General features: G+C 41.5%; 4 protein-coding genes, 3 long non-coding RNA genes and 1 pseudogene across 15 annotated transcripts; 2 read left to right on the top strand and 6 right to left on the bottom strand.

Annotated features, from left to right (window-relative positions):
• Positions 1–17,499: 17,499 nt before the first annotated feature.
• METTL21C (methyltransferase 21C, AARS1 lysine) lies at positions 17,500–29,186 on the top strand. Of its 2 annotated transcripts, XM_055542976.1 has the most exons (4): positions 17,500–17,958; positions 21,856–22,007; positions 24,233–24,350; positions 25,952–29,182. In XM_055542976.1, exons 1-4 carry the CDS (start codon positions 17,850–17,852, stop codon positions 26,344–26,346), a joined length of 774 nt encoding a protein of 257 aa, XP_055398951.1. In that variant the 5' UTR covers positions 17,500–17,849; the 3' UTR covers positions 26,347–29,182. The 2 variants fall into 2 exon arrangements, with proteins under 2 accessions (XP_055398951.1, XP_055398952.1); XM_055542977.1 differs by lacking the exons at positions 17,500–17,958; positions 21,856–22,007 and adding an exon at positions 22,015–24,135 and having other exon boundaries at positions 25,952–29,186.
• Positions 29,187–30,816: 1,630 nt separating this feature from the next.
• Positions 30,817–89,902, bottom strand: TPP2 (tripeptidyl peptidase 2). 5 transcript variants are annotated; one of them, XM_055542971.1, is made up of 31 exons: positions 89,634–89,899; positions 82,308–82,436; positions 76,554–76,649; positions 74,877–74,981; positions 73,831–73,887; positions 71,726–71,850; positions 70,875–71,038; positions 69,028–69,182; positions 68,292–68,368; positions 65,890–66,017; positions 63,308–63,407; positions 62,888–63,036; positions 61,055–61,170; positions 60,369–60,537; positions 59,504–59,661; positions 59,139–59,215; positions 57,102–57,208; positions 56,241–56,395; positions 53,164–53,280; positions 52,824–52,924; positions 52,150–52,246; positions 51,180–51,317; positions 49,617–49,861; positions 49,282–49,360; positions 47,373–47,411; positions 42,093–42,244; positions 40,914–41,010; positions 39,877–40,007; positions 36,494–36,701; positions 34,525–34,644; positions 30,817–32,003 (listed from the first exon to the last, which is right to left on the bottom strand). In XM_055542971.1, the coding sequence occupies exons 1-31, from the start codon at positions 89,796–89,798 to the stop codon at positions 31,914–31,916; spliced, it is 3,846 nt and encodes a 1,281-aa protein (XP_055398946.1). In that variant the 5' UTR covers positions 89,799–89,899; the 3' UTR covers positions 30,817–31,913. The 5 variants fall into 5 exon arrangements, with proteins under 5 accessions (XP_055398946.1, XP_055398948.1, XP_055398947.1 ...); XM_055542973.1 differs by lacking the exon at positions 73,831–73,887; XM_055542972.1 differs by lacking the exon at positions 47,373–47,411 and having other exon boundaries at positions 89,634–89,898.
• On the bottom strand, positions 88,621–89,607 carry LOC129624732 (uncharacterized). Its single transcript, XR_008701123.1, has 2 exons — positions 88,888–89,607; positions 88,621–88,779 (listed from the first exon to the last, which is right to left on the bottom strand). It is a non-coding gene; the product is annotated as an uncharacterized LOC129624732 (long non-coding RNA).
• A 95,560-nt stretch (positions 89,903–185,462) lies between the features above and the next one.
• Positions 185,463–814,170, top strand: FGF14 (fibroblast growth factor 14). 4 transcript variants are annotated; one of them, XM_055542967.1, is made up of 5 exons: positions 185,463–185,670; positions 700,549–700,659; positions 707,942–708,045; positions 811,266–811,464; positions 812,671–814,170. In XM_055542967.1, the coding sequence occupies exons 1-5, from the start codon at positions 185,463–185,465 to the stop codon at positions 812,805–812,807; spliced, it is 759 nt and encodes a 252-aa protein (XP_055398942.1). In that variant the 3' UTR covers positions 812,808–814,170. The 4 variants fall into 4 exon arrangements, with proteins under 4 accessions (XP_055398942.1, XP_055398944.1, XP_055398945.1 ...); XM_055542970.1 differs by lacking the exon at positions 185,463–185,670 and adding an exon at positions 650,645–650,763; XM_055542968.1 differs by lacking the exon at positions 185,463–185,670 and adding an exon at positions 654,455–654,647.
• On the bottom strand, positions 651,039–653,322 carry LOC129624729 (uncharacterized). The gene is made up of 3 exons (XR_008701120.1): positions 652,949–653,322; positions 652,668–652,761; positions 651,039–652,020 (listed from the first exon to the last, which is right to left on the bottom strand). It is a non-coding gene; the product is annotated as an uncharacterized LOC129624729 (long non-coding RNA).
• On the bottom strand, positions 780,294–808,888 carry LOC129624730 (uncharacterized). Its single transcript, XR_008701121.1, has 3 exons — positions 808,695–808,888; positions 780,736–780,853; positions 780,294–780,585 (listed from the first exon to the last, which is right to left on the bottom strand). It is a non-coding gene; the product is annotated as an uncharacterized LOC129624730 (long non-coding RNA).
• A 125-nt stretch (positions 814,171–814,295) lies between the features above and the next one.
• ITGBL1 (integrin subunit beta like 1) lies at positions 814,296–1,044,910 on the bottom strand. The gene is made up of 11 exons (XM_055542966.1): positions 1,044,611–1,044,910; positions 1,043,433–1,043,653; positions 946,528–946,674; positions 939,837–939,959; positions 934,809–934,949; positions 932,105–932,245; positions 923,545–923,691; positions 847,308–847,424; positions 826,967–827,113; positions 820,907–821,020; positions 814,296–819,912 (listed from the first exon to the last, which is right to left on the bottom strand). The coding sequence occupies exons 1-11, from the start codon at positions 1,044,709–1,044,711 to the stop codon at positions 819,821–819,823; spliced, it is 1,491 nt and encodes a 496-aa protein (XP_055398941.1). The 5' UTR covers positions 1,044,712–1,044,910; the 3' UTR covers positions 814,296–819,820.
• LOC129624838 (uncharacterized) lies at positions 842,104–842,222 on the bottom strand (annotated as a pseudogene).
• Positions 1,044,911–1,085,878: the final 40,968 nt, after the last annotated feature.

Below are 1,085,878 nucleotides of genomic sequence, written 5' to 3'. Positions count from 1 at the left end.
TAGTGCGCATGGACGCCAGAAGCAAATACAATAAAAGGTTATGTTAAAATTTTAAGTGGTGGGACTTTGGTATTTATTATATCTGTTTTGTAACTTTCTAGATATTTTAAGCTTAGCAAAGAGAAAAAGTGATTGATATATTACTTCAGCTCGAGAACCCTTGAGCTGATAGATAAATCCCTCTGTACTGTGCTGTGCTAAGTCACTTCAGTCGTGTTAGACTCTTTTCAACCTCATGGACTGTAGCCCACCAGGCTCCTCTGTCCAAGGGATTCTCCAAGCATAATCCCTCTACATTTAAAGAAATTGACCTACATCAACTTTTTAAACATGTAGGATCCTGAATTCTGTTGAAGACACAAGAGATAATTTGTTCCCATCATTTATTCATCGTGTCACTTGTCTTAGTCGCTCAGTTGTGTCTGACTCTTTGTGACCCCATGGACTGTAGCCCGCCAGCCTCCTCCGTCCATGGGGATTCTCCAGGCAAGAACACTGGAGTGGGTTGCCATGCCCTCCTCCAGGGGATCGAACCCATGCCTCCAGCTTTGCAGGTGGATTCTTTATTGATTGAGCCACCAGGGAAGCCCATTATTTATTCATACTTTAATTTATTCATTAAACCTTTAAGAGCATCTCTTCTATGATGATAATCATCCCAGCCCCCAGCCCTCAATTTCCTCACAGTCCAGGGGGCAAGAGATAAAATCTTGGCTTGTTAAAGTGGACCAGAATGGAAGAGAATGCAAGAGAGGTTTATACTCAGAAAGTTTTGGAAGTTCTCCTGGTACCAGGATGCCTGAGTTGTGGTGAAGGAAATAATAAGAATTATCCAGGAGAGACTATTTCAGAGAGAAAAGCAATTGTTTCAAGAAAGAAAGAATCTAGCTCAGTATTTCACCTATAAATTAATTAAACCAAGAGGGTGGAAAGATGTATACTCTAAATAAGAAACATCCATAAAATTATAAAAATGAGATTAATATATTCTAAATAAAATGAGTGATAAGTTGGAGAGAGTTGAAGCAATTATAAATGGTCTATGATCCTACAGCTCTCATTGTGCCAGAAGAATTAAGAGAAAGAGAGACAGAGACAGAGGCTAAATTTGGGACACAATTTTCTGACCATCTGCAACACCAGAGGTTTTTAAATGGTTGGGATAACTCAGCATGCATTTTGGACTGGAATGAACACATTCTGGGACAGCTAACACATACATCTTTCATGAAATGTGCATTTTATCACATTCATCTTCTAAGCGAAAGACAGCGTTTGCATTTTCTCTCCTGTCTGTCTCGGGCTTCTCAAGATCAGATCGCTGTCTTCCACGTGTGTGTAATTGAGTATTCCGATCGTATTGTCTATGTGTTGAGGCATCCTGCAGCCCCTTCCTTTGGGAGCAGTCACTGTGTTGTTCCAGGACCTAGAGTGATTCATATGTCCGGAATGAAAAGATGATCCCAGGCCGGTTCCACTGATAATGCCACCCTTACTGCTGTGCTGGGCAGATGACCAAGACTGTAACCAAATCAGCTGATCTCTTGACACATGTGTAAAGCACTTAAGCTGCCATGCAATTCGGGGTTTCAACTTGCACTGACTTGATGATTGAATTCTGATTTCTGCTCAGGGTTTTCTATTAAACATTGTGAGAAGGGATTAGCAAAAGATCGACTTGTGAAATTTTTTTCTCGAAGAAAACTGAAATGGAACCCACCCTGTATTGTCATTTAAGGCTCTTAACTAAAATGTTAAATCTTGAGGCTTTTCATTGCCATTTGGGGCTTTTAATCAATCCTTTTATTGTTTAGGGCCGTTGTAGGTTCACAGCATATCTGAGGAGTAAGTACAAAGAGTTCCCGAATACCCCCCACCTGTGCACCACCTCCATCAACATTCCCACCAGGATGGTGCCTTTGTGACAGATCTGTGAACCTGCCCCACAACACCAGCCTCATCTAAAGTTCACAGTTTACATTAACCTTTGTTCGTAGAGTTGTGCGTTCCACCAGTTTTGACAAATCTGTGATGACGTGTACTCACCATGCTAGCATCAAACAGAATAATTTCATGCCCTAAACACCCTGTGTGCTTAATTCTTTTTCATTCCTACCTTTCCTTTAGCCCCTGACAACCACTGATCTTTTTACTATAATTTTGCCTTTCCCAGAAGGCTACATAGTTGGACTCATACAGTACATAGACTGTTCAGATTGGCTTCATCCACTTAGTAATACGCATTTCAGATTCCTCCATGTCTTTTTTTTTTTTAGCTCATTTCTTTTTAGCACTGAAGAATATTCCATTATCTGGATGGATCACAATTTCTTTATCCATTCATCTATTGCTTCCAAGTTCTGCAATTAAGAGTTTATTTATGAGTAAAGCAACCATCAACATCCATGTGCAGTTTTTTTGTGTGTAGACATATATTTTCGATTGCTTTGGGTAAACGAAAGAGCAAGGCTGTTGGATCATATGGTAAAAGTATGTTTAGTTCTCTAAGAAAGCACCAAACGGTCTTTCAAAGTGGCCGTACCATTTGCATCCTCACCAACAGTGACTGAGGATTCGTGCGGCTTCACATTCCCACCAGCACTTGCTGTGCCAGTGTTCTGGAATGTGGTCATTCTAACAGGCGGGCGGTGGTATCTCACTGTTGTTCTAATTAGCATTTCCCTGATGATGTTCTATGTGGAGCATCTTTTCATATGATTATTAGCTATCTGTGTATCTTCTTTGGTCAAGTGTCTGTGAAGGGCTTTGGCCCATTTTTAAATCAGGTTGCTCATTTTCTTACTGTTGAATTTTAAGAGTTCTTTGTACAGTTTAGATAACAGTCCTTTGTCAGATGTACCTTTTTTAGATATATCTTCTGCAATTATTTTCTCTCCATCTGTGGCCTGTCTTGTTCTCTGGATATATATTTGCCCTTTGCAGAGTGGAAGTTTTAATTTGAATGAAGTCCAGCTTATCAATTCTTTCTTTCATGGAGGAAGTTTATTTTTATTGGACCCATTGTTTTGCTTTTTACTCTGAAAAATGTTGCTGTCCTATAAGCTTGCTGCTGCCCTTGGAGAAATGTTTAATAGAAACATTCCTCCTAGGCTACCATCCCCTGTTTTCGATGCTATTTTTATGGATCTCACAACGTTGCTATGAGCAGCAGATGAGGTGATGTGTATGAGTAGGTTTTGAAAATCACGTGTGCCCGTGTCAGGCAGCATTACTAGTCTCTTGGTAGCAAGCACGTTTGTTTCCCTTTGGCCAATGGATTGTATTCATGATACCAATTAAAAAGAGATCACATTCTTATTACCATTGACAATACCATTTGGAATCTAAGAAATGAGTCAGTAAATACTTCCCGGGTGGCGCTAGTGGTAAAGAATCCACCTGCTAACGCAGGCGATAGATGTAAAGGATGGGGTTTGATCCCTGGGTTGGGAAGATCCCCTGGAGGAGGAAATGGCCACCCACTCCAGGATTCTTGCCTGGAGAATCCCATGGACAGAGGAGCCTGGGGGGCTACAGACCATGGGGTTGCAAAGAGTCGGACACAACTGAGCACACACTCAAATGTCATCTTTCATTCCAGAGGTTTTCAGCGTTCACCCTCCCACAGAGAGAGTGGGTCTGTTCCAGGGCCTTCTGTCTCTGAAGGCACCAAGAATTACTTTGTGATTTTGCAAGATTTTCCCAGTTTACTTTTATTTCCTGCTTCTGGATTTTTCTTTCTGTTTATTTTGATATAAGCAAAGAAAAGTGTGGTACATTTTAACTGAATAAGTGAAGACAAGAAAAAGAAAATAGAGAGAAAATATGTGAAGCTCCAAAAGTTTCAGAGTGTTCTTGCTGAAATTCTAGTCAACAGCTGTAGAAAGAGCAGTATCATTATTGGCAAATGTTCTAATGAGGTGGTTTACCACAGCTCCTTTTATCTTTATGCCACTTAAATGGGAGTGTTCATCTGGAACTAGTTTTCCACTAACTACACGGAAATATCTTGAAAAAGACAGTTTCCCAGAGTATCTTCAAAAGGTTTATTCTTTGGTTCCTGATCATTTTTGTTATATTGTAAATGGCATATATTAAAAACTACACTTTCTAAAATTTGCGGGTTAGCATATGACATGGTTTTTGTACATGGTCTTGTACAAACTTAAACTCTTTCATTAGTTCTGACAGTCTGTTCATAGAATGTATAGACTAATCCAGATTGAAAATCCTTCTGTGTGAAATTTCTTTCTTCCTTTCCAACCACAATACCTCTGATTTCATTTCCTCGTTTTTATTGTATTGTCCATACCAGGAGTACAAGGCTGACTAGGAAAAGTGATCGCAGATACCTTTCTTTCCTCCCTGTCTTTGTCATTTCCCTCCATTTAATGTACATTGTGCTGAGGGCTCTCAGAGGATCCATTTTATCATGGTTCATGAAGTTCCCTTGCTTTGGCGTGCGTGCTCAGTCACTTCAGTCATGTTCAACTCTTTGCCATCCCATAGACTGCAGCCCACCAGGCTCCTCTGTCCATCAGATTTCCCAGGCAAGAATAGCGGAGTGGTTTGTTGCCATGCCCTCCTCCAGGGGATCTTCCTGACCCAGGGATCAAACCCATGTCTCCTGAGTCTCCTGCATTGTAGATGGATTCTTCACCACTGAGCCACTGGGGAAGCCCAATGAAATATTGCTCAGTCATAAAAAAGAATGAAATAATGCCATTCACCACAACATGGATGAACCTAGAGATTGTCACACGAAGTGAAGTAAGTCAAACAGAAAACGAGAAATACTGTACGATATCCCTTATGTGCAGAATCTGAAAAGACATGATACAAATGAACTTATTTACAAAACAAAAGCAGACTCACAGTGAACAAACTTATGGTTCCCAGGGGAGAAGGACAGGGGGAGCGGGCTAGACAGGGAGTTTGGGAGGTACTTGTACACACTGCTATGTTTAGAATGGAAAACCAACAAGGACCTACTGTAGAGCACAGGGAACTCTGCTCAGTGTTATGTGGCGGCCTGGATGGGAGGGGAGTTTGGGGAGGATGGATGCATGTGTAGGTAGGGCTGAGTCCCTTTGCTGTCCACCTGAAACTATCATGACACTGTTAATCGGCTCTGTGTGCGTGCGTGTGTACTCAGTTGCTTCAGTTGTGTCCAACTCTTTGTGAACCCCCAGACCGTGGCCCCCCAGGCTCCACTGTCCATGGGATTCTCCAGGCAAGAATACTGGAGCGGGCTGCCATGCCTCCTTGTCAGTTCACTCACTCAGTTGTGTCCAACTCTTTGCAACCCCATGGACTGCAGCACACCAGGCCTCCCTGTCCATCACCAACTCCCGGAGCTTACCCAATCTCATGTCCACTGAGTTGGTGATGCCATCCAACCATCTCATCCTGTGTCGTCCCCTTCTCCTCCTGCCTTCAATCTTTCCCAGCATCAGGGTCTTTTCCAATGAGTCAGTTCTTCACATCAAGTGGCCAAAGTATTGGAGTTTCAGCTTCAGCATTAGTCCTTCCAATGAATATTCAGGGCTGATTTCCTTTAGGATGGACTGGTTGGATCTCCTTGAAGTCCAAGGGACTCTCGAGAGTCTTCTCCAACACTGCAGTTCAAAGGCATCCATCCGTCGGCGCACATCCTTCTTTATGGTCCAACTCTCACATCCATACATGACTACTGGAAAAACCATAGCTTTGACTAGATGGACCTTTGTCAGCAATGTCTCTGCTTTTTAATATGCTGTCTAGGTTGGTCATAGCTTTTCTTCCAAGGAGCAAGTGTCTTTTAATTTCATGGCTGCGGTCACCATCTGCAGTGATTTTAGAACCCCCCAAAACAAAGTCTGTCACTGTTTCCACTGTTTCCCCATCTATTTGCCATGAAGTGATGGGACTGGATGCCTTGATCTTCGTTTTCTTAATGTAGAGTTTTAACATTTAACTGGATGTAAATTTATATTTTCCATTTAACTCGCTATACTCCAATATAAAATAAAAAGTTTAAAAAAGAGAGATTTTAGATCTGTCCAAAAAAAAAAATGTTCAGAGTGCCTTGCTTGCTAGGGATCTATTATTTCATGAGAAACCCACTCGGAGAACAGGAGACTTACAGGGCAAAGGGTAAGAGTTGGGCTCTCACGACTGGTGAAAAGCAGAAGGAAGCACCTCGCTCTCTGTTGTGTTGGGTTCCTGGAAAGTCACTCTCCTTCTAGGACAGAGCCCTCAAAGGCTGGCTCGTTCCAGGCCAGCCGGCCAGGAGGCTGGAAGGTCACCCCACACAGGGTGGTTTGAGTTTGAGTGTTCTTGCTGAACATCCAGGAAACAAGTGTAAGAAGAAAGATCTTTATTGGCAGACGTCCTAACGAGGTGGTTTATGACAGCTCATCTTACCTCTATCCCACTGAAATGGGAGTTTTGTTGAAGGTCAGAGTCAGCATTTGGGGGAAATCAAGACAGGTTAAACTTTGGTCACATGACTCAGAATTTGGTGTAGGGTTGTCTTCAAGCTGGGGCCTCCATCTTGGCTTTTCTTTAACAATATCTTCGTTTCCAATATTTTTACTCTCCGTCTATGCGTGGGTGAATGTGTGAGTGTATGTGTATGTGTGTGTGTGCGTGAGATATGTGTCTTCTCTTTCTCTGTCAGATATGTCCCCTTAACTTAAGTGTCTGCATCTTGGAGTTCAAGCCCACAGATGCCTGGAGTTCAAGGACTTAAGCATAATTCTCCTACCAGTTAATAAAGAGGAAGGAGTAATATGAACACATGGGGAAAAAAGATTAAACTTCTTAGTGCTTAATATGAAATACTGACACTGGAGAAGATAAATATAAAGCTTACACTTCACTAAAGAAACAAGGGCATAGATCACAATCTTGTCAATAAGTAGTGTCAATTCAAAGAACATTTACAGCCAGTTTATTCATAAGAATAATTTAAGCGCCCCATAATCTTACAAGTCATGTATGATAGAAGTAAATTTGACAACCTAAAAATTTACATTGGTTTCCCTTGTAGCTCAGTTGGTAAAGAATCTGCCTGTAATGCAGGAGACCTGGGTTCGATCCCTGGGTTGGGAAGATCCCCTGGAGAAGGAAATGGCAACTCACTCCAATATTCTTGCCTGGGAAATCCCTTGGACAGAGGAGCCTGGTGGGCTACAGTCCATGGGGTCACAAGAGTTGGACACGACTTAGCAACTAAACCACCACCAAAAATTCATATGATACTACCAATAATGGGTTTTCAAGCTAAAGAAACTTTATCAATATATCTTAATTGAAATAAATTTAAATGAACCTTGACAGAAGAAAAAAAATTTATTAATGTTTTATCTTCTCTAAGAAATGTATTGGTACCATATAAAATGGTCAAAAAATAGGCAGCCTAAAATTTAGGAAATATTTTTAAAGCATTGCAGTAAGTTAATTTTGTATTATACTAATACAAAAATGTAATATATTCTTACATAGTTATTATTATATTACATAATACAGTTGATTATTACAAAATACACAATTATTACATTGTATAGTTGTAATTGTATACTGTGTTATATAGTTATCATTTTATTTATTATATGTAGTAAATAATGATTATTAATACATTATTTTTAAAATATTCTATTTTTCATTAAAATTTTTTTAATTGAATGAAAGATTTTTTAAGTTCTATAGTGCTTTACAGTTTTCAAAAGCTTCACATATATGGTTTATATAATCCCATAATAAATCTCCCTCCCCACCCCCGGATGGTCCCTCCCCTCTTCCTCTCCCCACTGGTAACCACTAGTCTGTACTCTATATCTGTGAGCGTGCTTACTTTTTTTATTCACTAGTTTGCTGTACTTTTTAGGTTTTACATATATAATAATTATTATACTCTATTGTTATATATTAGAATATATCATATAGTTATAATAATTATATTTGTTATATATAGTAAATCATGAATGTTAATATATTATTTTTCACCTTTTAAGATTTTGTTAATTTTGGTGCTTTCTTATTTTAAATAAATATTACTTTTGGACCCGAGTTTGTATTCATAATTAATTTTTTTTTTCTTAAAGAGTATACTCCCCCCAGATTGCATAAACATCAGAGCCTGCCCCAAAGCTGGATTCACCCTAGTCCCAGATGAACCATCCTGTCTTCCCAAGGTTGTAACTTCTGGCTTCCAAAAGCATCAAAACCCCAAAGATTTTGGATTCCAGGCCTGCACCTAAGTCTAACACACCCCCAGACTGTGGTGGCAGGAATTCGTTCACTTACTACTGTGGCCTTGAGTTCCCTCTTCGTTTATGGCACGTAGAGGTTTTCTTTTCTTTCATTCTTGGATATGCATTTCTAAAGCATCTTTGAAAATATTTTAGTGTTAGTCACTTAGTCGTGTCCGACTCTTTGTGACTCCGTGGACTGTAGCCCACCAGGCTCCTCTGTCCATGGGATTTCCCAGGCAAGAATACTGGAGTGGGTTGCCATGCCCTCCTCCAGGGGATCTTCCCGACCCAGGGATTGAACCCCACGTCTCTTGTGTCTCCTGCATTGGCAGGCAGGTTCTTTACCGCGAGCGCCACCTGGCAAGCCCAAAGCTTACAGAAGCCCTGTAATTTTCGTAGCCATTTTGTATCCTTTGTCTCCCTTGACTCCTAAAAGGACCTACAGAGAAGTACTTAGGAGATGTTGTCATCTCTAACAGAGGAAGGAAAGGGAGCCTGTGGGTGTGACTTCTCTGGGAACACACAGCTGGCGAGAGGGAGGGCTGGCTCCGAGGGAACCGCCTCTCTACTGCTTCATGCCCGTCTCACGCCTTTCACCTGGATCGATACTGAAATCACTCAGTACATCTTCCCAAACCCACGACCGCACGGCCCTGGATGAGCACCCGTGCTTCTCAAATTGAGTCTGCCCGAGAATGAGGGGAAAGAATGAAAGGAACGCTCCATGGCGGCTCATCCCAGAATAGTCCCACCAGGTAAACATTCTTTCCTAGGCAAAATCTGTTGGGAAAAAATGATCTTTCTGAACACGGACGGGTCAACTGCTGTTGCTAAAACCAGAGCATGATGAGTTACCACTAAGCCCCTCTAAAAAGCACCATTTCCAAGCAGCTGATGGCGATATGGAAAGAACAGATGGCATTGGAGGCATCCGCTCCTGGCAGGGAGCTGGGAGGTTGTTGCAGTCACTTCTGCTTCCTAGATCTGACAATAAACCTGGAACCCAGGGAACATCTCCCATACTTACTCTCAAAGTTGACTTACTGTGAGGGTTTTGGTTTTTTTTTTCCCAGACCAATAAATTCATTTGGTTCCATCTAGCCTAGGATTAAGATAAACATCAAAAAGTTATGCTTTACTAAATTTTAAATTAAGAGCGATGTTACTAGCAAACTGGGCTTCCCTGATAGCTCAGTGGTAAAGCATCTGCCTGTCAATGCAAGAGATGCGGGTTTGATCCCTGGGTCAGGAAGATCCCCCAGAGAAGGCAATGGCAACCCGCTCCAGTTTTCATGCCTGGGGAATTCCATGGACAGTGCGCGGAGCCTGGTGGGCTACACTGAGCCTGGTGGGCTACAGTCCATGGGATCGCAAAAAAGATTGCACAACTTAGAGACTAAACAACAATTAGCAAGCTCACTCTTGTTTCATAGATATTTCGATGTCAAGATTTCTTATGTAACCAATTTTCCAAGTATGACATTCCTCTATGCAATGAGTATCGCAAGCTTATACCTCAGCTCCAAAGCACTCTTGGCTATTTCGATGACATGAATCTTGGCGATGACCAATTGTGATTTGTACATGGTGACAGTCGAAGATTGTTCTAAAATAATGATGACATTTCTTTGAGGGGACATCTGTCTTTAAGAACTGGCTTGAGGAAAAAGTGAAAATAGAAACAACCAAGCAAGTACATCTCTTCTCCAAAATGCATGGAACTCCTTCAAGACTACTATGGTTTCCTGTCAGAGCCATTTGATAAGGAGGATAATTTACAGGGAACCAGCCCTTTCCATGTGATTGAGTGTGGACTCAGGCGCTTAGGACCAGGCTTGTGCTATTTTTAAGATGAAAAGACTGGAACGTCACTCACTCTTTCCAAACACATTGGATCATTGCACTCATATTCTTTCTTCTCTCCTCACTGGTAATGTGTGTCATTACACAAAGGGTATTTCAAATGAAACAGAAGTATATGCTTCTATGTCCACATGGCTGACAAAATTTAAGTGTTACCTGAATGTTTTTTAAACTCTGACTTTAAAATTTCTGATGGTAGTCTCTCTTTAACAAGACAAGGCATCCATCTTCTTTATGTTTCAGCCAAACCAAGACAAGAAGAATTCTACTGTAAGATCCTGCTGGGCAGGTTTCCTACGTCTGATTCTCCCCAGTGCTGACTGGTCTAGACCTTTACATTTCCCCTTAGCAGCATCAGTGAACCGTTTCCCCTGGCACCTTCACGGGCTCCCCAAGAAGTCTGGCAGGTGAAGGGGTATGCTGCAGCCCTAGATTATTGGGTTGGTCAAAAAGTTTGTTCATATTTTTCTATAAGATGATGTGGAAAAGTATGAACCAATTGGTTGGCCAACCTAGTATTTGACATGAGTATCATAGACTTTGAGGCACTGTATTTCCAAATAATTGAGGGGTCAGAAATTCTGGAATTCTGACCAAATATTATCTGCATAACACACTGAAAAGCCACACACTTTTAAAATGTTAGTGGTTACCAGGCTTTAGGAGAACATCTAGTTCTCCACCAAGACTCGCATCTCCCTGGAAGTATATTCCCACCACAGTCTCCCTTATAAGTAAGGATGGTGTGTGTTAGTCACTCAGTCACATCTGACTATTTGTGACCCTGTGAACTGTCGCCCGCCAGACTCCTCTGTCCATGGAATTCTTCAGGCCACAATACTGGAGTGGGTTGCCATTCCCTTCTCCAGGGGATCTTCCCGACCCAGGGATTGAACCCAGGCCTCCCACATTGTAGGCAGATTCTTTATCATCTGCGCCACCAGAGAAGCTGTAAGTAAGGATGATGGACACATATTTGTCTGACCAGCAACTCTTCCTTGGCAGAACTTTTGGGGAAGGTTATGTGAAAAGCAGTGAGTCTCTTGTTCATATTCTGGGTCGGGACCAGTGGCTCATGTTAAGTGGGGATGAAACAGTTATTGTCTTTGGTCTCCTGGGAATGCCTGCCTATTGAGAGAGAAGCATGGAACTAGTGGGAAAAAATGGCATCGTCTAGAGGTTTCAACTTGAAGAATGGCTCCATTCTCTTGGGATGCAGTGGCCAATGAAAAGTAAAGTGAAAATTGCTCAGTCGTGTTCGACTCTTTGTGACCCCATGGGCTGTACTGGAGTGGGTAGCCTTTCACTTCTCCAGGGGATCTTCCTGACCTAGGGATTGAACCCAGGTCTCCCACATTGCAGGCAGATACTTTACCAGCTGAGCCATGAGGGAAGCCCAAGAATATTGGAGTGGATAGCCTATCCCTTCTTCAGGGGATCTTCCTGCTCCAGGAATCAAACCGGGGTCTCCTGCATTGCAGGTAGGTTCTTTACCAACTGAGCTATGAAATTATCTTCCACTGTCAAGAAGATGGATCCCCATTTTTAAATTGTGTTTATGAAAATAAGAAAGTGGGCATGCATAGGATGGCTGGGAGGAGAGGAGGGCCACACACAAAATTACTTGTTTGGGGCTCAGCTTCCCTCTTGGAGTTGCCAGCCCTCCTCCTTTTGATCCTGCCAGATGCTTCTCTCACCTGGACCAGCCCTGTCCAGGAGGCAGAACTTATGACCAAGTTAGACCAGTCAGAATCGTGTCCCCCAGGTCCTGAATCTGCAGTTGCACAGGTGGAAGGTGACTGTCGTTGAGGCCCCCACGACACTGTTCAAAGAGGAGGCCATGAACGCCTGATGCTACTGAGCCGTCCAGGACCAGAGCTGCCCTGGGTCTGTTATTTCTGAAGCCTTGATGCTCAGCTTTTCCATTTGATTCAGAGAATGACCCAGAGCCCTTCCAAGCAAAATTCTAGTCCAGCCCACAACTTGGACAACATACAATTTAATACAAGATGTGTTATTGATGACCTTCTAGGCCACCAGATGCTGTGCCAGATCTTTCCAGTGTATAAAATTTCACTTCTTACTGTGGGCAGAGAACAGAGACCATCTCACTATTCCTTGGACACATCTGAGTGCTGCAGCCTCTGTCTCTGCATCTATGCTGACTTGTTGGTGTAAAGACGGCCCAGAAGCCCTCCAAACATAGAGTAGAATGGTTCTGAGGTCTGTATTTTGCCTCATTTCCAAGCCTTTTCCCATGTGATTAAGTTTGTGCTGTCCCCTGTGGTAGATGCATGCGTGCCTGTCTGCTCAGTCATGTCTGACTCTTTGCAACCCCATGGACCGTAGCCCACCAGGCTCCTCTGTTCATGGGATTTTCCAAGCAAGAATATGGTACTGAGTTGCCATTTCCTTCTCTAGGGGATCTTCCCAACCCAGGGACTGAACTGGCATCTCTTGTGTTTCCTGCATTGGCAGGCAGATTCTTTACTGCTGAGCCACCTGGGAAGCCCCTCTCTGGTATATACCACTTCTAAACATCCTTCTCTGGATTATTCTCCTTTCCTTGTCCCGCCCCGCCCCCCACCACCCCCCAAAATACTTTCAAATCGTTGTCTCTAGGTCTGGTCCTGGGAGAAACCAGAAAAAGCCAGGGGCTGCAATGCTGGGTCTCTGTGGGGCTGTAGCTCAGAATCCAGCGTGTATGAGCCACTCTGTAAGTGCCAACGCGCCCATTTTATGGATGAAGACCCTGAGCATGAGGAGGCAGGGATCAGCCTCCTGGTAGGCGGTATTTGCAGGATGGCAATTAGAATTTACTCTGCATGACAACTCCCACCCATCACCTAGACTAGGGTTCTCAACCTGGACCCTGCTGACCTTTCTGGTGGGATGGGTCTTTGTGGGGTGGTGAGAGTGCAGGGGATGTCCTGAGTGATGTAAAACGTCTGGCAGTAACCCCTCTCCCAGCTGTGACAAGCCAAAATTGCCAGATGGTCTCCAAGTTGCCAAACTTTTCTGGGAGGAAAGGAAGGCTCCCCTTGGTCGAGGACCACTGGCCGAGAGAGTTGGAAGACAGCCCAGTGGTACCTCGGGATCCATGCTGATGCAGGAAGGCAGAGTGGCCCCATATATGCAGCTTTCTCCCTGAGCCTGCGTAAACCTTTATCCGGGCTTCCCTGGTGGTTCAGTTGGTAAAGAATCTGCCCACAACTCGGGAGACACGGGTTGGATCCCTGGGTCTGGAAGATCCCCTGGAGGAGGAAATAGCAACCCGCTCCAGTATTCTTGCCTGGAGAATCCCATGGACAGAGGAGCCTGGGAAGGGACAGATCACAGGGTCATAAAGGGCAGGACACGACTGAAGCAACTCACACACACACAGACTTTTATCCAACCTTGCATCTTCTGGCTCTAAACCTGGCCTACTGTCCATCAAGCTAGCTCCCCGTGATCAGTTGTTTCGGGGCTCGGCTTGTTACAGAATTCTTTCCGATTGTGCCCAAATCTGCCTCCTGGAAACTTACTTCACCAGTGTGCCCCGTAGAGCCAAGCAGAAGGCTAATCCCTCCCAACCAGCTGGCACTTCAACTATGTGAAAACAACCCGCTTGTCCCCTGCCCTTTGGATGGACAGCTACCGCCTGCCGGGTGCTACAGATGTGCTGGGAACAGTTGTCTGGCGGGGAGTTCAAACTCCTAGGCTCTTTCTTAGACCAATGGCCAAGAATTCCCAGGAGCTGAGTCTGCGTTCTGTAAAGCCTCCAGGTGGTTCCGACGTACCCCATCCACAGTTCAGCCTTCAGGAACCTTGGACTAACTTACTCAAGCTCCGGGCAGTAGACTTCTGATTTGCTTCCAAAAGCAGCTACCAAAAAGATCGATTCTGAAAGTATTAAAAAAGCAACTCAATAGAATATTCCATAGTAGCTCAAAGAGACACATACTTCTATCTGGTTTCATTTCCAGTCAAACAGCTTTTATAAGGTTTATACAAAAAAAAAAAAAAAGCCTAGAAGTTGACATTAAAAAATGTTGGCCAGGCTTCCTTTCCCAGATATTGGAATTAAAGAGATCCAAAACATCTTTTTTTCCCTTTGTCCTTTTCTTCATTGTAAGGCATGCAGGATAAATGTGTGTGCATGTAAACATACACACCCACGTAGTGTATAACTTGCAATCAGTTTTGAAGAGTTATCTATGGACGTGTAATGATGGCCCTTTTACTGCTGTCTCTACCAGGGACGATGATACCTGGTGGAAAGGAGTCACCAAGTGCAAGACGCAGTCAGAGGACTGGACCATTTGGGGAATAAGAGAGCTTTTGAACCGAATGCCAGACTTGAAAAAGACTGCAGGTTACCCCCTTCGTTTACGAGAGGAGGAGAGGAGACAGTCGGGAGCAGAGCACGTCTAAATGAAGACCCAAAGTGAACAGAAATGGACTAGAGGGAAAAAAGTGACAGCAGAGGAGAGGCTTCCAAATTTGGGTAACAAAATAGGCTCAGATCTATTCAAATTAAATCATTCACTCAGCTCATTGGGTAAGCGTGGTGCCTCATATATGTGAAGATCTATTTAAATTCCCATTTGCCCAAGGCTTTAGTTTACAAGCCCTATCTTCTATTCTAAATGTTTCCAGGCTACCTTGATGAGCACACGATCGTCCTCCTTCTTAAATTGCCCTTTATTTCAATGAAATCAATGACAACAGCTTGCTTTTTTCTTGGAAGATTTTTCTGACTTCTCATTCACTCCTGCCCCAGCTAACTTTACTCCTTATACGACTGTAAGCCTTTCACTCAAGCCCCTTCTTATGGATAGACGTTCTCCAGTCCCTCTCTGGGAAGAGTCTTCTGTTATTTTTGGCTGCTGGAATCAGGGTCTAGGAGAAAGACCACTCCAGACAGGCCCTTTCATTCCCCCACAGGAGCTGGGCTGATGAGCATCCAGTGTGCAGTTTGTACGAAACCCCAACTGTCCACCCTCCACTTTTTTCCAAAGTGAAACGTTAAGTCTACATTTCAGTCCACACCACAGCCACTGGATACCATAGAGAAAAAGGCCTATTCTGCTGCTGTGATTTTCTGCATCTTTTGAGAGTGATTCCTTTTCATATTGAAAAAATTGGGTGTGCGTGTGTGTGTAAGATAGAAAATTGAGAAAGCCATAGAGAGAGGGAGAAAATTCTAGCAAAATATGTCTGGGTACTGGTGGGTAGTGCTACCCTAAATAACTTGGATTTCCACTGGCTGGCTTTTGTTCATAAAATGCTAATCCACTCAGGTGCAGACCTCTATAAAACATTGGGGATTCAAGGCTGTACAGAAATCTCAACTCTCTTCTGCTACATGAGGTAAAGATCTGTTTAAACTAACAGTTTGAAATTATTTTGAAGGTACTAACAAGAAGTCCTTTTCAGAACTTCCCAATTCTTTATTAAATACTAACCTATGTTATAGAGCCTATGGTGTATTGAGCTAATAATGAACACTAGGTAGACTACTGTAGTTATTTTCAAGGTTGCTTTTTGGAGGAAAAGTTAATTTTTCACGTCAACTACAATAATGTGGAAGGGAGTCATCTCATTCCACAAGGAAAATTATTACTTGTTACTGAACTGAAAACAGATCTCCTTTCCTTGCATGCAAAATGAAGAAATGTCTTAAATTTGATGCTCGGGGTCCCATGGTGCTGGGAGGGTGTCTTGTAAAGAGCATTGTCTTGATTATTCTCTGACTTTGGAGATGAGAGTAGCAGCTAATACTGTATGTGTGAGAGGCTTTGCAGAGATTACCTTGATTAATTCCTACAACCATCACCTGAGATCAGAATCACCCTTATCTGCATTTTCAGCAAAGATACTAAATGGCAGAGCCGACATCCAAATGTGGGGTCCCTCCCCGAGTGCTGAAAATACCCTAGGTACTCACCAACAAAACCAGTCAGCTGTCTTTTAGGGGAACAATTAATTTCTTGGAGTTGGGGACAAGTTGAAATGATGAAGCAAGTAAATATCTGCAAGAGAAAAAACTTCTTGGGTCAGCAAATTGGGGTAAATATTTGTTTGATTCTTTATTGTTGCTGTTCAGTCCCTCAGTCATGTCCAGATCTTTTCTACCCCATGGACTCCAGCACGCCAGGCTTCCCTGTCCTTCACCAAGGACAGGAGCTTGCTCAAACTTAAGTCCATGGAGTCAGCGATGCCATCCAACCATCTCATCCTCTGTCGTCCCCTTCTCCTCCCGCCTTTAATCTTTCCCAGCAGCAGGATCTTTTCCAATGAATCAGTTCTTGGCATCAGGTGGCCAAAGTATTGGAGGTTCAGCTTCAGCATCAGTCCTTCCAATGAATATTCAGGGTTGATTTCCTTTAGGATGGACTGGTTGGATCTCCTTTCAGTCCAAGGGACTCTCAAGAGTCTGCTCCAGCACCATGGTTCGAAAGTTTGATTCTAGAGCAAGTGAAAATGCTAAATTACATTCACAGCAGCCTCCATGGTTTGAGTCCTGCTGAACTCTGATGGCAGGGCACACACCCTTCCAGGTGCAGAATAATCAGTAACGGTGTGGCCAGTGTGGCTGGCTGCTGTCCGAGGCTGGCTGAAAAAAAATATGATGGGGCAACTGCGGAGTGTAAAAGCAGATAAGGAAAATGATTTACACTTTGTTTAAAAAAAATGGAAGACTAGAAAACATCCCTGTGACAACTAAGTGTTATGAGTCACTTTAGGGAAAAAATCAGCCAGAAAACCCATGGCTGAAGTGAGACAACTCGGGCTGCGTCCCACCTCATGGTCAAGAATGTGGCTCCTGCAGTTGGACCTCCTGGACCGAATTCTTGGCTCTGCCTCTGGTCGGCTGCGTGATTCTGGGCTGCTTTCGAGTCTCTCTGTGCCCGAATTTCTCTCATCTGAGAAGAGGCGTAATAATAGCATCTGCTTCATAGGTTTGTTGTGAGGATGAGGCGAATCGATACACTAAAAGCATGAGAACGGAGCTTGGCAGCAACCCGCAGAGTCCCGCAGGAATGCCACGCATTCTTATTTGGACGCTGAGCAGTGATCCCCCCAACTAGGTCCTTTTTCCCTCCCTGAATCGGTAGGGTTTTCCTGAGCTGCTTTTCACTTTTGCTCTCCTGTTTCTCACCACGGCTCTAGGAGGTAGGCAGATATCATTATCTTTCCCTTTTTGCTGATGAGGAAATGGCATGGAGGGAATTAAGTGAGTCACCAAGAGTCAGAATGGGGAGCCAACAAGCTTCCTGGCGCTCAGCCCCTAGAGCTTTCTACTATCTTGCGCTAAAGCCTCAGATGGAAAGGGAGCAGTCTTGCCTTTGGGCCAAATGCATGATGTCATCAAGCCTCGATCCACAAGATACCCTCAACCATGTGTACGACTGGGTCAGGCTTTCTTCGTCAACATTCAGTCCCCAAAGCTCTTAGAGATACACTTCAGACTGCAACGAGGCAGCGCCTGTCTCGCTACCAGAGGCTCTGTTTATGCCTTTCTCCAGGCACAGGAAAGTTGGAGCAATGCTTCCTCGTCTCCTTCCACTTTTCTCTGCAGCACCAGGATGGCAGCTCGGGGTGGCTGCATTCCTCGTCCAAGGAACTAAGCTGAAAAGCAGGTGTTCTTTCCGGCTCAGCAGATGCTAAGGCGATAAGCTGCACCTTGCGGAGGCTCTGGGCAATTCAGACCCGGCGGAGCACTCGGACCTGGCTGGCTCTCTCCTCCCCAGTGGCCCCGTGATGGACGCGTGTCTGAGCTCCGAGCAACAGCCCCAGCCCCTGGACGAGGCCCCAAGCCCCGCGGACAACGAGACTCTGCATACAGATGGCACCAGCGGACGCCAGGGAGGTAACCTCCTTCCTCCCCTCTCCACGCTCTCACTTGGGGATGGCATTTTCCAGTGAACCTCAGGGGCCAGATGGTCCATTTCCTTTGAACTCTAGATCTTTTTCTGATCATGAAATGGTAGAAGGATGCCTTTATGCTAGCAGAAGCCTGGCAGTAATGGTAATAATCCCTACGTCCACAACTTTGTCTTCTCCAAATTCTAGGAGAGTCAGATGTTTGTTAACAAGAACTTTTAAAACAGAAATGAAATCTAGATTCCTTCCTGCTCTTGGCCAAAATGTATTCCTGGCAGCCGCAGTCTACAGTGAATCCTCGTAAAGCCATTTTCCCATTAGGACAACATAACCAGTCAGGCTTGCATTTCTGGACAGCGAATCAGTAGGAAATAAGTAACAGACATAACAAATGATGTCATAAGAGCCAAGTTACAACATTCAAAACATGTACAGTCATTGATCCTGGGAAATTCTCTTCCAACTCTGCTAAATCAGGATGGTATTTATTTTTACTAAGTTGTTTACATAAAAATGCGACTCTGCCTATCTCCAAAAGCTGACCTCTCTAAAACTATCAGGCGAGCGTGTGTGTGTGTGTGTGTGTGTGTGTGTGTGTTAGTTGCTCAGTTGTGTCCAACTCTTAGCAACCCCATGGACTATAGCCCACCAGGCTCCTCCATCCATGGGATTCTCCAGGCAAGAATCCTGGAGTGGGTTGCCATTCCCTTCTCTAGGGGATCTTCCGGACCCAGGGATCGGAGCCAGGTCTCCCGCATTGCAGGTAGATTCTTTATGGTCTGAGCCACCCGGGAAGCTCCCACAGGTGAGCATAGGTACAATAAATGAAAATCATGTGCAGTCAACACAAATTTCTTTATCTTTGTAGCAAGGAAAGGGGTCTTATAGGAGGGATATTTTTATGCCCATGTTTCTTTACAATGTTGACCCAGAAAGGAAGACTATCAGCTTATTGTTTGTCATCCTGTGAAAGGATGAGCCATTTGTAGATCAGCCCATCGACTTTTCCTACAGTCTTGAGAGAAAAGTTAGCTTCAATGTGGTGATCTGTGAGAAGAAGGAAAGAAGGACCGGTCCAGCCAACGTGGAAGGGCCGGAAACTGGCAGGCAGTGCCCTGGGTCCCTGATGGTCTGCCTGCTCCAGTGACCAGAGGCTCAGATGGAAGGAGGGCAGCCCACGACTCCCTCCTCTTACCCAATGGCTGGTCCAGCTCCTGCATTCTGGGAATTTTTGCAAGCTGTTTTTTTAAACATGGCCATTGTTAAAATTTAAGTCATATGAACATACAATGAAATGGATTACATAAAGGGGAAAGTTATATGAAAAAACTTAGGTAATAAATACTCATGTCTCATCATGAATGATCTTCCTACATCTTACGATGATCTGTGCTCTTGAGGCTGTTGGTGGATGTCGCACCTGTGGTAGAAATGCCCATGATGCTCAGCAGCTGCGTCTCTTCCCCGGGGACGGCCATGTTGGGAGCACTGTCACCATGGTGACGGCCAAACCCTACACATCAGTGGTCCCTCATGCTCCCAGCCTGGTTGTTGGATGCTCCTGGGTACCACATGATCTGTTCCTCTGCCTTCTTGCTGCCTCTGAAACCAGAACTCAGAGTCAGCTGCTCAGCCTATGGGAGAAGATGGGTCCTCTTTGCTGTGTGATAAATTTGAGGTTCATGTTGTTAGACGTCAGTAGCTTCCCTTATAAGAAGTTGGTGAGAATCATAGGCCCCCTTCTCTCCCCAGGGTCTCTCCAGGGCACATGGCAGGGAAAGACAATGTCTCAGGACTGACTTGGCCACTGTGCCTCAGAAGGTTCTTACAAGCTTCAAGGAAGTCTGCGTTTCTTGTCTTTGTGGTCAGGACAGAGAATTCTCCTTCCGGGGCTGGAATAGTCTAGATCAGAACCCACGGCTGACAGCTGCCGGTGTCATTCTGTTAATTTACAAACTGGTCACTTGGCTCACAGAGAAGGCACTGGCACCCCACTCCAGGACTCTTGCCTGGCAAATCCCATGGATGGAGGAGCCTGGTAGACTGCAGTTCCTGGGGTCGCGAAGAGTCAGACACGACTGAGTGACTTCACTTGCACTTTTCACATTCATGCATTGGAGAAAGAAATGGCAAGCCACTCCAGTGTTCTTGCCTGGAGAATCCCAGGGACGGGGGAGCCTGGTGGGCTGCCGTCTATGGGGTCGCACAGAGTTGGACACGACTGAAGCGACTTAGCGGCAGCAGCAGCAGCACTTGGCTCACAGGACAATCAAAGACCATTTGAACACTTTTTTATAAAATGCAACACAAATGAATTTCTGGAAAAACTAGATGAAAAAACGTACAAATGCATAATACCCAGTACAAGCTTCAGTTTTTCATAATCAGATTCAATAGGCATGGTGAAGTTTTCATAAATGTCTCTAAGTGTTTACTCCACATGTCTAGACTCTTCTGACTGTGACCCTCTTACAGGGGTTTGCAGAGAAAGCTGCAACAGAGAACTGCTCTAGTGCAGGCAGAATTCAGTGAAATGTGAACTCTAAGGGGTGGACCCCTGATTTGGCTTCTTCAAAGGCCGCCTACCCTTCACCCTGCACTCAGCCTCATCTTCCTTCCTGAACATATATTTCCAACTAGAGCCCTACACAAGCTCGCTGACAGCTCCTTTCTGCTATTCCATCCCTGGTTACCTGTCCCCAGGCACAGCTCAGGCAACAAAGGCTGGTCTCATGCACCGTCCCCCACCCGAACTCCTCACTACCAATGCCTCTCCCTGGGGACACCAGCAGCGTCCCCCTCCTCTGCACATGACCCCTCCATGTGCTTAGCCTCCTCATTCTGACCTTTTTACTCTCTCTTTTTTTTATTATTATTATTAAATGCTGAAACCCTCTGGGAAACCTGTGACATTCTGGGCTTCCATGATATCATCCCTGATCAGGTGCTCGTTTCCTCTCATCTTATATGATATCTGAGCACTGCTCAAGTGGGTCATGAGTGTAAAGGAGTATTTAAAGGAAGAGTAATTTAATAGTCAGGGCTCATCTGACAGCCTCCCCCAGGGCTGTGCAGCTGGCTTGTCTTTGGGTGACCTGTACCTTTTGAGGAGCGGTTGTAGAAGGACTTAAGGAACACATTCCAGCCACCATGTGGGATGTTACTTCACTTCAAGACCTAAAAATAGTCCGGTGCGTGCCTGCCTGGGTCCTCCTTATTGCAGACGGCTCAGTCGTGCCATCCTGCCTGGTACTGTAGCTGCCTCCTCATGCCCAAACCAAGGGAGGGGCGGATCCACACTGATCTCTGCCCGAAATCGAGGGAGGGGCCCGGGGCATCCCAAGGCATCATGTCATCTGATAAAAATCCCCATCGGACTGTTCCATCCCAGTCACCCCATGACATTCTGTCTGAGCTAGTTTGTGCCCACTGTCACCAATAACATTCTCTGTTTCTAGAAGATGGCTCAATCTTTTCCCATTTGACTAATTGTACTGATAATTAGTATATTTGCAGCGGACCCACAAATCATGGGGGCCTTCCCCTGTGGCTTAGCTGGTAAAGAATCCACCTGCAATGTGGGAGACCTGGGTTTGATCCCTGGGTTGGGAAGATCCCCTGGAGAAGGGAAAGGCTACCCACTCCCATATTCTTGGGCTTCCCTTGTGGCTCAGTTGGTAAAAAATCTTCCTGCAATGCGGGAGACCTGAATTCGATCCCTGGGTTGGGAAGATCTCCTGGAGAAGGGAAAGGCTACCCACTCCAGTATTCTGGCCTGGAGAATTCCATGGACTATATAGTCCATGGGGTCGCAAAGAGCTGGACATGACTGAATGACTTTCACTTTCACAAATCATGAAGCCTGTTATTTTTGGTCCCACAGATTCTAATGAGATAGAAGCATCACTTCGAAGCCTCCAGAAATTTGTTCCTACGAATTACGCCAGCTACACCCAGGAGTACTATCGGTTTGTGGGCAAGAAGATTGTCATTCAAGAATCCATCGAGAGTTACGGAGCGGTGGTGTGGCCGGGGGTGAGGGGGCCGTGACATCGGGGCGTCAGGGTTTCTGGGGATGGGAACAGCACTTTTGTACAATTGTGTTGCCTTGGGCGCCTTGCCAAATGCTTTAACGTTCTGTGCTTCTCAGATGGAGGGTCCCCGGATGGCCCTGCAGGTGAGGCTGGTGTGCTTAGAAGCTGCAAGAACACAGCGTCTCTCCTAGAAACCATTTCTGCCATGCTGTGTTTCTTGAAACACTCTTTTTTAACATTAACATAAACTTGAGCATATTGGGAAGTAGGATGAAAAATTCATATGAATTGTTAACAAAGAAAATCAGAAGTCTTTAGGGTTTAGATTTTGCAGTGGGCAAAATCTTTGGGGCCATGTCCAACAACCCTCAGGGGGTCCCTCCCCTTTCACGGTGTGGCTAAAAGTGAATGTGTTAGTCCCTCAGTTGTGTCGGACTCTTTGTGACCCCATGGACTGTAGCCCGCCAGGCTCCTCCATCCATGGGATTTCCCAGGCAAGAACACTGGAGTGGGTTGCCATTTCCTTCTCCAGGTGATCTTCCCAACCCAGGAATCAAACTGGAGTCTCCTGCATTGCAGGTGGATTCTTTACCATCTGAGCCACCAGGGAAGCCCTGGGGAGGTGGAGGAGGGTTTGCTAAAAGATGTAGCCGCTCCTTCGGGAAGACCTGTCCCCGGGTGGCACCCACCGGACCAGCTTGTCACAGGGCACACCCCACAGGAAGAGCGCCTAAGCCACTGCTCCGGAAGCCCTCAAGTCACACACGAGTCTTGGTGGCCCTGGTGACACTCTTCCGAATGCTGAAACCACTCTGCATAACGATCCTTTCTCAAGATCCAAAGGATGCCTCTCTTCAAAACGTCCATTCCCCAGCCTGCGAGTTCATGCCATGGGTGGGATGCTGGAGCCACCTCGCACCTGTGCTTCAGTTTCCATCCCCCGACTCCAGGCTGCCCCCTCCAAGTCCCTTGAGAGGAGCTAAGGATGAAATGGACAGACCCACAGCCTTGGGTCTGCCACCTGCCCTGGGGCAGGCCACCGTGAGTGCGGCTGGCGTCTCACATGATCCTGGCCACTCCCCACCCCCGCCACTCTAGCCTCGGTACAAATAGAAAGTGAGTCATGACAAGCCCCGAGCATCTGTCAGAAGGAGAGGCCTAAAGGTGTGTGCACACTTGAGTTTTCACGCTGGTTCTTCAGCTCAGGACTCATGTTCCCAACCCGGGTCAAGCCCTCATGCTCACTCCCCTAGTCTCTGTGGCCCCTTGGCATCACTAGCTGACCGCCCCCCTGTTGGCTCACACAAAACACCTCCTGCATCTGCACACATAGAATTCCCTTTATCTCTTCACAGACAGGGCAGGAGGTGAGCAGAAGGGAGTGAAGAAAGAAGGAAAGGGACCCTTGGTTTTCTGTCTAAAAATGGATTTAAATGTATTCACCTTGGTTCTTTTGGGGGGAGTTGTTTTTGTTTTGACTGTGCGAAGTATGCAATTTCTTTGCTACCACCCAAAGCGTGGTCCATGGGCTGGCTGATTAGAAAGGCAGACTTGTTAAGAGTTGCAGTCCCGAGCCCCACCGGACCTACTGCACGCGGCAGGGCGTCTTTAACCAGGCTCCCCAGCGATCCGAGTGTGCACTAGAGTCTGGGAAGCGCTGTCCTACCAGAGTGTCTTAGATGAGCTACTTAAAAGAAAAATGACTGCCCTGCTGCCCAGTGTAGCAGGCAAGGTCCGGGGCGACCCGCTTGCTGATGGGCTCTGGAGGGAGGTGTTGGAGAGTTTTAGAGCCCAGTGGTCTTCCAGCAGGTTGGGGGCCTGATGCGACTTGCCCAGGGTGAGGGGCTGCTGTCCTGCAGCTCCTCAACTCCTGCTTCTGGAAGAGCTGAGCTGCTCTTCCTCCTGGGGGTTGATCAAGAGTCTTCGGAGACAGGCCCGTTAGCAAGTCGGCATCTTGAGTTCCTTTGATGCAAGTTGCTGCTGCTGCTAAGTCGCTTCAGTCGTGCCTGACTCTGTGCGACCCCATAGACGGCAGCCCACCAGGCTCCCCCGTTCCTGGTTGCTACTTTCATCTTCCACAGATCAAAACACTCCGTGGCAGGTGTGCTTGGATTCCAATGGACCCCTCAGTAAGCCGGGACTGTGAACATGCCTTCCGGTAGTTCACTGGCGGTGGGAGTAGGGGTCTCTGGTTTTCAGTGTCCAGTGACAATGAATGTTTTCCAGGCCATGGCATTGTGCCAGTATTTGGAAGAACACACAGAGGAACTCAATCTCCGAGGTGCTAAGATACTGGAAATCGGTGCTGGACCAGGCCTCGTTTCCATCGTGGCCAGTATTCTAGGTGTGTCTGTCTGTCTATTCTCGAGCTTGTTTCAAAAGATGCTTACCAGGACAACAGTAATAATACATGTTGACTGAATGATGGGCTGTGGTTTAGGTGCTTGGCCGTGATTGCCCTCACTGAGTCCCCGCAAACGTCCAGGCCAGAATGACTCCTGTTATCCCTGAGATAAGATAATGGCATCTTAGAGACACTGGAGAAGGCGATGCCACCCCACTCCAGTACTCTTGCCTGGAAAATCCCATGGACGGAGGAGCCTGGTAAGCTGCAGTCCATGGGGTCGCACAGAGTTGGACACAACTGAAGCGACTTAGCAGCAGCAGCAGCAGCAGAGACACTAACATCCAACCCACTGCTTAGCATGTGAGAAAGTTGACATCCCGAAGGGGTGACTCTCGAGTTCCAGTTGTAAACAGCTATGTTATGCTGTGTCCTGCTTTTCATTGCAACTATCGTAACTAAGGTTTTGGAACAAAAAAACAAACAAACAAAAAAAACCACCAAGTCAGTGAATCCAAGATGAAAACAGATTTATACCCCAAACACCAGCTGTGCGTCCTGGACTCTGCGTAAGAGGTGGGTGTGTCTGGTCTACTTCTGCCTATGTGATTACACATCTATCAAAATCAGTCTGGAAATACGGCGATCTACTTTGTGAACACTGATCACTTTCTTTAAAATGCCTAAAAATTAATTTAATACATTTAATAGGGGGAAGAATCATACAAAATAGATCATCCCCTGTGGAAAGCTTTGTGCTGATACCTTCCAGACGAGAAAACCAAAATCTTCAGATAAACAGTTTTATAAGGAAAACACCATGCATTATTATAGTAAAGTGAAAGTGTTAGTCACTCAGTCATGACTCTGCGACCGGGCTCCTTTGTCCATGGGATTCTCCAGGCAAGAATACTGGAGTGGGTAGCCATGCCCTCCTCCAGCGGAATCTTCCCGACCCAGGGATCGAACCCAGGTCTTCTGCATTGCAGGCAAATTCCTTACAGTCTGAGTCACCAAGGAAGCTCCAAACCTTGGTATGTTAATTATTCTGAAATCTCCCCAAACACTGTTTTAGTTTCTTTTTTAAAAAGTTGAAAAAACATTTAATTTTGTTGGCGTATCATTAACAATGTTGTGATACTCTCAGGTATACAGGAAAATGATTCAGTTATATGTATACAGTATCTATCCTGCTTCAGATTCGTTTCCCATTTAGATTATTGCATAGTACTGAGCAGAGTTCCCCTGTGCCATGGTTTCAGTTTCTTAAAAGATGGAACCGTTATTCTATCTCAGTGGTTCTCAACCAAAGGCGGTGTCTGACCCATGAAGGACATTTGGCAATGTCAGGGGACATTTCTGAGCATCCTGCCTTGGGGGTTGGGTGGGGAGGTGCTGCTTGCACCTCGTGGGTGGGGACCAGGGATGCTGCTAAACATCTTACAGGGCACAGCGCGGGGTCTACCCCACGAGAACGAATCCAGCCCGGATGTCCACAGGGTCAAGGTGGGAAACCCAGCTCCATTTTCCCCAAGAGTATGTGTCCACTGGGCTGCCCCGGTGTTTCCAGGTACTTAAGACAGGCTTTCTTTCTCTCCTAGGGGCTCAGGTCACGGCAACAGATCTGCCTGATGTGCTGGGGAACCTACAATACAATCTCCTAAAGAACACACTCAACTGCACCACGTATCTGCCGGAAGTGAAGGAGCTGGTGTGGGGGGAGGGCCTGGAGCAGAGCTTCCCCAAGTCCACGCTTTACTACGATTACGTGCTGGCCTCCGACGTGGTCTACCACCATTACTTCCTGGACAAGCTGCTCACCACTATGGTGTACCTCTGTCAGCCAGGGACGGTGCTGCTTTGGGCCAACAAGTTCAGATTCAGCACCGACTACGAATTTTTAGACAAATTCAAGCAAGTTTTTGACACTACACTCTTGGCTGAATCTCAAGAGTCATCGATCAAACTCTTTAAAGGAATACTAAAATGGGACTGAATGAAACAAAATGCCTTTCAAAACACTAGTGGGTCTGTTGAACAGTGTTAGAAATTTTATAAGATGGCGAAGGTAGTGTGTAGAATCAACGTGTCTACCTAGAATAAACCTGATTGTTACAGCAGCTCTCTAAAATAACCTGTTTAGGATTACCTGGTTAATCGAAATATACACAGGCACAGCACAAAAACATGCAACTGGCTTTGTTGGCTTCCTAGAGTTCTCAATTAAGTGTTTAATAAATTTTACATGAACACATTAACAAGTGGATGTCCCCTTGTTATTTCTGCTGGAGAGCATGGTCTTTAATTTGTCAGTATACTTTTGTCACTAGACTCTACTTCATACAAATTTTAGCTGTGCAAAAGGAGAGGGTACAGAGTAATAGAAAAGTTATAGGCTTAACTTAGCAACTTTGGAAAACTCAGCAGTTGCCACAGAACTGGAAAGGGTGTTTTCATTCCAATCCCAAAGAAAGGCAATGCCAAAGAATGTTCAAACTACTGCACAATTGCACTCATCTCACATGCTAACAAAGTAATGCTCAAAGTTCTTCAAGCCAGGCTTCAATAGTATGTGAACTTCAAGATGTCCAAGCTGGATTTAGAAAAGGCAGAGGAACCAGAGATCAAATTGCCAACATTCATTGGATCATCGAAAAAGCAAAAGAGTTCCAGAAAAATATCTGCTTCTGTTTTATTAACTACACCAAAGCCTTCGACTGTGTGGATCACAACAAACTGCAAAATTCTTAAAGGAGATGAGAATACCAGACCACCTTACCTGCCTCTTGAAAAATCTGTATGCAGATCAAGAAGCAAGAGTTAGAACTGGACGTGGAACAATGGACTGGTTCCAAACAGAGAAAGGAATACATCAAGGCTGTATATTATCACCCTGCTTATTTAAGTTATATGCGGAGTATATCATGTGAAATGCCGGGCTGGATGAAGCACAAGCTGGAATCAAGATTACCAGGAGAAATATCAATAACCTCAGATATGCGGATGATACCACCCTTATATAAGGCAGAAAGCCAAGAGGAACTAAAGAGCCTCTTGATGAAAGTGAAAGAGGAGAGTGAAAAAGTTGGCTTAAAACTCAACATTCAGAAAACTAAGATCATAGCATCCAGTCCCATCATTTCATGGCATAGATGGGGAAACAATGGAAACAGTGACAGACTTTATTTTTGGGGGCTCCAAAATAACTGTAGATGGTGATTGCAGCCATGGAATTAAAAGATGCTTGCTCCTTGAAAGAAAATCTATGACCAACCTAGACAGCATATTAAAAAGCAGAGACATTACTTTGCTACAAAGGTCCGACCAGTCAAGGCTATGGTTTTTCCAGTAATCATGTATGGATGTGAGAGATGGAATATAAAGCTGAGCACTGAAGAATTGATGCTTTTGAACTGCAGTGTTGGAAAAGACTCTGGAGAGTCCCTTGGACTGCAAGGAGATCCAACCAGTCCATCCTAAAGGAGATCAGTCCTGAATATTCATTGGAAGGACTGATGCTGAAGCTGAAACTCTAATACTTTGGCCACCTGATTTGAAGAAGTGACTCATTGGAAAAGACCCTGATGCTGGGAAAGATTGAGGGCAGGAGGAGAAGGGACAGCAGAGGATGAGATGGTTGGATGGCATCACTGACTTGATGGACATGAATTTGAGTAAGCTCCAGGAGTTGGTGACGGACAGGGGAGCCTGACGTGCTGCAGTCCATAGGGTTGCAAAGAGTCGGACACGACTGAGCGACTGAACTGAACTGACTGATAGGCGTTAACACTGGCTGAAACTGAAAAATACAGAAACAGTGCTGGGACGAGGCTTGGGTGTTTTCTAAGGGCCTGGAACTAGTGCTGAGCAGAGTGTACCAGCCCCTAGCGCTTCTTTCAGAAGGTGTTCACCTGCATCCAGCTCTTTCCACTGTTTTCAATGGTGTGGTGCAGACACTGGCCACCAGCACCTCAAAGAGGAAAACTCTCTCAATTTTTAACAGTACTATTTTGCTAGTGTCATCATTTGAATCAACCATTAGCTGCTTTGCAGTATTTCTCTATTGGCTTAAGAGATGATATATCCTGTATGCTGTTGGCTTGTAACATAACTCTCACAATGAGCCTCTCTTAAGTAAATTATTGGCAAAGACAGTCTCTGAAAAAACCAGCAAACAATTTGCTGAAACAATTTATCTCCTCAGGAGATAAGTTATCCTTAACAAAATTTCGGTCATAATCATGGTTATCACTAAAGACTGTTTCTCTGTTTCTGAACTTTATATAGATGAAATCTAACTGTGTATATTCTTTTATGATATGCTTCTCCACTGAATACTGTATTTATGAGACTTATCATGTGTTAACTTGTAAAGCATTTTTTGAGGTTGATGTACATTTTCCAAATTAATTTAGTAATTCCGTCTTTTTTAAGTCATTTTTTTTTTTGAAGTAAGTATGTATAAAAAATAAATGTACACACCATTAAACTACCATTTTGGGAATTCCCTGGTGGTCTGGTGGTTAGAATTCTGCCCTTTCACTGATGAGGGTGTGGATTTGATCCGTGGTAGGGTCTAAGATCTCAATAAGCCATGTGGCATGATAAAAACAAAACAAACAAAAAAATCCCTCTTTTCCTGTGATAACCATAATGGAAAAGAGTGTAAAGAAAGAATGTATGTATGTGTATAACTGAACTTAAATAAAAATTTTTAAGAAGGGTATCACTTTTCCTCAGGTATCAATCTCATAGAAATGTAACAGTTTTGCTAAGGGTGCCTTCCCCCAGGATGCATTTGGGTCTGGCTGTCAGCATGGAGGCACCGAGTGATCTCAGTAGAAAGAGGGCCAACAAGGCAGCTTCGTGTCACTACCCGTGGGTAGAACTGAGGGACTGGTCTTCCTGGGATAAACACTTCACAGCAGATTCTGCCAGCCTGTGGACCTATCTCTAACTTCCACAGCGAGCTTAAAGTTATCTGAGAAAGACGTATATCTCATTGAAAGAAGTATTTGGATACAAAAGTCCTTGGTACAAGAGAGCCAGACGTGACTCATATTAAAAAAAAAAAAATTCATCTGTGTATGAATTTTATGGTGTTATCATAAATACATTCATGCTGTATCATACATTCTATTAAGAAGCACTGCCAATCACCAGCTCTCTCTGCAGACTGGCACCCCACTGACTGCCTCGCACTACATCAGGACCTTGACGGCACCAGAGGACCAGGCTCCTGTGGGCCTGGCCTGCCGTGAGGGCCCGGAGGCTCACTGCACTCAGAATTCCACACTTTCTTTAAAGAGTGTATCCAAAACTCTCCACAGGCTTAATTTTTCCTTCCATGTTAAAAAATACAGCAAAAAGACCAACACCTGAATAATAAAGTGAGAAATCAGGGAACTGTAACAATGGTGATTTTACATAAAAATGTATTTGAAGGATTCACTATATCCTGACACAATTCAGAAGGTAGTACTTCAAAATCTGTTACTAGGAAGTTTCTAATCTTAAAATTACATTAAAATTGGACACTAAAGTCATGTTCTTGAAAAAAAAAAAAAAAAAAAAAAAAAAAGGTGTGATTTCAATGAAATGTTGTCAGTGAAAGAGCACCTCTGAAAATTCTCTCCTCCATCAGGTTAAGATAAAACAGACAAAAATTCTCAGAAGCAACTTTTTCAAAACTCAGTCGTTTCCCAGAAACCACCACGTGCAAGGCCGTCCTGGACAGGACTCCACTCTCTCATGGACCTAGAAGCCTTTTCCCGGGGGTGTTTGTTGAGATAATTACAAGCAACTGTATAAATTCTGTGGCTGCCTGAGATGACGGACAACTGCTGGGACTAATTCAAAAGCTTAAAGGGAAATGAGATGCCCAGAGGGGCTCTGAAAGCTGTCATATTCCTGGACGTCAGCCACACATGTCGCGGGGCTGAACGCATCCTCACGGAAAACCCGGGCACTTACCCATGGCTGAGCCTGAGGCTCTGTGCGGCAGGAAGTTCTTTCGGAAATGAAAAACTTGTTGTACAACACCTTCTCTAATTAGTAGTCAGCCAGCAGCACGACCTTGGGGAGCCACCCTACCCCTCCTGAACGTCTCAACTTTCTGACTGGATTGAACCTGTATATGTGGGGGCCCATATGTTTAGGTAAGTACGTGTGTGAGAGAACACGAATGTGGCTGTTCATGGATGGACTTTAGATGAACAAAGACGGCTCAGAAACCACAAAATGCCTGCATGCATATTTGCACTTTTTCATCAAGGGTCTGATGATTTCATCAGATACAGGAGTCAATTACTCAAAAATAGTTATGAATGATTAATAAGACCAGATCTCTGGTAGGCCTTTTACAGTAGTGAATTCTAAGGCAAGAAGATTTAGAAGCCACATACATACATACACACGCACGCACACATACACATGTATTTGCTATAAGTGAGTACAGGCCTCTTAATATTGTCTACGTGTGTTTATTTTACAGAAGAAAGATGAAAGGAGGATAGTAGCCAGAAAGATAAAAATAATAAAATTAAACATACACAAGTTAATCACATAAAAGATGCGGAAATATACTCAAATAATTGCAAGCCTATAATAAACAGTATAAATTAAATTACTTCATATTGAATTTTTTATCTGTAGGTTTAATATATTATTTCTGTTCTAACCCCAAATTTTATTCATGAAAAATTAAGACCAACTTTAAGAAGCTTCAATATTCACCTTTATTATTTATAAAAAAAATTAAGGTATCAGAGTGCATATGGTGTGCTGCAATCTTGGTTTTGCACATTTATTCACGTTGTTTACATTATTTCAACTGTAATAAACAAACCATATGGGTATCTTTACAATACCTGATACAGATTTAAGCTGTCTGGCACTTATACATGTATTATTAGTTCATTCTGATGCTCTGCACATCAAGAGATATTATGAATGATTGGCCTGAAATAACTCCAAGATGAAGAGTGATTGAAGCAGTTATGCTCCAGCATTTGCCACGCATTTATTTGTGCCGGTTTTATTTTTTCCCCTTAATTGAATGTAAACGTTTGCCAAAAAAAAAGAAAAAAAATCTGGAAATGAAGTTCTGTTACTTTTTAGTCCAATAAATAATTTAGCTACGCTTAGTGTAGCTTTTTTAAGGCCTTCATACCATTCAAAAAAATTAAGTCAACCATGTTAAAACCCTGTTCATTTATAAAATAAAAAATAGAATTTTACAGGTTTGCAGTTAAAAGTTACTGTTCAAATCCTCTCATGCATGTAAGAGCTGCAACCCAACTGAAAGTCCTTGGTGCTGGCACCCAGGGCACAGCCCGCTGCCAGCAATGTGAGGCATTAAGAAAACACCATGATGTCAGAGGTCTAGATTTACATGTATTAAGCCACACGCCAGCAAATTCTCTGATAAATACACATCATTTTAATAATCAGTATTTGATAGCGGATGAAAACATGCATTAGACTAAAAATGCCACAGATTTGTTTTTATATCCATTCACTATAAAACCTTCTTTTTTAAAATGTAAAGTCTTGGTTCCTGTCTTAGAATACACAATAATCAGGAGGATACATGATGGGGAGCCAGTTTTCAGTAAAAGACGCACAATGGGTCCATCCAAGCAGCTTCATCAGCTGTAATAAAACATGAAAATAATAAAACATAGAAAAATACTATTAAAAAATACATGTTCCAAGCTCGGTATTTAGGGTAAATTCCATGTTAAATATGTAGCAATAATAAAGAAGTAGCAGGTAGAACTTTCCTTCCATCCAACCCGCCATCAACCCACCCACCAACCTTCCTTCCTACCAACCAGTGTTCTTCATGACCAACTAGTCTACCAACTTTCCTACCAACCAACCTGAAAGTGAAAGTTGCTCAGTCATCTCTGACTCTTTGCAACCCCATGGACTATACAGTCCATGGACTTCTCCAGGCCAGAATACTGGAGTGGGCAGCCTTTCCCTTCTCCAGGGGATCTTCGCAACCCAGGGATCGAACCCAGGTCTCTCACATTGCAGGTGGATTCTTTACCGTCTGAGCCACCAGGGAAGCCCAAGAATACTGGAGTGGGTAGCCTATCCCTTCTCCAGGGGATCTTCCTGACCCAGGAATAGAACCCGGTCTCCTGCATTGCAGGTGGATTCTTTACCAACTGAGCTACCAGGGAAGCCCACCAACCAACCTCCCTGGTGATTATCACCATCCAGGGAGACTTTCCTGCTTCCCTCCCGTCTTCTCCCCCATCAACATGACTTGACCTGCTCCTTTCTTCCTTCCCACCCTAGCTTCCCTGCTCTAGGTGTTAGGAAAAAGCATTCAGCAAAGTCACTTCCCACTTGCAAGAAAATTATGTTCTGTTCAGGAAAGTAAAAAGCTATTGAACAGATGAATAAATAAGTAAATAATTAAGAATATATCCGGTATATAGTAAAAATAAAATTTGCTGTTAATACAGATTGGGAGGGGGTGGGTGTCAGTCACACAGACAGGGGAAGCAGAGGGCGGATGTGAGCGACATGAGAACGAGACGTGAGACACGGGTGAGCTGCGGCCGGGGAGAGCGCAGCAGCAGGACCCCCTGGGCCTCACAGGCCACGGGGGTGTGGGTAGTACTCTGAATGGGCCTCACAGGCCACGGGGGTGTGGGTAGTACTCTGAACGGGCCTCAAAGGCCACGGGGGTGTGGGCAGTACTCTGAATGGGCCTCACAGGCCACGGGGGTGTGGGTAGTACTCTGAACGGGCCTCAAAGGCCACGGGGGTGTGGGTAGTACTCTGAATGGGCCTCACAGGCCACGGGGGTGTGGGTAGTACTCTGAATGTGACGGAGCTTCAGCCCGAGGGTATGAAGCTGTCCTTTCCAGCTGCTGTGTGGAGAACAGACAGCCGGCGAGCGGACGGAGACAAGGTGTGCAACGTGGCCTGCTGAGCGAGTCTGGGTGGACGGCTGGCTTCACAAGCACAAGCGCTTGGTTCATAGAGTCCGTGACGGGACGACACTACTAGCTGGTTCCAGGAAGAGCTCCCTCCACCTCCTCTAAGACCTGAACATGTGAACTGAGATCTTACAGGGCTTCCCTGGTGGCTCAGAGGTACACAATCCACCTGCCAATGCGGGAGACGCGGGACGGATTCCTGATCTGAGAGGATCCCACCCGCCTCGCAGCAGCTAAGCTGATGCGCGCCACAACCACCGAGCCTGTGCCCTAGAGCCCGGGAACTGCAACTGCTGAGGCCTGTGTGCCCTGGAGCCCCTGCTCTGCGACAAGAGACGCCACCACGATGAGAAGCCCGCTCAGTGCAACCAAAGAGGAGCCCTCAATCACGGCAACTCAAGAACAGCCCACACAGCAATCAAGATTCCCAAAGTAATAAAAACATTTTTTGATAAAACAAAAATTTCAAATGTTTTATAATCTGAACTGACTTGGTAAAGATACACAGAAGAGGTCGAAGAGTAAAGATAAGCTCTAGTTTAACTACCAAAAATGGCCACAGGTGAGTTTTTACTGCCACCTGAAATATGAAGACCAGGCCCCTAGCCGCCTTTCGCGTGACCAGTTCTCAACTGTCATCTACCTTTTTGGCATAATCATGTTTGTTCAAAGACAAGACCAGGCTGAAACAATTTCAGAATTCACTAAGTTTTTACACTTGACATTTAACTTGTGCAGAAAGCTCAAGCACAGAACTTGCTTGCATATAACACATGGTAAAATAAAAAATGGCCTATCCTTTTAAATGACAAAGCAAATCAAACAGACTCTAAAAGCTCAACCATTTTGGCTCTGAGCCAACATGTATTTAAAGAGAATTATTTGTTTCCTTCATAAAGGAAACCTATCTTCTAACTACACAATATCTGCAACACATTTTGCCTGTGTTGAAAACACTAGAGGCTAAATATAGGTTTTCTGGACAGGAGTGAAAAATGTTAAAAAAAAAAAAAAAGAAAGAAAAAGTAAACAGCTTACTGTCTTTCATGCATTTATAGTGTATTTCCCATCACGTGAATTAGACTAATAATTAAAAGTCATGATGAAGCTGGTGTTACCGTCACTACCACGAGGCTTTCTAATTATCTTGTCACTGACGACACTGAAATGACACTCCACACCGCTGATTTAAGTACTGAATACAAGTCACTTACTTGAATACAATTTTTCCAGTTTTCTTTTGTTGGTTTTTCTTCTACAAGTTTGGTTGCAAATTTAAGGCCTCTCCCATACATTTTATTCACTAATGCATGTTTGTATGCAAATGTCAAAACCTAGGATATAAAACAAGATACAGCTTGTATTTTGTAAACTACAAAATAGTTTACAGTTTAGGCTATTGCTTTAATAATGAAAGAATTGAAGCATTAACAGAAGTGTAATTTTTCAAATGAACATATCACATCAAGCCAATTTTTGAAACTTTTTAAAAGAACAATTGGTGTCTTTAAAAGACCTGAGTATTGCAAAGAACAGATAATTGATTGGGGGAAGAAAGCTATTAAGATAAATCATTAGCAGTTACTTGTAACCATTTATTTTTTCCTGCCTCAGTAGACCATGTTTTGTCAAGACCCTTCACTATGACCCATCCATCTTGGGTGGCCCTGCATGGCATGGCTGATGGCTTCATTCAATGACACAAGCCCCTTCAGCACAAGGCTGTAATCCATGAAAGGGGTTTATATGCAATAGTCTCTACTTTTAGAATGTGGAGAATGTCCTCAAAGAAAGGAACCCCACTCACATTTATCTGTACTCTGGAGTCAAGCAAAAGGTTCAACAACCGTTGCTACAAACACGGTAAACGGATAGGTATTAAAACGCAGAAGCGGCCCTGAATGACAGAAGCACTATGGCAAAAAGGGAATTACTGTAACACTTTTACCGTGATGCACAAGGGTTTAGCCAGGTTCTTACTCGTCTTTTCCCAGCAGCAAGTGCCGTGCCTGGCACACGGCAGACACGTGGCAACTGCTGCAGTACCGGTGAGCATTGCTGATGACCATCCGGGCTCTCACACTCACTCCTGAGGGCCCGCGGGAGCCCACAGCCCACATCAGAAGCCAGCCACCCGCCTCGGCCCGCACAGTCAGCGCTGCAGGGGCAGGCCTGGTTCAAGCTCCAGGCGCTGATTTCATATCTAAATTTCTTAACCTCTGGGGCTGACTCCTTCAGTCTCCAGAACGTAACTGCGTTCCTTCTCTAACCACACTTCTGTCCTCAGGTGGAAAACCCTGGTGGACAGGAAGAATTTCCTCCTACTTCCATCCAGAGGTCGTTACTACTAATTACCATAGCTTTCTTGAAAACAAGCATCTGTCTGCTTAAAACAAACAAACAAAAATCAACAACACACCCAAGAGTCTGTGCTGGGTAAGAAGCATTCCACTGACTTCATTTCCTTTATGTCCAGGAAAGAGAAAGGCTGACCGCTCCTGCAGTTACATAATCTCTACCCTAAGAATTATGGCTGAGTGCCAGAAGAGGGATGGTACAGGGAGGGAGGAGGGAGGAGGGTTCAGGATGGGGAACCCATGTATACCTGTGGCGGATTCATTTTGATATTTGGCAAAACTAATACAATTTTGTAAAGTTAAAAAAAAAAAAAAAGCTTCTATAATGAAAATCCAAAAAGCTCATCCAAGTTACTTTTTCTAAAACTAGGTTTTAAAAACTGGTCAGCTATAAATCGAGGTGGTATCTACTCAGCAGTTAGAGCCTGGAGGGAAATAACAAACACCGGAACTAACCAGAATACCCTCGCCTCCAACCCTGACAAGTGAGCATGTGGACAGGTGTGGGAGGCAGAAGACAGCTCCCAGGTGCCTCTGTTTGGGCTCCTACGTAAACAGCGTGACCCGAGCCTCCAGCTCCATATACTCTCTCCAACTCTTTCCAAACTAGCGTGGCCATGGCGACCATGCACACAGACAGAACAATGGTCAAGTGGTCTTCAAAGCCGGGAAGCCAGGGGGACACCTCGCTAGGACCGTGGCTTCTTCAGAGCCCAGCTCAGCTTCCATCCATGTACTCTGTCCTCTCTGGTCAGCCTGCCGGGCCCAAGAGAGGCCTGGGACACATCCTCAAGGGCTGGGCCCAAACAAAAAGCAGAAAGGGTACCTTATTGTCAAAAAGATCGGTCCATTTGGTCGTCTCCCAGAAGGTCTCCATCAGAGAGTCCAGGGTGCTCTCTCCTTCCTCCTCTCGCCCCTCCGAGTCGCTCGACACGGCACCATCTTGATCCTGGGCCTGCAGAAGGTGGTCAGCCAGGGCGCAGCCTTTCCGGCAGAGCGCATCTACCAGCGTCGACTTCTGCTTGTCCATGTCACTGCACACCAAGCCCAGAACGGTCCACAGGTCAGAAACACAGCATTAAGAACACAGCCTTATCTGAGATTAAACTCATGCACCTTTCGCCTGAGCTTTACAACACAGAAATATCGTACAGCCCTGGATAGTTTGCTGGTGTGACAACATAAGCCATGTATTCACACGCACAGATTACATGAGTGGGGTCGCTGTGCTTGGTTGAAGCAGCATGCCATAGGCAACAGAGGGGAGAGTGCTGGGTTCTACATTCTGTTGGCTACAGAAGTCTTAGAACAGCATCTTCTAAGTGTTTAGGCTTCTTGTGAATATCACTTATTACATATTTCTGTAGTTGTGAACTTCTGTACACGCGCAGAAATGCAACGCTTAGTCTGCATGTGCCAGCAAGTGTTTTCAGTATTCTAACGTATTAACTCATCTATACTCAGAATAATTCTGTGAGTAAGCGACCACCAATGGCCCCCCATTTTCCACAGGAGGAAACTGAGGCACAAAGCGATTAGGCGATCTGTTCAAGGCCCCAGCCAGAAGTGGCAGGGCCAGGACTCAGCTCCGCGGTTGGTCCTGCCACTGCTGCTCCCATTCCCGAGGTCCCCTGCTTTCCAGGCAGGCATCTCTGTTTTTGGATGTATTCCAAGTGCCCAGAATAATGCCTGGCACGGAACACTCAATAAACCGTTGCTGAATGAAATGCAGTAACAGCCTACACTCTGGGGAACAGCGTGCGCTTCAGAAAGCTTGCTTACTTGAGGCACCCTGTCCAACTTGTGTGCAAACAAGGACTAAAGTGCTGAGATGACGACCAGAAGGCACTCAAACACAGGACGGACAAGCTGTCTAATGATAAGGAGGGAATCTGAAGGATGCAGAGTGAAACGCGCCCCATATGAAATCCACAGGGACTACCAAGTCAACAGTAATCAGTACAATAGACAACTAAAACGAGAAGGGAAAAAACCCCCAACAACGCAGTAACCTGCAACCTAAGCTACCCACCTTGATACATTTGCAATGCAGATGAAATTATGCTGAAAAGATGCTTAAGAGTTTATCAGCAAAGAGTTTCAAAGTTTTAAAAGAGCCCACTCTTACTCTTTTCATGGAGACGTTGCCAGGGACCTGACGTGCTTGGTCACTCTGGACTTGAGAACAGAAGGACGGATGGGCTTGGGGCAACTATGCAGCTTTTTATTTAATGGGGTCCCCTCACCCCCAACCTTGTAGATGCCAGGCAGCATCTGGAACATCTCGGGAGTATTTCACTTGTGCTCACAGTAACTCCAGGAGTCAGGCACAGGCACGGCGCCCACTCTGTGAAGAAGCAGGGCCATGGAGCAAGAAGGAGCAGGCATGGAGAGGTCTGGACATCTGGTCACCCATGGCATCCTGACCGACTGTGCCTGCTGCCCCAAGAAGGGCTGGAGGACGCAGAGGGTGGAGGCCAGGCTGGGGGGAAGCTGTGCCGGACAAGCCGGGCCTGGATTAGGTCACCTGTAAGACGCCCTGCTATTTCTACATTTTCTGATCCAACAGTTCAGATTCCATATATCTGGAATATTCTTTTCCTCCCCTCTTCTGATAACTGACCTGCTCAGATTAAATAGCTATCATTCCATTAGGTTTTTCCCTTCTCGAAAATAAAATAAGTCAGCTCTCCTTCCCATAAGCCTTCACAATTTAAAATACTTCTTCTCTCAGTCACATTCTATCTCACCATTTCATCTTCTGTATCAGACAGTACATTTTCTAAGAGCAGAGACTGTCTGGTTCTTCTTTTTTTTTTTTAACATTCCTCTCAAGGGTGTCCTAAGCAGTGTTTGCTCAATAAACATCTCTGAATCAAATTTAGTTAGGGACTGATAAAGGTGGCAATAGAAACATTTGAGGAAGCAACTTCAATCAGACACTTTAGTGGCAAGAATAAATTGTAGTTTAAATGTAATTAAAACTTAGTATTAGATCACCTAAAAAAATTAGAATTTTTAAGATTACAAAATGGCTGTCTTACAATTGTTGACACAAGTTACTTAAGTGAAAAAGCAGCTTTGCATGGAAATGAGAAATTAATGCTCCTAGGAATCCCTTGTACATAACTGGCGGCTACACTGTCCACTATTATTAATTTTTTTAGACACCCAAAACATTTTGTATTGGGATATAAGTCAATTCCACTATAATTAGTAACAAGAACATAGCGATGTTTCAAGAAGGCTCCGTGGAAGGATGCTGACAATGGCCAACCACTTATTTTGCAAACATTTTATTCTGCTTGAAAACTGCTGCTTGTAAGATTCATAAGACCTTTATCAGCAGTATGAATGATGTAATGCCAAGAGTTCCAGCAGTTTACCATCAAGCATTTTGTATTTAAAAAAAAAATCGTGACTGCAGCAGGCAGAATCTCGAAAGGAAATGACTGTCCTTTCAGGCAGTCTGCACAGTTCCTGTTTATTAGTTTATAGCAACTCTAAGAGAAGGTGGGACTTTCTACCCTTGTCAGTTAAGGACCCTGGGGTTGGAAACAAACCCAGGCAACAGAAGAAGTGACCCTGGACGATCCATCAGGAGATGAAGGCAGGAGCTCACGAAGGGTGGACCGTCACAGCAGCACGTGCAAACTCTCACATGGAAGGAAACTAATAAACGCACAAATCTGGCTTCCCTTGTTTTACATATCACACTAGGGTTTATTACGGCTAAACTATAATCCCCCTTCTCAAGTATTTCTGTCAACCCAGTTTCATAAAACTGAGGTTGCTAGATAATAGTTTTAAGCTAATTTTCTTTTCATATTATTAAGCATTACAAGCTGAATTTGGAGTGTGTCATGCCATTATTGGTCAATAAAAGGTTGAAAAGTTAGTTTTGTAGGCTGCTATGTGCTTCTCCGTATGTGCAGTTCACACAAAGCCCCAAATGGCTGGACTGCATGATGACAGTCACCCTAGTCTCTCCACACGACGGCACCTGATGCTGGAGACAGCCCATGACTGCGCTTTCTCTTAAACTACTAGAGAAAACCACCACCAAATATTCAAGGATGGAGTGTCCCCAACCTGATAACTCTCAACGATAAGGATATAAACAAATACCAGAAAAGGAGGATATTTTCAATAACCAAAAAAAGTAACTAAGAAATGAGATGCAAGAAAGAGTATTTACTGGTTAGGTACTTTTTTATAATAGCTGCATCAGGCCTGGGGTCAGTCTTCATCGCAATATAAACTGCTAGGGCTGTTTGATCTATATGAGAAATTACAGCATTTGCAGCTTCAACAATTTCATTCAGTCTTTTCATTCGTTCCTGAGGAGGAAAGAAAAGAAGAAATAAGAAAAAGGAAGTATCTGTGAGCAGCCGGACTGTGAGGAGTGACAAGCGCGGTGGTGCAGGAGCAGGCGGGCTGGCAGGCCAGGGCCGGGCGCCACCTCCCGGACTGACCTTCATGACCGCCGGCACCTCTAGAGAACCTGAGCGCAGACGGGGAAACACCTGCCCCTACACTCCCTGCCGGCACTGCACAGTAAGACTCAGCCAGAGACCAAGCTCATAGAGACATAAACTGTTTTCTCCAAGGCAACCCTTTTCCCGGGTATCTTATCATGACTTAAGAAATGTGATTGGCTATGTTACCCTGGTTGCACACCACATGCCAACAGGAGTAAGAAAAGCACTAGCTGATGAGTCTCACTTTGAGGACTGCAGTGTGGCGGCCCCAGGAATCTGCTCCCATCGGTACCTTCTGGCTCACGCTCAACCCTTCAGGACTCTGAGCTGATCAGGGCTATAAGCACCGTCTACAGCCATGGCTCCCAGCGGGAGCCGGTCCAGTCAAGACAGCTGGGAGCTAGGACAATGGTTAAACACACAGGAGGATCACTCTGCTTCTGCTGCAGCTGCTCAGGCTTCCAGGAGGCCAGGACCACTGCCTTCTGCTTCCAGCTGTTTTCAGGTCAAGGCCAACAGAGCAATCTCCTCTTCCTCCCGTTGACCGAACCAGACCAGCCAAGAATATTCGTTCAACCAAATGATATAGTAATGGCCAAGTCCAGAGCTTTATGAAAATAGCTCAACAGATCATTCAAGGTTGAGGAAACATGTTTTCAGTCACCAGGAAGAGATGATCAGGACTGGATCTTTATTTCAAATGCAAAATTATGTAATACTGCAAGCAAAGTAATACACTCATAGTAAAAAATAAGCATGCCCAACCTTTTCAGCATCCAACTGATGAAGTCGTGCAACGTACAAAGGAAGGTAATTAGGGTACGTTTCCTTCAATTCATTATAAATGTCACTAGAATCCAGCCTATGGAAATAAGAAAGAAAGAAACAGTCATTATTTAGTTCTTTTAGAAAGAAAAAGATCTGTCACTCCTATTTAATACTGTTTTGAAGCTCCAGTCAATAACCTAGTGCATCAATCTGAAATATAATTATTGACAAAGATTTGCAGGTAGTATAAATCCATGTCTCTAGAAAACCAAAAGAATAAAACTGAAAATTATTTCAATTATGAGTTCAGTTAGATGGCTGGACAAAAATAAGCATCAACAGCTTTCCTACAGACCAGCTACAACTCAATTTATTAAAAGGAAGTGGAAAAATTTCAAAAAGAGTTAAGATGAAAAGATCTAGAAAGGTCTAAGATCTACAAAGTAGGAAAATTTACACTTTCTTGAAAAATCTGAAGTCTTGAATGAGTACAGAGACAAATGTTGCATGTTCCCAGCTAGGGAAGCTGAGTAAACTATATTCTTGCTGATTATATGGTGGGAGGAACAGCAGCTGAGGTCGGGGTTTACCACACTGGGTGTGATGTCACTGCTTCCCAGCGTGGGCAGGGCCTCGGGGTCTCAGCGGTGCCCCGCCGGGCAGACCCTCCGCTTCAAAAGCAGGGGCTGAGCAGGAGGGAGCCCCTGTCTCTCAACCAAATTCACCCAGGACTTGGCCTCAGCAACTGCTGTTCCTCCATTGTCTGCATGTTCCCAGGATCATTTCCAGATGCTTGAAAAGGTGGTTTTAAATTTGCTCATAACCAAATAGTAACTGGAAAACCAGGATCCGCCCACCTGCTACGTGTATAAACACAGAGACAAATAACAACGGGACACTGATGATCTCCGCAGAGTGGGCAAACAGTGACAGGTTTTCTTTGCACCTTCCAATAAAGTTCCCTTCCAAGAGCAAATGAGGATAGGATTAAAATAAAAACTCTCATTACAAAGGGGAATTCAAAAATAAACAGAATTACAGGAAAAATTTAAAAGCACCCACAATCCTATTCACTGTTGACATTTCTGAATACATCTTTGCATATATACTAAGGGCTGTTGCAGCTGGGAAAAGAGAAGTAAACACTTGGAAGATTCAAAGCCATTTAGAACTTACTTTGTCATCCACTGAATTTTAAGATCTCGTAATGCTTCAGTAAACTCTTCTTTTAAATCTTTCTCTTTTTCCGAGTCTTTTTCCTTGTCCTTGCTGCCATTCTTAGTCTTTGTTGGTGGAGATATCAGGTAGTAATGAACAGGGATTACATCCTGTGGAGAGAGTCTTAAATTAACACGCATAATTATTTTGCTTACTTAGAAATCTTCACTAGTTGAATAGCACGTTAACATGGGCTGCACCTGAGCGGTACTACATTGCACTTCGGATTCTAAGGGCCACAATGCATCTCAAGTTCCAATCTGTGATCAAAGTAATTTTCTCCCAAACTTTAGAGAGATGATGCTTCTACTATCTCCTTTAAAACAAAGGAAATAAGGACAAATTTTTCCCCATGTATGTGTATTTGGTATTCTTGGTTTTCTGTGAAAGATTAACTACAAAAAAGTGCTGAGCGATCACATTTTATTTGAGAAGGGAAATTAATTAGAATTGAAAAAAGGAAAGATCCTCTTTTCTAAGTAAATTTAAAGAGAAATTTCTTTCTTTATTCAACTGAGACCCCAAGACGTGCAAGGTAATTGCTCTAAAACAAAGCAGACAAGGGCCTTCAGCGCTGCGGGAAGACAGCCAACAAATGGGGTAACGGGTGAGTAAATAAACAACTTGGGTAACGACACAGAGTATCAAGAGAACAGACCAGGGTGAGGGCACGGTGTGACAGCTGGGTAAGGGGGGCTGGTGGGGAGCCTGTGTAGACAAAGTTGTTAACAGAGACAGTCTAAGGAGCTGATGTCTGAGCTCACGGAGCCTCAGTGACCTAAATGAGAGAACTGCAACGAACCTAAAGAACAGAAACGAGGCGGGGTTGCAGGGACAAGACGAGCACGGGCAGAAACTTCAGCGGGGGGCGGCAAGCGCAGGGCGAGCTGCTGAGATTCGGGCGGTGGCACAGGGAGCCGAGCTGACAGGACACGGTTAGAGAGGACGGGGGTTATTCTGAGCCCAACAGGAGGAGCCGGGCGCAAGGCAGTGGCATGATCAAAGATCTGTGCTCTTAGCTGACTAACACTGGATCCTGGATGGATGAACCATTCTGGTTGGCGCTTAAGAACTCTTTGATACGATATTTGGAGACTGGATGACAGAGAGCAAAAGTGGAGAGACAGTGGAACAAGTTGGCAAGAAGCCCAGTTTCCTGATACAGCTTGGAAAGGAAGAATGGCTGAGAGAAGAAATGAACAGACCGGGGATACCCCGTGAGTGCAGGGCCGATGGTGTCTGCTGGGGTGCTTAAGACGAGGGGCTGGACGAGACCAGCAGGGGTGGAGAGAGGGAAGAGGGTCGGCCCTGGCGTGGGCCACAGTGCTCCATCACGGGGGGACCGTCTGAGGCCACGGAAACCCCTGGGCAAAGCTGGTGTGAGACCAAGAGGGGCCGGCTTGGGACAGCTGAGAGGTGGCATCGGACGGGAGAGGGAACTGTAAACCTGGCTGCACAGTGGCCATGGGCACTGACGGGGGAGTGGCTGCAGGGGAGGCGGGCAGGGGGTTGGCAGTAAAGGCCGACTGAGAGGGAGTCGAGAAGAGAAGGGGAAGTAAACAGGTAGAGATAGTTCTGAGAAGTTCTGCTTTGACGAGAGCCCGTGTAACTACCTCGATCTGCATCTATTTCATCAATGTGTACATCTACTCTTGAGAAAAGTTAACGCGGTGTCTGGGCAATGACATCCCATGTTACACTTGCTGTTTTTGACGCAATAACTAGGTGGCCCTAATTACATCATTATGAAGACAACTTCTAAAATTCTATCTTCAGGTTTATAGTAAAAGCGGTGCTAAGCTAAAATCTTATATGTGTTTTCATTAACAGAGCTGCTACAATTGAAACAAGTGGCACTTCTGACGTTTTTAAGGCCCCTATCACATAATTTCAGGAAAAAACTCTGCACGGGTTGAGCCACAAAACAGTACTGGCTTCATGTTTCCTAAAACAGGCTTTTGAGGTGTGAATGCTACATAAAATACGTCCATTCTGACAGCTTCCACAATTAAACTTTTCCTGGGGGTACCGTAATAGGAAGCACGGGAGCTACTGTGTAGCAGTGCTAATAAAATAACAACTGCTGTTTCAGGAGGACTCACGCAAAGCACAGAAACCCACGGATAGGGAGCAATCAAAGATATCCACTCTTGGCCGTTTTGGCGCCACGCAACCTCTGAGGTCAGGGGGCCAGAGCCCGTGGGCAAAGGGCTCCAGAGACATGTGAGCCCGGGGAGAGGAGAGGGTCCCTGCCACCACCCTGCTCGCCCCTCCAGGTTCACTGTCCTGGGAGGGCGCTGGCCTGCGCTGGAGCCAAGTCAGAAGTGCTGGCACCCTGGAGTCGATGATCCGTCACCAGGTTCTTACAGGGACAGACACTTGGTGTCATCTGTGTAGCAGAGGCCGCACACCTAAGACTTCGAGGGGGAAGTGACTCCAACCTCTGCCCCACTCCCTTGGAGTCACGCTCCTGTGCGGTGCTGGACTTGCCCAGGGGAGGGCACTGGGCAACCAGCACTCCCCCTGACCGAATGTGCGGCCCCTGGGGACCCCGCCTCCTCGCCCGAGCAGGGAGCGGGACAAACTTCAGGAGGGAGCCTCGCTGCTGAGGCAACGCCTCCTCTGAGGCCCACAGGTAAGGCTGGCTAAGATGTTTCAGTAAAGAGAGAAAACAGTTGAATTTAAAATGAACAATCCATTCAACAGAACTGATGATTAACAATGAACTCTAACAAAGATCTATATATAGATAGAGAAAAACCATATATAATAGCAACCATAAACTACACTGAAAATGCAAGAGACGGGGGAAGTTAATGATGAAGGATCTTGATTATGTAATCAGCATTACATACATTAAATATATAACAAATCAGTAATTATAAATGTTAACACTGTCCCATAACAAAAGTTCAAGACAAGCACTACTTTTTATTATTAAATATTATGGACATGGCAGTTTTAATCCCCAACCAAAAAAAAGAAGTTATTTTTCATTTATTTTATCATGGTCATCTGTTCTTTTTGTCAAAACATATTTTTACAACTCAACTTCTAAAGGGCTTAGTATAGGGTCAATTTAACAGAAATAATTTTATACCATTAAATCAAAAGAAATCTTGATTATGATTTAAAAAGACAGTCAAAAAAGACTATTCAGAGCAGCAATGCTAGAAGTTTCTCTACAGCAGACACTTAATAGTAAGCGTTTTTTTTTAAGAAAAAAAATCACTCCAGCTATTCACAAAGAATTTCAGCAGTGTTTGAATTTATCAACAGTTAGAAAATCAAACCTATCTGCCAAATCAGTAACTATTCTTTGGACAATAAAACACACCACCATTTAAATTCTGGTTCAAAACATAATACCTTTATCTCTTAAATTATTTAAAAAATATAAATTCAAAATTTTAATATCTTCACACAAAGTAAAATAGCTATTTTAAAAATTAATATCATATTTGAGTGTTATTTATGATGTTAACTATATTCTTTCACATTACAATGAACTTAAAAATGGGTAGCATACATTTTCAAATCAAAAGTCACTGAGACCCAGAGGACAAATCCACTGAACATTATGTACAAAAAGTTGGTATTTTGTTCAGGTGATAAATTATATATATATAAAATTTTATAATATATAATTAAAATAGAAACTATATATTTATATAAAATATATAATATGAAATTACAATTTATATAAATTTATATTACATAATTATATAATATATATATAATTTTATCATTGTAATGCGATTAGAAAACTATAAAAATGATTATTTTTAAAATAAGAGCGTCCCATGCACTTGCACTGAAGACGTGGGAGAAATGGAGGCGGTGACTCCAACTATCAGCTCTAGAAGCTTCCTAACCACAGGAATAAGGTTTCTATTCATATGATAGTTTCTTATCTCAAGTAATCTAATACTAACAAAATTCACCAAAACTCCCAAAAGACCCAACCAGACTACACAACGGGAAGAAAACACCCACTCTGCCTTCATTGAGACCTGCATCGTCTTTTGAGTAGGCAGAGAATGCCTGCCCTCATTCTCTGAAGCAGAGGCTTTCAGGATGTTTTCAAAATGAATCAAAGATCAGCTACACACAAAATGAAATTACAGTTTTGTGAGTCTGATGAACTGACACTTTGTTTCATTCTGTTTTTGTTTTAATGCTGGTTAAGTTCCACTGGATGAATCTGCATGGCCTTCAAATGGGTCAAGATGCTCAGCTGAGGAATGTGGTCTTCAGAGAAGACAATATTCCTTTATCCCCCTGTGGTGCATTTTGTTTGAACAAAGTCTTTACCGTTACACAGTAATACCGAATTTCAGAAGTCATTTTAATAAAGACAATTGATATTTTATAAAATGGTGATCCCCATTTTCAGATCACTGTGAATTTTCTAGATCACTAGAAACAGCATTATCTTTTGTTTCTATCTCAAAGCACTAACTCTCACCCTGCAGTACTTACTGCCTGAGCCATACATCTCTACAACAATGCATGATATCAGCAGGTCCTCACCAAAGAGCTTAGTGAACATGTAACCTCTTCTCTAAAGTAGACTTGAAGAAGAGTTTTTCAAGTTAAATTTCGCTCCAGCAGCCAAAGACTGTCTTAAAAAGCAGCAGGGGAGCGGGTCAGGTCACTTACTAGTTATGGTCTTAAGCTCTGCTCGTGCTCAGTGTAAGTTTTAATTTGGGGCCAACAGTTCTTAACTCCTGTTCCTGCTACGTCCGCTGCTCTTTTTGTCTCTGCCTTTCTAGAACTAAGAAGACGCAAGGGCAGGAAATACACTTCACTAAATATTTTAATAATATTTTATTAATCAAATCATCCCACTTAAGAAATGTCTTTAGACTTTAAAAATAACTTTGTCATATATAGCTAAAAAAAAAAAAACCAACACATTCATCTCTCTATATGATTTTAGAAATTCAAAAGTTCAAGTATTATTCCTTGGTCATACGTAGAGTACGAAATGAATAGTATTAGAGTTTTCTCTATACACAAATAAACCAGGGGTCTTCAAGAAATTTATGGCAGGAAAAAACATTTCAGAGAGCAGTATGTCAACACTGATAAGCTAAAAGCATTATACTGCAGAACTTAAAGAAAGGAAACTAAGGGAGAGATTTTTTTAAAAAAGATAATAGTGACAGAAAAAGAAGTTTAACTAATATGCAAATAAGGCTTTAAGACATCTTTTAAAGAGCTGACAATCAGTACCTTTTTAAATTTTCCTTGTCGTTTTGCTGCAGACTGCCCCTGGGAGTTAGAAGGACATTCTGTAAGAAAACATGCAAAATCTACACAGGATGGTGGCACCAGCTCTGCCTAATTCTCTTCCAGCCTCCGTTCTACCTGGATGTGTCACACAACTTACAAGGGTCAGGTCTGTCACCAAAATGGCAGGCTTTTAAAGAAAGCAATCCCGCCACTTGAATTGTTTTTTTTGGGAGTAAAAGTGCACTCAAAAATGTTATTCCTAAGGGTCAATGTATTGCAACAATTTGTAGAGCAAAATCCCATCAGTTATCAGAACAGTTTTGAAGACGTTAAAAGTTAGCTGACGGTTCAGAGCTGGACTTTCAAGGACATCACAGCAAGCACACACGTCCAGGCGCTAGAACAGCATCATTTGAGGTGACTGGGAGCGTCAGGGAGGAGCAACACGGACCACAGTTACCTTCGCCACCGCCCAAAGCGTAAGAAGCGCAGCCCCAGACTGAGGTCAGATGAAATAAACAATGTGCTGCGAATGACAATTAACTCTATGGCTTTACGTTTTCCTCAAGAAAATCTACCCTGGTAAGTAATAACTACAGTCAATCCCATCTGCTTATAATTTAATTTCACAATGGCCTCTTCAAGAATACAGTCAGGAAGCAGAGCTCTGAGTGGCTAAAAGCGAACTTCCACGATCACAATACTCTTCTGCCTTTCTCATCACAGGCAGCGGATGCTTCAGAAGAGTTGTCTGGATGAGAAGCCTCGCTGGTGAGGCCCCAGAGCAGAGGCAGCAATGTTTCTCTTACCGGAAAATGAAATCTCCCTAAAAAAGACTACTAGGACTTCTCAAAATTAGTGCATCTATGAATTCCAGTAACTACTGATTCACTGCACATTACACTGAATATCTGTAACTTATACTAAAGTACACATAAGCAAATAGTATGAACTAAGACTCAAGAAATGTTAGGGAAAATGACTTCTAAGGACAAAAGTCCTAACTGATGACACTTCTCTGTTAGCAAATAAACCATCTTTGGTTCAACAGTGGTTAAGAAACGAACGAGCATACTTGTTGAGATGTTGGAGATCTATCCATTTTGATAACAGCACTCATAAATTCCAGAATTAAGTAGTAGATTTACTTTGTAAGAACTAAAGCTGAAGAGAAATATAAAATTCTCAGAACGACAACTTTTATTGGCGTGGAGATGAAATGACTTTATGACAAAAGGAGATATACCTATATAATAAACACTGTTCTTACAATAAATCTGTAATGAAAACAGATGAAAGCAAAACAGATACCATCAAACCCAACATTTACCTCTAAAATATAACAACCAGATATGTTTTTAACAAGAGGCGCAATTTTGAAACTACAACACCAAAAGAAGAATCTTGCAGTTATCTCTACAATTACACAAAATTCCAATAAGAGAAAGATCTGTGCAAGTGAAAATTACTGCTTATTAGCAATAATTGTTCTGACTGGTTTTTAGAAGTCACCCAAGAAGATATGATTTTTTCCCTGTATCCACACTACTACATTCTTAAAACTCAATAAATTCTCTAATTTTAAACATCCCATTCACTTAAGACAAGTTTGATCTGGATCTATGTATTTCATGGGAAGTTCAAGTACAGTAACAGTGCAAGACAGGACAGGCTCAAGGCCCAAGAACTTAGACTTGGGAAAAAAGAATACTAAATATATAAAAATACAACCAAACATTAATTAACCTTTACTAGTAACTTGGGAAAAAAACTATTAAATTTCATTTTCCGGAGAGATCTCTTTTACTGTAATATGGAATTAATTTCCATTTTTAAAGAAAAGGAAATTTTAGAACAGGCAATTTCAATTTAAAAAAAAAAAACCAAAAGAAACAAAAAAACTACTTACAGCTTTCTTTCCAAGTTCAGTCTTTGACAACGTTAAGGATCCTGCGAGGTAGCACCCAGGTCCGGCCCCTTTAGGTATTCTAATTAGAAGATTCAAAAGAGGAGAAAAGGAACAAAAGAGAAAGTTTCACAAGGATAATTAGGGGGAAAAACATCACAACAATTGCATCCTGAAATGATTCCCTTAGCTAAGATTTCAAAAGCCAAAGGGAGAAATAGCTTATCTCTAAAGGGGCATGACAACACAGTGTAAGTATAGCCTCAGGCAATAAACTAGCGCCTAAAAGACCACAGAGAATCAGACAGACACTGAAAGCAAGTCATGTTATCACTTACTTGTCATCGGGTAAGGAAGTGACAAAGAACGGCTGGTTGTATTTGGGGGGTAACGTCAAGTTACTTGATTTCTTCTTTCCTAGAAGTGCAAGGCTATGATTCTCATGGATATCTAAGCTCAAGGTATTAGACAACCTATGAGAAACAATGAATGGGAGATCTTTCAGACGCTCCAGATCACTGATTTGCTCGTGACGGATCTGCAGTCGAATTGTGTAATCTCCTTTCTCCAGTTTCAAGGAATACTGAAAAAGAAAAGTATTTGGGAAGAGTCAAGTTGAGCCACGTGAACAAAAGTCACAACCTAAGGGGACAGACAGTAGGAACGCCCCCTTACACAGCGCTCAGTGTGTGACGTACAGGGCAAGTTACGACGCACACGTTTACACGCGCACAACATCCCGACTGTGCGGGTGAGCAAGGGTGAGGCTCAGAGCCATCACGAGACCTGGCCAAGGTCGCGTGCAGAGCACAGAGTCGGGGAGCTGAAGGCGGCTCTGGCTCCGGAGCCCTGTACCTCCTGCAACAACAGGCTACTCCTACGCTCTCAGCTGACTCCGTCTCCACTCATAAAGGCAATGACCTCCCTGTTCGTGGGTCTTCATAGGCACGTATAAAACAACACGAGAATGAGCAAAACTGAGGTGCTGTGTAGTATCGAAGACAGACACAGACGCTTGTTTTCACACACACACGATGGTAACCTTTGGATTATATCCAACACGCCACCCCGCTTACTGCAGACAGCAGAGACGGGAGCCCGTGGACGTGAAGGAATATGAATCTACTCAGCACTGTGCTCCATCCAGTCAAGCTGCTCAAGAGGCTGGAACACCGTCCTCTCCGTAGCAACAGGTTCTGAGACTACAGCAACCACAGGAGCGGCCGCAGTGACAACCCATCTGCAGTAGGGACACGGGCCTGGCCTCACTTTGGTGAGAATGGAATCCATTCCTTACACGACTGAAAACCCTACATAGGTTATTTTTACTATTTAGCATTGAATTATTAATGTTACAGGAAGTATGTAATTTCTTGGTCATGATATTTCCATCAGGGATAAAATTCCTATAAATCCTAGGATTAAGAGACTGTTTTCCTTCCAAATGACAGTGCCAGGCACAGCGCCTGGCGGACAGCCAGTGATCAGCACTCAGCCCACCGACAAGGAACACATCTCAGAGTTCTAATAACCTGAGGACACCTGGCCCTGTCATCGTGCTCTCGATCCAGTTCAGACCTGGGACCACTTTTCGGTGCTCACATATCCTGATGGTTTGCTCTCAGCATTCAGATGGCAGTGAGCACAGGGTCGGAAGGAGAATAATAAAAGGCTCTGCCAGTCGGTGTCCGTGAGCGTCCTTCTGGGCCCCTCCTGACCCAAAGCCAGATGGAGCCCGAAGGTGCGGCTGTGCAGCTGCAGCAGACAGAGGCGCTGCCAGCCTCGTGTCAAGCACTGAACACGGCATCACAAAGCAGGGACGTCACCAGAGCAAGAATCCGGGGGTCACTGGCTCAGGAAACAGCGTCTGTGAATTCTAAAAATCACTGCGCACTTCCTACCTGATGAGGATATGCGTCGCCAGAGCCCATCTGTCTCTTGTTCTGGTCAAATATGATCCAGAGCTGACTGTCGAATTCTGACTCGTACAGTAACTCACAGAGCAGCGGGCAGCTAGGGGTCACTTCCCCGCTTTTGGGCTGTTAAAAAAAAAAAGAATGATTACTTGAAATGGTTTATACGATTTCTAACACAGATCTGTAATACTGTTATCGATGAAACTTACATTAAAAGTATTAAAAACATTTTATTGAGGTAACCAATCTTAAAAATGCAGAACACTCGGTATTTAGGGACTAATAAAACGTATTTCTCCTTTACAAGGTTTAAAAAACACAAACCTAGGTAACTGCATTCATTTATAAAGCAATATATATTCTTTAGGACGCTTAATTCATTGGTTTTTAATGAAACAAATATATTTATAAGGTTGAAATTAGACAATCCACCAGTATCAAACATCTCCCCAGCGATAGCTCATATTATGCTTCAATAAGAGTTTTACTAAAATCTTACTGATTCTCCATAAACTTCGATCTGACATTTATGCTCATCTCAACTACCTTTACCACCCATTCAACCAAGGAGCCATTCTGACATCTCACTGTGTCAACGCAGAGAGCAAAGAGGCCCAGTTCCCTAATCAGAAGGCAGCTGGTTTCAACAAACACTGAACCAGAGGACAGGTATCGAAGGACAGATGTCAGTGATGACAAGATCTAAGACTCAAAGGTCAGGTTGCCACTAAGTAAGAATTTGTGACTTCAGATCTGAATGGTGCTTACATCATTATATATCATAATTTCCCAAAGAATAATTCTAAATTAGCCAGTGTTATTTATTTGATTCTATTTCATATATATGCATGTATACACACACACCCCCATTGAACACACTGTCCTTCCCGTTTTTATGGTTTATAAAAACACAGAAATTTGTTGCAAGGGTATACCTGATCACACAAACACTTACTTGATGAAAGTTGTAAGTCAGGATCATCTCATAAAGTTGACGATTATTTGGCAAAACATCTCTTGATCCTAAAGGTTTTGTTTTTGCACTCAGTGGGCTGTAATCAGACAATTGCATAAGAGTCAAAGGTTCATTTCAATGAGAAAAAACTTTAAGCAGTGAAAACTATGGCAAATCACAGTAACTGATAAATGAGCATTCCTGGACACTGTCCTTCCCAGTGTATTTTATAACACTTAAATCATTAACTTACATAATTCTTTATTGACCAAACCACAGCAACACACAAAGTTAAAACTCTGCAGCATTAAAAATGTAACACCCTTTTCATGATAAAAACATTTTCAACTACCAACTAAGAGCCCTAATGTAATCAGATCCCGGTACTACGTGACGATCCTTAATGGGGCTGAAGGACAGGTCTGAACGCAGACAGTCCTGCCCTCGTCACAGGGTGGGTCCTGCCAGGTGCCCCCCGAGGGTTCCAGGCGCATGTCACGTAAGGTCTCCCCAGAGACCTGTCCAGTTTTCTAGGCTGGAAAGTCATGCAGTGAATTTTCATCTCCAGCCTTCATGTGACTTAAGGAAAAAAAAGACCCTTTCCAAGGAGTGAAGAGGGCCCTCCCACCACCCCCTTGAAACCCAACACTGTAGCCCTGAAACATTTAAGATACCGCAGTGTTTGGACCCAGCTCTTCAGAGTTATGCAGGGAGCCAGGTCTTCATACTTCAAGGAGGACTGAACATCAAAACGGTTGATTCCTTCTGATGCATGCTACGAAGGATATTTATCAAATTAGTTTCTCCAACTTACTGAAAATGAACTCCATTTTAAAATACTTAAACCTAAAATACATGTGTCAAATATGAAGTTTATAAGCACCCATGAAAAAAAGACTATTGCTATTTCCTGAACATAGGTAATGTCCCCATTAAAATTTAAATCTAACCATTGACATTATTTCACAGTAACATGCATAACTGACCTTGAAAATGATGGAAAGGTGAACTTACAATGTTTAACTGTGGAGCAGTACATACAATGCCATGGAAAGAAACAGTGTAGTCAATGTTGACATCGCTGAGACTTGCCCACCAGCGAGCAATGCAAAACTCGATTGCTTTCCCACCCTACAGAGAAAAATGAAACATACTGTAAATGTGTGAATCACAAAATACAAACAGATTTGCACAGAGAGAAAACTCCAAGAATCTTGTTATTAGCTATGCCTGGTGCTGCTGCTGCTGCTAAGTTGCTTCAGTCATGTCCAACTCTGTGTGACCCCATAGACGGCAGCCCACCAGGCTTCCCGTCCCTGGGATTCTCCAGGCAAGAACACTGGAGTGGGCTGCCATTTCCTTCAGTGAATGAAAGTGAAAAGTGAAAGTGAAGTCGCTCACTCGTGTCCGACTCTAGCGACCCCATGGACTGCAGCCTACCAGGCTCCTCCATCCATGGGATTTTAGCTACGCCTGGAGTTACCCAAATCAGCTGCAGAGACAGAGCACAGGTATTTAAATACACAGTTATCTACCCATAATCCTAAACTGCTTGTTGTAAGAGATCTGAGGTGGCTTCCAAGTACATATAATAAATTAACAGTGAAAACAACCAGAATAAAAACAGGACCAAAGGAAAAATTGTTACAAACGATGGCAAGAGAAGGGGTATGACAGCTGTGTAGGGGCTTTCAGTGGTCACAGGTAGTCGTCTTGGGCTCAGAGCTGCCTGGCAACCAAAGTCAAATGAAATTATGGTCCCTCCCTTCTTTCTTCGTATTAAAAGAATCAGGAACAAAAGCTGTTCCCTGGATACTGAGTTTTAAATTTTCTAGTAATCAGTGTCCTCAGTTCAGCCTCTCAGTCATGTCCGACTCTTTGCGACCCCATGGACTGCAGCACACCAGGCTTCCCTGTTTATCACCAACTCCTTGAGCTTGCTCAAACTCAAGTCCATCGAGTCAGTGATGCCATCCAACCATCTCATCCTCTGTTGTCCCCTTCTCCTTCTGCCCTCAATTTTTCCCAGCATCAGGGTCTTTTCCAATGAGTCAGTTCTTCACATCAGGTGGCCAAAGTATTGAGTTTCAGCTTCAGCATCAGTCCTTTCAATGAATATTTGGGTTGATTTCCCTTAGGATTGACTGGTTGGATCTCCTTGCAGTCCAAGGGACTCTCAAGAGTCTTTTCCAGCACCACAGTTCAAAAGCATCAATTCTTCGGTGCTCAGCTTTCTTTATGGTCTGACTCTCATATCCATACATGACTGCTGGAAAAACCATAGCTTTGACTAGATGAATCTTTGTTGGCAAAGTTATGTTTCTGCTTTTTAATATGCTGTCTAGGTTGATCAAAGCTTTTCTTCCAAGGAGCAAGCATCTTTTAATTTCATGGCTGCAGTCATCATCTGCAATGATTCTGGAGCCCAAGAAAATAAAGTCTCTCACTGTTTCCATTGTTTTCCATTTGCCATGAAGTGACTGGACCAGATGCCATGATCTTAGTTTTCTGAATGTTGAGTTTTAAGCCAACTGTTTCACTCTCCTCTTTCATGTTCATCAAGACACTCTTTAGTTCTGCTTTGCTTTCTGCCATAAGGGTGGTGTCATCTGCATATCTGAGGTTATTGATATTTCTCCCGGCAATCTTGATTCCAGCTTGTGCTTCCTCCAGCCCAGTGTTTCTCATGATGTACTCTGCATATAAGTTAAATAAGCATGGTGACAATATACAGCCTTGACGTACTCCTTTCCCAATTTGGAACCAGTCTGTTGTTCCATGTCTAGTGCTAACTGTTGCTTCTTGACCTGCATACAGATTTCTCAAGAGGCAGGTAAGGTGGTCTGGTATTCCCATTTCTTGAAGAATTTTCCAGTTTGTTGTGATCCACACAGTCAAAGGCTTTGGTGTAGTCAATAAAGCAGAAATAGATGTTTTTCTGGAACTCTCTTGCTTTTTCGATGATCCAACAGATATTGGCAATTTGATCTCTGGTTTCTCTGCCTTTTCTAAATCCAGTTTGAGCATCTGGAAGTTCACGGTTCACATACTGTTGAAGCCTGGCTTGGAGAATTTTGAGCATTACTTTGCTAGCATGTGAGATGAGTGCAATTGTGTGGTAGTTTGAACATTCTTTGCAATAGAAAGTTTAAAGATGAATCATATTACTGAGTTGGTGATGGACAGGGAGGCCTGGCGTGCTGCAATTTATGGGGTCGCAAAGAGTCAGACACAACTATGCAACTCAGCTGAACACATACAAGAACACAAGTGAAAGTTTATCTTCTGATCACTTATCTTCTGAGAAGAGATAAAGGAAAGATAAGGGATCCAAGTCAAAACACTAGGTAGCAAGTTTGAAGAAGCTCACCAGTACATTCACCTTCTAGAAGGGAGCCCCCACTCCTCACGCTGCAGGCTAAGTGTGGAAATGTGCCACACTGAAGTAATCTGTAGGAAGGACTGGCAGTTTTCACCTATAGAGCAAATTAACCTCATGGATTCTTAACAACAGTAATAAAATGACTAAAGTAAATTAAAAAGTCTTAAATATGCAAATAGTCTACCATACAATGAGAAAACAATCTCAACCAGGGTCCACTTTGTGAAGCGCCAGCATCCAGCATACCAGAACTTTCTTCTGACTACATTATTTAAGAGTTAGAGAGATTAGTATTTACCTCGCTTGGTCTTAAGTGTCTTAATAAGATGACCTATCTTCTGACATTACTCAGTATTAATAAAACACACAGGCCCAGTGTGCTCTGAATGCAAACTACCAAATCAAATCAAAATACTTAAGTCTTAGCTCACACCAAGGGCTTTCAGGTGGCTCAGTGGTCAGGAATCCTGCCTGCCTGCCAAGGAGGAGACTTGGGTTCGATCTGGGTTGGGAAGAGGCCCTGGGGGAGGGCGTGGCAAGCCAGCCCGGTCTTCTCGCAGGGAGAATCCCAGGGACGGAGGAGCCTGCGGGGCTGCGGTCCTTGCAGTCACCAAGAGCTGGACACGACTTAGCGACTGAGCAACAGCAGCCCACACGAAAGACAAATGGGTAACAGTTTTAGGATTTCAGACTGTTTATCAAAACTTACTAAGACTGGAAAAGCTTCAGTGAGCGTTCCCTTCTCTGGAAGGGAACAAAATTTGTAGAATTCGTGACTTCTGTACGCTCTCTGCTTCACAAGCTGCACTGCGTGGAGGACAAACTTGGCAGAGACCTCAGAAGAACAGGAGCACACGGTGACCTCTGAGGCAAGAAGGCAAGAGGCAACACTGTCACTCTGAGATTTCAAATGGACACAAATTCTGTAAGGCCTACTCCTACATTAGGGGAATCAGCTATCAAGAATAAAACGATACATTCAAGTGAAACCCACATATTTCCTTAAAAACAATGAATTGACAGAATATTAATTAAGATGGGAGGGTAGGAAAGTTAGCTATGGAAAATAAACAAATCAGGATTTAAGTGAGCAACCGCTATGCTACAAAGAGCATGAAACAGAAGCGGTCCATGGATGGACACACAATTATCCTAGCTGGGGGATTTAAAAAATCTCTTCCTCCTCTGTTGCTAAGTTCAGCCTTTCCTCTTACTTTAGCTAAAAGCCAATCAGTTCCCGATAAAGAGGACTTTAATTTTAGAAACCTCTGTATGTTACCATGCCGAAGTTCCATTAGTATCCCTTTATTCAACTTCACTGGTAAGTTTTCCTAATCTCTCCCCCTTGGTTTATCTGCTCTGGCCTTCAGAATCCACATAAAGATGGGGGGGGAGGGAGGTGGTGGGAGGGAGTTTCAAAAGGGAGGGGACATGTGTCCTTCTGACTGATTCACGATGCTGTATGGCAGAAACCAACACAATATTGTAATGCAATTATCCTCCAATTAAAGAAAAAAGCCAAAAAAAAAAAAAAAGACAAATGGGCAAGACAGACTTTAATTTTACTTACCAGCCCATGTTGCACCCTCAGGAACCTCAATAAAATGCCTTCGAATCTGACCAGGTTTAAAATGTACATCTGTCAAGGCCAGGTCATAATGTGTTGATTCATTTACTCTAAAAATTAATACAAAAGTAATGATTAAACATGATATCTTATTAAAAAGGGCTTCATATTGTAAACCAACTGGCACTCTAGATTTCAACAGCTCCTGAGAAATGAACACAGGAAGTTAAAGGCTGGGAACAAAACGGTGTGCACAGTATCATCTCATCTCTGCAACATGTCAGCAGAGAGAACTGGGGGGAGCCCAGTGTAGATGATTTTTCTGCTTTTTACTCGTTTTATAATTTGTCTATAATACACCCAGACACACAGTTCTTTTTTGTTGCTGTTGTTAACGGAATTCTACAACATCCACATAATTTTCCAAAAACCAGAATCTGGACTATTTTGAGTCTAAAATACTAAAATCAAAGGCAACGTTTTGTGACTCTGATACTGTCTTATCCCTCTGAAACTGCTATTAAATTTAATCCCTTTTGTAGCTTCAAAATGCACCCATGCCAGAAATGACACAGTACAAAGGAAAACTACTTTCATAGGATTTTTAAAAAGGATCAGTGAAACCCAAAAGTCAAATGTTTACTTATCCACACTGGAAAGCTAAAGTAGATACTAAGGATTAACTCTACTCAGTGTGACAAACATTTAATGAGTGCCTACTACATCGGGGGCATGGCTACCAGAAGCTACAGACGCAACAGTGAATGTACTGCTTTCCTTTTCCTCGTCCAGTACCGTGGGACAGAACATCCAGCAGAGATGCTGAACGCAGCATGCTCTGGGAGACGGGGCGCGCTCGTGGAAAAGACGCAAAGTGCTTTGTTTGTGCGGAGTGGTCCCAGACAGCTTCCATCAGAAGAGGTCTTAGCCGATTCCTGAATCTTACACGTTACCTCGTCTAGTAAGTTCCTGTTGGACTTGCAGGGAAAACGCGGCTGAGAATTTAACCGTTCTGCATTTTCTCACTTGTGTCACTAGTTATCTCCGTTTCATTCTATACTTCATACAGGCTGAGACCTACTGCATATTAAATATTACTGTGCAACTCACTCAACAGAAAGTGCTAACACAGAATTTCCCACCGTTGCCAGAATTCTCATCTCGGTCTTGCCCTTCATGTACTGGACCATTTTTTGTGTTTGTTCTGTACAGTGGGCTCCACATGGGTTACGTAAGATGCAGGCCCTGAGTCTTCTGTGGGCTCACAGTCAAATGGGGTAAATTAAAAATGACAGCACGCTGGCTAAAGCCTAAACCACAGGCGTGTAAAAGTGAGAAGCAGCAGAAAGGAGGGACTCCCTTCAGCTGGGGATGACCGGGAACCTGCATGGTCGTTGGGTTAGGAGACAGGGGACTAAAGCAAAGAATCAGCTGTGCAAACAGGCGTGTCCTGAAGACAGCGGAAAGGTCAGCTCTGGTGAGCTCGTGGGAATGTAGAAAGTGGTGATGGAACCGCAGGAGACACAGGCTCTGCAGGACCACCGTTGGCGATCTGCAGAGCAGGATCCTCGGCCGAGATGCTAAAGGACCTTATACGGAAGCAGTATGATCAGACCTGACCCTTCAGTCCGGGGTGGAAGACAAGATGGGAAGGGAAGAGCCTGGAAACAGAGGGGACTAGAAATGCGGAAGAACCAGGAGACAATATGATTCCAGAGATGGGGGCGGCGGTGGCGAGGTCGGGGTGGGAGGGGACAAAGTCACTGTGAAGACACTGCAGAGGCTTCAGGCCTCCAGCCCGGGCAGTCGGGAGGGCGCCGTCACCCTGGTGGAGGGCAGGCGGCAGACGCCATTAATCCTCCTCCCTGTGAACCGGAACAGCTGACCGACCACGTGCCACCTTGGATGCTGAGCAAGGAGCAGAACTAAAACCCAGTTCCTTGGTTCTGGCCTGCGGATCCTTTACAAGCTCAGCCTGTTTCCATGAACAGCCACCTCACAGTTACACGAACAGCACGCTGGTGGTGACTGGGCACTTACTTGGCTGCGATGACTGCGGTGATGGGGACTCTGAACAGAGGGCCTGCGTTGGGCGATGCTATGTCATAGCCACATACCTTGAGAAAAGAGTTAAGTGTCAGTATCCACAAACGAAGCTTCTTTAAAAGGAGAGAATGAAAGAAGGTGGACCTACTCACAGAATAAATTAATCTCATATTAAAGGTGAAACATCCTAAGAAAAAGCATCAATTTTCTGATGTCACATCACATATCAAAGGCAAACAGCCTGAACAACTATATGCAGGCCAAGCCTTGACTAACTCAGACTAATGGGTAAACAGTCTGCCACACAAACACTCCTACACAGTGCAAAGAAGGCAGAGTGAAGACACGCAGGCGGGTACCTCTGTATAATGCAGTCCTTCCCTTAAGCCCCTGGGGTCCACACGTATGTTTATGTGTCTGCACTGGTTCATGAGTTCCAAATGGCTGGGACACTGAACCCATGATGAATTCGAAGTTAAGGCTAAATGCAGCTGGAGGGATATTTTCTCAGAGTTTTCTGGCATTAAAAAAAAACAGAAGGTGAAGATTAGCTCTGTTTTCCTCTTCTTCCATTTTAAAACGTTCTGTAGTCTCTCAAGAACATTCAGCAGCAGGAAAGCACCGTTGGCTATAAAATGTAGGAGGCACGGGCTCCCCAAGCACAGCCCACACACATCAGTCACACAGTCTCCCTCACACGTATATCAGCACGCTTGGGGTCCATCCACACGCTCACCCAGCATGGCCACAACCTTAACATAAGGCGTTTAGTGCTGTTTTTTCATACTGCATGCAGTTAACAGAATCTAAGAGACTCCTAATTTACAGTCATGACAGTCTTGTTTACATTCACTGAGCTGGGCTTCTCCCTGGTTGCCTCTGATTTTCCCACTCTGCAACCAAAATCTGGCTCTTACACTCAAGCAGTAAAGGTGGGAAAGAAAAGGCATCTGACACTTTATGATCCACAATTTAATTAAGAGCTCTAGGTGACTGAAGGCCCATTCTACTATTTTCTTGTAGTCACACTGCTAACTCAACTGCTACTGTATCAGGGTCCCCAATTGCCATCAGTTTCCCCTATGCTCTGAAATGCACAGTAATATTAACATTGTTCATTCCTATCTCCTCTTTAAAACATCAGCCTAAACAGCACTTCTCTATTACAGTACAATTCAAACCAAAAATGTGAACATGTGAGCTTCCTCTCTGGCTATCACCCACCAGTATTTTCTGGAAATACAGGTTCAATGCCAACGCCATGATCCGAAGGTGCGGCCACCTGAACAGGATCTCGGAGGTAGATGCCACGGTTAGTTCCCACAGTAACAGTGAAACCTAATTTATTAGCAAACGATGTGTTCTGAACGAGGTAGTCATAGGCTTTATCAACCTAATTAAAAGGATACAAATAGTAAGATACACATAGTTGGGTCAAAAAAATCTTCTGTTGCAAATCACCCATTTCATTTCAGTTATAGCAAAGTACAAGCAAGAAGTCAGCTTCAACATTCTCCTCTCTGAACTACATGATAAAGCCCATCAAGAGGACAGTTCTACCTCATTGGACAAAACACTGGTCCAGCCATGGGACTCACCTTCCACTTCACCCTCATACTCCCAAGTGATGATGCTAGGAATCCTCCACGTGCCATTATGCCTGGTCAGCTTTTACCCGCTGCCCTCTGCCATCTCTCTATATGTCTTACATCAATTACATTTCTCTATCTTACCACCCCAAATTCAACCATAAAATCTCTTTTCACACCTTCTTCGTTTATGGTTCAGAGAACTACTCTGGCCATATAGTCAATAATTAGAAAAACTCAATCACTATAGTAGGGATATTATCCAATAACAGCTAAAATATTATCCTACTGATCTACAGCCTGCTTCTCAAACGACAATACCTGAATAATACCGTGTCCTTGGGCAAATACTTCTATGTTGTCAGCCTTCACTGCAGTGTTTTCAAGAGCTCTTCTGACCGAATGAACTGTGTAGTTAACATCATTAGCTTTCAGACCTAAAATCAAAAGATGAAATCAAGAAACCAGTGTTTATTACAGAAGACAGTTACTTGAAACGCTTCCCCAGCCTCCCCCTGCCCTAGTATGGATAACGTGTATGTTTTCTGCTTTTAATGTTTTTGTGTCTCAACACTCATTTTTTTAATCTTTTTTTTTTTTCCTTAAAAATGTGACAAACAGTATGACTCATAACACAAAGACTTCATTCAATAAAAACTTCCACATGCCCACTATAACGCAGCATGAAGGTGGGCTCAGCACAGGGACCAAAAGGCATTCCAATCATGTTTTCCTTTAGACAGTGCTGGTCAATCAACATGGTCACTGGCAGAAGGTCTCAACCAGGGCGCACAGGATATACACCAGGGGTATGGAAACAAGCCATAAAGATGCTCAGGCCCCATGCAACTAATCAGCACCTTGGAGACCGGATCCTAGGAGGCTGATGACAAGCCTCCCGGTCGACAACAGGGACAATGAGGCTGGGGGTGACTGTCTACATGACGTGGAGGCCACCCAGCCGTCCACCTTCTGATGATGACTGTTGTGAGAGGTGGAAGCAAGTAAGACGGCACGCCTGTCCTCTCCAGAACTAAAGATGCAAATACTCATGAGGAGTGTAGAACATGAACCAAAAAAACATGGGAACATGATGGCACTGTAAGAGTCAACCGAGAAAGCAAACAATTTTGTCAGGGAGCATCCTGAAGAGGGCGATGCTCCCATCAGAAGAACAGATACTGGGTCGGCTCTCGGGGAATACACAGGCGTTCACAGGGCCAAGACTCGGCGGGAAAGGAATTCCAGGCAGACAGAATAGTGTACCACAGACAAGAGGCACCAGCGAGCCCGAGACACTTGGAGAGGCTGCACAGTAGAGCGAGGGTGGAGCCCAGTCAGTGCCGATGGCCCCATCCTCCCCATCAAGCATGCAGCCGCCTGCCCGTCAACCTAGAAAGTCCCGCCTCCCCATGGTCCGGTTCACCGGCTCCATGGCAACGCTCCCTACCCTCTACTATGTCATGGAAGCGATTTTTTACTTTGTTCATAGTCTGTTCCTCCTCCAACTTTAATATCAACTCCACACAGGCAGGTCTTTTAGATGTTTTGTTCCCTACTTTATCCCCAGGCCAAAATAAAGCTTAATAGTCAGTAACAGCCAATAAATATGCTTGCTGAGTGAATGCACGTTCAAACCATTACGATCACATAAATGATTCTCCACCAGACACTTTACTGTGGGCCAGGTCATTACCAATTCAACCACGTTTTCTTGCCCTGAGAACTTTAGAGAACAAAAATATCTGTCTGCAAGAAGAGAAAGGTACTCAATTACTTTTTATGGCTACAATCTGACTTTATTTTATGCCATCAAATTTATTTTATGAAACTGTCTAGACACTTCACACCTCCTTAAGCAAGCTTATAAACAAGTAAGCCGTGGATTTTAGAACCCGGACTGAGGTGAAGCACAGCCAAGGACAGAGGAGCCTGGCACGCTGCAGTCCACGGGCTCACAGTCAGACACCACAGTGACCGAACAACAGCAGGGCGAAGTGTAAAATGATACTTTGAAAATCCATTTCTCTGTGTCACTTCTATCTCATTAAGAGTACTTAAACTGACAGAAACATGTGGAAGAGCCAACGACTCGCAGCTCCAGCAGGAGACTCTGCGGCGGGGTTAGCTGGGCTGCGGGGAGGCGCTCCTCACCTGACAGGACCAGGGCGATGCCCCCGCAGGCGTTGGGAGACGACATGGACGTCCCGTTCATGAGCTGGGTGCCCCGCAGCGTCCAGTTGGGGACGGAGGCGATGGCGCCGCCCGGGGCGCTGACGCTCACTCCGAGGGCCCCGTCAGCGCTGAAGGAGAGCAAGGCAGAGTCTGCTTAGGGAGGTGGGCACTGGGCCAACGGGCAAATGAACTCAGGGCAAAGCCCTGCGCCTCCCCCCAGGCAGTCGGACAGAATGGCTGTGACAACCCCATGTTGGGAAGACCCCTGGAGGAGGGAAGGGCCACCCACGCCAGTGTTCCGGCCTGGAGAATTCCACAGACTGTGCAGGCCATGGGGTCGCAAAGAGGCGGACACGACTGAGCGCCTTTCGCTCCACTTCACTTCCACGCGCAACCTACCTGGGGCCTCGAGAAGACCACGTGTACTGATTTGCAGGTAACTTCTCTCTCAGAGAGTACTCGGCAACCATCATATCAGGAGAAACGTAGGCGCCAACACCTGCGGGGGGCAGGGGGGTGGGGAACGTGGTCATTGACAGAAGGATACAGAAGAGGGGTCGTGACTCAAACCCCACTGCTCCCCCGGCCGTGGGATCCTGGCGAAGCACCTGTTCTCTGGACACCACCGTTCTCTCTCACAAGATGGAAAGGTGAAAAAACTTAACGACCCAGGCAAGGTCACTACATACCAGACACTACATGAGGTGCTGCGCTTTTGTATATAAAAATACCTACCAGGACTATTATGTGGACTAAACAGGATAATGTAACTAAATGTGTGTGTATGCGTAAAAGAGAAAGAGAAATGTGTTTCAAACTGTAAAAATATAACTTCAGAAAAATAAAGGAATTAGTTGATTGATCTTCATTTTTAAATGACCATGGTATGGAAAATCCTACCATGAATTGGCAGTAGCCCTCCCCTGCAAAGTGGCTGCAGTAACATGCTGCAGTCTCCCAGATAAACGTGCAGATGCAAACTAGACTCTGAAATCACAGAATTCAGAGTTCAAAGTCAGGGCCTTCATTCCAAGGATGTGGAAACAGGGCAGAGGGGGGTTAAAAAAATGTACTGAAGATAATGACCGGCAGAGACAAGACTCAGAATCCAAGACTATCAGCTCCTCATTCTCCTTCACAACACACACATCTGGGTAGAAGGCTGGACAGAATGAGTGAATTAAGAGGACTTAGGTCAACAGTGCTGCCACATGAAACTGCAGTCATTTTGTAGAATTTAGGTTAAAGTGCTCTGCCAATGTGGGGATAAGAAAATGACAAAATGCTGAGCGCTGTGGCGGAGCAGTGCATTTTTATCACTAGGTACCTCTCAGGATTATTTTGTTTCATTTTGTGTCCTTAAAAGTATCCAGAGATCTGGAACACACAACGCATGAATCACTGGCAGGCACTGCTGTCTTAACACAGGATTTAACAGAATTACTTTATCAAGAGATTTTAGGTTACTGAAAGCAAGCGACACCATGCTTAAAATTTACAAGCCACGAATACAAGCATGTCCCATAAATATAAGATCACTGGTATTTTAAAACAAAAATATTTTTAAAAGGACTAGTTTCTACTCTAACCTTTAATGCCCAAGTATTGTTGTGTGTCTATAAAACCTCTAATACCTACACAACTACAGTAGCTCCTATGACATGTATGCATTGTGCAGTTAATGATGGATACACCAGGAACACTGTTTGGGACCAGCTTTTATAGTCACATGTTCAATCACAAACATTAAGAGGTGTTTTGAGCCCACATTTAAAAATAAACCAAAAATCTTCAGGTCTCATTTACTATTTAAGGGATCTCAATTCACCCTTCCTCATTCATGCCTCACATTAAAAAAGCCAAGGGGTGGATTCCATGTTTTGTGGGATTTTGTTTTTGCACAAGATGGCAGCTACTGTCGTATAACAGAAGCTCATTTTATTATTTTCATATTATGACTCAAATAATTCGATCTCTTACAACTTTCGCTGACAGGCATTATTGTTTCCTGTTGGATTCCAGTGAAGCAGACAATACTGTGTCTGATCCTGAAGACAAAGGGTGGGGAAGGCCACAGGCACACAGTAAATGTGTTTCAACTGCTTTTCTCAGTAACGAAGCTCCCTTCCTCTACCTCTAGGTCTTCCTGCATGCTCCAAGAGAAACTAAAGGAGGAAACTCTGCTATAAATACACAGCAGTACACTATAAATAAAAAGTGAAGCAAGTGTCTTCATTTATGCTGCTCACTTAGCCTGGAAAGCCCTTCTCCTGCTTCTGTTTACCTACTGAAATCCTTTTCTCATACTTCTTCCAGAAAGCCCTGCCCAGATCCTCAAATCAGAGGGAACAGCACTTTTGTGATCCCACAGCCTGATCTGGGACTGCAAGGAGATCCAACCAGTACATCCTAAAGGAAATCAACCCTGAATATTCATTGGAAGGACTGATGCTGAAGCTGAAGTGCCAGGACTTTGGCCATCTGATGTGAAGAACTGACTCATCAGAAAAGACCCTGATGATGGGAAAGACAGAAGGCAGGAGGTGAAGGGGGCGACAGAGGATGATGAGATGGTTGGATGGCATCACCGACTCAATGAGTTGGAGCAAGCTCCGGGAGATAGTGAAGGACAGGGAAGCCTGGCATGGTGCAGTCCATGGGGTCACAAAGAATTGGACATGACTTAGCAACTAAACAACAACAGGCCTGATCTATACTTCTGCTATCCGTGATCTGCACCTCCATGCTTACTCCAGTCTGCTGGAGATGAAATTCTACATCAGTGGGTCCCTACTAGAGTTCACTTTCCTGAGGGTCTATTATAGGCTCACAGTGTCCTGTGTGTAGGAGAGATACGATTAACACTGGATGGACTAAATCTTTTTGTCTGCTTGTTTTTAAGTTTTATTTCTTTTTTATTTTATTTTTAAACTTTACAAAATCGTATTAGTTTTGCCAAATATCTAACACTGGAAACTCACCTATCACACTGGACGTGGTTCCTCCCGGACACCCGACTGTAGACAGGCAGGGGCCATTATTCCCGGCACTTGAGACATAAATTATATTGTGCTTCCACACAGCTTCACTGATTACTTCACATATTCTCCTGAAAGAGGGAGAGGATTCAATTGAACACACGAACTGTCCACTTTTCAGGAAATGGATTACTGTAATGTGAAAATATTTTCAAACATGGTTTATATAAAACAAACAAACAAAAAACCAAAACATGGGTTGCGAGCAGCAGCAGCAGAACGGTGGTCACAGGTCAGGAGGGGTGCTTAGAATCACTTGGGGACATTCTCACACTGCAAGTGCCCTGCTTCTACTCACAAAGTGTTTATAAAACTAAAATACATTCAAACTCGAGGTCAGGTAAATTCCGTCATGTGTGCCATTAGCGGAGCGCGACAGAGCCATGCCTGGAGACATACCCCAGTCGGGTTTCAGTGGAGGGAGTTAGGAGGCCCCGTTTTTACTGGGGAATGTGCCGAAAACAAAACTGTATATATGTGGGGAAAATAAACTGCCAAGGGGCCAAAAGCAAAGACTGCAACGTTAGCAGAGACTGGGTCAGGGGCCACAGGGGGTCCACTCCCCCCCGACATGAAGTATGGAGAACCAACTCCTCACACAGCTGTGACAAGCAAAGGTGAATGGGGAAATAAGGCGCTAGGGAGAGCGATTTAACATATAAGAGATCTGGTTAGAGCTTGACAGCAAGGAAGAAAAATACACTGGTAGTCATTACAGGAGGTAAAGTTAGACCACAAGGAAAAAAAATGAGGTCGATGTAAAAAAGGTTAAGGGCCAGGGATACTCCAAAATCATAAAAGTGAAGGAAAAAGCACATTAGAGTAAGAAGACTATAGGAGGAGGAAGGTCCCAGGAGAGAAAGATATACACTGTGGTAATGGAGACACGGAAGCAGATCCTTCCTTCTCCCTCCTGCGAGGTTACGGTCACGACTGATGCTGACAGCGTGCTCGCCACCAGGTCTGGAAATGAGCATGTGTCTCACAAGGAACCACGTACCAGTCAGCTGAGGAGATTATGGGTTTTAAAACTTTTATTTCTTAAATCAACATGTGGTAGAACCGACCTTCTCTTCAGTGCGTAGTTCTGAGACTGCACATATGTACAGACTGTGAAACCACCACCGTTAAGTACAGGAATGGTTTCAGTGCCACATTAAGCCATCTCCCGGGGTTATCGGGCCATCTGCAGGTACAGGGCCCCTTCCCAGGTGCTCACGGATCGTTCTGGAGCCCTGCCACTGTTCATGTCACCTAAACACAATCCTGAGACACACAGCCACTGAAATCGGCTCTTTTCATCTAGCAAAAGTATTTATGATGCACCCATGAAAACTCAGTCACTGATGACAGCCAACTACAGGCTCTAGTTTGGTGACATTTGCGTTTCGGCAGAACTCTGTCACAGAGCTGCAGAAAATGCACAATGGGTGTATCTGGATGGGGTGGTGGGAGGAAACTCTCCAGATAGGGTCACTGTCAAGTTAGCGCTATGAAGACAGAAAGGCTGAGGTAACATGAGGTCAAGGCTAAGCCAGAGGCTCCTGGAAGACCCTTACAGCACAGGGAAGGGAGCAGGGCAGTGAGACCCATCGATGGACAACGGTGAACACACCTGTCTCGGTTTTGCTGGAAAAGCAAAGGCCATGGGAGAAGAGGAGGCTTGTTATTAGTTAGTTTTAAAGCTAGTGGATACTTGAGCAGGTCTAAGAGTAAAGAGAGCCAGGAAAGGAGCGAGTCGATGCTGGAAGGCATCTCTGCGGGCGGAGGGGACCAGAGCCGCTCTTCATCCCAGGCACACCCCATGAGAGAAGAAGGGACGGCAGCTGGTGGGGTCAGGTGGGTCACAGGAGGGCCCGGAGTCCCCTCTGAGCGCTTTTATCTGCTCTGGGAAAGAAAGCAGCGAGGACGCCAGCTGAGGACTGACGGGGAGGTCGCCGGGAGTCCCCAAGGAGAACGTGTGCAACGGCCGTCCAGGAGGGAAGGGCACGCACTGTGACCAGAGACAGAGCTGACCGCACACCCGCGGCTCGTGGCCCCCGAGCATGCCGCCAGGGTGGCCTCCGCAGAGCCAGCAGCTGAGGGGCGCCGTCACCGCAGGACCCGCGGTGCACACCCGAGGCCTGGCTGCCTGTGGATGGGGGTCCGAGGGGCCGTCGGGTCCACCGGCCAGGAGGGGACACCAGCGTCAAAGACGTGACTGTGGACCAAGGGCCTCAGGGACGCACAGGATCTACCCAAGTCTGCTCTTCTTCAGTTGTGATGTTCGATCCAGTTATACAGAAATGCTCACTGCTCTCTATTAGCTGAGCCTCCACGGCTGACGAGTGGCAAAGAATACTCACCCGGAATTTGGCCAGTGAGTCGCTTCTCCGTAGCTGTAGTTGACAAGATCACATTTATGATTTATAACCTCTATCATCTATTAAAAAAAGAAAGAGTCCAGCTTAGGCAGCCATTTATAAAAACAGAAAAGCTAGCACAAAAAAGGCATCCTACAGTTCCGTAACCAATCATATTCCAATTCATACCTAGATTCATAAGTTACTGCCAGACATATGGCTGACGAACTTAAAAAAAGGTGTGTGTGTGTGTGTTTGGGGGTGGTGGTGATACACAGCACAGGAAGTAGTCAATAAAAAACAAACCAGCATCTGCAGAATTGAGTTGGAGAAACGAAGGAGGTCTCTTTAAAGTCTAAATTCACTCAAGTGAAACAGAATTCATATGTTAAAGTGAAATGAAGAATAAATTCTTACACTGATGGAGCAGGCTGGCTGAGATGTCTTCCTGTCTTTTTTCATGCTTTTAAAAGTATCTCAAAGTAGTTTGCTAAGGGATTTACTACAAGTGAGAGGTATAATGTAACCAATGTTTTCATATTTCCCCAAATCCCTTTAACCCAAATAATTTCTAATAAAAATGTTTAAATGAGTTAAGCATTTTGGGCTTTTGCAAATAAAGTCCTATACACTGAATACAGTGCCATGTATTTTTGGTAAAGCAAGAGCAGCTTGCTAATCAAAGTATCCACGACCGTGAACCATCAGTCCTGGACACCAGCAGCTCAGGAGCACTCACAGCTCTGATGAGGCCTGTGCCTGTCTCCATCGTGCTTAGTCTCGTGTCTCCAATCTTGATGGAAAGAATCTGAGCACCGGGAGCTACGCCATTCCGCTCAGGTTCTTCGGGAAAATGCCCGGCAGCTATACTAGCTACGTGTGTTCCGTGGGCTCCTAGAGGCAAAAAGGGGAGAAAACAAGGAAACCCTCAGAGGCTCAAAGTTTTAACCGCGAAATTCAATCTGCGTAGTAGTAATCACAATAAAAACACGGTTATCTTAACGTGTAAGGGGTATTATTTCTTCTGTCTCTTAACAATAATTCACAAAAAGTGACTGTGATTTATATACGCTATTCTGCCATCCTGGATTCTACGCTGTTAAGTCACAAAGGTGAGAAAGTATTCGCACACATGTAACTGACAAAGAGCTTATATCTAGAACATAATCTTTCCAAAAAAAAAAAGAACCCAAATGAAAAATGGGTAAAGAGCGTTTGAAAAACATTTCCCAAGGGGATGACCAAATGGCAAATAAACATATGAAAAGATGAGTCACCTGGGAGATGCAAAGGAAGGCCACACGGAGCCACACCTTGCTGAAGAGCTGAGGCTGAGGGTGGCCGCCGTGGGCGGGGACGTGCACTCTCGCGCTGCGGCGGGTGTGACTCTCCTCTGCTACTGCCGAGGGGAGCTCGGAGGGTCTTCAATACTGTATGGCCCTACCACACCCAACCAGCTCTCCCAGACATGGGTTCCAATTAAAACAAAAACCAACTTCTACACAGACCTGTACACACTTGTTCAAACAACCCAAATGTGTATCAGGAAGTGAATGGATAAATAAACCATGGTGGACGCACATGATGAAACACTCCTTGACAATAAGGAACAAGCCACTTATAATCACAACATGGATTCAACCCAAGGGCAGGCAAAAACAAACTGTATTTTTTAAATTCCATTTATATAAAATTCTATCAAATGTACAGTAATCAAGGGTGGACAGAAAGCCATTCAGCAGCTACCAGAGGACATGAGTGGAGACAACGGGATTATAAAGGAAGAATAAGCCAGCCTTTGAGGCTGGTGGTGATGGAGATGTTATTTTGGTTGTGGGGATGGTTCCCTGGGTGTGTGCACACATCAGAACTCACCACATTATGAGTGTGTAGTGTGTGCAGTTTCCTGTACCTGAGCTATGCCTCTACGGGCGGGGGGAGCTGGGTATCTCACTTCACCCTCCTCACTGCCTCCCAGAAGTAAGCACTGCCCTGCAGCTGGTGCACACCTTCTTCGCACCTATATTTTTATATTTTTACCACACACACCCATAAACAATTTTCACACAAATTTTTTTAATATCAATATTATTTTTTTCAGTAAAATTTATGTATCTGAGATTTATACATATAGTTATATGCAGATTTATTATGATTACTATATAACATATTCCACAGGATGAGTAACATAATTTATAAAAAACACACAAATTTCAAGAAAGTTTGTAACTTTTTTGAAATTACACAGAAAGCTGTGTTAAGGATCCTTTTACCTGATCCTTCACACTCATGGGTGAATTTTCAAGAGTTAGTATTTGGAGGTGAAATTATTGTTCATAGAATGAACTATGTTTACATTATTTTTTGTAGCTGGACCATGCTCACACTCCTGGAATGGAGCCTACATGGTTTTGGCCTTTAAAAAAAACAATACCTTTCCAGGAAATCAAATCACATCAGTGACTCCAGACCTAGTTCTGTCGTAGGGATTGGTCAATTCTCCTTCAGGCTGTTTTTGGGTAGAGGAATTTATCCTCCCGGTACTTTGCACGTTCATCTCTAGTTAGCAAACCTGAGACAGAATACCTCCACTGGTCACTATGGAGAGCAGGTTCCCATCGTCGTATATGTTAACAGAGTAATTCAGCATCTCAGCAGCGCCGAAGGAGCCATACTCCTGGGCCTCTTTGTAGTTTCTCAGAACAGTCGATTTGCTCAGATCCCCATCTTCACTCGAATCAATGCAGGCTCTGGAAAAGGAGAATTAAGAGCAGGTAATGCAATTTATCTTCTTTTACTACCTTTCTAAAAATCATACAATACTGTTTCTCGAGGATCTTCTCACCACACTATCTCTGTTTACCAGCACAAACGTGGCAGCTTCCTCTGTCACAGAGGCCTCAGTAAAGACTGGGTAAGGTGACTTAAGCAACCAGCCCTTAAATGAAGTCACGCACAAGGGTCTCTAGGAACTGTCCTTCACAGACTTCCAGGAAGAAAACCACCCACCCGCTTAAGGAATCAGACCAAATCTAGGTCTCTGGTGGTAAATCTTTATCCCACTTTCCTCCTCTGCCCTTAAAACATTTATAGTAGATACTCTTGCCAGACCATCCTGCACTTACTTTCCAAACTGCCCAGCTTCAATCAGGAACATTTCTATCATCAACCTGCTGTTGTCTATTTAATGACTGCTGTCTGGTTAAGGGGGTAAGATTCTCTAAGAAAGGTAAGAGTCCGCTTTCATGCCTAAAATACTAAGAAGTTTAAAAGGCTTTATCCAAAACTACTCAAAAGCCAACCCGGCTCTCGAGGAGCTTTGCTTAGAGATATTAATGTCTTGTAAACCAAATCTCTGGGTAGTTTGAGGGCTTAATGTTCTTCAGAGCAGGCAAGACCATGTTTAAATGAAGATGTATAAAATCCACATGGCTTACCTCCAGGTCTCACCATCAAACCACACCAAGCAGTCGTACACAGGGCCAGGATCACTGTACTTTTTCTCAAAAGAGTTTAGCAATTCCACTTGACTGTGAAGCTCCTCCTTGATTAATTTATTTGCCTAATCAATTAGAACACGTGCTAATGTTAGCATTTTGTGCTCTTGGCAAGTGATATTAACAGACAACCAAAGACAATGTGACCCAGCAGTAAAGTCATTTTACCCTGGAAAAGTATAAGAAGATTTTCCTTTTATATCTGTACAATTTGAAATTCAATTTAGTGGCAGATATCAATTAAAATATTAAATAAAAAAAATCCTTCACTTACTATCATAGTCAGTCCCTCACTACACCTGCTTTGGGAAAGACACGGTGCTATGTGGCGGGGACCTCACTTGGCCAAGGGTGTTAGTCACATACCTGTAACTGCATGATTCAGTTCCAAAAGCAACACTAAAATTGCTACATGTTAGTTTATCTACCTTTAGATTTTTATATCCAGGAACATTTACATTTCAAATCTGTTTCTTAAGAACCCAAATAAATAACAGGAATTATGAATAGTCTCGCCTCTGTTGAATTTGCTGAGTTAAATACATACTGTATTTTGACCAAGTACATATAAACTGCTATTCAATCATTCTGAGCTATAAAAATGGAAAATTTGTATGCTTCAATCTAAGCACTTTAAAAAAAGTACTGTATGAGATGGTCCTACATTCGCCTGACTAGTCCAGGTGAATAAAAACTTAGATTTCACATGTTCCCAAAATCTTAAGTTATGCTTCATTTTTTCCTTATTCAATATATTCAATGTTTACTCCTCCTCAAGGAAAAAGACAATTATATAAACATTTTTGGCATACAAAATAAAATGGCTAATTAAATTCAGATCCCTCTTCTATAGTTAGTACTCTATATGTAGTACCTGAAATACTACATTTCATGTCTCCAACGGGAGGTTGAAGAACCAAAAGTGATCTAACCAAAAATTATACAGCTGTTAAAAATGAACACAGATAAAGTAGATAAAAGTGTGTGTGTGTAGATCTATATAGGCTGGTGGGCCTTGACCTGACCTGCATGTTAATGAAAGCTCCTGACAAGTTTTTAAAATATCTGCCTCCTCTGTAAGGTTCTGATTTATTTCCTCTCTAGGACACAAACATGGAATTTTTAAAGCTCCTCACGTGATCCTACCAGGGAGCCAGGGTTCAGAATCACCGATACAATCCCATTTCTGATTAAGAAATGCATGTCCTAGAAGCCTAAGTAGACGTTTCCTCCAAAAAAGACACACATGTGGCCAACAGGCACAGGAAAAGATGTTCAATGTCACTTATTATTAGAGAAATGCAAATCAAAACTACCATGAAGCCATCACTTCATGTTGGTCAGAATGGCCATTCTCAACAAGTCTACAAATAATAAATGCTGGAGAGGGTGTGGAGAAAGGGAATCCACCTACACTGTTGGTGGGAAAGGTAAATTGGTACAGCCACTATGCTTCAAAAACAGTATGGGGATTCCTTAGAAAACTAAAAATAGAGTTACCACATGATTCAGCAATCCCACTCCAGGGCATATACTTGGAAAAGATAAAAACTCCAATTCAAAAGATAACATGCACCCCAGTATACACAGCAGCATTGTTTACAACAGCCAAACAAGGAAGCAACCTACATGTCCATCAACAGGTGGCTGGATAAACAAAATGTGGCACATATATAAATATATATATATATATATATATATATATATATACACATACACACACACACACGCACACACACATGATGGAGTATTACTCAGCCATAAAAAGAACAAAATAATGTCATCTGCAGCAACACGGATGGATATAGAGATTATCATACTAAATGAAGTAAATCAGAAGGAGAAAGACAAATACCATAATATCATTTATATGTGGAATCTAAAAAAGAATGACACAAATGAACTTACTGAACTGATAGAAAAGAAACACAGACACAAAACAAATTATGGTTACCAGAGGGGGGAGGGAGGGGAAGGGATAAGTTAGGAATGTGAGCGTAACAGATACACACTACTACATATTAAATAGATAAACAAAGACCTACTGTATAGCACAGGGAATTATATTCAATATCTTGTAATAATCTATAATGGAAAAGAATCTGAAAAAGAATATATATATATATGTATGTATAACTGAATCACTTTACTGTACACCTAAAACACTGTATATCAACTACACTTTGATTAAAAAATTCATTTAAAAAGTGGCATGCATTAACAGAAAAATTCAGAAGGACGAACATCAAGTTGCTGCTAGCATCCCTGGGTGGTGACCTTCCAGAGACTTTCACCTGCTAACCGTTACATACCTCTGGTGCTCCAGTTTCTGCAATAGCACTTACTGCTTTCATAATAAATTGAGACGCTATTTTCATCTCATAGACTGATTTACAAAACATGCAACGGCAAGAATGTAGAAGAATGGGAACTCTCGTACACTTCCTATGCAATTGGTACGGTCACTTTATAACCCACCGGAAGACCGGCCCAAGAACTTCCAAAACAGGATTTTTTCATCCTGGCCCAAAACTGGAAACGAAGCAAGGATCAATCTGTAGAATGGACACATGCATTGTGGTCCAGCCCTCACAGAGTAACGAGAGTGAACTACTCCAACACCCCGCACTGGAGGATCGTACGGAAAACATCAGATGAAAGCGGTGACGCGTAAAAGGACAGACACCGTATGATTCCATTTTACAAAATCCAAAACAGGTGAAGTCACTCGACAGTGTCAGCCATCAAGGATGGTGGCTGCTTCTGGGTGGAGGCGGCGGTGAGCAGCCAGAGGCATGAGAGGCGCTGGGGTGCTGTGCGCTCGGGGTGCTCCCTTTGTGATGATCATGACATCACACCTAGGATGTGCACACTTTTCCGTGCGGGCATTCTATGTTCATTAAGAACTTTTAAACATTCAACTGATATATAAATTGATTTCAGGACAAATGAGGAAAGGAAAATAAGTAAAATTAGACAAGTTAAAACATGGGGGAGAAAACAAACTTGGGAGAAAAGTCTGTGCATTCTCTAAGAACTGTTAATTCTCCAAGAACACGGTAATGTTTAAATAAAAGCGACTAGCACCAACTTGAGAAGGACAGTTGTTGGCAACGTCGAACTCTTCCTGCTTCCGACAGGCCTCCGCAAGGGCTACTCTGTGGACAGGGTCCCAGATTTTTTCCTTCCGTTCTTTCTGCAAAGACAGAGAAATGGCCTTCCAATGAGGTGGACTAATATGCAGGTAAACTGAGACAGGAATTTAAGAGTTGCTATTAGCTGTGATGCTATACAATGCTCATACAGAGGTTAAAAAAAAATCATTTATAATCAAGTTGATAAAGCAATGAATCGATCAGTTATAAAAAACTTAATTACTTAATTCACCATGCCTAGACTCTAAAAGCCCAAGTTTACCAAGGCACAACCAGATGTTATTTTTATACATCATAGGCCCCCATTTAAATCCTTTTCCAAGAATAGATAATACCATGTCAGGTAACAGCCTGAAATACTATCATCTGAGGAAAAAGAAATGCCTTCAGCCAAGAGCAAGCAGAAGACAGGGTAAGCCCGCAGCTACGCTCTGGTGGACTTCCTGTCTCCCACCTCCCTGGCCTGTTCTTTTTTCCCACCCTCCTTGACTTGATGGTGTTCTTTGCTGCTGAAACTGGTCTTTCCGCCATCCCGAGTGTCTTGAACCACAGTGCCTCCCAGTGGAAGTCAGCTAGTTAAAGAAAGCCTCTCCAGTAAAAGAATCAACTCCACTGGACTAAAAGAGGTGATCTGCTTGAACCTAATCCATACCTGAACGTGGCTGATTAAATGTAATATAATGCATAAAAATACTGTGCGTTTCAGCCTGAAATATTAAAACAAAATAGTATCTAATAGAAGTTGAGTTACGTGAAATTTATTTTCTGATTTTTTTTTTTTTTTTTTTTTTCAGAATGACTGGAATCTGCCAAGTAAAGACTTATATGTAAAATACTGAGTAACTTCTTACTGGCTCACTGACCCCTGGAGAAGCAAATCACAACCCTAGACTACACGGCCCATGGGTCTCACCCTGAAGGCCCAACTTGCAAGGATCACATCTTGTTTTACTACTTTAAAATCTTACATAAAATTAAAACTTCACTTCCTTAGTCATACTAACCACATTTCAAGTTCTCAATAGCTACTTGTGGCTCGTGGCTCCTATAATGGATGGATAATGAACATTTCAAACGCTCCTGTAATGACCGAAAGGTCGACTGTGCTGTTATAAAGCAGGCTCCATCTCACTGGTTTTACAATTCTTAGCTCTCCAAAAACAGACTATGTTTCCCGTCCTTCAGCTGCATTAGGTCTGAGTTACTTCCTTCCCTAGTACTGAATCATCACTAACTGGGATCAAGAAAGCAAGGCAAAGACTAGGAAAATGGGATAAATTACCAGAGAAATGACAGGAACAGGAATAAATAAGGCAGTCTAGGCTTTAAACTGATTGTCCAATGAAAGCATATCCCTTTTCCCAGAAAAACACAAATACACAAAATGTGAATAAAATTTCAAGGTATTCAGATTCCCTAAACTTATCCATGTATCCCAGATTAGGAAACACAAATGGGTAACATTTCACCGGATACCATCTTTCTTGAAGCAGATATCATTTGAAAGTCTCCAGATCCCCTTAATAATCATCAGGTTAGTGAGAGCTAAGGAAGTCTCTTTCTTCAGTCTGAATAGAATCTGAAGAAGTCATCGATACCAGATTGTCTGTTACCTGAATTCTTTCCTTGAGAGCCTTTGGATAGAAATCGTAGCCATTTTTTATGCCAATGTGATATCTGCCTGAGGGATTTGTCCAGGTCACAGGAATCTATGGGAAAAAAGAACATTTCTCATTCACTAAATGCTTCCCAATTCCAATGGTACAGTCCTGGGGGAAAAATCTATCCTTGGGGCTCAACTTCGAGCAGGCCGCCTTAGAGCATATCTTTAATACTCTAAGTTGCCATTTAACATATCTCTGGCTCCTTTTGTCTCAATAGTGAGATAGCTTAACTAGAGTACTTTCATTTACACAATGCTTTACAGTTTACGCAGGGCTATCAACATCACATTAAACCGCTAAGACATTCAGTTCCCAAGCGCTCAGGACAGCTCACTCCCCCATCACCCAACTGCCCATCAACCAGGGGAGGGAAGCAACTTACAGAACCTCTCCACCCTCAGACGTTCCGCTAAGAAAAAGAACTTCACTCTCCTCCAAGATACTATAGGGATGGGCCCAGAGTCTATAAAAAGAGCTCTTTGTGTTCTTAAGAAAAAAGCTCTATAAAATCATGATAATTACATACAACATCTTATAATAGTCTTTCCTGCTCTCTCAAAGTATTTAAAAATAACACTTCAAGCTTTTAATTTACATAAAATACAAAGAGCATGCCCAGTTTACAAATGGAGAAAGCAAAGAAGCAAAGAGAAATTAAACTTCTGGCCCAAACAGGAGGGTTGAAAAGAAAGCTGGAATCTAGTTCTATCAAGAGACAAAAACCTGGTGTAAAGGATACAGAATTTAAAGCCAGACAAACCTGGCTATGGCCCGGACTCTGCTCCTCACCAGGCAGGAGCCACGGGCTTCCACTTCCTCATGTGCAAAAGGAAGAAAATCATCTTTACTTCACAATTCCCATGAATAAGAATTTGTGTGAACATCAACCAACTTTAACTGTCAATTAAGACCATGGGGACCCTTCACATTCTATCATCTCAGGACCCATGATCACTAAAAACAGCTTTTAAAGGTGTACAGATTATGAAGCTGAACTATCAACCACCAAAAGCTGCAGACTGACTCACAATCCTCACTTGTGCAGGATCTCTACTCGACTCGGATCCTCAAGTCCCTCTTCATCAGATTATTCCCCAGGAAGGAAGCCTGTGGAGGAAATTTTCTCACAACTAAATAGAGGAAGACAATTGTGCACAGAACTTCCAAGATCTACTGACCTTCAAAAGCCTGCACATACTGTAAAGCAATTATCCTTCAATTAAAAAGAAATTTTTAAAAAAGTCTGCACATCAGTCATCATTTCTGAACCAATGACGTCTAGAGTTTGTGAAATTTTAAATATGCTGGCATACAAATTAGCACTTTTCATTCAAAACTGACCAGCCTTCTTTAGATAATAGAGATTCTTATTCTTGAAACGCCCGTGACACACAATAATAACGTGTTGCAACAATAAAAGAGCAAGCGGTCACAAGCCTGTTTAATCATAGGTGTCCCACCACCCAGGTGGCTTTGTTCCCATATGCTACTGACAACTCCTTTGTGCAGAGATTACGAAAAGCTGTGAAATGCCAAAGGATTAAATGAAATAACCCATCAAAGTAACTGCAAAATAATCAGGTGTTGAGACAATCACAATCACTTAAACTATGTATGTAATACAATAAAAATAATTGAGTAGACATAATTTGTGTTGAAGTAAAGCAAGACTAAATTCTGCAGGGACCATGAACCAGATATTTCTCAAACTGCTACCATGCATTTTCTTCACAGTACATGTGGACTAGTTACAAAAATGTAACATAAAAAAAAAATAAGAAAATAAAAATTATGCATAATCACGGTTCTACTAGTTAACCTTCCCCATGTTAAAGCTAGCTGTTGTTTGTTGTTCAGTTGCTCAATTGAGTCCTACTCTTTGCGCCCCATCGACTGCAGCACGCCAGGCCTCCCTGTCCATCACCGTCTCCTGGAGCTTGCTCAGACTCATGTCCATTGAGTCAGCGATGCCATCCAACCACCTCGTCTTCTGTTATTCCCTTTCCTCCTGCCCTCAGTCTTTCCCAGCATCAGGGTCTTTTCAAATGAGTGGGCTCTTCACATCAGGTGGCCAAAGTATTGGAGCTTCAGTTTCAGCATCAATCCTTCCAGTGAATATTCAGGGTTGATTTCCTTTAGGATTGACTGGTTTGATCTCCTTGCAAACCAAGGGACTCTCAAGAATCTTCTCCAACACCACAGTTCAAAAGCATCAGTTCTTCTGTGCTCAGCTACCTTTACTCTGAGGCCATTAGAGAATATGTCATTTTACATATTTGAGTATTCCATACGAATGAAGTTATTTTGGATCTCTCTTAAAAATCAAAGCGCTTTATTTATTTTTTACCATTTTAAGCTGCTCTCTTTAAAAGAGTTTTAATTACATAGTAACTAACAATGTGATAAGACTGATTCTCAAACAAGAAACAGAATTTCTTTAATTACTAATTACACCTCATTTTACTGACTCTTTTAAAGAAAGGCTGTTTAATGAATTAAAGGTTTTCTCAATGAGACAATTGTCACCGTGAGTTGTTGACGTTCCATGCAAGAAAATTATGTTGAGTTTTTTGCCTCAACAGTACTTCAGACTTGTCAGACTCACGGTCGGGCTGGACACAGGGACCCTCTCCCTTCAGTTGTCACTGCACCTAAATTCGATGTGAAGTGTGGCTGAGGCATTCACGGTCTCTGAACTAGCCTAAACTAGGCTAAAAAGTGATGATTTGAAAAATGACTTCAAGTTAAATGAGGCAGAACTTTAAAAGGTCCTGTGATTCCTTCCAAATGCTGCTAAAAGTAGAATAAGGAAAAGGAAAAAAACAAAAACCCTAAAGACAAAGAATGGGCAATGAGGCTTTAGAAGCCAAAAGTCACCACGTTTTGAAGGCTGCAAAGTAAAAGCCAGCACTGAAAATTGGTGGGCCAACTATGGACTTTTAACACATGTGGTGGGACGAGTGGGTGTTCAGATGGAAAAAAAGAATATAGGGACTCCTATTTTAAAACAAAGTGTTAAATCAATTCCAGGTGAATTCTAGAACAAACAAGAAAAATGATGGATGCTTTTAGAAAATAAAAATGGGAGAATATCCTGATTTCAGGTCAGGAAGGGTTTCTTTTTTTTTTTCTTTGCTATCAAATACAATTTAAAAAAAATGAAAGCAGGTGATCATATTTACTCAAGACCTTTACAGTTTCTTTGCTTGTCCTTCATTTCTGCTGCCCCATGTTTTCCTTTGAAAAGTCTTTTTTTTAAAACTATTTTTAAAAAGTGTATCTGCTGGCTATAAATACTCTTACTTTTACTTTATCTGGGAATGTCTTTAGTTCACCCTCTTCCCCTGAACATATTTTCACTGCATATAGAATCTGGGATCGACAGATCCTTTCTTTCTGCACTGGAAAAATGTCGCACCACACCTTTCGGGCCCCTGGGGTTCTGATGAGAAGGCCGAAGTCAATCAAGTATCCTTCCCATCTATATAGCAGGTCACTTTTTCCCAGCTATTTTTGGCAATCTGATTGGATGTTTCTGGGAATGAATCCCTTTCAGTTTATCCTATTTGGGGTTCACTCAGCTTCTCGAATTAGCAGGTTGATATCTTTGCCAAACTTGGGAGAACCTCTCCCCCAGTTTTTTTTTTCCAGCAGCACACCCCTTTCCCCTCTTTTTGTAGGGTCTGATGATGCAAATATCTGACCATTCATTACTGACCTACAAGTTCCTCAAGCTAAGTTCGTTACTTCCCAGTGTTTCTCTTCGTTATTCAGAATGGTTATTTTCTATTGGTTGATCTTAAGTTCGCTCAGACTCTTCTGTCATCTGCTTTCTGCTACTGCATCCTTCCAGTGATGTTGTCTTAAAAAAAGTTTCACCTATCATAAAAATATTTATTTCAGTTCTAAAATATCCATCTGAGTGTTTTTTACAGCCTATACATCTTTTGCCGAGTCTGGTAGTTACTGCTGTGTTACGGATTACCACAAACGTTGTGATTTAAAAGAACACACATTTCCTGTCTCACACATTCTGTCAGTCAGCAGCTGGGCTGGATCCTCCACTTGGCTTCAACTGAAGTGCTGGCCAGGGCCCTACTCTCATCTTCGGCTGGTCTGGTGGCAGGTTTGGGGGTGTTCGTTTCCCTTTGGTCTGTGAGGTTAAGGGCCGGTGCTTCTCACTCATTGTCAGCTGGAGGAAGGATTTCGTAAGACACAAAAAGCCCTAACCAGAAAGGCAAAGGGCTGATTTCCAACTACAAAAGATTTGATGTCCTACGCTGAAGAGACATCGCCTGGAAGGTGAAAATACGAGCACAGAGTGGGAAAAGACACCCGAAACATATGTGACCCAAGGACAGGTCACCCCACACACGAGGAAGAAAGCGACGGACAACTCAGGACTCAAAACCCTCAGCAAAGGCAGCGGAGGGGCACTTCGCAAAAGAGAAGATCCAGACGCCTAAGCGACACATGAGAAGGGGCTTGATCTTAATAGTCGTCAGAGAAACACAAATTAAAACTACAAAGTGATAACAGCTAAATTCTAAGCTATTCGCAAAAATTAAAAAGCCTGAAAACATCAACTGGTAGCAGCGCAGCTACTAAAAGGCCTACAAATTGCTGGTGGAAACGTATTTTAGTACACCCAGCTGAAAAAGCTGGTAAAGGTGTACCACCCAGGAAAGGTGTCTCTCTCTGACTCAGCAATTCCACTCCCAGGCACGTATCCTAGAGCTCCCTGCATATGGGTGCGCAGAGTATGTCTGCAAGAACGTTTTCTCAAGAACCGTGACAGTCCCAAAGCGGAAACAACTGTTCCCAGCAGAAGGGACACCCCGTGGTACAACCATGTCCCAGAGACAGCAATGAGACCGAACACATCACTGCCCCACGCGAATCAGGGCTCAATCTCATGAATCTCATAAACACCCAGGAACAGAGGACACGAAATGACATGGAAGTCAGGCCATTCATATCAAGCCCACAAACAGGCAAAACTAACAATAGATCCCATGAATCCGCACAGAGGTGGTAAAACCGTAAAGGAAAGCAAAGAACTGATTTCACAAAAGCCAAAATACATTGTGATCTGGAGAACACAGTGAAGTCCTGAGGCAAGGCTCTGCCTTATCCATAGCAGGCAAAGCGGTGTTCACTTAAACTACTCATTCAACTGTGCATATGTGCCTTGTCACTTTTCTTTTTGCCTGTACAATTAATCATGAAAGGCGTATGCTTCTATTCACTTTTTTGCTTTTATCTGTTCCCCTAACTACTACTGGCCGTAAGTAACCGACCACCAGCTACTCAAGATGGCTTAGCAATAGCATCCTTAGAGAATGAGAGGACGAGCATCCTCAAAGCACCTGACCGGCAGCTGATCTTACACTGGCGGAAGAATTAGACATCAACCATCGGCAGTCTATGTGCTATTTGGAAGAAGCAGAATTAGAATATAAGTTATTTAACCAGAGCACAGTTAAGTCAAAGAAACTTGAAGACTTTACTGTGTTGCTTTCCTGATGCACAGAAGCCGTAAACGTTTGTTGCTTGAAAGCATGATATCTCGGGGTGATCTGTGACACAGCAACAGGTAACCAACATCACCCCACGGAATGGAAGGTAAAAACATAAGATGCTTTGAGGTGACAGCACAAAAAAATAAAGAGAAAAATTCAGTGAAAAGATAAAAGCTCCAACCTTGAGCACCCTTCCTGAAAGACCAACGATTTCACCGTCCTTTGGCTCCACCACCGTGGCCGTGTTCACGTCGCCGCTTCCTGTGGTGTCGATGATATCGATGATTTTCGGTTTCCCATCAGTTGTAACCTAAAGATTAAGAGACCATTAAAACATGAATTATAGAATCCAGTTTTTATTCTGAAAGCAATGCCAACCCCCAAATGTGTGTGTGTGTGTGTGTACACGTCCCCATACATAAAATATCTTATAAAACCTGCATTCATTTAAAAAAGGGAACTGAATGGTTTTAAGACAAAAGCTTGACAAATACTCTCAAGAAAACGTAGTCATATATTCAGGTAAATACTTCCTGAGCACTTAGCATAGGCCACACTCCACTAGGTGTACAGTACAGAAAATTCTTGACCTCAAAGACTTTGTGTTATATGGACTCAATAAACCAAGAAATATATAACATGTCAGTCGGTAATCACTACAACCAAGAAAATCAAGCAGGGAAAGGAGACAGGTGGTATGGGGCATTCAGTGCTAATGAGGCTGCTCAAGAAAGGTCTCGTTGAGAACGCTAACATTTTTGAAGAGAGATCTGAAGGTGGTGAGTCTGGGGCTGGATGAGTACAAAGCTTGAAGGGAAAAACACTTACTAACATTTCATTACTGGAGGCCACACTAGCACCCCAACTTCTTAAGTCAGGTTCAGACTCACCGCTCACACTTGCCCCCTCCCCAGGCCTTGCCAGCCCAGGAAGCCAACACCCACTCGGGTGCCCAAGCCAGAAACGCAGGAAGGCCTTCTCGGCCTCTCTAGTTTAGTGCTCAGAGCCAGCTTCCCGAGGTCCTTCATCCTACCTGTGAAGTGCGGTTCAGACCCACCTTCTCTGGATGTCCACACGGGCATCCTGAGCTTCTCCACCACCGTCACCTCCTGCCTTCCGAACGGGATGCCGCCCCCGGGAGGCCCTCCAGGATCAACAGGCGCACCCTCCCGACCCCGACCACTTGGCCTCCTTCCCACTTGTCGGCCATGGCCGCCACCTTCCTGCACCAGGGCCTTCTGCTGAGAACTGTTTGTCCCTTCAGTTGTTCACAGGGTCCTGGTCTCGTCTCAGGGACCCCGTTTTCTAGAGAATGTTGCCCCTTCACAGAGACGTCCCTGCTGGCCTGGTCTAAGCGCTCGTCACCCTAAACCCAATCATTCCTCCTCACGGTACCGTGGGGCCTTTGCAGAACTCCACTCGCTTCGTCATCATGGCTGGGACTCTTCCCCGATTGGCACTAGTGGAAGGGAGGCTGCACCGGGGCAAGGGCCGTGTTTGTTTTATTCCCCAAATTACTCCAAACCCAGCAGCGTCTGTCAGGCACATGAGGTTCCTGGCTTGTTGGACAGCCTGACATTCCTTACTCGGCGTTAAGATGGATTTTCCTCAGCTGCGGGGTGGCCTCCAATTGCTGCAGCCCACGGTAACACTGAACACCCCACCGCCCTTATCGGGGGGACCCTTCTGGGGCTCTTTCTGGGCTAGCTTCGCCAAGGGGATTTGTCACATTCAAGAGACATGTGTTGAGTGAGCAGTGGGAATCAGGTCCGGAGGCCTGAAAAAGATAGAAAACAGAAGACCCCTGCCCTCACAAGAGAAAGAGGAACAGACAGCCAGTGGGAATCTGCTGGATGAGGCAGGGAGCTCAAAGTCGGCGCTGTGTGCCCACGAAGGGTAGGAGGTGGGAGGGACGTTCGAGAGGGGACCCACGTGTGCCCGTGGCTGACTCATGCTCATGCGTGGCAGACACCAACACAACGCTGGAAAGCAATTAGCCTCCAATTAAAAACAAATTAATTAAAAGAGAGAAACAGGAATGTAAAAAAAAAAATGCCTACAGGGTGCCAAGAGCCCAGCCCGCAGATTCCCCCTGCACCCAAGAATTCACCCTCTTTGAGCTGAAGTGCAGGGTCCATTCCTAGGAGTCTTTCCGGCCACACCCCCGCCACACACACACCCACCACTGCAGGGTCCTCAGAATCTGCAGTTACGGTGCACCGGAGAGGAGGAGTGGGGAGCTCGCTATACGGAGGCAACACACACGCTTTTTTCTTTACAAGGGAAAATTAGGAGGTGGCTGGTGGACCTCAGATCTCACTTCAATCATCGACCAACCAGGGGCTGAGAGTTCTGTCGGGGCCTGCGGTGCTGTTATTTTTAGGTGATAGAATTCTTAAACTAGGTGATTATTTCTCGGGGGCTGACTATATTAGGAATAAGTATTCTAATACACTCAGAAGGCTCCAAATCATAATTAAAAGTCACGGCAGAAATCATATCCAACCCTGACAAGATTATGATAAGACTTAAATCAGACACTGATTTTGATGGGACTGGCTAAGTATCTTCAAACATGAAATGAAAATATAGGAATGAAGAATCTAACAAGATAAAAACAGAAACCACTAGGAGGAAGTGCAAAGTCTCCTATAAAACTAGCTAGGATCATGTGTTAAGACCACACACAAATAATCCATTTTAAAACGTTTTCCAAATAAGTGTGTGATTCGAAAGCTGCATCATAGCACTAAGAATACAAACCATTTGTCTTCATTTTCTCATTCAAAAAAAGCAAACAATATCAGTGCCTTGAGATCAAGAATCGTAAGAGATCACTAACAAGTCCGACACAGATCCTTCTCATTAGAGATCTCATTCATCAGTGTGAGAGCAAAGGAAGAGAGCCTGACAGGATTTCGTGCTTTATTCAGCATCTGCTACTGCGATCAGCTTTACTCACTAGGACCTCTCTCTTACCCATGAAAAATTCTCTCCCTTCATCATTAGGTGAAGGGACCTACTCCACTACAGAGAAGATGCAAGAGGGAATTTAAGGGTAGGAAGGTTTTAGAAAGGCAAACCGGCTGAGAGTTCTGCAAGGAGCTCGAGGAGGAGGAGAGGAAACTGCACTGCTAACCTGAGACCGCTGTCCCTCTACTGTGAGGACTGGATGGTCACAGGGGACTGAAGACACAGCCACTGTGACGAGAGCAAAGGTGATAAGCCCTGAGAATGGAGTGGGAGACTGAGAGATGCTTCCTGGGCGATGCTGACAGAACAGAACAGAACTTGCCCAAAGGCTCTTCCCCAACATCAAGAACCTCAGCTACTTTTTATCTCCAGTGAAACACTTATTGTGGCAAAGTTGGTGAGGGTTTACAGATCAGAATCAGAGTGGGAAGTTCGCCAATTTTTCTGCACAAACTGCAGTAAAGGAGCAAGCGCTCACTTGAAATTTCAGGGACAATACTGAAAACACTCCTGTGAGCAAAGCATGGTTATGTTGCAAACAAACACTATGAAATGACTCTTGTTCTAAGAACACAGTGATAAAATGAGTAAGACAGGCTTTGCTTTCGGAAAGCTTACAATCCAGCTGGAAAGACAAATGAGACAAGAGAACAGTGACATAGGACAATGAATAATAAAGGTGAAGGACAGTGTCCAGGAAGGCACATAAGAACACACAACCCAGCTCGGAGGAAATCAGGAAAGGCAAACTTAAAACTGGCAGCACCTACTATTAGTAACCAAGTATTCATCTATGATAATTTCTTCACTGTACTCTATCTTGTTGTTATTCTTGAGTCGCTAAGTTGTGTCTGACCATGATCCCATAGTAGCCCGCTGGCTTCTGTCCATGGATTTCTCCAGGCAAGAATATTGAAGTAAGTTGCCATTTCCTCCTCCAGGGGAGGACCCAGAGATCTAACTCGGGTCTGCTGCATCGGCAGGTGGATTCTTCACCACTGAGTCACAAGGGAAGCCCCCTCTATTACATTTTAGTGAATACAAAATTAGAAAGACATTTACAGGACTACTTGTAACCTCTGTCCCCAAATTATATATTTTTTTTCCCCATGAGGAAATTACAGATATTATCACACATATACATTTTTTTTTCCCCATTCAACACAAGCACATTTCACAGAAAATGAATCTGGATAGGTGCTTTTGAGGAATTTTAACTTAACCAGGAAAAAGGTATGAAAAGCAAGAGACTAAAATGAAATGCTAAGTGCTACAGGAGGATATGAATAAACCGCTATGAGAGCAAAGAGGGAAAAGGAACTGTCAGCAGGGACCAGGGCCTATCCCTCTTTGAAGTCCCAGGTCCTGACACAGCGGTTGGCATGTACACAAAACTACACAATACATGCAGTGGGAGATGGCTGAAGCAAATCAGCAGATATCCCCAAAGGTAACAGGTGAGGGCCCAGCCGGGTGTTATGGGATTAAATAGGCCTTTACAGGTGCCTGTAGAAGGCCTGCGGGCAGATTAAACCCCATGTGTAGCAGCATGTGCTGGGGAAAGACCTGGAAGATCTGGGAAAGGGGTGGAGTGTTGTTGGCGGAAGCCCAGGATCAGGGACCTGGGACAGAAGTGCTGAGACGCGAACCAAGGTTACGCAAGGAGCCGGAATCAGGTGGCGATGGCCCAGTGCAAAGTTCAGGACTGGGGGTTTTCATGCAGAGACAATTGGGAGGCCCAAATAGGTCAGTTTGATATTAAGCAAGGGTGTGATGGCGGGGTTTTTTCTTATTTTTTAAGTAAGGGTACTCTGGCAATGTGGAGGATGACCAGTGGTGGCCGGGAGGCCCCTGAATTCCAGGTCCTGTCCAAGCTCCGCCGCTCCTCCATGAACTCTGGTCGGCCCACTGATCAATCTCTGTTAACAGTTACAGTCTGCACGACTCCAGCATCTTTTAATGCAAAACCGTAGATGCCTGAATATCTGCTACAGAAAAGACTTAACCACTTATTTAATTATTACTCCTCTCATCCTGCCACCCTCTGCATTTAACAAGCCTACACGCTGTCACAAAAAAGAACTGAACCCGAGGCTATCTCCAAAGAACGGGACTCTCCACCATATTCCTCAAAGTTCTCCTTGCACCTCCAGTCCTCTGCTCAGGCTTCACTGGCTTTTCAAATGTCCAGTTCAAGCGCCTCTTCCTATTTCACTGGCTCCTTCCACTTTATTTCTATCTACCTTCTTACCTTAATGATGCATACCCAGATCTACAAAACACATTTGTTACAGGTAAGGAGGGTAAAAAAAAAAATACCTTAAAAATTCACTCATGTTTGCAAGTCACCTTATTGAATTCTTTTTGGATGGCCATGTTTAGGCCAATCTCTCAAAGTTGTTAGAAGGTAAGAGTTAAGTTTTCATTTCCCTTCAAATACACTGTCGTGCAAACATTTATTGTTACATGCACACACCTAAGGGCTTCCCAGGTGGTGCTAGTGGTAAAGAACCTGCTTGCCAGAACAGGAGAGGTAAGAGATGAGGGTTCAATCCCTGGGTCAGGAAGATCTTCTGGAGGAGGGCATGGCAACTCACTCCAATATTCTTGGCTGGAGAATCCCAGGGACGGAGGAGCCTGGCGGGCTACAGTCCATGGGGTCATAAAGAGTTGGACAAAACTGAAGCGACTGAGCACACACACATCTAACACACATTTATCCCTCAGAGAGCTGGTGATTTAAGATCCAGCATAAACTCCCTCAAGGTTATTTAAGTCTTGCTTAAAAACATGAGTTTCTTGAACGCTTTTCTTGAGCTCTTTAAACAGTCACAGGTAACTAATCGTCTCAATTTTCAGAGCAGCGCGGTGGGATGAGAGTCACTGCCTATACTTTATAGAGGGAGGAACGGAATGATGGGATGAGCAGGTCTGGGAGATTCTACAAAAGCGTCTTTTCCCCAGACAGTACTCCTCCAAACTCTTCCGATCCCCTTATTATCCTGACAAAAGAGCCAGTGAACCATGTCCTCCAGCCGTTCTCCTCCCACTTATCCCTATAAAAAGGAAACACACACACCACCCCGGAATGGAAACCATTACTACCCGGGAATAAAGTCTCGAGGAGGTGATGGCTGTCACTGCTGTGAGTCTCCTGAGTTATTAACACGACTGGACCACTCGAGCACAGGAGGGAAGGCGTCACCTGCTTCTCTTCTGAGGCTCCAGAGCGGCCCGCAGGGCCAGGAGCTTTAAGGGGAGGAAGCAAGATACCCCCCGGGGGGGATTCTCTACAGAGCCGACCTGTTTCCTCTTCCTCTTGAATTACACCCTAACTTCCCAAATGCTATCTCGCTTATAAGAGAACACAATCAAGGATTTGAGAGGGCGGAGGCATGGGTGAGGACGAGAATCCCTCAACTTCAGGGTTTTAAGACATACAGGTGAAGGGCTGACACAGGGGAAGAGATCAGCAACCAGCTACGTTAGACGTCCGAGAGATGGGACCTTGAGCAACGGTGAGGTTCTGCTGACTACTGGGTTTCCCTGCAAGTCTAAGGCTAAATTTACAAAAGCCAAACTTTGAAAACTTTAATCAGAAGGCTTTCAACGGAGATACAACGTTTTAAAAAAATTACCTTTTTCACAAGGGTACCTTGATTCAGCGATTCCAAAGGTGCCTTAGGCCAAACAAAATCATCTTTTAAAAAATCACAAAGTACGTGGTCTTACATTTTGAGGTTGAAAATTAAAAAAAAAAAAAAAAAAGGAAGCATAATTGAACGCACCCTGGAAGAGTTCGGAGGAAAAAAAAAAAAAACCAACAACAAACTCAATCGGCTTCTTCTTTACGTAAAAGCCTAATAAGCCCTGCGTTTCAGCTGACCCTAAACAAGTACACTGCAGAAGAGGGTTTAAAAATAGCACACAGAGAACTACCGGAGGAAACAATTCCGGAAGTTGACTTATCTTCTTGAAACCGGCGGCTTTCGTTGTTTCGAGATTAAAAAAAAAAAAAAAAAACCAAACCATTCCACCTCAAATCAAATCACCCGAACGACAGTGAGAAAAAACAGGGGGGAAAAAAAAAAAAGCCACTTAAAAGTTCTGATTTGCCCCTTCTCTGTAGCCTCCCCACCAGCACCACACCACCTTCCCCAGGATAATAAAATGGTAAATAACGGGTACTGGTCGCTCGGGTCCACGAGGCAGCCGCGGCGGTGGAGGAGGGCGCTGGGCTGGGTAGGAGGGAGCCCGCGGGCCCCGGGGCCTGGCGGCGCCCAGGCTGGAAGGGACTTCCCGGGGGTGGGGGGGTCGATGATCGGCGCCCCGTCCGACCGCGCCGGGCCCCTCCGCTTTGTCTGGGCCGGCATCGGGGCCCAGTCCGGGCGCCCCGGGCCCCGCGCCCCGCGCCTCCCAGCTCAAGATTTCCTCCCGGCACCCGGCTCGCCCTCGGCCGCACAGCAGGGCTCCGAGGCCCGCGTCCCCCCGCCGCCCCCGACCCCTGCGCTGGGGCCCTCGGCGGCAGCCGCACCTGCATGCCCGGGGCCCCGGGGTCGACCCCCGTGTCCAGGACGGCGATGAGCACCCCTCGCCCGTCATACTCCGGATAGCGGCACAGGAAGGCCGCGGCCCCAGTCTCCTTCTTCGGGAGGAGGCCGTGGAAGGGGAAGGGCTCCTCGGTCGCGGCGGTAGCCATGGACGTAGGCTGCAGGGTGGCGGGGAGGTAAACGGCCGGGCTGCGCGCGGACGAGCGGCGGCGCGAGGACAACCCGGGCGGCCACGGGCCTGGGCTAAGAGGGGAGGTGCGGTCGGGGTGGGCGGGGCCAGCCTCCGGCCAATAGCCGAGCCGCCAGGGAGGGCCGGCCAATCCCGCGCCGCTACGTCAGAGCCGACGGCGCCGCTCTCCGGAAGCCGAGCCCGAGAGGTACCAGGGGCCGCAGAGAAGGGGGCGGAGCCTGAGGCGTGGCCGGAGGGCTTAGGGGGGTCTGGAGCTCCCGGGGGGCCTTAAACCAGAGAGAAGCGCGGGGCGGGGATTTTGTTTTTTTTGTTTTGTTTTGTTTTTTTAGGGGCGGGCCGGCTTCTTAAGCAGAGGGTCCGCGTATCCCCGCCCCACCGGGGGGACAGAGAAGGAAGTGGGGGCTTGCCCTCTGGAGAAGAGGGAAGCCCCCTTCTGACATTCGATGGTTTCTGATCGTGCAGGTGTGGATGAATGAAACTTTGCGATCAGCTGCGGCGGAACCCTCCGGGTGGACCCGGAGCAAAGGGAGCCCACGCGAGCTCGCTTAAACTCCTTAGGCGTGTCGGATATTGGCGAAAAGCCAGGAGACCAATTTTTTGATTTGGAAGAGTGGGAGTGATTTTTCTGGTTGGGAGCTCTTTGATTTAGTGGTGTTGGGCTGGTGTTCCCCTGTCTCGAAGGTGTGTCCCTTTGAAGGATGGTGGTGGTGGTGGTAGGCACGGGCCAGGGCTGCAGTCTGCAGTCAACAGGAAGCGGGTTGCTGGCCATTCCATCGGCCTCTGTAGCCAGTAACAAAGTAGCATCGCAAAGTGGGCCCCTCCTATCCTCCTGCCTTACCCTGGGCTTTCGGGATTTCTGAAAAACATTTTTTTTTTCTTTTTTCTGCCCCCCACCCACCCCGCCCTGACTCTCTAAGTTGGTGTTCCTGGTTGATCCTCAGGGTTCTTCACTCAGCTGAAAGTGAAAGTCACTCAGTCTTGTCTACTCTTTGTGAATCATGGACTGGATGTAGCCTGCCAGGCTCCTCTGGGCATGAAATTCTCCAGGCAAGAATATTGGAGTGGGCTGCCATTCCCTTCTCCAGGGGGGGATCTTCCCCGACCCAGGCATCGAATCTGGGTCTCCTGCATTGAAGGCAATTTCTTTACCATCTGAGCCACGAGGGAAACCCTGATAGAGCCATAATTGGCAGTTTTCCAGATTAAGAGTGGCTGCTATCAATTGCTCCATGCTGGCCCAGTGGCCCTTTAATGATTTTTCTGTCTGTATTCATGCCAGGGTAATCTCAGTCTTTGAGGATGTGCCAAGGATGGATGTCTTTGGCAATCTGGTCAGCCTTAAGGTCAGCTTCTCAGAACAATTTTAAACTCATAAAATATAGAGAATTACAAAAGAAATTATTTTGGAATAGCTATCAAAATATGAAAACCAACTTTGTTATACAGAAATAGTTTTATACATGTGTGTATGTAGTTATACATATGCTTCTTTGCATAAAGTAAACAGGAGCTAGTGCCAAATCTAACAAGTGCCCGTAATTGCGCAATAGTAATGAGCATAAATATTTTGAGACCTGTACTATGACAAGAAGCTGATTTTTATGGGTGACACAGGAACAAACAGTAATGCTAATACCATTCCGGTTATTACCTACATCTATAATCGAAGGAAATACTTAACTAAAAGGTTAGTGGAAGTTAGGCTGTATTTATCTTTTTCTACTCAAGTTTTTGAACCCCTCAGATTCTATCATGGACTCCAGGTTATGAATGCATGGTGTCAAGGGAAATCCCTTGTACACCAGTTTCCACTTCACGGGATTGGGGGATTCTCCATGAAGTCTCAGAAATTACCGTAAAGGCTGTGCGGTTCCTTTGAATTGATTACTCGCCCGTTCATTCTACTCCGTAAGTCTTAGAGAAGCACGTTCTCGTTAGTGAAGAGGAAACAGGATAGTTAAAAGTTTTCCTTCCTACTCCCAACTGTGTTTATGTTACCTCAAAAAGGACTTACAGTGATTGAGAAAGAAAAGAGAAGGACAAACTCAGAAGACATTCAGTAAAAACATAGAGTGACAGTGGGATAGCTTCCAGGCTCAACTGTTGTCCAGTTGTTTCATTTTACAGATGAGGAGCAAAGAGAGACAGGTTTACTGACTGCCACAGGTTACAAAATGGATCAATGAAAAAGCTGAATCTCTATTCTGTCTCTGATGTTTCTCTACCACACCAGTCGAGCTCTGCTAAAGTGTCACCCAATGAACGGATGGGGAATGAACTGTTTACTATGAAACCAAAGTGGCAGGCTTTTTATTATTTAAACAGTGTTTAAAAAATTTCTTCTGCTTATGTATCCCATAAAAATGTTTTAGAAAGATTATGTACCCTCTTATATAGTTTTAATATAACTTAGAATTTGTCATCATACTCTCAAGGAATAAAGGATGTAATATCTGACATTTTGTAAATATTGACATTCTTTAAACTTATTTAAATATAGCTAGTTGAATGTTACTCTTTGATACTCTGTTGTTGTTTGACACTTAGCATTGTACGTTTATATACCTGAACATATTCCATTTAAATTCAGTCAGACATTTGACAACACTCTTCCTTCTTGAAATTTTATCATTCTACACAGAATTTTATCCTAATGTAATTTATATTTATAATGGAAAGCCCTATTGATCATTTATTATCTGCAACAAAAATATGTATGTTAATATTTTAAAAATTTTCCTGGGATCAAAATGTTAATATTTTTCTTTTGGATTACCTTTCAATTATTGGCAGGTTGATCAAAACAATATACATCCTAAGCTTTACTATTTGATTAAGATAAAAATTACAGAACAAAAAGAAAATTCTTATTGAAAATGCAGGTCTTAAAAAGATGCACGAGATGCATGCTTTGGGGCTGTGATTAAAGATTTTGCTGACTGTTTTTCAAATCATCCATTTATTTGATGTTCAAGAAGCTATTTCACCTGCAGGAGATGCCCCATAGTAAAATGCCTTTTTATCTTTAAAGCGGGAGACCCAGCTGTGAAACAAGTAGGAAGGCCGTATGTCCTTCCATCACAGGCACGTCTTCAAGCAGGTCAATTTGGAAAAGAGGAGATAGGACATTTAAGCCTCTGGAAACTGATCGGACTGAAGTTATCCAGGACTTTGTACCACAGTTTGAAGACCACTGCTTTTTAAAACCTCTGAAATCACTTGAGCTCAGGACGAAGTCATTTATGCTTTGTCTTGGAGCCCCAGTATTCTTCACTCCGTGTTTTGACCCCGGTTGCTCTCTGGATTTAATGACATTCCCAGCTAAGGCAACTCTTTCAATGCTCAGTCCGTTTGCGCAAGCGGACAAACAGCTCAATGGTTCATCCATCATTGGCTCTCCGAAGGAAACAATGAAGATACAGATAAACACAACGAGGGCTTAGGAATGGGGAGGAGGAGGAAGGGGAGGACGGACGGGACACGGCAGGGTCAGGAGGGCAAGGCCTGGTATCCGGAGTGAAGTGCCAGGCGGGACGCCCGCACCTTCCCACGCAGCACTGTCGGAGCGGGAAGCCCTGAGCCAGGTGTCCCCAGGCCCACCTCCCTTCCGCATCACCTGCGGGGCGGGGAGGGTAGCGGGGCGGGGTGGGGGGGTGTTCAGCGTACCAAGGCAGAGGCGCGGGCAACAGCAATCTCTTCCCCTGACTCACCTGCTTTGTAACTATTGTGGCACCGTATTATTTACAGAATATCCTTTGATCTCATCCCAGGCCGCACCGAGATTGGGAAAGCATCCCACGTGTCCAGATGCCGGGCTTGGCAATTCAGCGCCGTTTGCCAGCGAGGCCCCTCCTCCCGTGGGCGACCCCCCCGGGGCGATGATCCCCGGGAGAAGGAACGAGAGGAACGCTCGGGTCCTGTGAGATGAGCAACTTCCTTGACAGCCGACTGGGGCTGGAGGACTACCCCGGCGGCTTTGCCAAGCCTTCGCTAGGCTGCGGGGCACCCAGCGCTGGCTGTTCTCGTCTTTACTCAGGGGTCGGGCTCGCAAAACCCTCACGGCTCTCCCAGAACTTTGGTGGACTCTTCACCGTTTTCCCTCGCCCAGGCATTTCCCCTGATAGCATCCTTGCTCCTTGAAGCCAGGCTTGGCATCTGCTTTTCGGAGGATGCGGATTACAGCAGCTCACGCCAGAGAAACGGAGTTTCAGGTGCTTTAGACTTGAGCACTGCCGCCCCCCGGAGGCAAAGGCCGTCCTTGCCTCGCATAACAGGCCCACTGCCTGGACAATCTCCAGGGCACAGCCGGATGGACCAACGTGTTCCTCAAAGTTTAAGGCCCAGGTCTGCGCTTAGCTGTAAAGGAGGCTGGGAGATTAAGTTCTGACTTCTTGCATGGGCAGGCAGGACTGATAATGTGGGAAATTCTATAACCATAGAAAGGCCGTTCCAAAGATGCTTCAGTTCAAAAGATTTGTTCATCATACCGAACATTCACTATGCCAACATATAAATCATATCTATTCGTTTAGTCTTAAGACTTATATGAGTCTAAGTGATACTTGCCATCCTCTCTATTTCTATTCTTTCTACTTCCGAACTCAATTAAACAATGTTAACACAGGTCCAGCTCCAAGAAACTTCAATACGAGAAATAATAAACTAGATAATTTGAATCAAGACTCCTGCTGGGAATATTGAGGGAAATCTGGACGACATATGAAAAATACTTGCTTGTAGGCCTCCTAGGGCTAGCAGTAGGGTGAAGAATTTCTGGAGTAGATATAAACCCAGAGCCTGGAGCTGAACATTTAGGACAGTCTTGCCTTTCAGGGCAAAGGGAAGTGGGGAGAAAAATCCTGGAAAAATTTAAAAGGTGAAGATCATGTGCCTGTGGGGTAGGCCATGTCAGAGGGCCGTTCATGTCTCCCCTGCACAGAAATTGGCACTGGGAAGTGGATGTGAGCTGCTGAAGCTGAAACTCCAATACTCTGGCCACCTGAGGTGAAGAGCTGACTTATTGGAAAAGACCCTGATGCTGGGAAAGACTGAAGGCAGGAGGAGAAGGAGACAACAGAGGATGAGATGGTTGAATGGCATCACCGACTCAATGGACATGAGTTTGAGCAAGCTCTGGGAGATGGTGAAGGACAGGGAAGCCTGGCATGTGGCAGTCCATGGGGTCGCAAAGAGTCGGACACAACTGAGCGACTGAACTGAACTGGGAGCTGGCTTTAGGAATCTGGAGACCTGACCTTTAGTCCTAGTTCATTGGTTTGTCATTTTAACAAGACAGTGAACCTCTCCGGACTTCAGTTTACTCGTTTGAATGGGAAAAGAGTTAACGGAGCCCCCTTCCTTTGTAGTTACAGCCGGGGTGGGAGGTGGGGGGCGGAGTGTGGGGAGATTTTGAATCAATTTCAAAACAGTACATTTTATTTTCAGTTAATCTAGGAAAGTTTAAACATGTCCCCCAGGGTATGTGCTCTTAGCATACTAAGGCTAGAGTTGTCAGTTCCTGAGAAATAGAGTCAGCGTTATATAAATAGGACAAGTGTGAGTTTTTCACATACGAGAGAGAGGTGCCTTTGGAAGGAAATAAATACTGGGAGAGGTGAGATGCGCTTAACTGCAGATATTTAGTGCAGGTAAACAGGCACACCGGAGAAGGCAATGGCACCCCACTCCAGTACTCTTGCCTGGAAAATCCCGCGGACGGAGGGGCCTGGTGGGCTGCAGTCCATGGGGTCGCTAGGAGTCGGACACGACTGAGCGACTTCAATTTTTTCACTTTTCACTTTTATGCGTTGGAGAAGGAAATGGCAACCCACTCCAGTGTTCTTGCCTGGAGGATCCCAGGGACGGGGGAGCCTGGTGGGCTGCCGTCTATGGGGTCACACAGAGTCGGACACGACTGAAGCGACTTAGCAGCAGTAGCAGCAGCAAACAAGCACACGCCACAGTATAAGTCTCTCTCCATTTTTCTCTCGTTTCTGGGACCAGAGCTGCCCTTTACCCCTCTGACCAGCTGTCCCTGGGACCAGAGACCACCCCTTCTTTCTGCAGAATCAGTAGAAAATGGGAAGAATAGCGAATCCATTGGCTTCCAGAGGACATTTGGAGCCGGTAGACTTAATGGCCACACAAAATACATGCAGTGGATTGGGATTGATTATTTGTGGAGATCGCGATGGTGGGGATTTAAGATGGATCACGATTTAAGAAGTATGGGGAGAGCTTAGGCTTCCCTTCACACAAGGCACATGGTCCCTGCTATGTGAGCAGCAAGGATGTCCCCATGTTCTATCTGGCTGTAGCTGAAGGGACTAAGAGTCGTCCTGTGCTCAGGCAGATGAAAGAAGCAGATGGCGTGTAGTGTGTGATGGAGTGTTGGAGCGAGGTTCTTGAAAGTTGGTTCTTGAGCCCCACTGCTGGGGGGCTGAGAACACTCCATTATCCAGGACTATCATATTCTCAGAAAAGCCCTAGCCCACTGAGCTGCTGCTTTTGGTTTGATTATGGTGATCCCCCCATCTTGTTGTTTAGTCATCAAGTCCTGTCCAACTCTCTGTGATCCCCTGGACTGTAGCCCCGCCAGGCTCCTCTGTCCGTGAGATTTCCCAGGAAAGAATACTGGAATGGGTTGCCACTTCCTTCTCCAGGGCATCTTCCTGGACCAAGGCTCAAACCTTCATTTCCTGCATTGGCAGGTGGATTCTCTACCACTGAACCACCCTCCTTATATTAAACACTTTTATTTCATAGTCTTTGGAATTTTGTCTTACTTAATTGAAAGAGCTTTATCTAGAACAGAGCATGTGGTATTTATTTTGTTCCACCCTTATTAGTTATGTGTATCAGTTAGCAAACACATTGCTCCCATTGAATCCCAGGACAGTAAATCACACTTACGTGGACAGACATGAATTAAGTTGTGCAATGCAGGGACTACCCAAGGACAGTTCCTGCCCTCTGAGATGTCACTGCAGGGGGCAGTGGGTCTCTCTCAACAGGGCAGGCACAGGCCGGACCAGCCCAACCACTGCAGTTCTTGATATTTGCACACCTGTATAGGATTTCTGAAGTCTCATCCATCTGCCCAAACTCAGAGTGCCAGGAAAACTTGTTAGTTTCAGTATCCAATTAAAGGCCAGTCCTAATGATGGTCCCAGGGCTTCCCTGGTGGCTCAGCTGGTAAAGAATCCTCCTGCAATGCAGGAGACCTGAGTTCGATCCCTGGGTTGGGAAGATCCCCTGGAGGAGGGCATGGTAACCCACTCCAGTATTCTTGCCTGGACAATCCCTATGGACAGAGAAGCCTGATGGGCTATAGTCCATGGAGTCACAAAGAGTCAGACATGACTGAAGGACTAAGCACAGACAGCATAATTATGAGCCCAAGTTGCCTGACTCGATGGAGAGAGGCCAAGAATTTGCGAGCAAAAGCACTTAGAAGCTAAGGGATCTTGCCTCTGGGGACTGGCTCTGCCACTCATTAGCTTCATGACCTTTAAGAAGGCCTCAGTATCCTCAACTACAAATCTGAAGGTTTTATCAGGGTTAAATGAGAAAAAGTACCTTCCACAGAGACAATAAATAATCAAATAATCACTATTATTACAGCTGGCTCGGATGCCGTAGTGACTCAGTGTGTGGGGCCAATCATATCATGTGGCATCCCGCCACCAAAAGGTAAGGCTTCCAGAGAGCAGGCAAATCAATTTTTTTAAAAAAGGATTATTTAGTTCGTAAGAAATGATCTGTAAAAATCAACTGAGGCTGGGCTTCCCTGGTGGTGCAGGGAAGATTTAAGAGTCTGCCTTGCAATGCAAAGGGCACTGGTTCCATTCCTGGCCGGGGAAGATCCCACGTGCCATGGAGCTACTGAAGCCTGTGTGCCTGGAGCACCATGATCACTGAATCAAAGAAAAGCAAGAAAAGTCACGGCAAAGAGAAGCCCGCGCACACTGAAACGAAGCAGCAGCTAGAGAAAGCCCACACGCAGCAATGAAGACCCAGCTCAGCCTGAAAGAAAATAACTAAATAGAAAAAAAAATCAACCAAGGCATGTAGTAAAGAGACCTTAAACACCTGTTTTCTCGAGGTAAATAGATCAGACATTCTGCTCCATTGTTGGTGAAACTTAACATGGACAGATAAGTTTTTTTTTTTTTTTACTACTTCTAGAACTTAGAATTTTAAAAATTAATTTGCTTTGACTACATACACCTCCAGTCTCAAAGAATTACAAAGTGTCAGACATGACTGAGCGACTAGAAGCATGACAATATATTCACTAACTTTTCTTTTATCCATTTGTCTGTTGATGAGCATTTGATTGTTTCCATATCCTGGCTATTATGAATAATGCTGCAAAGATCATGGGACTATAGATGTCTTGTCAAGATCCTGATTTCAATTCTTTGAATATATACCCAGAAGTGGGATTCCCGGAGCATCTGGTAGTTCTATTTTTAATTTTTTGAGTGACCTTCGAATGGTTTCTCATAGCAGCTGCATCATTTAACATTCCCATCAAGAGTGTACAAGGGTTCCAATTTTGCCATATCCTTGCCAACACTTCTCTTTTTAAAATTTTTTTATAATAGCCTGACAGGTGTGAGGTGATACCTCATTGCACCTTTGATTATAATTAAAAGCATTGTCATTCCACTGCTCTGAAATAGAGACCAATAGCCAAAATTAGACTTTTACTATGGATTAGAATTTCATATGCAAACTTTTCATCTAGCATTGCATTATTCTCATTTTCAGAGTTTAAAACATTTATATACATGATCTCTATATAGTCCCATGAATATACCAAATTTTTAAAAACATTCCCGATTTTTAACCATTTCAATTGTTTCTTAGTGATTAAATGATTGTGATATTCGCAAGTGAGAACTGACGATAGAAGAAAGTAAACTGCAAAGCTACATATTGTAGGAAAGCGTGCTGCAGTGGCCACAAGGTTAAAATATGTGTTTAGTTCTACAGTTATAATTATTCTTCACAGGGGTAAAAATGTCATATACAAGCTTTAATTCTATTTCTGTGTCTCTGTGTGTAAATTCTGGAAAATGTTCCTTATCAAACAGTTCATTTAGGTTTATTCACTCAGCTTTGCCTTTGCAACAGTGCCACCGTCTGGTTAGAATTTGCCTTTACAGTCTGGTGTCCCACCTTGCTGGGTAACTTGTGATTCTGTTACAGTGAGTGAATTCTGGTAAATCAATCTCAGCAGAGCACCACCCTCAAGATGTTGGTCTGGTAGGTGCTAGAGGACAAAAAGCATAGGGGATGCTTCAAAAACTTAGAAGTTATGTCAAGTATATAAACAAAAGAAACTAAAAGTGTTAGTTGCTTAGCCCTGACTCTTTGCTATCCCATGGATTGTAGCCTACCAGGCTCCTCTGTCCATGGGATTTTTCAGGCAAGAATCCTGGAGTGGTTTCCATTCCCTTCTCCAGGGGATTTTCCCGACCCAGGAATCAAACCCAGGTTTCCTGCATTGTAGGCAGATTCTTTACCATCTGAGCTACCAGAGAAACAAAACCAACCTTGTAAACTTGGAATGCTCCTTTACTTCTAATTGACCCTTTCTCTTTTAGAAAGATGTAATGGAACTGTTTTTTTTTTTTTTTTTAGTTGGAGCAGAGGGGAGACACTCAGTGTCAGGAACAGCTGGACGAATCGTCCCTGAACCACAGAAGGATGACTGTGCCATGACGTTTGCGTGTAGAACTCTGGCACGTGCTCTTTGTGGACTGCCATCCACAGTTCCTGTGTCATTTCCATCTTCTACAGCCCTTCATTCCTGAGGGACCACCCTCCCTGTCCCCCAGATTTGACATTTCAGTGGATTCCCCAGGATGTACAACCTTCTTAGTTGAGGATTGAGGAAGGTACCCAAACTGGTAGGGGCAGGTGGTATGCCAGACTCTTCCCGGCTGCGAGGCAAAGCCAGGCACTGCGTGTGTTAAGAGCTAGGTCACTTGCAAGAAGTCTAATACAATAGGCTCTTAGGTTTTCTGAGCAATGTGTCTCGTGCACAATAGGTACCTCATAACTATTTAGGATTAATGGTTTCTAGGTCCGGTATTATGGATGCCATCTTTGCAGCCCACCATTCTGTCTACATGTACCTGTGTGTGCTCCTTCGTGTCTGACTCTTTTGAGACCCCATGGACTGCAGCCTGCCAGTCTCCTCTGTCGTTGGAATTTTCCAGGCAAGTATACTAGAATGGATTGCCATTTCCAGTAGTCCAGATCTCCAGGGATCTTCCTGACCTAGGGATCAAACCCAGGTCTCTTGCGTCTCCTGCATTGGCAGGTGGGTTCTTTACCACTGCTCCACCTGGGAAACACACCATTCTGGCTAGAGAGATGAAAATTTTGAGACAACAAGACATCCCTGTATTTCTAAGTATGAATCTATCCAAGGAAACAATTTAATATTGTCAATTTCCTACTAGAGTGCGGTTTCCCATCGTTTATGCTGAATCCTGTTGAGCAAACGGTACATGACGACCGCTCAGACGATTCCCCGTGGCACCCCCTCAAACGGGAAGGCATCTGTTTGGTCTCAGCTGGGAAGGCATGCTAAAAACGTCCTCACTTTGTCATTGAATCAGTTTTTTTGGAACGTGTACTCTCCAAACGAGATGCTCCTTACATTTCTTTTTTAGTGAGGTGTTTCACATTTACCGTCTATTTCTGGAGGATGCAGGGTCTTTAAATACAAGGTAAGGACTTGTTTTTGCTAGCTAAAAATAGTCACTGTTTTAATTACAGAGTGAAATGATCAAAGAGGAGAATTTCTTCACCAAATATCTGAACAGATTTACTCCTGAGATAAAAATTGATGCGGACCCATGGAAATATTATCTCAGCAGAAAAATCACTTTCCACTCTAAGTCAGAAAAGAGTGTAACAAAGCTGAACCCCAAAGTGGGTTTTTCATAGCTTGGTTTTTGATGATAAGCTGAAAATTTACTTCTAGACAATGGCGGGGGAGTGGGGGTGGGGTGGGAGGGTGGAGGTGGGGGTGAGGGATGGGGAATCAGGTTATATAGAAGCTTATAATAAGGGGCAGGTAGTCTGAACACCAAAAGAAAACCAAGAAATCTCAAGTTAAGGAATATATAGCCCTGTCGTGCTATATATATATATGGGAAGATGCAAGAATCTGGGCTTCCTGAAATCATTTGATTAATGATTATCTCAGCTATCTGGGACTAGCATCCTGTCATCTGATTTTTCACATGCTTCACTCCTCCTTATAGTGGGGAGTGGTGGCAGACTGAGAGCTACCAGATCACAGGCATAGTTTTTTTTTTGCCTGGGCGCACTGTGGGTTCAGAAATTCACATTTGGAGGGCCAGAATAGCTGATGGCTGTGGCATCCTTGTTTATTGCTATGGCAGGAAAGACTCCGTTTCATAGGGCTGACATGCGGAGGCTGCCCGTGACAGCCAGCAGCTGGGACCCAGTGCTTCCTGCAGTGGGATCTCGGCGGAGTCTCTTTGAGTTCACTACAACCCCATGGCTTCCTCATCTGTATTCAACTCCCCCTAGGTCTTCAGAAGTGTCTCCACATTAAAAGTTCTTTCTGATTTTAACTTTTGTGTATAATCTGAACTTCTAGTCTGAGCCAAAACAATAACAACAACTACAAAAAACAACATTTATTGAAGGCCAGGGATAATCTGCCTGCAGGAGACACAGGATACTCGGATTTGGGTTCGGGTTCGATCCCTGGGTTGGGAAGATCCCCTGGAGAAGAAAATGGTAACCAACTCCAGTATTCCTGCCTGGAAAATCCCATGGACAGAGGAGCCTGGCGGGCTACAGTCCATGGGGTCGCAAAGAGTCAGACACAACTGAGCATGAGGCTTCCCCTCGATTACAGACATTTTCATAAACATCTATGGATGATATATTACAAATCTCTGTATGAAGCTCAGATAGGCAGAGCTTAAGACAACATGCCTGTTTGGCATGGATACTGCTGATTAAAAAAAAAAAAGGCCTAATGTCAGAGACAAGAGTTAAGTTTTATTTCAGCCCATGAAACAGCATTTCAGGGAGCTCTGAGAAATTGCTCCAAGCTCTTTCTGCAAGGGGAGGAGCTAGGAAATGTAGAAGTTTTGCAACAAAGGGCAAGTACTTGGGAACATCAAAAGATACAGCTAATTAAAGAAACTGGATATGTCCAGGGATTTAGGGCTTTTCTCTGAGAAGAGGCAAGAGCCAGGGCTCTCTGAGATCATTCCTTTGATATGCACCTCAACTCTCCGGGCCAGTATCCTGTGTTTTCACATCCTGAGTTTCCTCAACGCTCAAAGCAGGGAGTGGCTGCACTCTGATGGCTGCTAGAAGGCAGGTGTTCTTTTCAGCCCTGAGTTTCCTCAGGGCTCAAGGTGGAGGGCTGCAAAGGCTGATGATTATGACACCCTTGTTTACTGCTATAGCAGAAAATTCTCCATTGCCCAATACCTACATCATCGCCACTACGAAATCCTTCATGCAATGAAGCAGGGGTAATTTAGTAATTAAAGTAAGTCTAAGAACACATCCGATGCTCTTTGTACTGTCCACCTGATGAAGATGAACTTAGGACCAAACACTATGTGGTAAAGAATCCACCTGCCAAGCAGGAGGCGCAGGTCCAATCTCTGGGTCAGGAGAAGGAAACGGCAGCCCACTCCAGTATTCTTGCCTGGGAAATCCCATGGACAGAGGAGCCTGGTGGGCTACATCCATGGGGGCACAAAAAATCCTACACGACTTAGTGACTAACCAACAACAAACAGCAACCATGTTAGAACTAGTGAGTTCTAAGTTACCCCTTTAAACATGCTAATTTCCCCTCAAACTCATTTTGGGCTTTTTGCCTAGAGAATCCTCAGCTGTTGCTTTTGACTGTCTTGGCTCCATCCTTACCAGCTGACATCTGTCCTAAAATTGATTTACCTTCGCTTCCAGACTCCTTGGATCCCATCTTTGTGTCTCCATCACAAGCGTCCATCTGTGTGCCGTTAATCTCCTCCCCTCTCCCTTCTGCGGCTCTTTCTGCTTTCAGAGCCCTGGTATTGCAGGGCTCTTGTCATAGCCAGTTTGACCAGCCTCTTCTAGCTCTTAAGGGAAAGAAGACACCTCGTAGGGGTAGATTTGGTTTCCGTGTAACTCCGCTTGCCTGGTGGACGTTGTCTTTGTGCAAGGTAGGATGCAGCCCTCATCTTGGATGATGTGGATTTGGCTGGAGGAGCATCAGTACATGTGTGAATTGGCAAAGGAGTCTACATGACCAGTCCCTCTGCGTGGGATTACAAAGTGGGGGTCAGGACAGGCACAGGGAGACATAAGTCAACAGCATTTAGGGGCAAAGCGTTTACAACAAAGCTCTCAAGTTGGTGGGCATGTGAATCTCTAAGCATAAATCCCAGATACATCCAATGACAGAGATGAAGGTTGTTTTCAGCCTCCGCTGTCTCCTCTTTCTGCCCACCTGATTTACATGCTTTTCTAACTGAATGTTAGAAGTTTGAGTTAATACGAGGAGTTCCTGAAACTGACACAGATAACAATTTGCTATTAGAGACTTTTGGTAATTAAACTATTCATGTTTTAAGATGATGCTTTGGAATTGTGGTGCCAGAGAAGACTCTTGAGAATCCCTTGGACTCCAAGGAAATCAAAACAGTCCATCCTGAAGGAAATTAACCCTGAATATTCATTGGAAGGACTGATGCTGAAGCTGAACTTCCAATACTTTGGCCATCTGAGGAGAAGAACTGACTCATTGGAAAAGACCCTGATGCTGGGAAAGATTGAAGGCAGGAGGAGAAGGGGATGACAGAGGATGAGATGGTTGGATGGCATCACTGAGTCAATGGACATGAATCTGAGCAAACTCTGGGAGATGGTGAAGGACAGAGGAGCGTGGCGGGTTGCAGTCCATGTGGTCTCAAAGAGTTGGACACTTGTAGCAACTGAATAACAACAAGAAGACTCTGGGCCCCACACTCCTTTCCTTCTGCCTATTACTTTAAGAAGAGTTCCATGGTGCAGAGATTTTGTCTATAGGCTTTCACTTGTACTACATGTAAGGGTTAATTCTTTTTTCTTTGACCGAATCTTGGGATCATGTGGGATCTTAATTCCCCAAACAAGAATCAAATCTGTGTTGCCTGTATTGGAAGTCGTAACTACTGGACTGCCAGGGAAATGCCAAGGGTTAATTCTGATGGAGGTTGCCCTCCTCTGGCCTATTGTTGAGTAAGACAAGACCCCATACTTTTCTTAAATAATTGAAATAAGCATAGAGCATAGAGGGTTGGACCATAAAGAAAGCTGATCACTGAAGAATTGATGCTTTTGAACTGTGGTGTTGGAGAAGACTCTTCAGAGTCCCTTGGATACAAGGAGATCAAACCAGTCCATCCTAAAAGAAATCAATCCTGAATATTCATTGGAAGGACTGATGCTGAATCTGAAGCTCTAATACTCTGGCCATCTGATGTGAAGAACTGACTCATTAGAAAAGACCCTGATGCTGGGCAAGATTGAAGGCAGGAGGAGAAGGGGGTGACAGAGGATGAGATGGTTGGATGGTATCACCAACTTGATGGATATGAGTGAGCACACTCCAGGAGTTGGTGATAGACAGGGAAGCCTGGCGTGCTGCAGTCCACAGGGTCACAAAGAGTCGGACACGACTGAGCAACTGAACTGACAGAGCCCCTTAGGTATGCTTCACGGTTATTAAACACTAGTATCTACAGAGAAATAAGGGCAAAAGTGACAAAAGAAAAAACTTAGACATTGCTAAGACTCCCTGAAGAAGTCGCCACTGATGTTCATTGGAGCGAAACTCACCTTGTTTGCTTTCCTTTGCTACAAACTCCTCTCCTTGTTGACAAGCTTCATACAACCTTCTTTTCTTTTTTCCTTCCAGAATTAGTAGGCTTGGGTCTCCCTTTCTTATAAAATAAGGCCAACCCTACGTCTTCACCTCTCCGTTGTTTGACTCTTGAACTTAAACTAGTCATCCTTTTAATTTTGGAGTTTTTTGATTAACCTCTTGGGGGCAGCAATCCCTCAGTTCTTTAGGATATATCCCCAGATTAGATGATGTTAAATTTCAAGTGAATCAGCATTGGCTTATTTGTTTTGTTTTTCCCATTTGAGTTTGTTATGATGTCACTCTGTTAATTTCTGCCTCATTCCATTAACTAAAATAGTAAACCTATGAATCAAATTCAGATGTCTTTGTAACTGAACAGAGAACAAATTTGCATGTTCAATGAAGAAGCAGTTGATAAATTGACTTTCAGTTTCATTTAGCTCATTTTCATCCTTCTGAAAATCTATAGGGAAAAATTCACCTTTCCCTCATTAAGCAACCCAAAGAGTTGGATTATTATTCTTGAATTGTTTTACGTGTTTGTTTCCATAGCTGATTGTAACCTCCATGAGATCAAGGACTACAAATTACAGTTCCATTTTTTTCCCCATTTATTTTGTAATTAGCCTGGTACTCATGAATCTATTTACATAGGCAGTGAATAGTGAGAACGCTATTGGCTTGAATTGAATTATATTCTTTTAATGGATATTTGTGTCCATTTTAGAAAAGGCACAATGCTAGATAATTAGAACACAAAGATAAATAAGATATAACCCCCATCATTCTCAAGGACCTCACACGTCTTTACCTTTGTGTCCTAAGTCTCTGTGCTTTGTTTTGAGTAGGTAACTAGAGACACATGGTTCGCAATGGAAACGAGATATTGAGATTTGCGAGGGCTTCCCAAGTGGTGCGGCGGTAAAGGATCCACCTGCCAATGCAGGAGATACAAGCGATGCAGGTTCAAGCCCTGGGTCAGGAAGGTACCCTGGAGAAGCAAAATGACAACCCACTCCAGTGTTCTCACCTGGAAAATTCCATGGACAGAGGAGCCTGGCAGGCTGAAGTCCATGGGCTCTCAGAGTTGGACACATGACTTAGCAACTGAACAACAATAACAATACCGGAGATAGTTTCCTGTGAGAAGGTGATTTAAGCATCCCTTAGAGCTTATGGAGACAGTATCTTACTACTGTGTCACAAAGCTTTGATAGTCATTGCATGAAAGAACCTCACTGTTCAGTTTACAAACCTGGGAAATTTCCTCTGTGCAACTGTTGACATGTTTTCATATATGATATATACATAAAACATACACACACATATACTATATATAATATATATACACACATATACTAGATATAGATATACACACACACATGTATACATATATATGCTATACATAGTAGGGCTTCCCCAGTGGCTCAACAGCAAAGAATCTGCCTGCAATGCAGGAGACTCAGGAGACAAGGGTTTGAGCCCTGGGTTGGGAAGATCCCCTGGAGGAGGAAATGGCAGCCCACTCCAGTATTTTCGCCTGGAAAATCCCATGGATGAAGGAGCCTGGCAGCTACAGTCTGTGGGGTTGCAAAGAGTTGGACAGGACTGAGTATGCACAACTATTACTACTACTATATATAATATATACATTTACATATACTATATATATACACAGTGTATGTGTATTGTACATTATAGACATGTATATATGTGTATACATATTATGTACACATACATAAGATATATAATACATATATACTTTATATACATAGACAAGTAGATATCTTTATATATATGTATTATATATAGTATCTGTACAAATGTATATTATGTATGTATGTATAAAAATGTATATATATAATTATCTGTGTATTCATATATAGAGTATGGGCTTCCCTGGGGGCTCAGACAGTAAAGATTCTGCCTGCCAATGCAGGAGACCTGGGTCCCTGGATTGGGAAGATTCCCTGGAGAAGGGAATGGCAACGTACTCCAGTATTCTTGGATTGGGAAGATTCTCTGGAGAAGGGAATGGCAACCCACTCCAGTATTCTTGCCCGGAGAATTCCATGGACAGAGGAGCCTTGTGGACTATATAGTCCAGGGGATCACAAAGCGCTGGACACAACTGAGCAACTTTCCCTTTCACACGCATTCATCTGTAGAATATATCCATATTTGTATATGTACGTATATAGCTCCATTAGAATGTCAATAGGACTCTATGTTCTCGTGCTGGTAAAATTTACTCTCTCACAAAGCTCTCGTGATGATGTTAGTTTTCTGCTTTGTAAATATTTCTGGAACTGTTCCTCCTGTTGTTTCTGGTTCAAAATCGCCTCTACTCCAAGGTTCCCTTTGGACTCTGTCCTGAAGCTGTTATGGTCTTTGCTGTCCTGTTTATTATCAAAGGAGATGGAAGAGGTGGCTACATCTCACCCAGAAATAGTGCTAGAAGGCCAGGCAGCATTAACACGGAACTGAAGAGATGTGAAAGGAAGTCATATTTCAGGATATTATTTTGCCTAAATTTGTTAGCAGCCCCCAATTATTCTCCATTTTTCCATAGAGGGCTTACTTAATCACAATAATTGAGATTTTCATTTCTAGGGCAATTTAAAGTGTTTTATGAAGGTTTCACACTGACTCATTATTATTAACCTCAGGGAGCAGAGGAATGTAGAGAAAACAGTGTGCAGAGAGAGTGAGCTCTTGAGAGGCTGAGAGGCTAAACACAGGAGAATATCTGCCACTTAAGCAACAAGGCATTTAATAGAAACCACCTTGGGAGATTCATAAACACAGAAGCTTAACACATAACAAGCGCTGACTTGAGCTTTAAATATTAAAAGGGTAAAATGAAGGTGTTTAAACACGCCTCAGGTTTTAGGCTGTTTTTATATCACCTTGGGTGTACTTTCCCTTCTAAAATATGAATTAGCTGTGCCAATACATAAGTGACTCCCCTTTGTAATCACTGCAGGGAAAGCCTCAAAGTTAATGACACAGTTTCCATCTTATGCCACTCATCTTCCAGGCCCCCACGTCCCTACTCAAACCTAACTCCCCATCACCATTTTCGGGGCCTTCAACTCTATTCTTAAAGCTCTTGGGGCATTTTTGTGTATAGTCCTAGTCAACAGCTACAATGACTGGTGATGTTTCTATGTTTCCTAATGGAGCATGAAATATTTGGAGACGAAGACTGTACCTGATTCAACTTTCATGCCCATTATCATGAACAGTTTGAGACACATGGTATTGAGGAAACAAAATCAAGGAAGGCATCACATGTGTTTTCCCAACTCAGTTTTCCTTTTAAAAATCTTCACGGTTGTCACTGAAATATTGGGCTGGGCAAAATGCTCATTTGGGTTTTCCATGCTATCATATATCAGGAAAAACCTGAACAGGCTTTTTGGCCAACCCAATATTTACATGTTAAACAGTACCAGGATTTCCGTGTCACTTTAGTGCTAGGCATGTGGCTAGCTCCTTCTTGCTGAATTTCCGTGTTGGCCAAAAGACTGGTTGAGGGCACACAGTGCCTCTCAGGCAGTCTGCAACCTTGGTGGCAAGTAGGCAAGCAAGGGGAACGTGTGCATGGTTTGAGACAGAAACATATTTCTCTCAGATATTCAGAAATAGAGTCTGAGTATTTCAAGCTGTTATGGGGAGATGTTATAGGGCTTCTCTGATAGCTCAGTTGGTAAAGAATCCGCCGGCAGTGCAGGGGACCTCAGTTCGATTCCTGGGTCAGGCAGATCCCCTGGAGAAGGGATAGGCTACCCACTCCAGTATTCTTGGGCTTCCCTTGTGGCTCAGCTGGTAAAGAATCTGTCTGCAATGTGGGAGACCTGGGTTTGATCCCTGGGTTGGGAAGATCCCCTGGAGAAGGGAAAGGCTACCCACTCCAGTATTCTGGCCTGGAGAATTCCATAATCCATGGGGTCGCAAAGAGTCAAACACAACTGAGCAACTTTTACTTCACCTCATGGAGAGATGTAAACAAAATATGATTTGTTAGGTTTAGGTTGAAAGTGAAGTTGTTCAGTCGTGTCAGACTCTTTGCAAACCCATGGACTGTAGTCCACCAGGTTTCTCTGTCCATGGGGTTTTCCAGGCAAGAATACTGGAGTGGGTTGCCATTTCCATCTCCAGGAGATCTTACCAACCCAGGGATTGAACCCAGGTCTCCCGCATTGCAGGCAGACTCTTTACCATCTTGAAGACAGCACAAATGGCCAATTTAAGATAAAATCCAAAAAAAAAAAAAAGATAAAATCCACCTTAGGTATTGCAATGGCCAGATTTTTTTGTTGTTGTTATCAAATAATTGCCAAGTCTGTTTTTTCTTTCCTATGCTGAAACAGCGGAAGCAGTTGTTTATTTGAGTCACTCAGATAATTGTCTTAGGTTTCCTTTCCTGATTGATAAGTTTCAGGGGATTAGATTCCCTTCCTATGACTAAATGATAGTCATAATGAAACCAATTTTTCAACAGAAGAACAATAAGGGGAGAACCTACAATAGATATTTCAGGAGAAAAAGGAAAGTGAAAGTGTTAGTTGCTCAGCTGTGTTCAACTCTTTTACGACCCCCTGGACTGTACGCTGCCAGGCTACTGCCCATGGAATACTCCAGGCAAGAATACTAGAGTGGGTTGCCATTTCCTTCTCCAGAGGATCCTTCTGACCCAGGGATCAAACTCTGGTCTCCTGCATTGTAGGTGGATTCTTTACTGTCTGAGCCACCAGGGAAGCCCCTACAGTAGATAATTCAGGAGAAGGAGGAGTTGAACTACTGAGTGGTTATAAGGGTTGTGAGACTGGTCCCCACACTATTATCAGGAGTGTCCTAATAGCAGGGGTTCGTTCAGGAATGTCTTTGGCTCTTCAAAGTGGTTTGAGGCTCAGGTCCATATGAACCAGGGCCCAGCCTGGTGGGGCAGGGGGGTAGGATGGTGGTGGGGGGCACTGCTGAAGGACAAACTAGGGGGCTGGGGCTTGAAGCACTTCCTTTCTCGGGTGATGAGTTGAGAGGGTGGTAGGTACACACGCTACCATGTGGGAACTAGATGGCCAGTGGGAAGCCGCTGTATATCAGGGAGCTCAGCGCCGTGCTCTGCGATGACCTAGAGGGGAGGCATGGGGGGGAGCGGAGAGGGGGTCCAAGAGGCAGGGGATGTATGTGTTCATATAGCTGATTCACTTTGCTGTACAGCAGAGACTAAGACAACATTGTAAAGCAGTTATATTCCAACATAAAAAAAGACTGCCGTGAAAATGCATTTATTTTGCAAAGCTACCATTTGATTGAATTATCCATTGTGCGTGTACATCCTAGTTAAATAGAATATAGAGTGAGCTTATTTCAAAGAAATAATTTTGCAAATTTTCCCTGCTTCACCCTTGAGTCATTTTGCTATTTTTCACGTAAAAACATCCAATTAATTATAAGACATTTCTCCTGGGCCATTACCCTTTCAATCATTTAAAAGTATACAGGCTATAATTACGTAATTATTGGCTGTTAAAATGTCAATGCTTAGTTTTTAAAATGCTAACTTAGATTTCAAAAGGAAGATATGCAACAGAAAAGTGTTTGTTGTATTTCAATTAGCACCATTACAGTAAGAGAATTTCTAGTCACATTACATAAACATCACCTTTTTTCTCTGTTAAGGTGGAAGAAATAAGTAACTGTTCCTTCATCAATTATTCTCATAATAACTTCAACATTATTTTGCCAACAAAGGGTCCATATAGTCAAAGCTATGTTTTTTCCAGTAGTCATGTACAAATGTGAGAGTTGGACCATAAAGAAAGCTGAGCATCAAAGAATTGATGCTTTCTAATTTTGGTGCTGGAGAAGACTCTTGAGAGTCCCTTGGACTGCAAGGAGATCAAACCAGTCAATACTAAAGGAAGTCAACCCTGAATATTCATTGGAAGGACTGATGCTGATGATGAAGCTCCAATACTTTGACCACCTGATGCGAAGAACTGACTCATTGGGAAAGACTGATGGTGGAAAAGATTGAAGGCAGGAGGAGAAGAGGGTGACAGAGGATGAGATGGTTGGATGGCATCACTGACTCGATGGACATGAATTTGAGCAAATTCTGGGAGATAGTGAAGGACAGGGAAGCCTGGCGTGCTGCAGTCTGTGGGGTGGCAAAGAGTTGGACACGACTTAGTGACCAAACAACAATAACAAAATGCAGGAAGCAATAAAAAAGAACTTTTATCTGAAACAGACCTGCTTTATCTCTTGAAAACATCTATGAAAAGTTCTACACCCAGAACTTCAGAATTTCTTTCTCGCAGGGAGAGCACTTTAAATTCATTATAAAATAAGGTCCTCTCCATAATTCTGAGAGGGAGAGTGTTATTCAGGCCATCTCTTGATCTGGTCTGCTAATTCTAGTAGCGATGGGCAAGGAAAAAAAAAAAAAGCTAGAGTGTCGTCTTTCTTGTATCATAAGAGGATTTGAAAGTCTAATAAATGTTAAACTTTCATAAAGAGTGTGGGAAGAAGTAAGAGGTATTTTTCTGTCTGCAGCATGAGTGCTTTTTGTTTAAATAATATTCAAGAGCTATGTGTTAATAATGGAAACCTCATTTGGGTGTCCAGGAAGATGTTGCATATTGAACTGCAGGCTGTGGATCAATCCCTGATAGCTCAGTTGGTAAGGAATCCACCTGCAATGCAGGAGACCTCGGTTTGATTCCTGGGTCAGGAAGATCTGCTGGAGAAGGGATAGGCTACCCACTCCAGTATTCTTGGGCTTCCCTGGTTGCTCACCTGGTAAAGAATCTGCCTGCGGGAAATACGGGAGACCTGGGTTCAATCCCTGTATTGGGAAGACCCCCTGGAGAAGGAAAAGGCTCCAGTATTCTGGCCTGGAGAATTCCATGGACTGTATAGTCCATGGGGTCGCAAAGTGTCAGATAGGAGACCGAGCGACTTTCACTTTCACTGTGGATCAAGGCAATGCTTGTTTTCATTATTCATTGTTTGCTAATGAAATCTTTTAAAAAGCAAGCATCCTTTCTAGGGATATACTTTTTGACTTCACAAGTGGTTTAGACAGGGGTTTTTCAAAGGATGGTCTCTGAACCACCAGCAGCAGCATCACTTGGGAACTTGTTCAGTCACTCAGTCATGTCCGACTCTTAGTCACTGACCCGATAGACTGCAGCACTCCAGGCCCCCCTGTCCCTCACCATCTCTTGGAATTTGCTCAAACTTATGTCCATCGAGTCAGTGATGCCATCCAACCATCTCATCCTCTGTCGTCCCCTTCAATCTTTTCCAGCATCAGAGTCTTTTGTTGCAATGAGTCGGCTCTTTGCATCAGGTGGCCAAAGTATTGGAGAACTTGTTAGAGATGCAAATATTCAGGTCTTGAATCAGACCTACTGAATCGGAAACTCAGGGGTTGAGGCAGTGCCATCTGAGGTTTAAGAAGCACTCCAGGTGATTCTGATGGAGTTTTAGTTAAACTAAATCAGGCATTCTCTACAACAATGGTTTTACTCGCCAACCCGTCCCTAAGACATTTAGCTATATCTGGTGACCTTTTGGGTTGTCGCAACTTGAGGTGATGATGATGAGTTGGCAATGGACAGGGAGGCCTGGCGTGCTGCAGTCCATGGGGTTGCAAAGAGTCGGACACAACTGAGCAACTGAACTGAACTGGAGGTAGGAGTGCTAGTGCCATCTAGTGGTGAGAGGTCAGCAATGTGGGTCAACTTCTTACAATGTATGGGACAGTCCTCCCTGCCCCAATAAACAGCACCCCAGAACTCACCCAGCCAAAGCATCCAGAGTGTCGAGACTGAGAAATTCTGCACTAAGTCCTTTAGGAGGAACTTCTTGAATGTCAGTAACCTGAGTCTACAGAAAGGCAGAATGAATTAGGGAATGAGCCAAAGTCTAGAATTCAGGTTCTGACCCTGTTAATTGAGTTGTGTAATTTCACGTTACATATTAAAAAGCAGAGACATTACTTTGTCAACAACGGTCCGTCTAGTTAAGGCTATGGTTTTTCCAGTGGTCATGTATGGATGTGAGAGTTGGACTATAAAGAAAGCTGACAGCAGAAGAATTGCTTTTGAACTGTGGTGTTGGAGAAGACTCTAGAGAGTCCCTTGGACTGCAGGGAGAGCCAACCATTGGAAGGACTGATGTTGAAGCTGAAACTCCAATACTTTGGCCACCTCATGCAAAGAGCTGACTCATTTGAAAAGACCCTGTTGCTGGGAAAGACTGAGGGCAGGAGAAGAAGAGGATGACAGAGGATGAGATGGTTGGATGGCATCACTGACTCAATGGACATGAGTTTGGGTAAACTCCGGGAGTTGATGATGGACAGGGAGGCCTGGCGTGCTGCAGTTCATGGGGTCACAAAGAGTCAGATACAACTGAGCGACTGAGCTGAACTGAATTTCACACTGGTCTCTTTATCTCTCTGTTTCAGTTGTCTCACTTATAAAGTGGGAATGATCCCTGCCTCTTGTGTGGATTACTACGAAGATCAAATGAGATAATGTGTATGAACCCACTTTGTAAACTGTCATGCTAATTAAAATGAACTGCAGAATTTTTCCAATGGGAGAAAGACAGACCAGAGGTGGGCGTAGGATGCTATAAAAGGTTAAAGCATCTGATTCAGCTGTCTGAAAATAGCCAGATTGCTTAGTGTAAATGTGATTTGTGTTGGAGATTTTTTTTTTCCCTTTGTGCTTCTTAACCCTTTCCTATAACTACTTGAATTTTGCATTTTATTTTTCACACTTAGTCATTGCAAGGAGATCAAACCAGTCACTCCTAAAGGAAATCAACTCTGAATATTCATGGGAAGGACTGATGCTGAAGCTGAAACTCCAATATTTTGGCCACCTGATGTGAAGAGCCGGCTCAGTAGAAAAGACCCTGATGCTGGGAAAGATTGAAGGCAGGAGGAGAAGGGGACCACACAGGATGAGATGGTTGGATGGCATCACTGAATCAATGGACATGAGTTTGAGTAAATTCCGGGAGTTGGTGACGGACAGGGAAGCCTGGCATGTTGCAGTCCAGGCGGTTGCAAAGAGTCAGACTTGACTGAGTGACTGATTAACAACAACAATTGCATGATAAGGAAATAACTGGCTCCTGACTTCTCTCTATGGTTCAGTTCAGTTTAGTTGCTCAGTCGTGTTCGATTCTTTGCGACCCCATGGACTGCAACATGCCAGGCTTCCCTGTCCTTCACAATCTCTCAGAGTTTGCTCAAACTTGAGTCCATCGAGTCAGTGATGCCATCCAACCATCTCATCCTCTGTTGTCCCCTCCTCCTCCTGCCTTCAATCTTTCCCAGCATCAGGGTCTTTTCTAATGAGTCAGTTCTTCACATCAGGTGGCCAAAGTATTGGAGTTTCAGCTTCAGCATCAGTCCTTCCAAAGAATATTCAGGACTGATTTCCTTTAAGATGGACTGGTTGGATCTCCTTGCAGTCCAAGGGACTCTCAAGAATCTTCTCCATCACCACAGTTCAAAAGCACCAATTCTTTGGCGCTCAGCTTTCTTTATGGTCCAACTCTCACATCCATACAGGACTACTGGAAAAACCATAACTTTGGCTAGATGGACCTTTGTTGACAAAGTAATGTCTCTGCTTTTTAATATACTGTCTAGGTTTAGGGGTTCTCAAAGTTTTGCCTGCATTGGAATCACCAGGGGATTCTTACTTTATATTAGTAATTACACTTGAAATGAGATCTACTCTGAACAAAATTTTAAGTGTGCAATTCCATACATGGTTGACTCTAGGTTGTACAATGTTGTACAACAGATTTCCAGAGTTTATATGTTTTACTGAACTGAAACATTATGCGTATTGATTAGTAATTCACATTTCTGCTCCCCCACCAACTCCCAGAAGCGACCATTCTATTCTCTGCTTTCTATGACTTTCCTTCCTTTAGATACCTCCTGTAAGTGGAGTCATGCAGTATTTGTCCTTCTTCGACTGGCTTATTTCACTAAGCATAATTCCCTCAAGTTTCAGTCATGGTGTTGCATGTTGCAAGATTTCCTTCTTTGTAAAAACTGAATGGTATTCCATGGTATGTATATGCCACATTTTCTTGATCCATTCGTCTGCTCGTGGGCATTTAGGTTATTTCCACATCTTGGCTGTTATGCATAATTCTGCAATGAACATGAGCGTGCTGATAACTTATCGAAATCCTGATTCCACTGTTTTTGGAAATATACCCAGCTGTGAGATTGCGGGATCCTGTGTTAATTTTTTGGGTGAACTCCACACTGTTTTCCATAGTGGCTTCACCATTATATATTCCCAATAGTGCCCACAGGTTCCAATTTCTCCACTTCCTCACCAGCTGTCATAGTCGTAGCCAGAAGGCTCTTGTTAACCTGCAGATTGCCAGGCTTAATCTCTAAGAGTTTCTTACATGCTGGGACTGGGAGGGGTTTTAAGATGTTACTTTTTGTCTTTTTACTAGAATCCCAGGTAATGTTGGGATAAGAGGATGAGATGGTTGGATAGCATCACCGGTTCAGTGGACATAAACTTGAGCAAACTCCAAAAGATAGTGAGGGACAGGGAGACCTGGCGTGCTGCAGTCCACAGGGTCACAAAGAGTCGGACACAGCTTAGCGACTGAACAGCAACAGGCGATGCTGCTGGACTTGCCCTGGGCCCACACCATGGAGAACCTGCCCTATTGTGAGACACTGGTGGGAACTGCTCATGTCTAATTGTCACTGACGAGCTTTGACGTCAAGCTTCTTTGCCAGGCCTCTCTTGACATAAGGAATAGTTTCTATTTTCTTGGCAAGTGAATCCATTCCCCTTATTAATTCCTTGCCTGAAAAGACCCATTTATTGCTCTTTCCAAGTCCCAGGAATGTTAACAGTTTCAGCCATCTAGTTCTGATAATAGCTTTGCCTTGTTCTCAGCTAATTGAGGCCACTCTACTTTAGCAATCATTGTTAATGACAGAGGACTCAGTCTAAAGACAGCCTGTCCTAATGTATTTTAGATAAGGGGTTGTTTTGTTATTTGGTGGTCCTCTTTAATTCGGGAATTTTGGTACTATCGAACAAGCAAAAACACGAAAACGAAGGGACAGATCTGACTTGAAGTCTCTGTGTTTGAAATGCCTTTCTGCAGTGCGGCTCACAGACTATTTCCTCAGAGTAAACTGGGACATTTGCTTAAAAGGCAGTTTCGTAGGCCCCACTCCAGGAGCGCGCGTGGTGCTGGAAGGCCAGTTGCTGCAGACGGACCCTGAGAAGGGGCCACTCAGGGCTCTAGACAGTGACAGTGACATCAGCCAAATGGCAGAATGGTCCCTCCAAGAACGCTGATGAGCCTTGTGGACACGAGATTATGCCCTGATAGTCCATCGCTTATACTGGGGCTCCCTCTCGGTGTTGTAGGTCCTGTGGATTCGGACACATGTGAAAAGGCCTGTATCCATCATGATGGGATCATCCAGAACATTTTCACGGCCTTGAAAATCCTGTGTTGGTTTCATTCTTTTGTCCCTACTGTGCTGTGTAGATTATGATGTAATACAAACTCTTTGAATAAATACTGGGTTGGCCAAAAAGTTAGTTTGGATTTTTCCATAAGATGTTATTCACTTCTTGGTCAACCCAATGTCTGCACTATATTGAAGTATGCTATCAGTTCAGTTCAGCTGCTCAGTCGTGTCCGACTCCATGCGACCCCATGGACTGCAGCACGCCAGGCTTCCCTGTCCATCACCAACTCCCAGAGCTTGCTCAAACTCAGGTCCATTGAGTGGGTGATGCCATCCAACCTCCTCTTCCTCTGCCTTCCCCTTCTCCCCCTGCCTTCAATCTTTCCCAGCATCGGGGTCTTTTCCAATGAGTCAGCTCTTCTCACCAGGTGGCTGAAGTATTGGAGTTTCAGCTTCAGCATCAGTCCTTCCAATGAATATTCAGGACTGATTTCCTTTAGGATTGGCTGGTTGGATCTCAATACTTAGGTATATTTTTTACATGAATGGCTTTTAAATCATTGAGTTTTTCACCCAGAAAAGAGTCTTGGAGATTATTTACCTCCTTTGTTCTATCATCGTTGAGGTCCAAGACGGTTGGGGTGCTTGTTTAAGGTCCCGCATCAAAATTTCTGTTCTAAGGTGTTTTTCCCTCACTAAGGGCTTTAACAAATTTTTTTTTTTTTTTTGCTAATCACTTACCTCTTTTTGTTTTCTGGCCATAGTACACTGCTCACTTCCAGTACCCAAATGAAAGAAATATTTCCACACCCTTGTGCCTTTGCTGATGCTGTTCCTGATTCATGGAACATCCTTCCTTCCCTGCTCAGTCTTCAAACCCCAGCTCAGTAGTGGCGTGCTGACCTAAACCAGCGGACCGCTTAGTTTGCCTCTGAGTTCTGGCAACAGTCCAAGTATAACCGGTCAAACTGTATGCAAGATGCTGTCTCCTCTCATCTCCTACTAACTGATGATCTAGTGATAATTCGAGGTCTTGAAGGAGAAAGATGCACAAACAATACAGGACCCTGATGTTTATTCTGAATCCTTCTTATGTTGAATCAAAACCAAAGAATTTATCCAAAGAAAGTAAAGTCTCCCTTTGTATTGACTTGTAGTATATTCAGGCAAGGGACCTTTCTAGTCTTCCAGGCACAATATTTTATATTGATTTCTGACCAACTAAAGCCTGCTGTTCATTTCTGATTTGGGGGCTTAGAAAGATGTCTTTCTCATACGAGTGGCAAAAGGGATGACTTACTGTTTGCTGTGAAATTTTACCTTTCACATACCGTTCATCTTTCTGCCCACAACAGCTGTCCCCACAGTAAAACAAGATCTTGTAAATTCAAGAATTAAAGCACATAAGAACTGTACACATATGGAGTGGTTACAAGCTACCCTCTCATCAACTAGCAGACTCTCAGTAAATATTGATTGAATGACTATATCAAGGAATAAAGGAAAACAACCTGTAATTTCATATGCTTGTTGTTGTTGTTTAGTTGCTCAGTCAAGTCTGACACTTTGTGACCCATGGACTGTAGCCCTCCAGGCTCCTCCGTCCATGGAATTCTCCAGGCAAGAATGCTGGAGTGGGTTGTCATGCCCTCCTCCAGTGGATCTTCCCAACCCAGGGTTCGAACCCGTGTCTCCTGCATTGGCAGGCAGATTCTTTACCATTTCATGGTAGTGAAATGAAAATATCTTTTCCTCTAGGCAGCGAGATCTACTCAATATTGTTTTAATACCTTAGAAGAGGTAAAAGCTTGCCCTTCTTGAGTATAAAATAACACTATTTAATTATAATAGCAATGAAGTTTGGAATGTCCTCCCAATCCACTACTTGGTCTCTACTCACACCCTATATTAACCCAGGTTGCATATATTTCTTTATTCTTATACTTAAATTTCTTTATAATACATGCAACATATACTTATTATATTCTATATTTCCTTATTCTTACACTGAAATGATTAAATAGGCGTAATTTGTATTTTTGTGTGAAAAATCAGGTTTTTTTCAGCTGGAGAAATTAGTCAGCTGGGGCTAAGGTCATCTCACCTTTGGTGAATAATCTTCTTACAACCCCTCGAGAGTCCTGAGCTGTGATGCTTCCATTGGTCACACCTCCTGGGCCTTCTACCAGTATTAATCAATAACTGTAAAGAGTAGGTCTTGGTCTATATTAATAGAAGGCATGTAGCTTTCAGGACTAGTATAAACCTTTCGACTTCACCAGAATAGAGTGTAAGGTCCATAAAGAAATCTCTTTTGCGATACTAAAGTGTATGGAAAACACTCAAGAAAACTTTACTGGTCACTCATTCATTTATTGATGCCAAGCAATTATTTTCCAAAAAAAATATGTTTGCAAGGCTGGGATACTGCTCTCTTCATCTTTGGACTCATCTATCCAGCCAAATATTTGTAACTTAAAAATTTCTGAGCTTGGTGAAGAAACTATAACAACCAAAATATTGGCTTCCCCAGGGGCTAAGCGGTAATGCAGGAGACACAGGAGACGTGGGTTCGATCCCTGGGTTGGGAAGATTCCCTGGAGAAGGGAATGGCAACCCACTCCATTATTCTTGCCTGGGAGGATGCCATGGACAGAGGAGCCAGGGGGGAGGGGGGCTACAGTCCATGGGGTCACAAAAGAGTCAGTTACAACTTAGCAACTAAGCAACAACAACAAAAAATAGTGACTGATCGAGGCCCTGCTGGCACCTGCACTCACTGTACCGAGTGTCGTATGTGGTCCTTCCTGAATACATCGTGAAGAATTGTATAGTTTTAATTCTGGTTAACCTACTTAAGAAATTAAAGCCATTGATCTGTATGCTGTTTGTAAATAGACTGAAAAGCAAACCGCATATTTGATGCTCATTTCAACAAAAGGATGGACACATTACTGAGGACCTAGGATGTATGAGGCAGGAAAGAAGGATGTGTATAATGACCATAGCAGGGTTATGCAATCTGGTTATTAAGTCATACAACTACAAAAACACGCATGTTATAGAGTGCCTTAAAGTGCTATCGGGCTTCCCTGGTGGCTCAGATGGTAAAGCGTCTGCCGGCAATGCAGAAGACCCGGGTTCAATCCCTGGGTCAGGAAGATCCCCTGCAGAAGGAAATGGCAACCTACTCCAGTACTCTTGTCTGGAAAATCCCATGGTTGGATTGTTATATGTTATCAGTATTATGTTATCAGTTATATGTTATCAGTATATATAACATATACTGATATGTTATAGTCCATGGGGTCTCAAAGACTCGGACACAACTAAGCGACTTCACTTTCACTTTCTTTCACTTTAAAGTGTGATGTGTGCAGTTATTGGAAGAATTCAAAGAAAGAAATATGCATCCAGGATTAGGCAACTGGATTGGCTATCCTCGTTGCTTTTGACTGGCAGGTGCTGAAGTCACAAAGCTGTAATGTGGCTGAGGCTTTGCTTCAGTAATCTGAGGAAAATATGAACAAGCCTCACTCTGATTTCTAGTTTGGTTCTTTGAAGCCTTACTTTTTATCCACTGGCCTACCAGGCTTGCTTTAGCATCAGACAGAAGCTGAAGATCGGAAAGAGTCCAGGTGGCACATGTTTGCGTCTAACTCACAGGGGAAAAGAAATCAACAAGAAAAGAATTTCATTTCCCTGCAGAAACATGGAGCAGCTGCTCTGTGCAGGAAGAGCAGTGGCTTCTGTAGACCGTTATACACAGTGCGTGTGGTGTGCAAGCCTGAAGTTCTGGAACCTTATAATCTGTGTGTCTGTGGCTCCAATCAGCCTCCTTGCTGAATGAGTCACCAAGGAGCTGTCATGGGGGAAAGACGGAAAGATGAATCAGATAAACCTGCTCTTTTCAGAACCTGTATTTCCACCCACAAGCGTGTCAGATGTGGCAGCCCTCCTTTCTGGAAGCTTCTTATTGGAAGGAATTAATGTGATTCTGCAGCAGTTCATGGCACAAAGGTCACTGCAGGGTGTTTTTGTTTATTTATTTGGCTGCGCCACGTCTTATGCAGGATCTAGTTCCCCAACCAGGGATCAAACCTGGGCCCCAGCATTGGGAGCACAGTCTTAGCCACTAGACCACCAGGGAAATTGTTATTATTTTTCAATATAGAGCTTTTGAAGAGAGTTTTGAGCCTGGACAGCCCATGTTTTCCTGGGAGATAAGATGATGTTTTTGAGAAAGTGAATGAATGAAATGAAAGTACGAGTTTCCTTGCCCCTAAAATTAGACAAATGTCACAGTCAAGTAAAAGGGGGGAAAACAAGTGACCATCTTGAAACCATTTTTGGTAAAATAAGCTAAGTGGATTAAAAAAAATTTATATTCTCTTTTCTCATGGTAATTTGATTTATTATGCCCAGTGAAAAGAAGTTTCTTCATATCTTAATATATTCCAAATTTGCTCATTATAAAAATGATCTTCTCTTTGTTGACTGGTTTTTATTTCATTATTACATTATCCATCAGAGATTAGTGAAACCCTGCTACATGCGTGCGCACTCAGTCTCTTCAGTCGTGTCTGACTCTTTGTGACCCCATGGACTGTAGCCCACCAGGCTCCTCTGTTCGTGGGATTCTCCAGGCAAGAGTACTCGAGTGGGTTGCCATGCCCTCCTCCAGGAGATCTTCCTGACCCAGGGATCGAACCCAAGTCTCTTACATCTCCTGCATTTGCAGGCGAATTCTTTACCATTAGCATCACCTGGGAAGTCCTGAAACCCTGCTACTTAGATAAAAATTTAAATCATTTTTATTTCCTGTAAGTTTAATTTTGTAACAAATTCTGATATAATGTGATTCCTTTTGCAAGTAGTTTCAAACTATTCTGTGGCAGAAGATAAACATGTATTGTATAATATTATATGAAATAATATGGAATAAATATCTATATATTTAAAGATCTGAGTGCATGTGTGTAAAGTCCCTTCAACTGTGTCCAACTCTGTGTGACCCCATGGAGTGTAGCCCACCAGGTTCTGCTGTCCATGGGATTCTTCAGGCAAGAACCCGGGAGTGGGCTGCCATGCCCTCCTCCAGGAGAATCTTCCTAACCAGGGGGTCAAACCTGAGTCTTTTAAGTCTCTTAAGTTGGCAGGCAGGTTCTTTACCACTAGTGCCACCTGGGAAGTCCAAAGGTCTGAGCAGCTCCTGGATATTCATAGATACATGATTGTTAACCTGAGGTCCGTGGATCACCTGCAGTTTGGGGCACAATTTTGTGTGAATGTATTATTTTCTGGAAATTAGACCCAGACCTCAAAGGCTCTGTGATTCAAAAAAGATTATAACTTCCTATATTAAAGAAATAATACACCTTCATTTATAGATTGAGTGTTTAAATGCCTTGAGATCCACCTTACAATGCTGACAGGGATTATTGTAATTAAGAAAAATGTGTTTTTCCTGGTACTGAAACAAGAGTGTCTTTCCCTAAAGTCTGCATTGCAGTAAGCACTTATACCATAAAGAAGTCTTTCTGGACATTTTCATCCTTTTCTTCCTTCAGGTATGGTACCTCTGCGTGTTCTTGTTGTGTGACCGATGTTTCATAGGTTAAGACTTGGGGTTTCATAGCTCAAGATTTCATCTAGAACAGGCAGGGGTTGAATTCACACACTTCATATCTTTGACTCCACAATTTCCTGGTAGATTCCTTGTTATTTAAGTGTATTAAATAATACAGTCATAGATCTCTGAAAAATTTGTCAGAGATAGATGTAATTTGTCAGAGTGTAGATGTAATTTGCCTGGTTCTGTCACTTACATTGCCAGGACTGGAAGACTGGCAATTTTTTCCCCCTCAAAATAAGTTTTCTTAATACATAGACTGTAGAAGCGATTTTTCTGAAAAACATTTCCCCCCTACCCCCGAGAGAGTTTCTTAGTAGAGTAGACATTTGTAGAATATACTGATCCATTCTGACATTTAAAAGGAGTCAGAGGGAAGTAAAATTTCTTTGTTTCAAAGCGTTGAAAGTCTCAGATGTTTAGTTGCTCAAAATTCAAGTTCCTAGTGTATCAGGCACTGTAATAGGCACTGTATTCTAGTCTGGTGGAAATGAAAAGGCTGCATAGCCCAAATCATTCATTTATACGTGAATAAACCACACCTACTCTGACGGCTCCTGTATTAGCCAAGGGAATCAGAAACCACCAATTTGATCCTTTTATCTGGGTCCCTCAGTACGATAGGTCTGAAGACTCACTCCCAGGCACTTATGGAACAAGGAGAAAGATCCCTATGTTGTTATCTGGGTCCCTCAGTACGATAGGTCTGAAGACTCACTCCCAGGCACTTACGGAACAAGGAGAAAGATCCCGATGTTTTTATCTGGGTCCCTCAGTACAATAGGTCTGAAGACACTCCCAGGCACTTATGGAACAAGGAGAAAGATCCCGATGTTCTGTTGGTGGTAACAGTGGAGCAGGCGCCACCCAGGCCAGCACATACTCCCTGATCCTTTGCTGTAAAGCAGGGTACTCTCATTTGCCAGGAAGCCTTCCCCTTTTCAGGGTCCAAGCTGCTCAGGTGGCTACAATGGACCTAGCCCAACACCTCCTTCACCCCAGCCCCACTGTGACTCAAGTGAAAGCAAAGTCAGAAACTAAACACTTAAAATACTGTTGATTTGGAGTTGAGGGTACCGATTACTGGAGTTTCTAAGTTCAACTCAATGAAAAAAATGTCAAAATATATCATATGTAATTAGAGATGTTAGGAGGCTTATTTCAGGAAACATTGAGGCTTATCAAGTGTGTGTGTGTGTGTGTGTATACGCACGTGTGTGCACCTGCTCAGTTGTGTCCAGCTCTTGGTGAACCCGTGGATCGTAGCCCACCAGGCTCCTTTGTCCATAGGATCTTCCAGGCAAGAATACTGGAGTGGGTTGCCATTTCCTTCTCCAGGGATCTTCCTGACCCAGGAATTGAACCTGTGTCTCTTGCATCTGCTGCATCGGCAGGTGGGTTCTTTACCACTAGCACCACCTATACCTCACTGCTTTTCAAAGTAAAATTTAGGACTACTGCCTCACAAGATGAATTGTAAAGCTATCTACCGTGAGAAGGAAGGCAGCCTCTCAGACAGCAGCAGTTCTGAAGTTGTTCAGGAATAGATTAGATCCACTGAGCGATTGTTTCGTCCTTGGTCAAATTGCTTACTCAAGCTGAACCTGTTTCTTCATCAGATAAACAGAAATACGTGGGGATCAGTAGTATTTACATCAAATGGCTCTTGTGAGTGTCATTATTGCATGCTATTTAGAAGACATAGGTCATATGTGTATGTGTGTGTGTGTGTGCGTGCTCAGTCGTGTCTTATTCTTTGTGAACCCGTGGATTGTAGCCAGCCAGGCTCCTCTGTCCATGGGATTCTCCAGGCAAGAACACTGGAGTGCTTTGCCATTTCCTTCTCCAGGGGATCTTCCCGACCCAGGGGTTGAACCTGCATCTCCTGCATTGGCAAGCAGGTTCTTTACCACTGTACTAACTGGGGAGCCAACATCCACTGGATCATGGAAAAAGCAAGAGAGTTCCAGAAAAACATCTATTTCTGCTTTATTGACTATGCCAAAGCCTTTGACTGTGTGGATCACAGTAAACTGTGGAAAATTCTGAAAGATATGGGAATACCAGACCACCTGACCTGCTTCTTGAGAAACCTGTATGCAGGTCAGGAAGCAACAGTTAGAACTTGACATGGAACAACAGACTGGTTCCAAATAGGAAAAGGAGTATGTCAAGGCTGTATATTGTCACCCTGCTTATTTAACTTATATGCACAGTACATCATGAGAAACGCTGGACTGGAAGAAACACCAGCTGGAATCAAAATTGCCGGGAGAAATATCAATAACCTCAGATATGCAGATGACACCACCCTTATGGCAGAAAGTGAAGAGGACCTAAAAAGCCTCTTGATGAAAGTGAAAGTGGAGAGTAAAAAAGTTGGCTTAAAGCTCAACATTCAGAAATCGAAGATCATGGGATCCGGTCCCACCACTTCATGGGAAATAGATGGGGAAACAGTGGAAACAGTGTCAGACTTTATTTTTGGGGCTCCAAAATCACTGCAGATGGTGACTGCAGCCATGAAATTAAAAGACGCTTACTCCTTGGAAGGAAAGCTATGACCAACCTAGATAGTATATTGAAAAGCAGAGACATTACTTGCCAACAAAGGTCCGTCTTGTCAAGGCTATGGTTTTTCCTGTGGTCATGTATGGATGTGAGAGTTGGACTGTGAAGAAGGCTGAGCACTGAGGAATTGATGCTTTTGAACTGTGGTGTTGGAGAAGACTCTTGAGAGTCCCTTGGACTGCAAGGAGATCCACCCAGTCCACTCTGAAGGAGATCAGCCCTGGGATTTCTTTGGAAGGAATAATGCTAAAGCTGAAACTCCAGTACTTTGGCCACCTCATGCGAAGAGTTGACTCATGGAAAAGACTCTGATACTGGGAGGGATTGGGAGCAGGAGGAAAAGGGGACGACAGAGGATGAGATGGCTGGATGGCATCATTGACTTGATGGATGTGAGTCTGAGTGAACTCCGGGAGTTGGTGATGGACAGGGAGGCCTGGCGTGCTGCGATTCATGGGGTCGAAAAGAGTCGGACACGACTGAGCCACTGAATGGAACTGAACTGAACTGGGAAGCCCATATGGCATACTCATGGCATTTAGTATATAGTCATTAGAGTTTATCCCATATACCCAACAGTTATGGTTCTTTCTAGGATAAGGAAAAAACATCTTTTAAAAGTGGGTTTATGTATCATAAATTAAAACTGAAACTGGAAAGGCAGAGCAGACCAGTACTGGACTGGTACTTAAGAGGATCATTACAAGTAAAACATAATTTGGACATCATTAAAAACACATCTTTTTTGAATTTACTGGCAGTCCAGTGGTCAGGACTCTGTACTTCCACAGCTGGGGGCCCAGGTTCAATCCATAGGCAGGGAACGAAGATCCACAATCCACGTGGCTCGGCCAAAAACCAAAACAACAACCCCTACTCCATTTTCGTAGCCTTTAAAGGTTAACTTTGATTTTCTATCTTGCTTGGAGCTAATAATTAATAGTAGCATTAAAACAAAACTTATTTTTGGGGGGTTGACTAATATAAATGTCTTTCTATAAACTTTGAAATTCAGTTAGATGCAAATGAAATGAATTTTTATAACTACAGCTCAACCAGTAAATAAGAACATTTGCAGAAACATCATTGTATTTTTTAAAAGACAAACTATACACACTAGGAAAGCAAAATTGCATAAGTATATGGCCTGGAAACAAAAGAAGTAGCTTGTGGTGCTCTTAAATTCTAGTAAAAGGCTTTGAGTAAATTGCGTTCTATTTGTTTTATAATGGGAAAACTCAGAGCAAGTTAAACTAGTTGTGTGACTAATGACATTAACAGTTGACATTATTCTGGCTGAATTCTGTCTAATCATGACTAACTCAGACATATTATCTGACTTTTTTTTTTTGTTTTGTTTTGTTTTTTACCAGCAAGAAGAAATTAGTAGTAATTGTTGGGATTTACTAAAAGTGCAGTTCTTTTGATCTCTCCAAGATTGTGATCGTGATCGTGGCCTGGGCTCTCTAGCTGTGGTGAGTGGGGTTAGTTGCCCCGCAGCACAGTGGGATCTTAGTTCCCAAGCAGGGATTGAACCCCGTCCCCTGCGTTGCAAAGCAGACGCTTAACCTCTGGACCACCAGGGAAGTCTCCACTCTTCTTCCTCTTGTTTCACCTCCTCTTTCTTCTCTCCCCCTCCTCCTTCTCCCCCTCCATATTCTCTCCGCCTCTTCTTCCTCCTCTTTCTCATCATCAGCATGCTAATAATCTAATTTTATCCAAGAGAGGTTGTTTCATGCAATTAAATATGTACCTGAATTCCATCTTTTCCAAAATGCAGCACCCTTAGTTAATTCCAATACAAGACTCAGTAGGTACTGAGCAAACACTAGTTACTGACTGGTAAGAATAGAGATAGAACCCTTGGTTTTTATTTTAATTTTTTATGGAAGCATAACTGACTTATAATGTTGTGTTAACTTCTAGGATACAGCAAAGTGATTCAGTAACACACATATATATATATGTATATATATATATATATATATATTCTTTTCCATTATGGTTTACTGTGAGATATCAAATATAGTTTCCTGTGCTATACAGTAAGACCTTGTTGTTAATCTATTTTATACATGGTGGTTTGTGGGCGAGTGTGCTAAGTCGTTTCGGTTGTGTCCAGTTCTGTGAGACCCGATGGACTGCAGCTGGCCAGACTTCTGTGTCCCTGGGATTCTCCAGGCAAGAATACTTCAGTGGGTTGTCATGCCCTCCTCAGTTTGTATCTACTAATCCCAAGGTCCTAATTTATCCTTCTCCCATCCCCTTTTTCTTTGGTAACTGTTAAGTTTGTTTCCTATGTCTATGACTATTTCTATTTTGTAAATAAGTTCATTTGTATCATATTTTAGATTCCACAAATAAGTGATATCATGTTATATTTGTTTTTCTCTGACTTACTTCACTTAGCATGATAATCTCTAGATTCATTCATGTTGCTGCAAATGACATTTCATTCTTTTTATGGCTGAGTAGTGAGAACCTTTACTTTGATGGATAATATGCCCGTTTTCCTTTTCAGTTGACATTTAACTGCACTGCTTCGGCTGAGCCAACACAGGACTATGTCTTAGGATCAGCTGCACGGGTGAGTGACCAGCGAACAAGTGTTTGTTAGTCGCTCAGGTGTGTCTGACCCTTTGCGACCCTGTGGACGGTAGCCCGCCAGGCGCCTCTGTCCTTGGGATTCTCCAGGCAAGAATACTGGAGTGGGTTGCCAAGCCCTCCTCCAGGAGATCTTCCCAACCCAGGGATCGAGCCTGTGGCCCCTCTCTCTCTTGCATTGCAGGTGGGTTCTTTACCTGCTGAGCCATGAAAAGAGTGGCCAGTGAGGTTGCACTGAACTCCTCAGTTAGAAGAACTTAGTGTTTGGGGTATAATGCTCAGTAATTGCGGTCTTACAATTCTTAATACTTTTTCTTTGAACTTGTAAAGAAGTCTGTAGGCATGTGCAGGGGGGTTCAAGCCTGGTTCACACATGGTTCTGCCTCCCTTCACCTCCTTCCCTCTTCCCGTGATGGGTTCTTGGCTCCCTGGTGTCTGCACTGTCCCTGCCCACCCTCATCCAATGAACCGATGGCGAGGTTGGGAGGAAGGCCCTGTTTGGCCATTGTTTTCTCCCTGACTGGGGACCTGGATGTGGGCCCCTGGGTGGACGATGTCTGTCCATGCCCAGGGAGTCTTGGATGCAGGCAACAGCAGCACCAGGGGCTCCGGCCCATACCCCTCCAGGTACTGCCCACCTCCTGATGCAAGAGCCGATGGGGAGGTTGCCGCTCCTGAGGGTCGGTGGACTGCTGTGGGAGACGCAGAGGGCCTGGTGGGAAGGGGAGATTGATTCCCCTGTCCAGCTGGGACTCGTCACTTTCAATGTGCCCCGGAGCTGATGGGCTATGTAGCGGCTTCTGGTTCCAGGGTCATTATTAGTGTGCTCTGTCCTGAGGATCCTGGTTACACAGCCCCATCTCTGGATGAAACCATAACCATAACATGATGGTGGTTTAGGCACTCAACTGTGTGACCCCATGGACTGTAGCCCGCCGGGCTCTTCTGTCCATGGAATACCCCAGGCAAGAATTCTGGAGTGGGTTGCCATTTCATTCTCCAGGAGAACAGTAAACTATACTGAGAGTATTAAAACTTTTACTTCCCGAATCGAGCTAAGCATTCAGTAATAAATGCTTTTTTCATATTCTCTATCATCGTGGCTTTTTGTGAGATATTGAATATATTTTCCTACACTACACAGTAGGACCTTGCTGTTTATTTTACATATTTTAGTTTGCATCTGCTAATCCCAAAGTCCTAATTTATCCTTTGCCCACCTTCTTTCTTCTTCGGTAACCTTAGATTTGTTTCCTGTGTCTGTGAATCTGTTTCTGTTTTGTAAATAAGTTCATTTGTATCATATTTTAGATTCTGTTTGGCTAAACAGTGACTCCTAATATTAAGAGACCACCCTGGAAGAGTTGTTTCTTTTTCTAAGTTTGACTACCTTCATTTCATATCCACTATGCCCTGTTTGAGAAGGCAATGGCACCCCACTCCAGTACTCTTGCCTGGAAAATCCCATGGATGGAGGAGCCTGGTGGGCTGCAGTCCGTGGGGTCGCTCAGAGTGGGACACAACTGAGCGACTTCACTTTCAATTTTCACCTTCATGCATTGGAGAAGGAAATGGCAACCCACTCCAGTGTTCTTGCCTGGAGAATCCCAGGAATGGGGAAGCCTGGTGGGCTGCCGTGTATGGGGTTGCACAGAGTCAGACACGACTGAAGCGACTTAGCAGCAGCATGCCCTGTTTACAGGGAGCTCAACCTTATGCTCGGTGGCAACCTAGAGAGGTGGGATGGGGTAGGAGGTAGGAGAGAATTTCAAGAGTGAGGGGATGGATGTATACCTTTGTCTGATTCATGTTGATATATGGCAGAAACCGATACAACTTTGTAAAGCAATTATCCTCCAATTAAAAATAAATAAATAAATCGTATTTGACCTTGACTAACACTATTTTTGTGAGGCCCAAATACCTGAGTATCTTTATAAAGCTTGTTAAGCTGAAAAACACATGGGGCTAAGTGATATGGGTTAGACAAGAGGGGACAGGAAAAAAAAAAAAAAAAAAACAAGAAAAAAAAAAAGAAAAAGGAAAGAAAACAAGAAAGAGGAGAAAGAAGTGCATAGCAATTAAAAATCGAGGAATAAAGGAATGACATCAACAAGATGGCAGTATTGGAAGTTCTGGCCATCAGACCCCTGAGGAAACACGTGACCTGCTGGATAGCGGGGCGCCAGGTGGGGAGAAGCAGAGAGAAGCCGTCAGTGCTCGCTGCAGCACTGTTTACAATAGTCAAGACGTGGAAGCAGCCTGAATGCCCATCGGCAGGGGAGTGGATAAAGATATGGTACATATGCACAATGGAGTATTACTCAGCCGGTAAAAAGAATGAAATGATGCCATTTGCAGCAACATGGATGGACTTAGGACACTCTCTAATATTACACTGTGTTTAGTAAGTCAGACAGAGAAGGAAAAGTATCTCATGACATCCCTTATATGTGGAATCTAAAAAGAAGTGATACAAATGAACTTATAGAATGGAGACTCACAGACTTAGAGAATGGTTGCCGGGGGTGGGGAGGAAAGGATGCGGGGAAGGGATAGTTAGGGAGTGTGGGATCAACGTGTACACACAGATATATTTAAAATGGATAACCCACACAGCTCTACGGTACAGCACTGGGAACTCTGCTCAATGTTCTGTGGCAGCCTGGATGGGAGGGGCGTTGGGGGAGATTAGATGCATGTATATGCCTGACTGAGTCCCTTTGCTGTTCACTGGAAGCTATTACAATATTGTTAATCAACTATGCCCCAATACAAAGTAGAATGTTTTTTAAAAAAGAGAAAAGAAAATGGCTGGAGGTAATTCTATTAAATATAACCAGGTCTGCTGAAAATGTACTATGTCTGGCACTGTCTAAATACATAACTTGTATGAACACATTATGATTCTATGATTATACAGTGGAAGTGAGAAATAGATTTAAGGGCCTAGATCTGATAGCTAGAGTGCCTGATGAACTATGGATGGAGGTTCGTGACATTGTACAGGAGACAGGGATCAAGACCATTCCCATAGAAAAGAAATGCAAAAAAGCAAAATGGCTGTCTGAGGAGGCCTTACAAATAGCTGTGAAAAGAAGAGAAGCGAAAAGCAAAGGAGAAAAGGAAAGATATAAACATCTGAATGCAGAGTTCCAAAGAATAGCAAGAAGAGATAGGAAAGCCTTCTTCAGCGATCAATGCAAAGAAATAGAGGAAAACAAAAGAATGGGAAAGACTAGGGATCTCTTCAGGAAAATCAGAGATACCAAAGGAACATTTCATGCAAAGATGAGCTCAATAAAGGACAGAAATGGTATAGACCTAACAGAAGCAGAAGATATTAAGAAGAGATGGCAAGAATACACAGAAGAACTGTACAAAAAAGATCTTCACGACCCAGATAATCACGATGGTGTGATCACTGACCTAGAGCCAGACATCCTGGAATGTGAAGTCAAGTGGGCCTTAGAAAGCATCACTACGAACAAAGCTAGTGGAGGTGATGGAATTCCAGTTGAGCTATTTCAACTGCACTCAATACGCCAGCAAATTTGGAAAACTCAGCAGTGGCCACAGGACTGGAAAAGGTCAGTTTTTATTCCAATCCCAAAGAAAGGCAATGCCAAAGAATGCTCAAACTACCGCACAACTGCACTCATCTCACATGTGAGTAAAGTAATGCTCAAAATTCTCCAAGCCAGGCTTCAGCAATATGTGAACTGTGAACTTCCTGATGTTCAAGCTGGTTTTAGAAAAGGCAGAGGAACCAGAGATCAAATTGCCAACATCTGCTGGATCATGGAAAAAGCAAGAGAGTTCCAGAAAAACATCTATTTCTGCTTTCTTGACTATGCCAAAGCCTTTGACTGTGTGGATCACAATAAACTGTGGAAAATTCTTCAAGAGATGGGAATACCAGAACACCTGATCTGCCTCTTGAGAAATTTGTATGCAGGTCAGGAAGCAACAGTTATACCTGAACATGGAACAACAGACTGGTTCCAAATAGGAAAAGGAGTTCGTCAAGGCTGTATATTGTCACCCTGTTTATTTAACTTCTATGCAGAGTACATCATGAGAAACGCTGGACTGGAAGAAACACCAGCTGGAATCAAGATTGCCGGGAGAAATATCAATCACCTCAGATATGCAGATGACACCACCCTTATGGCAGAAAGTGAAGAGGAACTAAAAAGCCTCTTGATGAAAGTGAAAGTGGAGAGTGAAAAAGTTGGCCTAAAGCTCAACATTCAGAAATCGAAGATCATGGCATGCGGTCCCACCACTTCATGGGAAATAGATGGGGAAACAGTGGAAACAGTGTCAGACTTTATTTTTCTGGGCTCCAAAATCACTGCAGATGGTGACTGCAGCCATGAAATTAAAAGACACTTACTCCTTGGAAGGAAAGTTATGACCAACCTAGATAGCATATTGAAAAGCAGAGACATTACTTTGCCAACAAAGGTCTGTCTAGTCAAGGCTATGGTTTTTCCTGTGGTCCTGTATGGATGTGAGAGTTGGACTGTGAAGAAGGCTGAGAGCTGAAGAATTGATGCTTTTGAACTGTGGTGTTGGAGAAGACTCTTGAGAGTCCCTTGGACTGCAAGGAGATCCAACCAGTCCATTCTGAAGGAGATCAGCCCTGGGATTTCTTTGGAAGGAATGATGCTAAAGCTGAAACTCCAGTACTTTGGCCACCTCATGCGAAGAGTTGGCTCATTGGAAAAGACTCTGGTGCTGGGAGGGATTGGGGCCAAGAGGAGAAGGGGACAACAGAGGATGAGGTGGCTGGATGGCATCACTGACTCGATGGACGTGAGTCTGAGTGAACTCCAGGGGTTGGTGATGGACAGGGAGGCCTGGCGTGCTGCGATTCATGGGGTCGAAAAGAGTCGGACACGACTGAGTGACTGATCTGATCTGATGAACACATTTAATACTCATCAGAACCATGAGGGAAAAGCCATTATTATTCCAGTATTGTGGTAGGAAACTCCAAGAGGCTCAGAGAGGTTAGATGATGTATTCTAGGCTACACAGCAGTTTCATAGGTGACTCAAGCGGTAAAGAATCTGTCTGCCAACACAAGACATGTGGGAAAGAGACTCAGGATCAATTCCTATGTTGGGAAGATTCCTGGAGGAGGAAATGACAACCCATTCTTACCTAGACAGTTCTATGGACACGGAAACCTGGTGGGCCACAGTCCATGGGGTTGCAAAGAGTTGGACATGACTTTGAGACTGAACACACACACACACAGAGGCTACACAGCCCTGAGATAGCAGAACAAGAATCTAGTCCAGGCACTTTGTCTAGAGACCAGGCTCCTAATTAGTATTCCATAGGTGAGCTGTTTGGAGTCTGAGATTGTATTTGGGCTGTCCATGGAAGAGCAGTAAAATTACAGAGATCAACTTCAGTAATAAGAGCAACATTTTAGTTTTCATTTCCTTCATTGACAGAAAAATAGCTGGAGGATTCAGGGAGAAAAAAAAAAAAGCATGAAATGAAAATACCAAAGAACTTTTTGGTCTGATAGTATCTTACATTTGTACATAACATTTTGTACTTTGCAAAGCGTTTTCAGGGGTACTGTCTCATTGATTTTGCAAAATGACTTGGCAAGACAAGTATTATTGTCCCCACTTTACACAGATGAGGAAATGGAAGTCTGGAGAGATTAAGTGATCTCCAAGCCCAGATAGCTTATAAAATGGAGATTCAACTCTTCAGACTTCTTTCCACTAAGGATTAATTACCAGGGGGAAAATTGTGAAGAACGAAATATATTCTAATCTCTGTTGAAATAGTTCATTACAGAGAGTTTTCTTCTTGCTGAAATCACTTTCAAATGGCTGCTGTGTCGAGTGCACTTCATTACTGGAAATTGTAATAAGCCAAAATAATGAAAAATTGCAATGTATAAGAAGGAAGCTCATGGATCAGAGACAGAATTTAATTCAATTTGTTAATCAGAAAAGCCATCTGGATATTGGTGTTTGTTATTTTACTTCTTTTCTGGGCAGCTCTTGCTAAATTGACTTAATTTTTTTAATTAAAAGTTTTAAAACACTTTAAAATTAATTTTTATTGGAGTATAGTTGCTTTACAATATTGTGGTAATTCCTGCGGTAGAGCAAAATGAATCAGCCGTACAGATACATATATTCCCTCCCTTTTGGGTTTCCTTCCCATTCAGGTCACCACAGGACGCTAAGTAGATTTCCCTGTGCCATGTGGTAGGTTCTCATTAGTTATCTATGTTATACCTAGTATCAGTACTGTGTCAATCTCAATATCCCAATTCCTTCCCTCCCCGTTGCCCGTTGATATCCATATATATGTTCCGCTAAATTGACTTTAAACAGTGGTCTGCCAGTATGTTTTGTTCTTGAGCCAGAACTTAGTAAACTGTATTTGGGATTGCGCTTTGGTTTTGAATTTTAAAGAGGGAGAGAAGGGGAGGCGAAAGGGTGACTCATTTTCCAGAATTATACATGTTGAAGAGCGCAGCCTAAAGGAGTGTACCATTCCTGACATTTGCAGCGAGCGCCGAAGGAAAGGATGCTTGGTGAGTACCCGCCAGCACGACCACTCTCACTTCCCCTGACTAGAGACAGGCTCTTTTTGATCTCCATTTCTGCAGAGGTTACACTTTTGTGGCCCTCAGACTCTCAACAAGCATGTCTAGAAACAGTATTGAGACTGAAATTTGGTATTTGTTTTCCTGAGAGCCCTACAAAATAGGACACAATTAAACGATGCCGTAAAATTGAAGATGACAAGGTGGTGAAGTTACTATCATGTTTTTTCCTCCGTCAACATGAAGCTGAACTAGCATTCTTGAATCAGACATACAGAACGGTTAAGTGCAGAGGATCTGAGAAAGCTGAGGAAGACAATAACTAATTAAAGAATGTGCTCTGTGTGGAGCTGGACTACAGTGGGAAAGGAGAGAGACACAGTCCTCATCCACAAGATGAGGTGGATCATCCTCATCCCAGCTTAATGGGAAAGATTTCCAATAGTCAATCACGGATGTGAGAGTTGGACCATAAAGAAGGCTGAGTGTCAAAAAACTGGTGCTTTTGAAATGTGGTGCTGGAGAAGACTCTTGAGAGTCCCTTGGACTGCAAGGAGATCCAACCAGTCCATCCTAAAGGAAATCAACCTTGAATATTCATTGGAAGGACTGAAGCTGAAGCTGAAGATTCAATGCTTTGGCCACCTGATGGGAAGAGCTGACTCACTGGATAAGACCCTGATGCTGGGAAAGATTGAGGATGGGAGGAGAAGGGGATGACAGAGGATGAGATGATTGGATGGCATCACCGACTCAGTGGCCAGAGTTTGAGCAAACTCTGGGAGATAGTGATGGACAGGGAAGCCTGGCGTGCTGCAGTCCATGGGATCTCAAAGAGTTGGACATGACTTAGCAACTGAACAACAACACAGTTATACGAGGAAGTGCCTGTTAAGTATACCAACCACCGGTTCTCTTGCCTTATCATTGTCCCTCTCATTGACCCATCAAATGACTGGAGAGCCCTCAATGTGTAAGGTTGGGGAACACGACCTTAAGTTAAAAGCTCAGTATTACATGTGCCTTGACGTGTGGGAAAACCTTGAATGGTTTAAGTTTCCCTACTCTGCTCCTGAGGATGGGGTCCCCCAGCAACAACTTCACTCATTGAGGGTAGGAGGCACAGGGCCATTCACCTCTGATGAGTGGGTTCCTAACTGCCCCTGGAATTATTCAAACAGGCCAATCACATCCTCCCACCAGGAACCAAGGGTCATCCACTCCCTTGTTATTGCAAAACTTGCCTCTGCCAGCCTTTGGTTGACCACCCTATTCCAGAGCACACCTCCCACCCCACCAGGTGGCCCTGCATGGCAGGGTGTCCTTTTGTCCTGGGCTGGGAGTCCCTGTGACTCATAACCCCTGTTAGTTCTGTCCAGCTGGGGTGCTTCACGTTGGACTGAAATCTCAGGGTGAGGAACCCTCCCTCACCAATGGAGTCAAGACACGGCCATCAAAACAAAGGTACTTGGACACTGAGTTCCAACTTGGTTTCTTATTATCCATCCACTAACTTCGGGAAGTTGAGCAGTGAAATGGTTGCTATGAATGTTAACTACTCTTTTTTTAAAGATATGTTGCAATGTTAATTTTTTTAAGTTTAACTTTCGTATTGGAGTACAGTTGATTAGGGCTTCCCAGGATGCGCTAGTGGTAAAGAATCCACCTGCCACTGCAGGAGACATAAGAGATGCACGTTCAATCCCTGGGTCGGGAAGATCCCTTGGAGAAGCGCATGGCAACCCACTCCGATATTCTTGCCTGGAGAATCCTATGGACAGAGGAGCCTGGCAGGCTATAGTTCCAAGTCCACAGGGTTGCAAGGAGTCAGACATGACTGAAGCGACTTAGTATGCACACATATTTGATTAGCAATGTTGTGTTAGTTTCAGGTGTACAGAAAAGTGATTCAGTTATACATGTATCTATTTTTTTTTCAAATTCTTTTTCCATTAAGGTTAGTACAGAGTATTGAGCAGAGTTCCCTGTGCTATACAGTAAGTCCTTGTTGGTTTTTTGTTTAAAATATAGCAGTGTGTACACGTCAACTACTCCTTAAAGTAGTTGACAACAAACTCGGAAAGATGGACACTAAATGCTGCTGTACACCTTCCCTCAAAGCCTTATCTTCACGGACTCAGAAATAGCTCAACCACAGTGAAACTGTTTTTGTCATTTAGTGTTATCAGTCTGAACTATAAACTGATAGAAGAGTTTGGAGACGTTAAAGAGGCAGAGATTGAAATTTCATATTGTTTGGTTCCAATGTTTGGCTTACTTGGGAGTTTCAGTTTTTCATCTGTCGATTTTCAATCATCACCTTGATTTAACAAGTCTTGCAGAAAATTATTCATCTTTGTGTGAGAACTCTATTGAGGGTGGTTGACACATGCTTGTAAAGCATATCAGCATAAAAATGAGGTGGCTCATGCATGTAGCAATACTCCAACTTGTTTTCTTGAAGCGATACTTCTCTGACTAAGGAGAGACTTTACCATCTCATCTTAATTAACTCATATTTTCATTTCTGTTAAAAGCAAACAAATCACAATCTGGCCACCCTGGGAATGGATGTGTCTCAAATAAGATGCTTGCAGGGTTTGTCTGGCGACGTGCCAAGACACCCTTGACAATGGCGATGTGAAATTAACCAGGACAATCATTACTGCATGACACGAAGAATTGGAATAAAAATACGGAATCAGATGGCAAAGGAACCCGAACAGCCACACTGTGTCACTGAGTAGAGTTGGAAGCGGTGAATCATAAATTTCAACCCCGTGGTTACCCTAGTGCAGTGAGCAGTGCTGAAGTTTATCACAGAGATGTCACTAAGATGACCCCTGGATCTGAATCTCACCTTCTGAGTCCAGGCAGTGTGAAATTCTACTCGGAGAGAGTAACTTCCTACCCTCGCCTAGCATCTTTAATTTTGGGTATATAAGCTGGCTATTTTGGGGGCTTTTTTTTTAACAAACTTATTTTATTGAAGTATATTTCATTTACAATGTTGTGCTCATTTCTACTGCACAGCTGATTCAGTTATATCTACTTTTTTCCCCCCATTTTCTTTTCCATTGTGGTCTATCACAGGATACTGAGTACATTTCCCTGGATGGCTATGCTATTGAGCGAGTAGACGGGGAGATAATAAGGAAAGGGGATTCTCACCAAGGGTGGAAAGGGAGGGTGGGATGGACAGCAAAATTGAGACTGACATGTATACAGTATTGATACTTTGTATGAAATAGATAACTAATAAGAAGCTGCTGTAGAGCTCAGGGAACCCTACTCGGTGTCCTCTGGAGACATAGATGGGAAGGGAATCCGAAAAAGAGGGGATATGTGTGTACGTGGAGCTGATTCATTGTGTGGCACAATAGAAACCAAGACTAAGTAGAATTGTGGAAAACTAAGTAGAATCTACAAAACTAAACAGACCTGCAAAGCAATTCTACTCCAATAGAAATCAACTTTAAAAAAGAAACGAAAGGGGGCTTTCAAAGGGATAAACATGAGATGTTGATGGCAAGGAAGCACTAATGTCAAATTTTACTCACGTCAATAGTCTGGAGACACCTCAGGTGACGGAATGGCGAGAGAAAAGGCATTCTGAAACTTGATAGGACGTGATAGTTACAGCCAACACAGATGGAGAGTCTGCTGAGGGGCTGGAGTGTACTAGATGCGTGTATATATCAGAGCCATGGGGTTCTTGAACGTGACTGTACAATGGCATCCGCCAGGCAACTTAGCAGAGAATACTGAGACCTGAGTGGCCCCCAGAATTTTGATCGTATTGGTCAAGGGTGAGGTTTGAGCATCTGGGTTTTTCAAAGCTTCCCAGGTGACACAAAATTACCAACAAGTTTGAGAAACACTCAATTTAATTCTTCCCGCACCTTAGAAACTAGGTATTATAATCCAAATTTATATAGTGGCACGGGCTTCCCAGGTGGTGCTAGTGGTAAAGAATCCACCTGCCAGTGCAGAAGACTTGGGTTGGATTCCTGGGTCAGAAAGAGCCCCTGGAGAAGGAAATAGCAACCCGCTCCAGCGTCCTGGCCTGGAGAATCCCACGGACAGAGGAACCTGGTGGGCTACAGTCCAGGGGGTCGCAAAGAGATGGACATGACTTCGTGACAGATAATGGTGCAAGTAAGATTCAGAAATCTTATTATACAAAGTCACGCAGCCAGTAAGTGTCAAAGCAAGGGCTGGAATGCTGTTCAGCTCAAATCCAGGGTTTGGGCTTTTCCACAGGCTGATATGCAGTCTGATGGCTTCTTTTGAAGAGCAGTGCGGGAAAGGTAAATGAGAGTTGAAGATGGACCTTAGTTATTCATTATTCATCCTTTATACTAGAAATGGAGTGTGCATGCGAAAACTGGGACTTCAGAAGCTTAAAAAAAGGCTGCTAACATTTTACAGTCCCATTTCCCAAGTTAAACTGATTTTCTATATTTAGAGATGTTTGAGCTGAGGTTGGTTCTCAGAGCTCCTTGACTGAAAGAAAAGAAAGGTTATCTTGGAATTATGCTTCAAATATTGAAATTGGTTTTCTTCTGTTTTATGAATGAATGGCAATGAATATATTTGGCATTTTATAATTTTTCTTACCACTCTTATTATCTTCTTTCTAGCTCACTTTTCAAATGACAGAGTGATTTATTGACTGTCTTGCCGATGTTCCATTTCAGTGAACAAATGGTGAATACAAAAATCTGCTGCTTGACCTCACACTGACTCAGATATTTAAAAGCTTCATTTGATTAAAAAGAACTCATGGAAATGGAGGCTAATACATGTTAGATTATAATAAAATTCAGGAAATTCCAAGACTTGTTCTTTTAAGAATCAGTGGGGTCCAAATTACATTCTCTTTTAGTATGACCAGAGGCTGGGTTTGCTTTTTATTTGTAAATTACATGCTTTTGGGCCACGTTTGTCTGTCTGCCATTGACTTCAGTCCTCTTCACCCAGAGAAACCAAAACGAATTAGCACAGTGCAAGAAACACTCTCAGTAAACATATGTACTCTTCTTGCTGAAATCCAGAACAGGTCACATGTAGGGGGACTTGAATGTATAAAAACAAGCATATATTGGGAAAAGGAGCTCCAAAGCCAAATTAAATTTCTATGTTCTTTTAGGAATTATTTAGTCATGAAAGGTCTGATAATTATTTACAAAAACAAAAGAGTAGAAATAACCCAACGAAGAAAAAGAAAGTGAAGTCACTCAGTCATGTCCAACTCTTTGCGACCCCCATGGCCTGCAGCCTGCCAGGCTCCTCTGTCCATGGGATTCTCCAGGCAACAATATTGGAGTGAGTTGCCATTTCCTTCTCCATGGGATCTTCCTGACCCAGAGATCAAACCTGGGTCTCTTGCACTGCAGGCAGATTCTTTACTCTCTGTGCCACCAGGAAAGCCCAGAAATACCCCAAATGATCCTCAAAAGAGGACAAGCAGAAAAAATTATGAAAAATCCTTATGTAGCCTGCATCGTGTTAAAGGTTTTAGGTGTGATAATGGGATTGTCTCTCACCATCTGCCTGAGTTTGCCCAAGTCCACTCATGTCCATTGCATTGGTGATGCCATCTGACCATCTCATCCTCTGTCACCATCTTCTCCTTGCTCTGGTGAGGGACAAGGAAGCCTGGTGTGCGGCAGTCCATGGGGTTGTCAAGTGTTGGGCAGGACTTGGTGACTGAACAATGGTATTGTGCTTATGGGAGGGAAATTTATTGTCTGAAAATATTAGTAATAAATATTAAATGATTTAGTGTTGAAATGACATCACATCAGTGGCATTAAAATCTTTTAGCTAAAACTAAACACCATCCCATTTCAAAACAAGAACAAGACACAACAAACAAAAGAATCTCAAAGAGGATAAACTAATTATGACAAAAATTTTGATAAATTTTTAACTCTGAGTGGTGCATCTATGGGAGTTTATTATGCTGTTCTCTCTACTTTTAGGTAGGTTTGAAAATATTCAAAATAGAAATATTCAAGCACTGGTAGACTCAGCCTCCTGCCACTTGGTGAGGGATATATAACTAAGAGCTTACATTCTTGTCTGTGTTTCAGTATCCTTATGCAACAAAAAGGATTGTTATAGACACGGAAATAGGCCACTTAATATAGCATCCAGGTTTGGCTAACTCCATGTGCATGGAAATATCCCCTAGCTCAGGATAAGTAACTGCGACCTCATCCAAAAGTTGGGCTACAAACCCCATAAATGGAGAGTGTTCTAGTTCATACTGGTCTTGGCGAACATCACTTACAGCCTTCCCCACTTAAAGTCACTGTTTAACTGACATGACTCAGTTTGGATGAGCTGGGATTCTAGCAATACGAGTTCTCATTATTTTAATGCTCTGAGTGAGGTTGGAAAAAAGACTTTCGTATATCTGAAAGCTGCCCAAAAGGGCTTTTTCCAGGGATGGTCTTTGGTAAAACTTGAAAGACAGTACTTCCTAGTTTGCCCCTGAAAACATTTCATCCCCAAGTTGATTCCTAGGGAACCCTTTCCACACTGAATCCTCGTACTTATTTTCTTATTCTGCCTCTTCCTGTGCAGGGCTCAGTGTGCATTTTGGGGGACCCAGGTGGGGTCCTTGGTTTGTGGAATGCCATGGTCCCAAGCTATTCAGCACTTTGTTCCATTCTTCCCTCTCCTTGCTTACCTTTATCCTATAAATTTAAGACCTGTTTTTAATTGGGAGACCAGGGTGTGAAATCAGTGTGACTTGGGGGGAATGGAATTTGAGTCCTAAATTACACTGAAAGTGAAAAGTGTTAGTGGCTCATTCATGTTCAACTCTATGTTGAACTGTAGCCCACCAGGCTCCTCTGTCCTTGGAATTCTCCAGGCAAGAATACTGGAGTGGATTGCCATTCCCTTCTCCAGGGGATCTTCACAACCTGGATATCAAACTCAAATCTGACATGTTGCAGGCACATTCTTTATCATCTGAACTACCAAGGAAGCCAAATTAAGCTGGGGGCACTGAAAAGGAGTTAAAATGTCCCAGGCAGGTGGTACCTCCTCTGACCCCCAGCAGAGACGAACACAGATCCTTCTACAGGGAAACTACCCTCAATTATGGCCTCTGTTTCCCCCACAGATTAAGATCAACCAAAAAAAAAAAAAAAAAAAAGAGCTAAAAAAAACCCATTAAACCTACAAGGAGATAAATCACCATGAATGAAATTTAACAGATAAAACCAAAATTGAGTTAGGGCTCCAACATTTCAGATTTTGGCATCATCAGATACAGAGTATCAGTATCAATTTAGAAGCTGTTTAACAAAGTAAAAGGGAAATTTTTTTAAAAAATTTGGAAGAAACTCTCCCAAATGACCAGTAATAAATCAATGTGACATAATCAAGCTAATGAAAAATGACCAGTAACATATAAACATGATAATATAACATGAGCAAGTTGGATTAATCTCACAAACACAGTGTACAATGGAGCCGGCATACTATTGACAACAGTTTGGCTACTTCTTCTAAAGTCATGCATGTGCTTACAATGCAACCTAACAACTGCACTCTTGGGCATTCTCCAGAGAAATGAAAACCTGTTCACACGAAACATTTGTTTGGATGTTTACAATAGCTTTATTCATTATTATGAATAAAGTTATGAGCCCCACACCAAAGACAACTAAAATGTCCTTCAATGGGTAAATGGTTAAACATATGTATACTCATATCACAGAATACTTCTCAGCAATAAAAAGGAAGAAATTGTTGATACGTTCAATAATTTGTTTGGAGCTTAAGGAAATTATGTTGCATCAAATAACCAACCCCTAAAGCTTCCATGGTGTATGATTGCATTCAGGTAACTTTTGAACTCTAGTTTTATATGATTTATTTATTTTTGTCTGCATTGGGTCTTCATTGCCTTGAGAGGGTTAGTTGAGATGAGTGGGGGTCTACTCTCTAGCTGTGGTGCTTGGGCTTCTCTTGTTGTGGAGAAGGGCTCTAGGCACGTGGGCTTCAGAAGTTGCAGCTGTGAGCTCAGTCGTTGCTCAGTCATTGGGAGACTCTGGAGTCTCCCAGGCTCCAGAGCACAGGCTCAGTAGTGTGGTGCATGGGGTAGCTGCTCTGCAGCATATGGGATCTTCCCGGACCAGGAGTAGAAACTCATGTCTCCTGTATTGGCAGGTGGATTCTTTCCTTCTGAACCACCATTAAGCCCTCAGATAACATTTCTGGCATGATAACATTAGAGAGACCAGATAAGATGACACCAGGAGTTAGAGAGGGATTGGAGATTCGGGAGAAACGGACGCTGTTGCAGCTATAAAACGATAGAGGAGGGGTTCTTGAACTGATGGAATTGTGTCTTGACTATGATGGTGACCCATACGGACCACGTAAACACTACAAACCAATAAGATGTCAGCTCAGCAGAAAACTTAGCAACCCATATTGACAGACATTGTACAGAAAAGAAAATACAAAAGTCCAATAAACTTATGGAACGACTCTCAATTTTATCAGTAATCAGAAGATGCCAATTAAGACAAAAATGCAATACCATTTTGTATCACTAGATTGGAAAAAGCAAAGAAACCTGTTAATATGTGTTAGCATGTGGAGTAATGGGCAATTTTTCACACACTGCTGAGGAAATGGCAACCCACTCCAGCATTCTTGCCAGATAATCCCCCAGACAGAGAAGCCTGGAGGGCTACAGTCCATAGGGTCACAGAAGGGTCAGACACAGTGACTGAGCATGTGTGCACTGATATAAAAAATGTAAATTACTACAATCACTTAGGAATGCAATTAGGTACTATCTAATTCCGTCAAATATCACAAAACCTGTGTGATAGCAATTCCACTCTTAGAATATGGTCTAGAGACATTCTCATGTGTCGAAATTCTCTTTACAGTTTTATTTGCAATATCAAAAATTGAAGTCTACATAAATGGTCATGGGTAAGCGGAAAGTTTGGTGTTTCTTAAAAAACTGTACATACTCTTCGCATATAACTCATCAATCACTGTCCTTGGTATTTACTCAAAAGATTTGAAAACTTATATCCACACAAAAACCTGCACATACATTTATAGTGGCTTTGTTCATAATCTCCCAAACTTGGAAGTAACCAAGCATCCCTCAATAGGTGAATGGATAAATAAATGGTTGTACCATTGTCTGATAATGGAATATTATTCAACATTAAATAATACCAAATTATGAAAAGACATGAGGAAACAAACATAAATTTGTATTACTAAGTGAGAGGAGCCAGTTTGAAATAGTCCCTGTTCTATGATTCCAATCATAGGACAGTTTTGGAATAGGCAAAACAATGGAAACAGTTCCGGCCATCTGATGTGAAGAGCCAGAACTCTTTTAGAGTTAGAAAAGACCCTGATGATGGGAAAGATTGAAGGCAGGAGGAGAAGAGGGTGACAGAGGATGAGATGGTTGGATGGCATCACCGACTCAATGAGTCTGAGTAAACTCCAGCAATTGGTGATGGACAGGGAAGCCTGGGATGCTGCAGTCCAAGGGGATGCAAAGAGTCATGACTGAGTGATTGAACAACAACAACAATGGAAACAGTGAAAAGATCAGTGATCTCTAGGTTGATGGGAGGGATAAACAGGGGTGTCAAGAAGGATTTTTTAGGGCAATGAACTACTCTGTATGATACTATAGTGGTGGGTACATATCATTACATTTGTCAAAACTCAAAGACTGTGCACCACCAAGAATGGAGCTTAATGTAAGCAGTGGACTTAGGGCAATAATGACGTGTCAGGGCAGGTTCATGGATTATAACAAATGTCAAGGTGCTGTCAGTAGGGAAGGCTGTGCCTGTGTGTAGGAACAGGGCAGGTATATGGGAACTTTGTACCATTCACTCCATTTTGCTGAGAACCTAAAACTGCTCTAAAAAGTAAAGTAGTAATAACTATCAATGTTAATTTCCTGATTGAACTGTGGTTATGTAAGAGAATGTCCTTATTTATAGGAAATAAACCCTAATATATACAGCAGTCATAGGACATCGGGTCAACAACCCCCTCCCAAATACTACAGGAAAAAAAATGTACTTTTTCTTTGAGAATGTTTCAAAATTAAAAACTAAATTAATGAAGCTGATCCTTATCAGCGTTCTTAATGGGAAATTTCAGGTTTTTTTTTTTTTTGTCTACTCTTCTTGTTTCCCTAAGTTAGAAGTACGTAGGCTTCTAGCCATTCTGAAAAAAAAAAGAAAATCTCCCGGGGGCCCCGAGGGAGCAATTATTCTCAATCTGTGTTCACTCCCTCGGGCCACGTTTTCTTAAGGGCTGACTCAGGCTGCTGACCCAGTGAGTAAGAGTCTCCCCCAGGAGACAACTTATACAAGGCCATCTGTCCAGGTGCACATTTTTTTTTTTTTAAGGTTTCCATTTCAGGAATACAGAATTCCATGTTCTGGAATACAGGGACGTCAGACAGAGACATGGGGGCATTTTGGGCCATTCCCAGGCAGGTATCGTGACAGAGGGTCTCATACACCATGATTCCCCAGCAACACAATTTCAACCTTTCCCTACCACCCTCCCTGCCTGTGAGACTTCCCTGTCTGTACCTCGTTTTGCCCTCCACCAGCCCAATTCAGACAACCCCACCCTCCTAACGCGTGGGACCCCTGTGTTCTCACCACTGCTCTTAGCTGTAAGGTTTGGAAGGTCTCTGAAGGGAATTGTAGGGGGGATTGACTAAGCTCTCCTCTGTTGGTCTTGTGTTGGCACCCACTGAAACGAGAAATGATTGGTTCAGAGAATCCCAATGCCTATTCTTACAGATTTTTTCTTCCTTGTTGTTGTTCACTCGGTGAGTCGTGGCCAACTCTTTGCAACCCCGTGGAAGGCAGCCCCCCAGGCTCCTCTGTCCATGGGATTTCCCAGGCAAACATACCGCGGTGGGCGGCCATGGCCTCCTCCAGGGGGATCTTCCAGACCCAGGCATCAAACCTTCATCTCCTGCAGTGGAAGGCAGGTTCTTTACCACTGAGCCACCTGTAATGCCAAAGGTATGAGTAGGGAAGGACATTATGGTGGAAGCAGGTGGGAGGTCCCCAGCTGGATTTAACTTCCCGTGGTTCCGGTGGGAGGTGGTAAGCTGTCATTTGGCCTGGTCTGTTGAAAAACAATTCACACAGTAGAATTAACTGAATAACACCAGCCACTGCTTCCTGTGTTTCAAACACCTGCTTTCTCAGCTAAATAATCCTTGGTTACTGTCCTTAGAACCCTCACTAGAACTTCCCAACCTGGGCAGCTCCTGAAAGTTTCTCCACTTGGTTCCTCAAGTGAATTTAGTCCCTACTCAATGTTTCTTTAATGGCAACTTCTCTGCGACTCAATAAGACCCAAGTTCTTTTACCAAGCATAATACTACTTAGTCTCTTTAGTAGTTCAAATCTTTCGAATTGTTCCCTGGTAATGAAATAGGAATGTGTTTTTGCTTGGGAGAACATGAAGATTTATAGTCATTTGAGATATTGGGTTAGTCTTATTTTCATTCAATACAGTATTCATCATTCTTGGTCATTAGAACATAATATTTCTCTCAAAGAAAGTCAATACTTGTATATGCCTGTGAACATGAAGTGCTGTTAGACTCTAAGCTGATTCAAGAAGACAACAGAGTGACTAAGCAAGGGAATTTTGCCTCTTATTTGAAAATCTCCTACTTGTAGAGATTTGTGACTTATGAGTCAAGCTGAAAAGGCTTATTAATCTCTCTGGTAGTGAGGTAATTGTAGTAAAGAGTACCTTGGTTAGAACTTTGCAGAGGGGTATTTGGATTCGAGTGTAGGGCAAAATCAAAGGAAACAAAACAAACCATTAAACTCTTTCAGATATATGTAATGAAACCCATTTTGTTAAGAACAAGAAGCATGAAAGCATCCGCCCCCCACCCCCTGCCCTGGTCTCTACCACCCCTTCTGTTCTTTTGACGCTGGTGAACGTCTCACCGAATACATTGCCCAGGCAACGCCATTCCTCATCTGTTGAATGTCTGTTGCATGCCAGGCCCATGCCAGATATTCTGCTGAATGGACACATGAAGAAAACAGTTTCTTTTTTTTTTTTCTTAAACTTATTTATTTATTTTTTAATACCAAAACCATTTTGTATTGGGCTATAGCCAATTAACAACATTGTGCTGATTTCAGGCGAACAGTGAAGGGACTCAGCCAGACATATACATGTGTCCATCCTCCCCCAACCTCCCCCCATCCATGTTGGCACATAACACTGAGAAGGGTTCCATGTGCTATACAATAGGTTTTTGTTGGTTATCCATTTCAAATATAGCAGTGTGGACATGACCTGCCCGAAGTCCTGAACCATCCCTTCACTATGGCAACCATGGGTTTGGAAAACAGTTTCTTTAGATGGGGAGTTTATGATCTCCTGACTGAGTCAGACCTGTACAAAGGAGGTAAGATAGACCACGTAAGTGTGTCTGCTTCCACCTCGAGGAAAAGGCTCATCATGGGGTCTCACCTGGTTGAGGGGTCTGGGCCTACTGGGGCTGCTGAAAGTGGAGCAGGAGGGGGACTGAGGGCTGGTGAAAACAGCTGCAGCCAGAGATGGGAGCAGACCTCTTCACGGGAGGTAAAATCAGAGGCTAACTGGCAGATGCTGGAATATGATAGGATGTAGCAGGGAGAAGCAGGAATCAGTATGGAGGGCATGATTAGGCTTTGGTAGAGAGGTTTCAATTTTTTATTCACTTGATTTTGTTTTACTTTTTTTTTTAAAGATATTTTTTTTTATGTGGATCATTTTCTCCCCCTCAGTGTTCCACTGAAATTATATGTACAGATAAGATAGGATGCTGCTTCCTTCAAGACCTTCCCTGAAGGCAAATGGGAATTTTATTGTGGATTAAGGCTTCCCCAGTGGCTCAGATGGTAAAGAATCTGCCTGCAATGCAGGAGACCTGGATTTGATCCCTGGGTTGGGAAGAGCCCCTGGAGAAGGGAATGGCAACCCACTCCAGTATTCTTGGTTGGGAAGTCCCATAGACAGAGGAGCCAGGCGGGCTACTGCCCATGGGGTTGCAGATGAGTCAGAGATGACTGAGCAACTAACATTTTCACTTTCAAGGATGTTAAGGCATTCATTACTGTCATTCCTTACAGATGATGCTATTCAAAATCTTTCCAAACCCATCAACTCATGTAACAACACTTTGGGATAGTTTGGCTCATGTGCCCACCACACTTTACTCATTAAAAAAAAAAGGACACAAAGAGATTAAGAAGATACAGCAAGTCATCAGACCCATGACAAAAGCAGGCCTTCTGTAGACCATTCTGACAATACTGCTTCTGCTTTATGTTTTGGTGTTTTGGCCTTGAGACGTGGGATCTTAGCTTCTCCATCAGGGGTCGGACCTGCACGCTCTGCACCGGGAGGTGAAGTCTTAACCACTGGACGGCCAGGGAAACAGAACATACCCAGATAAGGGTACACACACAGACCATAAAGTATACTTTGGTGAGTTACCATGTCACCATGAGCAAGCTCAGACAGTGGAGCATTCCCAGCAGTTTGTAAGCACCCTCTCTGTCTGTCACCTGGGTCTGCAGGGGCTTGTGGGGCTGAGCCGGGGGAGAAAGGGGTTCAGACAGTGTGAAGCCCTGAGGCAGAGAGATCGTGCAGCTTGGTGAAAAAGCAACCCACTATCTCGAGTGGAATTCAAAGTACAAACTCATAAGCTACATGAAACTTGTAGCAGTTTCCCCCAATATTCTTTTCCACCCTCTGCAGCCTGTTCCGTGTCTTGGGATGTCCTGCCAAGGGTCACCTTGTGGACGACAGCTCAGGTCATGTCCTTGGAGCCCTGGGTGTGTCCATGGGATCAGTTGGCCCATTCCACAGGAGCCTGTGGTTTGGTAATGTTTTGTGACTTTCAGTGTATAAGTCTTTGACCCTCTTGGTTACTTTTATAACTAGATATCTTATTCCTTTGGATGCGATTGCTACTGGAATTGTTTTCTTCACTCATTCATTGCAGCCGATCCCCTTGGCTTTCGAGTCTCTTGAGGGCTCTGCTCAACTTTGAGACTCTCATCTGCAACTTCCAGAACTGTCAGCTGCTCTTTAGAAGAACTGGTCCAAATGCTGGTATGAACTCTTTGGACTTTCCTCATCTCCTAGATATTGGCCTCACAATTATACCCTTAGGTGATAGAAAACTTGTTGTTAAGTTTTAACAGGATGCAGGCCCCATAGTGTTTGGTTAAGTCAAGTGGAGTACAACATACAAGGTCAGTCAGAAATAATATGTTAAGAGCACACAAGTGAGAAAGCTGAGGCAGATAGACTTGCAATCGACCTTGACTTTTTCTCTCTCTGTTATGTCTCTACATGGTATGGCTCATAGTTCATTGAGTTAGACCTGTATATTGTCATCCTGCTTATTTAACTTATATGCAGAGTACATCATGTGAAATGCTGGGTTGGATGAAACACAAACTGAAATCAAGATCACCAGAAGAAATATCAATAACCTCAGACACGCAGATGACACCACCCTTATGGCAGAAAGTGAAGAGGAAGGAACTAAAGAGCCTCTTGATGAAAGTGAAAGAGGAGAGTGAAAAAGTTGGCTTAAAGCTCAACATTCAGAAAACTAAGATCATATCATCTGGTCCCATCATTTCATGGGAAATAGATGGGGAAACAGTGGAAACAATGGCAGACTTCATTTTCTTGGGCTCCAAAATCACTGCAAATGGTAACTGTAGCCATGAAATTAAAAGACGCTTGCTCCTTGGAAGAAAAGCTATGACCAACCTAGACAGCTTATTAAAAAGCAGAGACATTACTTTGCCAACAAAGGTCCATCTAGTCAAAGCTATGGTTTTTCCAGTAATCATGTATGGATGTCAGAGTTAGACTATAAAGAAAGCTGAGTGCCAAAGAATTTACGGTTTTGAACTGTGGTGTTGGAGAAGACTCTTGAGAGTCCCTTGGACTGCAAGGAGATCCAACCAGTCCATCCTAAAGGAGATCAGTCCTGGGTGTTCATTGGAAGGACTGATGCTAAAGCTGAAACTCCAATACTATGGCCACCTGATGTGAAGAACTGACTTATTGGAAACGACCCTGATGCTGGGAAAGATTGAAGGCAGGAGGAGAAGTGAATGCCAGAGAATGAGATGATTGGATGGCATGACCGACTGGATGGACATGAGTTTGAGTAAACTCTGGGAATTGGTGATGGACAGGGAAGCCTGGCGTGCAGCAGTCCTTGGGGTTGCAAAGAGTCAGACACTACTGAGCGACTGAACTGAACTGATTATGTTTCACTGACAAGCTGACAATTATGTCAGTTTTGTTACCTGAATTGAAATGATGGTAAATACCATATAATGTGGTTTTGTAGATTACTGGAGATAAATTGAATCAAGCTCTTTATAACTGATAACTCTCATTCCTAATTACCATGTTAGAGAAGGAAAGCAATGTGAGAATGGCTGATAAAACTCTGAGAAAGGTCATTTGATGTAATTTGGTGAATATCCGTTGTTATCCTGTAAGTATACCAATCTATCTTAAAGAATTTAACACTCATCAAATTAACCAAAGACTTTCAGAGGAGATCAGTCCTGGGTATTCATTGGAAGGACTGATGCTGAAGCTGGAACTCCAATACTTTGGCCATCTCATGCAAAGAGTTGACTCATTGGAAAAGACTCTGATGCTGGGAGGGATTGAGGGCAGGAGGAGGAGGGGACGACAGAGGATGAGATGGCTGGATGGCATCACCGACTCGATGGACATGAGTTTGAGTGAACTCCGGGAGTTGGTGATGGACAGGGAAGCCTGGTGTGCTGTGATTCATGGGGTCGCAAAGAGTCGGACATGACTGAGCGACTGAACTGAACTGAACTGAACTGGATTGAGTGTCAAATTAGGAACAGTCATCAGATATGCAGACATCTAAATGATCCATAAACAGCAACGGAATTTTAAAAAAGGTAATGGAAGAAAAACTAAAGAGAAATATTAGCAGTTGAACATATAAATGTGGATTTAGGTCTTAATTATAATTAAGATTTTTTAAATGTCCTGTAGATAAGCTGTAAATTGATGCATTAGAAATTAAGAAATAAGAAGGCCAACTGGGGACCACCCTAAACAATACGAGGTAGGGATATGTTTAAGAACATTTTAGGAACTTCCTGGAGAGTCAGTCCAGGGGCTCAGACTCCACCTTCCAATGCAGGGGGCACAAGTTCCATCCTCGGTCTAGGAACTAAGATCCCACATGCTGTGTGGTATGGCAAAAAAAAAATTTTTTTAAACCAAAAAATTCTATTATGAGGCTGCATTGATAAAGTCTATGGTTCAAAAAGTGATGCTTTTATTTACATCCTGCTTCTTTGAATTTCCCCTTCCCTAGACTTTGCCAGCTGTTACAAACAAGTCTGTCATTTACTGTGAGAGGAAAAGAGAGACTAGATGGATTTGCTTGTATCCATCACGACTGGTGAAAAACAACTTTTGCTGTCTTAATAGTGAGTTATTATCCATGCTTTCTTACATGAAGGATAAAGCTTCAATTTTTTCATTAGTTCTGCTACAAACCTCTTGAACAACCATTGATATGATTAAGTGATTTCCTGACAATTTGGGCCAACAAAATAACGAGAGCATATGCCTCTGAATTATTTGTTGATTAAAAATCTGACATAACTTATTGGAAAGAAATTGAAGAAAGTCTTAAAAAAAAACTTTATCATTGAAGTTTTAAACCATTTTAAAACACCAGGGCAGTATTTTCCAAATTTATTTGAGATTTTGGTTGTTCTCCTGAGAAAATAATCGTCAAATTTGGCCAGAGACATGGTCATAACTACGATCAAATGAATTTCAGAAACTTGGGGAATGCAACCAAGGTAATCTGATTTCTTTAGTTGAGAACAATTTGAAATCTGTAATGTGATAATGCCTGCTATGAATCTCCAGAGGGATGAAAACTGGGCTAGAGTTATCGAGTGTCAATTCTCAGGATCACAGAGAATATTTCTCAACCTCTTTTCTGTGGAACATTTAGGAGGAGAGAAAATTGTTAGTAATGACATGCTAATGGAATCACTTCAAAAGTGTTGTCCTCCGTGTTCTGGCAACAGATATTTTCATTCAGCTTACTTTTATTTGTACGACTCAGTGTCTTCTTGAAAACTTGCATCTCAGGATCAGTACAGTAAGAATTTGGCATCAATGGATGATGAAATAATATCTTGATTCATCCAGGCTGTTATAAAAAGTCACCACAGACTGGGTGACTTATATAACAGAAATTGGTTTCTCATTGTTCTAGAGGCTGGGAAGGCCAAGTGCAAGGTGTTGGCTGATTCCTTTCCTAATAACTCTCTTCCTGGCTTGTGAATTTGGGGTGGGCACAATTCAGTCCCTAATAAATGATATGCCAAAAAGAAAGTCTTTCTAGTTAGTATATTAGTTATGACTTCTGCTGGCAAGTGCCCCAAATCAACTTGAACCATAGTAGGGAAGAAAGATGGGGTTTGTTACAATAATAACAAAGGTATCATCTAGACCCAAGGGTAAGAATGCCATTGCGCATTAGGAAGATCTAGAATAATGCTGTCCAATAGAAAAATCACATGAACCACAAATGTAGAACACGTGGTAATTTTAATCTAACAGCCACATGAAAAAAAAAGAAATGGATGAATTTAATTTTAGTAATATATTTTACTTAACCAAATCTATGAAAAATGTTTTAATTTTGTAATCAGCACAGGAATATTAAGATATTTTGTATTCTTTTTTTGGGGTACTAAAGCTTTGAAATCTAGAGTGTATTTTGCACTGATAGTACATCTTAATTCAAAGTAGTCACATTTCAAGTGCTCAAAAGCCCTATATGGCTGGTGGCTACCATATTGGACCATGTGAGTCCAGAGCAAAGAATGACAAGGGTTTAGGGAACCCACACAGTTCTCTCTCAGTATTCAAATTTCAGAGCAATTTATTTTGGTGGAACCATTTTAAAATTTTGTTTAAAATCTGTTGAAGAGACGAGTGTCACACAAAATTTAAAAATAAACTCATCTATGTGTTGTTTTCAGGAGTTGTATTTCTGAAAGTTTGAAAAGTAAAAACAGAAAAAAAGATGCATCAGGCAAACATTAGACAGAAACAGACTCAAACACCAAATGAAACAGATTTTAAGAAATAAAGAGGTGCCCAGTATAATGATAACATTTTCACTTCACCAAGAAGGTATAGCCGTCCTAAACTATAGCCATAATACAGCCTCAATATACATCGAGTGGAAATGAGGAGGACCAAGAAATTCACAAGACAATTGCTTTTGATAGATTATTTTAAATGCTTCTCATTGATAGATGAAGAAAAATAAATGATTGGGCTATAGAATATTTAAAAAATGCAATCAGTGAACAATCTTATCCAATGGACATATGTAGAACTCTGTGCTGAACAACTAGAGGATGCATATTTTTTTCAAATACACACAGCATGTTTATAAAAAGGAATTTCGTACCACACCGTAAACAAGGTATCAATATAGCTTAAGAAAGATTATTATACAGAATATGTCCTCTTACTCCAGTGAAATTCAATAAAAAATAAGAAATAAAAATAACTAAAAAGCACTGTGTAGCTGAAAATATAAATGTGTCTGTTAAATAACACATTCTCCCAAAAGACATGTTAATGGAAATGTGAAATCACTTACAAGTGATAATAGCTATGCTATGCTAAGTCACTTCAGTCGTGTCCGACTCTGTGCGACCCCATAGACGGCAGCCCACCAGGCTCCCCCGTCCCTGGGATTCTCCAGGCAAGAACACTGGAGTGGGTTGCCATTTCCTTCTCCAATGCATGAAAGTGAAAAGTGAAAGTGAAGTCGCTCAGTCGTGTCCGACTCTTAGTGACCCCATGGACTGCAGCCTAACAGGCTCCTCCGTCCATGGGATTTTCCAGGCAAGAGTACTGGAGTGGGGTGCCATTGCCTTCTCCAATAATAGCTATACAACACATAAATGGGAAATAGATGGGGAAACAGTGGAAATGGTGTCAGACTTTAGTTTTTTGGGCTCCAAAATCACTGCAGATGGTGACTGCAGCCATGAAATTAAAAGATGCTTACTCCTTGGAAGGAAAGTTATGACCAACCTAGATTGCATACTCAAAAGCAGAGACATTACTTTGCCAACAAAGGTCCGTCTACTCAAGGCTATGGTTTTTCCTGTGGTCAAGTATGGATGTGAGAGTTGGACTGTGAAGAAAGCTGAGTGCTGAAGAATTGATGCTTTTGAACTGTGGTGTTGGAGAAGACTCTTGAGAGTCCCTTGGACTGCAAGGAGATCCAACCAGTCCATTCTAAAGGAAATCAGTCCTGGGTGTTCTTTGGAAGGAATGATGCTAAAGCTGAAACTCCAGTACTTTGGCCACCTCATGTGAAGAGTTGACTCATTGGAAAAGCCTCTGATGCTGGGAGGGATTGGGGGCAGGAGGAGAAGGGGATGACAGAGGATGAGATGGCTGGATGGCATCACCGACTTGATGGACGTGAGTTTGAGTGAACTCCGGGAGTTGGTGATGGAGGGGGAGGCCTGGCGTGCTGCGATTCATGGGGTCGCAAAGAGTCAGACATGACTGAGCGACTGAACTGAACTGAACTGAACTGAGCACATAAAAAGTCGTGTGATACAGTTGACACCATACTTAACAGAAAATGCATATCCTTAAATTTTAACACATATAAGGAAGAAAAGATGAACATCAATAAGGTCCACCAATTTATGAAGTAACAAAAGAGCACCAGAAAAGAATTCAATTACGGTTTCTATTTCCTTTTTCACACCAGTTTGCCACTTAGCATCGTTGATTCTACTTTCCAAACACCTTTAAATCCATCTTTCCTCCTCTTTTCCCCACAGCCTTGTATAGATTTAACTTTTCTCATTTCTTTCTCATTTCACTGATTCCTAACAATATTCTCTGTCAGTCCTCTTCTCTCTATTTCATTCATTTCCTTGGCTGAATTTATTCCTAAGTATTTTATTTTTTTCTGATGCTATTATAGATTAGACTTTTGTCTTTATTTCTTTTTCAGATACTTCATTGTTCATGTAAAGAAACACAACTGATTTTTGTATGTTGATTTTGTATCCTGACACTACTGAATTCGTCTAGTAGTTCTAACATTTTGGGGGTATATACCCAGGTATAAGACTGCTCAATCATATGGTAGTTCTATTACTGTTTTGAGGAATATTGTTTTCCATAGTGTCTGCACGATTTTATATTCCCACCTATAATGGATTCCAATCTCTCCCCATTCTTGACAACATTTGTTGTTTCCTGTTTTTTTTTTTTAGTAATAGCCATCCTAATGGATGGGTGGGAGGTGATTAATTAGGTATACTTTTAAACACCTAAAGTTCAACAGACCTCAGCCAATATTAAACTTCCATTGACTTTTAAATCAATATCTTCTTTTTTCACTCAATGTTTTATTTATTTTTAATTGGAGGATGCTTGCTCTACAACATTGTGTTGGTCTCTGCCACACATCAGCATGAATCAGCCACAGGTCTATCTACGTCCCGTGTGGCTCAGCTGGTAAAAAATCCTCCTGCTATGAGGGAGAGCTGGGTTCAGTCCCTGGGTTGGGGAGATCCCCTGGAGAAGAGAAAGGCTACCCACTCCAGTATTCTGGCCTGGAGAATTCCATGGACTGTATAGTCCATGGGGTTGCAAAGAGTCGGACACAACCGAGCAACTTTCACTTCACTCACCCTTGAACCTCCCTTCCACCCCCCACCCCATCCCACCCCTTCAGGTTATCACAGAGCACCGGATTTTAGTCCCAGCATTATATAGAGAATTTCCACTGGTTATCCGATTTTACATATGGTAATGTATATGTTTCAGTGAACCTATCTGCAGGGCAGCAGTGGAGATGCAGACGTAGGAAGCAGACTTGTGGACATAGGTGGGGAAGGAGAGGGTGGGACGAGCTGAGAGAGTAGCATTGAGTAAAATCAAATATCTTCTTAAAGCATCACATAGGGAGAAGACCAGTCTTAGGGGCCGCTAGTCTACTAAGGCTGGGATGCAGGGACCACATCCAAGCCTTTGTCTAGTGCAGTGCCTAGCAGAGGTCCTGACATGAAAGAGAACTCCGGGCATATTTGCTGAATGAGTGAATGGTGTGTTTCTATGACAATGAGCTTAGAAACGAATGATGTGCTGCTTATTATCATTGGCGGATGCCAGTGTCAAATGCGTGACCACTGGCAAGCCTGGGGCTCATGGGACCCTGTTTCTCTTAAGCAGCACATTGGAGGCAGTTGACGGCTCTCCTTGTTGGTTGCTGTCACTTGGTCTTCAGAGTCAATGAATAACAAAGAGTTGAACTTCCATGTGTTCCCTGAATGCCCAACTCTTTTACATTCTAAAGTAGAGTGAAGAACATTTGGGGGACATGGCTCTTCACCTACTGGGTATGTGATCTTTAAGAATAATCTCTTCCCTACAATGCCCTCATGTGTAAAATGGAATCATGATACCTGCACCAGGAGACTGTTAAGAATTTTAATGAGATAATATATGAAACGGTGCAATGCATATGTATGTAGGCATTATTGCATTGAGTTGGCCCAAAAAATTAGTTTGGGAAAATCTAAATGTATTTTTTGGCCAATCCAATAAATCTATTTTAATTAATTACAGTTTTGCTTTTATGTGTGATTGTTTCTAATTGATAGGAAGGTCCTTGCATTAAAATCTATGAATAAATTATAGAAAAATTCCTAAGATTTCTTTGGAGACTCATATGATATTTTCTTTCAATTATCTCATTAGAAATTACTTTGATCAGAGGATAAAAATCTAACACTAATGTGCTATTTTTTGATCGACACTTCACCAACTGAAGTTGGTGGGCTGAGAATTCTAGGGTTCAGATGAAGAGGTGAGTTAAGCAGTAAATGTCTGATCTCCTCATTTTAAATGTCCTTGGTCACTACGATGGAGTTGCCATGTACTTCCCCCAACTTTAATCAGCATTCTTATGTTAGCTAACAAAGTCATCAGTGAGTATTCCCTTGAAAGCTCTAGAAGCAGTGAGAAGAAATCAAATTTTGCTGGTGGGCACTTCAAAATTCAAAGATAGTTCTTTGTTCACTATGTATCTCATGATTTAAAACCCGAATCTCATCAACTGTGGTATATTCAATACGTTTTCCACAAGATTAACCACAGGTTAGATAAGTGTTATAAAACTGTGTAACAGGTTAACAAAAGTAAGTACATATTTTTTTTTTCCCACCTAGAATGGCACCATCCAATAGAGATTTCTGCATTGAAGGAAATGTTCTATAATTCTGCCCTGAGAGAATTGATGGGGTTTCCAGGTGGCTCAGTGGTAACGAATCCATCTGCCAATGCAGGAGATGCAAGAAACGTGGATACGGTCCCTGGGTTGGGAAGACCCTCTGGAGCACGAAATGACACCACTCCAGTATTCTTGCCTGGGCAATCCATGGACAGAGGAGCCTGGCTACAATCTACTGCGTAGCAAAGAGTCAGATGCGACTTGGCAACTGAGCACCCACAATAGAGTAGACACCAGTTGCACATGGCTATTGAACACTTGAAATGTGGCTGGTGTCAAGTTTTTAATTTTATTTAATTTTAATTAATGAAAATTGAAAACTTAAGCAGCCACATGTGGCTAGTGTCTACCACATGGACAAATGAACAGTACAGAGTATCACATCTTTAGGAAAATGAGAGATATGAGATATACTCGAAAATGCATCTAAACTGGGTAAACGTACCTGCAACCCCTCTCTCTGTCTTGTTTGGTGTCAGTTTTAGTTTCTATGTAATGAAGGAAAAATGTTATTCTAAACCAAAATTGACTGCTTTTATAATGGCTGTTGCGGAAGAATAATGCATTTTAGAGGGAAAATGGGCTTCCCTATTGCTCTTCACCTTTTGTAAAGGTGGGAGAAAAAGAGATACAAATAGAAGACTAAAATTTCAAAGCTTTGGTCAGTTCCTCTGTATTGCTACTGGATGAGACCCAGGTTATAAAGCTGTTCCTTTGAACCAAAACATTAACAACATTTGCGTGCATGGTTAGTTGTTACAGTTGTGTCCGACTCTTTGTGGCCCTATGGACCATGGCCTGCCAGGCTCCTCTGTCCATGGGATTCCCCAGGCAAGAATACTGGAGTGGGTGCCATTTCCTTTTCCAGGGGATCTTCCCGACCCAGGGATCAAACCCAGGTCTCCTGCTTGGCAGGAGGATTCTTTTTTTTTTTTTTTAATTTTATTTTATTTTTAAACTTTACATAATTGTATTAGTTTTGCCAAATATCAAAATGAATCCGCCACAGGTATACATGTGTTCCCCATCCTGAACCCTCCTCCCTCCTCCCTCCCCATACCATCCCTCTGGGTCGTCCCAGTGCACCAGCCCCAAGCATCCAGTATCGTGCCTCGAACCTGGACTGGCAACTCGTTTCATACATGATATTTTACATGTTTCAATGCCATTCTCCCAAATCTTCCCACCCTCTCCCTCTCCCACAGAGTCCATAAGACTGTTCTATACATCAGTGTCTCTTTTGCTGTCTTGTACACAGGGTTATTGTTACCATCTTTCTAAATTCCATATATATGCATTAGTATACTGTATTGGTGTTTTTCTTTCTGGCTTACTTCACTCTGTGTAATAGGCTCCAGTTTCATCCACCTCATTAGAACTGATTCAAATGTATTCTTTTTAATGGCTGAGTAATACTCCATTGTGTATATGTACCACTGCTTTCTTATCCATTCATCTGCTGATGGACATCTAGGTTGCTTCCATGTCCTGGCTATTATAAACAGTGCTGCGATGAACATTGGGGTACACGTGTCTCTTTCCCTTCTGGTTTCCTCAGTGTGTATGCCCAGCAGTGGGATTGCTGGATCATAAGGCAGTTCTATTTCCGGTTTTTAAAGGAACCTCCACACTGTCCTCCATAGTGGCCGTACTAGTTTGCATTCCCACCAACAGTGTAAGAGGGTTCCCTTTTCTCCACACCCTCTCCAGCATTTATTGCTTGTAGACTTTTGTATCGCAGCCATTCTGACTGGTGTGAAATGGTACCTCATAGTGGTTTTGATTTGCATTTCTCTGATAATGAGTGATGTTGAGCATCTTTTCATGTGTTTGTTAGCCATCTGTATGTCTTCTTTGGAGAAATGCTGTTTAGTTCTTTGGCCCACTTTTTGATTGGGTCATTTATTTTTCTGGAGTTGAGCTATAGGAGTTGCTTGTATATTCTCGAGATTAGTTGTTTGTCAGTTGCTTCATTTGCTATTATCTTCTCCCATTCTGAAGGCTGTCTTTTCACCTTGCTAATAGTTTCCTTTGATGTGCAGAAGCTTTTAAGGTTAATTAGGTCCCATTTGTTTATTTTTGCTTTTATTTCCAATATTCTGGGAGGTGGGTCATAGAGGATCCTGCTGTGATGTATGTCAGAGAGTGTTTTGCCTATGTTCTCCTCTAGGAGTTTTATAGTTTCTGGTCTTACGTTTAGATCTTTAATCCATTTTGAGTTTATTTTTGTGTATGGTGTTAGAAAGTGTTCTAGTTTCATTCTTTTACAAGTGGTTGACCAGATTTCCCAGCACTACTTGTTAAAGAGATTGTCTTTAATCCATTGTATATTCTTGCCTCCTTTGTCAAAGATAAGGTGTCCATATGTGCATGGATTTATCTCTGGGCTTTCTATTTTGTTCCATTGATCTATCTTTCTGTCTTTGTGCCAGTACCATACTGTCTTGATAACTGTGGCTTTGTAGGAGAGCCTGAAGTCAGGTAGGTTGATTCCTCCAGTTCCATTCTTCTTTCTCAAGATCGCTTTGGCTATTCGAGGTTTTTTGGCAGGAGGATTCTTTACCAACTGAGTCACCTGGAAAGCCCCAAGTAACCACCACATATCAAAATTGCATAAGGAGTGAAGATATTAAATATGCTGTATTAACTTATTGCCTTTCCGCCTTTTGAGAGCAATGGAATTGCGGGTTTAGTTCATGGTGAAGGAGTTCCTATTAACCGCATGTGCTATTTCAACTAAGCTTTTCAAAAGCCTTGGATTTATTGTTTATAACCAACAGTTCTGATTTACATCTACACTGATCTCCTGAGTGTACTTCAGTAGCCAAGTTTATACTTCGGGCAAAAAGCAAAATCTCTTTTGATGTAGAAATGTATGCAATTAGGAATACAAACCAAGATAAAACCTCTGAGCCCTCCAGGTGACTGGTGGTGTGTGAGAGGAGCTATGATACATTTGCAAAGAACCTAGAAGAGTCTTTTCTGGAAAACACCAAAAGATAAACAAACAAAGAAACCCACAGTCTTTCCTGGAAGTGAGAGGACAGAATTAGAAACATAGGGTTTCTTTTGGCCCTGAAATTCTTTGATTTCTGCAAATCCTATGCCTCTTTTCTTTTTTTAAAAAAATGTATCCTCCTTTGAATCTAGCCAGTGGAGTTCCATTCCCCTTGCCCTCCCCTTTCTGCCGTGAAATTCTGAGAGTTACACACTGTTCACCACTTTTGTTCACTTACTCGCTTCGGAGCAAGTGACTCTGAAAACATGGGTTGTCATACATGAAGTGTCAGCGCGCAGGCAACGTTTTCTTTGCCGAGCTCCTCATAATGTGCGCTACGAACACACACACTCAAGGGCTCTTGGCTGTGGCCATCTGTCAGGTCTGAAGACTGGATTTCAACGTGCTGGTGCCTGGACTCGCGCACATTCTGTCCTGTCTTTTGCAAGTCCTCCCACAGCAAAGAATCTTCCTCTTGGAATTTAGAAAGAAGTCCAAGTCTTTGGTGCTTCTGTTCCACCTCCTGCTGTCTGCTGGGCTGGGAAGGGGAGGGCATGGATCCTTCTGTGAGTACACCCTTTCGCATCCTGTACCCTGGAGGTCTTTTCAGAGAATGAATGGGCTGACCTCAAGATGACATTTGACTGGAGGAAGGACTGAACCTTTCTGCCCTAGATGAGCTACTCTCTCTTTTGAGATTCCCAAATGAACCGTATGCAGAGAATCTTGCCGGAACCACAGGAGCCCGGAATCCCTGTGTACGAACCCCTCAGGGTTGCTTGGAGGGGGTGACAACCCTTTTTGTTTGGGCTACTCATGAAAGCAAAAGTGTTAGTCGCTCAGTCCTGTCTGACTCTTTGTAGCCTGCCAGGCTCCTCTGTCCATGGGATTCTCCAGGCGAGACTACTGGAGTGGTTACTCTCTCCATACATCTCACCCTCTCCTCCCTTCTCCCTGTGTCCATAAGTCTGTTCTCTATGTCTGTTTCTCCATTCCTGCCTTGCAAATAGTTCTTCAGTACCATCTTATATGTAAAGTGGAAAGCCAGCGGAAATTGGCTGTAGGCCTCAGGGAACTCAAACAGGGGCTCTGTATCAACATAGAGGGGTGGGGAGGGAGAAGAGACGGAGATTCAAAAGGGAGGGGACCTATGCACATCTATGGCTGATTCATGCAGAAAACAATAGAATTCTGTAAAGCAATTACCCTTCAATTAAAAAAACAAATTAATTAAAAAAAAAAGAATCCTGGCGTGGGTTGCCACTTCCTCCTCCAGGGGATCAGAGAGTCACTAGTCATTGATGTCAGAGAGAAAACCAGAAGCCTCATGTCCTCTGCTGTCCCCATAGCCCTGCTGCCACATGGTGTCACTGTTGAAACACAGGCCGGCCAGCTGCCCCAGAGCTGTCTCCTTTGTCCCCAGAACTGGGCCAGGGCCCCCCAACCTCGGTGTCCCCTCCCTAAATGGTCTGGTGGCCTGGAAGTCTAACGTCATCCCTGGCTGCTGTCTGGCACTGCTCCCCAACTCAGACACTTGTTTCCACAGGGCGGAGTCACCATCATTGATTCCATGTTCCTCCACGACACGTAGGTGCTTTTGCTACCTGTCTCAGGTGTGCAAAGGGAGCCCACAGACTCTCGGACCTTCCAGACCAGTGATCTAGGTTCAGCTTCACTCATGGCTCACACAGCTTCTTGAGTTTAGACATGTAGTGGAGGTGAGCTGATAAAAATAGGTTTACCCATTTTTACCCCTCCCATCAGCCAAGAAAAAAAAAACAACTCCTGTTTTGATTTTGGGTGATGCTGAGAGGGATTGGGGGCAGGAGAAGAAGGGGACGACAGAGGATGAGATGGCTGGATGGCATCACTGACTCAATGCACATGAGTTTGGGTGAACTCCGGGAGTTGGTGATGGACAGGGAGGCCTGGCGTGCTGCGATTCATGGGGTCGCAGAGTCAGACACGACTGAGTGACTGAACTGAACTGAACTGAGGGGAGCCTGTTTACTCAACTAGAAGGAGGGAGGGTGGAGATTGTTCTTTCTACCCTATATGCTCAGTTCAGTTCAGTTCAGTCGCTCAGTCATGTCTGACTCTTTGCGACCCCACAGACTGCAGCATGTCAGGCCTCCCTGTCCATCACCATCTCCCAGAGTTTACCCAAACTCTATATGCTCAGAGGAGAAGGAAATGGCAACCCACTCCAGTTTCTTGCCTGGAGAACTCCATGGACAGAGGAACCCGGCAGGCTACAGTCTATGGGGTCGCAAGAGTCAGACACGACTGAGTGACTAAGCACATATGCTCAGAAGGGGCATAAATGCTTTTACACTTTTAACCTCCAAGTTTTTCTCTTAGAGAAAGGAAAAAGATTGCTTTTCTATCTCAAAAGCCCAGGCCTTCTTTTGGGTAATCATTTTTCTTTCAGAGAGAAGGAGCTGATATTTCAGAGGTGGAAAAGAAAAGCATCTTGACTCTGTGGGTATCCCCAAATTCGGGGGAAAGGGGAAGGTGGGCTTGGCTTTATTGTCGGCGGGACACATGTGTTCTGACACATTGCTCTGTGGTCCAGGCTCAGGGAAATGCTGGTGAACAAACATGAACACTAAGCCCGGGTCCTGCCACTGGGCCACCTGGGTCCTGACACCTCAACCACAGCTTTCAAAGGACCTGATGGGCCTGAGCCTGTAGCTGGTGATAGCTGGAGTTTTGCTGACATGCGGGAGGGCCAGTTGGAAGTCCTAAATGAGAAGGAAATGTCCATTTCCTTTTTGAGGAGTGGACATTTGGGGAGAATTCTTTGGGACAAAAACAGACTTTTGGGGAGAACTCTTTAGAACAAAAATGGACTAAAGGAAATCAACCCTGAATATTCAGTGGAAGGACTGATGCTGAGGCTGAAGCTCTAATACTTTGGCCACCTGATGGGAAGAACTGACTCATTCGAGAAGACCCTGATGCTGGGAAAGATCAAGGGAAGGATGAGAAGGGGACGGCAGAGGATGAGATGATTGGATGGCATCGTCCACTCAGTGGACATGAGTTTGAGCAAACTCTGAGAGATGGTGAAGGACAGGGAAGCTTGGCATGCTGCAGTCCATGCTATCGCAAACAGACACAACTGAGCGACTGAACAACAACTTTGGGAGCACTCAGGGTATTCAGTTTCTTTGATTATCCAAGAGAGAGGGGTAAGAACCCTCAAGGGTTAAGATTGACTTCATGTCAATCTGGTGTTTGGGTGCCGAGCCATATTAAATTAAGTTGGGAGACATTCAAGTAATGTGAGATTGCATCCGTGTGCAGAGCAGATGCAGTAGAATCACCCACATGCATACAACCCCCCATCTAGGTTCAAGCCTTCCCCCTGCCTGATTGGTTTCACCGTCTCTGGGAACCGGAGTCCCATCCTTTCAATCTCTTCATCTCTGAGTCTCAAGGGTAGAAGAAACCTTTTCCTCTCTCAGATCAGCTTCACTTTCTGTCTTCTGAGTGGGAGATATTTTCTTCAGAAGAAATAGAGACCTGGTAATGTACATTAAGCGAGTTCTATCAAAGTTTTACTACGTATATCTCTTGTACGCAGGTCATGCTGTGTGGGTACGTGACCATTCCTGTGGAGCAGCAGCCCAGCAATAAGCCTCTACTCAATACGTTTCCCTTGAGCCACTGGGAGGCTATTAATAGCATCTGTCCCAGAAATCGTTTGGAAATAGTCACTGGTCGGGGCCCATGAGGGGGTGCCAGGCACTTTCCTAAGCTCTCAGTTGATGACCTCTCCAACCCCACGCTTCATTCCCAAACTAGTATTTCTTTCCCCTTTCCTCTGGCCATCTGAGAGTGTTTCTCTTTACCCTTCATGGATCTAATTCCTGCAGTAGACTGGCTGAGAAAACGTCCCTGGTTCCTTCCCTATTTACATCACAGTCACTCTGTAACAAACTCAAATGCTTTCATTGACCTTGTCCTGTACATTACGGATAGATTCCCTGTTCAGTCCACATTCCCTTTGACTTGAACTCTGTTTCCCTCAGAACCAAGGTTTGGATTTGGGATCTGTCTGGATTTATTGGACTTTGGACGTGGTTTCCGATGTTCAGATCATTCAGGCAAACACCATGGCTTCCCCTATTTCGTTGTATTTATCCTTCTGATCTTTTGATGGTGACCTTCCTGCCTCTGTTCCCAATGTGCGACATGGTGACCGCCTTCGTGGGGGCTAGTGTAACCACTCCCCTCGCTGGTTGCTAAAGACTCAGCACGTTTAGGATGCTGTATGAGAGGAACCATCGTACAATGTTTAGACCCCAAGCAGTAAAAGGCTCCTCTCATCATAGGAGCTCTAAGATCTTTAACATCCTCACAGCATGGAGAATGTCTCTGCTGGACCAAAAGAGGGCAGAAAAGAGATCCCTGTTTTAAACCGTGAGTGTTCAGATACATGGGAGACGTGCAGTCCTGTCACGGGTGACACTCATGGAGGCAAAAAAAAAAAAAAGCAGATATCCTGGGGCAGGTCAACCTGGGAACAAGGAATACACCGAGGAGGGTATAGACTCGTTCAGCCCAGAGCTTGCTACCTCCATGTGTCGTTACTAATTCAGAGTGGGTGATTAATATGCAGAGTACACGACATGCCATTCTCGACAGATCCTTGTGGCTTCTTAGCGAAATTCCTATCTCCCATCAAAATGAGGGAGACCAGTCCCATCACCCCACCATCAGGAGCCAGCTGCCTGTGAGACTTCCTCTCCTGGATTACGCCGTCTCTCTTTCTGAGCCTTCAGCCTTTGCTCTATCTTAATACCTTTCCCATCAGCCTTTAAACACATCGCAGTCCCTTACATCTGAAAAAAGCTTTCTATGACTTGCCCCCTAATCTCTGCATTTGGAGAGCAGTGCTCCTTATCTGTAGCTAAACACTAACCAAAGGCTACAGGAATGGCTTTGCCCTGTTTCCTGACTAAACAAAATGAAACAAAACTGCTATGACCCGAGTTGCCAATTGCAGTCTGTGAGGTGGGCATGTGTGCTCAGTCATGTGTGATCCTTGACGACTCCAGGGACTGTAGCCCACCAGGCTCCTCTGTTCATGGAACTCTCCAGGCAAGAATGCTGTGGGGGGGGGGTTGCCATTTCTTTCTCCACGGGATCTTCCTGGCCCAGGGATCTTAACCTGTGTCTCCTGCACTGGCAGGTGGATTCTTTACCACTGAGGCACCAGGGAAACCCCCCTCATAACCTCATCTAAGCCTGTTTATTTCCCAAAGGCTCCGCCTCCATGTACCATCAGATTGGGGGTTAGGACTTCAACCTGAATTTTGGAAGGACACATTTAACCCATAACATTCTGCTCCTGGGCTCCGAAATTCACATTCTCCTCTCATGTGAAATATATGAATTCCTTCCCAATAGCTCCAAAGTCTTAATCCCTTCCAGCACCAATTCTAAAGTCTAAAGCCCCAAGTCTAAATATGATCTCAGTCAGAAATGGGTGAGACTTGAAGAACGATTCATTCCGAGGAAAATTCCTCTCCAGCTGTGAACCTGTGAACCCAGGTAATTCATGTACTTCCTGGTGGGACAGGCATGGGATGGACATTCCCATTCCAAACAGGAGAAATTGGGATGAGAAAAAAGGTGATGTGTCCCCAGCAAATACCATTTGCTAAATACCGTTAGCTCTTAAGGCTCAAGAAGAATCCTCTCTGGTTCACTGTTCTGTTTTCCAGACCCCCTGAGGCAGAGGTCCTGCCTCTGCTGCTCTGCAGGGCGAGCGTCCTGTTCCCGAGGCTCCAGGTGACCACCATCTTGCCTGTTGAAACCGAGATGATGGCCTCACTCTTTGAAGCAGAAGAGACAGCCCTGGTGACTTCTGAACTGCCTTCTGTGTCATTCTTGCCTTGTCTTGAAGAACAGGGTACACCCGCACCTCAACAGATCAATACAGGATGGAAGAAGTGTGACGTCTTCCTTTATTTGTCCCATCTTCCCCTCCATCCTCAAATGCTGTGGGTATTTTTATTTTTATTTTTGCCATTCTTCCCACTTGTGGCCTCTAACAGATGTCTGGCAGGTTTTTGAGGACATTGTTCCCAACTGGAGGCATTGTTTTTCTCTCTCACACACCACAAGGGTTCCAAGACACTTGGTGGGGTAGGCGTCCTCCTTAATTCTCATCACCCCTTCTGGACTATCAGTCTTTTTCGGTCTTTTCCTCCCTCCCTCCCAGCCTCCCTCTTTCCTCCCCTTCTCTTCCCTCTCCTTCCTTCCTTCGTTTTAAACTTCATGCTCACACCATTGGATCCTATCGTGGTATCAGAGATTCAGCAAGGAAACAGATGGCACCTCAGAGTAGGAAAATTCAAATAGGATTTTAAAAAAGGGAGCCTCTACAAAGATACAAATAGGGTGTAGAGAAGCCACATGGAATAGCGCAGGAATGGGGCAGAAACCGGGAGCTAGTAACCTTGGTTGCCTCAAGGGAGGCAGGAGGGAATTGTTATCAAAACCCAGGACGAGAGACTCACGTAGGGTTGGCTGCCTTGAGCTACTAGTGACCGTCAGCTGAGGGGCACAGTCAGCCTGGTGCCCCCTGAGGGAGAAGTACTCAGGCCTCCCCGCCGCCAGTCTCCTGAGACGGCTCTCCAATGGTGGAACAAGAAACCAGAGGGCAAGGGGACCCCGCGAGGATTTCCCACACAGGAGTCTCAGGGTTACAAAGATGGCAGCCAGTGTAGTCACTCTCTTCTCTCCGTCACTGCTTCATCCACTTCATCCATGGCTTCTGTGCTTCATTCCCCAAATCCTTCTGGCTCCAGCCTTCCCCTTCTCCCTGACTCACACCGTCCTTCCCAGGGATTTCACCATTCCGGGGCATGTCCCATCTGGGATGCCAGCCTCTTGGTTCCTTGGCCCCTATTTCCACAATCATCCTCTCTTCCTCCCCCCACCCCCTCAGCCTTCCACTCTCACAGTCCAACCTGAAATTTGTCATGTGGATAAACTGTACCATCTTTGAAATCTTCAACTTACCCCAGTTCTTTGACCACCTCCTTTCCTCGCTCACTGGCTTAAATAATTTCACGGCAAAAACTCTCATCAGTGAATGCTCTCCAGTTAACCTACCCCAGCACTTTTTCACCATCTCACACCCTTGCCCCCCAGAGATGCATACCTGTCTTCACTTTCTTCCTCTGCAACGCAGAGTCCTTGACTTATCATTATTTCATCATTGTCACTTCCTGCCATCTCCTTTACCTTCTTCTCTTTTCTTCTGTCATTTTTGCCTGGTCAAACCCCGGTCTGTGATGACTCAACCACCCGATCATGACTTCTGTGCTTACACACAGACAGATGAATGTTTCAGGAGGAGAGAAATGCAGACAGGCAGCCTAGCTTTCCTTTAAATAAATCATCTCAAACTCCAAGAGGGCACCCAGCCCTGCCTGACAACTCAATTGGATTTGTCTTATAAGTTTCTCACTCTCTATTTTTTGTCCCATTTCCATTCTCCACTGACTACTCCATCCCTCTACTTTCATCCCTACTCCTAACTTTGAGTCTTCTTTCACTTAAACATTGAAGTCATCAGCTAAGAATTTCATCTGTTCACTTCCAAGTCTAGAAACCTACCAGCATCAAAACCCACGTATTTCTTCCCTCCAGAGGGTGGGAGAACATTTTCTAAAAATTCAATGTGTCCCAAACTTCATTTAGGTTCTGCATCATCTCTCTTTTTTTAAATTAATTTTTATTGGTGTACAGTTGCTTTACAATGTTGCATTAGTTTCTGCTGTAGAGCAGAATGAATCAGCCATACACATATATCCCCTAGTTTTTTGGATTTCCTCCCCATTTAGGTCACCACAGAGCACTCAATAGGATTCCCTGGGCATTCTCATTAGTTGTCTGTTTGATATACATGGTAAGTCAAGCTGAGCGCCAAAGAATTGATGCTTTTGAACTGTGGTGTTGGAGAAGACTCTTGAGAGTCCCTTGGACTGCAAGGAGATCCAACCAGTCCATTCTGAAGGAGATCAGCCCTGGGATTTCTTTGGAAGGAATGATGCTAAAGCTGAAACTCCAGTATTTTGGCCACCTCATGCGAAGAGTTGACTCATTGGAAAAGACTCTGATGCTGGGAGGGATTGGGGGCAGGAGGAGAAGGGGACGACAGAGGATGAGATGGCTGGATGGCATCACTGACTCGATGGACGTGAGTCTGAGTGAACTCTGGGAGTTGGTGATGGACAGGGAGGCCTGGCGTGCTGTGATTCATGGGGTCGCAGAGAGTCGGACACGACTGAGCAACTGAACTGAACTGAAGTCGTGTCCAACTCTTTGTGACCCTATGGACCGCAGCCCACCAGGCTCCTTTGTCTGTGGGATTCTCCAGGCAAGAATACTGGAGTGGATCTCCATGCCCTCCTCCAGGGGATCTTCCAAACCCAGGGACTGAACCCACCTCACTTACGTCTCCTGTGCTGGCAGGCAGGTTCTTTACCCCTAGCGCCACCTGGGAAGCGCAGTGCGTGTGTGTGTTAATCTCAATCTCCCAATGTATCCCACCACCCTCTTTCTCCCCTTGGTGTCCATATGTTTGTTCTCTGTCTGTGTTTCTACTTCTGTTTTGCAAATAAGGCCATCTATACCATTTTTCTAGATGTTACACTAATATATGGTTAATCATGGTTAATATACGGTTAACTCTTTTAGCTTTCTCACACTCTGTGATGAATTCTCCACGCTCAGACTGTAACCTCTCTCTTTTTCAGCTGGACCTTGCCCCCAGGAATACGACCACTCTGCAGTGCTTCCCACGAGAGGGGACTCGAGTCACTCTTCTGACTTCCCTTCCTTCCACCGTCACTTGGTTTCTCTATTCGCCTCTTTTGTCCTGTTTGGTTACACTCCACCTGGTGATTTCCTTCTCCCTGTTTGGCAGCTTTTCCTCCAGCTCCTCTCCTGCAACCTCCTCCAGGAAGCGAGTGCCTTAAAGGGCAGGAGAGTTGTTGCTTGTGGAGGGAGACAGCTGGGGCTGGGACTGGACATACTGGAAGCTACTCTGGGTCTGGTTTGCTTCTTTTCCTGGATCTGTGAAGTGGATGCAATACTGTGCACCTCATAATAATTGACAAAGCTGTATCAATCAAGTTCAGTTCAGTTGCTCAGTCATGTCCGACTCTTTGCAACCCCCATGAATCGCAGCACGCCAGGCCTCCCTGTCCATCAACAACTCCCAGAGTTCACTCAAACTCATGTCCATCGAGTCAGTGATGCCATCCAGCCATCTCATCCTCTGTCGTCCCCTTCTCCTCCTGCTCCCTATCCCTCCCAGCATCAGAGGCTTTTCCAATGAGTCAACTCTTCGCATGAGGTGGCCAAAGTACTGGAGTTTCAGCTTTAGCATCATTCCTTCCAAAGAAATCCCAGGGCTGATCTCCTTCAGAATGGACTGGTTGGATCTCCTTGCAGTCCAAGGGACTCTCAAGAGTCTTCTCCAACACCACAGTTCAAAAGCATCAATTCTTCGGCGCTCAGCCTTCTTCACAGTCCAACTCTCACATCTATACATGACCACAGGAAAAACCATAGCCTTGAGTAGACGGACCTTTGTTGGCAAAGTAATTTCTCTGCTTTTCAATATGCTATCTAGGTTGGTCATAACTTTCCTTCCAAGGAGTAAGCATCTTTTAATTTCATGGCTGCAGTCACCATCAATCAAGTAAGTAGCATAAAAACATACATGAAGTTGCTCATAATTTCCTCTTCCTCCCCTTTAAATATCTGCACTATCCGTAGTGATAGCCCCTTTCTTCATGCCTAACGTGTGTGTGTGTGTGTGTGTGTGTGTGTGAGTGTGTATGTGTGCTTTCCTCATATATTTTTTGGGGAGGCAGCTGCTATCAGTTTTGCAAGTTTTTCAAGGCTTTGTTGATCTTCTTTATTTTAATATTCATTTTGCTGATTTCTTTTTTTCCTTCCCATTATTTGGGCAATTTGCTCTTTGTTCACTAAATTTTTGTGGTTGACTCTTTGCTTATTAAAATTTCAGCCTTCCTTCTTTTCCAAGATAAATGTTATATCTAGTCTTCAATTACTATTAGCTGAAGTAAATTTTATTCCCTATTTTTCTACTTTCTCATGGAGACACTCACTGTATTTTCCAGGTACTGACAACATTTGTTTTCTTGATGATCTGATAGTCTTCTTATTTACTGTGATAAAATATTTTTAATTCATAATGTTTTCCTTTTTCCCAAGCTCCCCAAAAACTCAAATTTGAAACATAGGCACATTGATCAGATTGATCCTTGGTTGACTTTATACTTATTTTATAGTTCTATATTCTTGCAAGTATCTTGTAATAGGTTGATTTTGTTCCATGCAATGGAGAAAGAGACACAAATAACTCTCAAAAAACACAGGGCACACACAGAAATGGAGAGTCTATTTTATCACAGGGAGCAGGCTTCCAGATCACACAAATTAGTGGGGCATGTAAAATACAGCTCAGAAAATTTTACTGGTCCTTGATAATGTTCCACACATTACTCAGTATCTTGTTTATTTGAATAACTCCCCAACTGCACCTGTTTCCTCATCATTTTTTAAGAGAAAATAAGAAAGTTTCTGATGATGCTTTCTTCATCTTTGTATTACCTAAAGAAATGACTCAGTAGTTAAAACGATTATTGCCCAACACTTCTACAATTCATCGTCTTATTTTATCCCTAAAGTTAGTTCAGTACCAGCCTCTGTGTCTTCAGTTCTTTCCTTGGTTCCAATTACTTTGTAAATGTCTAATTGCCTCTGTTGTTGTTCAGACGCTAAGTCACCTCTGACTCTTTACGATCCTGTGGACTGTAGCCCCGCCAGGCTCCTCTGTCCATGGGATTTCCCAGGCAAGAATACTGGAGTGGGTTGCCATTTCCTTCTCCACTAATTGCTTCTGTTACATCCTTAATGTAATATAGAGTGGTGTCTCCTTCCTGAATCAAACACTAACTGTGGCAATCTTTGTCTCCTGAGAGTTCAAACATAATCTTTACTTTTATGTTTATTTAAAAGCCATAATGGAAATCTATTCTCTTGTCTGCCATGATCAGCACCATCCTATTTTATCCACGTGGTTTGAGTTGAGTGCTGCCATGTTATTATACCCTCCACATCCACGATCACTTTCAATTTGCCCAGAGGTGATCAACTGACTCAAGCTGCATGAGTCAGAACATTTCCCTGGAATTTCTAAACTTGGGTCTGGAGGACAAGTTTCAAACCTTCACTGCTCCAGAAACCTTGGGACTTCAGGAATCATTTTTTTCCCTGAATTGGTAGAGGAAGCCCCTCTGATAGAATGAATCTGACCTGCTGAAAGAACAGAGACAACAGATGGAAAACTCATTTTCCTTTCAGCCTTGAGAATCAGTGAAATTTTTGCTCTTCTTGAACTTAATGGTATCAATAGTTAACGTGTTTCTGTCACTTGCAACCAAAAAACCCTTTAAAAAAATATTTCAGACCATGTGAAACTGCTCAGTTGTGATGGCTAGTCTGTAATCAGCCAATATTGATGCTAGGGTGTTAGGGAAAGTTTATAAAGTCATAGAGATTACCAAAAAATGGCCAATAGAGAAGTAAGAACTATTATTTTCCATAGTAATCAGAAAAAAAATAGATTCACACTCCTTAGTGCTTCCTCCATGTAATCTTTGTTGATAAACACTTATGATTAAAGTTGGTAATATTTAGATAGTTAATATATAAAAAAAGGTGAAAGCATTGATCAGTCGTGTCCAGCTCTTTGCAACGCCATGGACTGTAGCCCACCAGGCTCCTCTGTTTGTGGGATTTCCAGGCAAGAACACTGGAGTGGGTTGTCATTCTGTTCTCCAGGTGATCTTCCCAGCCCAGGACATGAACCTGTGTCTCCTGCACTGCAGGCAGATTCTTTACCGTCTGAAGTAAATTCACATTGTAAGTTACTCTTACTACTCCAATCACACCACAATAATGACTATGCTATAAAAACCAGAAGCCAAAGTTACATATCTGGGGTCAAAAATCAAGATTGCTATTTTCAGGAAACAGAAATAGAATAAAAATTTGAGGGTTTGGTTCTTGAGGGGTAATGGGATCTGGAGGCCAGGAGCTGGAATGGGACTCCCTGTCTTGTAAAGGACTCAAACATCGTTGTTCTCGCTATCCCCAGGGACGTGGGCAGTTATGAGCTTAGGAAAATAGATGATAAAGGTCAGGTGGCATGATCAGGTACTCCCTTGGGAACTGGATGCAGTGTCCTGAGTACTACTGGAGCTTGTGAATACCAGCAATGCCATCAATCCTGGTATGAACTGTGATCCTGAGAAGTGCACGATGGAGGCACATTAGAGCAGAGTGAAGGGGAACAGGAAGGAGGAGAACAAAAATATAGACAGAAATCTTCCTGCTCGCCACCTAAAAGCCAAAATTCCAACATGCATTTGAATCATGTGCTAAGGAATGCCACTAAGAATATGAACCATTGGAATGCAAATTCAATCCATATTACATCTACTTTCTAGAACCATCTGACAGAGACTTTAATGCATGCTAAGATGCTTGAGCAGAGAAACAAAAACACAGTACATGTCAACCATGAGCCAGAAGTTATGGACCCAAGACACAAAGGAACAGGAATCAATATTTCTGTGTTAGAATTTACAGGAAAAGAGAATGGAGAGGATGCTGCTGCTGCTGCCACTAAGTTGCTTCAGTCGTGTCCGACTCTGTGTGACCCCATAGACGGCAGCCCACCAGGCTCTCCTGTCCCTGGGATTCTCCAGGCAAGAACACTGGAGTGGGTTGCCATTTCCTTCTCCAATGCATGAAAATGAAAAGTGAAAGTGAAGTTGCTCAGTCGTGTCCGACTCTTAGCGACCCCATGGATTGCAGCCTAACAGGCTCCTCCATCTATGGGATTTTCCAGGAGAGTACTGGAGTGGGGTGCCACTGCCTTCTCCGATGGAGAGGATGGCAAGGAATAAATATCTGAAGACGTGATGATCGAGAATTTTGGACTTGAAGAGTGTCCACCATATAGAATGCAGGCTCAGGAAAGATAAATCCACTCATAAGCACACCATGGGAAAACTGCAGATCACCAAAGAGAAAGAGGAAAATCTCAAGAATTATCCAAGAATAAAAATTTATCATGTGTCAGGCCCTATGGAAGGCTCAACACACCATATTCTGAAAATACAACACTTCTGAATGAGAATAATTATAAAAAGAAAAGAATAAAAGAAGAGCAATTTAAAAGATAGAAATTACTGTAGATGTATAATTAAAAGACAGAACTTGGAAGTTACTGTGAAGAATAGCTTAAAACAAAAATACACATTATGATTTCACAAATCAGTCCAATTTTAACTATACAAGTATAATATTGGGGAGTGAGAAGGGTTAAGGAAGTCTTCTGTTCATGGCTTTCTGGTTAACTTGCTCATTTTCCGTAATTCCAATGTGGATGGGGATGGTGGACAGGAGGTAAGAGGAGGTGTTGGCCTTGGAAAAGTGATATAATGGCAAAATCTCATAGGATTTTACTCAGCCCGATTTTACAGAAGTGGTCCAAACCTGGACCACATGTTCAGGTCCCTAAAGCCAGTTTTTTTAAAGAAACACCCGCAAAATCTCCCTTTGCAGGTAGCACCATGGTTCTCTATTCTTTTTTAAATATGACAAAAATGAATGGTCAATTTAGGAAAAGTTAAGTTCACAGAGTTGTGTATATGTGTGTGTTCATGCAAGTTTCATATTAGAGAGAGAGAGGGATAGGAGAGGGCAGAGAGAGACAGAGAGAGAAAATTAAGGCCGATGGTCTGAATTTTCAAACTTTCAATGGCTGGTCTCACAGAGACAAAGCTGAAATTCTCTAGAGACTTAGATTTTTGAACACTCCTAGAACCTGGCCAAATTTCTCATGAATTGGCTGGCTAAATGCCAGAGTTAAAAATCAGTAGGCATGCATGATATAGATTTGCAAATATTTTTTACATAAATAGAACTAGTAATCCTCAAATACATTAGATTCAGGCCACCAGTCCACTCTGCTTTTGGTTGAATACCGTTCTGACTTTTGTATGTTTGAGATAAATATTCATCAGCTGCAGAAATTGACATTTAATATGTTGGAGAGATGTGGTAGGGCTTCCCAGGTGGCACGGTGGTAAAGAATCTGCCTGCCAATGCAGGAGACACAGGGGATGTGAATTCCATCCCTGGATTGGGAAGATTCCCCTGAAGAAGGAAATGCAACCCACTCCAGTATTCTTGCTTGAAAAATCCCACAGAGGGAGGGGCCTGGTGGGCTACAGTCCATGGGGTCACAAAACAGCTGGACATGACCGAACCACTATCAGCAGGAGCAGAGAAGTGGTGAGAAGGGACTCTGGTACAAAGATATTTGTTCAGCGCGCAGGTTTCAAGGAATGACAAATAATATGTTTAGAATATCACCAGACACATTATTCTCTGTGCACACCAATTAGAAAAAGGTAGAAAATAAGGCACAATTTATCTTAATTTCATACTTCGGATTGAATTCAAAACCTACCATTTCTTCTGAATCTAAGTCTGTCTTCTTTGATCAGTTTTATGTGTCTGCTGCTGCTGCTGCTAAGCCGCTTCAGTCGTGTCCGACTCTGTGCGATCCCAGAGACTGCAGCCCACCAGGCTCCTCCGTCCCTGGGATTCTCCAGGCAAGAACACTGGAGTGGGTTGCCATTTCCTTCTCCAATGTATGAAAGTGAAAAGTGAAAGTGAAGTCGCTCAGTCGTGTCCGACTCCTAGCGACCCCATGGACTGCAGCCCACCAGGCCCCTCCATCCATGGGATTTTCCAGGCAAGAGTACTGGAGTGGGTTGCCATTGCCTTCTCCGACCCTCCCTTCTCTAGAGGTGGGTCCCCCTGGTGTCATGGATACTTAACAAGTGTCTCTTTGGTCTGGTGGATATGTTGGCAGGAAGGCCAGGCGTTCAGAGATCTGTGCAAGTCAGAAAAAAAAGAAGTCCCTTCTGTATGGACCAATCAGAAAAAAGGCACCCTTTTTAGGTTGACCAGTGAGAAAAAGCATACCGTCTGGTCTGACCAATTAGAAAAAGGCATCACCTTTGGAGGACAAATGAGAAAAAGGCAGCCTCTCAGGGTGAGCTAATCAGAAGATGTCCTTGGCTGATGCCTTGAGTCCTGGCTTGACAAATGGAACCCAGCTTGCCTTTTAGTCCTGACTCACAACCGCCTTGGTTAGCTGCCTCTGAGTTTCCAGTGTTCAAAAATTAAATGACAATGTTTTGCTGCAAGCAGTGGTCTTTTCCTCTGTGTTGTAGGAAATGAAATGAAAACATGATAGGATTTTCTTTTTTTGATTTTGTTTTTTCTCCCAGATTTGACTTGAGATTTTGCTTCTTGACTTGAGATTTTGAACATTGTTGCTAATGTTCACACTGTTATAAAGATGTTATGTCTATTATCAGAAAAACATATTTAGTAACTTGAAGTTTACTGTAACACTATTTCATATGGCTCTGCATTCAATATCATACTTCCTGCCGTCTATTACCTAAGCATATTTGAAAATCTTACTTAAAAGTGTTGCCTTAATGGAATAATATCAGATTCAATTTACTAATGGAAATTTACACACATCCAAACACTTGGGAATGCCTATTTAAAACGTAAATTAATTTAAAAAGTTAAAAACAAATGAACAAGAATATGCTAATGTGTAGCAGAGCTTGAGAAATATCTGCTAAGAGAAAGTGGTTAATATTGAAGTTAAAATATGATTTGTGTATATTTTTATTCTGATTTTATCCTAATTGTAAATTCCTTAAATATAATCTGAAATACTGGCCATGATGTGCTTGACTAATTACTTATGTACTGTTCATTACAATGTTTATTTACGAAAAACAGAGTCAATGTTAAGTAGTAATTATCTTGAGCCTTTATACATGTGTGTGCATTCTATTATTTATCTCATTCAAACAAGTAATAAAGTAAAATGCATTGTTGTCCAGAGACCAACAATACATTAAATCAAGTCAGTGTTCAAACACAGTATTTTAAACATTTTTCACACCTTCTTGGACAGGAATTCAATTATGTGCACTTAAATTTACAATATTGTAAATGTTCATGAGGCTGTTGGTTGACATGAACAAAGAAATGGGACTTTTTTCCCCATAATCTTCAGAATCTAAGTTTATGTGGAAATTCAGGACACAAACTATTAGCTAGACATACATTTAAGATTATTAGGGTACCATATTAAGTGAGTTAAATAGCCTTAATTTTTGACCTCTGGAAATTTAGGATCCAATAGACTTCTGCCATTTATTTTTTGGAATGTAAATTCTCTCTGAGTTGGCATTTTTCTTCATTGACTTTGTAACCAAAATGTTAGAATATATGACACTTTTTTTTTTTTGGAATTGCATGAATGATACATGTTAATTTAATGACAGGAAATTTTTGTTTGTGGGAAAAATAATTCTATGCACATAAGAAAATTCACGTTTTCTTATATGAGCATTGAATTTGATTTTTTAAACCACTTTTTTGAGGAAATATGAGAGATAAGCCCAACCAAGTCATTTTCAAATATTCAATTCAGAGTAAAATGTGCTATGGAGTCAACTTGATTTTCTCTAAAAAGTAACCTGTTGGGTTGGGTGCTCAGCACACATTTATGGGAGGAAATATGTTTACACGTTTAAGAGTGTGTAATAAACCACGTATATATCGGGTTGAAGGTTGTGTTATAACACTGGATTTTGGGGCATTATTGTTTACCATCAAAAGGTCTAAGGGAATTCTTTATCAATAAGGTACCAAGTTTCTGGAATCTATGGGCTTCCCTGATGGCTCAGTGATAAAGAATCTGTCTGCCAATGCAGGAGACTAGGGTTCAGTCCTTGGGTCAGGAAGATTCCTCTGGAGACGGGAATGGCAACCTGCTCCAGTACTTTTGCTTGGGAAATCCCATGGACAGAAGAGTCTAGAGGTCTACAGTTCAACATAATTTAGCAACTAAAACTAAGCAAGAATAGCAACAACTGGAATTTAGGCAGAGAGAACAATGTGTCCATCTGAGGTCAAGCAGGAAAACTGAAGCCATCTGATATATTCCACTTACAAAGTGTTTTCATGTGGGAACTGGGGACTTAAAACTAATGGAAAAGCTGAGAATGAGGCACTTTCCTCTTCTCTTCAGGCTCATATTCAATACTGTTAACCTTGTTCTGCAATTATTCTCACTTTGTAAAGTGAACGCTGGTCCAGGGCAAATAATATTCTAAATTTTGAAATAGTACAGATCTCTGCCCAAATTGAGAACGTTTAGTGGATAAATTTCTCCTACCAGTGTAAAATGATATCTTCAAAGTGGTCTTATTCAATGGTGATAGCGAGTAAGGGCCAGCTTCCAGGTGTAGGAAAGGTAGTTCCCCCTTGCATGCATGCGAAGTCACTTCAGTCATGTCTGACTCTTTGCAATCCTCAGAACATCTCAAATCATGGATGACAATATCTTTCAACTGAGGCCATACTTTCACAGAATAAGGTGCAACAAAATTCGGGGTTAATGGGAGAAAGTAGAGTGCTGTTTGAAGTAGTTGTATAGTTACCACTGGTTTGATATGGTTTTAGTAATGATATTTAATTCACATTGAATTTAAATCACACTGTTGTTGTTGTTCAGTGGCTAAGTCATGTCTGAGTCTTTCCGACCCCATGGACTGCAGCACTCCAGGCTTCCCTGTCCTTCACTATCTCCTGGAGTTTGTTCAAACTCATGTCCATTGAATCAGTGATGCCATCCAACCGCCTCATCCTCTGTCACCCCTTTCTCCTCCTGCCCTCAATCTTTCCCAGCATCAGGGTCTTTTCCAATGAGTCAGCTCTTCACATCAGGGGGCCAAAGTATTGGAACTTCAGCTTCAGCATCAGTCCTTCCAATGAATATTCAGGACTGATCTCCTTTAGGATTGACTGGTATGAGTCCCTTGCAGTCAAAGGGACTCTCAAGAGTCTTCTCCAAACCATAGTTTGAAAGCATCAATTCTTCAGCGCTCAGCCTTCTTTATGGTCCAACTCTCACATCCATACATGACTACTGGAAAAAACCATAGCTTTGAATATATGAACCTTGGGTGGCAAAGTGATGTCTCTGCTTTTTAATATGTTGTCTAGGTTTGTCATAAATCACATTAAAGAAGGTTTAACATGTGTATCAATGGAAAGCATGAGTTATGAATGTCCAGAGATCTTGATACAATGGGCCATGCTGTGCAGGTCCTGATTGTTTAGGGTCAATCCCACTTGTATAAGGTTAATTCCAATCTGCCTCAGTGGATGGGAAGAAGGGCCCTCTAGACTCTTCCTAAGCTGTACAGGACACTAGGGCTTTACTGTCATGCATATCCCTGGTGGCTCAGATGGTAAAGAATCTGCCTGCAATGCAGGAGTCCTGGCTTTGATCCCTGGGTCAGGAAGATACCCTTGAGAAGGCAATGGCAACCCACCCCAGTATCCTTGCATAGAGAATTCCAAGGACAAAGGCTACAGTCTATGGGTTCGCAGAGTCAGACACAGCTGAGCGACTAACACACACACAACAACATACCTGTATGGTGGGTATGAATTTGGGCAAACTCAGGGAGCTAGAGAAGGACAGAGGAGCCCGGCGTGCTGCAGTCCATGGAGTCTCAAAGAGTTGGACACGACTTAGTGACTGAACAACAAATATATATATTGGCTGAGATAAAGTTCCTTTAGGTAAGAAATGAATCCTCATGGCATTTTGCCAAGAGAAGATCACATTACTGAGGATTCAGAGGGTTTCACCTGCTTTGGCCTGTATCTCTTGGCAAGTTCCTCACTGTTTTATTATTAAAGTTGCCAACATAATAGGAATAAAGAGGAGGATTTTTTTTCTTATATTATTTTCTAGTATGGAGGGCATCTTAAGATGTGATAATTAATTCTTCCCCTTCTCTCCACTTCGAAGTTCAAATTCAATATAGAAATATGGCCACATGAGTTAGAAAGATGGCTTTAGACGTATTAGTTTTGATTGCTGATAAGGTTTGTGTTGGGGGATTAAATTTAACCTGGGGACAAGAGTTGGTTTCTCTAACTGCTTTCCCCACATCTGAGTGTTGCAGTGACCGCTCAAGGCAGAGTTTGAATCTGGAGAGTAGACACTTTCCCCCAGAAACCCTGCCTTCCCTCTGCAAGCCTGTTATGGTTTGAGTTTCCACAGAGAAAGAAGATTCTAGTACAAGTAGTTTCTTTAGAAACGAATGTAGCAGATGAGGGACTGGTGGATCACAGCTCCATGGGGAAGGGGAGAAGGCCAATCGTCTGTTAAGCCAACTATCCTGGTGGCAGACTGTGTCTTCCTCCCACAGGAAAACTCTGGGAAAGAAGGAAAAGCACATGCTTTATCATTATCCCTCCCAAGGGGTCCGGGAGCTGGGTGTTGAGTCGTGGAGAAACTCTCCTAGGGTGTGCTACTTCTGGGATTGCCTAGGCAGAGGGGACTTCCGTGGTTTGGACAAAATTCCTTAGGTTTAGAGATGGAGATGCTGGTAAATGAGAGCCATCTGGAGCACACTGATATGGAAGGGCGAAAGGAGTCTGCTCCAAGTCCCCTTAAAGAGTTCAGAGAGAGATTGGTCTCCAGGCCCACTTCTAGAAGATGGACTATGGGCTTCCAGGCTGGTCCAGTGCTTCCTGAGCAGAGAAAGTGAAGCAGAGGGGTCTGAAAGCTTTCTGAAGGCCAGCAGATCCAAAGAGAGAGACAGCAGGAGATGGGGACAGAGAACCCTGGGACGCTCAAGTCGTTCCATCTTCACTGAGAAGCTGGGAGGTGGCAGAGAGAAGGACTGCAGTTCCTTTTCCAGACTGCTCCAGGAGACATGACCAGAGGTATCTATGCTATGAGTCAATGGAAGAATATGGGGAAAAGAAGAAAGAGTTACTAATGGGGGTAGTTAGTTCAGTGATGTGAAGAAGAGAGTTATTCTTTAAAAAGCGATAATAATTGTAAGAGAAAGAATGATTGAGAAATAATTGATAAGAGAAAGAATGAGTGTGCAAATCACAAAATGCATCATGTTTTCCAAAAAAAGGTTTGCAAAGTAAATATAGACACTGAGGGCCTCGGCTACACACAGGTCTTCTTTTTCTGACCAACTCCTCTTCCAATCGCTTTGCCTTTCTTTCTTTTTTTCTTTCTTCTCCTTTACTGTCGTGGTCATAAGGTCTAAACTGTCATAGGTTGCATCTGATGGGCAGGGAGCAGGGCAGAGGAGGCAAGGGGAAGCAAGATCTGACAATAAGACGTTTGCATTGGTGGTGAGGGTAAGCAAGAGTGGCTTGTAAGAAACATCTAAGAGATATGTAGGTGCTACAGTGATTGGAAAGAAAAGTGGCATCCTGAATTAATCCTGAATTAATATGTGATGTACTTGTGCTCTTTGTCTTTTAAAAAAAATTTGTTCTTGGGCTGTGCTACATGGCATGCAGAATCCTAGTTCCCTGACCAGGGATCAAACCTGGGTGCCCCCTGCCTTGGAAGTGCAAAGTAGCCAGGTAAGTCCCTATCCTTTTAATATAAGTTCAGTTCAGTTCAGTTGCTCAGTCGTGTCCGACTCTTTGAGACCCCATGGACTTCAGCACGCCAGGCCTCCCTGTCCATCACTAACTCCCAGAGTTTACTCAAATTCATGCCCATTGAGTTAGTGATGCCATCCAACTATCTCATCCTGTCATCCCCTTCTCCTCCTGCCTTCTATCTTTCCAGCATCAGGGTCTTTCCAAATGAGTCAGCTCTTCGAAGCAGGTGGCCAAAGTAATGGCATTTCAGCTTCAGCATCAGTCCTTGCAATGAATATTCAGGACTGATTTCCTTTAGGATGGACTGGTTGGATCTCCTTGCAGTCCAAGGGACTCTCAAGAGTCTTCTCCAACACCACAGTTCAAAAGCATCAATTCTTTGGTGCTCAGCTTTAATATAAGTAAATAACCCAAATAGATAGGTGCATTGCTATTCACATCAGGCCAGTCCATAAGATAGTAGAGAGGATAAGCTGCTGGAACAAAATCACACAAAAATACAGTAGCTCAAAAAATAAAAGTTTCTTTTTCTGTCACTGATCTGAACAGAGGCAGGAGGGTAATCCTGGAAAAGTGTGGCTGCTCTGTCCAAGGTCCTTCTATATTGTTATTTCATTCCTGGTGTGTGTTCCTATCTCTGTTCTCAAAGCCGCTCACACCATTGCTTTCTGCTCACAGGAAAGAAAAGAGAGACGTGGAAAACAAGCAACTTCCTTTGGTGAATGTGACTAGGAAGTTGAAAGTGGCACTTTTGCTCACATCTCATTGGTCAGAATCTAGTCACATGACCTTGCCTAACTGCAAAGGAGCTGGGAATTATATTCTCTATTTGAATACCCATGTGCCCTCCCCACAGTGTGGTGGGGTTGGGGTTTTATAGCTAAAAGGAAGAATGAAGTAGAAGAGTAACTGGAACAATTATAAAAAGATAGTTACAAAGATTTTCGATAACTAATCTCATGAAAGTTTATAGAATCTATATTAAGATTAAAATATATATTTTATTGTGTTCTGGTCATTACACTTACTTTTAGGTTTGCTTACTATAATATACTGAATGTGAAATTAAATCTTGAGTGAGCCTGATTATAAGAACTGGGTTTATTTTACTTGAGCTTTGTGATAACACAGTCTTTTTTTTTCTATTTGTATATACTAAAGGTTTTCCTGACAGTTTTACAGTTACTATGAAATTTCCCTTATTTTCTTTAGCTCTAAAGCTTACATTTACTTTCTAATAGCTACTATTTTTGTCATCTAATATTGATTTGAATGTAGCATGGCAAAGGGTAAGTAAATATTTTGATGTCTTCCAAAACAAAACTTAAATAAGGGTCTGAACTCAGGTGGGTGTGAGTATCTTTGGAGCATCTCTAAGCTGGAGGCAAACCACCCTTGGTTTTCTTTATTGCATAACTGGAAATCTGGTTTAGTTTCATGAATTAGCATGCACCATGGAGTCTTGAAAGCAAAGAGGAACTAAAGAGCCTCTTGATTAAAGTGAAAGAGGAGAGTGAAAAAGCTAACTTAAAACTCAACATTCAAAAAACTAAGTCATGGCATCTGGTCCTACCATTTCATGGCAACTAGATGGGGAAACAATGGAAACAGTGACAGACTTAATCTTCTTGGGCTCCAAAACCACTGCAGATGGTGACTGCAGCCATGAAATTAAAAGATGCTTCTTGGAAGAAATGCTATGACCAACCAAGACAGCATATTAAAAAGCAGAGACATTACTTTACTGACAAAGGTCTATATAGCCAAAGCTATGGTTTTTCTAGTAGTCATGTATGGATGTGAGAGTTGGACCATAAAGGAGGCTGAGTGCTGAAGAATTGATGCTTTTGAACTGTGGTGTTGGAGAAGACTCTTGAGAGTCCTTTGGACTGCAAGGAGATCTAACCAGTCCATCCTAAAGGAAATCAGTCCTGAATATTCATTGCAAGGATTGATGCTGAAGCTGAAGCACCAATACTTTGGCCACCTGCTGTGAAGAACTGACTCATTTGAAAAGACCCTGATGCTGGGAAAGATTGAAGGCAGGAAGAGAAGGGGTCGACAGAGGATGAGATAGTTGGATGGCATCACCAACTTGATGGACATGAGTTTGAGCAAGCTCTGGGAGTTGGTGGTGGACAGGGAAGCCTGGAGTGCTGCAGCCCACGGGGCTGCAGAGTTGGACACGACTGAGTGACTGAACTGAACTGATGGAGTCTTCTACAGTTACTTTCACAGTGTAAATGCTCAATAAATATTAGTTGAATAATTATATAGGGTTCCTCAAAGCTTGTTAGAAATTGCAACTCCCTTTGACCAAAGGTGACCTGAATTAGTGTTATGACATCTTTTTCAGGCAAAAGTATTTGGTGTTTTTTGTTTGTTTAATAATGAGATTGCATGAGTGTGTACTCAGTTGTTTAAATTGTGTCAGACTCTTTATGACCCTTTGGACCACAGCCTGACAGGCTTCTCTGTCCATGGGATTCTCTAGGCAAGAATACTGGAGTGGGTTGCCATTTCCTTCTTCAGGGGATCCTCCTGACCCAGGGATCAAACCTGAGTCTCTTATGTCTCCTGCATTGGCAGGCGGGTTCTTTATGACTAGCGCCACCTGGGAAGCCCTAATAATGTGATTAATAGCCTATATAATGTAAATGAATAATGTGTTGTTAAATATAGAAAAAAAACTATAGAAATTTCATTCAGTGTAAGAAAAGATTTCTCCTTGCTTTAAACAGCAAAATAAAGGAGAAGCAACCAACACAGTGCCTGGCGTAATAGATTCTCAGTAAATAGTAGTCACAATTAATCACCTTTTATGTTGCTCCTTCGGTCACAGGACCAAGAATTAATACGTTTTTCACCAGTACAAGACAAACCATAACTTTCTGGCAGTCATTCAATCATTCTCTATGTTAATAGGGATCAAGTTCACTGTTACAAAATGTAGAAGAGATTCTAATTTGGAGAGGCAAGAAGAGCTGCTTTGAGAAACACTCTCTCCACACAAATAGCATATGAGAAGATGCAAACATGGCCTCAGATTTTACTCTAATTGTGAGATACCCCAGGGAACTCGCAAGCTTTTACAGAAACTTTGAGCTGTGTGAGTTCAGAAGACCTCGGTGAGGACTATTTTTTATCCAGCTGTGCACCTGGCCTATGTCCAGTGGTAATATATTGGGACATTCTGGAACCCCTGACAGGACACATTATAAAAGCAGCAGGTGCTATGTGACCCTGATCGATTGATATCAAAAATTCTGTCCTAATTATTTGGCCACGCTGTCTCATTTTCCCTTTTTCAAAAAAAGAACTCCACTATTCAGTTTTTTTTCAGGCTGCTTATAAGTCATTTGGCATTATATTCATAGACTTTTATACATTCTCTTTCCTTGCTTTCTCCAACTTTGTTTAAGCAAATTCTTTAAACTGTATGACATGATTCCTTAAGTATGTTGAGGACATCAGCATTTAACTTTCAAGCTTCTTAACTTAAAATTTGCTGGAGTTAAATTCCTCTTCTACCATGTTTAAGAATCAACTGACATTTCCCGAAAGGGTTATGGATACTGGATACAAATTTGACACCTCAAAACTCTTCTTACATATTAGAAAACACTAGCATGGAAAGTTGTTTATTATTTTAGTAACTGATAAGTAAGCAGTTAAATTTCTTTAAAATCAGTTTCTATGGGTCTTCAACAACATAAGTCTACATCTATTTGTTTATAAGATAGCTTGATATCCCATGCAGAAGAGGTAATAGTTTAAATTTTTTGAAATTAAGACAGAGCTTAATAAGCTGGCATAACTTTAAGTCCTTTGCCTAACAACAGTGAAAGTGGTGAATTTTACTTTTTGAAAATGCTCAGCACACAAATATGAAATGTTAACATTTATTAATTCTGATTAAGAAGTACACTGGAATTTGTTATATGATTCTTAGTAACAGTTTGTATTATCTTGTATATTTTCCTCAAATGAGATAAAATAAATAAAAAACGCTGCCCTAAATCTTTTCATTTTTCTGGGAAATTAGGAAACTGGGTTACATCTTGATAAAAGAAAAAAAAATTGCCATTTTGTTAGGTTAAATGGTGGTGGCAGGTGACAAATTTGTAGACAAGCGTAGATAACAGAATAAGGATGAATTTAATGTTAGTTCAATTAATGAGTGCAGGAAAAAAGCAATGAATTAGTGTGTGAATCAAGCAGAGTGCTTTCTGTACCAAAAAAAGTATTTGAAGATCATGGGTTGTCTGGAAAAGGCATAAATATTCCTATTTACATATGACCCTCCTCAACAAAGTACAGCTCGTCACCCTGATCTTAGTGATTGCTCTTTTAACAGGCAGTATCTGCAAGTACATATTTGTCATATGTCTACTTTATATTTTTCCAACAGCTCTTCAAGTAGGATTCAAATAAGAACTAAAGGAACTTGAGTTTTCCTTAAGGGTTTAGATGCTTTCCAGGCTGTTTTTGGAAAGTGTAAGGTTCAACTAATGTTGGCCCAGTGGTCCTAAACTGCTGTTTCTGCTTAAACCCCTGCCTCCGGTCCATCCCAAGTATTTTTGAAGGTTTGCTAATTATCATCAATTCTCCTTTTCAGAATTCACTTTGAAAGAGAAGGCTCTGTTAGCTGGCTCCGGAGGGCAAGCAGCAAGCCTCATCAGGCCGGGAGAGGAGGGAGGGGGTCGAATGGTGGGGCTGGGGCTGAGTGCCTGCGGTGGGGTGTGGGGGGTACTTCGAGAGGGGAACCGGCGGGGAGACTGCAGTGATACTGCCCTCCCCGGGCGGGTGCGAGCATCTCACTGGTGACGGGTCTGAAAGCACGTGGCTACGTCATGGAAAGCCAGTCTTTTCAATGCAAACTTCAACTCCTCCTCCCTTTAATGCCTGTAACTCACATCCGAGGCTGGGCGAGGAATCCGGAGGGGAGATTTTCCCCATGCTCACCGTTGTTGGAAACTGGCGGAGCGCGAGCCAGGAGCCAGGGGGTCCGTGGCGCTGTCTACCTACTACGACCAGCCTGTCCAGGCACCTCGATTTGCATCTTTTCTTCGTGGTGATTGAGAACTGCAGGTTCAATCCGATCCCACTGAGCACCGGCGATTGATTATTTAAAAAAAAAAAAAAAATCGACACAGAGAAGGGAGGCTGTGTCTTCGGCTGTCAGACTCGGAGGTGGTATCGGTGTGTGTGTGTGCTGGTGGTGGTTTTTTCTTTTCCTTTTCCTTTTCTTTTTTTTTTTTTTCCTTTTTCTTTCTTTCTTTCCTTTTTCCTTTTTTTTTTTTTTTTAAATCTTCTCTCCTAGGGACAACACAATGGCAGTCTTCTCTCAGTGAGACGAATCCTGCTCAGCCTCCTGCAGACTCACTCATCCTCATAGCGATCAAGTAAAAAGGCTATGGTTTTCTCTTCGGGGATCTTTTGTGCATTCCTGTTCTCCTTGATTAACTCTGCTTTCAGTTGGGATTTCTTTGCTTTTTTGTTTGTCTTCACGCTGAAAAAGGATTTTTTGGCCAACCCTTTGGTAATAATCCAGTGGTGATCAAGGGGGATAAAATCGTTCACCCTGGCCGAAAAAAAACAATCACTGAGAAGTCTCAAAGAAATACACCACGTGAGGGGAAAAAACTGGGAGAAGATCCGGAATATCATCGTTTTTCCTATGGTAAAACCGGTGCCCCTCTTCAGGAGAACTGATTTCAAATTATTATTATGCAACCACAAGGATCTCTTCTTTCTCAGGGTGTCTAAGCTGCTGGATTGCTTTTCGCCCAAATCAATGTGGTTTCTTTGGAACATTTTCAGCAAAGGAACGCATATGCTGCAGTGTCTTTGTGGCAAGAGTCTTAAGAAAAACAAGAACCCAACTGGTAAGCAAAACATGCATCATGTTATGTTTTTCCTCCTAATAACCTGTCTGTTGCTCACTGAGCTAGATCTGCAGTTCTGCTATGCAGGAAGGCAGGGGAGACAGCAAAGGACCAGGACAGTGTAGTGTATAGAGCTATTGCATGGATAAACAAGGAACAGCTGGATCCGCGTCTCTGAGCCCCCAAACCCGTGTCAGCATCCCTTGGCGGTGACACAATCCATCACTCGGAGGGAGGAGGAAACTTTTTTTTTTTTAATTAATGTATCTGGTTGCCGATGTTTGGTGAAGTATTGAAGGGTTTATGGCTTAAGGTTTGGCCCGAGGCAGCTGAAGCTTCGTTCGTTGCCAGGAAAAAGAAGCCGAGAGCTTCGCCGACTTGTGCTGCAGGCTTCGGGGAGACCTAGCTCGGCTCCGAGAACCTGCTCGAGACTTTCTGATTAGCTTGCACAATATCCGCCACCCCATCACCTTTACCAAAGTAGAAGGGGCTACCCCTCCCTCGCGGCCCCCGCCTCCCGCCCCCGTCTAGCTCGCCGTGCGGGAGTTTTAACTCCTTCTCCCGTTTTCTGCCTCCGACACCTCCTGTCACTACGGACACTTGAGCGGGGCTCCTGTCGGGAGGGAACCCCACACCGAGCCGACGAGGCCAGTCTCTCCCTTTAATAAAGCAGTCTCCTCGCCCCGTGTCTGGGTCCCCCGGGTGGGATGCGCCTGGCCCCGGGTCCCTGCTTCAGCCTCGCGGCGATCGTGCGCCCCCTTTCCAAAAGGCTCCAACCGGGACACTTGCAGTACGTTACATAAGAAATGCAAATGCAGGTGATTCGGGGGAGTCGGGTCCCCGGGGCTCTCTTCCCGGGATCTCAGTCTGAGGCGTTTGGGGGCGGCCGCGGAGCTGTGGGCGAGCCGCCCTGGGGAGGCCATGCCGGAGGACTGCGTGGTGGTGGCGGCGGCGCGCGGGCGCGGCGGGTCCGAGAGCTCGAGCGCTGAAGGCGGTGGGGCGGGGGGAGCGCGGTGTCCCCCGGTTCGGCCCAGGCCGGGGAGGGACCCGGGGGCGGGAGGCCGGTGTTTGTGTCTGGGGGCCGTGTTGGGGGGCGGGGGCGGGGCCCTGGCCGTCCTGCCGCGGCAGCCCGGGGCGCCCGGGGCTCCTGACGCCGGCACTGCGGTGTAGTAGATCATGGCTTCCCGCGGGCACCCTGACACTGCGAGCTCTGCCGGGGGCGCGCTGGCTCCCGGAGCCCCGCCGGCCGGGCGGCAAGTGGCGGTCGCCTCCCTGCCTCCGGTGCTGGCTGATGCAGCGTAGCTGGGCGGAGCGAAAAGAGGGGGAGGGGGCGGGGGAGGAGGGGGGAGGAGGGGTGGCGAGCTGGGAAGAGGGGTGGGGAGGTGGGAGGAAGGCTGGGTGGGCGAGGATGGAGGGGTGGATGCGGAGGCTGGGTCCCCCTTGTTGCCCTCTGTGCTGCCGGTCCAGAGGGCAGGTGCTCGCATGCGGGGAGGACGCCTGGCAGTTGCCTTGTGCCGGGACCTTTGGGTGGCAGTTGAGAGAAGCTCTGGGCGGCGGGGCGCTGCAGTGGCTCCCTGCCTTCGACCTGGAGTTCTCAGCTCCCTGCTCTGTTTAGCTTGACCGGCTTTCTCTCCGTCCCCCTCTCCTCTTTCTCCACCACCGCTCCATGCCCTGTCCTTCCACCCTCCTCTCTTAACTCCTCAGTATTTAGCAACTCTGAGATGGTACCACCATCCTGAGCATCAGCCAAGGAGAAAGCAGTGTGGTCACCTCCCCAGTCGCATTTCCAATTGGGCGCTGAGCTGTGGGTACCCCGACCAAGCTGGCATCAGGCCCAACACTTGCTGATGGCCTGGTCATACCCAGATCTGCAACACTACCCTCTCCCAAGTTCACGCCAAGACCCTTGAGGCAAGGATTACTCCTTCACACAGTCAAATCAGTGGTCTGTAAACCCTTGCGTCCAGTGAAAAGATTTATCTCCCTCTGAGAAAGGAATACTGTAAAAGCATTTCTTTGGACTTGGCTGTTTGTTATAGAGATCTAGAATCTCTCTCTCCATAGTGCTGAGAGTGGGCAGTAATTCAGCAGGGAACAGTAAGTTTCCTTACTGCCTTTTATAAATTTTTATTTTTTTTTTGGTAAACAGTTTTACTGGAAACACTAATTTTCACCCATACACGATTCAAGATCTTTTCATTACACCTCTCCCACCCCACCCACTTTCATCTCTCTGGAATAAAGTAGATTTTTTTTTTTCTTTGCTTCAGAGGCGTTTTGGAAGGTGTCAAATAAATGATGTTATTTTTAGAGCAATTTATTTTGCAGCTTATGAACGCTAAAGTACTTGGGTGTGAGTTGATGGGTTAACTCAAACTGCGTCTAACAATGCCTCAACTACTCGAATAGGATAGTTTAAGTCTTAGAATGCCAGGGGTGAGAGTGCCAACCTGGGAGTTGCAGCATTTTGTAAATCGTTTTAAAAATGGAACTTTGATGTGTCACACTATTTGTCTACCTTCTAAAGTTTTGCCTTCCTAGACGGAATCAAACCCTTGCCTAGCCATTCACTTTCAGGACTGTAGCTGGTAAATTCTCTTTTCCTTCTGCTATTAACACGAGGCCTAAAATGGTTCTGATCCCAAGATAGCAGTATAACTAAGAAGTTAATTGGGTAATTAAAATAAAACAAAGACTAAAACCTTCTTAACTGTTAAAACCAAAAAGAACAGATTGACTACTGCCTATTATATTATCTTACATCTCAAATGAGGACAATTAACTGGTTTCAAACTAAGAAGCTTGGCAGAATACCTCCAAGTACCAGTACTAGGATCACGAATTTGCTTTCAAGACTTGTTATTAGAGAAATCTTTTTCTTTCTAATTTTTCCAAGTTATAAAGTAATTTACTATTTATTCCCAGTGCTTTATCAACAAGTACAGAGTTTGCTCTGGGGTTCCTGAGAGAAATGTCAGAGTACTGCTATATAACCAGGTTGGTGTGGAAATAAGCAAATAATAGAGTCATAAACTTAAGGGCGTTTTATTCACCTACCCAAAAGTCACTGACTAGTGTTTAAATAAGAAGTGATAATTAAATAGGTTTTTACTGGTGGTTGTTTTTTATATAAAACTTAAATGGAGGAGAGCATGAAGAATGCATTTGTACAATATATGCTTTTTAAATTAAATTGCAATAGCTTAGAAATCTTGGATAGAAAGTAAATTTACTGTCTACATAAAGACGTTCAATATCTCACAATACAGCTATTATCAGACACACAGTCACACGCACGTGGGTGCGCATGCTTCTGCTTAAATGTCCTACTTTTTCCTATTTTCCTAGGAGAGGAATAGCTATATGTTTAGAATAGATGTTACCTGCTTCAACTTTCACTGCATGAGTCATGCAAAGTGACTGTATTTTAGGCAGATCATTAAGTAGGGAATACTAAGTCCAAGGCACTTTTTTTTGCCTGGAGGAGGGCTTGATTTGTTTGTTTAAACTCGTACTGATAGTTTGGACTGACCAATGTGTATCCCAGGCCAGTTTGGGAAATAATCTAGGTCACTGAACTTTGACCAATGGCTGCTAAGGAAATCAATACAGTTGGAAAAAAGAAGTCCACAATAAAGATAAATAGGAAGGTCATGTCATGGATGTCTATTCAGATACATACTGTCCACCAGGCAAAGGAAGCCACAGATGTGCAAATATAGTAAATCCCCTACCTACAAATGACTTCCAAGAATTTGTTCGTAAGTCCAATTTGTTCGTAAGTCTGACAAAGTTAGCCTAGGTATTCAAGAACACAATCAGCTATATAGTATTGTCTGTAATAGGTTTATAGTACTTTTCACAGAAATAATACATAAAAAACAAAGTACAGTACAACAGCTGGCACACAAGAGCTGGCACTGAGTGAACGAACAGGTAAGAAGAGTTACTGATATGAGAAGGGAGAGGAGGCAGGAGATGGTAGAGCTGAAAGATTTTCAGCCATAGGGGACAGAGTGTGCAGTGAGCACATGTGCTCAGTTGCTGAGTCGTTTCCAATTCTTTGCGACCCCAGAGAGGAGACAGAGGGCGAGCTGCAACTGCACAGACAGGTTCTGGTTCCTTGCTGGATTCAATTCTGCCTACCCTCTTAGAAAAATGATCCAGTGATGTCTGGGTACAACCTGGGCTTGAAATAAAGATACTGTACTATTGTACTCTGTACAGTACTGTATAGTAAAGTACACAAAACGCAAACAATTGTAGAGTGTGCGTGCACATGACTATCTCCATCAGACACATGAACAAACGAGACTGGACATGGGAATGCATCTTAGAAAGTTTGCAACATGAAGGGTCATATACAGGGGACTTATGTATAGCTACTCCCACACACAAATTTCCATGGCTTGATGGATTTTGGAAAGCACAGATTTTAAGAAAAATTTGTAACTAGAGGTAATTTTATCAGGGACCAGTGCTAGCAGCAAGGAGGGTATGAAGCGGGTGCCCTAGATTTAGTTCTGCAAAGCGCATTTAGAAAATTGACAAACTCGGGGCCTTGAGTTTCCTCTTCAAAACTCATTCTCTCTGCTATGTAACTTTGAGATGAAACAAGCAGGGCGTGGTAGAAGTCATTGTCACTTTCTATTTCCTCCTTTTTAAGGGTGTCTTCCAGCTTTGCTTTTGCCATTTACTAAGCTGTTTTAGGTGTCAAAAACATCTGGTGTGCCACTGTTACGCATGTAAATATATGCTAGTCTTTTAAAGCTAATTGCTTACATCTGGGGAGGTCATGCCTTTGGGAAGTGAGAAAATAAGAAGAGGGAGAAGAAAAAAAGAGTGAGCATTTTTCACTTCTTCTCTTGCACCTGCCGACTCATCCTAGGTTCCCGTAGAGCTAGGTGAGCCACTAATGGGCCATAACCTCTGCATTTCTAAACACAGAGCAGATATAATATGGAGACAGCAGATTCAGACTGCATGGCTGGAACACCAAACAGATGTCAGGCCCTTCTCCTTCTCATATGCTTGCCTTCAGAGTGAGATTCCATGGATTGGGTTGCCCAAAAATTTCATTTGGGTTTTTTTTTGGTAGGATCTTATGGAAAAACTTCAAACTTTTTGGCCAACCCAATAACACCAGTTGACCTTGGACTCCATCCAGGAAGCTTTAGTTACTGAAGTAGCAAAATGAGTTTTGCAGGCAGTGGCACTTCATGAGCCAACGATTCAATGTTAGGCTTCCAAGTGTTGACTTGTTGGGAGTGTTGTGTTTTTGCTTTATGTTTGCTTTAATTTCTGTCCAAGTTAACAAGTGTGAAACCAAACGCATGATCATCTGAACTTGGTTTTAACAATGGAGCTCACTTTAGCTGTACCCATATCCAGCTTGTTCTCAACACAAGCAGCATCCATAACCAAGCACATTCCCTCAAACGATGCACTGCTCTCAGAAGGTGCGAAAGCTGATTCTATATTTCACATTTCCCACGCGGAACCACTCCTTTAAAAATGTTCAAACCCAGTCTTCCATATTTCAGCAACACAAACACTGAGGACTTTTGTGAAGCGTTTTTATAAATGTGGTAACAAGGACAATCACTGAAGTTTTTGCTCCTTTGTACATTCTGGCATCATAACTCACTCAATTGACTCATAAGCTTTCTATAAATATGTAGATGTCTCAAAATGGAAGCATTTATTCAAAATAGTTTCTTTGCCTTAAGGGGAAACAGTCAGGATGTTTAAACAGTATATTTGAAGCTCTTCTATTAAGTTTTAAATGAGATATTGCATTGTGTCTATATTCTTAGAACCTTTGAGCTCAACTTAATACTACCTACAGGAGGGACAGTGGGTCAGGGAAATACCTACTGACGTGTCTAGCTGCCTAATGCCATAGTCTGTGCTGTGTTTCTTGGGGTTTTAGATTGTGTACCATGTGCTAGATTTAGTTATAAGAGTTGAACCTGAGGACAGAAAGGCAGGGAATTGCCTCAAGATTTCTCAGTTCCTTTGTGTGCCTCCAGAGAGGCACTAACTTTTTTGCTGTTCTGCTTTTGAAGACCAGGCATGTCTTGATGTTTTCCCTGTATATTTCTGTAGTTGGTACAAACTCATTTTTTTTTTTTTCTTTTTTCGCTTTGGCCAGAAGTAAAAGGAAGAATGATGAAGGGTAGAGAAGTTTAAAGGAGGAATTCTTAGGACCTTCCTAAACAGAAAAGCAAAAAGGAGGTATACTGCAGACAAGTTTTACAGGGAACCTTTTTTTATCTAACCTACTAACACCATCTAAGAAAGTCACCTAACAACTGTCAAGCACTACTGCCTTTATCATTGTTCCCTGACAAAAACTCGTTGTGACAGATCACAGGTTTTCAATACATTTTAATTAAATGAATAGTGAAAAACAGGGTTCCTTGAGAAAGTGAACTGTGGGACTGTAACTGCCAGTCTCATACGATTTACTTGGTTAAGTTCACTTGATGCTTACTTCTTTCCAACAGTGCCAACCAAGAATTTGGCCTCTAAATGATAAAACAAGGAAGGAAAAAGCTGTTAGTGGCTTTCTGACCCTTCATCCCAGGGCATCCTGAAACATGGTTTGCAATATTCCCCGGGGCCCACATTTTCTCATGCCCTTATGCTAAATCTCAAAACTTCAGACCTTCCTTAAACACATAAGCCCAAGAGCTAAGTCCTGAACATCCACTGGAAGGACTGATGCTGAAGCTGAAACTCCAATACTTTGGCCGTCTGATGCGAAGAACTGACTCATTGGAAAAGATCCCGATGCTGGGAAAGATTGAGGGCAGGAGGAGAAGGGGACGACAGAGGATGGATGGTTGGATGGCATCACGGACTCAATGGACATGAATTTGAGTAGACACCGGTAGCTGGTGATGGACAGGGAGGCCTCGCATGCTGCAGTCCATGGGGTCGCAAAGAGTTGGACACGAACTGAACTGAACTGAGCGACTGAACTGAACTGACTGGCATACACCAGTTCTGGCCCACTCAGCCTTTAAATAACAAGTGTTAGGGCACTCTGGTTCCCTCTGCAGAAGTCTGCTTCATTTTCTTTTCTAAGCTTTAATATGCTCCTTAAAAAGCAAAGCATTCGGCAAAACAGTTGAGTGAATTTGAATCCTCTTTTTCATTTCCGAGCTTCCTCTGAAAACGGCACTCTCCCATGCGGCACGTTTTTGTTCTTGAGGGGACAGCCCCTAAACCAGCAGCCTCGAGTTTCACTTGCTGGGAAAGGAGGCGCCCCTACTCGGTTTGCTCTTTCCCGTTTTTTAAGCCGTCATCTGCAAACTCCTGTTTTCCCCACAACCACACTCAGCTACTCGGCTTCCGCCCCCCGGAGCCACCATCAAAGGCACGACTGGGCCGAGCTCCCGCCTCCAGAGCAGCGAGTGGACCCCAAGAGTTCTCTGCCACCGCCAACCCGGCCATTTCAGCCTCCAGGGGACGAGCCCCTCGGGTATCTGGCCGGACCGGGGTCGGAGTCGGCCTCATGGAACCCTGGAGGAAGTGGAGGGGCAGGCAGGCGACGCGTGGCCTTCGTCCACCGCGACCCGCGGCCAGAGCCCTGGGGGCCGACCACAGCGCGCGCGCTTCCTCAGAGCGCCCAGGGCTCAGCTACGCAATGCGGTGGAAGCGGCCCGTCCGAGCCGCCGTACCGCGAGACGTTCCCGTTGCCACAGAGATGACCTCCGACCCTGGGGCGTCTCTGGGGGGAGGAGGGCTTGGCGGCCTGCGCAGCCGTTGCTATGGAAACCACGTGGCCGGAAGCGGCGGTGCGGGCGATACTGGACACGCGTGCCAGACCGGCCGCCTGACGCCGGCGCGTGTCTTTGCGGGATACCCAGGGACCGGCTACCACGCGCGCGTCCCCGTGCGCCCCCGGAGCCGGAGGACGGCGGGGGAGTGTGGTCCCAGCGCACAGGTGGCCGCCTTCACTCGAGGCGCCCGGGCGTTCAGAGGAAAAGGGGCTGGGCGGCAGGAAGGAGCTAACTTGCTGGCTGAGGTGCCCAAAGTCAGGAGTGGGTGAGGATGAGCCCAGTCCCCACTCGACACGGGCAGACCCGCTGGTTCCCTTAGTTCTCCCGTCCTCAGTTTCCTCACCTGCAGTGTATGCTGTTGTTGAGTCGCTCAGTCGGGTCGACTCTTTGCAACCCCATGGACTGCAGCACATCATGCTTCCCTGTCCTTCCTTCACCATCTCCCAGACTTTGCTGAAACTCTTGTCCATTGAGTCCGTGATGCCATCCAGCCATCTCATCCTCTGTCACGCCCCAACCTCCTCCTGCCTCTAATCTTTCCCAGCATCAGGATCTTTTCCAGTGAGTTGGCTCTTCGCATCAGGTGGCCAAAGGATTGGCGCTTCAGGGTCAGTGCTTTCAATGAATATCCAATGAATATTGCCCCTGCAATCCATGGGCACTGATTCAAATAGTCTCAGGTCAGTTGCAGTTCTCACATGCCAAGCCTCTTGTCATTTTTCCACCCAATCCGGATTCTGAATGAACTTTACCCTCTTCCTCCTGTCTCTCCTGGTCTATGTTGAGTATATTTTAAGTTGTAGTTTAAATTTGAGATCAGAGATGGAAGGCCGCCTTCAGGCTCATGATTGACCTTTTAGAGGTGTGGCGGCTCCCTCATGGTGCATAAGTGACTGTTGGAAGAGCCGGTTTTGAGTTGTAGAGATAGCGCGTCTCCCAGCTTTGATATTTGGAAGAAGAAAAGCTTTGTACTTCACTGGTGACACCACCAAGAGCTCTTCATGCATCTCACAGAGTTGTGTGGTTGGTGCTCAAACAGATGGCATTCCTTTATATCTATTGTATTTCCCAGATGTCTTTTCCTTCAGTCTCAACATTTTTTTGGAGAGGACTCGGCCTACGTTGTCTTGTTTTTCCTTCTGTTATTCTGAACTCTTGGGGAAAATCGCAAGCATTTTCAAATCTTAAAACACACACACACACACACACACACACAACTTCACTGTAAATTTTAAAGTTGAAAAAGAGTATTTTGAGGGTATGATAAGTCAGGCTACCTGCTTTATAAAAGAACGCTAGACCCAAATTATGTTTCTGGCAGATGGAGTAGGTTAAGGTTCCCTGCTCAGATGGCTTTACACTTTTAAAAGACATTTGTTGGCCTAGTTTCCAGTCTTTTAACCTTTTTTTCTCCCATCTTATGATAATATCCTCCTTGAAGTTTGCTTTTCAAAGAATTGGTCATCAGTTCCTCAAGAAAACTGGGTAGACTATTTATATCTCAAGACACAGGGAAAGAATGTAAGCTCCTTCAAGAAGGACTTTTGTTTCCTAAATCCAGGATTTTGTAATACCTACCAGTGTAGGGGAGATGTGGGGTTAGCTAAAACGGATAGGTGGACTTTGAATTGCTTCATGGGCTGCATTTCTGTTCTTTTAAGAACTCAGTTTCTGAAACAAGGAATAGTTTTGAATTCCTCAAAGAATTGTGTTACAACTTTTATGACATCAAACAGCTGATCACTCATTGGACTATGTTATCTTCTGTTTGCTGCTTTGGAGCCGGGAGAAGCTCTTCAACTAACATGGAAATAAGAAGATTTCTGTGTAGTAGACTTAGAGCTGTCTGTTTCAGAAGATCTTTCTTTCCTTCTGAGTTCATAGTTTAGGGGTAGTGGTAGTAGTAGCAGTAGTGTGTGTGTGTGCATGCACACATGCACGTGCAAGCCCATGTTCAGTTATGTCCGACTCTTTGTGACTCCATGGACTGTAGCCCACCTGCCAGGCTTCTCTGTCCATGGAATTTTCCAGGCACAAATACTGGAGTGGGTTGCCATTTCCTCCTCCAAGTGATCTTCTGGACCCAGGGATCAAACCCACGTCTCCTGAGTCTCCTGCATTGGCAGGCAGATTCTTTACCCTTGAGCCACCTGGGAAGCCTAACTTGGGGGAGGAGTCCTTGAAAAAGTTCTTATCAGGCTCTGAATGTCAGATTTCAGTCTGGCCCACTTCTCACTGTAGAGCTATTTTAAATTAAAAAAAAGATTTTTTCTAATATCTTGTCAGGTTTCAGTTGAGACAAATGGTAAATATTCCTGGCAGTAATGAAAAACTTGTTGGATTCTAAGAAGTGTCCCCAAAGAATGTGCAAAAGGTCCCACCCTCCCAAGATCCAGAGTCACATCCAAAGACAGACAAAGAAAGCCTCAGTCATCAGGACATTAACTGAACATGGAGTGCAACCTACATTTCTGTCCGGCCACGTTTTGAGGACCCTCAGTCTGATGGTTCCCAGGCTGAGTTCTCAGAACCTGAAATGAGACAAACAAGAAGCCACTAGCTGTTGCTGGAAGAGAAAGGATCAATAACCAGTGGGGCTTGGAGAGGAACACACTGTGAGATTTTCTCTTCCTTTCTCAACTGGGCACTGAGATCCAGGAGAACTGAGTGTGGTAAGAATTCTTTGGCAGTCTTACCAGTTTTTTCAGGCTCCAGAACAAGTGGGGTTTAAAGCAGAGTGTAAGTCTGGTATCTACGAATTTGTCGAGGTTGTTCATTAATTTTAACTTGAGTTTCCCACAGGCTGCTCAAGGGAATAACTAGTATCGGTTTACTGGTTTCCTGGAGAAGCCCTTGGAGTCCTGTTAGTTCCGAGAGGGGCCCATTTGGGGGCCATCCTTCAAGGGTATGTGTGAGGGCATCTGTAAGGTCACTAATTTGTTTTGTTTATGGTTTTGTCATTTCTTCAGAGTGGAGAGGCAATTCAGATAGAGGATGGGTAGACGGTGAGGACTGACATGGAGGATAGAGGGTAGTAGAGGGTCTTACAGTCTTCTGTTCTACGTACCTCTTGTGTCCTTAGATTTTCATTAGCCATTTTCAGTGAATCTTTCAATTAAGCTATTTTGGACTCTTGACAATTTTGGAAATACTGTGGAAAAATCTTTGCGTGGAGCTGGGTTTGAAGGTAAGAACTGCCAGAGAGGAAGTGGGGAAGTCGAAAATAAGGCAGACACAGGGGCTGGAGAGGAAGTGGAGTCCACGTATCTCCGTGGCCAGTTTGAATTTGGGAAGGGACAGGAGGGAGGCATCTAGGATGTTCTGACCAAGGTTTAAATCGTTTGGACGATTCCTTTTGATTCTGAGCTACTGACCATTTGCCAATAAAACACCCCTGTCTCCTTGAAACACAGAGCAAAACTTGCCTCTCTCCAGACTGTTTACATTCAAGAGGCTGTGGTAACTTTTAATAGCAAGTAGGAAACTTTGACAAGTTTCCCCTTCTAGATCATAGTTTGAATGGGCAGTTCTTGGGAGAGTTGCTCTGGGTTAAAGAGTTCATTTTCTTGACTCCAAAGTCCATAGGGATGAAAAAATAATGCCTTACAATAAAGATAAGTCAAAGGTTTTTTTTGTTTTTGTTTTTTCAAAGATGTTATACAGTTCTTTGTTGATAGTTGATGCTTTTGTGCACAATACTTTGTTCCATTTAGGGAGTCAAATAATAGTTAAAAGCCAATTTCCCAGATTATTCAGTTCTGGCAAGAAAAAGGAAGTGTGAACTTCATTGAATATACATACGTAGGTTTGTGCACCTGCATCTTGGATAGAAATGAATGTAGTTGTAATTTAAATGTCTGTTTTTGCCCCATAACATAACATAATTGTGTTGTCTGCACAATTAGAGTGGATCACTGAAGTGTGTGGTAGCCTCTACTGAAATGCTGCCTTTTTCTTAGATAAAGTGTAGTTTGAGAGGGATTGTAATCTCTGATTTTCCCACTTCCTGTGTGGAGCATGTGACAGACTTTAAAAAAAGAAGACGTGAGTGGATTTTTTTACCAGCTGGGCCATCAGGGCAGCCCCCAAAATAAGAAGGCTTTAAGGCTAAAACAACTGTAGGGTTTTTGTTTTTTTCTTAAATAGCCACTTATTTGAAAGTCTGAAACTCATCTTCCTTGGTTGTGCTTCTGTTGTAATCCAGGTGTTACCATTTGAAAGCAAAGAAAGGGCTTTGTTTGCCTGGAGGCCTGAGTCACTTTCTAAATTAAACAGGCAGTAGTTACCAATGGCTCTGCCTCAACATTTTCCTGGGGGAGGGAGGCGGCTTGAAAACAGTGACCCAGTCTACTCTTTTCTCCTTTATTATTCAATGACTTGTTTCCTAGAAATTCACTTTTTTTCATCATCTTAATTAGCTTTTCTTTTACATTTAAACTTCCCACCCAAATGCCAGCTAAGTGACGCAAAATCCCTCATATATCAGACATGTAATAATAATTATAAAATATTGGAGATACTTCTTAATAGAATGGCTTCTAAATGTAGAAATACCTTCATGATATAGCAACACATTCAAAAATAAATTTTAAAACAGAAATTTGTGGGATCATGATTACTTATTTTACCTAATTATATTTCTTTTAAATTTTTATTTCTTTTTTATATTTGTTGATGCTGTTTATCATTTTTTAGTTGGAGTTATATTTCCTTTAAAAGTCTTGGGGATGATCTTAAACCACACCGTGCAGAGGGGTTTCTGGCCCCCCCATGGCGCACGGCCCTTTTCCTGGGACCGCGAACCAGTGGCGAGCGCGCTAAAGGTGCTGAACGTGCGCTCCTCTGCAGAGCCGGGAGCCCAGGCCGCTCTGTCCCCGTCGCTTCAGTAAACTGCTTTTCCATCACCAAGGATCCCGCCCATTCTCCCAATATCTGTACCCTCATACCCGAGATTTTGTCCTCACATCTTTCTTTCCTTTAGTTGTGTCTTTCAAAAGGTTGGTCATCAATTTAACTCTTCAGGCAAGGTTGGGATTAGTATATTATACAACTGGCTTTTCAACTTTGACGTATATTACCATAAGGGGGAAAAAGGGCAAAAAATGCCAACAATACAGTTCTCAGACAGTAAATGAGACACATCAGTCTGAACTCGAAATATTTATCCAAAGTAGCACTTGTTTGACTATAATGTTTTTCTTTCTGTGCTTCAAATAACATGTTAGAAAAAACTGATGTGTATCTGTGGCTTTAGATTATATACTTAAACAATTTGGGAGTATTATTATTATCAGTATAATTATTCCACCTAATATTTCCAATAATGATAGTCTATACTTACTAGATTTTTAAACAACATATTGCTCTTCTATTTTAACCGATATATCCTGAATTACTCTGAATCCTGTATTAATATTTGTGCTCTCTGTAATAATAAAAATAATCTTTATAGGGTGCATTCTCTGTACTAGATATTTTATTTATATTACCTAATTTAGTCCTCAGAACCATAGGTAGGAACTTTTCTTACATTTATCTGATAAAGGATGAAGATCAGGCATGAAGAGTTTAAGGAATTTACCTGATGCTACTCAGCTAGCTGGAGAAGGCAATGGCACCCCACTCCAGTACTCTTGCCTGGAAAATCCCATGGATGGAGGAGCCTGGTGGCCTGCAGTCCATGGGGTCGCTAAGAGTCAGACACAACTGAATGACTTCACTTTCACTTTTCACTTTCATGCATTGGAGAAGGAAATGGCAACCCACTCTAGTGTTCTTGCCTGGAGAATCCCAGGGACGGGGGAGCCTGGTGGGCTGCTGTCTATGGGGTCCCACAGAGTCAGTCACGACTGAAGTGACTTAGCAGCAGCAGCAGCGCTCAGCTAGCAGTTGAAACACAAGCAGTCTTTCTCTAGAGGTGTCGTCTTAAATCCTTATATTGTAGCTACTGCTTAAAGGCAGGTTCAAAGGGTATACATGAGAGTGGCCGGTATTGTCTCCGTGTCTCTGTGAATCATTCTATCCTGAAACTAAAGGGGAATGCAACATATTCAGTGTTTGGATATTTAGAATTTGTAGTGCTTTTTTTTTTATTGAGCATAATTTACATACATTAAAATGCACAGCTCTTTACAGTAGAGTTTGATGTCTTTGACTATTGTGTGTATTTTTGTGCCAACCACCCCACTGAAGATCTAGAGTGTTCTCATCACCCCAGAAACCTCATTCTCTATTCCCACCCATGCCTCCTGTGAGAGGCAGCCCCGATCTACTCTCTCTGACTTTACCTTAGCCTAGAGCCTCAGATGTCTTCCCTTGGTGGTTCAGTGGGTAAAGAACCTGCCTGCCGATGCAGGAGATATAAGAGATACGAGTTCAATCGCTGGGTCGGGAAGATCCCCTGGAGAAGGAAATGGCAACCCACTCCAGTATTCTTGTCTGGAAAATTCTATGGACAGAGGAGCCTGGCGGGCTACAGTCCATGGGGTCCCAAAGACTCGGAAACGATTGAGTGGGCATGTGTGCACACACACACGCACAGCCTCAGGTGATCAAATCCTGGAGTTCTCGTGCCCTTGAGCCTGTGCTTTTCACTTGTTGACTTTGAGGTTTGCCTGTACCATCGCATGTGAGATGTGTAGACCTCGATGTGGTAATTTCTGTTTTCTTTTGTAAATTAAAACTCCTAACTGAACACACTCACTTTCAGCTAACATCCAGAAGTTGTCCGAAACTACAAAGGGTTCTCCAGCTGACCCCACATGCAGGCTAACAAGCCGGTCCTCCCCTGTTACATGGATGTTGGTTGAGGATGGAGGCTCCTGGGTCAGAGATGAAGGACACGGGCTTCCCAGCTGGCTCAGTGGCAAAGAATCTGCCTGTCAATGCAGGAGATGTGGGTTCCATCCCTGAGTCAGGAAGATCCCCTGGAGAAGGAAATGGCAACCCATTCCAGGAACCTTGCCTGGAAAGTCCCATGGACAGAGGAGCCTGGTGGGCTACAGTCCATGGGGTCACAAAGAGTCAGACATGGCTTACCAGCTAAACAACAGCAATAAATAGGGTCAACAGGCTTCAGGTTCTTGTTTCCCGAGTCCTCATATCTGCCAGGGGGCAGTGCTGAGTGGCCAAGGTGGGCACCTGCACACAGTGGGTTGGTGTCAGAGGTGAGGACCTTTGAGTTTAGGAAATCTGCCTTCTTTTAAGGAGCTTCTTGAAAAAATGCCCAGTCTTTGCCCATCAGGGAACCATGGTCTTTATTATCCTGAATGGAAAACAAATCCACCCTCTAACCTGGAAGCTGAGCACCAAAGAATTGATGCTTTTGAACTGTGGTGCGGGAGAAGTCTCTTGAGAGTCCCTTGGACTGCAAATAGATCACACCAGTCAATCCTAAAGCAAATCAACCCTGAATGTTCATTGGAAGGACTGGTGCTGAAGCTGAAGCTCCAATGCTTTAACAACCTGATGTGAAGAGTCAACTCATTGGAAAAGACCCTGATGATGGGAAAGATTGAGGACAGAAGGGGAGAGGGTGACAGAGGATGAGATGGTTGGATGGCATCACGGAGTCAGTGGACATGAGTTTGAGCAAACTCTGGGAGATAGTGAAGGACATGGAAGCCTGGTGTGCTGAGGTCCGTGGGGTCGCAAAGAGTTGGGCATGACTGAGTGACTGAACAGCAGCAACCTGGAAGCAGTCTTTAGATGCCAAGGTCGCTCTGCAATGCAAACATCCTCCTGAAGACAGTCTAAGGCAGAAGCTCTTTTGCAGACAGGGCAGAAATCCCCTGGGTAAGTTGTCCTTTAAGTCTGTTTCCACACAGCAACCTTGTCTTTCCTCTCTGGTGTCTTCAGGGCTGTCATTCCGAAGATGCACTTAATGTAGAGAAATATCTTATTTGGAAATTATCGAAAAGATGATCCTGAGGTTTTGAGAAGACAGATACTATACAATCTATCTGGGTAAACCTATCAGCATTTATTTATTTTTGTAAAGTGACATTTGTTGCTGTAAAAAGTAATTTATGCCATTATTTATTTTGGATCCAAGAGACTTTAGTTGCCTTGGAGCAGAAATTTTTTAGCATCTTACTGAGCTATAATTTATATACAAAAAACCTTGAATGTTTAAAGTGTATGATTTGATGAGTTTGGACATATGAATACACTTTGGTGCTCTCACCACAAAGATGAGATATTTATTACCTATCCATCACCTCCAAAATTTTCCTTGAGTCCCCGTCTCCCTTTTGGCATTTATAAAATAACTGTTTGGGGTAAGTTCCATGTTAGTTACTGGGAGAGATTTAAAACATTCTGTAAAGATTTGGTCTTTGGCCCCAAAGTACTGAAGCTCAACATATAGAGAACACTGGTAATGAGATATGAAAGGCCCACAGGAAGGCTGTAGGAGACCCACGGAAGGATGAGCCGGGAAGAAAGGGAAATCTCATTGAGAAGTGTGACCTGAGCTGACTTTTAAATGCGTATGTCTTTTGGCAGGAGAGATGAGTATATTCTTGGCAAGGAGAGGATAGTTGAGTGCAAGTCAGAGGCTGAGCAAAAGGTTCATGTTTGGGGACTTTGGGTAATGTTAAGGGACTCTTTTTACTTTGGAGGATGAGAAGAATCATAATTCGGAGTCCAGAAGCCTGGCAGAGGAGCGAAACTGGATGTGGTAACAGTTAGTGAACTAGAGAATGTTTCTGGAATGGGAAGACTGAACAACTTGGTTTGTAGCACTTAAGGTCCATGGGGCAGCATTGAACTTCCCAGCAAGATGATGTTTCCGGTGAATCATCACCAGACTGAAAATGTCACAGGCTATTGAGCTACAGGGAACTTTTCAGCAACGTGAGCCACAACTTCTTGTACAACAGTCCTGATACACTGCTCTGGCTATGCTTTGGAGTAACCCTTGATGACTGTTGCTTAGTGGAGAGATGCATTAAGGAAACAGTTTGCTAAAAGCACAAGTCTTGGAAATGTATTTTGTTTTTCTTCTCCTTTCTGTTATAAAATTTGAATTGTGTTTGGGGAGGGGGTCAATATCTATTTCTTGGTTATCTTAATGCTTCAGAATGTCACAAAATATATAAAATGATATTTTAAGGGTGATCACTTGTTAAAACAAGAGCACAGATTTAGTTATTAATGACCATTTAAACTTTACAAATACATACCCAGTAATGCCTTATAAGAAGCAATTTCAATTTCTTTGATTTAGAACTAGCATCCTTCTTAGAGATCCTAGGTTATAAGTTTATAAAATGGGTATTTACAGGGCCACAGCATAATTCATATAAGAAGGGGAAGGGGTTCATTTTAAAAAGGGGGTGGCAACAGTTGTAGACACACTGTGGTGGGAGCAAATTGACAGCAAAAACCTGAATTCTGTCGTTTCAGTGGGAAGTGAGTGAGTAAATGATTAAACTTTTGTGTGTTTTTTTGGTGCCAATTAGGGTAAAGGCAATAGACAACTGTACAATGCAAAAAAAGGTCTGACTAGTGCAGAGTTAAGGAAAGGCTCTGAATGTTGTTGCATTAACATAGTCTTGAGTAAAAAAAGAATCTGCCGTATAAAGTTGCCGCAGTCCGGGTCGTGCCCTAAGGACTGGCACAGCTGCACTTGCACTTCCTCGCCCAGCGTCTTTGCTGCCCACCACCATGTCTGTGAAAGCCTCGAGGGAAGGAAAGGAGGGCCATCAGCTCTTTTTGTGAATCATAGTCTTGCTCTCTTACATTTATTGCCCAGAGCAGAAGCAGTTACCTCTGTGAATCTTAGTAACAGTTTTTGCTTGACTATGCTTTTCTTTCACTGTTACAGGTTTTTTGTTTTTTTTTCAACTTTAAAAAAAATTTATTGAGCATCTGCTATGGGCCAGGGTCTGTGTTAGCTGCTGAGGATACAGGTAAGCAAATGCCTGTCTCCCAGAACTGACATGTCTGTGTGTGTGTTAGTCGCTCAGTTGTGTCTGAGTCTTTGTGACCCCATGGAATGTAGCCCTCCAGGCTCCTCTATCCATGGAACTCTCCAGGCAAGACTACTGGAGTGGGTGGCCATTTCCTTCTCCAGGGGATCTTCCTGACCCAGGGATCGAGCCCAGGTCTCCTGCATTGCAGGCGCATTCTTCACCATCTGAGCCACCAGGGAAGCTCCCACTGTTACAGTTTTAACAGAAGATGGAACTTTGACCCTTTCTTGTATTCTATAAAATTTATAATTGGTAGAAATACTTTTAAATATTATTGTATGTTTTATGAGGAGCTTTTCTTTCTCTCTTCACTTTAGAATTACTAGAAAATTAAGGAAAATGATAGATATTGGCACTGCTAACAAGTATGGCAAAACAGGTACAGAGTACTTAAAAAATTTCCTAAAAGTAATTTCAGGTAATATACATTATATTTATTTCCTAACTGTCATATTATTACATCTTGGTAAAATATCCATATTTTAAGTTGCTGAATAGTGAAATACTCTTTCAGCTAAATTTTGGTTTGGATTTTTCCAACTTGAGGGACAAACGCTAAGCATGTTAAATGTATTTATGGACTTGGAAGTATGTTAGACATTTAGCTTATGACTAAATTCTGGATGCTTGTGTGCTCACCTAATCTATAGACGGACAGAATCTTTCATCTAAGACAGCCACTGGGCAAGGGTTTGTGTTAACAGCAATTTGAAGGCAGAAATGAGTAGCTTGGAAGTGGGATCAATGCAAAAATAATGAATAAGTTACATATTTTGGGTTTTTAAACTTGTGATTTTGAAATTAAAAACCAGAATATTTTATACCCACACCAGTCCATTTCATGGCTTTCAAATAGTTTTTGTTGAGATCATTTTTACTTAAAATTAGATGCCAATTGAAATTAGATTGTCAAAAGAATCTTGAGAAGAACAGCAAAGGTGGAGGCAACATGCTCCCTGATTTCAAGCTATATTACAAAGTTGTAGCAATTAAAACAGTGTGGTACTGGCAGAAATGCACGCACATAGGTCAGTGGGACAGAATACAGAGCCCGGAAATGAACCCACGCCGTACGGTCAATTAATTTATATCAAAGGAGCCAAGAATAGACAATGGGGAAAGGACAGTCTCTTCAATAAATGGGAAAATTGGACAGGCACATGCAAAAGAATGAAGCTGGACCACTGTATTATATCATACACTAAAAATTAACTACAAATGGATTAAAGACTGGAATGTGAGACCTGAAACCTTTAAACTCTTAGAAGAAAACATAGACAGTAAGCTTCCTGACATAGGTCTCGGTGATGATTTTTTGAATCTGACATCAAAAGCAAAAGCAGTAAAAGCAAAAATAGACAAGTGTGAACACATCAAACTGAAAAGCTTCTGCTCAGAAATGTCTACTGAATGGAAGAAAATATTTGCAAATCATATATTCGATAAGGACTAATTCCCAAAGTATATAAAGAACTCATGCAACTCAATAACAAAACAAATGATCTGATTAAAAAATGAGCAGAGGATGTGAATATACCTATTCTCACATACCTATTGTCCATCTGTATGTCTTGACGTACAGATGGACAATAGGTATGTGAGAAGATACTCAAAGTCACTAATTGTCAGAGAAATGTAAATCAGAATTGCAATAAGGTTATCACCTCACACCTTTTATAATATCTGTTATCAAAAAGATAAGAAATAACAAGCAGTAGGGACGATGTGGAGAAAAGGGAGACCTTGAGCCCTTTTGGTGGGAATGTAAATTGGTGCAGTCACTCCGGAAATCAATGGAGGTTCCTCAGAAAATCTAAACTAGAACTACCATCTGATCCAGCACTTCCATTTCTGGGTATCTATCTGAAGAAAATGCTAACTAAAGACACTGCACCCTCATAATTATTGCAAGCCAAGATATGAAGCAGCCTAAATATCCATCAATAGTTGGATGGATAAGGAAGATGTGGTATGTGCATATATATATATATATATATATAGGGAGTGGGAGAAATGAGTGAATTGTTTCTTTTTTATTGCTTAATAAAGTTAAAAGAATTCTTTTTGGCACTACCAAGTGCTCAGGCTACTGTAGTCAAAGAATCCATAGACCTTCAACTCATAGCTCAGCTGTCTCCATTTCACATCTGGTTTCTTGATGTATTACCCACTACCATCCAGGACTACCTGCCTTTCTTCTTCATTCATGCCAACATCCACCTGCTGTTCTATTGCCCTGAAACTTCAGTCATTTTCCAGCTACTTGAACTGAAAGACATCCTACACACATACGGTCCATGTGTGTAGGTTATCACCATCACCACCAAAATAAGGAAATAATGGTAAATTAGAATGAGGAAATCTACCACTAATACGTCCTTATTTTAAAGGTCCTGGCTCAACCCCACTGCAGGCTCATGGGCCATGATGAGCACTAACAAACGATATGGTTCAACGTGTCTGCGATGGCATCTATGTCTGAACATCTACTTCGGAACAGTGCTCTACCTACCTGACCACACCAGCCAGTGTTAAGTTTACCTAGCACCATTCTTGTCAAAGTTCAGCTGAGAAGAAACAGATACAAGGCAAAGTCCTTCAGGGTGGCAGGTTTGTGGATCAAGAAATAGTCCTGGGCACACATACAGATCCTATTGCTGTCTCTCCAGTCACAGCAGGGGCCTAGAAACTGTCCAAGGAAGGAAGTCTCTTCCTCTCTGTTAAGCACTGAGTCCCACGGGACCTACCAGGGAAACCTTTCTGCTGTGCTGGTTCCTCTTATCAAGTGATGTAAAACTTGGAAACTAGTCTCATTAAATGCCTTTAGAAGCAAGAAAAAAGAGAGAGAAGTAAAATTAGATGCTTAGGTGTGCAGCTTAGGATGGATAGGTTTAACAGGACATTTTAAAGTGTGTCTACTTCCTGTATCAGGCTTATTAGTCAGGCAGGCACCTTGGCATTGGTAATTACGGATTAGTACACTCTAGCTATGGGCCAGTGCAGGAGACGTGGGTTCAGTCCCTGGATCGGGAAGATCCCCTGGAGAAGGAAAGGGCAACCCACTCCAGTATTCTTGTCTGGAAGATCCCATGGACAGGGGAGCCTGGAGAGCTAGAGTCCACAGGGTTGCAAGAGTCAGACAGGACTTAGTGACTAAACGACCACCACCACAATCTAACTAGCACTTTAAACATCTCTCAAATGAGTAGGTCACATTGGTAACTTAGAAGTTCACTCTGTTACCTCCGAATATCTGGTATCTTAGTCTTCATACAGGGAGAGGAGAGGATTGGAAGGTCAGATACAGAAGGAAGAGTTGCTGGGGATGGTCTGTCCTGGAGCTAAAGAAGCAATATTGACAGAGGTGATGGGGAAACAGTGGAAACAGTGTCAGACTTTATTTTTTTGGGCTCCAAAATCACTGCAGATGGTGATTGCAGTCATGAAATTAAGATGCTTACTCCTTGGAAGGAAAGTTATGACCAACCTAGATAGCATATTGAAAAGCAGAGCTATTACTTTGCCAACAAAGGTCCGTCTAGTCAAGGCTATGGTTTTTCTAGTAGTCATGTTTGGATGTGAGAGTTGGACTGTGAAGAAAGCTGAGCGTCGAAGAATTGGTGCTTTTGAAGTGTGCTGTTGGAGAAGACTCTTGAGAGTCCCTTGGACTGCAAGGAGATCCAACCAGTCCATCCTAAAGGAGATCAGTCCTGGGTGTTCATTGGAAGGACTGATGCTGAAGCTGAAACTCCAATACTTTGGCCACCTGATGTGAAGAGCTGACTCATTGGAAAAGACTCTGATGCTGGGAGGGATTGGGGGCAGGAGGAGAAGGGGACGACAGAGGATGAGATGGCTGGATGGCATCACTGACTCGATGGACATGAGTTTGAGTGAACTCCGGGAGTTGTTGATGTGCTGTGATTCATGGGGCTGCAAAGAGTCAGACACAACTGAGCGACTGAACTGAACTGAACTGAAACTCTATCATAAACTCATGTATCTTCCTTCCCCTTTGCCCTTTGCTCTCCCATTTCTTTTTCCTTTTACCACTGCCAATTATGTCATGAGATTCTGCTTGTTGGACCAAATGAAGGATGGATTCGGAGTATTCCAAGTGGAATGGAGGAGTCCATAGCTGTCCTTAGGTAGAATTTCATGATAAATTTGGTACATGTTCAAGTTGAAAAATGCAGTGAAAGTAGCAATAACTGTAAAATAGGTTATGACTGGAAACTGGTTTATTGCTCCATAAAACCGACTGGCAATGCCCTTGGGGTCTTTGTGCATTTTTTTTTTTTTGAACTTTTAAGTTTGTTTACTTGGCTATCATGGGCATGCTTATCTAATGCCTACCTTTACTGTAGTTTAGCTTATAAGCACTTAAAAAATTAATACCCTTGTAAAACTTACAAGGACTTTAAGGAAATTAATACCATTGTGAAAATAAAAAAGACTATTCATAGGTATATGGAAAGAGCAATTTTTATATATTTATCTCTGATTAAAATAGTTCTCTGACTTATCGATGTTTATCTAAAATGTTCAAAACACGGTCATTTCATTAATATACTGACAATAATAAAACTGTATTTATATTTACTTTGCCTACTTAGCTTTAATATTAATGCCATGAGGCTCAGAATTCACTGTGAGATATAAAGTATACTTTTATTTAAACTTATTCTGATTCACTTCTTAAATATCTCAGTTCAGTTCAGTTGCTCAGTCGTGTCTGACTCTTTGCGACCCCATGGACTGCAGCATGCCAGGCCTCCTTATCTATCACCAACTCCTAGAGTTTACCCAAACTCATGTCCATTGAGTCAGTGATGCCATCCAATCATCTCATCCTCTGTCGTCCCCTTCTCCTCCTGCCCCCAATCTTTCCCAGCATCAGGGTCTTTTCCAATGAGTCAGCTCTTCACATCAGGTGGCCAAAGTATTGGAGTTTCAGCTTCAACATCCGTCCTTCCAATGAATATCCACGACTGATCTCCTTTAGGATGGACTGGTTGGATCTCTTTGCAGTCAAAGGGACTCTCAAGAGTCTTCTCCAACACCACAGTTCAAAAGCATCAATTCTTCGGTGCTCCACTTTCTTCGGTGCTCAAATTCATACATGACTACTGGAAAAACCATAGTCTTGACTAGATGGAGCTTTGTTGGCAAAGTAATGTCTCTGCTTTTAAATATGCTATCTAGGTTGGTCATAGCTTTTCTTCCAAGGAGTAAGCGCCTTTTAGTCTCATGGCTGCAGTTACCATCTGCAGTGATTTTGAAGTCCCCTGAAAAAGTCAGCCACTGTTTCCACTGTTTCCCCATCTATTTGCCATGAAGTGATGGGGCTGGATGCCATGATCTTCGTTTTCTGAATGTTGAGCTTTAAGCCAACTTTTTCACTCTCCTCTTTCACTTTCATCAAGAGACTTTTTAGTTCCTCTTCACTTTCTGCCATAAGGGTGGTGTCATCTGCATATCTGAGGTTATTGATATTTTTCCCAGCAAACTGGATTTCAGTGTGTGCTTCCTCCAGCCCAGCATTTCTCATGATGTACTCTGCATATAAGTTAAATAAGCAGGGTGACAATATACAGCCTTGACATACTCCTTTTCCTATTTGGAACCAGTCTGTTGTTCCATGTCCAGTTCTAACTGTTGCTTCCTGACCTGCATACAGATTTTTCAAGAAATATCTCATGTAAAACTTAAATATTCCGTGATAAGAATGTCATCTGAAGTTGTAAGCGAACAACCCCTCCTGTTATACCTTAATATATATTGAGGTATATTAAGCTTTGTTTAAAAAAATCACCATATTTTCCAGTTGGGTAAAGATGATAAGGAATCTGCCTGCAATGCAGGAGACCTGGATTCGATCTCTGGGTCAGGAAGATGCCCTGGAGGAGGAAATGGCAACCCACTCCAGTATTCTTGCCTGGAGAATCCCATGGACAGAGAAACCTGGAGGGCTAGAGTTCATGGGGCCAAAAAGAGTCGGACACGACTGAGGTACTCACACTTGCACTTTTCAAAGCCCTGTCACTATAAATGTGCAGAGACTTTCCTAAAGTAGGTGGACAGTCTCAGGGCCAGTCATCTGTGGATAAGTTCAGACATGAACCTGAACCCTGAGAGTGGGAGTTAACCACCTAGGAGAAGAAACGTCATGCTCTCCCAACTTCTCCTGGGTTTGAGTATTAGGCTGCTAGATGTTAGTAGGTATTTTGGCAGGTTGGAGGCTGAGTAGGGAGCCATCCATGTTCTGAACTGTAAGCTGAAAACAGCTAAACTGTATGCTAGACTGTCCAGTTCCATGGCATTCTATGTTGATTTCTTTGTGTTCTTTCCAAGTATTTAATTCCCTTATACTTAAGTATTGCAGCCTTCCCTTGGCTGTGCACTGGGGAATTAAGAGAAGGCTTGAACCAGAGTAGTAAATTCAGAGCAGTGCCACTCTTCTCTGTCTTGCAGGCGTCACTAATGGGCCACGCACAGGGAAGATGCATCTCAGGATACACGACCAAAGCTCCAAAAGGCCTGGCTTGAAAACTTTGAAAGATCATGGTTTTTATTTACTTAAAAATAAAAGCTTTTTGTTTTGTTTTTATGACATCAAAAATATTTTATTTGTAATTACATCATCAGGGAAGAGTGCAGTTATGAGGTGATTTTTACTTCCCTTTTCTAACTTGTTTACTTGGGCCTCCAAGCTTTAAGAACCAGGTGTACATATATCCCCTCCCTTTTGGGCCTCCCTCCCATCTCCCTCCCCACCTGGGATATATGCACACCTATGGCTGATTCATGTTGAGGTTTGACAGAAAGCAACGAAAGTCTGTAAAGCAATTACCCTTCAATTAAAAAATAAATAAATTAAAAAAACAAAAAAGAACAAGGTGGAGGGACTTCCCTGGTGGGGTAGTAGTTCAGAATCTGCCTTGTAATGCAGGGGATGTGGGTTCGATCGGTGGTCATCGGGGAACTAAGATCCCACATGCTGAGGGGCAGGTAAGCCCTCTCGCTGCAACTTGAGGAGCCCTTTCTCTGCAACTAGAGAGTCTGTGTGATGCAACAAAAGATCCCGCACGCCACAACTCAGACCTAGCACAGCCAAGTGAAATGCTGAAGGAAGGGAACAAGGTGGAATTATTAACAGCATGCTGGCATTCTTTTGCCTTAATCTGTGTGCACATTTAACATCCGGAAACATACAGTAAAGGCTTACCCATTGAATTCTGTACATATGTGTATGTGTGCATATACATGGGTGTGTATCTAGCTCCACATTCCCTCAGGATACACACGATATATGTGATATATAGAAATGAATCAAATATAGGACTACATCTTGGCTATTTCCTTATGTCCAGTGAGAAACTTACTACTTCCTGATGCCTGGTGGCTTTGCTGAATGAATGTGTTCAGAATAGGTTTGATTTACTTGAAAATAATATTTTTCTTAATGTTTTTAATTTTAGATATCTCCAATTTAAAACTGGGGAATTGAGCTCTGAGTACAAATAACCACTTTCACAGAGGTTTTGGATGCTATTATCATGTTAAAAAACGAAACGTTTAAAAATCTGAATTTTGATTTGCGTATTTCCCTGAGTTCCTGGTGGCTCAGATGGTAAAGCATCTGCCTACAATACAGGAGACCTGGGTTCAATCCCTTGGGAAGATCCCCTGGAGAAGGAAATGGGAACCTACTCCAGGACTCTTGCTTGGAAAATCCCATGGACGGAGGAGCCTGGTGAGCTACAGTCCATGGGTCACAAAGAGTTGGACACGACTGAGCGAATTCACTTCACTTCTTTAATAGGAAGCATGGAAAACTCTCCATCTTTAATGTCCTCCTCCACATGAAGGATCTTCTTTATCTTCTTTTGGCTTGTGCTGGCCAAGATGTCCCCAGCCCTATTGATTGAGATGGCCAGTTTTATGACCCCTGTCTAAAGGCCACGCAGAGCCTCTGTGTCCTTATTTGTCTTCTTTGACAACTACTATTAATAGTTGTATATCTAAAAAACAATTTTGGTTGCTGTTATTTATTTATTTTTTTTTACTGTGTGAACTTTGGAGTTAAAGATTGGAATCCTACCTGTAATTCCTCTCTAGCTCAGAGTTGTTTCTGTTTATTGGGCGTATTTTGCTTTTGGTAGTAGAGAGAGCATACTTCCCTTGAATGTCTGCAGTGACTGAAGGAGAACATGTAAGTAAAGTGCCTGTGGAAACACCCGGCATGTCGACATTTATTTATTAGCCCCTTCCTTCACATTTCCTTTCCAGAAACAATTTTAGTTTTCTTTCCGACATTTTCCAGTGGGTGATCTATGCTAAAATTATTATTATTATCAATTGATATAATTTTAAAGCTTTACCTATAGTTAATACTTTTATTGTTGTTTAGTTCCTCAGTTGTGTCTGACTCTTTAAAACCTCATGGACTGTAAGCTGCCAGGCTTCTCTGTCCATAGGATTCCCCAGGCAAGAATACTGAAGTGGGTAGCTGTTCCCTTCTCCAGGGGATCTTCCCAACCCAGGGATAGAACTGCATCTCTTATGTCTCCTGCATTGGCAAGTGGATTCTTTACTGCTGAGCTACCAGCAAAACCCTAAGAATTTACTTATGTATCCTATAGTATTAACTAAAATGCCCCAGTAAAGGCTGAATGGAGTCAGATTGAGAGGCCTGGTATTGGGTTGGTCAAAAGGTTTGTTTGGGTAAAAAGTGAAAGTGAAGTTGCTCAGTCATGTCCGACTCTTAGCGACCCCATGGACTGCAGCCTACCAGGCTCCTCCGTTCATGGATTTTCCAGGCAAGAGTACTAGAGTGGGGTGCCACTGCCTTCTCCGATAAGATGTTACAGAAAAACCTAAAGGAACTTCTTGGCCAACCCCAATAGAAGCCATGTTTTCCCTGAGTCTCCTGTTGTACTTTATGGGCCTAACCAGTTCTTTACTCACAAGCCTTCAGGGCCGAAGGAGACTGGAACATTTTGTGTTTTGCTTAAAGTGGGACTGGCTGCAAAGAAACAGTTTTGACGTTCATATATTGTTCTGAAGTTAAAGAACATTGTCACACATACCTGCTAGAATATTACAATATTATCTGCTTTTCCTGTATATCTTGTTGAGTTGAGCCTTGTCATCTACATATGCCAAAGTGAATATTAGAAATATTTTATAGGCTTTTCTGATTAGTATATTTTACGTTATTTTTATTATTATCTTCCTCGATTGCTAATATCTAATAATAATTACCTCACGATTTTGAGGTAAACTTTATAGGTTATTCTCACTGAGAATTTTTACCTTAGTTATAAATGAAGTTATAAACCAGTCAATTTAAAGGAAATCAACCCTGAATATTCATTAGAAGGATTGATGATGAAGCTGAAGCTCCAATACTTTGGCCACCTGATGCAAAGAACTGACCCATTGGAAAAGACCCCAATGCTGGGAAAGACTAAAGGCAAAAGGAGAAAGGGGTGGCAGGGGGTGAGAAGGTTAGACAGCATCACTGACTCAATAGCCATGAGTTCAAGCAACTCTGGAAGGTGGTGAAGGACAGGGAAGCCTGGAGTGCTGCAGTCCTTGGGGTCGCAGTACCACACACAATGTGGCAGCTAAACAACACCCACCTAAATGAAGAAAGCACATTTAAAGCTCCTTTTTCTATCATTCATTGCCCAACTTATTTTTTTTTTACTTCTTTGAATTTAAAAATCTCATTTGCAAATTTGAACTGTTTTGCTCCTGGGCTTTTATTTCTTTTCCTTCCTTTCCAAACCCCATCTCCCCCGTCACACTGTGTATTTAAGTCTGAGCTTTGCTACTGGCCTTGCTCCTTACACCCTGCAAACCATAAATAGCTTATCCTGCCAATTTTGTGTTATCCGTGAAAACTGTAGCCCGTTTCTTTGTTTCTACCTGGCTACTTCAGGCTCCACTATTCATTTTCTTCAGGAAAAAAAATAACCTGATATTTAAAGTCTAGCTTGAATTTGCCTCTTTCAAGAGCCTTGTAGGAACTGTTAGGCTTATAAATGAGAATCTTGATTTGCTGGGAAGGAGTTTGGACCCCAAGAGCACACTTCCCACCCTAGGACCCAGGTGACTGGAGCTGTTTCTAACACCAGGCACCACTGGACTTGTGGTGACTACTTATTATCAATAGGTGGGCTGCTGCTGCTAAGTCGCTTCAGTCATGTCCAACTCTGTGCAACCCCATAGATGGCAGCCCACCAGGCTCCCCTATCCCTGGGATTCTCCAGGCAAGAACACTGGAGTGGGCTGCCATTTCCTTCTCTAATGCATGAAAGTGAAAAGCGAAAGTGAGGTCGCTCAGTCGTGTCCGACTCTCAGCGACCCCATGGACTGCAGGCTACCAGCAGGCTTCTCCATCCATGGGATTTTTCCAGGCAAGAGTACTGGAGTGGGGTGCCATTGGCTTCTCCGTCAATACATGGGAGTGACCCCAAATAACTGACTCTCTTTTTCTTGACAGTACCACTGGACAACACATAATTTTCATGTGCTAGGAAAAGATAGCTTAGGGAACCTAGCAAGTGACCCACTCCAGTATTCCTGCCTGGAGAATCTCGTGGACAGAGGAGCCTAGTGGGCTACAGCGACTCTTTGGGACCCCATAGACTGTAGCCCACCAGGCTCCTCTGTCCACGGGATTCTCCAGGCAGCAATACTGGAATGCGTTGCCGTGCCCTCCTCCAGGGGATCTTCCTGACCCCAGGGAGTGAACCTGCATTGCCTGCAGTTCCTGAATTGCAGACAAATTCTTTACTGCTGAGCCATCAGGGAAGCCCAAGTGAAGTTGACTGGATTCAAAATGTCAATCAACCAATCCTTAAATTGTTTCCTATTGTATATTTAATATGACACCAGAAGCAATGAGGTTTCACTAAAAGTTACTTGATGTGTCATTTGATATATACTTTACTTAGAATTATGTGGTAGTGGAAGTTCTTTCTGGAAGAGGCTGTGCAGGAGGAACGTTTATCTTTAAGAGCACTGTAGGCTGTAGTTACGCGTATCTACTCCTCAGAAGACAGGCCTGGGGTACAGAAAGACATGTTGGCACTATTAGTATGTGGCCACTAAATGAAAACTTAGGAATGAATGAAGGACAGAGGAGAGAAGGCATGGAAGGAGAAGACAGCCCAGGAAAGGGTCCTCACAGACTCCAACGCTTAATAAAATAATAAGCCAGCCAGGCATCTTTATTGAAAGCAGAATTAGCTGGCTTACTCCTTAGAATCCGAAAATCAATGTAATAAATGGACTCTAGAATCTACAGCTTCTGAATTAATAGGTTTCTTTTTTCCTTTCAGTTAGCTTTGAACTCAATAAAGGAGGAGGATACATTAGGACACACTGTTCTTTTGCTTATGATGTTCTGTTTTATGTAAACAGGTTTTAATCTGTTGTTGATCTTTTTTAAGAAGCAGGGTTGAAAAATTATATTAAAAAAGGAGGCAGAGGACTTTTATTGACACTTTATCTGCTGAGTTGAGGTTGGGTTTTCTTAAACTAAGAAGCAGTTATCTTGTCTGGAAAGGAATTCAGGTGAGTGTTTTTCCTTTCTGAAATCTGGAGGACACAGTCTTAAAATAGAAACCATAGTTCATGTTTCCAAATATAGCTTCCCATGTAAATAGTCTTAACATCCAAAGGTCGGGTCTTTATTTTATTTAGAAGGTAGATTTTATATGATACGCTTGATTCTTGAAAAACAATAGACTAAACTTTACTAAGTCTTCTATATTGTTGTCATGGAAGAATTATAATTTGTGCCAGAGAGCTGAGTTTCTAGTCATTAGTTTACCCCCAAGTCTTATCTCTTCAGCTAAAGCATTTTATTATCTGGATAGCACTGTCTGAGGGCTCAGATTCGAGCACAGCAGTGACTGGTACCCGGGGCTGAATCAGGGATACGGAACACAGCTTCCTCCTGGTGACTGCCAGGCTCCTGCCTCTAGCTCGACCCTGCGTCTGGTGGTGAAGATTAACAAGACCACACATGAACGTGGATTTCGTTTCAGGGGTGTGACTGTGGCAGGGGGGGTGCTACTTTTTATCAGAGCGAGTGACCTTTCCAGCACCCTCTGCAGCTCCAGTTCTGTTAGGTGGAGTCAGCCAGAGGCGACTGGCTGGTTATTATGATAGATAGGGCTTCCCTGGTGGCTCAGATGGAGAGAGTTCACCTGCAACGCAGGAGAACCGGGTTTGATCCCTGGATCAGGAAGATCCCCTGGAGAAGGGAACGGCAACCCACTCCAGTATTCTTGCCTGAAGAATCCCAGAGACAGAGGAGCCTGGCAGGCTATAATCCATGGGGTTGCATAGGGTTGGACACGACAGAGTGACTAATACACACACACGATAGATTTAGTCCACGTCTTCCTTTGACTCCAGCTCTGCCTCTCTGAATTCTTGTTTGTGGAAGTTTAGTTTTCTGAAATAGAGTTCAGCAAATGTCGGCTAGCTGATGTTCTCTCATATCTCAAGTATTCTTTTTTATTTCCTCTTGAATAGTTATTTCATTTATTTATTTGGCTGCACTGGGTCTTGGTTGTGGCATCTAGTTCCCTGACCTGGGATTGAATTTGGACCCCTGCATTGGGCACACGGAGTCTTAGCCACTGGACCATAAGGGAAGTCCTTCAAGTGTTCTTTCTTTTTTTAAATATAATTTTATTTATTTCTTTTTGGCTGCGCCGGGCCTTCTCTAGTTGCGGCGCACAGGCTTCTCACTGCAGTGACTTCTCTTGTCGCGGAGCACGGGCTCTAGGTGCTCAGGCCTCAGCAGTGACGGCAAGTAGGCTCAGCAGTTGTGGCTCCTGGGTTCTGGAGCACAGGCTCAGTAGTTGTGGTGGATGGGCTTGGTTGCCCCCCAGCAAGTGGGGTTTTCCTGGATCAGGGATTAAACCTGTGTCTCCTGCATTGGCAGGTGGATTCTTTACACTGAGCCTCCAGGGAAGCCCTCAAGTATTCTTCATCCTGTGGGATCAGCATGGTTCACTAGCAAGGTGGCTGTTTTTAGGCAACTGTTTCAAGTAATTGGGAATTTGGTTAAATTGCATAAACCAACAATATATCTGTGTCACTCTAGAAAATTTCACTTTAGCTCTTGGTTAAAAAAAAAAATCTCTAGAAGGTTTTGCTTAATATAATTTCTTCTGGTAGATGTTTAGGGAGGTATATGTACGTGCTGGTATACCTAAAGGCTGACCTACAACTTTTACATTTTCCTTTGATATATATTCCCCTTTAATAAAACATATAAGGTATGGATTTTGCACCATAGCTTACGAAAATAAGATAACATACTTCTGCCTGCATCAGTCTTTTCTTCGCCAACTGGGTGTACTCTCTTAAATGAACTATCATGCACTTAAACTTCAAACTTATCGCTTTAGTTTTGTATTGCAGCCATTCATGCCTGTTAAATTGTCAGTTCCAGTGAGATCTGAGACTCCAGTGAGTCCAATAACTTGTTATTGAAAGTTCAGTGCTCAGAGGAGTGTTTTGCAGATAGTCGATCCTCAGTGGATATTTCCTGATTGAGTTGACTGAATTATTCACTTTTAATATCTCTTCAATTGGTGATCTGCAGAAGATAGGATACTACAAGAAGGAGGTGTAAGCAATAGTAGCGGCCTCTTTGTACTTGGAAGCTACACCCAGGAAACAATATCACTGCAACAGTTTATTCTGAATTTGCACATCCAGAGAAACTTCAGGTCTAATCTAGTACCATGTTGTTGCATGGATCATATCCACAATCAGACTTACCGGAGACATAAAGAACAGACTTTTGGACACAGTGTGGGAAGGAAAGGGTGGGATGATTTGAGAGAGTAGCATTTGAGACATATGCATTATCATGTATAAAATAGATAGCTAGTGAGAATTTGCTGAATGACGCAGGGAGCGCACACCCAGTGCTCTGTGACAACCTAGCGGGCAGGGATGGGGTGGGAGGCGGGAGGGAGGGGACCTATATATAGACACCTATGGCTGATTTATGACAGAAACCAACACAATATTGTAATTATCCTCCAATTAAAAAAACAATCGGGCTCTCAGGGTGGGAAGGGTCCTGAAATGGCACCTGTTCCAATCTTCCATCCAGTGCTCGAGTTCCTTCTGTGGCAGTGGTGTCCACCTTGGCCATCAGTTTGAATGACTTGAGCTTCAAAAGCCCTGCAGTAAAAAAAACAAACCCGTTTTCACGCTTCATCTCACTCCAGCTTTATAAACATCTCTGTGGGTGGGACCTGGGCCTCCATCTTGGAAAAAACTCCCTGGGTGGTTGCAGCGTGCATTCCAGGCTCAGAACCACGGTTCTAGAAACTCGGTATCAAGTATCTTCCCCATCTGATCGGACTCCTCTGGTGATGAGCACCTCACTATCCAACTTAATCTTGTGTTTATTCCATTTATTCCAATAGTGACTTAATTATGAATGTTTAAATTATATACTAGTTAAATTACATAACATAAATCAAGCATCCCAATTTAATACTCAGCTGTTGATAAACAACACTGAAGAGAGAGTGAGATTTAAATTCGAGTTATCCTCTTTGAAGTAGTACCGCTGCACTTTTGAATGACTTCCAAAAGGCTGATCATAAAGAACCACTTTACTCATTTTCAAATTCTACTTTAGCGGTAATCAAGTTACTTGGTGTGACTCAGATGAACAGTCTGCTCTTAGAGTATTAGGATCATTTCACTTTCTTGTACCTGGGAAAACAGAAGAAATGGGCAGATTGCTTTTGTATTCACCTGCCTGCACCCGTTAGGGAGACCCTTTTGGAAATGTGCTGGTTTCTTAGGACTGCAACGTACCATCTAGGAAACCTGAGGTATACTGGAAGGTGAGCTTTTGTACAGCTCTTTGATTTGGGAGGAGAATTTTTAGAGAAAGCTATATGTGACCACACATAGATACCTACACGCCTGCATTGGTGCTTAGGAACTTATCTATCCTGAGACTGCTTATCTGTATGTCAACTCACTTGAGCACTTTTGCATTCCCTTTGAACCTTTAAAAGAATCTACGTGCTAAAAGTCAGTATGTAACATCATTACTAAGTATTCATGTAGCTCTGGAGTCAGACAAACCTGGATTTGAGTCTTAGCTCCACATCTCCTCACTGTTATTCTTGTTCCATCGCTAAGTCGTGTCTGACGCTTTGCCATGGATGGCAGCAAGTCAGAAGTCCCTGTCCTTCACTCTCTCCTGGAGTTTGCTCCAACTCATGTTCATTGAGTTGGCAATACCATCTCATCCTCTGTCACCCTCTTCTTTTGCCTTCAATCTTCCCCAGCATCAGGGTCTTTTCCAATACGTCAGGTCTTCGCATCAGGTGGTCAAAGTATTGGAGCTTCAGCTTCAGCATCAGTCTTTCCAATGAATGTTCAAGGTTGATTTCCTTTAGGATTGGTTTGATTGCCTTGCAGTCCAAGGGACCCTGAAGAGTCTTCTCCAACACCACTGTTCAAAAGTATCCTAAGGCAAAAATTATCATTGTATCTCAGTCTCATATCTCTGTTTGTAAAGTAGAGATAATGACACATATCTTATAGGGGTGTGGTGAGGACTGATAGTAATAATGCATATAAAGTCTCACCATAGCACCTGGGTTTTAGGGGCTATTAACTTAAAATAGTTAAGTAGTTTGCACTGAAACTGGGGTTTTCAAGGATGAATAAAAGTTTGTTGGAGAAGAGGAGAGTTAAGGCCATTTTAAGCAGAGAGAGAGAAGACAAAACCCTCCAACATACCAGCCTATGGATCACCTGGCAGAACTCTTTGTAAGAAGACATGGTGTGGGGAGTGCTCTGGATGCAGTGAACCCTGCAGAGCTGGTGATTAGATTTAAGGATAGGCAAGAGCTGCAGTCCATGAGGTTGCAAAGAGTTGGACACAACTGAAAGACTGAACTGAACTGAACTGAAGATGGGTCCATGATGAGTGTTTTATATCCAGTTATGAGTTTTGATTTTATAAAGTTTTGAGTCCGTGAGACCTACTTGTGTTTTAGGAATGTACCTGGAATATAGAAATCCAGGTGGCTAGTCATTGTTGCAAGTTTATGGCCAATAACTCGATGATAGGAATAGAGTAATTATAGCAGGAGTTAAGAGATTTGAATAAGTTTTCTGGCCTGTTTTGCTTTTTGTATGAGGGAAGAGTTTTGAACATAAAAGAAAGGGTTAAGTTTGTGTGTGTGTGTGTGTGTGTGTGTGATTTTCCCAAGGCCTAAAGGTCATTAGTAGCAGGGACCCACTTCTAACACTTGTTTGGTACCCACAGTGCATCAAACAGTACTCAATAAATAACTACATTTGAGTAAGAAACAAAATTATAAGATCTGGAGTATTTGTATATGTATACTTTATTATTTTGATAAATCTATGGGATATTACAAGAATAATCCTGGATGCATAGTGGCAAATTCACTCTTCACCACCTTTGGTTAAATAAAACAATCCGGGTATCTGATAACATAGCGATCTCATTAAAATTAATCTTTTTATTTAATAATGTGTTCTCTCTTCTGATTGTTACCATTTCCTTTAAAATGCAATTGTCTATAATCCTTTTAATTTTGGGTGTCAATAGAATTGTTCTTCCCATTTTGCAGTTGAAGAATTCTGCTAGGGCAGTTTGAGACAGACCAAATCCTGAACTTGGAATTCTCAGTGGTAGTTCTGTAGCTCAAAGCTTCAGTCATAAATCCTGAGACCAGGAAACAACAAGCAGTGATGCTAATAGGCTTTTATGTTTCAAGAAGTGTATTACTTTATACAAAAAATAGTCAATGCACTATTTAAATATTATTACATGGGAATTTTTTATTTTCCTGGGTGATTCCCCCCTCCCCTTTTGAGGCCATCTAATGCTATTGGATTGTAAATGTAGGTTCACGTGGGTGCATTCGGGGATACACACCAGTTGAGGAGGCCCTGAGCGAGGTTCTCAAACACCCAGACTGTAAGGTGGCAACGCTTAACCTCGAACAGGTAAAGAGCCACTTCCAACTCCCATGGATTCAGGAGAGAGTGTGACCTTATGATATCCCATTCGGTAAGGTCTGCAGCAAGATCCTGTATCACCATGACTCAGCACTACTCACCCATTGATTCTGCAGCCAGGGGAACACACCAAGGAGCAGAGCTGACCCGTCAGATGGCGGTTCACGTGAGACACGGCACCTGGATCCCGTCAGCGCGTCTCAGGCCCTATACCTCTGACGACGGAAGAAAGCAGGATGCTCCTGGGCGGTTTCCGGTCCGGCTTCCACCGACAGGAGGGTGGGCAGCCGCTGTGTGCTGGGCTCCTTTCTCTGTGCTGCGGCACTGTGGTGGCCACCGCGGGGGCCTTCCAGGGAAGGACAGTGACAGAAGAAGACCCAGGTGGCTGGAGCCTCCGTGAGGCTGAAAACCCACATTCCACCGATCTGCGCTCCAGGGTCCGCCTGTGTGACCCGGATGTGTGACACGTGGGCCAGTGGTCCCACGGCTTAGGTCACAACGACGCACGTGATCGTTCTGTCAGGGAGGTGACCGACGAGTTGACTACTTTGTTGACTGGGAGCTCAGGGTACATCCTGATAAACTCTCTCGGGGACAAATCCTCTGAAACGGCATGATGTCTGTGGTGATGGCTGGATTCTCTTAAAGAAAAGCCTTCTCCGTATTGACTCTTCCTGCTATTCATTTAGGGGTCTTCCTCGGTGCCTCAGTGGTGAAGAATACGCCTGCGACACAGGAGTTGCAGGAGATGCAGGTTCAATCCCTGGGTGGGAAGATCCCCAGGAGGAGGGCATGGCAACCCACTTCAGTATTTTTGCCTGGAGAAGCCCACGGACACAGGAGCCTGGTGGGCTACAGTCTATGGGTTCACAAAGAGCATGACACAACTGAAGCACCACGCATGCCTATTCATTTAGGTCCAGAGGATCCAGTTATACCTTAGCTTTTTATGTTACTGAGTCAAGGGATGAGGCAGGTCTAGTTACTTCTCACATAGTTCTCTTGTTGGGACAAAGGCCCTGAAAGATGGCATCTGTGGACCTTTAATATCAACATTAAAGAGCAGGTGAATTGTACTTTCTTTACGTGTGAGGAAATAGTGACTTCTGTAGAGTAACTCTGAAATGCAGTTATTGCATTCTTGTCAGGACTGATAAATCTCTTAAACTGTTACCAATTCTGTCATGTACTTGATGTCTTAAGATGCTCCCAGATAATTCTTGTCCCACAGAAACTGTGAGATGGTAAATATTTGCTGCTGTTTCAAGTTGATAAGTTGTGGGGTGATTCGTTATGCAACAATAGAAGATAGCAATACATGGGAATTCTATATTTTCCTGCGTGGTTTTTTTCTTTCCCTTTGAGGCCATCTCATGCTACTGGATTACTTCTTACTTTGTGTTTTTCCTTCAACTCTAGAAGTCTTCATGCTTATGACAGTGAGTTTTAAAACTAACTAAATTGTAAAGTGGTACTTTTCATAGTGATTGTCACACAATAGTGCGTAAGGAAGTTGTAGTCACATCTAGTAGTTCTAAGCAAATTTGGTGTAAAGGTCTGCACTAAAAAATGATATACTGTGCTTGTGCAGAAGAGAATTTTTGTAACCTATTTCCCAACAAATGTGTGTTTTTTCCTCTTTAAGATATTACCTGTTTGAGATTATTTTATGTTTTAAATCACATTGTGAAGTTCGGAGAAAGAACAAGCTTGGACATTTTTTTATGAAGAGTTTATTGTAGGGAGGAAGACAGAATATAGAAGTAACCGCTGGCTTCTTGGCAGGGAGGGGTATTTTCAGTGTTTTAGTCACTGGTGTACTGCCCAGGCAGAATGTGGGCAGACTTTATAAAAGGCAGAATCCTGCAGTGGCGGGCACACATGTGAGGCTTGTGTGACTGGCACCACCCGTGAGCCAGAATGCTCACCAAATCCACACGTGGATCACAGATTCCATCGCGTCCCTAATGCCGTGACTCGTCACTTTCATGTGATGGTATGTTGTTGATACTTAGACTATTAATCAAGGAGCATGTGATATTTATAAATCTAATTATTTTCAGAAATATGATAATCCAGAACACTAGTATGACATGGATTAATATCTAGTACCTTTATGTTTTTTAATCACTCATATTTTACTCTTGAAAGTTGTACAGTCTGTCAGAAATGGGCCTGTCAACTGGGGAGCCTGGCGTTTCCTAGGGTTCCAGGGGGGGAAGGTTAAGGTGAGTCAGCTCTTACCAGAGTCTGTGAAGACCTGTAAGCCAACAGGATGCTATACTTCTGCATCACATCTTCCTAATATCTGTTTCAAAATCCTTGTTCTATTGAATGAGAAGAAACTTTCTCAATGAAAGACGATCCATTGCCTCTTTGTGCCCATTTCTCCCCACCTCCCCATCAGCAAATTCTCTCTCTCTCTGTATGCTCTAAATTCTCTATCTTGGCTAACTTTGTGCCACTGTAGAAATGATTAGTAAGAACATCATTTAGATCAAACAATAATTCTTTTTGGAAATATGACTGTCTCATAGCAACAAAGCAAAGGCAGAGAGATAAATGAATATATATTGTATTTACATATAAAATTTTGTATGTTTACATACATAAATGTAGATATAGATGTTATATATGTATGTGTGTGTGTGTGTATATGTGTGTGCTTAGTTGATCAGTGGTGTCTGACTCTTTGTGACCCCATGGACTGTAGCCCAGTAGGCTCCTCTCTCCATGGGATTGTCCAGACAAGAATACTGGAGTAGGTTACCATTTCTTTCTCCAGTTATATATGTATATTTATGTTTACTTACTCATATGTAACAATGCATATGTATAACAACTGGGAAGCAGAGATTGGGGTTCAGGCATAAGGACCTGACCAAGGTGAGTGAGTAGATGAGAGACAAAAACAAAGACCCAAAGATGACTCCAAGATTTCTAATTAAAAGACGTACTTTAACTTCATGCTGGTGCTGCTAAGTCGCTTCAGTCGTGTCCGACTCTGTGCGACCCCATAGACGGCAGCCCACCAGGCAGGCTTCCCCGTCCCTGGGATTCTCCAGGCAAGAACACTGGAGTGGGTTGCCATTTCCTTCTCTGACGCATGAAAGTGAAAAGTGAAAGTGAAGTTGCTCAGTCCTGTCCGACTCTTCGTGACCCCATGGACTGCAGCCTACCAGGTTCCTCCATCCATGGGATTTTCCAGCAAGAGTACTGGAGTGGATTGCCATTGCCTTTAACCTCATAGGGACATATAATTACAAAATTTTGATTTTTATGGATAGAACCCAGAGGTGTGGTGATGGCAGGAATTACTATCCTGTGAATGAGAAAATAGAGACTTGAAGAATTTTAATTGACTTGCTTAAAGTCTTATAGTCAATAAGGAACAAAACTGAAAGTTGAACTGGAGGTTCTGTCTTCAGATCTGCTTAGAACTTTCCATTCCCAGAGATTCCTCAGTCCAGTCCTTGGATGGTTTGCTGGGGACCCATAAGGTGATAAAATGTTGTATGCTTGAGTGTAGTCTGATTTCCTCACTGGAGGACTCAGACTTGGAGATTTCTCAAAGGGGTCATGTCTCAAAAGAACTTAAGAACTTGGTTTCTCCTTGGTTACTGTCTGGCCCATGTGACCGAAAGGATGATGAAGTAGGAAGGGAGGTGCCTCATGGTGAGAAGACTCCTGCATGTGGGATGAACCTGGAGCCTGTTATACAGAATGGAGTAAGTCAGAAAGAGAAAAACGAATACTATATACTAACGTGAAATCTAGAAAGATGGTATTGAGGAATCTATTTGCAGGGCAGGAATAGAAGCACAGACACAGAGAACAGACTGTGGATGCAGCCGGGAAAGGAGAGGGCAGGGCGAGTGGAGAGAGCAGCATGGAAACATGTACATCACCATGCGTGAAGTAGACAGCCAGTGGGAATCTGCTATATGACACAGGGAGCTCAACCCGGTGCTCTGGGGCAACCCAGAGGGATGGGAGGGAGCTTCAAGAGGGAGGGGCCGTATGTATACCTATGGCTGATTCATGTTGATGTATGGCAGAAGCCAACACAATACTGTAAAGCATTTATCTTCCAAATAAAAAGAGGGAAAAAAAAGAGCAAGACTGTGGAATTCAGTGAATTTTTAAAGGAAATTTTTTACCTGGGAAGGAGCTGGCTCTGGATCCCAGTTGGGGAAACAGGTTGGACTCAAGAGCTTAGGTCTCATAGATTTTGTGACTCTGTGAAAGGGTTAGAGCTCACCCATATATGTGTGGGGTTTCTGGTCCCTTCTGGCCTTCCTCCCACAGACAGTAGGTTCTTCACTCTGCTGTGGGCTGATGACCAATCGCAGAGGAACTGGGAGACTATGGTTTCTGACCACCGTCAGTGGGGCGCTGTGGACAGTTTCAGTGAGGGCGCTGTGGGTGCCTTTTGGTACAACAAGCTTAAATTTTGTTATCAAGAGCCATTCTCTGCCATTTTATAATCTAACGTCCAATAGGTCTGTTGAAAAGGGGATGATAGAGGATGAGATGGCTGGATGGCATCATGGATACGATGTACGTGAGTTTGAATGAACTCCGGGAGTTGGTGATGGACAGGGAGGACTGGCGTGCGGCAGTTCATGGGTTTGCAAAGAGTCAGACACGACTGAGTGACTGACCTGAACTGAACTGAACCGATACTCTATGAGTGGAATATTTGTTAGTATCCACTTAATACTAGTTAAGTGGAAGTGGCTCTATATGAAAATGTCTATGGAGAAGTTCTCTAATTGCCACAATTCTTCCCCCTCCCCCCCTCAGCAGTAGTAAACAGGAAACATTCTTAAGCAGAAAACAGGGAAGAACTAAAGTGCTGAGGCTGGAGTCTGAGACAAGTGGTGAGGCTGGAGTCTGAGACTGCGTGGACGAACATAGCCTGCAGACGAAGACTTGGTAGGAGTTACTGTGGACACGCTAGCAAGTTTCTGAAGTTGAACTGTGTCTGCTGTGAGGTTTTGGCCTTTATAAAAACTTGGAAACCATCAGAACAAATCGACATGAAAGTCGTGTCAGAGTAAAGCATCGCTGATGGCTCACAACCTCAAGCGTGGCCCCCGAAGCGTTTTGCAACACAACAGTTCTTGATCCTTTGAGTGTTTACTGAGGAGATCAATGTTGGCATATCAGTATGAATGTGCACATTTGTGCTGTTGGCAACTAGTTTAAAAAGCTTAGAGCAAAGTCCTGTGGCACTCACAGTATCTTCTCTCTAGTAAAAAGGTAGCAATAACAGTTACCTTCAGACCCACCACCATGAACCATGGTATCCAAACGATCTCCAGTGGTTTGGCTCATCCTCTCTCTCAGGTGGAGACCAGAAAGTTGAAAGTGTTGGGGCCAAGATTTTTTCAAGTGCAGTTAAATCACAGTTAAAGACTTTTCTTCCAGACAAGATCGTATGAAAAATTCAAATGTCTCCCTGTTTAATGTTAAATATGAGGGTAAAGAATCTTGGCTATAAATTGGCAGGGATGGATAGAAAGAAACTCATTCAAGCTACTCAAAATGGCAATAAGACAAAGGGCTTCCCACGGCTGTCATTAAACCGTTGATAGAGACATCATATTTAAAAAATAAAACGTTATTTATTTTCTTCAGTTCAAGGAAATGCCTTTTGTTTTTCCTTTCAGAATAACAATAAACATTCATCTTTATGGCAGTCTCATGCCTTGGGAAAAGGAGTCTTTTGTCACAGAATTTACTTGAAGTCTCTATGAGCACAGAGTGTTCTAATCCAGCTTGTACGGAATGTACATTTTTATAGTTCTTTACAGTTTACAAAGCTCTTTGAACATTTATTATCTCACTGAATAGGCTGGACTCCTATTTCTGATTTCCCAGCTGATCTACCATGTGAAAAGCAGAAACTGCGAAACCTCTCCCAGATTCATTTTTTTTTTTTTTCAAAATGAGGAAATTAGTGCCATCCTAAATGACTGGGCTTTTTTTTCAAATAGATTAATAAGAGTGTGTTTTCTCTATAAATAAGTTAACAACCATAATACCTGAAGATCAGAATCAACTGATCTAAATGTTAAGTTGAGTTAACTATTTAATTTGAGTTTTGGAGTGCATTAATTTTACAAATTAATGATTAGAAGAGCTTGGTGCAGAATTATATATCAGTATCACTGGTATTTCAATGTTTTTCTTTCATGTGTATACATCTCTTAAAATAACCAAGTTTTATTGTGTTTCATGTGATAACTCACTCTTTAGTAGAATCAAAAGCTTATGCCTAAATGGTTTCATTTCAGTTCAGTCGCTCAGTTGTGTCTCTTTGTGACCCCATGAACCACAGCACACCAGGCCTCCTTGTCCATCACCAACTCCCGGAGTCCACCCAAACCCATGTCCATCAAGTCGGTGATGCCATCCAACCATCTCATCCTCTGTCGTCCCCTTCTCCTCCTGCCCTCAATCTTTCCCAGCATGAGGGTCTTTTCAAATGAGTTAGCTCTTTGCATCAGGTGGCCACAATATTGGAGTTTCAGCTTCATCAGTCCTTCCAATGAACACCCAGGACTGATCTCCTTTAGGATGGACTGGTTGGATCTCCTTGCAGTCCAAGGGACTCTCAAGAGTCTTCTCCAACACCATAGTTCAAAAGCATCAATTCTTTGGTGCTCAGCTTTCTTCACAGTCCAACTCTCACATCCATACATGACCACTGGAAAAACCATAGCCTTGATTAGACAGACCTTTGTTGGCAAAGTAATATCTCTGCTTTTTAATATGCTGTCCAGGTTGGTCATAACTTTCCTTCCAAGGAGTAAGCATCTTTTAATTTCATGGCTGCAATCACCATCTGCAGTGATTTTGGAGCCCAAAAGAATAAAGTCTGATACTGTTTCCACTGTTTCCCCATCTATTTCCCATGAAATGATGGGACCAGATGCCATGATCTTCGTTTTCTGAATGTTGAGCTTTAAGCCAACTTTTTCACTCTCCTCTTTCACCAAGAGGCGTTTTAGTTCCTCTTCACTTTCTGCCATAAGGGTGGTGTCATCTGCATATCTGAGGTGATTGGTATTTCTCCCGGCAATCTTGATTCCAGCTTGTGCTTCTTCCAGCCCAGCATTTCTCATGATGTACTCTGCATATAAGTTAAATAAGCAGGGTGACAATATACAGCCTTGACATATTCCTTTTCCTATTTGGAACCAGTCTGCTGTTCCATGTCCAGTTCTAACTGTTGCTTCCTGACCTGCATAGGCTTGTTATTGATAATTAATTTTTTCCCATGGAAGGTAAATCTTTTTCCTTTTCAGTACCTCAAAAAAGTAATCTTTTCCACTTGGATTTAGTTAGCATGTCTTTTTTATTCTTCATAATATGACTAAAGATAAGTCAGTATTGTTTTAATCAGGTTTTAAAATTTTTATGCTGCAATATAGTTATTTAAAGCTTGAATTCTTTTTCCTGTATTTGTATGGACTTCACAAATAAGTGTCAAAATGAAATCCTTCTTATTTGTTTTGGCAGTAAATGAAATAGTGGTATGGGTAGCGTTGAGGAGGGGGAAATCTCCTCACCCACTCCTCTTGAGTTCTTATGCCTGAAATGGATGCAAGACAGATTAACAGAGGAAAAAGAAACAAGTTTAACTGGTTAGCATGGAGTCTCTCAGAAATAGGACGAAAAAGAAGCTAATGCAAGCAATTTTGATGTTTTTTAGACAAAGAAACAATAAATTTGAGAGGAATTGACAGGACCAAGAAACTTAGGTTGGGTGCTTAATTAATAAGGAGTTTAGGCAAAGTTTGGGTAGTAAATTAATAAAGAAGTAACAAGTTTATTTGCATGGGCTTCTCAGGCCTGGAACTCTCTCTTTCCTTCTACCTTCAGGTGCAGGGAGTGGTCCCTTCTCATGGGAGATTTATTTCCTGCTTTCAGAGAGACAAAGGAGGGTCAAAGTGTACCTCTTGAATTGGCTGTTTCTTAAGTAACCTTAATTCAAAATGATCAATATTCTATTGAAGCATATCTTGGAGTGGCCTGCCCTGGGCCCCCTTCCCCACAAACTCATAATTTGATAGGGAAGAAAGATACAAGTGTATTTATTGACCATACAAGTACTAAATTAAGAAAGTAGTATTGTACATAGCTGTAGAACCTTCGATTTTGTCTGGAGGCGAGATTAAGTGCCCCCATAGCAGTCTGATCATATTGCCGTTATCCTGTTGATAATGTTTTACTCTAATGAGTAAAGTTTCCATTTCATCTGCTAAATATTTAACCACTTTGGGCAGAAGCACTCTTATTTATGTCACTATCTCTAGTCCTTTACCTTGCTTTATGCTCATTAAATATTTATTGAGTTCATTTTGGTGGGCAGAAGAGCCCAGAAAGGAGAGAGCACTTAGCAAATGAGATCACACCCAACGTGGGCCTTGAAGAGTGATGAGGCTGAGAAAGGACATAGTAGAAGTGAGAAGGGAAGTTCCAGTCCAGCAAAAATCAGGAAAGAACAAGAGTTTTTGAAGTGTTTGGAAAATGGCAACAGAGTGTGAGCATTGGCTGGAAATGCAGATGGAATTGTAAACCCAGGCCATAATTTGAAGGGCCTTGACTCGCATGGTAATGAATTTAGAATCTTCTTGAGAACACTCAGATCCCATTGGTTTATGGGAGTAATGAGGAAGCTGCCCAGAAACAATGACACTAGAAGGAAGGCCATGACGATAGTCTAAGGAAGAGAAGATGGCGTCCTGAACTAAGATGGCGGCCTTGAGAGTGGAGAGGAGGATGTGAATTCAAGAGATAAGCCTGGTGGAGCCTGGGTTCCTGACGCCATGATACTGCTGTATCAGCCCTGGATTGGACTGTTACTTAAGAAATTTAAAAAACTCTGTCCTGTTTGAGCTAATGCTTCTCTTGGGCCATAGATAATTACAGGATGACAGCTGGGCATTTGAAGTGCTGTTGATGAGGATGTTTACATTTTACTGTGAAACTACTCTGATTTGACTGTCTTGAAATGAGGGGCCCTGAAAAGAGCGTATCAGTTAACACTGCACTATTTTACAGTTCACTCCTTAAATTTATTATCAAGACACTGAGATATTATTTGTTCCAGAATTTTGATGCGGAGGTCTTAACCCACCCCCTCCTTGTCTTCATTATAAATTCTATGAATCAGAAAGTGATAGCATTTGACTAGGAGATATTGTAGAATTACCTTCAAATGAGGCAGCCATCTGCTATCTTCTCTGCTTTGTAGTTTATGCCCTAGGTGCAGAGACCCTACGTCCTGGCGTTCATGGCCTGTTTTCTGCATCACTTATTCAACAGATAGGCTCTGTGCACCATCAGAATGAATGTATCTGCTGCTGATGCAGTTGTGTGTGTGGGTATTTTGCAACATTTAGGGTGAATGTACAGTGGGAACTGGCTTGGCTAAGATAGGAGAACATGAAGAATAGTGTTTCAAAGGAGAGCAAAGTCCACCGAAGACACCTTGAGACAGGTGTGAATGATTAGCTAGGGGGAGTGGTCATTTTCCTCCTTGACATCGACTGCCAAAGATGATTGCCCTCTTATGTGCAATTTTTCTCAATTTACTGCGGAGATACTACCTGTGATTTACATAAACTTGAAGTGAGAACTTATGTTTTCATCTTGTATTACCTCTTTAGGTTTTAAGCTCATTAAATAACTAGCACTGTGTGAAATACCATTTTGGCTTAAAATAATGTACCTAATTTTAAAGGATGAGGAAAAGCTCCATCGTTCCCTTTTAACTTGTTCCATCTCATTCATGACATTCAGCATTTTCAATGAAGATACTTCCATCCAGGCTAAAATGCTTGGGTTTATTTGCCACAGAGAAGTGCCAGTACTGTACATTTTGGGGCAAGTAGTTTAATTATTTTATAGGTTAGTTTTCAAAATTGGAGGATTTCCCAATAATGTCTTCTTGTAATTGTATCCACATGTGGTTCATAAATTTGAAATCAAGAATATAATGCACCATGGTTTTAAAAATCACCACAAGCTGACAAAAGACATAATCTGGACCCCCCTTCAAAGCAGGTTTTTATACCCCGTGCACCCCCTTTTGGGTTTATGTTAAGATACTGCTTTTTGTGGTATTAATTATTGCCAAGTAAAAGCAAAGTTAGGATGGCTGAAGGTGAAAATGGATAATCAATTCATTCTTCAAAGGTTTTATAGCAGTTTCTAATCTTTATAGCTTTTCAGCTTTGTTTTAAAATCACCCTCATACTTTGGGTTGAAATAACATTTTTATTGAAAATCCAGTCTACTCACTCTATGTATATTCTGTATACTATAACGTTTTCTTTCATTGTATTTTAGGTACCAGAAAAAGTTGTAAATGTGGAAAAGTAAATCTTTCTCCCTGAGGATTGCTTGTTTTTTAACATAAAGTTAATTTTGGTTAATTTCTTTTCTAAACCGCTATAAGTAGTTTCCCAATGGAATTCTATTTAGAATTTCAGAAAGTTAACACATAAAGGACGTTAGTTTTTTTTTTTTTAACTTTATATAATTCAAAAGTTTACTGTACAAGGATAATTTTGCTGAGATATGAAGGGCTAAAAATGAAACTTTATTTGGAAAAGCAGCTTGTACCTTTACTTAAACCACTGTACATTTTCAGATGCACTAACTTCAAAATTCCTTGTATCCATTTTTCTTTAGGGAATCTGAGTGATAGAAGAGCTGCCTTTTAGTTGGTATTGGGGAAAAAAATGTAAAAGTGAAAACTAGCAAGATGTATAGAATGCAGGAATCCATGGTATTTGGATTAAATCACCAAAATGTGGAAAGAACTTTATATCTTAAAAGTGAGAATATGGAGAGGAATATTAAGACGCAATAATAGTTTTTTTTTTTTGCTCTTCTGCTGTATGTGAAAGCATGTTTTTGTATTATGCCTGGCATTTATTAGGTGGTTATACATTTTATTTGAATTGATGAATGCAAAATTTTCTAGGGTTTAACTGGTATTCATTGTAGAATTGTATCTCAGGTAAGCATTTACAACATTTGAAAAAGGAAATTTTGTCATGTGAGTCCCTCTTTTCCATGCCTTCATTGTGGAGCTCTAATTTACATGAAGAAATGTATTTTTGTGGTGATGAAGAGAATGGGTTTGTGTCATGGAGGTAAAAACAAACATGAACCAAAACATGCGTATCATACTTTCAAGTAGAGAGTTAAGAACACACGTGAGCAAGCGTGCACACACACATACCGTGTTAGCATGCAAATGCTCAAAGCACAAGCTGAACTGGCCCTGACAGCTCATGTGCTCTCTTGGCCGCACCCCTGGAACTTCTGATAGCCTCACACAATCAGGCCTCCTAACAAAACAGTGTATGGTTAAAGCCTGTCTATAAGGAAACCCCATACATTCCCTAGGATACCCACTCGATATTAGAAAATCCTTCTAATTTTGGTGATGTGTCTACTGAGTATCAAAAATGAATTTAAAACAAATCTCAGTAAAGACCATAGACAGTCATGATGGAGGCATTCTTTGTTTCATATAATTGATGTACTACTGAACATGTATCAGTTGGATATATTTTTGTTATTGATTCATATTTCAACTGTTTTTTGGGAAATCACTATTTAGAAGAAACCAAAAGTTTTAAAAACTAAATGATCATTTTTCAAAGGCAAGCAACTCTCTTTTATTGTATAAAGTTCAAGTTTTGCCCATTAGAAATAAGATTTTCCTGATGTGAGGTCTTCTATCAAAATGGAAATAATAGTGTTGCAGTTGGTGAAAATCTTTCCATTCTAATATCCCTGCTTATACAATACTTTGGCATGTAATCATTGAACTATTTATTTATGCCCGAAGATATGTACATCTAGCCCTAGAGAATAGTAAGTCAGATCTTGAGGGCTTATACCCAATTCTGTCTGAGCTTAACTGGTTGGAGACGTTTAGAAGGTGGGCACAACGAGTGAGCCCCGGTTTTAATACCTTCTCTGCCACCTCCCTCTCCCACCATCACCCCTCCTTCCGACCCCTTATTGGTGTAGACACAAGAACACTATCTCCAAGTGACATGCATTGAACACATATTGTTTGTCTGAGGCACTGTTCTAAGAGCTTTTTCTGCACTTAGTCACTTAAACTTCATAATATCCCTGTTAATACCCCTAATTTACAGATTGTGACATAAGGCACAGAGAAGCAGTTCTCTGAGTTCCCCAGCTAATGACATATGGCTTCAGGATTCAGTTTTAAGCAGTGTGTAGAGCAGGCTGTTATAACTGCTACGACGAGTTGCCTTCTTTAAAGGGAGGATAAACATTCCAGAATTCAACAGTGTATTCTTTTCTTTCTGGACCTTGACTTTGCTACCAGTGGCCTTCTCTGTATCATGTTGGCAGCTCCCTCATGCAGGCAATGGCCCTCTCCGCAACCTCCGCACCCCCCACTGCAGAAAGGGCCGGGTGAGTGTGTGCAGGGGCGTCTCCACCCTTTGTGGAGGTCTTCCAAGCACTCTGTGAACGATGCGTCCACAGGCATAATGCACGCGGTGTGCTGTGGGCTGGAGGCCTCCATGGTGTGTGAGGAGTCGACCCTGATGAAGGGCCGGCACACATTTAAAAATCTTTTTAGTGAGGTATAGTTGATTTTCAAAGTTGTGTTCATTTCAGGTGTGCAGCAAAGTGACTTAGTTATGCACACATATATATCCACTCCTTTTAAGATTCTTTTCCATATAGGTCATTATAGAGTGTTGAGTAGAGTTTTCCACGCCATGTACTAATTCCTTATTAGTTTTCTATTTTAAGGACACTTCTTTTTAAGAAAACATTATAATGAAAGTAGTCCATGTTGAAAAATATACAAGCTTGTTAAAATGAAACAACTCAGGCTTTATGATGTCAAAATGAACGTTGATTATTGCTTTTTTTTGTCTTTCTTTTTTTTTTTTTTACCACTTCTGAGGTAGTACCTTTTAACAGTTTGAAATGAAACTTTCCAGATATTTAATAAGTACCCATAGAAATGAATCTACTTCTCTTTTTATGTATAGTTTATAATGAACATATACATATTTGCATTTTATAGAATAAAATTATACTTTGCATACATATTGTTCTTTTTCTTTTTTCACTTAATAAATTCTTTCAATTTCAGAAATCCAAGTCAGCATATTGAGAATTGGTTTATCTTAAAAAATATTTGCTGAATGTCCCATTATATGGATCTATTTAGCACAAATAAAATGAATAGCATTTAAAGTAGTAAAATTATTTGTGTAACCAATCTCCGACTAATGGAAATTGAGTTCTGTCCCAGTTGTGTGAGTCAGTGAGTGAGTTGACAGGGGGACGTGGGTCCTGAGGGTGAAGGGACCTGATCTTGCCTTCAGTTGTTGAGTCTAGTGCGTTTCCTGTCCTTTGGATATTTATCCATGTAGCAGATTTTCAAGGTTTGTCATTAATAATGACAGATTTTATGTGACACACAGCCCTGTGGAAGCGTGAGGAACTCTCCGTGTTTGACTCATTGAGGCTCAATGTCCTTTTGTCAGGCAAGACATAGGTATTAGCTTTCTGAATATTGTGTTTTTAAAGATCAGGCAAATACGAGGGTTTCAAACCTAAAGTTCTAGGTTTCTATCCAACTGCTTCAGTTATTCTTGTCCTGGAAGGAACTCCTCCGTCTCACTGAAAGTTGCAGGGTTGGGTCTAAAAAGGCTCCACTTGTAGTCAGGAGCAGAGTTGTATTAAGGAAGAGGTGTATTTCTGGGTCTGGTTTTACCTTCACCTGAGATGGAGGAGGTGTTTCAATGGCTTCCCAGGAGGACTCCTTCAGAGTCTTCTTCCTCTGTTGAAATATTATCACTTTCTTCTCCCGTTCTCTACTTAAAAATCTAGTATGACCTCACTTCAGGCAGTAAGACTGTTTTGTGAAAAGTTCCAAAAATAGTTATCCTGAGCAAGTGATTTCTAAGTGGCAATAAAGTTGATGTCTGTGAGGGATGGGAACACTGTGCTAACTCAGCTGTTGCTTGCTCTCTCTGCAAAGTGGAATGAGATGGAACAAAAATCTTAGGACCAAATTAGTCTTCAGTTCAGTTCAGTTCAGTCACTCAGTCGTGTCCAACTCTTTGAGACCCCATGAATCACAGCACGCCAGGCCTCCCTGCCCACCACCAACTCCCGGAGTTTACTTAAACTCATGTCCATCGAGTCGGTGATGCCATCCAGCCATCTCATCCTCTGTTGTCCCCTTCTCCTCCTGCCCCCAATCCCTCCCAGCATCGGGTCTTTTCCAGTGAGTCAACTCCTCACATGAAGTGGCCAAAGTACTGGAGTTTCAGCTTTAGCATCAGTCCCTCCAGTGAACACCCAGGACTGTTTTCCTTTAGAATGGACTGGTTGGATCTCTTTGCAGTCCAAGGGACTCTCAAGAGTCTTCTCCAACACCACAGTTCAAAAGCTTCAATTCTTTGGCACTCAGCTTTCTTCACAGTCCAACTCTCACATCCATACATGACCACAGGAAAAACCATAGCCTTGACTAGACAGACCTTTGTTGGCAAAGTAACGTCTTGGCTTTTGAATATGCTATCTAGGTTGGTCATAACTTTCCTTCCAAGGAGTAAGCGTCTTTTAATTTCATGGCTGCAGTCACCATCTGCAGTGATTTTAGAGCCCCCAGAAATAAAGTCTGACACTGTTTCCACTGTTTCCCATCTATTTCCCATGAAGTGATGGGACCAGATGCCATGATCTTCGTTTTCTGAATGTTGAGCTTTAAGCCACCTTTTTCACTCTCCTCTTTCACGTTCATCAAGAGGCTCTTTAGGACAATTTATTATTGCATTTTGTTGAATTGGTATGAGCATTCTCTGTAATTTTTATAAAAAGTATAGGGAAGAGTTATAAATATATTCACATCCGTTTTATTTGAAATGTACTGCATAAGATTTTCAGATGCTGAAGGTGTAAATTACAATAGAGAATATTCTGTCAATAAATAATTTTGTGACATTGGAGAGTAGAACTACTTAAAATTCTATTCCTTCTATAGCACATGCAGGTTTGTCTAAATTTGGGAGGATGTGGAAATTGTTAATTCAGGTACTAGGATTTCACACATTCACACTTTCTGTCTCACACAAGAGGGGCTCTTTAAATTTGCTTTAAGCAGGTATTCCCACTGTATCAAAATTCTCAGTTTCAGCCAGTGGTGTATACAGTTAACCCTAGAACAACATGGGTTTGAACTCTGCAGGTCGCTAACAGTTGGATTTTTTTCAATAGTAAATACTGAAGTAAGGCAGGTTCTGTGGTTGATTGATTCCTAGGTTGGAAGTTCACTACTGGGAGTGATCCTGATATTTAGCTGGTTTTTGAGGCCATAGAAGTGGACAAGCCCACCAGGGAAAACACTTTAGATGAGAAGGAAAGGAATCTTAACTAACACCAACATTGAACACCTGGATAGGGAAGGAGCCAGCAAAGATCTTTAGAAAGAATACATGGAAAGACACAGAAAAAGCAGTAGTTTATTAGCAATGTAAATGTATTATTTCTCATGCTTTCATGGGCTGTGTCTGATATTTTTTCACGTGAGTTAAATATGCCTTCTTACTAGGTATACTGGTTTTATTTTTACTTATTTTTTGGTTTCACAGCACAGCTTTTGGGATCTTAGTTCCCCAACCAGGGTTTGAACCTGCACCTGTGGCAATGAAAGCACTGAATCTCAGCCACTGGCCACCAGGAAATTCTGCTTTTATTTTTAGATATAGTAGTTTTTGATTCCTCGTGAACTAGACATGGAACTACAATTATTTCTGACAGTACACGTTAGGATTTGGACCATACCTTCATGTGGAGGAGAACAAAAGTAAATCTAAACTCTTCTGGTCCAGGACACCTTTCTTCCAGGACAGGAGAGAGAGAAAAAGGCAGTGGGAACGAGGTGGGAATTAGAGCAATCAATGATAAGAGAGAATATTTTGAGAGGGAAACGTTTATCTCCTAAAAACACAATGTTCTTTTTCATAACTGTATCGTAAAAGATGACCTAGATTATGTAATCACTGATAGTTAACAATGGACTTGTCCTAATGTATGAGTAAATGTAGATCATTTTTATGAGCTATTAAAACAGCTTGTTTCCTTAGTAGTTAAAATTGTCCCCATATTCTCATCTGTGAGTCATCCGTTATTTTCTATAGAACCCTATTGGTGTTCCATAGTTATTTTAATTGTCAAGTTAAATTATTGGACTAAAGTGTTGGAGATGTATGTATATACAATTTGACCCTGGAATAGCACAGGAATTGGGGTGCCAACTCTCCCTGCAATTGAAAATCAGAGTACAATTTATAGTCAGCCCCCTGTACCCCAGCTTCCACCATATTCTGGATTCTTCATCCACACGTTCAACCAACCACAGTGCCATTGAATTTACTGTTGAAAAAATACCCATTGTAGTGGACCTGTGCAGTCCATACCTGTGTTATTCAAGGGTCAGCTTATGTAGATGTAGATAATCTGATTGCTCGAGTATTTTATGTTGGCAAAAGCTATGAACTTGTAGCTTTCAACAAATTTGTCTCAATAACACATTGTAGTATTTGGCAATATCCTTAGCTGTATTCACACACCATGGGGTGTGTCCCCCTCACAGAAATCTGCTTTAAACGTATGCTTGCAGGTACATTACAGCGTGAGTTTTCCTCATGGAAATAACACTCTGAGTGGGCCTTGGTTTCAAGCCTTGCCCACTCAAGTGCTTTGAAATGTGTCCAGAAATTCTTTGAAACTTCCTTCAAATGTTGGAACCTAACCCCTCTCCCTTCAATGTGATCTGGTTTTAATGACTTACTCCTAAGGCACAGGGGAAAAAAATGGAAGTGACTTGAGTATTACTTCAGACCAGGTTAGAAAAGGTAGCCCGATTTCTTTTTTTCCGGATTACTTGCTCTGAGGGAAACCAGTTGCCTCTAAACACCCAGGCAGCCTCTGGAAAGGCCCACATGGTGGGTCATTCCTCCACATGGTGAGGAATGGAGGCTTCCTGCTGACAGCCTCTGAGTGTGCCATCTTGGAAGCGGACCTCCCAGTTCCTGTCAAGTCTCGAGAAGACAGCAGTCCTCCTTGTGGATAACCTGAGTGAAACTGAGAGACCCTGAGACAGGACCTCCTAGCTGAGCGGCTCCTGGACTTCTGACTCACAGAAACCATCAGATAATGAACGTTTGTTGTTTTTGGCCACTGAATTTTCTAATAATTTGTTACACATAACTAATAGACTCATCAAAATCTTTTTTTTAATATGCTGAAATACTCTGAAGGTTTCCCATGATACATTATTTGAAAATATGATTTTTAAGCAAAGTAGACATTGTAGAATTGAATTAAGAATATGATTTGAATAACTTTGGTGGGGAGAAGCAAATCTAATTAGAGAAAAGTGAGAAAGGAGTTGGGACATTTTTGCTTTAAGATTCTGAAGGGGAATTTTGGGGACTTCCAGAAGCTCTTTAAGAGTTTTAAATTGCATACAATTTTATTATACTTAAGGGCTTCCCTCATGGCTCAGACAGTAAAGAATCTGCCTGCAACACAGGAGACCTGGGTTTGATCCCTGGGTTGGGAAGATACCCTAGAGAAGGGGATGGCTACCCACTCCGGTATTCTTGTCTGGAGAATTCTATGCATAGAAGAGCCTGGCAGGCTGCAGTCCATGGGTTTGCAAAGAGTTGGACATGACTGAGAGACTGCCACTTGTACTTACGGCTGTACTTTTCCAAAATTTTACTAATAATCATGGGGTGTTTTGGACTTGCATAGTGCAGAATTATAATGAGAGATTGAGAAGTGAGAGAAGAATGGTGTTCCTTGGGCAAGAGTTGGAAGAGGTGTTGAAGAGAAGAATGAGAAGGAAGAGGGAGTCACATGGCAGAGAGTGAGGGGAAGGGGAAGAATGGGAAACACAGTGAAGGTAAGTGTATTTGAACAAGAACAAGATGATCCTGCTGCAGATACACATGTGTGCTTAGTCGCTCAGTCGTGTCCGACTCTTTGCGACCCCATGGACTGTAGCCCGCCACACTCCTCTGTCCATGGGATTCTCCAGGCAGGAATACTGGAGTGGGTTGTCATGCCCTCCCCCCAGGGCATCTTCCCAACCCAGGGATCAAACCCAGGTCTCCCGCACTGCAGGCAGATTCTTTACCATCTGAGCCACCAAGAAAACCCAAGAATACTGGAGTGGATAGCCTATCCATTATCCAGGGGAACTTCCCGACCCAGGAATCTGAACCGGGGTCTCCTGCATTGCAAGCGGATTCTTTACCAGCTGAGCCACCAGGGAAGCATCGCTGCTGCAGTTACTTCCCCTCTAATGTGAGGGGAACTTGCTACTCCCTGAGACAAATTAAGGTGGACTGACCCTAAGTTTAAGGTGGTGAGAGGGAGGCAGTGGCCACTGACCATTTGTATACAGAAACCTTGCTTATGAAATCTGGTGGATCTCCCACCCCTCTGACTTCAGTTCAAACTTTATCATTCCTACCCGACTTCCTGTGAATTCCCATGTCATTGCTTTATACCTGAATACCTGGATTGTTGTCAGTAAATTCTTGTCAACTGGCTGACTCTCTGCTTGTGTCCTGTAGAAAGGCCAGCATGACTTTCGCCACACACAAGAGAGGCCTTTCTTTCCTAATAAGTTCTGCAGTTTGCCAAGGCAGATGTGGAACTATGTGATACAGGAAATAGAACTTACTCAAAACGAGAGATGTCAGAATTTCTTCCCCCGGCTGGAAATGTGGAGAGAAGAATCTGTCTTGCTCCAAGTGAGGTCAAAGGATAATTTCTGTCATGCCCGAAGCTGCTTTCTTGAAGCCCTTTGGAGAAGTGCATTTTTTGTAGATGCTTCAGGTGGCATTTGGGGGTAGTCTCTGTGCCCAGATGGAAATGACTGCTGACAAGTTAATTTTCCTTCCACATGCTATCACACAGGGCTTTGGTAAATACATATTAACTCATTGCTGATGAATATTTTCATAAGCATGAGTTTGTAACAGGTCACCCATAGTATTCATTCTGTTCCCTTTTCAGATTTGTATTGGAAAACAGCGTGTCAGAGTTCAGAACACACATGTCTCCCTAGAATCGCTTAGTAGTCACTCTGAAGGAGAAAACAGTCCATCACTTCTATGGACCTGATGATTAGTGGAAGCACTGTTTTTAAAATATTTTATAGGTTTACTGCACTGAAATTTCCGATGGAGTACTCAGAATTTATCCTAATTTAACCTAAACCCATGGGTTCATAACACATTATATGGCAACCCACTCCAGTATTCCTGCCTGGGAAATCCTGTAGATAGAGGAGACTGGAGGGCTACTGTCCGTGGGGTTGCAAAGAGTCAGACATGACTTCGCAACTGAAGAACAACAAACAAGGGACCAAACGTGTACAGGGTTTTTACCTTTATTCCTAGAAAAACATCAACTCTCAGCTTCTTGGCTTTGAGATTTCTGTTGATAAAAAGAAAAAAAAATTAAAACTGTTTATGTAGATAGACATTTTGTATTATCTTTGTGGAATGAAAATTCACAGATTTGTACGGCTCCCCACCAAGTGGCATTGTGATGGAAACTATCTTTCTGTATTTATACAACATGTTCAAGTCAGGAAAGACGAAGTGCTGGAAACACGACTTCAATTCTCTTTGAGGATTTTTCAATGGTAGATTGAACATTGACATGGACGGAGTAGCTGAGAGGGTTGTGTTACCTGAGAAAAGTCATATATAATCAAGATGAGGGAATGGAAGGCAGATCATGGAAAAGCTTGTGTATAAAGGGAAAATTGACTGAATCAGTGGAACCGTGATTTCACAAGTTTTCAGTTCAGTTCAGTCACTCAGTCATGTCTGACCCTTTGCAACCCCATGGACTGCAGCATGCCAGGCTTCCCTGTCCATCACTAACTCCCAGAGCCTACTCAAACTCATGTTCATTGCATTGGTGATGCCATCCAAGCATCTCATCCTCTCTCGTCCCCTTTTCCTCCTGCCTTCAATCTTTCCCGGCATCAGGGTCTTTTCCAATGAGTCTGTTCTAGTGGAACTAATTTGGGTTGGAGGAATGGAAGGGCCAATAGATGACGTTTGGTGTGAATTTAGTTCCCAGGGCAACTGATCAGCATCAGAGTTTCTCAACAGCAGCTCTAAGGACACTTATTTGCCAAGGGGAGCTGTTTTTTGTGTTGTAATGTGTTGGCAGCACCCCTGGCCTTTACCCAATAGATGATGGTAGTACCATTCCATTTCCCCAGTTTTGACAACCAAAATTGCCCCTTGCATTGCCATATATTCTCTGAGAAGCAACATGGCCCAAGTTGAGGACCACTGGTCTAGAAAAACCCTGTGGGAAGCTTTGAATTAGGATAGCAACCTGTGTTCAAGGCTTCAGTAAGAGGAGTTTGTTGAGGAAGAAGTACCTTTTCACTAAAGCGATGTCAAATGCCCTTTGACCAAAGAAGCCACCTATAAACCCAACTTCCCAGGTAACTACCTGGTAACTATATTACCTTCATAGCTATTAGCTTTCAGAGTAGTGGTTCCCAGATTTGAGTGTGCATGAGAATCACCTAGAGAATTTATTAAATCTCATATTGTAGGGCCCCTGGAGTTGCTAATTCAATAGATCCAAGGGCCCGAGAGAGATTTTACATTTCTAACGAGTTCCCAGATGACAGTATTGTATCACAGAGACCACATTTTGAGAACCAATTTCCTATAATACACTACTGTGCCATTGTCTGGCGTTAGCTCTTTCTTGATTACCTTTATGATTTCCTTCATGCTCAGGCTTGCTACTTTCAGATTCTCTTGTTCACCATTTGTTCTTTCTAGTCTTTGCATTGTTTACTTCCCACGGTTCTTAATTCTGTCTTCCTTGATTCACATTCTGCACTGAAGGATGAAGGGAAAATGTCTCCTCTTTCCTTTACTTCTCTCACTGGGCATGTTTTTCTCTTCACTTCAAATCTGAACAAGACTCAATTTCCCTCATGCTACCTCCTGTACCATCCCCAAGGTTGCCCATCTTTCGGGACATCTGTGCTGTAAGAATGTGTTATGAAGATACACCACACTTGTCAAAAATCTGGAGTCACTCAGGATTTGATAAGCTGTTTTGACTGTAGTAACACATTTTAAGGAAATATCTGACTTTTAGATCCTTTTCTAAGCTGTAAGTGATTTCTTGGAACTCATCTTTCTACAAGGGACATTTGAATTATTTTGCATAAATGTATAATTTTACACCTACCCACATCAAAGCTCATCTGTGAATTTCCTGCCCACTCACACAGCCTCATGAGATATCCCTATCAGATTGCATTTTATTACCCAGGAAAGATTACTTAGGGTCATATGCATTCTCAGAGATACCACCACATCCTGTTCTCTCTTAGTCGTTAGAATGCTTTGTATGTTTTAATAGGTATAGATTGGTCCTCAGAAGACCATCATTGTTTATATTTTGACAAATGCATTCGCTTTGCTGCATGTTGATATCAAATTCACTGACCATGGGAAATAGCATCACATGATTCTGTAAGAGAGGATATAGAATGTCCCTCTTCCCTTCTGTGTGCTTAGCTGAGACCCCTGTGATAAAAGAGACCAACAAGAGAACAACAAGCAATTGTATTTGCGTGTGTTTGTGTCAGGGAAAATGAATAACTCCCAGAAGTGGATCAGAATCCAGACTTAAAAACCATCTTAATAGGCAAAGGGGAGAAGGGATGTAGGCCTTTGAGGAGAGATTAAATGGTTTTTAGGAAAGACAAATGGGTCCTAAGAAGACTCTATGGAGGAGCAGATGGGTGACAGAGTTTGGCTGAGTGTAGTGTTGACCTCTGGTCTTCTCTTTGGTGGGAAGGGCCAGTCCTCTCTGGTTGGTGTAACTCTGGGGGAGTTCCAAGCTCCTTTTGAAAAATCTGTCTTGAAGCTGAATCAGATAAGGGGAGTTCTGAGAAAACGTCTCTCTGCATTTGCTGCCTATAAGTTCAAAGTAATAATCGAAGGCAGCATGTTTTGGGATGGCATATTCTGCTACCTTCACTCTTACTCCAGTTTGGGGTCAAGGTAGACTGTTTCCTCTAGCACCATCTGGTTTCCTGGGCCTGATTCTACTTACTAGCTGACCCCAGTAAGTCATCGTGAATTGATAGTCGTCTCTCTGGATCTTCCAGTATGCTCATTTTAGGTGTGCTTCATGGCAGGGGGCACTCCTGAAGTGGCTCCATGGGAAAGAATCTGCCTGTCAATGCAGGAGACACAGGAGATGGGGGTTCGGTCCCTGGGTCAGGAAGATCCCCTGGAGTAGGAAATGGCAACCTGCTGCAGTATTCTTGCCTGGAAATCCCATGGACAGAGGAGCCTGGCAGGCTACAGTCCATGGGTTTGCAAAGAGTCGGACACGACTGAGCACGACTGCACATGCTTTTTCTGTACTATAGATTCTTTGCACACTCAGAACCTGGCATACAGTGAGTGCTCAAACATTGTTCAAGTGGGCTAAACTGACAGATTTTCTGTACCAAATAGGATATGAGAATAAATCCAAATCAATTTGTTAACAAATGTCCTTGGTCTGTATTCTATTTAGAAAGAAATTTAGTTTGATTTTTGAAAATTCAGTTTTCAAATGATTGCTCTATTAATAGCCACTGTTTGTATTGTTACACATCAAATTAGTGTTTTGCCCAAGTGGACAAACCATGAGTATTTTTTATCCAGAAGCAGCATGTTATGTATCAATAGTTAATGGATTTAGTAAGGTTCTTTAAGGAAGCAGTTCTATTTTCATTCAGGTTCCCTAACTGGTTGGAGAAATCTTTACCAAAAATTGCAGCATTTTAACAATATCTATCTTTTTAAAACATCCTAACATCCAAGTGATTTGATTAATTTAGTTTTTAATAGGTATGAGGGAATTTTAAAATATTATAACCATGGGATAATTTATTCATGGAGGATCATTTTGTATGTGATAAATCTCGTCCCTCTTTTTCTGGCAGAAGTAGAAAAAAGTGGATTGCAGCTGCTAACTTAATAATTTTCCTGATAACTAAGAATGAAACAGATCTCACTGTAAATTATATAATCAGCTTAAAAAGCACTCCATATTCATTCTGTGACAGAGTATGAAACACACAAGGCAGAGAATATGGTTATTAGAATTTCTTCCCTGCAAAACTTAATGAGGTTACATTCAATAGTACAGTCAGAGAAAGATCGGGTTAGAGTGCTCAGCCGCTCAAGGAATGTACCTTAATGTCAGCCTTAAGTAGCTTTTCTTTTTCCAGCTAAGGAAATCTAACAGGATATTAAAAATGTGTTTAGATTCTGCCCTGCTTCTTAAAGAGGCAATATGAGAAGATGAGAGCTATGTTTAGTAGAAGGTTTGACCCATAGAATTTGCAGAAAGGGGTCACTTAAATTTAGTTTGAAAGCCAACACTCTGGCATGTGACTCTGTCACACCCCTCCAATCCATTCTTCATGCAGTTATCTTTCTAAAGGCACATCTGATTATGCTATTCGTCTGTTGCAAGCCCTTTAGTGGGAGAATTTTTACACATTAGGTTGGCCGACTAGGTCCTCCATAAGTGGGTCTTGAAAATAACTGCCCTTGAAATCCGTGCCTGAACTCTAAGAAGCAACTCCCAGTATGCAGAACGCCTCAGCCATCGACTACTTTATTTTTATTATTATTATTATTATAATGCTACCATCTCTGTCAGCCTGGAATGGGCACTCTCTGTCCATTCCCCCAGGGGAACTGATCACCCCTGTCTCTGCACCCAGGGCTTCCCAGGTGGGGCTAGTGGTAACTAGCCTGCCAACACAGGAGACATTCAGAGATGCGGGTTCGATCCCGGGGTTGGGAGGATCCCCTGGAGGAGGGCATGGCAACCCACTCCAGTATTCTTGCCTGGAGAATCCCATGGACAGAGGAGCCTGGCTGGGGCGGGGCTCCAGTCTGTGGGTCGCGCAGAGTCGGACACGATTGAAGCGACTTAGCGCACACACTTCTGCACCCGTAAGTAACCTCCACACCCCTCTACTTTCACCACTCTTAACATTCTGTGTATGCAATTACCCTTCTCTCTTAGACTCTAAGTTTTTTATTATCTCTGCATGGCACTTGGTTGACTATATTTATGAATGGATTCACCCATACCTGAACGTGCTTGCTTTCTCTTGAAAACAATATCCTTCGTAGGGGTTTTGCCAACAGTTTCAAAATAAATGGTCTCCAGCATGGGGTGTTTTCCTGAGCTCTTATTATTATACTTACTGATTTTGTTTTCATGTTGTAGCTTAAAACATTGGCGATCAGTCGCTTTGGTTTATAACTTTGAATTATATATTCAAATACCTAGACTCCTACAAGAAGAAATGCTTTAAGCTATGAGAACCAGAAGAGTCAGCAAAATGCTCAATTTTGACCTTTTCTTTCCCCCATAGAAATGTGTCTTCCGAAATCTGCCCATTGATCCACTTTGCCCTCCACTGGTGTTCCTGGATGGGTTTAGGATATTCTGGAGAGCAAACACGGGAAAGGCATCACCATTTGTAGCTAGATTCCTAAACATTTGGAGCGATTTCTATGTTGTTTTGTTCCTGGAGCTGTCAGTAATTCTGGCTGCTGGATTGCTGTTATGTCTGAGTTATTTTAATTCTATAAAGTCAGAGATGATCATGTCGGGTATTATACACAGTTACAGAATTAGTCGCTGCTGTTGTCTGTAGGCTTAAAAGTAAATTCTGAAGAAGACAACATCTCTGTGTAGAGTACCAGAGCATTGGGATGGTTTTGTCGGTCTTTTATTTTTAAAGTGGAGAAGGCTGAAGTCTAGAATCTGAAGTGATTATCTAGGATTTCATGGCAAATTCAGAGAAGCAATAAGCCCTATGCAAAGTATTTCCAAAATGCCTCCCCTGCATGTGGATTTGAACATCATTTCAGTGGCAGTGTTGGGTAGAGAATATTCAGGAGGTACCAGGGGTGGAGCTGGGAGTCACTCTGTAGCTTGCTTTCCAGTGATTTTTTTCACTGTCCCATTGTAGAAGACTGCAACGTGAATAATTAGTCCTCAACATGTGGAGCACAAAGCTGCTTTGTCAGTACTGGCCTTATCAAAGTGGCTATGTACTTTTAGGTGATAACCTGCGTGGGTGCATGCTAAGTGCCTTCAGTCGTGTCAACTCTGTGACCCCGTGGACTGTAGCCCGCCAGGCTTCTCTGTCCATCGGGTTCTCTAGGCAAGAATACTGGAGTGGGTTGCCATGCTGTCCTCCAGGGGATCTTCCTGACCCAGGGATCGAACCCGCATCTCCTGCATGGCAGGTGGATTCTTTACCACTGAGCTACTGAGGAAGTATCCAAAATGCTGATTTACAAAATGTGGAACTTCCCTGGTGGTCTAGCGGTTAACACTTTGCCCTTCTAATATAGAGGGCACAGGTTCAATCCCTGGTCATGGAACTAAGATACCATATGCTGCATGGTGCAGTCAAAAGAAAAAAGCTGATTTTCTACTTGAATTAGCCAACTTTGGTGAGCGAAGATCTCAAATTATAATTACTCCTCCTAACCACTGTACTTGTTACTTCCCTATGGCTTGCGAGACTCCATGTCGAGCAGGGTCAGTTCGGGTGGCCTCGTGAAGCTACAGGCAAGCTAATAAGAGAGGTGAGGAAGGGAGAACAGCCCCAGAGGAAAATGCACGCAGTCTGGGGAGTCCTTTATAAATCCATCTCCACACCCTTCCCTGCCTGGCACCTGACCGGGGCTCTTCCTTAATAGGTCAACTATTGTGGCTAGGTGGCTTTAATCATTTTGCAATTTCAAGTTAAAAAGGAAAAGTAATGCCAGAGCTTTGTGTCAGCTTTCCGCCTTTTATTCATAGTAAGAGAACATAAAAAGTTCTTGACAAAATGCCCTGTCTTGGAAACCTTGCAGGAAGGTAGCCCTTTCAGTCATAAAAATATTTCAAATAGCAGCTTTGTCAGCCTTCTTGCTTTGAGCTGATAACAGGGACAGTGGGTGGGTTGGGGGAGGGGAAAGAACAGCCTTTAATTAAACATCAGGAGCGCTTTAAAGGAAGGAACTCCATGTTGTCTGGTATCTTTTAAAGCCCACAATTGTGCTAAACACACAGTCTGTACCTTAAGGAGATCCCTGAAGAAGTAAATGGGTGTATTGGATGGATGATGGATGGGTAGATGGATACGGATATCTTACATCCACTTTGTGTCATTTTGAATGACATAGGAGCTCTAAAATATTAATACATTTGTCTCCTCACAATGCAATACTTTTTCTTCCTGTTTAAATAAAAGAACCATCATCTTATTTTTCTTTAGTCTCATATGAAAAAAAAAGAGCCTTCTTTGTAAAGCTGTCCACTTTTGGTGGGGGATTATTTCCCATCTTACTTCCTTGGGGCTCAACCCCTTAATCATCTCTCTTGCTTTCCTAATGTCTGTACATTTGGAAGGCCTCGACTCCGCCACACCATTTCCTCTTGTCTGACACTCAGCTCTTTAAAGGGATGGTGGGAATCTCTGCTTTCCCTCTCAGTAAACTTCTTAATTCCTGTGTGCCTGAGTGCTAAGTCGCTCAGCTGTGACTCCATGGACTGTAGCCCGCTAGGCTCCTCTGTCCATGGGATTCTCCAGGCAAGAATACTGGAGTGGGTTGCCATGCCCTCCTCCAGGGGATCTTCCTGACCCAGGGATCGAAACTGAGTCTCTTATGTCTCATGCATTGGCAGGTATGTTCTTTACCACTGAGCCACCTGGGAAGCCCCTTAATTCCTGCAAGTGGGCTCAAACTCTTTGAGGATGAATATCCCCACATAGGCTTTCCAGCTTGCTCAGTGGTAAAGAATCTGCCTGCCAATGTAGGAGACATAGAAGATGCAGGAGATGTGGGTTCTGTCCCTGGGTAGGGAAGATCCCCCTGGAGAATGAAATAGCAATGCACTCCAGTATTCTTGCCCAGAAAATTTCCTGGACAAAGGAGCCTGGTGGGCTACAGTTCATGAGGTTACAAAAGAGTGGGACGTGACTGAGTGACTGAGCGTGCACGCACACATCCATCCCCACATATAAGACGGAAGCTGTAATGCTCCCTGACAAGGTGGTTTTTAAAATTCGGTTACTGTGTGCTTGCTCATAATTGATAAATGGTTTCTCTAATTATGATGGTTTGGGTGGACAGTTCTCCCAAGCAAAAGTCTTCTAGTCCCCGGCTTGGAGAGGCTTTCTTCTCCTCCATCCTTTTTTTCTTAATTTTGCCTCCAGGTTGGGAAGATCCCCTGGAGGAGGGCATGGCAACCCACTCCAGTATTTTTGCCTGGAGAATCCCCATGGACAGAGGAGCTTGGCAGGCTACAGCCCGTGGGGCTGACACAACTGAGTAACTCAGCACAGCTCCAACTGCACGTCCTCCGTCAAGCTTCTCATTGGTTATTCAACTTTACTCCTGTTTCTACTTGATGTTTATTTGCTTATTTAGTTTTCTTACAACAATCACATAAAGCAAAGTAATAGCTTATATTTTACTTTAAAAAAATCTCAATATCTAATTCAGTGCCAAGCACATATTAGGTAACTAATACACACTTCTAAATTGACTAAACGATTACAGAAATATGAAGGAGTCGCTCTTTTGAGTAAATCTGGTTGCTAATTTATTAAGGACTCTAAATGTCCACAAAAGTGCATTCATCATGGTAATTTAATTGATTACCTTTTCCTCTTGCAGAAACTTTAGCTATTACAGTAAGAATTTTCCTTGCATCTTTATTACTGTCTTCTAGATCCATATATTGATTTCAAGGTTGGTTTGTTGGACGCTTTACCGTATTCCTTTTCATCATAGTTGTGAGTTATTATTTCAGAATTAGGAGAGCATGATTGACAGACAAAAGGAGTGATGAGATACCAGAGAATCTCTGATTGTAAACTAAAAGGACATCTTGGGATGCACAACAAAGAATTTGTGGTAAAAGTCTTACCTATTTTGTGGACCATCTAGAACTGATTAACACTCTTCTTTGGAGTGTGTGTGTGTGTTTTGCATCAGGGGCATTCCCTGGTGGCTCAGTGGTAAAGAATCTGCCCACAATTCAGGAGACATGGGTTTGATCTCTGGGTTGGGAAGATCCCCTGGAGAAGGGAATGGCAACCCACTCTAGTATTCTTGCCTGGAGAATCCCATGGACATAGGAGCCTGGTGGGCTACATTCCATGGGGTCGCAAAGAGTCGGGCATGACTGAGCTATTAACACTTACTTACTAAGGATGAGAGGGAAAGAATTGATAATAATCCTAGATTTAACTAGAAAGAGAATCAATGTTTTAACTTCTTGTTATTATTATGCTTCTTTCTTTTAGTTCTCTCAAAGAAAATTACTTTTTGATGTGAAATACAATTGCTTCCAATTCCAAACTACATGATTCCCCTCTAAGAGATTTGCCAAAATGAGGTGGTGGAGGAAAGACAGAGGAAGGGGCAATTTTAATGTAAAAACAATACAACTGAAAAGAAATTCAGGGTCACACTTCATTGGGCAGAATTACAATTGAACTGAATTTGGTTGATATTTTTGTAAGTCTGCCAAAAATATGAAGATATTAAGCATTACTTTATTATTATTTTTAAGTTAACTGAACTTATCAAAGTGCCTTTGAAAATCTATTAACCTTTTATCCAAACCCAAGTAGACAACTTCCTCCTTCAGTGTGCCATTAACCTCCACTCTCGCCTCCGGTTCCTTCTACCAAACTGGTAAAAATGAAAAACGCCTGTGACAGATGCCCAGCACACTTCATATGACGTGTTCCTTCCTTACTCTTGTTTACTATGAGCTATGTAGTCCATGCTATCATTTTGGAAATTTCTTTAACCTCTTTATATGTGGGGCCTTCACTCCTAACTATGGTGATTCCTTGAGAAAGGAGGAACATGTGACATGGCATGTTTATTAAAGACTTGTCTAAAAATGTCTTTATTTTATCCTCATGCTGAACTGGTCGTTTTGCCAGGTTTAGACTTTTAGATGAAAATTACTTTTCATTAGAATTTTGAAGGCATCATTCTCTTGTTTTCTAGATTCTAGTGTTAATAATCAGAGAAGGCGATGGCACCCCACTCCAGTACTCTCGCATGGAAAATCCCATGGACGGAGGAGCCTGGTGGGCTGCAGTCCATGGGGTCGCTAAGAGTCAGGCACGACTGAGCGCCTTCCCTTTCACTTTTCACTTTCATGCATTGGAGAAGGAAATGGCAACCCACTCCAGTGTTCTTGCCTGGAGAATCCCAGGGATGGGGGAGCCTGGTGGGCTGCCGTCTATGGGGTCACAGAGTGGGACACGACTGAAGCGACTTAGCAGCAGCAGTAGCAGTAGCAGCAGTGTTAATAATGGGAATCTGATAACCACTTTTTCCTAATTCTTAGTATGTGACCTTCTCTCTCACTTCATTCCCTAGAATTTCTAATTATATGGGGTGGACCTTTATTGATTGGGCTCGACATTCTCAAGGACTTTTCAATTTGGACACCCACATCAGTCTGTTCTGAGAAATACTCTTTTATTTTTTTATAATTTCTATATAGACTGATCTTTCCTGCTGAAATTTCTATCAGTTAGATTTTGGACCATGTGGATTTTCTAAACTAGTCCTTTTGTTGTTGTTTATTTCCCTGTCTCTGACATTTTGTTCCTCTTTGGGACTTAATTCCTTGCTTTCATCTTCCTATTCTTTTACTGGATTTAATTTTTTTTTTTTTTTACTTTTATACTTTTAATTTCAGAGAACTCTTTTTTTTTGGTATTTTTAATTATCCTTTGTATGACATTTTGTTCTTAATTCATGGATGCAATGTCTTTTATCTATGATGCTATCATTGTCAATTATTTGAAATTTTCATTTTTTTTCTTTTCTTTTTTCCCATTTCATTCTCTTTCAGTTGGAGGCTTTTCTCAAGGATTTGGTAATTCTTGCTTTTCTACCCATCTTCATGCTGAGAAGCTTTGTGAGAAAGTTGGGTTCATTCACTCTTCACTCTTCTGTGACCAGCCAGATCATTCTTGCCTGAGAATCCCTAGAAGTCAGTCTAAATACATTTTTTCCCCATTTCTCTAGAGCAAAATCCTCTGGTCTCCTCTGAAGGAAGCATAAGCCTGGCTGTTGACACCCTAGAGCTGGGTGGAAAGGAAAGATGGGTGTATTGGTGTCTCCCCTCTCCCCACTCTTCATGATATCCTTGAGTCTTGATATTATCAGGCTCAATTTCTCTGTAGAATACTTCTCAACACTCCTATGGGAATGAGAGATGAGTAATCTCATAATAAGTGCATTGGAGATGGGGATCCTGGAAAATTAGTACTCCTTCTAGGCTCTCAAAATAGTCTCTTATTAATATTTTCAAGCTTCTTAGTCCAATATACTCTTCCCTTACATTGTATCTGTACCTCCAACTCTTAAGCATTCTCAGATTCTGAAGGGCAAACTGAAGTGCATCTCGCTGGTATCCTCCTTTGATAGGGCACCTTCCTTATTTCTACTAACATTTTTGGCTCTATCTCATTTCTTGGTGGGAACTGGGTTTGGTGTATGTCTGCTAAAATTACTAAATCATAAAAAAGGTTGGCCTTTTTGAGAGGACTTACATTATGCATGGAATAGATTGCTATATAGATATAGAGATAACTTAACTAAAAGAAATTTAGAAAGTCCACAAGGTCCAAAATCTAACCAGCACAAATTTCAGCAGGAAGCCTCCCACAAAGTAAGAATCGAGTGCTGCCGTTGTGGTACTGTAGTGTATCTGTGATGATGCTGTTTGCTCTCTCTGCATTTACTTCCTAGAGTGGGCTGTGTAAAACAGGGAGCTTAACTGGAAATGCAAGTATATAAATTGAGACACTAAAATATTGATATGTGGTCATGAATTATTTTCCTGTACTGAGATACGGAAAGGCCCCTGAAAGAATGGGTTGTGGATGAGTGTTGATGGGAAAGTAGGTTTAGAGGTGGAAGGGGCTGCAGAGGAGCAAAAGGACATAGGTCTAATATTGTGGCTTCTGGTCAGACAGGTACCTTGATGTCAGTACAAGTTGAAAACAGGTGCTTTCTTTGGGGCAGAGGTGTCACCAACAGAATTGCCAAAATGGCCCTAAATTCCAGAATTTTCCTTGTTATCATAGTGGATTCATTTGGAAAATCCAGGGCAGCCTTCACATGATTACCTCAATGATAACTGAAATGCATAGCACCTTTTAGAGTACAAAAAGCAAAATTCAAAATGTCTCAGAAAGCTAAATTATTTCCAATATGGTTTATAACATATGTGAAATGTGGTTAGAATTCTAATCACGGAAATCTTATACTAATGCATTCTTTTCTCCGAACCGCATCTGTGTTGATTGGCGGTTCTTCATAATAGATCGTGAATCTTGGCGCAACAGGGCTATGTTGAAGCGACAGAGGACATCTCATTTGGTTTTATTTCACTGAGTGGAGCTACATGACTCTGCTGTTTCTGAAGAGTGGCCATCATCTGTATGCTTTGCTGCAGACAGCCTTTCTGGCTGCAGTCATCTAGGGGATCTGAGAGCTGAGTTTGAAGGCGCAGTAACGCACCATCAGGCAGGCACTGAGCAGGATGTCCTCTTAGGCGGGTTTCATTTTGTAGGTTGTGTGCAACACACGTTTCTATTGATTCACTGGGTTTACCTGCCTATGTGTCTGGAAGATAAGACTGAGCCAGGGATTTTCAAAATCAACTTAACGTTCATTTAGGCCAATTGACTTAGAAATAACTATTTCAGCCCAAGTCCAGCAGAGTGGGTGGGTGGGTGGCTCGGATTGGGTCTTCTGGTCTATCTCACAGTCCTCCAGAGCAGGGTGGGAGCGCACCCCTTTAGACATCCTCTTTCTGTGCATGTTTGGAGAGGCTGGGACCTGAACAGATGGCCTCGATCTGGGCTCCCATGACTACCAGGCATGCCAAGCAGGCAGATGAGTGATCTGGCTTGTTCCTTCTCTCTTAAATAGCTGTCAGCCAGAGAGAAGTGGTGAAAATAAATCAATGGCTCCCTCCTCCAGACCCGACATGTACCTTTCAGTCATCAAAAATGAGAAACATCCTGTGGTGGCTGTTGGGTGAATTTCTCTGATAGAAAGAGCCCTTCACACACCGGAGATGAACAAAACAAATTGCCAACTTGTGCCTCTGAAGGGAGTTTTTTTTGTCAGAACCAAAAGTTGGCACCAAATGGGCAGCAGCAGGTTTGGAAGGAGCATTGTTTATTCACTCCCAGACGCTGTTCGTCCTTTGTGACCAGTATTTTTGGTAACTGGTTGGTAACTGTTTACATCTCCCATCCTCAGAACACAGGAAATCACAAACAGGAATCATGCTGAATATCTCTGGCACAGCCTTTGTGTTCCCACTGTACTGAAGGCTGAGGGGCCTCGTCTTAGGTCACATGTATATTTCTGACATCTTGCTGAGTCCCAAGGACACAGTCGGGCAAGAAACTCAGTTTAAGTAAGACCAATGCCACAAGCTTTAACTCTAGGTTATTCTTCAGTATTCACAAGTGGACCCTGAGCCAGCCAACATTTTGGAGTCACCTGTCACAGAAAAATTTGGCTCTGGATCAGGAGAGTGTAGAATCTTTATTTTTTAAGATTTAAAGTATGATTAAATTGCTAATCATTAGTATATTAACAAGTTGACCTTGTATTAGACTGTGTTATGACCCAGTTTCCCTTCATTTGGAAAAGATACGTCCCCTCCCCCACCTTGCTTGTAAACCTATGAATCATATTCTCCCAAATGCAAACTGATTTTCTAGTTGTAAATCATAGACATTGATGTGTTTTCAAACAATAAACATTTCACATATGCACATATGTGAGAGCTCTGTTGGCTTAAGGTAGAAGGGAAGTTTTACTTTTGGGAATGAATCATACACATATATATGTGTATATATATATATATGTATGAGGCTTTTCAATTTTGAAAGCTTCATCTGGCCTGTGGGTGGCATGTTGGATATCCCGACTTACTTAGTGTGGTATGATAATCTTGTTCCCAAGTTTTACATAGCTTGACACATAGAACTGGTAATGTTTCTAGAAATACCATAAATAGAAATAGCTTCATAAGACCTTTACTTTGTGATCTGCTTTAAGTTGTGTCACTAGTTAGCTTAGAAGCATTATGAGATAGTCAGGTCAGAGCATTAAAAGTGGGACTTCTGGTCTTCTTTCTGATTTGGCTTCTAACTGAACTATTTCTTGAAAAATAGCACTTACCATGTCTCTTCACTGATGCTTAAAATATATATATGCAAAATAAAGCTGTCCAACTTGCAAGGCTTTGGAGGGGGTTCCTTATAAATGTGAAGACAGATGCAAAAATTATTAATGACCGAAATACTTAAAACTGTCAGGAAGGATGGCAACGTTTCAACCAGCCCTCTAGAGGAGACAGGTCTGCTGCGAGTTAGTCATCCTCTGTGGATGATGTATTTCAGGACAGGATGCAAAGCAGTTGAATTTTTAAAAAAAGATGTTGGTAAAGCTCTCTCTGGAGAAGTCATGGATTGCAGCCTTAAATTCTGGGAAAATGGAATCTTCCCTCATCTTTACAAATGTGGCAGAAGGGATCCTCATTATTTTGCATTTTTGGATTCTCTTTAATGTTTCACACACATGTAGAGTCAATAAACTCTGTGATACTTAAAAATTATATCTTAAAGATATATTTCAAAATATTAACATATAATGGCATCTTATAATAATGACGATTTTACTTCATTTGCTTCACTTATGCATTTTCTCCGGGGAAGTGGGCAGTCAGCTACTGATTGGTTCATTCTCACCCTTCTGTTCAAATGTATGAAATAGAATGTTAGCTTTAGGCCCCTGTGTTCCAGGGAAGCACCATGAGTCTTACCACAAAAACACTTCAAACTTAAGGCTTCTCTTCTTTTTCCTACCCTTCCAACTTACAGTCAACCACCTAACAAGCCCTCAGATTAGTGGAAAATATTGACTGTGATGTGAAAATGAAGTTGAGAAAAATGAGACCAAAGAGGTGAAGTAACTCATCTGTCTCGTAATTCAGAGCTTGCACAAAGATGTCTGGTGCTGGGTGCTGCGCTGGTTGCTATTTCTGTGCCCTTTCTCTTCTATGATGCTGCCTGCCTGTCTCTGCTGTGGGGGATTTGTTCAAGGGACATTACTTTTCTTTTCACGAGAAGTGTTTTCTTACTGCCCATTCCGGAGGAGGACTGTCCAATTCCAAAGCCTTACTCTTAATCACTATGCTACGGTTCTCCCCAAACCACTCAATCATTGACCACGTTTTTTTTTTTTTTTTTAATTGGCATATTACTCTTTTGGATGCCAGGAGAATGGAAAATCAAATAGACAAATAATCTTGATCTCATGCAAATGTCATTCTTACAGGCAAGAAAATAAGTGAAGAAGTGGGCAAAATGTATAGGATGTCATACAGCAATGGGAGCTCTGGAGAACAATAAAGCAGAGAAAGGAGTAGGGAGAGTTGAGCAAGGGTGCTGGGCTTGCAGCTTTGAGTAAGGTGGTCAGGGAGGCCTTGCTGAGAATGTCACACTGGAACAAAGTCATGAGCAAAATGCATAATTGCAGTGAGATTGAAACATATTGAAAAGGGCTCAAGAGAAACTGGGGAGAGAGACAGGAGCTGGAGAGAGAATAAAGACAACTCTGAAGTCATGTATCAAAAACTGGTCCTGGATCAGAGAGTATGGGATCTTTTAGTTTTTAAAGGTTTAAGGTTTCATTGCATGGTTATGTGCTAAATGCTAAGGGTCTAGTGGAGAAGGAAAATTGATTGATGATGCATGAGAGAGACATGAGAGTCATACCAGAATATTCCAGAGCAGGTGAGATGGAGGGGACCCAGTGCAGGAGTGGAGGGCTGGATCATCTGGGCATGGAACCTGGTTCATAAAGGTAGGAGAGATGGCAGAGGGAAGGTGAACCATGCTGGTGGGTGAGGAGACGAACTTGTGGGAGTTGAGGGCATCCTCTTCAGATTGCTCCTATTTTCTCATTGATAAAGCAAAATCAGATCTCAGACTGAAGGAGCAGATGAGGGGAGGCTGTGTTGGAAATCCAAGGAAGGAACAGCGCAGAATTTTCCACTGGAAGAGTAACAGAATGGCTGGGACATATCTGCGCAGTTTCATGGTCTGCCAGCATTAAGGGTCCACTTGGGGTTAGTGGCCATGTGTTCAGATTGAGAATCTTCAATGTGACTGTGGGCTCAGTTTCTGAGGAGCGAACATGCTTCCCAAACCAGGTAGGGATGCGCAGAGGAGGTGGAAAGGGTTTACAGAAGAGCGTGATGAGGAAATAATAACTGAAATTTAAACTGGGAAGGTAGAAAGTGAGGCCGTGGAGGTTGAGGAACATGGACACATGATCACATGATGAGATCCATGGATGTGAGCCCTGGAAGGGCCCAAGAGCAAGGGACTGAGGCGGAAACAGGGGGGCAGGTCTGACAGTGCAGTGCTTGGTAACAGCTCCTCTTGGTGGATGAAGTCTTCTTGGTTACAACCACAGCTGTCTGAGCAGCTGAGGAGGGGCGGAGGACTAGACCGTCGGAAGGGAGGGGCAGTACCTGAAAGATCATGGTTAACTGGAAAGGGAAACCACCAAGCATTGTTTCCGGGTTCTTCTAGAGGTGGGTGATGAACTGAAATGAATGAGCTCCGGCAGGGGAGTGGTCACGGCCAGAGGTCAGCAGTGGCTGCAGGAAGGAGGTGGTCATGGATGGGTTTGAAGGGAGAAGAGCCTGATTAGAGTGAGCACTGCTCACCAGTGGGATGGAGGGTCCGTGGGTCTTTCGGGAGCGGGGAGGGCAGGGGATCTCCTGGCGAGGAGAAGGAAGACACCAACCTCGCATCACCCTGGTGGTGTGGAAGAGAAGGCAGCCTCCTCACACACGGCTGAGAAGCAGCTGATTGTCGGGGGAAAACCGTGTCTCGGCAAAAAGCTGGAGGAGGGAGTCAGAGGGGATGGGGCAAGGCAGACCTGCGCTGGTGCTGCTGAGCTGTGGTGGACACAGGGTAAGAACTCGAAGCGCTGGGCGCGGGGCACAGGGCCAGCCAAGAGGATGTCGGGAGCTGGACTGGATGGCAGACAGAGAGAGAAGGAATGAACCAGAATGTCTGGGCTACTTAAAAGGGCAAAATCAAGTGAGCCCTGCTGGTGCCTGGGCAGAGAGTGGTGCTGAGACTGGAGAAGAGAAAGGGAGGTTGATCAAGAGCATATGGGGGTCTTGGGATCCTCCTCTTCCTGCAAATGACGGTGTAGAGAGTAAGTTTCACCTTGAGCACCAGGCTGTCTGGAAGGCTCTTCTGATTCCTAGAACTCGAGCAGTGTTAGGGCACAGGCTTGTTTCCTACTAGATATTTATGCTGAGGAACTCATTTTCTTCTTCATCTGTGAGAACACTCAGCCATGGATCTGCAGATTTTCCCCCTTTAGCCATCTATGCCACTGCTCCTGCATCCTGTTTCCACTACGTGCCAGACACGGCTGTTTGTGCTTCAAGTGCGCGGGGAGGTGGGAGGTCCATGGATGGAGAGAGTCCTTTCTTTGAGGAGTTTGGACAAGTGTACTGATAGGTAGCAAGAGAAAACTAACATATATATGGGGAGACGGAGGAGATAGGGACATGTGTAAATGTCAGTTATCCTAGAAATTGAGAGGACAGAACAGTCTATCTAGAGGACACATTTCACCCATTTTCATCAGATTATTAACAGAATTTTACAGCCCCTCTGCCAAGAACTTGATTTCTGGGAAGTTATGTAGTTCTTAGCACAATATTTATATATAGTATGTGCTCAAATATCTTTGATCAATAATTGAATGGGTAGATGGATAAATAATACATGCACTTATGGAGGACTTTAGCCTTCCAGATGATTGACTTGAATTAGTTGTAAGCATTGCTTGTTTATGTTAAAACTCAAGGACAAAGTGAAGCAGTTGGACTGCATTGCCTTGAAGCTCAGACGGGAGAATGGAGGCGAGGAGACCGTCTGTGCTCTCACTGGAGACAATAGAAAAACAAAAGCTCATGAAATGCAGCCCCCTCTCTTCCTATTTTCCCCAGGAAGGAGAAGAGGAGTCCTCCTGGGTCACAGATTCTCAGGTCACATTCTACTATTTGCTCTAAATCTTTTTTGTTCATCTTTCCATTTCCCTTAATGCTGTCTTTTGCCTATGACTTTTCTTTTTTAAGAAATGAGTCCAATCTGTATCTCTTCTGTTTCGAGGCTATTAATACAGTTGTCTTCTATCAGATAAAAGAGATTTACAGAAGTGATTTGGCCACCTGAACATATTTATTTGAATGAAAAGAATTATCTGGAGTTGTAGGTACCTTTCAGTCACTTAATGGCTAATTTGCTCTGCATCGTAGATTGAAACAAGAGCTCACATGAGATAGCCATAATTATCACTGGTGATTTTTAAGTGATTTCTTGTTGTTCTGTGCTGGTTCCCCTCCTCCCCCTGCCTTGCCCCTCCCAAGTCGTCTGAACTGTTGGATCCTAACAGATGTATCACAGGGCAGCCAAACATGAGGGACTGCATGTATGATTTTTTAAAAATTATCATTAATGGTACTGAAAGCAAAGAAATAGGTATTGATATAGTTTGTGCAATTTTGGAGGATCAGAGAGCCATTCCTAGGTGGATGTGATAACCTGACATTCTTGCACTTTATTTAGATGAAGAACATGGAGATATAAGCCCAGTTGCTGGAAGCTAATTATTCATTTAACTTATTTTTTTTTTTTTCATTTTGAGCCTCTGGATTTTTGCTGGGTTTCTCCTTTACTAGATTGAACTATTATTCCGGTCTAACACATGAGCTGGACAGAACCTTCTCTGTAAGTCCACCTTCTGCAGAGGAATAAGTGGGACTATTGCCTTGACTTTTTGTTCTGTTCATTTTCAATCGTTTATCTATTTTGGTCTTTTATGGACTTTCTTTTTCAGCCACAAGCTCCGGGACACTGAGATTCATTTCCTCACATGCATTTTTGGGAATCTTTTTTTTTCCCCCTTTTAAATTTATTTTAAAATGTAGGATTTAAGATATCAGGTTTTAAAAGGCTATATAATCATTTTGAGCCATTTTCTTGTATGCCTGTTCCTCCTGTAACCCCACCCTATTTCCTAAGCGACATGATAATAGATGAGTACTTTTTCTCCTGTGCGTGTTGAGGAAATGGTGCTAAATATGCTGTCCCTTGTCTGTTTACTAGGTATTAATTTGTCTCAGGAAAATAATTCACAAGGCTAAGAAATCTTAAGAAGGGAGTCAGCATTCTTCTTCTGGTTTTCATTTATTTAAATTGAACTGAGATTATAGGATAATTCTCTACTAAGTGTGACCTGATTATATCACCAGTTTGATTTGGCATTGTGCTGTTTGTGCCTTTTAGCATATTAAGCAACATTTTTGAAAAAAGAAATTGGCTGCCATGTTTTCAGCAGAGAAATTTATTTTTTCTAGTCATTTGCATTTGATATTTGGTGATTGTTCTTAGGCTTTGGGGGCTTATTCTTTACATTTTGCGATTGGTTTGTTATTTGAGGTTATGATTTAAAACTTGAATTAACATCAGAATGATTATGATTCATCTCACATTTCAACTCTATAAATAATAGGGAGTATAAGTTTTCCTTTTCTCTCAAGAACACTCAAATCATATGCACAGGTACTGATTTGTATGTTTTTAAGCATCAAAAACAAACTGTGTCTATTGGATGGGCTTCCCAGGTGGTGCTAGTGGTAAAGAACCTGCCTGGCCGTGCAGGAGATGCAAGAGATGCGTGTTCGATCCCTGGGTGGGGAAGATCCCCTGGAGGAGGGCATGGCAACCCACTCCAGTACTCTTGCCTGCAGAATCCCCATGAACAGAGGAGCCCAGCAGGCTACAGTCCATGAGGTCTCAAAGAGCTGGACACGACTGAAACAACTTAGCACGCATGTGTCCATCTGAACAAGTGTGAAAAAAAATCACATTTTAAGTTTATTGAACAAACACTTTTTCTTTGTTTATATTAGGGACTGTTTATATACACTCAGGGTATATCAGTGAAAAGATGGATAAAAACAAAGCAGAACAAAATCTGTGCCTTCATTGAGCTTATATTCCATTGAAGAGGTAGAGGGTGACCAAGGGACTAGACAAAATAAAAAGCAAGCCTGGTGGTATATCGGGTGATAGAGGATGGTCAGATCAGATCAGATCAGTTGCTCAGTCGTGTCCAACTCTTTGCGACCCCATGAATCACAGCACGCCAGGTAGAGTTATGAAAAAATGCTATCAGGTAGGTAGGATTAGGAATGCTGGGGTGGGGTGAGGTTGCAAATTTGAATTTTAAACAGCAAGGTAAGGGCAGGTCTCTTCAAGGAGATGAGGGCATTAACCATGACGCTATCTGGAAAAACAGAGTTCCAGGCAGAGGGAAAGACCTGGGAATGTCTACTGCACGTTGAGATCATACCAAGGTGGCTGGAAGGGCTGGGTGATAGGAACCCGATGGGATGTGAGGGAGACAAAACCGGAGGGAGGTACTCATCAGAGGGGATGGTCCTTCTGGGATGGCCCACGGTGCTGTCGAAGGACCGTGGCTATTCTTTCTAGTAAACAAAAGAGAAAGATAATCTCACAGTAGCATTTTTCTAAAAGCTTCCTTTTCCTTTTGTTGATAGCTTTAATCTGATTGAATACTCTCCACTCCTTTTTAAAATTCTTTGGAAAAAAGAGTAATGCCAGGTATAATTAAAAAACCAGTCCAATCTTTTCATCTTTCCTTGGCATCCTTTCTTCTTTGTTTCTGTAGGGTGATATTTGAGAGCTGTTTGTGGAAATCCTGCCCCATCTCTTTAGGCTCCTTTTATTTCCTTTGAGCATTTTCTCTTTGATGTACTATGATTTCAAAAATACCTTCCTTTTTTAAAAAAAAGTCTTATGACTGCACTGTGTGTGTTTATGATATTGAATTGAGAATCACAGTGAAGTTTTAAAAAATTTGCCTTTAATGTTTCTAAAATTATTAGCAGAAATAACAACAGATACCAGTTAATGGTTAGCAGAGAATGTGGGAAAAAACTGTGAGTTTTAATGAACTTCTTAAATGTGTTAATATTTGTAATGCGGCTTAGAACACAGAATTTCTCATATGAAAGTGTAATGTCTGTCTTTAATAAAGGAAAGAAAGGACTGTAAATGGGCAAGTAACTTCACCTCATTTAACCTCAGTATCCTCACAAGTAAAAGAGGGTTCACACGTGGTTTTTTTTGCAGTTGGTTTCATAACCATCAGTGCCTCACATGATATCTGGTGCCCAGTAATAAAAACCCTGTCACCCAACATTCACTGAGGGTCGCTCTGTTGCAGTCTGAATGTAAAGGCTTTGCAGCCAGGGTCTTTGCACCCAGGCTGTGCACCTCCACAAGGGAAGACACCTCATCTGTATGGTTTGGTGTTTGTTGTAAATGGTGGAGCTGGACTTTGGACCTGGGCCGAGCCCAAGCTCTCGTGGACACCAGCAGGCTCTTGTAAGTGTGTGTATTGGGCAAGAGAGAGCTCAACTCTCCCTCCATTCTTTTGAGCCTGCAGCCCCTCCTTTCCACTTTGATCATAGAATGGGATCACGTAATAGGCACACTGAGTTTCATAGCTGCGATTATTGTCCTTGGGTACAAAATTACTGTCATGCCTCGATGTCTGTCTGTCTTCCCCCTATAACTTCAGCCAAGGTGGACGTAGTAATGCCTCCAAACACATGTGTGTGCTCACAAACAGCAGCACAGGCTCAGAACACACACACGCACGCTGCACACTGGGACCCTTGGAGCAATCCTAGGCTTCATAACTCTTAAGTTTCCTTGAGCAGTACTTTAGCTGCAGTGAAATAATCACTGATCTGGACTACATTTGTTTCCTTAATCATTGTATGTAACAAACTGGAGAGCAGCAAATGAAACTCAGAACCTGGATTTAAATCTGCCCCCACCTTGCCCCCAGATAATACGATGCTGGGAAAGATTGAGGGCAAGAGGAGAAGGGGGAGACAGAGGCTGAGGTGGTTGGATGGCATCACTGACTCAATGGACATGAGTTTGAGCAAACTCTGGGAGATAATGGAGGACAGGGAAGTCTGGCATGCTCAGACATGACTTAGCAACTGAACAACAACGTCAACAGGTAATATATTTTATTGCTACTAGGAAGTTAATTTTACTCCAATCTTTTTTCCCTCAATGACTGATTATTGGTTACTGTAGGTCACATATCTTTTTAAATTCTCAAAAGGTAAAGAGAATCAAGGGGAGTGTGATAAGACTTTATAGCTTATATTCACAAAGGAGCCAGTAAAGTTTTTTAAAAGAAAACATTTTTGCTAAATTTAATCTGGATTGCTATATAAATAATGTGATTTAAATCTGACTCAGAGATAGGGTTTTGTTCTTACCAATATCATATCAGTACCTTTTGAATATATCAGGTTTTTGTGTATTTTTGTTTCAAAAGAAAATTATGAATCAGACTCTTTAATGGTATTCAGCTTGCTTCATTGATGATAAAGACAGGAAGCAAAATAAAAAGGAGCAGGTTAATGAGCTACAGAAAAAGTGGTTTTATAAATCCATAGGTACATGTGATCCTGCCTTTGAAGACTCAGAATTCCAAGTATTCTTAGAGAAATTTGTGACTAATGCAGCTTAAAAGTTATCAAACTGACATGTAGCAATTCTGTCTCAGTATTTCTTATATACTAAAGTGTGTCGAATGCTGACGCAGTATTAATTACAATTACAATAACTCCTAAATTGACATTGCGGGAACTTTTTTTAATCTTACACTTGGGCAGAAGGAAAAAAAAATCATTGGAATCAATGCTAACCAAATTTATGTTATAAGCAGAAACCACAGACCTTCTGTTTCTCCTTTGTGCTATTTGCCAGTTTAAGAAATGCTGGCATAAGGATCAATTTTTGAGAAAAGCAAGGGCTGGAGGGGTCAAAATAGAACATTTCTCTAGTTTTTGTTGTTTTTAGTATCACATAGTGAAGTTTATTTCCTTTCCTTGTTTTCTTTCTTTCTCTTTTTTCGATTTGAAGATAAGCTGGGAAGAGGTAGAGATTAGACATAAAGGGAACAAATGTATATTTCTTAAAAGATGGGTGATACTATAACACGTTACATTATCTGTTTTAGGAATGACATACACATTTTAATATGAAGCAATAAACAATGATCTTTTGAAATTTTAAAAATTCTATGTGGGCTTTTGTGTCATGTTATTTTGCAAAGCTAATAACTATGATTTGGGGAATTCCCTGGTGGTCCAGTGGCTAGGCCTCCGCACTCACACTGCTGTGGGCCAGGTTTGATCCCTGGTCTGGGAACTAAGATCCCACAAGCTGTGTGACACAGCTAAAAAAAAAAAAAAAATAGATGATTTTACCACAGGGAAACCATGTAGTAGGCAGGGAAGGAAATATTGAACCAAATCTTTGTTTATCAACATGAGAAGACAACATTCTAAGCAAAGTTTGGGATACTTTTTTTAAGAGTGTGTGCACTGCTATAGAGAGTCCAGTGGGTAGTTCTTGAAGTTCTTCATGTTCATCAAGGCCCACGACTCACCACCATTAAGTCAGGACAGTTATGGGATCCCCGAAACCGCCGGGACCCATTATGTATCGGCATCATGACAGACAGGCCTAATCGGTCTTCCCAACTTTTAATAAATATGTCCCTGTTCTCCACACCAGGGGATGTTTTATTGATTTCCTCCATTACCACGGTGAGGTCTCTGTCTTGGTGGTAAAGCTCGTTTCATGAAATTGCAGTTTAAAGTTGCTAAACTGCAAGCATTAAGCCATTCAGTTAACTGCTCAAGGTGTTCATGGCAGGACTGTGCCTCTCGGCGTGACGCTTAGAAGCAATATGTAGGTGTGTTTAGGAAAGTAATGCTTCCTCTCTCCCTAGAAGGCATCTCTCCAGCCCATTAGCTTTTCATTCCCGTGGATGCTGGAGGGGAAAGCGCTCGGAGAGCCCACCTGTGTCCAGAGCTCTGTCCTCCGTCTGGTCCTTGTGTTCCTGGGCTCAGTCTCACCTGAGCCAGGCTGTGTCTGAGTCAGACTACTCTTGGCCTGGGTCTGCCTGAGGGAATTTGGTCTGTTCTGGTGTAGTCTGGGCTGAAAAGATTTTTAGAAATTAAAGGTCATTTTGAACTTCTGGGTTTGAAGACAGTCGAAATGTAAGGTGGGGAGAAGTGTGCAAATTAATCCGAATCAATTAATAAGGAGGAGCCATGATTTGCTTTATTAGTTATAGAATCAAAAGCTACTGGAAAGTTACTGATTATGAACCAGATGTGGGATCTAATTTCGTTGTATTTAGTGTGCCCTGTTCAAATTTAGAATACACGTTGAGGCTCAAACAAAATTAATGAAATACAAGCACATTTTGGCAGTAGTCCAAATGTTCAGTTGTCTTCACCTATAAAAATCTCATGCACACATATACTTGTAAAAATAAAGTATGGAAAAGTCTAATAACAAGAACTGACCAAAAATTTCCATTAATGAGCACTTCAATATTTACTACTAAGTGAAAATGTGTGTCTATAATGACTCTGAGAGGTATTCCATTTCAAATTCATTTAAAAATTATACTCTGGGTAGTTGTTAAATACATTTTTTTTTTATACTATGGTACTATGGTTCCTTGAAAATTGAGAATTCATTATATGGCAACTCCTTGTTAACCAAAATATCATACCATGCATACCATGTCATTTATCTATATTATGGAAATTAAAATAATCAGTATAATTTGAATTTCTAGCTATAAACACACACACACACACACACACACACACACAGACTTCCCTGGTGGCTTGGTGGTAAAGAATCCACCTGCTAATGCAGGAGATACAGGTTCAATTCCTGGGTCAGGAAGATCCCCTGGAGAAGGAAAAGTTGAAGGGGGCAGAAGAGGATGAGGTGGTTAAATAGCATCACCGACATGAGTTTGAGCAAACTGCAGGAGATAGTGAAGGACAGGGGAGCTTGGTGTGCTGCAGTCCATGGGGTCTCAAAGAGTTGGACATGGCTTAATGACTGAACAAGCTACACACACACACACACACATATAGTCATTTTACTGATGAGAAAATGCAATCCATAGGAATGAAGGAGTTTTTCCAAAACCATACAGCTGCTTGGCAGCCAAGGAGAAGTTGTAGTCTTGCCATGTACCTTACAGATTGGTGTCTCTGCCTCTGCAGAATGTCAAGCAGACATTAGACAATTGAATGCTTTTTGAACAGCCTGTAAGTTTTTCTGTGTTTGAACTGCACCAGCCACCTGGGCTGGTTACAAGTTGAGCCTGTGTTCTCGCTTCGGAGAACAGCCATATTGGCTCCACAGGGAGTCTCGTTTATATGTCGAGATGGCCAAGAGTTTAGTGGAGGGAGCAAAGGGCACAGGAAATGAGGCCTCATTCCCTAAGGGGTTCATCAGAAACACACACCATGGCCTCCTCGTATCTCGTGTGGCTGTTTTCCAGGTTTCAGACCCATTTGAGGGGCCATGGTTCCGCAGGTGTGGGGCGCGTGAGTGACAAGACAGATGTGGTCGGCATGCTTCCATGTTCCCAGGCTTGTCCTAACCCATCCTCTTTCAAAGAGCACCTGTTCCAAGTGGGGGCACCTCCTTGATTCAGCCTTTTGTTATGAATGAGCAGACCCCATTCCTTCCCTCTCAGATTGCATGAGGGGATTAGTCTCCAAAAGGAGGGAATGGGCATGGAAAGGCTAAGCATAGACATGAAGAGAAACTTGCCCCTGGATAACCCCAGTCCTACAGCAAAGGTCCAGGAGATTACATGGCAGCTCTAGGCCAGCATCGACTGAATCCACGTGGGGAAGGGTCCCCCACGTCTCCATCTAGACCACAAGTTCGCCCGAAACTTTCCCCACATGCTTCTTACCTTCCCTTCCTCAACCTGCGAGACTCATGAGTGTTGTCCTTTTCGTGGTTCATAAGCCGCTTTCACATCAGCTCTTTCATTTCATGCTCACAGACTGGGCAGTAGAAATCATTATTTCCCCTTTTCACCAGTGTCAAGACTGGAACCCAAGTTCTGGATTGCCGAATAACACCCAAACTATTACTCTTTGCAGTACCTATAGCTGCTTTGGGAGGACACACACACACACACACACACAGGCATATGCATGCATTTTGTATTAGAAACCATACAGATGTGTATCTGTCCACGATACACTTTTGTAGGTAGTCTCATGAAAAGCAGCTAGAATTTGCTTGGTAAATGTGGAAGCTATTTGGGGATATTAGCAAAGTGGCTTTCATCAGTGTCTCTCTCTGTACACACACGCATGCACATACACATACACACAGTGCTTAGCACATGTATATTTATGTCTATATGTCAATCACCATCCTTAGCTGACACCTCCTGTTTCCATGGCTCAGCAGTCATGGGCATCAGCTTGTAGAACCCACTGCTTCAGAGCTGATGGGAGGATACAGGCAACGTGTCACTCTGGCTTGAGTGCCTGGAAAGCTCCCGTGAACTCAGAAAGACTTCCCTGACAAGGCTCACATTTAAGTAGCACGTGCAGGTGATCACTGACACCAACTTGGACTTGGTGCGCCACCCTCCCCAGAACACTGCCTTGGGGCACGTCCCAGAGACTGAGTGATGACACCATGGATCCAGAGGTGGAAGGTGGGCTCTTCCAGGACCAGGTTCTCAGGTTTCCTTTTCAGCATCCAGAGCCTGAATGGTCCTAAGAGGGGCATCCAAGCACCGGAGTGGAGAGAGGGGCACACTCCTGGGTCCATGCTTGCGATTTCCCACCTTCCGCGGGTGTGATTAGATACATCATTGTGAATCTATATGTAGTCCACCATTTTCATATGTAATTAATTAAACTATAGTTAGTTCTCCCTGGTCTCCTTTTCTTAAAAATCGAATCACTCAAAAACTCTTATCTGACACTAAAATCTTTTTTTTTTATAAGTACCTATGATATTTGGAAGGCTAAGACTGCCTGCTATTTATAGCACTCCAACTTCAGAGCCTTCTGTTGTGATCAGACAGCTCAGAGTGCCTCACTTTTTCAGGCAACAGTCTCAGAAACTTTTTCACAGCAGCAGCTTCTCTCCAGAGTGTACAGAGTTCAATAGGATCAGGAAAATCACATCACCCCAGACCAGATGAGTGACCCTCAGCAAGGGCTGTGCACGCACCCGCTCACTTGTTTAGTCCTCGCGTTGAATGCTGACCTGCTGCAGGCCAGCTGCTGGGTCAGCTGATGCACAGACAGTGATCGGCACCACCCCTGGGGTCACGGGTAGCACTGTATTCCCTTCAAGTTCACATGTTGATGCTTAATCCCACCCTGAGAACCCCAGGATGAGAAATTATGTGGAAACATAATTTCTGTTTCCTACAGCTGTAATTAGCTATGGTGAGGTCCCACTGCAGTAGGGTGGGCCTTTATGAGACTGCTGTCCTCATACAGAGGGGACATTTGGACACAGACATGCCCACAGGCAGATGCCACGTGAAAATGAAGGCATATATCAGACTGGGGTGATGCTACTACAAGCCAAGGAATGCCCAGATGGCCAGTCACTCCCAGAGGCAAGAGGCGAAGCACGGAATAGATTCTTCTTCATAACCCACGGAAGGAACCAACCCTGCAGCAGACACCTGGGTCTTGGACTTTGGCCTCCAGACTGTGAGACAATACGTTCCTGTTGGTGAAGTAACACTCCCCCCGCCACAGTTTATGATACATTGTTATGGCAGCCCCAGGAGCCTAATACAGCCGTGATCCCAGGTGGGGTTGGATAGGACATTCTGGGGCTTCCAAGGTGGTGCTAGTGGTAAAGAACATGCCTGGCAATGCAGGAGATGCCAGAGGCAAAGGTTCAATCCTTGGCCTGGGCAGATCTCCTGGAGGGCATGGCAACCCACTCCAGGATTCTTCCCTGGAGAATCCCATGGACAGAGGAGCCTGGTGGGCTACGGTCCATAGGGTTGCAAAGAGTTGTGCATGACTGAAGCGACTTAGCACGCAGGCAGGACCTTCTGAGGTTTGGTCAGCTCCCACAGCATCTAGGGAGCTCCTTCTGTGGACAGAGTCTCAACTGAATCTTCCAGTGGTTAACATCTTCCTCACCTCTGTGCCTTGAATGTCCTATGGCCATGCTGACCTGTTTATCCTCTCAGTCTTCAAGGGGACTGGAGGGACCCAAGGTGGCTGGAGCCTCCAGCCGCTCCCAGTTAGAGAGAATGCCAAATGCTGTTATCAGTTTTTATGTGTGGCACGAGGGGAAAATAATGGGTAAACCCTAACCTAAGCAACCCCGAGGAAGAAACAAAAGTATGGCATTGGGGTCAGTTTTGATTTCCAAGGATGTAGAGTGAAGGCCAATGCCTGTAATAGCTTCAAACTTTCACCTTGTGGGAGTTTATGATATTGCAGTTTTTGTAGGAAGCTAGACTGGGGCAGGGGAGGGTTTATCTGGGTTGAGGAAATATACTGTAAATAGGACGATTTATTGGAGGGACCTGGCAGGAACTAAGCAAGGGTTTCCTCTTGATCAAACTGGTTTCCTCTTGATCAAACTCCACCAGCTGCCCCTCAGGCGGAGTGTGAGAGCCTGAGAGTAGCCTGAGGGTGGTTCAGAGATCTGGGGCAGGCAGAGGGCCAGTCAGACAGGTCTTGGTGTTCTGGGCTGGTCAGATGGGGCCGGATGCTTCCTCCCCAGTGGGGGAATGACGGGGGAGGTCAAGCGAGGCTCTCATGCCTCCTGTGCTTGCTCCAGCCTCCGAGCACCCCCGAGAATGTGGTCCTACATTTGGGGAAGGGTATAAAACAAACGAGGTTTTGAAACCAGCACATCTCCAATCCAGAGAGCAATAAAGAGTCTCATTCCTATTGAGTAAAATGCATCCTTACCACAGGTAGATATACTGACCTTAACGAGGTGTCCTCTTTATACCATGTGTCCGAAGAGTTAAATGACTGCCTGAACTGAATGAACGAACGTGGCATGACCCACAAAAGCAACAGAAAGCAGCCATACTGCTGTAGCTGCTGCTGCTGCTGCTAAGTCGCTTCAGTCGTGTTCGACTCTGTGCGACCTCATAGCCGGCAGCCCACCAGGCTCCCCCATCCCTGGGATTCTCCAGGCAAGAACACTGGAGTGGGTTGCCATTTCCTTCTCCAATGCATGAAAGTGAAAAGTGAAAGTGAAGTTGCTCAGTCCTGTCCAACTCTTAGAGACCCCGTGGATTGCAGCCCACCAGGCTCCTCCATCCTTGGGATTTTCCAGGCAAGAGTACTGGAGTGGGGTGCCATTGCCTTCTCCGATACTGTTGCAGAGAAGCCAATTCTGACACCCTGTTGTAACTGTTTCTTCAACTTGCACTTCATTACTTTTGTTATTATAATCATACAGAGTGGCCCAGCAGAGAACCCTGCCCCTCTGCCTGATTTAAAGTAAAAGTGCCTTTGTTCAGACCCCTGTCCACCTGCTAATGGCAGGCAGGAAGGAATTTACACATCCCCTGCCTGAGGCTTGCCATTCTAGGAGATGTCTGCAAGATTAACGGCCTTTTTACTTTGCTTCCTCACCTTCCTCCTTCCCCCAATCCCTTATCTATAAGAGTCTGGAATCCAGACTCCAATAAGATGGTTATTTTAAGGCACTAGCCTGCCATCTTCTCTGTCAGCTGGCTTCTTTCCTGCCTCAAATCCTCATCTCTTGGATTTATTGGCCTGTCCTGTGGCAAGCAGAACGAGCTTGGACTCAGTAACAGTACAACCTAAGGAAGTGTGATGCTATGACCCACTGTGGGCAGGCACGTGCCTGTCACACCTCAGTCATCCTGGAGGAAGGCAATGTCTAATGGTGATGATCACAAGAGATACTCTGAGTGAGGATTATGTTATTTTTACTGTAATCTTTCATATGTCTCAGAGCTTTTAGGATCAGCTTTATAAAAAAGCATTTAAAATTAAAATTCTGATTCTTAAAGAGGTCTACTTGGGATATCTGAACAAAAAAAAAATCAAGTTCTATAATACTATGGCTGAAAAACAAGGTGTCAACTTTTGTAACATTTTATATGCAAACACACACACACAGAGTTCAAGAGCGCTAGTTCATGCAATCTGTAGATACAGTTTGTTTAGATTTTCCTTCAGTTCAGTTCAGTCACTTGGTTGTGTCTGACTCTTTGTGATCCCATGGACTGCAGCACACAAGGCTTCCCTGTCCATCTCCGACTCCCAGAGTTTGCTCAAACTCATGTCCATCGAGTCAGCGATGCCCTCCAACCATCCCATCCTCAGCCTTCCTCCAAGTTGTATGTGTTCAACTTGCATGGCTCATGGCCTTTTCTTTTGAATGTTCAGTCCTTGACGTGCTTGTGCGTGTCTGTTCCCCTCTCTCACACTCAAGAAAACCTACTGGGCACGCAGCTGACAGTAATGATGTTGGGGAGCTAATTCTGAATCTGCTTTAATTTATCGAAAATACATTGCTTTAAAATATAATATTTTAGCTATTATGGGTAGGATTACTTTTGACAGACCCACAATTGATTGTAACATAATAGGATGTCATTACAACTTGGTTGACTATGGTAGCTGAAAAGTCAGGAATTTAGGATTTAAGAATGTTACATTTTCTCCAGGCACAAAGCTCAACCTGCTTTCAATTTCTGGTGTATTGCACCCGTCCTGGGATTAATATAAGACTCCGTACAGTCTTCTGGTTTAGACCTTTGTGTCCTGGCAGGGCATACTTCCCCTTAACTAGATGGCACTGGCCAAATGCTTATTCTTCCCTGAACAATGCAGCTATGGGACTACACATGCGTATAGGACTTTGATGGACTTACTCTGCATTAAAGTAGTTATGTCCTCGTTTCTGCTTGCTCACAGTGCTGTTATACTCATGGAAGAGTGTAATGTAATGTACAATTTTTTTTTTAATATCCTGGGATATTGTAAAGGGGAGTAATTGGCTATAAAGGCAAGAAGAAGGAATTAAGGCTTTAATAAATCTGTGTTAGACTCACTGCCTTGCTGTGTTTGAGGTCTTACCTAGTTTATTTCAGGCCTGGGGTTCTCCCTAAGGTACACAGGACTCAAGCTAAAATATTTTAGAGGCATGCTATTTGGGACAGAAATTTCCAACTCTGATTTTGTGATATGAGAGGGGATCCTCAGCGATTTTAGGGAGGATGACAAAATATCTCAAAAGGAAATGCATTTCGTATTTACTTTAGCAAACTGATATATGCCTTTGAGTCTGCTTTCTTGAAGCTGTGGGGTCTGACCCGGACTGTGCTGAGTACCTGGTGTTTAAAGAAGAAAGGGTCACAGTGCCAGCCCTCAGGGAGCTTAGTCAAGTAGAACAGACCTGCAAAGGAGGCAGTGACACGTTCCAGGTGTGGCTTGCAGGAGAGAGTGCATGGAAGTCATCGTCCTTGAACTAGACTTCAGTTCTGGTCTTCTCTGCCCAGTCAGGATGGAGTCTACAAGACACCTTGGCAGTGGGCCTCACGTGTATGGAAGTGTGGCTGACTTTTAGAGCAATGTGTGTTTCTTTGTGAAAAGGTAATGACATTTCATAAAAGGAGAGAATAGCAGGCTTCATAATACTTTCTCTTTACCACTGATTTCTTTGACCTATTTATTAGGGAAAGCATGTGGGTATATGTATGTGTGTGTGTATATATATGTTTATAAAAATACATATATTATTTGGATATTATGTTATATTAACATAAGTATTATATATATGAATAATTTTGAAGCTAAAGCAGATAGAAGTGAGATAAATAACACAGTCTACCTGGTTCCTAATAGGATGAGCCCTCCTGACAGGTATGGTCAAGCGCTTGGTTTGGAGCCTAGCGGGAAATGTCTAACAGTCAAAATACAGGAGAGGATTTCCTTTCTGAGAGAAGAAATGAACTTTCAGATTAAAAGCTGCCACTCTCGTCTTGAACATTTTTGAAATAGCAGTTGGCATTTCTTTACTTGCCTGTCTATCCACCTGTTTATTTGCCCTGTATTTCATGAATGCTTAGTTTGAACACTTGCTTTGTGAGTTACTGTGATGATGAGATGAGACTGCCAACTCTCATGGGGAAGGGAATGCTTTCTTACTAGTTGTTGAATCCTTGTACCTAGTACAATACATGGAAAACTCAAGATACGCTTGGTTGGTTGAAGTGACCTGTATACAAGAAAACGTATGGACCTGACCCCTTCACTTCAGGAAGTGGCTGTGGTACTTGAGGACGTAGTCATCAGAAACTAGTCTGGTGGTGTTCAGTTGTTCAGTTGTGTCCGACTCTTTGTGACGCCGTGGACTGTGGCATGCCAGGCTTCCCTGTCCTTCATTATCTCCAAGGGAGTTTGCTCAAATTCAAGTCCATTGAGTCACCGATGCCATCCAACTGTCTTAACCTCTGTCGCCCCCATCTCTTCCTCCCTTCTATCTTTCCCAGCATCAGGGTCTTTTCCAATGAGTTGGCTCTCTGCAACAGGTGGCCAAAGTATTGGAGCTTCAGCATCAGTCCTTCCAATGAATATTCAGGTTGATTTTCTTTAGGATGGTTGGCTTAACCTCCTTGCCATCCAAGGGATTCTCAAGAGTCTTCTCCAACACCACTATTCAAAAGCATCCGTTCTTCAGCACTCAGCCTTCTTTATGGTCCAACTCTCACATTCTAACATGACTACTGGAAAAACCATAGCTTTGACTACACAGACCCTTGTCAGCAAAGTGATGTCTCTGCTTTTTAATATGCTGTCTAGGTTTGCCATAGCTTTCCTTCCAAGGAGCAAGTGTCTTTTAATTTCACGACTGCAGTAACCGTCTGCAGTGATTTTGGAGCCCAAGAAAATAAAATCTGTCAGCATTTCCACTTTTCCCTCATCTATTTGCCATAAAGGGATGGGACTTCAGTAAAGGGTAAGTGCATATGAGAGCTGCTTTGGAAAATCTGTGGAAAGAACAATGATTCCATTTGACTAAGACATGATGGTGCCTACATGGAGATGTTGGTAACGTTATTGATAACTTCATTTTGTATGATCACCTGTCAAGGAAACCACAATGCTGCTAATTGCTTTGGCACAAGATAGATTTTCTATTTTAACAAGCAGCAGAAAGAAATCTCACTCTTCCCCCACCCCCACTGATGTCTCAGCTTATGAGCCTCCACTTCTTTTCAATATGTAATACCTCGTGACTGTGGCTTGTGTGGCACAAGGGGCATTTTCTTAGCTGCAGGGAACACCTTCTTGTGTGTTGGCTGTGTCTTTCTGCCTCAAGCTGGCAGAGCTCTTACCTCATTGCTGCGTTTCCTGTGAGTGATGATGAAAAACAGGTGTGGTGGTTTCAAAGTAGAGAATTGCTATTCAACAAGTCCTTGTTGTTTAATTATGGACTTTTAAAACTTACTTTATTTCTTTGTCTTAAACAGCCATGCATTATTTTGTGGAGGGATTTGTTATTTTGTTTTTGGGTCATGTTGTTACTCTCGAATTTGGACTGTTGAAATCGTAAGGACTAATGAATGATTAGAGGCAATTTTCCATAGAATTTAAGGTTGTGGTGAATATCTTCTTTAACTAAAAGAAAATAAAAATGTCTCTTTGGGTTGAGCTTTTCTGGTGGTTCAGATGGTAAAGAATCTGCCTGCAATGTGGGAGACCTGAGTTCGATCCCTGGGTTGGGAAGATCCCCTGGAGAAGGGAATGGCTACCCACTCCAGTGTTCTGGCCTGGAGAATCCCATGAGCAGAAGAGCCTTCTGGGTCATGGGGTCACAAAGAGCTGGACACGACTGAGTGACTTTCAGTTTCACTTGGGTTGAAGGTGGAAATATACCTTTCAAATATAATTGTCTTGTTAATCTAAAAATAAATTAGGACTTCCCTGGTCGTCCAGTGTTTAAGACTCTATGCTTCCACTGCAGGGGACATGGGTTCAATCCTGGTAGGGGAAATAAGACCCTCAAAAGGATACTGTGCAGTGTGGCCAAAAAAATAAATAAATCCAAGAAATAAAAGTGTTTTGACTCCTCCTTCCCTTTGCCTTTTTGAGGTAACTCCCAAAGAATCTCTTGTTTGGTCCTCTCACAACAAAGCCCACACTAAACTTCTCACTATTTCCTATAAAATCCAGGCTCTTCCCTGTCAGTGGCATACCCTTCCTGCAGCTCTGATGATAAACTCTTATTCCTCTTTCATGATTGAGCTCAAATGCTACCATCTATAATGTTCTGACACTCAGTAAACCCCATGGAGCCTAGCCCACCAGGCTCCTCTGTCCATGGGGTTTCCTAGGCAAGAATACTAGAGCAGGTTGCCATTTCCTTCTGCAGGGGATCTTCCCAACCCAGGGACAGAACCTTCCTCTCAGGCTTTGCAGGCAGATTCTTTACCAACTGAGCCTGCCCTGTTACCTTCTAGTTCTCAGACAATTTGATTTCTCTGATTCTGCTGTAATGTATAAAAAAGACCAAGCACTTAGGTGTAATTTGACTATTTATACACCAGCCTTCACTGCCTGTGAGTTCTTTCAAATTCAAGACAGTCTTATGCTGAGTTGTACCTTCAAGGCTGAGTGCTCTGTTCACAGTTCAGGTTTAATACATCCTTAAACTTCCTGTTGGTTAGATCAACAGAACCTTGCTATGGAGGCTTCCTTGGAGCTTCCTTTACCCCTGCAGCACTGTAACGCTCTCAGTGTTCTAAGGGTAAGCTCCAGTGTCCTCGAACTAAATGTAAACTTGCTCCAGGGGCTATGGCCCAGGCAGAGGCCAGCAGGTGTGCGTGACGTCATACAGAGCACACGTGCTTACGTCACGCGGGCCCGCGTCCCATGGAGGAGGAGCCGGAACTCCGCTGTCTTTCTTGGGTTTGGTCTCCTCTCCCTACCTACCTCCTTCTCACACAGCCTGGGGGAGCCGTGGCCGGAGGGCTGGTTCCTTTATTTTTCCCTCTCTCTGTGTCTGAGGACAGGATTGGGACCAAAATAATTGGCAGTAGCTTTCTGCTGTAGGCAGCTTTCTGACTTGTGCCCTAAAAAAGGAAAATACACCTCCTTCAAGTATAAACAGCCGCTGTGAGAGTGCTCCTCGGGCTCGCGCCGAGTGTCTTTATCAGTTCAAGGTTTCCAGGAAGTGGTTGGAAGACCAAAACAGTACTGGGATGAAGAGGGAAATGACATGATGCTGGCAGCAAGTGTCTGTGGAAAACACGTCTTTTGGTAGATTTGATTGTGATGGAATATACAGACATTTCCCACCTTTTGGTCCAAATTCCATGTCATGCACATGGAATGCCTCATGTGCATGAGTCATGCACATCTTATGGGCATAAGAAAGATATTTTTCAGTATCCTGGGATAACCCTTAAATTTCCACATTCAATTCACCCATGAATGTTAGCCTCCAAGGTCTGTTGTGAGAGTTGAATGAGACTATGTCCATGGAGCCTCTTAGGAAACAAAACATCAGTCGTGTCCAGATGTAGGTGCTACTGTCAGTTCTCTCCCACTTCAGACCTTTTCTTCCCTACTTTCATCAAAAGAACAAGTCAGATTTACCTTTCTCCTAGGCTTTGAACGTTGTTCATCATGTCACACGATGGAAATGTGAGGAGTGTTGATACTAAAGGGGACAATGGTAGTTCTGTAAATCTCTGGCAACCTCAAAGAGAATGGAGCCCTTTATTTAGCAGAGGGGGAACTGAAACTCAGAAAAGCCAAAGAGTCCTTGGCAGCACAGCTAAGCTGAAACTCGGGTCCCTTGGTTCTTAAATTCAAATTTACTGACCCATAAGTATGAAGTATAGTACAGTGTAGTTGATACTTTGGAAAATGGGAACGACAATCTCCCTCTCTCCTTTTTTTTTTTCCCAGGAAAGGTCCCCACTGTGAGCTATAGTAAACAAGTGTTGGAAAATATGAGTCCCTAATAATATTCAAATACTCGTTTCTGTCTGGTTTGGATATGAAAGAAACATTTAAGTGCATCAGTACGTTTTCTACTTACATTCTTATGCTTTATTTGGTAGATGCTGTGATATGTCTTCTGTATTTCCAAGGAGTAGGAAGAGAAGGGGGCAACGTGATCTGTTCTCAAATGTGATCACAGATATCAGAGGTTGAAGCATAGCCTCTGCAGTTGTGCTTTAGAATAGCTCAGTTCTTTGTCATTTTAAATATCCTGTGTTATACACCTTAAAAAAAGGTATTTTCCTTCATGCATGTGTGTTAAGTAGCATCAGTCACGTCTGACTCTTTGTTACCCTGTTGACTGTAGCCTGCCAGGCTCCTCTGTCCGTGGGATTCTCCAGGCATGAATACTGGAGTGGGTTTCCATGCCCTCCTCCAGGGGATCTTCCTGACGCAGGGATGGAACCTGTGTCTCTTGTGTCTCCTTCACTGGCAGGTGGGTTCTTTACTGCTGTACCACCTGGCACTGACCCTTAATCTCCTCAACTTACCCCTCCCCCCTCCCTTCTCCTTTCTACAGCTTTCTTTTTGGTTATTGCTAATATGACAGTACTTCTGAGTAGTGATGGTAGTGTTTTTCCATACCTGCATCGTGTCCCCAATTCACAAGGTGACTTTTAAATCAGCCCAGTTCAGCTATGGGAAAGTCTGGATGCTTGCCAGCAGGAGCATTGGAGCTCAAATTAAAGACACTCATCTTTTCTGGGGAAAATAATTGATAAAACTTAGTTTTGCTTTGAAAGCTTCACACAGAAAAACATGTTTCTTCAGCACTGATCTGATAATTGCACCTGGTAGATCATAAAGCTCAACCCTCCAGGGCCCAGAAACCAGGGCAAGAGAGACTCCTAATGCAATGTGATCTGTTCATGACCTTCTTAGAAAAGAACAGCTCAGTTCTCCCTGAGGAACGTACTTTCAAATGCATCTCTCCTCACACCCTTCAGAAATAACCTCTTCTCCTGGACCATGCCGGGTGTAATCAATGGAAGGACACTGAATGGAGATACAGTCAGAGCCTCGAGCCTATTTAAATGGCTGACCAGACCTTTCCGAAGTGTGTGTGTGTGCGTAAATGAACGGACGTGGGCCATATGGGACACAGCTGGTAATATCAGCAGAGGTAATGCTGGCACGGTAGAAGGACACAAGCTTGAATTAGGTCATGCCCTGGATGCAGTTCTGAGCTCCTGAAGATGAGACCCTGGCCGTCACTTCCCACCCCCAAGGGAGAACAATCTGGCCTGGCACCTGGCCCCAAATGATGGGTTAACTCTGGAGAGAAGGAAACTCAGAGCTGGCGGAGGCCAGGCTTCCCTCCCCCAGAGCTCAGGGCTTGTCACTCCACAGACACAGGAAGAGGGCGTTGTACGGCAGCTGGATTAAAAAAAAAAAAAAATCAGAAAGAAAGGAGGTTTTGTTCCTTGCTTTCCTCTGTCCCCTGTGGGCACGAATCCTGAGGACAGACGCAACAGAGGTACACATGAAGCGCAGCTGACATTCAAGAGAAAAGGCTCCATTCTCTTAATAGTTTAAAAAACTAACTCTCTTTTAATATTTATCAGCTTCATTCATTCCATATACTCTTCAAGGTCATTTCTATTTTTTAAATTTTAGGATTCTGTCTGCCAGGATTCCTCACTTTAAGTAGTTAATAATCAAATAAAGAGTAGGGGAAAAAAATCCCCCAAAGACTCTCAAGTAAGGAAAGTGGGGAAGGGGAAGGATGTATGAGAGAGACAGAGACAGAGAATGTGTGTGTTTCACCTTAACAGGATTAAAGGGGGCAAGAATAAAGGGGCATTTCCCCTTCTTTCCATCATTTGGGCTTGTTAAAGCCCTTCCAAGGTTTTCCCAATAAAAGCTGATGTCAGAATCATGGAGCTAGAAAGAAAGTCCTTATTTTTGAGGGAAACAAAATGAGCCCTAAATTAAATCATTTTCTAATTGGCAGTGAAGGGATGACTTAGGGTCACGTCATCATGGGCAGTGAGCACCTTGACTATCTTGTGAGTGAGATCTACGCGTGGGTGAAAAATGAAAGGTCATGGAGACCTTATCAGTGGTTTACACCAAATATTAAATTCAAATTTAACTGATTCAAGAGTAACCAAAATTTGCAGACTAAACCAAATGCATGATGACGATCTGGAGAGGACCTGACATCTTATACGCAGCAGAGCAGGGAATTCAAAGATTTTTACCATTTAATTCTGTAGAATTTTTGTTCGCCTCCCTTTAGTGGATGACCATGGAGCATTGTTTGCAGTTTTGCAACAGACAACAGCCGTTTTGGCCTCCTGTTTGCTGAACACTTCAGTGCCCTCCCTATTTCTGCCATTTACTCTTGAATTTACTTTGCTATGTTCTGTGCCCAAACTGGAAGATCCTTCTGAGCAAGAAAAGGCACTCGTAGGCACCAAAAAGCAACTTTCTTCATCCTTTGTTTCGTTCCCGGCAGGATCCGGGCAGAATATCCTTTCCTCCCCGGTACTGCAGAGTCGGGTGTAAAGCTGCCTTAACCAGGAAGTCAGAGTTCAGGCTTCGAGTCCTTTCCACTGGTTCAGTGAGTGCCTTTACCTGGCTGGTGAAAGCGTCCGAGTTGGGAAGAGCTCCCGGGCCTCCTTTGTGCTCGCAGGAAAGTGTGCGGCGTGCGCAGGCGCACTGCGCGTTCCGTGGCATTGGCGCAGTGCAGCGAGACTGGGTAAGAGCCTCATGTTGACGCCTGCCCAGGCTCCGTGCTCCACTGAGAGAGTGGGAAGCCTCCCTCACTTCTGTGCGAGGGATTGAGTGTGTGTGTGTGTGTGTGCAGTATATGCATGTATGCATTTGTGTGGGCTCGTGTTTACTTTTCTTTAGATCCCATTAACCAAGTGTCAAGTACATCTGCCATTACTTACTTAGCAAGGTTACTATTTCTGGTGTCCCAGTTTTATTCAAGGCTTGGAAAATTCAGTACATTTTTGCTGATACTTTGGAATGCTCTTTTCCCTGGGTCTTTATATATATGTGTGCATATATATATATGCATTGTGTCACATGCATGCTCAGTCATGTCCAATTCTTTTGCAACCCTATGGACGGTAACCCACAAGTCTCCTACATCCATGGGATTTTCTAGGCAAGGATAGTGGAGTTGGTTGCCATTTCCTCCTCCAGGGGATCTTCCTCATCTAGGAATGGAACCCAAGCTCCAGTGGCTCCTGAATTGGCAGGTGAATTCTTTACCACTAAGTCACCTAGGAAGCCATATATCTATATCTATTTATCTATATCTATCTATCTATAAAGACTTTATATATATAAAGTCTTACTAATTCATGTATGAATGGCTCTGGGGTTTGGATATTTACCATCTTCTGTCCCTGATACCACTCCATGTACCAAGCCCCACCTCAGTCCTGCTGTCTTGCACGTTGTCTGAATCTAGACATTCTAATTGTTCAAGGACAGAAGTCAGCACTAGGAAGAGATTCGCTGTTTTGTAGACCAATCTTTTGGTTTTACAAATGAAGACATGGAAATGGATAAATGAAATGACTTGTTCAAAGTCATTCGGGTAAGTCTGCTGACCTTTAGTCTAATTTATTTTTTCTGACATAGTTGTATTGAATTTTTCTATATGATGCAGGGGTTGAATTTCCCCCTGTGTGTCCTGTAAGTTTCTTTAGTGCCATGGCTGTTATCCCACAGATCACTGAAGCTCTTTTAACTTCTCTTGAGAGATATAAGTTCGGAATCAATATACTCAGGTAAATTATATGTAACTGGATGTTCCTTAATGATCATCGTACTGATTTGCACAGTTATTGTTCAGATGCTCAGTCGTGTCTGACTCTTTGCCAACACATGGACTGCAACACTCCAGGCATCCCTGTCCTTCACTATCTCCCAGAGTTTGTTCAAGCTCATGTCCATTGAGTTGATGATGCCATCCAACCGTCTCATCTTCTGTTGCCCCCTTCTCCTCCTGCCCTCCATCTTTCCCAGCATTGGAGTGTTTTTCAGTGAGTCGGCTTGTCACATCAGATGGCCAAAGTATTGATGCTTCAGCATCAGTCCTTCCAATGAATATTCAGGATTGATTTTCTTTGGGATTGACTGGTTTGATCTCCTTGCAGTCCAAGGGACTCTCAAGAGTCTTCTCCAACACCACAATCAATTCTTTGGCACTCAACCTTCTTCGTGGTCCAACTCTCACATCCATACATGACTACTGGAAAAACCATAGCTTTGATTATATGGACCTTTGTTGGTATTCAGTAAATGTTGAATCAGTTTTGTAATCAGGATGAGATGAAAAGTGGGAAGGTGTCTAAAGCTTATTGTTGTTGTTGTTAAATACAAATATTACCAATTGTTGACTTGGCATCGGTAAAATCCTCCCTCTACCAACAGAGAAGATCTCCAGTGTCCTTTGGGAGAGAGCTGGCATGATTCAAGCATTTGGAAAGCTTTTAACTAAAATGCTCCTCTGGCAACTGTCCAGGAGAAGACCTCCTCAAGTAGCTGTACATTTATGCCACTGGCCCAGCCCAACTGGGCTTCTCTAGAACAGCTGAATGGGTAAGAGGGTCTGTTCTGGGGTCAGTTCCAACCTGAGCTGTTTGTTTGTTGTAAGACACTGAGTGAATTTCCAAGATCCCTTATGTGTGAAATAGGTTCCCTTGGGCTGTCGTGTGCAAAAGCATGGAAGAGCTTGGCCTTGAACCTGGAACACTTTATGCTCCTAAGAAGGGCTTGTGTCTGTCAGAGTGCTGCTGTGGGGATTAAGTGGTTACTATCTGTGTGACCTTGGTACATTCCTTACATCCTTTGTATCTCAGTTACCTCATCTGTAAAATGGGGACAATACTGGAATTCGAGTCATAAAGTAGTTGTGAAGATTAAATGAATCAATATGTGTAAAGTGCTCTGGACAATGCCTCTCACTGACTAACTTAAAAAAAATCGGCGATTACTATTGCTATGTACAGCCATTAATGCAAAAACTATTCAGTGATATTTACTCATTAAATAGTAGCCTTTCTTATTATTTACTCTTTCCTCCCTTTTGGAAGAAATGGTCCATAAAAATAAGTGGTATCACTCTGACAGCTTTTCTGGATCTTAAACAGTTTTTTTTTTTTGCCAAGACATGCAGCATGTGGGACCTTAGTTCCCCAGCCAGAGATCAAACCTGTGTGAGTGTCTGTGTGTCTCTGTGTGTGTGTGCGCACACTTAGTCACTCAGTTGTGTCTGACTCTTTGTGACATGATGGACTATAGCCCACCAAGCTCCTCTGTCCATGGAATTTCCCAGGCAAGAATACTGGAGTAGGTAACCATTTCCCTCTCCAGGGGATCTTCTCAACCCAGGGATCAAACCCTTGTCTCCTGCATTGGCAGGGGGATTTTATACCACTAGCACCACCTGGGAGGGGCTGCCCAGTGGTAAAGTGGTAAAAAACCCACCTGCCAGTGCAGGAGATGCAAGAGATTTGGGTTCGATCCCTGGGTCAGGAAAATCTCCTTAAGGAGGGTACGGCAACCCACTCGAGTATCCTTGCCTGGAAAGTCCCATGGACAGAGGAGCCTGGCAGGCTACAGTCCAGCGGGTCACAAAGAGTCAGGTATGACTGAGCAACTAAACACACACACAAACACAATCAAAACTTTGAGTTTTATAAAAAGATGCCTCTTATTTCACCTTTCTTATATTCCTCATGTATTTTGAATGTTGAGTTATATTTATCTACAATTTTTCTTGTTACAGGGCTCATGACATTCTAGGTTTACTTATAAATGGATTTTGAATGCACATTTTCTTAGCTATCTTTGGCTGCATAATAAATTGCCCTAAATCTCAGTGGCTTCAAAGAAGAAGAAACATTTTATCTCTCACCCAGTTTGTCAAGGAGAGGAGTTGAGGGGTAGTTCTAGCTCAGAGTCTTTCACAGGGTTGCATTTAAGATGTTGGCTGAGGACTCAGTCATCTGAAGGCCGACCAGCGTGGAGAATCCTCTTCTTGGTTGGCTCACGTATGTGGATAGCAACTTGGTGCTGGCTATTGCCTGGAGGCCTCAGTTCCGCCCTATCTGTACCTCTTCCTGGGGCTGCTGTAGTGTCCTCCAGGCGTGATTGCTGACTTCCTCCAGAGCGAATGGGCCAAGAGTGCAAGGAAGACTCCACAAAGTCTTTAGGACCTAGCCTTAGCCACACAGATCTTTCCTGTTCCATGTCAGGGGCTATAAAAACTGTGAATGCCAGGAGGTGAGAAGCACCGGAGTCCTCATGACAGCAGGCTATCACACACCTGTTCCTCTTTCTTTTTCCTTAAGCCTGGTCTGGCTGTGTAACTGCTGATGCTGCCTACTTAGAAAATATGATTTAAATTTACTTAAGCTTGACTGGGGCTTCCCAGGTGGCTCAGTAGGAGCCACAGGAGACGGGGTTTGATCCCTTGGTCGGGAAAATCTCCTGGAGGAGGGCATGGCAACCCACTCCAGTATTCTTGCCTGGAGAGTTCCATGGAAAGAGGAACCTGGGGGGCTATGGTCCATGGGGTCTCAGAGTTGAACACGACTGAAGTGACTGAGCACGTGTGCATGTAGGCACAGGCTTGACTAGAGAACCCGTGTCTGTTAAGTCTCAGGAGCTAGAACATAAGGTAACAGTGTTGGAAATGGGAGGGTTGGATTCCAAATTAGTAGCCACAGGATTCTGGGTCAGGAAGACAAGTGCAGAGAAGAGAAGATGTCTAACCAAGCACATTTCAGGGCAGCTGCCTCCCTTGATTAGGAGGATTTGTGGGGTTACAGAGGAAGACAGGACTCTGGAGAGTGGGTCCCAGAGAGCTGGACAAGAGGCACCCCTAGCTGTTTATCCTCAGAGAGGATGTTTCATCGAATGGGTTTTTCTGATTTGTGCCTGTGGGGATGCTGAATTGGGTTCAACATCACCCTGGCAAGTAATTAAGTCTTGACAACCTGAACCTCAGCATCCACAGGGAGCAGGTAGCTTTGGGGAACAAAACTGAAGGTATGAAAATTCCACATTTACAGTGGTGGTATCCATTTAGCAAGACAGTGACGTTACACCAGATCTCTGCTGGAGAATGTTGCGTCTAGAAATCTACATGGCTTTAACAAAATTTGCCATTGTGGTTTATTACAGGATATTGAATGTATTTCCCTGTGCTCTACAGTAGATTCTTGTTGTTTGTCTATTTTATACATAGTACTTTGTATCTGCTAGTCCCATCCTCCTAATTTAACCCTCCCACACCCCTTCCCGCTTTGGTTACCATGAATTTGTTTTTAACGTAGCTTTGTGAATCTGTTAAGTTACCGTTTAGTATTGTACCTACTGTGTGTGGAGTTTAATTTTTTAATCACTAACTGCTGATATGTACTGAGTGCTCACTGCACGCTAAGGTTACTCTCAAGGGTCATCCCAGCGACACAGCTGAGAGATGTGTGGAGTCGACAGGAAAACAATGGACCATGGAGAGAAGCAGCCGGCAGTATCAGCCTCAAGCCCACTGCCTGGTGGCCCTGGGAGGTGAGTGGGTTATCTGACTTCCCCCAGCTATAATTTCTTCATGTGTACAATTAGGGATCAGCAAGAGCTTACCTCAGAGTTGGTTGTGAAGGTTTAGAAAGACAAAACGTGCAGAGCACTCAGTGCGCCTGATAGGGAGCACTCAGTAGGTGTCATCTCAGTATTCATAGAAACGTTCTTTCTCCAATTGCAGTTAATTCCTTTATTCAACAATGACTTTCTGATTTCTTTTTATCTGCAAGGAATATTTTTGGGTTTTGGGAAACAGACTTGAATAAAGTGTCCAGGATCACTGTCCTCGTGGTGTGGTATTGATAGTGATAAAGAAAGCCACGGAGCGTAAAGTGTGGAAGATGATGATACATAAAAACACGAAACAGAGAAGGATGAGAGCAAGTGCGGAATTTTGGAGGGGGATGCTATTTTATAGAGGATCATCAAGGAAATCCTCAATGACATATGTGCAGAGAACTGGAAGAAGTGAATGAAAGAGTTACAAAGGTACCTGGGAAGACCTTCTGGGCAAAGGGAACAGCGGGTGCAAAGCTCCTGAGGGGTGGCATGAGACCTCATGGACTGTAGCCCACCAGGCTCCTCTGTCCATGGGACTTCTCAGGCTATAAATACTGGAGTGGGTTGCCATTTCCTTCTCCAGGGGATCTTCCTGACCCAGGGATCAAACCCATGTCTCCTGTGTTGGCAGGTGGATTCTTTACCACTGAGCCACCTGGGAAGTCTTGATGGCATGCTTGGCATGCTGATAAATGCCAAGGAGTCCACCTGAGGTGGAGCAGAGTGGGTAGGGGGTGGTAGCAGATGGCATCAGAGAGGCAGTGGGTATTCAGCTCATTGAGGGTTCTGAAAATCATAGTGAAGAGTTTGTCTTTAACTACTAGAGGGATAGGAAGACACTGGAGAATTTCAAACAAAGGAGTAACGTGATGTGACTTACATTTTATAGGGACCACTCTAGCTACTGTGTTGGAATCAACTGCAGGGGCGAGAGTTAAAAGAAACTCTGTTGAAATGATTCAGGAACAAAAGAGTGGCTGCTCGAACCAGGCAGATTTCGGTGGAGGGAAAAGAGGTCAGACTCTGGACAGACTCTAGATCAAAAGGAGAGTTGACAGGAGTCAAGGAGAACTCCAGTTTTTGGAGGATGAGCAAGTGGACAGATGGGGTTGCTTGTGGGGATGGGAAGTTTGTGGGAGGATGTCTGGGAGCCAGGATCAAGAGTCTGGGTTAAGATGTGCTAGGTTTCAGAAGTTTCTTAGAGACACTTCAGTGGTGATGGTCAATAGAATTGGATCTCTAAGTCTGGAATTCAGGGGATAGGGTAGGGACTGCAGACTTCCATTTGGGAGTTGTGGGTAATTGATTGAATCCACAGCTGAGGAATCAGTGTAGATTGGGAAGAGGGGTGGTGTGATGATGAACCGAAGTCTACAGAACATACAGGAACCCCTGATACGAAGGAGGGCTATGAAAGCAGGCTTCCTGATACCACGTGAAAGAAAGAGAGATCAATTATATTCATTGCTGCTGATACAGCAAATGAGATGAGGACAGAGGATTAACCAACAACATGGCGAACTAGGCGTTCCATTTGACCTTCCAGAGAAAACAATGAAAAAAGCTGGATATTGTATTTTAAAACTTTTTTTTCGAATTCTCCACAAACTGGCAAGGAAGCAAAGAATCCTCAGGGAGAGAACCTCTTGCCATGGCAGTGCTCTTGGACAGGTAGTGTGAGGAGGGTCTGCTCCCCAGGTGGAGGGGGCTTTATATCAGAGTCTGGGCGTGTCAAGAAAAGCCACAGGAAGGGACACAGCCTGCCTGGGGGCACGTGTGGGCGGTTGGAGGATCATAGGGGGAACCTGTGGAAGCAGGGGAGAGTGCTGGAGTTCAGAAGAAAAAGGAAATATCAAATAATTTCCTTGGGATATTGTAGGCTTGCCTTCCATTACAAACCACTCGGTAGAGATTAGCAGTCATGATTAAAAAAATTTTTTTTTTATTTATTTTTGGCTGTGCTGGGTCTTCATTGCTGTTCATGCTTTCTCTAGTTGCAGTGAGCAGGGGCTGCCCCCTAGTTGTGGTGTGTGGGGTGCTCCCTAGTTATGTGTAGGGTGCTCTCTAGTTGTGTGTGGAGTGCTCCCTAGTTGTGTGTGTGGTGCTCCCTAGTTGTGTGTGTGTTGGTCCCTAGTGGTGTGTGGGGTGCTCCCTCGTGGTGTGGGGGTGCTCCCGAGTTGTGTGAGGGTGCTCCCGAGTTGTGTGAAGGGTGCTCCCTAGTTGTGGTGTGTGGGTGCTTCCTAGTTGTGTGTGGGAGTGCTCCCTCGTGGTGTGGGAGTGCTCCCTCGTGGTGTGAGGGTGCTCCCTCGTGGTGTGAGGGTGCTCCCTCGTGGTGTGGGGGTGCTCCCTCATAGAGTGTGGGGTGCTCCCTCATTGTGGTGTGGGGGCGCTCCCTAGTTGTGGTGTGGGGGTGCTCCCTCGTGGTGTGTGGGTGCTCCCTCATAGTGTGTGGGTGCTCCCTAGTTGTGTTTGGGGTGCTCCCTAGTTGTGTTTGGGGTGCTCCCTCGTTGTGGTGTGGGGGTGCTCCCTAGTTGTGGTGTGGGGGCTTCTCATCACAGGGCTTCTCTTCTTGCAGAGCGTGGGCTCCACGGCGCAGAGGCTTCAGTAGCTGTGACATGGGGGCTCAGTAGTTGCGGCCGCCCGGCTCTAGAGCACAGGCTCTTGGCCATGGCGCAGGGGCTCAGCTGCTCTGCCGCATGTGGGATCCTCCCAGATCAGGAATCAGACCCGTGTCTCCGGCACTGGCAGGCAGATTCTTCCTCCTGGAGCCACCAGGGAAGCCCTAGCAGTTGTGATTTTAAGGAGAGTGCCAGGGAAGCTGGGTGGTTTTCTCCAGTCCTGTTCAGCTGCTTGGCGCAGTGTGGACCAGGGTTTGACTGGTAGGTCAAAGTGAGGAGGGTGGGGTGGGGTGGTAATCACGATGATGCCCTGTGCAATCCACATGGGTAAGGCAAGGTGAGAGGGCCGAGGAGGGTGAGGAAAGCTTAGCAATCAGAGCCATCTGTATTTCCATCTTGCCATTGATTATCAATAATTCGTCTCTGCGTTCTCAGTTGCTTATAAGCCCGTGTCTCACTCTTTGATGTTCCCAACATGGTCTGTGGCAGTTTTTTTTTCTCCCAAGTAGGAAATCCATAACTGTCACTTGGATTGTGCTTTCATATTTTTCTTAGTCTTATACATCAGTCACATTATGTGAAATTTTATTGAAAACACTTTAAAAAAGTCAGCTCCAAAAAAAAGTCAGCTCCATATAAATATGTATAAAGAACTATTCTGCACCAAAATGCTACTTTTGATTATACATGTATCGGAACAGATGAGGTAGACTGAGCTTTTGACGATATGGTCAATTTTGTCAATTAAGTAGATGGAGAAAAAGAAATATTTCAGTAAAGCATTTGTCTTGAACTATTTGAATTGACCTGTGTACATTTAATCAAATTGACCTAACTCTTGCCAATTTTCCATTTTATTTTGAGGAAAGTCTAGAAGATAAAGGCAACCATCTTTTTTTTTCTTTTGAAAATAATATTTTTGTAATGATTATCAATTAAAAATTTTATTAAAGCTAGGTAGCTGTGTGTGTGTTGTGTGTGTGTATGTGTTGATAGGGGATTGATGGGGCCAGGAAGAGAACATGGAATAAAAAAAAAAGTTAGGTCAGAGGTCAATGGTTGGCAAAGGGTTTCTAAAAGTAGTTCTCTTGTGTGTGCCTGCCTTATATTAAAGATGAACAGCCACAAGTATACTTTTGAGGTCTAGCAATGTATGACTTTCATTGACAAGTGTGTTTTGTGTATCTTCTTGTGCGTGATGCTGTGCTAGGTGTTGGGGCCACAGTAATTAAAACAGATAAACAGCAAGATAAGATTCATACTATCATGGGGTTCAAAATCCAATGGGGCTATAAGTTAGAATCCTTGTGGAGACAGAGTGGGAAAATTTGGATAACTGACGAAATGTGGGGGGTTAGGAAGAAAGGGCTGTAGCGGATCACACAGAAGTTCAGTCCTGAGAAGATGGTGGTGTAACCTATGTTGAGAGGACTGTAGTGTCTGGGAAACATGCTGACTCTGATGATGCAAGGTTAGCTAGAAGGTCCACACGGACTTGTGGATGGAAATGTCCGGTGGGAATTACATGAGAAGGCAGAACACACACAAATGGGACTGCTGCGGTTTCTGGGTGGAGGGAAGGGAAGATATGAGAAACGGTGCGAGTGATGAGTTCTGAGCCAGGCTGTAAAGAGAAGAATGCTGATTGTTCCTGCCTCCATTAACACAATCAGTGCTGGTATACTGTGTGTAATCTTAGTTTTTGAATGTGAGGTTTGTATTTTTCCCACACAGTAGATTTGAAATTACATGGGAATGTACCAGGAAATAGCAGTAGGTTCTAAAGGTAGAAGAACTAGCCCTAATAATATCAGTTAAGTCAAATTCCATTTCAAACACTGGAAAGATGAAATATATATACAAACAGAAGTTTGCCCAGGACTAAGATGAGCAAGCTTTCAAAGTGTCACTGCATTTCTGTATTTGGTTTACATGTTTGCTTTTCTCCCTGTCGTCCCTAAAATATTACTGGGGGATACTTACATTTTGTTAGCCAAGTTGATGTACTCTCAAAATCTGACCTTGCTCAGACCTAGGGAATGTGTGCTATGCAGCTCAGACCGTCCTGTTTGCCTCTTTCCTTTTCATGTGGCACTTTTAGTGTCAAGGTTAATTCTCGTGGAAAGCATGCACACGTGCTAAGTCGCTTCAGTCGTGTCCGACTCTTTGCGACCCTATGGGCTATAGCCTGCCAGGCTCCTCTGTCCATGAGATTCTCCAGGCAAGAATGCTGGAGTGGGTTGCCATGCCCTCCTCCACGGGGATCTTCCTGAACCAGAGATTGAACCCTCATCTCTTATGAATCCTGCATTGGCAAGCGGGTTCTTTACCACTAGCACCACCTGGGAAGCCTGTGTGGAGCACGGGAGGGGAAAAAAGAGGAAGCTTTTCCTTCCGGAGACTTTGCTCCTGGACATCCCATCTTCACTCACTTCTCACCTTTCTTTCTCACTTCCCACCCTCCATCGTCTCCTCCCCTGAGCTGGGGGAGATGGGGGGGTGTCTGAGGGGTGCGGGTTGTGGGTAGAAGCCCGCAGCCCCAACAGTTCTCTCCCTGTTTGATTTTCCTCTTGGTCTCCTGCCTACTCGCATTTCTGGTAATAGTCTGCTCATAATGGAACCGTCGTAAGTGCATCCAAGCCTAAGTGCAGGCTGCAAAGCCTCACCTTTAAACTTTCATCTTGCTTCATCTGAGGAAGCGTGATTCTGGATCCTCTGTACTGCTTTGTGTTCTCGATGGATAGCTGGTATCCATTTCAGCTCTCTCCATTTGTCTCCCAAGTGTTTTTAATAAATGCCCTGTTTAAAAAATTATTCCTCCAAAGCATATCCCAGACAAAAACCACACTGATTTTTCAAGGACCTTTTTTTTTTTTTTTTTTTTTTGAGGGTGAACAGCTGAATTTGTAAATAACTGTTTAATTCCATTTGTTGTATCCTTAGGGCATTTTGTTGTTCATTTTGCTTAGAAAATTCTAACAGTTTGTTACGGTTCAGCTTTGATCAGCGTGAGTTTACTAGCAATGGAGAAAGAAACAGCTTTGTGACCATCATCAAGAAAGAGAGATTCTCTTGGGAAGGGTAAAGTATGTCTTCGTGATCTTGCTTTCAGTGCGATCGAAGAAACAAATTCATATCCAGTGTCATCGTCTGGTGCAGAAGCACCTTGCATTTATTCAGTTTTCATCCTTTCTCCTACTTAGAGTTCTTCAAAAAGGGACTCACTTCATTTTGAGGAAATGGTATTGTTTCCCCAGACACTGAATCTAAAACAGAGAGACAGACAAACATTTTTGCGTTCCTTTGTTCTCAGGGATTTCTCCTCCCTCCTCACAGGATGCTTTACAGTTGTTCATCTAAGAAGGAACCTTTTGGTCCTTCAGATCAGATCAGATCAGTTGCTCAGTCCTGTCCGACTCTTTGCGACCCCATGAATCACAGCACGCCAGGCCTCGCTGTCCATCACCAACTCCCAGAGTTCACTCAGACTCACGTCCATAGAGTCAGTGATGCCATCCAGCCATCTCATCCTCTGTCGTCCCCTTCTCCTCCTGCCCCCAATCCGTCCCAGCATCAGAGTCTTTTCCAATGAGTCAACTCTTTGCATGAGGTGGCCAAAGTACTGGAGTTTCAGCTTTAGCATCATTCCTTCCAAAGAAATCCCAGGGCTGATCTCCTTCAAAATGGACTGGTTGGATCTCCTTGCAGTCCCAGGGACTCTCAAGCGTCTTCTCCAACACCACATTTCAAAAGCATCAATTCTTCGGTGCTCAGCCTTCTTCACAGTCCAACTCTCACATCCATACATGACCACTGGAAAAACCATAGCCTTGAATAGACGAACCTTTGTTGGCAAAGTAATGTCTCTGCTTTTGAATATACTATCTAGGTTGGTCATAACTTTCCTTCCAAGGAGTAAGCGTCTTTTAATTTCATGGCTGCAGTCACCATCTATAGTGATTTTGGAGCCCAGAAAAATAAAGTCTGACACTGTTTTCACTGTTTCCCCATCTATTTCCCATGAAGTGGTGGGACTGCATGCCATGATCTTCGTTTTCTGAATGTTGAGCTTTATGCCAACTTTTTCACTCTCCACTTTCACTTTCATCAAGAGGCTTTTGAGTTCCTCTTCACACTCTGCCATAGGGGTGGTGTCATCTGAATATCTGAGGTGATTGATATTTCTTCCGGCAATCTTGATTCCAGCTTGTGTTTCTTCCAGTCCAGCGTTTCTCATGATGTACTCTGCATAGAAGTTAAATAAACAGGGTGACAATATACAGCTTTGACGAATTCCTTTTCCTATTTGGAACCAGTCTGTTGTTCCATGTCCAGTTCTAACTGTTGCTTCCTGACCTGCATACAAATTTCTCAAGAGGCAGATCAGGTGGTCTGGTATTCCCATCTCTTTCAGAATTTTCCACAGTTAATTGTGATCCACACAGTCAAAGGCTTTGGCATAGTCAAGAAAGCAGAAATAGATGTTTTTCTGGAACTCTCTTGCTTTTTCCATGATCCAGCGGATGTTGGCAATTTGATCTCTGGTTCCTCTGCCTTTTCTAAAACCAGCTTGAACATCAGGAAGTTCACGGTTCACTTATTGCTGAAGCCTGGCTTGGAGAATTTTGAGCATTACTTTACTAGCGTGTGAGATGAGTACAATTGTGTGGTAGTTTGAACATTCTTTGGCATTACCTTTCTTTGGGATTGGAATGAAAACTGACCTGTTCCAGTCCTGTGGCCACTGCTGAGTTTTCCAAATTTGCTGGCATATTGAGTGCAGCACTTTCACAGCATCATCTTTCAGGATTTGAAATAGCTCAACTGGAATTCCATCACCTCCACTAGCTTTGTTTGTAGTGATGCTTTCTAAGGCCCACTTGACTTCACATTCCAGGATGTCTGGCTCTAGGTCAGTGATCACACCATTGTGATTATCTGGGTCGTGAAGATCTTTTTTGTACAGTTCTTCTGTGTATTCTTGCCATCTCTTCTTAATATCTTCTGCTTCTGTTAGGTCCATACCATTTCTGTCCTTTATCGAGCTCATTTTTGCATGAAATGTTCCTTTGTTATCTGTGATTTTCTTGAAGAGATCCCTAGTCTTTCCCATTCTGTTATTTTCCTCTATTTCTTTGCATTGATCACTGAAGAAGGCTTTCTTATCTCTTCTTGCTATTCTTTGGAACTCTGCATTCAGATGCTTATATCTTTCCTTTTCTCCTTTGCTTTTCGCCTCTCTTCTTTGCACAGCTATTTGTAAGGCCTCCCCAGACAGCCATTTTAGGAATTTGAAAAGATGCATTGATTTCTTATGAGCAGCACAGAACAATTAGGCAATCGCTCTTGTATCTAGAGTCCACTGGTGGGAAAAGGTGACAGAATTGCTTGGGGGGCTCATTATAAAACAGTGCAGAATAAAAACATGAATTTACCAGTAAAATGAAAAGCAGCCAAAAATGGACTATAAATTATTGCATGAAAAATGAAAATAAAAATCATCTTCAATAGATAGAATGCCTTGGTTAGTTATTTGGGATCAGTGGTAATTGGTTCATTGAAAAGATAATGAAAAAGCAGTAAAGCAGGGATATTATTAAAAAGGATACACGTGTCTTAAACAGTTTATTTTATATTAAATATATAAATGGGCACTCAACAGTCCTTTGAGATAGCACCATGGCGTTTTCTTTGATTGTGGTTGAAATGACTTGGATTCCCGCAGAAATAACACCCACAATCTATGATTTCTAATTTTGGTGTCTTTAAGTAGAGCAGAACTTGAAGGATGTGAACAATCTGAGTACAGAACTCTTCTTGACTTTTGTGACATTTTCTCCCAATCTTTTATGATACAAAAACATATATCTTCAAAGGAGTATTTTTAGCTATTTGCCTTTATCAAGTTTTTTCAAACCAGTCTATTTTTTTTTCATGGAAATAATGACTCTTTTGCAATTATACTTGTGATTTCAAACTAATAAATTACATAATTAAAATAACAAGTACATCTGGTATAAACAAGATTGGGGGCATGTGTTAGTAGGAACAGAGCCCCACTGCAAGGACGGTCTCTGAGGGCAGCCCAGCCATGTGGTCAGATTCCTGTGGGATCCATCACGTTCCTCTTCTGTGAAACAGAAGAAATAAACAATAGTTGGTTAATTCAGTTATTTAGATCCATTGTTGTTGCTAAGTCATGTCAAACTCTTTGTGACCCCATGGATTGTAGCACGCCAGGCTTCCCAGTCCTTCACCATCTCCTGGCATTTGCTCACACTCAAGTCCATTGAGTTGGTGATACCATCCAGCCATTTCATCCTCTGTTGCCCCCTTCTTCTCCTGCCCTCAATCTTGCCCAGCATCAGGGTCTTTTCCAGTGAATTGGATCTTTGCATCAGGTGGCCAAAGTATTAGAGCTTCAGCTTTAGTGTCAGTCTTTTTAATGAATATTCAGGATTGATTTCCTTTAGGATTGACTGGTTTGATCTCCTTGCTGTTTAAAGGACTCTCAAGAGTCTTCCCCAACACCACAGTTCGAAAGCATCAATTCTTTGGCACTCAGCCTTCTCTATGGTCCAACGCTTATATCACACATGACTACTGGAAAAAGCATAGCTTTGACTGTACAGACCTTTGAGGGCAAAGTGATGTCTCCGCTGTCTTTGGATCCATAGATATCAGTAAAATAAAAGGAATGAATTTCAAAAATGTATTTAGTAGTTTTAAAAATATATTGCCCTATTTTATTTATTTATTTTTATTTTTTACCTTTTGGCCTCACGGCATGTAGGATCTTAGTTCCTTGACCAGGAATCAGATCCACACCCTCTGCAGTGGAACCACTGGACTGCCAGAGAAGTCCCAACTTTTTTTTATTTTTTATTTTTAAGAAAACTTTTGTTTCAGAAGTTTTAGTTTTACAGAAGAATTTCAAAGATAGTAGCACATAGAGTTCTTATGTACCCTACACCCAGTTTTCTCCTACTTAGCATCTTAGTGTGGTACATGTGTTACAATGAATGAACTAATATCGATGCATTGTTATTAATGCAAGTTTTCCAGGTGGCATTATTGGTAAAGAACCCGCCTGCCAGCACAGGAGACAGAAGAGACAGGATTCGATCCATCAGTTGGGAAGATCCCCTGGAGGAGGTCACGGCAACCCAGTCCAGTATTCTTGCCCATAGAATCCCATGGACAGCGGAGCCTGGTGGGCTGTAGTCCATAGGAGGGTTACGAAAAAGTCGGACACAACTGAAGTGACTTGGCACTCATACTCAAGATTTCATTCAGTTTGTTCAGTTGCTCAGTCGTGTCCGACTCTTTGCGACCCCATGAATCACATCACGCCAGGCCTCCCTGTCCATCACCAGCTCCCAGAGTTCACTCAGACTCATGTCCATCGAGTCAGTGATGCCATCCAGCCATCTCATCCTCTGTCATCCCCTTCTCCTCCTGCCCCCAATCCCTTCCAGCATCAGGGTCTTTTCCAATGAGTCAACTCTTCGCATGATTTCATTAGTTTTTACTTAATGTTGTTTTTCTGTCTGGGCTTTTGTCCAGGATACCTCATGACATTAAGTAGTTATGTCTCCTTAGGCTTCCCTGGACGGTGACTGTTTTGCAAACTTTCCCTGTTTTTGATGGCCTTGACACCTTTGGGGAGCAGTGGTCAAGTGTTTTGTTCCTCAGTTTGGATTTGCCTGACCTTTTCCTCACATGTAGCTTGGGCTTATGGGTTTTTGTGGGGAGGATCCCAGAGGTAAAGTGCCCAGTCTCATCACTTCATACGCAGGGGCACTTATCAATACAATCAATCTGACTTATCACTGTTGACGCTGACCTTGATCCCCTGGTGCAGGTCGTGCTGTCAAGTATCTCCTCTGCTGCATTTGCGTGACTTTGATTCTCGTGAATTTTCGTTTTAATTTTGTGTGATTTTGATTTTTGGTGGGCAATTCTTTCAACTGTGTTGTCTTCATGGTAGAATTAGCTCCTGTGGCCTCTTTGTGAGGGTTTTGTGAATAGCTGAAAGAAACGCACTTGATGTCATCTTAGCCCTCCTACTGAACTCCAGTTTTGCTGTCTTGTCTCATGTTTCTTGAGCTCTAGTATCTAATTGAAGGAAACACAGTCTCCAAAGATGTTTTTTTTTGGCAATGATTTGGAAAGAAAAGCGAACACTGAGGCTGTCCAGTTGTGCTTCCGCACTATGATTCAGAATTTCAAGAACCAGCATGGCACTCTGAACACAGCTTTAGGAGGGAAATCCTGAGACCTGGGTGTTACAGCTTCCTCTGACTCTTCTAATTCTAGGATTTAAAAGTCTTAACCTTTGACTCTGTGTTGCCTGGGAGAATTTGAGGGGACAGTTATAATTGCCTTGCTTATCTTTAGGAAGGTGGTTTTAGGGATTCCGTGCATGCTAATTGTGCAAATGCATTATAAACCACACACTGCTGAAAAGTCACAGGAAAAGAAAGAATGGGAATCTGCTAAAGGGAAGGAAAAGTTTACAGGAGCCTTTTCTGCCTACACCGCTGTTAGGACTCACAGTGCAGGGTGTGGAGAAGATCCCTGCTGTTAAAAAAAAAGTGGACCCGAGGGACAGAGAAGATAGTGAATTTATGCACAGCGCTGAGAACATCTCCAGGCCTAAAGCTTGGATGGCAACTATTCTTCAGCGGCATCAGAACTGTGAGAAGTACAGTTGGTTGTTGAACGAAAGTCTGATCATAATAATCATGGTAATTGAGAATCCACTACAGAAATGGAAGCTGGACAACAGAACTTGAAAGGTTTTTCTTGTTTTAAAATCCCACTGATGATGTGGCTGGATCTAGAGTCTGTCATACAGTGTGTAGTAAGTCAGAAAGAGAAAAACAAATATCATAGATTAACACACATGTATGGAATCTAGAAAGATGGTACAGATGAGCCTGTTGCAGGGCAGGGCTAGAGATGCAGACGTAGAGAACCAACAAGTGGACACAGAGCGGGAAGGGGAGGCAGGGAAGGACTGAATGTACACACGACCACGTGTGCAACAGAGAACTGGTGGGAACCTGCTGTGCCGCACAGGGAGCTCAGCTCAGTGCTCTGTGATGGCAAAGGGGTGGACTGGGGAGTGTGGCAGGGAGTTTCCAGAGGGAGTGGGTATATGTCTATGTATCACTGGTTCACTTTGTTGTACAGCAAAAACTAACACAACATTGTAAAGCAGTTATACTAAGAAAAAAAAATGCATGGATAGCCAACTTGCAATAATCAAGCCAGTGACTTAAGTTGGAGTAATCCATAGACCAATGGGGAAAACAAATAAAAAGGAGTATTTTAAAACATTTTGAGTAATAGGCATTCACATCTAAAGAGCATCAGCTTTCAAGAGGAGCACATTAACAGAGAGCTCACTGTGAGCCAGCTATTGTTCCCATCACCACCCTAACTCCTTAGTGCTCCTGGCAACCTGATGAGGTAGATGGGGAAAGCAAGGCACGGAGAGAGGGGATGATTTGATGGGGGTCGTGTAGCTGGTTTTGGGGAGCCAGGACTTGTACAGGGGCTACTGAACTACAAATATTAAAATTGAAATTGGAAAGCTGTCACTAATAGACTCAGGGGACAAAATAGCTCCTTTGGCAACTGGGAAAAGAAATTTAGAAAGGAAGAGGGGCTAACAAATTCAGAACCAGTATCTACTCAAATGTTCAAAGACAAAGGACAGTGTACAAGACAAGAGAATGCTTCAGTGTGAAAGGAAACATCATGGAAATTAATGTTGGGAATGTATTTGCTTTTAATCTTAGATAATTGATGGCTAATATTTAAACATTTTTTAGATAAGGCCATTCTAAAGTTAGGACTTCCCTGGTGACTCAGATGGTAAAGCATCTGCCTACAACGCGGGAGACCCGGGTTCAATCCCTGGGTCGGGAAGATCCTCTGGAGAAGGAAATGGCAACCCACTCCAGTACTCTTGCCTGGAAAATCCCATGGACAGAGAAGCGTGGTAGGCTACAGTCAATGGTCGCAAAGAGTCGGACACGACTGAGCAACTTCACTATTCTAAAGTTATCCTAATCACATTCAGGATATATATATATATATATATATATATATATATATATATATATATATATATATTTAAGTCTGACTCTGAAGGACCAATGGGATACAAAGGTTAAGTAGTGGAGGAAAGGGCTATTCTCTTAAGAAAATTAATTTTTAAATGTTAATAGGAAAAGCATGTGATCATATTGGGTAAATAAACTTTCTCATTGGCTTTAGTACTTTAGTTGGACCAGATCATTCATAAATTTATGCTATAAGGTTTTGATTAAAGAAACCACTCGTGTTACAACAACATAAGAATCATGTGTTTCATTTGTCAGTAATGCTTTTTCCTGGTATGGTAGATGTTGTTCATTTGTTTATTTCATACGTCAGGTTTCTACTTCTGCCTTTCCCTCCCTGAATGCTCACGAAAAACTACCACACCTCTGACAGGTTGCGTGATTACTTCCCCCCTCTGTGTGTTCAATTTGTGTATTATTGTATCATATGACATCTTGAATCAAGCACTGCTAGTACCAAGCTGTTATCAGCAGCTGATGCCAAAAATATTCATTTATAACACTTCTCAGCATGCAAGTGAGAGCCCTTCAAATCACAGCCGCCTAATTTCCAGTCATTGTTCTTTTCTTCTTTGCATATTATACGGCAAAAAGAATGCAAAACCAGGGGAGATTTATTAGAAAATAATGCCTTGGGAAAATGTTGTAAAACATTCGAGTCCTTGTTCGTGAAGGTCGTGAGACTTGTGCTGCTTTAGAGGCACTGTCTTGGAGGCCTGTTCTCCTTCCTTTCTTTTTTCCCCAAAGGTTTTCAAGTGGCGGGTTTTTTTTTTTTTGCAGTCTTTGATTACATTAAAGTGCAAACCATTTACATGTCTGGAAGTAAGCAACATCCTCAGCAGAGAACCAGGAAATGAGGCGTGGAGCCAACCTTTGCCCCGGATGTGGCCCCTGTGTGTTAACACGTGGGTCAGGACCATCAGGGGGAACCAAGGCAATGGAAGAATCAGAAGGCTTTCTTCTCTAAAGAAGGACCTTTAAAAAACAAAGTCAATAAGTAAGGTCTGTCACTTCCTCGTATGGGGAGTGCTGAGCCTGCAGCAGCTCTCAGTAGATTTCTTATACATGAATTCATTTTGCAAAGTGAATGCTGAGACTTGGTGGCAAACTGATAAGACACCAGAGGCTGCCATGGTGGAGAAGAGAAGGCCTTCAGTGGCTTTCCAGTCACCTGACCTCCGTCTGTCACCGTTTTCCGGAGGAAGAACCTCGGAGCCTACTGACTGGTGGGTGAAGGGGATACCAGAGGTGGAAACGTGGGCTTGGCGAGGGGACGGCAATCTGTGGATGCTGTCTTCCTGCTGCCTGAAAAACTTGGGGTTCATCACTTTCCCTCCCACCTTCACTGACTCCAGAGAGACTGAGCAGAGGGCTGTGGAGGAGGACGAGGGGAGTTTTCATGTCATCTGGATGAATAGGTATCAAGTGCTCCCCAAATCCCTGGTTCCTGCGCAGTCTCCAGCAGAGCGGGCCCAGAGCCACCCCTGCCAGTGGAAGGAATCCAGGCCTGTTGCTGGGGTCTACTGCGTTCAGAAGAGATGCCCAAACTGCCTCTTGGCTCTCAGTGCTGTCTTCTGCTCTGCTGTTCTTTCCATAGGTTGGCTCCATATTTTTTTGTTTTTCTTTAATTTTTATTTTATTTATCTGGCTTCCCCGGGCTTTGCCACAGCATGTAGAATCTACTTATCTGACCAGGGATCGAACCTGGGAGCCCTACATTGGGAGCCTTATCCACCAGACCACCTGGGAAGCTCCCTGACTCCAGATTTTTCAAAATGTATTCATGTATAGATGCTTCATATTTTGTTGCATCTCAGGCTCAGTGTTTTAGGTGAAGTGATTTCTTCTGTCTGGTTTTGTTAACTTTTGGCTTGGAAATTACCAAGTCTTACCAAAGCCTTAAAGAAAAAGCTAAGAATTCATGTTTGCTGAGCACTTAGTAAGTGTCTGATAGAGTAAATACTTTATATATGTGAAAGCCCAGAACAAGCTGATGTGCTGTCTTAAAAAAAAAAAAAAAATCTCTTATCTGTGGAAACAGGTAAGAGGACTTCCGTGGTGGCTCAGATTGTAAAGAATCTGCCTGCAATACAGGAGACCCAGGTTCAATCCCTGAGTCTGGAAGATCCCCTGGAAAAGGGAGTGGCAACCCACTCCAGTATTCTTGCCTGGATGATTCCATGGACAGAGGAGCCTGGCGGGCTACAGTCCCTGGGGTCGCAAAGAGTCGGACACAACCGAGCGACTAACACTTAACATCTGTAGAAACGGTGTAGGATACTGATTTCACGTTTTCCTATTGCATTTGAAATTCTGGCAGATAATAACATGAAAGACTTACCCTCAAGAAGTGATACACTTAAATCTCCCACTTTGAAAATGCTCAGAAATTTCCATATTTATTTGCTCTGCAGTGTATATATTATGAAATATTTGACAGATAAGACTTGACTTCTAGTAAACCCCATGAGTTTTTGCCACTTCATTTAAATTTGTAAAAGGAGCCCTTTTATTAATAATCGTAACAAAGCCCCCAAAAAGTTAGGCTTTCATTAGTGGAATATGATCAAGCCATTTTCAAAAACCTCTCGGCACATTTCAAGTTGTGACGACAGACTTCCAAATGGGAAGGCTAGTTCAGGGTTGACCACTGATTCACGTTAGAGAATTAAGTGCACACCAGGAGAAGGGATTTGCACTGGTTCTGGTTAGCTGGCCCTCCTGCCGCTGTTGCGATTGGGCCAAAGGGGACCTGGGGTCCCCAGCCAGGCTGGCTCTAACTCAGGCAACTGGAGAGTCAGCATCGGGGTGCTGAGTCATTGCAGTGATGGGAGCTTTTCTCTCCTATTGTAGGCACTTCCACATTGTGTGTGGAGAGAAGGCTGCATGGGCATCATATGGGCAAGCAGGAGGGGTGGCTTGGGGTCTTCCAGTCCTGTTCCTGGTGGTCAGAACCAGAGCAGGGAAGGCCACCTGTTGAATCCATCCAGGTGCACCGTGGCTGCTGGTTTCTGAGCTCTGTCTTCTTTGCCAGCCTCATTCTTAGGACCCCGCCTTATTCAGATTAAGTCCTTGACATTCTTGCTCAGTTTCTTGCCTGGGAGAAATTTCTGACGTTCTTGCCCAAGAGTGCTTGAGAGCATGGAGGACCCTTAGCTCCGTGGATAATTACTTGGTTCTAAAACACTTGATCCCTCCATCTATTACATGTTTGTGAATTTATTTCCTTTGGTGAATAGATAAAAAATTCTTCAGACAGGGAAGAGGTGAGCTCCGCCAGGCTTCTGTTAGTACCACTGTGAAATCTTCCCTACTGTTTTTCCCTCCCAAGCCTTCTGAGCACACTAGCAAGTTCTCCTCTCTGTGCTCCACTGAGGTCTCTAAATATAGTTTCCCTGCTCTAAAGGCAAGGATCAAGTCCAGTGTATAAAATGCCCAGGGTGATATTTGAAATCTGTCAGTTTCAAAAGAAGAAAATGCTTAATTTTAACATTTAAATGATCGTTTACATAAGAATGAAGATAATTCATAATGTTATTTTGTGTTATTTGATAATTAAATTACTCTTCAGCAAAAGCATCTTTTTAATGGGCTTCCCTGGTGGCTCCGATGGTAAAGAATCCAGCTGCAATGCAGGAGGCTCAAGAGACAGGGGTTTGATCCTTGAGTTGGGAAGATCCCCTGGAGAAGGGCAATGGCAGCCCACTCCAGTATTCTTGCCTGGAGAATCCCCATGGACAGAGGATCCTGGCAGGCTGCAGTCCATGGGGTTGCAGAGAGTTGGACATGACTGAGTGACTAAGCATGCATGCATGTTTTTAATACTTTCAGAGTCATGTAAGTAAAACACGCTGCTTACTAAAAAAATTGCAATTGCTCAATATTAATGCGCTCTTTATTTTGATTATTACATTTCTTTGTGAAAGTGATACAAAGCGGAAAAGAATAATGTTATTTTTCAAAATGTGAGTGGTTATATAACTTTGATTTCTGCAACACTCTATGTTCTTCTGAGGGAAACTAATACACTATATAGGTTTGCATGGGTGCGTAGAGCAGGTTTCACTAAGATAGGGTGGTTCTCTGCTGCTGATTCGTCCTCTCTAGGGCTCAGTGGCCCCAGCAAGGACTGGTGTTGACTGCGTAGGATGAAAACTATGTGATTTAAAGGTAGGATGTGGAGGGACAAGGCAGTAAGACAGCTAGGCAAGGGTGACAGTGGCCTTAGACTCACTTAGGATTGTCCCCATCACTCACTCTAGAGAGAAGTTCAAGGCTACAGCCAAGTCTTGGTTATGCAGATAGACCCAATGCCACACTGAGGCTGGGCTCAGGCACAGTACTAGAATTTAATGGAGAAATTTGTAGTTGGCAGCAGCATGAAGTAGATCAAGTCCAAGAGCCTAAGATGGGTGGTTCCTCTGAACCTCAGAGGTGGGTGACCACTGCATTGAGAGGCTGGCCTGGACAGGGAGTGGCTGTGACGGAGTTAATAATGTTCTGTGTGGCTAATCACCATTCTACTTACTTAACCAAGCTTTATTTTGATGACTCAGTCAGTCCCTTTCTAAATATCTTCAACTTAATGGAAATTGATGCTTTCAAACTGTGGTGCTGGAGAAGACTCTTGAGAGTCCCTTGGACGGCAAGGAGATCAAAACAGTCCATCCTAAAGGAAATCAGTCCTGAATATTGATTGGAATATTGGAATATACTAAAGCTGAAGCTCCACTATTTTGGCCATCTGATGCAAAGAGCCAACTTGTTGGAAAAGACACTGATGCTGGGCAGGGTGACCAGGGGGTGACAGAGGATGAGATGATTGGATGGCATCATAGAATCAATGGACATGAATTTGAGCAAACTCCAGGAGATAATGGAGGACAGGGAAGTCTCGCATGCTGCAGTCTATGGGGTCGCAAAGAATCAGACACGACTTAGTGACTGAACAACAACAATGGAAATGACTTACCTTTGTAAGGGTCCCATATTTTGGCCTCACTAGAGTCTTGATAGAGAGAGAGGGTAAAAAAGGTTCCAACACATTCTCTCATCATAAATAAGTTAATCATGGTGTTGTGAGAACCATAAATTATTCAGTGTCAATCATTTAATAAGCATGTATTGAGTACCTACAACATCCAGAGAACTATGCAAGGCCTGAAGTTGTGTCTGCAAATAAAAGGGATGTAGAATTGGTTCTTGTGTATCCTGTGGTCAAAGGCAGGGGTCAGCAAACTATGAGCTGTCCCTGACTGCTTTTGTAGGGAGAACAAGCTCAGACAAAAGAAAAATTGAAAGAAGCCTAATATTTTGTGGTCCATGAAACATTATATGAAATTTCAAATGTGGGGGTACAGATACAGAAATATTGTTCTATTGGAACATAGTCACACTCATTCAATTTTGTGTTGCCAAGATGGCTGTTTTCAGATTATGATGGCCAGCCTGAGCAATTAGAGAGCTTTTGGTCCATGAAGCCTAAGATATTTAGTATCTGACTCTTTGACAAAAAAACTTGTCATTGGGTTTTCTAGTGGGATAGAAAGACATTCATCAGATTATCACACCAATGCATGGGGTCCGTGCTGGACAGGAAAGCTGTATAAATCTATGAACTTGTATAATGGACCTAGAGATGTAGCCACAGTAAAGCAGACGAGCAGTGGCCTTAATACCTTTATCGTGTTTAATTCTTTGCAGGGCTCACAAGGGACCACGCTCAAGGAGTGATAAACAAGTTGTAATTGGTAACATAATTCGAGTAATACTAAGCGTTTAGGGATTTCTGACTGAATCCCTTCCAATCTGGTGCTGACGGTTTGTAAGGCAAAAGGGCCAGAAATAAGTTAAATGTGTGTGTGCTCAGTTGCTTAGTTATGTCTGACTTTTGCGGCCCCATGGACTGACTGTAGCCTGCCAGGCTCCTCTGTCCATGGGATTTCCCAGGCAAGAATATACTGGAGTGGGTTGCCATTTCCTACTTCAAGGGAATCTTTGGACCCAGAGATCAAGCCCACGTCTCTTGAGTCTCCTGCATTGACAGGTGGATTCTTTACCACTAGTGCCACTTGGGAAGCCCAATAAGTTGAATAACAGCTTCTAATTCCTAGGCCTTCATTTGTTACCCTTGGCACTTAACCAGTACTGGAAAAGGAAACTGATAAATTCACAGTAGATTGAGAAAAATGTGAAAAGATAGACACTTTTAAAAATGAGAAAAGACAGCACCTCTTCAGGTACATGAAGTGATAGAAATATATTGTTCTCTATAAATGAGTGAAAGGTGCTTATCTTTGTGTTGCTGGTGGTTTAGTCAATAAATCGTGTTGGATTCCTGCAATGCCATGGACTTTAGCCCACCAGGCTCCCCTGTCCATGGGATTTCCCAGGCAAGAATCCTGGAGTGGGCTGGCATTTCTTTTTCTAGTGGATCTTTCCAACCCAGGGATCGAACCCACGTCTCCTGCACTGCAGGTAGATTCTTTACTGACTGAGTGGGGTGACTATTTAAAGTTTATGAGAATAATGCTTTTCTTCTGAAGGATTCAAAGTACTTTTGTTTTAATTCCCTTAATAGTATTATAGAAGAGTAAACAACACATACCTAAATAAATATCTTAGTCTGCATTTAGAATGAATGCAAAGCTGAATCAATTTTAATTCAGCTTTGAACTTTGAATCGCTTTTCCTGTTATTTACTGAGAATTTGGGGACATGTGAGAGTAAGGCGGTGCCTCCAATTTTGGCAGATGATTTTCATGAGTCTGCAATAGGCTTTGGTTTGCAGGCATCTTTGAACACAAACCACCTTATCAGTCTTTTCTGATCACAACAGAGAGAAATAAAAAGACTTGATAAAGTAAACTCATTGTTTCAAAGTGGTATTGATATAAAAAGAAATTGCCAGGGTAATGTAGAAAAGGTTTTGAATTATTAGATTCAACTTCAAAGATTACTTTATTCTCTGAAGCAATTTTTTGTCATCCATCTTCAAAAGATTTTATTTCATCTGTGTGGCTTTAAGAGATTCTCATTTATTCTTTAATCAAACAATTATCAAGTGCCCACAGCATGCCAGGCATTATGCCTGAAGTGCAGGGAATAGCAGGGTGACAAAAGCGAGTTCAAAGCCTGCTCACATGGGGCAAAGACAAAGGTGAAAAGTGGAACTCCAGTGGCTGAGGATTAATCCACCCAAAGATAAATTTTTGTAATGGGTGGGCTTGCCCAGTGGCTCAGTGGGTAAAGAATCTTTTGCAATCCTCCTGCAATGAAGGAGACACAGGTTCAATCCCTGGTTTGGGAAGATCCCCTGGAGAAAGAAATGGCAACCTGCTCCAGAATTCTTGCCTGGAGAAATCCATGGACAGAGGAGCCTGGTGGGCTACAGTCCATGGGGTCACAAAAAGCTGGACATGGCTGAGCAGCTAAGCACACAGCATAGCACACAAGTGGTTTACTGGGGGAAGTGAAACGAATAATATTTTGCATACTAATAATTTTATGTCTATTATTTTAAAAATTTCATTTGATGTTGTTTCATATGTCTTTTAGGGCCATTTATGTTCAGTTCAGTTCAGTTCAGTTGCTCAGTTGTGTCCGACTCTTTGCAACCCCTTGAATTGCAGCATGCCAGGCCTCCCTGTCCATCACCAACTCCTGGAGTTCACCCAAACTCATGTCCATCAAGTCAGTGATACCATCCAGCCATCTCATTCTCTGTCGTCCCCTTTTCCTCCTGCCCTCAATCCCTCCCAGCATCAGGGTCTTTACCAATGCGTCAGCTCTTTGCCTGAGGTGGCCAAAGTATTGGAGTTTCAGCTTTAGCATCAGTCTTTCCAATGAACACCTAGGACTGATCTCCTTTAGAATGGACTGGTTGGATCTCCTTGCAGTCCAAGGGATTCTCGAGTCTTCTCCAACACCACAGTTTAAAAGCATCAATTCTCTGGTGCTCAGCTTTCTTCACAGTCCAACTCTCACATCCATGCATGACCACAGGAAAAACCATAGCCTTGACTACACGGACATTTGTTGGCAAAGTAATATCTCTGCTTTTGAATATGCCATCTAGGTTGGTCATAACTTTCCTTCCAAGGAGTAAGTGTCTTTTAATTTCATGGCTGCAAGTCACCATCTGCAGTGATTTTGGAGCCCCCAAAAAATAAAGTCTGACACTGTTTCCCCATCTAATTCCCATGAAGTGATGGGACCGGATGCCATGATCTTCGTTTTCTGAGTGTTGAGCTTTAAGCCAACTTTTTCACTCTCCTCTTTCACTTTCATCAAGTGGCTTTTTAGTTCCTCTTCACTTTCTGCCATAAGGGTGGTGTCATCTGCATATCTGAGGTTATTGATATTTCTCCCAGCAATCTTGATTCCAGCTTGTGCTTCTTCCAGCCCAGCGTTTCTCATGATGTACTCTGCATAGAAGTTAAATAAGCAGGGTGACAATATACAGCCTTGATGTACTCCTTTTCCTATTTGGAACCAGTCTGTTGTTCCATGTCCAGTTCTAACTGTTGCTTCCTGACCTGCATACAGGTTTATCAAGAGGCAGGTCAGGTGGTCTGGTATTCCCATCTCTTTCAGAATTTTCCACAGTTTATTGTGATCCACACAGTCAAAGGCTTTGGCATAGTCAAGAAAGCAGAAATAGAAGTTTTTCTGGAACTCTCTTGCTTTTTGATAATCCAGCAGATGTTAGCAATTTGATCTCTGGTTCCTCTGCCTTTTCTAAAACCAGCTTGAACATCTGGAAGTTCACGGTTCACGTATTGCTGAAGCCTGGCTTGGAGAATTTTGAGCATTACTTTACTAGCATGTGAGATGAGTGAAATTGTGTGGTAGTTTGAGCATTCTCTGGCATTGCCTTTCTTTGGGATTGGAATGAAAACGGACCTTTTCCAGTCCTGTGGCCACTGCTGAGTTTTCCAAATTTGCTGGCATATAGAGTGCAACACTTTCACAGCATCATCTTTCAGGATTTGAAATAGCTCAACTGGAATTCTATCACCTCCGCTAGCTTTGTTCGTAGTGATGCTTTCTAAGGCCCACTTGACTTCACATTCCAGGATGTCTGGCTCTAGGTGAGCGATCACACCATTGTGATTATCTGGGTCGTGAAGATCTTTTTTGTACAGTTCTTCTGTGTATTCTTGCCACCTCTTCTTAATATCTTCTGCTTCTGTTAGGTCCATACCATTTCTGTCCTTTATCGAGCCCATCTTTGCATGAAATGTTCCCTTGGTATCTCTAATTTTCTTGAAGAGATCTCTAATCTTTCCCATTCTGTTGTTTGCCTCTGTTTCTTTGCATTGATTGCTAAGACCCAGAAAAATTTTAACAAACATTCAGTATTAGATATTTAGTCAGATTAAATATTTTCTTGTTATAGAGATATAAGTTATATGATCTGTTCTACAGTTCTGGTCTGAAATTTAAATAAATACTAGTAGAAAACATTTGTGAGGGAGGGGCCATATATACATAAAAAAATTTCCACAAAAATTACTCTAAAAAATTTGCATGTCCAACTTTTAAAATGGGCTTCCCTGGTGGCTCAGATGGTAAAGAATCTGCTTGCCATGCGGGAAACCTGGGTTCGATCCCTAAGTTGGGAAGATTCCCTGGAGGAGGGCATGGCAGCCCACTCCAGTATTCTTGCCTGGGAAATCCCATGGACAGAGGAGCCTGGTAGGCTACAGTCCATGGGGTCCCAAAGAGTCGGACACGACTGAGCGACTCAACACACACACCTTTTAAAATAGAGTTGTTAATAGTTGTTATATCCCAGATAATGTTATAAACCAAGGATCCATCATATTTAACATCACACTCTTAGCCTAATACCAGACAGGACACATACACATGTGCTACATGCATATGCAACGTTTTCACAAAGGTCAGAACAAAAGCGAAATATATTTATGAGAGGAATTTGGTAACCTTGACTCAGAAGCCTTCTTCTTGATTGCTATTACTGTGCAAGCTCAAATTTCTCAACTGTGTTTCGAAAAGGAGGAGAACTCCTCAGGTCCAGAAGGTATCCCACACATCCTCACTTGAAGGAAGGAATAAAAATGTGTGCCTTTTCTCGAAACGAATCCCAGAGGTTGTGTTCATAGTGTGGCTTTTATGGAATTACACAAAGTACCTTAGGCTCATATTATTAAATACCATTTATTTAAAAACAGCTGCTAGATTGTGTTCATAATCGTTTTTTCATAACACTGCAAATGGTTTCTGACTCAGTAGAGAAGTAATTAATCAATAAAGATTTATTGAGCACTTGTTGAGCTCCACAAATGGATGGCCTAGTGGAAGAAGTAGGCTAACACATAAATTATGATATTCATTAGCATCTTCATTGAACGAATGTCCATTAAGCATTTTGTATGAGCAAATCACACCAGCGAGCATTATAAGCGATGAGAGACAAGTGATGCTGCACTCCATGGTCTTTGGCCACACAGGTTAAGATGTTATACAGAAAACCAAAACGTTTCAACAGATGGATGACTGATGACAGATAATGTGGCTCCTTAAGCCTTTAAAAGGAAAAGGCCAGGAAGGAGGGGAGCTTGACCAGCTCCTCTGTGATGGGGAAGCTTTGAGAGGCAGGACATTTCTTTCAAGGAAAGGTGGGTGAGTAGTGGTAGGCAGAATGGCATGAGCAAAGATGGTGCCAGGGAATCAGTGCAGGGAATCTTCAGGCTAGAGGATGTAGGCAAACCTGGTAAAGCGTTCAGTGATTGCCTTGGATTCTGGGTGCCTCACATAAAACATCTATCGATTAGGTTACTCAACTCCATCTGTAAGGTCGGAGCTACCCTACACAATGAGACCAATTTTGCCCTCAGTCAGAGCGTGTTCTGAGAACCAAGGATTCGGGTCGGTTTCCTTCCTTCTGCACCCGTGTCGCTGTGAACCCCGTTCCGGGATGAACATGCTCTCCTTGGTGCTTGTTACCGACCCTGCCTTGTATCACAGTTCTGCCGTGGCTCCTCTGTTTGTCTTGAAGTGTCTGCGCTGGCTTCATGCTGTGTGCAACTGGCTGTCGTTACCCTGGGCAAATTGCTTACCCTTTCTTTTCCTCCATTTTATCATTTGTAAACTGGAATAAAAATAGTTGCTACCTCATTGGAACTTCTGCACTGAGAACATTTAGAACAGTGCCTGGAACTTACTAAGCACTATAAAAGTACAAAAAACTATCCAAGTGTTACTTTGGCTTGCTTACAAAGATCTGGCTTGTCCATTCCCCGACTAAATAGACATCTAAAAGAGTGGAGAGTTTGTGAAGGAAGTCATCAGCAATGCTGGAATGTGGTGTACTCTCAAAGCATCTAGGAAGAAAACAGAAAAACTTGGGGCCAAGATCAGGTGGTGTTAATTCTTGGTGTACCTTCCAGGTTATTAGGAACTGGGTTTCTTTTTGATGTGATACAAGTGTCAGCTAGCATTTATCCCACCTATCCTTTGTTCATTCTCTTTCTAGAAATGTATGTATGTAAATAACTCCAAGGAGGTTATTTTTCTAGAGTTTTTATCTTTAGAAGAGAGCTACCATGCATATATTTAATATAACACACCCAAATGCAGTGTGAAAGTTCTTAACGAAGCAGTGATACACAGCCCTTGAAGCCGTGTTCACAACCAAAAGCGTAGTTTTAATCTGTGTGCCGAGGACATTCGTCAGATCACCAGAGGGGTTATTACGGAGTTATGAATCTTCTCCTTTGCTCTATGAAAAATTTCATCTGCCGTCAGGAAGGTACAAGTCTGCAGTAATTTTTAAGTGAATAAAAATGTTTAATTTTATAGTCCTGCAAGATTTCTTTTTTTCTTTCTTTTATGCCTTTGGTGACTCTCATTGCCTTTTTGCAAAATATGTGATTTATACAGTTCAGACAGAGTGGTCACACACACATACACACAGATAGCTAAAGACCTATAAACATTGTTTGCGATAGAAACTATGGTTCTGTTAATTATTTAGGGTCTTCCACACTCAGCAGTTAGTAAGAAATATTGTTCAAAATTTTAAGTGGAATTGCTTGCATTTAAACCATGAATAAGCACCTGGGTTTGAAATCTCCATTGAAAGGCTCTAGTTTTATGTTTCTATTATTTTATAGTAGATGCACAAACTCACACAGGGTCCTATACTTGTAATCAGTGCACAGATCTGCATCTAATTTTAAAAACATTCACAGTAAAATTAACATAGAAACTTAATTTCTTAGGATTTCAAAGCAGGAAAATACCTTACAGAGTCTCTGGTCTAATTCCATTTTTAAAATAAGAAATTGTAGTGAGAGCTGGATGCACTGTTTTTTCTGATTGTTCATGTTATGAAAGGTAAGAAGTTAGCCAAAGTATAGAATTGCTAAAGAGGTTCTTTTTTTTTTCCTCCCTTAGGGTTTTGCCATATTTATCCTTAGTAAGTTCTTCCTTTATCTAGAACTTCAATTATTTCCTTAAACCACAAATTTTATTGAGGATTTGCATTTTATAGACTCCTTCAGGGAGGTGATGAGTAGATCAAAACGGTCTTAGAAAGTTTTGTGAATGTTCTTTGTGAAAGAGTTAAGATTTGGTGGGCTACCAGAAATATACTTGTGTGTGTTCAAGAGCTGTTTCCTAGAGTTTGAGAGGCTACAGGACATCATCTTGTGTCCAAGTACTGCTCTGTCGTTGGGAAAGGACAAAGCACAGGTTGACTCCAGCGTTTCCTGAAGTTCACATGCCAGGATTGTTTCTGCAACACCTCTTTACCCTTCACAGTTTTTTGGTCATAGAAACAGAATATTAAAGATCATCTAGTTACACCCATTTTTAGCATGTAAAATTGTTCTGGTGTTTTATATGCATTATTATTCTATGTAAACCATTTAAACAATACTGCAGTGTGCATTTATTATCTTCAATTTACAGCGGAAAAAAACTGAGAGTTGAGAATGTTTACTGACCCACCCAAGGTGACACTGTCAGTGAGTAACATTCTTGAAATTAAGGATTAGGTAATAAAAGTGATGACTTAATGTCACTTAATGTCTCCCTATGAACTTGTATATTAGAGAAAAATAATTCTGTTACATCTTTTCATTGTAGAATGGTTGAAATGAACGATGAGTTCCGAAAAATATTTCAAGGTACATCTTTGAAAAAACTTTTATTTCAAAAGAATGGCTAGAATGTGGGAAAATAAGCTGATGGCAAGCTGCTGTTTTTCAGTGTGAACTTTTGGATAATGCCAGTGAACGCTTCCTCCTAGTTTGCTTAATATGCGTCCCCTGTAATTGCATTCACATTCGTCAAGTCTCTCGTTCACATTGATGAGAGTCTCTTGTCCCTGTGTGGGGTTTATGGATGTTGTAGCAGAGATGGCTAGTTCTTCTCGTCTCTCCATGCTCCTCCTCTTTTATAGCAATAGACATTCTAGCTAAGCACTTGGTCATGTCTTTAAAGACTATCTCCCAGCCTCCCTTGCCGGTAGTTGCGCTCACGTGATCAAGTCATACCCAACAGGATAGGAGTGAAAATAGTGTGAACAATTTCCAGGGAATTGCTTAAAATAGAAGATGTAGTGTGTTCACCTTTCTTTTCTCCATTAAATGGAATATGAATGTGAGAGTAGGAACTGGTGGAGTCATCATAGGATATGAAGCAGTGCCTTTTGAAGACCCCTGGGCAGCATTGTAGAAGGAGCCTGGCCCCTCTCATCTTGGAACCACCAGATCTGCTTTGCTGACTGCTTCTCTGACTCAGAGAAAGAGTCAGAGTCTCACCACTGACTGCTTCTCTGGCTCAGAGAAAGAGATCAGCTTCTATCTTATTGCAGCCACTGCACACATTTGTATTGACGAATTGTCCCCTAACTTTTTTGGATATTAATAAGTAGGACTTGAAAGAAAAGTATCCAAAGACAAAAATTTACCTAAAGCTAGAAAGTGTTTTTAGTTGTAGGACTTTTCAGAGCTCTTATTAGATGAGTGTTAGGGGTGAATCTCTAAGAGGGGATATGCATCATTTCTAATTATGAAGATCATTTTTGAGTGGGGGGATCCTATGGACTTATGTATGTGGACTGTGTTTTGAGACCTGCAACTTTAGAAAGCTCTTAATAGCTGAGCTTAAGATAAACATTGAAGGTGGTACATTGAGGGTAGAAATAGGCACAAGAAAGTGTTGGCCTGGGGAGCCGTTCAATCAGCATACCACTAGGCAACATTAATTGTTGTGGAGAAAGAAACATTCTTTTAGAAAGAAAAATAAATAAGTTATTATTATAAGCACTCAGATAACTATGATGTTAAGGCAGAATGAAATAATGTCTAAATAAGACGTGGCTGGTGTTGCTTATGTGATACCTATAAGGAGATAGGCTTATGAGCAGGAGCAAGACTGATATCCCTGATGCCCTCTGAATTTATATATGTGGAACTTATTGGTCATTATACGGCTAGAAAAAGGTACAGGGCTCACAGTGCAAATGTGTGATTCTGTTTCTTTGGTGTAGTTGGGAGAGGTACCTGGTGGACAAAGGGTAGATCCTGGCAAGGTCATCCCTTGTGGCCTCCACTTGTTGGGGCCATACAGACAGTGAGATGCTTGGTGAGATATCTGGGTGGATGTGTGCAGCATGCTTTCAGGAGTAGAGGTTTAAGGCTGGAGATGAGAAGTCTTGGAGAAGTTGACTTGGGAGTCATTTTCAGTGACAGTCGAAGCACAGAATGTATGTGGAATTAAAAGACAAAACCCAGGATAGGATTTGGGAAACAGACCATTTAAGGCACTGGCGGAGGAAGGAGAGCAGTAGAATGACTGAGGAATTTGGATCAAAGTAATAATGGGACAGTGTGCTAAAAAGCAGAGACATCACTTTGCAAACAAAGGTCTGTGAAGTCAAACCTATGGCTTTTCCAATAGTCATGTACAAATGTGAGAGTTGGACCGTAAAGAAGGCTGAGTTTCAAAGAATTGATGCTTTCCAATTATGGGGCTGGAGAAGACTCTTGAGAGTCCCTTGTGCTTCAAGGATATCAAACCAGTCCACCCTAAAAGAAATCAATCCTGAATATTCATTGGAAGGACTGATGCTGAAGTCATTGGCCACCTGACGCAAGAGCCAACTCACTGGAAAAGACCCTGATGCTGGGAAAGATTGAAAGCAGGAACAGAATGGGGAGGAAGGGGATGAGATGGTTTGATAGCATCACTGACTCAAAGAACATGAATCTGAGCAAACTCTGGGAGATAATGAGGGACAGGGGAGCCTGGTGTGCTGCACTCCATGGGCCACAGTCAGATAAGCCTTAGCGACTGAACAACAACAATAATGGGATGAATAAGAAAAACAGAATCAGGGATTCCAACAAGGGCAGATTGTTAGTTTGGATCATCAGGAGGTTGTTAGTGACCATGGTAAGGTTGTTCTGGTGGGAGGGGTGGGGATTTGGTTGCTCTGCTTTGAGAAAAGGATGGCTGTGAGAGGAAGAGGAAAGGAGGCCAGAATGTGCTAGAAGGTAGACAGGACACATGTTACTTTGCTGGTCTGCTGAGCAGATTTTTCACGGGGAGGGTCGCTCTTGCTTCCTCTTCACTGGACATTCTAGGTTCATAAAAGCTTCAAGAACAGCGGCAGTACAGGCCATTGGGTGGCCTTCCTGTCTTCTGAGCATGCTCAGAGCCTGCATCCAGGTAACTTGGTCCTGATGCTACTCCATAACCTGTAAAAGGAATGGCTTTTCATCAAAACAATGAATTGATTTCATTTAGAATGCATTTAAAATTATTTTTATTTACCTTTGTGAAAATATCACTCTTCAAAGAGCTCAAGCATTTGGAAAACAAATAGAAATCCAAAGCAGAAGTAGATGAAATCCGAACTCACTTCCCCAAGCACCTGGGAAAGCACTTCTTGATTCTGTTCCTTTTGTACCTGTTGACCAGAGATTGCTTCTCTTCACTGGTGTTAGGTCCCTTTGAAATTTACAGAGAGTTGACTCAAACTCCCAAGTCCACTTTCTGCAGGAAGCTCAACAACCTCCTGACAATTTCTGTTATTTCCCTGGGACTCACATTCTTATTTCCACCCCAGAGCTGTTTTTGTTTTTCTGCTGACTCTAAATCTCACTTTTATCTTAGCTCCTGGAGCCACTCATATTTCTCTGTCCACGTATTCTCAAAAGTGAAGCCAAACCCACCATTCAAGGAAGGGATTGGTGTGTAATGGCTTTACTAAAGGTTTGCAGTAATGAAGCCGGCTTACCTCAAAGAACCAGACTCTGACTCGGTTAATAACTCAATGCCTTGCCTTCCCTGCCATTCGGAATTTTTTTAACCGACCTCCTTTTTTGCCTGATCAGACCTTCTGTTATGTTACTGTCTCTTACTCTATTCATGGCTCAGTGGGTAAAAAAAAGTCTGCCTGCAGTGCAGGAGACACAGGAGACTAGGGTTTGACCCCTGGGTCAAGAAGATGCCCTGGAGAAGGGAATGGCTACCTACTCCAGCATTCTGGCCTGAAAAATCCCATGGACAGAGAACCCTGGCAGGCTACAGTCCGTGGGGTTGCAAAGAGTCGGACACAACTGAGCGACTAACACACACACACACACACACACACACACCCCCCATTCACTCTCACTGATGACTGGTCTTCTTGCCTCTCTAGATGCCTCCTCCACCCTCCAAATTCTGTTAACATTTCATGGAGCAGTCAAGCTATCACTTGCTTTTGCTGTTTTCACAGAAAGCATTCCCCTTGGGTCACACTTGCCTGCTTAAAGCAGTCGGTCTAGGTATTTTTCCTAAGCAAAGACAGTTCCTTCCTTTAGGAGAACTCTGGTGCCAGCTGTTAAAATGACATTTTTTTTCAACCTGCTACATAGTTTTAAAAAGATAAATATGTTGTTTATTCTTCAGTGGCTGACATGTCTGGATACTGCTGAAATAATCGCCTGTTTTCCCTGCAGCATGTCGTCTACATAGGGACTGTTATTTGAACAGAGTGAATGAATGAAATAATAATAATAATTTAATATGTGCAGACCTGCATCCACAATATACTCAAATGATGCTGGTAATTGTTATTTGCCATCTGGAGAACTTCCTCCCTGATATATTAAATCATTACACTCGAGGCCTGGGCCCTGGGCTCTTTGTCTACAAGTCACTCTGTTTCCAGTAAGATTATAAACTCTGGAGATAGAAACTCCAGCAATCAGCATAAATTCAGGAGCAGACTCTGAAGGCATCCTGTGCATTTAGTGGGAGAAAGGATGGCTGGATATTTTCCAGGGGAAAGCCCAAAGGATTTCAAACGGAGTTCCTAAAGGATCTTTATTCCAAAGAAGATGTTAATAGTTATATTATAAAAGCTTAGACTTTTAAGCTATGTTGTTTCCGAGAAGGGTTTTATTTATGTGCTTTTTTTTAGAAACAAATGTAATTTATTTATTTTAATTGGAGGCTAATTACTCCACAATATGTGGTGGTTTTTGCCATAAGTCAACATGAATTTTTTGAGGGAAGCCAGCCAGGGGAGAGAAAACAATGACATAATGCATTCACCTCCGTGCCAGTGGCTGTGTGGCGGTATTTGATTTCATTCTCACAGTAACTCTGCAAGAGAGGGTGTTAACATCCCTATTTTCAGATTAGAAAGGGGGCACTTAGGGGGATGAGTACCTCTCCTATGGCTGCGTCTAGAAGAAAAGAGTAGGGTTAGGATTTGACTCAGGGCCAACTCACCTCCATAGTTCAGTACATGGAAATCACAGTTCTCCACTTCTCACCTCTTGAACTTATGACTTTGTATTCCTATTCTTTCTCTCAAAAAATTGTGAGCATGACACTGTGTAATTCTACAAGAGGAGGAGTAAGACACATGCCATTTGTGGGGAGGATAGAGCTGTTTCAGCAAAGGAGTTGAGTCACTGGGTCTGCTTTCCTTTGTATGTTTTTTTTTTTTTTTTCCTAAAACTGTTCCTTATCCAAATACATTAACATTCCTGTTTGAAAGTGATGTTTTTAAAAATGCGGAAAATATTAAAATAGCATGCTTAATAAACCCACGAACTCGTTCTTTAGGGAGGTAGTATAACTGACCCGATTCAGAGCCGGGCTCAAGGATTCTGGGTTTGAACACTTGATCCATTCCATGTCAGCCCTGTGGCCTTAGAGAGAAATTAGAGCATTTTCTCCATAGCTTAGTTTCCTTTCCTCCTTAAAGATGATAAAAGGTAAGAATGATCTTGTAGTGCTGCTAAAGTTTAAGATGTGCAAATATATAGAAAGTCCTTGAAAGAGTGTTGGTATATAGTAAGGGATCAATAAATTTGTTAGCACTGTAAGTTGATGAGGAATGATAAAGACATTCATAAAGGGCCTCCTAGCTGGGGCTCGTGGTAAAGAATCTTCCTGCCAATGCAGGAGACATCTTGGGACGATCCCCTGGAGTCAGAAATGGCACTGCACTCCAGTATTCTTGCCTGGAGAATCCCACAGGCAGAGGAACCTGGAGGCCTCAGTCCATGGGGCTTCAAAGGGTCGGACAGGACTGAGCGACTGAGCACATGTGACGTGAAGTGAAAGTCACTCAGTAGTGTCCGACTCTTTGTGACCCCATGGATTTCTCCATGGGATTCTCCAGGCCAGAAGACTGGAGTGGGTTGCCTTTCCCTTCTCCAGGGGATCTTCCCAACCCAGGGATCGAACCCAGGTCTCCTGCAGTGCAGGCGGATTCTTTACCAGCTGAGCCACAGGGGAAGCCCTATGTAGCTCACAGTTATTAAGAAGAAAACTCTAGCAACTGAATTCATTAAATATAACATGTACATTTTAAAAAATATATTTATTTTTAATTGAGGATAATTGCTTCACAGTTTTGTGTTGGCTTCTGCCATACATCAACATGAGTCAGTCAAAAGTTTACATGTGTCCCTCCCTCTTGAACCTCCCTCCCCTCACCCACCCCTTCCTCTGTCCTAGGTGGTCACAGAGCCCCCATTTGAGTTCCCTGAGTCATACAGCAAGTTCCCATTGGTTATCTACTTCACATATGGTGGTGTACATGCTTCCATATAACATGCACACTTTGTTAAGCTGGTGCTGGTTGTAGTGTTCTTTTGATAGCCCAAAGGTAGAAATAGCCTGAACCTCCAACAATAGAGAAATGGGCTTCCCTGGTGGCTCAGAGGTTAAAGCACCTGCCTCTAATGTGGGAGACCCGGGTTCGATCCCTGGGTCGGGAAGATCTCCTGGAGAAGGAAATGGTAACCCACTCCAGTATTCTTGCCTGGAGATCCCATGGACAGAGGAGCCTGGCAGGCTACAGTCCACGGGGTTGCAAAGAGTCGGACATGACTGAGCGACTTCACCTCACTTCACTTCCAACAATAGAGAAATAGTTAAACATATAAGCTTATATGTCATAAAGAAAGAAAGAAAGATAGTGCTAAGTCGTGCCTGACTTTGGCGACCTATGGACTGTAGCCTGCCAGGCTCCTCTGTCCATGGGATCTCTCCAAGCAAGAATACTGGAGTGGGTTGCCATTTCCTCCTCCCGGGGACCTTCCTGACCCAGGAATTGAACCCAGGTCTCCAGCATTGCAGGCAGGTTCTTTACTGACTGAGCTCTGTGGGAATACAACAGCGGTAGCTACCGAAATATCATGCTTTCCACATAAATGTATTACATGGAAAAATGACTAAGACATTGTATTTAATTAATCTACATCTATTCATCTATCTACATACACATGTAAAGGACTGGAAGGAAATACAACTGTATGTGAGAAACAGTAATCTTTCAATAAGTGATTACAGGTGATTTCCCCTCTCCATTTTCCTTCCACAAGTTCCCAATACTTTGTAGTCATACAATGCCACTGAAATAGAATAAAATAAAAATGAACCTAGGTGGTATATAAGCCACAAAATATATACTCTATATAAAGGATCATCAGAAAGCATCATCTTTCTTTCCTAGACACTGTGTGCAAAGCCCCTGAAGGAGGGCCTTCAGACCCGCCCTGTGTTTATCTGTGGCCTCACAGTGGGCACCGTCATCATACCCAGAGCAGATGGTGCCACGCTGTCTGGTTAAACGTGACTCCCTCTTTACAGTCGTTTTCTTTCAATCATTCAGCGTAAAAGTAAATGAATGAACATCATGAGAGCAGCGGGGAAGAATTTTGCAGAGTGGTTCATACCTTGGAGTTTAATGAAAAATTTTTTTGTACCTAAAATATATATAGAGTGAAGCTTTTACGGATTACATGTCTAAAATCCTGCGTTTGAGAATATCTTGATTTTGTTTTCCAAAGGGTGATACATTTTGAACCTATGCTCAGCCACCCCCTATTTCACCTACCCAGTCTGCTGATTAAATGCATTAGTTTATAAAAGAATGACTTTAGGAATGGTTCAGAGCTGATGTCAAAATATATTGCTATTTTGTTCACTCTTATCTTAGAAGCTACCCTTCTAGAAATTTAAGTGTGTCGACTGCTCATTCTCCAATGGGCAAACTTTTGAGCCTCGGGAGATAGCTATAGTTAGCTCCATCTTTCTTCTCCAACCATTTCACCCTCCAAGACTCTGTTTCTTCATCTGTGAAAAAAGGGATTCTTTAGACCCTTAGCCTGTGACCAGGGAGCCTCTTTTAATGGGCTCAGACGTTAGTAGGATATCAAAGGGACTTAAGCAGCATTCGTGTTATTTCTCAGGAGTTCAGTTGTGGAAACTGGTAGGAGAGCCCTTTAAGCAAAACGATGGGTGGGTTCCCATCTTGACTGCAGTTCTTAAAGGGGCTCTTCAAAGACCGAATACCCACCAGTAGTGGGAGAAGGGTGTTCAGCATTCGGCTCTCTCCCCCTTCCCCTTGGTGAGATCCGGTCCACGACTGAGGATTTGCTCCTTTCCTGCATGGGATGCTTTCCAGCAGGATAATGGAAGGCGACAGAGCAGAGCCTGGGCCTGGTCTCTGCATGGACCACTTCCCGCTCCCTCTCCCTGGGGATGGAAGAGGAAGTCTGCAGCTACAAGAGGACTAATGAGTTACATTTACGAGGAAACTTCTACATAATCCCAGTTTGCATGGCAGGGAACCAACACAAAGTGTGTGTACTGGCTGGAGGGTCTCAAGGCCACAGGGCATTCTGCATAGGATGGGGACAGATTGACAGTGAAAGTTGACGCCAGGGCTGTCTCTCCTAGAAGACGGTGAGTGTGGCTTTTCTAAATTCTGAAAATCAGCTTAAGCACAACTTGGGAATTAAACAGGAATGCATACATTTAAGGCAAAGCGACACCGCCATTGTTTAAAATAGGAATATAAAGTCAATAATGATTTCTAAAATAGATTTTCTTGACAGTCATTCTAAAATAGAACTTCATCAACCACAAACCCTGTTGTCTAGCATCTGTTTAAAAATAAGGTTGATAAAATTGGCCATATTCTGGTAATGTGGCAGTTGATAAAATTAAAAGCTACAGAAATACCTGAACAGATAAAATGAAGTGAAAAAAAAAAAAAGTCAGGCCAAGTGTTAGCCCTTGCATCATCTTTCTAGGTTGACATGCTTTAGCAAGCATCGTGGCTTCATTATCTGTGCTCTTTGGCCTCCACTAATTTGAAAAGGACGCTCACCAGCACAGCTCCCAGAAACATGCCACCAAATTAGTCAAAGTCACGTTCTTCTGTTATTAATGGCAACTCTAAGACCTTGCCACCTCGAATTCTCTGCATCATTTACTGTCAACTTTAAAATGTCATGTTCACAGCTAAGCACATCATTCATGTGTTTGCAGTTGCTTATGTAAGATGCTGCCTGAATGGAAAAAAGTTCTCTGAAAACATGAAAGGTCAGATGCATACATCCCTTTGTAGTGTTTAGAAAAGAAGACTACGTATGCTATGACAGTTCTGTGTTTTTTAGGCAACTTGAATACTGCACCCAAGGCTTTACAACTCTTCTTAAAAGGAAAAAGAATTCTTTGAACTGGCAGTGAACAGTCTTTTCAGAGCTGCACAATTTTTGTTTGACAGCATGCAGCGAATGTAATAAACCGTAAGAAAGACTCCATCGTCTAAACATGTCTGTAGTTTGGAGGAGATTCTAAGTGATCTTTGCCTATGTGCTTCTGATATAGCAATGATAAAATAATTATATATAGTATTATATATGTGTATGTTTCTAAACTGTGGTTTGTTTAGTTGCTCAGTCATGTCCAACTCTGTGACCCCGTGGAGTGCAGCCTGCTGGACTCCGCTGTCCATGGGATTCCCCAGGCAAGAAGACTGGAGTGGGTTGCCATACCCTCCTCCAGGACATCTTCCCAACCTAGGGCTTGAACCTAGGTCTCCTTCATTGCAGGCGGATTCTTTATCATCTGAGGCAGACAGAAATTTCCAGAAAACCCTAATTAGTCTAAGTTAGAAGTTAAAGCTAAAAGCACGATTATTGAGACCTCAACCATGCAATGGTGTTAACTTCTATCATCCCATGCAGTCCTCCTCAGGACAATGTGTTACTGGTCAAAATCTCAGATTGGGTAATTTGCAGAAAACCATTCCATCAGTGCCAAAAGTCATGGTCATTTCATATCCCACAGTGCTTCTTAATAATAGTATGTGCATTCCACGTTCATATTGGTAAGTCATATGAATAGTAGTGATATTTGCACAGTAGTAAGATGCTCGCCCAAGAAGTGTGTGATTCAAGTTTTGTTCATTTTACTGCTTATTGCTCTTAAACCCAGCTTGAGAAGGTGTTGCTTTTATGCATGACCAGTCAGCCATCAGCCATCTCATCTGTCGACCTTCCTATCCCAGTCGAGTTCATTAGTATCTGTGTTAGATTTCGACGGATACACACCAGGGATCCTGTCTGTCCAGTTCATTTTGCACAGTGAATTTACATCACTTGAAAGTTAATATGCAAAAAATCACTTTAAATAATTGCTCCTTTTTCGCTAGTCTTGGGAAGATTTTAGAGGGTGTTGTGTCAGATGCAGAAGAGTTTATTGGGCTACTTATGCAGAGGTGGACATTGGGAAGAGAAATCGCCTCTGAGGGTCTGGAACTTGGACTCATGTCATGGGACAGGACTTCGGAAGCATCATATTTGTGCTGGCATCTAGGAGTTCGTCAGGCACAGAAGTCTGAGACCCAAGTTCTGGGTCTGCTGTGTGCTGTTCTTTGCAAGGAGCCCTGTGAGGCCCTGGGATGATGGCCAGGTTATTTCCCAGGGGAGGGCCTGTCCATCTGAGAGGTCAGCTCATTAGTCTCAAATTCATTTTTACCTCCTTTACTTTCTGAATATTCCCAATGTTATTTTTAATTTGAGGATTAGTAGAGGGATCTCTCCAGTTTTAATGAAAACTTCTCACAGATTGTAAACAATGAGACAGTAATAACTCCTAGTCCAAACATCATGGTTTTAATTCTTCACTGGACAGTGTGCTTTTAGTCTGTTAAAAATACCAAAGACAAATCGTTTATAATTTTAGAGTGAAAAAAAAGAGAGATGTCAAGGGCCAGAGGAGCTACTTGTGCATGTGTTACCGAGAAGCCACATCCCAGAGAAAGCAGTCAACCTGTGTCATCTAATGTGAAGGCAGAAGGACGTGCCTGCAAGTGCTCGGGAGAAAACGCTTCAAATATATGCTGAGATTCTCTTACAGGCAACATAAAATCTTGTTCACATAAAACCAGCATACATTTACTTCTTGTGGATTTCACACATATTTATGAGTTGAATGCTGTCATTACCATTATGTGAATAATTTATTAAATAATGATGAGTGAAAACAAAACAAAATGTCTGCATTGGGTATAAAATATATAGGCATGTTTCCTGAACTTCATAGCTGAGGATCAAAGATGAGATACACCAAATAAGACAGAACCAGGATATGGTTTAAAGTGGTTTTCCACATTTCCTCCACCTTCAGCTCCTTTTAGTGTGAGTGTGTGAGTGTGTGTGTGTGTATTGAAAAGGGTATTAAAGCTTGACTTGTACAAAAAGAAAGGTGTAATATTTTTAAGATGAGTAAAGCATTTCCGATGACCTAGGAATACGGATTGACTATATGCAAGCATTAAAAAATCACCATTCTTTGTGCATTAAATTTCAGGTATTTTAAATCAGTACAGGCAAAATATCTGTTACTAAAATGAAGAGATTAAGAATGAAGAATGTAACTTTTTTGTTGTTACCCCATTCTTCTTATGACTTCCCTGGTGGCTCAGACGGTAAAGCGTCCATCTACAATGTGGGAGACCTGGGTTCAATCCCTGGGTTGGGAAGATCCCCTGGAGAAGGAAATGGCAATCCACTCCAGTACTCTTGCCTGGAAAACCCCATGGACAGAGGAGCCTGGTAGGCTACAGTCCATGGGGTCGAAAAGAGTCGGACATGACTGAGCGACTTCACTTTCACTTTTCACTTTCATTCTTCTTATATCACAAAATTTACCTCTAGGCCAATGCAATGTTTCATTTCATCATGTGGTATAAATGACCAAATGCCTTCGATCATTCTGGTGGTAGATCACTCTAAATCTCATGAAAGACACAGCTGAACAGGTGGTACATCTTCGGATTTCCTCTTGGTGAGGGCTGTGCACAGGGAAGGAAATTACCTGTTGTGGATTAATTCTGTCTCATGCTGCTATTTCTTTTTCTCATGAATTCTATTTCCTAGGAACACCATTAGCTGACGGATCAGTGGTTTGCTATTATTAACCAGGTTAGGTGTATCTTTTAGTGTCCCTGTCCAAAAGTTCCTCAGCAGGGTTTGAACCACACCATATGTCCAGCGTTGCTGCTCTTTTGTCAAGAGAATTCAGTGCAGCTGGGTCCCGTGCATTGCCCTCAGCTAAAGAGAGAGAAAATCTTTGCCTTTTCCTGAGGGTAGGCGTTGGATTTAGCTCTCCTGTCACTTCTTTTTGTTTATCTCCTGACAGGTCTTAACATATGATTTCAATCTGCTTTATTTTTAAAAGTGTTCTTCTTTCAACTCATCAGATAAGGTTTTTAATTAATTCAAAATAGATTTAAAACGAGGAGATAAAAATCTTTCTGATGATTTTGCCATCATTGGAACCTTGGGCTTCTAAACAGGTGCTGTTGTTGTTCAGTCGTTAAGTCATGTCTGACTCTTTGCGACCTCACGGGTTGCAGCGAGCCAGGCTTCCCTGCCCTTCACTGTCTCCTGGAGTTTATCAGACTCATGTCCATTGATTCAGTGATGCCATCCAACCATCTCATCCTCTGTGGCCCCCTTCTCCTAGGTGGTAAAGTATAAAAAGGGTTTCCCTGGTGGCTCAGTTGGTAAGAGTCTGCCTGCAGTGCAGGAGACCTGGGTTCAATTTCTGGGTCAGGAAGATCCCCTGGAAAAGGAAATGGCACCCACTCCAGGATTCTTGCCTGGAGAATCCCATGGACAGAGGAGCCTGGTGGGCTACAGTCCTTGGAGTTGCAAAGGAGGACATGACTGAATGACTAGCACTTTCACTCTCCTTCAAAGTATAAAAATCTAAAGCTTATCTAACTGACATCTCTATCTTCTTGGTGACCTGTTAAACCCATCTTGTTATAGAAGCAATTAAACTGGATATGGTGTGTTTTTCCCTGTATATTTTAGTGACCTAATGGTTAATGCTAGAAATTTCCAGATGGTCTTGGTAATTTTTATTTGTTTTTAATATAAATGGTTTAAATTATAAAATTAGCATGTTCATTATAAAAGGTTGATACAATGGGTCAGAAATGAAGACTAAAATTCTTCTCCTTTTTCCATTTTTCACTTCATTAGAACCTCTATTGAGATTTCATATAGAGCTGTATTTATAATTTTAGGCATTTTTCTGTATAAATAACATTACATGTGTATATGATGTAGTATTACTTATCTTACTTTTTTAAAAAGACTTTTTATTTTTTGAACACTTATAGGCACAGCAAAATTAAGCTGCAGGTAGTGAGATTTCGCATATACTCCCTGCCCCCAGAAATGCATAACCTCCTCCATTATCAACATCCTCCGCCGCAGTGGTACATATGTTATAACTGATGAGCCCACACTAACACATCATAATCACTCAAAGTGCATAATTCACATTACCGCTTCCAGTTGGTGGTGTACATTCTGTGGGTTTGGACAAGGTTGTGATGACATGGATCCACCATTACATTATCCAACAGAATCGTTGGCAGTGAAACTATATTACTTTTATTTATAATATCTACCTATCTTGTTTTCAGACAAAGGAGATCTTTATTCTGCAGTGTTCTCTTTTCACTTAATCATGCAGATCTTCCCATTTGCCATTTTCAATCTTTTTTTAACTCTTTTCACAGTTGCACATTATACCTTTGCATGGGTTGTTGTGAATTACTCCACCAGCCCTTGAGGAATGAGTCAGTAGCGGCTCCTGCAATGCCCTGACCTACGTTGGCTGATGGGGCTGCAGTCAACAGCACAGATCAGACTTCTGTCCTCAGGGTGCACAGAGTTTGTGCTCATAGCGTGGACACTTATATCACTTTCAATTTTTCACTATTGCAACATTTTCCTCCCTTTTCATTTACTTAGTTTTAATTGGAGGATAATTGTTTTACAATGTTGTGTAGGTTTCTGCAACGTTTTTCTCTTTTAAAAATTGATTTTGTTCCATTTACATTTATTGTTTTCATGAGTTCCCTTCTGATCTATTTTCAGTTGACTGTATTCTTTTTCGTCCTTTTGGGTGAGTAAAAAATTCCAGTTGAACTAACTCCAGTCTCCTCTCAACTCTTCCTCGTCCCACCCAAAGGACTGATCTTGACCTTTGACCGATGGGGAGCATTAGCAAGCAACTAGCAGGAAGTGAGGTTGGGGACTTCTTCCTCACACTGTCCTCTGAAGGGTCACTGTGGGCTGGCTGACTCCCTTGACCAAAGTTCACAGCTCCTGTGGGGGGTGGGGGGTCCTCTGGCTCCAGGCTTGAATAATCACTTGCTGCTTACCCCTTTGGCTCAGATGTGGTTGGAACCCCCTGGCCCCCATCTCCAGTTCAGGGTCCTTTTGCAATCCCTTGCAGTTTCTATATGCCCTGCCCAATCTCTTACATACAATTCCTCTATAAACCCACTTCTCCAATTATCCAGTTGAAGCCTTCTTCTTTCTGCTGAAAGCCTGAATGGTGCCATGGGAGGCCCTTGGACTCACTTGGCATATATAAGTATTTTTATAGTCTCTGGAATTCCCCTAGAACAAACACAGATGGCCTGGTGGCCGTACAGCTCAATCGGCTGAAATGGGGAGGACATTTATTTTTGGCCAACTTTCATACTTTAAATGGAAGCCTACATAATATTACTTCACCAAGTTGGAGAACAGCAAGTATGCCTCAATGTCATTAGTAGATGCTAATTTTAGGGAAAGAGGGGAAAGGATGCAAACTGGGTTTTTTTGCTATTTTTTAAAAATTTATTTTTAAATTGGAGGATAATTTCTTTACAATGTTGTGTTGGTTTCTGCCATAAATCAACATGAATCAGCCATAGGTATGCATATGTCTCATCCCTCCTGAACTTCCCTTCCACCTCTCACTCGATCCCACCCCTCTAGGTTATCACAGAATACCATGTGGAGCTCCCTGGTCATTTAACAAATTCCCACTGGCTATCTGTTTTGCATATGGTAATGTATATGTTTCAATGCTACTCTCTCGTTTCATCTCTCCCTCTCCTTCCCCTACTGTGTCCATATGTCTCTTCTGTGTGTCTGCATTTCTGTTGCTGCCCTGCAAATAAGTTCATCAGTACCATTTTTCTAGATTCCATATAAGTAAGTAAGTAAGTATTGGTCGCTCAGTTGTGCCTGACTCTTTGCGACCCCATGCACTGCAGCCCACCAGGCTCCTGTGTCCATGAGATTTTCCAGGCAAGGATACTAGAGTGTGTTGCCATTTCCTTCTCCAAAGGATCTTCCCAACCCAGGGAAGGGACCCGGGTCTCCTGCACTGCAGGCCGATTCTTTACTGACTGAGCTACAGTATACAATACCTGTTTCTCTCTTTCTTACTTACTTCGCTCTATGTAACAGACTTTTGGTTCCTTTACCTCACTAGAACTGACTCAAATTCATTGTTTTTTTATGGCTGAATACAAACCATTTTTGAGCATGGATTTTTTTTTTTAAAAGAAGGAGATAGGCAGTCCTATCTTTATTTAATACAGATGTATTCGTTAATAAAATCAATTTTCCTCTAAAAAAAAAAAAAAGCATTAGCCTGTCAGTATGATGTAAGATATTTCCATATCTTCTTCATCAGAGGATAGTCTACTGAGCAGAAACACTATAACCACTTCCGTTTTAATTTTTTTACAAATCATTTTTTGTTGGAGTATAGTTGATTAACAATGTTGTGTTAGTTTCAGGTATACAGCAAAGTGAATCAGTAATACGTATGCATATATCCACTCTGTTTTAGATTCTTTTCCCATATATGTCCTTACAGGGTATAGAGATGAGTTCCCTGTCCTCTATAGTAGGTCCTTATTAGTTACCTATTTGAACTGAACTGAGTGTGTGTATGTCAGTCCCAATCTCCCAATGTATCCACCCCCCACCCCCCACCACCCCAGCATTGATTTTGTATTGGTGTCAGTGCTCAACATCTTATTATACTATGGAATCCAAGTAAGACTCTCCAAAGAAATGTATCTTTTCCTCCCATTTATAGATGAGTGTCATGAAGGTTCAGTTCAGTTCACTTCGGTTGCTCAGTCATGTCCAACTCTTTGCGACCCCATGAACCACAGCACGCCAGGCCTCCCTGTCCATCACCAACTTCCGGAGTTCACTCAGACTCACGTCCATCGAGTTGGTGATGCCATCGAACCATCTCATCCTCTGTCATCCCCTTCTCCTCCCTCCTTCAATCTTTCCCAGCATCAGGGGCTTTTCAAATGAGTCAGTTCTTTGCATCAGGTGGCCAAAGTTTTGGAGTTTCAGCTTCAGCATCAGTCCTTCCAAAGAATATTCAGGACAGATTTCCTTTAGGGTGGACTGGTTGGATCTCCTTGCAGTCCAAGGGACTCTCAAGTCTTCTCCAACACCACAGTTCAAAAGCATTAATTCTTCAGTGCTCAGCTTTCATTATAGTCCAACTCTCACATCATACATGACCACTGGAAAAACCATAGCTTTGGCTAGATGGACCTTTGTTGGCAAAGTGATATCTCTGCTTTTTAATATACTGTCTAGGTTGCTCATAACTTTTCTTCCAAGGAGTAAGTGTCTTTTAATTTCATGGTTTTAGTGACCATCTGCAGTGATTTTGGAGCCCCCCAAAATAAAGCCTGTCCCTGTTTCCACTGTTTCCCCATCTATTTCCCATGAAGTGATGGGACCAGATGCCATGATCTTAGGTTTCTGAATGTTGAGTCTTAAGCCAGCTTTTTCACTCTCCTCTTTCACTTTCATCAAGAGGCTCTTTAGTTCTTCTTCACTTTCTGCCATAAGTGTGGTGTCATCTGCATATCTGAAGTTATTGACATTTTTCCTGGCAATCTTGATTCCAGCTTGTGCTTCATCCAGCCCAGCATTTCTCATGATGTATTCTGCATATAAGTTAAATAAGCAGAGTGACAATATACAGCCTTGACGTACTCTTTTCCTGATTTAGAACCAGTCTGTTGTTCCATGTCCAGTTCTAACTGTTGCTTCCTGACCTGCATACAGATTTCTCAGGATGCAGGTCAGGTGGTCTTGTATTCCCATCTCTTTAAGAGTTTTCCACAATTTGTTGTGATCCACACAGTCAAAGGCTTTGGTATAGTCAATAAAGCAGAAGTAGATATTTTTCTGGAACTCTCTTGCTTCTTTGATGAGCCAATGGATGTTGGCAGTTTGATCTCTGAAGGTTAGACTGTCATGAAAGTTAGACTGTCTTAAATTGCCCAGTGTCCCAAGAATGATAAATGGTAGAGCTATGATGCAAACTCTATCTTACTCCATCAAACTTGGGTCCCAAACCAGCTATACCTCAGAAGTATATAGGGAGCTCTTCAAGAAATTCAGATTGCTGGGACTACCCCAGAGTAGCTGAAAAAATGTCTCTCTAGAAGGGTGCCACCTGTGGATTTCTTTTTATTAGCCCCACCCATCCCTACCTGGTGATTCTGATCATGTCATATTTGGTTAATACTGAATTTAAGCTTCTGATGTGTTCTGGTCTTAAATGGACTTCCCAGGTGGTGCCAGTGGTAAAAAGTCCTCCTGCCAACGCAGGAGACCTGGGTTCAGATGCTGGGTAGGGAAGATCCCCTGGAGGAGGAAATGGCAACCCACCCCAGTATTTGTGCCTGGGAAATCCTATGGACAAGAGGAGCTCTTAACTGACAGAATTAACTTTTCTGTTTCTTGGACTTTCTGCTATTACCTAAAACAGGGCCTTGTGCCAGAGTTTAAGTCATTAAACTGTGTAAGAGTGTTTACTGTGACTTTCCTTCCAGGCTGCTTTTTTTTTTTAAATCTGATTTTTAATAACAGTTCATGAATTAAAGCCAACTTTATGTCCTGAAGCGCTGTGCTAGAGATATTTTATCTTTACTAATATTTAGTATCTAAAAACAGAATATTATTCCAGGGTCCATGAAAACATATTGGATCTAAACTATCAACACTGATAAAGTACAAAACAAGCTGTTAGGTATATGATTTAATAAAAGTTGGCATAAAATGAGAGTATTGGCATTTATTAATCTCATAAACCCTAATGTTCATGCACAACAGATATTATCTTCCCTGTATCTCTGAAGTTTTTTGAAGAGTGAAGAATACATGATAGTGTATAAACCCTTAATACTTGGGGGTGAATTTTTGTTATATTCTGAAATCCTAATACCATGTAATTTTTCAGTGCCTATGTTATAGTTCCTTACCTTTAAAATGAAAGGTCTTCCTTCCTTAACACCAAAAAACTATTTATCAAATCTCTTTTTTAAAAAAATGAATCACTGATTCCTAAGAGGATATGTAATGAAAATGTCAATTAAATACAGGTAAAAATGAACTATTTTGGAGGGGGTCCCTAGAAAGTCTAAATACCATGTGAAAATGTGTTGCTTCTGTGTGTGCACTGCCTACCATGTGCCTACCTCTTAGTAAGTGCCAAACTTTGGCTATAATTTGCTAAACTTTGGCTATGATTGGCTATGCGTGCTTAGTTGCTCAGTTGCAACTCTATGGAATATAGTCCTTCAGGATCCTCTGTCCATGGGATTATCCCGGCAAGAATACTGGAGTGGGTTGCCATTTCCGCCTTTTGGGGATCTTCCGGACCCAGGGATTGAACCCATCTCCTGCATTGACTGGTGGGTTCTTAACCACTGAGCCACCTGGGAAGCTCTATAACTGGCTATATTGGATCACTGTTACATGATTTGGGCTTCCCTGGTGGCTCAGATGGTAAGGAATCCGCCTGCAATGCAGGAGACCCGGGTTCGATCCCTGGGTTGGGAAGATCCCCTGGAAAAGGGCATGCCAACCCACTCCAGTATTCTTGCCTGGGGAATCCCCATGAACAGCGGAGCCTGGCAGGGTATGGTCCTGGGGTTGCAAAGAGTCAGACACAATGAGTGATTTTCACTTATTACATGATGTAATAAATGCCGTCATGAGGTTTTCTTAGAACTGCTGCTGCTGCTAAGTCGCTTCAGTCATGTCTCTGTGCGATCCCATAGGCAGCAGCCCACCAGTCTCCCCCATCCCTGAGATTCTCCAGGCAAGAACACTGGAGTGGGTTGCCATTTCCTTCTCCAATGCATGAAAGTGAAAAGTGAAAGTGAAGTCGTTCATTTGTGTCCCATGGACTGCAGCCTACCAGGCTCCTCCGTCCATGGGATTTTCCAGCAAAAGTACTGGAGTGGGGTGCCATTGCCTTCTATGTTTATATAAAAAAATGGCCCAAGTACTCTTCTCTGCTAGGAATTTTAGAAAGACCACCTAAAATAAACAACTGCCTATTTAGGAATAAGTAATGCTGACTTTGCCAACAAAGGTTCGTCGAGTCAAGGCTATGGTTTTTCCTGTGGTCATGTATGGATGTGAAAGTTGGACTGTGAAGAAGGCTGAGCACCAAAGAATTGATGCTTTTGAACTGTGCTGTTGGAGAAGACTCTTGAGAGTCCCCTGGACTGTAAGGAGATCCAACCAGTCCATTCTGAAGGAGATCAGCCCTGGGATTTCTTTGGAAGGAATGATGCTAAAGCTGAAACTCCAGTACTTTGGCCACCTCATGCGAAGAGTTGACTCATTGGAAAAGACTCTGATGCTGGGAGGGATTGGGGGCAGGAGGAAAAGGGGACGACAGAGGATGAGATGGCTGGATGGCGTCACTGACTCGATGGACGTGAGTCTGAGTGAACTCCGGGAGTTTGTGATGGACAGGGAGGCCTGGTGTGCTGCGATTCATGGGGTCGCAAAGAGTTGGACACGACTGAGCGACTGATCTGATCTGAATGCTGAAAGAATCTCAGCAGTGGGGATTGATTGTAGCATCATTTGCCCTAATTATAGCTCCTCACAGGGACAGAATGAACCTGGAATACAAAGTAAAACTTTTTGCCTTTCATCACTTGCAATGGAGGTTCAAGCAATAATTGGTAGAAAATTAACAATTTTGAAGTTTTGTTTCCACTTTAGATGGTAAGTTATTGCTTCTGAAAAGTTTTAGATCATTTAATCTAAGTATTTCATTTAAAATGTTTATTTCTGGTGTATGAACCTTGAAGTGTTTTGTCTTGAGCATTAAAAATATTAAAAACAGTGCAGGTTATTTATTTCACTATCCATGAAGGGCAGTTCTCCCCAACTACGTCATACTGAAGATCAGCCTGTGCTTTGTAATATTCAAATCCCTTTGTCCAATGAAATTTACCCAGTCCTCAGCTGATACTGTGCTGATACTGCAATACCAATACTGGGCTTCCCAGGTGGTGCTAGTGGAAAAGAATCTGTATGCCAATGCACAAGAAGTAAGAGACATGTTTTTGATCCCTGGGTCTGGAAGATCCCTGGAGGAGGGCATGGCAACCCACTCCAGTATTCTTGCCTGGAGAATCCCATGGACAGAGGAGCCTGGCGGGGGGCTACAGTCCATGGGGTCATAAAGAGTCAGACGTGACTGAAGCGACTTAGCACACACAGCTGATACGGGCTGAATGCATGAGCCTGCTGTTTTTAATGCAGCCGAACCCCATGGAACTGAGCTAAGACACCAACCCCCCCCACCCCCCCCACCCCCAGCCCCAGCTCCTGGTACCACTCTCTAATGAAGCCATTCATGTCATCTGTGAGTCTTCTTGGATGATGAGATCTCAGAGACTATGAGCAGAAAGATTCATCTACCCAGCCCAACCCAACCTGTTGGTTACCCTCCATTTGTACGGTAATAATCTCCCCTTTATTTGAAATTCAAGAAAAGAAAATCATTTTGTCTCTAACGTGTTATGAAAATCCCTGAAAATAGACTAAGGGTAATTCAAATTCTAGGAATACACTTTCAGATTTCTTTCTGCATGATGTATTTATAGAAAATTCTGGACTTCCAAAGCTGATAGCCACCCTTGTTAGCTGGGAACCAGTTAGTCATTATTTTTGAGGCCTGCTGCCATCTTTACTTTCCCAGTTTGGAAGAAAGTGGGTAGGGTAACAGGTTATTTTGGAATATGCAAGACATACTCTGATGAGCTATAATTACAGAGTGCCATCTTGGGAACTGCTATTCGATTGCTGGTTCCAGCTAATTTATTATTCTCTAAAGATGCTACATTCATATTGGTTTTCATTTACTTTTGTTTTTTCTCATTTCTTTATAACTGAGAGCACAGTGATTGGTTTAAATATTGCAAAGATTTTTCTCTACAACCTGCAGCCAAGGCTGATTTAAAACTTGCTATACCAGCCAAGAAGCTAAGGGTAATGCTCCTTAAATGTTACTCAAAATCCTGTAATTGCCTCTTATAGAACTTCTGCTTTGTTCTTGGTGCTTAGTTGAAGTAGGACAGCTGTGATGGATCTTACCAGGTACCCTCAGCCCTTTCCATTTTCCCTAGATGCTGATCTAAGGGAGAGACTACTGGAGGGCGTAGCCATTTCCTTCTCTAGGGGATCTTCCTGACCCAGGAATCGAACTCGGGTCTCCTGAATTGCAGGCAGATTATTTATGGTCTGAGTCATCAGGGAAGCCCACACTAAAATTACATGCATTTTATTTCTAAAGCAGTCTAAATTATCCATTTCCCCCCCAGATACTTTAAGTGTCTCTTAGGAATGGTTCAGGGCAGTGTACTGGGGACAGACAGGGAAAGTCACAATGCAGGCACCATGGGAGCCCCAGGAGGGGCCGCTCCCTTCTCTGCAAGAGTTAGGAAGGGCTTCCTGGGGAAGCAACTTCTCTGCTGAGCCACGAGGTGAAAGAAGTGGCATTCAGACAAGGGGCACAGGGCAGGGAGCCCCGGAAGCAGAGGGGTCCCACGTCTAACCCCAGGAGATGAGAAAGGACAGGCTGGCCTTGGGACACTGCAAGGGGCTGTGTAGGATCCGACCTCTTTACAGAATGGCTTAGAAGATGGCCGGCTGTTTTCCTGTCAAGGCTGGTGTCCATTCTATTTCTTGGCACTTTTGGGGCAATGGACACTCGTTCTGTGATGGAGGGGAAACATGGTTATCTTCAGTATGTTGTGATGAATCGGAGAAGAGAAGCAACTGCAGGCTTGCAGAGGAAATGAAAACAGAGCAGTACTCGGATCCCCCCCTTGGAACTGTCCAGAAAGAGAATGCGGAGTAGCTCCAGACAGCCTGCAGGCTGGCACGAGGACACCACTGCGCGTGCAGGGTATCGCTTTGCTCTTCGCTGGCTCAGTCTTCACTGGGTGTGAAAACAAACTTCCTGGTTTCCAGAAAGTGTGCCAGGGTTACCACAGTCATGGGGGACCCAATGTATCTGTACTTGAGACTGAGTTTTTACTGAAGATATAAACAGCTGAGGAGTTGAGTATCATTTATGTATATACAAGGTAATTAGGCTTCAACTGATGTCTTTAAAAATTTGCTTAAAATTATTCTCACCTCCTCCTTCCTCTCCTCTCCTGTTTCCTCCTCTACCCTCCTCTCTTGTTCACTTCTTTCTGCTTCATCTGCCTTCTCTTTCTCCTCCCTTTTCTCTTTTTCCTCCTTCCCTCCCTCCCTCCCTTCTCTCTTTCTGCATTAAACATGAAGGGCTTCTCTGGTGATGCCCTCCGTCTTACCAAATCTGCCAGTTACAGATCCCTTGAAAAGCTGTCGGGCAGAGTTAACCTTGTAGGAAAGGTGACGGGCCGCTCGCGCCACTCAGAACCACTATGAAGGCACCGGTTACTTCATACTTTGCAAAGAAAAAAGTGTTCCTGATGCTTTTTTGTTTGTTTGTTTCAGGGCAAAGACAAAGTGCTGGGGTGTGTGAGAGATACCCCTGGAATCAGAAGGAGGCTCTTAGTCCTGGCCCCTGTCACAAACCAGCTGTATGGAATCAGGCATTAACTGCTTTAGCTATAAAATATAATATTCGACTATAGAAGATGTTCAGTGCTTTTCCTCTAGTATTCTATCATTCAGGTTTCCTTCCTTCACTTGTTCACTCATAGAGCAAACATTTGTGGGAAAACCTAGAAGGTTTGGGGAGCTGTTTTAGGGCTGAGGGTTATGAAGGCAGAAGAGTTTTACCTTCAAAGAGCTGTGTGGGGGAAGGGCTTCCCTGAGAGTGATGAACCCAGTGATGAACTCAGGGCTTCCCTGAGACTGATGAACCCAAAGCAAATATACATTGATAAGGCGAGGGTATATGTGCCGTGAGAGAGGTGTTCACAAGTTGCAAAGAAACAAAGATGATTTTAGCTGATGGAGACTGGAGCTCTGGGGCTGTGGTCAGGGACATTTTTTTTTTTTTAAATAAAGGATCGGATGCTAGATTAGCCTGTGACTGTGTCTAGGTGGAGGTGGGAGATCTTGCTGACAAAAAGGAGGTTGGTGCCCTCAGGCGCTATGGGCACTCTGTCTGCAGTGGCTGTGTGCGTTGATCAGGGCCGGGCTGAATCTGGACAGGCAGGCTGAGACCAGACACGCATGTGTTGGCTTTTTTTTTTTTTTTTTTTCCTTGTGTGGCAGAAGTTTTATTACAGTGCAAAGGGACAGAGAAAGCTTCTGACAGAGACATCAGAAGCGGATGGAGAGTGCCCACTCGCTAGTCTTTGGCAAGGAAATGTTATACTTTTTAAGTTAGTTCTTACAATACATCAAAAGGACGTCTCAAGTTTGTGAAAATTTTACCAGACCCACACCCACAATTTACTTTTTAGGATAACAGGATTAGAACTTAACAACAGAAAGATCCTACCAGACCCACTCCCATAATTTACGGTCTAAAATATCAGGATTAGTCAGAAGGTTTTCAGGAAGGAGAAACTGTCCTCAAGCAGGATACATTGTTGTTATATAATCCTTAGTGAAGTGAAGTTGCTCAGTAGTGTTTGACTCTTTGCAACCCTGTGGACTGTAGCCCACCAGGCTCCTCCGTCCATGGGATTCTCCAGGCAAGAATACTGGAGTGGGTTGCCATTTCCTTCTCCAGGGGATCTTCTCGACCCAGGGATCAAACCCAGGTCTCCCACATTGCAGGCAGATGCTTTAAATTCTGAGCCACCAACTGAATTGTTTGTTGTGTAATCATCAGTTCCGGACTTAAAGAAAAAAATCATTTAATGTGACTAAGACTAGGGAGTGTAGAGAGGAAAAAAAAAAGTGTTGGCTTTGGGTCTGTCATGCTTTCGATCTTATCTGGAGAGTGGTGGTGGTGGGGGCCACTAGAATGTTCTCAAAAATTCAGGATGATCTCTTTGTGCCTTGGAAGCAACATTTATAAAAGGAGCGGCTGAACGAAGAGACTGGTTTCTAACTTTTTCAGATCACGTTCTGTTTGGAGAACATTAAAATTACCTGCAGAACAATGCATCCATGGGTAAATCTACATCTCTATAGTTACAGCAGGCGGAGAGACCCCCTGAAGAACAACCAGGGATCAGAGTGGATAACACACTAACACTGTGTATTTGTTCTTATTAGCTTTACATCCTTGCGATTTGTCCCAAAGCTGTTTAACTAATCCTGAAATTTTCACGTTACTGTTCATATCCTACATTCACTAAACAAAACCAAGAGTACATCTTGCGTGTGTTCAAGTGGGGTCCCTCTGACATGATCCATGGCATCAACTAGGTGGAATAAATAATTCACAGAGACAGCTGTCACTCTGGGGGCTCAGAGCTCCTGGAGTCATCAGAGTGCTACCATACCCTGCCACATTCTCCCCATATGCTCCCAGTCCTCAGACTAAAGGTATAGGAGGACAGAGATGGCCATTGAAACAGGGATTTGGCAAGTGATGGGCAAGCTGTTAGGGTCCGAGGTGAGCAGGCCAGTGTTTAGACCTAAGGAGGGAGCAAAGTAACTGAGCAGTGTGAGGGCATGAAGAAAAAAGTCAGCAGACCAGGCAATCAGGGGTGGGGAGAGGCAAGTGGGATCCATGTCTGCACCACTTCCGGCTTCCCCCTCTGGGGTGGGTCCAGGAGCGCTGGATTAGCACCCCTGCCCCATGCAGGGGCCGAGGTCCCAGCTGCACCTCAGCAGTAGGCAAAAGTCTCTGAGGAGCTGGAGCAGGACTGTGCTGTGCCCTGTGCTTAGTCGTGTCTGACTCTTTTCGACCCCATGAACTGTAGCCCGCCAGGCTCCTCTGTCCATGGGGATTCTCCCGGCAAGATTACTGGAGTGGGTTGCTGTGCCCTTCTCCAGGGCATCTTCCCAACCCAGGGATTGAACTCAGGTCTCCTGCATTGCAGGCGGATTCTTTACTGACTGAGCCATCAGGGAAGCCCAAGAATACCTGGGGTGGGTAGCCTATCCCTTCTCCAGGGGATCTTCCTGACCTAGAAGTCAAACCAGGGTCTCCTGCACTGCAGGCGGATTCTTTACCAGCTGAGCTATCTGGAAAGCCCAGGACAGGCCCTCTGTTAACTCAGCTTGAAGAGCTGGGTGGAAGGGAAGGAAGGAGACTAAAGTTGGTCTCCTCAGAAACACCCCACACCAGCAACCTTGTCAGCATCCTCTATTTCTTGCCGCAGCTCTGTCCTTTCCTCATGGGCTGGTGGAAGCAACTGTGAAAACTGAAAGTAGAGGTGGAAAAAATACACGTGTGTCACAAGATAAATGGACTTTTATCACATGGACTTTATTCATTAGAAATGTACATGCACGTGAAGAGGAAACAGAAGAAACCAAGATGCCATCCAAACCATCAGTAGACTGTTGAAATCATCTGTGTCTAATAACTATCGAAAGAATCTACTTCCAGAAAAATAGTATTCTGAAGACTTATTCTTGGGTGTAATGAGCTTTCTTCTGGTGATGGGTATCTTTTTCTAATGAGTAACTTGTATGTATTCACCATTATTTACTCTAATACCACTGTCATCAGAAAAATGTCAGTTGAAGCCAGCCAACACTTAATTTTGCAATGATCTTACTGTTTCTATTATGCCAATTACTATGCAGGCCAGCCATCCCTTTTCCTTATCTACCAGGAAATGAATTTGAAACAAACCACTCAGTTTAGATAGAAGGATGTAAATCTCATTTAAAAAGTGAAGGCAAATGAATGTTATTTCACAGGGGAGAATACCACTTTTATTTTCGACAAATTTTTGCTTCATTTTTACTGTTTTATTCCAAGCTACTGAGATTTAATTTATGGCACAAATTTAAAGGTAAACAATGTTCTGTATAAACTGATTTTATTGTATTTTCAGCAGTGTCTTAATTTTAAATCAAGAAATGCCACCCACTTGCTAAGCTTACCTTATGCTTTAGCATAAGCCATTGTTAGTAGGTGATATATTAATTTAGACTATATCTTACGGAGAAAGTAAGTTTTGTTTAAGGTGTGGAAAATTCTAGAAGATGTATTAACTCTTTAGAGTAATTCAATAGTTTCCAAGGAAACTTTTGGAAACATTCCAACAAAATTTGATCAGTTTCTGGGTGCCCTGTTTTGTTTTTCCTATTGTTACTCTTAAAAGACCTTGTGGATGTGTGTGATCATCTGGGTTCTCAACCTTCTTTTCATTTTTCCCCCCTCTCTTCCATCAACTATACCATCCTTTTATATTCTCAAATTAAAGTACCGCTCAGTAATAATTTGGAGTTTGGTTGGGTGCTGCACCCAAACTGAGTTCCCAGGTGGCAATCAAATGGTCTCACAGCCTTATCCAATCAGTAGAAGTATTTTATGAAAATTGTCAGCTTCAAATTTCATCTCCTAAAACCTACATTCTCTACCAGAGTCTGTCCCACATCAAGTATGCCTTGTAGATGTCCTGATATGGGAAAGCTTAGAGGAAGCTTGTGCTGATGTACTAAGAGCTAGATGAGTTTACATAGTCACAAGATTAGCCCTTCAGAAGCTAGGTGGTAACAGTTATTTTTCTCTCTGCAGACTTGTAGTTTTAACCCAAGTAGACATATTCTACATCAAGCAATAATAGCCTTTGGTATCCCAGCAGAAGTTTCTGAGACAGAGGAAAGGCTCTCTTTCTTTCTTTCTTTCTTTTTTTCCCCCCCTCTAATTGCCCACCAGAAGCAGAATTCCTTGATGAGATAATTACTTACTTACACCTTATCCAGGAAATGACATTACTTTGTAATCTTGCCTCATTTACAAGCCGGGGTAAATCTTCCGTCACAGGCCTTTCTGATGATGGCTCTGTCTATGGGTTAGGAAGACACCTGACTGTACCTGACCGCCTGTTTTCTTGCCTGTTTTAGAATTCTAATTTACTTCGTTAAATGGTTTACCTTCCTTCCAACCCTGCTTTATTTCCTGTTCTTTGTTATGTGTGTGTACCTGTGTTGTGTTTAATTGACTGAATGTAGCTCAGTAAAATTTCCCTATCACTGTATTTAATACCCAAAAATGGTTGTGCTGTGCTTAGTCGCTCAGTCGTGTCCAATTCTTTGCGACCCCATGTACTGCAGCCCACCAGGCTCCTCTGTCCATGGAGATTCTCCAGTCAAGAATACTGGAGTGGGTTGCCATTCCCTTCCGCAGGGAGTCTTCCCCACCCAGGTATCGAACCCAGGTCTCCCACATTGCAGGCAGATGCACTGATTGAGCCACCAAAGGTGGTTGGACATTCATATTTGCTCTCGGTCCTGGGTTTTTCATTCAGTCCCTTTAAAGCTCCAATTTTGCTCAACTTTGATCAGAATAAATGGCCAGAGGAGTTACAGATTACAGGAGAATCATTTGCCTTCTCAGGAAGGCAGCAATTAAAGAGGAATTCTGAGGTGGCCTCCACTGTCTTTCTGATTGACAAGGACAGTGTGGTTCAGTTTTAATTGATAGAAACAGCCCTGAGAACAAGGAACAGAACAAAAGGGGTTAGAATTTGAATTTTCCTTCCAAAGCAAGAAGCATCAGGTAGATTTACATGGAACTATCTCAGATGATCAATGATTTTAGAGATGTCACCCAGCTACTTGGTGTAACAGTCAGTTAATCATGAATTGTAAAAGAAACCAAGTTGGTCAGTAGCGTGCAGTCTCTACTACATTTCCTCTGGGACTTCAGCTGCACCAGTGGGCCTCAGCTAGGAGTCATTTTGCTCTGCAGGGCACATTTGACAACGTTTGAGACATTTCCAGTTGTTGTAATTGAGGGCGAGCGCTCCAGGCATCTATCTAGTGGGTAGGGGTCAGGGTGCTGATCAATGCCCTGCTGTGCACAGGGAACCCCCCCCCCCAAGAGAATCATCTGGCCCCCAGTATCAGTAGCACTGCACTGAGAAACCCTGAGCTTTACCAACAAAACTATGATGCAGATTAGATACTTAGGTAAAGCCATGCTTACCAGATTTGAAGGGAACTGGTATATGTTGACTGTACAATTCATTCCCCAAATCGAGACATTTTGAGAGTGAAATGAAGGCTTTTATTAACTATTCCAGGACAGTAAACAAAAAATGGGATGTATATATCACCCTCTGACGCTGAAGCTGAAGCCGATGGTTAGATAGCATCAGTGACTCAATGGACATGACTTTGAGCAAACTCCGGGAGATTGTGAAGGACAGGGAAGACTGGCATGCTGCAATCCATGGGGTCGAAAAGAGTCGGACATGACTTAGCCACGGAACAACAACAACCATGGCTTGGTTGTTCTGGTGAGCAGCCGACAGCCAAGAGCCATCCGGGAGCCCAGCCAGAGTTGCCACATTAAAATAAAAGATGCTCCGAGTGCTTTTATCATTTGGAGCGTACGAGGCTTTTAGGAGGTCTGTGCAAGGAGCTGGGGGCAGAGACCAACGCATATTTTCTATTATCTCCTGCCTGCTCTCACTCTCCTCAGTGCCACCTACCTCTGGCAAATGGCTGATTTATTTTTTTCTATTTGATTTTAAATGTGCATAACGCTTTTCCTAGTTCCTGTCTTTCCTTCCCAACACGATCCGGACAGATTGGATTAGCTTCATAGATACACATTTGGGGATATTTCGGTGTCTGGGGTCAGTAATGAGTGACGATTGGGCCAGTGCAGTATTGGGTTGACTTAATTTTATCCATTTGTGGATCACAGCTTGTGTAGGCTGAGATGCAGAAGAACAAGGGGAATGAGTTTTGTGGGTGGGTATGTTTCAGTTCTAATTTATCAGTGATATTTCGATAACGGTGCACCGTTACCAATAAAGGAAATCTTGTTTGGTGGTTGAAAGAGGCTTGGCAGAAGGACAGAACTGGCCGGATTATTTGGAGGATGCTGGAAGAGAAAGCTGAAATGCCTGAAGGCGAGTGGCACCTCATGCAGGCTGAGGCACCAGGGCTTTGGGGGTGACCAGCCCTGCAGCCTATAGTGACCCTGCCTGCAGGGTGTTCCTGGGCGCTTTAGTCAAGGTACCCGCTCTGGTAGGGCAGGCCTGGGGGTGCGGAGCTTGGCCAGCCAAGTCCCGCAGGCTCATGACTACATGCCTGGCACCCCCGCTGGATTTTAGCCACGCTCACCTCTGTCCTTGGTCCTGAATGCTGCGCACAAGTTGTTCACTGTAGGCAGCAGCCCTGAGGACTACGGAAATACTGTTTCATCAGGAAATCCCACCTCCTGACATTTTAAAAGATTGAATCCAGAAAAGAATAAAACAAAATCAACACTCCAATTGGTAAGGTTCTTGGGGGACCTGAAAAGAAAAGCTTTTTTACAAAGGCCAGGCTCTTAGAGCTCTCACTCAGAGCCTGCCAACTATGACTGACAGCTGACAGATGGGTTGTAAGAGAGGCAACAGAAGGAAATTTACAACAGGCACCCAAGCCATCAAAAGTCACCATCCTGGAGGGAACCTGGTGCCCCCACCCATATAGTCTCCACGGGCCTAGACCCTCTACCAAATGAGTAATGATTCTATGTAACTTTCCTGTTTATAACAGCCACCCCGAGTAATAAGATGTTGTTTTGGGAGGCTTTATTTTTAATAGCTTGACATTTTAAATGTTAAAATGTATAGGACTGAGCTCCAGTTATCATGAAAATTCACTTATGTAGGGTGATTAATTTCTCGATGAGGTTAGTTAGAGAACTGCAAAGTAAAGTACTGTAACAATTATTTTGCCATAACGATTTGTAAATAAGGGAATAACATTGTACAGCTCATTCTTTAGAAGGAGCCATTAAACAATGAAATATTCCAAAAATATTTTGAAGGTAGAGATTCTGTAATATGCTAAATGTCTAGAATGATGTTTTTAAAACTCTGTTCAATGAAATATTAGATTATGGGGATGTTATTGGAGTTCTCTGAAAAAAAATACCCCTTGGATAAATACATTTGGGAAACATGAGGATTAATGAAGTAAACACACTTCTCCATTGCAGCATTTTTCAGGAGTTTCAACATGGTAAAGTGCATTAGTATAATATGCAACCTGTGTCACGCTTATGCATAAACTCATGACTGAAACTTAACTCCACTCTGCCTGCTGTTGGTTACACATTGGGTGGGGGTCTCCTTGCCTGAGATGTGGATGATACCATGATGTTTGATCACTCTCAGGTGATAACGTTCCTTTTGCTATGAAAACTGACCATTCAAAAAGCATAAGCACAACATACTGGGAGTAATTATGGCTCTAAACAGGTGCATTAGCTCGCTCTTGGACTTCTCCCAGGTCAGGTGTGGTTCAGTTGGACGCTTGTGTCCCAGGAAGTGGTGACTGACGCCTCCTTGCTTGGCTCCTCCCCTTGGCAGCTGCCACTTAAGTCCCTGGGCTTCCCCAGTGGCTCAGTAGTTGAGAATCCACTTGCCAAGCTGGAGATGCAGGTTCGATCCCTGGGTCAGGAAGATGCCCTGGAGGAGGGCATGCCCTGGAGGCCACTCCAGGACTCTTGCCTGGAGAATCCCATGGACAGAGGAGCCTGGCGGGCTACCAGTCCATGGGGTTGCACAGAGCTGGACACGACTGAGCAACAACTACTTAGTTCCCTGGCAGGGTGGGAATTCAGGAAAGGGGGTGCAGCGGGTGTGGCCCAGCTCCGCCGGTTCTCCCTGGTCTCCGCCCTGGGTCACGCTCACCCTTCTCTCCGGGTGGTGCTTCTGTAGGCTTCCCCTCCTGCAGTTACACTGACACAGAGCACACGCCTCTTCCTACCTGGAGGTGGTCTCCTCCCAGTCCCTGGACCACGATGGTCCCCACTCTGCTCTGCCGGAGTCTCCTCTTCTGCCAGGAGGTTTACAGGAACAGGCCAAGGCCGACTCTCCATCCTGCCTGGCTCCTACCTGGTCTGCGAGCACTCACGCATCCCTGCCTGGAGGCTCCTGGGCACGCGAGTCACCCTGGGTCTGCCTTCGATGGGGAGGATGGTCAGTCCTCCTAGCTCATCCACAGTCATGGGTCCTGGCATCCAATTCAGGTTTCTCAGAAGGAGGAGAAAGGAGGTGTGCTAAGGCGCTCTAACACTGAAGAAATCCTCTTTGGATCTCTGTCTCTCCAAGGAGTTCAAGAGACATGGAAGAGCTTCCCCAGCCATTCTCTTCCGAAATCCTGCTTAAGAATTGGGGGCCAGGGTGGGGGGCTCTCTCATCTTCTTCCTCCCTTGGCTGTGTGAACACCTCCAGCTTGACAACTCGCTTGAAATGGACTCAGACGAAGTCCTGTATAACACCTGATGTCATTCTTTTCTTTTTTCACCATGGAAGATACCCCCAACACATGCACACACACACACACACACATAGACACACACAGACGCACACACAGACACACACAGATGCACACACAGACACACACACACTGTTCTTAGTACTGTTCTGTACCCTTCTGAGTACTTGGTGATATTTCCCACTTGGCCTCCATTCTTTGCTGTCTGTCTTACCCTTGATCTTCAGCTCTTGTCACCATCATCCTGCAGAACTACCATTTGCAAGATCACCACTTTGTTTCTGGCTGGGCAATCCATTTGTCTTGCTCCAGGTCTCATGCTCTCTGACTGGCTCAAAATTTTCTCACTCCATGAAGGAAATGGCAACCCACTCCAGTATTCTTGCCTGCAAAATCCCATGGACAGAAGAGCCTGATAGGCAATAGTCCATGGGGTTGCAAAGAGTCAGACATGACTGAGCGACTTCACTTTCTTTCTTTTATGCTAAATAGCAGTCTACTGTCAGGGTTCTCTTTACCTTTGTAAACATTCCTCCCCCACTGTCTCTTTTTCCCTTTCTCCCAAGGAAGGGATAATATGAAGATAAACTCTCAGTCCATTGCTAGTTCTTCCCCTTCTTGAAGATCTTACTCACTGAGAGTGTGCTCAGTCACTCAGTCGTGTCCAACTCTGTGGGACCCCATGGACCGTAGCCCACCAGGCTTCTCTGTCCATGGGATTCTCCAGGCAAGAATACTAGAGTGGGTTGCCATGCCCTCCTCCAGGGGATCTTCCCAACCCAGGGATCAAACCCACGTCTCTTTCATCTCCTGCATTGGCAGGTGTGTTCTTTACCACCAGTACCACCCGGGAAGCCCACGCACTCTAATCAATGCTCTAAAATCTCCAGCTTCAGGCCTTGACCCGCCTTCTGGCCTCCGTCTCCGCGGCTCCTGCCCTCCGTGTCCCAGGGGCAGTGCAGACGTGTGCTGATCCTTGAACTCTTCCCTAGAGCTCAGCTCTTTCTCTCGGGATGCTCCCTCCTGGGCTGTCCCTGTTGGAGCAATGTCACTGTTTCCTCCGCACCATCCAGGCTTCAAAACTTGCTGTTTAGACACCACCTGCTCCTTTGTTTTCTATGTGATCAGCCACCAATCTCAACAGGTCTTTCCTTTAATGCTGCTCTCTCTTTTCTCCCCACTCCTCATCTTGTTCAGTCATTATTTTTTTTTAATATCACGAGACACTGGTCTGCACATTTTTCTTCTAATTTTTCTTTTTATTGGCAGATAATTGCTTGACACTGCCATATGTCAGTGAGAATCAGTCATGATTATACGTATGGCCCTTCCCTCTTTGGCCTCTCTCCCCCCACCACTCCCACCCTCTAAGTTGTTACAGAGCAGCAGATGGAGTTCCCTGTGTTACACAGCAGCTTCACGCTAGTTACCTATTTTATACGCGACAGTGTGTATATACACGTCAATGCTACTTTCTCAGTGTGTCCAGTCTCTCCTTCCCTTGCTGTGTCCACAAGTCCATTCTCTCTGTCTGCACCTCTATTTCTTCTCTGGAAATAGAGTGATCAGTACTATTTTTCTAGATTCCATACATATGCCTTAATATATGACATTTGTTCTTCTCTTTCTGACCTACTCCACTCTGTGCTACAGGCTCTAGGTTCATCCCTCTCACTAAAACTGACTCAGATTCTTTCCTTTTATGGCTGCATAATATTCCATTGGGTATATGTCTCACAGCTTCTTTATCTATTCATCTGTCAATGGACATGTAGCTGCACATTTTTCTTTGCTTCCATTGTTTTTGCACACAATTTGTTTTGTACGTTTCACCTGAAACCACTCTGAAACACAGCTTTGATTATATTAATTCTTAGTTCAAAATAAGCTCACAATTTCCTGACAAATTAAGTTCAAATCTAATCTGGATTCCAAAGCTTTGTGTAGTCTGGCCTCAACCTTCCTCTGCCAATCTAGCCTCGGCTTACTCCTCTACATAAGCCCTGCGTGTGAGTCACATTGGCCTGTATGTTTATTTATTTATTTAACTGAAGGTTAATTGCTTTACAGAATTCTGTTGTTTTCTGGGAAACCTCAACATGCATGATTTTATACTGAATTTATTGTTTGTTTCCCAACCCTCTCCTCTTGTTTGAGCTTTGCAAATCTTAAAGAGTATATATGTTCCATAAACTTCTGTAACAACACACATCTATATTTTCTCATTTTATCTGTTCCCTGATTTTACTTGAGTTGGTAAAGAAGTACATGTTAATAATTTCTAAGTGTCTAGAAGGCAGAGACTTCTACTTCTTTATACATCCCATAGTGCTGAAGCTCTAGTACTTTGGCTACTTGATGTGAAGACCTGACTCACTGGAAAAGACCCTGATGCTGGGAAAGATTGAGGGCAAGAGGAAAAGGGGGCAACAGACAATGAGATGGTTGGATGGCATAACTGATGCAGTGGGCATGAGTTTGAGCCAACTCCAGGAGATGGTGAAGGACAGGGAAGACTGGTGTGCTGCAGTCCATGGGGTCACAAAGAGTCAGACACTTAGTGACTGAAAAACAGCAACAACAATGCTGAATACAGTCCACCTGCAAATGGAGCACATAGACCTGAACACTGGCTGATTGAAGCATAGGAGTGTCATAAATGGTCTAACATACTTGGAAATGACAGTTCCTCACTTTCCCCTAATTATAGCTGCAATTTGTCTTTTTCTGTGTCCAGATTTGCTTTGGCTTCTCTGCCAGGGCCAATGCCATCTCTTTCAAGTACCTTTGCACAGTGTGGATTAACATGTGTTTGCCAACTCATCTTGATTTTAAAAAGTTGACACAGTTGCATTTGTGAGAGCATTGTTTGCTTTCCTTTGTTAGTTCAACATTTGAGGACTAATTGATGTTTGAAAATCTTAACAACGCTGCCATGACTGCAAGGTAGCGTAACAGTTTTAACTGTGGATGGTTCTTTGCCTTTTTCAATTCTCACTTTTAGTGTGATCATCATTAACTTTTTTTGGGGGAGGACATGTAGCAAAAGTAGTAGTTTAGAGATTAAGGAGAGATGAATTCTGAAAATAAATCTCTCTTTAGCCTACTGGATATCTTGGCCAAGCTACCTCACCTTTCTGTGCTTCAGTTCTTTTCTAAGACAAACAAAAGTGATAATGTCCATCTGTTACATAATTTGTTTTGAAAGAGAAAGGAATAAAACAAAATATTTATGTTTTACACACTATGTTCAATTGCATGTGAAGTTTTTCAAGAAGTAGGAAAGATGATGGCATACTCTTTCAGTTGACTGTAAGCTGCTAAATTAATGTCTTCCTTACTACACACTTAAACTTTATACAGTAGATCTCTTGCACACATAGGTTTGTCCCTGAATATTGAACAGAAACCAAAGTTGGACATCAAATGACACTTTAAATCCATATCTCAAATCTCATATTTCTTTTCTGAGAATGAAAGAGGTTCCTAATCCTAACACATGCAGTTATATTTGTTAAATGAGATAATGCTGTTAGGTGTTCATGTAGTCTAGTGAATAGGTTTTCAATAGGTTGTCAATAAACCTACAATCAGTAGGGTGTCAATAAACCTTAGCTATTACTATCCTTTTATACAAATCAGTTTTCATGAGGGCCTTGTAGCAGTAAAAGCTAGAAAAATCTGTATCAAAATATATATTAATGATAGTTGAGTTAGTGATTATGGGAATTTTTTTCTAATTTTGTGATGTTATTACTTATTTAATTCAGTTCTTCATTTAGTAGCCATTCTACTGAATGCCTACTATATGCCAGGCATTCAGATTTTGCTGAATCCTTGCCATCCAACTATTGATAAAACTGACATGATCCCTTCCCTGGTGAAACTAAGTCTACATTTTGTAAAGAATCACCTGAAATACTTTAAAGGAAGTTCCAATAATTGTTCTCTATGTTTTCTAACTGATTCTTTTTCAGATTTCTATTCTGTTGTGCCCTGAACACTAAACACAAGATCTCCCCTCTTAATATATTTTTAAGTATAAAATACTTATTGTTGACTATGAGGACCGTGTTGTAGAGCAGATCTCTAGAGCTTATTCTTCTTGCTAATTAACAGGCATACAGTTTCACGTAAGCAAGATGACTATGTTCTAACGGATTATAATAGAAATGTTTACATTTACATATTGCTGTAAGGTTGACAAGACATACCTACTTGACTCTTTTTGGAGCAATTCTTAGAGTAACCTTTAAGAGAGGTGGTTCAGGTAGCATCATGTCTACTTTTAGATGTGATTTAATAACTCACCCAAGCTTAGGCAGCCAGTAGAAGGCATTAGTGATCATTTAGAGAAGACACACACACACACACACACACACACACACACACACACACATGCATGCAAGGCTGATTTCTCTACTGGTTGGAATTTCCGCAGGGAAGATGAAATAAGTATCTCTGCTGCCATTCACTAAGCAGGGGGCAACAGCTTTTCTTTTCTTTCCTTGACATTGATTAGAAACAGTTGGTAGTTTCTACATTTTATATAATAGGAGCAGATTGGTGGGTCTTCTTCCACAATTTTGAAGGGCTATCATTGTGAAATTGTTTCATTGCCTGGTTCAGATACATTGAATCTTTTTTGCCTTGTGTACTTAAGTGTGTTCACAGAAACATATGAGTTTCTTCCTTGAAAAGAGTCCAAGGATATTCACAATAAGGGAATGGTACACTTGGAGAATAGACCCCTTCTCTGAGGCACATTTCATTGTTATTTTCAGTGCTCTTTATTTGAGAAGAAAATATACTTGCTTCACAGACCAGCTGAACCCAAGCAATCAATGAGTAACCACGTGACACCCTAATCTGTAGCTGGTTTAAAGGATTCAGAGTGTTGCATGCCACAGCTTGAACAGTCTAAAAGGACTCAGGATAATTCATACGGATTCATCTGATAGTTTTACAGTCAGCCATCTCATCTGTAGTTTGGCGTGAGGGTTCAATAGTGTAATTTTATTGATGGCTCAATTTTAAGGCTCAATACTGTAATTTTGAAGGAGAATTTTTATTTCACTTAAAGTGCCATGTTTGGGTTTCTCTTTTCCGTTTTTTAAGCCCACCCTATGGTGCATGTGAATTGGTCAAAGAGCAGAATTCTGAGAAACCAGAGAGGATGCAGATGCTGCCTAGAGAGAGCCATTGCCTCCCTCTTCCTGTGCATTGGAAAGAAGGAAGTCACCTCACACCCATCCAGCAAGTCACACTTTTTCAGTTAAAGAACAACTCAGGACCAAGTACAGAACCCAAAATGCGACAAATTCTGAGCCAGTGCAGATCTGTATCGCTACACAAATTACATGGAAATTCCATCCCCGCATAATAAGTACCAGCTTAGATTTTACAGAATACACGAAGGATGCAAGCCTCCTTAGCAGTGCTCTTGTTAAACACTTAGAATTTAAAGAAAACTTTGAAGCACTTGTAGATAAAGGATGACCACCTCCTAAATATAATGATGTGGGGCTTCTAGAAGTAAGAAAATTTCTCAGTGCAGATCCAGGAGAGGCACGCAAGGGCATCCGCTGCATCTAGACAATCCCAAAAGAGGAAGAGAATGGATTTGAAAGAGGTCTCATCAACATGATTGTTGAAGAATTTTATTATTTCAGTGAGACGCGCTGTTCTTTACAGCTTTGTATGTAAATATGCTTATTAATGAAAGGACTACTGGTAGTAGCTACGCTCTTGCTGCAGCTTACTATTTGCCATTTCCTGACTAGACATTTATTGTAACATCACTTGCTGGATTGTCTTAGCCCCATATTACATGTATTTCATTACATTACATTACGCCGAGACTCAGAGAAATTAACTAACAGGCCTAGTATTTGTGCAGTCTTGTATTGAAACAGTGGTCTGCCTGCTTTCTTTCCATTTTTCCACACTGATACCCCCAACTTATGTCACAGAAATAATTAGAAGTTGGCCCTTTTCCTTCCTTAATTCCATGGACAGAAGAGTCCGGTGGTCTATAGTCCCTAGGGTTGCAAAGAGTTGGACATGACTAAGCACAAACACACACACACAACCTCCTTAATTAGTTTTAGTTAAATAATTCAACTAGTTGTTGTTATAAATGTCAGTCCTAGACAATTATTTTTCACCAGTGACTTGGATTTATAAAACTTAGATCATATATTTTGGATTTTAAAACTTTTGTGACTTGCTGGAAGTCCATACCAAAATGTAGTTTCTGCTGGAAAAGTAAATGCAGAATTTGGTTGAACAATTGGTTTCTTTTTCATTTATTAAGGTAATTACTAAGCTGCTATGACAAAGAGACCCCCCCTTTTTTTTCTGTCAAAGAAGATAGAGCTTTATTTTTTCTTATGTAATAGCCTAACCAGTTCAATTTGATAGCTTAGCTCTGCTTTTAGAGGTCATTCAGAGACCCAGGTTCTTTCCACATTGTTGCTCTGTGTCCTCTGGGCTTTGTCCTCATTTTCATGGCTGTAGCTGAGTCACTGTTAAATATATCCCTGTTCTAGCTTGTAAGAAATGGGAGAAAGAATGGTAGAGTGCATGACCAACTTCAATGACCAAGAATCCCTTCTGCAGACAGGAATTTAGTCACAACATGTCAAAGAGCCGAGGAGGCTGGGAAATATAGTCTCTAGCTGTATAACCCTCTGCTCTAGGGCGAGAGTGAAAGGGAAAGTGAAGATCGCTCAGTTGTGTCCAACTCTTTGCAACCCCATGGACTATACAGTCCATGGAATTCTCCAGGCCAGAACACTGGAGTGGGTAGCCTTTCTCTTCTCCAGGGGATCTTCCCAACCCAGGGATCAAACCCAGGTCTCCCACATTGCAGACAGATTCTTTACCAACTGAGCCACAAGGGAAGCCCAAGAATATTGGAGTGGGTAGCCTATCCCTTCTCCAGCGGATCTTCCCAACCCAGGAATCGAACTGGGGTCTCCTGCATTGCAGGCAGATTCTTTACCAACTGAGAAGTGATTTGGAGGGAAACCTAACAGTCTGCCACACACTGGATGGAATTGTACTCTAAAGAGATAGGACTGGTTGAATGAATAGTTTCCAAGCAAAATACTGAGAGGACAAAGGTTAAATAGGCAAAGTGGATATTTACACCTCCCTGTCACTTCATGGTATGTCCAGGGCTTGGCTCTGCCTTTTTTTTTTTTTTTTTCAAAATTAGATTCACATATATTTAGACATTTAATACATTTTCCAGTAGTCATGTATGGATGTGAGAGTTGGACCACAGAGAAGGCTGAGTGCCGAAGAATTGATGCTTTTGAACTGTGGTGTTGAAGACTCTTAAGAGGCCCTTGGACTGCAAGGAGATCCAACCAGTCAATCCTAAAGGAGATCAATCCTGAATATTCATTGGAAGGACTGGTGCTGAAGCTGAAGTTCCAATAACTTTAGCTGCCTGATGCAAAGGGCCATCTCATTAGAAAAAACCCTGATGCTGGGAAAGATTGGAGGCAGGAGGAGAAGGGGATGACAGAGGATGAGAAGGTTGGATGGCATCACTGACTCAATGGACATGAGTTTGAGCAAACTCCAGGAGATTGTGAAGGACAGGGAAGCCTGGCATGCTGCAGTCTATGGGGTTGCAAAGAGTCAGACACTACTGAGAGATTGAACCAATTTAAATATAAAATTTAAGTATTTCGCTTCCATGTAATTTTTTTTCTATTTCCTGAGAAATACTAGAGAAAGAAGAGGTGTGGGGAGGACTGGTTAGGACCTCTGTGGGCTCTGTGCAGAAAACTATTTCTGCGGTTTACAAATCTGCGTGCTTCTTATTTTATTTCAGTCTCCAAAACTAGGTTATTCTGATCATGCCCATTGTACACATGCTTTAGATTTGAGATTCAGGACAGTGAATGGAAGGAGCAGAGGTTTGGTTTCCTGTCACCAGAAGCCAGCGTATCTCTCATTTCCCCACTCTGGGGTCTTAGAACCTGAAGAGAGCATTTAGTTTATTTTCCATTTTCAGGTTGCCAGGAGCAAAGATTCTTTAAATCTTATATACAAAGCAAGCAAAACTTGCAGGGCTTGTAGAAAATCATTTCCTAACTAAAAATAAGACTTCCTGGCAGGAGCTGCTTGTTGGATCAGAGCTTTAGGGCTTCTCATTGGCAGAACCTTGTCTCCCGTGGTTCATCTAGCCTCACTGTGCTCTAAACAAATACTTTCCCTCCTCATTAAGTGGATTGTTCTGTAGGTAATGGGAGGACAGGTTGGCTGCTACTCATGGAAAGGATTTTTTTAATAATGGAAAAAAATAGACTATCGCTATATTGACTTTCTCGAGCTGAAATTAGCAAAAGCAGGTGGACAAATGATATTTTCTCCATCATGTAACTCCAGCAGGAGTCTGAGCTGCTTTTGTTAGTTGTCCCAGTTCCTTTTGACGGATCCTCAACAAGGAAATCTGCATCTTTTGACTCGATTGTTGTTTCTTCTAAAGAGTCTTTTTTTATGGCGGGGAAAGAATCTGGCGGCCATGTTTGGCTGCATGGATGATATAGGGTGTGCTTCTCAGGTGGCACTAGTGGGCAAGAATCTACCTGCCAATTCAGGAGATGCAAGAGACGCAGGCTCAATCCCTGGGTTGGGAAGATCCCCTGGAGTAGTAAACTGCAACCAGCTCCAGTATTCTTGCCTGGAAGATTCCATGGACAGAGGAGCCTGGCGGGTTATATTCCATGGGGTCACAAAGCGTTGGACACGACTGTGTGACTGAGCATGCACACAGGGATGGTATAGGGTACAATCCAGGACAGCCCTGGGAGAGCGAGGTATCGTGACTCCTGTGACTTCCCGTGGACTGGGGTAGAGGAACACAGAATGTGAAATTATGCCTCCTTTTTGAGGAGTAGCTCACGCATGTGTAGTCTGTCCTCTCTCTGCATGGGGCGGGGGGTGGGGGAAAGCACTGTGTTACCTGAGAGATAGAGTCTTCCAGAAGGACGTGTAAAAGCGTCCCTTCCTCTGCAACCCTCCAATCGCAGCCCTCCAATCACAGCACTCCAACCAGAACCCTCCAACCGCAGCCCTCCAACCGCAGACCTCCAACCACAGCCCTCCAACCGCAGCCCTCCAACCGCAGCCCTCCAACCGCAGCCCTCCAACCACAGCCCTCCTATCACAGCCCTCCAACCATAGCCCTCCAACCACAGCCCTCCTATCACAGCCCTCCAACCATAGCCCTCCAATCACAACCTTCCAACCACAGCCCTACAACCACAGGCTATTACGCAATCTGATGGGAAGTAGAGAATCCAATTATTTTAATTTATATTCTCCTGATTACTGGTGAGATTGAAAATCTTTCCTCATGTTCACTGGAGCTTGGCATTTCCTTTTTCCCCTGGGAATAATCTTTTCAGAACCCATGTCCATTTTTATTGAGGAAGGAAATGGCAACCTACTCCAGTATTCTAGCCTGGAGAATCCCATGGACAGAGGACCCTGGCGGGCTACGTTTCAGGGGGTCTCAGAAGGTCGGTCGCAACGTAACATCTGAGCACACATGTCTATTTTTATATGCTGCTCACCTTTCTGTTGGTGATTTGTGGAAATGCTTTTCCTGTTATACACCCTGGCCATTTCACTACTACGTATTTGAGAAAATTTCCCCAGGAAGAGGGTAAAAGTCATTCTCGTGTGTGGTTTCTCCCAATGTTACTTTTTCCCCCAATTGATGTTTGATTCTTCAGTCTTTCTGGAATTTACAGACATTATTCTGGGGTAGAGCTAACCTTCCTTGTTCTTCTGCTTCCTCATAGCAACACTCCAGAATGGTCCCTGCAGCAGCCCTTAAAGAGTGGTCCCTAGACGGGGAGAACTGGGGCTGCGGCTGCAGACTCGACAGTTGTGCGTTTTCTCTGATGTTGCTCAGTGCAGGAAGGGAAAGAGGGCAAAACACAGAAAATTGCCCTGTTATTTTTAAAAGAGGCAAACATCCACTCTCAACTTTGCTGAAAAAAACTGATTTTAGTGGCGCAGTGTGGCAGGGAAGGTAGGAAGGGAGAGCGTGCTTTTCAAGTGAAGACAAGTCCTTCAAGTTATGTAACCTGTGAGCTGAGGAAGCATGATTTCATGGAGCAGGGAGAAGCAGAGATACCAGAATGCCTGCATTTGGTTGGCCATATGCTTTCTCTTCTGTCTTGGATTAAGATCGCTATACATAGAAATATTTTATCTGTAACCTCCGAGAGCTGGTTTGTAATCTTGCTGAGAGTTAGGCATGTTATCTGTAAGAGGGATTTTCTTCCTCACAATGATGATAAAAAAATAATAATGCAGGAGCAAGGGGACAACCAGCGTTTCTGGTAACATCCCTGAGACAGGCTGTGATATGAAGTGAGAAATGCATGCTGTTAAAGCTCCACTGTGAAACAGCACAACTGGGAAGGTTCTTTGGGGGGAAAACGAGGCTTTGCCTAATTAGAGTGAAATACTAATATGCCTTTTGCATTTTCCTGATAAAATTAAATTCTAGAGTTTTCAATCCTAACGCTGTGCTTTTGGAAGATTTTCTTGCTTCCACTGACATTTTAGGAGGTATATTTTCTTATTTATTTATTGGATTATTGTTGATTTACAATAGTGTGTTAGTTTCAGGTATACAGCACAGTGACTCAGTTATATGTCTGTCTATCTATATCTATTCTTTGTCAGATTCTTTTCCCTTAAAGTTTATAACAAAATGTCACGTATAGTTCCTTGTTCTATACAGTAGGTTAAAGGTGTGTTGCCTTCAATTTTATGTTGGAGGAGAGGGGTTTCTTTTCCTCTGAGATATCCTATTCTAAGTGGGTGAAGAATTAAAACTAATTAAGAAAATGCTAGAGGGACTGCAGTAAGAAAAGTAAATCCTAAATTACAGAACATAGTAAAACTGTGTCCAGATTTTCTTGGTCACGGGGGCTCCATTGGTTTGGAGGAGTTCCAGAAACCATATAAATCCCTTTTCGATAAGAAGCTTGTTTCATATCTTTGCCTTTTTTGTTTGTTTGTTTTTTCAGCGTGTAGATGATCACTGTGTCAGATGGACAGCTAATGCTCTAAGTGTAGACACCCGATTTAGCAGTTCAGTCAACCTCATTCAAAGCCCAAAGCAGAAAATTGATCATAGCCTTCCCCAAGCCTTGCTGTTCTGTGTGGTCCTTGGACCAACAGCAGCAGCAGCACCCCGGAGCTTGCTAGGAGGGCCCCTACCCAGACCTTGTGAATCAGAACCTGCATTTTTTTTTAAAGGATATTAACGTTTGAGAATCACTGTTGTGTAGCACTGATCAACTAAACATCACTTGGATCTTATTATCTTTAACTCTTTTGAAAAATAGTACATCAGATATTTCTTTGAACAGAAGAAATAGCCCAGCTTGGCCAGACTATGATGAGAAGGAAAAAAATCTACAGTAAACGGGAAATGGAAATTTATTCAGTGCAATATCTCCCTTAGGGCTTTGCAGTCTGGCAGACCGGGGCTGGAATCCTGGTTTTGTGATTTACCAGTTTCCTCACCAGAAAATCGTTGCACAAGTTCTCTACTCGCAGCTGAAACGAAGCATGCTGACCCTCAGTTCCACTGTACTTGTGCTGTGTTTTCCACTATGTCAGGCTGATAAGCAAAATAGTTCAGGGGCTACATAATTATATTCAGTCAGGTCATTCATTTCAATGACTTAATTTCATTCTTTATGTACTGCCTCTCTAAAGGCAGAAACATAAACCATACACATAGACATATAAATGAGTTAGAGGTAAGGGGACATCTGTATTTAAACTACTAGGTTATTTTTATAGTTTCATTTACATTACTAAGTTTCCAATTAAATAGTCTCCCAGTTTTCTATAAAAACAAATCAATGACCCTGACTGTCTCATCCCTGTCTCTTTCTGACCTGACTTCCTGGCTGTAACAATATGAGGACATTTCTCAGGAAGCTATGCCGCTCTGACTCACTGACAAGTCTACACGTTTTACATTAGTGGGAACTTTGTCCATAAACATATCTTAAAGGCAAAGGGAGTCCAGCTTCTCTCTGAAATACTGTCTGACTTAGATATGAGATATGGAAATGAATTTTCACTGAAAAAGATAGTGCCAAGCATGCTGATGGAATGTGTATCTTTTGTAATTTAGAGAAGTGTGATAGAAAGTATCTCTATGACTTAAGAGGAGGTAGAAAGACAGGATATACAAGACAGTACATAAGATGGAAAAGTTCATTGTATTCTATACATTTTTTTTTTTAATTTTATTTTATTTTTAAACTTTACATAACTGTATTAGATTTGCCAAATATCAAAATGAATCCGCCACAGGTTTACATGTGTTCCCCATCCTGAACCCTCCTCCCTCCTCCCTCCCCATTCCATCCCTCTGGGTCGTCCCAGTGCACCAGCCCCAAGCATCCAGTATCGTGCATCGAACCTGGACTGGCAACTCGTTTCATACATGATATTTTACATGTTTCAATGCCATTCTCCCAAATCTTCCCACCCTCTCCCTCTCCCACAGAGTCCATAAGACTGTTCTATACATCAGTGTCTCTTTTGCTGTCTCGTACACAGGGTTATTGTTACCATCTTTCTAAATTCCATATATATGCGTTAGTATACTGTATTGGTGTTTTTCTTTCTGGCTTACTTCACTCTGTATAATAGGCTCCAGTTTCATCCACCTCATTAGAACTGATTCAAATGTATTCTTTTTAATGGCTGAATAATACTCCATTGTGTATATGTACCACAGCTTTCTTATCCATTCATCTGCTGATGGACATCTAGGTTGCTTCCATGTCCTGGCTATTATAAACAGTGCTGCGATGAACATTGGGGTACTCGTGTCTCTTTCCCTTCTGGTTTTCTCAGTGTGTATGCCCAGCAGTGGGATTGCTGGATCATAAGGCATGTCTATTTCCAGTTTTTTAAGGAATCTCCACACTGTTCTCCATAGTGGCTGTACTAGTTTGCATTCCCACCAACAGTGTAAGAGGGTTCCCTTTTCTCCACACCCTCTCCAGCATTTATTACTTGTAGACTTTTGGATCGCAGCCATTCTGACTGGTGTGAAATGGTACCTCATAGTGGTTTTGATTTGCATTTCTCTGATAATGAGTGATGCTGAGCATCTTTTCATGTGTTTGTTAGCCATCTGTATGTCTTCTTTGGAGAAATGTCTATTTAGTTCTTTGGCCCATTTTTTGATTGGGTCATTTATTTTTCTGGAGTTGAGCTGTAGGAGTTGCTTGTATATTCTGGAGATTAGTTGTTTGTCAGTTGCTTCATTTGCTATTATCTTCTCCCATTCTGAAGGCTGTCTTTTCACCTTGCTAATAGTTTCCTTTGATGTGCAGAAGCTTTTAAGGTTAATTAGGTCCCATTTGTTTATTTTTGCTTTTATTTCCAATATTCTGGGAGGTGGGTCATAGAGGATCCTGCTGTGATGTATGTCAGAGAGTGTTTTGCCTATGTTCTCCTCTAGGAGTTTTATAGTTTCTGGTCTTACGTTTAGATCTTTAATCCATTTTGAGTTTATTTTTGTGTATGGTGTTAGAAAGTGTTCTAGTTTCATTCTTTTACAAGTGGTTGACCAGAGTTCCCAGCACCACTTGTTAAAGAGATTGTCTTTAATCCATTGTATATTCTTGCCTCCTTTGTCGAAGATAAGGTGTCCATATGTGCGTGGATTTATCTCTGGGCTTTCTATTTTGTTCCATTGATCTATATTTCTGTCTTTGTGCCAGTACCATACTGTCTTGATAACTGTGGCTTTGTAGTAGAGCCTGAAGTCAGGTAGGTTGATTCCTCCCGTTCCATTCTTCTTTCTCAAGATCGCTTTGGCTATTCGAGGTTTTTTGTTTTTCCATACAAATTGTGAAATTATTTGTTCTAGCTCTGTGAAAAATGCTGTTGGTAGCTTGATAGGGATTGCATTGAATCTATAGATTGCTTTGGGTAGTATACTCATTTTCACTACATTGATTCTTCCAATCCATGAACATGGTATATTTCTCCATCTGTTAGTGTCCTCTTTGATTTCTTTCACCAGTGTTTTATAGTTTTCTATATATAGGTCTTTAGTTTCTTTAGGTAGATATATTCCTAAGTATTTTATTCTTTCCGTTGCAATGGTGAATGGAATTGTTTCCTTAATTTCTCTTTCTGTTTTCTCATTATTAGTGTATAGGAATGCAAGGGATTTCTGTGTGTTGATTTTATATCCTGCAACTTTACTATAGTCATTGATTAGTTCTAGTAATTTTCTGGTGGAGTCTTTAGGGTTTTCTATGTAGAGGATCATGTCATCTGCAAACAGTGAGAGCTTTACTTCTTCTTTTCCAATTTGGATTCCTTTTATTTCTTTTTCTGCTCTGATTGCTGTGGCCAAAACTTCCAAAACTATGTTGAATAGTAATGGTGAAAGTGGGCACCCTTGTCTTGTTCCTGACTTTAGAGGAAATGCTTTCAATTTTTCACCATTGAGGATAATGTTTGCTGTGGGTTTGTCATATATAGCTTTGATTATGTTGAGGTATGTTCCTTCTATTCCTGCTTTCTGGAGAGTTTTTATCATAAATGGATGTTGAATTTTGTCAAAGGCTTTCTCTGCATCTATTGAGATAATCATATGGTTTTTATTTTTCAATTTGTTAATGTGGTGTATTACATTGATTGATTTGCGGATATTGAAGAATCCTTGCATCCCTGGGATAAAGCCCACTTGGTCATGGTGTATGATCTTTTTAATGTGTTGTTGGATTCTGTTTGCTAGAATTTTGTTAAGGATTTTTGCATCTATGTTCATCAGTGATATTGGCCTGTAGTTTTCTTTTTTTGTGGGATCTTTGTCAGGTTTTGGTATTAGGGTGATGGTGGCCTCATAGAATGAGTTTGGAAGTTTACCATCCTCTGCAATTTTCTGGAAGAGTTTGAGCAGGATAGGTGTTAGCTCTTCTCTAAATTTTTGGTAGAATTCAGCTGTGAAGCCGTCTGGACCTGGGCTTTTGTTTGCTGGAAGATTTTTGATTACAGTTTCAATTTCCGTGCTTGTGATGGGTCTGTTAAGATTTTCTATTTCTTCCTGATCGAGTTTTGGAAAGTTGTACTTTTCTAAGAATTTGTCCATTTCTTCCTCGTTGTCCATTTTATTGGCATATAATTGTTGATAGTACTCTCTTATGATCCTTTGTATCTCTGTGTTGTCTGTTGTGATCTCTCCATTTTCATTTCTAATTTTATTGATTTGATTTTTCTCCCTTTGTTTCTTGATGAGTCTGGCTAATGGTTTGTCAATTTTATTTATCCTTTCAAAGAACCAGCTTTTGGTTTTGTTGATTTTTGCTATGGTCTCTTTTGTTTCTTTTGCATTTATTTCAGCTCTAATTTTTAAGATTTCTTTCCTTCTACTAACCCTGGGGTTCTTCATTTCTTCCTTTTCTAGTTGCTTTAGGTGTAGAGTTAGGTTATTTATTTGACTTTTATTCTATACATTTTTAATGTTCTCTGGAAAACTGCCTGCAACCTGTTTTATCTTGCATTGTGGCATCCGATTAATCTTTGTCTCATTCTCTTAAAGTGTCACCTTTTATTTTCTTGTTAAATAGTCTCTTCAGTATATTTCAGAATATTTTGACTTGGTGCAGCTTTCACAATACAAATATCTTATGTCCCAATTATTTCATTTAGTAAACATGTCAATTTAGTCAAGAGACAAATTTAATGATGAAAAAGAAAATGTTGCCCATTATGTGCAAGTTGAGCACATAAATGGTAATTAACAAGGTTTGCAGGGGTACAAAGAGCTGCATAATTAAATTTAAGTAGATTTTAAAAACATGATTTTTTAGGTATATGCATCCCTAATATCAGTTCAGAGTGGATGCCAACCTTGATTTCTCTAGATATGTGGTTCAAAAATCTGCATATGAATCTATTATAAATTAACAACCAACAAAGGTCTGTCTAGTCAAACAAAGCTATGATTTTTCCAGTAGTCATGTATGGATATGAGAGTTGGACTTAAAGAAAGCTGGACACCGAAAAATTGATGCTTTTGAACTGTGGTTTTGGAGAAGACTCCTGAGAGTCCCTTGAACTGCAAGGAGATCCAACCAGTCCATCCTAAAGGGGATCAGTCCTGGGTGTACATTGGAAGGACTGATGCTAAAGCTGAAACTCCAATACTTTGACCACCTGATGCAAAGAACTAACTAATTTGAAGAGACCCTGATGCTGGGGAAGATTGAGGGCAGGAGGAGAAGGGGATGCCAGAGGATGAGATGGTTGGATGACATCACCAACTAGATGAACATGAGTTTGAGTAAGCTATGGGAGCTGGTGATGGACAGGGAGGCCTGGCGTGCTGCAGTCCATGGGGTCGCAAAGAGTTGGACATGACTGAGTGACTGAACTAAACTGAACTGATTATAAATCAAATCACTGTTATTGAATTCAACATTTTACTTTTAAGACATTTGTTATTTTAGATTTGTAATTATTGTTTGTTAATTTGCAGATTAGAGTTTTGTTAGTTCTGTACTATGAAACTTCTACTGTGAAAGCCTGAAGATAATGTTTAAGATATATTTAATTTATGGCTTAGGTAACTTGAACATTATTTATAATATTAAAAAAATATTTATTTTTTCTTGATTGGCATTGGGTTTGGAACGCTTTCTTTCTATGGGGGAAAAGGTTCCCAGGTGGTTTAGAAGCTAGGTGCAAACACTGGTTCTGCTGAAATACAGTTTGTGCCAGCTGTTGTCCCTCCCTTTAAGTATTCGTTGTGACATTTACTACTACTTACAGGACGGCAGAGCAGGGCGTCTGCTGCAGTAGCTGAGGACGGGTCACTATTCCCTTGACTGCTTCTCTTGCATGTCTCTCCAGGGCTTTTCCAGAGCTGGAGAAAGGCATGTGGGGTCTAAGCCCCTCGCAGGAACCCAGGCCTGCCTGTGTCGGGAGTTCGTCCCGTGTTTTTTTTTTTTTTTCTTTTTTCTGATGTGCGCAGATAAAGAACAGAGTGAGTCTCTAGGGTTGCCGATTGTGGGGGAATAAGTGTGGGAAGGTCTCAGGCGAGCAAATGGGCATGAGATGAAGCTGGCAGAAAAGTTTCCATGTTCGTAATGGACGGAGCCCACGGCAGGAAGGGAGCAGTGGCTCCCTTCCTCCAGCCCTAGACTGGGAGGAGGCCTGCAGGCCAGGTCAGGAGGGAGATGCCCAGTCACGGAGCAAACCCGGGAGCCCGATTCCAGGCCCCCGGTCCCCTGCTCCTGGCTCTGCAGTATCCCCGGCCCTGTGTCCTGGTGCCCCTCCCCTGCCCCCACATCTTTCCAGGAGCGGTGGGACCCTGTGAGCACTCGGCTCCCACCCACCAGCCCAGTTTTTTCTTGGTGTCTCTGATGGACTTGGGTCAGCAGAGAGGAGGGGGTCTCCATGGCCAGCTCCAGACGGGAGCTGCACACACGGGCTCCACAGCCTGTGGATTTAGCCTCACTGATTTAATGGAGGTGACTTTGAGCAAACTCTGGGAGATGGTGAAGGCTTTCCTGATAGCTTAGTTGTTAAAGAATCCCCCTGCAATACAGGAGACCTGGGTTCCATTCCTGGGTTGAGAAGATCCCCTGGAGAAGGGATAAGCTACCCACTCCAGTATTCTTGGGCTTCCCTTTGTGGCTCAGCTGGTTAAAAATCCACCTGCAATCCGGGAGACCTGGGTTTGATCTCTGGGTTGGGAAGATCCTCTGGAGAAGGGAAAGGCTACCCATTCCAGTATTCTGGCTTGGAGAATTCCATAGTTGGCATCTAAAAGAGTCAGATGTGCCTAGTGACTGAACAACACTGATAGCTGAACAAGGAAATGCTCATACCTTTTGTCTTTCCAATTTTTTGCTGAGCATACAACCTCTGAACCCAGGGACATTTTAAACTCTTAATCACAGCCTTTCTTGTTTAGAGGGTGAACAGCCCTGGGCTAAGGCCAGTGACATGGTCGTGGGGTACATGCTGATGGAAGGGGGCAGGCACCATCCAGAAAAGAGGCTATTCTTTCCACCTCCTGGGATAGCTTTAAAGTTCTTTTAAAAAAATATTAATAAATTTATTTATTGTTAATTGGAGGATAATTACTTTACAATATTGTGTTGGTTTTTGCCATACATTGACATGAATCAGCCACAGGTATATATACATATGCCCTCCCTCTGGAAATTCCCTCCCACCTCCCTCCCCACCTCACCCCTCTAGGTTGTCACAGAGCACCAGGTTTGAGCTCCCCAAGTCATACAGCAAATTCCCATGATAGCTTTAAAGTTCTGAGCGTCCTGGTGACATCCCAGGACCATGTGCTTTGTTGTATTCTTGCCACGAATTGTTACTCTTTTTAACTACTAGGGTCAGGCTTTTATACAGTCAGTACAAGGATGGGCAAAGACATTGTTTACTGGGAGAGTTCTCGGTCTAACTGTTCGTTTGGTGGGCCAGCACCCATGGGTTATTTACTGTGTGCAGAATTCTTTTCTGAGGCTCTTGAAGCTTTTCCTTTCTGGAGCAGCCTGTAATTTTCAAACTTCTATGACCTGGTGATCCCAAAGATTAAAGACAGGGATCCTCTATCAATACATCTCCCAAAGAGATACACTTTTCTCTAGAAAGTGTGTTTCACCAGCTAAGAACTAAGGGCTCAGGAGATCAGAAAAATAAATGAATGTTCTTCCTTGATTTAAGTCCCTGATGATCCTAAATTTGGAAAGGAGACCAGTTGAAAAAAATTACTATATAGCTTTATAGATCCTTAGGGCTGTCCTTCTTAAAGGGCACACAAATCTTGAGTCATTTATGTTAAACAAGGTTTGGGGGAGGTCTTAGATTCTTCACATCTGAGAATTTCTCCTGTGGATGCTGTTGGCCTATAGACCAAACTTTGGGTGACAATGCCATGGAGAGTTTACAGTGAATAATTTTATTGGGTTATATTGCTAGCTCAGTGGAGATTAGATTTTTGAATTATTCATGGATTTTAATTTGTTCATTTGTAAAACTTTAATGACATGCTGGAATTCTAATGTAGTCTACATAATTAATAAATCTTATTATTTGGCATGATTAAACATTGCAGAAAAATATAAATAAATCTTCAAAGATAATTTCCAAAGGAATACATGCTGCCAAACGATTTTTTGTTTTTGGATTTCTGTTTCAGAAATTCAGTGGAAATACATGCCATAGAATTGGTCAGTAAAACAAATTTATGAATCAGATGATAATCAAAAGATACACTGCCTTGACCAGATGAAAAAGCCTGCTCTCTGAAGATCTTTCAGTATGTATGTGGATGGTGTCTGCTATGAGTAATCTTAGCCAGAGATACATAGTAAACAGAATTCATGCTCCTCTGAGAAGCAAAAGTTTTGACTTCTCCCACTCAGTGTTTTAAAGCTTTCCTAACTCTTAGAGTCTTTCCTGCCTGCTGTTTGACTACAGTAAATGTGATTCCCAATCCCACTGTGCACCACTGGGAAGATGTCAAACCTTTAACTTCTATAAACTCAGATACGTTGTTTTTATTCAGTCCCTAAGTCGTGTCTGACTCTTTGAGACTGCAGCACGCTGGTCCTCCCTGTCCCTCACCATCTCCCGGAGTTTGCTCAAGTTCATGTCCATCGAGTCGGTGATGCCATCCAACCATCTCATCCTCTGTCGTCCCCTTCTCCTGCTGCCCTCAATCTTTCCCAGCATCAGGGTCTCTTCCAATGAGTGGGCTCTGTGCATCAGATGGCCAAAGTATTGGAACTTCAGCTTTTGCATCAGATATAATTTATGAATAATATGCATTTATAATGTGTCTGACATACATATGTGTGTATACAGCAATAAATAACTTCAGAGAATAATTGTGAACCTTTGAAGATGATTAATATACGTAGCCATTTCAGAAAAAACAGTTGAATATCACCTAGTGTTTTCTTCCTTTAATTCTCAGATTTTTAGTTGTGTTGAGCTACCCATAACATAAAATGTGCCATCTGAGCCATTTTTATGTGTGGTGTCCCAGGATTAACCTCAGTCACATTGTGGGCATCCATCAACACCACTGTCCACTATCCATTTCCAGACCTCTTTCCATCTTGCAGACAGAAGCTCTGTCCTCATTAAACAACTCCCCATTTCCCCTCCTCCTAGCCCCTGGTCACTGCTGTTCTACCTTCTGTCTCTGTGAATTTGATTCTTCCAGGTACCTAGCGTAAATGGAAAATTATCTACTATTTTGTAGTCAAATATGGAAGTATAGTCTAATGGTTGCAGCTGTTTAAAAACATAAACCAGGAAACCAGTCAGAAGCACATTTAAGTCAGCATGATGCAAAGGCAAGCTTGTAAGAGCCCAGTTTCTCAAGGACTTCCTTCTTTTGTGTGTTTATACCATTGAGCATGAGTTTCTTAGGTGGTACTATTGGTAAAGAATCCGCCTGTAATTCAGGAGACCCGGGTTCAACCCCTGGGTTGGGAGAATCCCTTGGGGTCTCAAAGAGTAGTATACGACTGAGCAACTAACACTTTTACCTTCACCACTGAGTATAGGGTTGCTAGACTTTCTACTAAATCATGGAGGCAGAATGAGATCAGAGAAGACTCTCACGTCTGACTGTCCTTTCAGCTAAGAGGAGCTCGGATATATTTCATTGACAGTCTTGGGGGGCTGAACCAGGGATGATCTTCCAAGTTCATCCTTTGCTCAGGAATCTGAGCTCTTCCTTTGGCTGGCCTCTGTTGCAGTACTGTGAGTACAGCTGCAGAAAGAGGGTTCCTGCCTCCTGGAGCTTTCACTTGATTGGGGGAAGCTAGGCAAAAAAGTAAGCTCAATATGAAAATGATATTACATATTCAGCGGGGAGGAATGCTTTGTTAAGATATGAGGCAGGAAAGGAGACGGGAGAATGTAAGGTAGGACCAGGGAAGGTGGAACTCAGAGGGAGGGAGACATGGGCTGTGTGCGTGTCTCCCACAGATGGGAAACCCAGTGTGGGAGTTGCCTGGTACAATCGAGGAACAAAAAGGATGGGGTTGTGGCTAGAATTGGGAGCAAGGGGGAGACTGGGATGTGATGAGGCTGGAGAGCTAGCAAAAGACCAGAGCAGAGGAGACCTTGTAGTCAATGATACGGACTTCGACTATTGCTCGGAACAAGATGCGGGCCTCTAAAGGGCTTTTAGCTGGAGCAGTGACTCGATATGACATGTTTTGGAAGAGGCACTTTGACTGTGAAGGGGTTGTGAGCAGAAGTAAGAGTGATGGTCAAGAGAGTGTTGTGCAAATGCAATTGATTTATATTGAGTAGCTTGGACCAAGATGGTTGCGATAGAGGTGGCCAACCATGGTTTGAAGGTGGAAAAACAGGATTTGCCTAAAGATGAGAAGGCTGAGTTTGCAGTGTTTGACCTGAGCACCTGGAAGGGTGGAGCTGTCTCACTCTCAGGTGAGAAACTTCGGGAGAGCTGGCACGAGAGGGGATGTGCAGAGTTTGTTTGAAATGGTTGACCCCTTAGATGTCCAGGTAGAGATAGGGGGCTGGGAGTTGGTCCCGAGAATGAGTGTGGTGCCTTCAGGAGAGGAATCGCTGTCGTACTGTTTGCAGATGGGGAAACAGAGCTAGGTGCTGCTTAGGTAATTTACCCAGAGACTTACAGCCAGAAGGAAATGGAGATGGGAATCTGAATTCTGTCTGTCCTCTTACCCTCCCTGGATGGAGGGTATCTTACTCTTCGCTTATTCTTTAATAGGTTCTCTTGAGTATGAAAGAGCCATTGGACAGATCCTAGGGGGGAGAAGGACCTTTCTTTGCTGTATTTTCACTTAGTGAATACTTAAGAAACAACATAACTCTAAAGCAGCATAATTAGAGTATCCAGCTTATAAATTTTCAACATTGCATCTTACAGTTCTTTACCTCTATCTACGGTGTTGCCTCCCCTACCAACCCCAACTCTGCCTTCTGCTCTGGCTTTAAATTTGTGCCTCTCATTTCTAAGTATTTCTAGTTCATCCTTGTAACCAGCTCACCTCTTGACACTGCTGTTCATGAAGGATATTTTGCTAGGTTCACAGTGGGCCAGAAAGGCAGGGAAGATTACTTTTAAAAGAAATAAACATAAAAATGCAAAGTAGGGTTCTTATTTTATGTGCCTGTGATAAGCTGTTGATTTGCAATCTGCCACTTTCCCCCCATCGATTTACAATGGAAGACTTTTAAAGAATGATTCATATATTCCACAACATATTAAACTGGTTTCTGAGAGAGGGAGAAAGAAAAAAAATGCATTTGGTGGCAACTTGGTTCACCAAGTTGGCAGACATCAAAATATACTATTTCAAAAGAAAAGAAGAAGGAGAATAATTTAGAGGAAATAATATATTTTAGGTTAATATACTCAAGGTCAGATTCTAACCAGTTAATTCCTCTAAGACCTTGAATAAGTCACTTTAACTCTTAAAGTTTCTTTCTTCACCGGGTGAAGAGGGATACCTTTTCACCCCCATGGGGTTGGAATATTAGTGAGATATTTATAAAGTTTGGCTTTACTCTGGCCATTAGCAACCACACATGTAGGTGTGGGAAGGGTAGGGTCTATTCTATTACACTGTGACCACATCCTGAGGAGCCCTGAGTTGGGATAAAGAAAGAGATTCCAGAAAAGGAGCCTGAGAAGGAACCACTGGAAACAGAGTAGGAAAACTGGAGGAGTGGAGTCTCCCAAGCTGAGTGGGCAGGGAGTTTTCAGGAAAAGAGAGTCGCAGGTCAGTAGATGCTGACTAATCACTACTGGGCCATCTTTTGCATCCACCATTGCCAGTAGCAAGAGGTAATGAGGGCAAAGAGTAGCAGGCACGAGCACAGAGTACCACTTCTTGGCCTCTTTACATCATCATTGGTCTCACTACATCCGTGAAGTGGGGATGGAGTCCTTCCTAAGCCATTAGCTTATCCTGGGGATGAAGTTGTAAGTCAGGTGGGCTTCCCTTGTGGCTCAGGTGGAAAAGAATTCACCTGCAATGTGGGAGACCTCGGTTCCGTCCCTGGGTTGGGAAGATTCCGCTGGAGAAGGGAAAGGCTCCCCACTTCAGTATTCTGGCCTGGAGAATTGCATGGACTGTATAGTCCATGGGGTCGCAAAGAGTCAGACCCGACTTTCACTTCGGACTTCCCTGCACAGAGCCCCGTGAATTGTCAGTGCTGAAGAAGCACTAGTTGCTAATACTGTTGGTGGTGGTGTGATCCAAATGAAATTAGCAAAATATAACTAGATATCATTGTGTAAGAGTTTTTGTCTCTAGCAAAGAACCTTCCGGAAGTGAGAACGTCCAAGAAGCACCTGCTCCTCAATCTTCCAGGCTGCAGGACTGGTCAGACTGGGCCAGCTCTCATCTGGGCTGAACAACCATTCAAGGTGACCAAGAGGAGTCAGGGTAGGAAACAGGGACTTGAGAAGGGAGTCAGCAAAGGAGAGAAGTTCAAAGCCAGTAGTCTTGAGAGTATTATTTTTAAATCAACCCAAAATGCATGTTCTTAAAAAGACACTTAATGACCGAGGGGGCGGTTTTATATTTTAATATTCAGCTTGCAGACGACAGAGGTGTGCTATGTTTAGAAGGCAGCAGAGTCGAGCTGTTAAGAGCACACTTTTGGAGCCAGTAAAACCCACAATAAGAATCCCAGTGCTAGGACATATTTACTGTGTGAGCTTTCTTTACTTGTCTAAGCATCAGTTTTCTTATCTGTCAAATGGAGATATAAGAGCTAACTCTCTGGGTTATTTAAGGATGAAATTGTATAATATTAGAAAAAAACTTTGCAAAGGGCCTGGGGCATGGAAAAGGATCAATAGGAAAAATATCAGCCAGATATTGTAGGATGATAGAATGTGATAGATGGATAGATTAATAGATAGATAGACCCTGTTTTCAATCCTAGGAAAAATAGATATTAAGTATTAATTAGATATTAAGTATTAATTCTAATCTTAACGTTCCTTAATCACATAGATTATTCAGTTAATACTCTGAGAAAGCTAAACCACCATTGGTGTCAGAAAGGAAGATATTGAAACTTTGAGTGACTTAGAATTCTATTTATTTCATCTTCACCGTTTCTTAAGTGACACGCCCGCCACATGTTACTGAATCTTAATTTTTAGGCTCACCTACCTTTGTGTTGGTAAAGAAGTAGAACTGTCCAACATTCCTGAGAATGTAATAGGATATAGGTAATGTCATTTTCGATGAAAAAAAATCTTGGGAATAGGAAACTCTGCCATGAGGAAGCAGCAAAGAAAGTATGTTTCCATTTAGTCATTTTACAGTTAATAAACATGAAGGAGAATGTTGGTCAACATCAAGTCTCAACAAGGAAAGCTGGCTCTTACTTAGTCAGCAATGGAGGGTGTCATATGTGAGCTTCCCTTTGTGAGCCTATTTCAAATAAATCTGGAAGTGTCTGTGAGTCAAAGATGCGGTGCGTGCAATATATGATGTAAAACAAAGACGCGTGGTCTATGTAGCTCTACAGACAAGTTGCCAGATGGTGTGTATGCTTGATTGAAAGGCACCCAAGACAAGGAAGCACCCACCTGCTACTCTCAGCACACCATGGGAAGACTTTCACAACCCTCTCATTAACAACTCTTTTTTTTTTTTCTTTTGATACTTAATGTCTCTCTGTTACTTGTATCTGTTATTCTAGGTGGTAGTAAGTCTTTCTGGGAAGGAAAAATCTAAATAATATAATTTAGTAGATAAATAAAGCTTAGAAAAACTTTTGAGTTAGAAGCAGATCTATGCCTGATTTCAGATAGTTTTTTATAAATAAATACATTTAAAAAGGTTTGAATTCTAACTAGTCAAACAAATGAAAGTGCTTAGTTGCTCAGTTGTGTCCGACTCTTTGTGACCCCGTGGACTGTGGCCCACCAGGCTCTTCATGGGATTGTCCAGGCAAAAATACTGGTGTGGGTTGCCATGCCCTCCTCCAGGAAATTGTCCCGACTCAGGGACTGAACCCAGGTCTCCCACAGTGTAGACCAATTCTTTACCATCTGAGCCACCAGGGAAGCCAGTGAATGGCAGGATGTTATTTTCAAGGAAAATACTATTTACCTTATTACATAAATGTGAATTTCTTTAATATGCCTCCAAGAAGCAGTCTGATTTGTAAAACAGCAGGAGAAAACCAAAGGGAAGATAGATTTTGCTGATCAGAAAGTAAAAACAAAAAATTATAAGCTTTTTGAATTTTGTCCTTTAGTCTGTAATTTGCTCTTATCTTTAGTATGGCCTCAGAGAGACTAATATCATCTATTAGAGGTGATTGGAAAAGTGTCAAGTGAAAGGCAAGTCTAAATTCGTTAATAGTAGCACAGGTTTAGTAGCAGAAATAAAGTTCATGTTTTGAACTGACAGAGAAATATGCAGTTTGCATTAATAGAAAACTGTCTCCTTTGGAGACTAAAATAAAGGGCTGGATATTATGGGCTGGTCCAGTATGCCTGCACATCTGGTCTGGCCCAGAATGGAGGCATTAGTTACTGAGCTTAGGATTGTAACACTGAAGAGATGTATACTGTAGTCTTGGAACATCTGAGGAAGCCAGGGTTGCAGGAAGATGCTCTGGGATGGAAGGGCTTGTTCATGGGTTGAGGCAGGCTTTCGGAGTCAAGAAGGAAGGCAGATTGAGAGAGTGCTAAGTGTGCTACCACTGTGGGAATTGGGAGGGGGAATTTGGACTTGGGAGCTGGAAGAGATTTGGAACATTTCTGTGCAGAGAGGAATCAATCAGAATTAAATGTTTTTTTCTGTTCAGCATGAAGTGCCAAGTTGCAGCTCTGAAGCGCCAATGTCAACGAGAACATGTTAAAATTTCTTTTTTCCTTTTCTTTGTGGACGCTGGGAGAAGAGAAAGCAACGGAAGCTATAAATGATTGATTATCAGTCTCTGAAGACACAGAACTGCATAAAAATAGTCACTAGAAGATGGAGGATGTGCCAAAATTGAGCTAAAACCTTTCCTCTTCAAAGCATCATTTAGGATCGCCATAATCATTGATCATTAAGACTGTCCTTACTCAAAGGGATAAAACTTAAGTTTGTGTTTGCGTAAGTTGAATCATGTCTTGTATTTGATAGATATGTTGCATATATGTGTTTGTATGTTAGATGCTCAGTCATGTCTGACTCTTTGTGACCCCATGGACTATAGCCTGCCAGGCTCCTCTGTCCATGGAGTTCTCCGGCCAAGAATACTGGAGTGGGTAGCCATTCTCTTCTCCAGGCTGATAATTCTGGTCCCTTTCTGGATCTCCAGTAGCCATTAAAATTGTCACTCTGGCATTGATGGTCTCCTATTGCCATGCATTGCCCTTTGCCCCCAGCCATATGCCCGTATCTGTATCTGGTCACTAATGTCTACACTGAGTCACCAACCACACGTTCTAACAAAGGGTCTTACCTGCACCCTTATTCCCCCTCATAGCGGATTTTGGTAAATGTGCAAATGCGTGTGGCTTTACCATTTTTCTAGGCTGATTTTTCTCTAGATAATTTGAAACCTATATTTGGAACTGTAGGAAATGAGGTTTTAAAGTGAAAACTAGCATATTCTAGGATAGTTTAACTGACCCAGATAGGATTCCAATAGATGATGAAAGATGGCTAATGAAAGCTGAGTGCTAAGAAGCCTCCTCAAATATCCTTTAAATCTATTCCCTCCGTTTTTCTCCTGTGTAGCGTTTTAGGCTGCCTTAATGGAGAAATTGTGCCTAAACTGTGGTATTCAGTCGGTACCCTTAAGAGGGCTGTGTTCCTTTCCGATCTGTGTTTCCAGAAGGGCATAGATTTGAGGAGTATTTGGGAGAATGACCAAGACGTTCTTTGATGCAGAGATCACATATCGCAAGGACCACTCAAGGAAAACGGGACCCTTACCTTGAGGAAGAAATGTCCTGAATGAAACAAACTTGCTGACGTGCATTTCAAACGAACATCCTCTAGGCATAGTAGAACAAGCTAATGAGTCTTTCTATCCATGAAGGGTTAGAACCGTTAGGCAGGAGGCACACGGAGAGCGATTTCAGCTCAGATGAGAATTCTCTGACAACCAGGGCCGTTCCTCTCTGTAACAACCAGAGCTGTCTCAGGAAGTCATGGCTACTAAAGGAATTCAGGCTGGGGCTAGCAAACCACTGGTCAGAATTTCTTGGTTGGGTGTGTGTGTGCTAAGTTGCTTCAGTCGTGTCTGATTCTGTGTGACCCTGTGGACTGTAACCCACCAGACTCCTCTGTCTATCGAATCTCCAGGCAGGAATATTAGAGTGGGTTGCCATGCCCTTCTCCAGGGGATCTTCCCCACCCAGGAATCGAACCTTCATCTCTTATCACTCCTGCATTCTCAGCTCTTGGAGGACAAGGATCTAGCCTTTTTCTTTGGGATTTCTTCAGTGGTCAGAGCAGTGATAGGCAATAGGTTTAGAGTTCAGACAGTCAGTCATTTAAGTTGCTCAGTTGTGTCTGACTCTTTGCCACTCCATGGACTGCAGCACGCCAGGCCTCCCTGTCCATCACCAACTCCCGGAGCCTGCTCATACTCATGTCCACTGAGTCGGTGATGTCATCCAACCATCTCATCCTCTGTCGTTCCTTTCTCCTCCTTCCTTCAATCTTTCCCAGCATCAGGGTCTTTTCTAATGAGTCAGTTCCTCTCCTCAGGTTTAGAGTTAGCGTCTTAAACTTCGTTGTTCTTTTACTCAGTTGTCTTGAGAGAGGGCTACATTTTTACGAGTTTAACATCCTTCCTTTATTTGTGGGTTTGGGTTCATTAGGGGATTGTGAGTTCTGATTTATTTCATAACATTTCCATCTGAAAAAAATCATTTTATCTCCAAATCTAATTCTCTTCTGATAATAATTGCCTCCATAACACAGTTTGATTATAATCACATGCATACATTTTTAAAAATTCTGTTCTTTAATTTTTTGCAGTGTTGGGGTATCTAGAGTTCATTGGACATGTTAGATATGAAAAAGGACTCAAGAAGAATTCTTTCTAGAAACCACTGTATGTTTGTCCTCCCAGCATGGTGAATGTCAGCGTGGTCATAAGGCATTTACAGAGTGAACGGTCTTCACTTTTACAGCTGTTAGCTCAGCATGCATGTGCGGTGCATTTCCTTATTTTTCAGAGAAAGAGAAGAACATTGGGGAGTTTAAGTGTTTGTCTATATGGCTTGAAGAAGGGCCGAGCTGAGATCAGCATGCAAACTTCAGCTCGGGGCTCTCTCTTCTTCCTTGCATAAACCATGCCGTTAACATGTATTGATAATCCTTATGCTGTGGAATGTCCACATAGTGTGAATTCAATAGGGAAACCCATTAGTCAAGGGCAGCTGTGAACACTGTGTGAAGTGCCTCTTAGTGCCAAGTCACAGCAACCTACAAAATGTGCTTTTGAAAAATGTATATTGTACCTTGAAAACTTCTGCTGTGTTTCAGAGCAAGAAGGGGACCCAATGTTTTACTCTAGTGCGTTAGTCAAGGATGGGTAAACAGGAGTTATATAGCAATATATGAATCATCTCAAGCAACCTGCATTGTATTTTCCAAATATCATGAGGAAAAATGCATTTAACGTCTTGAAACTTCTAGATATTTAGCTCTCTTCCTTAAATTTCTGCATTTGTTTTTAGTAATGACTAAAAATAATATCACATTTTGGATTTCATGTGTAGATTAAGAGTTTTTCCTGCTGACAACCTAAGGTGAGATATATTCAGAGGTTTTTCTCCCTTTTAGAATCAATCTGGATTCTGAATTGTTTGTGTAGCACTTTTATTTATCTTCTTAAATGATAAGTGTAGCCACATATTTTTGTAAGGAGAATTAATATTATTACCCCTCAGGTTAAAACATCTTTCTCTATGTAGTGCTGAGTCATTCAATCTTAGAAGTTTAGAACTCAAAAAGACCAAATAGAAACTTTAGAAATTTGATTCTCATCCAACTTTTAGATTTTATACAATTGAAAATTTTAAAAAGCCAGAAATGTAAAGTCACTTGCCCAAAGCCATACATTTATAGTTTTCATATGATTATATTAGTAATACTGTTAACAACATTAAACTATATCCAAGCTATAAAGTATCAGTAGTGTCCCAGGCTTAGGTTTAGTGAATAAATATTTCTTGAGAAGGTCTGAACATGGCCCAAATTTAACTAAAAGGAAACCTTTTGCTTTTTAATTGCTATATTGACTCTTGTGCTAGAGATATTTCGTAGAATCCAGAGCTGTAAGTTGTGAGTTGGGGCTTGAGATACATAAATTGAGAGCATTTTAATACCAGTTTCAACAGCTGAACCCCATGCATCAAAATGGTAATCCAGCCTTCCAGTTCTAGGAGGAAGTTAAAAGTAAACATTATAAATTCTTCCCTGACATATATTCCTTTTTTTTTTTTTTTTAATGATTGAGAACACCCTGTTACACAAGTTCTAAACCAAACTCTACAATAAGTTCAGAAGGTTCAACTCTACAAGCAATTTTGGCAAGGATTGAAATGGAGAATTCTCGCTTGACAGTATAAACCCTGGAGGGTACAGTTTAATCAGGTCCTAAGAATTCCTTTCTCTGCCTCTGGGGTGCCCATCGCACAGGGGAGTGGCCCTGGGGAGTTACCATGAGGGAGACTGCCTCCGTGTAAATTACAGCGGGAAGAGCCTAGAGGTGCTGGGGATAGGCAGGGCATACAGCATCACTTTACAATAAGCGCAATAGAGAAAAAATGGTCTTTGATCTAACCAGTCTAGCTCCTTCGAAGTAGGGGAGAATTTGAAAAAGAGCAATGGGAGTATTACACAGACGTGACACATAATGAGTGAATCATGACTTTGCTCCTAATTGAAACGATCAGTTTATAATCTCAAGTTTATAAAAGAAAAAATTCTACATGTTTGTATTTTACATACTCATGTACGTACTCACGTGCTGTGCTGTGCTTAGTCATTCTGTCGTGTCTGACTCTTTGTGACCCCATGGACTGCAAGCTCCTCTGTTCACAGGGATTCTCCAGGCAAGAACACTGGAGTGGGTTGCCATACCGTCCTCCAATGCATATTCATATATCTTAGCATATTGTCTTATCAGCAAGTATAAAAGTGTGGGTGAAAAAACACCAAGATACTCATTTGGGGTGTATTGAGGGCAGATTGTGAGAGGTGTGAGTCCAGAGGAAAGAGGAAGAGCCAGGGCCGTTAGCACTCTAGCTTAACTTGCTGCCTTTTAACACAAAATAAACCTAAACTGAGGGATTTGATTTTTTTTCCCCTTAACGTATAATATTTCCTTCACTTTAAAATATTTTTTTTTGCACTTCCTAGAAGATTCTGAGCTCCTTATAATTCAGCTGGAGATTCTAGTTGTTCTAGTTGCAATTTCCAACCCAGAAAGTCCACACTTACCTCTGATCTGCATTTCAAATGCCCAGATATTGCCTACCAAGCACTGCAGGTCAGGCTTAGGCCTGATGTCTCTCTTGTCACCTTGGTCAAGGGCCATCCTGATGTGATCAGGAATCTAAGCTCTCAGTCCTGTCTGCTGAACAAATAACGTGGAAAGAAACTCTTGCTTTGCGGGCCATGCTTTTTATTCAAGTAGAGCTCTGGCATCGAGGAGACAAATGGGGATTTGATGAAAGCTCTTCAGGCTGGGCCTCTGGAAATCAATACTGCATTTGCAGAGTTAGGCAAAGCTGGAGTTGATGAGGGTCCAAAGGCAGACTGTGCTCCTGAAACCGGAACATGTGAGCAGTAGAGAGGACTCTCTTCTTGAAACGGGAGCAGAATTCCGTCTCTGCGGAAAATTTTCCTAAGCCATTTTAAATGCTAATTTTTAAACATTTTTTGTTTTCCTACAATGTTGACTTGCTCTTGCAGTGGAAGTTGGGTTGAGCTGGGCCTGGTCACGGTCTCCAGTCCTCCTGGCTTTCGTAGCTGCCTCTGATGAGCTTGGCTCTCCACCCGTCTGTTCATCTTTGGCCATCCAAGCCTGCATGGCTCTGTCAGTAGGATGCTGAATTTGCTGATGCTGGCTGCATGCTGCTTTTTCAGAGTAAGACGGGCTGGGAGGGGGGTGACTTTTGACTGACTGATGAATTACCTTTATTTTTCTGGGTCAATATTTTTCATGCCCTGAATTTCATGGCTGCCACTGTTCTGGGAACTTAAATTCTAATATCAACATACAGAGTAGGCTTTGATTTGTTACCTGTTGATAAAATGAAATACTATTTCCTGAGCATGAAATGTCTTACTTTTCTCATTTTTAGCAAATGACTTCTTAAGTCATACAAATTTATTTTGGGGGGCTAGTAATACATTGAGGAATTCTCTGCACAGTGGATGGTAACACTGATGTCGGACTGGAGATTTCTGTAAAAGATTCCTGTTTCCTTCAGAACAGAAATGTCTTGTGATGAAGGTTTTAAGAATGCCTTGTTTTTTGCTCCCCTGGAAGGAAATAGCAGGAAAACAGTTGTTGTTGTTGTTGTTTTCCCCCAATTTTATGTGTAGTTTTTGTGCTTTAAAGTCTCCCAAGAGAACACGATGCTTTCTCCCCTGGGAGTTAGTGGTTAGCCCATGAAGTTTTAAGCGGATTAAGCATGCTTATAATCCAGTTTTGCTTTTGCTGTTACTCATATGTTTTGTCTCCAGAAATTAGAGAACTGGATGATGTTATGAGAAAGCACTCACATAGCATTGGGCAATGTACCCGATTCATTACACACATCACCTCAACCCTGATATGTCATCATGATGGTCTCCATCTTGAAGATGAGGACATGGAGTTTGGGGAGTTTTAAGTTGCTTGTCTGAGGTCATCCGGCCAGCAGGGGGTGCAACCATTGACGTCTGTTCTGTCTGGTCTGGCTAACGTTTTCCTCAGCTTCCTCCTGCCTTCCCGCCAAGCTGCGCTGAGAGTCTAGGATGAGGCCCATGATAGATCTGGGTTCCATGCTGAGAGATCTTGGGGATCTCCATGCCACGTGATCACTCTTCTTTCTCTTGCCCAGCTTGCATTGGTTTTATGGTTTCTCTCCTTCCTGACACTTTTCTTCTGCTCCATTTCGTCTCCTGGCTCCTCTCTGTAAATATTCCTCTGCCCAGCTCATCTGTTCTTGTGCCTTCAGTTCACATGTATGTCTCTATCTGGAACCTCAACCTTCATCTCTGACTTTTACGTTTCTCTTTCTGACTGCTCTAAGAGCTTGAACAGTACAACATCAACTCAAACTCAACCATGAATAAGAACAGTGCGCTCAGAAGAGGAGGCATATGGTTAAAATAATGTACATAGCATCCCGACTTCCTTTCCACTCAGAAATAAAAATGATCAACTAACATGTGCTGAGTATTGTATATATAACCCTGTGCTGGAAAAAGCAGTTTGAGATGATTCAGAGACTCACAGTTTGCTTTTGAAAAGTTCATCATCTCAAGAAGGATGCAAAATGTTCTAATGGGAGTTGTATAAATAGCCTAAACATACATACACACACAGAAAGGGTAGCGGGAAGGTTGCTGGTCACAGGGAAGGGACTCAGGATGAAGATAAATGTGCAGTCATTTAACCTGACCCTTGGGGCCAAAAACTGTGTCACTAGAAAGGCCTGGGACCTGGAGATGATTTTTATTTGAGAGTTCTGGCTGTCTAGGAGAGTTCTTTTTTACCTTGTCGGAGTTCTGAGCCAATGTGCCTGAAACATATGTTGCATTTATATCTTATTTTTAAGAAGTACAAGGGAAAAAAAATAATAAAGGAGTAAAAGCAGTGCCAATTTCTTCTTAAAAGACTATTTTAAAAAGCTGGCATCGAACCAGCGAATGTTAAGTACATCTTGTATTATCTGTCACTGTAATTCAACACTCAAAGGGTGCTGATGCACCCAGCTTCACGGAGCAGGCTGACCCCCTCGGATGCCTTTTTCCTGCTCTGTGATTCCTCCGCCTCAGCTCAGTGCAGTTGGACCAGAGGAGTGGGAGCAATTAACCTGTCAGCATCTCCCATTTTTAGTGCCTTGTAATTTGCATGTGAAGTAAAAAAAAGTAAATTGTGAAATTTTCAACTTAATGTTCCTAGAAGAGTGAATAGTGATCTGCCTCTCCTTCACAGAATGTGGGTGGTGACATTCAGTTCCCACCAAAAAAGTATAGCTGTTTTTCCCCTCCTTTATTTATAGGTGAGTCATCCTTTCAGGGTTTATGGGAGTTCTTCAGGCTGAGGAGTAAAAAGAGGCTTTCCGCACCAAATATGCCTCGTTGCATACCAACGAGGCATGCAAGAGAGAGGATCTGGACCAGGCTTTTTCAGCCTTGACACTACAGTCACTTGGGGCTTGATAATTCTCTGGGGTTGTTCTGGAAGCTGTAAGATGTTGAGCAGTGTTCCTGGCCTCTACTTGCTGGAAGATGGTAGCTGTCCCCAAGTTGTGATGATTAAAGAGTCTCCAGTAGCAGCCAAATATCCCCTGGGGAGCAGAGGGCAGAGACACTGCTAGTTGAGAACTCCGGATCTAGAATTACAGGGCTTCCCTGGTGGTTCAGTGTCAAGAATCTGCCTACCAGGGCAGGAGACCCAGGTTCGATCCCTGGGTTGAGAAGATCCCCTGGAGAAGGAGATGGCAACCCACTCCAGTATTCTTGCCTGGGGAAGTCCATGGACAGAGGAGCCTGGTGGGCTACAGTCCATGGGGTTGCAAAGAGTCGGACACGACTTAGGGACTGAGTACACACACATGCCCGGTCTAGAATTATACATGACAAATGATGACCTGCGTAATGACTTAGTGGGAGCAGATTATTCCAGATGGTTCCCAGACTTCTATGAGGAGTGCTGAGGGTTCAGAGTGGTGTTCAGAGAGTGTGAACGATGGACTGACACACTGTGTGTTTCAGTCGTGTTTACAGGGTGATGACCGATGTGCTTTCCTAATTCCACTGAAGACTGTGGGCCCACCTCGGAGCTATCCAAGATCCCTTGGAAAGAAAACCTCTCTCTCTCTCTAAAAAAAGTTTCTGCATCTTAAATGGTGGGCCATATACTCATATTAAGAATAAAAGAGACAATGAAATGACTCTCAATCATGGCTTCAAAACAAACAGGACCTTTTCATGATTTGGTTGTAAATTGTTGTTGTTCAGTCACTCAGTCCTGTCCAACTCTTTTCAACCTCATGGACTGCAGCACACCAATCTTCCCTGTCCTTCCCCATCTCCCGGAGTTTGCACAAACTCATGTCCATTGAATTGGTGATGTCATCCAACCGTCTCATCCTCTGTCACCCCCTTCTTCTCCTGCCCTCAATCTTTCCTAGCATCAGTCTTTTCCTATGAATCGGCTCTTCGCATCTGGTGGCCAAAGTATTGGAGCTTCAGCTTCAGCCTCAGTCCTTCCGGTGAACATTGGTTGTAAACAATGGCAAAAGAAGGGAATCAATGAGCAAGTGGAGAAAGTAGGAGGGTCTTCCCCAGGAGACCACGACGGGCAGTATCGTTAATCCTGCTGAGTACAACTAAGTCAACATCCAGAAGTTAGACGGTGCAACTCAAGACTGGGAAGTCAAAAGTTAGGTCAGGGCTAAGGCATTCCGGTGTTAGACTCCTAGCTTGTTTCCTAGTTTGCCAGCCATTTCAGGAGAGGGGCATCTTGTCTATAGGACCTGATTTGAATAATGATCTGAGTTCTCACCTTCAGGCTTTCTCAGATGAAAGGCAGCATCTTTCCTCTTTCCTGATGCTGGGGCATTCTAAACAAAGACTACTGGGACCTTCCGAAGTATGGTATTTATTGGAAATGGGTAGACTATAAGTTTTTCTTCACTAGCACCATCTAGAGAAGCTGGGCTACCTGCACATTTATTTGGCACCTGGAGCACAGAGAGAGGTGCATTCTCTAAGTCAGACTGGCCATCTGGCAGGCAGAAGCAGATACTCTTGAGGATGCTTGTTGGGGAAAGGGAATGAAGAGTAATTTTTTAGTCAAGTCTGTTCTTCTTACTCTTCAGTACCACCCTTCTGATTTATTGTTTTTTTTTTAATTAACAGTGACAGCAACAATAATGATTAAATATGTACAATAGGTCAAGGTTTCCAGAAAATTTCTTTTGGTTCTTGATATATTGGCAGTTGCTCCAACAGATTCTTAACTTTAGTCACTTGATGAATCCGTTCATGGACCCCTAAAGATCGGCTTGACATATTTACTCCGGGATTTTTTTTCACCTACCATTTGAAAAATATTCTGATCCGATCCCTAGCCCTGCCACTAGCTGAAGTACAGTGAGATCCACAAGTGAAAGAAACACTCCAGGAGGATGTGGTTATTCTCTAAGCAAAGATTTCTAAACCCTTTCATTTGCATTTCCCCCCCCAGTGTGAGTTACTGTATTAACATATAGTATTCCTTAATGGAAGAGAAGTAAAGCTCTGTTAACGTTTATAATGCTTGTAAAAAAAAAAAAAAGGTAATGATCGAATTCCCCGAGCACTGCATTTTCATTCAATGTACACTGATCCTTAAATCGCAAAGCAGGCTGGGAGAACCCTGGCTGCAGACATGGATTGCCTGCTTAGAGGGCTCTAAAGCTCTTTTCTAAGAAATCTCCATCTTTGTCACTATTTTCTTCTAGGTGTTGAATAATTTTAAAACTGGCAGCTGCAACAATATGTTAAAAAAGCTGACAGCTGGCATCATTCAGTTTACTTTTCTGTCCTTTTAGTCAAAGCCTCAGAGTGTTTTGCCCCATGAGGGGGATGTGGAGCTGGAGTTTATTTGGATTTAATGGAAGCATGCTGCCTGGTTAGAAAGAAGACTCCTGCCTGAGCAAAGCTTTCTGCAAAGCTTGGATGCCAGGCCTCCTTGCTTCCACTACACCAATATATCTTTGCTGTTCGCTTTGAAGATAAAGATATTAGTAGTTTTTTCCTCCCCCTAATGGTCAGTATTGTAAGTAGTTCCTGTTAATTTGATAATAAAGTCAGAATCATAATTCCCTGTTTAATTCATTCAATGCATATTCTCATTGCTGTGCCTAGAATGAATCATTTGTAAATGGCAACCCACTCCAGTATTCTTGCCTGGAAAATCCCATGGACAGAGGAGAATGGCAGACTACATACAGTCCATGGGCTTGCAAGAGTCAGACACGACTGAAGCAACTAAGCAACCTATAAAATAGTTGGAAATCAGTCCTGAATATTCATTGGAAGGACTGATGCTGAAGCTTAAACTCCAATAATTTGGCCACCTGATGTGAAGAACTGACTCATTTGAAAAGACCCTGATGCTGGGAAAGATCGAAGGCAAGAGGAGAAGGGGACGACAGAGGATGAGATGGTTGGATGGCATCACCGACTTGATGGACATGAGTTTGAGTAAACTCTGGGGGTTGGTGATGGACAAGGAGGCCTGGTGTGCTGCAGTCCTTGGGGTTGCAAAGAGTTGGACATGACTGAGCAACTGAACTGAACTGAAAGTAGTCAAGAGAAAGAGAAAAATGATATAGTCTATGACCTCAAGAAGCTTAAAGGTCTGGTGGTAGAGGAAGGCACTTGATGGATTAACCCCGACATGGATCAGAGGGGGAGCACTGCTGAGTGAAGGTAGCATCATGATGGTTCTGAGCAGGGTCCAGGGGATTCAGGAGCAGTGGTGCTTTGAGCTCCTTTGGCAAGTTCTGGGCTATTGCACTTAGACTTGACCATTCAGGGAATCTGTGTGCTGGTCTAGAGACTCTTTACAACTCTAATAGTCCAACTTTCTAGTCCAACTCTCAACTCTAGTCCAACTCTCTAGTCCAACTTTCTTTACAACTCTAGTCCAACTCTCTCACATCCGTACATGACTACTGGAAAGACCATAGCTTTCACTATACAGATCTTTGTCAGTGAAGTGATGTCTCTGCTTTTTAATACTCTGTCTATGTTTGTCATAGCTGTTTTTCCAAGAAGCAAGTGTCTTCTAATTTCATGGCTGAAGTTGGATCATAAAGAAGGCTGAAAACTGAAGAATTGATGCTTTCAAATTGTGGTGCTGGAGAAGACCCTTGAGAGTCCCTTGGACAGCAAGGAGATCAAGCCAATTAATCCTAAAGGAAATCAACCTTGAATACTCATTGGAAGGACTGATGCTGAAGCTGAAGCTCCAATAGTTTGGCCACCTGATGAGAAGAAATGACACATTGGAAAAGACCCTGATGTTGGGAAAGATAGAAGGCAAAAGGAAAAGAGGGCAGCAGAGGATGAGATGATTGGATGCATCACTGATTCAGTGGACATAAACTGGGGCTAAGTGAAGGACTGGGAAGAGCCTGGCGTGCTGCAGTCCATGGGGTCTCAGAGAGTTGGACAGGACTTAGCAACTGAACAAAAACTAGAGACTCTCCCTCCATTTGCTTCTGGCTTGGGAGACAGGTTGAACTGCCTTAGTGGTTTAACAAAATGCATGATATTAAATAAACAGCAACAACAAGAGTTTTGGAGGAAGCCTAAAACTGCTGAGAAGAAAGTCAGCAGGAGCTGGTGTGAACTCACAGCACAGAGGCTGCCTCTGGGGAGGCGCGTTGTGGAGCCAGTTAGGGGACTGGAATCCGGGTCATCTGATCACTTCCTGCTAGACTGTACTAAGAGAAACCCTGTAAATGAAGGGGCCCTAACTATTCTCTCAGAAAACATCCGCGCAATTGTGCAAGGAAAATTTAAGTAAAATCAGAGTGTTTGGTTGAACAGGAATTGAGGACTGAAATGGAAAAGCTAGGGCAAAATTACATGCTCATCAAAATGAACAAGAAGCACTCATGACAAAAATAAGTCTCAAAATGGAAGCCGTTTTTATGAAAATCAGTCCAAAATGCACCCTTGGCTGCTAGCTACCTGAGAAACTTCCTTCCAGCCCCTGGGCTCTGCTGGGTAAACTGAACAAGAGTCCTGTGTAACATCACCAATCTTATAATTCTTGGCATTCGAGTTTAAAAGAGCAACCAAATTTTGCTGAAAAACTAGTAAACAAAAATTCAATTTTAAAGGAGACTTGCAAAGGCGAGCCTGCAATTTGCAACTAGTGATCCAGGGGTTAAATCTTCGCTTTCCAATGCAGGGGGTTCTGGTTTGATCCCTGGTTGGGGAACTGAGGTCCCACGTGCCTCTTGGTCAAAACACCAAAATGTAAAACAGAAGCAATATTGTAAGAAATGCAGTAGGACTTTAAAAATGGCCCACTTTTAAGAAACGTCTGTGAAAAATAATCTAAAAAGTAGACTTGCAAGCCATGCTTCCTCTGAGCCTAGCAGGTACCTAGCACACAGGGGTCCAGCATAGATTTATTGCATCTAAGTGGCAAAAGAGATGTTAAGCTTGCATGTGTATCTTTGTGTTTTTCTATTTCCACCTTCCAAGAAGTTTGCAAGTGATTGAACCAAAAGTCTGATTAGTTTCAAGCTAAAATGGTAGACACCAAAATAACCTTCAAAGATATTTCAAAGGAGTCATATTATGTAAATTTTGATTAGAATGAGGGGAACACACAGATTTACAATAGGGCTCAGTTCAGTTCAGTCTCTCCGTCGTGTCTGACTCTTTGAGACCCCATGGGCTGCAGCACGCCAGAGTTCCCTGTCCATCACCAACTCCCAGAGCTTGCTCAAACTCATGTCCATTGAGTTGGTGATGCCATCCAATCATATCATCCTCTGTCGTTACCTTCCCTTCCCACCTTCAATCTTTCCCAGCATCAGGCTCTTCCAATGAGTCAGTTCATCCCATCAGGTGGCCAAAGGACTGGAGCTTCAGTTTCAGCATCAGTCCTTCCAATGAATATTCAGGACTGATTTCCTTTAGACGGACTGGTTGGATCTCCTTGCACTCCAAAGGACTCTAAAGAGTCTTCTCCAACACCACAGTTCAAAAGCATCAATTCTTCAAAGGCAATAGAGCTAGACAGTCTTTAAAATGTTTTATTAGATAAGGCTGGGATAAATTGCACATAATGTTTATATGTAATGAATAGTTGGGGGGAATAGTTAGCTATAAGGCCCTGGGAGCCTTATCAGAGTGTTTTGTTCATTTACCCTTTTTTCCTATAAAGCTGTGTTGACCATTCTGTCTTTCATCTTGGCAAAATAATGAATGGTTTTTATGTTGCTTGTTTTTTCATTATAATCATAAACCTTCCTCTTTTTTTTTTTTGCTGATATAGGACTCTTGAGAAAGAGAGAGAGACAGAGAGACAAAGAGAGAGGAAGGGAGGAAGAGAAGGAGGCAGAGGAGGAGGAGATGGAAGAAGAAGGAAAAGATGAAGGGAGTAAAGACAGTAAGAAAAAATAAAGGCTGTGCTGAGGTGGTTGCATTTCCTCCTGGTGATATTACTCGGGGGTCTGGCCTCTGTCCCAAGACATTGTCCCCTTCCTAAGGCAAGAGTTACCTATTATAGAGGGTATACAGGATTACAGTTACAGGGTATACAGGGTTACAGTTACAGGTAATACAGTTACCTATTATACAGGGTATATAATAGGGTACCAATAGACTCAATACAGGGTACCATTTTGGCCCTCAATTTCCCTCAGTTGGATTTTTCTCTCCCAGGCAAAGCCTCATTATCCAGTGACAATCTCTCCTAGATTGGTTTGGATGTGGTCGCCTTTGCTGTGCTGAATAGGAAACTCTTAAAATGCTTCTTTGACATTCAATGAAACATGTTTCTGTTGGTGGTTCTGAGGTGCTACAAGGGCAACAGTTTCGTCTCACAGTTTATAATTATGAGTAGTTAAGTGTTGGGGGAGACTTTCAAATATAGGCTCCTTAAACTCTTACGGAGAAGGCAATGGCACCCCACTCCAGTACTCTTGCCTGGAAAATCGCATGGATGGAGGAGCCTGGAAGGCTGCAGTCCATGGGGTCGCTGAGGGTTGGACACCACTGAGCAACTTCCCTTTCACTTTTCACTTTCATGCATTGGAGAAGAAAATGGCAACCCACTCCAGTGTTCTTGCCTGGAGAATCCCAGGGACGGGGGAACCTGGTGGGCTGCCATCTATGGGGTCGCACAGAGTCGGACATGACTGAAATGACTTAGCAGTAGTAAACTCTTTTGCCTGCTTACTCTCACCCCCAGAAAGCTTGGAAACTATCTGTTCCTTGCACATTTCACAATGAAGCCTAAATTTTACATCGTTGTTGCAGAGTATGTAATTTTTAGTGTATTTTCAGTATTTTAAAAATCGAAGTATAACATCTCTCTTTTGAGTCACAGTCACATCTGGAAAGTACAATTATTTGTTAATCACCGTTTTCCATTTTAGATTTTAATTTTTTAAGTTTTTCTTTTTAAAATATTTATTTATTTACGATTTGTCTGTGATGGGATCTTTGTTGGATCATAGGGGATCTTTTTATTGTGGTGCTTGGGCTCAATAGTTGTGGCATTCAGGCTTAGCTGCCCCAAGGCATTTGGGATCTTAGTTCCCTGACCAGGGATCAAACCTGCATTGCAAGGTGGAGTCTTAACCACTGGACCACCAGGAAAGTCCCTGCATTTTGCATTTTGAAAGTACATAAGCAAGCTCTTCTTTGATGTTTGGAAAATTTCCATCATTTCCTTTCCTCCATGAACTTGTATTTTCACTTAAACTTCCCTTGCAGAACTTAAAGTAATAGGTTTATTCCTCAAAACCTTTTGTTAATCATTTTTTCATATCTCTGTAGTAAGAATATTTATATGACTTTAAAAATATTATTTTCTAAATTGAATTTTTATTAGAATCATTGTTCAAAGCAATGTAATTTATAATTTTATGCTTAATAAACATAAAAACTAAAATTATGTTAGAATGCATGCCACTGAGGTTTTCCCAGGTGGCACTAGAGGTAAAGAATCCGCCTGCCAATGCAGGAGACATAAGAGATGTGGGTTCAGTCCCTGTGTTGGGAAGATCCCCTGGAGGAGGGCATGACGTCACTCCAGTATTCTTGCCTGGAGAATCTCATGGATAGAGGAGACTGGAGTGCTACAGTCCGTAGGATCATAAAGAGTCGAACACGACTGAAGCAACTTAGCATGCATGCATGCCAATGAAATGGATGGAGCTTTAAAAAAAATCTGTTAGATCTTGTATCTGGGGTGAGTATTATTTATTGCTAGAATGAGAAAAGCTCCAGAGTCAACACTATTTTAATTTTTATAGCTTTAAGTGCTGAGAATACTCAAATGAAAAAGCTGGTAGAAAGATTTCTTCATTCTTCTCTTCCCAGTGCTGATTTTTTTTTAAATTTTAATTCATTCTTGTTTAGTAGATGCTTCTTTTTCATTGCCTAGGCACCCTTCCAGAGTATCTGAGGTCTTAAAAGTCCAAATCAAGGTTTCTATGGTTTGAAATCTGACTTGGAGGTGCTTCCTACAATGAAAAATCCCTTTTGAAGGCAATACTGTACTGTTCATCCTAGATCCTTCAAATCAGAAGTGCCATCCCCAGATGCTGGCAACATGGACCATCGATGGCTTATGGTTCATGGGGAATTGTGGCTGCTAGGAACTGCCTGCCAAGCTACCGCCAGTGACTGGCTGGTGCAGAGATTGAAAGTGAAAGTGTTAGTCACTCAGTTGTCTGACTCTTTGCCACCCATGGACTGTAGCCAGCCAGGCTCCTCTGCCTGTGGAACTCTCTAGGCAAGAATACTGGAGTGGGTAGCCCTTCCCTTCTCCAGGGGATCTTCCCGACCCAGGGATAAAACCTGGGTCTCCTGCATTGCAGGCAGATTCTTTACCACTGTGCCACCAGTGATACAGAGATATAAAGTCTGCTTTCAGTTGGGGACAGATCTTCAGGGTCATCCCAGCCCCAGGGCTCCCTGAGGTTCTGAGGGCTCACTTTTTGTTCTGCTTGATCCTGCCTTTCTCACATCGTTGGAGGTACATTCCTGGGAGCACCTCTCAAGCACCATTTGACTCTCGAGACTTTTCTCAGGAAACTCACTGTGAAACACCTATTCATTAACTTGCACTTCAAGAGTGTGGTTCTGCAGAAGACAGCTTAAAAATCACTCTGTTTTGGGTGGAAATGGTACAATGGGCTTATTCCACTTGTTGTGGTTATTTTTGATGCTATCTCTTTTTGGTGTTTTTCGTATGAAATATTTGTATTCAACACGAGGACCTCTACTGAAAATACGTTGTTGTGGTTGCTAAGTCTGTGCACGACTAAGACGGTGCTGGGTGGTGCACGACTCAGTTGCTAAATTGTGTCTGACTCTTGGCAGCTCCACGGACTATAGCCCATCAGGCTCCTCTGTCCATGGGGTTCTCCAGAAAATAATGCTGGAGTGGGCTGCCATTTCCTCCTCCAGGGGACCTTCCCAACCCAGGGATGGAACCTGGGTCTCTCGTATTGCAGGTGGTCTCCTTCATTGCAGGCGCATATGATCCATCCTTAGTAAATACTCCCCTTGATGTTTTCCTAATGAGCCCCAAATATTTTGTCTTTTGGATTAGCTGTTTTCATTCTGGTTTGAGAGGATAAACTCGAGTGTGCAGGATACTCAAATTTAAGAATTTGATAACCCCCCAATTAAAATGCTTCTGTAAGAACCATGTTGTTGTTAAAGACTTGGTTTCTAACAGAGAACATATAAATATATACATGTAATCCTCAGTAGCATGGAGCCTGGGGAAAAGCTAACCGCGTAGTTTATGAATAATGCAAAATTTTGTTGTTTATGCCATTTCCATCTGTTGTGTGCACGATATTTATGGTAGTCACAAGATAAACTGATAGGAGTGTGTATGCTGCTAATATGTATATTTTTTTTAAAAAGTCTTTAATTACTGTTTTTATGGAAGAATGGTGCCATGTACTCTAACTTCAAGGAGATGAGGATTAGGAAATAAAACAGCAACACAAACCACACAGACACTTTGGAACAGCCAGACATCTGTTTTAACGGGTGACATTTGATTTGTGTCTCATCACATTCCGGGCGCTCCTAGCATTGCCAGCGCTGTTTCTGGTTGCACCTTAGACGGCTCAGAAGGAGAATGGGTGTGAGCGCCCCGATTCCATATTTTCCCTGCTGACTTGCCACTCGCACCGCTTCTCTATGGCTGCATGTTGACTCGGTTGCACCAGGAGGGATGACTTATGTGTGTTTTGAATGCCGACTTAACCTTGAAACTTATCTTGGGAATGAATGTTTTAATGAAGCAAGAGTTCCTAGGGAAAGCAGCAGAAAAGCACATTTTCTTCTCTGTAAACCGAAAGGCACAATCCCACCAAGGAAATTTTGTTAACTCAATAATCTGCAGATTTTCTGAGTTACCACAGTTGGGCGGAAAGTCCTCCTGACAGAAGAACCAGCTCCTATCACTGGGTAAGAACAATGGCCAATTGACTTGGTGGCTACAGGCAGGTCATTCAGCCTCTCTGAACTTCACCATTATAATTAGAAAAATGCATGGTCTGGGCTAGGTGATTTCACACATTCTTTCAGCACAAACATTTTTACGAGTCTTATATCCACTTGATTCTCACCGTCAAAATATTCATTATGGGCTCTAAGTCCATAAACACTATTTAAGTTTTATAAAAACTGATTCTCCTTTCTCTCTTAAGATATGATGCAAACATTGTTTAAATGCTTTGCTATTTTTCCCATCTAAATTCTTCTCAGACATTTTGGTTTCTCCTTCCCTTTCTCTCTCTGTTCTTCTCTCTCTTTTGTTGGAGAAGTTGTTAAAACAATTTGGAGCCTGCTTTCCACCATTGTGGGGATAATCCTGTTAGTCTGGAAAGAGGTCAGTCGCTTACTTTCAAACCTGGCTTTCTTTGATGACTGTCTTCTGACAGTTTTCCTGAGTTAGAGACTTAGAGGCATCAGAGGGCTTCTTAGAAGTGTTCATGTTAACAGAATTGAGAAAATGTGAAATCTAAGGTGTTGGGGGAAGAGCTATGCCTGAGCATTCTATCAGATACAGCTTGTCATGAATCTCTGACAGGTAGGTAGTCATGTGATTTAAGATAAGACAGTGGCCCAAATAGTTCTTCCATATTTACCCAAATTATAGCAAATACTAACAATTCTTTAGAATTAGCAACATCCTTTTTGAAAAATGAAGTACCCTCTGTTCATGTGTAGGAGTGTGTGGGTGTTGACGTTTATCTGGCGTGAATTAGTTAAATGCTTTAGAGTTTCATTCCAACACCAAATGTTTACACTGTGACCCTTGTAGCAGCCACTGGTAGGTTCTCAGTTGCTTTCTGGTGGAAGCAAAGTCCAAGGGCGAGGTCCTTGTATGTCCAGTGGGACAGCTGGGTGGATGATAATCCTCCCTGCCTCGAACCTGAGTGTACTAGTCACTGCTGGCCATGGACACACTTCCCACTTCCCATCCCAGATGTTCTCCTTCAGCCTTTTGACGATCCACCGAATTACAATAGAAATTAGGCAGTTTCTTCCAGAAGGTTTCCTTTGGTCTCTCAACCCTATCTTGGGAGATGGTGATATGTTGCCGTGTCTCTCTCCCTTTCTGGACATTTTGTACCCTTTCTAATCCAGGTCCCCAACTCTTTCATATGAAGTCCAGGTCACCAGTTTCATCCTGTGCCAAAAATTTCTTCCCCTCTGATTTTGGAAGGCATCCTGAGATCAGAGATCATACAGTATACCTTGTATCGCCCAAAGCACAATGTACTTCACATATACAATGTCTAAATTCTGTGTGCCAAACGTCTAGTACTTTTCATGAACAACAGTGATAGTTACTATGGAGAGTTTTTATTTTTTGTGCCTTGTTTTCTATTAAGCATGTCACAGGCATCACCTCATTTATGCCTTCCATCAGTCCTGTAAGGTCACTCTGAGAAATCATCCCCATTTTACAGATGGAAGCACCAAGGCTCATAGAAATTAAATAACTTGCTTGAGTTAACGCACATGCATGTGTGTGCACACACATACACACACACCAATGCCCCACGACAGAGCCCTTCTTCCCTCAGTTTCTGCTGCTTCATTAGGAGAAGGGAAGGAAGCCATCCTGTTACCATCTTCAGGATGGGGCTGGTATGTCTGTCTGTGGAGAAGGCAATACTTCCAATCTGATTTGCATCCATCTTTTCCCTGAAGGGCAAAATCGACCTACTCTATTCCTATGCTTTCCTGACCAGTGAAGTGTGGTCCAGGGAGGTGGTGAGAGGGGAGAGTGTTCGCTTCATCCAGCCCAAATTTTACCTGAGATGTCTGTGAGGGGAGGGGAGGCAGGAGGTGAGGGTGCCTGCCTCCTAGGGAGACGCAGTTAAGTGGGTTAAGAAAAAGCTGTTTGGGACAACCTTAAGGTCGTGAGATAAGCTGGGCAGAAGCGAGTCAGACTACCCACCTCCCAACCTTCCCTCGCCCTATGGAACGTGATGGAAGGTGTCACTCTGTTGGTTATTGTTGCTGAGGAATCAGTTTGCCCTGTTCTAACTGAAAGTTGTAATTGGAGCCACAGTGCAAGTCCACATTCTGCCAGAGTGGAGACCTCACCTGCTGATGGGACCTGGTTGCTAGTCTTTTCCACTGAGCATAGTCAAGCTAGTTGTTCCAACAGCAGCCACTTATCTAATAAAGTGAGAAGTGCAGAGTAGGTAACAATTAAGCTTTAATTAGCAGTTGTTTCCAGTTGTACAGTTAACCTTTAATGGGAGGAGGGGCAAATGGGCTCATTGAGCTAAATTGTGTCTGCCCCCATGCAAATTGGTGTCAATACTTGTGTTAATTGGGGGAAAAAAAATAAGGCATTGCAACCCAGTTCCACAAGAAAAAATTAGACTCCATGAAATATACTTAAAAGCAAGGCAGAGAAGTGTTTAAAATGAACTGTTCAATAGATTTTATTAAAATAATATAATATCATAGTTTTGAGATTTTTTGGATTTCAATTATAATACATATGATTTAATTCCACTCCTGTCCTCTCATTGGTCTCATTTTTTATTAAAACCGATGAATTATCTCATCTATTTTCAAAGAGATAATAGATACATACTGTTGATACTAAACTGTAAAAAGCATGTGGGAAGAGAGAGCCATCTAACGCTTCTCTCCAGAGGCAATGACCTAACTGCTTTATTTTCCTAGAGTAATTCAAGATTTTGTTTTATTCTTCTGAAAATTATGCCCCCAATTTGCACGTGCATCATCCGACTTGAGATTTGCAAACATGACTTTAAGAAGCAGGTCGTCTTTCATCACCACCCTGCCCTTCTGGGGAGCTGCGTCACCTCGTTAGGTGTTGATCCATACAACAATCATTTTGGGAAATGCAAACCGATTTGTTGTGGTATTTGTTTAAGCAAAATATAATTCCATAAGCAAATATAGTGCTATCGGAACAAAGGGAAAACACAAGGCCTTTCACAATGTCAAAGCGAAGTAGGATTCGCCCCAGGCTCTGGATCACTTTGGTTGCAGGTCATCATAACCGTCTTGAAGTGGGGCTCCGGCTCAGTCCAGCACACCTTTAAGGAGATGCTTAAGGTATTAGTTATCCAGAGTGAGACTGAAGGGATTTCACTGGGGGCCTGCCATAATATTTGGGTCAGTGCTGGCCCCAAAGGTCTGATAAAGAGGCCCGTTAACCCCTTTCTGCAGTCTCCATATCTCAGAGAATTTGGGAAAGAGCTTGAAAAAAAAATGATCAGCTTTGAGGTATCCTGACTCTGAGCCCTTTTTGCAGCAGGTGGTCAGAGTAAAGCCACGAGTTTAGAAACGCAAATGTGGCCGAACTGTCTACTGCTTAAGGCTCGCACTTCTCTGCAAATGTTTTGGAAGGTCTGCAATTAGAAGTGGAAAACAATAACTCTAAAACAACAAGGTCAGACCTTTTCTAAGCCGAGCTTGCCCTCTCCAAGAAGCCTGTCGGGTCAGCAGCAGCCGTACTGCTGGGATGAGAAAGTTTAATTCTGGGAAAGAGCTAAAAAGGATTTTTTTCCCAATGCAGTAGAATATCGCCTGGTGTAAAAAGTGTTTTTCAGGCAATATTAACTACAGACCAGTGGGGTGCATGAATGCTTGCGATTTCTCCTTCTGCCTCCTGGTCACCTCTCCCACTCATCACGTTCCCAGACTCTTCTGTGAGGCATCATAACCTAGCCTCTTGCGAATGAGACTCCTTTCCTTGTAGGTGAATGAGAACAAATGCTATCAACTTCCTTCCCCTGCTGGTCAGTGTCGGACGCTGACAGGCTCTTTGGACCAGCTGTGTGTTACAGGGACCATGGTCACTTTTCCTGGTGCTTTGGCTTAGAGGAGCACAGCTGGTCTATTATGTGTCATCAGTTGACAGACACAGCAGTGTTCCTCTCCAGTAACTCAAACCCCTTCCGCACTTTCTGTCTCTCACTATTCTCTACCACTTCAGGATCACAACTGTGCCAGGTTAGTATTTGTTCAAACACTTTCCCCACTCTCTTCTCCACTTTATCATAAGAATCCTGCTCATCACTGGAGCTCTGGACTATCCAAGATTTAGACTATCCGAGATTGAGACTATCTAAACTCTTGCCAAAGAATCAGATGCGTGTGTTCAAGACACTTCAATATCTGCCCTGGAAAGGATGTTCAGTAATACAAAAGAAGAGAGAATATAAGTTCCTGGTCTTACACTTCAGAGACTGTTTTGCATCCAAATCCTATTCTTAAGGAATAGGGTAAATCTTTTGAAGGGATATAAATCTTTTTGGGGGGATATGAAGAAGACGGTGGTTGCTCTGTGCGTGTCTGTGAGTATTTCCATTAGTTGTCTCTTCTTTCCCTGTGAACTGTATATACTCACTAATACAGTTTATTCATCCATTAGGTACGTTTATTTATTCTCTCCCAGCCATCTCCATATCCTCTATGCTTGTCCAGCTAGGGGATCTTCAAGTGAAGATGGATTCCAGGGTACCTGGTGAGTGGGACCATAGTAAAGGTACCATTTACTATGATGGAGAGATTACCTACTAGGTCAAAAGTTTTAGCATTTGCATTTTAAACTTTTCTGAGGAGACTTGTAATAAAGACGGCATTCGTCTTTTTTTTTTTTTTTTTAACGCATGGTCCTCTCGATGCTCTTGTTTGTATCTTCCCACATCTTCAAGTTGTCAGCAATGTTTTGAGTTGCAGTGGCACCCTCCAAGTGTAGCTGACACTCCACCCACTCGGTGCTATCTACAAACAGTGAGTACATTCTCTGGATGTTATTAGGGAACATGAAGTCCGATTCATCAAGGAAAAAGCTAACAGAGCAGCTTGGTTGATAAAAGTCTCAAGTGAGAATCTGGAGATCTGCATTTGCCCTGAAATGGTTGCCTGGTCACTGATACATCTCCCTAGTCTGTATATTTTTCCAGTGGATAACATGGGAACAATGATTTTTCCCTAGTGGTCCTGAAAAATTCGTATTCAAGTATTTTTGAGCATTATTTATTGTGTGTATCATTATGCTAGAACCTAAGAAGGATATCAACAAAAGATTGCTACCCTCTGGGAATCTAGTGTCTGTCTTTCTTTATCTGTGTCTCTATGTCTATCTCTATCCTTCTATTTACCAGTTAAGACACTGTAATGATTTTTTACCTCTTTAGAGCATTTTATAGTTTTCCAATCTATTATATTTGTATACTAGATTTTATTCATATATATATATATATATATATATATATATATATATATATGTATAAAGTAAAAGTGTTAGTTGCTCAGCTCTGAGTCCGGCTCTTTGTGACCCCATGGACTGTAGCCTGCCATGCTCCTCTGTCCATGGAATTCTCCAGGCAAGAATACTGGGGTGGATAGCCATTCCCTTCTCCAGGGGATCTTCCTGACATGAGTCTCCCGTATTGCAGGCAGATTCTTTACCATCTGAGCCATCAGGGAAGGCACGTGTATATGTATACTCATGTATAAATATTGTGTAAAGATTACATAAAATATACTTTATAAAATTTTATTTATGTAGACAAATACATAGGGCTTCCCTGGTGGCTCAGACTATAAAGAATCACTTGCAATGCAGGAGACCTGGGTTTGGTTCCTGGGTTGGGATGGTCCTCTGGAGAAGGAAATGGCTACCCACTCCAGTATTCTGGCTTGGAGAATTCCACAGACAGGGAAGCCTGGTGGGCTACATATATTTGTTTTTATTTCTACATATTGTGTATGCATTTATTATTTCATTTCATTCTTATAGCATTGTTAATGACTCCACATCATAAATGAAAACCCTAAGGCCACATGATATTAAGTGACCTTGTAAGTAAAACTTGATTTTCAGTATGGGTCTCTGGATTCTAAACCCTGTGGTGTTTCTACTGAAGCATAAATTCTTAAACTAGTGTAAGAATGAGTCCCCAGTGCATAATATAACTGGGAAATGCTGCAGAAGGCTTGCTCGGAGAGAGCAGAGCTTGAGGAGAACCTTGGACCTGCAGAAGAAAAGGACAGGGAGAGTTTGGAATGCGACATATTGAAGGAGAAGGAGAAAGAACCTTGGTGTTTTTCAATGGAAATAGTGGGATCTCTTGTTCTGGCCCTTGGGGTCTGAATGTGGAGGAGGTGTAAGATTGGATTTTTTTCTGAAAATTTGGAGTGAATGCAACACAGTGCAGGATGAAAAGCACTTAAGGAAGTTTGAGGGGGGCCCTCCGTGGACTAGGTGACAGCCTGGAATCAGAGACACGAGTCAGAGGAACTCAGCAGCAATGGTGAAAGGCAAAAAATAAATAAGGCTGGATAGTAAGAACCCTTTTGAAGGATCTGGTAATCAGCTATGAATGTGTGCTCCATCATGAAGTCTCTCAGTCATGTCTGACTCTTTGTGACCCCATGGACCGTAGCCCACCAGGCTCCTCTGTCCCTGGAATTCTCCAGGCGAGAATACTGGAGTGGGTTGCCATTTCATCCTCCAGGGGATCTTGCTGACCAGGGATCGAAACTGTGTCTCTGGCCGCTCCTGCAGTGGCCGGTGGATTTTTTTTTACCACTGCATCTGGGAAGCCCAATATATCAGGTAGTTTAGTGTTAAGTACTGGGATTCTAGCTCCACTGCTAACTGGCTTTGTGACCCAGACAAGTCATAACAGCTCCTGCTTCATCTGGTTGTTTTGAGGCTAGATGAACCAATCCACGTCAAGTTAATCCTAACCCAGTACCCAGAGTTTAGAACACACTATTTAAACATACATGAGATTTGTATTTTAAACTATTATTGGAGGTAAAGTTGCAAGAGCTGAGATTTAAAAGGATGGCATATTATCCCAAGCATTTTAATTCCTGGAAGGAATAAAGCTCTATTAAACCAAGACACTGGAGCTTTCAAGAATCTGCCTGCCAATCAGGAGATATGGGTTCAGTCCCTGGGTTGGGAAGATCCCCTGGAGGAGGAAATGGCAACCCACTCCACTATTCTTGCCTGGGAAATCCCATTGACAGAGGATCCTGGTGGGCTACAATCCATGGGGTCACAAAAGTCAGACACGACTAAGCAAATAAACAACATCAACAAGAAATCAAGGCCCTAGACCATTATCACTAATAAGCAATCCATGCCTGCCTTCTCTGTGGACAAGATTTATTTTAATTTGGATGAAGAGTTTCTAGCTGATGCAATCTTAGTGACTTGACAAAGATAGTAAGAGAATCACCTACACATTTTACAAACCTTAACAGGTATGAAGTTGTGGAATAATGACGTTTCATGTTACTGAGCCAGTTGCTGGTATATTTCAGGACCTCTGTCATGGTTGGGACATTTAGATGTAGGAGGGTATTTTAGGGGCTTCACTGAGGAGACGTAGCAAAGAGTGGGAACTAATGCCTTCCATTGCTCAGTGAGCTTAAACCCTGAAGCGCTGGGGAGAGCCTCCGGAAGTCCCTTAGCTGTGTCAGAGGCTGTGAGGGGAAGGCGTCCAGAGAGGGCGGGCCAGCTCCTCTCATCCCCCAGAGCCTGTATTTTAACGGTTCTTTGAAGCATTTGAATAATCGAATCACTTTGGCAGATTTTCCTCTCCATATTTAAGTAGCAGTCAATTTCGGGAACACTATTTTGAAAGTCCAAAAGGATATGGAATTTGTCAGGTAGAGCAGAAATCTTTTCTCTGGTCTTCAGAAGGAGGAACTAGAATGATCATATTCCCATTTCCCCACTCAGAAGGAGGCTGTGTTCAATTTCAGCACGAATTTCCCGGCTACGCTTTGCAGTTCTTTCTCCTATGGCTTCTTCCTAGAGGTGATTTGAGGAATCAGTTTGGTTCAGTTGCTCAGTTGTGTACAAATCTTTGCGACCCCATGGACTATACCACACCAGGCTTCCCTGTCCATCACCAACTCCGGAGTTTGCACAAACTCATGTCCATCTAGTCAGTTATGCCATCCAACCATCTCATCCTCTGTCATCCCCTTCTCCTCCTGCCTTCAATCTTTCCCAGCATCAGGGTCTTTTCCAAGGAGTCAGTTCTTTGCATCAGGTGGCCAGAGTATTGGAGTTTCAGCCTCAGCATCCATCCTTCCAATGAACATTCAGGACTGATTTCCTTTAGGATTGATTGGTTTGATCTCCTTGTAGTCCAAGGGACTCTCAAGAGTTTTCTCCAACACCACACTTCAAAAGCATCGGTTCTTTGGTGCTCAGCTATCTTTATAGTCCAACTCTCACATCCATACATGACTACATGATTTGAGGAATGGGTTCCTGCCAGTAGAATATAATGTTGGTGGAAGAGGAAAGGCCCATGTGCCTGAAATATCCACTCTTGGAATCACTAACAGTGGCTGGAGCATCCTCTCTAGAAGAAATTAATGTATTATACTTTATGCTGGTATGAATGGATCTGTCCTGGGGTTTTGTACTTGGAAGACACCACTGTGGTCTACCTGCCTCTTCCAGCCCTTCCTTAGCCTTGGAAGATGGTCTTCATTGCTCTGATTCTTGTCTGTCACTGAGCCTTGCGTCTTGTTGGTGCCTAAAGAAAGCCCTGCGGTTTGCTGCCGCCGTTGCCATGGTCTACCTTGAATGGGCGAGTTTCAGAAAAACCTCACTGGAAGGGGGTGTGATTGAAAAGAAGAAGATGCCAACTGTGAATCAGGGCGTGTGGGTGGAGGAGAAAGCTGGGAGGAGCTGGTGCCGGCGAGGAAGAGGAGCAATAAAAGTTGTCGACTTTGCAGTGATGTCCGAGTGTCGGAGGCCCTTTCTCCCAACACAAATGCTTCAGGGTGTTGGCTTCTAGCCATTTAGAGGTTTCACGCTTATAAGGACCACCCTCACTCAGGAGTGGGCTACTGTGAGCCCTGAGGCTTTCTGTCTTCTGATTCTGAGACCTAAACTAATCTTATACTGACCTGAAAATACTTTGGAAGGGATGTCTGGAGACTGAAGAGGCGCTTCTGTAGTATATGTTGGTTATGGAGTATAAATCTGTGTGTGCAATACGCTATATATGTATGCATGTGTGCTAAGTCGCTTCAGTCGTATCTGACTCTTTGTGACCCCATAGACTGTAGCTCGCCAGGCTTCTCTGTCGCTGGGATTTCCCAGGCAAGAATGCTGGAGTGGATTGCCATGTCTTCCTCTAGGGGATCTTCTGGACCCAGGGATGGAACCCATATTTCTTACATCCCCTGCATTGGCAGGTGGGTTCTTTACCAGGAGCGCCACCCGGGAAGCCTGCTATATATGTGTGATTACATATGGATGGAGATTATTTATTTTATTATATATAGACACATAATACATATTATTTTATTACCTATAAATATGTTTATAGATAAATATATATTTACATATTATATATTCACTTATTTTAAAGGAAGTGGGGCATTTACTGCATATGGGATGGGCACCTAAAATCACAGAATTTTAAAGATACAAGTTTATTTTCCTCTTTTTACAGATAAAGAAACTGAGGGTGTGAGGGTAGAGTGACTTGGCCCAGGTCATAGGAAAAGGCAGAACTATACCTAAAACTCACATCACTCTTTCCAAACTGGGATGCCCACCACACGCCCCTGAGTCTACAGCAGGGGTTCCTGGTGCTGGTGGAAGGAGGGGGCTGGGGGTCTTGGCTATGTCCCCTAAGGGTGATTCTGAGATGTTCCTCCTCTAACTCTGACTTGATATCCATTGAAGAAGGACCAAATTGAGACATGTTAAGAAGTAACTGGCCTGGCTTCCAGTTGGCTTCAGCAGTAAAGAATCTGCCTGCATCACAGGAAACACAGGAGTCGTGGGTTCAATCCGTGGGTCAGGAAGATCCCCTGGAGAAGAGAATAGCAACCCACTCCAGTATTCTTGCCTGGAAAATCCCGTGGACAGAGGAGCCTGGTGGGCTACAGTCCATGGGGTCACAAGAGTCAGACACGACTGAGTATGTAGCACACACACAACTGGCCTAGAGGGCATAAATAAAACTTCAATAGGAAAACTACACAAGGTTAATTTGCCTTCAAATACAAATGAATGCATGGTCCTACATCACGGTGCTCCTGAGAAATCAGCCTAGAGGGTCCCACGCACAGGAGAAGGAGGGTCTCTCCCTCCTACTTTCTTTCCTGTTCACTGAGACCACTAGTTCCTGCCTGGGGCTTCCCTGGTGGCTCAGATGGTAAAGAATGATGCCTGCAATGCAGGAGACCTGGGTTTGATCCCTGGCTGGGGAAGATCCCCTGGAGGAGGGCATGGCAACCCACTCCAGTATTCTTGCCTGGAGAATCCCATGGACAGAGGAGCCTGGTGGGCTACATTCCATGGGATTGCCAAGAGTTGGACATGACTGAGCAACTTGCACTTTCAGCCCCTGTCTTGCTTTAAGCCTTGCTTCAAGGTTATGCTTGTAAGGGCAGGACAAACAGAGTCTATGCTCAGCTGTAGACTCTTTTCAAAGATAAACCCCTCGCTTTACCTGAGGCAGTTTATGGGATGTCTCCCACTGCCAGGCAATCTGAGGACCCTGCTGTTCGGATAATGTTGCTGTGCAAGAAGGATCTTTTTCCTTCCCTGAGTCTTTTTGCTTGAATCCAAATTGCTTCACTATTGACTCATTTCTTTCTCCCGCCCCTGCCCACTCCTGTTATCTCTTCTGGGAAAAACAGCAAATGAGTTTAACATTTGCAGCCAGTGGCTGGAGGCCACAAGACCAGGACACTTAATATAATGCAGTTAGCTTTGTTTCAAATTAAAATTGGAACCAGTAACGTCTTAATTCTCTCGTCTAGACAATTGTCACGGCTGTAAATTACCATCATAATGGCCACTGAATGGCTTATAATGACCTTACCAAAACATTATTTGCCAATCCTATAAACTTTCTGAACATGCTGTTTAGTTTATCCTAATTAATCTATTAGGAGATGGCGTATACATCCTGCTTGCTCTCTCCAAAGTGACATTTGTGGATTCACTTCCTTTCTCTTGCTAATGCTACTCCATAAACTCACTACTGATCTAATTCTGCCTTCTGTCTGTCTGCAACAAATTTAATCAGAAAAACCATTATCCAGATGTGATGTTGTTCCTTCCGTGTTTGAAACAGTGACTCTTTCCTCTGTAGATGCTTGGTGCAGTTCCTTCATGATTAACAGCTGCTTACATATGTTTTGTTCAGAGTAGGGTTCGTAGTTCATTGAATAGGTTACTAATAACTGCATGCAAAAATGAGTTTAAATGAACTCTCTTCAAAGAAGAACCCATAAGAGTTCAAAATACTCAGGAGGTAGGTCTCTGTACCTAAAGGCTTGTCCACAAAGTATATAAGCACAGCCTTCAAAACAATGTGAGAAACCAATACACTTTAGAAAGTGTGGGGCAGCCAGCTGTGTAGTTAGAAGCTCAGTTCATATCTAAATGGTGACTTCCATGGTGGCTCCATAGAAAAGAATCTGCCTGCCAATGCGGGAGACACAGGTTCAATCTTTGGGTCAGAAAGATCCCCTGGAGAAGGAAATGGCAATCCACTTCAGTGGCAACCCACCCACTGTAGCCTTGGAAATCCCTTGAACAACAAAAAAATGACTTGAACAGAGAAGCCCGGCAGGCTACAGTCTGTGGGGTTGCAAAAGAGTTGGACAAGACTAAATTTCACTCGCAAATGTGTGTAGGGGGTACATAGGAGGTAAGGAGAGAGATGCTACGAGGCATCAGGAAAATGTCTAAAATCCTGGTTGCAGGTCCTCAGCTACTCTAGTTATCTACAAAGGATGTTCCTGCCCTTTCTTCCTGGGGAACATGGAGTCATCTTTTGTGTTGCTTCCTTTTCGACCAAAGCACTTTGCACACAGCTCTTTGTTATAAACTTCTTTTACCTGATGACTATTATTTCTCTACTTGTCTTTTTCTATAAGTAAAATGTGATCTCAAGAGCAGGGACATTATCACTGCCAGTGTCTAAAGAAATTAAAGGACCTGATTTTGAATTCTATTTTTGCTACTTTTTCTTTCTAAACTGTGTAACTTTTAGCCTGTTGCCTTGTCTCCTTAAACTTGATTTTCTTCATCCGAAAACTGGGGATAAAAATAATACCTGTTTCATAGAATTTTTGTAAAAGTTAGTAATTTTAACTATCATCATCATTGTCATATTCATAGCCCTATTTTCATTATAAAGCACACAGTTTTTCAATTAAATAAAATTACTTTAATGTTTTTCTTCTTAGCCTTTCAGTTCTTCTCAATGTCTTTTTTAAAAACTAAGATATAATTTATTACCATAAAATTCACCCTTTCAAAAGTGTATAATTCAGTGGCAATTACTATATTCACAAAGTTGTGCAAACATAGTAATTTCAGAAAATTTTTATCATCCCCTCTTCAAAAAAAGGTTTCCCCATTAGCAGTCATTATTCCCCCATTCATTTCCCAGCCACTGGCAACCATGGATCATCTTTATTTCTGGATTTGCCTACAGTGGACATTGCATAGAATGAAATCATGCAACATGTCTTTTTTGTGTGACTTCTTTACCTGAACATAATGTTTTCAAGGTTCATCCCTGCTGTAGTTTGTATAAACATTTCATTCTTTTTTTATGGGTGAGTATTCTTGCCTGGAGAATCCCAGGGATGCGGGAGCCTGGTGGGCTGCCGTCTATGGGGTTGCATAGAGTCGGACACGACTGAAGCGATGCAGCAGCAGCAGCAGCAGTATTCTATCAGATGGATATACTACAGTTATTCATCCATCAGTTGATGGACATTTGAGTTTCCTCTACTTTTTATCAATTATGAATAATGCTGCTGTGAACAATTATTTATAAGGTTTTGTGAGGATGTGTTTTTAATTATATTGGGTATAAATTTGGATTGTGATTGCTGAGTCATAGAATCATAAACTATGTTAAAATTTTAGAGGAATTGCTAAACTGTTTTCTAAAGTAGCTGCCCCATTTTATTTTCCCGCTAGCAGTGTATGGAGAAGGCACTGGCACCCCACTCCAGTACTCTTGCCTGGAGAATCCCATGGGCAGAGGAGCCTGGTGGGCTGCAGTCCATGGGGTCTCGAAGAGTCAGACACGACTGAGCGACTTCACTTTCAGTTTTCACTTTCATGCACTGGAGAAGGAAATGGCAACCCGCTCCAGTGTTCTTGCCTGGAGAATCCCAGGGATGGGGGAGCCTGGTGGGCTGCCGTCTATGGGGTCACACAGAGTTGGACACGACTGAAGCGACTTAGCAGCAGCAGCAGCGGCAGCAGTGTATGGGGATTTCTGTTTTTCCACATCCTCACTGATAGTTGTTACTCTCTGTGCTTTGATTATAGATATCCTAGCGGTGTCGTTTTTTTGGTTTGTCATCCCCTAATGCCTAATGATTTGATTGTCTTTTCATGTGCTTGCTGGTCAGTTCTCTATATCTTCCTTGGAGAAATGTCTATTTAAGTCATTTGCTGATTTTTTTTTTTTTTTGGTACTTAGGTCATTTGTCTTTTTATTGTGAGTTGTAAGAGTTCTTCACATATTCTTGATATGAGATCATTAGATATAAAATTTACAAATATTTTCTCCTATTCCGTGGAAGAAATGTCTTTTCACTTTTATTATTGTGTTCTTTGAAGCACAAAGATAGCTCTTAAATTTTAATGAAGTTCAGCTTATCAGTTTTTCCCTTGTTTTGTTTTGCTTTGCTGTCATACCTAAGAAACTATCGCCCAGTCTAAGGTCAAGAAGAATTGCCTCTGTATTTTCTTTTAATAGATTTATATTTTTAGCTCTGGCATTTGGGTTTTTGATGCATTGAATTGTTTTGGTATGTGGTGTGAGGTAGAGGTCTGACTTCATTATTTTGCAGGTGGAAGTCAGTTGGCCAAGGAACATGTAATTGAAAAGAGTTCTTGTTCTCATATATTGAAAATTCACCCCTTGTCTTGGTATGCTTGTCCAAATTAATTGATTGTAAATGTTAGGATTTATTTCCACACTTTCAGTTCTACTCCACTGGTCTTTATGTCTTTCCTTATGCCAGTAACACTCTGTCATGATTATTTTAGCTTTGTAGTACATTTTGAAATCTAGAAAGGTGAGTCCTCCAATTGTTTTCACCTTTTTCAAGATTGTTTCGACTATTTTGGGTCCTTTGCATTTCCATATGAATTTTGGGATCAGGTTGTCAAATTCTACAAGGAAGCCAAGGTGGGATTTTGATAGGGATTGTGTCAAGTCTGTAGATCAGTTTGGGAAATGTTACAATCTTGATAATAATATGTCTTCTGACTCTTGAAAGTGAATGCCTTTCCATATATTTACATCTTCTTTAATTTCAGCAATGATGTTTCATGAATTTTAGTGAACATGTCTTTTTGTTAACTGTATTCATATAGTATTTTATTCTTTTTGGCTATTATAAATGGAATTCTATTGTTAAATTCAGTTTTTGTAATGTTCCTTGCTAGTGCATAGAAACAGATCTGACTTTTAATTTGTATTTTATATCCTGTAACCTTGATGAACTTGTTTATCCATTTTAATAGATTTTTTTAGTGGATTCCTTGAATACAAGATCATGTCATATCTGAATGTAAATAGTTTTCCTTCTTCCTTTCCAATCATTTTTCTTGCCTAATTGCACTATCTGGAGCCTCCAGTACAGTGTTGAGTAAAGGTGGTGAGAGTGGATATACTTTTCTTCTTCCTTGTCTTACAGGAGAACTTTTCAGTGTTTCACCGAAACTATGATGTTGGTTGTGGGTTTTCATGTTCTTTATTAGGTTGACAAAGTTTCATTTATTTTATAATTTACCTTATAATTCATAAGGTATATGGTTGCAAATTTTTGGATAGGGAGGTCTTTTTTTGTTTTGTTATCAGTAACACTTGTTGTAAAGGATGAATGGGACATATTCTGTTCTATTCTTTTTTTTTTTTGAAATTTTGTGTGAAGGATTCATGTTCTTCTTAAAGATATGATGGAATTCATTGGGGAAACCATCTGAGCCTGGGATTCTCTGTGGAAAGTTTTTTGATTACTAGCACACTCTCCTTATTTGTTATAGGTCTATTCAGATTTTCTATGTCTTCTTGAGTCAGTTTCATTAGTTTGTATTTTTCTAGGATTTGCCTATTTCCTCTGGATTAGCGTAATTTGCTGGCATACAATTGTTCAGAATGTTCCCTTATAATGTTTTTTATTTCTGCAAGGTCAGTAGTATTTCCCTTTTTTTCACTAATGATTTTAATAATACAGTTTTCTCTCTTCTTGGTCAGTCTAGTGGTTTCTCAAAGAACCAACTTGATTTTTCTTGATTTTCTCTTTTTTTTTTTCTGCTCTCTGTTTTATTTATTTCAAGCCTGACATTTATTACTTTTTTTCTGCATGGTTTAGATTTAGTTTGCTCTTCTTTTTCTAGATTCTAAGGTGGGAGGTTATGTTTTTTGATCTGCAATCTTTCTTCTTTTTAATGTAGGCATTTACAGGCATAAATTTCAATCTAAGCATTCATTTAGCTAACTCTCATAAGTTTTGGTATGTTTTGTTTTCATTTTCATTGTCTTAAATTATTTTCTAATGTCCCTTAAACTTTCTTAGATCCATTGGTTATTTAGTAATATGTTTTTAAATTTCTACATATTTGTGAATTTCTCATATTTCTGCTGTTATTAATTTCTACTTCATTTCATGTGGTCAGATAACACACTTCAGATGATTTTAATCTTTTTAAATTTATCAAGACTATTTTACCCTGGGGAATATTTCAGTGTTTTTTTTTTTTTTAATTGCAGTCTGAGACATGTCCCTATGAATGACTCATTCACCAGATATTTCCTTAAGTTTTTGGTCAGCTTCTTGTTTGCCCCAACTCTCTGAGGCAGCTCTGATGCTAAACAATTATCCCTGATTGATTTGGACAAAGGCCCTGAGGGAAGATTGTTTAAAATGAATGATCTCTGAGTCAGGCCAAATAAAGGCAACCCCTGGTTGCGGAGGTTTCCAGGAAACTAAACAAGTAATATAATAACATCTACTAATGGTGCTTTGGGCAGAGCTCTGAACCTTTTCTGCTCTCTCCAGTGGTGGGTAGGTTGCTGGTTTTCACATTTATTGTGAGTGCAAAGCTATTGTTTTTCAAGGCTGCTGTGGAGCCAGGGAAAAGGAATGAGAATCAGTTCAGTTCAGTCGCTCAGTCATGTCCGACTCTTTGCGACCCCATGAATTGCAGCACGCCAGGCCTCCCTGTCCATCACCAACTCCTGGAGTTCACTCAGATTCACGTCCATCGAGTCGGTGATGCCATCCAGCCATCTCGTCCTCTGTCATCCCCTTCTCCTCCTGCCCCCAATCCCTCCCAGCATCAGAGTCTTTTCCAATGAGTCATCTCTTCACATGAGGTGGCTGAAGTACTGGAGTTTGAGCTTTAGCATCAGTCCTTCCAATGAATATTCAGGACTGATTTCCTTTAGGATGGACTGGTTGGATCTCCTTGCAGTCCAAGGGACTCTCAAGAGTCTTCTCCAACACCACAGTTCAAAAGCAACAATTCTTCAGCACTCAGCTTTCTTCACAGTCCAACTCTCACATCCATACATGACCACTGGGAAAACCGTAGCCTTGACTAGACGGACCTTTGTTGACAAAGTAATGTCTCTGCTTTTCAATATGCTATCTAGGTTGGTCATAACTTTTCTTCCAAGAAGTAAGCGTCTTTTAATTTCATGGCTGCAGTCACCATCTGCAGTGATTTTGGAGCCCCCAAAAATACAGTCTGACACTGTTTCCCCATCTATTTCCCATGAAGTGATGGGACCAGATGCCATGATCTTCATTTTCTGAATGTTGAGCTTTAAGCCACCTTTTTCACTCTCCTCTTTCGCTTTCATCAAGAGCCTTTTTAGCTCCTCTTCACTTTCTGCCATAAGGGTGGTGTCATCTGCATATCTGAGGTTATTGACATTTCTCCCGGCAATCTTGATTCCAGCTTGTGTTTCTTCCAGCCCAGCGTTTCTCATGATGTACTCTGCATATAAGTTAAATAAGCAGGGTGACAATATACAGCCTTGACGTACTCCTTTTCCTATTTGGAACCAGTCTGTTGTTCCATGTCCAGTTCTAACTGTTGCTTCCTGACCTGCATATAGGTTTCTCAAGAGGCAGATCAGGTGGTCTGGTATTCCTATCTCTTTCAGAATTTTCCACTTTATACAGTGGAAATGAGAAATAGATTTAAGGGAATAGATCTGATGGATAGAGTGCCTGATGAACTATGTACTGAGGTTCGTGACATTGTACAGGAGACAGGGATCAAGACCATCCCCATGGAAAAGAAATGCAAAAAAGCAAAATGGCTGTCTGGGGAGGCCTTACAAATAGCTGTGAAAAGAAGAGAAGCGAAAAGCAAAAGAGAAAAGGAAAGATATAAGCATCTGAATTCAGAATTCCAAAGAATAGCAAGGAGAGATAAGAAAGCCTTCCTCAATGATCAGTGCAAAGAAATAGAGGAAAACAACAGAATGGGAAAGACTAGGGATCTCTTCAAGAACATTAGAGATACCAAGGGAACATTTCATGCAAAGATGGGCTCGATAAAGGACAGAAATGGTATGGACCTAACAGAAGCAGAAGACATTAAGAAGAGGTGGCAAGAATACACAGAAGAACTGTACAAAAAAGATCTTCATGACCAAGATAATCATGATGGTACGATCACTGACCTAGAGCCAGACATCCTGGAATGTGAAGTCAAGTGGGCCTTAGAAAGCATCACTATGAACAAAGCTAGTGGAAGGAATGGAAATAGGGCAGGTTAAATAGGGCACTGTTCTTGTTGAGATTCAGCTGAATTTTTAAAAATAAACATTCCTTGGATTCCTCTGTTGGCTAATTTCCAGAGCTATCAATAAGTTGATTTTGACATTATGGTTAGTTTCTTTATTGCTCTTATGGAAGAAAATATCTTTGGAGATCTTTACTACATTTCCACAGTGCTCCCCCACCCAGTTAATTTTTAATGAGTATATTGTCAACTGAAAAAAAAAAATATACAGCCTTAAAGTTGAGAATTATTTATTTATTTTTGCTGCACCACATTGCTTGTGGGATCTTAGTTCCCAGACCAGAGGTTGAACCCTGGCCACAACAGTGAAAGCTCTGAGTCCTAACCACTGGACAGCCAGGGAATGCCTGAGAATTATGTTTTATTCAGCAGACTTGCTGAGGAGGTAAACCCAGGAGGCAGCCTCTCAGATAGCTCTAAGGGACTGCGCTAAAGAAGTAAGGGAGGAACATATTGAAGTTTTTGCAGCAAAAACCAAACAGTGGAACATTGAAATATTACTATCAATTGAAGAAAACCAGACATTTCAAGTTAATGAATTTAGCACTTCTCTATGTAGGGGAAGATGTAAGTCTGGGTTCCTTGAAATCATTTCTTTGATATGCACCTTATCCATTGAAGTCCAGCATCCTGTTTTTCTCCATCCTGAATCCCCTCAGCATGCAGTCAGGGACAGTTGCCTTGCTGATGACTTGATGGATGTAGCATCATTTGTTTACTGACAGCAGGCAACATTTTTCTCCACATATGAATTAAATGTACTTTGTGGTTGTCTTCCTAACACTGATTTTACATTTCTCTGTGAATGTGAAATTGGTTTTGGAGCTGGTCCCACCCTCGGATTCAGAGGTAATCCCTGATGGTTCTAATCCAGAATTCTTGGCCTTGATACTGTTGACATTTCAGGCTCAATAATTGAGTTGTAGGGGGCTGTGCTATGCTTTGTAGGATATTTAACAACATCCCTTTATTCTACCCACTAGATGCCAGTAACACCCTTCCAGCTGTGACAACCACAAAATTGTCCAGACATTTCCAAATGTTTCCTGCAGGGAAAAATTGCCTCTGGTTGAGAACACTGTTCTAACCATATTAATAGAGTCTCATGCTTTTAGGCACAAAAGTCAATTCAGGCGAACAAGGCTTAAAGTCCTAAAACACATGGAAATTCCATGATCACAATGAGTGCTTCAAGAATGAAGGTGTAACCAATTCAAGAAAAGGGGATATGAGAGAAGGTTGCCAGAAACAGCTGGAGGAAAAGTTTTCTTCTTTCTCCTTAGTTGGGCCTTGTGTGAGACTATAAAATCCACTAGGTGTTCAGCTTTAACATGAAGCTAAAATGGTCTTATACACAGTGGGTCCCTTGTAAGTAATAGATATTTAGACTTTTAAGATACAAATTTGGCCTATGCCATGGCATTTGCTTTCCTCATGAAAACTCCTGAAGCTAAGATTCCTGAACTTAAAGATGTTACAGAAAGTTTTAAGGGATGGTACCCACCATAGTCTCTCTCTCAAATCCAATCCCTCCTTTTCATAGCACTTCAACTCTCTAGTTTCCATTTTGTCTCTTAAATCTCAATTGATTAATTGAAACACTTTTCCAGAAGTGTCCTCTCTCTTTTTACATCCCTCCACTCAGCTCATCCTGTCATCCTTGGCTATCTTTCCAAAGCACACCTCGGATTTTATCACCACCTGCTGTTCTGAGGTTTCCTTCCTATCTCCATGTTAAACCCAGTATCTCAGCCTGTTTTTCAGCTTGACTAGAATCAACTTTTCAAAACTATCAGCTTTCACTTTTCTTCTGAGATCTAAACTAATCAAATTAGAATGCTCACCATTCCCAGAGCTGGTTCTAGATTTTCTCTCTGTGAATACTCTCAGGCTATGTTTGACGCTAGAATATTAAAAGTAATCATTGATGAATAATGACTGGAAAATGATTGAAAAAATAATGAAAATATGTAGCCTTTATTGATTCAATTGAGCACTAATCCTGTGCCAGACACTATATTTTATCTCATTTAATTCTCCAAAACAAAACAGAAATGAAACAATCTATGACTGTTTCTATTTAAAGCCTTCTGACACGTAAAAGGAAATTATAGCTTGGAGAGGTTAAATAATTTCCCAAGTTCACAAAGATATTAATAGAAAAAAATTGCACCTTAAACTTGTATCTTTTCAAATTGGCCATGTTCATGTTCTTCACTGCAAAACTGTATTGTTTTATCTTTGATCCTTTTCATTCTCCCTCTCCTTTCTCTAAGTTGCAATTCTGATGTTTTCTAGTCTAAATTTATATGCCAGTTCATGCATAACACATGTTCCATTCTTTCAACTGAAAAACAATCTTTCCCCTCTCTAACCTCTTACTGAACCCAACACAATTTCTAGTTCATCATCATAGATGGCCAATAGATATTCTGCAAAAAGGAGATGGATAAATAAAACCTGGAACATAAGTATCTTGATCTTTTATTTCATTATTGATGTAAAGAGAAAAATCAAAAGTGTGCAGTATTTTTCAAATAGGCACTTAATAACTATTTGTTAAATTGAATGAATTCCTAAAAATTGAATATATCAGCTTTTTGCGGGTCTATTACTCTTTGTGCTTCCTTTATGTAGACTGTAGCTTTGTATATAAGAGCAAGTGCTTAAGGCATCTACCTCATATATGTGAAATGTTCATTAACTTCTACATTTTTGTGCAGGTAACTAGGCCTGGAAATCTATTTGTTTTGTGTTAACAAAGGGCTTCTGTGGTGGCTCAAATGGCAAAGAATCTGCCTGAAATGCAGGAGACCTGGGTTCAATCCCTGAGTCAGGGAGATCCCCTGAAGGAGGGCATGGTAACCCACTCTAGTATTCTTGCCTGGGAAATCCCATGGACAGAGGAGCCTGGTCGGCTACAGTCCATGGGGTCGCCAAGAGTCAGACACGACTTGGTGACGAAACTACCAACAACAAAGGAAAAGGCCTCTGTCTTAAATATTTGCCAGGAGTTTGGAATTTCTAGCCCTGTAAACAACTGTAACTGAGGCTTTCCTTCCACAGAGAAGCTGTTTTATGGGTTTTCGAGACGAAAGCAAATCTGTTTCACTGGTATGTCTGTCTTACCTGGCCCCAGTGAGGGTGGTATTTAAGATCAAGGACTGGGCATGAAGGTGGAAAAGAGGAGAAAAGAAGGTAGGAAAGAGAAGAGGATAATGGATGAGAACGGAGACTAGACTAAATCAGATGCCAGAACGCCCAGCCCAGGAGTGTTGTTGCTGATGTTGTTGGCCTGAGTCAGCAACAAAATCAATTTGTCAGATCTGGCTGGACCTGGTCCCCTGACAGTTCTATTCGAATCAGGAATTCTAGAATTCTATTTCATAAAAAACTTTGCAAAGTATTTAGACTTAATTCATGGTGGCTCAGACGGTGAAGAATCCGCCTGCATTGCGGGATACCTGGTTTCGATCCCTGGGTTGGGAAGATCCCCTGAAGGAGGGCATAGCAACCCACTCCAGTAGTCTGGCCTGGAGTATCCCATGGACAGAGGTGTGGCAGGCTACAGCCCATGGGGTCACAAAGAGTCGGACAGGACTGAGCAGCTAAGGACATGACGTAGATGCCAGAGTTTCTCAAACGGGGTTGTATAAACATTTTCCCAGTGTCTGTGTCTTCCTCAAGAAAATGATCAATTTTGTAATTCCATTTTTATTGTTGTTGCTGTTCAGTGGCTCAGTCATGTCTGACTCTTTGTGACCCCATGGACTGCAGCACGCCAGGCTTCCCTGTCCATCACCAACTCCTGGAGCTTACTCAGACTCATGTCTGTTGGTCTAGAGAAGATGAGATAAGCGTGTTCCAGATTTTCTGGGGCTCCTTTCGGTCATGCAGTTTCTGTCCCTATACTTTCTATTGGATTGATCGTGATTAGCGTGAGGGGTGCTGTTTATGTGTCCAAGATTTAATGGGAAAGACTCAAGTTGTCCTCCACATGTCAGCCAGGCTTGTATCTGCATGTGTTCTGTGTGTACTACATATATGACTGCAGTGTGTGCTGCATGTGATCTGTGTGCACACACACATGGACTGTATGTGCCTGTGTGTGCACCGCATGTATAACTCAGGCATGCACCATACCAGTGTGGATTTCATAGAATTTTGAGTAGAGAAAAACATTAAGAAAATTATGTTTCTGAACATGTCAGACTTTGCACATGGGTACTCTTGAGAGTCCCTTGGACTGCAAGGAGATCCAACCAGTCCTTTCTGAAGGAGATCAGTCCTGGGATTTCTTTGGAAGGAATGATGCTAAAGCTGAAACTCCAGTACTTCGGCCACCTCATGTGAAGAGTTGACTCATTGGAAAAGACTCTGATGCTGGGAGGGATTGGGGGCAGGAGGAGAAGGGGACGACAGAAGATGAGATGGCTGGATGGCATCACTGACTCGATGGATGTGAGTCTGAGTGAACTCCAGGAGCTGGTGATGGACAGGGAGGCCTGGCATGCTCGATTCATGGGGTCGCAAAGAGTCGGACACAAATGAGCGACTGAACTGAACCATCACATTCATACTGAGAGCCGTTGTTTCAGTGAACGATGTAGTCCTTCACATTAATCTTACTATTTTTCATACTATTTTGGTAGTTTTCTTTGCTTGTAACTTATAAATTAATTTTAGCTTCACAGTTGTAAACAAGCCATTAGGATACAGCAGGCAGATTATACATAGTTTTATGTATTAATATTGTTCTAAAACAGTTTGCTAACATTTTACAGTTAATGAGAGGATCTTCTTCTTTACTTACAGGGCTTCCCTGGTAGTTCAGATGGGAAAGAATACACCTGCAGTGCAAGAGACCTGGGTTCAGCCCCTGAGTCGGAAAGATCCTACGGAGAAGGAAATGGCTACCCACTCCAGTATTCTTGCCTGGAGAATCCCACGGACAGAGGAGCCTTTGGGCTGAGTCCACAGGGTTGCAAAAGTTGGACATGACTGAGCAACTAACACACACTTTATACTTAAGTCTGCAAAACGCTGTACCATTCTGTACTGAAGTGCGTAGATGTCCTAACCTGTTGTCCCCAGTGAGTTGTTGAGGCAAAATAATGTTTACGTTACTCAGGGATATTTTAAGCTTATTAATGGCAATGTCCCATTTTACTGTTACAGTAGCTGTGATCTCTCTGTTTTCTAAACTATCAGCTATACTTCCTGAATCACATTTTCTTTTACCTAGAAAAGAATTGCATGCATGCATGCATGCTCAGTCTTGTACAGCTCTCTGCAACCCTGTGGACTGTAGCCTGCCAGGTTACTCTATCCCACCAGGTTCCTCTATCCAAGGATTTCCTAGGCAAGAATAGTGGAGTGGGTTGCCATTCCCTTTTTCAGGGGATCTTCCTGACCCAGGGAGAAAACCTGCATTTCTGGCATCTTTTGCATGGTAGGTGATTCTTTACCACTCTGTCACCTCATGTTAAAACTGGTAAAAGCTTGAGGCTGTTTTCAACATAATGTGTCCAGGCTAAGAATTTTCCAGAATGGGTCGTCAAAGTTTACTTTTAATCTTTCCTTCATTTGAAAAAATACAGCATGTTTATCGAGTGAAGAAACCCTGCCAAAGTTTTTCCCCTGCTTTATTGTGAAGGAATTAAAATAATAGCTTCACAACCTATATTCACTTCTATGTATATTATCTCATATGGTCAGGATAAGATGCCAGGGACCGTATCATTTCCATGCAATAGATGACAGGAGTGGAGTGACTTGTTCCTTTCATGAACTTGAGAGATCCAGCTCTGATTGCAAGTGCTCTGCTTTCAGACCTCAAGTGCCTTTCACTAAATAAAATTTAAACTCATTTTTGGATAAAAATTGAATTATCTAGGAAAGATATTAATATATTAACTCATAAGGAAATCTTTAAATTTCTTACTCTACATTGGATATGGTTTTTCATTATCAAAATCATTATTGCTACATATACATTTTTACTGAGATGTAATTGACATGACATTATATTAGATTCTGGTGTATAACATTATGTTTATATAGAACATATTGTAAAATGATTATTACAATACATCTAGTTAACATCATTATTATTACTCTGGTTGCTGCTGCTGCTGCTAAGTCACTTCAGTCGTGTCCAACTCTGTGCGACCCCAGAGATGGCAGCCCACCAGGCTCCTCGGTCCCTGGGATTCTCCAGGCAAGAACACTGGAGTGGGTTGCCATTTCCTTCTCCAATGCATGAAAATGAAAAGTGAAAGTGAAGTTGCTCAGTCGTGTCTGACTCTTAGCGACCCCATGGACTGCAGCCTACCAGGCTCCTCCGTCTGTGGGATTTTCCAGGCAAGAGTACTGGAATGGGATGCCATTGCCTTCTCTGATTACTCTGGTTACAGTACTGTTATTATTTTATTTAAAAATATATATAATGTTATGGAATACTACTCAGCCATGAAAAAGAATGAAATAATGCCATTTGCAGTAACATGGTTGGACCTAGAGATTATCATATTAAGTAAAGTCAGAGAAAAATAAATATCACATGATGTCACTTATATGTAAAGTCTAAAAAATGATACAAATGAATGTATTTACAAAACATAAATAGATTCACAAACATAGAAAATATTTGATTACCAAAGGGGATAGTGGCAGGGGGGAGATAAATTAGAGAATTGGAGTTGACATATATACTCTGCTATATGTAAAATAGGTAAATAGCAAAGGCCTACTGTATAGCACAGGGAATGATATTCAAAATCTTGTCATAACCTATAATGGAAAGGAATCTGAAAAAGTATATACATATATATATTCATTGAAAGGACTGATGCTGAAGCTGAAACTCCAATACTTTGGCCACCTGATGCGAAGAGCCAACTCACTGGAAAAGACCCTGATGCTGGGAAAAACTGAGGGCAAGAGAAGAAGGGGGCAACAGAGGATGAGATGGTTAGAGCATCACAAACTCAATGGACATGAATTTGAGCAAACTCCAGGAGGTAGTGAAGGACAGGGAGGCCTGGCGAGCTGCAGTTCATGGGGTCGCAAAGAGTCAGATACAACTTAGCGACTGAAAAACAACAATATATAACTGAATCTATATATATGACTGACATAGATATACATGTATATTAATACATATATAACTGAATGTACATATTCCTGCTGACTACCAAAGAGGATTCAGATAAAACACAGTACTATACAATGGATCCTTTAACTCATGTAAAAATACAAAATTCAAGTAATAGAGAAAGAAGATAAGGAGAAAATAAAATCTTTAAAAGGTCTCTGCTGAAAATGTTAAAGGACCACAGTATAAAATTTTGTTTTTAACTTCCTGGAGGTTGAGAACAAACTTTTTATAGTCAAATGCAATGAAACCCCGAAGACTTTTACGGACAGAAATCTTTTCTGTCCCTAACTTCTAAAAAAATTTATTATGGGTGGAATGACTTTAAGAAGCATCTTGAAAGTAAGCATAGCCTGGGTGTATTCTAAAGCTTTAGTTCTGTTAAGTAACTATTCAGTTAAAATAGGTCTGCAAAATGAAAATGAAAAATTCCACATTAAGAAGCATAGAGTTTGAAGAGAGGTTTAGAAAGTTTTCTTCTTCTAGATATAGATCCATCTTCAAGAATTTGTTGCTACCTCTTAAATTCTCTCCCTACATCGCATGGCCTTTCTGAAATCAATTAATAAAATTACTTTTCCACCACATATTTTCTTCTCAGAGACATAATATCTCAGAACCATGAAAGGAAACAGAGGACCACTGCTCCCTTTTATCCTTTGTTTTCCTTTTTATGGTAATTACTAGCTTTAAGTCCTTTCTGAGCTTAAAGATAATGGGTGTGCACTTAGAAAATTTGGAAAAATAGGAAGAATCAGGAAATGTGCGTTCATAATTCCAGCAATAGTAATCTCAGTGTATTTTTCTCAATAAAATCTTAGCTTTTGTGAGAACATATGCTTTCTTTGGTTGACATTTTTAATGTTATTAAACTTCCCCATGTTATTGAAAACCCTTCATTTTTAATGGCTACAAAGTATTCCACCATATGGATATACCCTGTCTTTTTAAAACACCCTGCTAATATTGAACAGCTGGGGGGCTTCCAATTTCTCGCTGTAGTACTACACTTCTGTCCAACACTTTTTTTGTGGGCCTTTTGGCGTATCGTTTTTTATTAATAATTAGCTACCTTATGAGAGTTTCTAAAGAGGGTTAATAAGTCAAAAGATAGGCACAGTCTAACTTTATAAATATCACCAAATGGCTTTTCAAACTCTTATCCCAATGTATGTTTCCGTTGGCGATGTCTGAATGTATCTACTCACTGTGTCTTTAACCACACCGAGATTCTCCTTTTTAAGCCTCTGTTCCTTAGATAGGCAAACATTGCATCATATTGATTTAATTTGTGCTATTAACAGACGATGGGCCATTTGTTTTGCTCATATTTACTAGCCATTTATCATCTTCTTTTGAAAACTGTCTAAAACATCTTCTTACCTCATTTATCATCTATCACCACTCTACCTCAAAAAAAAAAAAAAAAAAAAAAACAGAATCATTTCAATCTTAGAGATTTAGAGCTGTGATTAGAATGGCCCAGCTGCTCCCTGCATGTGAGTCTAGATGGCCTGACGACAAGCTTTGAATAATTAGTGACACACGTCTCTGTGCCACCTGCCTGTCTTTATTGCCCCCTCTCCCCTTCACTTTTTCTCTTTTCTTCCACACATCTTTTCTCACCATTTTATTCACCCCTCAATTTAAAGTTGTTGTCATCCTTGTACTAAACCGGGGTTAGTAAGCTCTGTGTGGGCTTCTCTGGTGACTCAGCGGTAAAGAATTCACCTGCCAATATGAGAGACTTGGGTTCAGTCCCTGAGTTGGGAAGATCCCCTGGAGGAGGAAATGGCCATCCGCTCCGGTATATTCTGGCCTGGGAAATCCCATGGACAGAGGAGCCTGGCGGGCTACAGTCCTCAGGGTCACAAAGAATGAGACACGACTGAGCATCTGAACAATGACAAGAGCCACAACTTTGCCTTTGTCCCAGGCTGTCTCATGTCTCATGCTGTCCTCTCGCACGTCTCCATCATCCTGGGACAGTTCCACCGTGGGTACCTTCAAGATGCCTACACGTATAACACGATCTCCTTTACTGAGCCGCCTTTGGACAGAAGCCTTGCTGGTGAACAGGAGTCCTACAGAACTCTGCAAAGAATTGCTAAGCGTTTGTGTGCCTTCTCAGCCCTCCCAGCAGCCCCCCGAAGGGCAGCTGTGCTCGTGGTTTTGGATCTGAGCTCTAGAGAACCGGGGCCACCTCTGTCATACTATTTTCCCGCCATCACGTAGCTACTGAGGGGAGTAGATTTGAATCTCCGTCTGACGGATTCTGAAGGCCAGATGTGACTTCTCTGCTCTATTTCTTGGTCTCTGCGGTGGTGGGTGAGGGGATCCCTGCTTGTGCCAGCTCTCTGCTCAAGGGCACACGCTCCAGCTCTTGTGGGGTGAGACTGAGTGGGGTGGGGTGTGGTGAGGAGGGAAGAAGAAAAAGTCAAAGCCACCTCCTATTCTGACTGTGAACCACTGAGCTCATTGAGGAGCAGGGGCAAGTCTGGGTTTTCTGTTCCCAGAACATGGTAAGACACTCAACACCTACTGGTGATTCTTGAATGAAAGACGCTTTTCTTTAAGCTCCCATCTTCCCACAAATAAAAACAGGGTTAACTAGTCTGTAGAGCAGGCACAACCTGCTAATGCTTACCCCCTTTCTTCCTGACTCAGCCTGTCTTCAGCAATCCATTTACGTCTTCTTAACCATCAGTTCCTCAAAATGAGGCTACCAAGCTCCGAAGGGTGCTATTAAGATGAAAAAGTTTTGATCTCTTTGAACAAATGACTAGCAAAGAAGAAGAGTGTTTTATTTAATTTTATTGGTGACCTAATTTGGAATTTCTGAATTCTGAAGAAATTCATAAAGGGATGGACTCTAAACATATTATACTAATAGGTGAGTGTTGTGTTTCAAATAGGAATATACTTGGACAGTCCAGTCTTGGACATTCCCAGCAAACATGTGACATGGACTTAAGGCTACAGCCCACCTGCTGGTAGGAATGGTGTGTTATCCATCTCTCTGGGACCAGTGGGCTTGCATATGCTTCTGGAAATAGAGGTCAGGACTTGCCTTTGTTCCATGTTGTCTAACATTTCCTTCTGACTCTTAACTCATGTGTCTGCTGTGCACTATGGTGTCACATCCCCAAACCGCCCAAATGGACTTTAAAGATGAGCAAATATAGTCATAGAGTGACTATTTTAAAATTCCTTTTGAGAGCTACAATTAGACAATAGATCTGCTTCTCTAATTTGAACCTCAATTAACTGTTTAATTAAGGTTCTGAACCTCAATAAACTATTCAACAAGAAATATTGAGAAATGAGAGATCTGCATTTTAAGTATAGACCTTTCTCAACTCACAGTGGAATTATGTCCTGATCAGCCTATCCTAAGTTGAAAATATTCTGGGTCAAAGATGCATCTGATACATCTAACGTGATGACCATCATAGCTGAGCCTCTTAGACACGCTCAGAACACTTAACCTCAGCCCACGGTGGGACAAATCATCTAACTTGAAGCCTACTTTAAAAGAAAGCGTTGAGTGTTTTGTGCACTTTATTGGTCTGTTTGCTGAAAGTTAGAACCACAATGGTTGTCTGTGTTCAGAATGACTGGAAGTGTAGGTTTCTGACCCTAGTGATCACGTGACTGCCGGGAACCCGGGGCTCACTGGCTCTGGCCAGCATCATGAGAGAGGATCATATTGCCTGTCACTCACCCAGAGAAAGATCAAAATTCAAAATCAGAAGTAGTTTCTATTGACTGTATATTGCTTTCATACCATCGTGAAGTCAAAAAATTCTAAGTCAAACCATCATAAATCAGGACCGTCTGTATTTTCCTTTTGATGAACTTGAAACTTGTTAAACTCAAAACTAGGTGTTAGCAAACATTGTTTGTGAAGTTTCAGATAGAGAACATCTAGGCTTTGTGATCTGAGATTAAAAAATCAAAGATATTATGTAGGTACAAGGGAAAAATAAGCAATTTTCATAAAATTTGATAACATTCATATGATAACAATAATAATTATAATTGAGTACAACTTTATTGGCCTATTATATTACTTTTCTATTGTAATCGTAGCAAATTATCACAAAGTTGGTGGCTTAAGCAATGTAAATTTTTTATCCTACTATTTTGGAGTTCAGAAATACATTACAGATCTCACTGGGCTAAAACCAAGGTGTGCCTTCTAGAGGCGCCACTGAAAAAGGAGCATCCTTTCTTTTCCAGTATAGAGGTTGCCTGTGTTCCTGGGGTTATGTCTACCTTCCTCTGTCTTCAAGGCCAGCAAATGGCTTCTTTCTCATCCTGCTTCCAGCCTCACATTTTTTTTTTCTCTTACCACAACCCAGACAGGTTGTTCACTTTGAAGGTTCTTTGTGTTTCTCTCTGGACCATTTGGATAATTCAGGATGATCTTCCGTCTCAATGTCCACGAGTTAGTTTCCTAGAGCTATGGTAATAAATCACCACAAAGTGGGTGGCTTAAAACAGCCAAAATTGATTTTTTCACAGTTCTAGAGGCTCAAAGTCCCAAATCAATGTGTCAGCAGGGCCATGCTCCCTCTGAGAGTCAAGGCAGAATCCTTCCTTGTCTCCCTTTGGCTCTGGTGGTGGCCATCAACCCTTGGGGGGCTCCTCTGGTGGCTCAATGGTAAAGAACTCACCTGCCATGCAGGAGACGAGGGTCTGCTTCCTGGGTTGGGAAGATCCCCTGGAGAGGATATGGCAACCCACTCTGGTATTCTTGTCTGGCCTAGCATGCTACAGTCCACGGGATCACAAAGAGTTGGACTCGACTGAACAACTAACACACACGCACAGACACACACACACATGCACGCACCTTTCTGGGGACATGATTCAAACAGTTCATAACCTTAATAACATCTGCCAAACCCCTTCTACCAAGTAAGGAAACATTTTCACAGGTTCTGGGAATGAGGGTGTGAACATCTTTGGGAACCATTATTCTGTCAACTACACTTACTAATAAGAACATTATATTTTTTGAGATAACATTTGGTTTAATTGGGATTCAAAATTAGCATTCCCTGTCATCAAGTTGATTGCAAATCTGGAAAAATCCCTTTGAGTGTGAGTCACACAGAAGCAGGTAGGGAGTTAGGTTTGGCCTACAGGCTGCACTTTGCTGACTCTTCCTTTAAACAAAACAGCATTTAAGTTAAAAGCTACTAGAGTGTTACTAAAGTACCATTTCAGTTCAGTTCGGTTCAGTCACTCAGTCATGTCAGACTCTTTACAGCCCCATGGACTGCAGCATGCCAGGCTTCCCTGTCCATCATCAACTCCTGGAGCTTGCTCAAACTCATGTCCATCGAGTTGGTGATGCCATCCAACCATCTCATTCTCTGTTGTCCCCTTCTCCTCTGCCTTCAATTTTTCCTAGCATCAAGGTCTTTTCTAATAAGTCAGTTCTTCACAGTGGCCAAAGTATTGGAGCTTCAACTTCAGCATCAGCATGGTACAAAAAAAATACCATTTAGTGTAATGATAAATATGATTTGAAAAATACATTTGAAATTATAGTCCTAGACAGTATGGAATACATATATGGGAGTGACTCACATGATAAATGGACCTTTTGGGGAAGTTTGAACAAAGTTTCCAGGTTTAAGCTGCTTAATATTTATCATTGATTTATTTCAAAGGAATGCTAGTATCCTACTGCCTGTTTATATTTCTTTAGGCTACTAGATAGATAGATATAACCCAGCAATGAATTTCATATACTACATGCATTCTTCTTGGGCAGTTACTAATAAGCAGGATAATATGATCAGGCTTCTAATTTAGGAAAACACTAACCAGTAAAGCATATTTCTTTTATAAAATGACTCATCTTAATTGTTATCAACAAGCTTCCATATCTGAGCAGAGTTACATCATGGAAATGATAGTAAATAGTCATAATGATTGACATACATACTTTCAACAGAAAAGCATCATCAATTTCAAACAATTTATCTTTCAAATAAGGAAATTACATCTGTTGGCATTCAACTGGCTACCCCATGGTCCTGTCTTGGAGACCAATGCTAAATAAACTTTCTCTCAAAAGATTTCCATGAAAGTTTATAACCTTTTGCCAGAAACACACTTTTTTTTTTGTATCAGTAGTGAAATGTGAAGTTAAGGAGGTAATTTGGATGGGAAATGTTAAATAGGGGTGAGGAGTGATCATATTTATGAATCTGATCGAGTTTCACTGACAGATCTATTTTAGAATCCATATGCTATTAAGAAATACACCAAGCATAAAGGTATTTTGAAAGGGGATATATGATCAATGGTCCATGCAAAGGGCTTTCTTAAGGGAGGAATTATATTCTTCACAATTTTAGTTATTTATTTGGACTCATTATTAGGTTTCACTCTTGAGAATTATCATAGAATAGAGATAAATAACATGGTCTCTGGAGCCAGACAGAGCGGGTTTAAATTTCAGATGTACTCTGCCAAGTTGGTCACTTGATGTCTTTAAATTTTGATTTACTTCTCCATGAAATGGGTATAAAGCCGGTACCTAAGTATAACATGTTCAGGGGAGTTTCTGGCAAGAAATGAACATTATATTAGTGCTATTTGTTTATTATTATCAATAGCAGTAGTGGTGTTGATGGTGGTGGCAGCAGGAAGACTCCATGTACTAGTGAACATGTCTGTTAAGCACTGTGGAAGCCGAGGACTAGCAGAAGATGCTGTGGTCCCCAAACCATTAAGCATAAACTTAGGTAGCTGAGAAACACTGGCTTATCCTGGAAACACTTGAACCAGGGCCGAAGGAATCTACTGGTGAAGGAGATCAGACCCTCACTACAAGGATCAACCCAGGGACCAGGAGCACGTGGGTAGTGGAGACAGAGACGGGCCATTCTCTGCAGCTACTGGGATGGTGCTGATTCTTGGGGCAAACTGGATATTTCTCAACGCAGTGAGTGCTCAGTTGCTTCAGTCGTGTCCAACTCTTTGCGACCCCATGGACTGTAGTCCTCCAGGGCCTTCTGTCCATGGGGATTCTCTGGGCAAGAATACTGGAGTGGGTTACTATGCCCTCCTCCAGGGAATCTTCCTGACCTGGGGATTGAACCTGAGTCTCTTATGTCTCCTGCATTGGCAGGTGGGTTCTTACCACTAGTGCCAGCTCTGATCTCCTTGCCCAGTAGACTTCCTTCAGTTCTGGTTCAAGTGTTTTGAGGATAAGCCAGGGTTTCTCAGCTACTTAATTTTATGCTTAATGGTATTTCTCATTAGTATTCCTATTTCTTTATCATTTGCTGTAGGAAGTCTGAGAGAGTGGGGGCTTTATGTCACAAACCCACTTCTGTGCTCTTTGATCTGTGGTTACACTATGGCTGCAGGTTATGTTACCGACTCCCATTCTGCTTTTAACCTTCATTCCTTCTTTTTTTTTAATTGTCCTTTCCTAACATGGTTCCCCTCAGTATCTCTTCCTCATGACTGCTTACTGTCTCCACAATATCAAATTCCCAAGGGGTACATAGCTCCTTGGGTACAAAAGGTGAGACAGATAAAATCTTTGCATTTGGGTTTAAATTACAATGGTAGATACAACCTTAAAGTTAAAATAGCTCATGGGTGAGTATGAAGTAGTTGTATTGGAAAGCTGGGGGAGTTGGAGTGAAATTGGTGGATTACATCCCCAAAGTTGGTTTTCAGTGGCCTTGGGAGCAATGGTCTACACAGTGGAAGGATTATGAGTCTGTTTATAGAGTTTTGGTTTTCCAAGCTTCTATAATCCCCACTGGCAGGAGTTTTCCTTTCCTCAGTCCTCACTTTACTCCTGTCAAGCTACTGAAGGGCACTCACTGGGCTTTGGGCATTCTCAAAGTCAACACTCTGGACTTACCAAGCAGATGGATCATTAAAGATACCAGTGAAGCCAGGGAAGCTGATTGTGGTGGCTTTGGCCCTGTACTTATGTGATGCAGGGGGATTGCTCATTTAGGCCATCCATGTGAGTTGTGATGTGTGCTGTGATCAGGGGAGGCCTAGGGCATAAGCCGGGTACTGAAAGTGATGGATCAGTATCATGGCTGGTGATACTTTCATATGTGCTTGTTGGGATATGATTAAATGTTGTCTATTTTTTTTAATAACAAAGGAGTATAGTGATATCAACTTTTTATGTAAAAATTATGAAATGAAGGGCCATTTTTTTTTTTTGAGATGCAATCTTTTTTCTTTATCATTTCCTCTGTGCTTGAATAGCTCTTGGGAATAGACTCCTCTTTGAGTGAAGGCGGGGTTTCAATGAGCCATAAGGTCCCTGAGAAAACACCCAAGCAGACTGTGAAGGTTTGGCTTTTTACTCTGTGAAGAACTTGCTGATGAAACAGTTTAGGATATATCTGGTGCACAGACATTAGAAGATGCTAGATCAGAGAGACCATACAGAAAGGAGTGTCATTTCTGAAAAGTAGTAGTCACTGGCACACATTAATTGAAAAAGTTAGTGATTTTCCTTGAGAAAAGGAAAAGATCACTACATTTTTCTTCTCCTAAAATGAGGAGCCTGCAATTTAGAAAATGACCCATACACCAAGAACCAGTGGAACGGACACTAAGACTGAGAACATTGACATTATTTGAGTTTAGCCTGGTTCCTGTAAGACATGACATGACTTCTGAGGGATCTACAATCTAGACTCAAGGTTTTCTCTACCTTATGAATTAATGGGAAAAGCATATACTTTCTAGAAAATCTGAATCTTTCAAAGTAGTTTAATATTGAAATCAGAGCTCTGTAAAGACATTTTTCCCACTGGACCAATCTTTGGTAAGAATCATTGGGTATGCTTTGGATTTGGATCTATATGCTAAATAGATCCCATGCACACTTCACCATGTGGGCATTAATTCATCAAGTCATTACCCATTGCTGTTGTTATGAAGCAGCGAGCGCTTTGCTCACGGGTAGCTTTTCTTGTCATAAGACTGGCAGAGAAACAGAACATAGAAAGCACTAAAAATGAGGGGGCCATTAATATATTATAAACATGTGCAAATATTTTAAAATAGTCATGTACATACTCCTTCAAATAATATATGTTTTTATTCCCAGTTTTTGCTTATGTCCGAACTCCCAAATGCTTTGGATTAAGTAGATCTAAGTTCATAAATCATTGTCCAACGCTGGGATACGGCTGATACGCCCTGCTTTGATCGTCCTGGTATTTCATAGCCAGCAGAAGATCTGACGGGTTTCCATGTCTACTTGTTATTAAACATCATCTCCCATGCTTGGTAACTAACTGACAAAAAGCTAAGAAATTACCTAATGATACTTCCAGATTATGTGCTAGGTTACCCATGTATTCCCTTGGGTTTCAGAGCCTCACTAATTTTGCCCCATATCAACAAGATGACCTCTAGTTCTTGAGTGTATTGAAGGAGGAAGTGTCTGTCTTGTGTTAACTGATGCTCTTCATTTGTGGCTTAAACACATGGGAGAGAGGTGTGCAGAGGAGCTGAGCTGAGGGTGTTCTTAAGACAGGAGATAATTCAAGAGGAGAGTGTGTTCCAGGGACTAAGCAAAGACATACTAGGAGGCTTCAGAATGTATTTCCAGAAAGACTGACCAAAGTTCTCTAGCTGATTCATGTTCAGGAGCCAGGGATTGTATGTGTATGTCACCATATTATTGAACTGGATTCTAGGCCTTAAGTCTCCTGCCTTTCTCCATCAAAACACCCCAATTCTCTCTCTTAAATCCTGTCTTTTTGTTCTTGTGCCTGCCCCCTTCCCCTCCAACAACCTTCTGAGAATTTATAATCCTGGAAACTCTAAAAAAACAGTTTTGAGGGAAGACCATTCCAAGCAAAACTGGGGAGAGGCTGGGTTATCTGAGTAGAATAGGTTTGTTTTTTTAAACCATTGGTAAGAATTGATTTCATATTTACATTCTTTTCTTCCTGAAATTTGATGCAAGTATTTTATGGCAATGTCTTAGAAACACAAAAGTTTTCAGTTAAGAAAGTAAATAGTTCATGCTTTTTTGCAGAATTTATTTTGAAATCTCTTTTAAAAATATATAGTGCAGGGAAAAGACAGAACTGCAAGATTTTTATGTTTTCATTTACTGAAGAATTGCTGGAGGTGGGCAGTGTCCAGTCATCAAAATGTGGCAGTATCTTGTGGTGCTTCTTAAGAAAATAGCCACTCTTATAAAAACTGGCATTAAACATATTTTACTAACTGGCAACAAAAATCTTTTCCAGTCTGGATATATTAAATTCAACAACACATATAATTATTTTTAGCAGACAGGAAAGAACTTTCATTTGAAAAACTGCTTGTTGCTTAATTTTATTCATTTTTTGCATAAATAATGATTTTCCAGCAAAGTTAAGATGAGGAATAAAAGACATGAAGGTTTTTTGTTTTTATTTTCTTATGTTTATTCATATGCTAAAAATTAAGGTTAGGCTTTTAGCCTCTGGAAAGATTTTCTAAAGTAAAAACTTAATTTGAAAGAAGAAACTTCCTTCCTGGCTATAAACCCAGATGAAGAGTCTGTTGTTAGAAGCTCCCTTAGCATTTGTCAAGGATTTCTGATGAGTTTAAGTGCTTCATTGTCTGAATTTCTTGAAGACACTGTTAACAAAGCTCTTTCTTGAATGCTTCACTGTACAAGTCTTCATTCATCAGTTCGGTCACTGTTCTGTCCGTGTTCTGGAGACTAGTGAGTGTCTTGCTCACAACTGATTCTTTCTTTGTAAAAACTGACACAGGAACAGCACAGGTAGACACTCATCTGAAAATGAGGAGTCAATTAACGCATAACAACTTTGCGCAAGTTTATTTAAAGTGTCCCTGTCCACATTGTCTTAAATATTTTATATTTATATCCTGATGTGCGCAATTGCTCAGTCGTGGCCGACTCTTTGCAACCCCATGGACTGTGGCCCACCAGGCTCTTCTGTCGATGGAATTTTTCAGGCATGAACACTGGAGTGGGTTGCCATTTCTTACTCCAATTTATATCCTCAGTTTATGCTTATTTTCAAGCTATAGCATGGTTTCAATTGCTGTCATCCTGTAGTTTCATTTTGATTAAAATAACTTTAACAAAACCGACCACATTTAAAACTCTTGTTTGCATTAAAAAAAAAAAAAAACTTCCATTGTTAATGATTTTAAAACAATGTGTGTGTGGTTTTTTTTTTTTTTTTTAATTCACAATGCTTTGTGAGTTATTCACAGGAAGACTTTTGCAAGAAAAGGGGTTAAAATGGAGATGAAAGAATCCAGAAGTTATATCAAATGACATATTAGAAGATGCAGGTATGGATTAGCTCTAAAGAGTATAGCAGGAAAACAGTCCTCACTTCCTGATGTTACAAAGGCTTACCTTTGGTTTGCAAGGTCTGGAAGAATATATTCCCAGGTAGGTAAATTTCACAGAAGGGTTTTTGTTTTGTTTTTTAAAATGATTACTGAAGAACATCTTGGCCTGCCTATCATTTTAGGATAACAAAAGATGCCCTATGTTCTTGGGCGCTGTAAATCTTTCCCTGAACTGCAGTGCTGAACTGATGATAAGATAAATGCTTTTGTGATGGGAGATGTGTTTAGAAATATCACCCTGGCTGCCGCTCCTGCATTTGTCTGTAAATGGCTTTCTCTGTCTGGTAGACCAGGACAGCCATCTGCTTGGGTGCAAGACAGAGTGGTAACCTTGCTGAAAAAGGAGGAGGAGCAGGGAGAGGAGAAGGAGGAGAAAGAAGAGAAGAAGAAGAGGAGAAAGATAACAGCAGGGAGAAGAAGAGAAAGAGAGCTGATATTTTCTACATAGGATTTCTGTGTCTTCATCGACATCATAGACATGAAAGCCGTAACTTATCAAAAGAGAAAATTACGATCTTAACACCCTTCCCTTCTCCTTTAACTGGGAGCTGACAGTATCATGGTGTTATACTGACCGCCCAGCGATGGAGGAGGAGAAGCCAGAGAAGGAATGGGGAGCCCTCGCCACCTACTTGTGGCCCAACCTCTATTCTAAAATGAATGTGGACAAGGACCCCCTACCCTCCCATGATGTGATGTCAGTCACACACTCAAAGGGGCAGCTGTGTTCTATAGTTGAGGACTAGTGAGTTCTGAGTTAGCCAGTGGCGCTTCAGTTTGGCAGCCACTAACCATATGTGGCTATACACGTTTACATTTTAAATTAATTTTAAACATTCAGCTCTTCAGTCTCACTGGCCACCCTTCAAGTGTTCCATGGCCATGTGTGGCCGGTGGTCACCCTGTTGGACTGTGTGGCTCTGGAATATTCCCACCATCATAGAAGATTCCACTGGATGGTACTGCTCTTCCCACGGGGAAGCTGGTTTCCTGAAAGAACTTCCTCCCATGGGCTGGGATAAAGTTTACCCAGTTAGATGACTTTTGATTAGGGCTTTTAAGCAGAATTAGATCACCGTAAAGAAAGCTGAGCACTGAAGAATCGATGCTTTCCAATTGCAGTGTTGGAGAAGACTCTTAAGAGTCACTTGGACTACAAGGAGAACAAACCAGTCAATCTTAAAGGAAATCAACACTGAATATTCATTGGAAGGACTGATGCTGAAACTGAAGCTCCAATACTTTGACCACTTGATACACAGAGTTGACTCATTAAGAGACCCTGATGCTGGGAAAGATTGAGGGCAGGAAGAGAAGGGGGTGACAGAGGATGAGATGGTTGGATGGCATCACTGACTCAATGGATGTGAGTTTGAGCAAACTCCGGGAGATAGTGAAGGACAGGGAAGTCTGGAGTGCTGCAGTCCATGGGGTCTCAAAGAGTTGGACATGGTTTAGTGACTGAACAGTGAACAACAATAAGTCAATTATTTAAAGGACCCCCAAATATTATTTTTTTATTTGAGCCTCTTGAGCAGCAGTGTGAATTTGCAAATTTGATCATATGACCCTAAAGAATTGAACTATTTCTTTTCTCGGCAGTGGGCTTCTGTTGTCACTTTTGCTTTCTGGAATGTCTTATGGGCTGTTGCTTAGTGAGGGCTGATGATTGCTCTCCTTTTGTAACTTTTCATTTGGGGTTTATGATTTCTGTTGCACTTGGTACAGTTAAGGGTTAGTCTCTTGGTCGTGTCTGACCCTTTGCAATCCCATGGTCTGTAGCCAGCCAGGCTCCTCTGTCCATGGGATTCTCCAGGCAAGAACACTGGAGTGGATTGCCATTTCCTTCTCCAGGGAATCTTTCTGACTCAGGGATCAAACCTGGTTCTCCTACATTGCAGGTCGATCCTTTATAATCTGAGCAAAGAAACATGAAAAATTTGATCTCATGATCTGGGCCCAGTCCTGTCTTCAGGGGCCTGCAAGAAGCTGGCTGCCAAACCAAGGACAGGTGTCTCGGGGAGGCTCGGAGGGTGACCAGGTGTTGGGTGGGAGGGGTGAGTGGGAGGCTGGAAACAGAGTAGGAAGTGAGAGCTCTTAGACTGAGGATGTCAGGGAAACGTGGGAAGCAAAACTGAGGGCAAAACCGTTGCACAGGAGAGGGTGTGAAAGAGCCTAGCCTGTGAATGGGAACAGGCTCCCTGGCTTAAAGGCGCAGACCTTCGGTGTCATCAGGTTGTCTAAAGATGATGGATGATGCATGTGTGGTCACTTCAATCGTGTCCGATTGTTGTGACCCTATGGACTATAGAACCCCAGGCTCCTCTGGCCTAGAATTCTCCAGGCAAGAATGCTGGAGTGGGTTGCTGTTTCCTCCTCCAGCGCAACTTCCCAGCCCAGGGATCGAACCCCTGTCTCTTGCATCTCCTGCACTGGGAGGCGGGTTCTTAACTAGCACCACCTATACCTTTCTTGCATCCAAAGATAGGATTTGGGATGGATGACAGACCGGAAACTGTGAGTGTGGAGTTCTTCTTCCCTTTTTCTGTGTTGTTGCAGATACAGTGTCACATCTAACTGTCTTTACTGCTCCATCTGACTCTCGCAACTATATTCTAGTATCTTCAACTCCAGAATCAGCAGCAGCTCACACTGTCATGGATCTTCCTTGGCACAGGGTCAATCTTCAGCGTGTGTTTGTTGACAAACAGTTCAGGAAGGGAGCAGACCTTTGTCTGAGGGCTATTCTGTCCCAGGAATCACCTCTGTCTTTCCCAAGGCTCTCAGCAGTGTATTCATGGGGCTTTATTGGTCTCTTTGTTCATGTAGAACCCCGCTCTGCTGGCCCAGCTGTGAAGAGCAAGGGTCTGTCGTCAGCATGTTATGTGATCTTGTTGATGCCCTTGGCCTTCGTCAGAAGTCAAGAGAGGGTAAACAGAATCACCGGCTCAAGAGAAAAGGAGCTTAAGATTTCCATCCTCTTCTCTGGGTTCTTTTATTTTAAAAATTGCTAGACTGACTTTCCCTCTGAGGAACACTGTAGTCTGGGAAAAATAAACAGAGGGTGATAAGATCCTGCCTCTGTGAATTTTAAGGCAGATTTTCCCAGCCATAAAATACTAATTTGTTTTTAAAGAAATGGTGTTTGTGCACCATTTATAAGGTTTATAAGGAGGTCACAGTAAAAAGTCCAGCTCTTTATCATGCTATGTGTGTTGCATTCAAACAAGGCTTTCTCAAGGGCTTCCCAGATGGCTCAGTGGTAAAGAATCTGCCTGCCAATGCAGGAGATATGGGCTCGATCCCTGGGTTGGAAAGGTCCCCTGGAGAAGGAAATGGCAACCCTCTCTAGTATTCCTGCCTAGGAAATCCCACGGACAGAGGAGCCTGGTGGGCTACAGTCCATGTGGTCATTAAAGGGTCGACACGACTTAGCGACTAAACAAGGCTTTCTCAAAGTAAATTTCAGTTCCTACAGGCTGTCTCACCACATCGAGCAAGGGCAGCTCTAAAACTCACTATTTAACCTCCATCCCTGTCCTGATGTGGCCCCGAGAGAAGGATTCATTGCACTCACGCCATGCTTCCCCCCACACTTTGGAGGGCTTATCAAACATGTGCTCATTGCTTCTAAAAATAATAAAATGAAAGCAGTCTCTGGCTCCCTTTTACACAGATTTCCTCCCCCCCCTTTTTGCTTTCGTTCGTTCGTTCTTTTATTTTAGCATGATAAAGAAGGCAGCTGCTTTTTTTTTTTTCCATGAAAGCAAATATATCTCATGTTCCTTTTCCTCTGTCGCTCATCTGGCCTATCTTAGTTCAGCAGTAGGATGATAACCGTTTATTATTCAGGCTGATTTTCAGTTACGAGTGTTTCTGCAGCCAGATGAAACAGTCAGATTCTCAGGATTTATTTTGTACAAGTTCCCCCGGGTGCAGAGTCCTTCTTTGGCAGCTGTATTCCCCTGGGAGAAAACAACATTGACCATGAGGGTTGAAGCCTCTAATTCAACATTTAAAGGCATGGTTTCCACAAAAGGGAAAATCGTGTGCGGTAGCAAATTGGGTCACATTAAAAAAAGGAAAGAAACCATATCTCTGCTCACAGCACATCCAAATTGTGTCAGAATTAGCAGTAATGTCAAAGGTAAGGACACTTGAATGGCAGTTTCCTGAGAACCACGAATGAGGGAGAAGACAACCAGCATAACCGTCATTGTCAATGTGAGTGGCTAAGTTAGAGGTCAGTATTATTTTTATCGTAAATTACCAGATCCTGTGCACTGGAAATGTGGCTTACATCATGAACATCAGACCACTCGTACAACAAGGGACGGATAATTTTTCTTTTAAGTATGTATAGAAAAAACACTTGGCATCTGGGGAATTGAATTTGTGACTACCGTGCATTTTGATCGTGACCTCCAAAATCCAGGGCTTCCTGGTGGTTCAGACGGTAAAGAATCTGCCTGCAAAGCTGGAGACCCAGGTTTAATCACTGGAGAAGGGAATGGCTACCCACTCCAGTATTCCTGCCTGGAGAATCCCACGGACAGAGGAGCCTGGCAAGCTACAGTCCATGGGATCACAAAGAGTCAGATATGACTGAGCGACTAACACATTCAACACTTCTCTAAGTTCCAGGATATATGGTGATCTGGGTCCTTGTTGAGACCTAAATTTGAATCTTCAATAAATTTGAAAAGAAAAATATTTTCTTTTCAGGGGAAAAAAAGTAAGCTTTAGCTAGGAAACCTACTCTTGGATTCCAGAGACGGAAGCTACATTCAGAAAGTCAGGGCATTTTTGATAGTGGAGGTTCTACAAAATCCCCAGGAAACAGCTATTATAAATATGAATGTCCTCACACCTTCATAAAGACCTGTGCACATGCAAGCCCTGGTTTTAGAACTTTAAGTCTGATCATAAGAGGTGTGTGCTATCTTTGTCTGGCGTTCTATTTCTGCCCAAGAGCTTAGGTGAGAGTGGTGGACCTTCAGCTTTAGAAAAGGACAGATTCCTTGGTTCACTGACCCGTTCACTCATCCAACAACTGTTTCCCTGAATGAGCATCTGCTGTGTGCAGACCCTGTGCTAGGCACCCAGAAGGCAGTGGTGGGCAAATAGTTTCCCGGACAGTCCTCTAGGGAGAGAGTTGATAATTTAAAAGGTGCGCGACTGTAGAATTTCACAGGGATCCCTTGATCCCAGGAAGGTGATCCCAGGAAGCTATGGGTGATCCCAGGGAGCTACGAAAGACATGGTAATAGATCAGTCAACATGGTGCTGGGTTTGGACACTGATATTGAAGAATGAGTACAACTTGATGAGACATTGAAGGTTTGAAGTCTTCACCGCAGGTCCCCAAAATGTACATGTTTTTCTTCATTCTCCAAAAATTGTTTACGTTGTTGTTTCTGTTCAGTCACTAAGTCCAGTCTGACTCTGTGATCCCATGAACTGCAGCATGCCAAGCTTCCCTGTCCTTCACCATCTCCCAGAGTTTGCTCAAATTCGTGTCCATTGAGTTGATGATGCCGTCCAACCATCTCATCTTCTGTTGCCTCCTTCTCTTCCTGCCACAATCTTTCCCAGCATCAGAGTCTTGTTTACATTGTAGGAGTGAATATTTTCTATCGATACTAGGATCAGCAATTCTGCACAAACATAATCTTAATGTTTAACGACAGACAGTGGGGTTTTAAGGATAGACTCTTGGTGATTTGCTTCATATTTTAACTTGTGGTCTCCTTGAAACAATTAAAAATTTTGGTTCAGGGTTTTTGAAGCTGTAACTTTATTGAAAGGAGCTCAATGGATACCTGTGGAAAATGTGCTCAGTTGCTAAGTCCTGTCTGACTCTCTGCAACCCCATGGACCCCAGGCTCCTCTGTCCATGGGATTTCCCAGGCAAGAATACTGGAGTGGGTTGCCATTTCCTCCTCCAGGGGATCTTCCCAACCCAAGGATCGAACCCACGTCTTCTGTGTCTCCTGCATTGTCAGGCAGATTCTTTATCACTGAGCCACCAAGGAAGCTCACATATACTAAAAAGCCACAACAAAAAGGCAAGATGGTTAAATAACAGATTTTGGAGGGGTACATAATAACCTGGCCCTTTTATTTTTTTAATTTTATTGATCTTTCATCTGAAGGATTACAATTCATGACCTTTTATTCTCTTGCAAATTGATTCCTCCCTGAAATATGTTCAGCATCCTCCAAACCGTATTTTGAAAAAACAAAAACAAAAAAGATCTGGCATTTCAGTTTCTAACATTTTAATGAGGAACTCTAACAGATTTTTCAAAGTTCATGGCTTTTTCAACTAAAGTCTCACATGCTCTTAGTTGTTAAATCAGTGGACTCAATGTATCACTTATTTTTCAGACTTCTCATTTACTTATTTTTCAGATTGAGAAATAGAATAGGAACTAATCCAGGCTGACTGATTCACATAGAGACATAGAAATTAAAACTCCCAGATCCAGTGTTTTGTTTTTTTTTTTTCTTCTTCAGTTAAAAGGTAAATTATGAAAGGTATTGCATGGATTTTCAATAATAGTAGATAAAAGAAAAATCTGAGTATGCATGCTAAAAATTCCATCCATTATGGATGGCTTCTTTCCAGTGATCATGGTGGTGATGCTTTAGTAGCTAAGTCATGTTTGACCCTTGCGAACCCATGGACTGTGGCCTGCCAGGCTCCTCTGTGCACAGGAGTCTCCAGGCAAGAATACCGGAGTGGGTTGCTATTTCCTTCTCCAGGGGATCTTCCCAACCCAGGGATCAAATCCGGGCCTCCTGCATTGCAGGCAGATTCTTTACTGACTGAGTATGAGGGAAGCCCAAGCAAACCCTATATTTTAATTAAAGGAAACTTCTGGATTGGGGTGTGGTGCACGTTGTTTCAATAGGTGCAGCCTGAAGCATCGTTAATGGGGTCTCCTGCCTATGTCGTGCCTCCTTTGCAAGGCCTCCTCCCCACAGTTGCCTCTGCACAGGCGCCGCAGCGATGCCCTGTCTCGTTGCTTCCAGCACTGCATTAGGGAATCCTGTGCCATTGTGCCTAGGATGCAGGGCTAGGTTCCTGTGAGCCTCTGCTCACACCATTTGGACCAAATGATCAATTCAGAGCTTTGTTTTCTGTGCATTTCTGATTAGAGACGCTATTTAATATGTACTTAAAATTGCACTCCCAGGTGGCTCAGTCCTAAAGAATAAGCTTGCTAATCCAGGAGACACAGGTTCGATCCCTGGGTCAGGAAGAGCCCCTGGAGGCAGGCATGGCCACCCACTCCAGTACCCTTGCCTGGAAAAGTCCATGGGCGGCGGAGACTGGCGGGCTACAGTCCATAGGGTCGCAAAGAGTCAGACATGACCGAGCATGCACCATGCACGATACTGCAACTCCCAGCTACCAGCACTCAACTCGTGCCTGAGCAGGGCTTATCTCTGGGGCACATCGCAGCCCTCTTGCGCTTAGAGAAACCAGACAGCACTTCAACTGTACATCGGGAGGCCACTTCAACAACAGCGCAAACACGTGGAAAACGTGGCAGTCAGGAGACTGCGAAAAGGACCCTTACAGCAACAGCTGAAACCTCAGATGAGAGCGGGCACAGCCATGGGTGACTTAAATTTTCTCCACTCAGCACATGTCTGTGAATGACTGTGAAGGCACAGACAATATTCATTTGGGGGCGCTACAGATATATTTTAGTGAGTGGGTGAAATTGCAAACACAGACTCTGCAAATGCTGAGAGTCCAGGTATTCCTATTTTTCTGTTTCTACCATCACCACTCTGATCTAGGTCAGTGAATTCTGGGTTGCTGCAAAACCCCTCAATCTTAGTTTTCTCCAAGCCTTGTCTTCTATTTATTCTTCTTTCTTGATTGATCTTTTCAATTTCTTTGTTATTGTTAACACCTTTCTCAAATTTTAAACCTTTCGAATGAAATAAAATATCATCAGGGCATTCAAGGACTTTCTCGTTATATATATATTTTTCATTTTCTATCTCACTTCTCCTAGACTAGTATTGTCCAATACAATGTTCTTCAGTGATGAAAATGTTCTATCAGGTCAGTTCAGTTCAGATCAGTCGCTCAGTCGTGTCTGACTCTTTGCGACCCTATGTCTGCACCAGATTAGCACATGAGACCGCTGAGTGCTCAAAACACGGCTAATGTGACTGAGGAACTGCTAAAGTGTTATTGCTAGTTTGACTCAGGCTCCAGCCAATGTACTGGACAACACAGGCAGCAGCTGCTTATTAAGAGTGGTCAGCTCGCTAGGTCCCAAAGGTGATTTACAGATTTCCTCTTTCTTGCTTTTGCCTATATAACTTTTCCCTCTTCTTGTTTCCCAACCTGGTCTTTATTTCCTACCCTCTTCAGCTTTCCCTTTTCATCATCCACCTTGTGGGAAACCATCCATGGCCCAGCCCAGCCAGAGGAAAGAAGGGATTTCTGTGCTTTTTGATTTGTTAAAGATACTGTTTCATTTAATGTCATCTCTTCTGAGAACATAACTACAAAGTCTTTGTGGGTGAAAGCTCAGTTCAGTTCAGTCGTTCAGTTGTGTCCACCTCTTTGCGACCCCATGGACTGCAGCACACCAGGCTTCCCTGTCCATCACCAACTCTTGGACAGGTGGGTGAAAACTGGTTCACGAAAATAGAGTGTCTGTCATTCAAGCAGATGTCCCATAAATACCTATGGATCAATCGTCAGCAGGGTTTGCAGCACAAGACAGTAAGAGACATAAAATGTATACTATTAGGGGATTGTAGAAGTTAGGCTTCTACAAGGTTAGGCTTGAAACAAAAAGATGCCCAGATCTCTTTAGCCTATAGAGACAGAGATGTGTTTCTCGCTTATATCCCATGTCCCTTGTAACATTACTATGGCTCTATCCAGAGTCTCTTCTAGCTGATCAGAATCTTAAAACTTCTGCTAGTTAGTAACCTGTGACATTCTATTGGCCAAAGCAAATCGCCTGGCTGCTGCTGGGGTCAATGGGAGGGCATGCATGACCCTCTAGCATGGAGGACATCAAGACAGTTGGTGAAAAGTCATGTCATCTACAACAGGGATCACATGTCTCAGTTAGGTTTCCGCCCCTTCTCTTCTGTTTTTGGAATGGCTTTACCAACCCACTTCCCTCCATCTCTCCCTGCTGCAGACGCTTCTTTAAGGAGCATCCAGAATGTTTTCCAGGGTTGCAGATGTCATTTCATCACCCTGCACAACAGCCTTCGAAGGGTCCTCATTTTTTTTATGAAAGTCCCCAATTCCTACGCATGGTATTTGTGAATCTTCACAGTCTAGCCTCCTCTTGGTCACATTCTCATTATCTACCCTATGCTGTCGTGCCCCTGAATTGCTGGTCTTTGTAAATAGCCAAATCACCTACTAGAAGACATATCCCTGATGACCATCCTGTGGAGACCCATCCCGAAATGACTTCTGAGAATCATCACCAGCAACCCTGCTGAGAGATTCCCACCCTCATTGGTGTTTCTGTGAGACACAGGACACACCTCTGGTTAGACAGCATTTCCTAAACTGAAACGTCATGGGTTTACCAGTTGTCTTCCCACTTGCACCAAAAGTCCCTTAATCATAGAGTCCTGATACTGCTTTACTCATATGTATAAACTTGATGCCTAGTATAGTGTCTGTCTGTCACATTTATACAAGCAGGTGCTTAGTATAAATATCCTTCCTGTATAAGAAAAAAAAGTGAAAGTGTTAGTTGCTCAGTCATGTCTGACTCTTTTCAACCCCATGGACTGTAGCCTGCCAGTTTCCTCTGTCCGTGGGATTCTCCAGACCAGAATACTGGAGTGGGTTGCCATGCCCTGCTCCAGCAGATCTTCCCAACCCAGAGATCGAACCCAGGTCTTCTGCATTACAAGCAGATTCTTTACCATCTAAGCCAGAGACAAAGAACAAAATTCCTTATCTGGTTAAACGTGGCATGTTACACAACGTGGCATATTGTGCTTGGTATGTATATCTCCTTGCTAGAGGGTAATTTACACAATTAAAATAGAATGAGTTTAATACCCATAAACTACCCAGATGCTCTGATTTATCATCAAAGATAGAAGTTATCTATGAGAAGTCATTTTGTGGAATTGGGCAGAGAACATTTCAAAGGATTTACATTTACTGCGAGTTGTGACTGTGTGTTTGGCACTTGATGAGCTTTTTAGAAAAAGAAAAGTGTTTCATAGATGGAAGGAAATTTTATGAATCCATCCATATGAAATAGGTGGATGTATGTTGACAGCACAGATATTTATTTAGAAGCATTTTCAAAGTAGATATGTTCCTCTGAGAATTACAAATATCCTTTATTTTATCCTTGTTGCCTTTACCACTAGCTTACATCTAAATGAGAGACACTGCCAATCATTGCTACTGACCAGAGGAAAATATTTACCCAGGCTTATACCATCCTCCCAAACAAGTACCGACTGAACGTACAATAGCGAGAAGCTGGGCAGCTTCATACACACAAGTCTGGAGCACAAACAGAGGTCATGCAAGGGCATGCTGTTAATGTGTTTTCTAGCCACAAGAGAAACCTAGGAATCATAGCTATGGCTCCCCAGGTAATTTAATGTCTCCAATAGCTCCATTTTTCAATCCAAGTTCACTCTCAGTTAACAGAGTTCCATGTTACATTGGGAGATGCTAGAAACATTATGGATGATGTTCAAAGATCAGGTCTTCTGTCTGGGAAGGTATGCAGCATTACTAATACCACAAACTTGATCACTCTTCTGGTTTAAGCCTTTGTGTTGCTTTCAATGATGCAAAGTGCTCGTTTGTAAGACAAGATGTTAATCTCCATCTCCTGGCATTTGATATAAAAGAGTTGATTTTAATGTGATGTTGGTTTATAATAATTGCTTTGGAAATTTGCTCTCTGGTTTCATAATGCCAAAGACCAGAATAGCTCAATGGCTGCTTTCGCCAAAAATCTGTTTTTCTAAAAGCTTTCCCTTCAATTGCTTTCCAGTAAATGTATTCCTGTGATCCATTCTTATAATTTATCACAATATGCCTAGAATAGCAAGCTTTGTTCAACCCCTGACCAAGAGATTGCTGAAACTTCAGTTGCCATTTAAAACATCACTTGTTGAAAAAGCTGAAATGTGCGAGCAACTAGCTTTCACATAGCTCCAGTCCAGGACACTTGCAACTGGCTCTAGTTCCTTTGCTTAGTATTTCTTAAACACCAAGAGATAGGGACTTTCCTGGTGGTCTAGTGGTTAAGACTTTGCCTTCCAATGCAGGGAATGCAGGTTTGATCCTTGGTCAGAGAGCTAAGATCCCACCTGTCTCATGGCCAAAAAGCCAAAACGTAATACAGAAGAAATATTGTAACAAATTTAATAAAGACTTTAGAAATGGCCCATATTAAAAAATCTTAAAAAAAAAAAAAAAACCAAGAGATAACATATCTAAAAATACTTGAAACTAAGATGTCTTACATGGTTCAGATTTTCATTTTTCTATTAGCTTTTACATTTAGATCCTAAGTTATAGCATCATATTAATAGATCAGAAATTATTCATAGAGATTCTTAAACCACCATCCACTATATGTTACCTTTAAGATAAAGGACAAAGGCAATATTGCCGAGGTCCAGCCCCAGCTGATCCAGGGAGTTTGAAGTGGGGACGGCGTCGGTGAGGATCAGAATACAATAGCTTCAATTAGATATTAATTAGAGATGTAAAGAGTAATAGAATGTAGGAAATTCAGTGGAGAAAAGAGGCTGAGTAGCTTGGTTTACACGGGAAACCAATAAAACTTTAAGACAAGAAGCTTATACCACTTAAGAAGGCTGCAGGCATCCTTCTGTTCTCCCGAAGGAGAGGAGACACTGAGGCCTCCCAGGTAGGATCTTAGAAGCCCAGGCATAATTAGTAAGCATGGCGGGCTCCGCGCTCCAGATGGAAACTCAGCCAGAGTTTGAGAGAGAGAATGACATGAGGAGACCAGTATTTCAAGGAACTGATCCCAATTCTTTATTTTCCATGGTCTACTTTTATACACTGAGATGTTATGCAAAAGTCACGCGGGGTCAGCAGTCCTGACTTTTATCAAAGTCAGGTGCTTCATACAAATGTATACAGAGGTCTTAGGGGTGTTGCATCATCTTCTGGCCAGGGGGCCTGCTGACAATTTATGACCCTTTCCTTGTGACAGCGGTCAGTCAACCAGGACACTTATTTCTCCAGGGGTGATTATTTTTAAAAAAGACTCCACCTTCCGAAGGTACCATATAAAGTTACATTCCTATAGGGTGAGGGTGTAGTGGGTTTTAATTAAGGAAAGAATTTACTTAGCCTAAGGTCTAATATGATTAATATCAAAGGTTAATACTTATTTCTTCTATATATTCATTAATGTGTGTAAGGGCAGGGGATGTGGAGACTTAGCAACAAACATTGGCTCAACAAATGAAAAACCCTTCACCAATACAATTTCTAATCAGCCCACTATACTTTTACTAATGGTTTTCTAACTTTTCTAAGGAACCTGTTTTTAGAAGGTTTAAAGCATCTCATGCCTCTCATGGTTGGGAGGCTGTGAGCAATCACATGTGGCTGGACAAGCCTGTCAGGCAGGCTAGAGAACCTTCAGAGGAGTTTGTAGGTTAAAACACTCTTGTCATGCCCAGTTTTTATTAACTGGAGCTCTAAGTTAACTCCTTCTCCGAAAGAGGTGGTGGGGAACAGCCCCCCGTAAAGTCAGAGGTGTAGGTGAGAGCACAAAGTAGTAAAGTAGGCAGGCTCTGGTTATAGGGGTAGATGCTCGAGGATTTCCAGGGGGACTCCTGAGGCTTGATCCCGCCTTTGCGTATGTCGAGCCTCCTTCCTCATGACCTTTGCCATGGGTGGAGGTCCTCACGCCGGCTCCCAACACAATATTATTATTTTTCTTGATAAGGAGATGAAAATCAATGTCCAGAATGAGCAGTAACATTCATTCAATTCATTCATTCATTTATTCTCAAAACATTTTTAAATTATCTTCTAAGAGCACTATGCTGGGAATACAGTGATTAATTAAAGGCCTCACAGAGCTTAGAGTCTGACTGAGGAGTTCTTTCTTTTCACATTGATTGATTTCTACAAATGACTTTTTAACAGCCTCAATGAGATATAATTCACATATGATATAGTTCACTAACTTATAGTATGCAATTCAAAGAATTTTAGCATATTCATGCAGTTGTACAAACCATTTTACCATAATCAATTTTTAGGGCATTTTCGTCACCCTCAAAAGAAACTGTATCCATTAGTAGTCATTTCCAATTTCCCTTCAGCCTTGATTGAGGAATTCTTAAGTTTCTATTATCTGTATTCTTTTTCTTGGGATAATAATTAGTGGAAAGTTGGTGGCATTGAATGTTGATATTTACAATGAAAATATTATGAAATAAAAAGAGTTCCTAAGAAGCTCCCCTCAACTATTTCCCTCCATTTGCAAAGACAAGATTATGTCAACTGTTTAACTGTTGTCTGTCCTGAGTAAGATGTGCTCCATGGAAGGGCATACCTGCTGCTTTCCTGTCCCTTTAGCCAAATGGACACCAAAACACAGTGGTGACGAGAAAGGCACCGTTACGTGAGCGGCAATGGAACTGCAGGCTTGATTTCCCATTGAGAAAGTCAGGAATCCCTTGTTCAGAACAGGGAAACCACCACAAAACACAAACGTGGAGTTCTGGTTGCTGCCCTTCCTTTTCTCCTTTCTTCCCTCTTCATTTAGTTTTCTTTTTTCTTTTACTCATCCATTCATTCCTTCAAAATATTTATTTGATGCCTAATAAGCTGTAGAAGACATTTGGACCTAGTTATCCATTTGGATTTCTGAGGAAGAGTTTTTCTTCTCCCTTCCTTCATCCTCTTCTTTCTCTTAGGAGCTACCCTCTGATGATTTCCCTCTCTTGTTTTTCTCTATGTTGATCTTAACTATAGTATCCCTTTTCATATCTTCCAAGCGGAAACACATACATGATTTGATGTGGTTTTGCAGACTGCCCAACTGAAGCACTGGTGTTTGGCTTTAAGTGTCTCTGCTGAGTGGTGATTCAATGCCCTTTGGTTGGAAGACGATCTCGATCAGCTGTTTTACCACCTTAGGCCACTTTCCCCACCCAGTGTAGACGGCACTGCAGTGTTCACACACCCCAAATCGCATCCTTGCCTACCCAGTGGTGAACATTCCAGGAACCTACCCTGCCTTTCAGCATCTAGGCTTCTGCTCCAAGCTGTGTGTGTGCACATGCTCAGTAGCTCAGTCAAATCCAACTCTTTGTGACCCCATGGAGGGTAGCCCACCAGGCTCCTCTGTCCATGGGATTTCCCAGGCAAGAATACTGGACTGCATTGCCTTTTCCTACTCCAAGGGATCTTCCTGACCCAGGTATTGAATCCATGTCTCCTGCATTGGTAGGAGAATTCTTTATCACTGAGCCACTAGGGAAGCTCTGGACTAAGTTTTAATGACCAGATATTCCACCTAGCGGGAAAAGAGGATTTGAGGTAGCATATGAGTCATATTGATTCAGTTCAGTTCAGTTCAGTCACTCAGTCGTGTCCAACTCTTTGCGACCCATGAATCGCAGCATGCCAGGCCTCGCTGTCCATTACCAACTCCTGGAGTTCACTCAGACTCACGTCCATTGAATCGGTGATGCCATCCAGCCATCTCATCCTCTGTCATCCCCTTCTCCTCCTGCCCCCAATCCCTCCCAGCATCAGAGTCTTTTCCAATGAGTTAACTCTTCACATGAGGTGGCCAAAGTAAGTCACTTTAGTTCCTCTACACTTTCTGCCACAAGGGTGGTGTCATCTGCATATCTGAGGTTATTGATGTTTCTCCCAGCAATCTTGATTCCAGCTTGTGCTTCTTACAGTCCAGCATGTCTCATGATGCACTCTGCATAGAAGTTAAATAAGCAGGGTGACAGTATACAGCCTTGACGTACTCCTTGCAGTCCAAGGGACTCTCATATTGATTAGGAAAATATAAAACTGTTTCAAGTGTTTATCTCACTGAGATGAGTCACTTCAATAAACCGGTTTTAAGTAAATAGGTTCTAATTTTCTAGGTACCTGACAGAGAAAACTTTTAGTTGTAAAATTTGAAAGGAGAAATAAAGCCTTAATGGAAATGCAGTCAATATTGACTGGATGTTGCAACTTGTACTTAAATCAAATGTGTGTTAAGCTATACTGTGGTTCAGGCAGCAGGCAGAGTGTTCGGTATATAGAGATAAAAAGGAGAGGATCTCATAGAGCAATAAGCACATAATTCTGCTACAATTTGATGAGTTCTGTAACAGAGAAGTGAACAGTTAGCCACATCTCTGATTTCATTATTGATATGGCTTCTGAAGCTCTAAGATGTCATTGTAGGCATGTTTTTCTGAAAATCCATTTGGTTTAATAGAGAATAAGGGAAAAGAGTTATAATTTTCCTCTAGAAACTATTTAAGCTACAATTAGTGAAGAATTATACCATCCATCCCTCAATTTACTGTCTACTGATGTCATATTCTTTCTGCTACCCCATTCTCCTCATTTGAAGAAAGCCTACTTCTCTGAGTCCGGGCTAAAATGCCAAAATCATGAAGCCTGCCTCGATGGTGTCAGATTCAGTTCATCCCTGTGTTTTCCCTTTGCAGTATTTGTTTGTATCACTAGTTACTCCATTTGCCATAATCTGTTATGGCTAGTCTTGCCTATGTGCGTAAGAAACCATATTTGCAACTCCTTATATGTTGCTAATGGGAAACACTACACTTTTGATTGATAGTGGCTTTCGGTAGTTTCCCCAGGCTAATGACTCTGACTCACGGTGTACGAGTTCTGAATCAATTTGGAAATCCCCAATTTCAACTTGGAATCCTTAAAGCAGAGTCAGTGTTTAATTTCAGAGGTTTACCTATGTTTACATTCTTGTTGTTTCATGGACGCCATGTATCACAGGACCCAGAGCAGAGACACTGAGGTCGTATGGGTCCTGCCCTGCCTGTTACCTCTTTAGACATTGGTATCATTTCCTCAGAACTAGAATAGCGAGAAGAACAATGCCTACCTCAAAGGACTGTTGGGAGGACTGGGCAAGGCAGAGCTTATACCTTCTTAAAACAGTGCTGGGACATTGTAAGAGGTTATTAAGTAGTTGTTGTCCAGTTGCTAAGTCATGTCTGACTCCTTTGCGACCCCATGGACTGCAGCACACCAGGCTCCTCTGTCCTGCACTATCTTCCAGAGTTTGCTCAAACTCATGTTCATTGAGTCGGTGATGCTATCTAACCATCTCCTCCTCTGTCATCCCCTTTTCCTTTTACCTTCCATCTTTCCCAGCATCAGGATAGGAGTTTTTATAATACCTTTAAATACTATGTATGATTCCTCCCCCTCTCTCATCCTCTGAGATTAGAAGGATTTCCAACTAAAGAAAGGAGAACTAGATTCGCGGGTGTGGAAACTTGTGTTCCTGCCCTTCCCCCCACATTCCCAGTGCCCTTGATGGAGAAGGAAAATGGAAGCCACTAGGAGATTGCAAACCCTAGCCTACAGAGAGGTAACTGTGATCCTTAAAGAACACTGATCACTCGTGGCATTCTATTCTGAAAACATGAGCTTCATTCAGACTTTAGCCTACACTGGGAGTTGGGCTAATACTTGAAATCTACCTGTATATGTTTAACAACTTAAGACCATTTATCTTCAAGAAAATGAGTAGAAAGCTGTAGAATATGAATTTGCCTGTTCCAGAAATACAGAACCAACCAAAATTCTTCTCCAAAGGGTGACAGTTTACATTACCATGTCTCATGCTGTGCTTCATTTGACCCATAGGAAACCTGTAAAACAGGCAGGGTTGAGATTGTTAACCACTGGTTGTACAGGAAAAGTCAACCCCCAAAAGATGGCAGTTTGCCCTAAAGCATGCAAGAAACAAATGGAAGATTGGGGAATATAATCCAGACTTTATAACCCAAGGATCTACCTATGAAATTCTAGTTCTTTTTCATTCTCCACCAACAGAACAGGCCTGCCTTGGGCAGTTCCTTTCTGTCTGAGGCTCTTTTCCCCATTTCCAGCCTCTCTCCAAGTTTGAGAAAATGTCAGGTATGTTTGAAAAGGCTTTTTCTTATTTGAGATGATTCTAAATTCAGTTAATCATATATTGTTTAGGAGAACCTCAGATTAATGGACCTGGAGACAAGGCCAGTAGGGACCTCTCTGCTCAGAGCAGCTTCTGCTGAAGCTGTGGACCAGCTGATGTGGCCAGGGACCTGGGGCCGCCGCGCTGGAGGAAGGTGAATCACCTGGAAAATCAAAAAGTGGTTTCCCCAGCAGCCCTGAATAGACCTCGTGAACAACCCCCTCACATCTTTAAAAATTAAATGTTCAGCAGAACTTGAAATATTAGTAGATTAACATGTCAATACATTTTCCACATCACTGCACAAAGCTAAGCTCTAAGAATAAAATGCACTCTTTAGGTATATTTTAACAGGTGAAAAAAATTATAGGTGAAAGCAGAACCTCATAACTCTAAAAAGATCTATTTTGGAATTGAGTTTTAGCTTTTCATGGAACTCAGATCTGCGCTCTAAAAAATTTCCTGACATCAGTGTTTTGGGCTGAGTTGTGTTGGCCCCAATTCATAAGTTGAGTTCCTAAATTCCAGTGCCTTAGAATACAGTTGTATTTGGAGGACATTTCCTTAGAAAGGAAATGAAGTTAAAAGGATGCCCTTAGGGTGGGCCCGAATTCAGTGTGAGTGTTGTCATTATTGGGCTCTCCGGGTTGCATTAGTGGGAAAGATCCCACCTGCCGGCGGGTTCGATCCCTGGGTAGGGAAGATCCCCTGGAGGAGGGCATGGCAACCCACTCCGGTATTCTTGCCTGGAGAATCCCAAGGACTGAGGAGCCTGGTGGGCTACAGTCCACAGAGTCCCCAAGAGTCCGACACAACTGAAGTGACTTAGTACACGCATGCATGTTGTTGTTATTAAGAGGAGGAGATGAAACCAACACACAGAGGGGAGAGAGTGTGAAGACAGAGGGAGAAGGTGGCCACGTACAAGCCAGGAGAGAGGCTCAGAGGAAACCATCCCTGCTGACACCTTGATCTTGGCTTCTAGCCTCTTATTGGAAGAAAATAAACTTCTGTCTTGTAAGCCCATGGTACTTCGTATGGCAGTCCTAGCAAACTAAGATAACTAGTGAGCAGGGATTAGGAGTTTGGCCACATCTTAAATTTTCAATGAAGCGAAATGTTATCAGCAGTAACCCTAACCTCTCTTGGGTGAAGAAAACCACCATTTTTATTTTTACGGGTAGAAATCCAGCATTTGTGTCCTGAAATGTGGAGTATCAGAGTGAACTGCAATGACTGCTCTTTCATGCTCTGTGTTGGGTGGTGTGAGAAAGAAGCCGCTGGGGAATCTGAATTTGCTTAAAGGCCCCGTGAGCTGTGTGGACTTCCTGGATGTTTTCTTATTAGTAAAATGGGCTGATTAATGTGTCGTAAGATTGTTGTGAGAAATAAGTTAGCTAATGGCTGTGAAACTCTGCCCATGTAAAGGATAAGAGTTATATAAATGAAACTGTTACATAATAATGTGAGTCATTATTTCACGTGGACCCTTGCGTTGAATGAAGACGCTCAGTTCCTCTTCAGCATGTGATTGAACATTTAGTATGGCTGCTAAATTCCCTCATCTTTTCTTTGATTTTTTTTAAAAAATGAGGTTTAAGAAGATGATGGAGGGAATTCCCGGGTGGGCCAGTGGTTAAGAATCTGTCTTCCAATGCAGGGGACCCAAGTTTGATCCCTGGTCGGGAGACTAAGATCCTACGTGCCACGGGGTGCCTAAGCCCATGCTCCACACCTGCTGAGCCTATATGCTGCAACTAAGTCATGATGCAGCCAAATAAAAATAAATAGATAAATATGAAAATAAGATGATGAAAGGGTCCCCGGAAAGGTGAGATAAAATGGGCTTTACAGCCTCACTCTGGATGAGCTGGGATGCCAGCATCAGCATGGCCCACAGCAGTCACTTCCATTTGTGTTCAGAGATTGATCCATGAGTTTATAGCTCATGCCAGTGGCAAAGAATCAAAGAGCCTGGCAATTGGCCTCATAGTGACCTGCCTGTTTGTGCTCTATCATAATGAAACCTCAAAAGTTATGGAATTCTTCAATAGCGCTCCCTTCTCAGCCTCACCACATAGTAGGGAAACATTTTAAAATAAGTTTATCAAAAAATATTTTAAAATGCAAAAGGACTCAACTTATACGAAAGTATGATCCCTGCAATTCTGTTAACCTACCCTTTTAAGGTACCCTTTCCCCATAAATTCTCAAGAAAGAGTCTTTCTTGGGCTAAACTGAAAACTTCAGCTGGGCAGTTTCCCGCTCTCCACACTCCTGATGTTTGGGGCTATACACTTGATTTGTTGGTGGGGGGGGGGGGCTGTTACGTACTTTGCAGGAGGTTTAGCAGCGTCCCTGGCCTCTACCTACCAGGTGCCAACCGTGGCAAGTCCCTGCCCCGATGTGTGACAGCCAAAAATGTCTTCAGACATCACTGAATGTTCAGGGGAAAACAGTGCCTGTATCTGAGGACCTTTGGTCTAGATCAGGGGAATGATGCTGGTGGGGTCTCAGAAAAGAATGTGAGAAGGAGATGCTCAGGCTGGGGCCAAGATGAGAGCCAAGTCCATCTGCCCTTCAGCCCCCCACCCTCAGTCACTGCTGTCAGTGATCTTTATTGCCTTACTCCTGGAGTCGTCACATTAAGGAGGCAAGAAGAATGGGGAGCACGGATGACTATAGCATGGAGGGAGAGTGCTGACTCGGAAGAACTCTGTGAGAATGGGGGCCCCCCGTGGGGAAGCCCAGTGTCTTAGAGAAGTAAGGGAATGATTTCCACCATGTCGTTAGTCTTTACATGAAATCCGTGGAGCACTTCTTCCAGGTGGGTATTAACCTTCTCCACTTCATAGCACAATATTTACTGCTGCTCTTTGAAAGGCAATCAAACCAAACATGCTCTGGAGAGCATAGACTATGGTTGTTTTTCAGTTGCTCAGTTGTGTCTGACTCTTTGTGACCCCATGGACTGCAGCACGCCAGGCTTCCCTGTCCTTGACCATCTCCCAGAGCTTGCTCAGACTCATGTCCATTGAGTCGATGATGGGAGCCAACCAACTCATCCTCTGTTGTCCCCTTCTCCTCCTGCCCTCAATCTTTCCCAGCATCAGGGTCTTTTTTCTAATGAGTCAGCTATTCGCATCAGGTGGCCAAAGTGTCAGAGCTTTAGCTTCAGCATCAGTGCTTCCAGTAAATATTCAGGGTTGATTTCCTTTAGGATCCACTGGTTTGATCTTCTTGCCGTCCAAGGGATTCTCAAGAGTCTTCTCCAACACCACAGTTTGAAAGCATAGACCATTAGGACATCCTAAGACAATAGACCATCCAGCCACTTCTCTGCATTCACCAATGAGCCCTAGGAGGGTCTATGGGACTTGTTTCCAGGCATCCAGATGATTGAACCAGGACCAGAACAAATGTCTCCCTTCCCTGATCAGTGCTCTTTCCAACATCTGCTGCTGCCTAAACCAGAGCCGCATTTTCCCTTCAATTCAGAATATTGGGAGATACTCCAGCGCATACATCTTAATGAGGCTGGTTCTCTGTCGTGTCTACATATGATGATTTTTGTATCTGATTTGGTTTTAAACTTCTCAGTGAAAAGTCCTACACTTTTATCACGACTAAGTCGAGGCTGTAGGACAGGGGCCTGTGATTTTCTGTTATGCTCAGTGAAGAAAAGAAGAGCGAGCTTATCAGACTAGGGCTCCCTTTGTTACCCCATTGCTTGACGTGGTTGACAGGGTCTTCCCAGCTCTGACCGGGTCTGCTTTTGTCATCTTGTCTCCATCTATCTTGTGCCTTTGTCATTTTCATCCCCTCCAACTCCTTACCCCCTTCCCTCCATCAATCAAAGGAAAGTCTTCTTTCAAACACATTTCACATTGAATCTGCCCCTGGAGTATGTCCTTCCCACCTGATACCGACATATTGTTGTATTTTGAGTTTCTGTGTTAGCGTTTCCCAAAGTGTGCTCTGTGGAACACCAGGTCAGAGAGACACTCTCTCTGATGTGGTTTGTGCCTTGACATGAGCATGCATGTCTGTCTGTAATCTTGCTCTCTCACAGAGTTTATATGTGGTTGTGTAATAAAGGCTTTAAGCAGAGTTATGGCACAGAGATGTCTTTGACTGCTTTAGCTTATCCTTTCTTAAACTTATTTGCCATCCCTATTAGTCAGCGTTCTCCAGAGGAACAGAATCATTAGGGCATGTATAGAGGTACAAGAAGAGACATTATGGGAGTTGATTTAGGTGGATATTGAGGCTGAGAAATTCAACCATGTGTCATCTGCAAGTCAGAGAACCAGGAAGGCTGGTGGTATCACTCAACCTGAGTCTAAAGATCTAAGAACTAGGGGAGCCAATGGTGTGGGCCAGGGAGGGTAGGTGGGGTGGCTCCAGGTCTAAGTCCTGGAGTCTGAAGGTCTGAGAATCAGGAACTCATGTCTAGGAGAAGAAGGATGTCCCAACTCAGTAAGAGAGAGAGAACTTTCCCTCACTCTACACTTTAGTTCTCTTCAAGGCCTCCAGTGGATTGGACGATGCCCGCGTTGGTCAGGAGGAAGGCAACACTTAGTCTATTGACTCAAATGCTAATCTTCCAGAAACATCCTCGCACACCCACCCAGCAATAAAGGTTTACCGGCTATCTGGGTATCTCCTAACCTAGTCCAGTTGACACATAATACTAACCAGCACAAAATTTTTTTTTTAGTGTAATACCTATTAGTATTGAAAAAAAACTAGTGTTTCTTAAAATCTCCATGGGAAACATCATTTTATATCAATCAGTTCAGTTCAGTCACTCAGGCATGTCTGACTCTTTGTGACCCCATGGACTACAGCACACCAGGCCTCCCTGTCCATTACCAACTCCTGGAGTTTACTCAAACTGATTGAGTCGGTGATGCCATCCAACCATCTCACCCTCTGTCATCCCTTTCCCCTCCCTCTGTCAATCTTTCCTAGCATCAGGATCATTTCTAATGAGTCAGTTCTTCACATCAGATGGCCAAAGTATTGGAGTTTCAGCTTCTGCATCAGTCCTTCCAATGAATATTCAGGACCGATTTCCTTTAGGATGAACTGGTTGGATCTCTTGGCAGTCCAAGGGACTCTCAAGAGTCTTCTCCAACACCACAATTCAAAAGCATGAAGAATTGATTTTGTATCAATACAAGTTGCAAATACTTATTTGGGAATCACTTATTTTAATTAATGACATGCTGCCATAGACATTTCTATTTTGACTAAATTGCATTCTTTTAAGTGGTAAGGTAGTCCAAGTAAAGCCCTGAGCACATAGCCTGGCACATAATAGGTTCTCAATAAACATGAGCAATTATTAGTAAAAAAAAAAAAAAACCCACAATTTACTGTATCTCTATAATCCATTTTCTGCATCCTAAAATACATAAAACTGTGCATGGAGAGGGGACTACCCTGCAGGACACCTGAGTATGGGACTTTAGAAAGCAACTGGACAGAACAAAAATGAATATTTTACAGACAGTAAAACTTTTATTTTCCATGCAAGGACTGTTGACACATTATATATTAGAGCCTTGGAGGTGCTATGCTTAGAAAACATTTTAATTCAAATTTATTTAATAAAAGTTTTGCTAAAAATTACATACCTCCTAGGTATGGGAGAATTGCTGCATTTTGGGCATTTGCCAAATTTTGAAGAGCACTTATTATTTACACTGCGTGTGTGCAGCAGTTCCTGAAAAACATGGCCTAGCATACAGGATAGACTAAAATGGCATACGTTTGTTCCTGAAAATTAACAAGGAAATCATTTTTGGCTGGTGAAATCTTCTCAGTACAGCAAACACCAGATTGGTAACAGAAATGGAAATTAAGGGAAGTTTGACTTGACTCCTTTCAGCCTCTTTCTAACCCCTCCCCTCTCAGAGAACCAGGCAGACCAGCCACCTGGGGCCCTAAGGACTCTGGGCTTCTGTGCTGAAATATTTGCACTTTCAAAGGCTTAGTTGGACAGACCAATGATTAGTATGAAAGAATGACATTTTTGATGATGATATTTTTGATGTGTACAGGAGTGTGTATGTTAGTCACTCACTCATGTCTGACTCTTCGAGACCCCATGGATTATAGCCCTCCAGGTTCCTCTGTCCCTGGAATTCTCCAGACAAAAATACTAGACTGGGTAGCCATTCCCTTCTCCAGGGGATCTTCCTGACCCAGGGATCGAACCCAGGTTTCCTGCATTGTCGGCAGATTCTTTACCATCTGAGCCACCAGGAGAGGGGGTATGTAAAAGATGCCCTTTGGGTAAACTTGGAAAGCACTCCACTGCAGTGGTATTGACCACATATTGATGACTTGTCTGTGTAGGGATGTGTCTCCCTTTGGGTCACATTTGCTCCTTGAAAATAGGCCCTGCCTATTCATCTTGATGTCATACCCCCTAACCAGTGTCTGGTACACAGAGATGCTGAATACCTGACTTGCAGTGTAAGCATATACACCGTGTATTCATAAGGCCTGACCCGCCATCCCAACAAACCCGCGCATCTTAGCTGGTCAAACACAGGGCAGAAGAAAATGTGACCCAAAGTTCAGAAGACCCAGATTTGAATGCTGTCAGTTATGTCCTGGCTCATTTTGGGTCAGTTGCTTTACTTTGAATCTCATTTTTCTCACCTGGCTAATACAGTATCTTGCCTAGATATGAACAAGGTACTTTTCAATACATATGTATCTAAGTATTTTCAATAAATATTTGTCTGAGTGTGATCTAAAATAATTCAGCAACATACTTTATAGCCACTAAATCATACCATCCTTCCTTCATTTTAGGGGTTTGCTGGTGGGTGCTATTTATTTATCAACTCAGATTTGATCAGTGCTCATCACTGGTAACTCTTTGTGTTGGAGTATATTTATTTAAACTTTTTATTGAAGTATAGTTGATTTACAATGTGTTAGTTTCTGTTGTACAGAAAAGTGATTCAGTTATACATACATATATATATATTCCTTTAAAAAATTCTTTTATGAAGTATAGTTGATTTATAATGTGCTAATTTCTGCTGTATAGCAAAGTGATTTGGTTTTATATATATATATATATATATATATATACACTCATTGGAAAAGACTCTGATGCTGGGAGGGATTGGGGGCAGGAAGAGAAGGGGACGACAGAGGACGAGATGGCTGGATGGCATCACCGACTTGATGGATGTGAGTCTGAGTGAACTCCGGGAGTTGGTGATGGACAGGGAGGCCTGGCGTGCTGTGCTTCATGGGGTCACAAAGAGTCGGACACGACTGAGCCACTGAACTGAACTGAACTGATATATATAGTTGTTTGTCTATTTTATTCATATCTGCCAATCTCAAGCTCCTAACTTATCCCTGCCCCATGGGGTCAGAGTTTAAACCACAGCCCACTGGCAGGAGCTGAAATGGAACCAAGGATTGGTCATTAAATTCCCATCAGTACTTTGAACTTTGTTCTTTTCCCCCTGGCTACTGTTACTTGATGTGATAGTCTCCCTTGCCTTTTAGACAATTCATTTTCATTAATATTCCTCATAAGTGAGTCAGAAAATTAAGACTGGTTTGAAAGAATGTTTTATTCTTTGTATCTGAAGCTCATGCTTTTGCTTGGTGAAGTTGGACATAGGCAGTCATTTGGAGGATTATTATTGCTGTCCGGACAGCATGCTATGGCTGATGGAGCAGTGGCCTGGGAGGTAAGGCATTTAGAATTGACTTACAATGTTGTCACTAAATAAATCAGATCAGATTAGATCAGTTGCTCAGTTGTGTCTGACTCTTTGCGACCCCATGAATCGCAGCACTCCAGGCCTACCTGTCCATCACCAATTCCCGGAGTTCACTGAGACTCACGTCCATCGAGTCAGTGATGCCATCCAGCCATCTCATCCTCTGTCGTCCCCTTCTCCTCCTGCCCCCAGTCCCTCCCAGCATCAGAGTCTTTTCCAATGAGTCAACTCTTCGCATGAGGTGGCCAAAGTACTGGAGTTTCAGCTTTAGTATCATTTCTTCCAAAGAAATCCCAGGGCTGATCTCCTTCGGAATGGACTGGTTGGATCTCCTTGCAGTCCAAGGGACTCTGGACTCTGTTGGAGAGGGAGAGGGTGGGATGATTTGGGAGAATGGCAGTCCAGGTTCGATGCACGATGCTGGATGCTTGGGGCTGGTGCACTGGGATGGCCCAGGGGGATGGTGTGGGGAGGGGGGAGGGAGGGGGGTTCAGGGTTGGGGGCACGTGTGTGTCTGTGGAGGATTCATTTCAATGTTTGGCAGAGCTGATACAATATTGTAAAGTTTGGAAATAAAATAAAATTAAAAGTGAAAAAAAAAAGTCTTCTCCAATACCGCAGTTCAAAAGCATCAATTCTTCAGCGCTCAGCCTTCTTCATAGTCCAACTCTCACATCCATACATGACCACAGGAAAAACCATAGCCTTGACTAGACGAACCTTTGTTGGCAAAGTAACGTCTCTGCTTTTGAATATGCTACCTAGGTTGGTCATAACCTTCCTTTCAAGGAGTAAGCATCTTTTAATTTCATGGCTGCAGTCACCATTTGTAGTGATCTTGGAGCCCAGAAAAATAAAGTCTGGCACTGTTTCCACTGTTTCCCCATCTATTTCCCATGAAGTGGTGGGACCGGATGCCATGATCTTCGTTTTCTGAATGTTGAGCCTTAAGCCAACTTTTTCACTCTCCACTTTCACTTTCATCAAGAGGCTTTTGAGTTCCTCTTCACTTTCTGCCATAAGGGTGGTGTCATCTGCATATCTGAGGTTATTGAGATTTCTCCTGGCAATCTTGATTCCAGCTTGTGTTTCTTCCAGTCCAGCATTTCTCATGATGTACTCTGCATATAAGTTAAATAAACAGGGTGACAATATACAGCCTTGATGAACTCCTTTTCCTATTTGGAACCAGTCTGTTGTTCCATGTCCAGTTCTAACTGTTGCTTCCTGACCTGCATACAAATTTCTCAAGAGGCAGATCAGGTGGTCTGGTATTCCCATCTTTTTCAGAATTTTCCACAGTTTATTGTGATCCACACAGTCAAAGGCTTTGGCATAGTCAATAAAGCAGAAATAGATGTTTTTCTGGAACTCTCTTGCTTTTTCCACGATCCAGCAGATGTTGGCAATTTGATCTCTGGTTCCTCTGCCTTTTCTAAAACCAGCTTGAACATCAGGAAGTTCACGGTTCACATATTGCTGAAGCCTGGCTTGGAGAATTTTGAGCACCACTTTACTAGCGTGTGAGATACACTGATGTAAATTGCATCACTTTATTGGGCCTCCATCTTTTCACTTATAAAGATCTTGGAAAAGAGTGTTTTCTAGTGACAACACTTATTCCTCAATAATCGTGTCACAGAGGCAGTGTCTGGAGTATCTGATGAATGAATTAGGGAACTTTAGGGAAATACTGCTGAATCTGGGTTCTCTAGCAGACATCAAACATAGAAAAAGGGTCATCTATCTTAATGTGCTAATGTGAAAATACTGTTATACCATGTTTATGATTATGTTAGAGATCATATGGTGTTTATTTCATAAATTTGGTGTTTATTTCATAAAATGCCTTAGGAACCACAAAAATCAACACTCACTTTCCTTAGTCAGTTAATTCTTTAAGGCCCTACCCACAGCTGCTAGAATGAGTCTAAACCACCATGCTTTTCATGCATGTATATTGTGCATTACACTGTAAATGGTGAAAACACAAACAGGACAACACTCTTTTCCCCACTGGCACTGATAGTCAATACGAAGTGACTTTGGACAAGCAACCAGGAAGAGTTTTATGACTCACAGGAACAAGACTTGCAGGATAAAAAAATTCTTGAGTCATTGAATTCAATAATGTGCTTTGCTTATCAGAGTGCTGGATTAGACTTGCTGTTTTATGCCATACTCACCGTTTTTTCCTTTGGCGTCTAAGTAGAACATTATTGAAAAATAAATAGGAGTTATTTTGCGTGGGTGTTTTCTGGTTTGTTTCTTTCACTATAAATGAATTTCATTTCTCTTGTACTCAAATAAAGTAATGTTAATATACTTCTCTAAACACTCTCCATTTTGGCAGAATTTCCTTTTCCAAAAATGCATTAGGGTAACCAAGAATTTTATTAATGCACCAATAATTCCTGGGGTGGTTTGGGGGCTCTATGTAGCTCTATGGAGAAGGGCTATTACTTCAACACTCAGAGACTTTGGAGCATAAAGACATTTACAGCTATAACTGATCCACTGAAGGAAATTTCACATGTAGAAATTTGGGTCATAGGATTTAACATATTTTCAAAAGGAAACATTAGAATACCCAACTAAAATTAGCTTAAATGCAATTAAGAAGGCTGAAGGCAGGGAAGTTCTACAGCTGGTTAATCCAGAAGTTTAATAACATTCATTTGGGATCCAGATTTTCATCTTCTCACCCTGCCACCATGGGGGGATTGACCTCTACCCCCCTGATTGCAAGATGGGGGCAGAGATTCGGAAGGCGCCTGACGATGTCTGAAGCACGCCCATCCCCAGCAGAACTTTTCACAGAGCTCCCTGGCCAGCACTGGGTCACATGCTCATTCCTAAATGAGTCACTGACAAGTAATGATCCTGATTGCCTTCACTTAATCGGTATTCACATAGTAGCACTCTCGAGGGCTTCATCTCCTTCAGCAGCACGATTCATACTCCTACTCACAACACCTTGAACAAAATTGAGGTTCTTTTAGAACTGAAAAAAAGGAGATAATGGCTGTCGGCAACAAGATCATCTGTCATGCTTGTCAAATAACGGAACGAAATCCGGGAATGTTTATTTTTTGGAATTTTTGTGTCATGTATTACTGGGAAATTACTTGGTTGTCATATGTTTTCTTGACTTAGAGAGGCTCATTGTTAAAATGATTTAACTTTTCTGATTTAGATCATATTTTTAGAATTCTTTTTCCTTTTATGTTTGTGTGATGTTTATTCAGATGAAAACCATTTGAAGCACATGTACTTTTGATGTTTGTTACTTAAGCGTTGAGCTGCATAATATCAAGAATAAAGAACAAAATGTGCTCACTGACTTACTGATGAATGCGGAACTTAGGAATACACGTGCCTCAGTTAGGGTGCTTGGGCGGACAGAGAATAGTGGAAGTGGAAATTGGTATCATTCATGTTGACCATCCACTGACCATAAAAGGCAGTATTTATAATCTCACCTAGATGTTTTCAATGTGTGCTTCAAGAAATAATACAATTCTGAGGAGAAGCTTCTGAGATTCTGCTAACACTGTTTTTGAACTTAATTTCAAAGCATATCTTTAAAATTCATTGAAAACTATGGTAATTATCACACAAATGTGTCATATGTACAGTTTTAATATGTTCAAGACCATCAACTTGTGCTGTGAGTTAAATTATTTCAGGGGGAAAATCTTTTAGTAAAAGACTTCAGGCATAACAATACATAATTGATTTTATTATAAGCTGTTATTAATGACAAAAGTTGTAACTCTACACTAGCTCATTCTTTTTAATTTTGGCTTGCACATGTGCATCAGTTCAGTTCAGTTGCTCAGTCGTGTCTGACTCTTCGTGACCCCATGAACCGCAGCACGCCAGGCTTCTCACCAACTCCAAGAGTTCACTCAAACTCATGTCCATCGAGTCGGTGATGCCATCCAGCCATCTCATCCTGTCGTCCCCTTCTCCTCCTGCCCCCAATCCCTACCACCATCAGAGTCTTTTCCAATGAGTCAACTCTTCGCATGAGGTGGCCAAACTACTGGAGTTTCAGCTTTAGCATCAGTCCTTCCAATGAACACCCAGGACTGATCTCCTTTAGAATGGACTGGTCAGATCTCCAAGGGACTCTCAAGAGTCTTCTCCAACACCACAGTTCAAAAGCATCAATTCTTCGGCGCTCAGCTTTCTTCACAGTCCAACTCTCACATCCATACATGACCACTGGAAAAACCATAGCCTTGACTAGACGAACCTTTGTTGGCAAAGTAATGTCTCTGCTTTTGAATATGCTATCTAGGTTGGTCATAACTTTCCTTCCAAGGAGTAAGCGTCTTTTAATTTCATGGCTGCAGTCACCATCTGTAGTGATTTTGGAGCCCCCAAAAATAAAGTCTGACACTGTTTCCACTGTTTCCCCATCTATTTCCCATGAAGTGATGGGACCAGATGCCATGATCTTCGTTTTCTGAATGTTGAGCTTTATGCCAACTTTTTCACTCTCCACTTTCATCAAGAGGCTTTTTAGTTCCTCTTCACTTTCTGCCATAAGGGTGGTGTCATCTACATATCTGAAGTTATTGATATTTCTCCTGGCAACCTTGATTCCAGCTTGTGCTTCATCCAGCCCAGCGTTTCTCATGATGTACTCTGCATAGCAGTTAAAGAAGCAGGGTGACAATATACAGCCTTGACGAACTCCTTTTCCTATTTGGAACCAGTCTGTTGTTCCATGTCCAGTTCTAACTGTTGCTTCCTGACCTGCATATAGGTTTCTCAAGAGGCAGGTCAGGTGGTCTGGGATTCCCATCTTTTTCAGAATTTTCCACAGTTTATTGTGATCCACACAGTCAAAGGCTTTGGCATAGTCAATAAAGCAGAAATAGATGTTTTTCTGGAACTCTCTTGCTTTTTCCACGATCCAGCAGATGTTGGCAATTTGATCTCTGGTTCCTCTGCCTTTTCTAAAACCAGCTTGAACATCAGGAAGTTCACAGTTCACATATTGCTGAAGGCTGGCTTGGAGAATTTTGAGCATTACTTTACTAGCATGTGAGATGAGTGAAATTGTGCAGTAGTTTGAGCATTCTTTGGCATTGCCTTTCTTTGGGATTGGAATGAAAACTGACCTTTTCCAGTCCTGTGGCCACTGCTGAGTTTTCCAAATTTGCTGGCATATTGAGTGCAGCACTTTCACAGCATCATCTTTCAGGATTTGAAATAGCTCCACTGGAATTCCATCACCTCCACTAGCTTTGTTCGTAGTGATGCTTTCTAAGGCCCTCATGACTTCACATTCCAGGATGTTTGGCTCTAGGTGAGTGATCACACTATAGTGATTATCTGGGTCATGAAGATCTTTTTTGTACAATTCATCTGTGTATTCTTGCCACCTCTTCTTAATATCTTCTGCTTCTGTTAGGTCCATACCATTTCTGTCCTTTTTCAAGGACATTATGCACAAATGCATAAAATGGCACAATTGGTACTACCATCTATGTTGTCTTAATCACTATGTAGTGTCTGACTCTTTTGCGAGCTCCTGGACGTAGCCCGCCAGGCTCCTCTGTCCATGGGATTTTCCAGGCAAGAATACTGGAGTGGGTTGCCATTTCCTTCTCCAGAATATCTTCCTGACCCAGGGATCGAACCTGTGTCTCCTGCATTGGCAGGGGATTTCCTTATCACTGAGCCACCAGAGAAGCCCACAGTACATGGAAGTCTGGCTTAACAGAATGCCAGAAAGGCCTAGGCAGTGTGTGACATAGCCTATGCACGTCCCATTAAATTACTATCATGTAGATGGCTGTGAGCATATTAAAGGTTTGGGGCACTTATCTTCTGGGTTTATGAATGTATTTGCTTGCTAGGGCTTCTCTAAGAAAATAGCATAGACATAACAGTGCCATAAACAGGCTTCCCTGGTGGCTCGGTGGTGAAGAGCCTGCCTGTGATGCAAGGAAGACCCAAGTTTGATTCCTGGGTCGGGAGGATCCTCTGGAGAAGGGAATGGCAGCCCACTCCAGTATTCTTGCTGGAGAATCCCATGGACCGAGGAGCCTGGCGGGCTACAGTGCATAGGATTGCAGAGAGTCGAACACGACTGACCGACTAACACACACATATGACGCAAGTGAAAGAGGCTGTGTAGGAGGGCAGTAGTCCTTCTATGGGAGCAGCTGTGCCCCCCCACCCCATATCTCCAAAAACCATGATACGAAATCCCACAGGACAAAGCATCCAAAAGCAGTTGGTGGAGGAAACCATCTTGGGGCTCAGATCTGCAGACAAGCTGTTTCAAAAAAAAAGGGATACTTACTCATTGCTCCATGGATGTCCATCAGTGGGAGGATAAATGTGGGTCATGTCATAATTGCTGTTTCCTATGGACCTGTCCAGGTTATGGGGATGAACCATAGTGGAATCAGGAGGAAAAGAACAAAATCTGAAGCAAGACAGGAAACAGAAATTGAATATAAGAGAACATTTTTGGAAGGTATCAGATTTGTAAAACTAGGCCTTTTTTTCAAAGAGCAGCATTAGAAAGGGCTAAGCTGAGCGATTCTATGAAACTCTAGAACTCCTTGTTTACAACTTTTAAGATTTGTGTTGCAAGGAAATTTCAACAAAATGAAAGCAACCTGTATTTTAATACATTCTTGATGCTGCCTGCAGAGTAGTGGCTTGAAACATATGGGAGGAAAGATTAAGATGTAAAAGGCTTATCCAGTTCACGGTGGTGCGTTCACTCATCACAGAGTCAAATCAGTATGCTATCGCCACCTGACTGCTTTCCTTTACCTTCAAAGCATAGCAGCAAACTTTGTTCTTATTTCCGGTGGAAGCACTGATTCTAGAAAAGCCCTCTCCCTTATGGAAAAACAAACAAACCCGAAAACAAATCAAGGGAGACATCATCCCTTGCCATAGTTATCGGTACTTGTCAAACATCCACAGTGACAAGATTAAGGAGTGTTTGCTTTTTCTGGAGAAGCTGGGTTATTTTTTTCTCTCTCTTTTCTTTAAGAGTAAAACAGCTGTTGAAGACGGAGAGATTCTGCAGGCATGACTCAAGCACATTCTTGTGTGAAGATAGCAACCAAATCATATCCTATTTTTACCCCAGTGCCTCATTAGCTAAGAAGAGATGCAATGTATATCTGATACTTACAAGATTTAGGAGAGATGCAATGTATATCTGATAGTTACAAGATTTAGAATCAGTTTTGTGAACTGTATTGTGCTTGATGATTTCAAGAAAGAATTACTTCAAACATCCTAAATGTGGGTTGAAAGTGAAAGTCGCTCAGTCGTGTCCGACTTTTTGTGACCCCATGGACTATACAATCCATGGAATTGTCCAGGCTGGAATACTGGAGTGGGTAGCCTTTCCCTTCTCCAGGGGATCTTCCCAACCGGGGATTGAACCCAGGTTTCCCATGTTGCAGGCAGATTCTTTGCCTTCTTAGCCACTAGGGAAGCCCAGGCAACTATGAATAGTTTTACCAACTTGTGACATTTTTACCATGTTGCTGTAGCAGTGTTTTTATGTTACCTTATTCATTGATAGTCATTTAACTTCAGTAATTTTACATATGTCTAAATTTTTATGAATCATTGATAGTTTGTATATTCCTCATATATGAATTCTTTTTTTTTTTTCTTGGGGGGGAGAGAAAAAGATAGGGAGAAAACATAACAAAATGGTCCATGGCAAAATGTGAGTATGTTTTGATTTTTCTTCCTAGATTTAAGGAAAACATGCAATATCTACATATCTTAATTCAGTCTGATTCCAAATGTGCTATTTTGTCATTTTCAAGACCTTTTTTTCCCCACAGAAAGTCTTATTTGTGCCCTCTAGCGGTAGATGCACACAGTTTTTTGGAATAAGTTGGAAAACTGACTTATTTTTCTTTCAGTGTATAATGATTCAGCATCTGCATAACTAAGTAATAGTGATGATCCACACACAGAGAAAAATCTCATGTGACTGAGTTTGATGTGTTTTCAAAATGCATCAAAGTTACATATGGGAAAAAGAAATCCACCATTTATCTAGCTAGAGAAAGTTCTTAGATCACAAGTCTATTTCCTCATGATTTTTATGGTCTATTTGTTCAGCAAATGCCGTGATTTTTTGAGTAGTAAGGACATTTTCCACAAATGCATTTTCTCTTTTGAGAATCCACTTTACGAAAACTCTTCTAAATTGCTGCATTAATCCATAACCTGTGTCTTCTTCTTTTTTTTTTTTAATTGATGAATATCCTTAAAGAGCTGCACAAAAAAGGGAACTGTCTTGTTTAATGTGGCAAGAATTGACCCTGTTAGAAAATACCCACCAAGAACTAGATCCTGGCCTCATAGCTCCACTGGACTTCTACTGGACGGATGCCTAGTTCTTCTTCCTCTCCCTGAAACTCCATGCCTCCATTTGAAACATCCATTTTCTTATATGACCAAAGTTGATTGGTCCAGGAATGGACTCTTTATGCAAACCTAGCTGACTAGAATCCTCTCCTGGGTTTTTTGGCACCAGAACTTGAGAAAGAGGCTAAGTCTGTTTCTAGTATAGAAGGGCCTACCACATAGGGAAAATGTTGGTGACTGTGTTTATTGCTAGATTTCAGTACAGAAGATGAGTCAAAGACAGAAAAAAAAAAAGTCTTTCTGACATTTCTGCTCCTGGTTTCTACTTGTTCTGAGATCCAGCCATCTGCCTTCCCTATAACTCTGCATGTTGTTGTATTGTTCTGTTTTTTTTTTTTTTTTAATGTTGTTTAATCCATCCTTGGATTTTTGTAATACAATCAACTCTTATTTCACTTAGGTAAATCTGATTTTAAGTTTAGTTTCTATCACTTTTCACCAGAGTAATATGATAATGCTACAGGTATATAGGCTATACTGTCAATTTTTATGTTCAAGTTTTCTTATAACCTAATTTATACAGGGGGCATTGAAAAGGGAATTGAGTTTCTGTGAAAGTGGCAGAAAATTGTGACCTTTTGCTTATTCACTATGGGGGTTTATTAAATCTAGTTTCTACTCCATCACCCTTAATTAGAGGCAGTCTATCTCTTTTTAAAATACATAATGTATTCCTACTTTTTTACTCTCCCTTACCAATATTACATAATACTAAATTACAGGCAGACTTGAGTCCTTTCATAGCAAAGTGTTACCTCTTCCAGGTAATTTTTCAGCCTTTTATTTCTTAGATAAAGGAATGATAAATTTTGTCTTCCTTTGAAGTAATTTTTGAAAACAGATTATGTAAAGTATGGAAACTTATTGGTGAGCTGAGGCCATACTGCTTTGATTTTGAAATGACCCAACACCCAACTTTGTGTCTAGTACCGAAAAGAACATTGATAAGTTTTGGTGAACTATAGAGCAGTATTTATTGAGTATTACTTGCTGGGGAATCATCTTATTTGTATTAAGCTTTAATTTTTACGGTAACATTTCCAGGTCTCCATTAATTCCTCCACTATAAATGAGCAATGTTGGAGAGTTTTCCCAGCTCTGGTTCCAGATATTTCTACCCTGTTTTCCTCCAAAGCACCAAGTGTGGCTGAGTGATCAGTTTAGACGGGTCTTGGGGAGTTTGACCTAAAGCTGTCACAATAAAGTTGATGTTGCTTTAAGACATGTATATAATAAGATTTCTGTGAAAATTTCACTCCACTAAGTTAAAATGAGACAGTTACAATAGAGTGAAACAATTATGTGAATTAGATTAGATACTCTTGAAAGATAAGCCATGCTTACCAGATTTGAAGGATGCTGATATGTGATGACCGTGCTATTCATTCCCCCAAATCAAGACATTTTCAGAGTGAAATGAGGCTATTATTCACCATTCCAGGACAGTAAACAAAAAATGGGGTGTATACAGAAGTGAAGTGAAAGTTGCTCAGTCATGTCCAACTCTTTGTGACCCCATGGACTATACAGTCCATGGAATTCTCCAGGCCAGAATACTGGAGTGGGTAGCCGTTCCCTTCTCCAGGGGATCTTCCCAACTCAGGGATTGAACCCAGGTCTCCCGCATTGCAGACAGATTCTTTACCAGCTGGGCCACACATCACCCTACAAATTTGGGATGTTGACAATCCACTACAAGTGGGGTTCACCAAACTTAAGTCCATTCATTCCCCCAAACTCATTTACTATTTAAAAATACTGGAATCCAGTCTCATCCAGACACATCACGCATATGTACATCAACTTTGGTTGCATATTATTTTTTATGCTGAAGCATAAAAAGCCGGTGTGGAAACTCACTGGGTGATGAAGCAATCCACGATCTAGACAACTATATGGTGTCTCCAGATTTTCTTGCTCAAATAATTTTTTTTTTGTTTATACAGAATATGTCTGTAGAGGATAATATTGCAGATAATTCAAAAAAGCAGAAAGCACTATTTGGTCATTACTCTTGGATTTGGGGTTTCACTGGTGGCTCAGACAGTAAAGAACCTGCCTGCAATGCAGAAGACCCATGTTTGATCCCTGAGTCTGGAAGATCCCCTGGAGAAGGAAATGGCAACCCATTCCAGTATTCTTGCCTGGAGAATCCCATGGACAGAGGAGGCTGGCAGGCCACAGTCCATGGGGTCGCAAAGAGGTGGACATGACTGAGTGACTAATACTTTCACTTTTGGATTTTATCCTTTGTCAATCGTCTTGATTTAACCGACAAGATGGATGGATGCCTGAAAAGAAGTCGCTTCAACATAAATACACTGTGTATGCTGGAAAAATCAAGTTTATTAAAGAGCCCCAGATAGACAGCAGGTGTCCAAGGAATGATTATGTAGCTGTGTAAGTGCACAGTGAACCAGGGACACCACAAGACCGCCCCAAAACTTTGCAAGGTTTAAACTGACCTCATTGCCATTTCTAAAATATAATGGGCAGAGTAGCCATTTATAACAGGCAGAGTGGCCTAGTTTCAGACTCTTATCATTGTGGCAAATTTTGTGGCTGTTTGCCTGAGAAATCTAACATCTCAGCTTTTATCCTCACCTCGATCAAGTCTCTAGGGCTGGTCCCTTAGCCAAGTATGGGAGGCAGGAAGGGAGTGGTTTGGAAGCATTAATTTACTTTTATACAGAATAAGCAAATGCAAATGAGTTAATTAAAATAACAACCATGGAGAGGAGATGTTACTCTTTTTTTTTTACCCAGATTTTTGTATTTTGGCTAACAGGACAGAGTAAGTTTTCTTATTAATATCGGTCATTGTTACTTTGGATTGTTTCATGTGTTCAAGCCTGTGGACTCGCTTTGTCATTCTGAGCTCTTTTTTTCTCAAAATTTATTTATTTCATCTGTGGGCTGCTTTATAGCTAGGCTTGCTGCCTATGTTGATCCTAGGAAAACTAATTCTTCCAGCAGGACCATTCTGGTTGCTATAGTGCTTTTTGCAATTAAAGCTTTTTGAATAAGACGACCCATTTTCAAAGTAAGGCTGTGGGTGTATTGGAGCTGATTATTTTCTACAGATTTTGTTGTTGTTAATATGGGAGGCAGATTAGTGCAACAGCCACGAGCTTAAACTCGTAATGAAGCTACCTGAGTTCAGCCTTCAGCTCTCAGTGTGACCTTGGACCTGTTACTTGAACTTCTGTGCCTCAATTTTCTCATCTGTAAAATAGGGATAATAATGATAATAACTGGAGTAGGAAATGGCAACCCACTCCACTATTCTTGCATGGAAAAGTCCATGGACAGAGGAACCTGGGCTACAGTCCACAGAGTTGTAAAGAGCTGGACATGACTGAGCGACTGAGCACAATAATGATAATAATAGTATCTACTTCCTAGGGTTGCTGGGAGCATTGCATAACCTAAAGCACATACAGTGATTAATATAGTATCTGAAGTCTGAGAAATACCAGTTATTAGCATTTGTGTTCCAGATATGAATAATATTTTTATTAGGATGCAAAATACTATAAAGCATTTAATTTTAAAAACTATCATTGGATAAAAAGTTCTGGGTCATATTATGATATATTTCACTTTTGAGATCTTGGTTCTTTTGGAGAACACAATTCTGCAAAGCAAATGCATTGACACATGTACAATAAGAGAAAAGAATTACAGCCAAAGTCTTATTTAAAGATCCCCTGGAATTGAGGTTTGAAACCCACATGTAGGATAGTACTATTCACAGGCAGTTTTCCAAATGTCATAGACTCTGTTATAGAGCTGCCCTCCAAAGTCCTAGTATCTTATTCATTTTTAACTCTTCCATGGTACTTGTAATAAGAACAGCCAGTTAAAGGAATTCTAAAGAAAACTCAGAATATAGCTCAGAAAAAAGTTTCCATGTCATTGCTTTCTTGCAATGCAGTATTTGTCCATATAGCATGTAGAACAAAATGTTGAGCTCTTTCACTGCGCAAGTGGACTTCATTTTATTTTTATTTTACTTTTAAACCTTTTATTTAGTTTTTGGCCGCATCTTGAAGCATGCGGGATCTTAGTTCCCTGACCAGGAATTGAACACATGCCCTTGCAGTGGAAGCACAGTCTTACCCCCTGGGCTGCCAGGACAGTCCCTGGACTTCCTGTTAGATATAACTTGACAACAGATCTCAGTTGGGTCAGATGAAAGCAAAGATTCTAAGAAGAGACAATTGTCACATTTTTCTAGTGTGCATGGAAACAGTTTCTAGGAATTTTCTTCCGTGATTTTCTCATTCAGAGACACTTGACCTGAGGGGACACTGAAGAGGTTTGAGTTGAACTTAATATGTCCAGGAGACATTGGTGCCAACAGAGATTTTTTTCTGTCATTTAACGTTAAAATTCTTAACTCAAGCAACTCTGTAAGAAGATAATACAAAGCATTAATTTTGCGTCCCTCCATCTCACATGCCGTTTCCATCATTAGGAAGGAGCATCCATGACTACACGTTGCTGAGTTTCAGCATGGCGCCTCCAACAGCTACTATCGATTAGCCCACCTTGTCATTGGAGAGGAAAGCTCTTTGCAGGGTTATGCTGTGACTGGGTTCCCACAACTGCTACACAAGTGATAAAGACTATTAACTCTGACATGTGCAAAGGCATAAGTCCTAAGACAGGTTAAATAATACTTGAGGCCCATAATTACTTTAATTATGGAGTTCCATGGGAGTATATACCTGTGCCAATGTATGTGTGCTTAATCACTCAGTCATGCCCAACAGTTTGTGACCCCCTGGACTGTACTCCGGCTAGGCCTCTGTCCGTGGGATTTTCCTAGCAAGAATATGGGAGTGGGTTGCCATATCCTCCTCCAGAGCCTGTGCCTGTGAGAAGATGCCAATCTTAGGCACTGCTTTTCTATCCACTGGACCTGATGACGGAGGGAGGTGGCAGACACATGCTCTGTCACTCTCTGAGCATGCTCAGGAAAAGCTCACAGCAGGACTTCTTGATAATGCAAAGCACCTGCATTTTTTGGATGAGATGTTTGTCTTCCTGCAGGCAGGTCTGTGTCTTACTTGTCTGTGTTTGATGCTCAAAGTCTAGCCCGGTGCCTTGTTTAGGACCTACAGACAATACATGTGCTTAAATGTAATAAACATCACATCAGGAGAGGAAAGATGACAACATAAATGGAATTTTTGTTCAAACCAAAATTTTTTGGTTTTTGGTTTTTGACACTTCAGACATTTGCTTACTATGTGTGTGTTTCAGAAGGAGATCAAGGAAAGCAGAGTGTATGTTTTTCCATAGTACATAGTACGGAAACATGTAAAGAGTCCATTCCCCTGTATGTGGGCAATGCTGGCCTATGTCGTGATGTGGGTATGAACCTCCTCCTGCTGAAACCAGAGGCTGATACTGCTATATGACAGAAGTTAAAAACATGCTTCTAATGAGTCCAAATGAGACTGTTAACTAATCAATCCTGCTGCGTTTACGTCAATTGTCAGCTAATAATCAGTAGATTAAAGATGGTGGGACTGTTTTAACTAGATTCTCAATCTAGAGAATCATGATATACAGATTAGCATGAATGTTCTTCTCTTTCTTTGGGAAATTCTATCTTCTCAATTCCTGGTTATATATAACTTTCTTAGTTTATATATTATTCTCTACACTAGTCTTTTATCATATATTTAACCTTCTAGAGTATATGTGAGTACATATATATATTCCCATAATATATATATTTCTATGAAACATGCATACAAGGAAACATATATACAAATATTATAGAAAATTTATTGGCATGATCTAGATTATAGTCCATTTAATAAGACTTTCATAAAAGTGATTATTATTCCTTAAAATATAAACAATATATATGTACATATGCACACACACACATGTATATATTTCTATACAAATTTGTTTAATTAGGAGAAGCAATCCCAAACTAGCCATATTATTCTAAATCTTGTATAGTACCTATGAATAAAGAACTCTTTGGAATGGTTTGTAAGATTAAAAGCACTACAGACATAGAAGGGCAAATAAAAAAAATTATTATTTTAAAATCACACTTCCATTAAAATATTATAGTGCTGCACTAGTGGAAAATTGTTGATGAAAAATAACTGTGTCGAGGGCATAAAATAATGGTCAGTGATTCATTTCAATGTAATTGTAGGAGATGGGATAGAAAGGCCTTCTGTTTTGATGGTTTTGATAGCAGATGTTTCCGAGCTCCCTGCTGGCTGTGTTTTCAGGGATAAATACAACTGCTCAAATGGAAATGCATTTAGGTCAACAGAACACCTGAAAGTCTTTTTAACAGTTCTCCCAAATGCTTCATTGGTCACTTTTAGATGTAAATAAAGGGTAAGTAATGTGACCTGTAGCCCAAAATAAACCCTCTTAGGAGGAAAGAAACTACTTATGACTTTTAAATAATGAACTCCTAGAATCTGTGCCTTGACATCTGTCTGTCATCTGCTTCTTTAATTGGGACCTCAGATTGAAATAATCACGCCTTGACGTTTACATCTGTATGTGAAAAAACTGTCTTAGGAAGGCCCTTCCTCTATCCATTTCTCTATCTATCTAATGTATCATCATCTATCACATGCATCGATGTATCATCTGTCCAATTTATCTAATCTACTTACTGTTATTTTTCTCCTAGTATATACACTAAATGTCCTTAAATACACCAGTATGTAGTGTTTTGTGTGTTTATGTTTTAAATTTACAAGACTAATTATTGTGTGATAGATTTTTGTTTTTTCTTTGAGTGTTATGTGTTTTCTGTCTTGCCATGTTGTCTCTCTTCTGAGTACTATTCTAAAATGGGCTTCTGGTATATTCTACCATTCAGCCCCTACTATTGTAATGATTTTGAGAATAGGACCCTGGGGGCAAATTCCAACTCCTCATTGTCACATAAAAGGTCAGGGAAAGCGTTTTCATCTGTGTCCCTGATGAGATTTTTGAGACTATCTCTGGGATATATATTTAGGAGGGAGCTTGCGGTGTCTTAAGGCGAACAAATTCTTAATTTCACAAATCCTGCCAGTCTGAATCCTGAATGGCTACACCATGTTATGTCCACACATACATACGAGTTCTTGACTTCTGATAGCTTTACTAACAGTTGATAATATCAGTGTTTCCAAGTTCCATCATTTTGATGGATCTCACGCATTGTTTCATTACTTTCCATCGCTGTAAATTGTGTTTCTGTGATTACTAGTGAGCTTGGGCATTTAGCTCTATCCTCAGTACTCGGAGAAATATAAGATGTGGGATGTAATTTAACTGAGCTTAGCAATATGTGAACTGTGAACTTCCTGATGTTCAAGCTGGTTTTAGAAAAGGCAGAGGAACCAGAGATCAAATTGCCAACATCTGCTGGATCATGGAAAAAGCAAGAGAGTTCCAGAAAAACATCTATTTCTGCTTTCTTGACTATGCCAAAGCCTTTGACTGTGTGGATCACAATAAACTGTGGAAAATTCTGAAAAAGATGGGAATCCCAGACCACCTGACCTGCCTCTTGAGAAACCTATATGCAGGTCAGGAAGCAACAGTTAGAACTGGACATGGAACAACAGACTGGTTCCAAATAGGAAAAGGAGTTCGTCAAGGCTGTATATTGTCACCCTGTTTATTTAACTTATATGCAGAGTACATCATGAGAAACGCTGGACTGGAAGAAACACAAACGAATCAAGATTGCTGGGAAAAATCTCAATAACCTCAGATATGCAGATGACACCACCCTTATGGCAGAAAGTGAAGAGGAACTCAAAAGCCTCTTGATGAAAGTGAAAGTGGAGAGTGAAAAAGTTGGCTTAAAGCTCAACATTCAGAAAATGAAGATCATGGCATCTGGTCCCACCACTTCATGGGAAATAGATGGGGAAACAGTGGAAACAGTGTCAGACTTTTTTTTTCTGGGCTCCAAAATCACTACAGATGGTGACTGCAGCCATGAAATTAAAAGACGCTTACTCCTTGGAAGGAAAGTTATGACCAACCTAGATAGCATATTCAAAAGCAGAGACATTACTTTGCCAACAAAGGTTCGTCTAGTCAAGGCTATGGTTTTTCCTGTGGTCATGTATGGATGCGAGAGTTGGACTGTGAAGAAAGCTGAGCGCCGAAGAATTGATGCTTTTGAACTGTGGTGTTGGAGAAGACTCTTGAGAGTCCCTTGGACTGCAAGGAGATCCAACCAGTCCATTCTGAAGGAGATCAGTCCTGGGATTTCTTTGGAAGGAATGATGCTGAAGCTGAAACTCCAGTACTTTGGCCACCTCATGCAAAGAGTTGACTCGTTGGAAAAGACTCTGATGCTGGGAGGGATTGGGGGCAGGAGGAGAAGGGGACGACAGAGGATGAGATGGCTGGATGGCATCACTGACTCGATGGACGTGAGTCTGAGTGAACTCCGGGAGTTCGTGATGGACAGGGAGGTCTGGCGTGCTGCGATTCATGGGGTCGCAAAGAGTCGGACACGACTTAACAACTGATCTGACAACATGTTTGAAGATCATAAACATAATGTAATAACAAAGTAGCGATCTATGGCCTTAAATACTATAGGACTTTGGAGAATGAGATTAATCTGTGTTGAAATGTCTGAGGCTTCCTGTAGAAAGTGGGATCTAGATATTACAATGATTTTGAGATTACAGGCCAGGTGAGTGAGATCGAGAGGGTGAGAGTGAGTTGAGCATATGTCTGGGACGGTGAGGGGACCAGACTGGGAACAGTGAAAATGACACATCATTCCACTGAAATGCCTTCTTTTGATTAATCAGGGGATTGCGATCCTGGCTAATAATGAAAGTTGGATAGAAATGTCAAAATTTTATTTATTAAACATTTTGTGGGTGAAAAGACTCAGAGGAACAAAATCTCAGTCCGTTCTCAAGGAGCTTCAGTCTTGGGAAGAGATGGTCTGGCAGACAGTGGAGACAAGGCAGGCAGGAGGGGTCAGACCAGCCTTCCCAGAGGAAGGGATGCCTAAATGCAGACCTAAAAGAAGACATGGGGAGAGAGGGTGTGAGGAAAGAAAATGCTTGAGGCAGAAGTAACAGCAGGAACAAGAGCCTGTGCTTCAGGGACTGACACTCATGATGAGGCTAGAGCAGAAAGTTCAAGGTTTGTTCATTTAGCTTAGTTGCACAGTTGTGTTTGACTCTTTTGCAACCCCATGGACTATAGCCTTCCAGGCTCCTCTGTCCATGGGATTTCCAAAGCAAGAATACTGCAGTGAGTTGCCATTTCCTTCTCCAGAGGATCTTCCCGATGCAGGGATGGAACCTGCGTCTCCTGCATTGCAGGCGCGTTCTTTACCATCTGAGCCACCTGGGAAACCCAAAGTACAAGGATAGGGGTGGAGAAAGGAAAGGGGTGGAAATGCCTGGAGATCAGGCAGTGAAAGGTCTGCGTTTGGAATTGATCTTGAACAGAGCAATGAATGAAGAGGGAGTGCCTAGCGGTAAGCCACAGGCATGTGACAGGAGTGGGGACAGGTTGTAGAATCAGGTTCTGGAGACTTTACTGTAAAACATGAATGAGGCAGTCCAGCAGCAGTGAGGGATCTTGTGTGAGAGACAGTCGGGGCCCCAGCACAGAGCCCAGATATTCCCAGAGAGAAGAGTGGGTGTGATATAAAGATACGAAGTGGACACTTGAGACAGATGTGTCAGGATAAAAGAAAGTACATCTATCTGTTTCCCTAATTCAGTTAACACTCTTATAACTAATGCTTTGGATTCCTTGCTTCATTATTGATTGGTTTAGGGGTTTTTCTCTTGCTCTTCAACTGAGAGCAGTTCCTCTGCCATTTCATTTTGCTCAACTTTGTAAAGTGAGTGCAGAGAAAAAGCGAGCAAGCCAGGCAGTCAGTGAAGAAAAGGAAATTTATTAGAGGAAAAAGAGAGGGTGACTGGCCCTTAAGGAGAACCAGTGTTCTCCCTTTCTGACGGAGTCCTTCTTATACCCGGCCAATGAAAAATTCGCTGGAGGGATGGTCACGTAGCCCGAGGTCTGGAATCTGGTGGTCTTGCAGCTTTGAGAAGATAAGCGCCAGTGAGATAACAGGATGCCATTTGGGCTATTTGGTCAATCTCACAGATCACTGATTTTATTCTTTGTTTGCAAGGTCGACATAGCGAGCTACCTTATCATTGAGACCCCATGTGGGCCCTATCAAACTTTATCTGCCTTCCTGAGTTTAGGTAAGACGATTCCCTATTGCGATCTTGAAGGTATGTCCTTATACGGGAGCATTCCTCCGCAGACTACGTGTGTCCCGTGTCTTTGCGGGAGGGCTGGATTTGATCCGGACCCCAGTCACATCTTTCTTAAGGATATGCTGGCCACTATCCTCTTGGTAGGAGGTGGGGCTACAGATGGAGGGGCTAGAACTGGAGCCAGTGTGAGGTGGGGTCTCCCCTCTGTTCAGGAGCCATCCCTGCTCTGCCGGGGCAGAGTCTGTCCCAAGTTGCTGGAGCAGAAGCCCATAGGGTCAGGACGGACCTGACCCCCTTCCCCTTAAGTGCGTGCTCTCCCTGTCCCAGCATGGGGATGCTTCCCCCAGAGTGGGGGCGGGGGGTGATGATGAAGCAAGGGGGGCCTTTGCTTGTGTCAGCTGCAGACAGAGGTTTGAGCTGTCTCCTCCACACTGCCTGTCAGGTGCCAGCAATCGTGACCCTCTCTCATGGGACACAATCTCAGGTCCAAGTCTCCCTTTTCTCTCAGAGCTGGTCACTGCCCACCCCCCCCACAAGCCTCTGCGTCTTCTGCCCTGCTGTGGGGCAGTTGGGGCCACATGGACTCTTGGCTCGGTGGATGGTGTGGGCTGACTGCCATCAGGGTTCTGGACTTCCCTGATGTGCTCCTTGAGTAAGTGTCAGTGATGGCTGCTTCTGCCCCACTCAGATGCCACTCCAGGTTTCCCCAGACCCCCTCGTAGTCCAGCCACCCCCAAGCCAGTCCGGGGACTCGTCTTCTCTGTAGGATCCCAGGACTGGGATACCCCAACTGCGGCTGGAACTGCTCGCTCCCGAGGGCAGGTCTCTGCCCAGGTAACCTTCCTTTCCCTCTGATTCCTCTCCCAGGACCATAGATCCCGATCTGATGGATTTTCCTCCCCTCCTCCCTGACTACTTGTGGATCTTGTTTAAAGCCTCGAGTGTTCAGGAGTCTTTCTGCCAGTCTCCAGTTCCTTTTCAGTGAGAACGGCCCCACGTGCAGATATATTTTTGATGTGCTCATGGAGGGGAGTGAATTCTGAATTCTCCTACCTTGCCATCTTGATCAGTTTCCTAGAGGTTTTATATTAACCTGTTTCACCTTCCATGCTATGACATCAGGTTGTGGAAAAGAAAAATTAGACTATAAATATTTATTGAAATACTGTTACATGTATTAAACTATACTGTACTATGCAAAATCTGTTCTACAAAGAAGCAGTTCAGATCCATTTTATAATTTTCTGTCCTAGAAAGTAAGACTAAACAAGAAAATAGTCTTTCAAATGTTTATTGCCTGCATTGGGGCTTCCCAGATGGCATGAGTGGTAAAGAATCTGCCTGCCAATGCAGGAGACTCAAGAGATGTGGGTTCGATTCCTGTGTTGGGAACTCCCAGAGGAAGGCATGGCAACCCACTCTAGCATTCTGGCCTGAAAAAACCCATGGACAGAAGAGCCTGGGAGGCTACATCCGTGGGGTCTCAAAGAGTTGGACACGACTGAGCGCACACGCGCGCGCACACACACACACACTGCTTTTATTGGGTAAAAGGGCCAGCTTTCTTGTCCTGACATCCATCGGTCTTCTGGAGAGAAGATTCACAAAGCCAGAATGGCTAGTGTCCATTGGCTGATGGATACACACAGACATCAACAGTTATCATGCACCAGCATTTTCTTTCTAACTCTACTAATTAGAGGACTAGTTTTCACACATCTCTAAAGTGCTTTATTACTCTTTGGGATGTACTGCTATGATTATAAATATTAATGCATAGCAGAATGTTGACAATGACTATCTGTAGGTTGAGGAATTATGAATGATTTTCTTATAGTTTTCCAAGTTTTCCAATATTTTTTACTAGGAGTATAAATTATTTTTGTAATTTAAATATACACATAATAAGAAAAGTCAATAAAGATTTCCAATTAGGCAAAAAAAAAAAAAAAAAAAAGCCTAATTGGCTAATGACTTGGAGAACTGATTTGACAACCTTAGCAAAATAAGTTATTATTAAGAATAAAATTTCTAGGTTTCTGTTAGTAACAAAGTGGGGATAGTTTGATCAAGTTTACACATCAAACAATGATATCTGAGGGCTTAGTTTACCGAAAGAAGGAGTCAATAGTTTAATTTTGTTAAAAAGTGACAAAACAGTAGTAATATGTCATGGAAATACATTATTATATTCTATTTTGTATTATGGGAATTTCATGTAGTTTGCTGAACTTTATAAACTTAACCTGGAGAAACTGAAGCATGTTCTAAATACCGAAGTAATTAAATAGTATTTCTAAGAGCAAAAGGTAAAAGAATGACTATTTTTAAGTATGAAGGAAAAAGAGGCTAAAACTAACATTGGTATTTACCACCATAAGCTTTTAAAACACTTTTTCCTGGAGGCTAACTGCTTTACAGCATTGTGCTACTTTCTGCCATTCATCAGCATCACCACAGCTACACATGCGTCCCCTCCCTCTTGAACTTCCCTCGAATGCCAAAGAATGTTTGTTTCCTCTTAAAAACACAGACAATGGAGCAAAAACAAACGGGCTCAAGAGAAAGCTAGCGATGGTGGAAAACGATAAAAGGAAAAATACTGGAAATCTCAAATTGGTAAAAGCAAGATGTGAGCTAGCTCTCCAGCTCATGTAAGAGAAGAGAGAAAAAAAAATCTGTCCAGAGAACTGAACAGATGCCTGCTACAAAATGCTTCTAGATCTGATTCCCCGCTGGTGTATTCTAAGCATAAGAGGAATTCTGCTTTCCCTTTTGTTTTAAATCTCTAACTTAGGCAAGTGCAAAAAAAAAAAAAAAAAAAAAGCTATTAGTATAGAAAGTTGGCCTTTTCTTCTCTAATTTAATAGCTAAGTTCCATAATCTTACTTTTTCTGTAACACAACCGCAATATGGCAACACTCAACATTCCTCCTTTCTTGAGAGTATAATTATCTCCATTTTGGTGGTCAAAATTAATGTTCTTTAAAACAAAACCATTTTCCCTTCTATAAATTACATTTTCCTATACTATCTTTTGTCCCAGATCCACACTTCATAGTCCACAGTCATTTTTCCAGGTTTCTGCTAGAAACCTAGTTAGTACTTTCAAATGGGGCAGCTTTTTAATTTTTAGTGATTTTTAATTAATATTACTGTCTATTCTTCTGTCCCTTTATAACGCATGCCTTGTTCCCTAGAACTTATCTGGGGCCAAACAATTCTATTTCTTGCCATTTTCATGTCGCCATTCTTTCTTATTCCTGCCCCAGTGCTCATCCTGGATCGTGCAGAATATGGCTGGAGGGTGCCTTTTGTGTTAATCACTCAACTGTGTCTGACTCTCTGGGAATCCATGGATTGCTAGGCTCCTCAGCCCATGGAATCCTCCAGGCACGAATATACTGAAGTGGTTAGCCATTTCCTTCTCCAGAGGATCTTTCCCATCCAGAGATCGAGCCCAGGTCTCCTGCATTGTGGGCAGATTCTTTACCATCTGAGCCACAAGGGAAGCCCAGAGTGCCTTTTATCAACATGTAAATCTGCATCTTGCATTGTGGAGAAGTCTTGAATTTTCTTCTGTGGCAGTATTTTCATTAACTAAGTTCACTTGTTGTGTATTTCTAGGTCCAAAGCACTTCCACTCTAAAATATTTAATTCACACAAATTATTTTTATTTTTGTTTCATGCTTATTACATGTATAAGTTTGTAGGAATTTTTAAAAAATAAATCAAACACTGCAAGCCTCACCATATGAAGAATTTAAATATGGGCTGGTGGACTAAGACTTGGCAAAAATCCCTTAAAAACAGATGACATGAGCTACATATGCAAAAAAAAAAAAAACTCTTTTAAAGATGTAGAGCAATATGAAAATAGAAAAGTAATGGGGATCATGGGCCCTATCTAGGGACTTTGGAAGCTTCATATTATTTTAATTTGGAAAATCAAGCAAAGCTTTGATCATCTGGGTATTAAAATTTTTGTTTATTACCATATCTATTGTGTCCACCACTTGATGCTCTGAATGATAGTGTCTCTTGAGAAAAATCAATTTTTATTTAATCTTTTCCCCTGGGCTAAGTTCCTATATAAGCAACATTATATGCATTTAAATTCATCATGCTAATGCTTTTCCCTAATGTCTTGTTCTTAAGCACAAGTTCATTTTGTAGCTTCATTCAATTATTGATTAGCTTTGCATTTTTCCTCCCACCATCTTTGTCATTTTACTCAGCAAAGTGCTTAAGAAAAAAGGTAGCTTCTTCTCAATCTAGTTGCAGACATGGTTGGCTGCATGTGACCTAGAAAGTTCTGTGGCAGAACCTGATTTTATGACCTTCAACAAGTTCTTTAATCTTTTTCAGCATTGGTTTCAGCATTGCTACTGATAAGCTACTTGAAACGGAGGTGTCATCTTAATTAGTTCGTTCTCACCAGGCTCTGTCTACAGCTATCCAGCTATCTATCATCTATCTGTGTAGCTGTCTGTCATCTTTTCCTCCTCCTCCTCATTCTCCTCTTCCTTCTTCTTCTTCATCATCTCTATATATAATTTTCTGTAAGTGCTATATTCCTTAGCCCCAAATCACAATTAATTTGATTACTTGGGGCATGAGGCATTCTGGGTAAGTAATTTACTGGGTGAGTCAGCATCATTTGATGAACAGGAGGATGAGCTTCACAGTCAGGCAGCCTAAGTTCAAACACACGCCACCTCTATGAACTTGAGCGATTTAAACTTTCTTCTTAGCTCCTGTGACATTGCAATGACTCTCAGGGTTATTTGAGGGGTCAAATGCATTAATAAATATGAAACATTTAAAAGAGAACTTGGAACATTTAAGTCTTTAACCAATATTTGCCATTGTTATTGAAAATATTTATTTCAAAAGTAATTTTAATAATCTTTCCAAAAAAAACCCAAAACAGTTCACTTCCCTGCCAGAGTATTTGCAATCGAGGGGATCTAGCTAGATCTTTCTAGTTCATTGAAATGCTTATAAAAAGTTGTGTTTTGATTTTCAGCCATGTAAGGCAGTGTGTAGTGTGTGGTTTGTCTCTTAATCGTGTCTAACTCTTTGTGACCCTTTCTTTGGACCGTTGCCCACCAGGCTCCTCTGTCCATGGGACTCTCCAGGCAAGAATACTGGAGTGGGTTGCCATTTCCTACTCCTGGGACTCTTCCTGACCCAGGGATTGAACCCAGGTCTCCTGCGTCTCCTGCATTGCAGGCAGATTCTTTACCCGCTGAGCCATCAGGGAAGCCCAGCAATGTAAAATGCAACCAAATAATCAAGACTCATAAGGACTGAAGAATATCCAAGAGTTTAGTGGTAAGGTGGAAACTAGGAATCTTACAGGGAAGTCTCTTAAGAGGTAAAGAAGACTTTTCCCAGTGGACATGTGGAAAGACATATATATATGTCTTTCTCACATACATATTCAGTGAGATACTCCTATTATCATCATTATCTGTAACAAAGGAAAAAGTGCATGAAGGCAAATGAGATTTAGGGGGTTGTTGTCAGGAAAGTGTGGGATGAGGGGTTAAGGTACAAGCTGAAAGTCTGAGGGTTGGGGCAGGGTTAGGATGTGATAAGAGTTTCAAGAGAATCAAGTTGGAAGAGCTATAATGGGGAGGAGAGAATGGCAACTAAGACCAGAAGTCCTGCTACAAATATGTGGATTGGATATAAAAATAACAGCCTGACATACAGCTGGGAAACTAGAAAATTCCGAAATATGTAGAAGTCATCAGTGTATTGGATGACATTTTGCTTGGGTGGGCTTGTGAATAAATTAAGTTGCTTTTTAATTGGTTTATTTTAAAAGCAAAAACAGCCCAGGAGAACAGAACTCGTGACTCTAATACAGCCTGAGGATTGGTAGCAATTACAAACAATATTTCAGTCATTAGTGACTTCTCATTTTGTTTTGGTCAAGTTACATTTGATTGTATTTGATTGAAACAAGACTTTTAAATGCCAAAAAAGATTCCCTTGGCAAAACACAGTTTTATTAGACCCTCTAAGACAAGCTAGGATAATTCTGTTTGTATTAGACATCAAGAATTTGATGTTTCAGTGCCTTTAAACTCAAAAAGATTAGGAGCTTGATGATATTCACACTCTATTAGCTGTGTTCTGAACCCACCCGATAAAGCAAAAGTGGTTCCATTACGTTCTCAGTCTGAATTCAAAGACATCCTCTCCAATCTTATGGAAGTATTTGAGTATGTACAATTTATACATTTAAGAATATGTTCAGGGTAAAATACAAGGATGTATTAATTAAGATAAGTTCTACCTGAATACTCAACACTGTATAGTTGCAGCAACAAAATATGATTACAAATGAAAACCGAATTTTAAAAACGTTCTTGGGAAATAAGGTTCTAAGGATTAACATTTTTTTCTGTACTGATTTATCATTATTAGTAGCAAATAATGAATCAAAATAGGGCCTTTTTTTTTTTTGGAAAAAAAAGGTGATTACTGGCAGAGAGAATTTTCTGGTAAATAGAAATAAATTTGTTAAGTATTCATATCTTCCTGAGAAGGATTGTGGGCGGAGACTGGTGAAGGGATAGTGGAGCAAAAGGAGACTTTGCCAACACCAGTAGTTTGGATTGTCCCATGACCAGATTTTCCATCACTGGGCAACGCATCACAGTAACGTTCCAGGTCTGTGAAAGGTTTGTTTTCTCTTCATGAAGTGGGTGAAGCCCTTCTGTGGGAGGGGTGGTGGACAAGCACCTTAGCGTGGGCATGAGACCTCCCAGACAGGCGTCTGAGGCAGGAGAATTTTAGAAAAGAGTTCCCATGGAGGCTGAGGATTTGGAATCTGATTCTTTTAAACCATCAATGCCTGAATACCTTCGAAAGTGCTGACATTATGCTCTGGGGAACACATTCCCTAATTTATTTTTATTTTATTAAAAAATTTATTGGTGTATAGTTGATTGACCCACACATACCAATTCAGGAGACACAAGAGATGAGGGTTCAGGTCCTGGGTCGGAAAGATCCCCTGGAGAAGAAAATGGCAAGCCACTCCAGTATTTTTGCCTGGGGAATCCCCATGGACAGAGGAGCCTGGCAGGCTACAGTCCACGGGGCCACAGAGCGTCTGACATGACTTAGCGACTGAACACACACACACACACACACACAGCTGACTGACAGTGTTGTGTTAGTTTCAGGAGTACAACAAAGTGATGCACTTGTAAGTATACATGTGTGTCTCTCTCTCTCTTTTTTTTTTCCCCAAATTCGCTTCCTGATTAGATTGTTACATAATATTGAGCAGAGTTCCCTGTGCTATACAGTAGGTCCTTGTGGGTTATCCATTTTAAATATAGCAGTGTGTACATGTCCATCCCAAACTCCCTAACTGTCCCTCCCTTCACCTTTCTTCGCTGGTAACCAACAATTTGTTCTCTAAATCTGTGAATCTGTTTCTGTCTTGTAAATTAAAAAATGATGCAAATGCATCATCTTTAATTCCTTCAAGATCAATCAAATTTTGAATCCCAAATCGTGATTTTTTTTTTTTTTTAGCTAGTTGATGGTTGAAGTTTCAGTGTTCTGTTTGGCATGGACCACGTTTCTCTCTCAGATCAAGGTGAAAGAGCCTAGAGCTGGTTATACGACTGTGGATCAGTAGGGCTGGGAATGGATCTAGATATGCATATTCTGAAAAAGCTCCACAAATAATTCTGACTTAAAACCTTAGGGAGACTCAGTGTAGACTAGTGATACATCCACAAGTGAAGTCATAAAGAGAAAAACAAATATTGTATATTAACGCATATGTATGGAATCTAGAAAAATGGTACTGATGAACCTATTTACAGGGAAGCAGCAGAGATGCAGACACAGAGAATAGACTTGTGGGCATAGTGCAGGAAGGAGAGGGTGGGACGAATGGAGAGAGTAGCATTGAAATATATACATTACTATGTGTAAAATTTGCTGTGCAACAGGGAGCTCAAAAGTGGTGCTCTGTGACCACCTAGAGGGTGAGATGGGAAGGGAGATGGGAAGGAGGTTCAAGAAGGAGGGGACATATGCACCACCTATGACTGATTCAGGTTGATGCATGGCAGAAACCAACACAACATTGTAAATAATTATCCTCCAACTAAAAAAAAAAGAAAAGCAGCTGTTCCCACAGGCAGGAGAACGGCAGCATGGCGGCCATGTTGTCAGGGACATTTCCAGGTCTTTTCTTCAGCATCTATTTCTTGCAGTGAGGTAGCCTAGGTAGTAACCATTTCCCATCTTATTCTTTTTACTGCTTATGCATTTGGAAGACATTTGATCTAAAATAGTTTTATTCTCTGTGACCTCGGTCTTAACTTTAACATTGTCATCTTCTATGTCTGCCTCTGAGGAGATGGGGTGCGTGGGTCAGGACCCTTGCCTCCTGGTCTTGAGCCACTTCTGTCCGTGGCTCTCAAACATGGCTGAAAATTGGTACTAGCCATTGGGTGTTTTTTTTTTTAATTAGAAGATAATTGCTTTACAGTGTTGTCTCTATGTCCATTGGCAGATGAATGGATTAAGAAGTTATGGTACACATAGACAATGTAACATTACTTAGGTATTGGATTTTACCAAACAGTAAGATGACTGTGAATGAGTAGGGCTGGGAATGGATCTAGACATGCGTATTCTGAAAAAGCGCCACAGGTAATTCTGACTTAAAACTTTAGGTAGACTAGCATAGACTAGTGATACCTCCACAGTTGAATTCTAATTATGATACTCTGGGTGGGTGGGGGGCTTCCCAGGTGGTGCTGGTGGTAAAGAACCTGCTTGCCAATGCTGGAGACATAAGAGACGCGGGTTCAATCCCTGGGTCAGGAAGATCCCTTAGAGTAGGAAATGGCAACCCAGTCCAGTATTCTTGCCTGGGGAATCCCATGGACAGAAGAGCCTGGCGGGCTACAGTCTGTGGGGTCACAAACAGTCGAATATGACTGAAGCAACTTAACACGCGTGTTGGACAGTAAATGATCTCCAGGGATTTTTGTGACTTGAGGAGGGGTTCATGTTCTTCTCCGCCTCTCCTAGGACAAAGCTGCCAGTGTCCTACCCCTGAAGCATGTGCCCATGCCACAGAGGGGCAAGTGAGAGGAGAGGGATGAAGAGAAACCCTAGTCTAGTTTCCTAATGAACATGGTACCCAGACCAGACAGGAACATCCGGTCTTCCATTTCCATTATACCAGCAAATCCAATTTTTACAATATATTGTCCAGCACTCAGTGGAGAGCCATGGCTTGTAAATGTGACTTGGATTCTTGCAATTAGTAAATGAAAAATATTTGTCTTTGGGCCTGTTCATGCTGCTAATTGAACTTGTGCATGAAAGTCAATCAAAATAATTTTATGCCATAGAATGTCATGTGTGTGCATGCTCAAGTTGCTTCAGTAGTGTCTGACTCCATGGACTATTGCCTGCCAGGCTCCTCTGTCCATGGGATTCTCCAGGCAAGAATATTAGATTGGGTTGCCATGCCTTCCTCCAGGGGATCTTCCTGACCCAGTGATGGAACCGGCATCTCCTGCATTGTAGGCATATTGTTCACTGCTGAGCCACTGGGGAAGCCCATAGAATGTCACATCCTGCTAAATAGGTGTCAGTGAAGGTATAGCTAAATGTCTCTTTCTGTAAAATTGTGATCTACTTTTGTAAGCCTGTGAGAACTACATCTTCTAGCGCCTTGTGTTCCAAGTCTCTGGAATTCTGGACTTGAACGTGGAAGACCTCAGTGAGAGGACTATGCCCAAATTGCTCAAGTTAGATAAATCTGTTTTCTCATCTAAAAGTGAGGAATACATCTACTTACCTGGTAGTCAGAAATGAAAGTGTAACATGTAGATACTACAAAGTGCTGACTGCATGGGTTTTAAAATAAAATAATTTAGCAAATTAATTCATTACTTTTATTATCAAGGTTGTCTTTAAAATAACCCAGAACCATGCCTATTTAATCATATCATTCCCAAAGATAATTTGAGCAACTTCTTTCTTTATTCCACATGCCTAGAGCAGAATGGACCACATGTTGATTGAATGAATAAATGAATGAATGTTTATTTCAAGACCTAGACTTTGAAATGGAGTAAATATACTTTTCAAATGACCTAATAATCTTCTGAAAAAGGGGTCAGTAGAAAGCTTGCAGGTGATGTATAGGAATTCCACTCATGAGATGTGACTCCCAGCGGGCTTCCAGGTTTTTAACACTGAGCTGGTGGGACTAGTGGGTGGCAGGAGTGAGAAGGGAGACCCACAGTCCCTCACCACTGCCCCCGCCACTTAAATTCGCATCTACTGGTCTGCACTCAGGAGCCTGGCCACGTGGCTTGAAACCTGGCCTCTTTACCTCCTGTCTGGGCCAGTCACTGTGAGTTGCCTTCTGTGTCTCAGTTTCCTCATCTCTAAAAAGGGAATAATAATAGTAACACCTTCCCCAGGGCCGTGGAGGATTAAATTAGACATTAAGGGCTCCTCTGTCGACGGAATTCTCCAGGCAAGAATACTTGAGTGGGTTGCCACTTCCATCTCCAGGGGAATCTTCCCGACCTACTGGTTGAACCCAGGTCTCCTGCATCGCAGGCAGAGTCTTTAAAATCTAAGCCACCAGGGAAGCCTATAAAGTACTAGAACAATATTAATTCACAATAAGTGCTCAGTAAAGGGCAGCGATTCTTTCCACAAATTGGGTATGCCTCATATTAGATTTTGTTTGTGCAATGGACTAAATGTAGTGCCTAAACTACAGAGCTGAGGATAACGTGAGAATTAAATAGAGAACATACAAACTTAATCTTTTAAAGTGTAGGGAATATTTCTAAAGAAATTTTTAGTTTTTGCTCAACACATGAGATAATAAGATGCAAAATTACGAAGAGTCAAGTCAGGCTGTGATTATCTGCCTAATGATAGGGAGGGGGACTCACCTTTATCCTGTGCCAGGTATATTACATACGTGTGTCATTTCATGCCCAGGGTGACCTATAAAATAGGAAATTGTCACCTCAAATTAGGCAGGTACTTGAAAGAGAGCTTTGGAGAGGTTGACTATCTTTTGCATAAGTAAAGAACAAAATTTGAAACTTGGAAGCCTGTACTGCTTTTGCTATACCAAGTTCATTCTAGTTAAAAAACGCAGAATCTAAAGATATTTGGATTTCATTTGAAAACCTTTTTCATGAATATGAACATAAATTCTTAAAATGCACTATCATCTTTCTGAAATCCAATTATTTGGAGAAAATGCCTAGCCATTGGTGGAAAGCAGAGAGAAAATTTACTATCAGTATCTTGAAAAGGGCTTCCCAGGTGGTGCTAGTGGTAAAGAATCTGCCTGCCAATACAGGAGATGCAAGAGACATGGGTTCAATCCCTGCGTAGGAAAGATCTCCTGGAGGAGGGCATGGCAACCCACTCCAGTATTCTTGCCTGGAAAATCCCCATGGACAGAGGAGCCTGGCAGTCTACAGTCCATAGGGTTGCAAAGAGTCAGACTCAACTGAAGCACCTTAGCACATCTTGAAAAAGTATTAACACATTGAAAAAAATCTAAGATCTTTACAATTGAATAAAACACAATTTCTTTCAAAACGCTTCCATATTCTATTTAAGTATGGGGTTTTAAATATACTGTATTTAATAGCAATCATTATATGGATTAACTACACTTAGAATTCTTTATGCTTCCCAGGCGTAAATTGTGGGAACAACCATACCTCTGCTTTGGTTCAGTTTATAACACAATCTGGAAGAAAGATGTTACTCATTTGTTTGATACTAAACAGGATGGAAGAGGGGTAGGAATTGATTACCCAGATAAACAATAAAAGCAGAAACTGAAATGCTATTAGTAGAACAAGGCAGAAAAGCACTTACTGCTGTACAAAGAAGAATTTCTGCTAAAAATTTGGAGTTATTCAGTGGTAAAGAACCTGCCTGCTGATGCAGGAGGAGAAGATTCAGTCTCCGGGTTGGAAGGATCCTCTGCAGAAGGAAATAGCAACCCACTCCAGTATTCTTGCCTGGGAAATCCCAAGGACAGAGGAGCCTGGTGGGCAGGCTACAGTCCATGGGGTCACAAAAGAGTCATACAAGACTTAGCAACTAAATGACAACAAAGTGAGTAAACAACAACAGCAAAGGTATTCAGTGGTTAAAAGCCAGAAAGGCATAAGAGAGCAAAAGTAGGAGGAGGAAGGGGTTTTGCTAGAAAGCAATCAAATATGTAATAAATATTTTCAAAGGTCAGATCAGATCAGATCAGTCGCTCAGTCATGTCCGACTCTTTGTGACCCCATGAATTGCAGCACGCCAGGCCTTCCTATCCATCACCAACTCCCGGAGTTCACTCAGACTCACGTCCATCGAGTCAGTGATGCCATCCAGCCATCTCATCCTCTGTCGTCCCCTTCTCCTCCTGCCCCCAATCCCTCCCAGCATCAGGGTCTTTTCCAAAGAGTCAACTCTTCGCATGAGGTGGCCAAAATACTGGAGTTTCAGCCTTAGAATCATTCCTTCCAAAGAAATCCCAGGGCTAATCTCCTTCAGAATGGACTGGTTGGATCTCCTTGCAGTCCAAGGGACTCAAGAGTCTTCTCCAACACCACAGTTCAAAAGCATCAATTCTTCAGCGCTCAGCCTTCTTCACAGTCCAACTCTCACATCCATACATGACCACAGGAAAAACCATAGCCTTGACTAGACGGACCTTTGTTGGCAAAGTCATGTCTCTGCTTTTGAATATGCTATCTAGGTTGGTCATAACTTTCCTTCCAAGGAGTAAGTGTCTTTTAACTTCATGGCTGCAGTCACCATTTGCAGTGATTTTGGAGCCCAGAAAAAAAAAGTCTGGCACTGTTTCCACTGTTTCCCCATCTATTTCCCATGAAGTGATGGGACCAGATGTCATGATCTTTGTTTTTTGAATGTTGAGCTTTAAGCCAACTTTTTCACTCTCCACTTTCACCTTCATCAAGAGGCTTTTTCGTTCCTCTTCACTTTCTGCCATAAGGGTGGTGTCATTTGCATATCTGAGGTTATTGATATTTCTCCTGGCAATCTTGATTCCAGCTTGTGTGTCTTCCAGTCCAGCGTTTCTCATGATGTACTCTGCATATAAGTTAAATAAGCAGGGTGACAATATACAGCCTTGACGTACTCCTTTTCCTATTTGGAACCAGTCTGTTGTTCCATGTCCAGTTCTAACTGTTGCTTCCTGACCTGCATACAAATTTCTAAAGAGGCAGATCAGGTGGTCTGGTATTCCCATCTCTTTCAGAATTTTCCACAGTTTATTGTGATCCACACAGTCAAAGGCTTTGGCATAGTCAATAAAGCAGAAACAGATGTTTTTCTGGAACTCTCTTGCTTTTTTCATGATCCAGCAGATGTTGGCAATTTGATCTCTGGTTCCTCTGCCTTTTCTAAAACCAGCTTGAACATCAGGAAGTTCACGGTTCACATATTGCTGAAGCCTGGCTTGGAGGGTTTTAAGCATTACCTTACTAGCATGTGAGATGAGTGCAATTGTGTGGTAGTTTGAGCATTCTCTGGCATTGCTTTTCTTTGGGATTGGAATGAAAACTGACCTTTTCCAGTCCTGTGGCCACTGCTGAGTTTTCCAAATTTGCTGGCATATTGAGTGCAGCACTTTCACAGCATCATCTTTCAAGACCTGGAACAGCTCAACTGGAATTCCATCACCTCCACTAGCTTTGTTCGTAGTGATGCTTTCTAAGGCCCACTTGACTTCACATTCCAGGATGTCTGGCTCTAGGTCAGTGATCACGCCATTGTGATTATCTGGGTCGTGAAGATCTTTTTTGTACAGTTCTTCTGTGTATTCTTGCCACCTCTTCTTAATATCTTCTGCTTGTGTTAGGTCCATACCATTTCTGTCCTTTATCGAGCCCATCTTTGCATGAAATGTTCCTTTGGTATCTCTGATTTTCTTGAAGAGATCTCTAGTCTTTCCCGTTCTGTTGTTTTCCTCTATTTCTTTGCATTGATCGCTGAAGAAGGCTTTCTTATCTCTTCTCACTATTCTTTGGAACTCTGCATTCAGATGCTTATATGTTTCCTTTTCTCCTTTGCTTTTTGCTGCTCTTCTTTTCACAGCTATTTGTAAGGCCTCCCCAGACAGCCACTGCTGCCATATTTTAAAAGTCTGCCGTAAGACGGTGCTTCTAAAACGAGGTTATCGGAGTCTCTGCCTTGGTTGTGTAGCTTGAAATAAAGCAAGAGTTCCGGTCTGGAGGATATGCCTCCAACCTGGTCCTGTGACATTTAAGTGTGACACACCAAGGGAAGATTCTCTATTTGCATAAAGATTATGTGGGGCTTTTTCACAATTTCAGCCTTACTCAATCCAAGCAATTTTAGACAGCATCGAAGTATAATTGATTTGTGTTTTAATGTGTTCAGTGCAGACATGCTTAAAATTAGTTTTGAATTATATTTAAAAAATCCTCAGTTCAGTTCAGTTCAGTCGCTCAGCTGTGTCTGACTCTTTTTGACCCTATGGACTGCAGCATGCCATGCCTCCCCGTCCATCAGCAACTTCCAGAGTTTACTCAAACTTGTGTCCATTTAGTTGGTGATGCCATCCAACCATCTCATCCTCTGTTGTCCCCTTCTCTTCCTGCCTTCAATCTTTCCCAGTCTCAGGGTCTTTTCCAATGAGTCAGTTCTTTGCATCAGCTAGCCAAAGTATTGGAGTTTCAGCTTCAACATCAGTCCTTTCAGTGAATATTCAGGACTGATTTCCTTTAGGATGGACTGGTTGGATCTCCTTGCTGTCCAAGGGACTCTCAAAGTCCTCAGTATATCTAAAAGACCCTCAGAATATCTAAAAAAGTATCTAAAAAATGACCAAGAATGAAGAACCTATATATATATATATCATATATATAATATTCTAATATGTTATATTCCACCAGAGAGTTTATAAATATTCTGAAAATAAGATCTATAGAAGCGTTCCTAAGATTGGATCCAAGTTTAGACCATGGTTAAGTACTTTATCTGTTTAATACATTGGTATTTCAAGAGTTTTGGTGTGTGTAGAGGTTATTGGGGAAGGGTGTCCTGAGTAATGCGATTAGCAATTGAACAATCCCTTCTGGTTTTAGAAGTTATTAGAATCCTCACTCCCCTCCATTTCCACTAAGAATACTTTCTTCCACTTCATTTCTCCCAAATCCACGATCATCCCCCATTTCATTTCCTCCACCAAAATCTTTGCTAACTAAATAGCAAAGTCTAATAGCAAATATCTCACCCTGGTAACTCATTCTTTTTACTCAACACACAAAGCCCTAAGCATTTTGTGGTTGGTGATATATTTCTTCAACTGGTTTCATTTTAACTTGTGGTTATTTTTATGTTCTAAAGGGTTTCCCTGATAACTCAGTTGGTAAAGAATCCACCTACAATGCAGGAGACCCCAGTTTGATTCCTAGGTCGGGAAGATCCTCTGGAGAAGCGATACATTACCCACTCCAGTATTCTTGGGCTTCCCTTGTGGCTCAGCTGGAAAGAATCCACCTGCAGTGTGGGAGACCTGGGTTCAATTCCTGGGTTCAGAGAAAGGTAAGGCAATCCCTGGAGAAAGGAAAGGCTACCCACTGGAGAATTCCATGGACTGTATAGTCCATGGGGTTGCAAAGAGTCGGACATGACTGAGCATCTTTCACATTCACTTTCTTATGTTCTAAATAAACTGATTATAAGCTTCGGGAGGATTCTTGTTTGTTTCTCTTTTATTTTAATTATTTTCTGTTAGATTAATGAACTCCTTTAAACATGACACAGTCTTGGTATATAATAAGCATTCAGTAATTGCTATTGTTGTTGTTATTATTCAGCACAAGTAAGAGTACATTTTACATCTGTGTGTGTGCTAAGTCGCTTCAGTTGTATCAGACTCTTTGCGACCCTATGGACCGTAGTCTGCCAGGCTCCTCTGTCCGTGGGATTCTCCAGGCAAGAATACTGGAGTGGGTTGCCATGCCCTCCTCCAGGGGATCTTCCCGACCCGGGGACTGAACCTGCGTCTCCTGTGTTGGCAGGGTGGTTCTTTACCACCAGTGCCACCTGGGAAGCCCACATTTTACATGTACCTCTGCCCAAAGCACTGTGCTAAGTTTTGAGGTGTCAAAGGACTTGAGGCATGGTTCCTGCTGTGATGGATTTAAATCCAGAGAAGATAAAGAATTGGAGCCCCAAACCCAGCTCCAGAAATGGATGTGTGTGTCCAGTTCTAATATGTCAAGACCTGGTAGTAGCTGAGGGACATGGAGAAAACAGAGATTGCTGGAGAGTCAGAAGCTCATGGAAGGCCTTCTTAAATGTGGGGACTCACTGGGGAATGCACAGCAAGGGTAGGTAGGGCTTGGAAGACAAGAGAAATAAATGGGTGGAAGGTCAGAGGGCTGCCTGTAAGAGGAGTCTATGAACCAGGGTCTGATTCGCTCATTTGTCAAGTCTTCTATGTTGGGATAAAGATTCTAAAAAATTTTTTGAGGCTAAAGGAAACTTCATCAGTTTATTAGGGGAGTATCAGATAATGGTACACTTCCCTGGTTGCTCAGTGGTACAAGAGTCTCCTGCAGTGCAGGAGATGTGGGTTCAATCCCTGGGTCATAAAGATCCCCTGGAGAAGGAAATGGCAACCCACTTCAGTATTCTTGCCTGGGAAATCCCAATGGACAGAGGAGCCTGGCGGGTTACAGTCTATGGAGTGGCAAAAGAGTCAGACACGACTTAGCAATGAAACAATAACATCAGGTAATGGTATTTCAGGAAAGGTAAATTATTATTTTAATGAGGGAAGAAGTGGGATGGGCGTAGTGAAAACACAGAAGCTGTTACAACAAATCCAAACCTGGGTGAAGGGGAACTGAGCCTGCAGTGAAGGGAGGAAGGCAGAGACCAGCACAGTTTCCTCACCAGGACACCGCGGCCACAGTGGGGACAAGCTGAGGCTCAGAGTGACAAGGTTCAATGGCGGACATTGAAAGGTCCATGGATGCCTAGGTCAGGGATTGGTAAATTCAGCTGGAGGCCATATGGTCGCAATGCAACTACTCTCCTCTGCAGTTGAACCAGGAAAGCAGTCCTGGATAGTACTTGAAAACTGGTCCCATTTGTTTCTTGTCAAATCAGGCAGATTATAGGAAAAATGAAATTGTCCCTCTAAGAATGGAAGACCCCACATCTGTGAACAAGAGCTATACAAATAATGTGCAAATTTCCTTGTATGCACGTAAACTTACACACACACACACACACACACACCCGATTCACCTGTACATTTTCACCTATATATACACACTGGTTTAAATATATACCTAACAATGGGGGAAATGAAAACATAGAACCTGTCTTTACAAATTGCTGATAAAATTTCTTAGCATTGTTAAGAGATATCCAATTTGAGACTAGGTTTCACTTTTTGAACATTAATCTCTTCTTAGCAAATATTTCCAATCCAGCAAGTATTTCTAATTCTTTGCCACTGTCTACTACTACAGGGCTCTGTATCTTCCATACATTATATGCCATATCGCCTGTTGTAATAAGTAGAAAAATTGGGATGGTTTACAAATAAAAATAGTTACATGTGTAACACAAATTTATGATATGGAAAGAAAATAAAGAAAACTACTGCACTGATTTACCCCAAATTGATGCAATAGATGAAATTTAAAAATCAATTTGGAGCACAAAAATATGATTATTTTCAGAGATGAAAAACATCACATATGCTATGTAATTCATATTTAATGAATTCATATTTAATGAATATTTAATGATTACTATTTAATGTAATTCAATTTAATGCCATTATTTAGTCTAAATAATTTATAAATGTCCTGAATAAATGCTTTAAAAATATATTTATATACTCCATTAAAGTCATTAAGAATATTTTATATGTACTGAATTCCCAAATGAAATTAGATGTCTTTCTGATAAACTGCACAAGGGAACTGTCTTTAGTTCTAAGAAAGCAAACATTTCCTCCTTGCCCCACAGGCCTGTGATGTAAACTGTAAGACTGTTTTCTGATCATGTTTTATAATCACTGCTGCATATGGGCCTTGCCTTAGGAATCTCCATCTTCCTGAAATGCCATCTTTTTCTTCTTCTGCTTCTGAAATTAAGCTCCATCTTTAAAGTCTAAATGCCAGCTACTGTGTTAAGCTCTGCATTAAGATATAACTACTTCTCTTTCTTGCATCAACTATTCACAAATGCACATTAACAATTATATCTCCCTTTATGCATTAAATCATAACAAGTGCTCAGACGTGTCTAGGGCATAGTAAATGCTCAAATGCAGCTCCCTATTTTTATTCTCTTCCTCTGTGGCTAGCTGCTTTATTTTCCTCATCTTTGAACACCTCAAAGTGCTGAAAATATGTATTGAATTGAGTTGAATTTTACTCACTATAAAAGAGTGTCAAAATTGGGCAAATCAAAACAAAATAAACTTTACCAATGTCTTTCGAAGCCTGCCACTTCAATACATTTTTATCAGTTCTGACTTGAGCTTTAAATATTCTACCACTCACATTTCATGCCAATTTGCCGACAGTGTCATGGAACCCAGATCTCAAAGCGGTCAGCATACAGGGCAGTTTGCTAAATTTCTGTATCCACCTCTGTTTCATTATGAAAGTTGTTCCTAAACTGTGTCTCTTACATAAAATACGAGTACTCATCAAATTGAAGTTCACAAGTGGAGAAAACCTGCTAAAGTTTCCAAATGATGGGTTACAAGGTGTGCTAGAGCCTAAGTAAGAGAGAAAATCATCAGGACATAAATGTGTGTTGCTTAAATTCTGCAACAGTCCACACTATAGATGAATTTCTTAAAAGGTTTCTATGAACTTTTCAGATTATCCTCAGTACAGGGGTAGGCCACCTGTTTGATTTTCTGTACTCACTAGTCTTGACTTTAACGAACATGATCTTTTAGCATAAATAAAGATGAAATGAATATACAGATAACTATTTATTAACTCAATGTCATAAATATTGTCCCTGAAAATGAACTGAAAGTGAAAGTCGCTCAGTCGTGTCCGACTGTTTGTGACCCTATGGACTATACAGTCCATGGAGCTTTCCAGGCCAGAATGCTGGAGTGGGTAGCCTTTCCCTTCTACAGGGGCTCTTCCCAACCCAGCGATTGAATCCAGGTCTCCCACATTGCAGGAGGATTCTTTACCAACTGAGCCATAAGGGAAGCCCAAGAATACTGGAGTGGGTAGCCAATCCCTTCTCCAGCAGATCTTCCTGACCCAGGAATTGAATCAGGGTATCCTGGATTGCAGGTGGATTCTTTACCAATTGAGCTATCAGGAAAGCCCAATAAATATTATCCCTATGATTTTAAAAAAGCATGTAAACATATTTTCTCTTACAGCAGCCCCGTGGGAAATATTGGAAGCTACTATAAACACAAATGGATATGTTTGCATACAACTGTTTACCTTACACCATGTTCTTTGGCCTAAAGCTTTTTCAGTAATTAAGACTGATTTAACTTTGGATCCTTTAAGCAAATGGGTTTGTGTATCTTGGCATGAATCACTCAGCATTAAGTTGGCTTACTGAATATAGACATATTCAAGTTAAGTATTTTTTAGTAAAGTAAATCCTATTTCTCTGGAAAAAATTTTTGAACCTCAACCATTTTGGTGCTGCTTCTCTGTAGTAATCCTGTGATCCAGTGTCAAATCTACTGATCTGTTTGAATATAAAATGCTATACATGGAGACCCTGTAATCAATGTGTTTACTACTATCTGGAATCTATTATCATCTTCAATAATTGTTTACTGAAGATGCAGACTATTGATTGTAGTGTGTGTCAGTATATACAGACACTTAAAATGATTAATAGATGATGACATTACCATTTAAAATTAAATACCTTCTGTATTGAATCCAGTATCTGTGATATTCTGACTACCTAAGTCATTTGGCTGAGTGCACTGAAATGCTATGAAAATTGGGTTTACAAAATGACAGGCAGTTCTCATTTAATTTCTTCCACTTAAAAGACTCCTGGTTCTGGATGACTGAAGGTATTACAAAAACCAGTATGTCAGTCAAGCCCTGTTGGAAAAAACAAAATAAATGGAATAGGCTTCATGTCCCAGTTAGCTATATTTAACACTGTAGTATTTCACACTTTTAGAAATCTACTCTCCAATCATACATAAAAGCTCTACATCAAAGCTACTGATTATCAGTGATAAAAATACCTGGAGATGTTTTAGAATTTCTAGCCATTAGGGATTCAAAAACAGTTACAATCAAACTAGATTTTTTTTCACCATCTTGTCAAATATTGAGAGACATGAAAATGGAATAAAATAGGTCAGTGGTTCCTTATGAAAAAAAAATTTAATTGGCTCCAATAGAGGTCAACCATGGTCAATTAAATGATCAAGGGAAAATATCTAATTATTCCTCTAGACCTACTTAATACTGGCAGCAATTTTCTCCTTTTCTCTTGGAAAGAAAAAACAAAAACGCAAAGACTTTGCCTGAAACAGTGGCAAAATACTTCTTTTTCAGTTAAAATGTGGAATTCTAACCTCCAGCAGCAGATCTTAATCACAATCATTAGTTTACTGACATTTTGAAATGAGCCAACCAGCCTCATTTTTCTAAGTTCTTCAGCAAATGTCCTTTTAATCAAAATAGCACAGCAACAGTTTGGTGAAACAGAATCTCCTTACATTAAAAAAAAAAAATCGATAGTTTTCTTTGCATGAGATGCATCTCGCCACACACTCTTCACTTAGGTTTTGGATCCGATCCTTGCTGTAACCTAATTTGAATTCTGGAAATGTGTTTTACTCTTGATTTAATCACTAAAGATCCCTCCACGTTTGTAAACAGGACACTGATGGCGGGTTTGTGACTTCGGGGCAAAAGAAGGCTCTCCTGCTCTGGCTGCTGACAGTTTACCCTTTCTCTCTCTCTTTTTTTTTTTGGAGTGTAATTGCCTTACAATGGTGTGCATGTTTCTGCTGTACAGCAAAGTGAATCAGCTATATGTTTCCATTTATCTCCCCTTTTTTGGATTTCCTTCCCATTCAGGTCATCACCGAGCATTGAGTAGAGTTCCCTGTGCTATAAAGTAGATTCCTATTAGTTTTGTATTTTATACATAGTATCAATAGTATATAGATGTCATCCCAATCTTCCCATTCATCCTCCCCTCCCTTTCCCCCAGCTATTTTTACCTTTACAGAGTCCAAGCTTGCCCTGCTCCTGGCACAATAAGTCAATGAATGTAAGATGGAGTGTTGGAAGGGATTTTTATCTGGGAGCCTGCTGATCAAGAATATGGCAGGCTAGGTCGCTAAAAGTCAGACACAACTGAGCGACTTCACTTTCACTTTTCACTTTCATGCATTGGAGAAGGAAATGGCAACTCACTCCAGTGTTCTTGCTTGGAGAATCCCAGGGACGGGGAGCCTGGTGGGCTGCCATCTATGGGGTCACACAGAGTCGGACACGACTGAAGTGACTTAGCAGCAGCAGCACCTCAAAATAACCTTCTTGGTGTGGCCTGGTTGCCAGGTTCTTTGTTGGATCAGAGCAGAGATGGGGGGAGGTGAGGAAACAAAGTAAAAAGTCTACTCAGTCCTTGCAAACGTGGCCTAGAATGGCAAGCCTTAGGCAGGGGAATGTGTTAGTCTCACTTCCTTACACCTGGGCAGCTCAGGTTATCTCCCTGAGGCAGGTCATTATGGGTGCCTACAATAACAAAGAGTCAGAATCGACTGAGAGACTTTGCTTTCACTTTTCACTTTCATGCACTGGAGAAGGAAATGGCAGCCCACTCCAGTGTTCTTGCCTGGAGAATCCCAGGGACGGGGGAGCCTGGTGGGCTTCCGTCTATGGGGTCGCACAGAGTCGGACACGACTGAAGCGACTTAGCAGCAGCAGCACAGTAACAAAACAAGTGGCAGGATGAGGGTTAAAGTCACAGAAGCAGATCCAGCATAAATTCAAAATTAACCCTTCCCGATTACAGTATCCATACATATGTTCTCTACATTAGTGTTTCTATTTCTGCTTTGCATATAAGATCATCTATACCATTTTTCTGGGCTTCTCCTATGGCTCAGCTGGTAAAGACTCCGCCTGCAATGCGGGAGACCTGGGTTGGGAGATCCCTTGGAGAAGGGAAAGGCTACCCACTCCAGGATTCTGGTCTGGAGAATTCCACGGACTGTGTAGTCCACGTGTGCTCAGTTGCTTCAGTCGTGTCTGACTCTTTGTAATCCCATGGACTGTATGGGGGGGGGGGTCACAAAACGTCGGACACGACTGAGAGACTTTCACTCACTCATACCATTTTTCTAGATTTCAAATATATGCGTTAATATACCATATTTATTTTTCTTTTTTTTGACTTCACTGTATGACAGTCCAACCATGTTTCTGCAAATGGTAGAATGTTTTCCCTTTTTATGGCTGAGTAATAATCCATTGTATCTAGGTACTACGTCTTCTTCATCCATTCTTCTGTTTATGGACATTTAGTTTTCTTCCATGGCTTGGCTATTTTAAATAGTGCTGCAATGAACACTGGGGAGCACGCATCTTTTTGAATTACGGTTTTCTCTGGGTATATGCCCAGGAGCAGAATAGCTGGCTCATAAGGTAGTTCTAGTTTTTAAGGCACCTCCATACTGTTCTCCATAGTGGCTGTATCAATTTACATTCCCAACAACAGGAGAATTTCCTTCTCCAGGGGATCTTCCTGACCCAGGGATTGAACCTGGGTCTCCTGCATTGTAGGCACTTTCTTTACCACTGAGCCACCAGGGAAGCTGTAAAAGCCTTCCCTTTACTCCACATCCTCTCCAGCATTTATTGTTTATTGCATGCTCAGATCAAGGACCCTAAACAGTGCTTCTCCAACTTGAAGTACACATAGAACCCCTGGACACCTTGTTAAAATGCAGACTCTGTGAGCAGGTCTGAGTTGGAGTCTGAGGCTCCTCAGTGGGAGGTGGAGGGAGCAACTTCCTTCTGTGACTTTCCTCTTCCTGATTTGCATTTCTAGCAAGTTTCCAGGTGTTGCCAATGCTGCCTATGTGAGGACCACCCTTTGAGTGGAGTGGCCATACCTCAGAACACTGACTTTTTTGTTATTGTTAAAAGAAGCAAATCAAGTCTGGAAGGAGATAATGCTTTTACCCATACCCTGAGGCTCTTTGAACCTTTAGACAAAGAGCATGGATTCAATAGCAAAATCCGAGTAATGACCTCACAGTGTATCTGAGTACCACTGCATCTTCATCTCCTGAAATTAGTCAAAATGCTAGAGTCCATCTGAAGGTAAGCCTATTCCTTTTGCTCTGAAAGACTTGTGATCTAGAATTATGTCGCGATTTTACCCCGTGAGAAAGTGGATGTTTCTCTGTGTCTAGAGTTTTCATTTTTTTCCAGAGCTGCTGCTGCTAAGTCGCTTCAGTTGTGTCCAACTCTGTGTGACCCCATAGACGGCAGCCCACCAGGCTCCCCCATCCCTGGGATTCTCCAGGCAAGAACACTGGAGTGGGTTGCCATTTCCTTCTCCAATGTATGAAAGGAAAAGTGAAAGTGAAGTCGCTCAGTTGTGTCTCTTAGCGACCCCATGGGCTGCAGCTTGCCAGGCTCCTCTGTCCATGGGATTCTCCAGATGAGAGTACTGGAGTGGGGTTGCCATTGCCTTCTCCTTTTTCCAGAGCAGAGAAATTTTTTTTTTTTTTTTTTTTTTTTGCAGTTCTTGAGCTGTGAGCTCATGCAATATCACTGGTATTCATTCTCTTGCTTGGGGGATTTACAGAGAGTTCAATCAGGGATCATTACCTATTTTTCCTGTTAATCTCTTCTTATTTTTGCCATCTCCTACTTGGCAACTTTCACCATATTTTTAAGGATGGCAAATAGACCTTCAATGCCATCTTTGAAAAGCTAAGTTCTTGGAGAAATAGTATTTTGCCAGGCAGACTTCACAGTGGCTCCCTTGTGGTTTGGATCTTTTGTGGCAGTTCTTCTCCTCTCCTTCATTAGCACACTGGGATGAGGACTTGCAGGCTGGGGGCTGGCCTACGTCCCCAGTCCCTGAGTCGGACACTGCAGGGAGAACGGTTGTTCTCTCTGAGATTGCCCAGAGCGGGTTTCCTGGGAGGAGCTCTAGGTGGGGGCTGGGGAAGTAGGAGGAGACCTGGATATAAGGTACTTCTCTGCTACTCTGTGACTCTCCAAGTATCAGCTACCCCATCAGTGATAACGGGGTAAAAAACGCATGTCTTACTTGCACCAGGGTTAGAAGGATGCCATGAAAAATGCACGCGAAGGTGTGTCCTTAGCATGTGTACAAATTCATTATGAGTAGTATTTGTGTTGCCTGGAGATTCTATCAGTCACTGGCTTCTCTGAATTATTTTAAGATTCAGTGGCCCAGCAGAGTTCCGTATGATCTTAACTGATCATCAAGAATGATGACTTCAATGGTAAAACAGGGCTTTTCTGCCCCTCAAGGTTTTCCATGATGCTTACAACAAATTAGCACAGAGTTTTCCCAGTTTCAGGATCAAGGTAACGATAGTCCACCAAGAGAATGTTCATTAGCATTGCTTGTTAGAATTGCCCAAGTATTTTGTCAGGCCTGGACTCAACAGCCATCCAGAATGCTAAGAAATCTACTTCTAACCCTGTGAAATGTTTGGGTGGCTTTTTAGCAAGAAAATACCTTTCAGTGCTCTTTCTTCTTACATTTTGTTCTTGCTACTTCTGGTTTAGAGTTCCTTTAAAATGGTTTAACTGGGAGCACTGAGGAAATAGCTGATACTTAACATTATTTGCACAAAATAAATCACTGATGCCCAAATTTATTAGATTAGTTCTTAGTAAGGTTTGTCTTCTGTCCCTTGAAAGGATATTCTGTAAAATAAGGATTTGGAGACTTTCATCTCTTGGGGGTTGTCTGTCACACACACACACACACAAGCATAGAAAGAATGTGGACAGTTACTACTCCTAAGGCACATAAGTTGTACACCTGAGTTTTATTCATCTACAAATTTTTACAGGCTCTGAAAATGCACTTCGCTTTAGAAAAAAATACAAAGTATATTTGAGATTAAAAATGGACATGCTCTATTGCCTTTTAAAAAAATTTTGAAGATATTTATTTTTTAATTGTGAATTTTATATATTTATGTATTTATTGGAGGCTAATTACTTTACAATATTGTATTGGTTTTGCCATACATTGACATGAATCCATCACAGGTGTACATGTGTTCCCCATCCTGAACCCCTTCCTACCTCCCTCCCCATCCCTTCCCTCTGGGTCATCCCAGTGCACCAGCTCCGAGCACCCTGTATCATGCATCAAACCTGGACTGGCGAGATCCGTTTCACATATGATAATATACATGTTTCAATGCCATTCTCCCAAACCATCCCACCCTCACCCTCTCCCACAGAGTCCAAAAGACTGTTCTATACATCTGTGTCTCTTTTGCTGTCTCTCATACAGAGTTATCGTTACCATCTTTCTAAATTCCATATATATGCATTAGTATACTGTATTGGTGTTTTTCTTTCTGGCTTACTTCACTCTGTATAATAGGCTCCAGTTTCAACCACCTCATTAGAACTGATTCAAATGTATTCTTTTTAATGGCTGAGTAATACTCCATTGTGTATATGTACCACAGCTTTCTTATCCATTCATCTGCTGATGGACATCTAGGTTGCTTCCATGTCCTGGCTATTATAAACAGTGCTGCGATGAACATTGGGGTACACATGTCTCTTTCAATTCTGGTTTCCTTGGTGTGTATGCCCAGCAGTAGGACTGTTGGGTCGTATGGCAGTTCTATTTCCAGTTTTTTAAGGCCTTTTGAAGACTGTTTATACTTCTTATGTTTGACAAACAACTAAAAAAATGACTTAAATTGTGAATTTAAGCCACTTTCCATTTTGTCAGGTGTGTCAAGGAGGTGTCTGCTTATTTTATCTTTGGATTTCTCAGCATTCAGAGGAAATAGTTTACCCTATCATATTATATAATTATAGGGAAAGGACCAAATATAGTCCCAACAGCCACTCAGTCATGTTCAACCCTTTGCGATCCCACAGACTGCAGCACGCCAGGCCTCCCTGTCCATCACCAACTCCCTGAGTTTACTCAGACTCATGTCCATTGAGTCGGTGATGCCATCCAACCATCTCATCCTCTGTCGTCCCCTTCTCCTCCTGCCCTCGATCTTTTCCAGATCAGGGTCTTTTCCAATGAGTCAGCTCTTCACATCAGGTGGCCAAAGTATTGGAGTTTCAGCTTCAACATCAGTCCTACCAATAAATATTCATGACTGATTTCCTGGTTTATGTATCTTATCATGTTCACAAGTAACCCCTCTATGGATAAAAGGTCATTGTTGGAAGGCCAGAGGCTAAGCAGAAGTGACATGAAAGATCATCTGTTACCAAAGTAGAAGGGTGAGCTCTGTGTCTTTGGGCCTCTACCTTTATTAGCTGAGGGTTGTTCAGCTTTAAGGTACAGACTGTATATCTTAAAGGTGTGAGGGGCACGCCCAGAGCCCATAGATCTCGGGGTTCAGCTCATATCCTGTGTCTGACTTCCTCTAGTCTTAGTCATTTTTCATAGCAGCAACATTTTTAACATCTCTTGCTTTCTGAGCATATTCTTGCTTGTTTCACGGTTCAGTGTCTAAATCTCATCAAGCTAATTATGCACAGTGTATTTGTAGAAATATTTCAATAGAATGTAGCAGTAGTACAGCATGACTTGCTATAAATGCCAAGTGTCTCTGAGATCACCTAGTGCCTGGGCATCAAAACATGAACCTTATCTGTAAATTGCTGAAAAAAGGCCCCCCACACACATAATTCTGCAGCATTTGCTCAGGAAAAGCCCATAGATGCCCTGTTTGTAAGAGACAAATCTTAGAAGACAGTCACGGTGTTAAATCTGGGTATATCAACAGTATGATCATTTTAAGTGTGAATATCCAGGGACATGCCTTTCTGGAAACAGGTTATTAAACAGAAAAGCAAATTGGTGACAGACTGTCCGCTGGTTTTCTGTATAGATACTCAGGGTGCATGGGGTGGAAATGAAACCCTTGTCTGTTACCAATGAGGATGCACAGAGCTAGGGCTGGGGGGGTGTTAAGGCAATTGTATCGCATGTGCAGGCTTAGGGCAGGTTCACTCACAGAAGCTCAGGTGAAGCTGCAGATGGGCCAGCATCATGGGGGAGAGGGCAGCACGTTGTAAGAGAAAGTGGGGTCCCGCTGCTCGCTGCTCAAAAGCCAGTCAAGAGGCCAGGTTGGTGGAAAAGCTTGCTTTATTTTGAATGCTGGCAACTGGAGGGGCAGGGAGAATGGATGTCCATCCAAGAGCCAACTCCTCCCCTGCCCCCTCCACTGCACTGGCAATCAGAGGCAAGAGCTTTTATAGACAGAGGGAGGGAGCTATATGCAGAAACAGCACAGTCAGCTCTGACAGTCAACTTGAAATTGGTCATCAGGGGGCTGACCAGCGTCACCCTTGTTTTTCAGTTAGTTTTCAGTTCCAGGGTCGGTTTTCATTTCTTTGAGGCCAGTTCTTGGAATGGGGGCAGATGATGTCATGTGGCTACAGTCTGGTCATTGTGTAGTTAACTTCTCCTCCTGGTCGGGGTTTCAATATCTACAAAACAGCTCACAGGTTATGGCTGGGAATATTACCTATGGCCTTGAGAAGGAACTAAAGATCCATGACTATGCTCATAATTACATTGTTATTATTTGAGCTCCTGCAACTGTTTTTTCTTTCTTTCTGCATGTTCTTACTCCTCTGACTAAACTTACTCTTTGGCTAAAGTTTTTCCAGAGACAAAGGCAGGCAGAGGACGTGGGGTGTGGGTGGGCAAGGACCATAGGGTTCTGCTCCAATTCAACATGACTCTAAAGATGCGATTCGGGCTACCCTGGGAGCTCCAGTGCCTTCCAGTAAGTGGCTGCTCCTCCACACTGGGGGCCCGCGGCTGCGGTTTTCCTTTGGTGGACTGCTTGTCATGATAAGTGGACGCAGGGCTCTGGGCTCACAGTTTAGACTCAGACCTCAGTCGGCTGTGAACTTTACACATGAGGCAGTTTTATTCTCCTGTTACCTCTGTTCCATTCATACTGTGTGGCTTTAAATGCTCCTAGGAGTATTGTTTGACAGATGAGCCATAGGACAAAAACATTCTCCCATGGTGGAGGAAAGGGGGGTAATTTGGGAAGATGGTAGACCTGTCAATCATTTTCCATCCCACAGAGAGTTTCTGATGTCAGGAGTTTGGCCTTCAGCTCCAAAGATGCCTCTGTACCTCTGTGTGCTGTTGAGTTGGTCTAAGCATCGGAGTCTTAACAACCTGGGTCACAGAGAATGTGGCAGGGTGTCAGCCCAGTCTCTTTTGCTGCTCCCCGGAAAAGGATGTGATAAATACATCTGAGTTAGCACTGTGCTCAAGTAGACAAAAGAATTTATTAAGGTCACTATTAATTTGTCCAGAAGCAAGTTGGGACACTTGGTTGGATGCCATCACTGTCTGTATGGACATGAGTTTGAGCAAGCTCCAGGAGTTGGTGATGGACAGGGAAGCCTGGTGTGCTGCAGTCCATGGGGTCGCAAAGAGTCAGATATGACTGAACGACTGAACTGAATTGATGCTAGGAAACTAATCATCCTAGATGGATTCACCAGGTGATAGCAGATTTCTGACACTGGCTCTGACCATCTAGAGAAATTGGGGAAAATCCTCCGTTCTGAGTCTTTCTGTTCTAAAGGCCTTAGCCGTTTTATAATGAGTTGCACGTGGCTATATTTTGAAAGGAACATGCTGACCACCTACAGATTGAACATAGTCAGAATTGCAAAGCAGCAAATGTTTGTCTTAGGCATTTCAGGGGCAATTCTTCAGGATTTTGGAGTTCTACCTGGGAGGCATCTTTGTAAGAACACAGCTTTTTTGGTCTTATGATCGAATCCCACAATCAGTGAAAAGATTATGCCCTCCAATTGTTTCCTGAGGCAGACAGAGCTATTTTATTATAAATGTCGGGTTTGTATGAGAACAGACTCTATGCAGTCATAGGCTGCTGCTGCTGCTGCTAAGTCGCTTCAGTCGTGTCCGACTCTGTGCGACCCCATAGACGGCAGCCCACCAGGCTCTGCCGTCCCTGGGATTCTCCAGGCAAGAACACTGGAGTGGGTTGCCATTGCCTTCTCCATTGTGTGAAACTGAAAAGTGAAAGTGAAGTCGCTCAGTCGTGTCCGACTCTCAGCGACCCCATGGACTGCGGCCTACCAGGCTCCTCCATCCATGGGATTTTCTAGGCAAGAGTACTGGAGTTGCTTGCCATTGCCTTCTCCGGCAGTCATAGGCAACTACCTATAAAAAAGGGCAAGCATAGGTGCTGGCAGTGGATATAAATTAGTTCAGCTTCACAGATATCTTGTGGGTGATTTCTTCATTGGTAAAATTTCTCATTGTTCAAACAAGGTCCTGGCTTGTGCCTAGTCTGGTTTCTTTTCTTCCTGGCTGTCCAAGAAGTCTGCATTTCCTAGCTCATTGTCTTCTGTACCTGCCCATCCTCCACTCAGAAAGAAGAGTCCAGGGAGGGGTGGTGAGTGGCATCGGGAATCCAAAGCTGTGGGTTCGAATTTGACCACTGACAGCTGGATGCTGCATGTCCTTGGAGAAGTCACATACCTTCTCTGAGATGTACCTCAAAGATGTCAGCAGTAAACCAGGAAATCACCTCCTTGTGTGGTTGTTCGAATGGGTAAATAAACTCACAGATGGGAAAAAGATGCTGATAGACTTGCTCAAGGGGCTTCCCTGGTGGCTCAGATGGTAGAGAATCCGCCTGCAATGGAGGGGACCTGGGGTTCGATCCCTGGATTGGGAAGATCCCCCGGAGAAGGCAATGGCAACCCACTCTAGTATTCTTGTCTGGAGAATTACATGGACAGGGAAGCCTGGTGGGCTGCAGTGCGTATGGTTGCATAGAGTCAGACACGACTCAGCAACTATCACTTTCACTATCAGACTTGCTCAAGGCAGGGTTGCCACAAACCTTCAAGTTGTTGGGGGGAAGAAAGCAAGCAAAAAAAGCCCCCCCCAAACTCAATAACTGCAAATCCTGATAAGGTGAAGTGCAATAAAATGAAGTATGCCTGTGTTGGCTTTTTTGATTCTCAATAGATGTGGCTTTACTCCCGGAGGCATCTGGGAAGGTTCTGGGCAGCTCTGGGGCTGAGTGTTTAGAGTCAGCATCTTTAGATGTCCAGCAATGCCTGACCGCCCTGCGCGAGTCTTCTTCCATGTCTCCCATGACTGTATTTTACGTAGAAACACAAAGCATTCTTTTTTTTTTTTTCCACCATTTTAAGACATGTGCTGAGTTTTCCAGGGATGAGACTATAAATCAGAGGAGGGGCAGTCGGTTTTGCTCAGCATGTTGTAAAGCGTTGCCCACCATCTCTGAAAGCGGCATCATCAAAGGCACTGCTGTGCCCCAGTGTGTCAGCCTGGGCTCAGTCAGCATCCATAGCGATTGCATTTATGATCATTTTATGTGCATATAGAAACATGCCTTTAGTCCTTACTTTAAATGTTCAAATAAAAAAGAAATCACTTTAGCAGTCTTCAGTAGGTGTAGAAGAGTCTGGTCAGGAGAGAGAAATGTCAAGTTAGTTGAACAGAGGAATTTAAAGAATTCTTACGAATACGCTGTCAACTGGTAACTTAAAAGGTTAGGTATCCTGGAAAAGGCAGCTTCAAGAAGCAGCTACCACCACTAGACTGATGCTGAAGCTGAAGCTCCAGTACTTTGGCCGCCTGATGCTTAGAGCCAAATCATTGGAAAAGACCTTGGTGCTGGGAAAGATTGAAGACAGGAGGAGAAGGGGGTGACAGAGGACGAGATGGTTGGATGGCATCACCGACTCGATGGCCGTGAGTTTGAGCAAGCTCTGGGAGGTAATGAAGGACAGGGAAGCTTGGTGTGCTGCAGGCCGCTGGGTTGCAAAGAGTCAGACATGACTGAGAACTGACAACCACTGCCACCACCGATAGGGAACAAAGGGAAAACACAGAAACTTGGAGGCTAGACCCCGTGAAGCTCAAACTCAGATCTCTAGGGAGGAGGGCAGCTGGGCTTGTGTATCCGATTCAGAGGAAGGGGCCATGAACCTGGGATCCAGACCACTGATGGAGGAATAAGGGCTGGCTGGCATCTAAGGGAAGCTGGGCCGTGAGGCTGCAGACAGAACCACAAGCTGTGTTCAGGTGCCACCCAGGAAAGGCTCTGCAGCTGATGACAGATGGCAGGGCAAGGCTCCCGGGAGTTCTAGGCTGCCAAGAGGCTCCTCGGCTAGAGATGGAGGGAGCAACTTCCTTCTGCGACTTTCCCCTTCCTGCTCCAGCTGTGACGTCTCCAGGGCCCCAGAGGCAGAGCCTAATGGCGAGAACCTCGACAAAGCAGAAATGGGGTTTGGGGGTGCCATGCTCAGCCCTACAAAGTGGAACTGGGGAGCTGAGAAACAAATGAATTAGTAACCAATAAACTCGGTGATTGTCTTGTATCTCCTGAACCCAAACCTACTCAGTATACCAGGTCATCTAGTACAGCTGGACCTAGGCATTTGAGTATGATACTACATTAAACATATCTAGGGGCATCCTAGGTGGTGCTAGTGGTAAAGAATCCACCTGCCAATACAGAATACATAAGTGATCCAGGTGGATCCCTAGGTCAGGAAGATCCCTTGGAGGGGGGCATGGCAACCCACTCCAGTATTCTTGCCTGGAGAATCCCATGGACAGAGGAGCCTGGCGGGCTATAGGGCTTCCAGAGGGTCGCAAAGAGTCGGACACCACTGAAGCGACTTAGCACACACAAACATATTGAAATAGAAATGCAGATATGCATATTATAACATGCAATAATGTAAAATATAAGTACATATAATGTATGTATTTGTTTCCTATTCTTTTCTATTGCATAATCATATTACATTGATTTAAATTATGTTTAGAAGGAAATAATTTCATTTTGGACTAGCCAACGAGACATTATAAAATATTTGTTATAAAAAGTGGGTATTGAAGCTCCTATTATTAAGCTTCCCTGTCTGGGTTTAGATGGTATAATATCCATTTGGACTTTAGACTCTCAGCTTCTTGCCAGCTCAGAGTGACTGTGCCATCTGCTCTCAGCTACAAGGCTAATACATGGAAAAGGACCTCGTGTACTTTTAGGTTCTGACCACACTGAAAGCATCCTCTCAGAGTTGGCATCCATGGATGTCTTTTTGGAATGGGAATGCATGGATGGGGATGTGAGTTCCAGCCATCATTCTGGTTGTCCCCAGGTTTTTAGGGCCATTTTTAAAGGTTAGGAAGGACACGTGGGAAGTGGCATTCTCTAGCGCTGCCACCTTGGTCAGTAGCAGAATTCTGATTGCCTGTTGCAGTCAAAGCTGGGCTTTATATGGAAGTTATATTCCAAAACAATGGTTACAGTTGTTGAGCCTCTGGGACAGTTGAGCACTCGGGTAGAGGTTATAAACACAATCTATTGACCCACAGCAGTTTCTCAGTAGTAAATATGATATCCCCATTTTATGGATGTGATAACTGAGGCAGAGACCGTGGGACTTAACTAAGACAACCCAGCTCCATTCTATATGTTTTCTACAACTTATAACTTCTTTTCACTCTGCTTCCCTGTAGCAATTAATAACACGAACTCCTTTTTTGTGAGGGGTTATTTTTGCAAACAGCACAGTTAGTCAACAGATAATTGACAGTAATTACCTGAAAGAATGAATAAACTCATAATATAAACGCTTGATACAGCTAGAGCCTCATAAGTATCTGTGGAATTTATGGGAGTATATTGATAAAAATGTTGTAATGATAAAACTCAAGTTGGTCCATTTTGACCTCGGCAATGGCACCCCACTCCAGTACTCCTGCCTGGAAAATCCCATGGATGGAGGAGCCTGGAAGGCTGCAGTCCATGGGGTCACTGAGAGTCGGACACGACTGAGCGACTTCACTTTCACTTTTCACTTTCATGCATTGGAGAAGGAAATGGCAAGCCACTCCAGTGTTCTTGCCTGGAGAATCCCAGGGATGGGGGAGCCTGGTGGGCTGCCGTCTATGGGGTCACACAGAGTCGGACACGACTGAAGTGACTTAGCAGCAGCAGCAAGTACCCCATCTATCCAGTTTTTCTAAAAAGATCAGATGTACACAGTAAAGCTAATTACTAAATACTAGAAAATGATTTTTCTTTTAACAGAACCTCCTGTCATTTGAGCTACAGGCAAATGGAATTTCAAAACACAAGAGAAAGAGACAAAGCCCTAAGAATGGCAGTTATTCTCAAAGAGTTTTCAAGTATAAAACCATGGACCCCAAATAAAGGGTACTTTCATATCTGTATAGTGCCAAAAAGAATTGCTTAGAAGACAAAGCTAGCAATTAAAATGAGCTGAAGCAGGTATGTGATTCATAAATCATTTGTCTCAGCCACTCAGGAAATCAGGCTTATCAAAACTACCGTTGTCTCCTGTTTCTTTGGCTTTTAAGCTTTGATGAAGCAGAATCATTTTTGAAGACTTGATATCATGATGAAAATTTTGTCCGTAGGCACCTTACATAATAACTGAGCATAGTTGTACATAGAGAGGACTTTTGCACCTGAATGCCAAATGAAAACATCCTTGAAATTCAAACTTGGGGAAAATGTGGACCCCTTAGGCAGTAACACTGACCAGAATCACACAGAATCACATTCTTCCGCTGGCTGGTAAAATGAGCTAACTGCTAAAATACTAGCGTCAGTTTTCAAAACATTTTATCCAGATGTGTTAATGCTCCTTCTCGTCGCATTGCAGGCCACAGAAGGAAGTGCAACTTGCTGAAATAGGCATTTATTTTATTTGAGCTTGGCTTTCCTCTGACCAAAATATCAGACATTAGGTTGAATGTCTGCCACTGCCCTCTTCTGGATAAAATATAATATATTTATAGAAATTGTCTATCTTTTTGACATATGAGCCAGACAATTTCTCTTTCAATTGAGAAGGGAAATGAATGATAATAGAATATAATTTGGTTTTGTTGCGAACATCAAGGATATACCGTATGGACTATACTCCAGTGAATATGAACAAATATTTAAAATCTGTTATCTTGGTACTCAATTTGTTTTCCCTACAGTCTTGAAAACATCACTCTAAAATTAAGATTGTATTCTGAATTCTGTATCTATTTAGGTAGATAAATAGCTTTCACAAATATCTTCAATAGTTAGAGTTGAAAGAGGTGTGACCATTACCCTTTTATGGAGGCAAAATCTTGACATCATTGTGAAAGTAAAAGTCACTCAGTTGTGTCCGACTCTTTGTGACCCCATGGACTATACAGTCCATGGAATTCTCCAGGCCAGAATACTGGAGTGGGTAGCCATTCCCTTCTCCAGAGAATCTTCCCAACCCAGGGGTCAAACCCAGGTCTCCCAAATTGCAGACGGATTCTTTACCAGCTGAGCCACAAGGGAAGCGTAAAAATACTGCGGTGGGTAGCCTATCCCTTCTCCAGTGGATCTTCCTGACCTGGGAATCAAACTGGGTCTCCTGCATTGCAGTTAGATTCTTTACCAATTGAGTGACCAGGGAAACTCCGACATTTTTGTGACTTGGGTCCAAATTCTGGCTAGAGTTTCAATTTCCTAAGCTGGAGCTATAAATCAAAATATATACACATACACACTTCATTTGATAATTGTGGAAATTAAATGAGCTTATGCATGAAGCACTTAATCTTTGTAAGTTTTCAAGTATAAAACCATGGACCTATGGCATTCCCTACAATATCTGCTATGACAAGAGCTTTATGACAAAACAAGTGTCTTTTTTAATAAGTGTGTGTGTGCTCAGTTGCTCAGTCATGTCCTACTCTTTGCAACCCTATGGACTGTATCCCCCCAGGCTCCTCTGTCCTATGGACTGTATCCCCCCAGGCTCCTCTGTCCATGGGATGTTTCAGGCAAGAATACTGGAGTGAGTTGCCATTTCCTCTTTTAGTATGAAATGTTCAAATTTGGACAATTTTGAAAAATTATTTTAATTAGGATATGTTTCTAATTGTTAGATTATAGAATTTCAAATCTATACATTTCCAATGAAATATTTATATTTTCCAATCATCTATGTCAGATACCTTGTGGACTGACTTTGCGTTCTCAAGAAGAAAATGCTAGTAAAGTAATGCTCAAAATTCTCTAAGCCAGGCTTCAGCAATATGTGAACCGTGAACTTCCTGATGTTCAAGCTGGTTTTAGAAAAGGCAGAGGAACCAGAGATCAAATTGCCAACATCCACTGGATCATAGAAAAAGCAAGAGAGTTCCAGAAAAGCATCTGTTTCTGCTTTATTGACTATGCCAAAGCCTTTGACTGTGTGGATCACAATAAACTGTGGAAAATTCTGAAAGAGATGGGAATACCAGACCACCTGATCTGCCTCTTGAGAAATTTGTATGCAGGTCAGGAAGCAACAGTTAGAACTGGACATGGAACAACAGACTGGTTCCAAATAGGAAAAGGAGTATGTCAAGGCTGTATATTGTCACCCTGTTTATTTAACTTATATGCAGAGTACATCATGAGAAACGCTGGACTGGAAGAAACACAAGCTGGAATCAAGATTGCCAGGAGAAATCTCAATAACCTCAGATATGCAGATGACACCACCCTTATGGCAGAAAGTGAAGAGGAATGAAAAAGCCTCTTGATGAAGGTGAAAGTGGAGAGTGAAAAAGTTGGCTTAAAGCTCAACATTCAGAAAAGGAAGATAATGGCATCCAGTCCCACCACTTCATGGGAAATAGATGGGGAAACAGTGGAAACAGTGTCAGACTTTATTTTTCTGGGCTCCAAAATCACTGCAGATGGTGACTGCAGCCATGAAATTAAAAGACGCTTACTCCTTGGGAGGAAAGTTATGACCCACCTAGATAGCATATTCAAAAGCAGAGACATTACTTTGCCAACAAAGGGTCATCTAGTCAAGGCTATGGTTTTTCCAGTGGTCATGTATGGATGTGAGAGTTGGACTTTTGAACTGTGGTGTTGGAGAAGACTCTTGAGAGTCCCTTGGACTGCAAGGAGATCCAACCAGTCCATTCTGAAGGAGATCAGCCCTGGGATTTCTTTGGAAGGAATGATGCTAAAGCTGAAACTCCAGTACTTTGGCCACCTCATGCGAAGAGTTGACTCGTTGGAAAAGACTCTGATGGTGGGAGGGATTGGGGGCAGGAGGAGAAGGGGACGACAGAGGATGAGATGGCTGGATGGCATCACTGACTTGATGGACGTGAGTCTCAGTGAACTCCGGGAGTTGGTGATGGACAGGGAGGCCTGGCGTGCTGCGATTCATGGGGTAGCAAAGAGTCGGACACGGCTGAGTGACTGATCTGATCTGATCTGATCAGAGGACTTGGAAATATGCCACATTTTAAATCTAAATATTATTTCAGATTTTGAGGCATAAACAAATATTCCACTTGGTTTATTTAATTTCAGTACATTTCTAAGTTATGCAAATTGTACATTTTAACACCAACTTGATTTTGAATCCATGGTATAGGTATATTTGCCACAGTTTGAGGTTCATTTTCATCAATAGGAAATAAAGAATTCTGTCTGATTATCAAATTTACCACTTTGTTGTTTCTCTTAACTTGGCAATTGTTGGAGCCCAAACATGACAAAACATCAGGAGAAACTTAGTCTCTGGCTCTTTTCAGGTTGACAGTTAGGTCAAGCTGTTATATATATATATATAATTTACTCTCTGTTGGCTACATGTTTTGGAGAAATGAACTCACACAAGAATGGAAAGCTAACCCACTAACTAAAGTATTAGAACTTTGGGCACATGACCCATTTTCTCTGTACCTTAGTCCCTTGGAATGTAAAATGGGACAAATAGCTTCAAATTCAAAAGGTACACGTGAATATTGTGAGTTCTAACACCAAGTGAGGGCTCAGTGTAAGTTGATTCTCCACAGTACTTTTACACACATAGGGAGAAGTAGCAAAGTCATGGGCTTTGAAATCAAACATCTGTATAAATACCGTCTTCTCTGTTTCTGAAATTGACATTTCAGAAAGATGGTTGGTGTATTAGAGGAGTTGTGTGCAAAATGCTACATGTGTGTAGTGTCTGACACAGAGAAGGTGCAGGGCAGTGTAGAAAGCGACCACTCCTAATACCATTTTTGTCCCATTACCGGCTTTGTGCCAGATTCTGTGTTCAGGAGCTACAATCTCTACTTCTCACTAGGTCCAGGCCAGGTAGTCATGAGAACACTTAGCTCAAGTCACTCTGTTAGCTTAGGTCACACTGTTAGGAGGGGCTGCCCAGATGAATGAGTGGTAAAGAATCCACCTGCCAGTGCAGGAGACGCAGGAGACACGAGTTCAATCTCTGGGTTGGGAAGATCCCCTAGAGAAGGGACTGGCTACCTGTTCCAGTCTTTTTGCCTGGGAAATCCTGTGGAGAGAAGAGCCTGGCAGGCTACAGTTCATGGGGTTGCAAAGAGTCGGACATGACTGAGCGTACACGCACGCACTGTTAAGAAGCTCTTAAATTGCATTAATTCTTCTCTTCCTTTAATATTTCACCTATATGGCCCTGCATGCTATTTCTGGTTACACAGATTTTTTCACAATGGAGGGCCCACCAGTATATATATATCATTTCCAGAAACATACAATGGTGTTTTCCAACTCCAGTCCCATCAGTTTGAACCAGTCCTGTGTCCAATTTCATGAGCCAATGAATCTGATGAACTAAACTATGGCAGGGTTGTTTTTGGAACTGTGTGCTTGTCCTGACAGGTGACATGTTTGCCTTCTAAAGTCTGGTTCCTTTGGCTTCAGATCCTGCAAGTCAGGCTCAGGGAGGAACTTTCAGATAACACAGAAGGTCAGCCATGGGAGCCTTTGGGAAGTATCATGGTTTCTAACTCACCTCACCTCATGAGACCACCTGCTGTCTAAGCTGCCTTTTCTCCCCCTGTGAACTCTGGAAAGTTTTGAAAGCTTAATGCCAACTTCATATGTGTTTACTTACCTTCAAAGGTATTTACAAATGCATGTGCTGAATTCAGTCAAACTAGGTAGATTATTTGAGCCTGGAATGAGAATGAGAGGAGAGGAAAAAAACCAATTTACTCTCTAATATACAGATGGCACTACTGGTAAAGAACCCACCTGCCAGCACAGGAGAGGGAAGAGATGGGGTTTCAATCGCTAGGTCAGGAAGATCCCCTGGAGGAGGGCATGGCAACCTATTCCAGTATTCTTGCCTGGAGAATCCCACGGACAGAGGAGCCTGGCGGGCTACAGTCCAGGGGGTCTCAAAGAGTCGGACACGACTGAAGTGAATTAGCATTCATGCACATACAGCCATCTTAGCATATGTGAATTCTGAGATTTTAAAAAATACATATATACATTTCCTTGTGTTCTTTCTTTTTGTTGTTGATGATTTTTAATTTTCTTGAGAAAGTCACTTACGTTCTCATGTGTAAAATGTAGCGATGTGATGAAATTAGGTCTGAGGTACCACTCAATTCTGAGAGTCTACATTTAATTTGAATTGAAATTAGCTAGCAAATTGCATTTAAAGTTGAGATCAACCACTTCCTATGAAAATTTGGTTTAAGAAAAGAATTGGCTTTAGTTTTTAATCAAGACTTGTCATTCATCACAACTTTACATTCAGAGTCCTTCTAACTATTGATTAATCTCTATATTGATCAATGTTTCAAAATGGTAGCCTGCCCTTTTGCCTGCTTCAGGGACCTTGGATAGTAAATACATGAAAAGTTAAAAAAAGTGTTAGTTGCTCAGTCGTGTCCAACTTTTTGGAACCTATGGACTGTAGCCTGCCAAGCTCCTCTGTCCATGGGATTTTCCAGGAAAGAATTCTGGTGTGGGTTGCCATTTCCTTCTCCAGGGGATCTTCCCAACCCAGGGATCAAATCCGGGCCTCTGACATTGTAGGCAGATTCTTTACTGTCTAAGCCACCAGGGAAGTAAATACATACAAAACAACAATTTATGTTTAGCTACAATTTAATAGAGCTGGGAAGTTTGATTGTCAAGGCAGCTGCTAAAACAAAATTCTAAGAGTTGATACTAAAGATGGTTTCTTATCTCTTTTTAAGCTTGTCTTCATCATTTCCTTTATGCATGAGGTAGAATGATTTTCCTTTTAATATTTTCAACTTGTGTGTGTATGTGTGTTCAGTCATTAAGTTGTGTTCGACTCTGCAACTTATGAATACCTTAAGGTTCAGTTAAGGAAATTCTGTTTTAGCATGTCTGATCTTCCAATACCAAAGAAAAAGTAGGGTGATGGGTTTTACTGCAGAGGTCTCTGGGTACCCAAGCTTTTCATCCTACCAGAAGACATTCATTCTCATCTGAATCAACATAAATTACAAATTCCCCAGGGTTATATTATTCTCTGAGAAACCAGGGCACTCAGTTTTATTGTTCCAGATATCAAATCAGGAACTTACTTTTGTCTTACATTCCTAAACCGTGTCGTAGTCACTGTTTATCACATCAGAGTTCTTCTCTTAATAATTAATCAGAAAATGGAGTGTCATCACTCCCATTGTTTCTAACCGGGAGTTTAGAAAAATAACATAAGATTGTGAAGTTGCCAAACTTAGATCAAATAATTTCTCCAGCACTTATCAGCTGAAGGATTATGGGCAAATGAACGTTCATTTAAGGATTATTTTCAGATTAAATGAATTGGGGTTAGCAATGAAATTAAAAGACTCTTACTCCTTGGAAGAAAAGTTATGACCAACCTAGCTAGCATATTCAAAAGCAGAGACATTACTTTGCCAACAAAGGTCCGTCTAGTCAAGGCTATGGTTTTTCCAGTGGTCATGTATGGATGTGAGAGTTGGACTGTGAAGAAGGCTGAGCGCCGAAGAATTCATGCTTTTGAACTGTGGTGTTGGAGAAGACTCTTGAGAGTCCCTTGGACTGCAAGGAGATCCAACCAGTCCATTCTGAAGGAGATCAGCCCTGGGTGTTCTTTGGAAGGAATGATGCTGAAGCCGAAACTGCAGTACTTTGGCCACCTCATGCGAAGAGTTGACTCATTGGAAAAGACTCTGATGCTGGGAGGGATTGGGGGCAGGAGGAGAAGGGGACAGCAGAGGATGAGATGGCTGGATGGCATCACTGACTCGATGGATGTGAGTCTGAGTGAACTCCAGGAGTTGGTGATGGACAGGGAGGCCTGGCGTGCTGCGCTTCACGGGGTCACGAAGAGTCAGACACGACTGAGCAACTGAACTGAACTGAACTGAACTGAACTGATGGTGCTTGGTACATACAGGGAGGTTAATAAATCATTCTACCTCACTGGACCATATGCCACACACAGAGAGACACACACAGGAGTGGGGGGAAAGAAAAAGAAAAAGAGAGAAACTTAGCTTTAATTAAAATAGAATTGTCTTGAATAAAAAAGTATATAAAAAGTGCATGGCAGAGTGTGCAGAGAAAAGATGATAAGGGCTAAGGCCTACTATACTAATTTCTAACTTCCTTTGTTTAACTTTGTTAGTTTGGTCAGTGGTACTCCTATGAGAATTTCAAGTACAGTCAATGGATAACTCTTGGGGATTTTTTAGGAAGTTTCCACTTAAAGAATAAAGACCAGAAATGGTGGTAGTTGGAGGCATTGGGAATCAATATTAATGAGTGTTTTGGGCAGCCATTTCTGCCTGTGTAGCTCTTTGTGGTTGGGACTATCAACATCATTTCACTTAAAAAGCAATCCATCCAACATGTTAATGAGGAAATTCACACCTGGATGAGGAGGCACCCCCCACCCCCAGCCCCCGCCTCAAAATGTGTTTTCTCTTGTGCTGATTTTGATTGTACATTGTCTGGGGAATACATCTTCAAAGCCCTTGCTGTTGCCATTTTTCTAATGTGATTGCTCTAAAAACTTCCTGCTTCCTTTGACTATATATAACTCCTACCATTATTATAATGATATCTGCCTCTATCAGAACCAGCCTTCATTCTGTGCCTTATTTTGAAATTGTCAGCAAATAATACAAGTCGTTTTAATTACTAGTCTATATATTTCCCTCTTTGAATGCCTGTTAGCAAATGAAAAGAAAATATGTAACTAAAAGTGCTTTTTTTTTGTAGGAAAGCTAAATGGAAGAAAGAAAAAGAAATGCTTATTCATTAATTTTTTTCAACAAATGTATTTTTACTGAAGTAAAGATATACAATATTTCAGGGAGACAGCAAAGTGACTTGGTTATACATTTATGTATCTATATCTATTCTTTTTCAGATTCTTCTCCGTGATAGGTTATTATTAGTACAGGATACTGATGGTAGTTCCCTGGGCCATACAGCAGGTCCCTGTTCTTTATCCATTTTACATGTAGCAGTGTGTATCTGTTCATCACAAATTCCCAATTTATCCCTCCCCCGTTTCCCCTTCAGTAAGCAGAAGTTTGTTTTCTGTGTGTGTGAGACTGACAACTAATTCTTGATGCTAGGAATATATCTGTGAATCAAAACAGACCAGAACATCCTATCGACATGGAGTTTATACTGTAGTGGACCAAGAAGAATTGCATAAATGAGTATAGAGTGTATTAAAAGACAATGAGTGCAAAGGAAAGAAATGCAGCCCAGGGATATAATGTGTGGGGATAGTGCAGTTTTCACTAGGGTCAGCCTCATGGGTCGGATGATATTTGGGTAAACATTTGGAGGTCATAAGCGAGTTCACTGTGTGGGCAGGAGGAAAGAGCATTCCAGCATGAAAGGACACCCTCAGCAAAGGTTCCAAGTTGGGGCATGGATTTCATGAAACATAAGACGAGTCACTGTAGGAGAGAGGGATGGAAAAGCAGGGGATGATCTGAGAGGTAAGAGAGACTGATTTCAAGGTGTTAGAGGAACCAGCTTCTACCTGGACTGACTGACATGAAAAGCTACTTCATCTATTTCATGGCTTTGAGCAGAGGAATGACAGTCTCGATAACTGTTAAAAGGCTGCAGGATTGAGAATAGACTAACGGAGAACAGTTGGAAATAAGAAGCTTTTTTTTTTTTAAGTAATCCAGATGAAAGATGATGGAAGTTTGGACCAGTGAGGGTGATGCCAAGCAGCCCTAACATAAAAGGTAAAGATTAGACAACATTTGCTAATGAATTAGGTGTCGCGTTGAGAGATGGAAACGCCTCAAGGATGAATCCAAGTTTCTTCAACAGATGGAAGGTTACTGAAACTGAATAAATGTACCAAGTCAAATGATTTTATAGGAAAATGGGTTTATTTCAATTCTGGCACAAGTTGCTGTGGTAAATTCTAAGAAATTAATGAGAAATTTGAGTTTAGAATATGTTACTTATTCAAGGCACATGAATCTATGCATCTATTTTCATATTGAATGTTGACCTTTTTTTAAAATGTTTTGCCATTGCACTGAGTTTTAGATTGAACAGGGTCAAAGCCCATCATTTAAGTAGCCATTTAGCCACTTTGTTGCTGTTGTTGGTTTTCTGGTTGTGACTCCAGTTCTTGAAATTAATGAGAACTTAGTCTTTGGGAAGATGGATTAGAGTCATTTGGCAAATGCCACTTCTATTTTGTCTCTTATCATGGCTTTCTCTTCTATAAGGAACACAAGCTAACAAGCAAAGATATAGCTTCAGGTTTTATTTTAAATAAGACTGAGGAATAGCTTTGTAGGAAGGCTTGCTGAATTCTAACTGAGCTAAAGTCTACGGCTTTTTCCTTTTAAGTTCATTCTATGAGATAAAAGCATTTCACAATAATTTTTCCAATTTATTTGCATTGTGATCTCTTTTGAATGCTGTTGACAAAATGTTATGGTCTTAATTTGGTTTCTTCCTTTTCCTTTTCGGAGTCATCCTTTAAATCTCTTTGTAATTTTAAGTGTAGTCATGGTATAGTTAGAATGGGTAAGTTGAGTATCTTGATATGGAATTTTTTATGGACTTCTCTGGTGTTTCAGATGGTAAAGAATCTACCTGCAATGTGGGAGACCCAGGTTTGACCTCTGGGGATCTCCTGGAAACTGGAATGGCTACCTACTCCTGTATTCTTGCCTGGGAAATCCCATGGACAGAGGAGCCTAGTGGGCTACAGTCCATGGGGTTGCAAAGAGTCAGACACGACTGAGCAACTTTCACTTTTCATGTGATTTTTGATTTCTCTATTTGTTTTGGTTGCTTAAACAGTTATAGCTAATTTAAAAAACAGTTGTTACTTTCAGGATTACAGTTGAAATAATATACTGCTGTATACATAAGATTCCATTTGTAGATACTAAAATGGAAACATTATAATTTTATACTTGGAAGCTCATTTAGTGTTGCTTTCACGAATTTTACCAATCATGTTTGCAGTTAATACATAAGTCTTTATAACACTGTGTCAGAATTTTGGCACATTTTACCAGGTTATCCTTAGAAATAAGAAGTTTTTGATTTCACATAGAAAGCAAAGGCATGTATTCACAGGCATATAAATAACTAAAAATCTATAAAATACTTATAGCTATGTGACAATGTCACGATCTTAAGTATTGGAACATGCGTATCTACTCAAAATAATAATTAGTTTACAATGAAGGAGCAAAAGGATGTAAAGTTGCATTTGGTTGAAGATAATGAAAGAAGGTAGAAAATATTGCTGAGACTATTTCAACAAATGTCAGTGAGATTCTTGGGATGAGCAATCACATAGAGCTGAAAATGTGGAACTGAAATGAGCAAACCATCACATCCTCAGTGAAGGCAAACATGTCCCCTCCAGTTCTTCCTCGTTGATTGATGCCTACACTCTGTCATCAGAGTTGTATTGCTTTACCCAAAGTCTTTGGTAGATATACTTAAACATGCTAGGTATCTACTAAGAGCTTCAAGGAATCTGTGGTCCTCTAAAGCAGCGATCCCCAAACTTTTTGACACCAGGGACCAGTTTTTTGGAAGACAAATTTTCCACAGATGAGAGGATGCTTTGGGGATTATTCAAGTGCGTTGCATTTATTGTGCATTTTATTTCTATTAGTATTACATCAGCTCTACCTCGGATCATCAGGATGTTGGGGACTCCTGCTCTGAAGGTACTGGAAAGCAAGATGAAGCAATTTTATCTTTGCCTGGTTTAAGGCTGACACTTTGACTGAGTGATGGGAAAGAGAAGCAATGACTCAATTTTCACCAAATAGCTTGGGGTGCTTCTTTTATCCTCATAAACATTACTTCAGTTTTTAATGTTCTTTTACAAGAGCTCCCATTTTCCCTCCTGCTCTTCAGTTGTCTCTTTAAAATGTTTTTAATGGTCCTGGGAAATGAGGAAAAGGTTTCAGGCAGAATGAATTCATCAGAGCATCCTCATCCAAAGAAATGGACCTTGGAGCCTCAAGGACACTCAGGTCTCCTCTGATCTTGGTTGCCTAGTGATCTCTCCTGGGTAGTCCCCAGTGCTCTCAGCTTGCTCTCATGTCTGCTGAGAAGCAAGTCTTATTTGGTCTTCAAATTGATGGTACAATATGATGTATCTAGTAAATGAACTTTTAAAAATTGCAGGCAAATTAGATCATTACCTAAAGAATAAGATGAACTCTTCTGCAAGCCAGCTCATTCCCCATTCTGTTGTCTTTATACTGAGAATTAGTTCTGGAGGGAGGAAAAGAGGCCAGGCAGACACAATGCCAACATTTATGCTTTTAGTTCTTAATCACTTACAACACTTTTAAAAATAGCTTAGTCTTCCCAAACATTGTACACATTTGGAATGGAGATGGTTGATTTGGGGAAGGAGATGGGGTAGAGAATTAAGAGAGTGATGTGTACATTTTCCAGTCTTGAAAGAGAAGAAACTGGCCCATAGGGGCACCAGCATTCAGAGGGTTTAGAAGAACTGAGGATGGTTCCCACAGACTTGTCTACAAGGCTTGTCTCATGATGGCAGTGCCAACACTGGGCATTGCTCTTGACTCTTCACTCTTACCTTTGTTTGGTTCTTGGTTCTTTCAGTGAAGTTTATGGATCCTTCATCAGATCATTTACTGACGTGTCCATTTCTCAGCCCCTCCATTGTGAGAATTCCAGCCCAAGCCACAGGTGCCCAGCTCCATGAAGCTTCCCCAGAGTAACCTTCCACCCCATCTGGGATATCACATGTGGTTTGGACTTTGGGATCCCTCTTACAGAGTGTGATCCACATCTTTTCTGTGAAGATTCCCTAGTGGCTGATGAAAAGGAAAAAAAATAATCATTTTCAGGCACTGGGATAGGGAGTCCAAGTATTAATAACTACCTGAAAACCTACATTCTACTCAAGGAATATGCATGGATTTTGAATTATACTTTATAATATATCTATTTTGTATATTAATTTGTATCTTTAAATTAAAGTATCTATTAAAGTGTCTTAAATTATTTATGTCTCAGGAAGTTCACACTCTGGAAGTGGCCCCAAAGTTAATCTTCTGCCTTCCCATGTGCCCACCACTGTCTGTTCACTTTAAAAGCCTGCATCTGGGCCAGCGCACCAGGACCAAGAGCTAAGGCGTTCCCCCACGTCCCCTCATGAGAGCTCACCAAGGCAAGCATGCAGATTGCGTCTGACAAGGAGGTTCTCACCCCTCTGCGGTACTTCCATCTATAGCATTCATCACTTTCCAGATGCTTGAAAGTGGTTTTTCTTGGTCATTTTTTTCCACCCTGCAAGTTGTGTTAGGAAGTATCATCCATGGCCAAGGACAGATTTAAAATGTGCAAGACTACTTAGAATCCTGGCATTCCATTATTATTTTTTAAAAAAAAACAAAAACAAAGTTCTTCCAAACAGTACATTTTTGTGGTGTTGATGTTACTGTTAGTAGAATAATTTTGTTTGAAGTAAATGTTAAAAATATACAGAACTAGGTTCATCCATGTTGTTACATGTATATCCATGGCTTATGTACTTTCTCTTATTACTAAGTGGTTTTTGATGGTGTGAATATATTATCATTAAAAAGGTTTGATGTTTTTTAATTTGGACTAGTTATGTCATAATTAAGACTGCCGATTTAGTGATATTTAATTTACAGACAGAGTAATGAACTTTATTACCTAGAACTTGGTGTTAAATACCAACTCTACCCATATTAGGTACTCAGTGAATATTTACAAAGTGAATGAATGAATGAGCAAAAAGTCTAACCTGCAAAAGAAAACTAGCCTATAATAATGGAATTTGGATATACTCATCATAGAATAAGAATACACAAAAAAATGTAGAATAAAAACTTCCCAGAAAATCATGACTGAGAGATAACCATGATGGAGATTTTGGAGTATTTATTTATGTAATTAAAATCATGCTGTACATATAGTTTTTTCCTCTTGGCATTTTATTATGAGGATTTTCCCACTGTTCAACTATTTTTGAAAACATTTTGATGGCTATTTACTATTTTAATATATGGACTACCAAAATGAATTTAATTATTCTATTAATAAGTGATAGCTCTATAAACCAGGTATGAGACCACAATGAAAATGTTGTTAACTATATACGTAGATACATAGACATAGATCTGATTATATCCTTAGTAGGAGTTCCTTAATGTGAAATTACTAAACCAAAGCTATGATAAGAAACCTGAGACTTGTAGTGACTAGTTGCTTTCATAAAAATAGCAATTTGCTCTTATCAGCAGAGTAGACACTGATCAAACTCCCTGCATACATACCAGAATAAGATATTAACATTTTTTTAAAAGTCTGTCAATTTTCTAGGCAAAAACATTAAAAATAAAAGAGGCATTGTGCTGATATTTAATTTGAGGTTTGAATTGGTGCATCTATGAATTTATTTTTATGTCCTTTGCATGTTTTTCTATCGAGATGGGCATCTTATCGATCATTCAAGATTTTACCTAACAATGCTGGCAAAAATCTTCATATCTGTAGTTTTGTCTATTGGTATTTTGGATCTCTATCCTTTTCCCTTTGTTTACATTTGGAATGTGCAACATAGTCACACATATATTTAATGATACACCTTTCCCTCTTTCTTATTGACATTAATATTCACCTTTTTAATAACTTAGAATTTATTTTTTGCAAAAGTCTTGAGGAAAAGTCTCATCTTAACTTTCTTTTTCACTGGTGTTCTTTCAGAAAAAAGGCTCAAACAAAATATGTTTCACACATTGACTGGTAATTAGAGTTTTGGATATTCAGAACGTATGAACAACTGTACCATTAATTCCAATCAAGCTATTCTGAGAAAATGATATATCTGCATTTCAAATGATCAGATTATAACCTTATTTCTTGTATTATCCTTTATGATGCATTGTTATAAATAAATTATTGAAAGATAATTTCTCATTTTAAGCTCATCCGTATTGCCCAAATTTTAGAGTGATACTTAAAATTACCAACTGGCTTATCTATAAAAACTACATATGTAGAAAATTTTGAACATAGAAATTTTAAGATAGAAAATAATCCAGAATTTTACAAAATAGATATTGTAATTGTCCAAATTTTAGAGTGATACTTAAAATTACCAACTGGCTTATCTATAAAAACTATATATGTAGAAAATTTTGAACATAGAAATTTTAAGATAGAAAATAATCCAGAATTTTACAAAATAGATATTTTGCTCTATTTTCTTAATTTTTAAAATTTTAATTTTATTGGAGTATAGTTGATTTATAATGTGTTAGTTTCAGTGTACATCACAGTGATTTGGTTATATATTTACATGGATTCATTCTTTTTTTGGATTCTTTTCTCATATAGGTTATCCCAGAATATTTAGTAGAGTGCCCTGTGCTATACAGTAGGTCCCTGTTGGTTATCTCTGTTTTCTATTAATTTTTACTCAGTTTAGGTTCAACAGTTAATATGAATTTTTTTAACATAATTAATGCAAGTATAATCAGGCCTCTGATATAGAATTTTGTGCAGCAGAGATATCGTCCACTTGGTAGGTACTGCTTCTTCCTGATTAGCATAAAAGACTTCACCAATTATTGTAAAATTGAAGGAACCCTTTAAACACTGGTTTTAAATGTATTGCAAAGATATCTCGCAATGAAATTGGCAACAGTTTTTCTCTGTGTAACTTTAGAAAGGGAGAATATGTTTTGCTGGGTAAATTTAGGTTTCTTGGCACATTGTTTCAATCATGTACAAATGTTAGGCTCTATTAGTTGGCCCTGGAATAGAACAAAACCTGTGGTTATTTTAGCTATCATCAAAAGTGGTACTCAATTCCTCAGGAGCTATCTGGTAAAGGATGTGGCATGATGCATGCCCAGTGGTGCAGTAAAAGGAGTGAGTTAGGCACAAACTCGGGTCACCCCGCAAGGTCAAGGTTGCTCGTGGCTTCACAATCTACCTGATGTTCAAGTTTGCAGCTCTGTTGGGATGGGAACCTGTGAAGGGGAAATCCTAGTGTGTTTTCACAGCAGAGATCAAGCTTTGCTGCCTCTCTGGGCTGGATGGAGGCAGTGGATATATTTTCAGCATTTGCATTTCATTGGTGGATGGGGTGTGAATTTTTCAAGTTTGCCACAAATATCCCCACTTCTGTGGCTTTGCATCAACCAATCTGCACATTTATATTACTAGTTTTCCTCTGGTAAGGCCTTTGCTTTTGAGACCTCAATTTACAACTTTACTTCGCTGTTGCCCAAGTTCTTTGTCTCTGTTTTTCTTTCATTTGAGTGAGCTTTCAGGCAATTTTTTCTAGAAGTGTCAATGAGTGATATGTTGTCCAGGTCTTGCTTAACTGAAAATATCTTTCTTGTTTCCTCACGCAGTGAAGTGAGTCAGCTGGAAATAAAATTAGTCATTTGTAAGAGCTTGGCCTCCAAATTCTGTACATATATCCCCCCATTGTTCTATATTCCTCGGTTGACAATGCTGGCAGGATTTGAGGAAGGGATTTTTATTAACTTCGTTTAAAACTTGTAAAGCCCTGCACACAAATGACTTTAAAATGTCCTTAAAATTTTTTATAGTTTTAAAGGTTGCACTCCATTTACAGTGACTACAGAATATTGGCTCTATTCCCATGTTGTATATACATCCTTGTAGCCTATCTTACCGGAAAAGGCAATGGCACCCCACTCCAGCACTCTTGCCTGGAAAATCCCATGGACAGGGGAGCCTGGTAGGCTGCAGTCCATGGGGTCGCTAGGAGTCGGACACGACTGAGCGACTTCACTTCCAGTTTTCACTTTCATGCATTGGAGAAGGAAATGGCAACCCACTCCAGTGTTCTTGCCTGGAGAACCCCAGGGACGGGGAAGCCTGGTGGGCTGCCGTCTATGGGGTCGCACAGAGTGGGACACGACTGAAGCGACTTAGCAGCAGCAGCAGCAGCAGCAGCCTATCTTACACCAGTAGTTTGTACCTTCAACTCCCCCACCCCTAATTTCCGCTCCCCCCACTGGCAACCACTAGTTTGTTCTCTTTGTGAGTCTGCTTCTTTCTTTCTTACAAGTTTTAAATTAAGACAGTAATCTAGTTGATATATTATTTGCCGCCTTTTTACAAAATCATGAATTTTTTTAATTTAACATATAAATGATATTATACAGTATTTGTCTTTCTCTGCTTGACTTATTTCACTTAGCAAATGCTCTTCAAATTCATCCATGCTGCTGAAAGTGGCAAAATGTTTTCCTCCTTTTTATGATTGAGTAGTATTCCATTGCATAGATTGAAAGATATTGCATCTTCTTTATCTGTTCATCTCTTGATGAATACTTGGTAGCTCTTACCAGCAATTCCATTCCTGGGTATATATCTGAAAAAAAAAACCCAGAAATACAAGTTATTAATACTTTTGTTAGTTAGGAAATGTTTCTTTCATTGGGCTTTTAATTATTTCTTCTGTTCTTGATGATTCCTCAGGGATCCATTAATTCTGAGAAGCTATTTTGCTCTCCCTCCTTTATTTCTTGAGCCTCTTCTATCTTACTGTCTACAAGTTGGGTTTTGTTTTCCTGTAACTTCTAGGAATTCTTCCGTAGGTTGTCCTTATATCAGTGATTCAGTTTGGCCCCCCGAATCAATGCTACACTTTGCCGCCGTCAGTGAGAATAGCAATTCCGTGTCCTGAAGTTCAACCCTCTTTTCACATCTAGTGATAAGATGTTTGTCCACCACCTTTCCTGCTCTATGGCCTTCTATTCTTCTGTCACAAAGGCTATGTATTTTCATCCTTATGATACAGCTGTTTCTGCTTTATTGACTACGCCAAAGCCTTTGACTGCATGGATCATCACAAACTGTGGAAAATTCTGAAAGAGATGGGAATACCAGACCACCTGATGTGCCTCTTGAGAAATCTGTACGCAGGTCAGGAAGCAACGGTTAGAACTGGACATGGAACAACAGACTGGTTCCAAATAGGAACAGGATACGTCAAGGCTGTATATTGTTACCCTGCTTATTTAACTTCTATGCAGAGTACATCATGAGAAATGCTGGGCCGGATAAAGCACAAGCTGAAATCAAGATTGCCGGGAGAAATATCAATAACCTCAGATATGCAGATGACACCCCCTTATGGCAGAAAGTGAGGAAGAACTAAAGAGCCTCTGGATGAAAGTGAAAGAGGAGAGTGAAAAAGTTGGCTTAAAGCTCAACATTCAGAAAACTAAGATCATGGCATCTGGTCCCATTGCTTCATGGCAAATAGATGGGGAAACAGTGGAAACAGTGGTTGACTTTATTTTTCTGGGCTCCAAAATCACTGCAGATGGTGATTTCAGCCATGAAATTAAGATGCTTACTCCTTGGAAGAAAAGTTATGACCAACCTAGATAGCATATTAAAAAGCAGAGACATTGCTTTGCCAGTTAAGGTCCATCTAGCCAAAGCTATGGTTTTTCCAGTAGTCACGTATGGGTGTGAGAGTTGGACTCTAAAGAAAGCTGAGCGCTGAAGAATTGATGCTTTTGAATGGTATTTTGCATGAATACTTTCAAGAGAAGACTCTTGAGAGTCCCTTGGACTGCAAGGAGATCCAACCAGTCCATCCTAAAGGAAATCAGTCCTGAATATTCATTGGAAGGACTGATGCTGAAGATGAACCTCCAATACTTTGGCCACCTGATGTGAAGAACTGACTCATTTGAAAAGACCCTGATGCTGGGAAAGATTGAAGGCAGGAGGAGAAGGGGACGACAGAGGATGAAATGGATGGCATCACCAACTCAATGGATATGAGTTTGAGTAAACTCCAGGAGTTGGTGATGGACAGGGAGGTCTGGTGTGCTGCAGTCCATGGGGTCAAAAAGAGTCAGACACGACTGAGTGATTGAACTGAACTGATATGACTCCATCACAGAAGTGAGCTCTGCTCCTCTGTTTTCATGATTTTTTCTTATTTTGCAGTAGTTTGCATGGAGACCATGGTATTATATTTCTAATTTCCATTTTGTGCATTCGTGGGGTGGTCCTAGTCCCCCCCTTTTTTTTGGATAGTGGTTCACTCTTCCATCAGTGGGACTTCCCAGGTGGTGCTTGTGCTAAAGAATCAGGCTGCCAGTGACATAGATGCAGGGGACTCTGGTTCAGTCCCTGGGTCGGGAAGACCCTCTGGAGGAGGAAATGGCAACTCACTCCAGTATTCTTGCCTGGGGAATTCCGTGTGCCGAGGAACCTGGAAGATTACAGTCCATGAGGTTGCAAAAAGTTGGATGTGACTGAGCATGCATGTGGTAGCAAGTCTGTTTACAAGCATGCAGTGCCCACCGCCTCCCTCCCCAAAGAAGGTCCTCACTTACATTTTATTTTAGGACTGTAATTGGACTTCCTCCTATCCCTCTCACCTAGATCTCTTGCATTCAAGTTTCACTTCAGTGATAAAAATTGGAAACTGTGCATTGGAGAAGGAAACGGCAACCCACTCCAGTGTTCTTGCCTGGAGAATCCCAGGGATGGGGGAGCCTCGTGGGCTGCCGTCTATGGGGTCGCACAGAGTCGGACACGACTGAAGCGACTTAGCAGCAGCAGCCACTATACTCTTACCCAGTAGGTATGTTCCTAGGCAGACTAGATGAAGACTAGAGAAAGATTGGAGGTATCTGTCAAGTTATCTACCATTTATATACAAAGATGGGATGCAGACCTGGGGAAAATAAATTGATCTCTTTCTGTTCCATTTGAGAAAATTGCTCATACATATCTATACGAGAAAGACAGTGATGAAGCTCAGTTTACTGTTGCATTTCTGGGGGTGGGTAGTGTCTTGACGTGATGGTTATACAAGTTATTAAAGAAGATGAAGGAACCATGGAACAAATAGTAAACAGAGGGGGACTGGTAGAAAGTAAAAAGAAGCCAAGTAATATATCAGCTAGATTACTGTCTTTACTTTAAAACTAAATATTCCCTGAAGACAGCTGGAGTGTCAGATTGTCAACCCTGAACCTCCCTGAAACACACCTTTTACTATGATTTCCATGGATATCACTGGCTGGGTAGTTTTCTCTCTGTTTATCTACGGAGACACTATTTTTAAACTTCCCTTACAATCTTGATTCAGTTCTCTATCCCCCTGTTGTGTTGCCACCTACTGTCTACACAGCAGAGCTTCCAAGGACAGGAAATAACTTGGGTTTGATTTGCTTCTCTCCTCCTGTGATGCTTACCTATGATTTAGAGAGGAGCTAGGCCAACAGATTTGTTGGTAGTATAAGCTGTTACTTAAAGTTGTAAGTTACTTCATCACATTTGCTTTTTTCCTCAGGTTTGCATAGAAAAAAAATTAATTTATTTATTGTTAATTGGAGGATAATTGCTTTACAGTATTGTGTTGGCTTCTGCCATACATCACCATGAGTCAGCCATAGGTATACATATGTCCCTCCCTCCTGAATCTCCTTTGCACCCATCTAGGTTGTCACGGAGCACCGGGTTGAGCCCCCTGTGTGATACAGCGAGTTCCCACTGGCTATCTATTTTACACATGGTGGTCTGTATATTTCCGTGCTATTCTCTCAAATCATCCCACCCTCTCCTTCCTCTACTGTGTCCATGAGTCTGTTCTCTATGGCTGAGTCTCCATTGCTGCCCTGAGAATAGGTTCATCTTTTCTGCCCAATAACATTGCAGTCCTTCGAGAACCAGTCACCAATGCAGTAAACATATGTATGTGGTTTGACTTCCTGGCATTACTCATGAAGACAGGATATGAAAATAATTCTTTATATTATAGTCCACAGAGGAAAAATTAAATCTTGTTTAAAAAAACAACAACGTATTTTCTTTAAATAGGTATCTCATAGTTGTCTCATAGACCGTGAAAAACTCACTGGTATAATTCAATTCCTTTGTCAAAAATTGATCATACAGTGTAAATGGAAGCACTTTCTATGTAATAGCTCAAAAATAGGAGTTGGTTTTTGAGAGAACAAGTCTTAGCAGTTTTTCAATGGACAATGAAAGCATGTCATTGCACCTTATTCATCACCATTAGTGATGTTTCTAAATTATTTGCATGATACAAAATAACCAAAAATGGTAGTTCTCTGGGAGGCAGAATTCCTGTTTTGATTTTTCAAAATCCAGCTGGGTGGCTGTACACAAGTCAAGTCATTATCTTTCCCCACAACGCGAGAGTCATGTTTATAAAATGAGAGGACCGAACCACATGATTTCAGACGGCCTTTTCAGCAGGATAATATGGTGATCTCGTGACTTGAAATAAGTCAAGCTTTCCCGTACATGTTACTTGTTCTGTGCACACTTCTGTTGGAGGTCTTGGGAAACACGGGGCTTCTAAGTAAGCCAATGTGTGCTCTGGAGGCATGGTTCCAAGGGGTGAAGTGGGGGACAGGAACTTTTAATTGAGAAACAATGGGAGAAATGGTAAGTGAATAAGTTAATGTCAGATGGTGGAAAATTTGAAGTATATAAATATGTATATATATATATATATTTTTTTTTTTTCTCTGCAAGCCATGGTGTCCCATGCTTTCAAGATGTATATTTCATGATACAACATGAACCAGGGATGGTTTGGATATGCTGTGTGTTCAGTGGTGTCCTACTCTTTGTGGCCCCATGGACTGTAGCTTGCCAGGCTCCTCTGTCCATGAAATTTTCCAGGCAAGAAGACTGGAGTGGTTTGCCATATCCTATTCCAGGGGTATGGATGGGGAGGAATAAAACTGAACTGGAGGCCTGGAAGTACCTGCAACAGTCTGGGTCCAAAGTGATAAATGCTTCGGCTAAGAGGTGGCAGGTATTCTGCAGATCCAAGAGAGATTTCATGGAGGCATGAAAAGGATTCAACAATAATTAGGCCATAATTAGAGAAAGACACTTGGGACTTAGGACTCATAAGAATAAAGGGAGAAATGTGTGTGAAGAGGAATATTTCCTTCTAGAAACTTTAGAAGCATTGAATTTGTCATCTGGAGTCATTTTGATGGGAGCTTTATAAACATGTCTTTAAAGAGCAAAATACGTTTGATAGTGAAAAACTCTGGCCTGGCATTGTCTTTACCGCTCACTGGTTTTGGTAAAATAGCACTGTTATTGATAACGTAATTTCACTGGTTCTTCTATTTTTGAGTGCCTAATTGATTTTCAGTTGAAAATTAAGAACCTGATGCAAATTAGATGTCAGAAAAAGTAATAGCTTTTTAAGATGTTCTCAAATCACATGCTACAGTAACAATGATAAAGAAGTTTGGGCAAGTCATAAGGTACTAATTAGACATCGAACTAAGCTTGGTTTTTTTGAAAATAGAAGTTACTATTATGAATTAGTTTCTCATTTAAAATTCTGGGCATTCTACTGTGATAATTAGTGTGGATTCATAATACATTAATAATCCCCTGCTTAAAATCAGGGTATATTTTAAACCAAATGTTATTATTAATGTATTGCTTAAGTGTACCCTGGTGTGCTGGCATTCTTAATTACTTACATCTGAAATATGCTTAAGTAGAGCCTAGAGCTATATTCCTCTACTCAAAATCTACATCATGAAAATGCCTTTTAATATGTTGAAAACAGAATTGCTTGAATACTCTTTTACTAGGTTCAGTTTAGTTTAGTCGCTTAGTCGTGTCCGACTCTGTGCGACCCCATGAACCGCAGCACACCAGGCCTCCCTGTCCCTCACCAACTCCCTGAGTTTACCCAAACTCATGTCTGTCAAGTCGGTGATGCCATCCAACCATCTCATCCTCTGTCGTCCCCTTCTCCTCCTGCCTTCAATCTTTCCCAGCATCAGGGTCTTTTCAAATGAGTCAGCTCTTTGCATCAGGTGGCCAAAGTATTGGAGTTTCAGCTTCAGCATTAAATAACCATATATAGTGATTAAAATGATCGATAGTTTATTTGTCATGAATTTACTTGATGATTTGGTAAAATCCTGGTCAAATGACAGTTGCCTTTCTATTGTATATGTTGTTTTTTCCAAGCATGTGTGTTTTTTTTTAATTGCCCTTTCATGTATTTTAAAATAAGCAATGTTATCTTTCTTATACTTCCAGGACACATTTTCAAAATTGTAGAGAAGCTAATTTAGGAGAAATGTTTTAAAGGGGTGTTTTAAGCTTTGTTGCTACACATCCAGAACTCCTGAGCTTTGCTGTAAGTTATCAGCCAAGGAGCCAAGGGTACTAGGCTCCATTTGACCTTGATTCCTAGCAAAAGAGCCTAGTAGATCATATAGGAATGATTTACCTTGAGCCACAAGTTAGAGGCTGTAAACATTTGCAGTGATTGTATATATCTCTGAAGAAAGAGGTATTTCTGTACTGAAAACTTCTACAAGTCCAATCTCCTTTCTCCTCCTTATGATGTTGATTCATCCTGACCAAATAGATGTTCGTGAATCTGGAATATGGGCTGAAACTAATCAATTATTTCAATAATAATGATATTTAGTTAACAAATGTTGAAACTTTGGAATTGTTTTTCATGGAAATATTTTAGTTTTGAGAAAGAGTGACATTATAATATCATTTATCTATAATAATTTAAATTAGCATTCAACTTTCTTTTTATGCACTATAGCTTATTAAAAGAAACAATTATATGTATTTGAATTGTGTGTTTATATAAATGCCTTGATTTTTAAAGCTACCTTTTATTTTCATTTTGTTTTTCTCCATAAATATAACGTATGTTTAGATTAAGTTTGACATATACCAGTTTGATTCTTGAAATTTGCACAATAGAGGTGGTGAAGTTTTCTTCTTTTGGACTATTTAAAGCTGTGTTGAAGAGGGTCATCAATTTGTATTAAATATGATACAAGATTATGCAATATAAATGAGCATTGTGTGTTATCAGAATTCAGGTGTTCATGTACATGATGTTCTTGGACTTAACCTAAGCAATACATAAACTTTGAAATTTTATTGTTGTTCAATCGCTCAGTTGTGTCCAACTCTTTGCGACTCTTTTCTTAAAATACATTTTAAGAAACACGTAAACCACTTCTAAGTCCATTCATGAAGCATGTCTTCAGCCTTCTGAAAGAAAGGGTGAAGCCAGGATTTCTCTAGACCACTATAAGTACATGCTTATTTTGCACTTTGTATCTCAAAAGCACAAACAATAATTTTTCAACTATGTTGGTGATCAGCTCAGTCTATTTTAAGCAGGAACTTATCTGAGTCTTTAGATATCTCAAAGTGCTTTATTTTCATGCCTTCAGGTTTTACTCTGATAAGACATAGTGGTCTTTCATTAGCAAATCACGTCCTAGCTATATGCTTGGTGGTACCTTAGGAATTTTTTGAGACCCATCTCAAATGTCATTTCTTTCCTAAAACCTTCATTCATTCAAATACTATGGTTCTTCAACACCTTCTGCTAGTACTGTGCTTAGTTGCTCAGTTGTGTCCGACTCTTTGTGACGCCATGGACTGTAGCCCGCCAGGCTTGTCTGTCATGGGATTCTCCAGGCAAGAATACTGGAGTGGGTTGCCATGCCCTCCTCCAGGGGATCTTCCCAACCCAGGGATCAAACCCAGGTCTCCCACATTGCAGTTGGATTCTATACCATCTGAGCCACCAGGAAAGCTCATCTGGGCAGCTGGGTAAATTAGATGTCTTTGATGAAATAGTTAACACTAGAAAAGAGGAATGACTTGTTGAAGAAGAATGGTTTCCATTTTTTAATAAGTAGTTAGATATATTTGGGCATGTCATCAGTACACAGATCACATTTAAAGTTATGGCTTTGAAAAAGGCCATCTAGCCCATACAGTGAGAAATTATGACATCAAGGAAGGACCCATAGACTCAACTACATTTAAAGTCGGTTGTTGGAGATAATAAAAGGCCAAATTAACATATTGTACCAATAAAAATAAAATAAAAATATGATTATACTGATAATGTATGCTCCTTTTAGAAAATGTGAGAAATACAGAAAAGCATGAAGAATAAAATTAACATCACCAATAGCTTCATGAACTAGAGATGATCACTATTAATTTTTATTTCCTTTGATTTTTAAAATTGCATGTGGAAACTTATAGTTACAGCAACTATAGTTTTCTAATCTTTTTCTTTTGTTTTTACTTAAATGATAAAGTCTAAAAATTCTTTAAGATCACTATTTCTAGTGACCGTGATTCTTTTGGAATTGGAGATTTTTTCTGATTTGTCTTGCTCATTTCTTTTTTCTTATTAATTTAAAGTGATAAAACTTCTTTTCAGGAATAGATCATCTCTATCAAAATATTTTGAGGCATTAATTTTGCAACGCTGTTTAGACTAAGTGTCAAAATTTATTTGTCTGTATTTGACTGATTCCATGCTCCCTGGATAACTTTATTTCTTCATCCTTCTTTTAGTGGTCTTGCTTCATTTTCTGTTATTCTGGTGTAGATCATCAGTTGGGTTGCTTAGGAGCCCTTTGTAGATGGTGTGTTTTCAAAGTCCTTGCTTTCCTCAAATGTTGTCTACACTCCTGTACACCAACCAGGCTTTTGCGTAGCCTTTGAATCCATATATTTTTCCTTCAGAGATTCATGTCATGCCCTCTGCTTGGTGTGCACACTCATGGCAGGAGTCCTTAGTCTTCTAGAGTGACTGATGTACTCTAAAAGATACTGGTCTACAGAGGCAACACAGATGCCCAGCTAGGTGCCTCTACTGTGCCGAGCACTGCCCCCATGTCTGACTCCCGTTATGGAACCTCACTGTCTTCTGTTTACCTCTTAGACATCTTAGGCTTTCAGAGGAAATTGCCTTCCTTCAATCCCATTCAATCCACCCTGTGTCTAGAAGACATTCGGTTCCGACATGTAAAGTAGCATGCGTCATTAAATTTCTAGAACATATAGAGCTGTCATCCTCATTTGGGGGCATCCTGTTGGTTATTTCATCAGGAATTTGGTGGTATGGAATTATATACCTGTGGTACCATAGCTATCTATCTCCATGAACCTCTGTTTACTTCTGAGTTAAGAGATAAGAAATTTCTGGTCTCCCTGGCAACTCAATATCCTAAGAAATGTAACTTGGCCCAATTGAAAAGCACGTAGGAGGCATGGCAGCTGGAAACAACGAGTGGTCCTGTATCAAATTCCAATTCAAACAAATCATCAGTAATAGAAATTTGGAGGCTAATTGAACATTTGAATATGACTGGGTATTAGATGACATGAGAATTTATTTGAAAGGAAGTATAGATATCCTTAATTTTAAAAATTTCAAAATCTATTATTGTATTATCTTACTTTGAAGAAATGCATACACATGTGTGTGTTTATTGGCAGTGATATCCTGAGATGTGGTGGTGCAAACTCTTAATTGGAGAGGTGATTGCTTTATTTTCTACCTTTCCTATGTGTCTGTGCCTGCTTTCTACAATGCACATGTGCTACTTCTTATTTATTGCATTATTTTTTAAATATTTTTTGATGTGGACTATTTTAAAAGTCTTTATTGAATTTGTTACAATACTGTTCCATTCCCTGTTTGGTTTTTTGGCTCCAAGGCTTGTGTGATCTTAGCTCCCCAATAAGGGATCCAATCCTTGGAAGATGAAGACTTAACCCCTGAGCTGTCAGGGAAGTCCCCATGTATACTTTTTAAATAATAAGATACCAATTTTATTTTTTAAAAGACAGAACTATAGCCTTTCTTAACTTCATGGGCCAGTGTAAAATCCCTTGATAAAAAATGAAGCAGCTAATTTTCTTCTAAGAAGGAAGAAGGACATGCAGACTAACTTTGGGTCTGTTATGTGATTAAAAAAATGAGTTAGTGAGAAAATCAATGCAGATGTCTTCTGAAAGGAGTATGTCTAGATTTTATTATCATGTTATTCTGTTTTCAAATATGTGTCAAGGAGGTTCTTAGATAGCCCGGAACTTGTTAATAAAATAGTCCCCTTTTTTTTTCCTGCACTTGACTGAAGTCTCTATGGTCATATAAATCAAACTCCCTGAAGCAGGATTGCCATCGCAGGGGCTGCAGCTGTCCGGGAACTGCAGCTTCTCTGTAGCAATGTTTGATTACAGGCTCATGTCCTTTAGAACAAGTGATAATAAAAATAATGAAAGCTTCACAGACTTCATGTGCATCTGCTTTGAACATGTTCTTGGCAAATGACATGTACTGAGCTGGTGGCCAAGACGTAACGATAATAAAGTTACAGGATTCTCACCGGAGGAGTTTCATGGGCTTACACAAATAAACATAAGAATTTCACTTGTGATGGAAGACAGCAACTCCAATATTCAGCACATGGAAAAACTAAGGTACTGAAAGAATTAACTCCAGATCAATAATACTCCAGTAATTTAAATTCCCCAGTGGCTTAGTGGGTAAAGAATCCACCTACAATGCAGGAGATGCAGGTTTGATCCCTGGGTTGGGAAGATCCCCTGGAGGAGGAAATGGCAACCCATTGCAGTATTCTTGTCTGGGAGATCTCTTGGCCAGAGGAGCCTGGTGGCCTACAGTCGATGGGGTTGCAAAAGAGTCGGACATGACTTAGTGACTGAACCCCATACTCCTTACAGGTGTTGAACTGGTTCAACCATTTATCCATTTATTTACCCCTCCCTTCATTCAAGTAATTTTGAGTCCATATTGAATTATGCATTAAGAACTTGTTAACACCTAAGAGAACTTCCTGGCCGTGGAAATTGCATTATTCATGCTATAAATAGGTACATACTCAATGAACATTTATTGTGTGCCTCCTATATTTCAAATAGTGTATTAGTTACTGTGAATACAATGTTAAAAGATACGATCCCTGTTCAAATACCAATTACAGTCTATTTGGATGAGTCAGATATTAAATTAACAAATGAATTAAGAGATATTTGGTTGCCACGAATGTTATGAGGAAACAAGACAACTGGCGTGATAAGCAATCTGGGAAATCTGCTTACATTGTTGGTACCGAAAGCTGAGCTGACTTAACCTGGGGTCTGAATATCAATCAAATCTGAACTCAGGAATCTCTGTACCCACCATAGCGTGAACACAGGTGCAAATGTTCCTGAGGAGAGTGGCGAGGAGTAAGGCAGGAACCCAGGAATCAGGGGCTAGACAGTGACCCCAGGAAACAGCCCCTCCCCGCAGCTGTAGGGCACAGGAAGGAGGGAAAATGGAGACCCACAGGCCACAGTCTAAACCCCTAACCTCAGACGTCAAGCTCATTGGACTACCTTGACTGAAAGGGACTACATGCTGTCTCTTCTATCTTGACAAAGGTAGTGAAGTGTTAGTCACCCAGTCATGTCTGACTCTTTGTGAGCCCACTGACTATATAGCCTGCCAGTCTCCTCTGCTCATGGGATTTCCCAGCCAAGACTCTGGAGTGGGTTGTCATTCTCTTCTCCAGGGAATTGTCCTGACCCAGGGATCAAACCCAGGTCTCCTGCATTGCAGGCAGATTCTTTACTGTTTGAGCCACAAGGGAAGCACATATGTCTTCATTAAGACAAGATTTTAAAATACCCATCAATCTATAAGATTTGCATGTTAGCAAACAATGCAAGATGACAGAATTTCATTATTATTGCTTATTTTTGGATGTTCTGTCAATGGGCCAGTGATTTAGTATTCTTAAGAAACACATTTGTAATTTATAGAAACAATGATATCATTACTCCTTAGATTTTATTTTTCTTGATTTCATTTTAGCAAAATCACTAATTAAGATTAAATTTTAAAAAAGGTCTGTAGCATGTTTTATTGGCAGCAATGTTCTAAAGGATTAAAAAACAACATGTAACTGTGTTCAAAGTGTACAAAATTTAAATGTCACCAAGAATGCAAGTCAAGGAAAATTTTTAAAAAGTTGAAAACCATTTGCATATATTTCCTAAAATAATTATATTCAAAATTGCATATAATAATAAAATGGAAATATGAATTATAATACATGCATGTAAAATTTATTTTAAATTTTTAATTATATTCCACATAAATTTAAAATTATGTCCATTTTAGTTTTATATATGTCCATATTATATATTATAAATATTTATTGCTGGTATTTATATATGTCCATATTATATATTATAAATATTTATTGCTGGTATTGCATATTTGTGAGTGTAGAGTTAGGTTCACATTTCATGCGTTTTACTTCTAGATCAACTTAAATTTAAGACAAAAATGAATGTTTTACCATTACAAAATGTTTCTGAAATGCCATGTAGGACAATTGCATATATTGTGATGAATTGTGAGTGTCTCTGGAACCACAAATAAGAATATGAAGAGAAGTAAGACAATGGACACTTAGCATTTGGGGGAAATATTTTATTACATAGGTGTCTACTACATCCATATTCTCTTAGAGGAAGGATATGACAGGGTATATACTGTGTCTTCTTATAGCTAAAGCACTCAGTTCCTCTCTTGCTCCCAAAGAAATGTCAGTCTTTTTGTTGTTTGTCTGCCGCATGAGTAGTGGGATCTTAGCTTCCTGACCAGGACTTGAACTGGAGCCCCAGCAGAGAAAGCCCGGCCACCAGGGAACTCCCAGAAATGTCAGTCTTTGATACTGATGACACAATCTACATACCTTTATATCACTGGGATGTGAAGTAGCCTTCCTTTTGAGAAGAAAGGTTAGGGAAATGCTTCTTTGGGCCTGAAGTAGGTGCTGACGACGGCAGAAGCTCCGGGTTGCAGACTGTTTCAGGGACTGGTGAATTTTTCTGTAAAGTGCCAAACATTTTTGACTTTTCAAGCCATACAATTTGAAACAGTCACCCAGTGCTATGATTGTGGTAGGAAAACAGCTTTATACAACAAATAAATGAGTGGCTGTGGCTGTGTTCCAATAAAGCGTTATTAATAGCCACAGGCCGGCTGGACCGGGCATTGAACTGTGTGGTCTGCTGCACCTCCTCCCTCTGACCCCCAGTAAAGGCCACACCATCACTGAAGTCCAGATGCAAGTGGCAAGTGACAAAGGCACCCACATGTACATTAATAAGTGAATCATGGGTGTGTATTTGGTGCGCTTAAGCCTGGGGTCCAGGAAAGAAGCCTACTGTCTAGTTCTAATGGAGCTGATTCAAGACAGGGTAAGAAGTTCATTTTGTTTTCAGAAAAAAAAAAAAAGATAGGGATTAGTCCTTGCAGAGGAAATCAATAAATGCTTCACAGAGCAGACGACACTGGATCTGGGTCGCAAAAGATGAGTTGAGTTTTGCCCGACATCGAGGCAGGGAAAGACTAATCAGGCACAGGGACAAAAGCAGAGATGCGCAAAGGACTCAGCGTATACTGGAAATGATGGAAAAAATCCCAGTGATGGGAAAAATATGTGCGTGAGGCAGAGATAGGACTGAAAAACTGGGTTGGATCCTTGTGTGCTGCAAATGGGGCATTGAACCGGGAGAGACAAATATGGAACTGGCCAAGTCTGAGGTGGGTAGGGTCAGACTTTATTTTGGGGTAGGAAACTGGGACTGTGGTGTGGATATTGGACTGGAGTTGGGGGACCTGTCACCTGACTGTGCAGTAATCCAAGTAGAAGGTGATAAGAACCAAAAATGAAAGCTGGACTGTGAGGACAGGCAGGGAAGCTGGTTTCGGAAGATACTTAGGAATTAACACTGATGGGATTCCGTGACTGGCATTAGGTCGGGATAAGTTAAAAGGAGGGGTGACTCTGATGACGACCTAGGGACTGTAGGAGGAGAGATACCTTATTTTGTGGTGGAAGGAGGGGTGGAAAAGGAGGGGAGAAACAGGGTGACTTATGGTTTGGACACAGAAGTAGAACCTGTTTTGTTGTTTAACTGCTAAGTTGTGTCTGACTCTTTTGTGACCCCAGGAACTGTAACCCACCAGGCTCCTCCGTCCATGGGATTTCCCAGGCAAGAATACTGGAGTGGGTTGCCATTTTCCTCTCCAGGGTATCCTCCCAACCCAGGGATCAAACCCTGGTATCCTACTTTGGCAGGCTGGTTCTTTACAACTGAGCCACCCACCAAGGTAGCCCAAGGAGAACCTGGGTTGGGACATTCAGTATGAAGTCTATCAGGATGCTGAAGATGAGGGATGTTGAAATATTTGGGTGTCAGCAGAGAATCATAGCAGCTGATGCCATCAAAGAAGCTGAGAAAACCCAAGGGAAAGTCTGAAGACCAAGAAGAAGACAAAGGATGTCTGATTAACCCTGACCTATAAGGGGAAGTGTAAGAGCAGGAGATTAAGGAAATGGACACTTTCTAATCCTGAAAGCAATTCTCCAGCTCAGTATGCTTCGTCCATTCCTCTTACAGGGGAGCTGGCCACGCTCAAGTGTATGAATTCCTCCATCACCTTACAAAATGGCTTGTGTTCAGCTACATGTCATTTAAACACAAAGTCTCTAGATGCTGTCCATTATAAAAAGGGTGCTAAACCATCAGGAGAGACAATCTCTAAATACACCAATAAATCTCCTACCAGAAAGTAGTTTCAGCCTTTTAATATCATGGTTAACTTTGATTTCTCAAAATCCAACCTTACTCTTTAAGTTTCATTTTTTTTAAGAGGAAACTTAGTATTCTCTTGCATAAGTGACAATAGATTAGCTTTTCCTTCTTTAAATTTAGTCCATTCTGTCTTGCCTTGTTCCCCGGGATGCTGCAGAAACCACGAGGAAATGCCTATAACTGTGGAGACACACATATCAGCCATTAGATAAATGTTGCCCATGTACCTTCTAGGCCTTTGAGTACTGAGAGCTTCATTCATTCATGTAAAACTGTTGAGTGAGTTCTATCTGCCAGGACTGTGTTAAGTGTTGGGGGAAAAAAAAAAGGTTGAGCCTCTGTTCTTCTGTGACTGACAATCTAGTAAAAACAAAGGAGATGAAATGAAAAAAAAAAAAGAACTGAAATTCTATTTACTTTTGTATGAAATGATATCATCACTGAAGTCACAGTTCAGGAGAATCTACAAAGTGGGGTGACTAAGGTCAGAATTCCCAACTATTTTCAGTGGATCATTTCAGTCTTTTTCCGTGTAATATACTGACCGTTGCCTATAAGGAAAATTGATAGAAAGAGTATAACCTTTTTTTAAGGTTTTTTTTTTTCCTCTTGATGTGAACCGTTTTTAAAGTCTTTATTGAATTTGCTGCAATATTGTTTCTGTTTTATGTTTTGGGTTTTCGGCCACAAAGTATGGGGGATCTCAGCTCCCCAACCAGGGATCAAACCTGCACCCCTGTACTGGAAGACAAAGTCTTAACCGCTGGGCCGCCAGGGAGGTCCCTAGTATAAACTTTTAAGTCAGATACAGCAATCCATTTCCAAGTCCCAAATCTGCAAATTAGAAGTTTCAGGCCATTTGTATGTATCACTTCTCTGAAGTTTTTCCTCTGGGGAATGAATATGATTTATATCTCCTCCTGGGCTTGTATGAGAATTAAATGATGTAACATTTATAGCACTGAGCATGTATCTGACACTTAGGAAGTGCTGGAATAAATATCGGTTCATCAGGGGAGAGAAAGGGGGTGGGGAAGCTTGCACTAAGCCCTGCAGGGTCTTCATGGGTCTCTGGTCAACTTAGTTTAACCTAATATGCTGTGTTTTGAATTGAAGACCATTATTTTCCAGGTTTATTTGCCTGAGAGGTAATGTCTTCTGATGTCCCAAGTGGGATTGTCTGGATGAGGGGTGTTTTTAGGCCATCTCTAGAAAGGGGCCATCTCAGAGGGAAAGAATGACTCCTCCTTGGGTAAGGAATAGAAAAATGGGGGATCTGAGGTCTCTGATTTGGTAGTTAACTTTTGTAACAAATGTCACCAAAATCTGTGACATTTGTTATAGAATCGTTTTTCTTTTACTGGATGTATGTTTTCATTAGCTCAATTAGATTACAAACTGTTAATGAGTGAAGACTCCCTTATTTGTAAAATCTAGTACAAGATCGATATCGAATAAGAATTTGTTGATGAATTTCCTTTATTGGTGTGAGGTAGGATGTATTAAGGGGCTTCCCTGGTGGCTAAGATGGTAAAGAATCTGCCTGCAATGTGGGAGATCAGGGTTTAATCCCTGGGTCGGAAGATCCCCTGGAGAAGGAAATGGCAGCCCACTCCAGTATTCTTGCCTGGAGAATTACATGGACAGAAGAGCTTGGTGGGCTACAGTCCATGGGGTCACAAAGAGTTGGACACAACTCTTTTTTTTTGCCTTTTTTAGACTGTATTGAAAAAGCATAAAATTCATAATTCCTTATCTAAATCCTTGACACAGGAAGATATATTTCAAAATTAAGATTTAAACATTTTAGAGATCTATGTTAATATTATATCTGTAAATAGTATATACTGGACTATCATGTATCATGCACTGTCCATAACCCATGGGATCTGTGCAGTAGACCAGCACTTTCATATCTGCAGGAAAACTGTGATTGTTCATACTAAGTGGGATAAGCAAGACCTGCAAAGATCCTCACATCTGATCAGGTCAGATTTTACTGCTAAACGTGTTATGAACTTTTGGTTTTCAGACATTTTAGGGTTTTGATGGTCGATATGGGAATTTGAACCTTCTGGAAAGATATAGAGTGATCTGTATCATTCTGGTGTTTGCATATGTATGTATCACAAAAACTTTCTGCAAATATATGTTTCAAAAGTTATTTTTTGTTTAGTTTTCTGTTGTATAAAGTCAAAGAGGTTAAGATTTCTAACACGAGACCAGAGTTTTTCCATCCAAATAATTTAATAGAAAGTAAACAAACAAACAAACAAAAACACAAGTATCAAAAGGCTAGAATTCCTTTAACATATTGTCAGTCAAAATGAGAGAGGCTTGAAAATAGTTTCACAGGTTGTGGGATGATCTGTCATCTAAAATATTGCTGTGGAGACTACAATATAGGGCTTCATTTTCTGCTAACTAAATTTAGTTCTTAAATAATCAGCCACTTTTAAGAGAACTGGTGAAAAAAAAAAAGTGAAAGTGTTAGTTGCTCAGTCATGTCCTGTTCTTTGTGACCCACAGATTGTAGCCCGCCAGGCTCCTCTGCCAGTGTAATTCTCCAGGCAAAAATGCTGGAGTGGGTAGCCATTTCCTTGTCCAGGGGATCTTCCTGACCCAGGAATCAAACCCAGGTCTCCTGCATTACAGGCAGATTCTTTATGTCTGAGCCACCAGGGAAGCCCTATCTATTGATAAAGGACTTTAACCAGGTTTTGATTTTAAAAGTTTGCAAATTATTCTGAAATGAACCTTTAAGAGGAGCATTTCATTTCAGTTCAGTCGCTCAGTTGTGTCCGACTCTTTGCGACCCCATGAATCCCAGCACGCCAGGCCTCCCTGTCCATCACCAACCCCCGGAGTTCACTCAAACTCACGTCCATTGAGTCAGTGATGCCATCCAGCCATCTCATCCTCTATCATCCCCTTCTCCTCCTGCCCCCAATCCCTCCCAGCATCAGGGTCTTTTCCAATGAGTCAACTCTTCGCATGAGGTGGCCAAAGTACTGGAGTTTCAGCTTTAGCATCATTCCTTCCAAAGAAATCCCAGGGCTGATCTCCTTCAGAATGGGCTGGTTGGATCTCCTTGCAGTCCAAGGGACTCTCAAGAGTCTTCTCCAACACCACAGTTCAAAAGCATCAGTTCTTCGGCGCTCAGCTTTCTTCACAGTCCAACTCTCACATCCATACATGACCATTTAGTATAATACATTTTGGAAAAAATATTGTAATGATACTTGGTTACAGATTTATTCATTTTCATTTAATTTCCCCATCAGTGCACTGGCTCTGAAAATGAGGGAATAGATAGAGATGCATTTATTGACTCATCTGATTTCCCAATCCCCAGTCAAAACATCTGCTTATTTTCTAAGACAGGTATGGGTATATACTGATGGCTGTCAGTTACTGAGTGTCTATACTATGTGAGGCTTAGCTACAATTTCTGCAAGTTCTACAGTGATCTGTAAAAATCAGTGGTTATTATGATTGAGAATATAAAGACCATGAAGTGCCGTTCCTAAACTCCATGGTTTTGTTTCTTTGCTAATCAGATTTTTCTCTCAACTTCCAAGGTATTCTGATGCATAAGATCTAGAAAGTCTCTAGTTTTATTAATTTATTAAACTGTTGGCGTACACTGGCTCCTGAAGCAAAGGAAGAATAGGCATGTGTCAGGTGTTTCTCTTTTATTTTCCTCTTAACATCTTTACATCGTCCACACTTAGCCTTGAAAGGAAATAAACTCCCTGAGACTTTGCTTTGATATTTCCATTTATTTACATAGCTTTTAAAACTGGAAAACTGAACACCAAGTCCTCGGAGCCCATAATTGAGACAGCCTCAGGGTATTACTTTGCTAGGAGGACTGATGTAACACGGTAAAATGAGCTGGGGGCCTTAAACAATAGAAATCTATTGTCTCCCAGTTCCGGAGGTTGGGAGTTCAAGCTCAGGGAGAATCTTTCCTGTGCCTTTCCCCCTGCTTCTGATGGTCTGCTGTGCACCTTCAGCGTTTCCTTGATTCATAGATGCCTCTCCCCATATCTCCTTTCAGGCTCACAAGGTGTTTTTCCTACGTGTTTATCTGTATGCAAACTTCTAGCTTCTGTAAGGACTTCAGTTATATTGGACCAGGAGCCAACCCTCCTCTGCATGACTTCAGCTTAAATAATGCCACTGACAACAACTTGATTTCCACCTAAGGTCACCTTCTGAAGTGGTGTGGATTAGGACCATAACTTGCAAATCCTGGGGGTAGGGGGTTGGGGGGAGGACACAGGACCCAATGCAAACCATAACACTCAGGCAGGCAAATAACAGATATTTATGGTTTGGAACTAAAAAAAAAATATTTGCATGTTCTAATGGGGCTTCCCTAGTGGCTCAGATGGTAAAGAATCCACCTGCAATGCAGGAGACCCAGGTTCAATCTCTGGTTCGGGAAGATCTCCTTGAGAAAGGAATGGCAACTCACTCCAGTATTCTTGCCTAGAGAATTCCATGGACAGAGGAGCCTGGTGGGCTTTAGTCCATGGGATAGCAAAGAGTTGGACACGACTGAGTGACCAATGCTTTCACTTTCACTAACTTTTTGTTTGGCATCTAACAAACTATTAGAAGACTCAGAATTATTAAACCCATCCAAAAGAGACAGAATGCTTCACGGCGAAGTGAGGTTTCCTGAAAGTGTGTTCAGCTTGGGTGCTCTGTCCTGCAACAATGATTTTAGAGTCAATAAGAAATTGGATTTTCTCATTCATTTAGATGGAGAAAGAGCACATTTATTGATTCGTTCCGCTCAAAAATGTGGAGGTAACAGAAAGGGCATTGGATTGTGCAAGACGAAGTTTGTGCCTTTTATTATAAATTATATATGGCCTGTGAGGATTTTCCAGCATGTTCAAGATGAACATCGTCTCAAATTTGTATGGATTTCATTTTTCTTCAAATTTTTTTCTTTCATAAGGTAGACTGGGCTTCCTTTGGTGGTTCATTGTTGTTTTCTCAGGAGTGTTTCATTTTCTTTCATAATCTTTGCCTTTTCTTTGAATCCAACATCTTCCCCATTTTCAGCTGGAAGGCAGCAATGTCAAAGACTGCTGCTTTAGGGCAGGAAGTTTTTCAGATTTAAATAATGAATGTGACAGTATCTGAAGAATAAGAGTTGAAATCCAGAGGACTGAATAAGAAAAACCTGCTTTTCCTCCAGAGCCAATAAAGCAAAGACCGATTAATATTACAAATCTGCCTTCAGTCTAGACAACCTGGGTTCTACCTTTGAACTTGAGGTCTGGCTACTATGGGCTTCCATGGCTGACATCACTCATCCCTGGCCATCTCTTCCTGTTGGATGAGCTGCCAAATGCCACGGACACCCAGATGCTCACCCAGATGCTCACCACATGCTGTTCCCTGACTGCCCTCTACCTGACATAGGTGAGAAATCAGGGTAAGTGTGCTCTGGATTTGAAATCAGACGACCTGCAGGGAAGTTTTATGTGACAACAGGAAAGTCAACGAACCTCTAAGCTGTAGATGACTCAGCTATGACATGGAGACGCTAACTGATCTCAGAGTAATGGTGTGAGTGTAAAACCTGGGAAAGCATATGGAGGATACAACCAAACAGTGGTCTTATAGTTACTGTTCCCAAGTGGTGCAGTGGTAAAGAATCTGCCTGCCAATGTAGGAGATGCAAGAAACATGAGTTGAACCCCTGGGTCAGGAATATCCCCCAGAGAAGGAAATGGTAACACACTCTAGTATTCTTGCCTGGAAAATTCCATGGACAGAGGAGCCTGGTGGGCTGCAGTCCATGGGGTCGCAGAGCTGGACGCGACTGACCTCACGTGGTGGAGGCGGTTTAGTCACTAAGTCGTGTCCGACTCTCGCGACCCCTTACGCACACACAATCTGGACTGTAGCCAGTGCTCTGCTGATTGTTTCACACACGCCTATTATCCCACAAGATTTTCACAATAGCCGCTCAGCATAGGTATTTATTATTCCTTCTTTTGTTAGAGGAGAAAAATGAGATAGAATATTTTCCCTAAGAAAACAACAGCTTGTAAGTGGCAAAGGGAGAGTATGACATAACAGCTTCACTTTTCCCCACTCTTACACCATTAAACAATGTGTACTGGGTCATTTTGCAGAAAAAAAGAAACAAAAATCTGATTATATGAGCCCAGAGTAAATCATTTCAGGGACCTGAAACTCTCTTAATCCTTTTGCTGTAAACTGTGTTTAAAAAGAAAAACTCTGTGCCAGCTGCTTTTTCTTTTAACAGCCAAGATGATAAACCAGGCTTTAAAAAGTCTCATTTCAAAGGAATGTTCACTGGATCCACTAAAGAGACCCATTCTCTTTCTTAAACAAAAATATGTTTTTTGCTGACATATGTAAAGATGAAGATGTTTAAAATATTTCAATCCTTATCCTATGCTTAACAGGCTAACAATATTTTTTTTTAATGAGCATCTCTAAATATCTCTCAAGAGATGAACTGATTATGATAAAGAATCTTTCAGGCTTGCATTGTCATCTGATTTATTCCTAAAATAAACCAAATATTTGAGATGCCAAGCAAAGTATATGCCTATGGCAGGAAGGGGAGGAAGGGGTGTATGAACTGATTAATTTTATTTAGTAAAACAAAAATAAACTTTAGATGATCTTTTATGATATGTAGATGTATTTTATTTCTAAAATTTCTCATTTCAATATCTGGTCATTCTCTTCTTAATTTAGGCTACAAACAAGAATATATAATATTTACTTGTTTTGATGTGTGAGTTTTGCATTTTAAATATAGTTCTTTAATTCATTTCTAGAGTTGTGTGTGTCTGGTTCTTTGAATGCTAAAAATAACACACTCTTAATAGTATTATGCTAATGTAGCACTAACCAGACACCTCCCCAAAAGGCATATCTGATGGTTTTATGGCCCAATTAACATATTTTGTAAATTAAATATGTCAGTGGAGAGACCTAAACTGGTGGGGTGGCAATGTTTATTCTGAACTAACTTATGGATGTGTAAATCATACTTTCAGTCTAGCAAATCTATGCACTGATATTTTGTTTTTTAATTCTCACCTTCCGATAGTAGACACTTAGGCTTTTGGTCTATCAACACATTCTTGTGCTTTACAATGATGATTAGCTGAAGATGAGATACAGTAATTTTAAGAATCCTTTTCAAGATGGTTCACCTTTTATTTGATATCAAAAAACAGCACTTGCAATTTGTTCAAGGCGCCATTTGTGGGAGGACCAAGGAAAACAGTACGGTAATTTAACACAACAGTGAGCCAAATTGTCTAATAAAACTAGATGACTAAAACCTCAAATGTCAGTCTGAGCACCTATGCTCACTTGTCATCTTTGCTGCATTATCATATCCTGCTCTTTGTGGTTATTCATGTTTAATTCATGTGGCTATGAGCTGTTATGCTAGTCTTCTTTATATTAATAAAACTCAAAAATATTTCCTGGAAATATACATTAATTTTTTCCCAGGCACTCTGGGCAAATTTATAGTAAAGTATTTGTATGTGGGTACATCTAAACCCCAACCATTTGTGTCAATAATTCTTTTATATCTAAGTATCTTCTTGCCCATTAATAATCTTATTCTGAATATCTTTTTGGAAATGATCTAGAGACTAGAGACAGGCTGTGGAAGACGGAGTTAGTAGTTGGATGACTGGACAACCAGAGTGTCTTGACTGGGGCAAAGTTAAAAGACATCTCTCTTTTTTTTTTTCTCATGAGTGGAGTGGGAGTTAGAGAAATGACATCGACAGGTGAACAGAGACCCTTGGTGGGAAGGGAAGACTGTGGTTACTGGGTGATGACTTGGTGATCACTCTTGGGAGGGCACATTGGAGAGGGACTGCTATGCTCATCATCTTGCCCATCTTGCCCTTAATATTGATTTTCAGTCTCGAATTCCTTCTTCTTGAATGACTCTCTTCATGCTATAGAAACCTCTAGGTAGCCACCAGGAAAGCCAGCCTACAGTTCAAGGAGAAGAGCTTTACAGACCAAATTAAGATGTTGGAGTCATGCAATTGTGCAAAATTTAAAACACACACCAGAATCAAGGCAGGGGGTGGGGGGGATATGTACCCATTGCTCTTCTCTAAATTGCATCAGGGATCAGGATGAGAACTTTTCAGACACACAGCTCTGCGGTTCCTTCTCTCAGGGGGTCCCTATGAACAATGTAATGTGTTCTACATCCCCATCACTCTCTCTCTGCAGGTTCCTTTCCATCCCTTTCTAGATGGTTAAGAAAATTTCAAGACAGATATATCACAGCTCTGTGTAGATCAACATCCGAAAACTGACTTGTGCTCATAGGTTGTTTGTATCTCAACCAAGTCCTCATATCCCAGCCTTTTGTGCCATCCTGCAGATTTTCGCCACTCTTTACAGAATTCTAAAAACTCAGTGTCTATGGAAGAGATCAGGCATTCCTGTTTCCGGCATCCTGTGAGAATGGAAACTGCTGTGTGTATGGACATGTATTTAGATCTGGTTTACACCTTTCTCTCCTCTGTACAGCTGTTTCCCCCTGAATCACTCCTCCAGGATGTCTATTTCGCTGTTGTTGCTACATCTTCCATCCACCTGTGCTCACTCAAGCGCTTGACCATGCACAGCTGAGATGCTTCTTGGCCCTTCATCCTCCAGTGTCCATTGTGACAACACAAAGGATCATCAGAATTATCAGATGAGCAAAAGCCAACAGACAACCTCGACTCTGAGGACGGCTTAACCAACACGGATGTGGAAAGTCAGTGAGGGTTCAGCCACTTATTTTCGGGCCTCCTGCGGTTCTCTCCTGGAGCAAGCATGATGAGAGAAAGATGTCCCATTTGTAGGCCATGTTGGGGAGTCAGGGCACATAACTCACGTTTCTCCAACGTGTGTGTTAGTTGCTTAGTCGTGTCCAACTCTTTGCAACCCCATAGCCTGCCCGGTCCCTCCGTCCACGGGATTCTCCAGGCAAGAACACTGGAGTGGGTTGCCATTTCCTTCTCCAAAAGGAACTATAGAAAGAAAAAAAGTCAAGTCGCTCAGTTGTGTCCAGCTCTTTGCAACCCCATGGACTGTATCCTACCAGGCTCCTCCATCCATGGAATTTTCCAGGCAAGAGTACTGGAATGGGGTGCCATTTCCTTCTCCAACATTTCTCCAATAGATGGGGGATATTTTGTTTGACGTCTTTCATCAGTATTTTCATTCAACTATTCATGGTCTGCATATGTCTGATCAGATAATGTGTTTGGGATTTAGTGTGGGGACTTCACTTTCACTTTTCGCTTTCATGCATTGAAGAAGGAAATGGCACCCCACTTCAGTGTTCTTGCCTGGAGAATCCTGGGATCGGGGGAGCCTGGTGGGCTGCCATCTACGGGGTCACACAGAGTCGGACACGACTGAAGTGACTTAGCAGCAGCAGCAGTGGGGTTGGAGAGAGGTGTAGGGTCTAACATTATATTTCCTTCCTCCTCTTGGATGGTGGTGAGTTTACAATCTCCTCCTAAAAGTGCCTGTACCACCATGACGTAGCTTTGAGGGATCATGGGTTTGCAAATTATTAATGCCGTAGTCTTTTCAGGGCAGCTCTTTCCAAACTGGGTTTAACTCAGTGCTTTAAAGCATCTCACGTCACCTGAAAGGGACACAAAATTGGATGAGAGTGCATTTTTTTAAAAGCAAGAGGAGTCTTTGCTTTCATTCCTTTTTCAACAGGACCACTGATCTGAAAAATAACTGCCACCGGATGATGAAGGTGTAGCCCAGGTTTTCATGAATTGTTATAAATTCTTTGACATATTTCCTTCGTCCCCCCCAAATAGGGCACCCATTTAATTTACTTATCAAAGTAGCTTTCATAGTTCGATCTTTACTGGAAGTTGGGAGGAGAAACACAAAGAGAGAGATCTTCTCCTGAATAATTAACAATTAGGGTAGAGTCGATCAGGAAGAGGAGGGTACCCCTGAAAGTGGAGAATCTGATTAGGAAGTGCCTTCAATTGCAGCTTCCTAAAGAGTCACGGGGGATGTCAGGGGGGCAGCCTGGTCCCAACCCAGGAGAAGCTCAGTGGGGGCACAACTGCTCTGCAAATAACTTCTGTGCAAATAGGTTTCAAGATCCATTAACACAGCTGGCTGGAGCCCCCTTGGCCTTGAATTTAGACTCTTCCATCCCAGTGTTGTTTCTACACAATTCACTCACTCACTACCCCAGGGTCAAAGCTTTACAGAACTTGAAACTGTAAACCTGGAGATCCTTCTGATTGACACACACCATGAAAACACAGCATCAGTGGACAACAGCCTAGCAGCTGGGTGACATCCAGGAACTTCTGTAACATCACCAAAACATGTCAGTTAAGCTGCCTTTTGCATCTGAGATAATCTGAAGTGAGACCCGAACAGATGAAACAAGATGCTCAAGGTCAACCATTCAAAAAGAACCTCTGGAAGAGAAGTTAGGCTTTTGAGTTCCTCATACAGTGTCACACTTCGCATACGGGCCATTCTCGACTGGTCTTCACTTGTGTTCTTCTCTGCTCCTTTTTGGAGAAGCATCTCAGTTGGCATGTGCCAAAGTGCATGTGTTCATGCTCAGTTGTGTCTGACTCTTTGCGACCCCATGGACCGTAGCCCACCAGGCTCCTCTGTCCATGGGGTTCTCCAAACAAGAATACTGGAGTGGGTTGCCATGCCCCCCTCCAAGGGATCTTCCTGATCCAGGGATCAAAGCTGCATCTCCTGCGTCTCCTGCATTGCAGGCAGATTTTTTACCTGGCAAGCCAAAATGCATTCCTTCTCTTTTCAATTTCTTCCCCAAACCTACTTTAAGAGTTATAAGACATTTCTCCTCACTCCTTTTGAGGGAAAAGAAACCTGCTGTTCAACTGACTTCAGACTAGGGGCTGCCTGTCCTCTGCCAGGGAGAGGTAGGTAGACCTGGCCCTTGCAGGCCACACACAAGTGTATTAATTGAAAATCATGCTGCCTGGGGAAGAAATCAAAAAATAAAAACTGTTGTTCAGAATTTAAGCCTTGGCATTTAGCAAAGTGCCTAATACAATGGAATAATGTGGAATACACAATGTCTACTTTATGTCAGACACTTTGTTAAATGAATCAATGAAATCTGTTGCTCAAACGTTGTTGAACAACTTTGATTTGATTTAGCCAGGTACAGATGGGAAGAATAAGTGACGTGAGTGGTTAGAATGGCTCAAACATAATAATTCTTGAGGGAAAGGCCTGAAAAACACAGAAAGTGCTAAAATCTCAAACTGACCTTCAGCACATCACTTCCCTTATCTTGGGCTGCATTTTTATTTTATAAAAGAAGTAAATATCAACCCTATTTTCCTACAAGACTATTAGGATCACATGTGCATGAATGCATTTCATAAGAATGATATAAGTAGGAGGCATTTATTATTTCTTTTTATCAACACAAATCTATTTACCAGAATGCAAAGATACATACAGCTCATCAGGACCTAAGGGATGTCGCTGCTTCCTTTCCTCCATCTGGCAAGCCCATGTTGTTTAGACCAGTGATCCTCTTCTGAGGGAACATTTGGGATGCCTTCAGACACTTTGGGTTGTCACACTGGGGATTTGCTTCTGACATCTGCTGGGTAGAGTGAGGGTTGACAGTCAAGCCTGTGCAATACACGACAGCCGCCTGTGCCCAACAGTTACCCAGCCCAAAGTGTCAGCTGTGCTGAGGGTGGGATACCTGCTTTTGTTGGAATACAGTTTTTATCAAGTGTCTCTTGAGCTACAAAGAATGTTAGTTCTCTCTGCTTTTGGTATTCTCCTAGGAATATACAAAACATGTGTTGGCAAGCATATCACTAATATTACAATTTAAACTCCCAGTTGACTGAGTTCTGTGAGGGCAGACAAGTTGATTGGTATATATCAATATGAAAAAAATTCATATTCTTTTCCATTGTGGTTTATTATAGGATCTTGAGTATAGTTCCCTGTGCTCTACAGTAGGACCTTATTGCTTTTCCACTTTATATATAGTCGCTGTAAATGCTAATCCCAAACTCCTAATTTAATCCTCCCCATCCCCATTCCCCTTTGGTAATCAGAAGTCTGATCGCTATGTCTGTGAGTCTGTCTCTGTTTTGTAAACGAGTCCCTTTGTATCGTATTTTAGATTCCACATATCAGTGATGCTGTGCGATACTTGTGTTTCTCTGTCTGCCTTACTTCACTTAGTGTGATAAGCTCTAGGGCTATCCATGTTGCTGCAAATGGCATCATTTCACCTTTTTGTGACTAAGATTCCATTGTATATGTGTACCACATCTTCTTTACTCATTTAGCTGTCGATGAACACTTAGATTGCTTCGTGTCTTGACTACTGTGAGTAGTGTTGCTATCAACACTGGGGTGAATGTGTCTTTTAGAACTAGAGTTTTCTCCAAGTATATGCCCAGGAGTGGAATTGTAGGATCATATGGTAACTCTAATTTTAGTTTTTTAAGGAACCTCCATACTGTTTTCCATAGAGACTGCACCAATTTACATTCCCATCAACAGTGTAAGAAGGTTCCCTTTTCTCCATATGAAAGGATTTTAAAAAATGTTTTTATCATAATACTTCACTTAAGAATCAGTTCAGTTCAGTTCAGTCGCTCAGTTGTGTCCGACTCTTTGCGACCCCATGAATCGCAGCACGCCAGGCCTCCCTGTCCATCACCATCTCCCGGAGTTCACTCAGACTCACGTCCATCGAATCGGTGATGCCATCCAGCCATCTCATCCTCTGTCATCCCCTTCTTCTCCTGCCCCCAATCCCTCCCAGCATCAGAGTCTTTTCCAATGAGTCAACTCTTCCCGTGAGATGGCTAAAGTACTGGAGTTTCAGCTTTAGCATCATTCCTTCCAAAGAACACCCAGGGCTGATCTCCTTTAGAATGGACTGGTTGGATCTCCTTGCAGTCCAAGGGACTCTCAAGAGTCTTCTCCAGTGTGTATGCCCAACAGTGGGATTGCTGGATCATAAGGCGGTTCTATTTCCAGTTTTTTAAGGAATCTCCACACTGTTTTCCATAGTGGCTGTACTAGTTTGCATTCCCACCAACAGTGTAAGAGGGTTCCCTTTTCTCCACACCCTCTCCAGCATTTATTACTTGTAGACTTTTGGATCGCAGCCATTCTGACTGGTGTGAAATGGTACCTCATAGTGGTTTTGATTTGCATTTCTCTGATAATGAGTGATGTTGAGCATCTTTTCATGTGTTTGTTAGCCATCTGTATGTCTTCTTTGGAGAAATGTCTATTTAGTTCTTTGGCCCATTTTTTGATTGGGTCATTTATTTTTCTGGAGTTGAGCTGTAGGAGTTGCTTGTATATTCTCGAGATTAGTTGTTTGTCAGTTGCTTCATTTGCTATTATCTTCTCCCATTCTGAAGGCTGTCTTTTCACCTTGCTAATAGTTTCCTTTGATGTGCGGAAGCTTTTAAGGTTAATTAGGTCCCATTTGTTTATTTTTGCTTTTATTTCCAATATTCTGGGAGGTGGGTCATAGAGGATCCTGCTGTGATGTATGTCAGAGAGTGTTTTGCCTATGTTCTGCTCTAGGAGTTTTATAGTTTCTGGTCTTACGTTTAGATCTTTAATCCATTTTGAGTTTATTTTTGCGTATGGTGTTAGAAAGTGTTCTAGTTTCATTCTTTTACAAGTGGTTGACCAGATTTCCCAGCACCACTTGTTAAAGAGATTGTCTTTAATCCATTGTATATTCTTGCCTCCTTTGTCAAAGATAAGGTGTCCATATGTGTGTGGATTTATCTCTGGGCTTTCTATTTTGTTCCATTGATCTATATTTCTGTCTTTGTGCCAGTACCATACTGTCTTGATAACTGTGGCTTTGTAGTAGAGCCTGAAGTCAGGTAGAGAGACACGTGTACCCCAATGTTCATCGCAGCACTGTTTATAATAGCCAGGACATGGAAGCCACCTAGATGTCCATCAGCAGATGAATGGATAAGCAAGCTGTGGTACATATACACAATGGAGTATTACTCAGCCATTAAAAAGAATACATTTGAATCAGTTCTAATGAGGTGGATGAAACTGGAGCCTATTATACAGAGTGAAGTAAGCCAGAAAGAAAAACACCAATACAGTATACTAATGCATATATATGGAATTTAGAAAGATGGTAACAATAACCCTGTGTATGAGACAGCAAAAGAGACACTGATGTATAGAACAGTCTTATGGACTCTGTGAGAGAGGGAGAGGGTGGGAAGATTTGGGAGAATGGCATTGAAACATGTAAAATATCATGTATGAAACAAGTTGCCAGTCCAGGTTCGATGCACGATACTGGATGCTTGGGGCTGGTGCACTGGGACGACCCAGAGGGATGGAATGGGGAGGGAGGGGGAAGGAGGGTTCAGGAGGGGGAACACGTGTATACCTGTGGCGGATTCATTTTGATATTTGGCAAAACTAATACAATTATGTAAAGTTTAAAAAAAAAATAAAATAAAAAATAAAACCAAAAAAAAAAGAGTCTTCTCCAACACCACAGTTCAAAAGCATCAATTCTTCGGCGCTCAGCTTTCTTCACAGTCCAACTCTCGCATCCATACATGACCAATGGAAAAACCATAGCCTTGATTAGACGGAACTTAAGAACAAGTATCAATAATAAATTATAATAAATATACTTTTCACCTAATCATTTGGAGATATCATGTTAAAAATTTCACACTGGATTCAAATATGTTGCCTTTGCTTTATAAATGACATAAGAAGGCCTGTCTTTCAGTCACTCCCATTCAAGGGCACAAAACTAGTGCACATACTAAATGTAATCAACTAAATATTAATAAGATAGAGAGTAAATCAAATTATGAAGAAACTACTTGTATGTGGGGAACACACCAAGTCCCTACTCAGTCAATTTGTTGAATACAAATTATCTGTGATGAACGAAATGAAAATTTTGGTTGACGTTGTATTCAGGAGCTTAAAACATTCAGGAAATTAGAATATGGAAAGATGGCTAATACAACTGTTCTCAACTGCCCACAGGCAAATGCCCTTCATAGTGATTTTTCCAGTTTTGCATGACCTAGGAGTAGGGCTTCAGTCAATCTGCTCCACTTTTGTATGGATAATTATAGTGTAGAGCAACTTAATGGCTTATTGAAATGGCTATGCTTACTAAAACATATAATCTGAAGCAAATTGTGACCCTAAGTAATATTATTTATTTTCCATTTGGAATAAAAGAACTTAAGAAACTTGCAATGGTGATTGACCCAAACCTATTTTTATTTGACTTTAGAAAAAATTTTTGAACATACAGTTCAACACGGGCATTTCTGTACATGAAATACTGCAACTTTTCTGTTTTGTTTTTTTTTTTCTTGCAAAATTATAAAGGTGTAATGTGGGTCTCCAGTCTGGAAATTTTTAATTGGCTTCTAAGTCTTCTTCCTAGCTCTAAACTACATTCTTCCATACCCTACTCTTTTTAGACTGCACGGTATAGAAAATCAGTTTTACTTATGTTTTTGCATAATTTTTACTATCTTTTTTCCTGCTTGGTTGTCTGTTCAAACTACAGGTATAACATGGAAAAGAAGAGCTCTTTATATGAGTTAGGGAGTTACTTGTTCTTCAGTGGAAGAATATGAGGGTGACTCAAACACAGGGCATGAATGCATTGCTGCTGCTGCTAAGTTGCTTCAGTCGTGTCCGACTCTGTGCAACCGCATAGATGGCAGCCCATCAGGCTCCACCGTCCCTGGGATTCTCCAGGCAAGAACACTGGAGCGGGTTGCCATTTCCTTCTCCAGTGCATGAAAGTGAAAAGTGAAAGTGAAGTCGCTCAGTTGTGTCCGACTCTTAGCGACCCCATGGACTGGAGCCTACCAGGCTCCTCCGTCCATGGGATTTTCCAGGCAAGAGTACTGGAGTGGGGTGCCATTGCCTTCTCCAATGAATGCATTACTAAGCTCAATTCATTGACTATCTGTAGGTAACATGGCTGATGCTCAACTGATTTTCTTTAGTTAATTTTCGTGCCTTTTGTTGGTTTTATGTAGCCATTTTGGAACAAATGCCATGTTGCTGAAAATGGTATTATTTCATTCTCTTTTTTTATGACTAATATATCACTTGTATGTGGAATCCAAAAACATGATACAAACGAACTCATTTACAAAACAGAAATAGACTCCCTGACATAGAAAACAAACTTAGGGTTCTCAATAGACACTGACTCAATGGACATGAATTTGAGCAAATTTCAGAAGACAATGAAGGACAGGGAAGTCTGGCATGCTACAGTCCGTGGGGTTGCAAAGAATTGGACACAACTTAGCAACTGAAAAACAACAAAATTAGGAATTTGAGATTAAAAGATACACGTGGCTAAATGTAAAACAGATAAACAACAAGTTCAGTTCAGTTCAGTTCAGTCGCTCAGTCATGTCCGACTCTTTGCTACCCCATGAATTGCACCATGCCAGGCCTCCCTGTCCATCACCAACTACCGGGGTTCATTCAGACTCACATCCATCGAGTCAGTGATGCCATCCAGCCACCTCATCCTCTGTCATCCCCTTCTCCTCCTGCCCCCAAACCCTCCCAGCATCAGGGTCTTTTCCAATGAGTCAACTCTTAGAATGAGGTGGCCAAAGTACTGGAGTTTCAGCTTTAGCATCATTCCTTCCAAAGAAATCCCAGGGCCGATCTCCTTTAGAATGGACTGGTTGGATCTCCTTGCAGTCCAAGGGACTCTCAAGAGTCTTCTCCAACACCACAGTTCAAAAGTCCAACTCTCACATCCATACATGACCACTGGAAAAACCATAGCCTTGACTAGATGACCCTTTGTTGGCAAAGTAATGTCTCTGCTTTTGAATATGCTATCCAGGTTGGTCATAACTTTCCTTCCAAGGAGTAAGCGTCTTTTAATTTCATGGCTGCAGTCACCATCTGCAGTGATTTTGGAGCCCCCAAAAATAAAGTCTGACACTGTTTCCACTGTTTTCCCATCTATTTGCCATGAAGTGATGGGACCAGATGCCATGATCTTTGTTTTCTGAATGTTGAGCTTTAAGCCAACTTTTTCACTCTCCTCTTTCACTTTCATCAAGAGGCTTTTTAGTTCCTCTTCACTTTCTGCAATAAGGGTGGTGTCATCTGCATATCTGAGGTTATTGAGATTTCTCCCGGCAATCTTGATTCCAGCTTGTGCTTCTTCCACCCCAGCGTTTCTCATGATGTACTCTGCATATAAGTTAAATAAGCAGGGTGACAATATACAGCCTTGTCGTACTCCTTTTCCTATTTGGATCCAGTCTGTTGCTCCATGCCCAGTTTTAACTGTTGCTTCCTGACCTGCATATATGTTTCTCAAAAGGCAGGTCAGGTGGTCTGGTATTCCCATCTCTTTCAGAATTTTCCACAGTTTATTGTAATCCACACAGTCAAAGGCTTTGGCATAGTCAAGAAAGCAGAAATAGATGTTTTTCTGGAACTCTCTTGCTTTTTCCATGATCCAGCGGATGTTGGCAATTTGATCTCTGGTTCCTCTGCCTTTTCTAAAAGCATCTTGAACATCTGCAAGTTCACGGTTCACGTATTGCTGAAGCCTGGCTTGGAGAATTTTGAGCATTACTTTACTAGTGTGTGAGATGAGTGCAACTGTGTGGTAGTTTGAGACCCTCCTGTATAGCACAGGGAACTATAATCAATATCTTCTAACTACCTATAATGGAAAAGAATCTGAAGAAATATGTGTATATATATATATATATACACACACACACATATAAACACATATATGTAACTGAATTGCTTTTCTGCACACCTGAAACATTGTAAATCAACTATACTTCAATTCAAGAAAAAAGAATACTAAAAAAAAAAAAAAGGATTTCTAGTTGGTACCATGGTCTTTCCTCCCTTCCAATATTTTCTCCCTTTTCTTGATGAATGGTCTCTCTTCACCTTCACCCTTCCTGTTTTTCATTTCAGGATAGATTTCTTTAGAAATTTTGACTATTTGGGGATGGCATTTTAAAGCATTTTACTCTTATGTAACTAACCATCTCATCTATCATGGTTCAGGGCTCATCTGAATAATAATATGCCTCCTTCACCTGCACAGACATCCGTGTCCTAATCCCTGGAACCTGGGGACACGTGCACCTGTCACCTTTCATGGCAGAAGGAGCTTTGCAGACATAATTAAGTGAGGGTCTTGGATAAAGAGAGATTATCCTGGATTATCTAGGTGGCTCAGTCTAATCACATGGGTCTTTACAAGCAGATAACCTTTCCTGCCTGAGGTCAGAGAGGGAGGCGTGATTTTGGAAGAAAGGCAAGGAGAGATGTGATGCTTCTGGTTTTGAAGATGGAAGAAGACCTCTTGAAGGTCACAAGAGGTGGAAAGGACAAGGAATAGACTCTCTTCTCAAGTCGTTGGGCAGCAACGCAGCAGTGCCTACATCGAGTGATACCTACCAGACTTTAGGCTTAGAGAACTGTGAGATGATAAATTCGTGTTAAGCCACTAAGTTTGTGGCAGTTTTTTACAGCAAAAACAGGAAATTAATACAGTAAAGACTGTAATACAATAGAGTAAGACTGTACATTACAGTAAGACTGTAATGTCTAATGCATAGACATTTCACTTAATAATGAAAACTAGTTAAGAGTTAAAGAGTCTTTGTTTTGATCTGCAATAATAGCTGCTGCTGCTGCTGCAAAGTCACTTCAGTCATGTCCGACTCTGTGCGACCCCATAGACGGCAGCCCACCAGGCTCCCCTGTCCCTGGGATTCTCCAGGCAAGAACACTAGAGTGGGCTGCCATTTCCTTCTCCAATACATGAAAGTGAAAAGTGAAAGTGAAGTTGCTCAGTCGTGCCCAACTCTTAGCGACCCCATGGACGGCAGGCCACCAGGCTCCTCCGTCCATGGGATTTTCCAGGCAAGAGTACTGGAGTGGGGGTGCCATTGCCTTCTCTGGTAATAATAGCTACTCACCAATAAACTCTTAAGGGACTTCCCTGGTGGTCCAGTGGCTGAAACTTCACACCCCAAGGCAGGGGTCAAGTTTCAATCCCTGGTCAGGGGACTAGATCCCATATGTGGCAACTAAGAGTCACAAGCCACAGCTGCAAAACAAACAAAAACCAAGAAACTCTTAAGAACCCAAGAGGTGGTTTTTCCCAAATGCTGCCTGATCCGCCTAGGCACCCACCCGAATGAAGAGTGTCTAGAATTCAGACATAGATTCTTCTGGAAATTCGTTCTTCTATGCATTTCACTCTGGTCTCTTTCACATTTTGAGATTGGTAAGAGGTCAGGATGTCTCCTTTCCTCCCTCAGCCTTAGCTTTCCAATGTTATGAAAATAGAAAAGCAAACACTAGCATTCTTTTTTTTTCCTTTTTCCACGTTAGTATTCTTCATTGCTCTCAAAAATGTGTCCGTGACCTAGAATTTCGCGTTTCTCATAAACTGAGTAGAGCCGTCCCTAACTTTGATCCAAGACATGATGGGTTTTTATACTTGTTTTTGCTCAGTATGGAATCATGAGGACCTAACCCCCCCACCACTTTTCTTTCCTCTCTTTGATCTAAACTTTTAATTTCTTATTCTCTCATTAGCTCTCCAGGAATTTGTGATACACTTGTGTAAGTTATCCTGCGGCATCAGACAGCTCCAGTTAAGCTGTCGGTTTCAAAGTTGCTGCTTCTCTCACTGCCCAGCCCAGCCTGAGCCTGAGTGGTTTCCCTTCCCCCATTTTTAGGGGGAGAACCCTCAAGCAGTCAGAGGTGAAGTGTGTCCCACCATTTGGTTACAGAGTCACAGATCTGGGACAGACCCATAGCTCAGCATCTTATCATCATAAGGGCAGGAAGACTATCACGCCTTCCAAGGGACATGTGTGAAATGCGTGTGCAGGCTGGCAGATTAACCCTCATTTCCCAAGATCTCCTACAATGCACTCACCTCCTCTTAGAGCCGCCTGCTTCCTCCCCAGTCATTTTGGTGTTGACATGGGTCATTTAACAGAAATATTTTTGAAAAGCATGGATACTTTGCTTTGCCCAGTTGTTCTCACACTAGTGAGCATCAGAATCATCCAAAGGGCTTGCTTAAACACATCTATTGGGTCTATAATATCTAGAAGAGTCTCCCTCTCTCTGTTTCCCTACTCCCTGCACCTCAACCCTGGTTACAGTTTGGCAGCTGTTCCTCTTTTGCTTCTGTTAAAAATTAATCTTTCTGCTCTAGACATAGAGGATGGTTTTGTGGACACAGTGGGGTCGGGGGGAGAGGGTGGGATGCATTGAGAGAGGAACACTGACATATACACACTACCATGTGTGAAATAGAGAGCTGGTGGGAAGCTGCTCTATAAACCAGGGAGCCCAGCTTGGTGCTGTGTGATGACCTAGAGGGGTGAGATGGGGAGGGGTGGGAGGGAGACTCAAGAGGGAGGGGATATGCATATAGTTATGACTGACTTGCGTTGTTGTATGGCAGAAACCATCACAGCATTGTAAAGCAATTATCCTCCAATTAAAAAATAAGCTGCTGCTGCTGCTAAGTCACATCAGTCGTGTCCTACTCTGTGCAACCCCATAGACGGCAGCCCACCAGGCTCCTCTGTCCCTGGGATTCTCCAGGCAAGAATATTGGAGTGGGTTGCCATTTCCTCTCCAATGCATGAAAATGAAAAGTGAAAGTGAAGTTGCTCGGTCATGTCCAACTCTTCGTGACCCCATGGACTGCAGCCTACCAGGCTCCTCCATCCATGGGATTTTCCAGGCAAGAGTACTGGAGTGGGTTGCCATTGCTTTTTCCAAAAAAAAAAAAAAAAAAAGGAATCTTTCTTTATAAAATACGCAGTATTTGTCTCTGAACTTGATCTCCTCTCCCCCAGGCCATTCTTTCTGATTCATCTCCCCTGTATGTGCTCCAGTTTCTGCTTCCAGTCTCTTAGTCTTTAGTGACTCTTCCTAGACAACAGACACAGAACTAAGGGTGACTCTCGATGATGCAAATTTCCACAAGTACAGCAACTGCCTTTACACCCATCGCACAGGTCGGGAGCAGGATATTCATTCTCTGACTCAACAGAAAGATCTTGGAGTGAAAGAACCTAAATGATTATAGTGTGCTGAAACATGTGAAGAGGTTATTATAAAAATCCAGCTTCGTTTTCCATGAGACTGGGAGGGACTGAGAATAGCTCTGGCAGTGAGAAATGAAAGTCAGCAGGACAGCACATATGAAAACGTCAGGTGTGGATCCAGGGGTGGTGATTAGGTTTACTGACCACCCTGAGTCAGCCAGAGGGCATGGCACGGTGACCCCGAAAACACTGGCTGTAAAATCAGCAGCCTGAGGGGTACCCACGCTCATACCTACTCCAGGGTTGGGACGGCCACTTCAGCCACATGCAGCCTAGAGCCCAAGACCAGTCTAGGGGAGACCTAGCCGGCAAGTTGCTGCTGGTTGTTAGAAAGTATTTCAGGACAGGACAGATGGGGCAGGAACGGGAGACATTTCCTGAAAGTTTCACATATAAATAAAGCAACCTGGTTTCTTTGTCCAGACTCCTTTCAGCCAAAGAGAAACATAGATGGAAATAATCACAATTAAGGGAGCCATACATTCACCTCCACGTTCTCTTCCTGTATCCAGATCAGAGTTCACGCTACTGTCTCCTTTGATGCGTGATTCTGACCTGGATTTTTCTGATGTGGATTTTTCTGACAGTGTCGTCTCCTGGTATTTGGGGCTCTTTGAGGAGCATCTGGTTGTCTCACTCTCAACTCAGGCATCTGACAGCCCCACCTGGCCTCTTCGTATTACTTCAAGTATTTAGAATGCATCAAAGAAATTTGAGAACAAGTTTTATTTTTTATTTTTTTTACAAGTTTTATTTTTAATGGATAATAGCACCACAGGGGTAATGAGAACCCAGGACACAGAGGTAGACACCCAGGGCTCAAGTCCTGGCCCAGACAGTTGTGAGAACCTTATTTCCATCATCTGCACAATGGAAAATGAAGATGAACTCAGAAAGTTACAAGGATTAAATGGCATCCTGTTTCTAAAGAATCCTGTGGGTTCATGCATGGATCTTAGTAGGCACTCAGGGACAATAACATCCTTTCTAGAGTTTTCCATCGTATCCATCATGTAATGATCTCAACAGCACTCTGAAGAGCAAAGCAGGGCTGTAAAAAGGCTCATGAGTTGTGTGGTTCAAAATCAGGCTCCAGCCCTATTTTAGAAACTTCCCAAGTGGCGCTAGTGGTGAAGAGCCTGCCTGTCAATGCAGGAGACCAGATTCGATCCCTGGGTTGGGACAATCCCCTGGAGGAGGACATGGCAACCCACTCCAGTGTTCTTGCCTGGAGACTCCCTTGGACAGAGGAGTCTGGAGGGCTACAGTCCATAGGATCACAAAGAGTTGGACATGACTGAAGCGATTTAGCATGCAACCAATTTGAATTTTAAAAATGTGATATTTTCTTCATGAATATTTCTGCATTGCTTTTTATTTATGTATGTTGTATTGGAATATTATCCTGATTCTGAATTTTGGGGCACGGCTTTAAAAATCTGTGCTCAAGGCTAGTGCATCCCTTGCGGCACCCTCATTGTGGTCAGGGGGTGGGTAAACGGGAGAGCAATGCTTTCCTTATTTTGCAGATAGAAAGTCTCAGTGCAGTGACTTATGCCACCACGAGCATCCTCTATTTGTCTGCACAGCCCGCATCACTAGGGAGTCATCTGTACAAATCACCCGCCTCACAGCTATGCTTATAACTCTTTAACAGCCTTCTCATCCATTGTTCCCTCCCCAACAACCAGAAGACACCGCCACTCCATCAGAGACTCCAGCCGACTTGTAATGTGATGGCTTGTCACGCTCCATTGGGCCAGCTCCATCTCATTCTGTTGGACCCTGGAGTCGTGGGCTCCTGGAGGGTACAGTCTCCGGGGATGTTGAGTTGTAGACTCTGCATTAACATCCTCTGCTTTTATACCTACTGCTTCATTACATGAGCACCTCCTCCCCTGCTGCGAGAGCTAAGAGTGCATCGATCCCAGAAAGAAGGGAGGCACAGCTGCTGGAATAAAGGTGAAAACAAAGCCCGCCTTTTCCTCTGGTGTGAGAGCCTCGCTGGTCTAGGTTTGTTCTCCTGAGATGCGGCATTTTGCTTTTCAGGTAGATGGTTGACACTGACACCCTGAATCATACAGGCTCCACCTCCCCAGAGAGTGTGTGCCCAGCGGGTAGGGGAAGGCCAGCTGACAGGCAGCATTGGTTCGAGTTCATGGATTTACAATTGTGGAATTGATTCAGGGTCTGGTTTTGCTTAAACCAAATGATTCTTTGCATATAAACTTTCCAAGGGACATAAATACCTTAGAACCAGTGAGAGTTCTTGCTAAATAGACATTGCGCCCTAATACAGTCTCGTTACAGGCCCCTCTCCCCTTTCTTGAGTGTCTATTTAAGCCCAAGTACCTCAAATCTTGTCCTGAAAGGGGCTTTAAACATCAAGGTTACACTGAGGTGACGAGCCTAAGTATATAAGCCCTTTAAGAGTGTGTATGTGTGTGCACGTGCATGTGTATAGGCTGAAATATTGATTTGGATGGGTTTGTTCAACCGAGTATTCTGTTATATATTGTTGTTTAGTCGTTAGGTTGTGTCTGGCTTTTTGCAACCCCTTGGACTGCAGCCCGCCAGGCTCCCCACCCATGTTAAATATAGCAAAGTTCTTTCTCCCCTGATTCAGTCCAACCTGAACCTCCACATCTTTTCCTGTTCAAGTCATTTCTTCATGCTGATCCTATCATAGAACTATTTTATTTCATTTCATTTGTGCTGTTCTATGACCTTGCTTCTCTTTGGCACACTTTGTGGTTTTACATGGATTTGTTACAATCAGATGCGATTCAAAATGTTCTGTAAATCAGAGCGTGCTTGAAAGACAATGAAAAAGTAACAAAGGTCATGAAGATACTATGAAAATTAGCATGAGTTTTCATGGAAAGAAGTTCCAATCTCTAAAGGTTATATGTAGAGTACTGAAGAACTATTTTTTTTTTTTAATTGCAAACCATTTTCTAGCACATGAGGAAATTCCAGGAAGCAAATACATAGTTGGGGTCAAGTGAGGTCTTGAGTGTCGAAGAAATCAAATTAGGTTTATTCTTTTGGAGAGTCTTGGACCAAAGTTAGCCTCTGAGCGATCAGTCGCTGCTCCGTCTCAGGCAGATTTCCTAAAGGACACTTACAGGGAATAAAATCTGGACTGGTAAGAGAGGCAGGGGGAGGAGGGGGTGAGGCGGACAGCCCTGGGATTACTGACATCTGCCCTTGGGACTCTCTCTCGTGGATCTCTGCCCCTGTGTGATGCTGTCCTGATAGAACTGTGACGATGCAACCCCGGGACAGCGTGGTAGTGCAGGGTCTCCCCATCCCTGGCTCCTTCTCCCCCAACCTGTGCAACACTTACACATTGGCAAGCCCAGGGTGCAGACCTAGAGAGTGTAAGTGTAAAGGAACACAGTGGAACAAACCATGTGTCACAATAACTCAAGGTCTCTGCTGGAATATCTCAATAGCATGAAGGAAATGAATACCATCGTTTCTCAAAATATCTTAAGGTCTTACTAATTTTCTCTCCCATCCACTGCCTTCAGGTACTGCGGCTTCTCTCTCTCCTTTCTTCCAAGTTTTTTTTGTTTTTTCCTTCCCCCTGTAAAATTCCCTCAGTCCTCTGCCTTTGGCCTATCTTAGCATCCTCTTTTCCTTTGTATTTCTTTCTGATTGTTCATCACTGAGCTTGGCAACAGGCAGACAAAGCAGGACCCTCCTTAGAAGAGAGGAGAAGGAAGAGGCTGAATAAAGTGAAGCAAATCGTATCTGGCAGGCAGGGATGAGGAGAAGGGGAAGACAGTTGCCCTTCAGTCATTTTATTCCACCAGAAATAGAAGCTTCCAGTGGGCAGAGTCCTTGTGCTGGCAGCAGCTGATGTGAAGGGAACCTGGAGCTGTGCACCAGCAGGACATTTGGAGCCAGGCATATATCATTTATTTAGAATATCAAGGGCAGCACATGTATAACCTCTATATTAATGATATGAATTCAAGCCCTGCCCCCCACCCCCATCATTTTCATGATTCTGTTTCTAGGAAGCTACTTAATAGACTTGTGATTTTAGAAATGCACAAGTAGATACGATAATTTCATAGTTACCCTTAAAAAGCTTTGAGAAGTAAGTGAATAGAAACCTTATCTTCATGATTCTTTAACGTTTCATTCTTTTACAAAATGTTCCCTTTACAGAGATTCAGCTATAGTTATTTTCACGGGCTGTATGTATATGCTCTTTCAGTCTCAAGGAAATAAATTTCCTAGGGTCATTTGAGACTCTTTAATGGATCAGAGCTGTTCAAAGTTCTAAGATAAAGAGTGGTAATATTGTTTTACTTTTTTTTTTTTTTTTTTTTACTATCCTACATACACTTTCATTGTATCTTATGGGCTGTAGCCAAAATTCAATTAAATAAGAAAATAAAGATTTTCCAGTTTCTCATCTGGAGAGATATTTGCATTTCTAATTTCATAAAAAGAGTTGAATGGGCTTCATAGTAACTCAGATCCAAGTTCTAATCCTAGATCTGACTACAGAAAGTAAGTGGCCCAATTACTTAGCATTTCTGAGCCTCAAGTATGATCAGTTCATAAGGATATTTATCTTTCTGTGAGAAACAAATGAGGTTTAATGCATTGCTAGGGCTTCCCTGGTGGCTCAGATGGAAAGAATCTGCCTGCAATGTAAGAGACCAGGTTCGATCCCTGGGGTGGGAAGATCCCCTGGAGAAGGAAATGGCAACCCACTCCAGAATTCTTGCCTGGAGCATTCCATGGACAGGGGAGCCTAGCGGGCTACAGGCCATGGGGTCGCAAAGAGTCAGACACGACTGAGCGAGTAACACACAATACATCGTTAAGTGCAATCCACATCTATCTCATGCTAATATGGCACAATTTAAATTTCATCTGTCACTACAGAAAACTTTCTAAACTTGGATCTTTTTCACAATGAAGCTCCAAGTTATAAAAGATGTAAATGACTATATGAAAGTGAAAGTGAAGTCGCTCAGCTGTGTCTGACTCTTTGCGACCCAGGGGACCGTAGCCCACCAAGCTCCTCCTTCCATGGGATTCTCCAGGCAAGAATACTGGAGTGGGTTGCCATTTCCTATATGGCTATACAGAAGGAAAGAAGTTAACCAGCTTATGTATTCTTTGTGGGTAGTTATATAATACAACAATGTACAAATGCTTGGTAAGCCATAAATGTAAAGCAAGAACATTTTTGCTACTTGTGATTTTTATGTAACTGTATGGGTGGCATGGAAACCAATTTTATTTTGACTTATGTTATAAAGCTGTTGCCAAACACCCCTTGCTTAAGTCATGCTTCACACGGAGATAGTATTGTCAAGAGCGTTTCTGTGTAATGTGGATCTTAATTTTTCCCTGTGATATCAGAAATTGCAATGTGAGCCCACTGAAATTCACACTGAGAATTCACTTATATTTTCAATTGAGAATAACCTCAGGAGCCTGGATAGTTATGACTACAAAGGCAAGACAGCTACTTCCTGGGAGGGAAGGGAAATGGATAGGAGACAGAGCCAGAGGGAAGCAGGCAGAGGTGCCTGCTTCCACACCTTGCCTTCAGGCTTGCCCTAAGGTCTGTCCAAGACTCAGACTGACCTGGGACATAGGCGAAATAGGAATCAACCAAAGTCATTGGTAAAGTTGGTTTCCTTGAAATGGACTCTTAATGTTCAGTTTTTCTTTAATTTTTACTGGAGTATAGCTGCTTTACAATGTTGTGTTAGTTTCTGCTATACAGCAAAGTGAATCAGCTATTGTTCAGTTGCTCAGCTGTGTCCAGCTCTTTGCAACCCTATGGACTGCAGCACACCAGGCTCCCCTGTCCGTCACTATTTCCCTGAGTTTACTCAAACTCATGTCCACTGAGTTGATGATGCCATCCAACCATCTCATCCTCTGTCGTCCCTTTCTCCTCCTGCCTTCCATTTTTCACAGCATCAGGGTCTTTTCCAGTGAGTCGGCTCTTTGCATCAGGTGGCCACCGTATTAGAGATTCAGTTCCAGCATCAGTCCTTCCAATGAATATTCAGGGTTGGTTTCCTTTAGGATGGACTGGCTTGATCTCCTTGTAGTCCAAGGGACTCTCAAGAGTCTTCTCCAGCACCACAGTTTGAAAGCATCAGTTCTTCAGTGCTCAGGCTTCTTTACGATCCAGCTCTCACATCCGTACACGACTACTGGAAAAAAGCATCATCTATATGTATATATATATCCTCTCCCTTTTGGGCTTCCTTCTCATTCAATATTTTTCAAAGAAAAGGATCAGAGACTATCTTAAGGAACTTTCTGGTCTGAAACCACAAAGTTTAGGTTAATATTTCCCCCTAACACATCCCATCCAGCCCCCTCTCACTGCCCACTGACCTTCCCTAGCTAACTGGTCTCCCTGTGCCTTGACAACTCTTGCTGTTGAAGATTTATTGATTGGTTTCAGCTATTTAACAGTGATCATGGTCAAGACCATGTCTACACAATCTATCTCCTTGGTCTCCTTGCTGCATTTTTTAAACCATGTGGGTGGCCTGTCCTCCCCAGAATCCTGGTCTCCTCATCCTAGGGCCTATTGATTTGATAAACCCATTAATTTTTACCTTCCAGTAGACTTGACAAAGTCAAGATGTCTATTTTTTTCTTCTTGGCTTCTAAAAAGTTTGTCTGGAAACAAATCTATAGACAAAGATATATTTTTTTTCTTAAATTATGTTATTTTTCATAGGGATTTTGGGGGCTCCATAAATAATGGTGGTATGGATAGAAATCTCCCATATAGTTGACCTAGTGTTCCTGAAATTTATAATGTGTACTTGACACGTAATACCTCTTTTTCACCCTCCAACATGGAGCGTTCATAATGTGTGTGCTTAGTAACTCACTTACTTTCTCCCTCCCACACAAGATCATAAGCTCTATGAAGACAAGAAATTCATTTCCCTTCTGTTTACTTCTATATTTCTAGTGTTTATCATTGAGCCTAAAACATAATGCAGACTTAACATGTGGCAAATAATCTAAAGAACTGAATAATCCTCATCAGTATTAAATAGTTGTCCTGATTTCCAAAGAACATGTTAGTTCTGCTTCTATTTTGGTTATTGTCCTCTATAGATAAATGATGGGAGTGAAGAGAAAAAAATAATTTTGTTTCATCAATCATACCTTTCTAAAGATTTTCAATTTTTTTCTTTGGTAAAAATATCTAAGTCAAATATCTCTATAGCTTTCTACTCTGGATTAGGTGCTTTAAAATCATAAACTGAAGAGCTACAACAGGCATTCATGGTCTAGTTTAATTTGCTTAAGCTCTGGGTGTTCGTGATGACATAACGCATGTCAATCGACGTACACGGTGTTACAGTGCCTCAAGTTACTTCATTTCTCAAATGCCTTCACTTCAGGACATTCTCTTCACTTGATTAGATCTAGCATAAGATAAAACGGCATGTAACTATTTGATGAGTAAATAAAATTTCCTGCTTTTTGCATTGTTTCTTCTTCACTTTGCAGAATGAATAAAATAGAGAGTCTCTTTGTTCCAAGACATTCACAGTAATCTCAGATTGGACATGACTGAGCGACTTCACTTTCACTTTTCACTTTCATGCATTGGAGAAGGAAATGGCAACGCACTCCAGTGTTCTTGCCTGGAGAATCCCAGGGACAGGGCGGCGGTGGGGAGCCTGGTGGGCTGCTGTCTATGGGGTCGTACAGAGTCGGACATGACTGAAGAGACTCAGCAGCAGCAGCAGCAGCAAGATTGGATGAGGGATGAATGTTTTAAACTGCCTGCCTCTGCCTACACCTCAGAGCTTTTTACAAGATAGTAACAAAGCTCTTTATCTGCTGGATCCAGACAGTGCTGGAATCAACTGAGCTCTATCAGACCTCAGAATGAATTCTTGTGTCTCTTCACCAATTTAATCCCCAAAGGATTGAACACGCCCAGGGGGGCAGTTTGTAGATATGGTATTTGCTTAATGAGGATGAGATGGAGAAAGTCTTAGCATTCTAAGTTATACTATTATAAAAGGAAAGAGTCTGATATTATGCATAATAGCAGTAAATTCGCCAAATCAGCCTTTTTCAGACCTCAGAACATCTGTTCCACATAGATCTGGGCACTTGACTTTGAAGAAAGACACACATGGCAGGCAATACGAGAGTCCTCTTCTGCCCTCCTCTTCGAAGTGCTTGTTAGCTGATTTTTGGATAATTTCCCAAGCCAGTGAAGTCACCATGTGTGCTCTGACAATCATGTCCCCATTGTTCGGATATAAATCAGGCACGTTTGATTTCTGCACTGATGAGCTGTGGATTTTTCATGTGCATGGGGCGTGTGTTCCGTGAGCCTTATCCCCAGCTGAGCGCTTCTTCCCCTGCGGGCAGAGACGGCTTCTTCCTGTTTTACAAAACCCAGAGCCAGCCATGAAAAGTGGGAGACTCGCAAAGCCCGGGATACTGGGCGCAGAACTAATGGTCGGGATGGGAGCGTTAGGTGATTCATTGGGTGAAATTTGTTTATACTTTCAAATTTCTCATCCTTCAATTTTCATTTATTCTGAAAGCAGAAGGGCCTCTGTTATTTAAAGCTTTAAAATGGAAACAAAGAAAGCTGCAGTGAAGGCTCCAGGGGCCAGCGCAATGGTTAATGTTCTGCGTCCTCAGTGCGTGGAGCATGTGCTTTTACATAGCAAGCATTTCAGAAAGGCTTGAGGAAGGAAGACAGAACAGGCACTGGTGCAGCTGCCTTTGGAAAGACACACTTCAGTTTTCTTCCTCCCTTTTCTTTGCCTTCCTTTCTCTTTGGGGGATGATTTAATAGTGACCGGTGGCAGAGCTGTGCTGTGCCTTTGAGAATAGGGAGGAGAGAAATTTGGGTGTGCCTGGAGTCAGCTGATACCAAATCAAAACCCTGTGTGTTATTTTGCAAATAATGGGTGATGAATAATCGGAGAACAGAACTGCTTCTGTTGGGTTTCTCCACTGAAAGCAAAAATGTGCCTAAGATTGTTACCTGGAGTGACCCAAAAATGAAAATCATTGTGAGATGTTTGCAATAGAAATATCAATAGCCTGACCTATAATAAACGCATGTAAATTTTGAGGGTGATGACCAATAGCTTAAGTCAGATATACACACACATACACATGCACGCACACACACACCCCTGAATTCCAATTATATACTTACATCTGGACTCTTCTTTAATCTTAAAGGGTATAGTTGGCAAATCGGATTGTACTAAGTCAAGCACAGGCTGGGTGGTTTAATAAACAAGATAGCCATATGCAAAATGTTTCTAAACGTTTATAATAGAGTTGGCATTTTTCACAGATTTAGGAAAACACACCTGCCATTTTCTTTCTTTCTTTTTTTTTTTTCCTTTCTTGTTTGTGTGTATACCATGGGAAAATTTGAGGGATTCCAAATAGTTGCAACCCTTGGGAAATGCTGAGTGTTTAAAGTATCATTAGGAACTTCCCTGGTGGTCCAGTGGATAAGACTCTACCTTCCAATGTTGTGGATGCAGGTTCAATCCCTGCATGCCTGACATCCTGCATGCCTCACAGTCAAAAAATCAGAACATAGAGCAGAAGCAATATTGTAACAATTCAGTAAAGACTTAAAATTGGTCCACATCGAAACCAAATCTTAAAAAAAAAAATTCTCTCAGTTAAAAAAGAAAGTATCATTAGAATTATCTTTCTTGTCAGCTATTTAAGGTGTTAACAGACAAATATTAGAGGAAATTTGATTAAATATCCCCTTTTCGCCTGCTTTAATTTTTACTTTTTCTGAAAGAAGAGGAATATTTGTGATTTAAAGTGTGAAAGGGCAAAACTATTCTTCTGCTGAACTATAATGACCATCATAAATGTGTGTCATACTTACGCTATTTTATATGTGTGCGCTTTTGTGTGCATACTCAGTTCAGTTCATTTCAGTTGCTCAGTCATGCTGACTCTGCAACCCCATGGACTGCAGCATGCCAGGCCTCCCTGTTCATCACCAACTCCCGGAGTTTATTCAAACTCATGTCCATTGAGTGGGTGATGCCATCCAACCATCTCATCCTCTGTCATCCCCTTCTCCTCCTGCCCTCAATCTTTCCTAGAACCAGGGTCTTTTCCAATGAGTCAGCTCTTCGCATGAGGTGGCCAAAGTATTGGAGTTTCAGCTTCAACATCAGTCCTTCCAATGAACCCAGGAGTGTTCTCCTTTAGGATGGACTGGTTGGATCTCCTTGCAGTCCGAGGGACTCTCAAGAGTGTTCTCCAACACCACAGTTCAAAAGAATCAATTCTTCAGCGCTCAGCTTTCTTTATAGTCCAACTCTCACATTCATACATGACTACAGGGAAAACCATAGCCTTCACTAGACAGACCTTTGTTGGCAAAGTAATGTCTCTGCTTTTTAATATGTTGTCCAGGTTGGTCATAACTTTTCTTCCAAGGAGTAATCTATGTATGTATATATTTGTGTATTCTTTTTAGTTCTCAAGGTCAGTGAATTCTTACTAATTAGGAAGTTGGTTTACCAATTACTCTTATTTGAAAGTCTGACTCTAGGTCCAGTCTTGACTTGGGCATAGATGAGGGGAGAGGTAAACCCTGATAATACCTCTCCCTTATCTTGGGAGAGGTATCCCAAGATAAACCCTGAGCTGAACATTAAACACACGGATGGTTTATTGATGGTTTTGTCCTTCCCATTATTAGAAGCTAGGTTATTAGCACAGCGCGGTGAGAGGATTATTACATTCACCAGTACATTAAAAGTACCTGACAGATAGAAAGGACTCATTCTTCACGTAGTGCCTACTAAGGTTAAAAAGACGAATGGTTAGTTGGTATAATTATTCAAAATCTTTCTCGAAAAACTTTTCCCGCCAGTTTGAGCTATCCCATCTCTGAAATATCACTCTTGCTTTTACTGGTATTTGTCCACCCATCAGTTAAGCATTATCTGGTGATGTCAGTCTGTTACCTGTTTTGTGTAGGAGTAAATGCCTGTGCGTGTTTGAAAACATTTTGCTTCGTTAACACAGTTTCCATAGTAGACTGTCAATCACTTTAGATCAGACGTCCTGCCTCATGCTCTTTCTTTTTCACCAGGGAGCCCAGCGCAGGGCTTCACACAAGATGAAGCCTTGTTCTGATTTGTTAATAGAGAAATTTGCTTAAATGCTGTGATGATGGAAACAGGGAATTTTGAGTGTACTTTGTGAAGAGTGGTATGGAGCCTTAATATAGCATCCAAAACTGACATGCAAATCTTTATCCAAAGATTTCCTCTTTTTTCTAATTTAAAATGGAACTTAACATATATTTTACATTAGTATTATTTTAGTGTAATTGGCTTCTTAGGATTTTTTAGCACTTAAAATACATTAAATGAAAGATCTCTTGGCTTTTGTTTGGATATTAAACCAAGTCAGGACAATATTATTGGCTATCTGAGGCTGTGGCATCTATTTATTTTCTCCAAGTTCCTTCCCATTTATTTTTAATCCTCTGGCAATCTTCATGCCAATCCAGGAAGGTTTGGTTCCTCTGAGCAGATGGAGTTGTGGGGAGGGGCAGGGGCAAAAAAAAAAAAAAAGCAGTAACAAAAAAGAGAGGTTGATATCACTGTCTGTTTGGGAGAGGTTAGTTCCTCATCTCATTTTGGAGGGGCTCCTTGCACTGGATCTGAAGAGACCACCTATCTTTGTGGGCTTTTTAAAAAGGCTTATTAGAAAAACCCCCAATCATTCTTACTTCCCTCCCCTTCCTCTGCTATTTGTTTAAAAAAAAAAATTATTTCTGGCACTAGAGAGATGTGAGGGCTGGCTGTTTGTCATTTTTTAGAATTCCAGGAGAGGCCACCCTTCGTGTCCCCTAAATAATAGAGGAGGTCCCCTCTGTCATATGAAGCAAGCTCTATTTGGTGGTGCAGCAAGACCGCTGAGTGAGGCAGGCCCCACCCAGTGGGACCCTGACGTTTATGGGAAGGGACCCTGAGGTAGGATGGAATGTGGGGAGGGTAGTTGCCAAGATGGAAATCAAACAGACAGGGCCGGTCTGTCTCAGAATTCCCAGTAAATCACGGATGGTGTCTTTGTTCCTCGGAGCGGAAAAGGTCACTCGTTATTGTCTAGTCCATCATCAGTCACTTTGTAGGTGAGGAGTCTGGGGTTCGGGAAATGTAAGAGGGTTCTCAAGGTCTGGCAGTTAATAGAAAATCCAAAGATAGAAGTCACAGCTCCTGGCCCCTCCCTTGTGGAATGTAAAGAAAACACACTGCCTCCTGTTTCAGATGGATTCATTAGGCTCTGAGGATGTTGGGCTCTGGGAAGCAGTTTGGCATTTCTAGCAGCTAATAAGAATTGTCTCATCCGTGGATTCTCAGTCAAAGTAATTTCCTGGTAAATATCTCTTGAATTTAATGGATCAACAGTTTTCCCTGCGCGGTCCAGGGCAAACCGATTTTGCATCTATTCTGTTGATTGTCCTTCCCTTAGCATCAGACTGACGGGATTTCTGGCATCCCTGTTTTGTGATTCAGGACTGCTGCTGAGTGAGAAATAGGAAACGGCTACTCATATAGGACTGAGTTGGGAAAGGAGGGGCTTTAGAAACGCTGGGTCACTATGAAGGTCTCTCAAGGGTCTCTTTCTCCCCCATCACATTTCCTCAGACTCACAAGGTGAGTCCATATTCAACTTGAACCCCACTGCCATCAGACCATTACTGTTTACCCTCTTTTAAAAACCTCTGCTCCTTCAAGGATGTTGCTATTTAAGTGCATCACTGTGTTCCCTTCCTATTTTCAGACCTACAGACTATTTTCAGCCTTCACTTATCCAAGACTTTGGCACCCAGCTAGCAGTCTTTCTCAACTCTAAACCTTGTTTCATCTTTAATGATGTCAAATCCATCCTCCTGGTCCATTGAATGTTTGATTCCCTCATTTCCAGTGTCTTTCTCCACTCAACTTAAGCCACACACACACCCAAGGGTCATACCCTGAGCGTTGTGATCATTGAGAGGTATTTATTTCCAAACCACTCATGTAAACATCATGTGTTCTGACCCTAATACTCTCCCTCCAACTTTTGTCTGTCTCCTCCCACTGGGACCATTCTTCAGCCTTGTTTGAACCCCTGTGTTCATGGGTGTGTGTGCGCCCAGTCATGTCTGATTCTTTGCAACCCTATGGACTGTAGACCACCAAGCTCCTCTGTCCGTGGGATTTCCCAGGCAAGAATACTGGAGTAGGTTGCCATTTCCTTCTCCAGGGGATCTTCCCAACCCAGGGACCAAACCTGGGTCTCCTGCACCTCCTGATCTGGCTCCTCTTTACCACTGAGCTACCGGGGAAGCCCCCTGTGTTCTTGGACAGGTTGATTTCCCATTCTCCTCCTGTGCACTGTCTCACTGAACCTTATGCCCACGTCCTAAACTCACTTGACTTTGAGAACCCACTCTTCTTGTCAGGCCATGCTCCAACTCTGGAGTTCCCCAGATATCCTTGTTAAGTGTTCCTGCACTCGAGTTGCTAATTCTACTAGAGGAAGCTATGAACACTAGGGAAACAGAATTCACTGTGACCCACCTCTATTATGAGCTTCCCTTGTGGCTCAGCTGGTAAAGAATCTGCCGGCAATGCGGGAGACCTGAGTTTGATTCCTGGGTTGGGAAGATTCCCCTGGAGAAGGGAAAGGCTACCCACTCTAGATTATTCTGACCTGGAGAATTCCATGGATTGTATAGTCCATGGGGTCACAAAGAGTCGGACACAACTGAGCAACTTTCACTTTCGCTTCTATTATGCCCTCAGCACTTCCCCATGTCCTGATCTTTTTCTCTAGTCATCTTCCTTTTCTACTCTTGAAATACCTGACCTTTCTGCTATTTTCAGTCATACGCTCCTTCTTCCCAGAGAAAATTAAGAAAATAAAATAAATGCCCTCAATTTTTCACTACAGAATCTACAAATCTAGCCATATCTGTACCTGTTTTTCCTCACCCCACCTCCAATAAGGCCATTCACACCATACTTCCTCCTGATTCCTCCCCTTTCTGGGAACGCTATTACACCACTAGCAGGTTCGGTCCCTGGGTCAGGAAGATCCCTGGAGAAGGAAATGGTTACCCAATCCAGTATTCTCATTTAGAAAATCCCACGGACAGATGAACCAGGTGGGCTACTCCATGGGGTCGCAAAGAGTCAGACGCGACTGAGCGTGCCCACAAACGTGGCAGTACTATGCTTACACCATCATCACCAACATCACCATCATCAGATGACACTTTCTCTAAGTTCTTGAGAAGATCAAGTGTGTATGTTTTTCCTAAATATTTCTTTGTATAATGCGGCCTCTCCTGCTTTTGTTTGGATGCAAGCAAGTACTTGACTGACCAACAAGCCTGGTGTGCTGCAGTTCACGGGGTCGCAAAGAGTTGGGCACGACTGAGCAACTGAACTGAAGTGAAGTACTTGACAGAGATAAAACTATTCTTTCTTTATTCAACTAAATCGAAGAGATCTGCAATGTTCACACCTGTGCTGAAATGGGATGACTGTCTTTGTGGGCGAGAATACAAGTTCAGCTCTTATCCTCCAATAGCAGGACAGTTCTGCTGCCCCAGGCTCTGACATTTAAAGTGTTTCAGTTCTTAGGTAAATAAACAAAAGAGCCTATCTGCTGTCAAAGTACAATGTAGAGAAAATTTAATTATGAATGTCCTAGGAGTCAGCGCCTGCCACAGGCTTGCTTAAAACACCTCATTCTTGAGAGAAACATTAAATCAGTATGCTGTGAAGTAGAAAGAGTATGACCTTTAGAGTCACAGACCTGAATTTGAATACCTGCTCCGTCACTTACTACTTATGAGATTTTAAGCAGCTTATAACTTCTCCAAGAGAGACGCAGGGCTGTCAGGGGAAAGTGGGGTGTTTATCTGTCCTGGGACAGATAAACAATTTATCAGTCATGACTGACTCTTTTCAACCCCATGGACTGCAGCATGCCAGGCCTTCCTGTCCATCACCAACTCCCGGAGTTTACTCAAATTCATGTCCATTGAGTCAGTGATGCCATCCAACCATCTCATCCTCTGTCGTCCCCTTCTCCTCCTGCCCTCAATCTTTCCCAGCATCAGGGTCTTTTCTAATGAGTCAGCTCTTCACATCAGGTGGCTGAAGTATTGGAGCTTCAGCTTCAGCATCAGTCCTTCCAGTGAACACCCAGGACTGATCTCCTTTAGGAGGGACTGGGTGTTAGGACAAGAGTTTCTCCGATGTCCTCTTCTGAGGAAGGTTGGGTGCCCTCTAATTCACCTAGCCTCAAGATGAAGACCTGAGAGGGGCTAGGATGTGAGCAGAGGGTCTGACCCACTAGCCATCTTCTTAACATTGCCTTCCCTGTGTCAGGTGAGCTTCTCCCCAAGCTAAGCATATTGTCTGAATGCCTTGCCAAAGGTCTTCACTGAGTCATTTTCTTAGCATCGTGCTCTTCTATTAGTTGTGTTTTTATTGGATCGATACATAAGGAAGTGTTTTAAGTGTGGTAAATTTTTCCTCATTTCCACTTTGAGCATGAAATTCATTGTGGATATTTGTGAGATGTACATGTTCAAGCCCCACACTTGGAGATGTTGATTAAGCACATCCAGAATGTCACCTGGGAGTCTGTAATCCTGTCAATTCCACAAATGATTCAGATGTATCACATTTTAAAAGAGCTACCGTATTTGAAAATAGTATTCACTGTTATCAGGCTTCAAAGGCTGTGCAGGGCAGCTCATGCTGTATTTAATGCTATGCATTTGGATAGATTTTGACCCAACAATGAAAACTCCTAGCAAAATAATCTGTAAGCAATTAACTAATCTCAGTTTACCACATTGCCCTCTAGTTCTCCTAGGTGGCCTTTTCAATTTTGCTAATTTTAAAATGTACATTTTGCATTGTGTTAAAATGCTGAAACTTTTTCATATTATTCCAACAGCAAGCTAGCTAAAAGTTCTATACTTTAGAAATAGTGATAAACATTAAGATATGGAGAGAATAGAGTTTTCCTTACCTTCTTCCATTTCAATTTTTCTCAGTTGTGAAATGAAAACTATATAGATTAAAATTGAATTACTTCATAGGATAATTTTAATGATTAAATTAATAATTCACTTAAAATACTTCAAATTATGCTTTTGCTTATATTGGTCACTCAAGTGCTAGTTGTTTTTCATGACGATAATGGATTTTATTTTCTTTTATTGAGAAAACATGTTATTTATACCAAAATCCAGATAACTCTCTTCCAAAGGGAGGTTTGGAATGAGAGACTAATAGTTCTATATTTCAACAGCTTGGCTTTGAGGACTAATGAGGTGGCAAATATGAGAGAATATTTCCATTTGTTTTAGTGAGTATTTTTGAAAAGACAGCACATTGCTTGCTGAGATTGCTATTGAAGTTGGAAAAATAAACCTCAATTCAGATTATTTTCAGAGTCTACTGGGGAGGAAATGCAAATTGTGCTTCTTAGTCAAATTTGTTTACATTCAGGTAACAGCATTCATTGAACTTTTAATTTTGTTAAAGAATTCTGCTTCAGGTTATTTGGAAAATAGCACAGAAGTAGGTGATGATTCCAGAGAAGGCAATGGCACCCCACTCCAGTAGTTTTGCCTGGAGAATCCCATGGACGGAGGAGCCTGGTGGGCTGCAGTCCATGGGGTCGCTAAGAGTCGGACATGACTGAGCGCCTTCACTTTCAGTTTTCACTTTCATGCATTGGAGAAGGAAATGGCAACTCACTCCAGTGTTCTTGCCTGGAGAATCCCAGGGATGGGGGAGCCTGGTGGGCTGCTGTCTATGGGGTCATACAGAGTCGGACGTGACTAAAGTGACTTAGCAGCAGCAGCAGCTGCAGGTGATGGTTCTCTTATCACACCATCCACCCACATGTGGGTTTAATACAACCTTAAAATACCATTAAAAAAAAAAGCAAAACTACCCCACAAGAAGTTTGCATTTGGACATATATTGTATCCAGGATTGGTGTGTGCATAGAAATCTATGATAATAAACACTAGAATAATACTGATAACATTGCAAATGTTACAACATTATTTTACAACAGTATTTTACATTTTAGTTGAGTATTATGGTTTTCAAAGTGCCTTTGAATATATGTTGGATTTTGTTCTCTGAACAGCCCCTTGTGACCCTGTGGTCCCCACTTTATAAACCTTAACACTCATGCTTGGAGGAGAATGTGGTGTATGAACTGGGGCACAGCTCCAGGCACTTGTCGTGGAACCCAGCACTTCCTAGCCCACAAAACATGTTTACAAAGAGCTTGCCTTGCCCCTGACCATGATAGCCCCACTCTTTTCTGACCCCACTCCATTGCTACAAAGCACTGTCCTCTAGGACTTGTAGATTTTTACACATGCTATTGCACAGAGGCTTGGTTCTGCTCAACGCATACATGTTATGACTACACTAAGTGTTACAGAGTTGTTAAACTGGTGGAAAGAAACGTCTCATTTAAAAAATTAACTAAAAGTTGCTTTTGGCAACGGACATGTTACTTTCTTCATATATGTAAATTTAATTTAAAATGTTTTAAATTAATAATTTGGTGTCATTTGAGCACTGATGGTCAGGTAGAGATAGCTATTCCTTAATAAACTGAACATAGAAAAAAAAATCTATGTCAAAAAAAATCAGAGAAGAAATACGGAGAGTTTTGAGATCCCCCCGGTGTATTTAAATGTTCACTGCTGAATGTGTTCTCCTCTTCTCACAGCCTATGTTTAGGCCAGATGTGCAGTGATTCAGGAGGATTGAATCCTGTTTCCACCATCTAGATTTAGATAGGTTTCTTAACCCCATGGCGCGCTGCAGCCTGCGGGGTGGCAAAGAGTCGGACACGACTTAGCGACTGAACATTTCTTCACTACTGGGCCACACGTTCTTCACATTTATAAAGCAGCTTTTATAGAGGCTTAATAAAATTGTTGTGGAGACTGAATTCATTCGGACATTGAAAGTAACTGATACATAGAGATATTTTATGTATAAACATTGATCTTAGCTATTGATCTTCCTCTGTGCCCTTGCTGTTAGGAGACCACCTCTTCTTGAAACCTGATTAAGCTGTTAGGCTCCAAACAAGTCCAGTCTCATCTTGACCTGACACAGTTGTCCGAGGGGCAAAATATTCAATGAAATGGCATAAATGGCAGTGCCTGGTATGTGGTAGGGGGCTACAAAACAAAGAGACATCGAAAATAAAATTTTGGTATTTATTGTGTGTTATGCAGTGCAATTAGGAGGGAAGCTGGCTAAATCTAAGAAATTGTGTTAGTGTGTATCAGCTGTCAAATCATGCAGTTGATGGGTTCTGTAACTCAAGAAGGCATAATTCCTTTCAATTTAAGAAACTATTTGTTTATAAATTCATGCTTCAGTGGAAAATTTCAAGGGACCCCTTAGCAGGACAGCAGATAGGTTGTGAATCTCTCAGAATTTGTGACAGAAACTTAAAATGCCATCTGAGAGTGTTTCCTTCCCCGGAAGATGACCCTTAGAAAAACTGTTATTCCTGCAGTCAGTAATATTTCTTAAAGTCTCTTTGTTCTTGAGATTTGTTATAATGGCTTTGTCAGTAATCCTTGTGGATAGTCAATTTAAAAAAAAATAAAGTTTAGCACACCTAAGGAGGAAATTCTAATATGGAAGGCTGATTGTGGTTTTAATTTTGTCTTCTCTTTTTGTTTCTCCCCACTTTCCTCCTCTTCCTTCTTCTCCCTGTTTATGATTTTTTAAGTTTTTATGAAGAGTTTATGTTATCTCAGGAGATGGTAGTGGAAAAGAATCTGCCTGTCAGTGCAGGAGATGCAAGAGATGCAAGTTCGATTCCTGGGTCAGGAAGATGCCCTCGAGTAGGCAGTGGTACCCCACCCAAGTATTCCTGCCTTGAAAATTCTACTGGGCAGAGGAGACTGGCAAGAGCCTGGCTGACTACAGCCCATGGGGCCACCAAGAGTCAGACATGACTGAGCAACTGAGCTTGCACATGTGAAGAATTTATGTTTTCAGAGCAGTCTTTGTTTTACAGCAAAATTCAGCTGAAGGTACAGAGATTTCCCATATACCCCCTGCCTCCACACATGCATAACCTCCCGGGTTATCAACATTCCCCACCATAGTGGTTCATTAGTTACAACTGAACCCATGTGGATCACTATCATCCAAAGTCACAGCTTGCTTTAGGATTCACACTTGGTGCTATGCATTCTGTAGCTTTGGAGAAATGTGTAATGGCATGTATCCATCATTATGGTATCACACAGAGTACTTTCACTGCCCTAAAAATCCTCTGTGCTCCGTTTATTCATCCCTTCTTCCCCAGCCCCTGGCAACCACTGATCTTTTCACAGTCTCCTTAGTTTTGTCTTTTCCAGCATGACATGTAGTTAGAATCAAATAGTATGTAGCCTTTTCAGATTGATTTCTCTCAGTTTGTTGTTGTTGTTCAGCTATTCAGCTGTGTCTGACTCTTTGTGACTGACCCCATGGACTGCAACACGCAAGGCCTCCCTGTCCATCACCAACACCGGGAGCCTACTCAAACTCATGCCCATTGGGTGGGTGATGCCATCCAACCATCTCATCCTCTGTCATCCCCTTCTTTTTCCTGCCCTCAATCTTTCCCAGCGTCCTGGTCTTTTCTAACAAGTCGGCTTTTTGCATCAGATGGCCAAAGTATTGGAGCTTCAGTTTCAGCATCAGTCCTTCCAATGAACACCCAGGACTGATCTCCCTTAGGATGGACTGGTTGGATCTCCTTGCAGTCCAAGGGACTCTCAAGACTCTTCTCTAACACCACAGTTCAAAAGCATCAGTTCTTCAGCACTTAGTCTTCTTTCTTTCTCTCACTTAATAATATACATTTAAGATTGTTCCATGTCTTTTCATGGCTTGATAGCTCATTTACTTTTAGCATTGTATAAAATTCCATTGCTGGATCTTCCACAGTTTATCTACCCACTCGCCTTCTGAAGGACATCTTAGTGGCTTCCAGGTTTTTGAAGTTACGAATGCAGTTGCTATATATCCACATGCAGGTTTTTGTGTGGGTACAACTTCAAGTGATTGTTTTAATATCTGTGTTCTTCTGAAAGGAATGATAAGATACTTTGAACCAGTGCTTCATCGCACCAGTATCACTCATTCATTCCTCCATTTGTATAGAAAATCAATAGTTGATTACTTGGCATCACTTTGAAAGAACAAGCAGGGAGGGCTTAATAAGGTGAATGGGGCACCCAGCAGAGGCGGAGCCAGAGCCCTGGAGGACAGGCTGGAGACAGGGAGGAAGGTGGTACCACTGGCGAGCATCTCTGTCCTCACGAACTCCAGCTTGGGAGTGAGTGCTTCCTCTTCTTTCTCTTACCATCTTGACTTCGTCAAGTTCTGAAAACCCACGCTATTATGTTACCACGTGACTTTATTTTTAACCTGTTTAACTTGATTTATTTCATTGTGCTATTTTATTTCACTGCGAACACCAATCTACCGTGAAACATCCTGAAGTTATGTCCTGCCTGTGTTTTATCAGGGGCTTGTCCCGCGATATCCTGCCAGGGACTATAGCTGCTTCTCCAGGTCACTAACTTTGGCAGAAGCATGGTTCTAAACCCTTCTCATGTAGACAAAATAATTCGGAGAAAAGTTCCCCAGAGCAGGGAGCCCTGTGATGGCATCTACGTTATTATGAGAGTACTTACTTTCACATTAGCATCAAAGACCTCATTTTTCTTTCCAAACCCAATTATGAAGAGTGAGATATAAGGTTATAGCCAAATTTTAATCTATATAACATTCATGGCACTATTGGCTCAGGCCATGGTCTTTTCTATAATCCAGCATCCCTGCCTGCTATCTGTTTCCACGGGGCATTGTTGAGACACTAGACAAGCAAACTGATGAGTTCATTTACTTTAAAGAATTAGAGATTATTCAAGGCTTAAAGTGATACCTCTCCTTGTGGCAGGGTAAGGGATCATGACAGTTCTACTCCCGTTCCTGGTTTGATCTCCAAGCTAAACCTAGAAAAAAAAAATCTCAAAATACAACATTTATATGATATCAAGAAAAAAAATAAATACATGGCCACATATTTATTCATAAAGATGTGAGTGACAGCTAAAGATAGATGATTTGCTTCATCCATTTTTCCCCCTTTTTTTGGTGAGACAGTTCTCCATTTAACTCAGGTGCAGAAAAAAATATTTCCTTGGCAGAGAAATGATCTGGAGATTGGTATTTGCAGAATTAGTGTCCTCAGTAATGTGATGGCTGAGAGTGCTCGTAATCTGGGAAACCAAAGACTTTGCCTTTCTGTGGTCTTTCCAGAAACACTTTCATATGGACTGCCGCTATCTGGATGAAAAAACATCATCAAAAAGCCATCCTGGAGTAGTGTTTGTCTGGGCTGTTCTTTAAGCTCCGTGATTCAGCTAAATACTTGTGCAGCATAAGGAAAATACACCTAAGTCTTTCCTTCTTCCTGGGTATTGAGAATCTTGAAAGAGGGAAGAAGTGTGAATCGTAGGTGAAAGTTGCTTTTTTTAATGTTTAGTGAATTTTACTGGAAATTCTTTGAGGGAAAGATCAAGGTATGTTACCATAGTAATTATCTCCATATATTAGTATTATTTAAGAGAATATAATACATGATTAAGCGATTAATCAAATTTTTTGTAACAATGCCATTTTAAATGATTCTCAATTGAATGCACTGTAAGAAAGACACGGTCTTCAAGGTTTTCAACCTTGTTCCCATGGAGATGGGACTCTCGGCTTCTCTTAAAGGGCACATCACTAAAATAATGCACTAAAATGAACAAAGGCATTATTAAAAATAGAAAATCTAGTCTAAGTTACTCGCTTTTTAAATTTAGCATTGTTGTTGTTCAGTCACCCAGTCGTGTCTGATTTTTTGCGACCCCATGGATTGCATGTTCTCATTTACTTATGCAATGTTAAGAGAATAAAAGCCCACTTTGATTTTTTTTTGATGTTCTTTTCTCCACATCCTCTCATCCTTCATCTCTGCTGATTGATGATTGAAATCGAGCAAGCGGTTGTCACTTTGATATGCCATCAATTCTACCTTGTATTGGATGCATTATTTATAACACAGTCATCCTGAGAGTATTATTATTATTATCATCTTTATATTGTAGAGGAGAAGGTTGAAATTGAGTGAAGTTAACATAGGCGAGTATTATGATTGGTAAGTGGTAAAACGGAGTTTGGATGTAGGTCGCCTTGGTTTTAAAACCTAGACTTTTCCAGACACTGAGCTCAGGATCTCATTCTACACCGGCAATGGAAAAATGTTTAATAGATGCTTTTCACGTAAATAGACACAAGAGTGAAACCCTGTCTTTAGAAAAGATAAACACAGTTTCCTTTTCTCCTCTGTGTTTACACCTGAGACCAGGAAGTAGGTTGTGGAAAGAGCTCTTGCTGATTAGACCCGCTTGTTAACTCTGTGGAATACAGGCATCCCTCTACTCTGAAATGTGGACCAAGATAGGTTGACGTTGTCCTCAAGGCTTTCCCTCTCTTTGCAGGAATGGCCGCGGCCTTCACGGCTGGTGCCATCTGCTGCCATTTTAACTGTTTGTTTTAATGGCTTCACATCAATTTTATTTTCCATCTCAAACCAGTTATATAACATAAACCCACTGTGAGAGAATGTTCTGTTTCTAAACTGAAGTGAGGAGCTATGCTATTTCAACCATGTACTTAGTCAAGAGAGATGGTTCATTTAAAGTGTGAAAGTAGCTAAATAGGGCCGTGAGGAAGCAGCCATACCATCTTCTTTTCCTTTACTTCTTAATTTTAGAACGACATGACTCTTTCCTCCATTTTAGTCTGGGTATACTTTTTCATTATTCAAAATTCAAGGACTGTTGGAATTCCTTGGTCAACCTCGTGAGAGTTTCTGTAAAGAACTGGAAAGGATAGGGGCTTTTTGTGTGCTCTCTGTTTGGCTTTGGGAAACTTGGCTAATAAGCTATATCTTAGCATTGCTAAGTCAGTTCAGCCATGTCCAACTCTGTGCGACCCCATAGACGGCAGCCCACCAGGCTCCCCCGTCCCTGGGATTCTCCAGGCAAGAACACTGGAGTGGGTTGCCATTTCCTTCTCCAGTGCATGAAAGTGAAAAGTGAAAGTGAAGTCGCTCAGTTGTGTCTGACCCTCAGCAACCCCATGGACTGCAGCCTTCCAGGCTCCTCCATCCACAGGATTTTCCAGGCAAGAGTACTGGAGTGGGGTGCCATTGCCTTCCATACTGGAAAACAAGAGAATAAAAACAGAGGAGGTACTTGACTTCTTTACATTATTTCCTTTAGGAGTCTGGTAGTACTTTGGCCACTTGATATGAAGAACTGATTCATTGGAAAAGATCCTGATGCTGGGAAAGATTGAGGGCAGGAGGAGAAGGGGACGACAGAGGATGAGATGGTTGGATGGCATCACTAACTCAATGGACATGGGTTTGGGTAAACTCTGGGAGTTGGTGATGGACAGGGAGGCCTGGCATGCTGCGGTTCATAGGGTTGCAAAGAGTCGGACACGACTGAGCGACTGAACTGAACTGAATCAGTCTATAGTACACTTCACTATAAACAAGGTGAATCTTTTATTAAGATTATTAATGTATTGGAATGTTGAAGAAAGACACAACTAGGTTTTTCAAGTTCATCTCCTGATGAAAACAAACATTCATAGATTAGTGTAAATTGGTGGAGACTTTTTGAAGGAAAATTTTGAAATCTCTATAAAAATATTTAAAAGAACATCTATTTTGATGCAAATTTTCTATTTCTAAAGTCATATCCTAAAAAATAATTTGGAACATATATACAATTATAAATGCCAAGTTTGTTTATTGCAAGGCCCAGTGAAACCACAAACTCATGAACATCAAACTCATAAAGAATACATTTCAACTAATCAACAACAGGAAATTGGTTAGAAAAGTTACCAATAGAATATAATAGTATTTAGCCAACAAAAAAGGATGCTGTAACTATCATCTCTCTATCTATCTACCTCTATCAAATCTATTTACATAGAAAGATACTTATATTTGTATAGAAGTATAGTTGATTTACAGTGTTGTGTTAGTTTCAGGTGTACAAGAAAGTGATATATATATATATATACACACACACACACGTATATACATATGCCTTTCCATTATAAAGTGAAAGTCACTCAGTCGTGTCTGACTCTTTGTGACCCCATGGACTATACAGGCCATGGAATTCTCCTGGCCAGAATACTGGAGTGGGCAGCCTTTCCCTTCTCCAGGGGATCTTCCCAACCCAGGGATTGAAACCAGGTCTCCTGCATTGCAGGCAGATTCTTTACCAGCTGAGCCACAAGGAAAGCCCATTATATTATAATATAGGGAAGTCTATTTTCCATTATATTATGGGCTATTACAAGATATTGAATATAGTTCCCTGTGCTATATATAAAATATAGTATTATTTTTAGAACAATGTTACAAAATATATTCAATATGATCTTATCCAAACTGACAAGTATCTATGGAAAAGGTATAAAAGAATATACAAGATGTTAAAAATGTAATATACATGGAACTGTGTTTTTCCTCATTAATCTACTTTTTCTATTTTTATTTCAAACAGCAAGTATGACTTTTACATTAAAAGAGAACATTTTTGTAATTCCCTCTTCATAACTGACAAATATTCAAATTGACCTAAATTTTCAGTTACTTTTCTGCAAATCAAGGTGGAGATATTTGGTACTAATTGATGACAGAACTTAGATACAGAATTTGGAAATTTAGATCCTAGAGCAGAGATAACTGACTGACAAGTGACTCTCCGTCTTTCCCACCCAAAACCGAATTAGGTTGTGATTGCAAATTGGTTTCACTGGTCTTAAATATCCCTATAGAAACTTGAAAACTGACTTAAACAGGTCGGCTTCTGTAACAAGTTGAAAACACTCTCATTTACATCCACTTTTATACTTTCTTTGCTCAACAGCAATCAGATCATCACATGGAGAGAACTGAGATATGTTATCAGTCATGTTGCTGTTTATCGTCCTAATGTTCAGTGAATTGTCTGAAGCTGTGACCCAAAGGCAGCGGGACACTTATTACGTGGTTGTATACGCATGCTTAGTTGCTCAGACGTGTCAGACTCTTTGCGACCCTTTGTATTGTAGCCCGCCAGACTCCTCTGTCCATGTGACTTTTCGGGCAAGAATACCAGAAGGAGTTGTTATTTTCCTCCTCCAGGGGATCCTCCTGAACCAGGGATGGAACCTGCGTCTCCTGCATCTCCTGCATTGCAAACAGGTTCTTTACCCACTGGGTCATCTGGGAAGCTATTACTTGGTTAAGCATCAGCTTTGTTGTAGCTCCCAGTGTAAGATGCCAGGTCCTTCTACTACCTGCCCTACAATACACACTTTAAAATGGCAAGACATAGATAACTCCCAAATACGAAGATGCCTCAAGAAGCACAGGAGAGAGCCATTCGGTACCGAGGTCTGTTCATCAAATGGACCCTCGGGCAGAACGATTTTAATAACTGTGTAGTGATTTGGAGAGGATTTCCCTTACTTTGGATCCATGGCAGGAATAGAGACTCAGATGTAGAGGACAGACGTGTATACAGAGGGGGAAGGAGAGGGTGAGATAGAATTGGGAGATTAGGATTGACATAGATATATCACCATGTGTAAAATAGCTAATGGGAACCTGCTACAAAGCACAGGGAGCTTAGCTTGGTGCTCTGGGATGACCTAGAGGGCTGGGATTGGGGTGGGTTGGAGGGAGGTACGAGAGAGGGGATATATGTATATGGATAGCTGATTCACTTCGTTGGACAGCAGAACGAATACAACAGTGTGAAGCAATTATACTCTAAATTAAAAAAAGAAGAAGAAATTTTGTAACTGTGGGCAATGAAGAAAGAATCAATATGTTTTCAAGGCGGGTAGATGAGTTTTCAGGTATGAAAGATCCATGCTGGAGTCCCTGGAAGCTGCTGCCTGCCTAGCACATACAAACCAATTAGATGGCAAGCAGTGATCTGATTTCTTTTAATTTTCTCTTGGTGGTCATAAAAGTGTTGCCTAATATGATGCAAGTGGAGGGTGTCTAAGCTTCTAGAAAACTGACATTCTGTATTTCTGGGCTAATTTCTGCATAAATTACGAGTACAGACACTGTGAGATTGGATGACTCACCTGTGACCTGCAGTCTAGCTGCCTCCCTACCTGGATCCTCAGTGGCATCTAAGACTCATTATTTCCTACCGCAATTCCCTGATTTCTTTCTTCTTCTGCCTCTCCAGTTTATTCTCACAGATAATGAAATGTCTTAGAAGTAGAATGGGACCTCACTGTAGCTTTTTTTTTTTTTTTTTCATTATTAGATTAACTCAAATGCATCCCCAGGAAGGTCCTGTCTTTGGAATGTAACCGCACAGAGGAAAGCTCAGTAACCACCTGTGGTTGTTTCGAAAAGAATCACAATATCACAGGCGTTTTCACAGGGATCCCCTTCTTAGCCTGTGTTCTTACAGACACGAGGTTTTTGGCATTTCACCACAGCATGATTTGCTTGACAAGCTGAGACTGATGAACACAGCTTGGAAGACAAAGAATAGAGTCATGGAGTCACTGACTGTCACTACCTGCTGGATGGAGTCAGAGTAGTGATGCAACTCACATCTCCCCATCCACCCTTGATAAGTGTTGTTCACTCACTATTAGTTCAGAAACACGCTCACAGTTCTAGCGTTTGCCCACTTTTCCTTTTATCCTGTTTCTCACATCAGCGCTGGACTGTAACAGTGCTCAGGGCACTTTGATCATTGGACTCATTCGCCTCTACATGAGAGCTGATAAGGCTGCCTCAGACTTGTGTGAGCACCCCACCACCCACTGTACATGCCATCTCATTTAGACCGTCCTGTGATTCAGAGGGACTGATCCCTGAGGCCCCCATTTTTCATGAGAACCTGCTTGCTTTCCTCTCCTTTTACCTTCTCTCAAACAAATCCAGAGGGCTGCATAGCTGAGATAATCACACTGGGAACTGTGGTTGAGGACTTTGGGTTTAATTGCCACATCTGTTTTCTAGGAAATTGATTTCTTTTTGACCTACTGGTATTTGTCCCCCTCTCAGAAGTAAGAGTTTATGATTCATATTTCAGACTGTGGCATGTTCCAAAGCTCTTGATTGTTTACTCAGGCTTGTTTCAGGTAACAAAAGCCTATGTATTAAAACATTCAGTTTGGCTACTTTTGGCTGGTTTTGTTCCTGTGCCCAGGCGGAATAAAGGAGAGCCACCTTTTATAAAAGGTGGAACTGTCTGTAGACTTTCTATGCTAACTTGTGGTATCTGTAAAATCAGTTTTCTTTCGGAGTTTCACTGACATAATTATAATAGGTTGAGAATATTTGGCCTCAAATAGTGAAGCTTTGAAACTTTTCTATAAATTTGAAATTACTCAAAAATTTAAAAAAATATATATTATTCTAAAATAAAAATCTACCACCTCATGGCTGGACTGCCCTAAGATTCTTCAGGACTTACTGTTAATATAATTGGCTTAACAATTAAGCACAAGCACCTCTGTTAACCTTTCTCAGCTGTCTTCATGTCCTATCTTTTTATAATTGCATACAAATATACTTTATTTCCCCAATAAGATTTTTTAAAATTTTATTGAAACGTAGTTGATTTACAATATTGTGTACAACAAAGCGATTCAGTTACACACACACACGTGTATATATATATATATATATATATATATATATCTCAGATTCATTTCCCTTATACTTTATTACAAAATACTGAGTATAGTTCCCTGTGCTATACAGCAGATCCTTGTTGTTTATTATATATATAGTAGTATGTACTGTTAATCTCAAACTCCTAATTTATCCCTCTCCCACTTTGCCCTTCAGTCAGTTCAGTTCAATTCAGTTGCTCAGTCGTGTCCGACTCTTTGCAACTCCATGGACTGCAGCACGCCAGGCCTCCCTGTCCATCACCAACTCCCAGAGTTTACTCAAACTCCTGTCCATTGAGTTGGTGATGCCATCCAACCATCTCATCCTCTGTCATCCCCTTTTCCTCCTGCCCTCAATCTTTCCCAGCATCAGGGTCTTTTCAGATGAGTCAGCTCTTCACAACAGGTGGCCAAAGTATTGGAGGTTCATCTTCAACATCAGTCCTTCCAATGAATATTCAGGACTGATTTCCTTTAGGATGGACTGGTTTGATTTCCTTGCAGTCTGAGGGACTCTCAAGAGTCTTCTCCAACACCACAGTTCAAAAGCATCAATTCTTTAGCACTCAGCTTTCTTTATAGTTCAACTCTCACATCCATACATGACCACTGGAAAAACCATAGCTTTGATTAGATGAACATTTGTTGTCAAAGTAATGTCTCCGTTTTTTAGTATGCTGTCTAGATTGTTCATAACTTTTCTTCCAAGGAGTAAGCGTCTTTTAATTTCATGGCTGCAGTCACTATCTGCAGTGATTTTGGAGCCCCCAAAAAATAAAGTCTGTCATTGTTTCCACTGTTTCCCCATCTATTTGCCATGAAGTGATGGGACCAGATGCCATGATCTTCATTTTCTGAATGTTGAGCTTTAAGCCAACTTTTTCACTCTCCTCTTTAACTTTCATCAAGAGGCTCTTTAGTTCTTCTTCACTTTCTGCCATAAGGGTGGTGTCATCTGCATATCTGAGGTTATTGAGATTTCTCCCAGCAGTCTTGATTCCAGCTTGTGCTTCATCCAACCCAGCATTTCTCATGATGTACCCTGAATATAAGTTAATTAAGCAGGGTAACAATACACAGCCTTGACATACTCCTTTCCCTATTTGGAACCAGTCTGTTGTTCCATGTCCAGTTCTAACTGTTGCTTTCTGACCTACATACAGGAGACAGGTCAGGTGGTCTAGTATTCCCATCTCTTTCAGAATTTTCCACACTTTGTTGCCCACACAGTCAAAGGCTTTGGCATAGTCAATAAAGCAGAAATAGATGTCTTTCTGAAACTCTCTTGCTTTTTTGATGATCCAGTGAATGTTGGCCATTTGATCTCTGGTTCCCTGCCTTTTCTAAATCCAACTTGAACATCTGTAACTTCACAGTTCATGTACTGTTGAAGCCTGGCTTGGAGAACTTTGAGCATTATTTTACTGGTGTGTGAGATGAGTGCAAGTTTGAGCATTCTTTGGCATTGCCTTTCTTAGGCATTGGAATGGTCCTGTGGCCACTGCTGAGTTTTCCAAACTTACTGGCATATTGAGTGTAGCATTTTCACAGCAGCATCTTTTAGGATTTGAAATAGTTCAACTGGAATTCAACTGGAATTTCCCCTTTGGTAACCATAAGTTTGTTTTCTGTGTCTGTGAATCTATTTCTGTTTTGTATATAAATTCATTTGTATCATTATTTTTTAGATTCCACCTATTAGTGATATTATATGATTTTCGTCTATGTCTGGCTTACTTCACCTAGTATGATAATGTCTAGGTCCATTCATGATGCCATAAATGGCATTATATCATTCTTTTTTATGGCTGAGTAATATTCCATTGTTGGAGAAGGCAATGGCACCCCACTCCAGTACTCCTGCCTGGAAAATCCCATGGACGGAGGAGCCTGGTGGGCTGCAATCCATGGGGTCTCAAAGAGTCGGACACAACTGAGGGACTTCACTTTCACTTTTCACTTTCATGCATTGGAGAAGGAAATGGCAACCCACTCCAGTGTTCTTGCCTGGAGAATCTCAGGGACGGGGGAGCCTGGTGGGCTGCCGTCTATGGGGTCGCACAGAGTCGGACATGACTGAAGCGACTTAGCAGCAATATGCCATTGTATATATGCACCACTTCTTCTTTATCCATTCATCAGGCAGTGAACATTTAGGTCGCTTCCAAGTCTTGGCTGCTGTAAACTGTGCTGCAGTGGACATTGGGGTGCATGTATCTTTCTGAATTATCGGTTTCTCCTGATATGCACCCAGGAGTAGGATTGTAGGATCATATGGTAGTTCTATTTTTAGATTTTTAAGGAACCTCCATACTCTTTTCCATTGGCTGCACCAATTTACATTTCCACCAGCAGTGTAGGAGGGTTCCCTTTTCCCAGTACAATTTTTTAATAACCTTTTTATTTTGGAAGAAGTTCAGACTTACAGAAAAGCGGCAAAGGCAGTAAAGAAAGGTTCTGTATATGCTTTCTCAGCTATCTCCATTTTACACAGTAAGAATTTAAACTTTTTACTGACAAAGAACATGTCCCTTTTGTCTCTAAAGCCCTTCATAGCACTGAGAACCTTTCATGTACCTAGTACTTACTCACTGGATCTTAATACATTGAGGATAGATAAACAATTGCAAAAACACATTTTATCTGATTTATATCTTATATATAAATAAGAGCAGTTGTTGTAATTAGTAAATATACTATACAAACACCCAAAGTAATTGCAAGTTCAGCACAAGCTATCATTTATTTTAAATTTTCTGTGTCTTTTCTATGGGATTATAATGGTGGCTTCAGTTCTGCAAATGTTGTACTTGAGACTTTGAGAGAGATAAGAGGTGGTCCATTTCTCTAAATTGATGGCAGGTTATCATAGGAATCATGTTTTAGGAAACACTGAAGTTTATTTCATTATGTTATACCTGAATAACGTATTTTGTGAGCTAGTTTTATAAGATTAACTCACATCAACAGAAGCTATTTCAAATTTGGTTAGTGATGAGAAGCCATTGAAAGGGGGTATCACCCAACATCCTTTCTCAGCTGGCTTTGAAATTCTTAGTTAAGAATCATCTTTGTAAATATAGTCATTACCCAAGTCTGCTAGCTAAGTCCTGTCCTGAAGGTGTACTGCCCTTCAAAAACAAGTCAGAAAAACACACAGAGCATATTGGAAAGACCTGTGGACTGATATTGCTCCTATGTGTAAAGATGAAAGCAATAAAATCTTGAAGCCAAGGCCACAGTAAAATATTTTGTCTGGCACTGGCATTGAGCAGAGAAAGCTCTGAGCAAGTTTAAAAGCTACTATTTGCATAGAGAATGCTATAATTCAAGAGCAAAATCAACATTTCTTGAGCTTATTTGCATTTGATTATGTATCTATGTGGGGATTTTTATAACAGCCTCACTAAATGGATATAAGAACGAAAAACAGCTTTGTCTGTGGAAAATAGATAGTAAGGCAAAACTCGAACAATTTGTATTAAATTTTGGATTGCTTCCTTAGAATAAATCCCAAGGATAAATTAAATCAAGTGTCCAAAATGCCAAAACGTCATTCATTGCCTGACATTCGTAAAGCGGTCTCTTCTTTGGAAAGAAACTGATGCCACCCTATGTATGTTTGTTTCTCAAAGACAAATTGGCCAAGATCATTACTGATGAATGTGCTAACCTTGGGTCCAGTAGTTAATCAGGCTAAGCTGTACTGGGAGGGGCCATAACTCTAGATAGACAGGTGTCACGCAGGGAGAGCATCACTCAAGTTGACAGGTGTTCAGGTGGAGATTAAGGAATGGTTGGGCTGAAGGGTCCAAAATCGGGCTCCAGGTCACACTTCTGCTTCTGCCAGGACTTGGTTCCCATCTGATCTGATGAAACATCTATTTTTCTACTCCTGTGTTGAATCGCATAAGCATAGCCTTCTAAAGTGACTCATCTCTTTTCTCTCCCCAAGCATAACCAGGCTGATAGAAAATGTGTGGGATAATCTAGTCCCTTTTCAACTCTAAGCCTCTTAGAAATTCCCTTCCTCTCTGCTGAAGGCACTGGATGCTTTATCTTCCAATGTGATGAGCAAAGACTGTTTGAATAATGCTAGTCCATGCAGACGCCAGGGCTGCCAATTCTGCGATGAATTCTGAGATGCCACAGCAGTTGATTCAGCTTGGCAGCTTTCCTAAAAGTGGGGATCAGGCACGGTTAACTCTCTCGGGAGAGGAATGAGAAAGCAGAAGGGGTGCTTGGGACAACCACAGAAGTGCCAGGCAGTGAGCTGAAAGGCTGAGCTCTGTTTTCTGCTTCATCTCTAACAGAATGATGACTTCAGCTCCTTTGTTACGTTGAATGTCTCTTTTGGCTCTACACTTGAGCATTAAGAAACACTGAACAAATCCATTAGTCCTTGCTGGAGGCTGCTATTTTTGAAACCCGAGGAGAGCTGGCAAAGAAAAGGCACATGTTACTCCCCCAGTCACGTCCCCTGGGAATTGCTCAGATGTCCATGTTAACAAAAGCCAGCCAACCCTTTGCAACAAAAACTAGGCAGTTGGTTTGACATCCTCGATGTACCTGATGTAGCTTCCATGGTGGCTCATGGTCTCACAGTGTGAACGTTTCCAGCTTATATCATGTATCTCCAAAGAAACAGGTCCGTGGCTCATGAGTCAGCTCATCCTTTAGACTCCCTGCCCACCATGACACACACCAGCTCACATGTCCAATTGAGTTCAGTGACCCAGTCAATTTGATTGTTCTTGCTTTTCTCTTATTTTCCTAGATCATTCTTCCCTTTCTTCTTTATTCATCTGGTCAACCCATTCATTGGTTTTTAACTTAGATGTTGCTTCCCTGGGACTCCTTGCCTGACCTACCCTACACTGAGTTAGGCTTCCCTTATAAGTGGTTCTATAATCCCTTGTGATGTCCCCCAGCATGGAACTTTGGTCCCCGCAATGTAATAGTGTATTTATTTATTTGCATTCACTCCTCCAAAGTTTCTCTTATGGGTGTGGATACACCCATGTGTTTAGAAGGGATCATATGTATGGGATAGTTGATCCCTCAGCCCCAGGACACTCCACAGATTCAGGCAGTGGAGTGGGTCAAGTACTGATACACAGAGTCTCAACTCTTTACTCCAGTACAGATGCTGTCACTGTTTCCTTTGAGCCTGGGTGTGAAGCTACTTGAGAATCACCACCATAATAGATCGTAAGGTCTTCAATGGTAGGACCCGTGTCAGGTTATTTCATCACAGTCTCCCAGAACCAGGTGCAGTGCCTGACAGACCCATAACAGGAATCTCATAAATATTTACTGAATGAAAAAAAGTTCATTCTAGGAAGACTCTTTTCTGATTCATAGCATCATAAGCCTATCTCACAGGCTGTGAGTAGGAATACAGAAAGTTGAAGAAACAATAGCTGAATGCTCATAACCATTTAATGACCAGTTGATATTCTGGAAATGCTTTCCCTGACTTTTGTTGTTGTTCAGTCGCTCAGTCGTATCCGACTCTTTGCAACCCTGTGGACTGCAGCATGCCAGTTTTCCCTGTCCTTCACTGTCTCACAAAGCTTGCTCAAACTCATGTCCATTGAGTCAGTGATGCCATCCAACCATCTCATCCTCTGTCGTCCCCTTCTCCTCCTGCCTTCAATCTCCCAGCATCCGGGTCTTTTCCAATGAGTCGGCTCTTTGCATCAGGTGGCCAAAGTACTGGAGCTTCAGCACCAGTCCTTGCAAAGAATAGTCAGGGTTGATTTCCTTTAGGATCGACTGATTTGATCTAAAAATGAATTCATAGTTGCAGCCTACCTGTGTATGGGAAATGGACATGAACTGTTGTTGTGTACAGACAGCTTATAGGGTGATGGTTTGAAGCCTGACTGCATGAACATCTTCAGGCTCTTCTGTTATTGACTCTGGGCTCCTGAGTGGGTTGTGGGAACTTCCCTCCACCACAGTTTTTACAAATGAAGACAATAGCAGCGCCCACCTTTTAAGGCTGTGTGAGAATTAAATGAGTCAATGTATGCAAAATGTTTCAAACAACACCTGACATTCACCTAATGGCTGCACAGGTCTTTGTCACGATTGTTATGTAAAGGCTGCCTTTCAGGCACCTGTGATCCAGATATTTTTTTGTGGAAACTTAGATTTATAATAATACCGGCCCAAGAGTTATCTTTGTATGAAAAAGTGAAAGTTGCTCAGCCGTGTCTGACTCTTAGTGAGCCCATGGACTGTATAGTGCATGGGATTCTCCAGGCCAGAATACTGGAGTGGGTAGCCTTTGCCTTCTTCGGGCGATCTTCCCAACCCAGGGATCGAACCCATGTCTCCCACATTGCAGGCGGATTCTTTACCAGCTGAGCCACAAGGAAAGTCATCTTTGTATGCATGTCTTCAAGACACAGCCCTTCTCCATGCACCAAGTTATAGTATGATTGCAAAAGGAAAAAAAAAATCAATTAGCAATCTTAAATTCCTGAATTGTTTTAAATCCTAATTTCTTAAAAAATCATCTCAACCTTAATAGAAAAAAAATGCTTTGACCATCTTCCATCATTAGCCATTCTATTATCATCAGGGTAAGCTATGAAAGGTGGAAAAAGAGGGGAAAGGCACAAATAGAAAAAGGTAAAGAACTTGCTGTGAGCTCAGCTGATCCAAAGGCTGGGAGAAGGTCATGGTTCGTCATAAACAGTGACAGCTCAATACCATTTTGCGAGTAAATTTCAACCATTTGGAGCCCTTCCCTGGGGGCTTAGAGAGGAGCCAGTCGTCTCTTGCCCCTGAGGCTGTTCTTTACAAAAAAGTGTCTGGCATTAGCATCTCCGTGATCTAACATATGGCTTCCAGATGTCTCTCTGAGCCAAAGGTGTCCTGGTTCTTCTGTCACAAGGCTCCCTTGATGAGTATCCATCACACACAAATTTCTTTCCTGATTTTATCTTTCCTCTGAGACCAGGTATTATGCTAAGGGTGATGTTCCTCATTTCTAATTATGAAAGAACACATGGAAATTTTTCAGCGTGCTCTTTTCCCAGAATTGCTCTTCCGTGTTCTTAAGTGATCTAAATAATGTTTTGGCTATCATTCATTTAAACTGTTTTCAGCTTATTCTTTAATTGTCCCGATTCTGTGTGCTAAGTCGCTTCGGTTGTGTCCGACTCTTTGCGACCCCATGGACTATACCACCAGGCTCCTCTGTTCATGGGATTCTCCAGACAAGGATACTGGAGTGGGTTGCCATGCCCTCCTCCAGGGGATCTTCCCAACCCAGGGATCTAACTTGCATCTCTTATGTCTCCTGCATTGGCAAGTGGATTCTTTACCACCCGATTCTGCGCCTACACATAAACAAGCAGCATTTCATACACTGATTTTTCTTCTTAGTTTCCACGATCTAACTTTTGACTGTGCTCTCTTGTTTGTTCGCTGACGCCCTCTTCATCCCGACCCCAGCTGTTGGCTCTCTCCCTACATTCCAGCCTCGAAGTGCCATCCTAGTCTCTTAGCCCTCTAAGACTTCCTTGGCTTCCATTCTCTTCGTTTTTGCTGTTCCCTGCAAGTAGATGACTCCTCAGCCTTCATCTCCAGTCTTCTTTCTCACTTGTAGTTTCAGTTGGTTCCAGAGTATTCTAGTACTATTGAATCATAAGTGAATATAATGGAGACCAGAGGTGCTGTCTGGGGCTGGACTGATGACTGAAATGAACATTTCTATTCAGAAACAGTGATAGCAGTTTTAAGGAGTCTTGGAAGAAAATTTGAGGAAAAGTGGAGTCAGGGCAAAAGGGAGAAAGCCAAGAACAGGGTTAGAAAAGGCTCAGATTGTTTACTTACTGAAGTATTTGCTTGCTATCCAGCTCTTTTCCCTCTCTTTTATAGCTAGAAAAATAACACGTACTTTTGAAGAGCATATGGAAATCAGAGTAAACTACACATTCACCAGCAATATCAATACCCAGAGTTAGTGATTGTTAATATCTTGGTGTATAATCTTTCATAACCTTCCTTTGACATTTACAAATACTCACAAGTCATAAGGTAATCACCTTTATAACCCGCTTTTTAAACAGTATGTGTGACTATCTCACATATTCACATGTTTTGAAATATCTTAGAGTATGAATTTTATGGATACACTGTGGTTCAGCATATAGGTTTATATAATCTATTTAGCATTCCCCTATTATTGGATGTCGAGGTCATTTAAGAGCAACTTTTAAAAACCCCAAGGACAAGACTTCTGTGGTGGTCCAGTGGCTAAGATTCTGCACTCCTGATGCAGGGGGCCCAGGTTTGATCCCAGGTTGGGGAACTACATCCCATATGTTGCAACTAAGACCCAACACAGTCAAATAAATAAATATATATTAAAAAAAAAACAACCCAAGGACCCATTTGAGGGATTCATGGAGAAACCCCCTTTGGGTCCATCTTTAATGACTAAAGGAGAGGAGAGGACATGTAATCCACTGGAAGGAGCATCGTTCTAGGAACCAGGAATGGGTTTCCAGGCCATGAACATCTACCATCTATATGTCTTACCATCTTTATGACTCTGGGTAAGTTACTGCACACTTTGGGTGGCTGCTTTTCCTCGTTTATATAATTGAGGTCTTGGGTTAGTTTAACTCTCAGGTCCTTTCAGCTCTGACATTTAAAAATTCTGCATGACTGAGGATAATGCATGAAGAATAGTCAATTGTGTAGCTTGGGATTCTGATGGAAGCCCAGAAATATGGAACTCGGGCCTAAGCTCCTGGAATGAGAATAAAATTTATCCTCTTTACAAGGTACCAATTTGTAATTGCAGTTCACCCATTGGTGAATTCTGTGGTCCTCCCCATACCCCCAATTTTGGCAAGCAGCTGCTTCCACTAAGAAGAAGCACTTGAAAAATTAGTTTGGAACTTTTAGAGAATCTGTGTGTTTAAGAGGGGAATAAAATAAATAATCTACAAAAAGCAGAAGCTGTAAGAAGCACTTAACTTCTGTTAAGTGACACTGGGTCACCCACTTACCACCCTGTGGCTCCCTGGCCTCTAAATGAGTCTCTGCACGTCGTCAGATTTTCTTCATTTCCTTTGAAACCTATCCAGAAACTCAGCTAATTATTTATTGATTCGTGTTAGTGTTTCGCTCATCGCTTGTAAACTCATGTCACCTTTGATGAAGATCGTAAAAGTTACATTCTCCTTTAACAAAATGTCAAACTATAAAGAATATCACAGCTATTTATACAACAAAGTTGAGGTTTTCTCATTTCTCATTACATTTTTGCATATGTAATTTCTAAATTGCATATCCTCCTCCAATCTACCTTTCCCTACCCCCACATCCTATTCTCAGATAGTCTGAAAAGCACAGTCGAAATCACTTATGGGAGTTAATAAATTACATGAATCTTTTAGAGTAGTAAGGTTAAATTTTTGCCTTGTGTACATTTTGGCAAAAAAGGAAAAAAAAAAATGAAGGTTTACTAAGCAGGGACTATACAGTGGGCCTTCTCTAGGTGGTTTGTGCTGTCTTAGTAGGTAATTGTATGGGATAAGTATTACTGTTCATCACTTCTCCATAAGGGAACAGAGGCGCAGAGAGATCCAAGACCTCATAGCAAAGCCAGACTATGAACTGCATGTCACCTGACTCCAAAGCTCACCTGTTACTCCTCGATCACACGCACACACCGATGGGAATCTCCAGCTTACATGCTCATATGAAGGTCCGCAGCGCACCAGGGTGGTGGAGAGGCCTTTCTGAAGGCCTGGCAAGGCAACTGCAAATGATTTTCAGAAATCCTTAAGAATGAGGAAACAAAAACCAACCACTGGAGAACAAGCAAACTCTAAGGATCCAATTTTCATTTAATACAATTTCCTCACATCACAAGGGTAACCATGGCCTGCCCTGTGACATTCCACTTTGATAGCTATTTGCACCTAATACACGACTGAAGTGACTTAGCAGCAGCAGCAGCAGCAGCAGAGGCTCAGATGGTTAAGGATCTGCCTACAGTGCAGGAAGCCCAGGTTCGATCCCTGGGTCAAGAAGAGTCCCTGGAGAAGGAAATGGCAACCCACTCCAGTCTTCTTGCCTGGAGAATTCAACGGATAGAGGAGCCTGGCGGGCTACAATCCATGGGGTTGCAAAGAGTTGGACACGACTGGGCAACTAACAAGATGAACCGGTGAAATTGATAGAAACCCTTGCTCTCTCAGCTGTGTCCTGGTTTGTGTAATAAATAATGTGATCCTTGTATTTCTCTTGAATAATGAAGATACATGTGGTCTTAGGTCAGGAATCTATAAAAGCCAAGAGATCTCATTAAAGAGAAAGTCTCCAGGGCCTTTTTGTGCATTTTTGCAACCACACATCCTCAACAGCCTATGGTGTGGTCCTCACGATGTCTTGACAGGAACTGGGAGGCATACAGTGCCCTCTCCTTGTAATAGTAGCTTTCCCTGCTTCCTATTACATCCTCAACACTCTTGGACTGTGAAGTTGGTTCTTCTGAGCAGTGTAATACAACTGAATGAAACCGAGTGTAAAAATCTTAATCCAGTTAAGGAAGCAAAGAGGTCTTCTAGGTATTTTTAAAGTAGGTTAGGAAGCATAAGCCTTGTAAACAGAGGAGCAGTGATCTGTCCCCCTGGGGACCCACTCTTCTGTCACCAAGACAGGGAAACGTCCTAGTTCCCTGACTCTGCAGCCTATTTCTGCTGTAATTATGTCATAATTGGAAATGCAGTGGTTCCCAAAGTGTGGTCCCTGGGAAGCGATACCAGTTTAACGTGGGAGCTTACTGGACCCACCTCAAAGCTACTGAATCAGAATTTCTAGGACTGAGGCCAACAACCCACTTCAGCAAGTGATTCAGAGACATGCTTGGGTCCAAGAACAGCTGCTATCCCAAGCCACTGTCTAGTCAACTGTGAGTGAAATAGTAGTATTGCACATGTAAAAAAATTCATTTAAATTTAGTAAATAAGAAAAGATGTGTGTATATTAGCTGCTCAGTCATATCTGACTCTTTGTGACCCCATGGACTGTGGCCCTCCAGGTTCCTCAGTCCATGGAATTCTCCAAGAAAGAATGCTGGAGTGGGTTGCCATGCCCTTCTCCAGGGGATCTTCCAGATCCAGGGGTGGAAACTGGGTCTCCTGTATCACAGGCAAATTCTTTACTGTCTGAGCCATGAGGGAAGCCCAAGAAACAGCAAAATCACCTTTAAATGTAGTAAATAAGAAAGGGCATAATTGCCTTATGATACAGGCAGGTGATTGAGAATTTCACAGGTAGTAACTAATCATCTTGAGAACTCTTGAAGCTAGGATGTCTGACAGTTCTAAGGCCAAAATAAAAGTAACATTTATTCAGTCGACTTTTATGTAGGACCGGCTGCTTGATGGGAACTCTTTTAGAAGTTAAGGATACAGATGTGGGTGAGCAAAATCCCTACTCTTATGGAATTTTCTGTATTTTTCCAACTGGGAACAGATTCCCAGTTGGAATCTGTTTTCCATTTTGAGTATTCTGTCCTGTATGATTAGTGGTGAGAGGTGCTCTGAAGCTGATTGAAAGGATGGAGAGTGCTGAGGCATGCTACTTATTCAGCTGCTGCAGAAGCCCTCTGATCATTTAAAGGGAGGGACTGGGACAGCCATGCAGAAATCTGGTAGCTTCCTAGGCAGAGGGAGCTGTGGGTGGAAGCGTCTTAAGTCAAGAATGTGCTAAGTATCAGATAACGCATTTACTATTAACGCATTGCCTCTAATTAGGACCTAGTGGGTTCTGCTGATCTGTGTTCCGGAGGGAGAGAAATTGTTCCACGTAGTAGCTTTGTAAACCAGTGTCCTTTCTCTCACTCATAAGTTTGGAAAGAACAAAGGAAACCTAAAGAAGATTGCCTGGTGCATTAGGTGTACCTTTAATTTTGTTGATCACAAACCTCTAACCTATTTGCAAACTAGATTTGGAGGGGAGTGGGAGATTATGACAGATTCATAAAGCTCAGTTATTTATTCTAGGGTCTGCTCCTTTCTTTGTTTCATTGCTGGGGCAAGATTTCAACCAAGTCAGAGACTTGGGTTATCTTTGATCTCATCTTTCTTCTTTATCCCCTTCTCTGCAGTCTAGTCTGAATCTGTCAACTGCATCTCCTGAAGGTTTCTGTGACTACCTCAATCAGTTTTCACCTGGATTATCCTCACAGCTCCTAACTAATATCCCTGGTTCCAATCTCCATTCACTCCAATTCATCCTCCATAATTTTACGAATTACAAAAACATGGGCATTAGTCACAACCCTCCTCAGAAAGTTTCTCTATTGACACAGTGCTCAAGTCCAATCTACTCAGGCCCCAAATCAAGATCTTCCATAATCTGCCCCAAATTGCTTTTTCCTGCTCTCACTTCCCATATATCCTCCTATTTATTATAGCTCAAAACCCAAAGAAGCTGGCGTTCTTTAATCCAGTTTTCAAAATCCCTTTTGCACTTCTAGATACAGCTCAAATGCCAGCTCCTGCAGGCAGGCTTCCCTGATTTTCCAACTAAAGAGGGATTGCTCCTCCCTGTGATGTGGCAGTTAGTTTTATTTCTACTTTGTCTTGTTTTACAGTTATGTGTTGACCTTTTTCTCTCGTTTGATTGTGATCTATTTTAGAGTGAGGTTTTAGTCATTTTTATTTTTCTCCAATTCTTAGGACAATGTTATACCTGTAATTACTTGCTAAATTGAATTCAGTTAAGTATTCCACATAGGTAAGATATATATTATAAAATAAAAACATGACTTAGCTCTTCCTTAAGCAAAATATTTGACTTACTGTTACACTTCTGTTCTACCAAACCTGGAAAACAATTTTTCTTCCTAAACTATGCTTCCTTGATATTTCTAAATTTCTACTTATTGAGAACTTTCTTCTTTCCCCTTAAAATGTGATCTTTTTTGGCTCAGGGCTGTGCTGTGTAGAGAAATTCCTCATATATCCATCTTATATCGAGTAACACACACACAAAACACAAGCATGCAAATATATTTCTTTCAAAAGATGATGAAAAAGCAAAGCAGTAAGTGAAGCTTTCAATGAATTTTTAGAAAATTACTGCCCTTCAGATATTTTTATGATCATTCACACATGACAGTTGCTAACAGTCTTTATGATCCTTACTTTAACCAACAGATGTTCTCTTCAGATTGCTATAACTATTTTTTATCTTGTGGTTAAGATACAGTACAAAGAATTAAAGTAGAAAGATAGATGTTTAGAAAGGTTTTGTAGTTTGATTAGCCGTATGTTAATGTGTCATGCCTAATTGCATAACACAAGTCCTAATAGTGCTGTAACCGGTCTTTTAATCATGGTGAGATCATGGTACATATTTCAAATAACTAGAACATTGACTAAGGGGGAAACACATTTTTCAATAAGGAGTAGCATGCGATATCATTGTAAATCTAGCAAAATGTATATTGCTGTTGCTGCTAAGTCTCTTCAGTCATGTCTAACTCTGTGTGACCCCATAGATGGCAGCCCACCAGGCTCCCCCGTCCCTGGGATTCTCCAGGCAAGAACCCTGGAGTGGGTTGCCATTTCCTTCTCCAATGCATGAAAGTGAAAAGTGAAAGTGAAGTCACTCAGTCGTGCCCGACTCTTAGAGACATGGGGTCTCTGGGCTGCAGCTTACCAGGCTCCTCTGTCCATGGGATTTTCCAGGCAAGAGTCCTGGAATGGGCTGCCATTTCCTTCTCCAAAATGTGTATTTGTTCATTTTAAATTTCACATACTACTAATTTATTTCCTGCAGTTCTTATAAACCTCAAATTACTTCTCATTACAAAATTATATTACTTGGGAAATGAAATAAAAATTTCACAATTTGTGATTTATGGATTTAAGTAACCAGTAGCTAATGATTTGGCTACCTCTTGTGGGCAAAACCAATTTCTCTGGAAATAAGAATAAAAATAAACAGCATCATACACAAAGACTTTGTTATTTTTTAAAGAACAGAAATCATGAAGTTCATTGACAGTAAGGCTTCTGTCTTGAGGTTCTTCCAGGACACCTTACAAGTTCAATGAGGATTTTTATCAAGATCTTTTTGTTTCAGGGTGAGGACAATTTCATTTTCCTCATCCTCATTTTTTAAAATTCTTTTCCATTATGGTTTGTTATAGGATATTGAATATAGTTCTCTGTGTTATATAGTAGGATCTTTTGTATCCATCCTATATATAAAAGCGTATATCTACCAACCCCTACTTCTCCTTCCATCTCTCCTCCAAAACCCTCCCTTGGGGTAACCGCACGTCTGTTGTATAGGTCTGAGATTCTGTTTCTGTGTCATAGGTAGGTCCATTTGTGTGACGTTTAGATTCTACATAGAAGTGGCATCATATGGCATTTGTCTTTCTCTTTCTGACTTGCTTCACTTAGTGTGATCATCTCTAGTTGCATCCGTGTTGCTACAAATGACATCACGTCCCTCTTTCTTATGACTGCAGAGTATCCCGTTGTGTATACATATGTATCGCATCTTCTGACTCTGGGTCTCTGCTCCTGACATGCTGTGATCCTCTGGGCCCACCTGTCTTTCCAGTCTCAGGGAAGCAGTTTGCCTTGTGATCTCAGTTCTCAGACAGAACTAAGAGAAGTTACTGATTTTCAACTTGTCTAGCTCTCCTTAGTGTGAAGATGGGAATGACAACTTTCAATCTCTTTATCAGATTAGAAACAGGAAGCTCATAGCTTTTCTAACACCAGTCAAGTTCCACACATGTCAATCGGTTGTTTTGTCCCTGTGGCCACATGAATCTGGAAACCATTCAACTGAGCTCAAACTTCTTTAAAATTGTCATTGCCAGTTGAATTATAGAAGCTTTACACAATCATTTTGTCAGATTGTTTCCCCATGGAGGGCGCATCCTTTGATGATGTTGTGTAAGAAATTCAAGAATATATTGGGTTTTGGGTGGTGATTGTTGCACAATTCTGTGAATTACTAATAACCATTAATTTGTATATATTAAGTGGGTAAATTTTATGGTATGTGGATTGTATCCCAAAGTTATTTAAAAAAAATATATATATATGGTATATGGTTAATCTTGAGAAATTAATCTCTTTAAAATATGCAATACAAAGTTTTTTACGCTGGGTTAAGAAAGGACATTGAGGGCTTCCCTGGTAGCTCAGTGGTAAAGAATCCACCTGTCAGTGCAGGAAAGCTGGGTGTTGTGACGATCCCCTGGAGAACAGAATGGCTAACCACTCCAGTATTCTGGCCTGGAACATCCCATGGACAGAGTAGCCTGGCGGGCTGTAGTCCATGGAGGTCACAAAAGAGTTGGACGTGACTGAGCGACTAACACTTCATTTTCAGTTCCTAAAGAGCTAGGATTGCTTGTGACTGTTTTCTCTGGTTGTAACGTTATCTGTAGTTCGTTGTGATGCTCCGTCCTCCCCTTCCTACCATCTTGATTGCTGAGTCGGTATCCCCAGAGACCAATGTGTAGCCGACCTGGGGCAGTGCTCAGAGCCCACGCTAATGCGGTACCAAGGGAGTCACCCTTTTGATCCCATGGTCACATCACCCTAGAAGTACAGTCGCTCTTAGAAGTCAAATAAGTTTGAGGCGGACAGTACAGTTGCAAGTATAGAATTGGATGTAGATGTGAATGGGCAATTTAATTCAAACAGAAACTGGAGTAAACATGTAATAGCCTTGATAACCTCCATCCTAAATTATTGTTAAATATCAGATCCGTTCATAACCACTAAGCTCCGAATCAAGGTGCTAGCTCAGAAACAGCAGGTAGGCATCAACTGAATATTTCTTGTTTGTGTTCTGACATAGTATTTTATGAGCAAGAGCACCACAGCTCTTGTGATTTTGGAAAGTTATTTTCAAATAAAAAGGTGACAAAAAATATTTGGAAGAAACTGTGAGACAGAGCTTTCTTAGGGGATAATTTGTTAATCTCATAATAAATCTGCTTGTGATGGAGTGAGTAATAGAGAGAACTTGGCAAGGATTTATGGTTAGATGTCTGCTGTGAAATAACTTTAGGATGATATCCAAAAAGATAAAATACAATAGGTACAATGAGATGCTGATTAATACTTACAGGAGCCTCCATCCTTGAAAACTCATTTAAAGCTGGTAATTATTATCATGAGGAAAATTCTAAGGCTCGCTTACTTGTTTACCAAACAGTTTAAAGCATATTTATTAATTAAACACATTTATTAATTTATGTATATTATCATATATATTATCACAGATAGTCACTAAATATTTAATATATGTGCCAGAATCAGTATATATATACATATATATATATACACACACACACACACACATAAAAATACATATGCATTCATATATGACTTGGTCTCTGAAAGCTTTCTTTATTAATGTAATAGCTATAGAATTTCATCAATCAGTTAATTACCCCTGTGTGTGGATTTAGAAAATGGCCACAGTGAATTTGACTAAGAATAGTCCATTATTTATGTAGTGGAATAAAACATGTTTTGGTATACAAAATCAAATGTACATCATCTTCTTTATAATCTACACAGAATTCCCTATAATCTTTCATAAAAACAAAAACTAATGGATAATTGTTTTGTGGGTGAAAGATGAACATGGAAGACAAACACAGAAGTTCTGTGGCCGTTTTGTGAATTGGAGCTTTCAATAATTACAAACTAAAATTTTCAACTTTTTATACATTTAATACATGGAGATTTACAAGTAACAGTATATTCCAGAGAGGGAAGAAAATTACTTATTATTTTAAAACTTATTAACCCTCTTAAGCAGATAAAGCTCTTTGGAAAAGTTTTTTGAAGTGATTATCCAAAGATTCTTTTTAAATCAGTGTACTATCAGAGGAATCAAAAGGCTGAAGAAGACTGATAAGGTCATCTATGAGGCATTCAGTAAATTCAAGGTTTGCTTGACATTGGGAAGTCAGATTCAACATGAAACGTTCAGATCAAATTTCCATCTCAGGGGACAAAGCCTTCAGGTGGAAGTTGTCTCTGCGGATTAAAAGCATTTATTTGGGTTGGATTGAACCCACTGGAAAATATGTTTGTTGAGCACTATTCATGGCATTATTTGGTTATTCTGTCTTCATTTCTTCTTTCTGAACTATTTTGACTGATGGGGCCATGAGCTCATGCCCAGCTTACTGACCTGTCTGTGTGTCTTTGTGGTCACCATTCTAAATGACCTTTGTCTTCTTAGTCATTTTGCTCATCATACTAAGAATTGTCCAGTATTTGTGTAGTGGAAGAAAACATGTTTTGATATATAAAATCAAATGTATATCTCCTTCTTTATAATCTACACAGAATTCCCTATAGTCTTTCATAAAAATGAAAACTAATGGATAATTGTTTTGTGGGTAGAAGATGACATGGAAGACAAATATACCCACGACAATTTTGTGAACTGGAGCTTTTAATAATTATAATCTAAAATTTTCAACTTTTTATGCATTTATTACACTGAGATTTACAAGTAACAGTATATTCCAGAAAGGGGAGAAAATTACTCAATTATTAACCCTCTTAAGCAGATTCAACTCTTTGGAAAATTTTCAGCAAAACACTAGGGCAAACTTCTGATGATTTGATCATCACCACTTGTTTGCATCTCTGCTACAACCACTTAAGACCTTTATTCATCATCTGTCTTTGCTAATGACTTAGAATCCTTCTCAGCTTCCCAAATCTGAATGTCTATATTTCCCAATCTAAATGCAAGTGTCCATAAGAAATTTACTTATGGCTTCTAATTTCCAAAATATTGTTTTGTATGCACTTCATTTATGGTTCAAGAGTGGGAATGAAAATAACACAGCTATCCACTTAATATTTAACAAGTGTGCCATGATCGGTCACAGGAACTAGCAGTAGGTCAGCAAACGGGACACAATCCATTCCTATTCTTATGGACTTTATGCTGTCACAGAAGGAGATGATCATTTAACCAGTGACTCAAGTAATGTCTACAGCAAACTTGCCTTAAAAATTATAAGGAAAATAGATTTAACAGCCTCTTCAATTCTTTAATATTATTTTCGTATTGGTCAAAGCAGCAAATATTTGTTGAATATCCACATGCAGGTGTTGTTCTGGGTGCCGAAGATAACAGCGAGGACAAAAATGCAGGTGACATCAAGCTCTCCTGGAGCTAAGATTCTGGTAGAGGGAAAAGAAAAATTATCAATAAAAAGATGAATCAATACGTTTAAGCACTAAAAGTTGCTGTGAAAAAGAATCAAAGCAGGGGAAAGAGAAGAGAATGACACAGAGGGTTGAAATACACAGTGGTCAGGACTAGCGTTCCAGAGACCTAAGGGAAGTGAGGGTGTGAGAGATGCAGGTATCCTGGGGAGGAACGTTGCAAGAAGCGGCAGGTCCCTGGAGTAACTGCCTCCTGGGTGTGTTTGAGGAGGCAGGGAGACCAGTGTGCTGGGAGCAGAGGTGGGATTAGGAGGCTATTAGGAGAAGAGATTGGGCTTCCCTGGTGGCTCAGATGGTGAAGAATCTACCTCCAATGCAGGAGACCCAGCTTTAACCCCTGAGTCAGGAAGATCCCCTGGAGAAGGAAATGGCAACCCACTTCAGTATTCTTGCCTGGGAAATCCCATGGACAGAGGAGCCTGGCGGGCTACAGTCCACGGGGTCGCAAAGCGTCAGACAGGACTGAGCTATTCATGAACACACACAGAAGAGATCACAGTAGTGGTCAGGACAAGACTGTCGCATTTTCACCTTCAGTGGGATGGGGAATTGTTGCAGGATTTTTCAGAGAGGAGTGACAGCATCTGGATTTTGTTTTCAAAGAAAGAAGATAGTATGTGGAGGTCAGGTTGTAGCCTGGAGTTAGGGTCGTAGCTAGGGATTTTTACAGTAATCTGAACCGAAGGTGATAATGCCTTGGACTGAGGCTGTAGCAGTTGAAGTGATGGGAAGTGATTAAGTCCTAGACATGTCATGAAGGTAAAGTCAATGATTTCCTAACAGACTGGAGGTGGGGGCAGGGACAAGGCTGCAAAATTAATTTCTTAACCTTGAAATTGGATTTTTCTCTGCTCTGTCTCCTGTGTGCACACGGATCAGTCATTAAGAAATCTGGATGTGACCCTGGGCTTCAGTTGAGGTTGAGAGTCTTCTGAATCCTTGCAGATTTTGCAGGAATGGTAAAAATGGCAGAGCTGAATAAATAGCTGTTTTGACAAAACTTTGGAGAAAATGGAAAGCTGCTTACTATTTTATCCTACTTTTAAATGTGTAAGCTGCATCAAAGTCCCTGTGCTTTTTCAGCTTATATTTTGAGTAATTTTTTTTATTATGAACTGAATAGTAATAACTTGTTTGAGAATCTATGCACAGCATCCTACAGGATGTCATTTGCAGCTGCAAAAAAAGGGGCCAGAGATAAAGATGAAAAACATGTATTTTCAGGTTTCTTTATCTGAGCCATGGATTTTTTTCAACAAAGAAAAGCTATTTCCCTGGTAGATATTCTCACACCATGAAGGACAGTGCTAATGCATTAGCAATATGTCATCTATGATTAATGCTGATGACTCAGTGAAACACAGCAAGATACTGAAATAATGGGATTTTTTGGCATTTTATAAATGCAATCATTGTGACACATGGTCCATGGGATATTTTTATGAGTGTGTTAATTTTTTTTTTTTATTTCCAGAAGTTATTTAACATGAGAATGGGTTCTGTGAAAAGAATACAGCACACAGATAAATATAACTCTTCTTTTTCTAAATATTAATCACATGCACACATGGGAATTTGATCAATTTCCTTAATTTAAAGCTAACTTTAAAATTGTGAGTATTTTGGGACATCCCTCCATAGCTTAAGCATCCACTCAAGGTTGATCCTTTTAGAAAATAATAAAAGTAACCTGATGATCTGCTTATACAGAAACTAGAAAAACTCTTTTCTAAAGCAAATATCTGAAATGATTTTGTTGTGCTGCAAACCTTGAATTTGTGATCAATTCTTCAATTCTGATATGCTCATGACAAGTAGAATGACTTACTGATGCTGTTTTTTTTAAATTTTATTTGCATTTTAATTATTTGTCTTTCCCAATCAGTAAAATAAGATTTTAATCCATAGGTCAACTGAGGCCTATAAAAATTTATATTTAAAAAATATTTTTGTGCTTTTCTTATTATAGATTATCTAGATTTTATGATGCTATCCTCATAGATGTAATATTTTCACAACTTGGGCATGTTTTTCCACACAATACAACCCCTCTTAAATTTTTATGAACACGTCTTCTATGCAATTTAGTTGTCATAATTTGTTTTAAAATTTCTGTATGTATTTTTGGGCAATACAGATCTTGATGGCCTGCATAGGCCCCCTCTCATGAAAGTGCTACATTTTATAGATATTGGTGATTCTGGTAGACTTATAAGGTAGGTTAGGTTTAGTTAAATAATAATGAAATAACATAGAATTAAATAAACCCTTTTCAACTACTCTTAAAAATTGCAGTTGGAAATGAGTTTTAGTAAAATCCACTTTATTCATTTTTGCCCCAATGACTTTCAAAGAATAGTAATCCCATGAGATTTCTCCTTGTTACCAAAGACAGTAGAAATCGTAAACTAGAGAGATGGAAAAAAATTTTTTTAACTTGCTTTATCTATATTTTTCAATGTTAATGGTGACAACAGATGATAGATTGAATTCAGCTTGGTTCCTAGAAAAGTTATGGCTGCAAAATGGCTTATAGATGCAATTTTCTTTTGCACCTTTTCTGTGTGAAATACTTATGTGAAAGACACGAAGCTGGAAAGCATCACAAGGTCAAGCTTGGGATGTATTTCCTAGGCCTTCTATGGTATCAGTATACAGGGCAGCCGTAGTTTGGAGGGCCTGTTACTTTACATGCATCATCCTGTTGAATTCCTGTGAATGAGGGTATATTCCCATGAGGATGTATTATCTCTATTATATGGATGAATAGGCAGGCTAAAAGAGAAGCTGCGTGATTTATCTGAGTTCATGGGAAGAAGAAGTGGCAATAATAAGTGCATTCAGGTGTCTCTGGCTCCAGAGTGTAGACGACCCACTGTGACCAAGCAGTGAACCCAGATCATCAGGAAAGGCCATCTCCTCCACGGCCACCTGCCGTCAAGCTCTCGTCTCGTGGAGAACCCAGCCGTGAGCCTTTGCACACCCCTGGGGAACAGGCGCATAAAGGCAAGGCTCAATTTTTATCCAAGCACAAGTCTTGGTCTTATTTTTCGGGTAACTGATGTCTGCCCAGAAATGACCTTAGCACGTGTCTGGGTTTGAATCTTTTGAAATATTTCTCCTGTCAATCTTGCCTCAGGGATACCTGCAGATAACGTGAGGGTCAGCCCCTGCGGTCCTCAAGATAACGTATTCCAGCAAATGAGGAATCTACTGGCAGGAAAACTGTAAACTGACCACAGAAAAGTACAGTTAGTCGGGCCTGCTATTCCTCTTTTATGGGATGGATCCAGGGCTAACAATCAAAGACTCAAAAATGTTTTCTTACCCTTTTTTGGGGGGTCGGTGGATTCACTACTGATTGTATTATCTCATTCCTAATAAGAATCATATTTAATTTAAAATATTTTTTGTCTTTTAATACTTTAATTTTATTGGTGACAGTGATTCAGTTATACATATGCATGTATTCACTCTTTTTAGGTTCTTTTCTCATGTAGCTTACCACAGAATATCGGGTAGAGTTCTCTATGTTATACGTCCTTGTTGCTCATTTAGCCCATATATAGTATTCATCCAAAACTCCTGATTTATCCCTCCTCCTCTCCACCCCATGTTTCCCCTTTGGTAACCAAGTTTGTTTTCATTATCTATAAATCTGCTTCTGTTCTGTAAATGAATTCATTTGTATCTTTTTTTTAAATTAGATTCCACATGTGAGTGATAATCATATGGCATTTGTCTTCATTGGTCTAACTTACTTCACTCAGTATTACTGTCTCTAGGTCTATCCATGTTGTTGCAAATGGCATTATTTCATTCTTTTTCATGGCTGAGTAGTACTCCACTGTATATATGTACCACAACTTCTTTGTCCATTCTTCTGTGGATGGATACTTGGGTTACTTCCATGTCTTGGCTATTGTAAATAGTGCTGCAGTGAACACTGGAGTGCATGTATCCTTTTGAATTACGTTTTTCTCCACATACATACCCAGGAGTAGAATTTCTGGATCATACAGTAGTCCTATTTTAAGTTTTTTAAGAAACCTCCATACCATTCTCCATAGTGAAGTGAAAGTCACTCAGTCATGTCCGATTCTTTGCAACTCCATGGATTATACAGTCCATGGAATTCTCCAGGCCAGAATACTGGAGTGGGTAGCCTTTCTCTTCTCCAGGGGATCTTCCCAACCGAGGGATCGAACCCAGGTCTCCCTCATTGCAGGTGGATTCTTTACCAGCTGAGCCACAAGGAAAGCCCAAGAACACTGGAGTGGGTAGCCTATTCCTTCTCCAGGAGATCTTCCTGACCCAGGAATCAAACCAGGGTCTCCTGCAATGCAGGCAGATTCTTTGCCAGCTGAGCTATGAGGGAAGCCCACTGTTCTCCATACTTCTAAGTATTTAAATGTAGTTTTCAGTTAGTGTTTGAGAACTGGCCAGAGGCATGAATTACAATGACACATTATTGGAAATATTTTAGTTGTAAAATGATGTTGCAACGATAGTTCAGGATTGAGTAGAATTTTTTATAATTCTGGTATATGCATATTGAATTAACCCTGGTGCATAGGTTAATTCCTTTAACAGAAATACTAAATGATGGTGCTGGTCCAGAGGGATATGGGAATACCAATGATTCTGGGTAGAACGTAGCTGCACAAAAGTTTATCTACATTCTAACAAGTTAGTTCTCAAAGATTCTTTATCTGGTCATTTATTTACAACTCCAAAGAGCCACTACACAACAACTACTCATATCAAATGTTGGCAGGACTCAGTTAATATGCTTTCATGTTTGCATCTAGATTGCTTCTATCCATAATTTTTAGGTTAGAAATTTCACACAGAAGTGTCTACGTAACATTATTGCATCTGAGCAAGTCAGGTATATCACGTCTCTTAGGTAATATGAGTTTGGACAGGAAAACATTCTTTCTAGTTTGTTCCATCTGCTTGCTAGAAGACTGACTTTGGTAAAGCAGTTTAAGAGCCTTCTGCAGATTTACCCAAAATAGGATATTTAAATCAGGCAATAAGAAAGGTTTAATTTTTCCAGTTTTTCTTTCTGTTCTCTGGGATAGAGCTGGCCAGCTATATTCATCTATATTCATAGTGTATCTCTAGTAACATGAGTAATAGGGCTTTTTGTCTCTCTAACACATTCCTTAGGTTTCTCTGAGATGTAGCATGTCTAGCTCCCAAATATGTTTAAAATGCAAATTTGCACTTTTAGATAATGTATGAATTGTTGTGATCTATTTTTTAGAGAACATTCTACAAGTTAGACATCCATATAAAAGAGGCTGCCTTTTGATTCATCACTTTGCAGGATAGCAAAATGTATACATTCTTATTTTAGCATATTGCAGTATTCAAAGCTTTGTTGGAAATTTTCTTTTGTAATGCTATCTTACACTGTAGCACAATTTTGAAGATTTCATAGTGCCAAACCTTCCTTAATATTTTGAGGATGAACTTAATTTTGAAAACAAATCCTTTTAGATTAAAACCTGTTGTGCAAAATGGAGATACAATTTGGAATCTGTGTATTAATTAGAAATATATATTTGATGTGTTTTGTAACTGTGATAGAGCAAAATTATATCAAATAAGAATTAGAATTGTTAGATTAATTTGTTTCTTTTTTTTTTTAACCACAATTATTGCCAGCAGCACTTCTCACAAGGGTTCTTTCCGAATGTCAAACTTTATGGTCACCCTACTAATTGGTAAAATTAGAGAAATATGGTGTTTAGTACCCATCCTTTGGGCTTCCTAGGTGGCTCAGAGGTAAAGAATCTGCCTGCAATGCAGGAGACACAGGTTCGATCCCTGGACTGGGAAAATCCCCTGGAGAAGGAAATGGCAACCCATTCCAGTATTCTTGCCAGGAGAATCTTCTGGACAGAGGAGCCTGGTGGGTTACAGTCCATGGGGTCACAAAAGAGTTGGATACAACTTCACTTACTCACACACACACACACACACACACACTGGACACTAAGAAGGCTTGTCTATACCTGAGGCCATTCTGTCTCCTTCCCAACCACCTTTTCTTTCCTGAGATTCCCCAAGTAACATGTAGAACTAACTATGGTAGCTAAGTCTTCGGAACTCAAGGTGGATTCCCCCAAAGGTTGGCATTACTAACTTGGCCGGATGCCTTTCACCAGCCCCTCTCTTGCTACTGTTGCTAATGGAAAGGCCAATTTCTCTGTTCTTCTTGGCATACGTGGCCAAGAGTCAGAGGACTTTGTCTTTATTTTAAGGAGCTTCCTAATTTTCAATGGACCCCTAAACACTCTACCTTGAAATAACCTTAAGAATCAGTGGATCATATCCCGTCTTGCCCACCTAGTATAACTTTGAGTTTACCTTTTTCATTGTATAACAGTGTTCTCTCCTATGGTTTTCATCCTCTGATTTTTCTAAAACCTACAGTCCTCACTTTACTAGAGCATTGATTAGACCCCAACTGAATTCTCCATCTCTGTCACTTGTCCTGAATAGGTTTGTTCCCAAACTGTTTTTGTCCACCTCATTTATTCTTAATCTTGCCCTGTGCCGTGAAACTCAGATGTAATATTAAGGTTTACGTGTTGATGCGTTTTACCCCACTGCTGGCAGGCTGGCACTGACAGAGGAGTTTTCTGCACACAGACTTGATCCATTGCAACAAATGTATTTCAATATTTTGGAATCCATATGGATGTTTTTGAGAAAATAGTCACTTCTTCCAAAGCTCTGAAATTTCTAGACAAATCAAATATGAACCCACATGTGGAAATTATTCCCTTACCCACTGCTTTCCAATAGCAATTTTATTAAAATCATTATGATGTTCCAGTTTAAATTTTATCATTTTCTCCACTTTTAATAGACTCCTTTTACATGCTCACAGAAGCAGGGATTTTCAACGGGACTCCTATAATAGAAAACCTTTGGATGTCTTTGAGCTCTGTTTTTTTTTGTTTTGTTTTGTTTTTTGTCATTTTTTGTTCTAATGAGTAATGTAAAACTAACCCTTAAATCCACAGAAGTCAAAATAAATATAATAGTCTTTATGTATATGTTTTCCTTAGGTAACTTGAATTATTAGAAACAATTACCTTGCCCTTTTGCAATTTTAGTTAATTAAACCAGACTTCATTGCACATTTATCTGTTTAGGAACAACAGGTTGTTTTTTTCCCCTGGAGAATGCCAGAAGTAATGAGCTGGCGTTACTTGCAGATAATTAATCCTTTCATTCTTTATAAATAGTAGCAATAACACTGTGAGTCTTGGCGCTTCTATCTAACAAAAAGTCTATTGCTTGACTTAGGACTGATGATGGGCAGCTGCTTTCTCTGCAGCCAACAATTAAATGTTGACTGATAGCTGAGATGGGAATATAGAAGTCTCTATGCTTCTTCCAATGCTTATTCTAGTTTCACTTTGCCCTCTGCTTGCAGAAAATGGCTCTGCATTGTCATCCGAGTGGGTTTCCATATTGTTCTTTCCTTTTCTTTTTTGGTATCTCCTGTTCATCATTAGGGCTTCCCAGGTGGCGCTAGTGCTAAAGAACTCGCCTGCAATGCAAACAGACATAAGAGACATGGGTTCAGTTCTCAGATTGGGAAGATCCCCTGGAAGAGGGCATGACAACCCACTCCAGTATTCTTGACTGGAGAATCCCAAGGACAGAGGAGCCTGGCAAGCTATAGTCCATAGGGTTGCGCAGAATCAGACACGACTGAAGTGACTGAGCTCACATGCAAGTTATCATTAACCAGTTTTGTGTAAAGCTGTATTCTTTTTTATTCCATGGGATGCACTAACTTTAATTGTGACAATAGAAATGAGAGACCCTCCCCTTAGCCTTCAACCTATTTCATATTTGTCTTTATCTGATTCCTTTTGTTTTTCCTCTTTCTATGTCAATTTCAAGCCTTCCCATCATACTCTAACCTTTAGCTTACAAGGTTGTGAGATGGGAAAAACACTTTCAATTTTGGATCTGTAGAGAACTGGATGCAAATCACAGAGTGCTGGGGATAATTACTTAAAGTCTCTGTGCTCATTTTTCTCTTCTGTAAGTTAGAGCTAATAATGCCTATTTTGAAATTTTTTTTTAAGGGAATCCAGGGAGATAGATTGGAGAAGGCAATGGCACCCCACTCCAGTACTCTTGCCTGGAAAATCCCATGGACAGAGGAGCCTGGTGGGCTGCAGTCCATGGGGTCACTAAGAGTCGGACACGACTGAGCGACTTCACTTTCACTTTTCACATTCATGCATTGGAGAAGGACATGGCAACCCACTCCAGTGTTCTTGCCTGGAGAATCCCAGGGACGGGGGAGCCTGGTGGGCTGCCGTCTATGGGGTCGCACAGAGTCGGACACGACTGAAGCGACTTAGCAGTAGCAGCAGGGAGATAGATGAGCTATAAGATCTGTCTTACTAAATATATTCAATACAGTTTCACTCCTTCCCCTTTGTGGAATCGAGAAAAGAGTGAAATTGCAGTAAACAATCTCTGTAAATGTTAGTCCTATTTTCTAATTAATTTCTTTACCAAATCCGTGTGGTACTTAGTTAAGTGCTATAAGCACTTTACGCATATTCTTTTAATTCTCATAACTACCTCAAGAAATAGGTCTTGTTTTTTTCCCCATTTTTATACTCAAGGAAACTGAACCACAGAGCAGTTACCCATCTCCCTGAGGGCCATACAGCTAGTCATTGTTCTCACGGGATTTGCACTGGGAGGCCTGACCAAGGAGGTTGTGGTCGTGACCATACCCCTAATTTCTGGCCATGCCTTCTCTTTATTCTCTGCTCAAACAATAGGTTTTATGGTGACAAGTTTCCTTAAAGAGAGTTGGCCCATGGTTGCTACTTTGGCTCCTGGTCCTCTTTACTCTCTGCTCTGCTGCTTCTGTATAAGATTCCAACACACACTGGCCGTCCCTCCAGGAAAGTCTCTACATGACTTTGTGGCAGGGGTGATACGATGTGTAGCTGGAGCTGGCCTTTGGGGAGCGAGGGGGAGTGAATTATCACCTTCAAGGGAGGACTCATCCATTAGGGGTACTGGCTCGCTTCTGGAGACGCAGGAGCCCTTAGCGACCTGACAGAGGTAATTTATTCAACAGAGATCCTCTGAAAGTAGATCTGACATTTTACTAGAATCATCATTGCTTTTTGCAAATGCCTAATGAGTTGAGATGATGTTATCAGCCTAATAATTTAAGAGATACATCCTAGTCAGGTTTTGTACTTCTCCTATATTAAGGCTTAAAAAGTCCATTTGGGCTTTCAGTTTTTTTTAATTTAGTTTAAAAAACATTCCTTTGTTTTTTTGCCACATATGCCAATAACCTTATTTTTTTAAAAGAAAAATATAGTTTACTTTTGCCTTTTAAAACATTGGGAAACTGTCTTTGATAGCAGTGTTTTCTGAATGATGTTTAGTGATACTTCTGGCTCTATGAATTCTGATTAAAATCAGAAACTAGGTTGGGACTTCAGTTCCACTATGCAGATGAGGCAGAGACAATTAACGAGTGTGATTATAGTAGGATAGAAATGTCAAGAAAATGCCACATCAAATATCCTTGTTCTATACAGATTACAGGTAATGTAAGATTATCTATAAGTGGGAACTTCATTAGCAAGATAAGGACAGTGAGGGGGTTTTGCTTTGAAAATACACATCTATTAAAAGGGGAGATTTGTCTATTGCGAATGGAAAATTTCACCCAACAGACTCACGTAAACCAATGAGAAAGCACCCCCCATTTTGGTTAACATGTTTTAGTCTCCCTCTTTTGCAGGAGGAATGAGTGGAGGGTTAGCGATAGAGCCCTAGAAATACAACATAATTATAGCAAAAACTGCCTTAGCTGATTGGTCTTTCAAATGGAGATTTTAGTTCACTAGCATTTTCTTTTCTGTCAGGAAAATGAGATTCTAGTTTTTCCACACTGGGAACAGGGTTGTTTTACATGACTGAAGTTTCCAGCCAGCTGATATTTAGCTAATCTTATGATCTGATAAGTATATAAGTTGAAGAAAGCTCAAATTGGCTTAAACAAAATTGGAATTTATTAGTTTACATAAAGTGCAGCTCTGACTCGGTGACCCTATGGTGAACTGTGGGACATATATTGTTTTGTGATTTCTGTTTGTATGTTTCCTCCAGTCTGCCTTCTGTGATGTTGGTTCTGTCCCAAGGCTAGTTCAGTTACATTTGCAGGACAGATGTCAACATTCCTGGGATCACCTGCTTCCTTGTCCAGTTGAAACAGAGAAAGTGTCACATTAAAAAAAAAAAAAAAGGAAAGGAGATTTAAAAAAAGGGAAGAAAGGAAGGAAGAAGAGAAGGAGGAAAAAAAATCCAGGGACTTTTTTCTGATCGGATCACGTTAGGTCACTTGCCCCCTTGGTCAGGAGATGCAATGGGGTGGTTGCTTTTGATTCTGGTAAGAAGTTCATTTCTGAGCCTTTAGACCAACTTGGGCTCAGTCTTCAGAGCGACTTCACAGTGTGGAGGAGCTGGGAAAGATGATGGAGAAGCAGCCATTAATACAATTCACTGAAACTCCAAAATGGCTCTGCTTCAGACAGACACTATATGTTTGTAAACAGGCAGATCTCATATATCCTTTAGAGGAGAAGATAGTAATTATCTTTAGGGGCACAGGGGCAGTGACTGAAATGCAGCCTGAGGGGCTGAAATGGGCTGTTGTTAATGTTCTTTTCCTTGATTTGGGTGGAGGTTACATGGGTCTGTTCACTTTACAGCTGTATAATCATGGTTTATATACCTTTCTGTATTAAGGCCATTTTTATAAGTAGATTAAATGTAAACCTTAACTGGCAATAGAAAATATTATAAAATTATTTATGTAAAATATCTTACATGAAGTATATTGATTGTACTTGTTTCCCAAACTATGTACTGAGGCACCCTGGGGTGCCACTGCAAGTTCCCAGAGATGCTGTGTGCAATTTAAAAATTTTCAATGAAACATAAAAATATGCCACATCTTTTGAACACCATAAGCTAGTAGCTTGGGGGTCATCGATAGCTTCTGTATTAGATCATGCTGTCTTCCTTTCGGTAATGTCCTATCTTTGAAAACCTGGTTTGTTAGCAGATGCTTTGACTAAAAGCAAATATTGCAAGAAAAATTAGTGAGAAATAGGAAATAAGGGAGACATATCAGTAAAATATGATTCTAAAGCATAAGCAGTGATACAGTGCTTAATAAGAACACCTAACCCGTTAGTCATTGTGCCTGTCTAAAGAATAAAATTAAAACATGATTCTATTATTTTTTTCAGTTGGCTACTAAATTGTTAGGACAGTGATGCTTACTAAATTGTTTTCACCTAATGACTTAATAAATGAAACTGTAAGGTATCCTTTTGGCTTAGAGTGTAGTGAAAAGAAACTACTGAGACACAACTACAGAGTGCTGTGAACTGAGAAAATTTGGGAATCATTGAATTATACAATTTTTGGATAATTGGCCAATTGACCTCCTCTGTTGGGTTTCTCTACAGTCAAGTGTGCAAATTAATGAACTAAGAAAAATCAGTGATGTGTTGTATGAGTTTCTGCCTTCTAAAGCAGAGCACATTTAACAGGTGAAACGTGTTTATAATAACCCAGGTTCATTGTTCTAAACACCAGAGATCACTCTGAAATTTAATACAGGTTTCCATGTAATATATATATGTGTATATATACATACATATATGTGTATATATGTGTGTGATATATATATATATATATATATATATATATTTAAATGGGCTAATTAGCTGCTCTCTACTTCATCTAACTGGCTTTTGTTTCCCCATCAAAAGAACAGAATAGAAGAATAGAAGGGTCATGGCTTCTGATGGGCCTGTACAGGATTCTGCTTCTGACACTAACCTTTTGATTTCAGTAAGTTGCCCTTCTGAAGTGCAGCATCCTTACTGTCAAAGAAGGCCAAGCAAGCCTGTTTCAAAGAGAAAGACTCTGCCTGAAGCCTGGCACATGACAGTCATTTAAGATGCCATTAGTGCCAAATATTTGTAATATAGCTACCCTGTGTGACCTCTGTTCAATCTCATGGAGGCTAGAACCATGCTAAAGACACAACTATGTCTTCCAGAGGCCAAAACATGTAATCATGGCAGCTGACATGTGGTTCAATAATTAAGGCCAAAAGTGGAGGGTGGTGAGATAGAGGTTTCGAGTGCAGTGAGAACAGAAGAGAATGAATTCTGAATGGAGAACACTCCTTGGAGGAGAAGCTCTGCACAGTGGGAATCTGAGGCATGAGTGGATTTCCCCAGGCGGAGGTGGAATTGATCCGCTGCAGAAGCTGGGGAGAGGGTTAGCTGGACCCGAGGCTAGGGGCAGGACCACTGGCTGAAAGCAGCTGGTGTGAGCAGAGGAGGTCAGGAGGGTGTTGGAAGGCAGAGCAGAGGGACTTGAAATGTGGCTGGGGCACAGCTGGAGTGAGATGGAGTGGGTATTAAGGTTCCATTCATTAGCCCCATTAGCTCACTGATGCTCTGAGGTCTCAGTGTGTGGCTGAGGGTCTGAAGCAGAGCTGGGCAGCCTTCCCCCCTCTCTCGTTCTCACTACCGTCACCTGCATTCTCTTGTTCTGTGTGTCCAGCTTGTTTCCTGACACTTACCCTATATCTCTCAGCTCTTGCTCCAAGAAATTTGGCTTATTTATCCACTGGCACAGGCTTCCCAGGTGGCACAGAGGTAAAGAATCTGCCTACCAGTGCAGGAGACCCAGGAGACCTGGGTTCTATCCCTGGTTGAGAAGATCCCCTGGAAGAGGAAATGCAACCCACTCCAGTATTCTTGCCTGGAGAATCCCATGGACAGAGGAGCCTGGCGGGCTACAGTCCATGGGGACATTAAGAGTCGGACACGATTGAGTGACTGAGCACACACCCACGCATGCACTGACACTCAGTGAGAAATCTCTTATTCCTCTTTTGGGCCTGGATGTACATTCACTCAACAGAAACATGTTAAATACTCTACGTTATATTGCTTGGGTTTCTGGCTTGTGTGCTGAGTCACTTCAGTCATATCCAACTCTGTGCAGCCCCATGGACTGTAGCCCAGCAGACTCCTCCGTCCATGGGATTCTCCAGGCAAGAATACTGGAGTGGCTTGCCATGCCCTCCTCCAGGGGATCTTCCCTGACTCGGGGATTGAACCTGCGCCTCTTATGTCTCCTGCATTGGCAGGCAGATTCTTTACCACTAGTGCCACCTGGCTTGAGAATTATAAATGACAAATTGTGTTTGTGGCTTTATTTACTGTTTTTTTTTTTATTTTCTTTTTCACTACCCACAGGATTGTTTTTTAACTACTGAGTCAGGAAGAGTTTATCATCAGGGCTGCCCTGGATGGCAGTTCAAGGTCTGAAATGCATGACTCCAGGAGGGGTTATTCTCGTAGAAGATGATGGGAATTATGCCCCCCTCACAGCTCAGTTGGTAAAAAATCCACCTGCAATGCAGGAGACCCTGGTTCGGTTCCTGGTTCAGGAAGATCTGCTGGACAAGAGATAAGCTACCCACTCCAATATTCTTGGGCTTCCCTGATAGCTCCGTTGGTAAAGAATCCACCTGCAATGCAGGAGACCTAGGTTCCATCCCTGGGTTGGGAAGATCCCCTGGAGGAGGGAACAGCTATTCACTCCAGTATTCTGGCCTGGAGAATTCCATGGAATATATAGTTCCATGGGGTCACAAAGAATTGGACATGAATGAGCGACTTTCACTTTCAATGCCCCCTGGAGTTGTGCCATGTTGCAACTCTGTTTCAGATAGCTAAGGGATATCATTTTCAGGTAATGGATACTTTAAAATATTGTCAGGCAGCACTGCAGTGTCATGTATGGACTCCCCAGTCTTTAAAACTAGTTTATGTTCATGAACTTTAAATGACTGGTGTGTTCAATTGCAATCTCATAGGAGAAGTATGCTGCACGGCAACTTTAGAGTCAGATGTTTGTGGGGAGTTCTGGCTCTACCCCTGGCTAGCTGTGTGACCTTAAGCAAGTTACTTCACCTTTCTGAGCCTCAAGAGCCTCATCATCAAATTAGAGAAAAGAATACCTAACTCTTAAAAAAAAAAAAAAATCTTTGAAAAGGAATGCCTAACTCTGAAAATTCTTGTGAAGATAAGGAACTATCTATGAGTCCCAAGGGTGGGCCCAAAGAGTGAATGTTCAATTGGTAACTATTCTGCTACTCTGAGAACTGGACAGGCATTAACTTATTTATATCTATTCCCTTTGTCTAAGGACAAATGTTATTGTCTTGTGGCTAAATAGCAGAATCTACAACAAATCGAGATGGATTAATAAGACACATAATTTCTTAACCAGCCTGTAGGGTTATCAACAGCATTCAGTGATTGTAATAAATGATATTGATTGAGTTTTTTAAAATATTGATAAAAATAAAATTTCAGACCTTTAAAGGGATAGGTGAGAAAGTTAAGTGTGCAGTAATTAGCAAATGAATTGAATAGCGGCCACCACAAAATGAAGACTTCTGTATCAACTATAAAAGAGAGAGTAAGATAACTACCGCAGCAAAGGAGACTATCTCGATGCCAACCTACATTATTTCATAGAGAAGTGTCTTTGTAAATGATGTTAATGTTTCCTTTGAAAGAATGGCTATATTTTACTTAAAAGTATTAGAAGGTTTCCATGACTATGACCTCTGGAGGAAGAGGATAACTTTTTTTAAACATGCATGTGTATTATTCAGTTCACATTATGTACCAAACCAGCTGGTCAAATGCTTTCTCAAGAATTTTAAAAACAGAAGTAAAGAAAGTAAAATTAAGTGCATTTTTGGGATGTATCCCATCAGCTAGAGTTCGTATGTCCATGAAAGGTGAAGATAGTTTTAAAGGAAGAGACAGTGCCAAAGGGTCATTTGCCCAACCCACCTAGCAAATCAGCATTTCCGATAATATGTATCAGATCTCCAGTTTACAGTTTTCTGTACCAAAGCTTACCCACCAAATCTGCTGTTTCTCCATAGAGTTGAATATTTCCTCAAGCAAAAGAATCCCTATGCCATTATTCTTGCATTTGGTTTACTCCCCTCAAAGTAAAAAACTCCAAAAATCTTTGAAAGAAAGACTTTATCAATAAGATTGCAATGAGTAATGAGGGTGAAAGAATTTCTTTTTCTTCTAGAAGTGTGGAAAGGAGAAAGCCAGATTAAATGACCTCTCAGGGCACTTTTACTCCTAAATATTTTGAATAGTGGCTCAGACAGTAAACAATCTTCCTGCAATACAGGAGGACTTGGTTTGATCTCTGGGTGGGGAAGATCCCCTGGAGGACGGCATGGCAACCCACTCCAGTATTCTTGCCTGGAAAATTTCAGGGACAGAGAAGCCTGGTGGGCTATAGTCCTTGGGGTCACAAAGAATCGGACATGACTGAACGACTAGCACTTTCATTTTGAATTTAGAGAAGAATTTGAAGGGAGTCAATGCTATAGATAAAGAGAGTACACTGTGGTTTCTGAGTTCTGCCTTTCTTCTGCTGAAATATCGCTGCCTAGGGCAAAAAGAGCCCTGAAATTAGTTGCCTGTTTTCACATAACTAAATAGCAAGACCTCTGCATTTGTTTTAATATTTCCAGCTGCTCTAATAGTTTCGATGGCTTTGAAACAGACTAAGTCTGGTAGCTGTTCACTGTTCAGGGAGCCTCATCAATATCTACTGTTGAGTCAACAAGTTCCTTTGATGTTGAGAGTGCAGGTGGAAGAAAGATGGAAGAAATCTACATGCTGTGCTCACAGACGAACACTCAGATCCCCACGGAAAGCAGGCTTTTATTGGAAGCATATAATCTTATATTCACGTGATATTGTGTTCGGTCTGATTCATCAGGGGTTTATACTGGAAGCTTAAAATAACATTGATAGAGGAGAGCTCTTCTCTTCCCCATCCCTTGGGTTACTCTGTATTAAATTCCCATTTGGGACCCCTAGCTCCATGGAAAATGTGAGGGCATGCCCTGCTACATAGAATGCACACTTGAATGTATCTGATGCACTAAACAGTTTCAAATGTTAATATATCTGCTGCAGTATACCATCACTGACTTGGTTTCATAGGAGAAGCCACTTTATACCAGAAAATAACTTTCTTGTTAGACCCTCTCAACAAAACATCACTCCTCCCAGCCTAAAAGTGCTGTGTAGCTTTAAAAACACTTGACTGAACCAAAATTTGATTTTGCCTAGAGAATTTCTATGTGCCCCATTAAGTACCTGGAGACATCACTGAGAAAAGTATAAAATCATGGTCCTGTGGTTTTTCTCATCTAGGATTCTAGTATCTGCATATGTGATTGATCCCCAGTCTTTAAATGTCACTTAGAGGGTCCTCTTGGCAGATAGAATCACAGGAATACCTCAAAAATGTCTTTGCACGAAGGGCCATATGCAAAGTGCGAGATGCAGGGTGTAAGGGAGGGGATTACTTTCAAAAATATCCTGGGAACATGTTGCCTTGATGAAATGTTTTCTGAATGTGCTGAAGATAGAGACAGAAAGAAAGCACTTGAGTTCAAGGTCTACATCTCCCAAGTATGGTTCCTGTGAGAGCTGACAAATATGTATCTTTTTTGGGAGCCTCCACTCGACTTGAAAACATGAGATCCAAATCTGGCCCCCTGAGGACTGATAGCCAGTGGAGCCAATTAGAAAAAGCTGTTATATAGTACTTATTTTGACTAGAACAAAAGACGGTCAAGGGAGATTCAGAGATTGTCATGAGGCAAATAATAAAACCGGAAGAAAGAGCATCCATAACAATGACTGTATTAATAACATGATGAATAATGAAAAAAAAAGAATGTTCCATCTTGGCCCTTTGAGGTCACTCTGTCGGGATGTGGGGGGTTTTGTGCTAGGACAAAGGAACGGCCTTCCTGGCAACCCCCTGCTTCACCCCTCAGTCATCACAACTCTCTGCCTTTTTCTCCTATTACCTAATTAGATGCTGCTTTGTTCCTTTGGGCAGAAAATCCTTCGTTTAAAAACTAACATAAAGCAAAATTTAAAATAGATGGACATATGCCAGTTTTGAGTTTAATTGAGGGTGAAAAATAGTCATAAAAAGCCATGGGGACTTTGTGCAGTGGCATAAGTAATGAAGAGGGGGTCCCACGGGGACTTTGTGCAGTGGCATAAGTAATGAAGAGGGGGTCCCACCAGCCGATTGCATAAGATCTCCAAAGGACCCATCTGAACTCCTGTTCCTTTGCTGGCAAAGAATATTCACAAAGTGCCAGAGACCATCCGAGGCAGTGGACTGACCCGTGACTGTCCAAATGAGGGCAGCCAGAAACACTGACAGTACCATTTCTTATCCTTCAGTCAGTCACAGGGTCAGATAAATTTGTTATTTATTAATTTACCAATACTTTATAAGTGCCACCTAGGAGCTGAGTATTGGATAAAGATAGTTTAAAAAGGCCTACACAGTCCATCTGTTTATGAAGGAGGATCCACGAATGTCCCCAAACATGGAGCCTATTGGCCAAACGTCCCCCATCCTCTCTTTCATCAATAGTTCTTACCCCTGTCAGCTGGTGAGTTCTATGATAACTGGGTATGTCCTCCTCTTTTTTCTTGACCAAAGTTATCCTCCATTTAAAGTATGGATGGGCAGCAACGAGCCGTTAGAAATCCGTTTCCTGAAAGTCCCTCCCTGCCACTACTTTCAAATTCCCAGCTCTGTTCGGCTCAAACAGCGCTCACATCATAAACAGTCTGCTAACGGGATGAATGAATAAAAGAATGAATGAATGGTTAAAGAATGAGATAAGATAAGAAGGAGCAAGGGGAACTTCATTTCACAGCTCCATGCTCTGACTTTCTAACTTTGAAAAAGTGAAAGTAAAGTCGCTCAGTCATGTCGGACTCTTTGCGATCCTATGGACTGTAGCCCACCAGGCTCCTCGATGGAATTTTCTAGGCAAGAGTACTGGAGTGGGTTGCCATTTTCTTCTCCAGGAGATCTTCCCAACCCCGGGATCGAACCTGGATCTCCCGAATTGCAGGCAGACGCTTTACAGTCTGAGCCACCAGGGAAACTTTAGGGCATTTTTAAATATAAAGTACTAGACCTCTTAAGCTATGGGGACTTCATCAGTATTTTCCTTGTAGATCTTTAAAATAAAAATGTGTGCAATAGCTGTTATAAGAAAACAGTGTTTTTTACATCCAACAGTTAAAATGTTATATTCTAGTTTGGTAGGTTGGGAAAAATATTTGAAGAGATATTTTTCAGACTTCTTGTCAGATTTATGACAACCCTCCTCATAAATTAGGGATAGCCATTACATCATAGCTTCACCTTTATTCACTTAAAACTCATTTATCTTCATTTCTGAAGATAAATAACATTTATCGATTTATTGCTGCATTTTCACTTGTTTGAAATTGGTTGTAATATGCAATCAATTAGAGTTTCCACTCCAAGTCATCAATCTTAACTAATAAAAGGTAGACAGTCATTTTAAAAAATATCTTAACATGTTGGCCCGAGTCACAAACTCTTAGTCTGGTCACTGACCCAGTGACTCATCCACACCACAATCATAGTTGCTGTTCAGTCGCTCAGTCGTGTCCGACTCTTTGTAACCCCATGGACTGCAGCACGCCAGGCTCCCCTGACCTTCACTATCTCCCAGAGTTCACTCAAACTCATGTCCATTGAGGTGCTGATGCCATCCAACCATCTCACCCTCTAATCGTAGGTAAGCTCCAAATTCAGGAAAAAATGGTTCTCTCCTGTCACCAGGGTGCTCAGGCCTCACCCCATCTTATCCCAAGAGTATTAATTTATCAGCTTCTTCTTCTAAACAGGCAGCAGGTATCTATTTGGCCCTTACTGTGTCTAAGGCATGTGATAGAATCTGTAGAGAATTCAAAAGCGCTACAAAGACGTCATCAGCAAGAAGTGGTATCTCCCCAAAGGTGGCATAAAGAGAAGCTGAACACAGATGCATAACAATTCCATGCCCAGGGTCTTCAAAGGAACAACCTTAATTTAGAAGAAGCTATGAAAGGAGAGCATCTAAAGAACAGATTTGCTTACTTAATGACTTCTAGCGTCTCTATTGTTTTCCTTGCTGTGTGCGTTATTCACAAGAAAGAGTAAGTTCCTCCCACACAACATAAAAGTTCGCACAGCATGACCTTGAAATGATGATGCTTTGCCTGCACTGCAGAAACTGATACTGGCACACAGGTAAACCTTAACATAGTCAGAGGGGAAGCTTTATGAGAACAGGCAAGGAAAACATAGAGCAGGGACTCTCAAACGCGGTGTGTTTGAGGCTTATCTCAGAGTAATTAACAATCCCTTTGGGACATCCCTGGTCGTCCAGTGGTTAAGAATCTCCATGCCAATGCAGGGGACATGGGTTCGATCCTTAGCCAGGAAAGACCCCATATGCTCTGGAGCAACGAAGCCCGTGCCCCATGATTATCGAGCCTGTGCTCCCCACCAAAGAGAAACCCATGAGGGGTGGCCGCCCACTTACCACAACTGAGGAAGATCTGGGCATGGCAGCAGGGACCCAGCACAGCCAAAAATAAATTTAAAATAAATTAATTAGTAATTTAGAATAAATAAATAGAATGTTAATTTTAAAAATATATCCGTTTAGACATTCCAATGCAACAGAAGAGGCTGCTCCATCCTCAGATATTCTGGGTGATTCAGTAGGTCTGAGGCGAACACAGGAGACATGAGCTTTAAGGTTTATGCTGTGTGACTTTGACGCAGGAAGCCCAGGGCCACACACTGAGATGCTCTGTTAGAGAAAATACCTAATGATGGACTGCAAGGAGATCCAACCAGTCCATTCTGAAGGAGATCAGTCCTGGGTGTTCTTTGGAAGGAATGATGCTAAAGCTGAAACTCCAGTACTTGGGCCACCTCATGCAAAGAGTTGACTCATTGGAAAAGACCCTGATGCTGGGAGGGATTGGGGGCAGGAGGAGAAGGGGATGACAGAGGATGAGATGGCTGGATGGCATCACTAACTTGATGGATGTGAGTCTGAGTGAACTCCGGGAGTTGGTGATGGACAGAGAGGCCTGGCGTGCTGCGATTCATGGGGTCGCAAAGAGTCGGACACGACTGAGCAACTGAACTGAACTGAAGCATTATAGATAGCATTGTGTTGAAGCTTGGTGTTCTTAATCAGAGACTGGGTTAGTTAGCTATTAATTCGAGTTTAAGCAGACTAACCAAACTCTTACATTTCTAGAAGAAATAATTTTCTCAAGCATTCCTTTAGGCTTCTTTTCTCTTTTATATTTTTTAAAATAAAAAAAAATTATATTATTTAAAATTATATTTAATAAGTTTTCTCTTTCCAGCTTTATGATAAACAATAATAGGCATACAAGCTAATGATTTGGTGCACATGTGTGTTACCAAATGATTACTACAATAAGGTTAGTTAATGCCACTCTCACCTCACATAATTGCCATTGTTTGTGTGTTGGGGGTGGGAGTGGGGGTGGTAAGCTTTAAGATCTATTCTCCTGCTCCAGCAATCCCACTTCTGGGAATGTGTCCATAGGAAATGAAAGGATTCTCTCAAAGCTCCCATGTTCCCTGCAGCATTATTCACAACACTAGAGGTACAGAAACAATCCAAGACTGTGGATCGATAAATGGATAAAAATAGAGGGTCTGTATCCACAATGGAATATTATTCAGCCTTACAAAGAAGGAACTCCTGCCATTTATGACAGCATAGATGGACCTGAAGGGCATTCTGCTAAGGGGCATAAGCAGAAAGACAAATACTGCATAGGATCACTTATATGTGAAATCTAAAAAAAAAAAAAAATCCTAAAAACAAAGTCAAAGTCATAGAAACAGAGAGTAGGAAAATAGTTGCCAAGGGCTGGAGTGGAGGGTGTAAAATACAGAGAGGTTGGCAAAGGGGTACAAACTTTCAATGATTAAAAAAAAAGAATAAGATCCGAGGACCTAATTTATAAATATGATGACTAGAGTAGATAACACTGTACTATATAATTGAAATTTATTAGGAAAATAAAACTTAAATATTCTCACCAAAAAAATAAAAGGGCAAATGTGAGGTGATGATTGTGTTTCATTGACTCAGTGAAGAGAAGTCCTTTCATAGTGTATCAGTTCAGGCAGTTCAGCTCAGTCGCTCAGTCGTGTCCGACTCTTTGTGACCCCATGGACTGCAGCACGCCATGCCTCCCTGTCCATCACCAACTCCCAGAGTTTACTCAAACCCATGTCCATTGAGTCGGTGATGCCATCCAACCGTCTCATCCTCTGTCGTCCCCTTCTCCTCCTGCCTTAAATCTTTCCCAGCATCAGGGTCTTTTCCAAGGAGTCAGCTCTTCACATCAGGTGGCCAAAGTATTGGAGGTTCAGCTTCAGCATCAGTCCTTCCAGTGAATATTCACACTGTATACATATGCCAAATCACTGAGTTGTAGGCTTTAAATATCTTACTTTTTTTTTCAAGATTTATTTATTTTTGGTTCTGCTGGATCTCCGTTGCACTGCGTTTCTCTAGGTGTCTGTAAGGGCTGGTCCTCATTGCGGCGCACAGGCTCTTCACTGTGCTGGCTGTGGAGAGACTTTTCGCTCCGTCTCTTGTTGCGGCGCACAGGCTCTAGGCGTGCGGACCTCAGTGCTGCGGCTCCCGGGGTTTAGAGTGCTGGCCCATAGTTGTGGCAGGGGCTTTGTAAGCGCCTCAGCGTGTGGGATCTCCCCAGACTAAGGATCTGCCACCTTCATTGACAGGCAGATCCTTAACCACTGACCACCAGGGACGCCCCATATCTTACAATTTTAATGATCAATCACACCTCAATAAACCTGGGGAAAGAAAAGGTCTACTTTCCGAACAACTTCTGCTTCACCTCTTGCTTTCTTTGCCCAAAAAGGAGAACTAGTTATCCATTTGCTTTTGTACCTCATTTACAAAAAGCAAAACTAATTTTGAAATGAGACAAGCTAGACACAGTATCCAGGGGATATTGATTCATGGCTCCTTTGTTGAGATTTTGTTTGGCATCACAACTTCATCTCTAAATGCAAATTTAAGTCCCGGGAAGGAAACACTGGGAAATGGCAGGCCCTCCTTGGGGTTCAGTATCTTCTTTGTAGCTTGGAAACCAGCTGCGCTTATGAAGCAGATTCTTGATTATATTCCTCCATGTTATCTTGATTACCTTGACTATATTGATTACGTTTAGCTACGGTCTCATTAGTCTCACAATTAAATGTGTCACTGTAGCAAGGCTTTAATTTTAATAAAATATATAAGAGAGAGAGAAGGGAAGGAAAGAGAAAAAGGAACAAGGAACCAGGAACCAGACCATAGGAAAAATATTTTATCTCTTTTTTCTCCTTCACTGGGAGCATCTGAGCAGCTCTACCAATGACTGTTACTAGATTCGGGACAACTTATTTTCTCATTCTTAATTTCCTTTATCTATGCAGTAGCATAATAATATACAGTTTGCATGCCTATTTTAAAGATAAAAATGTTTAAGGCATAAAATATCATCCCGTGTTTAACATAGTAGGTACCTCATAAATGTTGATGGGATTTAATTAAATACAGTGTATCAAATTTATGAAGCACAAGCTATCGGACAAAGTGGAGCAGTTTTATTAATATAATAAAACTGTAGTAGATGATATATTGGTCATTGTCAAATATTTAATAGGTGATTCAAAGAAATTTAATATGACATGTTAATATTATTCTCTTTCTGGTGTTAAGAAATGTAAAGAGGAACCAGAAAAGATGAGTATAGTCTGGATGATTAAGCCTATTATTGACAACAGTAGTAATAAGTGAATTCTGGTGATGTTATACCTTACTGCTGTAAGGGCAGTTCACATACTTAGCAGTTGAATTCCAAATAGAAATTCGTATTAAAATCTTTGTTATTATTTGAGGATTGTCAAATTATGTATTGGTGAAATCTGGAGGCTTGATATTGATGGGGTGGAAATCCAACAAGCTTGAGCATTCATAAAAAGATGATTAAATGCCGAAATTCATCTCTTTTGAACAAACAGGATGTACTCATCTTATTGGGAGATATAAATTGAGTCTGATTCTTCTCCTCCATTCCTTAATGTTTCCAGTTTCCTAGATCCTGTTGAATAGATACAGGCAGTGATTTGCTTATCAACATAATTACTGACACTGTTCAATTTGGAGATTATAATTGGATACTAGGAAGACTGAGAAAATGGAATTACATTTTTTTCTCTTCCTGTTTACACTACCATAGTCTATACTTAGACATCCCTCACTCTCTTCTTAGGCTGGTCAAATGTCTTAATTTGTACTGTAAGAATACCTCTTTACTAGTCTAACTATGTTCTACAGCATGCATCTGATTATATTAACATGATTATTTGGCCACAAACCTTGGACAGTTTTGCATTTTTTTTTAATGAAGAATAATGGTCTGAGCCTTAACTATAAAGTCTTCTGTAATGTGATCTTAAATCTGATTAGCCTACTATACTCTTTTCTTTGCATCACGTTCTCTTTTTCTTTTCGTCAAAAATCTATGCTGTTGCTCCAGCTATTCTCATTAGATAGAATCTTCATTCTTCACTCTCATTTTAACTGTATTATTTCACTGAAGTATAGTTGATTTAGAATGTTGTGTTAGTTTCTGCCATCCAGCAAAGTGGTTCAGTGGTTCAGTGCTGGATCCTATGGAAACTCGATTTTGAGTTTTTTGAGGAAACTCCATATTCATTTCTCCAAAGGGGTGACACCAGTTTACATTCCCACCAACTGTCTCGGAGGGTTCCTCTCTCCATATCCTCTTGGGGATTTGTCATGTGTATATTTTTTAATGACGGCCATTCTGATCAAAGTAAGGAGTTACCTTATTGTAGTTTTGATTTGCGTTTCTCTAATAATTGTGATTTTGAACATTTTTTCATGTGCCTGTGGACCATATGTATGTCTTGGATAGATGTGTTTTACATATTGAAAATTTGCTCAGCTTTCAAAGTGGAGCTCAACTTCTGTCTCCTATGTAGCATCTGTGAACATCCCAGTCAGGAATAACCCCTTTCTCTTCCTGCTATCGTGCCATGTAAGCCACCATTTTCTTTTTACTACGCAGATCTCTTCTCCCATTAGCTTAAAAACTCCTTACAGCAAGAACTATGTCTAGTTAATCTCATAATCGAACACTTTTTTTAAGGTTGAATTGGACATTCAAAAACAAAGCCTGCTGAGAACAAAGACAGTGCTTACCTAGCTTTTCCTTTTGAACTACAAGGTATTTTGAGGTTGTGGCTGAATAAAGAGATATTATTAAGAGGCTGAGTCCTGTGATCCTAAATTTCTTGATGTTACTGGGTTGACAGTTATTCAAATTTTAATTGAGTATTTCTCAAGCACCTCACTCTAGGTGTAGAATTTACAGATAAGACTTTAAAATCAGTAAAGTACATGCTTTTGATCACTAAGAACTCCACTAACAGATAGAGAAGATGAAAATGGCACAGATCAACACCAGTTACTACAATATTCCTGTTCCTGGAGTTCTTAACTTAAGTTTCTCTAAGGACAGCTAGATGACATTATAATAATTATTATATAATATTTGGGCTTCCTTGGTGACTCAGTGGCAAAGAATCTGCCTGCCAATGCAGGAGACACAGGTTCAATCCTTAGGTCAGGAAGATCCCCTGGAGGAGGAAATGGAAACCCACTCCAGTATTCTTGCCTGGGAAATCCTGTGGACAGAGGAGCCTGGCGGGCTACATACAGTCAGTGAAGTCACAAAAGAACTGAACAAGAAGCAGTGACTAAACTACAATGTTATGTTATATTTATTGTTGTTTAGTCACTTAGTCGTGTCCAGCTCTTTTGTGACTTCATGGGCTGTAACCCTCCAGGCTCCTCTGTCCATGGGATTTCCGAGGCAAGAATACTGGAGTGGGTTGCCATGTCCTTCTCCAATATTATGTTATGGTATATATAATAATATAATGTTGCTATGGCTAGAAAATACCTAAGTATGTCAAGATGTATTCAACTATAAGTAACTTAATAAGGATGTGACTTAAAAAAAAATATTTGGAATGTCTGAAGGGAAATCAAACTATAGGCTTGTTCAGTGGCTTCATCAGTGACTTAGAAACTCAGCTTTTCCTGCCCTTCTTGAAGGCCTCATAGACACAAGATGACTTCTAGAGCTGCAGGTGATGGTTTAGTTGCTAAGTCATGTCCGACTCTTGCGGCCCCATGGACTGTAGCTCGCCAGGCTCCTCTGTCCATGGGATTCTCCAGGAAAGAATACTGGACTGGGTTGCCATTTCCTTCTCCAGGGCATCTTCCCAATCCATGAATCAAACCTGGGTCTCCTGCACTGCAGGCAGATTCTTTACCAACTGAGCTACAAGGGAAGCCCAGAGCTGCAGGAATCTCTGTCTTATACCAAAGTCCCAAAGAGAAAGGAAGGGGCCAGGCCAAATGGGTAGAAAAACACAAAAATCTGTCTTAGCACCTCTCCCACCACACCCCTTCCTCCCCACCAAAAGACTTCCCTTTACAGCTCATGGGCCAGGAACTGGTCTCACAGCTGCACACTTCTCTAAGGAAATCTGGGGAAATGAGTTTCTAGAAAACGGATGCAGAAATAGAGTCACAGACCTGCAGAACAAATGTGTGGACACCAAGCAGGGAACAGGGGCTTGGAATGAATTGAGAGATCGAGATTGACATATATACACTATTGATGTACTATGTATAAAATAGGTAACTAATGAGAACCAACTGTATGGCTCGGGGAACTCTACTCAGTGCTCTGTGGAGACCGAAATGGGAAGGAAATACAGAAAAGAGGGGGCATATGTGTGTGTATAGGTGGCTCACTTTGCTGTACAGCAGACACTAACACAATGTTGTCAAGAACTGTACAGAAATAAAAGTTAATTAAAAAAAAAAGCAGGTGGTCTAGTCACAGTTGGTTCAGAGCAACTGTGATTCACTCCTTGGGGTGGAGCAGGTCACCATGGTGAACACAGTCAGGATTTATTTGACAAAAATGGGTGGGATGCCATCTGGTGAGAACTTACTATGTCCCACACCAAGCAATTAAAAGTCTTTTGCTAACTCTTCTCTAGGTTCTTTGAGATACTTAAACATCTTTCTGAGTGCAATTTTAGGCATTTGGGGAATTGCATGAGCTTTTTAAAATCTCCGTGGCACAGTCACTAAAGGGCATGCATTTTTAAGCAGCAGTGTGCCTTTACTCGGCCTCCTAGGTGGCGCTAGGGGTAAAGAGCCCTCCTGCTAATGCAGGAGACATGAGACATGGGATCAATCTCTGGGCTGGAAAGACTCCTTGGAGGAGGGCACGGCAACCCCCTCTAGTATTCTTGCCTGGAGAATCCCCATGGACAGAGGAGCCTGGTGGGCTAAGTCCATAGGGTTGCAAAGAGTCAGACCCTACTGAAGCGACATGTGCCTTTACTGAATTTCCTTTCTTTTTACTTTTTAGCACTTACCAAACTGAGTGTTTGAAAATAGCATTCACTTGCTAAATAGCACCCAGTGGCCCCAAAGAGCTGCTAATGCCTACAGTCCCTCCAGTTTCTGCTGACCTGCAATTGAGGAGCCGTGTGTGTGTGTGTGTGTGTGTGTGCATGCACGCATGCATGTACATGTGCTCAGTCATGTCTGCCTCTTTGCCACCATGGATTGTAGCCTACCAGGCTCCTCTGTCCATGGGGATTTTTCAGGCAAAAATACTGGAATGGGTAGCCATTTCCTCCTCATGGGGATCTTCCCAACCCAGGGATCAAACCCATGTCTCCTGCACTGCAGGCAGATTCTTTAGCACTGAGCCATTGGGGAACAGACTGGCCTGGGGGAAGAGTAGCAAAGAAACTTTGCAGATACATAGAGCTGCCAACTAGCACTCACTGAAGTGCGTCATCACAGAAGCTCCTATTGGGCAGTGATGACAACAGGGAATAGCACAGAGATCTGGTTACGAGAAAAGTTTTCCGGAAGAGGGAAGTGTTGGGGCATCTTCTCAGTTATGGATAGAATTCAGTCTCAATATGAGAGCCATGGGCCATTTCAGAGGGGAAAGCTGAGGCACAGAAATAGTCATCTAATGTAAGACAGTGAAACCCTGATGAGGTAGGAAAATGCCATTGTCTTGTGTCCTTTGTATAATGTATAATTCCTGTAACAGAACCCCCAAACCCCAAAACACACACAAAAGGAAAAGGAAATCTATCTTGTCTCTTTCCTGTCTCTTCGAATTGTGCCAATTGAGACCATCCTAGTCACTTGAATTGGAAATGGATAGAATACTGAGTCCAAAAAAAAAAAAATGCCTGTTGTAAAGTTGGAGGAAGGTTAAAAATTTCATGGCAGCACATTAGAACTGGTATATGTCCTGGTATATGTTCTGGTATATGCCAGAAATGTTTGATGACTATGTTAATTATAAGGATTTTTGCAGATGTGAAAATTGTGTCAAACTTCTCTCTTATTTCTACGTTTTTTAAAAAGAGAAATACCCTCTTATTTTTGCTTCTTTGTCACTAATGAAGCTTGTGCATTGGGAACTCATTTACTGTTATTACTAACGAGCTCATTTTATGTATGTATTTTGATTAAGCTTACATCATTAAAGAAGTCTAGAAGTCTGCCCTTTTGATGGTGAAAACCTTATAACGTTCTATCAACCACTCCCATTTTCTCTCTCTCTCTCATAGACACACACACAACATTCTTTCTCTTTCTCGGTCAATCCTATTGAATTGTTTAACAGCACTAATTTTCAGCATGTATTTGGCATTCTGTATATTAAACATACTTTTAAATTTATTTTGATGACTAATAAGTACTGATGATAAAAATAAATTCCAATAGTAATATATAATACACCCCTCCAAAGATAAAACTCTTTGCTTCCTATACATCATTGATAAAGTTTAGCATATTTAAAAAGACCTCTTGAATACAACTCTCAAAGCTGACAAAAGATAAAATTGCATTGGAAATGCATATTCAAGGTCTATCTAGACATCGCTGCCTCTCAAGAAAATTTCTCTCTCTTTAAAAATGAAGCTTTATAGTTTGAATTAATATCCATTAATTGCCCTGGAAGAATTGTCCTATTTCAGAAAGTCTATTTTCTACCATTAAACTGCCAAATTATTTCCTTTTACATAATACTTTTGTTTGGGGGGAACAACTCATTTTAAAGAAAGGTTTATTTCCAGGATTACTTTATTGGAAAATCTCAGCATTAAGTGATTAATAAAAACTATGGGAACTAAAGAATTCTTCCTCTAGATATAACATATCATATTCTCACTATGTCAATACAGAACTTTATCTGTAAAAGCAAGCTCTCTAGATAATATGGTAGTATTTTATTAATCATAAATGACAACATTATGCTCTTTACGGAAAGTTATATATAGAATTGTGCTTCTGCTATGCAGGAGACCTGGGCTCAATCCCTGGGTTTGGAAGATCCCCTTGAGGAGGAAACAGCTACCCACTCCAGTATTCTTGCCTGGAAAATTCCACAGACAGAGAAGCCTTGTGGGCTACAGCCCATGGGGTTGCAAATATTTGGCCACAACTGAGCACACACACACACATTTATAGAATGTTGTTTTTTTTTTTTTTAATCAGATCTGTCTTTCATAAGAGTGCAGCCATGTTGACACTTATAGGTCCATAAAGTCAAAGCTATGGTTTTTCCAGCAGTCATGTATGGATGTGCGAGTTGGACCATAAGGACAACTGAGTGCCAAAGAATCGATGGCCTTGAATTCTGGTGCTGGAAAAGACTCTTGAGAGTCCCTTGGACATCAAGGAGATCAAACCAGTTAATCCTAAAGGAAATCAACCCAGAATATTCCTTGGAAGGGCTGATACTGAAGCTCCGACACTTTGGCCACCTGTTATGAAGAGCCAACTCATTGGAAAAGACCCTGATGCTGGGAAAGATTGAAGGCAACAGGAGAAGAGGGCAACAGAGGATGAGATGGTTGGATGGCATCACCCACTCAAAGGACATGCATTTTCGCAAACTCCAGGAGGTAGGGAAGGACTGGCGAGCACGGTGTGGTGCAGTTCATGGGGTCGCAAAGAGTTAGATGTGACTTAGCAACTGAACAACAGCAGTGTGTTGACACGATAGAATAGGAATTCCTAATAGCCGTCATTCCTCCACCATTTCTAACATTGTACAAAATTTTGCTTTTTAAGACAATGAATGGAATTCAGAATGAACATTTTGTGTGATACTTATTACTTTTATTGAAAACGTGCAACTTTAAAACACAAAAATTAAAATGTAAGCTAATTACCAAGACTGCATAGTCCAACCATCTCTAAAAGATTCATTCTTAGTGACCACTCTGAATTTAGGAGTCCCAAGGCTGATAAATTTCATCAGCAGTTGCTGGTGATTTTCATGCATGTTCTGTCTGGCACCTTCAGCAGGCTTAGAAAATCATCCAAATGCTTATGTGACAAAGAGGTAAGAACAAAAAATTAACCTCCCCAAGGGGTAGCTGTGATGTGGTTAAAAGTTCATTTGTTCATTTACTCACTTGGCTGCACAACTAGTTTGTGTTTGCAAAGTTCTTGAGCGTTAAGGAATGCTTTCTCAAAGGGAAATTGAGATTGAGTGAAGGGCCACTAAGAGTCGGGCATGACTGAGCGACTTCACTTTCACTTTTCTCTTTCATGCATTGGAGAAGGGAATGGCAACCCACTCCAGTGTTCTTGCCTGGAGAATCCCAGGGACGGGGGAGCCTGGTGGGCTGCCGTCTATGGGGTTTCACAGAGTCGGACATGACTGAAGCGACTTAGCAGCAGCAGCAGCAGCAGTAAAGGGCCACTGGGGCTTGAAGAGGGAGGGGTGGGTGGTGGATCATGGATGTTATGGACAGTTCCAGGGAGCCGTGGTGCCACCTTTGGGGGAGACTGAAACTATTGAAGTTCTGAAAGCAGCTTCTTGGAGTAGAGCTTGCATTTCAGAAAATCTTTCAGTCTTATAGATGATGAGCTGGGGGAAGGAAGGATAGGTGGTCAATAAGAGACGCAAGAGACTGGTTTGGAGTCTAGTTCATTAAGCATCCTTTAGACCAAAAGTCAGCAAAAGTTTTGTGTAAAAGGCCAGAGTAAATAGGTTAAGCTTTGTGGTCCCTGTGGTCTCTTTGTAACACTTCCAGGCTGTGCTGCAGTGTGAAAGCAACCTTTGGCAACATATAAACAGATGGGCATGGCTGTGTTCCAATAAAACTTTATTTATAAAAATAGACATCAGGCTGGATTTGGCATAAGGGTCACAATTTGTTAGTCCGTGATTTAGACTGTTAAATATGCATTTGATTGCCGTATTAAAACTTACTATTTACAACCATGCAGCATTTTTCATACTAGCCAAAAAGTAGAAGAAACTCAAGCATCTATGGATAAACAAAATGTGGTGTAAACGTGCAATGGACTATTATTCCATCTTAACAAGGAAAGAAGTCCTGATACATGCTACAACATGGATGGAATGGATGGACCTTGAGGACATTATGCTAAGCAAAATAAGCCAGTCACAAAAGAGCAAATGCAGTGTGGTTCCACTTACATGAGGCACCCAAGGGTAGTCGAGTTCGTAGAGTGTAGAGTGGCGGTTGCCAGGGTCTGAGAGGAGAGGAAGATGGGGGTTATTGTTTAATGGTACAGAGTTTCAGAGTTATAAGGTGAAAAGGTTCTAGAAATGGGTGGTGGTGGTCTTTGGATTACAACGTGAAAGTACTAAATGATAATAGGCTTAGATATGGTTTCAGTGGTAATTTTTATGTTATGCATATTTTACCACAATTTTAAAACAAACAAACAAAAAAATGATTGAGCAAAAAGCTCTTCGCTATTGCTCTAGTCCAGTTCCACTTGACAATGGCCGGTAGACCCTGTTGTTGCAGTTGTTGTTTAACCGCTAAGTTGTGTTTGCCTCTTTGCAACCCCATGGACTGCAGCCCGCCAGGTTCCTCTGTCCATGAAATTCTCCAGGCAAGAACACTGGAGTGGATTGCCATTTCCTTCTCCAGGGGATCTTCCCAACCCAGGGATCAAACCTGCATCTCTTACATCGGCAGGCAGATTCTTTACTGCTGAGCCACCAGAGAAGCCCATTAGACTGGTTGCCCACATACAACTATTACAGGAGATTGAGTGAACCCTATACCATGGTGATGGTGTCAGGAGGCTGTAACACAGAAGTGGGATCCCAGGCTCTGCTTATAACTGTTTGAATGTGTTTTGACCGCAGGCAAAAGAAACTCTGCATCAAATTGGCTTAAGCAATAAGAAAATTTATTCTTACATATTGCAGTAAGTCCAAAGGGACTGCGGTTCACATGGCTGACTCATTTCAGCCATGACCTCCAGCTACATCATTCAGAACTGCCTATGTCCCTTTCTGCAATCCCTGGGGTGGGTTTCCTCCTCAGGCTGGTAGCAAAGTGACTACAGAAGTTCCTGGAACCATAGACAAAAAAAATACTTCCAAAGGGAAAATGCGATTGTCTCTGCCAGGGACTACTTAGGAATGAAAACCTCTTTCTGCAAAGTTCCCCTGAATTTATTGGCCAGAACTAGGTCACATGGCTGATGCTAAATTTATCACTTGTGCGGTACACTGGATTGACCTTGGATCAGCTTAATGGAGTCTGATTTCTGAATTTGGAGGATGGGGTCATTTCCCAAGGCGCTTGGCTGCCTGAGTTAGGGTAGACATCTGAACAAAACTGGATTTGCTTTGGGCAAGAAGGAATGTAGTTTGTGAGTGGGTTTTGCATACTAGTCACGCAAGAAATAATAAGCATATACTTTGAAGAGTGGAAAGAGTCACTTTTAAGGATATGTGGTATGTTGGAGAGTTTAAGAGGATTTTTGCATTACTTCATTTGCTTAGTCTCTTTAGTTGTGTCTGACTCTTTTTGACCCTATGGACTGTAGCCCATCAGGCTCCTCTGCCCATGGGATTTTCCAGGCTGGGTTTGCCATTTCCTTCTCCAGGGGATCTTCCTGACCCAGAGATTGAACTGTGTCTCCTGCATCTCCTGCATTGCTGGCAGATTCTTTTCCACTTAGCCACTGGGGAAGTCCTGAATATTTTCTACCCCAAAGCAATTCACAGTCTAGTAGATGGCAGCAGACAAGGTAGAGAGCATCGTATTGAGAGTCAGTGGAAAAGCCCCTGATGTGGGGAAAGACTGAAGGAGAAGAAGATGGCAGAAGATGAGATGGTTAGATCGCGTCACTGACTCAATGGACACAAATCTGAGCAAACTCCAGGAAATAGTGAAGAACAGGGAGTCCTGCATGCTGCAGTCCATGGGGTCACGAAGAGTCACACACGACTGAGCGTGCATGCACCCGTAGACTGTTTATTAATTCTCTGTGCTTCAGTTTCCTCATCGATAAAATGGGAATGATAATAATACCTACTTGGCACAGAGTAAACACCCTGATTGGGGCAAGTTGTTCTCCTCTGCTAGGCAAAGAAGAAAGTAGAGAGTAAGAGGCTTTCTATTTTGAGCCCACTGCAAAAGCCTTATTTCCATTAGCTTTGAAGGCGGATCCATTATGCTTGCCCTGAGGGCTGGAGCTTCTGTTTCTGGCCTCATCACAGAAGGAATAGCTGTTTTATAAGGGTAGCTTTTGGATGGAGATTAAATAACACCTTACCTGATTACACAAGTATCACAAAGCCTTTTTGCTCTTGTCTGTCCTGAGAGAGTCCTAGAAATACAAACATCAGAATAGGCATTTTTGGTGATTTGTGAATTTAGGTAGCTCCTTTCCAGACAGATGACAAAGATCAGAGAGGGCTGATGGTCGGTCTAGAGGGGCAGAGCTGCTTTGTGGGAAGCCAGGGCTGGAAGCAGGGAACCTTTCAAAGAGTTTTGTGTGTGTCTCACACTGATGGGCAACATCTTTCTGGAGACTGATCTTTTGTAGATGCATAGGATATACTTAAACCTGATGATGATTGGTTATTCTGCAGCTAATAGATAAATTCCATAAATTAATAACAAAATCAAATGAGAACCATGTAAAATGTAACTATTTATTTCTTAATAATCTTTGGGTTTCTAAGAGTAACACTGTGGTTTTTTTTTTTTTCCCCAAAATTTATTACTTTTCCAAAAGAATTGCCAGTGTGGCTATTCAAGGGAATACAGAGAAAGCATTTCCGGAGATATTGAGCAGGCTTTTCTCCTAGTCCCTGTGTGATGATAACTAGAGTAACAGTGTCCACTGCTGGCAAATCAGATAATTGCACCGTATTTTTTCATAGAGCTACTCCATGTGAGGAATAACATGTAACCTTCACGAGGATGCATTTTCAAACAAGAGTTTTAAGGCATATATCCTGAATGGATACTACTGTAGCTTAAAAAAAAATGTTAGTTTTCTACTAGGCCAAACATCAATTAATGATTGACCTCTATCAATCTAAGGATACAAACATTTGCCTAAGTGTAAGACTATCACCTAGTAATAGATTCTTTTTTTTTTAAGAAAGACTTAATATATTAAAAAAGTAGGAAATACAATTTTCACAAAGCAAATTGTACTTAGTGATATCAAGTAAAGTCAGTTATCATTTGCTAGTGATGCAACTGAATTTTCTTGATAATTTCAAGCAATAATTCATGAGAGATTTGCCTGAGTTTATTGTCTTCTGGACATTCTTCATAGGTTTGGAAGAGGAATCATAGAAGATTATTGGAATGAGAGGTTTTTTTAAATTTATTCAAAATATTCAAAGACAACTCAGTTTGTTAAACCTTTGAAATGCAACATGTAATCTAAGAATTTAATTTCTTTAACTAGACAGTTGGATAAAAGCCTGACTAGAAATGGTCTCTTTTCCAAGTTTTCTGTGCACTTTAGAAAGGCTTCTTGGATTTCAGTGCCAAAAGCAGGCAGCAGAGGGCCCAGTGAATTGTAACCCTGAGATTTGTTGAAACCAAAGACAGGCTTTCTTTGCTCCTCTTTCGTATTTCTCCTTAAAATTTGTATTAGTATAGGATCAAAGCGAGGAGATTTATTTATTTATTTTTGCTACAAGGAAAAAAGCATTAAGATGCATGGATAAAATGGTCTTATCATTTTGGTGGAATTTATGGAAATCAACACATAGCAATTTATTCTAATGGGAGAAATTTAGCTTGGGTAGTAAAGAGTTAGTAGAATTTCAATGTTTATTAGCTTTGAGATCCGATAACCACAGCTATCACAGGGAGCATACACCCTTCGAGACAACTCTGCGTATTGATGAAAATGTTAAATTATGTGGAAATGCTGCAGTCCTTTCCCCTGCTTTGTGATGAGTCTGGTTTTCGAGATTTGAAGCTGTAGGCCTCCGGGCATCAGGACTGATAACCCGGTAGGCTGATATCAGGTAGACTGATAACCTCCATCTCTCCACGCTTTTGCTGCTTCCAGCTCACAAGGTCATCTCTCGTGACCCTCCAGGTCTCACTCGACCTGCAGGATCAAGTCTGTCCCTTTCTGAGTCTTTCGGGTGGCCTCTCCTGGGGATCTTATCTTCCCAAGGATGTAAACTATTCTTCCCATGTTCTGTCTCCATTCTCTGTTTCCCGGATTCTCCCACGTGCAAATTTTATCCGCATTATTTCATGTGCATTGATTCGTTGATTCTTTCAACAAATCATTTTTGAGTTTGACCCTGGTGTCAGGTGGAACAGAGCAGTAATGAACAAGACCTACGAGGGCTCTGCTCCCGAGGAGGGAAGCACGTCTTAAGCGCGTAAAGACAAAAATCAAGACGAGCTGTGATATTGAGAAAAAAAAAAAAAAAATCTCTGTAGATGAAATTGGATGAGATCTAAAGAGCGCAGGTCGTACTTGAGAGGGGCAGTTACTGTAGACTGGGTGAGCAGAAAGAGCTCTCTGCACAGGTGATACGGGGGTGAAAACTCAGATGACAAGAAAGGTCAGGCCCTACCAAGGATTTCAGGTAGAAAAAGGCACTTGATTCCATAGCCTCAAGCTTTGTGCATTGGGAGAACAGAAAGTAGGCCGCTCACTCTCCCTCCGCTGCCTTCCAGTTCCCCTTGAAGAGGACAGGGGAGCACAGAGGAGGCTTTTCATTCATCTACCCCGGAAGAATCATGGCTCCCTTGAGTGTCTGTGCCTCCCTCCACTCTCCCAGAGGAAGAGCAGACCAGGTTCCACCCTCCCAATCACACTTTCACATTGCTTTTCTGCAGTTTATGTTAAAGCAGTGTATGTTAAAGACTGCTTATCTAGGCATGCTAATTGTTGAATTCCTTGCTAGCTAGCCCACCCAAGGCACAGAGAGAGCCAGATATTAACTGCTCAGAAGGACTTGAACAGAGATCATTCAAAGTTGGTAGGGGCTGAAGCTCCGACACTTTGGCCCCCTGATGCGAAGAGCTGACTCACTGGAAAAGACCCTGATGTGGGAAAGAGTGACAGCAGGAGGGGAAGGGGGTGACAGAGGATGAGACGGTTGGATGGCATCACCAGCTCAATGGACGTGAGTCTGAACAAGCTCCAGGAGATAATGAAGGACAGGGAAGCCTGGCAGCCTGGCATGCTGCAGCCCATGGGGTCGCAAAGAGTTGGACATGACTTCCTGACTGCATAACAGCACACTCACAGAGGGAAAGGAGACCTGGTTTAACCCTCCCAGTCACGCTTCTACCTCACTCTTGTGCACTTTAAACCCTGCATGTGAAAGCCTGTTTATCTAGGTGCGCTGATTGTTGAGTTTCTTTTTAGCTTAGTCCACCCAAGGCACAGATGGAGCTAGACGTTTACTGCCTGCAAGGACCTGAATTGAGATCATTCAAGTTAAGTCCTCTGTTCTGTGGTTCCACGGAGCCTGAGTGACTTGGACAAGGCCATTTGGACAATTTAAGGAGGAAAAGAGCCCAGGCGTTCTGCCTTGCCTTCAGAGCTTTTTGCGTTCGCTTGTTCTGCCTGGTGCCCTCTGCAATGTTCCGTCTGCCCCCTCCCACCAACTTTCACCCCTGCCTCTTGGATCTCACGATTCTTTTGCTTTCTGACTCTTCCCTTCATACATTTCTTTCCAAAGCATGCCAGTTCTTGGCCCCACTGCCATTTAACAGGAGCATTTGGTAGCCTTTGGATCCAATAGATTTTCCCCCATTTAAATATAGTGAACACAAACAGTAAGGCTCTCATGCTTTGAATTCTCTTCCCTCTCAGGCTATTTAAGGTGGACAGTGCCGTTATAGGAGAATGACTGGCATTTGAGTCCATGAATCCAAAATAAAGATGGAATGCTGATCAGAGCGCAGGAAGATTTTTACAAAGCTTTGTTACTCAATATGTAAAGCCAGCCAGGGCCGGCGGTGTACTATATTTAAGTGTCTGAGTTACTCCCAGGGGCCTTCCTGGCTGAATTTTATCTGCTTCACTCAACCATCCTAAAGGTCAGAGCTGGGCTTACAGTATAGGATGATGTACAGAAGGAATGTGTTTTCACTCCTGGGATCATGGAAGATCAGACAAAAATAAAGGAGGGGAGGGACTGAGAGGGCTGTGGAAGCTGGCTACAGCTTCGAGTCTTTACTAATCATCATTCAATGAGCTTGTGAAATGGTGCCGTTAATAACCCTAAAGCTTTTCCCAGGAGGGCTGGAGAAGCCCTGCCACCAACACACAGAGAGAAGTCAAGGTCAGAGGTCTATGAATTGCACAGAATTGTACTGAATATTATGTCACTGGAACTAGAAAGTATCACTTGGAAAAGTTAGAGATGGATGGAGAATCCGAAACTCACCAAACTTCGTTAATTCATCAGTGGTCAATGTTCAATCACAGTCTTACCTGGCTCTCCTAATTCTTGCAAACGTACCAGCTCTGAGGCAGGCTTGCTCAACCTTGGCTCTATTTGCATTTTTGGCAGATAACTTGTTGCTGTGGGAAGTAATATGCATGCTTAGCAGCACTCCAGACCTCGGCCCACTAGATGCTCGAAGTCCCATCACTCCTAGTTTTGACAACTAAAAACATCTCTAGGTTTTGCCATATAAAATGTGGGGGGCAAAATATTCACAGTGGAAAATCACTGGCTCCTGGATAAAGGCATTCCTTTTTTTCCAAAGGATGATTCTTATTATTCATGTCCTGTTTAATTCTAGAGAAGGATTTGAATACGTTTATGGGAAAAAGCCATAGGTTGGTATATTTGTTAGTTTAATGGCTGAAGGTAAAATACAATGATGTGGGAGAAAAGTTATTCCAGAAATTTAGGCTGAAGATAGCAATTATATTTAAAGAATATATTTAGCTTTGAGATTCCAAGGGGACGAATTCTTATTGACAAATGAAAGAAAAAAAATAAATACTAGTTTTATTTGAATGAGGTTTTCTTTCTGGCCTGGATAGTATTAGAAGTATAACATCTTGTTATTTGTTGTTGTTATTCAGTCACTAAGTTGTGTCCGACTCTTTGTGACCCTATGGTCTGCAGCACGCCAGGCTTCCCTGTCTATCACCACCTCATGGAGTTTTCTCAAACTCTTGTCCATTGAGTCAATGATACCATCCAAGCATTTCATCCTCTGTGACTCCCTTCTCCTCCTGCCCTTCATCTTTCCCAGCATCAGGGTCTTTTCCAGTGAGTCAGTTCTTCCCATCAGGTGGCCAAAGTATTGGAGCTTCAGCTTCAGCATCAGTCCTTCCAATGAATATTCAGAGTTGATTTCCTTTAGGATTGACTGGTTTGATCTCCTTGGAATCCAAGAGAGTCTCAAGAGTCTTCTCCAACACCACAAATCAACAGCATCAATTCTTCGGTGCTCTTTATGGTCCAACTCTGTTATTTTAATACCAACTTTTATTAGGAATTAAATGAATATTATTCCCATGTTCATATTTAATACTAACCCAAGAGGTAAGAGCAGAGGGAATAATTATAAACATTAATTTTATGAAGACATTCTTCACTAGATATTCATCATAACTAATTTTAACAGTGCTTAATTAAAGGAAGTCATTCCTGGTACATATGCATGGTGGCCTGCCTCTGGGCCAGTGAATTTCTTGGCTGTGCATTCAGCAAGTTGCTAAAAGTGGTCGGTCTCTGGTCATGAGAGGATGGTGACCTTCCAGTCACCTTGAAGTTCTTTTCATTCCTTTACCTTGTAAATTTTCATAACCTTCATGATGTGGATACTAAGGAGCTGCTTTGAGCTGGTCTCAGGAGACTCAGACACTGTCATCCTGCAGCATACTCGTTTTGCCAACTGGGGCATGGGAGGGAGGGTCTCTCCTTGGTCAGGATGTCTCAGGATTAAGAGATAATGTATGTTAAGGGCCTGCTACTAAGCCTGATGGGCTGTTGGGGTGGCTCAGTGGTAAAGAATCTGCCTGCCAATGCAGGAGACATGGGTTCAGTCCCTAGGTGGGGAAGATCCCCTGGAGAAGGAAATGGCAACCCACTCCAGTATTCTTGCCTAGAGCATACCATGGACAAGAGGAGCCTGGAGGGCTGCAGTCCATAGGGTCGCAAAGAGTCAGACATGATTTAGCAACTCAAAAACGACTAAGCCTGGCACTCAGTAAATGTTCATTTAGGCAGGACATTTGAGATCCTGAGAGACCTTCCACCACCACCATCCAGCCTTCAGCACCTTCCTTTCACTGGCCTGCTGCAGGATCTACGAGTGCCTTATTCTTCTGAGATGACACAATATGGTTAAAAATCTTTTCATAAGAATTCAAGCTTCTTACCTGAGCGGGAAAAAGGAATGCATTGAATGATTTTTAAGACTGATTGGTGACAGTAGCTGGATGACAACTTGGAAGCCAGGTGGGGAAGAGAATTTTCTGGACATCTGTGTGTCTTTGGGGTTTTGTGTAGCTGTCAGAGGACGGGGGGGCGTTGTGGTTGGGGGCACCTTGGATATCAGGACCAAGAAGCACTGAGATGGTGTGTTGATAGAGTTGCCTGGTTAGTAAGTATTCATTAGAGGGTAGGTGGGTTCTCTGATGGCACAGACAGTAAAGAATCTACCTTCATTGCAGGAGACCTGGGTTCTATCCCTGGGTGGAGAAGATCCCTTGGAGAGGGGAATGGCAACCCACTCCAGTATTCTTGCCTGAAGAATTCCATGGGCAGAAGTCCGTGGGGTCCCAAAGTGTCAGACATGACTGTGTGACTAACACTCACTTTCACTTTTGTTAGAGGGTATCTGGGGACCAAGTGGCTGCTCGAAGTGAGTCTGAAGGGGTGGAAAGGAAGATGCTGGTCTCATATCAATTGAGTCACAATTTGCCTAAACCTAATTATATGCAGTGATGGGCTGTGAGCTTCCCATTATCATTTCAACTTTAGCAGGAAATGTTTTATTAAAATGTACTTTGGGAATAAGTGCCTTTTCTTGTCTCCTCGTTGACTTCAGCGAAGTGTGTCTGTATCTCCATAAGGCCTTTTTGTATCTCCCTGAGCCTAACATGAAAGCTGGAGCTGCACTTCCTTCGTCATGGTTTGGACCGTGGGACGGCCCAACCCCAGACAGCCTGCTGCAGGAGGGCCTGGCGTTCCAGTCTCCACCCACTGTCACAGGGTCTTTCTCGGAGAGCACAGAGAACGGCAGAGAGGGTGGGCAGTGCGGCCTTCCAGACACTCTCCATCAGCTGTGGTTGTTCGTAGAGCTGCCAGTAGGCTACCTTGTGTGCTAAGTGGCTTCAAGGTCATGTCCGACTCTTTGCGACCCCAGGGACTGTAGCCCCACCAGGCTCCTCTGACCTTGGGATTCTCCGGGTGAGAACACCGGAGTGGGTTGCTTGACTTCCTCCAGGGGATCTTCCCGACCCAGAGATAGAACACGCTTCTCTTGTGTGTCCTGCATTGGCAGGTGGGTTCTTTATCACTAGCATCATTCGGGAAGCCCCACACTCCTTTGAGTAGGGTTTTTGTGTTGTTACTTGTTTTCTTCTAATGGACTTTTATTGAAGTATAACATACACAAAGTAACTGCAGACGTTTCAGCTCAGTGAATTTGGGCAAATGTACACATCCCTACAGTCATTACTCAGATCAAAGCAAAGAGCATCTCAATCACCCCAGAAAGTTCCCTCTTTCCTTTCCAGTCAACCCCTCACCTCAGAAACAGACTCTTCAGATGTCTAGAGATGACGTTTTCCACTTTTTAAATGGAGTCACGGTTGTACTTGTTTGCATCTGGCTTCTTTAACTGTTCAGCATCATGTTGTTGAGGTTTCTCTGTGACTGTGCGCACCAGTGACTTGAGGTTCTTTGTGACTGGGGAGGGGTCCTGTGGGGTGTGTGTGAATAAACCTCATGCGGTTTGTTGTCCATTCTCCTGTTGGAGGGCGTTTGGGTTGTTTCCTTCTCCCGTGTGTTGGCGAATCAGCCGCCGTCACGTACCACTGTGGAGTGGAGGCTGCTTTCTGCTGTTGCATTGACTGCGTTTATTTATTAACTCAAGGCTTCCGTCTTTGAAGTGAATTACTGATTTATTCAAGGTCTACTTCCTTGCCTTGGTGATGAAGCAAATTAAAAGTTTGAAACTAGCAAGTACTTAAAATGCTTCTCCTCCCTTTTGCGACTAGAAAAGTTATCACTTGGAAATATTGGCCAAGTTGGATATGGACGTTTATAGCCTCATGCTCTGCCAAGAAATAGAATCCAAAGTATATTACTTGTGAAATTAAAATATATTCTCTGCTCTGAGTCATAGTTGTGAAAAACAAAAGAAAAAGTGTGTATGTTGTATGCTGGTATGCATACTTATGTACATAAAAGCCATAATAATACATAGACTAGTATTCAGTTACTTAAATTGCAAAGATTAAAATAATATGTGAAACTACAATCACAAACTAATTAGGCAAATACACCAATGTATAATTAGTAACATTAGTTCAATCTGATTCAACAAACATACTTGCGAGGCAATCTGAAAATCTTATATTTGTCAATTTCTGATTTATTCCTATTAAAGCATTTGCTCTATTCACAATGGGAGGTTAGAGGTGTGCAGAGAGTGGGTTCTGACCACAAACACATACAAACCATGTTTTAAGGAAAAGGAGTAGTTTGGGTTAGTTTTGGTTAGTTTTAATGTATCTGTTTGAACATGTTTTGAGAAATAGAAATGACTCGGCTTTAGAATGAAAATAAGAAAATATGTAAAATATCACCAATATTATTCATGATCATTTAGTTATTTTCCTTAATTAAGAAAGATGGAAGTAGATACAGTGAAAAATTAAGGCTAAAAAGAACTTGAAAGAAAAGGAAAGAGAAACAGAGGGCTCCAGGGTGTCAGGAGAGGCAGTTAGATGTTCCCCCTTTCCCTCTACTTCTCTTTTCCTCCTCGGCAACCCTGACCCCAAAATCATTTGATTGCAGTTTTTTCTTCCTTCTAAATTTGCCCCCTATGTTAAACACTGAAGAAAAATGTTTCAACTAGGATTTTAGAATCTGATTTTTGCCCTTAGAATTCTTCTTAGGTGATTTTTCAAATTTATTTTATTGTAATTAAAAAAAAAAAAAAAGAAGCAGCAGCTTAACAGAAGTGGCTAAGGGCAACTGACTGACTAATAACTTCAATTACAGAAACAACAACACAAGTAGCTCTTTTCTTTTAGAAAACTTGCCTGTAGCTTGCTTTAACTCAGCTGGTAGTTACTAGAGATCCAAGAACCAAATTTTCCTCTGGGATGATATGGCTTATTTATGCATTTATGATTTCCTTCTTAAAAATCATGGAAAGAACAACTGCCTCTTTTCCAATGGGCTCAAAATAAAGGCCAGACTGTCTTCCATTAAAGGACTTTTTTTCCCCCATACACTAAGAGAAAAATTGCAAGCAAGGTTATAAGCTGACACATGAAACAAATAATATGCTTCCAGAAAAATCTTTGAAAAGATATACTATTAATTGTAATGGATTGTTCTGATCATTTATATAATACCATATTTGTAGTGGATTTTGGAGAGCTTTAGAGAAGGGTCTTGTACTCAGGACTTACTCCCACCCCCCAGAGATATTTTTTAAAAGTTTCCTCTGTGATTCCATGAACAGCAACTATGGAGATCCACTGGGCTAAAATAGCCAACTAATTTATATAGGAAATAATGTGAAGAAGACATAGGGTCTAAAGGGAAAGTCAGGCTGGATCAACCTTGTTCTTCTGACCCTCTGCTCAGCAAAAGTTGCATGCATGTATGCTAAGTCACTTCAGTCATGTCCAACTCTTTGCAACCCTATGGACTTAGCCCGCCAGGGTCCTCTGTCTATGGGGTTCTCCAGGCAAGAATACTGGAGGGGGTTGCCACGCCTTCCCCCAGGGGATATTGCTAATCCAGGGATCAAACCCAGGTCTCTTATGTCTCCTGCACTTGCGGGCAGTTTCTTTACCACTAGTGCCACATGGGAGCCCCCCTCCCCACCCCAGTGAAGGACACAGACCCTGAGATCTGGGCTCCACATGTCTCTACAGTGTGCATTTCTGATCCGAAGGTTTAACATGGCTATTAGCACTCTGTTCAGCTTACTCAGAGCAAATTTATCTTCCAAAGTTATGGGACTGCTCATCCCTGAATCCCTTGTGGGGCCAAGCATGATGGCAGGCTCTGGGAGCATCAGGCATGAGCAGTGGGCAAGGAAGACAAGGTCCCTGTCTCAGTGAAGCTGAAAAAATCTCCCTCATTGTTCACACACAGTGGAGGAGTGGAGAGGTGAGCAGACAGTCCAAAGGATTTAAGAGAATTTAGATAAACGCAGCTTCGTTTAGAAGCCTCAGTGTTCGCAATTAAAGAGAACGTCAAAACCTATTCTCAGAAGAAGTGCCAAGGACAGTGAGTGTTGACTACTAACTGAGTTGCCAATGGAAGGCGAAGAGAAAACGTGGGTGTTCAGGCTCGGCACTGAAAGAACGTGAGGGTGGATATAGGACTTAGGGAGCCACGGGCGAGAAGCAGAGATGTCAAGAGGGGAAGGGTTCACTTGAGTTCCAGAAGCAAGCAGAAAAAGTCAACAGATGAGCAGAAAAAACCCTGCAAGTTTTGTGTGACCTTGGCGACAGCTCTCATGGGTGTGTCAATGTCATTAAAAGCATGAAAACTAGAGGGACAGAAATCAACTGTGAGGGCCTGTGTTGTAATAAAATACTCAAAGAGGATCACGTGGAAAAGGGAAACATATTTTATTCCAGTGAGCTGTACTCGATCAGGCTTCAGGCCCAATACCAGGAAAGACCTAAATTTCAAGCCACCTGGAAAGGAGAGGGTGACTCTGGGTCTGTTGGGTCCTCAGTTCCTGGAGGGTGCCCATGGAAACCAGGTATCCTCTGGGCAGTGTTATTAGAATAAAACAGGACTAGGTGATTTAAAGCCTCTTTATGGGAATTTTGAGCAGAAGGGTGGTGGCTCAGCAGTAAAGAATCTGCCTGCCATGCAGGAGATGCAGGAAATGCAGGTTCGATCCTTGGGTCTGGAAGATCCCCTGGAGGAAGGCATGGCAGCTCACTCTAGTACTCTTGCCTGGAGAAGCCTGTAGACAGAGGAGCATCCACAGGGTCACAAAGAGTCAGAAACGACAGAAGTGACTGAGCATACATGCACACGATACCCTGGAAGGTAAAAAGAAAATGACTGAATGATTGTATCACAATACAGAGAGAGCATCATGAAAACCAGATATCCCAGTGACCAAGTTGCATTTCTGTGTTTATCAGCACAGCATTAATACTGGAATATGGGGACATAAGTGTGCTGTAATTAAAATTGGACCTGTTCATCTAGGAGCCAAGGCAAGGTCATAAAAAGACCAATAGTTTATCACAGGAAATTAAGTTTGCTCTTTATGACATCAGATTTGGTAAACACTCTCAACCCTGAATTATATTATTCATATCGCAAAAATCTATAGTGGAGATTGTCTTAGAGATTGCAACTTGATTTTTCAAGGAAAAAGATGTTACTCTTTTCATGGTTTTATTTGTGTTCTTAGAGTGATTGTGAGAACAGAAAAATTTTATAACAAAGAAGAAAGGGAAAGATGTTGATGTTTAAGAATTCTGAACACAAGGCTTTTGCTACATATAAATAGAATATGCTCTCACCTTAAAAGGAGTAATAAGACTAATTGCAATTTAGAAGGAAGAACAATCTAATCAGCTAATGACATCTAGAGCTAGGATAATGATATCCTCAGCTAAACGTGAAGACTTTCTTTCCCCTTTGGATATGTGTTGTCCTCCTATTCCTTCTAAAGTCAACATCTCTGTTTTGTTTTGTTTTGTTTTTAAAGCAACCTTTTATGGTTATGAAGTTAGCACATGTTCCTTGTAAAATATTGGGGGGAAAGTACAAAGAATAAAATATAAAAAGTGTACCCCACCATCCACTGATAAACAGTTAATATTGCCCTTCAGTTTATATATATATAGATATACAGTTCTTCCTAGATGGCTCAGTGATATAGAATCCACGTGCCAATGGAGGAGATGAGGGTTTTATCCTTGGGTCGGGAAGATTCTTTGAAGAAGGAAATGGTAACTCGCTCCAGTATTCCTGCCTGGAGAACCCCATGGACAAAGGAGCCTGTATGGCTACAGTCCATGGAGTCACAAAGAGTTGGACACGGCTTACTGACTGAACAGCAGCAGATACGTGTGTGTGTGTGTGTGAGTGTGTGTGTGTGTGTGTGTGTATGTTTAATGACATATATCACACATATCCTATTTTGTATACAGTTTAACTCCAGTGACCCTGGCTCTCAGGTTAATAGAGAAGTGTGGATAAAGAGCAGTTGAGAATTGTGAGATGACATGCAAATGCTCCGGTAAGCGAGTGGTTCATACTGCAAACATATATGGAAAGACAATACTCCATGAATCATTACATATTGTTTATATGCTCAGCTGATTCTAAAGCTGGTGCAAATTTCCCCAAATGACTCCTAACATGATCGCCAGCTAAGATTCTTCATACTCTTGCCACCAACACAAACTGGGCACTTTTGGTGTACAAAACCATTTTCACTGAATTCACATGTTAAGCTGTGTCTTAACTTGGGGTTTCTCTCCTTTAACACTTCCCCGCTGGAGTCCCCAAGCCCCTCTTGTGTACCTGGTAGAACACCTGCTTTTAAATCTCAGCTTGTCACGTGGCTGTTTCCAGGAGACACTTCCTGACCCACACCAGATAGACTCACTCTCTTTCCACTCTCCTTGTGCAAGCTTCACACTCTGACTCTCTAACACTCAGTCCCACTTATGTATGTGCCATCTTCCCCTATAGTCTGAGCTGCTTGAGGGTAAAATTGCTTTTTATTAATATCTAAATACTGGGTCAAGCTTAGTGATGGAGAGTTAGTGCTCAGTAGATATGTTTATTGAGTGGATGAATGAATGAATGAATGAAGGCTGATTATATAAATGAAGACATATGCCTTTATGTCTAAAAAAATTTTTTTAATGAAAATCTTAACTGAAGGGGGCTGACCTTGCCAATGTCAGATGAAGCGGTTCGTAGACAACTCAAATTATCTAAGTAATAGCATTGATGTTGTTGTTTAGTTGCTGAGTCGTATTTGACTCTCTGGACCCCACGGACTATAGCCAAGCTTCCCTGTCCTTCACCACCTCCTGGAGTTTGCTCAAATTCATGTACATTGAATCAGTGTAGTGTGTATGTCTTCAAAAAACAAACAAAAAAAAAGTGTTGACATGTGTCAGGCTCTTGGAAGGCAAGGCCCTGAGGCCCGGAGCCCTGCATTGGGGTGGTTGGGTGCTTGGGAGGCAAAGAGACCTTCCCCAGAAGCTGAGTCGGTGGAAGTGAGTTTCCAGAAGTGGAGGGTACAGTGCCTCCATGGGAGGCAGTGAAGAAGTTACAACAAAGGTCCTAGAATAGGACTCCTGGTGTATCATTGCCTCGGCAACATGAAAAGCAGAAGGCAGCACCTGAGTGTCTGCTCTCACTCCTGTAACATGGCCTCAGGGGCTAAAACCGGAACCTCATAGTGTAAAGTCATGTCAAATTGCTGTCTCCAGTTTATACTCAAAAATCCCTGAGATGAACACATCTGAGACGTGTCCTGCTAGAACTAAACCTCTGGAGAGGCCCACTAAGCCCATTTTATGGGCTTCCCAGGTGGCGCTCAACATTCAGAAAACTAAGATCATGGCATCTGGTCCCATCACTTCATGGCAAATAGATGGGGAAACAATGGAAACAGTGACAGACTATCTTTTGGGGCTCCAAAATCACTGCAGATGGTGACTGCAGCCATGAAGTTAAAAGGCGCTTGCTCCTTGGAAGAAAAGTTATGAGCAACCTAGACAGCATATTAAAAAGCAGAGACATTACTTTGCCAACAAAGGTCCATCTAGTCAAGGCTATGGTTTTTCCAGTAGTCATGTACAGATGTGGGAGTTGGTATAAAGAACCTAAGCGCCTAAGAATTGATGCTTTTGAACTGTGGTGTTGGAGAAGACTCTTAAGAATCCCTTGGACTGCAAGGAGATCCAACCAGTCCATCCTAAAGGAGATCAGTCCTGAATATTCATTGGAAGGACTGATGCTGAAGCTGAAACTCCAATACGTTGGCCACCTGAGGCAAAGAACTGACTCATTGGAAAAGACCCTGATGCTGGGAAAGATTGAAGGTGGGAGGAGAAGGGGATGACAGAGGATGAGATAGTTGTATGGAATCACTGACTCAATGTACATGAGTTTGAGAGTTGGTGATGGACAGGGAGGCCTGGTGTGCTGCAGTCCATGGGGTTGCAAGGAGTGGGACATGACTGAGTGACTGAACTGAACTGAACAGGTGGCAGTAGTGGTAAAGAACCCACATGCCAATGCAGGAGACATAAGAGACATGGGTTTGATCCCTGAGTTGGGAAGATCCCCTGGGGGAGGGCATGGCAACCCATTCCATTATTCTTGCCTGGAGAATCCCATGGACAGAGGAGCCTGGAGGGTTACCGTCCATAGGGTCACAAAGAGTAGGACAAAACTGAGTGACTTAGCACAGGGGGAGATGCACAGAGGTCTGTGAGCGTGGCCAGAGTTCTCTCCTCTTTAGCCCAGGTGGCTGCACCAGTTAAGCATCTGGGGAAGGAATCATTCTGCCTGGACCCTTTATCTCTGTTCATTGAGAAGAGATCCATGTGTTGATATGTGTCAGTGTTTCAAAATTATATATATTTGTCTGCAAAGTAGAATGGTCCCTATTCCAGACTGACAGCTAAAGACTTCTTGCAAGCATTGGGTGCTCTCATCTCTGGAAACTAGCTTCAAGTCTCTGTAGGGACTCAGAGGAAAATAAAGTGAGAGACAACATAAAAAGGGGGGAAAGGGCACAAGATTGAGCTAAGAGGCATTTAGAGAATAGGAGAACAGAATTTGTCAATTTAAAACTCTCCATGATGTTCTGCCTGAAGTTACTCTTTTTCTCTGAAATTCCTTCCTTTGTGCACATCAAACTCACTGAAAATTTTCCAAGTTCCTTTAAAAATCTTTGACTTGAATGATACCCTTCATTTGTGGTCAGTGTCAAATCCCCAGGGAACACAAATTCTTACCTAAGGAGCTAGTCTACATTTCTAAAAGGAAATAGCAATTATCTACTACCCCTACAGCTAAATAAAAATGAAAATGGAATGGAGAAAAGGAAAAAAAAAAAAGATTTTCTGAATCTATTTCCTTCATTTGATGATAGCCTCAGGCCCTAAATCTCATCTTGCACTGCATCACACGTCTAGTTTTAGTTTTATTCAGCTCCTTTCTATGGTCCTAAATCTCAATGAAAGGCATGTTGTAAACTCAAGCAATTTAATTCTTCATGGATTTATGTGGGACTCGGAAAATGCATCCTCACAACCCACAGGGGAACAAAATGGCTCTGTGTCTGCAACGTCTGAGAATTGCTATGCTTTTTTTTTTTTCCTGAGAGATGCAGTAATTAAAGTCATAAGACATTCAGGTAAGCAGGTGGTATCAGAGAAGCCCAGCAAATAATAAGACATCTTTCTGAACAGGGACTGAAGCAACAGGACTGCAGAAGCCAGCGCTAGTCAGATTCAATCAAGTAAACAGCTGGTGTTTTTTAAAAAATTTTATTTGTATGAAACAGCGCTCTAATTTAAAAACTGGCATTCTGGAGCGGCTATCTTGTCCATAGCTGTGAGGTTGGGGTGTGATTGTCAAATGGTAGGCAGGGATCTGTTTTCACGTGCTTTAGATGGCATGTAGGCATGGCGACATGATGTGAAGAGCCAACTCATTGGAAAAGACCCAGATGCTGGGAAAAGTTGAAGGCAAAAGGACTAGGGGGCAGCAGAGGATGAGATGGTTAGATAGCATCAGCAACTCAATGGACATGAGTTTGAGCAAACTCCAGCCGATAGTGAAGGACAGAGCTGCCTGCTGTTGATGGAGTCGCAGAGTCAGACACCACTTAGCAACTAAACGACAACAACAAGGCGTGGTAGGCTGAATAATACACTCCCCAAGGATGTCCGAGTCCTTATCGCTAGTCCTCTAACTGTGAATATGTTTACATGGAAAAGGGACTTAGCAGATATGATTAAGTTAAAGTTGTTGAAATGGGAGATGATCCCGGGTTATCTGGGGGAGCCCGAGGTCAACACTAGGGCATGGCTGAGTGACTGAACTGAACTGATCTCTTGAGTAAAGAGTTTCTAGAGACATGTAGAATATACTAGTTTCTGATGAACTTCCAGGTCATGTAGTGAAAGTGTGTGAAGTCTGATACACTGGCTTTTGCATCAGTTGCATCTTCTCAGTCACTAAACTGTGGCCAAAAAATGAGAGCAAATTTTACTGTAAAGTGATTTTTTTTTTTTAACCAGAAGAAATACACCCAAGTTTTCATGTCAAGATTAGAGGTGATTTTATTTATCATTTATTTTTATATTCCAATTTTTTAATCAGTACGTATTACTTTCATTGTCAGCAATGTAGTATTGGATGCTGTGTGTTCATTCCTTCTCTGTCTCCCTCTACAGTTGTGATTTTTTATTTCTGTTTTGGATGCAGGTCACTTTGAGAATTGGATGAATTCTGTGCATCTGTGAACCCAGGTTCCTTAAAAATGCACATATGTATGCTTAGTCACTCAGTCATGTCTGACTCTTTGCGACCCCATGGACCCCATGGAGTGCACCAGGCTCCTCTATCCATGGAATTCTCCAGACAAGAAAACTGGAGTGGGTTGCCATGCCCTCCTCCAGTGATCAAATCCAGGTCTCCCACATTGCAGATGGATTCTTTACCCCCTGAGTCACCTGGGAAGCCACCTCCAAAATGCACATGCCCACCATTCTTTTCCCTTTAGTACAAAATTCATGGGGAATCACAGACAATCTAAATCCAAGGTAGATTGGTAGGAAAAGGATATACTTAAGATCTGTTTCTTTCTTTCTACCACTGTAAACATTACAGTCATTTATCATCTGTGAGGCTTAACATTTCCCCTAAACAGAGATCACGACACCTACTTCAGTACATGTAAAAGTTCTTCACAGACTATTACACAAATATTACTTGGGTGTTTTATAAGTTGAGAGAGACATACTCTCAATCTGTGTTCAAAGAATTATGACCTAAACCTACACTCTAATTTATTCCTAATTTCCATTTAACTGTTATTGAAAAAAAATTTCAAAACTGAAATTACATAGATATGGTCTACACTCTTGGGGTGGTGATGAAAATAGTGTTTTGAGATTCTTAAACCGGGAGTTTGCAATCACTTGTGTTCAGAAATCACTGGTGCTTTCTGATGATCTTTACCAGCATCAGGAGTTCCGTCTTGCGCTTTGGCACATGCATGTGTGGGCATGCATGTGCATGTGTGTCCAGGCACACATGTTCATATTTGTGTTTAGCCCATATATTACTACACACAAATATAAACATGTGCATATGTGCTCATATATGACTGGGTTTCCCTGGTGGCTCAGCTGGTAAAGAATCTGCCTGTAATGCAGGAGACCTGGGTTCAATCACTGGGTCGGGAAGATCCCCTGGAAAAGAGAACAGCTACCCACTCCACTATTCTGGCCTGGAGAATTCCATGGACTGTATAGTCCATGGGATCACAAAAAGTCAGACACGACTGAATGACTTTCACTCACATTTATTACTACATACAAAGAACATAATTAACCTAGAACCTTTCACAGCAATGGAAGAGACCATTGTAGTAATCGTTGAATAGAAATTGGTTACAATGTGATACTCCGATAAGGTTATATCATATGTGCACACAGACTCTTTGCACTGAGAATATAAATTCAAGTTCATTTCTCATTTTTTTGAAAACTGAATAATATTTTTTTCTGTTGAAATATTTAATAGTCTTTTCAAAAACCCAGTTCACTGGTTAATGGTTAAATTGATGTTATTAGAGTGAGGAAGCATAAGTCAATACTTTCAGTTCTGAAATGAATGCTATGTACATTTCAGGTTCACTTTAATATAGGAGACTGGAGACCACTGAGACTATTTTTACAGCGTATTAGTCAGATTTAAAAAATACATTAGATTTATAAAGCTAAGCCATCTGCTCATATCAATCTGGTATTGCTTCTATAGTGAAGAATGTTCACAAGTTTTCAGTACCAATAGTTTCCACTTTTTCTTTATTGAGTCAAAATATTAAGCAACAATAAAATGCCTTCCAGGTTTTTTTAATAGATGGAAATCTGTTCCCTACTAAAAATAAATATATCCAGAAAAATTAATCAAGGAGGCTATTATAACATTAACGTAATCAATTACTCCTTGAAAATCTAATTTAAAACACTTTAACATTCATTTAGATTATTTTTTAAATCTAAAATAAAGATCAATAATACTATCACAGAAAAAATAAGACTTTGAACTTGAACTGTAATGAATGGATACACACCATTCTTAATTAACTACCTGAAATTGTGTCCCACGTGCTTCTTAACATTACTTTTGATGTTCTTCCAAATGAGTAAAAATCAAAAAGGGTCATTAGTGTTGACTAAATTCTCAGAATTATCTCACACATTTTCAAATAGAACCTATTTAATCCAGAATAAAGAATAAAAACATAAATGCTGATATATCCTTTATGACCTACCCAAGCTCACCCCAAATTAATTTATGATAATTTATTTGTGAAACAATGTTGGGCCCTTGTATTTTATCCTTAACTTTAAATGGTTCACAAGTGATTGACATTCAAAGCAAACCATGTGACAAAATGGAGTGAGTCAATTATTGGGTGGAGATAATCAAATAAGTAAGCAGCGAATATTTGAAGAATATTTGTTTCCACCCTAACTAGCCTTCCAATTCAGACCCACTGGGAGACAAAGGAATTAAGACAACAATGACAATAATGAAACTAAAGATATTTCTGAACACAGGTTCCCTGAAGCACTTAAAATCTTTTTTAATCAAAAGATGTAAGATGTTTCTAAGCAAAATACAGAGCATGACACAGTTAATAAAGGTAGAACAGCCATTCATAGCCTTACATAGTGCCATTATATCCCATTTCATTGATTCCACCGTGCAAATAATTTTTGTATAAACATCTCTGAAATTGATATACACCTTGTGATTTATGACATGATATGGTTTAATAAAATGTATTTTTTTTCTTTGTACTTAAATGATGCCTCTTAAAGTCAATAATTTCTTAGATCTGATGAATTTGGTCACACAGAAATGATGTCTGTGGCTGTGGCATATATGAATAAAACAGGCAGATTATCAGTTAGTGAAAATAAGAAGGGTTTGCATTTAATAGTGACATCAGTATCACAAAATATATTTTTAGGCTTTTTTGTTTATTTGAAGTTGAGATTATGTACTTGTTTTTAGTAAACCATGCAAAAACATATATTTAAACAACCTAATCAACAAAATAACCTAGAATATAACAAAGACTCTGAAGGCAAGGGGGGAAAGGCTCTTTTAATAATGAAATCAGTGTCAATAAGGCTGTTATTTTTTTATATACTCTCCTCCCTTAGACTTTATTTAGTTTTATATTTATAGATGATTCTAACCTATATTTCATCTAGCTTCCAATGATTGATTTGATGTAACAAGTTTGAAAATGGGGCATATTGTCAATTGGCAAATGGAACGCAGGACTTCCCAGGTGGCTTGGTAGTAAAGAGCCCACCTACCAAGCAGGAGGGTTGGGTTCCATCCCTGGGTCTAGAAGATCCCCTGGAGAAGGAAATGACAGCCCACTCCAGTGTTCTTGCCTGGGACATCCCGTGGATTGAGGAGCCTGGTGGGCTGCAGTTCCTGGAGCTGGGTTGCAAAGAGTCAGAGGACAGAGCAGCTGAACAGCAACCTGAAAGCAAAGGAGAAGACAGGGTGTTGGGGGTGGGGATGAGCCACAGAGATCAGCAGCATTGTCCTCTCCAGTCTCATTCCCTTCAGTAAGCCCTGGGAATCACTGCTGGAATTTACAACTCAAACTACGTGTCATGTTAAGTTAAGCCTAAGTGATACAGCAAAGTGTAAAGACCTCTCTGTGTATCCTATTTATGAGGTTGAGGTTGTGTATATTCCAAATGGAATTTTAGATTTCTTGGTGCTTAAACAGATCAAGCATCCTGGGGTAATTTATCCTTGACAGACTGGGCTAAGCGAGATTTTGTGTTCCTCTTATTTGGTATTAACTGTTTGGCTGTCTATGTATCCAACGCCTTAATTCTTTAAGCACCCACTTTGCCTTGTGCCATTTTAAGCAGAGGACATGTGACAGTTGACAAATGAGGCACCAAATACCTTCCCCCTTATACTTGTGTTTGAAGACAGCAAGATAGTCCAAATAAATAAGATATATATTAAAATACATGTATAAAAATGCATAGAATTTTTTAAAGTTGTAAGAGCTCTGTAGAAGGAAGAAGGGATTGACTGGGTGGCAGTTGGTATTTTAGCTAGATTTGTAAAAGAAGATCTCAACTGGGATGATAATCAGTAAGCAAAATTTTGAAGGGGGTGAGCGAATCACATGGAAGAGCCAGCATGGAAACCCTTCCATAGCAGCATGCCAGGTGGGTTGAGGAACAGCCACTGGTGAATGAAGAGAGAAGCAGATGACAGCAGATAGCAAACGAAGGTAGACGAGGGATACAAATCATCTGGAGCATTGTAGACACTGTGACAACTTTGGTTTCACAAAGTGTAGGTGTAGGATTGTGAATTGAGGCATAAAATAATAGGATTTATACCTTTAACACTTTGGCCACAGTGTTGAGGGCATGTTAAAGATCAAGGGTGAATCCCAAGGGACCAATCAGGTCGCTGCTGTAACAGTTCAATAGATGATGGTAACAGGTAGCAACATAGACAGTGGGAAGTGACTGTATTGTAGATCTATTTTGATGACAGGGTGAATGCATTTTGCTGAGGAATTGCATAAAGGTACTGAAGAAAGAAATGAACTTAGTACAAGGCCCAAGTTTTGGGCCAGAAGAACTAGCAGAAGGCAGATGTCATTGCAGAGATGGGGGACATTGTAAAGCACGTTGGAGAAAGGAAAGTGAGAGTGTAATCTTGGCCAAGTTAAGTCTGAGATGCCTACCAGACACCTTCATAGAAATTTCAAGGTAGGACTTGGTCATTGAGGAAATGAAGACCTGAGTAATGAGGATTTAAGGGATTACCGAGAGCTATCATGCATTGACTTTGGGAAGAGCTCCTGGAGAAGGAAATGGCAACCCACTCCAGTATTCTTTCCTGGAGAGTCCCATGGACAGAGGAGCCTGGTGGGCTGCTGTCCATGGGGTCACAAAGAGTCCGACATGATTGAGCAACTGAGCACATTGAGTTTGCACTATGTGGAATTGCACATTGAGTGTGCACTGCTGTGTTTTGTACACATGTTCTCCTTTAATCCTCATAGTGACCTTATTGCATTATTATGACTATTTTACAGCAAAGGAGACTGAAACTTAGGTTTAGATGAATTGCTCAAGGGTGCAGAGTAGAGTCTTTGTTTGCTTTACTCCAATTATAATTTTAGCTACTGTTTTATATTGCCAAGGCGAGTGTGGGCAAGAGGCAATAAAAATGTTCCAGGCAGAAGGAACAACATATGCAAAGTAAAAGGGCCAAAGGGAACCTGGCATCTTCTGGAGAGTTGCGAGCACAGGGAAGTAGTTGGTAATCAGCTTCCAATGAACTAATGCTTGTGTGATACTTTGCAGTGTTAGAATTGTTTTCTCACAGGCACACGTATTGCTCTCTGTGAGGCAGGGAAATGTTTTTATTATTACTATTCAGTGAGTGGGGAAAGAGGCTTACAGAGCTAAGTTCACAAATTTGGTCAATTGTGAACTAAGGTTTGACCTTGAACTTCTTTTGCCAAAACTTAGAATAATTTTTACATTTCTGAGTACTTAAAACATTTTTGTGTACCTATTTAGAAGGTGGAGAAATATACACGAGGTTACACATATTTTGATACCAAAAAGCCATGGAAATTGGAACAGAATTTCCAAGATAGAAATAAGTGATCTGAAAGACAATGAAAATAATAGCTGTCATTTTTAAGCACTGAGGATGTTACCAGACACTGGACAAGGATCTTTACAATTGTTTATTAATTTTAATCTCACAAGAACTGAAAAGGAGATTTCATTATCATCTCAGGTTTAGAGATAAGGAAACTGAGGCTGAAGGAGACTAAAGCAACTCACTGGAGATCTTTATACAGGCCGGATGGAGCAGAGGCAAGAATTGAACGCGGCTGTCTGAAATGAGAGTTCAGACTCCTGACAGGTTGGTCAGGAGGCATTGCTGTCTCGGCGGTACTTTATTGTTTGCTTTTGTAAAGTCAAATGTGAAATTAGTGACACCAAGGAGGTCCTCATGAGTGTGAAATTATTTTCTGAATCACAGCAAGGTATGGATTTGTGTTCACCTGTCCTGAACGGTTTTCACCCGGGTTTTTTTTTTTTTTTTTTTGCACATGCTTTTATCACAGCTTAAGACAGCAGATGGCTCTCTTGCGTTTTTTTTGTTTTTGTTTTTTTTTTTTTTTTTTCATTACCTCCATCTGTAAACAACTAAACAGTGTTTTGGGGAGGTGAAAAGGAAAACGCATGGATTAAGCGAAAAGACCGGGATTCTCCCAATGCTGCCCTCAACCCATGCTCCGCTAAGACAGGAAACCACACAAGATAGAAATGACCCGGTTTAAGGCTTGTGAAATTCACAGTCCTGCGTAGATGCGCTGAGACTGAGTCCACTGCGCCAGGGGTCGGAATGCATCAGGAATAAAAGAGTATTTCTCGGTTATCAAAAAGCTGAAAGGCTTTGTGCTCTAAGGTGGGTTATTAATGCCAGTGGAAGCAGTGAGGATTAATTTCCTTCCCGCCTTGGGTGGCGTGGGGAGTGGAAAGCTGCTTTTAAGGTAGAGCATCAGAGGCGCTCCCACGCTCAGGGAACTTGCTTCCTCGCTCAGCGCTAAGGCTGGGCAGAATCTCTGTCCGCGGTGCTGAATCTCACCCTTGTCTGGAGGTGGCTGACGTTGAAGGGAGGGGGTCTAAAGAAACCAAAACACCAACCTTCCTATGGATTATACAATCCAGAGACTTGTAGAGAAGACTGAATTATAAGAAAATGCCTGGAAAGAAAATAATTAACACAGCTCTAATAATAAGAAGCTTTAATCTGTTCAAGTTATTATACTAGACACATTTATTACAAGGATTAAAAAAAAAACTTTCAAAGCAAACTGGGTTATGTTGTTTGGGGCAATTGTACTATATTTAAAAGGTTACTATACTTAACATTTTGCTTCTTTGAAAAACTCATTACTATAAGTAAATATGTTTGCTTTAATTGTAAAGTCACTAGGAAATTGCAATCTGTAATGTCTGAAATGTCCAAATAGCCACTCTTCAATAATGGAAGGCAGGAGAAGCTACTTCTTCTGTTCAATACGACTTATTTCAGTGCGTTTTTAATAGCCTTTTATTAGGTGTATCCATCTCTGCCGATGACCTTTCCTTTTTCAGCAGGAACATGGCAACACTAAATACATAGTGTAAAAAGATGAGAACAAAGACATGTAACACAGGGAGGAAAAGGTAGGCATAGAGTAAAATAGTCAACACACGCTTTTCCTTTACTTTTCCTATCTCATAGCTGGTTAAGGATTACAAATCTCTGGAAGAATTCCTCATGCATATTCCTTTTAATAATCATGGCTATTAGATAGACATATTTCATAGGTGCATAAAACACAATAAGGTAGGGAAAGTCAGCTTGCAGAATATGTTCTTTAATGTTAAACATTATGTACATTATCCTAAAACCAATTTGATCTGCATTGGACTGAAATCTACATACTCCTTTTAGATTAAATTCTCTTCCTCCAAAGAGACTTGTTAGTAAATATGTTGTAAATACAACGAAAAACAGCTGAGCAGTAATTGCTTCCATGGTGAGACTGTGGATAAGTTCTTCCATAGAACAAAAGGTGTCTAGCATCCTTGTCATCAGCCCTTGTCTGAACTTCTCCCACTTGCCTGGTTGCAGGTCTGCGTGGTACTTTGCCGCCTATTCCTGAGACAAAGACAAAGTGTGTGTTGGTTCAGAACTGCTCCCAGGCTGCTTGCTGTCCTCTTTCCAGCTCTAAAGCAGTTACCAGAGAAGCGATTGTTACAAGCAGCAATTACCAAATGAGTTTTCTTTCCTCCATTCTTCACACCCGATTGTGAGACGTCTAGTTTGCCCATTTCTTTTCTTTGCCTTCCTGGAATGACAAGCAATCTAAAGGAAAGAGGGAAAGGTGAGAAACCACAGGAGCACAAGCTACTCCTAGTTCTGACGCTCCGAGTGTATCCTAGAAACCATGGATCTGCGTTCACCCAGGCGTGAATTGTTTCTCTCCCAACCTCCTTTTCTAGGGCGCCCTCCACTTGCTCCCCTCCTCCTGGGCCTTCATATTTTCGCTCACCCAACACGGAACTGCTGTTGGGACACAGACAGGAAATCAGGGAGACTAGGCAGCAGCTGTTGTGTTTGAATGTCAGACACAGTTCATCCGCTTTGCTCCCTGGCTCTCTACCCAGGGACACCAGCTCTAATTGGAGTGTCCCTCAGTCTGGCTGCTTTCTCTTGTTACTGGAATACTGTGTCACCCTCCCCGCCCTTAATATTCTGTAGTGACTTCTTCAATGTTCCGTCCCCGCTGCTGTTCTGTAGCAGCTACAGCTGCAGCCATCTCTTCCTCCGAGTGCTACAGAGTAAATTTGGGAATGCGGGGCGGGGCGAGGGGTGAGGTGGGGTCTTCTCCCCTCCCCTCCACCCTCCTTCTTGCTCTGCTACGGTTTCAGGATGGCAAGCCTACTTCTCCCGGCAGCTAGACGAAGGAATAGTCCGGAGAGTCTGGGTGGATTAGGTAGGGAGTGGAGACGCCTCCCTTCTCAGGACCCATTCGCTTCCCACCCAAGCTCCCTCCTCCCCTCTCCTCCTTCCCGGGGTGGAGAGGCTCCGGAGCTGGAGGGATTAGCCAGGAGGGCGGAAACCACCTCGCGTTCCAGCCGCGCCCGCGAGTTTCCGTGGACCAGGAGGCACGTTAAGATCCAGAAACCCTCGCTAAGCCCGGGGAGCCTCGGACACCTGCGAGTTTTCATCCAAGAAAAAGCGCGCTGATCATTCCTTCAATTCCACCTGCTTTGGTTCAGCCTCTTAGGACCCCACCCCCCTGCCACCCATTTTGGGCTTTATTTTATATGGTTATTAATATTTTTAAAGTCATCCTTGTATCTCCCCATTTTTTCCCTTTTTTTTTTTTTTCCTGAAGACTGACCTAGGAGGGGAGGGGGGGGACGGGAGGGGAGTGGAGTGGGGTGGGAACGAAGCGCTCTGATTAGAGATCTCCTGGGAGAAGATTGCTCTCTCCAGATGCTGATTTCCAAAGCACTTGACAATCACCGGCAGAATCCGCGAGCGGGCAGCGGCGGCGGCACCGGCCGGGGGGCAGCTCGAGTCAGGCGCTGAGTCCTGCCCGGCGCGCCCTGGACGCACCGACGCGGAGACCCTGCGGGCGCCGCTCCTCCACTCCTTGCCCTGGAAGAAGGCGGCCAGCTCGCCCTCGCGCCCGGGAGGCGGGCCGGACAGCGAGGCCGCGCGAGTCGCGGCGGCTGCCCGTCGGAGAGAGGGCTCGGGCGGCACGCGGGGTGACCGGCGGCGCCCGCAGCCCGGGCCCCACTCCCGGCTCCGACGCGGCCGCCACCTCGGGCTCCCGCCGCGCCCCGGGCGCATTTGCGCGCCGGGCCCCGCGCTCCGCGGAGAGGGCGATGGGTCCTAGTGGGGACTGAGCGCCCCTGCGCCCTCTCCCCAGCCGTCCTCTCCGCCTCCCCGAGGGCGAGCCGCCCCCTGCGTCTCCCCGTCCCTCTCCGGGGTCCCTCGGCTCCATTCCCTCCGTGCCTCCCTCCTCCGGACCCGGGCCGGGGCCACCATGGCCGCGGCTATCGCCAGCGGCTTGATCCGCCAGAAGCGGCAGGCGCGGGAGCAGCACTGGGACCGGCCGTCCGCCAGCAGGAGGCGGAGCAGCCCCAGCAAGAACCGCGGGCTCTGCAACGGTAACCTGGTGGACATCTTCTCCAAAGTTCGCATCTTCGGCCTCAAGAAGCGCAGGTTGCGGCGCCAAGGTCTGTGCGGGGGGTCCCGGTCGGGAGGCGTGTTCTCGGCCCTCTCCCATCTCCCCGCTTGTGTGGGGCCTTTTCGGGCCCCCTCCCGCCCTCGATCTCTCATCTTACCCCCGCAACATCCCTCCGCTCCCCTCCCAGACAAGTCTCCCTTCCGAGCGCTCCGAGCGCCTTCCGCCCCCGGGAGCTGGGAACCGGCTCTCTGGCAACCTGTAGCCCCTGAAAACTCCACCGGCCAGAAGCCGCAGGGTGGCCCGTTCCCACCGCTGCCTCTAGCTCTCCAGGCGGATGTGGGCTGACCCCCCAGGGAGAATCTCTACTCTGTCTGGGCTTCTTCCCCGCCCGGGGCGTAGAGTCTGACTCCGGAATGTTGGGGCGGTGGACGGGGGATGGAGGGGGGACCTCCCCTAACACCTCGGGGTCGCTCCGGCTGCTTCCAGTCCGCTTGGAGATGCCGGGAATTTCTGGGTCTGGCCTCTCTGGGTTTCCAGGGCTCTTGGAAACCCGCTGGGCTCTCAGACCTTGGCGGAAGGTGGTGATCTCCGCCAGGCGCTCGGCGGGGGCTGGTGCAAGAGAAGTGAGTGGGGGTGTGTTTGCCTTGGGAGCCAGCTGGGTTGAGATTTACCAGAAAGCTGCTTAGCGGGCAGCACTGGTCACTCTGAAGTCTAGGGATCGCCTCTTGGGACGAGGAGAGGGGCGCAGAATAGGAAGAACGCATGGGAGTAAGGGTGTTGGCAGACAACCCCATACGTGGTAGTCTTGATTCAAGGACTCAAGAATTACACGAGGCAAAAGAAGCAGTTACTATAGAATAGTTGCCTCATTGGACGTATTTTTCGGGAAATAACTAGTGCCCAGCAAGACCTTCTGGTGCTGCCTTTAAAATGACCGGAGTCTCAGAAGGGACTTACCCCTGAGCTGAAGCCCAGAGGCTTTTGTTCCTTCTGCTAGTCGGCTGGGCATCCAGTTGCTAGGGGAGGTTGTTTGGCGAGCATGTGGGATGTTTCCGTGGGAGAAATAGGGATGGCTTGCTTTTCATCACTAAGTGGGCTCGGCAGGAAACGCTGAAGAATGTATTTACGTTAATAGGAGTATATGTTTGCCCAGCACATTATATTCCTGGTGCCCAGCTGTATTTATTTTAAGTTCCCTGTTGTTCCAAAGACGGGTAAGAGAAGCATGTGTTTTAGGTGTGTGTCTATGTGAGGGTGTGTGTATCCCACACATTTGCAGATTTATGACCAAAAGTTTCAATGCTTCTTTAAACAAAAGCTAGAACTGTATTTTTTTTTAAACCACTCCTTGTCACAGATAGAAATTGGAGTTACGGGCTCTTAGAATCAAGAAGGCAAATATCTGAGCAGGATCAGGGTGGAAGTTCTAAGGTAGATAAATTATAGAGCTATAAGAGAAGAGACTTCCTGATGAGGAGTTTGGGGACAATGATGTTTTCAGACCAGTGTTGAAGCTGTTGAAGAAAATGGACTTTAATTTTTCACTTTAGCCTAGAGCCCTGTCCAGCCAGACACGACTGAAGTGACTTAGCAACAATTGTCCAGCAAACCTGGGTGTTATAAGACCAACTGGATTGTTTTGAATGTTGTTGTTCCATGGAAGGTCACGTTATCATGATTTAACCTGTTTGCTTCTCCCCTAATTTCATCTAAATATCTTTTAGAACCCAGTTTTCACCAGCTAGAGCTCCAATTCTGCCATCTATTTGAGTAAATAAGCACATTTCTTCTAGATAGGATTATTTTGATATGAACGATGATGAAAACTTAGTGTGTTTTCTTTAAATGTAAACCAGTGGATTATTTTATAAATATGAACAATAAATGTTCTGAATCATATGAGTCATGAAGAAAGGTTTGCTTTATACTTGTGAATGTTAGGATGGGGGTAAACTTTTTACCAGTGAAAAAGACATCTGAGCTGTCTATTTCAACATTTGTAACCCTGCTCCCTTGACATTTGTGAGTTTGCAGTGATATGCAAGCCTCAATGATCTGCAAGAAAAATATATTTGAGGGCACTTTTGCTACCTTATTTTTGATGGAAGAATGGAAAAGAAATAGAATAGAAGGAAGTTTCATCAGGACCTTTTCTTTTATCCTTATATATTTTCTATATAAAGACATATATTCTTTAGTGAAGAAAATGTAGATAAACCCTTTGAGTATTAGAAAGGAATTATTTTTAATTTAAGCAAAATAAATGTTGAAACTATATTGTGTAAATTGTATATTAATATATAATTACATGGTTATATACTACTAAATATAACTATACACAATTCTTATTTAATTAAATATTTCTTTAGGAAATATTTTTAAGCATGTTTACCTTTTCTTCCTGTACTCATTCTTTGCATAGGAACTGACCCAAGGAAATTTTAAAATTCTGATTTCTTGATTTAAAGATAGAACTTTTATGTGTGACAATTTATCATTTTATTTGAAAATTCTTAATTTGGTGAATAGTCACTGAATCTTTATAATGTGTAAGTCCTGTTCTAGGACTTGTGTGGTGTTGAAAAGAGCAGACGATTCTTCTTGTATCATAGAACTTACAGACGTGAGAGAAAAAGTCACTGCAGGTAGCAAGGAACAAGTTAATAAGAAATTACAAAACTCGAGGTCCTGAAATGCACAAAGAGGGCTGAAGCAGAGAACCACGGGGCAAGGGTAGTGGGAAGGGGGCCCTAGTCATAGCCAAGAGACAGGGTGGGAGACACCGAGAGCTACAGGTTGAAGGCTACCATCTGAGAAAGGGTGCAGAGGCCTAAAGAACAATGTGTGTGAAGCCCCTAAAGTGGGGATAATCTTAGCCTCTTGGGAGAAGGAGAGAAGGTGTAGAAACTTCAGGTATACTGCCATTTCACATTACGTCTATTTTGTCTGCAGTTTGCTTTTTGACGCAGAAATGCAAATACATTTGACATGTTTGCCAACAAATAAAGAACAGCTTGATATTTTGTCTTTTGGGGAAAAGTAATATACATATCTTAGATGTAGATTTTTTTCTTCTTTTTAATCCTCCTTTAAGTAGTAATTTATTTAATATAAAAAGTATGACACATTTATTTATCCCCTTTGGGTCAAGCCTTACCCCCCAACTCTGATCACCCCTGACCCCATAGAAGGTGGTTTTTTCACCAGTTGAGTTGCTCCTGTAGAGGATGGAAATTTGCTAGATGGCTTAGTGGTCATGGTGGGCACCGCACTCTGTCTTATCTTCCAGGCTCATCTCCCTCCACCCTTAACACTTTGGACTCCAAACATCATTCATGGTTCAACCACATGGTTTCAAATCTCTGCAGTTTAGTTTGTGCTTCACTCGGCACAGAATCTCTCCCTTCACCTGTTGAAATGATGCCCATTTCTTAAAGCTTGGAAAAAATGCCAACTTCCCTGAGAAGTCTTCCCTCATTGCTGAGAAGTAAAAAGAACTCATTTTATACCTCATGATTGTTGTTTATGCCCAATAATAATTAATCCAGCACACATATTCAGTAGCTTGTAGTAGGGAGCAGTGTCTCTGTTTTCTGTATTCCTGGACTTTCAAATCTTGGCAGTGTGTCTGCCATGCCCTGGGTACTTGTCACTGCCCTCAAATTGAATTAAAATAAGGAATGTCAATATGTCCAAAGCTGAAAAAGTGTTTTTGGATCACGGTGCTCTAACTAGACTATTTTAGAAGTAAATATACTTTTCAAAATTTTATATCTTTTTTTTTTTTTTTACTTTCCCTAAGAGTACACATATATTCTATCCTTTTTTTAAGGGATTGGAGTGTGATTACATATTTGCAAGTTATTCTCAAGAATGCAAGAAAATAACCAACCTCACTTTAAGGCTTAATTAGTTTATGAAAATAGATACTTAGAATATCTGTTGACAGCTAAAAAAAGAAGGCACAAGGAAAACAACAATTTGCATCTAGTTTTATTATTTGGAATCTCAAAAACAAAAAAAGGAAAATTGAAATAGAACCTACCTGTGATGATATATATGAACATTATATTCTAAAAGTGTTACATTTTTGTTATCAGTTTTTAAACCAAAGAAGAATTTTCATTTTTGTAGGATAATAGCTTTTCAAAATCTTTGGTATAGCTAATGCAATTGTGTTTTGAAATCTTCTATATTTCATTTTTTGGCTGTTTTCATAGGAGCAATGATATCATGTGTAATGTATTTATATGTTTAATCAGTATTTATGTGGGTTTCTCACTAACACATTTTACCTAACATAAATTACAGGATGTCATAAGAAACAGGGAATGAAAAATGAGCTACTGAAAATTTGTTTTCAACGTAGTCTGTCATATATATACACACCTATATATACATTTCTTTGTGACACTGTGATAATGAAACCCATTAGCTATCCTAACAAGAGAAGTGGTCTTTCTTCTTACACGGTACTGTGTAAGGAAAGCCAAGCACACCCTTCCAGAAAATAATCAACAGCAAAGAGTTGTTTCAGTAGAAGTCCACCATCTCGTCTTACTGCTTCTGAGCCATCACCATTGAAAAGAAAAAGACAGCCTACTTATTTGGGCTCTTTAGGTCAAAATAAGGAAGGAGTATTTTTCTCCCAAAAGATCATCCTGTTTTACTTTTGGAAGTATATATTTTTTTACCTTTCTAGAATGATGTCTGTGGGAGTCTTCCTACCTATCTTTTGATAATACCTGTTGCTAACTTTGATAAGAGAGTTTTATTACTTCTAAGTTTTATTAAGGCTAGACAAAAATTGTACATTTTCTATCTTTAATGAGGGCTATTCTTTCAAATGCAGGGTTTCTACGTGAGAGATATTATGGGGATATCACTGAATTGGTACATAAAACAATTTGAAAAACTTTTTTTTAATTGACCTTGCTTCCTTATGTATATTTTCTGTGACATGTTATGATTTCATTTGCTGAAAGCTTCTGAAAAAAGATTAATACCACTGTGGTGCAATAAATTAGTGTTGTAATATATAAAGTATAAGATAGCAGAGTAGGTCAGGTAAGATGCAAGTTAGGTTAAGTAAGTAAGATGGTTTCCTTTGGGTTAGGTTAGATTCATTGCTTGAGTTGAGTTTACATACATTGAGAAAATAGTACTATTAACTGGTAAAGAAATCCTTTGACATATCTTCAAATACAGGATTTCAGAAGCACCAATTCTCCTCCACTCCCCTGACTAGGTTACAATTATCAGCTACAGATTTCACTTTATATTTCAAATTAGTAGAATCATTAGTGCAGCTGTTCTACATTTAGCTCCTAAATTCTGTTTTTTTCTGTTAGCGATTTTAGTCTATACAATGTTCCTATAAGAAAGTCATTTTAAAATAGACATGAACCTCCCCTCTCTTCAATGTAAAAAGGATATCTTCTAAATTTTATTTCCTTACTTCTAAATCATGGCAGACATTGAAAGGGAGTCGTAAATGAATTATATTTCAATCTGATTTATCACTTTGTTCTGAAATCTAGGTTTCTTTCTAGATGTAGTTTATATTAATTTCTCTCCAAATGGTCAGGAATTTTAGTCAAAAAGAACTATGATATTTAGATAGTACAGACTGTATATGATATTGTAAATATAGTCATTTTAGCACTCAAAGGCTAAAAACATAATAATGGTAGACTCAAAAATCTAAGAGACCATTTTAGGGGGTTTGATGCAATTGAAAGTCAACCACACTATGTTGACATGACTAGAAAACTAATTTAGTCTTTTTATCTACAATGATTCCAATGTTCAATTTAAGAAATTGCTATGATTTAATAATTTTATTTAAATGAATATGGTACCATTCCCTGTTCCCTAGGGCTGAAAGGCTACCTGTAAGGCATGGTAGTAGGCATCTAGACACCTTTTATAAAAATCATTTTATGTTACCACTTTGTCGTTCAGGAAAAAAGATTCTTTTCATAAAGCTATATTGTGTAAAATATTTTTTTACGGAATATGGGTTTCACCCTATGCTTTTATACTTTTTTGACATCAGGTTTAATAGGGACCCGTATGCTATGATGACGGGCAGCAACCACTCAAAAGGCAGTGTCCCACCGGTGCCTGACATATAGCTAACACTCCACAACATTTAATGAATGAATGAAAAATCCTGTATTTCTCAGAATTTATGAGTAGCAGTGGAATAGAGTGGCCGTTGAGATCAGTGAGCACATGGCAATGGCTGTAATTGACTGGAAACTTATTAACGCGTCATCAACCACCTATATGACACTCACAATGTCAGGCACTGCCCCTGAGTACCCTCTATCCTCACAACAAGCAGATGTAGTAGGCACGCTATGTTATCCTTTATTTGATGATACACTAAAATATAACCCAACCACCCATTCTACAAATAAGGTATCTGAAACCAAAGAAAAGAATGAGTAAGTTGTCCAGGTTCACATAACATTAAGATATGGAGCTTGGATTAAAACCTAGGTTCCAGGGTGGCTCCACGGTCCCCTCTATTAACCAGTGCCCAATATCAGTTGTCAACGACTCTGATGCTGGGAGGGATTGGGGGCGGGAGGAGAAGGGGACGACAGAGGATGAGATGGCTGGATGGCATCACTGACTCGATGGACGTGAGTCTGAGTGAACTCCGGGAGTTGGTGATGGACAGGGAGGCCTGGCGTGCTGCGATTCATGGGGTCTCAAAGAGTCGGACACGACTGAGCAACTGATCTGATCTGATCTGAATATCAGTTGTCACATATTTGATTTCATTACTTCAATTAGTTGAGATTCATCACCATCTCATCGGAAACCAAGGCTCAAAGAATTTGTGTTTTGCCAAAAGACTTACAGGTAGCAAGTGACACAACCAAAATTCAAAAGCAAATTTGTCCTTCAATACTCTATCCTTCTCACCACTTTCCACTCTTTCGGTTCTCTATGGCATTAGCATTAATGGCAGACATTATTTCAAGGCACATAGTAGATGCGTATCATATGTATCTGTTGAGTGGATGCATGTGAAGTGAAGGGAAGTGAATGTCACTCAGTCGTGTCCAACTCTTTGCGACCCCATGGACTATACAGTCCATGGAATTCTCCAGGCCAGAATACTGGAGTGGGTAGCTTTTCCCTTCTCCATGAGATCTTTCCAACCCAGGGATCAAACCCAGGTCTTCCACATTGCAGGCAGATTCTTGACCAGCTGAGCCAGGAGGGAAGCCCTAAATGCATGTACTAATGTGTTATTAACTTTTTAAAACTGAGGGTGCAGGAAAGTTTGCCTGGAAGCAGAGATTTATTTGTGGGATTTGGGGAAAGAGACAAAAAAAAAAGCCATATTTTACCAAGCCATTTTTGATACAGGAATGCAGCTTTGGTTTTTCCAGCAAGTGTTTGGAAGTGACATAAGTTGATGTTATCTTCTTAATGAATTGCCACATTGACCTGAAATTCTGAAAAGGATTAATTACGAGGGCTTTTACTAGCATGTAATGACTTTAATGTGAGGTCTTTCATTAATTTTTCATTGATTGTCTCAGATAATGTATTTTTTAATATTTCTTGTGTCTGTTAAGTTATATTCCATGATAAACTGAAGCAAACCATCAAGGTTATAGAGTCACAAATTAATCATGAAAATTTCAGACTGTTAGTAACACTGGTTCATTGTCCTTTTCTAATGAGTTCTTAGATCTTCTTCCTAATACCAATACCAGAAAAATATAATGGAGTCAAGGCTAAAAGTTGTTTGTAAATTGTATTATGGGCTTTATAACGATTGCACACATGTGAATATTTAAATCTGGTACTGCCTTGCAAGTCTCCCTGGAGAAGGAAATGGAAACCCACTCCAGCATTCTTGCCTGGAGAATCCCACGGACAGAGGAGCCTGGCAGGCTAAGATCTATGAGGTCCCAAGAAACAGACACAACTTAGCGACTAAACCACCACCACCACCACAGCCTTCGCAAGTCTAGTTACGTTATTTAGATACTTTTATTGACATATTATCTGACTCTTCTTTTCTTGTTATTTTGCTTATTACATGGCAAAACTACGTGGTTAACCCAACTACCCACCTACTTTGTGCCTGCACCTACACGTCTGATTTTGGCTGAAGAGAAACACGCATATGCATGCATTGGTTCTGCTTTAAGTTCATAGTCAGCAATATCAAGTGGGCTCTTGGTACCTTTTTAAAAAAAATCTATTTACACTTGAATAGATTATATTTCTTATCTTCTTTCTCTTCAAACATCTTAGACCTCCTCTCCTATCCTCTCCATCAACTGTGTTCTTACTTCTATTTTTCTGAGAAAATAGAAATAATCAAAAATAAATTTCCATATACTCTGCAACTGCTTTTACAGATCTATCTGCTGATCTACCCACTTTCCCCCTTTTCCTGCTGAACTTGGGAATGAACTCTTAGTGTTCCTATTTAAGGTCAAGACCTCCACAAATCGAGGAACAGAACCTTTCCCCTACTTAGGGACAAAAATCCAATATTTTCCTCTCTCTTCTGCATCATGTAATTTCTGTATCCTACTGTATGATTCTTATCAGCATATAAATATACTACAATATAGTTCATCTTAGAATTTAATCTCCTGTTGATCATACATTCCTCTCTTGCTATTAAACCAGCCATCTTTTATTGGCAAAACTTAAGGTAACTTTTTTTACATTTGTGTTTTTGAATTTTTTAAATATCCTGTTAGTATGACAAAGGACTTCTAAGATAGGGGAAATGGTAAAAGTTTTATCTATTAACCAGGAATAAATTTATAGAGTTCTCTTATCCCTTCTGGTTAGTTTCTCCAAGGGCTATGTAACCACTGGGTTCAGTGGCTACGTGAATATAGTATCTTTTCTCAGGAAACTCTTGACTGTTTGATGGACAGTTGTTTTCTTCAGAATCCAACAATTTTCTCCCTTTTGAAAGGATCTTGAAAATAGAATCTCATTGCTTAATGTCTTTTTATTCCAGCACATGCTTCATGGTAGCTCTTTAGATTTCTGTAAATAATTCCTGCCTAGCCTGGGCTACATTATGCCCTTTAAATATTTGTTCACGGCTTTTTATCCTCCTTACCATTTGGCCAGCTTACAATTGTTTAACTCTGTTAATCTTTCTGCATAAGTAAATGCCACCAGCAGCTTAATCGTTTCTGTACCTTCAATTGTTCCTTGATTACCTCATCCTTATTCCAGCAAATCAGATCACTGCTGTTTGCATGAAGAAAATTTCATGCTGAGGCCAACCTTGCCATAGAGAGCACTGAACACATCTGCTGTCTCCCTTCTCTCTGGGGATGGGGTCCGACTTGAATGGAGGGATGGAGAGACTGAACAGATCTATGCAAGGCAGAAGGATCTGTCTTGGCTTCCTACTGGACACATTAAAGGAAAACATAAGGAAACTAATCAAACCTTTTTACTGAACCTGCTGGAAGTAGAGGTGTTGTACATCCCATCTCTTACTTCTCCCAACCTCAGGATATAAGGAGCATTATTTTTATCTTCATGGATGAGAGAAAGTGAGGTAATTTTTTCCGGGGACTTCTACTTGGCAGAAGGATTAACATCTTATGGGGGGGGGGGACAACTCGAATGAGCTTTTTGGACAACCCAAATATTTGCATGCTGATCTGACTGATACAGGGTGTACATTTTTAGAATGAACTCAGTGGACCTCAAATTATCGTAGAATCTTCACTATATTCCAGTATCTTACTAGATCCATCCTCGGGCTGAGCTAGAACGTCGAGCACAAGGTTCGCTCCGCTCTTACCGGCTCTCCGTGTTCTCTCCTGGGTGCTCCAGCCGCCGCTGCGACCAACAGTGTTGCAACAGGGTAACCCGCCCCCCCACTCAGAACTGTGTCCCCAGCCCTGAGTCCACGTTTCCGTCCAACGCTTGGGACACTGGGCACCAAGCTGAACAGAAAGGCAGAGCCTGGATGGGTTCATTCCATAATCCTTTAGACTTCCCTTTTAGGGGCAGCCATTCCCTGGCAGTTCAGATGGTAAAGAATCTGCCTGCAGTGCAGGAGACCCGGGTTCGATCCCTGGGTCAGGAAGAGCCCCTGGAGAAGGGAATGGCTACCTACTCCAGAATGCTTTCCTGGAAAATCTCATAGACAGAGGAGCCTGGCAAGCTAGAGTTCGTAAAGTCTCAAAGAGTTGGAGGTGACTGAGTGACCTAACACACACACCTCCTAGCTAGTGTGGTGATGTAAACGTTTTCCTGGAAGGTTTGGAGTATTTTACATATGTCAGACTTTTATATATTTCATCCCCAGAACTTTGCAGTTTGGAAAGTTATAAACGTAATAAAAGTTGTTGAAGTGTCAAGAAGATGTGGTTAATAAGCAAACATTTCCTCTCCCCCTGCTACTGCTGCTGGGCTGATACAATTTGTATCATGAGAAATGCCCCTTGTACCCAAATTCTCCCATGAATGTAACCATTTTACTTTCTGGATTGTTCATGGTTGTAGGGTGAAATGAAACTGAGACTTTGAGGATAATAGTAAGTGCTTTTTGGCAACATCTTTATACCAACAATTTAGTCTAGAGGTAAACATTGATGGCTCAGATGGTAAAGAATCTGCCTGCAGTGTGGGAGACCCAGGTTTGATCCCTGGGTCAGGAAGATCCCCTGGAGAAGGGAATAGCAACCCACTCCAGTATTCTTGCCTGGAGAATCCCCTGGACAGAGGAGCCTGGTGGGCTATAGACCATGGGGTCGGAAAGAGCTGGACATGGGTGAGCAACTAACACTTTCACTTTTTTTCACTTAATCTTCTCATATCTGCATGGGTTTTTCTTTTGGCCCATAAGCAGCCAGGGATTGTACCACCAACCATACACAACCCCAAACTCCACACATCACACTGCCCTCCATGGTGTGGTTGGTGATGGGGAGTGTGTGAACTCAGACCCTGGGCCTTGGGGCTTCACTATACCTCTTCTGGCTGAGCAAACTCTGTCGATATACAGAGACCTCTATGCAAGGAGCAGGCCTGGCAAGTTGATTTGGAAGAATACCTTTTATTGGAATATAGTTGATTTGCAATGTGGTGTTCCTTTCTTGTGTACAGCAAAGTGAATCAGTCTATACTCTTTTTTTAGATTCTTTTCCCATATAGTGGAGAAGGAAATGGCAATCCACTCTAGTATTCTTGCCTGGAGAATTCTGTGGACAAAGGAGCCTGGTGGGCTAGTCCATGGGGTCACAAAGAGTGGGACATGACTCGGTGACTTTCACTTTCACTTTTCCCATACAGGCCATTACTGAGTATTGAGTAGACTTCTCTGTGCTATTGTTGTTCAGCCAAAAAGTTGTGTCCGACTCTTTGCAACCCCATGGACTATAGCACACAAGGCTTCCCTGTCTCTCACCATCTCCTGGAGTTCACCCATGTTCATGTCCATTGAATTGGTGATCTCTGTGCTATACAGCAGGTTTTTATTAGTTACCTATTTTATATATGGTAGTGTGTATATGTCAGTCTCCATCTCCCAACTTATCCCTCTTATCCCCTAGTAACCATAATTTTTTTCTACACACATGAATTTATTTCTGTTTTGCAAATAAGTTCATTTGTACCCTGCTTTTTTTTGAGTCTGCATATAGGTTGTATCATTTGATATTTGACTTTCTGTGTCTGACTTACTTTACTGAGTATGACAGTCTCTTAGTCCATCCATGTAGCTGCAAATAGCATTATTTGGTCCTTTTCTATGGCTGAGTAATGTTCCATTGCATATACGTACCACAACTTCTTTATCCATTCCTCTGTTGATGGACATTCATGTTGCTTCCATAGCCTGGCTATTGTAAATACTGCTGCTATGAACTTCAGAGTGCGTGGATACCTTTTTTTTTTTTTTTATTAAAAGCTTTTTTTACATATACATGTATCTGTTATTTTCCACATTCTTGTCCTGTTTGGGTTATTCCAGAACATTGAGCAGAGTCCCCTGTGCTATACAGTAAGTCCTTGTTGGTTATCTATTTTAAATATAGCAGTGTGTGCATGTCCATCCCAAACTCCCAAGCTATCCCTCCCCTGACTCTTCCCCATATTTGTCTTTGGAAGAGTACCTTTTAGCTTCAAGTTTGAGACAAGTTGTAGCTAAGGGCGCTTTTATCAGCTCCTCCTTCCCTTTCTCTTTGTGTCCAATTGTGAAAGACAGAGAAAATATGTCACATGTATGAATGTGTTTATGTGTAAATTAAAAGATTAATGTGAAGCTTGCTATGTGATACAGATATCACATGAGGTATAAAAACAAAGTACTAAGTGTGTTCAATTCCAAATATATATATATATATATATACTTAAATTTGATGTGCTTACACATGTGAATATGGGGACAAAATAAAAGAGAAACCCGCTTAAGTCTCTACTAAAAGTTAGTTTAATGCCTCCCAGTACTTCTAGAACTCAATTTTTCAAACATCTTTTTTGTTTTTCCTTAACCAACCTCATTATATTTTTCTGGGATTGATATTTGCATAGAATTTTTTTTTTAATTCAAAGCTTTGATAAGACCCAGTAGGTACTTAGACAAAATCCATTTGAAAGGAATAAAGTTGCAATGAAGAAATTTGGAAGCAGTGACAAGCCTGTAAGTGATACATGTAACTGAAATGAATTCACACACACACATTCACTCACACCCATCTCACAACCATGTTCTGCAACTTAAATGGATTGTTATGGTGCCCATAGGGAATTTCATGGCAACCCACTCCAGTGTTCTTGCCTGGAGAACCCCAGGGACGGGGGAGCCTGGTGGGCTGCCGTCTATGGGGTCGCACAGAGTCGGACACGACTGAAGCGACTTAGCAGCAGCAGCAGGGAATTTCAATCTTCAGTTTTAAGTCCATTATATAAAATTGCACACATTTGTCAAGAGCAGCATACCTGGCCCCTAAATAGCAACTGTGAGAGAGTGAGGAAAGACAAACAGAAAATTGGAAAAAGTAATCTACATGGCAGCATTGGTTGGAATAGAAAAAAACAAGACCATTGGATTGTAGCCAGTTGGAATTGACTGCAGCACCTCTTTCTTTGGAGGAGAGGGAGAAACACTAAGTCAGTGAAATTCTCAATTTTAAGAAGCTGAATTAGTCAAACATAGGACTAAAGCTAATGGATTTGTATCAAAAGTGCTGGTTTTGAAAGTAGCGTAGACTCATGCATTTCTGATTAGCAATCAGCCAGCGAATCTTCAAGATTCTCAAAAACCGTGACAGAGTTTGGAACAGGATAAACAGTCGTTGGTAAAAATCTCAGTAAATAGTAATTTTCCTAGTGAAGAAAGTAATTATAAGTCAAGAGGATTCCTTTGTGCTTCAGGGAGCTGGTTATTAGAGCTTGTATCCAAGGTGATTCCATTTAAAGAGTGCTTTATCCACGAGTGGCTTGATTAAACACACTGGTTTAATAGCTACTGTATCAATACTGGATGCGACATCCTGTTCATGCATATCCTGCTACTGGATTTCAAGTTGCAGCTAAGGAACTACTTGTCTTGTAATACTTGTCTTCTGGGTTTATGTTTGAGAAATATGTAAGTTCCATTAATTCAAAATATGCCTGTATACGATAAAGAAAGTCTTAAATGTAAACATTTACCATCAGAAAGCTAAAAGTGAGGACAGAATGAAAAAGGACAGAAAAGATAATAGAGAGAGAAAACCCTCTGAATGTAGAAGGTACAATCATCAAGCAGAGTCCTTAAGGCTGATACCTTGTATGCACTTATATGTATTCTCCTGGCAAAGTGGCTCTTTGTGTCTGGTCCTCTTTAAGCATTTATTGCCTTGAGTAATTTAAGGGTGTTGCTGAAATAATAAATCTGAGATACCCCAGTTGTTGCAAGTAAGTATAAGGCAACCAGTATCTTAACTTACCAAACTTTACCATTATCTACATTAAAATCATAGAAACTTGTAGACCACATTATGCCTAATTTTAAGTTAAAAAATGGAAATTTATGGATATTAGTTATTTTTCCTGGGTTATATAGTCTATACTATAGGAGCAGTAGGATTAAAACCCTATAGTTTTAATAGGATTTTAAATAGGGTTTTAATAGAAGAGCTTACCTTCTACTGTAAGGTCTGCTCTTTTATCATATAGCTATCTTTCCCCCCAAAGTTTCTTGATAATGATTAAGAAAAATGTACACAGGACATTCTTTCCAATTAGGGAATACTTGCAAGTTTCAGAACATTCTTCCTAACCAGGGTTGGAATTTGCCTACTGGGATGTGAACAGGGGATGCTAAGAATTATGGCTTTACTTCATCTTCTCCCATCTTTTCTTTCTCTTCCATGCTTCTATTTAATTATGGGCAATTCCAACTCCATTTTTTTTCCAGAAAGATTTTCTTTCATTGCTTCATAAATTTTGCAAGACAATAAAATCCAGGTGACAACCCAACCGAATAAATGCTCTTCCCCAACTTTTGGGAAATATCACGCCTTGTGCTTTTGTCCATCTTAAGCTTTTGCTTTTTCAAAAAGGCATTTGTTTTTCTATTGATTAAGAAATCCCCTCAGTATTTCTCATATAATAGTAGAGTAGAAGACATTAAAAATTCCTAGTGTTAAACACTTCCGAAGGTTTATTAAATGAACTTTAGATTGAAATGTATGTCATCTAATTCTATTTTATAAGTTTTATGGCATTTTTTACATTTAAAGCATATCTAAACTTTAGAATCAGTATTTTATTAAAGTATAATACACACATTGAAAAGTGCACAAATAGCATACCACTTTATGAATTTTCACAAGATGAATACTCTTGTATAAAGATCACTTGGATCGAGAATAAAGCAATGCCCTTGAAATTCCACACACATGCCTTTCCTATTAGTAAACCCTAAACATAGGCACTGTGTTGACTTCTAACACAATATAATAGCTTTCCCTGTTTCAAAACATAAAAACACAAACAGCATGTGCTTTTTGAGTCTGCCTCATTTTCCTTCATGTTATATTTGGAGATCTATTGTTATAATCACTGGGAGTCATTTATAACATCTGTAGCAATGTCTTCCTTTGTTGTGATAAGGATAGTTTGTGCCTTTTCTCCTTTTTCTCAAATAAATATGACTTGCACATACAAAATACCCATTTTATTTATATGTACTATATTTTATTGGTCTTTTTAAAAGAAGACACTTTGGGATTAGTTGATTTTTTTATCGTATATTTTTTGTTTCAAAAGCTTCTGTTCTTAACCTTAAATCCTTCTGTTTTCTAAAGATTAAATTTGCTGTTTTAACTTCTTGAGAGTATAAAGTAGAAGTTCATTAATTTAAGTCATTAAGGAATTTAAACACATTTAAGTTATAAATTTATCTGAAAACATGGGCTTGTGAGCATTTACCTTTGGGTATGTTACACAAGTCATGCTGTGTTATATATTCATTTTCCTTTCAGTAAAACATTTTCTAATTCCCATTGTAATTTCTTCTTTTACCTATGGTTATTTAGAGGTGCTTGTTTGATTTTCAAACATTTAGGGATTATCCAGTTTTTTTATAATTATTTGCTAAATTTCTAGGTCAAATCCACTGTAATCAGAAAACAAATGAAAGATGCAGATTGAAAGCAAAATATTTATATTTTTTGGTTGGCAAGTAGAACATTTTATCCGTATCAATTATATCAAGTTGGTTAATTATATAGTTCAAACTTTTTCTGTTAAGAATTGATTTTTTTCTTTACTTTTGTCAGTTACAGAGACAGCTGTTAAAAATCTCCCATGTATGACTGTAGATTTTTCTGTATTCCTTTAGCTCCATCAGATTTTGCCTTTATTCTTCATAGGTTAATACAAAATTATTATATCTTACTGGTAGATATACACTTTTATCATAATATCTTATTTTTTTCTTGCTTTAATGTATATTTTGTTGGCTATTAGAATAACTATGCCAGCTTTCTTTGCTTTACTATTTCCATGGTGATTATTCTTCATATTTTTAACTTTTATATATCCTTATACTTAACCATGACATTTAAAATGTAAGTTTATTTTGTTTTACTTTAGTTTTTGTTTTAAATACACTGTCAATCTCTGACTTTTAATGGGAATATATTTGGTCTATTTGCATTTAATGAAATTACTGATACAGTTGAATTTAATTGCACCATATTAACATTTGTTTTCTCTTTGTCCAACCTATTCAATATTCCTTTTATTATTATTTCCTTGTATTCTTTTAATGTGTTAAGAATATTTTCTATTCCATTTCCCCCCATTATTAGCCTCTGAGGTTTATACATCCATTACAAATATTTTAGTGATTGTCCTGGATAATATCACATTTAATGCTGAGTTAAGAGATTTTAATATATAAATTTGAATCCTTTCCACTTTTAATACAATATTAGAACTTTATTATACTTTACGACATAATCTCTAGTTTTTTTCTTTTCTATTGTCATGCTTTTATTTCTATGTATGCATAAAACTTACAAGAAATTGCTTTTATTATTTGGTGCACTCAATATTTGTTTAGATAATTGTGTTTTTCCTTGCTCTTTATTGCTTCCCAAATTTTTGTGTTTCCATCTGGGAATTTTTTTTTCCTTTTGCCTAAACAACTTTTTAGTAGTAGTACTATTTTAGTGTAGTCTATTGGTTATGAATGCTCTCCGTTTTCTTTGTGTGCAAATTTATTTTGCCTTTTATTTTAGATAGTGTTTTTACTGATCATAGAATTCTAGATTTGAAGTTATTTTTGTTTGTTTTCTTGGTGGACTTTTTGTTTTATTTATTTACATTTATTATTTTGATGTGGACCCTTTTAAAATTCTTTATTGAATTTGTTACAATATTGCTTCTGTTTTGTTTTATGTTTTGGTTTTGGCTGCGAGGCATGTAGGATCTTACCTCTGACCAGGGATCAAACCTGCACACCCTGCATCAGAAGGCAAAGTCTTAACCACTGGACCCCCAAGGAAGTCCCTGGAAGTTATTTTCTATCATCACTTTAATAATGGCATTCTATGTGGAAACAGTGTCAGACTTTATTTTTCTGGGCTCCAAAATCACTACAGATGGTGACTGCAGCCATGAAATTAAAAGACGCTTACTCCTTGGAAGGAAAGTTATGACCAACCTAGATAGCATATTCAAAAGCAGAGACATTACTTTGCCAACAAAGGTTCATCTAGTCAGGGCTATGGTTTTTCCTGTGGTCATGTATGGATGTGAGAGTTGGACTGTGAAGAAGGCTGAGCACTGAAGAATTGATGCTTTTGAACTGTGGTGTTGGAGAAGACTCTTGAGAGTCCCTTGGACTGCAAGGAGGTCCAACCAGTCCATTCTGAAGGAGATCAGCCCTGGGATTTCTTTGGAAGGAATGATGCTAAAGCTGAAACTCCAGTACTTTGGCCACTTCATGCGAAGAGTTGACTCATTGGAAAAGACTCTGATGCTGGGAGGGATTGGAGGCAGGAGGAGAAGGGGACGACAGAGGATGAGATGGCTGGGTGGCATCACTGACTCGATGGACGTGAGTCTGAGTGAACTCCGGTAGTTGGTGATGGACAGGGAGGCCTGGCGTGCTGCGATTCATGGAGTCGCAAAGAGTTGGACACGACTGAGCGACTGATCTGATCTGATCTGATTGTCTTCCAGTTTCCATTATTTCCTCTTGAAAATTCAAGTGTCACCTAATTGTCACTCATTAGAAAAGAATATGCATTCATTTTTCTCAAGCTTTTCAAAAAGATTTTTTTCTTGCCTTTCTTTCCCCTTCTCTTTTATTTCAGCAAGTTTATCATGCCTAGGTATAGTTTTATTTGTATTTCTCTTGCATGAGGTTTGCAGCACATTTTGAACCTGGGGTATAAGGTTTTAGGTCAGCTTCAGAATTTGTAAACATTTTATTCAAATATAACCATTCTCTCACTTTTGTCTTTCTAGGACTTCAGTTACCTCTATGTTATCGCTTTTCATTATGTCTTACACGTTCTTACTCCTTTTTCCAGATTTTGTACATTTTTATGCTTTCTACTTTAGTTTGCAAATTTTCAAGAGTTCTTTTCCAGTTATTTAGTCATCTTTTCTCTTTCTGCTAAACAAAAATCTATTGATATTTTTCTTTCCATTACTATATATTTTTCAATTTTAGAAATTTCATTGATTATTTCAGTTCTCTGGTTAGATGATCATTTCTTCTCTTTTCTTAAACATATCAATTAGTTATTTTAAAGTCTGTGTCTGTTAACTCTAATATCTGGAACACCTAACAATGTGTGTTTATTTTCTGTTTCTCTCTTGTACTTTGTCATATTTTCTTTGATAATTTAGCAACTTTTACTGAGCTTTGAACATTTTAGGTAGAGAACCTTACAGACTGCCTATGATTTTATCTCCCTTGGAGAGGATACATATTTTTTTCTTTTTGCAGGTAATTAGAGTAAGGACTGCCAATGCAGGAGATGCAAGAGACTCAGGTTTGATCTGTGGGTCAGGAAGGTCCCCTGGAGAAGGAAATGGCAACCCACTCCAGTATTCTTGCCTGGAGAATCCCATGGACAGAAGAGCCTGATGGGCTATAATCCATGGGGTCGTGAAGAGTTGGACAGGACTGAGTGACTGAGTATACATGCATGCACAGAGTAAGGGCAGGAAACCCCTAATTATTCTAGTGAGAATTGCATTCAAAGTTGGTTTTCAACTGTATGTGTGTGTATGTGTTAGCTTGTCTGTTTGTAGATAGTATTTTGGCAAAAGAGAACTTTTTAGGGGTTCCAGCTGAAAGCCTGGATGTTTACCAAGGCCGCTACTCCTTAGCAAGCCCTGAGCTCCAATTTCTGTCTCTTTAGTCTTGTGGACTACCAAAAGCTCTGCTCCGATTTTTAGTCTTTTTCCTTCCTCTGCTTCTGAACAGCAGATTCTTAGAGAACAAATGAAGGACAATACCGTGCTAGTCTCCATGTTTCCTTCTGGGATGTTGGCTCCTCCAGTTCTGGTTGCCTGGGATGCTCTCCAGGGCCTTCGGACAAATTTCTTTTCTTCTTTCTCTTTTCTTTACTTTTTAGAAGTATCTGGCTTTCGTCTATGATAAATTTGGTCCTGTACTGTTTACTTAGTCGTAACTAGCAGTGAAATTGGTTTCCTCTTTTTAATCCTAACTCACAGAGAAACTGGCAGTTAGGAAATACTATTTTGCTTTCTTGGCTTCCCTGGTGGCTCAGCAGCAGTAGAGAATCCACCTGCCAATGCAGGAGATATGGTTTCCATCACTAGATTGGACAGATCCCCTGGAGAAGGAAATGGCAACCCACTCCAGTATTCTTGCCTAGGAAATTCCATGGACAGAGGAGCCTGGTGGGCTACAGTCCACGGGGTCACAAAAGAGTCAGACATGACTTAGCAGCGAAACAACAAAAATGAATTTTGCTTTCTGGTCCGCATTTCCTGAATATAGAAAAAATATCAATATCTTGATGAAAGTTGACTGTTGTTGGGATACATAGGTATGATCAACAGTTCAATTACAAGTTTTCTTATAAGTTGATTGGTTTTGTTGTAAGACAAATTCTTGACAATCTTTTTGGTTTGTTTCCTCTTTTGGAACATTACCTACTGGCTAAAAGTATTTTCAGTTCTAATTTCTAGTAAAATCTGGAGCAATGATTATTTTTGTCAATAACTGTTTCTGGATGTAAATCTTTTGCATATTACTTGTCATGCTATTATATTGTGTGTATTGCCAGCTGTAAGTATTTTAAGGCTTTTTGTTCTATTATAAAAATTGGGTTGTTTTTTCATTTTCCAAATCCATTCCCTGGCAGTTGCTAACAGTGACAAGGATGTAGATTATCAAACTGGCTTCCAGAATGTTATAAATTTGTGGACTTGCAAAGAGTAATATAAAAATTTGCATGCGTTCTAATTTTGGCTGAGTCCTTAAAGTTTACAAGAAAGATGAAATGGCATATCCCATGCTCCAGGTTGCTATAACTCTGGGAAACAATTTTATTCTTATTTACAAGCAACTTTAAAAGACTGGAGTCCACTTGACAAGAAGTCCAAATATTCTGGCTTGAATCCTATGGCATGCTCAATGCTCATGCTAGCTTGGACCCACCCTGAACCGCCTTGATTTTGCAGAGCTGTGTCAGATTAAGGCAGTGTATTTTTGAATCATTGATTCAGTTGTTCTAATATTCAGTATTTTTATTTGTGAATTAAGTTATTATAATATCTATTTTGCTTATCTCATAAGTAAGACTCAAATGAGATAATACATGTGAAAGTGCTTTGTAAACTCCCAAACTATATGCATACAATGGGGGGCCAGCCCGGGGCCTGGAAAAAACCGTTCAGAACATCTATTGATCAGGTCACTCCTCCTTTAATACATAACAACATATCTCCCAGCACATTCTGTCTCTAATTTAATTCCCAGGAACATTAACATAAATTCTTTTTGGAAATCGAGACTAGGAGGAAAACGTAAAGTTATTGGTTACTAAGTTTTGCATTTCTTATCTTTATTTGTGCTGTAGTATATTTTCCTACATCTTTCCTTTGTCATGCTCAGTCACTCAGTCGTTTCCAACTCTTTGCAACCCCATGGACTGTAACCTGCCAGGCTCCTCTGTCCGTGGGATTTTCCCAGGCAAAAACACTAAAGTAAGCTGCCATTTCCTACTCCAAGGGATCTTCCCAATTCAGGGGTCAAACCTACGTCTCTCGCATTGGCAGGCAGATTCTTTACCACTGTGCCATCTGGGAAGCCCATGTCTTTCCTAGAAGGAATTTAGAAAACCTTCCAGTTCAATCATCTCATTGTGTAGATAAGGTAACCTACAAATATAAAGCCCAAATACGTAGGGATTCCTATGATGGTCTCATGGTTAGGCACTGCCAGAGCCAGATAAGAAATGGTTCTCTTGATTTGTTTTCTTGGTGTGCTATGAGTATGACGTAGCATTTCACCATTTCAGAAACACACAGATACACACGTCTGTGTATGTGCACACATATACACACAGGAAGAAAAATAACTTTCCATAGGCTGCGTGGAAGGATCTGACTTCATTTCACACCTCTTCCTTCATTCCAAAGTGGATTTCCTTTCCATTCAGATACCCCTGTTTCCAGGCATTAGTTGTTCCTCTTGGAATCTTTCATTGCCTCTCAACCGACATCTTTTTTTCTACCTTGGAGTCACACTGTGAGAACATCTGACTATTAGAGCCCAAAGTCTGTGAAGAGGACCCATAAAGTTCTTGAAGAACAGTGTTATGGCTGGAGAGTAATGCAATTTATGCAGAAGTGAAAAAAGCGATTTATGCAGAAGTAAAATCCTCACAGGAGGGTGAAAGATGAGAAGGAGGCTCTGGAACGTAGTCAAGGAGAGAAAGAAAAGACACAGCACCTGAGTGTGTGTCAGAGCTTTACATGTTGTCCTCCAGGCTGTGGGGAAGATCGATTTGAAAATAAAAGGCAAAATATTTAGCCGAGATCGACTTCGTGACATAACACTTAGGGACTGTTGTTGTTCTGCCTCGATCGCAGGCAAAGTGTTTTCTGCTCACCACCATGCTTTGCAAAGGGGTGTGGATACTCTTGGGGGACAGAACAGTACACGGGGGTGTGAGAGCCCAGAGGTATATCTTTGTGCAGCATCAGTTGTAGTTAGTGATTAAGAATAATTGGGGCTTCCCTGGTGGCTCAGTGGTAAAGAATCTGCCTGCTAATGCAGGAGACACAGGTTTGCTCCCTGGGTTGAGAAAATTCCCTGAAGGAGGAAATGCCAACCCACTCCAGTGTTCTTGCCTGGAGAATCTCATGGACAGAAGAGTCGTCTGGCAGGCTACAGTCCACAGGGTCACAAAGAGTCAGACACAACTGAGCAACTGAGCCTGTAGCATAATTTTAGTGAAGCATTTAAAAATATTTATATCAACCAAAGTCAGATTATAGAGTGAAATACATATTTCAAATTTTTCAGTAAAATACATGATTCCAAAGAAACTCCTGCTTACTGGGTACTATTTGAGGCTTCTTTCCTCAGACCCACCAGTAAATATGACAACTTACTTTGCTCTGCTCTTAAAAGTGCTTAAGTAAAATGTTTGAGAAGCACTGGAGCATGTGTGTTGTTGAATATCTAGTCACTTTTTTTTTTTTTGTATTGATATGGTACTATTTTATTGAGGGAAAACCAGATTGTGAGACAGTATTTATATAAGATACAGTCTTTGTTTTTTTAAAAGTTCTACCTTTCCTTTCACTTTCAGACCTTCTGAATGCCAAGTATCAGATGTTGTTGCTGTTTTTCAGTCTCTCAGTCATGTCCAACTCTTTGCGACCCCATGGACTACAGCATGCCAGGCTTTGCTGTCCTTCACCATCCCCCAGAGCTTGCTCAAACTCACGTCCATGGAGTTGGTGATGCCATCCAACCATCTTGTTCATCTTCTGTCATCCCCTTCTCCTCTGGCCTCCAGTCTTGTCCAACATCAGGGTCTTTTCCAATGAGTCAGTTCTTCACATCAGGTGGCCAAAGTACTGGAGCTTCAGCATCACTCCTTCCAATGAATATTCAGGGTTGATTTCCTTGAGGATGGACTGGTTGGATCTCCTTGCAGTCCAGGGGACTCTCAAGAGTCTTCTCCAACACCACAGTTCAAAAGCATCAATTCTTCAGCGCTCAGCTCTCTTTATGGTTCAGCTCTCACGTGCATACATGATTACTGAAACACCCATTCCTTTGATTATATGGACCTTTGTTGGCAGAATAATATCAGATGTTGCCCTTTCTAGTAATAATTCCTAGTGCAAAGTATAAATGGTTGATTCTTTTCAAATTGATGTAATTGTCCTCCTATATTTTAATTTGCCAAACTTCCTCTCTTGGGCAGCTGTGTTTGTACCTCATGGCCCTTCTAATGAGAGTAATTATTTTTCATCTGGCTTTCAAAGATTTCACAAATTTGCCTAACATGAAAGAACATGTGATATTCATATCCAGGATAAAAAGGAAGCATTTTTACTGTGTACAACCAACTTTGAATGAACACATGGGGGTGGAAATAAAGGAAGCAATGGAGAAGAAATGCATAAAGTGACTCACCTGACAGAATTCTGCACTGAAATTGATGCCTGCACTTTGTAAAAGACTCAAAGCATTTGAAAGGATATTAAATTATCAGACTTCAAAAATTGTTGAAAATCTAATGGCTTCTTTAAAAATATGTACTTTGGAGAAAGTAAAAAGATCTTTCTCAAGTAGTCATTAGGAGATTAATGGCTTGTAAAATCTCTGAGTCCCATGCCCACACTAAAATTATGACAAAAGGAATATATTTAGACCTTAATTTGAGGAAACTCAGAGAGAGATGTTAATATTAACTGTGACCCCTCAGTTCAGTTCAGTCACTCAGTCATGTCCCACTGTTTGCGACTCCATGAACTGCAGCATGTCAGGCCTCCCTGTCCAATACCAACTCCCGAAATTTACTCAAACTCATGTCCATTGAGTCAGTGATGCCATCTAACCATCTCATTCTTCATCATCCCCTTTTCCTCCTGCCTTCAGTATTTCCCAGCATCAGGGTCTTTTCAAATGAATCAGTTCTTAGCATCAGGTGGCCAAAGTATTGGAGTTTCAGCTTGAGTATCAGTCCTTCCAATGATTATTCAGGACTGATCTCCTTTAGGATGGACTGGTTGGATCTCCTTGCAGTCCAAGGGACTCTCAAGAGTCTTCTCCAACACCATAGTTCAAAAGCATCAATTCTTTGGTGCTCAGCTTTCTTTATAGTCCAACTCTCATATCCATACATGACCACTGGAAAAACCATAGCCTTGACTAGACAGACCTTTTTTGGCAAAGTAATGTCTCTGCTTTTTAATATGTTGTCTAGGTTGGTCATAACTTTTCTTCCAAGGAGCAAGTGTCTTTTAATTTCATGGCTGCAGTCACCATCTGCAGTGATTTTGGAGCCCCCAAAAATAAAGTCTGTCACTGTTTCCACTGTTTCCCCATCTATTTGCCATGAAGTGATGGGACCAGATGCCATGATCTTAGTTTTCTGAATGTTGAGTTTTAAGCCAGCTTTTTCATTCTCCTCTTTCATGTTCATCAATAGGCTCTTTAGTTCTTCTTTACTTTCTACCATAAGGATGGTGTCATCTGCATATCTGAGGTTATTGATATTTCTCCCAGAAATTTGATTCCAGCTTGTGCTTCATCCAGCCCAGCATTTCTCATGATATACTCCGCATATAAGTTAAATAAGCAGGGTGACAATATACAGCCTTGACGTACTCCTTTTTCTATTTGGAACCAGTCTGTTGTTCCATGTCCAGTTCTAAATGTTGCTTCCTGTGAGAATGAAATGCTTTTGGTAGGAGAGCCACAGGCCAGAATACTGGAGTGGGTAGCCTTTCCCTTCTCCAGGGGATCTTACCAACCCAGGGATCGAACCCAGGTCTCCCACATTGCGGGCAGATTCTTTACCAGCTGAGCCACAAGGATGAAAATATCTCAGGAGGCAGGTCAGGTGGTCTGGTATTCCCATCTCTTTAAGAATTTTCCAGAGTTTGTTGTGGTCCACACAATAAAAGGCTTTGGCATAGTCAATAAAGCAGAAATAGATATTTTTCTGAAACTCTCTTGCTCTTTCAATGATCCAATGGATGTTGGCAATTTGATCTCTGGTTCCTCTGCCTTTTCTAAATCCAGCTTGAACATCTGGAAGTTCATGGTTCGTGTACTATCGAAGCCTGGCTTGGAGAATTTTGAGCGTTACCTTGCTAGTATGTGAGATGGGTACATTTGTGTGGTAGTTTGAGCATTTTTTGGCATTGCCTTTCTTTGGGATTGGAATGAAAACTGACCTTTTCCAGTCCTGTGGCCATTGCTGAGTTTCCCAAATTTGATGGTATACTGAGTGCAGCACTTTCATAGCATCATCATATGTGACCCCTAGATGGGGAAATATTTTATCATCTACTTGACTTTGTTGTCTTACATAGAATTAATGTATTTTTCTTTTTTCCATACTAGGTTGTTAATAATGCAAATTGTGCTGAAGTGCAAATTTAGAAGATGACTGGTATTAGAATAAAGAAGTGCAAATATATTTGACAGACTTGATTACTGACATTGTCACTGAGTAGAATGCCTCTTCATATTCCTTCCTTCTATTTTTAAAGAGAAAGTCACTACATATCCAAAACCATTCTAGGAGACTTGAGAAGCTCAATTTCCCAAGAGATACCCACTCAGCTCAATTAATAACAGAGCCCACTAGCAGTTATATGGTAAGGGTAAGGGTAACAAAGAGCACCTCGGTACAGATAGTGGAGGAGAGCGGACCTCCTCACTCACACTTCAGAGCAGCACTGGGGCGTGGAGTGGGACATCGGCTCTCAGCGGGCTTCCTTGTGCTCCAGGCAGGGATGAGTCTCATTAGGTCCTCTGAGAATCGCTGGGTTCCTAGCACTGACAGATACTCCCTAAGATACCGTCTACCGGGACAATGACCTTATGTGGGAGGTGAGTGTCCACTTAGTGACAGCAAACAAAATGAAGTGTGAACACAGTGATCTCACAGTGTGATTATCGTTTTACCACTCCTGCCAACCATCTTCATGTTTCTATACTCTCTTCCATATTTGTACTTTATTTTGTTGTAATATAGATCCAATCCGATCGTAGCTGGAGTTAGTGGATCTCAACTGAATGAAGGTGTATGAGAACCCTTTAAAACTCTAAAGGGCCATTCCAAAGGCAAAGGGAGCCTGTTGCTCTTCAGATTCTTTGTCAAACATCTCACCACATCTCTACAAGGGGATGGTTCTTTAAGAACAGGACAGGAAGGGTTGGAAAAGACTGTTATTCAGTGAAAATACTTGCACAGATGCAGAGGGCTAACCATATGATGCCTCTCAGGGGGTCATAGGTACAGTGCCTCCTGTTGAAATGCTAACACCCTAGTACAAGTGCTGTTCTTTGTTGTCATGTCACTAAGTCATGTCTGAGTCTTTTGCGACCACTTGGACTGTAGCCCACCAGGCTCCTCTGTCCATGGGATTTCCCAGGCAAGATTACTGGAGTGGGTTGTCATTTCTTCCTCCAGGGGATCTTCCCAACCCAGGGATCAAACCCGAATCTCCTGCATTGGCAAAGCAGATTCTTTACCCCTGAGCCACTGGGGATTCACATTGCTGCTCTAGCAAATGACCACAAATTTGGTGGTTTAAAACAGTACAGATTTATTATCTTAAGAATTCTATAGGCTTAGAACTCTAACATGGGGCTCACTGCACTAAATCAAGGTGTCAGTTGGACTGCATTCCTTTCTGGGAGCTCTAGAGAAGAATCCACTTATCTGCCTTTCCCAAACTCTAGAGGCCATCTGGATTCCTTGGCATGAGGCTGTTTCTCCATCGTCAAAATCAGCAATGTTGCATCTGTCTTATAATTATTCCATCACTATATCCCACCTCCACTTTCTTTTAAAGGATGCTTGTGGTTACACTGGGCCCACCCAGATAATTCAGTATAATCTCACACGGTCCTTAGCTTAACCTTATATGCAAAGGTAGCATAGTCATAGATTTTGGTTCTTCCTAGTGGTAAAGAACCCACTTGCCAGTGCCAGGTAATGTAGGATATGCAGGTTTGAGCCCTGGGTTGGAAAAATCCCCTGGAGGAGGGCATGGCAACCCAATCTAGTATTATTGCCCGCAGAATCCCATGGATAGAGGAGCCTGGTGGGCTACAGTCAATAGGGTCACAAAGAGTCGGATACAACTGAAGTGACTTAGCACGCACATTCATAGATTTCAGGAAATGGAATGTGAACATCTTTGGGGAACCATATTTTGTTGACCACAACAAGGCAATGCCATGAACTAATCACAAGTAACACAATCAAAGAAACAGCAGCACTTGGCCATAACGTATTATGAGAGCACCTTGCAAGCTAACTTCATGCAGCTGTGGGTGCAGGGAGGTCCTGGGAAAGGTGGTACTAGGTAGAGATATGATGGTGAGGTGAGTAGGAAACAGCCATTTGAAAAAATGCAGAGGCTGCCATTAGAAAGCCAGTAGCCAATAAAGAGAGCAAACCATTTTTGAAATAGCCTGTCATTTCTACCTCCTATATGACTCTCACTTGGATGCATTCTCACCATCCCTCTGATCCCACCTCAGGGAAAGGCTGGGCCATCTATATAGTACAGCCACAGGGATAATATGTTAACTCCACACATCATACGGGCTTCCCTGGTGGCTGAAATGGTAAAAAAAATCTGCCTTCAATGCAGAAGACCTGGGTTTGATTCCTGGGTTGGGAAGATCCCCTGGAGAAGGAATGGCAACCCACTCCAGTATTCTTGCATGGGAAATCCCATGGAGAGAGGAGTCTGGTGGGCTACAGTCCATGGGGTTGCAAACAGCCAGACACAACTGGGCAACTCATACACACACACACACACACACACACACACACACACACACCATATGTATCTGACAATCAGTCCAGCGACCGGAGCAATCCTTTATTTATTTTTTAAAGGTTTTTTTAATGTGGACCATTTTAGAGTCTTTATCAAATTTGTTACAATATTGCTTCTGTTTTATGTTTTGGTGTTTTGGCTTCGAGGCATGTGGGATCCTAGCTCCCTGAACAGGAACTGAACCTTTATCCCCTGCATCGAAAGGTAAAGTCTTAACCACTGGACTGTCAGGGAAGTCCTGGAGAGCCATCCTTTAAATATCTCCACAGGATTTTGTCACTTGCCTGTTTTAATTTCCTGACTTGCCATCAGTCAGTTCAGTCACTCAGTCGTGTCCAATTCTTTGTGATCCCATGGACTGCAGCATGCCAGGTTTCCCTGTCCATCACCAACTCCTAGAGCTTGCTCAAACTTATGTCCATTGAATCAGTGATGCCATCTAAACATCTCATCCTCTGAATATGACCTGGCATATTCTCAGGCTAATATTCATTTTTTTACACAATTAATCAGAACTCCCAAGATCTGAACACTTACCTATCATTTCTTGATTTTCTCTTCACTACTTTAAGATAAGGCTTCCCTGATGGCTTGGTTGGTAAAGAATCTGCCTGCAATGCAGGAGACACAGATTTGATCCCTGGGTTGGGAAGATGCCCTGGAGAAGGAACTGGCGACCCACTCCAGTATGCTTGCCTGGGAAATCCCGTGGACAGAGGAGCCTGGCAGGCTAAAGTCCATGGGGTTGCAAAAGAGTCAGACATGGTTTAGTGACTAAACCACCAATTTAAGATGCTGTCTGAGGTTCTTATAGCATCCTCTGACATTGGTTGGCCAAGAGTTTTTCTATGCACTATGTAGAGAGATTTGGGAGGCTATGGTTTAATTCAAACCACACAGCTAATAAGTGCCTGACCCTCCTCACCCCCACTGTCCAAGTGTACAGTCTGCTCCTGGAGGGCTCAAGTATTCAGAGCCAAATCGCCTCACTGTTTTCTGCAAATTCATTTCCACTTAAACCAGATAATACTAGGACTGGGGTATTTTGGGGGCATGGTAGTGAGTCATAGCAAGTTTAATTCCTTTCACTTTACGTGTTCAATGGCCCACATAATTGCAAAGTATAGACACTTCCTCTCTGCTGTTAAGAGAATTATCAAGTTAAGAAAGTCTTGATTCTAATTAGCTTTTCTGATGCCCAAATAATATATGTGGCTAAATGGTAAACAATTAGGGTGAGGATAATTTTCTTTTGTTCCTACAACACTTTTTTTTTTAAAGAATATGTAAAGAGAACTCATATGGAAGTCTTCATATTAAAATCCTTTATGTAATATTGTGGACTGACCTAAAAGTTCATTCAGGTTTTTCTGTAACATCTTATAGAAAGCTCAGATGAACTTTTTGGCCAATCATTCTCTGGCACTTTTCCTTAGGGGAAAATTATGAGTTTGAATAAGGGACAGCTTTTTAAAAACAGTGAATAAATGTAGAAAAGAAAGTATTTCATTTGTATCTTTGTAGTGACTGTGAGTTGTTTATTTCCTTATTTTCTTTTCCCTACTGTGCAAAGTCTAAATACCTTACAAGTTAACCACTGATATTATTAACCATTATACTGTGCATGCATGCATGCTCAGTCATGTCTGACTCTTTGTGACCCCATGGACTGCAGCAGAAGAGGAGGACCATCAGCTCTGTGAAACAGAGAGGTGAGGAGAAGGAAGGATGCATTCTGGCATTTCTAGGCGTGCGGGTGCTTTTGGAAAGGAGGCCGCTACAAAATATTCCCCTGGGATGCTCCCATCTGAACACTGGGAGTCAAGGGGCTCCATCTGGAATTGGGTTATTTTCTATACAGCTGGGGAGAGGGGCGGGTGAGGGCATTGTGAGGGTCTAGGCGTCTGGGGTGTGTGACTGGAGAGGCCCTTGTGAAAGAAGAGGCACAGAGAAAAGGGCAGAGTGTTTCCCCATCTTGCTGCATTACTGCTTCTAGTTTCACCAAATTTGGCAGAGATGTCACTTTGCTGACAAAGATCCGTATAGTCAAAACTATGGTTTTTCCAGTAGTCTTCTACAGACGTGAGGGTCGAACCGTAAAGAAGGCTGAGAGACGAAGAACTGATGCTTTTGAACTGTGGTGCTGGAGAAGACTCTTGGGAGTCCCTTGACTATAAGGAGAAAACTAGTCAATCCTAAAGGAGATCAGTACTGAATATTCATTGGAAGGACAGATGTTGAAGCTGAAGCTCCAATACTCTGGTCACCTGATGCAAAGAGCCAACTAACTCATTGGAAAAGACCTTGATGCTGGAAAAGATTGAAGGCAAAAGGAGAAGGGGGTGACAGAGGATGAGATGGTTGGATGGCATCAGTGACTCAAAGGACATGAGTTTGAGCAAATTCTGAGAGATAGTGGAGGACAGGGAAGCCTACTGAGTTGTCCATGGGGTGGCACAGAGTTGGACACAACTTACCAACTGAACAACAACTACAAAAAGCAGAGATTGGGGATTCTAATTTAATTCTAACAAAAGGAGCAGAAGAAATAAATAGTGGAGGAGAAGGATAATTTAACCTCTGCCTGGCCTCTCCTGAGTGCCAGATTTACATCTGATCTCATTGGTGGCCTCACCTTGGTGGTTTGACATTATTCTACGTGTGTTCTTATGGATGAGAAAACACTCTGGAAGGTGAGGTGCTTATCCTGCTCGCCAATCAGATGAGGTCCCTGTGGATAGGTCTGCGGTCATGAATGTGCAGAATAGGAAACTTCTCTGGGAAATATTTTGTGCCAGCCTATAGCTTGTGTGGGTGTAGAGCTTTGTTGTTACAAATCATATTGTTATAACTTTTTGTATGCTGTCCTCTCAGAGATTTGAGGATTTTGGTTTTTTTAGTTCCAATTATATTTAAAGCTTTGCCTTTCTGCGATGACCTTCTGAACTATGGATCCTATTTTAGTCGAGGGGCTTAAATGAGCAACAGCGACCAAATGAATCTCCCTGGCACAGAGCAGAGCAAAACAGATGGAAAGGTTTCATACAGGAGCCCTGGAAGTCAGCACTCATCCATTTTACAAGGTCAGTGTTTTCTCAGGCATGCCAGGAAATGCTTTTTTGAATGGAAGATACTGGGATCCCATAGACGTAGAGTGACGAGGATAGAAAGAAGCCATCATACAAGAATGCCCCACACCCTCTGCCCAGAAAAGCTCTGAATCCCACATATCGGCACTTGCTTTGTGTTATCTAAATAAATTGAGCATTAAAATGTAAGAAACGACTATATTTAAAATATCAGTAGATCACCAACAAAGACCTACTGTACAGCACAGGGAACTCTGCTCAATATTCTATAATAACCCAAATGGGAAAAGAATTTGAAATAGAATAGATACATGTATATGTGTAACTGAATCGCTTGGCTGTATTCCTGAAACTTAACACAGCTTTGTTAATCAACTATGCTCCAATATAAAATAAAAATTAAAAAAAATAAAACTCAACAAAGATGATTTAGTAAAATATGCAAATCAAGGAAAGAAAGACTGTTTCCCCACAGAGAAAGTAAGAGACCATTTTAGAAACAGGGGGATGTTTTGAAACATCAAGGCCTTGATGTAGGGCAGTGTTTTGACAGATGTGGAGGAAGAGGAAGTAGTTTGGATAACGATGTAGATGATAAATACCTGTATATTTATCTGAAGTGGTGACAGAAGACAAAGACATTTTCAGATCCCAAAACGTTTCAGGATTTAGAATCGACTTCGTCTCTCACCAACTGGGCAAGAGTAGGCAAATGCTGTGTGTTCACAGATTCAAGTTTTCTTTGTGTATTATATGGGTTAGGCTAAAGATTTAATTAAATAATATGCACTGAAGTTTCTAGGTCAAATACGCATATGTGCGTGCGTGCCAAGTCACTTCAGTTGTGTCCAGCTCTTTGAGACCCTATGGACTGTAGCCTGCCAGGGTCCTCTGTCCATGAGATTCTCCAGGAAAGAACACTGGAGTGGGTTGCCATGTCCTCCTCCAATATTCATGACAGTTAAACTTTATTTTTTATTTGATATTCTCTGTGAGGCTTTCCTGTTATTGTACGTAAGTGAGCAGAAATATATCTCTGTCTAATCTCTGGAGAAGGAAAAGCCAACCACTCCAGTGTTCTGGCCTGGAGAATTCCATGGACTGTGTAGTCCCTGGGGTCGCCAAGAGTCAGACATGACTGAGCAACTTTCACTTTAGTTTTCCTGTCTAATCTACCTTGAAATCCACATAACACTGTAAATTCTTTCAGGAAGGAAGTGCCTTAAACTCCCTAGTAAATTTGGGTTCTCACATTGTCTTTCACACAGAGTTGGAATGGAATGAAGAGTTTTCCATTTGTTTCCATATCGGTGGGCTGAAGGACTGAAGCCGCTTTTTAAAACTGGTAAAAATGTTGGAATTTCTAGGCTGTGTGAAATGATCTTATGAAAGAAAAAAAAAAAAAAAAAAAAAACCACATGCTTAAGCGGTGTTTCTGAGTGTAGTGATTTCAAGCTCAACTCTTCGTCTTGGTTGTGCTGTTCTTTGTCACCTGCGACCAGGATCGCTAAGTGGTGACTGCAGACTGTGGATCGTGTTCTCCTTTGTGGCTTCAGGTTCCTCGACTTGTCTAGTTCTTCTCCAGGACACTGTGTTTTGTTTTGTTTTGTTTTTCCCAGGGGGCAGAGCAAATCAGTTACAGGTCAGAAATGCTTTGGGGTGAAGAAGAACTTTGTGTCTTGAAGAAAGCAAAAGAGTGGATGTGAGTGCACAGAACCAGTGGGGATGGGCGAGAAGTAGTTCTCTGTCCCATCTCTAAAGGACTTGTGCCAAAATGCGCTCTCTGAGTAATGCCTTTCCCAGTGGGGTTTTTTTTTTCCCTCTTCTTTTTATAGAAATTAAAAGTATGAATGTGATGCCAAAGCCACAAACCACAAACCCAATTTAAGCAGAGGAAATCAGGACTTAAGACTCAAGCGTGCATTTGGAAGGGTGGGGGAGGGCGGAAGGAGGCTGACTCTCAACCAACTTCTCACAGACTTCTCTTCCTCCTGCCCACTCGGCACCCTGAAAACATGTCCAAACTGCAACATTGCTTATTAAATTAGCATACTATGACTCTATAACTCTGTGAAGTTGAAGTAGAACCAAAAGAAAATGGAAATACAAGAAAAAAAAGAATAAAAGGTGTAAGTCCGTGCAAATTTGCTCTCAGACTTGAGTGGATTAAACTCCCTTTAAAATGTGCCTGGCTTGATAAACAACAGGGACCTACTGTAGGACTTCCCTTGTGGCTCAGCTGGTAAAGAATCCGCCTGAAATGCGAGAGACCTGGGTTCGATTCCTGGGTTGCAAAGATCCCCTGGAGATGGAAAAGGCTACCCACTCCAGTATTTTGGCCAGGGAGAATTCCATGGACTGTATAGTCCATGGGATAGCAATGAATTGGACGACTGAGTGACTTTCACTTACACTGTAGAGCACAGCACACATTCAATAACTTGTAATAACCTATAATGAAAAAGAACCTAATATATATGTATGTATATATACATATGTTGTTCAGTTGCTGTCGTATCTGACTCTTTGTGACCCTATGAACTGCAGCACGCCAGACTTCCCTGTCCTTCACCATCTCCCAGAGCTTGTTCAAATTCATGTCCATTGAGTCAGTGATGCCATCTAACCCATCTCATCCTCTGTCATCCCCTTCTCCTCCTGCCTTCAATCTTTCCCAGCATTGGGGTCTTTTCCAATGAGTCAGCTCTTTGCATCAGGTGGCCAAAGTATTGAAGCTTCAGTTGCAGCATCAGTCTTTCCAATGAATATTCAGAATTGATTTCCTTTAGGATTGACTAGTTTGTTCTCTTTGCAGTCCAAGGGACTCTCAAGAGTCTTCTCCATCTCTACAGTTCAGAAGCATCAATTCTTCAGCACTCAGCCTTCTTTATGGTCCAACTCGCACATGCTTTTTAATATGCTGTCTTGGTCTGTCATACTTTTTCTTCAAAGGAGCAATCATTTTATACACACACACACACACACACACACACACATGTATATATAGGTAACTGAATCACTTTGCTGTACACCTGAAACTATCAAAACATTGCGAATGAACTACATTTCAATTTTAAAAAAATACACCTGGGTTGTCTACAGCTTAACTCTAAATTCAAGACCAAATTCTACATCATTGTTCATGGAACTTCCACCTTGATTTTTCAGAGACTGTGTCTGTGTGTTTTCATTTATTTTCATAACCACTGGCTTCAGTGTTTTCCCTCTCTAGTTAAAGGTGACAATGTGACTTTACATGATGAATAAGTACCCCGAATGCCTTCTCCTTCCTGCCTGTGACCCTGCTGCTCTGGAGTTTCCAGGAGGACTGACATTGTTAACAGAAGGGTTTCTACAACTTTCATCTCCTCTGAGAAGTAGCTGGGAGACAAAGTCTGAAACAGAAATTTTAGAAGGAAGCAGACCTCAGCTATTTGCATGTTCCTTAAATAGAAGTAAACCAAGTATTTACTGGTACTGTTTCCATCTATTCTTACAAATCTGCCCATTAGACGGAGTTGCCTCTGTAGTTCTAGGTGTAAACAGGCAAAGTGGGTTTTAAATATCTGCTCTGAAACACTCTTCTAAAGTGTGAACCTCCTGGAGAATGTATTGATCAGTCCTTGTTACCTACAGTTACTTTTAAAAACTTTCCCCCTGTCCTGATTATTTTCTTGGCATAACACATTTAGGGAATTGCTTCCTGGCTGTAAAGCAAATGTGTGCTAAAAAATGGAAAACACCATTTTTTTCATGTGAAATTCCCAGTTTACTGCTCTATGCCTTCTCATAAGAAAGCTAATAAAACTATACTTCTGCTCTAATTCCTGTATTCATAGTTCATATGAATATGACACATCCTAATCCAATATAACTTTCAGTAAAGGCTTTGCATGCTGAATTTTATTAAACAATGTATGCTATGTCTGACTCTGTGACCCCATGGACTGTATAGCCCACCAGGCTCTCCATGGGATATTCCAGGCAAGAATACTGGAGTGGGTTGCTATTTCCTTCTCCAGGGGGATCTTCTCAACTCAGGGTCAAACCAGCGTCTCCTGTGTCTCCTGCATTGGCAGGCAGGTCTCTACCACTGAGCCACCTGGGAAGACTCTATTAAACAAGAGTGCACTTTAATTTCAACAGCTGACCTTGGATTCTTTAATATCTTCCTTTTTGTTACACTAATTCTCAACTTCTGATAATGTAATGATGGCTGGAGCGCAAATTTGTATGGCCTGCTATAAAAAGTCTTTGAGTGAGTCAAATAGTTGTTGCTTTTCAGATTCCTTAAATTTAGAGAATTCCATTTCTAGTTTCTGAAAGAAGTGAATCATACTTTCTAGTGATTAACTGAGCATGTTAAATTTAACATATAATACTCTAAGCCTTAGGGGTTTTTTTTTTTTTCCTACTTTTTCTCTCTTTTTGAGAATACAGTTGAAATTTCTGACTTTCAAATCAGATTTTTCTATTTCTCCCTCAAATCCTATTGGTTTCTACTTCATGTATTTGAACCTCTGTTAGTAGATGCAAAAACATTCAGGATTGTTATGCATTCTTCGTAAATTGACTTATTTATCATTAGGAAATGATCCTTCCTTATGTATTGTAAGATTCTTTGTCTTGAAATCTATTTTGTCCTTGATTAATATTGTCTGATTATTCCCAGCATGGCATACTGTTTTCTGCCCTTTTACTTTGATTGTTAATAACTCTGCTAAGGTATAAGGGTCATAAGAATTATCTGTATTTAAAAGTGTATAATTTTATAAGTTTTAACATGTGGCATCATCATCATACTCAAGGTTATAAATATGTCTGTCACCACAGAGGTTTCCTTATGCCCCTTTGTACTCCTGACCCCTGCTCCTCCCAGTCTCTTCACCAGTCTCCAAGTAGTCACAGATCTTGGGGAAAGAAGCGATGAGCTCTTTATCACTGGTTTTAAGCACTTTCAATACAATGTGTCTTTGTATCGTATTCTTCATGTTTCCTGTCTTTGGAACGTGTTAAGCAGTTTGGATTTTTCGCTTTATTGTTTTCATCAATTTGGAAATTTCCAGCCATTATTTCTTCAAATATCTTTCTTTCTTGCCCTCTTGGTACTTTTCCCTGGAATCTCCAATTAGACATATCTCCAACCATTTAAAGTTATCTGACAGCTCTGTTAATTTCTTTTTAGAATTCTGTTTTCTCTGTGGGTTTCATTTGCAATCATTTCTATTACTATGTCTCCAAGTTCACCACTTTTTCTGCGATTAGTTTAATCTGCCATTAATGCCATTCCCCGAATTTTTTTCTTCATTTCATGAAATGTAGCTTTCACTCATCAAAGTTTGTTCTGGGCTGTCTGTATCTGTACTTAACTTTTGGAATGTGTGGAAGGTATAGAGTTGTAAAGACTGTTTGCATGTCCCTGTCTGATATTCTGACATCTGGGGCAGCTCTGGGTCAGTTTTGATTTACTCATTCTCCGTTTTGTTATGGGTCAGATCCCCTGCTTCTTTGCATGCTTTATTGCATTTTCTTATTGGATTCCAAATACTTTTAATTTTGCTTCCCTGAATGTTAGATATTTTTGTATTCCTACAAATGTTCTTGAACTTATTCTGGGATGCAGTTAAGTTACTCAGAAACAGTATGCTCTTGCTTTCAGAATTTGTTAGGGGAGACTGAAGCATTGCTCAGACTAAGCTAATTCCCCTCCTACACAGGCAAGCCTCTTATTTATACTCTGCTCATTGCCCCATGAACTTTGAGTTTTTCCAGTCTGGCTAGCGGGAATAGGCATTGTTCCCAGTCTTGTGTGTGTTTGAGGCACTGTTACCTCTATTCCTCTCGGATGATTTTGCCCAGCCTTGAGTGGTCTCCTCATGTGCAGTTGTCCATTAGTACTCAGCTGAAGACCGAAGGAGACCCTATGTAGATCCCAGAAATTCTATCCCTCTGCACCCTCTCCTTTCCCTGGACTCAACTCCGTCTCAACTTAGAGCGTCCACCGGGCTCCCCTTCCTTCACCAGGTCCTGGAACATCTCTAAGCCTTTAAAATCCGGGAAGAAAAGAGCTCACCTTATTTCTTTTCCATCTCCTGGAAACCTCTGTCCTTCATTTCCTGGTATCCAGTGTCTTGCAAAATTCAATTTGTCCTTTTTTGTTGTTTCATATTAGAGAGTACGTCTGGTCCTCATTATTCTCTTTCTTGGTCAGAAATAGAAGTCATTTTGACTTTTAAAGAAATTCTGCATAATTATTAAGCTCTCTCAGATTGTGGTATATAGCTCATATAGCATTCATATTCTTTTTCAGTCATATTTCCAGCATTGAAATTTGCTCATTATGGTGTTTGACTACAAAATATTAGCAAATGCTAATAATACTCTTGAGCCTTTGTTCCTTAAGCCATTCAGTTACATTTGATTAGTCTCAAACTTTATGAAGAACACAGTAAGAGGCCTGATTAATAATATGCAATTATATTTTGTATTCTAATAAGCATAAAATGGCTTTTGTGTTGAGCAGTAGAAAGTGAAAGGATTGTCCATTAAAAATAATGAGATTTTGGCCACATATATGGTGAAGTGAAAACTTCTTCACTCTATGCTGTTTGGGGTGTGTGTGTGTGTGTGTGTGTGTGTATTGTGCCAAGGTATCATAAGTTAAACACAGAACTTGGGAGTGTTTCAAGATGCTGTTGCTGCTAAGTCACTTCAGTCGCGTCCGACTCTGTGCGACCCCATAGGCGGCAGCCCACCAGGCTCCCCCGTCCCTGGGATTCTCCAGGCAAGAATTCTGGAGTGGGTTGCCATTTCCTTCTCCAATGCATGAAAGTGAAGTCGCTCAGTCGTGTCTGATTTGTAGCAACCCCATGGACTGCAGCCCACCAGGCTCCTCCATCCATGGGATTTTCCAGGCAAGAGTACTGGAGTAGGGTGCCATTGCCTTAATCCATCATTCCAAAGGAGGTTTGCAGCAATTTTTCCCATGGTGGTTTTCTTAATTGAAAATAATCCCATCATAAAGAAATAGAAAAGAGGTTGTTATTAAATATTTAGGGACTGGCTGAGTAAACATGGAATGTTCTAGTAACAATATATTTAGTAATATGTCCTTACTGAAATTATATTGCTAAGATTTTGAATGGCTTTGGAATAGGGTGCTTTTCTAACTGAGCTTGAAAGATGTGCTTCTTTCTGGAACTTATAGACCCTGAATATTTGAAAAGTTCAACATTGTACCAGGAATCCCTAGATACCTAGGTCTGCTCAAGGTCCGTCTGCTCCTCAGAGCTTAGGGTCAAATATTAAGCAGGATCTTTACTGCTTGCCTTCCTTTTAATGATCTTCTCAGACATTTCCCCAAGAAAGGCTTTACCTACTATCGTTTTTTTAGTATATTTTACCTAGAGGGAATTTTTGGGCCAAAATAATTTTTGGAAAAAAAAAACTGCTTAAAATTTTGTGGTGTTTCCCTTTAAGAACCCACATTTACTTTTGCCTTCATCTCAAGTATACTCTACTCCTCTAAGTCTTAAATAAGATATAGAAAAATGCATTTTGTCTTGAATTCCATTTAGAATTTATCGATCTGAAAAAAAAACAACAGAAAATAAATTCCATTCAATATATATTTGTTGAGCAGCTGTTCTGTGCAAAGCATAGTGACAGGCTACTTTGAATAATACATGATGCAAATTATTAAAAGATGTATAATGTATTTGCTGGGCAGACAGACATGTAAATCCAATAATTTAACGCATGATTAATTGATGTAAATTCGTATTACGAGTTCGCCTCTTCTCCTTTCAATAGACAGCAAGCTCGCTGAGCCCAAAAACTGTATTTTCAGGCAAGATTGTATCCTTAATACCATCAGACAAAGGATTCTGGTAGGCAGAGGTGAAGAAGATACTGAAGACTGTAGAATCAGCAGCTAAAATCCAGCAGATATGATAATCCATTGGATTGGGGTGGTGGGTTGAGCAGCAACTCTGAAATAGCTGAAACAAGGTTCCCAGGGGAGTGGGGCTCTGAGGGTGGCATGGGGTCAGTTCCAAGAGGAAAGTGAGTACCATTCTCAGAAATTAGCAGAAAGATATAGCAGATTTTCCCACCTTTAGTTTTCTGTATCATTTTCCTTAGTGCTCTCACCCTTTTTTTTTCCCAGCCCTTTGGAAGAGTTCCTGGGCATGTTTTATTTTTATGATTGGACTATATGATAATTTATGGATTTGGATAAATTATTCACAATACTATTTTCTGCTGCTAGGAGTGCCAAAATCTAATTAGATCTACCACAAAAATGTATATTCCCAAAATTGCCTTTTACCCTGTTAAAAAATATATGATTTTCCATAGCTATAGAGGAGTGATGCTGAAGAACCTGTGTTGTAACTAGTACCAAGGTTTATGAGTAAACAAATGTAGTACATGCGTGTATCCATTTATATATTTGCCATATAAAAATCCATGCCATATTGTACATTTATTAGTATAAATGATTTAAAATGTATACATCATCTTAAGAGTTATTCTGATTTATCTTTTGTCAGTCAGAACATTTTGTGAAAATAATTTGTGACAGTGATTTATTTAGATGAACCCACTTCTGAGAAAATGATTGTTTTAATTAAAAATGTTGGATATTTTTTTCCTTGCACCTAAAGGCAGTTGGACTGACTTGCGTTTCTTTCAGTTCTAAGTGTTGAGGCTAATATATTATGAAATACCTTTTTTTCCTCTTCATATACATGTGTATTAGTTTTCATTATTTCTATTTTAATTAATATCAGAGAACACAGTTAGTCTAGAATTTCAGACAAGGAGTATCCTCAGGACATTTTCAGTGAAATGGCCAGGCACAGCAAATAGAAAAGACAGAACAAAAAACATAATTAATACAGGCTAAGTTTTCATATTTTCTTGAGCAGAATAAGATGCTGTGGATACATAAGTATTTTCAAAGAGAATAAAGATCTTTAACAGTGTTTTGAGTTGGAAAATATTTTGCATTTTTATATGGCTAACTAAAATATAGGTGTAGGGCTTCAGATATTGATTCATCCTTCAATTATTAATTGAGAGTCCAAGTTATAGGAGTTTGGGCTATATCATTATTGAAAACAAAATAATTATTTTTTTCTACTTCATCATCAAATCTTCTTGTCCCATTAGTTTAATGAAAAAAGTGAGCATGCATCTCAATATAAGTTTATTTCATACAAGCAATACTTCCACTCTTTTATGTCTCAAGTCATAACACTTATTTAGGGTGACACTCCATTTTTATTATAGTAGATGTATTTTACATCGTCTTCTAAACACCTTTAAAATCCTTTGGCTGAGCTCATGTGAGATCTAAATAGATCATCATTGTTTTGATTTCTTATTTTCATGCTTTCTTTTAACCACATAATCCACATAGAATATACATCATCTTCCTTATTTTCTTGATGTTAAGCTTTAGCTTGTTTTTCTTATTTTTTAATTTCACCTCTGGCCCATACTATCTCTGGGATTTTTTTTTTCCCCTCGACTATCCTAATTTTATCTAAACTAGATAATATAATTTATAAGCCACTTAACCAGGAACATGTGAATTTCAACCTATGGCAAAGCATTCATCGAAAACAGTGGCTGAGAGGCAGGGTCACTGGGCCAGCCCCTCAGTATTATGGGATGGCCCACCTGTCCCACATACTTCAAGGATCTAATGTAGCATGTGACATGTGACTTTGAAGATCCCAATGTCAATCCATGCTTAAGTTCTTTGTCATTTTTGGAGGTAATAACAACAGTAAGTTCTACCACTGGGTCTTCTTCATCCATGGCAGTGTGCGATCTTGCAAAACCCTGCATGGGGAGAAGCACCTCCCCACCCCCGCCCCACTTTGGATGCTGTTTGCTTTAAATATTTGCAAATTCTGGATCCTGTCCATTCCTGCAGTTATGTGGGATTTTTGTGTTTCTTTTTTTGTTAACTGTTCTCTCAAAGAGTCAAGATGGGTTCAGCACGTATTATTATAGATGGAAGCTGAGACTTGTACTGGAAGTAAAGTAAGAAAATGAAGGCTTAGAGCCTTCTTGCACAGAGATCTAGAAGGTTGGTCATACCTTTGTCTGACTGCACATACTGATGTCGTGGTTTTCTCAGTAAAATTGTTGTTTTGTTTGTTTTTGCTGTGATTTTTGGTTGCATATTTTCACTCCAGGCTTAGGGAGAAAGGGTTTGTTTTAATTATTTGAAAGACTGACTTTAAGCTATACAGGGCTACATTGAACAATTGTATAAATGAGTATCACAGTAAAGCTTTTATGAACATGTGATTATGTACGATGAGAAAATACTAAGTGGAATTCTTGAAAATTTGGGGCAACCAGTTAATCTACAGCAGTAATAGGTGTTCAGTTGATTTGCATATATATATGCGATCTTCTTTGCAAGTAGGTATAAAACGCTATTTTAACTCATTCTTTCTCAAAGGCATTCATAGATTTACTATAGTTTTGCATTAACATTATAAAGTTAGCATGCCATCATGATTGGACATTTTACAAATAATATTGAAAAATAAATATTCTGATAACCATCAAAATACTGTTACATTTAACATTTTGGCATATTGTCTCTCATTTTTCCTATGAATAGTAGTTTTACATAGTCATGCTGAAGTTATACACACAAGTTATTACACAAGTCCTTAGGGACTTATTTTTAACTTGGAATTCCAAAAAGTCAAATTACCTAGTCAAAAATTGTGGACATTTTTAAGGCTTTACTATGATTGCCGTTTTGGTTTTCATGTTGTTCCAGTTTTCACTCTTACCTGCAATATGAAATTACTGGAAAAATTACATCTTTGTCAGTATTCATTCATAAAAGATATAGTGCAAGGCTCTCATTTATCTAGACCCAGGAGATGCCATGGTGAGCAATACTGTACATTTCACTTTTCCTCGTGAAACTCCCAGTCCAGAGTCTCACATCTCTACACAAGTGGGCGTATTTGAGACAGGTAAGGTTGCGGGAACGGAATCAATGTGGGAGATCATGGGATGTTTGTAGGCAGCCCACAGTGCGCTGTAGTCCATGGGATTGCAAAGAGTCAGAACAACCCAGTGACCCAGGTTGGGCTACATGCTGAAGATGGCAGGGGAACAGTAGAAACCAAGGTCAGGCAGGAAGGTGGGCCCCTGCTGCTGCAGAGTGAGACATTTGGTGGGTGTTAGAGAGTTGCTGCTTATTTCCTGATCTGATGGACAAGAACAGCACTCTGCATGGCCTGGGAGAGGCCATGAGGGGCTGAACACTTGCTGGCAGTGAAAATAGAGAAAGGGAAAACAGTGAGAGAGATTTTGAAGACAGTGTCTTTAGGAACTGGGCAACTCATTGGATGGAATATAAAAGGCAAACATGGTGTTAATCTGAGGGGGTTAACAGTTAACATCAGTGGTCAAGTCAGAGTGGATCTTTGACTGAAGTTGATGGAGATGGAGGAATTAAAATGAAAATGACACTGTAGGAAGTTTAAACTTAAACAGTCTTATATTTATGATTTTGATGAGGATTTCATGCGTGGAGATTTATTGGAAATGTGGTCAATGGCAAAGTGGGACAGATCTTAGAAGAGATTTTCAGGAAATTTGGTCATCTCTAACTTTATGTTATGGCTTTACATTATAGATTCAGCTCCAAGTATGCAGGATTAGAGTGGTTAGACACAGCCCAAAATAACCTTTGAGAATCTAGTTTTAAAGAATAGATGTTTGCATTTCATTTTCAGTTGTTTAAGATAGTTTAGTCTGATTGTTCAATTTTTACAGGCTACATAATTTAGTGGTTAAGTGGGCAGGATCACGTCAATCCAGCTTTGCACTTATTAGTCATGTGCTGTTTGTCAAATTACCTCATTGTGCTGTGTCTTTATTTTCTCATTATCAAAATGGGTTTCCCATTTTGTAAGTAAAGTGTGGTAAAAATTCAGTGAGTTAATTATGGCACCTGAGAAGAACAGTCAATATTACTATGGTTTCTAAAAAAAAAAAAAAGAAAAAGAAAAAACAAATACTGTGAAAGTAGAAAAATAGAAATCAGTTTGGTTTTCTTTTCTTGAAATTAAATAAGAACTCAAAAATACAATTTTGTCTTTTACTTGTAATTTCTTAGCAGGCATGAGGTGGGGTTAGAAATTAGGTCCTTAGCCTAATGTCCTCCAGGTTCAGTCCTGTTATCACAAATAGCAGGGTTTCCTTTCTTATGACTGAATAATATTCCACTGTGCGTCTACACCACGCATTTCTGTGTCCATTCATCTGCTAATGGACACTTGTGTTGTTTCCACGTCTTGGTTGTAGTGAATGATGCCGCAGTGAACACGGGTGTGCGGATAGCTCTTTGAGATCCCGATTCCATTTCCTTTGTATATATCCCCATTTAAGTGGGATCTCTGGAGCCTATGGCTCAGTTTTCATGATGGTCAGTTTCACTCATCAGTTTTACTCATCAGCATGAGTAACCTCCATGCTGTTTCCTGCAGTGACTGCCCCCATTTACACCCCCACCAACCATGCACAAGGAAGGGTTCGCTTTTCTCCACTTTCTCTCCAGTGCTTGTTCTATCTTTTTAATAGAAGAAACAAAAGAGAAGGGGGCTTTCTCTGTAAGTGTGAAGGGACTTGTGAGGGTCACGTGTCTTCTCACTTTCTTGCCTGGTATACTTAATTCAAGTCCAGAAGATATCATAGCTAAAATATAGGATTACTAAAAGTAAGTGATCCAGAACATAAAGCTTTTGCAGAAAAAATTTTCTGTCTCTGAAATGCTCTGTATGTTTTCATGGCAACTAAGCATTCCCACCCCTATCTCACCTTTTCACTTTTGTTCCCTTCTTTTTTTGTGCTACCTATATTCAGTGGCAAGCATAAATATAATACAGCAAAACTAGGAAAAATCCTCAGTACTTAAAGGTTCAATAGTACTTATTGGGTGATGAGCAGAGTAAGGTTCACTTAGGCACATATTAGAATTATGTGATTTTTTAAGTTAAATACTACAGAGTAAGGAACATAAGGGGCTTCCCATGTGGCACTAGTGATAAAGAACCCACCTGCCAGTGCAGGTAGACATAAGAGACGTGGGTTCGATCCCTGGCTCAGGAAGATACCCTGGAAAAGGGCACGGCAACCCACTTAAGTATCCCTGCCTGGAGAATCCCATAGACAGCATTCTGGTGAGCTACAGTCCATAGCGTCAGGCACAACTGAAGCCACTGAACACACATGCACACAAGGAACATGCATGACACAATTGTAATAATCACTTTTAGTGTGAGTGTTAGTCACCCAGTCATGTCCGACTCTTTGTGACCCCAAGATCTGTCCATGGGATTCTCCAGACAAAAATATTGGAGTGGATTGCCATTCTCTTCTTCAGGGGATCTTCCCAACTCACGGATGGAACCTGGGTCTCCTGCATTGCAGGCGGATTCTTTACTACTTAATAATCACTTAGATGTTTCTTTCTATCCTACTCCTCCAAAAACACCTGTGTTCTAACATGCTTGATTACACAAATGCTGTCTTGCTGTGGTTTTCATGCATTATTTTCCAGATTCTTCAATATCACAGTATCTTTGAAGAAAATCTGTGCGGTGGGGGCATTTCTCAAATGATCAGATACATCAGATGTACATAGAAACAGTCAGATGTACACAGAAACAGATGTTGTCATTCTTTTTAATTTCTTGAGAACAAAACAAAAGGCTGAGGATATTCTGTTTTGAACAGCTTTTTTGGTTTGTTTTTGCACATTTTTTTGTGTGTGTTCACCTGTTTGCCATCCATCATTTTTTGATCAATTACAACATGCTCGGTTTCATCATTCTGTAACAACTGCCTGTTTTGACAGCATGCTCACATTTGCATGTCTCATTCAAGGGTTGTGGAGACATGCTAGTTGCCATGGGGAGGATTCTGATGTCTCCCATCAAATTGAGTCATGAGATGGTGGTGACCTTTGAAAAGCTACATGCAAATATTTATTTTTGAAGGTACAGTTGGCTCTTTGTGAAGCACCGGATCACTAGACCGGCTATCTCTTCGATGAATCATCTAATGAGAAGTCTGTTACTGTGTATTTTCCCTTTTAGTTTTAATAAACTTCCACTGTCCTTGAGCTTAAGCCATTTGAGACAAGAATAAAAATCCATAGTGTATAATTTTACTATCCCTTGTGGTTATATAAATTATATAGGATTATCTGTCTAATTCATCTAATTGGTCTGGATTATGGCCAGAGATTATTGGCGATTCAGCTGAAGCTGAATGCAATACTGAATGCAGTACAACTCCAATACTTTGGCCACCTGATGCAAAGAACTGACTCACTGGAAAAGACCCTGATGCTGGGAAGGATTGAAGGCAGGAGGAGAAGGGGATGGCAGAGGATGAGGTGGTTGGATGGCATCATTGACTCGATGGACATGAGTTTGAGTAAACTCTGGGAGTTGGTGACAGACAGGGAAGCCTGGCGTGCTGCAGTCCACGAGGTTGCAAAGAGTCAGACACAACTGAGCGACTGAACTGACTGACTGATGGCCAGAGAGCTTAGGTTTGTTACTGTGTCTCGCCCTGAGTTCAGAAGTTGGTTTTCACATTTTACTGTGGATCACCTCTAAGTGCACAATACTTCTGTGCAAGTTAGCGTGACCATTTAAGCAGCAAGGAAACACCCTCCATATCAGGGCTTTTTCTGAGAATGTGTACCAAATGTTAGTATGGCTTTTTTTTTTTTTAATAAAAGTTTTTCACATTTGGGGATTACTTGTCAAGTTAAGTGAAAAAAAAATTCCATTAAAAAGCCTTTGATATGGTTTCTTAAAGCCAGGAGTTTGCAAAATTCTTGTCCCACCATCCTGAATGATATTAGTTTAAACTATTAAGCTAGTTAGTTTAAGACTTAGCTAATAGCTAAATAGATTAAGTAGTTTAATCATTTTAACTAATTATTTAAATACATACATGTCAGTTTTTTTTTTAATGACCTGTTATCTAAAGTTTATGGCTTTACGACTTTACGTAAAATAAGTTTACAACTGCATTTTCTTCACCTCCTGTGATCAGCATCTTCCAGGTTTGAGAAATGCAGAGACATTTCTGGGAAACATAAAATAAAAGGTGCTTCTATAAAATGTTTCTATAAAATACCCTCTTACTTCTGAGAAAGAAAGAAAAGAAGCAGAGAAGAAAAAAGAAACTCCACTGTGACGCGTTGTGAGGCTTATGACCTCTGTGTTTGCCTTTCAGATCCCCAGCTCAAGGGTATAGTGACCAGGTTATATTGCAGGCAAGGCTACTACTTGCAAATGCACCCCGATGGAGCTCTCGACGGGACCAAGGACGACAGCACTAATTCTAGTAAGTGACCACCCCAGGCCACCGGTGCACACAATTGGTAGAAGAGACGCTGCTGCTTACATGACTTTACAAATACAGTTGCAAATATTGGGTTACGTGCGTTCATTTTTACAAATGTTATACCCCAGAATGCCGTTGAAATTCTCCTTGGACCTGGATAGAAATATTCATAGAGCCACTAAAGACACCTGTCATTTTAAGAGAATTATTCATCTTTTCAGCTTTTTCCCCAAGCAGTTGTCATATCCAGTGTTATTGTTACTTGAATCTCGTTATCATCAAAGTAACTGCACTAATGCATTCAGATGAAAGTTGATTACTTGTTTACTTTGGAAGTTTTATTTTTGCAGCTTCTTTTTTTTTTGTAAATTAACTTATTTTTTTTGTAAATTTTTTTGTAAATTTTTTTTTGTAAATTAACTTATTTATTTTAATTGGAGGCTAATTACTTTACAATATTGTAGTGGTTTTTGCCATACATTCACATGAATCAGCCATGGGTGTACATGTGTGTAGCTTCTTAATGATAACTGTGTTATCATTAAGAACAATAAGGATTAGTTCTTGTGTTTTCAAGAACAATAAGGATTAGTTGTTTCAAATAATAGAAGTGTTATTTTTCAAATTCTTTGTGTTCAACAAGATAATATTTTTCTTTATAGAGGGACCATGAAGGCTGTGTACTTTTTAATGCATTGTATGAATTATTTATTTATAAAATTGGATCTGTGCTGTTTTTTTAAATTAAAAAAGCCACCCACCTTCCTTTGTTTTCATATCTGTCTTCATTTTATGATTTCTTTACATATAACTTTTCTTTGTATTTTTATTCTGGCACTCCTTCTCTTCAATTTTCTCTGTTTTTGTTTCCTATTTTCTGTGCATACTGGCCTCTGATTCCCTTTAATTTAGTACATCAGTTCGAAAGTAGACACTTTTCATTGCTCAGGAGAATGAGTGAAAAGCAAAAATCAATTTTATTAGAAATATGTAATCACATTATACTAGTGGATATGAATCTTTTCATCGATTTAGCATTTATCCTTCACATACAGAACTTTATTCCATGGGAAGAAGGAGGCTTTGAATACATATAACCAAATTATAGACAGTTCCTATTTTAAAGTCTAGTCATCAACTGTTCAGATACACTGATTCTGAGAGAAGCTAATAATATAAAGTAGGCTATTTTTGCATTTGGTGTTGCTGAGTGAAATATCATTATTTTCCCAAACATTGTGTTTGTATTTTAGACTTTGGACATTAATTCATTTTAAAATTTTTCTTTCAACTTTAAATATTTTCTTTATCTATATTTTCCTCCTATTCAGTTTTTAATCTTTTCATCTCCTTGTTTCTATTATGTCATCCTTTTGTACTTTAGACTTTTCCCTGTCATATTTGTTCATTGATTTTTGTTTGCTTTACTTCCTCTTGATTAAGAAAAAGAGAAGGTAAAGCAATTCAGACACAGGGAAGAAATAGAAGATGTTTTTATTCATAAGATTGGCATCAAACATTGTTTACCTGTTGGGATTTTGATATTAGGTTTAACTCTCAAAATCGTCAGCACTTAACCATCTCTGACCTACAGAAGATGTTAGTTTCTTCTGATTCATGTTACTATATATTACATATATGTATGAATATATATATATATATGCTAATTTTCCTTTCCCTACTTTAAACTCCTCACCCACTCTTTGACAAAAGGTATTCTCTTTTTCTTGTGTGTTAGAGTCGTGAGGGTCATGGACTTTAGATTCCTAAGTTCTCATGTCTTCAGTGTCTCTGATTTTCTTTGGCCAGAGTCTAGTAGAGCATGAAAGCACGTTTTCTGTAAGTCTGATCACGATAAGAGCTATGGCACTCTGATTTATCAGACTAGAGGCTGATGTCATCCATCAGACAAAAAATTTCAAAGAAAGAAAAAAAATTATAGCTATAGGAAAATGCTGCTTAGCTGGACTTCTTGAAAAAATAGCTTCCTTCAAGCAAATGTTTCATGAGTTTTTTCCCTACCTTCTCCTTTTGTTTTTGTAGTGTCAAAGAAGTTGGTTTTTTCATGATGGAATCAATATCAAGTTAGAAGTATCAGTAGACACTTTTTTTTTTATTGTGTATTGCATCACAATTGAATAAGCAGCACAATATTTTCTAAATTATAAAAGTGCAGGTGTAGAAATTATACACACACATGATTATATCTGATTATCTGCATAGTATTAAACACTGGACTGGGAAGCTGAGATACTAAAAAATACTGGACCTTCTGTTCAGTAAATGTATGAGGCTTTTCCCCTGGAAGAGAATCTCTGTGTGGCTCTTGAAATCCTTTCTAATCCCCCTCAATGCTGCTGAGGAACAGTTCTGGGAACCAGGCAGGAATGGGAACCCCAGTGGACAAGCAAATCAGAACCAAATCATAGTGACCGGGCTACAAGGGCTTCCATTCCTCTGCAAAGATCTAGCCCACAGCTTCTTTTCTTACAAGTTACCACTGTGCTTTCTGTGCCCTTTAAGTCAGTTAGGTTAGTTTCCTTACTGTTTTAACAGTTGCAAAGACAAAGCAGAACAGAATAAAACAGGTTGAGATAGATGTTCCCTCCTCAAAAGGTTATGAAAACTGCATGACTGCAAAATTTATAAAACATTGCAGGATTATAGCAGCTTTGTAAAAGCAATGGGAATTACTAATTAACTCAACTTTTTCATACTATCACCATCTTAACTGAAAAGCACAAGCTTATAGGATGAATTTCAACATATCTTCTTTTCTCTGGTTCATCACAGTAGTCTCATACGTTCTGGGAAAACCATTAACCCTGAAAAGTGATCTTTAGAAATGAAGCTGAGAGTGTCAGAGACACTGACAGACAGACAAGCCCTCAGTGGAGCGCTGCCCTCTTTGCTTAAGCTAAGTCACTTCAATCATGTCAGACTCTTGTAACCCCAAAGACTGTAGCCCACCAGGCTCCTCTGTCCATGGGATTCTCCAGGCAAGAATACTGGAGTGGGTTGCCATTTCCTTCTCCATTTTGCTTGAGAGTGTGATGTAATTATTCACAAACATTCCAGTTTTTTTGCTATTTCTCTGAATACAAAACAAAGATTAGTCACCCATCGGTAGGAAAAATAAAGAGGAATAACCTAAAAGTCACCCTGATGGCACCCCGAAAGTCACCAAATGAGAGAACTGAGGCTTGAACCTGCATGACTGGAGCTCATTGCTAGCCCACTAGTAAATACGAGATTACTTAGAACTAGGTAAGGGCTTCCCTGTTGTCTCAGCTGGTAAAGAATCCACCTGCAATGCAGGAGACCTGGGTTCAATCCCTGGGTCAGGACTGGAGGAGGGCATGGCAACCGCTCCAGTATTCTTGCCTGGAGAATCCCATGGACCGAGGAACCTTGCGGGCTACAGTCCATAGAGCTGCAAGAAGTCGGATGTGACAGCATAGCACAGTACTAGGCAAAGTCAGAACCACCCTGCTAAGCTTTCTTTGTCAAAAAATTTAAATGACTTCAAAGGGAGAAAGGGCGGCAAGCAAACCTAACGCCCTGATGCTAGCGCCCTCCCTGGATCACCAGCTGAGATCTACAACTTTTGGGGCAAGAAAATGGGGAAGGGTGGATAATTGGTCCTAACTGAGAGATTCTGGAGCAACTCACCTGGTTACCCAGGCTTCCAATGCCCTGGAAACATCTTTCACAAACAGAAGTGAAATCCTGGGGTACTTTATCATCACACTCATTTTACAGAGTGTGTTGCTTTGAAATTCTTAGAGCTTCCCTTCTATGCACCAGAGATAAGCATTACCATGACTATGGTATTTGATTAGAGAATGATTTTTTTCTTCAGTTTACTTTTGGCAAGTGGTCAAAAGCTTGGGATTTTCCTGTGCTCTTAAAGGTCACTGTTCCCACTACCAGAAACTGAAAGCAGAAGAGGGCTATAGAAATATTCATGTGTCAGTCTTTACTGCTAGACTGAAACCCCACCCAAACCAATCCCTCTTACCTTAGAGATTCCCAACCTGCTAACCTGATGTATAAAACTGGCTGTTCCCTCACAAGGCCTACTATTCAACAGGCCTCAGGAAGGTGGTTCTCACCTTGTCTGTAGGCTAGGATCGTTTGAGGAGCTTTTTTTTATTAAAAAAAAAAAAAGAAAGAAAAGTTCCTGATGCCCTAAACCTACTCCCAGAGGCTCTGATTTAATTTCATTGCTCTGGAGTTGGGCATAGCCATCCTGTCTTATAAGGCTTCTCTGGTGGCTCAGACAGTAAAGCGTCTGCCTGCAATGCTGGAGACCCAGGTTCAATCCCTGGGTTGGGAAGATGCCCTGGAGAAGGAAATGGCAACCCACTCTGGTACTCTTGCCTGGAAAATCCCATAGACAGAGGAGCCTGGTGAGCTATAGTCCATGGGGTGGCAAAGAGTCGGACATGACTGAGCGAGTTTACTTTCACTTTTCACTTTCTTTCATCCTGTCTTATGATTACAGCTAGTTTTAAAGCGCAGCCAGGGTTGAATGAAATTCACTATCATATGGAGACTGGAGTGTTCCACAGAATGGACAAAGTAGCATGCACATCTTCATTATTCTTACTCCCCCAGGCCTTGTGGGATTGCTTTATGATTGTGTTAGACATAAAAAGGCTGAAAACCCATGATAATGTTTCAATTAATGTGAGTATCTGTTGTTATGACAAGCACCATGGATCTGTCATGGTCAACTCTGAATGGGCTTCCGCATTATAGTGGTTCTATGGATTCACTTTCTGTTTTCTTCCTATAAATGATATTAACTATTATAATTCAGGTCTCAGTCAAAACCCTGAGGAGGGGAAAAGTAATTTAAAAAAAAATACAGTACAGGGCTTCCCTTGTGGCTCAGCTGGTAGAGAATCCACATGCAATGAGGGTGACCTGGGTTCAATCCCTGGGTTGGGAAGATCCCCTAGAGAAGGTAAAGGCTACCCACTCCAGTATTCTGTCCTGGAGATTACCATGGACTGTATAGTCCATGGCGTTGCAAAGAGTCAGACATGACTGAGCACACACACAATACCATCAGACATATATGAAGGTTGGAATAAATACATTTCAATAGGTTCAGATAGAATAGTTTGCTTGGGCAGATGCACAATTATGGTTTTCCCTAAAAACGTTTGCAAATAAATCAGGAATTATCCTATGGTGCCAATCCTTTCAAAATATTAGCAAGATGGGGCAGTTCAGGTGATATTGAAGAGAGTGAAAACATCCAATGACTTTCTTCCATGAAGAAGGAATACTGAGGAGACATCCCTGGTTGTCCAGTGGTTAAGACTCTGCACTTCCAATTCAGAGGGTGTGAGTTCAATCCCTGGTTGGGTAACTGACATCTCACCTGCTGCATAGCGCAGCCAAAAAATTAAAAAAGGAGAAATACTGAATGTTGCCATGTCACAAGTATTCAATCACTCCACACTCATGTTTAACATTAAATAATATAATAGAAATAAGCAAACATAAGCCTCATTCCTCCGTAAGGGTATTATAAGCCCCTAGAATCCTACAGAAGACAGTTCAATGCTAGTTTGCATCCTGAAAGTGAATATCCACAAAACCTGATGCCCCTGAATGTTCTTGTAGGGATAATTCTCAAGGGTCACGGCCAGCCATTCCCATTTCATCATCTGAGTAGTACAGACATCTTGAGATCCCAAGATCAGTAACATATAGTAACTGGAAGAGAAGGTGTAATCTCCCCCAACTTGATCAGAGAAAACATGTGCCTCGGAATTTAAATAGAACACAATGTAGAAAGTCCATTTAAAATTATGTACTGAGTAGACCCACAGATTTAAGTCAAAATTGCCCACATCTTTCAAATTATGTATTCTTCATGGAATACAAGCAAGAGCCTAAACCTAAGATATTTTCCTTGTACATTTACTTCAACACTTGAGTGCTTTCATTGCCTCTTCTGGGCTGGTTCTCTTACTTAATTCTAGACTTGAATTAAGAATGCAAATAGGAGCAGATAACCTCTCATAATTAACGATAATCTTATAAATGTGTCTATAATAAAATCTCCAAGCAGTCATCACCAAGAATAATGCTAGACAGTTCCTAGGAGATTCAGTGGTTAAGACTCTTGCACTTAATTGCAAGGGGTGAGGGTTCAATCCCTGATCTGGGAACTAAGATCCTACATGCCATGTGGCCAAAGGGGAAAAATAAGAATGATGCTAAAATGCTCACTACACAGTCATATGTAACCCTGGCAAGGAAATGCATTATGAAGGATGTTAATTAGGACTTAAAAAAAAATCAATGATAACATTACTATCTTCAATGTGAAATTTACATACGAATACATTTTTGGTCGATAAAGGAAGAAATAGAACATGGAAAAATTCTTATCTCTTCAGGGGGTAAAATTGAACGCTCTTCCCTCTTTGTTTTAGTGTTCACTCATAATTTTATGAAATATTAATGAAGAAAATTCCCTCTCTGCAATTCGTACCCCATTCGGTGTGATTAGTTCTTTCTAAATTTAGCACATGGGCAGGTGCACATCTTTTCTGGGCTCTGCTGGCATGTCATGTTGGTTCTGCAAGAGTAATTTAGCTTTGCAATTACCTTTTTAACTTCTTGCCTGTACTACATTGCAGTAATGAAGCAAATCTTCCACCTAAAAGACCAGATAAACACTCAACTTGGGCTTTTAAAATTCTCCTCTTTTAGGGTACCTCCCTGGTGGTCCAGTGGTTAAGACTTAACCTTCCAATTCAGGGAGTATGGATTTGATCGCTGGTCGGTCAGGAACATAAGATCACACACGCTTTGTGAGCGAAAAACCAAAACATAAAACAGAAACCATATTGTAACAAATTCAATAAAGACTTTAAAAATGGTCCACATTAAAAAAAAAAAATCTTTAAAATAAAACTCTGCTCTTTGAGAGTCTTCCAAGCTGATTTTTTCTCGTATCAAATGGTGTTGGAGACTGTGATGCTGGAGTTGTGATTACAGGCTTGATTCCGTTTATCCCACCGTTCTTCAGAATGTAGGGAGCCTGCTAAGATCTACAAATTAGAGCTCAAGTGCTATCTTTACTCCTAACAGAAACTTCTTAAATAGAGAGATAGAAGGTAATGAATTGGACCCTCTCAGAAGGTTATAACGGACATAATGTCTCTCAAATACAATAAATGAAACAGAAAAGTGATGGGGGGAGGTACTCTGCTTCCCCCTGCCCATTGGTGACAGACCGTCTTTCTCTTTGCAGCACTGTTCAACCTCATACCAGTGGGACTGCGGGTCGTTGCAATCCAGGGAGTGAAGACGGGGTTGTACGTAGCCATGAATGGAGAAGGTTACCTCTACCCATCAGTAAGTAACACATCCAAGGTATTGGCCATCAAAACAGCGATAGCAGCCACCACAAAAAGTAGAATGCTTTCAGTTTGGCTTTAGTGTCTGACCTTTATGACAATGCCTAGGAGCTGTTAATTCATGATTCAGCAATGTTTGGTAATGTATCAGTGTATCAAGCAGAAGAGGAACATTACCTCTTAAAGTTGTGTGTTTGCATATTTTTATATGTCCCAGTTCATCAAAAATTGAGAAATTTTGAAGGGATTGACTTTTTTTTAAGAGATCTTATCCACTTTATTCAAATATTCCAAATTTTAAGTTTTCTGTTAGGTGGTTGATGTTATATAAGAGATCATTTTCTTTCCTTCTTTTTAAATGTAAGGCAAAGAACACAATAGGCTGATACTTTATAGGCTAAGAAAAATGCAGTAATATCTGTCCACTTTCAAACCCAAATGAAATTTTATTATCTAATTGCTATTAGAAAGGATTGATATTAATGTAATCCTTTTCTATTTCTATTTAGAAATGTACTTTTCTTAGGGAGTTTCTTGTAAAAGATTATTTTGCAAAAAGAAACAGAGTAAATGTAATTCTAGATGAGAAAATTTAGGAGAGCGTAGTTCTTTTAAAAAACAAGAATTGAGATTGAGTTGAGTGTTTTACTGGGAAAATATTTCTAATATCAAAATGTGTATCGCATTTAAATGTAAGCAAATCTTGGTTTTGTATTCATGTGTTTTACCATCTGAGCACCTTTCCATTCTCTTCTGTAATATTTACTGTTTACGAGTGATTTGCATTTAGATGGGCTGTGTACATATATTATAATGCAGTTAGAATTCGTATCTGCCAGAGGTCCAAGCAATAGAGACTTAAGATGGAAATACTTCTTTCCATTATCCCTTGAGCAAAAACTGACAGATTAAAGTCATGGAGCCTCAGAGGAGATTCTCTTATTTGGGTTTTCCTGTCATCTTCCTGTGAATTCTTTAAAACTCTGTTGTTAAATATTGTCATAAAAAAATGTATACATACATACATACATTTTACACACACACACACACCGCTAAAACTTAAGCAGAACAGAAGGGTTCTCTGGGGACTCCCATGAAATGTGATACATTTTCTTCAGCAAAATCTGGGAAAATCCTGTCAAGAAATAAAATGTGAGCCGTGGATTCCCTTCCTGTTGAGCTGAGACATGCTCTAGTCTTTCTGAAAACTTTCTCATTCCCTGAAGGCCATTCTTGCTGCAGACCTGGGCCCCGCATTATGCAAATTGCATTCGGTTGCCCAAGATGAATATTCAACATATTGGGAGCCAGAGGAAGCTGGAATTCCCTATCTCCCCTTTAGAAAAGGTCTACTCACATAAAGATCATTTCCTAGAGATGCCTTATCTCAAATGAAGTCAGTTTCATTGATTTGACGTGCGTGCTCTTATTTTTGTTTCTTCGTCTCCCCCAGTCATTTCTGAGATGCCTAAAAGTGATCAGATGCAGTTTCTGCCATCGCCTCTAGTTCTGATCCTGTGGATGATTTTACCATGTCTTCCTGCTCTAGTGTAGGCATTGATGTCAGGGGAAGTGTAAATGTGTGTTTGATCTCTTTTGCTTCTGAGATGCTGTTTTCTTGTGATGGGGTTGTACCTGAATGGCATTTTTTTTTAAAGGTAGAGAATATCAGAGTGCGTCTGTGTCTTAGCTTAAAATCCAAGTGCTGGTTATGTAGGGTGCAGTGTAAGTGGTGGGACAAGAATAGAATGAGGACAGAGCCAGCTGCCTGGTTCAGTCCTCAACACCTTGAATAAGGTCCTTCTACCCAAGAAGCACATCTTGGGGGAGCAGCACGCACCAGGATTTGTCCCGGGAAGAGGTCAGGCTTTTCATCCAACTTGCTGTTTTCTGCCGTCACCTCCCAGTTTCTCCAGTTATTTGGTTTGGGGCCTTCCAGTTGAGGTCGTTGAGTTTCTGATTTGCAGGACTTGGGTTTTCTCTTCTTCTCATATTTGACTCTCTGCTCTGAACCCAGGACGTAGGAAGGAGCACTGTATTCACCCAGCTTACGCCTGCCCAGGCCAGGCTCTTAGAATCCTCAGCATCTTATAGAAAAAGGATTTAGACCCAAATCAAGTGTGATTTCCAGTTTTTACTAATATTATCTAGTGAAAGTGCTCTGTTTATTTCAAGGTAATGGAATTTGAACTTCAATACTTCAGGAGAAAGGAATGTTTCCCCACATTCAGTCCTTTATTCCGTAATTAGTTTCCGAGAACCTAGCAAAATGAGAACTAGCACAAGATAACATCACAGTTACTCTAATATATAATGATGACAATGGTTAATATTTACCTAGTGCACTCTCCCTAGTACTGTTCTAAGTGCCTTGCAGTCTTAGCTCATTTAATCCTCCCAACCAATTAAGCAAATACCATTAAAATTATCTTAGGGATACACAGAGAGCCTAAAGAGTCGTCAGTCACCAGTAAAAAGAGAAGATAGGATTTGAGCCTTATTAGTCAGACTCATCAGATCACTTTTAACTGTTGCACCATAGGGCTTTCATGCACCAGACATTTTCCATAATATGGTCTGGCACTTACTCTAGCGAGAAGTTATATACACAAGATGATGTCATACAAATCTTTAGGGAGTTGTTACCTAGGGAATTGTTAATTTCAAACATTAAGAAGTATCATTTGAAACATAATCTGTTTCTTTTGGGGAATCTCAAGTAAAAGAAAATCAGAAAATATTTGTCAGGGGGAAAGTTGGATATCATATGTGTGCGTGCTCATTCAGCCGTGTCTGGCTCTTTGCGAACCCGTAGACTGTAGCCCGCCAGGCTCCTTTGTCAGTGGAACTTTTCCAGGCAAGAATACTGAAGTGGCTAGCCATTTCCTCCTCCAGGGGATCTTCAGGACCCAGGGATTGAACCAGAATCTCATGCTTCTCCAGCATTGGCAGGCGGATTCTTTACCATTGAACCACCTGGGAAGTATATACTGATATTAACACCCCCTGGGAAGTACATATTGCTATTATATACTGGGTGTTTAATATTCTTAAAATGTATTCCATGTAACGTTTGACCTTAAACTTTAAAGCTAACATGGGTTAACCTAACCAAGAAGTTTTGAACTAAGCTGAGTAACTTTTTTAAAAGGAAAACTCCACCCAAGCTACGATTTAAAGAAAAAGTTTGATATAAAGATTGAAGTCTGAGAAATGAAGGAGTCTGTTTTGTGTCCACTTTTAAAAGATCAAATTAGACTAGTGTCTGACATGAGATCAGTGTTACTGAGGATCTATAGATTTGGAATGTAGGCAATAAAATACTGAGATCTCTCAAAGTGAGTTCCATTAACTGAAAGTCACTCTTGGAATCTGACTTGAAACTCTCATAATCCCTTGCCATCCAAATAAAGATATTTAATTTGTCAGATAATTTCACCTCAGGGGGATGAAAGAAGGAATCTTGACTGAGATGTAAACAATCACATTTCCGATGCTGAAGGCACTTGCTCCCTGTGGAATCTTTTCATCAGCATGACAATAGTCATTTCTTTTGTGGTCATAACGATTCTAATATGTTACTTGAAGAGGCCTCTCAAGAGATTTGATGTCAGATGCGGTTTGCTGGAAGGTAGAACACAGGCTGTAAGGTCACAGAACAGAAACTGACAAGGAAATACTTTTTAAAAGAATTAGTTTAAAATAATGTTTAGGGAACAAAATGCATGTTGACCAACTCCAGACTATTTATAGTGCTGTGAGGAACAGTCAAGGGTGGGTTTCTTTTTGTTCCTTTGTTTTTTCGCTTGTTTTCTCCCTTCCAAACAACCTACAACTTTGAAAAACTAAGTCAATCCTCCATAGAAAGTTAAGGTTCGAATGTAAATTCCAAACACTCAAGAAAACTTGGGATGAAAGAAAAATAGCATTCATCAGCTGGGCAGAAATAGAGAATAGTTGAAGCCAAAGGGTGTTTCTGATATAAGAAAGTGAGGGGTTGTGGGGGAAGGAGAGAAAGGAGACTGATGATAAAATGGATAAAACCCAGGATCTTGGATCTAAGGCAGGAAAACGTGTTCCTTGGATGCTTTAATAATTTGGGGTGTTAAAATTCTAGTTTCAATCTGGTTGACTTCTCGATGATGAGGTAAAAAAAAAATGTACATAAAGTGTATAAAGATTCATTTTCATTTTCTTATCACAGGCTGATAGTTATGTGAATATATGTCCCCACCCCAAAGTGGGGCTGTAAATGTTTCTGTTACCCCAATGCAGGCATCTAGAGAAACAGTGAGCCCTGGTGTTCTCCTGAAATCTGTATTTCATCTGAGTCTCTTAACCAAGAGATGCAAGTGGAGAGGAAGACAATTCCTTTCCATGTAGATTTTAAAAACAAATCAAGAAAAGCATTGTAAATATCAGGACTCCTAAGAGTCACATGAACAAATGGGAAAAATAAAGATTCCTTGGGTGAACCTCTAGATATTTCAATCCAATATGTCGGGGGAGGCCCAGGAATCCACAGTTTAATAAGAATCCCTCCTTCACTGGTGGGTGATTCTAAAGCTGGTAGCCCAGTGACCAACCTCCACGCAACAAGCATTGTTTCCACGGCTGATGGGGGCGTTGATGGTAGCTTTAGACCAAAATGGTGAGAGTAGATTTGGTGAAAATTGGTAGGCAGACGACCCAGGCCCAGAAACTAACACTGGGTGGAATAAAATATTTGATTTTCCTGACTTCATCTGCCGCTAAGTTAAACTTTGTAGAAATTTGAAGCAGAGCTGCACGCTTCTTCGCTCAGGCCCTGGGGTATCTGGATGCTGAAACTATACATGCACGCTGATTGTGTGTGTTGGTATGGGGCAGCGGGGTAGTGAAGTAGTCTATAATTAAGGAGGACGAAAGCTAAATGCTATGTATTCTTAAGAAAAGTATTTTCAGGGACCTCAAAGTCTTATCTAGTTGGTCTGAGATGGTTTTTCTGATACTATAGTTGTCTCTTTCAGAAACAGTTTCATTACCCTCTCTACAAAGGGGGCCCCGCTGTCCAGCTCTGTGCTGGCGGGCGTCTCTCACTACGCTTCTCTATTTGTGTGGTTGTCTGTCCTCCACTTAATAAGAACACCCAGACAGGCAAGTCTCGGACCTCCCGGCCACCTCCTACCATCAGCGCTACATCCTTCTGCCCAGTCCGCAGCTCTAGCAAAACAAGATGGAACAGCGTTCTTTCCTTCTTGATGTTTGGCCCTCTGTTCATGGCTCAGGTTTGGGCATAAAGATGGAGCCCCTTGTTATGTCGCAGTGCGGTATCTAACTTCCTCCAACACTTTCTCTTCTTGCCTGGAAGTTTTTCATCCACAGGCATACACGATCCCTCCCCTGTATTTCTGTGCCCATGGAGTCTTGTGTGAGTTCTTCCCTGTGCCCATGAACTCTTGTGTGAGTTCTTGTGTGTCAGAAGATACCCATCTTGTCTCTGAATGACATCTCAGGACACCCATCCTCAGGAAACTGCTTGCTGTTTACCTGACTGCTAGTGGGCTGCCCACCCATGCCTCCCACTTCCTGTTTTACTTTATGTACCAGGCAGTGGATGGCATGACTCCTGTAATCAGTATGGCCACAGTGACAACAGCTCCTTGACTGAATAAAGGAAGACACCCCACACACAGTAACTTTGTTTCTAGACACATGTTAGCTTTGTTTCTGGGCCAAGAGACACTGGTGTTGGCAACTCGGGAATTAAGGGACTGGAAAGGGTGGAGCTACTTCTGCTTTATTGACTATGCCAAAGCCTTTGACTGTGTGGATCACAATAAACTGTGGAAAATTCTGAAAGAGATGGGAATACCAGAGCACCTGACCTGCCTCTTTAAAAACCTATATGCAGGTCAGGAAGCAACAGTTAGAACTGGACATGGAACAACAGACTGGTTCCAAATAGGAAAAGGAGTACGTCAAGGCTGTATATTGTCACCCTGCTTCTTTAACTTATACGCAGAGTACATCATGAGAAACGCTGGGCTGGAAGAAGCACAAGCTGGAATCAAGACTGCCGGGAGAAATATCAATAACCTCAGATATGCAGATGACACCACCATTATGGCAGAAAGTGAAGAGGAACTAAAAAGCCTCTTGATGAAAGTGAAAGAGGAGAGTGAAAAAAGTTGACTTAAAGCTCAACATTCAGAAAATGAAGATCATGGCATCCGGTCCTATCACTTCATGGGAAATAGATGGGGCAACAGTGGAAACAGTGTCAGACTTTATTTTTTGTGGCTCCAAAATCACTGCAGATGGTGACTGCAGCCATGAAATTAAAAGATGCTTACTCCTTAGAAGAAAAGTTATGACCAACCTAGATAGCATATTCAAAAGCAGAGACGTTACTTTGCCAACAAAGGTCCGTCTAGTCAAGGCTATGGTTTTTCCACTGGTCATGTATGGATGTGAGAGTTGGACTGTGAAGAAAGCTGAGCACCAAAGAATTGATGCTTTTGAACTGTAGTGTTGGAGAAGACTCTTGAGAGTCCCTTGGACTGCAAGGAGATCCAACTAGTCCATTCTTAAGGAGATCAGCCCTGGGATTTCTTTGGAGGGAATGATAAAGAAGCTGAAACTCCAGTACTGTGGCCACCTCATGCGAAGAGTTGACTCATTGGAAAAGACTCTGATGCCGGGAGGCATTGGGGGCAGGAGGAGAAGGGGACGACAGAGGATGAGATGGCTGGATGGCATCACTGACTTGATGGACATGAGTTTGAGTGAACTCCAGGAGATGGTGATGGACAGGGAGGCCTGGCGTGCTGCGATTCATGGGGTCGTAAAGAGTCAGACACGACTGAGCGACTGAACTGAACTGAAAGGGTGGAGAGATATTTGAAGATGGTTCTTGAGATGTTATGGAGGGCTTCCCTGGTGGCTCAGTGGTAAAGCCTCTGCCTGCCAATGCAGGAGACATGGGTTCAATCCCTGGTCTGGGAAGACCCTCACATGAAGTTGAGCCACGAAGCCCATGTGCCAAACTGTTAAGCCTGTGCTCTAGAACCCTGGAGCCACAACTACTGAAGCCCTTTAGCCCTAGGGTCCATGCCCCACCACAAGCGAAGCTACTACAGTGAGAAACCTGCATACCACAACTAGAGTAGCCACGCTCTTTGAAACTAGAGAAAAGCCCATGCAGCAATGAAGACTCAGCACAGCCAAAAATACATAAATAAAGGAAGAAGTTATGGAAAGAAGTCTGCCGTTGCCTGGGTATGGGAGGCAACAGAATCAAGGCTCACTCTGATATGATTAAGTCAGAACCTGGTGAGTTATGATGCTTCCCTCAAAGAAAATAAAACCCCAAAGGAGGAGGGAGCTGGGGTGGATGAAGATGCTACCTTCAGCTGGACCAGGATATCAGGTGGGTTAATAACCCCACTAAATGATGACTGGATAATGCTGAAGCTCTTGTGTCCTGGAAGAATCCATCTAAGGCTGTCTTAAGAATGGTTTGCAGGTGGATAAAGAATTGTTCTGCGATGGATGATGGTGTTTTCCTTTTCCTCCAGAATATCAGACAGAGCTGAAGAAGTTGGGTCAACAGCATCTGCAGGGAGGAAGTTAGATGTTAGAAAGAACCTTATTAAATAGCATGACTTCTTCAAAAAGCTTTCTAATATATTTTGCCTGATTTGTAAATATACAGAATCAATAGGAGCAATTTGGGATACCAGGTAATAAAGCAGAGGACTTGCTGAGTACATTCATATCTTGTACCTTTATAAAAATGATGCTAATAACATGATAATATATCAGACCTTTGGATATTCTTACAAAAATTCCCAATCCTCATTATACATATGACTTCCTCAGATAGCATTGTAAATATCCAGACTCCAGGACATTCACCTAAAAGGTTAATTAAACACCAATTCAGAATTTTGAATATGCATTTCTAACACACGTGCCTGAAGGAGCACCCTTGATAAACAAGGGTCTGCATCACTGCATCATTATATAAAATATAAATGATTTTATATTTATCATTGCTTTATTATTATCATTGTTGTTGTTATTTACAAATTCATAGTCCACTTCAAGCCCCCATGAAGTAGGCAGAGTGTGTTGTGTGTTCAGCCTCTCAGTCATGTCCCCCTCTTTCATGAACCCTTGAACTGTAGCCCGCCAGGCTCCTCTGTCCATGGGATTTCCCAGGCAAGAATACTGGAGTGGGTTGCCATTTCTTTCTCCAGGGGACCTTCCCAACTGAGAGATCAAACTCAAATCTCCTGCATTGGCAGGCGGATTCTTTATCACTGAGCCACCGGGCAAGCCTGATGAAATAAGCAGAATGACATGACGGGTAAAAATGCTCACCTTTCCCATTGACCAGGTGAGTTGGCCTTTGAGGAAATGCACGGAGAAAAATCCCAGCTGCGATCACTCCGTTCAATCTCGAAAGAATAGGACAAGATATGTGACCTGGAGCATCAAGATAAAATAGGGAAAGACAGGAATCTTGCTGAAACTTAAGAAAATAAAGTAAGAGAAACAGAAAGAAAGATATTGAATGTCCAACTAATAACAGCTGGTTTTCAATCCTGGAAGAGAGACATCTCCCTCCTGTAAAGCTCAAGGGGTCTCCCTGAGATGATGGGCCTGGAGCTGGTGGGCACCTCCTGGCCTGAAGGGTGGTTCAAAACAAGCGCATCCTGTAAACAGCAGGTTTCCAGTGACAGCGAATCTGGGTTGCTTCAGAAGCGAACTCTTTTGAGATTTTTTTTAATTACTAATGAAATAAATACATCTATCTGTTGTTTATTTTTTTCCTAAGCCTGTGCTTCCTCTGAGACTAGTTTGGTTTTCTCTCGGCAGGACCCTCCTACACAAGTCCCATTCCTGAAACAAAGGAGGTTCCCTCCTGCCTTAGATGGTCAGCATGTTCCTGGGGTTTTGAGCATCTTTTCTGGGTCCTGAGTAGAGAGTGGATTGATCCCATGTGGGCCCATCATTTTATACACACACACTCACACACACACATATATATGTATTTTAACTATTCCAAAGACTCACAAAAATTAAACACATGTCTGATATGAAAAGAGTGTGTAAGAAATATATAGAAGATTATTGCTGCTCAGTATAATTACTCAACATTTAAATGTAGGCTGAAGAGCCAAGAACTCCGCAGAGATGTGTATAATCATAAATTCAGTTATTTGCTCATTCAGATCAACCCACATTATCCCATGCCTCCCATTGACAGCTATTGTGTGTTGTATGCACTGGGGCTTCAAAGATGTGTGAAAAATTCCTGATTTAAAAACAGACAAACAAACCCTCTAAAGTGAAATAGATAGGAGGAAACCATTCAGAGGACATCTTGACTAGATGAATAATTCTAAGACTCTTTTCTCCTATCTTTTTGCCAAATCTGTAATTCTGTGATTATATTTGTACATTTCTTATCATTCCTTCGATAGCGATGGATACATAGGAAGTCTTCAGCCTGTAGTTCTTGATTGCTCATTGTTCAGGTGGAATCAGTTTCACCAGCAGATTTTATTAATCTGCTCCTTGAGTGCCTTCCTTGTGCATGATATTTATTATGCATGCCACTTATCATTTCCCCACGAAAAACATTAAACATCAGCAGAGAGGAGATGAGTGTGTTTATTTCTTGAGTTGGAATTGCAGAAAAGCAGTTATTTACACATTTCCTTTTCTGAAAGGGCATGATAATCCCACAGAGGCAGAACTCAGTTATGCAATGTCTGCCTCTATCATGGTCATATTTGCATTAATGAGTTGAGTGGTGATGCTGCAGTCCCCTGAAAAAAAAGAAGAATCTCAAGCAAAAAAGTAAGCCTTGACTTCTAGTAAATGTCGCTAGCACTTAAACTTGAACAATTTAAAGCAAGAGCATGAATAATGGTAATTAGAATAACGATGCAGAAAGGATTTTATTATTTCCATATGTTTGTAATGATATAGTGAGAAAGAAAAAAATCATCACAGTTTGCAATTGTATCCTATTTTACTCTAGAGTCAAAAATATCAATATAAAGTACTGTAGATAGCAACAAAATTTAAGTTATATCTAAATGTTTCCATTTAAAAAATCTGTTTGTAGAGGATGGATGGTAGATAGTGAAAGGAATTTTTATATGTAAGGAATTTTGAGGACTACCTGAAAAATTGAATCCTAAATCAAAAGATAATATTTGAGAATGAACTATCTTTATTTTCATTCTCCACACCATGAAAAAAACTGCAAAAAACTCCATAAATGCTAAGAAGGTTGATATACCGTATGCATGCATGCCCAGTCGCTCAGTCATTTCCGGCTCTTTGTGAGCCCATATATGTAGCCCTCCAGGCTTCTTGGTCCATGGAATTTTCCCAGTAAGAATACTGAAGTGGGTGCCATTTCCTTTTCCAGATATACTATATGCTGCTGCTAAGTCGCTTCAGTCATGTCCGACTCTGTGCGACCCCATAGACGGCAGCCCACCAGGCTCCCCCGTCCCTGGGATTCTCCAGGCAAGAACACTGGAGTGGGTATACTATATAAGGAATGATAAATCAGCTCTAACATTAAAGCATAATTAATATTACTAAAATTAGGGGGGAAATTATGATATTTAAAAGTTGTTTGTGTATGTGGGAAGCCTCCTTACTGAAATTGCATTCACCATCCATTCAAGTAAAATTGAAGGTTTTTGTTTCTGATTCCATATTTTACTTTTAGAGAATTCTTTTTATTTCTGGGAATGGGGTTGTATGTAAGCTACTCTGAGAAGCTAAGAACCATGAGTTCATGGTGGGCTCTGAATAGAAGTTGGGTATTTCTCTAAGTTTCCTCAGTGCAACTCATTTCTTGGTAATTTATATTCCATTTCTTAGATACTTGGGAATTAACAAGAAAAATAATTGATAAAATAAATCATAAAAATATGACTGTTTTTTCCTTCAGAAAAACTACTCTAGCAACCATTTTTCAAAAACCAAATTGGCTTTTTTATATCACGTTATTTACTAAAATTGGCAAAGCTGTTCCTTTTATGATGATTTTCCTTGTTTCTTCTTCTTTATGCTATTTGTTTCCATTGATTTTAGAGCTATGGTATTATTGAAAGAATAATGACTATTTACTCATCTAAAATTATTGGTCACATCTTCTTTCTAACATTACCTGTCAATCAATATTGATCCAACACATACTAGAACCTGGAGAAATAATAATGAAAAAGACAGACATGGCCCCTGGCCTCATGGAACTTATTGTTTCCATATATGTGAACTCCATACACAGTAAATTTTAACTTTGAATTATTTCTCTGTGTTATAGAAGGGTGTTTTGTGCTCTGAGCTACATATGGTTTCACTCTGGTTGTTTGTCTTAAGGAAATGCATTCAATTTGGATTGCAAGTTCATGAAAAGGTACATAATGTTCTTCTGAGTAAAGACAGAGGAGATCTCTTTAGAGTTTTATTTAGAGTTAGATATTGGTTTTAAGATCTGACAACTATATAAAGTGAGGAGATGAGTCACTAGTTAATAGTTACATCTCAGTCCATGCAGAGGCATCCTAATTGGTAGTTATTTGCTGTCCCAGTAAAGATAGACACTGAATGGGAGCAAGATATTTTTATGAGGCTTTAGAATTGTTGCACCTCTGACAAGATGGAGATTTTTATTTGGTTATTAATCCAGGTCACCATTTAGCAGAGATAGTTACGTGGACAAAGAGGAAATATCACTCTACTGTACTCTTATGCTGGTACAAATAGTACCTAAAGGTGCTAGTCTGACAAATGGAGAAGCTTATACTGATGTCATGTAAGAAATTATCTGTGAATGCCCTTCACAAGGGCATGATGACAAAGGGTTGACCTTCACTGACTCCCCATTTGTGTTAACTTTTCCAGTTAAGGCTTCCCTGGTGACTCAGATGGTAAAGAATCTGCCTGCAATGTGGGAGACCTGGGTTTGATCCCTGGGTTGGGAAAGATCCCCTGGAGAAGAAAACAGCAACCCACTCCAGTATTCTGGCCTGGAGAAGTCCATGGACAGAGGAGCCTGGTGGGCCACAGTCCATGGAGTTGCAAAGAATCAGACATGACTGAGCATCTGCTGCATTGTTAATTATTCAAATATTGCCATTTATCATTTTGCTTCTATCCTGCAATCATCAATTAATGTTATTAATAGAAGCAATTAAAAAATGTTTTGTATTAAGAATTTGCAGTATAGGAGACATCTCTGGTGGTTTAGCGGTTAAGACTTTGCACTCCCAATGCAGGGGGCCTGGGGTTGATCCTGGATCAGAGAACTAAGATCCGACACTCTGCTATATTTAAAGTGCATAACCAACCAGAACCTACTGTATAGCATAGGGAACTATGCTCGATGTTATGTGGAAGTCTGGATGGGAGGGGAGTTTTGGGGAGAATGTGCTGATGTGTATGTATGGCTGAGTCCCTTTGCTATCTATTTGAAACTATCACAACATTGCTAATCGGCTATTGTTGATGTTCAGCCACTAAGTTGTGTCTGACTCTTTGCGGCCCCAAGGACTACAGCACACCAGGCTTCCCTGTCCTTTACTATCTCCCAGAATTTGATCAAACTCATGTCCGTTGAGTCAGTGATGCTATCTAACCATCTCATTCTCTGCTGCACTCTTCTCCTTTTGCCTTCAATCTTTCCCACATCAGGGTCTTTTTCCAGTGAGTCAGCTCTTCTCATCAGGTGGCCAAAGTATTGGAGCTTCAGCATCAGTCCTTCCAATGAATATTCAGGGTTGATTTCCTTTTTTGAGCTCCTTGCAGTCCAAGGGACTCTCAAAAGTCTTCTACAGCACCACAGTTCAAAGATATCAATCCTGTGCTCAACCTTCTTTATTATCTAACTCTCACATCCATACATCCTGGGAAAACCATAGCTTTGACTATGCGGACTTTTGTCGACAAAGTGACGTCTCTGTTTTTTAATACACTGTCTAGGTTTGTCATAGCTTTCCTTCAAAGGAGTAGGCATCTTTTAATACCCCAATATACAATAAAAAGTTACATTAAAAAAGAGTTTGCAGTATAGGTAACTCTACCTACCACATACCTAACAGAGTTGTATCTTTATTGTGGTATCAGAAATAACTGCTTTTATTAGAAGGCATGTTAAATGTTCACAAATTTCAAACATAAATCTGTATTTCTAGAAATATTAATAACAGAAAAAACAACTTTCAAACTATTCAAAATTCTCTAGGCACCTTTTATCTAGAGGTGAGGTAAGAGACATTTTCTTAATATCCATGGAGAAATAAATTGTAACATGAAATATCATATTAAAATAAAGAAGGAAATTATTAAGAAATTGTTCCACAGGTACCATAAATGGGTTAACTATTTATCTAATGCCATTTCAGTCCTTTAAAAGATTGTTTTTATAGACTTAGCAAGGCCAAATGTATACCCAGGAGAAATAGCAGTGAGCATTTATTTAATTTAACATTACATTTCGTGAGGGTGCTTGTACATTGAAATGGGTAGACAGAAGAAATGCCTTGGGCAATAGTTCCCCTGTGTTTATCTAAAAAAAAAAATCAGCAGCTTGCAGGAATTTGAATGCAGACAAGGTTCTTATTAATTTTTTCACATCATTTTGCAATAACAATAACCAAAAGATGGGAAAGAAACCATATCAGCAATATGCGATTGTTTAAGCCAAAGTCTGACTTTGCTTCTCTGAGTCCTGAAAACCAGTCCTGATTTTATTGTTTTATTCCTAATGGCCAGTCTTTGGGATCAATTAGAAATGACTCAGACTTGTCAAAATGTTAACTACCAGGACTAAAATATCATGTTGTTTAAATTTTTAATGAATAATAGCTTCATTAGACATTATGTTCCTACCATGACTACGGAAAACTATGGAATATGGTACACCATCACACTTAATTTCATTTATTCAATATTCAAATCATTTGCTTAACGAGAGAGTTGCCCAAGGGTCTGCTGAAACACTGAATATCTGGCAAATTACTGTGTACTAATTGATTCAATAATAGCATGTTAAAATTACCTTAACCATTCCGCTCAATACTTAATTGCATTTCTTATTGATGTCAGTGTTCTACCAACAAGCCCTTCATGCTTTAAAATAATTTTTCACTCTGAAAAAAGTGGTAGAACTGCATTATCCATTACCTGATGTGATTTTACATTTCAGATGTCGATGGTGAGGCTAGCAAGATAAAGATGTAGAAATATCATACCCAAGTCCTAGGAATATAGAGACTGCAGAGTCCCAGAGTATTATGTATTCATGAGCTAATCTTGGTAACTCCACTTCAAAGTGAGTTTTTAAAGGATAACTCAGTAATCTTCAGGGGTGACTGTGATGTGTGTGTTTGTGTTTAGATGTTCTATAACCATAACCCACCATCGAGAAGACATCTCTTTTCCTACACAATGAAAAGAGTACACACATAGAAATTAGGATTCTGATATGTAAATGTGGGCATTTTCTCTTCATACTTATCTAGACCTTCTTCTGAACACACATCATGAAGTATTTGGGATGGTGTATAGGATTTATAAGGCTTCCCTGGTGGCTCAGCAGTAAAGAAATCTGCCTGCCAATGCAGGAGATGCAGGTTTGATCCCCGGGTCAGGAAGATCCCCTAGAGAAGGAAATGGAAACCCACTCCAGCATTCTTGCCTAGAGAATCCCATGGACAGAGGAGCCTGGTGGGCTACAATCCATGGGGTCACAAAAGAGCCAGATGTGACTTAGCAACTAAACAGCAACAACATAAGATTTTTCATTAACAAATTTCTTTGGAGAATTCATTCTTCTACAACTCATTTCTTAGATGAACTATAGAGTGGGATTGGTAGGTGGACTTGTATCATAGGAGGAGAAAATAGCTAGTTCAGAAGACTCACCAAAGCAGGCGAGGCCACCAGCACAAACTGAAGCATTTGGGCCCTTTGCGTGACCTTGAGAATTCTGAATGACTTTTTAATAACATGATGATGACATTTTAAATGCTTTCCAAGAAATGGATGGAACACCCAATCATGTTTTCTTTGATCTTCAGATCATGGGATTATGTTCTGCCTGAAAGACGGCAACTCATTACATAAGGTCAGCAAACACCGCCAAGCCTATCACAGACACGTCATGAACAAGTCAGAACTTCCCCAGCTGTGCGGTCGGCCTGGTGGGCACAGTGCCAGCAGCAGGTCCTCTCTCTGGCATGTCCTCCGTGCCAAGAGATCCCAGAGTGGAAACAGTGGGTTGGCAGGGAGTGAGGGGCCCTCTTCCTTTCCTCCTCTCATCTGCCCCAGGACCTCACTTCAGATTTTTAAAAAGACTGAAGTTATGATTGTCCACAAAGGGCATTTATATTTATCCATCAGTGTGTTTACATACTTGTCATCTCAAGTAAAGATCACACTTAGGCACCGTTCTTCAGATTAGCACTCACACATTGTCCATGCTTGTAAGAGATCTGCAAACGTAATGCCTTTCTTCTAAGTTTCATAAAGTCTAATGAGTTTCAAAGACAAAGGACATAACCTTTCTGAGATCCTTTTCCAATTATGAAAGCAATAAGTTCATAGGAAAGAAAAATCTGGTGCTTTGGGGTAAAAAATGTTTTCTTTTCTGTCTTTTAAGCTTTACAACTCAGTTCACTTCATTGGTAGACCTCAGGGTTTCTTTCTCATGCCTACAACTGTCATTATTATCTTTTCTTAATGTCACATTGCTTTCACTCTTTCATTGAAATGACCTAGAAACAATCCCACGAAAGTTGATCCCATAAAAGAACATTTCCGTGGCATCTTTTAATGTCCTGAAGCTGGACAAAAATCAATATACTATAAATAAATATATTATCAAAAAGTTTATGCATGATTCGAAAGGGGAACTTTTACTGCTTTTTAAATTGATTTCCATGAAAACTAAATTCATTCGTTCTGTGGGTTTTATGGTTTTTAAACACAGAATGTAATTTCATTTTGGTCATTATTTTAAAATGAAATTTTTGTTTCAACTTGCAGTAATATGTATCCTATGTCATATCCTTAAGAGGGCCGTTTTGTCACCTTATTCGGAAAAAGCACTTCATGGAAAGCCACCTGTATTTTTATCACATTGTTGATTTTGAAGATATAATTTATTTAATTGTGATGCATTTCTGGGTCTCCTAAAAGTGAGTCCCCTAACTGGGTTTCCTAACTGTTAAAAAGGTAATCATACTTCTATTTAAATTTGTATCAGAGAAATCACCGCATTGCAAGGAAAAGACTAGCATTCAAGGTTCTGATGTGTATATTAGGCGAAAAGTATTTCATCCATATTTAGATTTTGGTTTATTTTCCACTTAGCATTTGTTATCCTGCCATATTGAAGTATGCTGCTGCTGCTGCTAAGTCACTTCAGTCGTGTCCGACTCTGTGCGACCCCATAGACGGCAGCCCACCAGGATCCCCTGTCCCTGGGATTCTCCAGGCAAGAACACTGGAGTGGGTTGCCATTTCCTTCTCCAATGCATGTATATGATTATTTTACTTAATGTATATGTAACAACCAGGGAAATTTCTGGTTATCCAAATTGCCAGGATGAAATGTTCATGTTTTCCTTGTAAAAGGTACTTAAAAGAGGAAGAAGACATCTTTAGTTCAGCTTTTCTCCTTCCAAGTTTAAAGGGAGGGTACCTGGACAATGGGGCTTCCCTAGTGGTTCAGTGGTAAAGAATCTGCCTGCCAATGCAGAAGATGCAAGTTTGATCCCTGGGTTGGGAAGAACCTCTGGAGAAGGAAATGGCAGCCCACTCCAGTATTCTTGCTTGGGAAATCTCATGAGCAAAGGAGCCTGAGGGGCTACAGTCCATGGGGTCACAAAAGTATCAGACACAACTTAGCAACTAAACAACAGCAACAACAACAACAACCCAGATAATAGTATTTCAGTTCTTTTCATTTTCCTTCCTGCTAGGACCCTTGATGAGGTTGCCGGTCAGACCCTTAGTCTGTGCAGATTTCCACTTTTATATGGTTCATGATTGATTTTCCAAATGCTGATCCATTTAAAAAATAGTTTTAATATTCATAGGTGAAATAAGGCATTACTTCAGATTATATATGCTTATATCTTTCTTCTTGGACCATGTATTTTATTTTTAGTATCCTTTAAAAAAAAAATCTTTTACTTGGGTATTGATAGCACCAGTAATAAACTGTGTACACCTGGCAAATAAATTAGACACAGCTCCTACTAGATCAAGCTGCTGTCAACAGGATTACTAAGGCACAGCGCAGAGCACTATAGAGAAACGATGAAAGATGCTCACGGTTGCCTGGTGACCAGATTGTTGGCATGCTGACCAGATATGCCCATTATCCATGCTAGTGTATGATTATGCACTGACCTCTGCCACACGAGGGACAGCCAGGGCTCTTTGCCCTGGAGTTCAAAGCTTTCTGCCAACCTCCAATCTAAAGCCTTTCTAGAGGTCCATTGCCTCTACCCTCAGCATGTTCCCAAAGAAGAAGACATCTTCTCTCTTCTTGAAATACTCACCCTGTGTTACTTGTGCTTCACTAATGGCTCTGATCCCATTTTTGTTTTGCTTGGAGAAAAAGATTTTCTCAAGTTACCTTTTTGAAAAGTCACTTTCTTTCTCCTCTTGATTTCGCTTCTGTCTCTCTCAGCACGCCTGCAATGTTGTTTCTCTGTTTCCCTGTCTCATCCTGTGACCCTTGCCACTACCCCCAGATCATACTTAGTTTCTGCCACTGGATAGTTTCAAATTAATCATTCACCTTTGGATGTAATCTTCGTAAATAACCACTTTAGAGTCTGTTCTTTTCCATGCCAGCAGCAATTCTCCCCACTTGGCTGTTAGAATTAGAGGAATCTCTCCCCAAGTTTTCTTGGGGATTAGACCTATTGTTTGCTGTTTTATAAGTTATGGGCATATCAAGACTTATTAAGCAGATCACTTAGGTTAGAGGTGCTTCCAACATGCAACAGTTTCTGATAGCTGTTTTGATGACTGTTGAAAAAATCCAGCACATATCTAAATTTCCACTGATATTGCACTTTTAACGACATTCTGCTTTTACCAATTAAGGTTGTGTTACAGGTTCCACAGCAATTTTTCTTATCCCAGACATTTAACAAAAATCACTAAACCCTAAAATATCATCTTTACTGCTGCATAAGAAATGTATGATTTTTTTTTGTCTTCTGCTTTGCTCCCAAATCATGACATTTACAAAGGACCAACAGACATATGTGATGAGGACCTCAAAAGACGAGAGGCTGGGAGTTCCCATTTTAACTTGATATTGGGGATTTTTCCATCTTTCTACCAATCCTAGAGAGAATCAGCCCAAAGTAAAGATTTTCTTGATCTGAATTCATACATGTATATTTCCACATATCACAGGCAGTGGGAATGTTGGTCTCTGGCACTTGCCATACAATATTTCAGATTCCCAACATCATAACTCTGTCCTCTGAGTTAATTGTTATGGGTTCACCAAGGTATATTCAAGAATGCACATGTACCTCCATGGGAGTATCTTGAAAGCAAATAGCTGCACATGATTTAGGGAAAGTATATGTGTGTGTGTGTGTGTGTGTGTGTGTGTACTTAGTTGCTCAGTTGTGTCTGACTCTTTGTGATCCCATGGACCGTAGCCTGCCAGGCTCCTCTGTCCAGTATACTCTTCCTAAATCGAAAGTCAATAAGGATGTGCACTGAGAATTAGGTAATGACTAGAATTTAACGCTTCCTGTTTGAGAATTATTAAAGGGGAGAAGCATGATAGTGCTACCTATGCTAAACCCAAAGTACCATGTTTTATAAACTGAGCAATTCAGTTCAGCCACAGAGCAAAGAATAAAACAAAAAGATAACTCAGCTATATGGTAAGAGATAAGAACTGTGATATATGTTGAACAAAAGGGTTAGCGCCTACAAAGTTGTAGTTATAATGATAAATGAGCTTTAAGTATATGTCATTTACTCACCAGAGCCCCAAAGACGAATGGTTTCTTTGGAAGGTGATGTTTTTGTACGTGGTCTTCAAGCCAGTTTCAAGGAATGATGTCTTTTAGTGAGGACAGGAGTGAAGTGAACACGACATTTTGGGACAGTGAGTCTATGTATGGGTGACGTAACGGCAGAATTCACCAGTGACTCTAGTCTTTCTATGTATCTGGCGTTCCTAGTTTTAGTGACTGTCCATAATGGGCAGCAATGCAGGGATCTTTCTCTGACTCATCTGCCATGGTTTTAAAAAGTTCTATTTTAATGGCTTCCATTTGTCGCCTGATGTTTGTGATTTCACGGGAAGAGACTCAATTTGTTTGAGTTTAATATGATGGGATTTTGCATCGTGTATGCTTTAAAGCAAATAGCATGTGTGCTCAATAATAAATTATGTTGGAAAACAAACCTCTGAGCTAAAACCTAACCTAAAATAGACTAACTCGTAATTCCTTTTGGAGAGGGAAATGGCAACCCACTCCAGTACTCTTGCCTGGAGAATCCCCTGGACAGAGGAGCCTGGTGGGCTATCGTCCATGGGGTCGCAGAGTCGGACACGACAGAGCAATTGACACACAAACATAATTCCTTTGACTTGGAAGGCAATTTTTATTATGGGAAAAAATAATCCACACATATTCTTGGTTTCTCAAAACTAGTTGGAGAGTATATGGGATCATACTAGTTCAGTCCATGCCCCTTGGAACATTTCCTGGTGAACCAGTATCCCCTTGGGCCGTCCCCACACTATTCTGAGTGGACTGCATCCTGCAAATGGACAAAATAGTAAAATAGCAAATTAGTAATGTAGTAAAATAAGCAATGCTGCTGTCATTTTAATTATTATCAGTCCTATAAGATTGCTTTAGAAATCAAAGGGTAATTGTTTCTAATAGAAAAGATACAAAATATCAATGGGTTGCCATGTCTCTACATATTCCTGGGACTTCTTGAGTTGATAGTGTCTGTCCTGGAAGATATAATTTAACCATGATATTTATCCTGTAGGACTTTCCTGATTGAGGTCCACACTTGAAATTGTAAATAGCCCCTCACTTGAAGTTATAGACTCCTTACTACATGGAAATCCATATAATAGTTGCTCTGTTAATAATATGTTTGTATCAACCCATTTTTTATCTAGAGATAAACATTTAAAACTACTGAACTATGGTTAGACTACTTATTAAAGTGTAAAAGCACATATCTTTGATTGTCTTTAGATATAGATTGGTCTGAAGAGTTAAAGTTATGGTAATAAAATTGTAGAAGACATTGTAGAGAAAATTGTTGCATAACTATGTAATTACCTGGGCACTGTTGGGTTGTGGTTTTTTTTTTTTTTTTTTTGAAACTTTTATTTTGTATTGGTTACATGTATGTTTTCAAGCCAGTGTATATTTGGTTGCTATACACGTACAAAACACTGCATTTGCTACTTTGCATGAAAGGCTTAAATTGCAAATTCTTTGACTTAAATCTCTGACTTTTTTTTTAGTATTATTTCAATAATATCTTTCTCTGGTGGCTCAGGCACTAAAGAAGCTGCCTGTTTGCAAGAGAACAGGGTTTGATCCTTGGGTCAGGAAGATCCCCTGGAGATGGGAATGGCAACCCACTCCAGTATTCTTGCCTAGAAAATTTCGTGGACAGAAATTTCGAGGGCTCCATGGGGGCTGCAAAGAGTCAGACACAACTGAGCAACTAACACAACACATCTTTTAACCATCAGTTTGTAAACATGTATTCTTATTTACATGATGAGTCTGTCAACTTACTAGAAAATGTATCATTATATTAGTGGATTAAGAGAGTTGTTGCATCTTACTGAAAAGATATTCATAATTATTTGTAAATTGTGAGGGAAATTAAATAATTGACACTTATGATGCCTATTTTAAGTAGCTGAGAAATAAAGGAAAGTATGTGTATAATTTAAAACACTTAATGGAGATGAAATTCTTCATCTCTTACATCTTATTTTATAGTTTGAAGGCATGCATGCATGTATCCTGGCAGGGTACAGTCCTTAAGAATCATGAAGAACTGGACACTTTAAGTGACTTAGCATACGTGCACGGCTTCAAAAAATAAAATAAGGTGTAAGAAATTAAGAATTTCTTCTCCATAATGTGTTTTAAATTATACATGCATATTTATGTATATGTAATACATGTATAATTACGTAATGACTGCATTAAGTTTTGTGAATTGAGAAGAATAGACTAGAGCACCTGTAAATCATTTCACAATTTTAAAAACAAATTTATAATCCTTTTTAAATAGAGACAGTCAATATTTCTTCTTAAAATCAGATTCAAAATGTCAGCTAGAATCCACTTTACCTTGGACTTACTTGAACTAATATTTCACAGTTCAGGACAATTCTCATTTGCCAAGAAGAGTTTGAGGTTTGTTTTTCCATCAATAATGTCTTCATTGGACTTTGAATCACAAGCATTTATAAAACTACCAGTGTTAAGGGGACACTAAAACATATCAGCTGAAGAATTGATTTCATTTGCTCCCAACTCTGTCCAGAAGGGTAGGTTCTTGTCTTATTTATTTAGACAAAACATCTCTAGAGCTAGGAAGAACTATCTGATCGGTTTTACAAGCTTAGAGCAAACTTTCTTTTTTTTTTCCATTTTGAGTCTATACATGTGGAGTGATATTCTAAATCATGTGTCATTTACCGGGGCTTGCTTTAATATTCCATGAACTCTAATTCAGTTTAAACAAAAGAGAGCAGTCAGAAAAACACATTAGACAAAACTTATTCAAATTATGCTTACTGAGAGTATTCTGAATCATCTATCAGTTTGCTGTGGCCTTTATTTAGCTGGAAGTGCTAAAAGTTGAGTTTAAGTTTACCTTATTATGACTCATAATTTTACATTTCTCTTTATTTCTAAATATTCTTTTCTCATGTTGAATTTTTAATTTCTTTAAATTCAAAAGCCAAGGCTCTTCTCAAGACTGCATTTGTACAATATAGGCTACAAATTAAAGCCAAAGAGAACCTAACTTTGCATTTAATTTAAAGTTCATATAATGCCTTTGCAATACTAAATTAAAATTGTAGATTTCATCAGACACTACACAGTGCAGAGCAACAGAGAAGTGTTAATTTTTAGGTCCTATTTGTTACTAGATATGTACCATTATTAGCATTATCATATCTTTCTTATTATGAAAGATCCACTAAAGCAGTGGATTTTAGCCTTGGATACACACTGGAAACTTCAAAAAATATTAATGACTGGCTGCACTATCCTAGAGTATGATATAATTGGTCTGGGAAGGGGTATATGCATTTGAGTTGATCATTTTGAAAGCTTCCTAGATAATTTTAATAGATATCTCAGGTTTCACCTGCCTATGGCTGTAATAATAGCCAAGCCAAAAAAGCAAACAGCAACAGCAGAAAAAACAACAAGCAAAATCCTTTGAGAACAATTGGAAGATGTAGATTCTTGCCCCGCTGATAATCTACATCCCTTGAACTTTTTGCCTGGATATCTTTTACTTATCAGCTTTCTCGTTAGTTGGGAGTTGTCATTAGGTATTATTGAAAGTCATATTGTAGTATCTGCAACCTCTGTTTCTGAATAACTGTGTTTTTACTGAGTTGCTTGCTTAGTTTAAAGCTCATGTTATGCAAAAGTGCATTTATGAGAGCACCTTACTTTTGGTTTACTTTGCACAGCACCATGACTTCTTGCCTATTTACTTTATATCCTTATAAAAGCAGAATGTTTGGAAGTACTTCTACCTTCGAAGTGTTCTTTTGAAAGTTACCTGATTACCAAGCAACCAAAATTCTTTGCATACGCACGCCTTAGTCTTACCAGCATTTCTCTTTCAAATATAAATTTTAACCTCTGGGAAATTGTAATTTTCATGCATATTTTGGCTTCAGGCTTCAGGATGAATCACTGTGCTTGTAGCAAAATCTTTGTCAGAAATGGAGGTGAGCACCCAAAGGAGCGAACAGGAATTACCAGGGAGCCCGCTGGTTCCCGGTCTCCTCTTAGAAGAAGTAGAACATCATTGAACAAAACTCCCCAGATCTGTAGAAAGTTGCAGGCTTACAGAGTTGACTGTTTTTATTTGAAATATGAGCAGGGTTAAGATGAAATTCCTACTGAAGACCATTAAAATATATTTCAGAATATATTGGTATAATTTTATATAAATTTTCTCATCTTTGTTCAAAACAAAGATATTTAAATACCAATTTAGAGTTAATCTGTGAGGGAAACAATGCCTAAAAAAGATACTGTATTATTCCTACCACTGGACGTACAATATTCTGATTTAATTGCTCTGCTTGCAGCCTGGGCTTTAGGATTTTTAACAACAACCCAGGTAATTCTCACATACAGCAAAATTTAGGAAACATTGCTTTAAATCTTACTCAGCTGATTGAATCCAAGTCTCCAGATGTATGTAGGATCTTGTAGTTTGCATTGTAAGAAGCACTTTAGATGATACTATATACACACTAAAGTTTAATAACCACTGGTTTTACTATGATGATTTTGTCCTTGCTTCCATGATTTGTGTTTTAGGTGTAAACATTTATGACATAATTTTTTTTCTTGGACTTTCCTAGTGGCTCAGTGATTAAAAGAAAAAAAAAAATCCACCTGTAATGTAGGAGCCACAGAAAAGCTGGTTGCATCCCTGGGTGGGAAGATCCCCTTGAGGAGAAAATGGCAACCCACTCCAGTATTGTTGCTGGAAAATGCCAGGGACAGAGGAGCCTGGTGGACTCAGTCTGGGGGGTTGCAAAGAGTCAGACAGGACTGAGCACACATGCATTGTTTGTTTCCCTGTTCAACCACCACCTATGGTTATTTGCTTTGTGTAGCTTCAAGCACATACGAGGCATTCTTGTTTCCACTGACTTCTCCATTAGGACAGAGAAAGTCAGACAGGACTGAAGTGACTTAGCAGCAGCAGCAGTATAATAGAGCAGAAGTGGTTTGTGTGTTTACAGATGCTACAAAATTGCTTGGCAGTGTTTAATCAACTACTGAGGTGTTAGGGGTAAGCTTCTTAGACTCTTATCTCAGGATGTTTCACATTCTGACAATTACTCTCTGTCTATCCTTGGGTAGGTTTCTCAGTTGAGCTTTCTGCACATGAGAAATGGTAGTTTTTAATATCTGTCTCTTAGAGGTGTGATTTGCATAAGGTAATAATACATTTTAGTACTGTGTAATTTGTAAAGTGCTATGCATTTTTTTTTTTTTTTTGGTGGGGAGGGGGTGTTCCCTGGTAGCTCAGCTGGTAAAGAATCCACCTGCAAGGTGGGAGACCTAGGTTCGATCCCTGGATTGGGAAGCTCCCCTGGAGAAACAGGGGAGCTAAAAAATTAGCGACTTCCACTTCATTTCACTTCATTTTCTTTCTAAATGATTGCTTAGACATGAAACATTCATTTGAACATAGTTTTAAAAAACAGTTTCATTAGCTGTATACCAAAAAAAAAAAAAAAGTAAGCCATAAAGCTTTCAGATATCTTCTATGTTACAGGGAGTTAAGTAAGTGAGGATAAGTTCTTGTCTTTTTTATTGAGTCAACAGCAATGAAACATGTATTTCTGAAGATCAAAAGGTGCAATCTGCATGTTCAGATTTTTTACTTTATGCAGAGAAATGTGTTCCTTCATTCACTCACCAAATATTTATTTATATTTTAGGTATTTATGAAATTATTATCCTATGTGTCGGGCGCTCTTCATAGTGTTGAGGATACAGTTGTGGCCAAAATAGGCATATGTCACTGTCTTATGACCCTTGGGTACTACCAGAGAGGTGTATCAACCTGTGCACATTGAGGGAAGGGGAGACACCAACCCAAAGGGAAGATCCGAGCTGAAGTTATAAGGTTTATCACCAACACAGCTGGTTTATGACATGCTGTGTGACTGTTGAACATTTCTCTTTGTCATCTTCATAGTTGTTGTCCAATTATAACTTTTTTTAAAAAAATAAGCTTAGAAAACTTTAATATGTCTCTGTGTAGTCATATTTGGATTTTCAATGCTTTGTGATTCTCCTGAAGTCAAAAAGTTTGTTGTCTAAATTGATCTTGGCTGGGTTAATTTAGAAGTTTGTTTAAATATTGAATATATTGAAAGAAATAAATTTCACACACACACACCTCTAGGAAGGATGAGTGGAAGCAACACTACTTATCTAAAGAAAAGCTTTTTGCCAATCTAAAGAGCAAATATGAAGCTTTCTTATTTTGATGCAATAAGAGAAGGTGATTATAAATTTACTAGAAATGATTTAAAGTTCAATTCTTTGCCACAATTAACATTAATTTTTTCTTTTGCTTCCAAATATCTGTGTGCCATTGTAGTTAAACTTTGATTCTTCCTATGGAACCAGCCACAAATATTTTCTGCCTAGAGCATGTGTGGCCTGTGAATGACACTATTTATAGAAGATTTACTTTGCCTTGATCAATATTAGCAAGAAAGTTGTGGTACCAGCATATCTTAAACAGCATATTTAGGTCCCTAACTCATTTCTCATATATGACTCTTATGCTGGTAAAATCATGAACTTTGATTCTTATACATTTATTTGTGTCTTATCATCTTGACATCTGGGCTTCCCTGGTGGCTCAGAGGTTAAAGCGTCTGCCTGGAATGCGGGAGACCAGGGTTCTATCCCTGGGTTGGGAAGATCCTCTGGAGAAGGAAATGGCAACCCACTCCAGTATTCTTGCCTGGAGAATCCCATGGAGGGAGGAGCCTGGTAGGCTACAGTCCATGGGGTTGCAAAGAGTCGGACACGATTGAGTGACTTCACGTTCACTTTTCTTGACATCTAGGAGGTTTTAAGCAGCTAACTGTTTTCTACAATTCGTTTCCAGGCCTGTTTGTCTTGAGTTGTTTGTAATGTAAAGAAAGAATTAAATCTGATGTGGTTGTTCCTTTGAGAACGAAGATGTTAAAGTACTCAATTCTTGAACCACATCTTTCTTTGCTGAGTCATGCGTGTGTGCATGCTAAGTCGCTTCAGTTGTGTCTTACTCTGTGCAGGCCTATGGATTGCAGCCTGCAAGGCTCCTCTGTCCATGGGGTTCTCCAGGCAAGAATACTGGAGTGGGTTGCCTTGCCCTACTCCAGGGATCTTCCCGACCCAGGGTCTGAACCCTCATACAAAATCAGAGACTGTATACTCAATAAAGATGTGCTATTGGAATTTTCTAGGAACACTTTAGCACATTACAGTTCAAGTTCTAAAATTTTATTAACACATCTTTCTAACTGGTTCATATGCTCACTTGGAGGTAATTGTTTGATCACTAGGGAAATATATATTATTGGTTTGAGAAATAAAGTAGCCACAGTGTTAACTTTCAAATAACATCATGTATGAATTAGAAATATGATCTTGTTTGGATAGAATATCCCATTAAATTTTTTGAATTTATGTCAGGATATAACAAAGTGCATTCATCAACTTAGGTGGTTTGCATTCAGCATAAGTTTGGTTTCCTCAAGTCTACAATTAAGCAACAAGACACAACAGCCTTTGAATTTTAATGGCAATTGGCAGGGTGCTGAATTGTAATTAAACCAGTGGAGATGATGAATTACTTACAGATTTAAACTGTGTACAGACTAGCCAACATAAAGCAAATAGTCTGTGGTTTTCCCTATTGATGTACATTTATCAGTAGTCCTACATATGCTGTATAGACCATCTTAAATAATGCAAGTGTCTGATGTAATTAAACAACTTTCTGAAGACTGTCTTTTGGCCTTCTGGCTATAAATTAACTAAATTTACATGCCATATTTTTTTTCCTGGAGACCAAGAACTCTGCTTTCTCATTTCTGTATCCCATTTATGCCCACAGAAGCTATTCAGCCAGTGCAGTTAAGAGTGTTTCTTATATGGGAATCCTTCTTTTCCCCCAAGTTAAAAAGAAAAGTATATATAAAAGAACAGACTTGATAAATCATCTGTTTTTATGGGCACTTAACACACAAATGCTCCCCATTCTGAAAAGTACTTCTGTATACAAATAGTTTAGATTCAAGATTGCATTTATATTTTAAAAACAAATAAGCTTTTAATGCCATGGCTATTAGGGACATTACTTTGCCAACTAAGGGATCCCGACCCAGGGATCAGACCCATCTCTCCAGCATTGGCAGGCAGATTCTTTGCCACTGAGCCACCTGGGATGCCCCAAACAGAGGAGAACCCTATGATAATACCTTGTCATATTACATGGAACTGATTTCACACAGATTCAGTCAAAATTGATATCTCTCTACTGTTTGACACTGGCCTTTTTGAAGCTTAATTTAATTTTTGTATTTTATTTATTTTATTGAAGTAGAATTGCTTTATAACATTGTGTTAATTTCTGCTGTACAACCAAGTATATCAGCTATATGGATACTTGTATCACCTCCCTCTTGAGCTCCTTCCCATCTCACTATCCCACTCCCGTAGGTCATCACATTTTAAAAGGTGATTCACTTACAGGGATGTATAATAACCAGGCTGGTTCTTTTTCCAACGTGACCGATTTGTGCTTCCTGTAAAGAGTATAGCATGGAAATAATATTATTCCTTTATTAAAATTAAAAGACACTTGCTCCTTGGAAGAAAAGCTATGACTAACCTAGGCAGCATATTAAAAAGCAGAGATATCACTTTGCCCACAAAGGTCCGACCAGTCAAAGCTATGGTTTTTCCAGTAGTCATGCATGGATGTGAGAGTTGGACGATAAAGAAAGCTGAGCACCGCAGAATTTATGCTTTTGAACTGTGATGTTGGAGAAGACTCTTGAGAGTCCCTTGGATTGCAAGGAGATCCAACCAGTCAGTCATAAAGGAAATCAGTCCTGAATATTCATTGGAAGGACTGATGCCGACGCTGAAACTCCAATACTTTGGCCACCTGATGCCAAGAACTGACTCCTTGGAAAAGACCCTGATGCTGGGAAAGATTGAGGGCAGGAGGAGAAGGGGATGACAGAGGATGAGATGATTGGATGTTCTCACTGACTCGATGAACATGAGTTTGAGCAAGCTCCAGGAGTTGGTGATGGACAGAGAAGCCTGGAGTGCTGCAATCCATGGGGTCGCAAAGCATCGGACACAACTGAGCTACTGAACTGAACTGAATATTATTCCTTAATTCCTTTTTATTATTTTTCTTCCTGATGTTGGTGCACACCTGCATACCCGGTCTCTGCCCAGGGGTAGATAGCAAACAATTGAACTTGAAAGCCCCAGGAACACAATTCAGATCCTGAAGGGCAAGGGCCACAAATGAGCTTCTTTGACCCTGATTTAGGTGGCATCAGAAGTTTCTATTGTCCAGTGTGACTCTGGTAATGATTTTCTACTGAGAAGTCAGGAAGGTATGAGAGAACTAGGGTGGGGCTTCCCTCTTAGACTTCCCTTCCGGAGGGTGTATATAGAATGAAATGCAACAAAAAGCAAATCAGTAGGGATTTCTTTAAAATGTGTTATTTCTTTTTTTAAGCCAGAGATATTTTTATCTCAACCTAGCAAGCATGATTGGAATAAAATTAGAGCATTTAAGGAATTGAATTGATCCATGGATTAAACCCATCCGTTCAGGATAGCACAGTTATTATGGATCTAATCTAAAAACCAGTGTTGGCTGTGTGGCTGTATAGAGATTGGACTCTGTGCTGAATAAGGATACTGGGCCTCTTTGCAGTCCTCAATTTGGAAATCTTGTGATAACATTGATTACCCAGTAAACTAAGAGGCAGTTATTACGAGGCATGCTTGCTCTCATCTCCTTGCCAAAAAATAAAGGTCTGTTTTATTTTTAAAGTCTTTGAAGTAGCTCTAGGAATTGTTCAACAGTTAATGAGTGTCACACAGTGACAACAGTTACCAAGGATGAATATGTTCCTTTTAAATGGCGTGGAGGATCTAGTGGGGATATTCAATTATGGAAGTGACTTACTGTACTGTGTTTGCATCAGTCACAGAGAAGCAAAACAGCTCACGTTTTGGACCTGCTGAAGTTCACAAATTGACCCGAGTAGATAGTGCAACTACTGTATTACAACAATTATAGATCATCTCACCATGGCTTTAATCTTTTTAAAATATTCATAATATTATACATATATGAGATAAACATATGTGTGTAAGATATGAAAAGATCTGAAGGAACATTTTGGCCAACCCAGTACATAATGTTTTATTTGTAATGTACAAATGATTTATCTAAATGAGTTACACTTGGGACAGGAGAATAAGGAGTAGATTTCATAATAATTTAGACATGACACTGAGTGAAGTCCCTATTTTTTACTTTCCTAGGGTGAGCCTACCACAGTGCCACTTTTTTTTTAAGAGTCAAATTTGCAGGTGATTTGTTTAAATTCATCTATGTGTCTCTGAACACTTAAGGGTGCTTCTTTCTCCACTTATATGGGAAAAAAATATGACATGACTGCATTTTGATAACTTTGGTATGGCACACAAAGTGTTTTTTTCAAAATTCAAATTCAGATTTTCTTCTAAAATGTTAACTAAACTATGATTTTCCTACAATATCTCAACTCCGAAGCAGAAACTGAACATGAAGTTTTCACCCACCCCTTGGAATATTAATTTTGGCCATATTTCACAATTTCAATTATATTATTAAGCAATGCTTACTTTATTTTCCCTAATTTTTAATAGCAAAAATATTAGACCATTATTGGTCATCTGTTGGTCATTGGTGCCATGCACGAAGAAACCATATTGTTTTAAACAGTCTATCTGCTGAAAAGTGGTGCTGTTTTTTTTTTTTTCTTATATACGCTCATTACAGATCATGACTTTTATTGACATAATGTGTTTTCCCAAGCATCAGAAACATCTGTCCACTGATATATTGCAGCTGCTGCTTCTCTGAAATTTTATATCCTTTGGGGTCAATGAGCATCTCCCACTGGCATGTCCCTTGGTGGCTTTATATCACTGTAATTAATTCTCAGCTTAAATCTTTTCACCTGCTGTCAGCCAAGACCCAGTTATGGAAAGCTCAATTGTCAAAGCTCGTGGATCTTAGACAACAAAAGTGATGGGTGTGCACTTGAGTCTCAGGCACTTTCTTTTTTTCTAATTTTACACCTGTGCACTGGCGTAGCTGCCAGTCATACACAGCAAGCAGGGTCCCCACATCTGAGGGAGAGATGCATGTCCATAAGGCAAGGATTTCAAGTCCCAGCATGGAAGACATAAAGGCATGTTTTCACTATGACTGCGGTTGATCTATTATGTATCTTCACAAAAAATTTAAACATCCAGTATTACAATAGGTTGGGGCATGAACAAGGGGCAGTGCTACAAAAGATGGAGATACCTGAATCATGTCCAATGTGGGATTTAAAATTAAGCAGATCACTAGGTTTGCTGTTTACCTGAAAAATTCAATTTCACATTCTTACCTACAATGCCAGAATTATAAACTTTCCTATCTGTCTGCAATATAGGTTAACTTTTAAGTTTCTGATAGCTAAATATAATGATAGGAGGATTTCCTTACTAAAACATAGATCTCTCTCCTTTTTACCCCAAGTCCTTGGACCCAGTTTTGATGTAAGCCTTCTCTCTGCTGCACACAGCTCTCACAGTGAACCTCTGAACTTGCCATGTTACCTTCTAGGTCTTTCAATTGACTCTGTTTGATTTTTCTTAAGAAAAATAACTGCCTGTAAAGGAGAGATCTTGATTGTTTTCCTACCACCTCTCCCTTCTCAACAATTTAATTTGTTGCCAATTAATTTAACACCTCGATTAATGGAAAAGCTCTGAGGTACTGGATGAGTTTCTTAAACCCTGAGCTTTCCTTTCCTTTCCTCTCAGTTTGAGATAAGTTTCTCCGCCTTAAAGGCTTATTATGGGGAGTAAAAGAAAGTAGTGTAAAGTGCTTAAATGGGTACAAAGCACTTGGCAGAAGGTACATGCACAACAAATGGTCTCTATCATGGTTTTGCTGTGTTTTTATTGATGTCTACTCAAGAGAAGGAGTTTCCCAGGTGTCTCAGTGGTAAAGGATCCGCCTGCGATGCAGGAGACACAGAGATGTGAGTTCTATCCCTGGGTTGGGAAGATCCCCTAGAGAAGGAAATGGCAACCCACTCCAGTATTCTTGCCTGGGAAATCCCATGGACACAGGAGCCTGGCGGGCTTTAATCTGTGGGGTCACAAGCGTCAAACAGAACTGAGCGACCAGACAGCAGCAACAATTCAAGATGACCTGGAAAATGGGCCTCACAGGAAGTGACTGAAGAAAGGATAAAGAGGTTACCCATTCCTGTAACTTGGAGTAACAGATGGGCAATGGCTAGACAAGCCGAGATTGGGACAGACAGACAGGAAATCTTTAAGTAAAAATAAATCAGGTAGGCTTAGCTCTACACAAAGATAATTATATTTTGCAGGTTTATGTTGTGCTTTCTTTGGTAAAATAGACGTTTGTTCTTCAAATTAAATTGTGTTATTCTGTTTTAGCTTATAAGCTATTCTAGAATGGCTAGAAATATAATTTGTTGGGAAATATTGCTACATTGCAATTCTGCCTAAGATTTCTCTTCATAAATACTGATAAAACTCTCCCCACCGTGCAAACACTTAAGAGTACAGCTGTGATCCTCAAAAGAAGCCAAGAGGATTTCAATGGATGTTGTGGCTATGACAGGGACTCCCCCATCGTGACAGTCTTGCTTGAGTTGACACATGACATACATATATGTCTTTTTCACTGGTCTTTCACCATTATAAGAAAGCTGGAGGATTAACAAAAAAATAAGGGTGGAGTGTATTATCCAAAATACCCTGTACAGCAGACGGAGGAGCCGCTTGGGCAGGCATCCAAGCTCAAGTCCTTTGGAGGATCCAGAGCTGATGGGAAAATACATAGTTTGCTTGGGAATGATTTCTTTATCACAATTGCAGCATTTGGGTTTGGTCCAGGAATATTTCCATCTAAAGAAGTTTTAAGAAAATAACAAAAGAGGCAAAACCTAATCTTTCACTGCTGACAGTCTGACACAGAATATTCTTTGTGCATTCAGGCTTCGTTGAGCTTTTGAAGGTTTCATATGTCAGTGGATATTTTTTCCTAAGACAAAGGCTTTGGTCAGAAGCTGAAAACGAGAGCATCTTGAAGTCAGGGTTCACGTCTTAGTCACCTTGATTTTCTGAGAGCCTTCAGTTCCTAATGGATAATAGGCACTCAGTAAATGCTTCTTGGCTGAGGGATTGAATGGGCGAGTGAGTGAAGAATGGTGAGGATGATCTGCTCTTTGCTTAGATTATCTGTGTCCTATACCTTTGTGCATAGCCACTACGATTTCTTACAGTCTCTGGTTTTCTCCTTTGTGTTGTTTTGATCACCGAGACCATAGCTGGCAGTCCTCTATGAGACCGAAGAGTAAAGATGTTTCTCAGATTATTACGTTTGCTGACAGCCCTCTGGGCTTCCCAGGTGGCGCTCGTGGTAAAGAACCTGCCTGCCAATGCAGGAGACATAAGAGATGCGGTTCAATCCCTAAGTAGGAAAGGATCCCCTGGAGAAGGGCATGGCAACCCACTCCAGTATTCTTGCCTGGAGAATCCCATGGACAGAGGAGCCTTGCAGGCTACGGTCCGTGGAGTCGCAGAGTCAGACACCACTGAAGCAACTTAGCACGCACACACACAACAGTCTTCTATGAGACCAAAGAGTAGAGACGTTTCTCAGACTATTATGTTCACTGGTAAATTTTACTATTTTCTCTATTTTACATCAACTCATGCTGATGCCACAGCTGGATCATGATGACATCCAGAGTCCTGGTTAAGGTTATAGGAAGAAAGGCAGGGGATGTAACTCAATAGAGCATCTTTCTCAGAACTTCAGAGGGTAAACTTAACCTCTTATTTCTTCAGTTCCTCACTAGTAAGAGGGGAAAAAATAAATTCAAATGAAAAATAAGAGATTAAGTGTTTCTTCAAAGAGGACACTGCCAAACCAAGTAATAGCATTAGTAATGAGGAAATTGTGTGCCTGGGGCCATAATGGACAGGAGGAAAGAGCATAGCTTGTCTCTGCCTTGCTCTTCTGAATAATGTATCATTTTTTAAGCATAGAAAAGTCCCAAAGAATTAATCAGTGTTTACACTTTAGAGAAAATTTTTTATTTGAGGTTTATTTGTTGTTTTTTTTTTTTTTAATTTATGTGTCAGACACTTCAAAGTTTCTTTTCTTAATTCCATTAATTGGAAGGAAAACTTCACATCCACTGATTAAAGGATGGAACCAGAAAGATGAAGTGAGGGGGAGAGAGGGGTAGAAACGTGATTATTAAATAAAGTGAGTGTGGCCTGAACATTGCCAGAACTCCAGATGCCCATTGAGAAAAAAAGGCCTGTGATCCTGAGATTATAACCATGGGTTAATTCATGCACCTGTTTGGAAATAGCCACTTGAGTTCTTAGAATAATTGAGCAAGAAAGCTCTGTTCTTCCTCTTACGAAGTTCTTTAAAGATGAGAAAAAAGAGCAGGTGCAGCAACATGACCTTAAACATGTTTCTTTGAAAGAAAATAAAATTATTTTACACGGTTTCGAAACCTGCGCATTTAGTCAGAATTGATAAAGAAGTTGAGTTTAGCAAAATAGCAAGTATACTTCACATAGCAATAAAGAAAAATTTCTCATTGTTAGCAGTGATTATCTTTACATTGCAGAAATAAAGATGATTTTAAAGCATACGTTCTATATGTGAATGTATGACTTTTATTTTCTGATGAAAATAAATATTATAAATATATGTGGGATTTCTCTGTTTTAACCTAAAGAGTTTTGTAATGAGACATCTGTAAAATAGAATAGAACATATGCTTGAGGGCATAAGAAGGTTAATCAAGTACAAAAAATAGCATATTTTTAAAATATGTAAAAATCATGCTGAGATACACTAAATTTTTAATCTAGGCAAACTGAAGTATCATCTATGCTCAGTAATTATTTTGAATCTCTGTAGCTATAGCATTTTACATAATTTTGCCTTTATTTATGACATGTCAAAATGGTGGCCCAGGTAATTATATATAAGGGAATAAATTGATATTGTGTTATTTGTTAGACAATTGTATTCATATCACTTACAGGTAGATTTTTAATCCCTTTCTTTTGTCATGCTATGTACAAGTGTGAGAGCAAGAAGTTTCAAAAGTCAAAGACGTTAAATATTGAACAAAACTTTTAAACCTAAAAAGCTAAGAGAGCTCATCCCTACTTTTGCTAATAACCCCTCACCCACCTGTCCATGTTCCTCTCCTTATTTCCCTCTCAGACCATCCTTGACTTCTGCATACTTAGGTACATGGGAACTTTTCATCCCATCATGACTCAGATAAAGTAAAGAATCTGCCGGCAATGCAGGAGACCCAGGTTTGATCCCTGGGTCGGGAAGATCCCCTGGAGAAAGGAATGGCAACCCATTCCAGTATTCTTGCCTGGAGAATTCCATGGACAGACGAGCCTGGTGGGCTACAATCCGTGGGGTTGCAAAGAGTCAGACACGAGTGAGTGACTAGCACTTCGCACCTAGCTCACACCTAGTTTTTTCTTGGAAAAATGCTTTGGGGAAATCTACATAAGGGAATGTTACCCCAATGGTTACATCATCCTCTTCCTCCAGCTTCCACTGCATAGTATCTTGGGTGAGCTGCCTGGCAGACAAACACATTTTTAAGTCAGTTGTCGGGGAGGGCGGAATTAACAATGCGATGGCCCTCATTTGGTTTCATTCATCTGCTTTTGCCAAAGTGTCTTCAATCTCTCTTCCCTTGTCTCGAGAGCTTCTTAAAATATAAGGTTAAGGGCAGCCTCACAGCCCTGGTAGCTGCAGCATCACAAAAGAATTCCAGGTGGGCGTCCAGGAGCTGATGGACATTGTCTATGTTTAGCCCTCTGGGTGCCATGTTGCTCAGTCAGCAAGCCTTCTTTAAAGGTCTGAGACTTGGACACACTTCATAAACCAAGCTTTCATCTTAAAATGAACTGCTGAGTACCTTTCCTCGACTGCCTTGCACAAACCTCTGCCATGTGTTTCTCGCACTTAACGATTTACTGTGCCCTGTCACCTTCTTGCCACAACAATGCTATTACTGGACTTCCCCATAAACATCGTTACGTGATGTAGACTCCCACTTTTGCCTACTTTCCACCAGCTCAAATATCAGTATCGAGAGCTAGTAGGGAAGTCAGTCTTCCTCTGCTGCTGCTGCTGCTGCTAAGTCGCTACAGTCGTGTCTGACTCTGTGCGACCCCATAGACAGCAGCCCACCAGGCTCCCCTGTTCCTGGGATTCTCCAGGCAAGAACACTGGAGTGGGTTGCCATTTCCTTCTCCAATGCAGGAAAGTAAAAAGTGAAAGTGAAGTCTCTCAGTTGTGTCCAACTCTTAGCGACCCCATGGACTGCAGCCTACCAGGCTCCTCCATCCATGGGATTTTCCAGGCAAGAGTACTGGAGTGGGGTGCCATTGCCTTCTCCGAGTCTTCCTCTAGTTTACAGCATCTCCATTCTTTCCTCCACTTGACACCCTGGGCTCTCTCCCCACATTCAGAAATGCCCACTTTGTTGGTTCAAATGGCTATTTTAAGAATAACTGTCCTAATAAATTTGCTTACTTCTTTTTTTACTTGCTCATTAATTATACATCATATTGTTGATTGACAGTTATCAAAACTATTTTGGAGACATGAAGACTTATCTGCAAAGGTTTATTACATTATTATTCAGAATAAGTCCAAAGCTGGAAAAAAAAAACAAATATCCAGCAACTGGTAAATGAATGAACAAAGTACTATGCATTCAGACAAGGGAATGTCATTCAACAATAAAGAGAAGCATAATACTGATTCCCTTAGGTCAATCTCTAAAACGTCATGCTAAGTGAAAGAAGTCAGACCAAAAAATCCCCTAAATAACATATGGCTGCATTTATATGAGATTTTTCTGAAGATAAAACCATAGCCTCCCACAGCAGATAAATAGTTTTCTAGGAGCAAAGGTGAAAGAAAGGACAGATTGTAAAAGACCTGAGGAACTTACAGGGATGCTGGAAATGTTTTAAATCTTCAGTCATGGTTATGAATGCATGATTGTTTACATTTACTAAAATTCATTGAATTGCACTCTTAATGGGTAAATTTTATGGCATATAAATTCTGGTGGCTCAGTGGTAAAGAATCCACCTGCCAATGCAGGAGATGCAGGCTTGATCCCTGGGTCAGGAAGAGGAAATGACAACCCACTCCAGTATTCCCATGGAAAGAGGAGCCTGGTGGGCTATAATCCATGGAGTTGCAAAGAGTCGGATACAGCTTAGCGACTAAACAGCAAAAAATATAAATTCTGCTTTAATATGTAAAAAATGATGGAGATATATTTTTTAAAATCCTCAAAACTATGCTCTTGTGTAGGTCCATTTTACACATTTTTCAGCTTCCTCTTCTTTGGACAGTGTTTCTTAAACTTTAATGTGCACACAACTCACCCAGGAATCTTGCTAAAATGCAATTCTAGGTCATGGCTGGGATCAGAGTTTCTGCATTTACCAGCTCCCAGGTGATGCCTGTTTCTGGTCTGGGGACCATGCTTTTAGAGGAAGGGTCTAGCTGTCTCTCCACTTTTTTGGCTTGTAAGAGTTATTTGCGGAGAAGGCAATGGCACCCCACTCCAGTACTCTTGCCTGGAAAATCCCATGGACAGAGGAGCCTGGTAGGTTGCAGTCCATGGGGTTGCTAAGAGTCGGACACTACTGAGCGACTTCACTTTCACTTTTCACTTTCATGCATTGGAGAAGGAAATGGCAACCCACTCCAGTGTTCTTGCCTGGAGAATCCCAGGGACGGGGGAGCCTGATGGGCTGCCGTCTATGGGGTCGCACAGAGTCGGACACGACTGAAGCGACGCAGCAGCAGCAGCAGCAAGAATTATTTGACTTCCATTACAAATAAGCAGAAATGCTCATCCTATCATCCAATGGTTTATGATATGGAAAAGACCTGTTTGATGATTAAATTCTGTAGCTGTGTTGGTGTTTAGGTCCTTTGACCCTTAAAATGTAGATTGTTGCCTGGTACTGCTCTCAGAGGCCATTTAAATTAAACTCAACCATCATCTTAGTTCCTCTGATTCTTCATCAAAGCCCAGTTGTTAAGATTGTTTTAGGAACAAGCAAGCATCTCCGAGGATAGTGTTCTAAAGGAGCTGTTTACCTGTGTACACTTTCAATTAGAGGTTATGTAACTCAAATACATGAAACTTTTAATTTTGTTAAATTTTCATTGATCAATAAAATTTTCATTTATGTGCCAATAAAAATTTTTTTAATTTTATTGAAACATAGTTGATTTACAATATTGTATTAACTCCTGCCCTACGGCAAAGTGACTCAGTTATACCTATGTATGCATTCTTTTCTATATTCTTTCCTATTTTAATTTTAAATATATCAGTTTCTAGAAGACTTTATATAGAGTTAATCTGAATTTTTTTTTTTCTTTTTCTGACCAAATAGTGTTTAAGGTTCAGAGGTCAAGGTCATGGTAATGGTGACTTAGAGGGAAGGCGTGGGTGGGAGGAAGAACCCAAACCTGACATCCAGGAGATCCAGGTACGGGTGGAGGTCTGGCTGCTGCCTGCATGTACTACGTACAGTGAGGTTGGTATTGCATCTTTCTTCACCAGCCAACTAGAAATGTTTTCCCATGGACTTCTCCCCTTTGGCAGTCTGTTCAATCCTTTGGGCCTCTTCTAAGAAAAGCATTTTGCAATGTACAAAATGATAGCTAAGGAAAGCAATTACATTGAAATGCATTTTTTCAAAATATAAAAAAATGATATAATGATGTAGATTTTTAATTAACATGTTAAGTAAGATCTAGTGGCAAATCTTTGGAGAAGGAGATGGCAACCCACTCCAGCGTTCTTGCCTGGAGAATCCCAGGGACAGGGGAGCCTGGTGGGCTGCCGTCTACGGGGTCGCCCAGAGTCAGACACGACTGAAGCGACTTAGCAGCAGCAGCAGCAGCAAATCTAAATAGTGATGAGCGTAAATATTTTGAGGTCTCTGCAACTGATTATAAAATTAAAATACCTCTACTTTCTATAAATAACAAAATGTTAGCAAGCCACCATTGTGGCTTGCTGCTTTTGTGCACAGTGGAAGAAAATGTGAAAGTTCAGTAAAAGACTCATGAAAATAAACGTATATGCTTGCCTATTTTAGTTTGCAAAGCTTCTGGATCCTGTTCACTCTCTTCTTAGGAGTAAAAGCATCTTCCCTAGGAACTCTCCAAGATCTAAAACTTACCAATTAACTGATGATGATTTGAGTAGTAGTATATAGAGTTTCCAGTCATGTAACACTGTTAATAATTCTATCATGTACTTTCCAGAGAGCAATCCAACTGGGGAAGTCAAGTATTTTTCAATCACTGCAGCCTTCCAAGCTCCTCCGTCCATGGGATTCTCCAGGCAAGAGTACTGGAGTGGCGTGCCATTTCCTAACTCTTGGCTAAATGGGTCATGGTGTTAGCTGTTGATCTTACAAACAGGGCCAGCTATCTAAGAAACAGAGTCACTCCTCACAGCAGTCCTATTAAGATGTTTTCATTATGAGCCATGCTTTGTAGAGGAAGAAACGCCCTAAGGCAACACAACTAGCGAGTGAATTGGCAGAGTCTGTATTTGAATCAAAAGTCTGACTTCTGAGCTATGTAGATTGCAAGCTTCTTGAAAAGTGAATCTACTTCTCAATCATTTTGGTATTCCCTATGAACTTCCCTGGTAGCTCAGATGGTAAAAGGTCTGCCTACAATGCTGGAGGCCCGGTTTCGATCCCTGGGTCAGAGATCCCTTGGAGAAGGAAATGGCAACCCACTTCAGTACTCTTGCCTGGAAAATCCCATGGATGGAGGAGCCTGGTGGGCTAGAGTCCATGGGGTCGCAAAGAGTCGGACACAACTGAGCAACTTTACGTTCACTTTCATGGTATTTGTGGGCTTTCCAGGTGGTGCTAGTGGTAAAGAACCCACCCGCCAATGAAGGAGACATAAGAGATGTGGGTAGGATCCCTGGGTTGGGTACATCCTCTGGAGGAGGGAATGGCAACCTAATCGAGTATTCTTGCCTGGAGAATCCCATGGACAGAGGAGCCTGGTGGGCTCTGGCCCATAGGGTCACACAGAGTCAGATACAACTGAAGCAACTTAGCATGCATGCACGCATGGTATGTGTACACAACTGTACTAGGACATGATTTTTAAAATCCCACTTCATTACTTTTTTCCTAATGTTCATATTATAATAATCACAGCTCTGTACTTCCCAAAATTCATTGCAAGTGAACAACACCATAATTCACTTTACATGCATTAAAGTGAATAATAATAATGCAGTCATAAATGCAGTTCCTAGCATCAGGTCGGAGAAGGCAATGACACCCCACTCCAGTACTCTTGCCTGGAGAATGCCATGGATGGAGGAGCTTGGAAGGCTGCAGTCCATGGGGTAGCTGAGGGTCGGACAGGACTGAGTGACTTCACTTTCACTTTTCACTTTCATGCATTGGAGAAGGAAATGGCAACCCACTCCAGTGTTCTTGCCTGGAGAATCCCAGGGATGGGGCATCTTGGTGGGCTGCTGTCTATGGGGTTGCACAGAGTCGGACACAGCTGAGTGACTTCACTTTCACTTTCACTTAATCTCAGTTAGTCCAAGAGTCTTAGAACTCAGGATGAACCTTTCATTCTCTGTTGTATTAAAATCCTTGTCTATCATGCATCTTGGATGAAATGTTTACCCTAGATCCAGAGAGCAAAATTGTTTTGAGCTGTCACTGCTTTGCTGTAAGTCCCCTTACCTGTTTGACTTTGCTAGTTTAGGTCATCACCAGAGATGTCACCAGTCATCTCAACTGGTGACAGCCCTCTGTACTCATTTGTAGAATAATTGATAAATTGTGAATTAGAGAAGAAATATGAAGTCCTTTCTTCGCTATCATGAGTTTTTACTATTTTTAGATTTTATGATAAGCTCTTCAGAGCCTGCACGCGGGACAGCCAGGTGCGTGTAGGAGACAATCACAGATATGACATGCAGCTAACGACTGCTATGGTGGTTAGTGGTCATGGTAAAAAGCTAGATGCTTAAGTATTTTTAATCATGTTTTCTGAAAACAGAAATAAAATCCTGGAACCTAACCTGAGCTCTTTCTTCTACGTAAAGTATTTTTCTATGCACACTTTCATTAATTCATTGTGACATATTGTTTCACTGTACAACATATACAATAAGTGAAAAGATTTGCCTGAATTTTGAAAATATAAGCATCACTGTCACACTTTTAATATAGGACATATAGGCACATGAAGTAGCACTATATCAGTTCTTCAATCTATCAGAAATCAGGGCCTCCAGAGGGCTTTAAAGCTTACTCGCAAATTTTGTCTACTTTCTGGTAATTGATTAGAATGAAAGAGTGTAAGATGAATTCATAGAATTCTTATCTGAGAATTGTAGTAAGGACCAAAATATAGTTTTCACATAATATAGGAAAAGAAGAAATTGTAAATTATATCATGCACTAAATTTCTATATTTTATGAGCATGTTTTCCTTACATTAATTGTAAAGTATTGAAAAGTAACATAAGCTTTGGATTTTTCTATTTGATATCCAGACATCACTACCTTCATCCAATATATGTTCAAAGCCTTTACCTGGAAAAAATTCCTAAAAAGACAAGTTAGCTTAATATCTTATCTATTTGGAGACCAGTAGGTATTTCCAGATAATAAAAGCTGTTTGGTGTTGTAATGCCTTTCAACAAGAGAGTGAGGTGAAATTGCAGCCTCCAACCATATTTGTATTACTAATAGCTTGTTCTGGTTCTGCTAGCAAAAGCTGATTTCTCATACTCTAGATTTGGAATGGAAACATAATTTTTTATATTTTATTAAGGAATCTTAACTGAATTTCTTATTGCAATGTTTAATATATAGAAAGTATTAAATTAACAGCTTTGTAAAATTAAATATGACATTACAAATTTTTATTAGGTTAAAAAAGAGTCACTTTGTTGCTAAATAATGATTAATTAATAGATAAATGTTATAAGAAGCACAGAAAGAGAGAAATGTGGAAGAAAAGAAAAAAGAGAAAGAGAAGAGAGGGAATAGGCATGAGAGATAAAGACAGACAGAAAAATATTCAGTAGATTCAGATATGTGTATGTTACAGTAAATGGTGTTCTCATGTAATTACTTATATGGAAAATCATTTGATTTTGGAGCCCAGGAAAATACAGTCTGTCATTGTATCCATTGTTTCCCCATCTATTTGCCATGAAGTGATGGGATTGGATGTCATGATCTTAGTTTTTCTGAATGTTGAGTTTCAAGCCAGCTTTTCACACTCATCAAGAAGCTCTTTAGTTCCTCTTTGCCTTCTGCCATTAGAGTGGTATCATCTGCATGTCTGAGGTCGCTGATATATCTCCCAGGAATCTTGATTCCAGCTTATGATCCATGTGCACGCCTCTGTAACTGTTATCATGTCATTCCTACCAGAACTTCCATGAAATTGTTACAGTTGACAATACTGAAGGCCATTTTTAGCTGTCCTCTTCTCTTTGAATTATTCTCTCTAAGCATTTTCATGAAGTCTTTCTTGTCTAATCTTTTACTATATTCCTTTCCTCTTGTCTTTCTCCTTGCTTTGGGTCATCTTCCTAATATCCTAAGAATATTTCACTTTGGGAAGGGAATGGGAAGTGGTCTTCCAGGTAGAATAGAAACAAAATTCTGAATTTGAAATGGTGAGAAAAAGTAATGACTATTGCAAAGGAATACCACACCATCTATTTATTCAATCCCTCCCACCCAACATTTGACTTCTCAGTGTTTCTGTTAGTGCCAAACATTATTAAAATTGATGTAAAGCTGTGTTTCTCGGCTCTAAATCTTTTTTTCCAGCACCAAACTATGAAAAGAGATCTTTCACTGGAGCAAATCCCTTCTGCCCTGCAAAAGCACTGCTTTTGCCCTTACGGCTCGCAGGCACCCCTCTGCTTATCAAGAGAACAACAGCTGAGTTTGGGCAGGAGTGAAGGAGGCTTAGGAGACATGGCATCAATGTCACACCCAGGCATTGATGTGACTTTTCTATCCTCTGGGCTCATGGAGCCTAAGAAACTTCAGATTTGAAAGACAAAAGGGATATCAGCGGTAACAGCTTTGAATGTGAAAAGAGAAAGATCAGACAGGGAAAAAAAAAGTATCTCCAACCTTCCATCCCCAAATGGACTTGAGTTAAAGAAAAAAATCAAGTGACACTGAGATTCGAGTAGATATGCATGAATTCTGTACACCCACGATGCATTAAAAATTCACCAGAGATCTTTCATATGCAGCAAGTATTTTATGTTTACTGTATCTGTATGAGATAGTCTTTGCTTCAGACCAGCTCATCGCCAAGTGATTAATGCTTTTAATTAAACATACCTCTGCCTAATAGTAGAATCCAATAACTACTAATGGTTTTAGAAAATAATAGTTCAAAATTGAAGTGACCTCAAAATTTTACGAATGTCATGTCAAGGTCATTGGTTATCCTGACTTTCTCATTACTTACCCCAACCCACACAATCATAAGTCCAACACACACATACACACACACATGCACAAACACACTCACACGTCTCTACCTAATCCCATAGTTCAGTCGTTTATACAGGCAATTGTTTATCTGAACAGCCGTCCAATGGACACAGGAAAACACAACTCATCTTCCCACACAAAATGTAAAATGACAACTCACAAGATGTATATGATTTAAAATTTGTGATAGTCTATTAATTGCAAAATTGTTCATTGACCCACAGGCGTATTTATATATATTTTTTAAAGAATGAGTTTTTTAAGCAAATATAAAATAAAAATAGACTAACATACACTTTAGGCAGTTCTGTTAAGAAGAAATTTTTATTTTAATCCCAAAGATCTCTATCCCATTGCTCAGTCATCTGTGTTGGTGAAATTTTCCTCACTGCTATTTAGACAACTGCCGTTGTCAGTGAATAAATGGGAATGAGTTCTGTCCTTAATGGAATGTAATACTTAGAGAATGTGACCAAGGCTATGTTTTGAGTTTTAAAGTCTATAAATGTCTCTGGGACTCACATATAATGCCATTTGAATTTCATTTCCCATGGTTAAAACATAAACAGTTTAATATTTCATGAATTTTTTCATTTTTTCCATTATATTTGATAATATAACATTGAAAAACACATCTGCTATGTTTTTGTAGGCCAAATATATGATACCTCTTTAAGTTTTTAGAGATCAAAGTATTAAACTATATGATGTAATGTTTATGTCTAGTATGGTAGCTTAATTTACCAAAATGTAATCTTTAGGAATGGTTTTAAATCTATCAATGACAAATGAAAAAAAAAAGTTTAAAGAGAAAAAAGAAAGATATATAAGATATATATTCCTGTGTCCATATAAGAATGCCATGACTTCTTATAAGAAACTTCTGTAAGAAATGCTTTGTCACATTTTTTTCTATTTTATCTCAAGATTCTTTTTAGTATGAGAGTGTGAGAAGTCTTTTGTACTTCTGATTTGTTTTGAAGCATAATTGTGAGGACCTGGATGAGAGAAAAACAGTTATGTCTTTGAAAAAAAAAATTAAGACATCATAATTTCTCATCAGTTGATCAAGGCATACTCAGTTTTAATCACCATTTCCTCCCCCAAAGACCAATTAGACATCTGAGATGTGGAATAGTATTGCTCAAACTTCAGTCTATATTTCTTTTTCTTACCTATTGTTTTCTGGACAATTTGACATATGAGTTACAATTTCAATAAAATCAGCTGCCTATGGATCAACATAATAATTATTCTAAGGTCAAATTATTTTATCATAGGATACTTTTCAGATCAGAGGCTGAGATAAAAACCAGAAAGTTACCCCAAGCTTTTCTAGAACATTCATCCTTAATTTAAGAACTAATCCTTCCCTCCTTATTTGTTGGGTTTGCATCACAGCAAAGTATTTGTGTGGAATTAAATGGTCCACTGCTGCTAAGTTGCTTCAGTCGTGTCTGACTCTGTGTGACCCCACAGATGGCAGCCCACCAGGCTCCGCCATTCCTGGAATTCTCTAGGCAAGAACACTGGAGTGGGTTGCCATTTCCTTCTCCAGTGCATGAAAGTGAAAAGCGAAAGTGAAGTCGCTCAGTAGTGTCCGACTCTTCGTGACCCCATGGACTACAGCCCACCAGGCTACTCTGTCCATGGGATTTTCCAGGCAAGAGTACTGGAGTGGGGTGCCATTTGCTCTTAATTTATTTTATCTTTATTAGTACTCTAGGGCAAATAAGTAAGATATATGGAGATCAGATTTGTTTATTTTCTTCCACTAGAAAAAAACAGACACTTGAGTTAAGTTTTGTTTTATTGTTTTGCATGACAATGCAGATGTCCTTAATCAAATCTGAAAATTAATAGATAGATAGATAAAATAAAATCCTCCTAAAGCACTGAGAGGAGATAACAGGGAAAAATTTTTGGACCAGCGTGTATCGAAGGACAGAAAATGCCTTTAGCAAATACTTTCATAATTAAAAAAAAAAAATCTTACTGTCTACTGATATTTTATTGTTTAGTCACTAAGTTGTGCCCAACTCTTTTGCAACCCCATATACTATAGCCCGCCAGGCTCCTCTGTCCATGGGATTCTCCAGGCAAGAATATTGGAGTGAGTTGCCATTTCCTTCTCCAGGGGATCTTCCCGACCCAGAGATTTGACCCATGTCTCCTGCATTGGCAGATGGACCCTTTACCACTGAGCCACAAGGGGAGCTCTACCATCTACTGATAACCATGTGCATTTTCTTTCTTTCTTTTTTTTTTACTTTTGTATATTTTTTATTTATGTGTTTATCTATATTCTTTTTTTAACATAAATTTATTTATTTTAATTGGAGGTTAATTACTTTACAATATTGTATTGGTTTTGCCATACATCAACATGAATCTGCCACGGGTAAACACATGTTCCCCATCCTGAACCCCCCTCCCACCTCCCTCCTCGTACCATCCCTCTGGGTCATCCCAGTGCACCAGCCCCAAGCATCCAGTATCATGCATCGAACCTAGACTGGCGATTCATTTCATATATGATATTATACATGTTAATCCATACTTTCCTTATAGTTTTCTGTGTCTGGATAAAAAAACTGACTTTTTGAAATAACTTTAAGACAATGAAAGGGTAATATTGCTTTTTTAAAGACTGTGCTGACTAAGCATCCATGTTTTTATTGAGTTTGAACACACAAGACAGAGCAATTCATAACAATTGTTTTAGTTTATCCCTAAGGTTGATAACTTTCATTTTCTTTGAGGTCATAAATTTTAAAATTGAAGAAATGGCATGTAATTTGTTCTCAAAGCAGTGAGTGTGTGTGCACGCTCAGTCATGTCTAACTCTTTGTAACTTCATAAACTGTAGCCCACCAGGCTCCTCTGTCCATAGAGTTTCCCTGGCAAGAATACCTCCTGCCCCCAATCCCTCCCAGCATCAGAGTCTTTTCCAATGAGTCAACTCTTCGCATGAGGTGGCCAAAGTACTGGAGTTTCAGCTTGAGCATCATTCCTTCCAAAGAAATCCCAGGGCTGATCTCCTTCAGAATGGACTGGTTGGATGTCCTTGCAGTCCAAGGTACTCTCAAGAGTCTTCTCCAACACCACAGTTCAAAAGCATCAATTCTTCGGCACTCAGCTTTCTTCACAGTCCAACTCTCACATCCATACATGAGCACAGGAAAAACCATAGCCTTGACTAGACGAACCTTTGTTGGCAAAGTAATGTCTCTGCTTTTGAATATGCTATCTAGACAAAAATGAAAGGGGAAAAAAGAAAATATGTGTGCACAGACTTTGTTTCATGATGTTGGAATTATGACTAACAACAAGCCTGATTTTTGATAGCCCTCTTGCAGTGGCAGTCTGGGGCAGAAAGCAATATTTTCTTTAATTTTTTTTTCCTTCACAAAAATGACCTTGATCTTAGTTCTCCTCATGAAATAAGACTTCACTGTGCTGTTCAGAGTTTTCACTTTTTGCTGGAAACTTCCAAGGTGCCTATCTGTACGATAGGCAGCGATGAGTTGTGACATGTGTCCTGTATATCAATTGTCAACCCAAGTGACACTAAAATGAAAAGCTGTCATTTGGTACCAGAAACTGCTTTGCTTTATTTCCTATTATTTCAGCGATCCAAAGGGTGTGTAGGTTTGAATCGGGGCTCTTTACCTCTGATCTAAGGGTTTCATCAGACGTAAGAAAATAGCTTATAGTTCATTGTAAACGGTCATCTTTTTATCACCTCCCCTAATTCTGTGTTTCTTTTCTTTTTACCTATTCTACCTGAATTCTTCTTAAGAGTCTGTATTATTAGTAAGATAACTTCTGGTGTAATATTCCCTGTGAGAATTACAGATCTTTTTACTGTACCCATTTTGATTTACAATTTGCTTTCTCATTTGTCACAAATAAAGGCTAAATGAGGCTTCAATAATATCTTCTATTTAGCTTTATCAGGTGCTATAATTCATTATACTCATTCTCTAGGAAAAGGTAATGCTGTGTTCATTTTGATTTTAAACGCCAATATATAACATATCTAGCTTCTCATTTGAAATCCAGAGAACTTTACTTTCCAAATGGATGAACTGGACTCAGTGGTTTCATGCCCTTAATGTTCATAAATCCTAAATCTGTAGGACCTTTTTATACTGTAGGTTTCAGTGAACATTTATAAACTTTACTTGAAATTGACCATGAAAGTGTTCATTTTAATACTAATAGATCAGGTAAGAGGGTAGTATTCATTGGAAGGACTGATACTAAAGCTGAAGCTCCAATATTTTGGCCACCTAATGCGAAGAACTGACTCATTGGAAAAGACCCTGATGCTGGGAAAGATTGAAGGCAGGAGAAGGGGAAGACAGAGAATGAGATGGTTGGATGGCATCACCAGCTCGATGGACATGAGTTTGAGCAAGCTCTGGGAGTTGGTGATAGACCGGGAAGCCTGGCGTGCTGCAGTCCATGGGGTCACCAAGAGTCGGACACTACTGAACTAAAGATGCTGGTAAGGTAACTCTTGAGCAGAGACTGGCCTCTAGAAATCTGCTATTCTACTGTCTTTGAGCTACTGCAGAAGGTCTTGGTGGACACACCAATAAAAATCCTCCTTCTGGTGGGAGAAAGGAGTTGAAGATATAATAATATTAGCAAGAAGATCGGAGAAGGCAATAACACCCCACTCCAGTACTCTTGCCTGGAAAATCCCATGGATGGAGGAGCCTGGTAGGCTGCAGTCCATTGGGTCGCTAAGAGTCGGACACGACTGAGCGACTTCACTTTCACTTTTCACTTTCATGCACTGGAGAAGGAAATGGCAACCCACTCCAGTGTTCTTGCCTGGAGAATCCCAGGGACAGTGGAGCCTGGTGGGCTGCCGTCTATGGGGTTGCACAGAGTCGGACACGACTGAAGCGACTTAGCAGCAGCAGTAGCAGCAAGAAGATAATTACTGAAGAGTAGATGCACTTGTAAATATCACTCACTTGAAACATTTATTGAACCACTGTTCTCTACAGACCATTAAATGTTGTACAGTTCCCAAGGAGTAATATGAGATTCCTGAACTTACAAAAATTATAATTTGCAGGTGGTGGGGGTAGGGGTTGTAGGAAAACAGGAGAGTAAAATTGTCAGCTCCCATACTCTTGCCTGGAAAATTCCATGGATGGAGGAGCCTGGTAGGCTACAGTCCATTGATTGCAAAGAGTTGAACACGACTGAGGAACTCCACTTAAGGCCAAAGGGTCTCATATACTATATTAAATCTCACAATGTTTCTCATTCCAAAATATGAATGTCGAATATGTGTTTCCTGCTCATAGAACTTTGTATCACCTTCTCACTTAATCCTCACAGCAACTCTTTGAAGTGAAGGGATGACATGCCCATATTATACTCATAGGGGAAGCAAGATTTGAGAAATGTATTCATCAAAGACCACCCAGATAGAAAGTGAAAGGGCCAGAGATGGAGCCCAGGAGTTGCTTGCACACATAGGGCTCCTTCATAGCCACCCTCAGGAAGAGCTACCTGTGTGCCTGTCCCAGCAAATGTTTTCGATCAACACTGTCAATCCTTTCCTTCATTTGGCTTATTGTTTGAGCAGAATAAAAAATAGCAAGTGTTTTCAAATGTAAAGAGTCCTCTGGCACAAATGTCAGTATCAAACTCACATTCTAGTTGTTATAATGAAAACAGATACAACAAAGTACTGATACTCTGAAGATGTACAGCTAACTGCTGTCCTCTAATCCTTTATCTAAGTTTATCATAACACTATCCAAGGTGAAGTTACTGCAAAATCACTTTGGGATCCTTATTTAAGATATTTATTCCCGACCATAAGCCCCCAAACTATTTAACCAACATCTCGATGGTGGATAGGACCCAGGAGGAAGCCTTTAAACACTTTCCCAAAAGTGAGGCACACTGAAATCCAGGAAATACAGCTAACTTATGGAGTTTAGGTATTTCATATCTTACAGGTGAATTTCCACTTAATTTTGGAGTGAATATAGATATGTATTTAAAGAAAACAAATTTGGCCAATAACACTACCCATATTCCAGTTTCCCTCACCCTACTGTAGTTGAAGATACTTTCCAGGAATTAGAAGCAGATTGGTTCCCATACGATTATAGTTGGTAATACCTATTGGTTATTATTAGAAAAAGAAGTAAACTCCTGGATTGCAAATTGAGAAAAAGAGAGGTAGAGTAGTTAGAAGTCATTGAAGGAAAATTATTGTAAAATCGATAAATAAGCAAAGCTCTGTGAAAATGAGATTTGGGGGAAATTAAAGAAAAACAAAATGGCAACCCACTCCAGGATTTTTGCCTGCAAAATCCCATGAACAGAGGAGCCTTACAGGCTACAGTCCATGGGGTTGAAAACAGTCAGACATGACTGAGCAACTGGGTATACACATAAAGGAAAACAAAAGGAAAATGTTAGAATTAGACCTTTATTTAGAGAGGAAGCTAAGAGAGTTATAAGAGTAGGTGGAGCTCAGGAGACAGAACGTAAGGTTCATAAAATCAGAATGACATTTAACATATGGCTGAAGGCCAAAAGCAGTTGAGGGCAGCCTCAAAAGATGTTTTGTTTGTAATAAAACTAAAATAGTAATGTAGTTCATTGAAACATTGAGGTAGGGAGCTTCTGAAAATTATCTGATGATCAAAGATGATAACTCTTTAAAGTTTGGTCATAATTTTGATATGTATAATTTGCATTTTCTTAATTTAATATAGTCTCTCTTTTTCCATCCTAGGAAGCTATTGATGTCTATAAGGACTTTCGTATGTTCATTCCAAAAATTAGTCCTTCACCATAGTTTTATATAATATTTTAAGTTCCTGCAAATCTTAGAATTTTATAGAGATCTTCTATAACTAGAGAACACACGAGTCTCAAGGAAATGGTAGTTTGTGCTTTTAATTCTGAAGTGAGCCTAATGAGGAGAAAAGAGTTTAGAATATGAACTAACTTCCTTATGGTTGAAGAATCTGAAAGATTTGAGGAAGAGAAGATTTCACTGATGCACAGTGAAGAGCTTGGTTTTCTAGGTGATCCCCCAATTGTGATTTGGACTGGGAAAGGAAGATGAAGTCTTACAAGATGTGGAGATCAGAGATGGGACATGACAATATACATGAAACTTTGAAAAACTAATAATGTTGGAAATTGAAAAAAAAATTTAGTACTTGGTGCCCTTTGAGGGTCTGGAGCAAGGTAGGAAGAAAGAACTCCCAGTAGATTCAAGCCTGGAGACATAGAAGGGCAATGTGAATAAGGGGAAGCATAAAAATTAGGAGAAGTGTTTTCTTAGGAAAGAGAGCTCCATTTCAGACACACTTCATTCTAGCTACTGAGATATTAGAATGGAAAAAAGTCCTGGATCTGTTCAACTAAAGCACAGTGGAAGAGAAGAAGGGAGATGTGAAGTCAGAGACATTTCTAAGTCATGGTGATATTCAAGCTGGTCAAGTTCAATGTGGTGGCAAATGAACTCCTAAAAGGAAGGTGTGTATGGAGGGAATGGCAGGGAAAATCATGGGTCCTTTGCTAGGAGGGAAGAAGAAGTCATAGTGAATATAATCCAAAAGGCACAAAGGACAGTGAAGGAGTTGTTGGTGTTCAGTCACTCAGTCGTGTTCAACTCTTTGCGACCCTATGGGCTGCAGCATGCCAGGCTCCCCTGTCCTTTGCTATCTCCCAGAGTTTGCTCCAATTCACGTCCATTGTGTCAATTATGCCATCCAACCATCTCATCCTCTGTTGCCCTCCTTCTCCTCCTGCCTTCAGTATTTCCCAGCATCAGGGTCTTTTCCAATGTGTTGGCTCTTTGCATCAAGTGGCCAAAGTACTGGAGCTTCAGCATCAGTCCTTCCAATGAGTATTCAGTATTCCTTTAGGATGGACTGGTTGGATCTCCTTGCTGTCCAAGGGACTCTCAAGAGTCTTCTCCAGCACCACAGTTCAGAAGCATCAATTCTTCAGTGTTCAGTCTTCTTTATGATCCAACTTTCTCATCCGTACATGACTGATAAAGCCATGGCTTTGACTATACAGACCTTGGTCGGCAAAGAGATGTCTCTGCCTTTCAAATACGCTGTCTAGGTTTGTCATGGCTTTCATTCCTTGGAACAAGCATCTTTTAATTTCACGGCTGCAGTCACCTGTCCACAGTGGTTTTGGAGTAGGATTTCTCTTAAATCAGGAAGCATCCTGGAGGGAAAAAAAAAAAAAAAAAAACAAGTGAAGAAATATTCCAAACAGGTGAGGCTTTTAATAGTGCTAGAACTTAAAGCAAATCCTTCTGGTTGATATGACAAACACAAAATAGGGAGTTACGTGGAAAATGTCCTCTGAAGAATCCAATCATTGTCTCCATCTCTTCCCCCTTGTATTTGTTTTTTAATTCGATCACATTCAAAGTAAGAAAGGAAGGCATGCTTGTGATGTCCCAGTCACATTAAAGGAATTGGTTGGGTCTCTGATAACTACAGGCTTTGGGTTTGTAGTCAGTTAATTTAGCCAAGCACTCCGTCTCAAGACTGCCGCTTTTTGTTATGCTAGCAGATATTTCAGAACACCCCTCGGTGCTCACGCACGTGTGTCGGTTTCCTGGAGGGAGGAAGATAATTACGTCCCCCGAATTAATTTTCTCATTCAGGCTCCTAATTAGCAGTTAATTGCTCTAATCTGATGGCTGTGACCTGGACAAGGAATCAGAAGGCAGACCTCGAATTAGCTGGGTGGTTTTCCCAAATCATAGAGGCTGTCGACAGTGGTGTGCCTGCTCTGCTCATGTTCTGCATGCCAATGGAACCGCTCTGGTGATTTTAGAGAGAAAAAAGAACGAGGTAATTGGATACGGTCAGGTGTTTCTATGTGATTCAATGTGCTCAGTGGGCAGAAGCGAGCGATGGGTGAAAACAAACACCAAACCCAACTACGATCCCACACACGCTGGGGTGACTGTTTAAGACCGTTGGAAGTGCGCCTCCCACAGCCGACGGACAGAGGCTGTGCGCCGTCTGGAGAGGAGGAAGCAAAGAAGACAGGTTGCGAGCTCCCCAGAATGAAAATCAGGCTGACGTGTCCTGGGAGATGCAGTCAGTAAGCAGAGGGCGGGAGAGTTTCCACTGAAAACCGTGTAAGGTTATGCCTTGAAGAAGCAGAGCTGCTTGCAAACGAGATCCTTTACTTCAGGGGTTTATAATTCCAGTGGGAAAAGAGATGAATACCTGTACAATTAAAATATCATCTAATGAATACTGTGATAAAGGTTAAGTGGAGAGCATTGTGGGAATAAACAGGAGACTCAACTAAGAGAGCTTGAGGTATGAAAACCGTGGAGCCTCCATTCACTCATACAATAATGATCACAAAAATGGATAATAGCGGCTATCCAGTAGGTCATGCTGTGCTATGCTAAGTCACTTCAGCCGCGTCCAAGTCTCTGAGACTGTGGCCCGCCAGGCTCCTCTGTCCAGGGGATCCTCCAGACAAGAATACTGGAGTGGGTTGCCATGCCCTCCCCAGGGGATCTTCCCAGCCCAGGGATTGAACCCATGTCTCTTATGTCTCCTGCATTGGCAGGAGGATTCTTTACCACTGAGCCATCTGGGAAGCCCAGTAAGTTACACAGTGCCTTATGGCTTTCAAAGGACATTCAATATAGATTCTCACTGTCTTTGTTAGAACAGTATAGAAAGGAAAAATATTATTGGCTTAGCTTTACAATATACTCTTGAACAAAGTCTTAAAGAATACACTATTAATTAGTATCATGGGTGATATCATATTTTCTAAATTATAGTCCATGGTTTTTCCACATTGTTTATTTTGTGATTTGAATATTCACTTGGAGATAAAAGGGCAGAATTAGCCTTGGATTCTGGCTTGTAGATAGTACATAACATAGTGCATTTGGGAAGACAAAACAAATTGCATATTTGCAGATGGGACAGGATTAACTAGCAACATGGCTCGAGCTATTAGTGTTGACCTTCCTGCATGTGTATCCATCACTGAGACAGCTGATTCTTTTTAAGTTTCTTAAAAGGGACACCATAGACTTTCTAGCAGCCTACATAAAAGTGATTTGATTTAATAGTCAGCAACCATGGGAGGAAACCCAAGAATCAGACAAATTGGAAAAAGAAAAGTGTTATGGGCTGGACTGTGTGCCATTAGAATTAAAATGTTGAAGTCTTGACTCCCCTATTACTTCAGAATGTGGTTTTATCTTGAAATCGGGCCTTCAAAGAAGTAATTCATTTAAAATGAGACCATTAAATCGAGTCCTCATCTCACAAGGCTGGTGCTCTTCTAAGAGGACACACGCAGTGGTAAAGAACCTACCTGCAATTCAGGAGACACAGGTTCAGTCCCCAAGTCCAGAACATGCCCTGGAGAAGGGAATGGCAACCCACTCCAGTGTTCTTGCCTGGAGAATCCCATGGACAGAGGAGCCCGGCGGGCTACAGTCCATGGTGTCACAAAGAGTTGGCCACGACTGAGTGACTGAACAACAACAAAGGACACAGTGACTCAGAAGGAAAGACCAGGTGAGATGGCAGCCATCCATAAGCCAAGGACAGAGGCTTCAGAGGGCCAGCCCTGCCAGCACCTTGATTTCAGACTTCAGGCCCCCAGATTCTTGAGGAACTCAATTCCACTAGTATAAGCCACTCGTCTCTGGTCTATGTTATTGCAGCCGCAGCAATTGAATACAAAAGTATTTTCTTTTCATAGTGACAATCAATAGAACTCTATATGCAAATAGTTAAGTGTTTGCCTACATAATAAAAATCCCTGTCTTGTAGTGAAAGTGAAAGACGCTCAGTCATGTCCAGCTGTTTGCGACCCCATGGACTATACAGTCCATGAAATTCTCCAGGCCAGAATACTGGAGTGGGGAGCCGTTTCCTTCTCCAGGGGATCTTCCCACTCCAAGGATCAAACCCAGGTCTCCTACATTGCAGGTGGATTTTTTTACCAGCTGAACTACTAGGAAAACCCAAAAATACTGGAGTAGATGGCCTTTCCCTTCTCCAGTGGACCAACCCAGGGACTGAACTGGCATCTCTTGCATTGCAGGCGGATTCTTTACCAGCTGAGATACCAGGAAAGAGAAATGGGTAACACAAATAGGAATAGACAGTTTATGATGCTTAATGAACACTGGTACTCTCATAATTCTGTGAAAGGGAATAAAATACATGGTCTGAGCCAGGGGCCAGTGCCTTGGGCTGGGATATCAGGGCAGTGGTGAGCTGGTTGATGGGAATTATTAGCAGCCAGTCTGGTCCAGCTGGTGTAGAATCAGGGTGACATCCAGTGCCTGCTGTACCAGCCGGTCTCCTGGACAGGGACTCGGCAGTGAAGGGGCTTTCACATCAATGGGCAGTTTTAAGTCCAATACAGTTGTATGATAAGTAATCATGAAACTTGAGAAAAAAATTGTTTTGATTAGTTGTGTTCTCAAGTTTGGGCAGTCATGCTCTCACTGTGTTATTAGGACATCAGGAACATGCTGATAACTTTTTAAAAAGCCCAATCAAAGCAAACAACCAAAAAACAACAATAAATTGACTTAATCTTTAACACTGAGTTCTTTCTACCACCTAGAAAAGACTCAGAAACAATTTGTTAGTAGAGGAAAAAGTCCTCTAACTCAAATTACTGTCAAGTCAAGAACCTTGATGATGGAGTAGGGTATGAAATAAAGTAGCAATATATGTGATCAGTTGCGTCCAATTCTTTGAAGTCCTTTGGACTATCACCCACCAGGCTACTCTGTTCATGAGATTTTTCAGGCAAGAATACCAGAGTGGGTTGCCATTTTCTCCTCCAGGGGATCTTCCCAACCCAGGGGTCAAACCCTCATCTCCTGTGTCTCCTGCAGGCGGATTCTTTACCCCCTGAGCCACCTGGGAACCAAGCAATATATAATGTATTTTAATTTAAAGATCAGATCAGATCAGTCGCTCAGTCGTGTTGGATGCTTTGCGACCCCATGAGTCACAGCACGCCAGGCCTCCCTGTCCATCACCAACTCCTGGAGTTCACTGAGACTCACATCCATTGAGTCAGTGATGCCATCCAGCCATCTAGATATGTTTAATTGCAGAGTCTGGTTATTAAACTGTCAAGCATGGCTTAAAATGGCGTTTAAATTTGCAAAAACCTATAGGTCAAATTGCCCAGCACTCAAAAATAGTATCATTTTGCTTTACATTTGCCTTGTATTTTTTTTTTTTTAATTGATTTTCCCCTCTTCCTTTTAGCTTGTGAGTGAAGCTGACCTTTGAGACTGTGAGTATATGAGTCGAGGCGGTTGTCCTCCACTAAAATTGCTGACCCCCTATTGTGAATGTGACGTCCAAGCAGAGAGGAGCTATGCTCTCTGCCTTTGAGTAGTTCAAAATATGCAATTCAACAATGATGAAAACTCCAGACATGTCAGTGACATATCTGTGTGCACACTGCATGTGTCTATGGGGGAGAGGTGTGGTTTCACGGGGAGGAGTAGTGATTCCACTTCTCATCTCGTTCAAAGAGAGAGGCATGCTGAGACAGGAGGAGGAAGTGGACATGTTTTGGCAGAAGTGGTATCCACCCTTCCCTCTTTTCAAATAAAGCTAGAGATGATCGCGAGGGCTGTTTATGACATAGACGGCTGGGGCCCAGCCTACACCATTCACCACCCCACCAGCCCACTGCTCAGCACCCCCAGCGCCCGGTAGCTGCCCCCACAGCACTTCCTCCTGTGGGTTGTATGTACTGATGGGCCACAGTGTGAGGGACACATACCTCAGTCTGATCTGTTCACCACTCCATATTCATTGCCTCAAACAATCCAAGAGGAACAGCAGGTGTTTATTAAACACACGCTGACTCCCAAAGCTGAAAGCGAAATTGACCCAAGAGAGAAATTGACAAGCAAGATCAAGATAGGGTGAGATAGGAGTGAGCAAATAGATGGGAAACAGGAAGATTATATTCAGGATGTGGAACAATTCAAGCATTAGAATGATTAAAGCGTCCTCAGAAGGGCATCCATTAAGCATCACATAAGATTTAAAAAGGAAGAAAGACTGGTGTCCAAAAGTAAAAAGGAAACACACTCCCCAGAGCACAAGCCTGTCCATGGTGTCTCCTGGACTTGAGACAATGTGGCATCTCAGTCAAGAAAGGCTTCCTGAGGGTAGGTCATTAGCTGAGCCTCCAGGGATTTGAATAAAAGGGAGAAGAAGGGACTGCATTCCAAGAAATGGGAGGCTGTGGAAGAGTCCTAAGGACAGAATTGAGTAGGGTATATATTTAACAGAGTTCCGTGAACAGGAGGATATTAAGGAATAGTAGGAGCTAGCATGACAAGAAGTAATGGGACTACATTATAGGTCGCTCCTTCCCAGTGACACAGTGCAAACTCTAAACTGTAGGCAGTAAATTTCTGAGAAACTGTAAGTGGTACTAATGTGTAGTGATGTATAGGATGAATTCTAATAGGGAGAACATGGAAAATAGATCAATCAAGAGGCCATCTAATAACTGAGGTGGTTTCACAAAGATTTGAGATATGGTATTGCCAGTGAAAATGATGAAAATGAGACAAACACAAGTCATATATGTGATTTAAATAACAACTGATGAAATATAACTCCTTTTTGGTTAAGTAGTTAAATATGGTGACTCCTTCATGACTGGACTATGATGTCAGTGGTAGAGAAAATTCAGGACAAAGAGCCAGTTGGTCCTGGAGGAATATTGACTTTGCTTAGGGACAGGATGCCTAGATTACAATATGATAGCATTCACTAGGTATTAGGAGATAGGATTGGAGTTCAAGCACAAGGTCGGTTTTAGAAATGCAAAATTAAGTTGCAAAGCCATAAAAAAGAACGAATTTTCTGAAGGACAAACTATGGATCGAAAAGAACACATACTGAATTTTAAAGAGACACCCATAATCAAGGGAAATTGGAAAGACGGAGAGCCAGAGAAGAATGAGAAATAATTAGGTTTTATTAATTCACATGGTGGTTTGATTCTCTGCTTATATAAACATTTATTTAATTATTTCTCTCATCCCAGCTTCTGAATCAGAGTTCCCTTATAATAATAAACGCTTACCTAAGAACTGACAGTCTTTTAAGTTCTTAAAAGTTCTGTAAGTTTTATTTCACATCTGTGTCATGATGAAATTAACAAATTTGGAAGCTAAAAACCAGGTCTCAAGGTCTGGCAGTCTCTTGCTGAGTATATGCCCTTGGGCAAATTCCTTAAATTCTAAAACCTGAGGCTTCAGCTATTAAGTGAAAGTGACAGATACTTTACAATATTACTGCTGCTGCTGCTGCTAAGTCGCTTCAGTCGTGTCGGACTCTATGCGACCCCATAGACAGCGGCCCACCAGGCTCCCCCGTCCCTGGGATTCTCCAGGCAAGAACACTGGAGTGGGTTGCCATTGCCTTCTCCAATGCATGAAAGGGAAAAGTGAAAGTGAAGTCGCTCAGTCGTGTCCGACTCTTCGTGACCCCATGGTCTGCAGCCCCCCAGGCTCCTCCCTCCATGGGATTTTCCAGGCAAGAGTACTGGAGTGGGGTGCCACTAGACAGATAAGTAAATGTGCTGATAAAGAGGCTATGCCAGGCAACTAAGTATTCGTTCCTAACTCTTCACTATTTCCTTAGAAATGTGATGCAACCTTAAAAAGCCACTATAGGGATTTCCTTGGCAGTCTAGTGGTTAAGACTCCCCCTTCCAGTGCAGGGGTTGTGGGTTTGATCCCTGGTCAGGGAGTGAAGATCCCACATGCCTTGTATCCCCAGAATACAAAGCATAAAACAAAATAAGTATTGTAACAAATTCAATAAGGAGTTTAAATTTTTTTAAAGGCCCCTATTCAGTGTTCATGCATGACACTCATTCATTCATTTATACTTGAAGTTTCTATCATGATTGCGATATGCTGAGGGTACATCAAAGACCGTGACCAACTTTTGTCTTCTTGGGGTTCATAGACCAGTGAATGAAAGCGAAATAAACAGGCCAACTGAAAATGCATGTAATTTCAGGCAGTGCAAACTCTTTGAAAGTAAAATAAAGCAGCAGAAAAGAATGACAACATTTATGTGGGAGCAGCTCCATTTTCCATGGGACACTCGAGGGACACAAGGCTTCGATGAAATGAGAAGGAGGAGGAGAGGGAGACAGCACGTGGGGGAGCGAGCGTCCGCACGGGGAGGTTGCTGGAGAGAGATCGCTGGGGCCTGGACACACGGTGACCCTGAGTGGACAACGGGAGGAGCAGGGAGAAGACAGCTGTTATGCCTGGTGAGGCATGGGTAAGGGTCAGAGGTCAGGACTGCAGGCAAAGATATGATCACGTAGGTCCTCTGAAGCAGAATAAGGAATTTACTTTTTTTTTTCCTCCTATGAGGAATGAGATGTCATTGGTGATTTTAGAGCAAGGCAGTAACATCATCTGCTTTGGAGGAAAATTCAAGTTCCTCAATTCAATTAGAAAAATGCTTGTTAAACCTTGTACTTCTCCTTTTCTCCCCCAGCCCATGGCCTGTGCTGTACTTTTGAGTCCTGTTCACGATGAACTGCAGCAAAGATCCTTCCAAGTCCGAAGGGAGGCGGGGCAGGGGGGAATGCAAAGTTTTACAGGGTTTAGGAAGATTTGAATTAAGAAAAGAAATGATGAAACCAATTTCCGGGGCACCACTCTTTTCCCCTACCCTACTTCACACAAAGGAAAGGAAGTCTCAGTATCTCTCATTATACATGATTTCACTATTTAGACAAAGACACCAGTTGTTATAAGTTAACGATGGGGACTTTGACTTCATGTTTAAGTACGAAGGTAGCAAAGACTTTAAGTTGTAGATTGGCATGCGCGTAATGAATGCTTTTATTCAGAAATGTTGCAGGGATTTCTTAGGAAAAAAAATTAGAACATATGCTGCCTCACAAGTGGCTGCTGGAAAACCATAAAGTCGGCAGCAATATTTCTGGCAATTTTATGACAACTGCGTCCAAAAGACGGAGGGTAACAAAGAAACCCAGCGCGGCTTTATAATGATACACAGTTTGCAGTATTTCGTAGCTCGGGTCTTAGTGATGGTAAGTCTCTCATCAAATGACTGGGACAAATGATTAGTAATGAGTTATTTCAGCTTCATCTTAACTTTGCATAGGAAGTTTTGAATCACCGCCACTCAGTCCATTCCAGATACCATAGCCAGTGCTCCGGGGTAGTTAAGGAATAGCCCAGTGCCACTCAGTTAATAAGAAGCTGTACCAACGCTTGAACTCAAGTCCATTGGCTTCCAAAGTCTGTGTCCTTAATATTTTATCACAGGACAGCAGAGTGAGAGGTCTTTCAGGGCATACACTTCTTGGAAACAAAAAGATACTACTTTATTCGCTGAAAAATATTTTATTAGCGAAATACATAGTTCATATAATTTATCTTATTCCTCCTCCAGAACATAATCGTTTGACAGAAAAGACGATGTCAGTTTTCCTTTTTGTAAATACAATAGTCAAATCAAATTACCATTCAGTTCAGTTCAGTTCAGTTCCTCAGTCGGGTCCGACTCTCTGCAACCCCCTGAACTGCAGCACGCCAGGCCTCGCTGTCCATCACCAACTCCCAGAGTCCACCCAAACGCATGTCCATTGAGTCGGTGATGCCATCCAACCATCTCATCCTCTGTCGTCCCCTTCTCCTCCTGCCTTCAATCTTTCCCAGCATCAGGGTCTTTTCCAATGAGTCAGTTCTTCACATCAGGTGGCCAAAGTATTGGAGTTTCAGCTTCAACAGCAGTCCTTTCAATAAACACCCAGGACTGATCTCCTTTAGGATGGACCGTTGGAGCACCTTAAATAAGCCAAATTACCATTTGACATAAAATTAGCACATTAAGACAACAATAATGATTATTAGGGCTTCCCTGGTGGCTCAGTGGTAAAGAATCTGCCCGCCAAGCAGGAGATATGAGTTTGATCCCTCGATGGGGAAGATCTCCTGGAGAAGGAAATGGCAACCCACTCCAATATTCTTGCCGGAGAAATCCTATGGACAGCGGCACCAGGGCTACAGTCCTGGGTTCACAGAGAGTCAGACACAACTTAGTGACTAAACAACAACAATGATTTCAAGTGTATTTTTTGGAATATTCAGGTCAACAGTTCAAACCTGAAATATTTGTAACTTCTTTTTAGAAGCTTGCATTTTTTACATTTATGAAACACACTTGAAACATATTTCAAATGGAATTATCAATTTAAGCCCATTTTTTATCTGAAAATATTGTTGAGGCACATTTTCCCCTGAATTGTTATTTCTTTGAAAGTTTTATTAGTCCCTGAAAAAAGATGACACAGCTGAAGTTCTCTAAGTCTTTGAGTATTGGGTCTGCTATTCTTTCTTTGACTGTAGTGAAGCCATGTCCTGATTTCTAAGTTAGGAAGGAACTTTTATTATTATTAATATGTACAAATGACATTGTTGTCTGCCTGACTTTGGGCCCCAACCACTGTCTCTGACCCTTTCAAAGGATTCTTTAATAATATATAAAGATGATGGGATGAGTAGTACCTTCATAGCTCAGTTGGTAAATCATCTGCCTGCAATGCAGGAGACCGGGGTTTAATTCCTGGGTTGGGAAGATCCCCCAGAGAAGGAAATGGAAACCCACTCCAGTATTCTTGCCTGGAGAACCCCATGGACCGAGGAGCCTGACAGGCTACAGTCCATGGGATCGCAAGAGTCGGAAACCATTCTTAGCGAATAACCACCAAACCACCAACCACCAGTGAAAATGAAAGTGAAAGTCATCCAGTCGTGTACGACTGTTTGTGACCCCATGGCCTATACAGTCCATGGAATTATCCAGGCCAGAATACTGGAGTGGGGAGCCTTTCCCTTCTCCAGAGGATCTTCCCAACCCAGGGATCGAACCCAGGTCTCCAGCATTGCAGGTGAATTCTTTGCCAGCTGAGACACAAAGAAGCTCTAGCAGAGCATAAGTAGATGCCAAGACATGTCAATGAGTGTATCATCAGTTAAGGTCAGTGATCAGCAAAGAGGTCGGCCTGCCTGTTAGAAGAGGCTACCTGTAGGAATGGCATGAAAGAGCACTGGCTGCTAGCTTAGGCCAGTTGCTGATGGCTTAGGCTTTCTGATTGGGGAATTGTTCACACAAGGAGAACCATGGTGAAGTGGGGCTGTAATAGTCAAATGATGTGGGTAGTACTGGTAAGAAGTGGAGGAAAGGTTGGCTTAGCTAATAGCAATGGAGAGTTTTAAGTTGGAAAAACACAATTGAGATTGTAAAGGACCAACCCAATTTAACTCTATCTGATGGTTCTGTCAGTGTGGGCAGGCAGTTGCTCTTAGGTAGAACAACATCTTACAGCCACTTCTGAAGTCAATCATTTGACCGCCTGAACTTTCTTTCCTGATTTATGGAAGCAAGCATCATAGCCATTTGATGTATCAGCTACTCTCACCAAGCAGCTCAAGGATACGGTTCCCTTCACATGTCTAATCACAGTTTCATTACAGAATGCATATAGATTTTTCCCCTCTGGGGTTCTAAAGAGCATCTGGGGTTGAGAGGAAGTCTGAAACCTTTCTCTCTAACCTTGAGACTAAATTAATGTTATTTTAGACTCAAAACTTCCTCCTGCACATAGTAGATCATGAATGTAATTGAAAAGGATGTGAATCCCAGATGTTTACGCACTTGCAATATCCCAAAGGTTTCCCTCAGGGAGTCATTCTCCTTTGCAGTTAGAGACACAATGGAAAAGCAGCCTCAAAGCAAGGGAACAGTGTCAGCTAAATTCAGATGTCAGCCTGGCTCCTTGGTGACAGCCCTGGAGTGTAACATGGTTACGCTGGTCTCACATCAGTTTCTGAATCTTGCCAATTATGATATTACGACGACTGTCTAACCAAGACTGGCATTTGAGCAAATGACCCCTCTTAATGACTATGCTTCCTTCATTCACCAGGGTGGAACAAATCCTTTTTGTAACAAAGCAGGTTTCCAAGGGCTCTCATCTAAAGAAATCTCAGTGGAAGAGGGACTGTCAGCAGTGATGCTCTGCTCTGGGAAGCTACAAGTTAGATGAAGAGATAAGAAAGAACATGAGGCCAAAAAAAAGAGCAGTGCTGGGTTTCTAAGTGTGAGATGGATGAGGTTTGCAATCAGTACTCTCTTTTCAGAGAGAAGGCTGTTTGCCTTGTTCTGCTGTAGACCAGGGAGTCATCTCTCTAGCTTGTTGATTTAAAGTAATTGTGGAAGTTTGGTGACTCATGGACCAACACATTTATTGTTGTTCAGTCATTCATTCATGTCCAGCTCTTTGCAACTCCATGGACTGCAGCACCCCAAGCTTTCCTGTCCTTCACCATCTCCTGAAGTTTGCTCAGACTCATGTCCATTGAGTTGGTGATACCATCCAACCATCTCATTCTCTCTTGCCCCCTTCTCCTCTTGCCCTCAGTCTTTCTCAGCATCAGGGTCTTTTCCAATGAGTCAGCTCTTTTCATTAGGTGGCCAAAGTATTGGAGCTTCAGCTTTAACATCAGTCCTTCCAATGAATATTCAGGGTTGATTTCCTAGAGGGTTGACTGGTTTGATCTCCTTGCTGTCCAAGGGACTCTCAAGCGTCTTCTCCAGCACCACAGTTCAAAGGCATCAATTTTTCAGTGCTCAGCCTTTTTAGTGTCCAATTCTTACATCCGTGCTTGACTACTAGAAAGATCATAGCTTTGACCATACGTATCTTTGTTGGCAAAGTGATGTCTCTGAACCAACATATATATATATATATATATATATATATATTTTTTTTTATCACTTTCTTCCTCCAAGCGTGGCTGACTCTCTGACAGTCTGTAGATAGGAAGGGACATGTCCATTCTCTCACACTTCCTCTGGCAGCATTTGGACTCATGAGAATGATCTGAGATATTTGCAATGACCTGGCCATTGAGCTGATTGGGGAAGAAGTTGGAACCTGCTGTTTAGTCACTAGCCTTGCTCTTTGGCATCTAATTCCAGGTATTTCAGGGGTGGGGGGAAGTATTGCAGGTCTTGAGGCTGGTAGAGCACAGGACCTACCAGGAGGGCACCCAGACACGTAGCTTTAGGACATGTTGCCTTGACCGTAACTTGACACAAGAATGTGCTTTGAAGAAGTGCAGGGTGTGTTCAGGGACTGGGTTCTCCTTGAGCTCGTCTCAGCATTCAGTGTCTATAAGTGCAGCTGTGTGGCCTTCTGCACATGTGGAAGAGGTTAGCTTGAAAGCTGCCCTTTTGCCAGCTGAGATCAGACACTGATTTGTATAAATCGGGAGGGGATTTACTGTAATATCTCTGAACTGAAAATGAAGTCCCTGAATGGCAAGCTTCAGGAGAAAATAAACTCTGATGATGACCTGTGGGCTCCCCGGATTCTGCCCTTGAGAAAGCATCCTAATAATTATGGCTTCTAGAGAAGATGGCCAGAATAACACCAAGCAATTTTCATTTTGGTGTTTCACAGAACAACTATGTTTCTCAAGCACAATCCTAAATTGTAATATCTTCAGGTTCTGACTGATTAACCGACAAATGCAGTTAAATAACTGGCTTTCAGTCAGAGAGAGAAATGATGCAGAAAGAAAACTGCCTTCTGATATTCCCACTGATAGTGATGGAAAGCGTTGAGGTCTGAGATGACTCTTCTGGATTCCCGGGCTTAATTTTCATCTATATTGATGGAAGTGCCAAACGTGTCTTGCCAATAAGAAAACAGAAGTTCAGGAGGCAGTCCCTGTTGATTGGGCTGGTTTTTCATTTCAGGGAATTATATAATGCTTTCGTGAACTTTCCAGCATCCTGGAAAAATACTGCCATGCCATGTATGTTATAATTATCCTTAGAATACAGTGTTTCTACTTGAGAGGCTTGTGTATGTGACCTGAGCATTCTAGCTCATGTGCATAAGTTGGTGGCAAGGAGTCACTGCAAAAGGTAAAGATGCTTTTCCCCCTCAGCTCGGAGATTATTAATATCAAATGAAAGCACATACTTGCATCAAGGGGAACACAGCCTCTGTACCTCTCCAATTTCATTTTACATTACCTGACGACTTCCATGAAATCCTTTAGGCATAAACTGTACATTTTCCCTAGTATCTTTGTCCTCCCTTAAGACTTCTGCCCTTGCTATGCTAATCTACACAGAGGCAAGGAAACAAGTCTCAGTGCCTCTCTCTTATTTCCCCCTAAGATTTGTTGCTTAAATGTAAGAGAAACTCCTTGGCAACTCCACATTCCTCCTTCCCTCCCCCCAGCCTCCCAGAATTTCTCAGCTCCTCGCAAGTGTGTTTTCTCCTTATGGAAGAGTTGATTTGGTTCCATTTATAAAAATAGCAGCTATTTAAATGGGAAAAGCTTTCCCTTATATCATCTTTGGGCCAAATGTTTTTCTTAAAACACAATTTTTTTTATTTTTCTAGTGGAGAAGACAGATTCTAAGTGGATTCATGGTTCATCAATTCGCTAAGAGTTTTCTGGGGGTTAATGCACTTGAACACTAAGTTCACATAAGTCCCAAGATGAAATATATGAATTAGATAATGGGTCTATATAACGGTATTATATGTATGTGTGGTTTGCATGTATGTATATTATATATACAAACTGTCATGTTTATAGATTTATATAACATTATATTTATCTCCTATATAGAATTTTATATAGTGATTTTTTTCTTGAAGGTGGGACGTGTAGCCAATATAAATCATTGTTTAAATTTTATTTTCTCTGTCACAGGGAAGCAAAAAGAGGATTCTGTGGCCCTTTTCTCCAGTCCTTTTTAAGCTCATGCATGCATCACCAAATTAAAACTTTTTAGTTTCTCCAACTAAAAATATACTCCCGTTTTTAGTATATCCAGGAACAACTGAATGTGACCCTGGAGTTCAAAAGTGCACTCTCTTGCCCAGTGTATGAATCACTCTATCATCCACATTAGCCTCTGTTTGAACATTTCCATCAATGGTAGTGTCAGAGAGTGGCCAGAGATAGGAATGGACAAGGCTTCAGAACTAACAGAATCTTCTTCAGCCCCTTTGGCCACAATAAATGTGTGTAAAAGCCAAGCAAAGCACTGTGCTTAGGTAATGAATTGGGCTTGCTTCAGCATGGGTCTCTTGAAGTCTCCTATCCCGGTCTACCACCAGGTTGCTCTATTCTTTAAGCCACTCCACCCCTTTTTAAAAAAATTAACCATTTAGATTTTGTTTGTTTTCGTTTATCTATGGCTGTGCTGGGTTTTTGTTGCTGCTCGCAGCCTTGCTCTAGTTGTGACAAGCAGAGGCTATTCTTCGGCTGCAGGTTCAGGCTTCTCATTGCGGTGGCTTCTCTTGGTTCCAGGGCATGCAAGCTTCAGTAGGTGCAGCTCACGGGCTCCAGAGCGCAGGCCCAGAAGTTGTGCCACATGGGCTTAGTTGCACAGCAGCATGTGGGGTCTTCCTGGCCCGGGGATCAAACCTGTGTCTCCTGAGTTGCAGGTGGATTCTTTACCACTGAGCCACCTAGGAAGCCCTTTTAATATTTATTAATTATTTGGAGGCAGCAATACCATTTCACTAACCTTGAATTTTCCAGGCTAAATTGTTTGCTTCTTTACACATCATTGGTAGCATGTATCAAAGCAGTCAATCCTAAAGGAAATCAGTCCTGAACATTCATTGGAAGGTCTGATGCTGAAGCTGAAACTCCAATACTTTGGCCACCAGATGCAAAGAACTGACTTATTGGAAAAGACCCTGATGATGGGAAAGATTGGAGGTGGGAGAAGAAGGGGATGACAGAGGATGAGATGGTTGGATGGCATCACTGACTCAATGGACATGAGTTTGAGTAAGCTTCAGGAGTTGGTGATGGACAGGGAAGCCTGGCGTGCTGCAGTTCATGGGGTTGCAAAGAGTCAGACACAGCTAAGCCACTGAACTGAACTGATCAATAGTAGTAGTAACTGCTTATTTATTTATATCACTTTGGAGCTTCTAAAGCACTTCCACATGTTCTCTTATTTTACGTGCACAGCAACAACTGTAGGTTCTTCATTTTACAAGTGAGGAAACCAAGGCTCAGAAAGGATAAGTCACATACCTTAACAATTGACTCCACAAGTATTTATTGAATCCCTACTATATGCCAAGCACAGTAGAAAATCCTGGGATATATAAGAGGATAAAATAAATATGGTGCCACTTCTGTACATCTTATAATCTAGTGGGGATGGCATACATTTTAAAAAATCACTACAGATGACTCTCAGATAAAAGTCACATTTGGGGCAGAGTTAGAACTTTCGCACAAGTCTTCTGCCTCCAGACGAATGTGGTAGGACTTCTGCCTTCACTGAAGCAGACATTAGTCTATATTAATGAGGTTCAATTAAGCTAGTCTGTCTGACCACCAGTCTTTTTGGCATGGACTCTTCTTGAGATTGATGCTCTCCTTTCTGTAACTGTAGAACTGGGTGGGGTCTGCACAGCTATGATCAATTTAAAGGAGAACTTTACACTGATTTTCTATTAAATCTAATTTTGTCATTTTTTTCTCATCACTCTAAGTTGCCAGCATACTTTTGAACTTTTATTTGATCTTCTCCAACATATTAGTTCTTCCTCTCTGTTTCTGTTTATCTGCAGGTTTTATGAAATTGTGTTTACCTATTTCACTGGCCAAAAAAAAAAAAAGTCCACAAGTGCTTGTGTGGAAGAGCGTACATTTGTCATTAGTTGCAAATTAGATTTCCTATCAGCCAAGTGACCTTGGGCAAACAGCATCCTCTCTGAGAACATCTGATTACTCATCTGTGAAATGAAGAAACTGGGCCAGAGAATGTCGAAAGGATTTCCCTGCATTAAACGTTTTATGATCCAATATGTTTGAAAGCATTATGCTGAGTTTTAAATCCTTTTCTTCTGGTGTGCAAAAAGGAAAATGCAGAACATACAGTGATGTAAACTGAAGGATATCACCCTCCTCTTCACTAATGGAAGGGAGTAAACCAGTAAATACTGGCCCCAAGGCCATACAAAAATGACCAAACTGTAATACTTGTCAAACCTTGCCTTAATCTAAGACAATGGCTTCATGAAGCCCCTAATAGTCTCTTTTGGTGTCTATTTTTAAAAATATTTAGAAACCAACAATGAATAGGCATTATAAAAACTAATAATTATTTAAGGATAGTCTGTGGGCTTCCCTCATTGCTTAGTCGGTAAAGAATCCACCTGCAATGCAGGAGACCTGGGTTCGATCCCTGGGTTGGGAAGGTCCCTGGAGAAGGGAATGGCAACCCACTCCAGTATTCTGGCCTGGAGAATCCCGAGGACAGAGGAGTCTGTTGGGCTACAGTCCCTGGGGTCGCAAGAGTTGGACATGACTTAGCGACAGAAGCACCACCACCACGAGATTAGTCTGTAATTTGGGGTCTCCAGTGAGCCCCCGTTTTCTCCTCTATGTAGGAAAATTATCCTTGATTCTACAAGCAATACCCCTCACAGGCTTCTTTCCAAAATCTGTCTAATGAAAGGAAATTTCTGTTTTCTAACTTTAATGCTACAATGAATTTGTGTCTCTGAACTTGAGTAATTTGTGGATTCTCTTGCCTTGATATTGCTTCATTAAGTCACGTAGTGTACCTGTTTTACATCAGCCCTACTTGAGTTGCAGTGTGTGTGACAATTTAATCCTGTCATTATCTTAAACTTGCTAATTAGAGAGAATTAAAAGTTAATTAATAGAAAGTTTCACAACTTTCAGCCAGGGATAAATGGGAAGTACTTACAGAAGCCAGAACCTCTCTATCCTGAGAGGAGAGAAAATGAAGAGGGCACCCACCCCAAAATGTAATGAGTCATCTCTGCAACATAGAAAGTTCTGTCCTGGTATCATGGTTTAAAGACAGACTATTCGGAATTTCCCTGGTGGCTCAGCAGCAAAAAATCCACCTGCCAATGCAGGAGACCTGGGTTTGATCTCTGGATCAGGAAGATTCCCGGGTCAGGAAGATCCCCTGGAGAAAGAAATGGCAACCCATTTCAATATTCTTGCCTGGGAAATCCTATGGACAGAAGGAGCTTGGTGGGCTACAGTCCATGGAGTCACTAAAGAGTTGGACTTAGCAACTAAACTTAGCAACTAAACAACAACAATTCCAAATGCGCAACTATGTCCAGCAATATGAGATATATTTTCTTTATCCTCTGAAAGATTACTCTGTGTTAATTATATCAAACCATGGAGGACTAATTAACCAATAACAATGAATTGGCTGCTAGATTGTGTAGCTAAAAAATTCTTCCACTCTTCAGTGACTTAGTTCCCTGAAGTCTTCTCATAATGTATCCAGGCTGTTTCTGGTCTAGAGAGCGTCCCCAGGGTCCTTGTCAATCCAGTAATCCCTGCTCTATAACAGTAATGTCTGTCCTTCCTTGGGACTGTTGATGCGACTTCATTCAAATTATTATTCCTTACTTACTACATTTTATTGAAATGTCTCAAAGGCAAGCATCAAATCCTATCTGTATGATAGCATTAATTTTTTATCAATGTGGGTGCAAAGTCAAGGTGGTACCAGTACTTACCTTGTATGTAAGAGTGGGTTTTGTTTTTTAAGCTAGTTCCCTTTAAACTATGTATATTCTTAGATTGAAAAGCATTAAAATGTCTTGAAAACGGAAGTTAAAATCAAATATGTAGAATCCCTAGTTTCATAAAACTCAAGTTGAAGAGATTTTGAGTGTTCTACATGAAAATGTTCTGTCAGCCCATTCCATAAGCTCACAGTTCAGAGAATCAGGCTATCTGTTACACGTTGTGTCCAACTCTTTGCGACCCCATGGACTGTAGCCCCCCAGGCTCCTCTGTCCATGGAATTCTTTAGGCAAGAATACTGGATTCAGTTGCCATTTCCTTCTCCAGGGGATCTTTCTGACCCAAGGATCGAACCCATTTCTCCTGCATTGCAGGCTGCTGCTTTAGCGTCTGAGCTAGTTGTGTGTTGGGGACCAAATAAATATTCAGTACTACAACAGCTCTGATTGAGTAAAAAGCAGGATATTTATTTGTCTAAAGTCCAAAATTCTCGGTCAATATAATTTCAAAGAACTTCTCTGTGTCATGTTCAAAGTTTTCATTTTGGTAGCATGAATAGACTTACATAGATGATAATTATCTACTCATGCTTTTATGTTGATTTTTAGCCCAACCACCTTGGGGAGAAATCTTTTCTTTCAGGTCAGTACTTGGAAAAAAGGGCCATCTATCACATTAAATAATTAAAGCCTTGTAACGTGTTAAATTAACCTTTCATCATGTGTCTTATTAGCTTCAGTGTATTTTCCGAGGCTTTCTTGAAGCGCATTGTGTCTGTAGAGATATAATGCTAATGTACTATTAATATATATGCAAATGAAATATACTACCTTTGGAAGTTAAGCCTTTGGAGGCTTGAGTCTTTCAACATGAAGAGTCATGTTGATTTACACTGCTGCTGCTGCTGCTGCTGCTAAGACGCTTCAGTCGTGTCCGACTCTGTGCGACCCCATAGACGGCAGCCCACCAGGCTCCCCCGTCCCTGGGATTCTCCAGGCAAGAACACTGGAGTGGGTTGCCATTTCCTTCTCCAATGCATCCTTTTTCACTCTAGGTATATTGAGATGTTTATGAACTTCTAAGCATCTTCTAAAATTCCGTGTGTATTTGTGTGTGTGTGTGTGTGTGTTTGCTTGTGCGCACTCACGCCAGAGCTCAGTCGTGTCCAACTCTTTGCGACCCCATGGACTGTTGCCCGCCAGGCTCCTCTGTCCATGGATTTTCCAGGCAAGAATACTGGAGTGGGTTGCCATGCCCTTCTCCAGGGGATCTTCCTGACCCAGGGATCAAAGCCACATCTCTTTACATCTTCTGCACTGGCAGGCAGGTTCTTTACCACTGCGCCACCTGGGAAGCCCCCTTAAATTCCATAGACTCAACAAATACCATATGTGCAGTTTGAAAATACTTTTGATGTACTGTTTAATTTTCAAGTAGTTTTAAATCTGTGTGTTTCCTTCTTTGTGTTGTATATTTTCTCAGTAAGTTCCTTTATAGTGGGTTCTTTATCATTATTTGATTCTAAATAATGTTTCTGGCACACTGGACTGTATCTTTTGATACTATTGATTTGGTTGTTTTAAAATGTAGTATATTCTATCTGGGTTCTCCAGATCAGGAAAAATAAGTTTTAAAGCAGGTTAATATCTAACCATTACATTGAGTCACTTCAGTATTTTTGACTGCAATTCCAAAGTTATCATTTATCCATATGTGACTACATTTCTTTCTTATAGTTACAGAAATTTCATCCAAAAAATAATTAGAGGGAGATGTTTTGTATCATTAATAATTTAACTATGCATAACTCTGAGGTAGAGAATAGGAGTAAAATCAATATTTCAGGCTAATATTTTAATGTGATAGTTATTTTATTAGTAATTGGATAAAATTTAAACTTTCGTGTAATGTTCAAATATTTGCTTAAGTCCCATTTATAAACACTAGCTAATATCCTAGTTAAAATATTTGAGTACCTTTATGGTATTTTAATAACATGTACTGTGATTAGATAGAGATATGAATATATAGCAAAGATGGGAAAATCACTAATCACTTATTTTGAACATCAACATCAATTAGTCTCTAGCAAATGGTTTGGACAAAATTTATGGTCAAACTCAACCATTTCTAAGTTATTCTGCCATCATGAACTTTGGAAAACTCAGAGAAGTTAAAAAACTCGACATATATATATTTTCTACAACCTTTTCTTCCTAATAGTTTGTATGGTTATTTAGCACATATTTAATGCTTGATTCACTCTTTTTGGAGTAAAAATTTTTTAGGATGTATGATTTTAAAAACAACAGACATTTTATCATTTGTGCAGCTAGAGACGTCTCTGCTCACACCAAATGCCTACAGGTTGTTGACTTTTACAGCTTCCGTTGATGTCTGTTTTAGAAACGACAGCACGTGCTAAGTGGCTTCAGTCGCGTCTGACTCTGCAGCCCCAGGTACTGTAGCCTGCCAGACTCCTCTGTACCTGGGATTCTCAGGCAAGAACACTGGAGTGGGTAGCCGTGCCCTCCTCCAGGGGAAGGTCCCCACCCAGGGACTGAACCTGTGTCTCCTATGTCTCCTGCATTGGCAGGTGGGTTCTTTACCACTAGTGCCATCTGAGAAGCCCCAGAAACAGCAGTGCGTTCCTCAAAATTGTAAAAACACTAAAAATAGAAATGGGGGCATTGCAGAGGAAAATGAGAAAGGTATTTTAGGCTGTCATTTTTTTATTCAATTTTCTCTTCTCAATTTTGTATTCAAAAGTATCCCATCGTGTAATAAGACACTTACATTTTAAATCCACACTTAAAAATATAAAAAGTCAATATAGTCATTTCTAGAAGAACACATTTGGTAACAAAAGTGACCGTTTTTCTCTTCTGTGTAATTAATGGCTTACTCTGGAGAGGTTTGTCCCAAAAGGCTAGCATGGCTGTAACAGTTATTACTGCTTTTAAATTTCCATCTCTTATTTCTACATCTCTGGGAGGACCACTATACCCTCAACTGTCCCCAGATTAATAATATTGCTATCTCTCTGGCTCAGGTCACATGCCTTTTTTTTTTTTAAACTTTCCCCAGTTTCTATCAAAATCATATTGGGATAAAATATTACATGAGTGTGTAACAGAGATTTAGTAAAACGTGAACACACATGTAGAGCTTATTTTTGGATTTTATTTGTACTCTCAATTGAGTTCCATCAGACAGTCATTTAATATACTTTGCTGCAACGTATCAACTTCTATCTAGGAAACCCTTGCTTTATATTTTCAACCCAGGCTGCACTTCTGAAACTCTGGGGAGCCCTAAAAAAAAAAAAAAGTATGACCTAGTATCACACCAGACTAATTAAATCAGGATCTCCAAGGATCCGCCTTCTAGCATCGGTATTTAAAACAGCTCCCTCGTGGATTCTCAAATGTAATGATGGCGAATAACCGTAGCTCCATACAATATGACCAGCTGCTTCCTTAGACATATGAATCGTAGTCTATATTAGTTTGTGATCACACAGGTGCTAGAAAAGTTTTTGGAAAAAAGGGGAGAAGTAAAGACCTGCAATAGTTTAGGCTACTTGAGGCGAGCTCTTATATTAATTATCTTGTGTCGATATAAATCGAGGACAAACAGAGAAAAATTCTGGGACAGTGATAAATTGTGTCGCTAGTTTAGTAAAGTAAGGACTGTCATATATAATGTAGGAAAATTCTTCCTTTTATTTGGAATACTTTGCTGTGGGATGACTAGAGGGAAAGTTCATCTTGGTCCCTGTATTAGTTTCCTTGTTGTTTAGCTGCTCAGTTGTGTCCAACTCTTTGCGACACCACGGACACCACCACGCTCCTCTGTCCATGGAATTTCCTGGCAAGAAGACTGGAATGGGTTGCCATTTCCTTATCCGGGGATCTTTCTGATCTCGCGATGGAATCCGTGTCTCCTGCATTGGCATTGGCAGGCAGATTCTTTATCACTGAGGCACCTGGGAAACTGTGTTATTCTCATCCAGTGGCTGTAAAATATGACCACAAATGGGGTGGCTTTAAACAACAGGAGTGCATTCCCTCGCCGTTCTGCAGGCAGACACCTTAAATCTTGTGTGTCACATGGTGGCTCTTTCCAGAGCTTATGAGGACACATCTGAGCCCCGACGCTCTCCTACCATCTGCTGGTGGCCTGCAATCCTTCGTATTCCTTGGCTTGTGGATTCCGCACCCCAGTCTCCACCTCCAGCTTCATCTGGCCTTCTCCACTCTGTCTGTGCTTATGTCTTCATGCACCTTTTTACATAAGGACATCAGTCATTGTATTTAATCTAGGGTGACCTAAATTTCACTTAACTCATTATATCTGCCAAGACTCTACCTCCAAGTCAAATCACAACAAGAAGTTCCAGGGGGACGTGAATCTGGGGAGGACACTATTGAGCCCAGTATAATCCTTGTTGCTACTGGACCTCTCTGCAGCTTTGGCTGTCATTCAACACTCTTGCCAAACTGCCCCAGCCCCCAGCCCAAGTCTTCTACATACACTTTGCATCTTCCGCTTACTTCTATCATAAATGTCTCAACACCATATTGCAAAAGTCTGTTGCATACCTGTTTCTCCCACAGTCTGTGAACTCCTGGGGGGCAGGGGGAGTGGTTTATTCAGGCCTGTTTGTGAGCACCTCATATGGGTCCCCAGGTGGTGCAGTGGTAAAGCATCTGCCTGCCAGTGCAGTGGGCACTGGAGATGTGTGTTTGATCCCTGGTTCAGGAAGATCCCCTGGAGCAGGAAATGGCCACCCACTCCAGTATTCTTGCCTGGAGAATCCCATGGACAGAGGAGCCTGGAGGGCTGCAGTCATGGGGCTGCAAAGAGTTGGACATGACTGAGCGAATAAGAACACACACTCATACACCTGTACCCCAGCGTCAGCACTGTTTACAATAGGCAAGACGTGGAGGCAGCCTAGGTGTCCATCAACAGATGAATGGATAAAGATGATGTAGGACGTATATACAATGGAATATTAGCCACAAGAAAGAATGAAATAATGCCATTTGCAGCAACAAAGATGGACCTAGAGATTATCATACTAAGTGAACCAAGTCAAAACAAATGTTGTATCATACTGCTTATATGTGGAATCTAAGAAAATGATATGAATGAACTTATTTACAAAATAAAAACAGGCTCACAGACAGAAAACTAATTTGTGGTTACCAAAGAGGAAAAAGGAAGGGAAAGAGAAACAAGCTTGAGATTAGCAGATACAAACTACTATATGTAAAGTAAACAACAAGGACCTACGATGTAGCACAGGGAACTATATTCACAATCTTGTAATAAACCATGATGGAAAAGAGTCTAAAGTATGTATGTAGATAGTCTTGCTACCGCTCTCACACATAGGTTGTAGCATGGAGGAGCCAATCCGAAATGGAACAATAAGAGCTGTTGGCTCACAAAATGCCAATTATATCCTGTGTGTATGAAGCATCACTTTATAGCAGATACATGGAGAATTCAGATACAGGAAGTAACTGTCTGTAAGGGATTATACTGAACCCAGTGGTATCACTGAGTTGAAAGCAAAGCATCTTTTTATTACCATTATCCTAATCTGTGGCAGAGGTCCCCAGACCGATACTGTCAGCTGTCGGCTCCTGCCCTTTAGAGACTTCATGGATTTACAACTTTGACCAAGTAGGGGTCTGCACTTAATTGACAACAGAGGGGGGTTTTAATTATTTCTGTTTTTCTTTTTGTAAGATTAATTCAGCTTTCATTAACTCAGATTTCCTACAACTGAAATATGAAGCAAGGAAGAAAAATAATAGACTTGAGAGAAGAGGGGGTAAGCCTCAGAAGCAGAGTGATATCCTGTAGTCTTGCTTAGTCCCACCGACCAAAGACACTCTTGCTACCGCTCGCATACACAGGTTGTAGCCTGGAGGAACCAATCCGAAATGGAACAATAAGAGCTGTTGGCTCACAAAATGCCAATTATATCCCGTGTGCATGAAGCGTCACTTTATAGCAGATGCATGGAGAATCCAGATGCAGGAAGTAACTGTCTTTCAGGGATTATATTGAACCCAGTGGCCTCACTCTCACTTTGTGGTTTATTAAAATGCTAATTCTCATTTGAGTTCCAGTTAACCACCATATATCCAGTTTAAAATGCAGAATAGGTTATCTTAGAAAGGTAAATTTGAAGATATGTGAAAATAATTAAATACTTTGAAAATTTGCTGATTCCTTCCCTCACGACCCCCACCTTGTGCCCATTTTGCTCCTAAATCATGGCATTCCTTCAGAGCCGTGAGTTACCCGGGGTGGCTTTGCCCCTCCTCCGCAGGCACTGTTTGGAAATACTTCTGCTTGTCACAGTTTGAGGAGATGGTGCTGATGGCATCTCTTGGGAAGTCAGGGATGCTGGTAAACATCTTGCATCACAGAGGACAGCATCTCCCCCACCAGCCCAAAGCAAATAATTATCTGGTGGAAATGTCAGTAGTCCCCATGTTGAAAGACTCTGCTTTGGAATAAACAAGGACAGGGAAGAGGAAGACATTGACTCTCAAGCTAGTCAATCTCATTTCACAGTTACGCACCAGTTGGTTGGAGGACCCTTCTACACCAGAGCAAAGATGGGGTTAGGTGATCACCAGGGAGGTTAAATTACTCAGCACATTCGATGTGCTCCACACCTCAGGATCGTCCAAGAGCTTAATGCTACAATTTGCTTGACAATTACACAACACTCTCTCAACCCATTACACATGTGATATTCACAATTCTGTGAGGTAGTGGGGGCAAGTCCTGAAATTGTCACACGACGATCAGAAAACTGAAGCTGAGAGCATAGAGACCCATGGATGGGAGGAGGCACAGACCATGGGAGAGGTCCCTGGGTTCCAGCAATGTGGCATTGTCTGCAGAGAATCAATAAACAACTTATTGACCGGAGACATACTAATACGTCTTTTCTTATCCAAACATATTTCAGTATTCACTTACATAACAAATAGCTAGCCATAGGTATTTGGGCTTCCCTGGTGGCTCAGAAGGTAAAGCGTCTGCCTGCAATGCAGGAGACCCGGGTTCAATCCCTGGGTCAGGAAGATCCCCTGGAGAAGGAAATGGCAACCCACTCCAGTATTCTTGCCTGGAAAATTCCATGGACGGAGGAGCCTGGTAGGCTACAGCCCATGGGGTCACAGGGTCAGACATGACTGAGTGACTTCACTCACTTTGTAGCTCAGTTGGTAAAGAATCTTCCTGCAATGCAGGAGACCTGGGTTCAACTCCTGGGTTGGGAGGATCCCCTGGAGAAGAAAATGGCAACCCACTCCAGTATTCTTGCCTGGAGAATCCCCATGGACAGAAAAGCCTGGTGGACAACAGGCCATGGGGTTGCAAGAGTCAGACACGACTTAGCAACTAAACCACACCACCAGCAGCCATAGGTACTAGATTCTGTAAAGATCGCCCAAGCAGTAATGTGAACAAATAATGCTGAGACCAACTGAAATTGACTGCTCTGCATTGCCCTTCTAAACGCTGGTGGTGATGTGCATTATTTCCCATGAGACAGACCTCGCCCACCCCTGCCACCCTAGTCTTCCACTGTTCTGGGAAACAGTGCCTTTATTCCAAATTAAAATCAGAGGAAACACGAGTGCATAGGTATGCTATCGAATCCCAAAACTCTGGTCTCTATACACGTGGCCCCGTCACCATCCCAATCCAAATACTGTAACTGAAGTTTTATAACTTTCAAGGGAAAGAAGAAGTAGGCCCTGAAAATACCGTTAAATCCAAATAGTTTGGGCAGATTCCGTATTAATACTGGTGCATTGAGTCCAGCTGAAGAACTCCACTTCTTATACAAATCAGTGATCTAGAAGGCTCTGCCTGCCTTTCTCCGGGTCTTACCACTGCTGGGGACAACTGGCCAGGGAATTTTATGTCTTTTACTTTGCACAGATAAAATAATCTGGTATACCTGTAATCATGGGCCCTTGTGCTGTGTAATTTTCTCTCAAATTCCAACTCCGCCAAACTCCCCTGACCAAAGACTCTTACTTCTGTGCCTCTGAAAACTTCCAGCACACACAGTGCCCTACACTTGACTTTCTTTTTGATGAAAGGGAAACTGGCAGTTGGTCGTCTGAAAGATAGCCCCTGACCTGTTCGCCGTGGACTGGGAGGCTGCAGGCTGGAGTGGGGGTGTGTGTTTGGCGCAGCACTCAAAGATGTTTCCCCCCGGCTGTGTCAGCACCCTGACAAAATACAACTCCTTGACTAGCATGAAAATGTTTCTCGGGGCAAGAGGGAAACCATGACAAGGGAGGGAAGATTTGACTTGATACAGATTTGGGAAGATGAAATGTGACAATTGCTAACACCTCACAGTTCAATGAAAACCGGTGTATTTCAGGTTCCCAGCAGGTACTTCAGCATATAGAAAGTGTATATGTATTGAAGTGTAAAGAAAAGTGTGAAAATTATGTTGACCGCACTGTGGTTCTCTCCACTAGGGGACCCTTCCAACAGTGCCTGCTTGACCAGCTCTTTTGGTTTTGTCATTTTCTAACTTCTTCACCCACACTGTATAATCGCCCAGCTCTACATTAGCAGGTAGATTCTTTACCGTCTGAGCCACCTAGGACGCCCCAGATGAACAAAAGCTGTCTGGATTGGTATTTGTTACTGTTGTTCAGTTGCTCAGTCGTATCCGACTCTTGGTGACCCCATGGACTGCAGCACTCCAGACCTCCCTGTCCTTCACCATCTCCTGGAGTTTGCTCAGACTCAGGTCCATTGAGTCAGTGATGCCATCCAACCATCTCATCCTCTGTCACCCCCTTCTCCTCCTGCCTGCAATCTTTCCCAGCACCAGGGTCTTTTCCAATGAGTTGGCTCTTCACATCAGGTGGCCAATGTATTGGAGCTTCAACTTCAGCATCAGTCCTTCCAATAAATATTCAGGGTTGATTTCCTTTTGGATTGACTAGTTTGATCTTACTGTCCAAAGCACTCTCAAGAGTCTTCTCCAGCACCACAGTTCAGAAGCATCAATTCTTTGGTGCTCAGCCTTCTTTATGGTCCAACTCTCACATCTGTATGTGACTACTGAAAGAACCATAGCTTTGACTATGGTTAAACCATAGCTTTAACCATAACTTTTGACATAGATGGACCTTTGTCAGCAAAGTGATATTTCTGCTGGATTGGTACTATATTTATATTTCTTTAATTTTTATTTTATATTGAAGCATAGTAGATTAACAATGCTGTGTTAGTTTCAGATGTACCACGAAGTGATTCAGTGATTTATGCATCTATTCTTTTTCAAGTTCTTTTCCCATTTAGGTTATTACAGAATATTGAGCAGAGGTCCCTGTGCCATACAGTAGGCATGAATCGGTATTAAATTTATGTGTTACTTAAAGTTATATTTCTTCTTAGTCTTTCAATGGCTAGCTTAATGCACAGAGTGAAAAGTGTCATGCTCCCAACAGAAGCCATTTGGTACAATAAATTAGTGAGTTTATTGGACAAAATCTCGAATTCAGTCTGAAAGTCTGGCTTTTCCAAAATGGAGTTAGAAGAGTTCATTGAAAAGTTTACCCAGCTAAAGGCAAATATCATCAATTTCATAGTAGGGCATGCTGTTTCAAAATATTGCATTACTGCATGAGATTTAATGCAGCCATCTGTGATTGAACACTCTTCAAATAAGCACATACCTCTATAAGTCCTTTCCAAACATGTCAAAGAGTGCAATTAGGAATTAGACAGAATGGCCCTGCCGTCAGGGTTTTGGGCTTCATCAACTTTATTCGAGCCTTCTTGCTATGCAGCAACCTACAGTACAGTACAGCACCTGATGCTTTGTCTCACATGGATCATCAGTACATCCTGCTCGTGCTCAAAATGTCAACTGAAACCAGCAGACGTAAAAGGACTGGACTTAGCTAGTTTCTGCCCAGTTCTAACTCCTTGCCAGTTTCTCCCTCTGGGACTCTCTTGTTAGCTTATTTCCCCAGAGATGGGAGCCTTTCATTGTGATTTTAAGCCTTTGGATTGTGAACTGAGTATTTACTCATCCCTTTGCTGTCAGCGAGGAATAGAGGGCTTTTTCATGGCTGTAAACTTATCCAAGATACCTAAGTGACCATGTGTATTCCAGTGGCCTTCCTGCCGGGCCCTGAAGCTAAAAGGACTCTTGATGGAGGGAACTTACGGTCAGATGGGTTCCACGCTTTAATCTACCCCTGGGCTGGCCAAGTGACAGACACTAGCCATTCTGGACTTTCAAATACCCCACAGGACAACTGACATTATGGTATGAGGTTTTCTTAGAGTTTTTCAACTAGTGAAAAATATCTCTCCATGTGTCATTATCTTGTGTTTCCTCATTTTTAAGCATTATGTAAATTACAGCTGGGAGGTTGATTTATGGTTTCCCCTACATGATCTATGATTTATTTGGAGATTCACAAAGTGTATTATTTGAGTCAAAAATTATTGTTAGTGTATATTGGATACAGAATCACACAGCATCATTTTGTTTTCATATAATGAATGTCCCTAATTTAAGGCCTTTGTCTTTCTAACTTTTCTTAATAAATAGCACTGGAAAAGGAATGTACCTAATTTATATTTTGATCTGAAAAGTAAGATTGCTGTATTAGAATTTTATCTAAGATCTGAATTCTTAATAAGGGGTTTCGGTGAATACTCTTTTTTTTTTATCTTTCAAGATGGTAATTCATTATACAAAGTATCAAGCATGCTGACTTTGAAATTTAAAAAAAACAAAACACTTTTTAATTTATTCTCAAAATCCTCCTTGAATGCTTATTTTATGCTAATGGACTGTTCTTGGTGCCTGGGATTCCAGTGAATATGTCCAAGTCACTGCTCTCTTGAAGTTTACATTTTAGTGGAAGGAGACAGTTAATATACAAAAAAAAGCACAGTGGGTATTGGCAAGAGAAAGATAGAGCAATGTGAGCAAGAAAGGGCATGTCCAGCGTGAGGAAAGGGATCTGCTTTATAAGAGCTGGTTCTGAGGGTGTCTCTAATCAGGAGGTGTTTAGGCAGAGAGATGAAGAGACTGAGGAAGAAATGGGGTCTTGTGGAAATGAAGGGAAGAGCATTCCTGGTTGAAAAAAGAGCACACGCAAAACCCTGTGGCGGGAGTCTGTGGGACGGACGGAGAAGCACTAAGCGGCCTGGGGGCTCAGCTCCTGTTGCCTGCGTGCTCAGTCGTTCAGCCGTGTCCAGCTCTTTTGTGACCCCATGGACTGCAGCCCGCCCGGCTCCTCCACCCATGGGATTTCCCAGGCAAGAATACTGGAGTGGGGTGCCATTTCCTCCTCCAGGGGATCTTCCCGATCCAAAGATCTAACCCACGTATCCTCCATTGGCAGGTGGATTCTTTACCACTGAGCCACCAGGGAGGCCCATAATTTTTTTGTTATATTCATCTGCTTATTTTCTGAATTCCATGTATAAGTGGTAACACAGAGTATTTGTCTTTCTCTGTCTAACATTTCACAGTACTCTCTAGGTCCATCCATGTTGCTTCAAATGGCAGAATTTCATTCTCTTTATGGTTTAGTAGTAATGGCAACCCACTCCAGTGTTCTTGCCTAGAGAATCCCAGGGACGGGGGAGCCTGGTGGGCTGCCATCTCTGGGGTCGCACAGAGTCGAACACGACTGAAGTGACTTAGCAGTAGCAGTAGCAGTATTCCATCAGGTCTACATACCACAACTTCTTTATCCATTGGTCTGTTGATGGGCACTTTGGTTGCTTCCATATCTTGATGGCTTTTAATTAAGGGTTGACTCATTGGAAAAGACCCTGATGCTGAGAGGGATTGGGGGCAGGAGGAGAAGTGGACGACAGAGGATAAGACAGCTGGATGGCATCATCGACTCGATGGACATGGGTTTGGGTGGACTCCGGGAGTTGGTGATGGGCAGAGAGGCCTGGTGTGCTGTGATTCATGGGGTCACAAAGAGTTGGACACGACTGAGCGACTGAACTGAACTGAACTGAATCAAGGGAACCAAGTGAGTGCTTTGAGCACCTGAATCATTGGAAGGCCATTTTATTATTTTTATTTTTCATTTATTCAACAAGTATTAGTATTTATTGAACACTTGCTATGCTGAGACCTGGGGCAGGTACCATGTAAGATTTATTTTTTCCCTATATAGTTTCTGTAGCCCAGAAGCTAATCAATCCTTCCTACCTTACAAGTGCCATCTGCCAGCCTATGTCTACTTCCTTCCTTCCTCCCTTTCTTCCTTCCCTCTTTCCTTCATACACCCATCCATCCATGCATCCTCGGCTTTGTTCCAAAAAGGAACTCAGGAGCCCGCAAGAACTCTTGGAAGGCCATAGTAAAAGTGCACTTTTGCATATTTTTACAGATTTTGTTACCACATTAATTCTCCCTGTGACAGTCTTTGTGATCCTGAAAATTATATGGATAGGCAACATTTGACAAGAGGTCTTGATAGGATAAACATGAAGTCACCTGACTACCTAGGTCTTTATAAACAAAGGCTGTTTTACTATAGGGTACATGCTAGACAAGAAGTACTGAACATTCAGTAAACTCCAAATAGATACATTCTATTTCTGAGACTCCGGGAGCTACATGGTTCCAGGGAATATAGTTGGAAGGGTTTTGCCTTTCATTCTGAGATGCTGGTTCATATTTCACTCAGATGTATCTCTGTCAAAAGTAGTTTCATCTAAGGGCATTTTGTTTACTTACTTTAACTAAAAAAGTAGATTTTCCTTTAGTCGCTGATGCCGTAGTCTGTACGAAACGAACCATCAGAATTGCCCCTATTTCTGGTATGCTCAGGGGTTGGTATTAGATAAAAAGATGTGAGATTTCCCTGACAGCTGGGAAATCCTGTTTCTTCTTCATAGTTTATGAGGTTATTTAGCTGCCACTAAGCTTAACTTATAAGAAGAAATGGGAGCGGCCTCTGAAGGTTCCAGACTGATCCTCTCATTTATCTGAACTCCATTTCTACTTCTGCAGAAAAGAGCCAGGTGATAAATCTGGTCCTCTTTCCTCTATTAGAGTAGTTCCCTCTCAAGGGCATCTATTCTAAGTCTCAACGGGTAAAATCATGAGGACTGGGAAGTGCCTTAGAGATCATTGGGTCCTTCCTCTTAACTTCACAGTTGAGACCCCAAAGATTATTTCCCCCAAAATAACATGGGTAGAAAGGGCCTATGTAAAATTGAAATAGGTGATGTGGACCTGCCTTTCCAATGTAGAGGTCAGAGGTTCAGAATTTAGAAATGTATGCTTCCCTGAGGGCTCAGATGGTAGAGAATCTGCCTGCCCAGCAGGAGACATGGATTCAATATCTGGGTTAGGAAGATGCCCTGGAGGAGGAAATGGTAACCCACTTCACTATTCTTGCCTGGGAAATCCCATAGACAGAGGAGCATGGTGGGCTACAGTCCATGGGGTCCAAAGAGACAGACACGACTTATGACTAACACATGACTTAACAACAGTCAGCAGTGCACTGGGAGTGGGCACCCAGAGAATCTATGAAGATGTTGGATAACCAGTCTCTGATTGGAACCGAGAGTAGCTCAGTCCAGGCCAAAGCCATCTGCATAGGATGTATAACTGGTAACATTTCCACCACCCTATGAGGTCCTTATGGTCCTTAGCGGCCCCCACAATCCCCACTTCTCCAGGCTCCCTAATACATTGAGTACCTGCCTCATCCCCTGTAGATTCAGATTCCCACCTGGAACATCTGACTGGCCACTTTGGATCCTATGTGGTACCCTAGTGGCTCGCAGGCTGGGATGGGAAGTAGAGGAGGGGAGGCAGGTGGGTCCCTGCCTCTTGTCCCTATTGATTCTCCCCAGGTCTGAATGAGTCAAATGACCAATGCCCTGCACAGATCTGCAGAGTTTTGCATATAGATCTGTTTCACACTTGAGTCCTAAAGCAGTCACAGGGTCTGGGTAACTTATGGTCAGGCAGCTTGAACTGAGATGTGGCTCAAAATCTCTGTCCTTGCAGAAAAGGCATATGTGTGGTTATTGTTATTGTTACTGCTTTTCTCATATCAGAAAGCAACCAGACATCTCTTAAACCTGTAAGCCAGAGTTTCTCAAAGCATGTTGGAGTACTGCCTGCATCAGAACTATCTGGGTTCTTAAAGCAGATACCCTATCCCAACCCAAAACTGCTGGACCCCAATCCGTGAGACCCAGATAAGGGTGCGCACTGAATTCTGAAAACCATTGATCTACACTCACGGTCCAATATTTGTGTTCCTGTAGGGCATTACATTCTTTTGCTCACTTTCCTGACTTTTTGCCAATCACATAAAGAACTAGAAAGCTCTACAAGTAGATCCAAAAGTGGGGGAAAGTGTTCAAGGCCCCTGAAATGATTTAGTAACTGTCTTTATAGTTACTATGTCTCTATAGTTACTGTGTCTTTATGCTCTACAAGGGCAGAAAGCTGAAATACAATAAGCTCCTACTGTGCATTCATCTTAGCTAGGCTGAAGGAATTTCTACAGCAAAAGCCACATACGCCTTTTAACACAGTGAAGTGATTTTCAGAGTGGTCCCCAGGCAAGAAGCATCAGTATCACCTGGGAACTTAGAAATACAGACTCTCTCCCAATCTATCCCCAGATGATGTATAAATTCCTTGTTGGATGATTCTGATGCATGCTGAAGTTTGAGGACTGCTGATCCAAGTTTTCTTGCTGTGATATGAAAATAATAATCCTGCCTCATAGTTATCCTTCCTGTTATTTTGGATTATAGTTCTAAAACTAAGTGAATGCACACAGAAGCAGTTGGCCCTGGGAAAGTATTGATGTATAGTGAAGAATGTCATTGAGTCTATATTTAATTTTTTCAAACTGTTCCTGTTTTCTCATTGCTAATGTCCCAGTGAACCCACTGGTTGCTGATAATGTAAGCAGTCATGTTACAAGTTAGATGTGATAGTTAGAGAAGGGATCCAGATATTGCAAAATTGTGGTACTGAAGGGAAATGAAGGGTTTGTTTTTTTTTTAATTCCTCATTTTAAAAGTAAGGACAAGACTGTTTTTCCATCGTCACTGTAAGCCATATTAAGACATATTCACAGGTGAGTTTAACATGGCATTAATAGGTTTAGTGGGAGTTTCAGTTTGTTAATCTCAGAAGGAGGCCAGTTTCTTTGGGCAAAGTACAATAATCTTCAACTCTTCATCCTTGACACACAAATAAAAATGTCTGAATCTGGGCTTGCACTTGATTTTCAAATGGAATCAGTTTGCAACTTAAACACATGGTGAGTGACACTCCTCCAACAATGGGGACTGAGATTGAAATGCGTGTCAACCCCACTAGAGGGTTACCTTTATCATGAGTCGGGGTACAAATAAGCCAAGGGCATCTTCCGTGGCCATCTTGAAATTAGGTTGTGCTGTTATTTGTTTGGGGATTCCTGGTGGTTCAGAAGGTGAAGAATCTGCCTGCAATGTGGAAGACCTGGGTTTGATTCCTGGGTCAGGAAGATCCCCTGGAGAAGGGAATGGCTAGGTCAAAGGCACCACTTCAGGCTGGACTCAGACCTGAATAACCACCTGTTTCTAAATGATCTAGTGACTACCAGGTACATTTAAACCGAGCTGTTGCATATTCTCAGTTTTTATTTTAGCATAAATTTCCTTCTTAATAAGTGAAAGTCTGAATTTTAAAAATTTTTATCTGTTTCAATTTTGCTTCTTAAATGTCCACCCCACCAAAAAAGAAAAAGAAGGCAATTGAAAATTTGACAAAGAGAACTCTGTTTTGTAAAAAAAAAAAAAAAAAAACCAAGGCCAATGGGATTTTGTTATAAGTTCCATTTGATGATTTTAAAATAAGATAAACAGATTTTCTAGATACCATAGAATAAGAGCCCAACCAAGATGTTCAGACTGTGATCAGAGAGTCAGTTTAGATCAAACCCTAAGAAATTAGTATTGAACACTGGATTTTATTTCCCTTTCATAGTTTAGATTTAAGAACTAAAATATGTGTAAATATTAGAATGTACTGTGCTTAGTCGTTCAATCGTATCTGACTCTTGGCGACCCCATGGACTGCAGCACACCAGGCCTCCCTGTCCATCACCAACTCCCTGAGTTTACTCAAACTCATGTCCATTGAGTCAGTGATGCCATCCAACCATCTCATCCTCTGTCATCCCCTTCAATCTTTTCCAGCATCAGGGTCTTTTCAAATGAGTCACCTCTTCGCATCAGGTGGCCAAAGTACTGGCGTTTCACCTTCAACATCAGTCCTTCCCAAGAATATTCGGTTGGATCTCCTTGAAGTCCAAGGGACTCTCAAGAGTGTTCTCCAACCACAGTTCAAAAGCAACAATTCTTCAGCACCTAGCTTTCTTTTGGTCTAACCCTCCCATCCATACATGACTACTGGATCCATACATGACATCATATAGTAGTCCTCGGGGATTAATAACCACTAAAAATCTTTCAATTAAACATCAGAGTTCAGGGTTATTTGAAAAGTCATCTTAATAAATATCTTTTTGTTGCGTTTAAAGTAAACTAAACTTTTTGCAACACTGAATTCAAGTAACGTTTATGTATTCTGACTGTTTTACATACTAACTTGATTTTTAATAATTTTTAACAGAAAAGAAAAGCTTAGCATAGCATAATGCCAATTCTATTAAAAAATGTAGATTTTACTGATATTTGCTTCTTTTCTCAAACTATTCTAAAGAATGTTTCTAGAGCCCAGGATAGCCATCCTACCAATGAAATCAATTAATCTCATGCAGAAGACCACAGTAATTAAACATTGGTTCCGACATACAAATGATTTTAATTTTCATACACCTCTATAAACCAGAAAAACACTGCCTTATAAAATTAAAAGGATTAAAACACAAAGAAAGGGTTTTTTGTGGCATGAGTTCATCTGAATCAGTTTTTATCTTATATCTAAGTTCATGAGAGGAGATTGTTCTGGAAGAAGTGTTTCCTTGAAGGAGGGGTGGTTTTTATCATTTTTTATCCTCTCCAAAGAAGAGAACACAGCCTGAAGCGAAAGCTTTTCTCTGAAAAATAAGCCTGCTATGACTTCATACTAAAACAGTGTCTCTCTGTTAACTGCATATGTTTTTATATACAATTGGTAAGAACTACTCTGCTCTTGTAATTCTTATGCATTGCAAGTTCATGCATAATTTTATGTTTAAAATCAGGCATCCTATGTTTAAAATTAGTCATCCTATGTTTAAAATTAGGTATTTCTCCACGAATTAAACAACTCCCACTTTAAAACTATAGAAGGGATTCTTGAAAATTCTGTAGAGTGTTGTATAAACATACACTCTTATTACCACCAAAGCCTAAAGATGATGGACCTAAACTCTCATTTGCAAATTGGAGTTGGAGGAAACACACACGATTTAATCACCTCGTGATGGTGCCGCTCAGACTTGCCTTCCAGTCCTAAACTGTGACTTAACCATAGGACTAGCTTGCCTACTTGTCTATCACCTGTTAAGGTTTAACAGCTCCCGTGCGCATGAGAGCAACTCACCACAGTCTTCAGTTCTCTCCCCAGTTTAAGATTCGATTGGCCAAGTTTGTCTGAATTCCTCCAAAGTTGAAGACTTCATGTATTTATTTTTATCTAACCGTTTTGATTCTTCCTATTTAAGGTAAATTTTAAGAGGCAATAGACAGACATAAAAAAAGCTAGCTAGAAGGAAATATACGGGGGTTAAGAGGGTGGGTAGTGTGGAGTTTTTTCTTTTTGTCTTTTTTATACAGTTCATGAGGTTCTTGAGGCAAGCATACTGGGGTGGTTTGCCATTCCCTCCTCTAGGGAATCTTCCCAGCCCAGGGATCGAACCTGTGTCTCTGATGTCTCCTGTGTTGGCAGGCAAGTCCTTTACCACTAGCTCCACCTGGTTGGTGGTAGTGGTTGAGTCGCTAAGTCGTGTCTGACTCTTTCAACCCCATGGACTGTAGCCCACCAGACTCCTCTGTCCATGGGATTCTCCAGGCAAGAATACTGGAGTGGGTTGCCCCAATTATATGGTATAAAAGCATTAAAATCATTGAAACAGAGAAGGCAGCAGGGAAAAATATACCCTCTGGGCAGAACTCTTGACAACAAAGAAGGTTCTTCTGGATACTTTGTTTTACCTGATCCATAGTTACCTTGAGGCAGGAGGAGGCAGAGTATTCAGATGGCCCTTGAGTCACCAGCCATTTCGTCAGCCGTCTGCCCTGAGATGCTGATCCCTCAGAAAGCAGCATTCTGGACCAGCCCCTGCCTGCTGGGAGCCTAAGCGATGACCTGGGTTCTTAGGCCCTGCAGCTCAGGGATGCAAACAGCCTAAGAGACACACGACTCATCTCTAAGGTGGAATGACCATAGCATTCAGCCTCAAAATGAGACTTTTTACCAATGAAGTATAGTTGATTTACAATGTTGTGCTAGTTTCTGATGTACAGCAAAGTGATTCTGCGATATATGTATTGACTCTTTGTGACCCCATCGACTGTAGCCCACTAGGCTCCTCGGTCCATGGGATTTCCCAGGCAAGAATACTGGAGTGGGTTGCCATTTTCTCCTCCAGGGGATCTTCCCAACAGGGATTGAAATTGTATCTCCTGCACTGGCAGGCAGATTCTTTACCACTGAGCTATGGTTACGACCTTATAGAAAAACTGATTTCTCTTTTCTTTTCCTATTCCTTTCCATTATCTATCGGATATGAAGTATTGTTCCCTGTGCCATAGTAGAGTAGGACCTTGTTGTTTATCTCTTTTGTATATAGTAGCTTGTATCTGCCAATCCCAGACTCCTAATTTATCCCTCCTCACCTTCCCCTTTGGTAGCCATAAGTTTGTTGGCTGGAAAACTTTCTCCAGAATCATATCTCCAAATCTCAGATATTCTCAGAGGGATCTGTCAGCAAATGGATTTTTTCTTTTTCTGAGAAGGTTATTGTATCTCAATATGATTTCTTCTGAAATGAGGGAATCCCATGAAGGCCATATATATTCAGCCAGTCCCAATAAGAATCTAACACAGGAGCTGGCAAACTTATTCTGTAAAGGGCCAGATGAATGTTTTAGGTTTGTGGGTCATACTGTCTCATTTGCTACAAATCAGCTACTATTGTAGTTCAAAAATAGTCAAAGCAATAAGTAAATTAGTGGACTTGGCTGTGTGCTAATAAAACTTTGCCTGGGGACTGCAGTTTGCCCATCACTGATCTAGAGATTCTATTTTTGCTTCTTCAATCTGGATATTCAACCACTGTCCTTGAGAACTGTTAATATAGCATTTTCAATGCATAATTGTAAGCAATTCCTAATGTGGAATTTATTAAGACATTAAAGGGAGAACCTATTTAGAACCTGTAAATCTCTGCCCCTGGACTAAAATCCTCCTCCACTCTGAGTTATCTTTCTTTTTAAGGAGTTTTAGGTTTATAGAAAAAGTAAGCAGAAAGTAGAGTTCCAAGTTACCCCCACCCCTAAAAAGTTTCCCTTATTATTGGCATCTAAGATTACTATAGTACATATTTTATAATTGATGAACTGATATTGGTATACTACTATAAACTAAGGGCTTCCCAGGTGACTCAGTGGTAAAGAATCTGCCTGTCAATGCAGGAGACACAGGAGAGGTGGGTTTGATTCCTGGGTTGGGAAGATCCCCTGGATGAGGAAATGGCAACCTGCTCTGGCATTCTTGCCTGGGAAATCCCATGGACAGAGGAGCCTGGTGGGCTACACTCAATGCGGCCGCAAAAGAGCTGGACACAACTGAACAACTGAGCATGCAAGCGTGTAAGCACTATGAGCTAAAGCCCATAGTTTACATTGGAATTTACTCTTTGTGTTGTACATTCTATGAATATTGGTAAATATAGGACATATGCAATGTCATCTAGATAATGTATCATTATCATATCGATAATTTCACTGCCAGTGATCTTTTTACTCTCTCCATAACTTTGCCTCTTCAGGAATGTCATTGAGTTGGAATCATACACTAAGCATCCTTTGCAGATTGCCTTCTTTCATTTACTAATAGGCATTTAAGATACCCCATGACTTGATCATTTCTTTTTATTGCTGAATAATATCTGATCTATCTGATTCCATTGTGTGTGCTGACTAAAAAAGATGTACCACATGAAAGTTGTAAGTTAAGTTTTCAGTTCAGTTCAGTTCATTTGCTCAGTCATGTCCAACTCTTTGCAACCCTATGAACCCCAGCACGCCAGGCCTCCCTGTCCATCACCAACTCCCGAAGTTCACTCAGACTCACATCCACCAAGTTGGTGATGCCATCCAGCCATCTCATCCTCTGTCGTCCCCTTCTCCTCCTGCCCCCAATCCCTCCCAGCATCAGAGTCTTTTCCAATGAGTCAGCTCTTCGCATGAGGTGGCCAAAGTACTGGAGTTTCAGCTTTAGCATCAATCCTCCAAAGAACACCCAGGACTGATCTCCTTTAGAATGGACTGGTTGGATCTCCCTGCAGTCCAAGGGATGCTGAAGAGTCTTCTCCAACACCACAGTTCAAAAGCATCAATTCTTCGGCACTCAGCCTTCTTCACAGTTTTACTTGGGGGCAAAATGAGGACTGCTGCCCAGGAGACAGCATCTCAGACAGTTCTGAGGAACTGCTCCAAAGAGGCAGGGGGGAAGGACATATTTATACGTGATTTGGGTGAAGGGGGAGTTCATGCAATCAAGCACTTATCTTACAAAAAGGTTTTCTGCTAGTTTCGAGGAGCTGATGTCACCATGAAGGCATTTAGTGTTCTTCTAAATATGAGAAAATGCAAGGATTGGGCTCATGAAATCAGTTCCTGGAAATATGTAACTATCTAAAGACCTATTCCACCAGTTTTCCTGGAGCACAAAGAGCCTCATTCTCCACACTGAACTCCCTTCAGGACAAGTTGAAGGTCAGAGCTGCAGCATCTCAGGATTCAGCCTCCGCAGAGGCAGATGGCAAATGCCCTTGGCAAGCGCCCATGTATAGTTGACATATGGATTTACCACAGTTTGCTTATACATCCACCTATCGAAAGCCACCTTGGTTGTTCCCAATATTTGGGAATTACAAATAAAGTCTCTATAAACATCCTAGGCAAGTCTCTGCGAGGATGCAAATTTCAGCTCATCTGGGTAAGATAGCAAGGAACATGGTTGCTGGATCACACGGTCAGTTATCTTTTGAAAACACATTCTCAGGACATCATCTGTTTTCTTGGACATCTCTGGAGCTCATCTTTGCTTATTAGAAAGTCACAATCCCACGGTGTGGCCAATATGATTTTCTGTCTTCCAGCTTCACTTCTCCACACAGAGCTTAGCTTCCAGCCACTCTCATCCAAGACCCCTACCTCAAAGAGCTTCTTATAATTTCTAAAATACAGTTCTTTTCCTTCCAAATTGGCTGTTTTTATCTTTCTTCTTTACTTTCATAAACTCTGACTCAGCTTTCAAAACCTAGTTAAATAGTATAACATTTGAAAAGCTTATCCCCTTCTTTGAGGCAGGATTGGCTATTCCTGCAGTCCATGGGGCTGCAAAGATTGAAGGCAAGAGAGAAGGGGCCAAAGAGGATGAGATGGTTGGATGGCATCACCGACTCAATGGGCATGGGTTTGAGCAAGCTCTGGGAGATAGTGAAGGACAGGGAAGCCTGGCGTGCTGCAGTCCTTGGGGTTGCAAAGTGTCGGACACGACTTAGACTAAATAGCAACAGCAGTGGGGTTGCAAATGACCGAACAACTGCAAATGACATGCCCACTTCTAGACTCTGCCTCTCAGGCCTTCAGCACAACACAGGACGCTCTGTTTTGTGATTGCTAATGTAATATTGATCCGCTCTACTAATATGAAAGTGAAACTCTTGAAAATACACACTGTGACATACCTACCAACAAGTCCTTAGTACCTAAGGTAACTGATTTCAGTAAAACACTGTGGAAAGTTACTCTCTAAATACTTGAAATAATATCCTATAAAAGGACAGAAAGCACCATGCAAACTTGTGTTATACAAGAAGCTTTATTTTGCCCAAGAACTACAGTATTTGACCTTTCAAAAACAGCAGTGAACACACACCAAATGTCATCCAGTTCCATAAGCAAAAAACCTACATGTTGTGCTTGACATTCTTTCTCCCTTAGCCGCCATGTACAGTCACAGGGTCCTGACCATTTGACCTCCTAAATATTTCCCCAAACTGCCCTTTTCTCTCTGTCTCCGCTGCCGACATCTGCGCCTGGTACTGAAGTGAACAGCCAGCATCCTTGAATCCAAACTGGCTCTCTTCTCCATTCTTTACAGTTTTGCCAGAGTGGTCTTTCCAAATGCTTACCTGCCTTTGACATGCCCCAGCATAAAAACGTTTAATGCTGTTCCATTGTTTTTAGGGAAAGCCCCAAACTCTTCATGTGACCTCCCAGTTTGGCACATGTTTAGCACCCAGAGCCCAGCTCTTTATTGCTGTCTCTTTCACACTCTGCATTCCAATTTCAGTTTTCTTTTTGTCCTCTAAAATATGTCTGCTCCTGCCCCAGGCCCTTTGCACGTGATGTCGCCCTTACCAGAAATGTACTTTTTAATTTTTTTACTTTTAATGTCCATTTTTAAAGTCATTATTGAATTTTTTACAATATTACTGCTGTTTTATGTTTTGGTTTTCTGGCCACGAGGCATGTGTGATCTCAGCTCCCCAACCAGGGATTGAACTTTCATTCCCTGCATTGGAAGGTGAGGTCTTAACCACTGGACCAGCAGGGAAGTCCCTCCAGGAATATTCTTTATCCTGCTCTGTTGCTGGTTAGTCGTTTAGTCATAGCCAACTCTTGCAACCCCACGGACTGTAGCCCTTAAGGCTCCTCTGTCCATGGGATTTCCCAGACAAGAATACTGGAGTGGGTTGCTATTTTGTTCTCCAGGGGATCTTCCCCACCCAGGGATTGAACCCAAGTCTCTTGAATGCAGGCAGATTCTTTCCCGCTGAGCCACCAGGAAAGCCCCTATCCTGCTCTAAGCCTAGCTAACTCACTTAGCTCAGAGGTCAATGTTTTCTCCTTACCCATTCAGGCTTGGTCAGACTTGTTTATTATGTGTTCTCACAGAAATAACTCCTTTTCCTGTACGAATTTGTCTTATTTTGTAATGATATGATCAATAGTGTAACTAACTGTTTCCTCTACTAGACCATCCCTCATGCCTTAAGACTACCGATTATATCATTTTTGCTCATAGTTGTATCTCTAGGTCAAGAACAGTGACTGGCCATAATATAATGCCTAAATTTCATGTATTTATTTATCCAGTTAACAATGGATTTAGACATTATTAAGTGCAGAATAATGGAAACTTGTTACCATGTGTGTTCACAGTATTTAAATTTTCAAATTTATTATGTAACATCTAGGACAGAAAGTTTAGCATTTGTACAGAGTCGGACATGACTGAGTGACTAACCCTTTCATTTTTCATATATGTGTGTGTGTGTATATATATATATACATTTTGATCAATTTTAAATAATATAATTATTCCCATTTCCTAGTGTCATACTCTCAACCAACAACCTGGAAAGTAAAACAATTTTTTTGCCTGTAAAATTCATAATATAACATGAAAATAATTCAGTGCTAATTATATAATTAAATCCACAGCAGGACTGGGCTTCACGGTGTTGCCTTCATCTGGGTAAGGACATTTAGCCAATAAGTTGACATTTTCCTCTCGCTGGTCACTCTTCTTCCCACAAAGTGTGGCTGTTGCCTCTTTTCTGACTTTCCTGACCTTTCTCTTCAGTGGTCTATACCTGCCTTTTTGTGTAACCTTTGGAATTATCAAACAACTTGCAACCAGAATCTGGGGACTCATGGCCAGTGTGTTTCTAGCTAATAAAATACAAGCAAAGGAAAACAATCCTCGGGTTTTCATTTCAGCACCACGTGAGCTTCCTCGTATTCCACACGTCCATGTTGATGATGATTCTTTTTCCTTTTTGTTAGTGTTGGTTATTTTTTATTACTGACCTCTTTTATTCCAGTGAGATGATTTATTTGATATTCTGAGTGCGGGGGAAACCCCTTACCTTTGGCTCATACTTTCAACGTTGTTGTTATTAATAAATATTGCTCAGTAGCAGCAGTATGTACACAAAATATCACACAAATATACATGAAAACATCTTAACCCATTGCTTATGAAGACCTAAGCCCTCAGAGTCTTAAAATCATCATCTCTGACATGGGATCATGCTATTCTTCTCAAAGCATTTTTAACTGCACTGTTGAATCAAACGAAATATATGTGGGTGGGCTCTAAAAATCATAAAGCTCAATATAGGTTAATATTTTTCAACAAATATGACATTTTAGGAGTATTTCAGAACCCACTTCTAGTTCATTTTTCTACGGAAGCTTGTATTTTGCAGGTAGGATAAATGGATACTTTTGATTATTTGTGTGGTTTGGTTTTTATTTATGCAAGTGGTTTTTGACTGAGCATTTTTATTAGGAAAAATCCACAATGCCAACACACACAAAGTTTTATGGGAATGTCTAACTTAAAGTGGAGCTAAAAGGAAAGAAAGTAGAAAAAGCTTGTAGAGGCATGTACAAATGTTTTTTCAATCATTCAGTGGCTGGGGAAGGTATGTATGCCTTGGGTGAAGAGGAGAAGAGATTCATTTTAAGTATTCCTATGTATTCTTGTTCTTTTTTTTTTAACTCTTTTATTCTATTTTTCCCCCTTAACAATTATATCCTAACACATGTGACACTTCTGCCAAGGTGATAGCATATATCAGTTATTACTATTTTCCATTTATATTTGTTTTCACCTGTAGTTAGATGTAGATAAGGAGTAGCTGTAAAAGGTACATTTAAAAAATAATTTTGTGTATTTATTTTTGACTGTGCCTGATCTTCATTGCCGTGCGGGTTTTCTCTAGTTGCGTTGAGCGGGGACTACTCTTTGGTTGTGGTGTTTGGGCTTCTCACTTCGGTGGTTACTCTTGAGGAGCATGGGCTCTAGGGCGCTCGGGCTTCAGTAGCTGCGGTCCTGGCCTCTAAAACACTGGCTCAACACCACAACGCTGGCTCCATTGCGGTGCATGGACTTTGTTGCTCCGAGGCATGTGGGATCTTCCTGGACCGGGGATGGAACCCATGTCTCCTGCATCAGCAGGTGAATTCTTTACCACTGAGTCAGCAAGAAAGCCCTAAGGTACATATTTCCTGTGTTCTCACTGAGTAAATACTGATTTGTATGGCTTATCAATTCCTTAATGATACCAGGTAGGCAACAATGACTGCTGAAGTAAGATAGAACAATTAAATGTGTAATGCTTGTGCATCTAGAGTCATATGGAGCTGGGCTAGGTGGCTCTGTCAATGTTGGTAGGACTTGATCACTTGTCTGGAAACAGGCTACTTTAAGTTGGGCAACTTGGCTATGTTCCACGTGTCCCTCCTCCAGCAGGCTAGCCCAGGCGTGCTCTCGGGGCAATGGAGAGCTTGAGAGGGCAAACCCAATTGAACACGTGCCTGACAAGCCTCTGCCCTCTCCCCCTTAGCTCACAGTGAGAAGACAAGTCAAATGACATGCTGAAGACCTTTGATTCAGGGGAGGGTGAAGAATTCAGCCCATTTTTGCAGCTGATCACATTGATGTATGGCAAAACCCATCACACTATTATAAAGTAATTATCCTACAATTAAAAGCAAACTATAAAAAAAATAAAATTAAAAACATGATTAAACTTAAAAATAAAGTACCTCTCTTCAGTTGAATGATAAATGGATAGGAATAGCTAAATTAGTCATCTTGATGAAAATAAATGTACTTGGGCAAATTGCTTAACCCTTCTGGGCTCCGTTTCTCATTTCTAAAATGAGGGTACTAATAGTACCAATCTCATAGATTATAGTGTGGAACAGTTAGTTGATTAGGTAAATGTACAGAACAGTCCTTGGTACAGAATTATACACAATTTAAGTGTTATCTGTAATTATGTATACTCAGTCTCTCAGTTGTGTCTGACTGTGACTCTATGGACTGTAGCCTGCCAGACTCCTCTGTCCATGGAATTCTCCAGGCCAGAATACTGGACTGGGTTGCTATTTCCTTCTCCAGGGGATCTTCCTGACCCAGGGATCAAACCTGTGTCTCCTGCATTGGCAGGCAGATTCTTTACCACTAGCACCAACTGGGAAGCCCTGTGTTATTAACACAATAATGACATTGTTAGTAGTATTATTAGGCATCCATTGTTAAGCCATAACAAATTATGAGAATGGTATATGGTTGGGTTAATACTTCTTTAAGCATATTTATTTTGTGGTAGTTTTGCTAATATTTATAGCACTGATACCATCTGTTCATGTTGCAAGCATTATTATTTTAGGAATTTATTCATGTCTCTATTATGGAGAAAACAGATTTAACATTATAGAACCAGTTCCCACATATTTTAATTATAATCTTAAAGCTTCTTATTTAAAGATACATTGTAAATATATTTGTTTCCATTTTCTTGCTTTAATACATTTTTATTCTAATCATAAAAATAATAGCAAGCTTATGAATAATGCCAATTTAAAGATTGAGGGCAGGAGAAGAAGGGGACAACAGAGGATGAGACGGTTGGATGGCATCACCGACTCTATAGACATGGGTTTGGGTGGACTCTGGGAGTTGGTTATGGACAGGAAGGCCTGGCGTGCTGCGGTTCATGGGGTCGCAAAAAGTCGGACACGACTGAGCGACTGAACTGACTGAACTGAATCAATATTTACTAAAATTTCATGATCATTTATTAATTTGTTCTGTATAGTAACAGGAGGGCTCCCCTGGTGGCTCAGTGGTAAAAAAATTGCCTGCCAATGTGGGAGACTTAGATTTGATCCCTGGGTCGGGAAGATCCCCAGGAGAAGGAAATAGCAACCCACTCCAGTACTCTTGCCTGAAGATCCCATGGACGGAGGAGCCTGGTAGGCTGCAGTCCATGGGGTCGCTAACAGTCGGACTCGACTGAGCGACTTCACTTTCACTTTTCACTTTCATGCATTGGAGAAGGAAATGGCAACCCACTCCAGTGTTCTTGCCTGGAGAATCCCAGGGACAGGGGAGCCTGGTGGGCTGCCGTCTATGGGGTCACACAGAGTCGGACACGACTGAAGTGACTTAGCAGCAGCAGCAGCAGCAGCAGCAGCCAATATTCTTACTTGGTGAATCCCATGGACAGAGGAGCCTGGTGGGCTACAGTCCACAGAGTTGGAAAGAGTCAGACATGACTTAGTGACTAAGCAACAAAACAACAATTTTTAATATAGTCAGAGATAAAAACAAAAGAGATGTAGTAACTCAATGGATTGTGAGTTAGCCCAGCACTTTCACAGGAAGCCCAGACCCAAAACATACCATAAAGGCTTTTCCAGGGCTGAAACACTGATGAAAATACTGATTCAAATGGTCTGCATTTGTATATATGAAAATAAGTGCAATCCAGACTTCATTTGGAAATATTCGCAACTAGCTTAACGACCCCTCCCCCAATTCCCTAGGATGGAAAGTCCTCGAAATTTATCTTTAGATGAGAGTTGGCAAAATTTTTTAGCAAAGGACTGTACAGTAAATACTGCAGTTTTTGCAGGCCATGCAATCTCAACTCTCCTCTGAATTTTGTAGCATGAATTTGGCCCATGGACTGTAGTTCCTCAACCACTGAGTCAGATTCTCAAGGTTACTGTTAGCTATTAGGTTTTGATTATGCTGAGTTATCTGGGTTTATGGCTTATTCATTGGTTACAAATTGTGGAACCTGGGTCCTCTATTTCCCCCCACCCCTTTCTCTCATTCTGATCGGAGAAGCCTAGCTTGCTGCATGCAAATGGCCCATCACGGTATTTTCCTAAACAAAGACGTTACCCTCCAAAGAGGAATTCTGCTGCTACTGTTAAGATAATAAGCATACCACAGATGGTGCTTTCCTTTCAAAACAACCACAACAGAAAAGGAGATATGAAATTTTTGTTTCATTGTTGTGTTTTTTTCTCTTCTGTGATTTGATGATTTCGTTTGGCAAAGTTACAGGTTAATATTTAAGCGTCTGCTGGGACTCTATCGCTGTTGATTTTTGCTGTGGCTGTGTTGGTGGCTCTAAATATAGTCTGGAAGGAGGAGAAAAAGACATACCAAACTCCTTATCTATTTCATTTTGGCAGTTTCAAAGAGTTTATAGCTGAGCTTAGACTTAAATACGTCTTCTCATACTATCATTGCCAGCTGTAGAATGTCTCACTGGCACAATCCTGGTATTGCTCAATCGTTTAAAAACCATCCATCAGGTTAGGGCTGTATTGACAAGCCTCCTGGGGTTCCTTCCTTCCTTAGTTCTTCTCTTGCTGGTCCACACTGAGGGTCTCAAATTGATGTGTTCAGGGGGCCATCTCAGATCCTTGATACACACTATAGTGAAAAACACAAGCAGGAACAAATAGTTGCCAACACACACAGGAGATTTTTATCTAGAAATCCGGGTATTTTTATTCCTTGAAAAACCAGATCACTAAAGATCTAAGGCTTTTGTTTTCCCATGAGAACCGTCACCTTTTCTGCCACTCTGTCTGCTCAACTCCGAGACTAAGTGAGGGGCATTTATCCTCACATGTGCTCTGCTGGGCTGCACCCAGCAAGCCTGCAAATGTTGTACTTGCTCAGCTTCAAGATCTAAGAAAGAGTCCAGAGTCAGCAATGGTGTCACTCAGTTCCTCCAACCATCCTGTTATTCTATGATTGTTTATCTAGTTATTTATTATTTATTTTTGGCTGTGCTGGGTCTTCGTTGCTCCATGGACTTTCCCGAGTTGCTGCGAGTGAGGGCTACTCTTTGTTGCGGGTGCGTGGCCTCATTGAGGCGGCTTCTCTTGTTCTGGAGCTCAGGCTTCAGGCGCTTGAGCTGCAGTAATTCTGGTGCATAGGCTTAGCTGCTCTACGCCATGTGGCATCTTCCTGGACCAGGGATAGAACCTGTGTCCCCTGCACTGGCAGGTGCATTCTTAATCACTGGACCACCAGGGAAGTTCCTTATCCTGTGATTTTTGTTCCCATTTTAGAGATGAGAATAGTGAAGCCCAGAGATTAAGTAATTTTCCCAAGGACACCCAGCAAGGAAAGAGTAGGGTCAAGGTTGACGCCAGGCAGTCTGGATCCACAGATGTTGTTCACCGTTACTCTGTCTCCCATTTGCAAATTAAAAGTATATTTGTCCCTTATGAGTAGTTACCAATCGCAGTTTCCATTAATCCTACCAGTTCTCCTGAGAATGAAGGGATTGTTTTCAACTCCAGTATTTCATGAACAGATTAAATTCTCTAAAAGTCTAGCAAAGAGCATTAGACAATAGTAGCCTTAAATGTAGTGTGTGTGTGCATGTGAGTATGTGTATATGCAGTAATTATTTAACCGAGAATAAAGAAGGGTGAAAAAGTACCGACCAGTCTCCACCAGTACAACGGCCTGAAAGCTTTGGCTCTAATGTAGAAGACTGAATCACCTCCCTGTGAAGTCACTGCCACAGCTTGCAGAAAGGAGGTGTTATTGACTTCCTCGGAGTCCTAAGATGCAAACATTGTATCTAAAAAGACTTAGTGTCAGAGGTATACTAAGGTGCGTGCTAAGTCACTTTAATCGCGTGACCCTATGGACTGTAGCCCACTAGGCTCCTCTGTCCATGGGATTCCCCAGGTAAGAAGACTAGAGTAGGTTGCGGTGCCCTCCTTCAGGGGATCTTCCCAACCTAGTAGTTGAACCCATGTCTCCTGTGTCTCCTGCATTGGCAGGCGGTTCCACTAGCACCACCATACTGAGGTACACTCCGAGAATCAACGACTTCTTCTGAGTCAAGGGTCTTCACTATCTTTCATATTCAACTTCCTCAATTTAGAGTATAAACAATACATTTCTAATTGCCAATGCAAGGCAAGCAGCATCCTTCACATTTCATACATCACAGCAGTTGGGATCGGATCCATGTAAGGAAGGGTTGACTACTCTGTGGACCTGCGTTTCCAAAGCTAGAGGTCAGTCTTTAAGATCAGTCTTCTGTGATCCTCTTAATAAGGGAAGGCTATGGTTAGAGACCCAATATCTTAGGCAGCAGGTTCCAGCTCCTCTCTCCGCCTGAATGGTCAACTGGGTCAGCCTTTACCAAACCCACTCCCAGCTGATTCTAAGACAGATTTTTAACAATAAAACCTGCTTTAGGTTTTATTTTTATGCTTGGATGCCTTGAAAGTGAAGTGAAAGAGTTAGTCACTCAGTCATGTCCAACTCTTTGCAACTCCATGGACTGTAGTCCATGATGGAATTCTCCAGGCAAGAATACTGGAGTGGGTTGCCCTTCCCTTCTCCAGGCAATCTTCCTGATCTGGGGATCAAACCTGGGTCTCCTGCATTGCAGGTAGATTCTTTACCCTCTGAGTCACCAGGGAAGCCCTTTGGATGCCTTGGCCTGTCTCAGTAAAATGACAAAGGACATGCCAAATTCTAATCTGTTTGTCCCAGAAGATCCATGTTCAACCAATATTATATTTATTAATCTTTTGAGGATAAGCCAGATTTAGAGCATTCCATTTTATTTTCCTTCAGTTCAGTTCAGTTCAGTCGCTCAGTTGTGTCCGACTCTTTGCAACCCCATGAATTGTAGCACACCAGGCCTCCCTGTCCATCACCAACTCTCTGAGTTCATTCAAACTCATGTCCATCGAGTCGGTGATGCCATCCAGCCATCTCATCGTCTGTCGTCCCCTTCTCCTCCTGCCCCCAATCCCTCCCAGCATCAGAGTCTTTTCCAATGAGTCAACTCTTCACATGAGGTGGCCAAAGTACTGGAGTTTCAGCTTTAGCATCATTCCTTCCAAAGAAATCCCAGGGCCGATCTCCTTCAGAATGGACTGGTTGGATCTCCTTGCAGTCCAAGGGACTCTCAAGAGTCTTCTCCAACACCACAGTTCAAAAGTATCAATTCTTTGTTGCTCAGCTTTCTTCACAGTCCAACTCTCACATCCATACATGACCACTGGAAAAACCATAGCCTTGACTAGACAGACCTTTGTTGGCAAAGTAATGTCTCTGCTTTTGAATATGCTATCTAGGTTGGTCATAATTTTCCTTCCAAGGAGTAAGCGTCTTTTAATTTCATGGCTGCAATCACCATCTGCAGTGATTTTGGAGCCCCCAAAAATTAAGTCAGCCACCATTTCCACTGTTTCCCCATCTATTTCCATGAAGTGATGAGACCAGATACCATGATCTTCGTTTTCTGAATGTTGAGCTTTAAGCCAACTTTTTCACTCTCCTCTTTCACTTTCATCAAGAGGCTTTTGAGTTCCTCTTCACTTTCTGCCATAAGGCTGGTGTCATCTGCATATCTGAGGTTATTGATATTTCTCCCGGCCATCTTGATTCTAGCATGTGCTTCTTCCAGCCCAGCGTTTCTCATGATGTACTCTGCATATAAGTTAAAGAAGCAGGGTGACAGTATACAGCCTTGATGTACTCCTTTTCCTATTTGGAACCAGTCTGTTGTTCTATATCCAGTTCTAACTGTTGCTTCCTGACCTGCATATAGGTTTCTCAAGAGGCAGGTCAGGTGGTCTGGTATTCCCATCTCTTTCAGAATTTTCCATGGTTTATTGTGATCCACACAGTCAAAGGCTTTGGCATAGTCAATAAAGCAGAAATAGATGTTTTTCTGGAACTCTCTTGCTTTTTCAATGATCCAGAATACTGATATGGTTTGCCATTCCCTTCTCCAGTGGACCACATACTCTCAGACCTCTCCACCATGACCCACCCGTCTTGGGTGGCCCCACAGGGCATGGTTCAGTTTCGTTGAGTTAGACAAGGCTGTGGTCCTAGTGTGATTAGATTGACTAGTTTTCTGTGAGTATGGTTTCATGTGTCTGCCCTCTGATGCACTCTTGCAACACCTACCATCTTACTTGGGTTTCTCTTACCTTGGACGAGGGGTATCTCCTCACCGCCGCCCCTCCTGACCTTGAACGTGGAGTAGCTCCTCTCGGCCCTCCTGCTCCCGCACAGCCACTGCTCCTTGGACATGGGGCAGCTCCTCCCGGCCGCCCGCCCTGACCTTGGACTGGGGTGGCTGCTCCTGCGCTGTTTATTTTCCTTACCTCACCACAAATGTGTGAACTCGGACCCTTTTATCAGTCCTTCTTCTGTTCAGGGCCTGGAGATTGACTTACCAAGGCTATCATTTATTAGTGAGAGAACTAATAGGATATTTGGAGAAATAAAACTTAGTGGAAGACCAGAACATTTATTCAGATGGTACCTTATTCAAATGAGGGCTACATAAATTCCTTTGGGAGGGGCTAAACCTATCTTTCTGCTATTTTAATCTCATCAAATTAATCACTGGAACTGTCATCTTTGTCATGAGAAGCATCTGCCATTAACAAAACCTGTTCCCCTTGGAAAACAATTTAACTTTCATTGAGTTAAAGTTATGGCACACTCTGAATAAATTGTATCCTGCAAGAGACACCACTTGACAATTAACACTCTCATGGGAAATACTTAAAGACCATTTCTACAGGAAACAATGTCATGCCCCTTATTATGGTTAGCATAATTTTAACTCTTAAAGGTTTTATTTTTTTAGATCCTAAATGATGTGTTTTTCTGAATGTGTATAGAAAATAACTTCTTTTTTTAATTTAAATTTATTTATTTTAATTAGAGGGTAATTACTTTACAATATTGTATTGGTTTTGCCATACATCAACACGAATCCGCCATGAGTGTACACGTGTTCCCAATCCTGAACCCTCCTCCCTAGAAAATAACTTCTTTAAAAGAAAACAAGGTTACCATTTTTCAGCAGTCATAAAAATCTACTAAGGTGAAAAAAAATTTAAGTACGTGATATTTTCAAAAAGATAATGACAATAAAGGTCTACTTTGCATCTGTATTTCATAAATATGGAATAGCACAGTATTGAGCCTATATAAAATAGCCACAAAAGCTAGTTAAGTGACTTCCATGATATGCAACTAGGAAGGTGGAATTTTTAAATTATTTTTCAAAGAAGTCTATCAGAAATGCTTTTGTAGGTTAACTTCTAGAAGTATGTAAAACTCATCTATGAATATTTGTAATATTAATAATAATTTTAAAGTAGCAACTGTGTGTTATTCATCAGTTGATGTAGATTATGGTGTTGAAAGTCATGTTAACTCATTGTGCTGTTTCAAAATATGTGGAGTGGAACTTAGTCATAACAGCTATTGATGGTTCTCTTGAAGAGTTCCAGGGGGACTCCAGACCATGGGTTAGGTCGTGGTTTTCAGCTCCCGTCTCCATGACCAGCTAACATGACCCCTGGCCTCAGCTTCAGGGGCTAGCTCGTGTGCCAACTGACTGTCAGGGGTTTAGTTTGAGGTGTCAGTTTGTCTCTTTGTAGGTAAAACATGTCATCCTGTAATATCAGTGATCCAGTGAACAACTGGAAACTGTTAGATTATCATGTAATAATAATTCCTACAGAAATATTGAAAATAGGTTAGCAAATACCTTCAATATATCATATAGAGGTTTAGCCAAACAGTTCATTTGGGCTTTTCCATAAGATGTTACAGAAAAACCTAAAGTAACCTCTTGACCAACCCAATATTATCATTATTATTATTTAAATTTATCGTGAATACAGGATGCTGGACTTCCCAGGTGGCACTCGTGGTAAAGAACCCGCCTGAAAATGCAGGAGACAAAGGAGATATTGGTTTGCCCCCTGGGTCTGGAAGACCACCTGGAGGAGGGCGTGGCAACCCACTCCAGTAATCTTGCCTGGAGAATTCCAAGGACAGAGGAGCCTGGCAGGCTACAGTCCGTGGGGCCCCACATAGTTGGACACGATTGAAGGAGTTTAGCACAAAGGCATGCACAGGATGGTACTTTATCGTGCTGTTTCTGGTTGTACCCTGCTTGAATTGTATCCTGTTCAACCAAACACTATTGCTCCTGTCTTCTGTTTTCTAATTAGAGGACATCCATAATTTTGCCTATATACATACATACATGTGTGCTAAGTCAGTTCAGTTTTGCCCGACTCTTTGCAACCCTATGGACTGTAGCCAACCAGGCTCCTCTGTCCATGGGATTCTCCAGGAAAGAATACTGGAGTGGGTTGCCATTTCCTTCTCCATGGGATCTACCCAACCCAGGGATCGAACCTATGTTTCTTACTTCCCCTGCATTGGCATTGGCAGGCAGGTTTTCTACCACTAGCTCCACCTGGGAAGCCCCATACATACGTGTGTGTATATATATATATATATATATATATATATATTTTTTTTTTTTTCCCCCAAAAAGTAGCAGCTTCTTCTCGACACATTGTATGTTGATAAAAGTTAACACCTATAGGAAGAGGAACATCTGGTCATCCATGCCCGAGTGCTGCCTGGTTGGCCATCCTAGACGAGTTTTTGCAAGAAGGAAGAGGAAATACAAGGAAGCTCCCACCCCTTCCTCTAACCTTCACTTCTTCCTTTTCTCTCAACAGGAACTTTTTACCCCTGAGTGCAAGTTTAAAGAATCTGTTTTTGAAAACTATTATGTAATCTACTCATCTATGCTGTATAGACAACAGGAATCTGGCAGAGCCTGGTTTTTGGGATTAAATAAAGAAGGGCAAGTTATGAAAGGAAACAGAGTAAAGAAAACCAAACCAGCAGCTCATTTTCTACCCAAGCCATTGGAAGGTGAGTGTTGTGTGTGCAGTATCCTGATCAGATGTATTACATGTTTATCTTCCACATCCATGACTCTGCCATGGCCACAAGGGAACCTCGTGGAAGGCTGGAAATGTCTCTTACCTTGCTCTGGGTGGTGGTCCCACAGGTGTCTACTTATATTGTGCATTTAAGATTTGTATACGTTACTGTATATATGTGTATGTGTGTATATATGCATATGGTGGTTCATCCTAATGAAACATAAGGTATCTTCATAAAATATCAGCTTTTGAAACCCTAAAAGCAGGTTGGGCAGCTCTAATTCACTTGTGTTTCTGATGGCAGAAGATTTTAAGTCAGCTCGTTTTCCCCAAGCACCAGTCAGTCTGGAAGTTCCTTTCCCAGGATTCCCTAGGATGCTTTTCTAACAAAACCACATGAACTATTCGTGATGTCACCAGATACCACTCAATTCCTTGGAGCCTCCTCGGATGTCAGTCCCAGTGATCCTCTTGCCATTTGGCACTTCTGCCTTATAGGATATCAATTACAGATTTTCAGGACTACATTTGAAAATGAGGCATAAAAATATAGAACGTCTCACACTTGCCTTCAGTTATTTAAGGGGGTCTGTGCACGACTGGCAGGAGAGAAAATTCAAACAATGAGCTCCAGAAGGTTCTGGCTTTGCCTGTTGCTTTGTATGGCTTTGAAGCTGATATAGTGTGATCATGTGGCTTTTTAATCACTTGAGAGTTTGAATTTAATGACCTAAAGACCTAGACTGGAGAAGATATTGGAGTGGGAATGAGTGTCCTTGTGTTGACAGCATGTAGTGGGAGGAAGGTCTGACTTTTTCTCGCTGAACAAAGAGAATTGGATTAAATGCTTGCCGTTCTCATATACTTCCTGTGGCCTCTGTGTGTGTGTGTGTGTGTGTGTGTGTGTGTGTGTGTGTGTGTGTGTGTATAGCCCCCATGTAAACCTTCTCTCCTTGACAAAAATCCAGGCACACCGACGTGCACGGTTTGGAGACACAAAACGGGAAAATGCAAAAGGAAGTCATACTTTCTGTTCAGGGGCTGGTTTTTACTGCTTTTAAAACAGGAATTCCCTCTAGATGGGGTTACTCGACTTCCGGGAAAAAAGACTGGGCCTCCAGCGGAGGTCTGTGCTTGAGCCTAACCAGGTAACGTCTCCTTTTCTGCCCTCCTCCCCCGTCCCCATCACTAGTTGCCATGTACCGAGAACCATCTTTGCATGACGTCGGAGAAACGGTCCCGAAGGCCGGGGTGACGCCGAGTAAAAGCACGAGCGCGTCGGCCATCATGAATGGAGGCAAACCAGTCAACAAAAGTAAGACGACATAGCCAGACCCTCACGGGTGTTGTGACTGACTCGCCCCCGAGCGCCGTTGAGCCATTTATCCCGGCCAGACCCTCCCGCTTCCTCCGGGGGCCCAGGAGCCGCTGGGGGTAGGCTGCTCCCCGCTGGCCCGAACTCCTTGGTTGCAAGTGGATAAATCTCAATGCGTCGCGCCCCCCCACAAGAAGAAGACACCTGGACAACCAGCTCAACTCAGACCATGGAATGCCCTACCAGATATGGAATGCCTTTTTAATATCTTTTCTGTGACCGTGACACTTCATGTGAATGACCTCCTTCACGAGTCCACTCGACACCTTGCCTGCTGACAGCTACCCATATTCCTTTTTGAGTCCCGTTTCGGCGAAATCCATGTGTTTCAGTTCGATTTTTGTAGCACACAGATACTCTTGAGTAAATTTCTAGTTAGATGCTGTAAACCTGTGCTATTCTGGAGTTCTCTTCTTCCCGTTGATTTTTCCCAGGGCTGCTGGCTGTACTGTCTGGGACCTTTTGTAGGGATGGTGTTCCTCTCAATCTTAACTGTCGCGGTTGGCTTAGTTGGGAGAGCGATCAGGGAAACGGAAAGCCTTCTAAACCTGTTATGACAAATTGCATCTATAAAGATTAGGACTGTGGTCTCCGGCTCACACTACTGATGAAACACACATATACCCCCCGTCCAGTAGCAGATACTGTGCTCCCGAGGCCCGCGCGGTCGGGCTGAGAAACGGGGTCAAACGCGGTCATGGGAAGCGCTCTATGATCTGGGTTTGACATCCCTCTTAGTTTCTTTGTGTGTGTGTGTGTGTGTTTTATACATATCACAAGCTTACTGGTAATGGTAACATTTGCCTTGCCCAGCGAGCAAGACCCACTGGTTTTTGAGAAAGTGGGTCAAAAGAACTCTGTAGGCCTTGTAGGCCTGATTAAGGTTCATTTTTCATCTATGAATCCTCATTATTTGGGAAAAAAAAAAGGAAAAAAAAATCAATGATTAACAACCTACAAGAATTGCGCTACCTAAATCCATTTCAGATAGAGAATCCTTCCTGTTTTTAATGAACCAAACTTAACACCATCCCCGATGTGGGCTGCGTTCCACTCATACTCGGCAGAGCATGGGCAAGGCGGCTGTTGTGTTCTTTCCTGCAGCAGCAATGCAAATGTTAGTTATAAATTAGACTTTAATATTTTTGGTGTTTAATGACAAGTTTTTAAACCGGACACATTAGGGGAAAAAAAAGTATTTTTTTTAGCTCAGCATGCTGAGTCAGTTACTGTGTATTTCACCGGTCCATACCTCTGACTCAGCTTCTGGGGTCCGTGTGGCCCAGTAGCTGAGTTAGAGGTGCCTTTCCATGATCTCAGAATGCAGTCTGTTGAATTATTCTAGATTAAAAATAAAGGCAAACCAACACATTCAAATATCAGGTTTTCAGTCCATCCGATATATATATATATATATATATATATTTTTTTTTTTTTTTCTTGGTTTTGTTTGAGTTTGCTTTCTTAACTTCCTTTGGGATTTCCAACTGTTGAATTCTGAGCTTAGGGAAAACAGCAACTGAGAAAGTCCAGGAATAGTTGACTCCACAGTGAAGAAACCATGCAAAATGTTCACCATTGGCTCTAAAGTGTTTCAAAATGTTTGATACTAAACTGTTTGGAAATATATTTGTTAACTGTGTATACTTAATAAATTTCAATGTTTTTCTCCTCTGAACAGTTAATTGAGACCAAACTAAACCTCATTTATAGAAAGCTATATGTGGGATCCATGTACTGGCCTCTTGTTATTTTCCATGTGGAAGGATGACCCAGTCGCCATTTTCTCCCATCCGCACTGTATTTACTGGGAAATTATTTTGTCACTGCTTTCCTAAGTCTCCATGACAGCCTTTGCCCAGCCTTTAAAAATTTTGGCCTGCTTAGCTGATTAAAGATTTACTATCAATTTAACTGTTTATGCTTATTTCATTTTCATATTGAATTCCTCTTTAATAAATAAAAAGTTAGCATAACATCTGAGCAGATTTATTGTTGATAATGCTAACGTACAAATACAACAAAATGATTCTTTTGACCTCTCTTGATTTCTTATTACACCATTTCAAAGCCTATTATTTTTAATAGGCTAAGTTAAAATACATTAGATGAATTACATTAATCAATTTTTAGGGAAGACATATAATCCATAGTATGTGACAAACTGTGAATAACAACTTGAAATTCCAATTAGATGGACTGACCCTACCATGCGCATGTGTGCACAGGTGCACACACACACACACACACACACACACACCAAAAAACCCCACCTATATGTTTTTGGTAATCAGCCCTACTTGCTGGTTTCTTTTTCTCTCCTGCAAGCTTGTTTATTGGTTAAAATTATGACAAGATTTATTTTTGTAAATGAGTGAGATTTCAGTAAATGTGTACCTCTGTTTTGTTTTTTACATGAGTTATCTATAAGGGCATTTTTCCCTATGAAGGGATGTCAAAATACTTTCTTCTAACATATGTTTAGACATACTGCAGAGGGGTCCTTGTTAGTTGTGATTTAGTTAGATCATTTCGTCTGTGTCTGGTCTGACCTGTTGCATGGAACGAGGACAGCACTGAAGAACTGCATGTTGTAGGACCTGTGTTTCAAGAGCCATTGGTGTGTATTACTCATCTACATATAAAGAGTTGTCTGCATTGTACAGTTTCTGTGTTTAATATCATTTGTTGTATTCATAAATACAACACATTGAATAAAATATTTATATGAAGGCATATTCCAGAACATTGAACAACTTTATGTAACAAAATGGCATTGGATCACCCACAGATATAGAGAAATGTCATGTAAATAAGTTTGGTAAACTCAGTCTCCCCCTTTACCATGCCAAAGAAGATTTTAGCTCTTTGATGATACCTCTTTTGCTATTTTTCCAGGATAAGACTCCACCATTTTTCCCCCCTCAAAAACTAAGTTTGCTGTTTTAAGTGCAATCTGTCGCCATTGATGTTCTGTACAGTAAATCTGATGGAATTCATTTGTATTTGGAGACCACCATGTGATCTGTACCTACATGTACGTATATTGATTTTATCGAGTCTTTCCAGTATCACATGCCTTTTGCATTCGTGTCTGGTGTGGAAGGGTTATGTCTGCTGATCTATTATGGTAGCTGTTGCTTCACTCATTCCTCAACAATGCTCTGGAATGTTTATTGTTTTAATATTTCAAGTGATATCATTTTATTTTCTTATGTTTGCTAAAATATTTTGCTACAACTTAACCTGAAAAAGTTATAGAAGAGAGGCAAATGGTCCAACCTATATAAAGAGTACAATGGAATTGAGCATCATTCCATTACAAATCTTGGAGAATTTAGAGGTTCTTGCTCTAAATGTTCCTTTGCCCTGAGTGTTTTGGGTTAAGGACTGGCTTCAAAAGTGCCATGATGAACCCACAAGACTCCTGCCATGGTCCATCTAATTATTTGCCTCTTGGAGGGCAAGAGGAGTTTCTTTATCATACCTGGCCAGTTGCTTAATGAATGCTTAAAGCACTAAAACCGTCAGCTGTTTTCAGGATGACCAATACTAGATTTGGCTCTTTTTTAAAAAACAAGGAAAAAATACTTCTCGACTTAAAAGTTAAACATGTACCACTTCATTTAAAGTTATCTCCCTAATATTAGAGGGAGTATGAACATTTTAGAAGGAGACTATATCCAGGGACAGCTGTTGAGCTAAGCAGGCATCTCAGACTCCAGATGTGAACTGTGTTACTCTGGAGTAAAATACACTTTTTAGAGTAGCTTTGTTTGCTTACAAAGTGGCCTGTTGACTCAAAACTGAGTGGGGTTTCAAAATCTTTGATAGTGAGTCTGCAAAGGTTGAGTTATGTCTTGTTTTTGTTTTCTCTTGGTTTTCTCTCTCATTTGGTCTAATCCCCATGTTGTGTTTGCATTTGAGGTGGTGGAGGCCATTCCTTCCAATGCATGGTGAGAATCCAGATTGGGTTAGAGTCCAGGGTGATTCTCTTAGGTCTCAGGATGTTTGTAGACTCTTATTCAAAAGTCCTTTATGGAGGAATTCCTCAGTGAAGGTTTGCCAAGCAAACTGGATTGGTGCTAACACCATTGGCAAACATGTATCCTTCCCAACTGACGTATTTCCACCATAACTACTGAGCAACTTGAATAAGCCAATGAAATTTCCCTCCAACTGTTATAAGTTTATTCTTGCCCTGCCTTTTTTTTTTTTTTTTTTTTTGAAGAGGGAGTTTCTATCTAAGCAATGGAATCAAAAGTCAAAATACAAAATCACATCTAAGAAGGGTAGAAATTTATGTCTTTGTACGTAACTATGTTTATTTTTCTCCAACTTAAACATGTAAGTTAAATCACTTCTTCATAGATCTATTGATGTCTGCATTGCTAGACACCCAAAATCATACATACACACACACAAGAACTGTTGCAGCAGACAGAAAGTGGTAAAATGAAAATATTTTTGTTTTAGAAGAAAAATATTCATTAGCGTGTAGGTACCATGTGACTTAATGCCATAATTTCCTTTTGGTTCAATAATTCTGAGCTAAATGAACCCCAGAATAGAGCTGAATTATATTTTCAGCTTTGTCAAAAAATTTGGACCAATCACATTTTGAACTTTATAATACACTAATATCTCCATATTTTAACTTTTTCTTAAAAGAAATGAATGCCAAGGACATTTTTGTTAAATGAAAATAAAAGAACAGCACTTTTGTTGTAGGTGCTGTTAATGAAAAGGGGTAACAGATGTAGAGAATGATAAGAAAAAGAAGACACACCGAGGGTTATGCGACAAGAGAGGAAGCTAAGAGCAGTTTCAGTAGAGCAGAGGCTGGCAAACTCCTGCTTGGGTACAAGCCAAATCCATCTCCCAATGTTTCTTACAGTCCAGGAGCTCAGAATGAATTTGTTTTTTCAGCTTTAAAATATTAAATGAAAACAAACAAGAATTTGTAACAGAGATGTATGTGACCCACAAAGTCTAAACTATTTACCATCTGGTCCTTTATAGAAACCAAAGTTCTGCAAGAAAGGAACCTGAAGGTCTTTTGTGCAAATTACGATGGCTGGATAAGGTGATGAAGTTCAGTGTCTGTGCAGCGTCACCTAAGGCATCAGAGCTGCAACTGAACAATAACAGCTTTGTCTGAGGGTTAAAGTGTTTAGATAGAGAAGAGGAAAGAGTATAATCTGTCTTGTTTCTTCACAGCTCCTATTTCCCTCATTTACAAAGTCTGATATATTGATTGATATACTTGAGACTAGAGATACAATCACATGGTTGCACTCCTTAATCTCAGGATAGAAATGACAATTTTATAAATCTCTTAAAGTACAAGAACACAATTAGTACTATCAAAATCAGCATCAGTTAAATTTTATCTTAAATAATTTTCAATATTAAAATTTTCAGTAACTCAGCAGATGCATATTTTCCTTATTTTTGGTGATGTGACTTAGAAAAGTCCAAGCCACAACTCTAGAATATTTACATCATCAAGGAAAATTTCCAAGTAAAACTTTTCATCTTAATATGGAAATGATTTTGTTACATTATTCTAGGATTTTACAAGATAGAAATCACCTTTAGAAAAAAAAAGTGGGGTTTTTATTAGCTCTAAATAATTAAGGGTTGCCTAACTAATGTGTATAAGTAGATTTAACTGTAAATATGTAAGGGAAGTCTGAATTATTGTACATTTTCATAATTCAATGTGAATTTCATACAGAGCAGAATTTCACCATTAAGAAAATAAACATTTTGTTCTTATTATTGACTGAATACTTGTAATTTCTATTTCAGGCATTTCTGGATTTTTTTTAAACCCTCTGAGCTTTTGAGACTTTTAATCTTAATATAATTTCTTGATTTCTTTGCATGAGCCTACTTTTCCAATAAGTAATGTATCCTTACAAATAAGAGTTTTTAAGGGAGGTGAATGTATATTTCAGGCCCATCATACATCTAACTATATGCTGTCTTTTTAAAAGGCAAGTTACCATGGAGTAGTTTAAACAGTAAAAAATCAGAATTCTTATACATGTAACCCCTGCCCAATATTAAAAAATGTTCTAGAAATAGAAAATAGATACCCCTGAATAAAAATTCATTTGGGGGAGTTAATCCTCAGTAGGTAAATATATACTGACACAGAATATAAGCAAGTTATGTCACTATTTATTTAAAATGTTGAATTGTACATTTTTCATAATATCTTCCTTCATTTTAAGAGAGTCTGTTTTTATGTGAGTCTAAAGGGGGATAAGACAAATGACTTTAATGGCTAAAGTGACCAGGTTTATTTCTTTTTTTTCAAAAGCACTGATGTAGTTTCTGCCCCATGTCCTATGGGTGTGTGGATTCCTTATGTCTCCATGGAAATGATGAGTGATATGGAATCCTGGCAAAATATGGTCCATGGATTTATGTGAGGCTGTATTTTTTCCTTAGACATGAATATGGTCTTTTACAGGGTTGTACATTTCTAACAACCATGTAATTCAATATTTCTCAGCTCAGGCACCCTTGACATGTGAAGTCAGGTCATTCTTTGCTGTGGTGGGGCTGTCCTGTGCCCCAGAGGACGCTCACAGCATCCCTGGCACCCACCCACTGGATATCCACCCCTAACATGCATTCCACGCCACCCAGGGTGACCATCAAAATTACCTGAAAACATTATTGTCAAGCGTTTTCTGGGTGGTAAAGTTTGCCCTTGTTGAGAACCACTCATGTAAATGAAGGTAGGAAAAGTTTTTTCTGATGCTATTTTCATCAGAATTTGCTTAACTCATTTTTAATGGGTACCCAGATTTCATTCTGGCATTCAGAAAGAGAAAAACATACAATAGTCTTGTTTGACCTGTCGTAGTGGTGATTATACATGGTTTCCTCTGCATTTATACGTTCTGAGGGCCGAGAAGAAAGAAGAACCCGGTTCCCTGCCACGTAATCGTTAAGGGTATTCCGTGCCGAGCCAGATTTCACAGGCATTTCCGTTCCATCCGTCCCAGCATTCACAGTTTCCACAGCTACAGATTCCATTCCCTGCAGCAGAGTACACAGGGCAGTCATCATCATGATAGAAAGGCACCACGGTATAAAATATGTCATTCCAAACTGTAGCTGTTCATCAGCAAGACCATTTCATTCATCCTCTGCAAATTTCCTGATTCTATTCTGTAACCATCTTATCTCATTTAGCAGCTATGGGAAATCTAATTTTTCACACAATTAATGGCAGCTGCTTGAGGCCACCCTGTGCGTAGCATCTAAGAGTGACCATCCTGTGTCACTCCAGGTGGCTTCCAAGTCATAATTTCGTTTTCCTGTAGACAGCAAGCTATGTCTGACTTATGAATAAATGTGGAAAACTACCAAGCCCCTTGACATAGAATGAGGTAAGCTGAGGAATCAGAAGAGGAGCCTTGTTTCATAGGGGTGGACTGAAAGTGAAGGTCTAGCTTAATGACATGGAAGCTTTCATCTTTTACCTGCCACTGGAAATCAGGAGAGCAGATATATATGTCTCTTTTCCCTGTAGCTTATTCAAGGGGATGTATTTTATTGACATAACCAATTATCAGGATTCAGTAACTCGAGAAAGCAATAGCTATTACACTGCTAAGTGTTTTCATTGCTCCCATCCCCTCAACACACACCCCATTCCTTGCAAACAACCAACACATCATCCAATGGTCTTTGGAAGAGGCACCTACGACCTGTTTAAAGTAATATTCCATTGCCTACATCTGGCTCAAAGTAAAATGGTTCTCAAGACCATTGTTTTCTCTTTTCTGCGTAAATAGGGGAGAGGGGTTACTTTGTGAAAGTTTCCCAACAGCCATATCATTTGGCTTTATTCTTGTGCATTCCTCTGGATTTGGGCATCAATGCCTCTCCCCTTCTGTAGTGACTTTCAATGAACAGTAGGTCTTGATTGCAAGGACGCTCTCCTGCCCTGCGGTCAGCGGCAGGGCACGGCGAGTGTGGTCTCCACTGCCGACTGACACAGAGCGATTCGGGTCGGTTGATACAGCACCTGTGCAAATGAGCCCATCATGTTTGTCGCAGTCCCGGTCATCACAGTCGCAGAATTCTCCTGAAATGTACCATTCTTCAGCAGAACAAAGGCACTTTCCACAGTGGCAGGAGCCTGGAATCAGAAAGGGCACTACTTGCCGTCATCACGTAACTAAAGGTTTCGGTCGAGAACAGAATATCATCAATGCAACCACAGCGGATGTCTAATAACCTATCAAAGGGAAAAGTTTATTGACTTAGCCAGTCACTCAGAGGGGAGCCTGACTTACTGTAATTCATAAAGGTTATCCAGGAAAGGCTTCATTACAGATCTAGACAGTTGCAATTAGCCTTGAGCAAATGTTCCACGGTCCCGCCTGGTTGAAATGTCAATGAGGGCAGAATGTGGCTGATTCTTATGGATGGCCTTCCGAAAAGGTGTTCAAAAATAGATGTTCCTTTTTTCTTTTTTCTTTCTGAATTCAATTGTGCCTTAAAGGTGCTTTGGGTTTTTTTGGGGGGTTTTTTTGTTTTTTTTTTAGGAATTGAATAGCAAGTTCTATTAGGTGGGGATGCATTTTACAACGAAAAGAACTACTAAATTATTGTGCTTACAATTCTGGATTTTCGTTTACATGATTTTCTTTAAATAGGGACATGCCTGCATATTGGGTAGCTCTTTAAAGTGCCAAAAATACACAGTAACTCATGAATATTTGCCTTAGCAGATCTCATTCTTAGAATTTGTTGCCATAATCAAGAAAGGCTCTAATCCATTCAAAATGTTCATCCTTTGAGGGTCTTGGTCAAACTACCTTTTGAATTACTTACTCATTTCTCCTCTTTTCAATGAATTATTTAATTAATGTTATTAATTAAAAACTTCCTCTTTGGTTATTAAGAACATTTTGGTTTGCCCAGAAATAATTTTATTAGTTACTTATATATATTTAAAAGAAAACAAAATGTATGAGTTAAATGGTGTCACAAAAGGATGTTCTCTCAGTCTAAATGTTTTCACCTGATCGGCTATGAGATCCTCATGTGGCAAAATTTTGGCTACAACAAGAGTAAAGACAACTTTAAAATTTAAAGAAAACACTTAAGAAGGACTTACCCTTCCTTTTATTTCCTTGGATGGATTGTTTTTTCCAAACATGTTTTTCCTTTTACTAAAAGATGCTTATCACTAAATTGTTCTGGTCAAAAATCACCTTAAGAGATGGTGAAGTAGAAAAAAAATATATTGGAAGATGAGCAGCAATCCGTCATTAGTGCTTCTAGGAAACACAAGTGCTTGGAAAATGAATTAAGAAACTGAGTGAGCCAAGTGGCTGAGGGAGAGGGATTTCCTGACATCACAGAATCCGGAAAGGATCCGTATAAACACATCTCACGCATTAAGCACTATGTGGTATTTCATATCATGGAAATGACTATCTGTATTTTAGCTGCAAAAATCCCCAAGAGCCAAGTTAAACTTTCCACATTCCTTGCCATGCTCCTAAAGAAGAAGGTAAGGGAGTAGTCAGAACTAGTTATGAGTTGAGAGCTGGGTTTACATTTGTGAAGTCTTTGCTTAACCATAGCATAATTTCATATAGTCTTGTCTTACTTTCCTGAGGGTCTCGTTGATTTGCATTTCCTTGAGCAAATTCTAGACAACTTTCAGTTCTGATGAGTGACTGACAGCCTGGTGGTTGCTTAGGAACCAATGAGCAGGGACCTCCTGGATTCAAGTCTGTGAAGGATGCTGGCTTCTTCTTGGTCTCATTCAGGTACGGTGTTACCTTATTTTAGAAATGTATTTGTCGTACTTTTAAAAACTTTCTTTCCAGTTTCTAGGCATGGAAGTGTTTACCATAAGTTCATTTAGTAAATGGTTAGCGATCTGAGTGCAAACAAAAAAGACTTGGGGCATTTCATTGACTTTTCATGGTAACTGCTTCCGAAAATACCATATCTCATTCTTTAATTCCATGATTATTGGAAGAATCTGATTGTTTTTAGTTGTTTGTAAAACAGTTGTCCCCTTTACATTTCAAAATTATTTCTACAAAGCAGCAGAAGTAAATGACTTTCTATGTTCATGATATTCACAATTATGCCTAGGATATCTTTTTTGTCACAACTCATGAAAAGATCTCACGTTTCGTTTTTAAACTTACCCCCTAGCCCTGAAACTATTCTAATTACTGCTCTTGCTTCTGGAATGTTTAGCTTCAGGCTATAACAAAATATTTTCCTAAAACTGGTTAAGCTCAGCTAAAGTTAATATGATATCTTGGATGGACCGTTTGACAAGTAAACTCCAGTTCCAAAAGTCTACTAGATACTGAACTACTTCAAGTGAAAAATGGGGATTGATTTTTGTATATGTGATGAAAAAGTAGCTTTTCTCAGTCAGCGTTTTCCCCAGCTGTGTTGTTCTTTCTATTTGTGCCTCTAAGAGGTAGGAACTTTTTCTGCTTGTAAAATTAGGATTAGCATAGTATGTAATACTAACACAGTGTGACCGGTATCGGGGCTTCTTAGAGCCACGCCTTTGTTGTAGAGTGCTCTGAGTTGTTTTTATCAGTAGTCAGGGCTCAAACTGCACATGCGTAGAAAGGGAAACACTTAGGCAAAGGATTCTCAGACAGACACAGACAAACACAGACCACAGGACTGCCAAGAGGGGACCAACTGTTCAGCTCCACTGGTCGGGCCCCACTCACACTCATGAGACCCAGTCCAGCTGAAGGAGGCAGCTGGCCCGTCTTGACAGGATCTCTAGGGTAGTAAGTTCATGACCACATCACCTAACTCCTTTATCGCCTGTCTTAGTGTAAGGACCCTAAAGAGCGCTCTGATCTTCCTTCTGTGCTGCTTACTGGCTTCCATTCCTGAGCAATCAACCATCTTTTCTCATTTGTCTTCAGAGCATCCTTAGTATGTAAGAAGGGGAAAGAAATGAAATTCTGCCTTCGAAGATGAGAAAATGGAAGTACATCAGTTAACCTAAGATTCCAATCTGATTCAGTCTACTCTTGCATCTATCTGTGATGCTTCTCCCAGGGGGAGGGGGAGGAAGACTTCCATGCAGTTTCAAAAATGATTTGTGCATCCTATAGATTCTGTCCGGACAGCCATTGAGTGAGGCAACCAGAACACAGAGCAAAGGGTGGCTTTTGAAACATGATTTTTCACCCTTTCTCTTTTCCAGGCATGAAGAACAGGCTGGGTTGGGCAAGGGATGAGGGATGGGTGGGGGGGGGGGTACCATGGACTTAATCTGGATGACAAGTATCAATGTAAGAGTGTAAGGGGTCATTGAATGACACACAATTAAGAACTGTCACACAACAGCATCTTTAAGGATATTAGAGGGCATGACCTATATTGAGGTGGAAGTTACAAGAAGGTTATTGTGTGTTCTTGGATCCAGAGGAGTAAATCCCCAAACATCCTATGAATTGTATCATGCATCCGTCAAAGGTAGCTAAGCTTAGGGGAGACCTGGCCCTGTGTTCATCTCCAGTTATTTACAAAAACCCATCATGTGTCAGGGCAAGGCACCTCTGTTCGCTGCCCCATTGACAGAGTCGGACTTTCTTTTTCATCCATCAAGCCTGACAAAATGCTGCAACCCAACATCCCAGCAGGCAGACTTCACTACTGTTCTAACTCCTCCATCTGTTATGAAGGTCACAACAATGTATCTTGTTTTAAATTTTTCTATGGAGTGATTTATTGTCTTGGCTATCAATTTGTAAAGAAATAAAATGCTATTTCTTCATCGTCTCCTGAGGTGGCAGCTTTATTCACAGCTCCAGGGAAGCCCATGTTGCAGGTTCGTTTTTCTGCTAGAAACACTCAGCTGGGTCTGGGCTGCTAAACTGCTGTGCCCTGGGGATCTCAGGACCCTCTGCTTACACCTGCCCCATCACGGGAGAAAGAAAAAGACTTATTTCCTTTGTGAAAGCCAGGGTGAGGGGTTTTCATGTACAAATTCAAGGGTAAAGTACACGGCAATATGGCAAGTCCATAAGATCAACTCAGAAGGGGGTGTCTCTTCTCAGCCATCATGTTGAAGACCCTTAATCTGTTTCATGATTCTTTTCTTGTGGTTCTTGGGGTGCAGGTTCCTCCATGCTGACAAGAATAATTTCTGCATCCCCACTGTTCACTGACAGAATACAATTCCATGATCTCATGTGTAACACCTTTTTTGCTCTACAATTCAGCAAGGATTCTTCCAGAACAGGAGGAAACAGAGGAGTCCACAGCCAGCCACTGCCAACCAGGCATGCCAGCCTCATCACTAACACTGACCTCAAAACGAACATCCTTGAGGTCCTGATACTGATCACACTTTTACATTCCTTCAGGTTTAAAACTCTCTACCCGTTGAAGGGTAAACAAATAGTTTAGACAAATATGCTTTCAACTATTCATTGATACCTGAATAGATTTCCACCACCCAAAGCAAACAATTTGAAAAGGCGTTAACTAGAGAGATTTTCTCATCCTGTTTCATTTTAAGGAAATTCCTTTGGGCTAATGTTTAGTCAATCTATTTTTTTATATATTTTTTCTACATTAATGATGCTTAAAAAATGAGTCTCTGTCTTCAGAATGTAATGACTTTAATCAGAATATTTATTCTACTTCTGAGGATGCCTCCCTGGCTATTAGGCAATTCTCTTTCTTCCCTGTGTCTTCTTCAGAAAGGTATTTACCTGCTAATCCTGTCCCCAGGGTAGGTGTCTGAGGGTAAATGCAGCTTCAGCTTCAGCTCCACGTTGGGAAGTGGGGATCATCTGTTCTGAAAGAAGCCTAGTGAGCTGGGAAGCCCCCAGGCATCTAGTTCCATGCAGAGCAGCTCTTGAACATTCAGTGAGAACACACACACTTCCAGAATTTCTAGGTGTTTTCCAGCCACTCAATGCTTAGGCGCTCCATCGTGTCTGACTCTGCGACCTCATGGACCCGCCAGGCTCCTCTGTCCATAGGATTCTTCAAGCAAGAATCCTGGAGTGGGTTGCTATTCCCTCCTCCAGGGGATCTTCTGAACTCAGGGTTTGAACCCAGGTCTCCTGCATTGCAGGCAGATTCTTTACCGTCTGAGCCACCGAGGAAGCTTTGCTTCCTAGCCAATAGCAAAGAGGAATGTGACAGCCTTTAGATAGGCCCATATGCACTAAGAGCAGGACTTTAAAGTCTCTTGTAAAATTTATACAAAAACGTCAATATCAAGCTACCTAAAATTCAGGACTTCCCTGGCAGTCCAGTGCTTAGGGCTGCACACTTTCAAATGCATGGGTTCAATTCCTGGTCAGGGAACTAAGATCTCACATGCCATGTGTGGCCAAAAACAATAAAAATTAAAACTAATCAATTAAAAAAACCCTCAGTTTGCAAAAAAAAAATCTAAAACTCAGTCTATTAATTAGTATTCTTTCCCTACTCAGAAAAAAAAAAATGTGCCCTTTGGGGGTGGGGGAGGGGCACTGGGTGGGGTTGCTTTTCTTCTTGAATTTATTTGTGGTAAGTGTTTGATTGGGTTATTTGTTCCTATTCCATCAACTTGAAGACTGTAACCACTTTGAAGGCTTCATTTTTTTTTTGATATTAGGTTACACATGTCTAGTTGGCACTAGTGGTAAAGAACCCATCTGCCAATGCAGGAGACGTGGGTTCGATCCCTGGGTCGGGAAGATCCCCTGGAGGGGGGCATGGCAACCCACTCCAGTATTCTTGCCTGGACAATCCCTTGGACAGAAGAGCCTGGCGGGCTATAGTCCATAGGTTTGCAAAGAGTCAGACACAACTGAAGCCACTTAGCACACACATGTTTCTATCGCTAATTCATTTACGACTAAAGAAAGCAGCATACAGGTAAATTTGAGACTTTCCTTCTGATAATACTTTCCATGATCGTATGAATGGGAGAAATTCAAGCTCAAAGTCTGGTCGGAGCAGAGGACAGCATGGTTTCCGTTCAGCCCGGAGAAGCCGGTTGTACGGACCATGCTGCTGTACAATACAAACCACACGTAAGAACAGGGAACCCGTCCAAGCTCCAGCAGATACTCACCCTTTCCCGAGCACAATATGCCATCTGCCGATTCACACAGACTATTGCTCTGTTCCTCCGTCAGGTTACACTTCCTCGGATGCTGGCAGAGCGTCCCGAACCATCCTTTCTCACAAACACAGCGACCGCAGGAACACGTCCCATGGCCTGCGAGGCAGTCACGGGGTGGGGCGAGAGGAGGAGACGGTACACAGGCCGTGAGTCACACTCTTTAAAGGAGACATATATAAACCAGGGAAATCTCATTTCCTGTCGAGCAAACACACTCTCCTTAACCACAGTCGATCTGGCATGTGAGCCTTCAAAAGAACTTCACACCCAAGTTCTAGCTGAACACAGTCCTCTTGAATGTCGCATCAGAGACGAACTCCGGAGAGAAAGAACGCTTGGAACAAATTAAAATGGAAGGTGACCATCCTTTCTGGATACACAATAGGGCCCGTTTGCTTCGTCACCAGGATGGAGTCCCCCTGCTTGTCTTCACTGCGCACAGCCTGACACCCACACTGATCCACTGCCTGCCACATTTCTTGATCCCTCTCTTATTTCCAAATAAAAACCGAAGGTTAACTTCCATACAAATGGCATCCAGGATTATACGCCTCTCTCCCCGTGCCCCTCTGTTTGCTAATAACAACAGATGTAAGTGTAAGTAATGGTGTCTTCCGATTGTTGAATAGAACTTAAAAACAGCACCAGGCTTAGACTCATATTTTTTTTGCCCTTTTCTTTGTGTCACTGGTTCCTGGTTTGGGGATGTTTATCTTTGGTGTAGATGCAACATGATATCTGTGACAGTTAATCACTGGCATATACATCGGGCCGATTGCCGGCCACCAACACCCCACGTGATTGCATCATCTTCCATGTTGGTTTCTCTTTTTTCCAATCAGTGCTCTATTCTTTTTACCTCTCTGTGCATTATCTGATGGCCAGATCTCTCCAAAGAAACAAACAAAACAGCTATTTGTTTGGCAACTTCTTCCTAATGATTATATACAGAGCATTTTGCTAGCACCAGAGAATGCAAAATCAAATGTGAAAATGCAAAAAAAAAAAAAAAAATCAAATTAAAAATCATGGTGGTCCCTGCCCTACATTCCAGGGACATATCAAATCATCATCCAAACTGGTCAGGCCCTCTGATCTCTTGAGACCATTCTGCCTTGACCATTTGCTCTGGCAGGATCTTCAAGAGTAAACGCATTCCATCTGCCTCCTCCTATACTCAGGTCTGCCCAAGGAGGGGTTGGTGGCCAATATTTAATTGCTTGCAATTAATTATTAAGACTTATAGAACCTAACTACCCATGAATGCAGGTGATGGCTTCCCATAACACATGAGCATCTGGAAGTGAATCAAAAGCAACTGGGAGGAAAATTTGAGAAAGACCTGGATTAACAGGCCTATTTCTTGTCCTTGAACTGCATCTCACCATAGCCCATTTAGTCAAGCATTATCATCATTTTATAGTCAAGAACCTAAGGCTTGGAGAGATTAAATAGTTCAGTTCAGTTCAGTCACTCAGTCATGTCCAACTCTTTGCGACCCCATGGACTGCAGCATGCCAGGCCTCCCTGTCCACCAATAACTCCTGGAGTTTACTCAAACTCATGTCCATTGAGTCAGTGATGCTATCCAACCATCTCATCCTCTGTCATCCCCTTCTCCTCCCGCCTTCAATCTTTCCCAGCATTTGGGAAGGGTCTTTTGAAAAGAGTTTTTTCAAATGAGTCAGCTCTTCGTATCAGGTGGCCAAAATATTGGAGTTTCAGCTTCAACATCAGTCCTTCCAATGAACACCCAGGACTGATCTCCTTTAGGATGGACTGGTTGGATCTCTTACAGTCCAAGGGACTCTCAAGAGTCTTCTCCATCACCACAGTTCAAAAGCATCAATTCTTCGGTGCCCAGCTTTCTTTATAGTCTAACTCTCATATCCATACATGATTAAATAATTTTGCCTCAAATCACAAAACCATACAGGATTAGAACCTGACTCCAGTTTTCCCTAATTTCAGTGTTTCCTCATTTTCCACATGTCACAATGCCTATACCTTTCATTATGGAAAATAAACCTTGACTACTAGACTTCCCTGGTGGTCCAGGGGTTAAGAATCTGCCTGCCAATGCAGGGGACACGGGTTCTATCCCTGATCTGAGAAGATTCGACGTACACCTAAGGCTGAGCACCGCAACTACTAAGCCTGTGCTCCAGAGTCCAAGCTCAGCAACGAGAAGCCAGCACAGTGAGAAGCTGGTACAGTCCAACTCGAGAATAGCCCCTACTCGTCACAACTAGAGAAAGCCTGAGCAGCAACAAAGACCCAGCACAGACACTAAGGAAATAAAGATTTTTTAAAAAATAGAGTATAACTCTTAAAAAGCCAACAGACAATGACTATCAATTTGAGACATCTAGGAGAATTTTCTTAATCCCTGTCTTTTTAAATAGCTGCATAATGTAAGGTATACATTTGACATGTGTGGGTACTTCCCTTTTAAAAAGTCTCTCCTAAGTTGGTTTTCATGACACTGAACTTGCCTTATCCTTTCAACACTCCTCCTTTGTCGATTTATTCCTCTACTTTTTGCCTGACCAGATCAATGTAGGAATCCCCTGATTGTCCATCATCTTCTTTCGTCTATCATCTCTCTCTTGAAAAATTCATCAAATCATAGGATTTTAGCTAACCACAACGATCCAGCCCTTAAATCTCTCCTAAGTTCCACACTTGGGATTTCACACATTGTGTTCTACTAACATCCAAAAGCTACCTGGAGACCTGTAGACATAATTTTCTTTCTAAAAGCTACTTTTCTGTATAGCCCACCCATTCAAGCAGCCCAGCTCTTCTTCTGGTCAACCAGTTCAAAATGTTTTGGATCATATTTCAATCTCTCTCACCCTCCTCATCTAAGAAGTTGCCAGATTCTGTTGAAACAACCCCCGAAATCTGCACTCATAAGACTATCAGAGGGCTTCCCAGGTGGCGCTTGTGGTAAAGAATCCATTGGTAAAGAACCCATCTGCCAATGCAGGCGACGTAAGAGATGCCGGTTTGATCCCTGGGTCAGGAAGATCCCCTGGAGGACGGCAGGACAACCCACTCTGGTATTCTTGCCTGGAGAATCCCCATGGACAGAGGAGCCTGGCGGGCTATAGTCCCTAGGGGTGCAAAGAGACGGACATGACTGAGCAACTTAGCAGGTACACGCATCACCATCAGAAACCTTTGAGAAACCTTCGATCATGTCTTCCTCCAGTGTTCTGGCTCCCAGCTTCCTATAAAACAACTCTACTCACGACATAGCTTTGAGATCTAGGACTATGTGACTCCCTAATGCTAATGGGAAGAAGTTCACCCAGTCTAACCTTCTGTGTCTTAGGTTCCTAAAATAGAGCCCCAGCTGCTTCTCCAACCTTACTTCCTATCCCCTCCATACACTTTCTGATCCACTCATCCTTCCCTATGTAGCTCTGGGGTTTTCCTGACTTCATGACTTTGCCAAGACAGGAATCTACTCTATACAACCAAATCCTGCTGAATTTTCAAAGCAAGGGGCAATGACTGCCTCTGGAAGATTTTTCTAATATCCCCAAGTGAAATTCATCTTCTCTGAATTTCTACACCATATTATTTTTCAACTCTATGGTGTAACTTTTTTTCTTCCACCTTGTGATATGCAGTTATGTATCAGATAAACCTGTTACCTGACAGAACTCTTTGACAGAAAGAATCACTTCTGATAAATCACTGTAGTCTTCAGAGTACCAAGTACTCTGCCTTATACACAGGGGATCCTCCAAAAACACTTGTAGAGTGAGGTTTTTTCCAACAAAATTCTCTTATCTTTTTCCCACAAATTCCAACTGACAATCATAAACTGAATCCAGGACATGTTTGCAGGTCATCTGGTTAATAACTGGTTGTTCAAAGTCAACCGACAGCTCTTAGATGGCTCTGTTTTACTATGTCCTGTAGAGTGGAATGAAGTTAGCAAATCTGTGTAAGAGTTACATCCTCAAGTAACAGTTGAGGTAACATGGAACTGAGTCCATCTTGACTTCCCCAATAAAACAAAAGTCTACTTAAAGTGAAGTCTACTTTAGAAGTTCAGAACAAGTTATCCACCTTTAATGTGTATGTATATGAAAGCTGCTCAGTTGTGTCTGATTCTTTGTGACCCCATGGACTGTAGCCTGCCAGGCTCCTCCATCCATGGGATTCTCCAGGCCAGAATACTGGAGTGGGTTGCCATTTCCTTCTCTAGGGTATCTTCCCGACCCAGGAATGGAACCCAGGTCTTTCGAATTGCAGGCAGACTCTTTATGATCTGAGCCACCAGGGAAGCACCTTTGGAGGCAGATAATGTGTGGTGAGAAGAAGGAGGAGGAGGAGGAGGAGGAGAAGAAAGAGCTTTTAGTACCAATCTCACGAAGCTATGGACTTTTCAAATGTTTATGTTTCTTACTGACTCTGGGTGAGTAAGCATTACCATCATTTCACATAAATGGAACAATTTAATCTCTATGGCAGAGAAAGACACTCTGCTCTTGATTTAGGATATTATTGAGAATGAATAAATGGCTCCTCACCACAAGTAATTTAATATATAATTTACATGCAAGGAAATAGGAGATCGTTTTTCATTTATTAGCTTATTTATCACACTCTTCCATATAGTCAGGTTGGCATCTTGCCCAGACAATGGTCAAAATGCATTGGATTTAAAAGTGAGAGTCGCTCAGTCGTGTCCGACTCTGTGATCCCATGGACTAAACAGTCCATGGAACTCTCCAGGCCAGAATACTGGAGTGGGCAGCCTTTCCCTTCTCCAAAGGATCTTCCCCACCCAGAGATCGAACCCAGGTCTCCCACATTGCAGGCGGATTCTTTACCAACTGAGCTACAAGGGAAGCTCAACGGTATTTAAACGTTTTGCCATTTACATGACTTCTCTTTATTCAAAAAACTTTTAAAGCTTTTAATACTATCTTCTTTCTAAACTAATAATTTGGTCATCCATTCAAAAACTTTTTTCTTGTGCACCAGGTATTGTACCAGCTCCACTCTTAGGGGCTTACAGTCTACTGGGAAGAAAACAAATAACAACGTGGGAACAAATACACTTGAGCTATGGAAGAATTAAAGAGGGTGGTGGTAGATTTGGCAGAGAGAACATTATTAACTGGAGGAATCAGCTCTCTGACACCCATGGGCTGAGAAGGAGCTAGACAGTCAATGTTCTGGAAAAACAAATGAAAATTCCCAGAATAAGAAAGAGCTGGCATGTTATAGGCAGTGGGGGAAAAAACGTCGGTGTATTTGAAGAATAATGAGGAAGAAAAAATGGAAAAAAAAAACAATAAAGTTGGAGAAATATTTAGGAATCAGAACATAGCAAATTATTCATCCTTGGTAAGGCATTTAGATTTTATTCTAAGAGGAAGGGGAAATCATAGACAGGTGTTATGCAAGACAGTGATGTGTTATAATTTACAGTTTGCAAATACATTTTGGCAACTGGGTGGGAGAGATTCTGGTATGTTGGGAAGCGGTGAGGATGGGGAAAGTGAGAGGGTGTTGCAGAGCCCAGGCGAAGGGTGATGCAGGCTTCAACAAGGCTGATGCCAATGCCGACAGGGAGAGCTGGCTGAAATCTCCTTTGATGGGGGTACCTATGGCACTTGCTGCTGGATTGTACGTGGCAGGTGAGGGAGAGAAAGGCCAGGTTCTCTAACAATGCAGCCTAATAGATAATGGAACTGCAGGAGGGAGAGCTGAGAGCAGAACATCAGCTCCGTTTTGAACCTTGTGTGGCTGAGATGCTCTTGAGACAAACAAGGAGAGGTCAATAAGCAGCTGACACAGATCTGGCATTTGAGGACAGTCAGCACCAGGGCTGTCCATGCTGGAGTCTCCCAAAGGAGATGGCATTTAAAGCTTCGGAAGTCAATGAGCCCACTTAGGAAGAAGTAAATCTTGAGAAAATCTGATATTTATGGTAGGGTAGAAAGGAGAAGCCAGACAAGTAGGATTATCCAGGAAAGGAGGAGAAAAATATGATTATGTTGTCTTGTAAAATAACAAGAATATTTCGTAAAGGAGACCTACTGAGTGGAATCATACTGAAAGTCAGTTAAAAACAAAAAAGATGATAAAAACCACAAGAGTAGTTTCAGTCAACTTTTGCCAGATCTGCACTATTCTTTTGACCCAGGCCAGTGTGTGGAACACCCAGGGGTGGCAGAACTGGGAGAATAATCTATTCACATTCAGGGAGAACGGCATCTCTGCTTGGGGGATTCACAGTGATGTTATCCGTGATTTGCGCATGCATGTTCAGTCGCTCAGTCATGTCCGACTCTTTGCAACCCCATGGACTGCAGCCCGCCAGGTTCCTCTGTTCATGGGATTTCCCAGGCAAGTATACTGGAATATGTACCATTTCCTACTCCAGGGGATCTTCCGGATCCAGGGATCGAACCTGTATCTCCTGTATTGGCAGGTGGGTTCTTTAACCACTGAGGCACCAGGGAAGCCCTATCTATGTAATAAGCGTGTAACAGATCATTCTAGAACCTGTAGGGAGAACCAGCCTAATGAAACATTTGAAGTCTACTAAATCTGCCTTCACTTGGCTTCCTAAGTCTTCATACAGGTGAGTAATTTTCCATTTGATTTTCATTTGCAAGGCCATTCACCCTCTCCTGGCATCTGGCAGACCCTCCCCCCAACCCCACAACCATGATTTTTCTTTCTATTCTCTTCCCTTCGCCTACACCAAAATATCACCAAGAACGTTCTGGATGTGTGTTGTCCAATGTAGTGATCACTAATCAGCGTGACTATTTATTAAAGTTCAGTGAAATTTACAATTCAGTTTCTCAGCCGCGCTAGTCACATTTCAAGTGTTTAACAGCCATACACGGCCAGCGGCTACTGTGTTGAAAAAGGCAGATATGTAACAACATTCCCATTATCTTTGAAAATACTCCTGAGCAGTGATGTTCTAGACAATGACACTTCCAATGAATCCATTGGCTCTGAGACACACTTTCTTAATACACTGTAAAGATGGTGCTCAATTAAGTAACTGACCCACATGAATGGATCTAATTGCATCAGCTACTATTAATACATACTGTCTGCCCAATACTCTTTTCACCTTGTTAATAATAGGAGGACCTTCATTTTTTTCATGGAGATGCTGATATGTTCATCTGGAAAATATTTGATTACTCAGGCTCCTTTTGACCTAGAGTTGCCCTTAAGACTTAACTCTATTAAGTGAGATAAAAAAGAAAATCTCTTGGGTAAAGTTTCCAGGAAAGCTATTGTCATCCAAAGAAAATGAGACAGACTCAGCTAGCACATATCCTTTGCCCTTTGTCCTATTCTTTTCCCTTTCTTCTTTCCTAAAAGATGGGCACAACAGGAGGTTTTCAATGGGCATGAAAGGGCAGAGTGGGAGGGAAGAGAGAAGGTGTGTGGGACGTTGATGGCTCTCAGGAAGTCACCCTGCCATCCATCCAACCCTGAAGTGACAACCTGCAGGCTTATTTGCATCATTACTTATCACTGAACACAGTCCTAACTAGCTGTATAGTCAGGCCACTCAAGATGGCTGTTTCCTTGCTCTCTGCATATTCCCTGCTCAACCAGTCTCTGCTTCACTCATATGACCGTCCGATCCTCTTAATTATACACTTAGTCAGTAACGGTTTATGTGCTTGCCTCTTGCCCCAGCCACTGGTCTCTCTGGTAACGATGAGCCAGCGTGATCTCAATTCCCCCTGTAAATGCTAAGCTCCTCCTCCCTGGAGTACCAAAGATTGCTGCCATGTCCTGCCACCTGCCATATGACGGGTGGGGTGTCGCTCCAGGAACTTTTGTTGGGGACTTGCAAGATTCTCTTGTCCAGGGGCTACCCTGATGGTCCAGGGGTTAAGAATCCACCTTGCAATGCAGGAGACTCAGGTTTGATCCCTGACCAAGGAACTAAGATTCTACATGCTGCAGGGCAACTAAGCCAGCTCATTGCAACTACTGAGCCCAGGACACGTCAGACGTCCCATCAGCCGCAACTAAGACCCAACACAGTCAAAAATAGACACATAAACATATAAAAAACAACTCCCTGTCCAATAATCCACTGATGTCTCTGCTGCTGTCTCCAGGCTGGGCAACTACAAGGCCTGCAGGCTGGCAGGGTGCCTCCCAACACTGGCACACGTACAAGCTCAGGAAAGGGGTTTGCGGTTTTAAGATGTAATTCAGAGACAAGGACACAATCACAATGCCACTCAGATCGTCCAGCTAAGAAAGGCGTGGCCTGAGTCAGTGGTCTGGACCGTCAACATACGTCCAGGAGCGCCTGGGGGGCGGGGCGCAGGTGTTACTGCCGTCATACTCTCAGGCTGCCTGATCATCTTCAAATTGCAGCTATGAACCAAAGAATTCCTAGAAGAAGTGTGAACTGATTGTGTAATTAAGAGGTTGGTCTTCATTATCTTTTCTTGTTTCTTAAATTGGACTCATGGGCTCATTCCAGGAGCTGCGAGGAAAAAGGAAAGCAGTAAGCAGTCCACTTCTTCTTCTCATCCTGGATATACGGAGTACCAGAGGGAGTTCTCCAGTTAAGCTTGAAAGTGAAAGTGTGAGTCCCTCAGTCGTGTCTGACTCTTTGCAACTCCATGGACAGTAGCCCACCAGCCTCCTCTGTCTGTGGAATTCTCCAGGCAAGAATACTGGAGTGGGTAGCCATTCCCTTCTCCAGGGGATCTTGCTGACTCAGGGATTGAACCCAGGGCTTCTGCATTACAGGTAGATTCTTTACTGTCTGAGCCACCAGCAACAATTAAACATATAAGAGCCAACACATAGATATATTTTCCTTATGAAATCTTAAAGTCAAGTGTCACTAAAATACAAATACATCCCAGGGACTATCACTCCAGCCAAAGCTTTTTTTCTCAGTAGTGAGATCTGATTAAAAAAAAAAAATCCATGCATGTGTAGATCACATAATATTTTTGTCATTAATAGAGAATTGAGAAGGTCCACATCAGTCTACGATCACTGAACACTGCTTGTTGCCATTCAGTCACTAAGTCATGTGCAACTCTTTTGCGACTCCATGGACTATATAGCTCGCCAGGCTCCTCTGTCCATGGGATTTTCCAGGCAAGAACACTGGAGTGGGTTGCCATTTTCTTCTCCAGGGGATCTTCCTGACTCAGGGATCGAATTTGGCAGGTGGGTTCTTTACCACTGAACCATCACTTTGCTCACCAGTTTGATTAAGTGAGACATAGTCTTCGTGCTGACTCTCTCTGTGCCAGTCACTCTCATGACTCTCATTTTCAGGTTGTAATTTTGGTGTGATCCAAACTGAACTGCTTAAAATTATGCAATTGCTTACATTCACCTTTAGGAATGCTTGCTAACTGATGCCAGCCTACCAGAATTGGTTTAATCACTTGCAGTGTTATTGTTGGTACTTGTCGGTGCTTAGCCATCTAGTTGTGTCTGACTCTTTGTGACTCATTTGGCCACAGCCTGCAAGGCTCCTCTGTCCATGGGATTTCCCAGGGAAGAACACTGGAGTGGGTTGCCATTTCCTTCTCCAGGGGATCTTCCCAACCCAAGGATCGAACCCACATTTCCTGTGTCTCCTGCATTACAGGCAGATACTTCCCCTGTTGAGCCATGGGGGAAGTCCTATTTTTGTTGTAAAGGCGGATGGACATCATTGCCTGTTAGTTCTCACGTGCCCCCTAAGTAGGTTGACATTATTTGGAGTTTTACTTGTTTGCAGAATGCTCAGGGAGTCCCAGCTTTGGAGTCAGGGATCCAAATTTTGATCTCTGGCCACACATTAGATATGTGGGCTTCTCGTCCAGCCCTCCAGGTGCAAGGTCAGAGATACTATGACCAGGGTCTGGCAGTGAACTGGGAAAATTACCCAGATTAGCGATGTCAGTTTTGCTTTTTGAAGCCACACCAGAGGGATGATGCTAGTGAGCTTCACGCATGCCTCACGGTAGGATTTGTTCTCCATGGGCTGCAGCGTGATGTTGTTGTTTGGTCGCTAAGTCACGTGTGACTCTTTGCGACCCTATGTATGGACTGTAGCATGCCACGCTCCCCGGTCCTTCAGTATCTCTTGAAATTTGTTCAAATCCAAGTCCACTATGTGAGTGATGCCATCTAACCATCTCATCCTCTGTTGTCCCCTTCTCCTCCAGCCCTCAGTCTTTTCCAGCAACAGGGTCTTTTCCAATGAATCAGCTCTTCACATCAGGTGGCTCAAGTATTGGAACTTCAGCTTCAGCATCAGTCCTTCCAGTGGGTATTCGGGGTTGATTTCCTTTAGGACTGGCTACAGGATGTGGAAACTAAATTCTTTGAACAAAGTAACTGCCACTCCTTCTTCTAGGCACAGAACTGCTGGTTTATATGACATCAACTTCCTAAACATTCTGTAGTTGGTGCTTCAAGAAATCTAAAACAGATGTATTTGGGACTTCCTTGGTGGTCTAGTGGCTAAGACTCTGTACTCCCAATCCCCTCTGTGAAGAAAGCATTCTCTTTTTTTCAATAAATGGAGACAAAGATACAAAAAAAACATAGTCTCCTCCACCCATCTGACTGCTCAAACCAGAAACTTGTGAGTCACTCCACAAGTCACCCTGCCCCTCACTCATGTCTTTCAATCATGAATATCCATAAACAGGAATTTTACTCCCGGGGTGGGGTGGGGGGCACTCTTGTCAGGTTCAACTAAACATTTAGATCGACAATTGACACTGGTCTCCTTGGAGGTATGTGGGATGGGACAGGAACCACATCCTGTCAGCTTTCCTCTCCATGGGCATCCTTACAGCAGTTCATGAGGATAAACAGCTTTATACTGCAGTCTGGGGATAACCTTTTCTTCAGGTTAATGCAGTTCAGATGCCTGGAGATGAACTCCACATTGCACAGATATTGAGGCTTCTCTGGCTTAGAAGTCTTATGCCCCATAGGAGCCCAAAATCTCTTCCAATGATTCCTTAAGCATAGCTTCCAGAAAATTCTCAAGAGACATGCCTATTGGCTGAGACACAACACTCACATAAAAGCGTGGCCTTCCCATAAGACTTTCACAGTTCATTCTTAATCCCTCCCAATCTAGTTGAAATTTATCAGCCATAGGTCACATTGCCATGAGCCACGTGGCCTGGTTGGCATCCACCATACTTATCTGTTTCCGGGGAGCTGGAGGAGGGGTCTAAGAGAGGGCCGTGTCCCCTGCAGTGAGTCGAAGGTTTCAGGAGCCTGTCGTCATGTTGTCTCTAGTATGTTATCCAATACATCACAGTTTTTCCATCCTTACTGTCCTCCATCTAGCTAACCTGCCTGCATCTCTCACCAGGACTCATCTCCTAAAATCACATTTACCCAGCAACCCTACACACACGCACTCCTCCCAGCAATCCAGACCTCGCCTGGCAGCCAGGGATACTTGGTAAACAGAGTGATCGTGCTATTGTCTTGTTTAAACGCTTCTGTGGTTTCCGATCAGTCTTTCAGTGAGAGTGAAAGTCACTCAGTCGTGTCTGACTCTGTGACCCCATGGACTATACAGTCCATGGAATTCTCCAGGCCAGAATACTGGAGTGGGTAGACTTTCCCTTCTCCAGGGGGCTCTTCCCAACCCGGGGATCAAACCCAGGTCTCCCACATTACAGGCGGATTCTCTACCAGCTGAGCCACAGTAAAGGCTTTCAAATCAACAACATGTTTACAAAATCTATCATATTCTGTCCTCTTTGTTATCTTATCATCTATCACACAGAGCTTCTCTTTGGTTCTCAAAAATTCCTTGACCATGTCATCCTCTCTTTCTGCCATATGCCTGAGCACACTTTGTTCTGTGACTCCTGGGTCAATCCACCTCCCCTCATCCGGCTAAATATTATGATCTGATTACCAAATGTGATGGTCATGATGTTTAGCTGATTAATACATTTCAAGCACATATTAGTTCCCCTCTCTGGTGGCTCAGACTGTAAAGAATCTGCCTGCAATGCAGGAGACCTGAGTTAAATCTCTGGGTTGGGAAGATCCCTGGAAAGGGAATGGCTACCCACTCCAGTATTCTTGCCTGGAGAATTCCATGGACAGAGGAGGCTGGGAGGCTACAGTCCATGGGGTCGCAAAGAGTCAGACATGACTGAGCAATTAACACGCACACACAAGCACATATTAGGCATCATATAGTTTTGACCAGATATGAAGGCATTCGCGAAGTCGTCTGTAGCCTCCAGTCTATGCCAAATCCCCTATCATGTATCTTTTCATTGAATTAGTGCTTCTCCTTTCAGACCATCTGCCTCACTGTCCTTTCTTTGTCAATGCCACCCTTCAAGTGTGACCATCAACTCTAATAGATTCATCATGAAATCCCCAGTGCTGGCTAACAGTGGGGGCTCAATAATATTTCCTGAATTAAAAAAGAAATAAATGATTATGTCAGTTTCAACCATGCAGAATATGGAGGAATTTCCATATTGGAAATAAGTAATTTGAATTTGAAGAGTATGAAGCCAGGAGGGATTGATGCTAAGAAATCATCTTGGGAGACAGTGACCTTAAGAGAAAACAGGAAAAGCTGAGGTTATGCAAGGGCAGCAAACAGCAGAAAAGACATCCAAAGGCAATTTATAGGGAAATGCTAAGATTTATTGGCAGGCTCTGAGTGCTTCCCCCAGTGGCTGATAAAGAATCTGCCTGCCAAGCAGGAGATGTGGGTTCGATCCCTGGGTTGGGAAGATCCCCTGGAGAAGGGAATGGCAACTCACTCCAGTATTCTTGCCTGGGAAATCCCATGGACACAGGAGCCTGGAAGGTCATGGGGTCACAAAAGAATTGGACATTACTTAGCAACTGAACAAAAACAACAGCTTCCTTCTGCCTCTGAGAGATAAGATAAAGTGATTACGAGAGAAGAGAGAGAAGAAACGGGGTAAGGTGCTTCTGAGGCCCAGGGAGAAGACCATGTCAAGAGGAATCGAAAGCAGAGTAACCACGACCCTATGCTAAAAAGTGGCCATGCAGAATGAGAACTGCATGGCACCTCAGATTTGGGCAACGGGGAACTATGAATAATCCCAGAGAGTCAGTTAGGCAGAATGGTGGGAGACAGAGCAAATTTCCATGGGTTAAAGATTAAACCAAGATGGGACTTCCCTGGTGGTCCAGTGGTTAAGAATCCACCTTGCTACGCAGGGGACACAAGTTCGATCCCGTGTCGGGGAACTAAGATCCCACGTGCCATGGAATAACCGAGCCTGCAGGCTACAACTACTGAAGCCTGAGCACTCTGGAGAGCTGGCGCCACAACGAGGGGGCCTGTGTGCCTCCAGGAAAGACTCCACACTTCACAACCAAGTCCTGCTGCAGCCAAGCAAATGAATATACATTTTTAAAAGTAAACTAAGTGTTCTGCTTAAAAGTCAGTTTCAAACAAAAATGTTTAAAAAATAAAAAAGACTGAACCAAGAGGAATGCAACCAGACAGGTCAGAGGTAAAGGTGTCTAGGAGAAATTACAGGCATGCTTGTGTCTGACAGGCAGTGATGGTCATTACATGGACAAGTATGCAATGAGTATTTGCTGACTTAATTATGTGCTATATACATGATGGGATAATATGAAATAAGATAATCTTTTCTTATGATAATGGGTATTTTCAGGAATACAGAAACTGGCAATGCATGTGGTGGTTCGAACCTTAAGGGCCAGAGTCATCTTATTTGTGTTACTTCATGCTTGCAAACCCATGAGATGCTTCCCTCTAGGTACCCTGCTGAGTAAGAGCCACTAAAAACACTCCTGAGATGCATGTGGCCACTTTGATTTGGTAGCTCAATGTCAAGTGTGAGGATAAAGACGGCTTTATGCAAAGAAAAAAGGAGACAGTTATCATTCTGAGTAAACTGTTATAAAATGGAATTAATAAGCAAACATGAGTTCTGGTCTATGTCCCATAGTTTACTGTAATCCACAGCATAAACTCCACCTGAACTGGTTCTGTCTTTCATCCTTTATATGTGTATATAACACTAATGATGGGCTTCCCAGGTGGCGCTCGTGGTAAAGAATCAGCCTGCCAATGCTGGAGACATAAGAGATGTGGGTTCGTCCCTGGGCTGGGAAGATCCCCAGAGAAGGGCATGGCAACCCACTCTAGTGTTCTTGCCTAGAGAATGTCATGGACAGAGGAGCCTGGTGGGCTTCAGTCCATAGGGTCGCAAAGAGTCAGACACGACTGAGGTGACTTAGCACACACACAACACTAACGGCAGTAAGATCTATATCTACATGTGACACATGTGCTGGATACGACCCTGAGTGCTTTATATGCATTAACTCATTCACTCTCACAATAACCCTCCAAGATACATATAATCATCTTTCATTGGTAAGAGAAGTGGGATATGTAAATTGCCTCGGGTTATATTAGGAATAAGTGGCTGGCCAGGGTTGGAACCAAGGGAGCCTCATGTCTGTAGACTTAACTGACGTTATAATTTGCCATTTATATTTCTAAACAGCAAATTACATTTACATAAATGTTTGTGAAGGGAACTTGTGGTCTCCTTATCAATGGGTCTAGTATGCCATATATTTTAATACTGGAATTACTCTATGTTCAAACTTGTTAATTAGCAGCATGTCCCTTGTAATTTCTTTCCAGAGAACAGCAGAGAAAAAAAATGAAATTCAAGGGACTTCCCTGGTGTTCCAGTGGTTAAGACTCCATGCTTCTAAGCAGGGGGACATGGGTTTGATCCCTGGTCAGAGAAGTAAGATCCCACATGCTGCCAGGCGCAGCCAAATAAGTAAATTAATTAAATTCAAGATTATAATAGTCAGTGTTACTCATTCAGTCATGTCTGACATTTTGTGGTCCCATGGACTATAGGCTGCCAGGCTTTTCTGTCCATGGGATTCTCCAGGCAAGAATACTGGAGTGAGTTGCCATTTCCTTCTCCAGGGGATCTTCCCGACCCCGGGATCGAACCCAGGTCTCCTGCATTGCAGGCAGATTCGTTACCATCTGAGCCACCAGGGCAGGCCAAAGCCTACAGCACTCGATCTTCCCAGGCAGTCTCCCATCCAAGTCCTAATCAGGCCCGACCCTGCTGAGCTTCCAAGATCAGATGAGATCAGGTGCGTTCAGGGTGGTATTGCCATCGCTGAGCTACCAGGGAACCCCTATAACAGTCAAGGCTCAAACAATTCCTTCCACAACTGTCTTAAAGAAATCATAATTTGAGGCCAAGTGCAAAACTCATGTGGGAGGTGATGTTTCCAGTGAGAATATGAATTACACTTGATTCTTATTATGAAGATTCATATTTGAGAACTTGCCTACTCCCTAAAATTTATTTGTATTCCTGAAATCAACACTCAAAAAGCTTTCCAGGGCATTTGAGAACACAGGGCAAATGGTGAAAAATGGAGGTGTGCAAGGTTCACACTCCCAGCGAAGGTCAAAGAAGGTCACGCTCTGCCTTCTTGACTCAGTTCTTCACTGAAGACCAGTGTTCTTTTCCCAGTATAGGTGGTGCTAGACTCTTCACATTTTTGCACCTTCCGTTGGTGATCTTGATGTTTTCGATGGCTCCCAAGTACAGTGCTTAAGTGCTAGCCAGTGTTCTTAAGTGCAAAAAGGCTGTGATGTACCTTAGGGAGAAACCTGTGAGCCAAAGCATCTTCATTCAGGCGTGAGTTACAGGGCTGCTGGCCATGAGCTCCATGTCAGTGAATCAACTATATGTGACCCAGTATGTCTTCACATAGAAACACACATGAAACAAGGTTACATACAGAATGGTTTTTGAAAATGCCAGGAGCAGAGGTGGGATCCTAGCTAGCCCTGTATTTCCCTCAAGAGTCAGTATTTGCCAACTCCCTGTTCATGGCACCTTTATAAACCATGTGTGTGTTAGCTGCTCAGTCATGTCTGATTCTTTGTGATCCCCTGGACTGTAGCCCACCAGCCTCCTCTGTCTATGGAATTCTCTGGGCAAGCATACTGGAGTGGGTTGCCATTCCCTTCTCTAGGGAATCTTCATGACCCAGGGATTGGACCTGGGTCTCCTTCATTGCAGGCAGATCCTTTACCATCTGAGCCATTATGGAAGCCCCTTTATAGATCATAGCCACCAGGAATACCAAGACTTGACTTATCTTATTGAGGAACACTTCCAGAGCCTCAGTGTGGATTGGAAATGATGTGCAGCATTTCTAGCTAGAAGTCACTATGGATACACATGAGCTGACCACTGATGCGGACATCTCCCCCTCTCCTGGAACTAACCTCCTCCAAACAGTAGGATTGAGCCACCATCATAGTAAAGATTCACAAGTGAACGAAAAGGAAAGCAAAAACACTACACACTGGAATGTGTACAGATGTGTGCATAGGCTCCAGTGCAAAATCTGTGCCAGAATGTAAGGATTCATGCTGTCACCTGGGGTGCAGAGCTCGGAGAAAGCAGGAGAAGGTAAGTGAAATTGATCGTCGTTATCCACAGACACCTTTTAAATTAACAGTATCATCCTAACCCCAATTCTCTCAAGGACGTTATTCGAATATCAAAGTGAAATTTAAGAGCAACCACATGGGGACTTCCGTGGCGGTCCAGTGGTCAAGAATCCACCTTCCAATGTGGGGGACATGGGTTCGATCCCTGGTCTGGGAACTAATATCTCACATGTCGTGAGGCAACTAAGCCTGCAGGTCACAACTACGGAGCCTGCATGCTCTGGAGCCCACGTGCTATAACTAGAAAGCCCATGTGCCACAACTAAGGCCTGATATAGCCAAATAAATATTTTTTTAAAAAGGAACAACAACATAAAATATTTTCAAGGGAAATTTCCAAGGTGTGTTTCCTTTACATACTTGAAAAGTGTTCTGAGATCCTTTGGTCAGTAAAACATGAAATTAAATGCACAGGTGATTTTGCAGAGTGGGTTGCTAACATTTAAGAAAAAGCACTGATAGAATCCATCCGGTTATACAGGTCAAAGATGCTATGCTTATCTGATTAGTGTGTGTCAGGTGCTAGCAGACACACCCAGTGGTATAGAATCTGCCTGTCAATGTAGGAGATGTCAGGGACTTGGGTTCGATCCCTGGGTCGGGAAGATCCCCTGGAGGAGGAAATGGCAACCCACTCCGGTATTTTTGCCTGAAAACTCCCATGGACAGAGGAGCCTGGCAGGGCTACAGGCCATGGGGTTGCAAAAGAGTCGGACACGACTGAGCGAGTACACACGCGGCAGGGCGCACAGAGGCAGCAGCAGCGTTTTCCCCAACCCTGAAACACATTCATCCTCGGGTAATTATATTCCGATATCATCTATGTTGGGGAAGATCGACCACCTAGGAATTAATCTCTAAATATGAGAGGAAGGATCTTGAAAATCATAGCCAAGGCTCTACCAGGAGAATAAAGATTATTAATAGATCAACACATCTGCAGCTACTGCCTAATCTACTGTGCTTCATCCTGCATACAACCAGAGAGAGAGTGGATTGGATGATCAGCAACATGTAGACCATGTCAAAGAATGAGAATCTGCACTTCAGAAAGGACAGACCACCTGGCAGGAGAGTTGGGGGCCCTTCTGCGGGGGTGTCCCAGCAGCACCATCCTTCCTGTTAAGATGACTTTCACTCAGCACCCCCTGAGGTTCTCTGCCCAGAGGTTTACTCCAGCCACCGAAGCCTGCTCTGATCAGGTACCTGTGGGACAGGCTGGATGTGGCCTGGGAATTAACGCCTCCTTGAAGCAATCCTCAACCCATGACTGATGATAGAATTGTGTGCTTTACTCGGACCTCTAGAGTTTCCTCCTCTGAACTGGGATGAAGCTCCAATTGACCGCAGCAGTAATTGGATTGATAGCACGGTCTTCATTGGCTGCCCTCTCCAATGTCACGTCTTCCCACTTTCCTACCAGTAACTCATTCCCTTTTCCACTAATCTCTCATGCTCACACATGCTCAGTCATGTCTAACTCTTTGTGACCCCATGGACTGCAGCCTGCCAGGCTCTTCTGTTCCTTGGATTTTCCTGGCAAGAATACTGGAGCAGGTTGCTATTTCTTCCTCCAGGGGATCTTCCCAACCCAGTGATGGAACCCATATCTCCCATGCCTCCTGCATTGGCAGGCAGATTCTTTACCACTCAGCCACCTGGGAATCCCTTCCAGTAGATGACTTGCATTCAAATCTTAATCTCAGATTCTGACTTCTCATCGTTTTTTTACAAAAATTCTAGTCTCTAGGGCAATTACATTTCTGATTGTATAGCATCAAGTAATTGATGTTTAGTTTGTACATTTACTGGTTTGGCTAATGGGAGTCAGTACCCCCCACCCCACCCCCAGGGCACAGACAACTCTGGGTAGATGGACAAAGTGGAGACATGGAGAGTCAAAAATTAAAAAACTATCACTGTGAGATGTTTTCTCATTTACCTAGTAAACATTTGATCTCATCTAACAAGAAGATATATAGATTCGTTTTATCTTGATTTCCTCCCCAAAGCTGGAGAGAAAGAGAGATTCATTGGGGGGAGGGGGATTCATTATTTTATGGGTATGCACATGTAACAGGTCTGTACTATATCAGGTACTTAATGACAACAATAAAAGGGACTATAGTCTGTTTAGATATTTCTGATGACTACTAGAAGTAAAGGGAAAATCTAAACTAAAAGAAATATTGACATAAAGTACACACAGTTGTATGTCACTCTGGGGAAAACTGTGGTTTAGCAAGAGATCTGTGAACTAAACTCCACAGCTCCTACCGTGGGTCTGGCACTTTGCAGAGATGGGACATTAACGCCTCAAACCTCACTCACTTTTCCATTTGTGAGACTAGGGTAGGAGGAACAATCTCTGAGGATGGCTGTCATGGGAACCGGGAGAGAGAAAACACCCGGCCCAACAGTTATTAAAAAGGGCCTTGTCCCTTGGTTCACAGAAAAAGGAAAGAGGAAAATACTTTTGGTGAAATTCCAAGTGTTTTATGGTTGGTTAGAGAGAGAGAGTTACTAGACAGCCATACGTGGTGGTCAGAAAGATGACAGAGATGGATGGTCAGCTCTCTTCACTTATATGTGCCTTTGGGGGCTTTCCCCTCAGTAACAATACCCAATTCATTATGGTAATTACCTTAAAGAGATAAAGTTATATTGTTTGTGTGATTCCATGTTTACCTCGATTGTCCTAGTAACCTGGGAGGGACCGTAATCAGCATGCACCTTCTACAATATGGATCTTTGCAAGACTGAAATGGAACCACAGTGACCCTCATCCCCTCCCCTGGATGAAGCTCAGGCAGACACTGGCACCATTCTATCCCTGTGACTCTCCTTTTTGCAGTATTACCTTTGTAACGACCCTCTATCTGCCTCATTCTTCCTTTATGTTGCTTGTCCCTGGTGGCTCGGACAGTAAGAAATCTGCCTGCAATGCAGGAGACACGGGTTTGATCCCTGGGTGAGAAGATCTCCTGGAGAAGGGAATGGCAACCCACTGCAGTATTCTTGCCTGGAGAATCCCATGGACAGAGGAGTCCATGTGGTTGCAAAGAGCTGGACATGACTGAGCAACTAAGAGTAACAAGCTTGTGTCTGGGTCTCAGATCCACTATGAAAACAGAGCATGTATCTCTTGTTACTGTGTAATTAACTTGGAGTGTATCTTACTGTTTGTTTGTTTGTTTTCTTTTTTCAAGTCTCGGGTGATACTTCCCGGATCAATTTTTATCAGTAGAATAATAAAAGCTGGAAACTGCTTGCTTGAAGCAAACCGTTTCCCTGTCTTCAGAGAATCTGGTTTAGTGTCTCTCTTCTTTTACTGATAGGACACTGTGTCCTTTCACGTACATACACACGGAATAAATTCAGAGTTCGAGGTCATTACCAACCGAGTTGTATATGACTAATTGTATAGGTCTAATTGTATATGTATATGCATATATGTATATGTTAATTGTGGAGAAGGGCATGGCAACCCACTCCAGTATTCTTGCCTGGAGAATCCCGGGGACAGAGGAGCCTGGTGGGCTACAGTCCATGGGGTCGCATGAGTCGTACACGACTTAGCGACTAAACCATCACCACCACCACTACCATATGCTAATTGTATATGGCTTTTTGTATATCTTCTTTTTAACAGAAAATTTTTTTTAAAGGAGAAGCAGAATAAGAAAAGCAGATAACGCAGGTTGCAGGCAGAGAGCTATGAGAATTGCTCACCTCCACAGACCACGCCGTCCAAGTCTTCACAGCGACGATCGTCACATTCACACGTCTTGCCATACACCCTGCTGTCTCCCGGCGGGTAGCAGGTGCACTTGCCACATTCACACTTACCTGCAAAACACACAGGGAAAACACACTCATTAGGAGACTCACGGAATCAGTAAGACTTTTCAGGAAAACAAGCATCTGATTAGACCCACACCTCCTGGATCAGTATCTAGTCTTTGTCTGCTAACAATTCAGCAAATACCTTCTCCTACATCCCTAAGGTCAAGCTGAAGGTCAAGCATAAATGCCAAGGAGGTTGAGCTGGAGCTGAAGCGACAACTCCTGGCTCGTAGGTGACTCCTGTTTTCTACTTTCCATGTTCTGTTTCATTCCTTTTTGAAGACTCATTCAGTGATGAAACTCCCTGGATGTTTCATATTCCACTATAAGGATACCATTTAACATAACTGAATCAATTTTATTTATTCTGAAACAATTTGAACTAATATGGTCATTAAAAAATATTTTTAATTTGGGTCTGTCTGCCACATAAGCAAAAAAAAAATCTCATGGACACATTTCAACCTGATATTTTGGTGCTGATTTGGTGTCAGTTTTTGAGTTCACCGAATTCATCTTAACATGGGATGTGGGTGAGAGTTCATGTCCTAAATATCCTTATTAACCTTGACTTAAAGTTTAAAAGTAGAAACTTGTTTTGGAATTGAGTTTGGTTCACAGTTTGGGAATTTCTTAATTATTTTCCTTATGACTTTCCTCATTATTTCCTGAGCTGTAACTATGCCTCAAACACTATAATTTCTTCAATTCCATCCTTTTGTGTTCATGATACCACACATGCACTAACATTATCACTATCATTTTACTAAACAGGAGATGGAGACATATTGAGGCCAAGTAACTTTCTCTGCTGAACCAGCTCTCAAGGGATAGATTCCAAATTTATATCTATTCCCATCATGCTTAAAGTTTGCATCTAAACATTTGGCCATATTGTGTCTTAATATATCATAACGGAGCTCCAGGAGGCTGTATGAGAAAGCACAGTTCTTTTTTTCTGAGGAATTGGGACTGGTTTGCCAGAAATTCAGCCGAGTGACTACTCCAAGACATCTGTTAACTCCCTGTCATTATCCCAGCCATCATAATTACACACCCACTGAAATGATCATAAGATACTTCAGGGCTGACCCTGCAATGTTGTTAGTCGTTCTGTTGCTGCATTTGTATCATGCTAAAGAAATTCTGAGCTGGGATATGATAGGAAAAAGAAAACTTAGTATTTAGAATCGTATCACTTCAGAGCTGTAATTAAAGATAGTCTAACACAGTGATTCATAATCTTTTCTGGCAGAAGTGGCAGGGCCATGGTCCCTTTGAGAATCTGATGAAAGATACAGCAATAGACAGTGCTGTTCTGGCCGCCCTTCAACCCGTCTTTCTACTTGGAGGCAGAGCTGAGTTCAGCAGGAGACACAGCCCTCTCCCTCCCGCAATGATATCCCCTCTTCCAGGGGACTGGTGGACCGAGCAGGGACACACCAGACACCCTTGGCCAGGGCTTGGATTCTTGAGGGTGAGAGCAAGGCTCGGGGACTGCGGCAGAGTGGCAAGTGCGACAGCACAGCCATGAGCCTCGGGGGCGTGGAGGCTGACGCTCCAAAGTGCCGGCTGGTTCGTGGCAGTGCCTTGCTTCCCTGGCTTGTTGTGTGAGCGAGCTGTCCAAGCTTGCACTCTGAGCCTAAGCCTTTGGAATACAATATTTTTTCATCTCAGTGAATGAAGTTGGTGACCTTTATTAGCAGTCAAGAACTCTAACTGGTAGACCCCGGATCTGTCCCTGGAAAAATATATACCAGCATGCGTTTATTTTTTGTAAAATGTCGTAAGGATCCATGAGTCTCTACAATTTATTTAAGAGACGAGGAAACTCAAGTACACTGAGGCTAAATGACTTGCCGAAGGTTAGCAAAGTAGACATTAGCCAGGTAGCCATGTTGGTGTTAGAACCCAGATTTTCTGAGCTGTGCATAATATTGCCTGCTCTGCATGAACACACTGGCCCTCTCATGGGTAGATGTGTGAATGACAACTATGATCCAGACTGTGGACAGAGGCAAACTACATACAGCGGCAGTGAGTGTGGTTGACGAGTCCACGGTAGACAGACGTGGGAAACACCAATCACACCATTCCTGAGACATAATCCACTCCCGGTAACCAGGGCAACATCAGTTCTTAAGTCTGAGGGTACATGTGTTTATGGTGACCATTTAATTAACATTTTGAGGCATATAATAAGTTTCCTGACTATGTATTACTGGTTTCTTTGACAACCATGAACGAACTACTGGCATATGTGTTTATTTTATTTTTCACTTGAGGAAGAATTAATTAATTTACTCAATATCTATTACTTAGTCATAGTTCAAAAGATTGAACACAAATATCTATCAGATCCACACTCATTAATAAAATTATGGTATATAAACAAAACAGAATATTATAGCATGTGAGGTTTTAAAAACTTTTTTTGGTTGCTCCTCACAGCACGTGGGATTTTAGTTCCCCAACCAGGGACTGAACCTGGGCCCTTGGCAGTGAGAGCTCAGAGTCCTAACCATGGAACCATCAGGGAACTCCCCATAGGGGGTTAAATTTCTACACTTCACTGGCCATATATTCTACAACTTTCTCTATAAAATTCAACCTAGTGTTCAATAGCCTATTTAAATTTAATCTCTCCATAAACCCTCCCTTGTCCTCCCTGATTAGTTTAGTCACCTGTCAGAAAGCAGTGTTCTCTCTAATCCCACAGTATTTAGTTCACACCATTAGTAGATCACTGAATGCAAGCTTTTTACTAAATACACGCTGAGCCCTACTCTAAGTAGTGATCTCTTTGTTTCAGGCTGTGGGTGGATTCATGCAGTGACAGACTTTATTTTCTTGGTCTCCAAAATCACTGTAGATGGTGACTACAACCATGAAATTAGAAGATACCTGCTTCTTGGAAGAAAAGCTATAACCAGTCTAGACAGCATATTAAAAAGCAGAGACATCACTTTGCTGAATAAGGTCTGCATAGTCAAAGCTAGGGAGAAGGCAATGGCACCCCACTCCAGTACTCTTGCCTGGAAAATCCCATGGACGGAGGAGCCTGGTAGGCTGTAGTCCATGGGGTCACGAAGAGTCGGACACTTACTGAGCAACTTCACTTTCACTTTCATGCATTGGAGAAGGAAATGGCAACCCACTCCAGTGTTCTTGCCTGGAGAATCCTAGGGACAGGGGAGCCTGGTGGGCTGCCATCTATGGGGTCGCATAGAGTCGGACACGACTGAAGTGACTTAGCAGCAGCAGCAGCAGCAGTCAAAGCTGTGGTTTTTCCAGGAGTCATGTACAGACATTGGAGTTGGACCATAAAGAAGGCTGAAAGCTGAAGAATTAATGCTTCAAATTGTGGTGCTGGAGAAAACTCTTGAGAGTCCCTTGGACAGCAAGAAGATCAAAGCAGTCAATCCTAAAGGAAATCAACTGTGAATATTGGAAGGACTGATGCTGCAGCTGACGCTCCAGTACTCTGGTCACTTGATTCAAAGAGCAGACTCCTTAGAAAAGACCCTGATGCTGGGAAAGATTGAAGGTAGAAGGAGAAGGGGATGACAAAGGATGAGATAGTAGGGTGGCATCACTCACTCAACAGAAATGAGTTTGAGCAAACACTGGAAGACGGGGAAGGACAGGGAAGCCTGCCTGCTGCCGTCCATGGGGTCGAGAAGAGTCAGACATGACTAAGCAACTGAACTGAACTGTAGGTGGATCTGTAACTGTATAATATCTGTGATAGATATTAGTATTTACATATTTATAATTTAAAAACATGTTGAGAAGCTGTAATTTCAATAACTCACATAAAATCCATTTCTTTCTATTTCTCCAAAAAAAAAATTAACTATATTTTCTGATCCAGAATGAGATGATTTAAGAAGAGCAACATCATCAAAGGCACCTGCCAGCCTGGGAGCAGCAGTTACACTCTCTACAACCTTATTTTCTTCTAGTTTTTAAAACGGCGAAAACCACACTTGCATACATGCTCAACAGTGGGAGAGTAATTAGGGGCTCACATAAAACAGAAAAGAGATTAGCACTTCCCTAACACAGTCGTCCTTCGCCTAAAATAATAGGTTTACCATAGCAACCTGATTGCACCAGGAAAAGCTCCTGCCAAATGCATCTGAAGTTCCCTTGAAATTTCCACAAGGAGGAATTAAACACTTGAGAACTATAATATTCTGTACCATTTCATCTTAGTACAAATATTTCGTGTGTGAGAATAAAGTCATCTTCCATCAGACAAATTTAAAGGGAAGAGGCACCTTCACCTACTGCTTCAAAGTGAGCAGGAGGATGTCTTATAATTCAAGCCACACTGACACTACTTCAGCTAGTCAAGGAAGAGATGCTGGTGACTTTTAAAAAGCGAGGATAAATGTCAATCCTTCCATTCATGTTTTCTTAGTATACAAGGATTGAAGTAATCAATCACAGACCTTTGTGCAGAAGGTAAAGAATCTTCTTCCCAATGCTGGAGACTCAAGAGTTGAGGGTTTGATCCCTGGGTCGGGGAGATCACATGGAGGAGAAAATGGCAAGCCGCTCCAGTATTCTTGTCTGGGAAGTTCCATGGACAGAGGAGTCTGACAGGCGACAGTCCATGGGGGTCTCAAAGAGTTGGACACAACTTAGTGACTGAGCTTGCACGCACGGCATTTAAACAAATGATGCACTGATATCACTTTCTGTTGTCTGTCTAGAGTGTCTAAAATTGAAATTGCAATATGGGAACAGCAGAGTTCACTTTTCTGTAGAGCTTTCCCAAGGTCTTGTGGAGAATATCACAGAGGAAGCCTATTAGACCTCGAAGTAAGATGATCTCATTATTTCACCCTTAAGATTAGTTTCTATAATGACTAACATTACTCAATTCACTTATTTCTAACAAAAATTTTCTAAAGTAGGTAGCCATTATCACACTCATTTACCAGTATAACTCAGAAATTAAGCAATAGTTTCAAGGTTAAATAACAACAACAACAGAGAATGAATGGGTTTGGAAATGTGGAGCTTAAGTAATTAATCAATGTGGTCAATCCCGAATAAGGCAATATAAAGGAGAAAAGGAATCTCCGTCTTCCTAGCTGGTAAATCTATTGGCCAGATAGTGGGTGGCACCTTGCTTCACAAAGTTTAGGGATTCTGCAAACAAAAATCAGCCATAAAAAGAAAGAAAAACTCAGTTATAGTGAGGTTGGATGAACCTAGAGTCTGTCATGTGGAGTGAAGTAAATTAGAAAGGGAAAAACAAATATCACATATTAACACATACATACGGAATCTAGAAAAATGGTACTGATGAACCCATTTGCAGGACAGGAATAGTGACACAGATGTACAGAATAGACTTGTGGACACAAGGTAGGGGAAGGAGAGGGTGGGATGAATTGAGAGAGTAGTGTTGACGTTCATACAATACCATGTGTAAAACAGTTGGCTAGTGGGAAGCTGCCAGAGAAGGCGACGGCACCCCACTCCAGTACTCTTGCCTGGAAAATCCCATGGATGGAGGAGCCTGGTGGGCTGCAGTCCATGGGGTCTCAAAGAGTTGGACACAACTGAGTGACTTCACTTTCACTTTTCACCTTCATGCATTGGAGAAGGAAATGGCAACCCACTCCAGTGTTCTTGCCTGGAGAATCCCAGGGACGGGGGAGCCTGGTGGGCTGCCGTCTATGGGGTCGCACAGAGTCAGACACGACTGGAGCGACTTAGCAGCAGCAGCAGCAGTGGGAAGCTGCTGTATAACTCAGGGAGCTCAGCCTGGTGCTCTGTGATGACCTGGGGAGGTGGGGGAGAAGGGATGGTGCGTGGCAGGTTCAAGAGGGAGGGGATATATGTATACTTATAGCTGATTCCTGTTGTTGTATAGCCGAAACCAATACAACATTGTAAAGTAATCATCCTCCAATTAAAAATTATAAAAAAAAATCCTATTACATCCAGGCATATACTTGTTTGGTACTGAATTAATGACTCCATTCTAGGTCATAAGCACAAGCAATTGTAATTCGCCATGAAATACTCTATGAGATAAATGTCAAAGGATAGACAAAGGCAACAAATGCTATTTACCAGTGAAAGAGCTGATACAATCAGAGAAACATTTCTATAGAAAGTTTCTTGAAGATAAACTGTATTTGGGCAAAAAGGGAAAACGTGGAATCAAACCCTCATCACTTTTAAATTCTTGCTTGGTTTTGTCACTTTAAAAAATTCAAAAGTGTGAGTGAATATATCACTTCCTTCATAGTTCAAGAGTGCTAATTAAATTGATTTGAAACAAGTGTGGACTCTCTTTCCACACCAGAGATAATTAGAAAATTTATTTTGCAAATTGAATAATGAAATCCATGTAAGAATAAACAATACATTTCTATCAATGAGCTAATCTTTTACAATGAAGAAAAAATAAACTATAAAGCAATATTTTCTACTTATTTCTTAATTATTCTTTATTTCTGAATCTGCCAATATTAATTTTTCCAAATGATGAAACATTAGAAAGAACATTGAGTATCCATATATGTAAGAGTATCCATATATGAGGATATATGTGTATATGTACATTTAAATTTGAAGCTATTGTTAATACCGTGTGAGCAACTTATCCTCAAACTGTTCTTGCAAAAAAAAAGAAAGACACTTTGTACTATTCTTAAATCTTCTAACATCAAAAGTATTTTAAAATAAAAATATTTTAAACTAAAAAAATATACACGTAAAATCCTAAACATAATTTATCTATGTAACTAAATGTTTTGTAAAAAATAAAGCCCTATCAATAATTATGTGTACTTTTAGCCATACATTTTACATTCACTTTTGGAAAACATATTCAGGTCTTAAGACAATTTTTCTCAATAAAGCAGTGTCAAATATATGCAGAGCCTGGGAATTACACAGCCAAAAATGTCAGAAACTCAATAATCTTAAAATTTAAGGATATAGCAAACTTGCTTTAACTTTGCCATTTTATAGCACAGTTGACGTAATCAGAATTAATAGGCAAGAGTTACAGGGAAACAGTTTAATATACTGTAATAAATAATATTACAAACATCAGAGTAGTTCACTCTGATGGAACGTACTGCCATGGTAAGGAGTAAGCTTTCATCACCAAAGGAACTGAAGTCAATAAGGCAGTCTCTGATAAAAGTTAAGAATTTGTGCTCTGGGTTCAGAAAGACCTAAGATAGAATTTAATATCTATCACTTACACATTCTATAATCTTAGGAAATAAATAAACCTTTTCATTTAAAATTTACTAAATTGGGAATACCTACTTAATTAGGCAATCCCTTGGAGGAGGAAATGGCAACCCACTCCAGCATTCTTGTCTGAAAAATCCCATGGAAGAAGAAGCCTGATGGGCTACCGCGTCCATGGGGTCGCAAAGAATCAGAACACAACTCAGCGACTGAGCATGAATGCACTTAATAAATAACTTTAAAGGGACAAAAACAGAAATATATATTTTTAAAAATATTGCCCTTTGGATTTTCTAAGCACCACTGTGATATTTGCTTGTGGTACAGTGTTTAAACTTAAAAAAAAAAAAAATGTATAACCTATAGAGTAAAAGTGAAGTGAAGTGAAGTCGCTAGTCTTGTCTGACTCTTTGCGACCCCATGGACTATAGCCTGCCAGGCTCCTCTGTCCATGGAATTTTCCAGGCAAGAATACTGGAATGGGCTGCCATTTCCTTCTCCAGGGGATCTTCCCAACCCAGAGATCGAACCCAGGTCTCCCACATTGTAGTCAGATGCTTTTACCGTCTGAGCCACCGGGGAAGTCCCCACAAATAGAATCACATAATTATCAATATGGGCTTCCTTGGCGACTCAGTGGTAAAAAAAATCTGCCTGCAATGCAGGAGACAAGGGTTTGATCCCTGGGTTGAGAAGATCCCCTGGAGAAGGAAATGGCAACCTACTCAGTATTCTTGCCTGGGATATCCTGTGGACAGAGAACCCTTGCAGGCCTTAGTCCATGGGGTCCGAAAGAGTCAGGTAAGACTTAGTCACTAAACAACAGCAATTATCAATATAATTTTATATAATGGGAAGTAATATATCATTTTTCACAGCTAATCCATTTTTCTGTTATATGAATGTCCACTTCCTTTTTTATTTTTACCAACAACATATTTCAGATAACTTATGGTTTCTAGACTAAATATACCAATTCTTTAAAAGGTATTTTATTCTGATGTTATTTTTCAGCAAACTCCTATGACACCTGAAAGTCCTATTTCCATTTTGTCTTTAGCCCCAGAAACAATTTTTAACTAGCAAGAAGTTCAATATATGAGATTAAGTCAAAGCTTCCTAAGGCAGCCTGGACTTAAGTGGCAAAGATTCTAGAGAAAATGGAACCATCGGGTAGTGAGTTCTCCTTGATACACAAATAATCCCCTTCATACATTTGTCAAGCCTGAACTCTTTAGGGCAAGAGGATAAAGCATTAAGCAGGAAGCAACATCTAAAAGAGGAATAAACTAGATGGAGATTTTGGCTTTTTCATCTGGCTGGCAAGGTAGTACTTGGAACCCAGGGACCTTTGAGAAGGAGGGCATTGATGAACAGAACATAAACATTCCAGGTTTTCACTTTAGAAGTCATGCTAATACCTGATTGGATTGAAGTTATCTGCCTTTGTACATATGTCTTCCAGACAAAAAGTAAATTATCTCTTCAAGGAAGATGACATCATTCACAAAATTCTACCAATTTTATTAAACGATATTCATACTCAATGGCAAAAGAACAGGTATTTCAAGAGACAGGACAGAATGACTATTTCAATACAATGTAATACTGAGCAGAGAACATCGAGATTTCCATGGCTAATCTTGTTCAGTCGCCAAGTCGTCTCCGACTCTACTTGACCCCATGAAATACAGCATGCCAGGCTTCCCTGTCCCGCACTGTCTCCCGGAGTTCAAGTTTACTGTGCAGAAAGGCAAATGACTAATCTTAGCTACCTAGAAAAACTGAACGAGGACCAAACAGATGAGGCATTCCCTGTTCCTTGGACACTACCTGATAAGAGCAAACATTTCATAAGGATATTGACTTTGACAAGAATATTAAATATTCTTTGATAAGATAAAGAATATTCTTTGATAAGAATATTAAAAGTAGCATAGAGATGGAGGAAGAAAGAGGAATATGCTTCCAAATAAGGGGAAGAGAAAAAGAAGGATGATGTTGCAAGAGAAAGAACTCTCAAACACATGCGATTAGCTGCTTGTACTGGTAATGGAAAAACTGTCAGAAAATAAAGGTATTTGAAATGCAAGTCCTTCATGCAAGCCTTCTATGGGGTCACACAGAGTCGGACACGACTGAGGTGACTTAGCAGCAGCAGCATGCAAGCCTTTGTATCTCCCTGACTACAGGAAAATATCCCCTGGAGAAGGGAATGACTACCCACTCCAATGTTCTTGCTTGGAGAATTCCATGGACAGAAGAACCTGGCAGGCTACAGTCCATGGAGTTGCAAAGAGTTGGACAAGACTGAGCGACTAACACTTTCATTCATAGGTTAAATAGTCGTTTGTTTGGAATAAAACCTAATTTTACTCTGGGTCCCTTCATATTATGAGTTAAACTCTGCTTATGTGTCTCTTACTCAAGTCTTGGATAAAATCAAAGTGAATACAAACTAATACAAAACAAATCACATGGAATTGCTAATTGTCAAAAACATTTGTGCCACTGTTTGAAAAACAATGTATTCTTTGAAGGAACAGGAAATTTCAATATCAGTTCTTCAGGAAGATGACTTCTGCTCTCAGCTAATCTAGCAAAAGAGGAAGGCTAGTCAATCAATCCTAGCAATAATAGTGAACATCGCTGCTGCAAAAGCTATTCAGCCAATGAAATTAGGTAATAAAAGAAAACAAAGAAAGGATAAGAGATTAGATGCTTGAAACAATGATGAAGTTTGCATCGCACAAAAAGCAGTATCAGAGGAATCCTGATTAATCAGGACTTTCCTGGTGGCTCAGACAGTAAAGCGTCTTGCTTACAATGCAGGAGACCTGGGTTTGATTCCAGGGTCGGGAAGATCCTCTGGAGAAGAAAATGGCAACCCACTCCTGTGCTCTTGCCTGGAAAATCCCATGGACAGAGGAGCATGGTGGGCCACAGTCCACTGGGTCCCAAAGAGTCAGACACGACTGAGCGACTTCACTTTCACTTTTCACTTTTGAGATATCTTTGGCTTAAGTACATCTGATTGCCTGAGAGTCCAAAGGATTGATTGACTGCTTGCCCATGAAAGTGAAAGTGAAGTCGCTCAGTCATGTCCAACTCTTTGGGATCCAGTGGACTATAGCCCACCATGCTCCTCTGTCCATGGGATTTTCCAGGCAAGAGTACTGGAGTGGGTTGCCATTTCTTCACCAGAGGATCTTCCCGACCCAGGGATCGAACCCACGTCTCCCGCATTGCAAGCAAGATGCTTTACCGTATGAGCCACCAGGGAAGTCCATGATGTATTATGTAATGAGAACTTGCACTAATTCCACTGGGGATTTTAATTCACATATTTCTTTTCTTTTTTTGGCTAGGAAATGATAAATGCTTTATGGAAAGTATAATTAATAAACATTCTAAATGTATTCTCTTCCAAATATAAGTTTCTTGTTTATCCCCTACTTATTTTTTGTGTCTGTGTGTGTGTAGAGATGTGATTTTAAATCAGTTCTTATTAATTTTCACTTTTTGAAGTAGTGTTACAAAAGATATATTACAATGAAGTACATAGTATGTGGGCGTTAGCTTCTGGTAATAAAAAGAATAGAAATATACTGGACTTACAGTGCTTATTCCATGGCTGTGCTTATGGGAAGTCATGTAATTCTAAAAGAAACTCAAAACCAAAACTGTGAACTGGAATAAGAGTAATTAGCATCAGCTCATATCAAAGAGGTCCTGAGGGTCAAAGCCCACAGCAGCACTTCAAGCAACGAAAGCAGAGAAGGTGAGTCTGAGATTCCTTGAGTAAACTGGAAAGAAAGCTAAAGAGATCCAAGATCAGTCATTTCCTTGGGAGAATCTAACACAAGACCTTGATGAAGACAAGTATCTTGAAATTAGGCTTCAAGATGTTCCAGAGCTTAGAATAAACCATGTATAAGGCTTCCCTGTTGACTCAATCTGCCTGCAGTGAGGGAGACCCAGGTTTGATCCCTGGGTCAGGAAGATCCCCTGGAGGAGGGCAGGGCAACCCACTCCAGTATTCTTACCTGGAAAATCCCACGGATGGAGGAGTCTGGTGGGCTACAATCTATGGGGTCACAGAAAGCCGGACATGGCCGAGCAATTAACAGACACACACAAGCTCCCAATTGAAGACCAACAAATGTATACACAAACCACCATGAGTGACAGCAGTAAAGACAGTAGTATTGTTTACTGGACATGATGGAGCGACTAAGCACACATGGACTGGATATTGTCTAAATACCTGTCTTGCCATCTTTTTTTAAATATATTTGCTACAGACTTGTGCCAAATAAGAAAAGAAGTACGTCAACGCTGTATATTGTTACCCTGCTTATTTAACTTATGTGCAGAGTACATCATGAGAAACGCTGGGCTGGAGGAAGCACAAGCTGGAATCAAGATTGTCGGGAGAAATATCAATAACCTCAGATATGCAGATGACACCACCCTTATGGCAGAAAGTGGAGAGGAACTAAAAAGCCTCTTGATGAAAGTGAAAGAGGAGAGTCAAAAAGTTGGCTTAAAGCTCAACTTTCAGAAAACAAAGATCATGGCATCTGGTCCCATCACTTCATGGGAAATAGATGGGGAAACAGTGGAAACAGCGGCCGACTTTATTTTTCTGGGCTCCAAAATCACTGCAGATGGTGATTGCAGCCATGAAATTAAAAGACGCTTACTCCTTGGAAGGAAAGTTATGACCAACCTAGATAGCATATTAAAAAGCAGAGACTTTACTTTGCCAACAAAGGGTCGTCTAGTCAAGGCTATGGTTTTTCCAGTGGTCATGTATGGATGTGAGAGTTGAACTATAAAGAAAGCTGAGCACAGAAGAATTGATGCTTTTGAACTGTGGTGTTGGAGAAGACTTGAGAGTCCCTTGGATTCCAAGGAGATCCAACCAGTCCATCTTAAAGGAGATCAGTCTTGGGTATTACTGGTTGGACTGATTTTGAAGCTGAAACTCCAATACTTTGGCCACCTGATGCAAAGAGCTGATTCATTTGAAAAGACCCTGATGCTGGGAAAGATTGAGGGCAGGAGGAGAAGGGGACGACAGAGGATGAGATGGTTGGATGGCATCACCGACTCAATGGACATGGGTTTGGGTGGACTCCGGGAGTTGGTGATGGACAGGGAGGCCTGGCGTGCTGCAGTTCATGGGGTCGCAAAGAGATGGACACAACTGAGCGACTGAACTGAACTGAGCCCTGATATTTTTTTCCTGATAATACCAATAACCAGGTGATTTACACATCTGTTTCTCTAGTCTGTTGTGGTCTTCTTGGTCCTATTTGTTATTTCTCTGACTGTCAGAAATTGTGTTTGAAAAGAGTACAGGGTCTCTGGATTACAGTCCCTTAACCAGAAATAATTCTTTTTTTTTTTTCTTTTGCTGTGCAGCACATGGGATCTTAGTTCCTGGACCAGGAACCCCTGCCCTGTGCACTGGGAGCACAGAGTCTTAACCACTGGACCACCAGGGAAATCCTGGACTTCTTACAAGCAGAGAGAGCAGTGACTCTCGTCCTGGGGAAACTGTGCTCCCCAGGGGCATTTGGTAATGTCTGGAGGTATTTTTGAGTGTAATGATGGGTTGCAGGCTTCCCTGGTATCTAGTAACAAACAGAAACACTGCTGAACACCCTACAAAGCACAGGACAACCCCACAACAAAGAATTAGCTAGCTGAAAATATTAATTGTGCTGCTATTGAGAAACTCTAAGACAGGTGACGGAAGATCAACTTAATTCAAATAAAGAAGAGCTCAGCTGAGGCTGAGTTGCATTTATTCCTTGTTTTCCTCTCCCCTTCTCAAGAGGTCTAAGTACAGAGGCCTCTGCACTCACACACACACACATACATGTGCACATATGCATGCTCACATGAAAATTAGCTCACCCAAGTTTACACTTCCTCCTTTAAGACTGACCACTGTCACACGCTCTAGGAAGTGGTCTGCCACTTGTCCAGCCCCCATGCACAGCCCCCCACTGAAGGCTTGATGAGGTATCACTATGATGTTGAAAACAGAACCTTGGCGGTACTCTAGCCTGATACTAATGGACACTGATCGATCTATATAGATATTGATTGATCTAAAATGTGCTCCATGATGCTGAAGTCTGTTTGATACCTTTTAATCTAGGCTGCTCATTTGTATCTTGTATTTAGTGTTTATGCAAGACATCAAAACTTTATGTCATTACCTAAGACATGCACTTACTATATTTTTTAATGTATATCCCCATAACCCCTGTTAAAAATCACGTTCCTAATTGCAAGTAGATTTTAAAATATTACATACACGGACACACACACATGCATGAAAATACTAAGTGCCTTTTGCATTTAAAACTGTGATTTGGCTGATTTAAATGTGTTATTTTCAAAGTAATTCATGACCATAAATCAACACAGGATCAATGTAAATAAAAATAAAATACATACATATAAGGCAGTAAATTCCCCATTACACTCAGCTCCAGGGACAATTACTGCTAACTTTGTAATGAATTCTAGCCTTTTATCTACACCTATTTCTACCTACATGAGTAAACAAGGCAATATAATTTCATCTCAAATTGTAACATAAATATTCTAGCTAAGAGTACTTTGAAAGGATTCACTTTAATTAAGATCATTCTTCCAGCAGCCTTTCTCATGACCTAACCTGTAGCTGCATTTCATCCCACACTATGCTATTATATTTTTTAAAGAGCAGATATATCTGGTACCAGCCAAAACCTCTGCTGCACACATTCGAGCTGTGCCTGCTGTCAGAATTTCAGGTATAGATTAATTTACTTAAAGCCTGACTAATTGGCCATTCACTCTGAGTGGAGACAGAATGCTAATTTATTCACCTAAATCAGTAAGTAGGCCATCTCTGGGAGAAGAAATTCATCTTTCTACACTACTCTTTTGAAACTGTTCATGAACTCTTACAAATGAGCTTCTTTATCATGAGTGCCAGCCACAAGATAAGAAGGGACAGGAAACTCAGGGAAGTCTTTCCTTTGCTCCCTCCATTCAGGATTACTCTAGTGCAGATTAATCAACAGAGAACCATTCGTTCTCTACTTCATCATCTGTAGAGACGATCATTAATATTCCACCATGTAGACAGCATTCTAGGTGCTAATACGGAACTCGGAGGGAGAGTGTCTAAAACCTAAATCAAACAGATGAGACTATTAAGATTGATGGTCCCAAGGAAGAAAACGTTACCCTCCAATACGAATTCCAATTTCCACAGAATGAAAACTGACCTCAACATATTTTGTAACTATAAAGAAAACCACTGTTGTGCTTTGGGCAGGTTTAGCTAATAGGTAAGACGAGTCCTACAAAATAAAGTAAGTCAAAATGAAAGAAAGTGGCCCATAGTAACATGCAAAATGGGGATAAGAATGCATCACAAGATGCATTTTTTTAAGTTTTATATTAACGTGTGATGGGCAGGTGAGGAGGAAGTTAAAATTATATCACTGGGGTTTGCAATTTGGTGTATGTGTTAGATTAGACCATTTACCATGATCAGCATATCATCAGAGAGGTGGCATGTTTAAGACTTAAAATAATGAATTAAAAGAAATGTTCAAAGAAATAATTTATTTAAACAGTAAATGATAAATTTTATGCAAGCTGAATTAAAAACAAAGTGCACTGGGCTAAGCTCACTTTAAAGCTCACTGAACTTAAATGCCAACAATTACATTTGTACTCAAATCTTAAACCCTCACACACCATATCAGCTTCATTATGTTTAAGGCTAAGTCAAGGTACTTTCCTTTCTGCCTTTGGAGTAGTTTTCTATCAGAAGCAATACTGGGAACACAGTTTAATCAACTTAATCAACACTATTTGAGCAACAGAGAACCCTGAATATATATCTACGATGTATTTTATTGACCAAAAAATTGGCAGGTAGAGATGCCAGTTCGATCCCTGCATCGGGAAGATCCCTGGAGAAGGAAATGGCAACCCACTCCAGTATTCCTGCCTGGGGAATCCCATGGACAGAGCAGTATGGTGGGTTAGCATCCATGGGGTCACAGAAGAGTGAGGCAGGACTTAATGACTAAACAATGACAATAACGATGCATGGAGCTTCAAAAAAAAAAACAACTAAACTACTCCCTAGAAACATATTTAATAAGGATGCCTTTTAGTAATCCACAAAGAAAAGAGAAGTATAGCCAACTACTACAAACAAGTTAAAATGCGAGTGCATTTTGAAAACAGAGTAGTATGTTGATGACATAAGTTCCTCTGTGAATATACATCATATTATCTGGATATTAAGGCTTCCAGTTGCTTCTCTGAAGGGCAATTATCAATGGCAGCAATCAATGGGGAAAGGTATGCCCACTGTTTCAAGAACTGCCAACAACCAGTCAGCTCATGCACCTGAACATGACATGTCAGTGGTAGGTTGTAACAGAGAAGCAAATGAATTTTAGAGGTAATACTCGATGTTTGCTTTAAATGCAGGCAAAGAGATAAGACTGATAGATTCAGTTCAGTTCAGTTCAGTCGCTCAGTCATGTCTGACTCTTTGCGATCCCATGAATTGCAGCATGCCAGGCCACCCTGTCCATCACCAACTCCCGGAGTTTACCCAAACTCATGTCCATTGAGTCGGTGATGCCATCCAGCCATCTCATCCTCTGTCGTCCCCTTCTCCTCCTGCCCCCAATTCCTCCCAGCATCAGGGTCTTTTCCAATGAGTCAACTCTTCAAATGAGGTGGCCAAAGTATTGGAGTTTCAGCTTCAGAGTCAGTCCTTCCAATGAACACCCAGGACTGATCTCCTTTAGGATGGACTGGTTGGATCTCCTTGCAGTGCAAGGGACTCTCAAGAGTCTTCTCCAACACCACAGTTCAAAAGCATCAACTCTTCAGCACTCAGCTTTCTTCACAGTCCAATTCTCACATCCATACATGACCACTGGAAAAACCATAGCCTTGACTAGACGACCCTTTGTTGGCAAAGTAATGTCTCTGCTTTTGAACATGCTATCTAGGTTGGTCATAACTTTCCTTCCAAGGAGTAAGCGTCTTTTAATTTCATGGCTGCAGTCACCATCTGCAGTGATTTTGGAGCCCCCAAAAATAAAGTCTGACACTATTTCCACTGTTTCTCCATCTATTTCCCATGAACTGATGGGACCAGATGCCATGATCTTCGTTTTCTGAATGTTGAGCTTTAAGCCAACTTTTTCACTCTCCTCTTTCACTTTCATCAAGAGGCTTTTTAGTTCCTCTCCACTTTCTGCCATAAGGGTGGTGTCATCTGCATATCTGAGGTTATTGATATTTCTCCTGGCAATCTTGATTCCAGCTTGTGCTTCTTCCAGCCCAGCGTTTCTCATGATGTGATCTGCATATAAGTTAAATAAGCAGGGTAACAATATACAGTCTTGATGTACTCCTTTTCCTATTTGGAACCAGTCTGTTGTTCCATGTTCAGTTCTAACTATTGCTTCCTGACCTGCATATAGGTTTCTCAAGAGGCAGGTCAGGTGGTCTGGGATCCCCATCTCTTGAAGAATTTTCCACAGTTTATTGTGATCCACACAGTCAAAGGCTTTGGCATAGTCAATAAAGCAGAAATAGATGTTTTTCTGGAACTCTCTTGGCTTTTTTGATGATCCAATGGATGTTGGCAATTTGATCTCTGGTTCCTCTGCCTTTTCTAAAACCAGCTTGAACATCAGGAAGTTCACGGTTCATGTATTGCTGAAGCCTGGCTTGGAGAATTTTGAGCATTACTTTACTTGCATGTGAGATGAGTGCAATTGTGCAGCAGTTTGAGCATTCTTTGGCATTGCCTTTCTTTGGGATTGGAATGAAAACAGACCTTTTCCAGTCCTGTGGCCACTGCTGAGTTTTCCAAATTTGCTGGCATATTGAGGGCAGCACTTTCACAGCATCATCTTCCAGGATTTGAAACAGCTCCACTGGAATTCCATCATCTCCACTAGCTTTGTTCATAGGGATGCTTTCTAAGGCCCACTTGACTTCACATTCCAGGATGTCTGGCTCTAGGTGAGTGATCACACCATCGTGATTATCTGGGTCGTGAAGATCTTTTTTGTACAGTTCTTCTGTAGTATCATATAAAGGGGAAGCAAAAACTGGGTTTACAGATTTAGAAGTCCTAATTAAGAAACAAAGGAGAAGGACTTCCCTGACCGCCCACTGGTTAGGACTTTGACTTTCAATGCAAGTTCAATCACCATTGGGAGAGTTAAGATCCCACATACCTTGTGACAGAAAAACCAAAATGTATAACAGAAACAATATTGTAACAAATTAAATAAAGACTTTTAAAAAAATGGTCCACATAAAAAAATCTTTAAAAAAAAAAAGAAGCAGAGAAGAAACTCAAAATAACATTGTCAACACAACATTATCTACACCAAGTTTCTTCTTCACTCATACACCAAGATAATCTCAAGTTCTGCAGCGTCCCTGCACTAAGAATGCTTTAATTTCATGCAGGAAGAGAACTACAACAGGGATTTGCATTTTCTGAGGATAAATTATTAGTGCATTAATTTGACTAAATATATCTCTCTATCACTTCTCTTTCTACATTTAAATATGCATGTCTAACAACTGCTTTTTGCAATACGTCCACTTTCCCCCACACACGACAACAGAGAAGATAAACCAAACACCTATTCTACATCATCAATCAAAGTGGTAATTCTGGAGTGTCCATTTCCTTCTCCTGCATTCTATGAACATTCCTGAACATTCCTGAACATTCTCCCACTTTTTCCCATCTAGCAGTTGATACATTTAAATAATTATAACAAAGCACTTGCAGGGGATTAGACATTCACTAAGACCTTCATTGTCTTCAGGCCGTGAATTTGGATTTTCCACATCTTGGTTGGTCTTGGGATGGAATTCCTGACAATGTCCTGTCAGCAAGAAAACAGTCCTACCCTGAGACAGTGGGATGACTGTGGCCATGCAACTCATTTCCTGGTGTTGTACTAAATACTCCCTGTCCACTGTTTGATTTCTTCTCCAACATGACCCCTTGAAAGAAGGTCCTGATTTAATCCCTGTTTTGCAGACAAGGCACATGGATTTACAGGGTTTAAGTACTTAAGTGAAAGTCACACAGTCAGTGAATAGTGGGGCCAAGATTCAATCCAGTATCTACTAACTCATAAATATAAATTTAAATAACTAAGTTATACCTATTCTTAATTTTGGACAAATGCCACAAGTAATTAACACTATCATAATATAATGTAATATACATCTTGCTTTTCAGAATGAAATAAGAATCATGATATAAAAATTACCCTAAATGCAAGAGGAAATCCTAGGGAAATGTCTAATTGAAACATCTAAGTATCTAATAATATCAAGCATAGAGGGAAAAGATGGTTGGATGGCATCACTGACTCAATGGACATGAATTTGAGCAAACTTCCTGAGATAGTGAAGGACAGGGAAGCCTGGCGTGCTGCAGTCCATGGGGTTTCGAAGAGTCAGACATGATTTAGTGACTGAACAACAACAACAGTGTGTTTAATCACTAAGTCATATCTGACTCTTGTGACCCCATGGACTGTAGCCCGCTAGGCTCCTTTGTCCATGGGATTCTCCAGGCAAGCATACTGGAGTGGATTGCCATTTCCTTCCCCAGGGGATCTTCCTGATCCAGAGATTGAACCCAGGTCTCCCACACTGCAGGCAAATTCTTTACCAACTGAGCTATGGGGGAAGAAGCCAACAATAACAACACCAACAGAGGGACAAAAATATGTACCATCTCCTTACAAAACACATTTGCAAACCAGTTTGTTCATTTCGAAAACAAACGTATTTTTTCTTCTTAAAAGAAAGAAAATAAGGCACATCTTCTAATGCTGTTAGTATATATCTGACAAAATATAAAACCATGGTATGGGGCATCAGTTATAGTTACCTTATTCAAAAATCTTTTGGGCATTTGAAGACCTGATGAGAAAACTGAGATTCAATGGCACTGTGAACTTAAGAGAGCCATGCGTTTTTAGGAAAACAACCAACTCTGTCTCTCAGTCTCTGTCTCTCCCTTTCTCTCATTCTGGCCCTCATCACTCCTTCAGTTCAGTTCAGTAGCTCGGTCATGTCCGACTCTTTGTGACCCCATGAATCACAGCACGCCAGGCCACCCTGTCCATCACCAACTCCCAGAGTTCACTCAAACTCATGTCCATCGAGTCTGTGATGCCATCCAGCCATCTCATCCTGTCGTCCCCTTCTCCTCCTGCCCCCAATCCCTCCCAGCATCAGAGTCTTTTCCAATGAGTCAACTCTTCAAATGAGGTGGCCAAAGTATTGGAGTTTCAGCTTCAGAGTCAGTCCTTCCAATGAACACCCAGGACTGATCTCCTTTAGAATGGACTGGTTGGATCTCCTTGCAGTCCAAGGGACTCTCAAGAGTCTTCTCCAACACCACAGTTCAAAAGCATCAATTCTTCGGTGCTCAGCCTTCTTCACAGTCCAACTCTCACATCCATACATTACTACTGGAAAAACCATAGCCTTGACTAGACAGATCTTTGTTGGCAAAGTAATATCTCTGCTTTTGAATATGCTATCTAGGTTGGTCATAACTTTCCATCCAAGGAGTAAGCGTCTTTTAATTTCATGGCTGCAGTCACCATCTGCAGTGATTTTGGAGCCCCCAAAAATAAAGTCTGACACTGTTTCCACTGTTTCCCCATCTATTTCCCTTGAACTGATGGGACCAGATGCCATGATCTTTGTTTTCTGAATGTTGAGCTTTAAGCCAACTTTTTCACTCTCCTCTTTCACTTTCATCAAGAGGCTTTTTAGTTCCTCTCCACTTTCTGCCATAAGGGTGGTGTCATCTGCATATCTGAGGTTATTGATATTTCTCCTGGCAATCTTGATTCCAGCTTGTGCTTCTTCCAGTCCAGCGTTCCTCATGATGTACTCTACACATAAGTTAAATAAGCAGGGTGACAATATACAGCCTTGACGTACTCCTTTTCCTCTTTGGAACCAGTCTGTTGTTCCATGTCCAGTTCTAACTGTTGCTTCCTGACCTGCATATAGGTTTCTCAAGAGGCAGGTCAGGTGGTCTGGTATTCCCATCTCTTCCAGAATTTTCCACAGTTTATTGTGATCCAATATTTTATTGAACAAATCAGACAAAGATGCCTACATGTTAAAGCATAGTATGCTAAGAATGTGATCAAAGTAGCTGGGACTTCCCTGGGAGTTCAGTGGCTAAGACTCCAAACTCCCAATGCAGGGGGCCTGGGTTCAATCCCTAGTCAGGGAACTAGATCCCACAAGCTGCAACTATGAGTTCACATGGCACAACTTAAGATCCCACATGCTGCAACTTAGAAAAGACCCTGTTTGCCACAGATAAGACCTGGTGCAGCCAAATGAATAAACAAATTTTAAAAAATAGCTGGGGGAACACGGACATCCAGGCAGCTTCTCAGAAAAAGTAACACGTGATTGAGATCTATAGTTAGCCTATAGATGTGGAAGAAGAAAGGAGTCTGGACTTTTCCTAAAGGTATACAATGCATTAAGCTTGATAGCTGCTAAGTCGTGTCCAAATCCTTTGTGACCCCATGGACTGTAGCCTCCCAGGCTCCCCTGTCCATGGTGTTTCCCAGGGAAGAATACTGGAGAGGGGTCTCCAAGAGGATCTTCCATGCACAGGGATAGAACTCATGTCTCCTGCTTAGTAGGCAAATTCTTTATCACTGAGCCACCCCTTAAGCTGGAAAATTAGAAAATCCAATTTGGATTTTAGATAGATCACCCTGACAGCAGTATGGAGAAAACCTGAATGAGAGGGCACAAGACACATGATGGAAAACCAGCTGAGAGTTCTTGGAGCCAATGATCTGGGCGACGGGTTAGCAGAGGTGTGCAGAGCATCTGACATTGCTTCATTTGACTAAAAAGGAAGGTATCTACAAATGTATAAAATTCCCATGAGAAATATCCACGGAGCCAATATCTTAAAATAAAAATATTTAAAATACTTAAAAAAATCTATTTCTAATTCAAAAGATAACCTAGCTATCCCTGTTTTCATTTTTTCAATCATTTACTTAGGTACCTTACTCACAGGTCTTATAATACTCTGATTGAAAATGATCGAAATAGACGAGTAAAAACGTAAATATTTAACACGAATTATCATGTAAACAAGGTGGCAATGCAAGTTGATGATTTTAGGACTTTATTGGCTATTTCTTCCCCATAAATAATATGAAGACACATCTCTTGCACTCTGAATAATTTCCTGGGTTCACAACAATTGTCTCACTTCAGAGTTTACCATAAAAATATGAATCAGAGACATAGATGTGTTTTCAGGTCTAAATTTCAATAAAAATTTAAAACCTGTGAAGAATGAAAGTGAACAGATGCTCGAAAGTCAACAAGATTCTAAAACTAAAATTATGTGTTTCTTGATTCATATATATACTCTTCTTTATTAAGAGGAAAAATGCATTAATCATAATTTTAATTGTGGCCCTTCTTTTCAATATTTAAAATCTTATGTAGGTGTCTCATACTTTAGTGTATTAATTTTTAAGTCATTTTATATAAATGTACAGAAAATTGCCCAGTCATGGACCTATGACTCAATTAATTTTCATAAAGTGAACAGACTCATGCAAAACCCAAATGGAGACATATACCATTCTCTAAACCTCCAGATGTTCCTCTTTTGTCCCCCTCAACAATCCCTAGACAAAACTATCTATCTAACTTTTATCACTACTATATTAGACCTACTTTTTTTGAAATTTATGTAAATGGAATCACATAGAATATACTCTGTTGTGTCTAGCATTGTTGCTGGGATAAACTGATAAAACTTGTATTTTCTTAGATTCTTGCTTTCTAGGAATTTTTGAACTATTATTACTTTTAATGGTTAGCCTGAAATTCTTTTGAATATCTAGATAAGCAGATATTCATGTCATTGGTGAATAATGATAGTTTTATTCCTTTTCATTTCTTATGTCTTTTTATAATTTTATTGTCTTTATGTACTGACTAGGTTCACCAAATTGTGCTAAACTGTGTTTGGCACCCTTATCTTGCTCCTAATCTCAGGCTCTTTTCTTAAACACAGGTCATATATATCTAATTTCCAGTAGCATCTTGGGTCTGTTTCTGTTGTCTATTTTCCAAATGGCCCTAGTTGGTTGTTTCTTGGTTTGGCTTGCTTTGACACATTTTAGTTAACTGCAGGACACTGAAGAAACTCTTGTGAAATACTTCTCCTGAGATTATTTGTCTTCTTTTCTAGCACATGCCCAAATCAGAGCTGGCTCTCCCCAGTCCAATCAAGGGCTGAGCTGACTTACGTTGCAGCCTTCGTTAGGTCTGATTTCTCCAACACCTCTGTAGATGTTTACGATCCATGCTCTCAGTGGGCCCTGAAATTCAGTGTTTGTTTCCTGAACACCACACAATTCTCTGAAGTTCTAATCAGTTTGTTAGTCATTTTGTTCTTGGCTTCTTGGTCTTTAATCCTTCACTGCTCATGAATGAACAAATGCTTTGGAGTGACAGGGGATCTTAAAGGACTTAGGGGTCAAACTCAGGTGTCCCACATTGCAGGCAGATTCTTTTACCATCTGAGCCACCAGGGAAGCCCCTGGAGACAAATTAGGGTGTAGTATTTGATTCCCTTTTCTGCACCTCCGTTATCTCCAAGATCATGATCCTACAAGTCCTGCCAGTCTTGGCAGCTTCAACTTTATTTAGTCTCCATCCCTTTAAGATTCTAGAAAGTTCAAATGTCTTCTCTCCTTATAGCCAAGCCCTCTGTTGGCTTCTCCCCCTTTCCCTGCACAAGGTGAAAATTAGCAAATAATCTGAGGGGAAAGCATTGTATAGGATAGCAGGTTCACAGCAAATTTCTTCTATTCTCTATGAGTTCTTGGCTTCTCAAGCCCTGGCTATTTTAACAGCATTCCAACTCCTTCAAATAGATATTTTTAAACTGATGCAGCTTTTCGCTTTATCTTTGGCCACTGCATTGGTCTATTAAAACTATTTAGGGACTTTTCTGATGGTCCAGTGGCTAAGAGTCTGTGCTCTCAGTGCAGATTCTGTGCTGTGCTATGCTTAGTTGCTCAGCTGTGTCTGACTCTTTGCAACCCTATGGACTGCAGCCCACCGGGCCCCTAAGAATCCCAGGTCCTTAGGGATTCTCCAGGCAAGAATACTGGAGTGGGTTACCATGCCCTCCTCCAGGCAATGCAGGTGGCCCAGGTTTAATCCCTGGTCAGGGAACCAGATCCCAAACGTTGCAGCTAAACTTGGCATGCCGAAACTAAAGACCCTTCATCACGTGAGTGTGTTAGTGCTGTTTTTTTCGACTTTTTGTGACTCCATGAACAGTAGCCCTGCTCAGGCTCCTCTGTCCATGGGATGCTCCAGGCAAGAATACTGGAGTGGGTTGCCAGTTCCTTCTCCAGGGGATCTTCCTGACCCAGGGATTGAACCCAGATTTCCTACATTGCAGGCAAATTCTTTACCATCAAAGCTCCTCATGTTACAACAATGATCCAATGCAGCTAAATGAATAAATATATTTTTTTAAAAAACCATTTAATCATAGTGAGAGACAGAATAATTTATTAATTTATAAAATGTTTATAGTGAATTTTTGCCACACAAAATTTTGTATTTTATTACAAATTAATTTCAGACAAATTTAGTTTTCATCACAGGATTTTGAAAATAGAAAATATTAATGTAGGTAACTATTTCTATTACTACTAAATCACCTGCTTAACATGATTGATTTCTATATTTTGGCAAAAATAGTTTTGGCAAATAGAATTTTGGCAAATATTAATCTAAAAGACTGTTCTCATAATCCTGTGGTATTTTGTATATAATCTGTCTTAGAAACTGCCTTCTAAATAGTTCAGTGTATAATAAGCATGCTAAATGTAGATATTGTCGTGCTCTGTCGTGTCCGACTCTTTAAGAACCCATGGACCCTAGCCCATCAGGCTCCTCTGTCCATGGAATTTTCCAGGCAAGAATACTGAAGGGGGTTGCCATTTCCTCCTCCAGGGGATCTTCCTGACCCAGAAATGGAACTCTAGTCTCCTATGTCTCCTGCACCAGAGGCAGATTCTCTACCACTGAGCCACCAGGGAAACTGTTAATAAGCATGCTGAGCAAGATACAATAATAAGCATACTAACCAAGATGTTTTTGGTGGTGTTGGAGAAGAATCTTGAGAGTCCCTTGGACTGCAAGGAGATAAAACCAGTCAGTCCTAAAGGAAATCAACCCTGAATTATTCATTGGAAGGACTGATGCTTAAGCTCTAATACTTTGGGCACTTGATTCAAAGAGCTATCTCATTGGAAAAGATCATGATGCTGGGAAAGATTGAAGGCAGGAGAAGGGGATGATAGAGGATGGGATGGTTGGATGGCATCACTGATTCAACAGATATGAATTTGAGCAAACCCTGGGAAATGGTGAAGGATGACAGAGAAGGCTAGTGTGCCACTGTCCACGGGCTCGCAAAGATTCAGACACAACTTAGTGACTGAACAACAAGAACCAAGATATTTCATCACATTTTAGTGACTGAATGAATATAACCTTAGAAAATTTAAAAAAATAATAATTTATATGTGTATCACTCAGAGATTGCCACTTATACATTTTTGGCTTATTTGTTTCTATTCCTTCTTTTAAAAAGATTATATACAATATATATAATATAAAACTCGAGAGGTGTGTGTGTGTGTTCGGTGTGTTAGTCGCTAAATCATGTCCAACTCGTTTCAACCCCATGGACTGTAGCCTGCCAGGCTCCTCTGTCCATGGGATTTTCTAGGCAAGAATTCTGGAATGGATTGCCATTCCCTTTTCCAGAGGATCTTCCCAACCCAGAGATAGAATCCTGGTCTCCTGCATTGCAGGCAGATTCTTTACCATTTGAGCTACTTGTGGATATATTTGAAAATTTGTGGATATATTTTAAAACCAGTTTATTCTGTGTATATCATGATCATTGTTTGTATCTTTCATTTATCCTTTGAAAACTTTTAGTGTGGGCTATTCATTCTTTTGCATTTAGCCATTTAATTCTATTATTAGATATTTAAATTGTCTTCATTTTCCTACTATTGGAATAAAATTGTGAAGTAAGTATTTTTATATGTAGAAATACTTGCATCTCTGTGGTTTTTGTTTAGGTAGATTCTTTGAAATAAAAGTACTGAGTCAGGAATATTCATAATTTACACTGGTAAATTACCCTAAGAAACTAAGTCACAGCTGGTTACTTATAGTGAATCCTTATCTCAACACTGAATTGCATGAAGAAAATCCTTCCAATTTACAAAGTTTAAATTTCCATTTCAAAGGAACTTCTATGTATACATTTTTCATTATTTTATTTCCTTTGAGAAAACTGTTTGAACCCTTTGATGATTCTTTTTAGCATATTTGTATTTTTCCTATAATATTTAGGTTTTTTCATATTAGAAATAATCTTTTTCACTGCTGCTGCTGCTGCTGCTGCTAAGTCGCTTCAGTCGTGTCTGACTCTGTGCGACCCCATAGTCTTTTTCACTACTGAACTCCAACTAGGGAAAGTAATTATACCAGCTACCATAGCAGTGCTTTATTCATTGAGAAATTCAGTGGGGTGGTAGAATATACCCTAAATTAGTGCCAAACAACAAACTTTTTTTTCCAGATGGTGCTTAAAATTCACACCTTTGTGGATATAAAAAAAAAAAAAAAAAAAAGGAAAATTAAGCCAATGGAAACACATCGATCTAGAGGACAGTTAAGAACAATATCCAGAAGTTCCGTTCTTCCCACTGAGCACACACTCGTTGGCATTAATCATTATTAGCTGCTTTGATTAGGCAGAGAACAACGCTGCAGTCCTGCAGCCGTCAGGGATCTGGGTCAACGGTACCACAACTGCTTTTTCAAGAGTTTCTAGAAATCTAGATGTCAATTCTATTGTAGAAATGGAGCAAACACCCTGGGGGCTAATCTAAAGGCTCACTAGGTAACAACCCAGGAAGAGGAGAAAAAACTTGATATTGATTAAGAAGTTACAGTGCTTCTCACCGTAAAACCAAAACACAAAACAGAAGCAATACTATAACAAATTCAGCAATACTACAAACAAATTAAGTCTTTACTATAAAAATGGTCCACATCAAAAATATATAAATACATTTTTTAAAAAAGAAAATGCATTGACTAATACCAAAGTCCATGGTAATATCCTTCAGTGACTATTTCAATTTCAATACCTTTAGCCATAGATGCCAGGTATGGAAAGTACTCAGTAGCAAAATGTATACTCCTACTAAATAAACATAATATTCACTGGAAGGACTGATGCTGATGCTGAAGCTCCAATACTTTGGCTACCTGATGTAAAGAGCTGACTCACTGGAAAAGACCCTGACAAGGGGTCAACAAAAGAAGGGGATAACAGAGGATGAGATGGTTGGATGGCATCACCGACTCGACAGACATGAGTTTGAGCAAACTCCGGGAGGTGATGAAGGACAGGGAAGCTTGGCATGGGGTCATAAAGAGTTGGACATGACTGAGCAACTGAACAACAACAACTAAATAAGTAGTGGATTTTTGCAATTTATTTAGTCAGTGAGTCAGTTATCAACTATTCCTTGGGACATCACAGTAACACCATAGTTCCTGATGCATCATTACTCATCTAGGTCTAAATAAGAAACTTGTGCCCTCTTCTGTAGTTTCTATTCTAATGGCTAAAATCGACTTTTAGAAGTAAAGCAAAAAAATATACATATATATGCTTTCAGGTAATAAAAAGCGCTATGAAAAAAATACATGTCAGGGTAAAGGATAAACAGTGAGAGGGCTTGGTTTGATTTAGATTAAACTGAAGGGCCAGGACTTCCCTAGAGGCCCAGGGGTTAAGAATCCACCTGCCAACGCAGGGGACACAGGTTTGAGCCCTGCTCTGGGAAGATCCCACATGCTGTGGGGCGACTAAGCCTCGGTGCTACGACTACTGAGCCCACGTGCCCATCTATGGAGCCCAAAAGCCCAGAGCCTCTGCTCTGCAACAAGAGAAGCCGACAAAATGAGAAGCCCATGCTCCCTAGCAGCCCCTGCTCGCCACAACTAGAGAAAGCCTTCGTGCAGCAACCAAGACCCAGCACAGCTAAAAATAAATTAATTAACTACAAAAATAAATTGATGGGTCACAATGTTATAGTTTTTTCCTTACGCTGAAATAATATTTTCTACCATACAGACTTCCATATGGATTCAAATTTGGATTTAAATCCATATGGACTTAAATCTTAGAACACCTACATATAAGTAAATCAAGTGTTATCACAAATAGACTTCTTATATTCTATTTAAATGACGATAAAGTAACACATTTAATACATTAAATCCTTAAATGCTGAACGCTTTGTTCTCTGAGATAAGAACTTTCGCAAAAGAAAAGAGGGCACTGATTTCATGGGGTTCTTGCCTTTCTGAAAGATGATTTAAAAATTAGTGTGTAAAGTTCCTGCTTTTAAGTATAATCATTTTTACTTGTGAATATGAGTAGGAAAGATTATAAGCTGTCAAGAATTTCCAGAGTTCCTGCCCATGACAGAATGACGGGTCCACATGCTGTATTTAAAACCCAGCTGAATGGGTAAAAATAGTATTTAACTCTCTTAGTCATTATGAGTTGAAGCAATTTATTGAACCCTTCAATCAGGAAAGAAGACAAAAGACGGGAAATGGATGAATGATTCATTTCTTCATGTGTTGTCTACATACTGCTATTCTAATAATTGGATGATCTGGAGTTTAAATGAAACTGCGTTAATGCATTTTAGAGAGGAGGCAAGTGCAAAATATTTCAAAAACAACAACAACAACAAAAAAGATGCTGGAAAAAGTTGAAAGCATCCAATGAAATGAGGTAGTTAGAAAGGCACAAAGACGGTGCATGAAATGCAGAAGAATAACATCAACTTAAGTAAAATGAAAACTAAAAAGCCAGGAAGAATAAGCCTTCCTTATACCTAAAAACTCAAATTGAAATCTTGTACCTATTCACTGTTCTGAAACAGTTTGTTTTAGAAAACATATTAAAAGTAAATATTTAATTTCTTTCAAAAAGAATAACAATTTCAGGAAATATCTATAGGCTGTATTTTAAATAATTGACTTGATCATATTTCATATAAAGCAATTTGAAGATGACTCACCTAACTCCCAGTGACAAGGAAATATGAGTATTTGTGCTTCTTGTGAAACAATCATCAATATCTTCAAATATCACTTGTTCAAGCAATTTCATCCCGTGTATCTCAGAACAAAAGAAAATTCTATCATGGGGGAATACTGGCCAAAACTCCAAAAGAAATTACTGTGAAAGATTTCCAGTTCTATCTCATTTTGCATTTCATAATTACGCAAAAAGAATGCAACGCCTGATTTTTTTTTTGAGTAAGAAAATAAATGAAGATCAGAAGCCAAATGCTAATTCGTTTTATTCTCAGTTCATATACGTGACACCATATTCTCTTCCCTTTGTTCTTCAAATGCTATCCCTTAAGGGCATCAGCAGTTTCACACTGTGTAGCAATGACAAATATGATGTTTTTACTTTTATATGGCATTAAAGTACATTTTGCTTCTCGGTTTTTTGGCTAAGATCAACTGTAGTATGGAGGCTTCCTAAGTGGCAAAGAGGTAAAGAATCTGCCTGTCAATGAAGGAGACAAAAGAGACACAGGTTCGACCCCTGGGTCTGGAAGATCCCCTGGAGCAGGAAATAGCAACCCACTCCAATATTTTTGCCATGGACAAAATTCCATGGACAGAGAGGCCTGGTGGTCTGTAGTCCATGGGGTCACAAAGAGTTGGATATGACTGAGCTACTGAGCATGCAAAGTACATTTCATTCCTACCAAATTGTCTACACAATAATGTCACTGACTTTCTTTGAAAAGGGGAGTTTAGTTTCCAATATGACCTCTCAACACACCCTAAAATTATGTCCAATGAATGACAAGTAAAAATATTTTTTTATATATTTTTTCATTACAGAACCTTCCTTTCTTCTATCCTTACATTGCTGTTGTTCAGTTGCTAAGTCATGTCTGACTCTTTGTGACCCCATGGACTGCAGTATCCCAGGCTTCCCTGTACTTCACCACCTTCTGGAGCTTGCTCAAACTCATGTCCATTGAGTCAGTGATGGCATCTAACCATCTCATCTGCTGTCATCCCCTTCTCTGCCTGTCTTCAATCTTTCCCAGCATCAGGGTCTTTTCCAATGAGTGGGATCTTTGCATTAGGTGGCCAAAGTATTGGAGTTTCAGCTTTAGCATCAGTCCTTCCAATGAACATTCAGGACTGATTTCCTTTAGGATTGATTGGTTTGACCTCCTTGCTGTCCAAGGGACTCTCGAGTCTTCTCCAACATCACAATTCAAAAGTGTCAATTCTTCAGTACTCAGCCTTCTTCTTGATCCAACTCTCACATCCATACATGACTAATGGAAAAACCATGACTTTGACTATACAGACCTTACATTAATATTTGGTAATATAATTTATGGGGCTTCCCTGGTGGCTCATTGGTAAAGAATCCACCTGCAATGCAGGAGACACTGGTTGGATCCCTGAATCAAGAAGATCCCCTGAGGAAGGGCATGGCAACCCACTTCAGTATTCTTGCCTGGAGAATCCTATTGACAGAGGCTACAGTCCACAAGATTGCAAAGAGTCAGACTCAACTGAAGCAACTGAGCACACACAACATAGTTTGTTGTGTACTAGGAACATTCCTTTAATAAAGGGCTTTCTTTTATTTTAATCAGTGTTCATTCAGTAATAATTAAATGGTGCAACACAAGTAGTGAGAACTTGTTTTTGTTACAGAACTAAGTTCCTGCACAAAACCAACGGAGTGATGAACAGATAAATTACATCAGATTAATTTGAGAGCTGGAAATGTTGAACAATGGGAAAATATAGTACCGATTCCCAGGAAGTGTACTTTTTATGCAGATACGGAATTCCCATGAAAACCAAGAGTAAAAGAGGTACTTGGCATATAGTAATGGGCACATTTCTATCTGTGTGATGCAGCCAATATAACAATGATTGATGGCCTTAAAATTATTGTTCAATCATTTTGACTTTGCTTCCCCCATCACCAATTTGATTTCAAAGCCAATCCATGCACATACACATATGCTCACATATATTCACATCTTTATGTATATATACAGCACAGATTGAATTGAAATATTTTTAAATACTTTAATTTGAAAATACTATCACATGGAAGTCACTGAAAAGGCCAACACGTACTGAAAATTCAGGCTCAGCAAAGCCTGCTCTAAACAACTTCTAATGTATGTTCCCATTTTGTCACTTTGATGATCAAAATATAAAACTCTTTATGACTATGAAAAGAAAAAATTTTAACTGGTACCCGTGCAAGTGTCTAGATTTAGAAGATTCAAATATCAGCCTCCAAGAATAGTTAATTTCAGAATTAAGTTGGATGTGATTATTTAATTATATCATATATAAAATGACTCTAATTAAATTTCTTCATAAAACATATTTGATGGTATCAGCTAGAACAAAAATTAACAAGGCAGCAAACGGAATCTTTGGCACTCAAACAAATACCATGAACGCTGTTCCCAGCACAAGATGTAGCAATATCAATTCGGAAACACTGGAACACACTGAAGTATTAAAAATCATGACCAGTTTATTACACAGAGGATGTGAGGAATCATGATGTGTTATAACATCTCCTTCCCATCTCTGCAGAGCACACGCTGAAGCTATTTTTAAGTGACTCAAGGCACGTAAAAATACCCTGCTTACCTAGCGCTAGAACTCAGTGTCTCTAAAGAAAGTCAAAGAAAAGGTTCCAATTAATTTTTAAATCGGTGAAAATATAAGTAGGATGTTCACAAGCCTATAATCTACAAATGTTTGAACAGAGTTCCAATCTAATAGGGAGAATCTGCATTTATGGGGAGCCCTACATTCTCCCCAGTAGCCCTTCATTAAACAAGAGGTCGTGCAGGCTTCTGACTCACTCAGCTTGGAAATGAATCATAAGATTAAATGACAGTAAACTAAGGTAACTTGTGCCCTAAGCAGATACATGTTTGATGATTAGAAGCACAGGTGCCCTTGGCACTGCCTAATGAGAGAGTCGCGGTTCTCCCTGACAAAAAAGCCTCTGTAAAGGTTTCCGATTCCCCAAAGTATATTTCCAGATTTAAATGTTCTATTCTGAATTGCCATTGGGAATCAATTGGCTAACATTAGGAACAAACTGAAAAGGAAACACATTCTGCATTTTTTCAATGTATCGTGTAAAACAGTAAAATGGAAGGGAAACTATCAAAATGTGGTCTCTTGCTGCTGCTGCTGCTAAATCACTTCAGTCATGTCCGACTCAGCGACCCCATGGACTGCAGCCAACCAGGCTCCTCCGTCCATGGGATTTTCCAGGCAGGAGTACTGGAGTGGGTCTCTTACCCACTGGGAAAAACACATTCAATCTCATCACTGAGTAAACTGCTATTAGTAATTCATAGAGTCCTATAGGCTCTGCATTTTTAATAGTTCATTGGAAACTATGTCACTTAGAGTAGATATATGGTTGGGTGTTGATGGTTAGACAAACAGTAATGGTTTCCTCCACTTTTTATGTAGATACTGGTCAAACTAGGCCAAAATTAAACTATGATGAATATAAATAGTGAAGCTTTTTTAGGATGGATTTTCTACAGATTCTCATAGGAAAGTAGAAAATCAACACAGCGAGTGTTTAGAGTATTAGAAAAGGCTTGATATGCCCATCTTTATTCATTGCTGTTCAGTCGCTCAGTCATGTCCAGCTCTTTGTGACCCTATGGACTGCAGCATGCCAGGCTTCCCTGCCAGGGTCCAGTCCTGGTGGATCCAGGGAATTCGAAGCGGGGACGGCGTCAGCGAGGATCAGGAAACAATTGCTTAATTAAACGTTAATTAAGGATATAGAGTGGTTAAATAAGGATAGCTCAGTGAGGAAATTCAGTGGAGAAAAGAGGCTGAATAATTCAGCCAGAAGGTGAGAGAAAGAACAACATGGGGAGATCAAGTTTTGGTGAACAAGGCCCGCACTTTATTTTCCAAAGTAGTTTTTATACCTTAAGTTATGCATAGAGGATAATGGGGGAAGGGGTAGAGTCATGCAGTAAGCCAGGCTTTCTTCCTGCAAACTTATCATATGCAAAAGTTTAGGTGATTTGCATCATCTTCTGGCCCGGAGGCCTGTTAACATTTTAAGAAACTTATTTTTCTCTAAAGGTGATTATTCTAAAGTCAGGCGCCACCCTCCAAAAGCATTAGATAAAGTTGCATTCCTATAGGGCAAAGGTATGGTGGGCTATAACAAGAAAAAGAATTAACTGAAGGGTGCAAGGTTACAAACATTAAAGCTACTACTTACACCAATTATATTAATCAATACACTGCCAGGAACACAGCAGGTAAGGGATATGGAGACTTAGCAGCAAACATTGGCCCAACAAGTGAAAAACCCTTCACCAATACAATTTCTAATCAATCTTTTAACTGCTCAAAGGAATCTGTATTTAGACACTTTAGAACATCTCATGCCTCTCACAGTTGGGAGGCTCTGAGCAATCACATGTGGCCGGAAAAACCTATTCAGGCAGGCTAGAGGACTTCCAAAGGAGTTTGTAGGTTGAAGCACTATCACACCCAGGAACTTTATTAACTGGAGCTGTAAGTTAACTCTTGTTTTCAGAGAGAGGTAGTGGGGGACAGCCTCCCGTAAAGTCAGGTGTAGGTGAGAGCACAAAGCAGAAAGTAGGCAGACTCTGGTTTTGGGGGTAGATGCTCGAGAATTTCCAGGGGGACTCATGAGGCTTGATCCCACCTTTGCATATGCCGAGCCTCCTTCCTCATGACCTTTGTCATGGGTGGAGCTCCTGCTCCCGGAACTTCCCTGTCCTTCACCATCTCCAGGAGTTTACTCAAACTCATGTCCATTGAGTTGGTGATGTCATCCAACCATTCCATCCTCTGTCGTCCCCTTTACCTCCCACCTTCAGTCTTTCCCAGCATCAGGGTCTTTTCCACTGAGTTGGCTCTTCGCATCAGGTGGCCAAAGGATCGGAGCTTCAGTTTCAGCATCAGTCCTCCCAGTGAATATTCAGGGTTGATTTCCTTTAGGATGGACTGGCTGGATCTCCTGAGTCCAAGGGACTTTCAACAGTCTTTCCACAGTGATTTTGGATCTTTATTCATATATAATCAATAACTTGTATATACTGTTCAGGTTTATATTATTGGAGCTAATCCAAATATATAAGAAGCTATGGATTTAATCTTCTCTACTTGAGTGATTTCAGATTAAGAGATGTTTTTCCTGTCCCTACCATCTATACTAATGAAGTATTTATACAACAGCAAGAATTGAAATGGAGCCACATTTTAAGTATTTCTAACCTCTGAGAATATAACACAATCATGTTTTCAGTTGCTACGTCATGTGTCATGTCCAACTCTTTGCAACCCCATGGACTGCAGCCTTCCAGGCTCCTCTGTCCATGGATTCCTGAGGCAAGAATACTGGAGTTGGTTGCCATTTCCTTCTCCAGGGGATCTCTCCAGCTCAGAGACTGAACCCGTGTCTCCTGCATCAGCAGGCGATTCTTTACCACTGAGCCACCAGGAAAGACCAACATAATTATACTCTCTTTAAAATAAACTTTGAGAGTTTGTTTTTTTTTACTGCATATAACTATATGACATGAAATAATGTTGTAATTAACATAAGTAATTTGCTTATGATTAAAGTGGAGTTTATTTCAAAGAGATAATATTTCTATTCATTCTATTAAAATATATATATTATTTTGGTTGTTTTTTTTTTTTGGTTTATTTATCCAGATATTTAACATGTGTTTAATTTTCTTTGGTTTGAGGTTTTGGGGAAAGGGGGGTCAGGGGTGGGGATAGGCCACTGACTAAATCTTTTGCTTCATATAATATTTTGGGCTACAAAAGCTTGAGAAACTTTTATTTCCTGAGGTTGCACAGATTATTTAGGCAACCAAAATTATTTTTTTTAAAGTATGCATGAAAGATAGGAAACTTCCCAGATAATTGTGCATTCTCATTTTCTTTTTGACTATATAATATGTAATTTACATGTTCCCAATACAGCTGTTACAGTTAAGACATGCCCATGAAGCTACAAAAGACAAATAAAAATAGAAATTGAGCCTACTTGCCTATAAAATGAATTCTTTAAAAGGAGCCTGACATTGGAAACACACACACACACACACACCCTTATTTTCAAAAGGATCTATATATTTTTTCTAAATGTGGGAAGCACTGGCCTTGGTGATATCACAGAACATGAGAACCTCACTGCTGCCTTGAAGCATTTTCCCTTGCTGGGGTGCCAGGATCACTCTTCCCTCCAGCCTTTCCCCAGCTTGTTTTCTTAGTTCATTTGTTATTGTTCAGTTGTTCACTTGTTATTGTTCAGTTGCTAACTCCTGTGAACTGTTAGTGACCCCATGGACTATAGCCCGCCAGGCTCCCCTGTCCTCTGCTATCTCCCAGAGTTTGCTCTAACTCATGTCCATTGAGTCGGTGATGCCATCCAACCATCTCATCCTCTGCCGCCCCGTTCTCCTTTTGCCCTCAACCTCTCCCAGCATCAGGGTCTTTTCCAATCAGTTGACCTTCACATCAGGTGGCCAAAGTATTTGAGCTCAGCTTAAGCAACCAATGAATATTCAGGGTGAATTTCCTTCAGGATTGTCTCAACTGATCTCCTTCCAATCCAAGCAACTCTCAAGTTCATTCAGAGCTCAGCTCAAACATCAGGTGTTCACCGATGGCCTTTTCTGCTGATCCCTTCTTCCCCCTTCTTCCTGCAAATACCACTCGCTCCCCACAGTCACACTCAGTCCTCTCTTATCAGTCTCTTCATTGTATTTAGGATTTCAAAAGATCGTCCCTTCTGTTGGTTTGTTTCTCCCACTGGAACGTAAGAGATTTGTGAGCGCAGATTTATTTCCTGTTTACTGCGTACGACCCACACCGAGAACACTTGGCAGAGAGCAGATGTACCATAATACTTATTTTAAAAATAAAGCTTTTGAGAAAGCTAGTCCCAAATGCCTTGCCCAATAGCTGCGCTAATCTTTCCTCATAAAACATCTTTATTGGAATCTTTCCCATCTTAATGGGAAAGTACTTCACCTTGAATACCCCAGGTTTACTCATCAACACAGACCTCCTAAGCACAGACCTTGGATTCCAGACCTTTTACCGCCTCTCCTTTGAATTCCTCATTTACTGCCTCACTAACAATCAAACCTTCAATTATCTGTCAAGTTTAACATGTTTATTTACTCAACTAAAAGCTTCTAAAATCGGCTAATAATGTTTCCCCATTCATTCATCTTACTGGGATCTAGTTTCAACTTTCAAACACCAAAATCCTAGCCTATTTACTCCAAAAAAATCCCAAGTAAATAATACTCAGAGTTTTAAAGAGTGAACATTTTTAACTGGAGGTTTTTGCACTGAGTGGTAAAATTTTATTTAATTAACTTTTAATGGAAACACCAATTCTGGTAGAGAAGGTTTTATTTTCTGTAGTTGCCCATTGATTAAGATACTGGGATTTGCTGTCTCTTCAGTTGTGTCCAACTCTTTGCAACCCCAAGGACTGTAGCCCGCCAGGCTCCTCTGTCCATGGGATTCTCCAAGCAAGAATACTGGAGTAGGTTGCCATCCCCTCCTCCAGGGGATCTTCCTGACCCAGGGATTGAACCCGCTTCTCTTATGTCTCCTGCATGGCAGGCAGGTCCTTTATCAATAGCACCACCTGGGAAGCCCAGGTTCAACTAACAACTGTTGCTGTTCAGTTGCTAACTCGTGTCCAGCTCTTTGTGATCGCCATGTATTATAGCTCACCAGGCTTCCCTGTTCTTCACCATCTCCTGCAATTTGCTCAAATTCATATTCATTGAGTCAGTGATGCCATCCAACCATCTCATCCTCTGTTGCCCCCTTCTCCTCCTGTCCTCAATCTTTCCCAGCAGCGGGGTCTTTTCTAATGAGTCGGCTCTTCTGACAATATTTCTTGATAAACTTGAATGTCTCCCCACATAATCTTATTTATTTATAGCTTAACATTTTATGTATTACCACACCGTTGTATAATTGAAAGAAATCTCTTACCAGAATTAATGTGGTTAACTCTGTAAATCTTATTTTCTCTCCTATAATTTGAAGGAAAAATATCTAATTAACAGGATTATTATGGTAACTAAAAGCAAAGTAATATACACAATCAGCCTAGTCCAATATCTGGCATAAACTACGAGGTATGGGATATTTCAATAATTTTCTCTAGATTTTGCTGCAATAACAGCCGCCAAATTTCACTGACATAGAAGACCAAATATTTATTTCTTGCTCAGGTTACGTGTGGGCTGCAACTTTTCTGCACATATTTTTCTCATTCTGGTCAATGGAATGGCTACTGTCTGTGAAATACCACTCTTTAAGGCAGAGGAGAAAAACAATTGAAAAAGCAGAAGAGGGCTTTTAGAGCTTCTCCTTAGAACTGTACATCCTACTCACTTATCATTGGCCAAGACAAGTCACATGACTAAGCTTGTTGTCCAATGAGTAAATATCCTTTCCCTTTCCCCACCCCAAGACAGCCATATAAGTCACAAGGCAGCCGACATGGAAAGGACTGGACACAGTAATAAAATCTACCACACCATCCCACCCCCTTAAATAAATCAGTGACACGGCTTAATACCAGCTCACAATTGCTCTTCAGAGGCCAGGTGGATATGGAAACAGAAAATTTTGTCCAGAAGTAGATATTCATTATGAGTATGCCTTATAGTGGTTTTCAGTCAGTTCAGTTCAGTTCAGTCCCTCAGTCGTGTCCAACTCTTTGCGACCCCATGAATCACAGCACGCCAGGCTTCCCTGTCCATCACCAACTCCCGGAGTTCACTCAGACTCAGGTCCATCGAGTCAGTGATGCCATCCAGCCATCTCATCTTCTGTCGTCCCCTTCTCCTCCTGCCCCCAATCCTTCCCAGCATCAGAGTCTTTTCCAATGAGTCAACTCTTCACATGAGGTGGCCAAAGTACTGGAGTTTCAGCTTTAGCATCATTCCTTCCAAAGAAATCCCAGGGCTTATCTCCTTCAGAATGGACTGGCTGGATCTCCTTGCAGTCCAACGGACTCTCAAGAGTCCTTTGCAATATCACAGTTCAAAAGCATCAATTCTTTGGCGCTCAGCCTTCTTCACAGTGGTTTACCAGAACTCAAATAAAGGTCAGATCAGTGATCTACCTTGAAATTCAAGACTCAGCAGCTGCTCCCACCATACTCTGATATTCATGCACTTGTTGAAATACAAACAGGACAGTTAACTGTTATTCTGAGCTCTTCAACCAGTACCAAGAAAGCCCATTATCCAACAGCATTCCTCTGTTCTGGACCAGAGGTATTCTTCTGGGAACTTGTCAGAAATGAAAAATTTCAGGCTCCACCCCAGACCTGCCGATCTGAAACTCCTGGAGATTCTGATGTACCTTAAAGTTTGAGAACCACTGCTTTGTCTTTGACAGCAATTATCAGAGATAAAAACAGTATTACCAGATGAAATTAAACTGATGGCTGAACTTAGTCTGTGACTTCGAAGTTGCCCTTTTCTGAATCAATATTTCAGAAAAGCAGCATTTTTACTTCCAAAATTGAAAACCTGACCATCTGTTTTCAAAAAAACTAAGGTCAAGACAGAAAAGAATGCATTTTCCTCCACAAAATATTTTTTGAATGAGGATAAAAGTTGCATAAATAGATCCATATTATTGTGTATATCATCCAGAGAACCCATATGATTATGTGTAGTGTGTATTATTTTTATTGTTGAGAAATATTTCATTTTATGAATTGTCACCATTTACTTATCCATTAGTTTCTTTTTTTTTTTTTTTTTGCAGACATTCATCACTTACATTGGGTTAACATCTAAGTGGTGCAGAGTATATTTTTTCCAAATTATAGGTGTTCCATTTTATACTCCTAACAGCAAAATATGAGAATTCTGGGCTTCACATCTTCACCAACATCTGGTGTTTTTAGTCTGTTTGATTTCATCCATCTAATGGTTATACAGGGGTAGATAACTGACTGAGATTTTCATGGATAGTTCCCTGATAATGATGCTGAATACTTTACCATATGGTTTTGCCAAGCATATGTCTTCTTTTGTGAAGTCTAATCAAGTCTTTTTCCCATGTAATTGAGTTGTTTATCTTTTATTACTGAGTAGTAAAAGTTGCTTATACATTTTAAGTACAAGTACTTGTTAGACATATGTATTGAGAATAAGCTATCCTATGTGTGATTTTCTTTTTCATTTTATTACCAGCACCTACACCTCAGTTCAGTTGCTCAGTCATGTCTGACTCTTTGCGACCCCATGAACCACAGCAGGCCAGGCCTCCCTGTCCATCCAATCACCAACTCCCAGAGTTTACCCAAACTCATGTCCATTGAGTTGGTGATGGCATCTAACCATTCATCCTCTGTCATCCCCTTCTCCTCCTGCCTTCAATCTTTCCCAGCATCAGGATTTTTTCAAATGAGTCAGCTCTTCACATGAGGTGGCCAAAGTATTGGAGGTTCAGCTTCAACATCAGTCCTTCCAATGAACACCCAGGACTGATCTCCTCTAGGATGGACTAGTTGGATCTCCTTGCAGTCCAGGGGACTCTCAGCATATTAAAAAGCAGAGACATTACTTTGCCAACAAAGGTCCGTCTAGTCAAGGCTATGGCTTTTCTAGTAGTCATATATGTATGTGAGAGTTGGACTATAAAGAAAGATGAGCACCAAAGAATCGATGCTTTTGAATTGTGGTGTTGGAGAACACTCTTGAGAGTCCCTCAGACTGCAAGGAGATCCAACCAGTCCATCTTAAAGGAGGTCAGTCCTGAGTGTTCACTGGAAGGACTGATGTTGAAGCTGAAACCCCAATACTTTGTCCACCTGATGTGAAGAACTGACTCATTTGAAAAGACCCTGTTGCTGGGAAAGATTGAAGGCGGGAGGAGAAGGGGACAACAAAGGATGAGATGATTGGATAGCATCCCCGACTCAATGGACATCAGTTTGAGTAAACTCCAGGAGTTGGTGATGGACAGGGAGGCCAGGCGTGCTGCAGTCCATGGGGTTGCAAAGAGTCAGACACGACTGAATGACTGAACTGAACTGACTGAACCAGTATCTTTTGATAACTAGAAGTTGACTTTTTACTATGAGGCAGTTCAATTTATCAATTTTTATTTTATGGTTTGTGTTCTTTCATTTCCTACAAAAATCTCTGCCTAACCCAAGGTCGCTAAAATATTGTCTCATGTTTTCTTCTAGAAACTGGTAATTTTAGCTTTGAATTTCGGTTATTTATGGTGTCCATTCATTCTTTTTCATACATTTATTTCATCATTTCAGCATTATTTTTTAAAATTCTAATCATTACTTTAAAAAAATTGATTGGAGTATAGTTGCTTCACAATGTGATGTTAGTTTCTGTTGTAGCATGGTGAATCAGCTATATACATATAATCCCCTCTTTTTTGGATTTCCTTCCCATTTAGGTCACTGCAGAGCATTGAGTAGAGTTCCCTGTGCTACACAGTAGGTTCTCATTAGTTGTCTCTTTTATACATAGTGCAGATGTTCAAGCTGGATTTAGAAAAGGCAGAGGAACCAGAGATCAAATTGCCAACATCCACTGGATCATCAAAAAAGCAAGAGAGTTCCATAAAAACATCTACTTCTGCTTTATTGACTATGCCAAATCTTTTGACTGTGTGGATCACAATAAACTGTGGAAAGTACTTAAAGAGATGGGAATACCAGACCACCTGACCTGCCTCTTGATGAAGGTGAAAGAAGTCTGTATTTAGGTCAAGAAGCAACAGTTAGAATTGGACATGGAACAACAGACTGGTTCCAAATAGGAAAAGGAGAACGTCAAGGCTGTACATTGTCACCCTGCTTATTTAACTTATATGCAGAGTACATCATGAGAAATGCCAGGCTGGATGAAGCACAAGCTGGAATCAAGATTGCTGGGAGAAATATCAATAACCTCAGATATGCAGATGACACAACCCTTACAACAGAAAGCGAAGAAGAACTAAAGAGCCTCTTGATGAAGGTGAAAGAAGAGAAGTAAAAAAGTTGGCTTAAAACTCAACATTCAGAAAACGAAGATCATGGCGTGTGGTCCCATCATGGCAAATAGATGGGGAAACAATGGAAACAGTGAGAGACTTTATTTCTTGGGTTCCAAAATCACTGCAGATGGTGACTGCAGCCATGAAATTAAAAGATGCTTGCTCTGTGGAAGAAAAGCTATGACCAACCTAGACAGCATATTAAAAAGCAGAGACATTACTTTGCCAACAAAGGTCCATCTTGTCAAAGCTATGGTTTTTCCAGTAGTCACATATGTATGTGAGAGTTGGACTATAAAGAAAGCTGAGCACCAGTGAATTGATGCTTTTGAACTGTGGTGTTGAAGAAGACTCTTGAGAGTCCCTTGGACTGCAAGGAGATCCAGTTAATCCTAAAGGAAATCAGTCCTGAGTATTCATCAGAAGGACTGATGCTGAAGCTGAAGCTCCAATACTTTGGCCACCTGATGTGAAGAACTGACTCATTTCAAAAGACCTTGATGCTGGGAAAGATTGAAGGTGGGAGGAGAAAGGGATGACAAAGGATGAGACGGTTGGATGGCATCACCAACTGGATGGACCTGAGTTTGAGCAAGCTCCAGAAGTTGGTAATGGACAGGGAAGCCTGGCATGCTACAGTCCTTGGGGTCGCAGAGTCGGACACGACTGAGTGACTGAACTGAACTGTAAGCAACATTTGTTGAAAGGCTTGTCTTCATGACCAACTATACCTGTGGGAACTCTCTTCATTTTTGTTTTTTATGTAGTTTTGTATAAACATCTTTCGTATTCTATCATATTCTGTCACTATAAAATAATGGAGCATAATTTTTTGATACCCAAAAAGTGAGGTACTGACACTACAATGTTCCCCCCCAAAACACAAAGTTCTTCAATTGGCAAATTTAGGCAAAAACACAAGTTCACATGCTGCAATTAGTTACTTTGACATCTTTTAGCAGTCTTGCAATGTTTCAGTGTAATCTAGGATAGTATGATGTGTGCAAAAAATGTTTGCAATTTCTTCTGCAGTTTCTCTATGTGGGTGTCCAAAATGTATTTATAAAAGCCTCATTAAATGATTTTCCTCATCTGAAGAATTATTATACATATATATATATATATATACATATACTGAACATCTACACATACTGAACATCTATATCTACTTTTATAAAACACGGAAAAACACTGGGAAATTCTTCATCACTATTTCTTCTCATTTGTAAAGAAGCTCTATCTAAATATAAAATCATAGCAAATTGGCTTTAAAGTGAAAATGAATACTAGCGGATAATTACAGCAAAGGATTTCTCATGATATTTACAGCTTATAAAATGATATATCTTTAGCCATTTGTGGTCAAATATAATTCCATGAAACATAGGCTCTGTGAGATGTTTTGTGCACTTTTTTGAGAAAAAGTTCTAGGATCAGGGACTTCCCTGGTGGTCCAGTGATTAAGAATTCACCTTCCAATGCAGAGGAGACAGGTTCAGTCTCTGGTTGGGGAACTAAGATCCCACATGACGCAGGTCAACTAAGCCCACACGCCACAACCAGAGTGAAGCTCCCGCACTGCAACGAAACATTCCATGTGTTGCAACTCAGAGCAGATGCAGCCAGATAAATAAGTAAATATTTTTGTAAACATTCTAGGATCAATTAAAATTTTCAAACATATTGGGTTGGAGACAGTTCAGGAATGTCCTTACTGTAGGAGGTACCTTTGCCTTTAGCAAACTGATGGTCGCTGCATATTTCTAAAGAGAATAGAGTAAACCACCCAGAGATGGCAAGAAGAACTACAGAACAAGCACAGTGACAAGTCAAGTTCAGAAAGACACATGCTTCTAAAAACTTTTTTAGCCCTACAAGATCTTTTTTTTCTTTGTTGATTGCAATAAGAGATATAGCTTCAATGAAAAAAAAAAGTCATGTGGGAGAGCTATTTGAGATAAGAGAGCTGGGTGAGAAGGGGAGAAGAACACAGAAAGTCAAGCACATTTGTAACATTAAAGTCTCTATGGGGAAAAAAATAAAGGGCAGACTCACAAGGGGGCGGAAATCAGTCTCATCAGTGATTTCGAATAAAAATGAGAATAATTTCAAAAATGCAGAAGAAATGAACAAAGACAAAATTATTGGCAGATGATGCTGGCTGTAGGTCTATCCGTTCTATGAATCACGGGTCTTCCTAGGAAGCATCAAGCGTAACAGTACAAAAGTGACACTGAAAAATCATTGACAAAAGCATTTTGAACCCAAAATCAGGTCTACGAATCCTGAAATTTTGAAATTTGAACCCTATTTGAAATCCTGAACCCAAAATCAAGCTGTGAATGATTTACCATGCTCCAGGGAAAGAATGCAATTGAAAGAGATTCACATAATGATAAAAATTAAATATACAGATGGCAAATGAATGTGGATCACCTACAAAGGATCAGATTTATTATAATTAAAATACCAGAAGGAAATGGAACATTTAGATAAAATGTTATCACTCAAAATAAAGATTTCTAAAGGGAACGTGATGTTAAGGTTTGCGGAAAACAGAAAAATAATTTTAGATATTCAAGGTAAACTACACAGAGAAAATTCTTTTAAGAACAGAGAAATGTGAAAAAAAGGTATCAAAAACACAGGAAAAGTGGAAAATAGGACCAATTATAAGCACTGTCATCATTACTTATAGTAGTTGGGTTTAATAACTATTATAAATAGGGTTAAACAGTTCAATGAAAATGTCAAAAATACTATTTGAAACAGAAGCACTATGTAATAGTCATAATTTTATTTAGTGAATTCTAAAAATTTAAAGTTATAATAATAATTTCCAGTGAGTAAGGATGAGGGGGGAATGAAATGAAGATAATCTTTCATAAAAGACAAATGACATCGTTCAACTGAAGACCTTGATAATTACAAAAATTTATACTGACAATGTTTTTAAAATATTATAAGATAATCAGAGACATAAAAAGAGATATATTTATTTGCAAAGCATTGGAGATTAAAACCTATACAATGCGTTTCATACTGGCATTGAAACAAAATTCAGAAAATAAAAAATGGCATGAAAAAGGATAAAAGAAGTTGGCAGGAGTAAAACCAAATATATCAGGATAATAAACTCAAATAGTTTAATCCCCACCCTCTTAAAAGATTCACAGATTCAATAAAAATTTTTAAAAATCAAATATTCAAATATGTGATGCCCATAAAAGATAAATCTGACTCAAGAAAATGAATAAAAGTAAAACTGTTGGTGAAGATTTATCAAGTGTATAGTATGAAGAAACAGCATAAATTTCAGACCTAGCAGAATTTAATATAAAAAAACTAAACAAACAATGTCATATGAGTTTGTTCTTTTATAATTTGAATGTTAATCAATACATAAAGTCATGAATTTTTTGTCCATATCATGTTTCATCAATACATATGATATAAAAAACTACTAGAAACAAAATGAGAAATTGATTATTGTTATGGGAAATTTAGTGCTCTCCTTTCTACCATCTAGGAAAGAGAATGGCAACCAATTCCACCATTCTTACCTAGAGATTTCCCCTGGACAGAGGAGCCTGGCAGGCTACAGACCATGCGGTCACAGAGTCGGACACCACTGAGCGACCAACACTTTTCCATCCTGGATAGATCAAATCTAAACAGGATCATTTAGGATCTGGACAAAATCATTACTAGGGCTAATTTCTTTAAACTACCCAAAGGGGTTCCCTGATAGCTCAGTTGTTAAAGAATCGGCCTGCGATGCAGGAGACCTCAGTTTGATTCTTGGGTGGGGAAAATCCACTGGAGAAGGGATAGGCTATCCACTCCAGTGTTCTTGAGCTTCTCTTGTGGTGCAGCTGGTAAAGAATTCGCATGCAATTCAGAAGACGTGGGTTCAATCCCTGGGTTGGGAAGATCCCCTGGAGAAGGGAAGGCTACCCATTCCAGTATTCTGGCTTGGAGAATTCCATGGACTGAATAGTGTGTTGGGTCACCAAGAGTCGGATGTGACTTCCACTTTCACCCATAGAACATTTACCAAAATTGACTTTATACCTCACATGCATGTGTGTGTGCTTGATCATGTCCGATCCTTTGAGACCCCATGAACTAGAGCCCACCAGGCTCCTCTGTCCATGGAATTTTCTAGGCAAGAATACTGGAGTGGATTGCCATTTCCTCCTGCAGAGGATCTTCCGACCCAGGGATCGACCCCAGGCTTCCTGACTGTATCTCCTACATTGGCAGGCAGATTCTTTACCACGTGAGCCTCCTGGGAAGCCTCCACATGATATACTAGTTCACATAAAAATCACTCAAATATTCTAAAACATGATTTCTTTATTTATGTTATATGATCACAATGCCATAAAGCTAGAAAGAAATAAAATGCCCAGGAAAAAAAGGTAAGTGAAAGTGAAATTCTTCAACGCAGACTACACTTTGAAAAGCAGTGAAAATGAAAGTAAACCACAAAACCTATTACAGAAGTTAGTGAAACAGAAAAGTGCACAATTAATCCTCATTTAATCCTAACAAGAGTCTTATCTTTACTCACAGACAAGATAAAGGAGAATCAGAAAGGTTACATGACCTCTGGTTAGTGACAGCATGAAAGTGTCCAAACCAGGACTTCCATGCAGATCTTGTCTTCTATTTCAGGTAAGTTTTCAAGATACCCCATTGGCTCTCTGTTGAGTAAACTAAGATCATAATCAAAAAGTATTTAGTTAGTCAATCTCTGGGTTCTAAGACTTTTTCAGTTTTTTGAAATTAGGATGAATCTTGAAATGATTTCTTTTAAAAATGATGTACTTTCATTGCCTGAGGAGAGGCAAATTAACAACACAAGAAAATATCTGATTAGCTTTTCTCCACAATGGAATTAATTTTAATAAGAATGTGTGCAGCTGGATTTTAATTTAAATTCAAATCCTTCATGTGTATTTTAAAAAACCTTTACAAAGCACTGAAATACAAGAAAGCCATTGTGTGTGCAATAAAAAGAAACTTCCACAAGAAAAGCAAAAAATCAAGGCATTTAGAAATTGCTAGGTTTCCTGGAGTAGACAGTACTTTTAAAACTAGGTGAAAGAGATGTGACTGATTCTTTAGAAGGCCCATCATTCATGTACAAAGGCCAATCAGTGCCTAACGTTTAAGGTCAGCTGCTTGTCTTGAAGAAAGTTGTTATTCACTTACAATTCCTTTTTAAAACATTGAAATGCCCACATATCTGTTATTCTTTTTTGCACCATGAAATTACAGTGCCATTTTCAAAATGCTTCACAGATCAAGGATTATGGGAAAGGCTCTGAACATTTATGGGTTATAATGATGCCTATTTTGAAATAGCAAAAGAAATTATGAAGAATTTGCAGGCACTGTTTATGAAAAAGACTTAGATTTGTTATGGAAAATAAAATTAATAAATATTTGCTAATTTTAATTTTTTCTCAAAGTGGGCATTTTATATAACATTTCTACTCCCAACACTGTTATTTACTTACTGCCAATCATTGGTCTGTGGGGTCGCAAATAGTCAAAGACATCTTGGTGACTGAACAACAACAAAATCATTGGTCTGCTTCATCACTGAATGTCTTAAATCTAGGAAATAGGCTATGCTGGTTATATCAGGCTGTAAGCACTTTTTTCTGGACCGTCATTATCCCTTTCTACAGAGCTGTCAAGAGAAAAGAAATGGACATACATCCACTGCTACCTGTTTCTGAAGTTTCAATTTGTGGTTATTTCACTGAACACACCAACTCAAATTTATTCTATTAGGATAGTGAGATTAAAGCTGACAGAAGCTTTAATCATCACAGAGCCTGAAATATCAGTTTCCTTTCTACTGAGTGTTCGAATAATTAAAGTTAACAACAAATATAATATTATGAAAAATGATGAAAATAATTAGGCTTCTCTTTCAGGAGGTGCATATATCACTTTTAGTTTCCGATTTTTAAATGTTACTTCTAGGGTCTGTTCAAAACACTGAATTGAAATACTACCCCATGAAGAAAAACCATGTAAAGTATATTTCCTGGCCTTGTCAATAATTAACAGAATCTTTCAAAATAAAAAAAGGAACTTCCTTCTTAAACCTTAATTTGTCAAATTATCAATTTGTCAAACCTTCCTGTGTTGCATGTTGAGAAAGCATTTCAGAGTGTAAAGGTTAAGTACATTCCTAGTGTTATTTAAGTTACAGATTTCAATTTCCTCTACAAATTTACCATCCAGCTTGGAAGGGGCCAGCACGCCTTAGTCGTTAATTTGTCTCCATCAAGGCCGAAAGGCAGGCCCTCATAATAACCTGATAAATGTGTTTCCAGTGGGCAGAAGTACAGTGCCAAGACATGAAGTAGAATGATCCAGAATTAAAAGATGTGGTGCTAGGAGAGAAAAGGATTTTAAAAACATGCTTGGATACCTCAATAAGTCTTTCTGAATTTATTATCATTATTTTCTTTTAGGATTTCATAGGGATATTTCCCAGGGCACTCTTTTGCCTGTCGTCATTGAAACCAGAAGAATCATTTTCCCACTGTGCTAAGAAAAAAGTCTCAACATTGAGACATTGCTATAATTTTTCACAAGTTCTCCAAAGCAGGCATCATCACTCACCCTGACACCCTCTCTAAACCCTTCCTCTCCTAAACAGAGGCAAAACAGGTTTGCAGACCTGTAACAAAGGAACAGTGTGGCTCTTTTTAATCCTCTTGGTGAATATCAATCACTCAGGGATGGTGTTAACAATGCAGATTCTGATTAAGTGGGTCTGGGGTGGGGTCTGAAATTCTGCCTTTCTGATGAGTTCCCAGATGATGTAATGCTGCTATTGTGGATACAAGGACCACGCTTTGAACAGTAAAGCACCTTGTACCTTGCTTGAGACTGGGCATTGGCATTCAACTCAACGGAGTCAAATCCCCCCATTTTTCAGCTATGAGATCCTTCACAAGTCATCGCCCTGAGTGCAATTTCTTTCTGGGTAGAGTGAAAACACCTACTGAGTATTTTTTAAAACATTATATGATTCATGATACATTTATGTGATGCCCTTAGAACAGAAGCAAATGCTCAGGAAAAGTTAATGATCGCTATGGCAGGATATGGACCTCCCAGCTGGTGCTAGTTATAAACAACAACAACAACAAACTCCCGTGCCAATGCGGGAGGCATGAGAGATGAGGGTTGGATCCCTAGGCCCAGAAGTTTCCCTGGAAGAGGGCACGGCAGCCCACTCCAGTATTCTCGCCTGCGAATCCCATGGACAGAGGAGTCTGGAGGACTAAGAATCCATCCACAGGGTCCCAAAGAGTCAGAATGACTGAGCATAGGATCCAAATACAAACGCAGAGTGGGGCCAGATGAACTTTTTTTTGGTTTCGTACAAGAAAAAACCTTTAGTTGCAAATATTCTATGCCTTTAAAAATATACAAAGAAAAGGATTTTGATGAGATAGGGTAAAAATCACAGGAGGCAAAGGCAACTTCTCATAAAATCAAGGAAAACTGGTGACGCTCAGAAAATCAAAACCAGTTATTAACAGTTACAAAAGGATCAAGGCAAATAGACTGCAAGGGAACAAACCACATCAAATTTCTCCTGAACCATCTACCAAGTGGTTTCCGTCCCATTAGTTAGTAGCCAGCTCAGACATTTCAAGTTGGGCAGAATATTATTTCTGTCCACTTCACACAATGATGAAGTCCTTTATTTAAAAAATACAAGATCAGAGAAAGGGACTGTCTCCATTCAAAGAACACAGTTATAGAGTCATCTAGTCCTACAGGTAACCCTCAAGCTACAGATGAAACCGAGTCATCCCTGAAATCAAATGAAATCTGTTACCTCAGAGGTCACTTCCCAGCTGAATTTTCATCGTCAAAGCAAAGACAGATGAAGTCTTAACTGGTAGGAACAGAACTAATTTAGAATTTGAGAAGATGCATAAGCCAACAGTCTACCTATTTATAAGGAAGTGGTTCTCCCGATCCTGCACCAGGACTGTGTACTAAATCAGTCTGCACACTCCAGGCCATTGTCACCTGTCACTTTATGACATCAGCCCTCCATCAGACATGATGATTAAAATCTACAACCTTTCATTTGGTAAAACAGGAAAGGTAATCACGAGAGCTGCAATTGTGTCACTGAAAAAACATCTCTGGCTTCAAAAAATAAGTAAGCTGCCTCAGCCTCTCCATTTATCTCTCAGCAGGGGACCATTATGGGTGACAACGTTCTGTCCCCGAAGCATTATCTCTGAATAATTACCTGCCTCTACTCTCTCTGCACTGATGTAGCAGCAGCTCTTTTAATCTGGTATATGGCAGGATTCACAGATTGCACCTTATTACGATAAAAAATGCCTTTGCCACCCTCTACAAAAAAACGAAAGTGACTGTTAGCCACGCCGTGAACCAGGCTGCAGTTCAGTTCATTTGCAGCCTGCTGATGGGGAGGGTTCCTCGTCTCTTCCTGAGTCACTTATCAACAAAAGAATCTGCGGGTGGCTCCAGCTGATTGCAGCGCCCAGGATTTGAAGGGAGGTCAAATCCTTGATGCTGGGCCCTCCTGTCTAACTCTCAGGAAAGTCACAGATTTAAGAGAAATAAAATGCAGAGTGGTTCAAGCCCCATGGCAGCACTGGACACAGTTATTCTTTTGATTTTATTCTTCCTCAACATTCGGGTTTCAGTCTGTGACCAACCCTAGGTGTGCCTACAATCCTGAGCCCGCCACCCACAGACACTTCTTTTTCCTTTTGGAGTGACAGTTTAAATCGTTTCAGGTGAACACTTAGAGGCTCTGAGCAGGGAAAATGAAATGCATTGTAACTATTAGAGCATAGAATATAAATGTTTGCCTAAACTGGAGATACATTCGGGAAGAAACGGTGTTTGCTTTCACTAAAGCAAAGGTTTTCACGTTTGAACAGTAACAGCAACAAGAAACCAGCAGAAACATTTTTTTCCAAATGAAATTATTAATAGATCCTTACTAAATAATACATATGTAAGTGAAATTTACCTGGAAGAAGCAAGAGATAGGGGTAATGGAAAAGCAACAAATCCAGATTGTTCTCTCCAAAGTATCCTTTCTAGGATCCCTCCAGAATATCTCCAGAATACCTCTAGGAACCCTGGGAGCTCTGGGTCACCCTGTACCCATGACTGCTCTGAATGAATACAAGACCCTGTATATATTGCTATTTTCAATAGACTTCAGAGGGACATGCTTAATCAGCCTAATGGAATATTTATTAAATTGGTTACTTTAATTGTTTTATTCAATAAGGTATTTTTAATGAAATTTAAAACAGACTCAAAAGGCTATAGTATATATGCAAAAAAGTAAGATTTCATTCCTTTAAGATGTTCTATATTCTTAAGCTGGAGCAGCTGCTATGGAAAACAGTATGGTGGTTCCTCAAAGAATTAAAAATAGAATTACCATGTGCTGTGCTGTGCTGTGCTAAGTTGCTTCAGCCGTGTCTGACTCTTTGCGACCTTATGGACTGTAGCCTGCAGGCTCCTCTGTCCATGGGATTCTCCAGACAAGGATACTGGAGTGGGTTGCCGTGCCCTCTTCCAGGGGGTCTTCCCAACTAAGGGATCAAACTGGCATCTCTTACATCTCCTGCATTGGCAGGCTGATTCTTTACCACTAGTGCCATCTGGGAAGCCCAGAATTACCAATGAGCCACTAATCCTACTCCTGGGCACACATCCAGAGAAAACGATAATTCAAAAAGATACAAGCACCCTTATGGTCATAGCAGCACTATTTACAAGAGCCAAGACATGGAAGCAACCGAAATGTCCATCAACAGATAATGGATGAGGAAGATGCGGTATATATGCACAGTGGACTACTACTCAGCCATAAAAAAGAATGAAACAATGCCATTTGCAGCAGCATGGGTGGAAGTAGAGATCATCATCTTAAGTGAAGCCAGTCAGAAAGAGAAAGACAAATACTATATGATATCATTTACATGTGGAACCTAAAATATGACACAAATGAGCCTATCTATGAAACAGAAACAGATTCCCAGACAAAGAGAACAGACTTATGGTTGCTAAGGGAAAGGAGAGGTGAAGGGCATGGAGAGGGAAGTTGGGGTTAGTAGATGTAAGCTATTATACACAGAATGGATAAACATCGGTTCCGATTATATAACACAGGGAACTATATTCAGTACCCTCTGATAAACCATAATGGAAGGAAATATTTTAAAAATAAAAAAATAAATATATATATATAGATTGTGTTAATATATATTATATATATATATCAATCATTTTGCTGTATAGCAGAAATTAACACAACATTGTAAATCAACTATTCTTCAATAAAAATAAATAAGTAAAATGTTCTACTTGCAGATTATTCAGTAGACTACCCTGATGATCTCCTCCAACACAAAGGAGAAAGTTCTCACGTCAACTGTCCAGTTTACAATCTCATCTTGCCTTGGATCCATGCAATGTGAAGGTTAAGTGTGATTGCAATGATTTTCTTTACAGCTTTGGAACTGCAATGACTCAAAGCTAAACTCATTACCCGTCCTCAGATAAAAATCAACAGGAGACCTGAGTTTTATAATTTTATAGGATCATCTAGTCAGGAATCTATAGGGAAACCATATAGAAGAGAGCAACTAAATGCATTTACATTTTAAAATAATGACACAGTGTTTCTGCATGTGGAATGAGAAATAAAATAGAATTCTGCATTAGGTATTTGGACAGAAATAAGAAAACAATTTCAGTACAAGAAAATATGAAATAATTCATTTAACAAAAGTTTTTAGAAAAAAAACCGTAGGTATTCATCATCCTAGAAGAGGATTACTTAAGAGGTAATCTCTAAAAATTTCTTACAGATTGTTGATCATACACTAAATATTAGATCACTGTATCACAGGGTCAAGTTAAATGAATAAACTACAGATTACATTATTGTATAAATTTTTAAAGTTTTCTTCAAATTTATGAGTTATTTTTAATAGAAAAGATTAAAACGTACAAGTTAAGTGCAGAATAAAATCCATATTAATAATGTTAATCACAATGACAGAAATTACCTATTATTAATGAATTCAAATTTTGTTCATCTGTCTGCAAAACAGAATCTACTCTATTAGAGAAAAGAGCATAAATAATGGAAAATTCCCATATTATTGCTAATTGACTCTAGAATTAAGTCACAGGCACAGGAAAATATATACACATACACCAACCTCACTCTAGATTCAATTTTTCTTTTCCCTTTTAGATCAGTGTCAGGAATGTAGAACTAAATCCATGGAAGAAGGCCCTGTATTCACTGAAATAAAGATTTTCCACTCATATCCACCCTGTCTTCAATCCATTAAAACATTTCCTCCCATTTCTTCTTCTTCTATCTCTTTGCTCCAACCAGCCCGGGCCCTTGATCCGAGGGAGCCCATCTTCACTTAAATCTGCGCTGCCTCCAGCTGATTTCCTTGTCTGATCTAGGCTTTAGGGATAATCCCCCAACTTTCCCACTTCCTGATTTCAATGATCCCCTCCAACCCTAATTTGTCATGGCCAGCAGTTTTATTCCCTTTTGACTAAGATAAAATCTGCTTTTCCCCCCTCAGAGAAGCTGTTGAGGGTTAAAAAGTTTTGAAAAAAGCTTTCTTTTCGTATTATCTTCATATCAACACTTTAAGACTGAAAATCTCCAGTCTCCAAAGTCTTGTGAAGAGATGGACAAGGGCATTTTAAAGGTAGAATAAAGGCTCTAGAGTGTGGGAACATTTTTCAACGAGTAGGCACATCTCATTTTAGGCTTAGCTTCAATCTGGCCTTGATCAGCTTCCTTATCTCTTTTCAAGTGAGGTGAAATAATAGTCAGAAGGGTTGTAACTCTGAATTTCTATTACCTAAAAATCTAGCTTTTTATGAACTGTGAAACCAAGACTCCAGGTCATGATTATATTTTGCTGGAAGATCTTGAGGTCTATAAGGGGTTCAGGCAACCTGAATGAAAAAGAAACAAAAATGGAAATATTGAGCCTTCAGCCCAGAGATCAAGTCATAACAGTGAACGTCTTCTGTAAGGCCCAACCCTCATTTGCAAACTTTGGAAAGTTGGAAAGAAACAAGTCTTGATGTATATATACAGAGTCACTTATAGCCAAATCATAAAAATTGTAATTCCATCATACTCGGGATTTTGTGATGTTTCTGGTGTCTGTCTGCTTTAAAAAAGTATGTTGGATTTCCCTGGTGATGCAATGGTCAAGAATATACCTGCCAGAGCTGAGGACACGGGTTCAATCCCTGGTCTAGGAAGATTTCATAAGCCGGGGGGCGACTGGGCCTGTGTTGCCACAACCACTGAAGCCTGGACGCCCCGCCTGTGCTCCGCAATAAGAGAAGCCACAACAGTGAGAAGTCCCTGCAATGCAGCCAGAGAGTACACCCTGCTTGTCACAATCAGAGAAAGCCTGCATGCAGCACCGAAGACCCAGCACAGCCAGAAGTGCATGCAGTAAATAAGATGAAAACAAGTATGCTGATTTCCCTTTTCATCCTAAATAAAAATGCATCTTAACTAATTTTGTACCTGTACTTTTAAATTCATTTTATTAAAAGAGACTCCCAAAATGTAGGCCCAGGAAAACTTGGATCTACTTACTTACTCCAGGTAACGATGCATACCCAGTATTAACATGTCGAAACAGGAAAAAAATTCAGACCATAATATGAAAATCATATAATTGTGTTCATGGGCCATTTAAGTAGAGAAATGGATTAAATGAGGAAATAAAGATGAATGTTACATGTGGTCAAAATCTCTTAATACAGTATACAGCCATTAAAACCAACATATCCAGACTATATTACAAAGTGGGATAAACTGTAAGATCTCATATAATTGCAAAAAGCAGGATATAAAGTTGTGTTTAAAAACTAATTTCCATTATTTTAAAATGATGCAAAGGAAAGTCGACATGGAAATTATACACTAGTCAGCTTTTTAGGTTTATGCTGGTAGGTGAAGTACTAGCAGTAAAAGAAATACCTTCTAAGTATTATTCTTTTACAGATTGTAAAAGTCTAAAGAAATTCATGGGCCTACATAAGTCACTCAGAAAAAGATTCTGATTTATTGATTTATATCGTAGTGACTATGTCAAAGAATATTTCCCTGTGGCACTGTACTGGTTTTCTTTCTTTCTTTTAAGATTTTTTTGATGTCTACCACTACCCTGGTGGCTCAGAATGGTAAAGAATCTGCCTGTAATGCAGGAGACCTGGCTTCAGTCCCTGAGTTGGGAGTTGACCCTAGAGAAGGAAATGGCAACACATTCCAGCATTCTTGCCTGGAGAATTCCACGACAGAGGAGCCTGGCGGGCTACAGTCCGCAGAGTCCCAAAGAGTCGGACACAACTCAGTGACTAACACAACACCATTTTTAAACTCTTTACTGAATTTGTTACAGTATTGCTTCTGCTATTTATGTTCTACATTTTGGCCACCAGGCATGTGGGATTTTAGCTCCCTGATGACCAGGGATTGAACCCACACCCCTGAATTGGGAGTACGAAGTCTTAACCATTGGGCCCACCAGGGAAGTCCCTGTACTAATTTTCTATTGCTGCTATAACAAATTTCCACAAACTCTGTGGCTAAACGTGACACAAAATGTACTACCTTACAGTTCCAGGGATCAGAAGTCTAAATGGATTTCACTAGGCTAAAATAAAGGTGTCAGCAGAACTGAGACCTCTGGAACTCTACGGTCAAATAATCCCTTGCCTTTTCGAATTTTGGGAGGCCAATCACATTCCTTGGCTCCGGGTCCTGTTCCTCCATCGTCCAAGCCAACAATAAAAAGTCAATCCCGTCACCTCCTTCTGATTCTAAGTCTTCTGTCTCCTCTTCCCCTTGTGAGGACCCTTGTAATTACACTGGGCCGACCCAGATGATTCACTACACTCTCGTGACTGTGTGTGCATGCATGTGTGCTCAGTCACTCAACCGTGTCCAGCTCTTTGTGATACCCTGGACTGTAGCCTACCAGTCTCCTCTGTCCATGGGATTTACCAGGCAAGAATACTGCAGTGGGCTGCCATTTCCTTCTCCAGAGTATCTTCCTGACTCAGGGATCAAACATGGGTCTCTTTCAACTCCTGCTTTGGCAAGAGGGTTCTTTACCACTGCACCACCTGAGAAGCCCCGTTAGCAATCTTAATTTCATGTGCGACTTTTCCCTCCTTCCCACATAATCTGGCATAATCACAGGTTCTAGGGATCAGGACATGACTGTCTCTGGTGATTATTATTCTCCTACCACAGTTATTCATGAATGGCCTAATCAGGTCATGGTGTCCTTATACTATGAATCTGAAAAATATGCTACATATCAATCTTGCTATGGGAAGATGGTGTTACATGTAATTAAAGATTCTTAAGATCAATACAACTTGAAATGTGGTTGTAGCCAGTAAACATTGTTTCGTTTGCCCAGAAGGGCTCTTTGAAATCTTTTTTTTTTTTTTTTTTTTGGATTGCACCATGGGGCCTGTGGGATTTTAGTTCCCCAACCAGGAATGGAACCCTCAGAACCTTAGCCACTAGACTGTCAGGGAAATCCTTCTTTGAAGTCTTAAACTGTTACTTATCACCACCCTGGCACTGCTCCTGGGCTGAGCCGAGTTCAATACTCCATCAATTCTCTCTTTGGACATACGTGTATGCTCAGTCGCGTCCAACTCTTTGCAACCCCAGGGACTGTATCCCATCAGGTTCCTCTGTGCATGGAATTTTCCAGGCAAGAATACTGGAGTGGATTTGCCTTTTCCTACTCCAATGGATCTTTCTGACCCAGGGATCGAACCCTCGTCTCTTGTGTCTCCTGCATTGGCCTGTGGATTCTTTATCACTGGCACCAGCTGGGAAGCCCTTGGATGTAAGAACTGGTTCAAAATTGATCATAGTTCCAAGTTAAGGTGATGCACCAGCTATTGTTTCTGCCTGGAACTGCAGGGGAGTTTTCTCCACGCCCTCATTTTCCTTTGTGAGGGCACAGAAACATATAATCTTAGGTGATGCTAGAACCCATGACCCTTCTGCATGGAGAATAATTCATTTACAGTAGGCAAGATTAAGATCAAAATTCTAACACAGCAGAAATGCATGTGCTGGGGCAGCTTCGTGTGGTCATGTGCCTGCATCCATGTGTGTAAGTGTATGTGTGTATGTGTGTGCGCACCTGCATGTAAGAAAGAGAGACAACGTGTAAAGGTTTTTCCATTAGTTCTAAAGCTCATCTTCACCCCTGTCCTTCTAGGTTATGTAAGCACATAACTCCTTTGTCTCTGGCTGAACTAGGATTCTACCATCTACATCTAAAAGACTCAGTTAACATGGATGTTGTATAATATTGCTATATCCTTAGCACTGTAACTAATGGCAAAGGAATGAAATACATAATCAAGAAAGCTAGACTTTTTCAGGACATAAAATCCAAACAACTTGTAATATGTCCCAAACTGGGGATCGCTCTTCAATGTGATCCAGCAGCAGTAATGCCATACCTTTCTGTTACTGAGAGTCTGTGATCTAGAGTAAGCATCAACCACGGTCTTATGAACACTTTTGCATATTTATCACCTACACTGAACAAATAAAAGCCATTACTCTCACTCACAGCATTCCTCTCAGTCCAGTTTATGCCATGGTGTCATTTCTATGATTCTGGATTGAACCACAATCTAGCAGCAACATCAAAGTTCAAAAAACAGCCATGCAACTTGTTCCATTAAGGTAACCATTAAGAAGAGTCTGCTTGTCACTTTATATTGCCTTGAATTAATTGCATTGAATAAAGAAATGAATACATGAATGGATACATGTATGATAAACAGTTTGAAGCCCAGGAAGGTAGAGCTTGGTTCATTCAAGATTAATAATCACAGGAGTTATTGCTGCTTCATGACCTATTTGTCTATCTACTTTACTATTTCCTCAGGTTATGTGCTCCTGTCACACTGCTTGGAATTTTCTTTGATAATTTATCCCTGTCCCTCATAATTCCAGGACTCATATGGACAATAACTAGCTAAAGTTAAAACAATAATAACATGACTGAATGTTGATTGGAAAGAAGTTTATAGACTATCTAAACCTTAGTTTGGAGCCACGGAGGAATTGCAAAACACCAATTATATTTCTTTATTAAATTTTTACATATATCAATAAAATTAAAAAAGAACTTTATTAGCATACAAGTTAAATTTCCTTCTGCTCTTGTTCCTATACTTCTGTTATTTCTAGAATGGCAGGTTACACTCTTCTGAGCATTCAGGACTGCAACATTTATTAATCAGAATGGACACCTGTCATGAGTAGAGAATAAAACCCAGAGCAGTAGAGAAGAAATGTCACTCTGTTCAAAGGGAAACACAGGAATGGAATTTTTCCCCCCTCCTTGAAATCTTATCTATGTTTCTAATTATCCTAATAAGAAACTTCAGTGATAAATTCTCATGCCTCAGAAGAAAATGGTTTCGAGTTTGGTCCGTCATTTCATTCCAAACTCAAATCTTGTGAACACATTAGAAAAAAAAAAAAAAAAAGCCAAGACAACCTACTAAATGGGAGAAAATACTTGCAAATGATAAGACCAATAAGGGGTTAATATCTCCAATATATAAACAACTCATACATCAACTCAACAACAACTCAACATTAAAAAGCAAACAATCCAGTTAGAAAAAGGACAGAAGATCTAAATAGACAGTTTCCCAAAGAATACTTACAGATGGCCAACAAGCACAGGAAAAGATATTCCACATCATTAATCATTAATCATCAGAGAAATACAAACTAAAACCACACTTAGATATCACCTCACATCAGTCAGAAGAGCTATCATTGAAAAGGACCACAAATAACAAATGTTGGCAGGAAAGCAAAGAGAACCCTCATACACTGTTGGTGGGAATGTAAATTTGTACAGTGACCATGGAAAACAGTCTGGAGGTTTCTCAAAAAAACTAAAAATAGAACTATCATATGACCTAGCAATTCCACTGCTGGGTATTTAATCCTAAAAAAAGCAAAAACACTAATTCAAAGAGATTCATGAACCCCAATTTTCAACGCAGCATTATTTACAGTTGCCAAGATATGGATGCTACCTAAGAGTCCATCAACTGATGAACAGATGAAAAAGATGTAGGTGTGTGTGTGTGTTTATGGGCATGTGTGTGTGCATATATATATATATATATATATATATATATATGTATCCATACATAGAATAGAATACTACTCAGCCAGAAAATTTAAAAAATGAAATTTTGACATTTGCAACAACAAGAATGGACTTGGACAATATTATTCTAAGTGAAATAAGTTAGACAGAGAAAGACAAATACTATTAATGTATGTTATTTATATGTGGAACCTAAAGCCAAAACTAACTAGTGAGTATAACAAAAAAAGAAACAGACTCACAGATATAGAGCACAAACCAGTGGTTACCAGCGGGGAGAGGGGAGGAGCGAAGAACAAGATGGGGTGGGAGATTAAGAGGTACAAACTACAAACTATAAAATAAACAAGCTACAAGGACATACAGTACAACGCAGGGAATATAGCCAACATTTTACAACAACTATAAATGGAATATAACCTTTAAAAATGGTAAATCACTATGTTGTACACCTGAAACTTATACAAATATTGTATCAACTATACTTCAATAAAGAGAAAAAGAAGTCACATCATAAGTTACAAATACAACTGGATATCACCAAGTATTTCTACATTTGATTACTATTGGATAATCGACTAGTTTAACTATTAAACCATACAATGTATTGTTAAGGCACATCTAACGCAAAATATGTTTCTTAATCATCTGCTCTGACCTCTCTGTAAAAGTATTTTGGTTTTATGCAGTGGTTTTAATATCACACTTTTGTTGATATCTTACAGTTCTTTGAGAACCCAGTAAAAGAAACCATAGGCCCCATCTTTATAAAAATATAAAAAGGTATGTACAGTTAATTTCCACTATTATATGAGTTACTTATCACCCTGACAGCCAACCATAAAGTGCCAGAATTGTGTGACTTTCAGGTTAAGAATCCTGGGATATAGAAGCCTAAGAATCTTTCATTATAATATAAATTAATTTTGGTTGGATAAACACATCACAGATTAGTTCTCAGAAAGCAACCCGTGAAGGTTGAAAGTCAGACTAAGGGCTCTGGGCAACTGAGGACCAGGAAAGGATAATATTGTGAAAGAGGTTCAACCCCAGCATTCACACCCAAAAGCTTCATAATTACACTGCATCTATTCTAAAATACAGATTCTCACTGCCACCTCAGATATACAAAAATTTGGATGGAGCAATTCCCTGAACAAATATAGCATATTCCTTTATATTTCTGTACCTCCTGATGGGACTTCCTGTTTTGAAAATTCTTTATCCTTTTCACCAAGAGCATAATTTTCTCATGCCCCCATCCCCCACTGCTTCACTGCTTTTCCACCTTTTCAACAGAGCATCCGGCAAAGACCTCAGAGAACAGTAATTTTTCTGCAACTCTTAAGCACTCCCGAAGGCCCATTTGCTCTGTGGGAAGTAGGACAAAAACAAAAGTGTCCGTCCTTCTGTGGCAGGACTTTGCCCATTACACAACTCTGCAGAGCAGTGATTCTAAATGTGGCCACACAGCGAAGTCACCAGTGAGCTTTTAAAATCCCTGACGCCAGGCCATCTCACAGATAGATTAAGTTAGGTGGGAGCTCAGGTTGGTATTTTTAAAATACTTCTTCAACAGATTCTAAGTCTCCTCTCTGGATTCTCAAAGAACAAAGCCCACCCAACTTTAATCTCTTCCAGAAAACCTTCATTACTTGAGTCTGAAGTATGGTATACATCTTTTTTTTTCTCTTTTCTGACCATCTTCCCTCACCTGGCCCCTTTTCAACACTTAGATCTGGCCAAGAAGAAATCCTCAGAGAGGGTGCCTGACTCCCTTATCTGGAGCTGGCTGCATACCCAACCTTGGCCATTTTATCTTGACTTTCATCTCCTAATGCTAAGAGAAATTATTTGTTTTCTTCTTTAGACTTCCCTGGTGGCTCAGAAGATAAAAGCGTCTGCTTACAATGCAGGAGACCTGGGTTCGATCCCCAGGTCGGGAAGATCCCCCTGGAGAAGGAAATGGCAACCCACTCCAGTACTCTTGCCTGGAAAATCCGATGGATGGAGGAGCCTGGTAGGCTACAGTCCATGGGGTCACAAAGAGTCGGACACGATTGAGCAACTTCACTTCACTTCTCCAACCAAACTGACCACAAGCTCTCAGAGAGGCCTGACACTAGCTGCCTATTTATTATTTTATCCTATGCACCTAGACCAGTTCTAGGCACACAGTAAGACCCCAATAAGTATAGGTCGGATGTATGAATGAATGAATGAATGAGGTGAATGAATACTGATCTTATTTTCTAACATTCTATGGCCTTGAGTTCACCTGTTGTGTCGTCTACTTAAACCCCAGTAATCCCTCACAACTGCAGGTTGGTTTTCCAGTTAACAAGACAATTTCCTATGCACCATCTTAGTCATCCCTCACAACATTTTAGAGGAAACGGCCATTATAATACAGTTTTCAGAGATAAAACTGATAGTCTGTAAAGTAAAATGAAACTTTCCAGGGCCACACAAACAGTGAACGGGATGAGCACAAGCACGCTGTGAGGTTCTCATAGGCTGTTTGGCCATATCTGGAATTCCTGCCTCTGCAGAGGCACATGGCCCCAGGCTTGGAAAGTGGCTGATGGGATGAGGCTACAGATGCTGAGAGGAAGCACAGCACTGTAGCACCATGTGTGGGCACCTCGACCCAAACAGGAGGTCGATGCCTGTCAAGGGGGATCATGCAAGTAGTGGGAAGAACACTTGGGAAAGGGTTAAATAATGTCAGTATGTTCCAGCCCTGCCACGCCTTCGTGCAGCCGCAAGACTTTAGGCCTCTGACCACACCCAGGACTCTCTTCCACTACAGTCCTGCCAGGTTTCTCTCTTTATGCAACAGAATCATCCAGAATAGTGGGTTTAGAGTCACCTATGAATTACACTCCTTGGGTTTTGCCTCTTTATAATTACAGTAAAGTATACTCAAGTGTGTAAGTTTTGCCATCATCTCGCTATCATGACAATGATCCTGAAAGAGTCAGTCACTCAGTCATGTCCGACTCTGTGACTAACGGACCGTAGCCTGTCCTCAGGCTCCTCTGTCCATGGACTTCTCCAGACAAGAATATTGAAGTGGGTAGCCATTTCCTTCTTCAGGGGATCTTCCCAATCCAGGAATCGAACCAGGGTCTCCTGCATTGCAGGCAGATCCTTTACCATCTGAGCCACCATCTAGGACAGCCAGATTGTACCTGTACAGCCTGTACTATCTGGGACAGCCCACTGGGACTATCACTTCCATTCAGGTGCTCAGTCACGTCTGACTCTTTGCAACTCCATGGAGTGCAGCAAGCCAGGCTTCCCCGTTCCATTACCAACTCCTGGAGCTTACTCAAACTCATGTCCATTGGGTCAGTGATGCCATCCAACCATCTCATCCTCTGTCACCCCCTTCTCCTCCTGCTTTCAATCTCTCCCAGCACCAGGGTCTTTTCAAAGGAGTCAGCTCTTTGCATCAGGTGGCCAAAGTATTGGAGTTTCAGCTTCAGCATCAGTCCTTCTAATCCTTTAGGATTGATTGCAGTCCTTGCAGTCCAAGGGACTCTCAACAGTCTTCTCCAACACCACGGTTCAAAAGCATTAATTCCTCAAGGCCCAGCTTTCTTTATAGTCCGACTCTCACATCCACACATGACTACTGGAAAAACCATAGCTTTGACTATACTGACCTTTGTCGGTAAAGTAATGCCCCTGCTTTTTAATATGTTGTCTAGATTTGTCATAGCTTTTCTTCCAAGGACCAAGTGTCTTTTAATTTCATGGCTGCAGTAAGCATCTGCAGTGATTTTGGACCCTAAGAAAATAAAGTCTCTCACTGTTTCCATTGTTTCCCCAACTATTTGCCATGAAGTGATGGGACTGGATGCCATGATCTTAGTTTTTTGAATGTTGAGTTTTAAACCAGCTTTTTAATTCTCCTCTTTCACTTTCATCAAAAGGCTCTTTAGTTCCTCTTCGCTTTCTGCCATAAGGGTATTGTCATCTGCCTATCTGAGATTATTGATATTTCTCCAATCTTGATTCCAGCTTGTGCTTCATCCAGTCCAGCATTTCACTGATGCACTCTGCATATAAGTTAAATAAGCAAGGTGACAATGTACAGCCTTGACGTACACCTTTTTAAATTTGGAACCAGTCCATTGTTCCATGTCTGGTTCTAACTGTTGCTTCTTGACCTGCATACAGATTTCTCAGGAGGCAGGTAGGGTGGTCTGATATTCCCATCTTTTTAAGAATTTTCCACAGCTTGTTTTGATCTACACAGTTAAAAGCTTTGGTAGAAAATGAAGCAGAAGTAGATGTTTTTCGGGAATTCTCTTGCTTTTTCTATGCTAAAATGGATGTTTGCAATTTGATCTCTGGTTCCTCTGCCTTTTCTAAATCCAGATTGGACATCTGGAAGTTCTTGATTCATGTACTGTTGAAGCCTAGCTTGGGAATTTTCAGCATTACTTTGCTAGTATGTGAGATAAGTGCAATTACGTGGTAGTTTGAACATTCTATGGCGTTGCCATACTTTGGGATTGGAATAAAAACTGCCATTTTCCAGTCCTGTGGCCAATGCTGAGTTTTCCAAATTTGCTGGCATATTGTGGCTATAGCTCCATATAATTCATGATATGCAAATTTCTAGCAAATTCATCAAGTGACGCTGTATAAGAGAACTTTCTAGTCACCGTAGACTCCATTATCTGCTGACAATTTTTTTTTACATTTCTTTTAAGCTCCTTCAGTGAACTATTGTGCAATATAGGGCCACGGGAAAAACTCCAGAGAAAGAAACGCTGGAAAATGATTTGATGTCCTTGTAAAGAATGTTACATGTGACCTCAAATATCTACAGTTTCAAATTTTGGGACCATTCAAATTTAAGCAGCTCATGACAGTGCTATGGCAAACCATTTGTGCTATTTACAACATCCACATGGCATGGATATTTTGAGCAGCAAAGAGGCCAAGACTATTTAGAAACTTAAATAGGAAGCCAAAGAATCTTGTCTTTCGTCCTTTATCCAAATAAAAGGCATCACATGAGAAATAAATATTTATGAAGAGCCAAAATCTCATCCATCTTAACTGTTGCAGTCCAAATGAAAGGACGTCTTAACTGAAGAATATGAGTCTGTATCCAAAGCAGTCACTTGGGAGAAAGCAGAGTCTAGAAAACAGCACAGCGAGTCACCTGATTCTTCTGAAGAGTACTCAGCTGTCAGGTTAGTGATGCAAAACCAGAGAAAGTCTGTGAAGAAGGTGAGTCATAAATGAAACCCATGGGACCCATGAGAGCACGTAGAATCTAAGGATCCAAATGAGTCAGAATATAGACTCAAGTGCACTTGCTGCAGAGAGAAGTGAAGGAGAGGAAAAGCAGCCCGAAGCAATGAAGTTCAAAGCCACCAGTAAGGTAGCCCCAGTGAGAACCCAGATTCGGTCTAGAGTCTTTCAGCCCAAACACATAAGCCCACTTCCTTGCCTCGCTGCAATACTGTGTCCTTTCGCCATTTAAAACAGGCAGGTATATGTACATATACCCAGTATAGACAATGGGGCCCTCAAAATACCAGTCCAACCACTAAACTGTTGTTATTTCACTGCCTTGCTAATATGAATGCCTCTTAATAAAACAGTCACTGTAGAATTGTGTCTTCCCCTATTCCATTAGATAAGTAAACATGATTGGAGGCAAAGGAAAGAGGAAACCACATGAAAGGATGCTAACATACTTGCCTCAGGTATAAGAAGGCTATACTTTGGTCACTTTAGTTACATTTAACTTAGTATTTTAGCAAGGATGCATTGCAGTAGGCACTGAGGAAGGTTAACCCAGCATTTCTATGGCAACATTTAAGTGTGTGTGTGCTCAGTCATGTCCGACTCTTTGCGACCTCATGGACTGTAACCACCAGCTGCTCTGACTGTGGGATTCTCCAGGCAAGAATCCTGGAGTGGGTTGCCATTTCCTCCTTCAGGGGATCATCCCCACCTGAGGATCAAACCTGCCTCTCCTTCACTGCAGGTGATTCTTTACCCCTGAGCCATCGGGGGTGGGGGGGAAGCCCTATACCTGGTAAAATGATCAATGAATATTAGATTTATTAAATTTGATAAGCAACATCACTAATGAAAATATGATGCATAAGATGTCAATATGCTCCAGTATGATTATACATTGAACATACTACTTTCTATTGAATATAATATTTGCACATGAAGAGACAACACATTGGAAAAGACCCTGATGCTGGGAAAGACTGAAGGCAGGAGAAGAGGATGAGATGGTTGGATGGCATCAATGACTCAACAGACATGAGTTTGAGTAAGCCCCAGGAGATGGTGAAGAACAGGGAAACCTGGTGTGCTGCAGTCCATGGGTTGCAAAGAGTCACGCGACTGAGTGAACAATATAATATTTGCATATATATCTATCATGGACATTTAACATAATGACAAGCCATATAATTTTTAATGACATCTTATGTATCCAAGAAAGGAATTATAGAGTTTTGATCATCTACAGGACCCTAAAATCTAGACATAATAATGATACTCTGCCTCATGGATTTTTCTATTAAAAAGAAAGTGTATAGAATGTGTAGTTCTGTGAAGATTACTGTTGAAATCCAGAAGAGACTGTTCCCAGAGACTGTTCCCCATGAAATGTATCCGGTTTGCTTGTTTATATTGAATAAAAGCAGGTAAATAACCACCAGAGCCCCACACTACATCCTACACAGTGGGCTTAATGTTTTAATAGAAATAAATAATTATAGTAACAAAACTGTCATAGTTGGCACACATTTCATTTTAAGGTCACTTAAAGAAATCAGGATTGAATTCATGCCCGATATTCTATTTTCATTTCAAATAGATTTTGACAATATCTGTTGCAGTCTTTACTGGGAACTTTTCTTAGCCAGAAAATTTTGCCAGTTTTCAATTTACTCCATAAAAGCTATGCAAAATGTAATAAAAATTGTCCATTTATTTGGATTGATTTCTATCTTTGACACAAAATGTTCTGTTGCTGGAGACAAACCATTTAAGCAAGATCGCTGACTGGAACACACACACAAAATATTCACTCTGTCTGGGGAGTGATACAGTTTTCTGGACTATGGATCAGAAAATCCTCAGGTTATCTGAAAAAAATACTACATTTATTATTTTCCATTGAGTTACTTTGTACCATCTTTTTTAAAAGATTAGACAAAATTATTAAATTCAGCTTCTGAATTTTTTTTTTCCTTTCTGCTCTGCTGAATATTAAAATAGCAAGAGGAAAGGCACAGTGAAATAAAGAAGAGGAACAGAGATAATTATTTGCCTGCTGGAAAGGAGAATTCCTACTGAGTCATCTTACATGAGATCTTCTTTTCTTGGCTTGCTTCCATTATATTTAGCAATTTCCTTCAATGTACACAAATTATGCCTGTAGTTTAGTAAATGCTGCTTCTTCATAGAATCGAGAGATTAAATATCAGGTTTAATATGGACTGGCCAGAAAAACACCAGTCTGCAGCTGCACAAGGCGCCTGCACCTTTGGTCCCTCATGAAGGTAGAAAATGTCCCAACACATCATGAAACCATGAAGAATGATGGAGGCACTATATTTCGTTCTTCCATGATCCCAATCTTTTTCTCTCTATATTATTTTTTAAATAAGTTGTGTGTGTGTGCATGCACATACAGTCAGATCCAACTTGTTGTGACCCCATGGACTGCAGCCCGCCAGGCTTCTCTGTCGTTGGGATTTCCCAGGCAAGAATACTGGGGTGGGTTGCCATTTCTTTGTCCAGAGGATCTTCCAGATCCAGGGATCGAACCCGTGTCTCTTGCGTCTCCTGCATCAGCAGATGGATTCTTTACCACTGTGCCACCCTGGAAGCCCTAACAAAGTCATAATAAATAGCATTCACATCATTGAGGTTTTGTGAAATGTGGAACACATATACAGTTTAAGACATTCTAATAAGTATTTTCTGAGTACAAAGGAAGCAAATAACAAAGAGGCTTTTTCTCTTCCTAGATACTATTTTTCTAGTCTGGGTCATTCCATGATTTTAGAGAACACATAAAAGCCATAAAAGAGACACTGAAAATTTAAGGTGTGCTCAGAGATCCATGGGAGACACCCTGGGGATCCAAAGACTGATATCTCATCATTTAATGTCTATAAATACGACAAAATATAGACTTCTGCTTATGGCATGATTTCCCAATTCACTGATATTATCCCCATTTGGTGCATCACTGAAAGTAGGATGATTCCTTCTGGAAAAGGAAGAGTAAAGAAGTTTATTTTACAGGATCATTTCTGCACCTTCTTTGGCTGGGGTGCTCAGCAACTATGTCTGAAAGGTCATAATTCAGTGTATGACTGTTCCAGAGTTCTTAAGCTCTGACAGACACAGGGGATCGATCAAACTGAATACTTAGTAAAGAGTAAATCTGAATCCTACTCTCCTTCTCAAAGTTGTTGCTGTGGTTAAGTCCCTAAGTCACGTCCAGCTCTTTTTAGCCCCATGGACTGCAGCACACCAGGATCCCCTGTCCTCCACTAACTTCTGGAGTTTGCTCAATTTCACGCCCATTGCATCGGTGATGCTATCTAACCATGTCCTCTGACCCAAACAATTGCCCCGAGGTGGGGATCGGACCCCTGCTTCAGTGCCCCCACCTGCTGAGGGCAGGTCCAGTCCTAACACTCCTGATTCTCCCCTAGTTCCTTCAGCCTGCCGAGTTTTGCGTGGTTCTATATATTCTTTTTCAGTGGTCAGGTACTCCTGCCCACTCTCAGCTGGCGTTCTGAATGCACTTCTGTGTCTGAAGGTGTATTCCTGATGTACTCGTAGAGAGAGATGTCCTCCACATCCACCTACTCCTCTGCCATCTTGTTTGTCTCTAACCATCTCATTCCTGCTGCCCTCTTCTGCTTTGCCTTCAGTCTTTCCTAGAATCAGGGCCTTTTCCAGTAAGTCGGCTCTTCGCATCAGGTGACCAAAGTTTCAACTTCAGCATCAGTCCTTCCAATGAGTATTCAGAGTTGATTTCCTTTAGGATTGATTGGATAACAGTCCTTGTTATCCAAGGGACTCACAAAAGTCTTCTCCAGCACCACAATTTGGAAGCATTGGTTTTTCGGCCCTCAGCCTTCTTTATGATCCAACTCTCACATCCATACATAACTACTGGAAAAACTATAGCTTTGACTCTACAGACCTTTGTCGACAAAGTGTACTCAAAGTACTACTCAAAGGAAATACTGGGTTCTCTTGTCTATACATTTCCCACGTCACTTACAATAAGATATCTAATTAAGCCTCTGGGAATTTTAAAAATATAATCAAAATCACACTAGGTGGTGCAGTGCTTAAAATGTTTGGAGAACTATCCTCGCAACAATTTTTTTCAGTTCACAAAACCACACAAAAAAGTTAAAATTGTTAGCTATCCACTCTACATTGTATAGGAGATCTCCAGACCTTATTTACCTTGTATAAAAAAAACATACCCACTGAAAAAAACCTCCCCCCTTTCCTCCTCCCCGCTCCACTGGTGACCACCATCCTATTTTCTGCTTCTGTTAGTTTGACTGTGTTAGATGGTCAATGTTCGCTTGTGCTAAGCATTACTACATACACACACACAGGAAAAGGACACAGGGACATTTAACGGATCTGTGTGTCACCCTGACTGTGCTGATGCCACCACAGATATGTGCACACGTCCAAACTAATCAAATTATATACCTTTAATACGTGCAATTTTTTTTTTACATCAATATCTCAATAAAGCTGATAAAAAATTTTCTTAAAAAATTAAAAGACCCTCCTACCCACAAAAATTGACAATAATTTTTTAGAGGACTTAAAACAAAATTTTTTTCTATTTCAAATAACAATTGTATGTCTCTATATATAAATAAGAAAAATGGCAGTTATAAAATAATTACGTAGAGGTAAAAAACACAGGTTAAAAAAAATGCATGCATCACAAAAAGCTTCTCTGGTTGATCAAAGCGAGAAAAGGTGTGCTTTGCCAATAAAAAGAAGAGATAAATGATAGTTTAAATTGAAAATCTCCAGATGGTGCAAATTTGGCATGCTATCCTTCTTTCAAATGATGTTCCTAGGTGAGGAAACTGAACCAACTTGCTTAATTCATTAATTAAGGCATACTAATTGATAAAAATGAAGACAGTTCCTATTTTGTAGAAGCTACGATAGTCAATAATTAGCTTCCATTTGTCATTCTCCTCCCACCTCACACCTCCCCTTGTGGGGGTGTATGGGTATGTGTGTTGAAGGGCCAAAACACGTGCAATCTCTCTTAGAACAAGTCTGATCAAAGAAACCCAAAGGGAACAGGGGACAGACAACAAACATGGGACTGTGGTACCAAACGAGACAATGACTTAGACACAGGACGAATGATGACCAAAGAGGGCAAATGCTGCCAACACGAGCTGCTGAGTACTAATGCCTGCAGATAAACTGTTCGTTTTGATGATTACAGAAGTCAGTAAAAGGAGTTTGATAAATGGTAAAAGTTTCAACATAAACAGAAACCACCCCATGGAAAGCGAATTATTTAAATTGTCACTACTGGTAGGCAGAGGGAAACCCTCTTCCACCCCGATACAATTATTCTAGAGAATATAAATTGTTTGGGAACATTTATTAAGAAGTTATATTTTTATGCATTTAAATGTTTTCAATCCACATCCACTCCTTCATGGATCACAGCCTTGTCATGACGAAGTGGGCTGTGTAACTCAAGGAATCTATGAGCCACACCATGCAGGGTCACCCAAGATGGACCAGTCGTACTGACGAGTTCTATGGCCCACTGGAGGATGAAATGGAACCCACACCAGTATTCTTGCCTCGAGAATCCCATGAACAGTATGAAAAGGCAAAAGATATGAAAGCAGAAGTTAAGCCCTCCAGGTCAGAAGGTGTCCAATATGCTACTGTGGAAGAGCAGAAGGCAATAATAGCTCCAGAAAGAATGAAGAGGCTGGGCCAAAGCAGAAGCAACACTCGGTTATGTATATGTCTGATGGTGAAAGTAAAGTTCCATCTATAAAGAATGATATTGCCTAAAAGTCTGGAATGTTAGGTCCATTAATCAAGGTAAATTGGATGTGATCAAGCAGGAGATGGCAAGATTGAACACTGACATCTTAGGAATCAGTGAGCTAAAATGGACACGAACGGGCAAATTTGATTCAGATGACCATTATATTTACTACTGTGGGCAAGAATCCCTTAGAAGAAATGGAGCAGTCCTCAAAGTCAACAGAAGAATCTGAAATGCAGTACTTGGGTACAGTTTCAAAAATGACAGAATGATCTCGGTTTGTTTCAAAAGATGTACTTTCCATCATAGGGGATTGGAATGCAAAAGTAGGAAGTCAAGAGATACTCAGAATAACAGGCAAGTCTGGGCCTTAGAGTACAAAATGAAGCAGGGCAAAGGCTAACACAGTTAGTGTTAAGTTCTGTCAAGAGAACATGGTCGTCATAACAAACATCTTTTTCGAACAACCCAGGAGATGACTCTACACATGGACATCAGCGGATGAGCGATATAAAAATCAGACTGATTGTATTCTTTGCAGTTAAAGATGGAGAAGTTCTGTACTTTCAGCAAAAACAAGGCCTAGAGTTGACTGAGGCTCCAATCATGAGCTCCTGATTGCAAAATTCAGGCTTAAATTGAAAAAAGTAGGAAAAATCACTAGACCATTCAGGCATGACCTAAATCAAATAACTTATGATTAAAAAGTGGAAGTGATGAATAGATTCAAGAGATAAGATCTGATAGAGTGCCTGAAGAACTATGGACAGAGATCTATAACACTGTACAGGAGTCAGTGACCAACACCACCTCCAAGAAAAAGAAATGCAAGAAAGCAAAGTGGTTGTCTGAGGAGGCCTTACAAAAAGATGAGGAAGAAGGGAAGCAAAAAGGGAAAGATACACCCAAGTGAGTTCCAGAGAATAGGAAGGAGAGATAAGGCCGTCTTAAAAGAACAGTGCAAAGAAATAGAGGAAAACAATAGAATGGGAAAGACTAGAGATCTCTTCAAGAAAATTGGAGGTTTCAAGGGTATATTTCATGCCCTTGAATGGGCATGATAAGGTCAGAAATGGTAAGGACCTAACAGAAAAAGTGAAAATGAAAGTTGCTCAGTCATATCCAACTCTTTGAGACCCCATGGACTGTATAGTCCATGGAATTCTCCAAGCCAGAACACTGGAGTGGGTAGCTGTTCCCTTCTCCAGGAGATCTTCCCAACCCAGGGATCAAACCCAGGTCTCCCACATTGCAGGTGGATTCTTTACCAGCTGAACCACAAGGAAAGCAAGCAGAAGAGATTAAGAAGAGGTGGCAAGAATACACAGAAGAACTATACAAAACAGGTCTTAACGACCTGGAATCACAATGGTATGGCTACTCACCTAAAGTCGGACATCCTGGAGTGTGAAGTCAAGTGGGCCTGAGGAAGCCTTATTGTGAACAAAGCTAGTACAGGTGACGGAACTCCAGCTGAGCTATTTTAAATCCTAAAATATGATGCTGTTAAAGTGTTGCACTCAATATGTCAGCAAATTTGGAAAACTCAACAGTAGTCACAGGACTGGAAAAGGTCAGTATTCATTCCAATCTCAAAGAAGGGCAACACCAAGGAATGTTCAAACTACCATACAATTGCACTCATTTCACATGCTAGCAAGGTCATGCTCAAAATCCTTCAAGCTAAGCTTCAGTAGTACTGTGAACCAAGAACTTCCAGATGTACAAGCTGGCTTTTAAAAAGGTAGTGGAATCAGAGATCAAATTGCCAGCACTGCTTGGAACATGGAGAAAGCTAGAAAATTCTACAAAAACATCTAATTCTTTTTCATTGACTATGCTAAAGCCTTTGACTGTGTTGATCACAACAAACTGTGGAAAATTCTTAAAGATATGGGAATACCAGACCACCTTACCTGTCTCCTGAGAAACCTGTATATGTGGATCAAGAAGCAACAGGTAGAACCAGACATGGAACAATGGACTGGTTCCAAATCAGGAAAGGAGTAAGACAAGACTGTAAATTGTCACCCTGCTTATTTAACTTATATACAAAGAACATCATGAGAAATGCTGGGCTAGATGAATCACAAGCTGGAATCAAGACTGCTGAGAGAAATATCAACAACCTTAGACATGCAGATGATACCACTGTAATGGCAGAAAGTGAAGAGGAACTAAAGAGTCCGTTGAAGAAGGTGAAAGAGGAGCGTGAAAAGCTGGCTTGAAACTCAACATTTGAAAAACAAAGATCACGGTATCTAGTCCCATCACTTCATGGCAAATAGAAGGGGAAAAAGCGGAATCAGTGACCTATTTTATTTTCTTGGGCTCCAAAACCACTGCGGACAGTGACCACAGCCATGAAGTTAAAAGATCCTTGCTCCTTGGAAGGAAAGCTGTGACAAACCTTGACGGCATATTAAAAAGCAGAGAAATCACTTTGCTGACATAGGTCCATATAGTCAAAGCTATGGTTTTTCCAGTAGTTGTGTATGGATGGGTGTGAGAGTTGGACCATAAAGAAGGCTGAGAGCCAAAGAACTGATGCTTTTCAACTGTGATGCTGGAGAAGACTCTCAAGAGTCCCTTGGACAGCAAGATCTAACCAGTCAATCCTAAAGGAAATCAACTCTGAATATACATTGAAAGGAATGATGCTGAAGCTGAAACTCCAATATTTTGGCCACCTGATGCAGAGAGCCAAATTACTGGAAAAGACCCTGGATCTGGGAAAGACTGAAGGCAAAAGGAGAAGGGGGCAGCAGAGGATGAGATGGTTAGACAGCATCATGGACTCAAAGGATATGAATTTGAGCAAGCTCCAGGAGATAGTGGAGGACAGAGGAATCTGGCTGCTGCTGTCCATGGGATTGCAGAGAGTCAGATATGACTGAGCCACCGAACAACAACAAACCCACAGCTAAGAATAATACTTAGGGTTTATGTAAATGTTCTTCTATAAGAGTATAAAGTATGACATTTGTCACTTGAATAAAATAGGAGACAATTTAGATTTCTAATAAAAGAGGGTTGATTAAATTATTTTGCTATGGATACAACCATATTATGGAATGCTATGTAGCCATACCAATAATTTTGCAGAAGAATACTTATAATAAGAAAATATATTCACTGCAAGTTGTTTAGAAAATTGTTATGAGAACACATTAACAAATTAGAATGTTAGTAAATTATCTTAAATGACAACTCTTGCATCGAAGGGCCTGGATTAAAATTTCTATGAAAACTTGTACCTCCTGCACCTACCAGGTAAGATGACAGATTGTTCCAGTTTCTTCTTTTGTGAAAAGTAGAAGAATTATATTTCTTCCTACCTCATTGTGTTTTGGGAATATTAAAAAAGGTAATGCATTCAATGCTCTTAGCATTTTATTGTGCCCATAAATGCTATTGATATTAACAGAATAATATAAATATATCACATAAAATATACATATTTTTATGTTTGATTTTGCCATACCATGGAGCATATGGGGTCTTAGTTCCCCAACCAGAGATTGAACCCATGTCTCTTGCAGCAGAAGCATGGATTTCTAACCACTGGACTGCCATTGAAGTCCCTATTTATGCTGATTTAGATACCCATGCTGATATGATACATTCAGTATATACACAATAATAAACCTCAACTTTTTTATACCTATCTCTTTGGATTTAAGGGTGATTTTTGCTGCATTTGCCAGCTTGGTTGTGTTGCTTTGGCTGTGTTCCCTAATTCTGCATGCAGAAGAGAGTATGATCAGGAGTTCTGCGGCCATAACAAACAACCCCAACGTCTCAGCCACTTGAAACAACAAAGGTTTATTTATCCTAATTTCTGCTCCTGGGGTTGGGGGGTGGGGTGCAACTTTCTCGATTCTCCTATCTGTGTTCTGCTCCAAGGGCAAAAGAGTCGGACATGACTGAGCCACACAGACACAGGCAATGTCTACACATTAGTTTTCAACTCTTCTTGGTTAAAAACCTTTGTGTTATAGACCTTTGGTGGGTCAGCAGACATCTCCTTATTTAGATCAGCTACCATCTTAAACACTGCAAATCTCCATGCCAGGGAACACAACAGCACAACAATCTCTCACTGCCTCCGCATCCCCCGCTTGGAAGTGATAACATCCCTTTTGCTCATATTTTCTGGCCAAAGCCAGACCATGTACCCAGGAGAACCTCAATAACAATAAAAGTGTGTTTTTAACCAAGAAGAGTTGAAAACTAATGTGTAGACATTGCCTGTGTCTGAGTGCTCAGTCATGTCCGACTCTTTTGCCCTTGGAGCAGAACACTGATAGGAGAATCGAGAAAGTTGCACCCCACCCCCCAACCCCAGGAGCAGAAATTAGGATGAATCATTGGATATCCACACTGGCTCCGGGAGAATCATCTAACTAAATGAAGGAATAGAAATCAAGGAATTACAGGATTAACCAAGAGTTTAAGACATCCTCTAAATTATTCCCCTGCCTTTAAGACATAATGATCACACATAGTCATCATTGGCACAAGCAAGTAATCTAATTTAATTCTACCAGGAGAATTGCTTTTTTTCTCCACTTGGCCCCAGCTGGTGAGCTGCTGAGGCTCTCCGGCTGGAGACCCGATGGGCCTTGTAATTGCTTTCTTCACTCATGTAACCACGCTGCAGTTGGCATTCATAAACCGCAAAACTAATCCTTTGGGAGTTTCCATCTTGGCCATTTGCTTTAAAACCTCCAGTGCTCATGAGTTTGCAGATGTAGCCCTATGAAAAATGAAGTCTCTGACCATTGGTCCGAGCACTGGCCTGACTGTCATAAATCCTTGGTCTTCATTCTCAAAATTCTTACATTTTGTTACAGTTCTCTGGAAAACCTCTTCACTCATCAATATCTCTGTTTCCTTGTGAGGAAACTAACGAAGCTTACAATCGGTAAAGAGCATCAAAAGGCTTGAACGAATTTCAAAAAAAAAATAAAAAATATAATTCTCTACATATTAAAACTTTTTTGGTACAATAAACTTTAAATATATTCTAGTCCCGAAAAATAGGAACTAAATAAAGATTATTCATAAAGGTAGGAGACAAATATGTTTGTCAGAGTTTATTAAACATTGATATATGAAGTCCATAAATAATTCTCTTGCACTAACATCATATAAAAATTTAAGACAAATGGAAAACTTTGGCAGATATATATTTATACACACATACTTAAAGTCATTTTCTATGTTTAAGATATTTTATATGCTTTTCTTATTTTTCTATTATATAGCTTGCTATTCTTAGCAATAAATAACAATAGTCCAAGAAAAACTGATTTTTAGTCTTTGTTATTTTAAGAGCATAATAGGCTTGCTGAAACACTAGAATCACAATATTTTACTAATGCTGGTATAACAGTGGTTCCTGTCTGGGGTTATTAGTGAAGGATGGGGCAAATCCGAAATGCTTCTGAAATTAAAAATTCCTTCTATCTGTATTTTATCCTCTTTCTTATAATCATTAGGGATAATACCAGAGTACAGGAAAACAGTATGTTACAAATAATCTTGGAGACTTGGGAGGGTTTTCTACCCACCCCTCAAAAAAATAATAATAGAGAAAAGAGGACATATGATAATAAATAACAGTGGGGATGTGGAGAAATTGGAACCTTCATACACTTCTGAAGGAAAACTAAAATAGTACAGTCACTTTAAAGCCAGTGTTACGGTACGTCAAGAACCTAACCATAGAACTCCATATGACACAGCAATTCCAACTCATGGGCAGATATCCAAGATAAATGAAAAAAAAAAATTCTCTTCACAAAACTTGTAAATAAATATTCATAGAACAGTATTTACAATGGCCAAAAAGAATAAACAACTCAAATGTTGATTGACAGATGGGTGGATGAACAAATGTGGTATATCCATACAGATGAATATTATGCAGCCATAAAACGAGGTACTGACACATTACAATGTTGAAAACATTAAGCTAAGTGAGAAAAGCCAGACACAAAAGAACACTTTTCCTGTTTAGATGCAATATCCAGATCAGGCAAAAGTACAGAGACAGGAAGAAGATTAATGGTTTCCAGGGGCTGAGTGGGGAGAATACGGAGAGTGACCAGGAAGGGGTACCAAGTTTCTTTTTGTGGTGATGAAAATGTTCTGGAACAAATCAGTGGTGAAGGTCAGATAATTCTATGAATACAGTAAAAAAAAAAAAAAAAAGAAAAAAAAACCTTCTAAGTTGTATACTTTATAAGCATAAATTTTATGACACTTGAATTCAATCTCAAAAATTCATTTTTCAAAAAGAAAAAAAAAAGCCCTGCAACATAAAATTAATTTTTTAAATTTATTTAATTGAAGGCTAATTACTTTACAATATTGTGGTGGTTCTGATCTAACATTCACATAAGGGAAATCTTTCTCATTTTCCTCTTTCATGAATAAAATTTGTAATAACTTCAATTACCAGTTCCTCCAAAAGCATATTTCACATTAACTTTGCCATTTTTCGCATGAGAGGTGAAATTGTATTTCTTATTTTGATAAATCAAAAACAATGAAACCAGCTTTCCCCTAGATGAATCCTTCCTTCTCCTCCAGTGTGTACTGATCTGGTACCAAGAACACACCTGAGGCTACATGCCATCCAAGACGAGGAAAGCTTATTCCAAGCTGTTTATACGATGCTTTCTCAAAAGTCAACACTACAAGTCAGTAGGATGTTATTAAGTTTCAGAAATGTCAGTGGACAATTAGATGGTTCTATTGCTAAAGCTCTGAGCAAATATTCAAACTTTTTTTTTTCTTCTTTTAATGCAGCATTGAACTAGATGGAAATTGAACAAATCTCAGAGCTAAAGTAGACTGAGTGAGTGAGTGAGTGTGTGTGGGGGCGGTTGTGACAGAGAGGAAGAAAGAGAGAGATTATAGTTCTCCGTATTTTCACTCGTGGATACTGGAGTCATTATTCTGAAAAAGCAAATTTTTCCTCATTCAGGAATCTCAGCTACCTTTTAAATAAGATACATGTGAAGTGAATTCACTAGACTCACAGGGTTAGAGGTGGTGGGTGGCAAGGCCTGAGACCCTCACTTACCCCTTCCTGAGCATGGCAGAGTGGCACTTCCCTGGCACTTTCTGATGCTCTCCTCCGTTGACAGCGGGCAGGAACGTGGGTGTTCACACTTCTTCCCATACCAGCCTACTTTGCAGTCACATCTGCCACAGTTACACTGCCCGTGACCTTCACAATGAGAGTAAGAGTATACATGTATATTAGTGTATGTAAAAATGTATTATACATATACACATGTATATGAGAAAAACATACTGAAGTCAGAATTAGTTTCCAAACAGTGAGTGTGACAAAGAACTCAGGATCTCATAGAAAACATTAAGGCAAAAGTCCATTTTTCAACAACGTTCTTAAATACCCAAGCTGTATTGATTGATTGTGAAGGGTAAAGAAAAGCAACAACTCCAGATCAGATAAACAGGTTTGGAGGGCTATCAACTTGAATCTTTCAAAATCCAAGTGCATGAGATTGAATTAGCCTGCTGGGGCCCAAATGGAGGGTTTAATGGGTCTGGAGATTAATTCATATGGAGGAGAGCCATAGGAAATGGAAAGCAATTTGTTTTTGAAACAGGGTCACAGCTCCTGGAGTCTCCCAGACTTTATTTTCATGACCTTTTTACTACCCACAACCCTTGAAGACTAATTTCATACACACAAAAGAGGTCAGGAAAGAAATTAATTTATTTACACATGGACACAGAGCCTTCAAAAAACTGTGATAAGTGGTGATATGGTATAGCAGAAAATAGACCAGGTTATCAATCATATAAGTAGGTTCAAATCCTGACCCTGCTCCCTACAGAATACAGCTGGTCAAATGACACCCTCTTTGACATTTAGGTTCTTCATTCTAAACCGCATTATCTATCCACATTTATCAAGAAGTATATAATGTATCTTAAAATGCTACATAAAAATGAGCTATTGTTATTTTTATTCATTTGAGCCCACACATCTAACCAAGTAGGAACAGAAAGGAATGAATAACTTAGCTGAGTTTTTCGAACTCTTCATAACCGTTCTGAAATTCATTATGACAAATGCAAAGTAGATTTCAATAATTCCTCCAAAAATGCATGAAGGATTTTAAAGGAAGTGGAATCATACTTTCCTTAAGTAAATCAAGTATGTTGCTAATGGATGAAAAATCCATGCTATTTTATATTCAGTTCAGTTCAGTTGCTTAGTTGTATCCGACTCTTTGCGACCCCATGGACTGCAGCAGGCCAGGCTTCCCTGTCCATCATCAACTCCTAGAGCTTACTCAAACTCATGTCCATCGATATGAATATATATCACAGAGTATGAAAACTGGCCTTCAGTGAAGACTGGCCTGTTTTATCAGTATCTCATGGGCAGATGTCCATCTGTCAAGTTTGAAGCATCCGTCTATCAGGAAGATTTTCATTATAAACCGGCTTCTTCATGGAATAAATCATAAAATCATAGTCAAAGTAGGATGAGCTATTAGGGACTACGGAACCCAAATCTCTCATTTACACTAAATTCCATTCAACAAGTTTATTGAGCACCTGCTATGTAATAGAATCTATGGAACAAATTGCTGTTGATACTAACACTTTGTCTTAGAGCTCATAATTTTAAAGGAAAAATTTTTGATTACTAATAGATACATACGACATGTGACTATGATCATTTAGACCTTCAAACACAAGAATTTTTATTATAAAAATTTAACTTACTAACACTTATAGCTCTGAGGTTATCGGGTTCCCTAGATTCTAGCCATTTATCCTAGCTTACAAAGTTCCTCCCCATCTTCCCTGTCCTCATATAATTTTTAGAGCAAAATTTGCAAACAGAGCTGTATTGCAAATGCATAGATAAAAAACAGATTTTAAAACAAAATCTTTAACATTTAAAGTACAATCAATTCTGCTGTTCTATGAGAGCCAGTGACTTTGAAATTCTGGGAGACAAGCAGCATCATTTGTAGGGCACTTGAATGTGCCAGGAGGATGCTGGACAAAGTACAGAACATGCTGCCATTTGTGGAAGATGAGCTGACACTTCAACAATAAAACTGAAAAACACAGTTAGATTGAAAGGGGGGAAAAAAGCTTTCCTCTTGAAAGTTTAAAATAGCTGTGGAAGTTAGAACAAAGCATCCAGTAGGTGAGGAGGCCAGGGAATTCCTAAGTACTCAGGAGAAGGCCACCTACTTCTGCAGGTGCTTGGAATTCACAGGCAGTGAGCGTCCTGATCCCTTGGCACGTGGCATAAAGTCAGAGTCTGTGTGGAGGAAGATGGGGACTGATGGGAGGATACTCTGAAGTTCCATAGTTGGCTTAAGAGCAGCCATTACAGGGACTTCCCTGGTGGTCCAGTGGCTAAGACTCCACGCTCCCAATGCAATGGCCCAGGTTGGATTCCTGGTCAGGGAACTAGATCCCACATGTTTCAACTAAGGATCCTACAGCACACCACCACGAAGATCCTATGCATTGCAAATAAGAGCCAGTGAATGCAAATAAATGATAAATTAATAAATCAATAAATTAATAATAAGTAATTTTAAAATAAGTAACCATTTTTTAAAAAAAGAATAGCCATTACTTTCTGTCTGAGGTTCATTCACATGTCAACATTAAAAAAAAATTTCAGTAGCATAAAACAAATTCATGAAGATGGACAGACATTATTAATAGAGATTCTTGAAATTAAAATCTGGTCTAGTTAAGAAGTCAGATTAATTGTGGGTGCTTTAACAAATGTTAAAAAAATGTACAGATGCACTAGACCTAGAAGAAATCTCTGAAAGTCTTTCCCCTTGTTGCCCTCATATCCACTCTCTTCTGTTTTTGTCCTATTTGCCTCACTGAGTCCTTACTCTCTGTGCTTCTCCCCCTAATGTTATGCGGCTTCACTTTTCTGTCCCTCTGCTATTTCTGAGCACTTCTACAAGTTCTAGAGGAAACGTGGTCCATAAGGTCTTCACCTCTATTTCCTGTGCATTTAATGCAGCATCACGGACCTTCTCAAGGATTACTACTCCTTCTCAAGGATGTCACCTCTAGGCATCACCAACTCCAAACAAAAATGGGAAGAAGATATAAAATGTGCCCTCACTTTCACCATATGTGTGATGATCCTTAAGCTTCTGTGTGTGGCCTCAGCCTTGGACCCAGCCCCTGCCTCAGCTGAGCAAAAGGCACTCTCAGAAACAGCTGTGGTCGATTGTGTACACACTGGAAAGAACTGATGGGATGCTGTCATTGCTGCGACTGGCCGGGCTGAAAGGTCTGGCCTCTAAATAGGAAAGGATCAAAGTGGGAGAACACTGCCTAGTTCAGGATGGGCCCTGGCCTTCTCAAATCATCCACGGCTGTGCCCTCTACACTTTGCCACCAGAAGCCAACATCCAGTGAACAAGTTCACGCTGGGGGAAGAAGGTTATGAAAAAAATGAATGACTTGAGTAAAACGTTCACAGTGAAAGTAATTCCTGAGAGTCAGTGAGTATACGGCAACCAGTTTAAATGAGGAAATAGTGGCATACAGAATGTTTTTGAAGGTTTCATTGTTTGGGGAAAAGTAGGTATACCTAAATCCAATACACCAATGAATATCACAGAAGAAGTAAATGTAAAAGTAATAGAAAAAAGGCTTGAATGTAACTCTAGTCTAGCATGGTGAAAAAGAGTATTGACAGTGGTATTGCTAACCTAAATGTTGACCAGAGATGAACTTGACGAGTGAAAACATAAACAAAACTATGCTTTCACAGTCATAAAAATTATATTATACATTCTTCAATAACTTAAAGTCACATGCAGCCAAAAATAGGTTATGGATTCCATTCTAAAGGAAACTGTACCTTTTTCTACTAAAATTCTTTATGGTATTTCATCAGTGGGTTTAGGAAACCAGTTAGAAATGCAAGGTATCAATACCAGATTCTGAAGCAGGTATTTAGCTTTTCAGAAAAGACAGGAAATCAAAACTTGAAATTGCAATTTCTCTTCTGAGGTTACTAGTTTCTCAATTTTATAGCGATAAAATGAAGATGATGAAAATGCTTGCTTTTGATTCATAAGTTTAGAAATGATGAGATCTATTTATCATGAAAATCTTTTAGACTGTCATAACATACTATATTAGAGTCTTTCATAAACAAATAGAGAAAAAAGCAAAAGTGAAGAAGTTAGGAGATCCGTGTCCTCCATCTAAATGAGTCACTGGTTCACCTTTCTGGGCTCCATCTCACTTTATCTTTAAAATGAGAGAACTAGAAGAAGTGAATTCTACCACCCTGATCTGAAACATCATGTTTCAATGCTAGTGTGTCAAATCTAGGTGTGTATGTATCCACATATATTTGGCCTTCAGGAGTTCATTTCACTGATTCTAACAAAGATTCTTTTAAACTCTGTAGACAAGGGAATCAACAAAATAGAGATGAAAGATATAGAATGTTATTGTTTTATCGCAGATATTAAATACATGGAATGTACATTAGAGAACTGCTTTCAAAGACCTATGAACACTCCTTAGACACACACACACACACACACACACACACACACACATTCATGACAAGGGAAAAACAACAGTGTCTAATGTCGGCATGTAAACAGGATCATAGCCCGAACTGCATCACAGAGTGGGGAGCTGGCAGCAAGAGACATCATCAAAGAGCATCATGGCAACGCTGGGCATTAGGGGCTTCCCTAATGGCTCAGTGGTGAAGAATCCACCTGCCAGTGCAAGAGACGCGTGTTCAATCCCTGGTCCAGGAAGACCCATAGCTCTGGATCAACTAAGCCCGTGCACTGCAACTGCTGAGCCTGTGCTCCAGAGCCTGGGAACCGCAACTGCTGAAGCCCATGCATCCTAGAGTCCAGAAGTTGCAATTACTGGGGCCGTGCGCCGCGTCTACTGAAGTCTGCGCGCCCTACAGCCCGTGCTCTGAAATAAAAGACCTCGCGATGACAAGCCCACGCACTCAAAGGGAGAGTAGTCCCCGCCCAGCCCGCTCAGCAACAAAGACCCAGCACAGCCAAAAACATTCTTTAAAAAAAAAAAAAACCTTACTTAAAAAAACAAAACACTGAGCTTTAAAGGCTCTCAAGAAATTATAGAAGAGGTTGCTGACACCAAAGCTTTTTTGTATGTGTGATCATTGCACTCTTTTGTGTTAAGCTATCTAACCTCAGAAACATCAATCCAGGACATATGTAGTTCCAACCATTCCAGAATGCTCTTCTTCCACAGAGGCTATTTCTTTCCTTGAAAATGAACAAAAAATGCTCATGAACTGGAATCTGATATTTACAAGTTGCTTCTCACAAGGAAATATGAAGACCATGGAGAGAAAACATTGGTGGAAATGAATTCGATCTAACTAGCACTTGTAATTTAAAAAAAAAAATCCACTTATATTATTTTTCCCTTTCAAGACAATGTAAACTGAATGTATGTAACCATTTCCTTCCATTTCTTCCCTTAACTCTTTGTTAATCCACAAAGACAAATTTCCTCCCATAATACGGTTCTACCAAATGAGTCTACTTTCCAAACTAAGGGAACTCTAGGCCAGAACTAACCTTATATTTTCATCATTTTGCTAGGCAGGAGCAAGCTGAAAAAGTGGAAAGTCACACTGCAGCATATTTTTTCCTATTTGGGAATTTGGCAAAATGGATCAGACTGGTAAGCAGTCATCAGGAAGAAAGGAGTTATTTCAGAATCAGAAAGTCAGTTCAGGGGAGTAGTTCATAGAAATGGAATAATAGAGCAGCTGATATACTTCAGGATGGCTGGTCATGCCCTTGTCATTTCAGTCACACTCAAAATTTGTCTGAGTATCCTCTTTGAGGCATGTACATGCGTGTGTATCTTTGTGGGTATATGAGTCATATTTGTATATGGATGAATTCATGTATCAGTGAATAGGAGTGAAAGAAGTGTGAAAGAAGTGATAAACACACTTTAGGAGTGAAAGAACAAATAAATACAACTGATTTATTTAGGAGCAGGGATCATATTTTAAAATTTGTATCATGTCTCCTGTACCCATGATGGATCAGGCACAAAATATTTACATTTAAGTGCATTATTGAATACATGAATGGAAAGAGTGGGAATAAATAAATAAAATTAGAAGGTCAATTAAATGAGCCAACTATAATCCAATGGGAGACTTCTCTTGGACTTAAATAAGCTCAAAACTCTCAGGGTGGCTGGAATGGGAGCTAAAAATAAAGCTTCATTTTATCTGAGTCTTATTACATTCCAGCCTGGCATAAATCTCTAGAGAATATCCACATCCCTGGGGTACTTCTATCTCCTAACACTAAGGTATTTCCACACTCAATAGTCAATTGCATGGCTCCCTTCTCATGGTGCAACTCTGGGCAATTGGGAAAATTGTGAAGACTAGAAATTTGCTAAGCTTTGTATATAGAATTCATTTTGATATTTGGCAAAACTAATACAATTATGTAAAGTTTAAAAATAAAATTAAAAAAAAAAAGAATTCTAAAGATTTAATAAGCATGAAGAAATACTCCAGACATTGATGCCCACCCCAGATCAAAACAATGTTCAGAGAAGCTTAGTTTTATAAGAATTTTAAGCATTCAAAGGACATCTCTTCCTTACCGAAACAAAGTAAAATTGAAGCATCTTCTGTGCATCATTTGGAGATTAAATGACATGAGCACTTCAGCTAAAGTTGTTTTCAGGTGACACTTAAGGGCGGCGTGAACTTGTCAAGTTGCTAATTTCTTTGAACGTTCCCTCTTACACGTAGATGATAATGTATCCCTGTCTGAGTCAGTGCGAACATAAAATGGAATGAGGTGTGTGAACGAACTTGACAGGTATCTCTCAGCGTAGGATCTCTGATAATGAGATTCCTCTTGCTTATATTTCTCATGTTAGGTGTGGGAGGCAGACTGTGGAGAACTGGCCACATTCAGCTCACTTCAACAAAGGAATAATAAAATCACAATCACAGCCTGATGTCTTATTGTTCAAATCACAGCCTACGACCCCATCACCTCTGTGAGCCCATTCAGGAAATTCTCCCAAGCCCGAGGGATCATCAGAACAGGGCAATTCTTCTGCAGGGGGAAGCTACAGGAGCCAGCTCCCCTTGGCCAGGCCAGAGAAGTCTTTGCAGTTGCATCATCATAATTAAAAAGGGTGGCTCTTTTATCTGCCTTTGCTGGCAAACTTTTTCCGGAGACAGAGTTCCCCATCTATTTCCTTACACCAACCAAGCAATCAAGCATAAGCATGTGTCTATGCCTCCTGGATTGTCCCATGTAATAAAATCTATTACTTCATTTTTGTTGAGTGACATTTTTTTAAGATGAATCTGACTGCTTATTGTTTTCCTTTGTACTATTAGAAATTCTGGCAGGGTGTATTTTGTTTTTTTTCCCTTTCATTTAGATTGTGTGTGCTTAGTCGCTCAATCATGTCCAACTCTTTGCGACCCCATGGACTGAAGCCCGCCAGGCTCCTCTGTCCATGGGATTCTCCAGGCATGAATACTGGAGTGGGTTGCCATGCCCTCCTCCAGGGGATCTTCCCAACCCAGGGATCAAACTCAGGTCTCCCACGTTGCAGGTGGATTCTTTACAGACTGAGCCACCAGGGAAGCCCAAGAATACTGGTCTGGGTAGCCTATCCCTTCTCCAGGGGATCTTCCCAATCCAGGAATGGAACCAGGGTCTCCTGCAATGCAGGCGGATTCTTTACTAGCTGAGCTACCAAGGAAGCCCCTTGCATTTAGATTACAGGCTCCCTGTCAAGGATTATGTTTCCTTCATTGCTGGAACCAGTGACCTGGATGCAGCACAGATGCTGGCAAAGAGTAGCCAGTCCATATACAATTTTTGAATCTACTAATTGATATTCAATTGTAGACTTAATGCAGAACAACTTTTAGTATATGGAGAAGGCAATGGCGACCCACTCCAGTACTCCTGCCTGGAAAATCTCATGGGCGGAGGAGCCTGGTAGGTTATACCAAAGAAGCAATGCAATAAATTCCTACAAGAACCATGTTGTCTTTAGTTTTGTACTGTATTAATAACAGTTGCCTTAACGGTACCTCTCCTGTTCGTGGTCAGGTCTGCTAGCTTTGTGTTCTCACTGCTGAGTATTAGATACGTGGAGGTAATAGTTCTTTTGGTGAAAGACTAGACTGCTTTTCAGAGAGTGGGTGTGTTTTCATCTCCAATCTTTGCCCAATGTGGCGAATTCTCTAAAGGGTTTTCAGGTTGATATTAAGAGTCCTATGGGTCTCAAATTCTTCAGAAGGCACATTCAGTTCTTTCACAGTTTCTTGGAGAAGCAGAATAAATCTTGAAACGAGGGAAATGAACATTTTCTTATTTAAAAACAGGAATTAGGGACTTCCCTGCTGGTCCAGTGGTAAAGACTCTGAGTTCCCAGTGCAGGGGGCTCAGTTTTGATCTCTGATCAGGGAAGTAGATTCTATAGGCCACAACTAAGATCCAACACTGTCAAATAAGAAATAAATAAATCTTTTTTAAAAAGAATAATAAGAAAAAAATAAAAACAAGAGTTAGGAAAGCACTTACCAGAACAAAAGTCATCAGAATATCTGTCATAGACAGCCCGGCAGTCCCTCTCGTCACACTCACAGGTGTCCCCATGAATATCCCCCCAGTCTCCAGTGGGGTCCACATCGTGGCAAGAACATTCACCACACACACAAATCCCTAGAGGGGAAAAATAATTTTGTATGGGTCGAATGAAGAAAAATCATGAAAGAAAGCATCTTATACATTGCTCTTTCTTCTGTTGTTCACTTTATATTTGGAAAATATACGTGTTCGGGAATTATATTCTATAGAGGAAAACACCATAGAGTGGACAGTAGAGATCCTTCATAAACAAAAGTTTATGCCGATACTTCTGTAGGATTCCAGGATGTGTCAGGAGCACCGTGCTGGTAGGACTCAGAGATAACACCAACACAATTAACATAAAATGTCACCCTTGCTCTCAAGAGGTTTACAATTTATTTGACAAAAAAAAATTTTAAAAAGGCTAATAAAAAAACTAGCACGTGAAGTGCTAACGTTTTGTAAACAAGGACATAAATACTCTAAAAGTTGGGCAAGTAGAAGTCAATGTGAGCAGAAGTAATTAAGGTAGATGGTCTGGATAAGAAGAGAGAAGGGGAAATGTTTTAGGAGGTTTGGAAGTAGAACAATTTAAGGGAGGTCAAGAAAGCAAGAGTGAGCCAAGGAAGGTGGGGATGGACCTGGGATCCTCAGCAGACCTGACCCACTGGAGCAGAAGGAGCGTATCCAGAAAGACTGAAAAGCAGGCATGGCTGGGTCAGACGAGCCCAGGCTATAGACGACACTGGCATAGGCGGAGAGCGAGGACTCTGGCTTTTTGGAGATTCATATAGAGAAGTGTTAAGTTGTAAATCATATCATTTTGTGTGAACTATTAATAATCATTTTTAGGGCAATGATCTTTAGATCATTTGTGAAAGGAACAAAGTTAAATCCCTTTCTTAACTCTTACATCAAAGTCAATTCCAGCTAAAGATTTAAGTATATAAAACCATAAAATGTAAAATAAAATTCATTTTTATTCAAAAACATCAAAGCAAATTATTTCAAGAAAAAAATAAAAGAATTAACGACATAAAAATCTAAAATTCTGGCTGAGGGCAAGACACCAAAAATGAACTAAAAGATAAAAACAGCTGAAACATGTAGTTATATGTATTTAAAGGACAAAGCTACTTTCACGAACATAAGCGATTCTTATGAATGAATCATCCAAGGAGAAATATGCCTACAGAAAAATAGACAAAGGACACTAATTGGAAGTTTTGCAGAGAGAAATAATGACGATAGATAAATGTAAAAAATGCTTACCACTCAACCTGTAACGATTAAGGGTTAAGAGAACTTTAAACAACAGTGAGTTAAAATTATTTCAGACATCAGATAGACAGAAATAAAAAAGATTGTTTTAGTATCAAGAGTTTGTGCAGGTGCAGAGTATAAAATGTACAACTTTCTGGATGGCAATTTCACAATATAGACTCTTTAGATGTATGTTACTTATAACAGGTCACTTCAATTAACGTATGTAGAGGAAAGGAAAAGAACTCAAAAGCACATGTACAGGAACATTAAATATGGTGGTATCATGTCATTGAAAAACCACTGGTGATTTAAATGTCCATCAATAGGGCATTCGTGAAGCAATGGTTCCTACATAGCTTATATAATAAATGAAAATGTGAGTGAGTATGATAAATAATCAGACCTGCTCTGCATAAATTAAAGAGAGGACTTTTCCTTATAATTTTTGTCCCAAGTTCAGGCCTTTTGCTTCCCTTTCTCTATGTACAGAAATTGGGCATATTTTACTTTTCTGTGTCAACCTTTAAAAAGATAAAACTGGTGGTGTGTTCAGGCTTTCCATGTAAGCATTACCTATTAAAATGTATCATTCATTTATAGAAATGCAAAAAAATAATTTTCCAGCTTTCTAGATTTTAACTTTTTTATAGAAGGAAACTGACTACTTACTGATAACTTCAAGTAGTCAGAAAAGCCCAACATGGCTATTTATTTACCAGGACAGCTGACAAAAGGAAAAAAAACACGTATTTTCAAGAATTTTCTTCCAAGTGTTTAATGCTAGTTGTTTTGATATCAACACTTAGTTAACTCACTTTAAATTACATGATAGCAATACTAATATATTTTTTAAATTCCTGCCTAAGGTCAATCTCAATTTCACATGGCTATATTTTATTCACTATCATATTTTTATTGTTGTGTATCAAAGTTAAATGACTCCATATCAATTCAGTATTGTAACCAAGCCTTTGATTGACTTAATTAAGACAAGTTTTTTCTGGAATACTCTCTGAATAATGAGATGGTCATGCTGTAGCTGGTTCTGTTAGTCAAGAGACATTTAACAGAAGTATCTACCAGAATCGCCTTTTCGCTCTACCATGTCACTTCTGGAGGCCTGCCAAAGAAATTACAGGCCCTGAGTTAACTATTTGTTCAGTGAAGCTGAAAGTATGAGAGCAACTTTCTTATCTTTCTGCCTTCTGCCCAGTAAAAAAAAAAAATAAGAAAGGGACGCTTGTTGGTATAGGAAATGTTGATTTACATCAAAGTCAAACCCTATAAAAGATGACTTCCACATGGAAGGAAATACACAGAAAAGGTGAGGTAATAATTAAAGAGCTTTGTTTTTTCCCCAATTATGTAGTAATGAGTATGAAAGACACACCTCTGTTACTGCAGACTTTGCCATCTGGAGATGTACATCTTCGCTTGCTCTCCCAGGGGGTGATGTCACACTGGAATTCGCATTTATCTCCATGCCAACCAGCCTGGCAGTAACAGTTTCCACAGTAACACTTTCCGTGGCCTTTACCCAAAATGAATTTTACACAGTGAGGAAAAAAGCAGCTTTCAAAAGCAGAATTAACTTACTACCTCTTGGTGATCACTTCTGCCTTTGGAAATAATCAACCTGCTCCATGGTTCTTGCTTAAAATAATCAAATCATGTAGCGTGCCACCAAAACATCATAGGTGTGCCCATATCTGCATCATCACACATATAAAGCAAGTCAAGGTGTCCTCTGATTTGTCCTAGCCAGATGGCTGATGAAAATGACAGAGTGTTCAAGAAACCGCATGAAAGACAGAGAAAGTCTACCAGGCCTCCAGTCACACGTGTGCACATCAAACTCAAATGTATATAAGCATTCACTCTGAGAGCATTTCTTGAGTCATTTGGAATCAACCATGAGAAACCAATGGTGCTTACTTCTTTGGATGCACAGTATTAATGACCGAGCCATTTCTTTAGCCAGAGGAAACATTGCATCTTTTCATTCAACAGTATCCGACAAGCTATTGTGTTTTACTACATGGCAGAGGGTTTCAGCTAAATCAACTTTTAGTAGTTACTTAAACTACTAACTACAAATAAAATAGCATGGACCCTTGGTATTAAAGTCAAATCCCCTTCCTATCTGTCAAGAGGATACAAGTGCTAGGTAAGGGCAGCCCATCATTTTGTCTCCAGCTGCCCCCACACCACTGCAGCTCCCACTGCTCCATAAACTATTACTCTGCTTGTTCATACTTATGTCCATGCAATCTGTAATGATGTCACCTCATCACTTTCTGTGCCCATGTCCAGCAACCCTACAAATTCCCAAAAGATGACAAGTCTTTTCCGCCTCAAATCTCCTTGTATATCCTCTTTTTTTCTGTAGTTATGTCAACAACCATGAACGTGTGTTCTTGCACCTATGATGAAAAACAGCACCATTTTCATTTTTAGTCTATGCTTTCTGCTGTACATGAATTTATGCTTTATCAGTCTATGGCTAAAGTCTTTGCTCTTGCCTCTCTCTTCTCCATCAGCCATCATCCCAGAGAGTCCATGGGAAACTAAGAGCGAGGCTATTTTTCTTTCTAAACACTGGCATTTCTGGCCAACAGCAGGAGTGTCAGTAGGGCCTGGTACACACACATATGAAGGGGAAAATACAATAAAATATGCTGGTCTCATGCTATTTTTGCCTCTCAGATGAGACTTCCTTCATGCAGATATATATCAGAGAGACAGAGAGAGTCAGAGATGAAGAGAAAGTGCTAGAGTGAAATATAGAGAAAGAGACAAGGACTCAGTGTATAATGTCATGTTTTCTGTCTAAATGAGCTGCAATTGGAGTATCTACAGAAAACCTCTTCTTAAGCTGGAGATGGGGCTTCCCTGGTGGCTCAGATGGTAAAGAACCCAGCTGCAATGCAGGAGACCTGGGTTCGATCCCTGGGTTAGGAAGATCCCCTGGAAAAGGGAATGGCTACCCACTCCAGTATTCTTGCCTGGAGAATCCCATGGACAGAGGAGCCTGGCAGGCTACAGTCCATGAGGTCGCAAAGGGTAGGACACGATTGAGTGACTAAGCACACAAGCTGATAGACAAGGATCATTTCTCCAGCAAATTTTAATTTTGTCACTTAAGCTGACATAAAGACCATCCAATGATTTCATCAGTAGTCAAATATAAAAGCTATACATTTTATTCATGGACTTAAAACTATCTCTACATGTATGCACACAAAAATATCACGAGCCGGTGTTATATCACAAGCCTCAGGAACCTGAGGGTTACACTGAAAGAAAACAAGACAATTGCTTACTAAAAGCTTTTCCTAGGAGTCAGTTGTTTTTTTTAAAGACTTGATTAACTTCTTAAAGTAGAATTTCCTTTAAGTAGATTATACTTAAAGTAGTATAATCTCAGAAATCTGCAAAGTTTATTTCCTCTGTCATTATAAGAAATTTATGTAACATGCAGCAGTTCGTTAATCTCATGTAAGGCTTACCATGAGATTAACAAATGATCATAAATCTTCATTCCTCACACCCAAATTCTTTGTATGTTTATAAAATTCAGGACTGATAAGGTTATACTAAAAAATAACTGAGATAGAGGTGAACAGGATTATTAGAATAAATCATGTAAAGCTATACCATATGCAGATATGGAAAATTAAGCAGATATCTTCATAATTCAAGTGAAAGTACTGTAATAAGACATAGTTGGATAACCAAGATAAAATATAAGCCTTAGGACAATACACAGCCCAGGCAATGAACATCATTCTTGGCTTTGTGCAAACTGATGGAGTAAGAAAATCTCTTTTTGAATTGCTTCCCTATTGGGCTGTAGAATCACCTCTCAATGTGAATGATACATGGAAAAATCTAGAATCCTACACAGTGCCATCGCCAGAGGATTTCATGGGAATGTTGGTTGTCTGTGGTCAGAGAGTTTGCACCATGAAATTGCTTTAGCCTCAAACCAACAGAAATAATGAGTGGAAAGGTTGAGCATTAAACATTTCCTGTTCTTTCCAGGTCAATGTTTATATTTACACACTCAAATAGACTTTGCTTTGGCAGTGTGTATCAGAAAACACTGGCTCCACACATGTTCCCTTTCTCTTTTTTGATCTGTGATAACTGCAAATGAAATATCAGGAAGACAAACACATCACATGTGTGGGTAGCTTTATCTAATTTCTAATCATTTTGGAACAAGCCCTTTAGCAGAACTGTCTGAGCAGCATCGAGCTTAGGTCACTGGGTGGAAAAAATGAAGGTTCTTCTCTTTGTTTGTTTTATCCTCGTTGGTGGTACAGCAAGGACACCAGAGAGAGAGATCCGAGCTGACCTAAAACAAGAGCATCTGGATGACCACAGGAATTGAAGCCTCAATTTGTTTTGTAAACAAAGCGGCAGCTTAGTGACACTTTATGGCCTTCTGGTTCCTCCCCACCCCACTGGCTCCTGATCCTTTCAGGGAAAATACTCCTCTGAAATCACCCATTTGGTATGCAGGATAGGATTCTGTGGACAGTTTGTCTTCAGATTTCAATGAAATAATTAATTACTTATGGATAGAGAGATTAGGCCCGAGGTAAGCAGGTTAAAATGTTTCATAACAGCAGAGAAGAGTGTTCCCAAACTGAAGTGATTCTCACTGCTGTTTACTTTCCTGCCCTGTGCCAGTCTTGGTTGAAACCCTGGGCACAGAGTTGCAGAGAGGGAAGCAGAAGAGAAGGGAACTATTAATATAGTACAAGTGGTAAGAAGGGCTTTCCTTGTGGAGCTCCAAACTCCAGGGCAGGTCTCTATGGGGAGTAATCAGCAGCACAGTCTTTGGCATCAGACAGTACGTGTGTGTGCATAGTCACTCAGTCGTGTCCAACTCTTTGCAACCCTTTGGGCTGTAGCCTTCCAGGCTCCTCTGTCCATGGGATTTTTCAGGCAAGAATACTGGAGTGGGTTGCCATTTTCTGCTCTAGGGGGTCTTCCCGACCCAGGGATCAAACCTGCATCTCCTGCACTGAGACAGGTTCTTTACCCACTGAGCCATCAGGGAAGCCAGGCATGAGACAGACAGGAGTCTAAATTCCATTTAACCCTGGCAAGTCATTTCGGATCCTGGTAAATGACCTATTGAATAAGAAGTACTCATTGCAGCTCTTGACATTAGCAAGCCTGCAATAATTGATACAACAGAAAAATGGACTGAGTAAAGGTTGTCCATAGAAACAATCATGAAAAAAGTTATCTAAGTGTCTGGGGAGGGATAGATTCCAGGCTAATAATCCAATTGGTCTTCAATGTCCCCAATAGCACATGAGAGTATTTACAGGGTTATGGTTCAAAATGGGAAAGAAAACGAAATTAAAACATACAATAGAGAGACTGGGAGAAAAGAGGCAAAATAAAAGCTGAGCAAAGAAGACAGAGTCCAACTAGGACTACTTCAGAACCAGGCAACTGGCTTGTTGCCATAATGATCGGGCTCTTCTCTGGGAACAATGTGATTCTGCATTTAAAAAGTACTAGAAAACAACAACAAAATTCTGTAAAGCAATTATCCTTCAATTAAAAAATAATAAAAAATTAAAGAGAAAAACTCAAAAAATACTAGTCTGCTCTAAATATCATATGATATCACTTGTAAGTGGAATCTAAAAAAATGATACAAATGAATTTATTTACAAAACAGAAATAGATGCACAGACATAGAAAACACACACTGTTACCAAAGGGGATACCAGGGTTAGGGATAAATTAGGATAAATTTGGAGTTTAGGATTAACAGATACACACTACTCTATATAAAATAAACAACAAGAACCTACTGCATAAGACAGGAAACTATATTCAATATCTTATAACAACCTATAATGGAAAATAATCTGAAAAAAATATATATATGCACAAATATATCATCTGAATCACTATGCTGTACGCTTGAAACTAACACAACACTGTAAATAATACTTCAATAAAGTGGTTACAAAATAAAAAGTATAAACAATTTTTCACTGGAAAAGACCCTGATGCCTGGAAAGATTCAAGGCAGGAGGAGAAGGGGACGACAGAGGATGAGATGGTTGGACGGCATCACCGACTCAATGGACATGAGTTTGAGCAAGCTCCAGGAGATGGTGAAGGACAGGGAAGCCTGGCGTGCTGCAGTCCATGGGGTTGCAAAGAGTCAGACACAACTGAGTGACTGAACGACAACAACAAAGGTTTATTAATCTGCTCTGAATGCCTTAGTCTATATTTCCTTATATGAAGTATTTTCCAAATAAACAGGTTCAGCTTAAATGAGTAAACCCAGTATATAAACTCATAGAGATAAAAGTTCAGTGAAACGGGTGACAAAATCAAGTACTTATGTTGTTTTTTGCAAAGTTAATACACATACCTCCACATATTTCTTCTGTTTCATCATCTATGCATTCTCTGTCATCACACTCACAAAATTTACCATAGACAAGTCCATTTCCATCTGAATTATCACATTTACACCTGCCACAGTGACATGTACCTAAACCATTAAGACAAAGCAAAAATTATTTGTTAAATGCATATAAATTATAATTAATGAATTTTAACCTCTCTTTCATGGATAAAGACAATTCCAATCAATTTTATATTCCAATTAGGTTTTACTGTGGGTATGATGAGATGGATAACGACATTCTTTTTTGAGATTATTGTAGCCCATTAGTTACATTTTATAGCACACAGCTATTATGATTGACCTCTAATAGTTTCATGAATGTAAATCTGAACTCCCCAAGAGCAGAGTTACATTATAAATGTCCATCCAATCAATGCATGAATGAATATCTTCTGATTACACCCGGGTCTGAGTGAACTAAAGCAGAAAATGCTAAGCTTTGTGAGAAAAGTAACCTTGCTTATCTTCCTCACCAGTTATTTATTCAATGCTTTGTGTAATATTTGAGCTTATTATTTATATAATAAATATTTGTGGCTTCATTATCAAATTTAAATAAATGAAAAACTCAAATGTTCCTAAAAACTTCGTATCTATAGTGTTAAAGGGATACCCATGTCCCTGTTACAAAGGGCCCAGAATGGGTTTTCCTTATGCATGGAGTCCTAGAGCCTCACCAGACTCTCAGGACAGCTCAGGGTGAAACAGAGGCACCACAGCCATCTGGTCTACCGCTCTCCACATACCCTGTCAAGTGTAAAAGGATTTGACTACAACCCCTGAGAGTGAGTTCACTGACAATAAAACAGCATTCAAAAGATACTGAGAAGTAGAATGTCCATTTGAGTAGCTTCCTTTTTAATGCTTATTTTTTAATCTTTAATTGATCATCACATCTGTCTCCACAGAGTGAGACTTTGGCATTCACTAGATCTCATCCTAGACTCTGGAAATGCAACAGGTGATCGATTCAGCCATAACCTCCTCTTAAAGTTTTATATGAGTAAAAACCAAAGTGATAAAATAAGTGGAGAAGTGCACAGTGTTGCAGAAACACACAGTAAAGGGATTTATCTGAGACCTGGTGGTCAAAGGGGAATGGCTGGGGAATGGGGAATGGCTCTTAAACTGAGAACTGAAAGCCAAGAAAAAATAAGAGCTAAGAGAAGTGAGATGGTGAAGAAGCCCACTTCCAGCAAGAGACAAAAGCAAAAGCTCTGCAGTAAAAGAGGAAATAAGAGGGGGAAAAAATATCTGGTGTATAGTGGAAAATAAAGCGGAGGGTGTCATGAAAGAAAAAAAGGCAACTAATGGTGAAGTTTATGGAAATCTAAAAGGCTGAGCACTGAAGAATTGATGCTTTCAAACTGTGGTACTGGAGAAGACTCTTGAGAGTCCCTTGGACTGCAAGGAGATCAAATCAGTCAATCCTAAAGGAAATCAACCCTGAGTATTCATTGGAAGGACTGATACTGAAGCTCCAATAACTTTGGCCACCTGATGGGAAGAGCTGACTCACTGGAAAAGACCCTGATGCAGGCAAGGTTGAAAGCAAAAGGAGAAGGGGGTGGCAGAGGATGAGATAGTTATATAGTATCACCAACTCAATGGACATGAATTTGAGCCAACTCCAGGAGATAGTGAAGGACAGGGGAGCCTAGTCTGCTGCAGTCCATGGGGTTGCAAGGAGTCAGACACAATTTAGCAGCTGAACAACAACAAAGAGGTCACATTAAAGATTTCCAACGTTCATCCAAGAATAATGAGAAGCCACTGAAATATTTCAACAAAGGAGTCATGTGATCAGGCACTCATTTTTACCAAGTTATTCTGGTTGTCACATGGCAAATGCATTGAAATGAGGCAAAGTGGATTTGAAGAAATGTTGGTTCATTAGTCTGCAGGAAAGAAGATAGAGGCTGACCTGCGTTATGGTCATGAGTTTAGAAAAAAGGAAATACACATGGAGATATTTTCAGGAGAAAGAAAAGATGACTCGGTGACTGGTTTTGAGAGGTAAAGGATGGAAAGGAATTAAAGATATTGAAATTTGAATTGAGCTACTGAATATTGGAAATCCTCTATGTGTTGAACCAGACAGAGCATGGATTTAGGACTAAGGAAGCTCTGAAGCTAAATCCAGGTCTTAATCCCCTCTAGCTATACACTTTTGAGGTCATTATTTTTTAATCTCTAACTCTCAAATTCCTTATCTGCAAATAATGTCTACTTCATAGAGCTACTCTGAAGAACAAGTGATAAATATATCACCCTGTCATCTTTCTAAAAACTCTATTGTATCTAGGACATTATAGACTTCCAGAAAATGCTGGGTTCTTTGTCTTCTCCCATTAAGACTTCGAGTACATTAGTCATATTCCCAAATATTTTCTCCAGACACATTTTATATTTATGGATCCCACTGTTTCCTGATTTCCAACCCTCTGTGTGATTCTGTTACATGGGTCACTTCTTTCTCTCACAGTCACAAATAAATGGTGATTTCACAGAACCTGAGCTTGTTATTTTTCTTCCTTGAGAATGCCTGTGTGAATTTTACTTTTATTATATTTCATTTTCTTGTTTTTTTTTCCCCCTGGAAACTGTTTTGATTTATAAAAGTTCATTTCTAATCTAATGCTACAATTCATGGGATTGCCTCATCTCTTTTTTTTCCCTAATTATCACCCTTCTTTTTCATTTTCACATTTATTCATATTGTCTTTCATCCATTCACATCTCTATTCATTCATTTTCTCTTTGCTTATTATATCACTGGTGAAGTTGTAGGTGCTATAGGAGATAATAAGAGGAATAAAATTAAAACCAAGTAAATCATAGATCAAGAAGAATGTGCTGGATGATTGATACTTATTACACAATGGATATATGAAACCAGATGACGCAAAGGCATTTGCAACAGATTTGTGACAAATACTATAAAGATAGCATGAACCTCAGGCTGGATCCATGAAGGAGGAAAGGCACAGCAAAGGAGTAAGTTTTGAGTTGGCACTTGGTATACAGATAGAATTTCAAGAAAAGGAGATGGAGAAAAGCCTTGTGATGCTGAAGACAGAGTCTGAGCTAAGGAATAAGGATGAAGAATTGCCAGTCCAGGTTCGATGCACGATACTGGATGCTTGGGGCTGGTGCACTGGGACGACCCAGAGGGATGGAATGGGGAGGGAGGGAGGGAGGAGGGTTCAGAATGGGGAACACATGTATACCTGTGGCAGATTCATTTTGATATTTGGCAAAACTAATACAATTATGTAAAGTTTAAAAATAAAATTAAAACAAAAAAAAAAAAACAAAAAACAAAAAAAATAAATAAACAACAGTGAAGACTCTGACTTGAGTTTGGAGAAAAGTGTCTGCTACAGGCAGAAAGTATGGGATCCAGAACATTGGTCAAGGATTTTAGAATGTATCTGTTGGAATACCAGGAACACTTTCCGGTTAGGGAGAGAGGTGTACCATCATGAGGATTATGATGCCGTTATTGTTTTCAGGGAAGATGAGAAGGCATAGTCTCTGCTCTGAATTCTACAACTCCTCCCTGACGTCCCCCACAGGCTGGCTCCCTGCAATCCACACATCTGAACCATCCCTGGGTGATGCGGGAAGTTTACAACAGTTCAGAGCCTTCCTGTCTTACTCATCAAGTGGAATTCACAACTGAGGCTCCAAGAAACAGCATATGGAAGCCCCGGCAGACGCGCCAGACTCGTGCGCTCATGCTGTGTCAAACCGTGGCTCTTTCTTGGTTGCCAATTAGCTCAGTCTCTAGAATTGGTCTTCTGTCTCATGTTAGATTATTTTAGTTCTGACTTTTCATTCTGCCTAATATAGCTGGCTCTTTCTAGGATGACTCCCTGTCTTGAACACCAGCCTATATCCCTGATGCAATGGTGCAGGAGACTCGCTTTGCTCTGACTCAGCTCTGCAGACTATGCCTTGCCATTCTGTGCCCCTCTGGAGCCACCTTCTGGGGCTCCTTTGGTCCCCAGCTCCATCTCCCTCTCCCCCTGCCCTTTGGTCTTCTTCCCCACTCCATACAGCTCCTCTTCCCTTTCTGCTCCAAGCTGCTTCCTGAAAACCACACTGTGGTATGAAGGGGAAAGAGCAGTAATAACAACTCAGTTGTTGCTGTTGTCTGTTGCTAAGTCGAATCTGACTCTTAGCAACATCTTCAGTTCAGTTCAGTCACTCAGTCGTGTCCAACTCTTTGCAACCCCATTGGACTGTAACATGCCATGGACTGCAGCACAGCAGGCTCTTCTGTCCTTCACTATTTCCCAGCATTTACTCAAATTCAAGTCCATTGAGTCAGTGATGCCATCCAACCATCTCATCCTCTGCTGCTCCCTTCTCCTTTTGCCTTCAACCTTTCCCAGCATCGGGGTCTTTTCCAACGAGTTAGCTCTTCCCATCAGGTGGCCAAAGTATTAGAGCTTCAGCTTCAGCATCAGTCCTTCCAATGAATAGTCAGGGTTTATTTCCTCTAGGATTGACTTGTTTGATCTCCTTGTTGTCCAAGGGCTCAGACTAACACAACTTGTGGGCAGTGGGCCTGAACTAGGCTGGCAGAAGTAGGCATTAAAGAAAGACATGTGAGGACAAGATCCCCAAAGTAAACTTGAAAGGCTAAGAAACTGAGAGGAGAGTAAAAAAGATTGTGTTGTCTGTGAAAATTGTCTAAAGACACATTAAAGGAGTCTGAAGATTTATGATGACCTGACGTAACACTGCTCCTAGACTGGAACAGAGGTGGGGGCGATGCTATAAAAGGCATTGTTGGGTCAGTTCACAAAGCTGGAATATGCACAGTAGATTACATAAAAATACTACATCCATGTTAAAAAATAGAGGTAAAAATATCTTAGAAATGCATTTTATACCTTATCCTACGTGTTTCATCATCTACTAAAACAATTCTGTAAATTTTCTCCTTTTGGATGTGTTGAGATGATGATGTAGTGAATCACACGTTTAGATTCCATGATAGTTAAGCATTTTAAAGCATTAAATAGCTAAATAATTCTTAGTTAAAAGACACAGTTAAACTAATTCTTAGGTGGTTAAAACGTATTATTAAATTTTTAATAATTATTAAATGTATTATTATTAAAAAGAAATAAAAACTGGATTTGAAAATCAATCAATCCAAAAATAGACTACAAAGAAACAGAACTGAAATCGATTTCAAAACTTATTACCGAAAGAAGTTTAGAAAGCATGAAGTTGAGAGAGAGGAAGAGTGTGTGTGTGTGTGTGTGTGTGTACATGTATGTGTGTTTGGAGGGTGGGTATTGTGAACCAGAAGTAAAAAGATTTTACTAAGAAGAAAGAAAAGAAGGAAGTGCTGGAGAGAAGCCAGGAGAGTGACAGTTAACACCTGACTGTCAGGACTTCTGTCATGGTTCCCGGCTGCACCAGTCACAACTTGCCTTGGAAATAGCCCCGATTACTACTAACAAAGCAGCCTACTGCTCTGAATCTTCACAGAGCAATTCCTCTCAAAGGCTGTGGAAAGGTCCCAGCTCTGATTACAAAAGGAGTCCCCCAACCACAGGAACTTCAGGAGGGCAGGTATTCACCTGTTGTCAAACCCTGGCCTGGAGCACACAAAGCAAGAACTCATACCCCCAGATCTACTTAACAAGGGGTGCCCAACCTCCGGGATCTAATGCCTGATGATCTGAGATGGAGCTGATATAATAATAATAGAAATAAAATGCACAATAAATGCAACCCCCTTGAATCATCCCTAAACCATCCATCCCACTCTCAGTCCTTGGAAAAATTTTTCCATGAAACTGGTCCATGGTGACAAAAAGATTAGGGGCCACTGTGCTGAAGAACTACCCAGAGAACTTTAAAAACCCACTACAGTTCATATCAGACGCCAAAGCAATGATATCAGAGCCTCCACTGAGGACAGGAGCATTCCCAGTTTCAACCGGGGTTGAGAATATAAACTGACTTTGAGCTGTGTGCTCAACTGTCAAAAGAATATTTAAGTATAGTAATATTGGCTAAACACCATTAAAACCCAAACCATAGTTGTTGCGTTTTATATGATTTGGGTAATTAATTTTAACAGCTCCTCTGTACATTTGTAAGAAAATAGTTTTAAATGACATCTACAAGATAGAAAAATATTTCAGTTAAATAAAACTCTTGCTGCCACTATCTTCTTCAATGGTTTTCACATTCAGGGCACCTGGAACCTCCGTCAAATTTGAAAAGTTTAGTTCTATATGATGGTAACATATGAATTCAAAGCCCCCTTGATCTGTAACAGAGAACAATTAATTCAGTTTATACAAATCCTTTTTAAAAGAATTAATCTAGCATTTGAAAACATGGCTCACAGTTGACATAAAATGCTGTCAGGGGTTTTTATTCCAGAAAATATCCTGCTTGAAGGAGGCATGTGGAACAGCTGGAGAGCATCAGACTTGCCAGTCTCAGCAAGATGACATTTTTCCCAATTGATTTATCTGAATTTCATTTCAAAAAAAAAAAAATACACTCAAAAGCAGTCTCACTCCGAGGTTCAACATTTCTCGACGCCTACATATTTCCATTAAGAACCCAACTTTGATGATTTCATTTGAGGATGCTCTGGGGACAGAATTCTTACCTGCATTAGAGCAGATGATGTCTTGAGAATTCTTGCACATTTGGTTACTCTTTTTCTTGGTCAGGTCACAGTTGGCTGGGTACTGGCAAGCGTCACCAAACCATCCTTCATCACATTTGCATCTGCCACAGTCACACTTACCGTGGCCTGAGAATTTAACAACATCCAGTTAGACTTAGACTATTCTCCAAAGAATCTTAAGAGTGATGCTGGCTCAGGAATGAACCATAATAAATTCAAACACAAGTATATGACAGCAGCTGGCAGGGGAGGGGGGCGGGCAGCACTATTTATACTCCATACAATGGACTATGGGGGCTTTATTTCCAAAATCAACTTTGATAACTCATGCTAAAAACATTAACTCATAGAGACATTAGGCTAGATAATTAACCAGAGGTCTAAAAAACACTTGATCAGAAAATTTAGCACTAAAAACATCCACCAGGCACTTGCACATTTAAGACACAAAAACCCAATAAAAATTGTTTCCATTTAGCTGCATTTTATAACACAAAAGACCACAAACTCTAAGTAAGGAATCTTAGATAAAATTCTACTAAACACTGGCCTTATATTTATTTGAATTTCATATGCAATAAATTGTATAGATATATTAAATATATATATCTATATATTTATAATTTTCCCACTTTGGGATAAGATTAATGTATACTTATTGTATACATAACTATGAAAAATAAGTATACATTTTGTTTCCTGATGGGAAAATTTGGTTCAGGAGTCAAAAGGATAAGAGTCATAGCCATCCACCTTCACAAAAGTTTCTCAACCTTTCATTCTCTCAAATCAACATTTTGCTGTTTTTATTTTTGAGGTCATTAATTTTATCAAGTCTTGTTTGAAGAAGCCAGCTAATGTTTTCATTGACTGCATATTAGACAGAAGTGCAAAACACATACAATCCTTGGTCTTTGTCCTCAAGGGATTTACAAACTGCAAAGTCAAGGCTAATATGCAAAGAGGATTGTGTTATGTTCAGCCAGAACTGTTTGTTGTATGAAGTTGAAGGATGTAGTCTACGACCTACAGAAGAGGAGAAAGATTTTCTGGACTTCTTTGACCTTTAACTGGGCTTTGAAAGGTGAGCAGAGTTTGAATGGGTTGCAGGGAGAATAAAGAAGAAGGTGCTAGTCACTCAGTCTTGTCCGACTCTTTGTGACCCCATGGACTGTAGCCCACCAGGATCCTCTGTCCATGGAATTCTTCAGGCAAGAATACTGGAGTGGGTTGCCATTTCCTTCTCCAGGGGATCTTCCTGACCCAAGGATCGAACCCTGGTCTCCTGCACTGCAGGCAGACTCTTTACCATCCGAGCCACCAGGGAGAGAGTATTCGTATATTATTCAAGATGACAATGCTATGTCTTAGTACCTATCTCAGGCACTATGAATTTCTTATAGGCCACAATGAAACGGAATCATTGATCTGGGGCCAACAGTCATTCGAGGTGGAGGCCAAAATCCACACGATGAGGTACAGATGGTCGGTCCGAGTGGATGGCTCAAAGGCATGCCACGTGGGCATGTCGGGCAGAGCCTGGGTCTCTGATTGGCTCTGACTTTAAAACTCCTCTGCGTGTGGCCCAGTCCATGTAAGGGTCTCTATTCCTGTTGCATTTTTTGAATTAATTATTCTGTTTTACAAACAATACCTTGCCTGCCTAATTGCAATTCATTTTATCCAGTGCATGTTACTTTGTCAAACTGATCGTATCATCTTGCATCCCTGTCTGGTCCTACATGATGCTGTCAATCTCAGCCAACTTGGTATCACTGACAAGCATAAGCCATCTCTCCTGCCAACCATCCAGTCTATTTATGAACATATTGAGCCAAATTCTTAAAGTGGCTAAACCTCTTGTGGTGAATTAAGAATCTCGGTCACTGTAACGATTCTTTAATAATATTAGTGTATTAGGTTAAACAATGTGAAATAGCCACTTTTAAAATAAATTTATTTATTTTTAATTGAAGGATAAGTGCTTTACAATATTGTGTTGCTTTCTGCCGTACACCAACATGGATCAGTCATAGGTACACATACATCCCCTCTCTCCAGAATCTCCCTCTCACCCCATCCCACCCCTCTAGGTTGTCACAGAGCAACAGGTTTGAGCTCCCTGCATCATACAGCAAAGAAATAGCCACTTCTATAAATTAAATGTCAGCTATTTCTTATGGTTCATCCCAATAATGAAAGCCCAATATCAACTATGAAAAAAATAAGAATGATTTAGAAGGCAAGGAAGTATCTAGAAAAAGAGTACATCTTTTATATTGGATGGAAGATCTTAAACTCCAAACTAAGGTATATATGACAGAGGTGGGTACTGGTTTGTGGGTCAAAGGTTACAGACTTTTTAAAATGGAGATTTGGAAAAATAAAGGAAAAATAAGCACAATGTACAGATGATACTAAAAGGCTCATTCATCTCACAATGACTCCATAAAGCATCAGTAGAAGCTATATTTTAGGTGCTTATACCCCAGAGTTATTAGTACATGGAGGTGCAATTTCAGAAACTTCTTCCATAAAAGGCTCTATGATAAAATAAACATGGAAAGAGACATGCTATATTCTTCTCTTAGCGTGTCATGATATATACCAGCACACTGAAGCCCACCAGCGGTCCTTTCAAGAAAAAGCTATTTAACTTTATTTAGAATACACAATTTTTTTTTATTAGGGGGCCCCTTTTCCTCACATCTTATGTTAACATCTTAGGCACACACTGCCAGGTAATGTGTTTTCAGCTTTTCCTTAAGCATCTGACTGCAGGCAAAGATGACAGCCAAGGTAGGATAGGGTCATCTGCTTTTATGTTTTATCTAAACTTCATGCCCGGTAGGGTCTTCTTGATTCGCTTTCCTCCATTTAGGAAAGCGCATGGGAGTAGACTATTTTTACTGTCAAAAATTACCAAGGAATAGCCTATATAACTATCAGGAGATAAGTACACAATGTTTTTAGAAAGAAAAGAATCTTTAAATAAGTCCCACTCTTTGAAAGGGAAAGTGTCACTCAGTCATGTCCGACTCTTTGCGACCCCTTGGACTGTAGCCCAGTATAGGCTCTCTGTCCCTGGAGTTCTCCAGGCAAGAATACTGGAGTGGGTAACCATTCCCTTCTCTGGGGGATCTTCCCGACCCAGGAATCAAACCTGGGTCTCCTGTGTTGCAGGAAGATTCTTCACCGTCTGAGCCGCCAGGGAAGATCCTCTTTACCCAAGGTTAAAGAACTTTGGCCAACCTCAGGGAATGAGGCTGCTGTATTATCGAAGCAAGGTAATCTCCACTGTAGTGTCAACAACGTGGCTTTGCCAAACAACCCGTTTGGCAAAACACTTTATCCACTGTGTGCTAGTTTGCTGCAGCTGTCATCCAAAGTACCACAAACTGAAAGGCTTAAAACAACAAAAATTTCCTCACTCCCAGCTCTAGTGCCCCCAAACTGACATCAAGATGCCAACGGTCTGAATCCTTCTAGAGGATCTGCCAGAGACATGCTCCCATTCCTGTCTCCCAGCTACTGGTGGCTGCCTGCAGTCCTGGTGCTCCTTGTCTGAGCAAGCTTTCCTTGCTCTGCTTCTGTCTTCATGTGGTTTCTCCTCTGTGTGTCTGTGTCTTCAAATCTTTCTCCTTATAAGTGCACGGGTCACTGGATTTAGAGTCCCTCAGACTTCTGGAGGACCGCATCTTAATTACATCTTCAAAGACTGTCTTCCCAAATGTCACATTCAAGGCACTGGGTGGAGGGATTTCACCCATCCTTTAGTGGGGCATAATTTAATCCTCAAGAGCTGCAAGTAATAGATCCTGATTACCCTCTTTCCTACCTAGATGGAATATTTAAAAGCAGAGACATCACTTTGCCAGTAAAGGTCCATAAAATTAAAGCTATGGTTTCTGTAACAGTCACATAAGGTTGTGAGAGTTGGACCATAAAGAAGGCTGAGTGCAGAAGAGTTTATCTTTCAAACTGTGGTGCTGGAGAAGACTCTTGAGAGTCTCTTGGACTGCAAGGAGATCAAACCATAAATCCTAACAGAAATTAACCCTGAATATTCATTGGAAGGACTGGTGCTGAAGCTGAAGCTCCAATAGTTTGACCACCTGATGCAAAGAACTGACTCACTGGAAAAGACCCTGATACTGGGAAAGATTGAAGATACAAGAAGGGGATAACAGAGGAGGAGATGGTTAAATGGCATCACTGACTCAATGGATTTGAGTTTGAGCAAAATCCAGGAGATGGTAAAGGACAGGGAAGCCTGGCATGCTGCAGTCCATGGGGTCACAAAGAGTCAGACACGACTTAGCCACTGAACTGAACTACATATTCACACATAAGATGTGGTCTTTTTATTCCCTCTTAGATATGAAAATAAATGGCTAGAGCTGAGAGCAGCTCCCCTGTCCCCATTTCTGTGCTACACTAGGAGGGCCTGAGAATTCCCACCGACCGCCCGGCCCAGGTCCACGTGTGCTTCCACAGCTCTGCTAGCCCCTCTTCTCCCCCACTCCTCCCACAGTCAAGGTCCCTGATCACCCCCAGTCCCAGGACATCTGCACCACCCCAGACTGGGGGGAAAGCCACAGCAGGCTCTGGAAGACATGTGAAGATCTTTGTGATAGAAGGTCCTGGTCCCAGTCTCCTTGGGCTACGGGGGCAGAGGTGGAATGGACTACTACTCAGCCATGAGAAAGAAGGTGATCCTGGCATTTGGAACAACATGAAGGGACCTGAGGGCAAAATGCAAAGTGAAATAAGTCAGATGGAGAAAGAGAAATAGTGCATAATTTCACTTACACATGGAACCTGAAAATAACGAGCCAAGCAAAAAAACAAGCCAAAAACCAAACTCATAAAAAAAGAGGTTTGTGCTCAACAGAGCGGGAACAGAGAATTGGATGACGGTGGTCAAAAGGTACAGACTTCCAGTTGTATGAGGAATAAGCACCAGTATGTCACATACAATACGATGACCATAGTTAATATACATTGGGCTTCCCTGGTGGCTCAGATGGTAAAGAATCTGCCTCCAATCTGCAGGAGACCCATGTTCAGTCCCTGGGTTGGGAAGATCCCCTGGAGAAGGGAAGGGAAACCCCCTCCAGCATTCTTGCCTAGAGAATCCCCATGGACAGAGGAGCCTGGCGGCTACAGTCCATGGGGTTGCAAAGAGTCGGACACAACTGAGTGACTAAGCGCGTGTGCACACACACACACACATACACACACAATGAAGCAGTGGTCCTCAATCTTTTTGGCACTAGGTACCAATTTTGTGGAAGACAATTTTTCCACTGACCAGGGCAGGGAGTGTTTTCAGGACGATTCAAGATTATTACATTTATTGTGCACTTTATTTCTACTATTATTACATCAGGTCAACTTAAGATTATCAAGCATTAAATTCTGGAGGTTGGGGACCCTGATGTACAGTATATTCAAAAGTTAAGGAAGTCAATCCTAAGAGTTCTCATGACAAAGAGAAAACAACATTCTCTTCTTTCTTTGTATTTCTATGAGATGACAGATATTAACCAAAGTTATTGTGGCTATTATTTATATGTAAATTATTATGCTGCACACCTTAAGTTTACATAATGCCATGTCAACTGTATCTTAATAAAGCTGGAAATAAATCTTGATTATTAATTACTACCCCATCATTACCACTGAAAATAATTTTTCATCTATAGGAGGATAGATGTTAAAAAATTATTCTCTATGCATGTCAGATACACTGCTACAGCCACACAGTAACCTTGAAATAGACTGTTTTAATCTGAGAACTCAGTTGGCCCTGCAAATCTAACTTCCTGTTGCTTAGTTGCCAAGTTGTGTCTGACTCTTTGCGACCTCATGGACCATAGCCCACTAGGTTCCTCTGTCCATGGGATTTCCCAGGCAAGAATACTGGAGTAGGTTGCCATTTCCTTCTCCAGGATATCTTCTCAGCCCAGGGATCGACCCCTCATCTCCTGCATTGGCAGGTAGACCCTTTATACTGAGCCACCTGGGAAGCCCATAGATCTACTTGCTTTGGTCAAAAAGGTAAACTTGCAAGACCAGCGTTGTATCCTAATGTCCGATGGACTCAAACAAGCTCATTTAATAATGGACACACTCAATTTTTCTCCTGTTCTTTCTAAGCCAGTATAGTTCTCCCAGCCTCTCTAGGTATGAGAAACAAAAGAACAATGTCACATCTAAATTCTAAGAAAAGGACCCTTTGGCTAATTTTACAATTATTTCATGGTTTGTAATAGAAATGACTATTTTCAAGACAGGGGCACCAGTCCCTCCCTGTTTCTTTATTTTAAAAAAAGACTTCTCAGATAGTTACTACCCACTTCTATGTGAAGGATGGAAGGATTCTGTGCAGAAATGGAAAGATCTGCTCTCTGGTCTTGCCTGGACACTAATCCACACGTGACCTGGATCAGGAAAGTGGAAAAGAGGAGCGGAAAGGAAAACTAATAAGCATTGGTTGCCGGGTAGAGTGATAAGTACTCTATGTAGGCAAGTCTCTTTGGCTTCCATAAGGAGCCAGTGAGATAGATTTTGTTTCCTTGTTTTACAAATAAGAGGAACAAAGTATAATTAGCTCACTTAGCTGAAAAGTTGTGTTTTTCCTATTACAATCAACATTATCCATTTAGTTGCAATGCGGTAAACATGAGAGGTCAAACCAGTCAGTCCTAAAGGAAATCAACTCTGATTACTCATTGGAAGGACTGGTGCTGAAGCTGAAGTGCCAAGACTTTGACCACCTGATGCGAAGAACTGACTCACTGTAAAAGACCCTGATGCTGGGGAAGACTGAGGGCAAGAGGAGAAGGGGGCTCAGAGGATGAGGTGGTTGCATGGCAACACTGACTCACTGGACAGGAGTTTGAGCAAACTCAGGGAGATAGTGAAGGACAGGGAAGCCTGGCGCGCTGCAGTTCATGGGGTCACAGTCAGACATGACTGAGCAACAGAATAACAACAAACACGAGAGCACCTTTTTGCTCCAGGAAAAGTGGTGTCAGTGAGGACTGGCAGCTTGATGACACCAGTTTAGTTTTTTATGTTTCCTTTTGTAACTCACATGCTCAGAACTGGATTACTCAATACTTTTTGAAAGAATCCTAACAGCAAAATCATCAGACTTTACTATTGAAAATTAAATAATGCTAAAGTTGGAGGATTAAAGAATTCAGGAGTCTAGTTATCTGATTTCTCTAGACTTCACTGTGCTGATCTGCAAAGTTAAGAGATTGGACTGAATCACCCCCAAGATTCCTTTCACCTTGAAAACTCCATACTACAGCCTCAGTTATCTTGTTTTTGTTACAATAAACCAAGGTAGTCCCTTCAAACAGCACATTCAACATACTAAATCAGGGGGGTGGTGGTGGATATTGTTACCAAATCTATTTGCTACTGACAATATCATGAAACAAAATCCTACTCGTTACTTAAAGCACCCACTAAAATACTGTACATTATCCTGATAAGTTCATTTTTAAAGTGGGTTTGGGTTGAATACTGCTAAGATTCAGGGATTTAACATTAGAATTCTGGTAACCTGAAATAATTATAAATTGTAAAACATAAAATATAAACTATAGCAAACAATACACAATGTTTTGGCTGAATCTTGAGTAGTAAATTTCACAAACATATAATTATACATCATAGTCAAAAATTATACAAGACACTCAGACACAAGCACTAGCTTGGAAATTTGGGAAATCTAAGTGCTCATATATATTCTGCCATAGTTGGTCTTCTGATCTTCACCAGGTGAGTTAATATTCTAATATTTTAGGACTCATTTGTTCTTTTTGGTCTGATAACTTAAACATGTACATAGATACAGTATTTCTCAAGGGATGCAGGGTATGTGTCTTTAAAGTGAAAGTTGCTCAGTCCAGTTGTGTCTGACTCTTTGTGACCCCATGGACAATACAGTCCATGGGATTCTCCAGGCCAGAATACTGGAGTGGGTAGTTGTTCCCTTCTCCAGGGGATCTTCCCAACCCAGGGATCAAATCCAGGTCTCCTGCATTGCAGGCGGATTCCTTACCAGCTGAGCCACCAGGGAAGCCCAAGAATACTGGAGTGGGTAGCCTATCCCTTCTCCAGGGGATCTTCCCAACCCAGGAACCGAACCAGGGTCTCCTGCATTGCAGGCAGTTTTGGTTGAGCCAACAGGGGAGCCCAAGTGTCTTTAATGGGGAAGTATTAGAATTCTTTTCCCTGCTCTGTTTTATCCACATTTATCAATAAGCTGGTGTTCCCACCCTACCCCATCATTAGAGGATGTACTGTATTTCTCAGGTGTCTTGAGAAGGGAAAGAGAAAGAAGGATTACTGGACCAGATGATAGAAACTTTCAGTTCTCTGTTCCTCTAGCTCCAGTTCTAAGAGCTTTTTCATCAGAAACCTTTACCAAGATTCCCTCATTTTCTTCTGTAATTAAAAAAAATAAAATGTACCTTCAGCTCCTTTAGTTTCTTCCTGGACTTGTTGTTCTGTGTAGGGGTATTTTATTCAAGAGTGTCTCTTCATCTCAAATACTCCAAATGATAGAAGCCACTCAAGTCTTGTGAAAGTCGCCCAGTCAGGTCCGGCTCTTTGCAACCCCATGGACTGTAGCCTGCCAGGCTCCTCTGTCCGTGGAATTTTCCAGGCAAGAATACTGGAGTGGGTTGCCATTTCTCACTATCCACCAACAGTATTTCTTAGTTGATGGAAATGAACTTAGTCAAACTGGAATCTAAGAATCTCAGAACACTGTAACCGGACTAGGAAACCGGGAATGAGTGACATCTCCCCAGTTTTACTAGGAACAAAATGAAGCTCCATGCTCACCATCACCCACCTCCTTCTCATTTAGATAAACATATGTGTCAAGGAATCGGGTCAATGGAGATATGTATATATGGGCCTCAATGGAGATACATATACGTATATATGTATATATAGGTGAAACAGCTGTGAACAGGCAAGCACATGACACAGGCCACGTATATGTACATACATACATGTTTATATTTGTCTATATATACACTCTTGGGTAGCTCACTCACGCATAACTGACTCACTTTGCTGTACAGCAGAAACTAATGCAACATTCTAAATCAACTGCATGCCAATAAATATAAATCTTAAAAAGTCAGTAGGAAAAAAATCCAATAGAAATCCCCCATATACCAAAGCACACTGCCTGGGCAGTCATTGGGAAACAGATAAAACAATTCTCCATGACTTATCTTTCTAGTCATTCTGCCTAGGATGCCTCCATTCCCCAAACCCTATTTTCTAGAAAATAAAACCACTTCATTTGTTTGAAAAGAATACTGGGCCTTTCCTGTTGGCACTGTTGCAACTCCTAAATTCCAGTGGGCTGTGGGAAGGTTCCCCCATACAGAGCTTCTAAAATATGCCCAGAAGTGGACACTACCAAAAACATGGACTTTTAATAATCTACCTTTTAAAAAAATCTATTTTTTAAAAAAGACCTCTCCTATTGCTCCTTAAAGAAGTCTGTGCAATGGCTAAAACAAAGCTATGATCACCTCAAGGTCTTCAAGCATTATGATCAAGAGATTCTTGAGGTATTTTATCCTCAACCAACTAAAAAGGAGCAGGTGGTAGCAATTTATTATTTTATTTCCTTCTCACTTACTTCAAAAATTAATAAACATTTATATGTTCAATCCAACTTTAATGTAAATCTTCTAATAGCAAGGACTTTTCTATTAATTCAATAACCCCCTAAGCTACCTCTCCTCTAAGCTGTTCATAAAAGCAGGTACTGAATAAAAGTTGTTGACAGTTTGGTTCACTTGATTGGAAAAAAATGAAACTACTCTCTTGAAAGCAAGTAAAGCACTTTAAGTCAAGACATTTTCTACAATACAAAGATCAGTCAGCAGAAAAAAAATACTTATCAGTAGTTGGCATGGAGACTAAATTGAGCTCATGACTATTCATTTTTAAAACTTTTTAGGAACTCAAGAAGTCATTTAGAAAATTGGAAAAAAAGCAACTCATGGACAAGGTAAAATTTTTAAATAAGTTGTCACTGTTGGCTCCTTTTTAAAAATTAAAATCTAGATCAGTAGACAGAAAAATTAAATTGGAAATAAAACCAGAGGGCAAAGGTGCTTTTTAAGATATAATACTGTTACACTGTTTGACATCCCTACTCATTTCAGAAGGAATAAAAACTAGACACAGTTCATTCACAAGTAGCTCTTATAGAAACCATATATATTGGAAGAGGAGAGGCAAACTTAACCGAGCAGTATGTTTAGAGGATTGAAAGGAAAGGAAATTGGCTTGGACACACAACTCACTTGGCCTATGGGATGCTAGTAGATCTTTATGCAGAGGCTTGAAATATGCTTTGTACAGCTGGGGCTTGACTTCTTCTCTTTTATCATCAATTGACAAGACTTGTGGAGCAGATCTGAACCAAACGTGTGACTAGTTTATGTCAACCAACTCCCACCCAAAGGTTTCCCAGGTGGCTCAGTGGTAAAGAATTCATCTGCTGATGCAGGCATTGCAGGAGATGCAGGTTCAATCCCTGTATGGGGAAAGATCCCCTGGAGAAGGGAATAGCAATCTGCTCTAGTATTCTGCCTAGCAAATCCCATGGACCAAGAACCTGGTGGGCTACAGTCCACGGGTTGCAAAGAGTCAAGCACAACTGAGCACGCCCTCCCACTCAAACCACGGACATATGAGCACAAATAAACTATTGCTGTTTGAAGTTAAAAAAAAAAAACAGAAAGAAAGGAAAGATTGCCATAATAGCCAGTGTGCTCGCTTGTTTTGAAGCCATTAAACTCAAGGTGTTTTGAGAATGGGAAAAGAGTACGACAACAGTGGTATTAGCCTGAGCTCCAAAGAGAAGGAATATTTTCACATGAAAATATAAACAGTTTGGGAGCTTCCTCGGTGGTAAAGAATCCTCCCGCCAATGCAGGAGACGTGGGTTTGATCCCTGATCCGGGAAGATCCCACCTGGCTTGGAGCAACTAAGCCCTTGCCCCACAAGTACTGGGCCTGGTGCTCAAGAGCCCGGGAGTCACAACTACGGGGCCCGTGAGCTGCAACTACCGAAGCTCGCGTGCTCTGGAGCCCATGCTTCGCAGCAAGAGAATCCACTGCAAGGGGAAGCCCGTGCACCACAACTAGAGAACAGCTCCCGCTCACCAAAACTAGAGAAAAGCCTGTGCAGCAATGAGACCCAGCACAGCCAAAAATAATGAGTAAATACATGAAAGTTAAAACAAAAAATACAAACAATTCCAAACTTAACAACCCCCAGGATGCACTCTCTGTGACTGAGTCATGAGTTATGTCTCTGAAAAGTTATAGTTATCATCATAATCCATGATAGATACGTTTCATCTACCATTCAATTTCAAAATATCCCTTTTTAATCATTCTAGATAATGTATCTTCCATTCCTTTTTACATTGGTATAGAGATATTTACTCTGGAAAATAGCTTTACCAAACCATACTGCTGCTGCTACTGCTAAGTCACTTCAGTCGTGTCCGACTCTGTGCGACCCCATAGACGGCAGCCCACCAGGCTCCCCCGTCCCTGGGATTCTCCAGGCAAGAACACTGGAGTGGGTTGCCATTGCCTTCTCCAATGCATGAAAGTGAAAAGTGAAAGTAAAGTCGCTCAGTCATGTCCGACTCCTAACAACCTCATGGACTGCAGCCTACCAGGCTCCTCTGCCCATGGGATTTTCCAGGCAAGAGCACTGGAGTGGGGTGCCATTGCCTTCTCTGACCAAACCATAATAGAACACCTAAAAATAAAAAACATATTAAAATTCTGAATTACAAATCACTTTAATTCATATTATTTGGTTGTCAAAATGACATGAAAAAACAGAAAACCAGTATTATCATCCTCACCTACTGAAGCGAAAATTCTCAGTTAATGCCTTTAAACAATTCCTCTAAACTTTCAACCAAGCTGTCCAGTCTCCCACTCAGCTTGGGTACCCACAAGGGTGACCAGGAATGAAATCCCCCAGCTTTCTATCCTTTCTCCCTCTTAAGGAACCCTCATCCACTCTGCCTCCTTCCTGCAGCCCCAGAGGCTATGTTGAGGTCCATTCCTTTCAGGGATTTCTTTGCCATCTGGTTCTTTGGAAACCCTGCTTCCTCTCTCTCCTCTGATTCAACCTCAGCTTTGTTGTTAGCACCTTCCTCTTATACCGTGAAATTCATCATCACCTGGTCTCTACTAAAGGTAATCAACACCCCCTCTATTAAACCCAAGTCCCTATTCTTAGTCTCTATTCCAAATCAATGCTCCATTCCTTATTTAAAGCTCCAGGTAGGTAGTGTTCCACTCCCAGTCTCACCTTTTATCTACATTCCAATTTCAGTCCCACGATTCTACTGACATTAGAAAATTTAATATGCTTTTTATTTCTTAATTCAATTGACATTTAAGTCCTTATCTTATCAGTTGTTTCTCAATCCTTTGGCACCTTCCCCTCTTTCTCCCACCCTGCCATTTGTCCTTCTCTGCCTCCTCAACCTCCTCCATCCTGCCTGAACACATAGCATCAGTAAAATCCATATTTCCCAGTGTATCTTAGACAATCTAAGGAAAGTAAGAGGAATAAAAAGAGACTGGAATATTTATTCTGAATAGAGTTAATTAAACCTAAGCTCATCATTACACCACTGAATCACACTAAGTTTTAAGCAAGCTTGAACTAAGTCATGTTTAATTATTTTACTTTTTTCACTGGCATTCAGTGAACAGTTGGAAAATAAGAGGAAAACTCACAGCAAGTATCAGAGAAAATTTGAAAAGGAATTAAAAGCAGTATTTCCTTTGCTTAGCCAAATATGCAAGCTTCAAGTTAAATAAAGTTAAATCCTCACATATACTCACTTATCAGTTTTCTTAAAATTAGCAACAGACTTTGTTCTTAGCTTTGATGTTATTTTTCTACCTAAAATATATCTTGGAGAGATTTTGTAAAGAACTGTGAAGGCGTATATTAACGCATATCTGTGGAATCTAGACACAGTATAGATGATCTTATTTGCAAAGCAGAAATAGAGACACAGAGAACATATGGGTACCAAAGGGGAAGTGGGGTGGGAAGAATTGGAACTGATATATATATATACATGTGTGTGTGTGTATACACACACACACTACTGATACTATGTATAAAATAATTATACCTACTGTATGGCAGAGGGAACGCTATTCAGTACTCTAAATAGGAAGAAAGTCCAAAAAAGAGGGAATATATCTGATTCACTTTGCTGCACAGTAGAAACTACCACAGCATTGTAAAGCAACTATACTCCAATAAAAGTTAATAATTAAAAAAACAAAAAGGTTTCACAAACAGATGAGTTACAGGTACAGGAGCACATCTGAAACAACCACCACATGTATTTTTAAATTAATTAATTTTAATTGGAGGCTAATTACTTTACCATATGTATTTATACTCAAATTCTGTTTCTGAAAACACTGGCTTTCAAACTGAACACCATTCTTCATCCTACTGTTAACAAGTAGAGAAATCATAAAGAAAGTAATACCCTTGCTTCTATGTCACACAAAATGGATATACCTAAAAACAGAAGATAATCACCTATGCTTTTAATATTTGTTCAACAAAAGCATGCCTAATTTCAAGACACTGTAATATTAAATGTTCTGTATGTTTATAACATGACAAGTAAAGAAAAATTACAAAGAAAGGGCTGAGATTTGATTTTCCTCTATTTGAAACTAGTAAAACAAATAAGCCTGCACAATTTCATGGACTCTGGCAGAAGACATGAGACTCTGGGTTCTGAGTCTAAGGACTGTATTACTCACATCAATAGCAGTAACTGAAATCTCGATTTCCGTCAGTTACCCAAGCTCTAGTCCCCACAGGACAACACAAGGAGGAGCGGGTGATTCCTACACACGTGGCAGGCTTATGGGAAAGAAATCTCCTGGGTGTGGATCCTGATTCTTATAATATACGTGGAATAAGCATGCCTGTTGAGAGTCGCCAGGACTACAAGGAGATCCAACCAATTCAACCTAAAGGAAATCAACCCTGAACATTCATTGGAAGGACTGATGCTGAAGCTGAAGCCCCAATACTTTGGCCACCTGATGTGAAGAGTCAACTCATTGGAAAAGACGCTAATGCTGGGAAAGACTAAAGTTAAAAGCAGAAGGGGGCAGCAGAGGATGAGATGGCTGGGTAGCATCACCGACTCAATGGACATGAATCTGTGAGCAAACTCCGGGAGGGAGTAGAGGATAGGAAAGGCTGCCATGCTACAGTCCATGGGGTCACAAAGAATCAGACAAAACTGAGCGACTGAATAATAGCAAAACGTGCCAGAATCTGTGCCAAAGAAGGGTGTGCTATTTTATTACACTAGGTTATAAACAAACCCTCTTTGCTTCAGAAAGAGACACTGGCTGTGTCTTGCAAGACTGTACAAACATACATGAAACGATATTCTGGAATGACAGCAATCAGTGCCTGTGATGAAAAAAAGGACAGAAACATAAGAGACCCATGGAGAATTGTCTCCCAACCCCTATCCATGTCAACATCTTAGCCTATAGAGATCTGCTTTACTCATTCTAACAGAGGCATAATATTCCACTGTCTATACACCACAACCATGTAGCCACCCCTTTTAATGATTTCACTTAACTAGTTTTAATCTTTTACCACTGCAAACAGTGTTGTCATGGGGGTTCTTCCTTAAACAGGCATCTTTAAGCAGAAGTCTGAAAAGATCTGTGGGATAAATTATTACAAGGGAAGTTTAGGGATAAAAGGGCATGCATATCATTAAAAGATTTCTTTCCAAAATGAAACTAAATACACTCTAACCAACAATGTGTGAGGATTCACTTGCCAACACATAACATGGAATATCACCAAGTAACCTGAGTTGATCTGAGCATCAAAAATTACATTGGATCATTTTGCTGACATGTGTCAACTATGGATGAGATTCAACATGTTTTCTTTGGTTTATAAATCATTTTTATTTTATAAACAAAATCATTCTTTGTCTCATTTTCTTACAATTTTCTGCTTATATATTTTTCCAACTTTTCTATTGGTTGTTGGACATTGTCATAATTTTTATGAGCAGTGGATTTTATAAGTTAAAGGATTTAGTCTCTTTTCTGTCATTATATTGCAAATTTTTATGACATCATATTTGGTAGGCTGCAGTTTGGGTTTATTTTCCTTTTGCAAGAGTTTTAAGAGGAATTTTTTTTTTTTTAATTTATAAGTATCCTCACCATATATCTTTGCTGTGTGAACTTCAGCAAGTTATTTAATCTTTCTATATATCCCAGAATTCATGTCTGTAAAATGGGAACAACAGTAGTATTTGTATTATAGTTATTATAAGGATTAAGTCAGATGATGATTGTAAAGTGCTTAAGATAGTGACTGTCACATAATAACCATTACGGAAGTATTTATTAAATCCTTAACATTTTTTTCTGTCTTGTATAATTTTCTCCTTGAGTACTTGCATCTTCTTTTTAAGTTCATTGCTGAGAAGCAATTTATCTATTAAAAATAATCCTTTCTTTCTAATTTCATAACGTAAGTCGTTCATAATTTACTTTTAGCTTCACAGTACAGTCTTTCAGATGTTGACTTATTATCTGAGTTTTGATTATTATCTATGTTCTGTATTTCTTATATTACTTTTACAGGTCTCATACGAATTTCTTATTTATTATTCATCACTGAAGAGAGGGATTTTTTTTCCTGGGACAATTATTTTTGAAAGGATAATGTGGAAAGGAATCAGATAAGTGAACTTGTCCATGAATATTGGTTTGCTCATACATGCAAATAGTTTATTATTAATTTCTGAAGGTAAAGTTGATGAATTAAATGTTATATGAATATGTAAGTTTAATAGATATGCCCATAATGTTTTCTAAAATGGCTGTAAATGACTTTCATTTCCACCGAGGACTGTAAGTCAGTTCATTGTTAATGTTTTCTCTTCTTCTTGAAATGCCCTCCCACACTCAACTGGAAAAGAAATCTTTTCCAGGCTCCATAATACTATGTACATATCTATTACTTCACTAACCCATAATTATCTCTTGATATGGCTTTCTGCCCTACTAAATGGTTACCTTCTTTAGGCTATGTGCCATCTTAATTTTATATCCTTGGTTCCTATCCAATTTTCTGGCACACAGTAATTGCCAAAAAAAAAAGTCTGATGCATACATAGATGATGAAGAAGGCATAAAATTACTGTCCAGGGGCACACTACTGGTAAATAATAAAAGTAGTGATGAATCCAGCATTTTCTTCCTGCAAATCATATTTTTCATACATTTGTATAAATTTCCACATTTACATGAATATAAATTAAAGGACTCAAGCCTAGGTCAAAAACCTGTTTTACATATTTGGAATTATAATTATCCTTCAAATGACTTGCAAATGACTCTTATTCATTCTAATACTGGCAAAATTATGGTGTATGGTTTGCACAGACATTAATAATAAGCTTTAATTCATATGAGATTTTAAAGCTTGGTTCAAATATAGTTTCCATCTATGTAACCAAAGTTTGACATAGGATTAATAAACCCTCATTGCATAATTCTTTTTTTGATTAAGCTGCAACTAACCAACTACAGATAATTATGACTAAAACTCAACTGCTTCTAATGCAAACACTCTTAGAGAATCCCTTCTTTTTCAGATAAGATATAGACAACATTTAGAGTCCATTCTGAGGTGAAAATACCTGGGAGTGGATTATAGTAATTTAATAGGTTGTGATCCATAAGACAACTTTAATTATCTAGCTAAGAGAGGAGAGGAACATTTTTGTTTTATGTGAAAAATGTGTATGTTTTTAAATGAATAATTTTATTTAATTAGGATTCTTAAATCTAGGAAATTCACTGTAATTACCATTGTGCTGTATGTTAATAAAATTAATTGCCCAGTTGTCAAAATTTATACTTTCAACTTAACTTTTGCCAAAGCAACACCACAGGCAACAGCGTCCTCAAACTGCCACATTTTTTCAGTCTGAATGGTTGAACTTGAGGCCCTTCTTTGGGGACTTCCCTGTTGGCCCAGTGGTGAAGATTTTGCCTTCCAATGCAAGGGATGTGGGTTTGATCCTTGGTCAGGGAACTAAGATTCCACACGACTCAAAGCCAAGAAAAAGAACATAAATGAAAAACAGAAAATATTGTAACAAATTCAATAAAGGCTTTAAAAATGGTCCTCTTAAAAAAAAATCTTTGGGAAAAAAAAGCCTTTCTTTGAAATGATCTGTATCTCTAAAGACTAAATTGTATATGAAATTATATTAATCTATTTTACTCACTTAAGATATATATCCTATTTTAAATACTGTCTAAATTACTAGGCCAAAACTTGTTTTAGTTCTGGGTGGTCATCAAAAAAAAAAAAGAGAGAGAGAGAGACAGAGAAGGTCCTGGAGATGCAATCCTCTGATTACCAAGATGTACTTTCTGGCAGTCAGAGCTGATATAGTTTTTCTGTAGTCAGGGCTGTAATAATCAACTTGATTAAAATATTATGAATTCACGTATTTCAATAGACTCATCATGGAATGCAGCAGGACATATCACTTTAACATGGTCGTCTCTATACGCTCAGAGTTCTTATAAAATGTGTGATCACAATGAGGGAGAGGAACACTGGATGCCAGAAGAGGTCTAGGAAATAATTTATTGACAATGTAGATCATGTTCACCATAGAAATAAAAAAGGGTCTGCTTCAATACAGAGATAAGCAAAGAAAGACTATGTAGTAAACGTTTATTAAATGCCATTGGCTTCAATACCTAAATACCATTGGTTTCTTGAATATGCACAAGTATCATTGGCCCTCAGTATTTTCTGAGGGACCAATTATTAACATGTGATTAAAATAAGTTAATCTGACCAGAAATCATCCTCTGTGATAAGGCAATATTTGCTATTGAGGTGATCACAGGAAAATTAATAGAGGTTTTGCACCAACTGACTCAAAAACTTTCATTAAGATAAAGTAAAAATGAGAGTAAGAAAGGAAGACATTAACTTTCACTGAGTACTTACTATATGTCAGATCCTATGCTGGGTACTTTATGTTCATTAGCACTAGGTTATTGACCAAACCCTTATGAGTTTAGAATCAGAAAGTCAACATGTAGGCCCAGGGAGAGCAACTGGCTTGTCTCAAATCATAAAATCTGATTCAAATCCAGTACCCATGAACTTGTGTTTCCCACCACACTTTTCAGTTTCAACTCGCACTCTCAATTTTTCCTCCTTCCAACATAACTTTCAGGAACACACCTGGCTCCATGGTTCAGTATTTTAGAATAATGACTTAAGAAAGCATGTTATATAATCTTATTTAGATCAATTATGCTAGAGAAATAGCTGTGAAAAGAAGAGAAGTGAAAAGCAAAGGAGAAAAGGAAAGATATAAACATCTGAATGCAGAGTTCCAAAGAATAGCAAGAAGAGAAAAGAAAGCCTTCCTCAGCGATCAATGCAAAGAAATAGAGGAAAACAACAGAATGGGAAAGACTAGAGATCTCTTCAAGAAAATCAGAGATACCAAAGGAACATTTCATGCAAAGATAGGCTCGATAAAGGACAGAAATGGTATGGACCTAACAGAAGCAGAAGATATTAAGAAGAGATGGCAAGAATACACAGAACTATACAAAAAAGATTTTCATGACTCAGATAACCACGATGGCGTGATCACTGACCTAGAGCCAGACATCCTGGAATGTGAAGTCAAGTGGGCCTTAGAAAGCATCACTACGAACAAAGCTAGTGGAGGTGATGGAATTCCAGTTGAGCTATTTCAAATCCTGAAAGATGCTGCTGTGAAAGTGCTGCACTCAATATGCCAGCACATTTGGAAAACTCAGCAGAGGCCACAGGACTGGAAAAGGTCAGTTTTCATTCCAATCCCAAAGAAAAGCAACGCCAAAGAATGCTCAAACTACCGCAAAATTGCACTCATCTCACACACGAGTAAAGTAATGCTCAAAATTCTCCAAGCCAGGCTTCAGCAATACGTGAACCGTGAACTTCCTGATGTTCAAGCTGGTTTTCAAAAAGGCAGGGGAACCAGAGATCAAATTGCCAACATCCGCTGGATCATGGAAAAAGCAAGAGAATTCCAGAAAAACATCTATTGCTGCTTTATTGACTATGCCAAAGCCTTTGACTGTGTGGATCACAATAAACTGTGGAAAATTCTGAAAGAGATGGGAATATCAGATCATCTGATCTGCCTCTTGAGAAATTTGTATGCAGGTCAGGAAGCAACAGTTAGAACTGGACATGGAACAACAGACTGGTTCCAAATAGGAAAAGGAGTACATCAAGGCTGTATATTGTCACCCTGTTTATTTAACTTACATGCAGAGTACATCATGAGAAACGCTGGACTGGAAGAAACACAAGCTGGAATCAAGATTGCCGGGAGAAATATCAATAACCTCAGATATGCAGATGACACCACCCTTATGGCAGAAAGTGAAGAGAAACTAAAAAGCCTCTTGATGAAAGTTAAAGTGGAGAGTGAAAAAGTTGGCATAAAGCTCAACATTCAGAAAACGAAGATCATGGCATCCGGTCCCATCACTTCATGGCAAATAGATGGGGAAACAGTGGAAACAGTGTCAGACTATTTTTTTGGGCTCCAAAATCACTGCAGATGGTGACTGCAGCCATGAAATTAAAAGACGCTTACTCCTTGGAAGGAAAGTTATGACCAACCTAGATAGCATATTGAAAAGCAGAGACATTACTTTGCCAACAAAGGTCCGTCTAGTCAAGGCTATGGTTTTTCCTGTGGTCATGTATGGATGTGAGAGCTGGACTGTGAAGAAGGCTGAGCGCCGAAGAGTTGATGCTTTTGAACTGTGGTGTTGGAGAAGACTCTTGAGAGTCCCTTGGACTGCAAGGAGATCCAACCAGTCCATTCTGAAGAGAGATCAGCCCTGGGATTTCTTTGGAAGGAATGATGCTAAAGCTGAAACTGCAGTATTTTGGCCACCTCATGCGAAGAGTTGACTCACTGGAAAAGACTCTGATGCTGGGAGGCATTGGGGGCAGGAGGAGAAGGGGATGACAGAGGATGAGATGGCTGGATGGCATCACTGACTCGATGGACATGAGTTTGAATGAACTCCAGAATTGGTGATGGACAGGGAGGCCTGGCGTGCTGCGATTTATGGAGTCGCAGAGAGTCGGACACGACTGAGTGACTGATCTGATCTGATCTGATCTGATGCTAGAGAAAGTGGATGCTGTCTTATGTATTTTCTTTTCTGGAAACTAAATGCTTCTAGAAATTAAAAAAATGCAACATTGTTCTAGCAGTAAGCCTGATTTGGGGGAGAGAAAGGCAGTTAGTTTTGCTCTTGGAAGAAATAAGTACAGCCTTGTCTTCTGATTATTTGCCAGGCAGAGTCCTTTTAACTATAGGACCACCAACCTTCCCCAGGCACCCATATTTAAGAACAAGAAAATAAAATAAACTAAGGATCAAATACAAAATTTATGTCAAGAAGCTAAACTAGAGAGCCATAGGAAATATATTTTCTAAACTTCTTTATAACAAAAATTAAGCTTGTTGTCAATGTTTGATACAGTTCCTCAGGGTAACACGAGAAATGTTCAGCTGGAACTTTCCGTAGAAAATGATAATGAACAGTCTTTGAATTGGCAAATCTTGCAACGAAAATGTTTTGGTAACTCTCTCCATCAAAGTTTTCAGGAATGAAATTTCCTTCTGAGGGCTTAAAGACAGCTTGGGACATTTTTTGTGGTTGTTTGTGAAGATAATGACAATTTGTGTCAACTTGTTTTCACTTCTAGATTGATCTCAGATTCTTGGGCAAACCCTGAACTTATCCTTAAGAAATGACTCTGGACCAAAAGCTTACTTTTCCACAGAAACATGCACCAAGGCAGTCTGCTGCTAAGTCGCTTCAGTTGTGTCCAACTCTGCACAACCCCATTGACAGCAGCCCACCAGGCTCCCCCGTCCCTGGGATTCTCCAGGCCAGAACACTGGAGTGGGGTGCCATTTCCTTCTCCAATGCATGAAAGTGAAACGTGAAAGTGAAGTCGCTCAGTCGTGTCTGACCCTCAGCGACCCCATGGACTGCAGTCTTCCAGGCTCCTCCATCCATGGGATTTTCCAGGCAAGAGTACTGGAGTGGGGTGCCATTGCCTTCTTTGCCAAGGCAGTCTAGATTCCAGCAAATCAGAGGAAGTTTAAAGAAATTTCTCCATTCATGATTTTTAGAGGGATTCAAAGATATTTTGAATGAAAATAATAAAAGTTCCAACTGGGTTAGTCTAGCCAGCATGTCTTTTGAAATGTGACCACGAAACCTTTCAATGATAAAATGAATAAGCATGAAATGAGTAGTCAATCTTCAGATATATTCTTGTCGTTCTAGAAGTTTGCTCTAGATGATGGTATTCAGCACTGGCTTAAATTCAGTTGAATGTTGATATTAACATCCAGCCATTGGGAAGAAGGTACCTCAATTATCTATTGTTAATATTGCTTAAACAGGATTTTTAAATTTTTCTATTCTAAATAACCCTCGGTTAGTTTAATTACATGGCTTTAAATAACCATGCAATAAAAACTGGACCTAATGTTAGGAGTTGGGACCTAGTGCTTCTAGGCGTCTACTGATAACTATAATCATCTTCATGATAGTGAAAGGCTATTATTTAGACTCATTATTTTGATCAATCTTTTTTTACTTTATCACGCTAGTGTTATGGAAAACAAAACATTTTGCAAGGTAACAGTTTAAAGCTATTCTGCATTTGTACATTCTCACTTTATAATTTCATATTCAAAGAAGAATTTCATATTTCAATAGCTTTCCTTCCCTCGTCTTAATCTTAAGTGCTAGGAAGTGAAGAGGACTTTATCAGGTGACACAATGTTTAGAAAATCTGCTATAAAGATGCTGTTTATAATCTATGGAGCTTAGATTTTGACAGGAAGACCGATTAGCACGCAACTGGCATCCAAATACACTGATACTGAATTCTAAAAATACAGTCACTTATATTTTGACTCTGCTAAAATATACTTAAGCATCTATTAAGCAGAACAATTGGGAACTTGATTTTTTTATCCCCTCCCTTTTGAAACTCCCTCCCATCTCCCTCCCCATCCCACCCCTCTAGGTTGGTACAGAGCCCCTGTTTGAATTTCCTGAGCCATACAGCAAATTCCCATTGGCTATCTATTTTACATACGGTAATATAAGTTTCCATGTTACTCCCTCCATACATCTCACCCTCTCCTGCCCTCTCCCCTTGTCCATAAGTCGATTCTCTATGTCTGTTTCTCCATTGTTGCCCTATGAACTTGATTTTTAATTTGAGATGAACAACCACACTACTTGTTAGATAATGTACTGAATATTGATCCTCTCTCGGTATGCTCTTAAAATAGAAATTAGCTTCTTAGATAAGTAGAAAATTACTGCAAATGATTTTAGTGCATATTTACTTTTTGTTTTTTAAAATGCACTTAGTAGTACCCAAATCACTTTTTTTTTAATTAATGTCTCTTCAAATAAACAGTTTCCTTCTAAGGAATCATTTGGAAAGATTAGTTCTTTAAATAGGGTAAATGATTTATTTTAAGATGTACACATTTATCTTGACTCTTGGAGAGCAAATTAAAAAGTATGAAACCTTAAAGAAAAGCACAAAATCACCAATAAATTACCTAAAGTACTTAATAGATAAGGTAGATTCTCAACAAAACCATGAAGCAAGTGGACATGACATCTTCCCAGTATCTGTCACTCTTTCAAATTTGTGAAAACCTTCCCAATGAACTTGACTTCATAAACTATTGTATTTTTGTTTTTTAAAGTGTACGCCAATGTTCTTTGCAGCACCATCCACAACAGCCAAAGGGCAGAAACAATGTCCATCAACAGATGAATGGACAAACAAAATGTTGTATATATGCACAAAAAAATAAGAGTCAAAAAAAGGAGTGGACATAGGTGAAACATACCATGCACATTTCATAGATTTTCATGCCATTTTCATAGATTTTCATTCCAGGCACATTTCATAGATTGTAATGAAAACATTATGCCAAATGAACTAAACACAAAAGGAGAAATATTTTTCTCCACTTATATGAAATATCTAATTGCTAAATTTTATCCCTTTGCCTATGAAATGTGCATGAAATGAAAATCTATGAAAATGGCATGAAAATCTATGAAATGTGCATGGTATGTTTCACCTATGTCCACTCCTTTTTTTGACTCTTATTTTTTTGTGTGTATATACAACATTTTGTTTGTCCTGAAACTCCAGTACTTTGGCCACCTCATGCGAAGAGTTGACTCATTGGAAAAGACTCTGATGCTGGGAGGGATTGGGGGCAAGAGGAGAAGGGGACGACAGAGGATGAGATGGCTGGGTGGCATCACTGACTCGATGGACATGAGTCTCAGTGAACTCCGGGAGTTGGTGATGGACAGGGAGGCCTGGCGTGCTGCGATTCATGGGGTCGCAAAGAGTCAGACACGACTGAGCGACTGATCTGATCTGATCTGATCCCTTTAATGCCTAATTTTATTCCTTTTATTGCTTTAAAAAAGCGTGATATCTAAGCCAGGGAAAATAGTAGGACCTGAATTAGTACTTAACACCTGAATAAGTGAATAAATGCTAATGATAACAAAAAGCTTGAAGAGAAACTTGAAGCTACAAGAAAGAATTTCAGTGCAGTGATGGTGGAACCATGAGAGTCCTACCATCTGATCTTTTAAGGAACTCTTAATGATTCCTATTAATACTTAGTGACTTTTTAGTCACATATTAATTACATGAAATAATACTGAAGACCTCTGATTTGAACCAACTAGCATAATAGTTTCAAAAATAACAATTAAAGCTTAATTTATAGTTTAAATACTTTAGTTGAACTTTATGAACTCAGCCATCATTTAAAGTTTGTCTCACACACCTCCAAAGGTTTTCAAAGTCAACAGGATTGTCTTGTAAGATATCTTCCTAAAATGAATTGGAACAGTTCTAACAGTCCCACTACTTAAAAAAAAAAAAAAGGCTCAAGGTACTTTAAGACTGAGACAGCATATTAAAAAGTAAAGACATCACCTTTTCAACAAAGGTCGATATAGTCAAGGCTATGGTTTTTCCAGTAGTCATGTATGGATGTGAGAGTTGGACCATAAAGCAGATGGATGCTTTTGATCTGTGGTGTTGGATAAGACTCTTGAGAGTCTCTTGGACTGCAAGGAGATCAAACAAGTCCATCCTAAAGGAAATCAGTCCTGAATACTCATTGGAAGGACTGATGCTGAAGTTGAAGCTCCAATACTTTGGCCACCTAATGCACAGAACCAACTCATTAGAAGAGACCCTGATGCTGGGAAAAATTGAAGGTGGGAGAAGAAGGGAACAATAGAATGAGATGGCACCACTGATTCAATGAACATGAGTTTGAGCAAACTCTAGAAGATATTGAAGGACAGGGAAGCCTGGAGTACTGCTGTCCATGGGGTCGCAAAAAGTCAGACATGACTTTGCGACTGAACAACAACTTTCAAACATGTAAACATGTAACTTATATGGAACTTTACTTCCTCTTTGATAGAAGTATTCAAAAAATTTTAGACAACCCCCTTAAACAGAAACTGCACAAAACACTAGTTATAGGTAGTCAGTTCATTCACTCAGTCTTTATATCAACAAACATTCAAGCTAGAGCTGATTGACTCCAGGTCATGGTCCATGACTGGTTCTCTGCAGGGAGCTGTGAGCCCACACACTGAGCCCCTGCCTCCATACACCTTAGACTTTAGCACAGGAGACAGCTCAAATAATCACACAAACACATATAAAATCACATCAGTGGAGAAAGCTATCAAAATAACTCAACCTAATGACCATCTAAGTCCTTCCCAAACTTAGATGTATTCACTTTTTTTTTATATCCCCTACTTTAGAAATCAAGTGTCATATTTTAACTTTTGATTTATGAATAATGGCAAAAAGAACGAATGAGAAAGATTAAGTTTTCCAGTCTATCTTTCACTAATAAAAGTACTGAACTATTTCCTCTATAAAATAAACCACAACCTGGACAACGTGAGCAGGTTATATATACTCTGAAGTGTATCATCAACCATATTCATTGTTTTTGTTTTTCAAAGACAGGCTATCGTAAGAGATATATGATAAGACAACAGACTCTGTATGATTTCAATACCTTTAGACCATGAAATTTTTGCACCTGGTCTTATGTCCCTGAATATGTTCCAGTGTCTACTGGTTTAGAGTCTATGAGAACTTGAATAGAATTTGTATCCTACCGTTATGTGAAAACTATATAAATCTTAATTACATCAATTTAGTTAATAGTGTTTTTCAGGTCTACTACATCTTTCTATTTCTCTGTATATTCATTCTATTAATTTTTGAGTTTGATATTGAAACTCCAACTAAAAATCTTCACTTATCTACTTAAAAATTATCGTATAATATATAATGGAACTATATGTAACTTTGTTCTGTATTTTCCAAGTTTCCTCTAAATATGTTATCACATTTTCAGAATTTAAAAAAATAAAAAAGAGAAAAAAGAAATAAAGACAGGCTCTAATTGGGCTTTGCTGGTGGCTCAGATGGTAAAGAATCTGCCTGCAATGTGGGAGACCTGGGTTCAATCCCTGGGTCAGGAAGATCCTCTGGAGGAGGGCATGGCTAATACTGTTGCCTGGAGAATTCCGTGGACAGAGGAGCCTGGTGGGCTGCAGTCCAGGGGGTCACAAAGAGTTGGACATGACTGAGCGATTAACACTTTCATGCTTTTAATTGGGAGAATTTCCAGCAAGGCAGCAATTGTTCCCTGCTGTTCACTTGTATAGAATACTTTAACTTGCAGTGTAGAGGAGAGGTGGTGAAAAAAGAAAGAAAATACTGTTTTGTTTTTTTTTTCCTTTTAATTGCATTAGGAAGACAAAGATTAATCACACTTAACTGCAGTAAAAAATGGTTCTGTCACCTTCTCTTTCTCACCCACGTTAGACCAGAGAGTGACAACTCAGTTGGCCACAATCCATAATTCTCAGCCATCACATTTCACCCCTACCACAACAGATGTGGTCTGAGAAATAAAGCTCTGGGGCAAGTCATCATGGTCCAGGCAGCGACTGCTCATGGCAGTGTGGAGTGGCTATCACTCCCACAAGCTGGCCCTGAATCACTGGAAGTGACGCACGCTGCTTCTGGAAGGACTGAAGATTACTAGGATGGAGCCACTCAGGAGCACATGGGTTTATTTTCTTTTCACAGCCACAGACACGCTATCAAGGGTCTGATGTGCTTCCAGATTTTAAGATCAAAGTGTTGTCAAGAGAAAAACAAGATGCGACCCTGAATTTGAACAACACACGCTCCTCGAGTGAACAAGCAAAGTGTTCAGGCTTTGACATTTCGGAAGTCACCTGCATTCATCACAAGTCAATGGGTGTCTGACACGAGAAACAAGCAATCTTAGATGAGCATGAATCCAAAGCAGAAGGCGCCCTGTCAATAAAGGTACATGGTGTTTTTGTCAAAATATTCTGTCTCGAGAGTAAAGTTTCATCTATTCGACATTTAGTTAGCAAAAAACACTTCCGGTTTCCAATACGCCGAGAGGTAACCTACACACTCCAGAATATATTCTAAGCCAACTCTGCTGGCCGGAAAGGCAGAGCGTTGGGTTCTCACAAAGATGCTTGAAGGGGAAATCGTTTGAAGACTGGAAGGCAACTGTTTACACCCAGCACCACTCCTCTTGTCAACAGTTAATGTAGGGTCATTCACAGATTGCGGAAACACTTCCAGCAATCAATTTATTTTCTAAAAAATCTTGGATCTGGCATCATATTTATTTCATCTCAGATAGGCAATCATTTTTGTCTGACAGAACAGATAAGTTCCAGGAAAGGAAGCTGAAGAGTGGTGGCTCATATGGTAAAGAATCTGCCTGGAATGCAGGAAACTTGGGTTTGATCCCTGGCTCGGGAAGAGCCTCTAGAGAAGGGAACAGCTATCCACTCCAGTATTCTTGCCTGAAGAATCCCATGGACAGAGGAGCCTGGCAGACTACAAACCGTAGGGTCACAAAGAGTCAGACGTGACTGAGCGACTAACACTGAATTTTCAAAAGGAGCATTATTTCCATTTAGTTTACATTTTGAATTTACACAAAAGGAAAGCAATCCCTGCCTGACCTGAGATGAGGTCTTCGGCTGAGCAATGAATGTGTATTGTGTCCACCAGGACTATTTCGCCTGCAGCTGGATCAACCAGTTTCTTTTCCTTTGAAGACACAGCTTCATCTTCCTAACTCTAAGGCTGCATGCAATTGCTACTCTTTGTTCGTGTTCTTTGCCTTTTTTCTGCCTGGATTAATAAAATGTGTTCCTGTGTCTGGGTTTGTGCTAAATCGTTTTTGTCGCGCCCAACTCTTTGTGACCGCATGAACAATTAGCCTGCCAAGTTGCTTTGTCTATGGGATTTTCCAGGCAAGAATATTGGAATGGGTTGCCATTTCCTTCTCCAGTGTCTGGTTTAAGGCTCCTCAAATCTGACTTTTCTTTATTTTCATTGAAGGTAAATATCATGAGTGCAAGGAACCCTGACTTGTTCTAGTACCTAGAACCCTATGCTCAGTCACTCAGTCGTGTCCAACTCTTTTCGACCCTATGGACTGTGGCCTGCCAGGCTCCTCTGTCCATGGGATTCTCCAGGCACAAATACTGGAGTGGGTTGCCATTCCTTTCTCCAGGGGATCTTCCCGACCCAGGGATGGAACTCATGTTTCTTGCGTCTCCTTCAGTGGCAGGCAGATTCTTTACCACTAAAGAATTCTGGGAAGCTTCTGGGAAGCCCAGAACCCTATACATGGGACATTTTAGGACACAGTAGATGCTTAGTAAATTCTGCTGAGTGGATGAACCTCCCTCAGCATCGCACTTATGAACCTCACCACATTTTTCTTTCATCAGTGGAAAGGCTGGTCAACTGGTCTCTCACTCCTAACCTCCATGCCTCCCACAAGGCAGTCATCCATATCATTCTTCGAAAACCATGCTTCTAGGGAAGTTTTATCTCTTTTCAATATTTTTTAATTGGAATAGAGTTGCTTTACAAAGTTGTGTTAGTTTCTGCTGTACAACAATGTGAATCAGCTGTAAGAATGCATGTATCACCTCCCTCCTGAGCCTTGCTCCCACTCTCCCATCGAACCCCTCTAGGTCCTCATAGAGGACTGAGCTGAGATCCCTGTGCTCTACAGATGCTTCCCATGAGCTATCTATTTTCCACATGCGTGTGTGTGTGCTAAGTTTCTTCAGTCATGTCCGACTCTTTGCGACCCCATGGACTGTAGCCCACCAGGCCCCTCTGTCCTTGGGATTCTCCAGGCAAGAATACTGGAGTGCGTTGCTGTGTCCACCTCCAGGGAATCTTCCTGTCCCAGGGATTGAACCCATGTCCCTTATGTCTCCTTGGCAGGAAGGTTCTTTACCACTGAGCCACAGTGGAAGCCCATTTCTCATGTGGTAGTATATATATGTCACTTTTGAGAGCACTTTATTGGCATCTCCAGTTGGACTCAGATTCCTCCATGATACGCCATATGAGTCACAGAAATCATAAGCTCCAGGGCTAGGACAATGGAAGTAAAAACTGGATGGAATAATAGGAGTCTCACCTTTTACATTTTTTTTTTTAGTGTAGTTTTCCAGATGAAAAATAACTAGTCTAGAGGGGCAGACATAATCAGCACAGAGTTTTGATCACGATTTTACTTGAGCTCATTGTGGATGAATAATCTGTCAGGAAAGGGGGCCGGGAAGCCCTTCAGCATCCCTGAGGGCATGAAGACTTTGTCGATGCCTTCGGGCTCCCCTGGTGGCTCAGAGAGAAAGAATCTGCCTGCAACTCGGGAGACCTGGGTTCAATCCCTAGGTTGGGAAGATCCCCTGGAGAAGGAAATGGCCACTCGCTCCAGACTTCTAGCCTGGAGAATCCCCATGGACAGAGGGGCCTAGAAGGTTACAGTCCATGGGGTCACAAAGAGTTGGACATGACTGAGCGACCTTCACTTTCACTTTCTTTCATAGTTGGCAGGGCCCTCATCCCAGATCCAGGTCTCTGCTGTGTCTCCATCAGACTCTACCATGTCCCTGGCCCCACCCACTGCTCCTCCAACATCAGCTCCAGCCTCTGCCCCTCATTCCCTGCATCCCAGCCACACTTCTTGTCCTTGAATACAAAGGAAGGTCGTTGGCAACTTTCAGTCCTTCCTGGCCACCCTATGTAACACCACGGTCCTCCTCAGCCCAACAATCCCTAATCCCCCTGCCTGTTCAATTTTCTGTAGCATTTATCACCATCTAACATACTTTATTTTTGCTTCTTTTCTAGCTTATGGTCTGTTTCCCATATTACAATGAAAGCTAAAAATGAGCAGAGAATTTTACCCGGTTTTATTTCCTGCTAGGTCTCCCACTTCTACCACAGTGCCTGAAAAATGAGTAAGTACAAGAACAAATGAACTAATGAGTTGATGAGCTTTTATCTTTTTAGTACTCTTAGATAACATGCATGCGTGCTCCATCGTGTCCAACTCTTTGCAATCTTACAGACAGTAGCCCACCAAGCTCCTCTGTTCATAGACTTTCCCAGGCAAGAATACTGGAGTGGGTTGTCATTTCCTCCGCCAGGGGGATCTTCCTGACCCAAGGACTGAACCCACATCTCCTGCATCTCCTGTATCACAGGTGGATGCTCTACCTGCTGAGCCACCATGGAAGCCTCGAATGAACTAATGAATATGGAATAACTTTCCAATATTACCCCAAGCCATATGTCACCAAACACGGCTCCCATATTAGCAAAGGTCTGTTGGTCTGGGTCCACCCAGAGTTTGTAAATATTCTTCCACTGCAGAATTTCTTATCATTCCTTCATTTGGTAGTCCTTTCTTCTTTGATTTCTGCCAAAGTCGTATCTCTCGAGTGGCATTTTTATTTAAGACAGGAGTCAGATCCAAAAGGACTGTACCAGAGCAGACAGAAGGCAGTGAGTTGGCCACTTCATCAGCCTGCCTGTTGTTCGTTTCCACCCCTTCTCAAGCCCGAGACACCAACCTGTTTGCCTGGAAGCCCGTCTTGGCTGCTGGTATCCTGTATTCCTTCTCTAGCCCCACAGACGAGTGATGTGCCCAGCAACGCTCTGGTTCCACTCTTCTTGTTTTGGAATCTCAGCAAATCACGTGTACTCTCAGCTTAAACTCGCTCTCCTTTCCTGCCATGTGCTAAGTCCCTCAGTTGCAGTGAGTCAGCCTTGCAATGTCTCCCACATCCTGCCACCAGCCCGGTGGGGTCAGCAGGATGCCCTGAGCGGAGTGATGATTATCTTTTGGGAGTGTGACTAGATGCCATCTCCTCCACGGAGCTTTGACACAGTGGAGGGTGGAAGTTGATTCGTGACTTGGCATGCATCCTGGCCAAGAGATGACTTCTTTAGTTTATGTTCCCTAAACAATACCGGGTTTCCTCTATCACTCGCCCCTTCTGCACTCGTTTCTGGGGCTTGGGCTGAAACTTTCCAACTGCAGATAACACAAAACAAATGCTGCTCTCTAAAAAGCACTGCTAAGGGTCTGTTTAAAAAAAAAAAAAAAAAAACAGAGCAGACTACTGAAAAATCAATTTCTGGAATTTTGAATTTTGGTCATACTAAATCACTGATTCTGGTATGTTATTGTTTTCTTTTGTAGTGGGAAGTTTTATTAATGAAGCCCCACATTTATAATTGGAGTCTTTTATTTATTTTTAGGATGCAAAACGATAGTGCAGAAAGAAAAGCAAATGAAAACAGAAGATGGGAATTTGAGTACAAGTTCTTTGAAATCTGTAGCAAACCTTTCTCTTACCAGTTTTTAATGTTAGCACTAATGCAAGCATGCAGGCATGCTAAGTTGCTTCAGTCATGTCCAACTCTTTACGACCCTATATGGACCGTAGCTGGCCAGGCTCCTATGTCCATGGGATTCTCCAGGCAAGAATACTGGAGTAGGTTGCCATTCTCTTCTCCAGGGAATCCTGTCAACCCGGGTATTGAACCCACATCTCCTGTGTCTCCTGCATTGCAGGTGGATGCTTTACCATTGCACCACTGGGGAAGCATGACCATCACCATGATCAAAATCACCATGAACAGATGATGTATAGCAGTAACTCTACAGGATCATCCCATGAATCCTAAAAATAACCATACAAGTAGGTGCTACTATTTACTTGCATTTAGAAAGGAAAAACTCAGTTATTTACTCAGATTATTATTATTAGGAATTAAACATTGTCTGATGCCAAAGCTTGTGTTTATTTGCTTTATTCAACAAAGAGGAAAAGGAAAAAAAATGATAAGAAAAAAGAAAAGAAGAGAAGAAGAAAATATGGGACTTTCCTGGTGGTCCAGTAGTTAAGACTCCAAGGTTCCACTGCAGGAGAATTGGGTTCCATCCTCCTGCAGTAGAGGTTGGGGAACTAAGATTCCACATGCAGAGCGGCCAACAGAAAAGAAAAGAGGCAAAGAGGGCACCATGCTGATCAGTGCAGAGGAAGAAGGCTCCATCAAGCTTCCTGTTCCATCGTGCAGCTCTGGGTTAGACCAAGGTCCCCTAAGCACAATCCCCCATATCAGGCACAGGTATCAAGACACTTTCTGTGGAAGTCTCGATAGTACCAATCACATTACCTTCAAAGGGTTTATTTCCAAAACATTTCCAAGCTTCTCTTGAAACTCCATTATGAATTTGAACATATTTAATTTTTAGAACCTGATGCGAAGAGCTGACTCATTGGAAAAGACCCTGATACTGGGAAGGACTGAAGGCAGGAGGAGAAGGTGGTGACAGAGGATGAGATGGTTGGATGACATCACCAACTCAATGGACATGAATTTGAACAAACTCTGGGAGCAGTGAAAGACAGAGGAAACTGGTGTGCTGCAGTCCATGGGGTCACAAAGAGTCAGACATGACTGAGCACAGACACACACACACACACACGCATATGTGTACAATAGCATTTCAAACATCAAGAACTGCCTTAATCTGTATGTCTAAGTCTAATAGTTAAGAGTGTGAAGCAGGTCCTAACTGTGATTATCAAGCTGAGTAAACCTGGACAAGTGTTTTGAGCAGTTTCCTCATCTGACAGTAAAATGGAGATTGTCAAACTAAACAAGACAGTCTTTATAAGGTAGGAACACGGTGTCTGGTACATAACAGGCACATGATTAGTGGATATTGTGGTTACAACAATAGAAACATAAAAGCTATGCATATTTGACTTGGACTTTGTAAGGGGGAATCATATTTTCTGAAGGCCAAGGTTATGCAGAACTGAGTTAGACAAGCTGAGGCATACTCAGTAAAGATACTAATTAAGAAATCATCAATAAATCAGCTTCAAACATTCTCTAAAATGAAGTAATTCATCCACATCAATAATTAGAATTTCTCAATGACAAGAGAGGAAGCACCAATGGGATTAAAACAAGTCTGCCTGGTCCAGTGGAGGTGGCACCAGTTGATACCATTTTAAAGGTGATTCATCCTGTGCAGACAAATGACAAAAGTATCTGAGGAAACAGAGACAAATTAGACGTGTCTAGCAAAAAAACGTGGAGGAGGAAATGGCAACCCACTCCAGTGTTCTTGCCTGGAGAATCCCAGGGACGGGGGAGCCTGGTGGGCTGCCGTCTATGGGGTTGCACAGAGTTGGACACAACTGAAGCGACTTAGCAGCAGCAGCAGCAAAAAATGTGAAGTTGAACTTTGATAGTAATATACTTTTCAATGATAATTTTCAATCAAACAGTCCCATGCGAAAAAACTGCTTCAAAACAAGAGGCTTCCTTTTATGGTTTCTTTTCAATTAAAAAGGAATGTACAGCTTTTGTCTAAAGAAGAAGAGGAGACTCTGGTTTTGCTGACCAGAAGCTGCAGTTTAATTCTGGTTCCTTTCTTAATATTTTCATTCAATATCTCTCTCATTCTGTCTGAAACAGCAAACCTCGTGGGAGCCACTTTGCAAGTGTGGAGAAGATGTGGAAGAGAAAAATGTTGGATGGGGCTTCAGGGCAGACTCAGCCAGTTCACCTCAATGCCTCACACACCACCCGGCATGGGAGAAAGAGAGCCCTTCATGTGGGATGGAGCAAGGCGGAGGGGCAGTGCTGGGGAGACCCGGTGGACCACACACCCATCGCTGGACAGATGCGCTGGTGTCCTTTTGGCTAAGGCCAGCGCAAGGGGTTAAGAAGCAGCCTTGACCAGAACCCTCTCCAGCTAGTTTCAATTCCCTTGAAACTCACTTGCAATCCTAGGGAAAGAAAGAAGCCTAAATTAGCAAACATCAACTCTCCCCCACAGTGGCCGAATTACACAGGTTGGAGTGTGCAACTTGTTATTAAAATTAAATCAAGTTATAAGAAAACATCATGCATTTCCAGAACATCTAGACCTGTAGCCTAGGGTCCTCATCTGCTACACACATCAAGATGGATGACATCACTTGGGGATGTGGGTTTATGAGACAGTGACTCTTGAACTTGGCTCCATACTGTAGGCACCTAGGAGGTTTAAAAAACTGGACTCCTGGTTCCAACCACAGACATTTTGATCAGCTGGTCTGTGATGCAGCCTGAGCATTAGGAATTAAAAAGCATTCCCAGTCAAGATTGGGAACCAGAATTCTAAGATAAATGTTTATATTTTATGTTAAAGATACCCCAAATCCAGGGATAAAAATGATCGACATCAACAGCCCCAGCACACAAGGCATCTATGTACCATCAGAGGCTTTAGGAAGAGGGACTTAACATACATTTTAAGAAAAAGCCAGGCAGTGTTAAGTTCTCCCCCTGATTATTGTCTCCCTGTGCTGGGAATTCAGTTTTTTATTTTATTTTAGTTTTTTTGGTCTTTTGCTGAAATGTAAATATCAAGGATTGCTTGGGGCAGAAAAAGCCAAATCAAACAAGGTTGGCATATCCTGAAGTAGTTCCTTTTTTCTCACACCCGGAATGAGTGAAGAGAAAAGCCACAGTTCTCCCTGGTGACCAGCCAGGTTTAATGTCACCTCGGCAGCAGGAATATTGGCCACAGAAACCTTTGCAAATAAATGTCAGCAGAAGCTTTGGAGCCAAAGTTCATTTCATGCCAATTTGATTTCACAAAGTCTAGAGAGGGACACACTTTCTTTTCTAAATGGTAAATGCATACGTCTGGAGCAGCATCGAAACATACTGAATTCCAGAACTGAAGTAATGATTCAGGAAAGGCAGGAACCAATCGCTTTATGTAAAACTGCTTGACTATATTAATGAAAACATCTCCAGGTATTTTCATTTCTAAATAAGAGAAACTTAGAAATGGTAGGACAATGAGCAGACTTTCCTAAGCAAAACCTATCTCACTAAAAAGACTGTCCTTCATTTTTAATTCAAAGGCTTCCACAGGGAATATAAAACATAAGAGAATTTTAATAATTTGTGGGCTCGGGCGATATATAGTTGCTATCAATCTTTTTTATCTTTTCTTTTGCTGACACGTATTTTGAGCTAGAGATAAACAATGGTTTAAAATGCAGTTATTTATCACTTGCAACAGTTTGGGTTTCCTTGAGCAAAAGTGGCAGCAAACACAAGCCAGTGAATCACCGGGCTGAGCGGCTCTAGATTGGCTACTACCCGGTTGTAAGCATAACTGACTCTACCTGAACTTCCAAACTAAATTTTACTCTCTGATCATTTCTCAAGCACCTTTCAAGGAGATGTGGTAATCTAAGCCTAAGGACTGTGGTGTTTTTCAATCACCAATATCATGTGGAGAGGGCTTCCCTGGGGGCTCAGCCAGTTAAGAATCCACCTGCAAAGCAGGAGACCTGGGTTCAATCCCTGTGTTCAGAAGATCCCGTGGAGAAGCAAAAGGCTACCCACTCCAGTATTCTGGCCTAGAGAATTCCATGGACTGTAAGGTCCATGTGGTCGCAAAGAGTCAGGTAAGACTGAGCAACTTTCACTTTTCCTTTCATCTTATGGGCAGATGGGAACCATTGGAACAGACGAGGCTTCAGAAAAAGTGTGCATCGTGAAATATCATTTCAAAAGCACAGATTAAAACAGAATTCATAATGCTGCTTTAAAACTATTTTGATAAGTAAAGATAAAACAAAATTAGCTCTATTTTTAAATTATCTTTCTCTAGAGAAAATGCAAAATTATCCCTAGACCAGAGGAACATAATGGATGAAAGGGGGAACAGATTGTTTTATTTTCTTCTGTAACACAATATTGCAGTCTCAGTCAAAACGACGGCATGGAGGTGTGGGTGTATAATTGAGCTAAGCAGGCCCTCCATGTTGTTATTCTCCTTGATGCACATTTAAGTGCAGAAATAATGACTGATGTATTCGAGAAAAAAAGTAATTGAAAGAGGTAGAATAGTTAGATCACATTTTCAGTGACTGATGATAAACTGAAGTTTAAAAACATCACAGAATAAGATCAATCTAGAGACTCATTTGCAGTGTTTCACCTGAATTCAAAGAGTTTCTTTACATTCTTGTTTTCAAAGTTTGTTTTGCTGTGACTTACAACATTCCCTTTAAACGCTAACCCTACTGTCCACCTCATGGCAGAAATATGCCTGCAGACATAAACTCTGGGGATAGCGCCTGGATTGTCAGAGGCAGACAAGTGATCGCAAAAAAAAAAAAAAAAAAAAAAAAAGGGTGGGGGGGACTTCCCTGGTGGTCCAGTGGTTAATACTCTGGGCTTTCAATGCAGAAAGGGGTGGGTTCTATCCCTGGTTGGGTAACTAAGATCCCACAGGCTTTGTGTATGCCAAGTCGTTTCAGGGGTGTCCGACTCTTTGCAACCCCATGAACTGTAGCCAGCCAGGCTCCTCTGTCCATGGGACCCTCCAGGCAAGAATACTGGAGTGGGTTGCATTTCCTCCTCCAGGGGATCTTCCCAACCCAGGGATCGAACCCGAGTCTCTTCTGTCTCCTGCGCTGGCAGGCGGGTTCTTTACCACTAGTGCCACCTGGGAAGCCCAACGGCCAAAAAATTAAATTAAAAATTAATAACAAATAAAAATAAATTAAATCTCAATTTAAAGAAAATAGGAGAATGACAAATGCATTAGCTGCTTTTTAGAAACCCTTAGAGTTACCGGGCAAAGTCTCAGCCCCAGGGACTGGTTTTCAGTTAACACAGAAAGAACCAGAAGAAAGAGCCACAAAGAAAGCAACCCTTTCCTTCCTCTCCAGTTGACACATACATCACTTGGGACATTATTCCTCTTACCACAACGACCACCCAAAGAAATCCCACCCTTGCATGAAATACCAAAAGCTAGGCTAACAAACATACCCAGTTTCATTTCAGGATAATCTACAAGTCCACTTATACTGTACTCCAATGACTAGAATCATATTTTATATCATTTATAAATATATAATGGTTTTATGCACATAATAGCTAATGTCAATATTTTTTTCAATGGAGTTACTGAGTACTGTCTTTAGAATTGTCAGTCTGTTCCATGGTCTTCAAAAACAAAAACAAAACCAACCACACAAAGTCATCGTTTTGCTTTGATGAAAATGAATTTCTCAAGTTTGTTCCTTGAAGTCATTTTGTAAGAACACAGTGAGTTTGGAACATTTTCCTCCCAAAGATAACTTCATCATAAATACTACAACACTTTTTGTTTGATGGCGAATTTCATGAGCTGTTGCACTTTGTATTTTTATACTAAGATGGAAGGAATATGGGAGCCCTCTGGCGGCCAGTGTTAAAGCACCTGTTAATATGAGTTCAGGCTCCCCTAGCCCGAGGGGCATCAGAGGCACAGATGGAAGGAACTAAAGTCACCCAAGTTCAGGTACGTGAGGGTGTACACACGCCACACCCACGTATCTTCAAGTTCTTGAGTTTTTAAGGCGGTGTCTTCAGTGGTTGTTTTAGATTCAAGATTACACTTTCACATAAAAGGGATATAAAAGGAATTGAAATTCAGATATTAAATGCAAGTGATTTTGAACAACTAGAAGGAAAATTAAAATTTCATAATACTAACAGATGTAAGTATTACTAGAGATAAGTAATCTGTTTTAACATTTATCATCACTTATAAATATACTCCTCTCACTACACAAATGATATAAAAAAGAAAAATGAGACACTTTTAGAAAATGAACTCCTAAAAATGATTCCTAACTAAAAAATTAAACTAATTAGATAGGATTCATGGAATAGCACCTTGCTGACCTGGAAGAATTAATTTGCTTTGAGTGACTTATTTTTTCCAAGGGAGACTTTTATTCTATTTACTGAAGGATATAAAGTCATAATAATTCCAATAATTAAAATTAGCAGGTTTTTAACAGAGGCCAACATCTTGACCACTTTTATCTTTAATCCAACAATACATACATATTTAGTTATAAAGTTTCCATAAACCAATCAATACACTTTATACCATGCAAAAAGATGGGGATGCATAGAATGGAATATTTACATATAAGCTATTTTCTTTTGGTATTTTAGAATGTGTCCTCACTTACCCATTATCACATGAAAACAAAGAATGTATGTTAAACATGAGATATGTTTAAAATCTCATGACACAAAATAATGGCTAGCAATGCAGAAGGTATTACAATTTAGGGTACTAATTACATACAAATAAATTCAAATATTAGACAAATGAATGCTGTATATGTATTTCTATACACACTCAGGGCAGCACCTCATTCCCAGTTATTGCAAGAATATAAAATTTACTCTATATTACTCATTACTGAGTTGTGTCTTGAGATCAGGAAGTATTGCATATGAGGTATTTTCCAAGATCAATTTAATCTAGAATATCGTTAGTCCAAAATAATTACCACAGATATGAATAATACATCCTTATCAAGAATTCATTACTGGTAAGTCAATTTCAGAACTTGATTTCACTGGGTCAATGGTTCTCAATTAATCTCAAGTATAATTATGAAAGACCATATTAAAAGCTTCAGACTTACAAGTATGAAAGAATTACAAAGGCACAGGAATTCTAATCTTAAAACAGATACTAATTTTTTGATTAATGAAATAATTTTAAAGAGCATATGATTTCTCTTTTGAAATTATAATACTCTCTTCTTTTAAAATTATAATACTCTCTTAAAGACATGACCAGAGAAGGCAATGGCACCCCACTCCAGTACTCTTGCCTGGAAAATCCCATGGATAGAGGAGCCTGGAAGGCTGCAGTCCATGGGGTCGCTGAGGGTTGGACACAACTGAGCGACTTCACTTTCACTTTTCACTTTCATGCATTGGAGAAGGAAATGGCAACCCACTCCAGTGTTCTGGCCTGGAGAATCTCAGGGACGGGGGAGCCTGGTGGGCTGCCATCTCTGGGGTCGCACAGAGTTGGACACGACTGAAGCGACTTAGCAGCAGCAGCAGCAGCAAAGACATGACAAGAAACTGGGAGAATTTCTGGTGTTACATCTTATCTTTATCATCATCATAACAATAATGTTATTTTGTCACCAAGTAATAATTTTATTAAACTTTCTTCTGCACAAGAATCACACGCGAGTCTTTTTTGTATCTCAAGCTCGAAAGCCCCAAATTCTCATTTTTAGTATGTCTAGCCAAGTACCGACCTTATGCCACAGCAGATGTGTACCCACCAAACATCAATGTCACCTTCCCAGTAGGTCTCACATTTATTACATCTGGGAGGAGAAGGGCAACTCTTATTCATCTTTAAACTCTCCACAGCCCTCTGTAAACTGCCTGGAAAAACATAATTAGTCACTAAATGTTTGTTATGAAAAAGAATGCAAGATTTTTAGTAAAGAAAGACAACCCAGACAAAATGAATTCACCAGCACAAATAAAAGTATTTCCTGCCCCACAAATGGGCAGGACACCAAGCCACTGCTATGTCCTGGTACAGGAAACACCCAAGCAATTCTTATAACGTCTATTATAATATATTCCGAGTCCCAGATTTGGAGGATGAAGCACAGATGCAAGAACTAGAGGAGACCTTGGCACACAGAGGGCCTGAAGGGAAGGTTATCATAGAGGAGAAACAGACTCCAGAAAGAAGACTGTCCTATCGGTTCAGGCTGCTGTAACAGAAAACTACAGATTGAGTGGCTTACAAAGAATAAAAATGTATTTCCTATAGTTCTGCCAGTTGGATATTCCAAGATCATGATGTTGACAGATTTGGATGCTTGCTTTTTGGAAGTAAAGCTGTGACAAACCTAGACAGCATCATAAAAAGCATAAACATCACTTTGCCAACAAAGGTCCATCTAGTCAAACCTATGATTTTCTAGTAGTCATGTACAGATGTGAGAGTTGGGCCATAAAGGAGGCTGAGCACCAAAGAATTGGTGCTTTGGAATTGTGGTGCTGGAGAAGACTCTTGAGAGTCCCTTGGACTGCAAGGAGATCCAATCAGTCCATCCTAAAGGCAATCAGTTCTGAATATTCATTGGAAGGACTGATGCTAAGGCTGAAGCTCCAATACTTTGGCCACCTGATGTGAAAAGCCAACTCACTGGAAAGAGACCCTGATGTCAGGAAAGATTGAAGGCAAAAGGAGAAGAGTGCAGCAGAGAATGAGATGGTTAGATAGCATCACTGAATCAAAGAACATGAGTTTAAGCAAACCCTGGGAGTTAGTAAAGGACAGGGAAGCCTGGCATGGGGTCACAAGGAGTTGAACACAACAATATGTGATGAGAGGAGCATGTTTGCTCTAGGGCCTTTTTAATAAGGGCACTAATCCTATTCATGAGGGGTCCACCCTCATAATCTATAACCTCCAGAGGCACCACCTCCTAGTACTATCACCTGGGGGATTAGGATTTCAAAATGTGAATCTGGGGGAAGGGGGACACAAATATTTAATCTATAGCAGATGTCCTCTGGTCAAAGAAAAACCAAGTTCCCCTGTGATGCTTCTCATTCCAAAGGACCATACCTATACTGGGAATGGTCTTCATGCTCACTTACAATCTATAATTCACTGTCCACAATCCTAGAGCTCAGGTGAGATGCTCATATGTGATCTTCCATCCAATGATGATGAGAAATCCTGTGCTCACTCAAAGCTGCATATTGATTTGTTCACTTCTTGAAGAAAGTAAACACAAAACTTGAATCCCACAAAGGAACAGGCCTAAGCTCCACATATCTAAATTTGAACTTTGCCAAGCAGAAAATGAAATTCTACAGTGGAGATAAATTTTAAAGAGGAAAGGAGATAGAAATTTCTCGAATGCTGAGTGGCATGGGGAAGATGCAATGAGGCAGGGTTAAGAGTGAACCCAGAACAGGAATGGAAAGAGGATATAAACTGAAATAAGCACCCTGAGAATGTAGACTTGAAGGGGAAACTCAGCATCATCCAGCAAAGACAAGGGACAAATAACAAGGGGAAAAGGAGATCAGGTCGCCAAACACAATGACAACTGGGAAGCTTGAGCTCGGAGGCAAAATGGCTTAAATGAGAATAGACAAAAAGTAAAAGAGTAGTAGAATTGTAAAGAAGTTCAAAACTCAGAGAAATAAGTACAACTATTAGTCAGAGGGGGTATTCTTTCAAGAATAATCCTTTTGATATCTTTATCAGCCTCTCTTAATAAAAATTGTCCACAGGAGAGCTATCTAAGAGACTGTTGTCCAGGCTTAAGCCTTCAGTAACTTCCATCAAACAAAACATAATCCTCAAAAAAAAAAAAAAAAAAAAGTGTTCACAAGGAAAGAAATAGAAGGAGTATCAGACCGGATCATTCTTTAGACATGAGCATAATTTCAAATTAGAACACCACCATTCAAATTAATCTGCAAACTGAGAGTGAAAGGAACTGCACATCTTGTGCAGAGAAGTGAATTCTCCCTGCCTTAGCTGATGCCATCCTGGGGATTACTTGTTTTATTTATCTCTGACAGCAAAACAAATGACCAGGAACTGAAAGCCTATCCCATTCCTTATCTCACAGCTTCTGCAGATCAGAATTCTGGATGCAGCTTAGCTAGGCTTTCTGATCAGAGCTTCAGAAGGCTGTCATGAAGGTGTAGGTTTGGCTGTGTTCTCATCTGGTGGCTCAAATAGGGAAAGGTCCACCTGCCAGCTCCCTCTGGTTATTGGTAAAATTCCTTTCCTGGTGGCTGTAAGATTTATGACATCCAGCTTCTTCAAAGCTATGGGGAATGTGGGGGAGTGGGGAAGATCTGGTGCTTTGACTCTCTAACTTCAGAGAAGGCCTGAATCTTCCTTTCAAGGACTTGACAAGGTCTTAGTATAATATCCCTTTTCCAATAACCCATAAGAAACAGTGTTCAGTCACTCAGATGTGTCCAACTCTTTGCAGCCCCATGCACTGTAGCCTGGCAGGCTCCTCTGTCCATAAGATTCATCACTTTTGCCATATTCTACTGGTTACAGGCAACTCACAGGTTCCACTCAATAGGGAACGGACTATCCAAGGATGTGACCTTAGGGTTTTGTCTGCCACACAATCAGACACTCAATTACTTTCTCTGCACGCTCAATTCTGAACTTCCTTTCACAGTTCTCATGTATAATACCTAAACAGATAAACCCATAGTTTCTTCAAATTAAAATCATCTTCTATTCTATTCCTGGGGCTCTGTTTTTTTCCAAAACAGAGGAGAAGAGAATGACTATTCCAAGAAAAGCCAATAAATTAGGAAAACTAAGAAATCAGCATAGGGCATATTTAATTCCTCTAATATTCTTCATTCTTTCAAGGTCACTGCATAATCTATGCCTTAGCAGGCACATTGTTAAATTAAATTAAATCAATTATTATAGTAACTATTCACAGTTATAAAATATTGGTGATTTTAATTTCAACCTGAAGGCAGCAACAGGAAATTGGAGAACACTGCTTTTCAAAGAGATTCGTCTAAGGGTTTCAGCTGATACGTTAGCACTTAAAGGACTCACAGGAGGGCATATTATTTGCATTCACTCTAGAGTCAGGTATTAAGGATGACTGGCATCCCGTATGGCTAAAATCAAATTCCTCCCCGCATTCCTCCTCACTTACTGGAAGTCACTGTGATCAGTTTCAAGGATGCAGTTAGGTCCATGTTCCAACCTCACTCTCCAATAACAATAATGCTGCTGCTGCTGCTAAGTCGCTTCAGTCGTGTCCGACTCTGTGCGACCCCATAGACGGCAGCCCGCCAGGCTCCCCCGTCCCTGGGATTCTCCAGGCCAGAACACTGGAGTGGGTTGCCATTTCCTTCTCCAATGCATGAAAGTGAAAAGTGAAAGTGAAGTCGCTCAGTCGTGTCCGACCCTCAGCGACCCCATGGACTACAGCCTACCAGGCTCCTCCATCCATGGGAGTTTCCAGGCAAGAGTACTGGATAACAATAATATTATCCAATAAATTGATACTGAGGCAATCACAACATTGTGCTAAGCAAACCAGGTTTGCTGGCATTATTCCACTTAGAGCATGAACATTATAATACTTTATGTTGCAAATACAGTTAAAATGTGGGGGGAGTGTTCAAATGTGATTTTCAGACTTGCTCGATACTGGAACAAGAACAGACAAATACATAAGATATGAAAACATTTTAGTTTTATGGTATTTCCTTTTTGTCTGTGTTCTGTTTACTTTCTAAACTGATGTTTTTTTATTTCCTACTAATATAAGCCAGTTTCAAATTTGATAAAGAAGATAACTTTAAAAGCCCCTAAAATATAATTCATGAATATAAATTTGATATAGAAAGTATCTCAAAGAACTGAAATATTGAAAACATCAAAGAATTAAAGACTGAATATTCTTCTGCTGTCTGGATAAAACTTTCTTTCAATAAAAGAAGTCACAAAGGAAAGAATCAATGGCTTTGACTACATAGGTGTTGAAAACTTCTAGCATAAAACAAAACGATGTAAATTTTGTTTTTTAAAAATATGACCAAGAATGAATATTCATAATATTCTAAAACTTTAAAAATGTTTATCATTAAAAAAAAAAAAACCTCTGCACTTCCATGAGAAAAAAAATTAGCAAGGATTTAAACATGAAAATATTCAGTTCCAGTGGTGATGAGATAAGATGGAAGCTTTCACACATTACTGGCAGGAAACTGAACTGGAACAGTATTCTTATAAAACAGTTCTACAAATGCAAAATGTTCCCAACCTGATTATCCAATAGCTCATCTTCTCTTAAACCAAGAAAACTGTCAGAAATGTAGACACTTTTGTGCAAAGATGCCCATTACTGCAGTTCTTAAGGTGGTAAGCTGGAAAAAGTCTAAAGTTACAATCTTGGTGAATCCATCAGAAACAATTGTGGATAAAATATGTAAAGTCCTGGCCAAATGCTAGGTCCTATGGATACAGTACAGAATAAAACAAAGTTCCTGCCCTCCTGGAGCTTATATTCTAGGGGATTAGAGAGTCAAGAGACACAGTAATTATAGATGATCAGAAACACTACAGAGAAAATGAACTGCGTGGTAGGTTTTACTCAGAAAGGGCCATGTGGGGGTCACTGAGCAGGTGAGGTTTCTCTGCAGAGGTGACTTTTGAATTGCAACTTAAAATATGTCAATGGATCACTTTTGTGAACAGCAGCAAGAAAAGCATTCTAGATAAAGGAAATAAAAATACAAGAAATAATACTCAAGGATAAGTCTGGCGTGCTAAAACTCCATTCCCCAGACTCCCTTGCAAGCAATGCCTCCACAAGCTCTAAGTTTCATCAAGCAGATGTGGAAAGAAAATAGGATCAATGGGATATTATTTCCATAAGCCTAGTTGTGTTGTGGTTCTATGAGCTTCTATATCTGTGTTTCCTTAAAACACAAGCTAGAATTAATTATCGGAATGATGCTATAGTTAACTTCAGCTATATAAAAACACACAAGATGACTAGAAGAATGTAAAAGAGCTAATGGTTTCCTACGGCAGATGAAATTGTGCTTTCCCTGCCCCACATTTTTCTGTATTTTAAAAACATTAAGGAAATTATATTTTTTATCATAAGAAAGCAAATTAAAAACCACATATGCTAGAAATAGATAGCATTTGAAGTGGGATGAAAAATAAGGAAAAATCATTTATCTGTCAATACAATCATAAAAATAATAATTTATTTCTAAATAAATAAGTCATTTGTTCAGTAAGTACTGGAGCACTCTGTACCAAGCACTTGTCCTTGCTGTTGGAGCTGAAGCCAAGAACAGAAAAGGCTGTCCTTCTTCCCTTATGGAACTTCTGGTGGAAAATGCAGAAAATAAACAAACAGATCTGACTTCACCACAGACAAATGGGGGCTTTCCCGGTGGTTCAGTAGTAAAGAGTCCACCTGCCAGTGCAGGAGATACAGGAGACTCAGGTTCCACCCCCGGGTTGGGAAGATCCCCTGGAGGAGGGCATGGCAACCCACTCCAGTATTCCTGCCTGATGAATCCCATGGACAGAAGAGCCTGACGGGCTACACTCCATGCAGTCGCAAAGAGTCGGACACGACTGAAGCGACTGAGCACCCACACACAGCACAGACCCATGAGAAAGCAATGTCTTCAGAAATTTTTGCACGAGGTTAGAAGGAAAAGGGTTTACACTGCATACAGTTGTCGCTGGATATCTGCAGGGGATTGGTTCCAGAAGACCCCACGGATACCAAAATCTGCCAGTGCTCAAGTAATTAATATTAAAATGTGCAGGACTGTGGCACTCTGTATCTGTGGGTTCTGAATTCGTGGGCACAGGACCCGTGGATATGAAGGGCTACTGTATTATCGTGGGATGCCAACTGGAGCATTTGCTGTTTAGTCCTTCAGTCGTGTCCAACTCTTTGCAATTCCATGCACTGTAGCCCAGCAGGCAACTCTGTCCACAGAATTCTCCAGGCAGGAATACTGGAGTGGGTTGCCATTTCCTTCTCCAGGGGATCTTTCTGACCCAGGAGTTGAACCCATGTCTCTTGCACTGGCAGGCAGATTCTCTACCACTGAGCCACCAAGGAAGTCCCCTACTGGGGCTCAGAGAGGAAATATTCTTCAGATACACCCTTTAGCTACCAGATTTCCTTTACTTCGTCTTCCCCAATCCCAGCAACGCCCCCCTCCCCCAGATCTTCCCCAGTGTCTCTATATTTTCTTTCCTGTACAAAAAGCCTTAGTTCTCCCAATTAGACCTTCAAGACCACCATCTCTACTGAACAAACAAATGCCTGTCTTTAAAATCCACAATCCTTAGAAACTGGAAGCCTTTTATGTTTTCAATGTCACCCTGGGTAATCAGTTCAGAGTCAAGAGAGAGATCTCAGGAGACAAGACTCCGACATGTCACACAAGTCAAAGGAAATCAGAAATCACATGCAAATCAGAGCCCACAACAAAGCAGACACGAAACCTGAAGACGATTTTATCTCAGTTAATGAGTCTCTTGTGTTTCCTGTTGAGCTGCGAATGCCTCCAGGTCTGGAGCCACTGGGTGAACGCAGAGGGCGGGCAGATGGCACGAAGACGGAGCCACTCCATGCCCAGCACTGCCAGCAAGCCCTCCCTGCTTCCCCTTTTATGCACCTGTTACTTCACCTTGAATACCTGGCTCATCTCTAAAGTATCTTAACAACCTGATAACGCGCTCTTTACGGTTGCTAGGGACAATGATGAAAGTGAAAGTTGCTCAGTCCTGTCTGACAATTTGCGACCCCATGGACTGACTGTACAGTCCATGGGATTCTCCAGGCCAGAATACCGGAGTGGGTAGCCTTTCCCTTTTCCAGGGCATCTTCCCAACCCAGGGATCAAACCCCAGGTCTCCCGCATTGCAGGCGGACTCTTTACCAGCTGAGCCACACAAGGGAAGCCCAATGCCTCTCATCAAAACACCATTGCTCTCCTGACACATGACACAGGAAGTGTATCCCAAAAGAAACAAGATGAAGAAACTACAGCATTGTGGTTTTGTCTTTCACAATCAAAAAGTGCAACATGTCTTCTTTCTGCAATGTCACAGATGCTACATAAAAGTAGAAAGTTATGCCCCCTGGTAATTCATCCCGAATCAAACTGAAGAGGAAAACACACCCCATCAGGAACTGTTGGGGGCCGGTGTGAGGCACTCCGCCCATGGCAAAGGTCATGAGGAAGGAGGCTCGACATACGCAAAGGCGGGATCGAGCCTCAGGAGTCCCCCTGGAAATCCTCAAGTATCTACCCCCATAACCAGAGCCTGCCTACTTTACTACTTTGTGCTCTCACCTACACCTCTGACTTTACGGGGGGCTGTCCCCCACCACCTCTTTTGGAGAAGGAGTTAACTTAGAGCTCCAGTAATAATAATTCCTGGGAGTGATAGGAGTGTTTCAACCTACAAACTCCTCTGAAGGTTCTCTAGCCTGCCTGACAGGCTTGTCCGGCCACATGTGATTGCTCACAGCCTCCCAACCGTGAGAGGCACGAGATGCTTTAAACCTTCTAAAAACAGGTTCTTTAGAAAAGTTAGAAAATTATTAGTATAAGTATAATGGGCTGATTAGAAATTGTATTGGTGAAGGGTTTTTCATTTGTTGAGCCAATGTTTACTGCTAAGTCTCCACATCCCCTGCCCTTACACACATTAATGAATATATAGAAGAAATAAGTATTAACCTTTGATATAAATCACGTTAGACCTTAGGCTAAGTAAATTCTTTCCTTAACTAAAACCCACTACACCCTCACCCTATAGGAATGTAACTTTATTTGGGTGGCGTCTGTTTTAAGAATAATCACCCCTGGAGAAATAAGTGTGCTGGTTGACTGACCGCTGTCACAAGGAGAGGGTCGTAAATTGTCAGCAGGCCCCCTGGCCAGAAGATGATGTAACACCCCTAAGACCTCTGTATACATTTGTATGAAGCACCTGACTTTGATAAAAGTCAGGACTGCTGACCCCGAGTGACTTTTGCATAACATCTCAGTGTATAAAAGTAGACCATGGAAAATAAAGAATTGGGATCAGTTCCTCGAAAGACTGGTCTCCCCATGTCTCTCTCTCTCTCACTCTGGTTGAGTCTCCATCTGGAGCGCGGAACCCACCAAGCTTACTAATTATGCCTGGGCTTCTAAGATCCGACCGGGGAGGCCTCAGTGTCTCCTCTCCTTCAGGAGAACGGAAGGACACCTGCGGCCTACGTAAGTGGTGCAAGCTTCTTGTCTTGAAGTTTTATTGGTCCCCCGCGTAAACCAAGCTACTCAGCCTCTTTTCTCCACTGAATTTTCCTACTGAGCTATCCTCATTCTATTACTCTTTATATCCCTAATTAATGTTTAATTAAGCAGTTGTTCCCTGACCCTCGCCTATGCCGTCTCTCCTTCGAATACCCTGGATCAGCTGGGGCTGGACCCCGGCAAGGAACATCTTATTTTGCTCAGCAGGACATGATCACAGTTTAGGACATCTGAAGCTCACTCAAATGTCCTCAGGTTAGTTCACTGCATGTCGTAGTTGGCCCACCACCAAAAGAATATTCACTTGGTAGGAAAACCCACCTTTCAAAAGTAGCGGAGCCTCTGGGCAAAGCACCCCTCTAATGTCACTACTGCACTGCCGTCCCAGGACTGACACAGAGCCAGAAAAGAGAACAGATGTGGGCGTTCTGCCGCCCAAACAACTCTCAGATCTACAGACCTGGATCCAGCAAGGCCAGTCTCTTTTCTGTTGTTAGCTTGATAAGTTTCTGAAGACCTGGAAAGCTGCCACCCCAAGCTGCCCTTGTTCGGCGCTCGGGTAAAGCCATGGTATAATTGCTTCTGTGGGTGTTAGCAAGCAGAAAGAGGACGGGAAAGTCAGTTACACATAGTCCTTCAGGTTGAGAAAAAGCCCTGAGATAGGACCTCTTGTCCAAATCACAGAAGGTCAAGGGAGGGGACAGGGAATTAAGAACACGGTTTACCAGAAAGAGATACACGTGCTTAGAGAACAAACTTAGGATTGCTGGGGGGAAAGATGGGAGGAAGGGATAATTAGGGAGTGTGGGAGGGACAGGTACGCACTGCTCTATTTGAAATGGATCACCAGCAAGGACCTACCGTACAGCTCAGGGAACTCTGCTCCATGTTCTGTGGCAGCCTGGATGGGAGGCAATTTTGGGGGAGAATGGATACATGCATATGTAGGGCTGAGTCCCTTTGCTGTTCACCTGAAACTATCACAACACAATCGGCTATACCCCAAAGAAAATAAAAAGTTTAAAACATATTTTTAATTAAAAAAATAAATAATTCTCTTAAAAAAATACAGTTTAGTATTGTCAGTGAGGGGACAGGGAGACGCTCAGTTTTGTTTTGTTTTTTTCCTTTATATTCTACTGCATTTCTACTTTATAAGAATGATCTATTAGTGTTGTGGGGCGCTCTAGGTGGCGCAGTGGTAAAGAATCTAACTCCCAATACAGGAGACTCGGGCTTAATCCCTGAATCGGGAAGATGCCCTGGGGCAGGAAATGGCAACCCACTCCAGTATTCGTGCCTGGAGAACCCCACGGATGGAGGGGCCTGGAGGGCTACAGTCCACAGGGTCACAAAGAGTCAGACACGACTGAGCCCACACACACGCATTAGTGCTGCAATTTTTAAAATAGAAGAATAAAAATATTTCATGCACCATATTTTTTTCAATGTATTATTATACTCTTTTTTATCATCTTTTAAGGAGAATCAGTAAAGTGCAAAGAAGCAGGTCATTTCCCTGATCACAAAAGTCAACTCCTCATAGCAAAGAGCAGGAGAGAAATGTCATTCTAGGTACTGGAAGGTGTAAATTCTGTTTGAGTACATAAGTGTCTGCCATGTACTCCATACACCCCTTGTGACCTACTCTACACACTGTAACAAATCAGTATACAGTGAGATCCACAGTGTTAGGCAATTACAAGTTAAAAGCAAAAGTACAGAAAACAAGTGCTACATTTAGAAAGAATTAAAAACAATAACACAAAGCCTTAATAACAGCAGAGGAAAAATACATAAATATATAGTAAATAAAGTGATAAAAATTAGTAAAATTGATCAAGAAGTTATTTGAATTCTATTAGGTATTTAAAATCCAACAAAAGGAAAGGTAAAGCTCAGATATTTACCAAGAAAAAAAAATCTATGGTCATATGAAATAAGAAAATTCTTGTTGAAAATAAAAAGTAAATACAGATTAAAACATTTTCCACTGGGCTTCCCTGGTTGCTCAGTGGTAAAGAATTCAACTGCCAATGCAGGAGACACAGGTTCGATCCCTGGGCCGGGAAGTCTCCACATGCCGCAGAGCAACTAAGCCCGTTCATCACAACTATTGAGCCTGTGCTCTAGAGCCCGGGAGCCACAGCTACTGAGCCCGTGGGCCCCAGATCCCATCCTCCACAACAAGAGAAGCCACTGCAGTGGTGAGAAGCCCAAGCACTGCAATGAGGGGTAGCCCCTGCTCGCCACACCTAGAGAAAAGCCACACAGCAACAAAGCCCAGCCCAGCTATAAATACATAAATAAAAGTTAAATTCTTTTTCCACTAATAATACAGAGTTATATGATAACTGTCATTATCATTGCAATGATAAATGGTAATACAAATATAAACGGTAATACATTTGAAAATTTGAATGTATTAATAATAAGTAATTTTGAGACAAAGTGTAGATTAGTAAGATTCACTCATGAAGTAGAAACTATAAATTCACTACTGTGTACATGGTGTTCATGTGGACGTTCACTGCAATTTCCCATAAGATTTGGAGAGCAAGAAGAACTGATATGAACATGAGATTTATGCTGTCTGTCCTGATGTGAGTAACAAATAAAGTCCTTTGTCTCTGAACCAGAATTGTTTGTCTTCTGCTACCATTCATGACATCAGCAGGCTAACCTGTTGGCTTGCAAAGAGAGTAAGGGTCTCAGATCCTTTCTGTTCTTGACCATGATATGTTTTGCCACCAGTGTATTCCCAGCACCAAACACAGCATTTCTAGTTATTCATTCATTTATATCTTCTGCTAGACTCTGAGTCTTTCAAAGACATACACATCTAGTATATAGGAGTGGCTTCGTTGCTAAGTCATGTACAACCCTTGTGACCTCACGGACTGTAGCCTGCCAGGCTCCTCTCTCTGTCCATGAGATTTTCCAGTCAAGAATACTGGAGTGGGTTGCTATTTCCTTCTCCAGAGGATCTTCCCAACACAGAAGTTGAACCCTGGTATCCTGCATTGCAGGCAGATTCTTTACCAACTGAGCTACAAGAGAAGCCCCAGTACATAGTAGGCACTCAAAAAGTATTCATGGAATTGGTAAAAATTAAAACAAAAAAAATGCCATTTATGTGCATATTCCTGGTACAGGTAATCTACATGCTCTTGATTGTCAAAGTCAAACCATTTAGAGAAAAGCACAAACACCCTTTGAGACAACCCCACTGACAATCCCTGTAACAGCAGAGACACCTCATTCAAATACATTTTCTTTGTGTGAATGCACTCACTGTTAATTTTGCCCTTTTGTGAAGGTCTCTGCTTTTAATGTTTATAATAAATAAGTAGGCAAGCTTGAGAGTTGGTAAGAGCTTAAAACACAGCATGGACACCCAGAATGTCTCCGTATTAACACTGCATGGAGAGATGACCTGCTGACCACTCTATTCTGCCCTCATTGGCTTCCACTTACATAGAATTATCCCTAATTGTACAAATAGGTTGCGGGATGCTGTTTTTTCTCTGACATGATGTGAAGATGTCGTTTCTCCAAGCACAGTGGAATGCACAGTAGAGAAATTTGCCAGGTAAAATGTTCCCCTTAAACACAGTCAAGACAGGAACAGCAGCTATCAGAGCAAGTTAAAGCAAGGAATCAGCCAGTTGGCAGTCATTTGGCTCATGCTACTGTGGCTTCTTTAAACTATTTTCCTGCAAAATAGGTGCAAAGGTGAAACGTTCATGCAACATTTCTGCATTCAGTATTTATTTTTTAATATCTCCTCTGATGGAAAATGTATACACGGGACATATTTAGATTTGCATAACTAGAATGAATTTGTCAGAATGGTGATTGCAATGTAAGGATGGTAGCATTTTTATGTTCTTGATGATTACTTAGAAAGAGATATTTAAAGACATACACAGAACACTTGCTTTAGTAGTGGCATTTTGCTTGCATATATTGTTACAAAGAACTCTTATTATTTTATTTAACCTTCAAAACAAATATCAAATGTAGTATAAAGAGCAACTCACTTACTGGGCGTGGCAGTCATATTGTCATGTCCAAATTCTCACTGGATTGACTTTATCAGAGGACTCGATTCCCTTCCATCTACTTTTGTATCCACCTGGAAACCAACTGCTTGATGGAGACATCAACTACTAAGGAATCAGCAGTTCTATAACAAAAATATTTCAATTTTCTAAAATGGATCTATCCTAACCATGGTACTTTTGACAGCTCCCCTGGGAATACATCTTCATAAACTCTTCACAAAATGCAAAATATTTTCAATAATTATTTCAACATTCAGAAAAAAATGTTTACTTTTAAAATCAGGTGTTTTTTAATTGTCTCTTGTCTTTGCAGATTGAAAGATATGCCCATACTTCAGCTACACTCTGAATTTTTCACATAATCCTCACTTTGTTGTTGTTCACTCGCTAAGTCATGTCTGACTCTTTCCGACCCCATGGATGGGAGCACACCAGGCTTCCTTGTCCTTTACTATCTCCCAGAGTTTGCTCTAACTCATGTCTACTGAGTTGGTGATGCCATCCAACCATCTCATCCTCTGTCACCCTCTTCTCCTCCTGCCCTCAATCTTTCCCAGCAGCAGGGTCTTTTCCAGTGAGTCGGCTCTTCCTTACCGAGTCACATTAGCCTAAGATGACCATCAAGGTTAGAGTAGTAACTTCAGGATTTATGGACACCCAGTCTTGAACACTCCTGCTCTTCAACATGACCATTCATCACGGTACAGGATGTGCTGCTTGTTTAGTTACTATTTGCTCAGATGTCCTGATGTCCCAAAGCTCGACTCTGTCATCTTTAACAGCAAAAGAGGGCAGTCTCAGTTCTCAGCACTGGTACTTGTTACCTCCCCATGGTTTTACATAGTGAGGCCAAGGGGGAAATGACCCATCCCAGGAATGAACCCCCCCCCCAAAGAAGATAAGTTCTTTCAATTTCTATGGTTCCTTGCTTTTTTGAAAAATTTCAAGGGCACCCTCCAGGGGCCGTGTGGGAGGTCATTTCAGAGCCGCCCAGCAGTGTCATATGCAAAGGCATGCTCTCTGCTAATCATGAACAAAGACACTGCATCCATGCGGTGAAGGGGTGAATTCTGGACTCTCCTGGAGCTCTTTCCTTGATCCTAGCCCCCATGGAAGGAACGTGCTGTATTTTCCTTCATTATTTCAGAATAGTACTCTCCATTCTCCAAGGCTTGATGATCAGTTCAAACTCCTGTCACCATTTCCTTACAGGTCCAGCAGTTCCTTCTGGAGAGTGAAACCCTACGATATCCCACTGTCTGAAGCAGTCACGCCCCTGAGAACCTCACCCTGATCCTGACTAAAAGTAGCCTTAAAATAGTGGGTTCACATATTTAGAAAAATGTACATGTAGGTAAGCAGCTGTGTGTGTGTGCATGTTAAGTCACTTCAATTGTGTCCAACTCTTCTGCAACCCTATGGACTGAAGCTTACCAGGCTTGTCTGTCCACGGGATTCTTCAGGCAAGAATGTTGGAGTGGGTAGCCATCCCCTCCTCCAGGAGAATCTTCCCAATCCAGGGATTGAGCCCCTGTCTCTTATATCTCCTGCACAGGCAGACAGGTTCTTTACCATTGGTCCTACCTGGGAAGCCCCACGGGTAAGCACACAACTTTCTTTCTTCTCATGTTCTAGATCCTTCTGCCTGAATCCTGATTTTGTTCCTTCCCTAAATTTCACAATATACCAAGGCCCAGGAGATTGTAACATAGATTATCCCACATTTCTTTGACCAGATACAACATCTGGCAGGTAGGAAATAGCACTTGCTCCAAATTTTGTGCCAGTTTGAACACACCGCTATCAGACTAATCCTGTTTTATTGGGTCAACGTAAAACATGTTCCCAGGAGCATCGCATTTAAATCAGAGGAAGGAAATTGTTAGAGGATGGAACCTCTAGATGGACAGATAAATGGGGAAAGAGAATTCATTTTGCCTCATTCTCTCTTCTGTACCAGGAAAAGACTGGTGGAGAAAACAAACATCCTAAATGCATTTTTTTCTTTCTTCCCATCTCAAAAACTATAACCAGGCATATGAGAATTTAGGGGGGAAAAGTCACTGACATTTTGACTACTAATATTTCCTTTGCAATATGTCTGCTGCTCTCAGAGTTTAAGTCCTATAGAAACAAACAAAATTGTGACTTAATCATATCTGTCTCTCTCATCATTACCAACAAGGTGCTGAATCTTAAATTCTGTGAGTGTGCTCAGTCATGTCTGAATTTTTGCAAGCCTATGGACTGTAGCTGGTCAGGCTCCTCTGTCCATGGGATTCTCCAGGCAAGAACACTAGAGTGGGTTGCCATGCCCTTCTCCAGGGATCCTCCCAACCCAGGGATCAAACCATGTCTGATCAGGAGAATCAGGTTTATTTAGAACTATGTCTTAGATATCTGACATGTCATTCTAAATGCTTCAGATGGAAGAGGAAAGGCTGATGTAAGTGCCTCATACTCTATCAATGCCTATCAGATAGTGAATAAATGAGTAAAGGACCCGGCCCCCGGTCAGTGGTCACTTTTGAAGGCAGAGAGTCAGGTCAAACTTGGGATGGGACACGAGGCTTCTGGCGTGACTGCAGATTTCAATTACTTGTCCTGAGAATTCAACTGTCTAATGTTTTGTTAAGCTATGCATGGTTGTGTGTGGTTTTCTTCATCTGTGTTTTATTTAACACCACACTTTTTAAATTGGAGAATAAAAATACCAATTTACATAAAAATTAAAGACTGTTAGGGGTGCTTAATGTGTTTCTCTCACTCTGAGAAGGGCACCTACTTAAGAGAATCCATTTTGGTGTTCTAAGTGTGCACTTAAGCCTATGAAATCCCCTCTGCCTTTAAATGAGGGTATTTCCCTTGGGGCAGTGTAAATTCTCACTGTGTTTTGCCTGCATCCCTTTGCTTCTGCAAATGGGGTTAATCTAACCCATCCGTTGGAGGTCAGGCACATCACTGGAGCCCGTGGGGAGAAGGACTGCAGAGGAAGCAGGATGCAGCTGGCTTACACTGCATCCTCCGGTCCTCACATTCTCCATCTTTATGATGAGGGATTCCCAAACATTAGATCTTAAGGGACTTCAGCAAGCACATTACGTAGTGTGTGAGCCCCACCCCAAACCCCAGGCTATAGTTTGCTCATCACTGGTCCAAAAGCGTATCCATGGAACACACCTTGGAGAAAACTTGGCTTCATGGGAGTCCAACAATAAGCAGTACAAGAAGAGATTGACCCCACTGAAGGATAGAGCTTAAGGTCACACAGCATTTACAGATCTTTCAATCACATATCCTAAGTGGGGAATGAATTTAAGGGTTACTGGAGGGCGTTCTGATTCTCTGGAACACTCTGCTTTCCTGCTGGATAATATCTAAGAGTCACTTGCCTTTTCATAAGATTTCTTTCTGGTCTCCTGCAATCAATGTATTTTTCTAAAGATTTTTTTTTTAATGTGGACCATTTTTAAAGTCTTTCTTGAATCTGTTACCATATTGCTTCTGTTTTATGTTTTGGATTTTGGCCCACAAGGCACGTGGGATCTTCACTTCCTGACCAGGGATCACACCAGTCCATCCTAAAGGAAATCAACCCCGAATATACATTGGAAGGACTGATGCTGAAGCTGAAGCTCCAATACTTTGGCCACCTGATGTGAAGAACTGATTCATTGGAAAAGATCCTGATGCTGGGAAAGATTGAAGGCAGGAGGAGAAGAGAGTAACAGAGGATGAGATAGTTGGATGGCATCACCCACTCAATGGACATGAGTTTGAGCAAACTCTGGGAGACAGAGAAGGACAGGGAAAAGGGACAGTCCATGGGATTGCAAAGAGTCGGAAACGATGGAGCGACTGAACAACAACAGGGGTTGAACCTGAAGCCCCTGTGCTGGAAGCTGAAGTCTTAACCACCAGACCACCAGGGAACTCCCCCAAATGATGTATTTCCAGTGAGGATATCAGTGTCAGATAGCTGGACCCTCTATGGGAAAGCTCTTTCTTGCTTTTGCCTGGAAACTGAACCACTGCAAGAGCGACAAGTCCCGCACACACGAGGGCCACACCCCATCAAGACTCTGAGAACGAGAGGATGGGCTGGCGGCACCTGCTGCCCATGGCTGGAACCTCGGACAGCTCCCCGTGCTGGGGTCAACCATGGCTGCGAGTGTCCAGTAGAGGAGTATAACTTAGACGTTTCCAGAAGGTTGGGCTGTCACGGAAAGACTGGAATTAGGAAAGGACTTCCTACCACCTTCCTGCCTATCCCTTTTTCCTCCTAAGAATCAGATCCAAGCCACTTGAGTTTTTCCTAGAACAGATTCCAGAACCTACAATACAGGCCAGGCAACACAAGCCAAAGTCATCAAGGCAAACAGCAAGAGCCAAGAGGTGAGTCTCAGTCAAGCCAAACGCCATCTCCGCCACAAAACCGAACAGGAGGCGCACAATAATATTATTAATCAGAATAACAGCTATTGAGATCTATATCACTTTGCTGTTTAAAAACAACTGTAAAAATGTTTATTAAACTGTAGTTGATTTATAACACTGTGTTAGTTGCAGGCGCACAGCTTCAGATTCTTTTCCATTATAGGTTATTGCAAGATATTGAATATGGGTCCATGTGCTATGTATACAGTAAATCCTTGCTGTTTATCTATTTTATACATTGTGTGTGTATGCATGTGCATAGTCATGTCTGACTCTTTCCAACCCCATGGGAAAAGACAGACAGACAGACTGTAGTCTACCAGGCTCCTCTGTCCATGGAATTTACCAGGCAAGAATACTGGAGCAGGTTGCCATTTTCTCCTCCAGGGGATCTTCCCCACCCAGGGATTGAACCTGCATCTCTTGTGTCTCCTTTATGGGCAAGCGGATTCTTCAACCACTGTGTCACCTGGGAAGTCCCAAAACATAGTGGTGGGTATCTATTAATCCCATATTCCTGATTTATCCCTCCTCCTCCCCTTTCCCATTTGGTAAGCATAAGTTTGCTTCCTATGTCTAAAACAAATAACTTTTAATTATTATTCTATTTACTGTCAAGAGGAAGGAGCAAGAACAACTAGGTTTAAATAAACTGTGAGTGACTTCAACTGGTAACAAACTGGGTAGAATTCCAAGTTTTATTTGCTTTTGTCCTGGAAAAGTCCAAGGCACTTCCAGACTGGATATTGGAGTTGACTCAAATCCCTCTTCTAGACACAGGGTTCCCAGAAGATTTACACATGTGTCCAATTTTTATTCTCTTTTGTTTTAAAGAAGCTGTTTGAAAGGCTACAAAATGTCGTTTCCCAGAAGAATGCCTCTTGTGCATCTAGGGATCATTTACATGAAAGCGAAGGATGGGAGATGCAATAACCAGCCCAGCTTCGGAGAGGAGGGGGCTCCTGACTGTTTGAATTTGCCCTACTTTGGAAAAATTCAAAAGGATTAATTAGTAAATAATTTTGAAATTTTATGTCATTGGGAAAAATAATAATCTCACAAGAATTTTGTGGCAGTTGTTAAACATTCAGTGAGAACATTAAGCTCCTTAGAAGAAAGAAATTGTACGAATATAATAATATAGTATAATGAACCTCACTGACAAAGAACTGTGTGACATTTTAAACTTGATAGTGCTTTAATTTCATCTTTGTGAATGAAACTTTCATTTCCGAGATCGGTCAGCAGGAATATCACTATATTAAACTCATTGCTATAAAGAGGAACCTTGTGGGCTCTGTTCATAACTATTTTTTGTTTCAGTTCAGTTCAGTCTCTCAGTCGTGTCCGACTCTTTGTGACCCCATGAACCGCAGCACGCCAGGCCTCCCTGTCCATCACCAAGTCCTGGAGTTTACCCAAACTCATGTCCATTGAGTCTGTGATGCCATCCAACCATCTCATCCTCTGCCGTCCCCTTCTCCACCCACCCTCAATCTTTCCCAGCTTCAGGGTCTTTTCAAATGAGTCAGCTCTTCTCATCAGGTGGCCAAAGTATTGGAGTTTCAGCTTCAACATCAGTCCTTCCAATGAACACACAGGACTGATCTCCTTTAGGATGGACTGGTTGGATCTCCTTGAAGTCCAGGGGACTCTCAAGAGTCTTCTCCAACACCACAGTTCAAAAGCATCAATTCTTCAGTGCTCAGCTTTCTTTATAAACCAACTCTCACATCCATACATGACCACTGGACAAACCATAACCTTGACTAGACAGACCTTTGTTGACAAAGTAATGTCTCTGCTTTTGAATATGTTGTCTAGGTTGGTCATAACTTTCCTTCCAAGGAGTCAGCATCTTTTGATTTCATGGCTGCAATCCTCACCTGTAGTGATTTTGGAGCTCAGAAAAATAAAGTCAGCCACTATTTCCACTGTTTCCCCATCTATTTGCCATGAAGTGATGGGACCAGATGCCATGATCTTAGTTTTCTGAATGTTGAGCTTTAAGCCAACTTTTTCACTCTCCTCTTTCACTTTCATCAAGAGGTTATTTAGTTCTTATTTTTTGTTTAATTTTTGTTGTTTTTGTTGTTGTGCAGGCTTTCCTCTCATTGCAGCGAGTGGGGGCTACTCTTCATTGCGGTGCTTGGGTTTCCCATCACGGTGACTTCTCTTGCCATGGAGCACGGACTCCAGGCACATGGGCTTGGTGGTTGTGGTACAAGGACTTAGTTGCTCCACAGCATGTGGGATCTTCCTAGACCAGGGATCAAACCCATGTCCCTTTCATCAGCAGATGGATTTTTTTTATCGCTGGACTACCAGGGAAGTCCTGTTCATACCTCTTAAAGAAAACAATTTATAAAGAGATACTGCATGATACATTTTATTGGACTCTCTGCTAATGCGTTGAAGCTTGCAGGCAATGATCAAAGACGATTCTAACCACAATCAATCGAATAAAGGCGATTTTGAATTCAGTCTTCATCCTAATGGCTTTATCCTGAGAGAGCACCTAGAATGGGAGTACCTAGGGGACTACGTTTGGTAGGTGGGATGGCATGGTGGGAGACACGTGTGGCCCACAGGGGCAGCAGGGGATGGCCTCAGGGGACGGAGCAGGGACAGGGAGACCAAGGTCAGCCGATGGCCACAAGGAAAGCCAGGCGGAGCCAGCAGCAGAAGGCAGGAATGTGTTTCAGGCACCGAGTTCCATCTGAGAAGCAAACTAGGGCACAGAGACACCCAAGCCCTGTGTCACATCCCGTTTCTTCTCTTTTTCCCCAATTACTGTAATGAAAGCATGTCAAACACATAGAAATTTCTTCCTTTTTCAAGGCCATCCATTAATGATCCCTCCGGGGGCAGCTGATTACAAACAGTAAAATCAATTGCTAAAGTCTATTTATAGACAATTCACATTAAGAGGATGGAAGCAACATGCGAAATTTCTTGTCTGAGCCAGAAGCGGCAACTTTTGACCACTGTCCTTGTTCTTGCTGATCTAATTTCAAAACTGAGGGAGGGCATTTTACAGTGAAAGTCACAGAGAAAATACGAACACAAAGAACATAAAGAAAAGAACATTTTCTTGCGAGAAAACGGTCTGCTTTCTTTCTCCAGATAAATCCATTAAAACCTGTATAACCTTCCATGGTAAAGCAAATTGCTGTAGCCTTCTACACTGTTGACTCAACAAATTTTGTGACAAGTACCTCTGCGTAATTCTACGTGCAAAGATCTGAGGTAGGAGTTGATAGAGTTAATAGGAATCAAAGTAAGAACCAATATGTCATGTAGAAGTCATACAGTATAACAAAAGGATATGGAATAAACACAGATGAAGTCTGAAATTCTTTTTTGCAAATAACCAGGATATGACTAGTATGTGATTAAAGTCACAATGCAAAAACAAAGCAAGACTGTTGTGCCCAACTCTTTGCGACCCTATGGACTGCAGCCCACTAGGATCCTCCGTGGGATTTTCCAGGCAAGGATACTGGAGTGGGTTGCCATTTCCTTCTCCAGGGGATCTTCCCAACCCAGGGATTGAACCCAGGTGTCCTGCACTCTGGGCAGATTCTTTACTGACTGAGCTATGAGGGAAGCACTTTTCTTTCTTTTCTCAGTATGTGATTAAAGACACAATTAAAAAACGAAGCAAGACTGTTTTGATAATGGGGAACCAGGAGGCCATTTATACTAGTAGGCTGGAGGCGGCCCCATTGGCAGTTAATCAGCTGCCAGGTATATCACAACCGTGCATGCGAATATCCATCTGAACAAATGATTGAGACCATCTGTATATATTTTAAATTCAAAGACATTTCCCATCTTGTAAACTAATCCCTTTTTTCAACTGCAGTAACATTTGTTTACAACATTAGATACATTTCAAGTGTACAACATTATAATTCAACTTCTGTATACACTGCAGTATGATCATCACCAAAACTCTAGTTTTCAGCCATCATAACTTTTTGTTTTATTGAAGCAGGGTTGATTTACAACGTTTCGCCAATATCTGCTGACAGCAAAGTGACTCAGTTTTACACAACTAGTTTTTTTCCCTTATGGTTTATCCCAGGATATTGGATATAGCTGCCTGTGCTATACAGTAGGGCCTTGTTGTTCACCCATTATATATAACAGTTTGTATCTACCAAGCCTAAATTACCAGTTCAAGCCTCTCCGTGTCCCCATCGCCCTTGGCAACCGCAAGTCAGTTCTCCATGTCTGTAAGTCTGCTTCTGTTTTGCAGGTAAGTTCATTTGTGCCCTATTTTAGATTTCACATATCAGTGATATCATACAGTATTTGCCTTTCTCCTTCTAATTTACTTAGTATGATAATCTCTGGTTGCATACATGCTGCTGCAAATGGCATTATTTTGTTGTTTTTATGGCTGAGTAGTATTCTGTTGATTGGAGAAGGAAATGGCAACCCATTCCAGTGTTCTTGCCTTGAGAATCCCAGAGACGGGGGATCCTGGTGGACTGCCGTCTATGGGGTCGCACAGAGTCGGACACGACTGAAGCGACTTAGCAGCAGCAGCAGCAGTATTCCATTGTATATATGTACCATATCTTCTTTATCCATTCATCTGTCAATGGACATTTAGGTTGTTTCCGTGTCTTGGTTATTGAAAATAGTGCTGCTATGAGCATAGGGGTGATGTATCTTTTTGAATTATAGTTTCATCTGGTTATATGCCCAGGAGTGGGATTGATCACATGGTAGTTCTGTTTTTAGTTTTCTTGAGGATCCTCCATACTGATGTCCATAGTGGCTGCACCAACTTACAGTCCCACCAGCAGTGTCAGAGGGGACCTTTCCACACTCCCTCCAGCATCTGTTATTTGGAGACTTTTAATGATGGCCATTCTGACAGGTACGAGGTAGGACCTCACTGTTGTTTTGATTTGCATGTTTCTAATAATTTGTGAAGAGTTGACTCATTGGAAAAGACTCTGATGCTGGGAGGGATTGGGGGCAGGAGGAAAAGGGGACAACAGAGGATGAGATGGCTGGATGGCATCACTGACTCAATGGACGTGAGTCTGGGTGAACTCCGGGAGATGGTGATAGACAGGGAGACCTGGCGTTCTGCAATTCATGGGGTCACAAAGAGTTGGACACAAATGAGCGACTGAACTGAACTGAACTGAATAATTTGTGATGTTGAGCATATTTTCATGTGCTCAGTGGCCATCTGTATGTCTTCTTTGGAGAAAGGTCTATTAAGGTCTTCTGCTCATTTTTCAATTGGGTTGTTTGTTTTCTGGTTGTTGAGTGGTATGAGCTGTTTCTGTATTTTGGAGATTAAGCCCTTGTTCGTGGCATCATCTGTAAATAATTTCTCCCATTCCACAGGTTGTCTTTTCATTTTTTTATATTTACTTTGCATTGCAAAAGCTTATGAGTTTGATTAGGTCCCATTTATTTATTTTCATTTTTATTTCCATTAACTGGAGAGACTGACCTAAGAGAATGTTTCACCTATGCTTTCTTCTAGGAGTTTTACAATCACTATAACTCCTTTATTTTTGTAAAATCCTAAAGGCTTGATGAGTCAAAATTGCTTGATTCTTTTATTTCTGTAAAACCCTAAATGAATCTCACTCAACATCTCACTGTAAATCTCTAGACATAAGTCAATGCAAACACCAACCCTTCCCAAATGACCTGGGAAGCATAACAATTCATAAAGGTGTTTCACGGGTATGAAATGATATACAAAAGGATGATTATAATATATATCTCTATAGAAATGTATGTCTCATATTTCCACCTTTGGCCACACCATTACAAATTATTTCAACAGTCTTGATTTTGCATCATATTTGAGAAGTTAAAAAAAAAATGCACTCAGATCTGCAAAGGAAATATGATGACCAGGCTTCACACAAGAGCCTTCCCAGCTGCACATGTGGAAACTAAGGCCAGCCAGTGGAATTAAAAGGAAATGGAAGTTGAAAGTGGAGACAGCTCTCAATGAAAGTCATATGAGGTCTCACATAGAGAACTCTTCTTTTTATTTTTTTGCTATTAAATTAAAAGGAAAAAAAGCATGACAAAAATGTTCAGTGACAGGTCATCTATACTAAATGAGAACATAAATACCAGAAGCACCAAATCATATGACTGAGCGGAAAACTTGACTGAAATCCTACCACAGAACCACATGCTACTACTGGAAAAACATTCCAGTCAGAGATTGGCATCAAAATCTCCCCCACCTCTACTGGAACTGTCCAAGTATTAAAGCCTACATAAGGAACATTCATCTTTGACCAGCATGGAATTTTGTACCTGCCTAAAAAGAAAATATCTATCAGCTGAATTACTCTGAAACAAGAGACAAATGCTATTTCTCTCAAGGACTCCTTAGCATCAGAATCAATTTCCAGATAATTTCTCTAGAGACCACTTGGCTGTCGTCCAAAGGAACAGCCCTTAAGAGGTGCTACAGGGCCACACGGGGCCAGGGACGTGATGTGCTTCCAGCTCAGGAAGAGAAGTACCGGGCCGCTCGGGTCAAGAGCATCTTTGCTCAGGACTTCCATGTGGCCAATTTCAATTAGAAGATACCAAAGGGAATCAAAGGTTTTCTTTCCTTTTAAGTTTCATTTTATGACTAGCTTGCTCAATGACATAGAACTTTCAGAGTCTTGATCCCTTCCTGGTTTAAGTGTCTGGGTCCATCTCAACAGGAAAACACAGATAAGGCAGTTACATGCTTTGGGGATGTCACGTCAGGTAAGCAGAAGGGGAAAGCAAATGTCTTCTCCTCATGCCTTAAATAGACATTCCAGAAGCTGGCTCCAGCAACTGCTACCCATGTGACTGAACCCAAGCTTCCCCAAACTGCTATGCTTTAGACTCCTGACCCATGATTTATCCAATGCAGGGGTGTGGGTTCCATCCCTGATCTGGGAACTAAGCTTCCACATGCCTTGTAGCCAAAAGCCCAAAAGATAAAACAGAAACGATACTGTAATAAATTCAATAAAGACTTATCAATGGTCCATATCAAAAATAATAATAATAAAGATAAAATAAATAAAAATTTTAAAAAAGCATGTACCTAAAAGGGATAATGTGAGGAATAAAATGGCCCTCTTATAGTATTTATCATAATGCCTTTTACATTCATGTAGTCCTAGTCACTCAGTTGTGTCCAACTCTTTGTGACCCAACGGACTGTAGCCTGCCAGGTTCCTTTGTCCATGGGGATTCTCCAGGCAGGAATATTGGATTGGGTTGCCATTTTTTTCTCCAGGGGATCTTCCCCACCCAGGAATCAAACCCAGGTCTTCTGCACCTCAGGCAGATCCTTAACCATCTGAGCCACTAGGGAAACCCATTCACAGTGGTCAATTAATATAGTTATAATAATGAATATGATGTTTATCAGGTAAAGTTAACTTACAGAGCCTCGAAGACCACTTTATCAGACAGCCTCCATTCTAGCTCCCTGCATCCTGTAATGCCAAGTCACCCTCTTTCTTCTCTCACCATGTCAGACCCCCACCAGCTGGGAAGGTGGGCTCCAGGGTCTTTCCCATGGTGGATGTTACCCTATGCCATGTTCCTTCAGCTGCCTTGGTTCTCCAGACCCTACCCAAGGTGATCAAGCAGCTCAATAATTCAACTCCCTAGACTGTTAACTCTTGTAGCATAGACCCTGTTTCTTAATTTCTACATGCTCATCTCTAGGTTTTTAACCTTTGTTCAGGATAGGCAAGAAGCTGCCAACAAAGGATCTTCCCTGGATGAGAGGGAATGACAGAGGAAAGAAACACAGTACCATAGAATTACAACAGGGAGCAACTAGTGATTTGGGAAATAATATTCAGCTTAATAGTCTTTGGGTTCCCCGGTTGGCACTAGTGGTAAAGAACCTGCCTGTAATGCAGGAGACCTGGGTTAGATCAGGAAGATCTCCTGGAGAAGGAAATGGCAACCCACTCCAGAATTCTTGCCTAAAAAAGTCCATGGACAGAGGAGACTAATGGGCTACAGTCATGGGGTCGGAAAGAATTGGACACGACTGAACGACTGAGGACACATTACAATAGTCTTTAACGTATGTGTCCACAGCCACTATGATGAAAACAACAGAGAGAAGAGGTTGAGGATGCAATAATAAAAGGATGCAAGGTTCCCAGGGAAAATCAAATGCCACTGATACTAACTACTGACACTGGAAAACCCAATAAAATGAGAAGAGGAAAGACTTAAAAATGGATGTTTTTTCTAGGTTATAACTAATTAGAGCCATTCATTGTGAGCCATTTATCATTCATGCCTAATTCTCATGCAGCAAAAGGACAACTATGCATATTATTAAATATTAAAATCAGGGAAGAGAACCAGAATTTTTTAAGCCTGAAGAAGCTCTGCAGATTAAGTAGGTCAAGCCACCCCCTGGTGTGAAGTGGGAGAAGTTAAATGATTTACACGATCACAGAGCTCTGCGCAGACAGAAGGAAGCTCAGCCCCAGTTTCCTGGTTCCCAGCCTTGGACTTGATCCCTGCTGGCCCCCGGCCTCCCTGGGAGCTTATCTACCTTTGGAGTAAGTGGAATTTGATTACAGTGAGAAATTCGATACTGAGTACTATCTGTTGTCTTGCAACCGAAAACAATTTTGAACCTTGGCTTCGATATGTTAATTTTCAAATATCAGTAAATCACTCAAGTAAAAATATTCTATGAAAAAATAGTGACCCTGGAATAATACAGACAGGAAATATAGATTGAAGGGGAGGGTATCAGCACATAAACAAGTTGTGGGAACAGGCTGGTGGGGAAATTAAAGAGTATTAAGAAAACCAACATAGGAAAATAAAGCTTTTGAAAATACCCCATCCTTTCTTAATGCAGAAAGTGAAAAGTAACTAAAGAGCCTCTGATGAAAGTGAAAGAGGAGAGTGAAAAAGCTGGCTTAAAACTCAACAATCAAAAAACAAAGATCATGGCATCCGGTCCCATCACATCATGGCAAATAGATGGGGAAACAATGGGAACAGTGACAGACTTTATTTCCTTGGGCTCCAAAATCACTGTGGATGGTGACTGCAGCCATGAAATTAAAAGATGCATGCTCCTTGGAAGAAAAGCTATGACAAACCTAGAGAGCATATTAAAAAGAGAGATATCACTTTGCTGACAAAGGTCTGTATAGTCAAAGCTACGGTTTTTCCAGTAGTCATGTATGGATGTGAGAGTTGTACCATAAAGAAGGCTGAACGCTAAAGAATTGATGCTTTGGAACTGTGCTGTTGGAGAAGACTCTTGAGATTTCCCTGGACTGCAAGAAAATCAAACTAGTCAATCATAAAGGAAAACAACCCTGAATATTCATTGGAAAGACTGATGCTGAAGTTCCAATACTTTGGCTACCTGATGTGAAGAGCCAACTCATTGGAAAAGACTCTGATGCAGGAAAGATTGAGGACAGGAGGAAAAGGGGGCGGCAGAGGATGAGATGGTTGGATGGCATCACCGACTCAATGGACGTGAGTTTGAGCAAACTCCGAGAGATAGTGAAGGACAGAGAAGCCTGGTGTGCTACAGTCCATGGGGCTGCAAAGAGTCAGACTAAACAACAAGAAATTATGAAATACACACTGTAAGCTATAAGATATTAACTTTTAGCTCAATGAATCCTTTTACTAGAATCCTTGTCTCAAGATAAAGGGAAGCTATGCAGGTTATGTGAACCATGTAAGTTTACACCACCACCACCCCCTACCTTAAATAGAAAATCTTCTTCCTAATTATGTCCCAGACATGCTAACATGTTCAATTGCCTTACTCATGTCCGACTCTTTGTGACCCAAAGGATCGTAGCCCACCAGGCTCCTCTTTCCATGGGATTCTCCAGGCAAGAACATTGGTGTGGGTTGTCATGCCCTTTTCCAGAGGATCTTCCCAACACAGGGATTGAACCTGAGTCTCCTGTGGCTCCTGCGTCAAAGGTTCATTCTTTACCTCTGAGCCACTGGGGAATGTCCCAGACAGATGCCGGGACACCCCACACATCTCCCCAGTAGCTCTGAGTCAAGATCTTTTCAATCCTCTTCTGCCTCCCTGACTTGGACTCACCCTACGTGAGGCAGGCCCCTCCTATAGTATGGTTTGAGAAGTACCAAACACTATCAGCTTGAAAAAACAATTTACCCTCCGTTAGTTTCTGCTCCCAGAAGACCCCTATACACAGCACCATGGAGGAAGCAGCACTCCAAAACCAGACTAAGTCCTGAGCATCCTTGAGAGGGTGGCAGGTGGACGAGAGACTCTGGGATGGGAAAAGGAAATCAAGTCTGGGGAAGAGGGATCCACGCTCACGTCTGTTGGGAGACAGACGGGGCATCATCCTTGTGGCAGACGGAAACAAAGGTGGGCTATTTCAAGGTTACGCCAAGAGCGAGCTCAGTCCCTAATATCCTCACTACTTCGGTATCACACATTTGTAAAGAATGGACACCAGGGATTTGGGGCTCAGTCTTCATTCCTGCTACTTATGTATTTTGGAGCCTTTTGAAGCCAAAGGTCTTTCTAAAATATTAATTTATTGGGGATATAGGGTTGGGAACTGGAAATAACCAGCACCCGTCATATGGTCTTATTCAATTTATGGTTCCCAAGGCCCAACTGAGCATTCAAAACCCTCCCTGGCCAACTGGAAATATCTGTCACATCACACACGACGTTCAGGACTTGTCATGTCACTACCATCCTTTTCACCTACTGTGTTTCCATTTCCTGACATAACGTATCACACGATTGTAATCATGCTGTATGAACCCATATGAAACCACAGAAGAATTTTAAAGCAAAGGAAAAAAAAGCAGTGACAATCACACCAACACCGGCTAGCTTTTCACGGAATTCTTCCTATTTGTCTGTTATGTGTACATACCTTTCCCACAACTGATCGTAGAGGAGGCAGACCAATAGTAGTTGTGGTTTTTCAAATCTGATTTTACAACCTATGTCCACAGATGAAATCTTCGTACTTATCATTCCAATGACTGCAAATTATGTTAATTTACTGTGATATAATGCATTTTCTACTACTGGATAAACAATCTGCCGATGACTTTTTGCTTTTATAGGCATCAGTGCATAATGCATCTTCATGCACATAGCATATTCCTTCCTCTCCTTATTTCCTTAGCACACGTTTCCTTAAAAAAGCCCTAAGATTAGAACTTTGTATGTGAGGAAGTGAATATGAGGCATATGTAATATAATAAAAGAAAATCTAGCATAGAATATTAATATAATTATCATATTTATTTGTATAGAAGTGTGTGTGTATATATATATATATGTGCTGTGCATAGTTGATCAACTGTGTCCTACTCCTTGTGACCCCATGGACTGCAGCCCGCCAGGCTCCTTTGTCCATGGGATTCTCCAGGCCAGAATATTGGCGTGGGTTGCCATGCCCTCCTCCAGGGCATTTTCTCAACCCAGGGATTGAACCCAGGTCTCCTGCATTGCAGGCAGATTCTTTACCAACTGAGCCATCAGGGAAGCCCATATATGTGTATATATAGAGAGAAAGAGCTGTAGAGTTGCATATTCTGACTGAAGTTTCTACTTTTTAGCCCCTTTCAAATTTTTACTAGAAAATAATATTTATACCTTAAAAAATAGTCATTTCTTAGTTAAGAAATCTAAGAACACTGAGAAATAAGCAAACAGTCACCAAAAGTTCAGTGCTATCATCTGTTTAAAACCCAAAAGCAAATTTCACCTGAAACATGAGCTAATTTTGAGACTGACAGGAAGCCACATAAGCTCTCTGGGTTTCAGTTTTCTCAATTAAAACAAAACAGGAATCTCCAAATCCCCTGCTTGCTTTTTGGCTCTCCATTCACATGCATTATTATTTTATGACCATCCAGAATACACACGCTGCCGCTGAAGATGACATCTTATCACAGATAAACACTATGTCAAAAAAGCCAAAAACAGGCTGAATAGGGGGATATTTAGATAAATGGCACAGACAGGACAAACCTTAATATTTGCTCTTGGGTTAAGTACGAGGACATATAATTAGTTAAAACGTCTGCATGAATCTAACCTGGCACATCTCTTAAATGGCTCTGAGGTTAGAAACCAGCAACAGATGGCAACAGGCTTTGCACAAAGCCAATTTCTCTGTAACCTTGAAACTCTGAAAGGTCCCCAAAGAAGAAAAATCAGATAGGCTCTTAGCCGGGTTTGTCCTCAAGACAGATGAAGTTAATGGACTCGTGTCAAAGAAGGAAGAGATCGATGTTTCCCCGGCCTCGGTCCCTCAGGTGCAAGGACATTTTGCCGTCAGGCAAGCAAAATAAATCTTGGGGCGACTGGGAGGACAGATGTGGAAAATATATTGGCAGACTGAACAGGTGACGAAGGCCCAGCTCACAGATCACTCGGGAGAACAGTTGTCGGGTGGTTGAAGCCTGTCCGGAACGCAGATGTCATTTCACACCCACAGAAAGGAGTCACTCTGGTCCACATACCCGAATGCGGAATGTACATTTCAATCAAGGACATTCAGGACACAATTTACTGCAACACTGAGAATCATAATAAAGAGGACAGGACACAGGGCATATTAAAGTGATTTAATGGGAAATATTGCAGCCTCATGTTGGTTTGTTTGTTTTTCAAAAAGTCAGTGTCTTGTTAAAGAAAGCCTTCATCAGGATCATCATCCTTCATTATCCTCCCCATCCTTCATGGGGAGGGAGGGTAAAAGGTCAAAAGGCAAGAGTGCTGTTTTTGCTAAGGAAGGAAGCCAGAAAATTAAAACAGCCTTTTCCTTCAAATGACTAGAGGCTTTCTTGGCTTTCCTGGTGGCTCAGCAGTAAAGAATCCACTTGCCAATGCAGGAGACGTGGGTTCGATCCCTGGATAGGGAAGATCCGATGGAGAAGGAAATGGCAACCCACCCCAGTATTCTTGCCTGGAGAATGCCATGGACAGAGGAGCCTGGTGGGCTACAGTCCATGGGGTTGAGAAGAGTCAAACATGACTAAGGGGCTGAACAGCAACAAGAGGCTTTCTTAGCTCTAGATGGCACCTCCAATGAACCAAATTTTGAAGATGCTTAGGATGACATGAAGATTATGGCATCTGGTCCCATCACTTCATGGGAAAGAGATGAGGAAACAGTGGAAACAGTGTCAGACTTTATTTTTTTGGGCTCCAAAATCACTGCAGATGGTGACTGCAGCCATGAAATTAAAAGATGCTTACTCCTTGGAAGGAAAGTTATGACCAACCTAGATAGCATATTCAAAAGCAGAGACATTACTTTGCCAACAAAGGTCCGTCTTGTCAATGCTATGGTTTTTCCTGTGGTCATGTATGGATGTGAGAGTTGGACTGTGAAGAAGGCTGAGAGCCAAAGAATTGATGTTTTTGAACTGTGGTGCTGAAGAAGACTCTTGAGAGTCCCTTGGACTGCAAGGAGATCCAACCAGTCCATTCTGAAGGAGATCAGTCATGGGATTTCTTTGGAAGGAATGGTGCTAAAGCTGAAACTCCAGTACTTTGGCCACCTCATGCGAAGAGTTGACTCATTGGAAAAGACTCTGATGCTGGGAGGGATTGGGGGCAGGAGGAGAAGGGGACGACAGAGGATGAGATGGCTGGATGGCATCACTGACTCGATGGACGTGAGTCTGAGTGAACTCCGGGAGTTGGTGATGGACAGGGAGGCCTGGTGTGTTGAGATTCATGGGGTCGCAAAGAGTTGGACACGACTGATCGACTGAACTGAACTAACCTGAGGATGACATGAAATCCGCTCATTCAACAAAATCTGTCATTTCCATCTCCCTGCCATCCATTCACCTACTTATTTATTTACTTATTTGTGCATCTACTATGTGCTAAGTAATCTCAGAAACCTTGGGATTCACTCCTAGCAAATGCCTACCTAAAGAGATTATTGTTAAATAATGCTGTTCAATGCATTTATACCCTAGGCAGCTTGACCCATCTCCATTTGACTTTGGAGGATGAAGGGGAGTGGGGAATTTAAGAATTTTTAGAAAAGCAATGCAAAGAGAAAGGAAGAATTAACATTAGGTTTCTGAAATTCAAAAGAGGATTGTACCACAAGACAATACACTCAAAAGCCAGGCTCTTTGAAGGGATTTTCAAAATTCCTTTGGTGGCTACATTTGAATCTATCACCCTCTGGGGCTGCTGAATTAAATCCGGGTGCTTTACAAAATGGATTTCCCAGGAGCACAGAAGGGGAAGGAAAGGAAAAGTTCATCAAGCTCTAAGGGATTCTGGGGAAAGAAAGAAAAAGAAAGGAGGGACCAGAGTAAAGAAAGCAGAGGAGAGAGATCTGTACAAGGAATTCTGGCTACCCCAGTCTCCTTTCCGACTAACAGAAGTGGCCTTAGGAAATCTAAGCAGGGAATCGGTATCCACTGCAAATTAGAAGGAGGCCCTAAAAACGGCAATAAACTGTGTCAGCTCCATTGCACCAAATGGATTTCTGGACTCAAAAAGCAACTCCATTTATTTCCATTTCCCTCATCTCCCAAAATAGCAAAATCACCTCCTAACTGAATAACAGTCGAGCATGACCACAAATACAGCTCAGTATCTGAAGCCGTTGAACTTGATAAAGAAGGTGCTGTTCACAATCCAGATTCTCGCGTAAGAAAATGTTCATCCAGGGGACTCAAGACTTCACCATCCTCTGATTCAGCTGAAAACCAAGAAGAATATTTAAAATCCTCAAAGGGACGTGCAGCAGAAGAAAATGGCCACACGGATGATGGAGAAAAAGTTGTCAGAATCTGTCTGGAGACATGAACCCTCTGCCACCTGATCTCACAATCCCTTCCAACAGTAACAATCCAAATTCAACTACACAGCTTATCCCTGTTTATATAAACCTTCTCTTGATAAGAAATCCCCGAAGTGGGTTAATTTGGAAGCTGTGAGCTTTATAAGACAAATGGTTGCCATGACCGGGATGTGAAGATGATTTAAGAGGGTGGTCAGAAGGAGACCTTGGCCCCAACCAGCTCTGCCATCTGCTGACCTGGGAGAGGAGAAAACTGCTGAAAAGGAGCCCCACACACTTGATCCCTCCATCTTTCATCAGAGACAGAGAACCAGGCCATTTCCTTAATGACAAAATTCAGACACACTTAACTCACCGTGATTTCCAGAATGAGAAGTTGGAGGTACAGAAGCATTTGAAAGAGTAGAAAAGTCATCAGACTTTCAAAAACTCACTTTATAGAATTTTCAGGCGAACGGTTTGCCCAGAAGCAGAGAGATCTCAGGTGTGCAATACTCCAGTATACCACTTATTAACATGGAGCCAGTGCGAAGAAGAAATCTGAGAGGTCTTTACTAAATGTCAGTAAATGTCTCTGGCTTTGGGGCAACTCTGATGCGGGGAATACTAAGGGGCTCCTAGCTCATCAACAGAAAAGTGCATCCTTCGGTGATGATTTCTCTAATGATCAAGAAACTCTGCTCCCTCTCTCTGCAAATCTGTCAGACTAAACTCTGAAGCGAGAAGATGAACAGACCCAAGGCTGCCGCTTTTGACTTGGCCTCCATTTGTCAGACTTGGCATATTTTGTCAACACATTGATTTGCAGTTCAGCCTCTTCTCTGTGCTCATTTGCAATGAATGTCTCACCTCTCTGATGCTATCATACCCCAAGGATACAAATCCCTCTCCTTCTTCCAGGCCCCGCTCAAAGGGTACCTCCCAAGTGACAATCCCAGGCAGAATTCAAGGCTTCTCACACTGTGTTTACATTATTTTAACCAGTCTTGGTTTCACTGGTTTCAGGGTTGGACTATTCATTCTTGCTTAAGAGAATCCCATGCTTAAGTAATAGCTGCCCATTAAGAGTGTCTTAGCGCAGGTGGCTATAACACAACACCATATACCAGGAGCCTCAAACGACACTGTGATTTCTCACAGTTCTGGAGGCTGGGGAGTCCAAGATCAAGGTGCTGGGATATTTGGTTCTAAGGGAGGGTCCTCCTACTGGCTTGCAAACTGCTGCCTTCTCACTACATTCTCGCATGGTGGAGAAGGACAAGAGCTCTGCTGTCTCTTCCTCTTCTTATAAGAGCACTAATCCTATCATGGGGGAACTTGCCATGACCTCATCTAAACCTATGTTGTTGCTATTCAGATGCTAAGTCATGTCCGACTCTTTGCAACACCATGGACCACGGCATGACAGGCTCCTCTGTCCTTCACTATCTCCCGTAGTTTGCTCAAATTCATGTTCATTGAGTCCATGGTGCCATCCAACTGTCTCATCCTCCATTGTTCCCCTCTCCTGCCTGCAATCTTTCCCAGCATCAGGGTCTTTTCCCATCAGTCGGCTCTTTGCATCAGGTGGCCAAAGTATTGGAGTTTCAGCTTCAGCATCAGTCCTTTCAATGAATATTCGGGGTTGATTTCCTTTAGGATTGACTGGTTTGATCTCCTTGCTGTCCAAGGGACTGTCAAGAGTCTTCTCCAGCACCATAATTAGAAAACATCAATTCTTTGGTGCTCTGCCTTCTTTATGGTCTAACTGTCCCATCGGTACATGGCTACTGGAAAAAACCGAATCACTTCCCAAAGGTCCTGCTTCCTAACATACATCATGTGAGAGGCAGGGAGGGCTTCAACATATGATGGGGGCAGGGGGAGGACACACAAACTTTCAGTCCATCACAAAGTTCTGTTTACCCTTATTGAGTGTTTCCATCGCTGCAAGTAAGCTTGAAACAAAGTCTAAGATGAAGAGCATTTTGTTTTTCACTTATTCTGAAAGCTAGCAATCCTCACACCAAGACCTTTAGTCCACCTCTCAATGGTTTCTATTTTTTCACCAGTGAGTCAGACAAACTGAATGCTATTTTATCAGCATGCATCAGTACTCAGGTGTCCTCTGATGTCAGCGACCTCATCTCTGGCAGTATATTTAGGCTTTTTCCTCTGGCGCAAAAGAGAATACAAGTTTACTGACTCTCTTCCTTCAGAAGGAATCTTACCAAATGTTACTCTAACATTATTTACCTTCACAATTTTCAGACAAGAATCATTCTGTTATTAGATTTGATGGCGTTGACTTGCATTTATAAAGAATTATTCTGCAAACTCTCATTCAACTGTGACATTTCATTTAAATGTGATCCAATTTTTGTCAATCCCTGCAATAGGTCATCTTCCATTGTCTCATTTAAGCTTCATAAGAGAGATGATTCTCACTCTTCCAATGAAATAGACTCAGAAGAAGTGAAATAACCTGTTAGGTGTCACACAGCCAAATCAAGACAGACAAGATTCTATCTGGCCAATATTTTTAACCCTGAATTCCATATATATTCATCTATATTATCTGGTTTTTCAAAGCATAGATGGGAAACTAAAATATACAGCTGTGTTAAGTTGCTTCAATCATATCCAACTCTCTGCAAGCCTATGGCCTATAGCCCACCAGGCTCCTCTATCCACGGGATTCTCCAGGCAAGAATAGCGAAGTGGGTTACCATGCCCTATTCCAGGGGATCTTCCCGACCCAGGGATTGAACCCGCATCTCTTATGTCTCCTGCATTGACAGGCAGGTTCTTGACTTCTAGTGCCACCTATTTATACTCCTTATATGCCATGTGCAAACAGATGAGGAGGGGTTCCATAAAAATTTAATGGGTGGGAGTTGTGGGGGGGGTGCAGAAACTATCTTGCAAAGCTGTATATAGTTTATGTCTCAAAAGAAGCAGAATTTTATCCATACTTTGGAATATGATTTTTGCTTGTTTAATGTCTCTAACCTCATTGATTACCCTCTCAAAATCCTGTAAGGCAGATTAATAGTTATTGCTGTTGTCAGAACACAACAGTGCTATTCTCACAAAGCTGAACTGAGAATCCCATGAATAATACATAGGACACCTAGCACAGTGCCTGGGCACACAGTTTATGCTGAGTGAGTAGTGCTCTCTATCAAGCTGTCCTATTCTTCAGGTCACAGACAAGAAAGTTATTGGACAGGTTTAGCAGCTTTCACATCCTGACACAGCTCACACAAGGCAGAGTTAAGAGTCAGCTCAAGAATGCTGCTGCTGCTGCTAAGTCGTTTCAGTCATGTCCGACTCTGTGCGACCCCAAAGACGGCAGCCCACCAGGCTCTGCTGTCCCTGGGATTCTCCAGGCAAGGACACTGGAGTGGGTTGCCATTGCCTTCTCCATTGTGTGAAAGTGAAAAGTGAAAGTGAAGTTGCTCAGTCGTGTCCGACTCGTAGCGACCCCATGGACTGCAGCCTACCACGCTCCTCCATCCATGGGATTTTCTAGGCAAGAGTACTGGAGTGGCTTGCCATCGCCTTCTCTGCAGCTCAAGAACACCAGGTTCTAAAGACTGTGACCTGGAATCTCCTCTCATGTCCATTCCTAAAGCCATCCCTCCCAGTTCTACAACCAGTGGGGGGAAAACGAAGCAGCCATATGTCCTTTACCTACTTAAAAGTAAAGGAATGAACTCTGAAATGTCACTCTTTTAAGTCAAGATATAGAGTCAATTAAATGTATATGTCAAGCTAAAAACAGACCCTGATGAGGAAAAGATTGAAGACAAGAGGAAAAGGGGTCGGCAGAGGTTGAGAGGTTAGATAGCATCATTGACTCAATGGACATGAATCTGAGCAAACCCTGGGAGATAGTGAGGGACAAGGAAGCCTGCTGTGCTGCAGCCTTGAGGTTGCAAAGAGTCGGACATAACTGAGCGACTGAACGACAACAACATAAACAACACCACCTTTAAAAAGAAAATAAATGGTGAACAGATTGTTCTGAAAAGACCACGTCTTCCAACTAGACAAGCCACTGTGCATGTGTCTACAGCCTTATACTCCCCCGAATGCCAGTGCAAGGGCTGGTTCCTTGGGTTGAGAGGCAAGACTTGCTTCATCTAAACATCTTTTGGGAAACACAGACATCAGTATCTCCACTTACTGGGGCCCCAATTTCCTCCTCTGTGACCCCTCTCCCATCACAGTGAAGACCCCCTTGGTCTCCTCCTTTGAATCCCAAGATTTCTTTCATTACCACCTCCTAGGCGCCAACCTTTCTGCATGGCTCTATGCTCCTCTCCTTCTGTGCCAACCACACACCGAATACACACCTGGTTAACCTTTCACCTGTCTTCCTGGGCACCAGGTGAGTGAGGGAGGTTAAACCTTCTTTCTGACACTGAATGATCAGCAACAAAATAAAATTCACAAGCTGAGATTGGATATATGTCTACGAGCTCCCCCTATTCCTTTTCTTGAAAAGTAAATGAAACTCTTACTTTAGGCCAGCACTTTGCCAATATATCTGAGCTTGACAATTACCTAGGGCACTGATTAAAGACACACACCTAGAAAATGCATTTCCCTAGAAGACAGCCTTAGGAAGCCAATGACAGAAAACATCGCAGCTAATTCTGCAGATGGTGACTGCAGCCATGAAATTAAAAGATGCTTGCTCCTTGGAAGAAAAGCTATGACCAACTTAGACAACATATTAAAAAACAGAGACATTACTTTTCCAGCAAAAGTCCATCTAAGTCAAAGCTATGGTTTTTCCAGTAGTCTTGAATAGATGTGAGAGTTGCACCATAAAGAAAGTTGAGAGCTGAAAAACAGATGCTTTTGAACTGTGGTTTTGGAGAAGACTCTTGAGAGTCCCTTGGACTGCAAGGAGATCCAACCAGTTCATCCTAAAGGAAATCAGTCCTGAATATTCATTGGAAGGACTGATGCTGAAGCTAAATCTCCAATACTTTGGCCACCTGATGCAAAGAACACTGGAAAAGACCCTGATGCTGGGAAAGATTAAAGGGAGGTGGAGAAGGAGATGACAGAGGATGAGATTGTCAGACAGCATCACCAACTTGATGGACATGAGTTTGAGCAAGCTCTGAGAGCTGGTGATGGACAGGAAAGCCTAGCATGCTGCAGTCCATGGGATCGCAGAGTCAGACACAACTAAGCAACTGAACTGAACTGAATTCTTATGGTCACCAAGCTGGGAAAACACAACCAAAGTAATTTAACTATACACAAAATATATTTATTTTAAAAATAATGTTTTTTTGCCATCACAATTAAAATTTCCAATTTTATCCATATTTTCACTGCTAAACTTTCAATAATAACAACCATATTTTTAGAATCGTCCTAATTTTCTTTTCTCAGTGATATTGGTGTAAACCTCCAACACATGCATGCATGCCAAGTCATTTCAGTCAAGTCCAACTCTTTGGGACCCTGTGGATCATAGCCCACCAGGCTCCTCTGTCCATGGGACTCTCCATGGACTGGGTTGCTATTCCCACGTCCAGGGAATCTTCCTGACCCAGGGACTGAATCCGAGTCCCTTGTGTCTCCTGCATTGGCAGGTGGGTTCTTTACCACTAGCGCCACCTGGGAAGCTTCAAACCTCCAATAGAGGCCTTCTGTTTTAACCGGAGCATTGGTAATGTGACAGGTTAGGTATTATCTTAGGTCACGGTACAAGGACATGTTGTTATCAACAGGCTCCCTGTAATTTCCTGTGCTCCTCTTACGTCTCCCAGCAACCTCCCTGACATGGCTCGAAATTAGCATGAGCAATTTGACAGGATCATAACACCTGCCTTGCAGCTATAACCACACATTTCTCTTGTGAAATTTAATGCGCTTGAGTAATATGCTAAATCTGATTTGTTCTCATCTAAGGAAGATATACAAACAAAAAATAAGACAGGTCATCAAAATCACTGGAAAAACCTAGAAGCCATAAAACAAACTCAAGGTTTATGAAGAAATATTATAAAGAAAACTTTATTATAAAGTCTTGACCCTAAGAATGTGTTTTAGTAGTTCTTCATATTTTTAGATTGTGTTTTACCAGTTGGTTGATGCAATTTAGAAAACATTTTTTAAAAAGCTTGACACTTGAAAGGTACAGTATAGTCATATTTTTGTGTAAAACTAACCTAAGTAAAGTGAGCAATGCTGGCTGTGTGTTTACTGCCCTCAGAGTGCTAAACATGCATTGACTGAATAAATGAATAGTAATGTAGCCACTGAGAATAGCAGTGGCATGAATGATTAAAATTATCATTATTTTACAATATTAAACATGACACTTGAATAGCTTATGAAGTTTTAAAGCTGCAAGGGGTCTAGACTTCTAAAATATGAACCCCATGTTGCAGATTTATATTATTTACCATTTCCTCCGATTCCTCAAATAGCCTTCATATCCCCAGCCACCTCATCTCCTGCTGTTTCTCCAGTAGCTCATCTTTTTGTCTTTATTGCAGTCATATTTTCTCCCTCTGACTCTCTTCTTTTAAAGAGACTTACATAAAAGAAAAACATATTGCATATGTTGATCCATACAGTTTCCATTTCTAGTTCTCTTCATTCTTCAAGTGGACACAGGTTTCCATCTGGTACTGAAGACTGTGAAGGTAAAATCATTTCTCTCGTCCACTGGATGACACGCTATGAAGACTGGTATCTTAAGCTGCCACTGGCTACCACGTGAAGCTTGGCGATGGGGCTGTCCCTGGGGTCCACAACCCACATTTAGGTCCTGGTACGATCCCTTGAGCAAGAAATTGAGCTGCACCTGAAGACAGATTCCATCCTGAACCAGTGGCTCTCAAATTTTACTATGTTATCAGGACAACACGATGACCTTGTTTAAGCAGATGGCCAAGCCCCACAGTGAGAGCTTTTGAGCAGCTAAATCTGGGGAGGGGCCTCAGAATCTGCATTTCTAACAAGTTCCCAGTTGAACCACACTTTGGGAACCATTTCCTAAATATTTCAATTAAGTAGGCCAGCAAACCTTTTTATTTTCCTTACGCATATTTGAGTTGGGTTTTCTATTATTTGGACCCAAGAAAACTGTCTGATCTGATAAACCCATGATAAACCCACCAGGCTTCCCAGGTGGCGCTAGTGGTAAAGAATCCACCTGTCAATTCAGGTGACGCAGGAGACCAGGGTTTGATCCCTGGGTCGGGAAGATCCTCTACAGAAGGGAATAGAAACCCACTCCAGTATTCTTGCCTGAAGATTTCTATGCACAGAAGAACCTGGCGGGCTACAATCCATGGAATCCCAAAGAGTCAGACACAACAGTACATCTGAAAGACATCCCTTTCACTCCATACAAGCCTGAATTATTCCATCTTATTTAAGTATTCATACACTGAAAAGTATATGAAGGGAAGTCATGAAGAAATTATTATACAGAACAACACCGATTTCATAGTATATTCAGGGTTTATTCCTACATCATACTGTGCTACAATTAAATTTCATCACATCTTATAATCAAATTTTGGAGGTACACTCAAAAATTATTTAATACTTAGATTTCTTTTTCTTATAATAGGAACTTCATGATATTTTCATGTGGAATATTATTTTTGATTAATTTAAATGGAAATTATGTGTCCATAAGGAATATAATGAAAAAGAAAGATCTTATTTTACTTTGAATATAGTAAAATTAACAAGATTTGTAACTAGCATTTGCTTAACATACAACCTGTCATTTTATTTCTCATTCATCTTTCACAATCCTAATGAAATGGTAACCTGTATTTAAAGAGTCCAGGTGTGCTAGATAAACACAAATAAAAATACACGTTTCAAAAACTAGAAGCTTCTCTGGATGCAATATTGTAGAGAAAATGAGTTGAGCTCAAGAGTATAACTGTTCAGTCTTCTGGCTCCTAACACATATCCATCAGATAATAAACTGGCAATCCAGAAAAACAACTAATTCTGCTTCATTGACTGCACTAAAGCCTTTGACTGTATGGATCATAACAAACTGTGGAAAATTCTTAAAGAGATGGGAATACCAAACCACCTTACCTGCCTCCTGAGAAACCTGTGTGCAGGTCAAGAAGCAACAGAACCAGACATGGAACAATGGACTTACTCAAAATTGGGAAAGGAGTAAGTCAAGTCTGTATACTGTCACCTTGCTTATTTAACATTTATTCAGAGTACATCATGAGAAATGCTGGGCTGGACGAAGCACAAGCTGGAATCAAGATTGGCAGGAGAAATATCAATAGCCTCAGATACAGAGATGACACCACCCTTCTGGCAGAAACTGAAGAGGAACTAAAGAGCCTCTTGATGAAGGTGAAAGAGGAAAGTGAAAAAGCTGGCTTAAAACTCAATATTCAAAAAGCAAAGATCATGGCATTTGGTCGTGTCACTTCATGGCAAAGAGATGGGGGAACAATGGAAACAGTGACAGATTTTATTTTCTTGGGCTTCAAAATCACTGCAGATGGTGGCTGCAGCCATGAAATTAAAAGACACTTGCTCCTTGGAAGAAAAGCTATGACAAACCTAGACAACACATTAAAAAGCAGAGACATTACTTTGCCAACAAAGGTCCATCTAGTCAAACCTATGGTTTTTACAGTAGTCATGTATGGAGGTGAGAGTTGGACCATAAAAAAGTTGAGTGCTGAAGAACTGACGCTTTTGAACTACGGTGTTGGAGAAGACTCTTAAGAGTCCCTTGGATGGCAAGGAGATCAAACCAGTCAATCAAAGGAAATCAGTCCTAAATATTCATTGGAAGGACTGATGCTGAAGCTGAAGCTCCAATACTTTGGCCACCTGATGCGAAGAACTGACTCATTGGAAAAGACCCTGATGCTGGGAAAAACTGAAGGCAGGAGGAGAAGGGGACAACAGAGGACAAGATGGTTGGAAGACATCACTGACTCAAGGGACATGAGTTTGAGCAAACTCCAGGAGACAGTGAAGGACAGGGAAGCCTGGCGTGCTGCATTCCATGGGGTCACAAACAGCTGGACACGACCGAGGGACTGAGAATCAACATCCCCAACTAACTACATAGTAGTTTCTCCATAAATAGCTGGTAACTGAACCAATAAATGGCAAAGTGATTACACACATACGACACAATGATCTGTATCTCTAAATTTTGTATCTGTATAATATAAGTCTTTAAATATGAAAAGTGAGTGAAGTCACTCAGTCGTGTCTGACTCTTTGTGACCCCATGGACTATAGCCTGCCAGGCTCCTCCATCCATGGGATTTTCCAGGCAAGAATACTGGAGTGGGTTGCCATTGCCTTCTCCTTTTTAAATATGAAAAAGTGGTCCATTTTCAGTTTCAGCTCTTAATGTTGGTGACTAATGTATACCAACTAACTTATTAGAAATACTAATTACACATATTTTTGTCAAAAAAAATGTATACTCATACTGACTTCCAATAAAACCGTATTTCGCATTTCAGAATCAATCAAACTTCATGGAGAAATTAGTCCCTAAAGGACCTACAGTTCTTCACTAGAAACAAGAAATCTACTCTGCATTAAATTAATGAGCTACATACACAGCAGTGGCGCCAGTTACTTTACAATGGTTCACTGGCCAACCTCTGGTGCTACTGACATCTCACACAATTTAAAACTGCTCACACGCTCTCCTCCTCTTGAACAAATTGAGCTCCATTGTTTAAAATCTGAAGAACAGAAATCTGGATAATACCAAATACACAGACTTATTACCATGCTTTTTAGAAGTTCTCAGGATGTAAAAGAAAGTCCCCAAATAGCTTATCCAAAAACCAAACACATCGTGCTACATAAAATACTCTTCTAAGGCAGAACAGGTGTGAACATTAAAGACAGTAATTTAATTTAAAAGTAGATAAATGGCTTACTGAACATGCGCATGGAAACAGCCACTGAGCCTATTTGCTCATGTGGTGACATGGGTCAATAGCTTGGTTTTCATTAAATTGCTGTATTTTACGGCATTAGGGGGCTTCCCTGGTGGCTCAGTGGTAAAGAATTCACCTGCAATGCAGGAGATGAGGGTTTAATCCCTAGGATGGGAAGGTTCCCTGGAGAAGGAAATGGCAACCCACTCCACTACTCTTGCTTGGGAAATCCTATGGACAGAGGAGCCTGGCGGGCTACAGTCCATGGGTCACAAGGTTCAGATGTGACTTAGCGACTAAACCACCACCACCACCACCATGGCCTTTGGAGCATGCATTTATACAAAGATCCGCCGGAAGATGCCATAAAACAACAGATTTTATATATTTAAGTACAGTGGAAAGGAACTCTTCCCTCTGACACACAGAGAAATTATGTTTATAATGAAGGAATTCCTTTTTATGAAAATGATATGAATCCCTTCATTGACTATTAGTTTCTAGATACATTTTTGCTTTTCCTTTAAAATTTTCTCATCCCTTCATAAAAATCCTCAAGATGCCAATATAATCTTCCATGTAATCAACTTAACATGGTTACACTTCAAAAGGAAACAATATGACCCCCCAAATTAGATCTAAATATCAGATTGTCACAATTGCATCAATCCATTAATTCCACTGAGGAACCACTATATTCAAATATTTATGTTAAATCCTATGGCTGAGAAAATTATTGCCCTCAGCTCCTCAACTCCCACCTACCCACCCACCTCGCAGAGCAGAAAGAGCAGAGCGACCTCTTTAGACATTCTTGTGGAGATATTTAATAAATGCTTGTGAAAGTTAATTTCACTGAGGCTCAGAGAAGTTAAGTGACTTTCACAAGGACGCACAGTGAACAACATTATTGGAGAAAGAACAAGAAGCTTGCTTTGTTTTTTTAATTCCAATTCCAAGGCATTTTCTAGACCAGTCTGCCTCTGCATTTCCATCCTGTCCAAACATTCTCACTGAGCTCTCCTAAAGGACAGATTATTAAATTCAGTGAAGGCTTTATTGGGATTCCCAGGTGGTGCAGTGGTAAAGAATCCTCTTACCAATGCAGGAGACTCAGGAGACTCGGGTTCAATCCTTGGGTCAGAAAGATCCGCTGGAAAAGGAAATAGCAACCCATTCCAGTATTCTTGCCTGGGAAATCCCATGGACAGAGGAGCCTGGCGGGCAAAGAGTCAGACATGACTGAGCACGCATGTATATGAACGCACAGAAAGGCTTTATGAATAACAAATCAGTGTACTATCCCTCAAAAGCCTTAAAATTCTTCATCTAGCATTTAAGCACGGAGAAGGCAATGGCACCCCACTCCAGTACTCTTGCCTAGAAACTCCCATGGACGGAGGAGCTTGGTAAGCTGCAGTCCATGGGGTCGCTAAGAGCTGGACACAACTGAGCTACTTCACTTTCACTTTTCACTTTCATGCATTGGAGAAGGAAATGGCAACTCACTCCAGTGTTCTTGCCTGGAGAACCCCAGGGACGGGGGAGCCTGGTGGGCTGCCGTCTATGGGGTCGCACAGAGTCGGACACGACTGAAGCGACTTAGCAGCAGCAGCAGCATTTAAGCAGGGCTGTCTGAGATAGAAGCATTCAGAAATGTTATATGCCAGGCAGATTGATGAGTGATAGATGTAGCATGTCCCCAGAACCCGCATATCAGGATGCAAAGGTTGACATGCCCACCTTCAGGGCACAAAGGAAACGCTCATGATGACCTAATCAAAATTGTTCAGTTTTCTCTGCACACTTTTCTTCTTTCCTGGTGCATTGCCGTCAATTCACATCTCTTTGTTCTAAAAAATGCCATACATACGTTTTTAAGTGCATGCATTTGAACTTCTGGATTTTATATTATAAACACTTTAATTTTATAAGAGCAAAAATAATGTCTAAGTTGATTTATTCATACTATCCAAAATGGGTAATACACAAAATAATACTAGTTCACATCCATGAAAATAAGAAATATGTATTCAACTCTCCTACCTATGTTTTCTTTTGATTTTATGGAAAAGGAAAACCAAAGGTTGTGAAAGAGTTTCCGCTATTGCTGACTCCAATGAATCCTTATTTAGTGCTAAATGCAATCACTCTAAGAATTTCAGTTACAGCTGAGAGAAAAGCTCTTTGTTGGTATGAGTAATTTAGTCTCAGTGATTTCTGTTACCTGGACTTCTTTTGATGCTAAATGAATGAGGTGTTCTTTCTCCTGCCCAATATTTGAGCTATTATGTGCACTATCTCTGACATACGACAGAAAGGAGAGGCACAATCTGCTTCTCCACAAAAAAGGAAAAAAATCAAGATATATTTTCAATGGAAAAATGAGGCTCCTGAATAATGAGGTTCTCATTTCAAGACTCCAAACTCATGAAAATATTTCCCCTAAATATTACAACATAAAGAAGGCTGAGTGCCCAAGAATTGATATTTTTGAACTCTGGTGCTGGAGAAGACTTGAGAGTCCCTTGGACAGCAAGGATATCCAACCAGTCCATCCTAAAGGAAGTCAACCCTGACTATTCATTGGAAGGACTGATGCTGAAGCTGAAGCTCCAATACTTTGGCCACTTGTTGGGAATAACTGACTCATTAGAAAAGACCTCGATGCTGTGAAAGACTGAAGGCAGGAGGAGAAGGGGATGACAGAGAATGAGATGGTTGGATGGCATCACCGACTCGATGGACATGAGTTTGAGCAAGCTCTGGAAGTTGGTAATGGACAGGGAGGCCTGGAGTGCTGTAGTCCATGGGGTTGCAGAGTTGGACAAGATTCAGCAACTGAACAATTTCCCCTAAATATGTTGTCTCAGGACAACTTTAATATGCTTGAAGAGAAGCTACCTATTGATTTGGGGGACGTATTTCTCCTTAGGTTACTCGGTATGATAGATACAGAATTTTATATATATATATATATATATATATGCTGATATATATATGCTGCTGCTGCTGCTGCTAAGTCATGTCAGTCGTGTCCGATTCTGTGCGACCCCATAGATGGCAGCCCACCAGGCTCCCCTGTCCCTGGGATTCTCCAGGCAAGAACACTGGAGTGGCTTGCCATTTCCTTCTCCAATGCGTGAGAGTGAAAAGTGAAAGTGAAGTCGCTCAGTTGTGTCCAACTCTAGTGACCCCATGGACTGTAGCCTACCAGGCTCCTCCATCCATGAGATTTTCCAGGCAAGAGTGCTGGAGTGGGGTGCCATTTCCTTCTCCAATATATATACATATATATATGTGTATATATATGTATATATATAACTTTTTGACTGTGCAGTGTTGCATGTGGGATGTTAGCTCCTCAGTCAGGGATTGAACCGGTACCCCCTGCATTGGAAGCACAGAGTCTTAACCACTGGACCACCAGGGAAGTCCCTGAAGAAGAATAATTTTGACCACCTCTTTCAAGTTATAGAAGAAGTGAATGAATTCATTGTTGTTCAGTCTTTCAGTCATGTCTGACTCTGCGACCCCATGGACTGTAGCAAGCCAGGCTTCCCTGTCCTTCACTATCTCCCAAAGTTTGCTCAAATTCATGTCCATTGAGCCAGTGGTGCCATCCAACCATCTCACCCTCTGTCACCCCCTTCTCCTCCTATCCTCAATCTTCCCCAGCATTAGGGTATTTTTAAATGGGTCAGCTCTTCACATCAAGTGGCCAAAGTATTGGAGCTTCAGCATCAGTCCTTCCAATGAACACCCAGGACTGATCTCCTTTAGGATGGACTGGTTTGATCTCCTTGCAGTCCAAGGGACTCTCAAGAGTCTTCTCCAGCACCACAATTCAAAAGCATCAATTTTTCAGCACTCAGCCTTCTTTGTGGTCCAACTCTCACATCTGCACATGACAAATGGAAAAAACCATAGCTTTGACTATACGGACTTTTGTCAGCAAAGTGAATGAATTCATACGTATGAAAATATTTTCCATCAAAGCATGCTCAAAAGTAAGTAGATATTTTTCTATTATTCTTTTGTATTACTAACACAACACTAATTTTAGGGCTCAAATCTATTCAAACTGAAGTCGCTCAGTCATGTCTGACTCTTTGCAATCCCATGGACTGTAGCCTACCAGGCTACGCAGTCCATGGAATTTTCTAGGCAAGAGTACTGGAGTGGGTTGCCATTTCCTCCTCCAGGGGATCTTCCCAACCCAGGGATCGAACCCGGATCTCCTGCACTGCAGGCAGACGCTTTACCATCTGAGCCACCAGGGAAGCCCAAGGAAGGAATCAAAAGAAGTCTATCCAGTACACAGCTAACAAATCAATTATTTGCTTTCTTTCTCGAAAAAATATTTTCTTAGTTTCTTAAAAATGTCCTTTCTTTCTTAAAGATGAGTTATTTTCACATCAATACTGCTTTTAGAACTTATATAAATAATGGTGTTGATCAAGAAAGAAAAAAAAAGTTTATAACTTGTCTTCTGTATTTTGGAGAAGAAAGGGTTTAATTAAATGGCCAAGTCATTTTGTTTAGAGAAATAACTAGTTTTGTCTAACTGTTGTGCACAGCAGAAAATGACAGCTTTGAAAGAGCAGTAATGACCAATTAGGAAATACATTGACCGTGCTTTTTGATTTCTTGATTTGGGCTCCTTATTCTCATTGGCTAAATCACAAATTTACGTTCATGCATTGCTGTAAGAGAAGCTTCTAAGCAATACCTAACTCACTGGCCTTTTTTCAGAAAAAAATTTAGCCCGCCTTTTCCTAGGAAATATCCAGATAAAATAATAAATCAGGAAACTGGAGTGGGTCACTATTGACTTGGAACAATTTGATGTTCGAACAAGCGATCACGTACAATTAGGATGATAGGCACTTTGGCACAGAAGCCTGTCCCACCACATAAATTAAGACTGAGGTGACTCAAGGTCAGACCAGTGAGCACTCTTATCAAGGTCTTATTTTTCTTTTCCCTTTACAAAGCCATCATTCTAGCCAGCCTTAAATAAGATGATTTAGAGTAGACAGAAGAATGAGCTCTATTACCAAATAGAGTTTCTTATTTGCCAGGAAATGTGATCCTTGAAAAGACAAAGCACTCTTTTCCAAAGAAAATGAGATTTGCAACCTTCTTGCAGCTCTCAATCTTTATCAATTTAAGAGTTAATGGGAAATAGCTTGAGAGTTTACCCACGTGGGGCTCTGAGAATGCCCTGGCCCGTCCCCCGTGGTCCTCTCTGCCCAGGAGTACTATACTCCTCCTCCTTCTCAGATGTGACTCACGACCTTGAATCCCAGATCAGGCTTGGAATCGAAATTTCCCAAAGGACAAAAGCTTCATATCTCCCGGTTCCACCCTGTTTGAAGTTTCCCTTTGCCAAGATTCTCAACACAGGAAGACACTTTTATTCACACTTCTGTTGCCTGGAGACGCCCTCTCAAGTGTCTCGGAACCCAACTCACTCTAGTGTGTACTTGCTCGTGCAAGAGCCAGAGTGCTAGAGAGCTGTGTGCATGTATGAGTGTTGAGTATGTGTGAGCAATTTTAAATCGAATGCTCTTTAAAGTCTCTATATCAAAAAACACAAAAATAACAAAAACTTCAAACAACCAGAGTGTTCACTAATAGGCAGATAGTCTAATGACGTAATACATTCATACTATAGCACATCATATACTTATGAAAATTCTGAATCATATATGTAAAAACTAGACTGTGTGCCATGATCTATTCTTAAAGAAAAAAAGCAAGAAAAATGAATGGAAACAACCTATCTATATGTGTTCATAACACATATTTATATAATCATGGGAAAAGAGGGATGTATACACCCTAAATTTAATATTAATAAGAGGCTTTAATTAACAATAAGACTGAAGGGGAGACACAGCACATACATATTTAACTTACTTGAATTTCATTCTATGTGCTGAGGCACTTAAGGTATATATGTCAATAAAAGGAGGTGGTGAGTGAGTGCAACTCACTCAGTCATGTCCGAGTCTTTGCGACTCCATGGACTTTACAATCCATAGCCTTTCCCTTCTCCAGAGGATCTTCCCAACCCAGTGATCAAGCCCAGTCTCCCACATTGCAGGTGGATTCTTTACCAGCTGAGCCACAGGGGAAGCCCAAGAATACTGGAGTGGGTAGTCTATCCCTTCTCCAGCGAATTTTCCTGACCCAGGAATTGAACTGGGTCTCCTGCATTGCAGGTGGATTCTTTATCAACTGAGCTATAATGGAAGCCCAAAGGAGGTGCAATAATATATAAATATACACATACAACATGAAATATCTGTTATAAAAAGGAATGAAATAATGCCATTTGCAGCAACGTGAATGGACCTAGAGATTATCCTATTGAGTGAAGTAAGTCAGACAGAGAAAGACAAATATTACATCTCACTTACATGCGCAAACTAAGAATAACACAAACAAATTTATTTACAAGACAGAAATAGATCCACAGACATAGAAAACAAATAAACATTTGTTTTTTTGTAAACATTTATTTGTAAACATAGGTTTACAAATAAAAAAATAACAAAAAAAGTTATGGTTACCAAAGGGGAAAGATAAAACAGGAGTATAGGATTAACAGATACAGACTACTATATATCAAATAAAGAGCAAGGTCCTACTGTACAAAACAGGGAGGTATATTCAATAACTTAGAATAACCTATCATGGAAAAGAACAGGAAAAAAAACATGCACTCACACATGCGCGCGCACACACACACACACACACATTTACATCTGAACGCCACTGTGCTGCATGCCTGAAATGAACACAATGTCATAAATTAACTATACTTCAATTTTAAAGACAGGCTTCTGGAACTCCACATGCATTCTAGGCAGGAAGAAAGGTAGAAACCTCAACCAAAATCCTCCTACAAGTTAGCTCCCTTTCAGTCCCCCACCACACCTCCAACTGTTTCTTCTGTCTCCTAATCCAGTTGTCTTCTCCTGAAGTTCGCGCCTGTGCTCAGTCATGTCTGACTCTGTGACCCCTGTAGTCTGCCAGGCTCCTCTGTCCATGGGATTTCCCAGGCAGCAATACTGGAGAGGGTTGCCATTTCCTCCTCCAGGGGATCTTCCCAACCCAGGGACTGAACCCACATCTCCTGTGTCTCCTGTTACAGGTAGATTCTTTACTGTTGAGCCATCCAGGAAGCCCAGTCCAGTTAGACATAAAAGTTGATTTATCTCATTTTATTTATTTCCTTTTTTCTCCCTGCTGAGGTATGATTAGAAAATTCAGATGAACTAAGCAGGAAATCAAATTTCTGTAATAGTAGAATTTATTGTTATAGGCAAAACCAGACAAGAAGATATTATTGCCTTGAGGATAGAGAAAATTTATGATTTGGTTTATAGTTTTAGGACTGCAGGCTATAAGAAGAATCCTCAGTGATTTTGTATCTAACCTTGGATTCAAAGCTTCAGCATGGAACAGGGGGCCTTAAGGAATGTTCGGATTCTCCTTAAAATGTATGCAGAATAAAAATATGTTAGTGACAAAAGCAGTACTATTTTTCACTTAAAAAGTAGGAAAGGGAGTTATTTTTCATTCCTGTCTATGAACAAAGTTTTAGTATTAGAATTAGAGAACTTCTTTACCAAATATGGGGCTTCTCTAGTGGCTCCATCAATAAAGAATCTGCCTGCAATGCAGGAGACCCAGGTTCAATCCCTGGGTTGGGAAGATCCTATGGAGGAGAGAATGGCAACCCCACTTCAGTACTCTTGCCTGGAGAATCGCATGGCCAGATGAGCCTGGTGGGCTACAGCCCCTGAGGTCAAAAAGAGTCAGACACTACTGAGCAACTTTCATTCATTCATTCTTACCAAATATGAATCGTAGTTCAAATGTGACTTCAGCAGCCTAACTGACTGAACAGTGAAAAAGACAACCAAATTAGGAGCCAACCAAGTAACTTCCCATTGTCTTCATGAGATGTTTTGAAGAGGCAATCACCCAAAGTATTCCCCAATAAGCTGTTGGTTTGTAGTAGGTTTACAAATGTGATAACAACCCAAGGTGCCTTTTCTATCAGAAGTATTAGCATTGCAAAGATTTGAAAATGGAATGGACTCCCCTCTGCAGACAGCAGTCTTTCGGAAAGAGGGGTTACAGGGGTGTGTCTTTGTGGTACATGTAGATGCACACACATACCTAAACACACATAGGTAAATGCAATTGTGCATATACTCATATATTAATACCCACATACATGCCATAAACACATATACATGCAAACATATGTCTTAAGACATATTTATGTATTCAGATGTATATAACGTATGTGTATAAATTTAAGGTAGCAAATACATATTTGCATACACATATATATGCTTTAACTGGCAACCAGAATATATATGCATAAAGAGAACTTCCCCAGGCCTTGGTATTTATATTATTTATAAGTACATATACATGATAATGGAGAAGGCAATGGCAACCCACTCCAGTACCCTTGCTTGGAAAATCCCATGGACAGAGGAGCCTGGAGGGCTGCAGTCCATGGGGTCGCTGAGGGTTGGACACGACTGAGCGACTTCACTTTCACTTTTCACTTTTATGCATTGGAGAAGGAAATGGCAACCCACTCCAGTGTTCTTGCCTGGAGAATCCCAGGGACGGGGGAGCCTGGTGGCCTGCCGTCTATGGGGTTGCACACAGTCGGACACGACTGAAGTGACTTAGCAGCAGTAGCATACATGATAAAGCAAGATTTGAAAAAAGTGAATATATATATATAACATTAATACCTAAAGACATCAACTCTTAGAATAGACACCAAGACTTCAAAGACTGTGGATGACCAAGAAACAAGATAATAGAAATAATAGCTGAACTCCTTGCCCCAAATGAGCAGAATTTGGAAATGAAATAAACATGATGAACAGTGAGAGAAAGAAAAGTTTGGAGAGCAGGGAGAGGACTGAAGTACAGGACTGAAAATCGAAGAGTTTCAAGAACTAGAATGATTACTATTCAGTCTTAAGTTGGTTTACATTCCTGTGATTAAACAACCCCACCCTTGATGTCTCTAGGACCTGTACTAATGTTTCACTAAATCAGCTGACCTTTGAACTACACAGGTTTGAACTGCACAGTGCCACTTACAATGTGGATGTGTTACAATAAACATGTACCCCAGTACTCCATGATCCAGGGTAGGTTGAATCTTTGGATATAGAACTGCAGCTAAGGGGGGTAAGGTGGAAAACAGAAGACCACTAAGAAAGAAAAACCGAAGAGTGATTCCACAAAATAGGCTTGGAGACAGTTATTCAATTATCTAAGAAAAATACAACCATAATTCCAAAGACACATGTACCCCAGTGTTCACCACAGCGTTCTTTACAGTAGCCAGGACATGAACATAACTTAAACGTCGATCAGCAGAGGAGTGGATAAAGATGTGGTGCATATATACAATGGAATATTATTCAGCCATTAAAAGGAACAAAATTGGGTCATTTGTAGAGATGTGGATAAATCTAGAGTCTGTCATACACAGTGAAGTAGGTCAAAAAGAGAAAAAGAAAGACCGTATATTAATGCATATATGTGGAATCTAGAAAAATGGCCCTGATGAACCTATCTTCAGGGCAGAGACAGAGACACAGGCATAGGGAATGGACCTGTGAACATGGGGTGGGGGCATGTGAGATGAGGGAGATGAATTGAGAAAGTAGCACGGACATGTATATACTACCACATGTTAGACAGATAGCTAGTGGGAAGCAGCTGTAAAACAGAGAGCTCAACTTGGTGCTCTGTGACGGCTTGGAGGGGTGAGATGGAGGATGGAAGGGAGGTCCACGAGGGAGGGGACATATGCACACCATAGCTACTTCACAGTGCTGTACAGTAGAAACATTTTAAAACAACTATACTCCAGTTTTGAAAAAAAAAATTTAAGTAAAATGCAACTGTGAGGAGCAAGTGGGTCCAACAGTTCTAGGACAGACTATAAGGATTCAGAAAATCCAGCTCTCAGGAATAATCATACACAGTTCTCATACTACTTAATAGTGTAGATGTCAGAAATAGCTGCCAGAAAAAAATTACTAATACTTCCATATTAGGGGTATTTCCATGTATTTTAAGTATTTTCATACCATGTGTGTTTAAATCAATGCTTATAAGGATGTTTCATAGTCTGAATAAATTAAATCTATTAATTTTTGGGGGGCTCCAAAATCACTGCAAATGGTGATTGCAGCCATGAAATTAAAAGATGCTTGCTCCTTGGAAAGAAAGTTATGACCAACCTAGATAGCATATTAAAAAACAGGAACATTACTTTGCCAACAAAGGTCCACCTAGTCAAGGCTGTGGTTTTTCTGGTAGTCATGTATGGATGTGAGAGTTGGTCTATAAAGAAAGCTGAGCACCAAAGAATTGATGCTTTTGACCTGTGGTGTTGGAGAAGACTCTTGAGAGTCCCTTGGACTGCAAGGAGATCCAACCAGTCCATCCTAAAGGAGATCAGTCCTGGGTGTTCATTGAAAGGACTGATGTTGAAGCTGAAACTCCAATACTTTGGCCACCTGATGCGAAGAGCTGACTCATTTGAAAAGACCCTGATGCTGGGAAAGATTGAGGGCAGGAGGAGAAGAGGATGACAGAGGATGAGATCACTGGATGGCATCACCAACTCAATGGTCATGAGTTTGAGTAAACTGCAGGAGTTGGTGATGGACAGGGAGGCCTGGAGTGCTGCAGTCCATGGGGTCACAAAGAGTTGGACATGACTGAGCGATTGAACTGAATAAATTAATCTTTAAATTATATAGATATTAAATGTATTTATACATAAAGATTAAAAATTATTCTAAATAACATCCTGAAGAATGTTAAGTTCTTTATATCCATAAAGATGTTCCAGAAAAAGAAACTAACTTTCAGAGAAATCAAATGACTGTCTCAGGGATGAATGACAGAAACAAGTTAACTCCAGTTAACAATTCAGACAAGATTCCGATCTAACCCCAGAAGTGCCATAAAGTCCAGACTCATTCTATAAGCAATCATTCTTCATTTCACAGCAATTCCAGATAAAAATAAGAGTTTTTAATTTAGCAGGGCCTTCTCACCATTGATGAGTTTTCTGATTCTTTCTCCTGACTTTCTTCCATCAGTTCTATCACTGACACCATCTTACTCATTCCTGAGTACTGAAGCATATGATTCTATCTTCCAGCAGTCTTTAAAATGCCTCATAATTCTATCCTTATTCACTTCCCCGGGAACTAGTATTTAAACACGATCTAACCTGAGTTCCTCCCCATCAAGTGTCAATCCCAACCTGCTGGGCCCCCAGGCACCATATTACTTCCCATGAATCAAAGCACTGACCATCAATCATGTTCAAACTCCCATGTTCAAACTGCTTCATGATTCCTGTATACTCCTTAACTGAGCACAGGCTTCACATTCAGCGTGCTTCCCTTGTGGCTCAGCTGATAAAGAATCTGCCTGCAATTCTTCTGCAGGAGACCTGGGTTCGATCCCTGGGTTGGGAAGATCTGCTGGAGAAGGGAAGGGCTACCCACTCCAGCATTCTGGCCTGGAGAATTCCATGGACTGTGTAGTCCATGGGGTCGCAAAAGAGTCGGACACGACTGAGTGACTTTCACTTTTCACTTTCACCTTCAGGTTCAGAGCTCTCAACATATCTTCCACTAGGCTTCCCACAGCCCTAATTTCCAGTGAAGCCAGCCCCAGAACCCTTCACTCTTCTCCAAACACACCCACATGTTTTTCTGCCTCTAAACCATTTCTTCAATTTTTCTTCACTCAGAATTCCAACTGTCCACCCTTTGGAATAAAAACCACCTTATACTAAAAGATTTATGTCAAATGCTACAATTTTTCCAGAATTTACACCACAATATTTAATTCCTACCTTAATGGAACCCTCATAGAAATACATAGAAATTATATTCTTCCTTGCCTTATAGGCATTTGGTATTTCTCTGAACCTCCCTACTCAGTGGGAACCTGTCATGTATTCCTCATCTTTTGTAGCACCTTTATTTTTTTAGGAGTTAACTGACCTTTATTTTATTATTTTTTAACTTTTCCTTTTATATGGGAATACAGTTGATGAACAATGTCGCATTAGTTCCAGGTATACAGCAAAGTGATTCAGTTATACATATGCATGTGTTTACAACATCTTACGGGTTTTCCCTGGTGGCTCAGTGGTAAAGAATCCGCCCGCCAATGCAGGAGACATAGGTTTAATCCCTGGGTCAGAAAGATCCTCTGGAGAATGAAATGGCAACCCACTCCAGTATTTTTGCCTGGGAAATCCCAGGGACAGAGGAGCCTGGTGAACTACAGTCCATGGGGTTGCAAAGAGTCAGACATGACTAAGCGACTACACAACATCTTTAATAGCACAACATCTTTAACAGTAAACAGAGTCTAGCAAATATACAGCACTTTGTGTGTGCAAGTGTGAGTGCTTAGTCACTCAGTCGTGTCCAACTCTTTGCAGCCCTTTGGATTGTAACCCTCTAGGCTTCTCTGTCCATGTGATTCATGGGTTTGATCCCTGGATCTTCTTGACCCAGGGATCAAACCCAAGTCTCCTTCATCTCCCGCACTGCAGGCATATTCTTTACCCACTGAGCCATCAGGGAAGGCCATATAGCACTTTATGTATGTGTGTGTGTGTGTGTGTGTGTGTATTAGTTGCTCAGTCGTGTCTGACTCTTTGCGACCCCATGGACTATAGCCTGCCAAGTTCCTCTGTCCATGGAATTCTCCAGGCAAGTACACTGGAGTGGGTTGCCATTCCCTTCTCCAATAGCACTTTATAGAACTGGCTACAGTGGATTCAATTAGCTTTTCCAAGTTCCTAAAACTGAAACTCTTTTAAGCGACATATTTCAAAAAGTGATTGGAAAAGTGTTTAAGAAACCAATACTTTAAATGTAATCACAGGTACCCAGGGGGTTATTCAGGATACCCTGAATTCCAAACAGAAAGTTTGTTTTTATAGAATCAAACATTTGACTGTTCTTAAAGAAATATTTCACCAAAATGAGTTTACTCCTCATTAGACCTTTCACACCCACACGAATAATCGCTGGGTCAGATCTTTATGCTATAGAATTTGGAGGAAGATCCATGTGCCAGGAGCCAGTGGAGACTGGGAGAGAGAGACCACTTGTGATCGTGTGTAAACGTCATCACTCTCACCAGCTCATCTAAAGTAAGTATGTCTCCTGTGAGTCACGGTGTAAGAATCCCAGTGAACTTAACTTGAAAAGAGCACAGTGTATCTCCTACAGAGGCTCTCTGGTTGAGCCAAAATTGCTGTCCTTGCTTGACCTTTTGAACTTTGGATCAATAACAGGTCCCCCCCACCCCCAAGACATTAATGAAACTAAATTGCTTTCACAGTTATCAACTGACTAACAAACACAAAGCCAGGCTCTTTATCTGTCCATCTCTTTCTATCCATTCATCCTAGCTCACCTTTTGCGCATTCCAAAATAATGTTATATAGACATATACAAGCATATTCATGTATATTGAGTGCTGACTTTACACAAAACACTATTCTAAGTCTCCTGCATCTGTTAAACCTCACAACAATCCCATAAGATAGCTACTTTATTATTCCCATTTTACAGAAGAAGAAATCAAGGCTCAGGAATGTTAAGTAACTGCCCAAGTTCAGACAGATGTTAAGTGTGGGATTCAAATCCTGGAAAACTTCTCCCAAAGCCCACAGTCTTAACCACTCTATGATACCCTGCCAGAGCAGAACTGTGTTTTCTTCACAGAGGTGGGGGAAGTCTCTGGAAGTTACTCTGTTTCTGAAAATCATCTATAGGGGCTCATCACAGAGACCAAGGCCCAGAAGCACATAAAACATAAAAGACAACCTGCTGTTTCTATCTTGAGTGAGTGCTCAGTCATGTTCGACTCTTTGCAACCCCATGGACTGTAGCCCAGGAGGCTTCTCTGTCCATGAGATTTCCCAGGCAAGAATACCGGAGTGGGTTGCCGTTTCCTTCTCCAGGGGATCTTCCTGACCCAGGGATCGAACCCATGTCTCCTGTGTCTCCTGTATTGCAGGCAGATTCTTTTTACTGCTGAGCCACTGGGGAAGCCCATGTTTCTATCTTACTGGCGATAATACAGCAATTATTTCTTGCAGACAGAATGGAGTAGCTAAACTTGAAGCACAGAATAAGCAGGCAAGCTGGCAAGATAACCAGATAGACTGTGTGTAAGGCTGTCCTCACTGACCTGGCAAATATAGCCAGCGCATTTGCAGGGGCAGATTCTACACCAGGCCCAGCGAGCCGGCATCAATGGGCAACAGTCAGAAAGATGAGGACTGGAAACAAACGCAGTTCTTTCATTCAGTCTTAAATATAGAGAAGCAGGAATGTACACACAAGCAAACAAAACCATGCATGACTCAGGGATGCATTTTGCACCAGGATGGAAGGAATGTAGTGACAAAGATGTCAGGATGAAACAAAAAATCATTTTCCATGGGAGATAAACCAGAGTACATATACATACCACAGCTACCCTTTAACTAACAGAAAGGAAACCGATCAACTTCTTTAAAAGGGGAGTTCAAGCTACTGGTAACCAGAACTAGCTTACTGGCTGAAAAACTGCATTCTGCTTCTTATGTTTCCAGTGAAAAAACAATGCAAAAATGCCCTGAAAAATGTGTCCAGTACTCACGATATTGAGGAGGCCTTGCCAGAGGCAATCAAAGCCAGAGAAGCCAGGTAACAGTTGAATTTGGAGAGAAATATTAGACAATACTTAGCTTTCATTCCAAAGGGCTGCCCTTAATAGCACTGTAGCATGTGGGACTGACAAGCTAAAATAAGTTGTGGCATTCAATACTTTTAAAGGGTTGAACCGCAGCCTCCAAGGCTACACAAACACACAGGAGCACCTGTGGCCCTCCAAATTACTTATATGACTTTTTTTTTTCATTGTCAAACAGCCCACATATTACATACCCTCCCTGCGCTTCTAGGCCCAAATGCCACAGGAGAAAAAAAAACATTTTTCTATAAACTCATGCTTGGTCTCTCTGTTAGTGTTGGACTCTTATTCTCAGTACACTGTGGGTAAAATAAGTGGATTTTTTTTTTTCCTACGAGTCTGCCAAACACTGGTGGGAACGCACTGTGTGTATTCCCACAAAAGTGCACTGAGGATGCACTTTTACTGACCGAGGGCCTGGATCATTCACAATGACCTGATTGAGGTTCTTGGCTCCAAGTAAACGGTGCTGTTATGCGAAACTGGGTATAGACGTGAGGGGTGTTCTCTTCGAAGAAATAGCTTGACCCCTTCCAGTATGAGAACCCAAGTCACTCCTTTAAAATGTGCAAAGGAAATGAATTTATTTTCACTCCACCCTTACAAAACACCAAGCTGCATTGAAGCCAAAAAATGGGAGCAGCGAAAACAATACAAAAGCCATCGCTTCCAAGAATATAGGGGCCTGCTCGTTTTGGTGTATGGTTTTCTGATACAGGCCACTACGTGTCAACTGCATGCTACCTATGAGAGGGCAAATCCACATTCAAAAACACAGTGGGCTTCCCTGGAATTTAGGAAAATCACATTCTCCTGTACTTCCTTGGTAAAGAAAGAAAACACGGGTCAGAAACTAACGCCACACTGTCAATCAGCTACCCTTCAATTAAGAAATAAAACAAATAGGGGCTTCCACTCTGCAAATATTATGATTAACATGCGTGATCAGGGTGGAGAGCCCAGCGAAATAACTCCATTTACGGGGAAGTGGGGAGGTTTGGTCTGTAATGAGGAAGCAACAGTAGAAGCTGAGATTTGTAATCGAGCGAGGGAACCTTAGCAAATATTATTTCCACTGAAGTCTGGGCCCTAGGGCAGAGGTCGGGGTTAAGAGACGTGATTCCAGAACCGACTGGCGGAAGGCAGGGCCCCGCCCTGCCGCTCCCCGTGGTGGCTTCTAGGATGCTGATGGGATGGTCCCCAGCCTCCGCTTCCCCCAAGGGGCCGAAGCCCCCCGGGGAGCGCGTGCGGAGGGCCCGGCGCCGCGCCCCCTTACCTGCACAGGTGCTGCCGTCGTAGGTCTCGCACACCCACTCGTGGCACTCGCACAGGGGCCCGAAGTACACGCCGGGCTCGCTCACGTGACAGATGCACACCCCGCAATCGCAACTGCCGCGGCCGTGGCACAGAGCGCCCCCTGGGGGCTGCCCGGGCGCGCGGCACCGGCGCTCCGACTCGGCCCGGGACAGCCTGCACGCGGCGGCGCCCGGGCCGCTCCTGCAGGGGCGACAGACCACAGCGGGGGCCACCATCACGTCCAGGCACTGCTCCTTCTGCTCCGAGCACCCGCCCCCAACCCGCCCCGCCGCCGCGGCCTCCCAGGGTCCACCCAGATCCCGAACTGGAGACCAAACGCCAACCCCCTGGGGATCGTTAGCCTGGGCACCTCCTCCTCCCCGGTTTCTCCGAGGACCAAGCTGATGCTATCCACTGGTCATCACTGGAGAAATGACCACAGATGTCTAAGTGGTGACCTGCCCCACCGAAGAAGAGGACCGTCTTCCAGGTGAACTGGAGGATCCAGGCCTGCCCCTTGGAGGTCCGCCACTGAACTTTACAAAGCGCATTTAGATTAAATGCAAATTAATCCAAAGTCTGACTCTTGGCTGACTTTTCAGTTCTCTTTCAAAAGTCCTGTTGCTAGCTGATGGTCAGGAGCAGTTGTTTTATGAAAAAGGAGAGATGATTATATAGAAAGAACTATACAGGTTATGATAGCAGAAGACATAAGGCTTTTTCAAGTTGCAAGAAGCGATACTTATAAACTATACTTTCAAAGCATACAAGTTTAGTTATCGCGATGTGCCTCCAATCCTCTTTGAAAATGTCATGCAAAATGCTAATGCGAGCCCCACGCAATAGCTCTGCCTTCTACGTGATGAGAGCACAAAGGTACACCTGGCATGGCAGAAAATTCCTCCTGATACGTATTGGAGTAGGAGGAAATGATAAATGTATTCAATGATTGTATTTTTCCCAAGGAAGGGCAAATGAACAGGGGTAAGGTAATACACAGTGTAGATGGAAGAAGAATCATCGGAACAGGTTGAAAAACAGTTGATCTGGCGTCCAACTTCCTAACTGCCCTTGGCTTGGGGCAGCCATCCCGGAGCTTTGAGTCCCGCCACGCAAGGCAGGGCAGGTCTGTCTTCAAGAAAAACAAACTAGACTTACCTCAGAGACGGCGAAAAGCTCTGCGGAACAGCTGACAGCCCCCCCGGCAGGAGAAGGGAGGACACCAGCAGCAAGACGCTCCCCAAGCCTGCGGGACGCATGCTGAGTTTCCAGGCTGCAGAAGCAAGGAGCGTGGCTGCGAGGTGGGGCTCCCGGGGGCGGGGAGACCGAGGGGAGAGACGTGCCCCCAGCAGACGGCGGGGCAGAGGGACCCGCAAACACCCAGGCGTGCAGGACCCGGGCTCTACCCGGAGCTGCGAGGGCGTGGACGAGCTGCCTGCGAGGGTTTGGGCGGCAGCACTCTGGGCGGGGTGCTGGTACCAAACCCCTCAAGTGGAGAGTCTAGGCAGGGAAGTAATTAGAAACAGTTGTACAAGCAGATGGTTTATTTTGACATAAAAAAAAAAAAGAAAGGAAAGAAAAATGTCCTGTTCACAGATTTGAGAGAATCGTTCCTTTCTTCAAGTACAGGCCCCAGAAATATTTGACAAGAGACTATTTGGGCTGGCTGACATTAAAGGGACAGATAAGACAATCCCCAGAGATGAGGAGAGGAAGGGGGGAGTTAGGTGATGTCAGGAGGAAATTCCTTTTCACCCCTTGCTCTTCAAGAACGTGCGCTCTTGGACTGCCTGTGGTGTGAGTTGTGAGGGGCAAGCAAAATGAGTTAAGGACCGCTTTTTTGCACTTTTGATCCTGCGTTTTAAATTATGGATCTCTCGTTTCCTTAAGCCTTTAAAAAGTGTGTCATGCTTCTAGTTGTTCGGGCCAGTAGTTTATCACACCACATTTTTTTTCTTGACTTGGACAGTTCAGACTGTAGCTGTTCCAAGTTCACCCCGTTCTCCCCCACAGATTGAGTATGAGAAGATACAATGTGTGATTCCAGTGTCAACAGCACTGAAAAATCATGAGTGTCACTTGCGAAGCACCTACTCGGTGCCAGTCACTTAGGAAATTCTCTCTGCAATTGTAGCAATAGCCACACATTCATTTCCTCATTTAGCAAACACAGGTTGAGCATCCATTAGGTGTCAGGCTCTGTGCCAGTAAAGAAGACACAGCAGACAATTAAGGAGACCTGATCCCTGCTCTAGGAATCCACTGGGCTAGCAGACATAAAGCAAACTCAGGAGCATGAAAGGAGGAAAGGCTGCCAGTTACTCCCATCTTAGCTCCAAGCGTCTGATCTAGTTAAGACGCTCCAATATAAAAAAGTATCAAATTGACATGTTGTCCATGTGGAACTCACACAATATTATATGTCAAATATATTTCAATAAAAATTTTCTCAATGGAAAAAAAAAAATGATGGCATTTGAGCTAAAGGCCAAAGGATGAAGGGAAGTTGGCTGGAAATGGGGAAGATGTGGCAGAGAGTAGGGTAGTATTCCCATTATAAAGATCAAGAAACTGAGACCAAAGCATGCCTTCCTGCTCAAAAGTGATGGACTTACTCAAATTCATACAGGAAGTTGGACTTCAGCTGAAAGCTATGAGCCCCCAAAGCCTGCAGGTTCCCCTACATGGCGCGGTCACCTGGGAAAGGTGTGGACCCTTCTATGGAAGGGAAGAAACATTCTCCCATTGTTCTAAGAAGACCTTTAGAGGCAGTAGATTCTCATGGAACAGAACCATCCAAACTGCACCCTGGCCTTAAAATCAGAGAAAACATTTCCGGATGGAATCTCTTCCTGTCATTCACGTGAACAGATGTAAGACTCCCCCAGGGATCAGTCCTAAAACCTTGCCTTCCAATGCAGGGCGGGTTCGGATTTGATCCTTGGGTGGGGAGCTAAGATAGCGGCCAAAAAACCTAAACGTGAGAACAGAAGCAATGTTGTTACAAATTCAATACGGACTTTAAAGATGGTCCACATCAAAAAAATCTTGAGAAGGAACTTAGGATTGGTAGGAGGAAGCATAGGGGGAAGGGATAGTTAGGGAGTGTGGGGTGGACAGGTGCACGTGGCTGTATTTAAAGTGGATCACCAACAAGGACCTACTGTAGAGCATGGGGAGCTCTTCTCAGTGTTATGCGGCAGCCTGGATGGGAGGGGAGTTTAGAGAATGGATATATGTGTGTGTGTGACTGAGTGTCTCTGCTGTTCACCTGAAACCATCACAGCGTTGTTCATCAATCGGTTATACTGCAATACAACATAAAAAGTTAAAAAAAAAAAAAAAAGACCACTTCTAACATTTACCTGCTGGGGCAAAAAGGCAAATGGAGGTCCCTGAACAGAGGGCCACCCGCTTCTCTCTCTCTTCTCCAAAGGCTGACCCTTTGCCAACCCCTACTGAACCACGCATGTACACACTGGTGGTGGGAGGGGCCAGGGGAAGGACAGACTGGGGAGATGTGTGTACACAACAGGGAGCTGTCTGGGCGGGAAATTCCAGAGTCCTGGGTAGCCACAGTGTGGTTTAGAAGGAGCCTTACTCTTGCCTGGAAAATCCCATGGACAGAGGAGCCTGGTAGGCTGCAGTCCATGGGGTCTCGAAGAGTCGGGCACGACTGAGCAACTTCACTTTCACTTTTCACTCTCATGCATTGGAGAAGGAAATGGCAACCCATTCCAGTGTTCTTGCCTGGAGAATTCCAGGGACAGGGGAGCCTGGTGGGCTGCCATCTATGGGGTCCCACAGAGTCGGACACGACTGAAGCGACTTAGCAACAGCAGCAGCAGCCAAATCTCATGTTACTAGATGCCCTGGATCATGTGATCATCCTGTGCAGGCAGGGCATATCTGGAGGAGAGACAGAGGGAATCCCTAAACCAGTCATTTCCTGAGCAGGCATCCTCAGCACCTGGGGACTTGTTACAAATGCAAGTTCTCAGCTCCATGGCCCCAGACCTATGGAATCACTGGCTACACTTTAACAGTATTGCTGAGAGTTCTATTTGCACATCATAGGGGGAAGCTTTGCGAACCACAGCACCCAGGACTGGGGTCATGGATGCCTGGATGGAAGAATGATACCCACCCTCACTCCTAGTTCAAATCCTGGCACCCTGCTCCTTCCTGGCCACGTGTAACTCTGTGAGGACATTGTAGGAACAGACTCTCCTGCCAACATCCAAAAACTTTGGTGACTCAGAGAATATGGGAATCGTAGAAGAGAAGCATCAATTCCAAAGCCTGACTAGGAATTTGCAATGAAAACATGGAACTTTTAACAAATGACTCATGTATTGCTTTTTGCATATTTTCTGAGGGAAAAAGAGACTTGTGGAATAGGGGATTGCTGTTTGAACATTTCTTTCAGGAATTAAAACATTTCTTTTATTCTGTGGTATTTTCATACAGGGCACCATGCAATGACGAATATTACCATAAGGACCGTGTGCAGCTGTGAAGCAAAGATGGTATGTTCTAGGCTCCTGAAAGCATTGAAATGTTCAGATCATTATATCACTGCAACTCAGAAATAGTATTCCCAGGAAGCTGAAATAGTTATATTGCGGCTGAGTTGGTGACTCAGTAGAAAGTCTTAGATCCTCCACACAAACTCTGTCAAAATAAAAGAAAATAACATTTTCTCTTTTTAGCAAACTTTGATATACTTTTTTTTTTCTGCCAAAGTACTAAATGCCTGGAACGACCTACTTTCTTCCCTCTCCCAGTTTGCAGAAAACACAAGGACAAGCACCTCTTGAGAGCAGAGGTAGGAAGGACCCAGTTGCTGTGTGGAAGGTTCTGAGCTTCTCACTGACCCCAAAGACCCCCTGACAGCTCTGAGAGAAAGGCCTAGTCTCCCTAGTGCCTGAAACCAAACTCAACGGGACTGAAAAGCATCTCAGTCCTTAAACATAGTTCTGAGTCATCAGGTCACAAAATCATAGAATCTGGGGTTCAAGAAATATTTTAAAAGCACTGAACCTGAAGCTCCAATAATTTGGCCCCCTGATGTGAAGAGCTGACCCATTGGAAAAGCCCCTGATGCTGGGAAAGATTGAGGGGGGGAGGAGAAGGGGCGACAGAGGATGAGATGGTTGGATGGCATCACCGACTCAATGGACATGAGTTTGAGCAAGCTCCAGGAGATGGTGAAGGACAGGGAAGTCTGGCTGCTGCAGTCCATGGGGTCGCAAAGAGTCAGATAGGACTTAGCGTCTGAACAACAACAATTAATTATATCATTTTACTGAATTCAGTAGCCCCTATTCTGAGAGCTATCTTTTATTCCTCTCTACAGTTTACCTGGATTGTCCAGTAAGTCACTGAATCAAGTTGATTCCACCATTTAGTAATCCAGCATCCCTCTTCAACATCTTTTACTTCTATTTTTTCCACCACTGCCACAGCCTCCAAACTGGCCCCACTGTATCCAGCCTCTGACTTTTGTCTCTGTCCTTATTCTGCTCCCCAGGGGAGTTCTTTCTAACCTACGGTTTTCAGCACATTCACTCCCTATTGTAGCTCTATACACTGTTGATTGCATAAAGCACAACACTCTGTCATTTCATGAAAGACACTTTATGTTGGTCTCCATGGCGGGTGCTCATCCAGATCCCCTCATCAAGGCTCCTGTACCCATCCCCTGGCTGATGGCCGATGGCTCATAGCTGCATCCCTCGCTGGACATTGCCCTGTGCCTTGGGAAAAGCCTCTCCCAGGGCTGACTGCTCAGATCCCAGATGGCCCTCCCTAATGCCCATTAGCAACATTATGGACCTCCTGATGCCCCTCCCATATAGAAATTGTAGAGATGGACAGCTCCATCACTGTAATTCGTGTTGACAAGGCAGGAAAGACTCAAAAACTGAAGATAACTAGATGTGTGAGATGTGAGGCTGAGCAAGATTTTTCAGAAGTATTTATTTGCTTGTGCATGTGGGCTCAGTCGCTTCAGACTCTTTACGACCCCGTGGACTATAGCCCACCAGGCTCCTCTGTCCGTGGGGTTTCCCAGGCAAGATTACTGGAGTGGCTTGCCTTTTCCTCTTCCAGGGGATCTTCCCAAGCCAGGGATCAAACCTAGTCTCCTGTGTCTCCCACATTGCAGGCAGATTGTTTACCTGAGCCATCAGAGAAGCCTGATTTCTCTGCTGAGCCATCAGAGAAGCCTCATTTATTTGTTAATTTACTATTCCCTTCCTCCTTCCCTCTCATCTTTCTCCCCTTTCTGCTCCCCCTCCTTCCTTGCTCTGTCTAAATCTGCCTCCCAGACCAAGAACCTTTTCTTCTGGCTTTTTTTTTGCAGCCTTGCCCAGGGTCTCACATCTTTTGTTCACCTACTGTGTATTATCTACCTCTTCCTAATTAAATGCAGGTTCCATGAATGCAGGGACTTCTGCTTGATCATTCCTTACTGTCACTCCAGTGCCTGGCACAGAATAGTAATATTTCAGCAAATATTTGCCAAGAGAATGATTAAATGAATGAATAAATGAATGCCTTTTTGACAGTTTGATTAGATTCAACAGTTTGAACTAAAGTATGGTGCACGCATGCTAAGTTGCTTCGGTCCTATCGGACTCTTTGTGACCCTATGAATCATAGCCCACTAGGCTCCTCTGTCCATGGGATTCTCCAGGTAAAAATACTGGAGCGGTTGCCATGCCCTCTTCCAGGGGATCTTCCCAACCCACGGATTGAACCCCCATCTCTTATGTCTCCTGCGTAGGCAGGCAGGTTCTTTATCACTAGCACTGCCGCCTGAGAAGCTCAAAGTATGGTATTTCAGGTTTAATGGAAGGAAAGAATTAACACACCATTATGTACTACATTAAGGCCATTAAAATATAAAAATCAGCAAGAAAATATGTTTCACCAAAAAAAAAAAAAAAAAAAAAATCCAGAAAGCTAATCTAGAGTCAGATAATCAACAGCTCTTACTCATCTGTCCACATATATGAGCCACACTAATTGTTCAATCACTTCGCATCAGGTTTGAAGTTTTTTTAAAAAAATCTCAATTTCACTCAAAATCCACTCGGGTAATATTTTCAGCAGAAAGGAGGCATCCGGGTTTCCAAAAAGTTAAAGGTACTCCAAAGCTTTCAGGAAGCTTCAGTATTCCCGGGCAGCAATAAAAAATAAGCTTCATTTCCAAGAAAAAGAACTTTTCATCTGGGCCAGAGCTGTGGAATAAAAAGGTGTCTAGTTAACATCTTTTCCAGACATTAGAGCAAAACCAGGAGCATTTTTTTTTTCCTCCCACGTAGTGAAAACACCTGGAAATATTAGGCGCTTCAGGGATAAGAAATAATCTTCCAGTCTTCTGAGTATTTTCACAGTTCTGGTTGATGCGGGAGGGAAATTTTAGGAAAAGCGAAATATATGGAGGCTGTTTTCATTGACTTCAGGGGAAAAAGATTTATCACTGTAATATTATGTTATCCCGACTCTTAATTCTTAAAGTCACGCTCGACTGTTGTTCAAATGAATAAGCAATGAGGGGATAAGACCAGGAGCCGGCCAGTGGAGAGAACACTGAACTGTTTGTTCAGAAAAGGATTTCTGATGCTGGCTTTGCCATCCACCAACTGCCAGGTCTTGGTGGGTTTGTTTAACCTGATGAATTTCAGTTTCCCAAATGGCACAGGTGAAGAGAATGTTGGTTTTCCCCAATTCTGAATTTCTGTGATTATATTTTCTTTATATATTTGTTCAAAGTCTTCCAGTAACAAAGAGGGAATAGGAATATATATTCTTGCAAGTGAATATAAATGAATATACATATTCACTTACATGCACACATCTATTAGAGATGGAAATGATGGAAACTTGCATGTAGTCTTCTGGTGATGGGCATTTATATGGAGTTAGATTATGTAACATATATTTCCAGAAGTTAAAAATATATTTAATTTATATGCATTTTTATTTGAAATCTGTCCTTCTTATTCAGTCACTTAGTCGTGTCAAACTCCCTGCCTCCCCATGGACTCAGCACGCCAGACTTCACTTGCCCTTCACCATATCCTAGAGTTTGTTCAAACTCACGTCCGGACTCCTGACTGGTTGTTGCCTTTCTCACTGTGCAGGCTGGTCAGTAACTCGGCCCCTCAGCTCTCTCTTCATCATCATTGCTAGGATTTTTACTCCACCTGCAATACAGGAGACCCAGGTTCGATCCTTAGGTAGGGAAGATCACTTGGAGAAAGGAACGGATACCCACTCCAGTATTCGTGCCTGGGGAATCCCATGGACAGAGGAGTCTAGCAGGCTCCGGTCCACAGGGTCACAAAGAGTTGGACACAACTGAGTGACTAATGCTACCTTACTACTACCACACCATACACTGATGTATGTTTCAAAGCTTTTATGTATACTACTGTTTCCATTATTTTCAATATTATTCCAACAGGAATAGGATCCATTCTACATAAATCAGAAAAAAAAAATAAGCAAACTAAAGGCACATTGCCTGCATTCTAAGTTGCTTCAGGCACATCCAACTCTTTGGGACCCCATGGACTGTAGCCCGCCAGGCTCCTCTGTCCATGGGGATTCTCCAGGCAAGAATACTGGAGTGAGTTACCGTGCCCTCCTCCAGGGAATCTTCCCGACCCAGGGATGGAACCCCTGTCATCTCTTTTGTCTTCTGGATCAGCAGGCAGGTTCTTTACCACTAGCGCCACCTGTGAAGTCTGAAGGCACTCTGTGTAGGTTAAGACAGATTCTCCGCACGTTGCCTGCTAGCTCTGAGTCTGGGGCACTGAATGCATTGTCTGACACATTGATAAGCATTTGGGGAAAAATAATAATAATAACAGTATATAAAAGACCATATCAGAGATGAACATTTTCCCATAATAATATGCAACTTACAAACTGAAATCATAAGTATGAAAAAAATTATGTGAACTTTGATGTAGTATTCGTGACTTGGCAGCTCATAAGCACTTTCTTATTGTGAGGAAAATTGTTAGCAACTTTCATATATGCATGAATAATGATAAAATTCAGTTTTACAGAAATTTCATTTGCTAGAATCCTGGTAATCAGTCTATATAAATTACTGCAAATGGGGTGAGAATTAAATTGATTTAGGAAACAGGAGAGGGATGAAATGAGGCCAATAACCCCAAAGAAGAATAATGGAGGAGGTGAGAAAGAGCTGGGATGATAAAGGCAGTTTTGGAGGAGACAGAAGCTCATGGTCTTATCTTTGAGTAACTCAGTTGATTTCTTCTGCTTTCCTCTTGACCATGGAGACACCATAAATTGTACTTGCCTTTCGAGCTCTGGCTGAAATGGTCAAACAATTCACTCTTTTAGTTAATTCTGCTCCTAAATCAGTTGCTTTGGCATTTCAGATACAAGTGAAGCTTCAGTTTCAACAATTCTTGAAAACTTAAATATCTTCAAGATTGTCCTGGTGTGCTGAGAAGATATTTAAAACAATGGAAAAATTGAGTTCATTGTTTTGTTATTGTCATATTTTTAATTAACTCTCTTCCTAGGCCTATTACAACTGATTGGATATAAGCGTGGTTAGAAAGAGAGATGACATTTACTTCTTCCAGTCAATGATAAAACTCTAAATACATTAAAAAGATATTAATTAAATGATTAGTTTTTACTTTCCTTTGTGTTCATTTTCCAAAGCATTACTGGAATGACTTAAATGCCTAAGTCCTTTAAGATTGACAACTTTACAAATAATTGAAAAATCAAGTCCATTCACTTTCATTGAGAACCTGTGATGTGTCAGCCAGGTTCTGCGGCATATTTCATCCAATATAAGACTCATTATTGTTTTATGCACCATTGAGAAAGAGAAAATATGACCAACTACACTGTGACGTATTCTTCTCCGGTATATGTTTTATTTCATACTGACTGAAAGAGCTCTTTTATGCTTATTTACATTTATTTTTCATCATATCTTTCTAGTTTATAAATCAAAGAGAAAGCTGAGGTGAAATCAATTATCCTTCTGGAGATTACCTCAGCTTTCCAGCCAAGGGCACGACTCTTCTCGAAATGACTCATCACTGACTGGATAAGGCAGTAGTGAGAGTCCAGCCGTTTCTGCTCAATGTGGTGTCACTAAGGGATAGTCCTCGGGGCTGACCCAGGCCCATGTCAGCTGGCAGAGGAGTCCAATGGCTCCCCCTCCCCAATCCTGCTTCCTCCTTTCCCTTCCCCAGGCATTATTCCTCCCAAATCTTCTGCACTCCTAAATCCTTCTCCACATTTGCTTCCCAGTCTACAACATTTTGCTTTTTCATCCACTTAAAATGTCCTCTCTTCTCTTCCATGCAATTAAGTCTTCCATATTTTAGAGGCTGATTTTAGTTCAAAGCCTTTCACAAGTCTCTTCAGCCCCCCTCCAGCCGATGTGGATAAGTTTGACAGCCTCAGCTTATGTTGGATTTACAGTGATCGTTATTGTACTAATCCCTCAACTGTAGTACATCAGCCCTTAAATGTGCCAGTTGCATTTTCTCAGCACCGTGAAGGCACCAACTGGAGGTGGCAGACATTGTTGGTTCCCTACCCAGGCCACCTCAGGTTCACAAGTTTGGTGTAGGTTGTACCCTTTTGATATACTTTCAAAGGCCAGCATCCACAGATCTTCAAGGCATTGCCCTCAGGCTGTGGGGACCACTTTGTCAGTAATTGCAGAGAGTCAGAAGTGCCTGGGTGTTTCTTTTTATACCCTTACCCTCCCCTCTTCCCTCCCCCACTTACCTTCCTGAAGCCATTAAGCAATAACTGTTGAAAGCCCAGCAGATTTGTCTGGCTTTAGACATCTCTGAGTTGTCAGTTATAATCTAGCATTCCCCTACTGCTGCTAAGTCGTGTCCGACTCTGTGTGACCCCAGAGACGGCAGCCCACGAGGTGCCCCCATCCCTGGGATTCTCCAGGCAAGAAACTGGAGTGGGTTGTCATTTCCTTCTCCAATGCATGAAAGTGAAAAGTGAAAGTGAAGTCGCTCGGTCGTGTCCGACTCTTAGCGACCCCATGGACTGCAGCCTACCAGGCTCCTCCGTCCATGGGATTTTCCAGGCAAGAGTACTACTAGCCATGGTAAATCCTACTCTCTGTGAGTGAGTCTTATGCCTCAGATCACTGCTTTTTCCTCTCCCTGTCTTGCTTCCATCTTGATCTTCCTTGGGAGCACTTCTTTTAAAATTAATTGCACACACATATTCATTATAATGGGCTTCCCTGATTGCTCAGCAGTAAAGAACCTGCCTGTAATGCAGGAGATGCAGGTTTGATCCCTGGATCTGGAAGAGCCCTTGAGGAGGGCACAGTGACCCACTCCAGAATTCTTGCCTGGAAAATCCCATGCACAGAGGAGCCTGGCAGGCTACAGTGCATAGGGATGCAAAGAGCTGGACACAACTGAAGCAACTTAACATGCACGTATTCATCCCAATGTCTGCTTCTAGGAAATTCAAATTAAGATAACATACGTTTATTTTCTGTGTACTACATGTAACACCTGATGTTATATGGGATATCTTAGTTTAATCCATAAGCAACTGTTGCTATCAACTGTTCATGACAATAAAGTTGATCATTTCTAGTGATCTAATAGTTATGGCTCAATATTGAATGACTGATCAAGAGGTAATTGATTACTTAATTTGGAGAAAAAGATTAGGCTAGATTTAGCCATTGTCTCTGTGAATTTTAAAAAATTCATATAATAATAATAGTAACAGCATGTAAGTATATACACAAATACCTGATAGAATTTGTGATAAGCAACCATTTTATTAATATATTCATGAATGATGTGCCAAGAGCAGGCAATAGGCTTAAATCAAAGAAGAAGATTTCCGGTGACTGTTTGGAAAATAAATATACTCTTGGTCACTGGAAGGGTTTTAATAACAAGAAAATAATTTCTGGAGTGAACAATTTTAGTTAAAAAGACCCATTACATTCAACGGCTTAATGATATATAAACATAACAGCAAGGTCATGTCTATAATTTTTATCTTGTTATGTAGTGTCGTGAAAACTTATCACTTACACAATTTTCTAAGTTTTTTCACTGAAGATTCTTATGTAAGAGAGGCAACAATATTTTTTGCATAATTGAGTTATCATCCTGCCTAGGATGAATCCAATGGCCTCTGAAGGCGTTTCCAGTCTTACAGTGTGAGGATGTTTCAAAGACTAATGAGGACATCAGCCTCTATTTTATTTTCACACTAAAGTAGGGAGCTTCCATTCCCTGGTGGTTTAGTAATTAGACATTATCACGGCTGTGTTTTGAGATTGCTTTCTGGCCGGGGAATGGAAAATTTTCCATTCCCAATATAAAAATATTTGACGGCCTCACTAAAAATACCTATTGCATCAAAGGGAAAATTATTTGTACAAAGCACTTAATCTCAAGCAATTAAATTTGTGGACCAATTGGTATTTAGTTAATTCATTAAACAAATATTGATTGAGCACCTCCCTGGGTTAAAAAAAAAAAGTACTAGACAAAGCAAAATTGGGATGCAAAGACTTATAAGGTTAAGTTAGAGTCTGAATAAGCAGACACATCTTCATAAATAATTACCATAAAAAACAGTATGAAAGCAAGAATAGTACAAATCTATCCACTGGAGACTGTTAATGTAAAATAATACAGAAAGTGAATTTATTTCTCACATCTTTTAGAAATTTCCCTCAAATACTTGTATTCTTTAAGAAATAGATATGTTTTGATAGATTCCAGCTGAAAACACCTCAAAATCAACTTTGCAGGTTACCACTGGAGTTAATTAGGTTGAATAATTTTGGAGAGAAACCACAATGCATATTTCTTAAAGAGTCCTTTTATTCACTTGATAATTGTCCAAAGAGCTTCCTTTTTCCGCTCCTCGATAGTATATTTTCTCATTTCTCTTTTCTCTCTATAGATGTCTTCCTTGAACAGAAATGCTATTGAATTAAAAAAAAAATCTGTTAGCGCAAGATTCATTAACTTTATAAAGTAGAATAAATCTGACTATATCTTCTTAAATTATATATGCATGCATGCTAAGTGGCTTCAATCATGACCAACTCTTTGTGACCCTACGGACTGTAGCCCACCAGGCTCCACTGTCCATGGGATTCTCCAGGCAAGCATACAGGAGTGGGTTGTCATTTCCTTCTCCAGGGAATCTTCCTGACCCAGGGATCAAACCCACATCTCTTCTGTCTCCTGCATTGTCTGGCAGGTTCTTTACCACTAGTGCCATCTGGGAAGCCCAAATTATATGTGTATATATTTATATATATATATATATTATATTTATATAGCCCATATGTATATTTTATAATTTATAATATTTAATATATTAGATAATATGTTAATTTTTTGGCCCAAATAGGTGCATATATTGTAATATCTGCAGAAATAATGTGATGTGAAATCAAAGAGGGCTTCCCAGGGGGCACTAGTGGTAAAGAACCCACCTGCCAATGCAGGAGACATAAGAGTCGTGGGTTCCATCCCTGGGTCGTGAAGATCCCCTGGAGGAGAGCATGGTGACCCACTCCAGTATTCTTGCTTGGAGAACCCCAGGGACAGAGAAGGCCGGTGGGCTATAGCCCATAGGGTTGCAAAGAGTCAGACACGACTGAAGCAACTTAGCACAAACGCACAAAATCAATAAACTTTCACAAGAAGCCTTGCTACTATGGTACTTGACTTGACAATATTGTATTATTGCATATTCTGTGATGGAGATTCCAGGTTTCTGTAAAGTAGCGATTTTAAGCTCTAATGACATGGTGGCTTGAAAGTGATGCAGAAGACAACTATGTAGTTTTAAATGTTTTCCACAAGTATGAAGATGTGTGTCAGACATTACTTTACCTGATGATAGGTAATTATCACCATCCTCTAACCAAAGGAGTTGACACCAATGAGAAAAGATGTAGCATCTTGATTTGGTCCAGATACAAAGTAGCTGGTGATTGTAAATAAAACTCTTTTTCCTAATTGTTTGTTTGCTCTCATTTTTTGTTTGTGCTTTCACTGGAGATCATAATTTAAGATAACATTAAAGATCTTTTGAATTTGTCATTCATAGCAATAACAGATTGAAGGAAAAATATATGTTTAACTCAATAGATGTGGAATAAGTTTTTTTAAAAGAACAAAAGTCATTCAAGGTTAAAAAAAAAAAAAAACTTTTAGTAAACTAAGAATAGAAATAATCTTACCTAAAATGTTATCAACCAAAAAACACATAGAAAATATCCTACATACTGCTTAATCAAGTCAATGAAAGCTGTCCCTTTGAGATGCAAAATAACCTCTGTGTCCAATATCTTCAAGGTGACCAGCACAGAAAGCAGGAAAAGAAATAAAATATATAAATTTGGAAAGGGAAGAAAAACAGTCACTTTCCAGAGACAAAATAATTTTGCGTGTAGAAAATCTTTTAAAAAAACAGCTACATTAAATTTTTGGAATTTTCAGGACTAAAGTATTGCAAGATTTCTGGGCTCAAAAAACAACTAGGAAGAGAGTGCAATGTACTAACTCCTATTAAAATAGCCTTTAGAATTGGAAGTCATCCTCAATTAGCTTCCTAGAAGCAGGGTCTGAAACAGGGATTTAGGGACACATGATTTATTCAAGTACCTTCAGGAGAAAGGGAGAGTTGATCCATTTTGAGTTAGGGGGTCAGTTTTTTTGTACATACATGCCTATTCATCATTGGCTTCTGATTGCCCTCAGGGTCGGGAACAGGTCCTATCTTCTAACGAGGGCCATTCTCTGCAGAACGGGGACAGCGCTGAGAAGTTAGCACCATTCCTCATGGCAGCTTGGGATGGGTGCCTTGACCTGGTCAAAGAGGCTCTGGGTGTGGCTTCAACAGAACCCGATGCCATCCACCCCTTGCCTCTCCTGGCTACTCAGATCTACCTGCTTCTCACATTGCATTTATTCCATGCAGGCATGGTTGTGCTCGAATTCTGGTTGGTCCCAATTTCTTGCAATTTATAAGAGGAGAATCAGTGAGGTGATGACAGCCTTCTTGGTAAGCTGGTCCCAAGTTGATCCACAATGGTCATCAGCTCTCTTCTCTGTCACCCAGTCTAGACTTTCTTCCTCCCAGTGAGCACTATTTTGGGTGGCTTCCCTTAGACAGCAACCCAACACCATCAACCTTGAAGGGGCTGAGTTCCTGGTTACTAAGATATTTTATACAATAAATTCAAGGTTATTTTCAGGACTCAGAGCTTTATGCCTATCTGGCAGCAGCAATTCTTATTGAGTGCTCAAAACATGCCTCATTTCATTACTAACTGTGTCTCTTGAAACATGACCTTTGTTTTCAGAAATCATCCAGTTCCTTTGGGCGGCTGACTCAGCCACCACTCAGGACAGTGAAACCCTGTTTTGCTCCCAGCATGAGCATTTAATTGGTATTACTGTTTATTCCTGATTTTACAATCTTTTTTCATCTTCCTTGAAAATCTAGTTTCTCCTGAAAATATAATTCTAAAGTTGAACAAAGTCGCGAGTCAGGAATTTTTTTCAATTAACCTGGAAAGTAGGCATGGTGTGAGAATCACACTTATTTATGTACCCTATGATTTTCCAAGTTCAGTTTGTCCTTGGGAATCCCTTCCATATCATTGGGCAGCTTATTTTTCTGTAAGAGAAATTAATTGCCTTCCTTGCCCAGTTTAAAAAATCATAGCTTCAGGGCTTCCCTGGTGGCCCATGGTAAAGAATCCACCTGCCAATGCCCAGGGTACATGGGTTCGATCCCTGGTCTGGAAAGATCCCACATGCCTCGAAGCAACTAAGCCCCTGCACCACGACTACTGAGTCTGTGCCCTAGAGCCTGAAAACCGCAACTACTGAGCCCACGTGCTGCAACCACTGAAGCCCGTGTGCCCTAGAGCTCACGCTTGGCAACAAGAGAACCCACTGCAATGAGAAGCCCATTCACCACCACTAGAGAGGAGTCCCTGCTAGCCTCAACTAGAGAAAATGAAGACCCGGCACAGTCAAAAATACATAAAATTATTAAAAAAAATCATAGCTTCTGTCTCTTGGAGGTTTAACATCATCTTTCCTTCTTTTATCTGCTGTTGAAAGATGAACCAGCCTGTCTTCTACGTATGACTGATCTGAATGCAAATAGGAAGCACTGAAACATTAAACACCCATGTGACAACCTTGCAAAACCTCAAATCTGAGGCAGCAGATGGTGTTTCACCACCCAGTTGCACTTACATGTTTTTAGTGCTTCAGATAACACGCGGCAGCATGAGTGCAGGATCTACCGGGATTCCAGAACTGGTCCATGGTCTACTTGATGATGGGTGTGCACAGGACTAGCAGGAGAGGGACGAGAGTGGGCAATTCCATGGTGGTTTCTTAGGAAAGGAATCCTTCCTCGTGAAGGGGTGCCAACTGCAGGAACCGTGTTGCCCAAAGGGATACCTGCTTCATTAAGAGAGCTTTTCCATAACTGCATGTATCACTCCAGAGACACTTAAAATTTTCATGACAACATTTAAGTTCACCCTGGCAAGTCTTTATTCTCAGGAAAGCTTAGGAAGCTGAGGGGTCTTCTAAAACCTTGCAATACATACATGGAGAATGAATGTTTTGTGGTTTCCTGGAAAGCTGATTCATAAGAAGACGAGGACACCCCAGAGGGATACAACATCATGCTTCCTGCTCAAGATGTAGAAACAAACTGTGTTAAACCTCCCCCAGGCCCTTCACCTCCAAAAAACTCCTATCCTCATGGACTGAACTATGTACATGCTGATCCTTGCTAGTGGATAAGTCAACAGTAGGTGCCTCCTGGTTAGTCTGTTTATATTTTTAAAGTAAGTCTTTAGGACCTTTATTTTCCCCACATGAAGATTCTCTAATGAAGGAAATTCAATCATATCCATATTTGGTTTCAAGATGGTCATACATGAGCCCTGAAATCACACAATATAAGAAAGATGTGTACAGATTACAACCAGTCTTAACAAGGCTCTCAAAAATATTGGACTGTCTGGAGTAGTTACTCAGTGTAATAAGCCCATAAGGGCTTCCCTGGTGGCTCAGTAGTAAAGAATCTGCTTGCCAATTGCAGGAGACATAGGTTAGATCCCAGATCCAGGAAGATCCCACATCAGATCAGATCAGTTCAGTCACTCAGTCATGTCCAACTCTTTGCGACCCCATAAATCGCAGCACGCCAGGCCTCCCTGTCCATCACCAACTCCCAGAGTTCACTCAGACTCATGTCCATCGAGTCAGTGATGCCATCCAGCCATCTCATCCTGTCGTCCCATTCTCCTCTTGCCCCCAATCCCTCCCAGCATCAGTCTTTTCCAATGTGTCAACTCTTCGCATGAGGTGGCCAAAGTACTGGAGTTTCACCTTTAGCATCATTCCTTCCAAAGAAATCCCAGGGCCGATCTCCTTCAGAATGGACTGGTTGGATCTCCTTGCAGTCCAAGGGACTCTCAAGAGTCTTCTCCAACACCACAGTTCAAAAGCATCAATTCTTTGGCGCTCAGCCTTCTTCACAGTCCAACTCTCACATCCATACATGACCACAGGAAAAACCATAGCCTTGACTAGACGAATCTTTGTTGGCAAAGTAATGTCTCTGCTTTTCAATATGCTATCTAGGTTGGTCATAACTTTCCTTCCAAGGAGTAAGCGTCTTTTAATTTCATGGCTGCAGTCACCATCTGCAGTGATTTGGGAGCCCAGAAAAATAAAGTCTGACACTGTTTCCACTGTTTCCCCATCTATTTGCCATGAAGTGATGGGACCAGATGCCATGATCTTCGTTTTCTGAATGTTGAGCTTTAAGCCAACTTTTTCACTCTCCACTTACACCTTCATCAAGAGGCTTTTTAGTTCCTCTCCACTTTCTGCCATAAGGGTTGTATCATCTGCATATCTGAGGTTATTGATATTTCTCCCGGCAATCTTGATTCCAGCTTGTGCTTCTTCCAGCCCAGCGTTTCTCATGATGTACTCTGCATAGAAGTTAAATAAACAGGGTGACAATATACATTCTTGACGAACTCCTTTTCCTATTTGGAACCAGTCTGTTGTTCCATGTCCAGTTCTAACTGTTGCTTCCTGACCTGCATACAGGTTTCTCAAGAGGCAGATCAGGTGGTCTGGTATTCCCATCTCTTTCAGAATTTTCCACAGTTTATTGTGATCCACACAGTCAAAGGCTTTGGCATAGTCAAGAAAGCATAAATAGATGTTTTTCTGGAACTCTCTTGCTTTTTCCATGATCCAGCGGATGTTGGCAATTTGATCTCTGGTTCCTCTGCCTTTTCTAAAACCAGCTTGAATATCAGGAAGTTCACGGTTCACATATTGCTGAAGCCTGGCTTGGAGAATTTTGAGCATTACTTTACTAGTGTGTGAGATGAGTGCAATTGTGCGATAGTTTGAGCATTCTTTGGCATTGCCTTTCTTTGGGATTGGAATGAAAACTGACCTTTTCCAGTCCTGTGGCCACTGCTGAGTTTTCCCAATTTGCTGGCATATTGAGTGCAGCACTTTCACAGCATCATCTTTCAGGATTTGGAATAGCTCAACTGGAATTCTATCACCTCCACTAGTTTTGTTCGTAGTGATGCTTTCTAAGGCCCACCTGACTTCACATTCCAGGATGTCTGGCTCTAGGTCAGTGATCACACCATCGTGATTATCTGGGTCGTGAAGATCTTTTTTGTACACTTCTTCTGTGTATTCTTGCCATCTCTTCTTAATATCTTCTGCTTGTGTTAGGTCCATACCATTTCTGTCCTTTATCGAGCTCATCTTTGCATGAAATGTTCCTTTGGTATCTCTGATTTTCTTGAAGAGATCTCTAGTCTTTTCCATTCTGTTGTTTTCCTCTATTTCTTTGCATTGATCGCTGAAGAAGGCTTTCTTATCTCTTGCTATTCTTTGGAACTCTGCATTCAGATGCTTATATCTTTCCTTTTCTCCTTTGCTTTTCACTTCTCTTCTTTTCACAGCTATTTGTAAGGCCTCCCCAGACAGCCATTTTGCCTTTTTGCATTTCTTTTCCATGGGGATGGTCTTGATCCCTGTCTCCTGTACAATGTCACGAACCTCATTCCATAGCTCATCAGGCACTCTATCTATCAGATCTAGGCCCTTAAATCTATTTCTCACTTCCACTGTATAATCATAAGGGATTTGATTTAGGTCATACCTGAATGGTCTAGTGGTTTTCCCTACTTTCTTCAATTTAAGTCTGAATTTGGCAATAAGGAGTTCATGATCTGAGCCACAGTCAGCTCCTGGTCTTGTTTTTGCTGACTGTATAGAGCTTCTCCATCTTTGGCTGCAAAGAATATAATCAGTCTGATTTCGGTGTTGACCATCTGGTGATGTCCATGTATAGAGTCTTCTCTTGTGTTGTTGGAAGAGGGTATCCATGCCCACTGACTACTGAGCCAGTGGTCTAGAGCCTGTGCTCTGCGACAAGAGACATCATGGCAATGAGAAGCCCGCACACCACAACTAGAGAGGAGCCTGAGCAGCAATGAAGACCCAGCACAGACAGAAATAAATAAGTAAATAAAATTATTTTTTTTAAATCTACCCATAAATCTAATAGAGCAGATTCCTTTCAGAGTTGAATCGAATCCTCTATTTCCACAGAGCACATGGCATTTCGTGTCCCCACCATGGATTTTTAAATTTCTTTCTCAGCATTGATATTGTTTTTTCAGCTACTCACTGTGGTGTCAGATGAGATACTAATTTTTGGTGGAAGTAAATGGTAGGGGCAGATGAGTCATGAGAAACAAATATCCCATTTTAATCAAATTTTTGCTGTCCTGCGTTTCATAGTTACTTCTGTTTCAAAGCACCTGCTGGATCCCGAAAACCATTTTCTCTAAATCACAGTTTACTGTCTTGGCTGTACACTGGCCTGGTTTCATCCTCTACACTGTAAGCGCTCAAATCCCTTATATTAAAAGGCATAGTATTTGCATATAACCTCCATCCTCCCAGATACTTTAAATCATCTCTAGATTACTTATAGTAACTGCTGTGCAGTGCTTAGTCCATCAGTCATGTCCGACTCTTTGCGACCCCATGGACCATAGCCCACCAGGCTCCTCTGTCCATGGGGATTCAGGCAAGAATATTGGAAAGGGTTGCCATGCCCTCCTCCAGGGATCTTCCCAACACAGGGATCCAACCCAGGTCTCCCCCATTGCAGGCGGATAACTAATACAATGTAGATGCTATGCACATAGTTGCAAATATAATATAGATACTAAGTAAATAGTTGCCAGCCTGTAGCAAATTCATACACTTTACCCCTGCTTTTTGGAATTTTTTGCAATTTCTTTTAAAATGTTTTCAATCTGTGATTGGTTAAATCCATGGATGTGGAACCTGCAGATACAGAGGATGAACTATATCAAAAATTCCTGTATTTGCCTCTTTTCTTTCTGACAGTACTCCCTGTCTGATCTCATAGCGTTGAATAGAGGAGAAATGGAAAGGCAGAAAGAGGTGTGGAACCGTCCCAGGGGTGGAGAGAGAGGGCTGGGGTCAGGGCTAGTAACTGGATGGGGCCAGGGGCCAGCTGCCCGGTACAGGGAGTTACTTTAATGAAGTCAACCCAGGGCAACCACACACCCTCCCTCAGTCTTGGAGTTCTGCCCTGTGGAAGGACAGACAGTTGAGATGGCTTCCCTGGTGGCTCAGTGGTGAAGAATCCACCTGCAATGCAGGATCTGCAGGAGACGCAGGTTCGATCCCAGGGTCAGAAAGATCCCCTGGAAGGCGTGACAACTTGCTCCACTATTCTTGCCTGGAGAATCCCACGGACAGAGGAGTCTGACTCACAGAAGAGTCAGCCATGACTGAAATGACCAATCACGAGCATACTCACCCTTGCTGCCTTCTGGAAGTTGAGCATTGAAGCAGGCTGAGGAACAGGAGCAAATAGGAAATCCTTGTCCGACTAAACTCTAGCAGCCTTTACCTTGTGGAAATGCACATCGGACTTGGCCAGATCTTCTCTTTTATAATAAACCAAATATCTCATGATTTTCAAATGTTGGTAATTGCTCTTATTTCTCAAAAATATCTCACAAGACACATCTGTGAATTATTTTGAACCCATGGGGCAGCAATTTGTTTTCATTGGATGATGGCGATGGGTGTAGTTACAGGGCCCATTAGACCTGGACAAGATGATTGCCCATCCTTCTTAATTTTACGATAAGAAACGCCAAGGATAATGAGCAGGTGGAATGAATGATGTGATATTTGGGACATAAGTATCTGCCTTTAGGATGATTGCCTATTTCAATACATGACGAGTTTCTACAGATTCCTGGATGCATGTACTAAGCTGAGAGAGTCAATTCCTGGGCAGGTTGATAAGAAGTTCAGGGTCCCTGAGGCTCTCAAGGAGGAGATAGGGGTCTGGAATTCTCAAGGAGGAGGAAAGGACAAACTTTTTTTCTACATTCTTTAGTAAAGATTATATAACAACAATGTATCCTGCTTGAGGACAGTTTCTCCTTCCTGAAAACCTTCTGGCTAATCCTGTTATCTTAAAATGTAGATTATGGGAGTGGGTCTAATAAGATCTTTACAACCTTGAGACATTCTTTTGATTTACCGTAATAACTATTTTAAAAAGTATATAACTCCCTTGCTAACAGTAGCTAGGGGGGCATTCTCCATCCCCTTTCTGATGTCTGTGTCAGAAGCTTTCTCTCTCCCTTTTCAGTTAATAAAACTCTGCTACACAAAAGCTTTTGAGTGATCAAGCCTGGTCCCTGGTCCCGAAGTTAGATTTTCTTCTTCAGAGATCACGAATTGAACATCGTTCACCATAAGCTATCACTTCTTCATGGATTTCCCAAGACTTTCTCATCGTCTCATCATCCACGGGATTGTTTGGCTCCTAAGTACGAATTATGGCTACTTACACAGCAGTAGATCATGGCCAGAGTGGAGTCTAAAATGCCTGATGGGTGAGGAGTGGTGCTGAGATTAGTAAAATTGCTGCCTTTATATCATTTCATCCAAGAAATTTATGAATATCTTGGTCTTTGTTTTGTTAATATGATTTTTCTAACTGATGATTCTAACTTGATGAATTCCAAAGAATGCTCATAGCTACATATATTTAATATGCAAAGAGAAATAAACTAACATTTAGATAAAACAGTTAGGAGCAGTGACTTAAAATGATTAGACGTTTCTAAATGAATGGTTTACAGATATATCATTGTTTATATTATCTTCCATTTTGTGTTATGAAAGATATTTCTATATGGTTTCATTTGTTTAAAACATAGCTTTTTATATAGTTGGTCTTTTAATATTTTCATAAATTTGCAAAAATATTCTACATGGTTCTGTATTTCATAAAATGCCAATTATTTTAAAAATTTCCTTTAAATAATTTTAAAAAGACACTAATATTGGCCCAATGTGAATGGATCGTGCAAAGGTTTTTTTAATATGATAAGTTAATCAAATTTTATTTTAAAAATAAAGAGATTTTATTTTTAAAATGTGTGTATGTTACCCAACATTCATCCCTTGGGCTTTAGTTTTTCACAGGGACTCATCCTTTGGTTTGGGGTTCTGATTTCTCTTCTAGAGGAGGTCTCATTCTGTTCCCTCTCTCCCTGTATTTACAAGTTTCTATTTCTATGGTATGTGTGCAGACAGGACCACACACAAGCACTAAATCACTGTCAAGGATTCTTGGCCGGGTTTAATATCCAACTCCAAGGCAAGATGTTAGGCCCTGAGTAAACTTTTCAACAAGTGCCACTGAAAGAATAGATGTCCCCTGGCCCTGATCAGGGTGTTCAAGTTTCCCTGATTTCACCAAACCTACTCCTCTGGGAGCCCCAGGAAATATCACAGGTGGAGTCCGGGCCAGGTACCTTTATAGACCCTAATCAGCCAGTGAGCACACTCAATTGGGTCCGACTCTGCGACCCCCTGGACTGTAGCCTGCCAGGCTCCTCCATCCATTGTTTTCCCAGGCAAGGATACTGGAGTGGGTTGCCAATTTCCTCCCCCAGGGGATCTTCCGGACCCAGGGATCGAACCCTAGTCTTCTGTGTCTCCTGCACTTGCAGGCGGATTCTTTACTCGCTAAGCCATTAGGAAAGCCTTTACAGTGCCTGGAGGTGACCAGTTTTCCAATGGGCAAGCAGCCCATTCCACATAATGACATGTTTTAACGTTAAGAGAAAATGTTAACATGCTTAGAAGCTATAAATGCCACCAAGGTCCTCATGATGTAGCAACTTCACACGCCAGGGTGTGACTAGCCGGCACCCTCAGATACCCTGTCCAGTAAGACCAGACCGTATGCACACGCGCGTGCATGGGCCCGGCTCGCGTGTCCGCGGTGGCCCCGCGTGTGCCCGTCCCGAGCGCACAAGGCGTGCTTGGTGAGCTCGCCAGGAGCCCCAGGAGGAGCTGGCAGAGGAGAGCCAGCTGTTGCCGCTGGGAGGCTGAGCCGGTGGCAGCCAGGGAGAAGGAACCTGCTGGTACCCACGCTCCCCGTTCGCCGCCAACAGCAGTGCCGCCTCCTCGGCCATCTCCTCTCGGGCTGCATCCAGCCTCCCAGCCCCTGCGGCAAAGACAACTCTGATTAAAAAAAAAAAAAAAAAACCAGAAAAGGCAAAAAGAAAAAAGGCCCTAACCCCCCGCCCCCGCCCCCAGCCCCCGCGCCGCGCTAGCAGGCCCGGCCGCCCGGGTGGCAGCCGCATCAACCGGGTGGCGCGCGCCGCCGGAGCCGCGGGAGGCGAGGGGCCGCGTCCCCGCGGTGGGTGCGCGCCCCGCCCGCCGCCGCCGCCGCCGCCGCCGCCGCCAACGCCGCACCATGACCGCTCCGAGCGCTGGGGTTACAGGTTGGTCTCGGCCACCAGGCCCGGGCGGGGGCCGCGCGGGTCGTCCTGGCCAAGGCCCGGCCCAGGCGGGCGGGGGGCGAGGGCGCGGCCCGCGAGAGGAATTGGAGGGGAAGGGGGGCACCCCCGTCTCCACGGGGACCCGGCGCGGGCCGCCGCCGCCTCCCGGGCCCCAGCGTGGGGGGCACCTTCCCGGCCTCGGTGGGCGCTGGATGCCTCGCGGCCGCCAGACCTCGGCCTGCCCCGCGGGCACCTGGGAGACAGGTGGCCGGGGAGGCGGAGGATGCGCGGCGCGCCTCGGGGTCACCGCGCAGGTGTGGGGCCCTCCGCGCCCGCAGGTTTCCGCGGGGGCCTCGCCCACCCCGGCCCCGGTCTCCTGCGGCTGCCTCCGCCCGCTTCTCACCCCTCCTTTCATCATTTGGCCTTTCTGAGAGGCTGTCATTAGGGTGGCCACAGGGCTAGCGAAGCAGTGACCTGCCAAAGCCACACCGTTTTGTCACTGAGCCCTTGAAGAGATTTGGTGCAGGCCCGCCTGGCCTGGCTGGCGGCCCGGAACCCTGAGCGGGGTCTTGTCTCTCTGACTCGAATTTTCCTTTTTCAGGCTAGCCTGATAACTCTAAACTCAGGTCCTGATAAATGCTTGAAATATCACAGGATACATGTTTCGATTTTCGGCATAATTGTTCAGGGAATGTATTATCAAGGATGAGTGTTCAGACGCACTCAGGTTCAGGCCTCAGAAGGATGTGTTTTTAATCTCATGTCTGTATGGTCATCACCTAGGCCTGGATTTCCCCGGTGGCCAGACAGATGCAGAACCCTTGACTGTGTAGGAGAAGGTCGAGGTTGGCAAAGACCTTGAATAGGGATGAGAAAGTAACAGGTGGCTATTTAAAAAAGATATATGATTCATATTTTCATAACTACAGCTGTGGCTTGAAATTAAGCAGCAGAGGTTGGTTTATGACGGTTATCCCTTAGGCAGATATACAGCAAGATTTTTTTTTTTAACATTCAAAGATTAAGTTTCAACAGTTCTGGATCAAAATCATGGCTTCTCAGTCCTCTACAACAAAAATGTATTACCTAATTGGTGGGCTTTCCTTCTCTGGGCCTTTGATGTGGATATTGTGTTCATCTGTAGCATATTTGGGGGCTTGCCAGGTAGCTCAGTGGTAAAGAATCTGCCTTCCAATGCAGGAGACACAAGAGATGAGGGTTTGATCTCTGGTAGGAAATGGCAAACCATTCCAGTATTCTTGTCTAGAAAATTTCATGGACAGCGGAGCCTGGTGGGCTGTGAGGTCACAAAGAGTGGGACATGAATGAGCATGCAAACACCGTATTATATTTGACTCAGCTATTGCTAAAGCCAGACAGAATGAAAGAAAAATCAGATGTGGGAAAAAAATCAAAACACAAACAGGCTGATTGGACCCTCCTGGAGTTCCTAGAAGACGTGACATTTTGGCGGAGTAGATAGTGAGGATACTAAGAGCCCTAGAACCATTGAAGACAAGCCATGTGGAATGGTAGCAAAACTGGCTAGAAATTGCAAGGTAGTCAGAAGAAAAATATTATCCTTGTAAAAGAAAAAAATATCTCTTTATCTTCTTCTTGCTTCTTGTTTATCTTCTATGTTGCTTGTTTAGAGAATTGAGGTTTTGACTAGCATTTTTTTCTTCTTCTTCCACGTGGTATTTCTTTGAAACCATTCGCCGCTCTGCTCTTTCCTGCATCCTTTGTGAGTGTGTAGCTCTGTGCACACACTGGGCCGGCCTATATGTGTTTGTTTCATCTTTTATCAGTGACGCTGTGATCCTTTAAAATTTTTCATGGCTATTTAAATTTATCCAAGGGGAAGAGTCATAAGTTTGTGAAGGGGAAAAAAAAATAACATCTCCCAGTTGTATTGTATCCCAGTGTAAGCCAGGTATCGCACTGCTGCTGCTGCTAAGTCGCTTCAGTTGTGTCTGACTCTGTGTGACCCCATAGACGGCAGCCCAGCAGGCTCCCCTGTCCCTGGGATTCTCCAGGCAAGAACACTGGAGTGGGTTGCCATTTCCTTCTCCAGTGCATGAAAGTGAAAAGTGAAAGTGAAGTCTCTCAGTTGTGTCCAACTCTGTGCGACCCCATGGACTGCATTGCGCTAGGAACTGAGATTTCAGTGAGGAAAAGAGATAGACCAGGCCTTACGAATCTGTCAACAAAGATAAATAGGCAGTCAAGAGGAGACACAGTGAGATAGCCTATTTTCTGGTTTTGGTTTGGAAACTATGACCTTCAGTCTAAAGAAATTATAATTGTGTCCCCCTCCCCAATTATTGGAGAAGGCAATGGCACCCCACTCCAGTACTCTGGAAAATCCCATGGATGGAGGAGCCTGGAAGGCTGCAGTCCATGGGGTCGCTAAGAGTCTGACACGACTGAGCGACTTCACTTTCACTTTTCACTTTCATGCATTGGAGAAGGAAATGGCAACCCACTCCAGTGTTCTTGCCTGGAGAATCCCAGGGATGGGGGAGCCTGGTGGGCTGCCGTCTCTGGGGTCACACAGAGTCGGACACGACTGAAGTGACTTAGCAGCAGCAGCAGCAGCCCCAATTATATCAACATTTTGGAGCTTGACTCTCATGTTTTATGATTCTTTCTTGTCTCAAGGATTTGTCCAAGAATTTGTTACACCTTCAAAACTTTTTGTGTGCAAACATTTAAAAATTCATCCGTTCAATTAAAGAAATAATTAGATTTGAGAGAAATGACAGAAATGGTAGTGAAAAGAAAATAAACAACCATAGTCCCAACAACCTAGTACTGAAGATTGTACTATCTGTGTATCTTTAAGACTATATGACTTTTGTATAGTTGTGGTCATGTACTGTGCATTTATCTTAGTTTATCCATTTATTATTTATTATAAGCATTCATCATGTTTCTATACAGCTTTCATTCTTAAAATTTATACATGGCTATTTAAGACTGTCCTCTTTGAATATAGTCTCATTATGACCATACCTCTATCATTGGATTTTTGCTGTTTTTAGCTTTTCATCATTGTAAATAATGCCCTGATAATGAGAGTATAAGGATTTATTTCTACTGGATATTTTTTTTCATGATAAATTCCAAGCAGTTATATTCCTGGAAAAAATGATTATCTAAATTTCTAAGTAGATATATATACATATTATATATAATTATATATATTATATAAATTTATAGATATATGTTATATGTTATGGATAGACATAACTTCAAGTTGGTTTCCTAAAATTGTAATTTTGAATAAGATGAGTTATATGTTTTCTGAGGTAAATCTGCCTTCTTTTTAGTATTTGTGGCTCATCTTCCCTCTTTTACAGGAGCAAAAGAAGATAAAATAGTAGCTTGGATTGATGACCTTTGCAGTATATAAAGACTTAACCTTTAACAAATTCAGCTGAAATCCAGCTGATAAAATACACCTCACAGTGTAAAATAAGAATAGGAATGCTATAAAAGGTGTATGCTGAATAAAAAGAGTAACTAAATGCAAAGTCTTTTAGGAAAAAATGATTTTTGAGCTCAGGTATCTCACTCTGTTCTTTGCCTTCCTACTCAGAGTTCAGATAAATGAGCAAAGAAATTTGTTATAGTGAGAAACATGCACCCCTACAGGTATGGAGAGACCGTTTGTTCATTGGCTGTTGACCCTAAGGCATATCTTGTAGATACTGTATGGATGGGACTGGGCCCATGTGAAAGTGAAAAGTGAATTCACTCAGTCGTGTCCGACTCTTTGCAACCCCATGGACTGTAGCCCACCAGGCTCCTCAGTCCATGGAATTTTCCAGGCAAGAGTACTGGAGTGGGTTGCCATTTCCTTCTCCAGGGGATCTTCCCAACCCTGGGATCGAACCCGGGTCTCCCGCATTGCAGGCAGACACTTTGTGACTGATGGGCGAAACTAAGGTTCAGACCACAACTCTCTTTCTCAGAGATTTGTACAAAAAATGAGGAACAGAGCTGCTGCTGAAGCCCTTGATATGAGAGGTGAAGGCTCAAGTTAGAGCATTCTGTTGGTGCGACGGAATTACCTGACTTCTGAAGCAATTTCTTCACGAGACCCCAGGGCCAGGGCAGACACGCCAAACAGAATGTGCTTGGTGGACAGGGACGGACCCCCAGAGGGTGGGGCAGGACTGGGGGTTCTTTGGAAGGGGCTCCAGGAGCATTAGGAGTATGAAAATTCAGAATGCTGCTGCCAAGGGAGTCATTTATGCAGGGATCAAGAGTGAGACTTATCTCCAATTATGCAAAGGAAGGAGATGAAAAGAAGGCTTTGTCTGGGGTAGGGATGTTGTGTGGAAGACAGCCAGCACCAACACACACATCAGTGCTCTTCCTTCCAGGAGATCAGAGCACATGGAACACAGCCCTAATTCTAAGTAAAATATAGTAATTATTTTCTTTTAGAGGGAAAAACAAACATGCATATGAAGATAGGGTATTCTGGACCAGAAACATTAAAGATAGCCAGCATTTAGATCTGGGCTTCCCTGGTGGCTCATTTGGTAAAGAATACACCTGCAATGCAGGAGACCCAGGTTCAATCCCTGGGTTGGGAAGATCCCCTGGAGGAGAGAATGGCAACCCACTCCAGTATTCTTGCCTGGGAAATCCCATGGACAGAGGAGCCTGGCGGGCTACAGTCCATGGGGTCGCAAAGAGTCGGACACAACTTAGCGACTAAACCACCACCAGCATCTAGATCTAGCCTGCTGAATGCTTTGAATTTGAAAAATAAGAAAAAGAAAACTATCCTCTCAGTATTTTGATGAAGTTTCTTAAAGAAAAGTATTCACAAAGGAAAATTAAGATTGACTTCATTCTTGAACCTTTGCAAAATTAAAGCAGCTGTTAAATAATATACTGAAAATGCATTAATTCTGAAAAAAAGCAGACTATGATTCTCTTAAGATACTGGTATGGCTCAAAATGAAATATAAAAGAGATGAAGAAATACATATTAGGCGTGTGCTACCAAACAAAGACAAACCCAGAAACAAAAACAAAAATCCCAGTGAGGTTAAGTATATAAAAACAGAACAATAGTTTAAAAAGATAATTAAATGAGGGGGAAAAAGGACCTTAAAATAATAAAAGTTACTATATTTTTATTTTATTTTATTTTTTAAGTTTATTTATTTTAACTGGAGGCTAATTACTTTACAATATTGTATTGGTTACTATTTTTAATGAGAGCTTCCTTAGTGGCTCAGATGGTAAAGAATCTGCCTGCAATGCAGAAGACCCAGGTTCTATCCCTGGGTCGGGAAGATCCCCTAAAGAAGGGAGTAGCAACCCACTCCAGTATTCCTCCCAGGAGAATCCCCATGGACAGAGGAGCCTGACGGGCTACAGCCCATGGGGTCACAAAGAATTGTACACGACTGAGCAGTAACACTTTATAAACTTTAATAACTTTAATAAAGTTATACTTACAAGCTTTCTATATACATATACTGATTATTATAGCATTGTACTCTGGATAGTCAAGCGTATTCTTGTGTGTTTTAGTTTTGGAGGCAACATGGTCCTTAGGTGACGTATTTCCTCAAAGGCATCTGTGACCTACAATGGGATAAGGAAGCAGCATTTTAGCTTAGGAAATAAAGAAAACAATGAAACAGACTGGAGAGGAGAAGAAAGAAGATGATGTTTAAAAACATGAATGAATTCATGATAAAATAGAAAAATTCTGGATCTGATAGAAAAAAAATAAAATAAAACCCAGTAGTCCAGTCTTTAAGTCCTACTAATGTATATAGCTGAGCGCCGAAGAATTGATGCTTTTGAACTGTGGTGTTGGAGAAGACTCTTGAGAGTCCCTTGGACTGCAAGGAGATCCAACCAGTCCATTCTGAAGGAGATCGGCCCTGGGATTTCTTTGGAAGGAATGATGCTAAAGCTGAAACTCCAGTACTTTGGCCACCTCATGCGAAGAGTTGACTCATTGGAAAAGACTCTGATGCTGGGAGGGATTGGGGGCAGGAGGAGAAGGGGACGACAGAGGATGAGATGGCTGGATGGCATCACCAACTCGATGGATGTGAGTTTGAGTAAACTCCAGGAGTTGGTGATGGACAGGGAGGCCTGGTGTGCTGCAATTCATGGGGTCGAAAAGAGTTGGACACTACTGAGCGACTGAACTGAACTGAATGCATATAGCTATCTGTAGAAAGTATCAGTGTGCCAAGAACTAAAAATGAGGTCAAGAATGAGAAGGGTGAGAATGGGGGCCTGTGAAGAAAGGTGTTGGAGAAACAGGACATGAAATTCTACAGATGGGTAACTGACATGGGACTATAGGAACGGAAATGCAGAGGAGGATGGTGGTTTATCAATAGAACAAATGCCAGCAGGTCTTGGTGGCAGAACCAACAGAATGAAAGGAAGGGATGGGTGAGGAACAAAGCCAGGACCTCAAGCTTGGGTGATTGTCCGTGTTTTTGTCACTATTTGTACTGCCTCGGTAAAACAACTAGTTTCTTCTTTATCTTTCAGTTAGCAGTAGCTATAGGTTAAATCTTTTGCCTCACTGTTTCTATGTCTGTTCTTTATCGTTATGAAATTCATAGGTGATACAGCTTCATGTATCACTTTTGAAGTAGAGGAAGGATTTTTTAAAATTGCCTATTATTTCTGGAAAGTACAAATTATGGAGGCCTGTGTCAGACAAGATACAAATTTGTATCAGAGGAGATACAAGACAGTGATGGCTTAAAATACAGTTGAGTATGTATCATAAGATTTGCCTGGGGTAAAAAATATATGTATACAATTCAAGTATGAAAACTTTCTTAACTTGTCCTCCCAGGAGCTGAAGCACAGAGATTAAGATAAATATTGCAAATAAGGCATTTAAATTTTCAGAACTAGAGCTTGTTGAATTATTCTTTCCTTTTCTCTTAATTCGGTATGTCAGTACTTTCAGGAGAAAAGAAATTTTAAACTCTGAGGAACCTAAAAATAATTTTCTACTTTTCATTAGATAATGTTGAAAGCGATATTAAAAGCTAGCTAGTTAAACTAGACAAATTATTTTTGCTTTGTTCCTTTCATGAAATGAATAGCCATTTCAGAGTATATTCTCAAGTAGAAAATTATAGTACAAAAGTCAAGGAAAATCAAATTTTTAGTTATCTTCTCATCAGGCAAAAATGTATCCTTGTATATCAAATATGTTTAAATACATCAAATATTTTTGAGATAATTCAGAAATTCTCTGAGGAAAACTTAGAATATACTATTGGTGTACATATATATACACATTTGGATTTCCAAGGTGGCTCAGTGGTAAAGAATCTACCTGACAGTGCAGGAGACTCAGGAGACCTGGGTTCAATCCCTGGTTTGGGAAGATCCCCTGGAGTAGGAAAAGGTAACCCACTCCAGTATTCTTGCCTGGAAAATCCCATGGACATAAGAGCCTGGTGGGCTACAGTCCATGGGGTCACAAAGGGTCTGCCATGACTGAGTGATTGAGCACCAAGCATATATACATTCGATTATAAATCAGATTCTTTGCTTCAGATTTCTATTTTGCCTTTCTTGTTTATACCAGTCTCTCTGATTTTTCCCCCAAAGAAAGTCTTGACTGTCGTCACCTGAATGCTCCTCTGAGCATCTAGACCGATGATTCCATCCATCACTCTTGGGATCAGTGCTGGGGGAGAATGTTAAGAATCACCTGGGGAATGTTTTTTTTTTAAAAGCACTTTGCATACTTGGCTCACAGGGTTCTGATTTTGTATGTCTGAGGTGAAGGATGGTTGAGAATGTTTACAAACCTCCCTGAATGATGAATGTTAACAGTCTTTGGAAACGACTGTTTTAAAACATTCACCTTCTTTGTCCAGGTTTTGGAGATTCATATCACAAAATGGAACAACTGCACTTACACAAATAAATAGAAAGCTTCTTTTGACTTTGCATACTATTTATGGAAAAGTTTTGAAAACCACTGTTTTGGCCATCCATCTTCTTTGATCAACCTTTGCAGGTTCATTGCAAGATTAAGCAGCCACAATAAAAAGAGATGATCTCCTTTTCTCGTCTTTCGTAATATTTAAATGATAGTAGCGGTTTCTTTGGAGAAGGCAATGGCACCCCACTCCAGTGCTCTTGCCCAGAAAATCCCATGGACGGAGGAGCCTGGTAGGCTGCAATCCATGGGGTCACTGAGGGTCAGATATGACTGAGCAACTTCACTTTCACTTTTTACTTTCATGCATTGGAGAAGGAAATGGCAACCCACTCCAGTGTTCTTGCCTGGAGAATCCCAGGGATGGGGGAGCCTGGTGGGCTGCCGTCTCTGGGGTCACACAGAGTCGGACACGACTGAAGCGACTTAGCAGCAGCAGCAGCGGTTTCTTAGAATGAAATGCCTGTCCTTGACTGTTGGATGATGTGTGAGTGCTCAGTCCTGTCCAGCTCTTTGCGACCCCATGGGCTGCAGTCCACTAGGCTCCTATCTCCATGGAATTTTCCAGGCAAGAATACTGGAGTGGGTTGCCATTTCCTCCTCTAGGGGATCTTCCTGACCCAGTGATCAAACCTGAATCTCCTGCTTTGGTAGGAGGATCCTTTACCCACTGCCCCACCTGGGAAGCCCCTATTGGATGATGAAAATCCTTAAAAACTCTGCCATGACTTGGAGGAAACTGGACCTTTCTTAAAAATTCTTATCATAAGCCCGTGGTGATTTTTAGTTCTGATATTCTTTTCTTAAAAATTTCTTACACCTACCTTGTGCCCAAAACAAATCACAAAATTTAAAATGCCTATCCTTTCTAAATGTGGAGTGAAAGGCTGGGGCTTGTTAAAAGGATTGACTGAATTTCCTGAGCAGAGAAGTCGGAAAGAGGCTGTTCAGCCTACATGTGTGAGCTGATCGCCCCAATTTGTAATCAATACAGTGACTCAGGCGACACAGATACAACGGAGACCCTCTCCTACTGCTGGGCTGTTGTAGTTTGGCATGAGGAGTGCAGTATTAAAGAGTTTTGGGTCCTCATACTCTATCCTGAATTCCTTTACCAAATCCAGTGATTTTTAAAGGTCAAAGAAAATTCCGTTTTCACAATTCAAAATGAAACAGCCCAGAATCCTTGAGGAAGTCATGACACTGTTTTTAAGTATTTGTAGAAAGAACCAGAAAAAAAAAATGCTGCTTTTCTTTGGGATTTAGGAAGTAGACTCAATATAAAAGGTGGGGATCTGTTTTCTGTTTTCCATCAGTGTGCTGACAAAAGGAAGTGAGAGACAAAGAGCCTGCAGTTGGAGATGCCCTTTGAAAGGTTTGGCTTCTGCTGTTCGGTGACCCATCTTGGGTGGCCCTTGCGGTCCTGCTGAGACCAGACTATATGTGTAACTGTGTTTGCAGGGCTGGATCCCAATGTAGCCAGGCCAAGGCATCGATGAGTAAACACCCAAATGAGAAGTGCATTTGGAGAGAAGGAGGCAGAGAATACAGAAACAGGGGTTGCTGCTGTGATCTGGGGCCAAATTTTAGCACTATCTTAGTTTGTCTGCTCAGGTGCAGCGCTTTGCTTGTCGCGAAGGCAGACCTAGGACTCAGGCAGCTGCCCGTCTTTCCTCCAACCACTAGGAACCCATTAAAAGAAAAGATGCATTGCATTGGGCCAATTAACTTTCAAAAGTGAAGGATGCTCAGGGAACAGGAGACGCTTGCTCCAGGCGTTGCAGTCTGCCTTTGTCGTTTAGTCTCTCAGTCGTGTCCAGCTCTTTTGGGAGCCCAGAGACTGTAGCCCGCCAGGTTCCTCTGTCCGTGGGATTTCTCTAAGCAAGAATACTGGAGTGGGTTGCCATTTCCTTCTCCAGGGCATCTTTCCAACCCAGGGATTGAACCTGTGTCTTCTACATTTGCAGGTGGATTCTATACTATCTGAGCCACCAGGGAAGTGAGATACTGCCTTGCTCTATCTAACTTGGTTTCATTCCCCAGATTTGGGAGAGGCTAGAACTTGGAGACTCCCCATCATTGTTCTCTGAAAAAGAGAAGATTCTATTCACAAAGCCCTCGAAAGGTCAGACTGAAAGGTATGCACAGCTGAATGTTATGGGGATAAAGGTCAGAAAGTGACCTTGGGTAAGACACTTACCTTCTCTAAAGCTCAGGGTCATCTGTAAAATGGGAATAACAAAGACAGCTGCTTCACTGGGATGTGGGGAGCAGTGGATGATATAATCCACTCCAAGCTCTTATCTTCACACATAATGAATCCTCAGCAAATTTCAAGTGTCATTTGTTTATGTTTAAAAACTGATGGTTTTCATATTTGACTTGTCTTAAATTATGATGAAATTCAGTTCAGTTCAGTTCAGTCCTTCAGTCATGTCCGACTCTTTGCAACCCCATGAACTGCAGCGTGCCACATCTCCCTGTCCATTACCAACTCCTGGAGTCCACCCAAACCCATGTCCATTGAGTCAGTGATGCCATCCAACCATCTCATCCTCTGTCGTCCCCTTCTCCTCCTGCCCTCAATCTTTCCCAGTATCAGGGTTTTTTCCAATGAATCAGCTCTTCATATCAGGTGGCCAAAGTACTGGAGTTTCAGCTTTAGCATCAGTCCTTCCAGTGAACACCCAGGACTGATCTCCTTTAGAATGGACTGGTTGGATCTCCTTGCAGTCCAAGGGACTCTCAAGAGTCTTCTCCAACACCACAGTTCAAAAGCATCAATTCTTTGGTGCTCTGCTTTCTTTATAGTCCAACTCTCACATCCATACATGACCACTGGAAAAACTATAGCCTTGACTAGATGGACCTTTGTTGGCAAAGTAATGTCTCTGCTTTTTGACTATGCTATCTATGTTGGTCATAACTTTCCTTCCAAAGAATAAGCATCTTTTAATTTCATGGCTGCAATCACCATCTGCAGTGATTTTGGAGCCCAGAAAAACAAAGTCAGCCACTGTTTCCACTGTTTCCCCATCTAGTTGCCATGAAGTGATGAAATTCATCATGGTTGCAAAACCTTCGAATTGTACAAAAGTTCTTTGAAGTTAAAAAGTAAGTCAGATTCTCTGCCCCTACCTCTGCCCTCCCAACAAAACAGAGTCCCTGGGTTCTAGACTTGCTTCCAGTTCATGTAGGTCTGGGCAAGACTTTTAATCTGTACAGTGGGGATAATACTAAAAACTACTCTGCAGAGGTATCGTGAGCTTGGAATAGTGCCTGGCACAGAGCCAGCTTTCAATAAATGTTTGCTCTCATTTTTCAAGTAAAAAAAAAAAAATGGGTAAAACTTAAGCTTGATTCTCTGCTAAAATTATGTACAGTAGTTTATAGACCACCTTCCTACCCTAAGAGTTGATGAAATGCATAAACTTATGAACAACTTCAAGAATGTGCTAATTTTATCATTGGAAGCCTCTTGGAATGTAATCTGTTGCAAACTTCCAGACAGAGCAGAATTCTTTTCTACACAATCTATGATATGTGTGTAGTCATTGTCCCTGAGACTATCCAGAAAGAAGAAATCTCCCATTATTGGGATGATCCAACACATTAGTATTGGAAACTTTTAGATTAAACAGTTTTCTATTGTTATTGAATAAAGAACACCACTTGCTAGCTCTGGTAGCTTGTTTAGTCTGGAGTTTCCTTACTGGAAGTACAAAGAACATTGCAGAATGGAATTACATCCTTGTGGTACTTTGCGTTTTGGATTTTTGGATAACAGAAGAATTTCTCTCACTAAATCTCTCCTTTCTGCTGTAAGACAGTCTCTGCAGAAAAACATACACTCTTTTACCTATATATCATAAGTCGGATCTATTTTCTAGCCTTCACATTCTCAGCACATTCTGTTCAGAATTTATGAGACTGGAACTAACTCTAGGAAATGAAGAAATCTGTCATTTTTAGGAAGTGAAGACAGCTGTCTCTTTACTGCATGATGTAAGATTATCAGGTAGGAGTTAGTAGATGCTTTTTTTTCTCAAATTTTTTTCACAATTTATAGAAAAGGTAATAAAATCATAATATACTATTTCTAGGATTCATCTTCAAGGAAAAAGGCTGGATAAATGAATAATGACTTCAGAAACCTAAAAGTGACATTTAGATGAATTTGATGAGGTGTCTGATGATTTCTTGCTGGAAAAAAAATTGATACATTTTTATAAATGTGTGGCTGGAATAACTATAACATGAACCATATAATACCAATGGATTCAATTTTAAGAAATGAAAATGTCTGTAGTATTTTCACAAACAATACTCAATACCAAGAGGGTTTAGAAATAATCAGGCCGTGTGATTAGAACATATTGAAAGGTAGTTTTCTTTTTCTTACTTATTTTATAATGTACTTAATTTTTAATAGTTCTGTAAGTCACCTTGTCTTGGTTTATATCTTGGTTCAGCTCTGTCCCTAAGTTCCTTGATCTGTGAAATGGTTCTCGTAAGAACTGAATGTTATATGTGACGTGCTTAGAACCAGGCCTGGCGTACACAATAATCAAAGCCCTCAGAAAACAGCTTTGTTGTAGGGTGTGTGTTTCTACATTGTGGTCAGCATAACCGGGGAGGAAATCAACTGATGAGCTCAGTACTTTATTATACTTTCAAAGCATTTCATCATCTTTTCATGGGTTTTTCAGCAGGTTTCTGTGTGTGTGTGTGTGTGTGTGTGTGTGTGTGTGTGTGTGTGTTTGAGGACTGTTTTATTTTCTTCAAAGCATTTAGACTAGGAAGTATCTATTCAGCTTTCCATCTGATTCTATCTTTAACACTTTCCCATAAGTGCTGTTGGTTGGTAAGATTGAGAGGCAGAGCGTCACTGAACAGGAAATCCCAGGGCTGCCGGCATCCAGCGAGGGGAAGCGCCACGTGCTGGGCTGTCAAGGCTGTAAGAGGAGGGTGCAGGGTATCCAGAAAGCACAGGACACCCATCACTGGTACCCAGAGCTGAGCATCAAGATGATCTGGGCTTGAGGAATGAGGCGAGGAATTTCAGCCCTTGGAGATGGAGTAACAGGACACTCAGCTGAGCAGAGACAGGTGCGGTCACCCAAGGCTCCAGGAAGGGTCAGTCGGTCCTAGGAAAGTGTGAGGCAGGAGAGAAGGATTTGGGGTGACGGAGAACAGGACAGAAATAGTAGGGCTTTCCCGCTGATTTAAAACCATGGCATGAAATGTATGACTGTGTATTCATTTGTTCTGAATGGACATGTCCTCTGCCTGGAAGGGGCTTCCCTGGTGGTGCAGACGGTGAAGAGTCTGCCTGCAGTGCAGGAGACCCGGGTTCGAACCCTGGGTTGGGACGATCCCCTGGAGGAGGGAATGGCAACCCACGCCGGTATTCTAGCCTGGAAAATCTCATGGATGGAGGAGCCTGACAGGCTACAGTCCATGGGGTCACCAAGATTCGGACATGACTGAACGACTTCACTTTTCTTTCTTTCTTTCTGCCTGGGAGAAGATTAGGCCAGAGGAACAGTCTAACTTTAAGAAACCAGGACATTGGCAGCTCCAGCTTCAGGAATAAGCATCCCCGGTGCTCTTCCCATTGTTATTCTGATGAGCTGAAGTACCCTGGAAGATTTCAGTATGCACACAATAGGCATATGGGGAAAGGCAGGAAACTCTTCTTGCAATATAGATACATAGAGTGGTTTGTTGTTTTGGGTTCTGCAAATTGCAGCCATTTTTTTTTAAAAAGAGGGAGCAATAGAAATATTGAAATAAGAATTGTTTGTAACACCCAAATCAAAAAAAAAAAAAAATCAGTGACATCAAATTCAGTTGTTTCCCAAAGTACACATTGATATTTTTCTTAACAACAAATTCAACATTGGTGCCTGGTCTAGATAATGTGTTTATATCTGTTTACCTGGCAAGGCCTCATTCATATAAAGTTTTAAATGAGCTTAGGAGACAAAGACAAGGAAGGGCAGATGTTTGAAAATGGTATTTACTGACAGTTAATGTTTTCTGTGCCTACAAATTTATGGACAGAGAAAGATTTCATAGGATACTGCTAGATACAAAAAAAAAAAAAAAAGCTGGTTACAAAACAGTGTTTAAACACAAATCTTTAAAAATAAAATATGCAGGGAAAACATAAGGAAAAGAAAATACTGAAGGAAACACACTCTGTATCCCATTGGAGAGTAAGCACTCCAGCTAAAGGAAGTTTCAGGAGGAGTGTGAACCTAGTTAGGTCTGGTGGCACAGATAACAGAGGCGCACACTGGGGATCAAGTGTTCAGTAGAAGGTGGTGCAGAGCTAACAACGAGACAGTGAGAGTGTTAGATAGTTAGAATAGGAAACAGGAGTCCAAAATGGTGGTGGCTAGAAGACAAGGAAGGGAAAAGCCTGTGAAAATAGAACAAAGGAAGGTCAAAGGAAGGTCCGGGGACTGGACTGAGGACCTCGGGCAGAACAAACAGCACTCCTGGCTAGCCCAATTTACATAGGGGAGGCCCAGGGGGAGGAAAAAAACATGTAAAAAGAGGAGCCAGAGGGCCAGGGGTCGCTCTTCTTGTTGTTGGGTCGGCATGCCCTCACTCCTGGAGGATGTATTTTCCTGCTATTTTCTAAATAAAACTGAGCTGTACCACGGAGCTGTAACACTGGTCTGTCTAAGAGCTATAACACGGTTTGTCCAAGAGCTGTGACGCGCCAAGGGCTTTCGTGTCTGTCACTTCAAATTTTTGTTGAGATGAGACAGAACTGAGGAGATTACTCTCGCCTGACAAGAGTAAGAAAACTCGCTGGTGGAGGCTGTAGAATGAGTGTGTAGTGGTCTGAGGTGCCCCTTAAATTAATCAGGTCCCTACTTTTCAATGAAACATGTCTGCTATGTCAGGATCATGGGGCATTCGGAAATTCCAGGAGGAAAGAAACCAGGCATGTTTTGTGAGAGCTAAATCCACCTCACCTAACACAATGGTTTGGATGATTGATTTTTTTTTTTTTTTTAATGAATGCATTTATACAAGAAGGAATGAATGAAAAACCTCTGGTGGCAGTGAAGGCAAAGAAATGAGGGGAGAGAAGTCAGAGGGATACTACTGAAATTTAGTTTTCTGAATTTCCCTCTCAAACTGTGATGGCAATGAGATTAAACAACACAACAACAGAGTGTGTGCTCAGTCGTGTCCGACTCTTTGCAACCCATGGACTGTAGCCCGCCAGGCTCCTCTGTTCATGGGATTCTCTAGACAAGAATACTGGAGTGGGTTGCCATTTCCTCCTCTAGGGAATCTTCCTGACCCAGGGATTGAACCCACATCTCTTGTGTCTCCTGCATTGGCAGGCAATTCTTTACCACTGTGCTGTCTAGGGAGCCCAATGAGATTAAAGTCTACTGTTAAATGTGTGTGTATCATGAACAGACTGAGCGACTGAACTGAACTGAACTGAACTACTCCTTGGAAGGAAAGTTATGACCAACCTAGACAGCATATTGAAAAGCAGAGATATTACTTTGTCAACAAAGGTCCGTCTAGCCAAGGCTATGGTTTTTCCAGTGGTCATGTATGGATGTGAGAGTTGGACTGTGAAGAAAGCTGAGTGCCGAAGAATTGATGCTTTTGAACTGTGGTGTTGGAGAAGACTCTTGAGAGTCCCTTGGACTGCAAGAAGATCCAACCAGTTCATTCTAAAGGAGATCAGTCCTGGGTGTTCTTTGGAAGGACTGATGCTAAAGCTGAAACTCCAATACTTTGGCCACCTCATGCAAAGAGTTGACTCACTGGAAAAGACTCTGATGCTGGGAGGGATTGAGGGCACGAGGAGAAGGGGATGACAGAGGATGAGATGGCTGGATGGCATCACCGACTCGATGGACATGAATTTGGGTAAACTCTGGGAGTTGGTGATGGACAGGGAGGCCTGGTGTGCTGTGATTTATGGGGTCACAAAGAGTTGGACACAACTGAACAACTGAACTTTGAACTTATCATGAACAGGACTGTAGCTAAATGATTCCACTTGAACTTGTAAAGGCCCCAGAGATTGAGCACACAAATAACCAGAAGACGAGTTGTTGATTTTGCTGCATCACCAGTTGTAATGACGCCTGATGACCAGAGATAGATCAGTGACTGCTGTCTTCTTTGGGGGCTTTTTAGAATAAAAGAGATGTGGTAAGTCTGCTGGGGTGGTACGTTTCTCTCTTCTGCACTTTTATTCCCAAACATCACATCTTCTCATTGTAACAGACGAATCATGTGTAGAGACAGAAACCCTTTGTGAGTTAAGTTAGGAAATCAGAATCACTGATGGGGATTTGGCTGCAGACAACAGAGGACACAGCTGTGAAAAGGTGCTGAAGCAGTTGAGAACGGTTGGAGGATGGCGGGTCATCAGATGTTTGGCCAACTCAAGTGAAGCGTGTGGATATGAGCGTGAAAGAAGCACAAGCGGAAATCCCCAGGTCTCAGTGTCCTTGAAACATGAGGTTAAATGAGCTCCGGAAATGCCTTGTGGTTCCCTGCTCTATACCCAGCCTGTGTCATGGTGCCTGGTGGCCTAGTGGATTCGTAGCATTTTCTGTATGAATGAATGAGTGGGAAACTAGAGGATGAGCAGAGGTTGTCTGGATTTACAGGAGAGACCATCTCAGTGATTCTGATAAAAGACAAAACAGGGACTTCCCTGGTGGTCCAGTTGCTAAGACTCTGTGCTCCCAAAGTACAGGGACCTGGGTTTGATCCCTGGTCAGGGAACTAGAGCCCACATGTTGAAACTAAAAGTTCATATGCCGCAGCTAAAAGAGCCTGTGTGCCTCAACTAAGACTTGGTGCAGTCAAATAAATATTAAAAAAATAAAATAAAAAAGAGACAGGCCATATTAGAAAGGGTGATGTCAGGAATCCCTGGTGGTCCAGTGGTTTAAGACTCTGTGCTTTATTGCTGTGGGCCTGGATTTAATCCCTGGTTGGGGAACTAAGATCTTGCAAGCTGCGTGACATGGCCTGGAGAGAAAAAAGGGTGATATTTATGGCCATCCAGAGACCTGAGGCCCCATGGCCTGGAAGGGGCTCTAGTAACACGGATCAGGGGAAAGGGACCTTAGACATATGTGGAGTGAGGAAGGAGGAAAGAAGTCACCAGTGAGAATCTGTGGCACGACAGTCTGTGCACGTGTGAGGCCTGCCTGCGGGGACCAGAAACGTTCAGGGCAGGGTTGTTATGGTTCAGTTGCTCAGTCATGTGCAACTCTTTGCGACCCCATGAACTGCAGCACTCCAGGCCTGTCCTTCTCTGTCTCCCAGAGGCTGCTCAGATTCATGTCCATTGAGTCCGTGATGCCATCCAACCATCTCATCCTCTGCCATCTCCTTCTCCCACCTTCAGTCTTTCCCAGCATCAGGGTCTTTTCCAATGAGTCAGTTCTTCACATCAGGCAGCCAAAGTATTGGAGCTTCAGCTTCAGTATCAGTCCTTCCAGTGTGTATTCAGGGTTGATTTCAGGGCAATAGGATCTGGGAACAGGGAAGAAGAAGTGAAGCAGAAGGATGTCTGACCAGTAACCCCTGTCCTGTTGGTTTTCAAGTGATGATGGTGTTGGCATGGCTACAGTTGAGGGAGAAGCCATGTAGGTACCTGACTCATAATAGAAGCTGCGGGACACCAACAGATGGTGATGGAAACTGTGAGAACAGATGCTCATTTAAGGGGTTAAGTACAGAGGCTAGGCACATGGACAGCAGGTAAACGATGTGCTGGAAACCATAATTTGGAAGATTCAAAAGACTAATGCAAACCTAAGGGAGTTACAAGGAGAAGAAGTGACCCACAGGGTTGCAAGTACCTCATAGCTAAAAAAAATAATAAAAGAAGAAGAATATATTTTATTTTGGTCCAAAGAGAGCTAGGATGATCTGAGGAAGGTATATGCCAGTAGAAGTAAAAATGTTGCTGTCACAGAATACAAAACTGGATTTTAACCATTTCAAAGAGAGCAATGAACCCAAGTGTTTTTTTCTCCCTGAGTTGCCACTAGCTGTTTCTAAGGAAAAGATTCATCAATGAACATATTGTAAGTGTGCAGCCTCCGCCCACTATTGAGCTATTTGAATACCAACTGCTTTTGATAAAGCTACTGGAAATCATGCTTGTCAAACTTCCTACACTGCCTTATGAAGGGCACTTCTGTAAACAGAGACCAAAAATACATTGGGTTATAGACACATGAGAGTGATAAGGCTAAGATACACAGAAGCAATTTCCTATCAAAATAATGTGTACCTAGGATACTTAAATATTCCTTCTGGTCTTTATCAGGAGAAAATAGGCCTGCTGTCCTCAATTATATTGATTCAACAGGATGAATGTGTACGACAGTATTTCTATATATAAAATAAAATTATTGCCTCAATGAATTGCCTCAACTTAATTTTGGATTCTTCACATTTG

This window comes from Bubalus kerabau, chromosome 12 (genome assembly GCF_029407905.1).
Source record: "Bubalus kerabau isolate K-KA32 ecotype Philippines breed swamp buffalo chromosome 12, PCC_UOA_SB_1v2, whole genome shotgun sequence".
Lineage (NCBI taxonomy): Eukaryota > Metazoa > Chordata > Mammalia > Artiodactyla > Bovidae > Bubalus > Bubalus kerabau.
Note: the sequence above shows the minus strand (reverse complement) of the source record. Positions and strands in the feature narration are given on the sequence as shown.

Excerpts from the sequence above, each read along its gene's own strand:
- METTL21C (XM_055542976.1), top strand. The coding sequence starts at position 17,850 with ATGGACGCGTGTCTGAGCTCCGAGCAACAGCCCCAGCCCCTGGACGAG. Across the intron at positions 22,008-24,232 it reads GAGCGGTGGTGTGGCCGGGG|GCCATGGCATTGTGCCAGTA; the intron begins GTGAGGGGGCCG and ends AATGTTTTCCAG. Across the intron at positions 24,351-25,951 it reads CATCGTGGCCAGTATTCTAG|GGGCTCAGGTCACGGCAACA; the intron begins GTGTGTCTGTCT and ends TTTCTCTCCTAG.
- TPP2 (XM_055542971.1), bottom strand. The coding sequence starts at position 89,798 with ATGGCTACCGCCGCGACCGAGGAGCCCTTCCCCTTCCACGGCCTCCTC. Across the intron at positions 76,650-82,307 it reads TTTCAGGAAGGGTGCTCAAG|ATTCCTGTGACCTGGACAAA; the intron begins GTTGGAGCTTTT and ends TTTTTCCCATAG. Across the intron at positions 52,925-53,163 it reads CTGCTCCACAGTTAAACATT|CATGCATCAGAAGGAATCAA; the intron begins GTAAGTTCACCT and ends TATCCTTCGTAG.
- FGF14 (XM_055542967.1), top strand. The coding sequence starts at position 185,463 with ATGGTAAAACCGGTGCCCCTCTTCAGGAGAACTGATTTCAAATTATTA. Across the intron at positions 185,671-700,548 it reads GAAAAACAAGAACCCAACTG|ATCCCCAGCTCAAGGGTATA; the intron begins GTAAGCAAAACA and ends TTTGCCTTTCAG. Across the intron at positions 708,046-811,265 it reads AAGGTTACCTCTACCCATCA|GAACTTTTTACCCCTGAGTG; the intron begins GTAAGTAACACA and ends TTCTCTCAACAG.
- ITGBL1 (XM_055542966.1), bottom strand. The coding sequence starts at position 1,044,711 with ATGCGTCCCGCAGGCTTGGGGAGCGTCTTGCTGCTGGTGTCCTCCCTT. Across the intron at positions 1,043,654-1,044,610 it reads AGCTTTTCGCCGTCTCTGAG|GAGCGGCCCGGGCGCCGCCG; the intron begins GTAAGTCTAGTT and ends TCGCCCCTGCAG. Across the intron at positions 847,425-923,544 it reads TCTGCCATGCTCAGGAAGGG|GTAAGTGTGAATGTGGCAAG; the intron begins GTAAGTGAGGGT and ends TGTGTTTTGCAG.